Source organism: Diabrotica undecimpunctata, chromosome 7, assembly GCF_040954645.1.
Source record: "Diabrotica undecimpunctata isolate CICGRU chromosome 7, icDiaUnde3, whole genome shotgun sequence".
Classification (NCBI taxonomy): domain Eukaryota; kingdom Metazoa; phylum Arthropoda; class Insecta; order Coleoptera; family Chrysomelidae; genus Diabrotica; species Diabrotica undecimpunctata.
Window position 1 is genome coordinate 128,493,198 of NC_092809.1, and position 1,153,433 is coordinate 129,646,630.

Below are 1,153,433 nucleotides of genomic sequence, written 5' to 3' on the forward strand. Positions count from 1 at the left end.
TATCTAAGAGAAATACAGTGCCTAATCCACATAGTTACATCTTATATACATACTGATCTTATACATGCAATCTATAGAAGTAGTTAATAATAAATAAAACAAATCCAGAATCTCCAATGGTATTTCTAAATCAGTTCACAGTTTCGTCAGGTTTTGCGATCATATCTAACGCAAGAACTCTGTTGTGCATATAGAAAAAATATGAATGGTTGCAGACCAAGAAGAACATTACTTAATACCTATCTAAATATCTTTGACGACTCTGATATCTTGTGGTCAACAACTTGTGAATGCATAACAGCTTGCAGCTACAAAAAGTTTTGTAAGCAGCTGACAACGCACAATAAAGTACCTTTGTTGTGGATGCCCCTTTTGAGAGAGAGAGGGAGAGTTTTGTAAAAGAAAGAACTAGGTATACTAAAATCACAATCAAGATGCACTAGAAATAAACAAACCAAGACACTTTAATGTTACGAGGAACATTCCCGAATCATGATTTACAATGTATATACATTGTAAATCATTATTTGAGAGTGCTCCTTGTAACATTTAACGTGTCTTAGTTTGTTTATTTCTAGTGCATCTTGATAGTGATTTTAGTTTAGTACTGCGGTACCATTCTATCGTATACCAAAACGCCGCACTAAGGAAGATACTCGGAAATGGAAAAGAAAACTTACTGATTTTTCTATTGAAAAATATTCAGGAACAACAGTAAGTCAAAAGTTTACTACAACCTTATGCTCGCAAAAATACTCTCAGAGCTTTAGAAAATCAACCAGAAAAAATCCAAATGAATTGTAGTATGCCAAGTATGTATATCAGATGTAAAGTTGTGTGAATATGACTATATTTCAAAGAACCATAACCACACAAAGATATGACACATATAAATAAGTTCGATAATATCGAACGAAATATTAATATGTAATACTAAAAAACACGGAGAAGAAAAATGGATGTACGCAAACCAAGAAAAATATTATAATATATTTAATAGACTAGTTTCGATTAAACATTAGCTTCAGGATTCGGTTCTGTTTAATACTTTCTACTTATGCAGACATACTTGGTCACTTTTTTGAGTGAACTGGTAGCAGTATTTACATTTCAATCACTCTCTGATAAAACATTTATCTGAGTGTAGATATTAAGCTAATCTACCCAACTTTTATTTTACTATCTCTCAAATATCGCCCAGAAATATTCATACCTAAGTAGGTAGCAAAAAGTTTTAGAACAGTTGGAGTTTGGAACGTCCTACATGATTTTTTTAAACACCAAGTATTAGAAATATTTAAAAAATGTGTATGTAGTGACACCTAACGTTGTAACACCATAAAACTGAACACACACGGTAACTAGTAGGAGAAATATACCACCATTTTTAAATTGAAATTTCATAATTAAGACACATTATTCACATAATATTAAGTAAAAAATAAAAATCGCAAAAATTTCAATAAAGTGAAGCAAATAAAAAATGCTTTCTTAATATGTATCTCGATATTTTAAATAGTAGTACCGAAAAAGAAATAAAAAAAGTTTGGATTAAAAATGGCGACCAACATATCTCCTACGTACATTCAATACATTTAGAATAGGCTACGTTCTCTGTTTTAACTACTCCTTTTCTTGCTTGGCTTTAGCTGGCGGCTCGGAGATGGCGCCACTACCATCGTTAGAGCTTGACGCAGGCGGTGAAGTTCCATTTCCGTTTTGTTCGCCACCAGACGCGTCACCATCGGCACCGCCCCCTGATTTAGACGGCCGTTCCACCTTCGTCGGGCAATCAGCAATGAGATGGTCTTCGCTCTTGCAGTTGTGACAACGCTTTGGCTGTGGACCCAGTTGACATTTGGCTGCAATATGATTAGCAAATTCTCCACAGTTATAACATCTGAAACATAAATATAATAGGAATAAACTATGTTATGAAATTTGGATTTCAATTGGAGCATATTTCGCATACGAAATTAGAAAAAAATCGCTCGAAATCCAGTTTTTTGTATTTTCGAAAAGTGCGTGTACGAATTTTTTCGTAAATTCGACACGAATGGTTCTGAAACATTCGAATTTTGATGCTAGTATACGATCAAAGTAATTCTTGTCATTTCAGTTGTCACTGGGCCCGTGTACGTCAGATAAGATTGCAGCTGATAGCTTTTAATCGTTGTTTTAGATTGAACAATACAATACAATTTACATTAACACAATATTTTTACATTGAACTTTGTTTTCAATGGCTGGTTTAAATAATTTTTGAATAGAAAGAAATAGTTAATGCCCTGGCAGAGGCAAAAATATTAATGGAACGGAGAGGCAAGTTTACCAACCCATTCGTAACCCTCTGGGGGACTATTCGGATGTACAATTTCAAAAATTGTACAGATTTACTATGCCCCTCACAATGAAATTAATAGACTTGATCTAGTAAATAGAATGGCTCTTTTTTTGTTCTGTCGACACTGAACCGCCATATTTCATGTCCTTTTTTACTCCTTTCAGCTAATTTACAAGAAACAAAGAATTGTTTTAAATGGAAAAATCACCATAAAATACACTGCGCGTCACGAAAAAGAGGCCACCTAGAATTTTGTAAGAATTTTTCAATAACTAAGTTTATACAATTTATTCTATTGTAACTAAATTCCCACAATGCAAAAACACATTTATCGTCTTTTAGGGACCGACAAACGGTGCCGACAGGTCAATTAAGCGTAATAAGTTTGCAGAATTGATATCAGTTTTACGACTTCGGATAATGCACGTGTTGTGTGTACCTTATTTTTCTTGGAATATGGCTATTCTGTTTTTCAAAAACCTTTCACTAGTGTACAGTTGTTCAAGAGTTGTACAAGAGTAAACTTGTGCAATTTTTAAATTAAAAACTATGGCTGAGAAATTTGCTAGATCTGTTCAAATTGTTACTTTGATTGGTAATGGAATGAGTCAAAGAGAAGTGGCCAGACAGCTTGGAGTCAGTCGTTGTATGGTCCAAAAAATTTACCAACGATTCGTAGAGACTGGATCTCACGAACGATGACCAGGATCAGGCCCGGGAAGAATCACGACGGTCAGAGAAGACCGTTCTTTACAACGCACTTCTTTGCAAAATCGGTTCTTTACGGCTAGATCAATCCAAAACCGTTTTCAAAATGCTCACAGGTGGACTTTATTCTACCGTGAGAAGAAGGTTGAGGGAATTTGGTCTAAGAGCTCGCTGTCCAGCAACAGGACCTTTGTTACCAGCAGTACATCGACAACACCGACTACAAATTGCTAGAGACCACGAGCATTGGACGATAGAAGATTGGAAAAATGTTTTGTTTAGTGATGAGTCCAGGATGGTTCTTTATGGCTCAGATGGTCGCATCAAAACATACAGAGGACGTGGGGAACGATATGCTGCTTGTGTTCGAGTACGTGTTGCTTTTGGAGGAGGTTCGGTAATGTTTTGGGCAGTCATTTCATTTGAGAGCCGTACTGATCTTGTATTTATTGATAGAGGAGCGTTAAATGCACACCGATACATTACCGAAATTCTAGACGAGCATGTAATGCCTTTTTGATTTAAGTACGGTCATTAATGAGTAATATGTCCTGTTCCCTGCAATGACCCTGGCTGTCACGTCCTTTTCATATTTATTTTCAGATGTTATGATCACTCCCAGGTACTTGAATTATTTGACGACTTTAAAGTTGTATTCATTGATTGTTACGTTTTGTCTAACCCTTGGTCTTGGGTTCTTCGTAACCACCATGTACTTGGTCTTGTCCTCGTTGACCTTCAGACCAATTTCCTTGACTTCGTTTTCGAATAGGGTGAAAACTTCTTTTGCATCTCTGGTGGATTGTGCAATTGTGTCCACGTCATCCGCAAACGCCAATACTATTTTTGATCCTTGGGCGGCAAATTCGTTTGTCAGTTGTGGTTGAGCTTTCCTTACCGCATGTTCCAGTGCAAAATTAAATAGCAGGTGGGCGTGAGGAACTCCTTGTCTAAGCCCGGTGTCAATGAGGAATTCCTCCGATGTGGTGCTGCCAATTCTAATCTGTGCTCATCTGTGCTAATCGTACCAGCTTTCCAGGTACTCCCATTTCTACCATGGTCTCTCACAATACTTCTCTGCTAACAGAATCGTAAGCTTGTTTAAAGTCCACGAAGATTTCTTGTACCTGGCATAGGACGAATATCTGGCCTATGGTCGACCTTCCCAGTCTGAATGCGCTTTGGTAGTCGCATATTCTTTCCTCTGCGTATGGAGTTAGCCTTCTAGACAGTATTATGGATATAATTTTGTACGTTGTATTGATTAACGATATTCCTTTATAGTTCCGACATATTTGTTTGTCTCCCTTCTTGTGGATAGGTACTATATGGCTTACATGCTAGTGTTTCGGTATTTCATATCCTTCCCAGACTTCTCTTATAAGATGATATATCTCAAGGTGGAGCTTTTCTCCCCCTTTTTTTAGTAGTTCCGCCTGTATGCCGTCTGGTCCTTTGACTTTATGGTTTTTTAGGGACGAAATTGCGGACTTTACTTCAGCTAGTGTGGGCCCTGGTATTTCAGGTTCGGCTAACTGGTACTGTCTTTATTGGCCTGTCGTTGTGGGTTTTTCTGTATTTAGGAGTTGCTCAAAATACTTTCTCCATTGGCGGCTTATCTCTTCGTCGTCTGTGAGTAATTGTCCTGCATCGTCTTTTATAAATCTTGGGTTGTTGGTCGTGTTGCCATTCATTGTTTTTAGGTCCTTATAAAACTGTCTAGACTGGCCGGTTCTATGTTCCTCCTCCAGTTGCTGTATTCGCGCTTCTAGGTACTTTTTTTTTTCTTCTCAAAAGTCTTCTCGTTTGAGTCCTTACTCTGTTGTAGTTTTCCCTGTTCTCATGTGTAGTAACTCTAGCCTCTTGATTGCTTTCTGATTCAAGCTTTGTTCGCACTCCTAGTCAAACCACTGGTTTTTCTTTTTATTATTCCTTTCTTTTCCTATAGTTTCCGCTGCGGCACTTTCTATGGCGTTCGTTATATTTTGCCATTTCTGGTCTATGGTCAATTCTGGCGTTGATGTTTCTTCTTCTTCCAGTGTCTGCAATTTGTTTTGGATCAGTGCCTGATATTTGCGTTTATTATCAGGTAAATCGAGCCTTTAAATGTCCCATCTGTTTCCTTGTTGGCATTGCTTTGGCTGTCTCGTCTTTAGCCTTGTTCTCATTTTTGTTCTGACCAGGAAGTGGTCAGAGTCACTTTCTGCTCCCCTCAGACTGTGTGCGCTGATGATATTGCTAGAATGTCTTCCATCGATAAGCACATGGTCTATCTGGTTTCGTGTGATTCCGTCATTTGACACCCAGGTTACTTTATGTATATCTTTTCTTTGGAATTGTCTAGTTTTTACTACCATATTGTTGGCTACAGCGAATTCTGCTAGTCTTGATCCGTTTTGATTTTTAGAATTATTATTTAATGTCAACTTTTTTAACCATCCTTGGTGTATTCAATAGTTACACAAACCCATCTTTTAGATAATGACATCGAAACGTATCTTTACTAAAAAATCAACATGGTCATGGCAACAAATAATTTTATATATTAAATGAGACTAAATATAATTCACAGTTAAAAACTGGTAATATAACTGCATCAGGGGTCCTTGAATGGACAATTAAATTCAGTCAATGCTTCAGTTTTGAATTTTGAATTTATTTTTGTGCCCATGAAAATGGTTACACTAAAGGAGACTTAAGGAAACACCTATGCAACATAAGTAGAAAAAATAAACACATATTAAAATACAGGAAAGGCAGAGAAATAAAATGCAGAAATGGTAAGAACGTTATAAGTCTTCTGTGAATTTGAAATACTTAGTGACATATAGCGAGTATATACCAGTAAAACAAGTATGCAACAAAAACAAATCCTGAAACTCCTGTGAAGAACCTTGATCAAGGCTTCTATCAAGACCTCAGGACTTCTTGGTGAAATTTAATGAAAATACGTTTTTATTAGTATTAGATGTAAGAAGTGTAACGATGTTCTAATCGTTTAACAGTTCGAACCGTGGGAGTGTCAATATTTGCGCATCCACTTCTACAACGAGACGACGAAGTGGGATTCAGATCGGCTATTTAAGGCGTGTGAGTAGCGGAATTAGACAGTCTTGTAGCTAGCGCTCTAGGCTCCCTGACTCGCCGGTGTAGTGAACCTGCGAGCCAACCCGGACAGAGAGATTTCTGTATTGAGGATCGTACTCTGTCCTTAACCAAGCGGAACCCATCGGTCTTGTGTATTGAACATTACTGTGGGTCTGCACAGCCGAATATTTTATTTGCGAGTGCGTTCGGAGCTCCCGCTGAATTGAAGCGGGAGCGAGCATAAGTCTGCGTACGATCGACTTCACCTATTTCATTTCTTTATTAGTAATAATTAATTTCTTTTCTTTTATAGACGTTCGCCGGGGAGTTCATTCATCGCGGGACCCAGGCGGAGACGTAGAATTCACTTCATTTTTTTTTATTGTATATGCGGCGTAGAATTTATTTTATTTTATTTATTGTATATATGCTAAATTAATAGATTTATTTTTTATTTCAACCTGTGTTTTACTGAGTCTGTCGCACCGAAAGAGCTACCCATCGCAGAAGAACAAACTTTAGTCTAAAGAGAGAATTCTGAGCAAAGTGAAAAAAGACAGAAGGAAAGAAACGCCAATATTAAAATTATTATGAGTATTAAATTTATAGATATATACATTCTTAGTTATTATTGTATTGGTTTAAAAAAATATTTCATGTGTGAAAGCCGGACCGATTATGTATACCTTCCCGAATTATAGATGTCATCGCCAGCCCATACTTTATCAGAAGCTTTTCGTATGTTTTAAATGTATATAAAAAGAGCCCCCTTTTAGTTTTATTTTTAGTCATAAGTTGTATTTTGTAGAATGCAATATAAATTATACAAAGTATAAATAAAAGTATAAATAAATTAAACTGTGATATTTATTCACGTCAACGTATTATCTTTTATGTCATAACGTATGTTGAATAGTTGATGAAAAGTTTACAACATACCTTATTTTTCTAAACCGTTTTTTCGACACAGGTCTTCTGTGAGAGCCTCTACAATCTACATTTTGTGGTCCTGTGACTTTTGTAGCTTCCAGTCCTTTATCTGATATTTGACATTCGAATTCGACCTCCTCTTCATCACCTAGGGAACGAAACCCGTTCATCTGTATAACACTCTGAAAAAAAAAAATAGTTTAAAAACAGTTTACTATAGTTTTAATCATAATATTTTGAATTCTTTTATTATAGTTGAAATAGAAATAATTCGAGGACCAGTGGTCTTCTTCTTGTGGGACTGTAACCGTTTAGCTGGCATTAATTCCCCTATTAACTGCTACACGGAGAAGAGATTCGATTATTTGTTAATTTTGTTATTTCAGGTTTAATGAAGTTCAAACGCCTGAAGATGTCTACACCGCCGCGTGTTAGTTTGACACCCTCTGATATAAATCGGTTAAACCGAAGTAAAAGCAGAAAACCTAACATCGCCAACTGGTCTAGAAATGTGCGTAAGATCTCTAGAATTGCAGGGGAACTTTATTTAACTGAGAAGAAGAAGCCTAAGCCAGGAAAACTTCTTCCACATGAGGTGAGTGCAGTACCGTTATAAGCGCCGTGTTTTATAATATTGTGCATTTCTTTTAAGTTTTTAATTTTCGCTTTTAAAACAGGTTTTTACAGGTAAAACATTTTCAATTTTAACCAATAAATACCCTTTTTTGTGACTATGTTTCATAATTTCTTTGGGTTTTAGTATGGGGACAATCAGGATGAAGACAAATAGGTTTGTTTCAGGAATTTTACAAACTCGACTACAATGGCCAGTCATCGTATCAACATGAGGTTTGCATTAAGATTGGTGAAGTGAAACGGCGACAAGTGAGTGAAGATGTTTCTAAGGGACAATGTAGTGTAGAGTATTACATTAAAACTAATGGCTCTTCACTTAGAATTTGCAGAAAAACTCTATGTCACATCTTTCGTAAAGTTCAGATGTTGGTAAAAAAAAATAAGTTCAGAAAACCACTGAATGATGGTAGTGAGACCCATGATAATCGACCAAACCGTATTCCAGATGAAAGTATAGATCTTGTTATGAGCCATATAGCTTCATTTCCTGTACAAGAGAAACATTATTCTAGAAATCAAAGTAGTAAACAGTTTTTGTCACCTGATTTAAGTGTAGATAAAATATGGAACCTTTTTAGGGAAAGTACCGATACAAGAGTTAATTTACATTAGTATTAGGATATTTTTAAAAGAAAATTTAATTTAAGATTTGGTGCCCCTTGAACTTGGAAACAATGTGACTCTTTTCTCATAAAAATGAAGTCAACTAACTGTGTAAATTTGCTTAATCAAATACAGATAGAGAGTCAATTGCATCATGCTAGAGCCGACAGTGCATACACAACTCCAGCACAGATTAATCCATACTCAGCGACATATAAGCCAGATACATGGTGCTGACAACAGAAAGCTAATCGAGGAGCTAAAAGCGATATTGTGATAGGGCAACCTATCGATGCAACAGCTACGAAATATAGCTTTACCAACACATTCTATGTCAGTGTGACAGTCTGGCAAATGTGCGGTTGTACATATGTCTCCCATCATGTTGCCCCTTTAGAAGAGAACATGACCCGTAACTTAATCATATGGTCAGATCGTTGTACAAGGTTGAATAATAACTGGAAAATGGTAACTTTAGCACTTATGCAAAATTTTGTTCTAAATAAATTTTTCACCACCGTGGAACAGAAATTTTTGATAACAGGACACAGCTTTTTGCACTGTGATAGAGAATTTGCCCTGATTGAGCGTCATATGAACTCGGCAATGGTTTATGTTGATTCCCTGTGGGTAGAAGTAATTACAGCTGCTTCAGAAAAATATTCTGTCTATTTAATCTCTACTGAAAATTTTAAAGATCTTAGCATTATTGAAAACTCTCTTGTCGTATTATTGAGAACTGTAAACTTTCGAATAACTTATTTTGTGTGGATAAAAGTGACACATGATGATCCAATTTCATTGCGAGACAGAACCTCCCGCAACATCCTTCAGCCATGAAATACTCATTGTCTTGCAAAAAAATTAGCTAGAAGAAGAAACGTCAATCTCCCTCCAGTAAAAGTCGCAACATTTCGTAGACTTTATGAAGGACAACTTTCAATAAAAAAGAAGAAAAAGATAGAAATCATGTCATGTCATGTCAATGATGCCCGCCAGAAATCTATATTCGTTTGATTCATTTATTCATACCCAAATTATCAGTCACAAGAGTGATTTGATGCTTCTTAACGATCTTAAGGTGTAATGGACATAACTCCACAACTTGATAAGAGCTCTATCAACTACTATGCTAAATATTTAACTGGTCCTTGTTAATTACTGTGATTCGAATAGTTTTCATTAGCACCTCGTGGTGGTGGTCTTTAGTGAAGTTATAAATTTTGACATTCAAACGTAATTAGATCCTTCTGCATTATTTTAAGCACGCAATTAGAATCATGAAAATTGCCGAATGATTATATTATAATGACGAGGCTCCGAGAAGAGATAATGCTCAAAAATTGCTACTAAAAAAACATAGTTAAACAGCGAAAAGTATCATATCTAAGGTCGTATTCTAAGAGGCGACGATTCTCTTCAATATGACCAGAAGCAAAATATAAAATCGCTGATTTATTTAAAAGATATCTCTGTAAATTTTTAATTTAAAAAATTGAAAGTCTCTTGTAATAGAATCATATAAATAATAAAAAATGATTTTCATTATCACTGTAATAAATATTAAATCGTATAGGAAATGAATTATTGAGTTTGTCATTTACAAGTTTTTCTAACGTCATGTAAAAACAACTATTGTAATAAACAATACAGAAATACTAAATTAATAACTATCTTTTATAATCCAACAACCATGAAAGTGTGCCGAAGAAAAGAACTCCACGGGAGGCTGATACCTATCCAAGAGCTATGTGTCTTCAGAAGAAATCATCAATAAATAAAAATATATCAAGGTATGCAAATAAACCATTCAAACTCATTTCATTGAGTGCCATACACATTCTTCAAAACATTCTTTTTCCTTTTATAAATTATCTAACTTAGAAAATCTACATTCTAAAAGACACCGCGCTTACTCCATTAGCATACGGAAGTGGCTGTAGGTTCAACAGCCGAAACACTTACTATACCTGAAATATATGAGTTGTACTATATATTATGTATATATGTATTAGACAGAACTGATTTTTTTGTGAAGACATGAAGAATGAATAATCTAACAAATGTATAATCAAAAAACGAACTGAATAATATATATATATATATATATATATATATATATATATATATATATATATATATACAAACCTTGAATATATTGCATGTGTGAGTCCATTTCAAATAGGTAAAAAGTAATAAGAAGAAACATTTTACCATAACAGTTTGAACCATGTTTTCTAAAACACTAAATAATAATCCTTCTATCAGCATTTTCTTCTAATGCCTTCACTTCTCTTTCGATCTCTCAGCGTATTTCCTATAATTCTTCTCAGTACTCTGATCTCTGCCGTTTCCAGTAGCCTTTTCGTTGCGGCTGTATCGGGTCTTGTTTCTGTGTCATATGTCATTATTGGTCTTCTTCTTCTTCCTATGCCATCCCATTAATGGAGGTTGGCGACCACATTTCTAAAAGTTTCTCTGTCTTTTGCAACGTGAAATAATTCGTCTACAGTCATGTTTGTTCAGTCTCGAATATTTCGCAGCCATGACTTCCTCTTTCTACCTATTCCCTTTTTGCCATCGACTCTACCCTGCATGATGACCTGCAGAAGACTATATTTATCATTCCTCAGTTCGTATCTGAGGAATGATAAGTTTTGTCCGAATAGCTATTATGATTGCCGACCTCCGCCGCGGAGATGGCACTTGAAGAAGAAGTTCCTATCATTATTGGTCTTACATGGGTTTTATAAATTCTTAACTTCATCTCAGTGTTAATGTGTCTGTTTCGCCATATAGTGTTATTAAGGCATCCTGCTAATTTATTTGCTTTTTGTACTTGATCTCTCATTTTTTTGTCCAGGTCTCCATAGCTAGACAGTATAATTTCCAGGTATCTGATTGGTTCTTTCCTGGCTACTATTGTTTTAGGTTTTTGAGATCAGATTGTCATATTAAATTCTTTTGCTCTTATGTTAAATCTGTGGACCAGTCTTTGCAGTCTATCTTCATCTTGGGCTATGAATATTGCGTCGTCTGCGTAACCGAGTATTTTTATTTCTTTCTTTCCCATTATGTATCCGCTTCTTTTGTAAACGCTTTTGATGATTTCATCCATGATCAAATTTAAGAGCATGGGACTCAATGAATCCCTTTGTCTTATTCCTCTGCATATTTTTATAGGTTCTGTAAGTTGTCCATCTATTCTAATTTCTACTTTGTTGTTTTGGTAGATGTTTTTGATAGTTTTTATAATATTTAGTGAAACTTTTGTTTTTATAATATTTAATGATACAAAATTTGGTTTTAGCAAAGGTCTAGGAACGCGTGAAGCTCTTTTTTAACTTAATATACTGATACAAAGATGCCTGGACGTCAATCAAGATATATACGCATGTTTTATTGACTATAATAAAGCATTCGATAAAGAACGACATAAACAATTAATGAATTTCCTGAAATCATAGAAGATTGACTACAACGACTTCAGGATCATATCAAATTTATACTATAAACAGCGAGCAAAAGTACGTGTTAACGAACAGCTGTCAGAAGAAATTGAAATTAGACGTGGAGTGAGACAGGGATGCGTATTCTCGCCAATTCTTTTTATTGCCTACTCCGAAGAGATCCTGAAAAACGCTCTTGAGGGTGAAACAGCTGGAATAAAGGTAAATGGAGTTCCCATTAACAACATTAGATATGCGGACGACACTGTGATCTTAGCCGAAAATATTCAAGATCTGCAGAGACTGGTGACCAGTCGAGTATTTGTATGGAAAAAATGAGATGAGTTCCCTAACTAAAGTTTAGCTATACTGGCACTTGTATTCTCACTATTTCTATACGGGGCAGAAACTTAGACTCTTAGAGTACAAGAGCGCCGAAAAATTGATGTGTTTAAGAGGCAGTATTGGAAAAGAATGTTGCGCATACATTCGACAGCTCATCGGACAAACGTTTCCATTCTCAACCAACTTATCATTAAAAAAATGGCTCTGCACAACATTTCTACAGCGAATTTTACAGTTCTTTGATGACGTGATTCGCAGTTGAAACGATAATTTAAAGAGATTAATTGTTTCTGGAGATGTTTCGGGAAGAAGACGAAGACAAGGTCACCAACCACATGGTCCAATAAAATTCAGAATCTGGTGTGCCACTTAATCTGCGAAAATTTTAGAGTAGCTGAAGTTATAGTCCAATGGGGAAAATTTGTTAGTAGTGTTGAAGGAAATCACTGTCGTCAGTCAGTAATGGGGAAACAAAAAAAAGAAAGGCTCTATTCGGTAAGCTAAAAGCAAACTTTGAAGGTGAAAATCGATTTCTAATCTCAGTATCTACGAAAAAATTATTGATGTAATAGGTATAACAGTGAAGATCCTCCTTTTTCCAAACTATATATCTTAACATATGCGTAGTGATTATGAATATTGCGGTTCTCCCAGGATAGAAATTGCTCGTTTCACGCTATCTCCCCGTCTAGACTTATCCTGGATGGCACATAGCATATTGATGAAGTTCGCGGTTAATTAAGATTTTGCACTTGACGTTTTGACACACAGAATTGTATCGTATCCTATTCTGTGGCTATAACGACTTCCAACTGCATCAGAGACGTGAATATGCTCAACCTACCTCTTCTTACAACTGTGCACGAACTCGTTGCACAGAACCCCAACTGCGCCTCGGTTGTTGACACCAGATATACTATATGTATGCTACCTTATCAATTTTGTTCCTAACCTTATGAGTTAATATCAAATCGGTTTATTTTCTAATATTTATTCTAATTTGTGTAACGAGACTTACCAAGTTAAGTATAATGCAATAATTTTGTATAAAAAATAATTTCGTAACACGACCTGGCGAAAGTGCAGAAGTTCACCTGACTTTTTGGTTTTATCTGTGGCGAATATACAGTGTAACAACTTAATATAAGAGACTTCATAAAGAAAATCTATTTTGCATACTTGGACTAAAACTTGGGATCAAGACAAAGTTTGGGGATTCCTCATAAAGTTGGCAAAAGATGTGTGCAAACTGGTTTAAGGATAAAAAGAAAAGTTTCATCTTTAAGGTACCTGGGGTCTTGCAAGAGCAAAGGAACTATAGTTATATATAGCTCTCTAGCTCAACTCAAAATCAAAGAATTCCATTTCATACCCAAATCTCCCCTCAGCTATTCGCATTCGTCCTCATAATGCCGACATCTGTTCCAAAGCCCCAGGCTATGTTAGGAGAGATACCAGAGAGTCAAATGAAGGTAAAGTACAAGGTGGTTCAAAGAATGATACAAAGCTACGGATGTAGTTCCCATGCTCTTGTTAGACATCCTCTGCTATAAGAGCTTGACAATGATTTTCCAAATATGCAGATTACGTTTAGCAAATATGCGGTGATTTTGAAGATCTTGAATATATTGCTTTTGCAAGCTGGTTACATCAAATTTTCTTGATTTTTATGTCTATGGGACAATTAAAACCGAAAAAACCATTGGTTAATTGAGGGTTGGGAGCCAGGGGTTCTTATGGATGAACAAATCAATGCTTCTCAAGAAAACTTGGTACCACCAGCAAACTTCTACTTCGTCTCCCGGTCTCTGGGATTAACTGTATATTAATTTCTTCGTTTGTGGTTATTTCTGGTGATTCTGGTCCTAATGTTATTTGTTGTTTCTCTGTATAAAGTTTGCTGGAAAGTTAATCCAATAATTCTTTTCTATGTGTTTCGGGTCTATTAGATCCTTCACATCTATTCTTTGGCCTCTTTTAAAGCGACATACTTCCTTTTGTAGACTATAAGAATCAAGCTCCATTGCTTTTGAAGCATGTTGCCAGTGATTCTTTTTATTCTTTTTATAAGAGCAAATGTTTTGTTTCTTATTCTTTTATTATCTTCTTCTTCTTCTTCTTTTTATGTAGACATGACTCTGTCTGTTTCTGCCCTTCATTTCTTTCTTGATATTTTTATTTCTCCATATTGTTTCATTCAGGCAGCCTGCGGTGCTGTTTGCTCTATTTACTTGATATTCCACTTTAGTTTCTAGCTTTCCGTAGCTAGATAATGTGATTCCAAGATATTTAAACTTATCACTTCTTCTATTACCTGACCTTCCAGCTCCAATTTACGTTTTAGTAAATTTGCTGTTGTAATCATGCATTTTGTCTTTTTTGGGGAAATTAACATGTTAAATTTTCTGGAGGTTATACTAAATTGGTGCAGCATACGTTGTAAATCGTCTTCACTTTGGGGGAGTAGTATTGCGTCGTCTGCATAGCAGATTATTTTAAGATATTTTTCTCCCATTTGGTATCCTTTTTTAGCTCTTACTTTTTTATTGTTTCATCGATTATCAGGTTAAACAATAGAGGACTCAGGGAATCATCCTGTCTGATCACATTTGTCCTATCTCTCTTTTCAGCTTCAATAGAGTCGGTTAGTTCTTCTTCTACTTTTACTTTTAATGTGTTATTTTGGTAGATATTTTCGATCGTTTTGATTATTCCTAGAGGTATCTCTCTTGCGTTCAATAAGTGAACAACGTACTTTAATTTGACTCGGTCAAATGCCTTCTTAAGGTCCCCGAAACATAGATATGCCGGTTTGTTGTATTCTAATGAGTTCTCTTGCACTTGCATCATTATAAATATAGCCTTGGTGCATAATCTTCCCGACCTAAAACCTTGTTGTTCTTCTGCTAGTGTTATAATTTCATTCAGGTTATTTGTTATCACTTTGGTTGTTAATTTTAGTGTTGTGTTTAATAAATTATTTCCTCTGTAATTTTCCGGGTCCGATTTATCTCTCTTTTTGAAGAGAGTTATTAGGATGCTTGATCTCCATTCTTGAAGTATTCTGTTTTATTCTATGATTTATTTTATGAATTAGTTTTAATAGTTGTTTGGTCAGATCTAGTCCTCCGTACTTTAGGAGTTCGTTTGGTATTCTGTCCTCTTCTAGTGATTTTCAATTTTTTACTTTCCTTAATACTTTCTTTACCTTTTCCTCCTTAATATTTACTTCTTAGAAAGTGAAATAAATAAATTAAATTTATTTTGTATTTTTTTTTATACAAACGACATTTCAGACATGTTAGTGTGCGCTTTTAACGAGGCGCCGACCCTCGCTCGGACCATAGGATGGTATCATATTATCATCGCCACGTAAAATAAATGCCTTATTTTAAAAATGCCAGGGTTCACTGTTAAAGCGCAGCGCCCAGCCTCGAACCAGGTATCGGACCATAGACTTGGACCATAGTATTTAAGCTTAGTATTTTTTTGACCCTCAACCCTAGTACTCTACGATCGACACTACGGGGCTCGGACCATCGTATCGATCGCCAGGTAAAATAAATGCATTATTTTAAATGCGAGCGTTCACGCCACTGTCAGAGCTATGATCTAGACGAGGATACCATGCGATGGTCTTCGTTATGAACGCACCCTAAGATACAACAGTTACAATATTTACGAAGGATACAGCAATTATAAGTGATGAGATTTCCATTCTTCTTATTCGCTATGTTTCTCAATTTTCCTCGATCTTCTGTCAATCTTGCACAGTCTGATAGTAAAACTTCAATGGTTGGGACGACGTGGTCAGTGTATCTTGTAGTGAATCTACGCTCTGATTATTTTATCTTCAACGTCATCTGGTATTGTGAGATTTCCAAGATAATTTCTCCGAAAGACAAGGATATCGATAATGCAACGCAAAGACTACACACCGCATGAAAAAAATTAATGCGATGAATCGATGACAGAAATAAATGAGATTAAACGAAATAATGTCAGTACATGTCAACTTTACTAACAAAAAAATAAAGAACTAACCTCCGATAAATACCAATGAAACGCAAATGCCTAAGAGGATTATGTAAAGTATTTAGGTATCACATATGATGGATCCATGTCCAAGTCCATGTCAAAAAGAAAAGAAGGGAGCTTGATTGTTCTATCAAGCTATATATATATATATATATATATATATATATATATATATATATATATATAATATAAGGTTCTTAAACTCCTAAGTGAAGCATAGAGCTTCAGTGAAAACGCGCCATCGGGTTCTATTTTGCGCTTTGCACCTCATTCCAAAACTTTCCTTGATCTCTTATCTCGTCCATGATGGATCTTTTCAAAGTTTGTACTGGGCGACCTCTTTTTCTTCTTCCTTGGGGATTCCACTCTATGGGAATCTTTGCAATACTGGAATCATTTTTTAGATATTAGATATAAGGAACTGTATTGGCGGATTGCAAAAAATTCAACATTATCCATTTATAATAAATTATCCATTTACAATCAAGTACTGAGGCCAGTATGGGTATATGGGTGCCAATTCTGGGGCTGTACCAAAGCTAGTAATCTACATATTATCTAGGGATTTCAAAACAGAGTACTGAGGATGCTGATTGTTGATGCTTCTTGGTATATCCGTAACAGGAACCTCCACCAGGAACTGGGGATGGAAACTGTGACCGAACTAATTAAGAGAACAGCAGTAAGTCACGAGCAGAGGCTGAATAGTCATGTGAATGTCGAGGCAATCCAGCTTCTTGACAACACTGAACTAAAGAGAAGACTCATGAGGACAAAACTGTTTAAGTTACTGTAAATGTGTAACAGTTTAGTGTAAAAATCAGAATATAGTGGTGTAATGTTATTTCATGTTAAATGTAGTGTATTAGTTGATAGACAAAATAAGAGTAAGCCATAGGGTAAGCCCTTAGATTTAAGTATTTGCTGTTTATTAAGTTAGGTCAGAAAATAAGTGATAATTGGTCATTTGTGACCAGATAGCAGTATAGTGATATACAAATACCGTACAAGTGTTATACAAAAAAAACATATGATGAATAAAAGATAAACATGAAAAAAAATATCCAAAAGAAATGCATGTAATTAAAACTCACGTTTAAACATTACTATTGGTTGAATTTTTAAAATTTTGGAGACTACAATGCTCAAAGCAGTAAGAAAGCACAGAGGGCTAATCAATCAAATTGAAACTTGATTCTACAGAAATCTGAATAGGGATCCAAGAATATCAAGATATCTGAATCCAAGAATAGGGAGTTGTAAGGATGAAGAAGGAAATATCCTAAACGATATGGCATTAAACTTAAAGACTAGAAACTATAAAAACTGTATTAATTTGACCGCTACAACAACATCAACAAATATTATAATGTCATAAAATACCAAAAATGTTTAAGGACCAACATAGAACAGTATCTATACGTTTAAATGGTTGAATATATACTCCCCAAATTGAAAGCTTTACATTGGTGTTAATTACAAATGTAGTAGGTATCCAAAGAAAATTAAATTGGTATTATTAAGGCTACTATCGACATATTTATCAGTAACTGTTTCTAATGTCTTCAGTATTAATTAATAGAATAATTATTTAACATTTTTAAAGGATATTGTTGCTATCTAAAATATTTCTAGGTGTTCAGTGAGGTACAGGATTTGAGAAAATACACAACAAACACATTGAGATCTATTTTATCTAAAACTAAACCTAACAATGAACAAGAAAGAACAAAGAATTGTATTTATAAAATCTCTTGTGAATGCGATCAGTTTTATTTAGGTGAAACATCAAGGCCATTAAATGTTAGAAAAAGTGAACATCAATCTTATATTAAAGATAGACAATTTGATAGATCTCAAATATGTAAAAACGCATGGGAAAATGATCATAGGGTTCAATGGAATGATTCAAGTATAGTCCTAAAAGAAACAGAATCTAAAAAGAGAAAAATCAAAGAAGCGGCTCTAATTAACCTAAATGAGACCAACTGTGTCGCAAATTTCTCGGCAGAATGCAGTGGGATCTGGTTACCCAAATTGAAACAGATTAATAAAAGGAAAATCACAGTAATAGTAAGTCATTAACATATCGAGGATACATCATTAAATAACAAACATTTAAAATCAGAATTTGGTGTTTATTGAGAGTAAACTAAATGTAAGACCAAATACTTACCATGTCGGGATAGTATTATGAGGTTTCTTCCTCATGATTTACTATGGAATCACTAACAGGAAAATTTTACAGTCATCATGGCATGTGGTTGTCTTTTTAAAGACGAATTACATGCATTGATTTTTTCTGACGGATATTCTCAAGTTAAAGTTGATTTCATGTAAAACTATCTTACAATAAAGTCGTCGCAGCAACGCAACTCAGCAATATTGGTAATATAGTTTTAGTAAAGTAAAGTCGTCTACTTTAAAATGTATAATATATGTCTGAATTGTCAATATAAATGAGTCAGATGAAATTAAATTATTAGAAGAACTTTTCAACAAATAACAAAAAACAAAATTTGTTTAATAAATTAATATTTGTATTTTGAGAATGATTTCCGAAGTGGAAATTGAAACGTCAATAAACTTATGTTAACTTTTAATTGTGGCTTATTCCCAATAAAATAGTATCTACTTTAAAATGCCACAAGAAAATAGCTTTAATACAATATAGTAGAATTATTATTTATCTTCCACCCGATTTATGATTTAATTAATGTTTTTGTATTTCTATTTTCCTCATATCCACGAGAAAACCTAGCTTGCTTTAAATTAATAATACGTAGCGTCGTAGATTTCGCGTTCTTCTTCTTTTTAGCCTTCTGTCGTCCATGTTTGGACATAGGCCTCTCCTAACTCCTTCCATCGGTCTCTATCCTGTGCAACATATTTCCAATTTGTTCCGGCTATTCTTTTAATGTCATCAACCCATCTCATCTGTGGTCTTCCTCTTGGTCGTTTACTTTCGTAAGGTCTCCAATGTTGTATTGTAGTATTCCAACGTTGGTCTTTTTGTCTAGCAGTGTGGCCCGCGAAGCTCCATTTAAGTTAGGCAATTTTTGTTGTTATGTCCTCGACTTTTGTTTTGGATCTTACCCAGTCGTTCCTCTTTTTATCTGACAGTCGTATACCTAACATTGCTCTTTCCATTGTTCTTTCTGTTGTGGCTAGTTTATTCATGTTTGCCTTGGTTAGGGTCCAGGTTTGACATCCATATGTCATGATAGAAAGGATGTATTGGTTGAACACTTTGCTCCTCAAGTATTGGGGTATTTTGCGGTTCTTAAGTATCCAACTAAGTTTTCCAAATCCTGCCCATGCTAGTCTTGCTCTTGTAGTAATTCCCGCACTTTGGTTCTCTTTGTCAAGTTTCAGGATTTGGCCTAGGTAGATATATTCCTTGTAATATACGATTTTACCGCCAAACTGGAAAAGAAAACTAGTACCAAAAAGCAAAATAGAAGAACATTGATATAGAAAGAAATAATAGAGACTTCTGAGTTTCTCAAAAGAAAATAATTTGTATGAATACATTCTATATAAATTACAATAAGTATTACATCAAGTCAGAGGGAAGGTGATAATATTGGAGGATTTTAACGCTTGAATAGGCAATCAAATAATACCCGGAATTAAGCAAAAACATAACGAGGATGTTAAAAACGAAAATAGAGAACTAATGATAAACTTCTGCACGAATAACGGGCATAGAAAAAACAACATATTTTTTAACCACGAAGATCAACACAAATATACATTGAATAACACCCGTGGACAAAGATCTATAATAGATTATGTTATAGCTAACAGAGATATACATCCATCGAAAATATTGGACGTAAGATGACTCAACTCAGCAGATGTAGGTAGCGACCATAGCCTAATATTATGTAAAATAAGAATCATCCTGAAATAGTTCACACACAAGAGAGACGCGCCAACACAAACAAAAATCAAAGTCGAAGGACTAAATACGGAATACACGGAATACAAAAAAAGAATATCGGAGAAGATGGCTGGAAATGAAATACTAGAAAACGATAACATCGGAGAAAGCTGGAAAAAACTCAAAAATAACATAATTAACACAGCAACAAAATCACTTGGAGAGAGGAAAGTACCGTACACTAACATATCAAAAAAGAAAATACGATGGTTTATAGAGGAATGGAAGACAACATGTGAAGAAAAGAAGAAAGCCTTTTTACAATACAGAACACAACAAACACAACAGGCATATAACTACTATAAACGAATTGACATGAATATTTTAGTTAGACAAATAAAAAGTAGTCAAGGCTTTCTCTAAGTATATTATGACTACATGGAAAAGAAAATGCGAAGGCATGGGAGTACCGGTACGGAACGAATACCTATATACGTTAAGTTTTGCAGACGATCAAGTAGTGATTGCACAAGACCAAGACGACCTCAGCTACATGATGAAGAAACTACAAGAAGAATATACCAAGGCTGGCCTAGATATTAACGAAAACAGAGTACCTATCTACAAGTGAAGAAGACATAGAAGATCTACAGATTGATGACAACGTAACAATCAAAGGAAAGGATAAATTCAAATACCTAGGGTTTATAATCACGAAAAAGGCAACAACAGAGGAAGAAATTACACAAAGATTAGGACAAACAAGAACAGCAATCCGACAACTTAACTCAGTATGGTGGGATAGACACCTAAATATGAAGACAAAAACGCAGATTTATAAAACATTAGTGCGAAGTATTATGACATATGGGGCCGAAAATTGGATCATAAACAAGAAAAACAGCAGTAAGATAATAGCAACAGAGATGGAATGCCTGCGAAGATGCTGCAGAGTAACAAGAATGGATAGGAGAAGTAATGACGAAATAAAGCAAAGAACATCAATAGAAACAGACATACTAACATATATAGAACAAAAAAGACTAAAGTGGTATGGACATGTAAGAAGAGCTAGCGACAGCAGATGGATAAAAAGAATAACCGAATGGAGCCCCATAGGAAGGAGGAAAAGAGGACGACCCCGAAAATCCTGGAGGAACGAAGTAGACGACGCCATGAGTAAGAGAGGACTAAACGATGGAGAATGGAACAACAGAGAGAGGTGGAAACGGTTGAGCGAGGGAAGGCAGTGAATACTGTAGAATCCCTAAATATATATATACAAATAAAAAGGGAACATTGGCAGAGCTTCTCAAAACAGATGTAACACGACTTCTACGGAACACAAAAAGAAATATAGAGAATGATCAGAGGACAAAGAAAAGAGAGGAACGAACTAATAAAAACGAAACACATTCAGAAGAATACATGGGTAGACTACTTTCGATCCCTATTTGCTAAAGGTGACGATAATGAATCACCAACACCAGATGTGACGACAAACGAAGAAATAAATATAATAAACGAGGAAGAAGAAAAGGAAGCATTAAGGAAATTAAAAAATAAAAAACCACCAGGAGAGGAGAGAATACCGAACGAACTCCTAAAGTACGGAGGACCAAATCTAACCAAACAACTATTAAAACTAATCCAAAAAATAATAGAACAAAACAGAATTCCTCAAGAAGAAAAAGGGAGACAAATCGGACCCAGAAAATTACAGAGAAATTAATTTATTAAATACAACACTAAAAGTAACAACCAAAGTGATAACAAATAAACTGAATGAAATTATAACACTAGCAGAAGAACAACAAGGTTTTAGGTTGAGAAGATCATGCACCGACGCTATATTTGTAATGAGGTAAGTGCAAGAGAAATCATTAGAATACAACAAACTCGCATATCTATGTTTCGTGGACCTTAAGGAGGCATTTGACCGGCTAAAAATAAAAGGAAGTTATCCACTTATAGTACGCAAGCGAGATACCTCTAGGAATAATCACAACGATCGAAAATATCTACCAAAACAGCACAATAAAAGTAAAAGTAGAAGAAGAACTCACCGATCCTATTGAAGCTGACAACGGATTTAGACAGACAGATTCCCTGGGTCCTCTATTGCTCAACCTGATTATGGATGAAATAATAAAAAAAGTAAGAATACCAAAAAAGAATACCAAATGAGAGAAAAATAACTTAAAATAATCTGCTATGCAGGCGACATAATACTACTCTCTCAAAGTGAAGACGATTCACAACGCATGCTGCACCAATTTAATATAACCGCCAGAAATTTTACTAAGATGTAAATTGGAGCTGGAAGGTCAGATATTAGAACAAGTGATGAAGTTTAAATATCTGAGCATCACATTATCTAGCTACGGAAAGGTCGAAACTGAAGTAGAAGATCAAGTGAATAGAGCAAAAAATAGAGCTGCAGGCTGCCTGAATGAAACAATATGGAGAAATAAAAATATCAGCAAAGAAATGAAAGACAGAATTTACAAAACAGTCATCAGACCAATAACGACCTACGCGGCAGTAACACGACCTGATACAGAGACGACAAAAAGGATGTTAGAAACAGTCGAGATGGAAAAGTTGATGGTAAGACACTATGGGACAGAGCTAGAAGTACAGATGTACGACGTAGATGCAAAGTAGAAAACATAAAGAACTGGGTAAGAAGTAGAAGAGTAGAATGGATCGATCATATAAGCCAAATGACAACAAAGAGTAGTAAAGACGGCAAGAGACGGTTCCCCAATAGGAAGACGATCAGTAGGAAGTCCACGAAAACTATGGAACGACAACTTACTGGAGGCACATTGCAAAACAGACAGAAAACATGTCTACATAAAAAGAAAAAGAAAAAGACATTCTATGTAAGGTCATTAAAACGGAAATGGACATGGATACGCCTAAATGAAAATAGAAAATATGAAATCATTCACAATAGGGTGCAACCGATTAGTAAGAGGAATAATTCCATCTAAAAGCACATTCGAATGTAAGTTAGGTTGTAATGATCCAAACAAACTTAGATTATTCCTTTATTCTAATTTCAGAAGCAGTAATCAGAAGCAGTAATTTTTAGGCGTCTGTAGATAAATTGCACTTTAAATAACGTAAACATCAAATTTTGTTTTGATCAATCAACGATTCTCGAGAGGTGGTGTAAATTTTCATCTAGAACTTCTTTTTTATTGGTCAAATTTAATTGTATGATGGATCGTTGACATAATTTTGATGGGAATTTACACATAAACAGGTTGCTAATTTAAGAACTTATTTTCAAGTGCAGGCTGAGACATCTACCTTACATCGAGCAATTTGCACAGTAGATGATACAACGCCACTTAAACTGAGGGAACAAGAAATGCGCATAAACCATCTGACTAAGCAAGAAAAAATGCGCAACTGGATGAGTAAACCTCTGCATGGATAACATCTCAATGAGATCAGCCAAGAATATGTCGACAATACAGCGTCAAACTATTGGTTGGCATCAGGAAAGATGTTTCCCGAGACCGAGGGCTTTCTACTTGTCATTCAGGATCAGGTTATTCCAACTAAAAATTACCTGCAATATATTGTTAAAGATCCTCAAGTACAAAATGACAAATGCCGATATGGATGCCAAGCTCAAGAAACCATTCAACATCTTACCGGGGGCTGCCAGGCATTTGTCTGAACTGATTATAAAGAACGCCATGACTCAGTAGGAAAGATTATTCACCAAAAACTAGCTGACAAACTGGGACTTCTCTAAACCGACCATCTTCCTTATCATCAATACGTCCCTGACAGAATGCTTGAAAATGACAACTACAAGCTATATTGGGACCGCACTGTACTTACAGACTAACCAATGGCGCATAATAGACCGGATCTCATACTAGTTAATAAACTTATTAGCAAACAACACTTATTGATATGGCGATACCCAACACCAATAATTTACGTGTTAAATACAACAAAAAGATCGCCAAACACAGAGATCTAGAATTCGAATTCTAGATCTCTGTGCTTGGCGAAATTCGAAGAATTTCGAATGTATTCATTACAACTTAAATCTTGACCAATTCTATTCAGGGTATTTATATATATTCGTTATACTAGTTAATCGTTATATCCTTATGATATAGGTCTCTTAAAAAAACCCTTTTACACACTTGTTAATTGTTTTGAAATACGAATATGCTTTAGGTTCAAACTTTGCATACTCTTGAAAAAGATTTCTTGTCATAAAAGTAGCGTCCTATTCTTCGTTTGTAATAAAAATTAGCAATAAAACTTGGTCATCTTTTGTTAATAGATCATCATATAAAATTTTACCCTTTTACTATCCTACTCTCATATTTTTCACCACTGCATTTAATAGTTTTCATTATTTCACCCTTACTGGATGGACTTCATAGATAATATCGATCGTCTATTGTAGGATCTTAAAATGCTTTATAATTATAAGTAACCGTAAAAGTGCGTCTTTAGAATTGTATTAGGTACTCGGATATCTCAAGACTAGGTCTTTCTATGCAGCTGTGCAACGAACCCCACTTCCGGTACATATGAATGCCTAGGAGTAGAAAATATTGTTTTGTGATCAATTTTTGTAGAACTAGTGTACACCAAGAAAAAATATTCAAACAAAATGTGCGTGGAAAACGCAAATAAATCAATTTATGTCGATTAGAGAATATTACTGACATTAAACTAATAATTACGTTAAATGAGTTACATTTAATGTAAAAAGTATACTGTTATAGCTTAATTGATCAAATTGTATACACATGGTAAAGACAATCCATAAATACTTTACGGAAATATAGAGCACGAAATATTTGATACTGTATTTAGTTTCCACCACTATTTTTGTGTCTATCTGGTGTCTCTGAAGCATCATTTGGTCCTAAATTATGAATTCATTAATTCTTAAAAAGATTCTTGTTTTGTCTATTTAATCTAAATATATCTATAAGCCATTCATGCGGCACTGAATCAAAAGCCTTCTTGTAGTCAATGAAGGCAGTAAAAAGGTTTTTTTTGCTGTATGTCTGGTTAGAAATGACTGAGTCGATAATAAGTTGTTCTTTGCAGCCCATGGAGCCCTTAGCGCATCCTTTCTGTTGAGGCTCTATGCTATTGTTCAGAGCACAGTGTTGGTAGATACGCTGGGCCACACAGGATGTGACCAATTTGTACAAAGACAAGTAATTGGCAGTACTTGGCTGGATCTTGAGTATTATTTTGATCCTTCGGTATTAGATAAGTGGTTCTCTGAGTAAGAAATGATGGTATTTCCTGTGAATTATAAATAATATTATTAATAAATACTGTTAATAGATCATGAACACTACAAAACTTCTTTCAAAAGTAGTTTTGAACTCCGTCTGGCCCAGGAGATTTTCAGTTATGAAGCTCTTTGACTTTGATAATGTTCGAGACTTCTTCAGTGGTAAAAGTTTCATAAGGAATATTCCTGTAGTGTTGACAGTTGTTCGTCGTGTCTTCAATCTATCCAGCATTGTTGTTATGAGTAGCTGGCGTCGAAAGTTGATTTCCCCAAAACTCATGAATTTCTTCTTGCCTTGGGTAGGATTTATTAACATTTTCTACAGTGGCATTCAGTTTCCTATAGAAAGTCTTCTCTGAATGCTCAAAAAGTATATTGTCGCATTTACGGTTGTTACTAACTTTGTATCTCCTTAGGCGACCTGAATAAACGGAGAGTTTTTGTTTTAATGTGTCTAGGCAGTGTTGTTTTCTGGATCATGTTGTGAGTGTCTTGGAGTGTTCAGAATTATTTCTTCAGCTCTTTTAATTACTTTTCGACTTCTTACTCCTCGGATGTGGTCCGTAATTTGTCCAATATTCCTGCCCCATTATTATATTATTATTATATTTCCAGATTTAGCCATACGGCTCACACTCCCTCTAAGGGGAAAATTCACTCATCCCAGATACCTACGGTATCAAAAGGATTGAGCTCTGGTGGGACTCTTTCTGTGTTATCAAGCCCTAGGTGACTTGGTATGCTGGAGTATCTCCCAAAAATTTTCGTACACATCCGGACGTTGAGAGTACAGCTTTTTGCATGGTCTTGTAGAGATGTTCATTCAGACCTAGCTTTTTTATGTTTTCTAGGAGGTTCTTTAGAATGACTCCAGTAGTAGAGAGAATAATAGGTATTGTCTGGGTACTTTCCATTCTCCACTGTCTTCGTATTTGAATTTCCAGATCCCTGTACTTAACGATTTTTTCGTTCTGTTTAACACGAAGATTGTTTTTGTTGGGTATCGCCACATCAATTAATGTTGTTTGTCTCTTTAGTTTATTAACTAGTATGAGATCTGGTCTATTATGTGCCACTGTTTGGTCTGTGAGCACAGTGCGGTCCCAGTATAGCTTGTAGTTGTCATTCTCAAGTATACTCTCAGGAACGTACTGATAATATGGAAGATGGTTTGTTTGAAGAAGTCCCAGTTTGATAGATATCTCTTATATTATTATTATATTATTATTATTATATTAAATTATTATATTAGTACTAGATGCTTGATTAGATGTATTAGTTATATTTTGTATTTAAAACATTTACAATAAAAGTATTTTCAAAAATCTAAGTAGTAGATCGTTTGTCTTCCAAACATTTTGTGGTAGATTGCAGACACTACAAGTCTGAGCACCCCTGCTCTAGAATATTCATCATCAATCAGCCAATCCCGTCCACTGCTGGACATAGGCCTCCCTCAGTTCTTTCCAGTGTTCTCTACACTGGGCCGCTTGTAGCCAGTTTCCCGCTACTCTTTTTATGTCGTCGGTCCATCTAGTCGGTGGTCGTCCTAGGCTTCTTTTATAATTTCTGGGTCTCCATTCCATAACTCGTCTTGTCCATCGTCCATCTTGTGTTCTGGCTAAGTGTCCTGCCCAGTTCCACTTAAGTCTCGCGGTTCTTTCGATGACGTCTTGAACTCCTGATCTTTGCCTGATTTGTCGGTTTGTTATGTGGTCTCGGAGGCTCACATTCAGCATTGCACGTTCCATGGCTCGTTGTGTAACTCTTAGTTTATTCGCAGATTTCTGCGTGAGTGTTAAAGTCTCTGCTCCATAAGTTTGTACAGGCAAAACACATTGGTTATAAACTTTTCGCTTGAGACACATGGGAATTGAACTTTTTAGAATATGGCTTAGTTTGCCAAATGCTGCCCATGTCAGGCCTATTCGCCTCTGTATTTCATTTGTTTGATTGTCTCTGTTTATTTTGATCTCGTGTCCCAGATATTTGTAAGTGTCTGTTTGTTGTATGGTATTATTGTCGATAGTTATATTTCCACTCATTACGAGATTTGTCATAAGTTTAGTTTTCTCAAAGTTTATTTTTAATCCTGCTCTTTATGACAGACTTTTAAGCGAATGTAGCATAGAAACCGTATCCTGTAAGTTATCTGCGATTAATACGACATCATCTGCAAACCTCAGATGATTTAATCTTTCTCCATCTATATTGATGCCCATGCTCTAGAATATTACATGACCGCTTTTAAAACAACGCCGATAAAGGAGATGTACACTAATTATAATAAAATATTTTTATTTTTAATTATTGGTTTATCCTAGTTAATAGTAGTTAATATGGAAATTAGTTTTAAAACGATATAACGGAAATGTAGTTGTAAGTAGAGTCTAAATGAACTTAATTCTAGTCACTTCTTAGTTATCCTGAACTTCTTTTCAAAACTGTCGTGATATAGTTTATATAGATCTATGAGTTGAACAGTACACTGCTATGAATATCACTTTAAATTCCCAATCAGGCTGTTTTTATCCCCTACCGAAACAAGTCCCAGAAAATCAAGTATTGAAATAAAAAATCGCCGCGTAATAAATAATAACAGCCAATCATTCATAATAATGGGCAGGTACTTAAAGGGCATTGTATTTTACCCTCGCTTGTTTCCCGTTTTTTAACAACTACACCAACAGGTCTTCGGCAACAAGTAGCTGTTTGATTTCATTGTTACAACGACTCACCCCATGATAGATATGAAATATTTTGTAAATAGTAAAATATAACCACTGAATATATTACTTTATAAAAAGTTCGAGAATGTAGGTCGTATTTTATTTTGTCCAATTGGTTAAAACTTGCTTGTAGGGGTCAGTGAACAAAATATGGATCACAATTTGGTATGCTTTTGATATGTTATTTATTTTTATTTGACACTTTTTTCTAGTTTACTCGGACGTTGGCAACTATTATTCTACAGAATATCTTCTTCTTTTTCTTCTTCCTCTTTATAAGCAATTCTGCTTGTTCATTGGCGGATTAATACCTCTATGGAAGGTTGTCACTTCATCTTTTGCACGGTCGTCCGATACTTTTTCTGCTGATTGGTGACTTATCTCTTGCTATTTTGACGACAGGGGTCTCCTCCATTCTACTTATGTGGTTTTTCCATTCTTTTTTCTATTTTGTGTCCATTCATTTATACACTGTACGTTACATTTTCTTCTAATGTCTTCTAATGACTTCTCTTTCGATCTCTCAAGAGTATTTCCTGTAATTCTTCTCAGTACTCTTATCTCTGCAGTTTTCAGTAGCCTTTGCTTTGTGGCTGTGTTGGTGTTGTGTGCGGTCTTGTTTCTGAGGTATATGTCCTTATTGGTCTTACAGAATATTCAAAACAGTTATTACGAAAAAATGTAGACAATAATCTACAGGATTGGATATGCCGAATTCTACGGGGTGATTAATAACTAGGTGGTGAATTAAACATTTTTTTTAATGAGACATCCGGTATATTTTCTCATATTCATATTTAGATTCTTCTCACAATCCCTGTTCTTACAATATGGGACTTGAGACTACTATACAGAGTATTTAACGAGTTATGACCAATTTTATTTCGAAAGCGCTATGAAAATAAACCGCTGTACCTATATAAAGAAGGAATAAATAAGTACCTATTCATTTTATTAAGGCAAACAACATATTTTAGTTTTCAAATTAATTTTATCAAATTGGTTTTACAAGGTGACCTACAAAAAAATTTTCGATTTTCTCATTTTTTTTATATGTACAGCCCTATATATTTGTTAAATTTTCATTTATGATACCCTTTCATATTTATGAATATTTTCTATATCTAAACTCATTACTATAGGTTTAGTTTTCTTCAAATTTCGAGATCTTTGTAGTAGTCTTATAGTAAGTAGTCTTGTGTAATAATATAAAAAAATTATTCTTATTATAGTCCAGTCGTCAGAGGGTTGTCCCCTAAAAATCATACGAACAAGTTGAATTTTGCCAAGAATATTAATTTTAAGACCCCAAAAAAGATGCAAAAAATTTTACCATTTTTACCCCCGGGCTTCCCCCTAAAACCCCGTCGTAGGGTGGTTACAACGCAAGAAAATCGATTTACCAAGAATCTGTACGCTATAGAAAAAAAAATGTAGCTGAGATAATTTTAAACAAAAATGGTTATTAGCATTTTTGTGTAGAATGAACCGTTCTCTTAGAAACGACACTTAAAGCGACCGTCGATTTTAAATGTCAGTTGCGCGTACGAAATCAAAGTTTAATGAAATTTGTATTAGCTCGACTGTAAAAATTCGATAACTTTTAATCCAAGTGTTCAATCGACCACTTAATTAATGTACAGAAGACCAAGGTAATGATAATCGATCGAATTAGAAATAACCAGCCGGAAATACGAAACGTATCGGGGTTTGAAGTGGTAAGCCGTTTCAATTACTTAGGTTCTGTTATCACAAACAATGGTGGATGCGAAGAAGAGATACGTCGACGCCTTACAATGGCCAGATCAGCAACGGTCAAACTTACTAAAATCTGGAAAGATACGGACATAACCAGGAACACGAAACTGCGCCTAGTACGGACGCTTATCTTTCCTATCGCTACCTATGCGTCAGAAACTTGGACTATTAAAAAGTCCGACTCACGACGTATAATGACCTTTGAAATGTGGGTATATCGTAGAATAATGCGCATACCCTGGACAGCACATCGCACAAATGTCTCAATATTGACAGAACTCGACATCAATACTAGGCTTACCACAATTATCAACCAAAATATATTGAGGTTCTTTGGACACATTACCAGACGAATGGAAGGCATGGAGAGGTTAGTGGTTGAAGGTAAGGTATATGGTAAAAGAACTCGAGGAAGATCGCCACTCCGATGGTCAGACCAAATAAAGTGCGCCACCGGTTACTCTCTGTCTGAGGCAGCACACCGCGTCCAGTAAAGAGAAGAATGGATAGCAACCATTCGTCAAATACCATAACGTCACCACATCCTTACGAAGGATAAAGGATAGAGGAGGAGGAGGAGGTTCAATCGATAAAAATTAAGATGCGTTTTAAAGGTAAAGAGTGCAGCTTTCGTATGCAGATTTTGTATTTAGCCGAAAATAAACTCAGTTTTTATCAAAATGTTAAATAAACGTGGCGTGGTTTTTGCCATTTTTTACGAATCTCGGAAGATCAATAAAATTGATCACTTTCATTGACCATTGACCATTAGATCATTTGTTTATGTGAAAGTGTAAATTCAGCGTTTTTTAAGCATATTTCAAATGCCTCACATTTGTTGGCAAAACTCAAAACTAAAATTTCATGCTACAGGTTTTGAAGATTAAGCTCTAACAATGGAAATTGAAAAGGAGCTGAGCTCTCTACCTTTAAAACGCATCTTGATCTTTTGGCGTAAGGACACTTGAATAAAAAAATATCGAATTTTTACCGTCGAGCTGATATAAATTTTATTGAGCATAAATTTCGCGCGGGTAACTCACATTCAAAATCGACGGTAGCTTCAAGCGATATTTTTGAGAAAACGGTTCATTCTACACAAAAATTGCTAATAAACATTTTTCTTTAAAATTAATTCAGCTATGGGTTTTAGGGGGAAGCCCAGGGATAAAAGTGTTCTTTTTCGCATCTTTTATAGAGACCCTAAATGAATCTTCCCGGCAAAATTCAGCATATTCATATAATTTTTAGAAGTTCAGTGGCATTTTCGTCTCTGACGACTGGAGTACTAATAAAAAAATAAATCAAAACAATATGCAATAAATGTAACAGTTTTTAGATTAATGATATATCAACAGTATTTTGATTGAACTTTTTTTCTTTTCAAAGAATCGTCTTGACAAAGAAGTCTTTTTCAAGGCCGTTTTATGAGTTTAATTTAAGCTGATAGTTACCGAGATATTCTATTTGTTTATAAGCCAAAAAGTTTAAAATTTAAAATTTTAAAACATTCCTGAGGTCGCCCAAATAATCCGATTTCAACTACAGAAAGTACGTTATATAGGAAAAGTGCTTTTTTGTTAAGTGAGAAAACTGGCAAACTTCTATATGATTTAATTCTGTATAATTTAGATAGCAAAATTATTATGCAAAATCTATTAAATCGACTTTAAAGAAACTTGGTAGTCTGTTTTATTATGTTATATACCTTTTTTAGGCCAATTATGAAGGTGCATTTAAGAGGTTGAAAAACATTGAATAAGAAAAGGCTTTTTCTCCCCCTTTTTTTGTATTTATTGTCATTTTATTATTGTCAAGGGTAATAAATGACAAATTTGTATTCTTGGCTTAAATTCTTGACAGCTACTATATAGAGATTTGTAGTATTTTCCTGTTAAATTTTTATCAAATAAACTTTGTATCTTATTTGAGTTTTCTGTTCATACTTTCTCTTCGTAAGTCGATGGATACGTATTTCTTTTTTTGAGGCGTTCATACTCTTCATTTTTTCTCCGGTAGCAACCTACTTGATAAGTTTTTTAATATGTTGCATTTTGCTGGTTGTTTGCTGAGTGAATCCTGATCAACCACTTATGTTTGGGAACATTATGCATTCTTGAATATTCTGGACACTGTGGGTTGTTTATATCCTAATTCTTTAAACAATTTGCACTGAAAATTTAAGGTTATCACAATATATCATCTGAAAAACCTTCAGTTTCTTAACATAACGGCGCTGAGATTTAGAGATCAATCTTTAAAACCTGTGACATGAAATTTTAATTTTAAGTTGTGGTAACAAATATGAGGCATTTGAAATATGAATAAAAACCGCAGAATTTAATGTTTTACATTACAAACGATCACACGTCACGGGGTCGCAGTGTTGGGTGTAGTTTATAGCAGAAGTTTTGTTCTTTTAAAAAACGTACAATTGTAATTAAAAAAAAAGTATTAAATGTTTTAGATCGTTTGTTGTGTGAAAGTTTCAATCCAGAGTTTTTTAAGCATTTTTCAAATGCTTCACATTTGTTGCCAAAATTCAAAACTAAAATTTCATGCTATAGGTTATAATGGTTAGGCTCTAATAATCGAAACTTCATAGTGGCCAGAATTATATAAACATAAACAAGATAATTCCATTGAAATCCGCCGACCACAGTCCATCCGATGAGAGGGTATAAATAGGCCTGCACTTGTTTATAACATACATTCAGTAATTAATAATAATTCAGTTAATTGTATTAAGAGCGTGTATTTATAGTTCGGCAAATAAGTATTTTGTATTATATTTTGAAATTAAAGTTTTTAAAAACAAAGTTTCTACGAAAATAAATTTAATTGGCGCAGTCAGTAGGATTCCTGAAGGTTGAACCAGTTTCCTGAAGGCGAATTATCAGAAAATTCTCAAGAAAAGCAAAATCAACCGTTGGTTTCCACCATTTGTCTGGAGAATCTACGTACCAGCACAAAAAAGTAAGTTACTGAGAAATTTTATATTCCTGTCTTACTTTCCTTTTACTGGTTATTCTCTATATTTAGTATAGAATTTTGAATTTAACTAATTTTTTGCCGAACAAGAATATTTTTTTTTTCTTATATATACTCTTGTTAGAGATTTCATATTTTGAAAATCTTATTCTACAGAGTAGATTATTTTAAAATATATTTATATTTGAAATTTAAAAAAAAAATTATTTATATATATTTTATAAAGAATATTTTTAATGCAAACCGATATTGAGGATTTAGTTGTAAATTTAAACAAAATGGCACTTAATCAAACACCTACTATTCAAGCAGCTAAAGCTCTTGCAGACTTTTTACCTACATTTAATGGCGATTCTCTGAAACTGGAAAGTTTCGTACAAAAATGTGACAAATACTATCTTACGTACGGACAAACCACAGACAACACATTAAATGATTTTACTTTCAATGTTATTTCTTCAAAATTACAGGATAATGTTTTAAATTTTGTTATGTGCCGACCAGATTTAAATACCTGGCCTCTAGTCAGAGAAACGTTAAAAAATAATTTTGGCGATAGAATTGATAGACAAACGCTCACCAAAGAATTTTTACAATTAACAAAAGGTAGAAACGAAAACATTCTTGATTTTGTTGCGAAAATTTCTCAACTTAAATCAAGAATAGAAGTTAAAATTAATTCAGAAACAGAATTAAATGCGGATAGAAAATTAATATTAATGGATCAAAATGAAAGCAATTCTATCGAAATTTTATTAGCAAATGTAGACGAAAAAACAAGAACAATATTAGAAATTAGAGAACCTAGAACGTTTATTCAAGCTTCAGATATTATATCTAGACAATTTTACAGTGATCAAAGAATTCAATCTTTAAATCCTTTTAATAAATTTAATGAAGGTAAACCCAATTTTCAAAATCATAGATATTTCCAAATTTATCCTATACCTCTAAATAACCTCAAAATTATTCCTGACCAACCTTTCCTACTTCTCAGTAGCAAAGAAAATTGGATAACAGCCAAAAGATGTCCCGAAATTGAAAATTATTATTATTGTTTAAAGAAGACTTTACAAGAAAATTCTCAACCATGCCTAAGTAATCTTATACAAACTGGTAAAAATGAATGTAAAAGTACGAATATACATTTAAAGAAAACCACAATATCAACTATTAATTCCAATCAACTAGTAGTCATTCCTGTTAATTCAGCAACAATAAAAACCAATTGTGATAAAATTGGAATATATAAAATAAGCAAAACATCAGTCATCACTATCGGAAAATGCCAAATAACAATCAACAATCAAATCTATGAAAAAGAAGAGACAATACACGAAGAATACATATTCGACTTACCAAGAATTGAATACAAAGAAAATATAACGAATCTACCCATACTAAAATTAAAAACATTGGATAGCAGCGAAATTAAGAAAATACAGAAAATAGCAGAAAATAAAGAAATGCCTGAACTAAAAGAAGTCCCAACATATCACAACTGGACCAACTCAAGTCTTATTATTATAATTGTACTAATAATTCTAATTTTAGCAATTTTGAAGGTATTCAATAGTAAATTCAAAGAATATTATACCAAAAGGAAAACCCAGAAGACAAATGGCTCAGAAAAAGCAAGTCCCTTCTTTTCAGAGCTTAAGGAGGGAGGAATTATATAAACATAAACAAGATAATTCCATTGGAATCCGCCGACCACAGTCCATCCGATGAGAGGGTATAAATAGGCCTGCACTTGTTTATAGCATACATTCATTAATTAATAATAATTCAGTTAATTGTATTAGGAGCGTGTATTTATAGATCAGCAAATAAGTATTTTGTAATATATTTTGAAAATAAAGTTTTTAAAAACAAAGTTTCTACGAAAATTAATTTAATTCCAGTCAATAAAAGGGATATATTGTATTGATTTCTTGAGGATCATAAAAAATTGCAAAAATCGCGCCACGTTTATTTATTTAACACCTGTATAAAATCTGAGTTTATTTTCGGCAAAATACAAAAATTGCATACGAAAGCTGAACTCGTCACCTTTAGAACGCATTTTAATTTTTGTCGATAGGTCACTTGAATCAAAAGATATCGAATTTTTACCGTCGAGCTGATACAAATTTTATTGAACATTGATTTCGCGAACGTAACTGACATGTAAAATCGACGGTCGCTTCAAGCGTTGTTTTTAAGAGAACGGTTCATTCTACACATAAAATGCTAATAGACATTTTTGTTTAGAATTATCTCAGCTACATTTTTTATTTAAAACATTTTTTTCTACGGTATACAAATTCTTGTAAAATCGATGTTTTTGCGTTTTTACCCCTCTACGAGGGGGGTTTTAGGAGAAAGGCCGGGGGTAAAAGTGGTAAACTTTTTTGCATCTTTTTTGGGATCCCAAAATTAATATTCTCGGCAAAATTCAACTTGTTCGTATGATTTTTAGAGGTTCAGTGGCATTTTCGTCTCTGCGACTTGAGTACAAACGATCACAAAAATATAAGTTTAACTTGATGTATTATGACTGCGTCAACACTAAAAAAAATTAGACTAAGTATATTTCTTTTTTTTTTTATGTGAATACTTTAGCTTTTAAAAACGCTTCTTTTTATAAACATGGAAAACGTAATATCTTTTGCTCTAATGCAAATCCTTTCAATTTATTTTAAATTTAAATTTAGCAAAGAATACCTCACACGTGTATACTACATGAAACTATTATTAGGATTACGTAAAATTACTAACGAATCATTCCTACATAAAAGATAAGTCAACTCAATTGAATTTGTAAAAGTCCTTATGCATTCTCACATTGTTATTCATTTGACTTGACAGACGTACCTGATGTACGAAAACGTCTTGCCCTCCGTCATCTGGCGTGATGAATCCCCAGCCTTTTGCCACATTAAACCATTTACATTTGCCCCTTCGAAGACCGAAACTCGCTTCTGACCCTACTTGGCTGGCACTTCCGCCTTCGGAACCTACAAAATAAAATTAGAGAATTAACAAAATTATATGGATCTAAGAATATCTTGAATGTTTCACTTTACTAATTAAAAACTACAAATTAACTGTTATTATTGTTGTGTAACAACAATATTTATTATTTTTTTTTATTTTGTATCATATTATTTTATATCACACTATATATTAGTTTAAGATTTATAAAATTCCTTTGTATAGTTTATTTCACGAAAAATGGTGAATGATTGCAATAAAACCCGACCGCAAGTACCCCAGCTTAGTCAACATTAGTTGTGCAGGTAAGTATTCAGGTAAAATTAAAGCTACTGTGGAGTGTCGTTATCTTGTTTGTATAATAAATTCCTGGTAATATAAAAACGATTAAAAATCGTATAAAATTATAAAAACGGTTAGAATATATTTTATTTCATAAAGTTGTAAACATTTTAACAGTGAGTTTCACTAATGGTTGATCTTTTAATGACCACAATAAATTTGTTGATCATTAAGTATTTCCTGGAATAATTATACAGGTTCCGTCTGTTCTGTATAATTTGTAAAAGTATATAAAACCGATGAGAAATTTTTAAATATACATTTTGTTTCATTTAGTTGAAAGTGTTACAAGTGTTACCAGTGTTATACCTATTTATAACTATAAAACAGCATTATGTGGCGCCCGTGGAAAAACATTGATGGTGCTTCTTCCAGTGTCCCAGCAAAGAAAAAGCATTTATCTGCTGACGCTAGAGAAATCGTAAAAACAATATATAGTTCTTTACTTACAAGAGGACTTACTGCTAATACTGCTGCCAGTGAAATATCTGATTTAACGAAAATACCTCTAACCACAGTGAAAAGAATTACATCAAATCCCATTAAGTCAAGAAGGAAGCGTAAGGATGCCGGTTCTACCAAATGTATTGACGAAAGTGATAAGGACTTAATAAGACGAAAAATTTACACAATGTACAAGGACAACGGATACCTACATTAGATGCTTTAAAACAACGGCTTACTAATGATGATACACAAATAAACTGTAGCCGCATTAGTCTTTTAAGGATTTTGTCTAAAATGGGCTTCAGATATCGTACAATTGACAAAAGGCAAGTGCTTATGGAGTCCCATCGTTTACAAAAGTGACGTACTGAATATATAACTTCCATAAGAAAGTACCGTACAGAAGATCGACCAATAATTTATCTGGACGAGACATGGTTTGACACTCATGAAACAGCATCCAAAGGATGGTCCGATTCTTCCAACAGGTGTCAAACAAAAGCTCCATCAAACAAAGGGAAAAGAATAACAATTTTACATGCAGGATCAGAAAATGGTTGGGTCCCAAATGCCTTATGGCTTTCTGCAAAAAACATTAAAGACTCCTGCGTGGACTACCATGAGGATACAACGGCAGAGCTTTTTGAGCAATGGTTTAAGAATTGTCTTATACCTAACCTTCCTCAAAATAGTGTGATAGTAATGGACAATGCAAGTTACCTCAGTCGTCAATTACATAAATCTCCAAGTGCAAATAACACGAAAATTGAAATTCAAAACTACCTGTTAGAAAACGATATATATTTTGAAGAAAGTTATTTAAAAAATGAACTGTTAGAAGTGTTAAAATCATTTTCTATTAAAAAAGTTAAATGTGACGCATTGGCCGAGGACATGGGACATACAGTGTTACGGCTTCCGCCCTACTATTGTTTATTTAATCCCATAGAGCATATGTGGCACCAAATAAAGTCAAATGTTAGGTCACAAAAAGTTTCTCCGACTTTAAGTGGTAGTGTAGTCGAATTAATAAGGAAATGTGTTGATGATATCTCCCCAGAAAGTTGGAAAAATTCAGTACACCATGTAATGAACGTAGAAAATTCATATGTTACTTTGAATCACATAATTAAACCAATTGTTATTAATCTTGAAGAGGATAGCGACAGCGAAACATAATTAGGTGTTTAGGAATTCATAAATATATTTTAGTTATTTTGGATATTTTTTTTGTAAATATTAACTTGTATATATTTTTCTATATTTTTTTTCAATTCTTTTTTTTTGTACATTATGTATTCGTTTGTATGTATATATTGTAAATAGAACTATTATTACTTTCTTCATGTTAAAAATTGTTCAATTATCAAGTATATTCACTTGAACAACCTGAAAATACCATATGAAATAATTTAATAAATTTTTATAATCGTGTATTACACAGCTACCAATGAAATATATTAAATAACAAACTTTCTGAAGTACGACCCTGTGTACTTCGGTAGTTTATTGAGAGACTCTTGTATACACAATAGGATCAACTCAGGTAACCATTAAGCACTCAACCATTTTTCGTGAAACAAACTTTACCACCTAATAATCTGTACGGCGCTGATAGCTTGCATTCAAATAAACTTTCTAGACATAAGCTTCTAAAATCGTCAAAGAATTATAACAATGAAGGGATTAATGATTTCCAAATTATCGGTTTGAATCATTTGAAAATTCCCAAAATTAGCGAAAGTTAAAAAATACCCTTCTCAGGTAATTAATTTTAACAATGAAAGGAAAGTCGAAGGTATTTTAAATGTAAACATATCCGTTATATACGTCGAGGGGGTCAGGGGGAGATTTCTAAATGTTAAGAAACGATTACGAGCCGAGTGATTGAAATTAGTTTTGCATCAGTTCGAATCCAGCATTGGATGAGCTCTAGGCTCCTATCCGCGCTAGCCGCACCTCAGAAGGTTTAACACAGTCGGTATATTAATAAGTTTACTCGGTTCGTGTCAATATTGTATCACCGACAAGTTATCTAGTTTTATCCACATAAATTCAAACTAAATTTCATAAATCAGCTATCGTAAGCAAGTTATCGGCGTCCAAAATACGTTGTTGTAATTATTTAAATAGACCTGTTAAAACGTTCTTTTCGAAACTTTCATTTGTCCCAGTTTTCTGGGTGGTCCTTCAAAGAAGTATATAAAGTGAACCTATTTCCCTAAGGACAAAACTTGTTCCCCAAGGGAAAAAACCAGCGACCTATGACTGGTGCGCGAAACAAAGGCATCAGGACAAGGTGTAAGGACAAAAACACCTGCATTTTCGCTCAATTATTACTTAAGGAAATTAAAACAAATATTTAATTAAATATTTATATATAAAGAATAAACGAGGCTAAGAGCAACAGTGAACTAACCCCACAAAAAAACCGTTTTCTACTTTGTGACAAAATTTGATGCCCTTTATTATAAAAAATAAATTTTAGAATGGACCAACTACACTTTATAATTCCTGTACTAGAGGCAGTACAATTACATTTTTGTTTTTTTTTTTAATTTTGAATCTGCTGTAAAAGTAAAGTGGACTAACTTCGGTTAGTGTGGCGGCCATAGCTCAGTGGCTACATCAGTATCTTTTGCCGTAGAATATCTTTTTCACGCCCATATGGAACATAGCTTCTATGAGTTCCGTCTGTATTTCTAATTTGTACATTGCCTCCCATAGTTCTGACCTTGGTACAGAGTCATACGCCTTTCTCAGGTCCACAAATGCCAAATGTATATCTCTATTTTTTGCTTTTTCCTTTTCCAACAGTTGTTCCAGTGTGTATATGTGGTCTATGCATGATCTTCCTGCCGTGAAGGCTGCCTGATCCTCCCCGATTTTACCTTTTATCGCTTGCTCTATTTTTTCTCGCAGTATCTTCCCATATAATCTTCCTATTGATGATATTAGTTTTCGCATCGTTTTCTATCTCCTGTCTTAAATATAGATGTCATATATGCCTCCGTCCATTCCTTTTGGAACTGTTCTCCATTTATGGCTTTCTGAAATATCCATTTTATCATCCGGTGTAATTTTTTTGAGCCGTCCTTTATAAGCTCAGGTGAGATGCCTACAGGTCCAGGTGCTTTCTTATTTTTGATTGCTTTTATGGCCTTTCTCATTTCCCTATCTGTTTTTTCTATTTCTTGTTGTAGGGACCTGCTTCGTCTTCGCCTGTTTTCTTTTCCAATGAATTGTGGTCTTTGTTCTGTTAACAATTCCTTGTAATAGTTCTTCCATTCTTTGTCCTGTATATTTCCCAATTTAATTTTTTGTTTTGAGTTTTGTTTCAATCCTCTCAGTACTTTACATGACTCCGAAGTTCTTGTACCTAATATGTATGTTTCAATATTTAAGCAGGTTCTTTCCCATTCTTCATTCTTTTGTTGTGTTATTTGACTTTTCACTTCCCTACTTTTTCTCTTTATTCTTTATAAACTTCATCGTTGTTCGTAGTCAGCCGTTATATTTTTTCATATTTTCTAAGGGTTTTGAAAACTTTTGGGTCACTTTGTAGTATATTTTAAATGTGTTTTGTTTCGACTTTTTTGTAATTAATGATGAAGCATGCATAAATATCGCAATTAACGTCTCTACATCGTTGAAATAGCACCTGCATGTAAGGGAGCCTCTCTCGTAAACTCTGTATTCCGAAAACCATACAGTTATGGCTCGTTTTTTCTTCCCACCGTCCATATACAGATTTTTAACTGGAATTTATTAGATAGCTTTTGGAAAACTTCCATCTGGAGGTAAGTTTTAAGACGAAGTTAAATATAGTTAATATAGAAAGAAATGTTATTTTTGGGAAGATAGAGAGAAGATAATACCGTGAGGTTATCTGCTCGCGATTTTCCCGATGTTATTTCACCTTCGACCTTCAGGTGTAAACCTTTCAAGAGATATGTTGCTTGCAGCCTTGAGGAAAAAAGGAATGAGATACGATATTGGTTCATTGAGTGTTATGTGCCATTGTGTGTGATGTCATGTTTCAGGTTTTATCACACTGTTGGAAATTTGTAATTTCGTTCGGGAAAATTTTTAATCATGTATATTTTGAATAACAAACTTTAGAAGAAATATTTTTTTATCTTCTGAAATTTTTAATCTCTTGCGAACATATACCTCTGGAGTAGTTACCATTTTGAATATTTGGTATGTACTGCTCTATAATACAAAAAGGATAGCAGGATCGACACAGAATATAAAAAGGCTCGGATTATATCTTTTACTGCATTCATTGATTGAAAACTTCTAACTGGTAAAATAATTGATAGATATATCTTGATACTTGTCTGTATAACTGTATACCTTGGTTAACGAATGTACTGCATCTCATCTTATCGTCAATGTATAAATCGATTGGCGATACCTATACTTACGTATATTACTATATACACATGGATAATTAGATGACATTCATCATCATCATCATATAACGGGGGTCCTACGGCGATTGCCGCTTCCCGCATTTCAGCCTCCATCTTTTCCTATCTCTCCAATCTCCCTCTTCTAAGCCTCTAGATTGCATTTTTTTTGTAATTTCTCTTCTCCAGGAATTTGGTCTTCCCCTTTACCTTCTTTCTGGCGGAACATACATTAAGGCTTTCTTTGGCCACCGCTCCTCCTCCATTCTCATCACGTGACCATACCATTGTAATTGCCTTCCTTGTATTCTATCTGAAAGAGTATCTCTAATTCCTGTACGGTTTCGTATTTCCTTATTCCTGATTCTTTCCATTCTCGATACTCGACATGACCTTCTAAGATAATCCATTTCCACAACGTCTACTTTATCTCGTTCATTCTTTGTCATCGTCCAACATTCGGCACCATATGTGGTAATTGGTTCTACAATTGCTCTGTATAAGCGAAGTTTGGTATGCATCTTTATTTTATTAGACCACAGTAATGAATTTAGTATTCGTATGCATTTTTTCCCTTGGGTTATTCGGTTTTGTACATCTATCTTAACTCTGCCATCTGCTGATATAGATGACATTACTTAATATAATAATTATGAATCCACAAGGAAACTAAGTTCCTGTAGCTGGCTGTATACCATGTATCACAAAAAATTTATTTAAAATTTTTATAAAAAAATTAAACGTTATTAATTACGTTTTCTAGTTGAAAACAATTTTAATTAAAACAATATTATTTATGATAAAGATTATTTATGGATTCTAATATCTTAAGAATAATATTACAGTTTTAGACATATTTATTCGTACGTGTTAATTTCTTGCGCACTGGTATCACGGCGTTGTTTTAGCATTCTTCAGCAAAAGGCTTAATGACGAAGATTAAAAGAAGAATAAAACAGAAAAGATTTCTGAATCATTGCCATTTAAGTATTGATTCTATAAATCTTTGATAAATAACAGAATTATTATAAATAAAGTATTACTAGCGGATATTGTAACGGTTTAGTGTTTAACCCTTTCGTTTATACCGTAGCCGGTATAACTAACAAATTATTTTCAACTTATTCGTCCTGTATATTTTTGAGAACGACGGTTGTTCAAATTAGGGTAAAAAGTGGCCACATGATAAATTAGGGTTTTTAATAGAAAACTGGGTATATCCGAATACACTTTATTTCCTATTAACATTAAAGAGCGACTTCGTGTTATACAGCGTCATATTTACCTGACAAAAATTGAGTTTCCGGTAGATAATGAGGATACGCTCCTTGCGTACATTAAATTAAATATAAGTTTTCTCTAATCAGGTTAAATATAAGATAAATTAATTTTGAATTTTTAAAATGTAATAGTACCCTTAAAAGATACAAAAACGTTCAGTAGATAGCTTTAGTTACACTAGAAGAATTCTTTGAAACACATGTGGTTGCAGTATACTTCTACTCCAACCTTTTTAGTCATTTAATGCTATTCTCTAAGCTTTGTTAGCTGTTTTCTTTTGAGACCAATACTTTTTTTATCTTCTACATTTGTTTACTTACTCAGTGTGCTGAGTTTACTAATAGTTCACAAAGCTTCAAAGTGTGGTCCCTTAAAATCGGCCGGCTTTTCAAACTTACGGAAGTAGTAGAGGAAGAAGGAGCTGTAACTATCTCTGGTTCTTGTGTATGGATTTCGACGTTTCTTTTTTTTTTTAATTTGTATGTACTTTTTACGTACATTACGAATATGTATTATTTAAATAATTAAATTGTTAAATAAAACATCTAATTTAAATAATTTTTTTTCAGTTTTTCAGTACTTAATATTTGAGGTAATTTTTATTGCAAAACATAAGTATTTATGATTAATATATACTTCATCGATAAACTTAGTAAATAATTTATTAATAATAGATCTTATAAAAAAACAAATTATCCCCTTCAATTATTTCAACGTGTTGAATCACGAAACTCGAAATCCGAAAATTTCTAATTGTCGAAACCAAATTCAGATTTTTGCTTTAATTTGTGCCTTCTAGAATTGCAAGACAAAACAGACGTTGATAAAGATGTAATTAGAGAAATGGGGAATCTAAAATTATATTCCACAACATATCTCCGCAACTAAGCAAAAATCCTTGGCGAATTGGTTTCTAGTACTCATAAAGAGTATACCAAAATAAAAGGAAAGACAGTTAAGATTTGATTCTACGTATAGTGCCTCTGTATATCCGCTTATACGTATTTCATACTAAAAGGAATCTTCGGAGCGGCTATTTACAGATGCTCTGAACGTGAAAACAATCTTTCCTGTCGTATTAGAAGCAACGTAAAATGGTTTTGATATGGACGTAGTAGCGACATCTGATAATAAATCACGAAACTCCAAATCCGAAGATTTCTAATTGTCGAAACCAAAATTAAATCAAAAATCTGAATTTTATTTTCGAATTCACTTTAAAATCAACTTTAAAATTATTTTCTTTTAAATTTCCTTTAAAATTATTATTTTAAAGTTGTAGAATGTAAACTGTATGTTGTTGGCTAGTTTACATATTCCCTTTTCCCGAAAGTACTTCGTCTGAACACTGTAGCAAAAATTGAAAACAAATAAGAAATTCTTACAGTCTAATAACAAAAGGAAAAGCTTATTTTGTGAAAGTTAGAACCAACAAATTCTAGGCTTGAAAATGCTTAAAAAAAGGAAAAAACGAAAAAGTAACTGGGAATGTTGTGGCAGAACAAACATAAAACTGAAAATATTAGATAATAATTTATTTTTGTGAATTTACTTAATGAATACCTAAAACGCTGTCATTGTTACGAAGCGGCACACATTTTTGAATACATTAAAGATAATAAAATTTTAAAGGAAATTTCATTGAACACGTGTTCATTTTATGTATAAACTCTTCCTGAGTTCAGGTAGAACGCATTTTTTTAATTACTAGAGATACACGTGGAAAGTTTCTTACTTCTACTAATTGGAAATTGCTTCAACAAAATAATTAACTAACTGCTTATGGAACTACCTAAATAAAAAAAAACAGAAAAAGTATCGCACAATAATCTAATCGAACACTTAAAAATAAATAAGAAAAAGATGAAATATTTAGAGTAAGTAGGGTAAAACACCCAGTAGTCAGCCTTGTGAGAATCTTAATTTGTTTCAATTGCATATAAAAAAATAAAGGCGATAAATAAAAACAAATATTTTTATCAGAAACTTTGTTTATTAAATTATCGAAAGAGATTAACTAAATGTTATTGTTATGTTATAATTATAAAAAAAAACACTTAACAAAATATGGCACTCTTCACCTGTAGTCAGCCTCATTTCTCCGCAAGTCAGCCATGTCTACCCTGTAGTCAGCCACTTACTTATTCTTGCATGTTGGACATATAAACTCTTTATTATATACATTCTCATAAACGTTACCAGCAAATTCAGTACATTTTAGATGATACCACGCAGGACAATTGTCACAACCAATATTCTTTAATTCGTTTATTTCTGTGTCACTAGTCAGTTCCTCTTCACACGAGTCATATCTTATTCTGCTCACTGTGCATGTTGTACTATTCTTCCTTTGGACTTCAGTAGCTTTTCAGCTTTTCTTTTTTGTAATTTTTTTTCTTTTGTCTTTCTTTCTCCTTCTTTTCCTTAGCTTCCAGTCTTTTAATTTTTTGAATCAATATATCGTTCTTTTTCTGCTCCTTAATTTCTTCCTTCTGCTTCTCAAACTGTCTCCACTCATCGAAGGAAATGGCTCCTATTCTATTAATGGACATCTTCTTTTTCATGGTCTTAGATGTACTAGATAAAGTTAAATACTTAACTAAAACGGGTGATAGATTTGTTGATTTGACAACAACATTGGACAAGATTTACTTTGTTTTTGATATTTTTTGGACTGTCATTTAATTTGCTTTGCATATTTTGTGAATTATTTTCTTGAAAAATATAATTTTTTGTGGGGTTTGGGTTCCTACACTCTTTATTTGTTATTTTTATATTCACCGTAAAATAGTTATGGTTTTCTAAAAGTTCGTCTTCCATTCGATTTTATTTATCATCCTCTATCTTATCTTGGTTAATGTTTGTTTCTGTTTCAGATTCCTTAGATCATATTGTTTACTTATCAAGTGTCGGAGGTTCTTTGTGACGGTTCAGATCTTCTGGCGTATTTGCATTAAATTCAGCAACTTCTCATTGCTGTGTTTCCTGGACTTCATGATTTTGTGGTATGACTGAAATTATTCAAATTATTTTCCAGTGTATAATCACCTATATTTGGCAAACTTACATCAAAAACTTGAACTGGTTGTGACACTATGTCTGATTGATTATGTATATGATAAGGAAAACTTATGTCATTTATTTGCGCCTGGCTAATTGAATTTTCAGTTGAATTGAGACTTTCAGCATCGTTATTCTTTGCTGTGTTTAAAACATCAACAACGATTTTTGAGTCAACTCCAGCATTTTTCAACTCCTTACTAAGCTGATTAATTATCTTGATGGCGGTGTTCAAATGCCAGTTCTTTATTTTCTTGTCTGCAGATTTAACATTCTTAGTGGAATTCTGATGTTTTTCAAGAATATTTTGTACACATTTTGAGTAATCCAAGGCATTTGGATTGTATGGATATAAGCCACACTTGCGAAAACCATTACTGATAATTACAGGCAAATTTTCTTTGAAATTAATATAAGGTTGAATGCTCGAATAAATGAACTTTGATAAAATAAAGGCAGATATCGAGCACAGTTTTATTAATTAAATTTTACCCAAGTACTTTCGCTCCCTAGAGCATCTTCAGGGGTATTTCGTCAATTTTGGGCTATCCAACAATTGCAGAATATCATAAACATAAAATTAAACATAAAGTTGAACATAACACTACACTAAACAAGGACAAACAGTTTAAAATTATTTAAAAAGTCCAAGCTACATGCTGGTCGGCAACAGGAGAGAGAATGGAGAGAAAATGGATTACCGTTAATAGAGACAAATATTCATGCAAATTTACCTGAAAAAATAATTGAAAATAAAATAAATTCACTTTTCAATGCAAATACATTGCCTTTAACAAACGATAGTGCAGAATGATCTAACCATGAGGCTCCAGGTTCTTCATCTATAACAACTGATGTGATTTCTGATACCAAAGTTACACCTACCTTACGTAGATCTTCAAGAATACGTAAACCCATTGTAAAAATGAATTTGTAAAGAAATTCATTGTCAAGGGAGGAAATGTTATGTTTGTTGCATATATTTAAGTTTGTATTACAGATGGTAAGAGAAAAAAAAAAGAAGACAACCGCATGGCAGAAGGTTAAGATTCATAGTTGTACTTACATATTAAAATAAAGTAGTTTTTCAAGTAATATATATATATATATATATATATATATATATATATATATATATATATATTTCATTCTACACTACATACACAGTACACAACATAATATCTTATATTTGTTGACCTATTTTATTTAAATATATATTGGCACAAGCTAAAATATTTAAATCTTATTGTTAGGGAGGTATAGTTCATTTTACGGATTTTGTCATATCACAGAGTTACATCTCGGTCAGATATAGGCAAGTTACAATTTTAAACGCGGACGTTTTTGAAGTTATACTTCTATACGCACGGTCGGCGTTGGAAATTTGCACGGGAGTGAATCTGTGAAACCATTACATATGTAAGATAATGAGTAAGAGTGAGACATAAGATATATTTTCTCTCTCTTCCTCTCTCGAGAATAAAAATGTTCCTTTTGTATATATATATTTAATATTATAAATATATTATATTATATATAATATTATATACCTATATAATATAATATATATTAATATTATTATTTATGTGATATGTTTTGTATTATTTATTAAATGTTCATAATTATTTTAAGCTTTTGTATTTCAAAATAATCACTGTATGACAGACAGCTGTCAATTTTGAACTCCGTTAGTATCATGTCTAATTGGCGAATCTTTTACGTGTTTGGTTCATACGCTGGTGTACGTGAGTTCGAATCACAATATGAATTTTCTTTTTTATTTTTGAAATATTTGAAATAAAAATTTTAAATTTTAAAATAAAATAAAAATTTACAACATAATCCGAGTTGTTGGTTTTTTATTTTTATCTTCGTAAAGTAAGTTATGTATATTGGCAGTTTTAAATACTTATGAATATTGCATTTTAATTTGTATTGTATTATTATATTGAATTATGTTGTTATATGTTGCAGTGTATTGTATTGTAATTTTTATATTAATAACCAAATAAACAATGAATTTTACTGCAGAGTATGTGTAAAAAATTTTTTTTGCATTCAACTATTTTTATACATATATGAAAATAAAATTATATATTTTCATTAAAATATCGATACAATCCTTCATTTACTATACTCCTATTACAGGTCAAATGTTTATATACAGCAAACGATGCACCATATACCTATATACCTAATTATTTTTCTCTTTCTGCTCTCTCTTACCTATAGCATTAAATATATAATGATTGTGCAGATTGACTCCCATATAAATTTGTAACGGCGAACGCGTGTATAGAAGTATAACTTCTACCGGCAGTCCCACTGGACTGCCACACCCGTTTTCTTTTTTTTTAATTCAGCACCTAGGGGCAACTGCATCTATAAGGTTCTGACACTTTTTTTTGTGGCAGATCTAAGTTAAATACTATGTTTATAATATAGGAATAGCCACAATTGATTGTAACGGCAATTAAATTTTACCCAAAAAATTGCCGTTTCGACTTCTACTCCGGAAATCGTTCTCGAAAAAAGAATATTAAATAATTTAGTTGAACAACGGTGTGTTTAACCCTAACTCGATGGTTTAACCGCTAAAATGGTTGACAAGGTTATGTCATGTCAACAAAATTGGAGGTTGATTCACTTTTGGAGAGAGTGGATTTTGCGGAATAAGAAACCCTGTATACACACCATCCTCTAGGTATCATACAAAATACATATGCAACACATAACACACGTTCACTAAACAGTAACATTCCACATACAAACAAACATTTACGGCACATATTAGAAATACTGAATACTTAGAATAATTATAGTTTGAATCTTTCATGGGTCAAAATATCCACCCTCGCATCTTTTCAGCCAAATATGGCTGTTGCCTGCAACACCGTGGGCAAAAGGGAATTAACCTCCAATTTTGTTGACATGACATAACCTTGTGAACCATTTTGGCGGTTAAACCATCGAGCAAAAAGACAGTACAGGGTATAATAATATTGGAACATAGTCTTAAATTTGGCGGCTTTCCATTTCCGGATATATCCGCCATATTAAGAGGCCACTTTTATGAATTTTGGTCTACTTTTCATAACGATTAGATTCCCTCTTTTGTCTTTTTGCTAGATAGGTTAAACACACCGTTTTTCAACTAAATTATTTAATAATTTTTAGAACGATTTCCGGAGTGGACATCGAAACGTCAATTTTTTTAGGTAAAATCTAATTGTCAATATAATAAATTGATGCTTATTCCCATATAAATAAAATATTTAAATGGCATTTAGTTTCATCGGTAAATATAAAATGTTCAATATAGAAATCTTTACTTAATCCACATTTCTGGTAGCAGTTATGTTTTTGAATTCAATTTTAATTAAATAGCGGTATTGTATGTTGTCTTATGTTGTCGTTCGATGTTTTTACCAGTACGCATGAGGTCAATTATAATTATGAAGTACTTTTTGTAGATGTCAAACAGCAGTAACAGTTTTAGAAACTGTTGACTTTCCTGAAAATGGAAATACTATTTCTGGAGAAAATCGACAATTTCTTCTCAATTTATTTGAGTATTTTAAGAATGAGAAAGAAAACGCTGGACCTTGACTACCCATATAATAAACAAGGGCATGAGTGAGTTGCAGATAAGGAGAAATCTTTAAAAAATGTTATTACAACCTTTAGAGTATCACACACTGTACCGAAAATAAAAACAAAAAGTAGAAATACGAAAATTTTTAGATGTTCGAAACCAAAATTCAGATTTTTGCTTAAATCTGTACCTTCTACAATTATCGAAGCAATGAGTTAGTTAATCGCTTACATGGGGAATCTAAAATTGTATTCCACGACATATCGGCTAATCTAGAGAAGTATCTTTCGTGAATTGGTTCTTATACTCAAAATACGAGTAAATAAAGATAAAGATAGTCAATATAGTTAAGATTTGATTTCACGTATAGATACTATACGTGAAACTGTCTTTTCTATACGAAAATAAAAACTCAAGACGTCAGAGATGCAGTAAAAAGAGCAATTAGAAACGTCGTATGTGATATAAAATAAAAGCAATATGTTACAAGTCTATGCTGACTTCAGTTAGTTTTTTGGACAAAACTTACATATTTTTGAAATGTTTGTATAAACGCACATGGCAAGATGACAGTATAGAGAGCATCATACGATACTACTAAGGCGATATTTTCAGAGAAGACGAATTATAGTAGTGTGTTTGGATCAAAATTAACAATATTGCGGATAATTTTTATATAATAATGCATTTTAATAAATTTTACAACTGTTCTAATTTCTATTTTTCTGTTTCTACTAAAGCAGTTCAGACTGAAGAGACGAATCTTTTCGACACATGATACAAGACCCAGGTCAAACCAAAATTTTACTGATTACACCCATTGGAAATAAAAGAATATAAGTATGAAAAGGGCCCATAAATCGTGAAGGGTGGTTTTAACCCAAACCTCAGGCGCACTCGAACCAACAACGTTCAATGCATTTTCTATTTCTATTTTTGTCTACGTAGGTAGGTACCAACTTGTAAACAGGGGCTTACTAGTTATTCTTACATAAAGATGAAGGATTTATAGGTAAACATAATATATGAGTAATATTTAAAACTCAAGACTTGTTTCATTAAAATAATAGATATTTTCGTTAGTTTGAGTAAAATTAGTCACGTCAGGATTTACCAGAATGAAGAGAATGAGATACGCAGATAAATAATTAAAACAAAATGCACAACAGAAGAATAAGTTCGTATAGATTTCAAATCAATATGCTTATATTTCGGTATCTTCGTCATTGCTAGGAGGCACGTGTAATGGAAGGCCTTCCTTTCTGTTGAGTTTGTAGGTTTTTTTGCTTGTTTATTTTCTGTATAGCTCATCAAAATATAACTTATTCGTCTTATTCGTATGATTTTCAGAGGTCAATTATCTGGTGACTGGACTATAGAAGAACTTAGCGAAAGGGTAAAGATACAATGAGGTGTGAGACAGGGATGAACGATATCGCCATTACTTTTTAATGTATATAGAGCGAAGTAATATTTTAATAAGCTTTAAAATTGCAAAAAATTGAATTATTATTAACAGCAAAGAGATAACCTAAAGTACGTCGAACTCCAAAGATTAGTAAACCTAGCAAGCAATTCCTGTGAGTCTATCTGAAACTATTTTGGACTTTGGTCGAACGGTCAAAGAATTGTTTTATCTATCTGCCGGCCGAAAAACATTTCATCTGCTTACTAATACGACGATAGCCAATGCTCGAAAACAAACACGGCACACAAAGAAGAAGATATGGTAAATAAAAATAAAACACCCTTTTTCTGGTCTTTCTTGAGGTCACCCAAGATTCTCCTTCTTCACCTTTCTGTCAGTTTAAATGTTCGATAGTCACGGTTAGATCTATTCTGGCCCAACTGTGAAGCACTTTGCAATTATACATTCCAGTCTGTTGTTTGGACGAGTGCTATGCAGCCATGACAACTTTTTGTAGTTGTATTATTAAGCTGTACTTAATTGTATTTTGCTTTGTCTATTTACGACATTTTAAGCATTTGGCGTAAAATCCATGTTTCAAAATCATCAAAGATTTTTAAAATGTTCTCGGCCTTTAATATGAATGCTTCAATGTGGTATAAGAACGATAAACATATGATTTATCAATCTTTTATCTCAAATAAAAATTTAATCTGCTACCGGTCAGAAGAAAATATCTCCAAGAATCTTGAATGAAATGAAATAAAAAAACAGAGCTACTGTAAAATTTTAGATTTCATAATAAAAGTAAAAGGCATAAAGATCATATAATAGATCCATTGCTTATACAAAATTGATATTGGAAATCAAAATCCTCGATTCTGATAGACGATAACAAATCAAATTTTCAATAAAAGAGGAATCAGAAAAGGTAATGTGTTGTCTCCAAATTTGTTTAACGTCTATTCGGAAGTAATGTTTAACGAAGCCTTGGAAGGATAATGCAAACTTTGCTTTAGAGAAAACCACTCAACGAGTATTCCTAGCTTCTACTCAAGAAGATCTGTAAATATTACTTGACAGTGTCTTTGAGAGCTGTAAGGAAGCAGGTCTGGATCGGAGCATATAATACTCGTAATATGTAAACAATAGAATATAAACTGTGTATATATGCAAATAGTACTAAACTTGAGCAAGTTGATCAAATTGTTTACCTTGGATATCAGTTAAATTGTAACGTCGAGAGTCACGGTGAAATTAGATCCAGAATTGAGCAGGTCATAGCCGCTTTTAGATGGATGTTTAAGGAATTATGTAATAGAGACCTACCTATCTTCGCTGCTACGTGTTCTCGGTCTTACTTTATGATGTCGAGTCTTGGACTGTGAATAAAAGTAATTTAAATCGCCTTAAGGCTTTCGAAATGTGGTGCTATAGTAGAATTCTTAAAAGTTGTTTGGATGAAGAAGATTTGAAACTCCACAATAGAACGTCTCAGCAAGACTACTGAGATTACAAAAAGCAACCAGAAGAGAAAGCTGGAGTACTTCGGACATGTAATGAGAGGTCTAAAAATTTAGGTTGTTACAAAATATTATGCAAGGGACAATAGTAAGAAAACGCATTCCAGGACGAAGAAAGACTTCATGGTTGAAGAACTTGCGAGATTGGTATGATATTGATACAAGCATGCTATAGGAGGCAGTGAATAAAATTAACAAAGCTATGATGGTAACCAACGTTCTGCATGGACATGGTACATGAAGAAAAAGAAGTCCACTGCTGAACATAGCGCTCCCGTAAATACTAGATTTTAAGCATTCTGAATCCAGTTGTGCTGGATCAGCTTGATGTCGTCCGATCATCTTGGAGGGCGTCCTCGATTACGATAAGCATCATGCCCAGGCTTTTATTCTAAAATTTTTTGGTCCATCTTCCATCTTTGACTCTAGTGACATGGTCATCACAATTCCATGTTATCGTTGTAATTCATTTAACTGCGTTCATTACACCAATATTTATCCTAACTATTTGATTTGAAACTCTGTCTCTGAGCGATATATTCAATATTGACCCCTCCGTAGTATATCCTGTATTACTACACATGTGAAACCAGGATTATGAAATTTAAAATGATGTTGAAGTTGAAGCGTTCGAGATTTGGTTTTATGGTCGAATGCTCAAAATATCATTTTTAGCATTTAAAATAAACAAGTCTTAAATAGTGTAGGTCTAGGACAGCGGTGCCCAAACGGTCCATTGCGATCGACCGGTCGATCGTGACAGCTCTTGGAGTCGATTGATGATATAACGTAAGGGGGTTGAGCCGAGGAAAATTTTTAGAATGGTTGCAAGAACTACTTCCTGCAATCATTTCTTTTCTACATGAACAAGGCAACAATATAAAGACACTTACAAACGAAAAAGAGCCCAGTGGGAAAAAATAAAAGTCTGAGCAACCCTGGTGCGTAGTAGGTGAATTGACAAAAATATTTCAAATGCGAAAACTTGAATGCTTGGAACATATAACGAAATCTAGCACACTCGATAATGCTGTTAATACAACGGAAGGAGACAACGAACTAGAGCTGGTGGAAAAATACATATACCTTGGACACGAAATAAAGATCACAAGAGACAACCAAACATGCGAACTACGAAGAAGAATAAACCTAGCATGGGCAGCCTATGGAAAACTCAAAGACATCTTTAAAACGATATACCAATTTATTTAAAACGTGCAACATTTGACCATTGGGTGTTGCCTGTGATGACCTATGGTGCCGAAACTTTGACATCGACAGCTACAACTTCTAAAACGCTGCGAATAGCTCAGAGGAAAGTCCCCGAACGTCGCCCGAATCAGTGTTGAAAGGTGAAGGAAGAGAAGAGAATCTCAAGAAAATGTCAAGAAATTGAATGAAAATTTCTCAAGATAGAGCCCAATAAACAAAAATGAGGGAGGCCTATGTCCAGCAATGGACGCAAAGGGCTGGGTGATAATGATGACAACGGAAGGATAAAGGGAAAGAGAGAAATGGTAGGAAAAAATATTCATGACTAGGAAATCTTTTTGAATGGACTAGCCTATCAATAGATGAATTATTACAAATTGTCATGGATGCTACCAACACTAAATCTGGGCATGGTTCTGAAGATACGGTCAAACCCAAAAAAACATTGAGAATTCTGAAAGAAAGGATATATTTTGATAAGAAAAAGTGAGACAACCTTAGAAGAAACTAGTAAAAATATAAAAAAAGTAGGTACGATAAAAAGGTTTTTTTGCATCCTCTATATGCCATCCTGTATCTTTTTAAAACAAATAAACCTCAATAATTTCTGTTTGATCTTTTATGATTTGGGTATTGTTCTGCTTATGTCTCAATTACAGTCTCTCTAGTTCCTCTCTTTCCCTGTACATGTCTTTATTACTGAATGCTATCTATTATTAGAGCAAATTAATCTCTATCTCGTGAAATTGTTAGTCGTGAATGTATATTATTCATTACTTACTTTTTTAGGTATGTACATTTCTTCTTCCCTAACCTCTTTTGTTTTATATATTGCATTCTATTAAAAGAGGTAGGTAGGGTGTTGTATTTGTATTCTCAGTAAACGTGTCCTATTATATCTACATATTTTATGTTTAGAAGTTCTTTGACTTATTCGTTCCTGAGACCTATAAGACCTTTAGTTTTCTTTGGAATACCCATATTTCTAAGGCGAATAATATTACTACATTGAGTCAAATTTCGATTCCATGGAATAATGCAATCCTCATCGGCCATCAACTGTTAAACATAGCCGAAAGCAGATTGTGGAAGTGACCATCAACTCATCAAACTAATATTAAACGTCCGACTTTGTTCTAAAGCCCTTAAAAGGAGACTTCTAAGAAAAAGCATGTCTCTAATATCTACAAAAATCAATGAATTCCAACAAGAAAACCTTTCTTTTGATAAAGTTGCCAGTGATTATGAAAACACTTAGAACTATCTCAAAGACAAAATAATCGAGCCTGCCAAAGACTATACGACACAACACAACTACAGTTTCCACAAACCGTAAGCCTGTAAGTAACTGGTGGACACTTGGACTCTGATTCAACCCAGAAAAGAAACATAAAAGTAGATTTGGAATACAGAGCGTTATAAAAAGAAATAAGAAAGCAATGCCGCAAATAAAAAGAGGATTGCATTTCAGATTCTATCTGTGTCCAGGTTTGGAATTTTGAGCATTCCTTGGACTGCTCATCGGACAAAAGTTTCCATTCTTAAGCAACTTGACATGCTCGACAAAAAAAACTGTCCACAACATGTCTACAGCGAATTCTATAGTTCTTTGGTTACGTGGTTCACAGAGGTGACGATAATTTAGAGAGGCTAATTATTTCTGAAAACGTTCCGGGGAGAAGACTAAAAAGACGGTCGCCAACGAGATGGTCCAACCAAATTCAAAATTCAGCGGGCAATTTACTCTGGAAACTCTTAAAATAGCTGAAAATAGGGACCAATGGAGAAAATTTAGAAAATTTGGACAAGATAGAGAGGAGTAATGTAAGGAGAAGAAAACTCAATGCTAAAAAGCTTTTGATTTTTTTTTCTATTTGGTCTCATATTACGATTATGGCCAGGATCGGTTTTTATCCAGAAACCAAGGTACCTACTGAAACTTCGATACAAATATTAATTGTTGTATACGATTATAGCAAATGATTTAGTTTATGCCTGATTTTTCTCTGCATTAATTTTTGGTCCCCGTCCATTGCTTTTCCTTATTATAGCGTCCATTATCTCTACTAGTCTTTTTTTTTCTTATTAGTTTTTAGTCTCTTTAGTTTTTACTAATTTAGCTATAACTGCATCATTTAGCTCAAGTTGATTGCATTAATTTCGTTGAGCCTTTGAAAAGTTTGTTCTCAATACATATTGAACAGGAAAGGACAAAGTACACAACCCTGTCGCAGCCTGTACCAGTAAATTTTCTATTAAATATTGACTCAAATATTAATCCATTGACAATAATGCAGTTTACAGTTTCTAGAAGATGTTTCACTGATGATGGGTCTGACTACCGAAAACGTTTTGAAGATATTTGTAATCCTTTTGGATAAATGGTTTCTTTTTGTATTGTCACATTATAAGTTTATTTACGTCTACTCTTCTAGTATTCTCATTCTTTATTCTATACCATTTGGCTGTGTGACACGGCGTTCCTTTGGGTTCAGATTTCTTGTTTTCGAGTATGGAGTTTTAAGTTAAATATTGTGTTTATAAAGGATTACGCCACAATTTATTGTAATGGTAATTAGATTTTTGATTAAAAAATTAACATTTTGATTTCCACTCCAGAAATCGTTTTCAGATTATTTAAGAATTTTATTAAAAAAAGTGTTTAACCGCCAAAATTGTTGACGAGGTTATGTCATTTGACAAAATATAAAATTGACCCACTTAACTGCGATGTTATAGGCAACGGCCAGGCTGTGGCTGAAAAGATATGACGGTAGATTATTAATATGTGCTATAAGTGTTTGTGTGTGTGAGTGTTCGTGTATTGTGTATGTGTGTTGTGTGTTGCATATGTATTGTGTACCATTGAAGACGATGTGTCTCAGATAATATTGTTAGTATATTGTTTAAGCGGATTAAGAAAATCTATGATAAGTGGGTCAACTTTTATTTTTATGAAATAACATAACCACGTTAACAACTTTGGCAGTTATAATTCTCTTTAACAAAAATCTCAAATAATTTATTTGTGAGAACGATTTCCAAGGTAGAAATCGAAACTGTTAAATTCTTTTAGTTAAAAAATGTTATTATAGTTACAATCAATTGTGGCTTAATCCCATATAAACACAATATTTAACTTAGAGATGCCACAAAAAAACAGTTGCAGAACCGTTTTCGTTCAATATGCAGATATTGCTGATGAATATGCTGATGAATTGTTTATGGGTCATGACTTTTAACCCTGCAGTCAGTCCAGCTCCTCAGATATCTAAAGTAAAGTTTTCCACCCTTTCCAGGATTTTGTTATCTAATATTATCATTATCAAAATGAAACAACCCTCCTCTATGCCGACGATACAGTACTGCTCGCCTCAGGCACAGTAGATGGAACAATGAAGAACCGCTCAATATTTAGTAGGTCTCAAGCCCAACTTGACAAAATCATCAAATGGTGCAACAAATGGAGAATCACTCTCAAACCAACCAAGACATAAGCCATCCTCTTCAGATATCCGGGGACTTTCCGATTCGAAGATGAGGGCAACCTGATAGAGCTCTATGGATCTAGACTGTCGTTTCAGAGATCAGTCAAATACTTGGGCGTTCAATTTCAGAGGAACCTCAATTGGGGGACAAAACTTAATCTCACTCTAAACAGAGTGAGAAAAAGGGCTAGACTCTTGAAAGCCCAATCAGGCAAATCTTGGAGAACACAGGCCAAGACTCTCCTTCACACTTACAAAACTTATATCAGACCTTTTATTGAGTACAGGGCCTTTCTTTATTCCACACTATACAACCACCAAATAAACGCCATTGTGGCCAATGAACGTAAGATCTTAAGAAAGATCATGAGAAGGCGTGCTGATTTTTCGTCGGCGTTTATCTACCAACTGGCGAACATACCAACTATTGAGAGCAGAATCCGAACTCCCAGCAAGAGATACGTCCTTCGTACCATAGCAAGCTCCAACATCAGAACAAAGGTGGTTCTAAAAACTTTTTGCCACCGCCTAGGATACGTACTTACCAGGCACTCCACTAAGAAAGTTCCCTTCCACCCTGCCAGACTTCTCAACTTGGCTGGAAACGAACTTCCTGATGAGTACTTCAACATTATAGATTACATAGTAGATTGTAACAATATGCATGGGAAAATGCTTAATCGAAAAAAGCCGTTTCTAAAGTATAGCTGGTAACACGCGAATGGTACCTCCCCAGAATAGCATGGTGGCTATCAACCTTCCTTAAGACCAACACCACCAGGCACCACAAAACATAACTAAAACAACATACACACACTGACTGATTACTGCTTTTTAGCAAGCCACTCGTCTACGCATCTCTCCTTAACACACACAACTGCAATCGTAGACTGGCGTCTGCTCTTACGATTTTTCTCCCTGGCAAGGGGGCCCACACATTGTAGGGGCGACCCGCCTAAACGAGGTATAAATACCGTTGCTACTAGTACTTCTATCTAATATTAGTATTGAGTCTTTGATATTAATTTTTACGACCACCATTCATTTTGTTTTCTTTGGGTAGATTGTTAAGGTATTTTTAGTGTCTTCATTTTTAAAGCGTTCAACAGGGTTTGAAGGTCTTCTAGACTCTTATTATCTTTTGGTATAACTTTTTTGTTAACATGGTTCGTTGGTTCATATCCTTAATTTATTATTTCAGCACCTACTATTTTACCTTGTCACGATTCTTTCCCACGTATTTGTATATGAATATTGTTTCTCCATTTTTCTTTTTCATATGTTACTATTTATCAGCACTGATTTCGGTTTGTTAATATTTTCGTGTACAATTTCGTGATCTGATATAAATACTCAAATTTCATCATTCTATTTCTCTAATAACAAAAAAAAACATAAAACTTTGACATTTTTCGTTTCGTTTGGTTTGGATACAACAACAGGTTCCTTAGAAGAAAAATTTTAAACTATATTAATGCACAATATAATTTGTACAATTTGTCAAAACTGGGAACAACTTTGAAAATCCTACAATCGGCACGCATACTTGATGAAAAATTACCGAAAATTGTCTGAAGTAAAAGAAATAAACTCCAGTTGTAAAGTACATCTATAAATCAGGTCGATGAATCCGGCGTTCTCCTATTTCTTTCTCCTGGAATACTTTCCTGTCTGCTCTTTGCAGAGGTAGTTAAAATTTCGAAAGTCGTTCCTTGTCTTGACAAATAATACTACTCCCAAACGAGATATTACTGCGTTTTCTGTATAATAACTGTTCGTTAGGCTTAATAAACAGGCTTAATAATGACAATTAAAACTGTATTTTTAAACACAATTGATTTCATATACCATTTTGTCTATGCAAAATTCCAATTTATGGTCGAATTCATGACTTTATGTTGGCATATGTTGAATTAATTTTATTATGGACAAAAATGCGGTGTTGTTATCGGTCTTTTTAATTTTCTATCTTTCTGAGCTATGTACTTGTGACCATATACTACAAGTGATCTTATACATCCCTGAAGTTTGGTTTCTAACACTTTTTTTGATTAATTACTAATGTTTGTATTTTGAGAACGATTTCCGAAGTGGAAATTGAAACGTCAATAAACGTACTTTAACCTTTAATTGTGGCTTATTTCCATTTAAATAGTAATTACTTATTTTCATATTTTAAAATAGAAATTGAAAAGAATACTTCCTATTTGATATACCTCTGACGAATATTATACTACATGCATACAAGAGGATATTTAATGTATTTTGTCTCAAATTTTATGGTGAATTATTATATTAAGATGTTCATACTATTAATAATATAATATGAATATACAATAAGAAATGTGGTAAAATATTTTTGAGTCGTATAGCTTTCAGAGTACGCCACTGTTCTAGGTAAATAGATCCTTCTACAAGTATTGTCAAAAAACACTAACCCTCTGTGAAACAACCCTTGTAACTCACGAAACTCGACTGCATCCTCAAACGGGCCATTGTGAGCGCGGGAAACTCAACGTCTATTTAGCTAGTCCGCTTTTTCTCTTTTTTTTCAGTTACGTTGGCCAAATAGACAAGAACGGTGTAAATGCTCAATATTCTGTTCTATATGATTATATCCTGCTATAAACGATATAAAAAGTAGTCCATTATGCGAGGTTAAACAGATTAAGTATTCCCATAACTTCCTATTAAAGAGAAGTTTCTTAGAAATAGCTGTTTTTTTTGCAATTTTAAGAAACTATTTTATCTAAAGACGTGAGAATTATTTAGATATAGAGACATTACTTGTAACCTCAACTTAGATTAATAATATATACTGCGCGGCATAAGTTGGGGATATTGCCAATATAATGGTAATGCTATTTCATTTTGTATCAATTATTTGTAATTAAACATTTAAAAATTGTTATAGTTTTAAAAATCATGAAAATTGAGACCTTATAAAGAAAATCAGACCAAAATAAAAAAAAATCGAAGTATTGACAAAGTACCTGTACAGCCATTGAAAATGACCTTTGTTTTCTCAATAAAAACTACCAATTGTACCCATCTTTCGCAAATGTAGTATGAATTGTGTTTTAAATAATTTTATTGTTTATTTTATTATTATAAACAATTGAACAACATTCTTACTTTCGGGTTTAATTTGCACTAACTTTTTTATTATAAACAATTTTTAATTTAGAAGATCTCATTTTAAAAAGCAAGCATTTTTAAGAAAGTTGTCTGTTGAACGCTTTTATCTAGACTGCGTAGTTTTTTCACAATATTGAAATGAATGAAAAATGTCGCTTTTTGCTTAAATGTCATGGCGCCGTAAAAGTTTTTATAACCAAGAGATAATACGTCTTTTCTATTGACTTTACCAAGATCCAGTTAAAAAATAGCGCTTAGTAATTTTTCGATTTTTCAAGTGATTTTTCGGCTTCGTTTCATGGAGTAATAAATTATAAACAACTTATAAATTTAATTTAATTAAATATTTAGTTCTTTGAATAAAAAAAAAACCAAAACTAGTGTTTATTGTTGATGTAGATAAGTGACTTAATTGATTTATACAGTTGTATAATTAAGTGATGGATTTGGGCATTACTTAATGGAAATTCATTTTATAACAATAAAACACTGAAAACTTTGTTTCAAAACTTCCACAAAATTTATTATTGTAGTTTTAACTGAATAGGTTGAGGAGGGGAGAACTGTTTGTCTTAAGTTGGTCATTTAGAATAATGTCTGTATTTTTTAATTTGTTAATTTACATAGATTCTAATAAAGATCTCTTAAGGCCTTTAGTTGGATATGAAGAATTTGAAATTTGTTATTAAAAGAATGATCATGATCTAGAAGGTGAAGTACGTATGTAGAATCTGCTTTTCCATTAATGAAAGCGCTTTTATGTTCTGGTATACGTTTCTTGAAAGTTCTACCAGTTTGACCGATGTAAAAACTTTAAAGAGCTGTAGAACTTGCTATGCTATGCTGTGCGCTATGCCTCGCAGTTTGCATTAAATAAAGTTTCTTTCAATTTTAAGTGAAAATTAAATAAATCTTTTGTTAAAGTATTGTAAAAATATATAAGATTCATTAGAAAGAGCAATTCATTCATGGTCCCACAAACATTTATAAAAATTATGCATGTAGATATACTACGAGAAATAAATAATCATAAAAAAAGATTAACGAAGTGACTTTTTTTTAAATGGACAAATAAAAGTCTCTTAAATCTAAACTACGTTACAGAGAAGAAGTCGGTCTCTAAGTACATAAACTCTACAATGCATCTGTGTACATTTTTTTATACGATATTTCCCACCAATTGAGCAGCTATTTCCTCCATGATTTTATTCCGTTGCATAATTTACAATAATTATTAGACTAAGATTGAATTAGAGTCCAGTCGTCAGATATTTGACCCCTAAAAATCATACTAATAAGCTAAATTTTAACGAGAATATCAATTTTGGGCACCTAAATAATATGCAAAAAAGTTTACCGCTTTAACCTCCGGGTTACTCCCTGAAACACCTCTCGTAAGGGGGTAAAAAACACAAAAAATCGATCTATCAAGAATCTGCACGCCGTAGAAAAAAGTCTTTTAAATAAAAAATGTAGCTGAGATAATTTTAAACAAACATTTTTATTAGCACTTTTTGCGTATAATTAACCATTCTCTCAGACACAACGCTTGAAGCGACCGGCGAGTTTGAATGTCAGTTCCGCGCGCCAAATGAATGTTAAATTAAATTTGTATAAATACGACGGCCAATCAGAGTTTCCTATAGACAAAAGTTAAAATGCATTTAAAAGGTGAAGAGTGCAGCTTTCGTATAAAATTTTTGTATTTTGCCGTAAATGCAGTCAGTTTCTATAAAGCTTTCTATTAAGATCAGTAAAATTTATTAAAATCCGTAAATAATTTTAGAAACCAAATTCAAATCAAATCTTAACTGTCTTTTCTTTTTAAAATTTATTACTTTCATTAACTAGTCGTAGCGAAATTTCCATTCTTGGAGACCAGTCATCAAAACCTATAACATGAAAATTCGATTTTGATTTTTGGCAACAAATATGAGGAATTTGAAATCTTGAAATCAAAAAATGGATGACTACAAACGCAGAATTTAAACTTTTAGATTACAAACGACTGCACGTCACGGGAAATGCCACAAACAAGACAGTTTTGGGTGTAATTTATAGCAGAAGTTAAGTACTTTTGAAAAACGTACTAGTGTAATTAAAAAAGAACAGTTTTAAACATTTTAGATCGTTTGTAATGCGAAAGTTTAAATTCAGTGTTTTTAAGCATATTTCAAATGCCTCACATTTGTTGCCAAAACTTAAAACTAAATTTCATGCTATAGGTTTTAAAGATTAGGGTCTAATTATGGAAACTCCATAGAGGGCGGTCAATGGAAGTAATGCAGTGTATTGATCTCATGAGAATCATAAAAAACAACAAAAATCGCGCCACGTTTATTTATTTAACACCCTTATAAAAACTGAGTTCATTTGCGGCAAACTACAAAAATTGCATGCAAAAGCTGCGTTCTTAACCTTTAAAACGCATCTTATTTTTTGTCGATAGGACACTTGAATCAAAAGATATTGAATTTTTACCGTCGAGCTGATACAAATTTTATTGGGCACTGATTTTGAGCGCGTAACTGACATTCAAAATCACCAATCGCCTCAATCGTTGTTACTGAGAGAACGGTTCATTCTACAAAAAAAAAATGCTAATAAACGTTTTTGTTCAAAAATAACTTTTTTTACATTTTTTTTTTTAAACATTTTTTTCTATGGCGTACAGAATCTTGGTAAATCGATTTTTTCCCAGAATGTTGCTTAAATGACTAATACATGAAGACTTAAAGCATTTACCCATCAGAGCGATCCGACAATCACAAATAACTGCTTCATTAGTCATACTTTCTGACAAGACAATGATTCCAACTGTGTCACAAGATAAATTTCTGGAGAATGATGGGACCAAGAATCGTCTCATTAGAATTTTGAAGGCAAAATTTTAAGCTGAGTATTTCATGGTCTCACAAACCTCGAAAGATGCGGATACGCTAATCATCAATACCGCAATAAGTGTTTCACCAGTATTCGATATCGTAATAGTGGTCGGCGAAGCTATAGATCTTCTTATTCTTTTTTCAATTTTCTCAAACCAGGAACAGGAAAAATTTCCAACAAATATATTCTACTAAAAGTATCATAGATAAAACAGGTGTAGATTATTTTTTATTTTTGTATGTCTTCAGTATTGGCTGTGATACATCTGCACTCTTTATCAAAGAAAAAAAAAATTCATTAATGGACTCCGAAAAAATACTAATTTAAACGACGCTATTCAGATATTTAAAAATCTAAACGCCGATCCAGAGATCATTGGTAAAGCAGGAGAACGTTTCCTTCTTGAACTATACGGTTACAGTGATACTAAAAGTAGGAAAATCATAGCTTTAAACGAGTATAGATAGTAACAAAATGAGCATATAAAAGTAAATTTAATATTGCGTCGCTAATACCAACAGAAGCAGCAGCACGACAACATTTATTCCGAATCTATCACCAGATTCAGCAGTAATACGAAAATGAACAAAATGCAGAACAATGTGGGTGGTACAGACACAAAAATGGGCTAATTCTTGTTACGACACTGGAGCCCCCAGCTCCAGAATCCTTGTTAAAACTTATTTCTTGTATATGTAAAAAGGGATGTCAGAAAGGTTGTGGATGCAAAAAAGTTAGGTTGAAATGCTCCGATTTACGTACAAAGTGTAGTGGCGCTTTTAATAATTTGCAATTATTATAATTGACGACTATTTAGAGCAAACATTTGATGAAATCGAAATCCAAGAGCCTTGTAATGAGTCTGATACTCGCATCGCAGATGATGCGAAATAAATTTGGTCTGCAACGGTGCCCAACCACAGTATATGGCTAAAGAAGCACTAAAGAAGTTTCTTTAGTCAATGCCCAATACGAACTCACACCGCCTGGTCCATCAGGAAAAGCAAAGGTAAGGAGATTGCGCTAAATTTCGAAAAGATGCATCACATGTAGATTAGGCCTACAGGGTACACTACAATAAAAAACGTGCCGCTTACTCTACTATACCTCTAGGTGGTGTGGAAATGAGTGTTTTTCTAAAACGCATATTAAAATGTACTTGCGGCGCTCGTACGGCCAAAAAACTAATACTTTTACAAAAAAATGTAAATACATAAATTGTAGGAAATTGTCAATAGTTTAATTTTGTATATAAATGTTTTTCTCGTGAAATGCGTCGAAAAGGAGATATTGTAAAGAAACTGCTATTAATGGCCATTTTTTCAATACGGCGGTGAGAGCGGCGGGGATACGACGTGGCGAAGTTGAAATTCGAAAAGAGCATACCGAAATCTATTACCAATTTTAGAAACTCCCGGAAAACTTTCCAGGTAAAACTACCAATGACTGGACCAACTCGACTAAACCATTTGAGTGATGCAAGAAGCAATATTCCATTATTTATAGCTTAACAACAATAATCTACTTACTTGATCTCTTTGATACTATGGTTCCTGTAATCGTGTAGGTATTCGTATTGAGAAAGGTTAATAAAATCCTTCATTTGTGAAAATTCTTATCAAAATCAACGAAAACCGGATCACATACTATTAATTGTCTATTCTGTTTGCGAACATTATCTGATTTGATTTAAACCTCTATCTTAAATAAAAAATAAAATAGGTATTATATATAAAAATAGGAAGTGTGTCCTTTTTTACTTTTACCTACGCTTATGTGACAGAAATCTTCGGTGTCTTTATAAGATCGTTAATACGTTGTGATATAAAAATATAATAACATATTTATTGAATTTTTATCTCATCCTAAATGTCAACACTGAACTTAAACTTCCAGATATAGTACATAATATGCTTTATATTATTATATTGATCACCGAATTGTGCAATGCGATACAATTTTTCCCTGACCCGCGATAACTGGATTAAACTTTATAAGGAAAATTATATTAATAATAATTAATAAATACTTTACGAATAATACCTTAATAGGCCAAATTAACTTTGGTTTTTACTCGAAACAACTGCATAGACGGGTTTTATAGTTGAAATGTGTAGTGAGGGTTTTACTGTGTTTGAATTGTATGCAAAAGATGAATAATATTGGTTAAATAGTTTTTGCGAAATTTAATTTTTTTATAAGATTTTTTGAAAAAAAGGTTCAGATCATTTGACTGAATGGATCCCAATCATTTTATTTCTCTATATTTAATTTATTTCTTTATATTTATGATTGCTTAATATAATCTTTTATTTGTCCAAACCAAATTTCTCATTGTAATTTTGCATTAGGATAAGACGTACCTACACCTGAGAAAGAGCTAGTCCTAATAATAAAATTGGCATATCGAAGTGTCGTTTTATACTATACGACTGAGGTAGCATAAGGCCCCCGCGCACTAGGTAACCCGGCTGCTGCAGCAGGCTGTGGCAGCCACTAAACCTCGACGGTTTTCGGAAGCCCGAGCACTAGGCATCCACTAAAACGTGGCAAGGGCAAAGGGAAATGAATATGGCTGCCCTAAGTTTCAGCCCACTTGTGTCAGCCAGACCTATCCGTAACGTTTTTAAAATCACTTTTGATACCGAAAATTAATTCTTGAAGTTAAAAGCCGTTTTGGGATAATGAAAAGCGATTTAGGATATAGCTTCTCTATCGAGAAAGGAAAAAGGAAAAAAAGAGGATGCGAAGAAAGAAGGCGATTTGGCAGCCTTTTCTTTATTTTGCGCTTTTTACGAGAAAAACGGCAAATAATTATGGCCTTTCCACTTCGATATCGCTTTGTATTTATATTAGGTCTATATTAAAGAACGGACACAACTGGCCGTCGATTTGCTGCTATACCTGGCTACTCATATATGTTGGCTGCCTAGTGCACGGGGGCCCTTATTGTTATGCATTGGTTGCTACATTGTTACATCATATAGGTATTATTTTTTCTAACACCGAGGTGTTTAGTATCGTATCCCTTCTTGTGATTCCTTCTCCCCTTATCCCTCCTGTGATTATATTGGCAATATCCCTAACTTTAAACTTAGTCTCACTATTTTCTGATATACTTGAGTTTTTACAAGGGATCAAAAGTGGTACACTATCATATGCCTTTGTCAGATCTATAAATACTGTATGAATAGAAAGGTTGTGTAATATTTTTTCAATAGACTGCCCTCAAAAAAAATCATCTCCTTTTTTATAGATGTTTGATGCTTTTGTCCATTCGGGTTATATCATGTCCTTTATAAAATCAGGTGAAAACATACGCTAGTTTTTTCCGTAATACGTACTAGCTAAGCTATGTTTTAGTAATTCGTTCGGTATAGCTTTTAGATTTTTTAGAGTTCTACTGTTATTTCCTCGTCTTCAGCATATTCCATTCTATATGTTGTTCTGATGGTGTTCGGGAATTGCAGTCTTGTTTCATTCAAAAGTCGTAAGTGGTCAATAGAGTAAGCAAAAACAGCCAATACACAACCCACAACACAAAACACACAACATTTACCACACTCGACCCAAAATTACAGAATCGAGGACATCCCCCCAGATATCTGTCAGCAGAGACCATTCTACCGACTCATAAAAGACAAGAACCTATTCCCTCACTAAGACTTAATTAAATTCTTCCCAATCCAGAAGGCAGCTTCCGTGCGAACTATCGAACCTCTAGACCTCAAAAATTTCACGGCAAAACTACGACAAATCACTCGAGATAACACTATCTCCATAAACTCAGGATTAAAATCCAAAACCCCCCTAATCCGCAAACCGTTCCAAATTATCCACAAATCTCTCATCTAGTCATTGCCGGAGTCGACAAAAAATTATCCCAAAAACTCATCGAGGATAACCTATCCGAAAATAAATTTCCATTCACTAAAATAGTTTGCAGAATTGCCCGCTCCACAAACCTACGGCTGAACGACTGAATTGTGAGGTTCCTAAATCAAGCAATTCCGTTCCAGTTCGACTGAAATACTGTTCGAAATGTTGCAAAAGAGGACACTTCAGCAACTAATGCACAGAAAAACCATTTACCTGTCCATTCTGTGGACAACAACATAGATCTAATGCATGCCCCAAGATATCTGATCCAAAATGTCCCAACTGTAATGGAGGCCAACCGGTATTCTCACAAAAATGTCCACACCGAAGAATACAACCCAAAAATACAAAACAAATGCAACCTGTACACACTCCCAAGCAAATCCCATCATACGACCTTTCCTCGGACATGAAATCCTTAATTCATTTCACGTCCATAATCCTTTTTAATGTCTTCCCTGAAAAGAGGAGTGACACTATATCCGTTAACCTCAACCAAATGTCCAACAGACTGTATGGGTACGCCATATCTACCTCCTGCTATAATAACTCTATAAACCAAATCTTTACTCAACTCCGCACATAAACACACAACACAATACACATATGCACTATAGACACATATCATTTACCCACATATATACACTTACCATTTACCCTTATACACACTTTACCTCCACCAAGCTCACAATCCTAAACACATAAACACCCGAAGAAACAGGCCAACAACACACAACCAATAACTACACAAACCCGCACATCACAATACCAAACACCAAACAGTGAGCACCCCGCACACTCCTTAAGAGTCAAATTCAAATCACAAGGACAGGGGGAGATTGGTTTTCTATGGTTTCCCAATCTCATTGCACAACGATACCTGATCCTAGGTAAGGACACAGCCACAGCCATCCACCAAACAAAACAAAAGGCCAATAACCTGAAAAGAACCGTTTTTCCCAATGGAACTTGTACTTAGTAGTGGGCTTGGTCCAACCGGCGCCTAAAAGGTAGGAAATACTTCTGCACTTCTGCTTTACAGCCTCCAATTTTCTCGGAGAGCGGCAATATGAGACTCACCTTTATCCAACAAAAATACCACCCTTGAAGAGGCACAAAAGCCTACACAATGTTAAGACATTTGGACTTAGTAGAGTAAGTTTCTTTTCTGTATTTTCTTAGATTTTTACCGTTTTCATGCTTCTCATTATGCAGAGGAAGATTCAAGAAAAACGAAGCGATAGGAAGAAAGAAAAAAGAGTAGGTAGAATATCATATACGGATGATAAAGAGTGAATTAAGTACGCATCATTGTTCTAATCCTATTTTTTTTTTATTTCTGATTTTTAATTGTGCATTCTTATTTTATGTGTTGTGTTGTTTTTGTATAAACCTTTAATATTTTCTACAAGGTTATTCTGCTCTCTTTCTTTTTAATGACTTTGTCAAAAGCTTCTTTAGGTCAATGAAACATAGATGGATCTCTTTTTCTTTCCCAATTCTTTTTTAAATTTTCTCCTGTCTCTCTTAGTATATAGAAATAAGATCTTAGGTAATACTCCTTGCTTTTTTAAATCCATGTTCAGATTCTTTCAAGCCTATTTCCAATTTTCCCTAAATTTTTTTTCTATTATCCTTTTTTATATTAGTGATCCAGTCGTCGGGTACTTCTTTTATTCTTTTTTCACGAAATTTGTATTGATATAAAGTGACTGTGCAATTTTATATCTATCGGTTATTCATAAATAATTATTATTCGTCTTTAATATGCACATATTTACTATGAAAAACTTAATCATAAATATCGTATTACAGGATTTTTTTTTTATTTTATTAACGCATCAACCACGCAGGGTCATTAGCGTATTTAGATTAATACAATATAGAAACAATAAGTAAAATATACATTAGTTTACAATAATAATAATAATAATATCTTTGTGTGTTACAATGTTCATTTTAGATCTTTTGAAGAAGTTGGCAGTCTTTAAGATAGGAAAATATTTTTCGGGTGTCTGTATTTTCTTCTAGGGCATCTCTTAGGGAGTTGGGTATGTTATATTTGAGTCGTTCACTATTATATTTGGGACACTGTATTAAAAAATGTTTTACCGTTAGAACACTGTTGCACACTTCACACACTGGTTTATTTTTGCGCTGTAATAAATAGTCATGAGTAAGTCGTGTATGGCCGATACGGAGACGGGTAAGTATCACTTGCTCTCTCCTGTCTTTTATTTTTGGTTTCCAAAGATGTGAATGTTTGTTGACTTCGTATAGCCTTGATGGAGTGTTGTTCCAAGTTTGTTGCCATTTTTGAATTATTTTTTGTTTTAAGTATGGTTTTAAATCGTTTTGTACCAATATATTACTTTCTTCGGACATCGGGTTAGTTGGTGCGTTCTTAGCCAGTTTATCTGCAACTTCGTTACCTTCAATTCCTATATAAGAAGGCACCCATAAAAAGTGAACTTGGATGTTCTTATTTGCAATGTTTTTAAGTTCTTTTTTAATAAGAAGTAGAAGGGGGTTGTCACAGTACAATTGAGTCAGTGAGGATAATGAACTTAAAGAATCTGTGATTATTATACATCTTTCTTTGTTTTTGTTTTGTATTAACAATAATGCTTTTAGAATTGCAAATAATTCAGCCGAAAAGATGGTTGTAATTGATGGCAATTTGAAACTAACTGAAGAGTCTTCCGAATAAATTGCTGCTCCAACTCTGTCTTCATTTTTTGACGCATCGGTGTATACGTTGTAGGTATTGCCATATCTGTTTAATAGTGTATAAAACTTTTGTTTAATGACGGTTGATGATATCTCTGATTTTCTTAGGTTTGTTAGACTGATGTCGATATCAGGAATAGATATTGTCCATGGTGCTGGGTTGTGGATTGAAGAGGTATCATAGGTTTTTGGAAATTGAAAATTTAATTTGGATAAGTATGATTTTATACGAAAGTAAAAAGGATGATCAATTTGATGTGTTTGTTGAAATTTATTTGTAAATCGATCAGCAAAAACGTTATGCAGTACTGGATTATTCCTGTTTGATGACACTGCCGCTGCATATGTTAGGCTTAGATATTGTCTTCTGAAAGAAAGAGGAAGTTCTCCACTTTCCCAATAGAGACTTTGAATGGGACTTGTGTAGTGAGCACCTAAAGAAATACGTAGACATCTATTTTGGATAATATCCAGTGACTTCAAATGTGTTTTTTTTGGAGGAGCTGTAGACGATGGCTCCATAGTCAAGTTTTGATCGAATTATGGATTTGTAAATAAGTATTAAACTTGAATAATCGGCACCCCAGTTTTTAAAGGCAAGTGATCGTAGTAAATTTATACCAGGTAGACAGGATTTTTTCAGCTGTTGAATATGTGTCTTCCAAGTTAATTTTTTATCAAACGTCATACCCAAGAATCGGATTTCTTCTACATAATCTAGTTTTTGTTCGTGTAGATATAATTCTTTTGTTTGGATTTGATTTATCTTTAAGAAACAGATTGCTTTCGTTTTTGTAGTGTTAAACTGAAGTCCACTTGTAGCTGACCATTTCTCAATGTGTGTTAACGCTTTTTGAATGTGATTGTGAATCGTTGCTATGTTTTTTCCTCTACAGAAAATAACTAGGTCGTCAGCGTATAATCTAGCTTTGACGGGGTTTTCAATTTGTGTTAATATCGAATTTATTGCTACTAAGAATAAAGTTGTGCTTAAATTTGATCCTTGTGGTATACCATTTTGTTGAATTTTTGTTTGAGAATATGTTCCGTCAACTCGAACTTGAAATTGTCTGTTTTCAAGAAAATTTGAAATGTATTTTAATATGTTACCCCTTATTAACCAGTTGCTGAGTGTTTTAATGATTGAATATTTCCAAACTGTATCATATGCTTTGCTTATATCAAAAAATAAAAATTTTAACTAACTTTTAGTAAATATGTTGAAAATTATATTTTTTTAAAAATGACGAACTGTTGTATTTTTATTTTTCAATTTGTTTGTGTATGCGTATTCAAAAATTTCCTAATATTTATGTTTTTGTGCCTCGTGTGGGGCAGTGTACGCTAACCAGATTCTTGTGCATTCAAATGACCTTGTTGGAAAGCCAAATACCGAATGTAAACAAAACAGAACTGCTGAATGCTAAGGTATGTAGGTTACAGCGCACTCTACGCTTCTTGGAATTTCTGTTGAATCACTTCCTAGAACTCCAATTACCACGCTTTCTGCTTCACCGGCATAGTACAGTCGAATTTGTAATGATATTCTTGTTTTATATGTAAATAATTTTAAAGCTTTTTAAAAACGAACATAAACTTTAATAAAAGAAAGAAAGTTCTGGCTTCAAATGTCAAATATCTTACATGTGCTACCCGTCATCTGTCATGGATTTTGTTAATTGTCATCATCTATATTTCAGATTAGTGATTAATTTTCTGCCTATGGATCATAAAGTAAATCATGTTTTGGTTGTTATTTCCATTGTGTTGGTGATTTACTAATATTCTTAACAGGTTCACTGCCAGCCTCTCTTTTCCTGTATTACCAAAGAGTCATTTGAGTACCGTATAGGGTGCTCAGTCCAGAGGATAAATTCTATTGAATCAGTGTACCTCACTAAACTACATGCCTTGAACTTCAGCAGTCGCTCGGCTTGTATATTTTATATAAAGAAATTAAAGTTTTGGCCTCAGCAAATCGTTCTATGGTTTTAGCTCTTGGCTAGATGGCATTACACTTTTTGATGAAGGTCGTGTATTAAAGTGTGATAAAAACGCTTTTTTATCTTAAACATTTATTTATATAATAGTTTAACGCTAACAAATGACACAAAAAAGTTGAAAAATTAACATAAATGCTCATAAAGAACAAATATTGCCATTTGGCAGCACGCGTCTTACACTCAGAACACAAATATTTTGAACAAGCAGAACACTTATCCACACACGGGGAGTCTACTTTTGTGCTGTTTTTCTTCCATGTCTGGTAAAAATATCCTTAACACATTGATTGCAGCGGTTTCTTTTTGGACATTTTATTAAAGTGTGTACATTATTAGCAGGGATTGCACATTCACGTTTAGTAAGCATATCTTCGATCTTAGCCTCTCTAAATTCTGTTATTTCTATGTTTTAATTTGTTACTTTGAAATAAAGTGAGAAAGTATTTACAATGGCAATATTTAGGTGTTGCATAATGTCAAAGGCTACTTTTCGGTACCATTTCAATAAAAATGAATTATAAGAATTCATTTGATCCGATACATCTATGAAGGATTTTCCTGCATTATACTCTACTATAACCTGTCGTTTAATTTTGTCTCCTCTTGAGGCAATTGAGTGTACCAGAGGTGGCACTCATGCTCCCCAAGGAAAAAGCCCATCGTGCGCTTTTTCCTTGGGGGCATGATCGCCAAGAGCTCTGAAGGTCTTGAAGAAGTTGTCATGCATGATCTACCCACTCTGCCATAAGGACTATGTCGTTTGCAAACCTCAGGTTGTTTAGAAACTTCTTATTTATGTTGACTCCAATATTTTCCCGATTATTGATTTTCATAGCAAGTTGCTAAAGTCATAACAAGGATCCAGATAAAAATGAAGATATTGAACAAGTGGACAAAAGGAAGTACTTAGGAGTCTGGATTACTGAAGATCTAAATCCGAAATCAGAAATTCGGTCAAGAATAGAGCAATCAAAAGCAGCCTTTTTGAAGGTGAGGAAGATTCTGAGTAACCGAAGTCTCAATCTGCAAATCCGTTATCGTTGGATAAAATGTTATATCCACGCTATTCTTCTCTATGGTGCCGAAGCTTCGACTATTAATGTTGACTTGATGAGAAAGCTGGAAACTTTCGAGATGTGGCTTTTTAGAAGAATTTTGAAAATATCATGGACCGATTATATTACGAACGAAATGGTATTGCACAGAATGGAAATTGACAGAAAAATTTTAACCACCATTAAAAGGAGAAAGACAGCATATTTGGGGCATAACCTCAGATATGAGATGTACTAGTTGTTGCAGCTCATTCTAAGTGTAAATCGAAGGAAAAAGGGGTCCTTATAGACGACAAATATCCTGGCTGAAAAATAATCACGACTAGACCAGGTTAAACACACAGACGCTTTTGAGAAAGACCTAATACTCTTCTTTAGGGAAAATGTTTTGTCGCCACAGTACATTCTGACTGCAACCGTTGAGCTACTATCTATATTTCGAAGAAGAATTGTGTACTTACGAACAATACTGCACTCTATAAGTGGTCTTAATTTAGAGCTATGCTGAACTAAGTCAAATGCTTTCCTAAAGTTTACAAATACATATTACCATAACTGGCTATTTGCATTTAAAATTTTTTTTTCTAAGTTTCATCAAATTCATCCATCAATATCGCAAATAACACGTGAGAAAAATATACAAGAAATCCACTTGAACATCAACCACAATTATCATGTAAGAATAGAATTTGCAACAAATTCATTTACAGGTTAATAAACAGCTTTCTACATCAATATCTAAATGAAGATAAGTAAACACTTAAAGAATCAGTATTTATTTATTGACCAATTGAAATAATTGGAATAATGAGCGAAATGGTGTTTTTATTCTATGATGAGTTTCGATTCTGCATTTGTAACCACGACGATCGCAGAAGAGTAATGGACATACATAGCTTACCTTCGATATAATGGTCTGGAATAAGTTTATATTGACAAATACTTTTATGTGAATTATGGTATACGGAAAGAATGCAGTCTGCTACATTGTCATACCTACAACTTTCAATTCAACCTATTTTCTGATAAGACAGAGCTTATCCTTCATACGCTACAAGATCTTGCAAGAAAATATCTTGATTCTACTTAAATAGCCCTCTCCTTCCTCATGCTCATTATTAATCAAACACATTCTCAATATAATAGTGACGATACGATACTGAGTAATTTGCGCCAGTCAACTAATAAAGCATGACATTCGTCAAAATAAGCTTGGGATGACGTCTCCCAGGATAACACAATCATTTAATTTTATGCATGCCACTAAAGAGAACCTAGACCCTACGACAATATGCTTATCGTAATCAAGGACGTTCTCAAACAAGGTAATCAGACAATATCATACACATCCATCATAACAGCATTCAGGATGCTCAATCGGATGCACTGGAATTATTTATGGGAGGTCTAGGTTCAGCAGTAGACTCAAAACGGCTGATGATAATGATGATGCCACTTAAATGGCTCACCCATTATTAAAAGTGTTTTACTTATGGTTTTCACCTCTTCTGTTAATTTTTACATTGTTCAATGTGATGTGAACATTTTTCACGCATCTCACTTATCAGAGAAATAAAAAAAATAGGTAAATAAAAAATTAGTAAAAACCTCGTTTTTGCCCAAAAGTATTCAGAAGTGTTTTAAGCGATTCTGTAAACTGGTTCAGGATTTTAAACAGGAAATTGTATTTCCCACCTTAACAGAGCTAAAAGAGTGGCCTTACATCAAGAAGGTTTATCACCGAATTAATGTGGCACAGACTTTTGTAAGACGCAGAATTTATATATTCCAAGAATGTCGAAGCGTAGAGCAAAGGCCGCTGCTTGTTAAACTGAGGGAGACATCAACGAGGGAAAATTAATTCAGAATGTAAAATGAACTTTACCACAATGGCGCAGTGTCCTTTTGTGGTAAAATCACAATTTTCTCTACAGAGCGGTAGTCCATGGGACAGAATATGTAGAATCCAAAGCTGATTGTTTCTTTTTTTGAAAGAGGAGTTTGCCGCATCAAAGTGAAACAGGGTTTTTGGGGTCGTTTAGATTATTGAAAATATTATCATCTTCATCAATATCAATGTTGCAAATACCACTATTGAAAAAAAATCGTTAAACTATTGAGTTTTGTTATTTTATCACGTTCTGTATTATTCGGAAAATAAATTAAATTCGCTGTCCATTGTATATTTGGATAATGAAACAACGTGAAAATATTCTCCACAGTTTCAAAACTATTTTGATTAATTTTGAACATATCTAATACTTAAATTTCAGATAGTGAACCTATTTGACTGCACTATCACTTGTGACAAAGGAAAGCATTTATCACCATCTTTCCGACTCATTGCTGCTTTTTGTCGTTTTCTGCTGTGCCTTTGGCATCGGCACGAACATTTACAAAGATGTAGACAAATGTAATCAGAAAAGAAATCTTGAACAGTCTTTTAAATTAATTTGGTAACAATCTAAACATTTTATGAAGACTAATGTCGTATTATATTACCTATTTTTCAATATAAATATATGTAGGTTCAATACCTGCAGCAAAGATTTAGTTTTTATCTGTAAATATACACAGCGCGTCATTAAAAAGAAGAAAATTTCAAAAATTAACATTGTAATTTTTGTTTTCTTTATCAAAATGACAATAAAGTCATGATTTTTATTATTCTGTATTACCACCTCTATTTTGAATTACACTCCTCATTCGACTTGGAATTAAATTGATCAAATTCTGGATGTTGTGTTGAGGAAAAGCTTCCTATTCTTCCATGAGCGCCAACCGAAGCTTCTTCTTCTTCTTCTTGTGTCACTCCTATCGGAGATTGGAAATCATCAAAGCTATCCTGACCTTGTTTACAGCTGACCTAAAGAGTTCATTAGTGATACAGCCAAACCACTCTCTCAAATTACGCAACCATGACATTATTCTACGGCCTGGATTCCGTTTTCCTTCTATTTTTCCTTACATTATATTTTGAAGTAATGTGTATTTATGCCCTCTCATCAGGTGACTCGAATATTCGAGTTTTCTTCGTTTGATCGTTGACGAAATTTCTGGGCTTTTCCTATCCTTCGCATTACTTCAAAGTTAGTGACTCGTTCAACCCAACTTATCTTCAGCATTCGACGGTAGCACCACATCTCGAACCACAACCGAAGCTGCTCACGATTTATTGGAGCATTGTGTTTCTTACTCTTCATGGTCCCAAACATGCTTAATCAGGTTCAAATCAGAGCTTTAAGCAGGCAAATTCATTTTTGGCACACCGACGGTTTGCAGGTATTGCGTTACCATCCATTAAAATAAAGTTTTCGCCCACGCACCCAGCAAAAGACATTACGTGCTCGTCTAGAATTTCAATAATGTATCGGTGAGCATATATCAATAAACACGAGATCAGTACAGCCTTCGAATGAAATGCTTGCGCCTAAAAGATTACTGAGCTTCCTCCAAAAGCAACACGTGCCCGTCGAACACAAGCAGCATATCCTTCCCCAGCATATCGTTTTGAGGCGACAGTCAGTGCCATCAAGAACCATCCTGGACTCATCATTAAACAAAACATTTTTCCAATCTTCTATCGTCCAATGCTCAGGGTCTCTAGCAAACCCCAGTCAGTTTTTTCGGTGTGCTGGTGTTAACAAAGGTCCTGTTGCTGGACAGCGAGGCCTTAGACCAAATTTTCTTAACCTTTTTCTCACTGTAGAAGTACTTAATGTCCACCCGTGAGAATATTGAAAGCAGTTTTGGATTGTTCTAGCGAAAGAACCGATATTGCAAAGAAATGCGTTGTAAAGAACGATTTTCTAGCACTTGATCTGGTCGTCGTTAGTGAGATTCAGTCTTTACGAATGGTTGGTATGTTTTTTGCGCCATACAACGACTGATTCCAACCTGTCTGGCCACTTCTCTTTGACTCATTCCATTATCAATCAAATTAGCAATTTGAACAGATCTATCAAATCTCTCAGCCATACTTTTAATTTAAAAATTGCACAAGTTCACTCTTTGAACAACTGTACACGAATGAAAGATTTTCAAAAAACAGAACAGCCATATTCCGAGAAAAACAATGTACAAACAACATGTGCATTCTCTGAAGTCGTAAAACTGATATCAATTCTGCAAACTTATTACCCTTAATTGACCTGTCGGCACCCAGTGGCGGTGTGAAGAAAATAATGAAACGGGGATGATAGTCACACAATATTTTTTAACTTCTCGCGGTACCCATATTAAATCAAAACAAAAAAAAAATAAAATCATAAAAATCATTATTTAAGCAGACCATGGAATCGTCATCATACTGAATGACGTGACAGTTCGGTTAAACCTTCATTTTAAACAAGCATTTTTTGAGAAGCACTTCGCGATCTGAGAAATGCGATCTTCAACTAGATGTTTAATTAAGATTTAAACATATGTATGAAAAAGTGACCTGTGATGGTCCTGCGCCTGTGTTGGCACTAATACTTTATTTCTCGGCATGTATCTCTGGTTGCCTAATTCGTTGACTTTATTCTTTCGTCATGAGGAGATTAGTTTGTAAACGAATTGTTATGGAATACTATGCGTTTATTTCTTCTCCGGACTAACTCTTTGTTTTGGAATTAAACAGAATATATTGACATGTATAAATTTATTATATTAGAGGATGAAAATTACACTCTCCTTGTTATTTCTTAAAACTATGAATATATAAGTTCTGTTATCTACAATTATTTAACGATGTTTCTGGATGGATTTGAGTACAAGAGATTGGACTCAAATATTAATATTAAAATAGCAAATACGGATAGCTTATCGAACAAAGAAATAAGAGAAATAAATTATTATTATTCCATAGATACGAAGTATTAGGTGAATAAACTAGCGAAACTTATTTATTCTAAATAGGAAAATATTTATGAAGAGTATTGATTCTGATTTCTAACAGCAAATAATTATTAGTGATTATACATGAGAACTTTTCATAATTGTAAATAACATATACCAGGTGACTAAAAACTATATAGAAATACATAGATACTTTAATTATCTTACATGTGAGTAGGTAGGTACATTACACCTCCTTTTGTAAGAATGAAAATAATTGTAAAATGAATTTTCATTTAAATGGTATAAAACATTTGTATACATTATTATTTTATTTTAACACATTTAAATAGTTTCTTTTAGTCTCGATAGTCTTTCACTTCGTCTTATCGGTGTAGTCTCTGTGAAACTAGTCTCTTCACACTTTTTGGATTCACTATAATTATTGTCTTTATTATGTTTACAATCTATACTTAAATCTGTCTCATGTACATGTTTTCGTTTACTTTGACATATATTTAGTGTTAAACAATTTGTAATTTGTTGACAACTATGTGACGGATTTCTACGAAATCGTCGGTAAAAATATTTAATTATCCTGTATAAAATATAAAGTAACATACATTTTATCAAAAATAAGATTGCATAAGTGAAATAAGAACTATTTTTTATTGTGTCTGAAAAATTAATATTTGTTTCTGAGGTCATTTTCTCTAAATTATCTAGTTTATGGCTTGCTAAATTTAATGCATCTCGATCGAGATTATTTAATTGTAAGGGAACAAGGTGTAATTTGGATTCATTATTTATCTTAATATCATCACAACAGACTTCTGGAAGGGATAAATCTGGAATGATAGACTGAAAATTACTTTCTTTTGGATTTGAGACAGATATCAAAATAGTTGATCCGGTGTAAGTTTTGCAATTATTCGAAGTAGAAAAAATACCTGTGTTTGAAAGAACAATAGATATTGGCGTACTAGTCTGACAGCTTAAAGTTAAATCTGTTGGTTTGGGTAAAACATATATCCAAGAATTTGGTTTGTTTAATTTATGCCAAATTTCATATTCTGTTTGAATTATACGAGTATCGCAACTAGATGGTATGTTTGTTATTGAAGTTAACAATTCAGTTTCACAAATTGGATTAGTGTGTGTAAATCGGAAAGTATCAGGATTTTTGCAAATAAGTTTTTCTTCATCTAATGAATAACAGTCTTCTAATGTATCAATAGTAACATAAATGTTTCTATTTTCTGAAAGAACAAGATATTTGACAGATGGAAGAATAAAGGTAAGTCTCTTTAATGTTGGATGAATTATAGGAAGAGATATTAGTTTAAAAAGAGAATAAGGAGTATTACTAACCAAAGGTATACTAACCGTAATTAAAATCTTGTTATCAAAATATATATATTTAAGTAAAATGATATCGAAATATTTATGAGCATAATCGATAGTCAATGGAAATGGATAAGTCGATGTACTAGGTAAATGCGTTACCGTTTTAGATAATTCTTGAATTAGTTGCTCAGGTGTTATAACAGAAGGATGAAGGTTATTATTTCTTGCAAATAGAATAACGTTTATTAAAGTAGAATATTCTTGTTGTAATTCTGTTATAAAGAAAGTTAGTAAGGTAAAATGTTCTTCAATTTTTTGTTTTAAATCTAAATTAAAATATTTATTATTCATTTTATCTGTGTAATTGGTAATTGATTCAAAATTTTTATCAAAAATCACTTTGTTTCGGTCTAGATTTGTAATAGAGTTATTAAAATTTGCAATCGTGGCTTTTACTACATGAATTTGTTGTTTTAGTAAATCAAGAAGATGATTTTCGTTACTTTCAGCTTTGTTAATAGCATTATTGAAATTTTCAGCATCATCACTGTCTAAGGTACCGAATAAGGTCCTGAAAACAGATCCAATTGCATTAAATAGAGCGCGTTTTGGTCTAAAATGTTCATGCAGAATTATGTTTTTTAAAGTTTGTTCATCTTGAAAGAGTCTAGGTATGATTTGTCCTAAGAGTTTTAGTGAAGTATCGCATAATCGTAATTCAATAAGAACTGGTTTGTTTTGACACAGTCTTAATGTTTTTTGATAGGTGAGATCTACAAAATTTAATTTGTCTGTAAAAGGTTGTAAAGGAATATGACTTAATATGTTCCAATGAGTTTCAATAAATTGAACATTTTTTATGTGTTCGTAATAGATTCCAGGTGATTTGTTGATAGGAGTATTGGTATATTTCTTGTGAATTTGTTCACTATTTGTCAGCCATATTATTGCATACCTTTTATTTGAGTTTCGACTTCATGTTTGTGTACTTCAGGATACCTGTATGATTTAGTGCTAATAGGTACATTAGAATTTAAAGGAATTTTGCAAGTTATGGCATTTGTACTGGTAAGTTGATCTCCTTCCAGATAAAAGATATGATTGTACTCCTTGCAAATAGAAATTAAAGATGATTTTTCTTCACTATTTAAATGATCTGTTCTCAAGGCATTTTTTAATTTAGCAATTCTGTTAGAATTCGTATTATCTTTATAAGAAGACATTTTTCGTATATTTGCATTGTTTTGTAAATTTGGAATTTTTTCTATTGCTACTTGAATATCGTTTAATTCAACATCCGTTTCAGTAGTGTTTACGATTGAGGTTAAAAAGAAATCATTTTTTACTTTAACAACACTAGGACATAAAAATACACCTTTAAAGATTTCGCGTTCGGGACATAATCCTTCGCTTAATTCATTATTTATTACTTTAATTTGAACAATTGTTTCAGTTCTTGCGGATAGAATAGTTTTATTACTTCTTGAGTTAGAATTAGAGTTTTGATTTAGTATAAGATCGTCTGAACAGGATTTTTCTTCTGAACAGGATTTTGATTTATGATTTCGTGAAGAGTTACAAGTTTTATTTGTGCATATCTCAGTGGATTTTACACATTTTGGACTTGAATTTTCTTTGGATTTAGAGTTAGATTTAGATTGAATTGGATTGGATAGTAGTTCTTCACTACTTAAGGTTATTTGGATATCATTGGTTTCTAAATAAGAATGATCCTCTATGGATTTAGCATCATAAGGAAATATTTCATCGATATTAGAACTTGTCTCGATATTTTGATCTCTCAGAAATTCGTCATTGTCATTGTTTAATGGAGATTTTATATATTCGATTGAAATAGAACAATTTTTAAAGTTTAATTTATTTTCTTTATAATCAATTTGGCATTTATTTATTTCAAAAAAATCGCTACCTAATATACCGTCGAAATGAAGAGGAAAATCGTCTTCTACGACATAGAAAACATGAGTTTGGACAAAATCTTTTATCTTGAAATTTACGTTACAACTACATATAGTTTTATTTGGATTTAAGACATTTTTATCAATGCCTCGTAGAGTAATAGACTTAGAATAAATTTTTGGAATGTTTAGTATTTTTGAATATTTAATTAAAGAAATATCTGCGCCTGTATCGATTAGAAACTTGCAAGAGGATGGATTAGAATTATTTACTAAGGGTAAATCTACATAGGAAGTGACTGAGAAGTTGATGGTTGTGATACGGCCTGAACTGAACGAACTCCTCGAGAATCGACCGTTGGTTGTCGAGGATTCTGGAAGTTTAAAGAATTTGTTGGATTTTTGTTTTTATTGTTAAATTCGCGTTTTCTACATTCTTCTATAACGTGACCTGGTTTTTTGCAGTATCTGCAAAAACGTTGGGAAGTGTTGGTATTTTCTTTTCTTAAGTTTGGAGGAAAATCAGAATTGGAATTTGAATTTGAAGGTTTATAATTTTGATTTTGAGAATTTGACCTTTGAAGATTTGAATTAGGATATTTTGGGTTTTGAAAACTAGAATTTTGAAGATGTCTAACATTTCTATCTGAATTGTTTTTATATCGACAGTTATTTGAGGAATGGTTATTTCGTTTGCAAATATTACAGAATGGTCTGAAAATTTCTTGTCTTGATAACTGTTCTTGTTCTTCGGCAATTGCTATAGCAACAGCTCTTTCTAAGGAATCTGGATTTCGGGCTTTGATTAAAATAGAGAGGTCTTTGTTTAATCCTCTAATAAAGACATTTAGTGCTTGAGTTTTTAAGAGTTTAGTACATGCATTTCTTGCATCTGGAGATAAGTCTGGATCAAGTGTATTTATTAATTTTATATAGCAATTTTCAACTTTATTTGCAAATGACATTACATTTTCACTGGGCATCTGACGTAAGGAATGTAATTCCAATTGCCACTGACCTTCAGTTCGGCGTTCAGAATAAGCATCTAATAAGAAGTCTTTTAAATCTTTCCATTCGTCAAATGTTCTGTTTCTAGTTATGGCCCTAGCTTTATCGGTTAATTTAGTTTCTATAATGGCTAATAAGATGGGTTTGGATTGCGGATTTACTAAATTGTATGCTTTATCACAATTGTCTATGAATTCGTATAATTTTGATTTTGTACCATCAAATCGAATGAGAAGTTTTTCAGCTATTTCAATTGATACTGACATTTTATTTGAATTAGAAGTAGAAGAATTTGAAAGAGAATTTGAGTCGGGAGAAGGTATTTGTTCGTCAAATAAGTTACTTATATCAGGATATAAAGTAGACATACGTTTACAAGATTTTTAAAATATGAGACAGAATTTAAGATAGAATGTACTTACAAGTAGAATATTGTTGTTGGTCGCATAGTCTATTATTCCACGGGTTCACCTCTACTTCCGATGGAACTACAATTGGGTTATGACTGGAACTGGATTTCGAACTGGATGTACTGGACCCCAATGTAATTAGTTGTAGTGGCGATTTTTCCACACTGACAGTTTTTTTTTGAATGATTCCTCGAAGGAAACAAGTCAATTCAAAAATTCCTCAGCTCTCCTTCTATCAGCAATCAGAGGAACTCTGCTACTAATATCCCACGTTCTGACACCAAATTTTGTTATGGAATACTATGCGTTTATTTCTTCTCCGGACTAACTCTTTGTTTTGGAATTAAACAGAATATATTGACATGTATAAATTTATTATATTAGAGGATGAAAATTACACTCTCCTTGTTATTTCTTAAAACTATGAATATATAAGTTCTGTTATCTACAATTATTTAACGATGTTTCTGGATGGATTTGAGTACAAGAGATTGGACTCAAATATTAATATTAAAATAGCAAATACGGATAGCTTATCGAACAAAGAAATAAGAGAAATAAATTATTATTATTCCATAGATACGAAGTATTAGGTGAATAAACTAGCGAAACTTATTTATTCTAAATAGGAAAATATTTATGAAGAGTATTGATTCTGATTTCTAACAGCAAATAATTATTAGTGATTATACATGAGAACTTTTCATAATTGTAAATAACATATACCAGGTGACTAAAAACTATATAGAAATACATAGATACTTTAATTATCTTACATGTGAGTAGGTAGGTACATTACAGAATTTTGTTGAAATATCACTGTCTAATGTGGCTGCTATAAAAAAATTAATCGGATAAGTAAATGATGTTAAAAGTTGCTATATGAAAATGCATGTTACGTTTATATATAAAGGAATAATCTGATATAATTTGGAGAGAGATATTTTAGTAAGTTGTTAGGTACATATACGGTAGTTGTTTTAAAGTTATATTTTCATGTGGAAAGTTTGTGTTACACTACATTTTGCCTATGGTGGTTCAAGGCTAGTATCAATAATATGCAGAGGGGCCATCATAGAAATAGATAAATAAATTACTCTTTTAATTTCAAAATAATTCAAAAAATAATAGACAGCAGTGGATGAAAAAATATGGCACAAGCCTTAGAAGCTTACGAAATAAAACAATGGGTTATGCAACAGCAGTACAAAAAATACCTCGAACTACACTGCGTAGAAGATTTAAAAATGAACAAGGCAGTATCAAAAGATATTTAGGTGGACATAAGGTGGATATTTTGATCTCGATGTTGAAGCCGAAATAGCAAAGCATTTTGTTAATTTAAAAACCAGACTTTTTGCCTTACTAATACCAAATTAAGAAGGCTTGTTTTTCAAATAGCTGAGAAACATAAAATTAACCTCCGATTTAATGGAGAAGAAGGTATTGATGGAAGAACGTGGCTAAAAGGGTTTCTCGCAAGGAACCCAAAGATAACTTTTAGAATTCCTGAACAGACATATATCACGAGAGCACAGGCTTTCGATAAAGAGAACATTAGGATGTTTTTAGTTCTATTAGAGAAGTTTTCTCCTGAAAATAGTTACAACATAGACGAGGCTGGCATGAGCACAGTTACTACAAAGCCTTCTTGCAACCAAACGAAAGAAACAAATTGGAATTATTAGCAGCACGGCAGCACTGAACGTGGACACAATTATACAGCTGTACAGAAAAGATATAAAACCGAGTGAATGGATACCGCAACTGTGCGCAGTGTAATATTTTGCCAAGACAATGGCTGGATGAATACAGAACATTTGTCAAGTGTCTAAAGTGCTTTGTCTTGCACGTTAAAGCATTGAACGAAAATAAGGTCCTATTTATTCTCGATGGACATATAAGTCACAAGGGGTTGGAAGTACTGGAATGTAGTAAGGCAAATTAAATTATTCTATTTTGAAGATTGGAAATTTTCTGCTGCTTTAACAACAAATAAGTAGTTGGAAAACATCTAATAAATCAAAACTCATAAATTTAAATAGCAAAGAAAAACCGCAAAATGAATTCGAGAAGTCTATCCTAAATGTAATGCAGTATGTTAGCAATAATCCCATTTAAACCATTTTACATACTTCCCAGGGAAACACAAATGACCAAATTCCAAGCACATCCAAATATTCCATACGCAGAGAGCAAATTGAAGAATTGTCCCCTCTTCCGAAGCCAACAATAATAACGCAAAGTAAAGAAAACGTGGAAAGACACGTTTAGAAACAGAGAGAAACAAACAGCAAAAACGGCCAGAAGAAAAATTGGTAAACTAATAAAAGAAGATAGTGATGAGGTAGTTATGTATGAACAGAACGATGGTGATGAATCAGATGCAGTATGTCTGTACTGCTGCTGCAGCGAACTGTATTCTCGTTCTCGTCCTAACGAATTCTGGCTAACGTGCCAGACATGCAACGGCTGGTGTCACTCGGAATGTGCTGATGTTCCTAGGTCAAAAAAGCCTTTTATTTGTGATGTTTGTTAATCAGAATGTGACAATTACAGAGGCATTGCCGTGACAAACTCGGTCAGTAGAATATACGGAAAAGTAATTAAAAACATAATAAAAAGCGAATATAAAGACTTAGAAGCTGAGGAACAGGCAGGATTTAGGGAAGGTATATCTACTGTTGATCATTTGTTTTGCGTTACACAGATTATCGAAAAGAAAATAGCCGTTAATCAAGAAGTACATTTATTGTATGTAGACCTACGAAAGGCTTATGATAGCGTACCACATTATAAATTATGGGAAGCGTTAGAGAAAACAAACATAAGCATGAAGTAAAGATTGGAAACAATCTGTCAAGTGGATTCCAAAGGAATAAAGGCTTTAAGTAGGGCTGCTGTCTCTTCCCGACATTATTTAAAATTTATCTAGAACAGGCTCTAAAACTATGGAAGCGCAAATGTAGAAATATGGGAATGCCGATTAACAACAACAGCATATACACTTTGTCAAATAAGGGTTTCTACTTTACTTTTTTTGTTTATAAAATCACCTTAAATCACACATCCTAAACATTTCCATTAAAAGTAGCCATTTTACATCACAGTCATCTAGCAAATTTTTTTTTTTTCAATAAATATATAACATGTATTTCATAAATATGTCTCTAAAATAAATATAAAGACCTTCTCTTTTTTCTCTCAATAACAACAACAATAAAGAGCTTCCAGACTGTGTCCTCAAGACACATCCCTAATATTTCGATGTTATATTTTCCGGTATATTAAGGAAAAAGTCTATGCTACAGATGTAAATTGACGCCAAGAATTGGAAGAAAGAATTCAACGTCAATTTAATGACATCATAGCTGATCCCCTACCGCTTAGAAGGTTAATGGAATCTTTAGAAAAAAGAATAGACTTGTGTATTCGCGAAAACGGAGGGCATTTTGAACACTTACTGTAATTGAATTTTATTTTATGTTCTTAGTCATTAATTTAATTTTCTTCTTGTGAGTTTTGTTTAATTACTAACTATTTTATACCAGCATCAATTATTACTTCATAATTTTCAAATCAAAATATTCCGAAAACGGTACACAGTATCGAGTTTTACCAAGAGTACCTTTTTCGTGTAAAATTCATTACAATGTTGCCAGTAGTTTCGGCAAAATCGTAAAAAATGCGTAAATTTTTTTTCTTCAACGCCCTGTATCTTGCCCTGTATTTGTAATTTGTGGAATAAGCTTCCAGTAAAAAAACAAATTTCATTTTGTTAGAAAGCAACTTCTAAGAGATACATGAGAGTGACTCGTATAACATAGTAGCATGAATCAGACAATTATAACATTATTCAAACATGAGATTTCACTTGAATTGTCACTCTAGCTTGAATTTATTCTGGTCCATTCATAATTTCCGAAAAATGATCGCTAATCACAAACGATTCATCGCTCCATTATCTCACCTGCCGGAAATTTTTGAAATTCATTTGAACAAGAGATTTTTCAAGCTACCGCCATTAAAAGGTACCGCCATAAATCTTATTAATTAAAGAAATGATAATTCAAAACCATGCATCGTTTAGTCAGTGGCGTTTCGTAGGAAATTTTGTAAAGAAGTGAAAAAAGTAAAAATTGTTTAAAAAACTAAATATAAAAATTAACTTGTGGAGATTTTATGTAATTGAGTTATTCAAAAATGCGTATTATTAAAAATATTATAAGTACAACAAAGAAGGCCAACGCATAAGATTCACAAAAACGTGAAAAAAATGATTAATTGATAGCTTTGAAATTTTATCAATTTAAAGTATGATCTTTATTGGAAAATCAATAACTCAAAAAATAGAGGCAGAATCCTTAATGGCCAATTACTAACTTATAATTCTCTCCCCTAAGCGTCTCTTCTAACTATCGCTCTGTTCTTTATATGGATTCGCTCAATAAAATTGTCCTACACGAGAAACAAATGAGCCTGTTCACAGTAACTTACTCTAATCCCGCTTCCATATAATATATTTCAGAGAACCTCAAACACGAACTTCCATTGATAATGTTTATTTATTAATGTTTATATATATTTATTAGATAATGCTTCACGTTTTCGTCAATCATTTGTATATTATTGATAAATGAGTAAATTTGCCGAAAAGCGGAATTTTTAAAAAATATCTACTTAGATAATGTAAGCATAAACATGGTTTGTTTTATTTGTCATATTTATTAAATTACAGTAATTCCCAGGATATCTTTATAGGGAGAAAAATTAAGATATAGACCAATTTCATCTGGGGCTTTACACTTAACCCCTAAAAATCATAAGAACAAGCTGAATTTTGCATAAAACGTCAATTTTAGAACGCTAAAAAAGATGCAAAAAAGTTTACGACTTTTACCCCCAGGCTTTCCAACAAAACCCTCTACAGAGAGGGGGAAAACGGAAAAAAATCGATTTAACAGGTTCACTGTCCGGAACAGTGGGTTTTAGAGCGGAAATTGCTCATAAGTCCAGTTATGTTTTTGTAAAAATTGATATCTTCTGGCTATAAATAAATAAATAATGTTGTAAAATATATAAATATGTAATGAAAACATATTTGTTTTAAAGCATACCACATATGGACTGTGGACTCTATAGAACAAAAATGACCAAAAGCTGTCTCGTGAGTCCACAGACCATATGTGGTATGTGCGTACTTTCGTCATTTTATTCATTTTTTCTTTTTCCCTGTGTTACGTCCCTCCACATATTCTCAGTTTTTATTAATAATTTTTATTATTTTATTTTTATATTTTAATTCTTTACTTAACGTGTGTGTATGTTTTGTCATCGTAAATTAATACGGACCTGTACAGCCCCCCCTAGTCTTAAGGGAGCAAGCTACGGGCGACACGCATATTTTTCAATCTTAGTTTAGAGAGAGTCCTGTATAAATCGGCGCGTTAAACACTCCAGTATTTGTGTAAATAGTACCCTGACCACGTGACATTGTGAGAAGATTTTGTTCCCGAATCGCCCAGTGCACTGAGGAAGAAGAAGAAGTATACATCAACATCACAGCATCACAGGTACCGTAATTTGATTGCATACACACATAGTATTTATATTAATTGATAAATTTACATATAACTTATTTTCATATTAAAACTAAACCAGCACCTATATAAATAAACAATTATGAGTGAGTGTCTCTTATAGAACTTAATATTCATTCATTTGGTCCTTCTATCCGCATTAAAATTAGTTTAAAGTAATTTATTCAATTAAAAACGTGATCAAATTATATAAATTTTTAAATATTTGGGCAAAAGTTTCTTATCAAAGGTCGTTTAAAATCATTGAAAAAATTCCACAGCGGTACACATCTGGCAACGAATGCGATAATCCCAATCGAGGTCTCTACCTGAGCCATTGTTAAATCGAAGTCCAGCCGTTGAAACTTTCCAAAAACACGTACAATTTCTGTGGGTAGTACAATTTAGAATTCTTTAAATACAAGGGGTTTATATGATTATATATTTATTTTATATAACTTGGGAAATTAAAAAAAACGCAATATTAATTGAACACTACTGGTTTTAAAAATGTTTTATGCGTATATTTCTAGTTACAATTAAATAAATATATATTGATTTTGTTTAAATAATACTTGGAGTGTTGTTTTTTTTTGTTTGCTCGATTATACATACTCATATATAATAAATATTTATTCTTACTGATACTTATTGAGTTTCATAACTTTAAAAGTATTACATATATTACATATACGACTACATATTAAATTTATTGAGATCATTCTTTAAAGGTTCTTTGTGTTACATAAATTTCTTTTTCTATATCTACAATAATGTCTTCTAGAAGTTCAAATAGAATTGTTCGTTTGCGTGCATTGAGAAACGTTGACATTTGTAAGATTAAACAAATGGAAAAGCTAGCAGACGAAGTGTTGGTTGATGCTTCATTAATTCCAGGGTTTCTCTTTGCTGCAAAAGATTATGAAGCTATCAATACTAGCTTCAATAATCAGCATACTGAATTAATTAATTTAATTGCTGTCGAGGAAGACGCAAATTTGGATACGGAAGAAATAATTAGGTTTGAATTTGCCAATAGTATTAATAAAATAGCTTCTCTTTATTTTAAACATAATTCTTTATTAAATAATACAACTAGTGGAACTCAAAATGTGTCCGCTGATCCACAAATCAAATCAAAAACTAACGTAAATCTTCCTAAACTAAATTTAAGTATATTTGCGGGCGAGATTACAGATTTCCCCACTTTTATAGACTTATATAATGCTCTTGTACATAATAATTCTGATCTTTCTAATATAGAAAAGTTTAGTTATCTTCTGCAATCACTTAAGGGAGTACCTTACAATTTAATTAAAAGCATTAAGCTGCAAGATTCGAATTATATAATTGCTTACAACACCTTAATTGATCGCTATGAAGGTAAACGAGACTTATCTAGAGCATTATGGAAAAATATTCAAAATGCTAGTGTGGTTAAAACTGATGATCCTGTTTCACTTAGAAAATTATTAGATATTTTCAATGAAAACTTAGCCTCTTTAGAAAAATTACTTTTTTCTCCCGCTCAATGGGACTTTATTCTAATGAATTTACTGATGGACAAATTGGATGTAGAAACAGTTAGGGCTTTCGAATTACACTTTGCTTCAAAAAATGTACCTTCCTATGAGGAAGTTTATAAGTTCGCATTGCAGCGTTGCACTTCATTGGAGTCATATAAAAGACAAGTCAGCAAAAATGTTAAATCTACTAATTCCGATACTTCTAATAACGTAAGGTATTCATCTCGTCAAACTTCTACATTTTTGACCAGTTCTGTCAAAAATAAGTGTCTATTTTGTGGTTCGGATCATGCTTTATTTAAATGCAATCAATTTCTTGCTGAATCACCTCAAAAACGTTTTGACTTTGCTAAACAGAATAAATGTTGTATAAACTGCTTGTCTAAAACTCATGTTACGATCAAATGCCTTTCATCCAAAAGATGTACACATTGTAATAAAAAACATCATACTGCTCTTCACTTTGATAATCTCAATGCAAATGACTCTTCTTCTTCTTCTTCTCACAACGAGGTTGCTAGTTCATCTAACGATCCTATGCCTTCTGTTTCCGCCTTATCAAATACTTTGACAAATAATGTCTTGCTAGCTACAGCTACAATCTATGTTCTCGATCGTTTTGGTAAAGCCTTGGAAGTTAGAGCCTTATTAGACAGTGCGTCTCAAGCTAACTTCATTAGTAAAGAATGTGCAGACAAATTAAGTCTCCCTAAATTCAATGCGGCTTTATCGATACAAGGTCTTGATAGAATGTGCACCCCAGCCAAATCAGGCGTAAAATTGAACATTTCTTCGTCTTATGACATAAACTTTCATTGCGAGATAGATGCAATAATTCTTCCTCAAATCTGTCAAAATATGCCAACTGTTCCAATTTCTTTAGACAACTTGCCTTATCTTCAACATTTAAGGTTGGCTGATAAAATGGCAAATATTCCAGGTAAAGTTGATGTTCTATTAGGAGCAAATATCTTTCCTTACATCTTAACAGGAGGAATTATTAAAACCCGTAATGATCAGCTTTCAGCTCTTGAAACAAGTTTCGGTTATGTTTTGATGGGAAATATTCCACCTACAAATATAACAAATATTCATTCCTTTTTCACGTCATTTTCTGCTAATGATTCTGAGCAATTAGATGCGACATTAAAACAATTCTGGGCCATTGAGGAAGTACCAGAAGTTAAATCTTATTCTCCGGAAGACTCATTCTGTGAGAAGCTGTATACTCAAACCACTTATAGAAATTCTGAGGGGAGATTTGTATTAAAGCTGCCTTTCAAAAACGAAATACCTTCTTTTGGCGACACAAAACGTTTAGCCTTACAAAGATTTAGTTCTTTAGAGCGCAGATTTGCCAAAAATGAATCACTTAAGATTCAATATTCAAGCTTTATCAAAAGTTTCATAGATAATCATTATTTAAATCCTATTCAGCCAAGTACGGCAATAAATAATGCTTATTATCTACCACACCATTGTATTTACAAGGAGTCCAGTACTACTCCATTGCGCGTTGTGTTTGATGCTTCTGCACACGCCCCTAACTTTCCGTCTTTAAACGATACGTTATATTCAGGTCCAAAATTACAAAATGATCTTGTAAATTTATTGCTTAAATTCAGGTTTCATAAATACGTCTTTACTGCAGATATTAAATCCATGTTTACTCAGATTCTTATCGCTCCTGAGCAACAAAGATTTCAAAGAATACTTTGGCGTTTTTCGGAACAGGAATCTATTGCTGAATACGAACTTACTCGGGTTACTTTCGGTGTGTCTAGCTCACCATATCTTGCAATTCGTACTCTACAGCAGCTAGCACTCGATGAACCGGACTTACCTGTAGCCTCATCTATACTCCTAAAAGATACTTACGTAGACGATGTGGTGACAGGAAAGGATTCTTTAGAAAATAGTGTTCTTGCTATAAAAGAATTAATATCTTTATTGAAACGTGGTGGATTTGAGTTACGAAAATGGGCAAGTAATGCCCCTCAGTTATTCTCTCTCGCTAATATTCCTTTGGATCATATTCTGCAACAGTCTTTTTCATTTGACTTAGATCAATCTTCGTTGAAGGTATTACGACTTGGATGGAATCCATCATCTGATGATTTCTTTTACAAAATTTTACCTCTTCAAGCTTCCTGTACAAAGCGAAATCTCTTATCCCAAATAGCTCGCATATTCGATCCTTACGGTATTCTTAATCCTGTCACTTTGATAGTGAAGACTATTATTCAGCGTCTTTGGCTACTTAATTTAGATTGGGATGCAACTCCACCTTTGGAAATTACTTCAAGGTGGGAACAATTTAAAATTGAACTGCCTATACTATCTAAGTTTACTATACCTCGTCATATTTCTTTAAATGCAATTATTTCCTGTGAGCTTCATGGCTTTTGCGACGCTTCTTTACGTGGATTTTCTGCTGTTACATACCTTCGTGTGTGTTATGATACAGGAGTCATCAAAACTTATTTTCTTTTAGCTCGAACAAAGGTATCTCCTACCAGGGTACAAACTATTCCTCGTCTCGAGCTCAATGCAGCAGTAATTCTTAGTAAATTATTATCTTATATACTGCAGACTCTCACTATACAGTTTAGTAGAATTTACGCATGGTCAGATTCGACTGTTGTTCTTCATTGGATTAATTCACAGCCATATAAATGGAAAACCTTCGTCAGTAACAGAATTTCTTATATTCAAGACAGGATAGCTTCAAAGCACTGGCGATATATTCCTTCTTCATTAAATAGTGCGGATCACGGATCCCGTGGACTTTTCCCTGAGGATTTCTTAAATACTCCTGCTTGGTGGGTGGGTCCGGAGTTTCTTCGCACTACTGAAGATAACTGGTCATTCTCTTTGACCGATTCTATCGAACATAACTTAGAATTGAAACAGAAAAGTTGTCTTTTGTCTTTTCCCTCTGATGAATTTGTCGATAATCTCTGTAATCGATTTTCTTCCTTTTCAAAATTAAAACGTATCTTTTCCTATGTTCTTAGATTTGTTGGTAACCTAAAATCAGTCAATCAACGAACAGTTGGAAAGCTTTCTATTCAGGAACAAAGTAACGCCACTAATCAACTAATTAGATTAGTGCAACAAAGATATTTGAAGGAGGAAATAGAACAGGTTAAAGGTAATTCTATAAAATTCAAATATTTGAAAAAATTAAATCCCTTCTTTGATTCACATGATCTCCTAAGAGTGGGCGGAAGACTTAGCCAGTCAGAATTAGCGTATGACAAGCGCTTTCCTCTTCTTTTACCTTCCAAAGGTAATTTTATTAAATTACTTATTTCGGAAATCCATATTGTACATCTACATGCAGGCATTCAAGGTACGCACTTCGCCTTGTCACAAAACTTTTGGATAATTTCATCCAAACGTGTTATTCGTAGTGTTCTTTCAAAATGTCTTTCCTGTTGGAGACTAAAACCTCAAAATTATCAGCCACCTATGGGGGCTCTTCCCGACCTACGGATATCCAAGGCCAAACCATTTTCTTGCGTTGGCGTCGACTTTGGCGGTCCTTTTCTGATACGAGCCAATAAGCTTAAAAATGCTAAACGAACGAAAGCCTATATTTGCCTATTTGTATGCTTTGCCACTAAGGCTTTGCACTTAGAATTGGTATCTGAACTTAGTACCGAGGCATTTTTAGCCTCATTCAGACGTTTTATAGCACGTCGAGGACGTTGCTCTGTTGTCTATTCTGATTGCGGAACAAATTTTGTAGGAGCAAAATCCTATCTAGAAGACATTAAGTCACATTTTAATAAAAACGACGTCATTACATGGCATTTAAATCCTCCGGCAGCTTCTCATTTTGGTGGATTGTTTGAAGCGGGTATAAAATGCGTAAAAACACATGTGTCTAGAGTCATAGGCGAACAGGTTTTAACCGATGAAGAATTCAATACATTACTCATACAAATAGAGGCTGTCTTAAATAGTCGTCCCTTATGTCCTGTCAGTAATGATCCAAATGATTTTTCAGTGTTAACACCTGGTCATTTTCTTACACTAGAGCCTTTAAAGATAATTCCCGATCGGGATTACAGTGATGTTAATTTAAATAGACTAAGTCGTTGGCAATTGCTGCAACGATTACATGCAGACTTTTGGCAAAGATGGAGCAGAGAATATTTACATACTCTTCATCAACGCTCGAAGTGGCATAAAAATGAGGGTAATCCTAATATAGGTACACTCGTACTAATACGTAATGAGACCAAGCCTCCCTTACAATGGCAAATGGGTCGAATTAAAACTTTAATTTTTGGTCAAGATGATATTGCTCGCGTAGCTATCGTACAAACCGCGAAAGGTGAACTTAGGCGACCTTTGGTTAAGCTATGCCCTTTGCCTTATATTGACTAAAAATGCAAATATGCATTTTGGTGGGTGGGAATGTTACGTCCCTCCACATATTCTCAGTTTTTATTAATAATTTTTATTATTTTATTTTTATATTTTAATTCTTTACTTAACGTGTGTGTATGTTTTGTCATCGTAAATTAATACGGACCTGTACAGCCCCCCCTAGTCTTAAGGGAGCAAGCTACGGGCGACACGCATATTTTTCAATCTTAGTTTAGAGAGAGTCCTGTATAAATCGGCGCGTTAAACACTCCAGTATTTGTGTAAATAGTACCCTGACCACGTGACATTGTGAGAAGATTTTGTTCCCGAATCGCCCAGTGCACTGAGGAAGAAGAAGAAGTATACATCAACATCACAGCATCACAGGTACCGTAATTTGATTGCATACACACATAGTATTTATATTAATTGATAAATTTACATATAACTTATTTTCATATTAAAACTAAACCAGCACCTATATAAATAAACAATTATGAGTGAGTGTCTCTTATAGAACTTAGCTACATTCACCCTGTATCAAATATGAAATGGCATAGACAACTCATCAATTACGATAAACTTAGGTCTTCTTTATGCTCTAAGACAACAAAATACGTGAAATTAGCTACTTGATTGACAAATGACGTTTATGACATTAGTCGAAAATCAAAACAAAACAGACGTGTTTGTATTTTTCGTGGTTTTTGTAAATTAAAATTATTGCGGCAATATGAGTAAGACACGAGGCTATACGGAAGAAGAGTTGCGGAGAATGTTAGAAGAGAGTGATAACGGACAATGTCAGTCAAATTCGTCGGATGAAGAAAATGTAACCGACGACCGTAGTAATTTTGACGATGATGACAGTGTAGCAGATCCCGATTTTATTCATGACAATTTGTCACCTGACCCTTCAAGTCTTCGAGATAATCAGGTAATGAATGAAATCATGAACGTTCGGCATGCGATTGAACAAAGTATGGATGATTCCGATTCTGACGACAACAGATATATTGAAGTAAATACAGATCTAAGAACTGGCATGATACCAACTTAAGAGCGTGAAATGAAAGAACATGATAAGAACTATGGATGAAATTACGACATTCTGCCGTTAGATCGTGAAATTTTTAGTAACTCAGAAAATCATAGACATACTGAAAACATTCCAGAAAATGCAGATGTGTTTGCAATATTTCGTCTTTTAGTGGATAATGATTTCTTTGAGTTGGTGATAGAAAAAACCAACCTATACATTAAACAACTTATTGCAAATAATTCTTGAGGTCGTTTGAGTCTCTGGAAACCGGTAAACAAGGAAAAAATGGAAAAGTTTTTGGGCATTTACTTGCTGACTGGTATAATCAGATTCCCTACATTAGAATGATACTGGAAAAAAGATCCGATTTTTTATCATCCTTTGTTGCACCAGATATAACTGTCCTACAATCGCTTCGTGACAATTTTACGCTGCTGGCATATTGTTGGCAATACAATTGAAAGAGATACCAATAATCGCTTGTACAAAATCTAACCAGTTATAATCCAAACAAAATTCTCAAGTATGGACTAAAGACTTACAAAACCACAACTGATTTATGGATATGTTTGGACATATAAAGTTTATTCTGGCCAATATTAGCAAATCTCCAATCTTGATAAAGCTGGAAGCGTAATTGTCGAGCTTTGTGAAGAACTTTTAGACTGAATACTTGCTTCAACGCAAAACTGATCTTTGTGGGACATTGAGAAAAAATCGTAAAAACTTACCTTTATTGGTCAAAAACAAGAAACTAAAGAAAGGGTAGCAAATTGCTGCACAAAAAATAACGTGATTATCCTAAAATAAAAGGACAAGAGAGACGTCGTTGGGATATCTACTTGTCACGCAGATGAACAATCGATGTCCGCGTCCAAAGCCGAATATGATATTGGAATACAATCATCGAAAGTGGGTATCATAAATACAGTTTATTTGTTCAATAAATTGAAAAAGCAAAATAAATGTACAATATTGCAGCCCCAATTGAGTATTGTGAAAAATCTTTTCGGTATAAACGTTGTCCAGATACCTGCCATACCTACGCCATCCACGTCACAAGTACAACATTCTCTTAAACCTCTGGATAGAAAAGATGGAAAAATTACTATAAAGGTGTGCTGAATGCTATAATGAATTTCGTCAAAAAGGAGAAACAGCAGCAGCTGCCACTAATAAAACCAAAAGAGTTTCACAAATATGCAACATCTGTACCAAACCGTATTGTCTACAATGTTTCCAAAAAGTACATTGAACATGTAACTTTTTTTCGATACTTTTTCTTTTTCAATAAATATTTACTTTTCATTATATTGGATATTATTTTATCTTGCATATCCATTATTTAGTTCGCTAAAAGTGAAAACGCAAAAAATATAGGTGTTTAGTTTCGATATCACATTTTATCACAATTATGATAAAATTACACACTTTTTCTCTTTGTCCCAACACTATAATATATGGGATATTTTTATTTCAAAATTTTTAGTAAAAGGTATAAATAAAATACCCAAACGGGCTATATCACAAATACAGAACGTTTTCGAAATGCAAATTCCATCATCAGTGTAACAAAGTGCACATGTTATGAGCCACTAAAATATATGGGTGAAAACTCTTTAAATGCTATAAATTTACAAATATGTTACATTATATATTATTGCAAATTAGGATGTTCAAGTTACCGTTGGAATTGGTAACATGGCAACGTATGGCTCTACATCGGTTACTTGGTCCTGAGACAAAGTGTCTTCGAGGACCTGTTGATAACAACTTGAGTTGTTATCAACGCTAGATTTTTTATTTAAAACATCCTTTTCTACGGTGTACAAATTCTTGGTAAATCGATTTTTTTGCGTTGTTACCCCCTCTAAGGGGGGTTTTAACGGAAGCCCGAGGATTAAAGTGGTAAACTTTTTTGCACCTTTTTGAGGTCCAAAAATTAATATTCTCGACAAAATTTAGCTTGTTTCTATGATTTCTCGGGGTCGAATCCCTGACGACTGGACTATATAAACAAATTCAATTTCGCAAAAACTATTCAACCGATCTGGCCCATCTTTTGTACACAATTCAAACACAATAAGACCCTTAACTTCAAGTACATTTAAACAGATTTATAATACTAAAAAACAGCAATTTTGTTGTTCATTTTGCAATAACTTTTTTGTTTATCTTCTGATTTTAATTTAACATATCTCATACGTTAAATCTCTGAATTAAAAAGTTGCAGAAAGCAAAATAATGAGTTTGGCGTTTTGATTGTTTATTTAAACATATTTCCACTAAAAAATTTATGAAGAGTTTTTTTTGTAATATCTCATACTACACATTTCAACTGTCAAACTTGTCTATACAGTTGTGTCTAGTAAAAATCCCTATTAAAAACTTAATTGTAAAAACTTAATTGGGCTATTTTTCAAAATAACTTTGGTTGGATTTGAATTCCGTGTTTATTGTGGTACAGCTCAAGAATTACTCGACGCTCACACTCTAATTCATCCAAACTAGTTTGTTCTCAAGTAGCATAACAACAAACATGCTGAGTTCGACTAATTTTATTAGTTGGACAAATGGATATTTTTTTAATTTTCATTTATTGTTTTGTATTTATTTAACGACTAATAAATAAAGCAAAAACAATAACCCTTTGTGAATACGACTATGCTATTAGAAAAACCAAGCTCCAAGGGTTTTATTACAAAATACACGGAGACTGTATATTAATTAAAAATAGCCATAAAAATTTTATTGAAACATCATACTGCGGTTCGTTTTGTTTTATCTATAATGGAATAAATTTTATGAAGTTGTATAAACGTGGAATACTAACGACCCGTTTCTTTTTAAAGCTCAAGCCACCTAAAGCATGTTTATATTACATTTCTCGAACACTACTAAAAGCTATAGATCGTAAAAAGATCGAAGAATTTAGATTTCTTTGTTTTATTGGTAATACTTGTTGGAAGATACTTGTTGCGATAAAATGTCAATTAAATCACTGAAATTTTTGTTGGCGTCTATATTTTTATTACTTCTTTCTAACTAGATCAAGTAGAGAGTGAGCATGGCAGACAATGTTAAAAATTGAGTACAAATTTGGATGAACGGAAAGGATTTTTAAAGTAAATCAAAATTAATTATGATATCAAAAGTCGAGTAAAGTGGCCCAATATGAAATATGGGTTAACTTTAACGAGTGTTCAAGCTGAATATAGCCGCAAATGTCAACCATGGAACAAAATATTTCAGTTTGGCAGTGTTGGGATGTTTTTGTAATACATATCATATTGTATGCTTAAACTATAAAGATAGAAAGCTTTTAAAAAGTACGTTTTGATTATATTTTGTTATAAATTCTGCAATTTTTAATTTATAACAACTGCTGGTTTGACGATTTAAAAATCTATCCGCTAATATATCAAAGGGCAGTTTCCTCAAAAATTTCTAATAATTAACTGCAATTAATCTCCAAAAAACAAATATTTACTGGTTCTTGTTTTATATCAATTAAAAATTGAAGAATTCATAACATAATATAATCAAAATGTACATTTCTAAAGCTTCCTCTCTTTATATTTGAAGCATACAACATATATATTATAAAACACTGACAAACCGAAATATTTTTTCCATGGTTGACATTTGCAGCTATATTCAGCTTGTACTTTTGTTAAAGTTAACCGAAATATGTCCAGACAGTTATGTTATGGCTATGGAGACTGTCAAGAGTCCTAAGGTAGTTTCTAGACTAGTGCAGGAATGCCGAGAAGAGCTGGATAGAATGACGGAACATACCGGTTGTAAAAACAACAATATAAATTCATTTTACTTTCGGCCCTCAGTAATAATGTATTCTTTCATTCTGCGCTTAAATTTTTCAAAAATATGTATTAGTTTTCTCAGGATTCGAAAAAAATGAATGCATTTTAAAAGCATTGCCCCGAAATTTTGCGCCTACGCTCGTAAGTAATATAATCCACACTTTTATTTCGTTACCAATACGATTTATTTGTTTTTATAAATATCTATTTATTAAGAAAAACTGTGAAAAACGTAAAATATATTTCAAAAATGTGAGAACGATTCAACTAAACAACGAAATAAATTCCAATGATGTCCCACAACATCTGCTAGAACATTTAACTTAAAAACAAGAAAATAAATAATACTATAATTATGATATGGTAGCAAGAGGATAAACAAATCTCTAATAACCGTCTCTTTAACCTGAGTCGTCTTTAAGAAGCTTAGAAAAGCTTGTATGAATATACAGGTACCTACTATAATAAAAATAAAGCATCAATTTGTAGACGTTGATAAATTTCTGTATTTCGAAAACTTCGTGATATAAATCCAGCCTATTCAAAAAATTGAAATTCTTTTGTAAACACGTTAAAGTTGGTTAAACTTAATATTACGGCGCATGTTTATCCTAGCGAGAAATTTATAAGGCTATTTTTTTATGTATAAATGGTGGGGTGACATGTTCTAGCTTTTGTTTTAGTCAGATTGATTTAATCAAGCGACACAATCAGTTCCAGAGCGGTCGTCAATTCTTAATGTTTCAGGTAAGCATTGAGAAATTCATCGGTTACAATATTTGCTTGCAAATTATTACAGAAAATATTTTTGAAAAGCCGAAAGCTACAATTCTATGGATTTAAAGGTGGGCGATTACGAACTATAACTTTGTCTCAAAGTGACTAGTCTGTACAGTGTACAGGGTAAGATATGCAATGCTATCCTTATGGTAATTTCGCCAAGACGTTGCCAGTTTTATGCAGTGAGCGATGGCGTTCTCTATCTTTCAAAATAAACGGAATAAACCAGGAGTTCTCAACAAGTCCTCACGTACAATTTTATGTAATTTACAAATATCATTTACTAATAATTTTACATAATACTATACATTATTTGTTTCTAATAGTAACTTATCAACTTTTATCTTTTATTAGTAGCAGTAGTATAATAAAATGTGCATTAAATAAACATTTGTTTCAAAGTTTAAAATAATTCCGGTAATTACTGCTAACTGCCAAATTAAAATGTTAGTTATATCCCTGCGGTGCTAATTACTGCCATAATGTGTAAGGAATTTGTAATTTTGGTTGATATCAACTGCAAATACTTTCTTCCAAGTTATTCAGTAATTAAGAAACAATTAGAGTAATTCTTGTACAGAATATGTTTAAAAGCTTGATACATCCAGAGCCTTAATTAGTCTTTATTTGTTCTTCGGAGCGCGTAAACATATTCGAGTTACAATTATTTGTACCATCTTGGATGTACTGTTACTGTTTTGTTATTGTTATTAATGGTTGGTGGCTGTTGTTGTGATTTTATGTTGACAATTATTGTTATTTTCTGTTGTTGGCTATTGTTATATTTGACGCCGAATTTTTACCGCAAAATGGAGGAAATTGTTCAATGGAAACGTGGAAAAGCTCTGAAACATTCAGAGAAGCAGATACTAATGAATATTATTAATTATTATCTTAATCAGGATAACAACGATTCTGAATCAAGTGTAATTAGGAAAGTGTCAGAAATGAGTGGTGTTTGCGAAAAGACTCTGTTTCGCATACGACAGGAATATTCATCACCTGCTGGTTTACAATCTCCAAAGAGCAGGCCCAAGAAGCGAAAGGTTGGTAATTCTTGTGACAACAAGTACTGTGAAGGTGTCAGGGGCCAAATTCGTAGAATAGTTCATCAATTTTTTCGTGACAACATACCACCAACAGTAAACACCATATTAGCTGTTGTAAATGTCGAAGAAACTTTGTCCAAATTTTCACGGGCCACGCTACATCGCTTGCTGAGTGATACGGATTTTGTGTAATTCGTAAATGCAATTGGTAAATATCTGGCGCAGTGTGAAAAAAGAATGGGTTGATAAAACAATTACATCTCATCGCGATGCTTTTGTTCGTGGTCTGACAACAGGATTAAAAGCTCAAACAGCTGGTGATGTACGGTTCGTTTTATTGCACGCAGGATCTACCAGTGGATTTGTTGATAGAGCAGAGCTCACGGTTTTGGCAAAGAAAAATACTCAGGACTACCACGACGAAATTGATGGACCGACCTTCGAAGATTGGTTCGAAAATAACTTAATGCTAAATTTGCCAGAAAAAACTGTTGTGGTAATGGACAATGCCTCCTATCACAGCAGAAAGTCAGAACAAATTCCCAACAGTTCAACACTAAAAAAAGATATTCAAGAATGGCTTCTGTCAAAGGACCTATTTTTTGAAGAAGACTACCTAAAATGCGAGTTACTTGATCAGTCAGGGCCTTCAAAGCAAAATATGACAGGTACATAATAGAAGATATTGCCAAAAAGCACAATGTGAAGATTCTAAGGCTCCCATCCTATCACTGTAAATCCAATCCCATCGAAATGGTTCGGAGTGAAGTGAAACGGTACATAGCTGGACGCAACGCGAATTTTAAAGAAGCTGAAATGCGAAATTTAATTACAGCAGCGTACCAGGTGATTACGCCCGAGAACTGGAAAAACTACGTAAATCGTAAAAAATATAAATAACGGAGATAGTGATGACAGTGACAATAATAATGATGATGATGATAATGAAGCAGAAACTAAATGTGACATCGATTGACAGAAAAAGGAACTAAATATAATGGGGTACAATTACAATTACTTACACACGAAATTAAATACAATGACTTCTTTTATTTTCAACTTATTTATTAGTTTTATTTTCGGATATTTCTACGTTTTGCTACTGCTAACATATACAGTGCGGTTTTTAAAAGTCCTTCCCCCCTTAACTTCTGAACGGAACAATACATAAATAAAATGTTTCTTTATATTTTAGTTTTATTTTATTCGATTTTATTTAAATCTATAAACAAATGTTGTTCTGAAGCTATTTTCTTGTGGCATTTTAAATTAATTTATATTTAAATGGGAATAAGCCACAATTAAAGGTTAAAATACGTTTATTGACGTTTCAATTTCCACTTCGGAAATCGTTCTCAAATCTTTCAAATTCCACTTCTCCACGAAAAGGAATATAATAACACATTACCTTTTCTGGATGTTTTAATCTCTAAGAACGATACTGGATACGAAACTCAGGTGTATAGAAAACCAACACACACCAACAGATATTTAAATTTCAAATCAAATCACAATATTAATAAAAAAGGGAATTATTAAATCCTTATACGATAGAGCCAAAATTACTTGTTCTAACGAAAATTCGTTCTTGGAGGAAAAACATTTGTTAACAACTGTTTTATTAAAAAATGATTATCCTTTATCGTTTATAAATAAGGAATTTTCAACAATCGATCGAATAGAACAAAACAACTTAGAACGAGATCCTACAGCATATGCAAGGAATAATACGAGGAAAATAACAATACCATACATAAAAGGATTGTCGGAAAAGCTTAAAAGGATAGGAAATAAATTCAACATTTCAACAACATTTCAACAACATTCAAAACAACAAACACGTTGAGATCTATTTTGTCCAAAACCAAACCTAACAATGAACAAGAAAGGACAAAGAATTGCATTTATAAAATACCTTGTGAATGCGATCAGTTTTATTTAGGTGAAACATCAAGACCATTAAATGTTAGAATAAGTGAACACCAATCCTATATTAAAAATAGAGAATTTGATAGATCTCAAATCTGTAAACACGCATGGGATAATGAACATAGGGTTCAATGGAATGATTCAAATATAGTCCTAAAAGAAACGGATGGTAAAAAGAGAAAAATCAAAGAAGCGGCTCTAATTATGCTAAATGAGACCAATTGTGTCGCGAATTCCTCGGCAGAATGTAGTAGGATCTGGTTACCCATATTGAAAGAGGAAGTTATTAAAAGAAAAATACCAGTATTGGTAAGTCAGTAACATATATAGAGAGTACATCATTTATGTTTTTTAAATAACAAACATATAAAATTGGAATTTATTGTTTATTGAAGGTAAACTAAATGCACGATCAAATACTTACCATGTCGGGATAGTATTATGAGGTTTTTTTCCTGGTTTTTCCCTCATAATTTACTATGGAATCACTAACAGGAGAATTTTACTGTCATCATGACATGTATTTGTCTTTTTAAAGACGAATTACATGTTATGATCTTTTCTGACGGATATTCTCAAGTTAAAGTTGATTTCATGTAATCGAATGAACTATCTTATAAGTAAAGTCGTCCCAGGAACGCAACTCAACAATATTGGCAATATCATTTTAAAGTCGTCTACTTTAAAATGTATAAGGTATGTCTGAATTGTCAATATAGATGAGTCAGATAAAATTAAATTATTAGAAGAATTTTTCACTAAGTAACAAAAAACAAAATTTGTTTAATTTACTAATGTTTGTATTTTGAGAACGATTTCCGAAGTGGAAATTGAAACGTCAATAAACGTATTTTAACCTTTAATTGTGGCTTATTCCCATTTAAATATAAATTAATATAAACAAATGGTTTGTATCGCTAGTACATACTGTAGAATTAAAAACAAACTGCTAGTGTGCCCAAATTTAACCCAGTATGTTGTAGCAAATATTATTTATGTTTGTTAACCACTTACAGAAGGAAGCCAGGCAGGGTCGTTAATGGGCATTAGTACTTAAGCTACCCTCAGCACAAAAGATGGATTAGGCTAAGTAGTAAATAGTGACGTTTATTTTAATACAAGTTTGCAAAGAAGTATGGCATCGATGTTGTTCATTTACCCTGTACAGTACAGACTAGTCACTTTGAGACAATCTTATAGGTGACTACGTCATTGTAATTTACGAGGAGAAACATTTTCCTGGAGTAGTAGAAGAAATAGTAGAAAGTAAATTAAAATCAAAGTTATGGAAAGAATAGTTTATTATTAAAACATTGTTTGTTTAATTGCATCGCCTCAGTATATTAAGAAAAGGGGTCTTTTTCTGTACCGGAGATAAATAATTTGTAGGCCTAGCTCTTTGCTAATATGCAATAAATGAAAAAAAAGACTGTTGCTAAGTAACTTATAAAACTATTTTCTGTTGTTTTTTTTATCTTCAAAATGCATTACATATGTACATCGTTTTATTTGATTTAGTTTTTCGATGCCCCTTTTATATAAAAAATATTTTTATGCTTCTGTATTTTTTACAGCTACCGTGAAAACATTAATATACATATTTACAAAAAATTGTGTGTACAGTTTAAAACAAAACAAAAAGATAATTCTTTTGATATACATATCGGAATTAAATCACCATTAGACCGGAATTACCAATAATTTCTCAACATAGTCCGAAGTCCGGAAAAAAAGTTTTTTGCATTTTAGTGAAAACAATTTTTTTTTGACGAATAAAAACACATTTTTCATTTTTTTATTAATTATTTTGATAAAGAAAACATCAAGCTATCAAATATACTTTAAATTCATTTTCTCTATTATTTCGTTTCCTTAATATTTACGTCTAAAGTCAAATATTCCTTAACTGGGCCATTATTAGCTCGGTTTAATTTTTAAAGTGACCGGCAAATTTTAGATGAAAAGTAAAATTTAGCGATCTAAAATTTACACGAAAATTCAATACAAGAAACATTAAAGTATATAAACAATGCTTATAGGCATAACAATAAAATGTAGACCGGATATTTTAGACTCAATAAATGTAAGAAACAAAATAGGTACTGAAAACGAAAAATTAAAAGGAAAATGTTTCCACTGCTAAAACATATTGAGAAAATAATTGTGAGGAATATAACGTGGACATGCCTTTTTGGGATCAGAATACGTTCATCTATAATATATTTGTATTTGTATGTATTTATAAAAAATATAGGTAAATGAATAAGTTTTTAATATTATCGTGTAATATTTCCCGCACTTCCGTTTGAACAACAAGAATACGCAGTTGTTTTTATAACCATCTATTTAAAAACATATTATCTATCACAAATATTTTCGTCAAACTTTACATAAAAAATCAGATGTGCGCAATTTGTTGAGAGCAACAACAAACTGACGCATTCCCACGCTATCAAAAACGTGTGCAACTATAATTAAATATGTAATTAAACAATTTTCTTACTTTTGCCATTTTCCAGTTCTGCCTCCATGAAACTTTCTTAAAAATCAAAAATACAACAAAAAGTAAAAACAAAAAATAACAACGGAACAACAAACAAACAACGTGCTACTACACCAACTAAACCATATCGAAAAATAATCGAGATACCCTTTCTCGTGGGCTTCTAGATCCGTACTACGGCTCTAGGACCCAGGGAACCTTAAAAAACATTCGAGGCCAATGAATGTCTATTTTCCGATGGTTTCTTATAGAGTGCGTCGATAGAGCCGAATTTGCCGTGGAACATACGCAAAGTTCTTCAGTTGTTTGGTATTTCATAGTTTACTATGATAGTGGTTAAAGAATGCGTTACCATTCATAAAATTCTTTAGCCGAGACATAGGCGGAGGCGCCAAATTTTATTTTTTTTTATTTTTGAAATATTAAATATTCTGGTTAATTTAAAAATAACAAGTTCTGATTCCAGGTATGCAAATATTTATTTAGAAATTTGTAATAGCTTGTGGTATGAAGAGAAAAATTATTAAGATTTTTACATGTATGTATGAGAAAGATTAATTAACATCTATTAAATAATATCAAATATTATTTAATACTGAGCTGGATCAAGATCGTGTAATATCGAGTAAGTAATTGTATTATTATTTTTGTTGTCATTCCATCCTTTTTGTGGTCTTCGCACTGATCTTCTTCCTATTGGGGAACCGTCTTTTACCGTCCATACTCTTCCCTTTTCTTACCCAGTCCTTAATGTTCTCCACCTTACATCTTTGTCGTATATCTGTACTTCTAGCTTAGGGGGTTTTCATCTCTTCTGTTTCTAGCATTCTTGTTGTCCTGTCTGTGTCAGGTCGTGTTTCTACCGCCTGTCATTAATGGTCTTAGTTTTGTAACACGATTTAGAGGAAGAATAACCAATTTAAAAAAGGAGATCGGGAAATGGAGAAAAAAAATTGACATTAATAAACTAAAAGATCCGGACACTGCAAATGTTCACAGACAGCAAATAGAAGATCAAATAAGGACAGAAAACTTAGAAGAATATGACATTAACCCATTATGGTAAATATACGAGATATTGTGTTACAGAAATCGGTTGAAATATTGGGCAAAACCAAGTCAGAAAAAGAAATTATTGGTTTGATTATGAGTGCGAAATGGCTACAAATAGAAAGAACTCAGCATATCAAAAAACCATCGACGCAGGTTTTACACGGAGAAAAATGAAGAGTATAGACGTCTCAGAAGAGAGAAAAAATGTATCCATCGACGTAAGAAGAGGGAATACGAACAGAACACTCTCAATCAGATATTATTATTCGATAAAAATGAAACGAGGAAATACTACAAATCCTTAAATAATAACCGTCGAGAATTTAAAGCACGATTAAACATTTGTAAAGACACTAAAAGGTGAAATTCTGCATGATAAAAACTCAGTTCTTAACAGATGGCACAACATTTCAGCGAACATCTAAGTGTAAACAATATTGAAGGAGGTTACAACACAGACAATCAACAATACATATCTACAACGTCAACTACACAGTAAAGACCCAACAAGAGAAGAAGTGTCAAATGCCATCCTAAAACTCAAAGACAATAAAGCCCCAGGAATCGATGAAATCTGTTCGGAAATGTATAAAAAAGGTGGTGATCAACTTTTTGCAGCAATCCATAAACTAATAGTAATTGTATGGCAGAATGAATTGGTACCAGAAGAGTGGCTAAAGGTAATAATATGTCCGATGCATAAAAAGGGTGATCACCTGGAGTCTAAGAAATATAGAGGCATTATTCCGTTAGCATCTGCGTGTAAAATCTTCGGCAATGTATTGTTTGAAAGACTTAAACATTTTACAGAGGATATTGATGGTCAATATCAATGCGGATTTACTGCTGGAAAGTCAACTACACATCAAATTCAAGCCCATAGGCAGATTCAGAAAAGTCACTAGAATATAACATAGATACACACCATCTCTTCGTCGACTTCAAAGTAGCCTATGATAGTGTGAAAAGAACTGCATTATATAATGCAATGATAGACTTTGGGATCCCACCTAAGTTAGTTAAGTTGACCCAACTAACAATGCAAAACGTAAGCTCATGCGTTAGAATTGAAGGAGAAAATTCTACGTTCTTTGACATTAATAATGGTTTGAGACAGGGGGACGCGCTGGCGTATCTTCTTTTTAATATTGCCTTGGAAAAGGCCATCGGACAATTAAATATTAGAATGAATGGAACTATTTTTAATAGATCGACGCAAATTCTCGCATTCGCTGACGATATAGTTATAGTGAGCAGAAGTATGAGAGACATGGTGCAATGTTTTACAAGGCTTGCGGACGCGGCAAGTGAATTACGACTTGTGGTAAACGAGGAAAAAAAACAAATATTTGTTGGTTTCTAAAAACTCCCGAAATATCCAACAGAGAATTCAAATTAACAACCATAGCTTTAAGCAAGTCAAAGAATTCACATATCTTGGATCACTAGTAAACGCAACAAACACGACAAGCGACGATATAAAAGACGCATATCAATAGCAAACAGAACTGTTCACGGTCTCCAGAAACATTTACAAAATAAAAATATAAAACGTGCAGTAAAGCTCAATATATACAAGACCTTAATAAGACCGGTTTTGATATATGGGGCTGAAACGTAGACCTTATCTCAAAATGATGAAAGACTTCTCGGTATTTTTGAGAGAAAAATTCTTGGAAAAATTTTTGGGGACGTAAATGAAAATGGGCTATGTCGTCAAAGATACAACTTTAAACTATATCAGTTGTACACCGATCCAGATATTGTGAAAATCGTTAAAGTCTAGAGACTTGCTAAGATTTCAGATCACGAATACACGAAGAGATTAATATTTTCAAATCCAGAGAGACAATAAATAGAAGAGGACCACGAGGGAGATGGATTGATGATGTAGAAGAAGACCTACAGATCCTAAGGGTCAGAAGATGGAGGGACGTTGCCAGGAATCGACAGGAGTGGCGATTTCTTTGTGAGCAGGCCAAGATAAACAACGGATTGTCGAGCCACTTATGATGATGATGACTGTTTTGTAAATTCTGCCTTTCTTTTCTTTCCCGATATTTTTTTCCGTAGCTGGACAGTCTGATGCCTAGATATTTAAACTGTATCACTTGTTCTATTAACTGACCTTCCAGCACTACATCTTACATCTTAGTAGATTTGCTACTATAACCATGCATTTTGTATTTTTCGCATTTTTGTATTTTAATTAACATGTTAAATTTTTTGGCGGCTATATTAAATTGGTGCAGCATACGTTGTAAATCATCTTTAGTTTGAGAGAGTAGTATGGCGTCGTCAGCATAGCATTATTTTAAGGTGTTTTTTTTTCCCAATTTTTATCCTTTTTTAGTTCTTACTTTTTTTAGTATTTCATCCATGATTAGGTTGAACAATAGAGGACTCAGGGAATGCCCCTGTCTTATTCCATTGCCAACTTCAATTGGGTCAGTTATTTTTTCTCCTTCTACTTTTACTTTTATTTTGTTGTTCTGGTAGATATTTTCGATTGTTTTGATTTTTCCTAGAGGTATCCCTAACAGAATTGAATAAACAGAGTTTCGATCAGTAAAGATCTTACATTAACCCTTAGCTACTTCTCCTAGCACCTCCCTTGCCTTATATGACTACCCTGCCAAACCATGTAAACTTTACAACCGTTAAAATTGAATGACTGGTTATTTTTGTGGGCAATTTTAGATTTTATTATCATACTGATTAAACAGATTTTTAAATTCGTGTATATAATATAATTAATCCTCGTATTAATACTTCATATCTGCGACATCTTGCCTAATACTTCAACGTGAACACAACCTCGTATGAAACTCCATGAAGCCATATTGGTGCTTGGTAGTATTGCCATGTTCTTATAATTTATTAAGATGATAAAAAAGATTAGATTGTAATAATCATATTATTCTATTTACAAAGCTCAGCAGGCCTTGAAGGCCTAGGGCTAAAATACAATTAATATAATACGTATATATTACACAACTTGAATCAAGTGAGGTGGTTTCTTGTCCAATCATGCTCCTTGCCTACTAAATTCAGTTACTATTCTCCTTCACTCACCCCTGTTACTCTTTTTTCCCAACCAATAATTCCCTCTTTTCTGAAATTTTCATGTAATTTATCAAACCATCTTTGTCTGGACCATCCTTTTCTTCTGTTCGTGATTTGGTCCCGTTTTAGGATCATCTTTAGCATCCTCTGCCATTCCATTCTCATCACGTGGCCCATCCATCTCATTCTCTGTGCCTTTATGAAGCGACTGATACTTGGTTCGTTATACAGTTCCTCTAATTCCCTGTTTTTTCGTCGGACCCAACCTTTCACCGTGTTTGTGCCTCCAATAGCTCTGAGCATTTTCCTTTCTCATCTTTTCAATTTCTTTCTATTTGCTTTTTTCGCTGTTCATACTTTACTACCATACGTTCCAGTAGACCTTATTATTGTTTTAAATATCCTTAACTGGTATTAGGCTATATTATTTTATTAGTGGTATTACGCGTCCTATCTTTTTATTTTCCTTTGCCAATCTGGCATTCAATTTTTATTCTGCCTGAACTTTCTCTTCTATAATAACCTTCAGATACGTAAAATGGAACATTCTCCCGAAATTATATTCCCTTGATTTTGGAAAACAATCACTATCAAATGAACAGCTTTTTTAAAAATAAAAATCACAGAAAATGAACATGAGAAAACCCTGATGAAGATACAAGAAACGAAAGCGACTATTTCTTAACAAACAAAAAAGAATTATTTAAAGTCGTAAATGTGTTAAACCAGTTTAGTACAAGCGGTGATCATAGATTATTAAGAGCCAAAATAACGATATCGTCTGAAAAATAAAGACTCAAAATGATAAATAAGAAACAAATGGACAAAACTAACTAATATACAGGAGTTCGAAAACTATATTGATAATTAATTGAAAGACACAACAACAACAGACATCAATATATTGGAGAAACAAATAGTAAACACAACGCAACAGGCTCAAACTAAATATTGTCCAACAAACAAAAAGTAAACATACGAAAACCCTTATTGACCAAAGGCGACAGACGACAGGTGATAACAGTATGAGCAAGATAGCAATAAATAAAGTAAATAACACGATCACAAAGACAATAAGAAAAGACACAAGAAACTATAAAGTAGAAAAAAACTCAATAAGCAATAGAGCAAAACAAGGACATGAAAGTTTTGAGAAGGAGCATGCAAAAGAGAAAAATAAAAATTAACAAACTAAGAAATAGAGCTGGAGAAGAAACTAAGAACAGAGTTAAAATATTATCAATAGTTAAAGAGTTCTACACAGAGCTAAATAGATCAAGAGAAAAAGATAACAATACGCAACCTCCAATTACAGTAAAAACTGGTGTACTAAACCCAGGATCAGATTTAATGCCCGATATAACAAAATCAGAAATCAAAGAGGCCCTAAAGAAAATGAAATATAATCGAACCCCAGACGAAGATAGAATAGTGACAATATGTTCATTAGAAAGCATTAAAAATTGAAGGAGATCTATTACTAAAAAAATTAAACTACTTTTCAGTATCTGCCTTTACAACGCCAATATTCTAACAGACTGGAGACAAAGCAAATTTAGAGAATTACAGGCCGATTAGCCTCCTCAGCCATATATATAAATTGTTTACGTAAATAATAGTTAACAGAATGGAAAGAAAATTAGAGAGTTATCAACCATGGGAACAGGCAGGATTCCGAAAAAAATAAAGAACAAATGACCATCTACAAAGCATAAAAACCCTAATAGAGAAAGTAGTGGAATACAATAAACCTCTAGTGCTAATATTTGTCGATTTTCACAAAGCTTTTGACACAGTTGAGATAAGTAAAATACTACAGGTGCTTAAAGATTGCAGGCTAGACTATAGGTATACAAAATTATGATACAATATTTACCTACAGGCAACAACCACTGTCAAATTACATACTAATAATAATCGCATAAAAATAGAACGGGGGGTTAAACAAATAGACTCATTGTCGCTTAAACTTTTTAATACTGTGCTGAAACATGCTTTTAAGAATTTGGATTGGCTGACAAAGGGAATAAAAATATATGGAGAATATCTAAATAACTTACGTTTCGCTGATGATATTGTCATAATAACTGACGACTTAGGAATGGTAAGAGAGATGATACAGGAACTCGTTGTAGCTACATAAAATGTAGGTTTATATATATAAATATAAACATATATATATATATATATATATATATATATATATATATATATATATATATTACAGGATCCAACCTGTAAATACAATACATTTTGGAGACGGCTATCGCCGTATTCCCGTTCTCCTCCCAAACCTCCCGGTCCAAGGCATGCTTCTCCTCCAAACCTCACGATTCCATCGCTCTTCTAATTCCTTCATCCTATGCGCGTCATGGTCTACCTCTTTTTCTTCTTCCAGGGGGCTTCCACCTGTGAAGGTTTTGGGGCCAACGTTCGTCAGACATTCTCAATAGGTGTCTAAACAATTTTAAACCTCTTCTTTCTATTCTGTCAATGACCGTTTCTGAAGCATTCACGTTATTTCTTATAGATTCGTTGGTCTTCCTTTCCAGCCTTGATGTTATAGCACTTCTTCTCAAATAATCCATTTCAACTGCCAACAATCTTCTCTTCAGGTCTGCATTAATTGTCCATACTTCAGAGCTATAAAAAAGAACTGATTCAACCATGGTTTGCCCTATTCTTTTTTTGTTCCTTTTGGAAATATTGCACGGAGTTCAAGGCATATTGCATTACAAGGAGTTCAGACATCCTACAATTTTACGTCCCTGATTAATTCGGTGTTTAATTTCGGTTTCTCCCAAGCCGTTCTTATCAATGAGTACACCTAAATATTTAAATTTTTCCACTTGTTTGGTTTCGACGTCCTCGTCTGTCAACACTTCAAAGTGTTGATAAATATAAACATCTCGAAAATAAAAATAATGACAAATTTGGTACCCAACCAGAACGTCAGTATTGGTGGGCAAGAAGTAGAACTCGTAGATAAATATAAATACCTAGGACATGAAATTATGATTGGCAGGGATAATCAGACCCATGAACTGAAGAGAAGAATCGATCTTGGGTGTGCAGCATATGGAAATCTGAGAGAAACTTTTAAAAGTAAGCTGTCCACGTGCCTGAAGAGAAAAATATTCGATTAATGCGTCATCCCAGTGTTGACATAGGAAGCAGAAACACTAACTCTAACAAAAACCTCGGCTACCAAACTAAGAGTCACATAGAGAAGAATGGAGCTATCCATGTTAGGAGTAACTCTGCGAAACAAAATAAAAAACGAAGAGGTGAGGAGAATAACAAAGGTGACTGATGTCATCGAAAGGATAGCCAGACTAAAATGGAGATGGGCAGGACACATAGCTAGAATAACGGATGGGCGATGGACAAAGAGGTTATTGGAATAGAGACCAAGGGAAGACAAAAGAAGCGTCGGTCGACCACCTACACGATGGGCTGACGATTTAAGAAAAAAAAATAATAACTAGATGAGAGTGGCGCAAGATAAACGGGGTTGGAAACACGAGGAAGAGGCCTATATTCAACAATAGACTTTTGAGGCTATATGATAAGTGACGTTTTGATTGTTTATTTATAAATATCCACAAGGAATCTACGTTCCTGTATTTGGCTGTATACCATATATTAAAAAAAATTTATTAAAAATCCTTTGTAAAAGGTATATATTTTTAAAAACCCAAACGGGCTGTTATAGACAAAACGTTTTCGGAATCCATTATTCCATCATCAGTGTCCTATAAAATATATAACCACTTAATTAAAGAGAACGTGAAGTTAAAATTTTGACTAAGGTTAATGTAAAGTGTGGTTAATACTTACTAGGTGTACATGAATGTAGCCACTAAATACATGGGTAAAAACCCGTTAACAAAAATTTAGTTACATTTGTTTTACATTATATTATATAAATTGCTAGGATGCTAAAGTTACCGTTGGATTAGGTAACATGGCGACATATGACTCCACGTTGAAGTTGCAAGTCCTGAGACGGTGTGTCTACGAGGACTTAATGGAAGCAACTGATTAAAATGACAATGTTGACAAGTTAGGACGGAACAAGTAACAGAGTAGTCAATATAACTGTATGTGTCTACTTAAGACAAAAGCCAACGTTAATTAAATTGTTAAAGTCATAGATAAGTAAGTAATCTAGTTAATCCAAACTTCTAGTCCGACCCACTATACCTTTGTTGTCCATACTTCTTGTCGGCACCTCCAAACCTTATACTATTCTTCATCTCTTTCAAACAAACCTCTCAGTCCTCATTTCACTCTTCCACACAACCCTCCTAGGGTTTGGTTGCAGCTCTCTGGGGATCTCAGCCTTCTGTATTCTTTCCGTATCCTACATTTTTTCAAAAACACTATAAATTTCTTATTTTTCACTCAATTTCATCAGAGCCACCCTAGAACCATTTCATTTTCATAATTGAGGTTTATATACACCTATAAAATCACCAACTTATAACTTATCTCTCTATATTTCTCATGTACCTAGTGTTGCTTTATGACAGATAGGGCCTTTCTCAAGTTATAAGTTGAGTAGTATACTTACAACATACTACAAAACCATGCTCCAGCCATCAAATTCTGTTTATTTTAGATAATAGTTTAATGAACACCTTAAGACCTTCATATCCATTAAGAATTAAAAACAAATCACACAACTTAATTACCATTAAAGCTGACCCCATAATTTTTGCTTTACTTAATTCTAACAGAGCCAACCCACAACCATTCCATTTTCACATTTTGGACAATTATACACCTGCAAATCATACAACTTGTAACTTATCCTTTTATAGTTCCCATGTACCTAGTGTTGCTTATGACAGATAGGACCTTTCTTAAGTTATAAGTTGAGTACTATTCTATTAACTTATTTAAAAAAACCATGCCCCAACCATCACTTTCTATTCATTTCACATAATAGATAAGAAAATAAAACTTCCATACCACTTAGTCTGTTAACACCCTATCAGATATTTAATTTCATGTACTTACAACTTAATTAGTTTTACATTTACCAGGTACCAAATGTTGTTTTTTGACATGCAGGGCCTTCTATAATCGAGTTATAAGTTAAATTTCACATGACCATTATACTACAAAAGTTTTATCTCATTCATGTAAGAACACTTTCATATTTTAAATATACTCATTCATTTTCCACCAATACCAAACAAAATTTCTATAACTCAACCTTCTACATGTGTCTATTTTCTATTTTCCAAGTACCAAATGTTGAATAAACATAAAGGGCCTAAATATAAAAATCTCTTTTTCATTACACTACCACACACATGCATAGTTGGTTGCCTAACTATAACCACATTATCTTCTCTCCACATTTCATCTCATACACATAAAAATCAATTTTTAAAAAACAACAACATTGATGGTTGATACTGTTATATTATTTAATATCAAAAAATCTATTACTTTAACAATTTAATTAACGTTGGCTTTTGTCTTAAGTAGACACATACAGTTATATTGACTACTCTGTTACTTGTTCCGTCCTAACTTGTCAACATTGTCATTTCAATCAGTTGCTTCCATTAAGTCCTCGTAGACACACCGTCTCAGGACTTGCAACTTCAACGTGGAGTCATATGTCGCCATGTTACCTAATCCAACGGTAACTTTAGCATCCTAGCAATTTATATAATATAATGTAAAACAAATGTAACTAAATTTTTGTTAACGGGTTTTTACCCATGTATTTAGTGGCTACATTCATGTACACCTAGTAAGTATTAACCACACTTTACATTAACCTTAGTCAAAATTTTAACTTCACGTTCTCTTTAATTAAGTGGTTATATATTTTATAGGACACTGATGATGGAATAATGGATTCCGAAAACGTTTTGTATATAACAGCCCGTTTGGGTTTTTAAAAATATATACCTTTTACAAAGGATTTTTAATAAATGTTTTTTTATTTATAAATAGTTCCACTAAAAAATTGATGAATTCCTAGATGAGTCTTTTTGTACTATCTCATAATACACATTTCAACTGTTAAACACGACTATACAGTTGTGTCAAGTTTAAAACTAACTTAATTGACCTATAAGGGTTAACTCAACGATAAAGGAAATTAATGATTAGCCCGCTGTATTTACCCGGGACTAGAAGAAGCAAAAAAAAGAAGAAGGTAAATAAAAATAAAATTAATATAAAAATCATATATTTGGCAGTACATGTGAATTTAATATATCTTACAAATTAGGTAATGCAGATTTTTTATAATAAAATATATACGACGTCACTGCCTACCCTATAGAAAGATCTGCCACATTTTTAAGGTAATTTTGATGGCTTTCATAATGTAAATAATTAAAAGGCGCACAGCTTCGCTAGCAATGCACTACGGAAGAATCTCCGGGATAAAAAGGTTGTGTAGCCGTTTTTATTTGTTATCGTTAACAGTTACTAACTGCATTATATACGGGCAGGTACACAGAAAAATGTTTCCTAATCAAAGTGAGTGAACAAGTTAAACGCATTCCATATACAAGGCGAGATCATTATGAAAACAATATCTCGAAGAGTTTCAAAGAGAAAACAAATAGAAATAGGAAACAAATAGAAATAGGAAACGCATAAAAATAAGGAAAAAGGAATAAAAAATATGACAAGTAAACACATATGTTGAAAGGGCTTATATGAAAATACGAAACATTGATCTTTTACTATAAGTTTCGTGTACAATTCTAATTATGGTAGTGTAAGTTTCCTGTTTACCTTCAACGAATTTATTGAAGACTTTTCTTGGTGATGAATTGGAGCAACCAGCAGGTACAATTTAAGCAGCTTTTGGTATAAATAATAAAAAATGATACAAAAAAACTTTTTTCTAAAATGACAAAAAAAGTTGGTTATTGTTCAACTTCTAGATAAATCTGGTATTTATTCATAACTATATATAAAAACACTTCTAGAGTTGTAGCATCTTTTTGATAGTGTAGGAGCTCAGTAAAGATATTGGTTGTGGTATCCAAAGCCAAATGTGATCAGCGAAGGCAATAGTGGAGTTATTTAAATCCGGTACAAATGACCCCCATAAATAGCCAGTAACTGAAGAAAACTACTCCTCTAGAAGTAAAAGTGAGGAGGTGAAAGATCAATATCATATTGATCTATCACCTCCTCACATATCCTCTGGAAGTGTCCGGCACTGACCTGTCAGAGGTGGCAGATCCTGGGTTCGGTATTTATGCAACTGAGCCAAATGAGGAAGTTATCCTTAAAGAAACTTGTGGCTTTCTGTGAGGCCATGGTTATTAAGAGATTAGATGTTCAAAACGACAGGAAGGGCTTAGACTTAGAGCCCCTGCTGATTATTGCAGATATGGGACCCCAGAGCAGTCTGGGCCCCAGAAACACTGAAGATTAGGTCCTTATGGACGCATTCCGTATAATAGGGGAGATACAATGTATCCGTCCAAAGGGCTTATAAATGGGACCTGCCCCGATCTACCATAACCATAACCAAACCATCTTTACAATTCCTATATTAAGTGAACAATCGTCTTCTTTCTAAGAAAGATTCTACGAAATATAAATGGGGTTTTTAAAGGTAAAATGTAATGCTGTAAGTAAATAAAAAAGCCTTCTAAAGCTCTGGAGAGATTAGGAAATGTCAAAAGGCCTTATTCTGCAAAAAGATGGCTTGCACGGATAGGGACCGAGTGATTGCCATTATAAGCAATCCTCCACGTACCGACCAACGGCTTTGGTCAGATAAATTTGTTACTGGCAGGACACTCTTTTGTCCTGAGGCTGAGGCCACTTTCCTGGTCGTAGATCTCTCTCTGACATTGCCTTTTGGACTTTATCAATTCATCTTGTTTTCGGTTTTCCTCGTTTTTGTTAAATTAACCCCATGTTAGACCCCATCCTTCGTATTGTAGTAATCGATTTGTCATGAACTGCAGTCTTCCTGGCGATGACTGCTTGATGTTCCGTTCCGAAAGGTTTCCGCGGTTAGTACAATTAAACCTAGAGCTAACACTAATACTATTACAGGAATTAATATTAAACTCAACTGTCTTCCGGGTTGAACCGCGTCGATTATCATTGCGCTGAGCTTTCGACATCCTCTTTGATATCTTCCTCAGGTCTCAGTCTCCCAAGCCATCAAACCCTACTACACTGATCGCTAATCAAAGCATTACTGGTGCTGGGAGTAAATGATGAGTCATTTCTGACAGTAAGATTTTGATTGACGGGTGGAGCGGACGGTATTTTTTTTATAAGACTGTTACCTTCGACTTGAAAAGAACCTCTCATAAAGAAAATATCGTCCGCTCCACCGGATGGAATTTCTGGTCCATGGATTTGATATCTTTTGGATGTTTGGTGTAAATATTCATGTCTAGATTCTTGTAGTTCTTTTGCGTAATACTTTTAAATACATTGATGTTGATGGTTTGTAGGTTTGTTGTATTTATATCTTCCCTCATTAGATTTCATTGGAATTTCCAGACATCCGAAGACTTACTTCCACATTGTTAAATCTGCATTATTTGTTAGTTGTTGGGTGAACTGAGTAGCTCTACAGCCTATACATATAGTCCAAATCCCAGAAAAAGAGGAGGAATAGAGGAGTAACATCTTTGTTCAGGACCAGAGATAGGCTGGCCCGGTGGATAGCAATCTGTGAGGGTCCCTTGTCTAGGGTTCCAGACGAAGATCAACGGTGGATGTAGCAAATGAGGTTCTATTGAATGATCCTGAAGGCAAAAGAATATTAAAGGGAAGACCGATGTGTCACGTCCTAAAAGACAATAGGTATGTATGAAAAACACCCTGAGAAAAAATTACTCTGCCCTCCAGTATAGACAGGGTAGTGGATTTAGACATTGGGCCTCTACCCCATTATTTGTAACAAAATTATGACAACGAATCTCAGAAACAGAACAATGCATTTTGCAAATAGAGCTGGCCAGGTAAAATGGACGTTACTAAAGAACTAAAACAACAAAAAATATCTATATCTGTCATTACAAACTGAAGAAAAAAGGCAAGAAAATCACACTAACTGGAAAAATTGTCCACATTTTTAGTAGCGTACAAATAGATAAGATAGCGGACAACGGAGTATTTATACCTACTTATTGAACACAAACTAAAAAACAAAATAACAAATTATCTATATAGTTACCGAAGTGAAAATATAAGACATCCGACTATACTATAAACAACTGAGAAGGAAACAGAGTTTAATATAAACAGCCTTTAGGATGACAGCACACGAAAACTATATCAGAAGAGACTAAACCAGAGACTTAATTGTGCAAATGTAAACCATGGCACAAATCACTGAAATCGCTAAAAACTGCATATGAAGCCTTGGAAAAGAAGAACGAGCCTACCAACGAACAAATAAGAGCATAATATTATGGAGTGACAAACTCAAACAACTCAGCTAGAAAAACTCTCCTTGAAAGACCCGTTGGCCAGAAAGGAAGAGGAAGACCCAGAACAAGGTTCCTTGATAACATCGATGAAGACATAAAAAATATGGGAATGTGTACGTGCTTGGCGGGGGAAGATGATGGATAGGGTCGACTGGAGAGAAATTCTTGAGGATGCTAGAACCCACGCAGGATTGTAAAGCCAGAATGATGATAATGATGATGAACTCGAACAACAGAAACAAATATGGCAACGAGCGTATCACAAATGGCTAAGAAGTAGATGATAAAAACCAATATCTCAATCAACAAAGGATTTTTAAAAGAATGGTTATAAGACATAAAACCCAAACATGGAAACGAAAATTCGAAGGAGAAACCACTACGTTAAAAATCTTTATGGATATCTCATGATAATGGAAAGTATAAAAAAATCGACCTTGAGCGCCCAGCGTCTCTTAAATGGGACAGGTATGTTAAGTATCCGCGGAGGGAAAACCAAAATCATAAATTGCATTGCAAGCCCAGCGTCTCTTAAATGGGACAGGTATGTTAAGTATCCGCAGACGAAAAACCAAAATCATAAATCGCATTGCAACGTGTAATGTACGAACGCTAAATAAAACTGAACAACTTACAAGAATAGCATTAGAAATGAATAGGCTAAAAATCGACATACTTGGCCTTAGCGAAGTAAGATGGCCCAGTACTGAACAATGCCAGAATATTTTGTACTACTCGGTTAGCAGCGCTGGTGATGATATGGTGTGGAAATTATAATTAAAAAAGAACTACAATCGAATGTTTTTAACGTTAGTTACTTTTATTGTCGGAAATAACCCACAATTTTACTTTAAAATTAAATTTATTTGACGTTTCGATTTCCACTTCGGAAGTCGTTCTTAAAATACAAAATATTACTATATAATATATATATATATATATATATATATATATATATATATATATATATATATATATATATATATATATAATCATGGTTCAGAAAAAAACCCACCCGATAAATATAAATATTATTCAAGTTTATGATCCAACATCTAGTTGCACCAAAAATGACATAGAGGAATTTCATTCAGGGTTAAACGATCTGACAAAATTTAATCTGAGGTGAAGAAAGAATAAAAAGAAAGATAGACCAATAGAATAGATACACGAATTATATGACACTTGGCAAATACCTATAAAATATAAAATATTTCGAGCATATAAGGCACATTGTGGTCCATTTTGAATACTTACGAATAAATATTCAATATGTCAATAATAATTGTAAAACTTTTTTTGGCAGCATTGGCTTCGGATTCTACATACGCTCACTCTCCATCTTACTAATTATTTAAATTCTAAATTTCTACAAGACGGTGGAATTAGAACCCGGATCTACTTCACATCAAAAGAACATCCTGGGCACCTTTAAAGACAGAGACTTATAAAAATTTTATATGCTCGGTTTGCTAATTCCAGTCGCAACTGTCTAGAAAATTAGTAATTATTGAAGTTATACTTCTATACGCGCGTTCGACGTTGGAAATTTGTACGGCAGTGAATCGGAAAAATTATTACATATGTAAGATATAGGTAAGAGAGAGATAGAAGATATATTTTCTCTCTTTTTCTCTCTCGAAAATGTATGACCGAGAACTGTCAATTTTGAAATACATTACTTTTATGTCTAATTGGCAATTTTTTTGCGTGTTTTGTTCATACGCTGGTATATGTGAGGTCAAATCCCAATACGAATTTCCTTTTTTTTAAATATTTAAAAACCCCATGTTAATCTTATTAAATATATGTAATATACGCAAAATGCAAAATTTTAAAATAAAATGAAAATTTACAACATAATCCGAGTTGTTGGTTTTTTATTTTTATCTTCCACAAACATTTTTTAAAGTTATACTTCTATACGCGCGTTCGACGTTGGAAATTTGCACAGGAGTGAATCTGCAAAATCATTACATATGTAAGATATAGGTAAGAGAGAGAGACAGAAGATATATTTTCTCTCTCGAGAATAAAAATGTTCCTTTTGTAAATAAATTTAATATTTAATAATATTATTATTTTCTTATTAGAATTATTATCATGGTAAATTAAACATATGCGTAAGTAAGTTATGTATATTGTCATTTTTAAAAACTTACTGTAAATATTGCATTTGAATTTGTATTGTATTATTATATTGAATTATGTTGCAGTGTATTGAATTGTATTTTTATATTAATAACAAAATAAACAATGAATTTTACTGCAGAGTATGTGTAAAAAATTTTTTTGACGTGACAACGTCTTAAATCAGGTTGTGGCTCGGAGTCACTCATGAAAAAGTGTAACGCCCGCTCACGTCTGTTACGATGAGTCACCGAACGAGAGAGAGGCCCGCCGGACCGGCGAATGCCTTGCGTCTCTCTCCCACTCAAACATGATCGGTCCGCTGCGCGCGCAGCACTAGAGAATTAGGCGCGTTGAATCGGTGCGCGCTTGTGTCTCTGTCTTTCTCGAGCGTTCTTGGCGTTGGAAAACCGAGAAAGCGTCATAATACAAGTTCAAACGTGTGGTTAAAGTATCGTCAGCTGTGTCTGTAGTGAAAATGTGGAGTGCTTAGATTCGTCATTTACAACAACTACAACAATAAAGGTAAATAATTGTACACTAATATTTCATTATCGTAAACTATGATTGATTGATTAATTGTTAGATTGACACAAAAGTTGAGAAACTGAGTTTATAGGTTATGTCATACTATTGACAAATGTTGATAGTGTTAAGTAAATTATTAGTTTAAATTACTCTGCAATCAATCGTAATTCAGTCGATTGAGAAGAAACAGCGCGTTTCAACTGCAAACAACTATTGTGCAATTTAATAATATTCATATCAATAAATATTCTACCGAGAAAAAGACGTTGTCACGTAAAATCTTCGCCCGTAAAACCGACTTTACAGGCAACCGATTTTTTTTTTGATTAATTAATTAAAGTAGTTGAGTCTCGTCAACACCAACAGGTTAAAAGCAGATCATAACAATATATATATATATATATATATATATATATATATATATATATATATATATATACATATATATATATATATATACATATATATATATATATATATATATATATATATATATATATATATACGAGGCATGTTTTTTAAGTAAGTACCGTTTTGCGATTCCGCCGCCGCAGCGCTACGGTCGGCATTCCGCGCATGAGCGCTGGTTACCTACATCTCTTGTCTACGCACTGACGCCATTACAGTCTGATTCTTCATTGTATACTTGTTTACTCCAGTGTTTAAGATGCCTCCAACAATCGTGAGTCACGCTGATTGTGAAGTACAGGCTGTTATACGATTTCTTAGTGCTAAGGCGTAAAACCGATCGATATTCATCGTGAGATCGTTGAAGTTTACGGACAAAACATTATGAGTGATGGAATGGTAAGGAAATGGGTGAGAGCATTTAAAGATGGCCGCACAAATGTGCATGATGAAGAACGGAGTGGGCGTCCTTCGGTCGTTAATGAAAATTTGGTGCAGAAAGTGGACGAAAAGGTGAGAGAAAACAGACGCTTTACAATTTCATCATTGTCCGACTGCTTTCCTCAGTATTCTCGTAGTGTTTTGTATCGCATTGTTACCGAGAACTTGAATTACCGGAAATTGTGTTCACGTTGGGTTCCAAAAATGTTGATGGATTTGCACAAAACCCAACGTTTAGGCAGTGCATTGACTTTCCTTGAGAGGTACCACAGTGAAGGTGAAGATTTTTTTGCATTCAACTGCTATTTTGCAATATATGTATATATATGAAAATAAAAATATACATTTGCATCAAAATATTGATTCAATCCTTCATTTACTATACTCCTATTACAGGTCAAATGTTGTTTATATACAGCAAACGATGCACCATATACCGATATACCTAATTATGTTTCTCTTTCTGCTCTCTCTTACCTATATCTTACATATGTAATGATTGTGCAGATTGACTCCCATATAAATTTGTAACCGCGAACGCGTGTATAAAAGTATAACTTCTACCGACAGTCCCACTGGACTGCCACACCCGTTTTTTTGTTTTGCTACGTACCGTTGGTTAAATTTACTATACAACTAAGTACACGTGCTCATAGCCAATATTAATTGTAACTTAATTTAAAACAAAATATATGACTATCAATCAAACAAAAGAATTCAAATTTAACTTTAACAAATTAATTACGATTATATCAGAAATGTTGTGCTTTCGTTAGCATAATACTTCGTTTAATTAAACTATCAGCAAATCCGTTTCGGTTGTGAGCCGGATAAATGGATAAAATTATTTTAATTACTTAAATTTAACAATAACCCAATTAATTTTTGGTAGAAAGACCATTGGTAGAAATACTTATATTTTATAGTTATGCAGGTACAAATGAAGTTAATAATTGTGTTGAATGTATATATTATTAATTCATAAATCTCAGTATAACGAAAATACAATTAGGACAGATTTTAAGAATATATCAATGACACTAAATTAAGACAAGTTATATCTGGCATATCTAGTAAAAATTTTTCTATTTTATGCGCTTGTCATACAACAGAAGAAATTATGGAAGCAGAACACACATTAAAAGCTGAAAAACCACCAGGTTCAGATAAAATTCTAAAAGAAATCACCAAAATCATTATAAAAGAAAAAGCTGAATGGATTAAAGAAACCATGAATGATCTATTAAGAAGACAAATGGAAACTGGCCAACCTGTTACTCATTCTAAAACCTGAAAGAGAAATCGACGAACAAGTGGCTTTTAGACCAATATATCTACTAAATACGTTAGGCAAGATCCTGGAAACACTAAATAAAAATAGACTTGAAAAGAAGTAACAGAAAAAGGAGGAATATCTGAACGCCATTATAGATTTGGAAAAGGGAAATCTGCAATAGACGCAGTGGGAAGAGTAATGGAAATAGCAGCCACATGTAAAAGAATGTGGTTGGTGACCTTTTTTCTAGATATCAAGAATGCCTTTAATTGTGCAAGCTGGAAAAAAATAATAAATATATTAAGAAACTTACAAGTATCTCCATACCTTCAAAATTTAGTAAACGAAGACTAATATGTACTACACAAAAAGACAAATAAGCACAGCAAAGGGCAACCTAATGGAGACATCAGTGGGTGTACCACAGGGCTCGGATTTCTGACCGTTGTTGTGGAACATCTTATATAATGACATTCTAAAAGAAAGAAAGAGTTAAAGTTTGGTTTAAAAATAGTGAATAGTGAAATAGTGAATAGAGAAAAATAGGAATAAAGATAGTGATGAAAAGTCCAAGAGACAGGGATCATAGGGAAGGAAAAAATATTTCCAGTAAAAAAAGGTGAAATATTTGGGCGTCATGCTTGATTGTAAGGGAATATTTGGTGAATATGTCAAATATGTCGCCAATAAGGCTGATCAAGGAACTGCGGTACTAGCAAGTATTATGTCTAACATAGGAGGAGCTAATGCAAAAAAAGACGAATCCTCATAGAAGTGGTTCACTCGACAATTTTATATGCTTCACCAATATAGCATCAAGTACTAAATCAACAAAAGTATAAATTATTATTAGAAAAAACACAAAGCATTGGTAAGAGTCGTCTGCGCATACCGGACGGTCTCGACTGTAGCTCTACAAGTCATAGCGAGAGTACCACCAATTCACCTGAAAGCAAAGGAAAGATCAAGAGCATACGACAAGAATAGCCAAGAGAAGAAAGAAGAAAGTAGGAAAACAATTAGAAAATGTCCAGACCAATGAGAAAATGAACGGAGGGCTACGTGGACAAGAGTACAAACTACTTTTTTGCACAATTTCTAATGGGCCATGGATCGTTCAGAGCCTATATCGGAGAAACAACGTATGGTAACTGTGTGGACTGTGGAGTTAATGATAAAGTGTATTTGAATTTAATAAGTTCAATGAATATAGAGCCGAAATGTACTCTAAAGTAGGAAATTCTAGAGAGAGAAAGATAAAAAAGGGATCTGGAAGGATGCTCGCGCGATTGTGTACGCCGATGGTGGTTTTAGTTGGTAGGCACAGGTAGGGTACTATGGATGCATCTGGGACAAGACTCGAATGTGTTCGGATGTACTCCATTTACCCTTAATCGAACACACGCCAGATACTATTCACTTGGCATAGTCCTTAAAAGATTTCCACTCAAAAAAGGTATATAGCTTCCCAGAAAATGTCAAAAAATAATTTGAGCTTATTGAAATAACACTTTGAAAGTGGAGAGTAACCTCTAATCACAAAAAGGAAATAGGTGGAAACATCTAGAAGTTTCTTTAAAAAAAAAGAACATTGTGTATATATTTTTCGGTTTTTCTAGCGTTGGAAGGCCTCTTGATGCCATTATGTATAGAATACGTTATCTTTCAAATGTTCGCCACGACTTCGCTGGGTGGCATGCATTCACAATATCCAATTTGTTATGACTCTGGCGCATAACTCAAGCTAAATTTGGCTCTTAGTACTGCTGTAGTTTGTGGTTTATTCCCGTGGTCCTGCTACTTAAAAAAATCCTACAAGAAAAAGTCAAACAGGGTCAAATCGCTATATCTCGGTGGCCAGTTCACATTTCTTTCACGTCACACCTCTCCTCCACGTAGATGACCATGCCCTTAAATCGCTTCTGCAGAATTTCCAATGCGATATGAGCTGTGTAGCACATAGCACTCTCCTGTCAAAACTACATATTGTTGTTGGCCTAGCCAACGTCGTTCTTAAATAAATATGTACCAATGATTTACTCTTGGAAATCGTCTGGATTTTTATAATATCGAATTCAATAAGGGCTTTTATTTATACTTCTGACCTAGGCAGCTCTAAGTATTACCAACTGACATCTAACACTTGTACTGGAAAGTTTGACATTTTTAAGCACATGTGCCTTCAGAATGTTTTGACGTATGAGCTATATTTGTGTTGTTTACAGTGGCTTGAAAAATTTATCTCGGCCAAAAAATGGAATTGGACCGGGAACATTTTCGTCCGATAATTTATCATGACTTTCGAAGTAAATTATCAAGACAAGAGTGCATCGATAAACTTAAATCGTTATATGGAGATCAAGGACCATCCTTTCGCACCGTAAAAAATGGTACAATAAATTCAGTCATGGTCGGCCTTCCAGGACGAATTCCGTGAAGGTCGCCCAAAATCGGTTGTTATACCAGAAACTATCGATGGTGTGCGTGAACTGGTAGAACAAAATCATTATATGACACACTGTAAGATTGAGGCACCCTTGAGCATTAGTATGACAAGCATCAATAAGATGATCATTTGGCTGGAAAAAAGATTTGTTCACGTTGGATTCCACATAATCTGACAAAAGGTCAAAAAGAGGCCCGTGTCAATTGGGGCAAAGAAATATTAAGAAAATGAGATCATGGTGCATCAAGTGCTGTGTAGAACATCTACATAACACAGGTGACGAAACATGGATCTACGCATATGAGCCCGAAACAAAAGAGCAATCGACCGTGTGGGTGTTCCAAGATGAACCAAATCCGACAAAAGTTGTTCGTTGGAGAAGCACATCGAAACAAATGGTCGCTTGTTTGTTTGGTATAAATGTTCATGTAGCTATAGTGCCATTACAAGAATGTTAGACGGTTAATTCTAAATGGTATACAACCATTTGTTTGCCAGAAGTTTTCAGTGAAATTCAGAAAAAGAATAAGAACAGACGAATCATTCTTCACTCATTCTTCACCCCCAATGCAAGCTCACACACATCAGCACACACAATGGACATTTGAACCAGCCAAAACATTAAATAACGGGTCATCCACCGTTCAGTCCTGATTTGGCACCTAACGACTTGATGATTTGTATGGTCAACGATTTTCTACTCCCGAAGAAGCATTGAAGCGTTTAAACACATGTTTTGAAGTTACCTCACTCTTAGTGGGAAAAGTGCTTCGAAAATTGTCGAAACGCATGCAAAAGTGTATTGATTTTCATGGCAGATATTTTAGAAAGCAAGAAAACCATTTGCGATAATAAATACTGTTTTTAATTGTAAGGCCAGAAATATAAATAGCAACCTCTCGTAATTTTGTTTGTTGATGTAAATTTAAACGTAGACGTTGATCCAAAAATAGGCTTTATTGCTGAAGATGATTTTTCGATGAAGATTAAGGTCAGCTCCTAATTGCTCCAGAGTACAATCAGCGAACACACGTCGTTTGTATGGTCGTGTAATTTTATCTCCTGGTCACGATTCAAAAATCGCCAAGTTGTGTTCTGTGGAAAGCCGTGTTTTTGTAAATGATGTGAAATTGACTGCTAAGGATTCTTCTGCACTCTCTCATCATCAGTGACAATGTTTTTGGCAGATTTCACATTTCTTCGACGTACGAGTGTTGATTGTTTACTGAATCAGTGGATTCAAATTTATCCAACACACTGCGAATAGTCCTCTCAGTAGGATGATTATGGAGACCGTAAAATAGGCGAAGCGCGCGCAACGTTGGCCAAACAGAATTGCTCAGTTGCCCACCTTGATTAAACAATTTTATCAGTTGCATGTGTTGTTGTACACTATATCCATCCACGGAGATTTGAAAAAACAGACTGGATATATGACATACAATTTAACAGATCGTTCATTTGGAAGAAAAGGTACATCTAAGAATTTTCACTTTTTCAGTAGAGAGGTTTTAAAATTCTTATCAATTTATTTCATTTATATTGTGCAGTGTTTATTGATATTATAGGATTTAATGATTGAGTATGATAGATTTCTGATCTTTTAATTTTTTTTAAGATATCAGGTTTAGAAAAAAAACTTAGATATAACCCTCTTGAATAAAGAAATATTATCTTTTTAAGAAATTGGTTTTGCTCATAAAGTTACATTTTAGAAATTGTATTGGTAAAGTATTATTAAAAATGTGATTAGATCAATATTATTTAATAAAACTGATTAAGAAACCATAAAAAAACTACTTAACTAGTTCGTATCCATTACACAACACAATACGAAATATAAAGCAACACTAATAACGATTGTTTTTCTCTACAAATTTTTATAAAAACTTAAATAGTATTCAGGAACACATCGTTTTTTTTTATTAAAGATAGCAGTCTATTTTTCTTAGAGGGTTTTCAGACGAGGATACTGTATGCGAAATACTGTATGCGAGATACAGAATTTGCGATGACTGCTGTATCGGATTCACGGGCATGCTCGTCAGTATAAAAATAGTAGCAGTGCAGTGCGGTTATATTTTTGGATTATGGATGTAGAAGAGTGTGTTATGCTGTGGTACATATTAAATAAAAAGAAACTGAAAAGACGACGTAATTTGTGGGTTCATCCTATTGTAGAATTAAGAGAAACCAGGGGAACGTATAATTTGCTGTATCAAGATTTATTGCAATATCCATCGAAGTTTTTTAATTATTTTCGAATGTCTGTGAAGTCGTTTGAACAACTTCATAAAATTCAATTGAGTAAAAAAGACACAACTATGCTAAAAGTATTTCATCAAAAGAACGGCTTTCTATGACTTTAAGTTAAAGTTAAAGTCTATGACTTAAATTTAAAATAAATCTGTGTACTTATCTCCAATTTGTAAATTGTTTACCTCGCCCTAAATAAAAAATGACCGTATGTCTTTCACAATAATGTAGTTTTATATTCGTTAAATAATCAAAATTCCAATTAGCAAACTTTTAAAACTAAACTGTATACATATGAAACAAAATACCTATGTATTTATAATAAAAACATGTTTATTTCTTACCATATTCATTTTGCTGTACTGCAGTCATGGCCTCAAAATTGTCGCACATTTGCTTAGAAATTTCGACCCAGCACTGCTGCTTTTTATTTCTATTGCAGTAATCTGGCAATGCTGTATCCCATAGACAGGGATTTGATTGTACCAAACAAATAAATTTGTCATTATCAAATACAACACTCTCCATTATTTAACTATATTCAGAAAACACCTTCTTTCTTTCGTTGCTCATTCACAATAATTATTCGACAGAAAATCGCGCGTCTATGGAATGTGGTGCAAAAGTATTCGTGTCTGAAAGCGTTCATTTAACTTAATATTTCTTCTGTATCTGGCATACGCATTCAGTCGTCGGCGACAGAAAGGTCCGAGATACCGAATTCGGTATCTCGCATACTGTATCCCTCGCGCGTCTCGTGTGAAAAGCTCCATTTGAGTCTATGTAATATCTGCGTCTCGGATACGCGTATCTCGGATACAGTATCCTCGTCTGAAAGGGGGCTTAGCTTAGTGATTCCCACTTTTTTTGTAAAGCTTTCTTTAAAGCAATATTATTGATATTAATTTCACGCCTAGAACGCACAATTTACACTTGACCATATTCTGCTTATTTAAAAGATGATTTATAATAAAGAATAGTAGGATTGTTGCGAGCTAATATCAAAATCTAACACGTCTAAGATCTAACACGTCATTAAAACCCATTTCCTGTACTTTATATGGACTTTCAGTTTTTTTTAGCTGTTCGAATAATGCACCCATATTGGTCAAGTACGTATATTGGACTTGATTTTTTATATTTTTTTATCTGTTTTTCTATCATAGCGTGGACACTATCCCCTTCACTCTGTCCATGTCCTGGGACAAAAAATTAGTAGAGTTATTGATTTTATGAGCAAATTATTTATATATTTAATATAATTTATATTTAATAATTATTTATAATTATTTAATTATTTATATTTTTATTTTGCCCTGCACAATTATCAGAATAGAAGATTAAATTTAAATATTCGTCATTACAAATATTTTGAAGAAGATCTTAAAGTACATAAGGTAGTTCCCCGAAGAAACATTTTGTTCCTTACATAATTTAAGCTAGTCCCTGTGTAAATCGGCTATGGTTTTACTTCCTTCAATATACTCTTTAGTGGAATGCGACCAACAATAATGGCTTTCTCCCCTCTCCCTTCTTCTTCCAAATGAACGCAGATATTCCTTAAAACGCTAAAAGTTTTACCTACCTGTTTAAATAAAACTACTTCACTGGAATAAATCGAATAATTTCCTTCAGACCGGACCTGTAGTGCGTATTTGATACTCCCTCCAAATTGTGTACTACAAAGTGTTGATATTTCCAAATAAAATACCATTTCTAATCCTAACAAACAAAAAGCAATCTCAAGACCACACATTTCAAAACAGTCGTGTTGTAGATAACTTATCACAGCCGTCTTGATGTTGGAGAGAGTTGTTGCCGGAAATACTTGTTTTCTTCGTTTTTAGTTGTCAGGATCGTGTTTAGCGCATTGACGGAGTTAAAACAAGAAATCAACTACAGAAAACAAAATAAAAGGCGTGTGTTAAGTATACATGACAGTAAAGAGTTAACGAAAATCCGGATTAGTGAAAATAATAAAAAAATGTTAAATGTAATAAATAGCAGTGGACATATCATAAATAAGCAGTTAAAAAGTTACCAAAAAAACTTTTAATAGAATATAGTGCTGTAAAATTTACACAATATACCAAAATAATACTGACAGGTGCTCTTTGAAAAAAAAAAAAATAGTGTATACAACAATTTTTTTTATTTCGTATTAACGTGTCTCGACATTTTTGGTCATTGACACAGGAGCAAAGGTTTGCAATAGTACATAAACAGTTATGATACAGAGTTTACACTAGTAAATAATAACAATATTATGTAAATTATATTTTGTTAAACAACTGTGTAGTCTTTAAGAAGTCTATTAGAGTCTTGAGTCCGCTTGAACGGTTCAGTAGTTCTTTTAAACTGTGAGTTATATGTTGGCAATGCAAGTGGCCTGGTAGTGTTGACATTCTGTGAGGATGTGTTTGATAAGCACATCCTCACAGAGTAATAGGAACACAACGGTAATAGGAATATCGTTGCAGTAAGAGCATAACTGTTGATCTGTATTCTATCGTGTGTATTCTATCATCAATCTTCGTATTGCTATCTTCTCTTTTCTGTTCAGGGATGCTAGGAATAAATAGTTGTTAACATTAGTATGGTATTTTTCTGAGCTTTGTGTCTTTGGTGATCCAAAGTTCCTGCCACCTTCCTTGGATATTCCTTTTAAATTTTGATTTTAGATCTTCCTGGAGCTGTATGTTGTAGATTGGAAAGTTGGATGTAGATATTTCTTTTGCAGCGCTGTCAGCCATCTCATTTCCTTAGATGCCGATATGAGAAGGCACCCATATTATTGCTATTGAACTCCCTCGGGAAGTGTGGCCATGGATCGATTCTATTATTTTTTGCACTAGGTGATGTTGATTAAAACTATTTTCTAACGAATGAATTGCGAATAACGAATAAACTTACTTTAACCTTTAATTGTAACTTATTCCCATTTAAATAGTAACTACTTTAAAATGCCACAAGAAAATAGCTTCAGAACACTTTTAAATCAACTTTTAAAAGAACTTTTAAATCAGCTCTATGATTCCTTGCTAGAAGGTGAAATGAAAATAAATATATCTAAATTCCAGAGGATGACAAATCTTCTATCCAGCGAAATATACGCGTAGGAACAAGATTCATAGACCAGCTGATGATCTATCAATATCTAGGACACGAAATTCGAATAGGAAACGATAACTAAACCGTTGAGTTTCTCCGTCGAATAAGACTGACTTGGGCAGCCTTCGGTAGGTTAAACCACATTTTCAAATCTTCCGACATACCAATATGTCTTAAAAGAAAAACCTTTAATCAGTGTGTTTTGTCAGTGTTGACTTAAGGAGTGAAAACCTTGACCATGACAAGGAGAACAGCGCAAAAGATCCGTGTGGCTCTAAGAGTTCATCGTCACACATCGCCAGAGGTCGTCCACCAACACGTTGAAATGCGAGAGGCACAAGATCAAAACAGATGGAAAATTATGAAGGAGATATATGTCCAGCAGTGGGCAAGCCAAAATTGTATGATGGCCACTTAGCACATTGCAATAGTATATGATGTGTATTGCAGTATTTTCTGTACCATGGTTCATTCACCTTAATTATTTTGTATAGGAATTTTCTTAAACGACAATGTCCAGTCACCATCCCGGTGAACGTTTTAATCTATCGTTTATTGGGATTCATCAAATTGTCCGAGAAATTTTTAACGGGCTCTTCATTTTTTTTTTTGATGATTTCTTTTCAGCCACTTCTGCTGAGCCACTCAAGGAACCCTGTTCCTTGCTGCATCTTTGGTGATTTACATAATGGTTCTGAGCCTACAAAGATTTCTGACGAGCCTTATTTTGCCAAGAAATATGCTCGTTTAGTTCCGAGCACTCCTTCATGATCCAGCATCCATATTTTTACTTCTTTATATTTGTTTGTTCTTTGTTTTCCCTCTCTGTATAGTGATCCTATTCCTCCTATAATTTCTTTTGTTTCTTTTTATCATTTATATTGTATTCTTTAGTTTTCTGTTGATTGAATTTTATGAATTTTGGTCTTTGTGTTGTGGCATATTTTATTATTCGTTTTCCTGTGGATTTCATCTTTGTTTCAGTCACAAATCAATCCCAAACCGGAACCTGTGGAGGAAATCTTATATTATCGCTCTACTCAAATCTGTAAAAGATCGATCGAAAGCTAAAAGTTATCGCCCGAACTCATTACTATGCCGCCTTTTCAAAATCATTGAGCTTATGGTCCTAAATCGCATACAACCAACCATAGAAGAAACTGTGATCCGGGAATAAGCCGGTTTTCGCCCTGGCCGATCCTGCTATGGCAAAATCCTCAATCTGATTTAAAATATTAAGGATGGCTTTAAAACGTAAAAAAACTGGTTTATAAAATGTACAAAATGATAACTACTGCAGAACTGTCAGTTTTATGTAACATTCCAAAACCAAAACAGCCACTGGAGAACAAAGAAAAGAACAGGTTGGCCCAGAGTAATGAACTACCTCTCCTGCTATTCAAAATCTACACCAACGACCAACCAATACATTATGAAACAAAGCAATTTATATACGCAGATGACACAGCTATTACTGCACAAGGAATATCTTTTGTGAAAATTCAGGGCAAATTTTTAAGATCAATAGAAAACGTGAAAGTTTACTTACTATTTAAATGGGAATAAGCTACAATTAAAGGTTAAAATAAGTTTATTGACGTTTCAATTTCCACTTCGGAAATCGTTCTCAAAATACAAACATTAGTAAATTAAACAAATTTTGTTTTTTGTTACTTAGTGAAAAATTTTTTTTTGTCTAAAACCAAACCTAACAATGAACAAGAAAGGACAAAGAATTGCATTTATAAAATACCTTGTGGATGCGATCAGTTTTATTTAGGTGAAACATCAAGACCATTAAATGTTAGAATAAGTGAACATCAATCCTATATTAAAAATAGAGACTTTGATAGATCTCAAATCTGTAAACACGCATGGGATAATGAACATAGGGTTCAATGGAATGATTCAAATATAGTCCTAAAAGAAACGGATGGTAAAAAGAGAAAAATCAAAGAAGCGGCTCTAATTATGCTAAATGAGACCAATTGTGTCGCGAATTCCTCGGCAGAATGTAGTAGGATCTGGTTACCCATATTGAAAGAGGAAGTTATTAAAAGGAAAATACCAGTATTGGTAAGTCAGTAACATATAGAGAATACATCATTTATGTTTTTTAAATAACAAACATATAAAATCGGAATTTGGTGTTCATTGAAGGTAAACTAAATGCACGATCAAATACTTACCATGTCGGGATAGTATTATGAGGTTTTTTCCTGGTTTTTCCCTCATAATTTACTACGGAATCACTAACAGGAGAATTTTACTGTCATCATGGTATGTATTTGTCTTTTTAAAGACGAATTACATTTTATGATCTTTTCCGACGGATATTCTCAAGTTAAAGTTGATTTCATGTAATCGAATGAACTATCTTATAAGTAAAGTCGTCCCAGGAACGCAACTCAACAATATTGGCAATATCATTTTAAAGTCGTCTACTTTAAAATGTATAAGGTATGTCTGAATTGTCAATATAGATGAGTCAGATAAAATTAAATTATTAGAAGAATTTTTCACTAAGTAACAAAAAACAAAATTTGTTTAATTTAATAATGTTTGTATTTTGAGAACGATTTCCGAAGTGGAAATTGAAACGTCAATAAACGTATTTTAACCTTTAATTGTGGCTTATTCCCATTTAAATAGTAATTAATTTAAAATGCCACAAGAAAATAGCTTCAGAACAAGTGAAAGTTTACTATAAACGAAATCACCTGAAGCCAAATCCCCCAAAATATAGGTAATCGCTTTCCATTCAAATAACAAAGCAGCTGACAAAAAGTTTTGTGGTCGAGGCAGGAATAAGAGCACTACTAAACCTCAAAATACCCAAACAGTACCCAGATCCCTTACATACAAATACTATTGTAAGAACACAAAGATAAAAGTCATATCAGTGACAGTATCATAAAAAAATGACAGCTACAGCTAGGAGTGCTCATCCATATGTCCTAAGTATCTGAGCGCTTGCACTAAGTTTTTGCTGAGTAGTACACGGCTCTAGTCTAGAGACTCTCAACCCACGCTTCGAATGTGGACACTGCTCTTAATGAGATAGATCGAATCATTACAGATTGTCTTAGACCTACCCCAATCCCTAAAATCTTCTCCATCGCAAGAATAGCTCCATCTAAGGTCAGAAGAACCATTGTCGCAGGGGTCGAGAAAGTGAAACAAGTCATCCCCTGCATTATCACACCAAACAACCCACTCGACTGAAGTCACGCCGCAGTTTCCTTCATCGCACAAAATAGTTAAAGACCTCACAAAGCGAACTAAAGAAAAAGCTTTGGAGCTGGTAAGACCCACAATCTCTAGTCGACCATAAGGGTCGAACTTACTTCTTTTCATGTAGAAACCTCCAAACCGGCTGCGGAGTGGAATGACCCACTAAGTACAATTTGAAAAAGTTGGTCTACGCTGAAGATAATCTTCATCAATGACCATCTGCCGGTGTGCGAACACTTACAACAAACCTTTACCCAAGTCCTAAAGCAAGCCAACGAAAGAGCTATGGATGTCGTAAAGCACTGGAAGCTCTCAATTTGTAAAGTGTTTTTGTTTTTCCATTTGGGCTCAGTCATGTCCATTTTTTTCGCGGTTTTTTATCGAAGAAAGTGTACATTACAAATAACCTCGTTTTTTATAAAATTTTAACGCATTACACCTCTTTGGTTTCTGTTACCTATTACAATTTTTTAAGATAAGAGTCAAATATAATACAATATATTGAACAATGCGTAGAACAGAATGAGGTATATCCAAAGTCAAAGAAAAATTAGTTCAATATCGTGGTTTAGGACCGTTTGGTCTGTCATGAACTGTAATCAATTATAGCATAATCTGAAACAAAATAGCCCAAATGACATGAAACTAAAAAAAAATGCTGAACTAATCTTCCTTTGCAGTCAAGAACGGCCCTGGATTCGTCTTGACGTTTTTGTTAGTTCCACTGCAGATGGCACAGACGCGTCAAAGAAACACGTCGTACTGGATTGTTTCTTATCTCTAACTGTGTATTGTGTAGTGTGATACTTTTCGTACACATTTTATCACATTACGAGCATTCATACATTTATCATTATGCAACGGATGTCAAAGGCGTCACTATTAATTGTTTTTCGGAGAACATAGTTTTCAGAGAAGGTGTAATTTATTGTTTGTTCATTCATTCACATTAAGTTAGCGATAACTCGTTTATACAAATCATCCAGGTAAAAATAATAAATGTGAAATGTTATTTATTAGTAAATTTCCGTACTCTCACATAGATTATACATATTTAAAAATATTATTTTTTTAGTGGTTACCTAAGTTATTTTAAACTATTCTTCATAGTCATCATGTCCAAGATACTCTAGAAGTCAGGGTGGTTGAGTATGTCCCTTAGGTACTTTAACATTTTTTATGTTTTTTTGTGCATAGCTTCCGTCAAATAATTTGTTATTAATAATTAAATTGTTTAAATGATTGTATTCCCTAAACTATTAGAGACATGTAATTTTACCAAAATAAAAATTGTACCTTTTAAAAAAATTAACAAAATAGCGTTTGGTAAACTTTTATTCGATTGTTAGAACCGAAGTTAAAATCCTCTCATTTTTAAGACAATTATTTCAGTTAAAAAAAAACGTTGCAATAGTACTTTATCTTAATTAATAAAAAAGTTATAACAATTAAAATTAAAAATTTCACTAAAAAGTTGGGAATTAATTTGTTTATGAAAGATTTAAACAAAATTAAGTTATAAATCTAGTTAATGAAAGTTATAAAATACCTCAAATCGAACATTTTAAGCTTTATTTAAAATTCCTATGTTAATTTTTGAGCAAGATTTGTATAGAACTTTTAATAACGCGCTCTGAGGCGCACGGTCAGCTCGCAGCGAATATAAACCAAAACATACGTAAAATCCTAAATTCAGAGATGCATATTACTTTATCAATATAAATAAAAATGTTATAGCAGCATATGTTAAAATTTTCGTTAAAAAGTGGTGAATTAATTTGTTTATAAGTGTTTTAAATAAAATTGAGACATAAAGATCGACAGTTTGGATATAGAACAATTCAAAACAAACAAGATATTGAAAATTACGCGCGCCCGCATTCGCTGCGAGCTGACCGTGGGCCTCAGAGCAGAGCGCGTTATTGCGTTACTAACAGTCCCATATCTTGGTCAAAAATTAACATAGAAACATTTATTAAAGCTTAAAATGTTTATTGTAAGTTGTTGCATAACTTTCATTAGCCAGATTTTTAAAGTTTAAAGCTTAATTTTATTTAAATCAACAAATAAACAAATTAATTCGCAACCTTTTAGCGAAATTTTTAATGTTTAAATGTTATAACTTTTTATTAATGAAGATACTGCAAAGTTCTTTTAAAGCTGTAATAGTTACCTTTAAAATAAGGGGATTTTAAAAGTTAATCGCATGTATAAAAGCTTAGTTATACTTGGAAAATCCCCAACGAATTTCTCTTTTGCAATTGTGTTTCACGAAATTTGTTATAACTCTGGTTCTAATAATCGGATCAAAGTTTACCAAACGTCATTTTGTTCATATTTTTTTCATTTAAACAATTAAATTGTTCATAACAATTTATTTGATGGGTTTTCAGTATGGTACCGTAGAAAAATCGAATCTACGCACCAAAAAACATAAGAAAACGTCAAGGTAATGAGGGGATCATGGGGAGGGAAGTGCATACTAAACACATTGAAAGATCGCTGTGAAATTTTCATTATTAGAGCCTAATCTTTAAAAGCTATAACACGAAATTTCGATTTTGAGTTTTGGCAACAAATACGAGGCATTTGAAATATGCCTAAAAAACACTGAATTCAAACTCCCATATTTCAAAAGAACATCACGTCACCCAGGAAAATACCTCAATGAAAACGGCATTAGATGTAGTTTGTAGCTGAAATTATGTAGTTTCAGAAAACGTACCTGTGCAATCAAAAAGAAGCAGTTTTAAATATCTTAGATCGTTTGTAATGTGAAAGTTGTCTCAAATTTGTTGCCAAAACTCAAAATCAAAATTTCATGTTAAAGCTTTTGAAACTTAGGCTCTAATAAGGGAATTCCATAGCGATCGATTAATAGAAATGATAAATTTTATTGATCTCATAAGATTCGTAAAAAATGACAAAAGCGCGCTTTATTTGTTTAACAACTTATAGAAACTTACTTCATTAGCGGAAAAATGCAAAAATTGAGTACGAAAGCGACTCTCTTTACCTTTAAAAAACATTTTAATTTTTGACGATAGGACACTCTGATCAAAAGATATCGAATTTTTACCGTCCAGTTAACACAAATTATATAAAAAAAATATTTCACGCGCGTAACTGACACTTAAAATCGCCGGTCGCTTGTAACGTTATAAACGTCACATCTCTATTAATTTATATTTTAATAATTATTTCATTTTAATTTCTTTATTAATTTATTAATTTCTTTATCTTCAGTTTAATTTTTACTATTTTTTTGTTTATAAAAATAGTTGGCGCCCCTGTTTTTCCCTTCTTCCTCTGTCTTTATTTTCTCTCTTTCTGTCCCATAGAATAAATATTTGCCCTCTCACTTTTGTTCGGCAGACTATTCTGTTCTGTGTTGACTGACAAGCTAGTTTCATGATATCTATACCAACATTCTATGACATCTGTGCTAACTTCATTCAGTCTCCCACTTTCTGTCAAAACAACTTTTCTGTAGTGGGATTATTTTTTGCCTCTTTTTGAAATTTATAAAAGAAGGCAAAAATTATTATAAGACTCATTTTTATGGTCTACAACTTCTCTTGGGGTAAGTACTTTCATTGTGATATTTATTCTATAATCCTGACCGCATTTCCAATGTAACCTTACTTTCTTTCGAAAGCACATTTTTTTTTCTGATATATGCATTAGGACTCTTTAACAGAATTTAACTAAGTAGTAACATTCATATTTCATTTTATCCTTGCCATACGCTATTTGTTTAAGTGTAATTTTGTAAGATGGCAAGGAAGTTAAACCTTTCTTTTTGATGTGTTTCTAATGCATGTTGTTTCTTATCCTTTTAGTTTATTGGAGATATAAAACTTATTGGTTTACTGGACAATTTAATTGGTTTATTGGTTTTATTGGCATATTTGGAGTTCAATAATTGGTCCGGACATACAGCCACGTGTGACTGCAGCTCTCCAGAAGCCACAACTTCTAATTGGAGGATCCAACAGCTAGAACACACAAGCCGCCCATCGAAGCAATAAGTAACACTTATAACTGTTAAGCTTTGGCAGGGTTAATTATTGTTTTTTTTATTGATTTAAATAAATATGATTGGTTAAAATTTTGTCTTATTTGCTATCAACTGAGAACTCAGGTTCAATCCCTAGTTAAGACAAGACGAACTCACCCTTGAGATACTGAGCTAGGCAAGGTATAGACGATAAGCTCCCATGGTTGATTGAGGTATTATTTTTACAATAGTATTTCAATTCTCTTTGGTAGTCTTATCGTTACAGGTTACTTTTTGTTTATAAAAATAGTTGGCGCCCCTGTTTTTCTCTTCTTCCTCTGTCTTTATTTTCTCTCTTTCTGTCCCATAGAATAAATATTTGCCCTCTCACTTTTGTTCGGCAGACTATTCTGTTCTGTGTTGACTGACAAGCTAGTTTCATGATATCTATACCAACATTCTATGACATCTGTGCTAACTTCATTCAGTCTCCCACTTTCTGTCAAAACAACTTTTCTGTAGTGGGATTATTTTTTGCCTCTTTTTGAAATTTATAAAAGAAGGCAAAAATTATTATAAGACTCATTTTTATGGTCTACAACTTCTCTTGGGTTTATTGGAGATATAAAACTTATTGGTTTACTGGACAATTTAATTGGTTTATTGGTTTTATTGGCATATTTGGAGTTCAATAATTGGTCCGGACATACAGCCACGTGTGACTGCAGCTCTCCAGAAGCCACAACTTCTAATTGGAGGATCCAACAGCTAGAACACACAAGCCGCCCATCGAAGCAATAAGTAACACTTATAACTGTTAAGCTTTGGCAGGGTTAATTATTGTTTTTTTTATTGATTTAAATAAATATGATTGGTTAAAATTTTGTCTTATTTGCTATCAACTGAGAACTCAGGTTCAATCCCTAGTTAAGACAAGACGAACTCACCCTTGAGATACTGAGCTAGGCAAGGTATAGACGATAAGCTCCCATGGTTGATTGAGGTATTATTTTTACAATAGTATTTCAATTCTCTTTGGTAGTCTTATCGTTACAGGTTACTTTTTGTTTATAAAAATAGTTGGCGCCCCTGTTTTTCTCTTCTTCCTCTGTCTTTATTTTCTCTCTTTCTGTCCCATAGAATAAATATTTGCCCTCTCACTTTTGTTCGGCAGAATATTCTGTTCTGTGTTGACTGACAAGCTAGTTTCATGATATCTATACCAACATTCTATGACATCTGTGCTAACTTCATTCAGTCTCCCACTTTCTGTCAAAACAACTTTTCTGTAGTGGGATTATTTTTTGCCTCTTTTTGAAATTTATAAAAGAAGGCAAAAATTATTATAAGACTCATTTTTATGGTCTACAACTTCTCTTGGGTTTATTGGAGATATAAAACTTATTGGTTTTCTGGACAATTTAATTGGTTTATTGGTTTTATTGGCATATTTGGAGTTCAATAATTGGTCCGGACATACAGCCACGTGTGACTGCAGCTCTCCAGAAGCCACAACTTCTAATTGGAGGATCCAACAGCTAGAACACACAAGCCGCCCATCGAAGCAATAAGTAACACTTATAACTGTTAAGCTTTGGCAGGGTTAATTATTGTTTTTTTTTATTCATTTAAATAAATATGTTTGGTTAAAATTTGTCTTATTTGCTATCAACTGAGAACTCAGGTTCAATCCCTAGTTTAAGACAAGACGAACTCACCCTTGAGATACTGAGCTAGGCAAGGTATAGACGATAAGCTCCCATGGTTGATTGAGGTATTATTTTTACAATAGTATCTCAATTCTCTTTGGTAGTCTTATCGTTACACATTGGCCAAAACTCAAAATCAAAATTTCATGTTAAAGCTTTTGAAACTTAGGCTCTAATAAGGGAATTCCATAGCGATCGATTAATAGAAATGATAAATTTTATTGATCTCATAAGATTCGTAAAAAATGACAAAAGCGCGCTTTATTTGTTTAACAACTTATAGAAACTTACTTCATTAGCGGAAAAATGCAAAAATTGAGTACGAAAGCGACTCTCTTTACCTTTAAAAAACATTTTAATTTTTGACGATAGGACACTCTGATCAAAAGATATCGAATTTTTACCGTCCAGTTAACACAAATTATATAAAAAAAATATTTCACGCGCGTAACTGACACTTAAAATCGCCGGTCGCTTCAATCGTTGTTTCTGACAGAACGGTTGATTCTACAGCTAATAAAAATTTTTGTTAAGATATATCTCATCTACATTTCTTGTTTGAAACATTTTTTTATGCCGTTTTAGGGAAAAGCCCGGGGAAGGAGTGGCAAACTTTTATTCATCTTTTTTGGGGTCCCAAATTTGACATTTTCATAAAAATACAGCTTGTTATAATTTTTAGAGGTTTGGTGGTTTTTTTTTTCTCTGACGACTTTAGTAACAAGCTGTAAAATATAAAAATATCTTGGAAACGTAAAAAAAGATGTCATTGCGAGTAGGAAAGATACACAAAGTAGAATTATACAGGGAAAATGAGTTAAAGCAAATGCTAAACTTATGGCTGTGGTCAAATAAATATGCACATAAAGCTTCATACATAGAAACTAATAGTAGAATCAATCGCAACGTATGGGTGCAGAATGTTGGAATAGAGTGTAAGGAGAGTGGTTTGCAGAATTATTGATAATGGATGGGGATAGATTATAATATTACAGGGAATAGAAATCTAAACTAAGAAACGCAAACACAAGCGATAAAAGCGTCTAGGGTATCAGAATTTCTCCGGAATGTAATATGGAGAAACAAATGTATCAACTTCGAAAGTAAAACACGAATTTACAAAAGCCGTGTATGACCTATTATGATGTACGTCACAGAAACACAAGCAGTTACAACCATTACTAAGCAACTACAAGGAACGACAAAAATGAAGAAACTGAGATCAATTACTTGCAAAACAATTAGAGATACACTGAGGAGCGGCGATAACAGGACCCCGTGTAATATGGAAGACGTTGTAAAGTGCAATTACTACTTTTAATAGGAATGCGCCACAATTTAGGTTTTAAATAAGTATATTTCCACCATTTCCACTTCGGAAATCGTTCTCAAAATACAAAACATTGATAAATGAAACAGTTATTTTTTATGTTGGTTAAAAATCCTTCTAATAATTTAATTTTATCCGACTCATTCGTATTGATAATTCAGACATATATCATACATTTTAAAGTAAACGACTTTAATATGATATTACCAATATTTCTGAGTTGCGTTCCTGAGACCACTTTATTGTGAGATAGTTCATGCGATTACATGAAATCAACTTTAACTTAAGAATATCAGCCAGAAAAATCATAGCATGTAATTGATCTTTAAAGAGACAACCACATGCCATGATGAAAATAAAATTCTACTGTTAGTGATTCCATAGTAAATCATGAGGAAAAAATCAGCAAAAAAATCTCATAAACTTTTATTATTTTTTACTCTCAATAAACACCAAATTCTGATTTTATATGTTTGTTATTTAAAAAACATAAATGATGTATCCTCGATATGTTACTGATTTACTAATACTGGTATTTTCCTTTTAATAACTTCTTCTTTTAATATGGGTAACCAGATCCTACTGCATTCTGCCGAGGCATCTGTGTCGCAATTATTGGTCTCATTGAGCATAATTAGACCCACTTCTTTGATTTGTCTCGTTTTACCATCCTATGTTTATTTTCCCATGCTTTTTTACATATTTGAGATCTATCAAATTCTCTATCTTTAATATAAGATTGATGTTCACTTCAGGTCTTCATGTTTCGCCTAAATAAAAATGATCGTATTCTCCAGGTATTTTATAAATACAATTCTTTGTTCTTTCTTGTTCATTGTTAGGTTTAGTTTTAGATAAAATAGATCTCAACGTGTTTGTTGTTTTGAATGTTGTTAAAATGTTGAGTTTATTTCCTATCATTTTATTAATCCTTTAATGTATGGTATTGTGATTTTCCTCGTATTATTCCTTTTGGATGCTGTAGAATCTCGTTCTAAGTTATTCTGTTGCTTTCGGTCGATTGTGGATAATTCCTTGGTTATAAACGATAAAAGATAATCATTTTTTAATAAAACAGATGTTAACAAATTCTCTCTTTGAGATTAAAACATCCAGAAAAAGTAGTGTGTTATTATATTCCTTTTTTTTTCAATATTTAGCCCGGTGGAAAAAATATCTCAATTTTTACCAACCCATGATAAAGCAAAATATAAAGTATTATGTAAAATTGAATTGAAAAAGTCTAATAAAATAAAACAAAACAGAAGCAAAGAGGAACTAACAGCTGTAAGAACTTTAAAAAAAGACGACTCCATAATTATTCTACCAGCAGATAAGGGGAATGCAACTGTAATAACAGATAAAATTTAATATGTAAACAAAATTAAAAACCTAATGACAAATGGACCTTATACAAAATTAACAAAGGATCCAACGAGGCCTTTGGAAAACAGAATATATAGAACTTTATTCATGTTTAAAGATTATGTAACAAATTATCAAAGATTATTTACACCTCATTACAGTACGACCTCTCATTTTTATAAAGTACCGAAAGTTCTTAAAGCGCTTAAAGTAAATACACCACTTAGACCTATTTGTAGTACCATGAATTCTTTTTGTAGTGAACTGTCAAAGTTTTTATTAAATCATATCATATTAAATCGTATATAGTTATTTTGATAACTATTGTCTAGGACGGGAAAGATTTTTGTTTTGGTTCAGAGTAGTGGCTATACCGCTCTGAGGAGACCTAAAGAGGTCGACATACGCATAAGCGGCTGTCGCTGCCCTGTATCAAAACAAAAATCTAATACCGTCATTATGTTTTATTACTTTACTTCGGTTGGAGTACCAGAAATTGAATTCACTACGAATTTTTACCATAATGAACGGCATGTGGAATGCAATTTTAGATTCCCTTGCCAAGTAATTTATCAAGCTGTTTGCTTCGCAAGTTTTAGGAAGCACAGTGGGAAAAATTTGAATTCGGTTTCGCCAGGTAGAAATCGTCTGATTTCTCTTTTTGTTTTTATTAAATATTATACAACCATTTGCAAATAAAAATGGCACATTTATAAAAATATACAACATTTTTTAAATAAATTATTGAATATTGCATTTAATTCAAATAATATTTTAGTAAGTTTTGACATAAATAGTTTATTTACAAATGTGCCATTAGATAAGACTTTCCTCCTCCTCCTAAGTGCCTTCTCTGTTGAGATTGGCGATCAATATGGCTTAGATAAGACTTTAAATATAATCAAAATAAAATTAGAAAATGATGATACATTGGCAACTGAACAAAACTAAATGTATCAGCTATATTGGAGTTATTGACATTATGTACTGATAATACCTACTTTCAACTAAATAATGAATTCTACAGACAAAATTTTGGTCTAGCAATGGGTTCGAGTTTATCTCCATTATTAGCCAATATAATGGAAGATTTTGAAACCGATATTATTTCTAAACAAAATTTAAAACCCACAGTATGGTGAAGATATATAGATGATGTATTCTCAATATGGCCTCATGGAGTTGTTGTGCACATTCCTGAATGCTATAAACGTTAAAGAAGAGACAGTAACATTTACCATGGAAAAGGAGTATAATAACACACTACCTTTCCTAGATGTTATAATCTCAAAGAACGGGACTGGATGAGACTCAGGTGTATAGAAAACCAACACACACCAACAGATATCTAAATTACGAATCAAATCATAATATCAATATTAAAAACGGAATCATTAAATCCTTATACGATAGAGCCAAAATTCGTTCTTAGAGGAGAAACATTTGTTAACATCTGTTTTACTAAAAAATGATTATCCTTTATTATTTATAACTAAGGAATTTTCCATAATCAACCGAAGCAACAGAACAATTTATATATAAAATCAGAGAGTTTGGTGTTTATTGAGAGTAAACTAAAAATCGTGGATGACAAATGAGATTCTAGATATAATGGAAGACAGGCGAAAGATCAAAGATCAGGACAAGACATTATACAAAAGAGTAGACAAAGAGATCAATAAGGCAATCACAATGGCTAAAAACACATAGCTAAGAGAACAATGTGAGGAAATACAGCTATTACAACAGAAACACGATTCATTCAATATGCACAAAAAAGTTCAAGAAGCTGCAGGCTTATACAAGCCTAGAAGAGTTGGATGTTTGGCAGACAACCAAGGTAGTCCACTACTAAGTGTGGAAGAGAGACTAGACACTTGAAAGAAATATGTGGAAGTAATATTAGCATATGAAAGGCAGATTGTCATTGAAGACATTGAATGCCAAACAGGACCCGCGATTACCATTGAAGAAGTCACGGCAGCTATTAAAAAAACTAAATATGGTAAAGCTGTACAAGCACGGTCTGACAAATTTAATATAAAATTCCTGAAACTTATGGACGAACAAGGAATAAAATGGATAACGACTATATTTAACAAAATATATATATAACTGGTTATACTCCCCAAAGCTGGTTAAAGTCGACACTCGTAAATATACCAAAAAAATTAAATGCAAACTACAGAATAATTAGCCTAATGAGCCACTAAGGCTGTTTTAGCAGTCCAAGCAAACTGCGATTTGAAATGGGCGTATCACTTACTTTTCTACACTGCTTACGCGAGACCATCTTTACTCAGTGCCGCCGGCCCACGGGTAGTTTAATGAAAACAAATACATTATTCTCCATTCAAATTAGTTTTAACACGAACTAACTGACCGTACGTTCATGAGATTTGACGTCACGAAGGCGATAACGATGAAACTAAGCGCCAATGATGAGTAACACGTTTCACTATTAGATTTCAGTATTTTTTAGCAATTTTCTTTAAAGTTGGAACACGCTTTTCTCGATTATTACTGGACACAGAAAGGTGAAACAAAAATCAACGATTACAGAAAAAAAAACTCTTTCGAGTGATGGGCGTAAAAAGTTTGGTTATAATAGAACGTTAAACAGTATATTCCAATTTTTCAACAGAAGTTTCAAAAAAATAAAAAAAGTAAAACCATCAGTTTAAAGGCAACATAATTTCAAATAACGTGTCCAAATTTCGAGACATTTTGTCGGTAAATAACAGAGAAAACACTGTCCCTAGGTTTTGGTGCACCGATAAAACAGCCTTAAAACGTTTTTATACATTACAGAATTTATATTCAAAAAATTCTAAAATCCAACCTCGGAATACGAACGTAAAAAACGAAGATGACCTAGCAAACGAACAAGGACTTTGAATATAAATACATGGAATATCCAAGGGTGGAGAACCAAGTCAGACGAAGTCATGGCAGAAGTAAAGAAAATAAAATCAGATATCACGGTTCTTACCGAAACAAAGAAAAAGGGCCAAGGTAGTGAAGACATAGGAGGTTTTATACATATTTATAGTGGAGTAGAGAAAGACAAAAGAGCACAAGCAGGAGTATCAATATTGATAAAAAAAGACTTAAAAGGAAACCTGAAAAGCTGGGAGCAGATCAATGAGAGAATTATTAGAGTATCTATTACGTGGAAAGGGCACGACCTCGAGATTATTGGAATATATGCTCCGTCAGAAAATGCATCAAAAGCAGCTAAACAAATATTCTACGAAACCTTATCGGAACTCATTGAAAATATAAATAGCCGCACAGAAATTGTGTTGTTGGGAGATTTTAACGCTTGGACAGGAACAAAAACAAATGACAAAGTCGTAGGAAAATATGGTGCCGCTAAAACAAATGAAAATGGGGAACACTTAATCGAATTCTGTAAACAGCACTCTCTGAAAATCCTAAACGGATTCTACCAACATAAAAACATACATAAGTACACCTGGGTTCAACCAACGAGAAACACAAAGTCAATTATAGATTATGTCATCACAAAACAAGAAACACACATACAAGTTAAAGACATAAGAGTATTAAGAGGACCGGAGTGCGGAACTGACCACTATATGGTAAGATCAAAATGTTACCTACAGTATCGACCTCGGCTACTACATCAAAATGACAACCAACTAGCTCAATCAAAACCACTGGAATCGAATCTACCTAAATACAATATTGATGCACTGCAAAACGACTCGACATCATTCTTATATAAGCTGCGACTCAGCCAAAAATTGGCAAACCTGATCTACTCCTCAGCCCAGAATACTTATAAAGAGATAATCAATCAAATCAATGAAGCAGCTTACGAAGCGCTCGGCACAATCCAAAAGAACAAAAAGAATACTCCATTGTGGTGGACAAATGACATCGCCAATGCAGTACACAACAAGAAACAAGCATATCAAAAGTGGCTACAAACAAATGATCCAGATTATAGACGAACATATGCAAGATCAAACAGAGAAGTAAAAAATTTAGTAACTAAAGCAAAAAATATTTCCTGGGAAAGTAAATGCGAAGAACTCAACAAATATATAGCGTCAACAAGATCAAGGGAAGCATGGAAAACGGTAAAAAATCTGAGAACAAACAGAAAAGAAACGAGTAGAATAGATTTAATAGAAGAAAGATCTTGGATCGAACACTACTCACAACTTTTGACTGAAACAAGACCTCAATTCACGAACATCAGTTCAACAACATATGAACTGGAATTCAGTGAAGACGATGAAATAACAGTACAGGAAGTCGAGAATGCAATACAAACTCTAAAAAATCGGAAGTCATGCGGACCACAAGGTATACCAAATGAATTATTAAAACATAGCCCACAAGTATTACGGGAATTACTGGCGTATGTCTTCACCTTATTCTATAATGGACACGACACCACCGGAGTGGACAAAAGCACATATTAACAACATCTACAAAAAGGAGATAGAAAGAATTGTTCAAACTACAGGGGGCTAAGTGTCATAAATTCACTCTCAAGACTGTATGGAAAAATAATAAAAAACAAAATTGAAAAAGAAATGACAGATGTTGAAGAACAGAATGGCTTTCGTGCAGGCAGATCCTGTATGGACAGTATATTCTCTCTAAGGCAAGTTATCGAGAAAAGATTAGCCCACAACCTTTCAACTCATATAGTCTTTATAGATCTGACAAAGGCATACGATAGTGTACCACTTTCAATGCTTTGGGTAGCAATGGAAAAACAAGGAATAAGCAAAAAAAAATATACAAGCAGTACAACAACTCTACAAAAATATGACGGCAAACATTAAAACTGGAAATAGATTAACTAGAGAAATTCCTATTAGTAAGGGCCTAAAGCAAGGCTGCTGCATAGCACCTACACTCTTCAAAATATATCTAAATAAGGCACTCTCAGTGTGGAGAAGAAAGTGCTGCAATATGGGCATCCCAATCGGAGATGACGAGAGTGATGTAGGCTACATGCTTAGAAAACTGGAAGATGAGTATACCAAATGGGGCCTCACAATTAATATACAAAAAACTGAGTACTTAGTTGTAGGAGAAAAACCAGAAAGCCTACAAATCGAAATGGGAACTATAAAACCAACAGACAATTTCAAATACTTGGGAGTCCAAATAACATCAAAAACAGGAAGTAGCGAAGAAATACACTCCAGGATTGGCCAAGCAAGATCAGCCACCAGACAGCTACACGGACTATTATGGAATAAAAAAATAACAAAAGAAAATAAAAGAAGAATCTATAAAACAATAATAGAAAGTATTGGGCTGTACGGCGCCGAACTCTGGGAAATAAACCAAAGAAACAAATCAAAAATTAAGGCCATGGAAATGAACTACTGGAGACGATGTTGCCAGCTCACTAGACTTGATAGGGTGAGAAACGAAGATATTCGGAGAGAAATGGAAATCGATCTAGACATAATAGACACAATCGAAGCCAAAAGACTTAACTGGTATAGACACCTTCAGAGAATGCTTGAAAATAGATGGCCAAAAAAAATAGAAGAATGGACTCCGCCAACTAGAAGAAAACAAGGTAGACCAAGACGATCCTGGGGAGACGATGTCGACGATGCAATGACCGCCAGAGATTTAACAACTGAAGATTGCTTCGACAGAAAACGCTGGAAATTAGGATGCGAGAAGCGGCGCCAGCTGTAGAAGACTCGCTTGTTATATATACAGAATTTATAAAAAATGTGAAGAAGGAGTGACATAGACATAATTTGGATTCCGTGATACGTTAGGCACCCGAGAAGCTCTATTCGCTACACAAGTGCTTATCCAGCGATGCAAGGATGTCAACTGTGATGTACATATTTGTTTTATCAACTAGATAGAGTAAAATATGACAAGCTCATATCGATCTTAAAAGAAGCGGGCTTGACTGATAGAGACTTGCGAATTATATATAGTTACAACCAAACTGCCAACATTAAAGTGGATAACCAGTTGACAGAGACAATCTCCATAGATAAAGGAGTGAGATAAGGATGCATTCTGTCTCTAGTGCTACAGTCCTCTCTCTATAACGATTTGCAAGAGACCGGTAATTTTCATCGTTATAAGGAGAGATCGTTATACAGAGAGAGACAAAAATCGTTACTGTAATAATAATAATACTGTACTAACTAACTTATTGTAATTTAAATAATTGATCAAAACAATTATAAATCAATTAATACTGTATATACCGTACATAACATGGATTTATTAAAGAATGATATAAGCAATACAGTACAAAAAAATTACTGTACAATTAAAAAATGTAAGTATACTGTACAATAACAAAATAATATGGTACTGTACAGTATTTCTATCAAGGTATAAAAAAAGATTACATCCTATATTTAGCTTACATTGACGAAAAAGTCTGTTACCCTGGTCCGTTTCCTTTCCCCTATCCACAGAACTGACCTGACCTTGTTTTGAAGACGCATAAAATCTCTCGCAACACTCATATCGTCTTCCTGGTAGATGAAAGACCGATGAAGTATTTTTGCCGCACCCAATTCTGGCTGAGGGGTCGAAACTGGTTCTGGCTCTGCTTTCACTTCCGGGTCACTGTGTTTTTCTTCTTTTTCTACACGAACTGCTTGTAGGATGCCCTCGTCAGAAAGTCCAGATGTTGTAGCTACATTTTCATTAACTTCTTCGAAATCTGTTTACTCTTCCGGTCCGTAGGTGATAGGAAGTTCAAAGTGTCTGGCCCAAACAACTAGCGGCAGGTTAGCTGTTCAGGATCTTCATCCTCAGTCAATCTTTGATCTTTCAGCCATCCTGCGTGCTTAAAGGAATGTTTTATCGTATTGCTAGTCACCTCGTCACAGGATTAACTAATCATTAGGATGGCGTCAAGAACGTTTAGTTTGAGATCAACATTGTTCTCAACCAATTTCATCAAAAGTCTTTTTCAAAAACACAATAACACATTTGCCATCGACTATTGAACGCTGAAAAGTCATCGCTATAAAGAGAAAACGATATCGAAATAGAGAAAGAATTAATACGTTGTCCTTATGACGAACCAAACAACGTTTACTATTTTCATCGTTATAAGGAAATTATCGTTATATAGGAAATCTTTATAAAGAGAGACTACTGTATTTAACTTGTACTCGGGGCGTATCTTCGAGCAAGCGCTGGGACAACTACAGGAAGGCGTCTTAGTTAACAGAGTGCGTCTAAACAACATTAGATATGCTGACGACGCAAATAGTTTTTTGCAGATAGCCTAGATGGTTTACAAGCAATAATGTCGTGTATATCAGATATAAGTCGAGAATATGGACTGGATCTCAATACGAACAAAAAAAAAAGACATCGTAATAAGTAAGCGCGAAATATTAAATACACATCTAATGGTAAACTAACATTAAATTGACAGGGTAAACAGCTACACATATCTTGGTACTAACATAAACAGTCAACGGAACCACTATACTGAAATAAAAACAACGCATAGGGAAAGCAAGATCAGCGTTCGTAGAGATGAATTTTTTTTTTGAGAAGTCACGATTTACCACTTAGTACCAAAATTTCTATCATCAGATGCTATGTATTTTCTACATTATTATACGTAATAGAGGCATGGACGCTCTCTGAAGCTTCTTTAGGAAAGCTCGAGGCCTCCGCGATGTGGTGATACAGGCCCATCTTACGAATTTAACAGAATAGAATGGGCAAGGAATGCGAGATCACTAACACAATCAAAGAGCGCAAATTAGAATATCTTCGCTATAATAAATGAACTCAGATATGGCTTATTGCAACTCATTCTTTGGGGCAAGGTATTTGGAAAGAGAGGACCAGGGAGAAAAATAAATCTTGGCTTCAAAACCTAAGGAAGTTCAATACGTCTACTTTCAGACTATTCCGAATACGTCAAAAGTACACTTATTTTAAACTCAAATTCTGGCTTATTCCCATTAAAAGTAGTAATTGCATTAAGATGTCACAAGAAGATAGCTTCAGAACAATGTTGTAAAATGGTCTAGAGTCAGAAAAAGGGCATGGAGAGACCACGTTGATAGAATGGGTGATACTCGACTAAAGGAAGGAAAACACGAACAGACCACTTAGAACACCCGCCAAAGGTTAGTATGACATTTGGACATCTAAAGCCACAACGAAAAAACTAGACATAGTGTTAAAATAAGAAGAATAAATTTGAAGAAAACTATATGTCTGTATTTTTAAGCTTCTTTATCAACAAAAACAAGATAAGCAATTATATTAAAAAAAAACGTAATGTAACAAAAAAAGTCAAATCAGTGAATCCACCATAATCATATGAGTAACGTAATAGGCGTGAACATGAGACAGCTATCAAATTTCTTAAATCATATTTCTTTCGAAAAAACATTAAAAATTGTACATTTTTAATTTATCATTTTTATAGGTCTATAACTTTTTTCCGTATTCGTGTATAAATTAAGATAGGAACCGTGTTTAAATTACCGCCTTATGAAAATCCAATAAAATGAATCATCTATTTATTTCGAATATAATTTAATTAATTAAAAACTACAGATAGCGTTGACTTTTATGGAACTACTGAGAAATCTAACCATTCATCTTTCATCACAAAGTCGTCCGATTTTCTAAATTTATTAATAAAGTTCCATCTATATCGATCAAATCTCACCCACTGTGTAAAATATAACAACGGTGACGTCATTAAAAGACGCCAGAATATGATTGGCGGTTGCTTAGAGACGCCCTTACTTTGCAATGGCGTACCCCTCTATTAAATGTTTTTCGCCGTCATTCTTAAAATGTGCGATTTACGGATGAGATTTTATGTTATAAATGTTTTGCAGTACCTGAACTTTTCTAAAAACCACCACTTCTCAGCTTTTTCTGATGACTTATTTCAGATTCACGAACTGTTAATGAACTTGAATAATAATGCGTACTATGTTTGGATGGAATTAGAGAGTGTGTTGGGCGTGATGCTGATAGAAAAGTCATCCAGGTGACCAGTGCCAAACAATATATTCAGTTTGTAAAGGAAAAAACTTAAAAAAGAATTGAATAAAAAAAGAAAATGAATGGCTTGCACTGTGAAAAATGTTTTTGCAATCATAATCAGCTACCTTTATCATTTTCGGGCAAACAGTATCTCAGTGAAAACACTAATATAGCTTTAGAAAAATCAGAAGAGGGTCTTATAATCTTGGAATTCAAGAGTATGGAATTGATGGATGCAATAAAAGAAAAATTGTATACAGTGTAGAAAGTTTTACAAGAAGCTCCTAAACTAGGACTAGTTGTCCCAGGAATAGAAGATCCCACCCTATTTTTACTTCATGTATCTCCATCTATTTCCCCATTACTCTTTAATACTGCTCCTAAGTCATACTCTATTAAAGCAAGTATTAGTGAAAAATACCCACAAAAAATAGGAGCTATAAATGCTCCCATTTTAGATTAATCAGCATAAAGAGCCATGCTATTAAAATTATCTTAAAAGTTATTCACCAACGACTATAAATAAATTGCGAACAACACTTAATCGATGAACAGTTCGTGTTTCTTCAAAGGTTGGAGACCAGAGATGCAAAGGTGTTTGACCGAATAATGCACACTAAACTCATTAACCTGCTCAAGAGTTAGACCAATGAGATCAAAAAATATGTATTGGAAACAGGTCAGATCAGAACCTAAGTCAAAATTAGCAAAAACCTGTACAGTAATGTCTCTCTAAAAAGAGTAGTGGGCCAGGGGTGTGTTCTAAAGAAGTGTTCTAAAAGGCACTGGAAAATATCCAAAAAGGCATTAAAGTTAACGGAAGACTGATCAACAACATAATATATGTCGAAGATATTGTCTGCCGTACGGACACTCCGGAACATCTTCAACTACTCCGGGACGCAGTAGCAAAAGAAAGCGAATCCTTTGGTCTTAAAATCAATACCAGTAGAACAAAAGCAATGATAGTAAGCAAACGTTTAAGTCTACAAGCTAACACTTCAAACGTACAACCAAAGATATAGACCCGAAGGTTGAAATCCGAATTTAATAGTTAATATTTGCATACCTTAAAATTAAATACATTTTGACCAATATAACTATTTCACTAGGTATCGATTCGTAGAAACATTACATATATTCTATTCTCTTATATGGAGAGAAGCATGGATAATTAACCTAAGTGCCATGAGAAGGTTGGTGGCCTTAAAGATGTGGATGTTTAAAGACTCTTGAAAATACCATAAACAGACCACATCACTAACGCAGTATTGCGTAAAATGAATCACGACAGAGCACTAATACTATCAAGAAGCGCAAAACCAGTTATCTGGAACATGTATACTAGGGAAGACATAACAAGCTCTTGAGGTTGTTGATGGAGGGGAAAGTGAAGGAAGCAGTTGTTCATGGTTGAAAAACATCAGAGAATAGTCACGATACTTAATCCTTATTGAGAGCCTTAGACGTATAATGTCTGGTAATGGATTATTTCTCTTACTAATGACCATTTAACTAACACTAGTAGGACTAGGCTTAGAAATTGGGAATGGTGCTGAAGATGATATGTGGGAACTAGCAATAGTACTAGATATGATGATTTGTAACACGTTGTTTTGAAAAAAAAAAAAACAAAAACTCATTGTCAAATATATTATTTCATAACAAGAAAATAAAATAGATATTAATGCAAAGACTGCAACTGAGACTGTAAGCCAGAAAAATAACCTACCTATCTTCTTCTTTCAGTGTCATATTAGGTCTCCCTAATATTGGCAATTATTTGGTTAGTTGTTCATATTCTTCAGCAAATCGAAATAGTTTGGCACTGCATATTCCTATCCAATCGCCAGCGTTCTTGAGCCATGACTGTTTCCTTCCAATTCACCTGCGGCCATCGATTTGACCTTTTATGACAAACTGAAGGACTCTGTATCGGTTTCCTCTAAGAATATGCACTAGATATGAAATCTTTCTTATTTTAATAGTTTTAAATAACTCACGAACGACATTTGCTCTATTTAACACAGCTTCGTTGGTCTCCATCGTTATTGGTATTTTTTGGGGAAATTATCATGTTAAATTTTTTGGCGGATATATTAAATTGGTACGTTGTAAGTCAATATTTTAAGTTTAAGGGTAGAAAGCGCATTCTGCCAATAGCTTGCTTTGTTTTGGCGCGGGATCTAATAATTTTAGCCGAGAATTTTAAATTTACGGAGGGTGTTCAGTATAGTTTATAACGGATCTGTTAAAAACAAATGAATCGATCTACTTATTTAATTTCGATTTTCAATTTTAACGTTACAACTTGTCTAAAATATATTTGATCTTTTAATGATCATGTATACGATAAATGCGTTTAAAAGTGTATTTCTCTTGTGTAAACCTGGCTATGTTTCGACCAGTCAAATCACAGTCAAATCGTGAGCCAATTTATATCAAATGTTTTTTATAGTGATTAACTATTTCAGAATTATCTTGTATAAATGTATGTGTTTGTTGTGGACATGCTGTATTAGCAATGTTAATGCTGATATATGATTGATATACCTTATACTTGACTTACCATTATCTGCCCTGGAATGGGACATCTCCACGCCGCTGTCCTCATCTGTTATTACGACTGTCATGGATACCTGCAAGAAATTTGGGCCATAAATATGTAAAAATATTGAAATTCTTTAACACCTGTTGCATATCACACACATCTGCATAACCGTAATGAATCTTCAGTTGATACCAAACGGGATATGTCCATTGAAAACATCAGCTTGTCTTTTATTGCATAATTAAATAGCTGTTTGTTTAGATTTTATATAATTTCGATAGTGTTTAAATATGCAATAAAATGTTTTTAGTAAAGATTTTACAGTATGATTTATTGACTGTCTTAAATAATTTTCAAATTATTCTGGAAACGTAACCATCCAACAAGTACCACGTCTTGATGTATAGTAAAGTCTTAAATTTTGTGTATCGTAATTAATATAACAAAAATTAAAATAACAAACTTGTATTTAAACTGATGATGATGATGATAGTGTGTTTGGCATGGAAACTAGTCCATTTTTCACAGATTTTTGAATGAGTTAAAACTTGTTGTAACAAATTTATATTATATATCCGGATGCATATAAGTGATTACACCTATGAGTTCGTACAGTGATTTCTGATTCAGTGACAGTAGGTGGGATATATTTACTGGAAGCTGCACATTACTTTTAGCCAGGTTTTCATAAAATGTAGATGAGAGTGATTTTTAATACATCCAAACAGGATGTGATTAACATCACACTGGGAAATATTATCGGATGAGCAGTTTCCTGATTCTATGTTTAATCTAGTCAGGTGAGCAGGAACAGCACCGTGACTAGTTTTTAACCTTGTGATAGTTGCTGCTGATCGTTTGGATATATTCTAATGGAATATATGTGGTAATTCTGTTAGGAATGGTAACGTAGGATGAATCTTGTAAAAATGATTATTTGATGTATTCGCCAATATTTTCCATCTGTCTTGCCACTTAAAATTTATTTTTTTATCATAAAAATTAATTAGATCTGATACTGTGTATAATGTTCTTGTATACCGGAATTAGTAGAATCCTTAGCGAGATCGTCTACTATTTCATTGCCTTTTATCCCGGTGTGACTTTTTGCTCAAATAAATGTTACATCTTTGTTTCTCATTTTTTGTTTAATGTCACATATCAGCTCACATGTCTTATGGTTTAACTCAGTATTATTAAGTCCACTAAAAACTGACTTATGTAGAGTCTGAGATGATCACAGCATCTTGCAAATTTTCGTGCTCTAGCAAATCCAGAGCTTTCCTAATAGCTACCGCTTCTGCAGTGTAAATAGAGCAATGTGGAGGAAGTTTTATTTTAAATAATTTGTTATTGGAAGGAATGTACACTGCAGACCCTACCTTCTCATCGTTTAGTTTAGAGCCATCTGTGTAAATTATAGTTTTATTAGCATATTCACTCAACATGAAATTCAACAACTTGTTATTTATTTTATGTGAATCTGAATATTTAGGAAATATAATATTTGGTTTTTTGAAAATCGTATTAAATTCTAATTTTTAGAATGGTATAATACAATTTGTTGAAAGTGTAACCGGTAAATCATTGGTTTCCAGAAAGGCATCGGCTAATGGTGGTAAATTTTTTATTTTCTAATAATTGTTTACTAGATTTTGTATGGATAATTAATACATATTAATTAAACATATATTAAATATGTTTAATAAACGACTTTTAGCCTTATAGGGGAGGTGGTTAATTATCGAATAGGTGATCTTATTTGATAATCTTTCCCGGGCGCAGTAGATTTGTTACGTGTCTTAAATTGGTCTTGAACGTATGGTGGAGCGAACTTGTCAAGTAACTCTTCTATTAGCTCTGTTGAAATTGGTTGTGTTTTTAAATAATAATTTTTGTTAGACATTTTATTAACAAATTTCCATATTTTATTGAGCGGTGTATTTTTAGTAACAGTATTTACAATATTGAGATGTTTCGTGAGAAAAACTTTGCATTTAGGTTGGATGTGTTTAAATTTTAGATAATTTTCAAGATTTGAGACAATATTATACTCTCGAAAAGCTTTTTTTTGACAAGATATTCAATTTTTACATTCGTCATCCCATCATACTGGAAGACCGGATTTTGGATGATTTTTGGATAATCATAGCAGAGTCTGCAGCTTCGCTAATTGTTTTTATTAATTTACTAAACATTTCCAAAGATGTAACATCTATAGAATGAGTATCTGGAAGGCATTTTTCTAAGTAATTTTCAAACATAGACCAGTCCGCTGAAAACTCTTTCCATTTTGTAGAGGAATGAATTGTTATTGGAGAGTATTTTAAATCTATGGTGATTTGGATAGGGATGTGGATTGTACCTAGTGAGTCATTTATAGGATTCCAGGTAGAAAAGTCTGTTAAATGAGGAGATACTAATGTTAAGTCTATCATTGAAGGACGTTTGTTTGGTCTGGATATTTTGGTTGGTCTTCCGTCATTGAGTAAAATTAGATTAGTATTGTCTAAAGAATCAGCTAGAATATTATATTGTACACTATCCTGTACGAAACCCCATCTACAGTAATGACTATTAAAGTCGTCACCAATAAAAACTCTGCTTTATATTTAAACTAAATTATTAAGTATTAATAGTACACCTTTTAACAACATAAAAACATATGTACAAAGAAGATAGCGGTCCCTAATAGAACGCATTTTGATAGACACTTACTGAATTTTTCTCGAATTTCGTACCCGCAATTGTCCATTTTGGGATTTGTAACGGTTTTTATAATGATTTCGGAAAATAATGATTCATTCTTCTACTGGATGCACTAATAGAACCTTAGGGAGGTTATTTTTCTTAGCACAATTCATATTTTTCTACTACATACATCCATTCCCTCCTGATACACTGGCATCTAACAAGATCAGTGCAAAAAATTATTTCGTCATTCTGATGATGGATATAATAAAAATTTAAATATTTTCGGTAAACAGCTTTGGCCATAGAGCTCAGAATTTAGAAGTGTCGCCGTAAACTCGGTCGAGAGATATTCTTCTAAAATTATTCTTATAAAATTATTCTTATAAAATTATCTTATAAAATATCTTATAAAATTTTACTCTTTGGGTCACTTAATTTGCATAAAATCATAAAAATATGCTTGAAAGGCATAAAATGGTAAAGTATGTGGAAGGAATAGAATGAGCAAGAGAAGGAAATAAACAAATCGTGGAACAAGGATATAAATACTGAGGTTAAAAGAAAGAGGGATCAATCCAAGACAGGATATGAAACAATTTCATAGAGAACTATGTTTAAGAATTTTGGATATGAAATAAATTTTTCGGTTTGGCAGTGTTGTGATATTTTATAATGCATATGTTGTATGCTTTAAAGATAAAAAGAGAAAGCTTAAAAGGTAAATTTTGATTATATTATGTTACAAATTCTGTAATTTTTTATTTATATAAAACAATAACGAGTAAATATTTGTCTCTTTCGAGAATAATTGCAAACATCTGTTGCAATCTGGCAACTGCTAATTTGACGATCGCCAAATCTATCCCGTAATCTATCAAAGGGCAATTGCCAAAAAAATTTTCTAATAATTAACTGCAATGAATCTCCAAAGAAGCATACAGCATATACATTATAAAAACATGCCAACACTGCTAAACCAAATTTTTTGTTCCATGTTTGACATTTGCGGCTATAATCACCTTGTACATTCGTTAAACTCAACCAACAATTTTTTGGAGTTTTACGGCACCTCCGTCTATCTTTTTTATCACTGATACTCAAAACCATTTGATGATCATTTACACATCTTCTATGATTTATAGACCAATCAGCAGTTTATGACACCAAATATATTCAATACATTTGGTCATATTTATTTTATTTCACTTATTTCAATTAATTGGACGCCTGAACTCCTTGCGATCATTTTAATCATTTCCAAAAATTTGACAGTCTAAATGAAAGTATAACTGTTAAATCCATAAAAAATCTAAAATTTACGTAACTCATTCACACTTGACAATGCTGGGGACCTCCGATAATTTAGTACTTTACTATAGGACCTGCGTATCACGGTGTTTATCATATCTCGTGTGAGGGGGCGCCTGTGGTGTTATGTAATTAAGCTGGTAATTAACAAATAAGCATTTAATGCAGATGAAAAGTGTTTTTTTTTATAATGCTTGTCTTGTTTGAACCATTATGTTCCTGCAATGCGTTATTTAAAAATCATGGTGCATTTCATGAAGAGCTGGGTGGTAGAAGTTGATTTTGTTTGTTGGTAACCAGAATTAGTACACAAAACATTTAGTAAATTCAAGACAATCGTTTTCACGTGAACACCGATTTGCCAGATTGAATACGAGAACAATTGACTTGAACAATAAGGATTGGAGTCGTGTATTGTTTTCTAATGAAGCGATATTTTGTCTTACAGACTCAGACAAACGTGTAAGAGTATGGCGACGCCCAGGCGAGAGATATGTTCAATCATGTGATGCCAAGCTAGTTCCATTTTGTGGAGGATCAGTTATGACATGGGGAGGCATATCGTTTGATGCTTGCACGGAGTTAGTCTTTATCGAGAACGAGACATTGGCTGTGCATAGGTACCCGACACAGGTTCTAAAAGACTTTACTGATTATGATTATTCTTAGAGGCAAAGCAACATTTATGCATGATAATGCCCCGCACTGCTCGGATGGTTATTGAGTATCTTGACTAGGTAGGTTCAAATCACACGATTTTGAGGAAGAGACGTTTACGAAGTCATGTGCCGGCCGCCAGTACTTCAAGATAGCTACGCGACATATTGGTGCACGAATGGAACAATCTTTCGTAGAATGTAATTCTAATCTAAAGACTTGTTTACACGAGTAGAGTTATGAGGAGAGTAGAGTAGCGAGTAGAGTCGACTCTACTCGCTACTTTACCAAAAATGGCTTGATACCGTTCACACGAGAAGAGTTACAAGTATAGTACTTATGCTAGTATACTGTGGTGTAGGTGTTTGTTTAGTACAAAATGAATTCAAGAAAAAGAAAATTGATTCAAAATTGTTTAGCTACTGTTGCAAATGCATTTGTAACTGAGGTCGCTTTGTAACAAAGAAAAGAGTGGATGAGAGAGTGGCTTAAAAGAAGGAATACACACGGGGCCTCAGCTCTTTTATCTTGATAAGAATACATTTTTTATTTCTTGTTGTATTTTTATTAACAAGTAATAAAAACCTGTAACTTGCCCGTGAGCCTTCAGTTTTCTTGTTTCTTTTTGCACCTTTCATGATTGCTTCCATAGGAGTGAACCATTTCACGTTCGGAACGTATACATCGGCTGAACCTGAACCCCATTTTTTTGATTTTTGTATTTTTAAACACTCTTGATTATAAGTGCACCTTATATTCTTAATTTTTTGCTTGAGCTCGTTTACTCCAAAGCCCCCTTTTGCCATTCTTTCGACGATTTCATCCTCCGCAGCTTGCCTCATACTTTTATTTCTATAGTGTACACTACCTAAATTCCATAAACACTGGTATTCGCCATACATCTCTACAAGTTTTAAAGGGAAAGTGAAATGAAGTTCATCTTCGGTGAACTTCATTTTCACTATTTACACAAAACACAACTCCAGACGGAATGACAGCGTCCCTATGCACTCTCCTACCTACTCTACTCTACCAGAATTGACCGCGTTCCATGGGTAGAGTGCGCAGGCGAGTGGATATTTTGGCGGTGGTGGTGGTAGTAGAGTAGAGTTACTTTGCCACATGTTGCTAGTCACTCTACTCTACCACGTACTATGCACTCTACTTGCTACTCCACTGCGCTGAGCGTTTTTACGGGTAGAGTTACTCTACTCTACCAAGTACTTGCATCATTACTCTACCCGTGTAAACGGGTCTTAAAGCATGTTTCGTCGTTTGCAAGCTGTTATCACCGCCAGAGGAGAAAATACTAATTACTAAAATGCTTAACCTTTCAGTAGACGTAGCTTGTCTAGAAGACCGGTGGGCAGTGTTGCCAAAACACTCTAGGAAAAATCGTCAAAATTATATTTAAAAAATTGTCAGAATTCGTGAGATTTTTCAAATTCATTAAATGATTCGTCCGATTCGGACATTTTTCGCATTTGGTCCCGGAGAAGATCGCCTCAAATCAGTTTGACAGAACGAAATATTGGTGTTTGACAGTGTTGAAATTTACACTACAAATGAAACATGTACAATCAAAGGCAATAAGATATATAAAAATTAATAGTTTAGAAGGTTGAGTTTACCGAAAGTACAAGCTGACAATAGCCGCAAATGTCAATAATGAAATAAAATATTTCGGTTTGGCAGTGTTGGGATGTTTTTATGATGCATATGTTGTATGCTTCAAATATAAAGAGAGAAAGCTTATAAAAAGTATATTTTGATTATGCTATTTTATGAATTCTGCAATTTTTAATTTATATGAAACAATAACGAGTAAATATTTGTCTCTTTCGAGATTAATTGCAACCATCTGTTGCAATCTGGCAATTGCTGATTTGACGATTGCCAAATCTATTTGCTAATCTATCAAAGGGCAATTGCAAAAAAAATTTCTAATAATTAACTGCAATTAATCTCCGAAGAAACAAATATTTACTCATTCTTGTTTTATATAAATCAAGAATTGCAGAACTCATAACATAAAATAATCAAAATGTACTTTTCTAAAGCTTTATCTCTTTATATTTGAAGCATACAACATGCAACATGCCAACACTGCTAAACCAAAATTTTTTGTTCCATGTTCAACATTTGCATCTATAATCAGCTTGTACTTTTGGTAAACTCAACAATTTGGAATTGCCAAAAAAGAAAAAGTGAATAGTTTTAAAACAGTTTATAAAAGTAAATAGTAAAATGTTAAGTATAAATAATAATAAAGTTCTTCTGACTCTATTGCCAAATATACCCGCTAATCTATCAAAGGGCAAATTCCAAATAATTTTTCTAATAATTAACTGCAATTAACATCAAAAGTAACAAATATTGATTCATTCTTGTTTTATATAAATCAAAAAATTGCAGAATCCATAAAATAATATAATAAAAATAAAGTTTGTTAAAAATGTACTTTTTAATTGTACTCTCTTTATGTTTGAAGCATAAAATGCAAAAATTCGTTTTGTGAAGCTTAATTGACAGCTAATTTGAGGCCATCTTCTTCGGGACCAAATGTGAAAAATATCTAAAGATTCTTATTAGGGGGTAAGAATGGGGAAAAACGAGATCTATGCAAAATACGTGCAAAAATATGCAACGCGCGGTAACATTGTAACTGGTGCTAAAGCGGGACTTCCCCGAATTCTGATACAATTTAATCCAATAGCAGCGAATTTCGTATGGTAGAAATAAAGTTAATACTTTTAGCTCCTTTTTGGTTCAGTTATAATGGGTTTGTTAACAGGGTTGTCCTGACTCTACGTAATTTTTTTTACAAAATTATGTATAAAACTACTTATTCCTCAAAAGTGAGTAAAAATCGTGTAAATTTCCATATAATTCGTGAAATCGTGAGACATTTACTGAATTCGTGTAATCTCACGATTAATTGTGAGTTTTGGCAACACAGCAGGTGGGAGTCACTGACGGTCAATTCTAAAGCCAATCGGAAGCTTTCGAGTTTCTCCGGATCTAACTTCTTTTGATAGGTACATTTATCGACTTCTGATTCTGATTCGACAATCGACTGTGTATCATTGCAGTGTTGATGCTCGAACTGTAAGTTTGTAATTTGTTTGCAGTGGGTAGTGTGCGTCTAGAGAGGTAAAAAAATATTGTGATTTGTAAGTAATTGTTTTATAATAAAACTTTATTTGTCAGATATAACGGATTGTAAAAAAGAGCAAAAAATATTGTTATCACTTTTTGAAGAAGTTTTGACGGGTGATGAGTGTGATGATGAAGAGGAATCGGGAAAAGAAGATCATGTAGAAGAAAACTTGGAGGGAAGCGATACGGAACAGGAAAATGATGAGACAGATTTTGCCATTGTTTCATATTTTTTGGGAAAAGATAATAAAACAAAATGGGCTAAGCATATTGCCCCTAAGGACATTAAGGACAGATATTTTAGATATCTGGAACAATCTATTTGATACTGATATGTTGAAAATAATTGTTGATGGGACCAATACAAAAATAGAAGCAGAAAAGCAGACGTTAAGTCGCGATCGAGATATATACCCAACAAACATTGATGAAATTCGTGCCCTTTTAAGTCTCTTATATCTTGCAGGTGTAAGAAAGGCAAATCACCTTAATACAACAGGCTTGTGTAAAACGCACGGCACTGGTATAGAGGTTTTCCGACTGACAATGAACATCAAGAGATTTAGAAATTTACTAAGGTACATGCGAATTGATGATATCAATACAAGGCGTGATAGAGTCAATTCGCAATAGGTAACTGTGGACGAAAAGTTGTAGGCTTCTGGAGGACGGTGCTCGTTCCGCCAGTACATACCAAGCAATTCCAATAGATACGGTATAAAAATATTTACACTGTCTGATGCAAAGTTATTTTATACCAGTAACATGAAAGTATACGTTGGCAAAACCCAAGTGGGTGGTCCATACTATCTAGACAATAGTACCAAGGCGGTTGCGGAACGGGCCTTTCAACATCTCTACAGATCTAAGAAAAAATGTTACCACCGACAATTATTGGTACACCAGCGTTGATCTTGGTATAAGCTTGAATAAAATGGTTTAAATCTCTTGGGAACAATAAAAGTAAATAGAAGAGAAATTCCTGCATATTTCTCTAACAATTAAAGACGACCTATTGGCTTTTGTATATTTGGGTTTGGTTCAAGAGGAACACTAGTGTCATATAAACCAAAACGAAACAAAATCGTTCTGTTATATTCCACTATGCATCATGGGGACGACGTTGATGCTGTAACTGGAAAACCGGAAATCATATATAAGCATATAACAGCACAAAAAGCGGTGTTACCGTAGATAAATTATGCGCACAATATGATGTGGTACGTTGTAGTAGAAGATGGCCTATGGTTGTTTTGTACAGCCTTTTAAATGTTACAGCAATACATTCCTTTGTTATTTACAATAATTGAAACATTCCAAATTACACAAAGACCCGACGAGAAGTTTTGACAAATTTAGCAGTTAGTCTTATGTATAACCACCAGAAGAAACGGAGCGAAAATGTCTATATACCCAAGACAATAACGATTCGACTAAAGAAGATCTGTCATTTGAATGAAGATGTCGTGCCAGTTCAAAGAACTCCGTGAGCAATTGGGAGGTGTGGTGACTGCGGATGGAAAAACAATGTAAAAACGAAATATTTTTGTTCGATAGTTCGATTTGCAAAAAGTATCTTTGTTTGGAACATGTAAATCCAATTTGCAATAACTGTAACAATATTCCGGCTTAATTTTATTATGTTTTTGGCCATCTTCTATATTTATTTATGATAAGTCTTAGTGAAGTAATGTTTTATTTTTGTTTAAGATAGTTCTTGAAGACTGATATGTTACGTTCTAATTTTAAATTAATTGTTTAGCAAAAGGGAGAATAAATCAAACAAAATTTTAAAAATTGAGGGGCTCGGTAGTAAACAATGGTAAAGGACAAATTTTGATTTTTCCCGAAATATTATGTAAAAGATGGCAAGGGACATGGCAACGCAGAAAACTTGACTTATTTTATCCTCCGAATAACAGATGGAGCAAGATTAATTTCTTAAAATTTGGTAAGAGACATGCATACGCATGAAAATAATGTTATGTGTCCATGATGGCGGAAGACAAAGCAGGTTGTTCAAATCTAAATGGCTTTTTTGATGTTAATAGTGACATTTCTGAGAGCTACGATGATTATGACTCAGATAAAGATCCTGAATTTCAAATATTTAGTGAAGCTAGCTCGATTAACTTTCTACAAAGAAGGTAATTTATTGATATTCTTAGAATAATTGTTTGCAAGTAAAAAATGGTAAAGGATGTACTTAACATTGTTTACATCCACATTCACTTTGCATAAAAACTTAACATTTTTTACTTGCAAATATGAAAATGAATGAATCGGCAACCCTCTAATACTTAATACGATTTTTATTTATGTTTTAGAAAACTTTTGAAAGAACATGGACTTCAAGAAATTTCTACTCACACAAATCCAGAATCCAGTACTGCAGAAGAAGGGGAGGAAGAAAAAGAAAATAGAGGAGAATTAAATCAACACAGTAAACAAGAAAAAGAAGATTTTGTTTCAGAAACAAAATCTAGAAAAAGGAAACGCAATTTTAGTAAGCAATTAAAAAAATTAATTAAAAATTAAAAAATACAGAGGTAAGGGAAATATTGTTTTATCAAAAACACAAGATCCACCGTGTAGTTGCCCCAATAAATGCTATGAGTTATTTGCACCTCATGAAGAGCTGCAGTCAATTTTTGTTAATTTCTGGGGCATGAAGAGTTTTGCTACACAAAATGCTTACTTACAAGGTTGTATGAGATCTAAAAATGTGACTAGGAAGAAAACTAAAGCACTAATGTCAAAAAGATCTCAAACTATTGAATATAAATTAAAATCACAAGGAAAAGATGTTAAGGTATGCAAAATGGCTTTCCTAAGTATCCATGGCTTACAGAAAAATCGAGGTCGAGTTGAAAATCTAGTAAAACAATTAAAAATTGGATCAAATACTCCAAAATCACATCTAAGAGGTCGACATTCAAACCATCCTAAAAAATATTCCAATTCTGATATAGATTTTCTGAAATCTTTTATCGAAAGCTTACCTAAGTACAAAAGCCATTCTAGGAATGGCTTTTGTACTTAGGAAAGGAATATTCTATTCAGACTTGTTATGAGAAATATGTAGGAGAATACATTTTGAAAAAGAAAACTCCAGTTTCTGCAGATAAATTCAGAAGAATATTTACCGAAGAATATAATATAAGTTTCAACACTCCAAAAATGAATACATGTCAAGCGTGCGATAAGTTTTCAGTGGCTTTAGAAAATGCTAAGTTACACAATGATGAAACTGGAGTTAAAAAAATTAAAACGGAACAAGAATTACATCATAGAAAAGCTGAAGCAGGTCAACAGGCAGGGACGTGTACGAACTCATCACTATATAGCCCCCCATAAAACTATTACACCCTCAAAGATATAGTAAACTGATCACCGGCATCCTTTGGAGATTTAAAGATTGGTGAACTTTAAAATGAAAATATTTGTCAATATGTGCTATTTTTGTTTATATCGGAAGTAGTCCCAACTTCGTTATTTGATTTTCATTCCATTTTTATATTTCTCATTGAATTCTCGAGATAATTTGTTAAGCATACATTCGGTCTTACCATTTTGACGTTATTTGACTATCTTGAAAATAATAGACGATTTTGGATAGTTAGTAAATATAAAATATCTGAAAAATAGGAAAAGCTAAAAACTTAAGTGTGCTATTAGTGCATTTAAGTCGAAGAAAACTTAATTTTTTACACGTGCAAACCTTTACATTTTATTGTATCATTGGCGGAAATTTTTAAATTTGAAGTAATGAGCAATGCATTCATTGTGACAGAATGCATCAAATGCTTAAGTACAGTTTCCTGTACTTTATCTTTCAATGACTTGTACAAAGATCCCACAATTAGAGTGCTTTTAAAAGTAATTTTTTTACATTTTTGGTTAGTTTTCGCCATTATTTGTAAGAGTCAGATGAGTTGTTCATTTCATTTTATAAACATCATGACAACTAACCTCAATTAGTGTAAGATACAAAATAATAATAATAATACAAAATAATGTTTATTTTGTAATTTGTACTAATTTTGTTTATTGTAGCACCCTGATGATGCAAATAAAGATTTGCGAAAGCTTGGTAGACTAAAAAGAGTACTTCTTTGTCCTATCTTCGGCTGCAGACCCAAATACATAGTTGTGTTTTGTAGTCTAACTGATCAGCGTTGACTACAAGCGTTTATCGCTTTTTCAGTATATATATATATATATATATATATATATATATATATAAGGAGTCCAATTAAGTCGGTACCATATGGAAAAATTTTTTATTTTTAGTTTTATGAAAAAAAATTTTTTCTCTTGTTCTGAATGATCTAGAACTTCAATCATCAGAATCAGATATTAGTATTCTTCAGTCATTTACGCGGTTCGTTAAACAACATGAATTTTATTAAGACTTGAGAATATCCACAATTCATTTTTTTTTGACAAACCGCGTATACAACTAAAAAAAATTTAATATCTGATCATTGTATTCTAGGTTTTAGATCATTCAAAACTTTTTATGTAACATAATTATTTTATATAACAAAATTCATAAAACTAAAAATAAAAAGGTTTCACATATGGTGCCGACTTAATTGGATATCCACCCTGTATATATATATATATATATATACATATATATATATATATATATATATATATATATATATATATATAACAATGTGACTTTAACAATTTAATTAGAAATCTAAAAATGTAATATCAGAAAAGGTAATCTACAGCAACAAAGTATTATGATGCCTTGCGTACAAGAAACATCTTATACAGTTAACTTAAAGCTTAATTACGCTGATTTTTTTTCTGTTTGATCAGGATTATTCGCGAAAACCAGGTGCGAAACAACTAAACAAAAACGGTATAAAATTTCTACTCACCAGTTGTATGACATTTAGCCTTACACCCTTTCGTCGCACAATTCGCACAAGTCCACAAAAGGCAATTCGATTTTTTTAGAGTCTTTCGCAATTGAAATTTGAAATTATTGATAACCATCATTTTTTATCCGCGTTGGCTCAGGACGTAATCAATTAGCAGTTCACTATCCATGTTGAAGAAACAAGGGCAAATGAAGAGAAATTTTTCTTTTCGCATGATTTTAGGTAACTATCAATAGAATTTTGTGGAATTCCCAAATAATAACCAATAAATTGCAGTTGCATTTAAGACCTCTGGATTTGGATTATTCTGTGAAATTACCAAAAACTAGCCGTTTGCTGGGATTTTATGGTCTATACCTGATCCAGGGTGCAGGTAGGCCAGTGATCAGTTTACCAATCTCTTAGGGTCAATTTTGAAAACCCTACTTTTATGGCGGTGATGAGTTTGTAACTATGTACGAGGGTATTTATGGTAATTGGTGATGAGTTTACGTGTACCCACAGGCAGTCAGAGACCCTTCCCACACCAAAGCTTACCACTGGTCCCATGTTCTATAAGAGAAAACTGTGGTGCTATAATTTAAGCATACATTCCCTTGGAGATGGTCAGGGTCACTTTTTTATGTGGGATGAATCTACTGCTAAAAGAGGGTTGGACGAAATCGCTAGCTGTCTCAAACTTAACATGTTACGTTAAACTTTTTCGAATATTTTAGGTAAATAATGTTAAGTTGTAGTACATATTTTTATATTTTGATTCATGATTCATAGTCTTATATTTTTTTATAAAAAATATAAGAATATTTTTTTCAAAATTCAACACTTCAAATCTCAAATCTTCTGTATTGTCTCTTACCATTTTTTACTGCCGGACCCCTCAATTGTGGACTATTTTTTGTGCTACGTAAATAAACATTTTAAATAAACAAAATACATATGTGAATAATACTACAAACAATAGGTTATTTTATTGCAATTTAAACAAAATGCATTCAGAGGACTATTTTTATGACCGGTGTAGTAGACTGCGTGCGACTACTGATACACAAAATTAAACTGCGTCTACTGAAAGGTTAAATTTTGTTCCAACAAAAAGTATATCAAATAAAAATTATTCCTTTTCAATATCTAGTATATCAAAGGAAAATTGTTCATTTTCATTACGTTCAATAAACTTTGAACAACAAAAACGTTGTTTTTTTAAGTAATCTGTTAGTAAACTATATTACAACCGAAAATAGTTCAAAAAGAATAAGAATTTTTAAAATAAATTCAAATTGACTTATGCTCGGCAGTGTCTTTAGACCCAGTTTTTAGTAAAAGGATATGGTCTAAACAAACTATGGGGAACAATATAACTGACTCATCATTATTTATCAAATAAAAATAATGAGCATTTGGTTAAAAAAACCTCTACACGGGTGCCTTCCAAATGAAGTCAACACTATGTTGAGTTGACAATACAGCTTCAAATAAACATAGACCAGGAAATATGTTTTCTATTTGTCATTGAGAATCAGGTAATTTCAACCAAAATTTATTTGAAACCTATTCTGATATGGCTATAACTAGATAACTAGAAGAGAAAAGTGTAACTACTGCCCCCAAACCCACTATCTTATTATCAATACCTTTATGACCATATGCTTCAGAATGACAACTACAAACTGGGACCCAATTGTGCTCACGGACCAACTAGTAGTAAATAATAGACCGGATAATTATTATACTAATTAGACAAATAAAAATTAGTCATATTGAGATGCCTAACAACAATAATCTACGTTTTAAATACGAGAAGATTGTCAAATAAAAATATATAAATACCAATAACTAAACAATGGAGATGATACCTGTTAACCTCTATACTGGTGTCATTCCTAAAAACCACTTAGAAAACATCAAACAGCTGAGTCCTAATGAACGTATAAAAAGATAATTAAAAAATATATATTTACCGCTAAAATTGTAACAAATAACACCCAAAACTTTTCTTTTTGGCGTAAATTATAGCAAATTAAAAAATAAACAAAAATTTATATCCTGGTTTAAAGATTTGTTAACAACGATTTATGTTTTAAAAGCATAATGTACCTACCATCTGAATGCCGATTTTATGTATTAAACTGCAAACAAAAAAATACTTACTGCTTAAATAACCGCAAAATGAACAAAACAAAACTAAAACAATGTTCCACGGACAATTTGAACCTCTCACATCACCACTTTAAAGCCAAAGAACTCACCCAACACGCGCACCACCAACTGAAATCGTACAAAAGGCAAGTAAATTACAAATTTCGTAAGGGCAGGTAAAAAAGGAAACAAAAATGCGGCAACTGCCTATTATTTGACATCCGACTGGAGCATGTTGTGAACTTGAATCTTAGTTGGCCGGGCACACGCGGTTCACGCATTAATCCACCCCTCCCCCGCCATCTTTTGTTAGTTCGAGGGTTATTGGTGCGTATACCCTACCCTCTTCTTTGAAAACGTGATTTTCTGTTATAAGTTGTGAAGGAATCGCTCTGAACCGGGGCCGTTTTGATTTTATATTCTTTGCAGCAAATCCGAAAAAGAATATAATATGAACGATTTAATGTAATTTGGTGGTTATTTAAAAATGATGTCTATTATTAAAGTCAATTTGTAAGATAATGAAATTTAAAATAGTTACACCACAAAAAGATTTTTATATCTATAAAAGATATATATCAAAGAAAAAATGATCAGCTTCCAAAAGATATAAAATATAAAACTCGAACATCGAAAAAATTAAATTAAAAAAAATCCAAATGAATTATAAAGTTCAGAACGTTTCGGACTAATCAGTCAATCTTCAGGGAACCTAAAAAGCAAGTAATCCCAATCAGTAAGGAAAAACATAAGGTAGTAAGTATCATTGTCATGTTGTTCTCTCCGTTTTGGTTTATCTTTTCTTTTGTTTGATTCTGTTGTCCTGTTTTAGGTGACACCTCTTTAGGACGTGATTTGTTTTATTGGGTGTCGGCTCTGGATCGCTGGGTTAAATCTCACTGGTGGTTTGCGTCGGTGGATGTTGTTCCTGCGGAGGAGGTCGATGTCCAGGGTGGTCCAAAACCGCAAAACCTGTAACTTTTAATGCAACCCCAACCACTGATCCTACAAAAGGTCATAAGGCGATCTGATAACACACATACTCTCAAAAACTTGTACCTTAAACACCGTAATTTACGGTACTGCTTCTGCTAGATTTACTAGATTTATTATTTTAAAGGATTTTTATATTGACAGCCTGTACACAGGTCGTTCCACCATAGAAGATATCAACTAATTCAATCACTTACGTCCGAATTATTATTTCGTCGTGGTTTCCAACTTAGAAAATGAAAAACAAACGCACCTATTTTAAACTTTGACAATTAAAATTATATTCAAATCATGAATGTGTTGCTTGTGTGAGTCCATTTCAAATAGGTAAAAGAAATAAATTAGACTTACTCACAGTCAATTTAATTTTACTACCCAAAACGACCGGTTTCGCTTTCCAAAATTTGCAAAGCATCTTCAGGTCAAGCGGTACAAAGTAAATTAAATGCTGAAATTATAAAAAGCCCATATTAGGGTGCTGTCTTATAAAGATAAAGATCAAAAAAGTTTTAGTAATTATGCCAATATTACATGTCTGTGCATTAATATGCATAAAATTGATTTAGCAGACAAAGTAAAACCCACAAATTGGTAAGAGATAATCTATTGAAGTGTAGTAAATTAGAAATAAACAAAATACTACTTACATGCCTGTACAAGAATTTTTATATAATGATTGGTGATACATAGTTCAAACTATCCTGTATTGCTGATAATGGGTGATCTTCGGTCAATGTTGTAACTGTCTGACAATTAACGAGGAAGTTTCTTAAGGGGAGAGATGTTAACAGATGATATAGGAGTAAGGTATATGCGATTGTTTGTTAAATGAAACAGTGATGTTTTATATTATTTAAATTATTAAAGTTATTTATATTTATTAAAGAGATATATTTTTGAAATGTGTGTTAAATTATTAAAATTTTTACACAAAGAGGACAGTTATAAAATATGACAATGAATGAAAGTAGCTGTGCTATTTTGTGGGTGTGCAATTTCTTTTGATTTGTAATTATCAACTTTTGGACAAAAAGCATTTAATTTCTGTTTAGGCAGAGAATTGTGATGTCAAATGTTAAAATTATATAACTAAAACACAATTAGGGACAAACAGAACACAATTAAAAGGACTAAACAGACATAAAACTTTTAAAAAAGGGGGCTTATTGGCACTACATTACTTGGTAGGAGAGGAACTGGTAAAAATTGAATTTTGTTGTTGTCTACTAGTACTTTAAGAGGTAAATTTGACAAGCTAATGTAGGTTAAAGTATGACAGTTCTTGTTCTATTTCTAAAGTTAACTAGTTTTTGAAGCCAACAGACCTTAGTAGTTAAACAATTAAATGAAAATGAAATTGTAAGCTAATATGTAGAATATTGGCATACTTTTAACAATCACCAGATGAATTAAATTTAACTTTAAAATTTAAGTGTGACAGTCGAAATAATTCAAATAATTTTTATATAACAAATTTTGAAATTTTTTTTAAAAGGTCAGAATTACAAAACAAACTTTAGATGAGTATTTGGTAACGAAATATTAATCCAAATATGTAATAAATATACAAATTTTGAAAAAGATATTTTTTTTTTAAAACTTATTGTCGGCGTGGATGAGCGATCTGTAATGGTATGTTTAAAATTTTCATTTTAGTTTTATTATATTAATGTATAAACAAGAGAAATAGATAAAACTGTTGTTTATAGCAACAAATTCCAGAAATTAATTGAGTTATTAATTAATTAATAATGAGGTTGGCAACTCTGGTATATGACAGTTGAGCGCCGGATATAGGCATGATGTATGAATGCCGGTAACTGATGTGCGATTTAAACGGTGTAATAGTAAATTTTAGTCTTATTTGGAGTTTATAATGTACCAAACCAAGATGTAATGTCCACGTCGACATTGGTAAGTCTGTACAATAAATTTCTGCAACACTTAAAAATAATTCAAATTTACAGTCACTTATAGTTATAAGCTTAGTATCTCTATTCGACAACTTAAATCATATACAATTCACGTTGTTTAATACACCAAAATCAAGCGGATTAAATTCGGGGCTATGTGGAGGCTGTAATGTATAATGAATGAATATATTCTTTTGGCTACATATCCAAATCTTATGGTATACTGTGGAACTACCTTATTTGTCGCAGAGGTTAAATAATGTATTAAACTGTGATGTATCTCATTCATTGGTTACTTATATACACACGGAATAACCTATCGGTGACATTACTTGTTTATATGATTAAGTTACAGTTCACGAGTAACTATAAATTACATCTCGAACAAATGAACTATTATGATTTACTACCGAACTAATATTATGCTGAACTAAATTGCCTGTGTGTTTACTATATTTATAACAATATCGGTTATTAGGCCAACGATGAAGTTTTTGTAAAAATGCTGAGTCTTTAAGGTTAAATTTGTAGCAAAAGTATTATGAAACAAGACACATATGTGTTATTTAATACCTATGCTCTAGTTTCTAATTGTCCTAATAAAAATGGTTAAACAATTTACGTAATGAATAATAAGTATTCTTTTGGGATTTTTTATGAATTAAATAATTATATTAATATCTCACCATATTGCCAAGGAATATGACTACCACGAAAAATTAAACGTTCAGAAAAGTGGTATTTAAGTATGTTCTCACTGCCTTCTCTCTAGAATGTGGTGGTATACCATCTTGCATAAACCACATATTTTGGGTTTCCAGCATTTTACAATAAAGAAAAAGTAATACAACGCCAGTACAGAATCTTAAGAAGCGATAGAAAAGGGAAATTGTAAACATATTGACGGCCAACGTCTGAATACGGACACGGCACGTAAAGAAGAAGATGAAGAATCTTTTCTCCAAAAAGACATTTAGCAGCCATAACAAAGCATTTTGCGATGTTATATTATCATCTTTGAGTTGTTTTAATAAAAATAAACTATAAATTATGCTTATCTACAGATATTCAGTGCTTTACCACACAAATATTACAACTAAGAATTATTATGCAACTGACTTATAAAATGCGATTATCTCGAAAACGGTTGAATTTTTAGGTTACTAACAAGTATAACTTTTCTTTGTAAAAATAATGTATCTTTAATATTTTTTAACACAAATAGAGCTAACTTAAAGAGCAAAAAATTTAAGCCCAAATTTATGCCACACATGTGGCATATGTTGCGCCCTCTATCAGTTACATTAAAGTATGTATAAAATTATAATTTATTCTACTTGAAAGCATTTAATTGTAAATTTTTGTCCAAAAATATTTACAAACGTAAAAGTTATAGCGAAAAATAAAATTTTAAATTGCCACTTTAACAACCTGTATCTTTCTTAATATCAACAATTTATTAAAGCAAGTTGGCTTAAATTGTAATATTTTAAAATGCAGAATCTACGATTTCTGTGTGTACAATTACTTAAGGACCACCCTGTATAATATTTATAATAAAAAGGTTATTATAACTTTTATAAAGGAAGTTTTTAAATAAAATTTATTTAATACTTTGTAATGATTCTAAATACTCTGTAGATTGTAATTAAATATAATTATAATAAAAAACGTATATTAGTTTTAATAATTTATTGTATATACATAGTAACAAACTTATAAATAGTTTCTCTCATTAACGGTATCATAAACCGCCTTGAAATGCTAAAAATAATTGATAAAAACATTTAACAAAAATCTTCTAGTGATACGCTAATGACCCGAAAAAAAAACAACTATTTATTACCCAATTTTTATTCACGCATGTATTCCAAATTCCAAACCTGATTCACTTTTACTGGAATTTATTACAAAACAGTGAACAGTGAACAGTTGTTACTAGAAACTGACACGTCATTTTCTAAAACCGCCTCCCACCTCCCACCTTCACTTCCGTGCTGTCACTTCAATGAATGTGCGTTTGGGCATCGGTCCCCATCACTCCAAAGCATCTCGTGAATTCGCGAATGAATAAAAAACGTACTTGCAAGCTACGTATTAGCCATTTTGTCGGCACAGATAAGTATGGTTGAATTAAATATTGTGTAAAATGTTAAAAAATAGATAAAAATAAAAATTTATTATTATTCAAATTATTAGAAATATTCATACTATATTCATACGAAAAGATTTTAATCAAAATAGGTTTATATGTTGAAAGACACATAAAGTCTAAAACGATGCACAAAATTGGATCAGTTGTCTACTAGCAATATACGACTACGATACTGAGTTACTATTTTTGCAATTTTCAAAAGAATGGAAATCTTTTAACTCCGTATGTTGATGACTGCTGGCTTCCTGATGGAAAAAGTACTGTTAAAGAAGATAAATAGTAGGTGGTCTGATAAGTAACACCTCCTTTGAAATAAAAAACATGATTTTTCATAAACTTCTTTTATATTATTCAATACAGTTTCCTTGTAGATCAATACAACGATTCCAGTGATTCTCCAACCTCTTTATGCCGTCCAAATAATACGATTTTGGAAACTCTGCAAAATAAGCATTTGTTTTATTAATTATCTCTTCGTTCAAACTGAATTTTTTATTTAGGAGCCATCTGTTCAGATTTGGAAACACATAATAATCAGAGGGGGCCAAATCAGGACAATAAGCTGGATAAGAAAGCAATCTGAAGCACAACATTCTTCTGAATATAGGGCCTTTTTTCATTGAGTTCCTACTTCAATTTGTCCAATAAGGCATAATAATATTGGGTATTGATAGTATTACCCTATTCGAGATAGCTCTCAAAAATATACTAATGGCTACATCGCTCTTAAATTTGAGATGTATGGCTAGAAAAGGTTAAACTTTCTAGTACTAAATGGAGAAGTAGGTTACTTTTATCAGACTACCTGATACATGGTTAAAAGATGGTGTTAAAAAATGATGATGCCCGCTCTGGTTATGCAAATTCGGTAGTTTGAAGTTAATTATGATCAAAACCAACAATGAGTCGGCGATAGCATTGTTTGGAACTGTAATTATATATACATACACACACACACATATATATATATATATATATATATATATATATATATATATATATATATATATATATATATAATTTTGGACATAGGCCTCCTCTTCCTTCTTCCACGTCTCTCTATTGTAGGCATGTATCCACTTCGGGCCTGCGTGTTTTTTCAAGATATCTGACCATCTCATTTGTGGCCTTCCTCTTTTTCGTTTGTAACTATATGGTCTCCAGTGTATAATCATCTTATTCCATCTGTCGTCTTTCTGTCTTATGGTATGTCCAGCGAACTTGCACTTAAGTTTTGCTATCTGCGTTAATACATCGGTCACTTTTGTTTTCTTGCGGATCCAAGTATTTCTTTTCTTGTCTGATAGCCTGATGTTCAGCATTTGTCTATCCATGGCTCTTTGGGTCTTTGCTATTTTTTCCATGTTTTCCTTTGTAAACGTCCAAGTTTGAGAACCGTAGGTGAGAACAGGAAGTATACATTGGTAGAAGACTCTTGTTTTTAAATATTGGGGAGTTTCCATTTTTTAGTATATAGGAAAGTTTTCCGAAGGATACCCAAGCCAACCGTATCCTTCTCTTTATTTCTCCGGTCTGATTTTCTTTATTTAATTTAACTAGTTGTCCCAAATATACATATTCTTTTACTTGTTCTATAGTTATTTGTGCAATTGTTATTATTAATTCTTCTGGTTGGTTGGTCATAATTTTCGTTTTATTATAATTCATTTGTAGACCTATTTTTGTTGATTCGCTATTTAATTCATCCATCATATTTTGTAATTCTTCCCTTTTATCTGTTATTAATACAATGTCGTCTGCATATCTCAAGTGATTTAAGTATTGGCCATTTATGTTAATACCCCGTTTTTCCCTTTGTAATTTCCTTATAACGTCTTCCAAAGCTTGATTGAATAGTTTTGGTGATATAGTGTCACCTTGTCTGGCTCCTCGCCGTATCTTAATGGGCTCCGTTTGTCAACTATTTTGATGGATGTTGTAGCTTGATCATATATATTGGAAATTAAGTCCGTATATCTATAGTCTATTCTCCCATTTTGTAAAGACTTCTTTACTGCCCAATGTTCCACCCTATCGAATGCTTTTTCAAAGTCCTTAAATGCCATATACATTGGGATTTGATATTCGTTGGCCTTTTCAATTAATATTTTTATCGTAAGCAGATGGTCGCTTGTACTGAATCCTTTTCTAAAACCGGCTGGCTCTCTTGACTGGTAATTATCTAACTTAGTTGTAATCTGTTTGTTAGTAGTTTAGTTAACAGTTTGTATATTCATTTAGTAGCGTTATGGGCTTATAATTTTTCAGATCTTTTCTATCGATCTATCTTTCTATCTATTCTTTTCTTTCTTAAATAGTAATAGTGTTATTGCCTCGTTCCATGTGGTGGGTATTTGTTTTGTGTTCAATATTTTATTCATTAGTACATAAAGGACTTCCACTGTAGTTTTCCCCCAATTTTTTAGCATTTCCACAGTTATTCCATTTTTCCCAGGAGATTTGTTATTCTTCATTTCTTTGAGTGTCTTTTTTTATTTCATTTTTACTGATTTCTGGTTGTAGGTCAGAGTTAACGTTCTTTATTTTCAGTTGTAACTGATTACTGATTTCTTGGGTTGGTTTTTGTTCTGTTTTATAGAGATTTGTATAAAATTTGTGCGTTATCTGTAAAATTTCTTTTATATTGTTGGTCTCCACTCCTTCTGCATTCTTTATGCTATTAATTTGTATGTTTCCCAGGTTCTGCTTTAAGCACTTCATGTTTCTATTTTTTTCAATTGTTTTCCCTATCTTTTCTTCCTGTACTCTCCATTTATACTCTTTGATATTGTTTCTAATAGTTTTGTTTATTTCTTTGTATTCCTTTTTATTTCTGTCCCATTGTTTTAGTAATATTCTTATTGTGTTCATAAGAATCTTTGTTTCCTGAGATATGAAATTTTCTTTTTTTGTTGTTTTCTGTGCTATTTCTTTACCCACTTTCATTAGAGTTTTAGTAAATATCATGTTTATTTCATCGATATGGTTGTGTTCTATATCTTCCTTGGTCGGCAATATTTCCTTTATTCTCTCTTTGTACGTCTGTTTTTCTTGTTTTAGTTTTTCCATGTCTAATTTCTTATTATTTTCCATTTTCTTTCTTGTTTCAAATCTACTATCAATGATCAGCTTGGCTTGGACTAATCTATGGTCGCTACCAGTTGAGAAGCGATTTAGGGCTGTTACGTCTTTAACCATGGATTTTTGCATTGAAAAAATATAATCAATTTCATTTTTAATTTCACCATTGGGACTAATCCATGTCCATTTTCTTTGGGGTTTTTTCTTAAAGAATGTATTCATTGCATATAGTTGCTTCTCCTCCAAGTAATTCATCAATGTGTGTCCTCTATCATTTCTTTTGCTGTATCCATTGTGTCCTACTTTGTCTTCTTCTTTATATAGTTGTTCTCCTATTTTGGAATTGAAGTCTCCGATTATTAGCGTTAATTTTGATTTATTTTCTTCTATAGCTGTTATTATGTCTTCGTAGAAATGTTCAATATCTTCGTCGCTGTAGGTACTTGTTGGAGCGTACACCTGTATGGTTTTTAAGGACGTTCTTTTTAATTTAAGCGTTGTGTATGCTACTCTATCTGATATGCCTTTGGTAGATTGTATGTATTTAACTACTTTTTTATTTATTATAAATCCTACTCCATTGTGGTGTTTTCTTCATTACCTTTATAGTATAGGAAATTTCCTGATTTTAGCTGTATTTTTTGTTCTCCTTTTCTTCTTACTTCGGATATGCCGATAATATCCCACTGTATTTTAGTCAGTTCTTCCTCTAGTTCGTGGATTTTAGTGTCTTCGTTCATGGATCTGATGTTATACGTTCCTACATTTATTTTTGTCGAATATTTGCCTCCCCCTGAATCCTTGAGGCGGACCGATTTCCCGGTGTCTGATTCCGAGTTAATAACTCTACCCACCTGGGGTCCTATTCCGTTTGTTTCATAATTCGACATGTTTGCTGAAGAGGATTTTTTGGCATTAAAATACCTCGCTTGCCAGAAGTATTGGTATCATACACAGGTTGATACAGTTCTGTATCAGCCGCACACTCTGGGTCGGACGCTGTTCATAGCCGTCCACTCTGGATCAGACGCTACTGTTTTCTAGTTTTTGGTCCACACCGGGTATTTCATTTACTATACCTATACCCACATATATATACTCCACACGGGATATATATATATATATATATATATATATATATATATATATATATTGTTGTTCGGTGTCTTTATGACCTTGTCTCCTGGTTTATATAATATTGTGCCTGCATTCTGTTTTTTCCTAACGTGTTTTGATCTTGTTAGCGTCTCTCTGGCCTCTTTTGTGGCTATTTGTAATCTGTTTTTTAGCTCTAAAGGATAATCGTCAAAGTTATATAGTGCTTCCATCTCGTTCTGTATCTTTGTTGGCAGTCTACAGGTTTTTCCGAATATCAATTCGAGTTCGAGTGATGTGTAAACTGTTGCTGGATATACCGAAACGTTGTATGCTAAGCAATAATATTGTACCCACGTACTTCAATTTGTCGGGAACTTTGACAGTTGTATTCTAAAATACGCATTTAAATGCTGATTAGTATTTTCTAAAGCTCCAATCGCTTCGTGGTGATACGCAGAGGAGTTTAGTAGCTTTATTTGCAGCAATGCGCCTGTGTCCTTAAATATTCTTGCCATAAACTCTGTGCCTTGGTCTGTTACTATTCTTCTGGGTACTCCATTCCTCAAAACTGTAAATTATGTAAGTAATTTTGTTTATATTCTTATCGTATACAGTTACATATACAGATTAAAATTTTTAAGTTAATGCAATACAACTAGGTCAAGTTTAGCAATTATAACGCATCTATGACTACGCCAATTTTTACAATTATGTGGTGTTGGTCACAAGGACTAGCAAGGATCATCATACGGTGTTGGTCTTCTACCGTTCTGGCCCAACTTGAGTCTAAATCAACATTATCATCAAAAAAGATATTACTTTTCACTTTTAATACAAACTTACAACGTGTTTTACAATTGGAATAGGTCGAAACTTGCGGTCTCACATAACGTAGCAATTTGTTCTGTATTCATTGTTGATTGAACATAGAACGCTTTTAAATATACGTCTCCAAGGTATGTTTACATACAACAACATCATTAAATACACATAACATGTGTAGTTATTATACTAATAATACAGCCTCATGCGACAGACGTTTGTTAGCTAAGTATTTCGATAGACCATAATAACACCTGTCTGTAACTATGATCCGCTTTTTTATTTCCCTTAATATGTTATTATTGTGGTTAACCAATGTCCCTATATAAATGAACTCTTTGACCGCTTCGAAGTTTTGGTAATTAGCAATAAGATCTGCATCAACATTTATACAGCATATGCTAAAATTTGGGTCCCCTCCTGTCTAAATTAGCGCCTCAACTTAATTCTTCATATGTTTCAAATGGGCCTGACGTGTCGTTCTAAATTTTTACTACTGACAGCCTCTTGGCCATCGTCAAAATTATCTCTAAAATTCCAAAGTTTTTTTTGGAATGCCTAACTCATTCACAGCGTTGTACAGACTTGGTCGTTGACACTGGACCTTGGACACAGGTATATTGGTTTAAAATAAACAAACAGATGGCACGTATCTACATTAAACTCTTGCTCTCTCAACAATCTCTCATGCAAGATGTTTGACAGTATGTTGTGTGTAGTATTTAGGAGAGTTATTTTGCGGTAATCATTGCATTCTAGTTAGTTCCTCTTTTTATTCAACAGATGTATTAAGTTTATGCTCCATTCCTCAGACCAAATTTTACAAACTATTTTTTGAATGACATTAGCGATATGCAGTCTACCGTGTTTCAACAACTCTGCTAGGATAACATCGCTGCCTGGAATTTTTGGTTTTTTTATAAAGATTTTTACTTAAAATCTTGCGTTAAGCAGCTTTGATCACCAATGTTAAAAAAATAATTTACCCGTTCTATAGCAATACGCTGACTGTTTTCTTTATTTTTGTTATACTTTAACGATTTTCTGGCTATTTTCTATATAGTTAATTTACTTATGTAACCTTAACAACACCACTACATAATAACTAACAAATCTTCGTAATATTTTCTATACAACCTTGCATACCCTTATTGATTTGCCAAATTTTAAATGATTTGCAAATACAATTCAATAAAGCTTATAACCACAGAGGCAAATGTGGGCTCTTCATGTTGTCAAAAATAAAGAGCATTGTCATTCCGAGACGTTTTTATTCAGATATGACTGATCGCTCCGAATCTGCTTTTATTTCTGCCTATTCATATTTCTGAATATGTCGTGGCTATTTTTGATGAATTAATTTGTATTTATGTGGAATAGTCGGTACGAATTTCAGTCAGAATGTGCAATAAAAATATATTTCTAGTTAAAGCATTAAATAAAATAAAACTCTACCAGGAGCAGTTGACTTAATTTACTCTGTTTAATTATTTAATGAAATAAATGATCGTATTGATATTGTCACTCTCTTTTCAGAATATTCCTATTTTTGCAGTTGCCCGATAATTCAAGTTTTTCTGTAAATCAGGGTCCTGGTTACCCATATTGAAAGAGGAAGTTATTAAAAGGATAATTTTTCGACTGTTCTAACAACCATTCAAATTTCGTCATTTTGTGTCATGTGGAACAATTTCATCCAATCATGTCAACATTAGACTGATAATTGCATTCAGTGCAATTTTCAATCCCTATGACAACACGATCGAGTTTGACAACTTCATCCAAATAAATTTCAAATCGACACTGGAAAAATGAAACTGACCAATGGTACGATAATGTACCTGTTGGAAGAAATACAATGAATGGATGGACTAAATCTTCTGCTAAAGCAATTGGCTTGAATGTAAAGGAGAAAAAGATAACAAATCACTCGAATAGATCAACTGCTGTTAGCGAATTAGCAAAAAGTGGTGTAGAAGAACAACAATTACTAAAAATTACTGGTCATGGCAATCAGAATTCTATAAAACCATACTTGAATCTCGATCGAGAACACCACAACGAGATTATAAATATTATGCGTGGCAATAGATCTTCTATAGTAGAGAACAGCAACGAATCTAATGTTAACTTAAATTTTAATAATTGTACTTTCACTAACTGTACTTTTAATAAATAAATGTTTCGTTATGTTGAGTTATGATTTTTTTTTTCGAAAAATTATCCGCCGAATATCCCTCGGACATTGATGAATGCCTCATAATGTCATGACAAATTTCTCAAGCTCGTTGCTTGGTAACAGCACTCAGCCTTCGGCTTCGTGCTGTTACCAAGGAACGAGCTTTCGATTGTCATGAAATTATCTCGTCTGTTATCAATGTCCTAGGAATATTACTGCTGAAAATACCATTATTAGTAAGTCTTCTACTTTAAAATGTATAATGTATGTCTGAATTGTCAATATAAATGAGTCAGATAAAATTAAATTATTAGAAGAATTTTTCACTAAGTAACAAAAAAACAAAAATTTGTTTAATTTACTAATGTTTGTATTTTGAGAACAATTTCCGAAGTAGAAATTGAAACGTCAATAAACGTACTTTAACCTTTAATTGTGTCTTATTCCCATTGAAATAGTAATTACTTTAAAATGCCACAAAAAAATAGCTTCAGAACAATATTATTTTTCTTTCTTTATTTTTTTGCGAATGAATATGTACCATTTTTCTTTGTGTGATTTTTTAAATTGTGTCCATCTAATGGTATACAAATTTTTAATCTCGATCTCTATAGAAATATCATCAAACAATTGCAATCACTCCTCTTTCCTAAAAACGGCATCAATAGGCAGATTAGCTCAAACTAACACACACACAAAATATATTTTGATCCCCTTTTATTCTACAACAAAAAATCTTTTTGTATAAGCTCTTATCTATTTGACCGTTGGACCTCCGGTGATTTTTTATTTCGCTTTTTTTTACCGAAATCGGCAGAAAAATGAGTAGCTGGCCACGTGAGCAGACACGAGTCTGGTCCACTTAATTCCTTAATAAATATTTGGGCCTGAACCTTATATGAAACTTTATACTTTTGTTGACACGCTAAATAGATTTTTTTGTGCCAAAAATATATAATAAACCTTAAAAGTTGGTATAAAGTATATATACAAGAATTACATTAAGTTTTGAAAATAATGTTTGATTTGATTTTTCATGATATATTCTTGTCTTTTAAAACAAAAGTAATTTTATTGTAGACAAATAGATGATAATAAAAAAACCGAATTAAATTATTTTCCTTAAAATTTTGTTTTTAAAAATTTTATTCTGAAAATTTTTACAATAATACAAATACAATATATTTTGTTGCCGAACTATATTTACGATAATAACAACGCTCTTAAACAATCAATAAAATTTAGATAATGGAAAATCTATAAATTCAACGGAAAATGTAATCGTTTTATATAAAAATCCTGTGTCACGATGTTTGTCCAAGCTAATACTTAAAAACCACTAAATCGATTGCAATAAAATTTTGTGAAAGTGTATTTGTTCGTCCAACTTAGGAGATAGGATATTTTTTATCTCGATGAACGACCCCTAATTTTTTAATTGCAAATTCAAAATGTTCTATCCGACTTCACATCTACAGTTTTAGTTCATTTGTTCCGTTAGTTAAATGTTATTTTCTGATATTTTATAACTACATATAAAATATCATATGAATGAGGTTTAACAAATGTCATTTTATGTTTTTATAACTTTTTTATAATAAATCGAGAAGGACTGAATCGATTTGGCCTATTTTGGTTTTGAAATAATTATATGAAGTCCTAAGAGACTCTAATAGGTGAGAAAATATGATGAAATTATAAAGAGGATAGTAGAAACACCGGTTTTATTTTCTCATACAAACAGTAACATTATAACCTTATACAAAATGTTCAGTGGTCATCATCATCATCACTGGCTCGACAACCCTTTTTGGGTCTTGGCCTGTTCCAGTATTCTTCTCCATTCTGATCAGTTTCGTGCTTTTTTTCTCCCGTTTTTTATTTTTAAAGTTGTTATATCATTTTCTATTTGTTCTAAGTATCTCAGCTTCTGTCTTCCTCTTGTTCTTTTTCCTACTGGCATCTGTTTGAATATTTTGTTTGGTATTTCGCCTTCTTCCATTCTTTCTACATGTCCTATCGAACGCAGCTGTCCTATTTTAATGAATGTTATAATATCCGGATCCTGGTATATTTTGTATAGTTCAGAGTTGTATTTTCTTCGCCATATTCCGTTTTCTTTTGTGCCCTTATATATGTGTCGCAAGATTTTTCTTTCGAAGGTGGCTAACAACATTTCCTCTCTTTTAATGAGTATCCAGGTTTCTGAGCCGTATGTGAGTACCGGTCTTGTTAGGATTTTATATATTTGGCATTTTGTTTTTCTTGCGACGTTATCTGATCTTATTTGCCTAATTAAACCATGGTAACATTTATTTGCAATAAATATTCGCCTCTTCACTTCCTCCCTGATGTTATTACGTGACTAGGGATCCCAATTATATAAAGTTTTTTACCCCCTCTATGTTGTATTCTCCTATTGCTATATTTTGTGGCTGCCTTATTTCTGCCTTTTTACTTACCTGCATATATTTTGTTTTGGTCTGATTGATTTTAAGACCACTATTTTGTGCAGCTAGTTCTATTTGGTTGTATGCCTCTATCATTTCTCTTCTTGATCTTGCGATTATGTCAACATCATCTGCAAATGCTAGTATTTGCACGCTTTTATTAATGATTGTTCCTCGTGTATTGACTGTTGTGTCCCTCAGTATTTTCTCGAGTACGATGTTGAACAAAATGCACGATAGAGCGTCTCCCTGGCGTAGTCCCTTTTTCACATCTATTGTTTCCGTTAATTCATTTTGTATCCGGATTCTACTTTCTACTTTTAGAGATTCTTTTATCAGTTCTATTAGTTATGTTAGTATATTAAATTCTTTCATTGCTTTTTTTAAGAATTCTCAGTACAAATATTTGGTCTATTGTTGACTTATTTGCCAACTATTTTTTCAGCGTGTGGTCAAGTCTTTCATAAATGACGTTGGACATTATTTTGTATGCTGCATTCAGCAGCGTGATTCCACGGTAGTTTCCACATTCTAACTGATTTCCTTAATGTTCAGTGGTAGTTCATTTAAAAAAAGTGATGTTTAACAAACGTTATGTCTATTTACTTTTTTCGTTTCACATAAACTCGAGAAAATATGATGAAATTGTAAGGAAAATAGTAAAAGTAGTTTTATTTTCCCATACACACAGTTATAATATCGTGATCTAGACCATATACCATCAGATATCAACATTTATTAGTTGTATATGAAGTGTTTTAAAAAATGTGATTTTTACTAGAGAGTAAAATATTTTTATTTTTGACAGAATTATTGATAATTAGAATTAAAAATAATTTTAAAATGTTCAACATTGTTTATTTACAATAAAAAAGGGATTTCTCAGCATTTTCTTTACAATTAAGTTAAAAATACATGGTGATTCAAAAAGGTATGTCATAAATTAAATCACGCATTCCGGGGACAAAAATAAATTGATTGAATCCAACTTACCTTAGTACAAAAGTGTACACAAAAAAAGTTACAGCCCTTTGAAGTTACAAAATAAAAATTGTTTTTTGCATTTTCTCCTAAACTACTTGATATTTTCAACAGGTCGCCCAGGCGAAAAATTTTGTTAAGCAATTTTTTTAAACAAATTGTAACAATCAGTTTTTTTGGCCCGTTTTGAATTTTTTGTATTATTCTGAACAAAATAAGCCTGTTCTAGTTTTTTGTAAACTTGATCGTCTTCGAGTTATAGAGAAAAATAACATAATATCGAGATAAATAATTTTAAACTGAGAAAAATGCAAAATTACGATTTTCAAGGCTAAAAAACACAACACAACACAAGTAAAAACATTATTTTTGAATTAACCAACCCTGCCATATGCACTTCTATTGCCAAATGTGGATTCCATTAGTATTATTTGTTTATATTTATATAATTACCGCAATAATTTCAAGATATTGCAAACGATTTTAACCGAAATTTAATAAAAGAGCGTACCTGAAAACTCTTTTTTTTATTGCATATATATAGTAAAACTAGTGAGTTTTTAGTATTTCTTTGTGAACATAACCAGCAATTACCTGCAGAATACTAGAGTTTAAGACAACCAAATTTAGAAAATTTTGTTGAATTATTTTGGAATAATATTGGTAATATTTATTTATCACTTCATTAAATCTGTGACATATAACGATAATTAGTTTGCTGTGACTATAGACAGATTTTTTTCGATAATCCAATTTCGCGAAATCCATTTTAATTTCCTCCATGTTCTGTTCCAAAATAATGATACGTGCTGATTATGGGGAGTCGCGGTCCATTGTTATCGCGTCCCGACATCCAGTCGGCTGGTCAGTATGGCTGGTATTGCTACCCCAGCTCCCTTGACGTGTGATTGACAGCATTGTTGTAACGCTTATTTCGAGAGAAAAAGTAAAAGTGTAAGTGCTTTTGACATAGGCAAACAATTAATACATTTTTGCATATTGTGAGGGCTGTCAGTCAAGTTATTAGGGAGGGTGCGTAGAAAATATACATGTAAATGTAAAAAATCTAAGCAAGGGCGGTATTTGATTATCCAGGATATTTTTTGAACTGGCTCATTATTTTTTTGTTGATGGGAATGATTAAAAGCTACATGTATTAGCTGTATTTTATCATTACATAAAAAAAGTAAATACTATAAAATTCATATTAGAATAAGTATACAAAAATCTAATTAAGCGATGATTAGTTAGCCTCAAATAGTGGCTTTAAAATTAGATTCCAATCACTTGAAAAGTTAATGATTTAATTTTCTATATTTTCAGTAAGAACGTTGGATTTTGTTTTATTAAAGGCATATTAACTGAATATAATCATATAAAAATAACCATTAAAAATGAACGAAGACAACTAGAAAAAAGTAAATCTGACATAGAAAACTCAATTGAAAAGTTCTACGCCGATCTGTATCGTTCCAAAAACGATCCCCCTAACTCCTCAAAGCAGAACTTATCAAAATGTCAACTCAGAAGTGATGCCCGAAATAAGCCACGAGAAATAGAAAGAGCAGTAAAAGAAGTAAAAAGGAATAAAGCTCCTGGAAGCGATGGAATCCTAGTCAAAAAATCGTTGGTCAAAATGTCAAGGTAAGCAAAGAAAATCAGACTACCGAAATAAGCAGACGTGTAAAATTGGGATGGGCAGCATTCGCAAGACTCTCATACGTACTTAAAAATAAAATTATACCTCAAAGACTGCGAACCAAAGTGTTTAATTCCTGTATTCTACCTGTACTTACATATGGAGCTCAAACCTGGACATTCACTTAAATAAACATGGAGAAGATCAGAAAAACTCAAAGAGCTATGGAAGAATTGCTGCCAATAATAAAAAGAAGAAAAACTGCTTATCTGGGTCATTTTTTTTTTTTTTTTTTTTTTTTTATTCAGTTTGATGGCCTTGGCCGAGCCAATTAGCCAGTATCTGGGTCATAAATTTCTAAATTTCAAGTACCAGTTCTTAAAGCTTATTATGGAAGGGAAGATAGAAGAAAAACGGGGCATCGGAAGAAAGAAATATTCATGGCTTAAAAACATAAGGGATTGGAGAAACCTCGATGCCCATGCACTCTTTAGAGCCACACAAGACCGAGAGAAGTATGCCAGAATTGTCGCCAACATCAACTAATTGGATAGGGCACCATAAGAAGAAGAAGCTAAACTTTGCTTCATCAGACCATGTAACTTTTTTATGAAGTTTTCATCCCCTTGGGCCTTCATTAAAAATTATTCACAAAATTTTACCCTTCGAGAAGATCACATAATTGTTAGTTTTACACCAAATAGTATAAAAATGGGATCTATTTGTTTTTTTAGTGCGATGAAATGCTTTCTTCGACAAAGTAAGATCTCTCTCACAATCTCTAATGGAAGCATTTGGAGAGGTCGTAAAATAACCCAAAACATTAATTTCGTGTATGTCATTGTCCACCAGTGGTTTATTTTTATTCTCGCCGTAAATAATGATAAGCATAAATAAACGTCAAGCTATTGTTAGTTTTATGAATAAATGTCAAAATCACAGCATTTTATATTTACTAAATTACTTCAAAACTATTTGGTACTGAGAAGTTTTATTGATTTAAGACCTTCGTGCATAGATGGTGGTGGAATACCAAGAGTTGCATATGGCTAAACTCGTATTGAAGTAAAGATTACAGTATTAATACAATATACAGAGTGTTGTATTTAAAAAAAAACTAATAATATCAAAAAAATGGTGTATATGACAACATTGCAAAATATATAAAGGAAAAACAAATAGGATCGAATTACTTTACTTTGCTATTGGTATATCTTTACTAAGATATACCAATTACTTTCTGAATTGCTTGTATAATTTTTTAAAAAATAGACGAAAATGAATTGAATGCATTGAACACAAATGTAATCGTTATCTTTTAACTTATAACGGTAGAAGAAAGACGCCATTATTCATACCGTCAAAAAAGTGGTGGAAACTTAAATAAATATTATGGTATTGATTTTTTCTATCTATCAAGATTAGATATCTACGTAGTAAAAGTTTGTGCATCAGTAGGTATGTTTATCAATTTATAATCGTAAACACATTTTCTACCAAATTTATTACTTGAGATTAATAAAGCAAAATGCAAAGATTCCATTTATTTTACTAATATGTAATATTTAATAGGAAGAAGTCAGAAAATCTATCCACCCTGAATATAACCAATCCATCATAATATTATCCTCCTATAAATTTTTTAAATATGTGGATATTATCTAACTTCTTCATATCTGTTTGTAACAATTTATTATTTGCTTATTGGGGGTTGAAAGGGAGGACTGAACAATTACTGGGCTTGGAGATAGGGTAAGCAAATAAATTGAAACGTTTGCGAAACTCGTGTTTTAGTTGGAGAGCTGAGTTGTGGTTAAGGATTCCTTTATTTGGGGAGGATTGGGAGAACTAACTACAAAAAATAAATCAAAAAAATACTTACAGGGGTGTCTTGGCCAACACTTAACAAGAAGATTCCTAAACTATTTAAAATTGAATGCCGTTGAAAAGAATCCTGTTGGTACTTGGAAATAAAGAAAGGTTTTTCTCTCCTAAAAAATTTGAAGAATGAATATCATTTAAAAAAAATAATTTTAAACTCCTGGTTTAAAGAGAAACATTACATATTTATCACATAATCAGTTTACAAATAAAAATATCCAAATTTATCAACAAACCTTACATTGAGTTTAAACTTCTAACAAAAGAGGCTTTAAAATTTTGGTTATGTACCAAATGACAGCAAAGGATATACTGACTGTAATATGTCGCAATGAAATACCAAACTTTTCTGGATTATTAATTAATTATTAAGGTTAACTTTATTTAAAAGAAAAACTAAAATAACTTTTAAACTGAAATGAGAGCAAGTTTATTTAGAGAAATTTAACAAAACTACTTTGCTTCACTGGCTGATTATTTGTTTTTAAGTTATTAAGAAAGTTTGTTACATAATGACGGTATTAGATTTTTATTTCGATGCAGGGCAGCGGCAAGCCGCTTATACGTATTTCAACCTCTTTAGGTCTCATCAGAGCGGCATATGCTGCTGCTCTGAATTGAAACAAAATCTATCCCGTCGTAGAACAATCATTATCGAAGTAATAAAGTTTGTTACCTTAGATTTGAATAAAAAACATGCCGCACACACTTCAAACGATCTAGATCCGACCCATGGGAGTCACAAAATGGAAGCTGGACAAAACTTGGAACAGGTCAAATATCAAACTTGGCTTCAGAATATCCTGAATCCCTATTACGGATGATTACAATTTGTATTCTTCAAAACTCAGCTGCTTGTTTTTCATTTAAAACCATGTAGACCTACTTAGCTCTCAGAAATGCTGTTATCAGATGTTTTGTTACGGAATACAGCATCCAAACCAGTGAATAACTAACTTACCAAACAAAGACTGCCACATAGCATTTAGAGATCAAATCACCTCTTTCTAACCAAAACTCATAAGTTAAGCGAAAATTTGGCGGTTTTTGAAACTCTAACCAAAAAGCATGTTCCCTCGTTCAGACCCCCAAGCTGTTGTCTGACTACTACAATATCGAATTTCCAATGTGACAAAATTCTTCATGACTTCAACAATGAAATCGACTGCTCTCGCTGCCGATCCATCGAGGAGTAACATCATTCTCCCAAAATCATTCTCTTGTCAGCATACATTTTTCCACCAACCTAAGTGGAAAGATTCATATTTATTTCCAGCGTAAATGTCTAGGCTGAATCAAGATCAAAAGAAAAAGCAATATGTTTATTGTAAACATACTCGAAAATATTTACATTAACAATCTCAGAGATGTAAAAAGATTAAGAATCTATTTTGCTATTTTTTTATATACGGGGTGAAACGAAAATGCTACATGTTTATGTTCATATGTGTGCTTTTTAATCTAGAGATTCCTGTTTTCTTTCTTTTTATTTTCTTGAATTTCATCACGTGAAGCATGACAAATTTATAAATCTGCTTAAATTGCATTAGATGATAAACATATAAGGATCAAAAACTTATATAGGAAGCAGTCAGCTCACATAAAATTCGAAAATGACAACATCGGATATTTAAATTCTCAAAGAAGTCAGACAGGGGTGTATACTGTCGCCAGAACTGTCAATTTATATTTTGTATCCATGTTCCAGGAGAAAATAGGAATAAATGAAGATATAGAAATAGGACTAAATGTAAATGGAAAACGTATTAATAACATCCGATATGCTGACGACACGGTTCTCCTTGCCAATGATGAGAAAGAGTTACAGTTCCTAATAAATAAAGTCAATAACATTCAAAACTGTAGTCTTACAATATATGTATATAAAAAAAACAAAATTTATTCATCATCACGAATTACGTAAAATTAAATAACAATTAAATAAAATTAAGTAAAAGCTATACTTGTAAAAAGGCTTGCTATACCGTTTTTGCTTCATTTCCGATGTAAAATTCCATAAGAAAATGCTACGGTTCATTCTGTTCATTTTTTAATCGTTTTGTGGTGGGGGTGGAATAGTTCGTCGGATCGTGACGTATGATACATCATTGGAAAGGAGAGATAGCAGCAAATATCAGAAAAAACGCACTTTCTGTGTTTCTATTGAAGTCTATTGAAGTCCGATAAAGAATAACGGACATGATATACTCTCTCTTGTATCGGTTCTGAAACAGAACAGATGGTTTGTTCTTCTATTTTAGTGATAACCACAAGTTACCACGCGATATAATACCACCAATCTCTCTCTACTGTTGACTGTTGTGCTCTTAACCCCTCGTAGCGATACCGACTACTTAATAGAAACCGTTAATTCGTGACAGACAAACTCGTACGAGAAAACATGCGTGTGAATCTTGCCTATATTTAGACTACAAGTTCGCGAGTGAATAAGCAATCAGCAATATTGGTAATTTATAAACGTGATTAGATATTGTTTGTATAACTTTAATTACTCTTTGCTAACTATTTTGAACCATCCTTATGGATACAGTCTTAAAATTCTGAAGTAGTATTAATAATTTCACATACGTACATGCCCTAATTGTTCAAGCTACTCGACTGCTTAAGCTTTCAAATGCTGGGCTTTTTGCATCCTAGACGTGAGCAGAGCATTGTGACTTTCTTCTATGGCGATATGAGAGCAAGGAAGCTTGCTGATGACGGCTTGATGCTAACTTGTGACAATGACTTGTTGAGGAGCTCGGCGGTTCTCCTGGCCAATCCTTTCGAAGTAGTCGAATAATAGCCCAATGTGCTTCTAGTAAAAGGAAGTCTTACAGAAGATGAAGTAGTTTTCACCTTATTCGATGAGATGAAGGCAACAGTTCCCGAATATCGGATTGCTCAGCTGCCTTATCGACGGCCACATCTTCTCCATTCTTCTTCTTGACTTGATCATTGCTATAGAGATCATAAACTTTAGGCATCTTCTGAATATTCCTACAAAGGTCTTACTAGAAGTAGAAGTAGCATCTACGGAGAGTGGAAGACTGGCATTAGGGAAGACTTTATTTATGGCGTTGTGTTCTGCCTTCTCAAAATTGGCGAGAGCTAACTCAGGCACGTGGCTTAGTTGAAGTAATCTCTACAGAAGGTTGACTAGAAGGTATCTTCGCATTTATTGACACCAACTACCAACATTTGACAGTTCAATCATATTTTGTTCTTGAAACGATATGGTTGATTTATTGCTAATTCATTCTACAAATTGATGATTCGAATATTCTTAATCAGAAATTTTACTACTTCACAATAATGAATTTTTTCGCAAACTTGCTAAAAATAATGTACATACAATAGAAATTCTATAACGATTGGTCAATGGAAGTGATAAATAATTATACAAATTATGCGCCAAAATTAACCGGCCACCTTAAAAATGAGTAATTTTTGATTTCTTATATCTCCTAAACCTGTTGTCCGATTTAAGTGATTTTTTTAATATGTTATAGCCTTATTCCTTGACAATATCTTTATAATAATATTGTTGGTAAACAGGTAAATTTTCATTGTATACCGGGTGTACGAATCAAACTGTGTTTTTTTATTAAAGTTTGGATCACCCTGTGGAATATTTTAGCATTTTTAGAATACTGAAATTAAATCATAACTATAGCCTCATAGCTGGCGATTTGGGCCAAGCCAAATCGCCAGCTACGACAAAGAACAGGAGTGGCTGATGCAGTAGAGAGAGTAGCAACACTGAAATGGAACTGGGCAGGTCACGTGGCTCGAATGACAGATAATAAATGCACAAAGCGGATACTGGAATGGAGACCAAGAGATGATGCCTACCGAAGTGGAGGTCGTCCACCAACACGTTGGACTGACGATCTAAAACGTTGTCATAGGAATTGGATGCAAGAGGCACAAGATCGAAATAGATGGAAAATTATGAGGGAGATCTATGTTCAGCAGTGGATAAGCGAAGATTGAATGATGATATAGCCTCATGCTTTCTCAACATTTTGTTTTTGATTGATTCGCTTATGTTGGATAATACAAAAGTTAGGTGCTTTAACAACTAGACATATTTTTTATTAATTTTTATTTCCGCGGAAGAAAAAAAAATCTTTTTAAAAAAAAGTCATTTGTTATAGTAAAAATCCAATGAATAAAATTTTCGAAGAAAATTCAAATTAACAATATTTTGTAAATCAAAGTCTAATTGAAAAAAAATTGGGTATCAATAATGGGTGTTGCCGCCTCTACCCCTTAGGACTTCTTGGAGCCGGTTTGGGAATCCATTCATGATATCCTGGATATCAGATTGGGGGATATTGTGCCACTCCTCTACCACAGCTGTCTTCAGCTCTTCAAAGGATGCAGGGGCTGGTACTCTTGCTCTTACCCGTCTTCTGAGGTTGTCCCAGATATGCTCAATTGGGTTAAGATCGGGACTGTGTACTGGCCATGGTAGAACTTGAATCCCGACTTCATTAAGGTACTCACGGGTAGATCTTGCTGTATGGCAACGTGCATTGTCATGTATTAGTCTGAAGTTATCACCAATGAATGGTGCAAAAGGCATGACATGGTCTTGGAGAACTTCTTGTGCGTATACTTGGGCATTCACACTGCCTCTACCGAACACAACACGATCAGTACGCGCTTCGTAAGAAATACCTCCCCAAATCATTATTGACCCTCCTCTGTAAGCCACTGTTTCGGTTATAGCGCATGCAGCAAACCTTTCATTTTGACGCCTATAGACATGTTGGCGTCCATCTGGACCTTTTAGGGTTATTCTGCTCTCATCTTCCATTCCGCCATAGTCCAGTTAGCATATACTCGCGCAAAATGAAGTCTAGCCCTACGGTGTTGTGGGAGCAGTTGTACCGTAGTTCTGGGTACATCGAGTATACCAGCAATATGACGTTGACTGTAATACAGTAACCAACCAGCATCAACTAAAGGCACTGCCCTAGCAGCATTAGTTGGAACGAGTGGCATTTTTAAAATAACAAACAATAAATAAGCACTAAAATTTCAACTTAAACAATATTCGCTCACAATGATATAAAATTACAATTTTAATTGTTAATTTTAATTACAAATTTAATTTTAATTACAAATTGTTCAAGAATTGTTATTAACACGGAAACAGATTTACAACAATGTCGTACAACGACTATCTGTCAAAAATCCTTCGATGACACAAATTTAGGAAACAAACTGTCACAGGTAATGTAAACAAAACAATAATAAAGGTGGTGGGGTTAATTTTGCTGGTGAGTTAAATCGTTTGTATTGATGAAAAACATGGCTAGTTGTTAAACTACCTAACTTTTGTATTATCCAACATAAGCGAGTGAATTAAAAAACAAAATGTTGAGAAAACATGAGGCTATAGTTAGGTTTTAATTTCAATATTTTATAAATGCTAGAATATTCAAGAGGGTGATGCAAACTTTAAGAAAAAAAAACACAGTTTAATTTGTACACCCGGTATACAATGAAAATTTACCTGTTTAGCAATCATATGATTATAACGATATTGTCAAGGAATAAGGCTATAACATATTAAAAAAACAGGTTTAGGAGATATAAGACATCAAAAATTACCCATTTTTAAGGTGGACGGTTAATTTTGGCCCAGAGTGTATTAATTTTATGAGAATCGTAAAAATGGCAAAAATCGTACAATATTTACCAGCTTTATAGAAACTGACTTTATTTGAGGCAAAATACAAAAATTGCGTAAAGAGGCTGCCCTCTTCACCTCTAAAATCTATTTTAATTTTTGTCGATGTGACACACTCTGATCAAAAGATATCGAATTTTTATCACCGAGTTGATACAAATTTTTTTTAAAAAATTTATTTCGGGCGCGTAACTGACATTTAAAATCGCCGGTCGCTTCAAGCGTTGTTTCTGAGAGAACGGTTAATTCTAGGCAACGAGTGCTACTAAACATTTTTGTTCGGAATTGGATCAGCTACATTTCTTGTTTAAAATATTTTCTTCTACGGCGTACAGATTCATGATAGAAGTGGCAAATTTTTTGCATCTCTTTTAGAGATCCAAAATTGACATTTTCATCAAAATTCAGCCTGTTCGTATTATTTTTAGAGGTCAAAGCTTTGACGACTGGACTAAATAGTGAATAGCTACTTTTGTTGACACAATAACCATGATAGTTGTGCCAAAGTTATTCAAAAATAATGTAAATTACTTGTGCTCAGTAACAGGTTTTCTAAGAGTAGAAATAAAAAAGCTCCCACACAGTACTAATAAAATTTAATTTAATTTTTAATCATTAACATTAATGCTTTAACTATAATAAAGTGTAAATGGAATGTCCAAAAGTTTACTTATTTTAAAATTTTTAAATACTTAAATATTTTCTAAAACGTAAAATTGCAGCAAATATCTATTAAACAGTTACAATAAGTTTTGCCTAAACGGCCTTGCCGAAATTTTAAGTTGGGGAAGGTCGGTTTTATCCACACATACAATGACAGCGACAGCAGATGGTCAGTTAGTGACCAGGTGACTAGATGGGATTTACATACAAATATTGGTTATAGTTTCTTTCACCTGGAACGAACTATTTTTGAGTATATATATGTAGATTATAAGTTTTTGTCGTAAATAAATTCTTAATAAGGTATATGTTTAGCATATTCGTTGAAGATTTTCTGTTTTAATTGGGTATAAACTAATTTTAATAATTATAATGACCTCTTCCTGGAAACTAGTTAATAAAACTAGAAAAGTGGTCCAGTCCTAATCAATAAATAATAAATTTATAATTTGTGGTTCACATGAGAAAAATATATCGAGAAAAGAAGGAAGGTTATAGAGAAAGAAAGAAATATAAAAATCTACTACTTAAAACTACTATAAATAATAAAGATTAAAATAAGCAATAACCAAATAAGTCAAAAAATTTAATAAAAATAAGAACTTTTTTAATCTTTCAGTAGTCGCGTAGATTTTCAAGACATGCTTTAGTCGCGATGGTCCAAGAGACCGGTATTTATTGAACATTGTTTTAAAAAATATATAACACATTTGCATTCTTCTTCTTAGAGTACCGTCTCCCTAAGGAGGTTGGCAATCATAATGGCTATTTTTATTTTTGAACTTGCTGCTCTAAACAAATCAATCGATCTGCATTGATACCAATCATGTAGATTCTTCAACCATGAGTTCTGACTTCGGCCGACAGATCTTCTTCCTTGAATCCTTCCCTGTATTATGAGTCTCAAAATTTCATATTTTGGTCCCCTCATCACGTGGCCTAGGTATTCCAGTTTTCTGGTTTGTATAGTGGTGATAAGTTCTGTTTCTTTACCAACCCTCTCCAGTACTTCTTTATTTGTAATTCTATCAGTCCATGATATTTTTAATACTCTGCGGTATAACCAGAGTTCGAAAGCCTCGATTCTTTTTAAATTGCATTTTTTTAATGTCCAAGTCTCAGTTCCATATAATAATATGGAAAATATATAACAGCGAACGGTACGTAGTCTGATGTCCAAATTTAGATTTTTGCACGTTAGGAGTGGCTTCATTCGTATAAATGCTGATCTGGCAATCTCTATTTGCCTGTTTATTTCTGCAGTATGATCATTGGTTTTATTGATCAAAGTTCACAAGTACTGATATTTTTCTACTTGTTCTATCACGTTACCATTGATTGTCAATAGGTGATGTATATTTTGTGGTATTTTTGTAATTAGCATGTACTTCATTTTTTTAGCGTTTATAGTAATTCCCATCTCAGCACTATTCAAACTTAAGCTTTCGATAAGATGTTGTAGATCTTCTATACTCGTTGCTATGATCACAGTATTGTCTGCATATCGTAAGTTGTTAATTAATTTTCCGTTAACGGTAACTCCCGCTTTGATATTATTGAGCGTGTTTTGGAAAATTTCTTCAGAATATAAGTAAAACAAAAGTGGCGATAAAACACATCCCTGTCTCACTCCTCTACAGATCTTCATTTCTTCTGAGTGTTGCCCATCAATTTGAACTATAAAACTTTAGTTCCAATATAATGTTTGCACTATATTTATGATTTTACTGTCAATGCACAAGTGTAGATCAACGTTTACATCCCGACATCGCTGAATCAATATGTTGATGGCAAATAGTCCTTCTCGAGTACCCATTCCATTTCGGAACCCAAACTGCATCTCGCTAATATCCTCCTCTTGCCTTTCGTATATTTTCTTATGTATTACTTTCAGCAGTACTTTTAAAGTATGACTTATGAGGCTCAGTGTTCGATAATCAGAGCATTCTTTTGCTGCTTGTTTTTTAGGGATGGTTATAAATGCTGACTTCAGCCACTCTTGTGGTATTATTCCCGTATCGTACAGCATGTTGAATAAATCTGCCAATACTTCCAAGTTATCCTCCACTAGTTTTAACAGTTCTACTGGTATTTCATCTAATCCAGCTGCCTTATTGTCTTTAGAGTTTTTAATAGCATATTTGATTTCATCTATCGTGATCTTCCGTCTCTCTAAAGGATTTAATTCTTGTATTTTCTGCATTTCACCTCTTTCATCTTGGAAAAGTTCTCTAACGTACTCCTCCCATCGTCTTAATTTCTCTGGTAAATCTATTAGTAGTACTCCTTTTTTGTCTTTTAGGTGTCCTTGCTGTCTATTTCGACCCATCCAGTCACTTCTCTTATTTTTTTGTGCATATTTCCCATATCATATTTTGTTTCTAGATCTTCTATCTCTTTACATTATTTCATCAAATAGATTTCCTTAGCTGTTTTGATTTTTTCCTTAATAATTATTCGTTGTACTTCTTTATACTTCTGTAGAACTTTTCCTTTATATTTCCTTCTTTCTTCCATCTGCAATAGTATTTCTTCTGTCATCCACTGGTTTTTAGCCTTTGACCTATGTTGTATCAATCTTTCTTGAGCTGGTTTCAGTAATGTGTTTTTTATATTATACCACTTTTTACTTACATCCATAATTTATTTATTGTCAGTTAGTGTTTTTTACATATTATCATTAACATTATTTTTTAATTCTTTTTTATTCCTTCGTTTTTTGGCATTCTTATATTAATTTTTGGTTGTTTTTTGAGTTCAATTCTTTTTAATTTTATTTTCACGTCTTTTCACTGCTATTTACGAGTATAAAGTCTATCTGGTTTCTGACAATATGGTTTTCTGTATGTGAAGGAGACGTCCATGTATATAGTCTTCTCTTAGGAAGCTGAAACCAAGTATTGGCAATTACCATATTCTTTTCTTGGCAGAATTCTATGAGCTTTTCTCCTCTCTCTTTCTCATCTTTGGCACTAGTTGAAATATTGAGTGGTCCTTCTGGCTGCTGTCCAACATACACTTCAATTCGACTTGTACAATACGAAGATGCATTAGATAAAGCATTTTTATCCTATATTTATTTGGTTTTGATGATATATTAACAAAAGCCACATCTATCTCTAAATCGTGGTAGCATTTCGTCAACAGTTGCATATTCAGAATGACTGAAACAATTTTGACAATTAGTTACAAAATTATCGAAACGAGTTCGTATAGGTGCTAGCTTATTCAGTGATCTTCTTTCTTTACTAGAAGTAATGTCAAAACGTACATATCTTAGGAGAAATCTAGATCGCTGTAAAGACGAAATAACTCTATTCCTGACCTATCAGTTTTTCACATATCTTCAACGTTTAGACGGTTTGCATGATACACTCCAGCCAACTACAGTAGCCCCAGTAAAGCACGAATCTCAATCATATTTAAAGGTGCAGCATTTCGAGGTCGGCAAAAAATTGTGGCGAATAACCTCGATATATTGATTTGTAAATTAAACAATCAAATTAATCGTACTATCATTGATAAAGTATTCCCATATTTCTCCCATTCCTTTCAAAGGCTTAGTAATTCGTTTTGGGGAAGAAAAAGGTTTATAATGATATGTACTCTGGTTCTTAGAGCCTTAGGATCTGATAAGTGTTTTCTCCAGTATATTACCCCATTCTTTTCAATGTACGATAATTCTTCATCCCTATCAGAAATAAAGATCTTGTTCAGATTCACTTCCTTTCAGATATACTTCCTCATGGTCTGATTCTTCAGCGTCGGACTCGTCATAAGCAGCTTCGTCACTATCCGTCATCACCTCTTTCATAATTTTTTTTAACCTGCCAGCTGTTTTTTGTAATAACCCATGTCTATAAGAAATTATAAATAAATATATAGGTAAAAACTACTGTATCCAATAATAAATACCTTTATAAATAAATTGAGGAAGTAAAAAAACAGTACACGAGCAGTCACCCTAGTGTCACAGACCGTTTAATTTTTAACTGGTCAAAAAATATAAACGTAAAATTTTTCACACTAACGCACAAAGTTCCTTTAAGATATTTGGGAAAGCGCCCAAGTTTCTTAGTTTTTCCACTTTCGCCAAAATCAGGAATTGAACTTTGATCCAAACTGCGAGAGCGTGCGCGACTACTGGAAGGCCAAGTGTATTTGCTACAAAAAGAACGTGTCTAGATAAGATATATGACCAACTTGAGACAAACAGTCCTTCCCTCCTCAACCTATTTCGTTAAAGACTATAAAGTGTAAACGCATACCAAAAATAGATCACTTGAGAAAGGCACTCTGCCGAAACAGCTATAGTGATAAGATTTTGTAATAAATTTTGTGGAAGTTTTGAAAATAAAGTTTTTAGTATTTTATTGTTATATAGATAAGATATCTTTACCAAAAAGGCTTAAATCAATATAAGAACAACGAGCTACAAAAAAAATATAAGTGATGAACGGGATAATTTGAAAAAATGTATTGAAAAAGCAGTTCATTAGACCCTAGTCAAAAGAAATAAGAAGCAGGAAAGGAAAATGGCACATATCAAGGCATATCGGAAGTATTTGCAAATTAAGATAGAGAAAAACATAAAAATATACAAGAAAGCTAGGAACGATGTACAATGGATCTGTCGACTTTCTCGATTTCTTCATTCGTTGTCAATAGCGAACTTGGATCTAAATTTGCACAGCTGATAACCAAGAATTTGGATTTCCTAATGTTGAGGTCTAGGCCGTACTACATTTCTCACGCGGTAGAATGTGGTCTATAGATCATCTAGACTGGTTACTAGTAGTACAGTAATTCGGATTCCAACCTCTGGGATTCGGTAAAAATTTCTTTGGAGTATATAAGAAAAGTCGGTGAGAGCACACAGTCCTGCCTTAATCCTCACATGACCTTCACCTGCTTTGTGAATTTGCCTCCGATCCTGACTTAAAAACGCTGGTCCCAGTAAAAATTCGTGATTATTCAAATGTCCTTCTCATCTATTCGTATTTTTGTAGGTTGGCGATCATGTTCTGATGTTGACAACGGTCAAACGCTTTGGTGTAGTCAATAAAGCAAATGTAGACGTCACAGCTGACGTCACGGCATCTCTGGAGCAAGGGAAAAGGACTTCTCATGTACCTAAAAAACTCAAACTGCGTTTCTACTACATTTTCTTCGTATCTCTTGTAAATCATGGCATGTATAATTTTAAGAAAAATCTGAAGTCTCGAATCTGACTCGTATGACTTATATGGCTGATGATCTTAAACTTCTCGCATACTTTCTCAAACATGTGATTAATAATCTCCATTCCTCTCTGTTTTTCTACTCTCTCTTATCTCCAACTTTTCCGTGGCCTTAATAGTTTCCTTCTTTCTTTTCGATTATATTCTAATACTTTGTTTGGGGTTCTGAGATTGGGCATTCTTTATACATATTTATAGCAGACCCATTAATTATTTGGTTCGTATTTCGTCTGTGAGGGCATGTTTACCTTCATAATTTGTCTGATTTTTTTATTTGTGATTCTTTCTCATCTTGATTTTGGTTTTGCTTTCATTAATAATTGTCGTTCCCACTTTTCCTGTTGCTGCATGCATAAGTTCTTCCAGCATGTCTTAAGCTTCTTTTACGTCATCGCTATCAACATTATGTTATCCCTAAAGGTAAGGTGATTTAAGTATTCTCTTTCAATGATGTTTCCTTTTTCCTCCCAGTTCAGTATTTTGAAAGCATTTTCTAATACTGTTGAGAAAATTTTTGGGGACATAGTGTCGCCTTGTCTCACTCCTCTCTTGATGTCTATTTTATTGGTGATCTCGTGAAGATTTATAATAATTGTTACATTTTCATATACATTTCTGATGATGTTGAAGTAGCGTTAATTTATTCTGCATTGCTAAAATGACTTAATAATATATCGCCAATATTCACTGTGTAGAAAAGCCTTGCAAAAGTATAAAAATCAGCACCAAGTATCTGATATATACGAACGTTTCTTCATTTAAGGCCTTGAGGCATTGCAGATGATCATTTTTCATTTGGCCAGCCTGGTCTCGAAATAGAGTTTTCTTTGCATCCTGTTGGCTAGTAAGCGTGGAAATAATTTATAAAGATTATGGTCGGTGGTTTTCAAGATCAATTGAGTTTCCGTTTTTGTGAAGGATAATCATCATGGCGTTATTCTTTTTTTCAGGGGTTTCTTAGTTTTTTGTATATGTAAACATAGGTTAAATAGTTTCTGTATTTTATTTATTAGTTCTTTGCCTTCATTCTTTATTACTTCTGTTGTCACTCGATCTTCTCCCGGAATATTTCGTCCATTGTAATGTGCGAAATTTCTTATAATCGTTGGTTTAATATTTTTTTGGTACACATAGTTCTTGTGGTTTTCTGTCATTTGGTGCCGGTTTGCATATACGTCTTTATTTCCAGTAGGTTTTTTTCCAGTAGATACTTATTTTCTTTAGTATTTTGGTCCCTTTGTTGTCCTAGGATTCGTATTATTTATTCGCTTTTATACCTTCTTAAATCTTTTTTATGGCTTTCTATTATTATATCGAAACTGTTGAGAACTAAACATTATTATTAATGCTGTTTAGTTCTCTTTAATTCGCATTTTCTTTTCTTAAGTTCCTTCTCTGTCTCATTTTTGCTTTAGTTTTTGGGCTTATTTGACTTTCTTTTTGGTTTCTCTGACAGAATTTATATTGGGCATCTGCGGCTGTTTTGGTAATTGTGTTAAGACTGTAATATCATCTGTTGTAGGTCTTAGGTTTAGGGATTCAGTTATGTATGTTCGAATTCGAGTATCTATCATTCGATTGTGAATACAGTGACACCTTTGGCAATATATCGTTGATCAGTTATTGTAAAACTTTCTAATATAATAAACAGTAATTTTTCATCCCGTTCGTTTCTATCTGGCGTGCCCTAAATAGGCACTAGAGTTTTTGATGGTTCTATTTTTTGTCCAATTTTTGCATTGAAAACTCACTTAAATTGTATATATTTATTATATATTCTATATGTACAGGGTTTCTCATTATATTTTGACCCCCCACTTATTTTCCTTAATTTCGGGAATACAAAAAAAAGTTTCAAATAAAAGTTGTATTATTTTATCTGTACCGACCAACCGTGTAGCAACAGACCAAATTTTATATACAGAGAGTGCCCAATAAAATGCGTCTTCAATATTTCAAATGGGACACCCTCTATTTTTTTATAGTTTTGAGTAGGCCTGCATTTCCTGATTACAAATATATAACATAGTGTAGCATTAGTTTTGTTCTATAATGGTGTATGGTACTACTATACTATACTAAGATAAGTAAAAAATATATTTAGAAAGTCAACAAAATTAATGACTTACAATACTACATTTATGATACAATACTACATTTAAGATTACAATAGATGCTCAAATTGACCTCCATTGTTATCAATGCACAAGTAATATCTTCGTCTCAAATTTTCTAATGCTTCAGATATTGTGTTATTATGACCATTTAAATTTTCAATTTCCGCGCGAACTTTTGCCGTGTTAATATTTGTATTTGAATCAAAATACACTTTTTCTTTTAAAAACTCCCATAAAAAGCTATCACATGGTGTTAAGGCGGCACTATTTGGTGGCCATGTAATGGTGCCCTTATTGCCGATTCACACGTTAAATTGATTATTTAAATATTCTTGAACGGCTACGACATTATGTGGCGGTGCTCCATCTTGTTGTCACTTCTGTAATGACTGTGTCCAAATATAATTCCCCATTTAATTTATAATCATAAAACAATGGTCCAATTATTTTGTTTTGAAATATTCCGCACCACACATTTATTGTTTTTCTTCTTAACTTTTTTATTTGCTTAATTTTTCTCTTTCTATTATTTTTCTGTTTCCACGAATACCGATTTCTTCTATTAAAAATGCTTGAAGTTGAAAAATTTGATTCATATATCCATAAAATGTTATAAAAATAATTCGGATCATTGTTCAAATTTGTAAGCATGTCTTGACAGAACTGTAAACGCTTTCTCTTATGAACATCGCTAAGTTCTTGTACCGGTAATATTTTGTACGGCTTATAGTTGTGCTTTTTTAAAACTCTATGTATCGTCACACGGCTTTTCTCTAATGCATTAGTACCATTGTTTAGACTAGTTTCGGAATTTTCTAAAATAAAAATGTTATTATGGATTTAATCTATTATTTAAGTACATATTTAATTTTTACCTTCAAAGTAAAGCAAAGTATTAAGATCTTCATCATCATTTCCTACGATAGTACGTTTCTTCCGTTCAAACATTTTTTCATTTATAACATGACGATAATTATATAAAAATGTATTTGCAGAAGGAGTCTGTCGATCTGGATAAATCAGCCTATATTCTCTTCTTGCCGCTTGCTTGTTTTTATTATTTTTTACATAAATTGAGAATATATCTACTTTTTCATCTGCAGTATAACCCATTTAGGTATGAGGACTGACAGTTTATAATAAATTAATAATTGTTTCATTTTGAAATGTCAGTTACATAACCACCTATGGTTACCCTTTTGTAGTACCATATACCATTACAGAACAAAACTAATGCTACACAATGTTATATATTGGCAATCAGGAAATGCAGGGCTACTCAAAACTATAAAAAAAATACAGTGTGTCCCATTTGAAAAATTGAAGATGCATTTTATTGGGCACTCCCTATATACAAAATTTGGTCTGTTGCTACATTGTTGGTAGGTAATAAAATAACACAACTTTTTTTTTGTATTCTCGAAATTAAGGAAAATAAGTGGGGGTCAAAATATAATGAGAAACCCGGTACATGTTTAGTATTAATTTTATATATTTACTGAAACCCTTTATTTTTTTATTTTCAGACGATTTATATTAATATAAAAGAAAACTGCTATTAAAAAAACCGGAATATGAATTGGTGCAACAGAAAAAAAATTATATGTAAAAGCTTAAAGTAAAAAAAACAAAACAAGACCCTATACTTTTCTTATCATTACTAATAATTCATGTTTCCTACAACTTTCATGTATACCTTCCTCCTTACTTAAAATAGCCTCCACAACTGTCTGGTGAATGCCTTTCTAAAAATAAACGAGATATATATGTATGTAGCTATCCATTTATATTTCGCACCCTCAATAATACTCCGGAGATAGATTCGAAATGATCGATATATCAAATAATAATTTAAGATGAGTCATTCTCATCAGGGGTAAATCGTCATTGGCCGAATGTCCCCTTTTTGAAATTCGCCAACTATTGGTTCGTAAAAAAGAGGGTGCAAGGTTCCCCTTGTTTTTTAAGTGTTTTAGCGGACCAATGCGTTTAAAGCTCGCGATAACAATCGCCCTTGTTTGAATTGTAAATTGGAATCAGTTAGTGGGTACAGTCAGTGAAAAAAGCAGGAGCTATAATTTTCGCAAATACAGGGTTATGCTTTATGCATTTACCGGTATGTTACAGTAAATAATGTTTTTATGTGTTCCTTTTTTTTATTTTTTGAACTAATAACTTCTCGGTAATAAGCACAATTAAAAACTGCTCTTCTAGACCAACCATTAATATAGTTTTAACAATTGTTAAGTTTACATTTAAAGGTTACCTTTTGGTGTTCTTCAATTCTACTGATGGTTATAAAATTCAAGGTATTCACACGTGCACATTGATTGCCCTGATTTAAAACTATCGTTTTAAGAACTTCTTCAAGCAGTGATGGAGGTGGCTGCTGAACTGAAGGAACTGCCTCTGGACGAAAACGATGAAAAAAGCGATAAAGACATTGGGTTTGAGGGTATAATAAGTGAAATCGTTGAATCTGTTGAACAAGTAGCAAGTGATTCAACTCCAAAAAGAGATGAAACAAGTAAAATAATGAACACCGAAGTCAAGACTAAAAAGAAAATGATTGCAAAGGGCATAAAAAAAGAGCGAAAAACAAGGCATAGACAGAAAATGGAAGAAGAAATCATTGATTACAAGAAATGAATAATATCTATTTTCAGAAGGACCAACTGAAGACTATTTTGCCTACTGCTATACTTACCGATTATTTTGTCACTATGCTGGATCAAGAAACAATTAAGGATATAGCTTTCCAAACGAATTTATATGGTGCACAAAGGGGAATAAATCTACAGAAAAGTAATAAACCTACAAGAAAACGAACTGCTTTTTTTTATTGGTAATAATTTCTTTATGGGATACCATAAACTTCCAAACCACAAATTGTATTGGTCAGGTAAAGAGGACTTGGGTGTCTCTGTTGTAAACAGAACAATGTCCCGTAATAGATTCGAACAAATCTTATTGAACTTGCACCAAACCGACCACTGTAAAATTCATTTTTCACAATAAGGATATACAAGGTTAAACTTTTCATTGAATTGAATATGTAAAAAGTAAATTGAATGCATTGTATGGAGATAATATCAAATTTAAGGGTCGTTCGACAAACGAGAAGCTAATTAACCCAAGCAGTGCCAAAAACTATACATTTCTATTTAATAAATTTTAATTTTCAAGTTGCAACACAATAAAAATTCGACATTTTAGAAAATGTATACCTATATATTTAATATTGATACTCATGTCGTGATGGCTATACATATAGATTTAAATATAAAAAATGATTCTTCATTGGAATGTTATAAATTTTCTTTAATTTCGCTGAGTTCTTGTTTAGTAGTAGATCTCATAAGACTGGGACTGGAGTTTACTTGCACTCTCTTCTTTTTTATGGAAAAAACCTGATTTGTGAATCAATATGTCTTTTTAGTTTCTAGAATTCTAAAACGACCAGAAATAAATGTTTAATACACTCGTAGAGAATTTTGTAAGTCAGAAAAAAAAAGAAAGACAATTTTTTTACTTTTGCTGTAGGACTCCGATTATTAGCTTTGAACCTATTATGTTCTTATCTTCCTTTTGTAAATAGATATGTCAATATCTATCTGTAAATAGAATTATTGTCAATCAAAAGTATGACTAAAGAAATTCTTTGGTATGACCATAATGGTGTTTTTGCCATTCTACAAGAATTGTGTTGTTTTCTATAATTACTTTAATTGTACTTGTACATGAATTGCTACATTACGTGATCCTTAACCCTTTGTAATCTAGGTCTTTGTTTTATTTTTTTTGACATATCCTATAAAGAATAAATCTATAAATATTTAATTATTCAGTTAAATATTTTAACATTATTATTTGATTTACTTCTATTACAATTAAAATAAAGTATTTCAACAGTGGTACTATTACATTTACTTTTTAAAATGTCAGAGCAATTGTTTGTAATTTCGATTTCTCATTTCCAAAGTCTGTTTCTTTTTCAAATTAAATCACATACCTTCACATTTCACATTGTCTTGTGGTTGTGACTGACAAAAGACCAACACATCACCATTTGGCAACGTCGGCATCACTTGGGCGAATTAGCCTCTCGTGTTCGACAGTAAAACAATATAACCCGAAGAAGCTCATCAAAAGAGGTTATAAACTGTGGTCTATTGCAGATCAAAAAGTTTACATAATTGAAACTTTGACTGAAATTATTGAGACCAAAATAAGAAAGTTCTTCATTTTCTTTCTTCTTGTATGTAGGCTTTAAAGCCTGTTTCTTCTTCAATATTAGCCTTCTAAATTGTTTAAATTATCGCACCATCTTTTTCTTGGTCTACCAATACTTCCTCGTCCATTTGGTGACTTATGTCGTACTATTCGTACTATCCTATGCTCTGCCATTCTACTAATGTGTTCGTTCCACTCCTGTTTCCGTTTTGTCACCTATCCATTTATGGCTTCTATATTGCATGATCTTCTTATGTTTTCGCTTCTCTCCCTATCCAACAGACTTTTCCCTGATATTCGTCGAAGTATTTTCATCTCTGTTGTTTCTAGTAGTCGTCTCGTTTTAGATGTGCCAGGTCTTGTCTCCGTCATGTATGTTAATATAGGTCTAATTGCTGCTTTATAGATTCTTGTTTTTGTGTCTTATCTTAGGTGTTTGTTCTTCCAGATCGTGTCATTAAGAGATCCCACCGCTTTACTTGCTTTTGAGCTTTGTTGTCGTACTTCTTCTTCAACATCTCCGTAACTAGTTATGTCTATTCCCAGATATCTAAACCTTGCTTCCTGCTTTATTATTTTTCCATCAATTTCGATTTTACATCGTAGTGGGTATGTAGATGTTGTCATACATTTGGTTTTTTCTGCTGATATTATCACATTGAATTTCTGGGCTGTTGTATTGAAGATGTGTGTTAATCTTTGGAGCTAATCTTTGGAGAAATAGGAAAGTATACCATGATAAACACTTCAATCGTGTACATTAACTTATTATGTGCATAACATAACACGTTATGTGTTATGTTATGCACATAACACGCTATAACGTGTTCATAATTATTGGCAAGGCTAAAAACAGGACGCACTTTTGCTTGTGGCACTATACGGAAGGACAGATCTGGGTTGCCGACAGGATTAATAGATGATAAGAATATGTAAATGAATGATTTTAAATGGATGCTATGAAAATGACAATATAGCTGTTTATTTTGCATCAAATTTTCATGAAACTGAAACTATGTCAGTGAAGCATATGCAACCTAATGGAACAAATAAGGAGACACCTTGTCATACCGTTGTGCAAGATTATAGTCGTTATATGGGTGGTATAGATATCGCCGATAGACTGCGGAAAGCACACGTACTGACATAAGGTCGAAAAAGTGATGGCACAGACTCTTTTGTGGCATATTATATATTGTTTTTGTCAATAGCTGCATCGTGTATAAATCCATAAATCATCAAGATAAGGTAACCTTATTGGAATTTAGACGTGAAGTTAATCAAGGACTTATGACTTATGGAAGAAAAAAAATGTAAAACACATTGTGCATCACAGGAGTTCTACAAGTAGCTCCAAAACACCCAGTCCGATTACTTCCAGGATTGCCTTCTGGTGTAAAGAGAAGACCGTACAATTATTCTGTAACCAATGATGTAAGGCTGGGAAATAAAAGATCTCATTGGCTCATTTTTGTCAGGAGAAGAGAAATATGTGAACAGTATGCTTCCAAAGCCGTTTAATCTAGACTCTATTCAACATGTTTATTATGTGGCCTTTTTCTTTGTGTTAATGGTCGAAAAAATTGTTTTATTGAATACCATAATGTTTATTTTTCACTGTGAACATTGCGTGAAGTTCACTATAATATCCTTTTTTGTTTGTTAAAAAAAACAATGTATATGACGTTGATATATGATCTTGAAGATGTGATTTTATAAATATACAATTGTTAGGTTTAATTAATTTTAATTATTAGGTTTTTTAATGCCGGTTGGTACTGACGAGACTTTCAAGTTCCGGTACCTCTTCAACCTCCTCTCGGAGACATATAGTATTTTTTTATAACTAGTTGTCTCAATTTACAGCCAAATAAAGAATAAAACATAGATTAAAACATCCAAAAATTTCATAACTTCGACCCACACTGCAGGGTACAAAGCTAGACCAGCTGTGGTATCATGGCATCGGTACACCTAAAAGCGCATCAGCCATTGGAGCTCTTATAAGCCCTAACGTGGATTTTATCTAGACTAATGTGAAAATCTGCAAGGGATCTAAGTTCCTGTAGTTGGCTGTATACCATATATAACAAAAAATGTTATTAAAAAATCCTTTCTAAAAGGTATATAATTTAAAATACCCAATCGAGCTATATCACAAAACGTTTTCGGAATCCATGTTCCATCATCAGTGCACTAGGTGGGTATATATGTATTGAGCCACTAAATATGTAGGTAAAAACCCGTTAAAAATTGTTTTTTAAATTTGGTTTACATTATATGGTAATACATTCTATTATGTTAAAGTTACCAGTGGATTTGGTAACATGGCGACGTATGACTCCACGTGAAGTTGCTGGTCCTGAGACGATGTGTCTACAAGGGAGAGACTACCTGATGAGAGAACTTGAGTTGCTTTCATCAGGTCCTTTATATAAATTGTGACGTGCACGCATTTTTATATGAAAAAACTATATGTTGGTGTTACCGGTGTGGACAGCCGGAGTCTGACGTCACGGCGGTCATATTGTTATTATTACTTTCCAAACAAAAGTTGAAATGCCCAATCTCAAAACTTTTTAATTTCTATAAAGTTAAGATTTTGCTTCCTCTGCTGCTTTTTCATCTAAGTATAGTGTTTTTACGATAATACCATCATAATTCGGCGTTATATTTTTATGAAATACAGTTTAAATTAAAAAAATCCTAACCTTACTTTATTGATATATGCATTTTATTGTTATTTTTATAAAACAACATGCTCTATTATTTACACAACATTGTAAAATTGTTGCAGTAAGTAATAAAATACTTAGATATTGCAAAAAGCGGAAAGATTCTGTAAAAAAAAATGAAAAAATAACGAAAAATACAAATTATCCACACTAAACAAGGTTTGTTTGGAAAGTGAAACTGACAGATGTCAATAAAATCTACGTCATCTATTACCGAAAAGCATAAGGTTTTATCACGTGAAGTAGATATCGTCCTATTCTCCTGTGACGAGCCGCATAACAACGCTTATGACAAAATCATATGACAAATCACACAGTGTAAACATTTAAATTTCGCTGAAAAAATAGTGGGCAAATACCAAAGTGGCTTCTGTAGACAGAAGTCAACAATAGACCAGATATTTTTTCTGCGACAGATCCTCGAAAAAACAAGTGAATATAACATCGACACACATCATCTCTTCATAGATTTTGAAAGCGCATATGACAATATAAACCGAGAATTCTTAATCAAAGCAATGAAAGAATTTAATATACCAACACAACTAATAGAACTGATAAAAGAATCTCTAAAAGTAGAAAGTAGAATCCGGATACAAAATGAATTAACGGAAATAATAGATGTGAAAAAGGGACTACGTCAGGGAGATGCTCTATCATGCATCTTGTTCAACATCGTACTCGAGAAAATACTGAGGGACACAACAGTCAATACACGAGGAAGAATCATTAATAAAAGCGTGCAAATACTAGCATTTGCAGATGATGTTGACATAATCGCAAGATCAAGAAGAGAAATGATAGAGGCATACAACCAAATAGAACTAGCTGCACAAAATAGTGGTCTTAAAATCAATCAGACCAAAACAAAATATATGCAGGTAAGTAAAAACGCAGAAATAAGGCATTCACAAAATATAACAATAGGAGAATACAACATAGACGGGATAAAAACTTTATATACTTGGGATCCCTAGTCACGTCTGATAATAACGTTACGGAGGAAGTGAAGAGGCGAATATTTATTGCAAATAAATGTTACCATGGCTTAATTAGGCAACTAAGATCAGATAACGTCACAAGAAAAACAAAATGCCAAATATATAAAACCCTAATAAGACCGGTACTCACATATGGCTCAGAAACCTAGACACTCACTAAAAGAGAGGAAACGTTGTTAGCCACCTTCGAAAAAAAAAACTTGCGACACAAAAGAAAACGGAATATGGCGAAGAAGATACAATTCTGAACTATACAAAATATTCCAGGATCCGGATATTATAACATTCATTAAAATAGGACGGCTGCGTTGGGTAGGACATGTAGAAAGAATGGAAGAAGGCGAAATACCAAACAAAATATTCAAACAGATGCCAGTAGGAAAAAGAACAAGAGGAAGACCGAAGCTGAGATAATTAGAACAAATAGAAAATGATATAACAACCTTAAAAATAAAAAACTGGAGAAAAAACGCACGAAACAGATCAGAATGGAGAAGAATCCTGGAACAGGCCAAGATCCAAAAAGGGTTGTTTAGCCAGTGATGATGATGGTGAAACATTTAAATTTATTTCATTCCATGACCAAATCATATGAAAAATCAAATCATGTAGTTTAAAGTCGACGTCACTGTTTAGTGTCTGTGAGTCTTTATTCCTTTTCTTAGTGTACTTTTAGGAATGTGCGTTATTTGAGGGCATGTTAAAATTCAGTCATGGGTATTTTAGGATATTTTAGCTATGACTACTGGCGCCATCTATGCGTGAGTGGCTGCATATAATATATTTTGAAGGGTGTAATAGATTTTCGTAGGAAATAATAATCTAGTTACCATTACAGTTTTCTATTCACATTGAGGGAATAGTTTAACTATTTTGTAACTAGTTTAAGAAAGCGCATAAAGGTGGATAGAACTATTTATAGTTTTATTTAAGCGTTTGCCTCTTTTATTAAAACAATTTAATTATGCAAAGAGCAGATAAGATGTTATCTTGTTTATAATACCTATTAGCAACATATTTGTTATACGTAATTAACTTTGAGCTAACTTTTTAATATTTATATCAAATTAAATATGCCTCTCAATATTTTGTTTAGGATTCATTTCTTAGGATTCTTTTGTTTAGGATTCATTTATCTATTTTCAATTATTCGGTAGGTATCTTTTTATGTTTATTACTTCAATGATATTCATTCGGCTCTTCCTTTTGCAGTCCTATTGTCCAACCTACTATTGTGGTCATTAGATAATACTGTTACTAAAATAAACACAATTTTTCATATCTTTAGATTAGATCATCCTCTAGAATCTTAAATGGTTTCAAATTACGTTATTGGCCTTGGATACTTTCATGTAGGGTGATTTATTGTTTTCTATAGGTTTCTATGTAGAGGAATTAGATATTTTGGAATCCCCATATTGTCCAAGAACAACCAGTCTTCTCCACTTCACGCACCATTGTTTTATAGTTGCTACAGTCTGGAAGCGGGATCTTCTTTTGCAATAATATGCGCCTGGACTCCATTTTTTTGGCCACCCACCCATTTTTTTTTGTTTTTTTTTTTGGTAGTTATGCGCCCTTCATCTTATATGAATATTGATTTTTTTTTAGTGACTGTACAGCTTTTTTCACTTCCGCTTTTAGAATTGAAGGTCCCGTCTCTATGTGGCTAGTATCTGGATTGTAATTTACGGTTTCATCCGTGTCATGTAACAATTTTTCGCAGTATTGTCTCCATACTTCAGTAATAGTGTTGACATCTGTTATTGTTTCTCCTTTATTAATTCATCATCATCATAGTGATTAGCTTCTTAGCAGATGTGTTGAGGTTCATTATTGAGCTTCAGCTGCTCGGATAGTTTGAATAATGGTATTTCTCCACTAGTCCCGGTCATCTGTTACATGCTCAGTATGCTATTTGTAACGTTTGAACGACCCATCAGAAAAGTTGGGAGCCAATGTAGAACAATAAAACTCACAACTTTCTTTGGGGGCCAATTATTAAGCCTCGTTTAGCTCAGTCCCTCAGGTGTGAGAACGTCTTATCTTAGAAGTAAAAATAAAAAATGAATTTGACTGTGAAAAATAAACCAAGATATGTATTAACTAATCACATTTATTATACATAAATAAATATAAAAATTGAAATTTTAATAAAATTAAACAAAGCGAATCTTGCCTATAAGCTTTACAAATATAAAATGATACTTATGACATCACTGGATAACTTGTTGGCTTCAAATGATTGCAGAATGTAGTGGTTAGTTGCTGATGTTAGCTTCACAGGATAGCAGAATGTAGTGGTTAGTTGCTGATGTTAGCTTCACAGGATAGCAGAATGTAGTGGTTAGTTGCTGATGTTGGCTTTAGATACTTTCATCTTCAGATGGCCATTGGGTTCTACTTAGCAGTTAATATATCATGGTCGATATCATGTGTTGTTGAATTATGAAGTTCCATCCAACAAGGGGAACAGAAAAAATTAGGCCCAAAAGACCCAGGCAAAAATTTAATAAATAATATGAATTTTTAAATTCAAGCATTAGCTTAAATAAGCAAAAGACATTATAAAAACTAGTCTCCCGTTCTCTAACATTAAAGTATGACATGGTTAGGGAGAGTTGTCAACTGGCAAATAACGTTTGTTGACTAAAGTGAGGGATAGAAATTTATATGTACCATGTCTGTGACATAAACAGACTAGAGCCAAATACAGGTATTATAACTGAAATAAATGAAGATTGAAAATAAAAAATTGAGATTAAATAGGATATTTAGTTGATTGAAGAGTTGAATAAAAAATTAAACGCCAACTATTTTTAAAATAAAAATGGTAAAATTAAAAATAAAGTTAATAAACGAATAAAATCAACAGAAATTGAAATAAAATAATTATTTAAAGAAAAATAACAAACGACGTTTATAACGTTACATGTTTGTTGCAAAGCTTTTTCTTAATGTCTGCACATTTCTGTCTAGATCTGTCGCATTGGCGTTGACTCTGAGGCTTTCCGTGGACCACCAACCACTCCATTTTGTGATCGCTTTTATTGGATATCTGTGTGCCTGTGTGATTAACTAGAGCTACTATTTACATAGAGGAGACTACCTCGCATCCCGCAATATTTTGGGCTTCAGAAAAGTGTTGTTGGCGATTAATAACCATAATTTGGTTTTTGTTGTAGTTAACCATGAGTCCAAACTTAGCATTTTCTAGCTCGAGTTTTTTTTAATAAGTTAGTAATTTTCTCTGAAGTAGAGGCTAGAAGTTTAGTGTCGTCGGCGAAACCCAAATTAGATATATTGACAACGCCTAGGTTTATATGAGATAAAACGCATCCTTGATCTACCCCCTTCTCCAAAGTGCATTCATCCGTCCATTCAAATATATGCCAGGTTATCTTGATACAGTTTACTAATAAGTTAAGTCAAATGTTTGGGTACACCCATTGTCGTCAGAATGTTCCATATTTTGACCCATCTAACATTATCAAAGGCCTTTGTATAGTCAACAAAACATATAAATATCGGGATCTGAGATTCTTTGGCTTTTTCTATGATGTTTTTTGCATTAGGAATTTGTTCTCTAGTACCTCTGCCCTTTACAAATTCAGTTAGTAGTCTATAGTTGTTACAATTATTTATCTTTCTGCAATCCTCAGGTCATGCCATTGAATTCTCTAGACAAATGCTTACCTTTGTTATATAGTTCGTTTTTGTAGTTTTTCGTATAATCGATTGTCTTTCTTACACATTTTTTGTACTTTCCTACTTTTTGGAGACATTATTTTTGAGTGCTTTTGTTATCTTCGAGAGGTTATTAGGTCAATCGATCTTTCCACCATCCCGAGTTTGTTTTTGAAGCAAATGGAAGCAGTAAATGTCAGCAGTATATGTCATATCTGTCTGACACCAGCTTTTCTCTTGGATTACTGTACATAAAGTTTTATCTTCATTATGAATGTTTAAATTTAAATTTCAACAACATTCAAAACAACAAACACGTTGAGATCTATTTTGTCCAAAACCAAACCTAACAATGAACAAGAAAGGACAAAGAATTGCATTTATAAAATACCTTGTGAATGCGATCAGTTTTATTTAGGTGAAACATCAAGACCATTAAATGTTAGAATAAGTGAACATCAATCCTATATTAAAAATAGAGAATTTGATAGATCTCAAATCTGTAAACACGCATGGGATAATGAACATAGGGTTCAATCGAATGATTCAAATATAGTTCTAAAAGAAACGGATGGTAAAAAGAAAAAAATTAAAGAAGCGGCTCTAATTATGCTAAATGAGACCAATTGTGTCGCGAATTCCTCAGCAGAATGTAGTAGGATCTGGTTACCCATATTGAAAGAGGAAGTTATTAAAAGGAAAATACCAGTATTGGTAAGTCAGTAACATATAGAGAATACATCATTTATGTTTTTTAAATAACAAACATATAAAATCGGAATTTGGTGTTTATTGAAGGTAAACTAAATGCACGATCAAATACTTACCATGTCGGGATAGTATTATGAGGTTTTTTCCTGGTTTTTCCCTCATAATTTACTATGGAATCACTAACAGGAGAATTTTACTGTCATCATGGCATGTATTTGTCTTTTTAAAGACGAATTACATGTTATGATCTTTTCTGACGGATATTCTCAAGTTAAAGTTGATTTCATGTAATCGAATGAACTATCTTATAAGTAAAGTCGTCCCAGGAACGCAACTCAACAATATTGGCAATATCATTTTAAAGTCGTCTACTTTAAAATGTATAAGGTATGTCTGAATTGTCAATATAGATGAGTCAGATAAAATTAAATTATTAGAAGAATTTTTCACTAAGTAACAAAAAACAAAATTTGTTTAATTTACTAATGTTTGTATTTTGAGAACGATTTCCGAAGTGGAAATTGAAACGTCAATAAACGTATTTTAACCTTTAATTGTGGCTTATCCCCATTTAAATAGTAATTAATGAATGTTTAGATTATATAACTTATGAGACAGAGACTTAGAACTTCCAGAATTCTAAGGCGTTATTCAGTGATATATTTTAACTGTTTTATCACCTTCTCTACGTAGAATTATAGTCATTGATTTACTCTAGTTATAAAGAATTTCGTTTTCTTCCATTATGTGATTCAATAAGACATGAAACGTATTGTATACACTACACTTATATCATATTTACTCCGATTTTAGAGGATAGTGTAATTTTTAATATGGAAAGTTGGGTTAAAACAAACAAAACATAAGTTTCATCACTTTAATAGTCAAATGAACATTTTTACATGCATGAGATATACCAAAATACTTTGAGAATTTGAGAACGAAATTGGAAAAACATAAAATAGCAAAAATTTCTAACACTAATGTATGATCTAAGTTATGGGGTGAAAAAAAATAAAACCATACCTTTGTAAAAGAGGTACCCACCTTACTTAGTCTATTATCTGCATAGCTTAAAATTTTGACATGTTTTCGAAATATAAGGTATATTTTTAAAAGAAAATTATCCATTACAATGAATTTCACTTTTTCTTGTTACCATTAGTTGTAATTTTAGTGTATACACATACAGGTTTAACTGAATATAGTTAACGTAACGCTGCAATGGATAACTACATTAATGCAGTAAAAATGTCTTCCAAACTCAGTTTCTAGCAAAATTTTATGTACTGTTACTGAGTAAAACCAAACTATAATAATTAATGCTCATATCGCTATAGATTATGGATAAAATTTCCTTAAGTTGACGATGAAATGTTAACGACTTTATTGAAAATTCCTGTTGTTGTCATAATAAAACAAGTTCTTAGATTTTTAATCTAGATAACTAGTATTCTTTCTGGACTCCGTTTTTCGTTTCTTTGTACAGCCATATGATGCAGTTCACATCGCTGTTTGTTTCTCATACATATTATAATGTATCTTACGTAAACATCATAAAACCTAGATATTTCAGCTTGTGTTTTAATTTTCGTTTAAATTTGTAAGTTCAAGTGTATTAAAAAAACTCTAATTTCAACTGTGCATTTTTAACACTGGTAAAGTAGTTTGTGCCATGCTGTGCTGGATACTGCAGACATAGATGGAAGAATCCTTAAACTTCATTTTATTTAAGGATGATTATAGAGCTAGTACAGTTTAGCAATTCTATTATACATCTTTGTTTTCTAAAATATTCATGATAGAACATAAATAGAACATAACAAAAAATGGTTCTAAGACGTGAAACATGTTGTCAAACAAATCCTTTCCGATTAAACCTGATTTGTAAAGGTAAGGGGAACATAGAAGAAGAAGATATCTTGTAGGAACTCGTTTTTCCAATATTTAGTTGTGCCTTCGCAATTGGGTTTATAGAACAGCAAATAGAAAAAGAATTAACATATTTGAGATGTAATGTTAAAGCGAAATACCTTGGACTACCAGAAGAAGAAACACACCAGTTCCTAAAGGGGTTGACAATTAACAGCACCTCTCTAACTTACCTATATTTATAAGGTGTAAAAAAACTACTACAAATTTTGCAAGTGCAGTATTAGCAAGATTTGCCATAAGAAGGGTTGTTTTTAATTTAAAAAACAAAATAACAGGATAGTAATAACAAAAAAAAAGTTTGTTGCCAAAAATAGAAAAACATTAGAGAATTAAATGCACAATTAGTACTAACATGCAAATGAATGAAGTAAAGAACGATTGTGCATCACACGCAGATCCGATCACCCTCCCCGTGATTTTATGAACACTAGTTACCGTTATCTGTGTGTTCACACAACCAGGTCACTTCAAACCTAAACTAAACCTAAACCCTTCAAAGACTAAAACGTGCATTACAGAAAAAACGACATGGCATGGTGTCGACGAAGAAGTTTCTGATTCATTACAATGCTTGGTTCCATGCATCGGCAATAACTTCAACGTCTACAATGGGAAATTTTTGAGCAGCCTGGCTCAGGTGTTTGGTGGTAGAAGACTACAACAGCGAAATCGAAAAACTGATTCCACAATGTAATAAATGCTGTGACAAGCAAGGAAACTATGTATATTGAAAAATAGTCTAAGGTACTGTGACTTTGTAAATAAAATTTTGTTTTAGCATTTAAAATATTAATTTCAAATGCTAAAACGTTCTTTACTTTTTGAACGACCTAAGTATATATAAAGATTAGAAGGCTAAAAGCCTTAAAAACAAGCTTAGTTTGCTTTTCTTCCTCTAGTTTCTTCCTTACGAATATACCAATTACATCAATTGTGATCTGTCTTAAAATGTGCAAGTTGCTTCTATTTTATTCCTTATTAAAATACTTTTAAACTTTGAAAAATACTATTAAATGAAAATAAACTGCCAAATAAATCCATCTATAAATAAATGGAGACAAAAGTCACATACGACATAATGTAAATAACTGGATGAACTGAACAAATTTTAAAAAATGCATGCGAGGAAAAGAAAATATAGCTGCTAGACTACGAGAACCTAGCACAACTGAGTTAAATTTATAGAAAGAAAACAAAGGTACCTACAGTAAAAATTTAAAATGCATTCTCCTTTTCATGTTGTTAAAGTGGTAGTCTGTGTTAAAATAGTGTTTGTACAACTGTGTTTCAAATATATCATAAAAAAAATAATAAATTGAACGGGAAAGTGTATACTTATGAGAGTTGAGACGAGAAACAAATGCTTGACAAAAATCTTCTTCGCAGATGACAAAGTAAGAATACCATACGACGAGGATGATATAAACTACATAAGAAAATGAGTAGAGGGATGTGAAAAATGGGATCAACAAAATTTCAATTAATTTTTAAACAATTAATGTATGACGGGCTATCAGTACGCAAAATTTGGCCGTAGGTAATAACAAACCTTGCAAATATGTCAACAGGTGGCGTCAGTGTTAAATATGAAAATATCTTTAAAGTATTTGACCAAAATTCAGAATGCGTTATTGTCAAATACAAAAACTTATAGGATTCAATTTTAGTAGAATATAAGTAAACTGTAAAGGGTGACCCCTTGGGTCCAAAATCATTAATTTAGGTTTTTTCTTTAGTACATGTAATCTGCTCTGAAGAAAACAAACAACAAAAAGAACAATAAGTAAAATATGAATCACACAATATACCATGAAATGATAAATCGCCTATAACTAAAAGATCAGATTCAATTACAGAAATCCCAAGGGAACCAAATACAAAATTCTGTGGAAAGAATAACTAACTTGAAGTGAACGTTAGAATAGTTATTCTTTTAGCAGGGAAATAGGTTCAGGACAAATTTTTACTTAATATCTATCTATACGTCTGGTTTGTTTAAAATCTCCTGTTCGATTTCCTAGATTATAATTTTTTAGACAAGTGATACGGCTGGAGGATAGAGGAGGAACGCTGGTCAAATATAAGGATACATTCTATGCTGCAGACCAAGATGGAAAAAAAAGGACTACTATTTAACGTTCAGAGGAAATTTAAAAAATATCACGATAGATAAGTAGATAATGACGAAGACCTTCCTTGTTGCGTGACGTCTCCTCTTAGAAAGATGGCAACCATCATAGCGATTCGAATCTGTGCAGCACTAAACAGGTCTGTATAATTGCAGTTGAACCACGTTCTTAGATTATTTAGCCAGGAAACGTGTCTTCTAGCTCAGCTGTTTCGTCCTTGTATTTTCCTCTTGTATTAACGAGTTAAAAAACGAAATTTGGGTGACAGCAAAAGCTAAAACTAAGCTAAGTCACCTGGACTTAAAAACTCTTGTCTCATTCAATAATCTTATAGTGTTAAAACACTACATAATTGTAGAACATCACGATAAAACCAAACCGCGTAATTACTCACCAACTTACTTACATTAATTGATTTCTATGTGATTTTAAATTATTTTTAAAATGAAAGATTTGATACAATTTTACTTCTTTGAGAAAGCCGAGGAAGACATTTTTGAGCTGCTCTGTTAAAAGAAACATGTATAACTAAATAACAAAAACAAAATACTGTACACAGTACATACTACTTTGTAAAAATTACCATATAATATAGATACTATTGTGTGTCATTCTGTTAATAACATATCTATTGTATAACAAAGATGATTTCTGGTTCGGGTAAAAATAAATCATTGCTATCATGTAAGTAGACATTCACAAAACAAAAATGCTAGAAGGGAGCAATAAACTGGCTAGAAAAATTGCACTAATCCTTATATTTTAGGATTTTCTAATAAATCAATAGAATTGCCCATTAAGCTGAGTTTTAAAATAGTTCCAAAGGTAAGTGAAACAATATATTTTATGATGTTTGTTTACATCTTTACACCTTAGCATAAATGACATCTGAGTCTTGGTACAACAAAGATCTTCTAGTAAAATTATAAATCATAGTATGAAAGAAGTATAAAACTAGAGAGTATAAAGAGTGACCATTTTAGTGTAAATAATTATACCATTTTGTACACAAAAGAATATATCTCTCTCTACTGGTTTCTATAGAATATTGTTCTTATGTTCTTCTCTTCCAATCGCGTCTTAGCTATCAACATATTATCTATTCCTATTTTATTATCCGCCACTCGAAAAGATTTAATAAAGTTGAAACATGCAATTCATTAGTGTTTCTTTGCCAGAAAATTCGTCTACCTACACTTTGTTTCCACTTCATAATAAGTTTCAGTACATCGTGCTTCTCTGTCCTGCTAATATAAAATTCAGATATTCCTAATGTACTTGTAGATATACTTATTAAACATTAGAGTATTATTATAAAGATTTAGAAGTAGGCTGTAATCATCTTCTTTTTTATAGCTCTATAGCCTTTAATGGGCCTTGGCTTTCCTGAGAAAATCCTTCCAGCCTTCTCTATTCAGGGACAGTTTTATCCATGTTCTTATTCCCAGCACCAGTAGATGGGCTTTCACGTAACCCAGGAAGCTTTTTTTGGCAGTTTTTGTTATTTCTTGTGCACAGATTGTTTGAAACAATGATTTTTGGACAGCGTCTTCATCTTTATCCGGACTATTTTAATTGTTTTTATGATATTTGGTTCTCTGTTACGGCTCCATGTATTGTTCTTAAGGCATTTCTCCAAAAAACTTCCAGAGTTTCATCATCAATGTATTTAATTAATTCTGAGGGGTATTTCCTCGGTACATATTAACTTTTTGTCGTTTCATTACGATTAAAGTGTTCTATTATACTTTCCGCATCGTTTAAGTGCGTTTTTGATGCATATAATAAGTTTACCATCAGATTCTATAAATATTCCACCATAAGTATAAAGAAAACCTACAGGTACATTTCCTGCAGAAATTTCGGCGTCTTTTAATTTAACAGTTTAGTGTAAAAATGCCATTTTTTAGATTTTCTGCCTATCATTAAAAGGTTTTAAAATGGCGATTGCTAATACTTGTAAAATTAATTGTTGCTTCGAAAAGGCAAAATTGTTAATTGTTTAAACTAATCTAAAAATCAACCTAGATATTAATTTGTTATTGTGCCAAAATTATGGTTACTTTTTATTTATAAATATGTAAAATAACTTTTAAACTATTGCTCGTAGATAAAATATTTTTTCATATTAGAAAAGCTGATAATTTTTACACAAATTTGAAAGAAATAGAACGTTATTCCGGAACAATGGGATAAAAGGTGGGAATTATTTCTTTTTACTCCCAGCTTTTATTTTTTATTTGTTTATAATAATTTTAAAAAGTAATTAGTTTAATTTGTAAGATAAATACATAGTTTTATTATACAGTAAATTAAATATATTAATTGGAATAGAATAAAACATTTTTAATGTACGCAAAAAGTATATACGAATTAAAAAAAAAGTAAAAATCCATCAACTACAACCGGAGATAAAGAAACTTTATTTTGAAGTCCATTAACATTGTTTAACGTTTGAAATTTTAGTTTCCCCTTGACATATTCCGACTAATCTTCATTTTAACACTAACAAACAATGTTGTCTGTTTAATCTTATTCCTACTTTTTACCTAATCGTTCTAGAATAACTTTGTTTTTTATTCGTTTTAAACTGTCAGCTTTTTAAATATGAAAAATATTTCGTCTAAGACTGATGGCTTAAAAGTTATTCTAATTGTTTAGACGTAAAAATAGCAGTAATTTTGCAAACGATTTTTGATTATAAAAGTGATTTCTTAAACCTTTTTTCTCTCTGGGATAATAATTGATGAATCCACATGAAATTTTGATGGTTTGTTAAGTAATAACAAATACCTACGTTGATTTCTTAACAATAGTTACAAACAATTAACGATTTTGCCTCTTTTGCAGTTTTCGAAGTTTTAGCAATTGCCATTTTAAAGCTTTTTTTGTTTATTATAAGATGAAGTTTCAAGTTTTATTATACATATATAAGTTTAACCTCAAATATTAAGCTTTTTAATGGTAAGCAAAAACAGAAGGACTACATTGTTAATAATTAAAAAAAGACCCCGAAAACACTGCAGAAAACATACAGGTTGTCTTTATAATATAGGCCTTTAATATGGATTTGTCACAATCCCAAACAATGTTTTTTTTTCTGCTTATTTCCCTGTACTAAATATGTTTGCTTTTTTTCTTCTTCTTCTTTTGGCATCATAACCCTGGATGGATCTTTGCCTGTCTGGCTATGTCCTTCCATTCAGATCTCTCTTGAGCCCTTCTCCTCCATTGTCTTATAATCATGGTTTTCAGGTCGTCCTCCACGTTATCCAACATCTCGTCCTGGACCTTCCTTTTTTCCACCTACCTACCGGCTTCCACTGTAACATCTTCTTTGTCGTTTTCGTGTCTTCTTGTCGCTGAACATGTCCCAGCCATGACAGTCTTTGACTTTTCACAAATCTTACAATGGCATACCCTTCATTCAGTTCATTAACCTCGTCGTTTCTCCTCATGCTCCATGTGCCGTCTTCCTCTTGCACCGGGCCATATACTTTTCTCAGTATCTTTCTCTCGAATATCCTGAGTTGGGCTTCCTCTTTTTTCGTCATCACCCAGGTTTCACAACCATAGGTTACTACTGGTCTAATCAAAGTTCTGTAGATAGTCATTTTGGTTCTTTTGTTTAATAATTTCGATGTCATCAATCTTTTATTAGCATATTATGTACGATTTCCAGTGGAAATACGTGCAATAATTTCGCTACTTACGGAATTCTTCTGATTGATTTCTGTGTCCAGATATGTGAAGGCATCCACACATTCAATAGTATAGTTGTCTATTGCTAGATTATTTTCATTCTCAGGTGTTCTTTTGATGGTCATGTACTTAGTTTTTGTTTCGTTTCCATTAGTCGTGTCTTGCTTCTACTAATAATGGCAACATCGTCTGCATATGCAGTAATTTGTACTGTTTTGGTGTTTATATGGCCGGTTAGATTGGTTTTTCTGATGGCTGCTTCAAGAACTAGCTTGAACAGCATGGTTGAAAGTGCGTCTCCCTGTCTCACCCCCATATTGATGTCAAACAGGGAAGACAGTTCTCCATCTACTCTAACTACGGCTTTTGAACCCTGCAACGTCATTTTTATGAGGCTGATATATGTTTCTGGTATACCTAGATTTCGGAGGTCTTCCAGCATTTTGTCTCTGTTCACACTATCAAAAGCTTGTTTAAAGTCTATATACATATTATATAGTTCTATGTCGTATTCATAAGCTTTCTCTTGTATTGTTCTAAGTATGAATATGTTGTCTGTAGTAGCTCTATTTGATCTGAATCCATTTTGATAATCACCAATTATATTTTCGGAGTATTCTCACAATCTAGTGTAGATAATGCCAGAAAGGATTTTATAGATTACATTTTGCAATGTAATTGGTTTGTATTTCTGGCATTCCCTCTTATCCCTTTTTTATATATTGGCTGTATAAGAACAACTGCTCATTCCTCGCGCATTTGCTTCTTGGTCCATACCAACTTTATCAGGTAATGGATTCTTCTCCAATAGATAATGATCTGAGTCAGAGTTTGCCCCGCTATACGTTCTGACATTAGTTATATGTGTTGCCAATCTTTTTGAAATGAGAATGTGGTCAATTTGATTGGCTTCATTGGATCCTGATATTTTCCATGTTCCTTTATGGATATCTTTTCTTTGGAAGTTAGTCGTGACAACTACATAATTATTTACTGTTGCAAATTGTGCAACCCTAAGTCCATTTTTACCGGTTTCATTATGCAAACTATATTGTTTAATTTGTTTTTTCTTTTACATGTTAAAGCTATCTAATTATTTATCACTTTCCAATTTCTCTGTATTTTTCTGAATCATTTTTTTGCCTATTTTATATGTCTAATTACTTTGTGCTGTATTTCGTTGTATTTGGTCTCATTTCTCCTCCTTGACGTTATTAATTATCTATCTTATACCATTAATAATAATAGCTCGTACTAATAACAAGTTGTAGTGTAACCAGACCTCGATCAATTTTTTCACCCCATATTGCCCTTGGATATGCTTTTTTTTTTCATATGCCAACTGTTGTATTTAATTCCTGTTCAGATTTTTCTTCACAATGCAAGCTGTATGTTTTTATTTTCTTTAAGCTAATATCCTCTTATTATGTTAAATAATATTTTCATTTATTAGTTCTTTCCTTATTGTATTCTTTTCTATTTTTTTTTTAAATAAAACTTTCTAATAATAAAGAAGTAGTAAATATTACAAAATAAATAACATTCCTTGTTATCACAACAATTTTTTGTCACAACAGTACGAATTCCCTTCCCATGCGTTTCCGATATCTTCCATGATAGTTCACAATGACTTCTTATTAACTGATTCATGCTTTTGCTCTTTAAAATATAATTTGTTTTTACTATTCAATCATCCATTAAAGCGTCTCACTTCTGCTAGATCTATTATTACGTCTCTTTTTTTTTGTATCTGCAAAACAAGCGTGTAGTTGCATTTTTACTTAATGTATGTGTTTGAATTGTAATTTAGTAACAAAAGAATAATCAGTTTTAAAGGTAAAAAAAAGGTAAAAAAAAAAGATTTTAAGACAAATGTGACGAAGACAAGACAGGGAGGAATATAAAATGATAAGCGGATCTTCCAATAATGAAAAGATACTACATTTGTTCAAAAAAGCTGAAAAAAAAAACTGTATGTTTGGTGACAGGAAATTTATTAATGAGGACAAGACCTATGGATAAGGCTAAAGTCTTGCAGTACCGGGAAAATTAACTATGTATGTAACTATTAACACAATAAAAACTTGTTCCTTAGTTATTCACATCATTGTATGTATCTATAGATTGCCAGTTTAATGACCCTTCCAAAAATATATAAGTACTCTGGACATCAAAAATAAATAAATTTGTATATACAGGGGCAAGTTGAAAATAAAATTTACACAATGTACAAAAAATAAGAATTTACAAGTTTGCTTTCAAGTAGGTACCTAAACAGATGAAAGTATATACAAACTCTAAATATACAAAAATATGTTTTTACAAAAAATATGATCGATGATGTACATATTTATGATTTAAACCAACTGAGTAATACTGATTTCTTAGTGCAAGCTGATTTTTGATGGCTGTTATCTAATCAGTGGGTCGTGTTTGATATAAAAGTTACACTTTGGTGGAAAATATACTATACAGTACAAAAGTTAGCATTTATTTTCAATAAATGTGAAAATAGTAGTACATTTAAAAATCCTTTGCAGCTTTTTTTTAATCCTTTATGTGTTATGTATAATAAAGAAAATGTATATAGTGCATATAAGTAAAATATATACTCGGTTCACTGATCCCAGTCCCAACTGTCTAGTAAATGTAGTAGGTATTTTTTTACTACGTTGGGCCAATGCTGACTTCGAGTGTAAGTTACTATACAATCAAACACACGTGCTAATAGTCAATATTAATTTTGCCTTGAAGTGAACAATTATTCATATTTAGTTTAATAACAAAATAAAACTACATCAATTAAAAAAAGGGTTTTTAGAAAGTTATTAGTGGTTTGTAGATTAGTATTTAAGAATAAAGAATTTTAAATTTGAATTAATGAATATACACTCTCATTATTTAAGTTTATTATTCTTTTTTCAATTAAAGAAGTCTATAACAGTAAGTTTAATTCAGCTATTAATAAGGTGTGGTAGGAATTTTGTTGTTGTATGTTTCCGACAATGAATTTGTCAAAATGATTATACCAGCGTTAATATGTAATGATGATCACTGAAAGACAACGATGTGAAAAGGATATAATTCTCTAGATATTCTACAAAATATTAATAATTTTTAGCTGTGGACGATACTGTAACGATGCAGTATTTGTAATTTGGAAATAGCTGAGAAATCTACAGAATATTAACATCAAGGCTATAGTATCCGCCACTTAGAAAGAACTAGAAAAAACTAGATTCTCATTTTGGAACAACCAGAATAGATAACCCATAACTACATGATTCTTTCTTCTTCACTTCTTCTTAGTAAAATTTGAAAATAATAGATGCTGTGAAGCGTTAGTTTTTCTATTTATCAATTACTATACTTATGTTTTGTGGAGTTAAAAGACAGACTATGATTATCATACACGATACAACAGACAAGAACCATTGAATATCATAAGACTGGTAAAAAACAGTGTGGAAACACTGTCTCCTTCCAAAAACGATGCTTCAAAGTTAAGAATAGCACCAAGAAGGATAGAGTGTTCAATGCTAGGAGTAACAATAAAGGCCAAAATGAAAACGAAGAACTACGGATTACGCAACCGAACCAGAGTTACAGATGTTGTGGAGAGAGCTTGCAGATTGAAATGAAATGGGCAGGCCACGTGACAAGGATGAAGGATGGAAGGCACGCAATGTAACCGAATGGAGACGAAGAATGGACAAGGAATGCGAGATCACTAACACAATCAAAGAGAGCAAATTAGAATTTATTGGCCATGTTATGAGAAATAAATACAGATATGGCTTATTGCAACTCATTCTTCAGGCCAAGGTATTTGCAAAGAGAGGACCAGGGAGAAGAAGGATATCTTGGCTTCAAAACCTAAGGAAATGGTTCAATACGTCTACAACTGGACTATACCGCGGTAACCAATGTAGAGCCATACGTTGCCATGTTACCAATTCCAACGGTAACTTAAACATCCTAATTTTTAATAACATTATAATGTAACATATTTATAAATTAATAACATTTAAAGGTTAGTTTTTTTATATATATTTTAGTGGCTCATAGCATGTATACTTTGTTACACTGATGATGGAATTTACATTCCGAAAACGTTCTGTATTTGTAATATAGCCCGTTTGGGTATTTTATTATATACCTTTTACTAAAGATTTGAAAAAAAAAATTTGTGATACATGGTATACAGCCAGCTACAGGAACTTAGTTTCCTAGTGAATAAAAAAGTAATTTTATCATGTTCCGACTATACCTATTTGGGGCCAAAAATGGAAACAAATGGATGCACTGATACAGAAATCGAAGAACGACTAATAAAAGGGAAAAAATAATAGCCACACTCTAAATCATTACTATGGTCAAAAACTATCTCTAAACATAAAAAGATTCAACCATATAACAACATTGTAAAAAGCGTTGTATTTTAAGGATTTTAAATGTGGCAATCTACTAAGAGAACGAAACAAAAACTCCTTGCTCTGGAAATGGATTTTTGGCGCCGATCAGCAGATATATCCAGAATAATGCACGTTAAAATGACAGAATAAGACAAATCATAAACAAAACAACCACCATAATAGAAGAAATGTAGCAAAAACAGCTTGTTTGGTACGGATATATACACAGAATGACAGACCATCGCATACTGAAATTAATATTGGTTGGCGGCCACCTGAGCGAAAAAACGAGGAAGGCCGAAAACAACATGGTTTGATGAAATCGAAAAGACAATGTCAGAGAGACCTACGTTTAGAAGATTAAGACGATAGACATGAATGCAGTCTGGGAATCAGAAGGCACTGGACCGGATTTATTTATTTATTTATCGTATGGCAATTACAACACATTTAGAACAAATACACAAACACTAGTAATATAGGTATTTGACAAACTTTAAATAGTTACAAACAAACATCAAGTGTATTTATATAATCAATTGACTCTGAAGTTGCAAACAGGAAGTCTTCAGGGCTACCATTGTAGGATCTTGAGGGACACTCTTCAATAATGTGGTCGATGGTTTGGTTCCACCCACAGTCACATTGAGGAGACGGGTTCTTTCCCCATTTATGTAGCATGTATGCACATCTGCTATGTCTGGTTCGGATCCTATTTAGAGTGGACCATGTTTTGCGTGGAAGATCAAAACCTGGTGGCTTGTGGGTAATGCAGGGCATGTTATTTTGCCATTCGTTCCATTCTTGGGACCATGCTGGACCGGACTTTCTGCGTAATAGGCAGAAACCATACACCGTTTAGGTATTTGGTCCTATTATGTTTTTTTACTTATACATGTAAGCAATTTCAAAAACATCAGATATATAGAAGATCATGGTTCATGCGTATCATAGTGGAAGCTGAACTACCACATCAAGGGACGACGCAGAAAAAGATGTGTGTGGGGGTTTTAAGAAAGTTTCCATATACCACCATAAACTGATAAACAAGAACCGAATAGGAAAGAAAAATTTGATAAATGATCTTATGAGCAAGTGTCAGAGACCTCCGTGTCTTGTCTGAGAATAGAAGAAGGAAAGCAGAAGTCAAAAACGGACTATAATCAAGAAAACATTAAGAAAAAGGTGTTAAAATAGCATAGAATATTGTTAAATATATCGATAAATAATTAATCAAAATCTTGTTCTGATCACTTGTTTTTATTGCTTGTTACAATAAATGCCATTAGCTTAATGGCTTAAAAATTGATTAGAGAAATTACAGAGCAACTTATATAACTTGAATATAAATTTAAGGACTATACCATTCGAAAAATTAATGGGATATGAAATAAGAATAAAGTGGTGACCATCGGAATATAAGAGATGAAGATATGTCGAGGATCCCTAGATTTGTGTTGGATGAAGTAAAAAAACAAGAATAACACTAAATAAAGATCAGCGAATAAGACAAGCTAAGGCGTATGCCGTAAATGGTTAGATTGTGGATGGAAAGATTAAGAAAAAAATCAGGTTCGCCAAAAACATTATAGAAATAAAAGTTTTATTATGTCAAAACCTCTGTAGTCATTCAAAATAGAGGAGAATCAATGTCCCAATATACTGAAGAAGAATCTGTTGATCTGGAGACGCTAAATTTTTTACTTTGCTTTTTTTTAAGTATTTATGTATTCGTGTTTAAGTTTTATATTTCGGAAAATCCTCATTACAGAAAATAAAATATTTAAGGGAAATAGAAAATGACTGTAAATGTTTTAGAATTGTTGATGAAAACAAATGTAAAATAATTGTTTTAAGAAAAGACTGAGGAAAGACGACGAAACAGGACAACAGGTGCACAATTTTGGACACATCTTTAAAAAAAAACTTAAAGAAGCTTTCAACATTTCCCCATAATTACGCCACAGCGCATCAGAACAAATATTGATTAGTCCCATAATGTAGAAGTGTAATAGATCACTAAGAACGATTGTGTCCATATTTTTAACAGCCCAAAAAGTAATAGTATCAAGCAGAAAACATTTATTACCACGTAGAAAGGAACTTTTTAATATTTTGCAATATAGTAAAGTAAACATGAGATAGTTAAAAACAAAATCAATGATTAATAAACGAAATAACCTAAGCTGTAATTATAATAACAGATCAGGGATGTTTTAAAAGTTCATTGACCTTGGAAATACGCCTGTCCGAAAAAAATGAACCCTAAAAACATTTGACTATTGTAATTTCATACTAAATTCAATATAAAGTTTTAAAAAAGACTGTTAACAGAAAAACAATAAATACTCCAACTATTTTACTAAAGTAAAATCCAGTTGAACTCTGTCTTGCTATGAGAACGCACTACAGACAATCAAATGTTTTCAGTAATGTCGGATTTCATAGTTTTCTTCGTAGTTTGACGTCACCAAATAAGTCAGATTTATGGAATTTTGTTAAGACCAATACCAAGAAATGACTAGACAGTTAAATGCAATGCAGAAATCCAAAAAGGAGCTAAACTCTTGGATTTGAAAAATATGGGATAGGGACTTAAAATGTCTAATATATATCACAATATTTGAGTCGAGATATATTTGATCGGCAATATTGGAAGCGGAATTTGCAGAAGTGCTAGGCCCAAATTAGGTTTGTGTAAAGTAAAGTAAAGTTCGTGTAACCTTCTGGCTAAGGTCTAGTGTTAGGGTTTTTAGGCCGCGCAAGCGCCTCTAACATGACTTAACGACTACTTTCGTAGCCGAGACTGATGGCTTTACGTGCCCTCCGAAGCACGGTGGCAGCTCAGTTAAATTAGAAATTGAAAATTTTGTCGGTGCCGGGATTAGGTTTGTGTGAAGATGATGAATTAGAAGAGAAAAATTATGAAAGCTTCCAATTGAATATCCCAGAATAATAGTCGACAGGGCATGTGATATAAAAATTTTACAACTTCAAAAATACTTACATACAGCTCAAAAACATATTAAAACAAGGTATCCCGACAGATGATCGTGAAAACCATAAAAAAACCATCTAATATGGGTCAGTCACGTTATGCGAATGGATGAAAGTGATCCTTCTAAAATAACCACGCTAAATAGGCCGGTCGAAAGAAGAAGGGGGCGATCTAAACTCAAGTATCTGGACGATGTGCAGGACGATTTAAGGGACATTAAAGTAATTAAGGGACATTAAAGTAAGAGGATGGAGAAGACAGACCCTCGACAGGAAAGGATGAAAAAATGTTTTGAGGTAGGCCAAGACATACGAATTGTAGCGACAACTGATGATGATGATCCCGACAGATTGGCAGCTATTGGCTATTAATAACAATAGAAATCAATCCATCACATAAAAGCTGCAGAATAACTACAGCAAATATCATTTGTTTAAGTGTGTCCGACATGCGAAACTATCGGAGGCTCGGTATTCATTTAGTGGCACATATGAAAGGTCTTATCTACTGTTGAGTTTTAGTGTTATTTGCCAATTTTTCATTGCCCTGACGTACTTAATTATTTTAAAATCTGTGAAACTAAAAAAGAAGTTCGATGTAAACGTAGATTTGAGTTTGTATGAAATTAACGAAATCAGAATAGACGTAAAAACGACATAGCACACATAAAGAATAAAAATAAAGTAGGTACTATTATTGTACGCACAAGAAAGGACAGTAGCAAACGATACAATCAGAAAAAGAAATCGAGACAAAAAGTGATCCTGTGGCATTCATTCACTTACAGTAAATATTTTATTACACACCCATACCAACACTTATTTTAAACATGTTCTAACATGTTTTACTTTTGTGTATATGGCTTGCATAAGTTGTTATTAGTGCTTCATTTAAATAATCCATAACTCTTTAAAATCTTTTATTCGGGAGAGTCGCATTGTTTTAACAGTGAAATTATAAAATAAAATATTAGGTTTACCTTTCAATAGAGTATTTTATTTTCTAGTAGATACAAAAATAATACACTGGTATTTTCATTTTGTAGTTAAGTAAAGTAAGTATATAAAGAAGTATAACAACCATTTTGTATCATAATTGAGTAAAAAAAACATGAAAAAATACAACTGACAAAATTATCTCGTGAAAAACATTTAAGAGTTTCATTATACAAAACAAAAGTGATCGTATTATGTAACAAGAGATGATACCACTACACTATACTATTCTAAAACGTAATAATTTTGACAGTTGCATTTAAAGTAATTTCATTTGTAAAAAAATACCTATTACGTCATACTTTGGTCTGACCCACTGACTATTAAAGCTCCAAAATTTGTTACACACATTAAAAAGAAACGTCACAAGCACCATTTAGTTCTTAAAGTACATACACAGAATTACAGGGCTATAAACTTGATAGCGTTAAATGAAATGATCTTATTTGGTTTATAATTATTTGGATACATTTAAACGTAAGTAAATTATGGAGCTCACATGCATTGAAGAATTATTGAAGCTATTGAAGGGACTACATATAGTATCTGGCATATTTTGTTTTAACAGTAATGGTTTTGTTGCTGGGAATATTAAATTCTTAGTTACCCAAGATCTAAAGAAATAGTCATAGGAAGTAAGCAAATCAGAGGCGAATTTGACAAATTGTAAATCGTTCCGTAGAGGCCATTCTGAGAAATTTTAGTAGCTGATCAATATTAGTCAATATTCAAATAGACTTGCACCCGCCACTGTTCATTGCTACGATTAATTAATGCTTCTATAAAGGTACACACGCACCAAACCGGCCGACAACGTAACCGGCAGTGTATTCAAATGAATCAGCCCGCACTTTAGGGAAACATAACACATAGAGTCACACCGAAAACTCTGAATGAAATATTTTCACGGTTAGTGTGTACCGGTGTGTTGTCTACTGACTTAGTGAGCGCTACCACAACGGAATGAACCGGAAAATAAAATGTGTGAGATCAATTTTTACAATACATAAGAGTTCCAAATGTTTTTCGTAACTTATTATTAATAAAATTTGTCTTGATTATCGATTAAATCAGCAAATAAATTAGGAAATTTCGATCATATAAGGACCTTTATTATGCTATACAAATGCCATGATTTACTGAAATCGTTTCTAAATAAAATAACAAAAAATCTGCCAGATATTATACTGGTATAAGTTATAGAAATATAATAAGAGATTTTTGCTGTTATTGTTAACAGTAGAACATGCACTAAAATTGCTTATTATGTATAATTTTGTACAAAGAGTATAAAAATGCAAGTTTTATATGAATTATAAAGAACTACTCGAAAAATATCTTCAATGCATGTCAATGTACAATAAAATTAAGTGAACACAATTGATTATAAAGAAAATGAAAATATTTGGATGAAATAAACGTTTTATCGAAAACCAATCGACCAAATATCTTTGCTAACTTATTATCCATTTAATCAGCATATTCTACCATGGTTCCAGAACATTAGAAACAACCTATTCAAGGTTTGCCTTTTTTAGATCTGAATTAAATAAATAATTGGAAAATAGATGACATCTATGGGTTTTTGGAGTTAATAATATTTATAAACTTTCATTATCTTTCACTCGATGATGGATATAAACTAGAACATCTTTCATTTATGATATATTTTTTAATATTTTAATCTATGGTTATATTTGATACGAATTATTTCCCATTTTCATTAAAGAGGACTGGACAGAGACTATCCCCTTACCTAATTTTTATTGAGACTGCTATTTTGTTTTTGACAGCTTATTGCTTGCTCTTATGGAAGTGCTGTACCCCATGATCAATTGTCGAAAAATTTCAATTTGATTTTTGGTTTAAGTTTCTTTCCGTTAATAGTTTCAAAACATCGGCAAGCAATATCAAAAGCACGCGTAAGCTCAATTGGGCAAGTGATAACAACTTTATTATAGTTGATATATTTTTCGGCTGTTTGTCTGATAATGAATATTGCATCTATGGTGGATCTTTTATTTCGGAATTGTTGCTGTTTTTTATTGATGTCACTTCTTCTGCCAAAATTTTTGTAAAAAGCTTTGAGACTGTACTTAATAAACTTATGCCTCTAGAATTTTGTGGGTCTCTTTTCCCCCCTTTTTAAAGACTGGTATAGTTACACTTTGTTTCCACTGTTCTGGAACATTCGTCGTTTTATAAATCTTATTAAATAGAGTTTTTATTTTGTCAGTCCTGGTGCTTTCGTTTTTTAGCTTAACCATTGTTGATTCCAAGAGGTAGTGATGTGCATTACAAGATGTTGCTTTTAGGTAACACCTCTAGCTTCTACTACTTAATTTCTATCCTCACCTTTAAGAAGAATGGGTGAACTCTGGTAAACCTATCTGAGAAACCCTAGCGAAGTTAAGTAACCAAGCAGTGAAATCTAGAGTCAGGGCCGACGATGAAGGGAGAAATGGTCCTCCGAGAAGAGCCAGGAACCTTCCTAGGGTAAAAGCATCAAAAACCCTTACATTAGAGCTTTGGATAATAAAGTTAATATTTTTTAAATTATATCCTATCAGAGATATTAGAGTTATTGGATAAGAAAGATGTTTGGTAAAAACATGTGTTTGAATTTAAAGACTTCTTAGATTATTTCTAATATTCTGTAGCTTTTTAAGAAAATTCAAATTTCCAGCCAATCTTAGATTACACATTTTACATATAAAATATGTAATGCTTTTATGAATAATTAAATGAGCTTGTTCCAGATATTTAGTGTTTGGTTTAAGTACCAAAATCCTAACCCAAATTTCTAAACTTCTCACACAAATTTGTAGTGCAACTCGTGAGTACAATATTGCTTTTTCATTATCAGTCTAAATTCAAAATTCGGGTAAATTCCATAAAATACTTCGAATTAATAACTAATAATAAATACTAAATAAATTATCTCAACAGTAATAATATAATGAGTATCTTCAGAGAAAATAATTACATACAAAGATTTTTGTCAGTACTATACTACGCTCCAAATACTAAAAATTTAATGTTCCTACAAAATCGAAGGAGGGGAAACAAAAATGATCTGTTCTGTATGACTTTAGCTCCAATTAAAGTAAATATTTAATGCTAGATTTAATGCAGCATCTCATATTAAAGAGTTCCGAAATATAACGTCCTGTATTTATTACTTTTTCTCTGGAAAATCTTAAGAATACTTTGTGCAATGTGTAAAAACAGCATCTAGACAAAACGATATAATTTAGCGATGTGTAAGAAATGGAAGCAACTAGTAAATACTAGATATTTAATACTCTTTTTAAAAAAGATAAGTTGAGATTAGCAGAACTCCTATCAAGAACGAATAAAAAAGATCCTCCTAGACGAAGGCTATTCCCACTGGCTGTGAGAGATACGTCAAAGCTGTATTAAAATGATGGTGGTGATATGGTTAAATAGCAAGGACTAACAATGGACAGGAATGACTAGTGAAACAGTCTAAGGAAGATCAATGCTTAACTAGTAATACCATTGATAATGATGATGATGCTGATGAAAGAATTTAAAAGAATAAAATCTTAACGATTCTCCTTCTATTTTGATAGGTACATGCCTGTTTGATCAAGGTTCAATTTATTTTTTCCGAATATTTTTCTTGGGTGTGCCTTCACGCTCTTCCATTTGGAGATCGCTCTCTTTCTACTCTCACAAATTTGTCATTTTTCTATATGTTGATTACGTTCTATTTTCCTGTTTTGAGTCCTTTGGTCGTCTAAAATTAGAATCTATGTAGGTGTTATTGTTTAGGCACGCCTTGTCCTATCTGTCAATATACACTCATGGACAAAAATATCGATTATTTTGGAATTTTCAAATTTTTGTTTTTTCAAAATAAATTCTGGTGAAGCAAGTCGTTTATTGTAAAATAGAGTTTATTTTAACAATGTTAAATGAAGAATTTTAAGTTTTTATGCGGAGAAAATTGTGAAAAAAATAAATGTTTAATATTGGGTAAATAAGGTTATTTTACTCTAAACTTAAATGATAATTTAAATTGCTTAAACAACTGGTTTAAACTGAAAGAAGTGCATGATCAGTAAGAGTATTTTCCCCTCTAGCTCTTATTACTGCTTGCATCTTTCTCAGCATGTTTGCAAGTAAATTTTGGACATATCCTTGGGAAATTGCATTCCATTCATCCTGTGCAAGAAGCCTAAGCTGCTTTATCGTATTTGGAACGGGATTTCTTTGTCGTATGCTGCGTTTTAGGTGATCCCACATGTGCTTTATTGAATTTAAATTCGGGCTAGACGGTGGCCAATCCAATCTTCGAATTTGGACCTCATCAAGATAATTACTCACTATGGCAGCGACATGTGGTTGAGCATTATCAGGCATTAACGTGAATCTTTCATATCCAATGTAACCAACATATGACAAAACATGATCTTGCAGGATGTTTTAAACTTAAGAGTCACCAATCATCCGTCCAATCACTTCCACAAGTGCGGTACGTACCTCCCAACTAATTCCTTCCCAAAGAATTATGCCATCAACTGCAAAACTAACGGTCTGGGCGAGACTGCAGCTGGCGAATCGTTCTCCAACTCTTCTGTAGACGTAGTTTTGATCATCTGGCTTCCATATTAGGATTCTGGTCTCATAAAAATAGCTTATTTCTGAGGTGCATCGTTGTCAATAAACGATTTCGTGTAGAATTAAGAACCAAAAACGGTCATCAATTGCGGTTGTGCACCTTGGGCGTCCTTGACCAGACCTTCGTACAAAATTTCCTGTTTCGCGGTACCTTTTTAGAGTATTTGAAACAGATTCAGTTCTGCTGAGATGTCGTGAGATACCTTTTTGTGCATATCCCTCCTCGTACAAAATTGCAATATGTGCTACTTGGACTTCATCGCAGTGCCGAATTGGTGGGATACTTGTTTTAAACTTAGTTAAATCAAAACAATATTTAATTAAACTTAATAAATTAAACTAAAAATAACCGAATTAGTATGATTTTTCCTTTACGTGAAGAAGGATTTTTATAATAAAATGTACGAATGACACTAACCACTGAATAAACGTCAAAATAAACATCAAAATATTTTAAACCAGTTGAGTACATTAGCCTACTATATGAGTATTATCAGTAATCTAAAATTATTTTGAAATAATAGTGACTACAAAAAAAAAATTGGAACATTCCAAAATATTCGATATTTTTATCCATGAGTGTAGTAAAGACATTGATGATAACATCTAAATCAAGTAATTCACTACAACCACCATTTTTTGTCATTCAAAATGTAAAATAGCGCTGAAGAGAGTAGGAGGTGAGTCGTATCTTGAGACAGCTTTGTATTTGCTTGCGTTTTTGTAGTGGGGAATTCCAAAATTAGAATTTATGTAAATTTTATTGTTTAGGAAAGCCTTTTCTTAGCTGTGAATCTATTACAGAGGACCTTCTACCCCACATCTTGTTTTAATTTCCTCATTTCTTAAGCCTTTAGAGTTGTGCATGACAAATTAGGAAAGTATTTGTACATAAGGTTGTCATTAACACAACCATGTTACGAAAGTAAAGACACGAATAGGAAAAACTCTTTTAATATCTATAAAGATGCGACTAAGAAGATGCTCCATATTGGTTGTGATATTATATAATTGTGGAAAATTTTAACTACAGACACAACCAATTTTGAAGATAATGCGAACAAAAACAGTAAATAAAATTAACGCTAGGATATTTAGGATAAATAAAATGGACGATTTTCATCAAAGTAATAATTTTATCAACTTATAGATAAATAAAACTTATTTGTGATGTATATATGAAACAAATCGTATCGCTGCAAATATTTTTAATAATAGTCTCAATCAGATCATTTCCGTTTCCATAAGTAACCGAGTCTGCAGTAACATAGAAAAGAATCCACAATTTTTGGAACACAGCATTACAAATAACGTCTAGTAATAAATAAACATTAAAAACTTAACAGAAACTAACATCTACTGAGCAGGAAAATACATCTAGGTACATTCAATGATGTGGGGCTGCGAAGACTCTATGACACTGGGTCTGGTCTCTTTCCCAGTGTGAATAGAGTTCGATGGCGCTCTCTGGTGAGCCCCGTTCTGAATTAGAGATGGAAGCGGCCTGGAAAGACCAGGATGGAGCACTGTGTGACTTACTTGCGGCTGAGAGGTGTGGATCTCGTACGGTTCTTTCGGATCTTCCGAACCGTCTTTTAACTCGATGGGTCCTAAAATAAATAATTAAATGTTATTCATAGGTTTCATATTTTAATGAAGTACACAATCTATTAAAGGGTATTTCCCGTTAAGAAGGCAAAATGTCCCCACTTTAGAATTCAATTTTTTAAAATTTTACGTGATCAAAAAATAGAGAACTTTTTTCGTTTTTATTTTTTTTTTCGCGATTAATTTCAAAATTTCAAAAAATTCAAACTCATATTTGAGGCTTTTCACATAGGTTGAGTGTACATCACTTAAATATGCATTTTTTTTTCGGAAAAAGCCTAAAACTTTTTATTTGAGGTGACTACAGGTCTAGTTTTTTTCTATTTCGTGTATTTAATCAGAAACTATATTTCTGATTTTTCCAGATCTCTCCGTAAGACCCTTCAAAAACCCTTCAAAAAACTGTTTTTAGAGCTTTTTTGGGGATTTTCCCCATTGTGTAGGCTTTAAAATAGATCAAATCAGGGTTTTTTATAGGCTATATAGGTTTATTAAAAAAAAACCTTGTGTTTTCAGTGTTTTTAAGAGTTTTTGCAGGGTTATCATATTTTTTGAAATCGATACAATCTGAATCAATTTTTTCAATTTTTTTTATAAGACTCAGACCCAGATAAGTGGATTACAATATATTTTAAAATTTCAAAAAATTCACACGCATTAGCTAAGGGTTTTACAAATTTTTGACTCGTAGGTTTAGTTGAGTATTCATTTTTTTTTTTCGAAAAAACCGTTTAACTTTTTTTTGGAGATAGCTGCAGGTCTTTTATTTTGTGTATAATGAAAACATGTTAAGATGTTTTGGGAAACTACTGAGGAGAATTTAGGAGCGGTAAATGATGATGACGTATGGAGAACATGATATAACTTCGAAAGGTACAGACTATACCATGAATCAAAATCGTCAAATATATCAAAATAGGACGTTTGAGGTGGATAAGACATGTAATGTTGATAGAGAAGAAACTCAGTGAGAAAAAATGCTCTTTGATATACCCATTATAAGAAGAGAAAGATCCAAAATTGGAATACGAGCTTGCAGAGGTGGGCAATTAATCGGTAAGACTAGAGAACAATTATTGTGCCGGTTATTACCCACTAACTTGCTCAAAATAGATGGGATTGTAAAGCCAGAATAGCTAGATACTAGCAAAATTTAAATAGATACTGTCAAAGGATAGGTATGGAAAAGATATATTATAAAAAATTATAAAGTACATTTGGCGAATATTATACAGGGTGAGTCATAACTATTGGGACATAGACTAAGGACAGGTTATTTGGACCAAAATATGGCTATTGGGCAAAATATGCCTTAATAAAATGTTGCTGAGAAAAAAGATACAGGGTGTTAAAGTTAATTTTTGTTTTTCGTTTTTTGCTAATAGTTTCCCTTTATATTTATAAATTGCTATCAAAATTGGCACAGAGGCATAATCTTAGACAAGAAATAGTATTTTATTTACAATTCCACTATCAAATACCAAACTAATAAATAAAGTTGCAACTAACGTAAGGTTTCCGTTTTGACAATAAATCAAAACTAAACACACTTTAACTTAAAAGAACTCACAAAAACTCAAACTAAATGTTCTACATGGTCTCCTCCGATTTCTATGCCTTTTCTAATTCTTTTTATAAAGGATTTTCGGACGTTAAAAAAAATATTATTCTGTCCACTTATAAGACTAGCTGCATTTTGAATGTATCTCCAAAGTTCGTCTCGTGTATTAATTTCATTGGCATAAACTAAGGACTTCATATGTCCCCAAAAATAAAAATCTAGCGGGTTGTACTCAGGACTTTTTGGTGGCCATTGAAAATCACTGCCTCTGCCAATCCATCGTTGAGGAAATACGTCATTAAGATGATTTCTAACAGCTAATGAAAAATGAGGTGGCGCTCCATCCTGCATAAACCACATTTTTCTTCTTACATCCAGTGACAGATCATCTAAAATATCACTAAGAGTATTTTCCAAAAAGAATAAATAAGAATCTCCATTTAAATTCGGAGGAAGAACATAAGGCCATAGTAGTTGGTCGCCTATAATGCCACACCAAATATTCAATTTAAACTCATGCTGAAAATGTCTAGCTTTAATAGCATGCGGGTTTTCTTCTTCCCAATAATGACTATTTCGCCAATTAAAAACCCCTCGTCTGGTAAAAGTTGCTTCGTCGGTGAACATAATATTCTTAATAAAGTGTCTGTCATTGCGATGTTTATTCAGAATACGGTGGCAAAACTGTAACCGTCGTGGAAGATCTGTTGGAAGTAAATTTTGAACAGGAGTGAAGTGATAAGGATGGAGGTTCTCTTTTTTTAGAATTCTAACAATAGACGACTGACTTACTCCTGTTGCTGCTGATAGATGTCGTGAACTTATTTCAGAATTTTCATCTACTCGAACCAAAAGTTCATCTTCTTGATTAGGTGTGATTTGTTTCGGTCGACCACCCCGATTTTTAGTGTGAAATGACCCAGTTTCACCTAAACTACGATATAATCTTGCAAAAGTTTTGTGATTTGGTTGCCTTCTGTTTGCGTATAAAATTCCATACCTTCTGGCTGCCGAGCGACCGCAAAAATTTTCTTGTGCGTATACGCAAATCATATCTCGCATTTCTTCATTAGTAAAATGATTGTGACGAGGCATTTTAATTAAAAAAAGTAATGATTACTTTTAAAAAATGCAACATTACACTACACTGTCACATCAAAAATAATTTACTCTGAACAAATGACATTTGCCAACAACAATTATCTGACAGTCCAAAGCATACTTTTCGTAAATGAAATAATATTTGAAATCCTTTTTTAAGACTCTAAGCAGTTCGACTACGTTTTTATCGAAAACGGTTGAAATTATCATGTTTAAACAAGAGTACCAATTTTACGTAAAAATGATGTTTACGTCATATTTTCTAATAAAAATTACTAAAAAGTTTCATCAGAAAAAGTTTAGACTCAATTTGATCATTAGGAATGATCCACGTGGCGCCCTCTATGACAAAACGTAAAATTGTAAATAAAATACTATTTCTTGTCTAAGATTATGCCTCTGTGCCAATTCTGATAGCAATTTATAAATATACAGGGAAACTATTAGCAAAAAACGAAAAACAAAAATTAACTTTAACACCCTGTATCTTTTTTCTCAGCAACATTTTATTAAGGCATATTTGACCCAATAGCCATATTTTGGTCCAAATAACCTATCCTTAGTCTATGTCCCAATAGTTATGACTCACCCTGTATACTATTCATGACTTATGTTATATATTACGTGTCTTTTCTACTCATAGAACCAATAGACATCTATACATCGAACAAAGAGAGCAATATGACGAAGAATCGTTATTGACACCGAAAAATTTCCGATTTAACTGTCTTGAGACACTTTCTTTGATTACAACTATTTTTTACTAATTATTTAAATTTTAAATTCAATTCGAGACTTTAAAGTTTTCTAATTTTTATGTCGAATACGTTTAATTTAAAGTTTTGATTTAATTCGTATAAATTTAATGATGATGCAGGTACAACCGAGTTATTAATAATATAATTCTGTATATTTAAATATCTGACTTACCTAAACCAGCATCAGATCCCGCAAAATCATAGTATCCGTTCGAAGATCCATCCCCATTCAGTTCTTCATCAATGTTGTTTGGCCTGCAACTGGTCGTCTTCCAATGCGTTCTTAGCCCAGATGCACTTATGTAATTTTTCCCACACTCCTGACAGATGTATGGTCTCTCATTAGTATGCAGTCTCTTGTGAAGCTTCAGGTGCACAAATTGCGTGAACTTAGCAGGACAGAAGTCGCAAGCGTAAGGTTTCTGCCCACTGTGCAGCCTAAGATGAGTTTTAAGATTAGATGTCGAGGAGAACCTCTTTTTGCAAATCCCGCATTCGTGAGGTCGCTCTCCGGTGTGAACCAAGTGATGCTTTTGAAGGTGCGCTAATTGAGTGAATGATTTCGTGCAAACATTGCATTTAAATGGTCGCTCTCCACTATGCGTTCGTAAGTGAACTTTCAAATTTGATAACTGACCAAAAGTCTTGCAACACACGTTACATTCGTAGTGCATTTTTCCATCTTTCTTTTTTAGCGGATAGGGTAAGCTCCTATAACCCCTTGAGGGCCCACCGTTGGGACTTGTTGGGTTACTTGAACATAAATTCAGATCATACTTCCCGTCGGGACTTTTGCAACCAGGAGACATTCTTCCGTTAATTTGCAAAGCTGGTAAAGGTGTCAATAAGTGATGCGTTAAATTAGAGCTGACAATATGACTTGTCGGAACGATCAAATTTGTACCATTGTTGTGATGATTATTGCTGAAGTTGCTTGTTATTGGAGGCGAGTACGTGTGTGTTGGAGATGATGTTATGGTACTATGAACAATACCATTTGGAGAAGGGTACACACTGTAATAGTTTGTTGATTGGATCGTGCTGTGATAGTTGTCCGTGGGATGTGGGACATAAGTGTTATTTTGTACTTCTGATTTCAAGGTTGCTGGACTAGGGGGCATCATATTCTGTACCTGAACGTTGGAGCTGGAATCCGGACTACAAGGTAAAGTAGAGTACCTAGAACATTAATTGTTTTAGTTATACATATATTATAAATTATTTATAGTAGTTTCTTTTTAGAAGTTAAATAATTACCTGTGACTTTTCTTGTAGGAATAAGCCATCTCCGTCGGTGAACTGGGAGGTGGGGTTGCATTGCTCTGTCTATGATGATTATCGTTATTATTAGTATCTATTCTATTTCTTAAAAGAATATTTTCCAAAATGCTCGACGATGGAGGACTGTATCTCGATATAACGTTAGTATTCTTAACTTCAGTTTCATAATAAGGTTTATTAGGAACTTCTTGAGGTGGAGAATCCATCACAATGACAGTCGTCGGAGGAGTGATAATTCTTGGGGTTAGTGTTGTTACTTCAGGTACTGCAGCATCCATAGTTAAGTCTTTTTCAACATCAGGTTCACTTTCGCTCTTCACCGATTTATAGTGATAAGCTTTCGTTATCTTAATTTTTACTTTCCTGTACTCATTTTTCTGATTTTCAGGAGAAACTGGTTTGATAACAGTAGTTTCCTTAGGAGTCTTCTTGCTAAAATCAAGAACGTAGTTGTTTTCACTGTCAGAGTCACTGGAATCTTCTGGAGGTGTAAAAACGTCATCGTGGTACTCATTGCTGTGGTACCCTTCATCAGATCGTACACTGCCTTCCGTCGGAGTCAGCTGATGCTCATACGGTGGTTCCTTAGAAGGAGGAGGTTCCGTAGTACTGACGGTTATCTCAGATGCTTGTTGAGCTTGTTGCCCTACACAAATAAAAGTATCGTTAGTGAAAAAACGACTAATATTAATAAAATAAGCAGATACAGTTCAACTGAAACAAGTTGGTGTAAAATGAAGTTGTTCATTTAAAAAATAAATAATAAAAATAACGAATGAATTAATAAAAATTAAAAAAAAAACTGTGAACATGAGGACTTTTCATGTCCGAAGTAGAATTGAACAGGCTGCACTTAAAGCCTTATCCTGAGATTAATCGTGCCAGTTGAATGGAAAAGACATCGGATGCATTCAGTCTCTGACCAATGGTCGAGAAGACGGCATCGCCCGACGACATACTTGAGTCATTTAAGTCAGTCCTGTACGGGCTCTCGACCAAGTGCAAATAGACAAGTGGAATTAAGCAAGGAAAAGATAAATTGTAGACCAAGAAATAAGGAACGGATTAAATAAAGAAAGTATGATAAAAACGTGGAAGACGGTGAAAGAAATAAGAGAAGGGAGTGAGATTTAAAACAAAACTAAAAGAAGTAGATCAAAGAAACGTAGTATCCACAGTACTATATAATGGTTATATATAAGTACATATTAGATTGTAATAAATAATAAAGAGCATAAGTAATTGAAAAGAAAAAAATACATTATTAAAATTAATGGATTGCAGACTAATAATACTTACTTAATCTCCGTAACATCTGTTCGCCGCTCAAGGGATAGTTCAGTCTCTCAGCAAACTCCTTGCAATACCAAACCAACAGTTCCTGGTTAGGCAAAATCGGTTTGATCGTGTAGAAGTATATGTTCATCTTGTATTGGCAGGCGATGAGATTCTGGGATTCACCCGAATAAGCAGGATTCACGTAACGCATCCAGTTGGCTTTGGAAGTGTCAAATCCGTCTATGTAGTAATACAGTTCGTTATCTTTATAAAGCTGAAAATTTAAGAGATAGAATTTTATTAGAACTAATGTAAATGTATTGTAATCCTAAATAAATGAGTACTATTATGTAGGTATTTAGATATTTTGTTAGCTGTGTTCTTGAAAATATTTCAGCAAAAATGATAGGTAAGGAGAGTCGATTGTTTAGGCCATCTCTCTGTGAAAATGTTTGTTATAATTGGAGCATATTTTGTGTGAATTCGAATAAACATAAATATTTTGGAGGAGATGATATAGTTTGGAGTTAAAATGGGATGGGTCGAATATAAAAACGTGAGTGTATTATGAATGATTTCACTTTTAAAATAATATGGTAGTAAAAGGAGTTAAGATAAGAAGAAGAACAGTAAAATTAAAATAAAATTGTACATTGCCCAATCCTTCCACTCTCGAATATGGGCGAGAATTGGTAAACACAGATGGTGATTAGTAGTTCTACATTTGATTCTTGATCCTAAGACATCAATAGCATCGAACTTGTCTATGTCGTATGTCTTGTCTATGTCGGTACAAGAGTGTGGAGACCTCATTCTCTCATTGAAGTGCCTCACCAAGAGTGTGGATGCAATATAAAATTAGATGACTATCAGTTTATCAGTTATCGGTAGTGGATTTTAAGATTGTTATAAAGAAAACATAATAATAACTTTATACAATAATGCTTGGATGAGTAAACGAGGAAATCAAAAAGTGATAAAATTAAAAATAATTATAAACTGATGCCAATAGCTCTTCATTTTCCAATCCCTGGAAAAATAGAAAAGATGAAGATCTGAAGACATAAGGTAAGAGGTAGTAGGAGGGGTATATCTTTGAAAGACATTGAAATTTGACATGAATGAAACAAAAATGATGGTGAACTACTACTGAGAGGTCGAGTGTAGGGAAAAATCAATCAGAGAAAGGTGATGATGATTAAAAGAGATTTTTATTTGACTTTATACGGGGTGAGTGAGGAGGAATGCACCAAACTTTAAGACTGTATACTATATGTAACAATAATTAAAAATAACTCATATGTTGTTATTCGATTTTTATTTGTTTTCAGGTTTTAGTGATAATAACACAAACTTAACATTGATTTAATGTTAAATGTTCCTATAATAAATTTTCAAAAATATCGCCATTGACCTGTAAGCATTTTCTGCTTCGTCTATTAGGATTCAACGTTGCTCTCCTGATTGCGCCATGGCTTGTTCTAATTGTGCTTGCAACATTTCTAATACGACGATTTAGTGTATCTCGAATGTCGACTTTTACCTTGTGAACCTCATTTTTGAACCAGCCCCACAAAAAGTAGTCTAATGGTGTTAGATCTGGAGACCTTGGAGGCCAACTAATAGGGCCTCTGCGAATAATCCAACGCCTTGGAAATTTGGTTTAAATGTTGATTAACCGAGAGCTCAATCGTTCTGATAATACATTTGCATTCTAACGTTTAGTGGAACGTTATATAAGAGTTCTCATAATTTAGTAGTACTCCTCTTCTGTAGGGCGATTCTCAAATATGAAAGGGCCAATTAAATAACCATCGATCACACCATACCACAGGTTTACCGAAAATTTTCAAAGAGTTGCGCTGTTATTAATGTCGTCTCGGGTGAATGTTGCTTCATCGGTAAAAAGTGTGCGCAAAAGAACACGACGATTATTATTTATCCGTTGAAAAAATTGCATGAGGATGGCATAATATTTCGGTTGTAGATTCTGTACAAGTTTTAGGTGGTATGCATATAAGCCTTGCTCGTGAAATGTGTTGATTACACTCATTTGAGGAATGCCCAAATGAGTACCAATTCTTCGTGAGCTGATCCCTGGATCAACTTCTGCTGACTCCAGAATATTTCTTATAAAAATAAATAACAATTAAAGCCATTTATTACAACAATGCCAAATTTTGTAACGACTTGTGTTACAGTAACATTTAAAACTGAATAAATAAAAAATTACAGCTTTGTGTTAGTATCGCTATAGCTCAAAAACAAATGAAAATCAAATCAAAATATACAAGTTATTTTTAATTATTTTTACGTATATTATGCCCATACCCACTCACCCTGTATATCAAAGTCAGTAGCAAAATCTATAATACCTAGCCAATATTCGTTTACCTTTTATTACAAAATTTTAAATTAATACAGTATGCACACGAATGTTTTGTTAATATGTATGTAAAATATTATAAAATTTGATCAGCTCTGCAGTAAATATGTTACTATTAGAATCGTTATATGCTCTGAATATATAGTTCTGTAACATTCATTCTTGCAAAAATTGTAAACTTGTCGTATACAATTCCTGATTGAAAGCTACTAGCAAAATTCGATCATTAAATTTAACTATAGATTCACGATATATTTTAGAAACAGCTCCACATCTCCACCAAGTCATGTTATGCAAAAAATCGTAATTTTTGTAATTTCGTAATACTGAATTTAAAAGGACAAAAAAAACTAATGTTATAGTCCAATCGTCAGAGACGAAAATACCACTGGACTTCTAAAAATCATACAACCAAGTTTAATTTTGCTGAGAATGTCAACTTGGGGACAAAAAATACAAAAAAGTTTGCCACTCAAGAGAAGGGTCATGGATCCACTAAGAATCTGTACGTCATAGACAAAAATTTTTTAAACAACAAATGTAGCTGAGATAATTTTTGAACAAAACTGTTTATTAGCACTTTTTCCGCAGAATCATGAACCATTCTCTCACAAACAACCCTTGAAGCGACCGGCTATTTTGAATGTCAATTACGCGCGTGAAATAAATATTTTAAATAAAACTTTTATCAACTTGGCGGTTAAAATTCGATATCTTTTGATTAGAATGTTCTATGGACAAAAATCAAAATGCGTTTTGAAGGTAAATAGTGCAGAATTTGTAACAATTTTTTTGCATTTTTATGAAATGAAGTCAGTTTCTGTAAAGCTGTTAAATAAATAAACGTTGCGCGATTTTTGCCATTTTCTACGATTCTCATGAGATTAATAAACTTTATCACTCCAATTGACCGGAAACTATAGAATTTCCATTGTTAGAGCCTAATCTTCCGAATGAACTGTAGAATTAACCATTCTCTCAGAAACAACGCTTGAATCACCCGGCGATTTTGAATGTCAGTTACGCGGGCAGTTCAAAATTATTTCAATTATATTCCTTGTTTGACATTTTTTCGTTTTCGGTTCTAATCTCCTAGGAGTGGGGTTTTAGGGAGAAGCCCGGGAGTAGGAGTGGCAAATTTTTTTGCATCTTTTTGGGGTCCCAAAATTGACTTTCTCAGTCAAATTCAGCGTGTTCGTCTCGTTTTTAAAAATCAAATCTCTGACGATTGGATTATTATAAAAATTGCAATAGAATGTTACTTAATTTTTATGGGTGTTTATATACTTGTGCTATAAAGATATTCATCAAGACGTTTGTCGTTCTCTAAATTCTTCGGAGTGACACCCGTTTTATCAGTATTTTCAGGAACACATTTATAAAATGGAAGATGGTCGGTTTGGAGAAATCGGAATCTGTTGACTAGATATTGATGAGGTATCTTTACGACTGAGCCATACCGTTTATTATAATCAGTCGCTACAAATACTTGACAGCCTCCAGAAAATGTTGAGTTGTTTTTGGCTTGACATCAATACCACCGTTTGCCATGTTGCACGAGAATTTTATACGCTTGTTTAAAATTATATGTATTATTAAATAAAGATTACAGGTTAGTTAATTTATTTTGTAAGATAATGTGAAACGATTGAAGGAAAATCGTAGTTCTAAGAGAAATATCAATAAAAAACTGGTATTTCGGAGAGTGAAAGAAACTTACTTAGATGTGTAAAATAATGAAAGTTATAGTATATTTTTATATAATTTCCTTAGATTTATACAACAGTTTTCATGTTAAAATGATCTACATGATCATTGTAGCAAATGCAATATTTAATGCAGTACAGATCAAATTTTGTCACTTAAAATTATAATTTACAATGGTAGATAAATTATTTATTTTGTATAAATTAAAAATAAAAATTCACCTTATTATCACGGCCGTTAAATTTATAGAATCCCTCTCCCACTTGCACCTATACCAAAGAGAAAAAAAAGATTAAGAAAAAAGTATTAAGAACCAATCACCAAAGAGAAAATGTTAACAGAAAAATTATTTATATATACATAATATAAAAAATTGAAACTTATTTATTATAAATTGGCGAACTGCAAATTTATCAACCTCTGAATCCACTGTTAGGCACGGGTCTTCCCCATCCTCTTCCACTTTTCTTAATCCTGTGCTTTTTGCATTAACTTTCCTGTTTTTTTCGTAAGTCGTCCATCCATCTAGTTGGTGGTCTACCTGACCGTCTCTTGTTTTCTAATATGTCTCCATTGTATGAGTCTTTTATTCCACCTATTATCATTTAAACGTTCTATATTGCCAGTCCATCTCCATTTGGTTTGTCCAATCTTTTGTTTTAGTCATCTCTTTTACTATCCTTTTCGGGTTATATCATACCTCTTCTTGTTATCCTCAGTATTGCTCTTTGGGTTACTTTTGATTTACTAGCAGATTTTTTGGTTTTAGTTATTGTCACCAGTTTGCATTAGTTGTAAACTTTTTATTCAAGCAAATGACTAGCGTTCCTTTTAGAATATGTGCATCTTAACAAATGCTGGCCATTTCAAACCTATAAGGCACTAAATCTCACAGGTTTGTTTGCCTTTCCTATTCTAAATTCATGTCCCAAGTAAATATAGCTATAAACCAGATATACTTCATTGCCACCTATTCCCAGAACATCACTTGGAACTAAAATGATCATGTATTTTGTTTTTTGGAAGTTAATGTTCAGGCCTACTTGTTTTATTTCCTGTTTTAGTTCTTCCATTCTTTTGTAAGCTTCCTTTTTCCTTCCATCAATATTTATTCCCTTTTTAGCCCAATCTACTTCCTTAAACACATATTCTAAAGCTGTAATGAATAGATGGGGGAGATGGTGTCTAATTCCTCCTAAATCTCATATTTATCCGTAAGAAATGTATTGAGTTTAACAGGTACTACTTAGAGGTATATGCAGATAAATTAATGAATGAAAAAAAATTCACCAATTATTTACAATAAATAATATATGTAATAAAAGCATTTTTGCAACTTTTTAAAAACATTTATAGAATAAAAATTATATCCAAATATTCAAAAATAGTTGTTAGCAATATTAAAAGGCAGTTAATTTTAAATAATTTTCTTCTTTAACTTTACTTTACATTTATTTCATATATATTTTTTAAACAAAACTTACCCTCCATAAGTAATTTCTATTGGTGGAACTAGGTACAGCATCTTTGGCATATATTTCTCCCACTAAAGGCCCAAACCTTGTGCCCCGTGGAATGTATCCTGTACTCCAAACACCTTGAGCCTGAAAAAGAAGATTTTTAGGATGTAATAATTGGTTTGCCATTAAAAGTTTTGCTTTAATATATTCATACAATAGATGCTTAAGTTAGGACAAAGAATTAGTCCGTGATTGCGCACTTTTATGCTTATACACCTTGTTTTTAAAAAGCGAAGAAACTAATCAGTTCGTCAAGTATAACTTAGATGATTCCATTAAATTCCTATATTAACTACGACTGGCTGACAAACTTACGCAGATAAAGGATGAGTCAGCTGAGAACATATATGTCAACTGCAAAAGAACCTCAAGGGGAAAAAGCCTGTAACAACTGTAAAAGAAAGAAATGCCCATGGTGAATCTATGAACTAGAAATTCTGGTGAAAGAGAACGAGGAAGCTTACGCCAAATGGGTAGCTACTGGAGCTAAGTAATGAGCAAAGAAGATTAGCAAAAAGCGAAGTAAATAATGCTTAAAACAATTACTGGGAAATAACATATACAGAAGTTAATAAGTTAGCCGATAATTCAAGAGCGAATATAGAGCCTGAAAAATTATTAGTGGACTACGAGCACAGGAAAAAGACGATACAGGACTACATCTTATTGGCATTTAAGAGTGGAAAGAATATTATCACAAGCTCCTAACGGAAGATAGAATCGAATTTCAGGAAGATACTTAAGAAGAAATCTACGAAAGGAAAGTTCAAAAAGAAGCAATAATAACTGCAGCGAAATAGAAAATGTCATGCAATAATAGGAATGCCTCTGATGCAGGAAATACAAATAACGAACCACTTAAAGCAGCTTCGAATACATTAATAGAGATCCTTACAGATACCTTTAATAAGTGCCTCGATAGCGATGAGATACCACCCAAAAGCTTTGTTAAAATACCGAATTGAAAAACAAATTAACGAATCAGAAGATCAAAACGATTTCGAAGATGATTGCTCTTGTTAGGCGGGATATTCAGTATTAAACAGCTTATAAAGAGGACTAACTATCCATTGAACCTTTGTCGACCTTGAGAAAGCCTACGATACCGTACCATTAAGTGGTTGCACATGAAAAACAATGGTGTCAGTAAAGGTTACATTAAAATTGTAAAGCCCTAACTCAAGATGTACCAGTGCAGTCAAAGTAGGCAAGACGTCATCTGAAGATTTTTGGATTAGTAAAGGCTCAAGACATAGATGTTCCTTAGTGCAGCTATTGTTTAAAATATCCCTGGAAGAAGCACACAAAATATGGCAACGAAAATGTAACCAAATAGGAATAACGAAGAGTAATGGCACAATATATTCTCTTCTCTTCGTAGACGATCAAGTGCTGATACCTGTATGAGTAATATGAGAAAAAGAGATTAAAACTAAATGTATATAAGACCAAATATATGGTAATTGGCGATGAAAACAAGAAAGATCTTGTTACAAAAAAATTTAATAGTAAGCATTGCTTATCCTTCAAATTGGGTGTATCATTAACATCAGACGGAATGAGCTAGCAAGACATTAAAAACAAAATTGATCAAGGAAGACGTGCTATTTCGAATTAAATTCAATCCTCTGGAACCATATAATAACAAATAAAACAAAAAAGTCTATTTACAAAACCATTGTTAAAAGCATATTTTTATATTGTTCAGAAATGTAGAAAGTTCGAAAGGCAAATTGCTATTCCAAGAAATGGAGTACTGGAGACGAAGCGCCAATATTTCATGGCTACACCATGCCAGAAATGATAAAATTGGAAGAATTATCAATGTACATGGTAAGATATTTAATAGAAATAATAGAAAAGAAAAGGCTGATGTGGTATGGCTTTTTAGAAATTAATACTAAATGCCCAAAAAAATTATAGAGTTGGTTGTAAGTAAAAAAAAAAGGAAACGAGGTCGGCCACCAAGAAGTTGGAAAACGTCAAAGAAGCAATGGAGAAAAGAGGCCTCGATGAAAGTGACTGTCAGGACAGAATAATATGAAGTTAAGAAGCAAACAATGGTTTAATCGGTCACTTCTGGGCAGTATAAGCCGCCTATTAATATAAACTCTTCTGATCCATTTTTTTTTTAAATTTATGAAGAAGTTTTCTTCGAAAAAAGGACCTCACCATGAACAGCACAAACACCGAATATTTAGGAGAGTGGCAAGAGTATCAGATTTAATTTTAGAAGGCTATGAAGTAAAAGGCTGTAACAAATATTTATACATAATAATAGCAGAACCAATCGCAATCTATTAGTAGTATCTGAGAATACGTTAAAAAGAGAAAAAATAACCGAGAACCAGACACCAGTTATTTTATCCAAAAATGTTCTTGGCCTATCCAAACAGAAGTCTCAGAGATTAAAAATATATGTAAGACATTAAAAAATTGCAAACACTAGGCCCAAGCAACGTCCCAGCAGAATTGATTAAAAATAGAACAAACAACCTTTAACAACATCTATTAGAACTGTTCCAAAATTGTCTTAATGTCAACAAACTTTCAAAAGAATGGAAATTGTCATATCTATCTACCATTCATAAAAAGAGAAGCAGAGAAGATTGTCAGAACTAACTACGATCACCAAAATATATAGTAAACTTTTGAAATATTAAATTGAAGCAGAATAAGAGACATGAAAGCAGAAAAACAAGCAGGCTTTAGAGCAGCAAGATCTACTGTCGATCATCTTCTTACTATTACCCAAACAGTAGAAAAAAAATGCATTTAATTAAAAAGTACGTATTCTATTTGTTAATATGAAGAAAGGTTATGACAGTATCCACAAACAAAACATTAGTGTTAGCTCAATAAACTTTGTGAATGAGATATACACAAAACACCATTATAAAAGTGAAAACGACAAATGGTTTGTCAAATCCATTTAAAGGTCATCTAGAAGATCACGTCAAAAAGGGTTACCAGTGAGGATATTTGCAGATTGATGAACGTTGAAAACACAATGATTGACTACAAAAAATACAAACAACTATAGTTGTAAGGTCACGTTCTTGGGAGAAGATCGATTGCCAAAGCAGATACTAGATTGGATACCATAGGGAAGACAACGAAGAGATAGGTCACGACCAAGTTGGAGAGGGTTACCGATGGTGAAATTAAAGAAAGAGGCTAAATGTGGATATGTGCCAAATGTGACAAAATAGATCGCAGTGGAGACTGGGAACCAAGACTCAAAAAAGCAAAAAATTAGAAATAAAAAAAGTAATATTGTGGCAAAAATTATAGATAATATATGATTATCTATATATGAAGATAACTTTAATAGTTTAAACATATATAATGGCGACAAATTTTGAGAGAACAACGAACAGGAAAAGTGCTCCGTTATCACTGAAGAGAGAAGTATATCTCGCCATACAAAACAGAAGCATGCAGGAGGGCGATTGCGATATTAAATACTGCGATAATATAATATAAAATTGAATATGGTTCGGAAACCATTTGCTTGTGGCATTTAGATATTATCTACTTTGTTTAATGGGAATTTTATTGTAGTTAATTCCCATAAAATACAGTAAATAACATAAAGTCGAACACTAGTCCAAATTGAAGCTTTTATGTAAATTTGTTTTTCTTCATAATCTTAAAGATCGTGAATATATGAAATTGATGTAAACATATATGTACTAATATTACTTACGTTAGCAACTACTTGGGAAGACTTGAGAACGAGATTTCTTGGAAGAGTAGCTTCTGCTCGATTCGGCGTTCCAGGATCGACAGGAAGATCTGGAACGATATAGGTGGTATGCAGTTCGAATTCTTCTTCGCGAATGTTCGCCAAGTCGAACTCGCTGGCAGAAGAAACCGTAGGTTCTTCCATCATTTCCTGCTGAAAGAAAAAAATATATTATAGAAAACTAGGTCCATGGAAGGTTTGCTAGACTTTGAGCATATTTATAAATTTTTTTATTTTTTAATTAGAAATCTGTTTATTAAAAATACTTATCAGTTCGACGAGCTTTCTTATCGAATAAAATAATATATTAAAAAATAAACATAATCAGGTATCTCATTCACTTTTGAGAAAGTATTTGAAAGTACTTCAGTGATTTGTTTAAAGTAAGTACACATATTTATGAACTACAAAGCAACCTACGACTCTGTGAATAGAAGAGAAATGTTTAAAGCAATGAAAGAGCTGGGAATACCAAATAATTTGGTAAATTTAACAAAACTAACTCTTGAAAAAGTTGATTGTAGAGTACGAATTCGGAGGGAGCTGTCTGAACCTTTTAAAACAAATAACGGGCTGCGCCAGGGAGACCCTCCCTCCTGTATACTGTTGAATCTGGCTCTGAAAAAAGTAAAACTTATGTCACAAATCACAACCGTTGGTTCAATATATAATAAATCAGTGCAGATCAGTATAGAACCTATCGAAGGAATGGAACAAGTCTGTAATCATTAAGTTACTAAAAAAGGGCTACCTAAGTATATGCGAGAATTGGCGAGCAATAATAGTGCTGAGCGCCACATCCAAAATAATATCCAAGGTCATATTGAATAGACTAAAGCCAGAGCTAGAAAAGAAACTTAGTAGCAACCAAGCAGGCTTTTGCTTTAAACGCTTGGAACACGCCAGCGAATGTAAAAGAAAGATTAATATGTTTATTGACTTCAAAAAGGCCTTCGATAGTATAAACAGAGAGCAAATATGGAATACTCTGAAATTATATGGACTACCGATGAAATATATTAACCTGATCAGATTATTCTACAAGGGATACAGAACCAGACTGGAACGTGTGGGAGAAATGGTAAAAGATATAACTGTACAAAGATATAACTATACAAGGATGCGTACTATCCCGATACTATTCCTAATCATAACGGATTGGATCATGGAGAAACTAAGCGATAAAATAACAGATATTAGGGTGAACTTGCACAACCAGTAGGAAGACTTGATTTTTGCAGACGACATTTTGTCTCCTAATAGAACATAGCAACCATATGCAAAAGATGATCGACAAGCTTGTAAAATACTCCAATGTGATGTGCTTTAAAATAAATACAGAAAAAACGAAACCCTTAAAAAACAACATCCAAGAAACGAAAATTAAAATTAATGGAAGGCAAATAGAATGGAGGCACTTGAATGAAAAGAAAGACCGGATAATAGCTGGAGAAGAACTGTAACAAGAGATCATAAAAAAATTGGCCTGAAAAGGAGAGAGGTCAAACAGAGAGGAGTTGAAAAGGGGAAATAAAATTTCTAAGAGATAATACAGTCAATCAGGCATCTTTCACTTTTGACTAAGAAATGCAAGGTGGGTAGTATTCCAGTAGGCAGAGATATAGCATAAAACCAAGGAAGGACGGAAGAAGACCAGAAAACTACAGGCCAATATCCCTCCTGGAGTCAATAGGAAAAATATTGGAGAAGATCATCTACAGAAGACTGATGAAGCATGCAGAAAGAGGAAGAATAATCCAAGAAGACTAATTCGGATTCAGAAGAGGAAGAAACTGCGAACTACAGCTAGCAAGAGTAATCAGCGACACGAAAATATGTTTCAACAGAAACCAGAAAACTAGACTATGACCATCATTGACATCGAAAAGGCGTACAACACGGTCTGGAAGAAAGCCCGCATTCACAAGATAGACAGAACTAGATTGCTACATTATTTAGTTAATATATGTGACTCATATTTAACTAATAGAACTTTGCAAGTTTATAGTTATCGAAATAGTTACATTAAATAAAAAACAGCCAAATCTTAATCAAAACAAATTTAATATAAATTTCAAAATAGAAATTGATTTAGGTTTTTTTGGTTACTTTGTAATTTACGTGGATGTCCTCGTAAACTTAACATTCTACGAGGATGAGCTTGATAGTGAGAAGAATACCGTTGCAGTTATGACTTCTTTTTTTCAGAGAGATGCAAGGCAGAAAGAAATTGGGTTTTATTTCTTTGATTTTTGTGTTTTTCGAGATGCAAAGTTCTAACCACTATTAATGCTATTGTCTTGTTATAAACAAACCATAAAATAAACTCGTAACTTTGACTTTTTCGTTTTCCAAACACAACTATTTTTTAAAACCCCTGTATTGAATTCGACTTCTTGGAATGTGAAGGTTTACTGCTTTAACATTGTATTCTACCCTAATTTGGTCTTTATTTTCCATCTTTCTTGTCTGTATTAGTAATTTTGTCTTTTTTAGATTTATTTCTGGTTCATTATATTAATTAGTATACAGTATGGTGGAAATGAAAGGAATAAATTCGTTATTTCGTAAACCGGAGACTTTAAGGAAAAATCCTGAAACCCGTCGATTTTTATTTTTAAATAAGCTATTCGTAAGAATACATTTTTATTTTTGACGTCATCTATGTGAGCGTGATGACGTCATTGCTAAAATTTTTGAATAGAAAGGGGGTATTGTAATACATCATTTGAAAGGTCTTTTTAAATACCTATTCAGCTATATCAATATGTCTAAGTAATTAAAGTTTGTAATTGTTTAAAAAAATAATTAAATTTTTATTATTACAATAAATAGTTATTAAGTATTATTCAATAAATACAACGAAACCTAAATTAAGTGCTCAAATTGTTTACCTTCAGCTAAAATACAATGAGAAAGCCGTGCCGCGAACTCTTCTCTAACATTCTCTAAAACTTCCGGAGTTATTTGAACAACCTCATTACCTATTCTTTCTTTCAGTTCATTAATATTTTGTGGTCTATTTTGATACACCTTACTTTTTAAATATCCCCATAAAAAGAAATCAAGAGGAGTCAAATCAGGTGACCTAGGCGGCCATTCTATTGTTCCTCTTCGACCTATCCACCGATTTGGAAAGACGTTGTTTAAGTAGTTGCGTACCAAGACAGCATAGTGTGGAGGCGCACCATCTTGCTGTAGCCATAAATCATTTCTGTTTGGAAACAACCGGTTCAATTCTGGAAGCAAGAACTTTTGAAGAAATTCTAAATACCTCGAAAAAGTATGGTCCAATACACCTATTATCTATTATTCCCACCCAAACATTAATTTTCTCTGGGTATTGAGTACGGTACTCTTGCATCCAGTGTGGATTTTCCGTAGCCCAGTACCGATAAGTTTGACGATTGACATGACCGTTTAGTAGAAATGTAGCTTCATCAGAGAAAATAATCTTTTTTAAAAACATCGGATCTCTGTTATTTCGTTCCATTATAATGTCACAAAATTCAATTCGTCTATCAAAATCATCTTCCATAAGTTCTTGTACTAAACTTACTTTGTAGGGATGCCACTTTTCCTTCTTTAGCTGTTTAAGAACTGTTGAATGGTCCATGTCATTATCTAATGCTACTTGCCGTGAACTGTTATGAGGATTATCTTGAAAAGCTAACAGAACGTCTACTTGTTGGTTTTCAGATATTGGTTTTCTACTACCTTTAGGAAGGTCTTTAACATGACCCGTTTCTCTAAATTTTTTCTCAATTTTGCTTACAGTGGATTGTGAAATTAGTTCTCGACGGGGGTATTTATTATTAAATAACGCACATACTTCTTTCTGCGTACGTGTTTTATCTCCATAACCAATCATTATGAGAATTTCAATTCTTTGCGTTTCAGTTAACTTCATGTTCAAAGATACAAAGACTTTTTGAATACGTTTACTACAATAATACTATTAATCACTTGACAGAAAGATAATTAAGTTTGAATGTCCAACTATCAATGTTCATATTGATAAGGTAACTAGTTTTTTTAAAAAGGTAAAAAGTAGATAAAAAAAAAACATTTCATTACCAGTGATGGCCTTTATAAAATTTATTTTTGGGTGTCAATAATACGTCATATCAATACTTAATAAATATTTATTGTAATAATAAATATTTAATAATTTTTTTAAACAATTACAAACATCAAATACTCAGACATATTGATATGGCTGAATAGGTATTTAAAAGTCCTTTCAAATGATGTATTACAATACCCCCCTTTCTATTTAAAAATTTTAGCAATGACGTCATAACGCTCACATAGATGACGTCAAAAATAAAAATGTATTCTTACGAATAGCTTATTTAAAAATAAAAATCGATGGGTTTCAGGATTTGTCCTTAAAGTCTCCGGTTTACGAAATAACGAATTTATTCCTTTCATTTCCACCATACTGTATATGAAAATAATTGTTAGCAACAAACTGGACAAAAGTTTGTCATGATAATAATTAACTAAATAAAAATATTTGCCAAAGCTTCAAAGCTTTTTATGTTTATTTTAATAGTGTCGCCCTTTTCTGCATAATCTTTTCTGCAGAAGGTTGTTCATTGTAGTGAACAACATACTTAACCTAAAAACATTGTAAAAGGAATTAAATTTCTGGTACAATATGAAGGCCGCTGTCGTCTCAGTCTACATCGAGATACTTTTACTGAAAGCAAAAGTTATACGATGTCCTTATTATTTTCTGCATCAATGGATGCTTTTGAGGATTATGCATAGATGCATAAAGGGTGGAAAATGATAATCAATATGCACTTGTATCGGGGTTGTTACTATATTTTCAGCTTGACTCTGGTTCGGTATTGATTAAGTAATTAAGGCAGCATGACTACGATGGACAAGTTTGACTGTTTTTTTCGATTTTAATCTTTATGAAAGTATAGAATCAAAAACATTTTTTTATTGTTTTTTCTGTATATTTAAAATATTTGACGAATATTTTAGATAAATAGAAAACTTAATTACTGTTAAACGTTTTGTGATTATGTGTTCATATTCTCGGTAAATTCTATTCAAATTGGGCCTGTATATACTTTTTTCAACATTTTTAAATCTCTGATCAACAGGTTTTATTTTGCCAATAGGTTTCTTTTTTCTGGTTCTGATTATTCCTTGTTAGCTCTTAATATTTTGCCAGACTTTGTCAGGTAAATATAAATGTATTCTTCTTATTTTTGTTATTTATTTATATATTCATTTTCATTTAATTTATTTTCATTCGCATGTGTCAATATTTGAATTGTAATTGTATTATGAATTTTATTTAACTGCAATGAATCTTCATGTCTCAGTATATTCTTATTTAATGTTGTTATATACAATGCGTGTTTAAGGTCTCTTAACCCTTTCGATACTGTTGCCGTAAAAGTACGATTTTTATTTGCAGCTTTGATGAGCGAGCGCCGTACTATTACGCAAATTAATCTCCATCGTTCAGGTTCTGTCACCGTACATTTTGAATTATTTACATCTTTGAAGAGCTCTAATCGTAATAGTACGTTCTACATTGTCCATCTTGCTTACTAGTACCGTTCATTTACGTTACGATCCACAAATACACCATACTGATGCCGTACATACACGGCAGCACATCACTCACCCTAGCGCCGTACTTTCTGAATACCGTTTTTTTGTGAAGTTTTACAAAAAAAAATTCCACTACTACGATAAAACGAATATAAACAAAATGTCGACAAACGAAAAACGATTCAACCACTTCAATATAAAGAATGTATACTACGGAGGGGCCGTCTCTATCGCGAAGTGCACAATTTTCCCGGCGCCGTATATGAGCAACGCGCAACCGATACTTGGCCCGTAGCGAAAGGGTTAAAAAGACGGGCATGTAATTTTGTAAAATTCTTTGGGATCATATAGCAAGTAATACATCATATCACTTGATATCACTTGTACCAATCATTATATTTCAAGATTAGACAGTCTAATGGATTTAGAAATAATCTCAGGGCATCAAAATTAATGTTAAAGAAGGCATCATATATTGATAAAACTACAAAACTCTCTTAGTATCTTTGACAAATTAAAATAATTTTTACAATTTAACGAGAGAACTTCTTTTTTGCTACGATGGTTGGATATCCTTATGGCAATTTTGACTTTTTAAATAGCTGCTCTAAAGAGTTGACTTAAGCTACATCCAAAATATTTCCTCAAATCTCTGAACCAGGATATATTTATGTATTTTCCGAATCTTTCGTTCGCTATTTTTCTCTGCATGTGGTAATTCGTTAGACGCTTTAAGATCTTTCACCAAGCATTATGTGTCTCACGTATTTCAGTATAGATTCTTTTATCATTATTTCAATTTCTTCTGCTGTATTCTTCTTACCAGACTTACCTTCTATGAATTAGTTATCAATAAACCATCTTGAGAAGTTAGCAAAACACGGAAGACAAAATTTAGAGATAGCAAATAAATCAAATTTTAATATTTGCATTAGCATTTCTGTCATGTAGCTTTATTAAAATATCTTCATTCTTGGCTAATATGATTACCAATTGCGTTTTTCATTATAAAAACATCATGACATTAGTCTATAGCTTCGATTGCTGTTAACTTTTTAAGGTGTCGATAACAGTTATATGTGTAAAGCAGGATTTTAAACTTCTTGTTTGTTACTTGCTTCATGCTTCAGCATGGATTTTTGGTAAGCTGTACTACAACCTCTATTATCTTATTTATATAACTACTCCTTTGGTCAATGTACTACCTCGCAGTTTAAAATTTGAAAGACATTTTTTAACAATTATATATTTTGATATAAGGTTGAATGCTCAAATAAATGAACTTTGATAAATAAAGGCAGATATCGAGCACAGTTTTATTAATTAAATCTTGCCCTAAAGAGCGGGCAGATATCGGGCAAGATTTAATTAATAAAACTGTGCTCGATATCTGCCTTTATTTATCAAAGTTTAATTATGTATTTTTTATCAGGAAGAAAACCTTTGAATTTCACTGCGGTACTACCCAACAAATTTATCGTTTCCTTAAATTGTGATTTGGAAGATAATTCACTTTTGTTGAAAGAGTTTTTTATTGCTTAATCTATACAGGGTGTTCCGAGATCTTTTAACAGCCTATATTTCAAGAAGTAATGAATATTTTTATTTACAAATTGGGAAATGTCAATTATACCTATAATACTAGCAATAATTGATGTATACATTAATTATTGATGTATACAGCAGATCTGAGACTTCATCGCGGACGCTGTGATGTCATTAAAATTGAAAAAATTAAGTGGATCATGAAATGTACATAATGAGGGTAATAATGTTAATAAATACGCTAAATTTTCAATTTAATGGCGCATTTATCATCTCCAAATTAACCCGAAAGTATTATATTTTTATAGTTTTTACAAATTCACAAGAAAAGTAACTTGCCTTAAGATTTTATTTAAGTCGTTTTTGACATCAATAATAATTAAAATTCAGTCAGTCAGAATTTTGAAATATCGTAAGTTCATACAGTAGTAAAGGTGCCTTTCCTATTGACAATGAATAGTTAGATATGTTATTGATTTATGGTGAATTTAGGACATGTGCTTGAAAAGCTCAAGACTTACACACGGAACACTTTTCCAAAAGAACACTGTCTTATGTAACTTTAGCTATGGTTGAGGAGAAGATGCGGCAAGGTTCATTTCCGAACGGTAAACATAGACATCATGTCAAACCAATACAGACCGAACTGAACTTGGTGAATGTTTTAGCATATATGCAACGATTAATCTAAATTTCTCCATAAGCTCCATTGCTGCAGAAACTGTAGTGTCTTCAAGTACAGTTCAAAGGATATTAAAAAATCAGCATTACTATCCATTTAAACTGTGTTTGGTTTATGAATTGCGACCCACCAAGTTGTATCAAAGAGTAACCTTCATTGCCATAATACAAGTGATGATGCAAGACACTTATGACTTTGCAACTAGAATTTTGTGAAATGATGAAGCTCGTTTCCATAATAATGGGATTGTAAATCCTGTTTCCATAAGAATTTATATTTGGTATTGGTTATTTAATGAGCGTTTAATAGGTCCAAATTTTTTTTAATAATATGTAAATGCTCAAAGATATCTAAATTTTCTGAAAAATAAGCTACCTTTGTTACTGGAGAATATTCCTTTACGCGAAATAGTAGTTATGGTATGGCAACAATATGCTGCACCTTCACATAACAGCTGTATTGCAATCAATTACCTTAATGCCACATTTCCAAACAAATGGATTGTAACTGACGGACTCCGATGGTCTCCAAGATCGCCTGTGCTACGACTCTGTGAGTTTTTTTATATGGGGCTCTCTAAAAGGAATCATTTATAACGAAGAGCTTATTAATAAAGACGATTTAAAAACTAAAATTAGATAAGCATTTACCCTGATTACGCCAGAGATGATAACGTCATGCGGCATGTACACGTAAACTGCTTGGACGGCTTGACGCTTGTATTAAAGCAATAGGAGGTCATTTTGAACACCTCCTACAAAACTATTTCACATCTTGAATGTTATTGATTATTGTTAAAAATAAATATTAAATTGAACATTTACCTTTTAGAGAATTTACACCGTTGAATTTGGGATAAAAAACCCTTTTATCTAACCTTCACCCTCCTGATCCATTTTTTTTAATGACGCCACAGCGCTCGTGATGACGTCATAGATCTTATGTATTCATCAATTGATAGTATTGTAGGTCCAGTTGATATTTCCCAATTTTCAAATACACATATTTATTACTGAATTATAGGCTGTTAACAACATCTTGGAACACCCTGTATATGTCTGATTGTAAACATTAAAGTAATATTGACCAAGCCAGATATAAAAATCCTTTTGATTGAACACCCAGGAATTGCTGATGTGGTAAATCAGGAAAATCAGCCCATACAGAATACAATCACACAGATTAACTATCAGATCTTTTCTAAATGTACATGTGCTTAGTAAAACCTTAAAACTACTGTCCGTGATATTCGTAAAATAGAAATTCCCATTCAACTTCAATAATAAAGAAAGGAATATTATCCAAATTCATGGCGCTACGAAATATAAAAATTTTGGCGAGCTTCTGACTTTTTGCTTAGTCGTCAACCACCAGTAATCTGGGAAAACTGTTCTATAATAATGTGTGAATGTGAAACAACCGAAGAAACACCATCGTTATTATTCTTAGTTTTACCCGTGGGTGATTTCCCCTACCCTTCTCACATTTTTCCAAACTAAATTTTTTTTAAGTTTTTATCTAAAAAACTTTCCTGGTATCATCGTTTTCATCAAAAGTTCTTTTAGGTAATACCAATCTTCTCTATGATACACATGTCTTGTCTAACTGTCTCCTACTAGGTCATCGTCGATCTTTCTTTAGTTTAGAGATAGTGCAAACACTCCTGACCATGGAGCTGTGCGAAGGCGGAGTCAAAATTCACGTAAAGGCAGAAAGGTTCTATTGTAAACGAAATTTTGTCTACTGCGCCGTAGTCAGTAGTGTTTGCACTATCTCTACTATTCTTTCCATGGCACAATTATTGGCATTGGTGATGATTAGTTTGTTGTTGTAAGGTGTGAAAATCATTTTAACTTGTACTCTTCCATTTTGGCATCCTTCTAATGTGCCATACTCAAATTTAAGTGTAGGCAACCTTTCTGCATCAGTTGGTGCCAATCAATATGCTAGTTATGCCAGCTTTAACGTTGTATTTTTTTTCACCTTCTTTCCTTTTAACTGTCTAACATTGAATACACTACAGCAAGAGCACCATTAGGAAGCACCCGAGGAGAAATAGTACCAGGAAGAAATAATAATTCCAGAACACTATATGTAATATCTTATGTATATCATTAACATTTAATTAAAAATAAATATTTTTAGATTATTGCAAGGAAGAAATTATTGATTGCATTGATTATATTGATCTTAGTTTTATGTCATACTGCTAATATAATTGATGTTCTACTAATGGTGCAGACTTGTTGGTTACTCCTAATGTTAGTATGGAGTCTCAAGAAGAAAAACAAGTAAGAAGAAGCAATTTCCACACAAGAAATAAAATATAATGAAGTGACTAGACAAATAGGAAGCTTCTTTTTTATCTAATATTACTTTTACATATTTCATTTCAACTTAGAATTTTTCTTCTGAAGGCGTCGTATATCTACATAATATTGAATTTTATGTAATGCAAAGAGAAGACCGTGTAATGTTGAGTCGCTTTTTTAGAGAATACAGCGATTAATAAAAAATATTTCTTAATCGACCGCGTTTAAAAATTCGTCTCCGTTTTAACGCACGAGAGGCAAATTCTGCTCAAATATCCGGCATATTAAGCCACTTTGATCGTTTCCCCATAAAACTTATGCACTTCATTAATTTATCCCTCCCCTTACCCTTTCACCACCTTTTATTTTCATCCCGGTCTCTGAACGCTAAGTGAAAGGACAATATGGGTCAGTGTGTACAGTGAGTATCGATTCCAGCGTCGAGACGCTTTTGCGTTTAACAACGACGTCATTTCTTCGCGAGATGACGTCATAGTTGTGAGCGGAGCCAATGTGGATTTACGGCCAATGAGAAGAAGGAGTTTTATAAGAAAGGCGGAGTTTGAAGTGAAGAGTTTTTTGACTGGAAACGAATAATGGAACCGGCTCGTGGTACGTCAAATTTCAGAATATGATAAGATGATAAGTCAGCATCGTTTCGATATACAGGAGAATTTAGAATAAAATACCTATGAATTTAAATTACCTTTGTATGCAGCGATGAAAATTTTAAGGACTTACGTTTTTCAGTATTTTCAACATTTCTAGGGGGTCAGAACTATCCCCCTAAAATTCTTGGTGATTTTGTTTTGAATAAAGCTTATTTTTCAGCTTGTATTTAATAATCGTCTCTATATCTCACTTACCTAATCTATTTGTCGTCGTGAAAATAGTTTAGGGACAATACAGGAAAAAAAAATTATATGTATGTATATCGACGTATGAATTACGAGTATATAGAGATTTTAAACATTTAATCATTCATGTTAAAAAAAACAGGGAGATTTGAATACCTTGGGCTATCGTAATAGGAAAATTCAACCAAAGTGAGGAAATTCGAAAAAAAAGTGCTGTAAAAGTAAGTGAACCCCCCAAAAGCCATGAGTCAATAATTCTAAGAGGTGAGCATGAGCGAGTGGAACTAGCTTAGTAGAACTCAACTCAGTGTTGGGGGCAGAAAATTCTTTCCTAAACTGCCCAACATTTCAATGTTCTCCCATTGAAATTAACGCTTTTTAAATCTGTTTGTACATTTTAAATAACTGCTCCCAGTTTTTTAATAATCATGAAGAATATGATTAATGTATAATTATTAATATTAATGCTTTTTTCTTACATTTATACTCTTAAACTCGCTTCAGGTTTCTATTGCCTAGATGCGGTTCATTTCTAATTGCATAGTAGCTTTTCAATCCAGCTCTGTGCAGAAGATTCCATTTTTTTTTTAATTGTTTCTGTATGATAGTAAGTAAATTTATGATCTTTTCGTGAATATTCAGATACCTTGTTGAATCTCTACATTCCACTAAAAACCAATGATGAAATAGAGAACATGATGGAACGTTTTTGCAAGATCGATACAGAAAGCAATATGAGATATAACTACAAGTCATGTGTCAACTAGCATACCTCAAGAACCGCCTTCGATAATTAAACAAAAAACAGCCTAGAAATAGAATATAAAGAAAATTTGGCAAAGAACTCGTGCTGCTGCAGACAAAACTAAATTAAATCAAGATATCCCATAACTCAAAACTTTACTAAATACTAATAAAAGCAATTTTAGCAATGAAATTCAAAACTATCTTAGAAACTTAACAGCTTCAGAAGCTACTGACTATGATTTATGGAAAGCTGTAAAAAAATTAAAAAGGCCTCCTAAAAAATTTAAAAACTCTCCTATACGTACTCCATATGGTCAATGGGCAAAAAGCGATGAGGACAGAGCCAATGTTTTTGCCGAACTCCTAACTATATCCCGCTGAAAATAACATCGACATTGAAGGTAAAGTGAAAGCATTTCTGCAAAACCCATATCAACTACTACCTATTCAAAATTGTACCGTTTACCAAGTCACAAGATTCATACATACGTTGAATCTAAAATAATCTGCAGGATGACTTAATTAGTGTTAAAATTCTGAAAGAACTTTTGTAAAACGAACTGAGATATTTGACACAAATAGATACTTTCCACTTTTGTGGAAGGTAGCCCAAATTATACTAATCCCTAAGCCAGGAAAACCTGTCTAGCAAACAACATCCTACAGACCTTTTAGCCTACTCCTTTGTTTCCTTTGCTATGGCAAAGTTACTAGAAAAATTACTTGTAGAGATAATATAACCAATTCTGAAAGCAAATCAATTAATTCCTAACCATCAATTAGGATTTATAGCGAAACATGCCCCCACTAACAAGTCCACAGAAAAAAATTATATAAATCCTTTAAAGATCAAGAATACTGCTTTGCTGCCTTTTTAGTCCATCGACAAAGTTTGGCACGATGGACTATTATACAAAATTGGAAAAAGCTTACCGAACAACATTTTCCTTATCCTCAAAGTAGACACTTTTAAGTAAGGTACCAAGATAAAACCACAACTCTACCCCAATAAGGTCTGCCGTGTCTCAGGGGAGTGTAATCGTCCCACTAGTAAAAATTAACTATTTCAACATATGCAGATCCGTCATTGTTTCTCAAATTTTGCAGACTCACTTGGATGCTATTTCCTCTTGGCTAGAAACCTTGGCGAATTAAAGCAAACAAAATTAAATCTATTCATGTCACCCACACTCTAAGAAGAAGTGTCTATCCAGCTGTGGCATTACACGGCCAATTCTTGAAACAAAAGGAAGATGCAAAATATATGGAAATTTATCTGGACCGATGATTAACGTGGAGGACACATATATTTACTAAGAGAAAGCACCTGGACTTAAAAAAACTTAGCAAATTGTACTGGGTGTTAGGTCCTAAATCACATTTAACAGTTACCAACAAACTGTTAATTTACAAAGTCGTTTAAAAATCGATATGGAGCTAAGGAATTCGATTTGACATATTGTAAAATTTTACAGATTTCAAATTAAATGGGATGTTTATTAAAAAAAAATGTTCTTCTCCACTGATACATAAAATTTTGAATTAAATCCTCAATACTTGCTTATTTGTATTTTTTTTATATTATATTTTTATCAATTTTATATTTAGGATAGTTTTTAGTTCATATGATAGTTTATATTTAGGATAGTTTAGTTTAGGAGTTAAACAAACTTTAGCTAATTTTTTACAGATCCATACTTTACTATTAGACATTACAAAAGTTCATGTAAGAAATTTTCACCGTATCATATAAATATCAAAGCACACTTTGTTCATAAACATTTATAATATGACAATCCTGTTCTGTTTTAAAATACTGTAATACAAAAGACACTACAGTATTAATAATGAAAGCCCAGTTTTACTAATAATTATTCTCTTTGAATGTAACAATAAAACACTGAAAACTTTGTTTTCAAAACTTCCACAAAATTTATTTTAAATTCTTATCACTACAGCTGTTTCGGCTGATTGCCTTTCTCAAGTGATCTGTTTTTGGCATGGGTTTACACTTTATAGTCTCTAATGAAATAGGTTGAGGAGGGAAGAACTGTTTGTCTCAAGCTGGTCATTCAGAATTATATCTGTGTTTTTTAATTTGTTGATTTCCATAGATTCTAACAAAGATAGCTTAAGGCCTTTATTTTGAATGTGGAGAATTTTAAATTCGTCATTAAAAGAATGATTATGATCTAGAAGGTGAAGTGCGTATGTAGAATCTGTTTTTCTATTATTGAAAGCCCTTTTATGTTCTGCTATTCGTTTATTAAAATTTCTACCCGTTTGACCAATGTAAGCTTTTGGGCAGTCGCCACATTTAAGTTTGTACACACCACTGTGTAAGTGTTTTTTATGTTGGCTCTTGTTGTTTTTAATATATTTTCCTAGCTTGTTATTTATTCTGAAAGCTGGTGTTATTCCTTTCTTTTTTATGTGTTTGGCTATTTTTGTTGATATTTTGCCTGTATATGTAATCGAGCAGAAGGTACTGAGTTTTTTCTCTGGTGGTGGAAATACTAAGTTCAGGGCTTTCTTGTGTAGTTTTTGATTTAAAATTTTATTAATTGTTTGTTCGTTGTATCCATTGTTTACTGCTATTTGCTTAATGGTATTTAATTCAGTCTCAAAATTGTATTTTGACATCGGAATTTCTGTTAATCTATGTAACATACTATGATAGGCTGCCAGTTTATGTTGTGTGGGATGGGATGATGAATTGTGAATAGTCGTGTCAGTATGGGTAGGTTTATGAAATATGGAGAAGTCATATTTGTTTTTAAGTCTGATAATTTTTAAATCTAAAAAATTTATGGATTGATTTTGTTCTGTTTCTATTGTAAATTTAATACGACTATGAAGAGAATTAATATACGATAAAAATTGGTTGAGTTGCCTGTTAGTTCCTGTGAAACATACCAGTACGTCGTCTACGTATCTCCACCGATATAAAAACTGTTTGAAAATGGGATGTTTTGAAATCTTTGTCTCTAGATGATCCATAAAAATATCATAGCAATGGGTTTTAGAGGATTGCCCATTATAAGTCTTGCACTATTATTTGTATAAAACCATCAAGCCACTATAGAAACAGCAATAGATATAACAGACTGCACGAAGTTGCTGGAGGTATTCTAGACAGTAATTGTAAATGGTCAAACCACATTTCTAATTTGAAATCCAGATTAAGTAGCGCATGTTATGCATTGAGAATTCTTTCCGGTCTCTTTCATACATCAGTATTAAAAACAGTATACTTTGCCCATTTTTACTCAATAGCCAAATATGGCATTGAAGTCTGGGGTTGTACCTCTGAATTAGAACAGATATTCGTACTTCAGAAAAGAGCTATTAGGATAATGTATAAAATGAAATTTAGAGATTCTTGTAGAGGCATCTTTAGACAAAACAATGTTCTTACAATTCCTGCTCTGTATATATTTTCGTGTCTAATGTATTTACATAGCAAAATTTATGAATTTAATAAATTTCAATTTAACCATGTTTATTCAACAAGATTCAGAGACAATCACTTTATGCTTCCACAACATCGTTCTGTTTTGTTGCAAAGTAGCACACATTATGCAGCCATAAGTTTCTTTAACAAATTACCAATAGATATACGAATGAATTTACATCAGCCAAACTTTCGGAGGTGTGTACATCCATACATTTGTGAGCTAGAGCCATATTCTAAGAATAACTTTTAAGTATGTTTTATCGTGTTTATTAATTTATATACATTTAAGATGTATTTCTGTAACTTTGACTTGTCTCATACATGTACTTTGTATAATGTCGCATGTGATCAATAAATTTGACTTGACTTGACTTGACTATATAATTCATTGTTAAATTCAAAGTAGTCCTGATTTATGCAAACTTCAAGCAGATGTAAAATTTAAAATTAGAGACTATAAAGTGTAAACCCATGCCAAAAACAGATCACTTGAGAAAGGCAATCAGCCGAAACAGCTGTAGTGATAAGAATTTAAAATAAATTTTGTGGAAGTTTTGAAAACAAAGTTTTCAGTGTTTTATTGTTACATAAAATGAATTTCCATCAAGTAACGGTCGAATCCATCAATTTTATTATTCTCTTTGAAGGTCACCTCTAAGTGAAAACGTCAAAATAAAAGTGTGTTCTATCCAGTGGCGCACTGAGGGGGGTTTTGGGGGAGGACCTTATTCCGATACTGTTACTTACACTTTTTAAGGACTCAAAATGGAGGTAACATCATAAAAAAAATGTTGGTGACCAACCAAACCCCCCCCAAAGGCAAATTCTAGGTGCGCTACTGGTTCTATCATTAGTGCAAAACAAAATTTTTTCAATAAATTTGATATACAAGACGAATTATGAAAAATGCCTTTTTATTTTTATTCCCTATTTCAGATTCACCTCATTCCAACAATACTTAAAGCAGAACAACATGCAACGAATTAAGTCAATCATAAATTCTAGTAAACCTCCTTGAACTTCATAGCTTAACCTCCAACATATACCGCTTCAGCAATCCTTGACCTTTCTCTTAATTTATGTAGTTAATAAAGAAAAGATACGTGCATCGTGAGCCCTTTTCCGCGCATTTCCGATTTCTGCCTGGAAGTTAGTGCAAAATGAAAAATTTAAGATTTGTATTTAGCAGAAATGTCGAGGGTTCAAAACAAGCACCTCTGACCTTTTCAAGATTATAGTACTTCCTGTTAGGGTAATTATTTCATAGTGGAATAGTTACGAAAGTGAACCATTACTCTAATGTTAGTAACTTAAAATGTTTGTATGAAAAACTTCAGTTTTATTTATTTTAATTTTTATTTGTAAAACTCAATTTAGTCATATTTAAGGCATTTTCTTTACCACTTCTTTCTATTTAATTATGAACAATGTTTTTGTTTCCAATTACCGATGTTGGTTATAGATCTTCGTACAAATTCTCTAAGCATCTTTTCCTGGTTTGCCCTTTACTCTCTGTATTATTGGTATAAAAAAAGTGCCATTTTTGCCATTCTTTCCTTTCTTTCAATTCTTTAATGTTTGTTCTTCTCTATAACGTATTTGCGGTCACAACGACACATATTAATCTTCAGATTATTCTCTCCCATCTCTCCAAAGATCTACGTCAAATATTTTCATTTTCCATGGTTTACTCGCATACGTAACTGGAATATATATGTAGTGATTGATTTATACTTTCTGTTCTTTTCGAGATAATCTAGTTTTTTCCACTTTCTCTGCCTCGATTTTCATCCCTACCTAAGCAATATTTATAACTCTTAAAAAATATATGTTTTACCTTCTTTCATGTCCAATTTTCTTCCTTTTTATTTTTATTTAACTTGTTATTAAATATTTTAGTTTTTCTTGATTTTTTGTTAGCCCAAGATTTCTTGCTTCCCAACACAATTCTTCTTTTAAGATTTTATAAAACGATGTATGGTACTCAATGTAGGGCAATTAAAAATAAATAAAACAATGAAAGCATGGACAAAGCATGAACTAAATGCAAAAGCATGTACCAAAAGTGTGACTGCAATTATTAACTCTAAAATTAGAGTGAATAGGTAAAGATGGTTTCGGCACGTTTAGAGCAAAAAATTTAATCATCTTCGAATAATCGATAAGCTCAAATTCTCGCCTGGAAAAAATAGGAAAATAGAATCAAATGAGACCTGTTGGGAAACTGTTTGGAAAGACATGGTTGTGAAAGGGATTAATATTGGTATAAACCAAGAAAAGAACTGATAGTGATATATCTAGTAAAGGTGACTAAAGTCACCATTAATGAAAACTATCCTATGTTTTATTCAATATCATATTTTCAATCGTTAATCGCATTATTTGACCACGTATTTTATCTTTAATTCCTCTTTTATGGAAAATTTTATTATTTAGTTATTCGCTAGTACCCCACAAAACTATAAATTTTTATTCCAGATATAACATTGTATTAGACTTAATGAAAAGGTAGGTTAAAATGGTTAGATATGGGCAGATTACATAGGAAAATAATGAAAAAAAAACTGGAAAAATCAATCTCAAACAAAATCGGGGATGATCAGGCAGGTTTTACTGCAGGAAGATCCTGCATAGCCCACATATATACACAAAAGATAGACCGGTACACATGGCATTCATCGATTTAAAAAAGGGCGTATGATACGGTTCTCAGAAAATAACTATGGAAAACTATAAAGGAACTCGGGATAACTTAGAGGTTAATTGAACTCGTAAAAAAACCTATGCAAGAAGAGGGTAAGAGTTTAAACTAGCTGTTCAAGATATTGCTAGAATAAATATTAAGGTTATGGATAAGGAAATGTGAAGGTATAGGAATATCAAGCTGAAACAACTTTTTGTATATACTAAGTTTTGCAGATGATCAAGTGGTTAAGGCACAAGATGAAGAAGATTTATCCCATATGCTCCGAAAACTAGAAGACAATGCAAATAAACCCAGGAAATACCGAATAATTAACAACAGAACAAGAACGTGAAACAAGAGAAATTAACGGCATCGAAAAATTCAGTGCTGTTAATGGAAGAATGGCAGTAAAATAAGACATACTAAGCACGTAAGCTACATTGGAGAAAAACGTTCAACAATTATGGACACGTGAGTAGATCAGATCGTACAAGGACTGTAACCCGATAAAAAAAGGGAATTCGGTGGTTTAATCGGTCATTCAGGTTGGCAAAGAAAAAAAGAAGTTAACTACTTCACAAGTTTATCGAAGACGTTTCGCTTTATATTTCTAAAGCTTCATTAGTTCAACTCAATATGTACTATGTTATCGATGTTATTATATTATATGTACTGTAATCTTTACTCATTATTTAAAACTAACTTAACAAAAAAAAACAAAAAACACACAAACTCTACAGAAAATAATGTTGATATTCGTAGGTACGAAAATTTAAAAATTTTTAAACGGACATTTGGCTTCATTTAGAGATGGTTCTCCACTGAAGGCAAACCACGCGCCTCGTGACTTAATACACCTTAAATAGCTGTGACTTGGTTGGCTGTTTCTTTATTACATATGTCTCGGTAGCTTGTTCCATAAACTCCCAAATAGTTAGAAGACATCTTCTTGATGAGCCTTTCCGTGATGAATGTTGGCGATCATCAGTTTTAGCATCTAGAGATAAGAATATAGACAATAAGAAATAATAAGAAAGGATAGAAGATAAGAACAGCTAAGATAATGACTTTTAAAATCCACAGTCAGAAAAACTAAACGGGACCAAGTGAGAAATGAAGCTATCAGGCAAAATGTGATGTTCAAGATGTAGTAAGATGGGGAAGTGAACGAAAAAAAAATTAGAATAAATATGTCAAGAGAATGGGAGAAGATAGTATTGCAAACATTGTAAGAGATGGGCAAACAAGCGAAAGAAGCATCACAGAAAGACTACCAAAGAAATGATTAAATAGCTAGTCTTCTTTATCACAAATAAGACTAAATATTACCCAGTAAGCATAGGTCATAGATCTAACGTATAAAAAAGAAAAAGAACATAAAAGTATAATGTGTCCGCTGCAGCCAAAGAAAGTTTTGAAATTAAAAAAAGATATCGAATTTTTACCGTCGAGTTGATAAAAATTTTATTAAAAAAATTGATTTCGTGCGCATGACTGATATTCAAAATCGCTGGTCGCTTCAAGCGTTATTTCTATATTTATTGTATATTTTTGTTCAAAATTATCTCAGCTACACTTCTTGTTCAATTCCACAAGATTGGTTAACGTCTACGTTTGTGCCTATACCCAAATCAAACTACGCAAAAAAAATGTAACGACTTTCGATTAATAAGTCTTATGCCTCATATTCTGAAGATATTTCTAAAAATTATCCATAACAGAATTTACAAAAAATGCGAAGAAGATATGGGTCCGGAACAATTTGGCTTTCGAAGCGGTATGGGAACTCGAGATTCTTTGTTCAGTTTCATTGTTCTCATGCAAAAGTGTCGAGATCAACAAAAATATGTCTACTTGTGCTTTATAGATTATGAAAAGGCTTTTGACAAAGTCAAACACGATCAGCTAATAGAATGCTTGCAAAAAAAGAATCTGGATCCAAACGACATTAATACAATACGTGAACTCTACTGGAACCAAAACGCCTCTGTCAGAACTGAATTGGGTGATACTGAAACCATAAACATCCAAAGAGGAGTTAGACAAGGTTGTGTACTATCACCATTATTATTCAACTTGTACTCAGAGGACATCTTTGCACATGCTCTAGATGAAGCACAAGAAGAAATAAAAGTCAATGGAAAAATCATGAACAAATCAGGTATGCTGATGATATAGTACTGATTGCTGGCAGTGAAGATGAACTACATATTCTGCTAACCAAAGTAGTGCGAGAAGGAGAACTAAACGGCCTTAAGGTGAATGTAAAAAAAACAAAACAATGGTAATTTCAAAAAAACACACACCAGTTATAAACATACTAGTCAACAACAATCTAGTTGTACAAGTGAAAAAGTTTGCTGTTGGATACATGAAACCTTAGACCAAGAACAAGAGGTTAAATGTAGAATAGAACAGGCAAGAAACACCTTCTTAAAGATACGACAGTTACTCACTACCCGTAATCTTGATTTGTCCCTACGATACCGCATGATAAAGTGTTATGTATATAGTGTACTATTACACGGTGTGGAAGCTTGGACGTTAACAGTCAGCTCGTTACGACGTTTAGAGAGCTTTGAGATGTGGGTATGCTGAAAATTCCATGGACCGACCGCGTTAGAAATGAAGAAGTTTTAAGGCGTATGAATAGAGAACGTGAACTCACAGAAATTGTCAAGAATCGTAAAAGGTCTTAGCTTGGACACATATTTAGACACGACAGGTATAACTTCCTTCAGCTTATTATAGAAGGGAAAATAGAAGGCAGACGCGGCCCGGGTAGACGACAAATGACCTGGCTGCGCAACATCAAAGATTGGACAGGATTAGACTTTCAAAGTTTAATAAGGAAAGCCGAAAATAGGGAAGACTTTGCAGAGGTCATCGCCAACCTTCGCTAAGAAGACGGCACCTAAAGAAGAAGAAGACACTTCTTGTTTGAAACATTTTTTTCTACGACATACAGATTCTTGGTAAATCGATGTTTTCCGTTTTCCCCCATACGAGGGGGATTTTAGGGAGAGGAGTAGCAAACTTCTTTACAACTTTTTGGAGTCCCAAAATTGACATTTTCAGCAGAATTTAGCTTGTTCGTATGGTTTTTAAAGGTGCAGTGGTATTTTCGTCTCTGACGACTGGAGTATATACAAAAATTAAAAAAAAAGTTTTCAGTAAAACAGTAACGTAAAATTATAGTCACATCAAATGATTCTACAAAAATTATGTTCCAGTTAATTATTATTGAAACACTCAACATAAACCTCTAAATGAATCTCATATTTATAGATTTATCAATCCTGGAATTATGTTCACAACTGGTTAAAAATACAAACTGTCCTCTTGCCAAACTATTAGAAAAATTGAACCACCCGTGTAGGACTGCATGATTAAAATTCAAGTTCAAAGTGAATGCGATAAAATAAAGAATGTAAGGTTATTTTACACTGCTTTTAACACCTTGAAGTCAAGCCAAACTAAATCGAAACTATATTCCTTGACTCTGAAAATTCGAGTCGCATTTTACAAAAGCGTAACGCAATTCGTTGCTCCCGAATAAGAATTGCATATTTTAAATTGGTAATATGTATATTGAGTAAAGATCAAAATATCTTTAGAGAATAAGAAAATTGCATGGAACTACAAAAGTGATAACACGAAATAATAGTCAACTTAAAATATAAAAATAAGAAATCAAGGACCAAAAACAGAACAATTTCCAAAGCGGCATATAAAACAGTTTATTATCTTTACAAATTTAACCAGAGATGAAATATGAGTACTAGAGAAGCTGATAAAAAATGATAGGTTATATCTGGTGAATAAAATTCAAATATTTCAGAGCAGAATGAACTCCGATATAAGACATAAAAAAACTAAGATAACGAAGGGGTTCTTCCAATGAGCAACACTATCACCAACTCTCTAGACTAGAAATTTATGAGAATATCGAAAACTCAAAGAAATAACGAGAATCTTCTAATAAACGGAACCAACGTCGAACAAGTGGACAAATATGCATACCTGGGAACAATGATTAACTTCACAAATGATTACAATCAGGAGATCAAAATAAGAATAGAAAAGGCTAGAGCAAATTTCAACAAAATGAGAAGAGTGCTATGTACGAGGGATTTAAAACTGGAACTAAGAGTTAGGTTGGCGAGGTGCTATGTTTTTTCATTCGAGCTGTGGGTGTACAGAAGAATTCTGAAAATATCATGGACAGAACACGTCACAAACAAAGAGGTTCTGGGAAGGATGAACAAAGAAATGGAAATTTTAAATACCATAAAAACAAGAAAATTAGAATATCTCGGACATATTACACGTGGAGAGAAATACACCTTGCTCCAACTGATTATGCAGGGAAAGATCCAATGAAAGAGAAGCATAGGGAGGCGTAGAATGTCATGGCTGCGCAACCTGAAAGAGTGGTACGAATGTACATCAAATGAACTTTTCAGAGCAGCCGTCTCAAAAGTCCGAATAGCTATGATGATTGCCGACCTCCGCCGCGGAGATGGCACTTGAAGAAGAAGAAGAGTGATAACGTGCGCCAATGAAACGCTTAAGAGATACTATCAAGAAAAAAAATAAATACCTTTAACGACAATCAAGCGGAAATTATGTTTGTTGATATTCTTCAGTTCAAAATTATTTCTACGCCTCCATATTCCGTTTTCACAGACTGCTCTGAATATCTTGCGTAGTAGCTTTTTTTCACAAATCGATAGAGAGGATTCATCTGTTTTTGTTAGGGTCTATGCTTCTGACCCATATGTGAAAAAGGGACTATCAGTGTTTAATGCAGTCTTAAACGAATTTTTTGAGACATACGTTTGTTAGCTAAGTGCTTTGATAGACTATGATAACACCTATTTGCAATTATAATCCACCTTTTTATTTCCCCTGATGTTTTATTATTGGGGATAACCGATGTCCCTAAATATATCAACCGTTTGATCCTTTAATCCATTTTCAGCCTTTAGGTTTATGTTAACCGACATGAATTTGGCTTTATTTTAATTTATATATAATCTCATTCGTTCGGCTGCTGCTATCGGTTAAGATTTTTGTGGTTCTGGCTCTGGTTCTTGTTATAATGTCTACGTTGTCAGCGTATTATGTTAAATTTTGGATTGATCTATTCAATAGCTCGTCTGCTATCTCGATTAGCGTTTCGTACGACTTTTTCTAAGACTATATTAAAAAGCTGAACCGCCAGCACATCCCCCTGCCTTAACTCCCTATGTATTTTAAATGGGGTTGACAAGTTGTATTAAATTTTAATACATCTGATAGCATCTTGGCAATCGTCACATTTATCATTTTTTTTTATTTCTAAAATACTCATAGCGTTGTATAGACTTGGCCTTATGACACTGTTATATGCTGCTTTAAAATAGACACAAAAAGATGGTACATATCATTATTAAACTCTTTGCTTTTTGCTTTTTGCAGAATTTGTCGTAGTGTGAAGATTTGATTATTCTCTTAGAAATGCTTTGATATAAGGTTTCAATCTCTCATGCAAAATGTTTCTTATTACATGTTTCAAGACTGTCTTATAATAATTTGACAATAATACGTTATTATTACATTATCACCTTGTAAAAAAACTTAGCGGTAATCCAAAAGAACATAAACCACCTTGCAAGGTTACAGCAAACCAAGTCGCTGCTCAACTCCTTATGAATGGCAGAACTACGAACCGATATAAGGACCTAAACACTAGAAGAAGTTTGGATTCGGAGACAAAACACTTAAAAAACTCCTTTTACACTAAAATAACTTCACGATGGTATAAACAGGTTAAAAAATGGGAAAGCTGCAGGTGTGGATGATATATGCAATAAAAAAAAATAAAGCATTTAGGCCAAGGAGCAAAAAACTGGATCTTGCAACTTTATAACACAAAGCCTCCGAAATTTCAAAATCATGGAGGAAATCTAAAGTGATAGCCTTGTTAAACCCAGGAAAGGGCCCAAAAAATCCCAGTATCTACAGACCTATTTCGCTGTTGTGTCATTTTTTCAAACTATACGAGAGACTCATACTCGCTAGAATAGAAAAAAATGTCGACAAGTACTTCATCCCCAACAAGGAGGATTCAGACCTGGCTAAACTTGCACCGGTCAAGTCCCTCTAAAAGCCAAGTCTGCACTTTCCACCTTCGCGCAAAGGAAGCCACGCGAAAACTCCAAATTGCGTGGAATGGTAATACATTAGACCACACAAACCAACCTATATATCTTGGAGTAATTCTGGACCAGTTTCTCACCTACAGACAACATTACATAAAAAGGAGAGGGAAAGTAACAACTAGGAACTGCATACTCAGAAAGCTAACGGGAAGTAAATGGGGTGCACGTCCTGGCGTTTTAAGAACAACAGCACAGGCACTGTATTTCTCAACTGCTGAATATGCGTGCCCCGTTTGGGACAGAGATGTCCATACCAAACAATTTGATACTGCACTAAATGAGACATGCTAAATGAGATATGAGACAGGATAGTAACGGGGTGCATGAAACAACGTGACTCTCAAATCTATATAAAGCAGCGGGTTTTGCAAAACTTTCAACACGCAGTGGCATTGCAGAGCACATAGAGAAAATTAAACAGATCGCGGACGAGCGACCTGCCCTATACAAAGCTCGAACACCTCGAAAGCGACTAAAATCCAGTAAAAGCTTCCTTGAAACAGTGCAAGATAAACCGCTTGAGTATTTTCCTCTTCCCCAGGTTCAATGGACCGGCCAGTCCCTAGACTTTAAAAACGTGGAAAACTATGAATAGGACAAGAACGGGGATCGCTCCAGTAAAATCAAACATGGCAAAATGGGGAAAAATAGACCAAGATAATGTGAACTGTGTGGAGAAACACAGAATATGGAACATCTTCTTACATGCAGAAACTGTCCTCATCGATGTACCCTCGAAGATTTGTGGTTCGCCAACAAAGATGGAACCGACGTAGCCCGATACTGGGTCGAAATTTTATGAATGACATATCCGGACACGATAAAGTAAAGTAATTGCATTATAATTGATTTCTCTTTATATTTAACGGGCATATTAAATCTAACCTCAATTCCTCTGGCATTTGCTACTAAGACCAAATTCTACAAACTATTTTTTGCATCAGATTAACGATTTGCTCACCACTGTGTTTTAATAAATCTGATGAGACACCATCACTGTCTGGAAATTTGTGGTTTTTTTAGTTTTTTTGATAGATATTTTCACTTCTTCTATCGAAGGAGTTCCACAAATTCCTCAATTAGGTACTCGAGTTCTATGTTGTTAGTAGGTTCCCCTTCTAGTAGCTCTAGAAAGTGGCTTACCTATCGTAATAGAATATTCTTTTTGTTGGTAAGTAAGTTGCCATTTTTATTATTAAAGGAATTGTTTTTTTTTCTTGAATTAGTTTCTAATAATGTTTATTTTGTGATAGAATTTTTCTTTTTCCTTGGCTTTCGAGCTCTTCGTTTTCTGATTCTCGTTTCTTTCTCTCTACTTAAGTTTTTGTACCTATCTATTGCTGTCCTAGTTTTTTTTGTTGCATGGCCCTAAATATATCGTTTACTCATCATTTATTTTTTTTGCATTCTTAATCGAACCTGCCATTTCTCTCTTGGCCACGGGATATTTCTAATGTGTTTTCGGCTGCTAATCTCAAAGCCTGCTTGCAGTTGGTCCACATTTCCGTCCTTACTGGTTGACTTTCGTTGATTGTCCAGGTTTGTTCTAGGGTTTCTTTTGTATGACTGGACCTGTTTCTCTATGTTTTCATTATTATCTTTACGTTATATCCCGAATATGTAAAATTATGAACCCTTCCTAACATTTTACCATTTATAAAGAGACTTTAAATGGAATAGACAAGATTTTATATACTATATCCTTATATTTTATTTCTTTTATTTAGTTATTTTTATTTTTGATACTTATAAATCCTCTATTACAGCAGCCATGCAGCACCAATACAATACAAAAAAGTAGAGTGCATGCTGATCAGCAGCACAGGCAGAAAAGCTGTTCAACTAAAAGGCTCTTCAAGTAGGTCAAAACTGTGGCTGAGTGACCGAGCACACACAATCCGGGCGGATATAATCATTTGCTCAATTTAACACAGCTTCGTTGGTCTGCATCGCTGTCAAGAATATTCGGAACATTCTTCTACGCAACCACGTCTCAAACGCGTCTACACAATTGATCGTATCAGCCTTCAGAGTCCAGGTCTCGGTGCCTCGTAACCAAACATTACTGACGTAATTTTAGATTTAAGCTGTGGTTGCAAAAAAAGGATTTTGGTTGTTCGCAGGTATAGATTTGTTCGATCCTCAAATGTTTTCTCTTAATACCTATTTTTCTGAGAATATTAATGAGTCTAGATTGTTAAAATTTATAAATATTTACACATATAAATACAATCTGTAGATATTTCCGTGTTTACCTAAATAAAGTTGTAATAAATATTTATCATTTAGTTTTAAGTTAGCATCACCTTAGTTGTTAGTATATCTGAATAAATACAGCAAGAATTTTTCAAAAGTATTAGTTGAAATTAGATATTTAATATAATAATGTATTTCTATCAAATAAAAGCCTTCTTAGAGTTATAGATGAATATTAATTCAACTAAATCACTTATTTGTTCTTATAATTAATGCTGTATGCAAAATACACGCACTGCAAGTATTTAATTCGTTTAGTTTATTAAATTTATAATCTCTAATATAAACGTTTTTATAAAATGCCAGGATTCTATAAATAAAACAGATAAAACACTTACCTCTCTCATGTTGCTCCCACTAGAGGAAACTCGCTGTTCTTCAAGGCATTTAAGCCCTAAAACAAAAACGACAATTACAAAAAATCCAATAGGTACGACGGTAAACTTATAAATATCAATCATAACCTCTAAAATTTAAGATGCTCCTTTACACATCACTTAATATTTGTTTCCGCAATATTTTTACAACTATTATACAATTATTGATAAATCTTCGCCGTACAGTAATATTATATATCTCTTACCAAGAAAAAATTTATTTGTGATAAAAGCATTTATACAATAAAAATTTTACTCCGAAATTTATTGAAATAATCAAACAAATTCTGTTTCTATTACTAATATTAGTGCAAGGTTGAACTGCATATGAAATGACGTCAAATTCGGTCGTACCGTCTCTCTCTGGCGCGCGTAAAGTGCAGCTCTTTTTCTTTTCAATGAAACCTTGCACAAGCATTTGGCATAGAATGAGACCATGACTGATGTTGATTATTTTCAATGTCAGGAACTATTATTAAGTTTATGGTAATGACCAGGCGGTGGTTCTTGTCTATAAGATTTACAATGTTTCAATAATAATTAATAGTAATAAAAAATATTATTTTTTATAATAAATGCTAACATGGATGTAATAAATATGTGACAACATTATTATGTTAGCTCTGTTTTTAGAATATTTCGTTTTACACTATACAGCATGTCCGACTCACAATTTTATTTCAATTTTGGACTAAATATGGATATTGTAACTTTTATTAATATAAATTATAATTATTATTATATTATAATTTATATTCTAGACTGTCTCTAGCAATTTGAGTGCCTTGAATAAAAACCTGAATCTTAATGCAGTGTGGAAAAAATTGATCATATTTCACAGTAGATGCTTAGAATATCATAAATTTACTGAGTACGAAATGAAGATTTGTTCCTCAAAATAAATAAAGAACTTAAAGCTTTACTTCATATAAAGATTACTACTTGAGTATCTTGGTCACATATTAAAAGATTTAAGGACTCTTAAAACTGATAATCTGTTTCTAAAAATCATTCTTCACAGTTGGTATACAGAAGGGCGCTAGGCACCAGAGAATGCTCTAAATGTTCTCACACATCGATGCTTGGACGTCAATCAAGTGATATAAACATGTTTCATAGATTTTAAAAAGGCTTTTGATATGGTATGCCATGTTTTACTCAAAAATATTCTTGAGAGATAATAATCCTGATTTTATATCGAATCAAAGACCAAATATAAGAATAGAAGATGAGATGTCAGACGTACTTAGAGTAACACGATGAGTGAGACAGGAATTATATTGTCACTACTACTGATTAACAGCACATTTGTCAGGAAGTTTTATTAAGCGCAAATGGAAATAATCATTAATAAAAAAGTGATAAATAATTCATCATACAAAGATTACTATAAATAACACCCCTTATTAAAACGGCGAATAATTACAAATACATGGGAGCTATGATAAACAAGGCAAAATCAAAATATCAAGAACAGCTTCTCTTTGTCAATGGTACATGCAAATAATATTCGTCAATGATATCCGAATTAGTGCAATGACATTTTTTATAGGGCATTTCGATTTGACAATAGCCAACTCCACATAATAGCAGAAGTAGACGATGAGTTGATACCGATCGCAACATTATTTGCTTTCTAATACATCTTCTATAGTGATACAATAGTTTCCCAGATGCGTTAACGTGTCAACGTCACGGTCAACGTGTTTAATTAGGTTCATTTAAACTCCAGTATATGTCTACGATACCACAATTCAAAATCTTTAAATCTTTTGATTGTTATGGTCACTGTATGTTTTTTATTAATTTTTTATGTATAGATAAGTAGATGAATATCCAATTATCAAGAAATCTTAAAGAGGTATCGTTTTCTTCTTTCCTTGCATCTTTTCAAATGTTTTCAAGGATCAATAACCTGTTCCTCCCATTATTTTCATTTTTCTCCCGTTAATAAGTAAGCGCTTCTTTGCTTTTCTTTTGCCTCATCTTTCTTTTTTTGTGTTTTTTTCTTTATGATATCCAATTATTCCTCGTACGACCTGCTCTCTTTCTTATTGATATTTTCATATCTAATTATATCCTTCTTATATTCTGTATACTTACATATTTCCTAATTTTATATATTAGGTTAGTATTACTTCACATATTTATGTTTTCCTGCAAAAACTCCTGGAAGAAGGCTCTCAAGAAGACCACCATAAAGATGACAAGATAGGTGGTCGTGATAGGTGGAATTACAAATAAGACTAAAATATTACCCAGTAAGCCCATCTAATAGACCTAACATATAAAAGCAAGAAGAATCATGTAAACTTTTGCTAATGATACCACCATACTAACGTCGCATAATAATCCCATAATTGCTTCAAACTTTTTGCAGAATCATCCAGAAATTCTCCAAACAATATTTCACAAATGGAAAAAAAATCAACCATCCCAAACAGCCCAAGTAAACTTTACTCTGAAAGAGTAATTACCAAAATTACACCTCAATAATATAATTTATAAGTATAGAGTCTAATGTCGAGAGGTCCAAGCTATGCTTAGAGAAAAAACTCATTTTATATGGAAGTATTACCAGCCAATTTGCATTTATTTAATCTAAATTTGGAGTAAAATCAGCAAAGTGAATAATAATACTACCATCCAGAAATGCTAGTCCAAGAACCTTACGGTGGAGGAGAGTGTAGGCAAAAAGTAGCATCTAGGAATAAACTTTTTAAAAAACACGTCCATGTGTCCATGGGGAGCAAACAATACAGTTTTCAAAACAAAGCACAAGCAAGACAGGTAAATGTAGCCCTAAACAAAACATGCCTACACATGCTGTACCTCATACTAAACCTCTTTCGTACCTCTATACAACCGCGGGCTTTGTCCCTCATCAAGCACGACAAAAAGCTGCAGAACACATAGAATGATTCAAATAAGAGTTGAAACATAGACACCCACTATATTTAGAACCACTACACGAACAGTCTAGAATAAGATCAAGTAAAAGCTTGCTAAAGACAATCCCACTAAAGCCACCTGGCGACTATAAGCAACGCCAAGATAATCCTCGAATCACACGCCTTTACTGGAAAACATGCAAGTCACTAAATAGAATAAGAACAGGTGTTGCTCCTGTCAACACAAATAAAATCAGCTGGGGTAGAATCGACACCCAGGACCCACTATGCTAATGGAAGTTTAAAACATGGAACACATACTGAAGTGCAGACTATGCCTTGGTAGATGCACCCTCGGAGAATTGTAGCATACCAGCAGTAATACCATTGACGTCACCCTTGGCGGAGAAACTTTAAACATTTGGATTCAGACACGAAAAAGTAAAGTAAAGTATGGTGGACGATGCTGTCTGGTACATCTAGAACGAAATGCTGTACTTTACTTAACATTTCAACGCAAGATCGAGGAGAAGCTGGCCACCAAACCTAAAAAGAAAACAAGAAGGTCCTGTAGCTGTACAAAACAATCACAAGTCAAAATCACAATTGATAAACATAAAGAATGAAACATGATTCATGAGTAATAGGAATATGCATAGCAGAATTAGAGGCAATACAGTAAATCCCTCCCTTGCCATATTGCATATTAAGGGTGGGCAGCTATCAGCACATGATTTAGGAATTGTGGCGATGGCAAAATTAAATTTTGATGACTAAGGTCACAGTAAAATTGTCAGTAGATTCTGTGGATAAGCCAAAGGGAACCAAGTCAGTCGAAGTCGACACATCATTCGTAATTATTTTAAATAGACAACAAATGTAGAATCATATTGAACAATAATTTAAATACACGGTACTGAAAGCTCTATAAAGGATCAGTCTAAGTACTTTTTATGGAAATATACTTCATTCAGTTTGACACTAAAAAGCCTACATTTAGAACACAAGTTGGTGCTCACTTATATCGATCAGAATGATTTTAGAAATAGATATTGCAATGGCTTAGCAGCCTTGACTTAGATGCAAAAAATAGTCAAAAGTCAAAGAGTCGAGATCAGAGAGAAGTGATCGCCAACCTTCGTTAGAAAACAGCACAATAAAAAGAAGACAATATGAACATTCCAAAAGAAGCAGAAAAACTAAGTAAATACTTTCAAAGAAATTATTAAAGTAACAAGTATGTAATCAATGGAGACGATTGCATGAAGACACACCCATAAATGTGAAAAACAAGTTAAGAGGACAAACAAAAACGTAAGGCTTTCAAAAGCTATATTAAGAACATTTTTAATATTGTTTTGTTGGTTTCTGCAAGTAACTAACTAGGTATTTTTTAATGGGGAAGGCCCAAACACTGAATATAATCATCACAAAGAATTTCAACCAGATATGTAGTGAGTAAACTGATTTGCTTCCCCTGTTTTTAACTTAATAGGCGTTGAAGATATTTTTTATGTTACATTACTAATAGGAGTTCTGAACAATTTACAACTACAATATTTCAAAAAAGATAGGAAATACAATATATTATTTAGAAATGTTTTTTAAATCTGGAGACAATATAATGTCACAATTATTGAAAACATTTTTAAAGGTTATACAGGCACAAATATTCAGAAAGTGTGAAGCAGATATGAGCAGTAGAGAGTTCGGCTTTCGTAATGGCTTTGGAACAGTAGAAGCTCTGTATAGTTTCACAACTCTTGCTCAAAAATGTCGAGACCAACAAAAAGATCATTTCTTTGCATTTATAGACTATGAGAAAGCTTTCGACGAAGCCAAACATAACATTCTCAGAGAATGTCTAAATCGAAAAGGACTCAACAAAAATGATATTAACATGGTGAGAAATCTTTATTGGAACCAACAGTCTGTGGAAACATTAGATGGAATTAGCACGGATGCGTATCAGATAAGTAGTGGAGTGAGACAAGGCTGTGCACTTTCACCATTACTATTTAATGTATACTCTGAAGAGCTATTTACACAGGTACTTGAAAACTGTACAGAAGGGATCAAGATAAATGGTAAAAATATAAATAACATTCGTTATTCCGACAATACAGTCAATATCGCTGAAAGACCTTTAGACGCTACTAAACACAATTTGTCATACTGCAGAACTTTTGTTTAATAATAAACATAAAGAAAACAAAAACCAAGGTTATCAGTAAAATGGCTACAGTCATAACAAGGATACAGATAAAAAAAAATAAAGATATTGGACATCTGGAGTCGGAAAAAAGACTTGAGTTAAGATTTGATACTATAATCGATAGTTTTTTATTTAAAAACACCAACACATAATTTTTGTAAGCAACGGAAGCAAATTCATATTACATGACAGAATAAAGCATTGTGAAAAAAAAATAAAAAATAAGTAGATTAAAACATATAGTAAAGATACCATAGATCAAAGAAAGGGGTGAAAAGGGATAGAAATTATGAGTAAAACATTGAAAAGTAGAAATAAGTAAGGAGGTAAATTTTGCACAAATAAAGGCTTTAAGAGAAGCAATCAGAAAAATGATATTTTTTTAGTAAAAAGCATTGGACGAGATGCAAACTAGCGAAACAACTTACCTGCTTTTGATGCTAGACACTAATATATTTTTTCTTAAAAGATCTTAAAAGTACTAAGACAGGAACAACAATAAAGTTCATAACATATTTGCATTGATAAAAAGGGAACTTACTCTTCGCCGGATTCAAGGATATCACACCCAACAGAAACGACCTCGAAATTGATCAAAAATAACGCAATGCTATGAATTTGTTAAACAAAATAATTTTTGCAACATATTAGAAGAACGCACATCGGAAAATCCCCAATTGCCTTCACACTAGACATAAATAAACAATTATCTAATAATATATACGTTGTTAGACATTTTCACCTTGCCTTGAACTTGACATGGCTCAGAAACAAAACAGGAGCTTGTAAGGAACTGGCATGCACAAACACTACATCGGGTACTATAAATGTAACCATAAAGTATAATTTTGTTAGTAAATGAGAAAATTTTGGTGATTTTTTGAAAAAAGAGAGACGCCGAAGAAAGTTGAATGTTAAAGGTCAAAGTTCGAAAACCTAGCAACAAGATTGTTTAACAAACATGCTAAAAAGAGTGGCTATAGTAAAGAAATTACAAAAACTAGTCTCAATGTTACCTGAATGTACGTAAAAAATCATTTTATCTCTTGTTACCAGGGCGTACGAAGTCAACAATGTTCAGAGTAACGCTATCGTCAGCCATCTTGAATTTTCACTTTTGAACTCTCGCCGGGCACTAAAAAAATGTTTTCACTCACAAGCAACTATATTTTTTAATTGTTATTAAGGAAAAACTGTTTAAAGTCGAGAGTGCACTATGCAACTGCAACTTACCGAGTGCATCGCTTGATTCGACTTTGACAACTAAAAATAGGCAAATCGATATACTAGGTTTTCATTATCACTTAAGGTTTTTCAATTTTCGCGTGCTACTGGGAAATGCAGCTAATTTTAAAATTACTGAGGTCGAAGTGAAATTCATATATGACGTATTATTTTGACTTAGGTCAGCAAATTTCAACTGCTGTTCTAAGGCGTAATATTATTTTAATTATCTATTAAAATATAACGATTATCATTACTGATTGTGCAATTATTTTGAATCATATTTATATTATGCGATTTTATTTAATGTTCATTACATAATTGTATTTATTAAACAACTTTACATACAGGTTTGAAATTAAGTTTTCATAGGACGCTGTCTACAAAAAATGTTTATTACATTTATTGGAAATAAAAATTATAAAAAATGAAAAAGAAAAATGGAAAAATATAAGTATACATATATTATCTAAAAGGTATTAGGTTTCGCTAATGATCAAATAGTATTAAGATGAAACTAAAACTACTTGGAATATATGATATGGAAAAAATAAATATTTAAGCTATTCATTAATAAAATAACTTAAAGAAAAGAAGGCAATGATCAGAACAATCTGTAGAAAAGATGGAGATGATTGTACCAAAGAAACAGGCTAGGATGGCGATATCCATAACTAAAATAGTTACTTTATGAAAAAGAAGAAAAGAACAACAAAATTTAAGAAGATATAACGTAGCAAAGATAAATACAGTTAAAGGAAATATAATTTTGAAGGTTTTACTGACAATTCCGTTTCTGTAAGAACACAAAAGATTGCTAAACTTTTCTTTGCCTTCTCATTGCATGGAAATATCAACAAAGATTGAATTATTTTGGACTCTTTTAAATAAAGCACTTTAAAATAAATTTAAACGAAATTGATCGTTTTGGAACTGTTTCACGTGACAATATACAAAGTGCTGTTGACAAATATATACCTCAAACTACAAATTGGATAGAATAAGGAACTATTAAAGAAAAGTAAATATTTTAATGGATTGTGCCTACAATACAACTAAAATAATGTAAAAGAAACACAATAAATAGTCCAGTCGCAGAGATTATTTGACCTAAAAATTATACGAGCAAGGCTAAATTTTGCTGAGAATGTCAATTGTGGGACTTCAAAAAGGATGCAACAAAGTATAACAATCGTACCCCTGGGCTTCCCTATAAAACCCCCTCACAGGGGGGAAACGGAAAATATCGATATACCAAAAATCTGTACGCCGTAGAAAAAAAAATTCAAAAGATGTAACTGAGATAATTTTGAACAAATATATCGATTAGCATTTTTGTATGGTATGAACCCTTCTCTCAGAAACAACGATTGAAGCGACCGGCGATTTTAAATGTCAGTTACGCGGGCGAAATAACTTTTGAAGACTAGGGTCCAACAATGGAAATTCTATAGTGACCCGTCAATAGAAGCGATACATTTTATTGAGAATCGTAAAAATGGCAAAAATCGCGCAACGTTTATTTCTTTAACAACTTTATAGAAACTGACTATGGGCAGTTATAGGAAAACGGCAAAATGCAAAAAAATTGGTACAAAAGCTGTACTTTTAAAACGCAATTTGATTTTTGTCCATAAGACACTCTGATCAAAAGATATCAAATTTTTACTATCGACTTAATACAAATTTTATTTAGAAAAATTGATTTGTCGCGAGTAATTGACATTTAAAATAGCCGCTCGCTTCAAGCGTTGTTTCTGAGAGAAGGTTCATTCTACAGAAAAATTGCTAATACACATTTTTGTTCAAAATGATGTGAGCTACATTTCTTGTTAAAACATTTTTTTCTACAGCGTAAAGATTCTTGGTAAATCGATACCCCCTCCTCCCCCCTACGAGGGTAAATTTTAGGAGAAGTATGGTGGTAGGAGTAGCCAACTTTTTTGCATATTTTAAGGGTCACAAAATTGAGATTCTCAGAAAAATTCAGCTAGTTCGCATGATTGTTAAAGGTTCAGTGACATTTTCGTCTCTGGGGACTGGAGTAAAATCCAATTTTTGACTATTTCACTGATATTTGCTTTAAAATACATTATCATAAACACAAATAGAAAAGAACTACAAGTAAATATGGAATTAAAGCATTCAGCAGCATTTATGATGGACGAAATTATTCAAATAGTACAATTGTGAGACTAAAACACTCTATCAGGTTTGGAAAAAAGGACACTCCAACAGGTTTTGGAACAAATTCTGTCATCGCGCGACATTTAAATTAGCCTGTAAAGACAATCTTTACTTTCAGATGTTGAATTTTTATTAATTTATTTATCTTTTAAGCTAAAAACATTCCTAAGTGTCATTTGTGAAATTAACTTTTCAAATATAACTTTTACTTTTATTTTTACTTAGAAAACAAAGTAGCTATTAAATGTGGAAATAAAGCCTACAATTCATTTAAGACGACAAAAGGACTTCTACAGGGCTGTGCTACGTCCCCTACTCTGTTTAAAATATTCTTGGAAAAGACACTCAAACCATGGAGGAGAAAGTGCGAAGGAATGGGCATACCAGTAAGAGACGAATACCTATACACCTTAAGTTTTGCCGACGATCAAGTAGTCATCGCACAAGATGAAGAAGATCTCAGCTTTATGCTCAGAAAACTAGAAGAAGAATATAAAAACAACGGAATGGAAATAAACTTAGAGAAAACCGAATACCTAACAACAGAAAACCAGAAGACAAATAAATGGAACAGATAAATTCAAGTATTTAGGAACCATAATATCGAACCAGGGAACAACAGAAGAAGATATAAACAACAGACTGAGACAAACAAGAAACTGTATAAGACAACTAAACTCAGTGTTGTGGGATAAGAACATTACGATAAAGACAAAAAAGAGAATATATAATACCCTGACAAGAAGTATCCTGACATATGGGTCCGAAAACTGGACAATAAACAAGAGAAATAGAGGTAGAATAAGAGCAGTAGAAATGGAGTTCCTGAGGAGAAGCTGTAGACTTACAAAAAGAGACAGAATTGAAAACGCAGAGATTAAGCGGAGAATGGGAGTGCAATCAGACATAATCGACTATATAGAGGAGAAGAAACTATCCTGGTACGGCCACGTCAGAAGAGCGAACAGAGAACGCTGGATAAACAAAATCACAGAATGGAGCCCGATTGGAAGAAGAAAGAGAGGAAGACCCCGAAGGTCATTCAGAGATGAAATCGACGAGGCTATGGAGAAAAGAACCCTGCGAGATGGAGACTGGAATGACAGGGAAAATTGGAGAAAACGGTTGAGTGAAGGAAGACAGTGAAAACTGTGGAAATCCTTAGTAGTAGTAGTACTTTTATTTTTTTACTTAGTACTTACTTTTTTATATAAGAACTAACATAAAAAAAATAAGCGAACAAACTAACTACCTAGATAGAAAAGCTCCAGATATCGCTGTCGCGTTTTTATCATCTAGTTTATTTTCGTTAAACTTCTACATATCTCAATTGTCGTAAAAAAATTATCCGATAGAATAAAATCTTTTGTGCTAATATTCCTGAGAATACTACAGTACCTGATCGAGATAAGAAATGATATCCAAAAAACACTGACCAAATACAATGAAATGGAGTAAATACCAGAGCCAAAAATAATTAAACAAAGAAAAAATAAACAGAGGGCAATGATGAGGTAAAATTAGAAATAGAAACAAACATTGAAAAACTACAGTAATGATTACATAGTAAATGAGGAAGAAAAAGCTGAATTTTAATGAAACTAAAGGAACAATATTACAGAAACCTATTACAGAAACTTTTCTGATTACCTGTATATTGTAATACAATAAAATATAATCGTAACGCAACTTTCTGTCTATGATGTAAAGTTTCAGTAACCAACCTTTTGTAGCAGAGATAGTACTTGAAGAAGGAAAAGAGAAGCAGTAAAATCAGTAATGAAAACAGTTAAGAAAGTAGAAAAAAAATACAGAAAAACGTGTAAAAATAATGCGAATGGACTATAAGTACTTATAGTAAGAAAACCTAAACATTTAAAAAAATGAAAAATATGACCCTTTTTTGAAGTTTCCTTCTACAAATAAACCTTATTGGATCAAAGAACGAAGAGATTCTTGGAGAAATAAAAAAGGTGACAATAAAAAAAAGTAGCACAAAAAAACATTATAAAGTTATGTTGTTATTATTTAAAATGCTGTGTTAAATTTTTTTGGAAAAATATAAATGATTTTAATTTGAAATATCGAAGGAATTTCGGGTTCCATTAAATTATTAGTTAGATTTTCAATTATGTTGAAGACAATAATTTAAATCAACATTTACGGATGGATAACAATATGACCTAAATAGCTTTTATGATTTTTCTAATCAGTATATATTGATGTTGTTGACATTATGATTTTCATCTTGAAAATAATTTATAAAATACAAATTTTTAAAAAATAAAAGCGATAATTTTGTTTTTTCTACGTTGAAAATCAGTTTAATTTTTTTTGCTTCTTTTCTAATGCCAATTCAGATATTATTCCAAATAATTTACAGTACAAGACTTGAAAAAAATTAAATCAGGATTTGGGAGGTGCCTTCTTTGAAGATACTAAATTAATCTTTCCATTTGACTTATTTTCATTGCCCCACGCATTATGGCACATCTGAGATCTATGAAACACTCTATTTATTTTTAATTTAAGATTCAAGATCACTTATTTTATGCAAATAGTAGTCTTTACATTTCTCCCAAATAAGTTTTTTATCTACTATATTCAATAGGAATACGCCGCAATTTTAAACGAAGATCTGTGTATTTTGACATTTTCATTTCCAGTAAGGGAGTCATTCTAATAATAATTATTGTTATCTGAGAACAAGAAATCGTTGGAAATGTGGAAATAGAAACGTAAATATAAGATTATTCCAATTAAATCTGTAATTAATGTCCATTCAATAGAGTAGTTAACAGAAAATAAAGGAGAAAATAGATTTAGAGCTTTTTTTAATTCACAAGATGTTTTATAAATTAATTACATTATCTTTTCTTGTTTTTTATTGGGTTTAAGCTAAATAGTCAACTCCCGGTATCTAAATTACAAAAGAAAATGCCACAAGTATTTCTGAATGTATCAAAATCATATTAGGTTATATATGTATATATATATATATATATATATATATATATATATATATATATATGTGTGTGTGTGTGTGTGTCTATGTGTTTTTGTTAAAGAAGTAGAGGACATTTACATTTTTCACAAAGTAGATAGAAATTATATTTTCCCCATATTTCACAAAAATGAAATTGTGCTAGATGGTCAGAAGTAAAATGAAAGTTTTATTAGTTTAAGTGGTGTACAGAATATTAATTGAAATTTCCATGCTTAAGAGAAAATTACTGCAAAAATGCATATATATGACTATAATTGTTCTTAAATTTAAAGAATTAACTTTGTTAAGAATTTAAAATGTCAGAAGAGTCGTGGTACTGTATGTGATTTAAATATTTTTTATCCTAATTTTTTGGATTTGCTAACATTACACCTACTTATTTTTTATAATTAATAGAGTAATTCTAATACTAAATATTCGTATAAGACGGAGTACCTAGACCGTAGCTACAAAAAATGAATCAATGAAGACAACAAAAAAAGTATAAACAATAGAAATACCAGTATTGCTTAGATATTTAAATAAATATTTTTCACTTTTAATTAATTATATAAAAGTGTGGCATAAAATCTAAACAGACAATTAAAATTAGAATTGTGTAGGCGGCTACTAATAAATTTCAGGTCTATTTTAATCATTTGCACGTTAAATACTCTATTATTTACTATAAATAATTAGCAGGTATTATAAAAAGTATCAATAATATGATAGTGATCTAATTCCACATTGGGGGGGGGGGGGCTAATCATTTACCTATAATAGGAGAGTATCAAATACATAGTTTCCTACGAAAAGTCGGACGAAATTCACTATCACATACAACTGAACTATTCGTTATCGATTTTGCAATAAACGAGTATACTATTCAAAAATGTAGTATTTATAACGAATTTTTCGTCCAAAAAGACCATACATTTTTAAGAAAATAACAAAAGTGCCCCCTCCAATTGAAAACATAAAGCACTTACAAAATGCCAGATTGATTAACTCTACTGTTAAGTGCATACGTATTCTCCTTTGAATTGTTTAAAATTTTCTAAGAATTTTGGACCAACTCATTATGAAAATAAGAAAGATATGAGCGTTAGCACATTAAAAACGCATTGTAAAAAAAATTGTAAATGCTTAAGTTTATTTGTTTTAAAAGGACACTTATACTATTCTATTAAAACACTTAAAGAAAGCTGCATAGACTTTAAATAAGATGAAAAAATGATATAATACCTCTATGTAGACTTAACAGGCAATGCGTAATCTCTGTAATGAAGAAGAAGAATATCTATCATTTTTAGTTTCAATGTCTGTACTGTAAACATAAACCGACCACATACATCGACGTTGGTGTGGACCGTCAAAAAACGTGTTCTAAATGATCAGATTCAACAAATTGAGAGTGATTGAGTATCTATAACTGTGCCCACTACCTAATGTCCTTGGGCAGTTTACAGCAAAATCAAAATGACTATCGAATTAAGAAGAGATTATAGATAATACAACAAACAGTTCAGATGTAATTTCAATACAGAGCACAACCACTCGCTTATACGTATTCCGTTCTTTTGGACTCCTCAGAGTGAACTTATGGTAAGCTCTGGATGAAAGCTTATTTATCTGAAATGAAAACTGATTTTAAACGGAGTTCTATTGGTAATTATAGATGAGTTTGTTATAAAACTAATAAAACCAATAGCCTCATCATCAGTATAGAAATATCAAGTCATGGAACGACATGGCTTATAAGATTAGATTACCTACAATAACAATAATTAATAAGTGTATGACTAACAGTCCGAATAAAAAGCTAACATTTTCCTAATTTAGTTAATTGCATAACCATTATAGCAAGTGAAGTTCCTTTATCATAAAAATGTTATTTTATAATCATCAGGTATTTTCCTTTCCATCTAGTTGTCCCATTTCTTGCAGAACACTGCATTTTTTTCCAAATTCTATTAAAATATCATATTTAAGACACGACAAATTATACTTCGCGATTACAATAGGTTTTAAATCGATACTTTCATAAATGATAAGATCCAAGTTTGTATGGAAATCCTAAATAAAGCAAAAGAAAATTAAACAAGATAACCCAAGATAAAACTGAGATAAATTTTGAATCATAGCCTGAAGTCATACAATATTACAAGCTTTATGAAACTATATAATTGGGTGGTTGTGTTAGTGAATGAAAATTTATCGGAAATCTAGCAAGAAAATAAAGAACTTGAAATGATTAATTTCACCATTAAAAGCATATAAATTCATGAATACACGTATAGTAGAATAATAGATCTTTAATAGAGTTATCGCAACAAAGTACTTTATGGAATAATCTAAAATCTAGCTGCAAGTTGATTAGGTATTTATTATTCATTATACAATCATGAATTTGGTATTTAATTGCTTACAATAAAATCAAATAACAAATAATACTGTAGGTGGAATTTAGGAAAACTTTGTAAACGATTGTATTTTTTAAAGAAAGTTCAAAGAACCGGTAAAAGAAGTAAGTTGCAGCGAAAAGTTGCTGTGGGCGAAAAGATATTCATATTACATTTATTCATATTACAAGTTTCTATTTGTTGAAATATTAAACTAAGAAAACATTATTAAAGTAATATTTAAAGCTCTTCGTAGCATATTTACAACTTCAAATCCGTCTATCGATTATTGTTAGTGAGACAGTAAAACAATTTTTCTCGGTATATATTTTTCAAGATTTGCTGAATTATTCTCTACACGGAAAAAAGTAACATCATGAAAGATATTTACTAAAATTAAGTATTACACAAAAGCTGTGTAAGAACGATGCACAAAGGTTTTTAAATGTAATACCTACTTAAAGTGGAAGGATTGCTTTGACAAGGGGACCTTACGTCACTAACGTTATTGTCGGAGCACGCCTTTCAAACATTAAAATAAGAGCATACTAATGACGGCGCCAGAATGAAAAATCTTCGATTTTTGATGACACAGCAATAATTATAAACAACCCAGGCTTAATTATAAACAACAAAGAAAAGTTCTACATAAATAGAAAAAAAAAGATGTCAAAATTGAAACGGGGCTGGACCCGTTTGGCACTTGACAAAGAAAAAAATCTGGGGACAAAAAATCTTAACAATTGAGAGCAAAAACTGACAAGATGAAGCAAAAATAGATATATAACATAAAGAAGATAACAGAAAACTGGAATGCAAGTGCACAAAATAGAACAACTTGGAAACTTTTAGAAAAGACTATATCGAGCAGCAGACATATATTTAAAATATGATGATAATAATTTCTCTATTATTGTTGTTTAAAAATAACAACTTGGTCTTTCTGGTTATCGTATGTATCTGTGAATGATAAGTTAAATAATAATCACTGTTAAGTGCGAAAATAAATGGAAAAGCTGAAAAACATATACTCTAAGGTATGAGATACGAAAATATTTATATAAACTATATTTATAAAACATAGATTGCCTAAAATTAATAAAACTATCATAATAATGAGCAAAATAATAAAAGTAAGAGTAATAAGGAAAAAACACATTTTTTGCGCAACACATTTTTATGTAAAAACTTGCTACCTGATGAGTGTTTTCCTATTACAGGAAATAATGGCCAATTAAGAAAGATCCACAGTTTAAAAAACTTATTTGTATATTAACTTTTGTGTGTCTTTATGGAAGGACTCTTAAAATATCGTTTGCCGACAACGTAACAACATGGATGTTTTAAAAAATCAGAAGAAAATCTCACAACGAGCATACATATTAAAAAGCTTATCCTTAAAGGTCCAAAATTAAGATCTCTTCATAATTTTTGTGAAGTAGATGGCAATTAAAAGAAATAAAATAATTTGTTATCGATTTTTATTAATATTTACGAAAATTTTAAACACATTTTATTAATTTTGCGTAGTACATGTCGTAAATACGTGAAAACCTTTTTCTGATATGCACTCAAAATTGTGTTACGACAATGAACGATTTTTTTCAACATATTTTTTGTAGAACGTGGCAAATATATCTAAAATATTCAAAATAGTGTTACTGGAGCACCAATAAAAGGTTCAAAAACATGTTGTTCTAAGACAAAAAGTTATATTTGATGTCAAATCTGCAAAATAATTCCGGTTAGTATATAAGCACATCCGTTAAACGACTTGGCACATATTTGCCAACCGCTGTAAACCGATTTTCAAAATGCCGGTATATTTCTAACCTAATCAAAGCACGTTATTTTTTAAAACACATTTTAAACTGATCTAATTTTGTATTAATTAGAATTTCCATGAATATTCATGTATTTTCCAAACGCACCTTTTCAAAACACTCCAAAAGTGTTTTTTGGCGGGAAGGGGTTAAGAAAGCGCGAGAGGAAATGCAGTAGGCCACGACCGACTAAGAACGCCGCAACCGTCCCGACGCCCGACCTAGCACAACACACTCTGGCGTAGGCAGCATTGCATTGTGCATCTACTTCGTCCTGAGTATCGTGGCACCGGCGGCGATTTGTCGGAAGTACGATGGTCCGATTTGCGCAGTATTGACGTTGACACGAATTTTCAAAGAGCACATTTTTATTATTTATAAGGGTATTTGACGATATTTACTGCATGAAGAAAAAAAACTTAGATAGGATTACGGTGCTGCAGAAAATATATTGTTTACTAAAACCCTTTGTCTATTTGGTGTGTTTATCTTCTTTGTCTCTATCTGTACTTACCTTATTTTGAAATAAATGATCACATCTAATTAAAGAGATAGAATAGGGCAAAATCTGACAATAGACCCATATAACTTTGAAAGAGTGGAGAGTTTTAAATATCTCGGAGCAACAATCACTGCAGATAACGATATCGCGGAAGAGATTAAAGGAAGAATTCAGGAAGCAAACAGATGTATGTACAGCCTCCACAATACTATTAAATCTAAAAGCCTAACACGAACATCAAAGATTAGAATATATAAAACGGTGATTAGACCGGTGCTCATGTATGGGTATGAGACGTGGACCCTGACCAAAGAAACTGAAAGAAAACTTAGATGTTTTGAGAGGAAAATCCTCAGAAGAATCTTTGGGCCTTATCACGACATTAATAGCAACCAATACCGAATGAGAACAAATGCTGAGGTCAAGCAGATGTATAGAGCGAGCGATACAGTCCAAGAGATTAAATCCTAACGTCTTAGATGGGCTGGCCATGTCCATAGACTCCCTAATAACCGCCTTGCCAAATTAATATGGGAGGAAGCCCCCACAGGAAGAAGACCCTTAGGACGTCCACGAATGCGATGGAGAGATAATATATGATCAGATCTAAGAACAATGGGACTGTCCACTGACCCAACTATTATGGACGACCGTTCAAGATGGAAGCAAGTTGTGCAGTCAGCCAAAACCCACCCCGGGTTGTAGTACTACAAGAAAGAAAGAAAAATCTAATTAAATATTACTTCAACGAGACTAAATAACGATGAAAAAACACTTTAGAAACACAAAGGATCAAATAAATGTGAATTGCAATTGCTATTTACTAAAATAAAATAGTTTCCGGTATCCTGGTCCACCTTTAGTACCCTTACAGCTCCTAAGATAGTTCTGGTTTCTTTTCAAGAATCTAAAGCAGATCTGATTGTGTTTGACCTACCCACGTACAACAAGTATCTTATTTTTAGTATTAAACATGTTAGAAAACTCAGCATTTCCTTTCTTGATTTCCTTTTGTTATTTTCAAACTCACCTAAAGGATTATTATCGCCAGTCTGTGGTTAAGGATTCTGACATCCTCTAAATTCCCGGGCTCATGTTTTCTACCTACTGACAACAATTAGATATACCTCACCCCTTGACTGTATATATCCTTCGCATATTTAAGACAGTGAACCCTCACCTCAGAGCTATCAACAATATACCTTTTTCATACTCCAACTCCTACACGAAATTGTGGTGATAAAAGATCCAGATTCTTCGTCAGTTCGGTAGAACCACTAGTAATGATGATCAAGTATTAAGTACTCTATCTAATATATTATTTTCTTTTTTAAAAACTGTTTTGCTTAAACTATAATTTAAACTAAGTCCAAAAAAAAAAAATGCAAATACAAAATCCAAAATAAACTATTGGAAAATAAAAGAGCCAATATTCATTGCGATGAAATAAATTAAGCGATTTGATACAAGTCTGTCAAGTCTGTGATAACAAGGAATTATTGATGATTGTTCTGTTGCACTCACTTTTTTTAGCATTCGTCGTTTCTTCGTGCTTTCGGGTTTTTAATTACCAGTCAAAGTACCAAATTTTCAATAAAGGATTTTTATTTTAAAACAAAAAGAGAAATCAAACGATTTCTGCCTAGCGAAACCGAATTCAAATTTTTACCACTGTGTTTCCTAAAATTTGCGAAACAAACAGCTGGATAAATTACTCGGCAAGGGAATCTAAAATTGCATTCCACCAGACCTAATAAAGAGGTCGAAATACGTATCAGCGGTTGTCGCTGCACTGTATCAAAACAAAAATCTAGTACCGTCATTATGTTTTATTACTTACTTCGTTTGGAGTACAAGAAACTGAATTCACTACAAATTTTGACCAGGATGAACGGCATGTAGAATGCAATTTTAGATTCCCTTGCCGAGTAATTTATCCAGCTGTTTGTTTCGCAAATTTTAGGAAACACAGTGGTAAAAATTTGAATTCGGTTTCGCTAGGCAGAAATCGTTTGATTTCTCTTTTTGTTTTTAGATGGCGTAGTTACGTCCGTATATAGTTATTTTGATAACTATTGTCTAGGACGGGAGAGATTTTTGTTTTGGTTCAGAGCAGTGACTATACCGTTCTGACGAGACCTAAAGAGGTCGAAATACGTATCAGCGGTTGTCGCTGCCCTGTATCAAAACAAAAATCTAGTACCGTCATTATATTATGATTTTTATTTTCTAAAATGTGAAGTTGGCGTATTGAGTTTGTGCTCCTAGGTCTTTTAAGACACTACTCTGAGATACTTCTTAAAGATTTTGTCCATCATTAAAAACCTAGAGATAAAGCGGAAACTGAAGTGACGAGAGATGAAAGCGACACAAAATCGAAAAGGATGAAAAAAATAGGGGGATCTATGGTTAGCAGTGGACACAAGAAAATTAAAGGATGAGGATTTGTGATTTTAAAAGGACCTTATTATTCATCCTATGTGAACTATAAAAGAATCCATCAAGATTGTATTATAAACACAAACAATTAAACTAAACATTTTCTTCTTCTTCTTTTTCCTCTTTATAAGCAATTCTGCTTGTTCATTTGCTGATTAATACCTCTATGGAAGGTTGTCACTCCATGTTTTGCGCGGTCGTCCGATACTTCTTCTGCCGACTGGTGGCTTACCTACTTATGTAGTTATTCCATTATTTTTTCTATTTTGTGTCCATTCATTTATACACTGCACGTTACATTTTCTTCTATTGTCTTCACTTCTCTTTTGATCTCTCAGCGTATTTCCTGTAATTCTTCTCAGTACTCTCATCTCTGCCGTTTCCAGTAGCCTTTGCATTGTGGCTTTTTCGAGTCGTGTTTCTGAGGCATATGCCATTCTTGGTCTTACACTGGCTTTATAAATTCTTGATTTCATCTCAGTGTTAATGTGTCTGTTTCGCCTTATAGTGTTATTAAGGCATCCTGCCAGTCTATTTGCTTTTTGTACTTGATCTCTCACTTCTTCTCACACCTAGACAGTGTAATTCCCAGGTATTTTATTTCTATTAATTGTTCAATTGATGCCATCAATTTCTATTTTACATCTGGTTGGTTCTTTGCTAACTACTATTGTTTTAGTTTTCTGAAATGCGATTGTCATATTAAATTCTTTTGCTCTTATGTTAAATCTGTGGACCAGTCTTGGCAGACTATCTTCATCTTGGGCTATCAATATTGTGTCGTCTGCGTAACAGGGTATTTTGATTTCTTTGTTTCCCATTCTCTATCCTCTTCCTTTGTTAACGGTTTTGATGATTTCATTCATGATCAAATTGAAGAGCATGGGTCTCAATGAATCCCTTTGTCTTATTCCGCTGCCTATTTCTATAGGTTATGTAAGTTGTCCATCTATTCTGACTTCCATTTTGTTGTTTTGGTAGATGTTTTCGATATTTTTTATAATATTTAGGGGAACTTGTTCATTATACAAAAAATGGATTACATCATTGAGTCTTACTCCGTCAAACGCTTTCTTTAGGTCAATTAGACACAGAAATTCTGGTCTATTATACTCTAGTGATTTCTCAGTAATTTGCTTTATAACGAATATTGCATCTGTACGTGATCTCCCACTACGAAAACCCTGTTCTTTCCATCTGTACACGATCTTCCACTACGAAAACCCACTACGAAAACTAAACGTCAACCAATAAACAACCATTCTAGTCTAAACATTTAATCATTTGACGTCCTTGGATTCTATCATCCGTACAGTTCAGTAAAAAACTAATTTACTGGTTTATATTGATTAACATTTTTTTAAGCATTGTGATATTTTCTTTAATAAATATGTTGTTTTTGCTCATAATCTTTATAGAAAACTTTTGATTATGTCAAAATAATTTACAAAATTCTGTTACTTTTTTTATAAACTTTAGTTCTGCTTTTAGCTCAATTAAGAATATGATCAAAAAAATCATTGATCAAGAAAAATTGTCTTTAAAACTCTCAGAAAAGGAAAATAGTTAGGATACTGCATCAGATACAACTAATCCGAAATTTACGAAAATTAACCGATATGATAAAACCCCTAATCCAATAAAACTTCCAAACGAAGTTACGTAGTGCAGGCCGACCTCTCTATTGCCTGTGATATCAACTATGTACGAACAACTGCTACTCAAAAGATTGAAACCAATTATAGTGGACAAAAGCCCAATCTCAGTTAGAATTTGCACACAGAGATCCACTTAAGCATAGAACAGTTCGCAAATTAGAAAAACCCGAAAAAATACTGGAAGAAAAAAACTTACTTTAGTGTTTTCCTATACATGGCACAGGCTTTTGATAAATGTGTCACACAGGTCTTTTATTAAAATTAAAAAGACTGTTGTCCATAAAATAATCTACACTAATGATATGTTATATCTCAAATAAAGCTTTTGAAGTCAAAGCAAGTTTAAGCAATATAGGCCAACATCTTAGGTCCAGTCTAACCAGAGATATACGTAAATTAACAATTTTCTATGTTCACAAATGACACTGCTGTCTTTACTGTAGGCGAAGACCACGGAGAACCAGCAACTAAACTTCAGATATGTACAAGGTTGTACATGGAACATTGTATACACGTACAACGAAACCCAAATACATCTACATCGGGTTTCATCGGAAATATACTCAACTTATTTTTTTTTTATTTAAATAGGACGCCCTATATATTTTTGCTGGTTTTAAAAGAACTTCCTAATTCCTAATTCATACACACAAAATTTGGCAAAAAAATTTGTTAAAACGAGAAATAAATCACTTTACATGTGCATGCAACCCTATTAATAAATTCGTGAGTCAGTCTTTGCAATACTTATCTGTGTTTAGTTCATATTAATCAATAATTATTCGTCTCAAACCCTGCAAGCATGTTGGTCGCCTAATGTAATTATCTGATTTTAGATAACCCTAAAAAAATCTAGCGGGTTAAGATCTGGAAAAGGAGCAGGCTATTCTATGAATCCTCTACGTCCAATCCATCGATTTGGAAAATTCGCAATTTAAAAAATCTCTAACCCACCGATAATAGTATGGAGCGCTCCATCTGGCCAAAACCAATACATTTTTATGCTGGCAAAACTGGCCGTTTTGTTGTAGTACAGGAATTATTTAATTATTTAGTAAATTTAAATACTGTCAAGTTTAGTTCAACATTTTGAATGCTGGGTATGTGCTTCATGAATCCAATGATGATTCGTATTTGACCAATACTTTAAGATATGGCGGTAAACTGTTTTAATTCAAACAAAAAGTTGCTTCATCGGAAAACACTAGATTGGCTGCAAAATCTTCGTCGTCATTATAAATGTCTATCAGTTGCTCCTAAAACTATATTCGTCAGTTAAAATGATCGTCTGACAATTCTTGAACCAATTTCATGATATACGGATGATACTTTTAAATTTTAAATATTTTCCTTACATTACGTGAACATATACCATGATTAAGTGCCAATTTACTGTCAGGGTTATTGTGGAAGTTTGAGACGATTCCTCTTAATCAATTGTAATGTTTTGTCTAATAACAACTAAAACGTTGCAATGTTTTAGTAACCGTAATAACATCGAATTTCTTTCATTGTGTGTCAAAGACGATCACCTCAACCGATCAGCGTTAATATGTAAGTAGGTACTTTTTCACTTAAATAAGACCTTTTTATTCTAAAACTTGTTTTGGAAATAGCTTCTGAATTTAAACCGCGAGCATTTTGAACATTTGAAGTGATTTTTTAAAATTATTATTCTCATTTGTCTTGGTATATAAATTTAACTATGGCTTAATTCTAGCGTGAGCTATTTCTTATAACAAATGTTTCTACTAAACTTGGTATATGTATAAAGTGTCCCATTTAAATTAAATAAGTTAAGGGTATTTTCCGTGAAATTGAAAGTATAGTTGTAAAGAAAATATGGCATCAGATGCGCTATGTGGCATTGCACTTGCATGCATCCTTTATACATATTGTCTTTTTAGTTTCAAAGATACATTTACTTGGTTCCATACATTATCATAAATATTTGGAAAACATTTGGAAAACGAGGTCCAGGAAGAAGAAGAACATCTTGGTTAAAGAATCTCAGAATCTGGTTCAATACAACATATATGCAGCTTTTCCGCGCTGCTGCAGATAAGATAAAGATTGCCATGATGATCGCCAACATTTGTAACAGCTATAAGATATGATATAGAAGAGAAAGAAAAATTGTGGAAACACAATATGATAATAGAAAGAACACTTGAGCCAAATATAATTTTTGTGGAAACTGAAGAATGTAGTGATGATGATGATATTGATAATGCTATTCCATCCAACTTCATGTTCAAATAGGTTATTATAAAGAAAAGTAAATACTTACAAATATTTTAATAGTACCCTGGTTGGCCCTTAACTACTGAGGCATATACTGGTAGTTCTGGATTAAACCCTAAGGCCTTGCTTATTTGGATTTTATGTTTTATTGTATTTTAAGTTTGTCAGAGCGATTATATTATTTTTATATATTTTTGTTTAAAACTGGGGCAACAAGATCATTATTTATATGTTTCTGCTTTGAGCAGTCCTACATAAAGACCATATAATTCTGCCAAGAAAAGCATATGGTAATTGCCAATACTTGGTTTCAGCTTTCTAAGAGAAGACTATATACACGGACGTCTCCTTCACATACAGAAAACCACACTGTCAGAAACCAGATAGACTTTATATTCGTTAATAGCAGATATAAAAACTCTATACCATCAGTTAAAACTTTTCCTGGAGCAGATGTTAACTCAGACCACAATCCGTTAGTTGCGGACGAGAAAATAAAACTAAAAAGAATTGAACTCAGAAAACAACAACCAAAAATTAATGTAAGAATGTTAAAAAACGAAGAAATAAAAAAACGAATTAAAAAATAATGTGAATGTTAATATGCAAAAAACACTAACTGACAACAAACAAATTATGGATGTAAATAAAAAGTGGTATAATATTACACATTACTGAAACCAGCTCAAGAAAGTTTGTAACAACATAGGTCAGAGGCTAAAAAACAGTGGATGACAGAAGAAATACTATTACAGATGGAAGAAAGAAGGAAATATAAAGAAAAAGATCTACAGAAGTATAAAGAAATACAACGAATAATTAAGGAAAAAATCAAAACAGCTATTTGATGCTAGCTAAGGAAATCTATTTAATGAAACAATGTAAAGAGATAGAAAAACTAGAAAGAAAATATGATATGAGAAATATGTACAAAAAAAATAAGAGAAGTGACTGGAATCGGTCGAAGTAGACAACAAGGACACATAAAAGACAAAAAAGGAGTACTACTAATAGATTTACCAGAGAAATTAAAACGATGGGAGAAGTACGTTAGAGAACTTTTCCAAGATGAAACAGGTGAAATGCAGAAAATACAAGAGTTAAATCTTTTAGAGAGACAGAAGACCACGATAGATGAAATCAAATATGCTATCAAAAACTCTAAAGTCAATAAGGCAGCTGGATTAGATGAAATACCAGTAGGACTGTTAAAACTAGTGGAAGAAGATAACTTGGTAGTATTGGCAGATTTATTCAACACGGTGTACGATACGGGTATAATACCACAAGAGTATCTGAAGTCAGCATTTATAAACATGGCTAAAAAAACAAGCAGCAAAAGAGTGCTCTGATTATCGAACACTGAACCTCATGAGTCATACTTTAAAAGTACTGCTGAAAGTAATACATATGAGAATATAAGAAAGGGTAGAGGAGGATATTAGTGAGAGGCACTTCGGGTTCCAAAATGGAATGGGTACCCGAGAAGAACTATTTGCTATCAACATATTGATTCAGCGATGTCGGGATGTAAAAGTTGATCTACACTTGTGCTTTGTTGACTACGAAAAAGCTTAAGTAAGACACGAAAAACTAATATCAATACGTATGAACAAGCGCATTGACAGTAAAATCATAATTATAGTACAAACATTATATTGGAACCAAAGTGCCATAGTTCAAATTGATGGGCAACACTCAGAAGAAATGAAGATCTGTAGAAGGGTTAGACAGGGATGTGTTTTATTGCCACTTTTCTTTAACTTATATTCTGAAGAAATTTTCTAAAACACGCTCAATAATATCAAAGCGGGAGTTACTTCTTCTTCTTCAAGTGCCGTCTCCATCAATGGAGGTTAGCGGTTATGGTGGCAAACGTTTGTCTATCTTCAGCTGTTCTTAAGAGTTCCTCAAATCCAAGTCCTGTCCAGTTTCTGATATTACGTAACCAGGACAATTTTTTCTTCCAATTCCTCGCTTTCCTTCTATTTTGCCTTTTATTATCAACTGAGGGATGTAGTATTTCTCGTTGCGCAACAAATGCCCTAAATAACTGGTTTTTCTTCTTTTGACTGTTCTCAATAGTTCTTTTTCTAAATTGAGTCTCGCTAGTACTTCTTCATTTGTTTTTCGTGCTGTCCAAGGAATTTTTAAAATTCTACGGTACACCCACATTTCAAATGCCTCGATTCTATTCAGGCTCTTTATTTTTAAAGTCCATGTTTCGACTCCGTAGAGAAGAACAGACCAGATAAAACATTTTACAAGTTTTAATCTCAATTTAATATTTATATGTGTATCGCAGAATAGAACGCGCATCTTAAAGAAACTATCCCTAGCTTGAGCAATTCTCGCTTTAATTTCTTGTTCTGGGTCCAGCTTGCAATTAATCCAACAGCCAAGGTATTTGTATTGGTTTACCTGTTCTAAAATATTCCCATTTATTTTTATAGGTAAGGGGATATTCTGTTTTCTTTGGATCACCATTACTTTTGTTTTTTTTTCGTTGATCTTCATTCCAAATTCTCGACAAGCATCCTTAAGGTGGTCTATAACCCTCTGTAAGTTTGTGTCTGTATCAGCCAGTAGGACAGTGTCATCTGCATATCTTATGCTAGATATTGGTTCTCCATTAATTTTTATTCCTGTGGAAAGGTTTTCCAAGGCTTGCTTGAATAGTAGTTCCGAGTAAAGATTGAACAGCATAGGGGACAGTATGCATCCTTGCCTTACTCCTTTATTTATACTAATATTTCTAGATGTATGATCGTCGATCCTAATCTTGGCACTCTGCCTCCAATATAAGTTCTTAATTAGTCGGAGATCTTTGCTATCCAAGTTGATGCTCTGCAAGGAATTTAACATTTTATTATGGTTTACGCGATCAAATGCCTTTTCAAAGTCTACAGTTAACGGAAAATTGGCAACGAGTATAAAAGATCTACAACATCTTATCGAAAGCTTACGTATGAATAGTGCTGAGATGGGAATTACTATAAACGCTAAAAAAGCGAAGTACATGCTAATTACAAAAATACCACAAAATATACATCACCTATTGACAATCAATGGTAACGTGATAGAACAAGCAGAAAAATATCACTACTTGGGATCAATAAAACCAATGATCATACTGCAGAAATAGACAGGCGAATAGAGATTGCCAGATCAGCATTTATACGAATGAAGCCACGTGCAAAAATCTAAATTTGGAGATCAGACTACGTACTATTCGCTGATATATATTTTCAATATTATTATATGGAGCTGAGACTTGGACATTAAAAAAAAAATGCAATTTAAAAAGAATCGAAGCTTTTGAACTCTGGTTATAATGCAGAGTATTAAAAATATCATGGACTGATATAATTACAAATAAAGAAGTACTGGAGAGGGGTTGGCAACGAAACAGAAATAATCACCACTATACAAACCAGAAAACTGGAATACGTGTTGTACGCACAACAGGCCACGTGTTGAGGGGACCAAAATAGAAATTTTGAGACTCATAATACAGGGAAAGATTCAAGGAAGAAGATCTGTTGGCCGGAGGCAGAACTCATATTTAAAGAATCTACGTGATTGGTATCAATGCAGATCGATTGATTTGTTTAGAGCAGCCAGTTCAAAAATAAAAATATCCATTATGATTGCCAACCACCGTAGGGAGACAGCACTCTAAGAAGAAGACATAAAGACCGTTGTAATCTTCTGTCATAAAAACTATGCTATCATGAATCTCGAAACCAACTACTCGCATAATTTAAATTTGATATTCATCTAACTTAATATAAAAATATTTTTTAAAATAAGTACATCATATTTCCCCTCATAATTAATACTCTCAAGAATCCGCCGCACCCTTATCTGCTTATGTAAATATTAAAAGTGAAGTTCAAGTATCATTAAATTTGACATCTTAACCGTTTCCGTCGACTTCCTTTTGAAAAAACAATCTTTTGCATAATTGGTGTAAACTCCGTTGCTCATGCGTTTTCTACTCATAGCCCAATGCGATTGCTCTACCGCATCCTCGCAAACTTTGCCTTTCCGCGAGCTTCAGTAACCAAGTTGCCACTGCAGGAGATGCATTTCGAACTGCATCGCCAAAAAGCGGGGTTAGTCGGACTCAGAAAACGTTGAACTGGGATGGGAGTTGATGTACTCGATCGAATTTCCGTTGACATATGAAACAATATGAGTTTTTTATAGCTGCAATCGATGATTAGCGAAACAATCAGACTTATATTGTTTTGGTATAGCATCAGAAATATTAATATCAAAAATGTTTTAATTTTTAACTAAATTAAGATTACAACTAAAGAATATTTATTTTTTTGAGACTAATCTAATGAGCACTGAAGACTATTCTTCCCTTTCCGGTTCCTTTTCTTATCGGAGGTTTAAAATAATTATTTATAATATACTTAAAAGAGCTATACTATAAAGAGTTTTATTGAGCTACACTCAAACTATTCTCTCAACACATTTCTCAACCAGCTTGCTATAAATTTCATCCTAGATAGATCTAATTTCTTTGGTTTGATGTCAATCTTCCGTTGACTATACCACGATTTTGGTTACTAAGTATTTATATTTTGTTATTTTTTATATCTGGTCTTATTAACGACAAGGGTATCTATATTTCTTGATTGTTTTCATTGTGAAAACATGAATTGTATCATTTTTATTGCATTCAAGTTTTTTCTATGCTATAATTTTTGTACTTATTTTTAACTGTAATATGCACTATAAATTTGCAAAAATGTCCGTACGATCATTATCTACTATTACTGATGATACATCCGAAGACTACAATTTCATTCACAAGAATTTCTACAAGAGATTCCCATACAGCCTCTTGAGAGATGGCTTAGCTGTAGGCATTTATTGTGGCTTAGTTAGCATAGGACAATGTTAACTTGGAAAAGGATCACTTTGTGAACAAAAAAATTCTTTTTGCAGTTTTTATTATATAGGTACTGGGTTCTACTTGCCCCTTTTTGTTAGAACTCCGCAACTGACACCACGTGGTGTTCCCCACAACTGTAACAGGTGATCCCCACAAGTGATGTAGCGCTGCTACATCTTAGGATAGGCCAACAGCTGAATTGAAGCCTACTCTTTATTTCTCATTGTACAATTTGCATTAAAATAAGGCGTAACTACATATGAGAAGGAGCTAATCGAAGTCCTAAAAATAAAATTGGCATCTCAATTGTCGTTTTATATTTACACGACTGTATCATTCTATTGTCAAACAATTGGCACTCAATGATCAATATGACTGCTTTATTGTTACACATCGGTTGCTATATTGGTACATTGTAGTCTAATACTCTATTTTGTTACAGTGTTAATCCTTATATATTTCCTACTGTTACATAGTTAGTTTTCATTTTCCATCACGGGGTAAAGAACTTTCCTATTATTGGGCTAAACTTTATTATATCTTTAGATTTTTGTTTATGTAAAACCCCACTCCATTATTGCCCTGTTTATCGCTGTACTTAAATATGTAGTCTTCCTTTATGATTTCTCCTAATCTCTCCAACCTTTTTTCCTGTATTGTAATGACTATTTTAAATTTTTTAGCTCTCTTGCTATGTTTTCTCTATTTCCAATAATTAATGGTGTTTTAAGGTTCCATGGCAATATTTTGAATATTTCTTTTTTATTTTTCTTGAATAATTTTTCTGTTTTGCTTTCTATTATATAATTTATCTTTTGTTTTTTGCTGTTACTTCGTTTTTGTTCTATTTTTTCTTTTTCGTATGACCACCATCTTCGTTTTTGATTTATTTTCTATTTTAGTTTTTTTTTTTTTCATACATATTTCCCTACTGTAATTTATTTTTATATAATTTTACGTTTCCTTTAAGTATCTTCTTCAGTTTTATGAAAATTTTTCTTGCAATTTCTATTCTAGATCTCTTTTTTGCTTTTTCTCCCCATCCTTAGTTAACTACTTTTCTACTAAGTTTTATATATTGTCATTTTTTATCTTGTGTTTTTGATGTTGTTACAGTTATCTACATAATTTGGGTTTTTCGGGACTATCATAATTTTGGTTTTCTTACTGTAAATTGAAGGTAAGAAAATAAAATTATGTGCATAATTCAACATTTTGCACTATAAAAAAATGTGTAGAGTTATCAAAGAAACCTGTAGGAACCTGAATTTTGATTAATGCTTGCTGGACAATACTGCGATTAGGCACTGTGATTAAGTTGGTTTTTAAGATAGCTAATATCAGTTTATTCTAAATATGTTGGCTTAGAATGTTAATGAACGTACGCAATAGACAAAGAGTGTGCAAATTTATTACAAAGTGGTTGATTGAAATTAAACTCCTCCAGATCGCGGATTATACCAAAAAACAAACTCTCCATTGAGCTTACTTTTTACTATTTTATTTCCTACAATGCATTTTTTTTTCATTTTAGCACTGTCGTTTTATCTTTCTTTATAAACGCACTACATTAATTTTTCGTCCTCCATTAAAAATCTAAATAAGAGCAACCAAGCAAGTGACGAAAATGCGGTACAACAACTAAAAACTGGTAGTTGACTGACTGTGTTATATTCACACCAACTCGGTAGTCAGGTCTGGTCAAGATCAAGTAACAGTCTTAATTGCTGGCAGAGCTTCCATACTGGTAGTGATTTGGACTGTACCGTGACTGTGACTGCAGCGAATTACCTCATTGGAAAACTACAGTAGCAATCTTGACTGTATCGTCTCTGACTGTTATCTGAACGTTCCGTGACTGTTGGTGTGAATCATACTACCATATTTGCAAATATAGCCGTATTATCGGCATATCTAATGTAGATGCTACTTTCGTTGACCAAAACACCATCCGAAACTTCCAAAAAGGTCTCTTAGTATATAATATTGAATGGTGGTAGGAATCCTTCTCTTAATCCGTTATAGAAGAGGAAGCGCCACAACTTGAAATTGCAAATAGCAAATAACATGTTTGTCATCATTGATATAAACGTCCTATGATACAGTGGAAAAAAAGAAAAGAAGCTGATTCCAAAGTCCAGGAATGGTTTGTGACTGACTAATTACCTAGGCAGACTGTGAAATTAGTGTGTATTCAATTATTAGGGAATTATATGAGGAAATATATGGGAAATATATTAAGACATTGCAGAATATTTTCTAGAGGAAATATATCAAGAACTTTATCTAATCTTTCTAGTTGTTTATCTTTAGGCTTTTAAATTTTTTATTTATCTATTTTGTCCTTAGTTTTATGATGTGCATTTTTTATTCTTAGCAAAAACTATTAGCTGATTTTTTCAATGTTCCTTCACCTCTCTCTATCTTCTGGCATTCTAGGACATTCTGCTACTGAAGCACCAATAGTAGCAACAATATGGTTTATATGCATTCTATTTTTTCCTGGATGGAAAGTATTTCAAGAACTTTGAAACACGTATCTTGTTTGTTCTGATATTTGTATCCTTACTTTTTCCGTTATGTTTTTCTGATTCAGTATAATTTCATTTGCTTTTCGGGCTACCCATGGTATTCTCAGCAGCAGCGCACCACGATACTCAAATTTATTTACAACTGCAATATTAATTATTAGTCTAAAGTGATTTTGATTATTAAGCTTATTTCTGGAAGCAGTTGTACTGGAGGTGAATCAGTTCAAGTTCGGAGCTAGTGAGGATGGTTGTATCATCTGCATATCTCAGGTTGTAGATCTTCTTCCCGCTGATAGTGACGCCACTGTTCCAGGCTTCAGTAGCTTTCCGCATTATACATTCACCATATATATATTGAACAAAATTGGGCTTAGTATGTATGCCGGACTTCCATTTCAGATTAATTATGCCACATTTTGCCATTTGACAAGATCGAAGGCTTTACTATAATATATGAAGTACAGATATGTTGCGATGTTGAATTCTCTGGATTTTTCTACACTCTGTCGTAATTTAAAATTTGCTTCCTAGTACCACGTTCGGGGACAAAGCGTGCTTGTTCCTCCGCAATTACATAAATCTTTCACTCCCTTTTTGTGTATGGGGATATTGGCAATCTTCAGGATATTAATCCTCTCACAGATCGTGATTTTAATAAAATTATTCTTAAGCTCTGATACATCAACATATTTTTTTAAGAATTATACCTTTATCACCTTGCTTGTTTTTATCATTTAGTTTATTTCTCTTGATATTTGTCTTACAAAAATACCATTCTATTTTTTATCAAAAAGAGCACCTCCACCAAATATAGGACGGCGCTGCCGCCAAAGTTTATACTGTTTTTGCACATTTTTAAGATCATTAAAAAAATATAAAAATATACAATATGAAAGGCAGCATTAACGAATAAAACATAATGAAAACACAATTAAAAACTTATGAATTGGTCAACAATAGTTTATATTTTTAAAAAATTTAATAAAAACTATTCGAAGATATATATTTATATTAATGTTTTTATTTAAAAGCAACAAAATAATGTATACAATTAATGGAAATTACAAAAACCTCTCTAACTGATTCAGAATTAAAACCTTTTTCTTTCTGATCCATTACTGTTCTTTTATTTTTAAGTATAGGTCATGCCTCTGGTGTTCAAAGTAATTTTCCTCGTTTTTCCAAATTTATCCTCTCCAATTGTCGTGCTCAGTTTTTACCACCAAAAAAAGGCCAACAATATATTCAAGCCGCGCAATGTGAGCTTCCAGTTGAAATTCGTGATAAGTTTTCCGAGAGATCCGGGATTTTCCGGGCGAAAAGCAGCAGTGGAGGTCGTTGAACTGGTATTGATTTTGTGCAGTTTCACTTTTATTTTGTTTTGATGGAAACTCTCTCGGAAAAGTTACACGAATATTGGGCTTTCGGCAGTGCTTGTTGGGGTAGTTCAGTGACACCGCATTTATAAATTGAGAATTCCGTTATTTATGGTTCTTTATATGGGAAATTTCTTGTGTTTCTCGGTAGTGACTAGTCATTCTACGTTGCGAAATATTTCATGTTTACAGTTGAGCATTGAACTCGGGAAATTGTAAATAACTTTTGATCAATTTTTGATCAACTAATCAATTTATATAATACTCTTATTTTTTTAGTTTTACCAACTTAATTATTTTTTATAAAAGAAAACGATGATTAAAATACAAAACAATATAAAAATCATGTAAAAAATGAGAAAACAGGTTACAACAAACCATCTTAGAAGAAAAATCAGCAAAAAAATTCTACTAACATTAATTTTAAAAATAGACTAGTACTGATAAAAAGAAAATATCAAATTTTTTGAGCTTTCAGACTATTTTCAATATATAATTACCAAAAGCATTCGTTTCTTTTAATAACAGTTATCGCTCTAAATGACACACTATGACACATTTTCCTAACTTTTAAAGGAGAGTACTGTTAAATATTTTATCATCTAAAAATGTTGTTGCCATAACTATTGAATAATATTTTTCAATAATATTTATCAATACAATTAATGGTATTTACGCCATGTAAATGTTTCGCTTTTAAATTATTATTTTTATCAGTTTTTTAAACCTTTAAATGGACATGGTGTTGTATACGAAGAACTTTATTCGATTTTAAGAGTTAGTGTGGGGCATTCAATATTAAACACAATATTATTTGACCTAAAAAAACCTTCACAAATACAAATCATATATCTATGTAGATGTTACCAAACTACCACTTAGTTATCCTCAGATCAGTCAAGTTTTTTTTAATTAGTGACAAAGTATAGAAACATATAGCAGTGATGGCAATAGATCATTATACTTTCTTCTGATATAGGGCTTGGACTTGTGATCCCTATTACAAATATTTTGGCAATGTAAGGTGTCGCCTTGATTTTAAGTATTATCAATAATACAGCAACATACAGAAAGAAATAAGAAGAAAATACGAAGAAGATAAGAAGAGATAAGAAGAAAAGTAAGATAAATGTGGTTTGGGGAGAAATGTTTTGAAATTGAAGATCTACAATAGAAGCATAGTGTATTCAATTGACACAAAAAGATAAAAGAAGTTAGTGGTATACGAATTTAAAAATCATACAACCTTGTCGGTAAAGAAGGTAACCTTATCACAAACCATATAGATAAACTAAAAATATGGGAAGAGTACATTAAATAATTATTCAGCGATGATTGACAAGTAAACGAAATACAATATTGTTTTACAGCTCCCACAGTAACAGTAGATGAATTAGAAAATGCAATTAAAATAGCCAAAAAAACAAAAAAGATACAGGTCGAAATAATATACCAACAGAAATAATTAAAATACTTGGAAATAAAGTGAAAAAAGCACTTTTAGTCTTCTTCTTACAAAAAAGGTAATGCTAAAAGATGCTCCGACTATAGGACCAATATTTTTACAAGGTCACGTTTTAAAATCTTCCTTCGGATATTTCACTCTAGAATATATGCTAAAATTGTAGGAGAAATCATTGTTACGCAATTTGATTTCCGTAATAATCTTGGAACAAGTTTCCTTGCAACTAGACACTATTCAGCGTGCAAGTACTGGTTCAAAGATGTGGAGATGTCCATCATACTATGTACATGTGATTTATAGACCTTAACAAAGCATTCGACAAGGTTGAACATGGAAAATGAATTAACATTCTTAATTGAGTAGAAAAGACTTGGAAGTTATGAAAACTCTATACTATCACCAGCAAGCAAATGTCAGAATTGACCTAGATCTTCTAAATCAATTGAAATTTTTAGCACTGCTTTTTAATCTGTACTCAGAGCATATTCTCAAAGAGGGTTGATGTTGGTATCACACTCAACGGAATTAAAATAAGTGACCTGGGATAGGCGAATGATAATGCGTTATTTGCGAATTCTGCAGATAATAATATGCTATAACATATGGTATTGAAATAGAAAAAACCGAGAACATCTCTTATCTCGGTTCAAATATTAATGACAATTGAGATACAAGCAAAGAGATAAAATTCTGTATTTAAAAGGCTAGAGCAGTGTTCTTTCGAAGGAAGAACCCCTGTATTAGGAGTATTAACAATAACCTAAAAATACGACTGGTCAAAAGTTATATCTACTTGATATAATTCTATGAAGTTGAAAGTTGGACGTTCACTAAATCAGTGTTGGTCGTCACTCTTTAGAGCTGTACTGAATATAATTATTGTGATAGCCAACGTTCAGTAATGGACGGAGAAAAGAAGATAGTTAATGTAGTGTATTATTGGTTGCATAATTATTAGGATTTAATTTAAAAATAATTTGAAGAGTAGACATGATATATGTTGGGCAAGATTACAGAAATGTTTGTATTCTGTAAGAGGTTTTACAAATATAACAAAAACTGCAATCAGTACAAGAAAGAAAATAAACCAAAAAAGAGGGGGTTTTCTTGAAAAAAAACTCCGGATAATTTTAATATTCTTAATAATTCTTAATAGAAGTTTACGGTATTATTTTAAATAGAAATATTCTGTTAGCCGTTGAATAAATCAGTCGTAAGTGTACCACAATTCTTAGAAAATAAACGTCTCTTAATACTGGTATAGCTAGAGAACGAAAACCAAAATCCTAACAGCATATCAAGAAAGAAATAAAACAACTATTTAATATTGTTAATAAATCGTAATGGTCAATAATAGCAATTGAAGAAAAATTATTAAACTTTTGCAATTTTTCGATTAGACAAATAATTTAGTGAAATTTTGGAGGACAAGACCTATTTCCGTCCCACCAGTGCAAAAAATGTTATTTTATTGTCATTCTAATAATTTTAGAGCTATTTGTATATGAATTATATACAATTCTGTATTTTTAAATATTATATGTGGAACTTTCAAAAAGAATTCTTTAGCTTGCATAAAACGTCTGCTTAAATTTTGAAAAAGACCCTGTTATTTAAATATAAAATATCAAGTATGTAAGAAAATAACACTTATACCGACAAACCACTTTGCTCAATTTTGTCGAAAAGCGCTCTTTCTTAACAGAGCCACAGAAAAATGGAAAATAGGAGAGATGATAGTTGTAAGAGGGAGGGCCATTGCCTGGAAAATCGATCGAATTTTCCGACTTGCGTGCCGGTTACCATGGAAAGTGTTGGCCCAGGTCATAAGGGGTCAAACCCGGACCTTCCGCATTCATGTCTCTCCCGAAACTGCCGGGGTTGTTGAACTCCAACATTCGTTTGTTTACGACCACTCTGGGGGATGATTCTCCCCATTCATGGATGAATTGATGAAAGCAATCAGAATTATTGTTGTGGATAGGATTGATTCAACTATTGGGAATTTTCAAATTTATTATTATTAGAGAAGATAATAGATAGTTAATATTTCTACTGGATATTCCAAATTCTAAATTAAAAAAGGCCCAATTCTTTTAGTTTATATTTTTTTATTTAACAAAATTCGGCCGTTTTCGGAACTTCTTAAAGTTTAAAAGCAGAAAAAATATTTTCTCAAGATAAATTTATGACTTGATATACGAAAAAGGTATCTCTTCTTTTTCTTGTGCCCTGCAAATTGGCTATACTAATTTTGTTGACGACAGCTCGGAAAAGGGATGCAGAGGATCTGTTAAAACCATTCCCTTGGGTTTTCTTCTTCCATCTATCTTGTCTTGTATTATTAAATGAAGTATAATATATCTCGTTCGGTGGCGCGAGGAAGGTATAGTGAGTACTATACCTTCCTCCTACTATTAGTAAGAATGTCAATTTTGGGAACCCAAATAAGATGCAAACAAATGTTTAGTACAATTTCCCTCGTAGGGGGGAATGGAACACATCGATTTATCAAAAATCTGTAGACTTTGAGAAATGTTTCAAACAAGAAACGTAACAGAGATCATTTTGACCAAAAATGTTTAATTATCACTTTTTTTTGTAGAATGGATCGTTCTGTGAGAAACAATGCTTAAAGCGACCGGCGATTTTAAATGTTAGTTATGAGCGTGAAATCAATTTTTTAAATAAAATTTGTACCAACTCGACGGTAATTGAGTACCCAATTTTTACATCTTATCGCATTAAACTAAGTTATTATAAATATGTTATATAAATAAGCGCTGCGTGATTTTTCCCATTATTTACGATTCTTATCACATCAGTAAAATTACTGACTTCCTTTTCAATTTCCATTGTTAGGGCTTAATCTTCAAAACCTGTAGTACGAAATTTTGATTTTAAGTTTTAGCAACAAATACGAGGCATTTGAATTATGCCTAAAAAACGCTGAATATAAACTCTCACATTACCAATGATCTAAACCGTTTAAAACTCCTTTTTATCTTCACAAGTACGTTTTTCAAAACTACACAATTTCATCTACAAATTTCACCCAATGTCGTCTCCGTGGAAGCATTTTCCGTGACGTGAGATTGTTTATGATCTGAAAGTTTAAATTTATCGTTTTTTCAGCAAATTTCAGATGCCTCAAATTTATTGCAAAAATGCAAAATTAAAATTCTATGTTATAGGTTTTGAAGATTCTTCTTCTTGATGTGCTTGATCATCATGGCAATCTTTATCTTAACTGCAGCAGTGCGAGAAAGCTGCACAGATGTTGTATTGAACCAGATTCTGAGGTTCTTCCTGGACCTCGTTTTCCAAATATTTTTCCTTGCAGGATGGTTTGAAGGAAAGCATATTTGGATTCATTTCTCATAATATGTCCGAAGAATTGTAACTTTCGAGATTTGATGGTGATCAGTACCTCTCGGTTCTTATTCATTCTTCTGAGGAACTCCTCATTTATGACTCGGTCAGTCCACGGAATCTTAAGTATTCTCCGATATAGCCACATCTCAAATGCTTCCAGTTTTCTGCACATATCTTCGTTCAAGGTCTACAATTCAACACCATAAAAAAGGACATAGAAGACGTAGCATCACAGCATTCTTACTTTTGTATCAAAAGAGAGGTTGTGACTCTTGAAGAAATCCCCCATCTGATTGAAGCTGGATCTATCTTTTCCGATGCGTGCTCTAACCTTTTGAAGATTAGGCTCTAATAATATTATTATTAGAGCAATTATCCAGCGACCGTTCAATAGAAGCGATAAATTTAACAACTTTATAGAAACTGACTCTATTTACGAAAAAATACAAAAATTGAATACGAATGCTGCACTCTTCACCTTTAAAACCAATTTTAATTTTTGTCTATAGGACACTCTGATCGAAAAATATCGAATTTTTACCGTCGAGTTGATACAAATTTTAATTAACAAGTTGATTTCACGCCCGTAACTGACATTTAAAATCGTCGATCGCTTCAGATATTGTTTCTGAAAGAACTGTTCATTCTACACAAAAAATACTAATTAACATTTTTGTTAAAAATTACCTCAGCTAGATTTTTTGTGGACATGGACGTTAAATCTAGACACAATGAGACGACTTAACGCCTTTGAAATGTGGACCTATAGAAGAATTATGAGGGTTTCCTGGGTAGATAGAGTTACGAACAATGAAGTACTGAGAAGAATAGGTAAAGAGAAGGAAGTTGAACTTACAATTAAAGAAAGAAAGCTACAGTATCTCGGACATGTGATGCGGGGCGAGAAGTATGGCATCCTGTGTCTCATAATGCAAGGAAAGATAGATGGCAGAAAAAGCATCGGAAGAAGACGAATTTCATGGCTCAAGAACCTGAGAGAATGGTTTGGATGCAGCTCAAAACAACTTTTTAGAGCTACTGCCTCAAAAATTAAAATAGCTATGATGATTGCCAACCTCCGTAGCGGAGATGGTACCTGAAGAAGAAGAAGATTTTTTGTTTGATACATTTTTTCTATTCTTGATAAATCGATGTTTTTTCCTCCACTCTTACGAAGTGGTGTTTTAAGGGGAGGCCCGGGGGTAGGAGTAGAAAACTGTTTTGCAACGTTTTTGGCTCCTAAAATTCTCAGCAAAATTCAGAATGTTCGTATGATTTTTAAAGGCCAAATCTCTGACAACTGAACTATTACTTTGTTAAGAGGATTTTTTCACATTAATATTCCCGTAAAACTTTTTTTGGACAGAGTATGGGCTACTTGAGACAGACAGTATCACGTCACTGTCGGTAAGCGTTGAATCTGCATTACCGGCCGAGCATGAACCTTAACCAAGACCGGAACCATTTGTCAACTGTCAAGTCTTCTTCTTTTCCTTATCTTATGTCAACTCAATGTCAATTCTTCCTCGTCTGACAATTGTAAATTCTTCTTCTTTACCGAAGCTTGTGTCAGAACTATGCGTACAAAATCCCGTCTACCGACGCCACAAATAATTATGAATGATAATAATAATAAATGTACAAGATATTGAAAGATTTTACAAGTCAATTTGAGTAAATAACGCCTACCAATATGTCTTATTTTAAGTAAAGTGCACTCCTTGTTCTTGTAGTTACTACTTTTTTCAAGAAGGGTAAAAAGTATTTGTAAATGTACAAAATTCGTGTGATGAATTAAATTTTTACAAAGTTTATCTCCTCCTTTGTTTGTGTACGTCTAAGCTTTCTTATTATTTTTCATTCTTGATACTATCCATAAAAATGAGCAATATATTCCTTTTGTTTCGTCTCAAATCATTTATCAAAACTTTTTGTTCGTTTTCTAATTATCGTAATAGCCTTCGTTGACGTTTACGATGTTTTAATATCACAGTAAAGATGTTATCTATGAAAACGATTTGTATAGTGTTTACAACCTGAGTTTTCTTGCATGCTATTCCTTATAGTAATCGATAATGTACTTTTCAGACATGAAGTGTAAACACAGTCCTATAATATAGTTTCTGCAATTTTCTGAAAGATATAATTTAATTATTATAATTCGTTGTAATTTAGCAATAATAAGAAAATTAAAACGAAACAAACTAGGTTTTCCAATTAGCCCAATTAAATTTTGTCAAAACGTCAACTTAAACAATGTGTTAAATAAAACCCCTGAATTAGAGGATCAATTTAGGCATTTGATCCAAATTTTACTAGTGAACGGTTCTCAACATAATCGAAAAAGTCACTAACCTAAAAAAAATTTACCAAAGCATGATTTAAAGTTTCATATTTTACTAATATTTATTCAAGGATAATGTAAAATTTTAATTTTCTAATTTAGAAAATTAAAATTAGAAAATTAGAAAATTATAGACCCATCAGCTTCTTGACATATATGTACAAACACTTTATGAAAATCTTAACAAAGAGACTAACACCTAAACTTGATTTCTATCAGCCCAAGGAACAGGCAGGATATGGCACAAATGACCATTTGCATACCATAAAGATATTAATAGAAAAGTGCATCGAGTACAACATACCACTGGTTCTTGTATTTGTCGATTACGAAAAGGCTTTTGGTTCTGTAGAGTTTGAAACAGTACTGGAAGCCCTAAATCAAGGCCGAATAGATTACAGGTACACGACACTAATCAAAAACATCTACGAGAATGCTACATCAAGTATACGACTACACGAAGACACAGAAAAATTCAACTTAGGTCGAGGAGTTAGACAAAGAGACAATATTTCACCAAAATTGTTCACGGCAGCTCTAGAGTCAATATTTATGAACACTCAATGGCAAGGCATTAATATAGATGGAGAAAGATTAAGTCATCTAAGGTTTGCAGATGATGTTGTATTAATCGCAAATAACTTACAGGATACAATTTCTATGATACATTCGCTTAAAAGTATGTCTGAAAGAGCAGGATTAAAGATAAACTTTGAGAAAACTAAACTTATGACAAATCTCGTAATGAGTGGAAATATAACTATAGACAATAATACCATACAACAAACAGACACTTACAAATATCTGAGACACGAGATCAAAATAAGCAGAGACAATCAAACACATGAAATACAGAGGCGAATAGGCCTGACATGGGCAACATTTGGCAAATTAAGCCATATTCTAAAAAGTTCAATTCCCATGTGTTTCAAGCGAAAGGTTTATAACCAATGTGTTTTGCCTGTACTAACTTATGGAGCAGAGACTTTAACACTCACGCAAAAATCTGAGAATAAACTCAGAGTTACACAACGAGCCATGGAACGTGCAATGCTGAACGTGAGCCTTCAAGACCACATAACAAACCAACAAATCAGGCAAAGATCAGGAGTTCAAGACGTCATCGAAAGAACCACGACGCTTAAGTGGAACTGGGCGTGGCACTTAGCCAGAACACAAGATGGACGATGGACAAGACGTATTATGGAATGGAGGCCCAGAAACTATAAAAGAAGCCGAGGACGACCACCGACTAGATGGACCGATAATAAAAAACGTGTAGCGGGAAACTGGCTACAAGCAGCCCAGTGTAGAGAACACTGGAAAGAACTGAGGGATAAAGACATAAGAGCAGATAACGAAATAAAGAAAGACGACCTACATGATGATCTGTGAAAGATAACGAAAAATTGTATCCGTATTACGCAATTCGCTATGAGGACTGTATTATCTGTATAACAGGCTATTTTTATTTCCGTATTCGCCATTTCATATCCACTTTTTATTTTTACTTGTTTTATCACCGCATCCAATGTGAGGTTAAATATTATTGGACATAATAAGTCTCCCTATCTAATTGCAGTTGTTTTTTCGAAGAATTCTGTTGTTTCTGCTTAGACCTTTACAATTTTGTATCTTGCTTATATATTTGGACGTGTACGAACCCATTACTTTACAGCCACACATAAAATTATTAGACCTTCCGAGATATAGCTTCACAGGCATTCTTTGGAGGCCCGTAAACTCATCACCGCGGATAGGTAAACTCATCACCAACATTTTTGCCCCAAGGTGCTGGTTTCTGATGCGGAAGATTGCCTGTTACCTGTTACACTTCTTGTTTACGCGGTAATCTATTAAATTCAGAAATTATTTTAAGCAAATTGCTTTAAAATTTAACTGATATATTGATATCGGGTGTCTCTCGGTGAGTGACGTATTAGACGTATCTACCGCTCTAAAACGGTTTGATGTCTGAAAATATTCAGCTGCATAGGTTGTTAATAGTGAACTTTTTAATGAAAATATTTGGGAGCATGTGCTATTTGCGGTTATATTGGAAATAGTCCCGAACTTCGTTATTTTATTTGCATTCGAAATTAAGAGCGTAGTCGCAAAATTTCGGGCCAATCCTTTTTAAATGCATCCATTTTTTTTCAAATCCTGAGAAAACGAATAAGTATTTTTGAAAAATTTAAACGCAGAATGAAAGATTACATTATTACCGTGGGCAGAAAGTCCCTGAAAACTTCTTTAATGTTTATTTTAGTAAGTTACAGGGGTGAAAAAGGACAGAAAATTAAGTGTGATTTTTAATTTCAAATATCTTATTCAAAAGAAACTTTTTCCTTATTCTAAGGGACTTTCCGCCCTCGGTAAAAATGTAATCTTTCATTGTGCGTTAAAATTTTTCAAAAATATTTATTACTTTTCTCAGGAATCGAAAAAAATGAATGCATTTAAAAAGCATTCGCCCGAAATTTTGCGTTGTTTTTTCAAATTATCAAGTCTTTGCAGTTTGCAAGCCTTTTATGGTCTTTACCTGCCACAGAGTGCAGATAGGCCAGTGATCAGTTTGCAAATATCTTCGGGAATATTTTAAAATCCCTCGTTGTATTGCGGTGATGAGTTTAAACTAGCTACGAATTTATTTATCCTAATTGGTAATGAGTTTACGTGTACCCATATATTTTCTCTCAGTTTTGTTATAACCATTGATACTTGTTTATTATACAGTAGCTGTATAGCGTCTAACAGTCGCACACTTCAACACGCTTTTTCTAAATCGACGAAATACATGTAGGCTAGTTTCTTGTTTTCTATAGATTTCTCAACTATTTGTTTGATTAAAAAGACAGCATCGTTACAAGATATTCCACTTCTGAATTCTTATTTTTCATCTTATATAGTGAGTATTTTTGATAACTTACTCGTTAGTACATTTGATAGGAGTTTCAAAATCGTGTACAACTACGTAATATTCAAAGTAATCTGACAATAAATGACTTTTCCAGAATATAAAGAGCATAATATTTGAATTATGTTTTTGAGCTTAAATATTCTTGTTTTATGGTTTCCACTATATATATATATATATATATATATATATATATATATATATATATATATATATATATATATATATATATATATATGTATATATATATATATATGTATATATATATATATATATATATATATATATATATATATATATATATATATGCCGGTCTCATTCGTCTCTATTTTCCACAATGTTGTCTGCTAATATCATTGGCTCATTGTTGGACCTTATTTTGATCTTGATCTTTTGTATATAGAAGTATTATTGCAACATCCAATCTCATCGTTCCATTATCCACCTTCATATTTCTAGTTATACCCAGACCGTGTTCATTTTGGTTTTAGAGCTTGTTCGGCGACGTCCGTTGTTAGTTTAGCTTTTCGTTCAATATTTCTCGCAACGAGATCACAAGCCATTGTCTTTCAATATTTCTTTTTCTTGACTGCATCTAAGTTGTTCCTTGTATTACACATGCATTAAATATCTTAATTCTTAATTTCCTTTTCTTTCGTTGACGTATGAAAAGCTTCAAAATGTTCTTTCTCAAATGTTGCTATCAAAAAATGTGTTAAATATATCCAACTCCTCTACTAATTCTAATTGACTGTGTTTGTAAATATTGTGGAATAAAATTCTATATTTTGAATCTACAGGGAAATTAACGGATTTTCGACTACCTATAGTTGGTTCTATGCCATTGAAGGCTTGTTCCCGTGATATTTTCCTTCGAAATTTGTATAGGTTATAGATATAGTATGAGTTTGCTTATTTGTCCGATGTAAATTTAGACAATCTTCTCATTTTATTTGGTAAAATCTGCTTTGGAAACACTTTTCAATTTTTATTTTTGTAAATACCGAAAAATTTCATATAATTGAGATAGTTATGTAAATAATCTACGCCACTGCGTCAAGCTTGACTATACTATAAGTGTTTATAGAAAATTAAGTATAGTGTAGGTCAACTGAACGTTTTTAGGCCAAAAGGCCAGTAGTGCGAAAGCCAAACGCGTATTGGTCAGTTCGTCAATACTGACCTGATTTAAGTCAATCTTCTTCACAGACCGACTACGATGCATTCACTAGCTAATCATGTGTTTATGAATGAAAGGAATCTACCGGTCCGATCGAAAAGTTGTCAACTAAGCGAGCTCAGCGTTAGCCTACTTATGAGTTAAAAAGTTTTCTTTGAGTCGAGTCGATGTTACTTAAACTAGCCGAGGACGTTGACGTTTGTTACGTCATTTTAACAAAAGAGAGTCAAGAATGTTGGTTGGCTATATTTTTGGGTAAAACATAATCAACATTAGCAAAAAACGGATGGCCAAAAAGTATGAGATTTACCATTTTTGAAATAAGATCACATCGTATATGCTAAGAAAACTATTGCAGATGGTAGATACAGGTTCGGTTTTACCCGATTGACATACCTGGTATATCTTTTTGTTTGTTACAAGAAGGTAAATAATTTAGGGAGTATGAAGATACATAAAAAGTCATAAAAAGAAGCACAGATATATTTGGCAAATAAAGACATTCGTACAAGTATCTTTTTATCGGGTGAACGTACTCCGCTAGTGTTTCTTCTATAGCTCTTTTTTGGACTATTTTGGTCATATTTTATTTCATTTTAAACACTGTTCTCATTTCCAATTAACTGTGATTTGGTATTACTGTTGTGTTAAAGCAATAACTATTTAATGAAACTTATTTTTAAATTTGAAGAATACTCTGTGAATGTTTTTTGTATGTTCTATTAGAAGTAGAATTTTAAAAAAGTACAAAAGGACGAAGCAGTGTAAAGAAAAACACTAAACGCGGTGCAACTAGTTAGTATGATAGGAGATAATGAATGATTCACTGTTACTTTTTTGTGCAGAAGTCTCAGCTTTAGATAAAGCTCTCCCGAATTAAAAATCCAATAACTGGATCAATAATACTCTCAAATTCCAAATCAGTATTGCAATCACTTACTGGTTCCGTCATTAAACTTTAAAAATGATTTTTTTCTTCTTCTTCTCATTGCGCCGTCTCCTTTCGAAGGTTGGCGATCCAAATGGCAATTGTAGTTTTGGAAACTGCTGCGCGAAAGATCTCTGCGGATGAGCGGTCGAACCATCTCCTCAGGTCTTTCAGCCACGAGTTCTGGCGTCTTCCTACTGATCTTTTGCCCTGTACTTTTCCTTCTAGTATAACTTGAAGTAATTCATATCTTTCGCCTTTCAACACATGACCCAAGTATTGCATTTTCCTCTCTTTGATTATTCTTAGTAATTCTTTTTGTTTACACATGCGACGAAGTACCTCAACATTAGTAACTCTTTGTACCCATGGAATCCTCAACATTCGCTTTTTTTCTTACTAGAAATTAAACGTTAACTGTGGTGCTTAATGAAGACAAAACAAAATCTTACAGTTGTATGGGTTGAGAGTCACGGTATTATTGAAAATAAAGAAAGAGATTTTTGAGCAAAAATTGCTGTGATCCAAGAAAAGAAATAATTTTTTGAGAGCAATTATGAGTTCTTGTTGTTGTTAAGAAGAGGCAAGGGACAAGTGGGAGTGATTATATAAAAATATTAGTTAAGTTCATAACATCTAGTTCACAGGTCCACCAATTATGGCCGAAGTACATACTTTGTTTTTCTCCGCTTTATGATGTTTATGAGCAGACGTTCTGAATTCATTATTTTAAGAACATATATCTTCATTGGAAGTGTGAGAAACCCACGATATTTTTAGGATTCATCGATAATACCACAATTTGAATGCTTCTAATTTGTGTAGCATTGTGATTGTTAATGTTCATATTTCAAAATATATAATAGGATAGACCACACATCACATTTCAGAATCTTCTTGCGAATAAGCAACGACCGGTTTCTGTTAGATAAAACTAAAGGTCATAAAAGCCTTACGTGATGTTTCGATTCTGGTTATTTCTCTTCATCAGAGTCACAATTTAACCATTTGAAATGTATTTAAAATAGTGTACACGTTCTATCTCGTCTCCATTAAGAGAAAGCAGACCTTGATCTATATTAATCTTTCCAACTGCCATCCACTTTGTATTTGAAATATTAATTTTAAGGCCTCTTTGACAACTTTATTCAATGACTAGATTTACTAATGTCTGGAGATCTCGTAAATTTTCTGCAAGAACAGCGGTACCATCAGCGTATCTGATATTGTTGATTACTTCTCCGCCTAGTCTTACTCCCTCTTCTCTGTCATCCAAAGCCTCCCTAAAGATTTCTTTTGAGTATAGACTAAAAAGACTAGGTGACAAAACACCTTATCCAAATTAGTTATTATCCATTCTACTTTCGCACAGAAGGAAAACTTAAAGTATCTTAAGTGTGTGGTTCATTTGGTGGGCGTTTTTTCTTTAATAATGTTCTAACTAGTGACTCCAACTAATCATCTGCAATTTTTCCTTTGTTGTAAATTTTTATAAAGAAAGTGGTTAAGTAGATAACGTTTTCCTCGGTCAAAAGTTTAAGTAGCTCAGCAAGAATTTGATCTGGTCCAGGTGCTTGATTATTTTTGGCTTGCTGTATTGCTTTTCAAACTTCTGATTTTCGTTTACTGGGACCTCTACCTAACTGGTGACTACAGGTAATATGTGTATGTATAGCATGTTCTAGAGAAGCATCATCAAAAAGTCACTGATGAATCTAGTCACTGAAAGAATGTAGCTGACCAAAGTTGGTGTCCCTCGCTATAATCAGGCCAAATAAGAACATGATTATACAAGAAAGAGATGGTCGGAACTAGTTAAACTAATAGCATACATCCACTACATTATTCCGAAGGATAAAGAACAATAGACAGTCTGCTATGTCCCAGCAGTAAAATGACATCTTGTGAAACGAAATGATGACGTTTTGTTAACTCAAGCTCGTTTATGATGATATTTAGTGTGCGTTTTAAATCTTATTTTCTAAACAACACTTATATGGCATCTTTATGGGTGTATTATTCCAACCCATACAATCGACATCAAGTCAGGTAACCGAGTTTTAGATACTGAGTGCATGTTGGCACTCTCTGGGGCCATAGTCCTTATATTCATGTAGAGGCCGAAGGTCTAGTATATCCCTACATCTCTACAATTTACAAACTTCTCTTCAAAACATGGACAAGCATGCAAAATATAATATAACACTTCTGTCCTTTTAACAAATCATTTGCACGTCTATGCTCAAATATAACAGTACGCATGAATTACAAATTAACAACTCGCCATGGACTGATAATTAACACAAATCTCCAACACAGGAAACTGTAGCAAATATATAAGAATCTAATATTCTATTATATACTCAGATTTTTCTAATAAAATAGATATTAGAAATGCGATCCTTATTGGTTCGATTTTTCTTCACATCCGAATTGTTGGCCTAACCGGGATGTCAACATTGGGACCAAGAGTTCATTGACCGGCACATTACGATTTTCCCCTACTATTACTCCCACCTGTCTGGTGCGTTGTTGCCCGACTTAAGTAATTTCTCCAATATCACGGAGGTCATATACCTCAATCTATATTAATATTTAGTAACTTATTATTATTTTAAGATCATTTTTTAGTGTAAATATACATATTTATTGCTGAAATAAATATACATATTTGTGAGGTTTTGATTTAAAATAATTTAATATTATTTGATCGGTGCTGTGACATTTTTAGAATTTTCACCGACTGTAACCTTAAGCTTTTATCGATTTGAAGCAGCTCAATTAGAATTTAAAGTAATAATGAAAATCATTGGGTTTAGTGATATCGAGTGTTGATTTCCATGGCACTCATGTAGGTCTATCTGGTTATGATTGACTAATTCTCTTTCCTCCTGGTTTTCCTTCGAACATTAGCCTCCATATACTTTCACACGGGTGATATTAGCAGGAAAGGTTACTATCTTTGTAAATATACTCGTAAAGCTAGAGATACGTCGTGAATTGTTAACCTACTCAATAAGTAGTCTGTCCTGGTCGGTTCTCCTCAGGAACGAGATTGATCTCTGTATTTTTGTTATAGAAAGAATGTATACGAAAGAAAGTTAAATATCAAATAACTAAATCAGAGAAGCAGAAATGGATAGAATTTGGCGAGAACCTGGTGAGAGATAGTAAAGAAAATTTTAAATTTTGCTATAGAACACTAAAATGATTTAGAAGCAAGAACACACTACATAAAACGCATGAAAAATGAAAAATATTATCCGATAAAAAAGAAATAATGAATAGATCGAAATAATACTTTTAAGATCTACTAGGAGAACGGCACCAAGATGAAGGCAACAAGAAAAACGAGGTAGTAAATGCTGGTAACGAAGAAAATATAACTATGAGCAAATGAAAACAAGCACAAATCTACACAAAGAATGCCAATAAAGATATGAGGAGAAGAACACATACCGAAAGATTGGCAAGTGACACTAATCCTCCCAATAGACAAGAAAAGAATCAAACAAAACTGCAACAACTACCGAGGAATATCATCAATAAGAACAGTTACAAAATTTTTTAAACAAATAAAAAATAATAAAATTTTGCCAAAAATATAAAATACACTAGAAAAATCAAAAAGCGGATTTATGAAGGGAAAACGCATACAAACCCATTATTCACAGTGAAACAAATAACACAAAAAGGTACATATATGTACATATATAAAACTAATGAAAAAAAATAGATATCGTGTTATACACTAGAAGAGAGTATTACAATCATTCGCGACTCAAAACGGATTAAAGCAAGGTGGAGGAACTCCGTACGAATGACACCAGAAAGAGATAGTCATCAACAATGTAATTTTTTATCGCAAATTATCATTCAATCCACAACATAAATGTCAAAAGGAAATCAATAAATCACTATATGATAGAGCTAAAAACACATCAAAAAGAAAACAATCAAAGAAGCAACCGTCATCTTACTAAATGAAGAAAAATGTATAGTAAACACATCAATATAATGTAGCAAGATCTAGTTACCAATAATCAAAGAAGAAGTTGGCAATAAGAATATACCAACACTAACGAATTAATAGCAGATCAGAGACACATCATCTATAACTAACTACAAAAACACAAAAAAAAATCGGAATTTCATTCGTATAACGCCCCTCAGAATTTCACATTAAAACTAAATACTGAATGGCTAAATGCGTATAAAATCGAGACCAAATAAGTCAGCTGACAAATTGGTATCACTGCCCATCCCCAATTATAAACATTTATAGGTTAAGATCATTCATAATTTTTATTTCAGAAGTTTTTGAAAACGATTTCCGGATTGAAAATCGAAATGACATAGGAAATGTAAAATGTAATTGTTATTACAATCAATATCTGAGTTAAACATACCACAAGAAAACATTTTCAGAATATTTATTAAATAGTTTATGAAAAATAAAAGAAGCCAACTGTCCTAAAAGCTGTACTGTAAATATTGGATAAACACGGAAAATTTTAAGTAGATCCATTTATTAACAACATTTTTTCGTACGCTTCATCCCTGTACTATTTTCGTTTTACTTCCCCTAATACAACATTTGGGTAGTTTATTCTGTTTCAAGGACAAATCCAGACGAACTCCGGCAACAGCGCCTTCATAGCCGACTTGTGTTCTCCTTCTCGAGGAGAAAAGACTTGCGTGTTGTACGAGAAGCTCAGGTGCATAATAACAATGAAAAATCGTTCAATTGCAACAAGAAAATGAGATTGTCTATCAAAATTTCATGCTTGCACCTCGCAAACAGAAGGAGGTTTTTTATGCAGTTAAGTATTTTAAAATGTTTTTGGTTTTTAAAATGCTCAATAAATTAATGTTGTAACTGACTGGCAATGAAAAGTTGTAAGATGCATTTCATTGATGAAAAATATTTGTAGAACTGTTTGGCTGAGATTTTTTAGGCTTTTGGTGATATAAAAATATTCAGTAATTTTACGGGCGGCCTAGCAAAAATGCAATGTTAGCTGGAAAATTATGATAGAAGCAAAACTCTTTATGTTCTTCATTGCAAACGTTGTTAAAATTGATAGAAAATCCAAAAAATGTAATAATTTCAAAGAAATATTGCAGATTGGCAACGGAATATATAAGTAGTGATGTTAACAATTCTGTCAGTACTTGTAAACATGCAATTGGGGTTGTTTTTAAAATTTTATTTTGCTATATAAGAGTAAAAGTTATTACATGAATGAAATAGTATATATCTTCAATATATTTTATTATTATATATTATTATTGTCTATTTAACTATATTCTGTTTGGAAATATATGATAGCACCGGTTTTATGGTTGAAATTTACAACCGTCTTTATATATTTGTATTCAAAGGCGAAAAATTATATAATAAACCTTTCAAGAGAAGGTAATTTGGATATGGAAGGCAAACAAAAAATTTAAGACACCAACAAATTATATATCTTCACGTAGAACAAATAACGACAATTGGGCAAGACCTGATCAAGAACAAACGAATACATTTACTGAAGATCTAGCAGAAATCTTCAACCCGCTAGATTATAATAATAAAACAAATACGAATGATATAAATATTCAAAACTTTCTGGACATATCGTGTCCAACGAATATATCAATTAAATTATACTACCTCTCCCTACAGAATTTAAAAAATATATAGATTTGTGTAACCACTATAAAACTTCAAGATTTGACTTCAGCACCGTCCAACTCATCAACCAACTCTCTAGCCTACCTCTAACCTACTTCCCCAATACCTCAAAAGTTGCTCAAGTTAGTCTTATCAAAAAACCTGCAGAGCTACCAGAAGGACCTACTTGGAGAGATCCTATCATTCCATAAGTCTTTTAATACTATTGGCCAAAATATTTGAAACAATCTCTTAGCCAGGAGCATTTTACTATAATATATTCGACTATAATATATTCTATTAAATTGTAATAGTATTATAAAGCTGTAAACAAAATATAAAGAGTCTAGCAGAAAAGAAAATATGCGCTTTATCGCAATTATCGCTTTTTCCAAACTACAAAAAGCGCAAAACAATAAAATCTTGTGTACTACAGGGCAGTGTGCAGAGCCATTTCTTTTCTTTCATATTCATGATAGATATTCCAAAAATGAATGAAACAATCATCGGTACATTTGCAGACGATACTCGTGTTCTTGCAATAGATAAAAATTAAGGAAGAGCGCCGATAATAATGACAGGCAAATGCAATGGCTCATTACCAAGACATCCAAATTTAAACTGGAAAACAACGTCCTTATTTACAAATGTATCATTAAACCAATATGGCCATATGGTATTCAGTAACGGGGAGGAACCAAATCATACAAATGCAAAGATTATACAACGACTTTGGTAAGATCCTCCAAGCTCGATGATATTGAACAAAACTATTCATGATGGCCTGAAGATCCCCTCCGTTGAAGATGAAATGCCGCTTCTTAGCAGCAATTACTTTCAAAAACTACCTGGCCATCAAAAAACAAAGAGCCCTGCAGTCAAAGTGATAGTTAATAGACCAACTCTAGATTTCAACAGATTTTACTGAGATCACTCGGTAAACTTAAGAACGATGGCATTTACAAATACTTAAGAAATTTTTTTGCAGTAAAATCAACTGGTCGCTCACTGGAAAACCATGAAAAAACTAGATCGTCCTCAACACTAATCAATACACCAATTTGCTTTGAAGAGACCTAGTCATTGGAGATCTAGTATTTAGAAAATGTATTTCAACCAAACCCATTAAATCCCAACGATGCCAAAATGTAGTGATAGTATCTTGATAGATATAAAGTTACTTCGAGTTTCTCTTCAACTCTAGATTTCAACAGATTTTACTGAGATCACTCGGTAAACTTAAGAACGATGGCATTTACAAATACTTAAGAAATTTTTTTGCAGTAAAATCAACTGGTCGCTCACTGGAAAACCATGAAAAAACTAGATCGTCCTCAACACTAATCAATACACCAATTTGCTTTGAAGAGACCTAGTCATTGGAGATCTAGTATTTAGAAAATGTATTTCAACCAAACCCATTAAATCCCAACGATGCCAAAATGTAGTGATAGTATCTTGATAGATATAAAGTTACTTCGAGTTTCTTTACCTTCTAGAACCTCTTTAAAAAAAGACAACTGGTCAAATTCACCGAGTTACTAGTACGCTAGAAAAGTTACTAGGTTATGACCGTACTACTTCGAAAATCCATCGTAAAATTCATAGATAATTCAGGTATAAAACAAGTCAGTGGAAAACAACAGAAAGCCTATTAAAACCAGGATTTGGTAAAGAACAAGTGGTTGACAGATTCAGGTTTTATACCACAGAGTTTGCAGTTTAGGCCTTTAAGAAACAATCTCATTGTGTGCAGGTATGACATGACTAGCACATGTCCAATACGAAAGGCTGTTAAGATTTTGAGCTGATTTCTACTTATTTTCAGATGTACTTCAGCTCTATTAGCGCCTGTCCGTCCAATATCCAGTTTACGATGTGGTATTCTACGTTAGGAGGCAGACCTTTTTTCGGTCGCGGACACTGCTTTTTTGTAACCCCAAGGCTGGCTCTGGACTAAAGAATTTTGTAACTAATCCTCTTTTAGCAACTTTATCAGCCCTTTCGTTGACGTGTATTTACCGATAACCTGAAACCATACGAGTGTGACTATAAGCTTGCTTTCTATATTAAAAAAAAGTTTAAGAAAAAATTATTAAATCCAGATTAGAACTAATTTTGGTAAAGTACTAAATCATGCCAAATCACCAGTTTAGATTTCGTCAAGACCACACAACTGCAGAAGAAATTTAACTTATTGCAAAAAAATAAGGCAAAACTTGGAAGACAAAAGCACTGCAAACAGGTTTATTATAGAATAGACCCACCATGGATTGTGGAGCCAATGATGATGATGACATATTAGAAAATTCCTTCAACTTAACTACTTCCTATTGTGAAATCCAGCCTTGAAGATCGCCACTTTAGTGTAAAATACGAAAATAAATACTTAACACTCCAATAAATGAAAAAACTTCATCTTCAACTGCCAAAATGGCACTGGTTTGTCGCAAATTATAGTTACCTTCCGAATACGAAATGTTAGTGTATAAAATCGCTCTTAAATCTATCTGGGTATTCGCAATCCAACTATGGGTTTCATCATCCGACTTTGACATCGAAAATATCGAAAGATTTCAGTACAAGTTGCTAAGTAATTATGCTTATTATCCTTCTACTTGAATTGTTGTGTATTGCGATTTAAAATTAATTGTTGTTATGTTATTCAATAATAAATGGATCTTAAAAAAATTTAAATTATTTAAGAACATTTAAGAACAAGTATTATTGAAGTATTAATATCAAAACAAAAGTATCACAGTGAAATAATATTTATTATTACGAATAGTTCTTGCACTATCACCCCACATACTACTATTAAAAATATCTATGAAATACTTTTTTACAAACAAATTTCCAACATACTCGTCATCGAAACTTCGAGTACATTATAACGTAATATTCGGTGTAGTATGTTCTAGCTTTTTCCACGGCTTGCTTACCTTTCTTTGGGATTAGTAGGACACTGGGGCAAGTTCAACGAACTCTTTGGATCACTGTTAGTTGGTCGGGTCTATCGGCGTATAAGCAATAGATGGAATGGATTAGATACACATTCTACGACGATTGCGATCTCCACTTTAACAATTAACCGTTAATTAATGCTTTTGGATTTGTATTTCGTTGAGGAGGTCCGAAAAGGATGGTTAGTTTTGATTAATATTGTCATTTTGTTTGTTGCTATTATAAATCAGATAAAATAATTCTAGTCTAATCAACTGTTGCAACATTTAAACTAATAAAAACATATTTAAAATATCAAAGAAGGAAAAAGGTCAAATGATGCCAAGATAAATAAGGCAGAACCAATTTGTCTACTACTGTATGGTAATGGTAAACCCCATATTGTAAGAGCAGGGATTATGAAAAGAATCTAAAATATGAGAAAATATACAGGGTGTCCCATTTAGAAAATTTTATGTTTTGTCACAGTAAAAATTTAACCTGCATAATGCGGGGAAAACAGTATAATATTCTTCGACTAATTATGATGTATAAAGTCAAAGGACGCAGGGGATTGGTAGAAAACAAACCCCATGGTTGTCGAATGTCAGAGAATAGACCGGGATACAGAGAGTAGAGTAGAACAGCTGTTTAGAATAGTTCAAGATAGAGAGTCTTGCCGTGTTAATCGCCAGCGTCAAAGGAACTTGAAACAGCACGTTTAAGGAGATGACACAATATTCCTATTTTTAAAATTTAATTTTTAACAATGACATTGTTTCTGGTAACTATTTTTTTATCTTTTAAAGTGTCATTACTACAAAAATAACAAGTTTATTACAAATGTTTATAGGTTAGAGGAAACAAAAACTATATGAAAATTGTATCAAGGTTCGGTTAACTTTTTCCAAATCTTTACATATTCAGTACAACTGAACACACAAAATATGTATAGAAAATTAGAAAGTATAACCTGCTGCCGATTGTTAAGATTACCGAGAATTTGGATTTTGGTTTCTTTGCTTTGGAGATTACGGTTATCGGTCTTTTTGACTGATGATGTGTACTTGACAAGCTATTTCAGTATCCTTTAAAAGTACTTTTAGCAAATACCGCACTAGTGACGTGTTGCAGCTGCCGTCTGTTTAAAATTTGTTTATTTACTTTGACGGTTTAGGCCAAGGTATACCCAATACAAAGGAATTTCTTTTAAATATCTTTTTTTCTTGCTTGATGTGCGATTAGAAGGTCAACGATTTTTAAATTAATAAATCTTTAAATTGATCAACAAACAAAATAATAGAGTTTTCTATTCAAGAAGGATAGCTCAAGGAGTACTTCAAAATTACGAATTTCCTCCATTTCTGTTAAGTACATATAGGCCATGCTGTAGAGACAAAAATGGATGATTTTGACCATTAATTAATGAATTTTTGAAATTAGCACAGCGTTATGGAGGACAATGCCTGGAGTAACCTGCAAGTGATTGCAACTCCAAATTGTAGGTAATAATTTTTTTATCCCACTTTTAAAGTATAAAAATGGTATTTTTTGATTATTTTTATTGTATCAAAACAATATCTTAGGGTAAAATAAGCACAGTAATGATCGAAAGAACATAAAAAAAGACTTGATTTGAGCTGTACTACATACAATTTAACCTAATATTTTATGAAAAATGAACGATTGAAAGTCCAAAATGTGAATTTTTCGCTGTTCAATTTTTGAAATAACTTTAAGAAGCATTATAGTGCATCTCATTTAATTACAAATCGAATGGGACTTCCTAAGGTCCGATTATTATATAGCAATTATTCATACTTTGTTATTGTAGATAAACCCACACCAATTATACAAAGATATCAGTTCGAAAAATCTCTATAGTCACTAGGATTAAAGATTAGGTAGCACAAACCCGACAACAATTCTTAGAATAGGTGTCTAATTATGTGTTTGTATATTACCAAACTGATAAATTGCGGTTACCTTTTATGGAAATTTCAGGTAGACTTTTAAGGACATTTTGAAAAGTTTTGTGTACGTATATACTTTCTTTTTGGGTTAGAAAGTTTTCAATTTTATGGTTTCTAAAAGAAATATAAAAGACTTCTAAGAAATCTGAAAGTAAGTATATTATACCGTGTTTTATAAATAGATAACAAAAATTTGAATAAAAACTATCGTTTCCTTTAATTAGTGGATGTTTCATAATAATCTAATGTGAAAAAGTTTGTCAGAAGTTGTAGAAGTGTGAGTATATGATTAGAAAAAAATGATTTTGTTGATTTAGTGAACTTGATTAATGTAAGAGTAAAAAATAAGAAATAAAAGATACGTTAAAATTTACAAGTCATTTTTAAACGAGTTTAAGGTACGAAATTTTAAGAAAATGAAATGAAAATGTTTACCAACTAGGTATTTGTATTTTGTGGTTGAAAATTCTGCAACAATAGAGAAATATTAAAATCATAGATTTCTACAAGAAAAACTGAGAATATGGTATACTTATCTGGAAAATTATTGATAGCACGGTTTTTATGATCAGCTGATAATCACCAACGCAATGTCACAAACCAGTGACGAAGGATTTCAAAATTATTTAAAATTGCAGTCTCAAAAGTGACAGTAATTTTAATAAATCAATAATGTGGATATTTACATAATCGGTTGAAGTAATAAAATGTTTTCATTAAAACTTGTTCTTCTTCTTCTTTCACTTTATAAGCAATTCTGCTTGTTCATTAATACCTCTATGAAAGGTCCTCACTCTAGCTTTTGCGCCGTCGTCCGATACTTCTGCCGATTGGTGACTTATCTCTTGCTATTTTGACGAAACGGGTCTGTCTCCACCATTCCGCTTATGTGGTTATTCCATTCTTTTTTTCTATTTTGTGTCCATTCATTTATACAATTTACGTTACATTTTCTTCTAATGTCTTCACTTCTCTTTCGATCCCTCAGCGTATTTCCTGTAATTCTTCTCAGTAATCTCATCTTTGCCATTTCCAGTAGCCTTTGCGTTGTGGCTGTGTTAAAACTTGTTCTTGGAAAGAATTAAAATTTCCAATCGACATAAAATTTCTAATTGTCTATGATTTCAGTTGAAATTTATCTGATAGTTTGATAAATAACCTTCTTCGCCGATTAGAGCAAACCGAAAATTAATATTGACTAATGCTTCTTCATTATTGTCCGTATATCTACATTGGATGAATCACGTACCACAAGAATTATCAAAGAGCGGTCTAGTCATATTTTCAAAAAAGTTTTATATATTAAAAAAACATCCTGCTTATGAGTGTCGCGTTTGCTGACCATCGGCCGAAAACAATAACGTGTGACCACTTCTCAGCAGTGTTTGGAACTTATGGACGGCATGGCGGTGAACTGAAGCTGGCAAAAGTGCTCTGAAGCTGGCAAAAGTGCTCTGAAGCGGCCAAGAGCGACTCATTTCGTCGAAAAGTTTATTGTCACTGTATTTTGGGTTTGCAAGGGCATAATTTTAATTGTCAATGTTGAAAACGGTAAAATTATTAATAGCCAATAGTATTATGCATTATTGGACACATTGAAGTAGCAACGCAGTGAGAAACGGCCTCATATACATAAGAAAAATGTGATTGTTTTTCAAGATAACACACCGACTCGTATAAGAGTGTTATTTAATTAGTAGTCGAATTGCTTTATCATCCACCCTATTCTCCTGATTTGCCCACTCCGATTACGTACTCCCAAATCTGAAGAGATGACTCGTAAATGAAAAAATCAGATCGAATAAAGAGATCATTGACGAAAAAAACGCTTATTTTGCAGAGAAGGTTCAGAATTATTAGTTTTGTACTAATAGCGACAAAAAGCAATAGCAAGTGACCTCTTACAATAAAAGTGGTACAAAAATATAATGTTTCTCCAGTGAAATTAAAGTTTGATTTAAAAATGCGTTTGAAGTGTGCTTGCTTCTCTTGTACAAAAACACTCTACTAGTACTGTTGGGAGTATAGTTTCTAAGTCTTCAACAATAACCTGAGTTGGACCAGCAACCATTTATTGAATTTTGAAAAGAGGAAAGTAAAGAACTATTAGAGAAATACCGGTAATATCAGCAGGAAGAAAAGAACATCCCAGAAAATGAACGATACTGTAAAATAAACAATTCGAAGAAAACTACACTCATTTTATGTCCAAAATAATGTTAGGCAAATTTTCAGCAAACATTTATAGTGACGAAACTTTACCAAAAATTAAAAAAACAAATTGTGTAAAATTTTGCACGAAGAGGCTCATAGAAAATGTGTCATTGTAACGATAGAAAATGTGTTATTGTAGAGAAAGAAGACATAATTTGTTGTAGGAGGCAGTAATATTTTTTATCCAGATGAAACATGGATTAATGAATGACATTGTGTAAGAAAAAACTGGCAAGATAATTAGATATATATTTGGAACAATTTAGAAGAGCAAGACAAGAAATGATACAATGATAAAACCTTAGACATTGGCAACACTTACTCTCTTAAATGAGCTTTCTCAGCCAACAAAGGCCTAAACCCTGGAACAAAAGAGAAAAAGCTATTATAGAATAAAACACTTTCACACAATTTATGTTAAATTATTATCACTACAGCTGTTTCTGTAGAGTGCTTTTCTCAAGTGATCTATTTGTGGTATACGTTTACACTTTATAGTCTTTAACTGAATAAGTTAAGGAGGGGAGAAGTGTTTGTGACAAGTTGGTCATTCAGAATTATGTCTGTATTTTTTAATTTCTTAATTTCCATAGATTCTAATAAAATTAGCTTAAGGCCTTTTGAATGTGAAGAATTTAAAATTCGTCATTAAAAGAATGAATATGGTCTAGAACTACGTACATAGAATCTGTTTTGCTCTTATTGAAAGATCTTTTATGTTGTGCTATACATTTGATAAAATTTCTACCAGTTTGACCAATGTAAGTTTTTGGACAGTCATCATATTTAAGTTTGTATACACCACTGTGTAAGTGCTTTTTCTTTTAGCTCTTGTTGTTCTTAATATATTTGCCTAAGTTGTTCTAAAAGATGGTGTTTATCCTTTCTTTTTTATGTGTTTGTCTATTTTTGTTGATATCTTGCCTGCATATCTAATCGAGCAGAAAGTACTGGGTTTTTCCTCTGGTGGTGGAAATACTAATTTCAAGGTATTCTTATGTAACTTTGATTTAAAATTTTATTTATAGTCTGTTTGTTGTACCCATTGTTTACTGCTATTTGCTTAATAGTTCCTCAAAGTTTTTTTTTGACATGGGAATTTCTATTAATCTATGTTAAATGCTATGGTAGGCAGCCAATTTATGTCATGTAGGATGGGATGATGAATTGTGTATAGTCGTGTCAGTATGGGTAGCTTTATGAAATACGGAGAAATTTTTAAATCTAGAAAATTTATGGATTGATTCTGTTCTGTTTTTTAATTTACCCCATAGTCATATTAAATTCACAATAGAAACAGAATAGAATCACTGTTCTGAAATTCATTTGTTCGATAAAATGAATTTCCATCAAGTAACGGTCGAATTCATCACTCATTATAGAATAATGTTATTTTTTAAAAAGAAAGATAATGTACATAGTTTGAAACAGAATCTAGTTGAGTACAAGGGTAAAAAAAATTAATATTTTGACAAACAGTTTCTTCGCATTTTTTTAGTATTTAATAGTTGTTTGTTACCCAATAAAAACTTAATAACTTCATGCGAATAGCGTGTGATTCCTTTGTAGTAAGTGATGTTCCGGAAATCGCACACCATGCAATCAGTGACATTAACCTTACACTCCTGCATTACCTATTACCATTAGAAACATAAAAAACTGTTACCTTACTCTAATTACGCATTCCTTAATTGAATAACATTGTCTCTGTACCGCTATGACGCATAAATTTTACCGGTTCAACGTGTATTATACACTATTGACACCTGCATACAGGTGGGGGCTTTGTAAAAATGCTCCATTAAGATATGGCCTAGAAGGTTCTTATAAAAAGGGTTACTTAATCAAAACTGGAAAGAGGTTAAGTAACGGTACATGAATAATCTCGATATTGATGACGGCCTGCTAAGGAATCCCGACCCTTGTAAGAGAGGCCTTGGGTGAACAAGATACCATGGGCGTGCCCGTTTAAAATAACTTCAAAATATAATAAATCAGTTATTTTCCAAAAGCTACATCTGCTGGTTGTATATCGGGTTAATCTTACATAAATAATAAAGTCTTCACTACTAAACAATTAACAGAAGAACTTTTGCTACTAGATGATATTTAGCTATAGATTTACAAAACCATGAGTGTGTTTTTTTAGCTTTATTTAGTCAATAACTGTAAAAAAGGTAAATACAGAAAAGGGATTTGTACTGTATTTAAATAAAAAGACCTACCATTCGGTCCATCCCACGAATTATTTAGTATTAAAATGTATGTTTTGACGTTAACTATTTTACAAACGAAGAATATACAAATTTATAATACTCGAGTGCGCTATCTCTATGACTTGAATGCACTTAATTGTAAAAAGTCAAAATGCAGCAAATATTAAAATATTAAAAGAAAGACAAAACTTGTTATCGAAAAAATCTGCAGCCGCCTGCAGCGAAAATTTGACTAATTAATTACGTCAATTAGTAATAACTTATCCAAAAATATTTTTCTGTCTATATCCACGGAAGCTATAAAGTGCACTTAAGTCCACACCGAAAAAACGTATCTCTCTCTTCTTAGTTTTGATTCATCCACTCTTGAATCTAGTTCAGGAATAATATCAGTTTAGTTGTACATATCTGAATCAATTTTTTTTTTTTTTTTCACCGATACCTTGGATATAGTTCTAATTTTTATTTATCTAGAACCAACCAACTGCCTGTGTATTTGACTATTTCTCTAGGGCAGTACATGTGCATTGCTATTACAAAATTGTTTTGAATAATCGTAAATTAAAGTTGTGTAATAGTAATAGAATACACTCTAAGCTGGAGATGGATATTAGTTATTCTCAGTTTGGATTTTGGAATTGAGTATGCACTAGACAAGCACTATTTTCTTTTAACGTGCTGACTCAAAGATGTTTGGATGTTAATCGAGATGTTTATGTATGATTTATAGACTACAACAAGGCATTAGATAAGGTAAAACATGACCGACTGATAGAAGTACTTAAAAACAAGAATCTGGATATGAGGGATGTAACATTGATATCAAATTTATACTACAGCCAACGATCAAATGTGAAAATTGGAAGAGAAGTGTCAGAAGAAGTGGAGATAAGGAAAGGGGTCAGGCAAGGTTGCATACTGTCGCCGTTATTGTTTAATGCTTATTCTGAAGAAATCATACAAGAGGCTTTGGTAAACGAGACAGTCGGCATAAAAGTGAACGGAAGTTTAATTAATAACATAAGGCATGCCGACGATACAGCCATAATAGCCAACAACTTGGAAGACTTAGAAAGAATAAGGAACAAAATATTAAGATATAGTTTAATACGGACTCTGTTTTAACATCAAAAAAACCAAATTCATGAACATTAGCAAGAACAACAATACAAACGAAATATTAACGGTAGGCGGCTAGCAGATTGAGAAAGTAAAAAGATATACTTACTTGGGAACGATAATCACAGAAAATAATGATTATACTGCAGAAATAAGAGTCAGAATTAAAAAAGCACGTGCCAACTTCGTGAAAATGAAAAAGATTTTATGCAGCAAAGATCTGACATTGGCCCTCAGAATAAGATGTACACAGTGTACTCTACTATCGAGCTGAATTGTGGACATTAAACCGGAATACAATATATAGTGAATATAGTGAATACAATACAGAAGTGTTAACTGGAATAGGCAGAGAGAGGAAAATAGAAAATACAATAAAAGAAAGGAAATTGCAATATCTCGGACATGTGATGAGAGGCGAAAGATACAACATCTTGAGACTCATAATTCAAGGAAAAGCAGAGGGTAGGAGAAGCGTGGGAAGAAGACGCGTTTTCTGGTTGAAGAACCTGAGAGAGTGGTTTGGTTGCAGCTCAAGGCAATTGTTCAGAGCAGCTGCCTCGAAGGTCAGAATAGCCATGATGATTGCCAACCTTCGTAGCGGAGATGGCACTTAAAGAAGAAGAAGAAAGTTATGTGAGATATCAGCATAATGAATCTGTTATAACGTCATGTTGCATGAACATGTACCAATGAGAAAGCTGTTTGTATATTATGTACCCCGTTAGAGCGTTGTTTGTAGCTGTTTAGGGGCAATTAACATCAGTTTTTTATCTATTTATCCATTTGCATAACAGAAGTCAGCAACAGATACGGACTAGCTCTTAACATAAAGAAAACCAAATTTATGACAATTAGTAAAAAACCAATACTAAACGCTCAACTTACAATCAACCAACAGAATATCGAAAGAGTCGAGCAATATACATATCTAGGCACCAATTTAAATAGCCAATGGGACCACTCAACAGAAATTAAACAGCGAATAATAAAAGCAAAAGCAGCATTCGTTAGAATGAGAACCATTTTCAACAGTCGAGACATATCATTAAAAACAAAATGCCGTCTATTGAACTGCTACATATTCACAGTTCTGCTCTACGGAATGGAAGCATGAACACTGACTGTTGTATCTATGAATCGGCTCAAAGCTTTCGAAATGTGGTGTTATAGGCGCATCTTACGTATATCCTGGGTTGACAGAGTTACTAATGTGGAGGTCCTGCGTAGAATGGGGAAAGAATGTGAAATTCTCATGACCGTCAAAACTAAAAAGTTGGAATATCTAGGACATGTAATGAGAAATCAAGAACGTTACGGCCTTCTCCAGCTGATTCTCCAAGGGAAAGTAAATGGTAAGAGAGGACGGGAAGAAGACGCATTTCCTGGCTTCAAAATTTACGAAAGTGGTATAACACGACTACCACTGAACTGTTCCGCGCTGCAATAAATAAAGTAAAGATAGCCGTGATGATCGCCAACATCCGGAACGGATAGGCACTTTAAGAAGAAGATCCATTTGCGACAGTGTATGAAACATGGATCCACTACTTCACTCCAAAGTCAACTCCTTAGTCAAATGATTTTGGTTGAATCATTGGTTCTGGATTAAATAACAGCGAAACTACAGGGTAATATTCCATGGCGCTTAATATATGCTGATGATGTAGTGTTACTAGGAAATAGTTGAAAGCGACTTAGAACAAAAACTGGAACAGTGGAGACAAGCTCTTGAGGAAAAAGGTTTAAAACTTAGTAGGACAAAACCAGAGTATTTAAAGTTTTCATTTAAAGATGGAGATTCAGGACATATCGGTAAAGGGCATTAGTGTTGATATGAACCAAGACAGACACTTATGGAGAAATGTAATTAGGGAAGCCGACCCCGCATAGGGATAAAGGCAAAGATAATGATGAATGATTTTGGTTAAGATTACCTTTAGAACAGAAGAAGCAACAATATCGAATGCTATGTAGTGTTGACGTGGTGATGTGATCAAAGACGAAATTATGAAAAAATGGCCACAAATGAAAAAGAAAAGAACGTCGTAACAACGCACTCTTTCGCGAATCGGGTACAACGATGAGAAATGACGTGCATTATACTTCGAATTGCTTCCTTGCCTATCGTATTATTTATATCTGGCCTCGATCAACTACTGTTTACTTGTGAACCTCAAACGAGTTATCCAAGCTTGGATCACTTCATTCACAGCTTGTTTAACTTTCTTTCTGTTTATTCTGTTATAATAAAATTATGGATATATACCATAGTTTTATCACACAGCTTATTGTATTACAAGTTTGTCGTAGTGGTCATATTATTTTTGTAAATTCTTGAACAAATCTAAGACAAGATGGATCCACCTAATTATCCACCTTTAAATTCGAGTGGTCAAACAACTGTTATAAACAAATTAATTGTTTATAAGGCTCTAGCTCGTAAACTAAAAGAAATAATAAAAATTTAAATAAAATCTTGTTCCTTAAAAAAAACAAAGAAAATGGCGTTTACTAAACGTTAATCCAATACTTAGAACTCGAGATATTATATAATTAGTGCAAAATGGTTGCAAAATAAGTAATTTTCAAAGTCTTTTCGATCGTAACTCGGCTTCTACGCATACAAATGAGTATTTACTGTCTCTATTTAATTTACTGTCTCGTTTTAAAGCTTAATTTATAGATTTTCAAACAAAAAATGTTGAGAAAAGACTACGATGACCTAGCTGGCCCTAAACTAAAAGGTGCTGTATAAAGACGTTTGTAACCTTCTGCTACAAAAATTGTGCTATCATGCATTTCAAAACCAAGTATAATATTTTTGTTAAACACAATAGTCATGAATAAAATTATATATACCTCCTAATTTAAAATATTTTGTTAAATTTTGTATCTGTTGCTACGTCTACGATCAAACTAATTAGATATAAAAGTATTTTGAACCCGGAAATCAAAAGTAAATTGCTAAGTATTTGCCTCTCCTAATTGTTTTGATATATTTAATATCCTATTAATATTCGAAATATCTCATGTATGGCAAAATTTTAAAAGTGAACGACCTCTGAAACGAAAATATTGTGTAGTTGATATATTTAGAATAGCAAATGTCGATTACAATGATTGAAGAATAATTGAAATTTATTAATCGTCGGCATTACTTCGTTTATAATTCTATTTAAATTTGATTTGCATAAAACTTTGAGAATTTAAAGAAGTGATCTCATTGATAGATATAAAATATTAAATAACCATAGCTCTATAATATTTCCATGGAAAAGAATAATGTTAAGATAATAATATTGACAAGAATCAAGGAATGTACATGCCTAACCAATACTCAAAACAGAAGTGGGCATTATACCATTATTTAAATAATAGGTTCTATACACTTGCGATTAAATTGCACACTGTACAAACAGATTTACAGTGTATGTGTTGTTTGAGGTGTGCTAGCCTCGAAAGTTACAACATTTCGGACATGCAATGAGACATCCAGAGAGGTACGTATAACCTTCTACACCTCATAATACAGGGCAAGATCGCCGGAAGAAGAGGTCTAGGCCGAAGATGAACATCCTGGCTCCGAAATCTTTAGGAGTGGTATTAAGAGACAACCGCTAATCTGTTTCGAGTTGCCGTAAACAAAGTTATTATTGTCAATATAATGGCCAAAGTTTGATAATTGGACAGGGTACTAAAAGAAGAAGAAGAAGCGTACAAATGCATAGTTCCTAGTGGATCACAGCAGTTTAGTTTCTATCATCAGTTCCTTATCAAGAAGTAAAACTGTAAGATGCATTTATACAGAATAACAACTACTAGATTTGTGTTTATATAGCGTATGCTAATAGTAATTGATCTTAATATTAGTGGAGAATTACTTAAAAGAACAATTATTGTTTGGAAAAGAATTTAGCATTTACTTAAACGTTTTTTTCAATTGGAGTTATATGACTACGGGCTCTTTAAGGCTCATTGCCGATCCACCGATTTTGCTCATTTATTTTACTATATAATTTCCTATACTATATTATATATTTTTTTATTATTTATTATTATTTTTTAAGTATTTACCACTGGCATATATATTTACGCCAAACGGTCTTTCTAGGCGATTTTAAACAAAACACGGACAAACCACGGAAAGAAGAGAAGAATACATTAGTTACATTAGGAAAAACCCATAGGTGTACTTATATACTACAATACATTATAATTCCTATCTTGACGTTAACTAATACATTTTTATAATTTACTTAAACATATTTATATTCATTTTTACTTGAGGGCTCTTTAAAATTTTATGTTAAGCATTTCTTATTTCTCCGCATTGGCAATATGGGTTGTACTTTAAATGTATTGTATGTAGATATGTTGGAGTTAATGCATGGTTAAATCTCAAACCACAGACTTTAATGTTTTATTTTTTAATATTGTTATTATTTTATTATAATATGATCTATTTAGTTCTAATAAATATTTTAATTACTTATTTTCATTATTTATTTTCATTACCTTTTTATATTCTCACGTTCAAATTGGCTGATTCATATTTTGTCGTCAAATTCTGAGAAACCACTTGTTCTTAATTCTCCCGAAGGCACAAAAATACCTTTGAAAGATAAAATTTCTTGAAACCGTATCTAAATTGTTGCATTGTAAATTCATTAGTTCGAAAAATATTCCTGGATCACCGAGATAGGAAGATGTCCCTACACAGACATAACCGAGCACTAAGTAGTAGTTAACCAGAAGTTGAGATGGTCACATCTACGGTCTAGCACCTAAAGGTGGGTACACATATGCGAGCCGAACGGTATACGTACAGTACGCGTACAGATCCTTGAAAAATATTCTACATCGTACTAATCGCATACTTATCTCGATCCATGGAAAGCGACAAACCAACAACGAACACACATGTGCGAAATGATTCATTTTATTTATAATTTGGGTACTGATTTATGTTCCTGTTTTTGCTTGTTTAACAAAAATAAAATTATGTACAGTAATCATCGACGTATAAATAAAGATTTTATCTTTATTTATACGTCCATGACAATAATCAGTTTACTGTTTTCTCACGTCTCTCTAGGAAGGAACACGTCATTCACACAATGTCGATTTGATGACACAATAAAAATGTTCGCTGCGTCTAGTAAGCGCCGTCCAAACTGAAAGCCGAGCTTCCTTTGAAGTCGTGAAATAAACGGCAACAATTTGGTTCGCGACGAGTCACGATGAAACAGTACGCAAGCGGTTTTTTCTGCCGTACACATTAACGAATATAGCGTTCACAAACGGTTCGCGAACAGTTCTGCTCGCAAATGTGTACCCGCCTTAAGATGTCAGTCCTCCTCGCGGTGGTACCACGTCACATATCACAACAAAAATTGCCAAACTCAAATGGAGCTTAGCAGGTCATACTGTTAGACAAAAAAAAAACAACGTTGCAACGCCACAATACAACATTTGAGACCTTATAAAGGTAGACGACCAAGAGGAAGACCACAGATGAGATGAGTGTACTACATCAAAAGAATAGCCGGAACAAATTGGAAGTATGTTGTTCAGGATAAAAATCGATGGAAGGAATTGGGAGAGGCCTATGTAAAAAAATTGACGAGGAAGGCTAACAAGAAGGAGAAGAATGATAAGTGGGAAGATATTAAAATAAATAAATCATTATAAATACCTTGTCTGCTCTATTAACTACATGTTTGACCCAGAGCAAGGAAATAAAGCGTGAATTGCTTAAACTAGAGATAGTTTCTTCAAGATGCGTGGTATACTCTATCATACAGATATAGATATCAAACTGAGATTGAAACTTGTAAAATCTTTGTTTGATCTGTGGTTCTCTATGGAGTCGAAAGGTGGACTCTAAACATAATGAGTTGATTAAGTTAGAGTCATTTCAAATATAGATGTATCGAAGAATTTTTAAAATTTGTTGGATTACACGAAGAAAAAACTGTCATAAATACGTAATACTAGAAACTAGATAGGACTAGGTTTAGAACTTATGTGTACAGCTGAAGGCAGAGAAATCTTTACCACCATAACCGATACCTCAAATGACAAAAACGGTACATGAAGAAGATACAACATCAAAATGTATCGATGTTGAGTAATTTTATTATATAATATATAATTATTGTTGTTTATAACTTTATCTCATTACAAAATAAGGTACAAAATAGTTTTGCAAATCCACAGCTCTTTTTCCATATCCCTGTAAGCTTCAAGTAATTTTTTTCTTACTTTTCTTAAGGTTCCATTTATCGATAATTTTCATTGGCTGCAATTTCTTGAACAACCATTTGCACCATTTCGTATCCTATTTTTCTCATTGTCTGAATCAATTGATGTAACTTTTTAATATGATCTTCTTTCTCTATATTGTTAAGAATACTTTTTGATCAGTGTATCTGTAAATAGTACTTTTATTTATTTATTAAAATATTTTCTTTGATAAAACTCTAGTTGAGCGCCTCAAGAATTCCAAATTAATCCACAAAGCTTTCATTTTTCCTTACTTACTAAAACTTTAATGCATAAAGAAACTAAAATACAGATCATTAATTCTTCTTGTCTCGCACACATTTTTGTTACTAAATTTGAAAAAGCCTCTACCCCGCCTGTGTACACACAAGGCCTCACCTGTATCTTCTTTATGTTGTCTTCTTTTTGTACCCACACTAAAGCTGGTAGAACTAGTACAGAAATGACCACCTCCGTAGATTACTACCTTCACAGGAATGTGTTCGTTCCGTTCGTATCGACTATAAAAAACTGGAACCGTTAGCTTTTGATATTGTTTTAATGAGCAATGCGTTCAATGTTGGGGAGTTTCATAATTTGTAGGTTAGAAGTTGTTTGTAGGAGGCGACTAACGATTGTGAAGAATTTAAAATAGGTAAAATAATGATGTTTGTAAGGATGATCGAAGTGGTCCGAATACTTAGATCTAAATACTATTTATAGTATTAACTATATTATCAAGAATTATTTAAATAAATATAGTTATATATATTTGGTGCAGTTACTTTGCAAATATACCTTAAAATATAAAGATGCAAAAAGCTCGGGTTTTTTGAAAAAATATTCGCTTGAGATATTTTTGCATAATCATCTTCGTGAGACACTGTAGAATAAGGTTCAAGAAGTCTTCCATGCGAAAAGTGCTCCTTATTGTGCATTAATAATTGTTTAAATGAAATTGTAAAAATCAACTTTTTTGTCTCAAACAATTTTTTTTTAATTTTTTGAACCATTCTGAACAAAAAAAGGTTTTTTGCAATTTTTTTTTCTAAAGTTGATCGTTTTCGAGTTATAAACGATTAAAAATCCGACAAAAACGAAAAATGACAATTTTCAGAGCTCTAAAACACAAGTAAAAAATATTATTTCTGAAATGACTCACACCTTAAATGTTTAAATGCAAAGTAAAACCTTGTTCTATCAGTTCCCGATGAAAATTTTAGGTTTATTTTATTTTAAAACATTGTAAATGTTCTTACTCTATTTAACCCTGTTATAACCGCTTCATTAACAATTAAAAACAATGTTTTAAAATAAAATAAGCCCAAAATATTCATCAGGAGCTTATAAAAGGTTTGAACTTATATTATTTAGTAATTTAAGTAATTAGAAGTTTCCTACAGTTGGCTAATGGTTGCAGTGTTAGCAACATTAATGATTAATGTAGTGTCTTGTTTTACGTGTCGAATAAAGGCAAGGATTACCTGCCGAAACGTTGAATATAATGGAATAATAAAATCTAGTACCAAATTTAACACCTAAACGCAAGATATACTGATTTTATATATTTTTTTATTTCATTTTTATTTATTATAACATCTCAATTAAGTATTATTAAGAAGGTCATGAATTTAATGGGGTTTTAAATACAAAGCTAAGAAAAATTGTAAGCGATAGTTTTTTGTAGATACTGTAGACTACTAAATTACGAAAAAATGTTAAAGCGATTTGTGAAATAATACGACCAAAATTACTCGTTCTTAAAAGAAAAAATGCATTTGAGATAATTGCGTCTTTTGACCGACTTGTCATTTATTTACGACTTTAATTCGTCATTCTAATTATTGCCAAAACATATTCAATGCTGAGTATCGATTGTTAACTCGGTTCCCGTGATATGTTTAGTTTTTAATATAAGCTTCTTTTAATTACTATTTAACTGGGAATAAGCCACAATTAAAGGTTAAAATACGTTTATTGACGTTTCAATTTCCACTTCGGAAATCGTTCTCAAAATACAAACATTAGTAAATTAAACAAATTTTGTTTTTGTTACTTAGTGAAAAATTCTTCTATTAATTTAATTTTATCTGACTCATCTATATTGACAATTCAGACATACATTATACATTTTAAAGTAGACGACTTTAAAATGATATTGCCAATATTGTTGAGTTGCGTTCCTGGGACGACTTTACTTATAAGATAGTTCATTTGATTACATGAAATCAACTTTAACTTGAGAATATCCGTCAGAAAAGATCATAACATGTAATTCGTCTTTAAAAAGACAAATACATGCCATGATGACAGTAAAATTCTCCTGTTAGTGATTCCATAGTAAATTATGAGGGAAAAACCAGGAAAAAAAACCTCATAATACTATCCCGACATGGTAAGTATTTGATCTTGCATTTATTTTACCTTCAATAAATACCAAATTCCGATTTTATATGTTTGTTATTTAAAAAATATAAATGATGTATTCTCTATATGTTACTGACTTACCAATACTGGTATTTTATTTTTAATAACTTCCTCTTTCAATATGGGTAACTTTCTTAATAACTTAATAACTTTTTTTTTCTTTTTAATAACTTCTTTCTTTCAATAAGTAGGATCTGGTTACCCATATTGAAAGAGGAAGTTATTAAAAAGAAAATACCAGTATTGGTAAGTCAGTAACATATAGAGAATACATCATTTATATTTTTTAAATAACAAACATATAAAATCGGAATTTGGTATTTATTGAAGGTAAAATAAATGCAAGATCAAATACTTACCATGTCGGGATAGTATTATGAGGTTTTTTTCCTGGTTTTTCCCTCATAATTTACTATGGAATCACTAACAGGAGAATTTTACTGTCATCATGGCATGTATTTGTCTTTTTAAAGACGAATTACATGTTATGATCTTTTCTGACGGATATTCTCAAGTTAAAGTTGATTTCATGTAATCGAATGAACTATCTTATAAGTAAAGTCGTCCCAGGAACGCAACTCAACAATATTGGCAATATCATTTTAAAGTCGTCTACTTTAAAATGTATAATGTATGTCTGAATTGTCAATATAGATGAGTCAGATAAAATTAAATTAATAGAAGAATTTTTCACTAAGTAACAAAAACAAAATTTGTTTAATTTACTAATGTTTGTATTTTGAGAACGATTTCCGAAGTGGAAATTGAAACGTCAATAAACGTATTTTAACCTTTAATTGTGGCTTATTCCCAGTTAAATAGTAATTAATTTAAAATGCCACAAGAAAATAGCTTCAGAACAATATTAAGCTTCTTTTGTATTACGCGGGGTTTGTTTAGTCTATATCCACAAGCATATAAAAAATATGATATAGTATTTGATATTCTACATATAACTTCGCCTGTGAACTATATATGTACTTGATATTCTGTGTTTAGTTTACTTGTGTACTGGTAAAAACTCAAATACATTAATAGCATAGTATATTTGAATTTGATACTTATATGGAAAATACATATATCAAGACTCAACTAAAGATAATTATAGCCGATAGAAGATCTCGTTTTTTAATTGATCCCAATATGAATTGATTTGAAATCAAACTTTTAATTCAACGGTTTCATACACAACAGTTAATACTCATTAACAATTATTTAATGCGATAGGATGGAATTTGAGGAATATTTTTTCTCATCTAGCAGAACTTTTTTTCAAATTTACTACAATTTTACAGCTCTGGTACAATAATCCCACTCTCCAGGATGGCTAACACTGAATGGTTGTAGAGTTATTATCTAAATAAAGCAGTTTTTAACTAATTTTCTTAAGATGTATTAAAATTTCCAATCCAAATTGTAAATAGTGATGGTATCTGACCCGAAGAGAACGACATAATATATGTGTTTAGTTATATAGTAAACACATTTGCTTATTGACACTTTTTTAATTTATCTATGGTAAATTAAACTCCGCATTAATTTTCTTTGCCACTGAGGCGTATAATTTTAGCTTAAACTCTTAAGACTTGCTCATTTGCATTTTATGTTGTCTCTTTTCTTGTATAGTTTCCTTAAAACAAAATTGACCTGTCTTTCCGATTTATCAGATCATTTACGGAAATAAAAGATATGAACGGGTGGAAGTTTCCAAATTGTCACCCTTTATTATTTTTTAAAGACAATTGTGCACATTAAAAATAACATCCGTTTTCTATAATTTAATAATCACTATTTTTGTGTAATTAGGAGTATTATTAGTATTATTAGGAGTACATACTACCTAAATGAAAATGAACACACGAACCCTGTATCATTAAACAGGGGAGTCAAACAGGGAGATACTTTATCACCCAAACTGTTCACCTTAGTTTTGGAGGAAGTTTTTAAAAACCTAAAAAAACCTATACTCAGAAATCAACAAATTCAATTACATCTTAGATCTAAAGTTTTTGATGCATGCATTATTCCGATATTAACTTATGCGGCACAAACATGGACAATCACAAAAAAGGATATGAATATACTTAGAGTCACTCAACACGCGATGGAAAGAGCAATGCTAGGTATATCACTTAAGGACAAGAAAACAAACACATGGATAAGACAGGAAACCAAAGTCACCGATGTGGTGCAAAAATCATTAAAGTTGAACGCTGGGATTAAAGGGAATACGCTGGACATGTAGCTAGGAGCGATCTAAACAAATGGCACAGATCAATTTTAACCTGGAGACCATACCAACACAAAAGACCCAGAGGCAGACCTCCTATGAGATAGACAGATGATCTGAAATGGACTGCCGGGAAAAATTGGCTACAAGTAGCGTACAATAAAAAACAATGGAAAGGAAGCCTTGAAGAGGCTTATGTTCAAATGTGGACGTGAATGACTAGACGAAGAAGAAGAAGAAGAAGGAGTATGGCAATCAAAAAGTCGATGTTGTTTTATTGATTAGATACTTAAGTAACTATTGGAAACTATATTATTTCAGATTATTATGTTTCATATTTTTCAAATAAAACTTTCAAAATTTTGTCAAAGTTTTATTCACCCATTATTAAAACCTCTTTCAAAGCTCATTATTATTAAGTAACCACAACCTTCTACTACGCATCTACGCAGTAGTAAACATTGTATTCGTTGCACCTGAGAGACGCGCTTTCTCTTCCTTCTGGAATTTTCGTCCAACTTAAACGAAACGTCAGGGTTACCTTAATGACTCACGTAGATTTTGAACTAGTAGCCCAGTAATTTTCGTAATTAAACAAACTTTTTACAAACAAAAATAGTTTATTTTAGATTTGATTGAAGTAGTTATGAATAATGTCTGATTCCTGATAAGTTTACAAATAAGGTTTTTAATAAAAGTTTTTTTAATAAATAAATCAAGTTATCTATGTAAGTAAATGCCTTTTTTGCCTATTTTGCCTAATCTAGGTGTTTTTTGCACAGTTTTCCTTCTGACGTAAATTCTACCTATTTTTGCCTGTTTTAAAATTTTAATACTACTACTACTACCCATTATATTATTCATACTGTGACTAAACTTTTCTTTAATACAATTTAGGGTCAATAATAAAATATCAATGGTTTGTTTATAATAGATTTCTAGGAAAATGTACTTGATCAAGACTTGAAGCTTAACTATTGAAAAAAACCCTACCTTTTTTCCCTTGTTCAATAAATAATTATCAACATTCAGCTACTGTATAAGAGTTTAGTTTTGTTGCTTATGATGAAAAGCGAAGAACGCACATTTTAAAAAGTTTTAGACGTTTGTTTAGATAGGCGACTTTAAGTAAATGCATAAATCGGACCATATTCAGAATTTTCTGTAAAAGGAAATGGAGCATTTTGTAAACCATGCGACCAATCGGTAAGTTTTATTTTTTCTCTCACTTTCTCATCCCATAACTAAACAAAGTGGTATTCAAATTATTATTTTTGAAATTCTCAGATTTCAAGTAGTAAAAAGTACTTTATTGATCAGCGTTGTGGAACCCCACTTCATAACCGTAATTAAAAAAAAAATTAATTCCTCTAATGATTGCATCCAACATTCGTTTGTATAAAGTTATCACAACAGTTTTAAGTTCTTTTTTGAAACACATTTTAATAAATCCTTACCGGAGGAGAGTAAACTGAGAAAACAAACTATGAAAAATGCTATGTGGAATGTATTTCAAACATTAAGCGGGAGTCAGAGGACAATTTCTTTTATGTTGTCGTGGATGAAACAACAGATGTGTGCGGCAGGTTTATAGCAAATTGGATGATTGGAATTTTGAACGAATACTTTGCGAGAAAACCTTGTATATTTCAGTTTTCCATATTCCATTAAATTAAAAATACAATCGATTAAACAGTTTAGTCCTGAATTTGTACGTTTTTATTAACAAAATAATTAACAACAACACATTATTTCATCATAGCCTACGTCTATAACAAAAGGTATGACTTGCGCAACTGTTCTTTCGATATTTGACGGGTTGTTGGCACTATAATGTATTATGTTTTTATGATCATCCAAATTATATGGTTTTGTTTTGTATACGAAACTTAACCCTTTCAAGACGGCATCTATTTTTCATTGAAATTCCACACAAACGGCAGTTTTTAGCATGCCTTGTGGACGGAAGGCACATATATCGGTCAAAATAAATAATGATTTATCATCAAGTGAAAGAAATATAGGACACTCGTCTGTGTGGTAAATTAACAAATCAAGATATATCTGCCAGCTGTCTACCTGTCAGTTTTATTTATGGCCAATTAATCATACACTGTTCTGTAGATAATGGTACAGTTTGTGACAGATATATCAGTCAGTGGATGTGGAATTTTTTCTTCTGTCAGATATATTGCTTAGCCGTCCTGAAAGATATTCCCACAAACATAGTCTAACGGTGATAAATCAGTAGATTTTACTGGCTACTGAATTGTATCCCTTTTTCCTATGCACCTGTTTTGAAAAACTTCATTTAAGTGTGGTGATACATCATCCTGCTGTAACAAAATGCCATGATTATTGTTACCAACATTTATTATTGCAGAAAGTACTTGATTTTGCCACAATTCTAAATATTTGTTCCATCTACATTGATCTCTATAAAAAATTAACCAATCATTCGTATCATTCCAAAAGCTGCAGTTATAGCCAAATACATTAAGAATTAACATGAACGCAGTTTCATCGGAAAACTATCTTTTTTGTAGAATGAAGGTCCATATCTACATTTTGCGTTATGGTTTCACTAAATTTCGACCAAAATCTTCATCATATAATTCTTGAATCAACATTACGTTATAAGGATAAAATTTATTTTTCCTGGAGAATGTTACACTGATATAATATTATAATGTAGTTTTTCTCATGGATGTGTAAGAGTTTTCTACAAAAGTTTGCGTGACGTCCATTGCTTATATATCATTACCATTAAAGTTTAAGTAACATCCATTAAATTTTCATCATTGGATTACGATTTAGGTAGGTATTATTAAATAATTCAGCTATTTCATCAAAATTTGTCATATGATCGCCGTAACCTTGTATCATAAGAATCTTGATACTTTCCTCTTCGATAACCCTATTGAAATTGTAAAGATACCTAAAGGTCGAAGAAGGTATACCTAAAAGTACAGAAACACGTTTAATTATTACTAATAGCAATGATAAATAATAAACGTACTTTACAGTAAAGAAGAAATGGCAGAAAAAATGCCTACTAGTATTTTTACCACAGATATTTTCTTACAGGTTATTTTAGATACTTGGCTTTGGAACCAATAAAGTTGGGACTATCCGGTTTTAACAGTTATATTTTTATTTAAAATATAAAAAACTGGTACAGTAGGCGGTACAGTAGACTAGTGCGGAGCGTTAGTGAGAGACCTCTCAAATTTAGACTAAATATTAAATTAATAATATAAGTAAATATCATTTGATAGTAAATTTAATTATTATATAAACTAAATAAGATGTTTAACAATAGTAATTGTATTTATATGAAAATATTTTAAAACTAGAAGTGTCATAAAAATTTATACGGATAATTCAATATTTATATTAATTGGATGGCATTTATGACTTTTAAATTTTGACAATCGTTACGAATCGAGTAATTTTCTTGACAGCTTTCATTTAACTGTTCACTTCTCAGTTATTGTCTGTATTTTGTTAGTTATTGTTCATGCAGTTTTAGTGAGTAGTGAATCGATGTGAAGAACCACTATTTTCTGACGCTATCCGTGAGGTGACGATGGCGTGATGACGCCATCTTGTGGCGCTAGTTCCGTGACGCTCACCTCAGCATTTCACTATAGAGAAAAAAGTAATACAACGCCAGTATAGAAGCTTCACTTCAAAAATATAAGGTGAACTAAATGTGGAGATGAAAAAAATACATATATCCGTATTTTATTTTGAAGTAATGACTCCCTGTATATTTATAAGTTACTTATACAGATAACTTTATTTATTCAAAAAATATTAATTAAATTTTTTTGTAAAATCTATCGGGAATCTTAATAATAAGTTACTTTTTGTACACACTGTATGAAAATGTCTTAGACGTAGGAAACTAGATACTGCAAAAGAATGCAAAAGGGGTTGATCAAAAATGAGATTTAATGGTGATATAAAGCAAATTGTTGATCTAATGTAGAAAAAATAAGCAGAAGACAGGGTAAATATAATCGGCTATGAGAGGTTATACAATATGAGTAGATACATACAGTAGCGCACCTAGAATTTGCCTCTGGGGGGGTTTTGGTTGGTCACCGAAATTTTTTTTTGATGTTACCTCCATTTTGAGTCCTTAAAATGTGTCGGAATAGGGTCCTGGGGGGTTTTAAACATCAAACCCCCCTGGGTGCGCCACTGGATACATAGATGGATATTCACTACATTAAATACTTTGTTCATATTTTTGTATATTTGTTTTATTTATAATAATTAAAAAAACAATATTTATTATTCCCTGAAAAACAATATCAATAGCTCTAAAAATAAATATTGAACAAATTGCCAAAAATTATCATTTTGATATTAATTTGCAAACAATTTGAAAAGTCGACGACCTCATAAATATTTGCTTTGCAATAAACAAATCCCTATTCAAGTGAGACACGTAAACATTATATCACTTTTATTATATTATTTCATAGATTATGTCGCGTCGTGAATATCGCATATTATTAAAATTACCCAAACTGTCTGAACCTAAATTTGTTTGATTACTTATCTAGAATTCATTATAATTAATATTATTATTGTTTCGAGTTTCAAAATATAATTTGTCATGTTGCAACAATGTTTAATTATATCATTTTTAGTGTGATTTATGATAGTCCAAAAGCTTATTGGACCAGAGTTTGGTCCAGAGAGAATACGAACTATATTACAAATGCCTTTAGTGCACAATAATGCTGTAATGGATTTTCATCTTCGCTTTCGTCTTCTTATCTTTATTTCCTTTTAAAACGTTAAAATGAAGGTTTTTTCCGTCTTAGATTTTCTTTTGATTGTGCTTTTTCATTCTTAGTATGTCTTGTTGATTTGGATCTCTTTGTAATATGCAGGAAATTTCCTGCATTTCTTTGTGGATATATTATTTTCCTGAATTCATTTAGTATACTGATTCTAAGGAGAAGTATACTATCACTATCTTATCACTACACGTATACAATCACTACTTAGTAAGAGCGAAAATTTTGTTCCCACTTAAGATAATACACGGAGACCAAAACCTAGAAGACAAGCAAGACTTGCAGATAGTAGATACTCCGAAGTACAACTTCAATAGTTTTATAAATGATAGTACTAAACAGCTATACCAACGACGACTGGATGAAAAACTACGAGAAATAGAGAGACAAACATTTTCAGATATTTACGAGAATATTATTGCTAGTTTACACCAGGCCTCTAAGGAGACACTCGGGACACAGCAAAACAAAATTAGTAACAAAATATGGTGGAACGAAGAAATCGAATATATGGTAAAACAGAAAAAAGAACAGCATCTAAAATGGCTAAATACAAAAAATACTGAAGACCATCAAGCTTACAAAGAAGCCGATAGACAACTACGAAAAATGATAAAACAAGAAAAGAATAAAACATGGGATCAGAAATGTCAAGAAATCAATACATACATCGGAGGGAAGCAATGTACAGAGGTATGGAATTTTATACAATTAGTAAAAAATACAGGAAAAGACAAAGCACACATACACACCATAAAACCAAGACAATGGAAAGATCACTATGAAAGCTTGCTGACAGAGACAAGACAAGAATACCTAGCGAACTCCCCAACACAGTCAGTACATATACAAGGAGAGGAAGCGAGGGTAGACATCGAAACAGTAAGGAAGGCTGTAATGACCCTAAAGAATGGTAAATCCGCTGGACCTGAGGGAATCTATGCTAAAATGCTTAAGAATGGAACTCATAAACTATTTGAAATATTAACTTATGTGATCAATCAGTGTCTAAAAAAGTAATAGAATGGCAACCGATAGGTCGACGGAAAAGAGGAAGACCCAGATTAGAATGGCAACACGGCGTAAACAAGTCCATGAGCGAAAGAAATTTAACAACAAACGACTGCGAAGATAGGAAGAGATGGTGTTTAGGTATCGGACAACGTCGAAAGATCTTCTAAACCGATGTATATATATTCTAAGGAGAAAAACTTAATGTTCATTGAGTGCAGATCGTTAGGTTAATAACGGATTGGTATGAGTTTTTATTATCTCAGAAATATAGTTGCAAATTTGGTGAATATTTTTTGGATCTGTTTATTTGTCTGAGAATTCAATAAGACTGTGAATAAGTGAATACTTCTTATCGCTCGGTCTCGGTATCATGGTTTTGCAAAGGGTAAATCATAAACGACGTTTAACAAATGTCATTTTATTTTTTTATAACTATTTTATAAGAACTCGAGAACGAGTGGATCGGTTTGGCTAAACAACGCGCTAAATAACGTGCTATAAAAAGTATTTATTTATGTCGGCATTCCCCGGTTTTTTTTTGTACAATTTTTATTTATACAAAAAAATCATATGATTTAGTTCGCTTTGCCGATGCTTCTGAAACTACCACTGGTTTTGGCTGTACAGTCACCACTAAACATGAACTTAAAATCATGATCATTTCAATTACCCTTAACATGCAGAGTTTACACAGGTGAACTATAGTATTTTAGTAGCTTATAAATGTATCTCCTATAAAAACCGGCATATTGCCATTTGTACAGATTCCCTTTCATTTATTTATCCAATCAATATAATTCTCACTGACCACCCATTGGCTCAAAACATTCATGGCATCAAATTTTTCTGCTCACGATGTAATAGTCTCCCTCATATGGCTGCGTTCTCATACTAGAATTACCGGTAATGAAACATCAGATCATTTTGTCAACGAAGCTACCAACCATAGTACTGGAATAACCATAATCCAACTAGTTAATGGTCTTAAACTCGTTCTCAAAAAGTCCGTAGGGGATACCTGGCAAAACTTATGACAAAAGAGCAAAACAACTTTTCATGATCTCCAACCGCTTATTGATAATCTCTCCCTGGACTTCCTAACCTTAAGAGAAGCATCTATTATTGGAAGACTCCGAATTAACCACACTAAACTTACCCATGGTTTATGCTATTAGCTATGTGTCGCTTGTGATTTATTAAAACGATTTGCCATCACATTTTGTGTTCAAGTTTTAAAATCGTTACCGAAGAAAACCAAGAAGATTCAATCTTAACCTGTTTAATGAGTGTATCCCGTTCATCTACCTTAGTACTGATTTTTGTCTTGGAAAGCTTCGTTTAAAACATATCCCGTACTAAAGTTACTTTGTATTATTTTTAGTTAACAATACAACAATCGTCAAGCAATTTTTATGAGTGTAACTCAGTTACACTGACTCCAACACATTATTGAACACTACTTGTTCAATCGCTTTAAACTTATTTCTTCACTTCCATCATGTATCCAGGTCTGTAGACTAGACAAAGGGATTGTTTGATCTGGTTGACCTTTTTATGATGCGGCCTGAAAAATATTTGGTAGATACTTCATATTTGTTTTAGTCCAAAAGGCTATTTAAAAAAAGCTTACCAATCGTTTCAGAGTTATTTTTTTAACATATCAAGTTCTAAAAAGACATGTCGAGTAACAGCTATTCTGCAGTTATAGGCAATATCTTCTTTTTCACGTGTCATATCAAAATCATCAGACGTTGGCGATAACCATTGCGAAGGCTTGTCCATCTTCTGTCATATGGAATAATTGTCCTGAATTTGATATCAGTCCACTCACGAATGTTTTTTTACCAAGAAACCTGTTTTCTTCCTACACCTCTACGGCCTTAAGGATCAATTGTAGTATTCTATATCGATTTTCCCTCACTATATGTTCCAGATAAAACATTTTCCGGTGTTTGACAGTCTTAAGCAATTCTCTGCCTTTGTTGACCCTCCTTTTTGCTGTCTAAGGTATCTTTAGCATCCGTCTATGAATGCACATTTTCAATGCTTCATTTCTGTTCATGCTTGATACTTTTAGGGTCCAAACTTCAGCTCCATACAAAAATACAGACCAAATATAGCACTTAATCATTCTTTATCTTAGTTCTATAACTAATATGATTATTGCAAAGAAATGTCTTCATGTTCCTGGACCTGGTTGGTCCGTTATGACAGTTCAGAAATATGTAATTTTGTGAACTTTTTCAACTTGTACTCCATTTAATTGAAGCTCTGCATCTGGATGTGGGTTACGACTAAAAACTAAAAATTTGATTTTGTTTAAGCTTATTTTAATGCGCATTTCCTCTCCTACTTTGTAAATACGATCAAGCAGAATTTGGAGACCTACAATCTAATTATTTAAGTAGTTCCCCGTTGATTTTTATTCCATATCGCTGTCTCCCAAGTGCCTCTTTAAATAACGGGTTCGAGTAAACATTGAACAATATTGTTTCGTCGGTGTAGTTCTCTCCAAATTTTACAATAGCAGTTTGATCCCAGTACAGATGATACGAATACCTTTGCCATCTATTCCTATATTTCTTAGCACTGCATTAATTTATCTGCTGCACTTTATCGAATGCCTTTTTTAAGTCCACAAAGCATGCAAATAAATATTTTCTTTGATCACAGCAAAAAGTGCCTCCCTAGTTTCCATAACATTTCTAATTCTGTTGTGGAGTATTCTTAGGAAAATCTTCAGAGTGTAGCTTATTAGGGTAATTAATTAATATTCTGCTTTTCATCATTGTGTTTTTAGGCGTTTCGACCAAGACGGACTTCAGCCAGTCTGTGAGACAATATACTCCGTTTTTCTATTATCTCATTACCAACAATTTCTTCATGCCCTGGCTCTAATACTAAAGTTACTTTCAGTTCTCTAGTTGCTTAAGGGACTATTGGTTCTTCCAAGCTGTTAATGACGCATAAGTTGTATATTTCAGATGTCCCTCCTAGCAATTTAATCTTTATTTTCAACAACATGAAAGGTGCCGTTTTCCCTATATCTTAATTTTATTCAACGATACTTTTGTAACGAGAAATATGTAGTAATCATAAAATAAACATTATAACATTTAAATTTCCATTAATACGGTATTAAAAGGACACATCTAAAGAAATAATATGTCTTTAAGTCTATGTCATTTTATTTTATTAAAACTATTATTTCTCCAAGATTGACGGAACCAAATTTTGCTATACCTCGATCATTTTAAAAAACAATTTATTGCGGCCCTGATATTCTGAGCTCATCTAATAATACCGTCTAGATGACTTTTACATGAATATAAATCGACGTTTGTTAATTAGATGATCATAAAAACCGAAAAATAATTTAAATAGGAGATGATCGCAAGGCTGGCGAATCTCGCGGTTCACTGAACCCATACAAAAATTATCAAAGTGTAACCTTCAGTACAATGAACATAAGATACAAAATTGCGCAACGAGGAACTGGTTCCTCAAAATTTTAAGCTTGCTTTGGTTTGCAGGAGTGTTTTCCTATATATGCAAGCAAATTGTTCTACTGGTTGCGCAAGATTTCTACAGGGTGAACAGATAACAAAGGAAAAAGTTTATGATGTTCTTAATCAAACTAGTGAATACTGAAAAAATCGAATCGAATAATAATGAGAAGTGCCTGATGTAACAACCACTATAATAATGAAAGCTCCCCTCTCCCTTAAGTCTTTATCGATTCCTTCTCTCCAACTTAATCTCGGTTTACCTTGCTTTTTTTTTGTACACACTGTATGAAAATGTCTTAGACGTACGAAACTAGATACTGCAAAAGAATGCAAAAGGGGTTAATCACAAATGAGATTTAATGGTGATATAAGGCAAATTGCTAATCTAATGTAGAAAACCAAACAGAAGACAGGGTAAATATAATCAGCTATGAGAGGTTATACAATTTGAGTAGATACATAGATAGATATTCACTACATTAAATACTTTGTTCAGATTTTTGTATATTTGTTTTACTTATAATAATTAAAAAAACAATATTTATTATTCCCTGAAAAACAATATCAATAGCTCTAAAAATAAACATTAAACAAATTGCCAAAAATTATCATTTTGATATTAATTTGCAAACAATTTGAAAAGTCGACGACCTCATAAATATTTGCTTTGCAACAACTTAATCTCGGTCTACCTTGCTTTTTTCTTCCATGCCTTGTCCAGTTCAATACTTTCTTTGGTATTCTGTGTTCATCCATTCTTTGGACGTGTCTATACCATCTTAGTTGGTATTCTTTCGTTTCTAACTCTGTCTAATCTGGATTTTCCATCCGCTTATTATTTATGTTTGGTATGTTTTATTTCTTACTTTTTATTTTTTCACAACTACACAATATTTTACAATTTTAAACCTATATATTACAAATGTGCTTTTACCGACGTAGGAAAAATGATTACAAGAAAAATACCTCCTAAAATTATAAGGAATATAAAATAACTAATTAAGACTGCCCAACTAAAATAAAACCTGACGTAAGACTAAATGAAGAAATACTAATAGAAGTCACAGAGATCAGACACGGTGACATATTAAGTCCATTGTTGTTAAATTTGATAATATACAAAATAATAGAGCAAGCAAAAATGTTAAATGGATACAAAATATTAAATTAAATAAATAACTAAAAAATAATTAAACAATAATATTATGCTGTGCAGACGATGCTGTACTAATAGCCAATAATAAAGACAACCTACAGTGGCTGTTATAAACATTTAATTAGATTGTTAAAGAATATAACAAGATAATTTCAAGAATTAAAACTGAATGTTTAACTGTATCCAAGGAACCAATACGATGCCAACTAGAGATCGACGTTAAACTCAGAAACCAGATTTTATTCTAATATTTAGGAGTAAATATTACCGGTCACCTAAACATACCGGAAAACACGCTCAAATAAGGAAAGCAGTAACAGTAACTGGTATGCGATATTCAGGACATCGTACGATGGGGAGATAATGAAGAATGAACTGGAACTAGCATATAACGAGAATAGTGGATGATGAAATAGTCAAGATTTTAAGACCCAAAACGCCAGCAGAAAAGGAAAGAAAGAGCAAATAATATTAAACATAACCCCGTAAACACGTCATTGACTTGAAAGAAGAAAAAGAAGTGTAAAACAAGTTTGTGTAATTTTAAAACTCCAATACAATATAGCGTTTCTACCAAAACCCTTGGTACTGTATGTTTATTAAGGGGTTTCTTGATGTCTTGGTAGCTAACAATATAAAGGAAGACAACTTTGGAAGAAACATTGGTGTGCCCTAAAAACGAATACAAAGGATATCATAAGATCCTTTGTAATTCTAATGAAAGTCGCTACCGATCATCTACTTCATGCATGCAAGATAGAGCATAGCGACAAGCAGTAATCTGCAGGACACACTAAAATTAGAGCTTTCCACGTGTCTTAACAAGTTTTCAACCAATATGTTCTGCCTGTCCTCATACATGGTGTAGAAGCACTAAGCCTGACAAAAAGAACAGTCAATATAAACCACATAGTATGCAATAAAACAATTAAATATTTAGCCTATCTCTAAGAGATCGGATTTCAAACAAAGAAAATAATCTCGGACGATAATAGGAGAACTAGGAAAGTTATTGAGTGGAAATAGTGAAAAGATGCCTTTAGAAACAAGGGATGCCCTCCAACAAGATGGATCGATGATTTGCAAATTATACACAAAGTGCACAATATAGAGGGTTTTAAAAGCATTTAAGGGAAGCGCTGGGCTAGCAGTGGACACATTTGTAAGTACAACCCGATTATCTGAGATATAATTGTAACAGATACATTCAGTAGCAGTGGTTGGTAAGCAAATTGTTCAATTGTTATTCAAGACAAAATATAATCTAGAGCTTGAGCATTTCCTTGAAAATATCTATTTAACACGTTAAGCGCCACCATGTTAAAAATAAACGCAGTTCTGGGGGCCACTGTGTAAAATTCATAAATATGTATTAAAAATGCCCCACTTAACTGTGTCTTTTATAATGTATATGTTATAATGTTATTTTCTCATAAAAACATTGTTGTATCGCTGTATAGTTGTATAATTGACGCTGTTGGCCACTTGTATCGATTTGGATTCAGCATCATAAACTATAAAAAGGAGACCTTACGTTCAAACAGAAAAAATAATCCTCCTGAAGTTGTGAAAGCAAAGTTAGAGGAGTATCAGTCTACAAGTTTACAAAGCAACACAGGTTGTACTGTTTTAAAATGGAAGGACAAAAAAGATGTCTTGGTGATTTCAACAAAACACAGCAATGCAATGGCTCCTGTAAGAAGACGTGGCGAGGAAATAGAAAAACCGATAATAATTTTATAGTACAATAAATGTAAAGCCTTTATCGTTCTTTCTGAAGGCATATTTTACTAGTTCACGAAAAGGGATCAAATGGTATCGAAAATTATCAGTAGAATTACTAACAGGAACTACGCTAATAAATGCGTATTGTGTACATCAGATGGTAACAAAGAACAAAATGTCCATCACCAAATTCAAAGAACAAGTCAGCTTTTGGACGAAAATTTTACAAGACCTTCTCCGCCTAATAACATCAACGAAAATCATATTTTAGTGGATAATAATAAAAAAAGAAGATGTATGGCTTGCACGATTGGAAATATCCCCAAGCCAAATCTTCGCAAACTCGCCACAAATGTAGTGCTTGTAAAAAATTTTATTGTCTCAAATGTTTTTTTATTTCTCATAAATCCGAACTATTAATGTTAAATAACATTCATTAAAAGAGTTTTTATTAATAGCTACTAAAAAGAAATGTGTTTTTTTTATTTAAATTAGTTATATTTTATTTTTAACAAAATGTGTTTAATTATCAACTTGTAAACAAAAATCGTTAACCAAAAACAAATTTTAGACCAACCGGTTATAAGTCCCTCATTAAATTAAATACAAACCCTGCATTCTTTTGAATTCAGCTAGCCTAAAATGAACGTATTCCTTTGTATCCGTTTGGATACAGGTAGCCAAAAATGATCAAAGTCATTTGTATCTAATAGGATACAAATGGCGCTTAAGGTGTTAATAAACGCAAGATTTTGTCAAAATAAGTAGCCAACTTCATATTGTAATCGTTTAAAAATTTCTTCACTGCAAGAACTGTAAATACCCGTAGCTGTTAAATATATTACAAAAATATCATACAACTTTTGTAGCTGTTGTTATACATGCCTCGCAGTACACGCATATGTTTATTGTATTACTAATAGGTGCAGTTTGTTAAACACCTTGTACCTTAGCAGTTGGCATAACGATCATTGTTGAACCTTGAAAAAACTTGCTGGAATTCTACGCAGTCATCGAGAAATGCGAAATCAAGGAGGTTATTCAACTTTATATCAATGTAAACACTGCGTATTATTTTACAAACAATTACCTTTTGTAGTCCCAAATGAATATTTTGATTGGGGAGATAAATAAAAATGGTATTGTGTCATTATATTAAAAACTAAAATGTGAGGAGCATGTGAACAATATTTCCAAACTGAAAATGATATGAATAATATTGTAATACTAAGAGTTTTGTGATCCACTAAGCTATTGTAGGGCTTATAACTAATGTTTTATTTGCATATAATGTTCCCATTCACAAAGTTAAAAGACAAAGCCAGGATAGGTCTCCAAAGGTGCCATAAGAACTAAAGACAGTCTCTCTGCCCCACCGCATACACTCTCACATACTAAATCTTCAATACTAAAAGTTTCTGAAACATTGATTGAATAATCTAGTTTTATTAACTATTAAATAAATAACTTTTGATAGTGTTTAGCAGAAAGTTTTGTCACTTGCTATTATACACTCAAGCTATCTATAAGTAAAGTCGGAACAATAAAAATAAATTCGTTTATAATTGACAAATGAGTTAAAATAAAAGATACCAAACCTATTGTATTTACATAATTGATTGAAGTTTTAATACAATTGACGAATATATCTAGGCCATGTAATAAATATTTGAAAAATAACAGCAGAAATATATGATACAACCATACTAACAGAAAAGGACTTAGATAGTTAAAACTTATATATGCAATGAAGAAATAGACCGAAAGGAAAAAAAGAAGGTTACAATCAAATATTAATGTTATTTATTTATTATAAATACGTATTAATAACGAGATATTCATATTTTTGTGTTCATGTGTTCCGGTATGCGTTTGTAAAAAATCTACCTGTATGTCCTACGTAAACTTATAGACAATTTAATTGAATTTATAAACTTCCTTCGTGAACTTGCTATACCTATATAATGAATACGGATGACATATCTTTAGACATAGTTTGAAGTGATCAGAAATTCTGCAAACTCGCTAAAAAACAGAAATAAATCAAGGAACATGTATCTACTCAATTTATTTTGAAAAGAAATTTTTAATTATTTTAGACAACAATATGCTGAAAATACTGAAAACAATTGGACTGAATGATAAATACTTAAGAATAACTACCAATCTATAATTCCCAGAAATGCAGGAAAAGCAGATGACCAGGAACTATTGGACGAAAACACATAAAAAGGAATGGGACAAGGTTACATACTCTCACATACACTTCAATCTACATTCGGAAGAAAGTTGCAGTTAAATATGCTGATGATACCTTAATACCAGCAAACTGCAATTAGAACTTCCAAAATCTAATAAATAGAATAAGCCAGACCTGCGATCAGTATGAGGCGAATCTTAATGTTAAGATACAAGATTATGATATTAGAGTCGGAGATCCAGTACTGGACAAACTGGAGAAACTCAAGTCTATAACGAAACTCTACAATAACATAAATGATCGGTTGAGTCCAGAGATAACCTGGGTAGATAGAACCAGAGTCCTTAAACAGATAAACCGAACATCACAACTGGCTAATATAACAAAAAGGGACTACATTATGAGACATCAGGAAAATATCAACTTTTGCAACTGATCATTCAGGGAAAATTGATCGATAACGATCATGGCAGAAGCAAAATCATTTTAACATTACCTGACGACAACGAATCATAGACACTCCAAGAAAATAAATGAGGGAAGATTATAGTATATAAAATGAAATTAAGCAAGTCCAATCTAGAAAACACAGACGGAAAATAGGGATAGACACTCATGGGAGAGGCCTATGAATAGATCAAATAGTCCTTAGTCTACCTTTTATGAAGTGACCATGATCTTCAATTTTATACTATGAAAGGTATCATTTGCCAAATATAATCTCGCTAAATTCTTATATACATAGTAGTATATTCTTCTAAATCAAATTCAAGTCAATATGTATTTGTAATAATTCTAGGCAGCTAGTTTTTGAAAAATTTGTACTATTTTGTCTTTGAATTATAAAGGCAATTTTATTGTATCTCAAAAATTAAATTTTCAATAATATACAAATCAAAGATTCTTCTTACCTTCCTCGCAGTCCTTCGCCGACAAATAAGGTATCCAAGGTATCCAAAAAATTTTGGCGGTTGTTCACTCAATGTAATCCAAAAAAAAAACAAAAATAGTCACCCACACCAGTATATCACCACAACCAAAACAAACAAAAAATAATCCTATGGCTAAGAAAACTGTCCAGTCCAGAATCAAAAACGTCCGTCACGAAAAAGTCAGTCTTAACTCACGGAAGCAATCAGTCTTTATCATACGGAAGAAAACAACAGTCACGTGGTGCGATACCACAACAGCATTTCTTCTACAGTGTCTGTCGATGTCTTTAACAACGATGTCTTTCCGAAACTAACCGTGGTAAGTTGTAAACTTGACCGTGCGGTTCAAGGTAGCTCCGCCGCTCAGCGGTGATTACTCGAACCTCCGATCTAACGGAACCCACAGGTGAACAACCTCCAAAACTTGGTACCAGTGGTTCGACGCAGACGTTGCCGCTTCTTTAAAAAATAATCAGTACTACCGTGATATAAGACATCATTTATTGGTAATCTTAATATTAATTTGTATTATTTTATATTTAGATAACAAAATATGTGTAATGTATAGTTTGATTTTTTTAAATTTATTTGATAGTACTAAACATAAAAACTAAATGAAATATATTTATTCAAATATTATATTTTTGTTTACCTATTCTAGTTTATTGCAAAAACGTTGATAAAATATACCGCTCGAAAAAAATTGAATGTTGTAATGCAAACATTGATGCGTTTATAAGTAAAAAGAGGATTTTAATCTACAGTATATCGACACAATGAATCAGAATATAATAAATATTTTTTGAACTATGTATAATTTTCTTTACAGTTCGAATATATTAGTTTTTAAAACGCCATATTTTCTTTTGTAAACCATAAATGATATATTATGTATTTCTTTTGAAAAATGTAACCAGTGTGATTTTTGATTCTCCTTACAAGGACATGTGTTTCGTTTCTCAATTTTATTTTTATTTATTTTTCAATCGTTGAGTCTTCTTCCTTAGCTGATTCTAAGATATTTGATTTAGTTTTTATCCAGCTTTCTTCCACTCGATCACATTTTATGATATATATGTTTCTACTTTTTTCTGTTATCGTTTTTTTATAAAGAAGTGATAATATAATACAATACGCATTATAGTGATACCTGGCAAAGTAATTACGATGGGAATCAGAACCAACTTCGTATATTTCGTGGACCTTAAGAAGGCATTTGACCGGGTCAAATTAAAGGACATTATCCACTTATTGTACGCAAGAGATACCTCTGGGAATAATCAAAACTATCGAAAATATTTACCAAAACAACACAATAAAAGTAAAAGTGGAAGAAGAACCAACCGACCCTATTGAAGCTGGCAATGGAATAAGACAGGGAGATTCCCTGAGTTCTTTATTGTTCAACCTCATTATGGATGAAATAATAAAAAAAGTAAGAACTAAAAAAGGATACTAAATGAGAGAAAAACAACTTAAAATAATCTGCTATGCAGACGACGCAATACTACTCTCTCAAAGTGAAGACGATTTACAACGTATGCTGCACCGATTTAATATAACCGCCAGAAAATTTAACATGTTAATTTCCCCCAAAAAGACAAAATGCATGGTTGCAACAGCAAATTTACTAAGATTTAAATTGGAGCTGGAAGGTCAGATAATAGATCAAGTGATGGAGTTTAAATATCTAGGCATCACATTATCTAGCTACGGAAAGCTCGAAACTGAAGTGGAAAATCAAGTGAATAGAGCAAACAGAGCCGCATTCTGCCTGAATGAAACAATATGGAGAAATAAAAATATCGGGAAAGAAATAAAAGGCAGAATTTACAAAACAATCATCAGACCAATAATGACATACGCGTCAGAAATACGACCAGACACAGAGAGGACAAAAGGGATGTTAGAAATAGCAGAGATAAAACACTTAGAAATATTGATGCCAAGACTCTCTGGGACAGGGCTAGAAGTACAGATATACGACGTAGATACAAGGTGGAGAACATCAAGAACTGGGTAAGAAATAGACGAGTAGCATGAAACGATCATATAAGCCGAATAATAACAAATAGAGTAGTAAATACGGCAAGAAATGGTTCCCCAATAGGAAGACGATCAGTAGGAAGACCACGAAAACGATGGAACGACAACTTACTGGAGGCACATTGAAAAACAGACAGAATCGTGTCTACATAAAAAGAAGAAGAAGAACCAACTTCGTTTTCAGCTTCGCCTTCGCTAATAGCCCGATATTGTCATACATCATTCTGGAACCTCCCGTTTGTCCATTTGCTCAAATTGCTAATGGAAAGATATGATCTTCTATAATTATATTATCTTCATTAATGATCTTCCTCAAAAGTCGTGTATTTTACACTCATATTTTAACAAATCGGTTTATTGTACATCTTTCATTAAAATCTTCGCTTTACATGTATTTAAGATCATTCATTATACAAGTTCTCGTGGTAGTCTCTCTGTTTGTTCCTTTTATATATTTTTTTGTACATTCAGTTGTCACTCACTTCTGAGTCTTCTTCTGAGCCATCTTTTTTTGCCTCCATGTCTATTTTATTCCCTAGAGTTTGGACGGAATGTTTCCGGGAACGACGTGGCGTTCATACCGTGCTAAGGCTATAATCCCCCAAAGGTAATCAGCTGTATAAGGCATGCACGATAATACTCATCCACAAGTCGCTTGTGTTGTGAGACCTAGGTGACCAATGAGGGAATTAAGCTATTGCAAAAATCAAGCTTTGTGTAATAAAGGGTGTTTTTTTAAAGATATAAAACTTTGAAATGAAATAAAACAAAGATGATTTTTTTAAATTGACATGCAAGTGACTTTATTCGAAAGATAGTCTTTTGGGATTATAATTTAAATATAATTTCTGTCATATTACCGTCATGGCTGGCTCTGACGTAGTGTAATCTATAGATCTAACTTTCGATCACTTTTTCCAATATTTGTCGCCTTATATCGACAATAACGTGGCGAATGTTAGTGTAGTAGGTTGGTCCTCCAATTGGTCAATAATTTCATGTTTATCCACGTAGACTAGCACCTTCACATATCCCCACATAAAATAGAATTGTCTAACAGTGTTAAATCACACGATCTTGGAGGCCAATTCACGGTCCGAAACGGGAAACTATGCGATTACCAAACGTTTCCTTCAATAAATCAATTATGGCACGAGCTCTATGACATATTGCGCCGTCTTATTGAAACGACAGCTCCTGCACATAATGGTTGTTCAATTGAGGAATGAAAAAGGCAGTAATCATGGCCCTATAGCGGTCACCATTGACTGTAACGTTCTGGTCAGCATCGTTTTTGAAGAAGTATGGTCCAATGAATCCACCAGACCATAAAGCATACTAACCAATCAGTTTTTCTGGATGTAATGGTTTCTCAACGTACATTTAAGGATTACCTTAACTCCAACTAGGGCAGTTTTGTTTGTTGACGTAGCTATTCAACCAAAAGTGAGTTTCATCGCTAAACAAACTTCGCTTATGAAAATCGGAATCAACGGCAATCTCGTTTTGGACCCACTCACCGAATCTTCGAATCTACGCCTTGCTAGGTGATGATGTACCTTCAATTTTTGAATGAGTTGGATTTTGTGAGCACGCAAAGCAAGATCTTTCCGTAAAATCTTCCACAAATGCTGTGCACGATGACAGATAGACTGATTCGGGTCTTCCTGTATGCTATGCTCTACAGCAGCAACAAATACTTCTTTACGCACTGTACGATGTGTCTATGGATTCATATTATCATTTAGTGTAAACGTGGTGCAAAAACGTTTTATGTTTATTCGATTTACTTGCTATGATGGACTATTATGTTGACCATAAAATGGACGTAGTTTGCGATACATATTTCGAACAGAACCACAATTTTCAAAATTAATTTGTATAATTTGGAAGCCTTGTTCAGGTATCAAGTATATTTATGCTGAAATCCCAAACTAAACTTAACATAAATCACTTGACAGTTAAAAAGTGTCACCAACTTACATTTCTATACCTCTAAAAAAAACATCCTTTACTTATGGTTACTTCTCTATTCTTCTGCATATTTAACATTTAATACTACATATTTTTTGATGGTTATAATTTAGATTATAGAGTAATGGCTAAAACTCACAATCAATTTAATATGCTGTTTTTTTAGACTAGTTTCGGAGTCAACAATTTGCACTCCATCCTTAGGCGAAAACAAATAAAATCAATAGCTGAAAATGACACAAATACACCAATCGGTAACCAAAAGTTATGGCCTGATGAAAGATGCATTTTTTAGTACTTAGCTATCAGTACTAGATAATGTGTTAATAGGTGTATTCATATTGCTTTTTGGAAAAGAAGAACAATTAGATGAGATAAAACTGTAGATGTTTAAAGTTTTTGTGCCATTAGCCAAAAATTGTTGAAAATTATGAAGGGTTTTTCACGCGGTACAGGCTCTTGTTCCGTCCCGCATCTCATACTTTTTCATCTATCTTGCGTCCCGTCCTGCAGTTATTATCACTGTCCCGTCACGGGTCCCGTATCGTGTCCTGCGGGACGTCCCGCAAACTCGCAAATCTAACCTATATTATATTTTCTAAACTAGTAGATATATTTTTATAACAGTGGTATAAAGACAAATTTAATATTTATATTTTTTTTTCGAGCATATTTTATTTTTACAAATTGTTTTAACAATTAAACATTAAAATTATATTATTAGACCAATTTAATAATAACTTCAGTTTCTGAAAGTGGCATTTTTTTTCTGCACAATGTATCGTGCTAAAAATCAAATTAAAAAGCTGAATTTTCCCGAGAATGTCAATTTTAGCACCCCAAAAAAAACCTCAAAAAAGTATACCCCTTTTACCCCTGAGCTTCCACCTAAAACCCCCCTTGTAGGTGGGGAAAAACGGAAAAAATCGATTTTACAAGAATCTGTACGACTTAGAAAAAAAATGATTGAAATAAAAAATGTAGCTAATAAGATAATTTTGGACAAAAATGTTTATAAGCACTTTTTGTGTAGAATGAACAGTTCTCTCAGAAATGACCCTTGAAGCGACCGTCGATTTTGAATGTCAGTTACGCGCGCGAAATCAATGTTCAACAAAATTTATATCAGCTCGACGGTAAAAATTCGATATCTTTTGACCGGAGTGTCCTATCGTCAAAAATCGAATTCGTGTTAAAGGCGAAGAATGCAAATTTTGTACGCAATTTCTTCATTTCGCTTCAAATATACTCAGTTTTTATAAAGGTGTTAAATAAATAAATGTGGCGCGATTTTTGTCACTTTTTATGATTCTCATGAGATCAATAAAATTTATCACTTTTATTGACCGGTCACTATGGATTCATTATTAGATCCTAATCTTCAAAACCTATAGCATGAAATTTTAGTTTTGAGTTTTGGCAACAAACTTTAATTAAATTAAAAGATATTTTATCTTTTGTCAATGACTGGACATAAAGGATCGCAGCCACTGAGTCCTCGCTGGGCCACAGATCCTGATTCTTGTACAGTGGCAAAATTTTGAGATCATCTTCGCCACTAAAGGACCCAGAAGACGATATAACTTCCTGTTTCTTCCAGGTTGAGGCTCTTTTTTTCATATTTCTATATAATTATCTTGAGTTTTGTCTATATTTCTTGGTTTAAGGAACTACTCCATTCCGATACATTGAAAGCTTCCAATTTGTGGCAGGGATTGATTACTAAAGAAATACAGTACACCCAATTTGTTCTGTTATAGTATTTAATAATCTTATTTCTTGCTGCTATAAAAGAGTTTTTCAAATTGAATTACTCGTCATTGTTTTGGTCAGTATTAATCTCTAATATTTTTTTTATCGAGGTAGTCAAGTAATAAATTTATGTACATGACCTCACTGAGAAGCTTGATATACTTTTCCCCTCCTAGTAAGTCTCTAACTTTTTTGCAGTTTTTTTAAAAAACCTTCTATTTGTTTTAGTCAATCCCATTCTGCTTCTTGGATTTTAAATGGTATTAATTTTTTAATTATTGACACAGAAGAAATTAAGGGAAAGAAAGTTATTTTTCTTTATCACGTTCACAGTCAGATTCAAAAGTAACATCATCTGGTGGTGTCCAGCATGCGGCGGGCGAACTTTCGACACCAAATTGTCTTTGTACCTGGGGTAATCGAAGGGTCAAATTTTATTATAGGAAATTTCGACACCGCGGCGTAAAGCAGGTAGGTAGATAATTAGCGGCGATGGACTTTTGCACCCAAGCAGGACAAGCGGGTTTTCCCAATATTTATTGTCACGGCGGGGGGCGTGGCACTTGTGTACTTGTGACTAAATTATTTCAGTTGTAATTTATTTCTTGTTTGACGTTGACTTGTGCACGTATACGGATATTTAAAAAATGAGTTTGATAAAAAGTTCCCGTGGTCGCGATTTATTAGTGGTGGAGCATCATTCGTTCTCGAAACAGAAAGTGTTAAAAAGCGGCGAGATATTTTGGCACTGCATCCAAAGAAACACTAAGTGTTCCGCAAAAGTGTTTACAATAGGCTGTGAGGACCTCACCATCACAAGAAGTGATTTGGTACATAATCATGAAGCCGATCCAAAAAAGCTTGAAGTAAAGATGGTAACCAATGCATGTAAAAGAAAAGCCCAAGAGGACATATCGGAAAAGCCTGCCAAAATTACAAGAACTGCTGTTGCTGAGTGTGATGCCAATTTGCTGACGGTTCCTGACATAGCTAGCATAAGAAAGAACATTTACAACTGTCGTCGTAAACTATTACCAGGTCCGTTACCAAGAAGCATATCAGAAGTCCATAACGCGGTTAGTAATTATTCTCCTAAAACCTGTCGCAATGAAAGTTTTTTGTTTTTAAATCATCCTGAATTAAATATAATTGTATTTTCATGCGAGACAAATATTCGTTTGTTGTGTAAATTAAAAACTTTGTATATGGATGGTACATTTTCATACAGTACCAAATATTTTCTACAATTATTTACTATACATGGCTTGGAAAATGGACATTATGTTCCTTTAGCATACTGTTTGTTAAAGGACAAATTGTCAATGACATACAAAAATTTATTTTTGTAAACATTTCAATTATCATTAGAGCCAACTGAAATATTTGTGGACTTTGAAAAAGCAATTCACTGTGCTTTATTGTATATGTGGCCCAATGCAAAAATTAGTGGATGCCGTTTTCACTTACACCAAAACTGGTTTAAAAAAATTCAATCTTTGGGTTTGGTACAAGAATATAAGGATACAAATTCAGAAATTGGAAAATGGTTAAGGCATACGTTTGGTTTAACTTATTTAAATCCAGCAGAAGTTGAAGAATGCTTTCTTTATGATTTAATGTCATATAAACCTATAAAGGCAACACTTGATATATATGCAGATTATTTACTGGAAAATTACATTTTCGATAGCGCTCTATTTCCACCACACATATGGTCTAATCAGAATCCGTCTATTGCGAGGACCACAAATGCCTGTGAATCCTTTCATTCGAGATTTAATTCTTCTTTTTATTCAACACATCCTTATATTTTTATTTTTATTGAAAAGTTAAAAGAATTTCAAGTAGACACTTATGTCAAAATAAATAGTTTACATACACCAGCAAAAATCAAAGATACTACTGTTAAGGCTAAATTGGCATTTTTGGAGAAAATGATGGATAAACTACGATCCCAACAAATACGTAGGTTAGATTTTATAAAAGCTGTATCTTATCATTCCTATAATAGCAAATAAATCATTGTATACAAGTATATTAACGGTAAAATGTACAAAAATTAGGTACTAGTTGTATTATATTTAGATATTATTACAGTTATAAAGAAATAAAATGCACATTACTTTTATCAAAATAAATAAATTAATTAATTATGGTATTCTATTTATGTCGCAGCTATATTTATTTGGTGTCGAATATACCTGTAAGATAAAAACGGGAATTGGGGCTGGTGTCGAAAATTGCCATTAAATTTTAGTCGCTACCTGCTTAGTGTCGAAATTTCCTACGCCCCCAGCATGACCTACAGCGCAGAAACCAGCACAACAAAAAGAAAATGTGAACCTAGAAAGAATAACAGAAAAACATTGATGGACAGAAGAGGAAGTAATAAAATCAAAAATACCTGTAGGGTACTACTACCAAATTACTACATAAATTAAAAGCAGATACTATTAATTTAATATCCTTTCTATCAATTTAATTTTTTAAAATTTTGAAAAAATTTTGTTTCCAATTTTTAAAGATCACGGCAACAAGGCAATAAGATGTTGTTGATGTTGATATCATACTGGTTGACTGTGGCAAAGCCGGCCGGCCGGTGGAAAATATATTGACAGTTAAGGATGGCGCGATGATCTGGTGATCACGACAGGACGAGGAAGTGAAGCTGTGGTGCTGTGGATGTATTATGTATGGGGTACGCTACGGAGATGGTGACCATGCGGAAATTATTTATTAGAAACGTAACAGGCATATCTAATGTTTGGAATCTCTTTCTCTATATTATATGCAGCCGTGTTTATTGCCTTGTTGAAGAAAAACCATATAAATTATTATTAATAAAGACTAAATCAATTTTTATCAAAATTTAAGCATATATAAGTAGCATGAAAACATTACTTTTATTGTATTCTTATAAGAAAAAACAAGTTTTCTAGTTCAGAGTGCCTTATTGTCATTGGCGTACAACTGTATAAACTAAAAACCGAATATAATACTACAGTCAATGAAGAAAAAAAGCTGAAGAAAAATCCTTGAAGATGTACAGCTGATAATCCTTTAAGCCGCAAGTTTATTATGATGAAATTTTTTCGAAGTTTTGAATATATTTTTGTTTTTTCTATAAAAAAAATGCTGGTCAAGCGTTGTACCAGAGTTCAATCAAGGAATAATTTTCGTGCTAGTTTCTCTGGTACATAGGGTGTACCAAATGATTAAAAGTGTATTAATAATAGGTATAGGACTTTAAATAATACAAAAATACTGCACAATATTGTAATAAACAAACAAAAATATAATAATAAAAATAATAGTTCAGGCACTTGAATGGTATGGTTTAAAACAATCCAAGCACAAAGCCACTTTACAGTCTACGCACTCTTTATCACTGAGTTTTTGTAATCCCGTTTTTGAACACTGCTGGCATAGTCTTCGCGTGGTTTTATGCGGCAAATGACCGACATTTTGAAAATACTCCATGTTCAATGGACTCCCAATTTTTTTCTCGCAAAAAAATCTTTTATAAGACTGGTAGCCAATTTGGATCTATATTGAAGGTGAGATCGGTGCTAAGGAGTTCAGATTTTCTTGGGAAATTGAATTTCTTAAGTAGGTCTTTACCCTTTTTAATGTCGAAAGAGAGCTTTCGCCACTTGCATTTGCGACCATTATGGAGAAAAAATACGCAGGCAAATATTAACGTTTGGAAATGAAGATATTAATTTGTTTTCGTATAAAACCTGTACCAATTCTAAAGGAGTGTCTATTTTTAATTAAGGGAAGAGATGTTAACAAATGCTTTAAATGAACACATTCTTGGGGAAAATGCTCATCCAAATCCTCCTTGTATTTTTGTTGTAATTCGGTTGCCGTTCTGAAAATATCTTCATCTTCCGTAGTTTGTAGTTTAAACAAAAATTCAAATGCTATTGGACAATATTTATAACTATCAGATCGGCGAATAATCTCAGACTTAAGATTGTCTATTATAAAAACATAACATTGTGTTCACATTTTTTTTTTTTGGTTTAAACTTGCCTCCAAATTCTTTTTTCCTAATTGCAATTTTTTTTTTTTTGATAATCCTCTTCTCAGCATAATTTTCGTTCATTGTTAACAACATTCCTAAGGCCTTGTAGTGATTAAAACGATCACGTAAGAAATCAAAGTAATCTGCTAAAGATGATAACAGATGAGTGGTTGTGCTTAAATCTATCTATCTTTTCCTTTTGTACTGCTTTATTGACCTCATTAACCTTTTGTAAAACGTCAAGCCAGAACGATAAAATTATTCCGTTTTCCAACAAATCAAGTTTTTCCGATAGAGAAGCAGCTTCAACGCGAAACTACATTTTTCTCATTTATATCCGTTGACATCTCAATCAAACAGGTTTGAATTAAACCATAATTGCTTTTTAACGCTTTTACGGCATCAAAACGAAAAGACCAACGCGTTGTATTCACTCTTTTAGGTAACAGTGTCTGCCCCGACTCAAGCGAATCCTTTATTACACGACACAATAACTCCAATCAATCTGCTGCATTTTAGACAACCAAATTTAAAGAGTGAGCAGCACACGGCACAAAGAGAGCTAAATAATTGTAAACTTTAATACGTGCTTGCAAACCAGAATACTTGCCACTCATATTACTGGCATTGTTGTAAGACTGGCCTCTACAGTTCTTAATCTCTAATTTCAAAGACTCTAACATCCCTATAACTGTTTCCTCAAGTTTTTTTGAGCTATGCCTAGTATTTTTATAAAATCCCACGAATTTCCACGGGATTCCCTTTATTGTTACAATATCTCAAAATCACTGTAAGTTGGTCATGGTATGTTATGTCAGGTGTTGAATCTACACTTATAGAATAGTATTTGTTTGCCTTAATTTGCCTAACAATTTCATTAATGACTCGATTGGACAAAATATTCAATAATTCGTTACATATATCTTTTGATAGATGACGTTTTGCCCTTACCTAAATTTGCTCGCTTATTGATATGATCTTTTAAAAATGGATCATATTCTGACAATAGTTCCAGTAAACTTAAGTAGTTTTCATTCCGTTTTTCGCCAATTCTTTCATGAGTACCTCTAAATGCCAATTCACTGGTAGCCAGGAACTTTATTACGCTTATGATTCTTTCTAGTACTTTAACCCAATATTCTTTCGCAGTGCTAATTTCCTTTTCGAGTTCTACATCAACTCTTTCTTGTTTTAATAAGCGAGTGGTATAAATTTTCAGATTATCTATATGATCATTGGACCTTTCATGTTCGTCAAATCTTTCCTTACATTTATTCCATAATGAAAATCCTGTTTTAAATTGGTTATTTTTTTTTTTCAAATAAGACACAATAAAGACAAAATATATTGCTACTGCTCTCGGAGTAAATTGCCCAATCGCGGCGAACCACTTCTCCATTAACCAGTTTTTTATAAAATATTTGCTTACTGTCATATCTGTTTTGTTCGCCGAAATTTCTTTTTAACGTTGAAAAGTCCATATCTGTAAGATTCTGTTCGACCCATTTTTCTAGAATCATTTCTGCATAATTATGACAGTCTTACCAAAATGCTGGATCTTTAAAATTAAGTAAATCCCGTTTTGGATCCCAAAAGAAACAAAAAAAATTGTTTGTGATCGTCCTGTTTTAATTACCATTTGTAAAGGCACCGTTATCGTTTTGCATTTTAGCCTCGTTACAAAAGATTTAAATATGCCTTGCCCGAGTTACTGGTAGTTGCTTCATCTTCTAATACTTTTTAAACAGATGATACTAAGTGCTCTGGCACTGATTCTGAAGTCTCCAAAATATGTTTATGTGGTCGAATGTGAATACATTTATCACTAGTAGCACTAGAACTAGGACCAGATTGGGAAATATTTGTAGTGTCGTCTTCTTGATTTCCATCCGTTGTAAAAAATGCTGTCATATTGGGCATACCTTTCAAAATCTTATTTTGCCTTTCCTGCTTTTCTTATTTCCTTTTACGCCAGAAAGATCCAGATTGTTTCCGTCCTTCCATATTTTTCTATTGAATATTTATTATATTAATGTTTTATTCACAAATTATTAAATTATAATTACCTACACAGTTTCAAATGTAAGACAAACCTCTTATAATACTCATCGGCATGGTGCCCGTCAGGCAGAATGTATAGAATATCCAAACTTTTATCTTTCTGCAATTCAATCCGCCGCGCCGCCCGCCAACCCAAACTTGGGCTATTTTACGGTGTTCGCACATTCTTCTTAAACGCTGTAAAGTGATATAATTTTACGGCGGCATGTTTTTACATTATCTGACATTTAGATAACATAAACTGAACACCGTGCATAAACCATATACGTCGACGTTAATAATAATAATTTATTTATAAATTGTTAAGTTTCAAAGTTAATGATAAGACACAAACAATTTTATTATTATTATATCACGTGGATTTGTATGCAAATTTTATGTTACCGTAAACCTTATAATTTCGGATAAGCAGGCGCTTCGCGCGTACCGCCCTGGAACCTTCTACCGCCCGGTGCTACAGCACCGAAAAGACCCCTAGTTTAAACCGGCGCTGGGTGAGATATTGCTTTTTTCCTACTGTTACTTTGCCTAAGGAATTTTTTATAAAGTATATAAGAATTTACTATGCATTTGTCAAAAAGATAATAAAATAACTTCATCCACCATCGACGACTTTTCCAAGCTACTGAGTATCTCTGCATTCGTTGGTCAAACCGATCACCACCGCCCATATACATATTGTAGTGTACAATGGCTAGAGGACAGCGGATGTTTACTCTATCTTCAGTTTTTGATGTTCTCAAAACAAAACCAGTTTCTGCATGATCGTGTATGTATATTACTGCATACGGTCACAGATTTTGAGCCACAATCCTTCCACTTACTTATAGTAATATCATTGCAGACCACTCCATAAATTTCACCCATTTTCATTTTTCTGTCATGTACTAAATGTGCTTTTGGAAAATATTGTAAGAGAAAGTGTAGTAAAAAAATTGTCAAAGTACAAGCAGTGTCCCCTTCTTTCCAGCACTTTAATTAAATTCAGTATAACTCTTTCCTCTAGAGTATGTTCGTTAGTCCGTTCAGGTTCTCTACTTTGATATACCTCAAAATTGATGAGGTAACCTGTTACAGCACATGCCATTTCCCAAATTGTCATACCCTTCTTTATGGGTATCATTTGCATGTACTATTTCAAAGTAGTCCTTAGTTTAAAGGCAACCATACTTTCATCAATTGAAATATTTCTGCTTTGAGAAAAAGATTCCATAAAGTTTTTTTTTAATTTTTGAATAAGAGGTCTCACTTTGTACAATTTGTCAAATTACCGAGTTCCTGTGACTGGCATTTGTTGGTTATCATTTAAATGGATATATCTTAATATGTTAAGAAATGTCTTTAGAGGGAAAATATTAGTAATCCTTTCGTTATGAAAATTTTGTCTACAGAGCAGTATTTTTTGATAGAAGGTAAACTATTAAATCCTATTAGAATTAAAAGCTTTCAGTTTTTCGAAGAACAAATCCAAATTTTTGGTTTGCTTGGACAGCATATCTATTTGACTGTTCTACAATAGATTGTGGTAAGGTGTCATTGAAAAAAACTTACTGGGTCTTCAGAAGACGGTATCACTTTTGAACCCTTGAATTCGGCATAATTACAATTTTTTAATTCAATAGGTATTCTTGGTTATTTAGACCACCTCTTAAAACCATTTTTCTGCAGCCGTCCCGAAAATAAAAGTTTTGGTATGATTTATTAAATCGAAAGTACCATTTTACACAACCGTACCGAAAGTAGCTACTTTCAGGACTAATTTTTTCACTTTCAGGACGATTTTGGGTAGCTAGGTAACGGCTTTGACAAAAACATCAACTTTGTATTTTATTATGGCACTTGTCATTTAGGATTCGTGTATTTTCGCTTTTCAATTCCAAGAAATGGAAATCAGCAGTGAAAAGGAAGCCGAAATGATCCCAGATGAGATTAGGAAAACTGCTAAAGCCGCTATTTATGAATTATTGCCGGTAAAGTCAAGAAAGAGGTATGAAGACACGTCTAACACTAATTTCAATACTGCCACTTCTGTTAATATTCCTAACAATATCAATGTAAATAATTGTTATAATTGTGTTATTAATATTCATAAGTAGATTTTTCTAATGTTGAATTCACGAGAGTAACTTTAAAGTGTTTAATAAAAGCTAATAAGTAAAGTTTATCCATATATTCTTTTTAACATAGAAAACGGCTGCAGAAAAAATATTGTACGTAACACGATCCAAAAATAATTTTACGAGAGTCGCAGGATTGAAGGACTCGCCTACGGCTCGCCCTGGAAACTTCCTACTCGTCTCGTAAAATATCACTTTCGGAACTTGTTACGTAAATTACTATAGTAACATCGAAAGTTGCTTCATCTCCACTTGATGATGAAGCATTCATATTTTTGTTTTGAGAGGGTTTTTAGGGCTGGTAATCTCTGTCTGCTACAGAATCATCTGAATCTTTGTGTTCTAAACAGTCGCAGATTGTAGAATTTTTACTTTTCTACGTAGAGGCTTGTAGTTAGTTACTATGTTTATTTTGGCTGTACCATTTCCAGACAACAATACGTTCTTCCGCTAGAAGATCTTTTTGATGGTGTGCCAGGTTCTACTACATCCTCAGTATCTGAGTCCCCTTCAATTTTGGAATGTTCAGCTTGATCATCCGTTATTTCATGTAATATTTTAGCTAACTTTTCAGTTGTAAGACCCCTCTTAGAATACTGTATATTAGAATAGTTGTAGGACATCTGAAAAAAACATGCATGTTGGAGTATTGTGGAAAATATTTGCTGAGCGCAAATAGATTGGTTTATAATGTATGACGAAAATGTACAAAAATGACCAACACAACATATGAAACCAATTTAGCATATTTGTGATCTCAAATCTCAATCTCAAAAAGTGAAAAACATAGTTTTTTGCCTATAAAAAGTTTATTATACATTCAAGAGAAAAATATTTTAAATAAAAGTTGTAGATCATAAAAAGTTCTTTACTTTGAGAGTTTCCAAAATAAAATACATAAACAATTGACCCTTTTTTTGTAACCATGTAACATACTTATACACGTAAAATTGTACAAATCCGTCGCTAAGAACCATTAGGTTGATGCGACTTTGTTTTTAAATAAAAAAAATAAGTATCGCCAACGCAGTTTGTTTTATGTTCTTATAAGAGGTTATCGATTTTCAACAAGCAAAGTTTGACAAAGTTCAGCCCAATGAAATGATAGTAGCCTTTTAACGTTATAGAATTTGCAGTAAGTGGAGATTTTTATCGTACAGCCATAGACATATAATACAAATAGACTGAGCGTTGCAATACAGTCTCGTTCCCCCAGTGCGATGGAGAATACTGACCTAAAGCAGTTTCTGTATTTATTTCTAATGGACTGGATTTATTGCTCACGTGACCTTCTCAGTACAAACACAACTGAAGGAAAGTCACATGATCGATAAAACCGACCCATTGGAAAGAGATGTAGGTACAGCTTTTATTCGTATAACCTTCTGGATCAGGTTTTTAGTGTTAACGATTACTTAGGTAGTCGGGACCGAAGCAACGGCTTTACAAGCTCTCCAAAGCACGGTGGCGGCTCAATTAAATTAAACATTGGAAATTTTCTTATGTCTGTACCGAAATCGAACTTAGACCGTCCGTACTGGTAAGCCAGTACCAAGCCAATGAGCTATGGTAGCCCCGGTGTTATATAGAAGATTGTACTAATATGAATTAGTCTTTTTTTAAATTCATTGTAACAAAATCCAGAAAATGGACATTCTGCGAGAAATTTAACAAAGATATAGATTATTAAATTCTTTTCTAGTACATAAAACTTCCAAGCATTGTAATTTACTGTTCCATTTTGTTGTTTTCTTTGTTTTCTTCTTCTTTGAGTACTCTCTCTCTCTCTATCTCTCTCTCTCTCTCTCTATCTCTCTTGTGTCGTTTCCCCATTACTGAGGATCGTAATTTCTTTCAATATTCTTAACCATTTTTCTTTTTGGTCGGACCATCTAGTAACTAGATTCTAGTTGGTGGTCGTCCTCTTGATCTTCTCCCCGGAACATTTTCAGAAACAATTAATCTCTTTAAACTATGTCCCTGTGAACCACGTGACCGAAAAACTGCAGAATACGTTGCAGATATATTGTGAAAAGCATTTTTTTAATCTCGAGTTGGTTTAGAATGGAAACGTATATCCTATAAGGTGTCCAAGGTATGCACAGTATTCTTCTCGAGCACCACATCTCAAAGACTTCAATTTTTTGGCGCTCGCGTCCGTGAAGAGTCCAAGTCTCTGCCCCGTATAGAAATATTGAGAATACAAAGGCATTCACCAGTCTCATCTTGATATTTTGAGAGATAGATCTAATCTTTCCAACCTTTAGTTAGACAAGTCATCGCATTTTTTGTTTACCATCGTTAGTTATACTAGACCCGAGATAGATAAAACTGTCCACTATCTGGTATTTCTGTAACATGTTATTCAGTTAAATAGTGTGGAATCTGTCGACCACCATTTTTTTGTATTAGCTTTATTGATTTTCAGACCAACTTTATTGTTTTTGTACTCAACTCTTCGCAGGAGATTAAACATTTCTTGCTCATTTGCTGCTATAAGTGTAGTGTCATCAGCAAATCTTAAATTGGAGATTTTCCTACCAGCCATTGTTACTCCACCGGACCATTAATCTAAAGCCATCCTTATGATATGTTCACCATAAATGTTGAATAAATCAGGTGACAACACATATCCTTGTCTAATACCTCTCTTGGTCTTGAATTGGTTTGAGAACTTTTGATCTAGTCGTACTGTTGCTATATTGGACTGGTACAGATTTTTAACAAATGTCACCAGGTGCATTGGTGTGCCAATTTCTATTAAAATGGACCACAGGTTTATCCAGCTATCAAATGCCTTTTGGTAGTCAACGAAGCATATAATCATATTTACTTGAAATTCTCTAGACTTTTTACAAACCCTGCTTGTTCCTAAGGTATTTGATAATGTAGATAGGTTTTTAATCTGTTTTTGATGATATGCAACAAGATTTTAATAGCAGGTGTTATTAGCATTAGTGATAGTGTACAGTAGTTTTCACATCTGGTAGTAGTTCCTTTTTTGTGTAGCAGGATATAAATTGAGGTACACCAATCAGATTGCCATTTTCCAAAATTCCAAACAGCGTCACAGATAGAATGGATGATATGTAATCCTTTGTTACCTAGTAACTGTAGTATTTCACCTAGTATTGAATCAATACCGGGGGATTTATATCTTTTTAGCTAATTGCATCTTTGACTTCAGCGAGTAAGACAGTAGGTTCTCTAGGGTAGTCAGACGGCCATTGATTTTCTGCTGGTATCTCTTTATTTTTATATAGCTCGCCATAGTAGTTTCGCCATGTTTCCAATAATTCGTCAGTATCGGTCTTTAGAGTACCTTCCTTATCTATTACAGACCACGTTTGAGATTTAAATTTTCTGGTAAGGAGTTTGATCATCAACAGCCATGTTCCTCTATCTCTCTGCATATTTGAGAGATGTAATCAGCTTTGTCTTTACGGGATTGTTTTCTGATTTCTTTCGATAACACTCTGTATTCATCATCTGTTCCGTATCTAGTTTTATGTTCTTTTCTGCGTTGAATCACAGACCACGTATTATCGGATATCCACGGCTTACGGCCCGTGGAAATCGCTGCCTCACAGTCTTTTGCGGCCTCGATTACCTTACCTTTGAGTACCTAATGGGTCTAAATTTAGAGCCAATATTTTTTCCTACCAATTTCCCTATTTTCTTCTAACTTTATGTTAAGTATTAACAGCGGTGTCCAGTATTTGTTAGCTCTTATTTATGCTCCAAGTATTTGAGATTTTTCCTTTTTTTTTGTTTGATCTATTTTGTTTAATACTTCTATGTTTGTAATGCATTAAACTCTGCATTAAAATTGATATTTTGAGCATTCTATGATAAAACCACATCTCGAAGACCTCTAAGTTGTTCATCATATTAATAAAGGATACACATAATATTTTAGAAATTTAATTCTTAGTTGTAGGTTCAGATAACCGAGAGGAGTATGCCAGAATTGTCGCCTACATCCACTAATTGGACAGGGCACCACTTGGGCACCATAAGAAGAGAAGGTTCAGATGAAAAATGCATGGTCTAAGTTCCGTAAATGCTCCTCTTTCCATTCCTATACAAGTTTTAATTTTTGCATCAAGATTTATTTACCAAGAGTACTAAAAAATAATTTCTTTATTGATATCAAAATATTCTTCCAAAATATATTCTATAACATTTAATTTCTTAGCTTAATTTCATTACTTGTTTCTTTTTATCGGAAATATTTGTATATTTCAAAAACGTCTAGTGTATACATAATCTGCAATTTTTAGTTTTTAATCATTCGTCCTCTAAATATGCGCATGATGTTTTAACTACAACTGTGAAATTTATAGTAGCACTAAAACTATTTTAAATAATATACGTTCACCAACTTTTACGGTACCATTTACCACAATAGTACTTGGTTCCTAATACCTAATACAATTCTGCAAACCGTAAATTGGTTTAGGGCCCTTCACAATACAATTTACCATTTCTAGCTAAAATGTATTGACAATGTAAAAATTATGTCAAGAAGTAAAATTTTTGCCTTGAGCATAGTCGTAGATAGAGGGTCAGTTTAGTTAGTATTAGCGAAAATTAAATATCCTTGATGTTTTCCTTGCGTAAAGATAGTACGTGTGTTAAAGCAACAGTTACTTAGCAAATCTAACATTAACTATCATCAACTATCTTTATTAGTCTTAGTTCTGTTAAGAATTCTTATTAAATCTCTATACTGTATCAAATATCATTAAACATATATTCTTATTGGTATCTTTCGCATCTGTTCGCCTTTCTATTATTTTATTTTCAATATGTTTTTAACGGGAAATTCTTCTTCTTCTTCCTTTGCCCTATCCGTTTCGGACGTTGGCTATTAACAAGGCTATTTTGACTTTGTTTACGGCACCTCTGAACAGTTCGGTCGATGTTAGTCCGAACCATTGTCGCAGGTTATGCATCCATTAGTGCCGTCTTCTTCCCGGTCCCCTCCTACTGTCGATTCTTCCTTGGACTATTAACTGTAGCAGCCGGTACTTAGTATGCCTCATGACATGTCCGAAGTACTCAAGCTTCCGTTTCTTTACGGTGAAGATTATTTCTTTGCTTTTGCCTATTCTCTGCATTACTTCCACGTTAGTGATGTGGTCTGTCCAGGATATCCGAAGAATACGGGAAATTCTATTTTAATAAAAAGTTTCTACTGGGTACTGTGTTTGTTGATGTTTTGTAAATATTTCAGTAGATAATGACAGATATACGTGGTATGTTTGAGAAACAATTCCAATTAAACTGCAAGGCAAATTCTGTAAGATCGCTATAAAACTTGATTTATGCCATTTTTTTGATACCTCACATTAGATATAAGACCGTTTACCTTGAAATTTCTATTTAGGAGAACATTTTTAATAAGAACAAGTACATTTCTTTGATAGCTCCTTGATTGTGATGCCAAACCATATCAAATCCTTTGTGCAATTAAAAATAAATTGCAATAGATTTTTTGATAAAAGAATGCTATGCTGTTAGCAAAATACTTCACCAGAATTGAGCAAAAGTTTCTAACTAGTGGGCAGAGCTTTCTGCCCTGTGATAGAGACCTTGCCCTCAAATAACGCAACAAGAAACTTTCATCGGTTTATCACTTTTCAGTGGACAGATGTAATTGTAAAAGCTAAAGTTAAAAACCCATTTAAAGTTATTATTATTATTATTATTATTATTATACATAAGTGAGGGCAGAGAAACTAAGTCCCTATTATGCCCAAAAACAAAGAAATTTCATTAATAACCTACTAGTAAAAAACAAAAATTGATACATGTTGTACAGTTATCTACATGCATCAAACATTTTTTTAAAATTTTATCAATGCGGAGAATGTAGTATGGAAAGATCCAAAGTGCAACATAACTGAGTCAGTGTGAATACAAATTAGCTCAAATGATCCAAATACTATACGGTTAAGAAAATCTCACAAAACTATTCAACCATGGTCATCTTATTCTTTAAAGTCAACTAAAACGCCTATAACTGAAGTCACTCTTGCTGAACTTACAGAAGTCTATGAAGGGCCACTACCAATTAAAAAAGAAAAACATTCCAATTTATTAAATATAGCCGAATATATTCCACTACAGTATGTAAGCTACTATCAAAATCTTAAGAGTGAATAACATTATTTTGATATGTCATCATCATCAACAGTAGCTCGACAACCCTTTCTGGGTCCTGGCTTGTTCTAGGATTTTTTGCCATTATGTTCTGTTCCTTGCTTTGTTTTCCAGTTGGTAATCTTAAGTGCTTTCAGATCTTGTTCCATGTATTTAAGTTGGGGTCTTCCCTTTGACTTTCTCCCTACTGTTGTTTACATCATATGTTTTGATGTTTCAGTCTCCAACATCCGTTCAACATGGCCCATCCAGCGCAGACGTCCGATTTTTATGGATGTTATGACCTCAGGTTGATATGTACGTCATCTTATAGATGGACACACTATATAACTATATATATATATATATATATATATATATATATAAATATATATATATATATATATATATATACATATTTATATTTATATCGCTGACCCACTCTGTTTTAAATCTCCCATAAACATCGCTATCGGCAATCAAGTTATCTATAACAATAAATGCAATGTCAATAAAACATCATATTGTTGATGTGTTTATGCAATACCAAAGACATGAATATCCTCAGTATCGATTTAATAATACCAACCATTAATATAACAGCTAGAAATATCGGCATACTTGTTTGTCAAGGTAACTTATAGGGTGGTTTACAAAGTTACATAGTGTGTGAGTATTTTTTGTAAATGGGTGTTTCTCTGCCATTTGCAAATTTTCTACACAAAACTGTCCTAAGCAGATTTTATAAAATGCCATCCAAGTGAATGTTTATTTTTGTTTAAGTTTAATTTGACAGTAATTTTATGACACTAAAGTCATGATGACATTAAAGTCACTATGACTTGCAATATCTACACCTGCTTTGTAAACTACCAAAAAGAATTTGACACAGTTTATTACCGAAAAATAATGGATGTTCTAACAAAAGCCCAAATAGACGATAAAGACCGGCATATAATACAAAATTTATACTGGAACCAATCAGCCACAATAAGAACAAATCTTGGAGATAAACCAATAGAAGCGATCCAGATTCTGCGAGGCGTTAGACAAGGATGTATACTTTCACCTATATTATTCAACCTATATTTAGAGGAAATATTTAGTGAAGCCTGGAAAATTGCGAACATGGAATCCTTTTAAATGGAGAACGCCTAAACAACATCCGCTATGCAGATGACACCGTTATTTTTGCAGACAGTTTAAACAGTTTACAGCAACTAATAAACAAAGTTAATGAAGTAAGTGAAAGATTGGGACTACAAGTAAACATACCAAAAACTAAGTTTATGGTCATCGGCAAAAATAAAATTAGAGACGTCCAACTGCTTATCAACAATACACCAGTGGACTGAGTAAAACAGTTTACTTATCTTGGAACAATAGTAGACGAACAATGGGATCACTCACAAGAAGTAAAATAGAATAGAGAAGGCTAGGAGTACATTCAACAACATGGCCAAACTCTTTAAAAGCCGCAACCTTAATCTGGAGATAAAAGTAAGGCTCCTTCGAGCTGTGGCTATACAGAAGAATCCTAAGGATATCATGGACGGACAAGATAACCAACGAGACTTTACTGCAAAGAATGGGGAAAGAAAGATAAGTGATGTATACGATTAAAAGGAGAAAGTTAGAATATCTCGGACACATAATGAGAAACGGCACTAAATACGATTACTCAAAATAATCTTTTAAGGCAAAGTAATTAGAAAACGAGGAATTGGGAGAAGAATATTATAATGGTTAAAAAATCTGAGAAAATGGTTCTCCACAACAACAACTAATCTATTTAAAGCATCAGTTAATAAAATAATATAGCCAGAATGATCGCCAATATTCAAAACAAATCGGCACTAAAAGAAGAAGAAAGTCAATCATTATAAAATACAAAAAACAAAAAAGCATTACTTCTACTAATTAATCATTACAACTGATATTTTTAGAAAAGGCTTAGAATTTCTGACACAGTTATTTAACTCTATAATGTTCTTCCGGTGGTTTCCAAAATTTTTGAAAAACTCTCACATATTAGGCTAGTGTCTATACTAGGAAACAAAAACTAATACCATCACGATCACACCAATTTGGGTTTATAAAACAACATTGAACAATACAACAGGTACATAGAGTTATAGAGACAATCAACGAAGACTTTGAAAATAATAGGTACCACTCAGCGGTATTTCTGGATATGTCAGGCATTTGATAAAGTCTGACATAAAGGTCTCTTATGTAAAACAGAATTTACCAACAAATTATTGTATAATTTATAAGTCCTATAACACCAATAGAAACTTTCAAGTAAAATTTGATAATGAATACACAAGCATACAAAAAATTCTGGCTGGGGTGCCCCAAGGAAGCGTCCCTGGACCGATAATATATTTTATATTCACTGCTGACCTACTGACAGATACAAATATCACATGCCACATTTACAGATAATACGAAAATACTGTCATCTAAAAACAATCCCAAAATAACCTCAGAAATCCTATAAAATAACTTAACTAAAATACAACAATGGATGACAAAATAAATGAAAATAAATCAAATAATGAATTGGTGAGTCCATTTCAAACAAGTTTGTAGAAACAAATAATAGACTTTAATCTATTTTATTAACTTAGGACTACCGGTTTCGACCACTACAGTTTACTTTTCATCTTCAGGTCTCCCAAACAAGTTAAATTAAAGTAGTAGTACCAGTATCATTTAAATTTAAGTTGTCCGAATTTAACGAATAAAATTTTTTCCGCGTTTTCTGTCCTGCACTCCTTTTCTTGGAGCTGCTTTGGGGTAGCCTCGAAACTCTTGAGGCCTCGAAACCGATTTTCTTGTCATAACGGTTGCCTCAGAATCATGGTCAATAGTTATCACAGTACCAAGATTCGAAGTAGGATCCTTTTCCCCATGTTTATCATTTGTGCAAGAATATAAACCTAAAGATTCGACAGTACCATTTGAAGATGTTGACTGTTCTGAAGATGTTTGACCTAACTAGAAAGAAAATTTTCTTCTGCAAAAACATCGCGATCATAAGAGAAAATACGCTATTTATAGAATCCTGATGTTATATTAATCGGAGTCATTGAATGCTCAAATGCACTCGTTATATATTCTGGTATATCGTATATGGTCATTAGAAGTCTGGGATGGTGGTGCATGAGCCAAGAGTCGACAGCTCTGTTATAGTGTGCCTTAAATGAAAAATAAACACTAACATCTAATGGTTGTAGTTTATTACTGTAATGGCGCGGAAAGGTTAAAAATCATCACTCCATTGGATTTGGCTAAATCTACACATTCAATTGAAAGATTATTTTCGTGGTTACCGAACAAGAGGAATGTTGGATTTTTGATTAAGGAATTGAGGTGTTGCAAGTTTTAAACTACCAGTTTGCACATTACGAAGCATATAAGATTTAAAATAAGTCCTAGGAAATATAATAGCTGGTAGAATCGTGTTTCCTGAAGCAGCAGGTTGTTACTGAAGACTCTTTTTCGGCACTAGCCGAATCCGATCGCACTTTGCAAGTGATCACTTTTTTGGTTTCTGCACAGTTGTCGTCCCAGTTTCATCTAGATTTCATATTCTAGAACCATCGGTAAGCTTTCGTGCCTGCTCAAGACATTGTGCAATTTATCAAAGAAAATTAACGCATTATGTTTATTAAAAAATGTAGCACGCGAGAGACTACATCCTTCTGGTTGTCTGATGCTCAAGTTAAGTGATTGTTTTAAAAATACTCTCATCCATTCTAAGCCGGCAGCTCTATTTTCTCACCAATTATTCGGAATCCGAATATTATTTTCTTTGAGCCATTTTGTATGATAAACGGCGACATAATTTCTTGTTCTTTCGACATAATTTGGCGGCATTCATAGAAAGGTCTCATTTTCACTTCGGTATCAGGGTTATTCCTTTGTTTATTTACGTATCTGCAGTAGAAAGATTATTTTTTATTGAAAAAATAAAATCTTTTACGCGAAACCTAATCGATTCTCATTTCCTTTACAATTTACCTTGCTAAAGTCTGAAATGACACCCCCTTCGGTTCTGCCGCTTTTCGCATTGAAAACCCTTCTTTTGTAAATAATTCAAAGGCTTCTCTCGTTTGACTGTCAGAAAAAGATTGCATTGCCATTATCTACAAAAAAAAAAGAAACAAATAATATAAGTTTGTATTGTCCAACTAATGTCCTCGATGGGGTACAGTGAGACGCGTCTGTCTGCCCCACTAAAGATTGTCTTACTCTGCCCCACAGGTACAATTTCACCAAAGAGTGATCTTTTTTTTACATTCGATAAAATAAAAATAATATCGCTACGTAATTACATGCAAAAATACCCAAGCTTTACTTACCATCATTATCAAAGTACTAAGCAAATTTCGGGAGCAAAAATCACACTACCAGCTGACACGCAAAAACAACAAGTGAACTGACGCTAAGCTAAGATGTGCTGGTAGACTCTACGTGTTGAGACAACCTTATGGTGGAGATAGCATGCAAAGCGCTGTTGACATGTCCTCAGAAAATGCATTGTCTCACTCTCACTGTGGACCACTCTTCCCTATAGATCTCTTTTGTAGATTCATTTGCACTCCATATTTATTTGCTGTCTCAATAAGCCTATTTACAATTAGTTCCAGATTGGTTTTGCCTCTTCCCAGTCGTACTACATCGTCAGCCTATTATTACGCTAGGTTGTGGCAGCTTTTAGTTAACACATGCTGTTTATATTTATACCGGTTTCTTTTAAAAATCGGAATTTTTTGTAGCATGAAGTTAAAAAGTGTTGATAAAGGGTACCCTGGTTTTAAACCTTTAGTAATGCCAAAAAATATATATAAAATGTTTTAAAACATTTTACCTTCCACAAATTTAGTTTACACTCCCCTGTAGTAACCTGAACACCGCAAGTGTATAACTGTATTTGCCCTACAGGGGTCTGAAGGACAGTGGTCAAGAAAATATGAATAGACACCATAACGAAACATAAATGGCTATTTGCTACTTTCTTATTTCATTGTGGAATATTTTGATGGATTACAAAAAATTTTCGGTTAAGTAGAAGAAAGGAAAGGGTTATTCCTATAACTGTGAAGATATTTTTGTAACGGGGCGGATTACTGTTGTAAACGCTACAGTTAGGTAAAATTTATGATTCTAGACAGTATTTATCGAACTGTGGGACTCAAAGTAAAAGAGAAATTTGATGGCGGCAAAATTTTCGGCAAAAAATTCACAAAAAAACACATAATATTTTGTAGGAGACTTTGATCTGTAAAATGTTTTTTAATTTACTGATTTTTGTTTTATATTCTATATACCGAGCAGTTAGATCAAGACAGAGATAAAATGTAAAATAAAGAAGGTTCATACTCGTATAAAATTTTTAAAAATGAGGTAACTTTTCGATAATCTAGCCTAGCCGCCTTAAAAATAGGAAAAGTCTAATTATAAAAATTATAAAATCATAAATATATGATTATAGTTGTACTTGTAACACAAAGGTTAAATATAAAAAGATAAATTGAAATTGTATAGGTATGTAAATTTCAATTTTTGAATATCGGTATACAACTTAGTCGCAACCAGTTAGAAATTATAATGTTATACATATCTTGGTGTTTTAACAGATTTGCAATTGTGCAGACCACTTTTTAGAAATTATAAATTTTTTTGCTCTTGTGCAGGAACTTTACCTTTTTTTGTGAATTCGACTAAACTTTGTCAAGCACTAACAAATGAAATCCCTACTTTGATGACACTAAAACCTTCTACTTCACTTCTAAATATAGGCCAACCGTAAATAATTACATTGCATCGGATCTTAAGCACCTTGAATCCTCTTTCTAAAAAAAAACTTTTTTTGTAGTACTAGATGGGAAAGCAGGATAGATGTACTTAAAGTTTTTAGATACAATCTAGCAAAAATATATGACGATTTATTCGCCCTTTATTCAGATAATAGCTGAAGACTCTGAAATTATAAATATGGCAAATTCTTTAATTTAAAGATTTAGTATCAAGAAAATTTCAGCTAAAAAACATCTCAAACAACTCAATCTATACCAGATTTAGCACATGACAATAAAGTTATCACTAATAGAAAAGAAATAGCTGAAGTATTAGAAACACAGTTCGAAAACAATTCCAATGACCAAAATTATACAAAAACATTCTTAGAAACAAAATTTATTAGTAAAAAAGTACCTTTAGATTTTAGCGAATAAGAATTCCATCCAATCAACTATAACTTCATTGTAATTGAATTAAATGATGCCCTATTATCATCACTCCCTATCCATCGCCTTTTTTCGCCAAGCAGGTATTCCCATATTTCTCATGTCTTTATCTTTGTTATCAAGGAACCTTGTTCTAGGTCTTCCTTTTCTTCTCTGACCAATGGGTCTATCAAGGAGCGTTTTTCTAGCTGGGTCATTTTGTCCCATCCGCATTACATGCCTTATCCACCTCAGACGTCCTATCTTAATATGTCTTACGATATCAGGTTCCTGGTATATTCTATAAAGTTCGAAGTTATTTATATCGTCTTCTTCACACTCCATTGCCATTCACTGCTCCTATTATAGGAGCTGATACGGATGCCGCGAACAGGCTCAAAAATATTTCTTAACTTTATTTTAATTTAACAAAACATATGTTGAATACAAGTTTATTAAAATAAGGAAAACAATTTTTTTGGGTTTAAAACTTAAATAAATACTAACAAAATACAAGAAAAAAATTAAGGGCGAACTTCAAAAAGTAAAATAAAAATGTACCTAAGTAAAATAGTCTTTTTTAATAACATTCTGTTAATTACACTCTGGTAATAACATTCATTTAATAACATTTTTAAAACATTTACTGTTTTAATTACATTCAAACAGTTATAGTGTATTTTTATGTATGAGAGAGTAATAAAACAATAAATTATGTATGCATCCCTAAACTGTTGATACGGGTGACTCAATGAAAAACAGATATTTGTCAACAAGTATACAGAAGTATATAGGAAAACAATTTTAAATTGAGTATGACCACCAGGTATAAAGGTTGGAGCAGAATAGAATACAATAGTTGTGAGGGTTACTAATCCCCAAATAAGGTTGCCAGTGTCGGAGTGATGGAGGTTAACAGGTACTAATGAATTTGCAAGAAATGTAAGATGTTTATTTTATTGGTTATATATAACCAATAAAAGTTTAATAAGTACCTACCTATTTGCAAAATAAAGTTTAATTCTTTAGATAAAATAAAACGTATTATTTTATCTATTTGCAAAATAAAGTTTAATTCTTTGCCTATTTGCAAAATAAAGTTTAATTCTTTAGATAAAATAAAACGTTTTATTTTATCTGAAATGAGTGCATTCCACGAAGTAAGGGTTTCAACAATCAAACATTTAATTCTTTAATTCCAGGAATCTACGACAGTAATTGACTAGATAATTACCTTCTAAACTTATTCCACAGAAAATGTGATAGTGGGTTTTTCCATTTTGTATATAGGAAGGTCCAAGTGGCGTATTCAAAATTCTTAACAGTTCACTAAAAGTAGGTACTTCAGTTGCAAGGTGCAGTTTATTGTGTATAATAGTGTTATGGAAAATTTGGAAGTGCCGTGTAAACGCCGAAAAATTGGTCCTCTAACAGTTAATGAAAAAACATTAATATTTAATTGTTTTAAATCATTTACAGACAAACGTTTATGTGAAAGTGTTGATGAGACCGTTGAGTTAGTTAGAAGTACACTTGGTGTTGGGAAATCTACGATTTACAGAGTTATTAAAGAAGAGAAATGTGGTAGTTTTCAAATGCCACGTAATGCTCCAGGGAAACCAAAATTTCAAATAGAATAACATTTTAAAGAAGGACTTCGACGGAAAGTGCATGAATTCTTCTTTAGACAAGAATTTCCAACATTGGATAAAGTTCTTGTCTCAGTTCGAGATGATAAGGATTACCCAGAAATGAGTCGAAGTACGTTATGGAAACTTTTAAAATAAATAGGCTTCCGCTGGAAAAAGAATCCCAGAAAGTCTATTTTATTAGAAAGAAGCGATATTGTCATATGGAGAAGACATTTTCTAAGAACCATAAAGGAAATGAGAAACCAAAAAAGAAAAATATTTTATCTTGATGAAACATGGATCAACGAGGGTCATACACCAAATAAATTTTGGCAGGATGAAACTGTTACAAGTCAAAGGCACGCTTTTGTAAATAACTTATCTACTGGTTTAAACCCACCATCAGGAAAGGGACGCAGGCTGATAATAGTACACATTGGCAGTTCAGACGGTTTTGTTGAAGGTGGTTTATTAACTTTTGAATCAACTCGTACCGGTGACTACCATGAAGACATGAACGCTGATGTCTTTCAAGAATGGTTCGAACAAGTGATAGATCTTCTTCCTAAGAACTGTGTAATAGTAATGGATAATGCAAGTTATCACTCCAGACTTATAGAAGGACTGCCCACAACCAAGTGGTTAAAAAAAGACTTGCAGAATTGGCTGAGTTCAAAAAATATTACGTACCATCCCGGATCTATAAGAAAGGAACTTTATTCGTTGTGTGCCCTTCATAAAGAAAAATTTAAAAAATACGAAATTGATGAAATTGCCAAAAATCGTGGAATGACAGTACTTAGATCCCCACCATATCATTGTGAATTAAACCCGATTGAACTGGTATGGGCACAGATAAAGAGTGAAGTTTCAAGAAAAAATATCACTCCTAAAATTCATGATGTTAAACAGTTGTTTTTGGAGGCCGTAAATAATGTAAAACCTGAAAACTGGGAAAAGGCAGTAAATCACACTATTAAAGAAGAGGAAAAAATGTGGAAGCTGGACAATATTACTGATAAAATGATCGAGCCAGTTATTATAAATCTTGGTTCTGAAAGTTCATCTTCTGAATCTGATTTGGATTTGTAACAAGTAGCTGTAAGTTTTATATTAATATTTTTATTCATCTATTTAACATACCTTAGACGGTTTTAAAAACTCTTTTTCTCTTTTGTAATTTTTAAAAATTAAAAAAAATGTGAATTTTTTAAAAATTTTTTAATGTAGGCCAGTCAGTTCTAATATAGTGTGTGATAAAAGAGGTCACTTTTGTTTACATACACATAACACTTTATAACACTGAAATAATTCATTTATTTTTTACAATTATTCAAAGTAATTTTTCAATTAATCTTGAGCACGCCCATGGAGTGGTCGGAGCTACCAGTTAAAATTATGCTAATTACTCTCTCGTTCATAAAAATAAACTATAACATAAGGTAGGTAATCAAATACCTTTACTTTGAAAAGCTTGTTTTTTGCTTTTACTGAAGCAAAGCTGTCAATGATATTATTTATATTTAATTCATTTAGCAGGTCTTCGTTAATGGATAAAACTGCTCAGGAGTTCAGATTATTTTCTTGGGAAATTGAATTTCTTAAGTAGGTATTTACCCTTTTTAATGTCGAAACAGAGCGTTCGCCACTTGTATTTGCGACCATTGTGGAGAAAAAAATACGCAGGCAAATATTAACGTTTGGAAATGAAGATATTAATTAGTTTTCGTATAAAATCTGTAGCAATTCTAAAGGAGTGTCTATTTTTAATTGGGGAAGAGACGTTAACAAATACTTTAAATGAACACTCTCGGAAATACTAGTGCAGGAGGTAATGTACTTCCATCTACATTTATAAACAAAACTGTAGTAACTATAAATCCTAGATGAGTCACAGAGTTCTGGGTATCTTTTGATTAATTTTTCATAATTATTAAAAAAGCATTCACATTATGTTTGTTAAAGGAAATTGCACGTGCAATACTGCATCCTTCAGCAGCACGGAGAAATAATCTTGGGTGGCATTTCATAAAACCGTATAGCCAGTCCTTTCCTGTCATTCTTGGAGCTTCCCAGTTTTTAGGACAGTCAATATTGTTCATTTTGGCTATCTCATGTGCTAGATTTCGAGTTTCTAGATTGTTAAGACCATAAAATATTTTTGAACACTTAATTAAATATGCCTCAAGGTCGTCTTCCTGTTTGTCATTAAAAACCTTTCTAGTATCGTTTCCTAATTTCATATCATGTTCGCCATCTGGGTTATCGCTAAACTTCTTAACGTACATACCAACAGTTTAATATTTTAATCCAAATCTTTTAGCAGCATTTCTTATCGATTCACCACCTAGGATGGTCACTACACATTCTTTCATAGATTCGGCATCGAAATTTCCTTTTATTTTTTCTTTCTTCCTATTTCTTACCATCTTGAGACAATCTGCAACAAAGAGAAACCCTTTTTAAATAACTAATAATAAATATATATAACTAAATAACTAAAAATATATAACTTTTAAGCACGTTATTTCAAAAAAAATGTGTCTATTTTTCATTGCGTTTGTCTGATAGTGCCCCATACCCTTTTGTCTGAAGATGTCCCACTCGATGTGTCCAGACTAAATGTAAAAATATAACCTAACAGTGCCATCAGTAACAAATGTGAATAGTACAGGTTATACAGCAATAAATGGACTTAAAACTGGTATACCCGGTTCACAATTTGTTGATAGCTCACTACAAGTTTAACCCTAATTAGAAAACTGAAATACAGAGAGGATAAGTAATACGATATAATAGTAAAAACAACCTAAAACTGACGGTTTAAGACGTTTTCGACTAACCCACCTTATATCTGAAGGAATACAATACCTTATAATCCTATTACGGGGGTATTTTGAATGGTTAGATATGAACGACCAGTGTCGTAGAGTATATGATTGAAACATTTATTTGAACTAAATAAATATATTTTTTAAATTGTACTTATGTAAATTGTATTTTTTAATAAAACTTATTTATTTTATTCAAAAATAAAAAGTTTGTAAAAATGTTATGTAACAGGGGTGAAAATAAAAGAGAAAATATAGTATAATTTTTAATTGAAAGTATTGCATGCAAAAGAAACTTTTTATTTATTCTAAAAAATATTTCATTCTGCTTTTAAATTTTTCAAAAATGCTTTTTAGTTTTCTCAGGATTTGAAAAAAAAATGGATACATCTAAAACACATTGAACATTTTGACAGGCGCCATTTTGCGCATTTCCCCTTTAATACCTTACGATTACAATTACTATTACTTACCTTATATAATTACAATTAGAAAACTATTCAAATTCAAAATAAATAGGATCAACTTCGGAATCCGTCTTGAGGGTTAATAATTAGGTTAATAATCTCTACGGTCGCATCAATTATGTTATCAAGATCCCACATTTTTTGTTCTTCTTCTATTACATGTCTTACTGCATCTTTCCAGTTTTGTTTTGTAATATGTTATAAAGACTCGTATAACAATTCACGTACAACTTGTATTTTATATGACGTATTTTTTCTAGCCACATAACTTTTCATTTGTGCTCAAATGAGTTCAATTGGATTTATTTCGCAGTGGTAGAGTGGAAGTCTAAAGACTGTGATGTTTCGCCTTTCCGCCATTTTGTCAACTACGTATTTCTTGAACTTAGATTTGTGTTGCCGGGCAATTTTTAAAAGTTCTGCTTTTACCATTCCATCTTCGTAAGGCAGATACTTATTCCGCAGCCAGTCAAGAATATCCTGTTTCTTCCACGCATTCGTTAGAAGTCTTTCTACTAGTCGTGAATGATAAGGTGCATTATCTAATACTATAATTGAATTTGGTGGTATGTGTTCAATCATTTGCTCAAAATACTCTTCGAAAACATCAGCTGTCATCTCCTCGTGATAGTCTTTTGTGCTTTTGGAATGAAATTCCAACAAACCATGCTTAACAAATCCTTTTTCACTGCCAATGTGAGAAATTATTAATCTACTGCCTTTACCAGAAGGTGGGGAGATACCAGTAGACCAACCTTCCATAAAGGCTTGCCAGGCAGCTTAATATATTTTTATCTGACCAAATTTTTTTTAGAGTATGACCTAAGTTTACCCACGTTTCATCCTGGTAGAAGATGGGCCTTCCTTGAGCCCGGAATTTTCGTATGGATCTTAGATAATTTCTTCTCCAACATATTATCTCCTCCCGGTCAATCAAAAGCGATTTTCGGTCTGATTTCTCCCACCGAAAATTTAATTCTTTTAAAACTTGCCACAATTTAGTTCGTCCGATATGAGGCAAATCCGGGTCGTCTCTAACTTCTTGTAAAATTTTGTTTAGGTTTGGTATTTCTTTTTTGAAAAAAAAATCCATGAATTTTCCTTCGAATACCATTTTTGGCAAATTCATCAATTTCAATAGGCTTTTTCCCTCTCTTTAAGTGTTCGTTTGTGTTTGGGTTAGCTATGCCGTGTTTTTTTCTTTCTGATAGGAACCTATATAAAGTTGACTCTCCTACGCCAGTCATGTTGGCACAACTTTCGACTATGTTGCGAACAGTGTTTGTGGGATTCTGACAGAGCATCGTGAACATTCAGGACAATAGTCTTCTCTCTTGGTGAATAGGCAGACTTACTGACTGTACGCAACAGTACCGGTGTAAAACTTGATGATGAAGCCATCACAAACAATCCAACAAAACGAGCACGAGCGAAAGGTACGTAGTATATGTTCGTAGGTATATGGAATAAAAAATCACTCACGCACTGCATATAATTCGCAAAAGAAATATTCGAGACGCTAATTACTGCCGTAGACGCGGAAACACCGACGAGCCGTAAATTACATGCGATCAAAAACGTACTAAACAAAAAAATTGTTTTCGTTCGTAATAACTTCACCCTTTCAAGTTAAGTTTCGAATATAATTATAATATTAAAAATCTGGGGAATTCCATCTTAATTATCTTGCAACGAATAGTACCTTCGGATATGAATTCCAGGTTTTCTAGTAAAGTGATTAAACGCGAAGATTAGTATTGAAATATCCAAAGAGATAAGGTATTCTTATTTACAAAATTGTTAATGATTAAATTCTTATTTTTATTAATATAATATAATAAACAACATTAGTCGTGAAAGTTTTAATTGTTTTTTTGCTAAATATATTAGTATTAAAATATTATCAATATTATATATAACAGTATTAAAACATTATATTATTATTTAATGAATAAACACCTTAGGAACGCCTATGATTTACGACCGTTTTATGAGTTTGATGCATATTTCGTGCTCTCAACAATTTGTGAACGAAGAATAGCAATGTTAATTATCCTAAGTTTTATCTTTTAATAAAAAACTCATCTTACCTTCAATCCAAAAATTTGACTTTCAACCACCAAAAACTAACTTTTCACTTTATGACATGACCCCTTTACTGCACTGTTCTACAGACTGAACTATAATAGTGTGAGTAGTAATGAAATGTTTTTATGTCAGTGTTGCCCACCCGAGTCCTTAAATTTACCTACAATATCAATGTCTGAAGCTGCCCCCTGTCTGAAGGAGCCCCCTTTACCCCTAAGTAGAGTAAGATAAAAAAAAAGTTGTCTTGTCATTCTGAATAATAATTCTACGATTTTTTTACTTTAATATACAGTATACACTATAGAATGTCTTTCTATTTAAATTTGTTAAGTAAATAATTGTAATTGCCAATATTACAGGAAGAATTTCCGCAAAAAGAAAGGAGTTCAATGACTGATAAGAAGCGAAAACCCGTTCTTCACAGTATTTTCACCCTTGCATGCGTTTACTTTTTAAAAAGAAAACGCATCGACCAGGAGAATCAGTTAACTTCAAGCATAAGCGAGAAGCTCTACTGCCTGACTTGACTGTGGCAAGTGCGACCTTGCCGAAACGTCGTCAAAATAATGGTTTTTATCAAAACCACAATTATTCAACGCGGAGTCAAACCCGGAAAGCTACAAAAAGCATTCGTTTAATAAGTTTAATTTTTTTGTAGTTATTAAGTTTTTCGAAATTTTGCCTTTAGAGTTTATTCCAAGAGATATCTTGTGATAGTTTGGTTTGGGGTATATGCTACAGAACTTCAGGACATCATCAAGGACAGAAACAAGGCCAGAAGAGCATTCCAGAGGACCAGAAGGCAGGAATACAAGGAATACGGAGACACCCTATCCGAAGAAATAAGAGTAAGACTGAGAAGTCTTACTGAAAACCAGTGGCACAAAAACATCAGGAAAGCTGAAGAAAACGAAGAAAACGCCTGGAAAATGCTGAAAGCCAAGAGAAGAGGAAAACAAAAGATACCACAAATTATGGACAACGAGGGAACACATTTTGAAACTCAAGGAAAAGTAGATGCCATAGCAAGGAACATGGCAGCTATACACAGACAAAATCAGGACATGTCGGACCCAAGAACAAGAAGAGAAGTCGACTACGAATACAACAGGATAAAAAGAAGAAACGAATTCCAAGTAGAAGAAGAAAACTACCCCAGCCCATATGAAGTTGCAAGGATCATCAGGAAACTAAAAGGAAGCAGAGGACCAGGACCAGAAGGGATTCACAACATCACCCTAAAAGAACTCCCAAAGAAGATCATAGTGCAACTGCACTATATCTTCAAATTTTGCTTGGAAAAAGGACATTTTCCGAGCAACTGGAAACACGCCAAGATCATCCCACTTCTAAAACCGAAGAAAGATGGAAGAAGACCAGAAAGCTACAGGCCTATTTCTCTCCTAGAAACCATGGGAAAAATTCTGGAAAAGATCATCTACAAGAGACTGATGAAGCACACAGAAAGAAGAAGAATTATCCAAGAGGACCTATTCGGATTCAGAAAAGGAAGAAACTGCGAACTACAGCTAGCAAGAATCATCAGCGACACCAAAATAAAATTCAACAGGAAACAAAGGACAGGGCTAGCCATACTGGACATAGAAAAAGCATATGACACGGTTTGGAAAAAGGCACTAATCTTCAAGATGGACAAAGCTAGGCTACCACACTACCTCATCAACATCTGTGACACTTATCTGTCCAACAGAACATTCCAAGTATCAGCGGACCAAAAGATGTCAGCAATCCAGGATATTCAGGAAGGAATGCCTCAGGGCAGCATTTTATCGCCAATTTTATATAACATTTTTGTTTCAGACCTACCTACAGATCCAAGAACTTCAACAGTTCTTTATGCAGACGACACAGCAGTGTATGCATCCGGAAAAGACAAAGGAAGAATAATCAGGGTTATAGAAAATCACTTAGACAAAATCACGAGATACACCGAAAAATGGAAGATAAAAATCAACGCCCAAAAGACGCAATTCATAGTCTTCAGCCAGAGTTCGAGACCACCACGAAACCAAATCAGAATAGGAGGTAACAGGATCCAGGAAGAAGATTCAGTCAAGTACCTAGGAGTCCACCTCGACAGAAGACTCAACTTCCGGGTGCATACACAAAAAACTAAGGTAAAAGCTAATGCAGCTAAAAAATTAATTCTCCCTTTAATTTTTAGGACCAGTCCACTGTCCAAGGCCAAGAAGATTCAGTTATACCAGGCCTATGTTAGATCGGTGATGCTGTATGCTGTACCAGTGTGGAGTTCCATAGCAGAGACACACTGGAGAAAATTAGAAGCGGATACATCATGCTACCGGATCATCGACGGAACATCATGGGAGAACAGAATCACGAATGTAACCATCAGAGAAAGGCTCCAGTATACACCACTGAGGGAGGTGGCCGAGAAAAGGACCAGGTATTTCTTCCACCAGGCCACAAGAAGACTCCATAAGACCAGGGGCATCCTCGAGAATAACAGGAACCAGAGGATGCATAGAACTACCCATAGACTGATCGACCATCTGATCAGGGTATAGCCGGATGGTTGCCGGAAAACAGCCAAGCAGGGAAGTAGGTACGGTGCCTTAAATTAGTACCTACAGAAGAAGACGAGGATAAATCCACACAAAGAAGTCCAGGATGCCGAGAGGTCAAATCATCAAGAATCTGGCGGTGCAAGAGCGGGATCCCGAAGAAAGAAGGCAATAATAAATGAAATATTTAATGAAATGTCAAATTATTATTAGGCAATAAACGTTTTTATTTTTATTTTTATTTATTTGGGGTATATTTATTTTGTAAATTACGACCTCCAAATTGCTATTAATATCTAAAACTTCTGATTGGTATATTTCTGGTACAATTAAAATAAGATAATGGACTTTGAGATAAAGGTGGTCAACTGTTAGTGAAAACGTTGCTATGATGCGGTACTACTTTATTTCAACGTAGTAAAATAACAACGAGGAATATTGCACACCTTCTACTACACAAAGTATTTTACTTTTTTTTAACTTTTTTTGTGAAATTATTTTATTTGCTTTCAATACAGTAAACTATTTAATGCATATTTAGTAACCCAATTGATGTTAATCCGATATATTTGTAACTTATATACCAATACCCGAAAATTGTCAAAAGTTCTACTTTTAGCGAGGTCTTTGACTTATCATTTGTTTATACTAAATGATATAACCTTAATTCAGGTGAGATCATCTGACAAATTTAGGTAATCCAACGAGATCGAGAGAGAAGGAAAGACCTTTCTCTTATTTGTTATTCACAGATTCTGTTGTGTTAACTTATTATCAACAAGATTCTAAAATTTGTTCGCTTCGTATGAATAATTTTCAGTATAAATAAGGTTATTCGTATAACAATGTAAGAAATATTTCAGTGGGATTACTGTTTTACATATTTATTATATATATATATATATATATATATATATATATATATATATATATATATATATATATATATATTGTTGTGTTTCATTTTATCAATCAAAGATAGAATAAAAATTTTATTTTGTTATGGAACGCGGGCACATAAATTTGCAACGCCCTGTACATCGATTTGTAAATATTTGTTAGAAGTTAGCTTTAAGCAGTGGGTTTATCCATAATGAGTTTTACCCTTGTAGCGTTGTAACTGCTACATTGCCTGCTTTCTTTCTTATGTTAATATATTTCGTTAATTCTATTCTCCAATTTCCATATCTTCTGTCATAATTTATATTCTTCTATATCCTCCATTGTATCTCTTATTTTTCTATATATTTTCTCAGATATAGATTGTATCAGAATTATGTCGTTACTTAATTCAGTCATTATTCTCTTTTGAGTCTAATTGAGTCATTTTTACTGGTATTTGGTATAAAAACCAGTTGGCGTCCAATTCTATCTTCTTTATATATATATTTCAGTATCTACCTTTCCTATTTTCTTAATAATCATCATTTTTATCTTTTAGTCAAGTTTCTAAAGAATGAATTTTATTTTAATCTCTATTTCTGTTACTTTGGAACGAGAGGTGCCATCTTTATTCTCTGTTTAGTTTAATGCTAGTGACATTGTTATTGCATTGTTGGTTAACTGTCTGTCAAAGACTCCTTTGTGTTGACATTTCCCCCTTCCCGTTCGATACAAAAGTCGATATAATGGCTTCTATTTCTAAAAATATGGATTTTCTTCATGACTTCTGTAAAAGTACAATAACCAATTGTTGTGTCGTCTTCTGATTAGGAGTCAACCTCCGGGATACATTTCTCAGGTGAGGGTCAAATTCTATTAACATCCAGAAGACCAACCGGCCTGAGAATGGCACTATCATTCCGATAGGAGAGTTGACTCCGGGGCAAGAAAATCCACAGCTAACAACATGGCTTGCAAACAACCATAGCAGAAAAGACCAGGATAAAACCTAGGATTTGGTGACAAACATTTTTCTTTACTATAATGTAACACTGTAGCAAGAAGTCAAATAATTTTTATTTAAATTCAATATCATATTTAAACATGTATTTTTCTGTCATTTTTTTTTAATATTTTAATAAACATGTGTTAATTTAACTGTGTATTGTTTCTTCTTTTTACTTGTTTGCGTGTGTTGCTCCAGAGTAGGCCATATTCACGTCCTGAGTGAGCTAGCCAGGGAGTGTTTCGTATAACGTCTAATGTAGCAATTTTGCAATTGATACATTAGGGGTTATGACGTTAAAAATTGGTCCCAACGGGAAACGATTTGTCGCTCCAACGTTGTTAGTGATGTTAGTCGGGTTGTAGCAGCAAACCAAGGTTTGCGGTTACAAGTTGACAACAGCAGCTCAACGTTGGGATGTTACAAATTGAGCCTCGAAGGGTTACAAATTGGCACCCACTGAATATTCGTTGGCACGTCATAGATTGACATCCAATGAATGTTCGTTGGAACGTTACACCCTGAAGGACTGAAAAACATTAGTAAATGCTTAAATGTAAATAGACAATTGTTTCCCGGTATTTGTAGATGTTATATTTTAAAAGCCTTTGGTTTTGTTTCACTGGAATGGCCAAAGCCACCAGGTAGATATTGTATTTAGAAAGTATAAGATAAAACCGTTATCATTTTCAAAGAAAGTTGTTTAGAAGCGATGCTTGGGTTTTTCTGATGTAAAATAAGAGGAGGAATATAGGAATTTTCTGATTGGTTAGCGAGTTTGGAATGGGCATGAAAGAGAGTGAATCTTTTAAAAGTTTGGAGTAGAAAAGATTATTATGGGATGGTGATCCGAAAGAAGCAGTTAAAGTTTTGTGTAGTCAGTTAAGAAGCAAGTGCCAGTGGTGTTAATAGTTAGAAGTGGGTGGCTGAAATGTGGAACGAGAGATAGGTCAAAGTTGAGAAGTCGAATACCTCCTTGATTCTATAAAGTACAAGTGAGTAAGTCACAAGAACTATAACTATTAAAAATATTTGCGACACCAAGTAAAAAAAATACTTGGGTTTCAGAAGATTGTTAGTATATGAAAGAGAGGAGAGAATTTTGGAGTTTGTTGAACGAGTACTGGTAAAAGAGGCCTGCTCGTGTTTTGGAGAAAGAGTTGATGGTATGCTGACAGGTTGATACTTAGAACGGAGAAGGCTTTGATTATTAGCCCAACATAACCAACAAGGAGGAGCTGTTTTGGTCGAAAGGAAACATCGTGTGTGTGAATTAAAAGGTCAGTCAATAATTTTTGAGACAGAATTTTTTTTTGTATGTTTCAAATAAAAAATTCTATACCATCAGAAGATCAAAAATTATCGCTTTTTTAATATACCATAAATTTTATAATAAAAGTTTTTTTTAAGAGAAATTAAATTATTATTTAAAAAAAAAACGACGATATTACCGGTTGCAAAGTTCCGTCACTGCTAAAAAAAAAGTGAAAAAACAATGAAAAAGACAAAAATGGAGATATAATAAATTGAATTATTCTGAAATATTACTGTCGTGAAATAACAGACTGGGATGGTACATATTTTATCTTAGAAATCGCTAATGATAAGATTAATTTTTGTTTGTTCTTGGCGAGAAAGAAATGATATAAAAATTATTCAATACTTTTTTATCCAAATGTACAAAGTCCTTGCCTTCTATATTAGTATATTTGAAATATTCTTGGGCTTTAATTTAATAAGGTGGTCATCAAAAATTAACAAAGGATCTTATTTGTAGTGAATCGTGAATCTGACAACGTTAATATTAACTTTAAACAACGAACGATACAAAATTTTATGAAGAATCAAGTCTGAAGTGTTCCAGATAATGAAGAGTTCATTAAACTTCAGTCGTAACACATTCTCTTTAGCACTTCATCGTCATCGGCATTGCCATCGTCGAAGAAATATTTTGCGATTACAAAGAGCAAAGAACGAGGTCTCAAAAATTCCATGACGCTTCTTCGGTAGCCTGTCAATCATTCGAGGAAGTAAGGAAAGTTAGGAAAATTGTATGATATTGTGTATGTATGGTATTGAGTTTACACATGGTTTGTGCCGAGAGAAAATTTAAAAAAATTCCTATTCGACGTAAAATACTACAAAGAGAGGTTAATTGGTATAGCCGCAGAAATTTTTAATTTATCAGAAATCAAGTTATCAGGTATAAAGCTATGCTATACTATTGTTGAATTTCCGAAATGGAAATCTAAATGGCAGTAACTTTCCAGTAGACAATAAAGAAAACTTGTAACGTTATAAACGTCACATGTTTTTTATTTTGCTTCAGTAAAGGGGCTGCACCGGTCGGCCGGATTTTTTTGAAGTGCCCCATCTTATATTCTTATGTGTTATGGAAAAAAAAATTTCTTCTTCTTTTTCTTCCTCTTTATAAGCAATTGTGCTTGTTCATTTGTGGATTAAACCTCTATGGAAGGTTGTCACTCCATCTTTTGCGCGGTCGTCCGATACTTCTTCTGCCGAGTGGTGACTTATCCCTTGCTATTTTGACGACACGGGTCTCCTCCATTCTGCTTCTGCGGTTATACCGATTTTTTTTCTATTTTGTGTCCATTCGTTTATACACTGTAGGTTACATTTTCTTCTAATGTCTTCCTTTTTTTCGATCTCTCAGCGTATTTCCTCTAATTCTTCTTAGTACTCCCAACTCTGCCGTTTCCAGTAACCTTTGCATTGTGGCTGTGTCGGGTCTTGTTTCTGAGGCATATGTCAGTATTGGTCTTCTTCTTCTTCAGGTACCATCTCCGCTACGGAGGTTGGCAATCATAGCTATTTTAATTTTTGAGGCAGTAGCTCTAAAAAGTTGTTTTGAGCTGCATCCAAACCATTCTCTCAGGTTCTTGAGCCATGAAATTCGTCTTCTTCCGATGCTTCTTCTGCCATCTATCTTTCCTTGCATTATGAGTCGCAGGATGCCATACTTCTCGACCCGCATCACATGTCTGAGATACTGTAGCTTTCTTACTTTAATTGTAAGTTCAACTTCCTTCTCTTTACCTATTCTTCTCAGTACTTCATTGTTCGTAACTCTATCTACCCAGGAAACCCTCATAATTCTTCTATAGGTCCACATTTCAAAGGCGTTAAGTCGTCTCATTGTGTCTAGATTTAACGTCCATGATCCATGAAAAGTATTGGTCTTACACTTGCTTTATAAATTCTTGACGTCATCTCAGTGTTAATGTGCCTGTTTCGCATATAGTGTTATTAAGGCATCCTGTCAGTCTATTTGCTTTTTTTACTTGATCTCTCACTTGCTTGTCCAGGTCTCCATAGCTAGACAGTGTATTTTATTTTCATTACTTGTTCAATACTGATGCCATCAATTCCTATTTTACATATGGATGGTTCTTTGCTGATTACTATTGTTTTAGTTTTCTGAGATGAGATTGTCATATTAAATTCTTTTGCTCTTATGTTAAATCTGTGGACCAGTCTTTGCAGACTATCTTCATCTTGAGCTATCAATATTGCATCGTCTGCGTAACAGAGTATTTTTATTTCTTTGTTTCCCATTTTGTATCATCTTCCTTTGTTAACGCTTTTGATGATTTCGTCCATGATCAAATTGAAGAGCACGGGACTCAACGAATCCCCTTGTCTTATTCCGCTGCCTATTGCTATAGGTTCTGTAAGTTGTCCATCTATTCTGACTTCCATTTTGTTGTTTTGGTAGATGTTTTCGATAGTTTTTATAATATTTAGGGGAACTGCTCTATTATACAGAAGATGGATTACATCTTTGAGTCTTACTTTGCCAAACGCTTTCTTTAGGTCAATCAGATACAGAAATGCTGGTCTATTATACTCTAGTGATTTCTCAGTAATTTGCTTTATAACGAATATTGCATCTGTACACGGTCTTCCACTACGAAAACCCTGTTGTTCATCTGCTAAACGTATCCTCTGATTTATTAGTATTTGTAAAATTTTTGTTTTAAGTTTTAGCGTGGTATTTAACCAGTTTATACTTTTGTAGTTTTCTGGCTGTTTTTATCTCCTTTTTTGAATAGTAGAATTAATTCGCTCGTTCTCCATTCATCCGGTATTTTATTGTGTTTTATAATTTTATTAATTAATGTTGTTAGTTGTTCTGTCATTGCTGCTCCACAATATTTTAGTAATTCGTTTATTAAGTTTGATATCCCGTCTTTACCTGCTGCTTTTCTGTTCTTCAGATTTTCAAGTATTTTCCAAACTTCCTGTACTTTTATAAACTTGTTCATTTGTGGTAATTTCTGGTGTTTTCTGTCCTAGCGTCATTTGTTCTTCCTCTGCATAGAGCTTTTTTAGGTAGTCAATCCACGTATCCTTTTCTATGTGTTTTGGTTCTATTAGTTCCTTTACCTTCGTTCTTTGACCTCTTATGAAGCGCCATATTTCCTTTTGCAGACTGTAAAAATCATGTTCCATTTCTTTCGAAAAGCGTTCCCGGTGATCATTTTTTATATTTCTTACAAGTGCATGTGTTTCGTTTCTAATTGTCTTTTAATTATGGTATGCCTCTTATGTTTTGGTTGACATGTATTTCAGATAAGCTTTTTTTTTTCTTCACATTTTTCCTCCATCATCATCATCAGTGGTGCTACAGCTCTAGTTGAGCCTTGACCTTCCCCAGTCTATTTCGAAAGTCGTTTCTGTTCATCGCCAACCGTTGCCAATTTGCCGCGCCGATTTTCCTTGCGTCCTCGTCCACACCGTCCCTCCATCTCAGTCGTGGTCTGCCTCTACTCCTATTTCCCACTGGGACCGATAATAGAGTTCGTCTGGGTGGGTAATTTTCATTTGCTCTTGACACATGTCCAGCCCATCTAAGCCTACCTATTTTTATGAAGGATATTACATCTCTACCATTTACTATTTTTTTATACTTCTCGTACAATTCGAAATTATATCACTTTCTCCAAATACCATTCTCACAGATTGCGCCCATGATTCTACGTAGTATCTTCCTTTCGAAGAGGAACAGACCATTTGCGTATGTTTTGGAGATGGTCCATGTTTCTGACCCATATGTCAGCACTGGTAGGATGAGTGTTCTATATATTATTAGTTTGGTTTTCTGGCTTTTCCTCCACTTTTCCTCCACTTCTCTACAAAACTATGGTGTTCTTCGAATTGGGAATGATTTATTTTTATTTACATTTCTTTCACCAAGAACTTCCTTGGCCGAGGCTAAGATATTAGACTTCATTTTTGAACAGTTTTCGTCGACTGCATCACTTTCTGTGATATATGTGTTTCTGCTTTTTTCGGTTATTCTTTTTTGGAATAGGTATCTTGTGAAGTAATCCCGTAAGCTTTCGACTTTTATCTTTGTAGTGTATTCTGGTGTTTTGTTATCACATTTATGTGTTTTTATTCGGATTTTACACAATACCATTTCTGCTGATGTTAGTGCTCTTACATCCAAGCTTTAAGCAGGAGGACTGTAACTCTCTATTCGACACAATATAGTCTATTATAGATCTTTGTCTTCTACTGTTTTCAAAAGTATATTTGTATTGTACTTTGTGAGGGAAAAATGTATTATTAATACATATTTCGTTTATGCTGCAGAGATCCGTCAGAAGGTCTCCGTAATAGAGAAATTAGACTGCTAATACCTCTCAATATTATCACTTTAATGCCTTAATACTGCTTATTGCACAATTTTGAACGCTTTTCCTATGTCAACATATACACGTAATATGATCTTTATACATAAACCCTATATATCAACCACCTCAGATCGATCGTAAACTCACATTCCTTATGTAGTTTGTATATTGGAATCTAATGCGTTTTTGGCATGACGCTATCTTTGATTTTTTATCAAACACTTCATCATTTATTTCTTGAGCTACCCTCTTTCCAACAATCCAGCATACGTCAAGATCTGACGAGCCGTTCTACCCCAACTACAAAAAGCGTCAAAAATGATCAGAATTGACCTTAGTTTTTAGGTCTAATTAAGTTTTAATTGTTTTTAATCATTTTCCCATAAGAACTAACATGTAGCATCTCCACCAAATACGCCGTACCGATACAGGCTCTTTATTTACTTCAAATAATTATTTTATTCCAATTTCTGTTGAAGTTATTCGTTTGTTACCTTTCTGTTTTGCGCTCAACTCTTTGCTCTACTCTAAAGGCCATGCAGTTTATTTGTCTATTGGCAATTCTGGACTTCTATCATGACCGTTTTACTTCAATGCAGAAGTGGGAACTTGTTTTATGTATATATTTTATCTATGTAAACTGATGTTTCAGTCGCAAAATTCATTTATATTATTTAAATCTCTTTTGAGGTGAGTACATATTAATATCATTTCATATTATTTGTAGTTGATAATATCTTTAAATTTAATACTTTGCCAATATTCAGTGTCTCATTCATAATTTCTTATAAATTTTTTTGACATAACCTAACTCTCTAGGCCACGTTCTGTTCAACTTTATGGATAGTATATTTATGTATGTAGGATCTTCATTTAATTTAAGTAATTTCTTTTGTTGATAAATATATTCACTTAATTCTTGTCATTTGCTTTTCTATATATTTGATAATCTTCTTAAAATTGTAATTATATATGTTATTTTGGTAAAACATGGCAAGAAAATGGAACGCATTGATTCATCCAATTTGCAGAAAATATGCCATATCAGATTTCTGAACTATTTGTATAAATTACATCAGATACAAGCATGGAATCATTGTTCAAAACCATTTCACTGAACGATTTTTAGTGCAGGGTTCGTGATCGATATCCACAAGTTGCCTTTGAATGTTCTCCTGCCGTTCCCAAAAACGTACTTGTGTGAAACGGCATATACAGCTACAAAAATAAAATACGACAATAGACTGGATACCGAACCAGACATAAATTCAACTTTGTTTCAACTTTCTTCTATTAATGCTGACATTACCCAGTTGATGAGGAATAAAATACAATTTCATGCCTCCCAATAAATTAACTTCTTCTTCTTCTTCTTTTTATTTAGCCATGACTCTGTCTGTTTTTCAATGCGCCTCCAGTTAGTTGTCGTTCCATCGTTTTTGTGGTCATTCTACTGATCGTCTTCCTATTGGGGAACCGTCTCTTGCCGTCTTTACTACTCTATTTGTTGTCATTCGACTTATATGATCGTTTTATTCTACTCTTCTATTTCTTACCCAATTCTTAATGTTCTTCACCTTGTATCTACGTCGTATATCTGTACTTCTAGCTCGGTCTCATAGTGTCTTGCCATCAATTTTTCTAAGTGTTTTCATCTCTGTTGTTTCTAACATCCTTTTCGTCCTCTTTGTGTCAGGTCATGTTTCTGCTGCGTATGTCATTATTGATCTGATGACTGCTTTGTAAATTCTGCCTTTCAATTCTTTCATATTTTTTTATTTATAATTAATTATAATACTTTTATTTCTCCATATTGTTTCATTCAGGCAGCCTGCGGCTTTGTTTGCTCTATTCACTTGATCTTCCACTTCAGTTTCGAGCTTTCCGTAGCTAGATAATGTGATGCCTAGATATTTAAACTCCATCACTTGTTCTATTATCTGACCTTCCAGCTCCAATTTACATCTTAGTAAATTTGCGGTTGTAACCATGCATTTTGTCTTTTTTGGGGAAATTAACATAAATTTTCTGGTGGTTATATTAAATTGGGAGGTATTTGCCTTGAAACAACACGCTGGATGGACGACATTGGACTAATATCCAAGAAATGGCAACAAGAAGCACAGAACCGTGAAGAGTGGCGAAAAAATGGGAGAGACCTATGTCCAGCAGTGGACAGAAGAGGTTGCATGATGATGATGATATTAAATTGGTGCAGCATACGTTGTTAATCGTCTTAACTTTGAGGGAGTAGTATTGTGTCGTCTGCATAGCAGATTATTTTGAGTTGTTTTTCTCCCATTTGGTATCCTTTTGTTAGTTCTTATTTTTTTTATTATTTCATCCATAGCCAGGGTGAAAAATAAAGGACTCAGGGAGTCTTCCTGTCTTATCCCATTGTCAGCTTCAATAAGGTCGGTTAGTTCTTCATCCACTTTTAATTTTATTATGTTGTTTTGGTAAATATTTTTGATCCTTTTGATAATTCCTCGAGGTATCTCTCTTGCGTACAATAAGTAGATAACATCCTTTAATTTGACCCAGTCAAATGCCTTCTTAAGGTCCACGAAACATAGATATGCCGGTTTGTTGTATTCTAATGATTTCTCTTGCACTTGTCTCATTATAAATATAGTGTCGGTGCATAATCTTCCCGACCTAAAACCTTGTTGTTCTTCTGCTAGTGTTATAATTTCATTCATTTATTTGTTATCACTTTGGTTGTTAATTTTAGTGTTGTTTTTCATAAATTAATTCCTCTGTAATTTTCCGGGTCCAATTTGTCTCTTTTTGGAGAGAGGTATTAGGATGCTTGATCTCCATTCTTGAGTAATTCTGTTTTTTTCTATTATTTTTTGGATTAGTTTTATTAGTTGTAAAAATCATTTATTCATCATCAATTTATTTAGATTGAAAATTTCACACAGATGGCCTAAGCAGTGTAGTGCTGCTGACTCCATACCACTAACACAGGTTCTTCAGCCAGGATGTTCTTCATCGTCCAGGACCACGTTTGCCTTCTATTTTTACCCAAGCATACTCAACTGAAAAATTACAAACAATTGAAGATTATTTATATGTTCTTCTTCTAGCATCGGCTAAAGTTCGCAAATACATCGCTAATTTTATAGATAAGTCATCAATTGCAAGTAGTCCAGCTAAAATAATAAGATTAAAATTTTCAGAACGTAAAAATATAAGAAAAGAGCATGGTTTAATTATCTATTGTCTGTAAATTTTATTTTAATATGATTTAACGGCTAGTGTACAAAACAGTTCATCATGTATTATAATCAAGTCAGGTAATATCCATATTTACTCTTTACACTCTTATTATTTAGATAATATCTGGAGATTAGACTGTATAACATCTGTTATTAATAAATCTCTTTACAGTTAAAGAAAGAATTGTAATCGTTTTAACAGCTTGTAATTATTTATTTACAATTATTGTTTAAACTGCTTGAATTCATTAGAAGAAATATTAGTTCTAACAGTCATAAAATATATTTTTACAAAGAAAAGACCTCCAAAAGGAAAAATATAGCGTCCGGTAAGGTTGATCACGACAGCGAGAGCGGAAAAAGCAAGTTTAATTGTTGCAAAAGTAAGAAAATACGCACAATAATATGAGTGTAAAGTGTGGAAAACCATTCCATAAATCGGGATTGGGCCGGAAAACTTCAAATTTTAGATGAAACCCGTGTGATTTGTTGTTATTGTAAGATAACCTTGAATAGTGGGTGGAAAATACGATCATTCATCTGCTAAATGAACTAATTTGTGAGTTGAGAAGTAAAAATCAAATCCTAGAGGAAAATAATAAGCTGCTATGGAAAAAAATAGAAAGCATAGATAAAAAGTTACCAAAAAATTCCATCGAGATAAAAATTCCGCAAAAACTAAGAATAACAATAAAAATCCATGTGATAGAGACCACAAGGTCAGTTGATGCAGTCACAGAACAGCCATTTTGTTCTGTGGATTTGTCTGAGCTGCCACCTAAACCAAGAATATCAAGTAGTTCAATTGCACTCGTGACGCCTGTTAAAGATATTAACCGTCAGCTGATTGAAGATGAAAATGATAAATCGGAAACCCAAAAAAATAGTTTTTTACAAAACAACTCTTCCAATACTTATTAAACGACCAGATCCACTTCAGAGAACCAATGAGAATGCTGGAAGTATCCTGAGTGTGGCCTAAAAATAAATGCCGTTTTTGCTGTCAGGTTTCGATCCAAAGACGGCTTAAAGCTCAGTAAATACTTAACTACCTAAAAGAAAGAAAACTGGATGAAAACGTTATCTGCAAAAAAAAATAAAAACCAGGACAGATAAGTATAAAAGTTTATTTAAAATTACTGTTCCAGAACTAAAAATACCTCATATAATGAAGCAAGAATTATGGCCAAACGGTGTAATTTTAAACCATTTTCAGAATGTACAGAGGCACCCCAGTGTCAAAAGACAGTCTACAGCACACACTAAAATCAGTAATCCATTTAAATACGCAATCAATTAGAACAAGTATTGATTCCATTAATTTTATCCTAGAAGATCATGATGAATGCTTTGCTCTTTGTTTAACTGAGCACTGGAAAACAGAAGAATATCTGAGGGACTACAATGTGAGGAATTTTAAACTGATATCTTCATATTGTAGAAGCAGTTCACAGGAACATGCTGGCACTGCGGTATACATCAAAGACACATTTATTGCAAAAGCCCGAGAAGATATTTCTAGTTTATCAGAAAGAACGGTGTTTGAGTGTTCCGCTGCAGAGGTGCGAGTTGATCAGAAGATTGTTATTCTATCCATCTACCCAACAGAAGACCCACAAGTTTTAATAAACAAATTAGACCAAATACTTTGTGATTTAGTTGACAAGGACTCCATTATTTATTTGGCTGGTGATTTTAACTTAGATATGCTGCTTGAGGGTGCAAGCCTGCCAGACACATTAAAAATATTTTTGAGCTTCTTTGATATTAAACCTTTCATCAAAGACTACACATCCATACAAGGTAACAAAAAATCCTGTATAGATAATATTTTTACAAATAATCTTGACATATTTGTAAGATTATATGATTCTATTGTATTCAATCTGATCATACTGCTCAAAAGGTAAAATTTGAATTAAATAAATTTGAGTCAAATATAATAAAAAAACGAATATTTAGTACGGAGAATGAAGATTTTTTAAATTCATGTTATGTAATGTAGACTGGGTATCGGTTTTTGAGACATTAGATGTAGATAATCAGTCGAATGCTTTTATGATTATAGTTCAGAAAATTTTTATACAATGTTTTCCACTCAAATAGATAACTACAGCAAATAAAAAAAATCACAAAAGTACTTTAAAAATGATGATATAAAATATTGTAAATATAGGCTTGATCTATTGTTTACACTGTATAGTAATAATGTTGATTATAAAGATATTTACAGGATAGAAAAACGCAAATACAATTCTTTACTCGCTCAATCTCGAAAAAATTATTATAAAGAACGAACTGAAAATAGCGAAAATAAAACTAAAATGGCTTGGGAATTGGTAAAAGAGATTAATGGCAATTCCAAAAATCAAGGTAATTTCTGTTTAGAGGGTGACTAACGAAATAAATCAATTTATGAACTATAGGAGACTATATGGAGAACTATAGACCAATAAGCCTTCTTCCATCATTTTCAAATTCCCTGGTAGGAATTTGCTCAATTCTATATTTTTACAGATTAGTCGAAGCTTGAATGAGGATAGGTGGTAGGTGTTCGTTCATATAAGGGGCAAAAAAGGGGTCATTATGTTTCTAGGTGCAGGGGATATGAGAGTCCATGGCTGTCGAACATTTGTAGGCCTTATCCTCAGTACTGTTCTCTAGTACGATGGATTGTAAGTGCTTTAAGACATCAAGAAATAGGTGTACCACAACACTTAATCTCTTTTTTTTTGTGTGAGAGTGGAAATCTTCTTTGTGAATTTTACTTGGCGTCAGTTTTAATTCAGGCAGAGATGGAGTACATCCAAACAAATTTCTCCTTTTTGATGGTCTTGCCCCCAGATGTATCCATGGTACCTTACCTATCAACTAAACTACTCTCAGTTTACAAGCGCGTCACGTCTTTCCAGACCGTTCAATCGCCTACGCAGCCTCCGTCATCAATTTTTTATTTATCTGTATGTTTATATTTTATATTTAATTTATATTTGTCCTTCCTATCTTTCTCTTTTAAGAACTTCTTTCCTTTTTATAATTTTTAACAAAGCTCATTTTTCACTCGACTATGTGTTCCGCTCTAAAAACACACACTGGAGATCGAAAATGAGGGTATACAAAACTATTATCAGACCAATAGTATGTTATGCATGCTAGACATGGGTGATAACAGAAGAGACAAAAAGAAAACTGAAAGTCTTCGAAAGAAAAGTCCTAAGAAAGATATTTGGACCTATTAACGAAAACGGAATATGGATATCCAGGTAAAACCATGAACTCTACCAACTGTTCAAAGAGACACCCATCTCAGAATTCGTTAAACTTCAGAGACTTCGCTGGGCTGGTCATGTAGTAAGAATGGAGACAGAAAGATTGCCGAAAAGAGCCCTAGATAGTAAAATGCAGGGCGCAAAACCAAAAAGAAGGCCACGGAAAAGATGGAAGGATGAAGTGGCAGCGGACGCGCAAAATTTGCTAAACGTGAGAACCTGGAGAAGATCGGCGCGGGACCGACAAGGAGGCATAGTTTGGAGGAGGCCAAGGCCCGATTTGGGCTGTAGCGCCATTGGAGAGAGAGAGACAAGTGATTTTATTTGAGACTACGCAATTTTCGTCCTGAACATATAAAAAATAAACATCGAAACAAGAAAGCAAAAAGAAATAGCTATTCTTCTTCTTTATGTGTCTTTTCCGTTCCAAGTTTAGCTATCATCTATATCAGCTATTTAAATTTTGGTAATTTTTCATGTAGAAGATCGTAAAGATCTGTAAGACTCGAGTAAAAATCTGAGCAAAATGTTTTCAAACAACTTATCTGATTTATCTTCATAAAGTGTTATAATGTTTAGTATAAATATTATTCTCCTGCAGATACAAAGTAACAGGTGTTTCTCTTGTGACAATTAACGATAGAAACAAGCGATATTTTATTTGCCTACTAAACGTAATTTTACAAAAAAATTATTTGTTTAAATTGTCGATAAACTCAATACATTTCTTGTCATTCTCACGCTTAAATAATGAATTCGTCACACTTTTAACAGGTATTGTAACAACTTTCGACTTTTAGTAGGTGTCGAGAATACGCACTCCACAAAGAGGTATGACGTTATGTCACCATTTATGTTACTCTGGCATTCGATGAATTTGCAAAGTTGCTATATTTAAATTTATTCGGCACTAGCCATATACCAACTTAAAAAGAATTCGAAAAATATACCTGAATTTAATGAATGGACCATGCGAGCAGAATACGAGAATTTTGCTAAGTTCGTTAAATAGATATAGCATTTTTCATATAAAAATGCTTGCACGTCACAATTTATATAAAGTGACGTCACTTATATTTAAAATTTCCAGAACGTCAACCTTAGAGTTCAAATTTTCCTAACACAGCTAATAATACGAAACCCATACGGAACTGCCCCGATCTTTCATAGACGTCAACATGGTGTAATAATCAGAAAAATAAAATCATCATTATATTGGAAATTTTAGCATTATATTGATTAAATAACCAAAAACATTTGTTATTATTAATAATATAAATTTTATGAAATAAGTCTTTAAGTCTAATATTCCACATTCCACAAAATAATAATTTTAGTTAAATAGATTAGACAATTGTACGCAACTGATACCGGAATACTTCAAATTTTATTGACAGTTCAGCGTGTGGCAAAAGTGTATAAAGTGTTGCCGCTTTTTTAGAGTAAGAATTTTGTTTATGTTTGGTTTCTTGCACAATTTGATCATAATATAATATATATTAATAAATTGTATCTATAAATACATATTAAATTTAGATTAATAGCTTTAAAAACTAATTATTGTTGTGTATTGTGATTGTGCTATGCCAAAACTAATAAATAGTCTGTAGAAAGCTAATAAGCTTTCTTATAAGATAGATTATTTTGAACAAGAAATAATGACGGGACTTTTTTACTATTAAAGCCCTAAAAGAGGTAAGTTTAAAATTTATAATATATAATTTTGTATTAAAATGTTTTCTAATGGATTTTAGTGTGTTGCAGTAGTCTTAAAGCTTATTGTATTTACTGTTAATATAATAGTTTGACAAATAGTTGACATTTTAAAAATTCCTCACTTACTAATTATTCTGATGTTTTGGCAACGCTGTGGGGTTCTGACGTCGTAAATCTTGAATGACGTGCAAGCATTTTTATATGAAAAATGCTATAGATGGATAGTTTAGTGGTAATAATAATCCAAAACTAACTGTTAAAAGTCAACTATAAATATAAATATAATTAAATATAAATAAAGTAATTAGTTGTAAATATAAATTAAGAACTTTTATTTTAACTGGACTATGTTATAAAACTTAATAGCTAAATAAATTGAACCATTTCTGGATCTCTCAAAGCGAACAAATTCTAGTACAAGATTGCTGTTGTTTCTCGTGGAATAATTGTGAAAATGGAAATATCCACCATTGTATTATAAGATTTTGTTTAATGTACAACATATACTGAATAATTATATATGCAAGGTAAAGTTAAAATTTTAAAAGCTTTAAAGGCGTTTCGGCAGTCTGCTCTATAACTGAGCTCAGAGATAATCCGAACACATTTTCTGCATTGCCCAAACACTTAATCAATATAAGAAGAGTGCCTCTAGGAGGGAACAGCTTAACTCAGATGATAATGAAAGTTGCAATAAAAAGCTGTTAAAATAGTTTCCCTAAAAGTTACTTGTGTAAGATTTCTTAAAACGAAAAGCTGTCGGGAAAGCTTTTTGTATAAATTAACTATATGTCGTTCCCAGGTTAATCCTGCATCCAAGTGTATCCAAAGAAACTTCGCCTCGGTTGCACATTGTGGTAGAGTAATGTCTTTTAAATGATCTAACTCTTGCAAGTGAAGCTTTGGATTTGAAGATGAATATCAAGAAGACAAAAACACGAAATATTTCGAAATATCATTAACCAAATTCAATGATATATGTTATATCTTTCCTATACTGTTGTACCGAGTTGCGTGGTGGACTCTCACAGACGCTACCTGTAAGAAAATTGAGGCTTTTGAAATGTGGCTCTAGAATCCTAAAGATATCCTGTACCGACCACGTTACTAATCAGGACGTTTTATTAAGAATGCAAAAAGAAAAAGAGCTGTTAACCACAATAAAAATAGCCAAACACGAATACCTCGGTGTAATCATGAGGAACTGTGAAAGATATGGGTTGCTTCAATTAATTCTACGAGGAAAAGAAGAAGGAAAACAAGGACCAGGAACTACGTACATGGTTCAACACAACAACCACAAATATTTTCAGAGCAGCAGTGTGCCAAGCACAGATTACCATGATGGTTGCTAATATCCGAAACTGATAGGCACTACAAGAAGAAGAAGAAAGATATATGTACCTGAGAAGAAATCGTGTAAGTCAGGAAGTTTAAATATTTGGGTTGTATGCTAAACGGAGTTGGGACCCTCAGTCTGAAATTAAGAACAGAGTAAAACAGAAATGTTTTTTAACTCTTTTTAAATTTTTGTCTGATCGCAAGTCGGTTTTCAATCTGAGATACAAGATGTTAAACTGTTAAGTTTAGCCTGTTATTTTGTATGGAACGGAAGCATGGACGTTAAAGATCAGATCCATTAACAAATTTGAAGTTTTTAAATTAAGTAAAAACTATAAAGAGTGCATATTTAGGGCACATATTACGAGGAGAATAGTACACTTTCCAGGAACTAGTATTAGAAAGAAAGATAGAGGGTAAAAGAGGACATGGACGTAAAAAGATGTCATAACTGCGTGATATTCGCCAATTGAGAGGAATCCACAGTTATGAAATGCTTCGCAATGCTGCTAAAAATGAAATAATTTAATCCTGACTATACAACATTTGACCTAAGACAATGTACGGTGGACTCCTACGCAGAAACGCACTGCATCTTAAGAAGAATTGTTTCTACTAAAACATTTTCAATTCTTCCGGAATAGTTTCCTTTCACCAGATATTTCATATGAATTTATGAATTATTTTTGGATATACCGCATCTTCCATTATAATTCCCAGTTTTTCAATTATTTTAATTTTTCTATTCATTTCTTTTAACTTCTCAATATGGACAACGATATATGTACAACTTTCTACTATCCACATTTGATGCACCTGTGTAAAATAGAATAATATTTGAAAATGTGCAAAAAATCAGCATTTTGTGAAATTTATACAATTTGTCGCAGTTTTCTGTATAGTATGCACAAACATTCAAATCAAATTCAAATGCGGACCATCAAACAACAACATTTTACGAATATACAATTGAAAAATCACTTATTTCAAATTTATACTTCCTTCTTAGTTTTATAATCAGATATTTGGATTTCACGCATGGATTCTTCTTAAATTTCCTTTTACATCAAACCGCTGCACGTTCTCTACTTACGCTAGGTTAGGACCACTACGTCATCGTGTCATTGAACTTGTTTCTTTCCCACCAATTTTAGTCTACTTTAAACTCTATGCTATCTATTAATACGGGCCAAGTAAGCAACTATTCTTTATTGAAACTGAAAAAGTGGTTAAAGAATTAAAATTGTTCCGAGATGCTGGATTAATGGTGTTCTAAAGTTCAACGAGAGGAACAAGAACCTTTATTTTAGGGTAAAGTGAAAAAGAAAATATTTGAAAAAAAAATTTCATGTTGCAAAAAGAAAATATTTGAAAAGATATAATATAATTATAAACAAATGTATACAACTTAATTAATGGTCACAAATAACAATATTGCAGAATATAATATCAACGAATAAGAAAAACATAACTTCCCGTTAATTTCTGTGTTGTTCAATTTAGACGTAGACAGAATCTTCTTCTTCTTTGGGTGCCGTGTCCGCATTCAGACGTTGGCCGTCATCATGTTTACAATTTCCTGAAACCTTTCTCTGTCGGCTGCTGCGCGAAATAATTCTTCTACTGTGGAACCACACCATTGTCTAATATTACTCAGCCATGAAAGTTTCTTTCGACCAATTCATCTCTTTCCTTCCACTTTTCCTTGTATTATAAGGCGAAGTAGATGGTATTTAGGTCCTCTAATTATATGGCCGAAGTATTCTGTTTTTCTCCTCTTTATGGTGTTTATGAGCAGACGTTCTGAATTGATCATTTGAAGAATATCTACATTGGAAGTGTGCGAAACCCACGATATCTTTAGGATTCGTCTATAACACCACAATTAGAATGCTTCTAACTTGTTTAGCATTGTGGTTTTTAACGTCCATGTCTCACAACCATACAATAGAATGTACCACACATAACATTTCAGGACCTTTTTACGAATATTCATCGACAGGTTTCTGTTGCATAAAACTGTTTTCCAGATCATAAAAGCCTTACGTGATATTTCGATCCTGGTTATTATCTCTTCATCAGAGTCACAATTTACATTTAACCAGCTGCCAAGGTATTTGAAATGATTTACCCTTTCGATCTCCTCTCCATTAAGAGAAATCAGACCTTGATCTATATTGATCTTTCCAACTGCCATCCACTTTGTCTTTGAAATGTTGATTTTAAGGCCTCTCCGATAACTTGCTTCACTGACTAGATATAGTAATGTTTGGAGATCTTGTAAATTTTCTGCAAGAATGGCTGTATCGTCAGCGTATCTAATATTGTTGATTACTTCTCCACCTAGTCTTACTCCCTCTTGTCTGTCATCCAAAGCCTCCCTAAAGATTTCTTCAGAGTACAGATTAAAAAGAGTGGATGACAAAACACAACCCTGCCGTACTCCACGTTTGATGGATATTTTTTCAGACGGACTGTCTTCAATTTGGATAGAGGCTACTTGATTGTAATATAAGTATTTCAGCAGTCTTATATCATAGTGGTCAAGTCCTGCTGCACATAGGCAATCGAAAAGTGTATCGTGTTGTACTCTGTTGAACGCCTTCTCGAAGTCGATGAAACAAACATAAACATTCTTTCGGAATTCACAACTTTTTTGTAATTGAACGCGCATACAAGATAGTGCCTCTCTAGTTCCTAGACCGTTTCTAAATCCAAATTGCTTATTACCCATCCTACTTTCGCAGAGAAGGAATACTCGGTTTTGTATAATTCGTAAGAGTATCTTCAGTGTGTGACTCATCAAACTGATTAGTCTAAAATCGCTGCATTTGGTGGGCCTGCTTTTCTTTGGTAATGTTATAAACAGTGACTCTAACCAATCATCTGGTATTTTTCCTTCGTTGTAAATTTTGTTGAAGAAAGTGGTTAAGCAGGCAATGCTTTCCTCATTCAAAAGTTTAAGTAGCTCAGCAGGGATTTGATCTGGTCCAGGTGTTTTATTGTTTTTGGCTTGCTGTATTGCTTTTTTGACTTCCGAATTCAGTATACTGGGACCTCTGTCTAACTGGTTGTCACAGGCAGTATTTGGAGCATTTTCTCTAGAAGCATCATCAAAAAGGTCAGTGATGTATCTCTCCCATTCTTTGAACTGTTGTTCGTGATCACAAATTTTTCCGTCCGCGGTTTTAAGTATGTGAGTATTTTTCTGTTTTCTAATTCCGGCAGTATATTTAAGTTTCTTGTGGAGGTTGAAACTGTCATGCTTTTTTTGGAGTTCTTCTATTTCTTTACATAAATTCTCAAGTCAGGATTCTTTGGCTTGTTTAATTTTTCTTTTTATGCGTTTATTGATTTCTCGATATTCGATAATATTTCTATTTTTGTGTTGCCGTCGAACTTCCATCAGATCTAGAATTTCTTGTGCCATCCACTCATTTTTTGCCAACATGGTAGGTGTTTTCAAAGACTCTTGTACGTTCTCTAAAATCGAGTTTTTAATATCATACCAGCATTCGTTAATGGTTCTGTTTTCGTTTGGTATATTTGATATTCTGTGTATTTTACTATTTACACAGAATTTAGACAGAATACCACTTCTTCTTCTTCAAGTGCCATCTCCGCGGCGGAGGTCGGCAATCATCATAGCTATTCGAACTTTTGAGACGGCTGCTCTGAAAAGTTCATTTGATGTACATCCATACCACTCTCTCAGGTTGCGCAGCCATGACATTCTACGCCTCCCTATGCTTCTCTTTCCTTGGATCTTTCCCTGCATGATCAGTTGGAGCAAGGTGTATTTCTCTCCACGTGTAATATGTCCGAGATATTCCAATTTTTTGTTTTTATTGAATTTAAAATTTCCATTTCTTTGTTCATCCTTCTCAGAACCTCTTTGTTTGTGACGTGTTCTGTCCATGATATTTTCAGAATTCTTCTGTACACCCACAGCTCAAATGATTCCAGTTTTTTCGTTGATGTAGCATTCAAGGTCCAAGATTCCATTCCATAAAATAAGGTCGAAAAAACATAGCACCTCGCCAACCTAACTCTTAGTTCCAGTTTTAAATCCCTGGTACATAGAACTCTTCTCATTTTGTTGAAATTTGCTCTAGCCTTTTCTATTCTTATTTTTATCTCCTGATTGTAATCATTTGTGGAGTTGATCATTGTTCCCAGGTATGCATATTTGTCCACTTGTTCGACGTTGGTTTCGTTTATTAGAAGACTCTCGTTATTTCTTTGAGTTTTCGATATTCTCATAAATTTCGTCTTCTTGACATTCATTGTTAGACCATACTCTTTTCCATACTCTGCTATTCTGGTCACCAGTCTCTGAAGATCTTCAATGTTTTCGGCTAAAATCACAGTGTCGTCCGCATATCTAATGTTGTTAATGGGAACTCCATTTACCTTTATTCCAGCTGTTTCACCCTCAAGAGCTTTTTTCAGGACCTCTTCGGAGTAGGCGTTGAAAAGAATTGGCGAGAATACCACTAAATAATATTAATAGATATTTTATATAACAAGCTTAACAAACAGATATGCAAACAACAAAAAGATATGAAAATTTTATTATTAGAGCGGGAGCAGAAATGTTTGATCTACGACATTTAGACTTAACAACTTAAAATCATCAAATATACAATAAATAAGACCTCATCTTTGCTCTAGGTGAAAACAAAAGCTTTTTATGGGACTAAGTAATATTCCATCAGCATTTAATTTGTAATCTGTAAAATTTTACAATAGGTAAATGTTAATGACAGTAAGAAAATATTTAGGAAAACTGTCCAGTGCCAGTTTTCCTAAATCGGATAGGTTTGGAAAACTAAACTACTACCAGTGGCAGATCCAAGGGGGGGGGGGGGTCATGGGGGTCATGACCACCCCCAAAACAAAATTAAATATTAATCAAATAATCCTAAAAAAAATAATTTAAAACCCATCAACCCTATAAGCAGGAAGTCAAGAGTTGAAATGATTCAAACTCATTTATTCTAGGTGTAAGTGTAGAATTATACGGAAGCCTTTTTAGATTGCTCTTTAAAAAATCAACAATTCTAAATACAGTAATACCTCGACTAGACTTCCACGAATTCAGAGTTACGCGATTTTCAAATTTTGTCAATAATTCGTCATTTGAGTGCCAGAGAATCGTTCGATTATCGATGAGATAGAATTACCGCCCCCACATTATTGCTCATTCAATGTACATGGCATAACTTTTCGCACGAAAACAGCACATTTTTATTTTGTATTAGGTATTTATTATCTTCAGTTTTATCTACTATTTGGTTGTTTGTAATTTGAATATGTATTATAATTGTTGAGACTGTGTGCTACATTTTATAATTTATCTATAATAAATATTAAAGTGAATATTGTTGTTGCATTAGCTCTGTCTGATACGTTAGTGAATACAAATAAAGAAACTGGGGGCTGCTGTCCAAGGTATGTGTGAAACTGTGAAACATTAGTTTGTCTTAGTGATGTTTTAGGTACAACTGTATCACTTAGTCGTCTTCTTCAGTCACCAAAATTAAATTTTAAATAGGCTACTGAGGCCATATAGGACACTAAATACATTCTTCAAAATAGAATGTCAAATGCTGAATCTGTTTTTAGCAAACTTTACTATGAAGTAAACAAATAGCTGAACAACTAGACATCGATTTGAAGATGCCTCGTATAGTTTCTCGTCAAACCTGTCGTCAAAACCAATCTGCTAACTCTTGCGAAGAATATTTCCTAAGATCTATTTATTTACCCCTTTTAAACAATATCCTAACTGATTTAGAAGAACGACTTTCACCAAAAGTTATGAATCTATTTAATCTTTGAGTTTTTTTACCTAAAACTGATAACACACCAGAAGATAAAGCTGCATTATAAAAAATTGTTGACACCTTCCAGGATATTATTGGATCAACTACTTACTGCATATTCCACAGTAGAACAAGAGTTTACACTGTGGATTCAAAAGTGGAAAAGAGTCGTGCAAAATAATAGAAAACTTCATGATTATATTTTAGAAGTATTAGAAAACTGCGATATTCATATGTATCCAAATACCAGAATATTTCTGCAAATATTAATTACACTGCCAGTCAGTGCAGCAACAGCAGAGCGTTCTACGCTTAAGCGTCTAAAGACTTGGCTTAGAAATAGAACTTCTGCGAAAAGGTTGGCTGGTTTAGCGCTCATCAATGTGCATCCTGAAATTTCTCTAGATGTTGATGCAATCATAGAGCGATTTATTAAATCGGATAGGCGAAAAGAACACATTTTTATAAAATTATATAATATTTACTTATCTTATTCTTATAGTATTTTTAATCACTGAACTTTTATTTACCACTCGTTGCTGGCTGTTGCGGACCATTCGTGAGAAACATTTCAGTACCAAGTAAAAAATATTTCACTCACTTATAGCCTAATATGACTAATTATAGAAATAACTATTCCTTAATTATATTATGTTTTTTTTTTGAATAAATTAATTAAAATAAATTATGTATTGTTTTGATATTATTATCAGTATATTATCAGTATCAGTATATCACATATTTGATCCAAAATGTGTCACAGGCAAGCGTTTCTAGAACTCTTAAATATAAACCTTTTTAAAATGGAATCTTCCTGATACTCGATCAGTTCCATCTAAGAGACAGCTTTATTACTCTTAAAAAAGTCTGCTTCTTCACTGCTCCATACACCATTGGGCTTGAGTGAAAAACCGTTGCTTAACAGTTGCACAACATTTTCAATTTTGTGGAAATCAACAAATCGTTTTTTAAATTCCAAATAAAGTTCATTAATAAAACGTGAGATTAACAGTTGCACTTCAATTTTGTGGAAATCAACAAATCGTTTTTTAAATTCCAAATCAAGTTGATTAATAAAACGTGAGCTCTGGGTAATATCAACATCTTTATTACTATCACAAATGGATTTAAAGAGAGGAAAATGCAAAAGTTCTGCCTTGATATCCTCGAAAAAAGTTAAATTTTTTCGATAAACTTCTAATATCCAACAGAAGTTTACAAACAAGTTTTTCCCCTTCATTGTAGTTTTAAATTCAAGAAATACAGATGTATTAAGATATCCGCCAAAAATGCGATAGTTACAACGTTTTCTGTGTCCAAGAGGAAACCCAAATGGTCATTTGCAGCTTCATTATTAATAGTGGACAAAAATTCTTTTATGTTGTAGAGTATTGCAAAGAATTTTTTAAGCACTAAACCCTTGCTTAGCCATCTCACCTTGTTATAAAGAAGTAAATCGTCAAACTGAGCATTAGTGTCTTCTAGGTATGATTTGAATTGACGATGCCAATGACAATTTTTCTTTTCTTCTTATCCATATTGATATGAATGTAAAATATAAACAACACTAGAACTATATAGAAAACAACACTTGAAAGTATTAACTAGAAACACGATAAAAATAATAAAAACGTAAACAATACGATATGACGACTGATTGAAGATTGCGATGCGACAAGCAAAACTGAGACTGAGACTAGGGATGCGCGATATTCATCGATTATTGATAAACATCGTACTCCTTGGCTCGATGGTCGATGTGTTGCCATCAATATTTAGGTATTCGATAACATCCATGCTAAATCGATGTTAAATGAAAATATCCAACATCAACCCCAGTAATCCTTAGTTTTATTAAATACAATAGAATTATTATAAAATTTCACAGAATGGTTACTGTCAAAAATATGCAAATTGAAACATTGTTGAAATATTAAAATTTTTTTACAAAAGAATTTCAAAATTTGAAATACAAAAGAACTTAATTTTCTTATGGTTCTATTACCTGAAAGTTTGGAAAAAACATTTTAGTTTTATTATAGACTGGTTACTATATACTTGTTGGTACGTCATAAATATGCAAATTAAAATAAATTTAGTGTTCAGATAGCTTCCCTATTAGTTTGGTAAAAGATTATTTTTAGGTAGGTACTTCCTGAAATACTGAAAAACCGTTTAGTCCAAACATATTCTTTAGATTACGAGTACTTCTTATAGTATTAGTACTATGTATTTTAAAAATGTAAAGATATTTATATATTTAGATTTGATTATAATATTACACTATCATTTTATTACTATATTTCGAACTTAATGGCGGTCCGTAAAGAACAAGCTCACCATTTGGAGACCTTTGTGATACACCATCTTCTCCTCATTATTAACTTCACGAGTTCCAACAGGTGATTTGGTATTTAAAAGTTCTTGCATTACTTTAAAACTTCAATTGATATTGTTTTATAGGTGTGATTTATTCTCAATGAGCTTTTTTGTTACATTGTATTTATATTTATTTCATATTAATAAAATTTTATGAATCATTTGTGGTAACTTTTCTATCTTAGTTGTGGATTTTTGACTCTCTTTATATCCAAAACTATAGTCACTTTGAGATGTAACGATTTCATCAAAAACCATACATTCCTTTAAAAAAGGCATGAACTCTATGACTTTGTTGTGATTTCATAATAGTAACCAATTATTAAATATTAATAAATAATAATTTAAATATTTGATATCTTAGAATTTTTTGGTTAAACCCTCACTTATAGATATTTTGATGTTTCTAACACGAACACGCTGCATATAAATTGTTATAATAATCCTAATTAGCCAAACAACCACATGAGTACTAATTACATATGTTATAAATTATTATAAACTATATAATAGAACCAGTTTATTTGTATATAATTATTAATTTCCCTCTTGCGGATACCATAAATAAGATTTAACATAATTTCTGTCTGGTTCGATAAATTATGATACGATTTGAATTAAATAGTTATTTTAAAATCAAAATTAGCCAGGTAGCAACAAATAACTAAATATAGTAGATGTAGTGGCGTGTTATTATCCTGCTTCCAGTTGGCGATCATTTTCTTAATATTTTCACAGACCCTGTAATTCTTTCTATATTCCATTTCACTTTACTGTTTTTTTTATTTGGTTCAGTGAATTATTTCTTTTCTCTCAAACATCACTCTAACTTCTTCACTTAATACTGTGTTTCTTTGAGTTTGAATGTTAATGTTAAGCTTAGTATTTTCCGCTGCCTCCAATAATCTCTGTGATTTGGTTGTATCTGTCCTGGTTAAACTTAACGGCCTTATTGTTGTTTTTATATCGCAGTTTTTGTTTGCGTTGTAAGATATTTTTCCTTTTGTTTATCAATTCTACTTCTTCAACTACTTTTCCATAGGATAATTTTATTACCAAATATTTCACTTACATCAACGAATTTCTTTTACAGTTCTATATACAAGCTAATTCAAGACATTTGGCGAGAAGAAACAATGCCAGATGAATGGAAAGAAGGGGTTTTTGTACCAACACATAAAAAAGGAAACAAAAAGCAATGTACTAACTACCGGGGAATAACACCCCTAAACACCACCTACAAAATCCTTGCAAACATCCTGCTAGAAAGAACCAAAACATACACAGAAGGAATCGTTGGGGATTATTAATGCGGATTTAGACCGGGTCGCTCTACCATTGACCAGATATTCACAATAAAACAGATAATATAAAAATGCTGGGAGTTTGATCGTGAGCTTCATCAGAAGTTCATAGATTTTAAACAAGCATTTGATAGAGTATGCAGGGCCAGACTGTGGACAGCGATGCAGGAACTTGGCTTTCCAAAAAAACTAGTCAGGTTGATACGGATGTGTATGGAACGGTTATGATGTAAGGCGAGAGTTGGACAACAATACTCAGAGGCATTTGAAATAAACAATGGACTAAAACAGGGAAATGCACTTGCACCACAACTCTTCAACTTCGCTCTGGAACACATAATCAGGAGTGCAAGAATCGAAAAACCGAATACAGTATTTCATCGAGAACGACCAAACTTACTACTGGCATTTGCAGACGATATCGATCTAATAGGAAACACACGACTAAGGATGAAGGAGACTTTCGTCAGATTCGAGAAAGTAGCAGAGAAAATGGGGCTCCAAATCAACGAAAACAAGACGAAATATATGTATATGAGCCGCAATAACCAAGCAGAGACAGAATCGGTCAGAACATCACCATCGATGACTTTAACTTTGAGCGCGTTAGAGAATTCAAGTATCTTGGAATAACAATAACTGAAGACAATAACGGATCACAAGAAATAAACAACAGGATCCAGACTGGCAACAGATGTCTTTTTGTCCTCCAAAACCTTATAATATCGAAACAACAAGACGTACGAAGATACAGGTCTATAAAACAATCATGGTTTGGGATGACCTCAGCGGAGCTGTTTCGCAGAGCAGTCAACAAAACCATGATAGCCTTGATGATCGCCAACATCCGGACCGGATAAGGCACTGAAGAAGAAGAAGAAGAAAACAATCATACGACCCGTTGTGATGTATGGAAGCGAAACGTGAACGATAACAAAGCAAACGAAGAGAGACTATGTTTTTGGGAAAGAAAAATCCTAAGGAAGATCTTTGGCCCTGTGCTGGATGAAGCATCAGGACAATATAGGATAAGAACTAACAAAGAGCTCAAAGAACTTTACCCAGACGCCAACATCATAAAAGAAATAAAGTCCAGAAGACTCCAATGGGCAGGACACCTCAGAAGACATTCTGACGAACGAACAGTAAGACTGGTGTGGGAGGAAGTCCTAACTGGAAGGAGACCACGCGGACGCCCTCGTCTCCGTTGGCGAGATAATATAGCAGGAGACCTAAGCACTATGGGCGTGGAGAATTGGATGGAGGTTGCTCAAGACAGAAAACAGTGGAGGCATTTTGTCGAGTCGGCTAAAACCCACGAAGGGTTGTAACGCCACGGAGTAAAGTAACGAATTTCTTTGTATAATGCCTCTTTCCTACGTAATTGGTTTCAACGGTTCTCCCTCAAATTTTATCATCTCTTCGATTAATATATACCTACTTTCTATCGTCTTTACATAAAATAAAAGTATATCCCTCTCATATTATAAGTATCTCTAAGGTCCAGCACCCAGGACGCAACTGTTTTAAAACAACGGTTGAAAACTAGTTTCAACTGCAATCGGTTTACAACTAGTTCACAAACTAAATAAAACTTAGTTGGGTTATAATATTAGAGACTGGATTATATGCAGAATGACAACTTGGTTCCCGAAATGGGCGCAAGCCTATTTGTTTTCTGAAGAAACCACATTTTCATGTACAAAGCTTCTTCCCTCTCAGTCAGACTCACTGTTCACTTGCCTTCTGAACGGTAAGGTTTTGCCCGCGACGTTTCTTATCAACAAGTAGTTAAATTATGGATATTATTTATCAAGGAAAAATCAAGGAAAATCAGTTAAACCTGAATACTGGATCGATGAAGAGGATTTAGTAAATGAAATGTAATGGATAAGAAAAGAAAGAAGATATAAGAAGAAAAGAAAGAAGATATGGAATGGATACTTTATTACCTGATCGATGCTGGTATTAAATTCACCATGAAAGTAATAAATATGAAGTGATAAAAATTAATACACCGACAGTATCAATAGGAAAATAAAACAGATTTTAAACACGAGTAAACTTTTGTATCACACATATGAAAATAAACAAGAAAGACCGGAGTAATGGTTAAAAATCTTCATCATATCTGTTAGCGGCAGGATATAATAAAAGGCCTACAAAGAATAGGATGTAAAGCTATTCAAGCTGATAAGAAATTGAAGTGGAGAACTAAAAAACATCTAGATATGTTCATCCTGACGTTCAGACAAGATGAAGATATTAACAAAAATCTTTGGAATCATTGTGCTAAAAATCATCCTTCAAACTACTGCAGAAGATAGGTTGATAAAAAAAAATACAAAAGTTGAGAAATCAGAGAGCAAATAAAGCATATGCTCCAAAACCCACACAAAGGGTTAATGGGAGAGAAAATACAAAAGCGCAAAAGTCACTAAAAATAAAAAATATTGTTATATAGTAAATAATGCAAAACAATCGCAACAAGAATTGGAAACCGAAAATACATTGACAATTATATTAGAAAAACTATAATATAGGTGATTAAATGACTAAAATATATGTAAAAGTAACCAAATTAGAACATAGCGCTAAAAGAGCTATAACGAAAATTAGAAATGGCTAAGCAACTACGAATCATGGAATGGAGTACCAATGGACTGCTACAACAACAAAATAAGCTGGAAGCAATCCTAGATATTTAGTGAAACAAATTTCACTAAATAATCTTTCATAAAGTTTAGAGGCGGATACAGTGTATACCACAATATACATCCTGACAATGCAGCAAAAAAAGTCAGCGCAATAATAATAAAAGATAACATTCAATATTATTAGGAGCTAAAATATGAAACAAAACACATACAAGTAACTACAGCACGCGTCAAACTCCAATCTAATTTCGAAATTAATGTAAACTCAATTTATAGCCCCCTGAAGCATTCCGTTAAAAAAGAACAGTATGTAGAATGTATGAAAAGTTTGGGAAAAAAATATATCATTGGAGGTGACTTTAATGCAAAGCACACCCAACTATCAAGATTGATAAAACCTGAAGGAAAAGAGTTATTGGCAGCCAAAAAAGAACAGAAATGTAGGGCAATATCAACAGGCAGACCGACTTATTGGCCAATAAATAAAATAAATTGGATAAATTGGAAATAAAATAACGGAAAAAATTGATTTCTTTGTTATTAAAAATATTTCATTTAATTATATAGATATTAACAATGGTTGGGATATAAATTCAGATCATTCACCCATAATACTTACTAGAAGTGAGATGATCATTAGAAAAGAGTATAAACCAATACTAAAAAATAAACTAACAGACTAAGAAAGTTTAAGATCAATCCTTGAAGATAGAACATCTGAACAATTAATGAGAAGGTAGAGCTGTTTATACAAAATATACAAAAATCAGCATGGAAAAGCACTGCTACCCTAAGCTAGTACCAATGCTAAGATAAAAACAAATTTGAACACTGCTAGTCACAAACTTAAAAGAAAGATTAAAAACATAAAAAATGAGTCAATCAGTTCTTACCTGAAATAATTGACTGACGATAGCAGGATTGATTACTCTCTGCGGAAAGCAAAAAAAAGGGCTAAAGAAACCAGTAACCCATTCCCCGCTCATTAAAATGGAAGACAGTAGCTGGGCTAGAAGCAATAAGCAGAAGACGGAGAGATTTGCCACATATTTAGAAAATACATTGAAACCACATTAAGACCAAATTAATGATTAAATATCATTAGAGTCTAATCAGATACAAGAGAGAATTAAACCTACATCGCCGAAGGACGTATCTGATGAAAAAAAGACAACATCAATCCGAAGAAAGCACCAGGACATGATTTAGTAACTGGAGAATTAGTAAAAAATCTGCCTCTTAAAGCCATAGTAAAATTTTATTGAACAACCTAAGTAATGCTACATTTAAATTGAGATATATCCCAAATTTTTGGAAAATATCAGAGGCTATTATTAATACCAAAACGAAGGTTGCAGTTCTACCGGTAAAAAGATCAATAATTTTGATTTAGTTCAACTTTTAGTAGTATGTCAAAGCTGAGCAGAGTAATAGCTGCTATATCTCCTTCCTTGCCTATGTAAATATTCAATATCAATTTAAATTATTTTCTTACTCTAATAATTTTTCTACAAAACTTTTTCGTCTTTTCTGCTTCCTTAAAGTCTGATTTTGGATCTTAAAACTAAAGACGATTGGTAACTTCACTTTTCTAAAGGTATGTTCAACAGTATGTAATGGTTGATAAAATTTTTTGACAGTCGTTTCGGTTGGACCACTCTGTAGTATTACCTCAAGAACAAATTCGTGAGTTCAACATGGCAGTGACCGCCAAAAGTGGCCATCACCATTGGCACTGACAACACAACGCCGCACATATTGCAACATTCTATAGTTGTGTGAAACAGCGACGGTCGTTGAACTTCGCTCATAATGTGTTACGCTATCGTCCGCAACAACGAAGCTACGACACGCTCTCGGCTATAGGTCCTTGGCAATCGAGGACGAAATCGGCGAACGTAGGTCTTTGCTATCGTAAGGCAGTAGGTGTAAAAATGGTGCGAATCGAGGGCGAAAGGTAAACCGTGAGGCGTATGGGGAAAATCAGAACGAAATTGAGTAGGAATCTTAGTAACTGTAAACCACACTCTGTAGTGAGTTTTGCTGGTCCTTAATTGATGAAAATTTCGATTTTAAGTTGATTTCGTTTTCGAACGCCGATAGTGAATACAGTTAGATGTTAATTGGATGGATTCCCATACCATAACTTTTTAACAATATAAATATTATTTAATTTCACTATTTTAATATCAACTTGGCCGTCCCCTTGACTCAGCTTATGAGTCATTTCATGGGCTGCATAATTTTTGTCAATACCATTTTTTGCACCGTTTCCGTCAATCGTATGGTTTTGCTGAATACCTTTATGTCTTTATTGTATTTATAATTATATTATTAAGTTCAACCGTGTTTTTATATTTCATCTACGTCCGTCGCACTAGTCATCTATATGTTTGTAATGGTTTTCCTTAATGCCTTACAGCATTTTTACCATGTGTCCTTTATACATCATAAGAAGCTTATGGAAATTATGGAAACAATATGGGACTGGATGTATGGTATAGTAGAAACATCGCCAATTTGTACTGGAATTAAGTTGCCTCCGTCGCGTGTTGTAAGAATTTATCAAAGTATTTATGGAGATATGACAAATAAGTATTTTAAAAGAATCAAGACAAGGTTGTATACTTTCGCTATCTCAAACGGCTACTCAAGGTATCTTCATTTATCTGTAGTGAATTTAGTGGATTTTTATCATTATCATTATAATATTATCATTATATTATGTCATAGTCCCATCTTAAATTTGGATGTCGTCTTGGTGTTTTGACACCTCTTGGATTTTTATTTTCTTAGCCCTTTTTCTATCCGAATTGTCGAATAAAGGCCTCTCCCATTTCTCGCCATTCATCCCTGTTGTGTGCTAGGCGTTTCCACATTGGTCCTGCGACTCTTTTGATATCGTCGCCTCTTGGATACCACAGTGTAATTCTAGTGGACCATTTATTGTCATTTCTTCTCGCTAAATGTACTGCCCACTGCCATTCTTCTTCTTAGAGTGCCATATCCCTATGGAACGTCAGCGACTACCATGCTTATACATAATATTTTTATACTGATCTCGGTCTTGCGCTACGTGTAGCAATTGGTCCGCTGTCAAACCTGTCCGCTGCCGCAAATTCCTCAACCAAGAGAGTTTCTTCCGTCCTGTCCATTTCTTTCCTTCGATTTTACCGTTGAGAATTAGCCGAAGGAACTCATATCTTGGTCCTCTGATTATATGTCCAAGATATTCTAGTTTACGCCTCTTAATAATATTTAATAGAGTTCGTTGATGTCCCATTCTTCGAAGAACTTCTTCGTTTCTGGTTCTGCTAGTCCATGGAATTTTTAGTATCCTTCGATACAACCACATCTCAAATGCCTCGATTTTATTCATGATATCGGCCGTTAAAGTCCAAGTTTCACATCCATACAAAAGTACAGACCACACGAAACATCTTGTAAACTTTTCACGGATTTCCAAATTTAATGAGTTATTGGATTATTGGATTATGCCACTGCCATTCTTCTTCTTAAAGTGCCCTCTCCTCAATGGAGGTTGGCTACTACAATTTTAAAATCTTCTCTATCTTCAGCTGTTCTTATTAGCTGTTCAAAATTTAGTCCTGTCCATTGTCGGATGTTTCTGAGCCACGATAGTCTTTTTCTTCCTAGGCCTCTCTTTCCCTCGATTTTTCCTTTCACTATAAGTTGGGCATATTGGTACTTATTATTTCTCAGTATGTGAGATTCTGTGGATCTCACATACTGAGAATTCTTCTCATTATAAAGATTTAATTCTGTGGATTACATCAGTGACCTTGGTTTTCTGTCTGGTCCGTTCTATTCTTTCTCGATCTCTCTTTGTTATACCTAGCATGCATCGCTCCATTGACCTTTGAGTGACTTTGAGTTTCACTATCATCTCTTCCTTTAGTGTTCAAGTGTCGCAGTGGCATCTTCAATTTGAATATAACTGCATTTCTACCAAAGGATGCCCAAACCATTTTCACTCTTCTGTTAATTTCTGGGCGTAAAAAGCCAGATTTATGTATTAATTGTCTCAGGTATATATACTCGGCTACTGTCTCAAGTGCAGTGTTGTTTATTATTACATCTTGGACATCCACTAGCTCGTTGCATTTGGTTTTTGTTTTTGACAAGTTCATTCTGAGGCCAACTTCTTGCTAGCTGCATTTAGGTCGTTTATAAATTCTTGTAGTTCTCCAGGATTATAAGCAATCAGAACGATGTCGTCTGCAAATCTTAGATGGTTGATTGAGGTATTTTCCATCAATGGATAGGCCTTGGCTCTGCCAGTTTATTTTGTTGAATGTATTTTCTAGAGTTGCTGTGAAGAGCTTTGGTGATATTGCGTCTTCTTGTTAGACGCCTCTGGCAGTGGGAAGTTCTGAAGTTTTTTCATAAATTTTTACTTAGTTTTTGTTTGTCTGTATATATTTGCTAGAGTCTCTGTGTACGGTTTATCAATGCCTTGGTTGCCCAAAGCTTCTATTACTGCCTTGGGATATATAGATTCAAAAGCCTTCTCGAAATCTATGAAGGTTAATTCTAGCGGTATTTCATATTCTTTATCTCTACTCATTAGTTCACGAAGCGTATGGATATGATCCAAGATACTGAAGGCAGCTTGCTCTCTTGGCTGTGTGAATATCTTGTATTTGATTGGTAGTAGGCTGGTGGTCTGGCATACAGCTTGATCTTAAGCAGTTCATAAATATGCCTGCTAAGATTTACCAGGTTTTTTGCCAGCTTATTTAAGCAGTTCCACTGTTATGCCATCTATTTGGCGATTCTACTTCTTCCGGAAGGACTTCTGATACATCTTCTTGGTTACTGATTGCTTCTTTAAGTGTTTCAGGGGGTTTGCATAGAACTTAGTCACGAGTTATATATTATTTCATTTATGTCTGTAATTCCGGTGTTTTCGGTTGGTCGAGCAACGATTTGTTTTTTCCCAATTACTATTGCTTACAATTACTACTTTTCTTGTTTTATTATATTTTTTTCTGTTTTCGATTGCATTTTCTGCCAGTCTTTCATTGTATTTTTCTTATGTATTCCTTAATACTTTTCCTTATAGTCTTACAAAGTTCTGTATATTGTATTCTCTGCATGTTGCTACTTATTTTGATTTCCCTTCTTTGTTTTAGCATTATTTTGGTTTTATTAGACAGTCTACTATCTTTATTTTGTTATTGCGGGCCTCCCCTTTTTTCACTTTCAAGGATGATTTTCATAAATTGGGAGCTTTCGATTTGGTTATGTTATCTTTCATCAATTGTCCTTTTATAGTGATCTAAGTTTTCTTTTAGATTGTTAATAATTATGACCAGTTACTGTTGGTTCTATGATTAATTTTATTCTTTCTAGTTTCAGATCTCGAAAAATGTTTGCTCTGATTAGTCTATGGTCGCTACCTATTTGAAATTTATTTATTAAACTGACATCTTTTATTGAAGTAATCTTGTTGGTTAGAATAAAGTCAATTTCGTTATTAGTGATTGCATTTGGTGCTATCCAAGTCCATTTTCTGTTAGATTTTTTCTTAAAAACTGTATTTGCAATTGGCATGTTTTGGTAATGTGCAAACTGAACCAGTCTTTCTCCCCTCTCATTTCTATCACCGATTCCTTACTTTCCCATGACTTGTTCCTTGCCGTTTCTCTTTATCACTTTGACATTAAAGTCACCAATTAAATACTTAAATTGACTTTAATTGTTACTTAATGCTTTAGTTATGTTACTGTAGGCTTCCTTTATTTGTGCGCCAGTGTGAGTAATCGTTGGGAGAGCGTCACATGATAAATGTGGTTGGAAACAAGGAGATGAAGCCTATAATTAGCCGTACGAGGTTGGATTATAAGAATTTTTGCAAATAACCTATCGAAACGACGAATGCATCGAAATCGAAACGAAAGTTAACATGCAAGTTTGTTCTTTTTCATAGGTCGTTTACTTACTATATCCCTCCTGTATATTTCTAGTTATGAAATTAAAATAGCTGCAAAAATTATTCCGTAACGGGCTAACGACTCGATGTTTTTAAGAGATAAAACATTAACAAACTTCAAGGAGATACCGAATCGAACAGGCTTAAACAAAAATCGTTTCCTTGTACCGTTTGGGTCAGACCGTGCAGACTAGAGATGTGCAAATAGATCGTTCAATAGGAACGTTACCGAAAACAGAATTGAAAGATATTACGAATTTATGTTCAACTGGCTCACATATGAAAAATAATAGATCTCCGGGCAAAGATGGTATAGTCATTGAGGCAATTAAACTACGAGATCCACGAATCCAAACACTTTTCAATATATGTCTGCTTAACGAAAACGTCCCAAATAACTGGAAAAATTCGGTTACAATCCTCCTTTTTAAAGAACGAGATAAATTAGATCTTGAAAACTTTAGACCCATTAGCTTACTCAACCACTTATACAAGAACTTACTCGAATACTGGCAAACAGACTGGAAGTAAAATTCGATTTCTACCAGTCAAAAGAACAAGCAGGGTTTCGATCAGGCAACGGAATAAATGGCCATCTTCAGTGCTTTAAAACTCTAATTGAAAAGTCTATCGATTATAATAGACAGTTGGTTCTTATGTTTGTTGACTTCCACAAAATATTTGACACAGTGAAAATAGTCGCTATCTTAAAAGCTCTCTCAGAAAGCAGATTAGAAGACAGGTATGCGAATATAATTCGAATTATATAAGAAAATGCAACAGCAATAATTGTAAACCTCCATTACATGATTGAGAAAATAAAAATTGGCAGAGGGGTATGGCGGAGAGATGCATTGTCGCCAAAACTATTAATAACAGTCAAGGAGTACGCATTTAAACGATTAAAATAGGACTCAAAGGATATTAACATCGATGGACAGAAACTAAATCATCTCCGATATGCCGATGACATTGTTCTCATAACACATCACTTGAGGGAAGCCAGAATTATGCAACAACAACTACAGTAAGTATCACAGAGAGTTGTTTTATGGATAAACTATGGAAAAACAAAACTGATAACAAATCTCGTCTCCAATGAGAGAATAGAAATCAAGAAACCGACCATAGAAATTGTAGAAAGTTACATGTATTTGAACCGCAAAATAAGATTAACGCGAGACCACCAGAGATGTGATCTGCTCAGAAGAGAAGTTTAGGTTGGCCTGCATTGGAAAAATTAGAAACTTATTTAAAATAAATGTCTCAATTCATTTAAAAAGGAAAGCTTTTAACAAGTGTGTTTTACTACTCCTCACATATGGAGCAGAAACTTAAATAAATGAAATTTCTCTATTATGCTCAATAGTAATACCACTAGTGATTCAATTTTCCGCGATAAGTCTGTCGATTTACTTCTAAACGAACTGAGTTGCTTGAAAACACCACGAATCCGTACGACGAGTGGTGTTTTCTTTAAGAAACTCAGTTGAGTTTAGAAATAAAAGACAGACTTATAAGCTAAATTAAATCACGAGTGGTATTTTATTAGACTATTTCATGAACAAAGTGATAGGTCAAAAATTCAGTAGAATGAGAGGAAGGAATTTAGTTAGTCTTTCGTTGTTATTTTCTGCATCTAATTTGTAGTTGCGATCCACACAGAACATCATAAATTGTCTCCATATATAAGATTTAGATTTTCTTGTGTTACTCGGTATATTTTCTTCAATGTTTTGGTTTATAACTTCGTTTGAAGTACCACCGAAACGACTCATTTTGACGTATACAGCTACAATAATTTTTTTTTCAAACGTCAAACTTTGCTTTGCGATCGGTATCCATGGTTACGTCGTTGAAAACACGAACCTGATAAATCAGAATTGAAAGGCAGTTGGTGTTATCGCGATAACACAAGCTGTCTTTGGTTTGTGATTGGTCAGATTATGTGAAAATTTTAAGATGAGTGAAATAGTCACAGTTATTTATTTTAAACTACGTAGAAGCAACTTATATTAGTTAGTAAATTAGTTAAATATTTATCAAACATTTTAAATTATATACAAACAACTTAACTTGGTAAATATTTTATTTACATTCTTCTTCTTTCTGTAGAATGAAACCATTGTACTGTTGATACTTCGCTGAAACGGTCTGAAATATTTTGATCTAAAAGTCTCTTGGTAGTAGATCAAAAATTCTTATTATCGAGTCCCCAAAATTATTTTAGAATCAAGCTAATCTCCAAAAGTTTCAATCTGATATTAAGTTAAGAAAGAAGTTTATTAAGTATTACCCTTGAACACGCTTTCAAGTTATTACATATTAAGTTATTACATAAACAACTTAGTTATCTGCGATTTGCAGACGACAGGGTCCTTATTTCTGGCTTGAAAACTACCAAGTTTGTTGAATAAACTCAAGGATGCAGCACGTATATATAGCTCGGTAAAGTTGCCATATACTTAGCATGGTATATCGTGACAAATGAAGATATTAAATGGTTACGAAGAAAAAAAAGAAATAGCCCACAAATGTATTCAGAAATGGGTGAATTTTTAAAGTAAAAATAAAAATATAAAGGGAAGAATCAGAGAGGCAACACTCGTCGTGGACTTTGGAATCTGGCGTCAGATTTCACTTGATATAAGTGCACCGGACATAAAGGCCAAGCAAAAGGTCTAGCGTGTTTTTTAAATCTGTTAAGTCTAGATTTTTGTAAGATAGTATATAATCTATTCCAAGCGACCAATTCCTTTCAGTTCTCACACAATTTAATCACCTTTTTTAAGAGTGGGACGTATCGGCAGGACATAACTCCATCTTTCTGACATTTTCTCTTCTTGTCATATTTTTAATATGAATTTAAACCATTTTTTTAACCTTCGCCCCCACTTTTAAGCTTAAGTTTTAAGCAGTTATTTGATTCTCCCCAGCTCAGCATCTTAATTTTTTTATGCCCTTCAACATTTCCTATTTTGTTGATTTTTACTACGTGGTCTAGTTTACTTGTACATTTGTGTCTGTAATATTTCTTGTACGTATTTTAGGTTTTATTATAATAGAATAAATAAATATATATCTATATATATATATATATATATATATATATATATATATATATATATATATATATATATATATATACCTATATATATATATATATATGAATATAAATAAATAGAATGAATATCTGATATTATTTTTTTAATAAGAATTAAATAACATAAAAATCGTTTATTGAACTAGAAGAGTAAAAAAATCGAATCATTTAAAAGAACGATTCGACCCAGCTCTTGCACGGAGCAATCAGCGAATAGGTTAGTAACCTTTAAAATTGATAATGCTGAATTCATGCATGATTATCAGTTCGGCAGTTGTATTTTACTGTCTATTATTTGCGAATATATATTTGCATATGAAGTTAATGAAAGAAATTGTAAGGAAATTGTTAATAATATGCCCACTGATTCACTGAAAGGGAAATGGCCGTGTATCTATTTTGAATATTTATTTTCAGAAAAGTAGGTCCGGAAGACCGTTATCTTTTGTTTTTGATATAAATGTTTACTGTAAATTAATAGTTGTGGCTTGTACTGATAATAAAATAAAATTTACATTATTTGTTTTTTTTTTCGTTTTTTTTTTATCAACTATCGAGTTAGGAATAAACCACTAATTACCAAGTAAATTATTTATATTACGTTCCGTTTTTATCAGTGTAGGTTAGTTGATTCTCGGTAGATCAAAAATAATTATTCTCTTTGCCTCTATCCCTATGCGGGTGGCTTTCCTAATTACACTTCTCCCTAAGTTTCAATCTTGGGTCATACCAATATCAATCCTCTTCACCGACATGTCCTGCTAAGCATCTCCCCTCAGAACTTACTAACTTTCCACACACCACAATCTCTCACAATCCAAAACTAAAAATAATACAATGGAATATTAGAAGTATTAATGCTAATAGGGATAACCTGATTAATCTAATATCCGAAATAGATCCAGATATCATTTTCATCAATGAAACATGGCTTAAGCATGATGCCAGATTTTCTTTAAATTTTTATAACATCATCCGACAAGACCGGAATGATGGTTTTGGTGGTGTGGCAACATGTATTAAGAAGTCCATAAGGTTTTCGACAATCAAAAAGTTCAATTCAGCTTTAGTGCAATATGTAACCTATACCTTATAAATATATATTCCAGCTCTAATAACGCAATCATTGCTATTTTACTAAATGATATGGTAGAAGGTATACCCTTAAATAATCTAATCACTATGGGGGATTTTAACTCACACCATCCTGCTTGGGATAAAGGGGTATGCAATAAGGGTGCAATTTTTGATTTTTCCTTTGATAATGACCTTACAGTGTTGAATGGTGGCTTAGCAACATTATTTCAAGACTCTAATAAGAATATCAGTGCAATAGATCTGGAAATTGTGAGCAACAGTGTGTCTTTGTCTTCTGAGTGGGGCATTATCCATGGGGTAACAGTAACCACTTTCCTACCTACCTTAATTTAAATATAGCGAATCTTAAAGGAACGGAAAGGATCCTACAGAAACCATACAAAACTTGAAATACTAAAAAAGCTGACTGGAACACCTATTACAAGAACATACTGTTAAAGAAGCAAAACCTGTCAGAAATCAAAAACTATAAAGATTTCATTACAGTAATAAACACAGCTTCAGATGAAGCAATCCCTTTTAAAAATTGTGGGGTACAGGGCAAACCCAGGAATCCATGGTGGGACGAAGAGTGTTCCTTATGGATCAAAACACGAAAAGAAGCAATCTCTATTTTTAATAAATCCCCCTCTACAGAAAATTTCATCGAAACAAAACGCATAATCGCTATGACGGGGAGGAACTTAAAAGCAAAGAAGAAATACAAATTTAAAAATTTTTGTGAATCTTTAAACAGAGGATCCAATATCACTTACGTTTGAAATAAAATTTAAAAAATTTCCAATTATCACAATAATAAAGTTTTTCATAGTCCCCCAGATAACATTAAACTAGAAATATTAGACAAAATGTCTTAAGTAAACATAGACCCTAATTTTAATATATATGATAACCAAGAAGTTGCTCCCTTTTCAATTCATGAATATAATTTTTTGTTAAATAATAAAAAAGATTCTGCGCCAGGTATCGATGACATATCCTATTTAATGCTAAGAAATCTCCCACTTGCAGCCAAGGACACACTGTTAAGAATTTACAACAATTGTTTGAATGGAGGTCCTATTCCTTTGGAATGGAAAAAATTTAACATAATTAACATCATAACGCCTCAAAAAAATTCTATTTTGTCTGAGTTTCAGACCAATAGTCTTATCATCCTGTGTACTTAAAACTCTCGAAATCATAACAAAAAATCGTCTGGATTGGTTTATGGAACACAATTCAATATTTAAAATTAATCAATCAGGTTTCAGGAAAGGTAGAGGGACATATGATAACTTAGCTCTTTTTCACTCTACGATTTTAGAAGCATTTGAATCTTCTCAAACGGTATTAGCCATTTTTCTAGATATTAAATCAGCCTACGACAATGTAGAAATATACAATCTATATAATAAACTCAAAAATCTAAACATCCCCATGGTTCTAAGCAACATTATCCTTAAAATCCTACAAAACAGACTCTTATATTCGAGATCTGATGACGGCAATTTCTTGGGACCATATCAAACTTCCAAGAGGCTCCCTCAAGGTTCTCCCTTAAGCACCATTCTTTTTAACATGTACATTTATGACATTTTCTACTTATTCTCTAACGAAGTGAAAATATGTGGGTATGCAGATGATTTAGTTTTGTACATTAGCGGTCAAGACATTCATAATATTGTTAGGAATTTATTAATTGTTATGTCTTTAATTTATAATGTCTTTACTAATTTATTATATTGTTCCTACTTTAATTTATTAAAAGGCACGATAATTTATATAAGTTTATTTATCACTAAATATACAATAATTTATTAGTAGGCGAGCGTAACAATAATAATATCGCGAGCGCGAATCTTCTTTATTAACTGTCCCTTCCAAATAAAGTTCCGTTATTATATACCAGTGCCGTTATCTCGAATAGTCTAAAACCTTCGATGGCGAAACGGTAAAGGCAAACTGGATTTCCCTCATAGCGGTTCTGGAAGGTCGCCCAGGTAAATCGAGGCCTCTCGTAAACTCTACAACATATTAGATTAAAAACATGTTTTAAAGGTTAAAACTATGACTCATATTTTTACGTAACATTGCCCCCCTCTCAAAAGATGGTTCCTCCTGGAACCTTGTTGGGACTAGAACTGGAACGGTATGCTGGTATCGGCAACTGGACCCTCTTTTACAACTTCCAGTTGTATAAAAATGACAAGGGACGGTTTTCTCTCCGCACCAGTAACTATGCGGATTGCAACAGACTAACACCTGGACTTCGGTGTCTTTAAAGATCTCCTCCACCATATTTCGGATAACCCTCCAATCTAATTGGCGGCACTCCAACTTTGGCATGGCTAACTTTTGCACGTCGGACTCTAGTACGTGCCCTCTCAATTGAAGTAAGGCTTCCCATACATCTCGGTAGGTAGGTTGGTCACGGGCAGTGTCTTTTGTTACCAGGTAGAAAAGGTAACGTGATGCATCTTGGAGTTTCAAGGTTTTACCGGGAGCTGGCACTTGGCATTGAAGTTCTGCAACTCGACCAAACTTCCTTCGAAAGACGGATGCCAACCCTGGTGCGTCTTTGATACTGGCCGGGATGGTAAGGGCCAGCGAGTAGTCATCGGGGAGCTCGAGTAGATCTTGCTTTTCTTCAGTGGTAACACCATGTCTCGCTTTACCGGTACCTCCATAGGCACCCATGAATTCCTCAAACGTGAGGTCAGACACATCGTGGATTTGGTTTACTTCCACTTCTTCATCTACGTTGTGGTCACCTTCGAAAGACGCCAACCGGTTATGGTGTACTATCATCGGCTTTCCCCTCGGAATCTTGCTTATTCGGTAGATGACATCGTTGATCTTCTCCATAATGAGGTATGGACCTTCCCAAAACTGCTGCAATTTGGGAGAACAACCTTTTCGCTTCTTGGGATTATACAGCCATACTTTGTCGTTCTTCTTAAAGCAACCCTTTTCGGCTTGTGTATCGTACCGTTTCTTCATTCTGTCGCTAGCGATCTGAAGGTGGGAACGGACCAACTCATGTACATCGTCCATTCTTCTTCGTAATTCGATCACATAATCTTCACCTGCTACATCTTCTCCAGGTTTACATCCAAACTCGAGATCACAAGGTAGTCGCATTTCGCGTCCGAATAGGACTCTGGCTGGTGTCTGGCCTGTTGATTCATTAACAGCAGATCTGTAGGCCATTGTGAAGAACGGAAGGTATTGGTCCCAGTCTCGCTGATGATCGGACACCATCTTTGTCAAATACTTGCCAACTGTCCTATTCATTCGTTCTACCATACCATCCGATTGCGGATGATACGCGGTAGTTCTTGTTTTCTTCATGCCTAGTCTATCACATATTCCTTGGAATAGATCGCTTTCGAAGTTCCTGCCTTGGTCACTATGTATCTCCAAAGGCACTCCAAATCGGCTGATATATTCTTGGATCAACTTATCTGCAACGGTGGCGGCCTTCTGGTCGGGAAGTGCGTAAATCTCGACCCACTTAGTAAAGTAATCCATTACTACCAGCATGTACTTGCCTCCATTTTCACTTTCTGGAAATGGCCCAGCGATGTCCAAAGCTATTCTTTCAAACGGGCTTCCAACATTATATTGTCTCATAGGAGCTCTCCTTTTTCGGTGAGGCCCGTTACTCGTAGCACAAATAGTACATTTCTTACACCAGTCTTTTACGTCGTCGGAACTGTTCATCCAATAAAACCGTTCCCGAATTCGCTGAAGGGTTTTTCTTACACCAAAATGCCCTCCCGATGGACTGTCGTGTAACTGACGAAGTACTTCGGCTATTCTGCTCTTTGGGATCACCAACTGTCTTCTCTTCTCTGAACCGTCATCATTTTCCAGGACTCGTTTGAGCAAGCCATCTTCGATGATAAATGAGTCCCACTGGGCCCAATACGTCTTAACTACTGAGCATAGGTTTGATATTTCCTGCCAAGGTGGTCGACGGTTTTCCTCTTTCCATTTTCGGATTTTCTGTATAACTGGATCTCTCTCTTGTTCTTCCCTGATTTTAGTAGGCGTCCAGTCGTCGTTGACAATCGTCGTTCTTAGCACTGCTGCTTCCTTGGATTCCGTTTTGTTGCAGTGGGAACACTCTGCTGGGCATGGCCTTCTGGAAAGAGAATCAGCGTTTCTGTGGCTAACTCCGGCCCGGTGCTCAATCTTAAAATCGTATTCTTGGAGTCGTTCGATCCACCTGGCTATCTGACCCTCTGGATTCTTGAACTGCATCAACCACTTAAGAGCGGCATGGTCGGTTCGGATTAGAAACTTTCTGCCATAGAGGTATTGATAGAAGTGCTCTACTGATTTAACTACTGCTAGAAGTTCTCTTCTCGTGACGCAATAATTCCGCTCAGGTTTTGAAAGAACTTTACTAAAATATCCGAGGACTCGTTCCTGTCCTCCTTGAATCTGAGACAGCACTCCTCCAATTCCCACATTACTTGCATCCGTATCTAAGATGAACTCTCCTTCTGGCAGTGGATACCCTAAAATTGGTGCTGTTATTAAATGCTTTTTCAACGTTTCAAAGGCATTTTGGCAGTCTATATCCCAGCGGTATTCTCTTGCTTCCTCTGTAAGTCGCGTTAATGGCTTAGCGATATCTGCAAACTTCTTAATAAACCTCCGGTAGTAAGTACATAGTCCAAGAAAACTTCTCACTTGATGTTTGTCAGTTGGTTTTGGCCATTCCTTAATGGAATCGATTTTTCCCTTATCCACGGCCACTCCTTCTTTACTGACTATATGACCCAGATAATTGACTTTACCTTGAAATAGCTGGCACTTCTTGGGGTTTAGCATCAATTGGGCAGCTTTAAGTCGATTAAAAACGTTTTCTAAATTCCTCAAATGATCTTCGAATGTCTCCCCCAAGACGATTATGTCATCTAAATAAACCAGGCATGTTTTCCAAGATAACCCTCTCAACACATTTTCCATAAGCCTCTCAAATGTCGCAGGAGCATTACAGAGTCCAAATGGCATAACGTTGAATTGCCACAATCCAGATCCTGTGGTGAAGGCTGTCTTTTCTTTATCTACTGGGTCCATTTCTACCTGCCAGTATCCAGACTTCAAATCCAAAGTAGAAAACAATTTACTTCCAGCCAATGTGTCCAATGTGTCATCGATCCGAGGCAGAGGATAACTATCTTTCTTGGTAACGTTGTTCAACAAACGGTAATCCACACAGAACCTCGTCGTTCCGTCTTTCTTCTTAACCAGGACCACCGGAGAGACCCATGGACTCGTAGAAGGTTCTATCACCCCGTCTTTCTTCATTTCCTGAACAATCGTTTCAGCTTCCTCTCTCTTCGCCTGTGGTAATCGTCGAGCTGTTTGACGAATTGGCTTAGCATTACCAGTATCAATTTTATGCTTAACAACGGTAGTTCTTCCCGTCTTTCCTCCTTTCGGTACGAAAATATCACGATACTGCCGAAGAAATTCCCTTAATTTCCTTTTCTCCATCTGATTTAGAGACTGTCCTGCAACTGCAACCATTTGGTCGAATTTGTCGTTGGAATTATCAGATGTTGTCGCCTGACGAATTATGGATGTCACAGGTACACAAGTTCCTACTTTTGTCTCTTTCTTTATGGTCACTGGGTAGTCGTTGACATTGATAAGTCTCACAGGAATTTCTTTAGCCGAAATCACCAATTCCTTTCCAATTATGATTCCACGGCCAACCTCATCGTCGTGGTTCCAAGGCTCCATCATAACAGGTCTCCCTTCGTCTACAATTCCCTGTAGTCGCGCTACTATGATCGTTTCGCTTCTCGCAGGCACGACTGTATCTTCTGTAATGGCTGCTTGCACAGTGTTGTCATTATGTGGATGGAGAAATACCTCCTCGTTGCCAACTTTGATTACCTTATTCTTAAAATCCAATTGGAATCCATGCATATTCATTACGTCCATTCCTAATATAACATCCTCTTCGATGTCAGCAACTATAACAGTATGGACAAACTTTTCTGCCCCAATTCCCAATTGTACCTGGATTTCTCCATGAATGTTGGCATTTTCACCTGTAGCGGTCCGAAGTCGTAACCTCGTTGGTAACAGTTTCTTTCGGCTGTTTATAACTGTCGGGCGTATAATGGTTCTGGTCGCTCCGGTATCCACCAACAACGTATGCTTTTTACCATTTATGTCTCCATCTACATATACACTATCTTCACGACATTTCAAAGAAGCTATTAGTATGAGAGGGTCTTTGGAAAAGTTCTGGGTCGAAGCTGCCCCCCTAAGGCTGACCCGTTCTAGTTTTCCTGATGGTGAGTTTCTTGATTTGCGTCGTACCTAGGGTGCTTACAGGAGCTTCGTACGTGTCCTATTTCGCCACAATTCCAGCATCTGATGGTCTTCGTTTTCTTGTATGTCATGCTTTTTATCATATTAACGAGCTGGTCAAGTTTATCTTCATCTTCTTCCTCTTTTACAGTCCTAACTTTACTGTAACCGCCAGAGGCCTGCGTAGCTGACTCATATTCGAGTGCGGCGGATAAGACATCAACCAGCGTCTTGTGACGAGCTAATCGTAGTGTTCTCTGCATTTCATGATCACGAAGACCATCAATAAACGTTTGAACGGCCAACTTTTCCATCATGTCTTCGGGAGCTGTTGGATAAGCATATCGTACTAATCTGGCAATATCTACTTCATATTCTTGAAGAGCCTCATCTTTCTTCTGTCTACGATTTTTAAGCTGCGACTGATATACATGCTCCAAATGTTCGTGGCCATATCGCATATTTAACCTCTTCTTCAGTTGTTCGAAATCATCGGTCTCCTCTACGGCTATGGTCTGAAGCACATCTAAGGCATCTCCTCGAAGAGCGATAGTCAGGTTTACAGCCTTTTCTTTTTCAGACCATCCATTCGCTCTTGCAGCTGATTCGAACTGTTTCATGTAGTTGTTCCATGACGATTTTCCGTCGAAAGTTGGGACTTTGACATGCACAGAACTTCCACTACCTTCAAATTTCGGCCGTGTTTCCAACTTACATTTCGTCTCGTCTTCTTTTATCTCTGCTGTAATTGGATTGTTTCCTCTCTCTGCTGTCCCTGTTTCCTCCAGCTTCTTTTCCATCTCTTTCATCTTTTCTTCGAAGGCCGACATATCGGCAGCAACTTGGTTTTTTAACGAAGATATTCTATCGTCGAGGGCAGACATCTCAGAAGTGACTTTAGAGATTTCCGAAGAGATGTTAGCAGAAACTTTGCTTTCCAGGGACGAAATCTCGTTAGAAACTTTGTTTTCTAATGACGCGATGTCACCAGAAACTTTGGCTACATCAGAAGAAACTTTCGAAATATCGTCAGAAACTTTGTTCTCTAATGATGCGATGTCACCAGAAACTTTCGAAATCGACGAGAGGACAGCATCTTCAAATATATAAGTCTCTGGATCTAGTCCTTCTTCTAGCAAAGCGTTCTTTAGTCGTTGGACTAACTCAGCCTTTTTTCCGGTAGAAGCTAATTCTCTGTCTTCAAGATGTCTTCTTAAATTAGTCACTGTCAGCTCATAAATCGTAGCCATTTTCACAATTTATTTTATATCACACTTCTGCACCACTGTTAGGAATTTATTAATTGTTATGTCTTTAATTTATAATGTCTTTACTAATTTATTATATTGTTCCTACTTTAATTTATTAAAAGGCACGATAATTTATATAAGTTTATTTATCACTAAATATACAATAATTTATTAGTAGGCGAGCGTAACAATAATAATATCGCGAGCGCGAATCTTCTTTATTAACTGTCCCTTCCAAATAAAGTTCCGTTATTATATACCAGTGCCGTTATCTCGAATAGTCTAAAACCTTCGATGGCGAAACGGTAAAGGCAAACTGGATTTCCCTCATAGCGGTTCTGGAAGGTCGCCCAGGTAAATCGAGGCCTCTCGTAAACTCTACAACATATTAGATTAAAAACATGTTTTAAAGGTTAAAACTATGACTCATATTTTTACGTAACAATATGATAAATAAGATCATCCCAGAAATTACAAACATTCAAAATTGGCTAGAAGCCCATGGGCTGTCTATTTCAATTGATAAATGTGAAGCGGTGCGGTTCACAAAAGGACAACGCAAAACAAACTTTCCGTTAATCTCTCTTAATAATAACAATAACATTCCCTTTAAAAATCAGGTTAAATTCTTGAGCATCGCCTTTCATGAAAACTTGAAATGGGACCCTCACATTGATAAAATTGTACTTAAAGCAAAGAAAAACATCAACATATTGAGGGCATTATGTGGAGTTTGGTGGGGTGCAGATCCTAAAATCCTAGTTATGATCTTTATTGCTTTAATTAGGTCTCATATGGATTATGGTTCCTTTTTATTCGCCCCAATAACGCAGAAAGGCAGCAATAGCTTAAATAAAGTATTTTTTGAAGGCTCAGAATCTGCCTGGGGTGCATGAAGTCCACTCCACGCATGGCAATCTTAGCTGAATCTGCTCAGATTGACCTGGAACATAGAAGCCTAATACTAGCCGCTAAACGTATATCTAAAATTATTAAAATCAATAGTCATCCAGTAATAGTGACGCTTCTTAATATACGTAGAAAATTCATAAATAAACCAATTTTCCACAAGACAAACCTCGTACCTCTCCTTGTTACGGCTCTTCAACATTTTCTCCATTATCAAAATAAAATACATAAACACCCAAACTTTCCTTGTTATGACTTAGATTTTAACACACTAATCAACCCAATACAGACTTTAAACTGTAATATTAAGAAAAATGAATCATTATAATAACCAAACAAAAAGTCTCAATAATCACCCAAAAATACAATAGGGATTTCTCCTTTGTATATACTGACGCCTCAAAAAATAAGGGGAGAATAGGATTTGGAATCAATATTTCCAACATTAACTTCAAGTTTTCTTCTAGGCTTCCTGGTGAGATATCTGTAACAAAAGCCGAAAATGTGGCAATTTTTCTAAGCAATTAAAATTTTAATATCTAAAGGCATCAAGAACGCTGTTGTCTTCTCTGACTCTCTAAATGCTATAACTAAAATTAAAAATCCTATAATCTCAGCCTCTAATGACTAAATTTCCCTCAAAACAAAAAATCTCATCAGCAATTAAGAAGGGTTTTGACATTTTAATCTCATGGATTCCAGGTCATTCTGATATTTCTGGTAATGTAGAAGCTGACTTACTAGCCAAAATACGAACAAACTTGAATATTCCCTTAGCTATGTTATTAGATTCCCAAGATATTCTAAACACCATAAAGGAAAAAATTATTGATAAATTTAAAATCAATTAGGGAGCAATACTGCGGAAAAAAAAACTACCAATATACGAGAATCTTAACCTTTTTCTCCTTTAAGGCATGGTTCTCAACCCTAACATTTAAAAACAGAAGACATATCACCACAATAATAAGAATGAGAACAGATCATTGCTTAACTAAACAACATCTTTTTAAAATTAAAATAATGGCAGTGAATGCGGAGCAGTGCAGGATTTAAACCACATTTTCGTTGAATGCTCCATTAATGTTATTCCTGACATGGATTTAGGTATATTCAATTTTTATTTCAATGAAATTCCAAACACCAATCTCAATAGACACAATCTTAATATCCCCTAATGAAAAGTCAGTCAGTGAAATCTTACAGTTTCTTGACTATAATAAAATTAATTTGTAATTTACGATGCTCAACTTTAATTCAATGTTTTTGCCTTTCAGTTTCTCCTTTGTGGCGTCCTGTTTATTGTGTAATATGTAACCCTTCCATTACCATTTGTTTACAATATGTGTTTATAACTACCTAATCTCAAATTTAAAAATTCAGAAAAAACTACTACCACCTTACGTAAATGTCAGCGGCCCTGATATGGTTTAGAACCAGATTATATCACGGTCGCCAACACATAGTGCTGGCGAATCGCCTTTACGAAGCCATAAAAAACAGAAAAAAAAAATGTACTTATGTTTTTTATGTTTGCTTTTTGTGTTTTTTAATCACTATAATATTGTACACTTAAGTAATATTGTCTGTCCGTACTCTTTTGAACATATCGCACCCTCAGTGTAAGACTGTAGTAACTCAAAATTTTATGAAAATGAAGTAATCATGGAATTCGATTGTAAACATGCATATCTATACCCTGTAAAACTTTAGTAACTTTCAAATGCTTAACCGGCTAAATATTACAACAACAACAGTTTAACTATTTTACGTTTTTGTATATAAGTTACGTGCAAAACTGTTGTAATTCTAATGTGACAGAGTTACAACAGTTTTGCAAGGAACATTGCAATGGTTTTGATAACAAGCAATGAAAGGCACAAAAAAGTAAGATATTTGTTATTTTAATATCTATATCTGTGGTGTTTAATTTTAATATACAGCGTGTCTACGTAATCCATTAACGGCCGAGACAATAAACAAAGATTTACGAGACCAATCTATTCATGTAAGTTTTATGTCCTTTGTGTGACAGTATATTTTCCATAAAATGTGTGCGATGTCGTTTGACCATTTATTTATTAGATTGGATTAAAAACACATAAATTAAGACTAATTATTTACAGCCAAAAAGTATTTTTTCTTATGAAAGGAAAATAGTTATCTTAAAGTGTATATACGTATCTTATACACGAGAAAAGGACAACAACTAACATAAAATGTGTCTACACTTTTTACAATTTTCCCCGTGCAAAAGTGTTGTAACTTTAAAATTCTAATACTAAATGTGTAGTGATTAACAATTTTCTCCGTGCAAAAGTGTTGTAACTTTGAAATTCCTAATTTTTTTAGCATTAGTATTATTTTATTTAAATTTCTATTTTTGGTTAATGTAATATAGGCTAAAAAGCATGCAAAATCATAATTAAATGTTAATTTTTCCTAAAACTTATGTCTTATTTCACCGATATTAGCACGAAAATAAACAAAATCGTCTTTATCTCGAAACTTACTTATTCTGACTTACTGCAGTCTTGCACTGAGGGTGCGATATATGCACCTGTTCAGTGAATATTTTAACTTAATGATATAAATAATACAATAGAAACTCTTTCTGGCTACCTATAAAAAAGTAATAAAACAAATGACAGTTGTTTGTCGATACGTCCAAATAATTTATATACCAGAAAATTTAAACGACACCCTAAAAGCGCAGCACTCATTATTTCAACATATCCAATTATTTTTTCATCCGGCACGACCTAACGGTATGCACCGATAACATCCCATCTTTCTTAAATATACCTTTGATAAACATACACATCCAATCCATGCCACAAGTTGGGAACAGATGGTGTTTGGTATAAATTGACCTACATTTTTTACAAAATCTCTTGGAAGGACCTGCGTCCTTAATGTTATTAGTCATGGTCGTGACTGCGACAATAAAACGGGAGTTTTGGGGTATGTGCCACAGATTTTTAGTATTTTGAAAGGCTATTGTGTGGTTTCTTAGGACTTAAACCTTATCACATCTTGCAAGCATAATAGTGGTGATGACAAATGAGCTAGAAATATTTAAAAGAGAAACGAAAATAATCACAGTAAACAATAAAAAGACAAACAATTGTATGAAAATTAAAAATAACTTTTATTTTTTGCACTATTTGCTTTTTTATATTAATCTGATTTATGAATTTATAATGACTTATTTTATGTATTATTTATTTCTCAAACTTTATAAATTAGAAACAAAATATAACTACTTTTTATTTGCGACTTTACTTAATTGTTTTTTCAGAAAGTTAAAACATTTTTTTTATTTTACATAATAGTCGCATCAACCTCTGAGGTTATTAGCGACATATACAGGGATGAGTGCCTTAAGAACCAACAAAATAACGCAAAAGATAGAAAACATAATACGTTGTGAAATAAAAAGAGATGAAAGTAGTAGAGGTGAGAAATTATCGATATAAACCTATAATTTACTTTACATTACATTAGAATTATAAAAAATTTCCCACCTTTAGACGTTAGCTTATGAGCTGGTTGACTTCAGTCATAGTAATACGTATTACGTAATGTAAGTAAAAACAGTAGGAGTATTTTTTTATCCAAAATTAAAGTATTGATTAATAATAAACTATGATTTGAGACGTCGCAAACAGTCTTCTCAATACAGAATTATCATAGCTTGTTATTCTGTATTCGTCAACACAGAATTAATTATCAAATTACTACTAATTAAACTGGTTACTTACATTTGCTTTATTGCCTTCAATCAGTTTTTACCTTATGCGAAATTTAAAAAATGTTAATGTTCGACGTCAAACTTGTAATATTATGACTGAAGTCCACTAGCTCATAAGCTAACGTCTAAAGGTGGGAAACTATCGATAGTCCTAATATAATGTAATGTAAATTAGAGGTTTCTATCGATAGTTTCCCACCTCTACTACTTTCATCTCTTTTTATTTCACAACGTATTATGTTTTCTATCTTTTGCGTTAGATATATATAAAGGAACGTGGAAAATTCCTGGGTCAAATGGAACTAATCAAATAGACCACATCTTAATACAAGAGAAGTTTGCGAATTTAATAACAAATGTGAAAACGTGCAGAGGGGCTGACGTAGACTCAAATCATTTTTTGGTTAGAATTAATATGAGAGAAGCAATAATTAAAAGGCATAAACGGAAAAAGAAAGTGCAACGTAAATTTAACTTTGAAAAAACTGCGAAAATTTGAGGTAAAGCAGGACTATCAAAAGGATATACAAGAAACCTACGCTAAACAAGATAGTACTACTGTGAGTAACATACAACAAAAGTTCTTGAAAATGACAAACACTATAAAGGAAGCTACGTCGAAGAACATACCAAGAGCAAAAAGATTTAGAAAAAACCACTGATTCAATGACGAATGCAGAACAGAGTTAAAAAAAAGATCAGATTTGAGATTAAAAAGTTTACGTTCGCAAAAACAAGACGACCTAGAAAGGTATGCCGTACAACGAAAAAAAGTAAAGAGAATCCTAAGGGAGCGGAAACGAAAGTATATGGAGAATAAAATTAAGCGCATTGAAGAAAATTACAAGAAAAATGAAATAAAAATTTTTTATAAAGAAGTAAAAAATACATTAAAACTGGGTACCAGGGAAGAACGATGAATGTAAAAGATAAGCAAGGAAACCTGATAGTGGATGAAGACCAAATATGTGAAAGGTGGAAAGAATATTTCGAAGAGATACTAAATGACGAAGTGACTACTGAAGAAAATTGTTATGTTCCTAGACCTCAAATAGTAATAGAAGAAATACCAAAGCCCACAAGAGAAGAAATTGAAGAAATAATAAAAGATATGAAAAACCAAAAAAGTCCCGGGGAGAGCGGCATTGTGGCAGAGAACATAAAATATGGAGGAGAGGTCTTAATAAACAAACTTGGTGAGCTAATACTAGAAGTATGGGATGCCGAAGAAATGCCTCAAGAATGGAATAAGTCGATTATAATTCCTATACACAAAAAGGGATATAGAACTGAATGCACAAACTATAGAGGAATATCCTTATTAGAAGTAATGTATAAAGTACTCGCCATACTAATTAAAAAACGATTAGAAATATATATAGAGAAGAATCTAGGAGAATACCAGGGAGGATTTCGGAAAGGAAGATCAACAACCGATCAAATTTTTATGCTAAAACAAATCCTGACCAATTGCTATGAATACAACATTTCAGCACAAGTACTTTTTATTGATTACAAAGCTGCCTACGATACAATAAACAGAAACAAGTTAATAGAAACACTAAAAGAATTCCAAGTGCCAGAAAAAATAATAAAATTGGTAAAAATGACAATTAGACAAACCATTTGTGCTGTGAGATGCAACGGTACAGTCTCAGAAGAATTCGAAGTGAAAAAAGGTGTTCGCCAAGGAGACCCGTTATCTACATTGCTATTCAATATAGTTCTAGAAAAAATTGTAAGGATTAGTGGGATAAATAGGTCCGGTACTATTTTATACAAGGAGCACCAATGCTTAGCATACGCTGATGATGTAGTTCTCATTGCAAGAAATGGAAAAGAACTATCAAATATAACAAAAAGACTGATTCGGGAAAGCTCTAAAATGGGACTGAAAGTTAATATTAATAAATCGAAGTACATGGAGATCTCGAGCAAAAAATGAATAAGCACCAGGGGATCCTTTAAACTGGAGGTGGAGAATGGATCAGTTGTAGAATTCGAGAAGGTGGATGAATATATGTACTTAGGTACTCTTATTGATCAGACATGTAAAGAAGAAACTGAAATCAACCTGAGACTGACCAAGAGTAACAGGTGTGCTAGAGCCATGAGCAAAATAATTAAGGCCAAAGATATATCTCGTAATACAAAAATAAGAGTATACAAAACTATAATTAGACCCACAATGCTATACGCTGCCGAGACATGGACTATGAACAAAACCGTACAGAACACATTGGAAGCATGGGAAAGAAAGATACTTCGCAGAATATTTGGTGGAAAAGTAGTAGAAGGAGAATGGAGAAGACGAACTAATGCAGAAGTGTATCAGTTGTATGCTAACCCTACAATAACAAATGTGGTGAAAAAACGTAGACTAGAATGGCTCGGCCATCTAGAAAGAATGCAAGGTAATAGACTAGTCAAGAATATTGCTTGGAGAGTACCTGAGGGCAAAAAAAAGAGAGGAAGACCAAGAAGAAATGGAGAGATGCAGTGATGGAAGATGTCAGAGAGATGGGAATCAGAGATTGGAAGCTGTTAGCTAAGAATAGAAAACGATGGAAATTATCCATCCAGCAATGGGCCTAAAAGGCCTGTTAACGCTGTACATACATACATCTTTTGCGTTATTTTGCCGGTTCTTAAGGTACTCATCACGGTATACATGTACATAAGATAATTTATTTACAAATGTTAGATTTTGTTAAATACATTGATATATTTAAGAAATTTTACCAAATGTTCAATTTTACAATTTTCTCCTAAGATTTCATTTGTTGATCCGATGATGTGGTTGTTCTGTCTCTGCAACTGGTATCTTGGGCACTCTACAAGTACATGCTTAACACTTAGTGGGATATTACAGTTTTTACATAAAGTGGGACTAGTGTGACCAATTATGTGTCCGTGGGTAAGTCGGGTATGTCCTAGACGAAGACGAGTAACAATAACTTGGTGAGTTCTGTGGGGAATTTGAGATTTCCACGGTTTTACAAACGTTTTCACTTCGCGAAGTTTTGAAGTTGAACTGTCCCACTGGTTTTCCAGATTTTCGACTTTCACTTTAATAAATGATTTTAAATCGTTAAGAACTACATCTCTCACTTCACTCGCGGTTTCACTGTTCCTGGCTTGTTGGGCTATACGATCCGCTTCTCCATTTCCTTGAAGGCCAATGTGTGAAAACCCATAGGAATTGTACAATGGTTTTGAATGGTAGCTAGTTCTTTTTTGATTAGGGGAGCAATTGGATGCTTCGTGTACAGTTGGTTAATGGTATTGATAGAACTAAGGGAATCGGTAATTATAAGAGCATTTGATATATTACTGGAGTTAATATAACGAGAGCTTGATAGATGGCGTATAGCTCGCCAGTATGTATACAGCTCAAGGATGGTAGAAAGTTGAAACATGAACAACCAAGTTGTTATTAGTTTACGTCTTTTCAAAATTGATGGTTGACATGCTTGGCTTTGATCCTGTAGCCAACAGCATGCATGATTGAAAAAATCTGTTTTGTGTATTTTTTTTATTACATGTCTGTGTATTGGATATCGTAGTTGTGGTTGTGTAACGTATATTTGTGTTTGTGTATTGTGTGTTGTATACGTATTGTGTATAAATTGTAAGTGGTATTTCTCCGATTCCTATTATTCCGCTATTGTTGATATATTCTTGTTATTGTTACTTCTCCTTTTACTATTGACAACCACAGCCTGTTATATTTTGCTGATGGGTTTTTTACACAGTTTTCTTCGTTAAGTAGGACGAGAGCTGCTTCTTTGACTTTTCTCTTTTTTATCTATGTTTCTTGCATGATTACTTATGCATCTTGCCTAATATTATTATTATTGTACTCTGTGCTTGTTGTGCATATCTAGAATTTGTCTAAGTCTCTGTTCTTGATGTACATTTCATGCTCATTTATCCTAACACTTAGTGGTCTTGCGGTTTGTCCCACGTAGAAATTGCATTCACAGGGTATTTTAGTGTTTTATCTTTTTTGTGTGCTGTTAGTTTTTGTTCGGTTTGGTTTGGTTTTCGGCAGGATAGGATAGATCTCAGTGTGTTGGTTGTTTTGAATGTTGTTGTGATGTTGGATGTTGTATTTGTTTTTTATCCTTTTTTAAATTTTCCTGATAATCCCTTTATATATGGTATTATTAAAATCTCTGAGTCCTTTCTTGTGAATGTTTGTGGATTGCTCGTGGCGTTTTGTCAATTTCCTTTCTTCAATCTTGTGAAATTCCTTGTTTATAACTGACGATCTGTAGTCATTTTTAGTCAAATCCTTTGTTTTCACTTTTTTTCTTCCTGAAATGCATTTTTATTAAAGCAGATGCTTTGGACTCTATCATATGATGATTTAATGATTCCATTTTTAATGTCTAGGTACGTTTTGATTGGAGCGGTGGTCAACCGTCAATTTTGAAAGACATAACCTAATAATCACTTAGTTATACAATTTGAGGAGTGGAAATCGAAACGCCAATAAATAGAAATATCTACGGAGGAAGAAGTAGAAAATGTAATAACGTGATTAAAAAACAATAAAAGCCTAGAAAAAACAGGATATTGGCTTAAATGATAAAAGCAGGAGGGGAATGGTATATAAAGAGATGCATGAACTGATAAAAAGCACATGGGAAACAGAAAAAATGCCAGAAAAGTGGGCCATATCAAGGATGTCTACAATACACAAAGAGATATATATGGAGGTGTAAAAATAGATGATCAATGAAGAAGAAGTAACAATAAAGAACTTATAATAAGAATTATATAATGAACCAAAAATAACGATGGTAATCAAAGCAGGGAGAATACGATATTTTAGGACACATTGAAAGAAGAGGAAAAGAATGAATGCTGAAAATGAAACTCTAACGAAACCAAATACAAAAAAAACAGAAAAGGTAGACCAAGACAGAGATAGAACGGCACCATATGAAGACTTACAAAAAAGTAATATTGAGAATTGGAAAGAAAAAACATTGGACAGAAATCAGTAGATGCAAGTAATTAAGAAATGTATGGAAAGACTATAAGAAATATTATATGTAATTTATGTAATTAAAACAAAATGTAAATAGTAATAATTGTTATGGAAAGTGTAAACTGAAAGTCCGATGCCTTCAAGGCCTGTTGAGATTTATAAATAAGCTGCTTATTTTGACAGATAATAAGCTGTTTATTTTCGACTTCCCAAAGTAATTTTTCTCTCTTGTAAGATACAAATTTACTGTTTTTTGTTTTTTAACTAAAAATAAAACTTCGTCATCGACCCGGCACTGGTATTCATAGATCATCCTAACGGACCTCTATCCACTTCCTAATGGGCACTGTTATAAAAAATCTGAACCCTTTTTTTATAATCGACCCGCACAAAAGAGCCAAACACGAAAGGGCTGCGATGTAGCTAGTACTCATTAACATCGACCGAGATAGAAAAAGGTACGACAGGTGGAAACAGCGGCAGATTGTATAGACATAAGACAGCACCAGCTGAAGAAACGATTTCAGATGAGTGTTTCTTTTTAAATTAGGTTAAGGGATCGAAAGGGCTTTTTAAACTGTTCTTTGAATTGATTACAGGTAGATAGGAAGCGTGGTCAAAATTGTTTGTACTTGTTTAACTGTTTTGGGGTCTTCGGGATAAAAAACCGATAAATTCATTAAAAGTGTTTTCGATAAATGGACATTTTTAGTAGATAATTCTTTTTCTTCTTGCATTCCTTATGCCCTATAAGAGCGTAGGATCTAGTAGATTATTTTAAACTAAAAAGTACTACAAATGGATATAACAATACATTTTTTATATTACTTTTCAGAAGATATAGTCCAGGTGTCGGAGATTTGGTCTCTAAAAACTGGACGAAGCTGAATTTTCTTGAGAATATCAATTTTCTTTTTCTTCTTCTTCTTTATAAGCAATTCTGCTTGCTCATTGGCGGATTAATACCTCTATGGAAGGTTGTCACTCCATCTTTTGCGCGGTCGTCCGATACTTCTTCTGCCGATTGGTGACTTATCTTTTGTTATTTTGACGACACGGGTCTCCTCCATTCTGCTTATCATCATCATCATCATCAATCAGCCCTGAGTTGTCCATTGTTGAACATAGGCCCCCTCTAGACTTTTCCATCTGCTTCTGTTCTGCGCCTCTGCTATCCAATTGGTCACGATTCTTTTGAGGTCGTCGGTCCATCGCGTTGGGGGTCTTCCTCGGCTTCGCTTGTCAGCCCGTGGTCTCCACTCAAGCAATTTTTTTGTCCAACTGTCGTCTTTCATTCTTGCAACCTGCAGATGTCCTGCCCATCTCCATTTTTGCCTTGTAATATGTTCGATAATGTCTTCTGTTCGATAATGTCTTCTGCTTCTAATGTCTTCTAATCTTCTTCTAATGTCTTCCATTCTGCTTATGTGGTTATTAAATTCTTTTTTTCTATTTTTGTGTCCATTTATTTATACACTGTACTTTACATTTTCTTCTAACGTTTTCACTTCTCTTTCGATCTCTCAGTGTATTTCCTGTAGTTTTTCTCAATACTCTCATCTCTGCTGTTTCCAGTAGCCTTTGCGTTGTGGCTGTGTCGGGTCTTATTTCTGAGACATATGTCATTATCGATCTTACACTGGCTTTATAAATTCTTGACTTTCTTTTAGTGTTAATGTGTTTGTTTCGCCATATAGTGTTATTAAGGCATACTGCTAGTCTATTTGCTTTTTGTACATGATCTCTCACTTCTTTTTCAAGGTCTCCGTAGCTGGACAGTGTAATTCCCAGGTATTTTATTTCTATTTGACGTCACCAGACCTGTTCGAGACCTGATCAAGACCTGTTCGAGACTTGATCAAGACTTGTTTAAGACCTGTTTGAGAGCTGTTCAAGACCTGTTCGACACCTGTTCGAGACCTGTTCGAGATCTGTTCGAGACCTGATCAAGACCTGTTCAAGACCTGTTCGAGGCCTGTTCGAGACCTGCAAACCTGTTCGAGACCGTTTTTTAAACTTATAAAGTGTGTTGGGTTCGGTTCTATACCTACTATACACGTGTGATGTACCAGTACTGGAAGACAACGCAGTTGTCACCTTTGATGATGATACGGCTATCCAAGCAGTAGGAACGACTAGTGAAGTGTCGAGAACAAGGTCCGTATAGCAGTTAACTAAATCCATAAACGGACAAAACAATATATAAATAAAGAAAAACATAATTAGGAAATCTTACTTTTTGTAGAAATAAATAAACAATAAAAAGTAAAAACTGTATTAATGCTATAATGTAAACAAATGAAAGCAATAAATCTATTTATTGTTTTTTAAAAAGTAATAATACATCTTTAAATTTCTAATAAAAACTATTACATATTCCATGAAATGCCTTTAACATTCACAATATCATCTACTGCGATCACTACATCAATCTCAGATAAGTATATCTATGACACAAGGCCGGGGTGAAATTCTCCTCTTCGTATCATCTTCTTCAGAATCTCGATTTCTGCGAAAAGTTCGTTGACCGACTCGATTCTAATCTAGGTAACATGTAACTGTGACGTCAACATCAACTCTATGTTCCAGTGGTCTAGTTCCGATCGCCAGTCTAGTAGCTGTAGCTATTCCTTGCACTTCTTCACATGTGCAAGTTCTTTTGCTTCTTGTTTCTTCGCGCGCTTGGGTCGATGGCCTCTTACACTGCAAAAACGTTAGCAACATTTAATATGTGCACTATCACACTTAACATACCTCGGAAAAGTTGTGGACTGATTTAGTAACGAAGATATTAAATAAAATAACAAAAAATATGAAAAATTTAATATTATTTTTGGCAAACATTTTAAAAGAGAAAAATGTATAGTAAAGATATATGCTTTATATCTTTTTAAGCGTCAGATTCGTCTTTTGTCACATCTTTTATGTAATCTTTACGGTCTCGTATCATTACATTTTTGCTTATTTCCTCAATTTAATCCACTAGGTAACAAATTCCCATGCCCTTATTTGGAAAACATACAAAACATTATACGCACCCTATATCATCTACAGCACAAATAACCAACCACGCAGCATGCATGTCAGGGATTGGTGCGGCGAAGTTTTAGAAGATGCACGCGTGGACTTTTTTTGAAATTATTCACCAAATTCAGAAAAAAATCATATTTTATACTACGCCACTGATATGGTGCTGAGTATTAAAAATATCATGGACTGATAGACTTACAAAAAAAGATGTACTGGAGAGAGTTGGTAAAGAAACAAAACTAATCACCACTACACAAATAAGAAAACTGGAATACCTACGTAAATAAATACGTGATGAGAGGACCAAAATGTGAAATTTTGAGACTCATAATACAGGGAAAGATTCAAGGAACAAGATCTATTGGCCGGCGGCAGAATTCTTGGTTGAAGAATCTACGTGATTGATAACAATGCAGATCGATTGATTTGTTTAGAGAGCAAGTTCAAAAATAAAAATATCCATTATGATTGTCAACCTCCGTCAAGAAGCTGTAGTTATTACTAGATGAAACATAAATTTAACTGAACATAATCGGTTACATCTTACAAACAAATGTCAATTACAAATTAATACCTTTTTACATCTTCATCTAAAGTTAAATATTTACTCCTCTCGATGACCTAGAAAAACTGATAAACATTTTTGTGTTAAAGATAATCTCAATAAGAAAAGCTATTTAAAAAAAGTAAAATTAAAATTTACCTTTGTCATTATCATATCATGATGTGCAGTTGTGAGAATTTACGCTTCTTACAAACTACGTATAAATTTAGCGTTAGATATAAAAAACAAAGGTTATTTAAACATACTAAAAAATTAAGGGACATACCCCATCAAAAAAACACGAAACTAACTAAACTACACTAAATAGATATGGAAAAAATAAAAATTATGACAGGTGTATTTCCTTTTTCACCATCAGAAAATATTTAGCGTGGTGATTGAAACTGCTTTAAGGTAAAAATTTGGAAAACGAGGAAATATGCTTTCACCATCATTAAAAAAGAACTAATCTGCACTAACTAAAACTTTTTTTTCTTTCGTTTTTGTTCTTTTTGCTGTTTGCTACTTACTTCCCTTTAATTCAGACTATTTTACCGTACATTATAATTAACATTTATTATTATACGTTTCGTTTCTGATAAAATGGTTCCGACCTTGTACCAGCAAAGTATCAATGCCGCGATTTACCACAAACTTTTCCCTGCTCTCCAGACCAAGAATGATGCCGGAAAAAAGTCCTTTGTAACGAGAATTAATGCAAAATCCTGCTAAGTGGATTATTTTTTTAACGCGGACTAAAAAAATGTGCCAATCGTTAGTATATATTTATTCAGAACTCCACAAGTATTTTAATTTCTATAATCAGAACAGAGTAAAAATGACTTGAAGAGCGATACAGTAAATAATCTTCTTGGAAGCAGCACTTGACAAATATAAACAGACTCTTGTAAGTTTGTTTCTATTTGTCGCTTAATATTTTAAAAAGCAAGAAGATAGGAACTATATCTATTTTTATGATATATGGGCTAAAAGTTACATACAAAGTAGTACTTGATTTGTACTACAACATTTAAAAATCAACTCTACATATAACTCTTAATTAGCCACTGACTTAAATTAAAGATTAAGAGGTAGCAGATAAAAAACATTTCAATTTAATACTTCAGTAAAAAATATTTTTGGATCCAGATCGTCTAATGAAATCTGGTAGCTATATCATTATATTTTTATTTTAAACCAGCTTTACCACTTAAATTAATTACTCATCTACAATACTAGTATGCATGTACGTATTTCGTCACAGTCTGAGACTATGCAGGAGAGCTCTATACTGAGTAGAACTTCATGCGAGACAGACTAGATACAAAGAAAGACAAATCATAAGAACAGACAATTAACTATTTAGTATTCTTAATCTCTAAACAGAAAGCAACTGATGGTATATAAATAATAGACCAAGACAAATACTCATCATTTCTTGAGCCCTTTTCAGAGCGTGATAACACCCTAAATCTTTGATATCTCGCTGCCTCCATTGGCGACAGATCCATTGTACCAGATGCAGCTTCATCTACGGTTTTCCCACCAGAGTCTTCATTTGGTCTTCCCATCGTGTTGGAGATCTTCGTCTTAGTCTTCGGACTTCTACCTTTCTTTCTACTACCAATAGCTTCTTTTATACTAAGCTTTTTTTGAATTGACAGGTTGATTATGTATTCTGTCTAGGATATGCGTAGAATTCTCTTGTAGACAAACACAAGACTAAAAAAAATTGAACTCATACATACTGTATGGTTCGTATACGTTTTAGAATACTTAAAATAATACGAAAAAAAAAATAAAATAAGGGTAATATTTGTAAGAGAAAATCGTAGAATGACAAGATAGGACAGGATCAAGAATGTAGAGATTACAAACCTTTGGATATAAACTAAGATTTAATAAGTAATCTATTATATAGAGGAAATAAACTAACCTGATATGGACATGCTAAATAGTTTCAGGATGTTGGATAAATGGAATGAATGGATGAATGAATTAGACCAAAAAATGGAAAGACAAGATCTACAAGAAGGATGGAGATTGACAGAATATGAAGAGAAGTTAGAGAACCTGTAAGAGGTCAAATAAAATATTAAAAAGATCAAACATTGAATCTATATACAAATTTAATATAACAGTATAGTTAAGAGTCTAGCGGACGTATATATAGTAGTATCGTATAACCTATAATATCTTTATCTTCAGTCTTGACCCCCTGGAGGAAGTTTAGTGGTCGTCGTGATATCTGATATTGTTCATCACCATAGACCGCTGTCTTTGGTTATTTCTATTACATCGTGCATAGGTCTCTTGTAACTTTCTGTGGTCTGATCAATCCGTTTTCTCAGAGATCTTCCTCGTGATTACCCATATTTTCCATGTCTGACCTCGTGACATGTCCAAAATATTTTATTTTTCTAGTTGGACTTTGCTAGAGAGTCTCGTACTGATCTTTAGTTCTCTTACAATAGAATTATTTGTTATGTGGTCGGTCCTTAGAATTCGCAACATTCGCATCCATATGTCAGTACTGGACATATTTAGAATTTGATTAATCTCATATCTCATAATATCATAATCTCTCATTTTTATGGTTTTTCAAATAGACCCCAAGTCTTTTCATATTTTAGACATCTTCTTCACCATAGCAATCTTGGATCAATTTTGGATATATGTGGATCGTTGTTGTGTTGATTATCCACTATTATGATCTTCGTCTTTGATATATTTAACTCCAGACCCAAGTTTTTACTCCCATTTTCAGCCAGCCGTATGAGATCAATCACGTCTTCTTGGCTGTTGACAAGAAGGGTGTCATCCACAAAGCATAAACTAAATAACTGACCTGTAACAGAAAATAACAAATTATAAAAAATTTCGGAGTAAGAAAATTTGAGGAATTTAAAAATTGGACAAAATATAGAATCCAGAAAATGAAATCTAGAAATAATGAATATTACGCATATTAGAATAGAAGAACTAGAATATACCAGGAACCAGATATCGTAAAATATATTAAGAACGTCTGAGGTGGGTATGGCATGTAATGCGAATGAAACAAAATGTCGCAGCTAGAAAAACGTGCATTGATAGACATATTAGTCAGAGAAGAAGAAGAAGAAGAAGACTAAGAATAAGGTTTCCTGATAACATCGACAAAGATATGACATTTATAGAAATACGTGATTGGCGAGGGACGGCGATTGATAGAGACTACTGAAGAGAAATTCTTGAGGATGCTAGGATCCACATAGGGTTGTAAAATCAGTATGATGATGATGATGATAAAGATGTACATAGAAACATCAAAGGGAGTTACTTAACAAACAACTTTTAAAAGGATGGAGAAAGTGTAAATAGACGATATTAGTATTCGCAATAATACTTAATATTTCGTGTGACTGGTAATAAACGAACGTTATAATTAAACTAGTAATTTGGCTATATTTATTCAGTTAACATGAATTAATTAACGAACTGGCATATAACATTTTTAACGATTGTTTACTCAATATTGTTTAAAAACATTACAAACACATACTCGACCGAAGATAATTTTAACTGTGTATCGTTCTTCTCGATGGACGCTTGCGAGAAAGAAGAATCGAAGAAATGAGTTCATCTTCAATAAAGACACTGAAGATTTTGTTTCTATTACGTTCGCTGATGCTAGTGTCGATGAACTCTTAGTAGTAGAAAATCAGCGAATTGGGTTGTTTAATATACGAAAGCGACTATGTGGACAATTTTCCTTGAAAGAATTTAAGAAGAGTGAAATAATATCATTTGTTGAATGCGTATGCCGGTGCAGATTATAAACAAATAGAGTGTTTTATAAGGAGTTTTTCATGAGTATAAAGTAACTTGTGAGTAAAAATTGATCGAATCATATATTTAACGAAACTGTTATTAAAAAGATTCTCTGTTCTCATTTTTATGTAGTCTATCCACTGTCATGATCTTTGTCTTTGATATGTTTGACTCCAGACCAAATATTTGTTTCGTTTTCAATCAGTCGTATGAGATCAATTAATTCTTCTTGACTATTTGCAATTTTACGATCAAACGCATAAAATTGCAATATCTGGGACACATTATGAGAAATCAGCACCGTTACTCCCTGCTGCAGTCTATATTGCAAGGTAAAGTCAAAGATAAGCGAGGACCCGGTAGAAGGAGAATATCATGGCTGCGGAATTTAAGAACATGGTTTAAGAAAACCTCAACGGAGCTGTTTCGAGCCGCAGCGAGCAAGGTCATGATTTCCAACATCCGAAACGGATAGGAACCAGAAGAAGAAGAAGACTATTTGCAAGAAGGCTGTGTCATCTGTAAAACGTAGGTTGTTTATTTTTCGGCCATTTATTGAGATGCCCATCCTTAAAGCGGTCTTCTCATAATATTGTTACGATAAATATGACTCATATTTAAGCTGTAAACATATTACTAACAAGTATTTTGTAGTAGGTAAATATCCACGGTTCCCCCTCCGATAAAAACCTGTCTGGTTCCATGTCGTTCGAGAAGGTTCAAGAAAGGTCACCAAGATTCTACGGAACTCCAGAAAAACGGTTAATAAATATATATAGAGGAATTTTCATTGTGTAAGTTAATCTGAAAAGAATAATTGTATCGAGTCGAGTTTGAATTGTAACACGCGAAAACAATGTTGTAAATAAATTATATAAATTAGAATAGTGTCAGTGAAAAATAAATTAGTGTAATCTTGTATATAAATTAAATAAAAGCTTTAATAAACTAAGTGTTAGAACATTTTATAATAAATAAAGTTAATAAATTAAAATTATAAAAATAATTCATTGGTGTCAAAAGTGGAATATTTTAAACAAATTGTGAAAATGACTAAGATTTATGAGCTCACGGTTACGAATTTAAGAAGACATCTCGAGGACATTTAGAGACATAGAATTAGCTTCTACCGGAAAAAAGACTGATTTATTCCAACGACTAAAGAACGCTTTGGAGGAAGAAGGTTTGGACCCAAAAACTTATATATTTGAAGACAAACATGTTGCTGTCATCTGGTCGAAGTTAGAGAACAAAGTTTCTGGTGACATCTCATCATTAGAGAACAAAGTTTCTGACGATATTTCGAAAGTTTCCTCTGATGTAGCCAAAGTTTCTGGTGATGTGGCCAAAGTTTCTGGTAACATCGCTTCTTTAGAAGACAAAGTTTCTAACGAAATTTCTTTTCTAGAAAGCAAAATTTCTGCTAACATATCTTTGGAAATCTCTAAAGTCACTTCTGTGCTGCCGATATGTTGGCCTTCGAAGAAAAGATATGGAAAGAGATGGAAAGGAAGATGGAGGACAGCAGAAAGAGGAAACAAGACGAGACGAAATGTAACTTGGAAACACGACCGAAGTTTGAAGGAAGTGGAGGTTCTGTTCATGTTAAAGTCCCAACTTTTGACGAAAAATCGTCATGAAACAACTACATGAACCAGTTCGAATCAGCTGCAAGAGCGAATGGATGGTCTGAAAAAGAAAAGGCTGTAAACCTGACTATCGCTTTTCGAAGAGATGCCTTAGATGTGCTTCAGACCATAGCCGTAGAGGAGACGGATGATTTTGAACACCTGAATTATCAGTCGCAGCTTAAAAATCGAAGACAAAAGAGAGATGAGGCTTTTCAAGAATATGAGGTAGATATTGCCAGATTAGTACGATATGCTTATCCAACAGCTGCCGAAGACATGATGGAAAAGTTGGCCATTCAAACGTTTATTGATGATCTTCGGGATCATCAAATGCAGAGAACACTGCGATTAGCGCTGTCGTAAGTGTTAAAACATTTTATAATAAATAAAGTTAATAACTTAGACTTCAATTCTAGAAAAATAGTTCAATATACTCCCCATATATATTAGATAATGGTGAAGACAGTACACACATACACGCTTATCTAACACTTTGTTTTGGATGGACTTCGTTTGAGAGTGTATTAAGTACTTTAACTGTTCCAGTAGTGTGTTCGTATAGTTTAGTTATAAGCAAAATTCACTGTTGATGTACGCCAATTTCTTTTAGTATCTGCCATAAGTGTTTACGATTATTATAATAGAAAGAAGATTATTATAATAAAAGATTATAAAATAAAAATTATTTTCTTTACAATTTTTACGTCTCTGTGTCATATAAATGCATTGCTTAATGACCTGTTCTTATTTTTTCTCTTCCGCAATTGGTTGGTGTTTTAGCTCCTCTTCTTGTCCGAAACTTCATCATTTGATAGTCGATTTGCAGGATTTGTCGGATAATTTAGTCGTCTTAATACTGAATTATTTGAACTATTTGATGCGTCTGTAGCTGCATGTTCTATTTTTTTTTTTTAGTAAGTAAGTGTGCATTTGTATCTATGTTTGTCTATCTCATGTTTTTAGTAAAATGGATTAGGTGTGCGTGCTATAAAGCTGTACATTCTTCTTAACGGAGAGTGAATTAATAGTGACGACCTCGGTTTGGAGGACAATCCAGGCTAATGGGAGGTTCTTTTTTCTTTTAGTCAATGTGATTTAAGATATGGTTTTATCTTTGTGGATGTCTTCATATATGTGTGGATATATATTTCACATTGTTCTTGGATTTCCCGAACCCGAAATAGTCGGACTAATTTTGCTCTTATTAATTTGTTATTTAGTTTATGCCATAATTGTAAAGAAAATACATTTATGTGAACTATAAATTAAAAACGATTGATTATAAGGCATACATTCAACGAATTTAAACAAAACTAAAATATAAGTTAAGCCCTGAAGTACCTATAATAGTGTATTGTTTCAGATGTGTCTTCAAAGCAATCCGTGGTTCTAGATACGCTCAGAGATGTCATTCAGAGGCCGTGTGTTCATAATGTAATTCATATTATAATTCAATGAATTAGGTAATTATAAAAATACTTACTACGACACTGGGAGAACTTCCGTCTTGAAATAGTCTTGAAAAAATAGAAATAATCCACATACTCCGATATTCTTAAGGATCCAACTGCTTCTATATCATTTTAGTTATAGATAGCAATCAAATCAAATTTATATAGTCTGAATTCTGTGTAAAAATAATTGTAGCCAAGCCCGGGTAGCTCAGTCGGTAGAGCATTGGACTTTTAATCCAAGGGTCCAGGGTTCAAGTCCCTGCTCGGGCGACCTTTTTGGTAGAAATTATTCTGTAATAAAATTTAAAAAATAATAATCAATTAATAAGTACATGATCGATTTATCTATTAGTTAAAATAATATAATTTCCGTTTCAATAAACCAACGACCAAGAAAAACACTAAAACAAGACATGACACATATCCCACGTAAAAGGCAGTTGAGCTGTTTACGATTTTGATACCTCGAAATTCTACCTATTTACTGCCACTTGAGCTTTTTCATAATATTTTGGATACATCAGTATATCATACATGATTTTTCAATTTTTACGATGGTGTCAGTGAATGGTGAATGGTGCAAGGTAAATCCTATATTACTATTGGTCTTCTTCTTCTTCCTTCTTGTATATAAGCTTTAAAGCCTGTTTCTTATTCAATATTAGCCTCCTAAATTGTTTAAATTATCCCACCATCTTTTTCTTGGTCTGTCAATACTTCTTCGTCCATGTGGTGACTTATCGCGTGCTATTCGTACTATCATATCCTCTGCCATTCTACTAATGTGTTCGTTTCACTTCTGTTTCCGTTTTGTCACCCATCCATTTATGTCTTTTATATTGCATGCTCTTCTTTTGTTTTCGCTTCTCTCCCTATCCAACAGACTTTTCCCTGATATTCGTCGAAGTATTTTTATCTCCGTTGTTTCTAGTAGTCGTCTCGTTTTATAGTGTATTTTTATGTATGAGAGAGTAATAAAACAATAAATTATGTATGCAAATCCCTAAACTGTTGATACGGGTGACTCAATGAAAAACAGATATTTGTCAACAAGTTTACAGAAGTATATAGGAAAACAATTTTAAATTGACTATGACCACCAGGTATAAAGGTTGGAGCAGAATAGAATACAATAGTTGTGAGGGTTACTAATCCCTAAATAAGGTTGCCACTGTCGGAGTGATGGAGGTTAACAGGTACTAATGAATTTGCAAGAAATGTAAGATATTTATTTTATTGGTTATATATAACCAATAAAAGTTTAATAAGTACCTACCTATTTGCAAAATAAAGTTTAATTCTTTAGATAAAATAAAACGTTTTATTTTATCTGAAATGAGTGCATTCCACGAAGTAAGAGTTTCAACAATCAAACATTTAATTCTTTAATTCCAGGAATCTACGACAGTAATTGACTAGATAATTACCTTCTAAACTTATTCCACAGAAAATGTGATAGTGGGTTTTTCCATTTTGTAGGAAGGTCCAAGTGGCGTATTCAAAATTCTTAACAGTTCACTAAAAGTAGGTACTTCAGTTGCAAGGTGCAGTTTATTGTGTATACTAGTGTTATGGAAAATTTGGAAGTGCCGTGTAAACGCCGAAAAATTGGTCCTTTAACAGTTAATGAAAAAACATTAATATTTAATTGTTTTAAATCATTTACAGACAAACGTTTATGTGAAAGTGTTGATGAGACCGTTGAGTTAGTTAGCAGTACACTTGGTGTTGGGAAATCTACGATTTACAGAGTTATTAAAGAAGAGAAATGTGGTAGTTTTCAAATGCCACGTAATGCTCCAGGGAAACCAAAATTTCAAATAGAATATCATTTTAGAGAAGGACTTCGACGGAAAGTGCATGAATTCTTCTTTAGACAAGAATTTCCAACATTGGATAAAGTTCTTGTCTCAGTTCGAGATGATAAGGATTACCCAGAAATGAGTCGAAGTACGTTATGGAAACTTTTAAAAGAAATAGGCTTCCGCCGGAAAAAGAATCCCAGAAAGTCTATTTTATTAGAAAGAAGCGATATTGTCATATGGAGAAGACATTTTCTAAGAACCATAATGGAAATGAGAAACCAAAAAAGAAAAATATTTTATCTTGATGAAACATGGATCAACGAGTGTCATACACCAAATAAATTTTGGCAGGATGAAACTGTTACAAGTCAAAGGCACGCTTTTGTAAATAACTTATCTACTGGTTTAAACCCACCATCAGGAAAGGGACGCAGGCTGATAATAGTACACATTGGCAGTTCAGACGGTTTTGTTGAAGGTGGTTTATTAACTTTTGAATCAACTCGTACCGGTGACTACCATGAAGACATGAACGCTGATGTCTTTCAAGAATGGTTCGAACAAATGATAGATCTTCTTCCTAAGAACTGTGCAATAGTAATGGATAATGCAAGTTATCACTCCAGACTTATAGAAGGACTGCCCACAACCAAGTGGTTAAAAAAAGACTTGCAGAATTGGCTGAGTTCAAAAAATATTACGTACCATCCCGGATTTATAAGAAAGGAACTTTATTCGTTGTGTGCCCTTCATAAAGAAAAATTTAAAAAATACGAAATTGATGAAATTGCCAAAAATCGTGGAATGACAGTACTTAGATCCCCACCATTCATTGTGAATTAAACCCGATTGAACTGGTATGGGCACAGATAAAGAGTGAAGTTTCAAGAAAAAATACCACTTTTAAAATTCATGATATTAAACAGTTGTTTTTGGAGGCCGTAAATAATGTAAAACCTGAAAACTGGGAAAAGGCAGTAAATCACACTATTAAAGAAGAGGAAAAAATGTGGAAGCTGGACAATATTACTGATAAAATGATCGAGCCAGTTATAATAAATCTTGGTTCTCAAAGTTCATCTTCAGAATCTGATTTGGATTTGTAACAAGTAGCTGTAAGTTTTATATTAATATTTTTATTCATCTATTTAACATACCTTAGACGGTTTTAAAAACTCTTTTTCTCTTTTGTAATTTTTAAAAATTAAAAAAAATGTGAATTTTTTAAAACCCTTTTTAATGTAGGCCAGTCAGTTCTAATATAGTGTGTGATAAAAGAGGTCACTTTTGTTTACATACACATAACACTTTATAACACTGAAATAATTCATTTATTTTTTACAATTATTCAAAGTAATTTTTCAATTAATCTTGAGCACGCCCATGGAGTGGTCGGAGGTACCAGTTAAAATTATGCTAATTACTCTCTCGTTCATAAAATTAGACTATAGATGTGTCAGGTCTTGTCTTCGTCATGTATGTTAATATAGGTCTAATTGCTGCTTTATAGATTCTTGTTTTTGTGTATTGTCTTAGGTGTTTGTTCTTCCAGATTGTGTCATTAAGAGATCCCGCCGCTTTACTTGCTTTTAAGCTTTGTTGTCGTAATTCTTCTTCGACATATCCGTAACTAGTTATATTTATTCCCAGATATCTAAACCTTGCTTCCAGCTTTATTATTTTACCATCAATTTCGATTTTACATCGTAGTGGGTATGTAGATGTTACATTTTGTTTTTGCTGCTGATATTATCATATTGTATTTCTTGGCTGTTATGTTGAAGATGTGTATCTTTGGAGCTCGTCTTCTGTCTCGGCAATTAATGCAGCGTCGTCTGCATAACATAATATTTGAATTTATTTGTTCCCCATTATGTAACCATGACCTTTACGTACTGCTTGTATTATTTCGTCCATTATTATATTAAAGAGAAGTGGGCTTAACGAGTCACCCTGTCTGACTCCGCTTTGTACTGGTATTTGTGTATGGTAGTGTGTTAGTTTTCCATTTATCTTTGCCTGTATTCGATTATTTAAGTAGATGTTTTCGATGGTTTGTATAATATTGATTGGTATGTTTCTTTTATACAGCAGGTGTAAGACGTCTTTGACTTGGATGTGATCGAAAGCCTATGTCAGGTCTATAAAACATACATATGTACTCGATGGCCTTTTCTGTGATTTGTCTTAGCTTAGTACAAATACGGCGTCTACGCAGAATCTTCCGGATCTGAATCCTTGTTGTTCATCTGATAAAGTTGTTAGTTTATTACTATTGGTCTATTAGTGAAATAATGGCCCAATTACTAGGATATGAAAAATTAGTTTAGTAGCAAGCCCTCCTTAATATTCAATAAAGTTTATATATGAAAAATGATTTGTGTGGAGAGGACACATTATAGGTATATGTAAGTTTTTTTCAAAAAAAATTACAATTTACCTACAATAATTGTGGCATCATGTTTTTTTAAAAACTTTTATAATTTCGGATGCAACTAATAGTCATTTTGCCGAAAATTTATTCAGGTATCATTGTAGCCAAGCCCGGGTAGCTCAGTCGGTAGAGCATTGGACTTTTAATCCAAGGGTCCAGGGTTCAAGTCCCTGCTCGGGCGAATTTTTTGGATCTTGTTGAATGTACCATAAAAATTAATTTAACGCACACGACTAAACTCCATATATAATAAGGTTTATAGGAAAAATTATTTGTCTGCAATTAAAATACATATGTAAATATAGATAAATTGCTAATTTTTATAAAAACCTACTTTTTTCCGTGAAAACAAATGTCATTTTACCAAAAATTTATTTAGAAAAAGTTGTAGCCAAGCCCGGGTAGCTCAGTCGGTAGAGCATTGGACTTTTAATCCAAGGGTCCAGGGTTCAAGTCCCTGCTCGGGCGATGCTTTTTATTAAAAATTATTTTGTTTTAAAATCTAAAAAAAAGTAATCAATTAACAAGTATATGATCGATTTATGTATTAGTTAAAATAATACAGTTTCTACTTTAATAAACCAACTAATAGAAATATACAAACCCAAGATATGTCACTTTTATTTGTAATCTGCATACAGGGATTTTATTTTCGAAAGGATAATATTTTTATATCAAAAGTATCCATATTTCTGGAAAATTGATCCAGCGACATTGTAGCCAAGCCCGGGTAGCTCAGTCGGTAGAGCATTGGACTTTTAATCCAAGGGTCCAGGGTTCAAGTCCCTGCTCGGGCGAATGTTTTGGACTTTGTTGATAGTCCAGTCATCTAAAAACTAGACAAACAAGCTGAATTTTGTTGGTAATTTCAATTTGGGACCCCAAAAGATACAAAAAAGGTTACCACTCCTACCAGCGGGCTTCCCCTAAAATCCTCTTGTAAATGGGGAAACTGAAAACATCGATTTACCGATTTAAGAATCTGTACGCCGAAGAAAAATGTTTTAAACAAGCAATATAACTGAGATACTCGTAATTTTGAACAATAATGTTTGTTAGCACTTATTGTGTAGAATGAACCGTTCTCTCAGACATAAGGCTGGAGGTAAGTTACGCGCGAAATCAAGTTTTTAAATAAAATTTTGTATGAACTCGACCATAAAAATTTGACATCCTTTGATCAGAGTGTTCTATCAACAAAAATCAAAATGCAGTTTAAAGATGAAGAGTGTAGCTTTCGTATGCAATTGCTTGAATTTTGCTGCAAATAATATCAGTTTTTATAAAGCTGTTAAATAAATAAACTGCGCGATTTTGCCATTTTTTATGATTGTCGTGAGTTCAATAAAATTTATCAAAATCATTGACAGGTCGCTTTGGAGTTTCTATTGTTAGAGGCATTACAAATATAAGGCATTCAAAATATGCCTAAAAACGCTGAATTTCAACTTATTAAAAACGATCTCATGTCACGGGAAATGCTTCCACGAAGACAGCATTGGATGGAATTTGTAGCCAAAAATGTGTAGTTTCATAAAACGTACTTGTATACACGAAAAGAAACAGTTTTAAATGTTTTAGATCGTTTGTAATGTGAAAGTTTAAATTAAGCGCTTTTATGCATATTTCATTTGCCCCATATTTGTTGTCTTAACTCAAAATCGCTATTTCATATTATAGTTTTTAAAGATTAGGCTCAAACAATGAAAATTATATAGTATCGGTCAAGGGAAGTGATAAATTTTACTGATCTCATGAGAATCGTTCATAAAAATGGCAAAAATCGCGGAACGTTTATTTATTTAACAGCTTTATAAAAACAGCATTCAGTTGTGGAAAAATGCAAAAATTTAATACGAAAGCTGCACATTTCACCTTAAATTTTTGTCGATAGGACACTCTGATCAAAAGATATCGAATTTTTACCGTCGAGGTGATATAAATTTTATTCAACATTGATTTCGCGCGTTTAACTTACATCAAAATCGACGGTCGCTTCAAGCGTTGTTTCTGAGAGAATGGTTCATTCTACAGAAAAAGTTTTAATAAAAGTTTTTATTCACAATTATCTCAGCTACATTTATTAATTAAAACAGTTTTTGTACGGCGTACAGATTCTTGGTAAATTGATGTTTTGCGTTTCCCCCCTACCCCTATGAGGACGGTTTTAATAGGAATCCCGGGGGTAGGAGTGGCAACCTTTTTGCATCTTTTTTGTGATTTCAAAATTGACATTCTCAGCAAAATTCAGCCTGTTCTTATAATTTTTAGTAGTTCAGTGGCATTTTCGTTTCCGACGACTGGATAATGTACAATTAATTTAATCCATAATAAGGTTTATACGAAAATAATTAAATCATTTGTGTTCAAATAAAATATAGACACATATAGCTAAATAACTAATTTTTATAAAAACCCAGTTTTTTCCTGGGTCATCAAACAAAAATGTTACTTTACCGAAAATTTATTGAGAAAACATTGATGTCTAGCCCGGGTAGCTCAGTCGGTAGAGCATTGGACTTTTAATCCAAGGGTCCAGGGTTCAAGTCCCTGCTCGGGCGAAAATTTTAGTTCAAACATCTTTCTTTAGTAAATAAAATCAAAATTTATATAGTACATTTCAGTAATAAATAAAGTAGGATAAACTTAAAATTTATAATATATCCCCCAATAATGACAAATATTTTCAGTCTGGCTAAAGAAGCAGGCTCAGTGTTTAGTTTTTATTTATTCTCATTAGTCAGAATATATCAGTTACATCAGATAACATGGTAATGTTCCGTGGTAGCAATGGTAGCAATGGATATTCTACTACGTCTGGTCAGTAAGAGTGATAAATTTTATTTAGTTTAAGGGGGAAGCCGGGGTAGGAGTTATAAACTTTATTTATCTTTTTGAAAGTCCCAAAATTAACATTGTCAGCAAAATTAAGCTTGTTCGTATGATTTTTAGAGGTCAAATCTCTGACAGCTGAACTAGTTCCAGAAAAAAAACCGTTATAATAGTTTTTCTTTTTACCTTTTATCACTGCTTTTGACATTGTTTTTTCTATTTATTATGGTTATTAATCTACTCATGGTTATTACCATTCGAGCTTATCCAATATTAAATGAAACGAGTTAATAAAACACCTTGTAAAACTTGGCAAAATAGAATCTAAAAGATTTGTTGATCTGCTAATTTTATAAAGAAGTGTGTAACAAAGACTTTTTTAAAATATTTACAACCATTTCAGGGTTGTTCAGGTATAGCTTAAGATTGCGAAAATGTGAACAGTGCTTTTGTTACTTCTTACCTTACGGCTATTCTTGGAAAAATACCATAATAAATTTCACTTTTTTGCAGTTGTCGACAATTCCCTGTACACCTTTTTGTCAATTCAATAAAATTTAAAAGATTTGTAATCTTCTAAATATACGTTTTATATTGCGGGACTAAACTAAAACAAATCAAATAAACAAATAAATAAAAAACGGTTTTGTGTGTAGATAAAAATAGAAAGACAATCAATAATGCCAATACAATCAATTTCTACAGTCGGTTCACAATTTGTTGATAGCTCACTACAAGTTTAACCCTAATTAGAAAACTGAAATACAGAGAGGATAGGTAATACGATATAATAGTAAAAACCAACCTAAAACTGACGGTTTAAGACGTTTTCGACTAACCCACCTTATATCTGAAGGAATACAATACCTTATAATCCTATTACGGGGGTATTTGGAATGGTTAGAGATGAACGACCAGTGTCGTAGAGTATATAATTGAAACATTTATTTGAACTAAATAAATATATTTTCTAAATTGTACTTATGTAAATTGTATTTTTTAATAAAACTTATTTATTTTATTCAAAAATAAAAAGTTTCTTGCCATTTGTAAAAGATACATTTATTTAATTAAGGAAAAAGGCGCCAAATGTCGCCTGGCAAAATTTCCAATGTGTTTTAAATGTATCCATTATTTTCGAATCCGGAGAAAACTAATAAATATTTTTGAAAAATTTAAACGCAGAATGAAAGATTACATTATTACTCAGGGCAGAAAGTCCCTGAAAACTTCTACAATGTTTATTTTAATATGTTATGTAACAGGGGTGAAAATAAAAGAGAAAATATAGTATAATTTTTAATTGAAAATATTGCATGCAAAAGAAACTTTTTATTTATTCTAAAAAATATTTCATTCTGCCTTTAAATTTTTTAAAAATGCTGTTTAGTTTTCTCAGGATTTGAAAAAAAAATGGGTACATTTAAAATACATTGAACATTTTGACAGGCGACATTTTGGGCCTTTCCCCTTTAATACTTTACGATTACAACTATTATTACTTACCTTATATAATTACGATTAGAAAACTATTCAAATTCAAAATAAATAGGATCAACTTCGGAATCCGAGTCATCTTGAGGGTTAATAATTAGCGGTTGTGTCTCTACGGTCGCATCAATTATGTTATCAAGATCCCACATTTTTTGTTCTTCTTCTATTACATGCCTTACTGCATCTTTCCAGTTTTGTTCTGTAATATGTTGTAAAGACTCGTATAACAATTCACGTACAGCTTGTATTTTATATAACGTATTTTTTCTAGCCACATAACTTTTCATTTGTGCCCAAATGAGTTCAATTGGATTTATTTCGCAGTGGTAGGGTGGAAGTCTAAGGACTGTAATGTTTCGACTTTCCGCCATTTTGTCAACTACGTATTCCTTGAACTTAGATTTGTGTTGCCGGGCAATTTTTAGAAGTTCTGCTTTTACCATTCCATCTTCGTAAGGTAGATACTTATTCCGCAGTAAGTCAAGAATATCCTGTTTCTTCCACGCAGTCGTTGGAAGTCTTTCTACTAGTCGTGAATGATAAGGTGCATTATCTAATACTATAATTGTATTTGGTAGTATGTGTTCAATCATCTGCTCAAAATACTCTTCGAAAACATCAGCTGTCATCTCCTCGTGATAGTCTTTTGTGCTTTTGGACTGAAATTCCAACAAACCATGCTTAACAAATCCTTTTTCACTGCCAATGTGAGAAATTATTAATCTACTGCCTTTACCAGAAGGTAGGGAGATACCAGTAGACCAACCTTCCATAAAGGCTTGACTGGAGCTTAATATATTTTTATCTGACCAAATTTTTTTTAGAGTATGACCTGAGTTTACCCACGTTTCATCCAGGTAGAAGTTGGGCCGTCCTTCAGCCCGGAATTTTCGTATGGATCTTAGATAATTTCTTCTCCAACGTATTATCTCCTCCCGGTCAATCAAAAGTGATTTTCGGTCTTATTTCTCCCACCGGAAATTTAATTCATTTAAAACTTGCCACAATTTAGTTCGTCCGATATGAGGCAAATCCAGGTCGTTTCTAACTTCTTGTAAAATTTTGTTTAGGTTTGGTATTTCTTTTTTGAAAAAAAATCCATGAATTTTCCTTCGAATACCATTTTTGGCAAATTCATCAATTTCAATAGGCTTTTTCCCTCTCTTTAAGTGTTCGTTTGTGTTTGGGTTAGCTATACCGTGTTTTTTTCTTTCTGATAGGAACCTATATATAGTTGACTCTCCTACGCCAGTCATGTTGGCACAACTTTCGACTATGTTGCGAACAGTGTTTGTGGGATTCTGAGAAACCAGAGCATCGTGAACATTCAGGACAATAGTCTTCTCTCTTGGTGAATAGACAGACTTACTGACTGTACGCAACAGTACCGGTATAAAACTTGATGATGAAGCCATCACAAACAATCCAACAAAACGAGCACGAGCGAAAGGTACGTATGTGTTCGTAGGTATATGGAATAAAAAATCACTCGCACTGCATATAATTCGCAAAAGAAATATTCGAGACGCTAATTACTGCCGTAGACGCGGACACACCGACGAGCCGTAAATTACATGCGATCAAAAACGTACTAAACAAAAAAATTGTTTTCGTTCGTAATAACTTCACCCTTTTAAGTTAAGTTTCGAATATAAACTGAACAAACGAGGCACGTGGCCAAAGCATACCCATTATATTATTAAAAATCTGGGGAATTCCATCCTAATTATCTTGCAACGAATAGTACCTTCGGATATGAATTCCAGGTTTTCTAGTAAAGTGATTAAACGCGAAGATTAGTATTGAAATATCCAAAGAGATAAGGTATTCTTATTTACAAAATTGTTAATGGTTAAATTCTTATTTTTATTAATATAATATAATTACATAACATTAGCCGTGAAAGTTTTAATTGTTTTTTTGCTAAATATATTAGTATTAAAATATTATTAATATTATATATATATATAACAGTATTAAAAAGTATTATATTATTATTTAATGAATAAACACCTCAGGAACGCCTATGGTTTACGACCGTTTTATGAGTTTGAGACACATTTCGTGCTCTCAACAATTTATGAACGGAGAATACAATAGTATGTTCTATCATCCAATCTCCACCTTGGTAAAATTGCCGTAAACCGTAATTTTTTACCGTGAATATATTTGTAAAACCTGGAGCCACAAAATTCGTTATCCATAAACTTTGATAGCTCAAAATTAGTTTTTCGTTGCTAGTTTCTTTTTCTTCTTTTTCAAGTGCCCTCTCTGCTACGGAGTTTGGCAATCATCATTGCTATTCGTATCTTTGAAGCTGTTGCTCTAAATAATTGGTTAGATGTGCACTGGAACCAGTCTCTTAAATTGCGCAGCCAAGATATACGTCGTCTCCCCACGCTTCGTTTGCCCTGAATCTTTCCTTGGATAATTAACTGGAGCAATCGGTACTTTTTCCCTCTCATCACATGACCAAGATATTCCAACTTTTTTCTCTTGATGGTGATCAACAGCTCCCGTTCTTTGTTCATTCTTCGAAGTTTCTTAGTTGCTATTAAAATACTCTTATAATTAAAGAAAAATATTTGGAGATTGGCTACTTTGCAACTAACAAGTGAATATTGGCTATTTTGAAATGAACACACCAGGAGCTTTGTTATTTTATAGTAAAAACAAAAATGTTTAATAACACTACTTAATACATTAAAATAATTATTAATACCAAAATTCTACACTCTTAAGACTTCTTTGTCGTTGTCATTATTGAGTGGATAGGACCTACATTTCGTAATGTAGTATATTTTTGAAATAAGCCAGTTTCGGATCATTTTGCCATTCTTTGCCGTAGTAGCTTCCTTACGTCCTTCACTTTGTCTTTGCTAATGTTAACCAAGTCCCTGACTCATATTTCATTTGGATTGATGGTAATGGTCGATCTTTCTTTTTTTAAATACTTCTAAACAAACCGATGCTTCAGTTGTAGCTTTCGTCCCCTTTAACCAATACGACGTTATTTTGTTTTCTTGATCTTGCCAAACAAGTCCTTTTTATTTTCGATATCTGAAAGTGCCAAGTTTTTTCTCTCGTTCCAAATACCCTGTCCGATGGCAAGAATCAATGCCCTCGAATAGAATACACTATTTATATATATTTTATGTTTTTCTGGAGCTTGTATCAGCCACGGACTTGCCATAGATAAAATTATTTGCTTCTTATTCTGGCCTCCACATCCCTCACACATTAATCTTACGACACTGATATCTTTTAAATTAGTTTTAGACAGCTTGTGATACATTGCCGAAGCCACTTGATTAGAGCCCTTGTCATACTCTGACCATACATAGCTAAAACAATTTTTCTTCATTAATGGGGCTTTAGAATGTCCCACTACGATTGTCAAGTTATGTACATATAGCTGTCTGCTGTAGTACGCTGCTGATCTGGGACTTTAGGCAGCGGAAGGTTTTTTTGCAAGTCGAAGGATAAAGTCAATAATTCAGGCTTAGATTCCTTCAATAATGCAAAAAAAGGCATTCGATCTAATCTTGTGAATTCTTTTAGCGGCCATGAGGGATTGCTTCACCTATGGTGTCGTTTTCTTTGAGAATTTTTTCAGTGAGTGAAAGACATGTCGATCACATGTCCGTCTGTGACGCCTTAAATAAAATGTTGAATTTTCTGTTAAAAAAACATTCGAAAATTCTTTTTTTACTTGTGTCTCTGATTTGGCTTGAGCATTGTAAATTTTCCAAAGTTTATTATTACTCAAATCACCTGGTGCATACTTGCGCTCACTTCGACCCCTACAGTAATCAATCCATTGTTCATCTTTTTGTTGCTTTGTTTGTTTCTGTTTTTGGGTTTTCTTTGTCCCGTTTTAGGCTATTGCCTCTTCAGGACGTGTTTTTCTCTTGTGGGCCCCTACAGTAATGAGACCCCACGCACTTTATACTTTTAATAAATTCGACCACGCTCCTCAGTTTCTCTTTATATAAATGCGTTCGTTCCTCCCCTTTTCTCACATGGAAGATTACTTTCCCCTCTAAAATTGTTCATTATAGTTCGGAGTCAGCCCCTTGTGATCCTCAAGGCATCAGTGAAAGTCTTTTGGCAAATAGGTAACTTGCCATCTGGACCATTTATGAAACACTTGCATGTAGTCGTCTTATTACGATGGACTCCAGTTATATATGTGGGAGAAGCAAATAAGGAACGGGAAACAGCATTTGGAAGTCATATATTTGAACGTGTTTACAGCTTCACATACCTTGGCTCGCTAGTGACTCATGGACAAAACACGTAACAAACACGGAAACGTTAAGAAAGATGAAAAAAGAGAAAGAAATAATTACCACTGTGAAGGAAAGCAACATGAGCTACTTTGGTCACATACTAAGAAATGAAAAACATGAGTTGATACGATTGGTTATACAAGGAAAAGTGGAAGAAAAAGAAGGGCCGGGGAGACGACACACGTTCTGGTTGAAAAATTTAAAGCAGTGGAGTAGAAAAACAACAATAGAACTCTTCAGAACTGCTGCAGATAGAGTAAAATGGGCCGTGATGATCGTCAATCTTTAAAGGATGGAAGGACTGAAAGGATTGCTTATATGAAATGCAGCTTACATGTGATACATGCATTTCCAGAAGTATAGCGTCCTCACATGCCTTAATTATAGCTTGACTCCGCCTTGGCATGCTTAAAATTAAATTATCTTTTTTTTTTGAGGCAATAGGATCTATAAAAAACTAGGACCAGAATTACACTTCCAAGAACACATTAATTTTTATGGAATGCCTTGATTTATAGAGAGCAAGTTTTCAAATCGAATGCTATATATTAAGAAAAAAAGTTTTTATTGAAAAAAGTAGAATAATAGTGGTGTTCCTTAGGCATTTGTTACGTGTGTAGTTTTAGCTTTCCACAATATAAAAATGAATCATTAGCTTTAATTAACTTAAAAATTTATTCTAGTGTATAGAAGTTTATTCTGAGTTTCCCCGTATAAGTAATAAATATTATATCATGCAATGCCTGACACTCGTCACACATTTTACTCGCCTTTTGACATATGAACTTGAACACAGCATATTGAAACGCATGTATCTTGATTTAAATCAATATTTATTGTATAACCGGTATGTATAAAATGTAAGCATGTATGAAATTGAGTAATTTTATCAGTTATTGTGAAACTCTTTTATCATTTAGTAATATTGAATGTTGTATCACAAGGTTTTAATGCGGTAAATTCACAAATGTGTAACATACAACTATTTATATTATCAAATATCAAAGGTTTAAAACATATTTGAAATGTATAATGTATATACACGGAAAAATCTAGTGATATTTTTCTAAATACTATTATTTTTATTATAATTTCCATTTAATTTACAGTTTCCATTTGAGGAAAAAGTGGGGGATTCTTTACCACTCATTGACATGAGAATTGTTAGAACTACATATAATGTGATGAAAACCAGATGATAAAATAACGTGTCATAAGGAAGTCTCATCCATTACGGGAAGATTTCAATTATTGAAAACCATTTTGTTCGAGAACTCTTATCCTCCACATATGCTACACAGGATGCTTTTTGCTAATACAGTTAATGTGAATAATCTGAAACCATTTTTGCGAGATCTTAGAACATTGCTTCTAAGAATCAGAATATCTATTATCATTCACTGCCCTATATACACCATTACCACCTAAGTTAATAAAAATACTAAGGGTTATTGACAATGTAAAAATAGCTACAAAAAACATCAAAATCATTGCACATCTGTGTTCAAAGACCAAATATCCTAGAGATAAGTCAGAGGAAACGAATGTAGTGTAAAGCATGAGTTGTACTCAGTGTGAAGCTGTGTATATGGACGAAACTGGAAGGAATCTGTCAAATCGTATTATTTCCCATAAAAGTGACTGTAGAATAACGTAAGTATATAGCTTATACATCCCTTTTAACAATTGTGGGGTACAGAGCAAACCCAAGAATCCATGGTGGGACGAAGAGTATACCTTATGGATCAAAACACGAAAAGAAGCAATCTCTAATTTTAATAAATCCCCCTCTATAGAAAATTTCATCGAATCAAAACGCATAATCGCTATGACGAGGAAGAACTTAAAAGCAAAAAAGTAAAAAAATACAAATTTAAAAATTTTTGTAAATCTTTAAACAGAGGATCCAATATCACTTACGTTTGGAATAAAATTAAAAAATTTTCCAATTATCACAATAATAAAGTTTTTCATAGTCCCCCAGATAACATTAAACTAGAAATATTAGACAAAATGTCGTCAGTAAACATAGACCCTAATTTTAATATGTCATATGATAACCAAGAAGTTGCTCCCTTTTCAATTCGTGAATATAATTTGTCGTTAAATAATAAAAAATATTCTGCGCCAGGTATCGATGACATATCCTATTTAATGCTAAGAAACCTCCCACTTGCAGCCAAGGACACACTGTTAAGAATTTACAACAATTGTTTTAATGGAGTCCTATTCCGTTGAAATGGAAAAATTTTTTAACATAATTAACATCATAAAGCCTCAAAAAAATCCTATTTTGTCTGAAAGTTTCAGACCAATAGTCTTATCATCCTGTGTACTTAAAACTCTCGAAATCATAATAAAAAATCGTCTGGATTGGTTTATGTAACATAATTCAATCAGGTTTCAGGAAAGGTAGAGGGACATATATATGATAACTTCTCTCTAATTCACTCTACGATTTTAGAAGCGTTTAAATCTTCTCAAACGGTATTAGCCATTTTTCTAGATATTAAATCAGCCTATGACAATGTAGAAATATACAATCTTTATAATAAACTCAAAATTCTAAACATCCCCATGGTTCTAAACAACATTATCCTTAAAATCCTACAAAACAGACTCTTATATTCGAGATCTGATGACGGCAATTTCTTGGGACCATATCAAACTTTCAACGGGCTCCCTCAAGGTTCTTCCTTGACCATTTTCTACTTATTCTCTAACGAAGTGAAAATATGTGGGTATGAAGATGATTTAGTTTTGTACATTAGCGGTCAAGACATTCATAATATGATAAATAAGATCATCCCAGAAATTACAAACATTCAAAATTGGCTAGAAGTCCATGGGCTGTCTATTTCAATTGATAAATGTGAAGTGGTGTGGTTCACAAAGGGACAACGCAAAACAAACCTTCCGTTAATCTCTCTTAATAATAACAATAACATCCCCTTTTGAAATAAAAACTTGAAATGGGACCCTCACATTGATAAAATTATACTTAAAGCAAAGAAAAACATCAACATATTGAGAGCATTATGTGGAGTTTGGTGGGGTGCAGATCCTAAAATCCTAATTATGATCTTTAATGCTTTAATTAGGTTTCATATGGATTACGGTTCCTTTTTATTTAGCCCAATAACGCAGAAATACATCCAGTAATAGTGACACTTCTTAATATACGTAGAAAAATCATAAATAAACCAATTTTCCACAAGACAAACCTCGTACCTCTCCTTGTTATGGCTCTTGAACATTTTCTCCCTTATTAAAATAAAATACATCAACACCCAAACTTTCCTTGTTATGACTTAGATTTTAACACACTAATCAACCCAATACAGACTTTAAACTGTAATATTAAGAAAAATGAATCAGCAACCAAACAAAAATTCTCAATAATCACCCTAAAATACAATATGGATTTCTCCTTTGTATATACAGACGCCTAAAAAAATAAGGGGAGAATAGGATTTGGAATCAATATTCCCAACATTAAGTTCAAGTTTTCTTCTAGGCTTCCTGGTGAGATATCTGTAACAAAAGCCGAAAATGTGGCAATTTACGAAGCAATTAAAATTTTAATATCTAAAAGCATCAAGAAGGCTATTATCTCCTCTTATTCTCTAAATGCTATAACTAAAATTAAAAATTCTATAATCTCAGCCTCTGATGACTCAATCTCCCTTAAAACAGAAATTCTCATCTCATCAGCAATTAAGAAGGGTTTTGACATTTTAATCTCATGGATTCCAGGTCACTGTGATATTCCTGGTAATATAGAAGCTGACTTACTAGCCAAAATAAGAACAAACTTGAATATTCCCTTAGCCATGTTATTAGATTCCCAAGATATTCTTACACCATAAAGGAAAAAATTATTGATAAATTTAAAATCAATTGGGTTGCAATACTGCGGAAGAAAAACCACCAATATACGAGAATCACAACCTCTTTCTCCTTTAAGGCATGGTTCTCAACCCTAACATTTAAAAACATAAAAAATATCACCACAATAATAAGAATGAGAACAGGTGATTGCTTAACTAAAGAACATCTTTTTAAAATTAAAATAATAGACAGTCCGGCATGTGAATGCGGAGCAGTGGAGGATTTAAACCAAATTTTCTTTGAAAGCCCCATTAATGTTATTCCTAACATGGATTTACATTCAATTTTTATTTCAATAAAATTCCAAACACCAATCTAAATAGACACAATCTTAATATCCCCTAATGAAAAGTCAGTCAGTAAAATCTTACAGTTTCTTGACTCTAATAAAATTAAATTGTAGTTTACGATGCTCAACTTTAATTCAATGTTTTTGCCTTTCAGTTTCTCCTTTGTGGCATCCTGTTTATTGTGTAATATCTAACCCCTCCATTACCATTTGTTTACAATATGTGTTTATAACTACCTAACCTCAAATTTAAAAATTCAGAAAAAACTACTACCACCTTACGCAAATGTCAGCGGCCCTGATATGGTTTAGAACAGATTACATCACGGTCGCCAACAAATAGTTCTGGCGAATCGCCTCGCAGCGAAGCCATAAAAAACAGAAGAAAAAAAGAAAAACTTTGAGTGTTATTGTTATTGATTTATCACTAAATACTTACCACTACATTTAGAAACAACAAAATTTCTAATGTTCTTCTATTTTTGCACCAATGATTGTATATTTCTCTATAGAATGTAAAATACATTATCAGTTAAAACCGTATTTTTGCTTCTCTTTGACAGTGCTTCAAATATTGGGAGAATTTGCTATTAACTTTCTCATCACAGCGGACCGTTTAAGTCAAAGCTTTCATCCCTAATCCAAAATCGGTGCAAATTCATGAAATATACTGTAGGTATGCTTTAATCTTCTAATTTGCTAAATCTCTGATTTCAGTGTTACATTTTGGGTTTGAATATTTTGATGCCTTTAAATGAATTTTTCTGGTTCCTATTCTTTCCTCTATAAAATTTAGAAACGTGTAAAATATGTAAAAGATTACGAAAAACTTGCCGATGCAGAAATACTTTTATCATTTCAGAGCTTTTTATTTTTTTTAAACCTATAAATTTTGTTGCAAAATATAGTTAGGTACATTTACCTCTCACCCATCTTTTACAATCGTTCTAAAGACCGATTAGTTTCACTTGCAAAATTTTACAACCTCCAAAATGATTTATTTCATCCATTATATCTGCGGCTCTGCAAGAAACGGCCGTGGATAACGTTATTATGGCACGTTGTAAAAACATTTTTGCAAACACTTTTGCAAATAAAAGAGTAATGGGTTTATTACTGGTCAATGGCACTGGTCGAAATTCGGAGATGACCTCGAATATACAAGGGAAACCAGAATTCTTGATGGATACGAATATTTGAGAACGAGAAATTGATGGTCGTTACATAAGGTGTTACCTTTCTGAGTTCAATGACGTGAAAGATATTTCCAGTTTTATATGGTGGATAAAAGGATTGATAAGTGAAGTATACATACTTTTATGTGGAGTAGAAATAAATGACACTGTTTTTTGCATAATATATATATATATATATATATATATATATATATATATATATATATATATATATATATATATATATATATATATATATATATATATATATATATATATATATCATATCAAGACACAAATTTTATTTGCTCTTAGGAATTCGAATTTTAGTTTTGAAGACGCAGAAATTCTAAATCGCTAATTTTAACAGTAAAGAAAAACAGTTGAAAAAATCTTATAGAGATTTTGAAGGTTTTAAAAGATATGTGACGGATAGCTGATAACAAATAATTAAAGATTTTTCAGCAGATTTTGTTTTGTTTTTTTAAGAATCATAAAAAGTAAAAAGTCATTATTTTCCTATAACACATTCCTTATACATTTTAGAGAAAAATGGTTTGAATAAAAGTTGTAGGTCTTAAAAAGTTCTTTAATTTGTGAGTTTCTAAATTAAAATATAGGTATAAACAATTGTCTGAAATAATTGTTAAAAGCCTTTATTTTTGCAGTAATTTATAAATGTTAATAACTTTGTTTTTTACATAGTGACTACTTGTAATATAACTACTTCACCCTTAACTACTATAAGTCAAAAGTAATTACATAAGTATTGTAAGTGGGTGTATAAGACCCATTTTTTGATATAAAAAAAAACAAACAAATTTTTTTTGATAATTTTTTTAATTATAAACTAAGATTACAAAATGAACTTACTTGAACACAAGATTGTAAACATACAGGCATTTTACACTCTGCGCAAACATAGCTCGTTTTTCTGTTTCTCTTGTCTGGACAGAGATGACATCTCTTTCTTTTTCGATTCTCATTGCCTCGAGGAGGCTCAGGAACACTTAAAAATTTAGTGCCAAGAATATCTGATGCAATAGCTGGAATCTGAATTTTTTACGAGGGATATAATTTCCTTGTCTATAATACTGTGAGGAGTATTAGCGCGAATGGCACCTTTTAAACCAGGCAGAACTGGACCGAACCATAGAGTTCGTCATGAAGATAGTAAACCTTGTACGTGCAAAATCATCTCTGAGGCAGCGTCAGTTCAACTCATTTCTAGAAGACACTAATGCTCAGTTTGAAGATTTGCTTCTTCATAACAACGTAAAAGGGTTGATCAAAAGTTTAGTGCTTGAAAAATTCTTTGCAATACTTGAGGATATAGAAGAATTTATATCCTCTAGTGATAATGAAGCTGCAAAGGCTTCCTCTTGGATACAAAAAACGTTGCAACTATCGCATTTTTGGCGAATATTATTAGACATCTGAGTTTGTTGAATTTAACAGTACAAGAAAAGGGGAAACTTGTATGTGAACTTGATATTATAGAAGTTTTTCTAAAAAACTGAACTTTTATCTAAGAATATAAAGGTAGAACTTTTGCATTTTTCTCTCCTTAAATCCGTTTGTGATAATAACAAAGATATACAGTTCAACAAAGATATTCATTTAAATTTTTTTTTAACTTCCAAATTTTCCGATTTTCTGACTTCAAAAAAATTGAAAATGTTGTGCAACTGTTAAGCAACAGTTTTTCACTCAAGCCTAATGGTGTATGGACCAGCAAAGCGGCAGACGTTTTCAAGAGTAACACAGCTGTCCTTCAAATGGAAATGATCGAGTACCAGAAAAACTCCGTTTTACTCTTCTTCTTATGGTGCCCTATCCAATTAGTGGACGTTGGCGACAATTCTGGCATACTCTTCTCGGTCTTGTGTGGCTCTAAAGAGTGCATAGGCATCGAGGTTTATTCAATCCCTTATGTTTTTAAGCCATGACTATTTCTTTCTTCCGATGTCCCGTTTTCCTTTTATTTTCCCTTCCATAATAAGCTTTAAGAACTGGTACTTGGAATTTCGAAATATATGACCCAGATAAGCAGTTTTTCTTCTTTTTATTATTGGCAGCAATTCTCTTTCTCTGCCCATTCGATTTAATACTTCGACATTTGTTGTGTGATCTGTCCAGGGAATTTTAAGTAGTCTTCAAAATACCCACATTTCAAAGGCCTCCAATCGGTTCATCACATTGGCCTTTATGGTCGAGGTTTCTACACCATATAGCAGTATGGAGTAAATGTAACATTTTACAAAGCGATATCGAAGCTTTAAGTTAAGGCTGCTGTTGCTTAGCAAGGTTCTTATATTAGTAAACGCTGTTCTGGCTTGCTCAATCCTGCTACGTATCTCTATGTCTGGATCTAGAGTTATCCAACTACCGAGATATCTGAACTTGTGGACCTTTTGGATGTTCTTATTGTTTACTTTTATATTTAATTGCATATTTCGTGTTCTGCTAACCACCATTACCTTGGTCTTGTCTACATTAATCTTCAAGCGCAGTCGTTCTCCTTTAGTGTTTATTCTATATATACTCATTTATATACTTAAGGTTTATACTCAAGTTACGGAAATGCTTGCGTTTGATAAATTTTAGATTAAATGTGTGTGTGGCAAAAAATATCCATAACAAAAACCTTTGGCAATGAATCTGTGTACTATGTTTGGCTCAACGTATGTGTGCGAAGCCACAAATGTCAAGAATGAACTTATTTTTTATATAAATTCTTTTTATATAATACATGAATTTGCTTGAAATTTTGACAGTCGGTAGTACTGAAGATTTTAATTTTTTTTAAACTTCTATAGACTAAAAATTAAACGAGATATGATTGTTTAAAGGTTGTATTCGCATGCGATTAGCACGATTTTCAATCCATTTCAGCACAACCCTTTTTAAACAAAGGGCTTGAAACAAATTTGGTATACACCACTTTGTAGTGTATTTTAAAAGCTACAAAGTCATGTATATCAAATTTTTGATGATGCTAAATGTATACCAATCCAACATTTAAACAACCATATCCTGTTTAATTTTTAGTCTATAGAAATAAAAAAAAATTAAAATCTTGAGTATATAAAAAACTATTTTTTTTTGTATTCTAGCATTTTTTCTATAACTTTTTTAGTTGTTGAGTTATTTTGCAAAAAAAAAATTTTGCAAAATAACTTCTTTTTCTCAAAAAAACCTTCTAAACCAGTTAAACTTTTAGAATGTAATGTTTGTATATAAATAAAGTAAATTGTAAATGAACAACGAATAGTTGTTACTTAAAGGCGGTCTTCTTCTTCTTTAAGTTCCATCTTCTATCGAAGGTTGGAAATCATCATGGATATGCGGACTCTGTTGACTGCCGCTCTAAAAAAGCTCTTAAAGGCGGTAATTTGAACTTTTCCTATTACCTCTTGTTTGGTGGAATTTTCTAAATCCTCTGTTTTTAATAATATAAAAATTTCAATTTTATATTTTTTATGCATAACAAATATGATTAGTTAATACATATCTTAATTTCTTTGTCCCAACCAAACTCATTTTTAAGATTTACTTTTAAGATAAGACGTTCTAACACCTGAGAAACTGAGCTAGAGCAGTACTAACAATTGGCTCCCAAAGAAAGTTGTGTTTTATTGTTCTACATTGGCTGCCAACTTTCGGATGTAATTATATTGTTACTCGTTGGCACTCACCTTTGCTGATGGGTCACTCGATGGCTACAATAAATCAAAATAGGTGCAGAATTTACTACTTATAAACAAGGTATGGACCCCAGCAGAAATTTATCAACGTCTAAAAGAAACAGTAACTAAAAGCGGCAAAAGAAGCACTTGGTATTTAACAACACAAGAATAACTGTCTGGAGACTTTAAAAAATGTATTCAATGAGTGGTTGAAGAATAAAACTCGAGATAAATTGAGAACAACAGGTGGATAACTACAGTGAAGAACAATTTGGATTTTGAAACGCCAGATTATGCCTCGACAATATATTTATCATCAGACAAGTCATCGAGACAAACAAAGTGAAAAACATAAAACAAACATGACCTTCATAGATTTGAAAAGAGCGTATGACAGTGTACCCAGGAAACAACTGTGAAAAGCAATGAGAATGATGAAATTTGGGAAAATGGATAAATATAACACAAAGATTATATAAGGTGACAAAAGCACAAATAAAGACAGATAAGATCAGTGGAAATGGATTTTGTGAGATGTCTTTAAATTACCGGACGGGACAGAATAAGGACTGGGGAAATATGAAATTGGATGGAAGTAGAATGTATTGATTTTAATTTCATAGACCATGTTTCAGCACTGTATGTTATTATCCACATTGTTCAAATCCGAACATCCGTTCAATATACATTAAAGTGTCCGCATTGAAAAGTATCCAAATTGCTGGAATATCGATATGGTGGCATTGTAGCTAAGCCCGGGTAGCTCAGTCGGTAGAGCATTGGACTTTTAATCCAAGGGTCCAGGGTTCAAGTCCCTGCTCGGGCGAACTTTTTAGATCTTATTGAATTTATATGTTTACAAAGATGTATGTATTAGAAAAATCATTTGGGTGTAATTAAAATACAGATACATATAGATAAATGGTAATTTTTTTTTACAAAAACATAATTTTTTCCATTTAAGCAAATTTACCGAAAATTTATTTAGAAAGTGTTAAAGAATTAAAAATTTTTTAATTGAAAGTAGCCCTGGTCAGGGAAAATCGATATGATGACAAATTAACCAAGCCCGGGTAGCTCAGTCGGTAGAGCATTGGACTTTTAATCCAAGGGTCCAGGGTTCAAGTCCCTGCTCGGGCGTTCGTTTTGTTTAAATTGATTCTGTATCGAAATATAAATAAATATAATGACTAAGAAATCTAGCAAGACACAAACGCAAAATATAACTAGTGCTAGAACTTCAGAAGGAAACGAAAAAGCAGACCTACTTGTGGTATTACAGAAATATTTTTAATACGTAACTTGTCATTTTATACTCTCATAAAGGACATGTGCGACAAATGTTTCGCATTTGATCACTTGTCAGCAAATGAACAGGCTATAAAACAGTGTGAGCTGAAAGCCATTTAAACAGGAAAATATTACCTAGAAATATGAAGAATTCCGTAAAAGAAAAGACACGTACTGGTGATTGTTCCTTAGCTGAATTCAGCCTAGAAGCAGTCCGCTATTGCAAAAAACTAATGCAAAAAACTTTTTTTACAAACGCAGATTAGCTGTCTATAATTTAACAGTTTTTAATGTTGCTTCCAAAGAGGCCCATGATTATGTTTGGCATGAAGGAATGGCTAAGTGCAGTTCAGTCGAGATTGCTTCATGCTTTTGGAAACATTTATCTTAAAATCAGCTGTACAATGAACATAATTTTTTTTTTCAGATACTGCAGTGGATAAAATCGAAATATTGATATGGTTGCAATGTTTCTTTATGCCATTAAAAATTTAGAAACTGTTTTTACAATTAACCACTTTCGTTGAGCCTGGCTATTCCATGATGGAATGCGATTCTGTCCAAGTGCAAATAGAAAAGAAAAGTCGAAATGTAGACATTTTTGATCCGTCTGGTTGGTATACGTTTATAAGAACACCATTCAGAAATTTGAAGTACAGAATAATTGAAATGGATCAAACAGCGTTTTTCGATTTTAGTCGCTTGACTCAGAAAACTATACTTAATAAAAAACCAGATACAAATGGCAACAAAATAAATTGGCTTAAAGTTGGGTTTCAGTTTAAAAAAGAAAGCCCAAACACAGTGTTTTTTAAATACGAAATGGATTCAGAAGCTTTTCTAGAATTTGATATTTCAACTAATATCTCTATAAGACGAAGCTTACGTAGAGAACAAAAAGTAGAATTTGATCTGGAAAGAATGTATACAAGTACATGGGCGCCCATAGGGGGGGGGCAAGAGGGGGCAGTTGCCCCCCCCTATCATTAGTAATATTATTTAAAAAATCAGTATGTATGTAAGTATATTTGTATGTATAAAGTCATACCATAAAATATGTTGTTAATAATTTTTTGTTTAAGATTACTTTTACTTTTCTGGTATTTCTTTACTGTTTGTAAGTCATGTTTATATTTTTGCATTTTTGCAATCGGCTATTTTAGTTTTTATTAAGTTGTATGGATCAAAATAAAAATTTGAGTTGACTTGCCCCCCCCTCCTGGATTTTGATATATGGGCGCCCATGTACAAGTACCATGGTTATCTCCACTGAAAAACATAAAAATTTTATGGAGCTTTGTCAAGATGTTACTCTCAAAACATATCATGTTTTTATTGTTCTTAAACGAGTGTCATGGAAAACACGGGAATGAAAGCATAACCGATCAAGAAGATAGTGATTAATATTAATTTTTTTGTATTTTTTTTTGCTATTTGGCTTAAATACTGTTTATTTTTTTATTTTTAATATTAAAACAATTACTTAAAATTAAACGTATCTACATTTTTTAGTGTAACAAAAACGTAACTACCTATATATAGGAATAACAAAAACGTATATAATTTTTATCAAAAACATAAAATAATACGTTTTACTACAAATTATATTTCTCATAACGTTATTTTATACAAAAAAATACTTTCGGTTGGTATAAATCCATTAAATATTTAGTAATTTGCGTTTACCCTGTTTTAAAAACCTTCTTTTTTTTTCATTTATTAGAAATTGTTTTTTTTTTTGTAGTTACGTCACTATGGATCCAGCCTTTGAAATATGTAACACCAAAACTATCCAGAGTGTTGCCAGTATCCAGGTGGAAAATTGCCGTATTTACATTTTAATCAAGCCTGGGTCGCTCAGTCAGTAGAGCATTGGACTTTTAATCCAAGGGTCCAGGGTTTAAGTCCATGCTCAGGGGATCGCAATCCTTTTTGTTTTGCAAGAAATTAATTGAGTTTTGTTTGTTACATAAAAAAAATTATCATGAACAAAAAGAACTTTTAAAACATAAAAATGTAGCAATATATTAATCATGCGCATTACCAAAACACAAGTGAGATTAACCGCATGGCAAAACTTATGCAGGGACATTTTATGAAATATTTTGATGTTTACTGGGTTACCAGTCGTGTTCGTATGAGCAAACCAATATACGCAAGTTGAAAAATTCCGCTTTGAGTATTATACGGAGGTGGTTGTTTGGACGTTAAATCGCGTTTTGTCGCTGTGTGCATGACGGGATATGCCGTCTTGTCCACGTGTGTGTTAATCAATAAGTTTAATTTTCCTTGGAAGTTTTGAAGCCATTTGTCTTCCTGTGCCATAGTAACACTTATTGGCATTCTTTTAATTTCTTCGCTGACGTTGTTATCCTTAGTAAGTAATGAACCTAGGTACATGAAGGTGTCTACACCTTCTAACTCCATGTCGTCAATTATTAGTCCAGGTGTCTAATTATCAGACTAGGAGACGCACATATATTTCGTTTTTGGGCATATATTTTAAGTCCAATTTTCAGTGCATACGCACCTAACGACCGAAAAGCTTCGGTAAGGGACTCTATGGATCTGGCAATTATGTCAATGTCGTCTGCTTATCCAACCACTTGTACAGAATTTTTAAATATTGTACTACTCGTATTAATCTGGGACTCACGAATAACCTTTGCCAGTACAAGGATAAACATTAAAAATGAGGCACGATAGTCCCTGTTTGTCTTAATACGTTTTTGCAACTGAAGGACCTTGAGGTGTCGTTCTGAATTCTGACTATACTATTTGTGAGTGACAAGTAAGTTCCGTTAGTTTTACACGCTGGAATAGTATTTGGAATTCCATCATAGCCTGGAACAGCACATATTGTTTTACATACTTTCAATTGGTTATCATCATACAATGATTTTATTCTCGACGGGATGCTTAGTATTTTTATATCAAAAGTACCCACATGGCTGGAAAATCAAACTGGTAGCATTGTAGCCAAGCCCGGGTAGCTCAGTCGGTAGAGCATTGGACTTTTAATCCAAGGGTCCAGGGTTCAAGTCCCTGCTCGGGCGAAATTTTTAGATCTTATTAATGATACTATAAAAATTTATTTAATACACACCACCAAATTCCATAAAATCGTTTGTGCGTAATTAAAATACAGATACAATAGAGATAAATGGCTATTTTTTTATAAAACATAATTTTTTCCCAAACAAGCGAGCGTAACTTTCGTGAAAAGTTATTCAGAAAACACTGTAGCCAAGCCCGGGTAGCTCAGTCGGTAGAGCATTGGACTTTTAATCCAAGGGTCCAGGTTTCAAGTCCCTGCTCGGGCGACCCTTTTTGTTAAAAATTATTCACTATTTTATCGTTAAAAGATTATTAATTAATTAAAAAAATTTTGATCGATTTACTACGCGAAAAAAGAATCAAATTTTTCTTTTAATGAACCGACTAAATACTAGAAAAATACAATTAGAATTAAAAGACATGATCAGTACTCGTATTTTTGTAGTTAATGTTAATTTACATACAGAAATTGTAAAATAATTGTGTTATCGAAAGAATTAAAAATTTTTTAATTGAAAGTAGCCCTGGTCAGGGAAAATCGATATGATGACAAATTAACCAAGCCCGGGTAGCTCAGTCGGTAGAGCATTGGACTTTTAATCCAAGGGTCCAGGGTTCAAGTCCCTGCTCGGGCGATCCTTTTTGTATTTTACAAGAATTTAATTGAGTTTTGTATATAAAGAAAAATATCGTGAACAAAAATAAAACTTATTGATTTTTATCTATATTGTAAATGTGTTTTTTTTTTCATTCCAATACTTTTTCCATAATTTTCTGTTTCGTCACTATCCTTTATAATAGAAGAACGACAAAATCACTAAAAAAATAACAATAACTGCACTGAAAGTTTTGACGTTATTATATTATACTAAAAGAATACTAGGAATCTAGCTAAATGCCACAAGAAAGCAGTTTCAGAACCTCTTTTAACATTAGGAATTTACATGTACTTACCGTTCAAATAACAGACTTGTAAGAAAAATAGCTATTGATGCTTATATACTTATGTGAAATAAAATTTTAAAAACTTGTGTGAATTTATTCTATAATTTAGTTACAAACCCTTTGATGTAATTGAATGCCAATAAATGAGTAAACTATATTAAGGATTGATTATTAATTAAACAAGAAATACAGTAATAATATTTGCAAATACATTTTTTGTAAAAATAATTAAAGTTTTGCTCAAGAAAATGAATGAAATTTATAACAAAGTTTAACAAGCCCGGGTAGCTCAGTCGGTAGAGCATTGGACTTTTAATCCAAGGGTCCAGGGTTCAAGTCCCTGCTCGGGCGACTTTTTGTTTTTATTATTCTAAAATAACAAATATTCATGTCAGTGTGTCAGCAAGTGGGCCGCAAAACTTAAGGAAGAAACATTTATATTTATTCAATTTTCAATAAAAAAGAACAACAATACACACAAATATTCTTTTGTCAGATATTTCACATCTTTTGTATTTAATCAAGTTGTCTATTTGTGGCATGAATCTATCAACAGATACTTTTAAAACTGGGTCCAAGTATCGCCCGAGATTTTTTTCCTTCCAACAAAAAAAACTAATTATTCACATTTATTATAGGTACTTCCAAACATTGACAGGATTTTACAGGCAAATTTTCTTATTTTCTGGTATTGAATAGACAAATACTTATAGAATTTGATTATACCAACATCATATAATTTTTGTTTTAAATGGGTCTAAACTGAATCTTAATTACTTTCATTTGTAACTGGGGGACTGTATCAATATCGTCAATGAAAATATCAATCAAAGAAAAATTGTTTTCTTGGTACTTAAAATCTTGAAAACGATTTTCAAATTCGGTCGGGAAGCTTCCTATTTTCTTTGTTTATAAATATTTTATATTATGTATATTAAGACACTCGTACTTTCTTGATATACCTTACAAGTCAGAAAATATGACAGATTATCCAGTGCTAACTGTTTTTCCCACAGCTTTATCTTACTCTTAAAAGCGTTCTCATCATCATGCCTATCTGTTATAACTTGACGTAGTCTTTGCAACTTCGTGTTTAAGTCCTGCAACTGTTTTGTGATATATTCCATAAATGAAAGATCTTTTAAAAAAGGTACGTCAGATAATAAACTGAGATGTTGTCCTTACACTTCCATAAAAACGCGTACGTTTTCAAAACCGATCGAGAACCATATGACACAGAAGTCTTCACTCTTCTGATTAGTGTAAATCGGTTTTCTCAATTTTTGAAATCACATAAAATAGCAAGAAAGTATGTCTGATTTAAGCCTTGCGACCTTCTGAAGTTATCATTTTTTTCACTGATTCTAAAATGCTTTTTAACTTAATCACTTTTGAGCATAAAACTTCTTGGTGTATTATATAATGCACATAATTAAAATCAGTATTAACAATACCCTCTTCAGTTGTTGTATAGTACTAACTCCAGTAATTCTTAATCTACTTCCTGTTAATCCTACTAATTCTACTGCCTGTACTTTCGTCACAGGCAGTAGAAAATGCAATGAAAGAAGTTCTAATCGTGAGAGAGGTATTAGTGAATCCTTTCTGGACATCTCACTGGTTTCAACGTCATTTCTAAACACTGTCGTAAGCTGGACTGTTTTGGGAAAAGAATCGCTCAGCTTACACAAGTATGTGAGTTTTGAAAGAGCAAGCAAAAGGCAGAAACGCAAAGATGGGGATATCAATCTAAAGAGATGTTTAAATGAGGAGGTTTTTGTAAATGCTTTTGGCTTGATTGGTCCGGGATGCGAGGATGTGAGTGAGTTGATTGTGGGTCTGAGTGCGGCACTGGAGTTGGCTTATGTAAGAGCAAATGGAAAATGAAAGGAAACAACCATACTGGTGAAACGACTGGCTTGAACATCTGAGGACAAATTGCTTGAGAGTAAGAAGTGAGTGTCAGAAATTAAGAAAATTGCACGCAGGAGATTTGGAAGAGAGAATGAATGAATTAAAGCGTAGGCAGAATGAATACAGGAATGAGATAAGAAGATCTAAGAGAGAAAGGTGGAGTAATCTGCTTCAGGATTTTAAAAGGGATATCTGGACGCAGGGCTTCAAGATTGTCTGTACCGAATTGAAGGGGAAAAAGACACCCTGCTTCCTGCCTGAGGAGTAGAACAGTAACAGTAACAGCGAGGACAGTTATTTTCTTCTGATCCAGCATTTTACTTCGATTTTGACCTGAATTATCAACTAGAGTAAGCGATATTTAGTTCCTCTTATGATGCAATCTTGTTTTCTCTTTAACTCTGACCTCAAGTACCTGTTTATTGTGTATTTCTTGAAGCGAAGCTTTCAGACTGGCGTTTTATTACTTTTTCTCTATAGTAAAATGCTTAGTATAGCGTCACGTAAGTAGCGTCACGACGCGACGTCACGGAAGTTGCGCCACGAAATAAAATAAATAAAGTAAAGTAAAGTAAAGTAAAGTAAAGTAAATAGAAAAAATAATAAATAAATAATAAAATTATTTTAATGAATTTTAAAAATAATATTTAAAATTTAAAAATACAGAAAACATACAGGTTTCGCGATATAATCCACAGTACCGCCTACTGTACCTACCATTTTGTTTATTTATTTAGCAATTTCTGCATTTTTATCGTTTCGAATAATTTCTCACATCCCATATTCCACATTTTTTAATTGTAAGTTTAGGGGTATATCATTTTTCGGTTCATCTTTATTTTCCTTTGCCTAGTATATTTTCTTCAGCACAATTTCAGAACTTCACTACTTCAAAACTAAAATAAGTTCTTGCTATAATATTTTTTAGTGTATATTGCCATATTGTTAATTTGAAATATTTTAATTTACACTATCAATTTTCTCTAATTTCAATTTTATTAAAAAATTCGCCCGAGCAGGGACTTGAACCCTGGACCCTTGGATTAAAAGTCCAATGCTCTACCGACTGAGCTACCCGGGCTTGAAGATTTGATTTTTAGAATGCTGTCACCCATAACGGTACTTTAGTTTTCAAAAAAGCCGCATCTGTATCTAAGTGAGTTAATTTCAAGATGTTTTCATGAAACAAAATAATCAAAAAATTTCAATTATATCCTTAACACAGGTGCAAATAAATATTTACCCATAAAAATTATTTCTACAATAAATTGCAAAATCGGAATCGTCCTAAAGTTTCGTCGTCCCTAGTTATACTAATAATGTAATAATATAGCCTTTAGTGATGGCACTGATGGCTGTAGTTTATCCCAATATAGGTAGATAATATAGACTTATTGGAATTTATTATAATAAATACTTTCGAAGAAAAAGATAAATAAAGTGTTCAATATGAACAATGAACATGTATTGAACACGCGAAACATGTCTGGACTCGTAAATGCGAAATCGATTTTGATACGTTGGGGCATTATTTGATCTTTCATTAAGTGTGTACTACGCACTTGAAGAACAAATTGTTGAATTTAAAGCTAAAAATCCATGGTTAATTGTGAACAGAGAACTAGGTTGCAATGTTTGCCGTAGTGTGAGTACTCTAGGTGCAGAGAAAACGAAGGGCCTAAAGATTAGCGAAGAGTGGGTTTTAGGAACTGTTACCGCTTATGGAAACAATAAAAAAGACCAGCAATCCTCTCTTAGGAAAAAGATATTTTTACACCGTGGGTCTCGAGCTCATTCTTTGGCTGAAAAAATACTCATTGAAGCTAAGAAAGATACAATGAAAAAAGCTGTTGCTTCTATGCATAAAGAGCAGCAGATTGTAACTGAGCGCATTTTCCGCACGGCTTATAAGCAAGCTAAACTAAATAGGCCATTTTTTGAGTTTGAAACTGAAATTGATTTTCAAATAATGAATGGCTTAGATATGGGGCGAATCCTACATTCAAATGTTGCTTGCTCCAATATAATTCATCATATTTTTGATAAAATGAAATCAGACTTGATAAATGGCCTAATCAAGTCAGACTCTAAATTTTCCCTGCTTTTGGATGAAGCCACTTCAGTTTCAAACAAAAATGCTTTGGTGGTTTATATCAGAACTGTTCTAAAGGGAATGCAAAACCCTATGACAGTGTTCTTAACACTTTTTGAGCTAAATAGCACAACATCAGCTGGTATATTACAAGAACTCTTAAATCAGTTACAAGCATTAGGTCTAAGCTTTGAATTCATGAAAGACCATATGATTGCTCTAACTTGTGATGGTGCTTCAGTGCTACTAGGCAAGAAATCTGGCCTTGCTATACAGCTTACTGAAACGTTCCCCAACTTGTTCATTTGGCATTGTTTGAACCATCGTTTAGAGCTTGCCGTGCACGATTCCATAGAAGAAGTAGCTGGAATCAATCATTTTAAGATATTCATGGATAAAATTAGAAACATGTTTAGTTGTTCACCGAAAAACAGCAGAGAGTTGGCAGAAGTTGCTAAAGGACTAGAGGAGCAAATGTTGAAAATCGGCCGTGTTTTAGATACTCGTTGGGTAGCCTCCAGCTTAATGGCGGTGAAAGCAGTTTGGACAGATTTTAAAGCTTTGTACAATCATTTCATTGAAGCATCTGAAGACAAACAAAGGGACTCGAAGCAACGTTCAACTTACAAAGGGCTTTGTAGTACATTATCTTCTACAACTTTTGTACGCAACCTGGCATTGATGTTCGATGCTCTAGAAGAGTTATCGGATTAGTCCTTACAGCTTCAAAAATCAAGCCTCAACCTTATCCAAGCCCACAGTGATGTAACACTGTTAATCAAAGTGTTTGAAAACCGAGTTGAAAACATGGGTAGACGTTCAGTGGAAGCTAAAATTGCTATTGACGATTTGATGTTTCAAGATGTTAAACTTTGTGTAAGATCCAAGATACCCAGTATTCCAGAAAAACAGTTCTATCGGAGCCTCGCTAACAACTTGACTTCAAGGTTGCTATCATCTTCAAATGCGGCTGAAAACTACACCAAAATCATGAATGACATCAAAGTGATCCACCCCATGTATTGGCCAAAAGACTTATCCATCACCTACGGAGAATGTGAGATCCAGCGAATCTGCGGTAGGTTTAAGATTAGCAGCTCTCAGGATATAATTAGAGACTTCAGACACTTCAAGCAGGGACTGAAGCCTATGTTAAGTGGAGAGAAACCTACTATTCTAGAGCAACCGCCGTCGTTTAAGAAACTGATTTCCATCATAAATAGTATTGCAGTGTCTAGTGCTGAATGTGAACGTGGGTTTTCTGCAATGAATCTAATTATGTCTCCTCTTAGATCTTCACTCTACATTAGCACTGTTTGCGATTTATTGCGGATCAGGCTCCTAGGACCTCCTGTGGCTAGATACAATCCCGAGCGACACGTCAAAACCTGGCTGGCGAAGGGACACCATTCTGCACTTGGCACCAAGTCAAAACAACGAGGGCAGAAAACTTACAATGAAGACAGCATTGCATTGTGGGAACTTTTTTCCTAAATCTGTTTTTTAAATATCTTTTAGAATTTCAGAACATTAAGTTTTCATTAAAATAACTAGCCTCTATGCCTAACTTATAGTTGTGTTCTGAACTCAAGTTTCTGAGTTCTTTTTTGTACTTACTACAGTTAGTTTTGTGTATTGTTGTTTCTTTTGTAGTTTTCACTTTAAAGTTAAAAATATTAACAAACAACTAATTTTACCAACAGTCTTGGCATTGCCTTACAATATTATACTACAAATCCGTCCGTACATATTTGTTTTATAATAAGCAAATAAAATAATCAATCTTAACTTTTTAAAACTACACTAAATTTTAAAAAATGAAACCGTGTTACTCCACTCTGTGTGTCATTTATTTTGTGTGTAATTAAACGCTTCCTTTTCCTTTCCAAGAAGTTGGTTTATTTTGAATGTATTAATATTGTTTTGTACCCATAAGGTAAGCAATTTTTTTGTAAAATATGCAAACTTGTAGTTCAAGCAAGCTGTTATATTAACAAACATCCATTTACATATTAATATGTATTATTACTACTGTAATGTGTATAAATAAAACTGTGAGTGAATAAGGCTCAATTTGTTTTTATTTTACTTTACCATTCTTAAAAAATTAATATTGGCGAGCTTCATTGATTCAAACAAAATGGTCAATGAAATCAAACCAAATATTTCTGGGAAATTTAAAGTAGGCAACAAGGTGTTAATGGAGTAGAGTAGAGTAGAGAGTAAACTCAATAATTTAAATTCATGTTTTTATTTTCTTACATCCTAATCAAGCACCTTAAAGAAAATAAACAGCATTAAAATATCACTTGGTATTTTATAAAAATGAATGTATTATTATGTCTGGGTGGCCTAAAAACAAAGGTTTACAGTTATAATTTTCAAAAGTTTTCCTGGGTGAGGGCCCCCTCCTTCCTGGGGTGTATTCCATACCCACCGGTCTGAGCTTCCCGCTTTAAGAGTTCCCACACCTAAAATTTTAGAAATTAAGCACTGGTGCGTAGTGAATTTTCTGAAGAACACTTAAGATCCAAAGAGCAAATATTGTAATTTTACAATATAAGGAACACAAAAAGAATGAGATTAAAATGAAAAACCGACTTATTTAAACAAAATATCTTGATTGATGACTAACCTTAGAAAAATACTAAACACTGGAAGACAGGATAGAAATAAATCTTCTAACTATACCCAATAGCTTGGGTATAGTTAATGTTATGAAGAAAAGAAAAAGATAAGCCGGCAGGCGGATCTCAAATGGCGATATGCTGAAATTGAGAGTATAATTATGTATTTTTCAAAGTCAAATGTTTTATAAAAGACAGTTTAATCCTCAGTGTAATAACCTCACTATTTCATCTTAGCAAGACCCATCAGAGCGACTGGTGTAGAAGAGGGGAAAAGTAAAATTATAAATGTTAGGGAGTGGCTAAACTGTCATATTAATTATTCTCAAAGTTTTAAGAGTTAGTATTGACAATATGACAGTTAGCACTACTTGTTTGACAGTTGATACATACCTAATCATAAATTGAGATTTTGTTTTGTTTTGTTTTGTTTAAAAAAAAAAGGTTAACCTCTTATGCATAGTTCCTTTTAAAAGATACTGTTCATTTGTAATAATTTATTTCTTCTAAAAAATGTCGCACATTAACAATTGTAAGTTCTTACAGTATCTCCAACTTCTAGAGTTTGTAATGCGATAGTAACATAGTAAGTTTGTTTTTGTTATTTTGTATTACTATTTATATTTGTAACTGTTTCTGGTAAGACAACAATAAATGTGTAATTTTTTTCCCTAAAAAAGAGTATTATTTCTTTTAAAAAGTTTCTAACTTTTTTTATATTTTTTAGGGAGGAAGAGCCTTTCTTTCATCCAGCAGAAAGATTCTTCTAAGCGGCGTCCTTACTTTAAATAGCTTAAGAACCTTCTTGTATTGTGTTTGTCCAGGAGATTCATTTAAGTACCCCTTTTTGTTTAATTTTTGTAGTTATCTCATCATTCCAGCCCCTTATCATCCACTTATCTACGACTAGCTCTCCAAACAATCCTTGAGTAGCCGTTCACAAACGTTTCGGTTTGTTTTGCTTACCTTATCTCTAGCCCCGTAATTTCTGTCCCCAATTTTCAACCCCAATGTAGTAGGCAAAATAACCGTTACCAAACACTAGAGAATATTAAAAGGAAGGACTAATAATAAACCTGACTGAAGCAAAATGCATCAGTAAAGCTGGAAAGGTAACGAAAGGTAGCTGTTACGAAAACGAAAACAACAGAATAGATGGGTGTGAAAGCTATAGTTATCTTGGAGCAAAAATTATGAAAGCAGAATATTAAAAAAAAAGAACCAAGGAAGCACAGCTCTAAGCAAATTAAATAATATATGGTGGCACAAAGACACTTTCAAGAGATTTTTGTGCAATATTTTCATAATATTCTACTTATGCCTAAATGAGATAGGACAAATTACAACTTATAATAATTCACATTATTATCACAAACTCTTTTTATTATAAAATTTTGATTTAGAAAAATAAAAAAATTCGCCCGAGCAGGGACTTGAACCCTGGACCCTTGGATTAAAAGTCCAATGCTCTACCGACTGAGCTACCCGGGCTTGAAAAAATAGGTAACGACGTGATTTCCCACACTAGCATGATTCTTAAAATAGAACCACGTGTACAATACAACCACGTTGTTTGGTTAAGTGCGCATCCTTGCCTTAAAATGTTACATTTGATTCGTATATTACGTATTATTAATCGTATGTAATTCATATCTTAATATTAATTCAGTATTTGTTTATTTTATTAAAAATATTTCGACTAGTTACTGCAAAAAAAATTGTACAAAAAAATTTGTGTAATCTAAAAAACTAAATCATTAGCGATATGTAATTAATAACAATCAGTGCGATCGTAATATGAAAAAAGAAATGTCGATAGACCGTCGTGAACGTAACATAGTATCAGTTGTTGTCTTCTATTAGGGGTCAATATCGTTCGTTGGCACACTTACCTACACTCATTGTAACCCCACTGCTAGCTATTCCGGACTCCTATCTGCAAAACGTGATCTCGTAGCATTGAACTTCTCGCTATCGGCGACACACCGTTGTGTTTTATTCTCATCTAATACCGTATAATATGCGAAAATGTATCGCTAGAGTTCTTTCAACCGCGATTATTAAAAACAATAAAGGTAGTCGATAGATATTTGTTAAATTTGTCGTAAATACAAATAAAATATTAAATTTAGAATGAATATGATACTATTATTATGAAGAGATGTTTATTTATAACCCTTCAGTAGTGCGGCCAATTTTAGTCGCGTTAGTACGTGAGGGTCTAATAGACACCAAATTTCTAATTATACATTTTTGTGTTTTTTGAAGTGACATATCGTCGGCAGCTTACAATAGTGGCATAACACAAAAACTTTTAATTTTCCAAAGCAGGTGTTAAAGTATGAGTCCCAATAATTTTGTTTTATTTGTTTTACTCCTTGGATTGAGATTTTTGAAAAAAAATAAGCGTTGGTGTATTTGGAGGAGCTTTAGGTAGCCTTTAATGAATTGTATCGCAGATCTCTTAAATTCAACCCTTATTTTGAGTTGTGCCACTATTGCACATCAAAATCTTGTCTTTCAAGAGTAATAAAGAATACTACGAGTTACTTGAGAAAATGAGTTTATTAACAACTATAAGGAGAATCTAATAAAAAGTTATATTAATAATAATAGGAAAAGTTATGATTAACAATGAATTATATGTCTATAGAAATCAGCGTGAATTGTTGGTACACTCTTGTCTTCACTAAGGCTAATAAGGTCTTTTTCTTCTTTTCAGTTATTGGCTGGCAGCCAGTGTAACCCTTTTTTTGTTTTATAATACCCATGCTTTCTAAACATTTTCTTGTTTTTTTTTCTTGGTGGTATCAACTGATCTGTACTCCTCTTGTGTACATTTTTACATAAAACCCAATACTTTCGATTATTGTTTTTTAAATTCTTTTTTTATTTTCTTTTGTTAATTTTTGTTATTTTACAATAGCCCGTTGTTTTAGTATTTAACTTTTTCAGGCTAAAAAAATCATTATGACATAATCCGTGTACTTCGAAAGGTTGTTTGCAACTAGTAGTTCGGATTAGCATAGCGTAATCAGTCGGTAGACAACTTACAGCAATGAGTTTTAAAAGTAATTTTTGAAATGAGTTACATTCCATTGGTGCGGACAAGCCTTCCTTTTCTACTTTTAGGTTTATTAACCGTCACATCTTCTGGTACTTCAGTCTCCACATTTTCATCAGCGACCTCTGTAAACGTAAACCATACATTATCATCATCGGCAGCATTCTCATAATGAGGGCAGCATCAGAATCATCAACATTGTCAGGTACCTACCTATTAAATTGACCTATAGCTTAGAATAAAACATATAAATCGTACCTATTGGCTCCGCTGCATCGATGACTATAAAAAGAGCAATTTCGTACCTATTCACTTCGCCGCATCGATGCCCTCTGAGCATTCAGTGGTAACATTATATATCTTGGAATGATCATCATCTTCCTCATTTTTAGGGACATTTTCATTATAAGAAAGGAGCTCTACTTTCCATTGACTACTTACCTGTAGGGTCTGTTTTTAATTTGAAACAACGAAGTCGTTATTGTGCTTATTACCTTAAAATAATATTGGTTTTATTGCTTACGTTACTCCTGCTCGAGATACGATTAATTCTCTTCTTTTCTGATAACGGTACGGATCTGACATTTTTAAAAACAATAAAACTATTCTTTTTATTTAATGTGACACAACTCCAAAATTCTCACTTATACAGTTTGAAAATATCTAAAATTAACTGCTATAGTGGCAGAACTCAAAAGTGCAGAACTCATTGCATGAAAATTTAATACTGACACGGTTCGACTTCCACCGCACAACTAAAAAGTGTCAGTACTGCAAGAAACAATTTATCTCCACCGACAACATGTCATAGCGACACCAGTAACGTGTAGCGGACATTCGTGCCAGTGTTGCAGGTCAGAAATAAGTCTTTTTCAAGCCGTCTGGTCATCAATTTTGTCAATTTTTGAGCTAAGCCACTATTGCATACAGCCGACGATATGGTATTGTCTTGCGACATTTTGGGCTTTTGGTGTGGTTTTTTAGTTTCGATAGGCAGAATTGAGATTTTGTCTTCGTCTTCCCTCTCAATCTCTTAAATCCACACCTTATTTTTTGGGAATATTTTTATTTTCTAACCTTTGCGATTGATAATCATTTAGCAAACGCATGCACATTTTTTTCAAAAATAATCGACGCTCATAATGCATTTATACCTGCCACATTGTGTAAATGGCCACCTTCTACTATTTCTGGACGTATTTCTGATAGCAGAAAAAATAGAAGACTTACAAAATATACTAGACAGAGTTAGTAATGCAAGTGAAGCAATGGGACTGACAATAAATCTTACACAAAAAACTAAAGTAATGGTGATTAGCAAAACCGATGAAAATGGTCGCATTGACTTAAGATGATCGACAAATACTTAGGAGTAGTACTAAATGATAAGTGGGATCCAGATATAGAAATAAAAACACACATAGAACAGATTAGGAACATGTACCTATAAATGGAAACAAATTATCTATAACCGAAAACTAAGCTCAGACATCCGAATTAAAGTTATTAAACGCTACGTTTGGTCAGTCCTTCTGTATGGAGTTGAAGCCTGGACATTAGACATTATCGCAGAATGCTCAGAATATCATAGACACAAGACATTAAGAAGTGAAGAGTTTTAAACATCATAAATAGAGAGTTAGAACTTATAACAACGATTAGGAAAAGGAATACCTCGCACCTAGGCCACATAATGAGAAATGACAAATATAATCTGCTACGAATAATAATTAAAGGGGAAGATAGAGGACTGAGCCATATCAGAAATTGGACGGGCATGAACTTTCAACAATTACTAAAAGTGGCTCAAAACAGAGAACATTTTGATGTAGTGATCGCAAGCCTCCAGTAATGGAGTGTACCAGAAGATAAAGAAGAAGAATCGTTTAATAAACTTACTAACTCTGTCCAAGGTGCAACCAGGAATTGCTATTTCAAAATCCACATACATAACGGCACATACGTACGTAGCAAACTTTTTCCTTGTTGGGAAGGAAGACATATACGAGAGGTACTCACTCATGTGCCTGTGAATAGTAAACGGTTGACAAAAATACTTCGTGTAGTATTTGAAGGTTCCGTCCACACAACTGTATTTAAACTGAACAAAAATTTAAAATTAGTTTCGCAAGAAAACACCACGAAATTGGCGTCCAAATCATTTCAATGGTATTTAGTACTTCATGGACTTCCCTTGTCCATACGAACACTTGTTCGTATTTTCGGTAACACCTTTCTCCGACTGTAGTACATGCAGTTTCTTATCAGAGTACACCATTCAGTAAGCGTTTTAATGGCAAAACAGTTCACCTCTTTGTAAAAAAGTTTTATGGGCTTCTCACAAATATCTCCAATGGCCTTTCTCTTCAATGAGTTGTTGAGTTTTTTACGGCTTAGCTTTTCGATACTGCTGCTCTCATGGTTGTGCTCACCACCAAAGTCGAGCACTGTGTACGCTACGGAAGTTTCCATATTTCACATACGCCTTACATCCTCGGTGTGCACACTGCCATCGCTTTAGTTCTCTCAACAATATTTTGTGGAAATTATATTTAAAACTTTTCACCACTAGCATGGGTTTTCCACGTTCGCTTCACATTTTCCACGTAAACCCTTTAATTGGTAGAGAGATTATTACCTAGAAGCGGGAGCCAATTCATATGCACCATTTTCGTTCCTACTAGAGTAAAAGCAGTGGAGCTAACGGAATGAAAGGCCAGCCGCACGTTTCAAAAAACCCAACAAAGTTTTAAGATAGAGCGCTCGGAAACAAATGGCATATCTCCGGTTCTACTAGACTAAATTTGCTCTTTATTTCTGTAAACTGGGCTACAACGTTAAGATAATAACATTTTTATCGTATGTTTACTGTTATCCAAAACAAAGCCGCTAATAACTACGGGATGTAAAAACCTGTTCTTAAGTCGCTTTTTATTATTGTTTATTTATTTAAAATATAATTTATATAATAAATAAATAATAATGAATAAATAATTTATAAACAGTATTAAACTGTTATTTATAAACAAGTTTTTCTAATATTTTTATTAAATTTAAACAAATCAGTTTTTTAGTAAAAAAATATTTATAGAATAAAAAATCGTATATATAATTTTATATTATAAGAAACTATAACTTCGTAAATATCTTTTCCATTGTGGTATGTATTCGTTGTTCCAGGCATGTTTGCATATCTGAGATTTGTAGAAGTCTCTGTTCTTGACGTATGTTTCATGCTCGTTGATCCTGACACCTACTGGTCTTGCGGTTTCTCCCACGTAAACATTGTTGCATTCACAGGGTATTTTATAGATGCCGTTTATTGATCTTTCTTGTGTGTTGTTGGGTTTGGTTTTGGACAGTATAGATCTCAGTGTGTTGTTTGCTTTAAAATTTGTTGTGATGTTGTACTTGATTCCTATTCTCTTCAGTTTTTCTGACGGGTCCTTTGCATATGGTACTGTTGTCATCTTCTTGTGAGCGTGTCTGGATTGCTTGTGGTGTTTTGTTGTTTTCTTTCTTTAATCTTGTGAAATTCCTAGTTTGTAAATGACAATGGGTAGTCATTTTAGTCAAAAACTTTGTTGGCAAGTTTTTTTCCACATCATATTCCGCGATCACATTTCCCTCACTGAATATTTTTCTTTCGGTTTTCTCCTATTTCCATCTTCTACTTCTTCCAGCATTAAAATTTTTATTTAAAGCTTCTCCTTTTATCGTTTGATTGCCAGTTCCCCTTTTTACGGAATAAATATTAAGTGCTTGACTTGACTGAATTTCTTTAAACTGCATTTTTGAAATTTCGTAATACGCTATACACATGTCTATTGCTTTTTGTAAGGTTAACTCATGATTCTGTAACATTTTTCTTGTGGATCTTTTTTGATTGTTCCTGAAACTAGTCTATCCCTGATTATTGAGTCTAGAATATCTCAATTCACAATTTACGTAAGTAATTAGGTAAGTATCAAATAGCTCCCCCGTATTATACGATTTTCCCTGTGCATCCGTTAACTTTAAGGTGTTAAACACATTAGGTTCTTCATCTCCCAAAAAATTTAACAGCAGATCAATTTTTACTGCGTCCTCCTTCCCCTTCTTGGAATTGGCCAAGAGGTACATTTCAAATGTCTGTTTAAATTGCCGATAGTTTTTAGCCACGTTACCTTCAAATGATAATGGTTAAAGAATTCTAAATTCCATATTGGTCTAATTCTAACAACTTCTTATTTTCGTTCTAGTTTGGAAGCAGCATGTTTTATTGACCACAAGACTTACTTTATTGATTTCTTCTATAACAATAATCTATTGTAATTGCTTAAATTTTATCTCCACCTGAGAACCCGCGCCCCCTGTCCTTTGTCATCATGCTACCAATCAACATCACTTAAGTGATGCAAGCGATCTATGATCACAGGACTTTACATTTATGAGCTATGGAGTTAATGAATAAACGATTCTTTGTAAAGACAATGAAGTCGACTTTACATAGTAGCAAGTCAATTACATATCACACACGGCAAAATACACAATCTACAATCAGTAGCGAATTAGCTGCAGTACCACCGGTTTATACCGGTGCTACATAAAAAAAAATGAGCAAAATATGTACAATTCAACGACAAGCTTATAATGATAAATGGGTACAACATGCTACAAGACAGTAAACGATAGAATGTAATGAGAATACTCAATAGAAGACTAATAGAAGACTACGAAAAAGATGACCATTTTACCCTTTTAAAGACGGAACAGCCAAAGCTTAAATATATCTATTAAATATATACTTTATCTATATCTACATTGAAACTTGTAAAACTTGTTTTATTTGCAATTATGTAATTCATAAGAAAAATTGGCATGTTTCTAATTACATAATTGCTAAGAAAAATAAGTGATACAACAAAAATCAGAACTTACTTTCGATTTAATAAGCTCTTTTATCGACCCACAGAGATTCCACTACAATAGAGTTCTCTCCATTATTATCTTATCTTCTGCTAAGCTTCTATTATGTCGGATTCCGTTCTAAAAAGCTTTAAAAAACAATCCTAACAGCAGGTAGAACACGTTTTAAAATTCATCGTTGAATAATCAATAATAAAATTCAAAGACGTATCAATTTACAAATTGAATGCCGTTTTGATAAATCTCAAAAAAGTACCGTAAGCCTAAAATTAGTTCCACAATGCCTCTTTCCGTATTCGATTTTTTTACCTTTCTTCTATACGCCAGATGATATTCGAACATGATACTTAATATGCTACCTCTCGCATTTTTACCTACGAAGGGCTTAGCGGTACTTTTCCTATAAAAAATGAGGAAAGGTGTCTTCCTTGGTTTTTATGTCTATTTAGGTCGCTGGGTACCTAACAGCACTTCCTTAAATGCATAAACTATGCTTTTTTTAGGTACTCTATAACGATCGGATTCCGTGGGAGAATCTTGTTAGGGCTGTAAATATGTTACGTTGAAAGGGACCGAAAGTACCGTAAAATTTTTTGTAGCTGAATTTTATAATGTTACCTTTTTCTTCCAGTATTTAAGTGTTTGTACAAGATATGAAAAAAAAATTAAACAGGTACCAAATTCTAGGAGAATATATTTTTTTATATCATTTGAAAACTGTATATATATATAGTGATTCATAATTGCCTTGGGAACTAATAGTTATACCAGTGAAATTTCATTTACTATTTCTACTACAAAAGTAAAAGTATTTTTTTTAATATTATTTATTACAAGAAAAATTCTACTGTTGGTTCTTTGCTGCCTCTGTATATGTTTTCTATTAATATTACTCCAGTTCCTTTATTCCATTTATTTATGTGTTTGTTTCTATATATTTCTTTCTTTTTAATTCTTTAGAGTGGAGCATTCTCAGAACAGATGAAACACGACTTCTACGGAACACAAAAAAAATATGGAGAATGATCACAGGACAAAGAGATGAACAAACTAATAAAAACGAAACACATTCAGAAGGAAACATGAGTAGACTACTTTCAATCCCTATTTGCTAAAAGTGACTAAAATGAACCACAACACCAGAGGTGACGACAAACGAAGAGATAAATATTGAGGAGGAAGAGGTAAAGTAAGCGTTAAGGAAATTAAAAAATAGAAAATCACCAGGAGAGGACAGAACACCGAACTCCTAAAATACGGAGGACCAAATCTGACCAAACAACTATGAAAACTAATCCAAAAAATAATAGAATAAAACAGAATTCCTCAAGAATGGAGATCAAGCATCCTAATACCTCTCTTCAAATAGAAAGACAAATCGGACCCGAAAAATTACACAGGAATTAATTTAATTAAATAAACTGAATGAAATTATAACACTAGCAAAAGAACAACAAGGTCTTAGCTTTATTTATAATGAGGCAAGTGCAAGAGAAATCATTAGAATACAACAAACCAGCATATCCATGTTTAGTGGATATTAAGAAGGCATTTGACCGGGTCAAATTAAAGGACGTTATCCACTTATTATATGCAAGATAGATACCTCTAGGAATAATCAAAACGATCGAAAATATCTACCAAAACAACACAATAAAAGTAAAAGTAGAAGAAGAACTAACAGACCGTATTGAAGCTGGCAATGGAGATTCTTTAAGTCCTCTATCCTGATTATGGATTAATTAATAAAAAAAGTAAGAACTAAAAAAGGATACTAATTGGTAGAAAAACAACAAATATTTTACTAGAACATTTTGTTTATTGTTATTTACATAATATATTTGTTATAATTAAAAACAAATTTGTTCCTGTGTTTTTTAACTCTTTTAACGGACATGGTGTTGTATCCATCTAATAAAGTTATTGTACTATAAGAATTAGTATGGGGTATTCAATAACAACTACAATCCTATTTGACTTTTACTGACAAAATTTATTTAACCATACAATTTACCTTTAAAAATACAAATATGTATGTAAAAATGGCATTTTAGGTACAAACCACTCAGTCATCCTCAAGTAAGTCTCCTTCTGGATAGTCACTATTAGTATTACTAGTAGGTATGCTTTTTAAGCTTTGATAAAAATCATGACAAAATGTAGGAACATTTGACAGTAATGCCAATAGATCGTTATACTTTTGTTGTGATGTAAGTATTGGACTTTGTGATACCAGTTGCAAATCTTTGGACAATGTAAGGTGTCGCCTTCGAAACCTAACAAGGTCAATTTCCTGGTTTTCGTCATGAAAATTACTTTTTAAAAACATAGTTCCAATGCTGTTTTGTTTAACTTGCAGTTAAACACAGTTTGATAGAAGAACTTGTTGTTTGTTAATGTCTCTTTTCTATTAATCAAAGGCGGATTGTAAGATGTTTTGACATCATACAAAGACCTTAAATTTTTAAATTCTTCTAGTTCTATAGTATGTACGGCATATTTCATTGAGGTTTATCTGACTAACGGCTGCCAGTCCCAGGGCGTGTAAATAGAAATGTTAAGTTTTTTCTCTTTCGCTCTATCAGCGCATGGACAGTCTCCGCCTCCATGTGGGTATTACTCTTTAGTAGAAACTTCTGGATGATAATTTTTACTTTTCTAAACAAGTATTAATGCTAACATTTTTATTCTGGCCGTAACATTTGTAAGACCGTAGTATGATTTCTTCTATATTACTGTCAGGAATGACGGTATCTGCCCATTTTAGTAATGCAGATCTTATTTCATTTCCACTACGAATAGTTTATCAGAACTTTTCTCTATATCAGACTGATCTTCGTTATCACCACTCAAGGCATCTCTAATAATATGCTCTTCATTTAAAACATCATTGCTTGGTGTATTATTTGATTCTGAAATTAAACAAGGCGTATAATATTGGTTGTAAAAGATTTAATTATATTGCTAGTCTAAGTTTGGTATCAAATCACTACATTATTCTTTTGAGGTTATGTTTTTTAATAATTTAAAAATAATGAGCAAAAAGGTAGCTTACCTGTAAATGCAGTAGAAGAATTCGCAGAACTTTTTAGTAGGTACTTCAAGAATCTTTCTCCTACGAGAATTATGGTTCATTGTTCTTATTTAGTAACAAACCACTGTAAACACACCATAAATAGCAAAAGTATTATTATTAGATCACTAACAGTCTACCTCTCATCATATAGATATGCGCGGCGGTAATTCACATGCGTAGAGAGAAAAAACGTTAAGTCCACATGGTGTTTTATCCCTCTAAGTAAAAATGGACTTGGTGTTCTTTTAAAGGTCACTTTCTTTATCAGCAAATGGTTTAGAACCTAGTGCTCTATTCCTTTAAATAAAGTTATAAAAGTTAATTATTTGTTTGTAAAATTGTCAAAATTGAAAAAATGGACATAGTGTTGTAGAGTATCCCTCCGAGGTACAGATATAAAAACCTGTGGTTTGATAATTTTATGTGAATATGGTGTTAAATTGTATGGAACTGTAATAAAAATCTTCTCAGAATTGTTTTTAGATGTATTTAGACACCCAGGAACAAAACACCACTTAATTGGCTTCATTATCAGTGATTAAATATTTAAAGAACTGGTCACACTTCGTAAATACGTATACAAAACAAGTTGTCGATACGACTGCTGACGTCACACACCGTAGCCTCGCTGCGAGGAGCCGTTTTTCTAGCCTCCATCAGAATTGAAATTAAGAATTGATTTATCTTAAGAAATATATATTTTTAAACAATTTTATGTTTGCTATGTTTTTATATATGTTATAACCTATTGAATTTAACAATATTTAAAAATTAGTGAACATCCCTATTAGACCAATAATGACATACGCGGCAAAAACACGACGTGACACAGAGAGGATAAAAAGGATCTAGAAACAGCAAAACACAAAAATTGATGGTCAGACTCTATGGGACAGAGCTGGAAGTACAGATATACGACGTAGATGCAAGGTGGAGAACATCAAGAACTGGGAAAGAAATAAAAGAGTAGAATGGAACGATCATATAAGCCAAATGACAACAAATAGAGTAGTAAAGACGGCAAGAGACGGTTCACCAATAGGAAGACGATTAGTAGAAAGACCACAAAAACTATGGAACGACAACTTACTGGAGGCACATTGAAAAACAGCCAGTCATGTCTACATAAAAAGAAGAAGAAGGAGAAGAGAAGAGCATTAAGATAATAAATTATATAGATAGTAGACTGTAAGCTACTTGAGTGCATTTATGCGCATCCGAAGGTGCCATTATGTACCTATAGTATGCGGTCTACCGTCACGTTTATGCTATAGCCTAACACCATAACCTTTTGTCAGAAGGGTTTGCACACAATAATGAAAAGCAACAAACCATCTGTAGGCAGAATGCAACTGTTATGTAGAAAAAAACAATTTCAGGAATATAAAATAAATTTGTTTCTTTACTATTATATAAATATCACCATAAGAAGGATTTGCACAAATAACAAACTTTAAATTAAGTTGCGTGCATTTTTTGTTTAATAAAAATTAAGCTGTGTCATTTTGAAAATAATTAGGTTACATATATATTTTTTTGTAAATGGTTGAGATGCTTTTTTTGTAAATTATTATTTTACTTTCATTTTACATTTATTTTCCTCCAAATGTTTATTACTTATGAATAAATATTTTTCTACAAGAGTTTTCATTTCATTATTTGCGCAAATCCTTCAGGAATTTTCAGATTGCCATCGGTAGACTGCTCATTATAAGGCATAAGGCAGTCATCAGACTGCCCGACCGACCACGACCAACCGTCCAACTGCGAACAGCCCACTTTTGTATTTTTAAACTCATATTACTCGTTCGCGTTCGATGTCAAAACGTCAGGAGGGTGTAGCAAAATAACCACATTTTTTAAATTTTATTTTACTGAGCTCTTTGTAGAAAATTGAATTAGCCATAGAATTATGTTAATTAACAGAATTTGAGTCGGACTCATGTCGATTTCGAATCAGTAAAAATGGAATTTCAATTATAATTGACAAAATGTTAAAACGATATACGAGTCTCTCAAAGATATAATATATTTAAAATTCCCCAAAAAAGAATATTGGTGTACTATTGCAGAAAGATTTAAAATGAAAAAAAATTTCCCAAATTTTGTAGGTACTGTAGATGGAAAACGGATCAGAATTGAAAAACCAAGTAAATGCGTTGTTTTCCATTGCTTTTTGCCATCCGTTTCGTGAACTAATATTTCGTTATTCGCAACTCGGTTACATATAATTTGATTAAAATTTTTTGCTTTTTTTGCTCTATGTTTGACTATTTTATATATCTTTGTTTCTCGTTCCTTGATATTAAGTTGATCGTTTAGCTTTATAAGCGCTGCTGCTTTAGCTTTTGGGGGCAATCAAGTACTACGTAACGTATTTTTTAAAGATTTTTGACCCCTCCACCCCCCCATATAACGCACCGTAGACCATTTTTGCCTAAAAGTAGGTACGTAAAAATAAGATAGGTATCTTATTCTTTCTGTTCTTGGGCCATGATATATTTCTTCCATGTCCTCTGCGGCCCTTAACTTTACCGTTCATGATAAGCTGAAATATTCTCTACCGATATTCTCGAAAAATATGTCCTAGGTATGAAATGCTTCTTATTATAACGGGTTTTAATAACATTCGACATATGAGCGGCATTTGTCGCTCGAAACAATCGATCGTATTACCCTTCAAGGTCGCGGCATATTATCGTGCACTTATAGTTTCCGGCACGTAGCGTTTCCACTCCAGCAATCGGACTGCGCGTTCACATTTTCATACATATAACGTTTCAGTTTGTTTCAGTGAAGATATGATCTCGCTTTTCTCGACAAAAATTATGTGCAATTGCTCTTCTACTTAACGATGAAGAAAGAAAAACCGTAGTAAAAAGAAGGTTTGAAGTACATCCAATGCTAAGAGAAAGGAAGAAGGAAAGTGAATACTGGACTTTATACAAAGAATTAATTGATGACGATGAAAAATATTATGGATATTTTAGAATGAATAGGATTCAGTTTAAATATGTTTTAAATTTAATTACACCTTCAGTTAAAAAGGTTAAGAAGTCGATGTAAATGGAATTCGAGTCTTCAACTTTATAGTCGGACTTAACTATAGCTTTAGCGTGAATACAAACCAGTCCCAATCTGCTAAAGACCTTTACAAGTAACAGAATTTCGGAAATCCAATCTTTAACAAAAATTCAAAATGGCGATATATTTCAACGCACGATAACCCAGCGGACATTGTTTCTAGGGATCTATATCTTAGAGATATTTCAGATTCAGAGCTTTGGTGGCATGGCCCATCTTGGCTGGTAAGTGATCAATGTTTTTGACCCAAAACATTCTTGCGAAAATGTCGCTAATTTGCCGGGGATGAAATCTAGTATCTTATCTACTACATTAAGCGCTTCACTTACATTTCCCTTTCAGCGCTTTTCTAAATTTTCTAGAATGTAAAGATCAGTTGCTTACATTTTTCGTTTTAAATACAATTGCTTAAATAAAGAAAATAAAAGACATGGACCTCTAGAGGTACAAGAACTTACGATTGCTTTAGAAACTTTGGTTAGACTTTGCCAACATGATTCTTTTTTAAAATTAAATAGAGGTTCTATAACAATCAATAAAGTTGAAAACATAAATATTTCATTGTTAGGTCTTGCTCCTTTCTTGGACACAAACAATTTTCTTCGAGTTGGAGGTAGGTTAAGACAATCTGAATTTGTGTTTAACAAAAAACATCCCATATTGCTACATTCAAGGCATCATTTTACTAAACTACTGTTTTCTTTAGACACGAACGTCTCTTTCACGCGAATCCTTTACTTCTTTAGAGTACTATAGGGGAGGAATATTTTCCCATAGCAGGCAGGAATCTTGTGCGAATAACTGTAAAAAAATTGCATCAAATGTTTTAAGTTTAACGCTAAGACTATTGAGCTCCTTATGTCTGATTTACCCCAGGAACGCGTAAATCCTTCTAACGCATTTACCACAGTGGGAGTGGATTATGCCGGCCCTTTTCAAATTAAAGATAGAAAGGGAATTGGATATCATATATGATAATGTTATACTGGTTTGTTCATCTGTTTAGCCACGAAGGCGGTGGATTTAGAATTAATCTCTAACCTTTTTTCGGAGGCCTTTGTGGGGTGTTAATCATAGACGAGCGTACTTCACCGACACGATGGCGACTAGGTAGAATTCTGAAACTACACAAGGGTGCAGATGGAATATCCAGAGTGGCAACCATCAAAACTGCCACGGCAATTATCAAGAGGAGTTTCCAGAGCATTTGTCTTCTTCCTACCAGTGTTTGAAAGGCACCACTTTCAACGGGGGGAGGATGTTTACGCCACAATTCATACTCAACGTAATACGTGTGTGCTTTTTATATGTTGCGTGTTTGCAGAACTGACAACGCCAATGGGACGAGTACCACAGAGTGACATTTTCCGGTTCCGGCTAGCGCGCAACACAGAGATTCAACAGGACTTGCTAATATGTAACATAAAACATGTGCACCTAATATACCATTTTGTAAGGTTATTTTTACTTTTTACAATTAAATACTATACAGTTTGAGTTTATAAGTTCTTTACTATCCTATGTTAAACATTTTGTTCAAAAAGGTCTAATATTTCTTCCTTCATCCATTGAATCTATTAGTCACACTAGGTTCTTTTATATTATCTTGGTCATATGTTCACGCAATTTCTATGTTTTCTCAATATTTTTGGTCGTTCTCAATTCTTTTATATGATTGAATTCCGGCATCGGCGACTAAATGGTTGTGATTAGATCTAATATCTGCTCCAGGGTATGTCGTAAGTCTACTGGTGGAGTTCCTAAATCTTTTGTTGAATAGAATGGAAGAAAAAGGTAGTTATTTTACAAAACAATACAATTGGAGTTACTACTCCTCTATCCACAGGTTTTCCAGACACTTAGATGCTTTCATTACTGACATCCGGAGAGCAGACGAAGATGGTTCTGGAATTATTAAACCACTTGCCTCAATTTCGTCTTCGTTGAGCCAATCAGCATCCTCAGACGATATTTTATTATAGCGCACAATGCAAAGAATTGCCCTTTTGGCAGCAAGTAGTTTTGGGATGCACTTGAGGTCGCTTTGTAGTGATGGACAAAAGAAATCGTAAGGCACCTGCTTAAATGCTTTCAGTGGAGGCGACAGATCAAATGAAAACCTCACAAGTGGTGAAAACTTGCATGGTCCTTTATCTTACTGACTAAGCACCGCGAGTTTACTTGATATTTGAAGTATTGGGCAGGCTGACTGCAGGAAATCTGGAAATACAGATCTCAATGCACTTCTCGAGCGGCAACAGCAGCATTCGTCCATGCATTTAATCACTTGAAGAAATATTGTGATTTACGGATGTGAGTGCTATACCATACTAGATTGAGAGCGTAGGCGCAAAATTTCGGTCCAATGCTTTTTAAATGCAATCATTTTTTTCGAATCCTGAGAAAACTAAGAAATATTTTTGAAAAATTTAAACGCAGAATGAAAGATTACATTATTACCGAGGGCCGAAAGTCCCTTATAATAAACAAAAAGTTTTTTTGAATGAGATATTTGAAATTAAAAATCACACTGAATTTTCTGTTTTTTTTTTCACCCCTGTAACTTATTAAAATAAACATTATAGAAGTTTTCAGGGACTTTCGGCCCTCAGTAACAATGTATTCTTTCATTCTGCGTTTAAATTTTTCAAAAATACTTATTAGTTTTTTTAGGATTCTAAAAAAATTAATGCATTTTTAGAATAGAATAGAATAGAATAGAAAACAATATTGTACAATACAATCAAGGAATTCCTCGTAAAACATAAACGAAAAGGATTGCTAACTTAAGAGATTTTAATTCCATAGTTTTTTTCTTTAAGTGAAAAACATTGTTACATAAAGCGTTGTTCAAACCCCCCTCCTCCCCCCGTAACGCACGGTAACGTTTTACAACAAATTTGTAGAACAAAATCTATATACTTATTGTCTTAGGTGTTTTGACACACCCTGTATTATCTAAATTTATTGGTAATTGTTTAACAAAATGATGTTTCTTTCTTTATCCAATCCATTTTTAACTTAAATTATTTTCAAGTCTGGCGTGCAAGACAAGACGAGGAGATTATACCACAACTGTCGGTCTTCAGTTTAATGAAGACTACACCGAACTGGCCATCCTCAATATCGAAATAACGGCTCTTAAAAATCCAACATAGTCTATATTTCGGTCGTCGACCCACGCTGCTTACTCTTGTTCTTGTATTACACAAGCACTCGGACCATTGTGGAGGTTAGTGGCAAACGAAAATACCAATAGAACCATCTTAGATGAGATAAAAAATACGTGACTAACGAAAACCGGTATCTCAAGCGCCATTTTGATAATCTCGACTTGTTTTATGATACATACCTAACGATATAGTAGAAGATCAAATAACATACAAATTTTTAAAATATGAAGTAACCTGGTACGACTACACATTCTAATATAAAAAATAATCACTAGGAACTTTAATTAATTAGAATGTTTGAAAAACAACAAACATGCTTTCTGTCAAGAACGTGGATAAAGAGCTTTTTTATTGGTATTTATATTAGTAATTCAGCCAGCAGCAGGTTGATGATAATTAAATAATTTTAAATATTCTCTAAAAACGAAAATAACAAAGATACAAGAAAACGACATCGGGTTCACGTAAAACAACAGAAAACAAGAACGGATAACGCAAGAGATCATGGACGTCATGCACGTAAGAAGAAAACATAAAACAAACCCAATAGAATACAAACGAGCCAATAAAATCATTAGAAAAAAGTGCAGAGAACCTAAAGAAAACTGGATTCAACCAAATGCCTAGAAATTTAACAACTTCAGGAAAGATACCTTTATTGTCCATAAAAAAATGAAATAAATGACAGGTAGACACAGAAAGAGACCAGAACCACAATATTAAAAAATAACAATAACGAGATAATTATAGGTACAGAAGAAAAACTGGAGAGATGGAAAGAATACATTCAGACACTTTTTGACGATGATAGAGCTTGTTCTCCACCACCCAGACAATATCAATGTCGAAATACTTAAATTAATTGCAGACAACCAAAGTAAAAACCTCGATTTAATAACAGTACTATTCAATAAGATATATGACACAGGTAAAATACCATCAGACTGGCAAAATCACCATTCGTAACATTCCCAAAAAAATCTAATGACTCACACTGCGATGACTACCTAATATTAAGCATGATGTCTCATACCCTTAAAACTTTTCTCAGAGTCATTCGTACACGAATTTACAAGAAGTGTGAGTTTCAGATGAGTGACACTCAATTCTAATTTCGAAATGGATTCGGAACACAAGAAGCTCTTTTTGCCTTAAATGGCCAAACGATGCAGAGACACAAATGTAGATGAATATGCATGTTTTATTGATTATCGAAAAGCATTTGTCTGCGTTAACTATCAAAAAATGATCGAAATTTTAAGAACAACTGGAATTGACGAACAAAACTTGCGAATTATTTCAGAACTATATTGGCAATAAACGGCAATAATTGAAATAAAGCACACAACATCCGAAGATATACGAATCTGACGAGGAGTGTGACAAAGTTGCGTATCACCACTATTATTTAATCTGTATTCGGAGTCTATATTTAGAAAAGCATTGGACGAGGTTCAAGGTAGAATCAAGATTAACGGAACCAGCATAGACAACATCAGGTACGCTGATGATATCATCCTAATAGCAAGCAACGCACAAGAACTACAAAATATAATAAATGCGGTAGTTTGTCACAGCGAAATGTTCGGTTTACATCTAGATGTGTCCAAAACTAAAGTTCTAGTATTTTCAAAGATACCTACCTAACTTTCATAAAATATTTGGGGGCAAATATCAACAGCCTTCTTCTTCTTAAAGTGCCCTCTCCTCAATGGAGGTTGGCTACTACAATTTTAAACTCTTCTCTATCTTCAGCTGTTCGTATTAGCTGTTCAAAATTTAGCCCTGTACATTGTCGGATGTTTCTGAGCCACGATAGTCTTTTCCTTCCTAGGCCTCTCTTTCCCTCGATTTTTCCTTTCACTATACGTTGGGCATATTGGTACTTATTATTTCTCAGTATGTGGCCTAGGTATGATGTTTTTCTAACTTTTACTGTGTTAAAAAGTTCTCTTTCCTTGCCTATTCTATGCAGCACTTTTTCGTTTGAGGTATGCGATGAAATTTTGAGTATTCTCCGGTAGATCCACATTTCAAAGGCCTCCAATTTATTTACGGTTGATGTTTTAAGGGTCCACGTTTCAACTGCATATAGAAGAGTCGACCAGGCGTAGCATTTTGATAAACGTAGTCGAATTTCGAGTTTTATTCGAGAATCACAAAGCAGTTTTTTTATCTTTTCGAAAGATTTTCTGGCCTGTTCTATTCTCGATCTTATTTCTAGATCAGGATTTAGGCTGCTATCGATCCAACATCCCAGGTACTTAAATCTATTGACCTGTTCTAAAATGTGCCCATTTATTGTGCAAGGTTGAGGTACGTTTTGGTTTTTTCGGATTGACATCACTTTGGTTTTTTTAATGTTTATTTTCATACCAAATTGCTCACAGGTCGAGTTGGTCTTGTCGATGAGTCGTTGTAGACCTAAGTCGGAATCCGCAATTAACACTGTACCATCGGCATATCTGATACTGTTGATATATACGCCATTCACCTTGACTCCATCCTTGGAATCCTCCAATGCTTCTTTAAATAGAAACTCGGAGTAAAGATTAAACAGCAGAGGCGACAGAACACATCCTTGTCTAACTCACCTCCTAATTTCTACTTCTGCGGATGTGGAACTTTCGATCCTAACTCTGGCGTTTTGGTTCCAGTACAAGTTTTTTAAGAATTTGATGTCTTTTCCATCTAAACCGACTTCTTGCAAACGTTCTAATAGTAGGTCGTGTCTTACTCTATCAAATGCTTTTTCGAAGTCTATAAAGCATATAAATATATCTTTCTGTTGGTCGTAGCATTTTTGGGGGCTAGAACTAGTAAACTGAACAGGGCTTCTCTCGTTCCCATGCCGGCTCTGAATCCAAACTGATCGTCTCCGATGATTGTTTCGCACTTTCTATAGATACGATTATTATCAACAGCCAGTGTAACCCAAAAAAAAATGCTGTCAAAAATCTAACAAGCGAGGAAAACACTCATGAACATGAAAACATTTTTTACAAGATCAGACCTTAGTCTGGAGCTCAGAATTCGAATGATCAGATGTTACATTTTCTTTGTTTTGCTGTATGGCTGTGAAGGTTGGATAATGGACTCTGAAACACAAAAAGGAATAGATGCCTTTGAAATGTATATATACAGACAGATGCTGAAAATTCCATGGAATGGAATTCTCTCTCTAATGCCCTCCTATTTCGCCCTACGTCAATCCGAATCCCACTAAAGTGCTACTTGCTCTTGCTTACCACCACTTATTTCTCTTCATTTGCTCTACTATTTCTCTCACGGAATCAAACATTCTACAGTTACACTTTCTTTCAAACTTCTCAGTTTCATACACCCAACGCTCGCACTCCAACATCGTGTTGTCACTGTTACGTCCCTCCACACATATTATACATAAACATAATACCAACACCTAAATAAACATTTATGATCGAGTGTTTCTCTTATAGAATTTACAGCTCGTTCAGTCACAAAATCCGAAAGACCAAAGTAACGGCACTGATCGAACTGTGCCTTCATAAACCTAAACCATGAATAATACAGCTGCCTATGTTCACAGTCCACCCAACTTTGCAGGTTCGGAATTAGTGACTTCGTCTATTTCGCCACATCACGTATTGCCTCTCTCTCTTCATGTAACTGCTTAATTCAACTAATCTCTCGGCCAGCCTATCTCACTTATCTCTCCCTCTCCAATGTTCTGTCCCTTACGACTATGAACGCTAGCTCTCTCACCTGTGGCTGCTTTGAGAACAAGAGACTGCACAACATTATAAAGCGCCCTCCTTCTTTCGGATTTGGATCCACCGATATTCGGCATTATCCTCCCCATTTCGGCCATTCTCTGAATAGTCCTCTCGCAAATGTTCCCCCAACTCCTGCTTTGATAAAGAATAACTCCCAGATATTGACTGTACTTCGTGAGCGTTACCCTCGCTCCCGCGCACTATAATATCGCCCCGGCGATAATGAGGTCGTCCGCGAATCCGAAAGAGTTTTCCTTCCCTTATTCACGGTTTAAGACTTTGCCATATACCAGGTTCAACAGCGTCGATCTCTGCGATGCCTCAGCCGTTACATCCACCATCACACCACTGTCTATCATAATCTTCCTCTCGGAAAGATAATTAGCGACTACGTTCCTTAGATACTCTGGGCAGCTCCTTTCTTCGAAAGAGCTCATTACGTGACTCCATTGCAATGTACAGAAAGCATTTTGGACATCAAAGAGGATCATGATGACCCATCGGTGATTAAATCCAATTCCCTGTACCGCCCGAAACCCGCGTACCGCGGCCTTTTGCCATACAACTTTCCGATACAAGGAAGAAAGCAAATAGGACGATCTTTACTAGGCTTGAATTTAGACAGGAGTACGAGCTCCGAGATTTTCAACCAATATGAACTGGTTTATTTGATGGACCGTCTGGCTTGGTAAACTACCACCTTAGCGACTGAATTACGGCTGCCATGTTTATTTGATGTATATCTTCTAGTTTTCTTCTAAATATATATCACATTATCTTGTAAATAATTATCAAAAATCTTTGATCTAACCGAATAAACCTTTATAAATGTCCCGACTTCCAATTCATAAATCGTTTCAACAAGGTTTTTAAAATACTGTCAAGACGGTCAAGACGGAATAGTACACAAGGATCAAAAAAGTCATTGTTTTTTTAATTTTTTTTTTTTGTTTTTAGCATCTTTTAATTTGACACCAAAACACTTAATAACTATAACTTCGAGTACACGCCAATATTTTCTAGACCTTAATTAATCTGTATATTGCTTATTCTTCATTTATTGTCAGTTTCACCCAGAAACGGCTCGTTTATTAATCAATATTGACAATAATACTTTAGTTTACAAGCACAACATCAATAAATCTCCAGATAAAGCTCATTTTGCCAATCAAAATAACCGCATATAGATGATAACTATAACTATTATTATTATGTGCAACCATCAAAAGCAAATAGGAACCGTTACATTTGAAAGTAGAACTGAAGTAAGTACCTAGATACTCTGTTCGATACAAATTACAGTAATCTCAATGGCTGTAGTTAGACTTTAGTAATAAACATTATACAATAGATATTTTCAAATGGGTTAGCACAGATACGGTGGTTTATGCTGTCATTGACCGCTTGACGCTGTGACTTCAGTTTTCGCGCAGTGGTATAGACAAGAAAAAACAGAACATTATTGATGTAGTGATCGTTTTAATTACGATCATATTAATACAGTACTTTAAAAGTATGTACGATCTTTAATATAAATATCACGATTTAGCAGCCAAACGCAACAAAAAAAATCCAAGGACTAAAACAAAGTTGCAGTAACTCACCAACGCTTTTTAATATAATATATGTATAAAAGACCATAAATAAAAAATCATTATTACTATATATATATATATATATATATATATATATATATATATATATATATATATATATATATATATATATATATATATATAACTGTTTTGGATGGGTTGGAGTCAATAATAGGGCTATTGGTTAACTATTTTTTTATTCTCGAGCTTTCAATTGTGTTTACAATTATTATCAAGAGCTAAAAAAGACAAAATACTTACAAGGTTGAACTAAAAAGAAAAAACAATTTTTGTTAACTTACCAAATAAAAATTAGTTTGGTAAGTAAAAATCACTGCTTACATGTTCAAAATATTTAATACAAAAATGTTTTTATCTAACAAATGTTTCTCTGAAAATTTTTTTATAATTTTGAAAACATTTTTTTAATATAAGAATAATTGAATTTATAAATAAGTTCAAATAGCAACCAATTACAAATAGCCTCAATGTCATAAATGCCAACATAAAATTTTTATTTTTGACAATTATATTGCCAAAAGTAAAACTTCGTTTAAACATTCTTTTTTTTTTTTTGTTTAGTAACAAAAAGAAGAAGATTTATTCACCCTTGACAGATGTCTGAAAGAATGTGATAGATATATGGAGAATTAATATGACATTTTACAAGTTTTATATATAAATCATAAAGAAAGAATATAATTATAAATTTTGCTTAAATTTTGAATTTCAGATCTTTTGTTTAAACTAGTTTGCATATAGTATTTATTTAAAAAATGATCTTTGACTTCTTTATAAACCAACTTTATCTATGAGACCAATTGTTTCATCTTTATGCCCTCCTAATGGACCAATAGCACAGCTCCTCACTGACATCTTAACTAATGCTTATAATTTAAACAACAATTTTTACATTAAAGATTCATTTGATTTTAGTTCTTTCATTAATAATTTCCAATTACCACAAAATTATGTTTTAGTTAGTTTTGATGTAACATCTCTTTTTACTAATTTGCCTTTAGATTTAATCATAAGTAGTGTTGAAAAACATTGGAATGAGATTTCACAACACACTAATATTGACTTATTACATTTCAAAACACTTATCAACTTTGTTTTTGATTCTAATATTTTTATATTTAATGGTGTATTTTATAAACAAATTTTTGGTAGTCCTATGGGATCTAGTCTTTCACCCATTCTAAGTAGCTATGTCATGGATGATGTTATCAGTGATTGTATCAGTAATTGCACTTTTTTCATTCCTTTTATTAAGAGATATGTAGATGATTTAGTTTTGGCACTTCCTAAACACAAAATTCATGAAACAGTCAACATTTTCAACAGTCATAATCAACATATACAATTCACAGTTGAGGAAGAGGTAGATAATTCTCTACCATTCCTTGACATGAGAATTGTAAGAAATACAGACAATATGTTGAAAACCAGATGGTTCAGAAAACCCATATGTAGTAATAGATTTATAAGCTATTACTCTCACCATCCAAATAAGATGAAAATGAACCTTATAACAGGATTAAAAGAACGTGTTTTAAAACTTTCTCATCCAGATTATCTACAGGAAGATCTTCAGTTATTAAAAAATATTCTAATTGAAAACTCTTATCCTCCAGATATGCTACATAGGATGCTTTTTTCTAATATTGGTAATATAAATAATTTAACACCATTTTTTGCTCAATCTCAAAACATTGTATCTAACAATCAGAACATCTATTATCATTCACTACCTTTTATACCATCATTAACACCTAAATTAATACAAACACTAAAGGTTATTGACAATATAAAAATAGCAACAAAGAACATCAAAACTATTTCATCTTTATATTCTAAAACTAAATATCCTATAGACAAATTTGAAAAAACGAATTTAGTATACAGCATTAGTTGTACTCAGTGTGAAGCTGAATATGTTGGTGAGACCGGAAGAAATCTTTCAAATCGCATTATTTCTCACAAAAGTGATTGCAGAATTAAAAAACCATCTTGTGCTTTGGCAGAACATGTAATCGATAAAGACCATATTATGGATTTTGATAACATTAAAATTTTATGTAGTGAAAGTAATAAATTTAAAAGGACTTTTTTGGAAATGGTTTGTATTAGCAAAAATGATAAGAGTTTAAACAAAAGATCTGAAATTCAAAATTTAAGCAAAATTTATAATTATATTCTTTCTTTATGATTTATATATAAAACTTGTAAAATGTCATATTAATTCTCCATATATCTATCACATTCTTTCAGACATCTGTCAAGGGTGAATAAATCTTCTTCTTTTTGTTACTAAACAAAAAAAAAAAAAGAATGTTTAAACGAAGTTTTACTTTTGGCAATATAATTGTCAAAAATAAAAATTTTATGTTGGCATTTATGACATTGAGGCTATTTGTAATTGGTTGCTATTTGAACTTATTTATAAATTCAATTATTCTTATATTAAAAAAATGTTTTCAAAATTATAAAAAATTTTTCAGAGAAACATTTGTTAGATAAAAACATTTTTGTATTAAATATTTTGAACATGTAAGCAGTGATTTTTACTTACCAAACTAATTTTTATTTGGTAAGTTAACAAAAATTGTTTTTTCTTTTTAGTTCAACCTTGTAAGTATTTTGTCTTTTTTAGCTCTTGATAATAATTGTAAACACAATTGAAAGCTCGAGAATAAAAAAATAGTTAACCAATAGCCCTATTATTGACTCCAACCCATCCAAAACAGTTATATATTTGTTCCAAACGAGTCACAAGTACTTCTTTTTTCTTATTCTTATATATATATATATATATATATATATATATATATATATATATATATATATATATATATATATATATATAAGGCCATTTCAAGGTTAATAACCCATTCGAATAAAAATAGTCATTGACGATCACTCAGTAGAACAAATGACATTTATCATATCCTTGGGGAGTGGAAGGATTGTCACTTGGACAAGCCAGGCACAAACCCCTGTTTGTACTCATCATGGCATGATAACAGGTATTCCACAACCTGCCAATACGTACTGGTATACTATAGGGGTACTACTATTAACATAATTTACATGTCATGTGAAATTTTATGGAAAAGAAGTTTTCACATGAAGTCTTCTCAGGTTCTGGCTTGACGTCTTTTTGTTGCGTGCCCAGGCGCCAAGACCCCGCTCTCGACGTTGCCCAGTTCGGCCACTCGACGTTTGTTGTAGGTGTGCCCCGCCTGTTTTTTTTTTTTTTTTCGTGACTGACGTCGTTATTGTTTATATAATATTTTTGGAGGGGTATGTCTAGGAAATCTCATATAGTGCTTGTAATGAGAGAAGGTTTTCAGCGATGTCGTAGGGCTATAATACTACTTAGTCTTTAGACATTATCAAGCACTTGTTTTGGTTTTCTGTGCTTCCATTGGTGGAAGACATCGTACATACCATACTGTCTTATCTTATGCAGAATGTAGCTTGGGTGCTTCTCCAATTCGGCGAATTTCACTCATGCTTTTTCTTCAGTTGTATCTATAACTCCGGTCTGTTGGTATATCGTGTCTATGAACAGGAAACGTTCAGCCACGTAATTGAGTACTTTCGCAGCTTCTTTCAAACACATGGTTCGCTCATGATTGGATCTTCTATTTATTGTTGATGGCAGTCATGTCCCCATACGAGAGATGTATATGTCCTCAAACACATATGTGTTGCTTTAAATCCTTTGATGCTCGCTTGTGCGTCTGCTACTTTGTGGGTCGTGGCGTTCTCATTGAGAGTGAACGTTAAACCTTTGTCGTTCATTATTATTCCTAGGTATTTTTCTTCATCTCTTCACTTGATGGGTGTGTTGAACACTTCTAATTAGTCTTCTGTTGTCTCTTCTCTTCTCATACATAATTACTTGGGCTCTCTCTAAATTTACAGCTATTTTCTAGCATACATGCCAGTGTTCGAGTGCATTTAGGCAAGTTAATAGATTTTTTACTACTATATTCTGGATTCTGTGCTGGGCCGCTATAAATATAGCTTCAGCATAAAAGCTGATTAATATTTCGGGTATTCTTAGAACTTATGCAGCGTATATGTTATACATTAAAGGTAACAACACTTTCTGCACTACTCATGCCTCTGTTGCCTAGTGCTGTGATAGGACTTACTCTATATAAAGCGTAAACTTCCAGTCAGCTAGTTACCAAGAAATCGGTCTGGCCATTACCATTCCGTTCCGTTGTATCCATATTCTTTCATCTTAAATGCCATAATATGCTGTATAATTTACTGACGTCTATGAACGCTGCTCCTGTACATTGTCTATCATTAAATCATGCAGCTATGTATTCTAGAAGAGTGAATACTTGCAGTTCTTTAAACTGTTTAGCTCTAAATCCAAATTGAGCTTCTGGGATTATTTCTAATATTTCCGTTTCTCATTGTAATCTTTATATAATTACATTTCTCTCTTGCTAATTGCTGGGAATAAGGTTATCTGTAGTTTTGAGTGATTGGGAGAGACTGGAATGGTAGTACCTTTGTACCGGGTTTACTGGACATTGGTCCTCATAATCTTCCAGGACTAGTTGATGCAAATAAAGCTGTTTTAAGTGGAGCCTTACCCTATCACTAGCCATGACCGTATTGCGTTGTCACATCATATTACGGATCTGGATCGTAAGGTCGATAAATGTTCCTGAAACCGGGTAGCAGTGTTGAGGCGTATAGGAATGGATCCTGGACCGGCTCATCGTTGGACATTATGAGGCAGAGCGATAATAGTTTAACTAACTCCTATACTGCGATATAGTAGGACCGATTTAAACCTTTATGCCTTTTTGTATACTAAAAATGTTATAGTAGATAGGTAGGAAGGTAAAATGTTTCGTTTTCACGACCTGCCGTTATGTCTCGTTTGCAGGTTTCTTGTCGTGAAAACTAACAATTTTTCCAAATGAAGGAGAATATCATGGACACTAGCAACTTCTATTGAAATCCGATGGTCTATTAGGTATTCCTGTGGCAATTTATTTTGTCGCGTTTACTTTAAATATAAAAAAAGGAATGGAAAGAAAAGAAAAAAGTCCACCATCAGAATATGCAAGAATAACATAGCATCATAAACTGACCGATATATCCTCTACAAATTGGTCTTTTCACCTTATTTTTGGTCTTTTTCTTGTTCTGTTTATTACTGGTTTCTTTGTTCGTGAGTTAGTAATCCTCCTAATTAGTGCGTCTTCTTCTCTTCTTTGTATGGCTCTCATTTTCTCTTATTATTTATTTTTCTCGAGCCTTATTTTTTGCTTCACTTTTTGTCTGAGGATAACATCTCGTGTAACAGCTTTTCGTGTTGCTGGGTTCTGTGATTTAGCTATTTATGAAACGTACTTTTTTTCCTGTTAATTATCTCTTCTAGGGCGTCACTGTTTTTCTCCAAATATTTATTTTTGTGTTCAATACTCAGCACTTCATTTGTCGCTTTGGCTATTTTTCCCATTAGGCTTTAAGTGTTGATAAATTTCTGTTGGGGTCCATTCTTCGTTCAACTAGAGCAAATTCTGTTGTCCATTCTAATATAGTGTTCGAATAATAAATTGTTGTAGAAGTTCTACTTTATGCTTCGTATTTGCGATTTTTTGCATCTCCTCATCCCTTTGGATATTGTCTTTTTATCGTCTACCCGTGTATATGAATTTCTCTAGTACTAATCGGTGGTAACATGCACATTCTACTTGTTTGTATACTCTTACATCTTGTATTCTCGTTTTGCTGACTTTTCCTACTATTATTAAATTAATAATTGATCTTTTGTTCTACTCGGTTCCTCCCATGTGTATCTATGTATGTTTTATGCTGAAATATTGTGTTGGTTATGGCCAAATCGTATTCCTGCATATTAGCCGATTTCCATTGTAAGTTCTAATTTCGTCTTCACCGAATACTATATCTTCATCTGTCTTTCCTATGTGGCTGTTACAACCCGCCACATTAGATTATAATAATGTAGACAGATTTTTTATTTAACCAATGGGAAATAACTTTAATTTACATATTTTAACATGTATATATATACATATATACATATATATATATATATATATATATATATATATATATATATATATATATATATATATAATAGATTTTAATAATTCATACTGAATCCTTTTGTTTTATTGAATTTTTTGGTAATATTTTATAGCAACATTTCTATTTGAAAAATTTAATTAAAATCGCTTTATGGAAATACAACTCAGATTTATGAGCCCTCCATGGAGATTTTAATGTGAGATCAGACAAGTAACACAAAGGGCACACGCTCTCACCAAATTCTCTACTATCTCTATCTGTACGTGTACGTTGCATAAAATATTCTATTTATTTAGTTATATTAGGTACTGTACGCAGTATGTGGTAATTAATTTAAAATATTTAGTTCTATTTATTTATACTTTTGGTTTCATTTTTTTAATTTTAAAATATATCGAATCTAGAATAATATCCTTCTTCTTCTTTAAGTTCCATCTTCTATCGAAGGTTGGAAGTCATCATGGCTATGCTTCTGCACTATTGCATTCAAACCATTCCCTCAAGTTCTTAAACCACGATAATCTTCTTCTTATCACATTTCGATTTCCCAATTTTGCCTTGTATAATAAGCTGCAATAATGAGTATATTTGCTCTCTCATAACATGTTCTAAGTACTCAAGTTTTCTTCTTTTGATAGTCAATATTATTTTACCTTCATTTCCTATTATTCTAGTAACTTCTTTAACATTCTTTGAGTCGATAATATTCGCAGTGGCGGATCCAGAAATTTTTGTCAGGGGGGTCATGGGTCTTGAGGGCGATTTTGATATAGGATTTAGATTTTTGCACCTTTAGGATTGATATGATTTGTGCCTCATGTAAGGGAACCATTTTCTCAATAATTATTTTAAGCGATATATTAAACCAATGAAAAGTTATTAAAACCAAAATACCCTACGGGTGCAAAGAAGGGTACAACATTAAGGGGTCTTAAACTTAAACCAGAAAAAAAATAATTTAAACCCACATACTCTATGACAGTAAAAGCAAGTGTACAAAACTATTAAACCAAACGAAAGTTATTAAAATATAAATGCTGAAAAATCAAGGACTGTCAATTTAAACTAGGTATTTTAAAGACAATTAATTTAAACCCACCTATCCTATGGCTACAAAATCAAGAACAAACCAAGGATAAATAAGTATAAACCAATGTTAAGTAATTTAAATGCAATAACTCAATGTAAGTGTAAACAATAATGAATGTATTATGCATTCCTAATAAACTCTATCTTATCGTTGGATATTCGATATCAATTTGTAAGAACATTCATTTATTCCTTATTGATATCATCATCGTCTTTGTCTCGACAATCCTCTGTAGATCTTGGTCTGCTCTAAGATTCGTCGCCATTCTGTTCGGTTTCTGGCAACATGTTGCCATCTTCTGATTTTTAATATCCGTAAGTCGGTTTCAACTCCATCTAACCACCTAATTCGCGGTCAGCCTTTGCTTCTTCTTCCTACAGGTGTTCCTGTGGTTAGCTTTTTAGCAATCGTATTTTCTGGCATTCGTATTATGTGTCCAGCCCATCTAAGTCGCTGTGTTTTAATGAACGTTATGACATCTAGCTCATCAAAGAGCTGATACAATTCAAAATTATATCTTCTGCGCCACTGCCCTTGGTCGTATATAGCTCCAAATATTTTGCGGAGTATTTTACGCTCAAATATTCCCAAAAGTCTTTCATCTTTCTGCGTTAGAGTCCATGTTTCTGCTCCATATGTGAGGACCGGCCTTAGCAATGTTTTGTATATATATATTCCAATATCCTTATTGATATACGGAGTGGAAATATGGACTCTCGGAATTACAAGTATGAGGCGTATAGAAGCCTTTGAAATGTGTTTTTTTCGAAGACAGAGCACGTGGCTAACAACGAGGTGCAGAGAATAATGAAGACTGAGAGAACTCCTAAATATTGTAAACAACAGAAAAACGAGTGATCTAGGACATATTTACAGAAGAGAAAAATATAACTTTCTACGACTCATAATGAAGGGAAAGTAGAAGGAAAAAGAGGTCCAGGCAGAAGAAAATGCTCCTGGCTGAAGAATGTAAGAGACTGGACAGACATGGTCACACATTCGATACTGAGAACAGCTCAAGATAGTGAGCAATTTGCTGTAGTTATAGCCACCCTTCCGTAATATAGAAGGAACCTTAAGAAGAAGTGTAAACAGCATTTTATTTAAATTAATTTATTTAACAAAAAACATAATATAATTTAAGAATAGTTATTTCTATGATTAGGCATATTATGCTACAAGTAAGTGAAATATTTTTTTACTCGGTATTGAAATTTTTCTCACGAATTTTCAGTAACAGCCGGTAACTAGTGGTAAATAAAAGTTCAGTGATTTAAAATACTATAAGAATGAGATAAGTAAATATTATATAATTTTATAAAATGTATTCTTTTCGCCTATCCGATTTAGCAAATCGCTCTTTGATTGCATCAACATCTAGAGAAATTTCAAGATGCACATCGATTAGTGCTAAACCAGTAAACCTTTCCTCCGAAGTTCTTTTTCTAAGCCAAGTCTTTATAGACGCTTAAGCGTAGAACGCTCTGCTGTTGCGGCACTGACTGGCAGTGTAATTAATATTTGCAGAAATATTCTGATAATTGGACACATATGAATATCGCAGTTTTCTAATACTTCTAAAATACAATCAGGAAGTTTTCCATTATTTTGCACTACTCTTTTCCACTTTTAAATCCACAGTGAAAACTCTTGTTCTACTGTGGAATATGCAGTAGGTCGTTGGTCCAATAATATCCTGGAAGGTGTCAACAATTTTTTTTAATGCAACTATATCTTCTGGTCTGTTATCAGTTTTAGGTAAAACAACTCGAAAATTAAATAGATTCATAACTTTCGGTGAAGTCGTTCTTCTAAATCAGTTAAGATATTGTCTAAAACGGGTAAATAAATAGATCTTCCGAAATATCCTTCGCAAGAGTTAGCAGATTGGTTTTGACGACAGGTTTGAAGTGAAATTATACGAGGCATCTTCAATTCAATGTCTAGTTGTTCAGCTATTTTGTTTACTAATAGTAAAGTTTGCTAAAAACAGATTCAGCATTTGATCTTTTATTTTGAAGAATGCATTTAGTGTCCTCTATGGCCTCAGTAGCCTACTTCAAATCTAATTTTGGTGACTGAAGACGACGTCTAAGTGATATAGTTGTACCTAAAACATCACTAAGACAAACTACTGAAATAAGAAATTCTGGGCTCCTAACAGTTTGCATTAATGAAAATGCATTAGCTGACATTTTACTGTCCTTTCACGTAGAAATTGTTTTAAGAGCGTTGTATATTTTGATGATTAATTCGCCCTGGAACTGAAAATGACCGAACACAACGAGTTTCACAAATACCTTGGACAGCAGCCCCCAGTTCCTTTATTTGTATTAACTAACGTATCAGACGGAGCTAATGCAACAACAATATTCACTTTGATATTTATTATAGATAAATTATAAAATGTAGCACACAGTCTCAAGAATTATAATACATATTCAAATTACAAGCAACCAATTCGTAAACAAAACTGAAGATAAGAAATACCTAATACAAAATAAAAATGTGCTGATTTCGTGCAAAAAGTCATGTCATGTACATTGAATGAGCATTAATGTGTGGGCACTAATTCTATCTCATCGATAATCGAACGATTCTCCGGCACTCAAAATGACGAATTGACAAAATTAGAAAATCGATTTGAAAGAATATAAATATGTTGGTGAGACCGGAAAAAATCTTTTAAATCGCATTATTTCTCACAAAAGTGATTGCAGAATTAAAAAACCATCTTGTGCTTTGGCAGATATAAAATAAAAATAAAAATAAAAATAAAAACGTTTATTGCCTTAAAAATATATGTACATGTTAAACTTAAATAAAATTTCAGCCTTCTTTCTTCGGCGTACCGCTTTTGCACCGCCAGCGTTTGTTGCTTCTTCCTCTCGGCTCCTGGATTTTCCTTGGTGGTGTCCTCGTCTGCTTCTGTAGGTACTTGTATCGGCAAACGTACCTACTTCCCTGCATGCCTGGTTTTCTAGACCCTGATCAGGTGGTCGATCAGTCTATGGGTGGATCTAAATATCCTCTGGATCCTGTTCTTCTCGAGGATATCCCTGGTCTTACGTAGTCTTCGTGTGGCCTGGTTGAAGAACCACCTGGTTCTATTCTCGGCCACCTCCCTCAGTGGCGTGTATCCTAGTCTGTTCTTGATTGTCGCGTTGGTAACTCTATCCTCCCATGATGCTCCGTCGATGATTCGGTAGCATGATGTTTCAGTTGATTCTAACTTTTTCCAGTGTAATTCCGCAATGGAGCTCCACACTGGTACAGCATACAGAATCACCGACCTAACATATGCTTGGTAGAGTTGAATTTTCTTTGCCTTCGAAAGTGGACTGGACCTAAAAATGAAAGGAAGTATTAGTTTTTTAGCTGCATTAGCTTTTACCTTTGTTTTTTGTGTATGCACCCGGAAGTTGAGTCTTCTGTCGAGGAGGACTCCTAAGTATTTGACCGTCTCTGATTCCTGAATTCTGTTGCCTTCTACTGTGATCTCGTTCAGTGGTGGTCGTTTGTCCTGGGTGAATATGATGAACTGTGTCTTTGGCAGAGCATGTAATCGATAAAGACTATATTATGGATCTTCATAACATTAAAATTTTATGTAGAGAAAGTAATAAATTCAAAAGGACTTTTTTATAAATGGTTTGTATTAGCAAAAGTGATAATAATTTAAACAAAAGATCAGAAATTCAAAATCTAAGCAAAATTTATAATTATATTATTTCTTTATAATTTATATATGAAACTTCACAAAAAAATATTACATTTTTATTTAATTTTCCATATATCTGTCACATTTTTTCAGACATCTATCAATGGTGAATAAATCTTCTTCTTTTTTGTTACTAAACAAAAAAGAATTTTTAAACAAAATTTTATTTTTGGCAATATAATTGTCAAAAATAAAAATTTTAAGTTGGCATTTATGACATTGAGGCTTATTTGTAATTGGTCGCTACTTTAAATTATTTATAAATTCAATTGTTTTTGTGTTAAGAAAATGTTTTCAAAATTATATTAAAATTTCAGAGAAGCATTTATTAGATAAGGACATTTTTGTATTAATTCTTTTTGAGATGTATTTGCAGCAATTTTATTAACCAAACTAATTTTATTTGGTGAGTTAACAAAAATTTTTTTCTTTCTAGTTCAACTTTGTAAGATATTTTGTCTTTTTTAGCAGCTCTTGATAATAATTGTAAACACAATTGAAAGCTCGAGATAATAAATAGTTTACCAATAGCCCCTTTTATTGACTCCAACCCATCCAAAACATTTATATATTTTTTCCAAACGAGTCACAAGTACTTCTTTTTTTCTTATATATATATATATATATATATATATATATATATATATATATATATATATATATATATATATATATATATGTATATCAGGGAATCTACCAAAATTTAAAAATGCTCGTATATAACGTTTATCTTCAAAATTATTTAATTTTTAATTATTTTACGACAAAGTAAAAGTGACAATAGACCACCGAATTTTTTATAATAATTCATTGGAACTAATCTGGAATTTCTGTTTACTTTTATAATTAAGAAGATTTAAATCTAGTAACAAATGAGTGAGTAAATATGTGACGTCAAAGTAGACTAGTAGCAAAAGTTAACGAACTCTTCTTCTGTAAAGTAGTACAATCTAGACCAATAGAAAACATTGTAACGAGACTCTACGATGCAATGTTGCAAGTATGTATATATACACTTAATATATTGTAATATAATCTAAGGTTATTTTTAATATGTTTTTGGGAATAAATACAAATTATTATAAAAATTCTTTAATATTTGAACTTTGGGTTCCGAGATTGCAAACCGTTTTCAAAATACAAATAAGATTTGTTTGCAATATAATTTGATGTAAAAATATCTACTTCGAGTAGTCGAAATATCAAAGAATGAAAAAAACTATAGTTTAGTCTAAAAAATAAACACACATATACATAAATAAACACAATACTGGCAGCTCTTTTTTATTTACAAAAAACCCGCTTCAACCTAATACGGTTATTAGCGGAACGGTAACAATTAATTACACTTAGTAATGCTGCTTAGTAAATTAAAGTCTTTTAAAAACAGAAATAGGTTATTTCTAGTTTTTTTTTTTAATTTAAAATGTCTTTAAAATTGTTTGCTAAATGATATTTAATTATGTAAAGATTAAACTTTTCGCACTTTTCCACTATGCACATATTTTACCGTAAGGGATGAACCGCATTTATCACAAATTGGGCGTTCTTCTTTCTTGAACAAAGGGTCATGAGAAAACTGGCTATATCCAAGTCGCAAACAGGAAATAATTATTTGCTTTCGTTTGTATACCTCGCGTGGTTGCCATGGTCTAATCTTATTTTTTATCTCCTGAAGCTTTGATAGTGTGGATTTCCATTTATTGTTCCAGTTCTCGAACAGGTGCTTTATGAAGTAGCTTTTTACATCCATACTTACAGATTGGGGTGATGGGGTATATTGTTGTCGTTTCTAGCTTTTTTGGCACTTTTATCTGCTGCTTCGTTACCTGCTATTCCAACAAGTGATGGGACCCAGAGAAACTTGATGCTTGTATCTTTAGTATGCAATTTATTTAGTTCTTCCTTTATTAGTAAAGCTAATGGATGCTGTGTGTATATTTTCCTGATTATTTGTAGTGATGACATACAATCTGTTACGATTAATATTTTGTTCAACTTATTTGCGTTTGCGTGTAGTATCGCTTGGTAAATTGCATAGAGTTAATATGGTTGCAGTATCTGGAATTCTATGTTTGGGAATCTCTGGGCTGTTAATTCTTGCCAATCCGACTCCATTTTCAGTTTTAGACGTGTTTGTATAGTATACTGTGTAATCAAAATGGGAGTTAATTAGATCTCCGAAGCGTTGTATAAGATTAGAGTTGGAGCTATTTTTTTGGAAATTGATGTCTATTATAATAGACTGCAATTGACTGTTGGAATTTTTATAATCCAAGGTAAAGATGAAGATATATTTTTGTATTGATATAAAGGTGGAAATTGCTTCCAGTTAAGTAGGTTTAATGCATGATAAATTCTGCGGGAATATGGGAGATTGAATTTTGAAGAGTCCTTAGCCATGGATAAGTCTAAAATATTATTTATTGGAATTCTTTTATTTATAGTTATGCTAGAAGTATTATTAAGGGTTAATAGCTGCCTACGAAGCTCTAGCGTTCACCTATTTCAGCTTGTATGCTATTTATCGGAGTTGTTCTGTGCGCTCCAAGTATGTATGGAGCTGTAGGGAGCTGTAGGGAGCTGTTATGTAACATATCCAAAAGTTTTAACGTTGTTGTGCTGACAGATGCTTATGCAACACATCCGTAATAAATTTTGAAACGAATTAAGGATCTGTATGAGTAGTGAGTAGTGTTTTATCATCGGCACCACAAGTTTTGTAATCTAGGTACTTAAACAAGTTAAGGCCATTTCGACATGAAAGAATTTCTTCTTCAAGTGCCATCTCCGCGGCGGAGGTCGGCAATCATCATAGCTATTCGGACTTTTGAGACGGCTGCTCTGAAAAGTTCATTTAATGTACATCCGTACCACTCTCTCAGGTTGCGCAGCCATGACATTCTACGCCACCCTATGCTTCTTTTTCCTTGGATCTTTCCCTGCATAATCAGTTGGAGCAAGGTGTATTTCTCTCCACGTGTAATATGTCCGAGATATTCCAATTTTCTTGTTTTAACTATATTTGAAACTTCTATTTCTTTATTCATCCTTCTCAGAACCTCTTTGTTTGTGATGTGTTCTGTCCACGATATTTTCAGAATTCTTCTATACACCCACAGCTCGAATGATTCCAGTTTTTTCATTGACGTCGAATTCAAGGTCCAAGATTCCATTCCATAAAATAAAGTCGAAAAAACAGAGCACCTCGCCAACCTAACTCTTAGTTACAATTTTAAATCCCTTGTACATAGCACTCTTCTTATTTTGTTAAAATTTGCTCTAGCCTTTTCTATTCTGAAAAAAAAAACATACAGAAGTTCAAACACTTACCATTGTATTTGGGTATATTAAAAAAGACATATAGTTAACAGTTTTACAAGTGTCGTCAAAATTTATACATTAGCAGCATAACGTTTTTGATCTAATCAGATCATCTTCAGTGCCTTATGTACTTGAAGCTAACAATGAAATTTGTGGCTATGACATCCATATATGGGTTTACATCTTTCCAAACTTAAATTATATGTTGACTCTAGGTCGATGACAATGGATAAATTTAATACTTGAGGAGCTACATATCTCTCTGCTCGGTTTTTAACACGTGGTTCTTGTCAGTTAAGTAATATAACTGTGACTGGAACAATTCGCTCTGATCGTATCGAACATGCACCGTTTAAAAGTTAAAAAGAGCCCCGTGGATCTACTTATGGTCTTAGAGTGGAGTCAAAAAATATATCTTTGATACGTTGGCATGATAATAGCCAAGTTACGTTGGCTACCAATAGAAGCGATGATCTTGTCACCAAAACAACAACTTGTAAACGTTACAGTCATATTCATAAACAACGGGTAGCTGTTCTGCAGCCATCTTTGATTCAGGAATACAATACTGGCATGGGAGGTGTGGATTTGTTTGATCAGTGGCGTGGTCGTCATCGCATAAACATTAGAAGTCGATAATGGTATTGGCCAATATTCCGATTTTGCCTCAATGCATCGATAGTGAACTCCTGGATATTATTTAGAAATATCGAGTCAAAATTCAAACAAATAGATTTCATTCGACAAATAGTAAATCCTATATTATCAACACCTAATCTTCGTACTCCTACACCTCAAAGAACCTTAAATATCCTCGATGAAGTTCGATATGATAGACTTAATCTTTGCCCGATCAAAAATCAAACACAGAGACGTTGTGCAAGATGCCATAAATGCGTAACTTTTATTTGCAGCAAATGTAATGTCGGACTTCACATTAACTGTTTTAAATTGTACCACTTGAAATAAATTTATTTTGTTTATAACTTTAAGTTTTCTTTGTAAACGTTCATTAGTTCATTAGTTTCGTTTCTATTATTGTATAATTTCTAATAAAAACATGGTGTTGTGAAAGCCTCGCGTATGAATATTTACGACCACCTAGGTATATTTGAAACAAAAATGCCTGAAGTATATTGTATCTTAATCCATTTTATTGCCAAATTGAAAAGAAAAACATTTTTGAATAAGTTTTAAGGGGGTCAGGTTTTGGTTGCATCTATTGTTGATCTACCTCGCATAAAACCAAATTGATTATCGAATTTTTTGGTTAATTCACTTATCCCTCTGTCAATAACTCTACTATATTGTCATGGTATAACTAAGTAATTTTATGGTCCTGTGGTTTATGCATTGTTGTGTGTTGTATATCTCCTTCGTTTAACTAAACAGTTACTGATCCTACAGTTACTGCTTCTATATTCGTCTTCCATTCAGCATTTTTCCACTTTCATAATTCTATTAACTAAACCTATTAGCCATCTTGTTCCTGTCTCTCCTAAAGCTGTTCACACTTCCACAGGACTATCATATGGTACAACTGCTTTACGTTCCTTTATTTTTTCAGTTCAACTGGTTTTCTGTCAAATGTTTTATTTAATAAACTGTCAAAGTCCTTTTTTCATAGATTTTTCATAGATCGTATATATTTGTAAAAAATCGTTGTATTTGAAATAATTTTGGGAATAATTTTGTAGTTATATAAAAATTTGGAAAGAAACTTCTTTACTTTTTTAGTTTTTAATTATATTATCTCGTTCTTATATTAGTAGATGTCCCTGTAGCGCCTGTTTGTAATATTTTTCAAATATTTACATTTATAGTCGGAAAAGGTTTTATTTCGTTAGAGCTTACTATGAGTTCGCTCTGATGAAGCGAAGAGGCGGAAATATGCATATCAGCGAATGGTGGTACGCTGTACCACCACATAATCAAACCTTAACTGTCTATTTTATTAATTTTATTCTTTAGTTCTATTTGGCATTTTGATATTTATTTCCAAAAAATATTTTTTTACTATCTGTAGATATAAAATTTAAAAAAGTTTTAAAGTACCGCGTTTTATCACACTGGTTTGTTAGAACCGGGTACACACCTATAAAATGTGGTGCTGTATTGTTTTCAACTAAATTTAGGTTTTAATATATGTATGAAAGTCATTACGGAAAAAATATAAACAAGCAATGGTTAAAATTTGTTAAAATGATGCTCTTAGTATCAAAAATCACAAATAAATAAATCGTTATTTTCGTCGCAGCTACTGCAAGCTTCGCAGGACCACTTTTTACAATTTGAACACTATATCCAACCTTCTTTCGATTTAGAGTTTGAAAATAAATCGTTGCAATGATGCAAACCTCATCCAAATCATCCTGTTCTGAACTATCTGAATCTTCTTTAACTCTTTTAGAAACTGTTTTTCCTTTTAAAATAGAATATTTGAGATATTTGCGTTATCTTTCATATTTAACTTATTTACACCATTTTCCTTTGAAATTTTGTTCGTTAGTTCCTTTTCTAGTTCAGCTACCTCTCTTTTTTTATTACTTGCTGGGTTTCTTATCGCTTTTGGAAACTTAAATATTTCTTTCTATCGTTCCAGAAATGATCCTCCTAACTTCTCAAAGCAGAACTTGAAAAAGCAGATAACAAATATCAACTCAGAAGTGATGCCCGAAATAAGCCACGAAGAAATAGAAAGAGCAGTAAAAAAAAACAAATAAAGCTATTGGGAGCGATGGAATCCTAGCAGAAATGCTGAAGGAAGGCGGAGAAGAAGCCATTACATATCTAAAATACTATTTAATAAATGTCTATTCGAAGGCAACATGCCCGAACAATGGAATACTGCTAAAACAATACTAATACACAAAAAGGGAGACACCACAGACCTGAAAAATTATCGACCAATTTCACTTATTTCACAACTTTACAAAACCTTTACAAAGATTATTAAAAACAGGTTAACAATTAAATTTGACGGATATCAACCAGTAGAACAAGCCGGATTTAGAAAAATGTACAGCACCTGTGACCATCTATGTATTTCGAAAATTCTAATAGAAAAGACTAACGAATACAATCTCCCATTATGTCTGGCTTTTATATATTATGAAAAAGCTTTTGATAGCGTAGAACTGTGGGCAATAGAAGAAGCATTAGTCAATAACCGGATCGACTCCAGGTACAGAATATTAATACATAATATTTACGAACAAGCTTAAATGATAGTGACGTTGGGTAATGGAATCGAAACAAGACCAGTAAAAATAAATCGAGGAGTAAGACAAGGAGACACAATATCTCCAAAATTATTTACAGCTGCCCTAAAAGATATCTTTAAGACTGGGGAAATAAGGAAATCCCTATCAACGGAAGATACTTGAACCATCTTAGATGGGGTAGTACTAATAGCCGACACGTGGAATGCACTAAATACGATGAATGAGGAGCTACTCACAGAATCCCTAAAAAAAGGACTGAAAATGAATTTCAGCAAAACTAAACTAATGTCAAACAAAGATGACAAACTTATAAACATCCAAGGGACAGAGATAGAGCACTTATATGAATATACATATCTGGGTAAAAATGTCAAGCTAAGCAAAGAAAATCAGACTACCAAAATAAGCAGACCTGTAAAAATGGGATGGGCAGCATTCGGAAGACTCTCATACGTACTTAAAAATAAAAATATACCTCAAAGACTGCGAACCAAAGTTTTTAATTCCTGTATCCTACCTGTACTTACATATGGAGCTCAAACCTGGACATTCACTAAAATAAACATGGAGAAGATCAGAAAAACTCAGAAAGCTATGGAACGACAGATGCTGGGTATCTCACTCAAAGACCATAAAACCAATGAAAAAATTCGTAATAGAACAAAAGTAAAAGATGTTGTTGAACAGGCAGCTAAACTGAAATGGAAATGGGCTGAACATAACAAATGTCTTAAGAAAAAGAATGGTCGATGGATAAAGAGATCGGGAATTGGCGGCCATATGAAACCAAAATACCACGAGGAAGACCGCAAATGCGCTGGAGCGACGATATTAAAAGAACTGCAGGACCAATGTGGAAACGTCTTACAAACAACAAAGATGAATGGCGACACTTAGGAGAGGCCTATATTCGGCAATCGGAATAGAGAGAAGGGCTTACAAAAATTGAAATATTTTTAATGGAAGATCTATTTAGGCTTAAAACTGTAGGAGTGCTACTACGACTTTGATTTACTACTTGGGATATACCTTCGGATTCATTTCATATAAATATCCTGGATCTTCTTGAAAATGTATTTGCCTCTCTATGGTTTCAAATGTGGTTTTTTAAATCCATTAATCGCAGATTACATTTTTGCTGCTTTCATGGAAGCAAATCCAAAAAGCTACTAGACGCCATAAATTGTGAGCCGTCGTCTTGGATTTTGACGCATCCATTTTGTTATATTTTCACTACAACAATTGCTCAACGGCGCCATAAACAACACATTAAGTGGCTGCATTCTATAAGTGAAGTTAGGCGGCAAACGTATTATGTTATAAACAACATTATTTTCTCGTACCCTATTTACTAGTTCTATGCTCTTAGTGTGTGCTGCTTGGCAGTCCAGTAAAAGGAAAACAGGATTCGGTAACATAGTTTCGAAACAAATTCAGATTCGCTATGATTCGCTCGATTCAGAACGGCTATGAATAACTGTTCTGATGAGACTTATTAAGTCGAAATACGTATCAACAGATACATAGACGCTTTGAACGTGAAATCAAATCTTTGCTGTCTTTTTCATTTGAAAACAGGATTATCTGCTGTAGGATGGGCAAATTTAATACATTTCTTAAAAAATTAGCTGTAAAAGAGTTTGGCTGTAAGTGTAAATTTAGGAAGTAGGCTTCCGTGGAAATATTAATATCGCTGGAATGTAGGAACCACTTACACTCATACAAATATCTGCAGTAGTTAAGGTGCCTCTTTCAAGAATTACGAGAGCATCAATTTGTCTTTTGCCTCTCATAAAAATAACCTTGAATTGCTTATTTAACACAGTAGTTATTCCTGCCTCGTCGACATTCCATATTAATTCAGGTAGAAATCGATATTTGTCGCATACCTCCGTTAACATTTGAAACAAATTTTCTACTGCGCTTCGATTGAAATATATCACACGTCCAAGAGATGTTACTTCAGATTTTCTCAACCGAAGTTTTGGGTGTATAGCCAAAAACGAGTAGAGCAATGTTTTGCCGGCCATTTTTTTCAGTTTTAAAATTATGGAGTAAATTATTTCTTACAGCTAGTTCATATAAAAGAATTCTAACTTCAGTCAAAGTAAATCCAAACCGTCTACTTTCCATATTCAAAATGTGAGCAAGTTTCTCTTCTTGATTCTCTTCTCTATTAAAAACGGGTTTATATCTGCTCAAGCCTAAACATAGAAATTCAAAATATATCTTTTTCAGCGATATTTATTTCTAAATACTACCTTTTTTACTGGCATCGTCAACCCACTTCCTGCTTTTTTCACAAGATCTAATGTTGATTGTGGAATGTTATGGTATGCTATCATACGACTGTTCTATGATCAAGCGCTTCTGTGATAGCTAACTGCATGCTCTCGTGGTCCCACGATTGAGGGTTAGTTTTGGTTTATAATGAAACATGACTAGAAAATAAAATTTTAAAATAGCTTGGTAAAACAGGGTATCCGAATCTAAAACGTACACAACTACCAGGTATTGTAAGACAGCAATTAAGGTAGGAAAATGTACTGCCAAAATTTCAGCTAATAACACTGATTGGAAAATCGTCTCTTAAATTAAATCCATTATAGCCCAGTATATGAAATATATATGGTGAATTAATGCTGTTCGAGAAAATATCCTTAATTTCTAATTGAACATTAGAAATTAAGGATATCTTCTCGAACTTTGAAGAAGCTGCATTAAACATCGGTCTAAAAATAAATGAAGACAAAACAAAATACATGGTCGTCTCAAAACAAGAACGACGGCGAATAAGGCAAAACATTACTATAAATAATCACAACTTCGAAGTGGTTAAAGAATTTAAATATCTAGGAGCAACAATCACAAATGACAACAAATTAGAGCGAGAAGTTAAAACGAGAATAATGGCAGGAAACAGATCTTTCTTTGCAATGCAACATCTAATGAAGTCAAAACTTCTTTCACGAGGTACAAAAATCCGGATATATAAGACCATAATACGACCAGCAGTCGCGTATGGAAGCGAAACATGAACGCTAACAAAAAGAGAAATAAATAAATTGCTGGTGTGGGAGCGTAAAATTCTTCGAATGATATATGGCCCTTGCAGAGACAGCGTGACAAGCGAATGGAGGGGCAGATACAATAACGAGCTAGAGTCTATATTCGGAAAAGAAAATCTAGTCAGATATATAAAGGCCAATAGACTCAGATGGGCAGGGCATGTGATACGCAGTAACGACAATCGCCTTATAAACAATGTGTTCTGGGAAAGGCCAGAGGGAAGAAGGTCTGTAGGGCGGCCTAGAAAAAGGTGGAAAGATGCAGTCAAAGAAGATCTAGAGAAAATGGGAGTGCGACAATTGGAATTATTGCAAAAACAGAAAACAGCTGATAACTGGTCTACGTTTTCACACTGTTTCAAACAAACTACTGTAGGCGATCTTCAATTAGTTCGAGGTTTAAATTTAGGTAATGCACAGACAGAAGGCAGTATGAGTAATAGAAAATAGATGCTTGCTGGTTTTGTCCAACCACCCAATTTTATCCGACTCACCCATACTTTCGATTCGTTTTTGGCAATCTCATAGTTTTGAAGATCTTTGTAGAGGTTTCTTTTTTCTTTATTTTTTCTTGAACTTTGATTACCACTAGGTTTTTTTATTCTCAAACTTCTTTCCCAATGTGTTTAAAAATATTTCAGTAGGTGTATCTCTAATAACACAGGACATTTAACATCCACCACCTCACTGTTTGTGGTCCTCACCGATATTTTGGTATAGTTTTGCTTTTTACTTCGATGTCCAGCAGAAGCAACTTATGTTGTTGGCTTACAGTCTCAATATTACATTGCAGTCCTTACATTCATGCATATCTTCTTTTCTTGTCATGAAATAATCTGTTTGGAAGTGATTTTTGTCCAGATTTGCATGTCTAGATTTGAGAAGCTTACACACACAACGTTCTACACTTCTATGTCATGTACAAATTTCACTGTTGTTCTTCAACATCCACAAATCCAGCATTATCAACAAATTTATTTAATATTTAGAAGTTAACGGGTAGATTTTACATAAACCGTTTAATGAAAAGTATATATCAGACACTATTATTAATAAGAATAGTCGGTTATGATAATCTGTATGAGAAAGTATGGACGTATAAAAATGCATTATTAAAGTTTATGTTTGAAGATGTTTATAACGTCTGTATGATAACACCCTGTACATATTTTAATCAGTCGATCGTCCACCTTCTCGGTTTCGATTCCGCATACGCTCCTTTCTTCGGGTTACTGTCGATCGTTGTTCCACATTCGCTTTGTCGCGAATTCCACGATACAAACTAAGAGACCGCCATCGAGATCGCCAGAAGGTTAAACAAAGACCGCGCTACGGAGAAGAGGTCCATGAACCTGGCCGTATAACTGTAATACATTGCATAAGTTAGCCGTTCCGTTACAACTTTCATTCAGGGTCGACAAGTGATCTGAGATCTGCAATATTTTGTGCTGGGACGTGGTAACGAAGAGGTGGAGGATCGAGGAAATGGTGATTAAGTATTGCGGGGGAAGGTTACTGTCAAGTAGTAGGTTGGAAGTGGTCAAGGTTACATTTGTTTGCTTTGCATTTATGTAATTTTCTCATTAATTATGTCAACATTCTTTCAAAGGTCTTCACCCCGGGAAAATATTATATTACTATACTTACGTATGTGAAATTTGTTTTAAAAAAGAAGAAGACAACAATAATAAAGGAAATAACATTGTATTAAAATCTGATATGCTTCGAAACAGATGGAATATAATTCAAACTTTTCAATATACTTCTTCGGCTTTGTTTGGTCGAGGAAAGAAAATCTCAAAATTAGTAGTAGTGAGAGCAGTGACTAGTACTAAAACATCGCTATCTTCTTACACAACGACTACTTTTCTGTTAACATTTTCTGCTATTTCTATGGCAGTAGTAACGATAGTGCTATCAGCATTAGCTGCACATTGTGCAGATTTAATGCCTACTTCAGTAATATTTTTAGCTTTGGGTAGTCATTTTTCTTGGTTTATTAGTTTATAGTAGGCATATTTTCATTGAAATAAACATCAAATGTACACTTACTGTACTCTTACAAAAGAAGGGGGATATAGCAGACCTGGAAAGATACAGACCAATCTTAACCATCTTTATAAATTATACACCCGAATAATAACGAACAGATTAGAGACAAAGCTGGATTTTTACTAACCTCGGGAACAAACCGGTTTCCGCCCTAATTACGGCACAAACGATCACCTGCAGTTCCTAAAAACCCTGATAGAAAAAACTAACGAATATAACCGTCCCTTGGCATTGATATTTGTAGACTTTCAAAAAGGCGTTTGATACAGTGGAACTACCGTCCATCTTAAGAGCACTACAAGATTGCAGGGTCGACCACAGATATTGTAATATAGTTAAAAATATATATGAAAATGCCACAACAATCATAAGTCTACATTCAGCAACTAATAAAATAAAGATAAAAAGGGGAGTCAGGCAAGGTGATACCATGTCACCAAAGCTGTTCATTACCGTTCTTGAGTATGCATTTAAAAGACTAACATGGCAACAGAAAGGAATATCCATCGATGGAGAAAGATTAAACCATCTGCGTTTTGCGGACGATATCGTGCTTCTGTCAGATAATCTGGGAGAGATCAAAGACATGCTCCAAGAACTGAATGACATACTACAAGAAACTGGGCTGGAGATAAATTTCGAGAAAACCAAAAATGATGACCAATATGGTTCCCAGCGAAGAGATACAGATCAATAACAACAAGGTAGAATTAATCGATAAATACACATACTTGGGTCATGAAATTAGAATAACCAGAGACAACCAAACCTGCGAGCTAAATAGACGAATCACGTTGGGATGGGCGGCATATGGAAGAGACGGCATATGGAATATGAACGAAGAGATTATTGGAGTGGAGACCAAGAGCCGACAAGCGAAGTCGAGGCAGACCACCCACCCAATGGACCGACGGCCTAAGGAGAATAGAAACAAACTGGATTGCAGCAGCTAGAGATAGAGAGAACTGGCGACGTTTGGAGGAGGCCTATACCCAACAATGGATGTGAAAATGAGACTGGATGATGATGAAACATCAAATAACTCATTCTGTTTTTCGCGTCAGCTTCCTTCTGTAGCTTTCGTTGTTAAGCTGTCATATCCATCAAAAATTACAGTACAATTTTTTCCATAATTATTTTGAATATATTTCATGTAATTTTTCGTTATTGACGAAGACTCTACAGGAAGATCCCAGAAATGGGTCCATACAGAATAACATACAAACGCAAAGTTTTCGAAATAATGAGTATAAATCTGATTTGGTATTTTTTAGCATTCCAAATGAGTTGAAATAAGCTTAAGGAAAGGGTGATATTTCCCATTATAAATAATCTGTCATTTCTTCATCATTTTTTTGACGACACATATTCTGTAAAATAATACGTCAGGATCAATTTCTTGATCCTGACGAATAATGTATTAGATCCTAAGGAATATTGCTGAATGTAACCTTAGATAAGTTTTTTGTAATATTTGTATATAGAACTAACTTGCTTATTGATCAGAGTGAATGATCAGATAGCAATAATCATAAGATTCCTGTTGAAGTTTTATTAAATATTAAAAAAGGATCAATTTCTTCAGTGTTTTTGTCAATTGTAATTGTTGAGTTAGGTTGTAATGGTTTTTACGACATTCGCTAGGGATAACTTTAAATCTTTCATAGTAGTTTCATAAATATCCTACTTAAATGGAATACCGCATTCAAAAGCATTATGACAATTAGCCTTTTCGGTTTCACTCATCTGGTAATTTCTGCCAAATGCACACTTTGTGAACTTTTCTATACCTTTAATCATGTCCTTAGTAATAATAAGGCTCCGAGTCCAATAATATCCTACACTTTTCCTAACGCCTCTTCTGAACAACCCGCATTTAAATTTGAACAGACGCGTCAGTGTTTACTCTATTGTTTGATCAGTGAAAATTCCGGAATAAAACCTGTCACTCCTTCTTGCTGTTCAAAATCTACCTTTGATAAATTTTGTGTACTCATCACTATTTTTGTTTTTAGTGATATGATGTTCGCTAAGTACAACTGGGTGGATTTAGCCCTCACCACTCTCAAACCGGCTCTATTTTATATCACTTAACTTATATTTTATTGGGCATTAATCTAATAAGCATTCAATAGATTAATTTTTCACAACAAAATTAAAAAATTACTTTGTTTTAAACACTGACTCACTTTTTGTAAATTTTTATAAAGATTTATAAATTTTTATATAATATTTACCTATATACAGTGTGGCGCACCGAAAACGAAACAGAGGCATTTACTGGCAGATGATTCCTTTTTTGAAAAAACGCTCGGACCCGTCGATTTTGTTTTCGAGGGGGACACAAAATTGGCATAAAATCACTTTAACATTTGCAGTCCCTTAAGCGGGGGTGGCATCATCCCTAAAATCTTAAATGAAAAGGGGGGTCGAATGATCCATTATTTGAAAGGTCATTCAACTCCCTTTATAATGATGTAAAATTCATGTATTCAATTCAGTAGTTTTGGAGATTTATTGATTTAAAGTTTAAAGTAGACTTTAATAGGTACATCAAATTAGTTTGTACTTCTTTCAGAAGAAATTTGAGTAAAAGCATTTTCTTGATAAGTAAATGCTTTTATTTACTACGCCCATGGTTTATTAATAATAAAAATAGCAATTGAAGTGTCCTTTGTGACAAAAAAAGTTGTTTCTTAAAGAAAGATAAGTAGAGAATGCCACGTACTTATTTTAAATAGGAAATAGTACATTAGTTTGCGATTGATTTGACCAATCTTTGTTGTTAAAATATCATTTATTGCTTTATACATTAATTAACCATGGTATATTCCACGGCAGAAAGGGTTGAAATTATTGAAATATTTTTCGGAAATAATCAGTGCGCTAATAGAACAGCACAAATTTTTAATGAGCGACATGAGAACAATAATGTGCACCGAAAATATGTTCTAGAACTTGTAGCTAAATTTCGGGAAACTGGATCAGTCGCCAATAAAAAACGTAATATTGAAAATCCTATAAGGAACGAAGCAACAGAAGTGGGGGTTTTAGGGCAAGTTATTGTAGATCCTACATTAAGTACCCGCAAATTGCAAACTTCGTGTGGTGTTAGTCGACGTACTATCCAACGGATTCTAAAGGCCCATAATTTTCATCCGTATAAAATTCACCTTGTACAAGAACTTAATGAAGACGATTTTAATAAGCGATTAGAATTTTGTGAAGTTATGAGTGAACGAATTACAAACGATGAACAATTTTTATTTAACATTTGCTTTTCCGACGAATGTTCCTTTTTTTTAAATGGCGAAGTAAATCGTCATAATTGTCGATATTGGTCGGACTCTAATCCCAGAATTTACCATGAGGTACACACACAGCAGCCACAAAAATTAAATGTTTGGGCTGGCATTTTTGGCGATCATTTGGTTGGTCCTTTTTTCTTACCTGGAAATTTGACTGGTGAAATGTATTTGGAATTACTGCAAAATGCCATAGATCCTGCGCTAACAGATATAATTGAAAATCAGAATGATGGTCGATACGTTGAGAATATGTTGATGTTCCAACAGGATGGTGCCCCACCACATTACGCATTAAGAGTTTGGCATTATTTAGATCAGACCTTTCCAGGTCAATGGATTGGTAGAAGAGGTGCCGTTGAATGGCCCACAAGATCGCCAGATTTATCACCTTTGGATTTCTTTTTGTGGGTTTACTTAAAAAGCAAAATCTATGCTACTCAGCCAACATCCTTAGAAGATTTACGACAAAGAATTGTGAATGAGTGTCATCAAATTACTCCTCAAATATTGCAAAATGTCCGGCAACGTTTTCAGCAAAATCTTTATTATTGCATGGAAAGTAATGGTGGTCATTTTCAACATTTACTCGGCTGACAGGTCAGTTCATTCTTTATTTTTTAACAACTTTGCTGCTATGTATTGATCTCCTCTTACGATGATGTATTTAAACTTTAAATCAATAAATCTCCAAAACTACTGAATTGAAGTACATGAATTTTACATCATTGTAAAGGGAGTTGAAAGACCTTTTAAATGATGGATCATTCGACCCCCCTTTCTATTTAAGATTTTAGGGATGGTGCCACCCCCGCTTAGGGGGCTGCAAATGTTAATGTGATTTTATGCCAATTTTGTTTCTCCTCGATAACAAAATCGACGGGTCCAAGCGTTTTTTTTTTAAAAGGAATCATCTGCCAGTAAATGCATCTGTTTCGTTTTCGGTGAGCCACCCTGTATATATTTTTTTATATATATTTTATATAAAAATTTTCATAATAATTTGAAATAGAGTGAGGAGAAAAATACACCTATGTAACTTGGAGCATACCTGTATAATGTGTACTTTGCCTTTCTCCTCAGTTTCTACTGGAAATAGTTTTTATAAAATTTAATTATGTTTGGCGTGATTTTTTTAGTTCATCTATATGCTTTTCTTAAATAGCTTTGGTCCAAAAACATACCTAAAAATCGGACATTATTTGTGAAACTAATTGTTTGATTATATAGCTTTAGGTGTGGTGCAAGAACCTTATTTTTTCGTGTAAGTAGAATACATTTCCACAACGAAACCAAATTCCTGTACCTGGCTATATATACCATATATCACAAAAAATTTATTTAAAAATTCCCTTATAAAAGGTATATATTAAAACACCCTATCGGGCTACATCACATAACGTTTTCGGAATTAATATTCCATCATCAGTGCTATCCTAAAAGTATAACCACTTTATTAAAGAAAACATGATATTTAAAATTTTGACCAAGGTTAATACAAAAATGTGGTTAACACTTACTGAATGTACATGCTTTGAGCCACTAAATACTTGGGTAAAAACCCTTTAAATGATGTTAAATTAAATTGTCTCAGGACTAGCAACCTCCAGTGGAGTCTTATGTTGCCATGTTATCTATTCATGTTGTAACTTAAACATTCTAGTATATAAAATCAAATAATGTAATTCAAATTTAATTTAACAACATTCAAAGTATTAACCATATTTTTGAATGGATAGATTTTACCTTGTAAGGATTGAATAAAGAAATTAACATCACATATTTACTTTTAGGTGTTTCCCTTAAGAATATCACACCGCTGAAAATATTGCAGCAGTGTAAGATATCAAGAAGTACAATTACACCTAAAAAGAAAAAATATATGGAGCATTAAAACAACTACACCATAAATACTCTTTGGAAAGAAATAGTAAAATATCTTTTAAACGCAGATTGTTTGAAGCTAAAGAGTTTTATAAAGAAAATAAATTGGTTGATCTTCAGAACATTAATAGACTAGCAGCTATGCTAATTCAAATTCAGTACAGAGAGAGTTGTAAAGCAAAAAAGCTAAGACGGTTTGATCTTCATGAGAAACGTTTAGCTTTGTCTTTATAAAAACATATAGTATTCTTTCCAATCTATTTATCTTGTGCCAGTAAGTCATCATTAAACAGATTTCTGGCTTAAACTATTGGGGGCCCAGGAATTAATAAGTTAATATTTGAGTCACTAAAAGCAACTAACAAATATCAAAAATGGAAGGAATAGATAAGCATATAGCTATAATATTTGATGAAATGGCGATTATGTCGAGTCTTTATTACAATGAGTACAGTAGGTGTATAGAAGGTTTTGAAGACATGGGAGATGACAGATATATATATATATATATATATATATATATATATATATATATATATATATATATATATATATAGCAGATCGTGTTCTAGTTTTTATGGTAAGAGGTCTAAGAAAACCGTGGAAATCATCTATTTCATACCAATTTTGTAGCAGAGGGGGTGCAAAAACCCCTCAAATTAAAAACATGTTGGTGGAAGTCATTTCTAATTTCTTAGAAGTCTCAGCCTGCTATGCAATAAGATCTGTTTCGAAAGAAATCAATTTAGCATCTTTCAAAATAAGATATTTTTCTTTGTTCGAGTTTCATCTTCGATATGGTTTTCTTTTTTGGGGTTCTAGAACAGCCGGCGGGCGAACTTTCGACACCAAATTGTCTTTGTACCTGGGGTAATCGAAGGGTCAAATTTTATTATAGGAAATTTCGACACCGCGGCGTAAAGCAGGTAGGTAGGTAATTAGCGGCGATGGACATTTGCACCCAAGCAGGACAAGCGGGTTTTCCCAATATTTATTGTCACGGCGGGGGGCGTGGCACTTGTGTACTTGTGACTAAATTATTTCAGTTGTAATTTATTTCTTGTTTGACGTTGACTTGTGCACGTATACGGATATTTAAAAAATGAGTTTGATAAAAAGTTCCCGTGGTCGAGATTTATTAGTGGTGGAGCATCATTCGTTCTCGAAACAGAAAGTGTTAAAAAACGGCGAGATATTTTGGCGCTGCATCCAAAGAAACACTAAGTGTCCCGCAAAAGTGTTTACAATAGGCTGTGAGGACCTCACCATCACAAGAAGTGATTTGGTACATAATCATGAAGCCGATCCAAAAAAGCTTGAAGTAAAGATGGTAACCAATGCATGTAAAAGAAAAGCCCAAGAGGACATATCGGAAAAGCCTGCCAAAATTACAAGAACTGCAGTTGCTGAGTGTGATGCCAATTTGCTGACGGTTCCTGACATAGCTAGCATAAGAAAGAACATTTACAACTGTCGTCGTAAACTGTTACCAGGTCCGTTACCAAGACGCATATCAGAAGTCCATAACGCGGTTAGTAATTATTCTCCTAAAACCTGTCGCAATGAAAGTTTTTTGTTTTTAAATCATCCTGAATTAAATGTAATTGTATTTTCACGCGAGACAAATATTCGTTTGTTGTGTAAATTAAAAACTTTGTATATGGATGGTACATTTTCATACAGTACCAAATATTTTCTACAATTATTTACTATACATGGCTTTTATTTTTTAATTTATTTTCTTTATTAAGGTCTAAGATTTTTGAAACATTTCAATTATCATTAGAGCCAACTGAAATATTTGTGGACTTTGAAACAGCAATTCACTGTGCTTTATTGTATATGTGGCCCAATGCAAAAATTAGTGGATGCCGTTTTCACTTAGACCAAAACTGGTTTAAAAAAATTCAATCTTTGGGTTTGGTACAAGAATATAAGGATACAAATTCGGAAATTGGAAAATGGTTAAGGCATACGTTTGGTTTAACTTATTTAAATCCAGCAGAAGTTGAAGAATGCTTTCTTTATGATTTAATGTCATATAAACCTATAAACGCAACACTTGATATATATGCAGATTATTTACTGGAAAATTACATTTTCGATAGCGCTCTATTTCCACCACACATATGGTCTAATCAGAATCCGTCTATTGCGAGGACCACAAATGCCTGTGAATCATTTCATTCGAGATTTAATTCTTCTTTTTATTCAACACATCCTTCTATTTTTATTTTTATTGAAAAGTTAAAAGAATTTCAAGTAGACACTTATGTCAAAATAAATAGTTTACATATACCAGCAAAAATCAAAGATACTACTGTTAAGGCTAAATTGGCATTTTTGGAGAAAATGATGGATAAACTACGATCCCAACAAATACGTAGGTTAGATTTTATAAAAGCTGTATCTTATCATTCCTATAATAGCAAATAAATCATTGTATACAAGTATATTAACGGTAAAATGTACAAAAATTAGGTACTAGTTGTATTATATTTAGATATTATTACAGTTATAAAGAAATAAAATGCACATTACTTTTATTAAAATAAATAAATTAATTAATTATGGTATTTTATTTATGTCGCAGCTATATTTATTTGGTGTCGAATATACCTGTAAGATAAAAACGGGAATTGGGGCTGGTGTCGAAAATTGCCATTAAATTTTAGTCGCTACCTGCTTAGTGTCGAAATTTCCTACGCCCAGAACAGCTGCCCCAATCTGATGTTGTTTTTAAATTTCAAAAAAGAGCAATAGAGTATCTTTTTGGCCTCAGTAGAATAGCATATTGCAGAAGCTACTTTAAAAGTCACGGGATTTAAACTATTCCCTCTTTATATTAAAGTTTTGCTTAATTCGTAAACACCTAAATGTTTTTTCAGCAAGACCTAATCATGACTACTCCACCAGAAATTCAACCTTTGATTTGTATTTACTGAACCCGTCCACTGAGTTAGTAAAGAAATCTATATTATACCTTTGCAACTTTAATTTGCAACTTCTTTCCTTAAGTTCCGTAAAAGGGCAAAAACCTATCTATCTGAAAGACCATATTATTCAGTAGAAGAGTTTCTGAATGAATAGCGTTATGTAGAAGTAACGAAAGTATTTGTATAAATATATATTTGAGTATCACATGCAGCAACTTAAACTATGCAATTTGCAATTTATTTAAATTTTGCAATATATTGTGTATTTTATTATATTTTATTTTGTGATACTTATGTAATGATTATATTTATGTAATTTCAGTAAATTTTAAATTGTTGTTATTTTTCTGACTTTTTGTCAGCTTTTTGTTCATAAAATTGTACAATTTTCAGTGGTAATAAAGCATATTTCTACTGTATTCTAAATTTATATACAAAGTTGTTTTAAAGGTATTAAATAAATAATAAATTACATTTTGTCTTATTTTTTCGTAAATGATAGTGTATATTTGAATTTAAAAATAATTTGCACATTTTAAAATTCTAAATGTAATTTTTTTTCAAATATACCAAATTGTTTTTAAATATTTTAAGCTTTATTTAAATTTTCCCACTAAAATTAAATTTTGAAATTTCTGCTCAATTTCCCGCTTGAATTAGTTCCGATGCAAATCTCTTAGAGCGCTGAATTTAATATCCAACTAAAGTATTGTCGTGAAGCATCTAGAGGTAGGTGATTTGTGCTGGAGACCAAAAATCAGGCTCTACAAAACTATTATCAGACCAATAGTATGTTATTTATGCGAGACATGGGTGATGACAGAAGAGACAAAACGAAAGATGGAAGGTCTTTGAAAGAAAAATCCTAAGGAAGATATTTGGACCTATTAACGAAAACGGAGTATGGAGATCCAGGTACAACCATGAACTTTACCAACTGTTCAAAGAGGCACCGATCTCAGAATTCGAGACTCTAAACCAAATACAACCATGAACTCTACCAACTGTTCAAAGAGGAACCGATCTTAGAATTCGAGACTTCGAGGGTGGTTATGCAGTAAAAATGGAGTCTAAAAGATTGCCAAATAAAGCCCTAGATAGTAAAATGCAGGTCGCAAGGGAGGATGAAGTGGCAGCGGCCGCGCAAAATTTGCTAGACGTGAGAACGTGGAGAAGATAGGCGCGGGACCGGCATGTTTGAAGGTATAGTTTGGAGGAGGTAAAGGCTCGATTTGGGCTGTAGCTCCATTGGAGAGAGAAAGCATTGATTAAATGTGTCGTTGATGGCTAATAGAGAGTCTAAGCTTGTTTTTTCAGGTTTATTTTCTTAAATTTTTTGTTTGTTATCAGTTTCCTTAAATACTTCTATCTGGTTACTTAAAAAAAGTGTCTCAGAATCGCTCTCTTTTCCTATTTGTATAGATCTACAGTCTTCCTATATTTTTTTTGCTTTATTCGCTTTACTGTAGATATACAGTTTATTTCCTTTTATATAACATTTTTGGTTACTATTTTTCTTTAACTTGTCTTATTTACACTATTTAACGATAAATATAATTGATATTTGTTAGTTTTTGTTTAGGTTTTTTATTATTAAGATAATTTCGTAATGTGCCAGCTTCTCAGGTAAATATTTTCTGCTAATATGTGCTTTCGATTATACTTTTACTTTGATTTTTTTACTACACTTGAGTGCAAAATTATCGACTCAAAATTATTTTGCCACAGTACGTCTCATGTTTCAATCTAAAAAGTGTAAATTTAAAAATATTTAGTGTACAATAATTAACCTCATTATTGAGTTTTAAAAAAATATTGTTTTTTAGTGAATCGGATGACATATCACAAATAAATAATGCGACATGTAGAGAGGGGGACAGAATTTAACTCATTGAAATCAACACGCACCGACTTAACGCGTTCGGTTAACATCGTACGCATCAATTTTCATAGCAATCCACTAATACATCAGTCACTTAAGTTCGCAGCTGCATTACATATGGATAACACATCCGTCAAAGCAGTTCAAGCAGTAACATTATTGAGAGAAGGACTGAGCTAGAGGGACGTGGCAAATCGACTAAATTTAAGCCAATCTGCTGTGTCCCGAGTGTATCGCCAGTACCAAGATACTGGTGATTATGTCCGCCGACAAGGCGAACACTTGTATCGAAATCCCTGAGAAATCGACATTTGACTGGTGCTAATCATAAAGAAAAGCTTAGAGAGGTCCGAGGTGTGGTTACCATCACTTGGACAGTCAGAAGGAGACTAAAGGCAGCCAACCTCACACCAAAACGGGCAGGCGATTAGAATTTGCTGGCGAACATCTGGATTAGAACGACTATCGATGGAGTCAGGTATTATTCTTCGACGAAAGTAGGATCTGTTACCTGGCAACGACAAGAGGCGTCGAGTCTATAGAAGGATAGGAGAGTCATTTGCTCAATGTTTGCTCAATGTTTGGAGGAACATGTGGTTCCATACGCGAGATTTATTGGTGATGCCTTCATTTTACTGCACGATAATGCACGATGTCATACTGCACGAGTCACCACCACCTATCTGACTGAGATCGGTATACCTACAATAAATTGGTCTACATTGAGCCTGCACATAAATCCCATAGAGCATGTTTGGGTTGAGCTTAAATGAATGGTCCGGGAGAAAAATCATGCACCAAGGAGCATAATGGAACTGAGTGATGCATTTATTAGAAAAGTCATCCGATCCATGCGAAATTGATTAGAAAGTGTAATTAGGAGTAGGGGTAGTAATATCAAATACTGAAAAATAAAGAAATTCGGTTTGTAATTGATGATTTCTCTGTTCATAACCATAACGTCTTTTTGTGATAGTTGTATGTGATAGTAGATTCAATGATGAATATTTAGGAAACTCTGGTCGTATTGCATATTATTTTTATAATGCCTCTTTGAAATAATGCAATAGCAGTTTTTGTAAGATCAATAATTAAGTTATTGTTTGCACATTAAATCTTTTTATTTTTATATTTCTTACATTGAAAAAGAAGGTGTTATTTTAAATATCGCTTTTGAGTCGATTGTTTTGCACTCAAGTGTACTTTGCGCAAAAAAAAATGAAATTAGAGCTTTTTTTTAGTATAATAACTATGTTCAAGTAACGAATACAGAAGCTAAAGTGTCTGTATTTGTTGGTTCAACGTTCGAACAAAACAAGTCTGGCTATTTCTCATTATTAATGTCTGCTCCTACTCTATATAATTACCCGCCGCTTTTATCACGTACCAAAAGCTACAGTTCATAATAACTTGAAACCAGTTAAGACAATATTAAAAAGCAGTTTTCAAATATCTTGCGTACTTTCATCATCATTAAATAAATTATTATGCAAACTACACTGTATCTATAAATTTCAACCAATTTATTTACAAAACTTTCAAGATATTGTTGTTTATAATAAAATCTATTTCTTTATAGGGTACTGCAAATATCTATTATAAATCCGCCCATTAAACTGTACTTATTATTTAATTAGTGCGTTTAAAGAAGGTGGTTTTATTTCTTGACTAATGAATTGCTTGGTACAGCCTACATGTAATCCGATTCGTCACTAGAATGCCGAATATTGTGATTCAGTACTAACTAATGGTGATAAGAACGATTTCAAGGTTGGACACATTAAGTAGCTGAAGTGTTTTTTTGCGTTAGTGTGGTAGTTTGGTTAGAATTTAAATTGAAAAATGATTCATTTTTCCCCGTGCTGTTATTTTTAAGTCAAAAATGGATATATTAAAGATGATTAAATATTAAAATTAATGGTAAAAGAATTATAATTACTTTTTTTATGAAACAGAGAAAAAAGAAACTCGATTTAATGATTTTTACCATTCTTTTTCTCTTTCTTTATAAAGGGTATTTTTTAGAGGTATAGAAATTTGAAATGGAATAAAACAAAGATAGTTTTTATCAATTGACATGAAATTGACTTTATTCGAAAGATAATATTTTGGCATTATAATTTAAATATGATTTCTGGCATATGACCCTTATGGCTGGCTCTGATGTAGTCTAATCTGAAGATCCAATTTTCGATCACTTTTTCTAATATTTGTAGCCATATATCAGCAATAACGCGGCGAATGTTGTCATCTAAGTGATCAATCGTTTCATGCTTATCGGCGTAGACTAGCGACCTTCACATATCCCCACATAAAATAGTCTAGCAGTATTAAATCGCATGATCTTGGAGGCCAATTCGCGGTCCGAAACGTGAAACTATGCGGTTACTTAAGGTTTCCTTCAATAAATCAGATGTGGCACGACATGTGTGACATGTTGCGCAGTCTTAATAAAACGACGGCTCCTGCACATCATAATTGTTCAATTGGGGAATGAAAAAGGCAATAATCATGGCTCTATAGCGGTCACCATTGACTGTAACGTTCTAGGCAACATCGCTTTTGAAGAAGTACGGTCCAATGATTTCACCAGACGACCGTAAAGCACGCCAAACAGTCAGTTTTTCTGGATGTAATGGTTTCTGAACAAACATTTGAGGATTATCTTAATTCCAAATAGGGCAGTTCTGTTTATTGACGTAACCATTCAACGAAAAGTGAGCTTCATTGCTAAGTAAGATTCGCTTATGAAAATCGGAATCAACGGCAATCTAGTTTTGGACCCACTCACCGAATCTAAGGATCTACGGATCTACGCCTTGCTAGTTGATGATGTACCTTCAATTGATACGTGATGGACACGTATCCAACTGCTGTGCACGATGGCAGAAAGACTGATTCGGGTCTTTCTGTATGCTACGCTCTACAGCAGCAACAACTTCCTTCTGTACGCACTGTACGACGTGTATGTGGATGCATATTATCATTTAGAGAAATGTGGGGAATATTATCATTTAGAGGAAAAACATTTCATGGTTAATCGAATTACTTGCTGTAATGGACTATTATGTTGATCATAAAATGGACGTAGTGCGCGATACGTATTTCAAACAGACCCACTGTGCGACATTTAACAGTTAAAAAAGTTTTACCAACTTACATTTCTATACATCTAAAAAACACTCTTTATTTAATAAAGAGGTATTTTCTTTCAGAAAAACGAGAAATAACGAGAATCTTCTAATAAACGGAACCAACGTCGAACAAGTGGACAAATATGCATATCTGGGAACAATGATTAACTCCACAAATGATTACATTCAGGAGATCAAAATCAGAATAGAAAAGGCTAGAGCAAATTTCAACAAAATGAGAAGAGTGCTATGTACAAGGGATTTAAAATTGGAACTAAGAGTTAGGTTGGCCAGGTGCTATGTTTTTTCGACTTTATTTTATGAAATGGAATCTTGGACCTTGAATGCGACATCAATGAAAAAACTGGAATCATTCGAGCTGTGGGTGTATAGAAGAATTCTGAAAATATCGTGTACAGAACACGTCACAAACAAAGAGGTTCTGAGAAGGATTGATAAAGAAATAGAAATTTTAAATATAATTAAAACAAGAAAATTAGAATATCTCGGACATATTACACGTGGAGAGAAATACACCTTGCTCCAACTGATTGTGCAGGGAAAGATCCAATGAAAGAGAAGCATAGGGAGGCGTAGAATGTCATGGCTGAGCAACCTGAGAGAGTAATACGGATGTACATCAAATGAACTTTTCAGAGCAGCCGTCTCCAAAGTCCGAATAGCTATAATGATTGCCGACCTCCGCCGCGGAGATGGCACTTGAAGAAGAAGAAGATTTTCTTTCATATAACGTATGCACAAATTGTGCAACCGGAGTATGTTATAGACAATATCAGAGGATGACCTCTCCAATTAAAACCAGGTTTTGCTGAATTGCATTTTAAATCTTGTGTTTTTTTAAATCTATTTAAATGTGTACATATACAGTAGAGCGTCGATTATTCGAACATCGATGAACCGAACGATCCCTTAGCCGAACTCCCGACAAAAGACGAGCATAAGTAACTTTAAGTCCCAGCTTGATTCTTCTCACGAACCCACAAATCCTAAAACGATGAAACTTGACTTAAACACGGTTTACTCAAAAAATATTCTAGAAAGAACCTATTTCTGATCTGATCCTGTGTAAAAAAAGCAGTTCAATTCAACGAAAAACCCGGAGAGCTGTCAAATTTTCAAGCAAGCACAGGCTGGTTAAAACAATTTAAGTCGATACATGGCATTCACGAGCTTCAAATACAGAAATAAAAACTGTGCTGGTTCATTCACAACAGATTAATTCTAAATTAGGACTGCCTCAATATATAAATTAAACAGTAAGGATGACATACTGCACCGTTGTTTTATTCCTTTAGTTACTTTTATTGGCTCTGATAGTCTATTTCCGATTTTTAGGTAAGTAGTGTTATCCCTGTATACTTCTGTGATTATTTCTAAAAGGTATGGACTAATGTCGAGTTGTTGTAAAGTTTGCCACAATTTAAGTCTTGGAACTGTATCATACGCCTTTCCTAGGTCGATGAAAGCTAGATGTACTTTGGTACCAACTACTATTCTTTTTTCTATTAATTGTTGGAGTATAAACAAGTTATCAGTGCAAGATCAAAGATCAAATATTCAAACGTCAATAAACTTATTTTAACCTTCAATTCCGGCTTATTCCCATTAAAATAGTAATCAGATCTTATCTCAGTCGTTGGTGTTTTCTTTCTTCTTCTTTCTTTTTAATGACTGCTTGGATGTAATTGTGAACACTATTCCATCCCTCCATACTTCCCGCCATCTTCACGATTATCTCTCTTACAGTCGCAGGGTTTATATCTATTTCTTTATACATTCTGTTTTTCTCCACTGTACGTCTATTATACTCCAGCATTGTGTGAGTAACAATGTCGGAATATTCGTAGTATAGGCATTTATCTGTATCTGTCTTTCTGAACCTGTGAAGATACGCCCTAAAACAGACAATCTAACCAGTCTCCTTAGGCTCGGGATCAGCATCTTGGTCTACTGGGCAACATCTGCCTTGTTGTTCTCCTCTTCCTGCCATCTTTCCATTGATCTTTCCCTTTCTTCTTTTTTTTATAGCTGTTGTCAAATGCTCTCTTTTCTCATAGAGATGTGTCTTTTCTACTGCTAGCACATGCAGAGAAACACAACCCGTGATAGTCCACAATGTCTACGACCCGTCTACTTTTGTCATAAGCCTAATATTAGGTATCTATATCTAAATATAACGAAAAATATCATTAATTATTGTGTATTTATACAATAATTATTATGTTCTACATATTTAACGTGGTAATTTAATTATTCAATTAGCGTTTTGAATTTTTTGTATTGTATGTGAAAGACAAGTTACATTTTCCTACTATTCTTTATATATTTTTTACTTTATATGCTCTGGGGAAGGGGAGTGTAACCCCCAAAACCCCCCTGGGTACGCCACAGTGCATAACGTATTAGTGGTAATTTTTATATTAGTATTAGAATTAGTTTTAATATTCGGACAATATGCCTTTTAAAAAGAATAGTAGGAGAGGATTACATTTAATTAAACGGTAAGTTAATCTATTAATCTTTTGTTTATTCCTTACCGACCGTCTAATAGTTGTTGATCTACCATGTAAAACCAAAATCTTGAAAATTTAAAACTTGATATTTTGTATATTTTGTATTGTGTTGTATGTATTATCGCTATATATCGCTACTTCAATACAAAAGAGCCACAAACTGGTAATTGTAAAATTAAGTACATTTACTTTCGAAATATAATAAACACTAGAGACCTCGCCCTGTGGACAAGGCATTACAGCCTGCAAGTCATATACTGCAACTATAAATATCTCAGTAACTTTTTGTTTGCCTTTTTTATTTTCTGATGTTGAAAGAATTTTCTCTTTCATCTGGTTTTTGTTTCGCTTGTAAACTTGGTTTATCGTCAGCATTATTAGAGAATGTACATTCTTCACACTGGTCTTTCTTGGGCTGACAGGAGATATTAAAGTCTATCACAAAAATGTGATCATGCATTTGGTGTGGAATATATTGTTTATCCTCAGAAACACATTTATTAACATAATTTCGGTGTAAAGCAGCGATGGTAAGACCGCCTTCTATATATTCACGTTTAGAACGAGATCTACAATAATGGCTCTCGATTCTCGGAATGGAGTTAATATGATCCCTGACGTCGTCGTAGAGATGGATTAATCTGGTGATGATTATTGTGTCTTCCTCTAAGATCTTCATCCTGAATGCCTTTGGCAGTACAGTTGTTGTTCTTTTTCACAACAGTTCTGATGGCTTTCTCGGAAATATCTAGGGTATTCATGAAGAATATTTTGCATACTCTCTTACGTTCAGTACCTAAAGGCAAATGTATGCGTTGTTAAAATTTTTGCGTGTACTGTCAACGCGTATAATATAACGATACTTTGGTACAATATAGACTTTTTATTAGATATCAGAGCTGGGAACAAATTAATTACAATTAAAAATTGAGTATGCACTTTACTTAAAAGTAAATGTAATTAATTTCCCTCTGTAGCTGTGATGTGATCGTTATATTTTCTTTTTCGAGATAAAAATGTGATTACTTTTCACTATGGTATTAAGAAGCCTAAACAAAATTAAAATAAAAATACAATCAGTCCCAATAAAAATAACTGATACGGAAAGCGAATCAAAAAGGATTTTTTGTTTACGGACTGTAAATTCAAGTAAATAATTCATGGTAAAATTTAAGTAAAATTGCTTGCTATTTCTATTATGAACTAATTTGACGAAGAGGAAGACATAGTAAAATGTATTAATCCATAAACACTGAGATAGTATAAATATTACATAATACCAGATCATTTAATTTTTAACTATCAACAAAAATGTAATATAATAGGATGTACCAATTTAATGGTAATATGATATTCACAGATATAGCAGCAATAATTTCTTTGTCGATAAAATTGTTTAGATAATTATTATATTCCGACTGACACAGCAGAGCAGTAAAGTATTATACATAAAGATGGTGTTAAAGATATCTTTGGTTACTTGGTCTACTAGTATTATAAGTTATAACGTAGGTATTTGATAAAATTACTGTTTACACAACTTGGCAACTCAGCCAATTGATATAATGATAGAAAACTGCAATTTATGTTAGGGTTTGGAAATATTACAGAGTCATCATGTAGAAATCTACGATTAAGTTAAATAAATTACCACAGTAGTATGCCGCAGTAGAGCCATCTCTAGGATCAGAAACAAATTAATCGAGGGTGAAGATCAACCTTAAGGGAGTTACTAAAGGAAGAAAATTATGCGTTTAAAAACGTTTACAATGCGACGGAACTGGGCTTGGGATCAATTTGAAACTAGCAGCACCTGGACCTAATATAAGGTAGGATCGTATCACTGCCTTAGCTTGTGCTAATGCGACTGGCAGCAACTGATTGCCCATGCTTGTCATTGGTAAAATCAAGAAACCACGTTGTTTCAAACACGTTGATATGTCTGCGATGCCTATCGTTTACACTTCGCACAAGAGTGCTTGGATATTTAGTAGAATTTTCATGGAATGGAATATAAAAACTTTTATATTTTCCGTTAAAGCCTATCAATTAAAAAATGGCAAAAGAGGAAAAACATTATTGCTTCATGATAACGCCCCAACCCATCGATGTTGGAATGAAAAAGACCTGTCCTTAAAAAAATAAAAATTCAAAATTCCGATTGATGCGTTATTAAATTCCATAAATGTCTCTTTGACGGAAAAATCTAAATTCCTGAATAAAAATAATCCAGATAAAAAAGTAAACTGGTTCAATGATACTTTGAGAGAAATGCATGAGCGACTTCAATTTATTATAGCATTAAAGCGTGTTTTAGTTTTTAGCCAATGAATAGCAAAGATCGTGATGGATTTAACACAAAAATATTAAAACTATTAAAAATATAATTTCTTAACCTTTACCAACTTTTAAAACTGCAAAGATATTACCTTTGTTTAAGAATAAAGACTCTATTGATGACTGCAACAATAATCGACCCAAATGTTTGTTGCCCATCTTATCAAAAGTTTATGAACAAATTTAAAAAAATCAAATTAATCTACATTTTGAATCTAATAAACTATTTGCCATAAACCAGTATGGATTCCGGAAAAATAAAATAACAACTTTAGCTATTGATCATTTCACTAACAATATTTTGGAACAGTTTGAAAAATATCTTTACACTAATGCTTTCTGTTTCTGTTTCACTAACGCTTTTGATTGTGTCACACATAGTACTTATTCTGCTAAGAAAACTACTTTATTATAATTTTCATATGATCCTATTCAACTAATTGATTCCTATATGTTAAATTGTGACCAGTATGTTCACTTCAACCAGTGTGATTCTCAAAAACAACCTCTGATGTATGGTGTCCCTCATGGCTGGTTTTGGATTCGATATTATTTCTCATTTATATTAATGACCTAGTATACTCTTAAAATGTATCTCCTCTTCTTCACTCCTCTATCAAGATTACCACAGGGCTTAATTCTAGCGCCTATACTCTATACAGTCTACAATAGTGACCTCCCACTCCCCAACACATCGTCTGAAAGTATCCTGGTATATGCTTACGACACGGCCCTTCTCTCCACAGGATCTCCCCGGGTCAATAGTAGGACTCTATAGAACTGTAGAACTGTAGAGAACGCTCTGTATACGAAAAAGCACAAGCACAATTCGACTTTATAGTCAAGTGATGTAACAAATGGAAAGTAACCCTTAATCCAGCAAAACCACAACTAATCTTGTTTAGAATTCCAAAATATTCTCGCCTAGAATTAGAACAGAACAATCATATATTGCTCAATGAAGAACGGCTCTATTTTAGACCGTCAGTGTCCTACTTGGGTGTCGAATTTTCAAAGACACTTAACTGAAATATTGACCTTAAAAATAACCTAGACAGGGTACGAAACAGAGTCAATCTTCTAGAAGAGTGGTAAATTTGGGAACATCAACCATGTTACTCTCCTTCATACTTCAGACCAATCATCGAATATAGAGCTAAAATATACATAACCCTAAATAAACTACAATTCAACCAAATCATGTAAGAACACTCAGTAAAAGATATGTACTCACTACTATACAAAGCTTGAACAACAGAGCAAAGGAGGTCTTTAAAAAGACATGCCACCGCTGACGACAAGTACTCAACAGACTATCAAAACTAAAGTTCCCTTCCTGCCTGCTAAACTTCTGAATATAGCAGGCAACGAACTTCCTGATGAGTAATGGAACATCCTTGATTCAATCTCCCTAAAATATCGCAGGGAATATCCGGCAATTGCCAAACATGCTGTAATGAGATATGTTCCTAAAAATATACTCAGTGCAAATTAGTAACTCTAGTAAATATAAAAGTAAAAGTAGAAAGTATCTTTAATACCTTCTGAACTTCTGAGCAAGTATTGAGAGCTAACACCCAACATCCTAGCATATATTACAATTTTATAAAATTTTTACAAATATTTTACAAATAAAATAAAATCGCAAAAAATAATAAACAAAAATATTGCATTTACTCATTGCTATTAAAAATAGGTGTATGCAGACATCAATAAACTACTATACAGACAACAATAAATAAATTGTGGTCATGCGATAAAATAAAAATAGGTAAAATAATAAAGTAAATTAATTACTATCTAAATTTTCAAAAATGAATAATGATGGCTATAGACCACAATTTTTCAACCAAAAAAGCTTTTTTAAGAGAGTAGGAGAATGACAACCCGGTCTCAATCCTTTGGTTGCATTTAATTGGCGGTGAATATATTCCCCATTTTAATTCTAGATCGGTTATTTCTATAATAGTTTTGCGTAGCTCTAACCAAAACGGGACTAATTTCTAGAATTTGCATTTCTACCGCAGTCGCGCTATGAGTACAGTGTCATATGCTTTTTCAAGATCGGTTAAAGCTACATATGTTACTCTATTAAGCTGTACACTTTTTTTAATGTATATTTTAGTGTAAATACATTATCTATTGTAAAACTCCCTGCTCGAAATCCTGCTTGTTCTTCCGGTTGTTTATTTATAGTGTCTTTCTCGATAAATTCCTTTAAAATGCTGGAATATATTCTTCTTACTGTTGGTATTACAGTCAATCCCCTGTAGTTCCTTGGGTTGGCTTTTATACCTTTTTTGTGTTTAAGCAAATATAAGACCGTCTTCAGTTTTCTGGAGCATCCTCTTCGTTTAGACATCTGTCGAAAAGTTTCATCCTTCAACCTGGAATGATTTCCTCATTCTCTAGAAGATTTTCTCGTGTTTCTGTCAACAATTCAGTAAAGTGTTCCAGCCTCTGTTTGCCAGATATGCTACTTAGTAGCATTTTATTTTTATCATTTGTCCTTACGCTTTTTAGGGTATTCCAGTGTTCCTTTTTCATTTACGAATTCGGCTGGTTCAGGGCTATTTGAAGGGTGAGTAACTCTTTAATTTTTAACACTTTATATGGAATTGCTGGAATTTAATGGAATGGAATTTAATTGGAGAATTATGCTGCGCTATTTGGAGACTTATTCTGCGCTATTTTCTTTATAAAAGCTTAAATTTCTAATATGATAACAGGTTCTATTACTTCGGTCAATAAGTACCAGGCCTGACCATGATATGGCAACTCTATTAAATTATTTACATGACTTGTCAAAATTTCATGTTATTAGAATTATTATTTGCCGAGGTACAGTGCTTGAAGTGACGATACTTTAGTGATTTTTTTTAAACAATGGATTCAAAGCAATTTAGTGTATTAATGTATCATTGTTATTTGATGGAAAAAAATACCTTCCAAACTGAGCAATGACTCAAAAAGAGTTAACGGGACTCTGCTCTATCGATTAGAACTATTAAACGATGGTTTGCTAAATTTAAACGCGGTCCAACAGCAATGATGCTGAGCGCTTCGGAAGACCAAATAAGGTAGTTATTCCCGAAACATCGAAAAAACTGAAAATTATTATGAAAACTGCAAAGTGAAAGGAAACTTGCAAGAAATAGTTGATACTCTTTACTCACTATTAAATATAAACATTGGGGCTTGGGAACGATGTTTTCCAAATGGGTGCTGCGTTTTTTCACACCAGAGCAAAAACCGCAACGAATTGATAAGTCTTGGCTCTGTTGGACATATTTAATCGGAATCAGTCACAATGGATTAAATATGGATAGTTCATTCCAGAATCAAATAAGTAATCATCTGAGTAGTCAGCACCTGCAAAAAGTCGTCCAAAGCGAAAAGGGTACAGCAAATCGCTGGAATGGTTATGGCTTCCGTATTTTCAGCCCCTTCTTCTTCTTATTGCGCCATCTTCTTTCGAAGGATGGTGATCCAAATAAATGGCAATTGTAGCTTTGGAAACTGCTGCACCAAAGATTTCTGTGGATGAGCGGTCAAACCATCTTCTCAGGTCTTTAAGCCACGAGTTATGGCGTCTTCCAACTGATCTTTTGCCCTGCACTTTACCTTCCAATATGATTTGGAGTAGTTCATATCTTTCACCTCTCAACACATGACCCAAGTATTGTATTTTTCTCTCTTTGATTATACTGAGCAATTTTTTTTGTTTACTCATGCGCTGAAGTACCTCACCATTGGTAACGTTTGGTATCCATGGAATTCTCAGCATCCGTCTGTATATATACATTTCAAAGGCATCTATTTTTTTGTGTTTCAGAGTCCATTGTCCAACTTTCACAGCCATACAGTAAAACAGAGAAAACGTAATATCTAATCATTCAAATTCTGAGCTCTAGACTAAGGTTTGATCTTGTAAAAATATTTTCATATTCATGAGTGTTTTCCTGGCTTGTTCGATTTTTGATAGGGTTTCTTTTGTTGGGTTACACTGGCTGTTGATATTTGCTCCCAAATATTTTATGGAAATTGCCTGTTCCATTATTTGTTTCTTGGCATACAAATGTACGTTTGTTGGTGTCTTTGAAAATACTAGAAATTTAGTTTTGGATTTCATTTCCAAAATTTCCAAAATTCCAGATTTTGCCCTCAGCGACTACCATTTTTTTTTCGATCTAAAAAAATGCTCCGTGGCAAGAGATATCGCCGAAACTAAAGTCTATGTTAAAGGCAAAGGTAAATCGTTTACCCAGATAGGCATCGAATAGTTAGAAAACGTTGGAATTACTGTATCGCCTCTAAACGAGATTATTTTTAAGAATAAATAATAATTTTTGCAAAAAATGTTTGGCTAGTTAAACCCGGGACTTTTGTTCACAATAGTTGTTCTTTATAGTTTAGTTTAAAACGTATCGAAAAGTAGATAATTGAATATATAGTTGACGTCAGTTTGTAAAATAAGTACATATATATATACAACGCAAAAGTCTAAGGATATTTTAATAATTTGACAATACCAATGACAGAAATTTCATGACCATATAAATTTGTTGTACTATAATTGTTGATACAGACACTCACTTCTTATCAAAAAAAATTGTAAAACTGATAGCAATACGTGTTTTAGAATGTTTTTTATAAGGGACAAAAAAATCGACAATTTTATGTTTTGTTTATTTTTAATTTTAGTCACTTTATACCATTCTTGCTTAATAGGTGAGTTAAAGATATTGTCTTTTTGCCATGCAACGACAACATTTAACGTTGGACGAGATGAATAGAGCCGTGGGCCTCCTTCAAGCTGGTATGCGACAAACTCAAGTTGCTGACCAGCTGAATGTCTCCCAAAGCGTCGTAAGTCGTTTGTGGCGTCGGTTTAGAGACACTGGGAGTCCAGCCGAGCAACATCCAGGACGTCTCTACAACCGTCGCTCAAGACCGATATTTAATTTTAAATGCCAAAAGGCAGACAACAATCACAGCACCCGAGCTGGTTAATGAATTACAGCTTGCACATTATGTAACAATTAGCAGCAGTACTGTGAGGAATCGTCCCCATGAAGCCAATCTTCGTAGTCGGCGACCACTGAGATGTCCACCTCTATCTATAGGCAATCGCGATGCAAGATTAACCTGGTGTCAAGAGTTTCAAAATTGGACTGACAATGACTGGGTCACAGTTTTGTTTAGTGACAAGAGTTTGGAGTCGACCCGGAAATGAAGAACGATTACGACATCTTCAAGAAGTGTATGCATACAGAGGTGGTACATTAATGGTATGGGGCGGAATCATGATTGACGGAAGAACTGACTTTATTTTCGCACGTGGCTTTCTCACAAGTCAGCAATATTTGGAGACTATTCTTGAACCTGTTGTGTGCCCGTTTGCTGCTGCTGTTGGAGAAAATTTTTACTTTATGCATGATAACGCTCGACCACATGTTGCGCATATTGTAACAAACTGGTTGGATAACGAGGGTATTGATGTATTGCCGTGGCCAGCACAAATTGAATCCCATTGAGCATGTATGGGACATGCTCCAACGAAGAATTACTCCACATATGGGCAATATCTACAATGAGTTTCAACTAAAAGAGCTTCTGAGAGAACAATGGACACAACTACCTCAAGCAGACATTAACAATGTGATTCGGAGCATGAACAGTAGATGTAGAGCTGTGATAAACCAACGTGGTGGCCATACTTTATTTTAAGTTTATATTTCGTATTTTTGACAATTTATGGTGGTATGTGAAACATGGGGGATTTGCAATATATTTTTTTTGCTCCAATTTTCTGTTTTTTTTTGCAATTTATGGTTTTTGACATATTAAACAATAATTTGATTGCCTAAAAGTTATAGTATCTATACCGCAGAATTATATGGAATACTCCAAGCATTAAAGACTTCAATCCATCCTACTTCAAATGAAAGCATAAAAATCACCATTTGCACTGATTCTCTTTCCTCGATTCATTCCATAAGATGCATTTTCTCGAAAAACCCACTAGTCCAGTAAATCCACATCATCTGTAACCAACTATATTCTGCTAACATAAAAGTCATAATGATCTGGACTCCATCTCATGTTGGTATATTGGGAAACGAAAAAGCAGACCAAGCCGCTAATGCAGCATGTTCTTCTGACATAGCCTTCAAAGAGGTCCAAATGCATACGGATCTTAAAATATTGATAAAACAAAAAATCCTCAGCTCATGGAGGAACCTGTGGAGTAAAACAAAAACTAAGCCGCATGACGTTCAACCCAACTTATCTCGCGTCAATATCTCCTTTATGAACAGGAAAGAAAATTCAGTTATTCACCGACTACGAATAGGGCATACACGTCTCACACATGGATACCTTATGGCATTAGAAAACCCTCCAGTATGCCACAACTGTAATAGCCTCCTTTCCATCAAACACGTGTTAGTGGACTGCTGCCAGTATGATTCTTCCAGAAACAAGCACAGCCTAAAAGGAAATCTAAAAGACATTCTCAGTGTTCCAAACCGTTTTGACAGTGTTCTTAGATTTTTAAAACAAACGAGTTTAATTCAGCTAATATAAACAGTGCACAGTGATAAGCTTTACTGTTTTAACCTTTAAAAAAAATGTTCATATCAAATTGTTACCTAATAAAATATGTATAATGTTGTAAACTGTACCCGTCTCAATGACCATAAGCTGTCGAGACACGTTAATTTTAAATGAAAAAAAAAACTACAAATTTTGTATTACTTTTTTTAAGTTGATTACAGATAAACAAAATACGTCTATTTATAAAAATATCCCTAGACCTTTGCGTTGTGTATATATATATATATATATATATATATATATATATACATATATATATATATATATATATATATATATATATACATATATATATATATATATATATATATATATATATATATATATATATTCTATTTCTTTACATGGGTGGTATAAAATGCCTCGAGTAAACTATAATATTCGCACCACATTTTTACGGTACTCACGAAATTTTATAATTTAATTTTGTGTGGCAATTTTTGCATTTTATGACATCTTGTCAGCGTCACATTCGCGGACACTGCAATTTAGTAAATTTATTGAAATATTCAGTAATTGTTGATATACATCTGCAGGACTATAAATAAATTAATACGTTACATGCAGTGTGCAATTATTTTGCCAAAGGATTATATTAAAAGACAGGTGGGGCTCTTCTTTTTATCATTACACATGTAGTTACCGTCAACAAAACTTATACTTATGTTTTAGATTTGTGCAAATGATAAGACCGTATCCTAATGTCAACAACAGTCTTACTTTCTTTTCACGAAATTGAAAATTTGTAATGAAATACATAATAAGGTAGGTAAATATTGTATACCGTGGTCTTAAATGTTTTTTTTTTCATTTCGTTTTAAACCTATTTTCCAAGTGGCATTTAAATTTTATAATCACGTATACAAGATAAATTAATAACAACTATGGGTTTGTTATAAAAATACAAGTTTTAAAAGATTATTTAAACAATTATTGAACAAATTATTTTGTTTATGTGTAAGGTTTCTATACCTACATCGGGTTTGTTTTAAAATTACCTGGACTTCAAGATTTAGGGATTTGAATACAGGATTTGCAATCCAACCACTAGGAAAAAATTAATCGCTTAAAGTCCTAGTATTTTTTTTATTATAACTAATAAATTAACAATCAAAATAAAAATTGTATTCTATAAGTTAATGTGATGATCATGGATGTGTTGCTTGTGTGAGTCCATTTCAAATAGGTAAAAGAAATAAAATAAGACTTACAACCAAATTTATTTTACTACCAAAACGACCGGTTTCGCTTTCTACACATTGCAAAGCATCTTCAGGTCTAACGGTACAAAGTAAATTAAATGCTGAAATTAGAAAAAGCCTATATTAGGGTGCTGTCTAATAAAGATAAAGATCAAAAAAGGTTATAATAATTATGCCAATATTACCTGTCTGTGTTAATTAATATGCATAAATTGATTTAGCAGATGTTTCTTGAGGGGAGAGATGTTAACAAATGAGAAACATCCCCGTTAATTGTCAGACAGTTACAACATTAACCGAAGATCACCCATCATCAGCAATTACAGGATAGTTTGGACTATGTATCACGAATCATTATTTAAAAATTCTTGTACCGGAATGTAAGTAGTATTTTGTTTGTTTATAATTTATTACAATTGAATAGATTATCTCTTACCAATTTGTGGGTTTTCACTTTGTTTGCTAAATCAATGTATGCATATTAATTAACACAGCCAGGTAATATTGGCATAATTACTATAACCTTTTTTGATCTTTATCTTTATTAGACAGCACCCTAATATGGGCTTTTTATAGTTTCAGCATTTAATTTACTTTGTACCGTTAGACCTGAAGATGCTTTGCAAAGTGTAGAAAACGAAACCGGTCGTTTCGTAGTAAAATTAAATTGATTGTGAGTAAGTCTAATTTTATTTCTTTTACCTATTTAATGTGATAAGTTTAGGTCCTCTCCCTTGATTCACGCGTGATGTGGTCCCTTCCAGTGAGAAAATCGCGTGTACATGTTACTGGTCTGTTTACCAACGTCGTTTTAGTCTCCTGATAACTTGATGTTGAGGTATTGCGAAAATTAATGGATTGGAGCGTGTATTCACTTTTTGAATGTATTTTGATTTCTTTTGCTGGATTACTTCTTTTACTGTTGGGATGTTGATATCCTCATAGATTCTTTGGTTGGTTGCGTACCAAGGTGCATTAACAATTGTTCTTAAGATTTTTGATCGACATCTTTCTATTATATCAAGATTGAATTTACTACTACAGCCCCACAGTTCTATGCCATATGTCCATATTGGTCTAATAACTGTTTTATAAATTAAAATTTTATTATTTATTGACAGTTTAGAGTTTTTTTCAATTAACAAATTGATTTCTTTATTTTCTGATATATATTGTTATGATATGTAAAATCGAGAAAAATATTGGTTTGTTTAAAATATTTCAAAGTTCAAAAAACATTAAAATAATTCAGATAAGTAGGATAATATCCAACAAACATTTCGAAGAAGGAGAGTTATTAATTTCTTGAATTACCTGTACTAAACAAAATGTAAGCTTTGCATAAATTATTTCTTTGTTATACTTGAGTGACCCGCATAATTTTAAGTGAAAACAAAAAGACAATTGAACGGGGTTTTCCAAAATACATTAATGCAGTGATTAGAGACAAATAGAAGAGATTTTAAAAAGAGGTTTTTGTTAGTTTTTAAGAATTATAGAAAATATTATTTGTAAATAAGTTTTAGGAAATTTTATAATTATAGGTAAAAATTTGTTTGTTATCGAAATGAAAAAATGGGGGAATTGTGACGAGTTTTGATTGGCGGAGATTGAAAAAGGTGGGATAAGTATGTAGGAAAAAGTTTAGCGAGATTGAGGAGAGAGAAAAGATATGATCAGTTGGTTTCCAAGTCTGTAAGAGGAACAGGGATTGTTCTCTGGCGGTTCCTGAAATGTAGCAAGCAGTAGTGGAATGTTAGTGAGTTTTTGTGGAGTTAGTGTATCTGACAGCAGCTGAAGCAGCAAAATATTGTAAGTCATATTTCTCTACTTATATTCCAAGAGTCACTGTTCAGGCCAACGAGAGATTCAGTTTATCGTAAAGAGAAGATATTCCAAGAGTCATTTTTCACTCGGGCCAACGAGAGATTCAGTTTATCGAGAGGAGAAAGGCTATCATAATTTGAATGATTTGTGCTTTTGAAGGAGATCATTAAGGACGATATACTTGCAACAATCTGTGTAAGATTGCTGTTTACATAGGGAGCGGTTGAGAGGAGATAATATAGTCTACAAGGAACAAGGATTTGGACCACTCATCATCAGAGAGAGATATTTTTGTTTCTGCAGTTTTTTTTCTTTTATTGATAACAAAATTTTTACACGTAATTGAGAAAGGATATAAATATTTTGATTAGGAGAGTTAGAATAGTTTGGGATTTTGAGATTTCAATTAATATTGTTTGTACCATTAATTTTGATTGTTCACGTACGGAGAACAAAATTTTGAGAATCCTTATATGAGATTTGTTTATTGAAAACCTTTGAGTGTGAATTATTTCATTATTTTTTATTTCAATATATAGTGTTAGATCATATGTGTTTTTTATTATTCCGGTATTCTCTGGACCTTACCTTTCACATGTAATAGCCTAGATATTGAAGCACGAATTTAACCCTGAGATAAAAGAATTAAAAATTGTGATAGAGTCATAATCATATCATTTAAATAATTTTAATTAATCAAAAAAATTAATTAGCTAATTATTGCTTGGCGCACCAAGACTTTAAATATCACAATAACTGGCTTCCAAAACGTGGGGCTTGAAAATATCGCAGCTTTACATTTGAAGGAAGGGAAAGAGATCTGGAATAAGTACAGGTGATCCAGAGATAAAAACATACAACATTGAGGGAATTTGAATTTGAAAGTATTTTGACAATTTTTCCAGGGAATATAAATTTGATTTATTGATTGAACGTAGTTAGTGGATATTTACTGCTATTGAATTATTTGATTTTATTTTCTTTACCAATCGTACATTTGATATTTATTTTGAATTATTTGAATTTTACTGATTGCATATTTGATATTTGTCGTGAAAATTTAATACATTTGGGGAGAAATATTGTCGTGTTCTGAAACATATAGAGTGTTGTAAAATTTCACATTTGGCGGGGACAAAAACAGTAACGAAAAGAAACAACATGTCGACCACAAGGAGTCAAAGCAAAATGCAAGAAAGGAAGGAGGATAACAGGAAAGAGGAAACAATTATTGATGAAGGATCGGATAATGAAGGAAATGCTACAATAATGGAGGAAAGAAAAGAAACAGGGATGCTGGAAAAATTATTAGCAATGATGCAAATACAGACACAAACAATAGAGAAAAACCAAATTGAAACATCAAAGAAAATTGATAGAAATCAACAAGAAACAAAACAGACAATGGAAGAAAACCAACGGGAAACAAGGCTAGCAATAGAACAAAAATTAGAAGAAAATGATAGAAAAATGGAAAAGCGTTTTGACAAATATGAAAATGAGGTAAAAGTCTGTTTAGAAAAAGTCAGAGAAGAAACAGAGAGGAAACTAGAGATGCAGAGAGAAGAAATAGAAACTAAAATGAAAGATATTAAGACTGTACAGAAAAAAGAATTAGAACAGTTAGAAGAAAAATTTGAAATGGCGCTACAAGAAGACAGGAAGGAAATAGAAAGAAGATTAAAGCAAAATGAAAAACAAATGGCAGAAATTGAACTAAGAGGGGTAGAGAGAAAAGAAGTTATCATCCATGGAACAAGCGAGTCGAAAATACAATTTGGCGGGGATATTCGGAAAACACACCCAGTACCGTTTGTTAAAAATTTGAAAACCAAATTACAACATATTAGATATTTTGACGATTGCAAAGAAACAATTAGAAACCATTTGAAAGAAGGAGCAGCGTTATGGTATGAAAGCAAGGAAGATGAGTTTGAAAATTGGACAGATTTTGAAAATAAATTTCTCAACTATTTCTGGGGGAAAAATAAACAGAGAGAAATCAACCAAGAGCTACAGAATGGAAAATATCACGAAAAAATGGGAATATCTGAAGAAAGATATGCTTTGCAGATATATAACAATTCAAAATATCTAGAATACAAATATTCTACCGAACAGCTGGTAGAAATGATCAGCAGACATTTTGAGGAAACGTTGGAAGATCACGTGATTTTGAGAAACTATCAAGATATTGATAGTTTGTGCCAATTCCTTCAATTAAAAGAAGCGAAAAGAAAAGAAATGAGAAATAGAAGACAACATGACCAATATAATGGACCGGAAAGAAGGTATTCATCAAATTATGACCAGAGAAACCGACATCCCAGATCAACAAACGAATATAGGCCGAGAAATTACAATAATTACAATAGACAACAAAATTACGATAACCGGAATGATACACAAAATAGAACAAATGAAAATCACAACAGGAATAGAGATGAACAAAATTCTCCGAATAGGAATACGAACGAACAAAGGGACGATAGAAATAATCAGAGATTCCAACGACAAAACCGAAGAGAGATGAATCATGTAGCAATAGGAAACGACAGACAAATTTCTAATTCTAATCTAATATTTTTAGATGCATTTATAAAACATAAAGCGATTAAAATTGTGATTGATTCTAGATCGGAGATATCGCTAATCAATAAAAAACTAGTAAAAGAATTAAATTTGGATAGATTTGTGTATAAGATTCCTAGGGTTGATTTAGTGGGTGCAAACAATAAAAATTTGACGACAGTAAACGAAGGCTTGGGAGTACAGATAAGAGTGGGAAACAAATTCCATATTATGAAATGTGTGGTGATTGAAGATTTAAATCATGATATGATAGCGGGAATTGATGAATTGAGGAAAAAAGATATCACCATAAATTTTTCGGAAAATAAACTGGAAATCAGAGCAGAACCAGACAACACAGGAGAAGAAAAGCAAACAGATAGGAAAACAAATTCTGGAAGGATCAATGCACAGGAAAAACGCAAAGAAATCGATATGACTGTAGAGGATAAACCGAAAGTACAAGAACAAGATCTAACAGAAAAGAAAAAGAGAAGGAAGAAAAAGAAGACGAGTTCGAAAAGAAACCAGGAAAATAAGATGGAGACCAGAGAAAAACAGGAAATAGAAGGTACAGAAGAATTGTTGGCAACCGACGATAAAACAGAATGGAAGCAGGAAGAAAAAGAAGGTATCATCAGAGAAATGAAAGGAATAGAAACATGGTGCTCGGAATACCAAAGGGAATTAGAGGATAAAAAGAAAACAGAAGAAAAAATGGCACTGATGGACGAGAATCCAGAATTTTGTGAAGAAGTATTATGGACAGTGAACACATGTGAACAAAAGGTGGATGAAAGAAAAATAAATTGTGGAAAAAACATGGAGAAGGAAATAGAGAAGATTTTAGGAAACCATGGAGATTTTGTTAATAAAGTAAATCAAGTGGTTAAAAATTATGAACTTTCTTTTAAGGGAAAATACTTGGAAAAATTTAAAACGAAAATATATCCAATCCCGTATAAAGACAGGCAGGCAATATACGGGGTATTTTAACATTCACGACATTTGTCAGTATCATAAGTAGATTTTAATAACATAGTGAAGTAATTTGATCCTAGAAAACTTTTGTCATTTTTAAAATTTAACAAAGAGTTTTCGGCAGATCAAATGGCGGGGATTTGTTATGATATGTAAAATCGAGAAAAATATTGGTTTGTTTAAAATATTTCAAAGTTCAAAAAACATTAAAATAATTCAGATAAGTAGGATAATATCCAACAAACATTTCGAAGAAGGAGAGTTATTAATTTCTTGAATTACCTGTACTAAACAAAATGTAAGCTTTGCATAAATTATTTCTTTGTTATACTTGAGTGACCCGCATAATTTTAAGTGAAAACAAAAAGACAATTGAACGGGGTTTTCCAAAATACATTAATGCAGTGATTAGAGACAAATAGAAGAGATTTTAAAAAGAGGTTTTTGTTAGTTTTTAAGAATTATAGAAAATATTATTTGTAAATAAGTTTTAGGAAATTTTATAATTATAGGTAAAAATTTGTTTGTTATCGAAATGAAAAAATGGGGGAATTGTGACGAGTTTTGATTGGCGGAGATTGAAAAAGGTGGGATAAGTATGTAGGAAAAAGTTTAGCGAGATTGAGGAGAGAGAAAAGATATGATCAGTTGGTTTCCAAGTCTGTAAGAGGAACAGGGATTGTTCTCTGGCGGTTCCTGAAATGTAGCAAGCAGTAGTGGAATGTTAGTGAGTTTTTGTGGAGTTAGTGTATCTGACAGCAGCTGAAGCAGCAAAATATTGTAAGTCATATTTCTCTACTTATATTCCAAGAGTCACTGTTCAGGCCAACGAGAGATTCAGTTTATCGTAAAGAGAAGATATTCCAAGAGTCATTTTTCACTCGGGCCAACGAGAGATTCAGTTTATCGAGAGGAGAAAGGCTATCATAATTTGAATGATTTGTGCTTTTGAAGGAGATCATTAAGGACGATATACTTGCAACAATCTGTGTAAGATTGCTGTTTACATAGGGAGCGGTTGAGAGGAGATAATATAGTCTACAAGGAACAAGGATTTGGACCACTCATCATCAGAGAGAGATATTTTTGTTTCTGCAGTTTTTTTTCTTTTATTGATAACAAAATTTTTACACGTAATTGAGAAAGGATATAAATATTTTGATTAGGAGAGTTAGAATAGTTTGGGATTTTGAGATTTCAATTAATATTGTTTGTACCATTAATTTTGATTGTTCACGTACGGAGAACAAAATTTTGAGAATCCTTATATGAGATTTGTTTATTGAAAACCTTTGAGTGTGAATTATTTCATTATTTTTTATTTCAATATATAGTGTTAGATCATATGTGTTTTTTATTATTCCGGTATTCTCTGGACCTTACCTTTCACATGTAATAGCCTAGATATTGAAGCACGAATTTAACCCTGAGATAAAAGAATTAAAAATTGTGATAGAGTCATAATCATATCATTTAAATAATTTTAATTAATCAAAAAAATTAATTAGCTAATTATTGCTTGGCGCACCAAGACTTTAAATATCACAATAATATATATATATATATATATATATATATATATATATATATATATATTATATATTATATATATATATATACATATATATATATATACATATATATATATATATATATATATATATATATATACATATATATATATATATATATATATATATATATATATATATATATATATATGTGTGTGGTGTTGTTCTGTTGTAAAGTGAAAGTCATGTGTGTTGACTTGCTTTCATTTATTTTTATTTTCCATTGTTCCAGGCAGTTTTTAAGCTGTAAGTAGTCTTGGAGTTGTGGTGTAGCTTTGTTATTATGTTTATGACTTGTGAGTACTACTGGGATGCATTTTGGATATTTCTCCATTTACTTTTGTTCTGAACTGTCAGTTTTTTAAATATGATGTAAGTATTCGAAAGAATGGTGGTCTTATTTGTTTAATTTTATAAATAAGCCCTTTATGCCAAATCTTATTAAAAGCTTGAATTACATCTAGTGATACCATTTAGCAATATTCCTTTTCTTCTAGTGGGGAATTGATTTTATTGGTTATTCGGAGGCATTGCTGGAGTGTTCTCGTCGAAATCCAAACTGATAATTTGGTATTTGATATGGATATTTGATAATCCAGTCTGCGCCAGTAAAGTCTGGATGTATTATTTTTATTAAAAAATTTTCTAGTAATTTGGAGATTGTTGATAACAGACTGCTAGGTCGATAATATGAGACTTTACTTAAATCCTTTTCTGGTTTTGGGAATAAAAGTATTTCTGCAATTTTTAGATTGTTTGTATCACTCCTCTTTTCAGGGAATTCATTAAAAAGGATCATGGACGTGAAGTGGATTAGAGATTTCATGTCAGAGGATAGGTCGTATGAGAGGATTTGTTTGGAAGTATGTACGGGTTTGGTTTGTTTTGTGCCTTTTGGTTGGATTCTTCGGTGTGGACACTTTTGTGAAAATGCCGGGTGGCCCCCATTACAGTTGGGATATTTAGGAATATCTATCTCGAGGCATGCAGTAAACATGTGTTATGTGTTGTTGTCCACAGAATGAACAGATAATTGATTCTTCGAGGCATTCGTTACTGAGGTGTCCGCTTTTGAACCGGAACGGAATTGCTTGATCTTGTAATCTCGCATTTTAATCGTTCGCCCTCGATCTTAATACCGTATTACTACAGTGTACCATAATACAGAGTGTGTGGAAACTCTAATGAAAGAGGTGGGTTGATTTTGTAGAGCGAGCAATTATACGAACTATTTTGGTGAATGGGAATTTGTTTTCGGATAGATTATCCCCAAAGATTTTTTGAAATAGTTTTTTGTCGACGCCGGCAATGACTAAATGAAAGTTTTGCCATTGGTTCTGTGTGTCTGTAGTTTTTTTTTGTACAGTTGGCGACATTTTTTTACGTTTTAAGGATGATTTGATTGGTTTCCATCTGGAATAGTCGTATCTATTAAATTGTGTTTTGACTTTATTTTTTGACTGATTCTTCTCTTGCGTGTTTTTAATTTATTAGTTAAGCGATTGTAGAACGTTTTATCTGCTGGATTCCGACTTCGTTGCCATTTACCTCTTGCTTTTCTTTTTTGGGCAATGAGCTTTTTAATTTCTAGTGGAATATTTATTCTATCCCCGAATTTATTTTTATCTGCATCGTTCCGTGTTGCTTCTTTTGCAGCGTTCTACAGTAATGTTATAAGATTATTTGTAGCTGCTTCTATTTCTGGAGGGGTTTTTAGACTTACGTTTAATTTAATATTGTCATCCAGCATTTTTCGGTAAAGGTTTCAAGGTGTTCTATGTCCATGCAGTTTTGGAGCAGGTTGTTTGATAATTACGCAGGTGCTAATTGTTGCAATAATTGATGAATGATCTGACGATAGGTCATAACTTGGAACTATGTCCATAAAGGTGTTAGATATTCCTTATATAATGCAAAAATATAAGAGGTCTGGTCTTTTTTTGGGGTCCGTTGGCCAGTACATTGGTGTTTCTGTATATAAATATGAGTATTTATTTCGTTGCATAGAGCTCTCTTCTCTTTGTTGTTTTTAATCTTGATCCAAAGTTAGTGTGTTTACTATTAAAGTAACCAGCTGCGATAAATTTTGAGTCTAGCATATTAAAGATGGATAAGAAATATGTTATATATATATATATATATATATATATATATATATATATATATATATATATATATTGTGCTTTGAGGGCAATATACTGCTGCAATTGTTATTTCGTAAGGTAATGAGCAAACTTTAATTACTGTAGCTTGGCTATAGTCTTTAACATAATTATGAAATGTTTAATTGATTGTTTGATTAAGATTGCTATACCTCCATTGGCAGTCTTGTCTGGGTGGTTAGTATGGTACGGGATATAATGCGGTATTTTAAAATACAATTTGTCTGTAAATTGGATCTCACTTATTAATAATATATCTATTGGATTTTGTCGTAGAAATATTATTATCTCGTTCTCATGATTCACAGGCCATTGGCGTTTCATTCAGCTATTTGTAGAAAGAATTTTATTTGCATACAAGTTTGCTTAGCATGTTTATTACATGCTGTTTTGTTGCAAGATTTAATTAAACATGGCATTGAATTCTTCTAAAATCTTTTAAAAACTACTAAAAACTTTTTCGTATTGTTTTCACTAAAACACCTTCAAAAGTTGCATTTGGAGCTGCGGGTGAGAAATTGTTGGGTCTCTTCTAGCTACTTGGACAATGAAACGATTGTGGTGCGGCGTTATTACTTTGGACTTTGTCTTAGTCTATTCTTGATAGCTATCAGGAGGTTTTGACACAACTTCCTGTGTTACGCCTGCCACTGCAGTTATGTCCCTCTGATACATTCCTTGCTCCACAAGAACAATAATATTTCCCCTTTGCACATTCGTTAACCCCACATAAGGCATAATTTCGATTTTGAACGCAAAAGTTAGTTTATTTATTTTCGTTCAATTTACAACTGAAGCAAATATTCTATAACGAACTTAACTGTGTTATGTGATTGTTTTATCAATTTGTTTATTTTCGCATATAATATCGCCCCCTTAGTGCAACAAGTAGATAACTCGAAATTTATGCATTTTGAGTTATCCAGTTAAATCTGACCTATTTTTCATGCTCTTTTTAATGCAACAACTAAATATATATTATACGAGCAGTCAAAACATTTAAAGAGTGGCCAAAAATAGATAACTTCCAAAATGTACTTTCTATTACTAGACATCTTTAGATATCTACTTGTAGCACTAACATTACTGAGTTACTCGTTGTCGCCTTCTTAATTGCTATTAGTTATCTAGTTGTGTACTTGAAGCAACACGTGTAATTTTGTGCTGCTAAATTCTTTCAACGAGGGTTTTTAAATAGTATTGATGCAAAAATGACGTCAAGGGGAATGAAGATTTTGAAAATGCTTCGTAAACAATCCGAAAATGTTGAAGGTACGTCACAATTATTTTTAGATACAACTAAAATCAAATTTAATTTATAAAGTGAGGTTATGTAATTATATTTATGTACTTTGGGGACAAAGTATCCCTTTAGTCGCTGATTTAAGAGACTAACAGTAGCACTTCGAATCACTAGGAATTAGAGGAGGGCTGTATAATCGATAGTGTAATCCTGAGTGAAAAAGGAATTAATGTCAATGGAAAAATGCTTAGTCATTTGAGGTTTGCTGACGATATTGTTCTTTTTGCTGACAGAATCGATAATGCAGTATCGCAACTGGAGAAACTATACCTAGCCTCCCTACAAGTAGGAATAAAAATCAACCACACAAAAACACAAATCATGACAAATCTTGTGTTAAGCGAAAAGATTTCAGTAAATGGCATGTATATTGAAGAAACTACCTCATATAAGTACTTAGGACATGAGATACGCATAGGAAGAGATAATCAAACGTGCGAACTAAGCCGCCGCATAGGACTCACTTGGGTGGCATTCGGCAAGCTAAGCTATGTTCTTAAATCAGAACTGCCTATGTGTCTTAAAAGAAAAGTCTTTAATCAGTGCGTGTTGCCAGTACTTACATATGGTGCAGAGACATTAACACTAACCAAGAAAGTAAGAAATAAAATTTGTGTTACCCAAAGAGCCATGGAACGATCGATGTTAGACATTTCTCGTAGGGATCGGATCACGAACAAGGAAATAAGACGGAGAACAGGAGTGACAGATGCCATAGAAAGAATTATGACCCTTAAGTGGAACTGGGCAGGGCACATAGCTAGAATGTCCGATAACAGATGGACACAGCGAATAATACAGTGGAGACCGAGACAAGAAGTACATCGAAGTAGAGGTCGTCCACCAACAAGATGGTCTGATGACATAAAACGGATCGACAAAAATTGGATGCAAACAGCACAAAACAGAAATACATGGAAAATACTGAGGGAGACCTATATCCAGCAGTGGATAGATCCGGGTTAAATGATGATGATGATGTATAATCGATAGGGGTTAAAAGTTCTTCTTTAGTACTTGAAAATTATTAAAATACTAATGTTTTTTTGCTTTAAATCTGTGTTTTTCTATTTATTTATTATTAAAGCACTGGAACACGTATTTAGAGAAAGTGTCTAAGCTTTTTTATTATTACAGCTCCTGTTTCGTCCATAAAGATGCCAAACTCAGGAGAAAATATGGAAAATAATGTCCCAGGTAAGAATTTTTCTAATTAAACAGTGGGTTTACTTGCAAATTAACTGTAAGTGCTCTCTTCAACATAAGTCATTATTTTAAATGGCAATACGCACGGTTCCAGCACTCCACGTTCAGCTTTATTAAGTAATTTGGAGTCTGATATTGAATCATTTTCACCCGATCATTCAGAATATGCTCCAAGTTCTTCAAGTAAAACATCTGAAGAACAAGTAGATAACGAAGCAGATACGCAGCTCAAGGGTATGGAAGAACTTCCTGTTACATAAAAAAAAACAATAAAAAGGAAAAGGAATCCGGATAGCTGGAGAAAAAATATTGCAAAAAAAAGAGGACAGCGTGGAGAAAGTTACGTTTCTAGTATAGGAAATTACATCCTAGGGGTTTCAATGAAGAATCCGTGTAGTACAACATGTAAGAGAAAATGCAATGACAAATTAACCAATGATGCTCGACTCAAGAGTTTTCAAATACTATCAGCTTGAATCATTTGAACGAAAAAGGGATTTTATATACAGTAACACAGAAAAAATTCCAAAAAAATTAACAACCACGCAGAATTCCAAACGCCAATACACGATTTTATTTTTTTTTTGCCTACCAATCAAAGAAAAACACAAGTTTGTAAGACTATGTTTATAAATACATTGGGTATACGAAAAGGAGTAGGGGACATTGCAATGCAGCATCGAATGGAAGAAAACATTACTGCAGCTGATCAAAGAGGCAAAAGTGCGAAGAAAGCCACACCTATTGAAATTTGGTGCTAAAAAGGTGCTAGAAACCATATTGAAAGATTCCCCGTAGTAGCTTCGCAATATTGTCGTGCAAAAACTCAAAGAAAGTATTTAGCGTCCGATCTTAATATTACTATAATGTGCACCATGTATAAACAGGATTGTACAGAAAAAAAAAATACCGTTCGTAAATTCGTCAATGTACAAAAAGATATTTTGTGAAGAATGTAACCTGGGTTTTTACCGCCCCAGAAAGTAACAGTGCCGTATATGTATGAGTTATAATATATACTGTATCCAGAAATTTAGTGTCTCATTATAAAAGTTATTTTAATAACAGCTGTAAAACTGAATAATCCCTTGTAAATACTCTATTGTTGTATAATTATCACAGCTACCAAAACTGCCAGGACCGGCATAATAGCCAAGCATAGCACGACTGTATATAGGTACATTATAATCAGATCAAATATTATCATTCAAGCATAATGTCAAAAAACTCTTTTTATAAACATACAAATTTCCCATAATTATTGTTATTAATCATTATTTTAAGTCTCAAGGAAGAAAATGTTTTGTGTGTGTTTTGTGTTTTATTGGCACTAGTTTTCACACTGGCCAGTCAATTTCATAATGATTTTTTTAGACTATAACTTATCACTAACTCAGGGGAGTACTGTGTAGTGTCGCTACAAAGAGACGCTAATTGTATCTGAACGTCTGAGGTCCCTTCGGTGAGTACCGCTTTACTCGTTTTAAAAGGTTCATATTTATTCATGTTGACTTGTTATGTTTAAGTTTTCCGTTTCATGTCTGAAAAAGTTGGCAAAAAATGGGAAATATTCTTTATTAATAATTTAACGAAAAAAAATTATTCTTCATTAAAAGTTATGCATCACATAGAAATCATTAACAGATAATCTTATAAAATATTAAGTGGTAGATAGGAAAAATCAAAATTATTAATTAATACTGAAGAGGAAAGTGATTTTAAATTTAGATATGCAAGAAAATGTAATTTTAAAATGTTTGTAGCTATTAAAAATTATGTCCAAGTTTAGATTCATGGCCTTCTAATAATTAAATAATACATTTAAAGTAAAAAGTAAATAAAAAAATACTTTTACATTTGTTGATTTTGTGTATTGAATAAGGTAAATTAGAAATAAAATTAAAAATTAATGCACCTACTGATACATCATTAAAAGGCCATGAATCTAAATTTAAAAATAATTTTTAAATCCTACAACCAAATTAAAATAACATTTTATGCTGCACCTAAATTTAAAAGCACTTCACATTTAAGCATAAATCAATATTTTTGATTTTCGGTGTATACCACTTAAACTTTTATAAATTTGATTATTGATTATTGATTTCTATGAAATGCAGAAATGTTTATGAAGAATAGTTTTTTTCATGAAATTAATAATAAAGAAATTTCCCATTTGTTGCCAACTTTTTCAGACATACTTTATACCTTACTAACAATTAAAACACTTCTTTCCTTACATGAAGTATAAAATATAATCATATTTAGCTATATGTATATATCTACATTAATTCATTTTAATTTTCACTTCACCATTTTATTATTTCATTTGCAATTTTTTTAACAAAACAAAAATTATTTATGACTTTCAAAATTTGAATATATTTAATAAAGAATCGAGACAGAAAATATAATAATTAATTAATTCTAATACTCCATCAGTTTATGTATTTTTTCCCTTAACTATCTAGATATTTATTTAAATTAAATATGTAATGTAAATGACAAATAAAATATAAAATTCGTTAAGCCGGCCCTTTTTACTATTTACCTGAAGAGGCAAATCCCTTTATGGCTTCGACTTTATCAGCGGGATACTTTTAAATTCTGCATAAGTCAGTTCTTATAATTGTGAATGAAGTATACCTGGTAGCATTCAAATTGAAATAATAGAAGCTAATTATCAAGCTCACCATGCTGCGAAAGATAGGGCCCGGGAGGAAAAAAGGTCTGACAAGGAATTGGCTGAAACCTCCAACAAAAATATTTTATGTTGCAATTTTGATCTCCAGCAACTCCTCATGGTTACTAATGATCCATCGAACAATGCCTTATTTTATAAACGGCGTTTAAAATCATTCAATTTTACTATCTACAATGTTGTTTCTAAGCAAGGGGACTGATACATGTGGAGTGAAGTTGAAGATAAACGTGGGAGTTGTGAAATAGCTAGTTGTCTTTATAGTTATTTTAAATCGTTACCTGAAAATATTAAACACATTATTTGCTATAGCGATAGATGTGGAGGACAAAATCTCAATAAATATGTGGCAGCTATGTGTTTAACGGCGGTTCAGGAAATTCCACGTTTGGAAAATATCGATCTAAAATTTCTTGTCGTTGGTCATAATGAGATGGAATGCGATTCCATGCATTCTGCTATAACAACAGAACTAAAAAGAGTTGGAAAGGCAAACTGGCCTGCAGTTTGCAGCTGATAAAAAGAGGTGATAAACCGAGTGATTTTGTACAATTATTATAAGCTATAGTAGTTTGCCCATTCTTTTTTACCAAAGCATGATTTTGTGTATTATTGACATTTGGGAACTCGAAGGTCTAGCTTCATTTGTTGTTCTGAGATTTTCGATACACTTCTTTTGGTGACTGGAATCCAGCTGCAGATATGGTTTTAGAGAGCTTGCATTTGAGTGATCCGTTAATTTAATTAACTCCTGTTCAGAAACACCTTGCTTAAACAAGGCTGAAGATCAATACGAATGGTTTGTTATTTTATGTTTTTTGTGTCTATTCCAATTTTTTCAGCAGACATTTTTGTCCACTTAGATACGGTGTTGATTCCGTGGACAGTTTTTGAACCAAGATCCATCCTTTCAGTTAGGGTGAACGGTAAGAAAGAGTCTGTCTGATAAAATCTTTGGTCCCCTTTTTTCTATTAATTTCAAAAATAATCTAAGTGAGCATAAATCAGTTGAAAATAGTCTAGCGAAATAATCAATAAAAACCTTTATTATTTGCAACAGTAACAAGCTTTTTCAAAAGAAACAAATATTGGTTTGAAATACATGGTGATTCCGTACAAGTTGGGTTGTGTATATTGTGTATATTTAGTATTTAAAATTGTTAGATTTAAAACTTTGTTGTAGAAGACTTTCAATTTTTGAAATAGATATATCAACAGAAACTTAGTAGAGGATGGTACCTTAAATAGAAAAGAATGGAAACTGGGGACGGACAGACGGCGGCAGCTGTAAAAAAATCCGTTATAGGTATATATTAAATCAGGAACTTCTTTAAAAATAACAATTTAACAATCATGATCTTTCATAATATTTATTGGCCATTGGCCTTTAGATCTGAAAACCGTTAAAAAACAATCAATATGAGGTGGTATTTCCATAACAGATTGCAACGCTATCCTCACAGTCCATCTATCACATAAACTTTTTTTCTCTGCGTATACTTTTCCATGTTGCAACTATAAACCGTTTGTTCAAGGTAGACAGTTCACACAGTTCGAGTTAAATATTCCCTTTGAACAGTTATCCTATGAAAAGTGCTAGTTAAGCAATCCGATCTCATTACTGTTACTGTTACTCGAAGCGACCGTTATGTTGAAAGTAAACTCGCTTAGCTGTAAAAGACTACGTTTTATATGTACACATTTCGGGACCTACGCGATGTTAACTGTAAGTCTTCAGCGCGTTGGATATTACCGCCAATCCTTTGTTTTTTCTGTTATGTGGATACACGAGAACGTTCAACTTTGACTTTTGATATGATGAAGCGGGACTTTCGATCGATGTGAAAAAGTAATTTGTAAAACGGGATAGGCAGCGGGAAATTAAAAAGAATGGACAATACTTAAAAGAATTTTAATTTGAAAGGACTTTCAAGTCTACAAATTTAAAGGGTAGTAAAGTATGTAAAAATGAAAATAAAATAATTATAACTGATAATCAAAGAATGTATTCTTCTTCTTCACGTGCAGTGTCCATTTCTAAGTTTGGCTATCATCATTGCTATTGGGATCTTAGATACAGCAGCACGGAGGAGCAATTCATTTGAGTTACATCCAAACCTCTCTCTTACATTTTGGAGCATAGCCAAGACATCTTTCTTTTCCCTATGCTTCTTCCTAATATTTGTTCCTCGATTGTGAATCGTAAAAGTTGATATTTATCTCCATGCATAGCATTCTCCAAAAGTTTTCGACTTTTGATGGTCAACAGTAATGTGGGAAAATCTGTATGAATGAGGAAAAATTTAGAAAAGTTGGGGAAATATGTAGAAAATAGGGAAAAGTGTTAAAAAAGGAGAAAAATTACAAAAAGTAGAGTGAAACTTTCTTGGGATAGGTTGCTACATTAGGTTAGATAGGTAGGTTGGGTTAGACAGATAAGTTGGGTTAGAAGGCTAGGTTGGAAGAGACAGGTAGGTTGGTGTAAAAAAACTGAAGAAGATATGAAAAAAATTTGCGAAAGTGTACAAAAATAGGAAAATATGTAAAAATGGGGAATATGTGTAAAAAAAAGTAGGGAAAACAGTGTAAAAATCAGAAAAATCTGTATTAGTAGGGAGAAAGTGTAAAAACATTGGGTAAAATATGTACAAAATGGTGAAAAAGTGTTAAAAGGGGAAAAAATGGGGGAAGAGTTAAGAGTTTTCTGGGTTAGGCTGGCACGTTGGGTTATACAGGTAGGTTGGTTAGACGGATGGGTTGGATTAGACAGGTAGGTTAGTGTACAAAAACAGGGGAAAATATATAAAGAAAAAAAGTGAAAAAGTGTAAAAAAAATTGGAAAAATCTGTAAAAATGGGGAAAATATTTAAAGAAGTTGAAAAAATAAGTAAAAAAATTGTAAAAAAGTGTAAAAAAGTGGGGATGTAAATAAGTGGGCAAAAAGTGTAAAAAAGTTTTTAAAAGTTTCAAAAAGTGGGTAAATATGTAAACAAATGTAAAAAACTGTAACAAAGAAGAAAGACTAAAGAAAAAGTGTGAAAACATGTGGAAAAATTGTAAAAGGTTGAAGAAAATATGTACAAAATTGTAAAAAAGTGAAAAGTGGAAAATATTGAGGGAAGTATGGGAAAGTGTGGAAAATTTATATAAAAATGTAAAGAGATTGAAAGAAAAGGCGGAATTTGAGGTGATTCAGGCTTTTTAATGTTTTAACTAGACTGATCTAAATTAACGGATGATACAAAAAATAAGTCGTAGATGCAGGTGTATATTGAAAACAATTTGAGAGATTTATGGGACATTTAACGAACTATTTTTCGACCCTTTTATAGTAAAATACATTTAGAAATAAATGTATTTTACCATAAAATATATAGATTGGTTTAAAACGTTCTTCTACGTCTTTCGATACCCAGTTGCCACTCCTCTCGATTCATCCATAAGTCTTCTTCTATATCTCTGTCTTTCATTTCTCTATTGATGCCTTCTCTCCAACTAAGGCGGGGTCTTCCTCTTTTTTTCTACCATGAGGGGTCCTAATTAAGACTTGTTTTGGGAGACGTTCTTCAGACATTCTCTGTACATGACCGTACCATCTTAGTTGTTGGGTACCAATATCGTCTACTATTGTATGTTTTACTTTCATAGTTTCTCTTATTCTGTTGTTCGTTACTGTTTCTAGTCTAGATTTTCCAGCTGAACGTCTCCAGAAATCCATTTCCGTTACCTCAAGTTTTCTCTTGTATCTTTCCTTTATTTTCCATACTTCACTACTGTAGGTAATTATACTTTTAATGATTGTGTTATATATCTTGTGCTTGTTATTATTAAAGATTGATTGATCCCAAAGGATACTATTGAGAAAGGAAATTACTTTTCTTGCTTGGTTGTTTTTCTTCTCAATTGTGTCGTCTACGTTGCCTTCTTTTGTGATGATCATACCTAAATATTTATATGTGTTGCAATGTTTGATAACTTCTCCATCTTCCAATATGAGGCCTTGTTGTTTCCCGCGGATACACATATACTCGGTTTTTTGGATATTGATTTCAAGTCCCCATTTTTTATACTCCTCGATTAATTTTCGAGTCGTATACTCAATATCTTTATAATCTTGTGCGATCACTAGTTGCTCATCTGCAAATGAAAAAGTGTATATGCTATTGTTGTTAATCGGAATTCCCATATTTCTACATTTGCGCTTCCTCAGTTTTAGAGCTTTTTCTGTATAAATTTTAAATAATGTCGGGGAGAGACAGCAGCCCTGCTTAAGACCTTTATTCATTTGGAATCCACTTGACAGATTATTTCCAACCTTTACCTTTGAGTTAGCATTAGCGTGCAGTTCCTTCGTCGCATTTATTAAATTCATGCTTATGTTTGTTTTCTCTAACGCTTCCCATAATTTATAATGTGGTACGCTATCATAAGCTTTTCGTAGGTCTACATACAATAAATGTATTTCTTGATTAAAGGCTATTTTCTTTTCACTAATCTGTGCAAGGCAAAACAAATGGTCAACAGTAGATCTACCTGTCTGTTCCTCAGCCTCTAAGTCTTTATATGCGCTTTCTATTCTGTTTTTAATTACTTTTCCGTATATTCTACTGATCGAGTTTGTCACGGCAATGCCTCTGTAATTGTCACATTCATCCCTACTGCCTTTTTTGTGTATAGTGGATATGAATGATGTTTAATTAACTCTGCAGGTATGTTACCTGGACCCGGTGCATTGTTATTTTTTAGTGATCTACATACATCTTCCACTTCTTTCGCTGTTATTCGTATGGGCGAAGTTAAAATATTTATATTTTGTGTTTCGTTGCTGTCTTTAAATTGTGGTCTATCTTCCCTTAGGAGTTTCTCAAAATATTGGTCCCAGTCATCCATTGTTATTGTTGACACTACGTCTCTCTTCTTATCTTGTCTTTCTGTGCTTCTTCGTCCTCCTAGATGTGAATTTATCATGTTACACTTTTGTTGCCATGCTTAATTTTTCTTCCGACATAACATTTTTCGTACTTTAGCTTGAGACTCCTTGTAGATTATAATCTAAATAATAATAAAATAAAATAAATAAAAGTAGATAAAATAATTAATTTATCCGTTATATTCTTTGTATTTAAGAATTTTTGATATTGGCCTCTTTTCTTCTTTATTTCTTTTTCTATTTCTTCGTCAAACCAATATAGAAGTTTTCTTTGATTTTGGATTTGGTATTAAATGGCTTTTGTTGCTGACTCCTGGAGACATTTTTTATGTGAGTGTAATGTTCTTCATTATTATTAAATTGTTTATTTTCCAACTTTTGATTTAATCTATTTCTGTATAATTCTCTTACGCTTTCCTGTTCTAAGCTGATTAGGTTATACCTCTTCTGTATTTCTTTTCCCTTTCATTTCCTTCTTTTTCTTCTTTGGGTTTATTTACTCCAAATGTAATCTTAGATTTTAATAAGTGATAATCGTTTCCACAAATAGCTCCTTTCAATACTCTTAAATCTTGTGCATTCATATTTGTCTTTTGTCGTATGCTCGTGTAGTATATGATTGTGTTGTTCTTTTATTAAATCTTATTTATTGTTTTTATTTATTATCAAAGGTTCTACACTTATAACACTTACAAGTTTATTTAAAGTCTTTATTTGTACAATATAACTAATTTATTGCACACTAATAATTATACAATTTATCTACATTTGTTACAATACGTGCGTTACATTTTAAAAACTCGATGCGATGTTCAAAAAGTAACTGTCCCTTTAAATAAAATTCCCATATAATATATAAATAACCGTTAGTCGAGAATTCCGGCGATTCCCTTCGAATAGACGGGAAGGTCGCTCGGACTGGTCTTTCAGCTGAGCGGCGAATTTACTAGAATTCGGTCGACGACACTTGCTGAATGATCTCGAACGCCATGGAACTGGTTTTAGCGTAGGGGTCCCTTGGATATTGCCTACTAGAAAAATACTTATTAGAAAAGCATGTTTACAGTTTTGAGTCATATTATGCGTCATTATTTATTGTAACAATTGGTTTTAACCCTCTCGTATTTTGCGTCCATGTGACATTGTGTATGTACCATGTACATGTACCATTATCATTTACGTGGTCCTCTCCGAATTGACCTATAACTGCGTTATGGTCAACGCAGATAATGATAACGACCTTGATAATTAATAATGTAAAAAAAGAATTTCTGAAACCACTACGTGTACAGGTATATAAGTAATGCATATATATATATATATATATATATATATATATATATATATATATATATATATATATATATATATATATATATATATATATATATATATATATATATATATATATGCGTATATTTTGGTAAAGTTGTGTTGATATATTCTATGTTCTATTATAATTAAAGCATATGACGTGCGGAAAAAGTACTGGACGGCCACCAAAAATATGGAGTGAAACATCAAGTAATTAACAAGAAATTAGAGAAATACAGACGATACTGTCTATTTCTTTATCTGTGAAAAAGGAAGAAGAAACAGAGATTTTTTTAACAATATCACTTTTATTACTCGAATTTTAATTATTCGAATCTAATTGAAAAGTTGTTAGTGATACTCGTCTTTAAAAAATCAAAAAACAAAGAAGAATGGAAAAATATATTATTTATAATCAAAAAACAATGCGGAGATGGCTTTAAAATAACTAAATTTATACGTGAAATGATTTGTTGAATGTTTTTAACATGTTATCATATTTATTTATGATATAAATAATTGACTTTGATATGAATCAAGTCACGTCACTATTATGTTAAACCATAATGATATTGCTAATGTTGTAGATCGGTTCCATTCACTATTTTATTATAGTTTTATTTTTTCAAAAGTGAAATTATCAAGTTTAAAAAATGCAATTTTAAACGTTTTAAAAACGCAAAGCATTCTTCCGGTATTGCCAAATAAAATATCGATTTCAGATTCGCCAGCAATAGTAAAGCAGGAGCATCAGCATCAACAACGGCAGAGTCATCGGAGGTCTTTGAACTTACAAATTCACTTGTTGGCACCGCCATCGACCGATGCTACTCGCTCTGACGTTGCTCTCGCTTCTCGCTGTTCTTTCCATTTTTATTTTATTTCTTTTATTGTATTATGCAGTACATGCCGGTATCAAAAATTTGCCGGTGACACTTTAAATCGAGTTTTCAATTTTACCGTTACGCATAAATCACATCGATTAAAGGATAATTCAGAAATTCATGCATTGAGTCTTTTAAAAAGACGATTTGGTATGTTTTGCAAGTTCTCTTTTTATATTTGAATATACGAGTACAAAGTAGATCCGCTGGATCTTTGCACATTGTCATCATTCGTATTAGAGGAAATAAACCAAAACGTATAAATTTATGAACGCGATTTTCCAATTTTCGGAAACCTATAGGTTGTCGAATAACATCTGCAGTAAATAAATATTTAAACCGTAGTAGTCAGAAATAAAAGTGTTTTCATTGCGTATAAACAAATATATGGATTATGATCTATAAAACTAAATAGAAGTCTACCTCAGGGCTCCATCATCTTGATCATTTTGTTTATTCAGTAGTAAATATGGTTTTCAGCTATGCAATAATCGTGCAGTTGCTTGAATGGAACTTCTTCTTTTGATCCCTTTAGTTGAAGATTATAAAGAAATCGGTTCTAACTGTAGTTATTCATATTAAAAAATCTATTATAGGTTGCATGCGAAAAGAAATTTCAGATAGATCAACATGTCACAACTGCATTATATTTAGCCGATGATCCAATTTAACCTTGTTTAGGCTATTTCCTCTTCAAGGAAGAGGTACTCTTTTTTTTCGGAGCAAGGGGGGTGTGGTATGATGAATGCTTGTGGAGATGTAGAGGTGGATTGGAGTGTGCAATCCAGCAAGGTGGAGTTTTTCAATCAGACCTGTGTGCCAGACCTGATCGAATGCCTTCTGAACGTCCAGGAATATACCTACGACGTGTTTCCTTCCGTTAATTGAGTGTGAAATGAAAGTTGTTGCTTCTACCAATGCATTATGCATGGAATGTTCAGCCCTGAATCCGAATTGGTAATTAGGAATGGCGAGGTGAGCGTCTAGGAATTCTACGAGTCTTTTCTTAAGGATCCTCTCGTAGACTTTACCTAGGGTGCTCAGTAGAGAAATGGGTCTATACGATTCAGGATTGTTTAGGGGTTTCCCTTGTTTGGGAATCATAACTGTGCTGGCCACTTTCCATGGAATTGGAAAATAGCTCAGCGTAAGACATGCATTGATTATGTTGGTGAGCAACGGGATTATATTCCCTGTAAGATTTTTGAGGCATCTTCTGTGGATGCCATCTGGTCCAGGAGATGTGTTTTTACCAATGTTACACATCTGCCTGATGTTGTCCTCAGTCACAGGGTCTATCATCGGCTGAGGATGAGGCCCCATATCTGCCTGAGGGTAATAGAATATATCTTCCACTCTCCGTTCGGATTCCCTTTTCGATCTTTCGTTGAAATTGGAATTATTGGGGGAAACGAGTGCGGCCTGGAGTGTATTTTTTAAGGCTCCGGCTTTGTCTTGTGGATTACTAAGAATGACATTATTGACTGTGACATGTGGAAGTGGTTGACTTTTTTGCTTCGTTAGAACTTTGAATTGGTTCCAGAATTTAGCACCCTCTCGGTAATCCAGGTTGACCGTAACTCGCATCCACTGTATTTGTTTCAGCCTCTTTAATTTCAATCTTATCGACGCCGAGAGCCTGTTATACTCATGCTTTGATGAGGGTGTCTTGGAATCTTTTATCTGATCATTTTACGTTTTGTTTTGATTTGTGTGATGATTTTAGGTCGGAGAGCTGGAGTATATAGATTATATCGTGTTATTGGAATAACAAGGAATGAGGCTTCTGGAAGAAGCTTCTCAATTTTGGAAATCCCTGTGTCATTTTGGTTATGTGTTGACATATTACCTAACTCTGGGAGGTTTTGGTTGATATGTTCTTGGAAAAGTTCCCAATTTGTTTTACGTTAATCTTGCCTGTAGATAGCACTTCTTATGGCTGGAGGAGAATTGAAGTCAGTTTTGACTAGAAGTGGAAGGTGAACAGAGGTTATTGAATCCCCAATGAAACATTCATCGTCAAACCAATCTAGCATTCTGTTCGTGCAAAAGATATGGTCAACTATGGATATTCCACGGTGATTGAAGGACGTGAATTCTTTATTGGTGATTCTAGAAATGGACAGCTCTAGAAGAAGGTCTGAGAGCATTCTGCCGGGGACGTTTGTGGAGATATCATCAAATTAAGTGTGTCTGGTATTAAGATCGCCCAATAAAACAGCCTTGTCGAGTGTGGAAAAATATTCAACAAGAGGTACGGAAAGGGGTATATCTGAAGGCTTGTAATAGGAGATTATCGTAATATTGTTACTTGGTAGGTGATTGTCAACTGCCAGGTAGTCGATGTCATGGAGCAGGTTATGGATATATGGAGGAACTGTGGATATGTGGCACTCGGAAATCTTGTGCTCGTTTTGGCAACAACGGCCGCAATATTTAGCGAAAGGGCGGATGATACTGGGATTGTGAGGAGCCTCACAGGGTCTGATAAGGCCATCTATGCAGATACCATTAATCAGAGCGCCTGTGAAGTATTTTTCAGAAACGAGGAACATTCGGACTAGCCTTGTTGTTTTGTTGTTTTGTTGTATTTTTTGGAGATTATGCGATGGAGTGATTAAAAGGGAATTTCATCTCATTAAGACTCTCGGCAAGTTCCTTGGTGGAAATTGAGGGGTCTATGTCGATCACTACGAGGTGGAACGGTGACGGTTTTTCAACATTCGTACGAGAGCTTTTATTATGTCTCGAGTTTTTAGGCTCGATGGTTACTGCTGGATCGCCAGTTCGGTTTGGTAGCCTCTTGGCCATTTGGTCGTCTCGAGATAAGCCAAGCGGCCTTTTGTATATAATTATTATAGGTGAAACGTCAGCAGACTCACCAACAACAACGAGAGAACCCTGTTAGAAGATAAGTCTTGACCTTCACAGGATAATCTGTAGTGCTCGCTAGGCACTCAACGGACAAGGGACGTCCAGATAAGCGGTTTCTCCAAATATTTTTCCAAAATGCTTCCAAATATTCCACTTTCATCAGAACCCGTTCTAACATGATAGGGAACATGGTTGGAAGCCGCTTTTTTTTATTCAGACTATTTCGTAGATTTAAAAAATATAATTGACGCTTTAACGGATGAAAATTTCCAATCAGTTCCCGTCGGCAGCAACTTTCATTCATTACATCAAATTTAAGTTAGTTTAAAAAAACTATTACTTAATTAGGATTATCAAAGTTGTCCTTGGTAGAAAGCATAGCCTTGATAAAAGAAAGTACATCAGCTTGTCAAAATGTTAAAGGTGACACTAAACAAGATATTTTTCAAAAATTTTAAACAAATAATTCAAACAAACTTTTTTCATAAACTTATTGAGGTAGCTTGTTCGTAATTTTTGCGAAGAAATAGATTTAGAACCAAATATTTTTGTGAATTTAAAATATGCTCCCATTACATCCGTTAATGTGGAAAGAAGTTTCCCAATTTACAAATATATGTACAGAGATAGAAGTCATAAGTTTTTATTGGGAAATTTTAAAACCATTTGGTCATTTATTGTTTACATAATTCTAAGGAATAGTATTTTACGTTTTTACTACTTTGATTACAATTAATTAATACATTACAATTACCTACTTAGTTTTTAAATTTATTTATATTGTTTTCTAACTATTAAAATAAACATTAATTAATATACCATTATTAAATATATGTTTCCATTAACAGTATGAATATTTTCTATAAAAAATGCATATTTAATTCATAGTTCCTAAAAGAAATGCATATTTTTCACATTTTTAAAGTGGTAAAGACAAACAAGACATAACAAGCGTATGAATATTATAATATTATAAGAACTAAAACACATGCTCTTGTAAGAAGAATTAAAAACGAGTCAGGGGGTCACGGGGGTCATGACCACCCCCAAAACAAAATTAAATATCAATTAAATAATCCTAAAAAAAAATAATTTAAAACCCATCAACCCTATAAGCAGGAAGTCAAGAGTTGAAATGATTCAAACTCATTTATTCTAGGGGTAAGTGTAGAATTATACGGAAGCCTTTTTAAATTGCTCTTTAAAAAAATCAACAATTCTGAATACAGTAATACCTCGACTTCCACGAAATCAGAGTTACGCGATTTTCAAATTTTATCAATTCGTCATTTGAGTATCAGAGAATCGTTCGATTATCGATGAGATAGAATTACCGCCCACACATTATTGCTTATTCAATGTACACGACGTAACTTTTCGCACGAAATCAGCACATTTTTATTTTCTATAAGGTATTTCTTATCTTCAGTTTCGTCTACGAATTGGTTGTTTATAATTTGAATATGTATTATAATTGTTGAGACTGTGTGCTACATTTTATAACTTATCTATAATAAATATCAAAGTGAATATTGTTGTTGCATTAGCTCTGTCTGATACGTTAGTGAATACAAATAAAGGAACTGGGGGCTGCTGTCCAAGGTATTTGTGAAACTGTGAAACAGTAGTTTGTCTTAGTGATGTTTTAGGTACAACTGTATCACTTAGTCGTCTGCTTCAGTCACCAAAATTAGATTTTAAGTAGGCTACTGAGGCCATAGAGGACACTAAATGCATTCTTCAAAATAAAAGATTAAATGCTGAATCTGTTTTTAGCAAACTTAACTATGAAGTAAACAAATAGCTGAACAGCTAGACATTGAATTGAAGATGCCTCGTATAGTTTCTCTTGCATATAACTCTTGCGAAGAATATTTTCGAAGATCTATTTATTTACCCCTTTTAGACAATATCTTAATTGATTTAGAAGAACTACTTTCACCGAAAGTTATGAATCTATTTAATCTTCGAGTTGTTTTACCTAAAACTGATAACACACCAGAAGATAAAGTTGCATTAAAAAAATTGTTGACATCTTCCAGGATATTATTGGACCAACTATTTACTGCCTATTCCACAGTAGAACAAGAGGTTTCACTGTGGACTCAAAAGTGGAAAATAGTCTTGCAAAATAATAGAAAACTTCCTGATTGTATTTTAGAAATACTAGAAAACTGCGATATTCATATGTATCCAAATATCAGAATATTTCTGCAAATATTAATCACACTGCCAGTCAGTGTAGCAACAACAGAGCATTCTACGCTTAAGCGTCTAAAGACTTGGCTTAGAAATAGAACTTCTGCGGAAAGGTTAACTGGTTTAGTACTCATCAATGTGCATCCTGAAATTTGTCTAGATGTTGATGCAATCATAGAGCAATTTTCTAAATTGGATAGGCGAAAAGAATACATTTTTATAAAATTATATAATATTTACTTATCTTATTCTTATAGAATTTTAATCACCAAACTTTTATTTAACACTCGTTGCCGGCTGTTGCTGACAATTCGTGAGAAAAATTTCAATACCGAGTAAAAAAATATTTTACTCAATTATAACCTAATATGCCTAATTATAGAAATGACTACATATTCCTTAATTATATTATGTTTTTGGTTGAATAAATTAATTTAAATATAATGCTGTTTACACTTATTCTTAAGGTTTCTTCTTCATTACGGAAGGGTGGCTATAACTACAGCAAATTGCTCTCTATCTTAAGCTGTTCTTAGTATCGAATGTGTGACCATATCTGTCCAGTCTCTTACATTCTTCAGCCAGGAGCATTTTTTCTTCCTGGATCTCTTTTTCGTTCTACTTTCCCTTCCATTATGAGTCGTAGAAAGTTATATTTTCCTTCTCTGTAAATATGTCCTAGATAACTCGTTTTTCTGTTGTTTACAATATTTAGGAGTTCTCTCTCAGTCCTCATTCTTCTCAGCACCTCGTTATTGGTCACGTGCTCTGTCCACGAAATCTTCAGCATTCTTCGAAAAACACACATTTCAAAGACTTATACGCCTCATACTTGTAATTCCGAGAGTCCATGTTTCCACTCCGTATAGCAATAAGGAATAAATGCAGGTTTTTACAAATTGATACCGGATATCCAACGATAAGAGTTTATTAGGAATGTTAAATACATTAATTAATTTTTACACTTAAATTGAGTTATTGCATTTAAATTACTTAACTTTGGTTTATACTTATTTATCCTTGGTTTGTTCTTGATTTTGTAGGTATAGGATAGGTGGGTTTAAATTAATTGTCTTTAAAATACCTAGTTTAAATTGACAGTCCTTGATTTTTCAGTATTTATATTTTAATAACTTTCCTTTGGTTTAATAGTCTTGTACACTTGATTTTACTGTCATAGAGTATGTGGGTTTAAATTATTTTTTTTCTGTTTAAGTTTAAGACCCCTTAATGTTGTACCCTTCTTTGCACTTGTAGGGTATTTGGGTTTTAATAACTTCTCATTGGTTTAATATATCGCTTAAAAAAATAATTATTGAGAAAATGGTTTTCTTACATGAGGCACAAATCATATCAATCGTAAAGGTGCAAAAATCTACATCCTATATCAAATTCACTCTCAAGACCCATGACCCCCCCCGACAAAAATTTCTGGATCCGCCACTGACCACTGACTGGGAATGTTTCTCAAAAGAACTGCAGCTTGATTTTTATGATTTACAACAAAAAATATGGCGTTTTTTGTAAGGGGTCAAAAAAAGGAGGTGAAGAAATAGATCTGAAACACCTCGAAAAGGTCTAAGTACTTGTTAAATTTTGTTATTGGAGCTATATGGTAGGCCTTTGCAGATTAATAAAAATTATGTATACTTCTTTTTGATTTTTTACCCTTTTCTTTTCTATGAATTGCTTTAAGCAAAATACATTATCAGATATACGATAATTTTTGGGGTGTTTCATAGACCCTTTTTTGTGTATTCAGGAGATGTATCCCACTTTCCATTGATTGGGAACGGGATGTTATCCATTTATACACATATTAACATTTTTTAAGATCAAACGACATAGTTTTTCCGGGCCATATTTCTGAACACGAAATTTGTACATTATGTACTAAATAATGTAACACTATTTGCTGTCACATTAGGTCAAATACTTTATTAAGTAATAAACATTACAAATAAATATTTTCAATTACATTACAGATAGATTCTAGATCTAGACATTACTTTCTCAATTTATTTCAAGGAAAATATTTAGTTTCGAATGATGTTTAGAACTGGAAAGAATGCAAGTGTTTCTATGTTGCAGACAAATAGGAGCAATAACTAAAGTTGCGGAACTATTTAAGACTAACTTCACGCACATACATTCAATCAAGAAGCACACAAGTAGAGTTCGTTATAAGCCTAGCGATTCCACCAAATTTTACACTTAGATTCTTAGATATTTCGACAGCTCTAATTTTCTTTTTATGGTTAAAAAACTATACGACGAAATAAATTATATAATTGATAAACCATGACATTTTTATGGTTATAATTATATACTCATTAGCACAAAAAAACGAAGCACTTGCATTTTTAAAATATAATAACTTAAAATTTTATTTCTCTTTAAACTTTTATTATAATAACGTAAACACAAACGACACAAACTGTTTTAAGTAATTTCTAATAAAATTTAACTATTGAACAAAGAACCGTTTCAGTAGATAACAATTTAAAAATTAAGGGAAAAATCGTAAGTAAATGTTGTAACAAAATGACGCTCAATTGATGAAAACTTAAATCATGTGTCCAGATAAACTGATTTTAATAATGATTGTTTCCTCCACGTGTTCGAATTATTGCCTGAATTCTCGTTGGTATGCCCAAAATCAAATGAGAAATGCCCAGTTGAAGAAAAGTTCCCATTCTTCTAAAAGGGCTTCTTGTAACTCATTTAAGATTAAAGGGGCAGGAACACGACTTCGTATCCCTCACCCAAGTATGTACCAAACATGTTCTTTTGAGTTTGCTTCTGGACTTAATGCTGGTTAATCCATTACAGGAATGTTTACTTCATTTAAAAACTGTTGAGAGAGTCTCGCACTGTGAGGCTTGGCATTATCATGCATCAGAACAAAGTCATTTCCAACAAAACCAGCATATATATATAAGGTTCTTGAACGCCTAAGTGGAGCATAGAGCTTCAGTGAAAACGCGCCATCGGGTTCTATTCTGCGCTAAGGCCTTCACCTCATTCCAAGACTTTCCTTGGCCTTTTATCTCGTCCATGATGGATCTTCTCCAAGTTTGTACTGGGCGACCTCTTTTTCTTTTTCCTTGGGGATTCCACTCTAGGGCAGTCTTTGCGATACTGGAACTATTTTTTCGGAGTGTGTGACCGATCCCACCCCACTTTCTGGACTTAATTTCATTTTGTACTCTCTTTTGTTCAGTCAGGTGTAGCAGATCTTCGTTTCTGATGGTGTTAGGCCAGAATATACGAACAATCTTTCGTAGACATTTGTTAACAAAGACTTGCAGTTTGTCTGTGAGGGTGTTTGTCACTTTCCAGGTTTCACATCCGTAGAGTAGAACAGACATGACATTTGATCGAAATATTCGGATCTTTGTCCTTGTAGTATATTCGCCAGATCTCCAAACAAGGTTGAGCGTGCTGAAAGCTTGTTGGACTTTTCGTATCCTCATACGAATATCGTCTTCTGTACCTTAGTTTCTGTTATGACACTTCCAAGATACGTAAAGTTTTCCACATTTTCAATCTGCATATTGTCGATAGTAAATAGCGTGTTGTTCCTTGCATTTATTCTCATGGACTTGGTTTTACTAATATTGATTTTTAAACCTATTTTATTGGCTTCAGTGGAAAGTGTTTCCAATTGGTAAGCCAGATCTTGGAACCTTTGACCTAATAGGCAGATATCGTCTGCGTATTCTAGATCACTTAGGCGTGTGGTTAACGTCCATTATATCCCTCTTGTGTCGGAGTCTAGTTTGGAGAGAACATAGTCTATAGCTATGTTAAAAAGAAACGGAGAAAGCACGCATCCCTGTCTAACTCCAGTAAGTACGTCGAATTCGTCACTGTTGATCCCATTGTGTGTCACGCTGCATTTCGCATCAGTATATAGTGACTTTTTAATAGAAATTTTTTTTGCGGGATGTTTCTTAGCTCTAAAATTTTCCATACAGCAGCGTGAGACCAGTTGAAGAAAAGTTCCCATTCTTCTAAAAGGGCTTCTTGTAACTCATTTAAGATTAAAGGGGCAGGAACACGACTTCGTATCCCTCACCCAAGTATGTACCAAACATGTTCGATTGAGTTTGCGTCTGGACTTAATGCTAGCCAATCCATTACAGGATTGTTTACTTCATTTAAAAACTGTTGAGAGAGTCTCGCACTGTGAGGCTTGGTATTATCATGCATCAGAACAAAGTCATTTCCAAAAAAACCAGCATAAGGTACAACAAAATCTTAAAGGGTTTTAATAATGTACCTGGCAGCCGTTATGAAGCCTCTCGTAACGATGTACAATTCTGTACGTGCCTCTAGAGAAATTCCAGCCCACACCATAATTGAGCTCCATTGATAGCCTACCCTAGGACTGAAGGTACATTCTGCAATACGCTCATGTGTTTCACTAAACTGTTAAACATAGCATATTGGCATCATAATCTATCGATTAGAACAAGTCTCAGCTTGTAGGTGTGAAACACCTTTTTCGACAAAAGCCACACGCCTGCTAAGACCTGAAGTGTCTATTCTCTACTGGAGCTGTAAAAGAATACTACCTGCTACCTTTAATTTCGTTCTGATGTAAAATGTATTAAATAATATTATTTAGATTTTCAATTATACTGTTCTGAAGCTATTTTCTTGTGGCATCTTAAAGTAATTACTATTTTAATGGGAATGGGCCACAATTAAAGTTTATAATAAGATTCTTCACTTCGGAAATTGTTCTCAAAATACAAATATTAATGTTGGAAATCATTCTCAAAATACAAACATTAATGTTTGTATTTCCGAAGTGGAAATTGAAACATCAAAAAACTTATTATAAACTTTAATTGTGGCTTATTCACATTAAAATAGTAATTACTTCAATTATACTGAAATAATATTTTAACAAGAATAAATTCTGAGTCAGCCAAGATAACTTATGGGCACTCTCAGAAGTGAAAAGATATAACATTATTTGGTGGAATGATTTGGTTCAAATCAGATTGATCTTAAGAAAATATATGTTATTGACTGGAAGCATATTATGTCGGTGACAGAGAGACATTATAGTAGTTTATGGTTCATATTATTAAATTCCGTTTAGCGTCACTTTGTTTCACCGAAATAAGTAAGACACTTTTGTGTATTATTGTTGTTTAGATGATGAAATTTTAAGTATGATAATTACTTTAAAAAAAAATGCTAACATTTATTGTAAACTTTAAAATAATAACTTTCTGAGTTTGAATTTGTATCAGCTCGAGTGTTTGATGACCAGGGATATTGAAGTGAAGTTATAGCACTCTATACCAATTCGAATACGGGAAGTTTGACTAATTTGTCCTCCTACATCATATATTTGGCTTTTTATTAAATGAAAACAGAAAACAATATTATTAAATGGCACTTCTGTACGCTAAACACTGAAGTTAGATTCAGTAGACATTCGTTGGACCTTCGGAGATTGAATTTGTATCAATTCGAGTGTCTGACGAAGCAGGAATGCTGAAATGACGTCATAACACTCTATTGATACAGATTCGAATACGGAAAGTTTGACGAATTACAGGCAAAAGCTCTGTATATCCCAGTTTGTATGTTTCAGCTAGTTCTTTCTCCCTATCTAATTTTCACTTCCTGTGTCTTGAATCCAAGTAATATATCCTCCTTCTTTTAAGAGCGTAGGCGCAAAATTTCGGGCCAATGCTTTTTAAATGCATTATCCTAAAAAAACTTATAAGTATTTTTGAAAAATTTAAACGCAGAATGAAAGAATACATTATTACTGGGGGCCAAAAGTCCCTGAAAACTTCTATAATGTTTATTTTAAAAAGTTACAGGGGTGAAAAAAAAAAGAGAAAATTTAGTGTGATTTTTAATTTCAAATATCTCATTCAAAGAAACTTTTTGTTTATTCTAAGGGACTTTCGGCCCTCGGTAATAATGTAATCTTTCATTCTGCGTTTAAATTTTTCAAAAATACTTGTTAATTTTCTCAGGATTCGAAAAAAATGATTGCATTTAAAAAGCATTGGCCTGAAATTTTGCGCCTACGCTCTTAAGCGCATATACCAACTATATACTCTTACCTTATTAAAACTTTCAAGATTCCAAGAAACTGTTCCGATTTTTCTAGTCTGTAATAGTGTTCCCCCTTGAAAGAGTCCTTATCCGGAAATCTGAATGGAGGCTCTTTTTGCTTCCGGAACCATCATTTCAATATAATAACGAATATTATAACCATTCCCATACAAAAAAAACTGATTGGAGAAGTTTCAACACATAGTTTAACAAAAACTTGTAATAATAAAAAATTTCAAAAAAAATTCATACAGAAACAAACTTGAAATGATACCGGTGGTTACATCTAAACGGAATTTAGAGATACATATCCAACTTCTTCTTCTTATTGTGCCGTCTTCTAACGAAGGTTGGCGATCACTTCTTTAAACGCTTCCGTATCATTTGCAACGTGAAATATATATTTAATACCGAGGTTAGTCCAATCTCTAATATTCCTCAGCCAATATTTCTTCTTTCTTCTCAAGACTTTTCTTCCCTCTACTCTTCCTTGCATGATGCATGATGACGTGCAGAAGAGAGTATTTATCGTTTAGAAGTATGTGGCCCAGATACGATCTTATTTTAGTTGTATACATAAGCTCTGTGCCATGTCCTCATCTTGGTCTAACTGTGAGTTTATAATTGCTTCGAGATATTTATACTCGTCGACCCTCTCTGACGGTTTACCCTCCAATGTCAAATGTATGTTGTCAACAGGGCTTCTCGAGATCACCATGTATTTGGTTTTATCTATATTCATTGTTAGTCCCATCTTTTTGCTTTCTCTGTTAATGATTTCTGTAAGAATTTGTAAATCTTCTATATTTTCTGTCATTGCGATATTGTCTGCAAATCTTATGTTATTAATAATGCTCCTTCAATCCTTATATCTTCAGTTCTTTCCCATAGTGTCTCCTGAAATATTACCTAGGAGTACACATTAAATAATTGTGGCGACAGCACACATCCCTGTCTGACTCCTCTTTGACTTGGTTTGTCTCACTATCTTCCACACTTAAGAAAAAGAAACTTAAAAATTTTATTATGAAAACTGACTGCTCACTTTAGAGACACACACTGTGAAAATAAAATATACACAAAACAAATGTCACCAACAAAGACCAAAGGATTTGCAGATTTTCATTCTAGATATTGATTTAAACGTCTTTGGTGAAGAAATCTTATACTTTTTTCTAAAAGATGAGAGCATAAAAATAATATAATCCTACCCAAGCGCTCTCGCCAAAATTACGATATATCCTTCGCCACTTTATTAAATATAGAATAAGAAAATCTATGACCTAAAAAAATTTAATTTAATTCGATAAATACCACTTAAAATAAAATTAACAGGTTCATTTACTCTTATAGAATATTTTTTAATCCAAAATCTTAAAAGACATAATTTCAAGTAAATATTTTTTTTCCTAATAAAAAGTGGGGAGCATGAGGTATTTATTGTCTTTTTGGCATAATATTTGGACCATTATTTATGATTAAGATGAAATTGGAGAAAACTTATGTAACGAATTGAAATTTATATACCAATTATGCATAAAAAATTATATAAAAATAGTCTATGGAGATCTAAACGCAAAAGTTGGTAAGAAAAAACAATTCCAACCCACAATATGTAACACCAGTATCAATGACCAGTCGAAGGACTGCCTAGCCTATAGCCAATATATACTTCGAACTAAAAAATATATACACTTGGAAATCATCAGATGAACTTTTTTTGGGAGCAGTCTGTGGGATACTGCAGCGAGTTGGCTTGTTCATCTTCCATTCACTAATAATACCTATTTCAGAATTCACGAACCCTATACCAGCTTATAAAGGTCTAAAAGATCGGTTATTTTTTTGCTTGTAATAGGGCTTTAGTTTTATCTACGTTGACAGCTACCTCTATTTTTTTCGCATTTTCTTTAAGCTTCACATAATGTTCTGTGATGTCTCTTACAGTTTGGCCAATCAATTTTACCTCGTCTGTGTACATCACAATATATTTAGATTTATCAAATAATATATTTTTAGGGTTTACAGACGTTTTTCTTACAAAATATTCCATACATATATTAAACAGTCTCCCATTTCATCTTCCTGTTTTGGCTCCTTAGTTATCTGGAAGGGATATGTCAGTTGGTTTTGGACTCATACTTGTGCTTATGTGTGCATACCTGTTGAAGAGTGGCTTGAAGTAATTTTACCAATTTCCTTGGTATGCCAAATTCTCGCATAATTATGTATAATTATGTATATAGTATCTTGGTTTATCTTGGGATATCTATATCGTACTCCCAGGCTTTAGCTAATATTTGTTTTACGTTGAATAGCTGGTCAATAGTAGAATGCCCTAGTATGAATCCGGCCTGGTATTCTCCTATGATTTGCTCTATGAAGTGACCCAATCTCCTGTTTATGATCCAGGTAAACACCTGATAGCTCACGAAGAGTAAGGATATGCCTCTGTAGTTTTTGTAGTTGGGTTTGTCTGCCTTCTTGTGAACTGGGCATATAATTGTTTTTTTTTCAGTCTCCTGGAATTTATTTTGAGTTCCACAGGTCTTTTATTAATTTATGAAATATATCTATCAGTGTATGTCCTCCAGTTATGAGAATTTGAACTGGTATGTTGTTAATACCTGGGGCTTTATTGTTCTTCGGTACTTAAATGACATCCATTATTCCCTGTCTTGTTGGTGGGTACGTTAATTGGTCTAATCACTTAGGCAGTTTATTTTAATAGTTTTACCGATGAATACATCACCAAAAACTCTAGAGTTCAAAATTATTGCGCCTTTATCATAGACCATATTCGTTAATGCCGTCGTATAAATTCCCCAATATATTTCTTCTCAAACGTTCACGGGTCTATATTCTATAAATTAAAAATAAATTTAATTTAAAATTCTACTATTCTAAATTCTAAATTCTAAATTCTAGAGGTAGAATAATAGCAGTAGAAATGGAGTTCCTGAGGAGAAGCTGTAGACTTACAAAAAGAGACAGAATTGAAAACGCAGAGATTAAGCGGAGAATGGAAGTGCAATCAGACATAATCGACTATATAGAGGAGAAGAGACTATCCTGGTACGGCCACGTCAGAAGAGCGGACAGAGGACGCCGGATAAACAAAATCACAGAATGGAGCCCGATTGGAAGAAGAAAGAGAGGAAGACCCCGAAGGTCATTCAGAGATGAAATCGACGAGGCTATGGAGAAAAGAACCCTGCGAGATGGAGACTGGAATGACAGGGAAAATTGGAGAAAACGGTTGAGTGAAGGAAGACAGTGAAAACTGTGGAAATCCTTAGTAGTAGTAGTAGTTAATTTAAAATTGAAATTAAAATTTTTTCGATAACCAATTTTTAGATATTTACAAGAAACAAATTTTTTTAATAAATTCTATAAGTAAAGCTTCATTTTCTAAGATTTTACTTACGTTAAAAGGAAGGAAACTTTTCCGAGAAAGTTTATTTTTCTTGGGACTAATTTCGTAAATTTCAATTTTATTTCAAATGAGAGGTTGGCTAGTTTCTGTTCGGAACCTCAACAATCGACGATAGCAACAGTTTACAGACGATCGCAAAGTAAGATTGTCGATCACAGAAAGAATAGCCCAGGTAATGATGGAGGTGGATGAGAAATTATTTTAAAAATTATGAAGAAATCAGCGAAAGCTATAGGTCACAATTATTTTATGTAAATCCTCATCAGAAGTGTATATCAGGAATAAATTTAAAAAGTTGGAACTACCGTAGACTTCACCGTACAACTACCGTAAAGTTAAGCATTAAAAATGACCCATGAAAGAAGAGCACAAAAGCAATAGTTTAACACCAACCAATATTTCTTAGCGTGCGTTCATAACGAGGCGCCGACCCTCGCTCGAGCCATGGGGTGGTATCATTTAATCGATTTTCGGTAAAATAAATGCATTACTTTAGATGCGAGCGTTCGCCGTCAGTGCTACGCTCTAGGCGAGGAGACGGTGCGATGGTTTCCGTTATCAACGCACCCTTACGTTACGTTACTTACGCTACCTTACGTTAAGTTAACCATTGAATTACCGACGACAAAGTTATTTAATCTAAAAATGGAATTAAAACAATTTAATATAAAATTACTATAAAAGTAAACTTGCAAAAGAAATTTCAATTAAAAAAGAAATAAAGCAAGGCGATCTATTCCTAATAGTTTTTCTAGCTTCTCATTAGAGGTAATAATTAAGTAAAACTGATCAAAGACAAAAGAATAAAATACAGAAATATCAAAAGTCATGTCAAAAAACGGCTTCGTCTTCTTCAATCTATTTTTATAGATATATGCGTGTTTATTGTTTATTTTAGTCTTCATTTATGTCCTCTGATAATCTTTTTCTTTCTGTATCCTTATATTATTCCTTTTTTAATATTACAGATAACCTGATGGCTTAGCCATGAGTAGTTGCATCTCCCCTTTACTACCTGATATATTTATAGATCATTTAAAATCGACAGGTATTGTGAAAAATCCTGAAATACTCAATTGGTTTCGCTATGTTGTTAACTGTCTAGTCCTCATTTATAATTTTTGTGTGGTTTTAACAATTTTAAGAGGATATTTAAATGTTTCATTTTTATGAACATACTTTTAACAAAATCAAAATAAATATAAGGTTGAATGCTCGAATAAATGAACTTTGATCAGATAAAAGGCATATTTGTTCTTGTCGGATAGGCCGCAATTGACGAAGTAAGTCTATAAACGTTAATCACATAAAAACTCTTTATCAACCATAAACTTCGAGTTTTTATCGAAGTTAATCAATTTCTTTAGTTATAAAAAAACGTTTCTTGGCTTATTTCAGATGCCCCTGAAGATGATCTAGGGATCGAAAGTACTTGGGCAAGATTAAATTAAACTGTGCTCGATATATGCCTTTTATCTGATCAAAAATCAAAATAATTATAACAAATAAAAAATTCTGGTTCCACTAAAACGTAAAACAGTTACTTGGATGTTAAAATAAGGAAAATAAAACTTTAGTCTCGAAATCAAGAGAGATTACTGAAACTATTATTCCAAATGTCTACACGTCTAAACAGTGCCTACATAATCCCGTGAGATGCTCTAGACACAAAGATTTTTTACAGTTTTTGGAAGAACATCTTGTTCTTTGGCTTTTTTAGTGCTGCAGTACATTGTCCATAAGTTTAATGCTGGGGAGCAACATTCTCAGTTTCTATTCTACATATTTCAAAAAGACGCAAACGGATTATCCAAGGATTGGTTTGGTGTTGTGCACATCGTCGAATATGTGGGTTAACTAATTGAAATCCTAAACTTTCTAAGAATTTTTTTCTATCGATGTTTGTTTGGGTATATATATACACCGGTATTTAGGCGCCACCCCTTCCGGTAGGGATCTATGGAGGAGTATCACCGAGCCGCAAGCCCTTATCTCTTGCCGTACTGATCCACCATAGGCCGATCAGACACCAGCATATTCTAGTCTAAGCCGCAGATTCGTTTTAGAATTTTAAACTGCTGCGTTAGCCTTTTTTATTTTTCTGTATACCAAGCCGGGGCTTGAACTCACATCCACTGAACGACGAGTTGCACGAGCGCAATTGTAGGCTTTGCACCTTTTGTCAACAACGTCTACACCTCCTTTCGCTTTGTTGTTGTCCATGGTTATTTCCGGTCTGCCAGTTTCCTCGTCAATAGCATCATGGTAATGCATGCTCGATACTACCAGGACATTTTTTTCGATTTGTAGAATACGAAACGAGCGTACACTTATCTCTAAAAGAGAACATAATGGGTTTTTCTGGTTTTGCTAATAACATTTGAGGAGGTATCTCACGTTTATTTGGACGTAATCTCCCTGTAGTAATACGGTGTTGCCTTAGTATCTCCGTCATAGGTAAGCTGGTAAAAAAGTTTTCAAGCGTGACATTTTTATTTGATCCCAAGATAGGTGAACAAAGGCAAGGCACTAATGCCAAATTCGAAGTATCCCCTTGAAATGGTCTAGCAGGCTGTTTCCCTATGTACACTTCCCAATTTGTAGTATAAAACATTTTGGCGTCCACTAAGGCATATATTTTTATTCCGTAAGTATCCATGACCTGAAAGGTCATGTTCCTCGAAATGTTTTTTTCGTCAATCGTGGTAAATGCTGACATTTTGTAATGGGACAAATTAGATAGAAACTCATCGTAAAATTCCCCAATTGGAGCTAATTTGTCGACTTGTACTCTTTCTTGCCTGGTAACTTTATCGTCGAAACGAATATGTTTTAACAAAAGCTGAAATCATATGCGGGACTTAGTAAATCTGAATATGTCCATAGCTATTTCGTTGGTCCTAAATAAATCTCAGGGTTTCTCCGATTATCTTTACTAGCACCAGAAATATATAAAAGTCCTAATAGAAATTCCTCCTTTATAGAAATCCAAGTCATAGGCTTGAATTTCTATAAAGTTGTTGGTGTAAGTAACAATGTCTTCTGAAGTTTTATTTTTATGCCTTATATCTCCCTTAGGTCCAGGTAAATGTGTGACAATATTTTCAGGGCGCGTTCAAACGTTCCATGCAGATACAAGATATTTTCTTATTGAAAAGAAACATTTTCCAAAAATAAAGAGTTAAGAAAAACTCAGCTGTCAAACTAAAATTCTAATGAAACAGAGAAATACAAAAGAGAATGTAAACACAAGTAAACAAGAAATAAGGAAAATGAAACAAGAAGTACACAAAGCAATTACAAAAGATTTGGACATCATCTCTCTTTTGTAGAACTCTTCCATTTTTATCTTTTTATTTAAAAATCTGTTTCCCCTGTTCGTATTACGTGTTCGATTTTATAAATCCTTAAATCTTTCTTTATGGCTTTCAATATATCTTTGTTGATGCCGGTCATCATATATTTTCTTAAAACTATTTAGTTAAGAACTTTCTAAAAATGCTTCACACATCTCTTGAAAGAGTCATCTCAGTTTTCTTGTATGTTAATTATTTTAACTTAATTAACTTAACTCTTAATTATTATGTAAGTGACAATACAAGAAGAAAAACAGAAGAATTAAAAATACAGTAAATTGACATACAAATACGATATACTGATCCTTTTCCATTACAAGGAGGAATCTAATATTGAACAGCAAATCAACAAATAATATAATATATTAACCAATGAATTTTTAAAACTACTTACAAAACTGTCTCGCACTATAATGCTAACAGTGAACTTGGCAAAAGGTAGGCCACTTGGGTTCGATGCCTTACTTTCATAACTACACAATCTCTCTTACATCACTTGTACTACTATACAACTCGAGTGTGGGCAAATTTACTATCCATTCTTTTAATCTGATAAATACTAGTGTTGTTAATTACCCGGTTTGCGTGATTTTATTAAGGCATGAAATTTATCAAAAGTTTAACGCAATAAAAATTTAAAATGAGGTAGTAGAAAAGGTTTCTATTTTTATGAAATACAAATTTTGTTTTTAAAAGATTGTTTATTTTATATTACGGAAACTAACTGACCATTAGGCAATCTTTGGTCATCAATTCTACTGAGGTGGTCATTTTCTTTTTTGGATTTAATACCGTTTTTCTGTATTGACCATTTCTTATATCCTTCTAATCTTTTATCATTATTCATTAACTTTTTTCAATGAATGAGAGCAGTAAATTGATTTTAATTGTCTCAATGGTAAAGATACGAATAGAACAGCTAGACATCACTACAGAAAATCAAAACGGCCGAAAATTCTGCGAAAATGAATAACCAACAAGTTATACATTTCGAAGGATTTCCGGAGTGGAAATCGAAATGTCGAATATGTATTAGTTAGTTAAAAATTTAATTTTCATTACAATCTTCGTGGCTCAATCCCATATAAACATAACATTTAACTTGACATTCCACAAGAAATCAGTTTCAGTATTATTACATTGTTAAGTAGTCTTTGTAGATCATGTTTATTGTCGTCTACGGACCTATCATATCACATCATATTCACAGCTAACTATGGTGCTAGTTTTTTTTTACTTTTTCTATATTGATGTTAACAAGAAATAGTTAAACTTAATAAGTCTTTTAGCACAAATTTGTTGTTTTTTTGCTTGAATATCTTGTAAATATTGTGTATGATTTGTTTACGCTATAATTTTTTCTATTCAAAATTTTATGAATCAAGGCAAATATTGTTAGGTATTCTATTTTAATTGCGCTTTTAATATATCTAGTTCAACCAGTGTGTTGTTGTATATCTAAGCTTGTACTTTTTTAGCAAATGCATTCCTATATAGCCTTTGCTGCATGCTTAGAAGTCCACAGACATAATAATAAGGTTAGGTTAGAATACGTTCAGCTTTTGCTAGGTCACCAGAGATCGTCGTGCTACTTACCTGATACCTATGCAGTGGACACTGAAAAGAAGAGTGCAATAATACTTACCACAAAGTGCCAATGAACTCTACTTAACTGATCACTGATTCTAGCGCGAAACTCTTGGTTGATTTTGTAGTCATCGTTCTCGTGATAATTGGTAATTCATTGTTATAAAATTTGCGGGAATCTTATAATTGAATATTTTAAATAAAATTTAATTTCAGGAAAGTAGTAAAATATATTTACAATTTTAAGAAAGCAAAAATAATTTAAATAGTGCGAAAGTATTTTCACTAAACCCTTTGAAATTTACAAAATGTGGTTTAAGAAGATTCGCTTTAAAATATTCTCAAAACAAAGGGTAAAAACTAGAGAAAGAACTTAAATAATTAAAAAGCGATTGAAAATAATGACAGGTTTATTCCTACTATGTATTATAAGAGTGCAAAGGACAGGAGGAACAAAAGTCATGAGTTTTAAATTAATTTTTCCGTCGACCATCCATTTATGATCAATTTTAACACCCTCAAAATCATTGATTAATGACCCCCATTAATAAATGATTTTCTATTAATGAACGATTTTATTATAGGCAACACAACATACATTGCTTGCATAAATTAATTTAACCACATTTAACGCTCTGTGATTGGCAGTTACCTGTGGTGTAGGCAACCAAACATACCTATTTATATTCCCACTAACAAATTATTTAAAATGAAGTAGCCGCTGTAAGTACTGTCTGTCATTGTATGTCATTATTTATCGTTAAGTAAATAAAAATTTAAACTAAGATATTTTTATTTCTGAAAAGCATGGTCGACGGAAAAGTTTTGTAACGAACTCGTGAATTAAAATGGCGATTAACAATCTCGAACATTAACGCACTCGCTTCGCTCGCGCCTTAATATATCTCAATTGTTAATCGCCCTTATTAATACACTTGTTGGTTAAATAACTATTAAATTACATTTTTGAGAATTAAACATCCTAATTTTTTATCATCATCAACAATGTAATTAAAAATTAATTTAACGGTATTGAAAGGGTTTTTAACCATGTATTTGAACAGCTTATTTCAGAAAGGGACTCGAGCCATTTAACTAACTTTCGAGAATTATGCAAAACACTACTTAAAAAATTGTTCATTTATAAAAAATTTATTAATTTGTGTTTTTTCATGTACTTAGGTACCTTTCTGGAATAAAATGCTATAAAAAATTTATTTTCATGTTCCACATCATAACACATTATAACACATTACAGCATAAATTGCTAAAACACTAAACATTGCTACAAGTTACTATCAACACTTATATTCTAATGATTCTGCTCTGAAAACTTTATAATATCTACATAGAAATTTTCAAATTCATAGGGAACGTACTTTACAGCTTTCTTAAGGTCCTAAATTTTTTTTTTCTTTAAAGGTAGCATTCGAGAAGTATAAGCTTGTGCTTTAGGAAGCTGAATGGTTTGTGGTCAGTTTGAGAAAAGTTCTCCGAAACCATTTTTGTATTGGCCTGTTCTGCTTTTCGTATAAGATCCCCGATTTTCCCTATATGAAATAGGCTCTATTTAGTGTTCTTCCAAATAAAAGTTTAACTAAATATAGAAAATTATCAGGCTTTACCAGTACTTGTTTCTAATCTTAGGGAATATTTTCGACCAGTTTTAGAAATATCAACCTTAAAATTAATTTAATTATTCACCAATAAACTTTCTTTAAACCCGAGTGTATATTGACGTTTTTGATCGCTTATGAAGTTAAAAAATAGATAATTTAAATGAAGTTAAAATAGACAACAACAAGAAGAAGAAGACTGATCGGTCACCCCCAAACATCTTATTATAACTAACCGTCACAAGTGGTTTGCTTTTAATTGAAATGAAAAGGAAATAATATTCTACTCCGATCAATATATTTGCACTGGTTTGAACAAAGAATAATAAAATATGAAGATAGCAACGTTGCCAATTTTAAATGGACGTATTCTAAAGGTAAATAGCAATGTTTAATCGTTAAATAATTGTTGCAAAATTGAGTTCATTGGCCGGAGCACAAAAGTCCCGTTCGCAGAGTCGCTGAGTTCACTTTCGTGGACCAACGGTATTTTGAGGAGAAACTGTATTTTTAAATGTATATAAATAATTAGTTATAATTTAACTGAAACCACATACAAACAACTTTATTTTACTTTGGTATAATCAAATTAAAATAAAATAGAAACTTTCACAATACATTGTAAAATATTTCGTTTTGATTTCTTAAATATTGACCTCGTGGATAAACACACTTTGGCTTCATGAAAGGGTTAGATACGAGAAAGGTTTTCTTTTCAATAAAACTATTGAGTTAAAAGTGTTGTGACTACTGCCAATATACTTTTTGTATGCTTCATAAATTATTACAACAACGTTAAACACAATATCCTAATAGAATAAACTCCTTGATATAAAAATAGACGTCAACGATATGGGAATCATAAAATAGCTGTATTGGAACCAAATGGCAGAATCAATATAGATCTGTCTACATATATCTTCATTGTTTTTGATAAACTACATCTTATTGCTTCTTTCGGTACCATATTAACGGTCCCCTAACGTTGGCCATTATATTGGCAAGTTGTCCACAGTCTTCAGCTAATCGGAATAGTTTTTTGGCACTGCGTATTCTTGTCCTATGGCAAATGTTATTGAGCCGTGGTATCTGCTTCCTTTCAATTCTTCAGCGGCCTTCGATTTTAGCTTTCACGATAAGCATCTGCATCGCTACCTAGAGTATTCTGAGCATCCTTCTATGCAACCACATCTCAAACGCCTCTAGCCGATTGATCGTGTCAGTCTTCAGAGTTCATGTCTCGCTGCCATGTAATAATACTTACCAAATATAGCATGTGATTATTCTTTGACGTAATTTTAGGTTTAAGCTGTAGTTACGAAGAATAATTTCATTTTTAGAAGCTTTGTGCGAGCTTCAGTTCTACATTTTAATCGCTTTAGATGGGTCTAGTTGGTCTATATTTAGCATCACAGATATTTAAAGTAAGTAACTCTGTTAATGTTTTATTTATCTATCTGTAGGCAAACATTGTCCTGAGGTTGGCGACTAAATAACATAAATTTTGTCTTATAGCCGGTTCACAATTTGTTGATAGCTCACTACAAGTTTAACCCTAATTAGAAAACTGAAATACAGAGAGGATAGGTAATACGATATAATAGTAAAAACCAACCTAAAACTGACGGTTTAAGACGTTTTCGACTAACCCACCTTATATATGAAGGAATACAATACCTTATAATCCTATTACGGGGGTATTTTGAATGGTTAGAGATGAACAACCAGTGTCGTAGAGTATATGATTGAAACATTTATTTGAACTAAATAAATATATTTTTTAAATTGTACTTATGTAAATTGTATTTTTTAATAAAACTTATTTATTTTATTCAAAAATAAAAAGTTTCTTGCCATTTGTAAAAGATACATTGATTTAATTAAGGAAAAAGGCGCCAAATGTCGCCTGGCATAATTTCCAATGTGTTTTAAATGTATCCATTATTTTCGAATCCGTAGAAAACTAATAAATATTTTTGAAAAATTTAAACGCAGAATGAAAGATTACATTATTACTGAGGGCAGAAAGTCCCTGAACAATTCTACAATGTTTATTTTAATATGTTATGTAACAGGGGTGAAAATAAAAGAGAAAATATAGTATAATTTTTAATTGAAAATATTGCATGCAAAAGAAACTTTTTATCTATTCTAATAAATATTTCATTCTGCCTTTAAATTTTTCAAAAATGCTGTTTAGTTTTCTCAGGATTTGAAAAAAAATGGATACATTTAAAACACATTGAACATTTTGACAGGCGACATTTTACGCCTTTCCCCTTTAATACCTTACGATTACAACTATTATTACTTACCTTATATAATTACGATTAGAAAACTATTCAAATTCAAAATAAATAGGATCAACTTCGGAATCCGAGTCATCTTGAGGGTTAATAATTAGCGGTTGTGTCTCTACCGTCGCATCAATTATGTTATCAAGATCCCACATTTTTTGTTCTTCTTCTATTACATGCCTTACTGCATCTTTCCAGTTTTGTTCTGTAATATGTTGTAAAGACTCGTATAACAATTCACGTACAGCTTGTATTTTATATAACGTATTTTTTCTAGCCACATAACTTTTCATTTGTGCCCAAATGAGTTCAATTGGATTTATTTCGCAGTGGTAGGGTGGAAGTCTATGTGAGAAATTATTAATCTACTGCCTTTACCAGAAGGTGGGGAGATACCAGTAGACCAACCTTCCATAAAGGCTTGCCTGGAGCTTAATATATTTTTATCTGAACAAATTTTTTTTAGAGTATGACCTGAGTTTACCCACGTTTCATCCTGGTAGAAGATGAGCCTTCCTTCAGCCCGGAATTTTCGTATGGATCTTAGATAATTTCTTCTCCAACATATTATCTCCTCCCGGTCAATCAAAAGTGAGTTTCGGTTTGGTATTTCTTTTTTGAAAAAAAATCCATGAATTTTCCTTCGAATACCATTTTTGGCAAATTCATCAATTTCAATAGGCTTTTTCCCTCTCTTTAAGTGTTCGTTTGTGTTTGGGTTAGCTATACCGTGTTTTTTTCTTTCTGATAGGAACCTATATATAGTTGACTCTCCTACGCCAATCATGTTGGCACAACTTTCGACTATGTTGCGAACAGTGTTTGTGGGATTCTGAGAAACCAGAGCATCGTGAACATTCAGGACAATAGTCTTCTCTCTTGGTGAATAGACAGACTTACTGACTGTACGCAACAATACCGGTGTAAAACTTGATGATGTTGATGATGAAGCCATCACAAACAATCCAACAAAACGAGTACAAGCGAAAGGTACGTATATGTTCGTAGGTATATGGAATAAAAAATCACTCACGCACTGCATATAATTCGCAAAAGAAATATTCGAGACGCTAATTACTGCCGTAGACGCGGACACACCGACGAGCCGTAAATTACATGCGATCAAAAACGTACTAAACAAAAAAATTGTTTTCGTTCGTAATAACTTCATCCTTTTAAGTTAAGTTTCGAATATAAACTGAACAAACGAGGCACGTGGCCAAAGCAAACCCATTATATTATTAAAAATCTGGGGAATTCCATCCTAATTATCTTGCAACGAATAGTACCTTCGGATATGAATTCCAGGTTTTCTAGTAAAGTGATTAAACGCGAAGATTAGTATTGAAATATCCAAAGAGATAAGGTATTCTTATTTACAAAATTGTTAATGGTTAAATTCTTATTTTTATTAATATAATATAATTACATAACATTAGCAGTGAAAGTTTTAATTGTTTTTTTGCTAAATATATTAGTGATAAAAAATATTATATTATTATTTAATGAATAAACACCTCAGGAACGCCTATGGTTTACGACCGTTTTATGAGTTTGAGGCACATTTCGTGCTCTCAACAATTTATGAACGGAGAATAGAAGCATTCATTTTTAGACCTATTTCTCTTCTTGTCGTATTCACGTACTCCAAGTACTCTTCAAGAGTACTTCAACACCCATAAGATATCAGTATCGTCAGTGTATCTAAGATTCAGTTCACCATTGATTTTCACTCCAAAGTCTGTATCTTATAAAGCCTGTTTGAAAATTATATCCAAGTGGATATTAAATAACAGCAAAAAAGAAAATATATGAAAAAAAGCAGCAAGAAGAGAAAGCTGAAGTACTTCTGACATGTAATGAGGGGGATATAGGTTGCTATAAAATATTATAGGCAGGGGTTAGGGAAAAGCGCAGGCAAATGCAGTTCAGGACGAAAAAAGACTTCATGGTTAAAGAACTTGCGAGATTTGCGAGTACATGAAGAAGAAGAACAGCGGGGATAGAATGCATCCCTGCCTCACGGCTCTTTGAATGTAACCTTCGTGGGTTAATGCTAGGTTCCTCCAAAAACCGTGTTTTTTTTTAATAAATTGTATTTATAGTACAAAAGATATTTTGAAAAACGCTCCTTGATAGACCCATTGGCCAGAGAAAAAGAGGAAGATCCAGAACAAGGTCCCTTGATAACGTCAATGAAGACATGAGAAATATGGGAATACGTGTTGGGCAGAGAAAGGCGATGGATAGGAGTGAAAGAGACTGGAGACCGGAGAGAAATTTTTGAGGAGGCTAGGCAGGGTTGAAAAGCCAGAATGATGATGATGATAAAAGATATTTGAAAATCAAACTTTTTATAGGTGAATGGACATATATTAAACTACTTGAAAAAAATTTTCTTCTTGCTTTAAAATGGCGGCTCTGAAAATCGCTGACCAAACTCGTCCAATTTTTTGGTGGGTGTCATCATTTCTTGGAAACGAATCACCCGAAAGCAAAAAAATAAAATGGTTTCATATTTTGTATCGAATTAACTATGGTCGGTACTACAAGGAAACATTTTAACCGGAAAAAAAAACAAAATGGCGTACTTCTTAATTTGCCACCCTTTTTGTCCTTTTAATTATTCTTTATAACTTTTTAAAATAACAATGAATGTTTTGGTTGTAGTACCGACGATAGAGAGACATCTGAAGAGTAAAATGCCGTTTGGTTCATCTTTCGAATTACGTGTTATTTTTTTGAATTTTTGAAAGTTGTTTGTAGGAATATAATATAGAATAATTGAAAGATTAAAACCAGGTTCGTCCGAAGAATTTTCAAAAAATCGAATTTTTTTTTTTTTAATTGCTAGAAAATGCTTTTAGGAATAGTATATAATTGGCCCCGAAGGCCCTCGCGGCCTTGAAGTAGGGAGAGGAAGGAAAAGCGGGGCGCTTCAACCAGTTAATCCGGTCATTCAAGCGGGTCAAGTGACGGCAACTGTTTACTTTAATGGGCTTTTCTTGAAACCAAGTTTTTTTCATCTGGGTGTCATTCGTATTTCGAATAGCAAATACGCTAACTGTCCACTTGTCGGTTTTTTGACATATTACAAAGGACACAAATAAGCCTATTGCACGCAGAATGTATATGTGGACTGCCCACACTTCACTCGCACCGGTGATTGTCGGGCTGTTTACCATAACCTAACTTTAAATGTAATTCTCGTTATTCTTGAACCAGTAATTCGACAAATTTGTGTGTTTATATACGACTATCTTACTTGTGAAATGGAGTGGGCAAATGAAAAGGTAATAAGATTTTTGGATTTATACCAGAATCAGCCTTGATGACATGACACAACAAGTATTGGTAAACTGCATTTTAGCGTATTTATAGTGTAGTAGTGTATTTGTTATTCGCTGACGAATAATAAATATTTGGGCGAATACAACGAAGACGCATAGCAAATAACATATAGCGAAGTGAGGTGCCGCTATTAGGAATTGCTATAAAAATATACTTAAAGTATTCCTCAAGTATTTCACCAGTAGTATACACGTCATTAAAAAGGTTAATTAGAGCATTGATGTGGTCTTATTGTATCATTTATAAGAGTTCAGCTGAGATGTTGTCTGCTCCAGTTTGCCTTCTTAGTTTTAGCTGATTTTATTGCATAAAGAACTTAACTTAAAACAGATTTTAAAATTTCCGGTTCTTCTTGATTTGCATTGCTATGTTTGGCCTGTCATCTTAAAACAATTTAGTTATAGAGTTACTCCATGTTTCAAGTATTTCACGTTCATCGATAACTTTTCCTGCATTATCGACTAGGGTATTAGTGTTTTTCTTATTAGACAGGCCAGCCACTTTACAAAGTGTCTTGTGCATATTACACATGTCATGTTTCTTTTCCAATTCTTCCATTTCTGAACATTGATCCGCCACCCACTTTTCTTTATCCGCTCATATTTTTTTTTTCTCTTTGTTTTCTTCTTTATTCATCTGCCTTGTCCTTGTATTGTCTTGTTTGTTCCATAAGATCTAGTATTTCTTCTGTGATTCATTGTTGTTACTTCGATCTACTAGTCACACTATTGTCACAATCTTGGTCATATATACACCAAATAATTTTCATGTTTTCTCAAAAGTTTTGGTTGTTTTCATTTTCTTTATGTAATTGTTTACATCATTTTCGATTTTACTTTTCTTAACATCTGAAATAGTAAAATTCTTTTGCTGATGTTTTGTTCTCCATTCTTTTAGCCTGACTCTTGCTTCGGGGACTAATGCCCGTCACTTACGTTCCTACGCCGCAGTACGATTTTGTCGAATGGTACAAAATTTAACGTAATTTGATCGTGTATTTGCACCATTCGACCAGTAGCGCACCTAGAATTTGCCTCTGGGGGGGGGGGGTTTGGTTGGTCACCGAATTGTTTTTTTATCATGTTACCTCCATTTTGAGTCCTTAAAATGTGTGAGTATCAGTGTCGGAATAGGGTCCTATGGCGGGGGGTTTCAACCCTCAAAACCCCCTCTGGGTGCGCCACTGCATTCGACCAAATTGGCGCGATTTGACGGCAGACAAACAAGTCAGTCGGCAGCAGTAGGACAGAGTTGGTTGGATCGTAAATTTTTGATCCTGTGTATTGACAACGACAAAATCGTACGATTGCAAAAAAATCATTTGCTGGTCAATTTTAAAAATTCAACGTAAGTAGATTCATCCATTCGAAGATAATTTCTCCATTCATCTGAATATAATCGCAAGTCTTCCAATAAATGTACGTCATTGTATGTATGTCTTTTCAGAACCAATCTTTGCGCCACCACCTAAGTTTCTTGTATTTTTTGTTTACTTTTGGTTATACAAAGAGCAAGAGCCGCTAAAAGTGTATCGTTATCTGACGTGTTTCTGATTGCTTTATTATTCTGTGTTTCTGATTTGAAAGTAAAACTCGCACTGCAAAATCGGTACGTGTGTGTTCTTATCCGATTTTTAACATTATTGTATCGCAATTGCATTCGACAAAATCGTACTGCGCCTTTGGAACGTGAGTGGCGGACTTAAGTGGTGTGATGAGATCCAATATCTGCTCCAGGATATGTCGTAACTCTACCGATGGAGTTCCAATTTTTTTTTGATAAGAATGTTCTATATATCTGAGTTCTTATCATACGTGTTGGATTATCTCCGGGGCCTCTCTCAGTATACAGCCTGCGAGGATGTAACTTATAGTTACATCTATATTTATAGTTATTACACACTTTTTCTTGCCTTCCGACAAGCTTTTCCAATATCGTCAGGTTTAGCCCCTTTTTTTAGTACATTGATACATTTCCAAGTGTCTATGTCACTGTATGTGGTCTTATACTGATCAATGCCTGGATAATCTTTAGAAACTTTTATCATAGTAGCCTTTGATATTGGAAAATTTACTTTTAGTACGGAATCGCAGGCGCTTTTTAAGTCTAAAAAGTACGAATGTTCCATGTCAACTACAGCGAATGGTTCCCCTGTAACTTTAGCAGAAGCAACCACTTGCTGTAAATCCATCGGGGTAAAACACTTTGAGACTCTTTTCCTTTTTTCAATAATCGCGAAGTCCCGATCACACGATAAAAAGCTATGCCCGCTTAATAGAAATTTTTGAACAATCTCGTCAAACTGTCCAATTTGCACCAAAAACATCATTAAAAAAATAAGAGTGCGGTTCTTATTTTGTCCGGCACAATTATCGGACCATAGAACCAGTTTCTTTTTATCAAAAATGTCATATGAATTCACTAGACGTAAAATGCAGGATCCAACTTTATTGCTTCCACGACAAGCTTTTGTTTCATCCCACATACACATAAAAGCTTTATTTACATGAGATACATGGATGCCCAGATTATAACAACTCAGTTGTCTACTATAGTACATATTACTATGTGTTAAATTTGGTATAAAAATATAATGGTATACCAGTAAAACTTGCTGAAGATCCACAGATATCATACGAAAGTCACAATTGGGAAATTAATTACCAACCTAACCAGTTTGTTTACAAAATGTCTGTTCGAAAATAATGGCTGACACTATTTTTTGATGAAAAGTCCTATAACCGAAGTTCATCGTTTACTCGTTCAATCTTCAATGAAACTATGGATTAACTTATGAGAAATCGGCCGTAAATCATGTCACTTGTCGTTGACTGACTAGCAAAACTCTGAGGCGATACGGTATTACCATATTATATTAATTCGTTTCCATATTTTTTCGTAATCACCACTACACCACTATACAAACAGGAAAACTTGACTTAGGTCACGTGATGAGAGGACCAAAATATGAAATTTTGAGACTTATAATACATGGAAAGAAGCAAGGAAGAGGATCTGTTGGTCGAAGGCAGAATTCTTGGTTGAATGCAGATCGATTGCTTTGTTTAGAGCAACAAGTTCAAAAATAAAAATAGCGATTATGATTGCCAACCTCCGTAGGAAGGCGGCATTTTAAGAAGAAGAAGGTGAATTGATAGACCATAATAATTGACTTTTTTACTTAGTACAAAACGAAAAATAATAAAAATCATCGTGTCTTCCCGACATTTTCTACGTAGAAAAAAGTAAATACCCATAAAAAATGCAGTTACAACCGCTAATAAATTAATCGAATCTGGGTGATTTTTTACAAGAAGCCATTATCACGTACTTGAGTCTTAACAGTTTTAATGTTGCATAAAGTAAGTCAATGACTTCTCGGAAAACTGACAGCAGATGATTCTAATACAACGAAGAAGTAAAAGCAAATATATGTCAGTATGTTGCACTCCTTTGCCTTTTATTACTTGTTCTACGATGAATGCAGCGTGTTGTTTGGATCATAATAGTTTTCTCTGCAAATACACAATCGCTTTTATCGGGGCATACTGTATGTTTAGTTATTAAAATTTACTGTACGTTTAGTTAGATATCTATAATAAGATTGAAAGTAACATGAGGCTATAATATAGAATAAACTTTCTGTAGTTCTGAGTTCTTGTATGTTATTGGCCCCATATAGCTGCGATCAAAGTGCAGTCGGGACTATTGTACAAACTCAAACAATAATAAATTGTACAGCAAATGAATGACCGTTTACATAGCAATTTGTAGTGAAACGTAAGTTTACCCAATTTGATCGCAGGTGTATGGGACATATTATTCACATAGCTATTATTTGCAAAAGCCGTTGGTGAATTTAGTTAAGATATGAAAAATTTCGGAAGATTATTAGGTATAGCAAGAGGAAAGTCAGGTTTTTAAAAGTAAAGATTGCTTAAATAAGAAGAGTTTAAAGGTTGTTTTAATTTCCTCCTGCTTCTTTTTGATAAAGTAGCAACAATATACGGACCAAATGACATAAAACGAATATGCATTCTTAGAAATTACATTTCTGCGCGTCAATATCTCTCTGTACGTTTTTATTTCGAATTTTTTAAATTCATTTTTATGCACAATAAAAAATATAGGTAACTATAAGGTAAAACTACATATTAACGGCCTATACAAATTCGTGATGTAAATCTGGTCTACTCAAAAAATTGAAATTCTTTTGTAAAAACGTTTAAGTTGGTTAAATTTAATACTACGGCGCGTGTGTATCCTAGTGAGAAATTTATTAGGCCATTTTTTTATGTGTAAATGGTGGCGTGACATGTTCTAGCTTTTGTTTTAGTCAGTTTGCTTTAATCAAGCGACGCAATCAGTTCGTGAGCAGTTGTCAATCCTTAATGTTTTAGGTAAGCATTGAGACATTCATTGGTTACAATATTTGCTTAATTAATAAATTCAGGACTTGGGCAGGGGACCTCTTGTCACCGTTGCTGTTCAATTTTGCTTTAGAATATGCAATAAGTAAAATATCGTCTGAGCTGACAGGAGGATTTGCTGATCAAGGATCAAAACTGTTGCTGGCCTTTGCTGATGATATAGATGCAGTCACGTATTCTACAAGACACGTGACAGAGGTGTTTTCACAGCTCGAGGAGGAAACAGGTAGTCTGGGTCTCCGAATAAATGAAGAAAAGACGAAATACATGGTAGTAACCAATAATTAAAGACCAAGATTAGGCAGAACATCAGTATTGATGATCACAACTTCAAAGTAGTAAAGGAGTTTAAATACCTGGGGGCGATAATCACAGCGGACAACCACATAAAAAAAGAGGTCTCAGCAAGGATAGCTGCGGGAAATAGAGCATTATACTCCCTTTCAACATTATTAAGATCGAAGCTGCGAAAGGGAAAATCTAAATTAACACTGTACAAGTCGATTATTCGCCCAATTATTACATACTGCAGTCAAACATGGACTCTCAACCAGCGGGAAATCAATAAGCTTCTAGTATTTGAAAGAAAGGTTCTCAGAATAATATTTGGCCCTCAAAGAGATGAATTCACAGGGGATTGGAGAAGACGCCGTAATGCTGAATTGGTGACTCTGTATGGAACTGAAAACATAGTTAGACATATCAAGGCAAACCGAAAAAGATCGGCAGGTCATGTGTTACGATCAGAGGATGACAGAGTGTTAAAGGCAGTGTTTTTTGAAAGACCAGGTGGTAGATCAGTAGGCCGACCGAGAAAAAGATGGAAGGATGATGTTAAAGCCGATTTATCTAGAATTGGGGTACAACAATGGGAAATAGAAGCGCAAGATCGTAGAAGATGAAGATCTACAGTGGATGTGGCGAAGACTCACCCCGAGATGTAAAGCCAGTGAAGAAGAAGAAGACAATATTTGCTTGCAAATTATTACAGAAAAAATTTTTTCACCTACATGCAGTAGTTTGTTCATTCGAAATGGTTAATAGTTGTATTTTATATAAAACACTTTACTTTTTGGGCCAAAACAAAGTACAATTTACAAAAATAAATTAGGATGGTATTAGGGCACAATTTTAGTAACTAATTTAATTCCGGCCTAATGCGCCGTAATTACGAATATTGGTGGTTTTTTTTTTCAATTCAACTTTTTGTTCTTTAGTATCAAAAATTATTAAATAAAAATAATATATTCTTTTTAAAAAATATTAACAAAAACGAACTATCAAATTTCGTCCCATACTTTTTTTCTGTAAAAGCAAAAAAGGAAGTTTACAACTATGAAAGTCAGGTGGTTATTTCTAATGGTAGAAAATTGAAACAAATCTCGAATTTGTTCCAAAAAAAATTTTTTAATTTTTTTTGTAACTTACGTAAGTTAAAATATATAGTCGGACAAGTAATTAATTACAAAAAAAAACATTAAGCTAATTTTATTTTATTATGGGCGGTATTAGACTTTATTACATTTCGCATATGCTCTAATTTCGGCCTAACCCACATTTAGCCTAACATGATATCTACAAAAAAGGACTCAATTACTCAATTTGATTTTTTTCTAGAATCATGGTCAGAAGTAAAGCCTAAGCCAATGCAAAGAAAAAAGTATTCGCCAGAGCTACTAGATCGCGCCTTAAATGACATGAAAACTGGCATGTTTGCCTATAAAGCATCCAATATGTATTGTATACCAAAAAGTACATTGAAGGATAAAAAAATGCAAAAGTACGTGCCCGAAAATATTGGAAGACAACCAGTTTTAACTACTGATGAGGAAAAACCAATCGTAAAATAGATATTGTTTTTGGCTGTCGCGGGTTTTCCCGTGACACGCGATCAGCTTATTAACACCGTAGCAGTGCTCATTAAAAATCTAAAGTGAGCCAATCCATTTAAGAATAGAATATCTGGAAATAGTTGGTACTAACGTCTCCCAGCATCCGGAAGTAAGACCTCGTGTATCGCAAAATCTGACAGCTAGCCGTTCCTTCGTTACAAAGGAAAGAACAAGAAATTAGTTCAAGAAAGTATATGATTATTTTAGTCAAAATGGCATCACAGATGTGTTTAAAGATCCAAGCCGAATATTCAACTACAGCGAGACAGACTTTTCATGGCTCCACATTACAAACAAGTGTTAGTTAAAAGAGGGTCGAAAACTGTATATACTAGAACTGCTAATGACGAAAAAGAAAACCCTTCCCTTGAATAGGGAAGCAAAACCAACAATGGTTTTGTTTCCCTATACAAGGCTACTAAATCATTTAGTTCCAACAATGCCAATAGGTTGGGGTAACGGATACAATTAAAGTGGATGAATGAATACAGAAACGTTTTATGAGTATGTCGCAAACTATTTTAATGTGGTTGAATGAAAAAAAAAACATTAAGCGGCCTGTCGTGTTATTTTTGGATGAACACGTTAGCCATATATCTCTGGCATTGAGCGAGTTTTGTCGTGAAAATGGAATTGTTTTGGCAGCACTGGTTCCAAATTCCATACATATCATACAGCCGCTTGATGTTGCTATATTCTGACCTGTCAAAGCTACATGGCGCAAATGTAATTCGTTACACTACAAGATGTTCTATATATGCACATTTTAGGAGATTTCAATGCAAAAATTGGAGCAGGTATGGTGGAAAATATAGTAAGACAATTCGGGCTAGGAACTAGGAAAAAGAGAGAAAACAATATGGTGGTTACCAATACTTGGTTTTAGCTAACTAAGAAAATACTATATAGATGGACGTCTCTTTGACAAAACCATCAGAAATCAGATAGATTTTATACATGTTAACAGCAGATATGTATGTTAGTTTAGACCACAGAGTTCTATTAATATCCTAGAGGTCAAACTCTCTATAATATTACATAATGGAGACCGACTAGAGGGCGTCATTTTTCGGAGGAAAAAAAATAAGGGGGCAAGAATTTGAAAATTACACTTGACTGCACATAACAAAATTTTAAAAGATCTCGTTTATGTTACCTTTATTTATGATTTTTATCATGAAATAATGAAATTTGAACCTTCCTTTATTAACTTAAAACTTGTAACCAACAATTAAAAAAAAAGATACCTATTTTGGATATTTATTATTTGTAGGTATTATATATTACAATATTGTAGGTGCCTATATTAACAAAACAATTTACGGTTTTTATACAAAGTTCAAGAATGTTGAATAAGATATATTTAGTTAGTTCATGCCTTTTTAAAGTAGCATTTACTTTTTCAATCCTGTTTTGACGTGACAACGTCTTAAATTAGGTTGTGGCTCGGAGTCATTCATGAAAAAGTGTAACGCCCGCTCACGTCTGTTACGATGAGTCACCGAACGAGAGAGAGGCCCGCCGGACCGGCGAATGCCTTGCGTCTCTCTCCCACTCAAACATGATCGGTCCGCTGCGCGCGCAGCACTAGAGAATTAGGCGTGTTGAATCGGTGCGTGCTTGTGTCTCTGTCTTTCTCGAGCGTTCTTGGCGTTCAAGACACATTACAGCAGAAACACTTCCTTTCATTTCATATTTCTCCTATCATCGTCCTATCCTCAACAAAATCATTCAAATAGAAATTAGTTAAGTTTAAGTTTACATGTACAATGTTTTAGTAAACAAAATATATTTCTATAGTTAAAATTTGTGCAATTCTTATTTTCATTCAATTCCTTGTTCCTATTGTGCAATTTAATAATATTCATATCAATAAATATTCTACCGAGAAAAAGACGTTGTCACGTAAAATCTTCGCCCGTAAAACCGACTTTACAGGCAACCGATTTTTTTTTTTTTTTTTTATTGCATTGACTCTAACCATAAGGTATTTATGCCTAAGGATCTTAATAGGACTTTTCATCAGCCACCATGTTTTTCGTGCAGACAGATTTGACAATGACGTATAATATATATTATACACTGATTATACGTCATACATACTGGTTTATAAAAAGATGTTTATATATATATATATATATATATATATATATATATATATATATATATATATATATATATATATATATATATATATATATATATATATATAATATAAATAATAATAATTATATTTTATTTCTTTTATTTAGTTATTTTAATTTTTAATACTTATAACCTTCTGTTACAGCAGCCATGCAGCACCAATACAATACAAAACAGAAGAGTGAATGCTGTGTGAAGCAGCACAGGCAGAAAAGCCGTTCAGGTAAAAGGCCCTTCAGGTAGGTCAAAAGGACCAAGTGAGCATCGAGGTCACGTACCGACCAACGTGGGCTCGACGGCCAGACTCTTCGGGCGCTCAGCCGAGAAGGGGAACAAAAATTATTTTAGCAATTCAGCAGCTGAGCGACCGAGCACATACATTTCGGGCGGGGAGTCACTTGCTGTCCGGAACACACATTTTGGGACACAAGTCCAAAGTCATATAAAAATTAACTTCAGTCATTCATAGGGAGGAAAGCTCTTCTAGCTGCCCCTAAAATCAAGTGGCTTAACCACATAAAGTAAAACAGAGGATGTCCCATTACCCAGGGCATCCAAAGTAACGCTCAGTACAAAAGCCTCCTCATTCGTTATGTCCAGCGATGGGGAGGGGTGGTTGGTTATTGCTTGGGGGTCAGATAGGTACCACTCCATTACGGAGTGTGACCGGTTTACTCTTCGGACATGTGAATCCCACTGTTCCATTGCAACACACACATCACTCGGAGCTGGAGTTTTACCAAAATTGTTGTGTGTGTGTGTGTGTGTGTGTGTGTGTGTGTGTGTGTGTGTGTGTGTGTGTGTGTGTGTGTGTGTGTGTGTGTGTGTGTGTGTGTAAAAAAGTTATTTACTACAAACAGAACAATGTCATTGACTACATCAGCATTCCGAAAAATGTTTGAATACACCAGTTGCCAAGAACAAGGCTTTTTTTTATTTTACACAACCTGAAAAGTGTCTTTTGTGGTAATCACTAACCCACCATTATTTTTTAAAATTACTAACCTGCTCAATTCTTCAACAGAAGCATGAAAATGTTTAGGTTTTGGTTTAAATAAATATTAAATAATATAATCTAAATACTTCAGTTTTGGGAACAATTTTTCTAATAATAAATCCGCACAACGTAAAAAGGATACAATCCTTTAATTTAGATTTCTCATCTCCTACAACATAGTGTTCAATTCTTCCGGAAGCAGATCTATGTCAATTTCTATTTCATTATCTTCATCAAGAATATTGTTTTCCTTCTTCTCCAGTCTATTTGGAGTACATTTCTCTCATTTTTATTGTTATTTAGATTATTACATATACATAATTATTATTACATGTACAGATTGTACAATACAATTGGCAACATGAAAGGAAGTAATATCATTATGATTTAAAAATACACTAGTATAAGTAAAAATGATTATTTTCGGCCAGGAGATTATCCTACTTAAAGCACTTACACAAAATTCCATAATATAATCAAAGAATATAGAGAAGCGTCTACCTATATTCTTTGATATAATTATTATGGGAAACAAGTGAAATTTCAAACAATGTACATGCTTTTGCCCCCTTATTTGGGACCACCTAGCAGACAACACGCGCACTAAATTTTAAAAATCGGCTTCACTTATTCTTCAATTATTCTATATTTACAATTTATTCGTGATTACTACATCTATCTATGGTTCAAACCACAATACATTAGTGGCTGTCGTGAAAATAGTATTAAAAAGAATTAAACTCAGAAGACAAGAAACGAAAATTAATATTACAATGGTGAAAACGATGAAGTAAAAACGGATTAAAACTAGCTTTAATGGGAATTCACAATTTCAGTTGAATATACGTTTATTTTGACATCTTAATTTCAACTTCCGAAAGCGTTCTCAAAATACAAATTAAATAACATATTTTTTTTTGTTACTTGGTAATACAATTTAATAATTCAGCGTTATTATTATAGAAACACCTAAGTAGGTATATAGACGTCTGTTGATTTGAGTTTTAATTGAGTTTTAAAATTTTTAATTAATCAAATTTAGCAAAAGCAACTTTTTTCGTATAACAAGAATACATTATTAAACGTTGATAGCCTTGTCCAATGTGATACAAAAAACTAAAATTTTTTTGAACTGAATACAGTGATAAACAAGTATAAAGTACACAGTTACAAAACACGAAACACACAATCAACTCATTTGTCATCGTTTCGGGTTTCGTACATCGGGTACATCTGTGAATGGCGGGAACGGGCAAAACGACATTATTTCTCCTCTTTTGTTTATTTTTACTTGTTTTTCACTCGTGTTACATTATAAAAAATTATTTGGATTTGATTTAAAAAATAAAGACAAGCCATGGAGGATAACCAAACAGTATCAGTTTCAAAAGTATGTAAATTTGTGCTAACCTTATCATGGGTATTTTTAAACATGCATTCTTTATTTATGTGTATATGTAAAAATTATGAATACTTTTAGGGTGTATTTGTATTTAAAAATAATTTTGAACCTCCCAAGCAACATGGTAGACGCAAGAAGAAAATATTGTTAAAAGGGGATAATAATTCTAGCTCATTTTTCTCTTGTAACTTATGGTACCAACATTATTATTCGTTATGGAATGTTATAGAAGAGCAGATAGATGTAAGTAAAATTGTACTATATTTGATATATATGGGGAAACATATTTCGAAAATATCTATTTTTTTGTCTCACGTTCCTTATGTACTCTTCAAAATACATGGGTTGTGAATTCTTTTGGGATGCTGTGTATTGAGCCTTATCATGGAAGGGGTATTAAAGATTATTATTTAACACATTTCCTTAAATTAGTTATTCAATTTCTTTATTTTTTTACTAATAATATATTTTTAGGTCCTAAACTACAATCTTTTTTCCTCTGTACTTAGCAATCTTATTGACTTTGTCAAAACGAGTCATAATGGTACTGTTAAGGAAATACCAACAGCAGCTTTATTTACGGGAATTAACATGCCAGATCATGGTGCACAATTTGCAGCACTTTCAAAACAATTGAAAGAAAGCATAACTCCTCATGTTGCGACACTTAATAGTCAAAACTGCCAAAATATTAAGTATTTCATGGAGAATATGATCGGTCAGTTTATTAATGATGATGAATATTTAGATGAGGTAAATTTTTTAGTACTTCACTTTCCTAGCTAAGAGAAAGCCTTTATAATTAGTGTAATTATGTTTTGAAATCTTTATAGACATTTAATCACTATTTTAGGTAATGAATTTTCATGTTATACACCTATTTCTATATTTACAAAGAAACTGTCAATAAGGAAATATTATAGTTTCTATACTTTTTACATTATTTATGAAGAGCCATAAAAAATTCAATAAGATTATTGGACAAAAGCTAGAACAAAGGTAGACAACCTGACTAAAAACACTCATGAAAGGAGTAGACATAGTTCAGGATATATAGGATGAAAAGGTAGCAGAAATGATAGTAGCAGAAAATGATGATGCTTTAATAAATACAACTTTTAGTGAGAAACCAATGCAAATATATAAATTTAAAATTAATGGGAAAAACCCCGTAGTTGGCTGTATACTATCGTTTAAAAAAAACGCAGAAGTTAAAACACTTCACACTTGTATTGTGGTATAAAAAAACATATAGTTAAAACTTTATAAAAAGTGTCGTCAAAAATTTAAATACTGGCATAACGTTTTCGATCCGAACAGATCATCCTCAGTGCCTTATGTAATTGTAGCTAACAATAAAGTTAAATGTGTGACCTCCTATATGGGTTTACATCATTCCGAATGTTACAGTTGGTTTATGTTGTGACTCTAGGTCGATGACAATGGATAAACTTTTAAATTACTTTAGGGACTACATGTCTCCCTGCTCGATTTTAAACGCATGGTACTTGTCAGTTAAAACGACACAGACCAACTGCCAACATATAAGATACGATATGTATGTATATATCGATACGAAAGTAGTAGAATATAGTGCTTTAGTATTTTTTGGGATACCTTCATAGTGAACTTTATATATTATAAATATGATGATATATGTAATAAATCTTTAATAATTGTCCAGTCGTCAGAGACGATGATTAAGGACAAATTTAACAAAGGAACGATTTCATTGTTGAAACTAATCACTTAATAACTAATATTACAATGTATCAAAAGTAAGAAAGAAAATATAAGCAAATCTAATGTCCTTTTAATAAACAAGCTATGGGATAGAATGTAACTGAAACTTTTATAGGTTGTGTAGTGCATACTAAAGATCAAACTGTCCAGTGTGAAGTTGAATTAGAGAGAGAACAGAGAGAGGGAAGATAAAACCCTTTATATGTCATAAGGATATTAATAAGAGACTGTAAAGACATTGCAAGGAAATGATTCTTCTTCTTCTTGATGTGCCTATCCGTTACAAATGTTGGCGATCATCATGGTAATTTTTATCTTATCTGCAGCAGCGCGGAAAAGCTGCACAGATGTTGTATTGAACCAGATTCTGAGGTTCTTTAACCAAGATGTTCTTCTTCTTCCTGGACCGCGTTTTCCAAATATTTTTCCTTGCAGGATAGCTTAAAGGAGAGCATATCTGGATTCATTTCGCATAATATGTCCAAAGAACTGTAACTTTTGAGATATGATGGTGGTCAGTACCTCTCGGTTCTTATTCATTCTTCTAAGGACCTCCTCATTTGTGACTCGGTCAGTCCACAGGATCTTAAGCATTCTCCAATATAGCCACATCTCAAATGCTTCCAGTTTTCTGCACATATTTTCGTTCAAGGTCCACGATTCAACACCATAAGAAAGGACAGAGAAGACGTAGCATCGCAGCATTGTTACTTTTGTGTCAAGAGAGAGATGACTCCTGAAGGAGGCCCCTATCCGATTAAAGGTGGATCTAGCTTTTCCGATGCGTGCTCTAATCTCCTGCTTGTTGGTCCATTCTTCATTTATTATGGTGCCGAGGTAGTTGTAGTACGTCACTCTTTCTACAGGGGATTGGTTGACGTAGAGTTGACCTTCTGTTATCCTTTTCTTGCTAATTATCATAAGCTTTGTCTTCTTCATAAGAACTTGTAGGTCTTCTAAGTTGTCCGCAAATACTATGGTGTCATCTGCATATCTGGTGTTCAGTTGGTAACCATTTAGTAGAATACGTTTTTCAGTTTCGTGCAAAGCTTCGATAAATATTCTTTCAGAGTACAGATTGAAGATTAGAGGAGACAAAATATAGTCTTTCCTCACTCCACGCATGGTTTTTACATAGTCAGTGTGTTCACCTTCAACTCTGAGATTTGCTGTCTGATTCCAGTAAAGATTTCTAATTATTTTCAGATCTTGGTTGTTAATTCGTGTTTCTTTTAGTATTTGCATCATCTTGGCGTGCTGTACTCGATCAAACGCTTTCTCGTAATCAACCAGACATGCGTATACGTCGCAGTTGACGTCTCTGCATCTCTGGAATAAGACTTGTACTGTCTCAGTACAAGGAAATGATACTCTGAAAAAAAGTCAAATGTACCATTGATTTTAATGGTAGGAAAAGGAAAGGGGTGTTTTTAGGTTAAATATATAACTAGACCTATAATTATAGAATCATCTTCAATTATTTTATTAATCTCATTTGTATATTAATATTTGTAATTGTATAGAACTTTTTTCCAACTGTATTGTAGAATAATCGAACTGATAAACCTTTTAGGATGAAAATGAAAGTGGAACCACACAAATAAAGAAAACCCAACTGACAATGTCTCTTCTGGAAAGTTGGTATGAAAAATTAATTGAAAAGAAACCTTTAGTTGTGATCATTCCCGATTTTGAAAGTTTCAATCCACAAGTTCTTGAGAGGTTTATCCTCATTATTAGTTGTTTCAGTAATCTTCCATTTGTGCTGGTTTTAGGGATTGCAACTGATATGAATACATTACATAGCTCTCTGCCTTATAAGGTTTCATCAAAAATCAGAGTTAGAGTTTTTAACTCACAGAAATCGATTGAGTATCTTAATAATGTTTTAGAGAATGTATTTTTCACAGATATATGCCCTTTTCACATTGGTGGGAAAGTTTTTAATCTGTTTATGGAGGTTTTCCTGTTTTATGATTTGTCTGTCAGGAATTTTATTCAAAATATCAAGGTAAGTAGATACAAACATCAAGGTAATTTACAAAGAAGTAAAAATTTCTGGTGTATGATGATATATAATTTAAATATAAGACCTGGTTGTTAAATCCATTCTGTAAAATTATCTGGAGAAGCCTTAGAAATTAGCTCATTTTTCAAAAAATCTTATGAAAAAATTAAATTTCGCCAAAACTATTCAACCAACAAGACCCTCAAGTTCAGGTACATTTAAAAAAATTTTAATAAACAATAAAAAAGGTATTATTAACAATATTCAAACAGCGATTTTGTTGTTCATTTTGCAGTATCTCATTTTATGTATTTTTTTTTTTTCAAATAAATCTCTAAATAGCAAGTTTTTAAGTTATAAGCAAAATAATGAGTTTGACGTTTTGATTGTTTATTGAAAAATAGTTCCAATAAATAATTGATGAAACCCCAGATGAGAGTCTCTTTGTAATATCTCATACTACACATTTTAACTGTCAAACCCATCTGGGGATTTGAGGGTTTGAGTTTAGCCCAATAAATCATATGTGAAACAATTTTATGAAAGCTCAGAAATGGTTGAAATAACATTTTTGACGTGACAACGTCTTAAATTAGGTTGTGGCTCGGAGTCACTCATGAAAAAGTGTAACGCCCGCTCACGTCTGTTACGATGAGTCACCGAACGAGAGAGAGGCCCGCCGGACCGGCGAATGCCTTGCGTCTCTCTCCCACTCAAACATGATCGGTCCGCTGGTGCGATGCTATTTCTCCTATCATCGTCCTATCCTCAACAAAATCACTCAAATAGAAATTAGTTAAGTTTAAGTTTACATGTACAATGTTTTAGTAAACAAAATATACTTATTTCTATAGTTAAAATTTGTGCAATTCTTATTTTCATTCAATTCCTTGTTCCTATTGTGCAATTTAATAATATTCATATCAATAAATATTCTACCGAGAAAAAGACGTTGTCACGTAAAATCTTCGCCCGTAAAACCGACTTTACAGGCAACCGATTTTTTGTATATTTCGGTATGTTTGTTCCACTAAACATACTTTCAAGGCTTCGTTGGCTCTGAATCATCTTTGAATGAACATTTTGTCAGCCTCCTTGTCTTCTATTGAAACAGAGGCTTTTTGTTTTTAATACAAATTTTGTATCTATTAGACATGTTGTTTATTCTGATCATCCCTAAATATTCAAACTCCTATCCTATTGAACCTCATCAGATGCCATTTGAAAATCTATAATGCAGACCAATTTTTTTCTGTACTCCCCGTTATTGTTGGAGTAATGTTAACATTGAGAAAAAAGTGTCTGTCATGCCTTATACATCTATAAAACCAAATTATTACAACCACTCTTCTGATATATATGATAGATCAAATCTGTGCATAATACATGTATCTATTTTTTTTTTTTTTAGTATGCTTGTGCTGACCACTTTACTTTTGGCAACTCCATGACCTTATGTCATTTAAGTAAAGACATAATTGTAGAAACGCTAGATGAATTTACCAGCGATGATTTTGCAAACATTAGACAACTATCATCGTTTAAAAAATTGGTTCAAAACACATCTAGGGATTTACAAGGGAAGCTGTTAGTAAACGACGATTATTTAAGTGAAGTGATGGTTGAAAAAATTTGCGAAATCCAACAATACATTAAAAACTTTCATCTATTTTTAAAATGTTTGTTGGTTCTTGTTGAAGATTTACCCAGGACTCCTCTTGGAAAACATGTAATACAGTTTTACTACGTTTAACAGGCACTTCGTTAATAATGCATGTTTTAGGTAAGGGAATTATATGCGGTAGCTACATCAAGAAACATAACTCAAACAGCAGATTATAAAGAATGTATGAAACTTCTTACGTTTCAGTCTAAGGATGAACTTAGTGCTAAATTACAAAAAATTTCCGTTATTTTACAGTCCAAAACGCTACATAAACAAGATGGCACCAAGGAAGTTTTTAAACTAGTAACAAAATGTATAAACGATTTGGATAATATTGATCAAATGGATGAGTCAGAGGAAAATATGGAAGTTGCTGAAGAAACCGAGAATCCTGTTGATCTTAAAGTAGACAGTAGAGGCCAGTTTAGAAAGGTTTGTATTTATTTTCAGTTTAAATATATGAAAAGTAGTTAAAGTTTGTTTCTAAAACAAAATGTTAACCAAAACTTTGTTTCAGAAACTTCTTGAACTATCTAAGCATCAGAACAGATCTCTGAATAAATACGAAAAGCTGAGAGAACAGATTATTGCAATGTTATCTTCAACATTTGAAAAATATCTCAAGGAACCTGAGTGTTACTATTTCCATGAAATTTTCTTTTACAACGACATGAGCATCAAGAATTATATAATAGGTCAACACAGATCCGCTATCCATAACGCATTGAATGATCCTCATTTTTATTTAAGGGTATGTATTTTCTGTAAGACGTAGGTATTTTCTGATATACTGAAAAGTTTATATATATGAGGGATATAGAATAATAATGGTCTAACTCAGAACACATTAAATTGTGATATTTGAGATAATGTAAAAATGAGAATAAAAATTTCAGCAAAGTACTTGAACATAACTTATGTTCAAGTACTTTGCTTAAAAAAATGCAAAAGGTAAAAAAAAATATAGACTAAATAAAACAGAATGATTTTATCTAAATTCATCTACTTAATCATATATTAGTTCATCATAAGATCTGTCTTCGAGGTTTTGTTGATCCAATGATGTGGTGGCTAAAGCAGTGAGCAAGTTTTTATAAAAATGATGGTGTACTGGTGGTATGTAGGACAACAAGTCCATCATGTCTTTCTTCTTTGCAGCTCCAACAGTTCTTCTTGTTGGATAGAGTGGTTCGTGTATTATGTTCAATCTGCTAATGGGCTTATTAACATTTTTCTTTTTGGATACATCTACAATATAAAATTCCCTTTTGGAATTTAGAGTTTCCTTAAATTGAAATTGAAGAGGTTGATCTGTCTGAAATCGAAGCCATATTATTTTAAACCAGCTTAAGTTGTATTTATTAATAGGGACATTCCTGTTGGTAATCATTTCTCTAATCTTGATGTGGTTAAAATCTCTGTATGGTGCGTTTTAGTCACCATAAATCTGAGCTTTTTTCTCTTGGAGTTTTTAATGATATCAATCCACTCTTCTGGATGGTAGATTACACTGTGGCGTCTGCTTTCACCTTTAATTGTATCAAATTGGCAATCATTTAGAAGAAAGTAGTGCCTAGATACCAAAAATTTAAGATCTGTGATGTTCATTTTAACATCTGGATCTTGTATAGGTATGTTTCAACAAAGATAAACTCATCTTTATATTCTGATTCTGATCTATACATGAATCAGAATCAGCAATGATATGTTTCTGATTCAAAGTACAAAGCTTCAAATGCTTCACTAAATAAATTGCAGGGTCTTGCGAATCACGTGCACCCTCTGTTTCATTTCATACATACATGTAACCAATATTGCTTTTGATGGAATGTATGCATAGATTATATAGATACAAATTTTTTTTGTAGTACCAGTTCCAATTTAAAAATATTAATATTATTATAGTTCCATTTTATTAAGTGTTTTGGAGAAACTTTACTAGCAAAAAGTAAGATTATTGCTCTTAAGTATAATATCACTTTTTTGTGTAAAAACATGAATAACTATTAATAAACAATATTATTTTAGTGCAAATGTTGTGAAACAGCTAACTCTACTTCAATCAAGCCATCCATGCCAGATATTAGTATAGCTTATAAATTACATTTAGAATATGGCAAAATGATTAATTTGTACGACTGGCTCCAGTCTTTCGTGAGTATTGTTGACCCAGAAATAGTTACCCAGGGTTCCTCAAAGATGGTAGTCAAACCTGAGTTACAGTATCCTTTTTTTATATACATAATATGTATGTTCCTTTGTTTTCTAGTGTAGCACTTTCGAGTGTAGTTGACTGTAGGCTACACTGGCTAGTGTCAAACGAAAATCATAGTTGTGTCACTAAGCAAAGGAACATTCTAGCAAAGAATATAGACGCATATACAAGGACATTTCGAATGGACGATTTGGTCATGGTTATTATACTTTATAACACTCCTGAAGAGGGTGACTGCATAAACTAAAAACGTGGCCGAGGGCTTAAAACCATAGCATTGGTTGGCTTAAAATTTCGATGCCATTGCTTTGCAATTTGTTTTTTTTTACAATAAAATCTTTATTTTTAATATATTAAATTATTAAATTTTTAATTTTAAAACTTAAAAAGGTATGAATTTTTCAATATTAAAAGTATTTATTTTTTTTTTATTACATGTAAGTAAATAAAATTTTATAACTTTGAATTAAAAATAGGTTTGTTCCAACGGAACGAAAACCCGTCACGTAGCTTTTTCAAAAACTTTCAAAATATATTCAACCAAAAATTTCAATTTTCTCAAGACTTTTCTTTTAGACTATTTTCGAAATTATTTTAAAAAAAAATTATTTCGCCGAAACTTTTCATCCATAATCTTTTAATAAGAACTAAAAGCATTATTGAATTATTTTTTGAAATATTTAACAGTAACTTCTCATACTCTGTGTGAAAGTTTTCACGCTGTATGTGTAGTTCACCATCGAAATAGTTCAAATGAACGATTCTTTCAACTGAACTAATTGAACTAGTTCATTAATTTTCATAGAACTAGTTCACTGCGAACGATTTGCATTATAAATTGTGTCTCAACTTTCAAAGAAGAAAATAATGAATGAATGAGATCATATATTTATTATTTTGTGAATGGGATGGACTGACTAGTTTTAAAAAAGAAATGCCGATTAGTCTCAGATATCAGATAAAAATTCTTATGAATGTGACAATAACATAAACAGTCTTATCTTAATGTCATAATCGTTCGGATCTTAAGCCCATGCATTGGCTTGGACGTTGCCATGCTGTGTTGTTTCTCGTATTGTAATATTGAAATAAAAATTTTTAGTTGGGGTTAAAATGATTGATGCATTTACATAAAATATAATTTTATGTAAAAGTGAGAATGAAAATGTGTTATTTAATGTTCCTAGAAAATTCACTGATCTTTTTTTTGTAAAGGTTCTTTTAGAAATAACCTAATTATAGATACCTATGAGTTTAAATATACGTAAATATAAAAATAAATCATACGTGAACCATATTTATATTTAAAACGGTTAATAAAAAACAAATCTTAATAATTTTTTGCAAATAAAAAAAATATTATTTGCAAAACATTTGAGAAATAAATTTAAAACATTTTCAACCTAAACATACCATCGAAAGAAATGGTTCCGAACCCGAACTATTTGTACGGTAGTGAAAGACTAGAGAGTTAAAGTGCAGGTAACACGTAAACGTTAACACTAACATAAACGTAAAGAAATTACGTTTACGGCCACTATACGTTTTGTACTGTGAAGTGTAAAACGGTAAAACGTTAACGTCTAACGTGTGTTTCTAACCTTACTTTTACTCAGATTTGTTGTGGATTGTTTACAAATTTGAATGATTAGACAGTGTCCTTTTATATTTTTTTCCGCGTTTAGGTAGATTTTTTATGAAATATTTTGATTGCTTTTACAGCAGAATGGAAGATATCCTTAATATTAAAATGTTTGAGGAATCTGATTTCGAGGATAATGACATGGACGATGCTGTATTTCTACATGTATTTGGTAATAATTTATTGGGAAATTGGTTTCCGTCAATTTTTTTTTCGATTTTTTTCACTATTCTTAGGTTACAATAATACAAACAAAAGATAAATCTTTGGTTAAAATCATGTTGACAGACATTCGGTAATACTCGGAACAATTTGGATAACGTTAAGGGAATTCGTAAATGCACGCAATGTTACGGAGACCCGTTAACGCAAACGTGTGTATTCCTCTACTGCGCACGGGTAGCTGTCAAATTGTACGTTAACGTTAACGTTTTGCCCTGCACTTGCCCTGACTGAAAACTGAAGAAAACGAGCGGCTGGCGCCGTGCTCCTGTGATGATAAGACGAGACATCTGGCAACCAGTTACGTTAGGGTTGGATTTCGATTTCGGTCTTACAAATAGTTCTCTTGAACTAGTTCGTCTAAAAGAACTAATAAGCACACCTCTAATGGGTACTATTTAACCTTGTTTTATAATTTTCACAATGAATAAATATTATTACAATTAGTATTATTACAATATAGACTTTAATTTATCTATACTTAATTGAACATGAAAATAAACTGATGACATAAATTAAAATAAATTTTTTGTATAAATTTATGACATTTACTAAAATATAATCTTCATAACTGATTTTTTTATTCATATATGAATGAATGAATAAATTATTGATATACATCCCAATTTGTTTTACGAGGACTACGATAGGTTTAGTTGATATAAGCCGGAGATACACATGCCTGTTACTAGCACAATGGCATACCAGTACCTAGCAAGCACCAGCTACTGTCCACAAACTGGCAAGTGTGTACGTTAACTGGCATGCTAGTTCCTGGCATGCTAGCTAATCGCTAAGAATTTGATTTTTCTTGCTAGTAGCATGCTGTAAGATGCAAGGCGCATGCGTGGGGAGTGTCACTGGCATGTGTGAACGAGCGCTACCGCTACGGGCATGCCAGTAGCTAGCAGGGAATTGTCAGATTTGTTATGTTATATATTTGTTATGTTATGTTAAAATATATTATATATTAATCGTTTTATTTTTAAACTTGTTTAATTAAAAAAATGTTTCGTTGGGGTGAGGAAAAAAATTTATTGCTATACATAGTGAATTGGAGTTTCTTTGGAATTCTAAATCATCCCTATATAAAAATAAAATAGCCTGTGACAATGCTTACACACCCAAATCCCAAATTTTTCTCTTTTTTGAGTTCCGCTTCAGATTCAGTACTAAATTTCTGACAATATCCGTGGTCATTAGCAATATTTGGTTGTTTAATTCATTCCGAATAACTTATTAATTACAAAACAAGTACTTATGAAAACCACTCGATTGTTTACTAGCACTGGCATGTGTAAAAATCTACCCTGCTTTTTCGCCTTGCCAATATAGGCAAGCGAGCTACTGGCATGCCTTCTTCTTCTTAGAGTGCCATATCCCTACGGAACGTCGGCGACTACCATGCTTATAATATTTTTATACTGATCTCGGTCTTGCGCTACGTGTAGCAATTGGTCCGCTGTCAAACCTGTCCACTGCCGCAAATTCCTCAACCAAGAGAGTTTCTTCCGTCCTATCCATTTCTTTCCTTCGATTTTACCGTTGAGAATTAGCCGAAGGAGCCCATATCTAGGTCCTCTGATTATATGTCCAAGATATTCTAGTTTACGCCTCTTAATAATATTTAATAGAGTTCGTTGATGTCCCATTCTTCGAAGAACTTCTTCGTTTCTGGTTCTGCTAGTCCATGGAATTTTTAGTATCCCTCGGTACAAACACATCTCAAACGCCTCGATTTTATTCATGATATCGGCGTTTAAAGTCCAAGTTTCACATCCATACAAAAGTACAGACCACACGTAACATCTTGTAAACTTTTCACGGATTTCCAAATTTAATGAGCTATTGGATAATAGAGGCTTGAATTTTTGAAATGAGTTTCTTGCCTGTTCAATTCTACATCGAATTTCGTAGGATGGATCTAGATTTTGGGTAATCCAACATCCAAGGTATTTGAATCTCTGAACTCTCTGCAGCGGTTGTTGGTTTAATATCAGTTGGGTTGCGCCGATATCCACTTTACTGGTCACCATGTATTTAGTTTTATCAATATTTATCGACAGTCCCCAATTTGTGCATTCCATGTCAACTCTATTGATTAGCTCCTGCAGATCGTCGATGTTTTCAGCTAGAATCACAGTATCGTCGGCGTACCGTATATTGTTAATTATTTCTCCTCCTATGATAATTCCTTTTTGATCTTTTAAAGCTTCCCTAAATAGATTCTCAGAATACACGTTAAAGAGGGTGGGAGATGGTATACAGCCTTGTCTTACGCCTCGTTCAATACTGATTGGCTTTGATTCTCTGTTGTTGGTATTAATAATGGCTGTTTGGTTCCAGTAAAGTTTGGCAATAAGTTTGATGTCTTTCTCATCTAGTTGGATGCTCTGCAAGGCGGTAATTAGTCTGGTATGCTGAACGCGATCAAATGCCTTTTCAAAATCAATGAAGCACATATATACGGGTTTTCTTACCTCCCAACATCGTTGAAGGAGTGTTTGCATAGAAAATAGTGCTTCTCTAGTTCCAAGGCATCTCCGGAATCCGAACTGCTCTTGACTAATTATTTCTTCGCACTTGTTGTTAATTCGATTTAGAAGAATATGCAACAGTATTTTAACGGCATGGCTCATTAAACTAATGAGTCTACAGTCGCTACATTTCTTAACGTTTGGTTTCTTAGGTAGAGGAATAAAGATCGATTTTAACCAGTCCGATGGAATTTCACTGGTATCATATATTTGATTGAAAAGTACAGTGAGTTCTTTTATGGCATGCCAATTACTAGCAAATCTGTTTTGTGCTTGCCAGTTACTGGAATATGCCAGCAACTGGCATGCTAGCTACTTTTCCAAATTACTGGCATGTGTCTACCCGGCTATACTCATTGCCTGTTATTTCAAAATGTCTCGATGGTCTGAACAAGAAACCTCATCTAAGACATGCCATTTTTGATCAGTTTGGTTTTTGTAATGCCCCAGGTCAGATGGTACGCATTCGCATTACAGCCAATAATTAATTGCAGTCCATTTTTCTTGCCATCTCTCACTAGCTGTTCCAACTCCCTTGATGGTGGTTGTTCGGGATCATCAGATGGGAGGTATGCTGATCCGAGAACTATCTCCTTTATACTTCCTTCCTCTGACCTTTATCTTTACTCTCGTTACCTCCGCCGAACAAAGATATGTGTTGATATTTCTTTTGACTATTATGCAGGTTCTTGGGACTTCGGTAGACGTCTACCAATGTCCGATAGACCTATTATTTTGCCTAAACACATAGCTGTTGTATCAAGGCTACACTGAACCTTCTCATGGCAACGGTAAGTTCTGCCGAAGCTTCCTTACTGTTCAATTTAATATTTTAACCTTTATGTATGGCAACACTGTAATAAAAGTTTGCCTGTCATTTTTACGTCAACTGTCGGAAGACATATCTCCTCCATATTTTTTTCCTTTTGTAAACAATGTAATATAACATTTTTAGCAAGGCAGTATCCACGCTAATTTTGTGTCTATCGATGTTTATTTTTTTCCACTGTAATTTTCAATAAAAAACAATTTAATCACTTAATATGCTGGGAATTTGATTATATAATTCTGATTGAAGCCATCGCGGCCCCTGATTGTCTTAAAGGATACCTTTCCAAGTTTATAATATGCCTTGAAATGAACAGCCCCCAATGCTTTATACAAGACCTCATCAATAGTACCTATAGACTATAGGTTTGTGCGTCCTCCCCGATCTTTCGATTTTTCAACGACCAGTCTTCTGTTTAAGGTCTTAATTTTGCCTCTTTAGACGGGTCCTGATGGTTTTTTCATCAACCTCTTTCTCGGGGACGCGGGTGAGGGCCGTGAGGCGCTTGGGCATATTATTTGGATCAACTATATTTAAGTTTTCACCCCCCCCCCCCCACAGGCCCTCCATAGTTTTCACCACTTCAGTCATCGCATTTTTTTTTTCACTCGTTAGCACAGTTCTCCCACAGGGACCCTTCGCTAAACGATATTTGATCAAATCTGCTTGAGCCCGATCTAGTTTAGTATCAAGATGGTGTCTGTGTGCTACCAACATTCTGAATACTTTTGTCACGGTGCTTTATGACCTAGTCTGCTCGTTAGAGCCGCTTGGTTTCTTAGCAACTGTTGCGAGGGGGATGATGGTATTCTATAAAAGTCTCTTTATATCCTCGGGTGTTGCCGATATGATTTTCTTGGGATTTGCTATGGCCCATGTCCCAACAGCCATTTTTGCCTTTTTCCTCATCTTCCTTTGTTGAGCTCTAGAGAGGCGTTTTTTGAGACATACTTATTTATTTTTTAAATTTAAAAATCCGAACTTATACTTAGTAATTTCGTTTTCAAATTGTAAAAAATAATTCCTTGGTGTATGTGCTAAAAGCAATTCTAGTGTACTAACGAGATAAAGAATTGTTTTTTGATCAAAACACCTTAGAATGGGTTTTGGGCTTTCTCTCTCAGTGATTGACTTTTAATTAATTTTATTTATAGTTTGTAAGAAGAGAGTTTTAATTATATTATTTGTAGATTTGTACATATTTAAATTAAAAATTTGAATCACAGTATTTTTTATGAAAAGATTCAGTTATCTATTAAAAATTAAAATAATATTTTATTTTCTTCAAAAAAAAAATATGGTGCAAATAATAGGGTTTGATATCTAATATAAAATGCAAACATGTAGAATGCTAAGCATTCTACGACCTCGCGGCATCTACATAAGAAAATATCAAAATATGTTGCCTCAGTTGCATTTGTTGCCTCACTCTTTCATATTTTAGAAGCAGTAATAACGCTGACATGACCGCGCCCTAGTGGTACAATAGAAAACTAAAATCTTGTTTAACTTATATAACAAGTGCATAACTTCTGATCAGACCAAAAAATGACAGTGAAAGATCCTTCTATATGCGTCTATATTCTTTGGTTCTAGTGTAGTTTACCTTTGAGTTCCTGTTCAAGTCAAGTTATTTTACTACTTTTTAATATTTTTTTGTTTTCTTCTGCTTTAAATTTTCTTTCTATAATTTAAATAAAATTTAATAAAACTAAATAAACTCGATTTAAAACAAACAACAAAATAAAAAATTTAATAAAAATAAAATTTGTAGTTCTTTAGTTTTTAAACTTATTAAATTAAAAAGAAAAAGATTTTTTTTGTAAACAAACACATCTGACCGCTAAACAGTAGTCAAACTCGGTTAGTAGATACTGCGCAAGACGAGTGTAACGAGTACAGGTAGTCACCTTCTCAGAAGATTTATCTACACTGTTATTACACTTTTTTTGCTACACTTTTCAATAGAACACGGTAGTGTACCACTACACGTTACAAAGGAACGACTTAGTGTAGAACTTCTAGACTTTTTTAGAAATAGTGGTCATCAGAAAATAAAGGAACAGACCTAATAAATTTCATAGTGTTTATAACTTGTGGAGTAAGAAATGGTTACAGTATCATTTGAAACTTCTTGATAACGATATCCTTAGATTATGTGTAGATAATTTTTTTCACAAATGTTTAAACTTTTAAGATGACAACCAGGACTGTTAAAGTTACTTTGAAAGTGTAAAAATCGTTCAATTTAAATTATACTTACTTAAATTTAACATTTAGAAATTATCGTGATAAGCTAATTATTATGTAGTCCTTTTTAGGAGCAATTATTGACAATCATTGCAAATTACTCTTACATCTGTTTGTTCTATTTCATCTTCACATTTTTCTTCCCCATATATATACATACATATATATATATATATATATATATATATATATATATATATATATATATATATATATATATATATATATATATATATATATATCTTCTTCTTAGAGTGCCATATCCCTACGGAACGTCGGCGACTACCATGCTTATAATATTTTTATATTGATCTCGGTCTTGCGCTACGTGTAACAATTGGTCCGCTGTCAAACCTGTCCACTGCCGCAAATTCCTCAACCAAGAGAGTTTCTTCCGTCCTATCCATTTCTTTCCTTCGATTTTACCGTTGAGAATTAGCCGAAGGAACTCATATCTTGGTCCTCTGATTATATGTCCAAGATATTCTAGTTTACGCCTCTTAATAATATTTAATAGAGTTCGTTGATGTCCCATTCTTCGAAGAACTTCTTCGTTTCTGGTTCTGCTATATATATAAAGCTTAAAGTTATTACAGTAATTAATACTATTACACAGTGGCGGTTGGTATATAAGTGCTGCGGAGCTGCAGAACCACCAAAATAATCCAAACAAAATTACTTTGAAAATTAAATAAAAAATATCACTACTTATAAAATTTAAATTCATTTAGATGGTTTTCGTGCATGGCCACCTTTATTTTAATCTGTCGTCCGTCGCATCTCATGGCGACAGCAAGTCCCACTTATTTGACCGGACCGGTGGTACTCCGAGCTGTGAACTGTTAAAGATATCCCCGATAACACCCGCTCAACCCCTCGCCTACACTTTTCAGGCGACGACTGAAAGCAATATTTGAGCTGCATTTGTCGCAGTTCGAACTAGTGTGTACAAACGTACGTTTATTGTAATTTTAAATAATCGGTGATCGCGACGCGACGACTGTTAAAATAAGTTGTCCTGCACGTAATTCGGTATTTATATTAAGTATATGAGAATAAAAGTGCTGTTCAGGATGGATGTTATTTATAATTTGATTAATGTTAAGAGATTCTTTAAATATTCTTATGACGAAAAACTAGAATTAAAATGCAAAGGACGTCCTTTGCCGGATATTAAAATCGTAAAAGATGGATCAAGCCGAGGGAAAAATTACAAACGACAATTTAATTGCGATATTTATACGAGAAATAGTTGGATATGTGGCTGCAACAGAAAAAACGCTCTTTTCTGTTTTCCTTGTGTACTCTTTGGAGGTGATAAGTCATGGACGCAAGTTGGTGTAACAGACTTAGTACATTTAAGTGATAAAATAAAAAAGCACGAAACTTCTAAGCATCATTTGCACAATCAAATGGAATATGCTTTATTAGGCTCCGTGAATATTAAAGAACAGTTAGATTCTGCATACTGGATAAATATTCAAAAATTCAATGAAGCTGTAACAAAAAATAGGTATGTTCTCTCAAAAATTATAGACTGCATAAAATTTTGTAGTGTTTTCGAATTGGCGCTTCGGGGACACGACGAGACACAAACATCCGACAATCCTGGAATTTTTCGCGGCCTCATAAATTTTACTGCTGAATTGGATAAAACTTTAGCACAACACTTGGAAGAATCGACGGTTTTTAAGGGCATTTCTAAAGAAATTCAAAATGATATTTTGGACTGCATGTTGGAATTATGCCAGGATAAAATTTTGGAGGAAATTCGGGAATCTCCATATCTAGCTGTCGTGGCCGACGAGACTACAGACATTTCAGCAAAATCACAAATGGTTATAGTATTTAGATATTGTCGAAATGGAGCACCGGTAGAACGATTTTGGACATATTTGGTACCTTCAAAATTAAATGCAGATACTTTAAGCAAAAACATTTTCAGTGTTTTGGATCCTATCCTGGAAAACTCAAATAATAAACTAATTGCTCAGAGTTATGATGGGGCAGCGGTCATGTGTGGATAGCACGCAGGAGTTCAAGCCAGAATCAAAGAAAAATATCCATTTGCTCATTTTGTACACTGTTACGCGCATCAATTAAATTTAATAATGTCTAAGGCTTGTTCCAAAAACTCTCAAGTTAGACTTTTTTTTGGAAATTTAAATGAAATCCCTACCTTTTTTAAAAATTCGCCACAACGAGTGGCAGTTTTAGATAAAATCGTCCAAAAGAAAATTCCTCATGGCGCTCCAACTCGCTGGAACTTCAATATTCGAACTGTTAATGTTGTGTTTGAACATCGATCTTCTTTTATCGAATGTATGGAAGAAATAGAAGAATCGTTTGATAAGGCAGCTGTCTGTAGTTCAGCGTCATCCATTCGAAGAATACTAGTGGATCAAAATTTTGTTTTTTGGTTAACATTTTTCCATCGCATAATGCCACAAGTAGACGTTTTGTATAATGCCCTTCAAAAGACTAAAACGGATCCTTTGGAAATCAATAAAAAGGTGACAGATTTCGAAAGATACATGAATTCAGTTAAAAATTCAATAGATGATACCATTGACCAAGGTTCTAGTTTATGCGTTGAACCATTACCAACTAAAAGGTTATGGAAGGATAACAGTCCAGTAGGTCATCGGAGAGCATCTATCGAAGTTTGTGATATAATCATAAATTGTGCAAATGATAGATTTGCTTTTAAAAATCACCTACTTGCAACTTCATTGCTTTATCCTGAGCAATTTGATAATTTCCCAGATGATAATTTAAGCCTGACTTGCGCGTCATATCTAAATTTAGATAGGGAGCGCTTGAAGACTGAATTATCTGTTATTTATTTTAGAAGAGACTGTAGAGACATTAATGGGGCTATACCTTTTTTAAAATTTTTAATTGAAAATAATTTAACAGAGCCTTTTCAAGAAACTGTAAAACTGCTTCAAATTCTAATTACAGTGCCCATGAGTACGGCAGAAGCTGAAAGGTGCTTTTCGAGTTTAAAACGGATTAAAACATTCTTGAGAAATTCCATGACTGAAGACCGACTTGTAGCATTAACCATGTTGTCAGTAGAAAAAACACTTATAAAAGAAATACCAAACTTTAATGAAAAAGTTATAGACAAGTTTGCTTTAAAAAAAAATCGACGAATCGAGCTTATTTATAAAAAAAATATATATATTTGGCTCTGTGTGTAGTTAGTTCGTAAGACCCTATAATGCAATTATTGTTGTGGCGATTTTGTTTGTAGTGTTTTTTCGTTTGCATTCCTTAGTTTCACGTATTTATCGATAAAATTCTACTAAAAACATAAACTATAAAACAATTACTAGTGTGCCATAATGTACCATTGCTATTTTTGATATAATTGGATTTATCTTCAATTTGAAAAGAAGAAAATCGGTAAGTTCTTTATTATTTTTTAATAGATATATAATGAATAAATATATGGTGTAAAATATCAAACTAAAAGCCTCGTTGTAAAATACAACGATTAAAAGATATTGAATTAAAAAAAAAAACCAAAAAATACTGCAGAACTACCAAATTTTTGAGTCACCAGCCGCCACTGCTATTACAATAATTAATATTAAACTCAACAGGCTTTCGAGATCTCAGTCTCCCGAGCCCCCAGACACTGACTGCCAGAAGCCTGTTAAGTTTAATATTAATTTTTGTAATAGTATTAATCTTAGTTTTAGGTTTAATTGTACTAACCGCGGAAATCTTTTGGAGCAGCTTTTGGGGGATTTGTTGTTTTTCCATAGATAATAAACACCAGAGCACTGTTTGAGGATACTGCTCCTCTTAGAACGACTTCAGAGGATAACCGGACCGAGCATTCATCAGAAAATGCATCTCCACTATAGAACAAGTTGATGGTATATGACATTCATATGTCATATTAAAAAAGCTTCAAAGCTTATGATAATAATTATACACATACCGTGTTTCCAAATCCATTCTTGAACAATACCGACAAACTTAGGCCATACAACTAGTACTAATTAAATTATTAAATTATAGTAAAAAAACAGCATCAGTTAAGACGACAGATTTGCAGTTGGCAGTGAGTTAAAAAGTTATATTTCGACATTTTCCAAGGTTCAAACTAGTCTTCAAGTTCGAACGACGTCAAGTGACCTTTAACGCCAAAACTATTAGAAGACTTACTACCACTGGAATAGGATCATATTTGCCTATGAGGAGGCTTATTCTTCTTTTCGTAGAACTACAACCCGGGGTTGACCTTAACTTACAGCATAACTTCCAACTCATACTGCCATACTGTAGCCAGTGTTTTGACGTATCTTCGTCGGAAGATCGAAACCGAGGTTTTGTAGTTGCCAATCTATTCACCAGATTTAACATGTTTCAAAAAAAGGATAATTGAAAAAGTAAATCCTAACTCCAAATATTAAAGTTATCGATAAAATTTGTCTTATTAGTGTATATAAACTGTTGCATACTTTAGTATTTGTTTAATATATGTATACTAACTCACGTAGGCGCCAAAATTTGTGAAATTTTCCTTAATACATAATTTAGAGCACGATTTACACAGGCAGTTGCCGAATTAGAATATCTTGGATTCATCAAAAGTTCTAAAAGAAAAACAGATCACGTGCAGAGGTTAACTTGGGGCGGTTAGTGCCTTTAGTTGCAATACTAATAAAAGTTATTTATTTGGTTACTTAAAATATTTATTTTTATACTAAAATTTTATAAAATTGCAGTGTTTTATTTACCTATAAATAATTATTAGTCCTACAATCATATCCTAACGAAACCTTGTTGTAACGAATACATTTTTTAAATTACATCCAAGAAGACTTTATACATGGAAAGCACCCGGTGATACCCCAGGGAAAATCATAAGAAACCAAATTGATTTCATCAACATAAACAAAAGGTTTAGAAATTCTATCACCTCAACAAAAACATATCCAGGCTCAGATGTCTTCTCAAATCATAGTCTATTGGTTGCAAATATCAACATACTACTCAAAATAATTCATAAGAAAATGAGGCCCAAGATAGATACAAGACTACTAAAAGACAATGACACCCAGAAGAAAGTAAAAACAGATTAATAAGAATTTTGCGAAAATAGTTGACACTACTACAGGCATAGAAGAACAGTGGAACGAAATGAAGACATCTATTAGCACAATTGCGCTTGAACATCTAAAATATTGCAGATGATGGAAGAGCGAAGAAAATTAAAAGGTAGAAATGACAACGAATACAAAAAGTTGCATAAGACTATACTAAAGGAATAATAAGAATAATTCGAAACCAGATTGATTATTTACTGATAAACGAACGATACAGAAACTCCTTAAAATCCGTTAAAGCTTACCCAGGCGCAGATGTCTTTTCAGACCATAACCCTCTAATAGCGCAAATGAGTATTAAACTAAAAAGATTGGAGCAGAAAAGAAGAACAAATCAGATAGACGTCAGTCATTTATGTAACCTGGAGGTAAAGGAGAAATTGCAAAAATGTATTAATAATAATTTGAAAATACTTCATGAAAAAGAAACATCTCAGCCAACGAACATAGATAAAAAATGGCGATAACAGGTCCTGCGAAGAAAATTCTGACTAAAGAAAAACCAAAAATAAAGCAAAGGTGGATGACTGATAAGATCCTTCTTCTCATGGACAATCTGAGAATAATGAAAGGAAAAAACGAACAAAGGTATAAACAAATACAGAAAGAAATCAGAATAGCAAAAGAAGATTTTTATAAAAGAAAATGTGAAGAAATAGAGCAATTGCAGGCAAAACATGATATTTTTAATGTACATAAAAAAGTGAAAGAACTTGTAGGTACACAAAAACGTAAGCAGCCAAATACCCTGTATAATGTAAACGGAAACATAATAACAGAACTAGAAGAACAGTTGAAAACGTGGAAAAACTATATTGAAGAACTCTGTGCAGATGATAGACAACAATCTGAGCTAAGTAACATACAAGGAGACGAAGGTCCAGAAATAACGGAAGAGGAAGTAATGTACGCACTAAAAAGAATGAAAAATGGTAAAGCCCCAGGTCCAGATGAAATACCAACGGAAATCCTTAAACTAATAGAAAAAGACTCGATTCACATTTTAGTTGAACTTTTCAATAGCATTTATACATCAGGAAAAATACCACAAGAATGGCTTTTATCCACCTTTGTTATACCAAAAAAGATAAATGCCAAACAATGTAGTGATTACCGTACAATCAGTCTGATGAGCCATGTACTGAAAATTATACACTCTAGAGTACACAGAAAACTGGAAATGGACATCAATAATACCCAGTTTGGATTCCAAAATGGACTTGGAACAAGAGAGGCGTTGTTTGCACTGAACGTTATGTCTCAAAGATATCTTGACATAAATCAAGATGTATTCATGTGTTTCATAGATTACAACAAGGCCTTTGATAAAGTGCGGCATGATCACCTAATCAGACTCCTGACAGAAAAGAATTTAGATAAACGAGACATCCGACTAATAGCAAATATGTACTACAATCAGAAAGCAGTAGTGAGAGTAGAGAATAATACCACTGAAGAAATTGAAATAAAGCGAGGTGTGAGACAAGGGTGTATACTGTCACCTACTGTAGATCTTTCTGGTTCTGTGCTATGACTCCTTGGTCGTCAGCGAAATGAAGCTTAGATAGTGTTCTTTCGTAGTTTAATGGTATACCCATTCCAGAACATGATCTCCTCCATTTATTCAGTGCCAAACTCAGGTAGATTTTGAAGAGTGTTGGAGATAGACTGCAGCCTTGCCTTGGTCCCTTATTTACCCTAAATTGTTTTGGAGAACTGGTTGTATTACTTTTACATGTCTAATAATAATAAATGAGCTTTCCAGTACTTGCCATAGTCTACACGGGGATATTGGATCATAAGCTTTCACAAGGTTAAGTCCACAAATAATAGATGAGTTGGTGTATCCCTAGTCATTCTTTTTTCATTTAATTTAATTTAATCAAGTGGTTCACATTCGTTTTCGATTAGGGTTTTCATAACTTTTCCATTACATAACAATCTTCTGATCTAGTTATTCATTATACTGAAGCAAAACCTTTTAAATGTAAAGCTTGTTTCAAACGATTCACACTAGAGCTTAGAATCAATATTCATATTTAAGAAAAGCATTTAAAATGTACTTCAAACGATTCATGCTGGAGAATAGAATCAATATTCATACTCAATGAAGAAAAACCTTATAAATCTGAAATTTGTTATACATTGAACTTTAACAAAAGTTGACAATGATTGTACTGGAGCAAACCCTTTTAAATGTAAGGCGTGTTTTAAACGATTCACACTGGAGATTAGAATTAATAAACATATTCAATAAAAGCATTTAAAATGTGCTCCAAACGATTCATGCTGGAGAATAGAATCAAGGAACCGAAGACTTGCTTCGACTGATGATTCCACTTCCTCGCATTTTTGTTGCCATGTTTGGATTTTATGTCTTATAATCATTCTTTTACAATTTCTTTGTTGATTGCGGTATTGGTTTTTGTCGTCAACTTCTTGATAGGTAAGCCATTTGTGATACGATTGCTTTATCTGTTTCTGTTGTTCTAGTTCACGACTCCATAACATGCTCTTATTTTAAGGGTGGAATTAAATAGGTAGGTACACATAAGAAATGAAAAATATCAAATATTTTTTGGAAAAAACTTTATTAGAAAAATGTAAATTATAGATTCATGTAACATGATATTTTTAGTGGTCCTATTGAAATTTTACCAAAGTTATACGGATTATCATATAACGTGATATTTCTAGTGGTCCTATTGAATTTTTATCAAAGTTATACATATTATCTAACAATCGGGATGTAAATATTCCAAAATTTAATTTCGTATTAAAAGTTATTCGTTGTATAAGCATTCTTTGAATATTTTAACCAATACTAAATACTACCATCCGAAAAATGCACTATAATAAAATAATTTCAATTCATAATACAAATTAGACAATTATTTTTTTGATATTGTCCATTAATACGTATCTATCAGCTCTACAACGTTTGTTAAGGGTTTTAATCTCATAATTTTTCAATATCATTTACGTCAAATCTTTAATAAGTTATGTATTTAAAAGATGGTGGAAAAGAGGTCAGTAAACTATCTACTAAATGCACTGGATAATTTAAATAAAGTTCACCTTACAGCATAAGTAAAAATGTACTTACATCAAACAAACTCATAGGTAATTTGTAAAGTGAAGCATAATTAGTGTAGGAAAATCTGTATTGTTAAAATAAAGTTGCCAATATAATACGATCAAAAATACCGTAATAATAAAAACTTGTAAGGGTATTTGTATTGGTTAAAAAGTTATAACACTAAAAATAAATGGTTTTATAAGAACTACCCATCAAAAGTTCCCAAAATATATTATCTAGTTCTCCTAGCCTGTCTTAGTAATAAGTACTGCAAACCATTTTATAATTCCATATACAAAACGCTAAATGAAAGTAGATATGTCAACAAGTATGATATTAGAGCTATTTCATCCAAGGGAATCAAGTGTGTATCCAAATGTGTAGCAAGTTTTTTCTAATATAGAAAATTCTATATTCTAAATAAAATTTAATACTGATATTACAACGACTTAATGGTGTTTTATCCGTGGTATGGAATTATTTCCTCTTGGTGTTTTATCTGCTCCTACAGCAGATGCGGTCAAAGGCAATGAGTGTGTACGATCACAAAACACCTGCTACACCTACGCACCTTAACTAGTAGGAGAAGCTAATCTAAATGATTTTTGTACGTTTCTTCTAATCGTATATTAGTACAAAATAAAAATTCGTATCTCATAAGTAAACTCAACTTAATGCTAACAGTAGATAACAAAAACTGTTGGCAAGTCTTATCACTTAACTTAAGCCTTTGCTTAACATAAGTATACGAAATAAAACGTAAAAATAATTTTTGTTTAAGAAATTTCGTATAAAAATTATATGTCGCAAAGCTATTACGCGAGGATAAAACAATCACAGCAACAATACTGCTGAGAAATCATGTTCTATTATTAGGACAAGTTTTACCCTCGATATATAATAAAAAGTTACACACTGGAGAAAAACCTTAAAGGTGTTCCACGTGGTTCAAACGATTCGCAGTGGAGATTAGAATAAATATTCATATTCAAGAAAAGCATTTAAAATGTGCTCCAAACGATTCATGTTGGAGAATAGAATCACTACTCATATTTAATGGAGAAAAACCTTACAAATGTGAAATTTATTACAAATTGAACTTTAACAAAAGTTACCAATGGTTGGACTGGAGAAAAACGTTTTAAATGTAAAACGTGTTTCAACGATTTACACTGGAGATTATAATCACTATTCATGTTCAAGAAAAACATTTAACATGTTCTCCCAACGGTTCATGCTGGAGAATATAATCAATATTCATATTCAATGGAGAAAAACCTTACAAATGTGAAATTTGTTACACACTGAACTTTAACAAAAGTTACCAATGGTTGGACTGGAGAAAAACCTTTTAAATGTAAACCGTGTTTCAACGATTTACGCTGGAGATTATAATCACTGTTCATATTCAAGAAAAGCATTTAAAATGTTCTCCGAACGGTTCATGCTGGAGAATATAATCAATATTCATATTCAATGGAGAAAAACCTTACAAATGTGAAATTTGTTACAAATTGAACTTTAACAAAAGTTACCAATGGTTGGACTGGAGAAAAACGTTTTAAATGTAAACCGTGTTTCAACAATTCACACTGGAGATTATAATCACTGTTCATATTCAAGAAAAGCATTTAAAATGTTCTCCCAAGGGTTCATGCTGGACAATATAATCAATATTCATATTCAATGGAGAAAAACCTTACAAATATGAAATTTGTTACAGATTCAACTTTAACAAAAGTTACGAATGATTGGACTTGAGAAAAACCTTTTAAATGTAAAACGTGTTTCAACGATTCACACTGGAAATTATAATCACTATTCATGTTCAAGAAAAACATTTAAAATGTTCTCCAAACGGTTCATGCTAGAGAAATAATCAATATTCATATTCAATGGAGAAAAACCTTACAAATGTGAAATTTGTTCCACACTGAACTTTAACAAAAGTTACCAATGGTTGGACTGGATTAAATATAAAAAGTGTTTCAACGATTCACACTGGAGATTATAATCACTATTCATGATCAAGAAAAACATTTAAAATGTTCTCCCAACGGTTCATGCTGGAGAATATAATCAATATTCATATTCAATGGAGAAAAACCTTATAAATGTGAAATTTGTTACACGTTGAACTTTAACAAAAGTTGACCAATGGTTGGATTGGAGAAAAACCTTTTAAATGTAAAACTTGATTCAACGATTCACACTGGAGATTCGAATCAATATTCATAATCAAGAAAGCATTTAAAATGTGCTAAAAACGATTTATGTTGGAGAATCGAATCACTACTCATATTTAATGGAGAAAAACCTTAAAAATGTGAAATTTATTACAAATTGAACTTTAACAAAAGTTGACTAATAGTTGAACTGGAGAAAAACCTTTTAAATGTAAAACGTGTTTCTAACGATTCACGATTCAATATTCATATTCAATGAAGAAAAACCTTACAAATGTTCTCCATATGGTTCACGCTGGAGAACAGAATCAATAATCGTATTCAATGGGGAAAAACCTTACAAATGTGAAATTTTTTTACAAATTGAACTTTTCAAACACGTTGATGGATGAAAAGTAACTTTGGGAAACGGTATATAGACAGAAAAATATGATTAACATTTTGCCACCATATACCAATCGTGCAAACCGGCAAATCGTAAGACGGGGGACAACTTCCGCCATTAGTTTTTATCTATCTGTTGCAGTTTGGACTACACTAATCCACACACAAACGGAATAAATTTTTTGTAATATTTTATTTTGGTTCAATATAACCTACTGTTACCACAGTGTAGATATATTGCAATGAAACCTTAAGTATGAAAGTTGTTTCAAGCAGTTTTTTAAATACTTGTAAATCCGCGGACGGACTTGTTCTTTCATAATTTTAATTTTATTTATAATAAAATATGACATGTTTTTCATATTTTATTTTTATCCAATACCATCTACATTACCACATCGCAGATATATTGCAATGAAAGTGTGAAATTTGCTTCAAGCAGTTTTTTAAATACTTGTAAATCCGCGGACGGACTTTTTCTTTCATAATTTTATTTTTATCCAATACCATCTACATTACCACATCGCAGATATATTGCAATGAAAGTGTGAAATTTGCTTCGAGCAGTTTTTTAAATACTTGTAAATCCGCGGACGGACTTTTTTCATAATTTTATTTATAATAAAATATGACATTTTTTTCATATTTTATTTTTATCCAATACCATCTACATTACCACATAGCAGATATATTGCAATGAAAGTGTGAAATTTGCTTCGAGAAGTTTTTTAAATACTTGTAAATCCGCGGACGGATTTTTTTTCATAATTTTAATTATATTTATAATAAAATATGACATTTTTTTCATATTTTATTTTTATCCAATACCATATACATTACCACATCGCAGATATATTGCAATGAAAGTGTGAAATTTACTTCGAGCAGTTTTTTAAATACTTGTAAATCCACGGACGGACTTTTTTTCATAATTTTAATTTTATTTATAATAAAATATGACATTTTTTCATATTTTATTTTTATCCAATACCATCTACATTACCACATCGCAGATATATTGCAATGAAAGTGTGAAATTTGCTTCGAGCAGTTTTTTAAATACTTGTAAATCCGCGGACGGACTTTTTCTTTCATAATTTTAATTTTATTTATACTAAAATATGACATTTTTTTCATATTTTATTTTTATCCAATACCATCTACATTACCACATCGCAGATATATTGCAATAAAAGTGTGAAATTTGTTTTAAGCAGTTTTTTAAATACTTGTAAATCCGCGGACGGACGAAAACAGACAAAACGGTACAAACCAAGAGGAAATATTTTTTTATATTCTATTTTGATCCAATATCATCTACATTACCTCAGTGTAGATATATTGCAATATGAAATAGTGAAATTTGTTTCGAGCAGTTTTCTAAATACTAGTAAATCCTCCGAAGGACACAGACAAACGGCACAAACCAAAACGAACTATTTTTTTTTTATTCAATATTATCTACGTTACCACAGAGCAGATATATTGCAATAAACCGTTAAATGTGAAATTTGTTTTAAGCAATTTTTTAGATACTTGGAAAATATTGTGTTCTAGAGCTTTCAAAGTTGTCATGGCATAAAATATATTTTTTGTTTAAAATATATATATTGGTTATCGTAAAATGAAACCTACTTTCAATTTAGCGTTTTTTACAAACAAACAAACTAGACTTGGCTTCTGAACTATACTTAAAATTTAATTTTTCTAATCTAGGCGGTTCTAATTGTATAATAAAATAATAGTATATACAAACCAATTTGATATTAACAAAAATATATTACTGGCCTTTAGTAATTAATAACCTTCATATTTATACCAAAAATAAATATAATCCAGAAAGCAGTACATATGATATTAGTTATGAAAATTCTGCACCATGTGAAAACAACTAATTTAACGATGGAATATTGTTAAAACTTTCATACAGTGTGGTTTAAGAGCAAAAATCATCTAAATAGAGTTAATATGGTTAAAATTAATTCCCTCACTTGTCATAAGGATAGGTGTTGTTAGTTGTTACTACTACACGGAATGATGGATCACTAACAAGTGAAGGTTATTACCAGATAAAAGAAATGTTTGAGGAGAAAATGTGTATTATTCACATCTTATGTTCTATTAAGAACTTAATTAAGTAAAAAATAAAACGAGACTGAAGTTTGTAATGAATGTTGTTCCCCATTGGCTGGGCAACACATACTATTACCCAAATTAAATCTAAAACTGCAACTTTTTAAATTTTAATTCCTGGAATCATACTTTCTTTTTCTTTTTTGAAGATAAGTGTAAACGCTCTCACCAAGATATTATAGTCAGCTTACAATGCAAATAATTTTACAATTAACTGGGTAACCTTTCTCTGGTCTGATTAATATGGTCCTTCGAGCCGGATAGCTGAAATATATCCCGCTCGAAGGACCATTTTATGTTTGTGAAAATTAAGAGGCCTGTTATTTGACATAGCGTGTCGATTGAAGTGACATGACATGCTTATAAAATCTCCTACATGTAATAATAACTCTACTTAATTAGGTATTTCTTTTAAATTATCGTTAAAGTAGACGAACTATTGCAAAACAGCAAAACGTTACGTGATTATCAATATTGCAAAATATTTCTGTATTGCAAAATTAATAATCCGTTGAACATGTATGTTTTTTTTTTGTAAAAACTTGTGATTAATTGTAAATTAGATTATTATTCTAAAGATAAGACGAATAAACAGTTTTTAATTCAAGTAACGGCATTATTGTTACTCTCATGTGAAATCCTAGTAAGACATGTGAGGTCGACACTTACAATAAACGTCCTTCAACCTATTCGACAACAATTCCAAGGTAAAGATAGCAGGATATCTAAGTGAGATCCTGTATCGACAAACTTCAGTTTTAATTGAAAATGCGTTATACTTAAAAAGTAATTATATACATATAAAAATATACATAAAAGTATATACACAAATATACAAAGTATAAATGCAGTCAACATGCACAGTGACTTCAACTTGTTTTATATAATTGCATTAAAGTATTTTTCACATGATGTCAGAATTTATTAATAAAGTTTATTCTTTAAAATACAAAATACTTTTATAAAGTGCTTTATCCTCATTATAAACATCAATACAGTGATCCTTAACAGTAAACATTTAGAATATATCAACAATAAATTATATAACAAGTGCTTATACTTGAGGCATGCGTGGTAATAACCCAATCACTTGTATATTTCTCCTACTTTATCTTATATTATGTTAAATGCTCTCGCATAGGTATCATTCCAATTTAAATGTGAAAGTATACTTGGTTCAAATGATAAAAGAAGTGAAGGCATCCAAGTTTGTTCTTCAGTGAATGATTTTTTAATATCCAAATATTTTCGGTCGACGCGAATGAAAGAAGTACCTTTGCATATAGCGACGTTTAAATTATTCTCTGACTAGCGTGTGACTCACTAATGAACTGACGAATAAACGACTCACTTCGATGTGAAGCTCCCAGCGCACTGGGCCATTGAGTCGACCTTGAAAAAGGAAGATCAGTGTCTAAAATTGACATGAACCTTTAGGAATCGGACTGAATGGAGAAATAAGATAAGAAAGTCCAAGTTCATCTAGGGCGGTAGCATAAATGATTATAATGTAGATAATAAGTATACTAGTACTGTGTTCATTTTTTTAAGTGATTTGAGCTATTCCACTACACAAACTCATAATAAAATTTGTTGTAACCGATATATACATATACCAAATAACTTCTTTTTTAAATATAGTACAAAATCTACAGTTGACAATCTGTCCAGTCTTAAACCGTTTTAAATTTGACGATAAAATTTAAACTACTTGTATAAAAAATTATGTTATCTGCTAAATGTACATAGCACTTACATAAGGTACATTAGGGTCGTAAAAGATTTATTTATTAACGTGTTCTTGAATATATAAGCCACTATTGGTACTTTCAGTAATCATTATACAACATATAATATGCAAAAAAATATACAGATTATCTAAAAACATTTGTAAATCAACAAAAATGCAATCTTTTTTGAGAATGCCTCTCGATATTTTGAGAAAAGCAGAATTAAAGTACACAATGTCATGAACAAGATTGTCGCTCTATTTTTGCAGGTAAAAGAACGTTTTCTGTGCCCGTTCAGCACAAATCCAGATCCCAATTTATTATACACAGGACAAATTTTTTCATGTTTCATTGGTTTAGGCTGTTTTAGATACACATGATTTTTCCAGTTTGTCTTTTAGAAACACAGTGTTATTTCTCACTTGTCAAATCCCATGACATATCCTAAATATTTAACAATGTTAATTAGGTAGTTGTGTTTTCATCGATCACGTTGGCTTCTTGGTTTTCTCACTTAAAATCAATTTTTGGTACTGATAAGTAACTTTTACCTGCTCTATTAGCAGTACAAGATGCAACAATCGTAGAGTGTTCATTATATACTTTCCAAATAACAAGAATTTTAAAAAGTTTACCATTTGAAGTACTTCTACATTTAGCTTACGATTTTGTACATATATTTGTTTAATTTTGTACTTTAATCCTTCATTTCTCTTCATTTACTAGCAATATAAGTAAAACTCGATATAAAAAATTATAACAGACCAGCTTTTAGCTTGTCATAACTACTAGAATATAATAAAGTAAATGATATTTTGCAAGATTTTTGTTGAAGTAATCGTTTTTCAAACATAACACCAGTTTAGTCTGTACAATAATTTATGGAGCTTTCGATTTCAACTTAAAATTAAAATAAAAACTTTATCATAAGCTTTTATCAAGATTTAACATGTAAAATACCGTAAAGTACATCTAGAAAGTGCAAAGAGTTAGCTTAAACATGTTGTTTAAGTGGACAAGTGATTTGTAAATAATCAGCAAAATTCTTCAAATTGGGATCAAAAATATATAAAAAGGTTTAAGAAACTAAAAAGGAAATTAAAATCAGTGTATCAGTTACGGGAATGTGCAGTATATACATCATTTCAGATTTCTAAACAAAAAATAGTAACCAAGTTTGCTGCAGCTTGCTTTAGTAATTTTTGTAACATATATAGTAAAAAATAAAAACACACACCCTTGAACTAATATAACTAAAAGAAACTTAGATATGCATAAATATTGACATGATCAGAAAATCACAAAGAGTAATAAAAAGAAATATATAGCCTCTAAAGAATCAATCTAAAGAGTTATTATAATTTAAGATACAGTAAAATAATTGGAAGAGGAACTTCACAGTACAAATAATTAAATAGTTGGAAAGTAAAAATAATTTATTGAAGATGCAGATACAAACAGAAAAGACTGATATTACAATCAAGTTGTTCACATTACTTAACCTATACGCCGGGACTTTCGTGTTTTTAGCTTAGTGCGCATGACACACAGGTACATTAGCAGATGTCTGCACCGAATGGGTTAAAAAGGTAATGAAAAAATTAAGATATTTCCTTTATCATCGAAAATTGTAAATATTGCTTTCTTGATACTTTGTAGATGTACTTTCTCGTATTTTAACACACAATAACAAAAAAAGTAGCATTATTATAAACCTGCCATTCTATAAAAAAAAAATACCCACCTTGTTACCTCTAAGTTAAATTAATCCGAGACTTACTTGCTTACACTTTGAGTATTACTCTAATTTGTGGGTGTTAGGTGTAGGTATTGAAGATTAGTGAGACTGTGAAAATTGGTGATCAACAATAAATGATTAGATTTAATATGCTGGACTAGTTACAGTTGTCGTTTGCCGGCTGACTACTCTTTCTCCTTGAGCAAGTTGGCCACTTTGGATGGCCCTAAACTTCACGAAAGCGTCGATTCCGTACGCTATCATGCCGAGGAAACCGAAGAACTAGAACAAAATAAAATAAGTTAGCTTTGAAGGCAATAATATTCAACAGTTCTGAGTTACTTATGATAAATAATCTGTTACCTTTGATTGAAGGGACATACTTAATAAAAGTTGATGAATACTGAATCAAAAAGGACTTTATTATAAGTAGAGTATAGTAAAGGTTTATGTTAGTAAAAGTGTAGTAGAGAGCAGTGGCGAACTATGGCTAAAGCGTGACCTTATTCATTCATTCATTCATTCAAAAGACAGAAGACTTTATTTAAGTCTAGGTTAAGGTCTAACTAAAAAAACCCTACTATTCAAAACTGTTTACAGAAAAGTTCCCAAATCTCTTCATAAATAAGCCAAGAACAGCCAAACCTTTCTACGCAAGGATTAGAAGCTACTGAACTCAATTAAACTACACGTTCCCAGAATGCTTTCCCTCCCAATCGTCCTCAATTCCGCCATAGATAATATAGAACCCTCGTGCCTAAAACGCCTCATTTCTTCCGACAAACATTCAACAAACCCACAGTTAATCAAATCCGCATTCAATGATATGCTTCACAACTACAAGGATTATAGGCATATATACACAGATGCATCTCAATCAAATGAAGGTACTGGTGCTGCAGTCATAACCCCAACATCGACAAATAAATACAAACTCCCTTCAGAGGACTCAATTTACTCTGCTGAACTATATGCTCTATACCAGGCCACCCTTGCTGCCATCGCATTCAATAATATCAATTTTATTATACTCTCAGGACCGATTGTTCGAACGCTAATCACAACTTGATTGTAATCAAATATTAAATTACAATCAAATACGTCACAGCAGCTGTCAAAATTATTAAAAATTGCTTAATATTATCATTATTGATTTGTAGATAAAAACATGAAATTAACATCAGAAAGAGTTTAATTATGGTTTATTTTAAATTAAACCGTAAAATAATAAAATTAAATAAAATAAATCAGTCAACATAACCTCAAAATGTGACGTACATTTTAATTAAATATTTTATTACAATTAAGTTTTGACTAGCGTTCGAACAATCGGCCCTCAGATTCTTTAAGTTCCATACAGTCAATCCAATATGTCTATCCAACTAATCCTTTGGTCATCAAGATAAAACAAGAAGTTGATACCGCTCAACTGAATGGAAAAATATTATATTCTTCTGGATACCATCCCATATTGGAATTCAAGGAAATGAAGAGGCAGACAATGCTGCAAAAAAAGCTGCAACTAGTGATAGTGTGGAGTGTACTGAAACATTTACGAGTCAAAACTGCGGTCAAACGTAAAGTGCGATATATGTGGGAAGAAAAGTGGAAAGTGTCATCGGCCAAGCTACGCGATAGTAAAAAATCGATAAAACCCTGGCCCACATTACCAACAAGTCGAAGATACCAGGTAATATTAACGCGACTCCGGTTGGGTCATACGCGATTAATTTTATGTGTTTTCCAACAAACAAGAATCAATATGTGACAACTGTAAAGAAAAATTAACAGTCAAACATGATTAGAGAAATGACCAGCATTAACGTCAAAGCGCATGTACAATATACAGTAGCGCACCTAGAATTTGCCTCTGGGGGGGGTTTGGTTGGTCACCGAATTTTTTTATGATGTTACCTTCATTTTTAGTCCTTAAAATGTGTGAGTAACACTGTCGGAATAGGGTCCTGGGGGTGGGGGGTTTAAACCCCCAAAACCCCCCCTGGGTGCGCCACTGACAATATACCCAACAAAGTATGTGATATTTTAGGTCTAAAGTACAATATGTCTAACCTAAAAAGTTTCTTATCTTCAATTAATATATTAAATGAACATATAATATAAATAATAATAATATAATATAAATTACTGTTAGCTACTATTGTTTCGCTAATAGCCAATTTGGCTGATGCGATTTTGAACTATTTAATTTTTGTTGGCCTGATGTGGATTAAAAACATTTTTATTCTGGCCATTACTGAGAGTCATCTTAAACCGCTTGCATTGCTTATTGGGAGGGTTAAATAAATTCTCAGAATTGTGTTTAATGTTCTTTGCCACTGAATCTTATTTCATGTTCTGAAATTTCATGATGAAATAGTTTCCCTATTTTCTGTCCTTTTTAATCATTAGTTTATGCAATATCTTTAACTTTTTTTGCATTTTTTTCCAAATTGTCAAAATCATCTCAACAGTTTGTATGAAATCTCTCAATGAATCATATATTAAAACTGCTGTATTTAGGTATGCGTCTTTTTGTTGAAGGGTCTTGTTTAAAGCATGTATTAAATCTTTTTCCATATTGTAAGTAAGAGTGCATACTCAAATGTATCAAGATTTTTATGTAAACCAGCAGCTTCGGACCTCGTTAATGGTTTTTGATCTTTGTTTGAGAAAAAATGATGTAAACAATGTTTAATTTCTTCATATTTTTTTTAATTCATTACAAAAATTTTGTAACGCATTCCACCTATGTCTAGAACTTTAAAAATATACGTACAATTCCTGGAAAAGGTAGTCATTTCTATGTAAATTTAGTTTCCAATTAAATGTACTTAATGAATGATTTGCGCATGGTATAAAATGGACAGAAAAAATATATTGTTTTTATTCTGGACTGGAGTCCCTTATATAAACGCATTATCATATCATAAGTGGTATAAAAGGAAGAAAAATCTTCCTTTTATACCACTTGTTTTTTTTTCATTTATCATTTGTTTTTCCAGCTCAGTATCAATGCGTCTGGTAATTTTAGATCGTATTATAAAAATTAAAATGACGTTAATGTCGTTACTGGAGATTTCATGCTCTGACAATTTTTTATGTACATTTTTCCAATCGTTCTTCCCTTTTTTTATTGACGTTGTTTTGAAAACAGCAAAATTTTTGAATCGCATCAACTCATACGTATTAAAACTAGTTAAAAAGTTCATGAAATGCAATCAGTAGCTGATGTGAGTGAGTGTGAAAAATGTGTTGGGGCTAAAGCGGCAAAAGTAGCAATTTTAGATCATTTTAATTTGGAACCTACTTCAAGTACTAAAAAAATAGCTCAATAATTTGATTTTTCACAGAATGCAGAGTATTGAACCATTACAAATTTCATCGCTACAAAAGATGGTCCGGGCAGACGGCAACGGTTTTGTGAGATTATTACTGAGAAAATAAATAGTAATCCAAACTTTCTATTTGATTTGTTTTTCGGATGAATGTTTTTTTTTTCTAAATAATACTGTAAATCAACACAATTGCTGGTTATTGTGCTGATGAAAATCCTAGAGTTTTCCACGAAACACATACCTACCAGTAATTGAAATTAAACGTACGGGCAGGAATTTCTGGGAATCGTATTGTTCGTACATTCTTTTTGCAAATTTGAAAGAAGAAGCATATCTACAATTATTAGATGACAGAGTTGATCCCATTTTGACCGATATAATCGAAAAGAGGTTTTATTGAAAGACCAACAAGATCCCCCGATTTATCTCCTCTGGACTTCTTCCTATGGGGTTGTTTAAAAAGCAAGATTTATAAGCGATCGACATATATAATTAAAAGATTTCCCATCTGGAATAAAAATCGATCTGTTTTAGCATTTTCAGAAAATTCCATGAATATTTTAAATATCAGGGTGGATTCTTTTGATTGGCCAACCCTGTATTTAAAGTGTATTAGATTTTTTTGCTATCATATATTGCGTTATGTAAGTCTACTAATACAGTTATTTGATCTTCTGATATTAGTTTAATTATTTCAGTAGCAATTTTGTCAGGTGCCGTGGCTTTGCTAAATTTATTGTATGTATTATTTCAGCAGTTTTTATTATTAACCCTGTGTCATGTTCTGTTCAGGCTTGCTTATTATCACCTTTAAAAAATTCGTTCGAACATATTCGTTCCACCTGTTTTTTTATCGTTGTATGCCCATAGAAATTCTTTAATTTTTTAAGTAAAAACTTCTCTAGCGACGTTGTGCACTTTTGGATGGCGAAAAAGCATTGAATACGCGACAGATTTTTGTGACCGTCACCGCTACGAAAATTGGTAACAAAATCGCACAGCTCGAGAACGGCTCAACGGATCGTTGCGTATGAGGTCTCGTTGGAAAGGAAAGACGGTAACTAGTACAATGACGGACAAACATGGCGACATTGCCAAATGTGGATTACATCCTATCTCCGTTGTTATTGGTCCGATTGGAGCGTGTGATGCGTTAAATGAAAGGGAAGAGGATAACGATTATGTAACGATTATATTAAGATAGAAAAACAAACAAGACGATTACCAAAAGGGCACTACACAGCATCTTCGTTATTAATGAACGTATGGTTAGTTACATACGAGATATCAGATGGCACTATGAATGATAATAGATTTACTATAAGACAAATTTTGATTTATTGACTTAAAGAAAGCCTCTTACTGAGTACAAAATAAACAACTAGCTGAATCCCAGCATATGACACATCAGATGAAACGACGTGAGACGTATAGTACATACAATTAAGAATAATAAATATTTACATATTCACACCCAATTATTAATTTTATTTATCACAAATTAATACTTATAATTTCAACTCGGTACTTCCCCGAGTGCAATATCTGCTTTGTGTTTTATGCAATTTAAATCTGTCAATTCTCGGTCGTTCTTATATTTCTGAGCATTTATTGTTGTACAATTTATCTTAAGTTGCTGGTATCTTTGTTCTGATTTTTCTCTGTGCGTCCTTGAATTTTTATTTTTGTATAATCATCTTATATATACTAGTTGGGTGCTTTAGAAAGGAATTTATTGTGTATTTTGTAAAGCTTTTATTTTCTTTAAATGGACTTTGCTTCCGCCAGTCTGTCCACCCTTTCGTCTCTTATTCCCAGTCCAAATTCACCAATAAAATCTTAAAATGTAACCTTTTTTTAATTCAGAGTAAAAATCACACATTGCTATGTTTATATCTCTTATCGTTAACAGAGTTAACTTTCCATGTTTAAAAAACTTTTTCCTCCAACGAAAAAATAATTTATTTAATTAGAGTACGTAAAGAATTCAACCATAATTTTAAAATTTCATATAAAGAACAAAGAAATAAGTTAATAGTGTCCTTTACCTAAACAACCAAACTCTTTCTTAAAAAAAAACAACTGGTAGGGTTATAAAATATTTTTGTTTAAAATTATCCTTCTGAGGAAACCAATATTTAACGAGACATATCTCAAGATAACAAATTCCGTGAAAATTAAAAACGGTGCACATGTTTTTATGTTCACACAAATATCTATTGATAATGAGTACTCCAAAATTACCAGAAATGAACTCCGTCCTACTCTATAATTGTGGTAAAAAAAAATAAAATCCCTGATCGGATTTTTATTTGAAAGTCTATCTTGCCGGATTATATTACATATCGAAATGCACACAGACAAGCTTGTAGGCAGAATAATATTTACTGATAAACCTACAAATATGATTAATTCTTTACATCAACTAATGTATTCATTTAATATACAAGGACTGATCATTAAGTTCCAGAGTATTTTGCACAGTGCGGTTGGCACCACCGTTTAGCGTGAATAATCCCAAGTTCTGCTATGCTTTCCGATGCTCTATTACCTTCATTTTCGGGAGATCACAGCTGATTTTCTGGAATAAGTTTTGCGTGTTTGCTGATTTTTTGATATTTTGCTAGATAAATCAAAATTTTGAAAAGACGGAAGTGTTTGCAACATCTTTTTTGTTAAATAGGTAAACTTCTATTAAAACTATTTAAAAGAAATTTGGGGATAAATGTTTAAGGCGGTCGAAGCGATCATGAGTGGTTGAGGTTTAACCAAGACCAGACGTTCATGACGGTTATTGAACGTCAGCAGATGAAGATAATGCTAAACGAGAAAAGCGTATTACGATAAAATCGTCATCTAATCATTAGTAGCATGGCCGAGAAATGCAACAATTCATTTGGTTCATGTAAAAAAAATTGAACTGTGGTTGCATGTGTGTTCTGAGAATATTGATCGAGGCGCAAAAATAAAAGCCAGTTTAGGGTTGCCCACAAATTTCTACAACAAATGATGGAGAAAACAATTTAAAATGTATAATTAATGAGAACGAGATGCAGTTGTATGACTATGGATCTCAAGTCGCAGTCCCGCTATCATGATTTCTGCCTAGTGAGTGATTGGTTGGACTTAGAGGAATCTGGCAGGGGCATTTGACAAATGCCTACAGCCACTTTCTAATGCCTTTAGACGCGAAACGATTTAAAAAGGACGTGGTTGCTTTTATTCTGTGCAATTAAGACATATAAATAAACATCTAGAGTAGACCTTCTCGTTCGGAATTCAAGTGTTTCCTTTTCGAAGATTCTAAGATGCAATTAGAATACTTATAAAACTTTCTTAAGGATATTTAAAAAACGTGAATTAAAACCTTAAACAGTATGAACCAAAAAATGCTACAAAATAATTAACATTTTTAGTTACCTTTAAACACTGACAAATTTTCGTGATGCTGTGCGAAGGAATATAGTGAAGCTTTGACAAAATAGGAACAGGGTGTTACACCATGACAACGCACCAATTCATTCTGCGTATTTTTGCACAAAAATGACGTAGATGTGATTCCTTAGCGCCTTAACCATCAGAGTTTGAATTACTTAAGAAAACATTACAGAAAATTTGATGAAGAAACTAAATATCAGTCCACAATAACAACAACTCTCAAGATCATTTTAACAGTGGAAACGATGCTGGAACAACTGCATATGGTGCCAAAGAGATTACTTTGAAGTGGATACTGATTACTTTGAAGTCCCGTTAATTTCTTATTACCCTCGTATTATACTAAAACAAAATAATCGTGAAATCCTTTATCACATTTCTACTAAAGATTAGTTCTATTAATCATTTAATTCATTCCTATAATAGCTAATTTGTAGATGTTTATACAAGTACTTAAAAAACAGGTGCTTTCGTGTTTATCTATTTAACTAGTAGAGCACATTAGTTGAATAAATACATACAACTTTTGCGTTATCAGGGATAATGTACTTATTTTTATTTGAAAATTATTTTTATGTGGTGATCAACCCAATTTGAGTTCTGCAATATCGCGTGCATTTTCCTGATTTTATCTACTTGTCCTCCATCCTTTCTGTCCTTTGTTTCTTTTTCGTGTTTCATACCTTCAACATTCTTATGTCTTCTTCCGTGTGTTCCTTTCTTCGATGCGTCTATTGGTCTTTCATTTGGTGGTATACAGTTTATGAACGAGAATCTTCAATACAATAAGAATGAAGAAGCTGACACCACCAAACTAAGTATCTTATCTATCTTAACCAGGGAATTATAATGATGCTATGCAGTCCAGAAAGAAATGTTATTCCCGAGACTTTGACCCGTCCAGGTAACTGATAAGTTTATTGAGTTTTATGAAAAGAAAATTTTTGGCTCATTTATATGGCGATCAACGTGTTAAAGCTATAGGTTTAAAACCAAACGCACGCAATAATTGTAGTAATATGGTGGGTGCATATTATCATGCACGTATAGTTTCCGGCACGTAACGTTTCCAGTCCAGCAATGGGACTGCGCGTTTATATTTTCACGCATAGGACATTTCAGTTATGTCCGGTGAAGATGTGTTGTCGCTTTTTCGCGAAAAAAATTATGAGCAATTACTCTTCTACTTAACGATGAGGAAAGCAAGTCTGTAGTAAGAAGGTTTGCAGTACATCCGATGCTAAAAGAAAGGAAAAAGGAAGGCGAATACTGGACTTTAAATAAAGAATTAATTAATGATGATGAAAAATATTATGGATATTTTAGAATGAATAGGATTCAGTTTGAATAGATTTTAAATATAATTAGACCTTTAATTAAAAAACAAAATACTACATTTAAATAAGCCATAATACCTAAAGACAAATTAGCTGTGTGTTTAAAGTTTAAGGTAAGTAAAAGCAAAAGTCTCTATTAACAAAATTAACTCATTTATTTCATCATCATCATTTTGGCTTTACAACCCTGTGTGGGTCCTAGCCTCCCCAAGAATTTTTCTCCAGTCGTCCCTATCCATCGCCTTCCTCCGCCAAGCACGTATTTCCATATTTCTCATGTCTTCATCGATGTTATCTAGGAATCTTGTTCTGGGTCTTCCTCTTCTTCTTTGACCAATAGGTCTATCAAGGAGCGTTTTTCTAGCTGGGTCGATTTGCTCCATCCGCATTACATGGCCTACCCACCTCAGACGTCCTATCTTTATGTGTTTTACGATATCTGGTTCCTGGTATATCCTATAGAGTTCGAAGTTGTATCGTCTTCTCCAGACACCATTTTCATTTACCGCTCCATAGATGCGCCTTAGTATTTTTCGTTCGAAACATCCTAACATGTTCTCATTGCTTTTTGTTAAAGTCCAGGTTTCTGAACCATATGTTAGGACTGGGCGTATTATTGTTTTGTAGAGTTTTACTTTTGTATTTCTTGATATAACTGTAGATTTAAAAAGGAGATTAAGCCCAAAATAGCATCTATTAGCCGTGCAAATTCTGCGGTTTATCTCTGCGGTAGTGTCATTTTCAGTATTGACGAGCGTTCCCAGGTATACAAATTCGTTAACTGCTTCGATGACGTCATTTTCTATAACAAGTGGCCGTAGTGTTTGTGGTTGCGTACCTATTTTCATGTATTTTGTTTTATTGGTGTTTATTATTAAACCCATTTTTGTAGCCGCTTCCTTTAATGCTACGTACGCCTCTCGTGCTGCGTTTTCCGTTCTCCCAACAATATTGATATCACTCATTTATTTCTCAAACATGAAATATGAAGTAACGTTAATTATTCTATCATTATCAAAAGTAATATTCTGAGAAAAAGATTCATAACAATTTCGAAAATTTGATGCTGCAGGTGATGTCATCGGCGTATAAACATTAGAAATCCTTGTTGATGATGAATATTCAATATGTTGATTATCCAGACCTATATAGGAGGGTGGTAGAAAATGACTTTTTAATTTTATCTCAAAGATTTCGAATTTATAATAGAAAAATCCAATTGCAACCAGAAATTGTAGAAAGGGTGATACTGACTACGTGCATATTACATAATTTTATTGGGGCGTATATTAACTAAAGACAAAAAAGACGTGGAATTTACTAGTCTGCCTACATAGGGTGGAAATAATTCATTATTAGCATTCGAAGTGAGGGATAACTAAAACATTTTTTCAATCTGCTGCTAGAGAAACTTGATTGGCAACAATAATTCCTATGTATTTCGTGTAATTAATATACTTCAAACGGATTAAATATTTGTGTTATTTCACAATATACCTTTCTTCTATCATTGTAGTTATAGAATTTTTTTTCACCGCGTACAAGTTCAATTAATTTTTCCAAATCCATTTCAAATTGTACTAAATATCAAACCAAAGAGTATTTTTAAAAAAATAAAAGATTTCACTTCCGTGCAAAGTACTATTTAATATTTTATATAATATTTTTCAGAAACTAAACAGTAGAAACTGAATCTACCTATTTAAGGTAGACCTTAAATACTGAATCATTTCAATTTCCGTAAAAATTGCCCCGCGACTGATCGTAACGCGAAAACTTTTCGTAGCTTAATTTTTATCGCCCTCCAGCAGAACTTAAGCAACCGTCACCATATAGTAACATAGTAAACCGCACCTTTATTTTGATTGTATTATCAGTTTCTTATAATTTTTGATACACTAGTTGTAGGAGATCTCTATTAGGAATGTTTTCTAATAGTTCAAATATTTCAAAAATAAATCCTTACCCCGGCTGCAATATAGGCTTCTTGGTGAAACGATACAGCTAAAGATGCCGCTATCAAATATAAACCAGTCCATACGGCACAAAATATGAATTCAATCTTCAGCCATGCCACCCTGTGGAATTTTTCTATGAGGTGGAATAAGTAGAACGCCAACAGGATGCCCGTGAACCAAAATCCAGTCATAGCTACGAAATTGAAGAAGGCTCCTCTTGAATGAGTCGCTAAGTACCCGCTGCATTCGATACAGATGAATCCTATTAAGTTGAGCGCCTAAAAAAATTTGCATTGTAAATATATTTTAGTAAATACAGTAATTAAACGTACACACATCAACAAAGAAAATTTAGAAGTTGAAGAACACTATATTTTACAATTAGAAATCGATTGAAATTTTAGTATGAGTTTTAAACAACAAATTAAATGTTATATCGATAAACTTGTTCGGTGTTTTTGTAAAAATCATGGCAAGGAGGAATTTTAAAAGCAGTTGGAATGCTTGAAGGAGGTGCATCCAGAGAAATTGTAGTGGTTGTTTAGAAACTTCATAAAGTAAGCAGGCTTCGTCACTGATATCGTGAAACTAACAGCCCATTCAGATGGTACGGATTCGAAGTTGCAGGTTTTGGCAATTATATCGTGAAACTAACAGCCCATTCAGACGGAACGGATTCGAAGTTTTTGGAAATAATTCGTGCATTCCAAATAGCTTTGTGTAAATTGTGCCAAAATAGAAAGGTTGAAATAAAAACGAAAAATAGAAACACTTCAAGTTTAAGGAAGCATCTAATATCTTTCTACAAAAAGGAATCATAAATATTTCTTCCTGAAAAAACAAATTATCACAAGCTTTTTAATAACCGCTGGAAAAAGTGGACAGGTAAGAAAAAATATACTTATCACACAATTACATATATTATGTACCTATCACATAATTACATATATTTAACTCATGTGAGCTTATTAAATGCAAAGGTTAATAAGAAACAAATTGACTTCCGTGTAACATGGTAGATAGCTCAGTTAGTTAGAGCATAGGTAAGGATCGCTTAGATCGTGGGTTCAAACCACACCCGGTGTCAGTTGTTTAGATATTTATTAATTTGGTTGGTCTTTATTCTGGCTATGTTAATTCAAGTTTGAAATCTAACTACTCTGTTACGTTGTTCTAAAATCTAAAGTAACGTTTAATAAATAGCGATACGCTAATGGGTAACTGCGAGACTTGCAAGACTCTTGCTGCAAGACCAAGACCGGAAGCGCAATACCAAGACCAATACCAGGTGTATTGGCGCAAGATCAAGACTGTCTGTCTCGTCTTGTTTTTGCATTTGGGCAACACTAATGTTCAGACGATTCGATAGTCGGACATTTTACCGGATACGTCCAAATTTACATTCGATTTTGTCACTATAAACCCAATACAGTGACACATAAAAAATTCGAATCGAACTTCAGGGCCGCTTATATCTAGGTACGCTCCTTCATACGTTTAGAATTTTGTCCAACTAGTCAAATACGAAAAAAGTGTAGGTTGTAAAAAATAAATTTTTTAATTGGTTGTTTACTGTCTTAAATTTAAAACTTTGACGGATCTGAACCAAAAATTTTTTTTCGCTCCGAATACGTCAAGTATGTGTACTTGCGAGTTCCCCTTTTCATACAAAATTAGTTCTGGTGAAATTAAGTCAAAGGGTTAAGATATTCTCATGGGAACAAAACCACCACTTTTAACACAACCGTACACCCCTCTCAATATGGAATTAGCTTTTCCCGAACTTCTAAAAGTTTAAAAGCAGGCAATACGGCTTATTTCGTTGGTCCGTTTTTAGTCTTCCATCGAAATGGCTTGTGACGTAAATATTTGTTCTTTAATTGAGGTGAAATGCACATTTTTGTGGTAAGAATGTGCCTTTGTTTATTCAATTAATTCCAATAATAAGAAATACTTTATTTCCGTATAGAGTTATATTTGGATCACTTTTTCAATGCCGACACGCATTCGAGGCTAGCCTCCTTTGTTAATATTTTGCCGAAGAGAGTAAAATAACTTCTTTTTATCGCCTCCATCTGCAGAATCCACCTGTTTTCAGGGCTTTAGAATCCAACGACCTATTTCTTCTCTTGGCTTTAGAACATGACATCCTCAAAAGCCAGTGACTTTTCTTAACGTGAGTGCAAAAAAGTTTATTGACTATTTTTCCTTTTACCTTTAATTACGGACGTATTTATATATTACGTCTTATGGCCTAAGTAATTAAAGAATTTTATTCCATATATCATTTAATATATATTGAAAAGTAATGTATTTTTCTGTTATTAAAAGAATGTTAGTCGTCATTCTTTTATGTATTATATTTTAGTCAGAAACTAAAAGCTTTTACGTTTTCTTGCGAGATTATAGATCACAGTTCTTTTCATTTATTAATTTTTCGAGAAGTTTTAGAGATAACTTATGTTTAATTGACTTTTTTATATTTCAAGAGGTGTAATCTGTTCTAGTTATGAGTATATTGACAACAGAGTTTATTGTTTTTTTGGAGTATTTAATAAATACATGTTTGCTAATTTCTGATATTAGCAGGTACCTATTTGTTTATATTTTTTTGAGTATTTATTAAAAATATTTTTGAGCCTATTATTTTATTTTAGACACCAATACATTGCAACAAACGTATTGACTATGGGGTATAATAACAAGGTGTACTACATTACTAAAGAGTATTAAGTAAATGTGTTACTGGTTTGGGGCGTGAAGGAGAGACATCCAATGATGTCTCATCCTATTCTATTTTGGTTTAGTTTTGAAGTAGGTATTTGGGCCAGGTTCTATCTAGTTTCCTTGTGGCTTATTCGAGTTGATTTTGTTTTATTTACTTTTGTTCCACATTTTGTGTACCCATCACTGAGTATGTCCAGATGATGTTGCAAGTTTTGTAAGGCTTGTATGGGATCGTCATTTACAGCTAGTATTGCTACTAGATAAACCGCAGAATTTGCACGGCCAACAAATGCTAGTTGGGCACAATCTCCTCCAAATTCCAAAATTATATCGAGAAATACAAAAATACCACTGTACAAAACAATCATAGTCCTAACATATGGGTCAGAGACCTGGACTCTAATAAAAAGTAATGAAAACATGTTTGGATGTTTCGAAAGAAAAGTACTAAGGCGAATCTATGGAGCAGTGAATGTTACTTCATTGGGCTTTTTCCTGGTTTAAGAATAATAATGATTTCAGCGAATTTCCATATTTTTGGAAAGTATGTTAAGCTTATATAATGAATTAATATGAGACGATATATCTTAAGGCCCGTTTTCACACTACGTCTTATTGTACGTTTTGTGGGTCATATAAAACGTACGACAAAATGTAAGTTTTGTCCAGTGTATACACACTACGTTTTTCCTTCCGTTTTCTACCTCATTTCTAATTCAGAGTCTTGAGTTGTGTGAAGTTTGTTTAGTGATTTTTGAAGATATACTTCTATACGCGCGCTCCACGTTGGAAATTTGTATGGGAGTAAATCTGTGAAATCATTACATATGTAAGATAATGAGTAAGAGAGAGACAGAAGATATATTTTCTCTCTCTTCCTCTCTCGAATATAAAAATGTTCCTTTTGTATATATAATTTAATATTATATATTATATAAAGATATATATACATATAATATTATACATATAATAAAATATTTATTAATATTATTATTTATATGATATGTTTTGTATCATTTATTAAAATAGTCAAGGAAAAGCAAAGAAGCCCCAACTGCGTTAATCGCCATGTATCTTTCAACCGTGACTTTCAACCCTTACACCGACAACTCTTCTCATAACCCACACTTCTCAAATTTACCCCATCTTCTTCATCTGTCCTTCCTCTATAAATGTCAACACCTTAATCCTTCTCAACAATTGTTGCTTTTTAAAACAACCATTCTCTCTACACTACTGTCACAACACTCCCTCCAAAAGAATTTTTCAGCCCCCTATTGTTAACATCATATCTTTTATACCTCACTATTTCATTATTTTACAATCTTCACGTTTTCACCATATTCCTGTCCATTCTTTTTTCTTTTGCTAGTTCTCTGTCTTTTCATATATCTACCATCCACCCATTAGTTCTAAACTCAGTAAACATTTAAACACAATCCAGCAATTCATCAGAATTCACTTTCTCCCACTTTACCTACACCTTTAATCAACCATTGCTCCCCCCTCTCTTAGTCAACAACTTAGTACACCATACTCACAAATTAAATTTCAGGCTTTTATGTATCGAATTTAATATAACCAAAATATATTTTGTTCAGGGTGCTAGATGCTTTAAGCATGAAGGACCTCTATCATCTCTAATTTTGTTGATTAACTCATTCATTTCCCTTTAACCCACTCTCCTTTATTCTTTAGTCATTCCATTTACTTTTATTCCTGCCAGGTCTCTGAGGATCTCAGTCTTTCCAAAAATTTTTAAATTTAATCACATATATTATAACTTTAATTCCTTCAGCCGGAAGATTTTCAATCACTTTTTCTCAATCTATTGGACTCACTTATATTAAAAATTTTTACGATACTAGCAGTATTAAACAATTTCATCTACATAAAAAGTCTTACATTAGCTACAAATATATACTATTTATTTTTCCTTGTCCTAGATGTAAGCAACATAAAAGGACATTTCCATATATTTCAGCTAATTCTTCACAAATTACACCTTTTAGACCACACTCCATACGATAAAGAGTAACATAAGCTGCCTAATGCATACGTCATCCTCTTAAACATGACCTTCAACAACACCAGTAATTTACATCTTTTATATCCAATATTAAATAATTATAGAAAAAAAATTTTTAAATCCCAACACCTGGATTGCTGTTATCATTTTAACATCATCAAAGTTTTTTAATCTTTTGGCTGTAGTAATATAATGTTTAACTAACACTGTTTCATGGTTCATTGACATTTTGTTTTTGACACCGTTCATGGGTATTTCATCAATCAGTTGCCAACCGTAGTCCGTTTGAAGAGGTTTACTCTCCGGACACTGGAACTCACTTAAGCATGGGTGTATGTTACCTGAAGTAAAATCTAATTAAAATATTAAACATCATATAATATTATAAACATCATGTACAATCTTTGGTAACATTTTTCATTTTAAAGGGTTTTTACCCAAATATTTTGGTGGCTCAGGCATGTTAACCTGTAAGTATAACCATTTTATTGTTTTTAACCTTAGTCAAAATTTTAAACCACGTTTGCTGTAATTAAATGGTTTATACTTATTTTAGGTATTTTAACCTGATGATGGAACAGTTGTTCCGAAAACGTTCGTGCTTGTAATGTTGCCCTTTTAAGGGTTTTTATAAAATAAAATATACCCACATACAAAGACTAACCTCTTTTATTTATTAAATGTTCATAATTATATTAGTCTTTTGTATTTCAAAATAATAATCTCAATAAATCACTGTATGATCCAGAACTGTCAATTTTGAAATATATTTCTGTCATGTCATCGGTAGTATAGTAGTCAGTATCCCCGCCTGTCACGCGGGAGACCGGGGTTCGATTCCCAGTCGGGGAGGACTTTTTTATTAATACATATTATTACATTACTGTCATTTTTAAATACTTATGGATACTGCATTTTAATTTGTATTGTATTATTATCTGGAATTATGTTGCACTGTATTGTAGTGTATTTTTTTTATTTATATTATTGTCATTTTTAAATACTTATGAATATTGCAGTTTAATTTGTATTGTATTATTATATTAATAACAAAATAAACAATGAATTTTACTGCAGACTATGTGTAAAAAAATTTTTGCATTCAACTCCTTTCATACATATATGAAAATAAAAATATACATTTTCATCAAAATATTGATTCAATCCTTCATTGTTAGTAAGTTGTTATTAATTCTGTTTCTCTTTCTGCTGTCTTACCTATAGAATTACATATGTAATGATTGTGCAGATTGACTCCCAAATAAATTTGTAACGGCGAATGCGTGTATAGAAGTGTACTTCCACTGGCAGTCCCACTGGACTGTCACACCCGTTTTTTTTTATTATGGATGAAACAGGGCTGCTTTCTTTTATTTTTTCAACCATAACGATACTATGACTGATGAAAAAGGGGATGAGGAGGGAAAAGACAAGATGGTCAGGAGAGTGGGCTTCTAAAAAGAAGCCAGTATTCCCACGTCTCGTTACTAAAAGAACTGAGAGGCGAACCAGATGACTGGCGCAATTATTTGCGAATGGACACCTCAGCCTATTGTCAATTGCTAGAGTTGGTAACACCATACATATTGAAATAAGACACCTCATAAGAAAAGCCATTACACCCCATGAAAGACTCACAGCAACTCTCAGATATCTTACAACAGGACGCAGCGTCAAGGACTTAAAGTTCACAACCATAATATCCAAACCAGCGTTAAGCCAAATAATTCCTGAAACCTGTAATGCAATCTACTTGGTTTTAAAACAGAACTACTTAAAAACTTTTGTACAATTCAATAAATTCCCCGAGAAAATCGTGGATGCATTGCCGCAAATCTGACATTATTAGGTTTTTTTAAGAAAAATGAAGCGAACTGCAGTGGAACTAGTCGTCAAATAAGTCAAGATCGGACGACTTGTCTGTAATACGTTTTGCTGTTTACATGCCACGTTTTATTGTATAGGATTTGTCCTATCCAACAAAACGTACAATAAGACGTAGCGTGAAAACCGGCCTTTACGTAATGAGACATGCATCGAAAATAATGGTGAACATATCGACCCCTTACTTGGATACTAAGTGTTAATGTTATTAATTATAATTATTCATTAAGTCATTATTCATTCGATTGCGGTAAAAAAATTACTGGCGCAGTCGACTACTACGGTAATATTTTTCGTAATTCGATAAAGAAGATAAATTTTGAAGTTATAAACAAGTAACTTCTTTTATTAAAATGGCGTGTCTCTTTAATATAAATTTTCCATAAATAGCGCTAACGTTACGCACAAGAAATTAAAAGCATGTATATATTACAAATGTGACTATTTGGCGCCTAATAAAAACTACATCAAAGAATGCACAGTATGATTTGTCATACTGAAAAGCCGCCAACTCTATTCATATTGCATAACAATACTTTTGTTTAAATAAAGCAATATATAGGAGTTTTATAAATCAATATAAAAACACAAGTAATCACCTTAACGGCCAGATATCAATAATTCATCATTGTTAAATATTTTTACTTTTTTTATCGTTCCCGTAATAAAATTGCAATACATGTATATTTTATGTTTTCGTATGAATATTTTTGTTCCTACATTGGTTTTTATTGATGTTTTATTTTTCAGGTCACCGAAATCAGCAATCAACAAGCAGTTATTTAATCGAGAATGATCCTTCAACATCATCAGGCCTTCATGGGAAAACGTTTATTCCATCAGATTTGGATTTTTCAAGTGATGATTCCATACAAGATCCACATTATCAAGCTCCAGAAATAAAATCAGTACAGTCAAGTTCAAGTGATGAAACGACTTCACGAACCTCTCCGACAGTGTTAACAAAAAAGAGTCTTTGTTCCATTAAACACGAGAAAAAAACGAAAAGATATCTGGTCATATAAAACTTTTAAAGGAAAAGTTATAATTGATAGATCCATGAAAGAACTGCTGGCATGTCGCATGAAATGCAAGGAGCGTATACCTTTGACTAAGAGAGAAGCGATATTCAATTAATATTGGCTAATAGATACATAAAGTACATTCATTTAGCAAATTCCCATCAGTAAATATGAGCACGTGTTGATATTCGCCGTCTCATTCGTCAAGAGGCTATTAAATATAATTTATTACCTTAAGCCAGACAGATTCTCATGTTACAGATCCAAACTTGATTGTTGATTTTTAGGTTAATATATTGTGTTATATTTATGTTATTAGTTATTGTTAAGTTATTTACTGGTCGTGTTATTTTTTAGAGTTTAGTTTAATTGTGATATAATGATTAAATTTCAAGAAATTCTTACACTAATAGTTTTAAAAGTAAATATTTTTAAAAATCATATGATACAGATCAGTACGACCCTGTTTGGCTTTCACGTGCTTCTATTGACAATTGGGAATTTGTAAAATGAATAGGGTTTACCCAAAAAGGGCTGCTTACATGTCATCATTAATAGAGATTGAAGACAGAGCTACCCAAAGACAACGCACAATCGATCCTGAAAAACAGAAATTTCGTATGAAGACGTATAAATATTTTGTTGTAATAGATGGACTGCGTCAAGCTATTTGTAAGGGATGTTTACTAAAACCCTTTTGACGAAAGTGATAATTTTATAAAAACCGTGGCAATGAAAAAACGGTCTTCAGTAGGTGGTACAAATATTAATGATATGAGATATGAGGAAATAAAAAACCAAAACCATATTTTGTCTTTTCCGTCGTATAAAAGTCACTACATCAGAAAGAGTACATCAAATATGCATTTGCCTTCCCACCTAACAATCACCAAAATGTATCAACTATTTTGTGACACGTATATCAAACTCCCTTCAATAAAAATTTACAGCCAAGAATTTAACAAATTAGGTTTATGTTTCAAAAAACCTCGTGTTGATACATGCTATACTTGTGATAAGTTTAAAATGCAAATTCAACTTTGTCAAGATGAGCAAACCAAAACTGAAATAACTTCGCAACATGAGAATCAGAGATCAAACTTACGAATCGAAAAAAAAATGACACAGATGTATCAAAATGATAGTTCCGTAAAAGTGAATACATTTGATTTACGACAGTGTTTACCGACTCCATTATTGACTTCTTCTGTAGCTTTTTATAAACGTCAGTTTTGGATGTTCAATTTGACCATACATGACAATAAGACCGGAAGAGCAGTATGTTATGTGTGGTATGAAACTATTGCTACTCGAGGAGCGAATCAGATTGCATCTTGTCTCTTTAAACATCTTCAAACAAACCTACCTAATAGATTAATATTTTACTCTGATACCTGTGGAGGTCAGGATAGAAATTCTCACGTCAGTTCTGTATTTACGTGAGCTGTACATAAGTTACAGTTAGAGAGAATCGACCATAAACTTATGGTTACCGGACATAGCCATTTAGAAGTTGATACAGATCATGGGATAATACAAAAGAAGAAAAAGAAAACAGAAATCCAAATATATAATAATAATATATATGTTTGGGAAAGTATGTACTATTTCTTTTCATATTTTTACATTTAATATTTTTCTTTTAGTGTACTATAATGTGATCTAATTCAATGCTGTATTCTAACGACTTTGTTAAAATATATTGCTTCCTGCTTTTCGTAAAATTGTTAAACTGGCTATCTCATTTATTATGTTTTAAGTACGGAGAATTTGACTTCTTTTGTTATTTTTGTGTCGCCAATACACACACGAGTACAGTATCGTATTACGGTGACAATTATCTTAAATTATCGCCACTCAAAATCGCAATGCAATAGAGTGATTTATGGGTATACCCTCTTGCTACCGACCACCTCCACGGAATTTGGAATAGTTTCTTACAAAGACACCTTGCAAATCAGAATTTCACAAAATAAATTTGAGACGAAGGGCATCCTTTATACCTAATAACATCCCAGTTATATCACTATTACCTTTACCTATATCAAAAGAAAAAAAAAAGAAAACTTAATTTCTCTACTAACATTGATACCACATGTTTTCCATAAATTTTTATATAGATTTGCCTAGCAAGGAAAATGTCGCTAATATGGATCCTGATATTTTAGATGATGAGGATGAATAATATTAAGAAAATATTGTGATGTAACAAAGTAAAATACCTAGTTGTGCTGTTAAACATATGCCAACGTTCTTTTTAACATAACTCAGGAAAAACAATTTTCCATACTTTTTTAGAGTCATACTTAGCTACTAGTAAATATGTTGTAGACACTCTCATAAAATGCAATAAACGTTTTTAACCCGTAACTGGTGATGCGGGGTCATACGAGCCCCAACAGATTTTTAAAGTGACATACGTCCTAGCTTATTTAGCGCGACTACTTGACCGCATCAGTACCTTTCCGTCAGTGTGTTGTGTGATATCGAGCGGGATAGTCGTGAGCAAATAGGTAAATATTTACAAATTATACGGAAATAACTGCGCCGTGGGGACACTGTGACCCCACCTCACCGGTTACGTTTTTTTTAATAATTAGTTTTTTTTATTTTCAGTTGAAAATGAACCTGTCACGATATAATAAAATGGATTCCGATGATCCTAGGTTTGAACAATGGGCTCAAAGTATTCTAGACGCGGATGAGACTGATTTCAGCGGTAACGATGACTCAGACAATGATCCCGACTATGTCAGCGAACACGAAACTGATTCAGAAATTGAATGGGAAACCGTGGAACCTCTATTGGATGTTGAAGGTAATATCCCGCAAAATGCCGTACCTTCGAAGGTTAATTCGGACTCGGATCCATATGAGCAGCAACAAACTCCAGGCCCTTCGAGAATATACTATGGCAAAAATCGATACAAGTGGACTGCAGAAGCTCCCTCCACCTTCAAATGTAAGAACAAGAAGTTTCAACATTATCTCTCATCTTCCTGGGGTTATTGGGTCAGCCAAGTCTCTTGGGAAATTGTGTCTACAGAAAAGTGCTTGGGAATGTATAATAACAAACGATATTTTAGAAGAGATTGTTCTTAGAACAAATGAAAAACTTGCCAGGATTAGAACGAAATATACCGATAGTAATAGAACGGATCTAAAAGATTTAGACATTATTGAACTGAGAGCGTTTATCGGTTTGTTATTTTACTCAGCCATATTTAAATTCAATACGGAAGATTTGAGTTCGATATTCGCCACCGATGGTACTGGTAGAGAAATTTTTAGATGCACCATGTCAGTAAAACGGTTCTTAGTACTTTTTACAGCGCTTAGGTTTGATGACGAAACTACGAGGGAAGAACGTAAAAAACCGAAAAACTTGCCCTCATTTCATCAATTTTTAATAAGTTTGTAGAAAACAGCAAAAAACATTATTGCATAGGGCAGTATGCTTGTATTGATGAAATGCTCATTTCGGAGATGTTTATTTCGCATGTACATGCCTCAAAAACCCTGAAAGTATGGCTTAAAGATAATAGCACTAACTGACGCCCGAACCCATTACTTTTTGGATGGGTATGGGTATGTATATACAGGTGCTGGAAGTGATGGCCAAACATTGTCAGAAGAGGAAAGAAAATTAACAAACCAACGCAATCAGTTCTTCGTCTAGTAAAATGTATTGAGGGTTCTAACCGTAACGTAACAGCAGACAACTGGTTTACATCCTTAGAAGTGATAACTGAGTTGAGGAACCGAGTCCTAACTTACGTGGATACTGTTAAAAAAAATAAAAGGGAGATACCTATTTCTTTTTTGTCAACTAAAACGAGGCTCTATTTGGATTTGGCGATAGAGTTACATTAGTTTCATATGTACCTAAACCACGAAAAGCGGTACTTTTGATGTCTTCAATGCACTACAGTAATGCAGTAAACGATAAAACAAACAAACCCGAAATTATCGAGTTTTATAATCAAACAAAAGGAGGCGTCGATGCATTAGATGAAAAATGTACAGTGTATTCTACACACCGTAGAAGTCGAAGATAGCCTCTTACTTGTTTTTATACAAATTTGGATATTTCTTCCATCAATGCGTTTATAATATACTTATTCCTACCTGGTGTGGGGTATTAACAAACAAATGTACTATTACGAATTAATAGTACTTAAATTAACAGAACTATTTCTTCGATAACTCTGGCGAGATGTAATGAACTTTTAACTCATAGGTGCCAATAATTATTAAAATTTAAATGGTTGCAATAAACAATCAAAGACAATTTATAGGTTTAGGTAAAACTAGGTAAAACTTACCGCTGGGTCTAATTACCAGGGTTTGCACTACGAAACAACGAACAAAACCAATTCAATATGCGTGCATGGGTTCACTGCCGGGTTACGTCTTTTCTTTTCAACGACTGGTGCTCTTCTCTTTAGCGAAATGCATTTCCGAGCCTCAGCGGTACTATTAAGGGATCGGAAGAATACAGGGGAGGAAAAATGTATTGATTAATTTATACAACCATATTTGAATTTAAACACCTGGAAACGTCGAGGTATGAATTCATCAGATCTCTGGCTCGGCAGCTTGTGCAGGATCATATGAAAATTTTAGAAAAAAGAGTAAGGTGCTCAAAATGTCCACGATCATTGGATAGAAAAACGAAGATAGTTTGCGTTAGTTGCAAAACACCAATATGCCACATGTGTGAGACACACATTTGCAAAGATTGCCTATAAGAATGGATTGTAGTTTTTATGATGTTTTTTGTTTTTGGTTATTTTTTTTGTGTTGGTAGGTTAGATTGAATGTTTAAGTTTGTTCTAAGAAAAAATTTTTTTTTTGTTCCTCATTTTTTTGTTACAGGATAATGTTTAGTCTAGTTACAAAATAACTCAGTTTTTGAGGCTATTTCTTAGTTTAATTTTTTATGCGTGATAAGTATGTATTTCAAATATTTGTTAAATTTATGTTATAACAAAATAAACGTCTTTAAGTTATTGAAGTCATTTTTTTTTAATATAAACAAATATCAGTGTCTAATTTTGCAAAACAAATTGGGGTCAGTGTGACCTTAACTCACCATACAAGTAACAAAAAATGGACCTCACCAGTTACGGGTTAAGAAATATTGAATTATATTTTTATATAGTTTTATTCAATTTCTGAAAATCTACAGTTTTCGACTTATAGGTCTCAGAAAGAAAAAAGCAAAAAGTACTTCCCTAGAAAAAAAGAAATATCCACGTGTATTCAGTCTTGTAACTTGTATGAATAGTTTATGATATTGTATTTCTATATAATGCGATTTTCGGCCTTAAGTACAACCATTTAGAAATTTATTACTTCTGTGTATCGAGTTTTCCAATATTGAAATTAATATTAATATTTCCCGGTAGGCAAGATCGATACTCGTTAGGTTAAACACCCTTAGAAAAAATCCCGTTAACGACAAAATCAATAGATATGATCTCTTAAAGGTAATCTCATTGTTTATCACCGATAAGTTACGAGTTGAAAGACCTAATCAATACAAATTAAAGTATTTTTAAGGTTTATTAATTTTACTGCTATTAATAATTCATGTTACTTCAATAAAATATATTTTCAAGGAGACATGACATTGTGCCAAGAGTTTATTCAGTTTAAAATTAATCAAGGAAATTTGGACAAGGAAACAATGCCTCCCACTCATCGACTGAAGGTTTATTGCTCGGTATATACGATAAGGGAGGCATATATGTACGACAAATAGGTTTTACATAAACCGCAGTTCTGATATTTTTTTAACACCATTTTATTATAAAACTATAAAAATAATTCTATTGTATTACAAAAATAAAATACCTTTTACCCTATGACGGCCGATATGCAATTAAGATATGATCAGTGGGCCTCAAACAGTGGGGCGTTAATATTTAATTCCGATCGCTTGAACAGTAAAAATATTTAATTTTCTGTATTTTATGTTCAGTAATAATATTGGATTTTACTGTATCAAAGGCAAATAAAATGAATATAATATGTATATACAGGGCGTGTTAAAAGAAGTGGACGGAATATTTCGAATACTCGAAATTATTTGTCGACATCAAATGTTCATCAATGTCTCTATAAGCCTCTATTTTGCATAGAGTGAAAATTATACGAATGGTTTTGCATGCAGTAAAATTGGAAAATACTTGCCAAGTTGCTGGTATGCCAAAATTTGAATAAAATACATCCAAGACTTTACTTTCTGCAGACACTGTATTAAGTATAGCCTTGAAACAAATTGGCACTAAATGTATGTGCAGCTTTAACAGGCCTTTTAGGCCCATTGCTGAATGGGCTATGAATGATGATAATTTCCATCGTTTTCTGTTCTTAGCTATCAGCTTCTAATCTCTGATTCCCATCTCTCTGACATCTTCCATCACTACATCTCTCCATTTCTTTCTTGGTCTTCCTCTCTTTTTTTGCCCTCAGGTACTCTCCAAGCAATATTCTTGACCTGTCTATTAGTTACATTCTTTCTAGATCTCCGAGCCATTCTAGTCTACGTTTTTTCACCACTTTTGTTATTGTATGATTAGCATACAAATGGTACACTTCTGCATTGGTTCGTCTTCTCCATTCTCCCTCTACTACTTTTCCACCAAACATTCTGCGAAGTATCTTTCTTTCCCATGCTTCCAATGTGTTCCGTATGGTTTTGTTCATAGTCCATATCTCGGCAGCGTATAGCATTGTGGGTCTAATTATAGTTTTGTATACTCTTATTTTTGTATTACGAGATATATCTTTGGCCTTAATTATTTTGCTCATGGCTCCAGCACACCTGTTGCTCTTGGTCAGTCTCAGGTTGATTTCAGTTTCTTCCTTACATGTCTGATCAATAAGAGTACCTAAGTAGTACATATATTCATCCACCTTCTCGAATTCTACAACTGATCCATCCTCCACCTCCAATTTAAAGGATCCCTTGCTGTTTATTCCTTTTTTGCACGAGATCTCCATGTACTTTGATTTATTAATATTAACTTTCAGTCCCATTTTAGAGCTTTCCCGAATCAGTCTTTTTGCTATATTTGATAGTTATTTTCCATTTCTTGCAATGAGAACCACCTCATCAGCGTATGCTAAGCATTGGTGCTCCTTATATAAAAAAGTTGCGGACCTATTTATCCCACTAACCCTTACAATTTTTTCTAGAACTATATTGAATAGCAATGTAGACAACGGGTCTCATTGGCGAACACCTTTTTTTACTTCGAATTCTTCTGAGACTGTACCGTTGCATCTCACAGCACAAACGGTGTATCTAATTGTCATTTTTACCAATCTTATTATTTTTTTCTGGCACTTGGAATTCTTTTAGCGTTTCTATTAATTTGTTTCTGTCTATTGTATCGTAGGCGGCTTTGTAATCAATGAAAAGTACTTATGCTGAAATGTTGTATTCATAGCAATTGATCAGGATTTGTTTTAGCATAAAAATTTGATCGGTTGTTGATCTTCCTTTCCGAAATCCTTCCTGGTATTCTCCTAGATTCTTCTCTATATATATATTTCTAATCATTTTTTAATTAGTACTGCGAGTACTTTATATATTACCTCTAATAAGGATATTCCTCTATAGTTTGCGCATTCAGTTCTATCTCCCTTTTTGTGTATAGGAATTATAATCTACTTATTCCATTCTTGAGGCATTTCTTCGGCATCCCATACTTCTAGTATTAGCTCACCAAGTTGGTTTATTAAGACCTCTCCTCCATATTTTATGTTCTCTGCCACAATGCCGCTCTCCCCGGGGCTTTTTTGATTTTTCATATCTTTTATTATTTCTTCAATTTCTTCTCTTGTGAGCTTTGGTATTTCTTCTATTACTATTTGAGGTTTAGGAACATTATAATTTTCTTCAGTAGTCACTCCGTCATTTAGCATCTCTTCGAAATATTCTTTCCACCTTTCACATATTTGGTCTTCGTCCACTGTCAGGTTTCCTTGCTTATCTTTTACATTCATCGTTCTTCCCTGGTACCCAGTTTTAATGTATTTTACCTCTTTGTAAAGATTTTTTATTTCATTTTTCTTGTAATTTTCTTCAATACTTTATATGTTATCATCCATATACTTTCGTTTCCGCTCCCTTAGGATTCTCTTTACTTTTTTTCGTTGTTCGGCATACCTTTCTAGGTCGTCTTGTTTTTGTGATCGTAAACTTTTTAATCTCAAATCTGATCTTTTTTTAACTCTGTTCTACATTCGTCATCGAACCAGTGGTTTTTCCTAAATCTTTTTGTTCTTGGTATGTGCTTCGACGTTGCTTCCTTTATAGTGTTTGTCATGTTCAAGAACTTTTGTTGTATGTTACTCACAGTAGTACTATCTTGTTTGGCGTAGGTTTCTTGTATATCCTTTTGATAATCCTGCTATATTTACTATAATATAAATACCAAATAAAAAAGAAATAACAAATATTTAAAAATATAAGTATTTTTGAAGTAATTGTGCAAGTACTGACTGATAGATTGCTTGTTAAGAGGTAACATCACAAAGGACAACATCGACGATGGAGAGCTTAGCAGAGGAATCATCCTAGACTTCAATGAACAGGCTATGTATTTAAAATGAAAGAAAATAGGTTTCCAAAAAACTGTTAAATGCAAGAATGCAAGTGAGGAGACCTATTGGGCGACCGAGGAAGCGATGGGAGAATGATGAGGATGAGGACACAATGTCTTTAGTAGTCGATCATGGAGGAGAATAGCTACAGACCGTAACGAATGGAGATGTTTGCTGAGAGGGGCCAGGGCTCGAATTGGGCTGTAGAGCCATATAATGGATGGATAGACGACTTGTGGTTTTTCAAGTCTGCGTAAATATCTAATTGTTACCTCGACCTTGCCCGTGGTGCTCAATTCTCGTAAGGAACATGTATCGACCATTTTCTGTTCATTATCCGATCCCTATAATGCAAATGAAATTTCCGGAAATTTGATCATAACATTTACCACAAATATTACACTTTACCTAGAGACAAATTTTGACAAAGTTATTTAGTTTGCTTTGAGCCGTTAACGTGTTCTAACTGTGTTGTGAAAAAGGCAGTGAACGTTTGCCACAGAAAAGTGTAATAATGTGCTTAATTTAAAAAACAAAGACGATAGTGTTTAATGTGCATGCTGCTGTGGTACATCAAATGCCGCTTGCTACTATTAAAACTATCTAACACTCAACGCGTGCCAATATGACAGGATTTAGTGAATCAATCGACTGTTTACAGGCTTCTTAGGAAGAGGAAATATGGAAATGTAAAATCAAAAGGAAGAGAACCACTTGGCATTGGACGTATGCAAAATATAAGAGGAAAAGTAGATGGCTTTTATTTTAACAAAGAGATTCCAACAGCACCATTCGAGGAAAACGAAAATTTGCCTTACATAGATATCTGTGGAACCTTGTGGAAAACCAGCATTGTGGAAAATATTACATAAATTAATTTTTTCTTGGGAGAAGAAAAGTCGTTGCTATTCGACAACTAACAAATAATACGTTAGAGACGGCAGTATTTCAGGGATATACAAAAATACACACAGAAAGAAAGAAAAATCTTGTATACTAGCATAAATAAGTGCCAATTGTGGCATATAGCAATACAGTATCAATTTATATTAATAAAGATTTAATATTAGTCCGATTTTATGTTTGGTGGAATATGCAGGACTTGCCAATTACTTTTTGTAGTATTTCTAAATCTTAGCAGTTTTCTTCCAGATTTCCGTTTTCATATTTTCACAAAATTAATAATTATACCTAAAATAATATAACTAAATTTACTCTACTAATTTTATAACTGTATTTACTCTACTATTCGTTTCCAATGATGATATTTTATTTTTGTTTAGACTCTGTTCCTTACTTTATGATAATTCATAATACTTTATTTAGTGCTGTAATTAAGTCGTTAAAGGTTAGTTTAGACGTAAATGTCAAAACAGTTTCATTGTTTGACCTATTGAACTGATGTTATGATATGAGAAGTACCGTAAATCAAAACTGTTTGATTTACTACTTACTACACCGAGACACATGCATGTGTTACCGCGCCGCGACACTAGCATCAAATGTCTGGCTAGTAAGGCTAGTGCTAGTTCGCTTTCATCGACTGGACAATGATGGCGACGGTGAAAGCACACGACACGATATAGTGTGGGTGTTTACAATCTGGCGCCAATTTATTTTTGCTTAAATCTTTTATTTTATTTTTGGTTATTTAATAAATGGCATTTTATCATGTCCGGCTAAAACTCTTTTTCCTAAATATTTCAAATAAAATAGCTACCGGCATATTATTGACTAGCCGCCATAAGCAGCAACGATATATTTTCATTCATTTCCTTTTACTTTCATAAAAAATTTACTATGGATAATAAATCCCACCCCTCGGTCAATTATGAGTCTTATAAATTCTCCAATTCGAAATTCAGGGCGTAGTATTAATGGATATGTGTCCCTTAAAAATATGGAGCCTTCTTTTCACAGAGGATATGGAAAACGAAATAATTCTACGGACAAATGAAAAGATATTGTTATTTCAAGATATATATTTAGCAATTCTAATAGAACAGAACTGAGAGAAGTATCAAAGGAAGAATTTAAAGCGTTTCTCGCTCTCTTGTATTACTCTGTAGTTTTCAAGTCAAATGATGAAGATTTGCAAAAAATATTTGCAACAGATGGAATGGGACGAGACATATTAAGATCCATTATATCTTTGAAAAGAGTATATGTGTTGCCCGCATGTCTAAGGTTTGTTGACTGAATAGTTAGTGTAAATATTTTATTGCTTTTGTTTTAGGTTTGATAATGCAGATGATTGAGAAGAACGTAAAACTACTTCTGCAGCAGTATCTTGGTTATTTGAGAGTTTTGTAAAAAATTGACAAGATTGTTATTATATGGGTGAATTATGTTGTATCGACGAAATGCTGATAGGATTTCGCGGTAAATGTAGATTTTGCTAATAAACCTCGGAAATATGGACTGAAAATTATGACCCTAACAGATGCAAGTAACCACTATTTCTATAATGGCTATATTTACTGTTTTAAGGATAGTGTTGGTTTTTCTCTAACAAATGAGGAGAAATGTTTCAAGAAACCAACACAAGCGGTGTTGAGATGCATTAAAAAACGAGGACTGACTTGCCAATTACTTTTTGTAGTATTTCTAAATCTTAGCAGTTTTCTTCCAGATTTCCGTTTTCATATTTTCACAAAATTAATAATTATACCTAAAATAATATAACTAAATTTACTCTACTAATTTTATAACTGTATTTACTCTACTATTCGTTTCCAATGATGATATTTTATTTTTGTTTAGACTCTGTTCCTTACTTTATGATAATTCATAATACTTTATTTAGTGCTGTAATTAAGTCGTTAAAGGTTAGTTTAGACGTAAATGTCAAAACAGTTTCATTGTTTGACCTATTGAACTGATGTTATGATATGAGAAGTACCGTAAATCAAAACTGTTTGATTTACTACTTACTACACCGAGACACATGCATGTGTTACCGCGCCGCGACACTAGCATCAAATGTCTGGCTAGTAAGGCTAGTGCTAGTTCGCTTTCATCGACTGGACAATGATGGCGACGGTGAAAGCACACGACACGATATAGTGTGGGTGTTTACAATCTGGCGCCAATTTATTTTTGCTTAAATCTTTTATTTTATTTTTGGTTATTTAATAAATGGCATTTTATCATGTCCGGCTAAAACTCTTTTTCCTAAATATTTCAAATAAAATAGCTACCGGCATATTATTGACTAGCCGCCATAAGCAGCAACGATATATTTTCATTCATTTCCTTTTACTTTCATAAAAAATTTACTATGGATAATAAATCCCACCCCTCGGTCAATTATGAGTCTTATAAATTCTCCAATTCGAAATTCAGGGCGTAGTATTAATGGATATGTGTCCCTTAAAAATATGGAGCCTTCTTTTCACAGAGGATATGGAAAACGAAATAATTCTACGGACAAATGAAAAGATATTGTTATTTCAAGATATATATTTAGCAATTCTAATAGAACAGAACTGAGAGAAGTATCAAAGGAAGAATTTAAAGCGTTTCTCGCTCTCTTGTATTACTCTGTAGTTTTCAAGTCAAATGATGAAGATTTGCAAAAAATATTTGCAACAGATGGAATGGGACGAGACATATTAAGATCCATTATATCTTTGAAAAGAGTATATGTGTTGCCCGCATGTCTAAGGTTTGTTGACTGAATAGTTAGTGTAAATATTTTATTGCTTTTGTTTTAGGTTTGATAATGCAGATGATTGAGAAGAACGTAAAACTACTTCTGCAGCAGTATCTTGGTTATTTGAGAGTTTTGTAAAAAATTGACAAGATTGTTATTATATGGGTGAATTATGTTGTATCGACGAAATGCTGATAGGATTTCGCGGTAAATGTAGATTTTGCTAATAAACCTCGGAAATATGGACTGAAAATTATGACCCTAACAGATGCAAGTAACCACTATTTCTATAATGGCTATATTTACTGTTTTAAGGATAGTGTTGGTTTTTCTCTAACAAATGAGGAGAAATGTTTCAAGAAACCAACACAAGCGGTGTTGAGATGCATTAAAAAACGAGGACTGACCTATGTTGGCAAGCTCAAGCGAAACAGAAAGGAAATACCTATGCAGTTTCTTCCAAATCGAAGCAGAGCTGAAGGATCTTCCATTTATGGTTTTACAAATGACTACACTATAATTTCCTACGTTCAAGAAAAAGGGAAGGCAGTCGTGTTAATATCATCAATGCACCAAACGAATGTGGGGACATAGAATATGGTAAACCCGATATCATTTGCTTCTATAATCAAACAAAAGGCGATGTGAATGCACTAGATCAAAAATGTACCACATATTCTACTAACCGGCACTAGACGATGCCCAATGACTATTTTTTTTATAATATTGATTTTATTTTTTATATTCCTTTTGTAAGAAATTATGTTCTGCTGTCAGAAAACCTTGAAAAATAAGTTATGTTACATTTTTTTAGCATGTGTCATTATTAATGAAAAATAAATAGAAAATGGGCTTACAAGGTTTAATTCCAGCTTAACAGGTTAAACGCCAAGAAGTTTTCACCAAAATGTTCCCCTGGGCCAAAGCAATATTAAACAAAATTTTATCATTTAGTCTGCAATCAAATCGAATCCCCACCATATGCCCCACCGCAGACGTTCAAAACGAGCAGACACCATATTCAACGAGCTGTCCGATGATGCAACGAAAGGGAATTGCACAATCTAGGTTTACTGGGCTACATGGGAATAGTGCAAATGAATTCCATTCACGATTATTATTTAACGAAATACTTAGATGTTCAAAAATAATGCGAGCCGCAACCGATTTGATTTACTTTTGAAAATGTGGCTCTTTTCATATAACTCTAAGTGCCCAGAAGGAGACCGACTGTATAAAGTGCAATTACTTATAGAAAAAATCATAAGCAACTATCAAAAAATATTTACAGCAGGGAAAACATTTTGCATCGAAGAAACTATGGTACCGTTTCAGGACGTTTACTCTTCAAGCAGTATACAAAAGTGCCATAAACATGGCATTAAAATATGTATGTTATGTACTCAGAATGGTTATACGTGGAACCTAAGTGTATAGTTGTCGCGAGGTCTTTTAGGGTCAGAGCTGTAAAAGATACTTTTTAAAAGTATCTAGATACTTTTAAGATACTTGAGGCAAAAAGTATCTTAAGATACTAAGTATCTAAGATACTTTTTTGTGAAAGTATCTAAAGATACAAAATACCGGAAAAGTATTTAGAGTAAAAATATCTTAGATACTTTCAAGTATCTAAGATACTTTTGAGTATCTAAGATACTTTTAAGCATCTAAGATACTTTTAAGTATGTAAAATACTTTTATGTATCAAAGATACTTAGATGTTTTTCTAGTATCTAAGATACTTAGATACTTTTGTAGTAACTAAGATACTTTTAGGGTATAATATAAAGGTGCTCGGTACTCTACTACTCTACAGTAGATTGTCGATACTTTTGTTTTAAAAACATCATTTTAACCCTTTAAATTATCATACAATTTTAGTTTAAGCCAGCAGGTACTTTGAAATGGTATACTTTGGGCTTTGGGGTAGATAAGAAATAAAAGACGTTAAGTTATTACAAACTAATAACTATGTATTGAAAACAAAAATCCAACATTAAATTTTCAAAACAATATAAAATAAACATAAATTCGTGTGTTAAGAACAGCATAAGATGCATTATGCATTAAAAACAGAACATTCAACATAATTAAATTTTTAAACACAATAGGATAGGATATAAAAAATAGCAACATTTTGGTAGCTAATAACTAGTTAGTATAACCACTAGCTTTTAGTAAAACTAAATTTTCAAAAGTATGATCAGACAAGGCATGACGTCGGGCTGAATTAATAAAAGTTGCAAAAGAAAACATTCTTTCAACAGCTGCAGAAGAAGGTAATGGCGTATTGAACTTTTTAAATAATTGTTCTATAATATTATATTTTTTTAACATTTGTATGTTGGTTTCAGAATCGGCCAAATATTGTAATAGTTGCAGCTCAGCTTGTCGTTTATAATCTAAATCAGTATAGCCAGTGTTTTCATTTTGCGTTTGAAGATCGGAGTATTCGGAGTTAATATCAAATTCAAAGAAGTCGTTTTGCATTTTGTTACTTTTCATTACAGTAGTAATGTTATTTGTACTTACATCAAATTGTTCCTCAATTTCCTTCATAATTTTTATAGCTTCTGTAATTACCAAATCCTTAATTTCACTAAGGTCATTTTCGATATTCCTGATTCCTCGAAATGCAGTAAGCCAACGTGTTTTAAATAAAGGATTAGTAACTGCAGCAATTATTGCAGATTGGTTAGTCAACTTAAGAAGTTTTTCAAATCTGGAGTTTAAAGATACTGTCAGAGCGTTCAAAATAGGTTCCACATATTTAAACTTATTGGTTTTAAGCTTTTCAATTTTAACAAACAAGCTTACGATTGATGGTAGAAGGAAACCGTAGTACATATTTTGTTCGCCTTGAAGAATGTTAAGTGCCAAAGCAAACGGTTTTAGTATTTGGCATAATTCTGCTAAATAATTTAGATCAGTATCTCTAAGCCGATCTTGTTTTGCAAAATTTAATTTTTCGTATAGAGATTCCAGTTTTTCTTTAGACTTAAGAATCTGGTTCAGAGCATCGAACATGGAATTCCAACGAGTCACACCCGGGTAACTTAAAGTATGTCCTAATACTTTTTTTATCACTTCAGCTGATTTAGGACGACCTGCTTTTTCCATATATGATTACACCTAGCTATTGCTTGTTCATGTTTTGATCTAAGAGAACTGGTTGAATTAATTATTTTCATAATATCAGTAGTTGTTATTAGGGCAAGTGTATGACTTGCACAACGTATGTGTTCAGATAAAGTAGGTATGATCAAATTATTGTCACTTAAATTATTTGGAAGGAGATAATTTTCGTTTTCAAATATGTCAGGAATATCCTCTTCATCCTCCAAAATATCTTCCTGATCTTCCTCAATGATGTCGATATCATCTTTTGGCACTTGTTGTTGATGTTCACCGTCGTCACCAGTGTAGTGTAAAACATTATTGATACCAAAAACACCAAATGCTTTGACAAAATTTGAGCCATTGTCAGTAATTGTTACTAACACTTTATTTGGATGTAGATTATAAGCAGTATGTATGTCTTCTAATAGTTCAGCTATACGGTCGTGTGTATGCGCTCCAGAAAATCTTCTACATGCTAGCGGTGCTGACTTTCGTAGAAGTTTGTCGTCAATCCAATGACATGTAACACCAAGAAAACTTCGGGTTTTGCATGACCAAATGTCAGCCGTCGTGCAGACGTAACGGATACCATGTAATGTTAATTTTAAGTTTTCTTTGTTCTCAGACACCATAGAGGAAATTTTTTTTACAGCTGTAGGCCTGGATATGATTTTTAAAGGAGTAATTCCCTTAAATAAATTTAAAAAGCTACGATTTTGTAACAACGACAAAGGTGACATGGTATCTACAATAAACTGAAGAAGTCTTCTTCTCCCGCTACGGCCGGCCCGACAGGTCGAAGCTTGTCGGATCATGAAAAGTATCTATTTCTCAGGTCCTGAGTAAGTATCTAAGATACTTTTTTGTATCTAAGATACTTTTAGTATCTAAAGATACTTTTAAAGATAAAAGATACTAGATACTTTTAAGAAGTATCTAAAGTAAAAGTAACTTTTAAATGAACCAAAAAGTATCTTAAATAAAAGTATCTAAGATACTTTTAGTATCTTAGATACTTTTTTTATCTTTTTACTAAAGATACTTTCAGCTCTGTTTAGGGTCTGGTAGAATTTGCGTAACTGATATACAAGCCTTTAATTAGCGGAAATACGTTTGGATAACAACACTTGTCTCGTAACTTTGCGAAACAATCGCAAGGGTAATCCAGCCAAAAAAATAAATAAAAAACTTAAAAAAGATGAAGTAGTTGTCACAGAAAATGAAAGAGGAATATGTGTCCTCAAGTGGCATGACAAAAAAGATGTTTTGGTTTTATCCACCTGCCACAACGTTGAAATGGTCCAACGTCGGGGAAATAATATTCAAAAACCGAAAGCGGTAATTGATTACAATTCAGGTAAAAGCTTCATTGATTTATCCGATCAGATGTTGAGTTATAGTACGGTGCTGCGACAAACCGTCCGTTGGTACAAAAAAATAGCTATAGAAATTTTATTAGGTACTTCAATTGTTAATTCCCATTTCATCTACAAAGAGGCCGAACAGACTAACATATCCATAAATGATTTTAAATATGTAGTTATTGAAGAGTTGTTAAAATTTGATGGCGCCCAGTTTTATGAAAATACACGTCATGCAAAAGTAAACCTCAATGCTCAAGTATTTACAAAATTAGACTGTAAGGCACGGGAAAATAAACGGTACTGCAAGGGATATTACAAGAGAAAACAGGATGGACTGATAGATAAAAATAAAGTTAAGTAAGTAATAACGTTTTGGGATGACCTCAGCGGAGCTGTTTCGCAGAGCAGTCAACAAAACCATGATAGCCTTGATGATCGCCAACATCCGGACCGGATAAGGCACTGAAGAAGAAGAAGAAGTAATAACGTACTGTGCTCAATGCGAAAATAGTCCTAGGTTTTGTCTGGAATGTTTCAATTTATTTCACAAAACTCATTAATTTTTTTGAAATAAATGTATGTACATACCTATAATAGATATGTATTTCTATAGCTTATTTGTTTAATACATTTTTTTATCAATTGTAGGTATTCTTATTTCTATACTTAATGAAAGAACTCAAGTTGGTTTTTACTCCAGATTTTTCTAATTGGTATTGCTAGACAGAACCTGGTTCAACATTCTATATTGCAGGGCCATAGCGGACACATTCCTATGTTAAAACCGCATAAAATCGTGTCCTCGCGACCGGGTAAGGATGATGAAAAATTTAAAGTCAAGAGGACACCGGTGTCCGCTGTGGCCCAGGCGGCGAATTTCAAATCAGACACCCATTCCATGTCCGCCATGGCGCTTAACCTGTTAAACGATTACAGATTATAACGAAATAATTAATTATGTCTTAATCAATTTCACAAATACTCCCTAGACCCCACGACGCAGTTAAAAATTTACTAATTAATGTTCAAAACCATTCATTTTGTCTCTACAGCTTGGACTACAGATTAAATAGATAATTCCCTACATTTTGCTGGGAAAAAAATTAATTACGGTCCGCTAATAAAAAAATTGTTCAACCCCGTAGAAAAATGCATTCTTTAAGGCGAACTCTTAGCGCCATTAACATCGAATGTCTTAACACGTACACGGCTTTAGATACCATTAATGTCATTATGTAAATTCACGGTTATATTAAAAGTAAAATATGCAGACTATTTCATTGTTTCCTCTGAAACTTATCTCCCACACTTGCATGTCGGCCGTGAACTTGTTAATGATTTTTTTTTATTTGATATCAAATGTTTGCAGTCTTGAGTATTTAGCGTTGATTAAACACCTTGTTAAGTTGATAACGTGTATAGATGTTTCCTTCCTTTTCTGATATTTCGTAATTTCATGGACTACGTAATGATTATTTGGAGGCGTAATGCATTTTATAATATTCAATAATCGATCGCTTTTAAAGAAAATAATTTCACCTCATATTTGACTTTAAAATTGGTTTTAATATATCAAGTATACAGGAAATATATACTCATAAATAGTCCAGTCGTCAATAGATTTGACCCCTAAAAATCATAAGAACAAGCTGAATTTTGCCGAGAATATTAATTTTGGAACCCCTAAAAAGATGCAAAAAAGTTTACTACTTTAACCCCCGGGCTTCCCCCTATAACACCCATCGTAGAGTGGTAAAAACGCAAAAAAATCGATTTACCAAGAATCTGTACGCCGTAAAATAAATGATTCAAATAAAAAATGTAGCTGAGATAATTTTAAATAAAAATGTTTATAAGCACTTTTTGTGTAGAATGAACCGTTCTCTCACAAACAACACTTGAAGTGACCGGCGATTTAGAATGCACAGTTCCGAGTGCAAAACCACTGTTAAATAAAATTTGTATCAATTCGGCGGTAAAAAATCGATATCTTTTGATCAGAGTGCCCTATCGACAAAAATCAAAATGCGTTGAAGAGTGCAGCTTTCGTATGCAATATTTGTATTTTGTCGCAAATGAAGTCAGTTTCTATAAAGCTGTTCAATAAATAAACTTCTTTGCCATTTTTTATGATTCTCGTGAGATAAATAAAATTTATTACTTTTATTGACCGGTCGTAGTAAAATTTCGATTGTTCCTTGGTTCGAACACCAGTCTTCAAAACCTATAACATGAAAATTCGATTTTGATTTTTGGCAACAAGCATAAGGCATTTGAAATATGACTAAAAACGCAGAATTTCAACTTTAACATTACAAATAATCGCACGTCACGGGAAATAACTCCAAGAAGACGGTTTAGATGTAATTTATAGCAGAAGTTAAGTACCTTTGAAAAACGTACTAGTGTAATTAAAAAAGAATAGTTTTGAACGTTTTAGATCGTTTGTAATGTAAAAGTTTAAATTCAGCGTTTTTTAAGCATATTTAAAATGCCTCACATTTGTTGAAAAAACTCAAAACTAAATCTTCATGTAAGTTTTGAAGATTACATTGTAAAAAAAATTTATTTCAAATTTTTAGTAAAAGGTATAAATAAAAAAACCCAAACGGGCTATATCACAAATACAGAACGTTTTCGGAATGTAAATTCCATCATCAGTGTAACCTGAAAGTAATTAACCACTTTAATTAAAAAGAACGTAAGATTTAAAATGTTGACTAAGGTTATGCAAAATGAGCCACTAAAATATATGGGTGAAAACCCTTTAAATGTTATTAATTTACAAATATGTTACATTATCTGTTATTAAAAATTAGGATGTTTAAGTTACCGTTGGAATTGGTAACATGGCAACGTATGGCTCTACATCGGTTACTTGGTCCTGAGACAAAGTGTCTTCGAGGACCTGTTGATAACAACTGATAAAAATGACAATATTGACATGTTAGGACGGATGTCGGAACAAAGCAGTCAGTGCAACTTACTGTAGTTGTCTAAAATGGCAGAAGCCAGCATTATTTAAAATTGAATAAATTACAATTGTAATAATATAACAATATCAACAAGAATGGTGTAGTCTGTAATGTGAATTTGTCCTATATTTATGTTGAAAAACATTGAAAAAATTTGTTTTATAAATTAATTTAGGTAAACTGTAGTACATGAAATTTTGTAGGGGTCGATAGGCAACCAACTATACATGTGTCTAAATTTGATTGTTCTTAACTAAAGATTTTAACAACAGGTCCTGTATGTTATAAAACATTTGGGACCTAGGAAATAGTGAAAAAGACGTATGTAGGAAGATGGTTCTATAAAATTTATTGTTGAGGAGTGATATAGTAAATGATATGTTTGAATTTGCTGTTAAGATGAAATTTGAATATGAAAAGAATGTTTTTGTAATGTAATGTTCATGTATTGCTTAACTTACAACTTAAGCATGGAAGGCCCTCTATGTCAGAAAACAACATTTGGTACCTGGTAAATATAATAGATTTTTTAAGTTATAAGTTCATGAACATAATTACTGGTTCGGTTTGAAGGGTAAAGATGGTAAGTTGTTTTGTGTGTTGACCAGTATGCAATATAAACAGAAAATTGATGGCTGATAGGTGGTTTGGTATTGTATTGTTCAAACATTGCTTAAGTTATAACTTAAGAAAAAGAAAAAGGCCCTACATGTTAAAAGGAACATTTGGTACCTGCGAAATATAAAAAGGATGAGTTATAAGTTTGAGTTTAAGGTAGGTAGATGAAGTTAATAGGCTTTTGGTGTGTATTGTAACGATATGTAAAAACTGCAAGAGTAGTTGGGTTTTAAGGTGGCTCTGTTAAATTTACTAAAGTTGTGTGATGTTTTATAATTATTTTGAAAGAAGAAAAGAGTCTACAAGAGGCTGAAGTCTCCAGAGATCCCGAACCAAACCTTGAGGGAAAGTGAATAAGTAAAATAAGGTGTAGTGAAAACAGTATGAAAATGTGATGATATGTGGTTAAGTAGATAAAGATGTATGGTAATGAGAAAATTTTTGAAGGGGAAGTGGAATAAACTCGGTAAAAAAGATTCTTCTAAAATCTTCAAATATTTGGCCGTATTTACAATTCCATCGATAAAATGCAATCCGTAACTTTAGACGACATGTTGCCTCAGATCATTACATACAAAAGAAATTTGACTTTTCTCTTGCGACTCCTAATGTTTCCAACACACATTTCAAATCTGAACTCATCACTCCATTTTATTGTATCCCATCATGAATGTGTCATATTTTTTTTTTGTAATGTTAAAAGTGGCTTTTCCGTAGCCCGAAACAAAATGAAATTTTTCAAAAACAATTTGTACTGATTTTTTGGCTATATAACTTAATTTGTATGTAACAAATCCTAATTTGTGTGCCTCTCGGTGATACTTTGATCTAGAAAATGACGTTTTACATCAACGTCACTCCACCAAACACTTCAGCCTATTTTTAATATAGCTTGAAAGGCTTTAATATAGCTTAAAGCTAAGTTGAAAGGCGATTTTTAACTAAAATGCGTCTTAATGCTCTTCGATCTGCTTTGTTTATTTTATTTTTTCCTACATGTTTAGGTTTTGTGACGACCCATCCTGTAGTTTGTATCGCTGACTATATTTTGTACATTATACCGTGAGAATGACAACATATTCGCGTTTTCCGAATTGGATTTTCCAGAATTAAAAAATCGAATGATGATTTAACACATTTTCCTATCGTTAACTTATATTGACAATTGTTTTGATGTCATATATTTCCATAGCCAGTCTGGTTTTAAGGTAATTATGAAAAAAACAACGTATGTTGATGTAAGTAATATATATTACTTACATCAACATCTACTTATATTACTTAGTATACATAAGGGTAATATTTTTAATGAATATTAATAAGAATGCTATATTAATTAATATGGGAACTTATAAAAGCATGTAGATTAGATTTTTTTATGGTAATCAATCACGAAAAACTGTAAACTCCGTAGATGGGCCAACTGATATAGGAAGGGGCTCGTGTAGGTAAAACGTTGACATTTCTCAGAAAAAATTGGTACACTAATTCCTTAAAAATATACCCATAATATGAACTAAAAATCATCGAATTGCAATCAACGATTCAGAAGAAAAATAGCTTCAAACTTATTGCACATTTACGTTAATTTTGGAGAGTAATATATATTTTAGATATTTATTTTTGTCAAAACAAAACCATACTTGTGTTGACATGCATGCAATGTTTTTTACATGACTCCTGTAAATTACCTATGCATAATAATTATGAATCTAATGTTAATAATTAATAGCATGAGAAAAACAGTGTGTCAGTTTTATAAATAGTATACTTCATCAATTTAATACTTTTAAATTGATGCTGACCTTTACAACTTTTAAGTATATCCAGCTAGATATAAATAATAATTGTTTATAATTAACATATAATCAATTAGAAATGATTAATTAAAATTAGAAATTGTTATTGTGGTGAGATCAAATCTACAAAAATTGCGTGAACAAATTGTCTGTTGTAATATTGTATCATATTTATCTTTTGTTACTCATTGATTACATTATCAGCCCAAACTGGTTTTACCATTCTGTGTCAAACAAATATCAGTAAACGATATACTGAGTGATCGGAAGAATTCGATTTAAAACTAATAAAAATTGACTTTTTGTTTAAAAACTTTTTAGAATTGAGCTACAATTGACATATATACAGTCCATCTAATTTACTTACCGTTACACGTCATTATCATTGACAGAGATCGAAGTTGACATAGTTGCCAAAGTATAAAAAAATCCTGAATCCATTTTAAATCAAATAGGTCACATAATTATTGCAAAAGTGAATTATACAACAAAACAAATTAATATTTAATGTAAATAAATAGAAAAAAAAGAAGAGTTGAAATATAATCTTGTTAAAAACAATTTGAGCCGCTTGTATGCCTCGTATAAAGATGTAAAATGGAATACTTAAACAAAAACAACACTTTTTTCATTACTTAGTCAACACCGCAACTGTCAAATAAGTGTTAACAATTTATGCCAAAATATCACCTTCGTTCGATTACAGTAACAGTGTGTTCCGAATAAATGCATTTATACAAATTAAATGAAACATATTGTGTATTTCTTTAGGTTAACATTAATAGAAATCTTTAAATATTATTTCTAGGCGTATATAATAAAATATGTCTAGTGGCTGTAATACCAGTGTACTCGGCAAAGTGATTCTAAAAAAGAACACACCTACCGCCTAAATATTTCGTGTTGGTATCATGTGACGTCACGTGCTATGACGCGGATGACGTGCAACGGTAAGTAAATTAGATGAAGTATAGTAGCATCATAAATAATGGTGTTCATGCAGTAGGTTAAACTGCTTCAGTGCTACAGTGGAAACGGAAAGCAATAGATGTGATCGCAAGATCAATAAACAAAAAACAAAAATTATGGTAGTGGATTATCCGAGTATTAGATCAGTGCAAACAACCGGAGCCTTGGACCAGTTTGAAATGGTTAAAGTGCAATTATCTAGAATTCTACATTAGTAATGCAGGCTCTTATGAAACCGAAATACGTAGAATAGAAATGGCCAAAAATGCTGCGCTTCGATTATCAAAACTATGGACAGATCGCTATTTGTTGAAGAACACCAAAATGAGATATTTAAACTGAGTTCGCAATCTTCTGGACCTGACGTGTGACGCACTCATTTTATGACGTCAATCTACGAACGAAATGATGAAATCAGGCATTACTGAAAACATTTAATTCTGGTCAGTGCGTTCTCATAGCAAGACAAGAGTCGAACAAGGTTTTGCATAAGTAAAATAGTTGCAGTATTTTTATTTTTTTTTTTCTGCTAACAGTCGTTTTTAATCCTTTATACTGAGATAATAAAAATATAAGTTAAATTATGTTTATTTTAATATTTTTTGCAAATAACTGATATGTTTTGTACACTCTTATGACAAATGAATGAATTAAAAAGAAAGTATTTTTAGAAATGTTTAAAGCATTTAATTCCTAGAGTATGTAAAGGCGAAAGCGCTCAGCTAGAGATTAAATGCTTTACACACTTTTAAAGTACTTTTCTTTTCAATTCACAATTAAGGAAGGTAAAAACAAACCATCAACTTCAAAATTCGGTTCACCCAGAAGCCCCAAGTCATCAGTTAACCCATTTGAAGAACACGAATACCGAAGGAATTGTAAATTTGCATTTAACTTATTTCGTCATAAAACATAATGCCAGCACCGTTTAAAATAAACATAATAGATGTAACTCTAATATAGAATTTTTCATATAATCACATCATTCAAGATTTACGACGTCAGAAAAATGAAGTATTACAATTTAAGACTTTAAGTAAAGAAAATATTATTTCGCCTGTATTCATGTGGTTATTTATTCAGGAAAATAATATTGCAACATTCCCAAATTTTAACACAATTCTGAGAATTTATTTAACCTTTCCAATAAGCAATGCAAGCGGTGAAAGATTATTCTCAGTAATGGTCATAAAAAAATTTTATAGCCATATTAGGCCAACAAAAATTAAATAAGTGATGGATTCTACCGTTACTAATGGAAATTCTTTTATATAACAATAAAAGACTGAAAACTTTTGTTTTCAAAACTTCCACAACATTTATTAAAATTTTTTATCACTACAGCTGTTTTGGCAGAGTGCCTTTCTCAATGCCATTGGTATGTACCATTAGTATGCCACTGGTTATGGGTCTGAAATATGGATAATGAAATCTGAAGATAGGAAAAGAACTGACGCCTTCAAGATTTGGTGCTGGAGAAGAATTCTTCAGATGTCATGAACAGAGTACAGAACAAATCACTCAATCCTCCAAGAGCTTGCCATTCAGACTAAACTCTTCTCTATTTTTCTCGCAGGCGTCTTAAAATTTTTGGGAGATATTGATAATCTTGGGGACTTATAATTTTCGGAAACGTTGAAGGTCGCAGAGGCCAAGGTTGCTCACCCACTCGATGCGCAGATTAAGTGCAGAAAGCCAATGTCAAGATATTCTCTGAGTCTGAAAAGATAGTTTCTCATATGGTTGAAAATCACGACACATGAGGAAATAACTAGAGGGGTATAGATGTGGTAGGTAATGGTCAGGAAGAGGAGTTACTCAATCTTAAACAATTCAATTGTTTTCTCTATTTATTATCATTTAAATTACAACGAGATATTTGGGAGGAGACATAATCAATTCCAATCAATTAAGTTTTTAAGATATATATTGTTGAATACAGTCTGACTAAACGACGATCTAATAACAGACAGCAGCACCTGACAATGGGAACTTTCTTTCCAGAACTATGAACTACGAGCCCAGACAATATGAATTGGACCAAAACCAATCTTCTTCTTCTTCTAATGGTGCTACAACCCTTTGTGAGTCTTGGCCTGCTTAACATGTTCTTCCATCCATCCATCTTTTATTTACATATCCATCTTTTACGGGGCCTTCCTCTTGTTCTGTTTCCTTGGGGCTTCCATCTCTGGACTACTTTTACAGCTCGATTATCTGGCATTCTTTCTAGTTGACCAAGCCAGTTTAGTCTTTGTGACTTTACAAATCTGACAATATCTGCGCTCTGCATTAGTTCATCCAGCTCGTGGTTCATTTTAATTCTCCACGAACCATCGCTGCATTGGGGTGGTCCAAATATCTTCCTTAGTAGGACCAAAACCAATATGCAACATAATTTTATTTTTCCGAATTAGAATGTATTTAATTGTTATAACTTAAACGGATATGATTAAGCTTATTTGATACTATGTGGTTTTGAGAATTAATCAAAAATATCTAATACTTTTATCAACTACAATAATTATAAAATAATCAAAAAGAAAAAGCAATACCTGGCGTAAATTAATAGCACAAGTTAGTCAGCGTTGCCACTGTGTGGAGTCACCCTTACGTTTTAAAATGGCATCAACTCTCTTTGGCATAGTGGCTACTAATGTTTGGTTGTAATCTGGTTGAATGTCATTCCAAATTTCCTAAACTTTACTCTTTAATTCAGAAATCGTGCAAACTGGTGTAGTTCGAAATACTTTTTTTATCTGATGCCAAAAAGTCTCAATAGAGGATAGCTCAGATCTGCTTGAAGGCCATTTTAAAACAGGAATATTCCTTTTCTGCAAATAGGATGTTACGGATTTCATTACATGACAGGTTACACATGTTGTTAAAACATAAATCCCCCATCAGGAAGTTAAATTTCATTAATGGAAAGCAAAAATTCTTCTTGTAAAATACTTTTGTACTTCGCAGCATTGACAGTACCATCAATGAAAAGGAGATGTCCAAATTCTTGAAAGGACATACAACCACAGACCATCCCAGATTCTGGTAAGTTAACTTTTCTTTTGTGATATTCTTTCTAAGGCATTCGAATAACTCTACTTTTTGTATTGCCAACACAGACCTCAAACTAAGATTGATCACTCCAAATAACTGAATTCCATTGACGATGAACCCAGTTTTGCTGCTCATTTGCCCATAAAAATCGGTTTCCTTTTAATTTCTTTGTAAGAAATGGTTTTTCCTTTGCCTGAAGTGAGACGATAAGTTTAAATATTTAAGATAAGATTTTACATTCTGCTGAACAAGTGTCTTTTGAAATTGGTCTACCAACAGCATGGGTCCGTTTTATAGCCTTCTCGAAAAAGAAGCTTCACATCTTCTTTAATAAGGGACCGAAAAGCACACTCATCTCTTTGAGTAATCTTTGAAGTACGACCAGTTTTAACTTCTTATTTCAACATTTACCGTTTTTTTTTTTAATTGTGAAATTATTTCTCACAGTTCCTTGAGCAATATTTTAATTTTTAGCAATGTTATGTCCAGAAAGTACTTTGTTATTGTTCGCAACAATTGAATTTAATTTTGTAAATCGTTAGATAAACACCTTCCGCGAAGCATTTTGACCATTAACTAAATTAAATCACTCAATAACATCGTAAATTATTTCTTCAACGCACACTTGATAATATAATTTCCAGAAAAAATTATACAAGAGATTTTATTGGATAAATAACTGTATATTACTGATTGGTTGTTTATTTTATATTATTTTAGCTGATACAGTGGAATCTCGATTATCCGTCTCTCTATTAACCGTCAGGGTCCATACATAAGTTATATTGAAATACATAAGTAAAAATTTAGTCATCAATCCATTTCGTTGGAGCATTGCGATAAGCCAAACAAAATTCGTTGAAATGTACAATACACGTACACCCCCGCATTTTTTGTATGTAAATAATTTTTGTTCTTATTTAGGGCTCTGGATTAAATTTCAATTTAAATAGGTAATGATAAATGATACCGTGCTTTTAGAGTTTAATTTTTAGAATCGCAAGCCGAAAATAAAAATGCACAGCACAATAATTATTACAGTCAATATCTGTGTGTCCCCATAATTCAGTTTGATTCAAATTCGAACATTGATTGTGTCACTTAGTCGTTTGATTAATTAAGTTTTGAAAAATGGAGTCTTCCAATTAAAAAAAAATAGAAATTATTGCACAACTAAAGAAAGGTATTTCTGCTGTAGCATTGAGCAAACAGTATAATGTTCTGAGAACAACAATCAATGATTTAAAGAAAAATGCTGAAGGAATTTAAAAGTATGCTTCGCAAATGGAATCGTTGGATGGCCGGGTGAAACATCGTAAGACAATGAAAAAAGCCACAAATGAATCACTCGACACGACTCTGTATTTGTGGTTCGTTCAAAAAAAAGCGAAGGTGTTCCTTGGAACACCTGTTGGACCAGCTGTTGATCCAGCTGGACCAATTGTTGCCGAAAAAGCGTTGTTTTTCAACATGAAATTGAATCCTTTTTTCAAAGGAAGCAGCGGTTGGTTGGAAAAGTTCAAAAATCGCCAAGGTATACGGGAACTGAAAATCGAAGGTGAAAAATTGAGCGCCGCAAGTATTGAAGTAGTTGACGAATATAAAAGAAAGTTTCAAGCTTAATGGTTTGACATGCGATCAATATGCATCCGGATTTAAAACGGAAAAGGAACGAATCACAGCTCACAGCAATGATGTGTTCAAATGCAAGTGGTGACCATCGCCTTCCTTTATTATTGATTGGTACAGCAAAAAAAACACGTTGTTTCAAGGGCATAAATATAACAACGCTTTCCGTTAACTACTGCGCACAACATAATGCATGGATATCCCAGGAAATATTCGCTGACTGGTTCAAAAATGTATGTACTGCAAACCAAAATTTGTTTATCTATTTTTTTTTACGTCTTATTTTTTAAGTTTTTGTACCAGACCTTCGACAATACTTGCAAGCAAAAAACTGCCATCCTGAAGCCGGTATGCTGCGAAGTGACGATGGAAATATCATGTGCTCTTTTCTGCCTGCAAATCCAATCGGTCATTGAACTTTTAAAAGATACAGAAAAAAATGTATTCAAAACCTACTTATGGAAGAGGAGTATTCTTTGCAGGATACCAGAAAGCATACAATTTAAAACACGCAGTCGACAATGCTGTGGATGCTTGGGCTGATGTTTTGGAAGGAACGCTTGAAAAGAGCGTGGAATATGAATTAACTCAAGATGAAAATGCCCCCGTGACAGCCGAGCGTGATGCGGTAACAAATGAAGTTATGGCTGAATCAACTGTTTTCGTTGCCTAACGATGACATAAACGAATGGTTAATTTGTGATGAGGAGGGAAACGGCTATCGATTGCTGACAGATGATGAAATCGTTGAAATGGCAACAGAGGCAGACGAAACTGATTCAGAAGCTGACACAGACTTTGACGGTGGCGATGTTGATCATGCTATTGCAATTCACAAAAATTTGCGTAAAGAAGATAGAGAAGCTGCATCGCACATACAATTCATCGAGTGATATTCTCGGCAAGAAGAAGCAATTAAGGTAGATCTGATGATTTTACGTCGATTAAGAGATTCAGCCGTTGAAAAATGTAAAGTAACAATAAAACAAACAAAGATTTCGGAATATTTTAAATCAAATTGATTCGACTGTACTAACATAAATCCCTCTTATATTGTCAAATAAAACATACAAATAAAATTTGAGGGTTATACTATAATTTTTTATTTTTTTTAATGTTCTGTTAACCGTCTTTTCGATTATCCGTCATACCCTTGATCCGGTGCCGACGGATAATCGAGGTTCCACTGTAATTAGATATTGTTCATTAATTGGCAAAACCATTAGTCCTTGAAAATCTCATAAACTAGCAATCCTACAGAAAATTTTAAAAGATGTGTATACTTTTATTACTCTAATTATTTCTTTTTATCGTAAAATGGAAAAGAAACAAAAATAACTGAAAATATTTTTTTTTGGGAGTTGTAACTTTTTTTCTGGTAATTTTACAATAAAATGACATCAGAGCAAACTTATAAAGGGTTTTTCTAAGAATAATTTTCACTACAAATTTGTTTAATTTCATTAATTTATCTGGGTTTCACAGCCTCCGAAATTGACCGGATCTTTGAATACTTATAAGAAAGAACCATTACTTAGGCTTAGTTTTTTATTGTATATTTCTTTATTCATATAATTCATCATTTTCTTAACATTCCTATGTTATTATTAATTTATTATCGACCCTTTTCTACCTGCTTAGGATTCTCGTAAATGTACATTGATTAGAAATTATTGTAAAAATCAATATTTTAAGTTTTGTGATGCGGAAAAATAAGCAATACAACAAAGCATTGAAAATCGGTGACATAAACTGTTCAAATTATGTTCTCAGATCTACTTTAATATCACATCAAAAGGTATCATCAGTATTTTGACATGAAATTCAAGTGCAGAAACTCCCAAATCGGGGGGATATAAACTGTTTATGTACTCGAAGATAGTTCCTGTGTACGGATTTTTTTATCAAAATATTTATGGACTGGTAGAGCAGAAAAATAATATATATTTTGTTTTGTTACTTGGTAATACAAAAATTTCTAATCTTCCTCATTCATATTGACAATTCAGACATAATATTATACATTTTATATTATACAAGTAGAGTTTAAAATGACTTTAAAATGATATTGTCAATATTTTTGAGTTGCGTTCCTAAGACAACTTTATTGAAGAATAGTTCATTCGAGTACTGTATAAGTCTTGCAGTAATTACTAGAAACTGGCGCTGATTCCAACCTCTCGATCCTGCTAATGATCTTCAACTTCTTCCTCTTTATAAGTAATTCTGCTTGTTCATTGGCGGATTAATACCTCTATGGAAGGTTGTCATTCCATCTTTTGTGTGGTCGTTCCATAATACTTCTTCTGTCGATTGGTGAATTATCTTCTTCATTTTTTATTTTTATATTCTCTTGCTATTTTGACGACACAAGTCTCCCCCATTCTGCTTATGTGGTTGTCCATTCTTTTTGTATTTACTGTCCATTCATTTATATACTGTATGTAACATTTTCTTCTAATTCTTCACTTCTCTTTCGACCCCTCAATGTATATCCTGTAATTCTTCTTAGTACTCTTATCTCTGCCGTTTCCAGTAGCATTTGCGTTGTGGCTGTGTCGGATCTTGTTTCTGAGGCATATGTCATTATTGGTCTTACACTGGCTTTATAAATTCTTTGTACTTGATGCAGTTAATTGAGATAAAATTAAAAACAATAACAACTCAATCTAATAAAATTTACACACAAAACTGTCACATTAAATGGGTGAATTTTAATTATGTAACACAGATTTCATTATAAATGATCAAGTGAAATATGAACAGATTATTAATGTAAATATTAATCTTTGATAAGTCTGATTTTATTTTATGAAATGTATAATTTTCCAATTTTGACAAGATGTCTAGATATAATTATGAGAGCTGAATCAAATTTATATTGTTTTTATAAGAACGCACAGAATGAAGGGGTGCATCACTCTGCCACAGTATATGTACCTTCCTTTGCATAGCCTCACACAGAATTCTCAGCACATAAAGGTAAGTAAAACGATTGACTTGTTGTAGAAGGAATTAGTAAATAGACAGACCATACTTTTTCAATCAAAAAAGAAAACTTTGATGTTGAATTTCACTTGTCCTGCTTTTTTGGAAATGTTTTTGAATTTCCTTGATACAATTGGACCTTTGTTTTACATGTCCATGAACTTATGTCTTGTTCCCAGTTATGATGTGTTTCAAATATAAGGTTATAACATCGAGATTCTTTCATGTGTAGGACATTTTTATGTCCTATATATTACAGAGTTTTTTCAAAATCAAAATATATCAACAAAACAAAAAATGATAATTTTTTCACCTGATTTTTAAAAAACAATGAAGCATTCAATTTTGTAAACTCTCTAAAGTGTTAGCATAAACAGGGTATATATCATAAGCATACCAAAAGAGTCCTGCAAAGGCTATAATAAATAGCAAAATAAAGTGAAATATACAGCTTGAAATTTTAACAAGATGAGAAGTTATGCAAACCCAATTTGTTCCCATTTACACATCTTTATGTCTTATGTGTCAATTTTTTCTATAAATAACTCTCTAATGTTATATGTGACAAATGTCATTAGATCTGACATTACCATACATCAGAAAATATGAATTTGTTAGTCTGTTCCAGCAGTTCTCTAAACCAGACATTATTTACTTTACTAAAAAATAACATGTTGATTACTACACTACAGTACTAACTGCTGTCACCATCTTAATTAGACTGGAATGAACATCCTTTAAGTTTAAAATGTCTCTTTAGCAAGGCCTACATTGATAGAATTTACAAAAATATCAACAATATAGTTTCATGATGGTATCAAAGAATATAGAGGTATATGCATCTATATTCTTTGATGATATTGAAGAATAAGGTTCTCCATTCACAGGTTCATAGACATAAATGCAAATTATATTATATACAAAATTGCACATGCTATAAATTGTATTTTTTTATTGATTCAACCCCCACATCTATGATATATAAGTAAATCAAATTTAGATTTGAAAAATAGCTATTCATGTTTGAAAAATACTAAAATATCGGCATATGTGCACTATTCATGTATAAAAAACCATGCTTTAAAGAACTTACCATTTGAACACATTTTAGTATTCCAGGTATGGTTCTAATATAGAATGGATCAAATCGCACATTGGTTTGGACAGTAGTAGTACTGTTTGTATGTACGGTAGTTGTGGTAGTATTCTTGCCTGGAAAACCTGGATCCGCCATTTTAACCTAAAATTCGGAATTCTTTAGTTATTATACAATAATTTAAATTTATAGTTGAGTCAATATAATAGTAAATGATGTCATTCAAGGTGTAACTATAACTGAGTATGTGATTAATTTAAAAATTCGAGGAAATCATATAAAAGATACGCTATTTTTATCTTGGCAATATGTCAACACGCTTATTTATGTTTAATAACATTATTTATAAAGATAATTGATTTTTATATACCTAGTGCAAAAATACACTTATGTTTATTACCCAATTATTAATTTGTAAAATTGACAGCGTATGCTTACCTGTTATTTAAATTATATATTGCTTAGAAATAATTTTATTTTACAGTATTTTCGCCTAGAAGGCTTAGAACATTATTTTTTTTTTCACCACACGCTAAGCTAGAGCCCGACGCTAATCAAAGTCGACAACTATTTTTGAGGGGGCGTCGCCATAAAAAGCAGGAGAAACCTGTCAGATGTTGCGCAATCGCAGTATCAAATTTAATAATGAAATAACAAGTGCACATGCTTTTAGATCACGACCGGGTAACTTTTATCAATTAGAGGATCTAAATAAATTTAGTTCAGGTTCAGAACAGCAATAAAACTAATTAGATTAATAAGATAATTCAAGAAATATATTCATCTTCTTAAATCAGGATTTAAAGCATGAGCACAATTCAGTACGTAACATTTTAACCATTTTAAAAAATTACGCAATATTCAAACAAAAATATTAATTTCATCTAAAGTAGTGCCAGAACTGCTCTATACACAGAACGAATTAAGATCTGGGTCTACATTAATGATTCACCATACTCCTAAGTTTTGGTAGTCGTTCTTCAAACATTCTTATTTTTGTGGTAATTTTTAACCATCTTAGTTGTGTTATGCGTTATATATATATATATATATATATATATATATATATATATATATATATATATATATATATATATATATATATATATATATATATATATATTATGCAGTTATATTATTAGATACATTTTTTTTAGAAATCCATGTTCGTTAGCTTGTTTCCTCAAAATTTGTTTTGTACCTTTCCTTTATCTGCAGAAGTTCTTTGTTGTAAGTTTGTGATTATACTTTTAAAAATAATTGTGTTATATATCCCGTGTATATTACCTGCTGCTTGAGATTGATGTCTTTCATTTTTGTGGAATGGTAGACATTCATTCATGGAATTTTCGTTCCATTGATATATAACTTTAAAAAAGTTCGGCCAGATTTTCATGTTTAAAATATTTGTCTCATTGGTATGGTTGATTTTATACCTTTTTTCTTATTCTGTCGTAACGATTTTAGTATTCTTCAACTTTTCGTGCATCTTCGTTCTCCTAGATGGGAATTTATTATGCTAAGCTTTTGTTGTCCTTTAATCTTTGTTCCGACATAATACTATTCACATTTAATTCCTTCATTCCATGAGAGTCGAGGTCTACCTCTTTTTCTTCTTCCAGGGGGCTTCCATTTGTGAAGTTTTTGGGGCCAACGTTCGTCGGGCATTCTCAATAGATGTCCAAACCATTTTGAACCTCTTCTTTGTATTCTGTCAATGACCGTTTCTGTAGCATTCATGTTATTTCTTATAGATTCGTTGGTCTTCCTTTCCAGCCTTGATGTTCTAGCACTTATCTTCTCAAATAATCCATTTCAACTGCCTACAATCTTCTCTTCAGGTCTGCATTAATTGTCCATACTTCAGAGCCATAACAAAGAACTGATTCAACCACGGTTTGCCCTATCCTCTTTTTGTTCCTTTTGGAAATGTTGCGATCTCACCATAAGGAGTTTAGACATCCTACAATTTTACGTCCCTGATTAATTCGGTGTTTAATTTCGATTTCTCCCAAGCCGTTCTTATCAATGAGTGCACCTAAATATTTAAATTTTTCCACTTGTTTGATTTCTACGTCCTCGTCTATCAACACTTCAAACCTTGCATCTGAATTGATAACTAAATATTCTGTTTTCTTCATGCTGACTTGTAACCCCCATTTTACATATTCTCTGTATAGACGCTTAATCATAAATTCTAGATCATAAGAATCTTGAGCTAGGACGACTTGGTCATCCGCAAAGTTCAGGGAGAACAGTACGTCATTTCCTATGGGGATTTCCATTCCTAGTAGTGGTTTTTCCAATTTTGGAGGGCTGCCTCAATATATAAATTAAACAGTAAGGGTGACATACTGCATCCTTGTCTTAGTCCTTTGGTTACTTTTATTGGCTCTGATAGTCTATTTCCGATTTTTAGGTAAGTAGTGTTATCACTATACAGGGTGAGTCATGAGGAACTTTACATACTTCTACCATATGTAGAGTCCCTCAGGGAGCATATCATGTGGCCACTAAAAAATGTCAACTCCTCTTCTTTATTAATTAACAGGGTGATTTGTGTAATTGACCATTTATTTCATTTTACTGTAGTGTTTATACGGCTCATTTGATTTTTTTAATTTTTGCATGATACAGTACACTACTATCAAGCATTCGACTGGTATTAGCTAAACTAAAAAATTCCAGGACTGGCTTTGGAAAAATTAATTTAGGGATTCATATTAAATATTACACCCTGTATAAATTTTTTTTTAAAATGCAATAAGTGATTTTCAAACTACATAAATAGCCAATGAAAACGACATATGCGACAATGTTGTCGCACTTTTATTAAATTTTTAGTGAACGATCAAATCTTACCAAAAATAGAACAACCATAATGAAGTATCAAATTATAAGGTATTAATTTAAACAAATGTTATAAATTTCAAACATTTTAATTAAAATGAGTTCCTACAACATAATCTAATACGTAGAAAATTAACATCTTTACTGTCACTTTGTATTATCTCTACGATAGAATCAATTGTTTTTCAATTTTAAATTTTTACTCATAGATCGTATTGGGGCATTATTTTCGATAAATAATAAATTAAATTGATTAAAAAGTCAAACCTTTTGTATGTGTTAGTTTTTGTTGATTGTAAATGATTAAAATTTTATGTCAAATAATAATACATTGCATCAACTGTACTAAATAAAAATAAATCTAAAAAAGTTTAAAATGAAGGTTGGCGTTGACCGTTTGACGTTTCTTGATATTTTATACCCATTGCCATTATTGTCATTATCAATTGTTATTTATGTGTACAAGAATACATATTTCTTCTGTCATATCTACGTTAAGTACATTGTGTTAGTTTTGGTAGAGCTTTTGTTACTTTCGTTCAAAATGCCACATCAGTTTTCGACCACAGAATATGCAGACATAATATTTGTTTATGGATTCTGTAATGGGAATGGTAGGGCTGCTAGTAGAGAATATCGCAGGAGATTTCCTAATCGTCGAACTCCAAGTCATCCAACATTTGGGTCAGTTTTTAATTATTTGCGAGAAAATGGCACTTTTCCTAGTGGAACAACAGAGCGACATGTAGATGAAGCGCAGGAAGATGACATTATGGACGCCGTTACTATGAACCCTACAATAAGCACTAGACAAGTAAGTCGAGAACTCAATGTTACTTAATCAAAAGTAAGTAGAGTCTTACAAAAAAATAATCTATACCCATATCACATTCAAATGGTTCAGCGACTACATGCTGGAGATGAGATCGATAGGTTGGAATTTTGTAGATGGATTAACAATAATTGACCAACGCTATACAGGACACTATTTACAGATGAAGCCCAATTTACTAGAGACGGGATAAATAATTCACGAAATTCACATGTGTGGGCAGAAGAAAAACCCCATGCTATTCGAGAACGTCGTTCTCAGTTAAGGTTTTCGGTTAACGTGTGGATTGGTGTCATAAATAACCAATTAGTAGGTCCTCACTTTTTTGATGGTCCTTTAACAGGGCAGGTCTATTTGAACTTTCTACAAAATATTTTGCCGAATTTGCTTGCCAACGCGAACGTTGCTATCCGAGGGATGTATTTTCAGCATGATGGGGCACCCCACACTTTTTACTGGCAATGAGACAACATCTCAATAATGTTTATGGCAACAGGTGGATAGGACGTGCAGGTCCTATTTCGTGGCCTTCAAGATCCCCTGATTTTAATCCCGTTGATTACCATATTTGGGGACGATTGAAGCAACTAGTTTACGCAGTGAATATTAATAACCGACAACAATTAATTGATAGAATTATACATTGTTGTAATACTATTAGAAACGATCCCCAGAGTATCCGTAATTCAATACGTCAATTTACAATTCGGCAACAAAAATGTGTACAGGCTGCAGGGTTCCATTTCGAAAATCTCTTTTAAATTATTTTTATTTTGTTACCATTATTGTATCTTTTCCAGTTCTAATTTATGGGTTTATCATAACTATGTACATATTTTTAGTTTTTTTTTTAAATTGTTCTTCGTTATTATTAGTAGTTACTGTTTTTTGTTGTGCAGTGACTCAGTTTATCATTTTAATTAAAATGTTTGAAATTTATAACATTTGTTTAAATTAATTACCTTATAATTTGATACTTCATTATGGTTGTTCTATTTTTGGTAAGATTTGATCGTTCACTAAAAATTTAATAAAAGTGCGACAACATTGTCGCATATGTCGTTTTCATTGTCTATTTATGTAGTTTGAAAATCACTTATTGCATTTTAAAAAATATATATACAGGGTGTAATATTTAATACGAATCCCTAAATTAATTTTTCCAAAGCCAGTCCTGGAATTTTTTAGTTTAGCTAATACCAGTCGAATGCTTGATAGTAGTGTACTGTATCATGCAAAAATTAAAAAAATCAAATGAGCCGTATAAACACTACAGTAAAATGAAATAAATGGTCAATTACACAAATCACCCTGTTAATTAATAAAGAAGAGGAGTTGACATTTTTTAGTGGCCACATGATATGCTCCCTGAGAGACTCTACATATGGTAGAAGTATGTAAAGTTCTTCATGACTCACCCTGTATACTTCTGTGATTATTCCTAAAAGGTATGGACTAATGCCGAGTTGTTGTAAAGCTTACCATAATTTAAGTCTTGGAACTATATCGTACGCGTTTTCTAGATCGATGAAGGCTAGATGTACTTTAGTACCAACCGCTATTCTTTTTCTATTAATTGTTGGAGTATAAACAAGTTATCAGTGCAAGATTTACCAGGCGTAAATCCACTTTGGTCTTCGCTAATTAGATGTCCTACATCATCTTGTATTTTTCCATTTATTATCTTTCCAAACAATCTCCTGAAAGTGGGTAGGACACTTACTCCTCTGTAGCAGTTAGGATCTTTTCGATTACCCTTTTTCAAGATGAACATTTGGTGAGCGGTTTTCCATTCAGATGGTACTTTAATTTATTGGCAGCATTGATTCATTAGAAAAGTGATTCGTTCTATTAAGATTGGACCTCTCGCTTTAAGTAACTCTGCAGCTATATTGCCAGGTCCTGGAGATCGCCCGTTTTTCATTTTAATTAACGCAGTACGGACCTCGTTGTTAGTAATAATAATGTTACTGTTTGTTTGTCTTTCCATACTGTATTCCTCTCCAATATATTCCAATCTGGACTCTTACCAGTATCCTTCTTTGTATTCAATTTTTTTTATTTCGGTCTCAAAGTCTTTTTCTATTTTTGTTCTATTTTTTCGTTCCATCAACATGGGAGTCTTCAATGATTCTTTATTTAGCATCCAAAGACTTCTTTTAATGTCCCATGCAGACACATTTTTATACGATGGTAATGTTTTTCATTATTATTGACGAGTTTTATTCTTTTTGTCTTCTTTGAAACTTTATTCGTTATAAAATGTTGATAAAATCGTAGTTACGAATACTTTATTAATAACAAGAAAACAAAGTTTCCATATTTTGCTTGACTGACATACGTGATTGCGTAACATTCAATTGCTTTTCCATGTCTCCTTTGCTTTATTAAGTTTGTTCATTGCCTACTCTGTCTTATCTTTGAAACCATTATTTCTGGGTTCACAGTGGTCTTTATATCTTAAATTAATTATATTATTTAGGTATAAAAGTTTTTGATAAATATTCAGAGTTTGGCTAAAAAACTGATATTTACTAAGATATTTTTAGCTAGAAGAGAAAACAGCGTTTAATATTCTAGTTAAACGTTTTTGAATAATCTTTTTATTCCATAGACAAAATCCATTCAGCGCCGCCCATGTGCTCATTAATTAATATTTTAAACGACTGTAGAAATAGGGCAGACTAATGACCCCAATTTAAAATAAAAAGTTAGGGAAATTCAAAATACCTAGAAAGAAAACCTTTTTTTTTGTTTGAATATAAAAATTACAAAGGCAGAGTTTTATGTGTTGTAGGTTTTTTCTTAATTGTTTTAAATATTTACTATTCAGTCCCTTTTCTGTCATATGTCAAGTCACCCATGACAAGAGTGTCACACTTTTGTCATTTTGTCAAAAGAAATGAGGATAGAATAGTGGTCAGTCATCCATTCAGTCATCTTTAGTAGTAACCTTAATTTATTATGTACTTTTCACTTATGTGTTAATAATTAAATAACTGTTGTATCGACCATTTTATAAAGGAACTTGAAAATGTCAAATAAAGTTCAAAATCGACGAACCAAATGGAATCTTGATTCGGTCAGGTTAGTATAACATCTCTATTGTTATGCATTTCATGTAATAATTCATTGTAATTTTAGAATAACTCGTGTATCTACCGAACCATTAGCTTCACCTCCAGGTTACAGTTCATCTACCATCGGTTCTAACAGTGAAGTGTCTAAAAAGACTGACGTGTCTAGATTAATAACAAAGAAATCATGGGACTTAGCTTTAGCCCCCATGAAACAAGTACCTATGAACCTTTTTATAATGTACATGGCCGGGAATTCCATATCAATATTCCCCATTATGATGGTGGGAATGCTGTTGATGAGACCTTTACAAGCAATTTGGTCTACTAAAGCTACTTTTAAAATGATGGAAACTTCTAATGCCATTTTACAAATGATTGTATATGTCTTAGGTAACTTTGTAAACATAGGTTTAGCTTTGTATAAATGTCACAGTATGGGGTTGTTGCCCACTTATGCCAGTGATTGGTTGGCATTTGTAGAGCCCCCAATCCGACTTGAATATTTGGGGGGAGGAATACAACTATATTAATTGTAATCTTTTTTATTTATAATAGGTGTAGTTCTTAAAATTAATAAAAACATGTAATTAATCTTAGATTATTTTTTCCTATGGCTGTCTGCAAATTCCTTTATTTTATCATATAGAGCTGATGGATCATCAACCTTTGGGACCTGTAAAATAAAAGAAAATTATCAGAGTAGTTTAAACAGCAGATGTGGCTGTACACAGACACATGATATTATGTATTAATATATGTACCCCATTAGAAATACATTATGAACAATGATTTGATTGTGGTGACTATCAGAGTATCAGTAACACTTGTGTATATTTTTTTAAATATTTTCATTGAAAAATCAGATTTTAAAGTATATGTTTATTTATTTATTTATATATCAACAGGCAATGCCCAATTAAAATACAATGTAAACATTATTGATAAATTACAGAAGATTCTTAACGTATCCTACTTAAATTAAATTTAAACATTTTAATCATACAAAAAATAAAAGTTGGAACAGTAAATAACAAACATTAACAAAGAATGTACAAAACACAAGGACATTAAGTTATCACACACAGTTTTAAAGCTGAGCTTTAAATTCTTTTGGAATACTATAACAATCCAACCTTTGGGAATATTGATTAGCAAATCTTGGTGTTCTAGATGTGAAGGAATTGTGTCTATAGTTTGTGCGATGGGGTCTAACATAAAAAGGGTTGATTTAGCCTTGTTTGTGTACTGGGAACATGGAGATTAATTTTTTTCCAATAGTTGAGGACCAAAAATAATAGAGTGCAGTATACTATAAAACATAGAGAGAAGAGAAGTTATGTTGAGGGACCTTTCCATATTTGAATAGTTAATTTCTTCAATCCTCTGGTTTTGTTTAAATGCAACAAATCTTAAGAATTTGTGTTGAACTCTCTCAATAGCTTGAATATGAGTGTTATAGTGAGGAGACCAAACACATCAACAGTAATCTAGGTGGGGTCTCACAAGTGAACAATACGAAATTTTTATGGATGGGATATTTGGAAAGTCTTTTGCACAACATTTGATAAACCCTAAAAGTTGAAGTGATTTTGAGACAACAGATGAGATAAAGGGGATGTAGGATAAGCTGGAATCAAGCACACACTTAGGTCTTTTATCTGAGATACAGTCTAAAGGGCAACCATTAATAGTATAGATATGATTTGTAGGAGTTTTATTCCGACCAAAAACCATTAAATGACACTTTTTAACATTAAGTTCCATTGCATTGCTGTTACACCAATATTATTAGGGTAGATTAATTTGATTTCCTTATATGTTGTAGTTTATTGGACTTAATGTTCTTTTGTATGGATGACAGCTCACAAAACATATAGGACTAAATTATTGAGGTAAATTACTTTTACTGTCTTATTTGTTACAGTTTTTGTGATTTGTCCTTTGATATATCTTTCCATGATTTTCTATTTACAACTATTGTTTTTATTCTATGTACTTTATATTCCATGGAAATTAATTATTTCAGTTTATAATCTTGTTAGTAAGAGAACATGGGGGATTTAGACAAAAAGTTGTAAAATATGCATTATATACTTTGCTCCTAGTATTTTCAGTACAAGTAACATAAAAAACTTATTAATTTTTTTTTTAATGAATAAAAAACTATTAAGAAAACATACACTGAGCGGCATTTGACGAAAGCCTGGGGTAATACCGCTCAGTTGCCTTTTTATGATATGTATGCATTGTTATTCTTTACAAAAGTCACAAATATACATTTTTGCTGTTTCAAAGCCACTATTACTATTGATGAACCAATCTAGCACAAAGTGTGCACCTAAACTATAGCTCACGATCTTTACCAAAGTCATTGCAGATTACGCAGTACTCATTTGGAGCTGTGTCATCATCGCAGAGTTCATGTTCATCTACACTTTCATCAGAAGATGCTTCCTTGCATATTCTGCATTTAGCTGGCATCTTTTTTACTACATTTCATATCTCTTTTCGATTCCTTTATTGGTGCAGATTGTTTCGAAATTTTACTTGCACAACTGTTCTTTTTTTGTTCAAATATTTCCTTAAAAGGTGTTTAAGTCAGAATCTCTGAATGTTGTTTCCTTCTTAAAGTTTTTTTCTGGGTATTGGCATCCTTAATCTATTTCACTTCCATATGAAATCCTTAATCCATTTCACTTCCATGATCCTTTTTAATGTCTTCCCTGAAAAGAGGAGTGACACCATCCGTTATCTCAACCAAATGTCCAATACACTATATGGGTATGCCATATCCACTTCCTGTTATAATAACCTAATAAACCAGACATTCACCCAACTCTTGCTAGCACTTCGATTACTTGTCCCATTTTAAATAGACTGCAAAGCACTTTCCATCACCTCAACTAACCAAGAAGCAATTTGCATGGTCCTTTTTCTTTCACAGAGCATCTGAAAAGTTAAAAAAATAATTGAAAACCACACAGATAACAATATTCAATTTTAGAGTAACTACGCTCACTATGGTGTAATCCTGATTATAGTGAGTGGCATGTCTGTGTCCTAAACTGGATGTATTTACGAAAATCTACATTAATATTTATTCATATACGTCAAAATTACATTAATAACTGGAAAAAAACAGTACTTACCATTAAACACAAGTTAGCACAATTTTACATCAAATATCTGCTGAATTTGTTCTTAGTTACACCGACCTTACTATACAGCGGAATGAAACGAACTGAGCTTACGGATTACGGAACACACAAGCCAGCGTTGCCAAATCGCATCTGTATTATGATTTTCGTGATAAATCGGTCTGAGCGGCATTACCCATGTGAGCGTCATTCTCCCATGTTCCCCTATGTATAAAACCCATTTTATTTTTTTAAACTTTAATGGTTGTTGCTTCTAGTTCTTCTATTATAGTATTTTTCATATAAAAATGCGTGCACGTCATTCAAGATTTACGACGTCAGAACCCCACAGCGTTGACAAAACATCAGAATAGCTAGTAAGTGAGGAATTTTCAAAATGTCAACTATTTGTCAAACTATTATATTAACAGTAAATACACTTAGTATACTGCAACACAATACATAACAAAATTATATATTCTAAATTTTAAGCTTACCGCTTTTAGAGCATTAATAATAAAAACGTCCCGCCATTATTTCTTGTTCAAAATAATCTATCTTATATGAAAGCCTATCAGCTTTCTACAGACTATTTATTGTTTTGGCATAGCACAATCACAATACACAACAATAATTAGTTTTTAATGCTATTAATCTAAATTTATTATGTATTTATAAATACAATTTATTAATATATAATATATTATGATCAAATTGTGTAAGAAATCAAAACAAAAACAAAATTCTTACTTTAAAAAAGCGGCAACACTTTAAACAATTTTACCACACGCTGAACTGTCAAAAAATTTGAAGTATTTTCGTAAGAGTTGCGTACAATTGTCTAATATATTTAATTAAAATTATTATTTTGTGGAATATAAGACTTAGAGTTATTTCATATAATTTATATTATTAATAATAACAAATGTTTTTGGTTATTTAATCAATACAATTCTAAAATTCCCAATATATTGATGATTACATTTTTCTGATTATTATGCCATGTTGGAGCATATGAAAGATCGATAAGTTCCGTATGGGTTTCATATTATTAACTGTGTTAGGAAAATTTGAACTCTAAGGTTGACGTTCTGGAAATTTTAAATATAAGTAACGTCACTTTATATAAATTGTGACGTGCACGCATTTTTATATGAAAAATACTATACATTATTAGTTAGCATCATTTTCCCATTGTTGATTTTGATCCTAATATCAGTAACCATTCTTTATTTATGATCACTATTTCCTAGTGGGATGTAGTTGCATCATTTTCTTCATATTTTGAAAAAGTAGATCACATTATATTATTTTTGTTTTCCGGTTAATTCTTTCATCTCCTCAGATCATACTAAATATGTGATTACCTTCTATCTAGTACTCTTGGAACCATATCACTCCTGATTTGTGATGTTTAACTCTTAATGTGTAAAAAGCAATTACCTAGTTGAATTTGTATTGTTAAACCTTCAGCCATTATGTTTTTATCCACCTATACTGTTTTTCTTTTAATTATCTTCAGTTAGAACTTTTGCCTAGATTTTCTTCTGCTTGTATTAAACTTTTCTATGTGTTCTTTAATTGTTAGATAATGCACTATTGATTGTTTGGTTGGTTATAACGGTTTTATTTACATTTTATTATTTTTTAAACATACACTGCCAAGCATAAATTTAGAGTCACCCAGTAATTGGAATTTATTTTAGAAATTATCATTTTTTAACTATTTTCGGTTGTAACATAGTTCACTAAGGGATTGCTTAAAGAAAACAAGATTTTTGCCCTTCAAAGTTTATTGAAAGTATTGAAAATGAACAATGTTCCTTTAATATACTAATACTAAATATTGAAAAGGGACAATTTTAATTTGATATGATTTTTGTTGAAACAAAAGAAATTTTAAGAATTTTCATAGAGAGTATTCCCTCCTCTAGCAGTAATAAAAGCTTGCAAATGACAAAGCATGCTTTGGATCACATTCTGCAGAAGATTGTTCCATTCCTACACGAATGTCACAAAGATCTCTTTAGAGTCCAGCACATGATTCTGTAAACATCCAGATATCTGGACTGCAAGCAAGTAACTATGGTGCACTTTTTGGCTATTACACAGTAGCATTTTATAATAAAGGAAAACTTAGACCATTCAAAATATTTTTTTAAAATGAAAGGTATCAAACCAATTTTACAGCGTTAACTGATGAAGCCAACATATTATTCAATGATCAAAAAATGAATGTTGTTTAAGAATTTACCGCAAAAATGTATGCAATGAATAACTGCAACGTCTGCAACAGAGCAAATGATGCAAGTAGTTGTATTCTTATGAAAACTTATGCTGCAAAAGAAGACAATGAACAGTTTTTGAAAAAAAATTTAAAGTTTTGACTCCAACACTATACAACCATGCTGGAAATCTTTATAACAAAAAATTTTAAGAACTATTTTTGTTAATTCCATGTGGCTTAATGTAACTGAGTTGAAAGTGCAAATCATTCTCAAAATGACAGAAGATGATGGCAAATGCCATCATCATCATTTTGGCTTTACAACCCTGTGTGGGTCCTAGCCCCCCCAAGAATTTTTTTCCAGTCATCTCTATCCATCGCCTTCCTCTGCCAAGCATGTATTTCCATTTCCATGGTAAATGTAGCGAAGGCAATAATGAAAATTTTAAGTCTGATGAATCGGAAGTAGAATAAAAATCACTAATTGGAATCAATGTTTTACAAATGTAATATTTATATTTATTGTTTAGAATAATACTCTGATCCAATTCCAATCTTTAATAGGTACATATAAAAAAAAAACTAGCTACATAATACAAAAAATAGAAAATTGGGTTTAATAACCTATTAGTTTCTAGTACCTATTATTTTAATATATTTTCAAGAGTTTTTGTAAAATTGTTCATTGATTAAAAAGATATTTGATAAAGACTATTATTATAGTTATAAGGAATATATTATAAAGTTATACAGTACATATACCATAACTCTGTGGTTCAATTCAACACTTTAGTTTCCATTTCTTCATAAAAAATTTAGGGATTATGTAATCATAAACCAAAAATGTATCAATTTAAATATATTCTAATTATACCCCTAATAATTAACCATAAGTAAATAACCATAATTTTATATCAATATTTGTTTATTTTATCTTGAGTTTATTGCTAAGAAACTACAGTAATTTACTGATACTTACATCATAATTTTGGCTTAGATAAATTCCAGCATAAAGGCCGATCAAAAAGGAAACCTAAAAAAGAAAATTTGAAAAACTAATAATTTTAGAAAATGATTTTCTTACAAATCCCCTGAACATTTTTTAAGGTTAATTTACTGTCAAACTAAATGATAGTAACTAAACGCACAGCAACGGTAATTTAACTGCCGCAGGTCGCAGATTATGAAAAGAATCACACTATTTTTTGTTTTACTATAAGACGGAATTAGGCTTTAAGCAATATACTGCGATTAGGCATTCAGTTTAAAAATCTAGTTTCAAACAGAGATTATCGACTGGAAATAGAAACGGAAAAGATAATTATATTCCGGCTCATACTACTTCCACCAACCACAGACACATATCACTTTATGAACGTCAAATTTTGTGTTTATATAAATATAAATGCGATGAGATATGAGGAAAATACATTACATAAAGGTTTCTGTTTTATGATAATTATGGGATAAAAAATAAATAATATATTTTAAAAAATCATTTCTTAATACTTTAATAATAAATTGGGCAATACTCTGGACTTTTATAATCAAATAAATCAAAATTAATAATTCATTTTGGATTAAAATAATTATGATTTTAATTATATCATATCTCCATCCTTTTCCTGGAATTGAGAAAACGAGACAAACAATAAGCACGTCTTTCAGTTCAGACCAAAATGACCAATCACCAATCCAAAATACTAAAATGAACAAGGTATTTTTATTTTATCCTGTCAACCGTCACCGACGAAAGGAAAGATTAGTTTTATTTTATTTTTTTGTTTTCGTTTGTAGATTGATATTCTAGTTTTTAACTTAAATTCAATAAGATGGATAATTCTCTAACAAATTTTGGTAAGCTATTTATAAAATCACATGATATAGAATTGCTTAGAACCAACCATATTGAAGAAGACCTATTTTTATAAAACACCTGATCTAGAAGTCATAAACTAACATGTTTACAAAAATTTAATAAGTTGGCGATATCCAAATTTAGAAATATTTTTTTCATTAAATCAAATATATTAGTCAAGGTTAAATATATAATTGAAATTCTTTTTTAATCTGCACTTCTGTTAAGTTTTAAATTATTAGAATTTTTGTGGATATATTTGTAATTTACATACCTTTTACAAAGCTGTATTTATAATTTATTATCTTAAAGATTATTCTATATAACGTATTTTGTTTTAAACAAAAAAAACAAAAGCTGTAGATTTTATGCCACATAAACTTGTTGAACATATGGTTGGAAACACTTTATATTAATTTATAATACTAAATACTAACTGAAAGCTGTTCAGAATGAGCAAATGTTTTTTACTTAATATTTTGTCAAATTAGGAAGTAGTTAAGGATGATACTACCATGAGTACTATGCTCACATTGTATAGATATTTGAAAAATTACTATTTATGATTTTAATTCATGTTTTTTACAGTTATGCCTTTTACAATAAATATTTAGGATAGGTCTTTTGTCTATAGATATTCTTTTAGTTATTTGTAGAAATATGAACAATTATTTGATCTGGGGATTCCACTCAGATGGGTGCTATCTACACCAATTTATCTAAAGTCTCTAATGGAGTTAATAAGATCCTTATTGCTGAATTTGTAGCATTTAGTTTCAGTAAAAAATTAATTACATGGCTTAAAAGTTTACTGTTTCATGCTTTTAGAGCAAGATCAGAGGTATCACAGGAATGCCACTGTGCACCACTGACACTTTTGTGATTTGTGATGAATGATCTTCAAACTGATTTAAATGCCTTGTGAAAATGGACACAAGTTAATAATCTATTTCTAAATGTAAACAAAGTTTCTAAAGTGCTTTTTCAAAATTTCTGTTATTGCAGCTACAGGTAATACAAACTGTAAGCTATATAGAGACACAGCTAAAGATTTGCATGTTCAGTTTTGGCAAAAGGCTCAGTTGTTCATAGCATATTTTTGGAGTATGGTTGTGGAGAATTTGGATACTTAAATTTGTTAAAAGAAACCCGCCTTATCAGATCTCTTCATGAGCATATAAGAGTTATTTGGTCTCCCTTCTATCAACCTATAAAGAGTGACAAAATTTTCAGAATTTAAACATAGAAGAAAATCTGTTCATCAATACATTAGTAACCAAAAAATTGGATTACAGAATGGTGAAACTAATGATATAATAATACAGGGCTTACATTATAAAGGTTGAGGTGAACCTTTGCTTGATCAAATTATAGCAGGATTATCCAGAAATACTGAGATTAAAACTATTTATTAGTATATTATAATTATTGAGAATGTTATATATCAATTATAGATTGATTACCCTGTTACAGACTGCCCAAATTCACTTTAGGCATACTATGCACAAATTAAGAAGAGGGAGCATGGCAAAAAAGACAGAAAAGTTTGTCTCGCTGCTGAGAGAAAAGACTGTCTCCCTACCCTACCCCATTAAAAACTACTGCTCATCGTAAGGTCAATGACAAAGTGGATTTTGACAGGCTGACCTTATTTTATGACCTATAGTTATTGTATTCATTGTTTAAACTGAAGCTAATTTGAGTTTTCAGGTTTTCCACGAAAAAACACTATTTTCCTTCTATTCTCTGTGTTGTGGCTTTGATATCTTAAGGCTCAGTGTTGTAGAAATATATGTATAGATTTTCTTCTTTTGCTTCGTCACTAGTCTTCTATTTTCAAGAACCGTAATAATGTATCTTATATATACCCATTGAATTCTCTAGATATAGATAACCTAGTGTTTTTTCATATATTCTTATATCATTCTATTTATCTGAGGTGCTCACTTTTCTGCTTTTTACTCTACCATTGTGGATATTGTTAACTTAAAATTCATAGTTTTTTTGACAAACTGCTTATATGACTGAAACACTTTAATATCTCATGATTGTATTATAGGTTTTAGATTATTACAACTTTTTATAAAGAATTATTTTTTATTTTAAAAAAAAAATTATCTATATATTGCTATCACAGAAGTATAATGACATAATTGTAAAATTTTGAAAAATTATTTTATTGTATTGAGGTTTTGATCCCTCCAATACAATAAAGTCATTTTTCAAAATTTTATAGTTTTGTCAATATACTTCCGGAACAGCGATATATAAAAATGAATGTTTGTATATCCTTTATAGAATCGTAAACTATACATTTGATCATGTGATAATCTTAAAGTTGTTGTGCTTAAGCCCACAATGGTTTCTAAGTTGGTACTACCAATTTTTGACAGATGGCGCCACTGTCATTCTAAAGAATTTCATATATTGCTGTGACAGTTCATGCTGATTTGAATTGACCAAAAAAACAGCGAATAAAAAGTGAGGTTTCCAGTTGTGGGTGACATAAGAATTTATGTACCTAAATTGTGAGATTCATATCCAGCTCACATTGAACAGACATTGTGCATATTTTTATGTATGAGAGCATTTTTAGAATAGTTTTGTGCATTTCATTGTGAGCTAAATTAATTTAGATAAATAATTCAATCGAATTGAATTCAATCGGATATCATCGTGAGTGGAATTTCAATCAATTTCAACAATTCTCGAATGCTGATTTTTTTCACTTCAAATTTTCCTCAGCGAATTGGTGATGTCAATATTGACATTTCCATCCGTGTGTGAACAGCAGGTTCAGATGGATACATCTGAATCATCTGAACAACAAGAAGTTAGGTTAGAAACTGATTCAATACATACTACTCAGGCCCATTCATCTGAGACTACTGAACAATAGGAAAGAAGGCTGCAAAATGTTCGAATAAGTACCACTCGATCAAACCGAACACTGCATATTGATTTAAATCTTGGTGCATTCCATTATGCCAGTAGTAATGATTACAGTCTTCATCCAAGTGTTATCATTGGAAAAATGGATAAAATTTGCATTTAAGAACGAAACGCAAGTAATATGCTGTGCCAGGGGAGAAGGTAAACTTCTTTTACGCATTTTGGCAACTAAATGATTACAAAAAATATTGCACTGGCCATTGCATCATCTGGAATTGCGGTAACTCTTTTGGATGCTGGCAAAACAGCACATTCTGCATTGAAACTACCGTTGGATTTTCAAAACACTGAGGCACCATTATGCAGCATCAGCAAAAGCTCTGGAATGGGAAAAGTACTCTGAACGTGTCAATTTATCATATGGGACGAATGTACAATGTCTCATAAGAAAGTATTGGAAGTGCTTGATCATATAATGCGAGATTTGAGAGGAAACGCACGGATCTTCGGTGGCGTACTCATTTTATTGCCTGGTGATTTTCAACAAACACTGCCGGTTATATCACTTTCAACACCTGATGATGAACTTAATGCATGTCTCAAATCATCAGTTTTATGGCGTCATTTACAGAAATTTACTTTGAAAACCAACATGAGTGTACAACGAGATGCATCGGCTTGAAATTTTGGAAAGCAATTGATGAATATTGGAAATGGGCGAGTGAAACTTGATGCATAGACGAATTGGTATAAAAAGCTTTCTCAAACATTGAACAGAACTATAAAAATCATCAGTGACTCACTACGCGTGCTATATTAGCGGCAAAAAACATCGATGTCAATACCATAACTTAACCATTCAGAATGGAATATCCAGCGAAATGATAGCATATAAGTCCACTGATATTGTGGTGAATCAAGACGAAGTTGTCAACTATCCCACTGAATTCTTGAACTCGCTTGATTTGCCAGGCATGCCACTGCACAATCTTACATTGAAAATTGGCGTACCCATCATTCTTCTTCAACACATAAACTTTTTTTTTTTTTACGCTATTCAATGTTTATACTCGATAAATTAAGAAATATAAAATCAGAAATACCATCTAATAAATTAAATAACATAAATTTACCATGACTTTGCTACGGAACCAGACTCTCAGTCAAGAAAATAATGCACAATGTTATCGAGGCAACAATTTTGATTGGAAAATTCAAAGGTGAAGACTTACATATCCCAATGATCCCGACAGATTCGCCGTTCGAATTCAAACGTTTACAGTTTCCAGTGCAACTAGCTTTCGCAATGGCTATCAACAAAGCACAAGGACAATCGTTGTAAGTGTGTGCAAGGTCACACGTTTTTTTTTTCGAAATGAACAAAATCAATAAAATGACTCAAAATGAATTGAATATTTGTGTAGTGTCCTTTCTTTAAACTGATTTTAGTTGGTGGCGCAGCAACGTGTGCAGGTACAGCTAGTTCTTTATAAAAAGTTCTGAATGATCTAAAACCTAGAACACAATCATCATGTATTAAATTGTTTAGTCCTTAAACGCCGCGACTTCGTGCACGCCAGTTACCTCTGGCGCAGGTAACTGTTTTTGGGGCCGTAAAGGTTTAATCCATGTAGAGTTTATGCCTAAGAGTGAAACAATACATGCAGAAGCATTTTGCGAAACCCTTAACGACTAAAACATGCATCACAGAATAAACGACGTGGCATGTTGTTGACGACGGTGTTTCTGACTCACGACAATGCTGGGCCCCATGCATCGGCAAGAACTTCAAAGTCTACAATGGGCAATTTTCGAGCATCCTCCCTTCAGCCCAGACCTCACACATTCTGATTTTCGTCTGTTCCCGAAACTGAAGGAATTCTTGGGTGAAAAGAAAACGACGAAGTACTCAAAGATGAAGTGGTGCCCTGGCTCCGACGTTTAGCGGTGGAAAAACAATGTGTTAAAATTTTAACTTTTTATGTAAAACTAAATTTTTATGTAGGTATGAGAAATGGGCTATCTAAAGCCAATAGTAAAATCTTTCCCTTCCTCAAGTACAGCCCTTACAGTTATATTACCTAAACAACATTTAGACAAAATCTCGTCCTTTACTGAGAAATATTAATTTTGACGTTAACGGAACCGCAAAATTAGACAGCATTGATAAGAAGACTCCTTTCTGTTGCTGGTAACGCTATGCATAACATCCAATACCGTGTTAAATCTTAATACATAGTAATTTCAAATAAGAGCACAATTTTTGGTAAAAATTTGGCTTCATTGGGAAACAATTTATATACTCATAATGTAATTTATACAAAATCAAACTGAGAGTATACCCTGTATAATTTGCAGTTTTGTGTTTTTTATACAGTTTTCACTTTTATTTACAATAAGTTATCTTTTAGAATTAACTGAGAGTACCATAAAAATCGATCCAGATTCGGAAAACGGTTCTGGATCTGACAAAAGTGATCCAATGGAAATAGTAAGTATAGGGGATGCTGAATCTTCTTCCAGCAATAAGTCTGATGATGATTTCGATAACAATTTACCAAAAACTGTTACCCTTTTGAAACACGAAAAGACTGGAGCTAAGGTTTATCTTATTGGTACAGCACATTTTAGTAAAGAATCACAGGAAGATGTAGCAAAAGTAAGTAATATTTTTATTCAGTCGTTAGATATATAAAGTTTATAGTTGGTTAGATTGTTATCTTTTTGGTGGTTATAAAATTTATACGAGGGTTATCAAATAATTTTAACTTTTTTGTTTTAGGTTATAACAAATGTTCTTCCACATATAGTTGTATTAGAATTATGTAGTTCGAGGACAAATATTTTATCTCTAGATGAGGAGACTGTCTTGGAAGAGGCTAAAAATATTGATATGCAAAAAATTATATCTACAATTAGGACCAATGGGGCGTACAACGGTTTGATGTATTTACTATTATTAAATTTGAGTGCAAATCTGACAAAGGAAATCGGAATGGCTCCTGGTGGCGAATTCAGAGTTGCTTATAAGGAGGTAAGATATCAATATAAACTAGTCATTCTCAACCTTTTCTTTTTCTGTTTTTTGAATATCAAAATAATTTCGTGGCATACTAACGTAACAACGATGATGAGAATCTAATGGACTAGTAGAGCGATCAACACGGAAGTCTTAAGGAAAATGAATATCCAGCCACAACTTCTCTGAAATGTTAAGTTGAGAAAAACGGCTTAGCAATGGCACACCATGAGCCAAACTTAGTACAAACAGTTACAACTAATCTTGGAAAGAAGATAGATGGATGAAAAAGTATAGGTCGAAAGAAGAAATCGTGACTAAAAGATATTAGACGAACATCATAATTATCAGTTGGCGCTCCAGCCCTTCGTGAACCTTGGCCTGCCTCAAAACATTCTTGCATCCTTAAATCTCCCCCTTACTACAATCTCCTTTAAATCTTCGTGCACATCGTCCAGATACCTACGTCATTTAGATGGTTTCCACGATATCTATAAAAATCAGAAAAAGTCTATTAAGTTCGAAATTACAATGTCTTCTCCATAAACTCTGTTCGTTAACTCCACTATATATGGTCCTTAATACTTTTCTGTTAAAGATTCGTAGTAACTCTTCATCTCGCGTTCTGATTGCAGAATGGAGGAATGCAGGAATGTTTTTATAAAGTTTGCACTTTGTGGCTCTTTACATACTTCTTGCTTTTAGTTGAGTGCCTAGGCCAAAATAATAACGGTTAGACACGCGCGAAGCTTTGTCTCACTAGCTAACTCATGTTAGAAAACATGAGGCTATAGTTAGGTTTTAATTTCAATATTTTATAAATGCTAGAATATTCCACAGGGTGATGCAAACTTTAAGAAAAAAAAACACAGTTTAATTCGTACACCCGGTATACAATGAAAATTTACTTGTTTAGCAACCATATTATTATAATGATATTGTCAAGGAATAAGGCTATAACATATTAAAAAAATCACTTAAATTGGACAACAGGTTTAGGAGATATAAGACATCAAAAATTACCCAGTAGTCTACTGTACTACCTACCGTAACATATTTTTTTTTTATTTCTTTGGATGTGTTGTTTTTTCAGTCCACCAGTAGCAGTATTCTTCTACCGTTTCTATAGTTTCATGTTGCATCTCTAAGTTATTTTATTGCATTCTTGATATAGCCAGGATTGGACGAACACCAACGGAAATAACCTAATACATGCAGCCCAGGATAGAAACGGATTTGCCGTAACGGTAGTCAACCTCATCGGAAATGACACATAGCAGACACTGCTCATATACTTACTTTGTTATACTGTTGTTATAGTTATAGAGTATTTTGATGAGATTCAAATCACGCGATTTTCATAATCTACTCGCAATCCAAATTTATATGCCATTTAACATATTGTATGTAATGGGAGAAGTTGGAAGAAATTCTAAAGAGCTTCACGACATAATAATGCGGGAATGTGACAATATTTTGCCCAACGATATCCAAAATCTGATCTAAAGCATGCCTCACAGTTTACAACCTGTTATCACTGCCAGAGAATTTTTTTAGTGAAAATCGTATCCAAGTAAAATTGATAATTTTTTATTACTTTCAATAAAATAAAACAAAATTTTGCAAAATAAATTAACATTTCTAAATTGTCTGCTTGGAAGTGTATAATAAAGAAAATATTCTCTTTGTTTTGTAGGCCTCAAAGATTCCTCACTGTAGAATACATTTAGGGGATCGGCCGATAAACATTACTCTTCAAAGAGCCCTAGCAAGACTTAGCTGGTTCCAAACTATAAAACTAGCATGGCATCTACTCACGTCGAAAGATCCTGTTAGGTGAGTTGATATTTAGGTTAATAAACCACTGCAAATCGTGTAAGACAAATTCTAGATGTATTTCTGTTGATTAATTTAGAAAAGACAGTGTCAAAACGAAAAAAAAACTGAACTTTTTGATAATTTTTAACAATAATTAAGCATTTATTGTTGAATATCCACTCTATTCGCCAAATTTGCTTAGTTGGGTCTTTTGTAGTGATAAATCTTTAGGAATTCTTGACTGGAAAGGTTTTCAGATAAATGAAGGATAGTAATATGTGGATATTTTGAAGATTTGCCCCTGAAATATTCGGGAATCGTTGGACAGTAGTTATTTTTATAAAGGTGAAATATATTGCAGCGGCGGCTCGTGGCCTAAAAAAGTAGTAAAGATGAGGAAAGCTTGCCGGAGCCAAAAGGAGTTTTGGTACCTACTTCGCGCCCAAATCTCATAAAAAATTCGTTAAAAAAAATGTTTAGAGTTTATGGCCCTAATAACTTGAAAACAGTTTTTCTTGTTCAGTTCTGCTTGCCTGGGATATTTTAGTTCTGAACTTCGACATTTCATTGAGGGTTTCTTGGCGATTAAAACACCACGCCTGGGGTTGGTGAGTTTCGATTCAGCCGCCCACTCTAAGTCAGATGCTGATTGCAGCCGACCACTCTGGATCAGACGCAGATGTTTAAAATACTGGTTGGTCGACAATGTAAAAGAACATCCCTTTTATCTTCATTTTTCCAATGCCTAAATGGAGTCTCTAATATATTACACACCAAGTCATTAATTTAGCCACCATTTAATATAGTCTTCTGCAGGTAATCATGCAGGGTAGAGTCGATGACAAAAAGGGAATAGGTAGAAAGAGGAAATCATGGCTGCGAAATATTTGAGACTGGACAAACATGACTGTAGACGATTTATTCCACGTTGCAAAAGACAGAGAAATTTTTAGAAATGTGGTCGCCAATCTCCGTTAATGGAGACGGCATAGGAAGAAGAAGAAGTCTAAAAATATTTTTGTCCAAACGAAATCCACGAGAACACTTTATATCCGAAATCCGAAACAAACCACAGAGAAATGTATTAATAAAGTGCACTAAACAAATAAAATTAATATTGTGACTAAACTAAACTAATAAATACTATACTATACACTATACTATATAAAAATATCTATATAATGGACTAAATTTCAAAATATTGTCGCTTAGAGAAATTTCCAAAAAATAGGAATACCAAATACACATCCAACAGTGGGTGAAGACGAATAATATATTTTTAAGCGGAACTGCACGTACCAGTTTTCTCAGCTATCACTAAGGATAGGCTGACGTCACGTTGCCATGGCAACCGTGAACGCTGATGCAGATGGATTTTGCATTTCAAAAATTATATTCACCTCTTCCTGAATCCTATTATACACGGCTAGTGACACAGGTCAGGACTTGACCGTCAAGTACGTACCGCTAATAAAGCTAGGTCTTTTTTAATTTTTAGATTAATTAAAAGAGAATAAATAATTGATTTCAGAATTTAGATATAATAATGTTGTTTTCATTTTTTATTTATTTGTCTCAATTTAATTATATTTTTTTGGTGAACCTCACCTTCACCTACTTCACTGGTCGGCCGCCGCTGATATATTGGAAAATAAATGCCCTTTAAATAAAAGGAATTCATTTTTTGAATTCTAGAATCGAAACTTTTCACATTGATCTCGCATTTAACTAAATTGTTTTAGAAGTATGTATTCAAATGATGTCTATTCTGGTTTTGTATTTCATTATTATTGGAATTAACATACTATTATCGCCGTAGTGTAAGATATACAGTACGTTAAGTTTTGGATTAGATATTGCACACTACATACAGTGCTAAAATCGGCAACATTGCCTCGTACAAGGTACTTGTAATTCTCCGATCCCCTCCGACACCTTAGCCTTAGACTCCTCGACAGAAAACGAGAAAGCAAAAACCATTTAGTAACACATAACAACGCGAAGGATATGCATCTCCGTCCGCCGATTTTTGTTTTGCTTACGTACACCCGGTTCATTTTTTATAACATAAACTCGATAAAAATACATTGACCATTATAAGGAGTGCAGTTGTATCGGTTTTTAATAATGGAACCATTTTTTGTGGTTGAATTAAAAATAAAAGCGCATTTCATTAAAAAGATAAACCAAAAAATATACTCTTATTGAAAATAAAAAATTAAAATAAGAAATAATTATTTATACCCTACAGAAATGATTCAAATATTTTTGACCTTCTACGGCTGAACAGTATTCCAATTTGTCATAAAAACTTCTGCGGACAGAGTTTCTGCTGTAATAGAATTGGAGACTTCTCTTATTCGGTTTCTTAATGTCCTGTGGTCTGTGAACTGTGTTTGTCATTTATTATCTTAGTTTTAGTTACTGTCATATGTAATTGTCATGTTATTCATTCAAACAAAACGATGCTAATTTCTTGTATATTAAAACCTAGTTTATAAAGGTTTTGCATTCATTACAATTTAATATACAAGAAATATCAAATATGGATAAGCTACTACGACCAGACAGATTCGATGCAGATCCTAACTCTCCTAGATCGTCTCAAGAATGGATGCATTGGAAAGCTACCTTTGAAAACTTTATTTCCTCTGTGATTGATGTTTCAGAGGAGGAGAAATTCAAACTACTGGTAAATTACGTGAGCAACAATATCTATGAACTCATCTCTGATTGTAGAAAGTATTCTGAAGCCAAAAGTATTCTCGAAGCAGCTTTTGTTAAACCCAAAAATGAAATTTTTGCCAGACATATCCTAATGACAAAAAAACAACAAACTGGTGAAAATATAGGTCAATACGTTCAACATCTTAAAGTGCTTTCCAAAGACTGTAATTTTCTAGCCGTTTCTGCAGATCAAAATAGAGAAGATTATATAAGAGACTCTTTTATTAATGGCATTCTTTCTAATGGCATAAGACAACGTTTACTAGAAAACAACACTATTACTCTGCAAGATGCCATAGTGAAAGCCCAGTCTCTGGAGTCAGCTTCAAAACACTCTCGAGGCTTATACAACTCCTGTACAAATTATTAATGCAATTTCTTCCGAAACCAGAGAGCACACTAATTATACTTCTGCTGCTGTGAAAAGTTGGAAATGTTACTTTTGTGGATCAACTGAAAGGCATCCTCGTAGCCTATGCCTTGCTAGAGACAAAGTTTGTAAGAAATGCTCGAAAGTTGGACATTTTTCCAAGGTATGTAGGCTTCAGATGCCCAATTCAGTATCAGCTGCTGTTTTAGCTACTACTACATCTAGTTCCAATGTTAGAAATCTTGCTGCTGCCCCTCAATGCTTATCTAAAAGTGTTACTGAGATAAAGGTGAATGGAAATACAACTGAAAGTTTAATAGACACAGGTAGTTCTGAGTCATATATCAGTAAGAATTATGCATTGTCTATAAACGTGAAAACATTTAGAAGTCATGCAAGCATAATAATGGCTTCAACAGCACTCAGAACGACTATCTCAGGACACTGCTTTGTTAATTTAGAAATAAACGAACATTCCTATAAAAATGTCAAATTATCAATAATTCAAGATTTATGTGCTAGGTCATGACTTGCTTAAACAATATTCTTCTCTAGAAATCACTTTTGCTGGCTCAAAAATGCCTTTAGTTATTGATCGTATAGATAACATTTGTAGTTTGGCATACTTAAATATAGAGCCACCCAAATTATTCTCCAATCTATCAAATGATTGCAAACCGAGGGCAACTAAATCAAGAAAATTTTCAACTGAAGATAGAAAATTCATATCTGACGAGATACAGTATCTGCTATTGAATGGAATCATAGAAGAAAGCAACTCTCCTTGGCGTGCACAAGTACTTATTACAAAAAGTGAAACACACAAAAAGCGAATGGTGGTAGATTATTCACAAACGATTAATAAATTTACTTACTTAGATGCCTATCCTCTCCCAGATGTTAAAGATATTGTTAGAAAAGTAGCAAGATATTCTGTCTTCAGTACTATTGATCTTAAAAATGCATACCATCAAATTCCAATCAAAAATGAAGAGAAAATATACACTGCTTTTGAAGCCAACGGCCAACTATACCAATTTTGCCGGATTCCTTTTGGGGTAACCAACGGAGTGGCTCGTTTTCAAAGGGTTATCGATGGTATTATTAAATCCGAACATTTAAAAGGTGTATATGCATATCTTGATGACATTACGGTTTGTGGATTAAATCAACAACAACATAATGAAAATCTTAATAAATTTATGGAAGTAGCGAAGAAATACAATCTAACAATAAATCAAAATAAAAGTTCTTATACACTAAATTCAATCAAACTTTTGGGTTATCAAATAGAAAATCAGACCTTAAAACCTGATCCTGAAAGACTTGAACCATTAAAGAAGTTACCCTTACCAAACGATTCACAATCACTAAAGAGAGCTGTCGGAATGTTTGCACATTATTCCAAATTTATCCCACAATTTTCAGAAAGGATACAAAAACTAGTCACATGCAATACTTTTCCTTTAACAGAACAAGCAGCTGAAGCTTTCCAAATTCTTAAATCTGAAATTATTTCTTCAGCCGTTACTACGATTGATGACAAGATTCCTTTTATCGTTGAATCTGATGCTTCAGATTTTTGTATTGCTGCTTCTCTTAGCCAAGGCGGAAGGCCTGTTGCTTTCTTTTCAAGAACCTTATCAAAAAGTGAAAGAAATCATTCATCAGTAGAAAAAGAGGCTTATGCAATAGTGGAAGCTCTTAGAAAATGGAGACATTTCTTGATAGGTAAACATTTTCGACTTATAACTGATCAAAAGTCTGTCTCTTTTATGTTCAATATGCGCCACACAAGTAAGATAAAAAATGAGAAGATTATCAGATGGCGCCTTGAATTATCATGCTACAGTTTCGATATTCAGTACCGACCGGGAGTTGAGAATGTAGTGCCAGATACTTTCTCACGAGTGAGCTGTTCAATAAATCCTCGACCAAGTCTATTTGAACTACATCAATCCTTGTGTCATCCAGGAATCACCAGAATGGTCCATTGGATAAAGACACGTAACTTACCATATACTATTGATGAAGTCCGTGAAATGACCAATCGCTGTCCTATCTGTGCAGAAATAAAACCAAAGTTTTTGAAAACTCAAGGGAGATTAATTAAAGCTACTTCGCCTTTTGAAAGATTGTCTCTGGATTTTAAAGGACCGCTTCCATCTAGATCTCATAACAAATATATCCTAACAATTGTTGACGAATATTCTCGATTCCCCTTTGTATATCCATGTCAAGATGTTTCAGCGAAAACTGTTGTGAAGTGTCTTACAAACTTATTCTCTTTATTTGGAATGCCTAGTTATATCCATTCAGATCAAGGGGGGGTATTTATGTCTCAAGAAGTCAAAACATTTCTCCATTCACAAGGAATACCTACAAGCCGAACAATATCTTACAATCCTGAAGGCAATGGCCAGACAGAAAGATATAATGGAATTATATGGAAAACTATTTCTCTTGCTTTAAAATCTAAACATTTAAAAACTGAACAGTGGGAAGAAGTAGTTGAGATAGCTCTTCATTCAATTCGTTCTCTTTTGTGTACATCTACAAACAGTACCCCTCATGAGCGAATGTTTCATCATTCCAGAAAAGCTATAAATGGAGCTGCGCTTCCTTCATGGTTGATAACCCCCGGAAAAGTATTTATGAAAAAAAATGTGAGGCAGTCCAAATATGAACCCCTCGTTGAAGAAGTACAGCTAATTGAAGCAAATCCAAACTATGCTGTTGTTAGACGTGAAGATGGTAAAGAAACAACAGTAGCCTTAAGACAACTTGCACCACGAGGAGATGCATCTCTACTGGACTGTGTTACTGGATCGGAATCTGCGGTTTCTAATGAACAGTTTATCAAAGATCCACCAAGCCCTAGATTGAGTATATGTGAGGAAAATCCAAATATTTCTCCTGTTAACGTTCTGGAAGATCAAGGTAATATTGAAAGTGTTTTAAAGGAAGAAAATAAAGACAGTCTTATTAGAAGAAGTACCAGGGAAAGAAACACTCCTGCTTACCTTAAAGACTTTGTTCAAAAATAAAGTTGGGGTGAATGTCCTGTGGTCTGTGAACTGTGTTTGTCATTTATTATCTTAGTTTTAGTTACTGTCATATGTAATTGTCATGTTATTCATTCAAACAAAACGATGCTAATTTCTTGTATATTAAAACCTAGTTTATAAAGGTTTTGCATTCATTACACTTAATTCATCCAAATTTTCGGCTCTAGTCTTAGGATGATTGTATACGATGCTTTTTAAATGTCTCCAAAAAAAGAAGTCCATGGGCATAACATCTGGAGATCGCGCAGGCCATTTAATATTGTTTAAGTACTCCCTGATTATTCGAGCGTTGTGAACTGAATAATCGTCTTGATGGAACCAAGCATTCTCCATGAGAATATAGCGGGAAGAACATGATTCTGTAACAAATGAAGGTATACTCTACTAGTCAAGTTGTCCTCAATAAAAAATGAACCTATTATGTAGTCTCATAAAATGCCAGTTAGACGTTAACTTTTTGAGAACGTTCAGTTCGGTAAATAACACTTCTGTGCTGGCTTTCCCGCGCCCAATACCTCATAAAATGGAAGGGTTGTGTCCCCCTACTAACGAAACAGAAGATTCATCAGTAAATAAAATGTTTTTAATAAAATTGGGTTCATCATTAGCCTCCGTTATTAGAGTTTCACAAAACTCCATTCTTCGAAAGTGATCGTTTGGATAAAGCTGCTTTTCGAATATTTAAAATTCTTGTAACCTTCCTTTTTCTACACTTTCGTTACAGTACAATATTATGAACTGACTGTACGCAAGGAATTGGTCTCCCCTCAAAAAACACAGAAAATAAATCTACACACTGTTGTCCAGAATTACCACCATAAAACCATTTTATTATTTGAACCTTTTCTGCGGGCTTATAAACAGACATGTTGTTTACAAAAATAAATTAAAAATCTACGCTCTTATTGCTTTAAACAACCACTGTATCTTCTTCTTCTTGTGCCACTCCTATCGGAGATTGGAAATCAAGGCTATGCTGACCTAGAGTTCATTAGTGGTACAGCCAAACCTTCTTCTTCTTCTGGTTCCTATCCGTTTCGGATGTTGGAAATCATATTGGCAATCATGACCTTGCTCGCTGCGGCTCGAAACAGCTCCGTTGAGGTTTTCTTAAACCATGTTCTTAAATTCCGCAGCCATGATATTCTCCTTCTACCGGGTCCTCGCTTACCTTTGACTTTACCTTGCAATATAGACTGCAGCAGGGAGTAACGGTGCTGATTTCTCATAACGTGTTCCAGATATTGCAATTTTATGCGTTTGATCGTAAACACAATCTCTGGGGATTGCCAGCCAAACCACTCTCTCAAATTACGCAACCAGGACATTCTTCTACGGTATACCACTGTATAATGACAAATTATTGGCGACGGGGCAATGGAGGTTTGTGGAAAGTCGACGGCTCGAAGTGTTGTCATTTATAGTGTGTATATCTAATTTAAAACTTAACGCACTGTATGTAATATAAATAAAAAAAATCCTAAATGTGTGGAATTGTAAGTTGTGTCCAGGGGTTTTATACGTTAGTTTAAAGAAAAATTTGAACTATGGCACCACTGTAACGAGGAACTCTGCCTACAAACCAAACATTTTCAAAGAGTATTAAAAATAAACGATAGAAATTTTTGTGTGAACTATTCATTATCACATGTTTAGTTTGTTCCATATGCGAGGGAACAGAGGGCTCCAGAGAGAGTGCTATAGTTCTGTTTTATAGTGCTGTTCGTGCCGACTATTTTTCATTCTTCATTATTTCCACATTTTTATCACATTCCACGTTGTTTCTCAGAAAAAACATCAATATTTAACCTAATAACCAATAAATACTGTACTAATTTGTGTACTATTTTAGTGTAGAAGAAATTGAAAAATGTAAAGAAAAAGACATGCTAGAGCAATTATTAACAGATTTGTCAGGAGAATATCCAGCGTTTAGGGAAGTTTTTCTTGATGAGAGGGACATTTTTCTAACGAATTCTCTACAACAGGCAGCTGAATCAAGAATGAAGTCACCGGCAGATAGTAGGTTTCGTCTTTTTATACATTAAAATTCGTTAGATCTTCGTGATTTATTTGATATATAAATTACAATAAAATAAGTAGTAGTTTTTGCTTAAAAAGTTTTAACTAGAACTCGTATAAGAGCTGAAAATACCTTTAAGTTAAGTTTAAACTGAGATTATTGTAGATTTATATTTTGAGAAATTATTAGATCGTCAGTTCGGTTGTTTTGGAAATATGCTATGTATACTTTTGAATATTAAAGGTGTTCGCGCAGACTCTGCCCGGGCTAAGCCATGAGGAAAAAGTTTTGAGTCCGCCAGATTTTGAGAGTGGAACTTCAATTTCGATCGCGCTGAAAAATTTGCAATATCTCCGGTTCTATAAATCGTAGAAATTCATTTTTTTTAAACCGGGGTTAAAAACTTGAGTATTGTAACTATTCATGAAAAACGTATTTGATTTCAATTTAACAATTAATGTTTCAGGTTATTTCGAGCCGGAGCCTCTTCGTATCGTAGGAGTAGTCGGTATTGGACACGCAGCAGGAATAACCAAACTTTGGCCACATAGTCAAGAGGAATACGTGGCCCCCATAATCAAAATTCCACCACCATCTCTAACGTCCAAAGTCATTCGACAAACTTACAAAATTTCAGTTCTAGTTTTGGGAGGTTATCTGATATATAAGTATGTTCCAGTACCGAAATTTTTAAAAGAGAATGCTCATGTTTTTGCTCAAAAAGTTTTAACTAGTATAAGAGCTGAAAATACCTTTAGGTTAAGTTTAAACTGAGGTTGTTGTAGTTTTATATTTTGAGAAATTATTAGATCGTCAATTCGGTTGTTTTGGAAGGATGCTATGTATATTTTTGAATATTCCCTTTTAAACTATTTAAAACTAGCAAAATTTGCTTTATAAAAAACGAGAAATTTTACCAAATCATATTACGAAATTAAAATAAACAATTCATTTATGAAGGTTCCTGTTATTGGTTTTTGATCTGCGACAAATTTTTGATATTTTTCCCGACAAACGCCAACACGTTAAACTACCGATGTATAAAGTCATTGATTATTTAGTTTTGTAAAAAGTGTAAATTTTTCATCAGGATAATTTACAGTTGTTTTGGTCTATATAGAGCTTATTTTCTAAATAAAATATGTTTATATTTATTGTTTTCATTTCTCTCAATACCATACAGCTCATACCTGCCCATAAGCATGGTATTGTACTTTTTTATTTAGCGACGTTGTGCACTTTTTGGATGGGGAAAAGCCTTGAATACGCGACAGATTTCTGTGACCGTCACCGCTATGCAAATTGGCCGCAAAGTCGCACAGCTCGACGGATCATGACGTATGATCCCGTTGGAAAGAGGAGAGAGTAAATAGTACAATGACGGAAAAACAAACATTGCGGCATTGCCAAAAGGGCATTACAATCATATCTTTGTTGTTATTGGAGCGTGTGATGCGTTAAATGAAAGGAGAGGGATAACGATTATATTAAGATAGAAAAACAAACAAGACTACGACTACCAAAAGGGCGCTACAGAGCATCTTCGTTATTAATGAATGTATAGTTACATACGAGATATCAGACGTCACTATGGATGAAAATAGATTTGCTATAAGACAAATTTTGATGTATTGACTTGAAGAAGGAGGCCTCTGGCTGAGTACAAAATAACAACTGATTCAATCCTACTTTTAAGAAATCGCCATTCCACTGCAATTTTGCTGCAATAAACCATCTGCCATTAGGTTTGAAAAGTGAGAGAACGGTTCTAAGACGCCTAAATGAAAGAGGACTAATGACAAGAAGGCCGGCTATTGTTACCGAATTACAACCCAGACACTGTAGGACAACATCAACACTGAGATATACAGGATTGGAGCCGAATTCTCGTAACTGATGAATCACGGTTCTGTTTGAAGTCTGGCGATGACCAACAGAGGGTTTGTAGACGGAGAAATGAAAGATATGCTCAAGCTTTTATGTCCCAGAGAAGAAAGTTTGGTGGTGTCATCGTTTGGGCTGGAATCTCATTTGAAGCTCGAACTGAACTTATTTTCATTAATAGCCCCCTGAATGCACATATATCGAGCATGTTTTGGCATAAGCAGTAGTTCCATTTGGTCCATTTATCGAGGACAATTTAATCTTTATGCATGATAATGCACTGCTTCATACTGCAAGCATCGTGACAAATTACTTGGGGGAAGTAGGAATTAATACTCTAGAATGGCCAGCCTGCAGCTCTGATCTGAATATCATCGAACATATTTGAGATGAACTTCATCATAGGGTTAGAAGTCAACCAGGCCAGCCAGAAAGTCTTGCATACCTTTAAAACATGCTTCGTGAAGAATATGAACGTGATTTTCAAGGTTTTATTCAAAATTTGTTCGTTTTCCTCCCAAATCGAAAACGGTTATTGACGTTTTGGGGCATAATAACCGATGTTAGACAATTTTGTTCGAGTTCACTCATAATTTTTATTGTTTGTAATTCGTTTCGATATTACACTATTTTCGTTTGTAGCCTTCTATTTAAATAAATTATGCTAAGGAATCGAGCAGTAATGGCCATTTTTTGTTTTAAAAAAGCGCATAAAACTTCCAATGAACCTTTATTTTCAGAAGATTATTGGGTGGCCACTTTTTTTAGCGGTAAGTGTATATTTGTCCCGTTATTGTGGAATTCTAGCGAAGTCTCCCAATGGAACGTCGCCTCGTTTAAGAGGTTTTAGACCATTCGTAACGTCACATATCGAGCGCCATTATTCGGCGCAAGGCAAAGGCTTGCGTAACAGTATCTTCTATAGTCAGAAGTACTATCCGTTGCAAGATAATTGGGATGGAATTCTCCAGATTAAGAGACTGGGCCGATATCAAGCACAAAATGACTGTACTCCGTTAATGCTGCAACGAATAGCCACCCGTAGTCTTTCGTTACATTAGGTTCAATTTTAAATTCTATGCAAAGTTTAAAGGTACTGTAGCCAGGTACGTATTTCAATTTTGAGTTGTTAAGGATTGGTAAATAAAATTTTAAGCATCATTTTGTGTACCTGTGAATTACTTCTTTGTGCTCTTAATATATCAACTAACAATGTCCTAAACCGTCAAAGCGATTGATTAAACTTAATTACATATATTAATAAAAACCGTTAGACCTGGGGCGAGAATTCACCCCACGCGGTATTAGGAAGGTTAATCATATTTACCGATTAATTAATTAATAAAAAACAGAATTCCTTAAAAAGTAAAATTACTTATTTTTTCTTAGGTCTTCTTTCGACGATGGTTAAATCAGAAGCGATCAAAAAGACGGTTTTTTTGACACAAGTGCCACGATCCACTGCGTACGACCTTATAAAAGACGGTCCAGTATTGCGAAAAAAAAAAAAAAGGATTCTGGTACCCATTGAGTATTACCGTTGGTTATTCAATCAACGGTATTACTGAATATTCAGTTATTAACTATACGGGAAACAATATATCATAAGTATTCAGTGAATAACTTACCAACTTTAAATAAACTTTTGAGTGAATTAAGAAAAAAAGAAATAACCCCCGAGTGTCATAAATCTACTTTTTGGAGGTTTTTAAAATTTAATGGTTTTATGTTTAAAACAGTGAATAAACGGCAGGCAATTATGGAATCCAGCCGTTTAATAAAGTAGAGGTTCGATTATTTGGAGAGTCAAGGTCTTTTAGGAGTAAAGGGAAGAACTTGTATTATTTGGATGAAACTTGGTTCGACACCCACGATACAGTCAAAAAATGGTAGTAAAAACTGTGTCAGCAACGTTCTACCTCTAGAGGAAAGAGAATTTGTATTTTACATTGTGGGGGAGAATCAGGATGGGTAGAAGATGATTTATTACTCTGTGCTAAGGGTGTAAGTGATTGTCGCTTAGATTATCATCAAGATGTGGACATTACTTTGTTTGAAAAGTGGTCTGAGCAGCAAATACTACCTAAATTAAAAAGAAATATCGTTATTATTTTGGATAATGCTCCGTATCATTGTAGACTAAGGCCGTCCGCACATGAAGCTACTAAAAAGCAACTAAACTAGTTGGTAACTAGAATTACCAACTGTGACTCGTACAATATGCTACTGAAAATTAATAGAAACGAATCACTTCTTGCCTGTACGAGTAGCTTTGTTATAGGGTGTTTAAATTTTAAACTTTATATTATATTATTGAGTGTTATTATCGCGTTAAAAATGTCACTCACTCAAAACAATTATTAAGATAACACAATCTGTTTGTGTTCTACATAATTATGTACGAAAACGGGAAGGAATACCATATAATATATCATTCCAAGTCTTTTCGGTAATATATTTTTCGCGAATATTTATTTAACATATAGTTGTATAAGCAAGGATGTTTTTCCACATCTTGCACTAATTTTATATTAAACGACTGTTCTACCAATTTCGCGTGTAAACTTTAAAAATATCACAACAAACTAGAAACTAGTCCTCAAGCGACCTGCACGTCTAGTCTGCTGTCGACTGATCACTGATGCATAAGAGACCGGTTAGCGGTTACTAACTAGTAGCGCTGTGTGCGGATACTCATTAAAATACATGGACAGTAACTAATAAGCAACTGATTGGTTGTTTTCTGAACAGAAACCAGTTGGTAACTAAAGTTACCAACTACTAAAAGTTACTAGTTAATTTATTTTGTACCGTTTGACCTGAAGATGCTTTGCAAAGTGTAGAAAGCGAAACCGGTCGTTTTGGTAGTCAAATTAAATTGATTGTAGGTCTAATTTTATTTCTTTTGCCTATTCAAAACGAATTGTTTGAATAATTTGCTACTAAAAATTAAAAGAAATAGAAAATGAATATAGCCATAAAATAAGAAATAAAAACTTCTCACCGACGTACTAGCAGAGGAACATCAATTTTTGTATCTACTGAAATCTTTCACCATAAACTCTGCAAAAATGGCAACTACAAAATAGAAAGGCTATTTTGCAGTTGCCATTAGGTAAATTTACTGACTTTCGGCAAAATAACAATGAGTAAATGTATACAATTTCATTAGGTTAAATTTGCTGATCTTAACAGTACCCCGATCTGACAGTTAAGTAGTACATTTTCAGTTTTCTTATTTTTACCTCGTTTAATGAGGGTTACAATTTCTTACCATATTTAAATCGGCAGATTTACTAAAAATGTTTTACAGTGTGGCAGTGAATTCTATTCACAGAACCATATTAAGATAGAATTTGCAATGTTAAGAAAAATAAATAAAATGGATGACACTGGTTAAAGATCAGCGGAAGAGACAAAGAGAGGGGGTCAAAAAAATTGATAATTTTTAGAGATTTTAGAGCAGGTATTTTCTAAATTCGTTATGCTTTGTATGTACGTGACGTCAGATAGTATAAAAAAAGTCAAACACTTTAAACATAACTATATTACTATTTATACAATAAGATATTTAAAAAATATATAAACAACTGGAAGACTCTTCGGCAGGATTTTTGTAAGTACTTAATAATATACTGCCAACAGTTTTGATTTTGTTTGAAGTTCGTATCTACTTTAAGAATTAATATGTTTTTATTAGTTTGGTATTATTAAATTAAAAACGTAGAACCTTTTAATGATTTCTAAAAAGTAGATCGTCAGCTACTTCAGGACACTTTCGAGCCTTAAATGACACACCAAGCCGTCTCATTCAAGAGAGTCGAAAAAAACGCCAAAAGATTCACAGAAGCGTCAACTTCATGCCATCTAAATGATGCTTCCTAAATGTTTTTTGTCGCTTTCAATGATTTTAACGTATTATCGATGTTCTTGTGACACTTTTCACGCAGTAACCTTCAATGGGCTGGCTGCATTTGGCATTCAGGGCTGAAATTATTCTGAAGTGGTTTATTATCTGTTTATAAATAACATACAACGTTTCTTGTTGTAATATGTTTTTATTAGTTTGGTATTATTAAATTAAAAACGTAGAACCTTTTAATGATTTCTAAAAAGTAGATCTTCAGCTACTTCAGGACACTTTCGAGCCTTAAATGACACACCAAGCCGTCTCATTCAAGAGAGTCGAAAAAACGCAAAAAGCTTCACAGAAGCGTCAACTTCATGCCATCTAAATGATGCTTCCTAAATGTTTTTTGTCGCTTTCAATGATTTTAACGTATTATCGATGTTCTTGTGACACTTTTCATGCAGTAACCTTCAATGGGCTGGCTGCATTTGGCATTCAGGGCTGAAATTATTCTGAAGTGGTTTATTATCTGTTTATAAATAACATACAACGTTTCTTGTTGTATCTTCAACTAGTATATACCACGCTATTTACAAATAAGTGGAATGTTACAGTCACATCAGTTGTAAATGTATATCGTATAAAGGTTTGATATTGTTTTATTGTCATACGGATTATTAGGAATTTAACTGAACTGATGCATTCGGTATTATACTGTAGAATAAAAGGAGGCTTCTCTAATATAGAAAGTATAATATGTAGTAAAGAAAACCAAAACCTATTCCAGAAATTTTGATAGGCGATCAGGAAGATGTAATAATAGGTAGAGAAATAATCAGCAACATATCATATGCTCAAGGCGCCTGTTCCTATAGCTAAGTATACATAGTCGAAACTAGACGATCTGTCAAAATCGAATATAAGAACATCAAAGATGTATAATCTGGTCTTTTCTTCCATTTTACAGTTGCATAACGCAGCCAAGATATCGGACATTCAATATTGTTTGAAAAATCCATATTATTTCCAAAAATGCGTACTAGATTCCACTGCAAATATTTTTAATTTAATTACTAGTAATTAATTTCCAAACAAAAATTTTACTTCGTTGAATTATTTTTTAAATAATATACGATATTCTCCCGAAGTATATTTGTCAGTTAATAATATACGTAGAAACTTTTTTAATTTCTGGGTTTGACGGTCTATTCTAAAACAAACTCAGGAATTACAAAGAATAATAATACAGTTGTCCCTTGATAATCCGACAGGTATGGGACCAAAGGGGTGTCGGATTACTAAAAGTGTCCGGATTACCGAAAGTGATTATGTATTTGGCACTGCTTTCCTATTAGTAGCCCCTAGAACTATATATGTATATAGACTTTAAACAAGCTTTTGATAGTGTGAAGAGACAAAATTCTGGAAGACCTCCGAAATCTAGGTATATCAAAAAAATATATCAGCCTCATAAAAATGACGTTCCAGAGTTCAAAGCCGCAGTTAGAGTAGATGGAGAACTGTCTCCCCTGTTTGACATCAACATGTGGGTGAGACAGAGGGCAAAACAGTATAAATTACTGCATATGCAGACGATGTCGCCATTATTAGTAGAAGCAAGACACAACTAATGGGAACGTTCACGGAAATTGATCCTGAAGCACAAAAAAGAGAGCTTAAAATAAACGAAACAAAAACTAAGTACATGGCCATCAAAAGAACACCCGAGAATGAATGCAATAGACAACTATACTATTGAACGTGTGGATGCCAAGAATTCCGTAAGTAGCGGAATTAATGCACGTATTTCCACTGGAAATCGTACATACTACGCTAATAAAAGATTGATGACATCGAAATTATTAGACAAAAGAACCAAAATGACTATCTACAGAACTTTGATTAGACCCGTAGTAACCTATGGTTGTCAAACTTGGGTAATGGAGAAAAAAAGGGAAAGCCCAACTCAGGACATTCGAAAGAAAGATACTGAGAAAAGTATATGGCCCGGTGCAAGAGGAAGACGGCACATGGAGAATCAGGAGAAACGACGAGGTTAATGAACTGAATGAAGGGTATGACATTGTAAGATTTGTGACAAGAAGACACGAAAACGAGAAAGAAGATGTTACAGTGGAAACCGGTAGGAAAGAGGAAAAAAGAAGGCCCAGGACGAAATGGTTGGATGACGTGGAAGACGACCTGAAAACCATAAGTATAAGACAATGGAGGAGAAGGGCCCAAGAGAGATCTTAATGGAAGGACATAGCCAGACAGGCCCATCCAGGGTTATGATGCCAAAAGAAGAAGAAGAAGCCTACAATATTCTTAAATTTTATGAGTAAAATGCTACCCAGATTAATATGCAAATGAAACGCCCATTTCGGCTAACTAAAACATGTTTATTAAAAGAAATATGGAAGCTAATATATTTATTGTACATACAGTGTTTAAATAATAACTTATAAACATTATACGTATTAATAACTAAATGCCGCAACTAAAGTAATTAATTATGGACGTATGTAAATACATACTGTGCTCACACTTTGACACACAAGTTAGAAAAACATCATACCTAGGCCACATATTGAGAAATAATAAGTACCAATATGCCCAACTTATAGTGAAAGGAAAAATCGAGGGAAAGAGAGGCCTAGGAAGGAAAAGACTATCGTGGCTCAGAAACATTGGACAATGGACAGGGCTAAATTTTGAACAGCTAATAAGAACAGCTGAAGATAGAGAAGAGTTTAAAATTATAGTAGCCAACCTCCATTGAGGAGAGGGCACTTTAAGAAGAAGAACAAATATCTTTATTGGAAGTTGTTGCCGGTTTAGACCGGTTTCATCAGCGTTATAAAGTTGTTCACGAATTAGGTCGAATTCTCTGATCTTTTTGCTCAAACGCTGAATAAATTCAGATATCTCAGACTCATCTGCACTCAACTTTTCTCCACTCATCAGCAAAAATCGTATTCCGTACCGTTTTTTGAAGGTTTCGAACCAACCTTGACTAGCACGAAACTTCGTTTTCTTTGTTAATTCCTGATAAAAAAAACTGGTCTTTATTTTTTAAAATGTTACCTGAAATAGGAGCTTGTCCACTTCGTTGTTGCTTAAACCAAATGTGCAGAGCTTCTTCAACATCATGAAATTCACTCATTTTAAGGGCTTTTCTGTCCTTAGAATCATTCTCTACAGATTTCATAAATTTTTCGATTTTATCTTTATTTTTCATAATATCGTACACTGTAGCTCTTTCAATATCATAGTACTGTATCTAAACACCCTATGAAACACACGAAATGAAGCATCGGGTAAGAATGAGATTCATTGTCGCGACAGGTTTCAGTACAAGCAGACACGGCGGCAATCTTGACGGGAGGTGCGTCGGACTACCGAGCGTGTCGGATTGCAAAACGTCGGAGTATCAAGGGTGTTCTGTATACATATTATCACTTGTCAAACCAGTGTCGTTGCACGCTAACTCTATTTTATGTTATTTAGATACCTCGCGTTTTTAACAGCTCGCAACTCTAATTTACGACCATTCTTTCTCAGGCAACCTTATACCTATCATCATATTAAGAAAAAAATTAGCTTTAATTTGATATAAAAAACATGCATATACGTCATGAGCAACGTATTTTATTTAAAAAATAAATGAACGAAATAAAATTTTTGTTAAAAAATTAATTACTATTAATTGAATTAAAAATATTTGCGGCCACTTTTTGACTGGCTATCATCAACGTATTCTCCTAATTTTAAAAATATGTAAAAATTTGATTTTGATTAACTACGTTATGAATGTAGTGATCCTGCAGTGGGATCTTGTACTATAATTCTATTCCAAAAAAAAAACAGTGAAACGGTAAAAATGCGAAGACATACCTAGAATATAAATAAAGAGGATAGCTACTTCTTATCCCTACTTAGGACCAAGTTTGCACTATCTCCCACCACTTGCCAACAGACGTAATGCACGAAAAGAAGAAGAGAAACTATATTGATTCTGTATAGGATTTGAAAGCTTGAGTATGAGGTAGCTGGTTTAGTTTATCAGTTATTACAGTAAACAGTAAGTAGTAGGGGAATGAACGAAGAACTGCAGAAGTAACTGCAAAATAATTAAAAATTCAGAGTGGGAACTCTTTCTTGCTCGTGAAGACAAAACACATTATCTGACGAGATGGCCTTGCTGATTCACCCTCGTAAGTCTGCTGGGTCGATTCAGCAGTCAGAAACGAGCGAAGTCTGTCAAATTAAATTCAATGAAGTGTCCGCAAAATAACTTTTTCCTTAACGAGATCTATGAACTTCCGTACGAGTGTGCAAATCGCCTTGGGCTCACTCCACTGGGGTATACATATATAAAAGCTATACGCTCCTGAAAAAGCTGAAGCTGTTTTCACTTGGAGATCCTTTTTGTGTGGGGGATCATCCCATTCTGAGTTTGGTTTTATAGTTTCTGGTATGACTTCGCTGTTTCAACTACTTTTCTCCATTCTTCTCTCTCTTTGATTGCCCTTTCTATATTTCTTATTTCCATACTGCTTAAGTTCTTCTTCCACTTATTGTCTCCATCTCAGTTTAGGTACCTCTGGTTGTTTTACCTAGTGGTATTCATTCCGTTATAACTCTTACCGGATTGCTCTTCTCTCTTCTCACTATGTGTCTATACCGTCTAATTCTTTGTGCTTTTATTGCTCTAACTATGTTCTCTTGACCCATCCATTCTTTTATTTTCGCAATCTCATTGCATAACAATACTTGTATTTTTCCCGAGGAAATAGCTGAAACTATTCAAAACTAAATACCACAAAAATCTAATCAATTTGTTATTTTAATTTTCCAATCTGTAAAGGAATATACCAGGAACCTGATATCGTAAAACATATTAAGATAGGACGTTTGAGGTGGATAGGACATGTAATGCGGATGGAACAAAATGACCCAGCTAGAAAAACGCTCCTTGATAGACCCATTGATCAGAGAAGAAGAGGAAGACCCAGAACAAGGTTCCTTGATAACATCGATGAAGACATGAGAAATATGGGAATACATGCTTGGCGGAGAAAGGCGATGGATAGGGACAACTGGAGAGAAATTCTTGAGGAGGCTAGGACCCTCGCAGGGTTGTAAAGCCAGAATGATGATGATAATCTATAAAATACTGCCTTAACACCAGTATGTGCCATCACACTAGAACCACAAGGTTATAAATCCTGAAGAGGATCAAGAGATCCTAAACGGGGAAACTTTGGGATAATACATGTTCAATTCCTTTTTAATTAAAGATAAACTAATGCCTCATTCCAAACTAAAAATTGTTGTTGTGAATTCGGCAGTCACAGCTAACTTCAATGTATATTGAAATGTATATGTATTCAAAAACATCTATACATAATTAAAATAAAAACAAAATGGGAAAAGACTCGTGTGAAAAGAAATGCGTTTTATCTCCCCCGCAGGACATCGGACCACACTCAAGATAAAACAACACCTACAACATAGACACATCCACACTAGAAAAAAGACAAGGATCAGTCAGTCAGTTAATTCAGTGTGGTCAGCATATAATCAATTTAATACCGATTTGTTTAAAACACTTAGGTACAATATTAAGTAGATACGAACTGTAATTGATCTATATTTTGTCAGCCGCACAACGAAATCCTAAATTCGAGGCAGAACTATCTTTTGTATTAGATGAACGGGCGGCGCATCTGTACCGCCAACAATATGACTCGTGGCACAAATACGACCCTCCTTTCTTGACCTTTGTATCCTGAAAAATTGTTAAAAATGTTTTTGTGTTACCTCATGAAATAAATTCAGTTTGTGTGATTTGTTATAAAAGTGAGGGCAAAATAGTTTTATTGATAAAATATTTCAGAAAAGTTGTAAGGTTTAGTGGTATTTTTTATTTATTTACTACTATTTATAAAGTCAGTTGAAACATTTCACTCGCGATTTATAAAAGCAGTTCAACATCACATTTACCGGTAATCAAGTTAAATTATAAATAACACGCGTCAATGTTTCAAACGTATTTGAACAATCCCCGCACTTCGTAGGAGAGGGATAGAAGAAACAGAGAATGAAAGGTACATCCCATCAGATAAATATTGGACATTGATATGTAATTCAAAATCACCAATTTTTTACATCCTACTTAGTCGTTCGTTACCGCCGGCGAGGGTGTACAGATAAGAAACGCTGTTGACTTATGCCAGTGCTGTACAGCTAAATGTTTATTTAGTATTTTACGACTTGTGATAAGTATTTTAAATCATTATACTGTCAATATGGCCTTTTGGTGGTCATTTGAAAATGAGGAAAATATGAACCCAGAATCAAATTGTGTTGAATGTAGTTTAGAATTCGTGTTTAATTTTTTTTGCAGATGTTAATAATACATCGTCGATCCATCCATTTTCTCCACCGCAGTTTAAAATTATAATTATCTATCCTTTATTGGGCGGTACTGAATTAAAATACTTTTTGTTATTATTCATCCAACTTTTTTTCACGGTGTCGTAAGTATCATACCAGGTCTCATCTAAATAAACAATATTTCATTTCATTTTTCGATATTCAGTTATCTATCTGATATAATTGTTTCTTAAAGAAATTATTCTAGTATTTTCCCTTAGTGTCTGAAGCTTGTCTATAGTTTTGTACTTAAAATTATCGACTTTAAGAAATATTCGAAGTATTGTTGCTGAACATGAGAGAATGTCCTTTCGAACCAATTCACTTCGAAGGCTTTCAACCAAGTTCAACATCCAAGTTGGAACAATATTAGCCGCATTCATTTTGCATATTGTTCTGGTTATATGTTCAATTAAGTGCGGCTCTATTTGTCTAAATTTGCCACAATCCTTTCTCCTCTGTCTAGAAGATGTCTCTCCTATAATCTTTTAGCAGGTTGCTTTGGGCACTCTGGTTAAAAAATATGTTTCTGCAATTGTCTCTGATTTAGACAATTCAGAACACAGTCCTTCATAAAAATGTTTCAGCATACATACTATACCTACACTACATATGATCCAGAATGCACTAAGAGATTATCCTGATTATGACTACCAATGTTTAGCGACATAGCGAAATATTTTGATAGACTGTGGGTTTATATATAAGAAAATAAATAATAGAATGATAATCATGGAGTCTCAGTGAATAGTTAAACTTTGGTAAGGATATTTACATAAAATCAAAGAATATCGAGAGTCCAACAGATTAATAATATATCTAGACCCGGTTTGCCACACATGATGCTATTAAGTATGGTTTGGTAGATAATTCTCAAAGCTGCAGTTTAAATACACCACTTTCAAGGGGGAAACATAATAATCTTGCATACAGGTAGTGAACATGGATTTGTATGAAGTGCATTGTTACTGTCTGAAAAAACATTCAAGAAGCATCTGCCGATTATCAAGAAGACATGACTGCTCATTTATTTGAAAAATGGTTTAAAGAACAACTTCTACCTAATATTCCGCCCAATTCTGTAATTATCAAGGACAATGCTTTTTATCATTCACAACTCTTAACAAAAATACCCAACAATAGTACTAAGAACAATGATATTGTAACTTTTTTGAGAGATAAGAACATATGCCTTCCCAAAATGGGTCCTTTTTTAAAGAAAGATTTATTAAACATTGTAAAGTGCCACAATTTTAACAAAGAATACATACTTGATGAACTATGTAAGACACAAGGATATACTATTTTATGCTTGTCACCTTATTACTGCGTTTTTAATCCCATAGAATTGATTTGGGGAATAATAAAGATGTACTTAAGGAAATGCAATCAGTCATGGACATTGAGAGCAGTGCTGATAGATAACATATGTCAAACAGTCAATGAGTTCGATAGTGTATTTCCCATGTTATCGTATCATTAACATTTATAAACATTTTTATATATTTTTGTACTTCATCACCATTTTACATACATTAAAATTGTCCTTATTTTGTTCCTCTTTAATCTATACTTGAATATAAAAATAAATGATGCCCCCATATCTCGTAACATTATAATATTCTTTTAATATTTGCTGTTAACCAGTTTTTTGGGTGTTTTAACTGACTTTATAAATACTATAACTATGTTAACAATAATACACTGATAACCTTTTTTTTTACTTTAATTCTTGAAACAAAATGACCATAATATGTCACGTAAGTCAAATATAAGCAATTTAAGAATGGTTACAAAACCTTCCTATCAGTGGTTTGGAATTCTGGTCCTAGCTCAGTGTTATGAACTCTACTGAACTTATATAAATTTTACATAGGTCTGCTCTCTGTTATACTTATAAAAACTTAATTCTGCTTTTTTTGTTCAAAAATATATTGAACTTTTAATAATTCCATGGTTCTAGAGGTGAACTTTCTTATACTTCACTTTCATCAAATTGACAGCTACATATTCTTTGAAATTTTCTCTGCAATTGTAAGCTTATTGATTTACTTTTAAATTGAACTGATGATGTGCATGTATTCATATACGAAATATTTTAAGCAATTTAAGAATGGTTACTAAACCTTCCTATCAATGGTTTGGAATTCTGGTCCTAGCTCCGTATTATGAACTCTACTGTACTTATATAAATTTTACATATTGTAGGTCTGCTCTCTGTTATACTTATAAAAACTTAGTTCTGCTTTTTTTTGTTCAAAAATATATTGAATTTTTAATAATTCCATGGTTCTAGAGGTGAACTTTTTTATACTTCACTTTCATCAAATTGACAGCTACATATTCTTGTAAGATATTCTTTGAAATTTTCTCTACAATTGTAAGCTTATTGATTTAGTTTTAGATTCAACTGATGACTTGTATGTAATCATATACGAAATATTTTTTATTAAAGGTAAACCCTTTCGCTACAGCCCAAGTATCTGTTGTGGGTTGCTCATATACGGCGTAGGGAAAATTTTGCACTTCGTGATAGAGACGGCCACTCAGTAGTTTACATTCTTTATATTGAACTGGTTGAATCGTTTTTCGTTTATTGGCAGTTCGTTTATATTCGTTTTATCGAAGTAGTGGAATTATTTTTCGTAAAACATAAAAAAAAAACGGTATTCAGAAAGAACATCGCTAGGGTGGTTGATGTGCTGCCGTGTATGTACGGCATCAGTATGGTGTATTTGCGGATCGTAACATATATGAACAATAAAGATGGACAATGTAGAACATACTTTTACGATTATAGCTTTCCAAAGATGTAAATACTTAAAAATGTAGAATAACAGAACCTGAACAATGGAGATTAATTTGAGTAATAGTATGGCGCTCGCTCATCAAAGCTGCAAATGAAAATCGTACTTTTACAGCAACAGTATCGAAAGGGTTAAACTAGCTAAATTCTTTCTTCTTCACTTTTGTGACTGATAAAAAAATGCTATATAAGAAGAATATGTAACACATATTTTAGATAATACCTACAGGGTCATTTTTCCAATTATCTTGTGTCCATTCCCAAACATTTCCAGCCATATTATAAAGCCCAAACTTGTTTGCAGGAAAAGAGTCCACAGGGCTGGTAAATACAAAACCATCTTCAGCAGTATTAGTATGAGGAAACTCTCCTTGCCAAATGTTGGCCCTGAAATTAAACAACTCAAAAGAGGTTTTATACAGTTTAAAATGTTTATAGAAAATAAACTATCACATCTTATTTCATGTTAAATAAAAAAATTATTAGTGTTCCTCTAAAATATAAAAAATTAATAAAAACAGAAATAAAGACAAATATGCAGTTAATTATTAGAAAACTTGAATGACATTTACCAATGCTGTCCTTTTGGATGTAGTTTGTTTCCCCAAGGATACAATTTTTGTTTCAATCCCCCTCTACAGGCCAGTTCCCATTCAGCCTCTGTAGGCAACCTTTTTCCCAAATATTCACAATATTTAACAGCATCATTCCAGGAGACATGAATCACTGGATGATTCATTTTACCTGACAAATAGAGTAATATAAAAGATATATTGAAGAAAAGTAGAAAACAAAGACAAAATTGTGTAGTTCTTAGCAAGTTTTCAAATTGTTCTAATATACCAACCTTCAATTGTAGAATCTGGTCCTTCAGGGTGTTTCCAAGACACTCCACTCATTTTTATCCACCAGGGGGCTTGAGCAGCTCTGATATCTTCATATTTTTTTCGTTCTTTTTCAGGAAGGCACATTTCAAATAAAAAACTATCTCCAAAAACTTCAGCCTCTGTTTTATACCCTGTTTTCTTAACAAAATTATAAAATTGTTGGTTCGATATTTCATATTTATCAAGGTAAAATGTATTTACAGTTACATTACGAAGTGGGCCTTCGTTATCTGCCTCAAAAACAGGTTTATTGGTTCCCATTTCAAAAATTGTACTTTCTATTAGCACCATATGAGACGTATTAAGCATTTCATTTTCATTATTGTCTCTAATTTCATTTGAGTCTTTTAAATACTTATGGCTTGGATCAAAATCATCTTTGCATTGACCATTTCTATTTGTACTACACCCACAATTTGAGGACGTATATTTAATTGTACTTACAATAAGTACTATTGATAATTGATGTTGTAAGTACATGTTAAATATATCGAAATTATTGGTATTTAAAGTTTTAGTTTAGTTCTGTATGATCTTAAAAACATCACGAGTATAATATCCACTATTTATAATAAACAAAAAAAGTGTCAAAATTTTAGGTTATCATTTATCTGATGCTTATATCTTCTTCTGTTTCTCTATTTGTATCGTCACAAAACAATTATGTTTATACAACTAATATAAGAACCTGCAACACATGTAAAACAGCATAAATGTTTGTTAAGATTTAAAAATAGAGAGTATACTTCAATTCTTTTTTTATTATTGTAAATTATAGTATTTTTTAGTGCTTCCGCAATTGCCATTTTATCAATGCCGAAGAAAAGACCATATTTTCGTATCTTGTTCCGTTGATGTTGTAAAACTTAAATAAACATTTTTGTTAAAAAGAAGAATTATGCATATTATTTACTTTTGCGTCTATATTCATTGATAATAGTTTGATTTGTGTTTTGTGCTACACAAATTACAAATTGTGATTGTGTATTTGTATGGTTATAAAATAGTTTATTTCAAGTTAAATAAAATGACCAATACCCCTACTTTAAGCAATTCCAATGGAATTGAAGATGAGGAGATGCCTGATACTAATAATGTTTTTAAAACTAGAGAATTTCTGTACAAACTTATTATAAGGTAAGTTCACATCTTTGTACTTGACTTTTATTAATATTTTTATTTTAGCCAATTATTATACGATGGATATCAAAATGTGGCTACATCATTACAACAAGCTGTTCAAGCTGATCCGATTAATGCCCCTAGTGATAGATTGTACCATTTAACAATAACAGGACTTGAACATGAACCCAGCATTAAAGACAGACCCAAAACGTCTGCAATTGGGAACAATCAAATTGGTCCAGGATTAGGTAACTCATATTGTGAAGAATGTATCGTTTCATGTTTTATGATTCACTATTTTTAGATCTAGAATTCGAAATGGAATCAAATGTCCCAGCGCCAGAACCAGCTCTTTATGAAACAGCCTATGTAACTTCCCACAAAGGAAACTGTCGAGCAGGTTGTTTTTCAGCAGATGGTCAACTAATCGCTACAGGAAGTGTAGATGCTAGTATAAAAATATTAGATGTAGACAGAATGTTGGCTAAATCTGCACCAGATGAAATGGATCCTTCAAGAGGGGAGCAGCAAGGACATCCTGTTATTAGAACTCTTTATGACCATATGGAAGAAGTTACTTGTTTGGAATTTCACCCTAAAGAACCATTTTTATGTTCTGGAAGTAGGGATATGTCAATAAAGCTGTTTGATATTTCTAAACCTAGTGTAAAAAAGGCTTTCAAAACTATTACTGTGAGTACCTGCTAGCATAATTGAATAACTTAATCAAATTACAACTTCGTATTTGGTTGTATATCTCTTAATAGAAGATGAAGAAATCTGACATAATGTCCATATTATTTTAAGGCTCTTATTTTGTTTTTTAATTTAAGGAAGCTGAATCAGTGAAAGCACTATCATTCCATCCTTTAGGAGACCACTTAATTGTAGCAACCAAGCATCCAGTCATACGTCTTTATGATATGAATACCCTGCACTGTTTTGTGTGTTCCTTCCCAAAACACCAACATACTGCACCTGTAACAAGTTTAAAATGGTCTCGAGATGCCAAACTGTTTGCCTCTAGTAGCAAAGATGGTAACATTAAAATTTGGGATGCTGTTTCAAATAGGTGTATCAATACTTTGGTAAAAGCACATGATGGGATGGAGGTATGTTCTGTACAGTTTTCAAAGAATGGGAAGTATTTGTTATCTGCTGGGAAGAATTCCATTTGTAAATTGTGGGAATTGACAACTAGTAGGTGTTTAGTGGCTTATACAGGTAAGATGTTTTCTGTTATATGTAATATATGTTTTTATATGTAATATAAAAACAACTCAGTCAGTATAGGGTTACACAAAAAAGTAGGAAACATTAGAGTAAGAGAATAAGGGAAATATTTTATCAATATTATGTTTAATAAAAATTGTCATTTATTGTTGAAATAAAAATTGTATATTATTGCAAAGTTATTAACCTTACAGGTTTGTTTCACATTAATTATTATATTTGAAATCAATTTATTTAGAGTTAATCTTTTTCTTATTTGTTTCTTATATTAAAGGAAAAACATTTCAAATTTCTTGTGATAAACCCAAGTAATTAGATATACCCAATAGCGTTAGAAAAGACTATAAGAGATGCCGAGTTACACAATAGGGTACAATCTTTAATAAATCAACGCAGATTATGGCTTACGCTGACGATCTGGATTTGATCGCACGTACTACACGAGGACTTAAAGAGATGACTTCCACCTTCTTGACAGCCGCACAAAATATGGGCCTTAAAATAAACGAGGAAAAAACCAAAATGTTAGCATCTATTCCAAATAACAGAGATAGAGCTAGAAACGCCTAAGAAAACTTCAGTATAGACCAATATAATTTTGAGGTAGTAAATAAGTTTACATATTTGGGTTCTCTCATAACAAACGATAATGGCACATCTGAAGAAGTAAAACGGAGGGTACTGCTAGCAAACAAATGTTATTTTGGACTAAGCAAGCAGCTAAAAAACAGAAATTTAAGCCAGAAAACCAAACTAATAATATATAGAACACTCATCCTACCAGTGCTGACATATGGGTCAGAAACATGGACCATCTCCAAAACAGACGCAAATCTTCTGCTCGTCTTCGAAAGGAAGATACTAAGAAGAATAATGGACGCATTCTGTGAGAATGGTATTTGGAGAAGGCGATATAATTTCGAATTGTACGATAAGTATAAAAAAATAGTAAATGGTAGAGATGTAATATCCTTCATAAAAATAGGTAGGCTTAGATGGGCTGGACATGTGTCAAGAACAAATGAAAATTACCCACCCAGACGAACTCTATTATCGGTCCCAGTGGGAAATAGGAGTAGAGGCAGACCACGACTGAGATGGAGGGACGGTGTGGACGAGGACGCAAGGAAAATGTTGGCGATGAACAGAAACGACTGGCGAAATAGACTGGGGAAGGTCAAGGCTCAACTAGAGCTGTAGCACCACTGATGATGAAACCCAAGTAATTTACAAGCCTTTATGGATATTAAGTTGAAATGCTTCACCAAGGAAAGCCTTTCATCTAAAGTCTTTAATGAAAGGGACATACTGAAGAGATTGCTCATCATTGAAGCAAGTTGTACTAATCCTGTTTAACTCAAGTAAAACTTACATAACAACACTTATTAACCCTCTTGCCACCAATGATATTTTAAATTTTTTTGTTGTGCGCCAAAACTATATTATTTTGTTAACGTGAAATGCTGTAAGTGTACATTAATGTTACACGTTTGTCAATACAGAGTGCACATTAATGTTACACTTGGCGGCGAGAGTGTTAGCATTTAAATGTAGACCATTCCTACTACTCCAATTGTTTGAAAAACAAAAAAATAAAAAAAAAATAGGCAATGTATATCTTCCCTGAGGAACATCTGAGGTGATCATAACGACTATGAAAGAGTACCAGCAGCATCCAGATTAACTTTTTAACTATTATGTGAACATATTTTTGATACATTCAACAAACTGAACATGAAATCCCACAGAAAGCAATTTTGCAAGGAGAATTTGATGATCAACACAATCAAGCTTTATACTAAAATCAGTATATATATATATATATATATATATATATATATATATATATATATATATATATATATATATATATATATGTTCGGAAAGATTTCAGCGGTTAGTACAATTAAACCTAGAGCTAAGATTAATACTATTATAAAAATTAATATTAAACTCACCAGTCTTCCGGGTTGAACCGCGTCGTTATCCATTGGGCCGAGCTTTCGACATCCTCTCTGTAGTGAAGTAGTAGCAGACTAGTAGTGAAGTGACTAGTGAGTGTAGTAGTGGCTGGGGGCTCGGGAGACTGATACCTCGGAAGCCCTGAAGAAGACATCAGAGAGGATGTCGAAAGCTCGGCCCAATGGATATCGACGCGGTTCAACCCGGAAGACTGGTGAGTTTAATATTCATTTTTATAATAGTATTAATCTTAGCTCTAGGTTTAAATATATAAATATACAATTTTTTGTTTAGTATCGACCATATATTATTCAAAATATTTTGTTGGGTATATGTCAGGTCTATCGGTCTGGAATTAAAACAATTCTGTTTTTCAGTCACTTAATATTTCGTCAATTGATTATTGGCTTCATCAGAAGTGCTCTACAAATTTATTAAAACAAAGCAATAAGCAACATTACGATAAAATTACAATTATAAATGTAGATAAATCCCCCAGCAAGTCTTCAACTGTGACGAGACAGTATTTTTCTGGAAAAAGATGTTGATAGGACTTACATAACGGCAGAGGAGATTAGACACACCTATTAAAGATAGATTAACTCTACTACTTTGCGCCAATGCGAGTGGCGACTGTAAAATCAAACCTTTTGAAGTGTACCATTCAGAAAGTCCCAGAGCCTTAAAGTCACATAAGATTTTAAAAGAAAAACTGCCAGTTATGTGGAGAGCAAATCCAAAGGCATGGGTAAACAGGAAATTCTTTGTGGAGTGGATAAACCTGGTGTTTGCCCCTTCTGTTAAAAAATAGCTACAGCAAAACAACGTACCCATGCAAATCCTTCTTTTCCTCGATAATGCCCCTTCTTACTCACGAAATCTCGAAGATGATTTACTCCAAGAGTTCAAATTTATAAAGATTCTCTGCCAACACCACTCCTATCTTGCAGCCCATGGACCAGCAAGTGATGTCTAATTTTAAGATGTTGTACACCACGCACATTTTTCGGCGCTGCTTTGAGGTGACGGAGAACACAAACCTTACTCTTCGAGAGTTCTGGAACGACCACTTTAACATAGTAATATGCCTAAGAATTATTGAGCAGCCCTGGCTAGGTGTTACAACAAGGACCTTAACCTCTGCATGGAAGAAGCTGTAGCCTGAGGTTGTAGATGAAAGGGCCTGCGAAGGACTGGAACCCGAAGTCTCAGTGGTAGATGAGATTGTTTCTCTTGGAAAATCCATGGGTCTGGAGGTGGATAAAAGAGATGTGAACGAACTTGTCAAGGAACAGTCTCAGGAGCTGACAATCGAGGAGTTCGACGAACTACATTCGCAGCAACATACGGTGGTTCAATGAAAAATTAAGAGGAGGCAGAATTTTTCAAGACGTTGTCTCTACAAGAGATATAAAGGAGATCCTGGGAATGTGGGAGAAAGTTGCAGAGTTCGTGGATAAAAATCACCCCGAAAAAGTTACAATTGGTCGTGCATCGGTGTTGTTCAATGAAACTTGCCAAAACACATGAAGAACACGACACACATTTCTCCAATATTCTGAAAGGGAGGAAGAAACAAACCTGCTTGGCCAGTTTTTTTAAACGATCTGCAGATCTTCTTCAAGTGCCATCTCCGCGGCGGAGATCGGCAATCATCATAGCTATTCGGACTTTTGAGACAACTGCTCTGAAAAGTTCATTTGATGTACATCCGTACCACTCTCTCAGATTGCGCACCCTTGTCATTCTACGCCTCCCTATGCTTCTCTTTCCTTGGATCTTTCCCTGCATAATCAGTTGGAGCAAGGTGTATTTCTCTCCACAGGTGTAATATATCTGAGATATTGCAATTTTCTTGTTTTAATTGTATTTAAAATTTCTATTTCTTTCTTTTTTAAGAAGAAAAAGCAAAATAAATATACAGGAAACGATTTTTAAAAATGGCTATCAATGTATAGCATTCGCAGACGATCTAACACTAATGACAACAAATAAGAAAGAACTAAAAATATTAATAAACAATATAATAAAAGAGGAAAACAAATTTGGGCTTCTAATATACAAGGAAAGAAAAGAAGCAGATAAATAAAAAGAACACAATTTGACATTGGATATAGGAGAAAATACGTGCATAATGAAAAGAGCTTCAGAATTTACTTACCTAGGTGTAAAGCTAGATGAAAAGAGGCATGAGGAAGGGGAGATAAAAACAAGAATAGCGAAAGGGAAACAAAAAATATGGAGATCATTAATGAAATCCAAATATATCTCAAGAAAAACAAAAATTAGAATGTACAAAACAGTTATCAGGCCTACAGCTACAAATCCATGCGAAACATGTCTGATTAAAAATTCAGAAATATACTGTTTAGAAAGATGGGAGAGGAAAATACACAAAGGACAATATAGGGAGGTTTGAAAATAGATGGTCAATGGAGAAGAAGTAATAATAAAGGACTTGAAGAATTATATAACGAACCAAAAATAACGACGGTAATCAAAGCATTGAGAATGAGATATTTACGACACATTGAAAGAATGGGCAAAGGATCATGAAGGGCAATACAAAAAAGAAGAAAGGTAGACCAAGAAAGAGATGGAAAGACAGCGTATGTAAAACTTACAAAAAAATAATATTGAGAATTTTAAAGAAAAAGCATTGGACATAAATCGATGCAAGGAAGTGGTAAAGAAATGTATGGAAATACATTTAATATAAGAAATATTAAATGTATTTTATATAAATAAATTTAAATAGTAATTGTATTAGAAAAATAAACTTTTCAGTTCTAATTACTATTTAAATGGGAATAAGCCACAATTAAAGGTTAAAATACGTTTATTGACGTTTCAATTTCCACTTCGTATTAATTCCACAATTCGTAAATACGTATTAATTACTCAAAATAGTATTTTGAGAACGATTTCCGAAGTGGAAATTGAAACGTCAATAAACGTATTTTAACCTTTAATTGTGGCTTATTCCCATTCAAATAGTAATTAATTTAAAATGCCACAAGAAAATAGCTTCAGAACAATATTTTCAGTTCTAGCCCTTTAAGGCCTGTTGAGCTTTATAAATAAACCTGAAATGAATAAGCTTATAGCCATTAAAAAGTGGTGTTACCACCGTATATTAAAAATATGGACTGACTATTGGAGTAACATAGAGCTTCTCCAGAGCGAAGTGAAATAAAATTCAGGGAAAAATAAAAGGCAAAGGGTGTCAAGACAGGAGATGGACATTTTGGCTTAAGAACTTTGGACTTCGACAATTTAACTATTTAGAACAGCTGTAAATAAAGTTAGAATCGCCATATTGATTTCCAATCTCCGACGAGGAAACGGAACCTAAAGAAGATGTGCTTAAGGCAGGTGACCAGAAGTGCTCGTAATATTCCTTTCATACGCTATTGTAACACATGAAGAATATTCGTCATTTTAAGATATCTGCATAAAAGTCTCAAATTTACTTACGTTTACTTGTCAAAACCATTAGAATAACCTACAATTAGAACTGTAAAAAACTACAAAAAGTGAAGTAAATATACAGCCATATATTATGTTTTGTATAGCATGCAACTGTACTGCGACATTAGCATCGTAAGCAATTCCGCATAGGTTTGGATACTTTCGACTTTTGTTCACGTTACCGGGACATTTAGATGCAGGTTCACCTCTTTTGTAAACAGCGGCCCCAACAATATTTCCAGAAGGGCCGTAATTACAAGCCAAAAAATATTTCTTTCCTTCATACGCCCTTGCGCATCCAATGTGCGTCGTCTTAGCCCAGACAACTTCAGTAAAGTGTCCAATTTCTGACCTAAATTCGAACTTATCGAAATCTTGAGCAGACATATGTACAATTTCCGAATACCACGCGTTTACTGCTGTCATTTGTAATTTTTGTGAAGATCCTGCATGAAGATTTTGTCCTGCAGTAGTAAATTTTTTGGTACGTCTACATTTATCGTGTTTCATTTCACATTTATTAGCGGTGCAAGAAGCTGAAAATTCGAGATCAAAATCGTAATTAAGAACCATCATATTGGATGCAGACGTAGCACCTCCCCTTTTTTCCTCTCCGCTTGCTATGAAATTTCTCAAACGATTGTGTTCTTTCAGAAGATGATTTCTAAAATCATTATCCATTTTCAAAGGTACACAACTGTTTTTGAGAGGACGACAATTACCGCTTCTTGAACAAACTACATTCAGTGTACCATCTGTGCACTTTGGCCATTTTTCTGTGCATTTTTCCGAACCAAAGGAATAATTAATCTTAGAAATCATTAAAATGGTCAAAACCGTTAATTTTATATGATGAATCATTAAAAAATTATTCCAGTTTTTTTGTGTAAAGTTTTTGACATGACAGTACATCACGTTTCTGAAGCTCAGCTCGATAGAACTTTTCATCAGCCGCCATGTTTTTCGTACCGTTTTAATCAATGACGTAATATTATACGTCGTGCGTCGTAAATAAAGAAATATTAGTTATAAAGGCTTTGCAAAATTAATAAAATAGTATGTATTGTGTTTAAATGAATTAGAATGTACCTACATGTATCACTCGACGTATATTACATACTCCATAACGACATAGCTTTGGTTGTTACTTTTCATACAGGTATCATAATAATAATAGAATAAAAAAAATTATTCTGTTTTTTCAATAACTAGACTTTCTTTGGTATTTTATCTTAATTATGACTTCACATGCACTTATTGTTATTTTATTACTAAGGAAAGGTGGGAAGCCTTGAGACAATTTTTATGTGGACCTCATTTTATTTGTGATTATGACTAATACCTTCTTTAAAAAAAAACTGTAACTCTAATGCAATTTTGGCTTTTATTTAGTGAAGACCTAATTTAATTATAGCAAGCCTTTTATCAATGATAATATAAAATGAAAATGTAGGTATTTTGTCTCAAGGCTCCCTCTGTAAGGGAGCCTTAAGACATGCGATGGGAGGGTTGAGACAAAAATAAACACATACAATATTTATGAAATAAAGAACAGCTACCCATACTATATTTATAAAATAATCACTTCTGAAAACTATAAAACATTTTCATGATTACTAAAATTAAATTAATTACTATTTAAATGGGAATAAGCCACAATTAAAGGTTAAAATACGTTTATTGACGTTTCAATTTCGGAAAAGCTTAAAAGGATAGGAAATAAATTCAACATTTCAACAACATTCAAAACAACAAACACGTTGAGATCTATTTTGTCCAAAACCAAACCTAACAATGAACAAGAAAGGACAAAGAATTGCATTTATAAAATACCTTGTGAATGCGATCAGTTTTATTTAGGTGAAACATCAAGGCCATTAAATGTTAGAATAAGTGAACATCAATCCTATATTAAAAATAGAGAATTTGATAGATCTCAAATATGTAAACATGCATGGGATAATGAACATAGGGTTCAATGGAATGATTCAAATATAGTCCTAAAAGAAACGGATGGTAAAAAGGGAAAAATCAAAGAAGCGGCTCTAATTATGCTAAATGAGACCAATTGTGTCGCGAATTCCTCGGCAGAATGTAGTAGGATCTGGTTACCCATATTGAAAGACGAAGTTATTAAAAGGAAAATACCAGTATTGGTAAGTCAGTAACATATAGAGAATGCATCATTTATATTTTTTAAATAACAAACATATAAAATCGGAATTTGGTATTTATTGAAGGTAAACTAAATGCAAGATCAAATACTTACCATGTCGGGATAGTATTATGAGGTTTTTTTCCTGGTTTTTCCCTCATAATTTACTATGGAATCACTAAGAGGAGAATTTTACTGTCATCATGGCATGTATTTGTCTTTTTAAAGACGAATTACATGTTATGATCTTTTATGACGGATATTCTGAAGTTAAAGTTGATTTCATGTAATCGAATGAACTATCTTATAAGTAAAGTCGTCCCAGGAACGCAACTCAACAATATTGGCAATATCATTTTAAAGTCGTCTACTTTAAAATGTATAATGTATGTCTGAATTGTCAATATAGATGAGTCAGATAAAATTAAATTATTAGAAGAATTTTTTTCACTAAGTAACAAAAAACAAAATTTGTTTAATTTACTGTTTGTATTTTGAGAACGATTTCCGAAGTGGAAATTGAAACGTCAATAAACGTATTTTAACCTTTAATTGTGGCTTATTCCCATTTAAATAGTAGTTAATTTAAAATGCCACAAGAAAATAGCTTAAGAACAATACTAAAATTAAAATAAAACGTAAAATTCATCCTATCCGTTCCACTAAGGTAATCAGGTTGCGGAAGTTTAATTACATCCTCGGAGCTTACTATTCCAATATCCTCCACATCGGGATAACCAAAGTAGCTTGATTTTTTTTTTCTTAGGAAACTGACCTCATGCTCATCACCCTCAGTTTTCAAAATACAACCAACATAATGATAGACTTTGCTTTTAGTGGCAAATCTTACTAAGATGTAGTATCCTGTAACCGGCTTGTTTGAAAAAGGTTCATCAAAAACTTCTTTAGCATAATCATCATTTACATCAGATATATCTAGACTAGAGTGGGAAGAAGACATGTTAACTGATGATTCTGAAGATGTTGATGTATGACGATGAATCCTGCGAGCTCGATTGATTTTCTTAAAAACGCGGTTGTTCTTGTCTAATTTAGTTTTTTTTTAGAAATTCATTTTCTCTATTTTCTTTGCGTTTACTACTTTTTTTCTTACATCTTAACTTCCTCATTTCATATGCTTCCTCTATTTGTGCTTTAATGGGAGTTTCTGTAGCGATGATAGTTTTACCTGGTTGTCTACCACGTTTTATTACTTTGCGAGGAGGTGCTTTTGGATATGGCTGCACATCTTGTGGAGTTAACGGTGTTTGCTTTTCAGGTGTGTGAGGGGTTAATACTGACATATTATGAGAACATGTGGATGTTGATGGTTTAGGGTCATTTGTTTCTCCTACATGTAAATTTTTGTCAGATGAAACATTGGGTGTTTCGTGGTCAACCTGTGGTTCTGGTCTATCTGTGACATATGTGCCAGCGAAGTCGGCGTCTGTGAAAATTAATCTGTTTAAAGGATAAATTCCGGTGCACTGAAACCCTTTTTGTATGTTAACGGAACTAAATGCAAGTGGAAATGCTATGTTAACTATTGTAGGTAAATTATAAATGGTTAGTGGTACTCCTGGATTGCTTCTCATTTGTTCGTCTGCGGCAATATCATAATATATATTTTGAAGGGTCCATATACTGTTCGGTCCAATGGTTGTAGTTTATGACTAGTATGTGGTGGAAACGTTAACATTATAATACCATTATCTTTACATATGTTTAGTTCATTAGGTGACAAATGACTGTCGTGATTGTCTAAAAGCATCAAAACTGGATTTTCTTTGCTACATTTCACGTATTTTATAAAATGTTTCAGAAACAGCTGAAAATTTTCCATAGTTATCCATCCACTAGGATGAGCAGCTATGAAGGACCCCAGAGGAGCTCCTACCAGCATTTCTTGTCTAGATTTTACACGGGGAAACACAAGAAAACGGAGGCATTTTATTGCTTATTGCATTTATTGCACAACACAAAGTAACGGTGGTTCCTGTTTCTCCGCTGGTTACTTTTGAAACTTGCTTAATACCTTTTTTAGCAATTATTTTTGTTGGGCGATGTACTGTTGTAATGCCTGTTTCATCTATGTTATAAATAGCTTCGGGGCCAAATTTGTATTTATTCATAACAGAATTTAAGTTATCGAAAAAGTCTGTTACATTCTTTTTGTTAAATGCCGTCGATCTACTTAAACTTGTTGTTTCAGGTTTCCGTAAAGAGAGATTTTCATGGCGATATAGAAAACCTCTCACCCAATCTTTACTAGCTATGGCCTTACTAGTCCAATTTTGTGGGATTTTTTTATTGTTTGACGTCGCATATAGGAACGCAAATTTGCGCAGATCTTTTAAGCTTATTCCATAATTTAAACCAGCCAAATCTGTTAAGTACACCTCCAATTCAAGTTCTTCACCATCAGAAAAAATTTGGGATGTGTTATATTGGGGCCTAAATTTAAAAGAGTCTCTGTCATCACTTTCATTATACTTCTTGTAATACCTTCGAAGTGTTTCTTTGTCAATGTTGTAAGTTCTGGCAGTTTATCTTAAGTTTTTTCCTTCATTTTGAACCAGTGTTTGAACTGCAGTTTGTAGTGCACTCTCGTTTATTGGCTGACGTTTTTTGCCTGTTTTGTTTGTCCACCTAAACGGCATTCTGAAAACAAAACAATTTATGCATAAAACGTATTCTTTATTAAAAAAAGAAATTAAAATAATGTAGCGAGAGCATTGAGACATGTCTCAAAGCTCCTACCTGTATGTTGTCTTAAGCCTCGCTATGCATCAGTAAATGAAAAATTCCGATTTTTTCTCGGCAAATTATGGACTTAAATAAACCAATTTATTTTAAAAACACTCTTAATTAACTAACAATTTCGTCTACACACTTTTCTAATTACTACACTATAAACTGATTTAAAACTATCCAAAAACCATACAACATACACTTGTACAATAAATACGCCACCATTAAAATAGAGTGTTGACAGTTGACGGACGACGTTGCCAACTTAAAAAGCTAGTGTTCTGTGGTTATATCATCTCTGACAAGATAGTTTAAGGCGGATAATTTGAATTGTCTCAAAGCTCCCAGTGTCTCAAACCTCCCCACCTTACCCTAATATTACTAATTACTATTTTAATTTTAATGGAAATAGGCCACAATTGAAGTTTAAAAAAGTTTATTGACGTTTCAATTTCAGCTTCGTAAATCGTCAATAAACTTTTAAACTTCAGCTGTGGCTTATTCCCATTAAAATAGTAATTACTTTAAGATGCCACAAGAAAATAGCTTCAGAACAATACTAGCCTAACCTAATATGTGTGTTTACAAAAAACTGTAAGTACGAAAAAAATGGCTGACACTATTTTGCGATGTCCTATTAGATTAATTGTGGTTTAATGATTTTAACAGTTCTTTTCTGTGATTGGTTGTCCAGTAGCCTTAATTTCTTTAGTGGTTCATCCATGAAGCTATTATTATGACTATACTAAGCCAAATATGCCAATTATGTGGTCCATAGACCACAGTAATGTTTAGAAATTAATTTTTAATGCAAAATTACAATTTAAATTATAATCCAGTATGTTTTTATAATATTCCCACATGTGGCTCTTGTGGGTGGATTGAATTGCTCACGACATTACTGCCGGTCCCAAGACCGGATAAGGGAGGAGGGTTATGCAATGAGCCAGTCAAATGAAGTGAAAATATAGGGGAATATCAAAACGATTTTCGACAAGGAAAGTAGGCAACTTTCTGTTCGACATAAAAGAAATTGTAAATGAAAAAAACATAAAAAAGAAGTGTCAAAACTTCTCTTTATGCAGCGATAAAACAGGACAAATGTATTCAAAGTACTATAATCGGTTCACAATTTGTCGATAGCTCACTATAAGTTTAACCCTAATTAGAGAACTGAAATACAGAGAGGATAGGTAATACGATATAATAGTAAAAACCAACCTGAAACTGACGGTTTAAGATGTTTTCGACTAACGCACCTTGTATCTGAAGGAATACAATACAGCAGTCAATCTTATAATCCGATTACGAAGGTATTTTGGTTACAGATGACCGACCAGTGTCGTAGAGTATATGATTGAAACATTTATTTGAACTAAATAAATATATTTTTTAAATTTACTTATGTAAATTGTATTTTTATTTTAATAAAACTTCTTTATTTTATTCAAAAATAAAAAGTTTCTTGCCATTTGTAAAAGATACATTTATTTAATTAAGGGGAAAGGCGCCAAATGTAGCCTGACAAAATTTTCAATGTGTTTTAAATGTATCCATTATTTTCGAATCCGGAGAAAACTAATAAATATTTTTGAAAAATTTAAACGCAGAATGAAAGATTACATTATTACTGAGGGCCAGAAAGTCCTTGAAAACTTCTACAATGTTTATTTTAATATGTTATGTAACAGGGGTGAAAATAAAAGAGAAAATATAGTAGATATAATTTTTAATTGAAAATATTGCATGCAAAAGAAATTTTTTGTTTATTCTAATAAATATTTCATTCAGCCTTTAAATTTTTCAAAAATGCTTTTTAGTTTCCTCAGGATTTGAAAAAAAATGGATACATTTAAAACACATTGAACATTTTGACAGGCGACATTTTGCGCCTTTCCCCTTTAATACCTTACGATTACAACTACCTTATATAATTACGATTAGAAAACTATTCAAATTCAAAATAAATAGGATCAACTTCGAAATCCGAGTCGTCTTGAGGGTTAATAATTAGCGGTTGTGTCTCTACGGTCGCATCAATTATGTTATCAAGATCCCACATTTTTTGTTCTTCTTATATTACATGTCTTACTGCATCTTTCCAGTTTTGTTCTGTAATATGTTGTAAAGACTCGTATAACAATTCACGTACAGCTTGTATTTTATATGACGTATTTTTTCTAGCCGCATAACTTTTCATTTGTGCCCAAATGAGTTCAATTGGATTTATTTTGCAGTGGTAGGGTGGAAGTCTAAGGACTGTGATGTTTCGCCTTTCCGCCATTTTGTCAACTACGTATTTCTTGAACTTAGATTTGTGTTGCCGGGCAATTTTTAAAAGTTCTGCTTTTACCATTCCATCTTCGTAAGGCAGATACTTATTCCGCAGCCAGTCAAGAATATCCTGTTTCTTCCACGCAGTCGTTGGAAGTCTTTCTACTAGTCGTGAATGATAAGTTGCATTATCTAATACTATAATTGAATTTGATGGTATGTGTTCAATCATCTGCTCAAAATACTCTTCGAAAACATCAGCTGTCATCTCCTCGAGATAGTCTTTTGTGCTTTTGGACTGAAATTCCAACAAACCATGCTTAACAAATCCTTTTTCACTGCCAATGTGAGAAATTATTAGTCTACTGCCTTTTCCAGAAGGTGGGGAGATACCAGTAGACCAACCTTTCATAAAGGCTTGCCTGGAGCTTAATATATTTTTATCTGACCAAATTTTTTTAGAGTATGACCTGAGTTTACCCACTTTTCGTCCTGGTAGAAGATTGGCCTTCCTTCAGCCCGGAATTTTCGTATGGATCTTAGATAATTTCTTCTCCAACATATTATTTCCTCCCGGTCAATCAAAAGTGATTTTCGGTCTGATTTCTCCCACCGGAAATTTAATTCTTTTAAAACTTACCACAATTTAGTTCGTCCGATATGAGGCAAATCCGGGTCGTCTCTAACTTCTTGTAAAATTTTGTTTAGGTTTGGTATTTCTTTTTTGAAAAAAAAAATCCATGAATTTTCCTTCGAATACCATTTTTGGCAAATTCATTAATTTCAATAGGCTTTTTCCCTCTCTTTAAGTGTTCGTTTGTGTTTGGGTTAGCTATACCGTGTTTTTTTCTTTCTGATAGGAACCTATATATAGTTGACTCCCCTACGCCAGTCATGTTGGCACAACTTTCGACTATGTTGCGAACAGTGGTTGTGGAATTCTGAGAAACCAGAGTATCGTGAACATTCAGGACAATAGTCTTTTCTCTGGGTGAATAGACAGACTTACTGACTGTACGCAACAGTACCGATGTAAAACTTGATGATGTTGATGATGAAGCCATCACAAACAATCTAACAAAACGAGCACGAGCGAAAGGTACGTATATGTTCGTAGGTATATGGAATAAAAAATCACTCACGCACTGCATATAATTCGCAAAAGAAATATTCGAGACGCTAATTACTGCCGTAGACGCGGAAACACCGACGAGTCGTAAATTCCATGCGATCAAAAACGTACTAAACAAAAAAATTGTTTTCGTTCGTAATAACTTCACCCTTTCAAGTTAAGTTTCGAATATAAACTGAACAGACGAGGCACGTGGCCAAAGCCGGCATCTTTATTATAGGTTTTCTAGTAAAGTGATTAAACGCGAAGATTAGTATTGAAATATCCAAAGAGATACGGTATTCTTATTTACAAAATTGTTAATGGTTAAATTCTTATTTTTATTAATATAATGTAATAACCAACATTAGCCGTGAAAGTTTTAATTGTTTTTTGCTAAATATATTAGTATTAAAACATTATTAATATTGATAAACATTTTGGAAAGGAAAATAAATGTAAAACGCATTAATTTTAATGAATAAACACCTCAGGAACGCCTATGATGATACAAATTTTACGACCGTTATATGATTTTGAGGCACATTTCGTGCTCTCAACAATTTGTGAACGGATTATACCATTGAATTTACCAAAATTTAAAAATGATTAGATGGACTCTGGAGTCTGGACTTTCTATATCTTAGTTCAAAACCAACATATCTTGTCTAGAAACAGAACCAACTATCAGAAACAAATAACTAAATCTACTTATTTTATGAACGTAGAAATATTACTGATAGAAATGCTAAATATACAATTACAAACCATGAGCGAAGGCTGTGTGGGTCAAACTAGAAAACAAGATAATACAAAAACTGATATAATTACTTAACTGGCATTCGACCTGCTCAAAACCACAGTATATAAAATACAGTTCTGACTGATACTTTCAGTCCTTCAAAAAAATGTATCGATGCATTTGGGATACATCTTCCTATATTTTTTCACTTAAATTGTTCCTTAATTAATCGAACATTTTGCAAATATTGGATTAATTCCGCATCGTTTTTTTTTATCTGTCATTAGATTGTTCAAAAATCTTTACTACAATCAGACCTCTTGTATTAAGGTGGATCAAGAAGTTTCTGCTAAAGTTTCTGTTAAGCGTGGTGTCAGACAGAGATGTGTTATGTCACCGATGTTGTTTAATGCCTACACTGAAACAGTTTTTGAGATAGCATTAAATAATCGTCGAGAAGGTGTTAAAATCGGTGGTGGCATTATTAAAATGTAATATTGGTTACATCAATAATAGAAGACACATCCATTTTGCAGGAATAAAAGCAAAACTTAAACTAAACTTGATTTGATATTTTTGTAAATTACATCCAAAAATATTTTGATTTCTTTAATTACATAATTTAAAATGCTTAAAACTGATAAAAACCTACGACAAAAATTGGCAAACTCAATGAAATTATAATGAAATATCCATTACAATGAAATACATAAATAAATCCGAAAAAGAATTATTAAAGTAACAAAAGACCGATGGCTACAAGAATTCTGTTTAGAAATTGAGAAACTGGAGCAACGACACGACAGCTTCCATTTGCATAAAAAACTAAAAAAAGTAAAGTAAAGAATTTACAGACAAAAGTAGAATTTACAGGCAAAATATATTACAAGACTCTGGTGGTAGAATTTTAAGTGATATTAAAGAGCGCTACACCGAATGGGAAAATCACATAATATATTTATTTAAAGATGACCAAAGAATCTACAAAGAAGTAAAATCTAACCGAGATACGGGCCCACCCATTTTAATCTCAGAAGCTAGCCTCAGACGGAAAGCTTCTGGCATTAACAAAATACCTGCAGAATTGTTACAACTATTAGATGATGAGAACGTTGCAATTATCACCTCCTTCTTTAACAAGATATACAGCAGCGGTAAATTACCAGACAACTGGTTAGAATCATTTATAACTATTCCCAAGAAAATAAATATCAGGCAGTGTAGCTACTATCGGTTTATCAGTTTAATGTGACCAGTTATCCCCAACTTTGTGAGGGGATAACTGGTGATGAACAGTTTGGTTTCCGAAGCGGTATGGGTACTCGGGAGGCTCTTTTTTGCATGCGAATACTCTTACAAAAGAGCGTTGAATTTAGGAAAAATATTTACGTATATTTTATAGATTTCGAAAAAGTCTTTGATAGAGTACCACATACACTATTATTTTAATGCTTGAACTCAGTTGGTCTGGACACGTATGACATTAGATTACGGAAAACTTTACTACAATCAGACCGCTTGTATTAAGGTGAATCAAGAGGTTTCAGCTAAAGTTTCTATTAAGCCTGGTGTCAGACAGGGATGTGTTATGTCATAGATGTTGTTTGATGCCTATACTGAACCAGTTTTTGAGATAGCGTTAAATAATCGTCGCGAAGCTGTTAAAATTTGCGGTGAAATTATTAATAATATCAGATACTCAGATAACACCGCCGTAATGGGAGAGAGCCTAGAAGACCTTCAAACTACGCTGTAAACAACGAATGCACTGAAAAGGGCTCAACAATCGTTGCAAAGAAAACAAAATGGATGGTGGTAGAAAAAAATTATTTCGAAGACTCAATACTAAAATTAGATAACAAAATCCTGGAAAGGGCTGAACACTTTAGATATCTAGGTAGTTGGATTGACTGCAGGGTTGAAAGTGACAAGGAAATATCGAACAGAATAGAAATTTCACGAAAAGGCTTTATTAGCTGGCGTTCTGTATTGTGCAGTAGAGATCTGTCATTGACCACACGTCTAAGAGCATTGAAGTACTACGTCTGATCCGCTTTGTTCTATGGATGTAAAACCTGGACAACAAAAATAAAAAATCATTTGGCTTATAAAAAAACTCCTGGTTGATCATCCAGGGTAAAATCGAAGGAAAACGCTGGGTCGGAAGAAAGCAACTGTCCTGGCTGCATAACATTAGACCATGGACAGGTCGAACGGTCGAGAAACATTTCATCGGCTTATTGATACGACATTAGCCAACGCTTGAAAATAAGCACGGCACACAAAGAAGAATGTTTTAGTAATTTTTAAAATTTGTTAATATAATACAGAATTTATTCATCATTTGAATTTTTATTATTATCTTGTATTTATGTTTAATTACTCCATTTTAATTATTATATTCTAAAAAATAGTATGCATATAAGTCGATGAGCAGAGTAATAAATGTTTATATATGTAATTACGTAATAATAGTAAGTATTCACTTCAAAAAATATAAAATTTAGAGTACAGGGAATACTTGTCATACTAAACATTTTTATAGATTTGGAAAAGTCATTTCTCAATATGTCTGCCTAAAAAGTGTGAAAATTTCAATTTTCAAAGTCGTTTTTTATTTAAACAAATGGAAACTCCGCCTATGTTTTTTGAAAATAGCTTAAAATAATGTATGTTTTCATAATTTCCAAAAATTTTTCCGAAAGCGCGTGGCTGTTAACCCGACCGGAACCACGGACCTAAGGCAGGTGGCCAGAAATGCTCGTGATATTCCATTAATACGCTATTTAACACATGAAGAATATCGGTCATTTTAAGATAATGCATAAAGGTCTGCAATTTATTTTTATTTACTTGTCAAGAGCATTAGAATATGCTACAATTAGAACTATAAAAAAACTACAAAAAGTGAAATAAATATATAGCCATATATTATGTCGTGAATATCATGCAAATTTATTGCGACATTAACATCGTGAGCAATCCCGCATAGGTTTGGATACTTTCGACTTTTGTTCACGTTACGGGGACATTTTGATGCAGGTTCACCTTTTCTGTAAACAGCGACACGAATCTCATTTCCGGCGGGGCCGTAATTACAAGCCAAATAATAATTACCTTCTGAATGTGCTCTTCCGCATCCAACGTGCGTCGTCTTAGCCCAGACAACTTGAGTAAAGTTTGCAATTTTCTTTCTAAATAAGAATTTATCGAAAAATCTAGGCTCCATATACACAATTTCCGAATACCACTTATTTACTGCTGCCTTTTGTGATATTTCTGAAGATCCACTATGAATATTTGTCCCTACAAACAAAAATTGGTGGGTACGACTACATCTGTCGCGTTCCATTTTACATTTATTAGCGGTGCAAGTAGCTGAAAACTCGAGATCAAAATCGTAATTAAGAACCATCATATTGGATGCAGACGTAGCACCGCTCCGTTTCTCCTTTCCACTTGCTATATAATTTCTAAAACTATTGTGCTCTTTCAAAATATGATTCCTAAAATCATTATCCATTTCCAGAGATACACAACCGTTTTCAAGAGGACGACAATTACCTCTTCTTTGACACACTACATTCGTTGCACCATCATCGCACTTTGGCCATTCGTCCATGCATTCCCTCAGATCATCAAAGGAATAATTAATATTAGAAATAATTAAAATTATTAAAACCGTTAATTTTATATGAAGAATCATTAAAAAATATATTTTTCAGTTAGTTTGTAAAATTTTCGCATGACAATACATCAACTCCTAAAGCTCAACTCAGTTGGATTAATTGTGGTTCTATGATTTTAACGGTTCTTTCGTGTGATTGGTTGTCTAATAGTCTTAATTTATTCTGTAGTTCATCCACGAAGTCTTTATTAAGACTCAGAGTGGCTCAGAGGCAAAGATGCCTAACCCCAAAAATTTCTTTTACTGGATTAGGCTTAATAAGTGCTTACAATTTCTGTAAGAATCGTGTGCACAATCAGCCTAAACTTAATTTTTATTGGTATGGTGTCCCCATCTATAAACTGGTTTTCGCACTAACAAAATGTCGTAGGAAAAATGCGGCAAAACTGCCTAACCAACAAAAACATGGCGGTAACATGAGCAGTGACGCATCGGAGCCTTTCGGATCCGATGTCAGCGAATAGATAGCAATTATAATCCCAGTTCTTCAAATATCGAGTCTTCAGGTAAGACAATAACAATATTATTAATCTTTAAATATAAAACAAGCAAGATAATCCTTAAATATCCATTTATAAACAAATGTGGCTTAGGCTGTTTTGCCGCAAACTTATTTGTAATACATTCTTTATTGTTCTAGACGAGAATAATGATGATTCGAGTGAAAAAAACTCAATAAATGGGTTGTCGAACACTAATAATCAAGACAATGATGAACCAAAAGGCAAATCGCACCAACATTCCAGAAAGAGAGTAAGAAATCTTGAGAATCATGCAAGGTATAAAAGGAAGTTAGCCAGGGAGAAGGGAGAAAAATATGTCACGGAAGAAAGAAAACGTAAAAATGCTAAACAACTCGTAGTTGGACCATGTTCGTGCAAAATGAAGTGTCATAATATATGAAAATTTCTAACCAACGAAAGCAAAGCATCTTTAAAAATTACTATTCGCTTAACTGGTCAATGAAAAATGCTTTTATTCAAGGGCAAATAAAAGTAGAAGACAAAAAGAGAACTTATACCCAAAATTTAAATTTAGATAGGTCTAAAACTCGTGTATATACTTTATCGGATGAAAATGGTTGTGACCAAGTGGTATGTAAGAAATTTTTTAAAGACACAGTTTCCATTACAGATGGAAAAATTTCATTAGCTTTAGCACGAAAACAAGAACATGGGACACCTCTTCAAGATGCAAGGGGCAAACATCCACCCCATATTAAAACCAATATTGCAGACGAGTAGTATTTATGTGGCTTCATTGAACTGTTCCCAGCATACAAATCCCATTACTCCCGACGAGATAACATAAAAAGGAAATATCTTTCACCAAATTTGAACATGTCGATCATGTATCAAGAGTATGAAAAAAAAATGCACAGAAGACTTAAGAAAACCCCTCTCGCTGTTTATGTTTCGCAAAATTTTTAACGCCAAGTTTAATTTCCATTTTCATGCACCTCATAAAGATACTTGTCAAAAGTGTGACAGTCTTAATACTGAAATAAAATCATCTTCAAATACTTCAGAACAGCGTAAACAGTATGCAAAAGTTGAATTGGAATTACACCAAAGAAAAGCAGAAGCAGTTAAAGAAAACAAAAAGCAAAATATAATTAAAGCAAAAGAATCACAACAAAAAATATCAGTTTTAGTCTTTGATCTTCAGAAAACGCTTCGTACTCCTGAGTTAAGTACAGGTGTAGTTTATTATAAGAGACAACTGTAGACATATAATTTGGGCATCCATGATAAAGTCACAGATACAGGTGACATATATGTCTGGCCTGAAAATGTCGCATCCCTAGGAACTCAAGGGATTCAGCTTCATGCTTAATAAACCATCTTAAGGCGCACTTATCTGACCCTACCAAATATCTGATTTTGTATAGCGATGCTTGTGGGGGCCAGAATCGGAATATAAAGATGGTTTAATGTTAAGCAATTACCTTCAAAAGTGTAAATCGTAACGCAAAGTTTTAGAACAATGATTTTTTGTATCTGGACATAGTTTTAGTACATGCGATCAAGATTTTGGGTTGATTGAAAAGGAGAGAAAACACAATGATCGAATTTTTGATCCCGATGATTGGGTTTCCATAATTCAATCGGCCAAAAAAAGAAATCCAAAATTCCAGATTAAAAGATTGAACTCACTAGAGTTTTTTAGTAGCAAGTCTCTTGAGAATAAGATAACAAATAGAAAAGTTACTATAACTGGCGAAAAAGTTGAATGGCTTAAAATTCAACAGATAAGGTATCTTAAAAACGAACCAAAAAAAAATGTATGTAAAAAGGTTGATTTAAGCAAGAAAACCAAAGGCCACTCATCATCATCTACGGTAATTCACGACAAATTCACGAGAGGATTTCAGTACAGTGCTTATGAGAAGCGACGTTGCCGCTTAGGCCGCTGGGCACGTTCATAGTTTGCAGGTGTGATACAGGACCGCGTTGGCCCTCCTGTACGATAACATTAAATCATGCAATCCTATTAGAAGTAAATGTAACATTATTTACAACTTCAAGATTTTGCAAATTACACAAAATTTAATAAAACTATTTTATTTGAAATCTTTTTTACTAGATTATACAGGGTGTAACAACAGAACGGAGTCTACTAGGGAAACCGCTACAAAATAAAATTCGTAGCTCCGTAGTGGCTACAAATTTAAATTGTTAATTTATATACCGACAGGATATATACCAACTTGGATCAATTATTACTATTAACAGTCTCAACAATTATTACAAAGAAAAGTGTGTATACACCAAAGAATAAAATTACGCTAATAAAAGAATAAAAATTTATGTAGCCTAAACGCTACCTAATGAATAAAGATAAGACTTACAATAACAGTGTCTGGTCTCTACTCCATTTCGGAAAAATCGTCCTCACTGGAACTGCCGGTGTTGGCTGTGATAATCACCGGTAGGATATCTTCTTGTAGGTTGTCAGCTATCCATTTTTCTTTTTTCATCTACCCTGTTTATGCAATTTCTCAGTCTCTTATTATTGATTCAAGTCCTAGTTAGCCTGTCCGTTCTATCTCCACCTCTGCTTCCTGTTTGGTTCGCTAATGACTCCACGTTGGTAGTCCCTACTCCGACGATCGAAAAGCCAATGTAGCGTGTTTTAGTGTTTTGTAGCAGTGCCATATTGCAGCACGGTCTAGTTTCTAATTTTTCTCGCTGAGTTCTGTGTGGCACAGGTGACATCGATATATGAATGCGAATTACCCCTCACGAACGTTGGTTCCCGACCATTATTTAAGACAACTAAGTCCAGAGTTCCTATCCATTCCATAAGCATTTGTACGCGAGCGTCCGTTCTGGGAGAACCCCACTCCGCCGCTTTGGCGTTGAAGTCCCCCAGCACTACACACTCTCTTCCCAATAATCTTACCTCATTCATAATATCATCCAGTCTACTTTCATAATTCTCCACTGTACAATCTCTCAGTTTTCTATTAAGTATCCACACTCCTACTACGCCCCACGTATCCACGAACCATTCCCTACAGCGCACTACGGTCCGGTTTGGCTCTGCCCCTATCAGGATGTCAATTTCTTTTTCGATTGCGGAGACCACAGCGAGGTCGTGAGCTAGCCGAGCCGTCCCAACATTTGTTTGCAGCACTCTTAACACACGCTCTCTTTCACGCTTATTCCCCATTTTGTTCTGATAATTCCTCTGAATTTTGGACACCAAGTGGACGTAGATATATGCCCTTCCTCGTCACAATTAAAGCACTTTACAGTGTTACTTTGACACTGGTATTGCACATGGCCCTCCATCCCACACTTCCAGCACCCCCCTTTTGCTTCTCCGTCACAGTATCTTTCTATGTGGCCATGTGCTTGGCATCTATAGCATCGTTTCACCTTTACCATCTCCTTCTTGATATATCCTCATCCACCTCTACATAACAAATTCTACTTTCTCACCTGTTTGTCCTTATTTTTCCAACTACTTCACATGCTTCCTCTCTACCATCAAATTTCTCCACCTATTCGACGATGTCTTTTTCTGTGGTTAGGCCATCCATGTCCGCCAGCATCAAGCCCTTCTTTACTCTTCCACCTTTTGCCACTACTCTTGTTGCGCATCCTTGTCTTGATGCTACTAAACTCCTGACTTGTTCCGCCATTTTTCTGCATCAAGCCCTTCTTTACTCTTCCACCTTTTGCCACTACTCTTGTTGCGCATCCTTGTCTTGATGCTACTAAACTCCTGACTTGTTCCGCCATTTTGCTGCCTCCATACACCTTCTTGTCTGGTTTGTCTAACCTTGTTTATGACGACATCCTCTCTTTCTCCCAACTCTTCCCTTAACTCTTTTACAAGTTCAGCATAGGGCTTGTCCTTCGGTTTTATGATGATTATCACCCCTTTCTTTTCTATGGCTACTATTTGCCTTTCCTTAAACGTTTTGCCGTATATCGTTGCCGTTACCTTCTTTCCTCTTGCTGCCCACTCTAGCACTTTTCTTGATTTTTCCACTCCTAGTGCTGCTGGTGCTGCTATCCCTATCTTTTCTCTATCCATTCTTTCCATACGGTCGAATAGCTTCCTGGCTGCTGCCAAGAATTTAACAGCCATTGGTTCTTCTCCTCTCCTTTGTTTCAGCTCGTGGACAAATTTTTTGATGTCCTCTCTCTCCCATTTTCCTCTACTGTACATGTTATTTGAGACATAGTCCCAATTCCTCCATTTTCATCTTCTTCCACGTATAATCCGGAGAGGTCTGGGTACCTTGCACTAAGATCCCCCTACACTCTTACGTCAGCAGCATCCTCTGTTAACAAGATTGTCACATCGTCCGGTGCCTCCAAAATTCCTTTTTCACAGATGTTTACTTTATCATAAACCTCCTCTGGCCATTCTTGATCTACTTCTTCACTTATTTCCTCGATGCTTTCTGCCGTATCCATTTTTTTATATAGTTCCTCAATCATTTTTCTTTGTAATTCTGGGTTCTCTTCCCAATTTACTTCTACCTGGGTCCCTACGCACCTCGTAGTTGTTGCTACAGTTATTTTTGTTTGTGTTCCTATTGTTGTTACGCATATTCTTATTTCTTCTCTTTTTTCAATATCCTCTGTAGCACTATACATTAACTCTCTAATGTTTCTTTCCATTTCGCACCAAATCTGCCGATCTTACTTTCATTCTTATTTCCACCAGCTCCTATGTCTTTCTCTCCGTGCGATTTCTTTTTCTTTTTTTTGTTAATGTTGGTCGTCCATTCACTCTCGTCATTACTATCCCCCGTTTCGTTTTCACTGCCATTCTCCTCCACTGTTTCACCTATCTCCTCGTTTTCCCCTTCGTTTTTCTCCTTTGGCTCATCATTTTCTCCCCCCGACTGTCCTTTTCTTCCTCTTCCGCTAATGTCGCCAGTCTCTTTTCGCCTATATCCTCCATAAACTCTCCTACCCCTATGCTTACCTTCTTTTTTATTAAATATTTTTCCATTTTTCTTCCTACGAGTGGAGGTACTTGGGTGAAGGCGCTTCACACTGGGGGCTGTCGGTCACTGTCCTGTTTTGGAGGGAACCGTTGTCAGCCTCTGATGTGGTCACCTTCACCTTTGTTTTGGGAGGGGCTGGAAAGGGATGAGTTGCTCCCGGGCGTGCTTTTCCCATCGCCTCTCTGGCCTTCCTCCTTCTTTTTGCCTCGGCGCCACAAACTCTGCGGCGCTTTGGCCGATTTTCCTGAGGTGGTCTTTGTCCATTCCCCGCTTGGGCCGAAATTTGAGATGAACATTTCTGTTAATTCTTGAGGTGAACGTTTTGGTCCAGCCTCCGGTTGGGCCGAGATTAGAGGTGAACATTGCTGTCCATTCTCAACTGCGGCTTCAGGCTGAGGTGAACGTTTTGGTCCTGCCTCGGAATTTGGTTTTGGTTAATGGTTTTTTTGTTGTACATTCATGTTGTTCCAACGAGTAGCTAGGGAAAGGTTGGTCGCTTTTGGCAGAGCACCGCATTACCAGGGGAAGGCTTTATATAATGTAGGCTGCTTCTTGGTCTCTGCAGCAGTTCATCCATTCCCAGTCTCTTGACTACCTTGGAGATTCCTAGATACTCCAGAGAGTTAAGTGGTGACAGGAACTGTTCTAGCGTGGTCGTTTCACATCTTTCTATACTTCCCATTCACCAGGCCTAGCCCGTTTATAGGGGGTACCTTCATTCAACGGAGAGCTCCTTATTAGGGAGATCCTAATCATTCTCACATACACATACTATCGGAGGCATTAATACGCTAGTTAACACATGAAGAAGATTGGTCATTTTAAGATAACGCATAAAAGTCTGCAATTTACTATTTATTTATAAAAAAAACTACAAAAAGTGAAATAAACATATAGCCATATATTATGTCGTGAATATCATGCAAATTTATTGCGACATTAACTTCGTAAGCAATTCCGCATAGGTTTGGATACTTTCGACTTTTGTTCACGTTATAGGGACAGTTTGATGCAGGTTGACCTGTTTTGTAAACAGAGCGATAAAGCTTATTTCCAGAAGGGCCGTAATTACAAGCCAAATAATAATTACCTTCTGAATGTGCTCTTCCGCATCCAATGTGCGTTGTCCTAGCCCAGACAACTTGAGTAAAGTTTGAAGCTTTCTGTATAACTATGTAGCGAGGGAAAACTTCAGGGTCCATATATACAATTTCCGAATACCAGTTATTTACTGCTTCCTTTTCTAGTGATGTTTCTAAAGATCCTCTATAAAGATTTGTTCCTACATACCAAAATCTTCTAGTACGTCTACAATGATCGCGTTTCATTTCACATTTATTAGCGGTGCAAGTAGCTGAAAACTCGAGATCAAAATCGTAATTAAGAACCATCATATTGGATGCAGACGTAGCACCGTTCCGTTTCTCCTTTCCACTTGCTATATAATTTCTGAAACTATTGTGTTCTTTCAAAATATGATTCCTAAAATCATTATCCATTTCCAGAGACACACAATCGTTATCGAGAGGACGACAAGTACCTTTTCTTTTACACACTACATTCAGTGATTTATCTATACACCTTGGCCATTCGTCTATGCAATCTTCCAGATCATCAAAGGAATAATTAATATTAGAAATAATTAAAATTATTAAAAGCGTTAATTTTATATGAAGAATCATTAAAAATATATTTTCGCATGACAGTACATCAACTCCTAAAGCTCAACTCAGTTGGTTTAATTGTGGTTCTATGATTTTAAGGGTTCTTTCCTGTGATTGGTTGTTCAATAGTTTTAATTTATTCTGTCGTTCATCTACGTTTTTATTAAGACTATAGACTCACCGAGTATATAAAATAAATGAGTAGCAAGGATGTAATTATTTTATTAATAAAAAATAAAAAAGTTATCCTCTTGTTTATAATATGGCATCGTACTAAACTAATGCTTAGAAATTAATTTTTAATGCATACTTACAAAAAAAATTAAATTACAACCCTGTACGTTTTTATAACAACCCTACATGTGGCTCTCGTGGGTGAACTGAATTGCTCACGGCGTCACTGCAGGTTTCAAGATGGGGTAAAGGAGGAAGGTTGGGCAATGGGTTAGTCACATTAAGTGAAAATATTGGTAGGAGAATATCAAACTGGAATCAAATATCACAATTCCAACATCTGGGCTCGCGTCTCTTCGGCATCGTGTTACGAACTACTTTTCGTACCATTTCTTCCAGGCGTTCATCGTTTGATTCGTCGCCTTCTTCAATGGTTCTTACTCGATGGCTCCGTGAAGTTTGACTAGCTGTTTCATGTTCCAAGGCAATAGCGAGCGCTTCATCTAGAACTTTCGGTCTTGCTAGTCGTAAAGCTGTCTGTAATTCACTTTCTTTTAACCCATTGACGAAGGTATCTACAGCAATTTTTTCCAAAATGTTGTCTGGTACCTCCGGATAAGCCTACCGCACTATACGAGCAACATCTGCTTCAAACTCTTGCAAATTTTCACTTGCTCGTTGAATTCTACTTCTTAGTTGCGCCTTATAGACTTGTTGTAGGTGGGTATCTCCGTAACGTTTGTCTAGTCGAGTGAACAAGGTCTGGTAACATGATTTTTGACCCTTAGGAACTGATCTTAGGATATCCGCAACATCACCTCGTAAAGCAGCAGTCAAGGAAACAACTTTTTCTTGTTCTGTCCAATGATTGGCTGTCGCAATAGCTTCAAATTGTCTAAGGTATATGGACCAAGAGGACTTTCCATCAAATGGTGGCAATTTGAATCTCGTATGATGTGTCGTTTCGTCTCTTGGTGATTCTTCTTTTATTACCTGATCTAAGGCTACTGTATTAACTGGTGGTAGCATTTTAGTGTTAGTTATCATGGTCTCTAATTGTTTGATCTTCTCTTCTACGTCTTCTATCTTGTCGTTTACATTTTTCTGTATCTTGTCGAATGCTCTTGAGACTTCTTCAAATTTCTCATTGTTCTGAATACATATTTCTTTAATTATTTGTGAAGTCTCGTCGAATCTTCTAGATACATTTTATTATTCCAAGATTCCAGTTATTTCCAAGATTCGTAGGTCTAATGAATTTTAGCTGGTTCCGTGGTGTGTACTGGTATGTAGGGGACGCGAGAGGAAAGTGCGAGCTGCGTATCTGCGTGAGAGATTGAGGGAAGAGGTTTGCAACTAAGTCGGTGTTGAACGGACGTGTGGTAGTTAAGTTGGTCAAAACCGGCGAATTTGTGGAAATTTACTCTCTGTAATATGGCAGATTAGGAAAGAGTAACCACTATTTTGTTAAATATTTGAGTGATTTGTGCCGCGTACCAGAGTATTGAAAATATTTAAAGCTGCGTATAGGATGTGTCCAATGTGCCGGTGATTTTGTTCCAACCTCATTTTTATTTGTCTTTGGTCGTCTTTTCAGACCAGTTGAAGAAGTTCTTTTTTGTATAGCAGAAATTCCAGTATGATTCCAGTTTAACCCTCAGAAACTTCAGTGTTTTTTTTTGTGAAATCAGAAAAGAAGAGCCTTTTTTCCTTTATCCAGCAAGGTTAGGATTCTTCGAAGCGGTGTTCTTATTTCAAATAGCTAGGAGTCTTTCTTGTTATTTTTATTTGCCCTTTTGTCCAGGAAATTTATGTAAGTATCCATTTGTTTCATTTTTTTTTGTAGTTGCCCCAGTCGCTAGCGATCTGAAGATGGGAACGGACCAACTCGTGTACATCGTCCATTCTTCTTCGTAATTCGATCATATAATCTTCAACTGCTACATCTTCTCCAGGTCGACACCCAAACTCTAGATCACAAGGTAGTCGCATCTCGCGTCCGAATAGGACTCTGGCTAGTGTCTGGCCTGTTGATTCGTTAACAGCAATCTGTAGGCCATTGTGAAGAACGGAAGATATTGGTCCCAGTCTCGCTTATGATCGGACAGCATCTTTGTCAAATACTTGCCAACTGTCCTATTCATCCGTTCTACCATACCATCCGTTTGCGGATGATATGCTGTAGTTCTTGTTTTCTTCATGCCTAGTCTATCACATATTCCTTTGAATAGATCGCTTTCGAAGTTCCTTCCTTGGTCACTATGGATCTCCAAAGGTACTCCAAATCGGCTGATATATTCTTTGATCAACTTATCTGCAATGGTGGCGGCCTTCTAGTCTGGAAGTGCGTAAATCTCGACCCACTTAGTGAAGTAATCCATTACTACCAACATGTACTTGCCTCTATTTTCACTTTCTGGAAATGGCCCAGCAATTTCCAAAGGTATTCTTTCAAACGGGCTTCCATTCCGTTTTGTTGCAGTGGGAACACTCTGCTGGGCATGACCTTCTGGAAAGAGAATCAGCGTTTCTGTGGCTAACTCCGGCTCGGTGCTCAATCTTGAAATCGTATTCTTAGAGTCGGTCAATCTATCTGGCTATTTGACCCTCTGGATTCTTAAATTGAATCAACCACTTAAGGACAGCATGGTCGATTCGGATTAAAAACTTCCTTCCATAGAGGTATTGATAGAAGTGCTCTAATGATTTCACTACTGCTAGAAGTTCTCTTCTCGTGACGCAATAATTCCGCTCAGGTTTTGAAAGAACTTTACTAAAATATCCAAGGACTCTTTCCTGTCCTCCTTGAATCTGAGATAGTACTCCTCCAATTCCCACATTACTTGCATCTGTATCTAAGATAAACTCTCCTTCTGGCAGTGGATACCCTAAAATTGGTGGTGTGAGTAAATGCTTTTTCAAGGTCTCAAAGGCATTTTGGCTGTCCGTATCCCAGCGGTAATCTCTTGCTTCCTCTGTAAGTCGCATTAATGGCTTAGCAATATCTGCAAACTTTTTAATAAACCTCCGGTAGTAAGTACATAGTCCAAGAAAACTTCTCACTTGATGTTTGTCAGTTGGTTCTGGCCATTCCTTAAAGGAATCGATTTTTCTCTTATCCACGGCCACTTCTTCTTTACCGACTATAAGACCCAGATAATTGACTTTACCTTGAAATAGCTGGCACTTCTTGGGGTTTAACATCAATTGGGCAGCTTTAAGTCGATTAAAATCGTTTTCTAAATTCTTCAGATGGTCTTCAAATGTCTCTCCCAAGACGATTATATCATCTAGATAAACCAGGCATGTTTTCCAAGATAGCCCTCAACACATTTTTCATAAGCCTCTCAAATGTCGCAGGAGCATTACAGAGTCTAAATGGCATAACGTTGAATTGCCACAATCCAGATCCTGTGGTGAAGGCTGTCTTCTCTTCATCTACTGGGTCCATTTCTACCTGCCAGTATCCAGACTTCAAATCCAAAGTAGAAAACAATTTACTTCCATCCAATGTGTCGTAGATCCGAGGCAAAGGATAACTATATTTCTTGGTAACGTTGTTCATCAGACCACCGGAGAGACCCATGGGCTCGTAGAAGGTTCTATCACCCCGTCTTTCTTCATTTCCTGAACAATCGTTTCAGCTTCCTCTCTTTTCGCGTGTGGTAATCGTCGAGCTGTTTGACGAATTGGCTTAGCATTACCAGTATCTTTATGGGCATCTTAGCATTACCAGTATTTTTATGCTGAACAATGGTAGTTCTTCCCGTCTTTCCTCCTTTCGGTATGGATGAAGAAATGCCTCAGCTTTTTTTTCCGGTAGAAGCTAATTCTCTGTCCTCGAGATGTCTTCTTAAATTCGTACCTGTGAGATCATAAATCATAGTCATTTTCACAATTTATTTTATATTTCACTCTGACACCAATGAACTGAGTTTATTAGTCTAATTTATTAACTTTATTTATTATAAAATATTCCAACACTTAGTTTATTAAAGTCTTTATTTGTACAATATTACACTAATTTATTTCACACTATAATTAAATAATTTATTTACAACATTTATTACAATTTATATTCCCGACAATACGCGCGTTATATTTCAAAACTCGACTCGATATTACTATTCAGACTGTCTCACACAATGAAAATTTCTATATATATATATATATATATATATATATATATATATATATATATATATATATATCAAACAGCCGTTAGTCTGGCATCCCCTCGACTGGATGTTGATCTTTCTCGAATGGCCTGGAAAGAAGACCGGTTTTATAGCGGACCAAAGAATCTACGAGAAAATTCTTGTTAGAATAATAACATTTTTACAGGTTAAATATGAGTCATCATATCAACAATATGTATGCCATGGATGATTTACTTCACTCAACTTTTTCGTTAATTTTCTGGAGTCTTCTTCACTATCGACATTAATTTTAGCGCTCTTGTCTCCAAGTACTTTTATCTGGAATTTAGCAGTATGTAGTCTGACTAATTCATGAAATTGGCTAAATTCGGCAATACTCTCCACAATTATTGGAGGTGGGATTTGTGTTTTTCTAGTTTTTTCTTCTCTTTGCTGGACATATGACTCTTTTTGTGGTGGGGTCAATGATGTATCCATTTTACGTTTTTTGAAGTTTTTGACACGTATCCACTCTGTCTTCTCAGCTAATTCCTCCTCATCAGTATGAAATTCCTCATTCTTAGGTTCTTTCTCTTTGGACAAGTTTTTCTTTAGATCTGCAGATTTTAATTGCAAGCTTTCATTTAATTTTTGTAAGTTATCTAACTGGAGTTGGAGCTGATTTACTCTATCCGTAGCGTAAATCTTCTCAATTTCCATCTGTTTCCATGCCGTGTATAGCATCTGTTCATTCTGGGACCTTGCATAATTTTCCTGAAAGAGGGTACTATTTTGTTGTATTAACAGTACCTCGTTAGGTGTTTGCGGACCCGCATTTGGTTGGATCATTTTAGCGAGAACCAACAATCATCTCTGAATACCAGATTTCGGAACTCTGTATTGGTACAGGAGGCTCAGATGACAATGTTAGACCGGTTGTTCTCCTCTTACTGTATTTTGTTGTCTGCATCTCAAAGCTAGAGGAATTGCTATATCCATTATAGTCACTATCAGTATCAGAAGTACCATTTGATTCGGAAAGTTCTTCCATGGTTTCTCTGTTATTTGGCAATTCCAATAAGGAATCCAATTCTTCGTCTGATTGGCCATCATTCTTAATTTTAATTTCCTCCAAATCTGAATTGTTTGGATTTTGCACAGAGAATTTAGAATGTGTACGCTCTCTGTATTTCTGCTATAAAATGATAATGTAGGTATCTCTCTAAACATGGTACCTAATCTAAAATGAGAATAAAACAAAATGATTTTAACATTTCTGCAGCACGTATACATTGAAGCATACAACATCTACATTAAAAAAACATGCCAACACTCATTCATTCATTCATTTTGGCTTTACAACCCTGTGTGGGTCCTAGCCTCCCCAAGAATTTTTCTCCAGTCGTCCCTATCCATCGCCTTCCTCCGCCAAGCACGTATTTCCATATTTCTCATGTCTTCATCGATGTTACATGCCAACACTGCTATACCGAAATTTTTTGTTCCATGTTTGACATTTGCGGCTATAATCAGCTTGTACTTTCGGTAAACTCAACCTAGATATTTATTCAGTAGTCACCAATTTTTGTCGCACAAAATTATGACAAATAAAAAAAAATACAGTGCCTGGCTTTCTTCTTATAACCTCAAAATACTGTCAAGGAGAGTCACGAATATAAAAATACGACGAGATTCAAAAGTCAAGCGATTCTGATCTCCATTTCGCTGTAACTTGAGAGTGGGATTGTAGGCCACAACGGTTGCCACTACGCAATTGAGAACCAAGTTTAAAGTATTATTTCTAGAGCTCGGGGAATATGCTCTTAAAAAACTCTAAAATATGCATGCAAATATGCACAAAGAACAGTTGAAATATGCACTAAAATATGCTTTTATGCATTTAATGCATATAAATAAAAACGCAGTAATACTTGTATTGAAGGTATTTATTTATTTTATGCTAAAGTCACAAAAAATATTGATTGAAATTTGTATTATCTACATCAGTGGTTCCCAACCTTTTTCCCATGATCTCCCCCTTAGACAAGTTTCACCAGTTATGAATACTACAATCGCCCCCCTCCCCCACCCAATTAAATTGAAACAAATAATGAGTCTATACAAAAGGTAAGTATCCATATATATTTATTTTTACATTTCGTAAAATGATAAATGGTTATATGTATGTAAAAGAATTGTTAATGGCTTCCTTGGGCCTGGTGTCCCTCACATAATCTCTTTATGTCTGGCTCAATGTTGTTTAATAACAACCTCAAATCCCTTCATTCTATTATGTCGAGCCTATTTCTTTGTCTGTTTTTTAATATACACACAGAACTAAAACCTTTCTCCACTAGATATGTTGTGGGGAATGCCAATAATAATAATTTGATTGCATTCCACAAGATTGGATACACTTCTTTTATCCGCGGCCAAAATCTTTTTTACCCACACTCCCGAAACAATCTTTCAATTTCAATATCTTGTCTCAAATCAATCAAGTTTTCTTGAAGAGAAGGACATACCGTTGAAACTTCCACGCTGAAAGGATTGATAAACCAAGTTGGCACTTTCAGACTAGTCAAATCTTGGAATCGGGACTGCAGATCTTCTTTCAGTGTTTGAAGGTGGAGGCAGTATGTTTGAAGATCCTCAGAATCACCACAAGAAGATTTCAAGTTGGGGAATTTGGTCAGATCTCTTCTCTGCATATTTTCTTCAAAAATAGATAGTTTGTCAATTAATGCTCCGACTACTCCATTCGCTTTGGCTATATTTATGTTCTTCCCCTGTAGTTGCAGGTTCATTTCATTTAATTTTTGAAAAAAATCTGATAAATAAGCGATGTCATTTCGCTTCTCTTGTAGTAGTTATGTACTCAGTGTGGGGTCAGTAGTATTAAGAAATTCAATAACAGTATCGATGAGACTGAAGAACCGCCTTAAGCAATTGCCTTTAGAAAGCCAGCGGACTTCCGTATGTAGTAGTAATGTATTAAATATCACATCATATCACATCATTTTCTTCACAAAGTGTACGAAATATTCGATCATTCTTTGGTTTTGCTTTAATTTTATTTACCGCATCTATGACAAGTCGAAGAGAATCGTGTAACCTCCCACTCAAATTCTTGGCAGCCAAATGCTCTCTGTGAATGACTCAGTGAACACACAAAATTCCAGGTACTGCTTGTTTCAGATGTGCAATAAATCCCCGATGGCCTCCTGTCATTGCTGCTGCACCGTCAGTAGCACAGGTGATCATATTTAATAAGGGAACCTCTTTTTCCTCAAAAAATCTCTTAACGACCTCAAATATGAAAGATCCTTTTGTATTAGTAATCAGACTTCTAGCAAACAGCATTTCCTCTGCCATTTCTCCATTGTCGTCAATGAATCGGACATATGACAGCAGCAAAGCTGTGCCCTCAGGGTACTCTCGTCAAGTTGCACAGTAAACTCTCTGCTTTTCAATTTGTTGCAGAGAACATCTTCACCGTCCTCTTCAAGTGATCCATAAGCCGAGACGGCTTCACGGCTTCGTTTGACAAAGATTTTGCACAAATGAGACACAATGGTAGATCTTATTTCCTGGCAATTCAATGAATCCCTATTTCAAATTCTCCGTTGAGTACTGCCGGCACTTTTTTTTAGGTGCTGACATTTTGAGAGCAAAACAAAAGAGTAATTAATTACACCTTATTGAGAAGGCAAAGAATAAAAACACTATCTCGCAATTCTCAATAAATAATTATATTGCCAGGCGTCGACGTCTCTGTCCGAATTCTAACATTGTGACTAATAATGATTCTAATATTGTGACGCCTCGTGTTCGATAAGATAAGTGGTTATGTCCGAATTGAAAGACAGACTTAACAGTTTCACAAATAAATCACAGTATCTTTATTAAAATAACAATTCACTGAACACAATGACTGTCAGTTGAAACAAAACAACTTTATATACCACACTACAAAACTAGGGAACGAAAAAGTCCACATTTGAAGTGACGACAACCGACAAACGTACTTCTCATCATTCTTATTCCACTTCTCCCTCTTTCTCTTTTGTGCGGATGATCGCACAATACGAAAGCTCGATCAAAGGAGAATGCAGAATTCGTTATAATGTATAATTATAACGATAATGTATAGAATTAAATTGTATTATGATTCATAGCTCTCTGTGACTAGACGAGATGTTTGTGTTATTATTACCTGCATTGGTATACATATATTTACTTTTTATTATCCTTTGGATATCCGATCGAAAGTATTGTATTTTTTTTTCTCTTTTATTATTTTTCTCAATTACCCATTTCTCGTTTTCCGGATGCTAAACGTCCCCTTTTCTCTATCGCCCCCTTCGCTCTATCGCCCCCCTGAATATCTCAAACCGCCCCCCGGGGGGCGATCGCCCCCAGGTTGGGAATCACTGATCTACATCATTATATTCATTTATTCTTTGATTCATCATCATCATCATTCTTTATTATACTATTATTACAGTTAAAACTATATATTATTAAATGTTTCTCTAAATTTTCTAGAGAAAAACTGTGCCGTCTTCTTCTTATGGTGCCTATCCGTTACGGATGTTGGACACTAACATGGCTATTCTGACTTTGTTGACTACTGCCCTGAAAAGTCCGATAGTGGTTAAGTTAAACCATTTTCGCAGGTTATGCAGCCAGGATATTCTTCTTCGTCCTGGACCTCTTTTCCCATGCACTATGTCCGAAGTAGGTCATATCGTTGTTCATTGCGCATTATATGGCAAAGGTATTCTAGTTTGCGACGTTTTATGGTTATGACAGGCGCTCTTTACCCATTCTATGTAGTACTTCTTCGTTGGTAACTCTGTCTATCCAGGAAATCCTCAACATGCGTCTATAGCACCACATCTCAAATGCTTTGAGTCTCTTCAGTGATGCTTCAGTTAAGGTCCATGACTCCACGCTATATAAAAGAACGGAGAATACGTAGCATTTTAGTAAACGAACTGTTATTTCCAATTTTATATCGTGGCTATTAAAGATTTTTTTCATTTTGACGAAAGCTTATCTTGCCTTATCGATCCTTATCTTAATAACAAAAGTTGGTTATTTGTGTTATAGGTTGTTGGTTAAATAGTAATTGACCAGGTGGTACCCTATTTTTGCTTATAACCATGTATTTGATTTTTTTGATGTTAAAATCAAGCCCAAACCTGCTACTTACTTCTGCCACCTTGGAGACAAGTGTGCAGACCTTTAAGACTGTCTGCAAAAATGACAGTATCATCAGCGTATCTTATGTTGTTCAATCGTTCTCCGTTTATAAGTATTCCCTCGTCTATGTTCGTTAGCGCTAGGTTCATAATGTGCTCTGAATATGTATTGAACAATAATGGGGACAATATACATCCCTGTCGCACACCTCTTTCTATCTTTATATCGTATGTTAACTGATTCCCAACTCTAACAGCTGCAGTTTGTTCGTAATAGATATTGTTTATTATACGGCGATATCTGCTGTCTAGACCAATTGAATTTAATATTTTCATCAGTTCATGTTTTATTCTATCGAACGCTTTTTGAATTTAATATTTTCATCAGTTCATCATGTTTTATTGTATCGAACGCTTTCTGGTAATCAACAAAACACACATATATATATCACACATATAATTCACGTCTCTACATCTTTGAAAGAGAACTTGTATTGCAAAAAGTGCCTCTCGAGTACCCAATGCATCCCTGAAGCCGAATTGTGTGTTTGTCATGTGTTCTTCACACTTTTTATATATTCTTTTATGTATAATTTTTAAAAAAGTTTTCAGGAAATGGCTCATAAGGCTTATTATTCGATAATCTTCACATTTTTTGGCGTTGGGTTTTTTAGGGATTTTTATAAAAGTTGATCTTAGCCACTGTTGGGGTATTTTTCCACTTTGGTATATATTGTTGAAGATCAATAAGTCTTTTTACTTCATCTTTATCTATAATTTTCAAAAATTCTGAGTAGAACTCGATTGGTCCTGCGGCTTTTCCCTCCTTAATGTTGTTTATAGCAGCTTCTACTTCCGCTTCGAGAATAGGTGGTCCGGTATAGTCATTTTTATTTTGTGTGATGGTGACATTCCTATCGTCTTCAAATGTTGTTATCACATAGTTCATCCATGTTGTGTTTGTTTCTTTAATATCAACTATTGGATTTCCTTGAGCGTCTGTTAAGTGTCCCGGTCTTTTTGATTTATAGATGCCTGCTGCTTCTTTGATCTTTTTGTGGAGGTTGAAGGAATCGTGTTTACGTTTCAATATCTCGATTTCTTCACACTGTTCTTCCAGATTTCTATTTTTAGCTTCTCTGACAGCTTTTTTATCTCTTTGTCTAGAAATTGATATGCAACGTAGTCTTTCCGCTTGGATTCTCTTCTTCTGTCCATTATCTGTAATATACCGTCGGTCATCCATGGTTTTTTCTTTTCTGTCTTTTTCGGTGACAGGTATTGGTCTAATATGTCCTTCCCAATGTTTTCTAAGTGGTTTATTTATGTGTCAACAACTACTTCTGACTTAAATATGTTGTTCTTCAGATATTCCCGTACTTCTTGCTTTATGTCATCATTTCTTAGTTATTTAAGATCGTATCTTATAGGATTAGGTTTGTAGATTTTTTTAAATTTCAGACGAAACTTAGCGACAAGTGAGTTACGGTCTGACTTAATATCTGCACCAGGGTAGGTTTTCACTGATGTTATGGAGTTTTTGAATCTTTTATTTATTAAAATATAGTCAATCTGGTTTCTTATGATATTTTCTGGCGTATCTTCGGGTGAGCGCCATGTGTACAACCTTCTGTGTGGTAAATTGAAGAGTGTATTGGTGATTACCAACTCTTCTTCCGTAGCAAATGTGAGTAGGCGTTCTCCTCTCTCATTTCGCTCACCCAGACCCCATGAACCTACTACTTCACCATAACTACCCTTACCGATTTTGGCATTAAAGTAGCCCATAACTAGCGTTACTTCTTTGGTTTTTAACTTACTTAGGACTTTCCTTAAATCGTAATAACAAGCCTCTATTACTTTGTCTGCGTATATTTGGATTATGTTGGTTTTTGCTGGGAATAAATCCAATTGAATGAGCATGATTCTCTCGGATATTGGAACAAAATTCGTAACGTATTTGTTTATTGGTTTATTTAAAATTATTCCGACGCAATGCTTATGTTGATCTTCTGTATTTCTAGAGTAATATACTTGGTGCTCGTTTATTTGACATTTTCCGGCATCAGGCCATCACATTTCACTGATGCCCATTATATCGATATTCAGTTTTTCCATTTCATGGATGGCATTATAAATTTTGCCTGCTTCGTACATGGTCTTGACGTTCCAGGTGCATATTTTAATGGACTGTTTTTCTTTTACCTGGGGGTTTCACTTGCTAACGACCTGGGAGGCCCCGTGGATCTGTGTTGTTATTTCTCCCCTGTCGGATCTTGCACTCCGATATACATGATCAGTAGTCTTCACTCTCAAAGCTGTAGCCATGATAGATGTACAAGAGATGTCCATATGGATCTTTAATGTGGTGGTTTCTCCTTGCTTTCTACATCCTTACGCAGTTGACCTAGATCTCGGTTCATCCGCGTATAGGGCCAGTTTCCCAACCCTAGGACCCTTTGTTTTGGCATTTTCAAACACTTAAACACAACTTTACTGAACCAAAGAATACATCATACTGAACTAAATGTAACTATGGACATAACGACAATTGCATTTTGTCTTTTGCTAATATAAATTCTGGCAATTTGTTAAGCTTTCGGGAAAAACCATATTGATTTATGGTTTTATTTAATACCGGCAACCGGCTTATCGCGTTTTACTGTCCATATTGTCATATTAGGCTAATACCAATAAGGGGTATTTCCGAGGGATATTTTTACCTACCTCGCTAAATTGCATTACTTGCGTTCTCAGATATTTGTCTATATTTTGGTATACCTGAAAATATGCACTTTTAATAAATTCATATGCACTTATACAATTTATCCAAAATATGCAAATATGCACTTAATATGTATTTTGCATAGTTCCTGAGCTTTAATTATTTCAATATTGTAAACGAAACGTACGAAAATGTGTTTATGTCCTTAAAAAGGTTAAATGAAATTTTTAAAGCTGAATATTTGTGACATTGTCCTTATTCTTAAGCAAAATCAAAGTTTTTTGTGCATTTTTAGAAAAGCTATTAATAATTTTCAAAAAATCAACTTTTGAAGCTATGTTTGCAATAACTTTACAAACCTTTATTTTAACGGATTTTCTATTCTTTTTCAGTAAAATTGTGGTACTTTTCAGTAGTAATATCCCTAGGACATTGATAACAGATGAGATAATTTCATGACAATCGAAAGCTCGTTCCTTGGTAACAGCACGAAGCCGAAGGCTGAGTGCTGTTACCAAGCAACGAGCTTGAGAAATTTGTCATGAAATTATGAGGCATTCATCAATGGCCGATGGATATTCGGCGGATAATTTTTCGAAAAAAAAAATCATAACTCAACATAACGGAACATTTATTTATTAAAAGTACAGTTAGTGAAAGTACAATTATTAAAATTTAAGTTAACATTAGATTCGTTGCTGTTCTCTACTATAGAAGATCTATTACCACGCATAATATTTATAATCTTGTTGTGGTGTTCTTGATCGAGATTCAAGTATGGTTTTATAGAATTCTGATTGCCATGACCAGTAATTTTTAGCAATTGTTGTTCTTCTACACCACTTTTTGCTAATTCGCTAACAGCAGTTGATCTATTCGAGTGATTTGTTATCTTTTTCTCCTTTACATTCAAGCCAATTGCTTCAGCAGAAGATTTAGTCCATCCATTCATTGTATTTCTTCCAACAGGTACATTATCGTACCATTTGTCAGTTTCATTTTTCCAGTGTCGATTTGGTTTTAAGAACAGTCGTGGTGAGGTAATATTGTCGCCTCGTTTTGATATCAGTTTATGAAAAAGACGTACAGGGCATCTTTGTCTCTCACTATTGATAACCAACCATTTACTACTTGCACAGCTTTTAGAACCACCTTGGCACGTTTTACTGAATACCGGATTGTATTCAATGCGATTTGTTGGAGTGTCATCGTTATTTTTCTCGATTTGAAAAAAATCCACCAGACAAGCAACTGCCTCCCCTCCTCGCCACGCTAATTCTACAGCAGCAATATGGTAAAATTTACGCATAAGACCTTCAGGGGTATCTTCATCCCAAAGCAATATTATTTTGTTAATTTCAGACCAATTTAACTGGCTGGCCTTACGTTTACATGGATCTGCTTGTAGTTTCTTCCTGATTGCATCGCGGGCATCTCGGGCTGGTTTAAACACTATATTGTTAAACGCCTCAATCATAATATTATAGTCATTATAGTACTTTTCTTGCAATAGTTTGTACGAAACGTTCCACATTGTCTTCACCGTTGCCTCTTTGAATTCGTCCACGTTTTTCTTTCTCATATTGACGGCCCAATCTTTTAGTATCAACGCCAATTCTTCTAAGCTTCTATGTTCATACAACTCATATTCTCGTCCGCAGCAAATTTCCATGAATATTCCCCAAATATATTTGTGACTGTAGGTTGTATTTCTGGGAATTTTTTCTTTGATTAGCGCATTTATACTTTGAACATTCTCATTGCCGAAACGTGACATTTTGAAATTTATTTGGATGAAGTTGTCAAACTCGATCGTGTTGTCATACGGATTGAAAATTGCACTGAATGCAATTATCAGTCTAATGTTGACATGATTGGGTGAAATTGTTCCACATGACACAAAATGACGAAATTTGAATGGTTGTTAGAACAGTCGAAAAATTATCCATATAATTTACCTTTAGTACATAAAATCAAATAGCGATCTTACATTGTTTATAAGTAAAAAATTACATTCAATCTTTTGAATATTTTGTTACATATTATGTTATCACTAAATTTATCAAAAGCATTCTTAGATACCTGTATCACCGAATGTCACGGGAATATCCTTAGTTCTCTGGTCTACCAATACTGTCTTGTAAATGCGTATCTTGGCGTTTTGAGACACTGACTATTTTACATTTATTTCCAGTTAATATGGACCCGTACTCTCTAATTGGACTCCTAAATATTTAAAGGTTTTTTTGTTCGACTAAGCTGTCGGGAAGGCCTTAAACTTAACATTTCAAATACAAAGTGAGTGGCGGTTGGAAAGATTAATATACATAGATCAAGGTCTGCTTTCGCGTAATGGAGAGGACATAAACGCAAATACCATTTTAAATACCTCGGCAGTTGGTTAAATGTAAATTGTAACTCTAGTGAAGAGACCAGGATGGAAATATCACGTAAAGCTTTTATGACTTGGAAACCAGGTTTATGTAACAGGAAACATGTGGATGCATATTCGCAAGAAAGTCCTGAAATGTTATGTGTGATCTATCCTATTATATGGTTATGAGACATGGACATTAAAAACCACAAGGGTTACTTAATAATGGACTGTATCATTTATAAATAATCAAATACACATATCGCACTAGCACTCTTAATTGTATACGGATCCTTGCCAGGTTTTCAACCTTTCGAGACAAATTTTATAAATATAAATATAATTGTTCACTGAGGATGACCTCAGTTTTATGATGAGAAAACTGGAGCAGGAATATACAAAGAATGGGATGGAAATAAACCTAAAGAAAACTGAATACCTAACAACGGAGAATACAGAAATAAAACAGCTGGAAATAGACGAAGGTAAACAAATCAAAGGAACAGACAAGTATAAGTATTTAGGCTTCATAATATCAAACAAAGGAACAACGGGGGAAGATATAAAAAATAGACTAGGACAAACAAGAGACTGCATACGAAAATTGAACCCGGTACTATGGGATAAGAACATCAGCATGAAAACAAAGAAAAAAATATATAATACCATGACAAGAAGTATTCTCACTTATGGGTGTGAAAATTGGACAATAAATAAGAAAACCAAAAACAAAATAAGAGCAACAGAGATGGAATTCCTAAGGAGAAGCTGCAGAGTAACAAGAAGAGATAGAATAAATAACATGGAGATTAAGAGGAGAATGGGAATGAACTCCGACATAATAGACTACATCGAACAGAAAAGGTTAACCTGGTACGGACATGTCAGAAGAGCAGACCAAAATCGGTGGATAAATAGAATAACAGAGTGGAGCCCGATAGGAAGAAGAAAGAGAGGCAGACCCCGAAGATCTTTCAGAGATGAAGTGGACGAAGCAATGAGTAGAAGAAACCTACAGGAATGGGACTGGCTAAACAGGAAAAATTGGAGAAAACGGTTGAGTGAAGGAATGCAGTGAAAACTGTGGAAATCCTTGTATATATATATATATATATATATATATATATATATATATATAATTGTTCACACAATACATAACAAATTAGAAGCATTCGAATTGTGGTGCTATCGACGGATCCTAAAAATACGAGCATGGGTTTCGCACACTTTAATTGAAAATGTTCTTAAAAAGATGAATTCAGAACGTCTGCTCATAAACATCATAACGAGGACAAAAACAAAGAATACTTTGGTCATATAATTAAAGGACCCAAATATCATCTACTTCGCCCTATAATACAAGGAAAAGTGGAGAGAAAGAGATGGATTACTCGAAAGAAAGTTTCATAGCTGCGCAATATTAGACGTAATGGTCTGTTACCACAATAGAAGAATTATTTCACGCAGCAGCCAATAGAGAAAGGTCTCAGGAAATTGTTAACATGATGACGACCAAAAGCGAAGAAAATTTTTGGTTCTGCCGTATTTTTGAAAGGAACAGGGAAACCTATTAAGTAAGATAACGAAAAGGAAATAAGGCAAGAACGATAACTGGGAAGATACAAGATGATTACGACAGCTTAAGGATAAAATGTATTAACGTACTATGACGTTACTAAACAGTAACGAATGAGTCGAGAGGGATAATTATATCTCGCGGTAAACTCTATTAATGCTACATATATACGCTACACATATAAGGAATGTGTACTAATACATACGGAACTAATAAAATTATAAAGTAGATAACCAAATATCTAACAACTATTATATTTGATAGCTTCAAAATAATAAGCATAATAATAATCACAAAAATTTTTTGACGGGTAGCTTGTTAGACAGCAGACCCAGTAAAACACAGGTTTAAATTAAATAAAAATATATTCGAAACAAATAAATAACAAAATAAAATTAGATCCTAGGTAATATGTACAATAAAAAATAATAAAATGTCACTCCTGGCGACAGTATCGACGGCGCTAAAGAGAAGGAATAATCTGGGTTAAAGGTGGACGGATCAATCAATACTCGATGCGGCAAGGAGCGGGAAGTGATTAATCAACACTTAGTCACGGAACAGTTCCGTCTCAGATCAGCACTCTAAGACTGGATTCGGGAGCTGCCACTAGATTAGATCAACACTTTAGCAGAAGCGGTTGGCCTTCGGTCAACACCCTAGGGACAGTGGAGTTGTTCTCAGAACAACACTCTGATAGATCTCCAGGACGGTTGGCCTTTGGTCAAAGGCCCGGTGGATTTCCCACCAGATCATCACTCTGGCGGAACTCGATTCTCTCTTGCGGCGTACGTTGTTTTATACCGTTGCTGTTGTTCAATCTCCAGCGCCCATTGATCGCAGTGGAAAGTAGCGGAGAGTGATCAGAAGTTTTTACTTCATTGTAAGTTTTATTTAACCTATGGTATATGCCAACCACTGGGATTTTCCCTTTTCATTTTCTATTTTAAATTATATTCCAGTATAAGTAGAGTATTTGTTACATGGCATTAAAAAAATGGGTCACACTGTATGTTAAAATAATAAAAACTGTTTGGAATTTGTATATTAATTACATCTTTTATTTTTAGGAGCTGGTACTACAGGCAAACAAGAATATGAAGCTCAAGCTGTATTTAACCATACCGAAGATTATGTTCTCTTTCCTGATGAGGTGACAACCTCTCTATGCGCGTGGAACTCAAGAAATGCTTCCAGAAAACAGCTGATGTCTTTGGGACATAATGGCGCTGTAAGACTGATTGCTCATTCGCCTACTCAAGCGGCATTCTTAACTTGTTCTGATGATTTCCGAGCAAGATTTTGGTACAGAAGAACGCCAACATTGTAATTCTATGTTTTACGTCAAATATGTCACTTAAATCGTAATATAAGTTTTTTTTTTTAATTAACGACCGTCTTCCATTTATAATTTACCATTTGTTTGGCATTGTTAAAACAATATAATACTTTAACAGGTATGATATGAGCATACACTCATATCCATATTACATTGTAATCAAATACTACTGAAGAAACAGATTGTGTTGCTTTTGAAGTGGATAATTGGAATTATTCCAAATAAAACAAGATATAAGTAACAATTTTTTAGAATTATATTTTATAAAGTCTGGTCCAAAAGAAAATTATGAAAAATTTTCAAAATAAAATTCAACATTGTATCATGAAGATAATTGAAAAATATTGCCATACTAAAAGTCGAGACGAAAATGCCAGTGAACCTCTAAAAATCATACAAACAAGCCGAATTTTGCTAAAAATGGCAATTTTGGGATCTCAAGAAATATGCAAAATAGTTTACTACTCTTACCTCCCCGTTCCACCTAAAGCCCCCCTCGTATAGGGAGAAAATAAATCGTTTTCCCAATAATCTGTACACCGTAGAAAAAATGTATACTAAAACAGTTGAAGGACTGAGAGGAAAAGTGGTACACTTCCCGTCATATAAAACTGGTACACTTTTTTTTCCCAATGTAAACCTGTGTTCAGACTGGACACAATGGTTCGTGAATCAATTCGTTGTTGCCATCACAGATAACGTAATTGCACTAAATCTAAATAAAAAAAAAATAACGTTTAAAAATGTATTATTGTAATGTAGATAGGTATTATTTTTATCATTAACAACAAAAAACCGTATCTAATTAATTTAATAACCAGAGATAGGGTTGAGTTAATATCCAAAATGTTTGAATGATCTGTATTGGCACAGGGAACATTGGAATGCGTCTACTGTAATTTTATACTTCAATTGCCTACCGAACACGAACTGTATTTTGTGTTAATAAGTTTAGTAACAGGCAAACTACCAAAATTAATTGATTATTTAGTATAAGAACGATAAATGTGAAAAAAATATTATACTTTATCCTACGTATTATAAACTATAAAATATCCGGGACGAAAAAACGCTTTTCAAAACGTGACAGTTACAATCTAATATCCGACTGTAATGTTTTATTATAGTAATTTAAAGTTATGTCTAGATTGATTATCTATCATTATTTTTGAATCGAAATGTTTTCATAAATTATAATAAGACAAATCAATGTATGGGTACTTAATTGAGATGATGGAAAATTACAAAATTAATATTTGAATTTTTTAGGATGCATGTTTAAACAAATTTAATGTGATTGACTGATCGATAATGCTCGATGTTTTAGTTTTTAGTACACTCAAAACTGGCGGTCTGTCGCACAGCCCTGCTTTTAGCTGGTTTCATATAATATTTTCGTTGAACTGGCAACGGTGCCCTAGAAATTAGAATGACACTTTTAACAAGATCAACGTACACAACTTAAAAAACACGATTTTTGGTTATAACATGTTAATATTTATTAATATAAAACTGGTGCAAGTACAAAACACAATCCAGTACGGACATCTGTCTGTGAGAAAAGCTCACCCATTTCTGGTAATAGTTTTCTGTATAAGTGATGTAAGTGTACATGTCCCACTTTTCTTCTAATTCTAAACCTTATGTAGTTGCGTTAGGCTTTCACGGCCATCGTCTAACTTATTAAACTGTTTATTCGGGCTGTTGGGCCGTTGTCTTCTGTTGAGATTTGTTCTCGACGTTTCGCCAACACTAGGGGTTGGCATCTTCTGGAGATGTTGATGCTTCGCTTGTAAGCAGAAACTGACGACGCGTTGTACTACGGAGGCAATATTTATAATTCCCACTCGCCTCCCCTCCACTGGTTTCGGCTTGAGGGGGCGTGTCGTTGTTTATAGTAGCTTTTCTATCTCCGTGTTTGGCGGGAAGGGCGTTTGTGGATTTTAATACTGGTATCCATGTTTTGTTGATTTTTAGTCCTTCTTCTATCCTATTGAAATTGTTTGGGTGCTTGTATATTTCCACCGCTTCCCGATATAACCGTGGGTAGTACTGTGAAGTTTTGTCCAGCATCTGTGTTTCTTCAAATAGTATTCGATGTTCTCCGCTTCCCAAAGCGTGTTCGGCAACGGCAGATTTGTCGATATGTCCTAAACGACAATGGCTTTTATGTTCATTTATCCTGGTGTTGGTGTGTCTTTTTGTGGTTCCCACATATACCATTCCACATGTGCATGGTATTCGGTATACTCCGGCCGTTGCTAATGGGTCGCGTTTGTCTTTTACCGATCTTAAACAATCCTTGATCTTCTTTGTAGGTCTGAAGATGGTCTTTATGTTGGCTTTCTTGAGTATTCGCCCAATTCTGTCCGTTACCCCCGATATATAGGGGGTAAATACATGTAATTTTTTGAAAATTTATTTAAGAAGCTACATTAGGTACGGAAACAAAATTTATATTGCATAAAAATACATGAATAAAAAATAACAACGAAATGATATATAAACTTGCTGGCAACTGAGCTAGATATCTTCCTCATCATCAGTCACTCAAAAATATTTTGTCATTGTCCTCTAGCTCTATATCATCTTCATTGTCGTTCTCTTTCTTTTCTTCAGGTTGTATTGGCTTCTTTTTCTGACCCTGTTTTCCTTTTTTCGCGGTATGATTAAGCTGATTGTAAAATTGATGGTAAATTGGTGGCACAAAGCATAGTATATCTTGTAAATTCTTCTATGTTTCGTACTTAAGAGTCATGGGTGAACTTACAACTAATATTCTGAGGTGTTTTTCCACGCATCTTCTTCATACAGTTAACAGTTATAAATCAGTCTTTCTTCTTTTTTTTTTTTCTCAAAACAAATCCATTTTATTTCTCTCCATTTTATCTGCTTATTCTCATCATCCTTTTTATTATTTTCCTGTACGTACTAGTTGAGATTTTCGAGTGAAATGAAGTGCTCCATCTTCATTTCTTCAGAACTTCTTAGAACTGTTTCTCATAGCATTCATCCACTCACTGGGTACAAAAATATAAGGTACTTGATTTTTGTACTTTTCAATGACTCGGAAATCTTCATCGCATTCAATGAAGGTATGTCCCGGTTCAAGGAATTTGTGGTCTATTATTTCTAGCTGAGTTATTTTAACCACGTTTATAAAAAATTTCACAATGTTTTTGTCCTTGTTTTGTCCCGAACAAGAGTCACTTTAAGATGTCGTGTATTTTGATTAAGACCAGTAATAAAGATTTCCAAAGACATGAAGAAACTTTCATAGAGCCTCTGGATGCTACTGATTCATCCCACATATACATCGCAGCACATTTTTTGTCCAAATTATGGATTCCAAAATTATATGTCCATAATACTCGCATATAAAACACTTTGTTGGTTGTAAGTGCTGGTGTAGGTAAAGTTTTTTGCCGATCGAAACAAACTGATACCACTTCTTCATTGCTTGAAGTTTCGGCCACTATTTTTGCCTCTCTTGATAAAACTCTCTCTCGTACATTATTTTCTTTTTATCTGACTCACTTGTGCACGATTTTATTGATGTTTCAAACTTATCGCACTTATTACAAGTATCGGACAAGGGATGATAAAAACTTATATTAAATTCGGTACTAAACACTCTCCTGTAGCACCTTGACAGGAGCTTCGTTATTTTCTTGACAGTTCTCTAGGTAACACTTATACATTTTTCTTATGGCCAAAAATGAAGGAAGGTTCCGTCTGCGGCGATTGTAATGGCTGGTATATTTTCGAAACATATTAATATGTCATTTTACCTTATCAATTACAACCTGTGATAGTTTATTAGGACATGGAGCTTTTGCTCTTTTATCAACAGCGGTGATTCCAACGTCAGATATCCAATTTAAAATTCTCGAATAACGTCCATTGCTGATATCCAAGGTTTGTAGGAAAAACATTTTGCAAACCCTCATATTTTTCAATTTGATAGTAACGCTCTTTCCTTAATTAGTAACAGCTTCTGTACGTCGTCGTTTGGGAAAAGTGATCTCTATACAAGACGTAATGAATGCATTCTGCAGATTCCAATTTCCTAGACCCCAGAATTGGTTAAATATTTCCTGCCTTTGTTCATGGGTGAATTTTTGACACTTAAATCTGCAAATATGTATATAACTTTGCAAACTTCTTGCTTTTACTAACTTGTTTTTATAGCCTACGTATTCTTCACCTTCACATCCCTTTTTCGTTTTTTTACTTGCCTCTTATCTAAATCGCTATATCTCAAACGTTTTTTGCCCCTTTTTCTTTAATGACACGTTTAAATCAACATCTGCGATGTTTTCTAGATCATGATTACTATCGCTACTACTATCATCTATTGGACTATAGTTTTTGTCCCCTTCTGGATTGTCATATTCCGAATAACTGTCAGATTCTGAAAAAAAAAGACACATTTTAAGGTTATGCTATCAGTTTCTTTCAACTAGTACTTTTTGAAGATATAAATAAATAAAATAGCAGTATAAGATAACAATTGTAGACATATAAAACGCATTGAACACTTACCTTGCAATATTTTAAGGCTATTTTACAAAATGTTTTTATGTCCCTGCACACTTTTAAAACGTGGCTGTCACAACCTACTACATAAGTTATTAAACTGTTTATTCGGGCTGTTGGGCCGTTGTCTTCTGTTGAGATTTGTTCTCGACGTTTCGCCAACACTAGGGGTTGGCATCTTCTGGAGATGTTGATGCTTCGCTTGTAAGCAGAAACTGACGACGCGTTGTACTACGGAGGCAATATTTATAATTCCCACTCGCCTCCCCTCCACTGGTTTCGGCTTGAGGGGGCGTGTCGTTGTTTATAGTAGCTTTTCTATCTCCGTGTTTGGCGGGAAGGGCGTTTGTGGATTTTAATACTGGTATCCATGTTTTGTTGATTTTTAGTCCTTCTTCTATCCTATTGAAATTGTTTGGGTGCTTGTATATTTCCACCGCTTCCCGATATAACCGTGGGTAGTACTGTGAAGTTTTGTCCAGCATCTGTGTTTCTTCAAATAGTATTCGATGTTCTCCGCTTCCCAAAGCGTGTTCGGCAACGGCAGATTTGTCGATATGTCCTAAACGACAATGGCTTTTATGTTCATTTATCCTGGTGTTGGTGTGTCTTTTTGTGGTTCCCACATATACCATTCCACATGTGCATGGTATTCGGTATACTCCGGCCGTTGCTAATGGGTCGCGTTTGTCTTTTACCGATCTTAAACAATCCTTGATCTTCTTTGTAGGTCTGAAGATGGTCTTTATGTTGGCTTTCTTGAGTATTCGCCCAATTCTGTCCGTTACCCCCTATATATCGGTATATGTGGGATGAATCAGTAGCATCCAGAGGCTCTATGAAAGTTTCTTCATGTCTTTGGAAATCTTTATTACTGGTCTTAATCAAAATACACGACATCTTAAAGTGACTCTTGTTCGGGACAAAACAAGGACAAAAACATTGTGAAATTTTTTATAAACGTGGTTAAAATAACTCAGCTAGAAATAATAGACCATAAATTCCTTGAACCGGGACATACCTTCATTGAATGCGATGAAGATTTCCGAGTCATTGAAAAGTACAAAAATCAAGTACCTTATATTTTTGTACCCAGTGAGTGGATGAATGCTATGAGAAACAGTTCTAAGAAGTTCTGAAGAAATGAAGATGGAGCACTTCATTTCACTCGAAAATCTCAACTAGTACGTACAGGAAAATAATAAAAAGGATGATGAGAATAAGCAGATAAAATGGAGAGAAATAAAATGGATTTGTTTTGAGAAAAAAAAAAAGAAGAAAGACTGATTTATAACTGTTAACTGTATGAAGAAGATGCGTGGAAAAACACCTCAGAATATTAGTTGTAAGTTCACCCATGACTCTTAAGTACGAAACATAGAAGAATTTACAAGATATTCTATGCTTTGTGCCACCAATTTACCATCAATTTTACAATCAGCTTAATCATACCGCGAAAAAAGGAAAACAGGGTCAGAAAAAGAAGCCAATACAACCTGAAGAAAAGAAAGAGAACGACAATGAAGATGATATAGAGCTAGATGACAATGACAAAATATTTTTGAGTGACTGATGATGAGGAAGATATCTAGCTCAGTTGCCAGCAAGTTTATATATCATTTCGTTGTTATTTTTTATTCATGTATTTTTATGCAATATAAATTTTGTTTCCGTACCTAATGTAGCTTCTTAAATAAATTTTCAAAAAATTACATGTATTTCTTTTATAAAAGATATTATTTATTTATACCATTACTTGTAGTAATATTTACTTGTACCATTTTTACACTAAACAACTAAAATGGCACATGTATATCTTGTAAAAAAGCCATTACTTACACTTAAACTCTGATTTTCTCAAAACTATCTAAATGTCACTTGTACCACTTTTCCTCTCAGCCCCTCAATTTTTAATTGAAGGTGATTAATTGGCAACATCGCACTTCAAGCGACGAAACGATATTCCACTTATCAACTTTGCAGAGGCATACCAAAATAATATTTTAATTATTTATTTAAACACATAAGTAATTACGTAAAAATTAAATCGAAGACCGATATACTTAATTATTAAATTATCATGTGTGTTTTGACAGGTATTTTACAGTTGTCTGTAAAGTAAAAGTTTATTGTTATTATAGAGTGCCTAATGCAGTTCTACAAACCAAATAAATAATTACCTAAGTTATGCTTATGAAGTTTCGGAATCCAGCAACAGAACGAAGAATAATACCCGGTCACACAAGTCTATTATTATTTTGTCGAAAACAGTGTCTACCATGTGTCTTCCTTGATCACATGCTACGGCAGTAGCCCAATTTTCTTTCCATATCCGTTCCATTGCGACTTCTAACAAGCATTGACATCAGAAATTGTATGTCACGTTTTGACAAGCTGCGCTCCTTTACTTGAGCCCAGATTAATTCTATCGGGTTTAACTCGCAATGGTAAGGAGGAAGTCTCAAAACGGTGAGGCCATTAGCACAACATGCTGGCGTTATCTGTCACGATACTGTCTAATTACACTTATAAGCTCAGCCTTAAGCATGTCCTCGGAATGTGGAATTCCTTTTTATCCTCACCAACTCTGCATGTCTGCTTTTCTGGTGCCCATAGTTGGCAGATGTTCTAATAATCAACTGGCATAAGAAGCTTTATCTATCACTATTACCGAATTTGGCTCGATTCGTAAAAGAAGGGATTCAAATCATTTTTCAAAACGTTGGGCGTCCATGTCTTCGTGATAATCTCGTTTTTTTGAATAAAAAGATTATTGCACTATCACCTAAAAAACCACTCGCAATACCTATATGGGCGACAATCAGTCGTTGCCCTTTACCCGTTCGTCCTGGTAGGAACCCTGTTGATAAACCGTCCACAAATGCTTGAAGATAACTCGTTATAGTAGTATCTTTCCAGATCTTAGATACTGTGTGACCAGCATTTACCCACGTTGCGTCCAGATAAATTTTTTTATGGGCAGAACTAACCTCTCTAATAGGGCGAAGATATCTTCGTCGCCATGAGACTAAATCTTCTCTTTCTATTAAGACAGATTTACGGGATCGTTTGGCATATATAAATTTTAAATTTCTTTTTATTATGATCCTTAACGTCTTTTTGCTCATTTTGAAACGAGATCATTCGCCATTACCTTTGTCCTAATGGATTTGAGGGTTGGCGCTTTATTCTCAAAAAAGAAAGAATGACTAGTAGTGCGTACAAAATTTTTCTGGAACTCGTCCAATTCCATTTTTTTTACCACGGTACTTTTGGAGCTTGCACAATCCCAGTCACCTTTTTTCACGTACAATACGTTCAATTGTTCAAATCTACAGTTATATCAAGAAATACAAAAGTAAAACTCTACAAAACAATAATACGCCCAGTCCTAACATATGGTTCAGAAACCTGGACTTTAACAAAAAGCAATGAAAACATGTTAGGATGTTTCGAAAGAAAAATACTAAGGCGCATCTATGGAGCGGTAAATGAAAATGGTGTCTGGAGAAGACAATACAACTTCGAACTCTATAGGATATACCAGGAACCAGATATCGTAAGACACATAAAGATAGGACGTCTGAGGTGGGTAGACCATGTTATGCGGATGGAGCAAACCGACCCAGCTAGAAAAACGCTCCTTGATAGACCTATTGGTCAAAGAAGAAGAGGAAGATCCAGAACAAGATTCCTAGATAATATCGATGAAGACATGAGAAATATGGAAATACGTGCTTGGCGGAGGAAGGCGATGGATAGGGACGACTGGAGAAAAATTCTTGGGGAGGCTAGGACCCACACAGGGTTGTAAAGCCAAAATGATGATGATGATACGTTCAATTGTTGACACGGATACGCCCGTTAAACACTGAACTACAGCTTCTACTGTACGAAGTGTATTTTTTAAATTTTCATACACATTACAGACAAAAACTTCCGCTTTCTTTGTACATTATTTGGACCCGCTTCGGCATCCATCTTATTGCTATAAAAAGAATAAACATCAATCATATTATTATTCTGCTATTTGTCTGTTGTTTACTTACCTCAAAAACTATTTTAAAGTTAATAATAAAGTCTATTTAATAAATATATTCACAAGAAACAGAACACACCACGTCTACACACATTTCTAGGGGATTTCCTGATCTACCTGCGCGTAAGGTACCTGTGCAAAAAGTATGCCTTCTTAATCTTTAACTACGGGCGCCCAACTATGAATCTCAAATACGGGCGCGGTGTACTCTATACACCAGTTACAAATAGCTACAGAAACAAAATTTCTTTAATAATTAGAACTATATTAAATTGCACAACTTGTGTTTAATCAATAATTAGTTATTATATAATAAAAAATAAAAATAAAAAATAATTCAAAATGGTAAACCAGTGGGAAAAAACGGAAACAGTAATTACATAGTGAAACACCAACCTAAAAAAATATGCGAATATTTTTAAATTTTTAACTAGGTAGAAAAATAAACACATACGAGTCTTTATTCACTTTCGTCTTCTTCCTGGTTATTAGAGTTAATACACTCAGGACAAATAATGGTGGAATGTTCTTTGCAAACCATTCTCCTGCATGTCTGACACGAAATGGTTGTCACTCCATTTTTACGCCTTCCGCAGCAATAGCACCTTCCTCGTATTTTTGCTGGTGGTTCTTCTTCTTTTTGTTCCACTACAGTAGCTTTATATTTCTTCAGGAATAGTTTTAAATCTAAGGGCAAACTCTGTATTTCAGCTCGTTCTGAAAGGTGTGGTCTCAACAAAGATAAAAATAATTCCTTTAAAAATATCCTTCTATATTTTTGAGGATTGTTTATATTTGCAGCATTATACAGGATTTGGCTGTTAATTCCTGCGATGTTTAGGAGCTGAAAAAATATAACCATCGGCCACCTTTGCGTTCTCCTTGATATCGAATATGTACCGCACATTTTATCTACTGTGTCGACACCTCCTTTGTGAGAATTATAATCTAAAATTATATTTGGCTTTTTTTTCTCCGGATCTACTGCAGAATCATTATGCATGGTTGATATCAAAGGCACAGCTTTATTTTTTGCAGGGACATATGACACTATAGTTACCTCTTTTTGAAATCCGAAAAGGGACGATCCAACTTCTCTCTCATTATGTGGTAGGAACTCCAACGGCAGCTCCCGTTTATTTTTCTTTAGTGTGCCAACCATTGTTACTTTATCTTTCAAAAGATCATTGGCCAATGAGTAACTTGTGTACCAATTATCACATGTCGTTCCGGTTTTTCCCTTTCCAGTCTTGAAGTAAACGATGTACAATATCAGCAGGTTTATTTGATTTGTTGTAAGGTCCTTGTGGCTGATTACCACAATACACCTCTAAATTTGTAACATAAAATGTCTGGGCATCACACAATACAAATACTTTTAATCCATACTTTGCAGGCTTGGACGAGATATATTGAATAAAACTGCATCTACCTCTGAAAGGTATTAACATTTCGTCAATTGTTACTTCTTCTCCTAAACAGTAGTTATTGTTGCAGTTCTCCATAAAACGATCCAGTGTAACTCGAATAGCAGCAAGCTTATCAGTTTCCCTGCGTATCCCTCTACTATTTTTGTCATCAAATCTTAGAGCAGCCAGCATAAATAAAAATCGATCAGCACTCATGCACGCTCTAAATATTTCTGAGCCGGTTCCGTCTTTAGTCCACAATTCCAGAAAATGTGTATGGTTTTGCTTTTTAGTTCCTGCAAGAAGTAATAGTCCGATAAATGCCATAATTTCTGTTTTTGTTGTGTCTTTAGCCCGTCTCGGCCGGTTATACTTTATTCGCATATTTGCAATTTTCAAGTTTGTACACTCAACTATATTTTCAATAATGTCGTCACTAAAATTTTTTTCGAAAGCACTTCTCTCATTGGTAATATCTCTAGCACTCAGCTTTGGCCCAGGAAGTATTTTACAATATTTTTGCTGGAAGTTTTTCTACATTTGCTCACCACTGAATATTTATACCACTTTGTTTGTTTATCTTTCGCTTTAAAATACTCATCTTCATCGCTTTCTAAACTCTCACCATCGCTCTCGTTATCTGAATCAGAAGACTTTTTATCATTTAGTTCTATCCCCGACTCAGTGTTATAATCGTTGTCTTTCGTAATTTCTTCCTCTTCTTCTGACGAACTAGCATCCTCTTCTCTCCTAACTTCTTCCTCAGGTTCTTCTTCGAACAATGCTTCAGCCATAGCTCTAAGCTCATCTTGTGTGAGACTTTTAGGGTTTTAACACGCACTCGATCCCTATAAAAAATATTTCTTCTAAGTTTTTATTTCACATTTTTGTATAAAAAGTACAATGTAACATTTACTACACAGAAAATAACTCGTTTGCAGGCAATTTAAAGTTTAACATTCGTTAAATTTACTTTCATAACTATGTGCGTGGTGTACTGAAGGCACCGTTCGGGAACTCACTTTGATATTTTTTATCCCAACTCAACTATTCGATCAAAAATCACGTATCGACTGTAACAGACAATGGTTGATACTATACTGATAGGTTACGTCGAGCGCCGTACGCAGAAAATAGTTTTAAGAAACGGCAACCAACTTAACACGCATGGTGTACTGTGTACACCGTAGCCCGTAGTTAAAGGTTACAAGATGTTTAGTCAATAAATAACTGTTGTAAAAGTTGTCCATATAGAGGGCATGCCCTGAATCCAAGAATCTATTGGCAATTTCGAGAACTACCTTGGTAGCATGGTCCTTCCCTCCTATGATCGTATCTGAAGCCCCTGCATATACCAGTACACTTTGAACAATACCCGTAGGTTCAGTGATCATTTACAGTTTAATTCCAAATTTATGGCGTTTCTGCTTAATATACCGCTTGAAATTAAGTCGACCTTTCCATGGAACGATACATTCATCTAACGATAAGTCTTTCCCTGGATAATATAGACTAGCTATTTTATCGTTGAAAAAAATCTATGACTGGCCTTATTTTATATAACCGATATATAGGAACTTTATTAGGTCTCACGGGATTAGGGGCGAAGTTTAGGCACCTCAAAATTAGAAAAAATCGATCTCTGCCCATGTTCTGCGAGAAACATTTTATATTAAACAATGGATCTTTTTTCCAATAATTCTCCAATTTTGAAATACAGACAGGGCCTGTATGAAAAACTAAGCCTAGAAACACCAAAAATTCTTGTAAAGAAAGCGGTTTCTACTTAGAAATTCTAGAATTTTCCTTACCACCACCTTTAGACAAAAAAGTTTGTTCAGCATACAAATTTATTTCATTTACCACCATGTTTAAAAAATTATCATCAGCTACTACTGAAATAGTTTATTGGTTTCGCATTCAATGGAGGATCAATTAATAAGCCAGCACGTTTTGTAAATGGCAAACTTCGCATTTCAGAAACATTATCTTTCCAAGTCGCAGCTCGGTTTCTGACATCCTCGTCCTCATGTGCGTCATTGTCTTGGTCTCGGTCCATAATGCCAGCCATTTAATCAAATATGTCATCATCTGTACAACAATAAATTATCACTTATTATCTAAGATTAATGAAAAGAAATATAATTTACTTACCGGAATAATTATTGTCAGAAGAAGATTCGGAGTCATCGTCTCTAAATGAGTTGTTTAGTATATTATATAACTCGTCCTGTGTTAGCTTTTTCCGTTCATTTCTCTGCAATTTCACTTTTTTAATGCCTGAAGGTCCAGATTCATCATGCTCCATATCTGTTACAAATATCCTTGACACACTACTGTCAAATGAAAAGGACCAGCACTTTTCGAATATACACTAACTCACAAAACAACGACAACTTTACTCAAAGGCTAACAGAGTAATAATGATTTCAATTTAGCTATGCTTTCGACTCAGATCTGAGTCATGAGCATCAAGCGCACAGCGCTGCCGACTCGGATCCGAGTCATGCGCAGTCAACTAGTTAATACCAAGTGGTGTTCACCACAACAACCGTTTATTATAAGGATTTAGCAAGGCAACATCAACGCTATTACTACTACAGCCAACATCAATGCTGCTAGAGATAGTGCAACCACTCCTAACTACAGTGGGCAGACGAAATTTGGTTCAGTCGCCCCTTCCATGCGAAACACAGTCAGTGACGCACCTAGAATTTTCCTGTGGGAGGGAGTTTTGGTTGGGCTCCGAAATTTTTTTTATACTACCTTCTTTTTGAGTCCTTAAAATTTGTGGGTAACAGTGGAGGGGGGATTAACCCCCCAAAAGCCCCCTGGGTGCGCCACTGAACACAGTGTGCTTTCTACCATTACAGCCAACATCAATGACAGGGAGAGAGATAGTGGGAAGAGATCGTTGCTACCTTATGCCTGGTATATCGAAAAGAAAATGAAATTACATTTAAATTGTTCTTTTATTTTATTTTGGAGAGTGGAAACTGTATTTAATGTGTTTTATACAATTTCCAATGTGTGCTACTCTATATAAATAACATTTAAGGCTTAAGTCGCATGCACCTGTTTATATTTGGTATATCAAATATATACACAGTGATCATAAAAGAACTTTGACTTGGTAGATGTATTTTTTGACATAGAAAAACAAAAATAATATCTACGCCTAATACTTAATATAAATTTCAACAAGTTTCAAGTAGAATGTCTTCTCTTAATAGGTACTCAGCACTAACATTTATATTCTATCACTTTTAATCAAGATCGATTCTAGTCTGTAACTGTAACGAACCACACTGTAATTTACTGCCCCTCATTTTGTTGAACGATAACTTCAGATCTTCCATCGATATGGGACGGAGAGTATCGTGAAACACCTCTTCCTCGTCGTCTTCTTTTTCGGAAGTAGTAGGAACGGGATAATCGATATGGTTTCGCAAGTAATCTCTGACTCTATACACAGAGGCGTTTCTACACATTTCCCTTAAATCGGAGCCCGAAAAGCCGTCGGTAGATGACGCTAGTGCTTCCATATCCACATCATCTGATACTGGTTCGTTTTCTAAAATTAACCTGAAAGAAAAATATGAAAAATTATTCATTTAAGGGCAGTGAAATATACTTATAGTTATATATTCTTATCTTTGACTTTGTAATCAATGATAAGAGGCTAATGATTTTAAAATATCTTGAAATATATGTCTAAAGAATGTACTTATAGTTCCGAAACCGATAAATTTAATAATTGTAGCATTTATACAAAATGACTGCGGACAACGTGAAACTGCAAGAATTGTTAGAAGGAGTCTATGTGCAGTTCAAAATATTTACCAGTGCTATGAAGAGACTGGTCTAATAACCTAAAGGCCAGGATCCGAGGGAAATCGAATCACTACCCAAAGAGACGGTCGGTTTGTGGTGTCCCCAAGTTTTCGGAATAGAAAAGCATCTGCGGTTTTCTTACGAAATCGACGTCAAGAGGTGAGAAAATGTTAATGTTAGTGAATGGACCGTTAGAAGAAGGCTTCGAATTGCTGAATTATATTGCAGAAAAATGGCTACAGGCCCACCATTACAACGCCAGCATCGGATAGCAAGATTAAATTTTGTCCAGAGTCACCTCCATTGGAATAATGTAAATTTGAGCAGCATACTGTTTTCAGATCAGATGAGTCGCGTTTTTGTCTTAATGGATCAGACGGACGTCGTCGAGTATGGAGAAGACCCGGAGAAATATATGTTGCGGCTTGTATTGATGAGTGACTCCCATTTGGCGGTGGGTCGGTTATAGTCTGGGCAGGAATTACTTCACAAGCACGTACAGAGTTAGTCTTCATAAAAAATGAATCCCTTACGGCTCACAGGTTATTACAGAAGTTTTAGATGATCATGTTATGCCTTTCATGACTATTATGGACGAACATGGCATTTTCACGCAAGATAATGCTAGACCCGATACTGCAAGAGTTGTAAGTGGATATTTCAAATAAGTGGAAATTAGGCGGTTTGATTAGCCACCACTCAGTTCAGATATGAATCCTATCGAACATATCTGGAGTGAGTTGGACCGAAATATACGAAAGCATACACCCGCTACAAGAACTGCTCAGGAGCTACGAGAGTTATTATTGCAAGAATGGGATAACATTGACCAGAATGTAATCAGTAATTTAATTGAAAATATGCCTCGTCGCCGACAAGCTGTCATTAATGCAAGAGGGGGAAATATACGCTATTGATGATTTTTTTCCAATATTGTTTAGTTTTAATCATTTTTTATCAATTTCTTAATAATAAGTCGGACTTTGTTTTAACTGTAACTTATTTTTCACAAAAATGTTAACCAAAAAGGTGCACATACCTCATGATCTGTCTTCTTTGTGCGGCGTTGGGCATTGGCACGTGAAAAGTGGCAGGCATTCTTCGAAGAATAGCTTTATCCAAATCCTGAGGTCTATTTGTGGCACCCATCACGATAACGGTACAATTTAAATCTGTAATTAGACCGTCCCAGAGCGACATAAATTGTGCTTTCATCATAGCCGTAGCTTCGTGATCTGAACTTGTGCGAGATCGAAGGAAGGAATCGATTTCGTCGATGAAAATAATGCAAGGTTGAATTTTAACGGCTAATGTGAAGACTGCAGCCGCTAATTTTTGGCTTTCGCCGTACCATTTGTCGGTCAGAATAGATAGATCTAAGTTGATAAAACGGGTACCGGCTTCTCTAGCAGTGGCTTTTGCAATAAGAGTTTTTCCACATCCTGGAGGTCCGTGTAGAAGTACACCTAAAAATAATTTTAAAAATTGTACAAAAACATAAGAATTTTAACTGAAAATTACGATATGTCATTAATAATGTGATATGCCCTCTTATTATTTATTGCTCCAGTAGTTTACAAATTTCGAGAGTGGCAACAATTAGTTTTTTATTATTTATGCAATTGGCGTTTAAAAACGTAAAATATGGTATATTATCGCAAAAGTAATTTAATCTCCAATTAAAGTTTCAGGTTGACGACAACGAGGTTGACTAGGTAATTTGTGGTTGGAGTAAATTACTGTCAGTGACATGTCTGGGGGTGATAAGTATAGGGAAGCAGTCACGATTTTTTAAAACGAGTATGATTCTTGATGTATTATGTCGTTATATTGTTGGAAACTGGGTGTAATTAATTTTCATAGCTATGATAGTGTAAGAAACTACAGTACTCAATAAAAACTAAAGGTCACCTGTTGCTATAAATTACTGCACTATAGTTACTATACCCGGTGTTTTGTGTAAAGCAAATTATAAATGTTTGCATTGTCTGCGTAATTACCATACTCTTCCGAAGTTATTAGGATCAAAAGGCAGAAGAATCGGAGATCATTTGAAAACGCAATAAGGTTTCATTTATAATCCCAATTTTATCTACCGTTATCTAAGTCGGCTATGGATATCTCATATCTTCATTATGGGTAATAATAAAAGCACGGGCATAGCCAGGTTTTTCAACAATTTTTATCTAAAAAACTTTTCTGGAACAAAAACTAAACAATATTGAAGACCATTTTGTAAGTAAACAAAGAGGTAAAAAGTGAGAGAACTTAATATACAGTTACATAAAACACTACACAGACAAAGGGGGCAATTGGTAGATTGTCCCTCTAATGCAGCAACAAGGAAACACAAATAATTACAAAGTGGAAGAACAGAGACTAACATAATATGAAGAAATATTTGATATTAAAAAAAACTTAGAATAAAGCCGCCCCGAGTGAAAATAGTATTACAGATGAGTTCGTAAAAGAGGGCGGCGAAAGGTAATGCATAAAGATACATCAAGTGTCAGCTACAGAAATTCCTAAAAAATGACAGAAAATGTAGGAATTATAGAGGTATAGCTCTTGCAGAACAGCGACGCTATTAATGAGAAAAATAATTGAATTTCAAGCAGAAGGCTGCCAAGGTAGGTTAGTAACAGATCAGACTTTTATAATGAAATAGATAATACAAGTACAATTAGTCGTTAAATATGCTTTTTGTTGATTTTATGCATAGCATGATACAATAAACACATCTAGGCTTATCGAATTGTTAGAACGTTCTACATTCTCCCAAAAAAAGACAACTGTTCACAGACAACAGTTCACAAAACAACAAAGACACCAACGTATTGCGCATGCTTATTGTCCTGTTGTTCATTGTCAGATTGATAACTCTGTGGAAGGTTTGTGACTTCATCTTCATTATAAATTCGCTTAAAAGACATAATTGTTCCATCAACGTCACATATGCATAATCAATTTAATTGTGATACAAATGAGTAAGTTTCCTCACTATGAAATATTACCAAATTATGGAAATGAGAATTACTATTGTTTATTATTATTAACTAAATGCAATTACTTAGTTACAGTTAATAAAAATTATAAAAAACTTGTTTTATATTTTTGCTAAAACAAAGATAAAAAATTGTACACTTCCCGTCATATAAAACTGGTACACTTTTTTTTCCCAATGTAAACCTGGGTTCAGACTGGATACAGTGGTTCGTGAATTAATTCGCTGTTGCCATCACAGATAACGGAATTGCAATAAATCTAATTAAAAAAAATAAAGTTATTATTAGATAGGTATTATTTTTATCATTAACAACAAAAAACCGTATTTAATAAATTTAATAACCAGAGATAGGGTTCAGCTAATATCCAAAATATTTGAAGGATCTTTAAACCTAGATTATTGGCACAGGGAACATTGGAATGCAGCTACTGTACCTAATTTTTTACTTCAATTACCTACCGAACACGAACTGTATTTTATATCAATAAGTTTAGTCACAGGCCAACTACCAAGATTTATTTATTATTTATTATATGAACGATAACATTAACAAAAACTAACATTATACTTTATCCTACGTAGATTATAAAGTGACAGTTACAATCCAATACCTCACTGTAATGTTTTATTATAATAATTTAAAGTTATGTGTAGATTGATTTTATCTATCACTATATTTGAATTGAAATATTTTCATAAATTATAATAAAACACAAATCAAGGTATGAGTACTTAATTGAGATAATGAAAAATTACAAAATTAATATGAGAATTTTTTAGGATGCATGTTTAAACAAATTTAATGTGACTGACTGATCGAGAATGCTCGATGTTTTAGTTTTTAGAATACTCAAAACGCGATCTATCACACATAATTTTTAGCTGATTTCATATAATATTTTCGTTGAACTGGCAACAGTGCCCTAGAAATTAGAATGACACATGTGACAAGATCAACTTACACAACTTGAAAAACATGATTTTCGGTAATAAGAGTTGTACCAGTTTTTTATGACGCGAACGGTACATCTGTTAAACTTGTTTGCCCATGTTATCACGTCTTAGTAAACCCAAAACAAAGTAAAATAGAATAAATATATCACTACAAATTGGATGATTCCTTTTGGAAGTCGATATATTTTATGAAAGGCTATATTTAAATTATCTTTCAGAAGGCTTTTAAGAGTATACCACATATTGCTTCCTCCATGTGGATCAGTCTTTTCGATTTCCTACCGAATATATTTTTACATTCTTATATAATTTATTTTCGGGATTTTGATCTACTGGTTAATTTATTTGAGTTATAAATTTATCAATGAATAAGAGGGGCCACTTTGCTACTCAGAGGATCTTCCGAAATGACTATTAGGTATATTTTTATATTGTTTGTACGTTTGATTTATATATTTCGTTCATTTGGAAGAAGAGGGTTACATCTCAAAATGTTGAAGTTTTTTTTATTGCATCAATAGCTTCCAAATAATGTCTTCTGCTATAGAAAAAATGGTTACATGTGTAAGTACGCTAGTTTCCGAGAGATGGCAGATGCAACTCTTTGTCGTTCCCCGAATTTAACGAGTTGACTATGAAAAATAGTTATATTTCAGTATGTACTTGACCTTTTTTTACTGAACGTTATTCGTTTTAGAGAATACAGTTATATATTTTTATACATTTATTTTTGGTATATAGAGTTATAAGTAAAGATATACCCATTTTTCTTAAAAGTATAACGATAAAAGTGAATACTATGTTCTGATAGAAAGTTACTTTCTTAGTTGTAACTTTCTTTTATATAATATATCATAAAATAGCGTAAAAAGTAGTTTTGTGAAATGTAACCTTATTGTTTAAAGATATTTTGTTATATTTGAATTATCTTTTTTTTGCATTGGGTAAATTATTTTAACTATATTGTATATATATATATATATATATATATATATATATATATATATATATATATATATATATAGTAGTAGTATTATTTTAGGATTAATTTAATTAGACAATAATGCTTAATAACAGCCGTACGAATCGTATTTTTGCAAATCTTGAAAATGATGAAGATAGTCAAGGCAATTATACTCAAGATAATTCGGACAATTCTTTTAAAGATGCACAAAACATAATATATGGTAAATGTAATACAGTAAATACTATAGAAACGACACCAACAACAAAGTGGGTGATGGAACATTTTGTCAAGGAAAATTTAGAAAATTCTCCTGTTGTTAAGTTCTTATTTAGATCGAAAAAATACGGATTTTTGTATAAAGAATATTATTTTAGATTTTATTAATAATACAGACCCATCTGAAAAACTCTTCAGCAGCCCTATTATGATAAATGATGACACATGTTTCAATGGAAATAATAATTTTTTGGGTAAGATAAAATACAAAGTAACACTGCTTTAAAGTTACTAAAAATGTGAATATTATTATAAGTGGTATTATTCTTATTTTTAGAAACTCAATTACCTAAAAAAGCTATGGATAAAGGTACTTCATCTTCAAGCAGTGACTCATCTTCAATCAGTAACTCATCATCAAGAAGTAAGTCATCATCTAGCAGTAAGTCATCATCTAGCAGTAACACAACTTCGGATACAGACAACAGTTCACAACATTCTAAAACCGATCCTTATGGATCAGATGACAGCATGCAGATCCTCTTTTTAATCCACCTGTCATTAAAAGGCAAGTTAAATTAACAACAGGTAATGCAATTAAAAAAAGGAAAGTTAACATCCTTAAAACAATGAAAAGGTGGTTAGGAAGAAACTTCGGTAGCCTGCAACGTGGCAACAAGCAGACTCAAAGAGATTGCGAAATGGCGGAGAAGCCTATTTATCTACCAGAATTGTTAAAAATGCAGACGACACAGAAACCAAATCCAAAATATTACAGCCAGCTAAAACCCTTTTACCACCATGCGGAAATACAAAATTAAAGTGTTCCGAAAAATTAGACGAAGCACAGAGAAACAAAATATTTAAAAAATACTGCTCACCACTATTTTGCCCATAAAATCAATAACTCATAATTTTTTTGTCTCCGGACATGGACAGAGTGAAGGGGATAGTGTCCACGCTATGATAGAAAAACAGATAAAAAAATATAAAAATTCAAGTCCAATATACGTACCTGACCAATCTGAGTGCATTATTCGGACAGCTAAAAAACTGGAAGTCCATATATAAAGTACATGAAATGGGTTTTAATGACGTGTTTTATCTTAAAGCTTTGTGTGCAGACTTACACCTTACTATTCCCAAAAATTTTAAAATATCTGATGTGAGGATCTTGATGTTAGATCGAAACAATTCTACTATTCTTTATTATAAATCATCTTTTAATCAAGCAGAATGTGATCAAGTGGAAATTGTGCGTTCTAGGCGTGAAATTAATATCAATAATATTGCTTTAAAGAAAGCTTTTACAAAAAAACTGGAATCACCGAAGCTAAGAAAAATGGACTGTTGTCTTTAATAGAAAAAAAGCGATGTGTTCCTGAATACTGTTACGATAATAAATATCATGGCCTATAAAACTGTAAATATATTATGACTAATATCTTTTCTGTTCTAGTCATTTCGGCAAGACTTGTTTACCTGCCGACAGAAATCTCTAGTCCCGTCGCCGAAAAACCAGCCTGAGTGCCCGTTATTCGAGGCAATTCTTGTCAACACCGCCAACAACCGGTCTTCCCCAATGTTCGAGTCAATTCATGTCTGCTTCTAGGGGATTCCGAAACTAACGGAGTTTTATATTTAAAGAAGGAATTCTGTTGGAAGAGTTAGTTAATTTTTGAAGATCGCGCCGCGTAAATTAAAATGTAACGCCCGTATTACAAATTGTATAATTGTTCGTGTAATATAAATTAGTAATAAATTTGCAAATGTTATAAATAGAACCTTTAATAAATAAATGAAAACAATAAATTAGAAGAATTAATAAAAATATAACAATACTATTTAAGTTTTTATAAAAATTTGTAAAGAAAAATAATCGTTATTATTGTTGCTTTATGTTTCATATTGTGTTGTGTAATGGATACGAATTAGTTACGTAGTTTTTTTATGTTTTATTAATCAGTTTTATTAAATAATATTGATTTAATGGCATTTTTAATAATACTTTACCAATACAATTTCTAAAATGTAACTTTATGAGCAAAATCAATTTCTTCAAAAGATAATATTTCTTTATTCAAGAAGGTTATATCTAAGTTTTTTTTCTAAACCTGATATCTTAAAAAAACAAAAATTTGTCAGAGCGATTAAAAGATCAGAAATCTATCATACTCAATCATTAAATCCTACAATATCAATAAACACTGCACAATATAAATGAAATAAATTGATGAGAATTTTAAAACCTCTCTACTGAAAAAGTGAAAATTCTTAGATGTAACCCTCTTCTTCCAAATGAACGATTTACCCCTGTAAAAAGGAAAACCAGTTTAATAAGTATATAAATAAATATTTTTAAATAAGCCTTATCTTGCAGTTACTAAAATTTGAAAATTCAGAATAATAAACAAGTTCATGACGTCATTATAATTGGGAAGTTAAGGTTTTATTTTCGTAAAAGCAGATAAATGCAAACTATGTTAATATAATAAAATGAGGAATAAAAAAATGCCAAAATTAATGCGATACTGGAATCAAGTACCAATGGTACCACTATATTGAAACAGGGATTGTGGAAAAGCAGAAATGAAATTCAACAAAGTTATGTTCTGTAATTTAAAAATCTAAAAAATCCTTGTCAAAGCCTTTGAAAATATAGACTGGGCTATCAAGGTTATATTAATGGAGATTAAAAGTCTATGTGGAATCAGTCTATGTCTATTAGTTTTACTTTTTTTATTTGTATCCAAATACTGTTTAATTTGAGTTATGATACCGTTGAAGCATTCAGCACAAGTTGAATATTAAAGATAAGGATTTACTGGGTTTGTGATGGCTGTAGCCAATTCGTCATCATTGTGCCAAACTGTCAGCATCAGAAATTGGGGTATTGGAGATAAGGGGTAGAAGTCCTTAAATGATGACTTTAAAATGATTATGTCAATTTTTCAGTTGTGTTCATGGGATGACTTTATTGAAAGAAGTTCATTCGATTACATCTTTAACTTAAGAATGTCCATCAGAAAAGTCATAGCATGTGATTTGTCTTCAAAAAGGCAACCACGTGCAATGATGACAATACAATTCTAATGTTAATGATCTCATACTAAATAATGACGAAAAAACTGACAAGTAGATGCTGTTTATAGACTTTTCCAAAACTTTTGACTTTGACACTATTAATTATAAATTGTTATGTAACACATTAAAAACTATTAGATTTACAAACATCTTTTTAATTGTTTGTGCAGACATATTACAATTTTTAAAGATCAAAAATTTTCCCCAGAAGCCCCTTAGGGCCTTGTTTTAACACGTTAATCGCCCAAATGAAGCGAAAAATATCCCACCCCCAGGCCCAACTTAGTTTTTCTAATAAATCATTAGGTTTTTACCTCGAATATGATGTACTGGCTGTTATAAAGCGCTAGGTTAAAAAAGTTCTCTAAAAATGTATTTTGAAAATGACACCCTACTTATGGGTTTCAGATCCTCTGACGACCGAGCGCCGCGAAACCCGAGTATCGGTTGTCATTTTTTTCGAGTTCTAACAAGTCTGTGTGTGCTAAAATTGCAGTTGTTGTGTTTAGTCTACAATCCATTTGTTGAAATTACGGCGCGTAATAAAGTTGGTTGTGAATTATAGAAAATTTAATTGTGTTTTGTGTCGTAATAAAATGGAAAAAAGTTACGAAAACGAGCAAGAGAGGCATTTGAAATTGTGGAATGAGTTATTATCAGACGAAGAACAAGAGACTTTAGACTTCATAGATAATTCTTCAGATGATTACTTGCCCAGTAATTCATCATCAGATGTTGTCTGATGAAAGTGCATTGAATTTAGAAGCCAGGAAGAAAAAATTAAAAAGGTAATTATTATGCGAAACATATCACCAAAAAACTTATTAACTTATTTTTCTTTTTGTTGTGTTGTTTACAGCTTAAGGATTAAATATTTGTATGTAGTTCGGTTCTAGTTAACCATTTTTAAATCTAAATAAAATGTTTCAATGTTTCTACAACTATAGTTCAACCTTCAGGATTTTTTGAACTAAAACATAATCACTTTTAGGTTCCCTATAAAGCAAAGATTTCTATTGATAAGCTTCCGACTAACACCTCAATACCTTCAGTTTCCACCACTAACTGCGAAACAACTATAAACACTAAAAAATCCGAGAAAAAAACTAAAAGGTAAATATAACTTTATTTTTATATAAATAGGTAAATATATACTTAAAATTCATATTTTATAAGCTAATTATTATATATAAATATTATATAGACCATATTAAATATTTTCTTTGATTTATATGAGTATAAATCCGCTGTAGAAAATATGTTTATAAAAAATTCGATTACAACATTCTTTTATGACATAGAAATTGAAACAACAAAACAGTTTATAATGTTGTATTGGGTCCTATAAATTATGAAAACGTTTTATTATAAAAAGTTCTTTTTTATACAAATGTAATTATTTTGTCCTTTGTCTAGCCGATCAGTCAGTTACAGTTGTTTTCTTTTTAGATCATGTAATCCAAACAATGTTGAAATGACTACACCTATCCTAGGGATAAGTCATCCTGATGCGCAGCTTTCTACTTCTAGAGGGCCAAAGGTCCCGATAATTCTAAAAGAGCAACGTTAGTCCTCTGTTGATGAAGTCATTGATAAAGTTATAGCTCAGTTTTTTCCCATGTAAATTGAAAATGATGAAGAGCTTTTACAAGATGAACTACACTGGTTTCCTCCGAATGGTTCCCATTTAAAAAATTTCAATTTTGATGTAGATCATGTCGGCATTACAACACAGATAGCTGAGAGTTTTATTACAAAGGCACCATATGGTTTTTTCAAGATATATCTCAGTGATGAACTTCTGGATTTGATTGTAGTAGAGACCAATAGATATGCTCAACAAACCAAAAACAAGCCTATGGCAGTTTTCTCACGATTACATAGATGGAAAGATACTAATAGGGACAAAATTAGCACATTCTTTGGAATTGTAATGTATATGGGTCTAGCAAGGTTTCCAAAAATAACGGATTACTGGTCTAAAAATCCATTATATAGCAATCATGTATCATGTAAAATGTCAAGAAACTGATTCGAATTACCTAATTCTCAGAATGCTACATTTCAATGATAATGAAACAGTTGATAAAAATAACCATTTGGGAAAACTAAGCCCTTTATTAGAAAACTTGACCAATAAATTCAAAGGGGTCTTCAGTACTACTGAAGATATAGGTACCAGTACCACTGGTACCCTTCAGATGGATATTGTCATTCAGACAATATATCGAAAATAAGAGGTTAAAATAAAAAAGACGGCTATACATACGATATCAAAATATACTGTGGACAAGATAAAATTCAGATAAACCTGCTACAGTTTCGACTGTTTTATCACTTATGTCGCCACTTTTACAAACGCATAAAACGCATCTTGTCAGTACTTTAAGGAAAAGTAGAAAAAACAATCCAAAGGATGTAGAGACCCAAAAATTAAACAAAGGAGAAATTTATGCAAGGGAACGTAATACAGGGGTAGTTGTTTTAAAATGGCAGGATAAATGTGATATACTTTGCCTCAGCACTATTCATACTGACACAACCACTAACTATACACTAAGAGGAACAGACATAGAAAAGCCATCTTTTATAGTTGACTATAATTCATGTAAGTCATTCATAGATCTATCCGATCAGTTGAAATCATATTCTTCCCCTTTGCGTAAAGGGATCAAGTGGTATAGAAAACTTTCAATTGAGATATTACTTGGCTCAGCAGTAGTAAATGCTTTTATAATATATAAAACAGTGACAAAGGCCAAAATATCAATTACGGATTTTAGACAGAGCATTGCTCTAAGTATGTTACAAATGCATGAAGTGGATGTCCCGAAGGTGCCGGAAAATGATAACACAAAGCATATTTTACATGAAGTTGCTTCAAAAGATCGTCAAAAATGTATAGTATGTTATGCAAAAATAAGTGCTGAAGAAGGCTGAAAAACTGCTCAGAAGGGACCAAAATCGAAATTTTCATGCGATGCATGTAATAAGTTTTATTGTTTGTCATTTTTTTTTTGACGTTCAGCATTATTCTGTATAATTAATAAAAACTGTTTGTATTATTTGATTAAAATAAAAATGTTTTTTAATACATCCTTATAATTTTTTTGAAAAATCTTTAATGATGATAAACACATAAAAAGTGCAGAGCTCACTCACTAGTATTACATGCCAGGCCCCTCTGTAAAAACTTTCATATAGATAAATGTGTTTCGAAGCACGGCAGTTGGGTTACATTTCAGTTTTTGTGATAAAATCTTGATAAAGTATTGCCAACATCGAAAGAGTTAAAATAAATTTATTACATACTTAAGTTTTAAACTACACAGGTTTTAAGTGATCATGCATACTTTTAGAATCACATTAAACCTTCCTAAATTTGTTTAAGAGGCAGACAGAGGCTGATATTATGAATTTATTACTGTGCTTTGGAAAATGTAGAGAAAGTATAAAACAACTATTATAATTTTGGTGATTGATTTTTGTTATATTTTTTTGTATTGTTATTTGTTGCTATTATTTTTTCTTATTTATTGTATGATTTTATATTTGTAATGTTAAATAAATAAAAAAATTAATATGTATATACTCCTTTTTAGTACTTTTGTTAATAAAAAATGGTTTTTAAAAGAAAACTTACCTTTTGGTGCTGTGGTTAGTTGTGAATCAGCAAATAATTCTTTTCTCTGAATAGGTAGTATTACAGTTTCCCTCAATTCTTGGATAAGTCCTTCCAGGCCAGCAATACTACTCCAAGTTACTTTAATATCTTGGGGATGAACCAAGTGAGCTGCTATCATCATTTCATAATCATTTAGTTTGTCAATAATTATAGGTGCATGTCCTGTAGCAGATAATCTGTGAACAGTATTAAAAATAAGTAGTGAGTTTAAAACTATATGTCAAATTTCAAGATTCTGTATGCTCCCCATCTGGAGTTGACTATAACATTAGTGGCCTTGGACCTATTGACTCCCAAATTCAATAGGTTTCTTTAGGAACATACTCATCAGTGTGACCATATTTAGTAGAAAACTACTTTTTTGGTAGATTTTTGACGTAAATTTACAATTTTTAGTAGGGAAGAAATCTTTGGTAGATTCTAGTAGTTTTTACTATAATTTCTACTTCTGTTTCTATTCGGAAATCTACTGTTTAAATTTGTTATCACAAAAAATTTGATAGAATTTTTAATATGTTTGTATTAAAATTTATTTGATACTTCCCTGTATTGTTTAAAAATTAAATGCAAAGAATGAGAAATCCCGGAAATTCGTAATTGTAATTTGATACCTAAACCATAACAATTAACATCATTCAGTATCGGCACGTATTGGTAACCATAAATTATTCACCCACTCTTAAAATTTTATGTAAATATGGTAAATATTATGACCTAAATTAACTTCTGATGTGAGCCGCCTTTGGTCCCATAAAATTTGAATTATGGATGTTTGGAATAATACCACCTAATTATTTAAAGTCTTTAACTTTTAAACAGCGATTCAGCGATTGCCATACCAATAATCACTCTAAACAGTTTCATTCTTTCGTTAGTAAACTGTAAACATTATTTTGTTAGTAAACTGTAAACATTATTCGTTAGAAGGCAATAAGCATAAGAGGTGTTTGTTTTTCAAAATTTTTAAATATAATCTATGAAAAGTATTTAAAATGAAAAGAAAATATGAACAATTGTACAGGACAGAATGAATCCTTTTTTATTTTGAAAAAGATTCCAAAAGGAAATTATTAACATTCCTATTTTATTAGTAAAAAAAGTATGAAAAAATAAAATGGAAAATAAGTACTACACATTTCACAACATCTTTGATTTATATTACCAATTTAACATTTAAACCGCATATTTGTAATAGAAGGCGATACTATTGGTTCTCACGTCACATATTTAAAGCATAAACCATTTTTGTGCAATAGCGCATGCGTAGTATCATTTGGTAGTTTTTAGTAGATTTTCAACCTGATTGTTGGTAGATTCTCTAAAAAATATATGGTCACACTGATACTCATGTACCCAGATTCAAGATATAAGACTTTTCCTCCAAGAATTATTGGTACCAGTATAGTAAGAGGATAGGGCCTCTATGATCCTGAAAATTACATCAATGCACATCTCACACAATTACATCTGAAAATATGACTTTGGTGAAATAGGATGTAATGTAGGATGAACTAAAAACTAACTGTTTGGGAGTCTCAAAAATTACACAAAAAATGGGCATTTTCACCTATTGTCATACAGTATGCTAGAAAGTTATAAAGCCAGATGAATCACTAGAAACAGCAAAGAGAATTAAAATATTACAACAAAAAATGCATATTTTGCCGAGAGCTTCATTAACAATTTGCGATTTTAGGGTAACAATTTGCGATTTTAGGGTGTTATTAATTTGGTAATCTACTACAAATAGGGACTTCCCATGTATTACCAACGCCAACAATAAATTTGTAATTTCTAAATTTATTACCTTTTTAACTGCTCTTCTGCTTGTCGTCTTGCTTTTTTCTTGCTTTTATTCGTGGGGTCAACTTGGTTCATAATCCATTTTATACTTAAAAATGTAACTGCAGAAACAAGAGTTAACCTTACCACCAATCCTATTACTTCGTTCTTTGTAAAGGCAGTGTCTGCCATTTTTATGAATTAATTGAACTGTTTCGTTTTTAATATTCTTCTATGATGTAACGTTAAAAGGGAATAATCATCTTAATTTTGAAAATCTAAAACTATTTTTTTGTTCTACTAACTTGACATTCAATGACAACGAAGAAAGAAAGATTGGATTAATGCATTATGCGTTCTATTTATGACTGTCTATCTCCATGGTACAATGAATACACAAGGTATGATACATAATGTTCCAAAATCGGTTCGCTTTCGCGCATGACGTAGTCAAGATCGCTTATTCCGGCAACATTTGAATGTAGTTGTATAGGAAAGACTTTTAATTTTAAGTTTTTTTATATAATTTGGGTAATTTAATTATAGTAATTATAAAGAGATGATAAAATTATGTTATTATAATATTTATCCTTTATAAAACATAGATATCCTTTATAAAACAAGTTTTAATTATCTTTTATTACACGTAGGTACAGGTTAATTAACTTATACTCCAGAGTTCGATATTTCAGATGTTTAAAAAGATACAGAAAAGTGGTAATGGAGGTACACAAAATTTGTACGCATATATACCTACTGAACTAAACACAAAATCAAAATAAATAATGACAAAGTCAACTTTATTTATATCGAATGAGCTAGCTGGCCATCGAATATGAGTGTAATGAGGGCACACAATATTGCACAACATTTAAAATGACATGTTTGTAATATTCACACATAAAATTATCTTGGTATTGTTTATAATAATGATAACATTGTATATTTTAATAATGATAACATGATTTAACAAAGAAAAATATGTTATTTTGGAAGATGCTAAATTGATTTCCTCCGAAACAGTTCTTATTGCAAATTGCATAGCAGGCTGAGGCTAATTTCTTACTTAACAAATCGATATGAAAAAACCATTTAAGGTTTCATGACTAATAATTAATAAAAATAAAGATTTAGACTTACGTCGTTGTCCTAGAAGTAGTAAGAAGCTGCTCAACATACTTTTTGGACTCTCTGTGTTCGCCTCCTTGTACGCGTTTCTTTTGGTTGGTTAAAAGGGTAGCCGATGTTGATTTAGGCAAATAAAGACTAGGTACTGCCTCAGGTTTGAGTTTTAGACCCTCTTTAGAAACGTAATTTAAAAGTTCCTGTTGTAGATTTCTTTGGTAATCTTCAGTTTTAAAATGTGTATAACAAATTCTTGCAGTATTACAATTAAAATTATCCTATCTACAACAAGATATAATCCACAGTTTTCTGGTCACGCTATCTTTAGGAAATGTATGAAACCTAAAGATTTTATCTCCATTGTCACTATTGCAACAAGCAATTGCACAGCGTACTTTGAAAAAGGTACAAAACCAGATATACAATGGCAAATAAAAACTTTCAGTTTTACAAAAAAATACTATACAGTATAAATAAATAGTAACTAAACACCATTTGTATAAAATATAAATAGATGACTCAGTCAGTATTGAGATACTTTAAAATATATTTATTATCTCATAACTTGCAATTTGCAATAGTCACCATTGATAACAGATATTATTGTTGAACTTTTGTTTTTATACAAGCTTTCTGTCTTGCCGGTGTAAAGTCGTCTGAAGTCGATATTTATTGTGTTTTGCGTTTGAACTAATTCGTGTCTTATTTTCATATTATTATATTGTTTGATAAGTAAATTTTGCATATAATAATCGGTAGGTTATAGTAATGTGTATATTTTTTATTTTACTAAATTTCATTATAACTCATCTAAAATACCATATTGAATTGTAAAACAGATTTTTCTCTATTGTACTCTATTTTGACGTGACAACGTCTTAAATTAGGTTGTGGCTCGGAGTCATTTAAGAAAAAGTGTAACGCCCGCTCACGTCTGTTACAGTGAGTCGCCGAACGAGAGAGAGGCCCGCCGGACCGGCGAATGCCTTGCGTCTCTCTCCCACTCAAACATGATCGGTCCGCTGCGCGCGGCACTATAGAATTAGGCGCGTTGAATCGCTAAAGTTAAAAATCGTTGAAAGTATCGTCAGCTGTGTCTGTAGTGAAAATGTGGAGTGCTTAGATTCGTCATTTACAACTACAACAATAAAGGTAAATAATTGTACACTAATATTTCATTATCGTAAACTATGATTGATTGATTAATTGTTAGATTGACACAAAAGTTGAGAAACTGAGTTTATAGGTTATGTCATACTATTGACAAATGTTGATAGTGTTAAGTAAATTATTAGTTTAAATCACTCTGCAATCAATCGTAATTCAGTCGATTGAGAAGAAACAGCGCGTATTTCTAGTCAAACATTTAAAATAACAAATTATAACTTCTAACCTGTCAAAACAGGGCGACCAAACAAACGAACTAAACCGACCAATCACCACGCGCGGAGTTAGAATTTAACTGTGTTTAGCAAGAATTTCAAATTCCAATTTTAGTAAATGTTTTAATTTTCAACTTTACCATTTACATTTACAAATTCTAATTAATTTCAAATTTATTTAGCAAAAATTTGAACCTTCGATTTGAATAAGTGTTTTGATTTTCAAATTGATTCTTTAAAATTAAAAATATTAAAATATATATAATCAGAAGTGAACGTCACATAACATTATCTGTACTTATTATTATTTAATATGTAGGCAAATACATGTGACCATACTTGGTAGACACAATTGGAAATAGTAATTTTTTATAACTGAAAAAAATAAATATATAAAATACTGGTAGCAAACAATAACTTCAATGATCGATATCTCCGCAACTAATTGATATATCGAAAAAGTTTTCAAATAAATTTTGTAGAAAATAATAAGATCAATAATATAATATAAAATAAATAATATATAAAACAATATATAAAAATATAATATATAAAATATAAATAATATATAAAATACCTAATAAATCGGTAATGCAATTCTTATTTTCATTCAATTCCTTGTTCCTATTGTGCAATTTAATAATATTCACATCAATAAATATTCTACCGAGAAAAAGACGTTGTCACGTAAAATCTTCGCCCGTAAAACCGACTTTACAGGCAACCGATTTTTGTTTTTATTTCAGTAAAACTGCTTGGAAGTGAGTGACAGTGAATCAGAATAAGCAAATCTACTACTATTTACCTATTCACAGTATTTTCTCTGCAGAAAATTTTTAAATTTCAAGGGATTTGCATACAAAAAGAGTACTAATATTATTAGTATATGTATGAAAACAAAAATAAATATTTTGCCTGAATCTCTAGGAGAAGTAAAGGTTTTACGCTACTGAAAATATATTTTTTATTCAATTATAACTAAAACAAAACATTTAAAAAAAAAATAGATCACTTTTTAACCATAATTTCAAAATTAATGTGTACGTTGAGCTGTAATAATGGGTTCGAGGTGGTTCAGGCGATCTTAACTACGTCACACTCCTGGGCCAGCTGTCAAATGTCATGCGCAATATCATACCTTGTGTATTCATTGTACCATGGTCTATCTCTATTCTCTAAATCATGAGCCAGTCAAATTTTGTTGACAATGGGTCGGTCTGAAGATAGGCAACCTTATTAATCGTGAACTATCGGGTTAGATGACATTCCATAGGCGGAGACATATTTACACGACTGAAAAATATAATACCGAAACTGAAATATACAGTTTTTCACATTTGCCTTTTAAAACTGCTATGATAATACCATTCCAGAACGCAGAATGGTAACATAATTGTGTGGATGTCTGTACTAGGATGAGAACCATTTAGGAACCATAAATTTTTCTAAGAAACGATAATAGGTACATTGAGAAAAAATTACGTACCTCAAATTTACAACGATACCATAAAAATAAATCAAGAAGATAGGGGAAAATCGATACATTTATTTTATTGTAGATGAAATTACAAATTCCTGTGGACGTTACATTATAAATTTATTAGTAGGATCTATGCACGAAGATCAACCTAGTGAATCTTATTTAATTGCATGTCGACAATTTGGTAAAACTAACCATTTAAGTATTTTAAGATTTGGTAATGAATGTTTTATGATTTTTTTCCTTATGTAGTTCCCACTGAAAAATTTCTGGAATATTTTGTGAATGGGCGAGTGATCGTTGGAGAACTGGAAGCCTTATCCCGCCTTAGCAAACCATCGATGGAGATGCCGTTGTCCAAGGCGTTGGGGAACATTCTTATGAGCTTTGTAGGTTTATTGCCCTTGCGAACAATGACTCTGTGGACGAAAGTTAAGGCTGTCTGCGAATTCCTTAACAATGGTGGCAGTATCAACCTTAGTCACGACCAGCTGGAAGGTGATGATTTAGAAGCGGGTTGTTGCGATGTTTTTGGTGATCTGTAGTGATTCTTGAGTTGGATGGAAATGAAAGGGTCACCTAAACGTTGTTTGAGTTTTTTAAATATCTTCGATCTGGATGGTCAGCAATATCTCAAAGAAGGCGAGCCAACTTCTGAGAGATATACCGTTATGCAATACAAATATTTACTACTATTATTGGCAAAAACTATCCCTTAAAAGAAGGTATTAAACAGCGTGAATCAGTACAGTGGATGACCAGATTATATGGCACAGAACAATGATGATTTTGAATACATAACAAAGCTAAAAAAGAATACCAAAAAGCAAAACTGACAATGAACTTAAATCTTCTTCTTCTTCAGTGCCTTATCCGGTCCGGATGTTGGCGATCATCAAGGTTATCATGGTTTTGTTGACTGCTCTGCGAAACAGCTCCGCGGAGGTCATCCCAAACCATTGTCTGAGGTTTTTCAACTACGAGATACGACGGCGTCCCTGATTATATACTTACCCTGCATAACGAATTGAAGAATTCGATATTTTTCTTCGTTCCGCATCACGTGGCCGAGGTACTCAAGCTTACGTTGTTTCACTAAATTAAGCACTTCTTTTTCTTTTCTCATGCGCTGTAGGACCTCAACGTTGGTGACATGGCCCCATATGTCACCTTTCCAAAAACACTTTTCTTGGAATAATTTTCCAAAACACTTAAAAAACAGAAATAAATTTATGTTGTGTCAATGGTCTTTGCAGCCGAGACACATTAATTTAAATAAAAAAAAATTATGTTGTTCATTGGATATGTTATTCAAGTCACCAACGATTGTCTACCATATGTCCCCTTTTTTATGTACTATGTTGTCTACTGTCAATGGGTAACTGACTAACTACGAGAGCTTATTTTCCCGACTAGGCACCCCCCACCACCTAAGCTTTTGGGAACGGAACAGTTTGACGTTTGACATTTATGGATTTGTTTGGACTTAACCTAACTTTATGATTTGATTTCTTATGTTTATATTTGGTGTCTTATTTTTTTTTTAAATGCCTGTAACGTGTAAATATTGTGATAAAGTTTTTTCAAGACAATTTACTTTAAATAGACACGTCACACAAATTCATTTTAAACAGGTTGAACGCATATCTTATGCTAAAAATGTATGGGGTTTTAAGTGTTTGGAACTTGATTGTGATAATTCCTTTCAGCAAGGAAAATTTTGACATTTCCTAATTTAATTTTTTTTTTGTTTAAGAATTTATTATTTGGAAACGATCAATGGAAGAAACATCCTGCAGCTTCTATGTTGTATCTAAATACAAGCAAGATAAAAATATTACATACTTTAATTGCAATCGTAGCAAAACATGTAAGTAAGATACTTAACATATGATAACATCGTATTAGATGGATACTATAATTATTTATAATTAAATTTTTTTTTCTTTGTAGCTCATGATGGAAAGCAAGTATTAAATAAGCAATACAAGCGTAATTGTAAGTCTCAAGGTTTATGCCATATGGATTCATTATGCACTAGCCAAATAAAAATTGTCAGTGCCAATGATAAAATAACTGTGAATTTCCAAAAAACACACTATGGGCATGAAATTGACCTTGGAAAAATTAGACTCCCAAAGCAAGAAAGAGAAAAAATTGCTTCTAAATTGCTTGTTGGAATTCCACCTTAAAAGTAAGCAAATATATTTTAATATTATAAGATGATGTAATTGCCATGAATTTTATTTGTTTATTATTGCATCAGTAGCAGAAGTAAAATGTAGTATTTTTCAGAATTGTACAAAGTGTTTATGATAACATTGGAGAACACTTGAAGAGAATAGATTATAAGATCATACATGGATTTATTGATCGTCCGAACCTGTTGAGCCAGATTAACTTTAATGTTCACCATCAAGCTCTACGTTACCACAATGTTTTCAATATTCCTTTCCACAGAACAACCTATGGTATTCACAACTCATTGGATAGATACATGGGGCTATTAAATGATCGCGATTTTGATACTTTCAATATAACTTTAACTCAGTTAAATTTTATTCTTGTTATACTTTGTTTTATTTTAGTATGTAAGATTTTTAGTCTCATTTTTTAAAACTTTTTAATATTGATTTTATATAGTAATTTCAAGTTTTGAATCCTAACTGTGATATTGTATATTGTAATTTAAACTGTTAATGGGGTTATCCCGTGTATTAAATAAATAAATAAAGAAATAGTACACTGACTGTACTATTTAAATAAAAATTAAAATAATTGTTATATACTACATGCATCTTGTATTTATTTCACCTTTCCCTAAATTGGAAACAACTGTAAAATGTTATGGTACATTGTATACCCTGTATATTATCAAAGAATATAGACGTCAAGCGTCTATATTCTTTGATATTATATAGGGTGTTTACACTCTTGTGATATTTTTTATAGGTGATAGTTTATCAAAAAAGAATGGTATTTCGTCTAATTAATTGTGGAAGAATTGTGCTTAATTTCTTATACATAGGGCTTAGAAGTTGGCAAACATTTAGATTTTTTTGTAATATTTAACACATACACACTTTAGAATATTCTTATGCAATTTGGTAAGCATTATTTATGGATTGTACAGCTACTACAAGTTTTGTTGTAGGAGATATAAAGAAAAGTCGAGAGGTTGTTTTAAATGGAATTTACTTACAAAAAATCTTAGAAATTACATATTACAGAGGCCAACTGAAATTTTTCTTTAAATTATAAACGACATATCCCGAATCTATGTAACTTATTTAGATTATTACACGGTTCTTATACGTGTAGTGGCAATTCATTCTATAGGTTGTGTACACCAAATTTCATTTGAATATTCTAATGCGCTAAAGAGATATTACAAAAAAATCTAAATTTTTGGAAACTTCAATGGCCTGTATTTGAGAAAGGAAGCAAATTCGACCATCCCTTATTCTACACAATACCTTTATTGCTAACCTACCACCACTTAAAAATAAAATCGCAAGACTGTAAACACCGTCTATACATTGTAACATTTTCTTCTAAAAAATATGACTATTTACCTCATTATGTGTTTTGTACAAGCGTAAACGAAGTATACCAATCATTATTATTTAAGTTTTTTGATGAACTAAAATAATTAATGAAATGACTGTTTAAATGTAACAGGAGTAATTTTTTACAGCTTTCTAAATAAAAATTATTATTAAAAAATTAAAGTAGTATTTATAATTAATTCTGTAAAAAATCTAGATTTTGTTACCAAAGTATGTATAGGAATAAAAAAAAGACAGAAATTTAATACAATAAGGGTCGATTGTTCGAACGCTAATGAGAACTCAAATATTTAATTAAAATCAAATACGTTACATTTTGAGGTTATCTTGACTGATTTATTCAATGACGTTTGGATTTATTCAATTTTATTATTTTGCGTTTTAATTTAAAATAAACCATAATTAAACTTATCTCTTTCTGATGTTAATTTCATGTTTTTATTTACAAATCAATAATAATAATAAGCAATTTTGACAGCTGCTGTGACGTATTTGCTTGTAATTAAATATTTGCAATATTTGATTACAATCAAGTTTTGATTAGCGGTCGAACAACCGGCACTAATTGTTACCATATATTTCAAACTTCCCGCCATTCGTTAAATACTTGCACATATAAATAGTAGTGGGGGGTGCTGAGTCGGGAAATTAAGCTCTCGTGACTAACTGGGTAACTGAACAACTTTCGATTCGCTCATCTTCTGGCTTTTTGACTTAGTAGTTCTGTGCCAAGATGTTGTGTGACCTCTCTTATATATCTCTGTGTGTGACCGAAAATTTTCGCTGAGATATCTACGACAATAACACGAACTTTTTCAAACTGTTAAAACTTTGAATGTTGAGGAAGCAGCCAAATATTATGTTTAAAAAAAAATATGAAGAAAGCAATCTTAAAACTCACAATTTAACTACATGATTTGCAGAATAATTTTCCATTGATCTAAAGAAGCTCGGGATGGGTTCTAATCCAGAAATAAACCAGGTTAGAGTCTTTTGGCATATTGCACCATTCACAAACAGAAATACTTGTACACAAAAACTAAACATTGGCATTGACCGACTAAAGGTGCCTAATTTTACTGATTTACTTTCCCCTTTGCAAAACCAACGGGTGTAAGTCCATTCATACGTTTATTAAGTATCCTCTCTTATCGACTTAGAAGGAATTTGCAGTATTAATCAGCCATCAGCTCGAAAACGCTTGAAAACAAGCACGACGCACAAAGAAGAAGCTCAGCGGGTGGTAAATACTATTTATTCAAAGAACAAAACGGGATCTTATTTAAATAATATTTAAATTTCCATTAGAGAATCGAAAATCAATGGTTACAGGTGTAAATATTTTCTTAACAATAGGGTATTTAAAAGAATCACCAAAATTGTACCTACTAAGTAAAATAAATAAAAGTAATAAAATTAAATAAAGTCCGGATTTCCCAGTAAATTATTTTTGCTATCAATTTATGACGGAGTACTATGCGCACTTTGTGGGTAAAGATCGGGTGTTTTCTAAGAAAAACCGAAATGTCAGTGAATGAGCCGACTTCAGGTAGTTCTCGTAAAGATACAACCGCATATGCGGGGGAATATTTTGTGTCGAATTAAAAAATTCTAGAATTTTTTTTTTAATAAAAATATTTTTAAATATAGACATAATATGCATGTTTCTTTAAAAATCTGCAAAATTTTGCCAAAGTTCTCAAATAAGCGAACTATGCAAGCAATATGCGTTTAGCTAGAAATCCGCTCCCTAGTAACCATATACTATAAACCCAAGAGCCAGTTCTCCCACGGGAATGGCATCCTTCTCCACATGGATATCTCAACGTTAATGTAAGCGTTAATCTCTTTACTGTAAAAAAGTAATATCTCTTTACTATAAATTAGTAAATAATAAAAGTTTATATAAGCATCCTGCCGAAGCCTCTTCGAGCCGCTGATTGAATACTTTTCCACACTAAACAAATCGGTCTTAATGGGCAATTTAAACTGTAGACTTAACAGAAGCTCAACTAATGGGGATACATTGACACAGAAAAAAAGTAAAAACAGGTAGTTCAAGAAAGAACTCATAAAGTAATGACTGTTGTAATCTGAGATATAGAATATCTAGTTATAGCAGATCTATTGAAGTCCCGAAGACTTGTGTTTGCTATTTAATGAAAGACGCCTAATGACTATTGTAATCTGAGATATAGAATATCTAGTTATAGCAGATCTATTGAAGTCCCGAAGACTTGTGTTTAATATTTTATTTAATAAAAACATTATTTTATATTGGAAACTAAACTTTTTATCCAAATCGATCTATCTTACACAAAAAATAAACTGGTTTTCCTTTGGTTAGACGATGGATTCAGCAATCCGAATCATAGCTTACCTAAAAGTAGCTTAAACATCTAAGCCATGCAAGTCTCATGCTACGCAAGTCCGTCTTGTCTATAATAGCGTATTATAATTATATCTTGCCATTCTTGCCTTGCCTGATCTGTTTATATTAGAGCTATTTTCGTGCAATTTTGTGACACCACTCACTGTTGCCAATAGAAGAAATATATGAAAACATTAACTTTAGATGTTTCACTTATATAGAAATTTCAGTCTAGCATTAAATATATTAAAATATAAATCACAAATTATTACTTCTAATAATTAACATTTACACTTACCTACACAATAAGGTTAAGTTTTATTCTAAACTATAAATTTTGTTGTATTGGCAAATGAATTTTGCATTCTCGTCTATATAGCACATATAATAATTTCTCATCTATAATATAGCATAGAAATATGTATATATAGCATAGAATGAAAATTGCATAATGTAGAGTCCACACAAGAGAATTTTTTATATACGAACATCTAATTTATATTTTCTGTGGCATTTATAAAAAAGGGTGTGGCAGTCCAGTGGGACTGCCAGTAGAAGTTACACTTCTATACACGCATTCGCCGTTACAAATTTATTTGGGAGTCAATCTGCATAATCATTACATATGTAATGCTATAGGTAAGACATAGCAGAAAGAGAAACAGAATTAATAACAACTTACTAACAATTCATAAACAACATTTGACCTGTAATAGGAGTATAGTAAATGAAGGATTGAATCAATATTTTGATGAAAATGTATATTTTTATTTTCATATATGTATGAAAGGAGTTGAATGCAAAAATTTTTTTACACATACTCTGCAGTAAAATTCATTGTATATTTTGTTATTAATATAAAAATACCATACAATACACTGCAACATAATTCAATATAATAATACAATACAAATTAAAATGCAATATTCATAAGTATTTAAAAATGACAATAATATACATAAAAAAATACACTACAATACAGTACAACCTAATTCAATATAATAATACAATACAAAATTAAAATGAAATATTCGTAAGTATTTAAAAATGACAGTAATATACATAACTTTTCTACTTACGCATATGTTTAATTTACCATGTAATAATATTAATGAAAAAGTCAGTGATTTATTGAGATTATTATTTTGAAATACAAAAGACTAATATAATTATGAACATTTAATAAATAATACAAAACATATCACATAAATAATAATATTAATAAATATTGGGTATGCCAATTCGCACCTGTACGTGCATCTGTGTCTGTTTTCTTGTGTTTTTTTATGTCATTAAATTAAAACGATCATTTCGATTAATCTCTTTTATTTTGCCAGCATAATAAACCACAATTGGCTTTTAAGTTTGGGGATTCCAGAAGTCCTGAACAGTCCTGAAGACAAATTCTTCCTTGCCCCATCGAGCATTGACTTTTTGCTCGATGCCTTGCTCACAGCACAGAATAAATAATAACAATAACAAATTTATTTATAACAATTGTTAATTATTCTGTGCCCACAGTACATAAAAATACTTGCCATCTTTCCCGATGCCCATAGACAGTGACAGCAGAGAACAACCGAACACATGTGTGTTCGACTATTCTATGGTGACAGTCACAGATTCAGATTACTAAACGGATACGGAACATTATTGTATACGTCCTAAGGAACTGTCAGATTGGTTATTTTTTGTTATTAAAATAAAATGATTTTTCGTAACTTTTATCAACAAAAATAACGTAGATCGATATAAATTTATATTTTATATTACAGTATATTTAAAATGAGTTGCCTTGTAAGTATTTAAAATATATAGATCACCTAACCTCAACCTTAAATTATATTTTATTTTTCAGAATATTCAACACTTTGTAAAATTATTTTTACTATTAGCATGTATAACGCTAAGTCATGAATTTTATGTTCCTGGAATGGCACCTAGTGATTTTAAAAAGGGTAAATATTTTACTGTATGAAATTGTAGTCATGTTTTGGGTGGGACAATCCTTGTCCCCTATATTTTAAGTTAGAAAATGATTAAAATCAACTTCATAATTGTTTACTAAATTGGGTTTATTTTAATAATTTATGTTGATATTTTGTGCAATTATATAATTTATTGTTTTTAGGTGAACAAATAGAAGTAAGAGCTGTAAAAATGACTAGTATACATACCCAATTACCTTATGAATATTATTCTCTACCCTTCTGTTTACCCAAAGGAGGTTCTGAGTATATTCAGTACAAATCTGAGAATTTGGGTGAAGTTTTAAGAGGAGACAGAATTGTAAATACTCCCTACATTGTAAAGATGGCAGAATATACCCCATGTACTTTATTGTGCAATTCTCCTGGTAATCCAATCAACTGGAGTGTTAGAGAATCTCAAGTTGTAGTAGATAGAATTCAACATGAATACTTTGTTCATTTGTAAGTATTAAGGTCACTGGTATCAGTCAGTAATGATTGAATACATTCCATATAACATTACAAAAACAGGATTTTCATAAAAATTCACTATTATGAAAATATAATAGAAATTTCAATAAATAACTAAAAATCTTCAATATCCAACAATTTATAGAAAGTATCCTTTAAAAATCGAATATTAAATGGCTTTTGCTAATTATTATTGGTGTTAATACATTGTCATAAAACTTATTATTATTTCTAAGAATGCTCTTTCAGATCATCTGATACTGATAACTTTGTATATGTCCATGATATAAAAACATTGAAAAATAACACAAATGGATTGTTTTTGTTTGACTTTGTGAAGTTTAATAATTACATTTAACAATTGAATTTAACAATTTACATTTATAAATTACCAATTTATAACCCAAAAAAAATTTATTTCATAAAAAAATTGGTTATGGTATTTCCAAACAAGATTTGTATCACTTGTTGCTAAATTAAAAAATGTGTAGTATGATACTAAAGCATTGCTCTGAAGCTATTTTCTTTTATTACCTGTATTGGAAATTGTTCTCAAAATTCTCATTTTGGAAATTGTTCTCAAAATAAAAATTGGTGAAAAATAGAAAATTTCACTGAAGTGAAAAATGAAATTCAAAATAAACATAATTTTAACTGAAGTTGTGGTTAATGACAAAAAGATCTATTGACTCCAAATTCGATAGAGACTCTAGGACTCTTCCTTTGTCAAATAAGCATAAGAATATGAAAAGAAGAATTATTCAATAGGGTTCTTTTCAGCCAAGAGGAACCTATGTACCAGCAATATCAGTAAGAACTTGCACAAAGGCCTAGATAACAAAATTACCAATAATTCAATATTTTTCTTGTAAGTATAGCACTCTGCTAAACAAAGGGCACCTTGTACCTCTAGACAGTCAATCAGTGTCTTTTAAGATAATGCTTGACATGAAGTTTGCCTTTGAATAATAATAACAAATCATCAGTATTTGAAATGGACAACAAAAAATGTTGAAAACTTGATTTGAAAAAGAATTCAACAAATTGAAAAAAAAAAGATTAGATAATTGAGCAGTTTATTCAAAGAATTCCAATAGCTATGTAAAGGCACCCTATTTTAATTTATCTAACTACTGATTTTGCATACATACTTTGCTTCTAATGATGTCGCGTCCAAGCATGCTGATCACATCTTTAAGTTCAACTCCACTAATCAAAATTTGTGTAACTGCTTCTTCTTCTTCAGGTGCCATCTCTGCTACGGAGGTTGCCAATCATCATAGCTATTTTAATTTTTGAGGCAGTAGCTCTAAATAGTTGTTTTAAGCTGCATCCAAACCATTCTCTCAGGTTCTTGAGCCATGAAATTCGTCTTCTTCCGATGCTTCTTCTGCCATCTATCTTTCCTTGCATTATGAGTCGCAGGATGCCATACTTCTCGCCCCGCATCACATGTCCTAGATACTGTAGCTTTCTTTCTTTAATTGTAAGTTCAATTTCCTTCTCTTTACCTATTCTATTTCATTATTCCATATTTTCCATAGCCTCACTTTCTTTTTTCGTGCATAACAGTCAGTAAAGTTTGTGGTTGTTTCTGGATCTCCACATCTCATTTTCGTTGGTCAGTCAAAAGATCTTTAAAGAATTTTCTTTCAAGTTTCTAACTCTACTTGGTTTTTTTGGCCATCTAATTTAAAGAGTTCAGATTGTTACCGTTTCAAAAGTTTTAGAAAATTCATTATAATTTCCATTAAATTTTTTTAAAATAAAATTCCTCCCGCCATCTATCTGCCAAGTACTTTAATTAACTCAAGGATTCTACTGTAATTCCAAATATATCCGTTAGATGAGAACGTTCATTAACTTGTAAATCGTCTCGATTTTTATCGGAAAAGATATAGCGTCTTTCTTTTATCTCTTAAAACGTCAAACTGTTAAGACGTGATTCTGTTTTTGTGGTCTCTTATAGAGACCCTTATCGTGAGGCTAGAGATGTTGAATATACTTATTTGACTCAAAGTAATATATTCTAAACTCAGTCCAGTAATTCTTAATGGTATAAAAGGACTCCTAATAAATGGTTTAATCCAATCAAATACTTAGAGGGTAAAAAGAAACAAAGCATATCCTTTTCTTCCTAACCACCAGCAGTTGGATAAATCAGGTTGTACCAAATTTCATATTTCTATTCTCTATTGAGCAAGCGAGGAATATTTATGAATTTAAAAAAATAGTGAAGTGTATTATTTTTATCTAAAATTATAATAGATATTCTTAGTTAATAAATAACTATATTTCTTTGAATGTGAACGAATTTCGAAATTTGGGATAATACATAAATTCATTCTGAGTTTAACATCATGATATAGAAAGTTTGTTTACTTCATCATCATTTTGGCTTTACAACCCTGTGTGGGTCCTAGCCTCCCCAAGAATTTTTCTCCAGTCGTCCCTATCCATCGCCTTCCTCCGCCAAGTACGTATTTCCATATTTCTCATGTCTTCATCGATGTTATCTAGGAATCTTGTTCTGGGTCTTCCTCTTCTTCTTTGACCAATAGGTCTATCAAGGAGCGTTTTTCTAGCTGGGTCGGTTTGCTCCATCCGCATTACGTGGCCTACCCACCTCAGACGTCCTATCTTTAGTTTGTTTACTTACGATTTTAAAATTAGTTTTGTATAAACACTTCTCATGGTAACCAAATAATGTAAACATAAGTTGATATTTTAATATCTTTCTGGAATGACGTAACTTTTAAAGTGAGATCTTTTAATAATGTTTTTTTTTTTTGTTCATTACTAAGACTACTTTTTACTGTTGTAAAACTTGTTGTAATAAATTCTAAAATAATACACAGTTTCTATATATGTTTGAAAGAACCACGCCCACCTCTCTTCAACAAGAGCAACTTGGCCTTTAATATAAATTTGTAAGTAATCTATGCTACAAGATGAAATATTGTCTATTCCAGGTGTCTTATTTTTTGTTTGATATCTTCAAGAGTCATGGTTCCTATCAATATACTTGTGTAAAAAGTTGTTTTTTTCTCCATTTTCCTTTGCAAATATTTCTTTTGCCCTTTTTTATTGTGGGGCTTGTTTACTTCTTTGTACCATTTTGTTCCTTTTTCGTTCTTTTTTCCTTATGGGATTTATTGGTGCGTATATGCATTTTATAAGCAAATGTAGACATTTAGAAGTACATTTTATTTCCTTGACACTGTATTTAAAATGTGACATAAATCTTTAACTAGTGGTTAGTGTCAGACTGAAGTTTGTACTTTAACTGTAACATTATAATAGTTTAATGCAATTTTAGGTTAGTAGACAATCTACCAGCAGCAATTGACGTTTTCAATCCTGACACCAATGAACTTCAAGTAGAACATGGATACCGACTTGGCAACACTGTTGGAGATAGAAGTTTCATCAATAACCACCTTAAACTTAGGTTTTTGTACCATAATCCACAGCCGTAAGTAAAAAAAATATGTTAAAAACTTTTTGCTTGTTTTATCTGCAGAATATTATTTTTGTTCAGTACATTCGATTTTTCATTGTGCATTGTAGATTTTGAATTTTTATTTCTTTATTTATTTTTTTTGTTCAAATCATCCTTTTCGATCAAGTAAAAGAGAATAGAGTTGCAAAACTCTGTTTGCATGGAATAATGGGTGCAATGAGATTATGTAAAACTTTTAGTGTATGCCTCGTATACCATAAAAATTAGTTAATAGACTCAATATTGAACTTACAGATTTCATTCTCTTTTGAAATGTTGTTTCATGTACCCCACCAATTTCGCTGCAGCACCCAGACTAAAACATTTTTTACAAGATCAGACCTTAGTCTACAGCTTAGAATCCGAATGATCAGATGTTACGTTTTTTCTGTCTTACTGTATGGCTGTGAAAGTTGGACAATGGACTCTGAAGTAGAAAAAAGAATAGATGCCTTTGAGATGTATATATACAGACGAATGTTGAGGATTCCATGGGTACAAAGAGTTACTAATGTTGAGGTACTTCGTCGCATGTGTAAACAAAAAGAATTACTAAGAATAATCAAAGAGAGGAAAATGCAATACTTGGGTCATGTGCTGAGAGGCGAAAGATATGAATTACTTCAAGTTATACTGGAAGGAAAAGTACAGGGCAAAAGATCAGTAGGAAGACGCCAGAACTCGTGGCTGAAAGACCTGAGGAGATGGTTCGACCGCTCATCCGCAGAGATCTTTCGCGCAGCAGTTTCCAAAACTACAATTGCCATTTGGATCGCCAACCTTCGAAAGGAGACGGCGCAATGAGAAGAAGACTCAGACTAAAGCTTCAGCAATTTTTCTTGGGTGAACAACTGCCTATCGCTTTTTCATTCATATAATGACATGGTAGTATCTAGAATGAAAAAAATTTCCTCAAGACACGCTCTCCTATGAAGTGCCGAAGAGTATGCAGTGAAAATCCAGTGTGTACTCATTAAGACAGTGACATTTTATTTTTGAACATATTGCTACAGAACATATTGAACTTGCTCTTCAATAACAAACAGTTGAGCAAATTGCATTTCTAAAGATCCAGTATGAATTCCAAATGGCTCAACGTGAATTTCGTTACTATTTGTGTTGAGAGGATTTACTATAAATGCTAAAGTAGTTTTGTTGGTTTTGAATTGTTCAAATCTGCCAGCAAATTCATCTTTAATTTTTTTTTGTAACTGTGCTGAAGTAATTCCTGCCAACAGTCGAACTGGTTTTATCGCGATATTGCTTTAGAAATTGAAAATGAAGTAATTTACCGCTCTGCATATCTTCTGCAAAAACAATTAATTTTTCTTCAAAACAAACCAATTCTTCCACCAAAACATAGGCTGGGTTTCCCTTTCCTTGCAGTTTTAGATTCAGCTCATTTAATTTCGCTGTGATATCCACCATAAAGTAAAATTTTTGCAACCATTTTTCGTTCCCTAATTCAGGGTGATTGATGTCTTTTTCATTTAGGAATGTATTCATTTCATTCAAGCACAAAGCAAAACGTTTTAAACCCTATTCATTCTACGAATTCCCAATCGTCAATAGAACCACGTGTAAGCCAAACGGGGTCGTACTAATGTACGACCTATGTATTATATGATTTTTAAAAATATTTACTTTTGAAACTGTTAGTGTAAGAATTTCTTGAAATTTAATCATTATATCACAATTTAACTAAACTCTAAAAAAATAACACGACCAGTAAATAACTTAACAATAACTATAACATAAATATAACACAATATATTAACTTAAAAATCAACACGATACAATTTGAATTTAAAATGCTCGCAAGTTGGGATCTGTAACATGAGAATCTGTCTCGCTTAAGGTAATAAATTAAATTTAATAGGCTTTTGACGAATGAGACGGCGAATATCAACACGTGCTCATGTTTACTGATGGGAATTTGGTAAACAAATAAACTTTAACACCTTACCTTTGGAAAGCCATCGCACTTGATTATGAAGAAGGAGGTCGGAATACTGAGCCTCCATTTCATTTAAGAATTCTTTGAACTGACGATGGTAGAGTGCTTTTGACAAGATGCTATTAACAATCTTGATCAGCAAATTCATGACCTCAACTATTTCGGCTAGAAATGTTTGGGCAAAAAGCGAGTCTTGGTGTATTATGCAGTGAAACGTTAAGAATTTCGTGATTTAATTTGCTTTGAAGAATCGTTGTTACCGCTTTATTTTTTCCTGTCATACGTCTGGCTCCATCAGTTGCTATTGAAACTATTTTATTTAAATCGATCTCATTGTCTTCAAGGCATTTTTGCACGCATGCGCTATATCTTCCCCTCTAGTTTGTCCCGAGAGCGGTAGCAATATACCAGAAGTTCTTCTTTGGGACCTTGGGAATACACCTGACAAAAAGGGCAACAAAAGCCGTGTCTTTTACATCGCAAGACTCATCTATAGCAAGTGATAAGGCGGAAGAACATTGAATATCTTCCACCTGCAAATATGTCACATTTGAAGACATTTTAGCTACTCTATCTTGTACTGTTTTAGCGGATAGTGGCAAATCTTTGATTTTATTCAAGATTTCTGGTTTGTTTTTGAAATCACTAAACAGTTCTTCAGATGTACTTATAAAGCAGGCTTTGATATACTTACCATCTGTGAATGGTTTGCCTTTTTTTGCAATTTCTAGTGATACAGCGAAGCTTGCCAGATTGACATTATTTTCTTCGCCGGCTGGATATTTACTAGCAAATTGAGTATGCTTTTTAGTGAAATGTCTCTCTAAATTTGATCTCTTATTGTGTGCGAGTTTTTCTTGGCAAACGAGGCAAGTCGGAAGGCCATCTGAGTTGCATATGAAAGCGAACAACTCTATCCAATTTCGATTAAATTCTCGTTGCTCATCCTCAGTTCTTCCCTTTTTTTTGAGATGCCATACTTGCGGTAAAGCTGAAATAAAGTAAAATTTGTTTTGTGGTTAATATTCTTAATAATGCCAGTAATGAAATATAAAAAAATTTACTCCAATTAAAAATCAAAAATATATATTTGAAAAATAAAAATTTTTATTCATATAAAATTATAATATAAAACAATTTAATTCTCAAGGAGTACGACCGTCAATTCGCATATAAATAAGGAACACTCGAAGTGTTAGGGTCTCTCGATCAGTAGGTGGAGATAATGAGACAAGGACTATGTCTACTTTATCTATTAAATTTATTGAAGATGTTTCGTTTACTGCTCAGTAAATATTATCAGTTTATCTACAAATGAGTATTATAAGAACAAACATTCATAGAGAGGTAAAAAAACAAATAGTATTACCTTAAAAAAGACATGTAGATTAAAACTTTTTGCATTGTTAACTATACATCTAAATGTTTTTTGTACATTGTACGCTTTTCAATGGTTGTTGTTCAAACAGTAGACGGCAAATGTTGCAATTATTTACTATGTAAACGTATACTTAAGTACCTAAATACATACGAGAAACTGGTTTATGAAATAAATAATTTTTATTATTATTTAGGTATTCAAAATAGCAGACGACAAATGTTGCAATTATTTACTATGTCAAAGTATACTTAAGTACCTAAATACATACGAGAAGCTGGGCATAATGAAATAAAATGTATTAAAATACATTTAACAGCGATATTTCTTAATTAAAATACTTACCTAAATAAAATAAATAAATCTCTGATTATTTGGACACGAAACACTGTTTGTCCCACTCTCTCACGTACTGATTGACTATAAGTACACTCATGGTACAATGAATACACAAGGTATGATATTGCGCATGACATTTGATAGCTGGCCCTGGAGTGTGACGAAGTCAAGACTGCTCGAACCCATTATTACAGCTTAACGCACTATCTATTTTGTACTAGCTATTTTGAAATTAGGGTAAAAAAATGGTCTAATTTTTTTTTTAATGTTTTGTTTTGGTTATAATTGAATAAAAAATATATTTTCAGTAGCATAAATCCTTTACTTTTCCTAGGGATTCAGGCGAAATATTTATTTTTGTTTTCATACATATACTAATAATATAAGCTTTTTTTTGTATGCAAATCCTTTGAAATTTAAAAATTTTCTGCAGAGGAAATACTGTGAATAGGTAAATAGTAGTAGATTTGCGTATTCTGTTTCACTGTCACTCATTTCCCAGCAGTTTTACTGAAATAAAAACAAAATAGATTACAATAAAGAAAAATCTGTTTTACAATTCAATATGGTATTTTAGATGAATTATAATGAAATTTAGTAAAATAAAAAATATACACATTACTATAACCTACCGATTAGAATATGCAAAATTTACTTATCAAACAATATAATAATATAAAAATAAGGCACAAATAAGTTCAAACGCAAAACACAATAAATATCGACTTCAGACGACTTTACACCGGCAAGACAGAAGGCTTGTATAAAAACAAAAGTTCGACGATAATATCTTTATCTGCAAATTGCAAGCTATGAGATAATAAATATATTTTAAAGTAACTCAATACTGACTGAGTCATCTATTTTATAATAGAAAAATAATTTAGATATATGCTTACATATGTCTCTTTATACAAATATATACACTTCTCAAGTGAATATTCCACATCTTCATGAACCATCGCTGTTAAAAATAGGTGTTTTTAAAAACATTTGGATAAACTGAGTGATGTGCATAGTTATGCAACTAGAAAAAACTCCATTATAATATCTGTCATTTTATAGATTAACGAAGACCCAGAATTCATCTGCAAAATTGTTGTTATTTTTTTAGACAGCAACCTTAAATGGTTCTTTCATATCGATTTGTTAAGTAGCATCTTCCAGAATGAGATATTTTTCTTTGTTAAATCATGTTATCATTATTAAAATATATAATGTTATCATTATTATAAACAATACCAAGATAATTTTATGTTTGAATATTACAAAAGATGTCATTTAAAATGTTGTGCAATATTGTGTGACCTCACTACACTACAATATTCGATGGCCAGCTAGCTCATCCGATCTAAATAAAGTTGACTTTATCATTATTTATTTGGATTTTGTGTTTTGTCCAGTAGGTATATACGTACAAATTTTGTGTACCTTCATTACCAGTTTTTTGTATCTTTTTAAACATCTGAAATATCGAACTCTGGAGTATAGGTTAATTAACCTGTACCTACGTGTAATAAAAGATAATTAAAACTTGTTTTATAAAGGATATCTATGTTAACAAAATAACTATACCAAAAATCAATAAATTTAAATTAACTTAAAAATTTTATTTATGATTAAAATATTATAATAACATAATTTTATCATCTCTTTATGATTACTATAATTAAATTAGCCAAATTATATAAAAAAACTTAAAATTAAAAGTCTTTCCCATACTACATTCAAATGTTGCGGGAATAAGCGTTCTTGACTACGTCATGCGCGAAAGCGAACCAATCGATTCAGAAGGCTTTTTAAAACTTTTTTTTTTGGTAAAATAAATAATATTTGCGTGTAAAATAAAAAAGCCGCATGCGGCTCGTGAGCCGCAGGTTGCCGACCCCTGGCTTATATTGTTACAAAAAGATTTAATGTGGGATAAACAAATTAAATAACTCTTAAACTATTTGACTGATCGCTTTGCAATTTTGATCATATTATAAGCACCACAAGTCCTAACATTTCATATTATATGGAGGTTCTAAGTTCATTTTTAAAGAAGTTATTAGCATTTATAAGAAGCTTAAATTTGTGATTCATTTTGCAAATTTCTAAGCAACAAATAATGATAGAAACGTTTAAAAAAATGGCATTTTGAAGGTCTTTCTATGACTTATAAGGTTCTTACTCTCAAATTTGTTTCAAATACTTTTGCTGATAAACGAAAAAAGTGAAAATTTACCGTTTTTTGACCTTAAGTTTTTAATAACTAATTAAGTCCAAAAATCGATTTGCAGGACTACTACTCAAAACAACTGTCGTTTGTTGGCGGGGTCAGTGTCACGACAAAAATCTTCTATCCCTGAATTATTAGCCAGTCTTCAAAAAATATCTTTCAGGTCGAAAAGTAGAAATATCTATTATGAGTCTACGGGAGCAAGATCTACGAGACGATCACTTTGAAATCTATAATCTACTAACAATTTTACTTCTTCTTCTTATTCAGCCTTCATTCATCCATTGTTGGACATAGGCCTCCTCCAATTGTTTCCACGCTTCCCTATCTTTTGCAATTCTCATCCACTGCTTTCCAGCTACAGCTGTTATATCGTCTATCCATCTCTTTTTGGGTCTTCCCACGCTTCTTTTTGTTTCTCGAGGTCTCCAGAATGTCACTTTATGAGACCATCTGTTGGTGTCTTGTCTTGCTACATGTGCTACCCATTGCCATCTCAATGTCGCTATTTTTTCCATGATGTCGGTTACTTTAGTTCTTCGACGTATTTCGGTGTTAGGAATTTTGTCTCTGAGGCTTATATTTAACATGGCCCTCTCCATGGCCCGTTGAGTTACTCTTAATTGTTCTGCCATTTTTCTTGTTATTGCCATAGTTTCCAATCCATAAGTTGCAACTGGTAGTATACAAGTGTCATAGGTTTTTCGTTTTAAGTGTATTGGGATTTTTCTGTCTTTTAAAATGAAGCTCAACTTCCCAAAAGCAGCCCATGATAATTGTGTCCTTCTTTTAATTTCTAGGGTTTGATGTTCCTTTTCGTTTTTAATTGCATGTCCTAGATATATATACTGTTCTATCTTTTCTACATTGATGTTATCTATCGTGATGTTTTCTAGGCTGTTGCTTAATATCTTTGTTTTGTCGAGATTCATTTTTAATCCTATTTGATTCGATTTGTGATTTAAATCTTGTAGCATTGATTTTAGTTCATGGATATCTGTGCTTATTAGTACTATGTCGTCTGCGAAACGCAAATGGTTAAGATATACTCCATCTATTTTTAATCCCTTTTCGACCCAATTTAGTTTTTTGAAGACATTTTCTTTTCAACATTTTCAAGACATTTTCAATTTTACTTAGTGTGTGTGTATTGAGTAAATGTCTGTTGACCGAGTACTGTACTTCGCTAAACTTTTCCGAGCTTTCACTCTAGAAATTACCGCCATAAAATTTGTATTTTTTTTATTTTTAGCGATGTGTACAGAATAGTAGGTTTTCAAATAACCGCTAAATCCATACATATGGATGAGTTGAAGTTTAATGGAAATACTTGCGACTTTCCCAGTAAACATAAATCTCAAGTGGTCGATCCAGTTTCCGGTACGAAATTGTATTTTACATACGAGGTGGAATGGAAAGAATCGTCAGTGAGTTGGGCTTCAAGATGGGATACCTACTTGGCCATGACAGATGCACAAATACACTGGTTTTCGATTATAAATTCGATCGTCGTCATTTTCTTCTTGTCTGGTAAGTTTTGGTTATTTATTTTTTTTAAATAATATCGAAATTGGTTATTGTGGTCAACTGATAAAAATTTAATTTGTAATGAAAACAACTGTTATCTAAATTTTAACTTTTAATGATAAACTTGTGGTAGCGGTTTCAACTATTATTTATTTAACACTGTATAAACTTCGTAAAGAGATTATTATTTGTATATTGCCGTTAAGAATTGTCTTTTTCTTTCAGAAAGTATCTAGTCTAGGGGTCAGCTAGGTCACCGTGGCCTTTTCAATTTTGATGGGTCCATCCAAGTTTTTATTTTGTATTTTTGGCTGCTTAGTACAAATTTCGAGGGTGGATTTCGATCGGCGTGGTCAAACAATTGTTTGGTTTCTTTCGCATTCTCTGTATATTCGTTGATGTACAATTTTGAGTAAAATTTTCAGAAAATGGCTCATCGGGCTAATTAATCTGAACTGTGAGCATCTATTTGCTTTATTTTTCTTGGGTATAGGTATAAATGTCGATCTAAGCCAGTCTTCTGGGAAGATTCCAGTGGTATATATTTTATTAAATAATAGTGTTAACGTCTGAAGATTTTCTTCATTGATAAGCTTTATGATCTCTACGTATATTTCATCTGGACCTGAGGCTTTTCGTGGCTTTGCCGTATTGATTGTTTTTGTAACTTCCGATGTTAATATATCAACTATTGTTTCTTGTACTATATTCATTTGTGGTTCTGTTCTCTCGTCATCAAACAGATCTTTGATGTATTTTTCCCAGATATCTTCTACATTTTCTGGACTAGATACTATTTGGTTGTTATCATCTACCAAAGTTGTAGTGATTTTTTTCTTCATATTTGTGACTTACTATCTTTTTGTATGCATTAAAGTAGTCTTCTTTTTTAGTAAATCTCCGAGTTCCTCACAGTTGCTGCTCATCCATTCTTCTTTGGCTTTCCTGATTTTGTTTCGAATGATTTTCTGGGTTTCTTTATATTTTTTCTTCATTGCTATTTTTGTAAGATCTTATGTCCATCAGTTCTAGGACTTCTTCTGTCATCCATGTATTCTTTGTTTTTCTGATGTTGTCTTGTAGTTGTTCTCTTTGTATAGTTTTGATTGTTGTTTTGAAGGTGTGCCAAATACTTTCTATTGTTTCTTCTGCTTCCGCGGGTGCTTCATTGAATTTTTCTTTGAGTGTATCATTGAGTGTTTTCTCTATTTCTGCCTGTACTATTGAATCTTTAAGTTTTTCGAGGTTAGGTTTTATCTTCTCTCTGTATTTGATTTTCTTTAGTTTAATTGAAATTTTACCAACAACAGGATTGTGGTCGGAACCGATGTCCGCCCCGGGATATGTTTTAACTCCGCTGATTCCATTTCTATAACGTTTGTCAATTAATATATAATCAATCTGGTTTCTTATTATGCGGTTTTGATTATCGCCAGGTGCTTTCCATGTATATAATCTTCTTTTTAGTTGTTTAAACCAGGTGTTTGCGATCATTAGATTTTCTTCTTGGCAAAATTGGACCAGTAATTCTCCTCTATCATTTCTTTGGCCCAAACCAAAGTTTCCTACTACGTCTTCGGTCCGTCCTTCACCTACTTTGGCATTAAAATATCCCATAATAATGTTTACAGCATTTTTCTTTGTGATCTTCATTAGCTGTTTGATCTCTTGGTAGAATTCTCGTACTTCTCTTTCTGGTTTTTCTGCTGTAGGAGCATATACTTGAATAAAGTTAGTATTACGAGGAGTGGTATTAATTAATTAGGTATAAAGTTCTTTATACATTTACTGCTTTTCTGGTCAACTATAAATGCCACTCCGTTATAATGATGAGGATCGTCATTACCAGCATAGTATATTACATGGTTATCGATGTTTGTCTGTCCAGATCCAGGCCATCTAACTTCACTGACTCCGAGAATGTTGACTCCCATTATTTTCATTTCTCTCACGATGTCTCTTATAAAGAGAGATTTTGCAGTTTTTTTAAATACGTTTGTGTGATCAAGAACTCGCATGTATGCGGTAAGTTTTATTTTTTTTGCCACTTTCGTTCAATCATAAAATATAGAAAAATGTTTTATCTTCCTAGAGTTCTTTTTCTTTCACCCTGCTCTATCGTTTTATTTCTGCCGGCTAGATATTAAGGGACTTCGACCTTTTTGGGATCGTACCTATTTGCATCACCACACATGGCCTCCACCAAGAGGTGAACGACTTTCAATTCACCACTATCTGATTTTTAAGTGAGTGCGTAAACATTTTATTTAGACAATTTATATTAAGTGTATATATGATTAAATTCGTGTTTATTTCAATTATTAATAAATTACGAATTTTTTTGGGAATATTAAGAGTGTACTATGTGTAATTTTTAATTAGTAATATTATATACTGACCAAAAGCTTTTTCCGGTTTGACAGATTGTGGTCCTGATCCCTTAATTTTGAAGTACTAAGTAATAATAATTAATTTACCTTTTGGAGATAATCATTTATTTTGATTTGATGGAGGACGGTAATCTATGTAGCTATTAGATTATTTATGTCAGTATGTGTCCGCCGATATCTGGCGGATGTTGAAGCTTCTATGTCGTCGAGTGCATTTATCAGAAATCTCTGCCTTCGTACAGATGATTTAACTGTAGGTATAAATATAGGTCTACGTATTATGCCTTTTTTACTGCTATAAATTTACCATAAAAAGTTTTTGGATCCAAAGGATCCGTTTCTCTACAGAAACGTAACTAAAACTCAAAATTATTATACAAACCACGTGTTTTCTTCTGTCAGGCTTATGACGCCTAATGCAATTCGTCAATTATGCACGGGTATTTTTTAGGGAACCTTGAATAACAGTGTTTCGCTATTGCCAACGTTCCCATTTTGGTAACAATGAACTCTGAACGTAATATCTTTAAAAATAAGTTACCTAAAGATGTTCCTCGTAAATATTTCTTTCATATGATTCATTTACTGTATGTACTGTACACTACATATCGACTTCCCGCAATAACTATAGTACAAAAAAAGCAAGTGACAAATTTGGACGTTATTTTACACGATTTTTAGATACTCCAGTCCTCAGAGACGAAATCTGTACGCCGTAGAAAAAAATATTTCAAATAAAAAATGTAGCTAATATAATTTTCAACAAAAATGCTTATTAGCACTTTTTGAGTAGAATGCATCGTTCTCTCAAAAACAACGCTTGAAGCGATCGGCGCGAATTTGAATGTAAATGTGAAATCAATGTTCAATAAAATTTGTATCAGCTCGACGGGTAAAAATTCGATATCTTTTGATCTAAGTGACCTATCGACAAAAGTCAAGCTGCGTTTTATAGGTAAAGAATGCAGCTTTGTATTTTGCCGCAAAAATACAGAAAGCATGTTACCGCAAGTAAGAAAGGACCATACAGAAAGCATATTTAGTACGTTTTTTATTTTGTTTCCAAAATGGGAACATTGACGTTTAAAATGTTGATGGACTAAATTGAAAATTGTTGATACTAGGGGACAAAGCCCCAGTACCTGGCAAAAGAATGCCAGGTATTTAATGAATAATATTTCTCACACATCATCGCAATTTCAGCAAAAATTCCTCCACAGGCTAAGACACTCAACGCTGAATCCTTTGATCGGCACTTTATTCACTTCTATTCACCCAAGGCTATTTGGGCTGAATAAAATCAACATTAACATTCTTGTTTATTCTTTGAGACATTTGAAAGCCTTTCTTTCGGAAATTTTTAAGACGCAGTGCTCATAGAAACTAAACAGATTTTTAAAATATACAGGGTAAAAGAAAATGCTACAAATTTATCTATACCAATTTGTTGTAGGCATCCTCACCATGATAATGGTTCGAACACTTCGACGAGATATTGCGAAATATAATGCAGACGAAAGTTACGACGAAACAATCGAAGAAACTGGTTGGAAGTTAGTACACGGAGATGTTTTCAGACCTCCACGTAACTCGAGATTATTTGCTGCTCTTGTTGGATCTGGAATTCAAATATTTTTGATGTCTCTTATAACGATATGTAAGTCTTTTTTGATTTATCAACTGTTTTAGTATTTCTTCCAGAAACAAATATAAAATGTATTAATGCTGATAAGTGTAGTAATAATTCACTAATTTCACATGAGTATTTTAATACATACATTCATATCTAAAATTGTTTCAGTTTTTGCTATGTTAGGAATGCTTTCACCAGCGTCTCGAGGTGCTCTAACCACAGCAGCTATTACCTTCTACATGATCCATGGAGCTGTAGCAGGCTATCTATCAGCTCGTCTTTATAAAACCATGAAGGGAAGAGAGTGGAAAAGGGCTGCCTTTCTCACAGCTGTTCTATATCCCGCTGTGGTCGGTGGGACTTGTTTCTTTTTAAATTTCTTTATTTGGGGAAAAGTAAGTAATCAATTCCTATTTAAAATATTCAAAGATTAATGAAATTTGTTATTTACATCAATAATGAAGGCCAGCAGCGGTGCAGTCCCGTTTTCCGCTATGATCAATCTTTTGTTGATGTGGGTATTCGTATCGCTACCTTTGGTATACTTAGGGTATTACTTCGGATATAGAAAACAGCCGTACCAACATCCGGTCAGAACAAATCAGATACCTAGACAAGTTCCTGAACAACACTGGTATATGAATCCAATCTTGTGGTGAGTTATGGTTATTATCTTCATATTATGAGAGGTTTATATATATATATATATATATATATATATATATATATATATATATATATATATATATATATATATATAAATTAAATTAATTAAAACCAATTAGTAATTTCCACAATAGGGTGATCTCACATCGCAGTGACATAAAAACCAACAAAATAAATGCATGTGCACTCGCAGAACATGCAATAACTCGGAAACGTGAGTTCAATTTCGAGGATTCCTGTATTTTGGTAGAAAAGAAGAAGAAAAAAACCATACAAAACGTGTTTTCTTGAAAATGTGTTGTATAAAATCCAGTACATCTTGCATTAATAAAAAGTCTGACATAGATAAATTGAGCAACATTTATTGTTATTTACTGGAAAAACATCAAAAATAAAATAAATATAAATGTCTAAATATTCTTGTATGCATAACTGGTTGCATACCATTAAGACAGGTTAATAATTAAAAATCAAAACTACCCAAATATGGACCTCTTGCTTCTTGAAAAAACAAATAAATACAATATTAAGAACAACTAATTACACTTTAATCACATTGGTTTTTTCTTTCTGTTCTCTGTGTATTATAGTTAAAACATATCATCAAAATATGTCATGAAATAAACAAAGTTTTACTATCCTGACCAAAATTTTAGAATGTATTGTCCATTATTATATTTTAAATTTGTATTTTTAATGTTGAGTGTCAAAGTTTATTTTAAATAATCTCAACGACTAGTAAGTTGCACTGACGAATTGTGACATTTTGTAAATATTTACACATTTTTTTATATACATTACAGTGTCTTGAAAAAGGAATAAAACCATTCCGAAAGCTCGACAAAAAGTCAAAAGAGTGTTACTCTAACATCTCGGGCAACCGTATGACTGCAGCCCTAATAAACTTGTGGTTTTGTTTATATCGACAGTCACTTTTATCCTGTATTTCTTATATACATATATATATATATATATATATATATATATATATATATATATATAAATTTTTAAAATGTCAAATGTCTCAGAGTAATAAATTATAACAAACTTTAATACAGCTACTAGGTAGACTAGGATTGCCATGTAAAAGAAATCGCTTATATAGTACACTACGCTTATATAAGATACCTTTTAGTTGTTTTTTATATAAACTAATTTTGGAGTCAACAATATTTATTTGTCTTGGCAGGCTATTAGCATTCCGTATCAATCGTGTAGTCGGTTCATTGATACCATAATTAGTGTGGTGAAATTGCACTGAAAAGATTTCCGATTGTCTGTTGTTTCTACTAGATACTTTAAGACTAACGAGTGATAACAATTGAGGACAGTATGTAATAGAATTAATGACTTTGTGCAGGAAGCATAAATCTAACAATGTCATCCTTGACTCAAGTGTTGGTAGATCAAGGCTGTCTTTTACTCACTAAAAGCTGATATCCTCAAAAATTTATTTGGGACCCTTTCAATACGTTCAATGTAACAGTTGTATGATGGAGACCAACACAACTGATCCATACTCTAGAATGAGCCTAACGAGACCACAATAAAGTCTTCTAAATCTGAACAATGACAGGTCTACAAATATGCGTTGGATAAATTCCAGTGCTTTCATCGTCTTGTTTGTTACTTGATTAATGTGGCTTGAGAATGACAGTTTGGTGTCTAACCAGATTCCCAAGTCTTAATTTTTAGAGGCAAATGGCAAGTTATTTATAGAGTAAATAAATGTAATTGGTTTTCATTGCCTCGAAAATGTCATTTAATCACATTTGTTTATGTTAAGTGACATTTTGTTTAAACTGCACCAATCATAAAACGATTTAAGCTCTTCCTGTAATAGAACATAGCATCATTCCAGGATTGAATTTTTCCAAACAGTTTTACATCGTCAGCAAATATAAGAACACTACAATTTTTGATTTTTTGTACTAAATCGTCCAGAGACAAGCAAAATAAAACAGGGCCACAATAGGAGCCTTGCGGCAGCCCTGATACTGCCGTCATTTCAATTAAGGTATCACTACCCAAGTTAACTGTCTGCGTACGGCCACTAATAAATTCTGAAATCTATTGAAGGAGATCCTCTGTATACCTTTAGCGGATCAATAGAGTCAGAGATAAATCATCTACAATTATACATAATACACAAACAAATAGCAAACTAACACACAAAATAATCAGAATTTGATATCATCCTGAGGGTGCAAATACCATCCTCAGAATTTTCAACTAAAAGCATGGCTATTTGCCTACAATATAGAGGCCAAGTAAGTCGCCCGTCTATTTGGCAAATAAAAGCGCCAAACAGCTATAGGGTATAAAAACAACTCCCTAACTTACACTCATGGACAAAAATATCGAATATTTTGGAATTTTCAAATTTTTGTTTTTTCAAAATAAATTCTGGTCAAGCAAGTCGTTTATTGTAAAATAGAGTTTATTTCAACAATGTTTAATGAAAAATTTTAAGTTTTTATGCGGAGAAAATTGTGAAAAAAATAAATGTTTAGTATTAGGTAAATAAGGTTATTTTACTCTAAACTTAAATGATAATTTAAATTGCTTAAACAACTGGTTTAAACTGAAAGAAGTGCATGATCAGTAACGAGTATTCCCCCCTGTAGCTCTTATTACTGCTTGCATATTTCTCAGCATGCTTGCAAGTAAATTTTGGACATATCCTTGGGAAATTGCATTTTATTTATCCTGTGCAGCAAGCCGAAGCTGCTCTATCGTATTTGGAACGGGATTTCTTTGTCGTATGCTGCCTTTTAGGGGATCCCACATGTGCTCTATTGGATTTAAATCCGGGCTAGACGGTGGCCAATCCAATCTTCGAATTTGGACCTCATCAAGATAATTACTCACTATGGCAGCGGCATGTGGTCGGGCATTATCGTGCATTAACGTGAATCTTTCATATCCAATGTAACCAACATATGACAAAACATGATCTTGCAGGATATTTTAAACGTAAGAATCACCAGTCATCCGTCTAATCACTTCCACAAGTGCGGTACGTACCTCCCAACTAATACCTTTCCAAAGAATTATGCCATCAACTCCAAAACTAATGGCCTGGGCGAGACTGCAGCTGGCGAATCGTTCTCCAACTCTTCTGTAGACGTAGTTTTGACCATCTGGCTCCCATAATAGTATTCTGGTCTCATCAGTGAAAAGAACGTTTTTCCAGTTGTCGGTATTCCACTAAATATGTGTTCTTGCAAATTCCAAACGACGAGCTTTATGATTTTGGAGAAGACGTGGAACTTTGGCGGGGCGTCTGGGCTTTAAGTTTGCTTTTTTTGATCTTCGTCTAACTGTTTGCGAACTCACATTAACTTGTCTAACATTTAATAGCTCATTTCTGAGGTGCATCGATGTCAATGAATGATTTCGTGTAGAATTAAGAACCAAAAATCGGTCATCAGATGCGGTTGTGCACCTTGGGCGTCCTTGACCAGGCCTTCGTTCAAAATTTCCTGTTTCGCGGTACCTTTTTAGAGTATTTGAAACTATAGATTCAGTTCTGCTGAGACGTCGTGCGATACCTTTTTGTGCATATCCTTCATCGTACAAAATTACAATATGTGCTACTTGGACTTCATCGCAGTGCCGAATTGGTGGGATACTTGTTTTAAACTTAGTTAAATCAAAACAATATTTAATTAAACTTAATAAATTAAACTAAAAATAACCGAATTAGTATGATTTTTCCTTTACGTGAAGAAGGATTTTTATGATAAAATGTACGAATGGCATTAACCACTGAATAAACGTCAAAATAAACATCAAAATATTTCAAACCAGTTGAGTACATCAACCTACTATTTGAGTATTATCAGTAATCTAAAATTATTTTGAAGTAATAGTGACTGCAACAAAAAAAATTGGAAAATTCCAAAATATTCGATATTTTTGTCCATCAGTTTAAAACAATCTTTTTTGAAATCGATTTCCGGAGTGGAAATCGAAACGTCAATGAACAATTATTATTATAAAATGTAATTTTCATTACAATCAATTGTGGCTTTATACCATATAAAAATAATATTTAATCTATAATTGTGTAGCAAATTGATTTAAATTGTTTGATTTATTTTTTAGCACACTGATGGCAGGAATATTACCATTTGGAGCAGTATTTATAGAACTCGTTTTTATATTCACGGCCATATGGAAAAATCAGTTCTACTATCTTTTCGGATTCCTCTTCTTAGTTTTCGTCATATTAATAATATCTTGTTCTCAAATATCTATTGTGATGGTGTATTTTCAACTGTGCGGAGAGGTGAGTGTTATTCATTAGCTAATTTTAAATAAAAATTATGAATATTAAAACAGTTCACAAAAACAAGTATAGGATTTAGTTGCGAAATATTAACAAATCATAGCAATTAAATTAACAGTTTCTTCGATTCACTTTTAAGCTCAAGAAAATAATCTTTTTTTCGGAACTTACAAATTATCCAGTTTTTTTATTATTAAAAATTAGATGCGAAAATGGCTACAAGAGTTCTGTGAGTCCTGCCTAGTAATCGCATTTTAACCCTTTCGCTACGGATCAAGTATCGGTTGCGCGTTGCACATATACGGCGCCGGGAAAATTTTGCACTTCGCGATCGAGACGGCCACTCAGTAGGTTACATTCTTTATATTGAAGTGGTTGAATCGTTTTTCGTTTGTCGGCAGTTTGTTTATATTCGTTTTATCGAAGTAGTAGAATTTTTTTTCGTAAAACTTAAAACGGTATTCAGAAAGTACGACGCTAGGGTGGGTGATGTGCTGTCGTGTATGTCGTGTATTTGTGAATCGTAACGTACATGAACGATACTAGTAAGCAAGATGGACAATGTAGAACGTACTATTACGATTATAGCTCTTTAAAGCTGAACGATGGAGATTAATTTGCGTAATAGTACGGCGCCTTCTCGTCAAAGCTTCAAATGAAAATCGTACTTTTACGGCAACAGTATCGAAAGGGTTGGACGTGGAAAAATTTTGCCGACCGTGGAAAAGGCGGCATTCTTTGATCTTCTCTCGATATCCTTTAATGATTGTCGTCAGGCGTGGCACGTGTGCAGGTGAGTTGTAAGCCTCTCCTAATTCTAAGATGGCGGCTGTCAACATGAGGGCTACCAGCTGTCAACATGAACTTCTAAGCTAAATCCAATGACGTATAATAAATAGACCCAGCAGTCGGCTACGTTTGATATATAATCGGGTGTCATAAAGACCTATGGCTTGGAGGTTGGAGGTATGTTTACTACAATAATGGCTTGCTCGTTTATTTTATAATGAGTTTATTTTTCGTCTTCCAAAGGAAATTTATGAAAAAACTGGTTAGAAAAATTATATTTAAATGATTTTAATTAAAAAAAAAACAAAAAAATAACTGTAAAATATTCACTACATATAATGTATAATAATTTATTTATTAAATAAACTAAAAGCCTTATGGAAGTGAGGTATGGCCACTGAAAGGAAAAAACTTAAAAGCATTAGAAGCAACAGAAATGGACTTCTGGAGAAGAGCGGCTGGAAAATCAAGATTAGAGAGCGTTAGAAACGAAATAATACGAGGAATTATGGGTTTTAAGCACAATATAACAGAGGACATCAGAATAAATCAACTAAGATGGTATGGACACGTTTAAAGAATGGATAAACACGGAATACCAAAGAAAGTATTGAACTGGACACCACGTGGAAGAAGAAAGCAAGGTAGATCGAGATTAAGTTGGAGAGAAGGAATCGATAAAGACTTAAGGGAGAGGGGAGTTGAAGAAAACCTTTGGATCGACCGAGTTACATAAATGGAGACTGGAAATCAGAAGACGGCGTAGAAAGTTATAAACTGATGGTTTGATTGATAAAAGCCTTCACTGACAATCAATATATATCCTAATATTTATAAGACAAAATACGTTTCAAAAATGATTTCCTGAAAAGTGATATTTCGCTTTTCGAAATTACGCGACCACAAAAAAGACATTTAAATGGCATTTTACTAAAATATTAAGTAAATGACCCTCAAAAAATTAAAATGAAATTTGGTTTTCAAATAAAATATGTGAACATACAAATGATGACACATACAACTTCAACTTCGTAAAAAATTGTGAACGTTTACTTCGAATGATACTTCGTATCAAAACAATGGACAACAAAAAAGAGAATCATGTTTTTGACATATATAGTGTCACTATAAAGTGTCAAAAACATGATTCTTTTTTTGTGTTTGTTTGCGTTTGAGCATGGGAAATAAGAGCTTGTGGCGGTTATTAGTTAATGGAAATTCCTGTCCTTGAGAAGTTGGAGGAACAACATCACAGCTTTTATTTGCGTAAGAAAGGATTATTAAGGAACGTTGTACCGAATCTTCTTGTTGCGACATTTAGTCAGTAGCTTGAAGGCGTTTCAGTTGTTGTCTTAATCAACTATTCCAAGGTTTTCCTCCTTAACTAGTCAGAAAATGGACCCAGCGAGATGGAAATCGAGATCACACCAGTTTCGTATGTTTCTAAGCCAGGAATGTAATCTTCTCGGACCTCTTCTACCATCAATCTTACCCGTTAAGTAAGAACAAATAGGAATCACAACACGCAAGACGTGTTCCAAATAGGAATCCTTGCGCTGTTTCACCACACTCGAACAATTACCTGGCTACTCAAGCTCGTCGCAAGACTTCTCCATTGGTAACTCGATCCATCCTTGATATTTTAAGTAGTCTTTTAAGTGGTCTCTAGACCATAATCTCTGCACCATAAAACAATATTGGCCACTCATAACATCATATCTTAATGTATTTTACGATATCTGGTTCCTAGTGTATTCTATAAAGTTTAAAGTTGTAGTTGTGGGCCTGAGAAAGGCGTATGACTCTGTACCAAGGTCAGAACTATGGGAGGCAATGTACAAATTAGAAATACAGACGGAACTCATAGAAGCTACAAAAGCTCTGTATAAAGAAAATAAAGTGTCCATTAAAATGGGAACAAGAATCTTAGGAGACTTCACCACAACAAAAGGGCTCCTGCAGGATTGTTCCACATCTCCAACCCTATTCAAAATATACTTAGAGAAAGCCTTGACTACATGGAAAAGAAAATGCGAAGGCATGGGAGTACCGGTACGGAACGAATACCTATATACGTTAGGTTTTGCATACGATCAAGTAGTGATTGCACAAGACCAAGACGACCTCAGCTACATGATGAAGAAACTACAAGAAGAATATACCAAGGCTGGCCTGGATATTAACCTCGCGAAAACAGAGTACCTATCTACAAGTGAAGAAGACATAGAAGATCTACAGATTGATGACAACGTAACAATCAAAGGAAAGGATAAATTCAAATACCTGGTGTTTATAATCACGAAAAAGGCAACAACAGAGGAAGAAATTACACAAAGATTAGGACAAACAAGAACAGCAATCCGACAACTTAACTCAGTATGGTGGGATAGACACCTAAATATGAAGACAAAAACGCAGATTTATAAAACATTAGTGCGAAGTATTATGACATATGGGGCTGAAAATTGGATCATAAACAAGAGAAACAGCGATAAGATAATAGCAGTAAGATAATAGCAACAGAGCGAAGATGCCTGCGAAGATGCTGCAGAGTAACAATAATGGATAGGAGAAGTAATGACGAAATAAAGCAAAGAACATCAATAGAAACAGACATACTAACATATATAGAACAAAAAAGACTAAAGTGGTATGGACATGTAAGAAGAACTAGCGACAGCAGATGGATAAAGGGAATAACCGAATGGAGTCCCATAGGAAGGAGGAAAAGAGGACGACCCCGAAAATCCTGGAGGAACGAAGTAGACGACGCCATGAGTAAGAGAGGACTAAACGATGGAGAATGGAACAACAGAGAGATGGAAACGGTTGAGCGAGGGAACGCAGTGAATACTGTAGAATCCCTAAATATATATATTTAAGTTGTATCGTCTTTTCACACTTCATTGTTATTCACCCCTCCATAGATTCGCTCTAGTACTTTTATTTCGAAACATCCTATCATATTTTCATTATTTTTTGTTTAAGTCCAGGTCTCTGAACTCTATATTGTTTTATAGAGTTTGTGTTTCTCGATATAATTGAAGATTTAAAAAGGAGATTAATCCCAAAATAGCACCTGTTGGCCGTACAAATTCTGCGGTAGTGTTATTTTCCGTGTTGGCGAGCGCTTCCAGGTATACAAATTCTTTAACTACTTTGATGACGTCGTTATCTATAACAAGTGGTTGTAGGATTTGTGATTGCGTGCTTGTTTTCATGTACTTAATTTTGTTGATGTTTATTATTCGATTCTTTTAGTGCTACATACGCCTCTGGTACAGCATTTTCCGTTCTCCTAACAATATTGATATTATGATCATAGACAAGGATTTGCATAAAGGATAAAGATGAGGACTTCATAAAGATGAGGAAATTCTTCTGCAACAGAGATATAAGCATCCCTCTACGATTAAGAATGCTAAGGGACTACGTATTTAACGCTATTATACGGTGTAGAGGCCTGGAATCTCAAAGAGAACAACATAAAAAATATTGAAAGTTTCGAGATGTGGTGGTACCGTCGAATGCTGAAGATAAGTTGGGTTGAAAGAGTCACAAACTTTGAAGTAATGCGAAGGATAGGAAAAGACCCAGAAATTTTGTCAACGACCAAACGAAGAAAACTCGAATATTTGGGTCACCTGATGAGAGGACATAAATACGCATTACTTCAAAATATAATGCAAGGAAAAATAGAAGGAAAACGGAATCCAGGCCGTAGAAGAATGTCATGATTGCGTAATTTGAGAGAGTGGTATGGCTGTACCACTAATGAACTCTTTAGATCAGCTGTAAACAAGGTCAGGATAGCCTTGATGATTTCCAATCCCCGATAGGAGTGGCACAAGAAGAAGGATTTGCACTGATTTGTTATATATTGAAGCGGTGGCTGTGATTTGTGACATACGTATTAGTTTTTCCAGAGCCAGATTAAACAGTATACAGAAGAGGGGGTCTCCCTGGCGCAGCTTGTTATTTGTTTTAAAAGGTTTAGACAGTTCCCCCTGGACTCGGACTCTACATTAAACTTTTTCAAGAGTTAGTTTTGTTAAATTTACCAACTGATTTGGTACTTCTAGTTCTTTCATTGCTCTGAATATTTATAGGCAGTATATTTGCATACGATTCCTTGTTTAGGCTCACTATTTATATGCAATTTAAATTATAGACTATAAATACATGGGATGCAAACAAATCTTTATATAGTAAAACCTGTCAATAACAGCCACCAAAAGTGAAAGAACTATTGACCGTTATATAAAAGTGAGAGGTTTTGTAGTCCACAAATACATAAACGATATTTGCAACTTTGTTTATTTTATTAATTAAAGCAAATATAATTCTATACATAAACGGAAAACTACTGAAAATACTTTTTAATATACTAATACAAAACATAAAACTACCTACTATACTAGGAAAAAACAGATGTTAAACTTTTTTAAAGTATGTGTCAATTGTTGTTTGTGTTAGAATTTTAGCTTTAATTTAAGAACCTCAGCTTCACATTTAAGTAAAATTCGAGACACATCCATAAAAATTTCACCATTATTATTGCATATTAAATAATTTTCTACGTCTTTCAATTCGTCTACCTATAATCGGTTTGGGAAATTTTGAAACCGGCCTTTAGTACAGGTGGCCGTTAACACAGGTTTTACTGCACTTCTTAATAAATCGCATTCAAGTTTTATTTTAATATTGGGAAAAATTATACTTAAGTAACTTACTTCGCAGAACTAAAATATTAATATATTTTTCAGGATTACCACTGGTGGTGGCGCAGTTTCATCGTATCCGGTGGCAGCGCCCTCTACATTTTAGGATACTCACTATTTTACTTTATGACAGTTTTAGAAATAACAGAATTCATACCGACGTTACTTTACATAAGCTACACCGGACTGATGGTTTTCACTTTTTGGTTACTCACCGGTTCTATAGGGTTCTTCGCTGCATACGCTTTCGTTAGAAAAATTTACGCGGCCGTCAAGATTGATTAAGTGCATCTTTAGTTTTATTGCGCATTATTTATTTGTGTGCACCGATAGTTTTGGTAATTCAATATTTTTAAGGCTCTGTGATTTTTTAGGATTACAACTAAAACCTAATACGAAATATTTTATTCTTGTTATCACAATTCGTGTATGAGTGATGATATGGTAACGTTTTAAGACTTTTTGCGTATATCCAAATTTATTTTAGAAGTTAGTGTTGCTTTTCTTATCGATTATGTTATATTGTAAAACATGGTACGTTAAAAATAAGAGGCTTAGAATAATTATGCATTTCTGGCTTCACAGCAATACTCTGGACATTGTATTCTATAAATGGATGAACTTCATCTGATTATAATTTTTCAAACCAAACAGAATTTCGAGAAACATAGTGTAACAGTTTTGTTTGTAAAAATGTACTTAAATGTCTCGTTTAAATATTTTTATACTTTGTGTGAGTAAAAAAATGTAAACCCTTAATTGAAATTCATTTACTGCTTCAGTTGTACAAACTATAAACGTAACAGTTTATTTAAGACAATATCTAATGATTTCAGAAGTTGAAAGTATTCCAAAACTGTAAAATGAAAGGTTTTTTATACGCCCGACTAACGTCATATTGTTAGGCAGTTGAGGAACATGTTCAATTCAGCGCAAAAAGAGGTAGAAAGACATAAGGCGAAAAAGACGGATCAGAGTCAAGATAAAATATGGTAGCTGTAATATTTAAACAAAATAAATTTATTTCATCCTATTTTTTTTTTTTTAATTTTAAGTCTTGCTTTCCTAATTTCTTTATTAGCTCCGTTATTAAAAGAACTAGCTGACTCGGTGAACATTGTACTGCCATAGACTTAAATAATGAGTCAAAAAATAACTAAAAATTAACAGACAACCAAAAAAATACTCAAAAACATTCTGTACGAAGAATTTTTAATCAATTAATGCTTTCTGATAAAATATTTTTGGTCTTTTTTATGTGCGTAAATATTCAACGATGGTAGTCTCCCGTGTGTAAAAACGCGACGTATAATTGTCCATGCTCGAAATATGGAAACTCAAAGTTGATTCCGCAAACTTCCAACGATTAGCCTTGCGATTTGTTTATCGTAATTGCAAAAGCCAAACGCACGTACAATTGTAGATGCTTACAATCAAATGGCAGGTCCATTGGAATCATAGATATACGCGAGATCAAGACTTCCTCTCCTTTCTATTTTCCCTTGATAATCGTTGCCTCAATAACATTATTTTTCGCAGTCAGTCTCGTTCCATTGCACAGTCGAGGTTGATTAATGTTACGCACCATACTGACAACTGATTACACTTTTAATTGTAAATTGTGAGGTGGGAATCCAAGCTATTCCGATGAATTCAAAAATTCTGTGGGATAGTTGACATTGTGTTGTGCTGACGCACGAATGTGCACGAACTCGTTCAATTCTAAGCGTATCACTTCATTTTCTATCATTCTAAAATGAAATTATGACATATTAATATGACTATGATCATTTTCTGTGTCTCGTTGCTCATCACTGCGGTCGTGGTGACGTAGCTCGTCGCACATTTTCTTTACTTCTACGACCCAAGTCAGATCGTCTTCTCTTTGGCGTTGTAAATATAAAAAGAACTCGCGCACTAACTACTAAGCTATTTCACTAATTATCTTACAAAAAATGCTAAATGGCAGCAGTACTTTCATGAGTTGCAAAGGAAATTAATGACATATTTTTTTTATTTATTTAATGTTGTCCGAACCACTGAGGTTATGGACGACAGCAATGGAAAAATACATATTAAAACAAAGAAAGCTTCCTGTTTCCTGGATTTTCCCGAATTTGACATTCGGTTAAAATATGATTTACTGTAATTTTGGTTTGACACTGGTTGCAGTATGGGATTGCCTCTTGTGATTCGGTTTTTCTAGGTAACAAAAAAGAATGTTTTGTAAAACATTATGTTTAATTTGGCTTAGTTTTTCGGAACTTTATAAATACAATTTAAGATAACTTAGCACTATTTTATTTAGTTAAACTTGACCATAACTTGTTGCTACTTTTTGAGCTAGCTGGTCCACAACCTCGTTACCGTGTACTCTAATATGAGATGGAACCCAGATTAATACCACGTATTTGTTCTCCTTTCAGCAGTTTGAAGTTCTTTGTAAATGTCTTTATGAATAGGGTTGCCGGAGTATATGTTTTGGATGTCACAAGGGCGTTCATTGAGTCAATTATGATTGTGTAATTTTTCTGGTCCGTTTTGTTAATGAATTTTAGAGCTTCAAGGATTATGCAAAATTAAATTAAATTTAATTAAATTAAGCATTATGAGTATCAGAAAAAATTGCTGTCTCCACTCGGTAGATCTATTGGTAGTTACAGCTTGTCAAATTTAAGGTGATACTTGACAAATTTGTCCACTTGCTTAGAAAATTAAGTGAGTACGCATTCGGAGGAAAAGAGATACATAATGCGCTCGGTCTCTTCGCCTCGTTGGTACACTCCATACTACAAGTTTACAGAGAGTGACCTTATTTATTAATGTCTATATTGTATGTTATTTTGACGTTTCAATTTTTCCTTCGGAAATTTTTCTCAAAATACAAAATTTTTTGTTACTTGGTAAAAAAATTCTTCTAATAATTATATTTTATTTGACTCATTAATATTGACAATTCAGTCATGTTGAAGCGGCAGTTTTTTCGAACACTTCTATAGATATCTCGTTCTGTAATTTTATAAGAGGAATATTGGCAGAGATGAAAGCTTTACATTTGCGTTACAGTAAACTGTTTAAGAATAAAAGAACAGTAGTTAATCTTATACCTGGAACATACCGACGAAACATTTATTACTTAATTTTATATTCTAGTCATATACTTTTATTCTTCGGATCTTAGGCATTTTAGCATTTTAGTAAGTCATAAATATTTTAATCTGTTGTTTATTTCTTTACAATAGAATAATACCAGCCCCGTTGGGATGGCTGTCAACATCCGGTATTTAGGTACTAAACTGTATAACTTTATTAACTTTCCCGAATATTTTATTATAATTTAAAATACTTAACAATAATTATTTAAAAAGTCAAATCTACTGTAATACGATATTTCTTCAACACACAGAAACTTTAAACATAAGTAAAATAAAAAAAAAACTTTGTCGTAGACTATACAAGTACCTTGCACTTCGAAGGGTCAAGAAATAATAAGGACGAATTGTGTTGTGGTCGAATGCGCATCGTGGGTGGAGCATAATTTCAAATCGGCCAAGTATTATGTTAAATTTGACAAGCAATACTAAATATATCCCTATTGCCTTTGAAGTGATTTAACATTATGGCTGGTGGGATTCATGTTTATTAAATTTTGATAGATCAGTAATCATTCGTGGTTTATTTGCAGTACATGGAGGGGGATGGTTTTAGGTAGGGTGGTATATTGTGGGAATGTTGTGCTATATTCATAAAGTAATCGGTTAATTCGTTCATAGAAAGGCGGATTGCAGTGAATACATATGAACGATATGGTAAACTGGATTATTTGGAGAGGATAGAACTTGACAAATAAACGACAAACTTTAAAAGTCTCTTCTAAATTCTAGGGGGTTTCCCTGACTCACTTCGTATACTTAGTATGGGCTTGTTCGAAAGCGACTCGCAGTACATCTAGTTCTTTAAGAACATATTTCTTAGCTGAGTTATATACCACTGAGCTGTAGTCAATTTTTGATCGAACTAAGGATGAAAAGATTCGTAGAAGAGTTTCTGATCCAGGAGATGTTCGATAGTCTTCAACATATTAATGCTTTGCTGGCAAGTACCTTTTAGATTATTAATGTGACTTTTTCAGAGCAATTTTTTGTCAAATGTAAGACCGAGGAATATTATTTTTTTTTTACAAAGATCAGTTTCTTAACATTCAACATTAAAACTGGAGTATCCTCTTTTCACTTTTTGAGAAGATCAGGCATTTTGTTTTTTCGTTAGAGAAGCCGAGTCCTGTTCTATCAGACCATTTCTGGAGAATATTTAATGTGCTTTGTAGGATCTTTAGGTGACCAAAAAATGTAACTCATTTACAAAACATATCCAAATAAAAGAGAAGTTCTTATTTCGCCCCACAATAACATCTGGCAAAATTATTCGAAAATGCCTGACCGAATAGATAACAGGAAGTATGGGAGGAGCAGAGATGCAATAAATTGCAAATGAATACAAAAGATTGTTTATACACGCAAATAACTCGAGTGGGTCTAAAGTACCCATCTTTTACTCAATTTTACAATATTATTACATTACATTTATCTTTTAAGTAACAATTTTATTTTGTGTGTATATGTATAATAAAAGAATACCTACATTAAGCTCTAACTAATTATATCCAAAATCATATAAAAAATTGATATGAAGAAACGTTCTGGCTCGAAAATACCCATAATATGCATCCTATGGTTAAACAATAAGTGAAAAATTAGTTTCCATTAATAATTGAATTAAAACTATTTGCGGCCACTTTTTAACTGGCAACCTGTTATCAATGTATTCTCCTGTTCTTAAACGTAAGCTATATATATATATATATATATATATATATATATATATATATATATATATATATATATATATATATATATATATATATATATATATATATATATATATATATATATATATATATATATATATATATATATATATATATATATATATATATATATATATATATATATATATATATATATATATATATATATATATATATATATATATATATATATATATATATATATATATATATATATATATATATATATATATATATATATATATATATATATATATATATATATATATATATATATATATATATATATATATATATATATATATATATATATATATATATATATATATATATATATATATATATATATATATATATATATATATATATATATATATATATATATATATATATATATATATATATATATATATATATATATATATATATATATATATATATATATATATATATATATATATATATATATATATATATATATATATATATATATATATGCCTATATATATAATTGACAAATTGTGGATTTAACTAGACAAAAGAGAACACACCATATACACGGTTATAACGGTTAGAGAGCTAGCATGTACTACGTTATATTATATAAAAAAAAATGAACATAGAGACTTTTAATCAGTGATAGAACTGAATTTCTCAAAAAACGGTTTTCAAAATACGAAAAAAGCATATTTCGATTCTTATATATATAAAAAAAAATAAGTTTGTAGAATTTAATGGAACACCAAAAGAATGTAGTGTATTCCAATGAGAGTAACAGCTGCCCCAAAAAAAAAATGTATGTACAAGAGATATCAACGACCACAAAGAAAATTTACTTACCACTGACATAATAAAAAGTTGTAAAGTTAAAAGAACAAAAAATTCATTATTTTCCATTTGAAATAAAGCAACTAATTCATTTTTCATGTTAACTACTACAAAAGTAGTGAAAGTAACCCAAAACTACTTCCTAGATTCATTGTATAAACACAAGCTGATTGAAGGTTAAACGAGATTATGGCCAGCAATTAAGATAAACTAGAACTCTAAAAATTTAAATATATCTGAGTGCTAAATATATTCACGTAATAAGAAAATTAATTTCGCTATGAAATGTATATATAGGTAATTCCCTAATAAATATTTATATATACGATTACCATAAAAACAATCATTTTAAAATGACCGTAAATGTTTTTAACCAAGTAACAGGTGTAATTAAATTTTGTTTGACATTAAACTATTTTTGTTTTCAATAAATTAACACTTATAAACTTTATTGACCTTGAAATTTTAGAAAACCTTTGAATATATCAGAAATGAACGTGTACCTAACTGAGGAAATTATCGGTGCACTCAATATTATTTATTTCATAGTAAAAAATTGTGTTACTTCATGCCAAAATACAGTATAAATAAAAAAGTAAGTATTGTAAGAGATTATTATACGGTTCGCAGCAACAGTCTGTATTTTTGTATTGCACGTTATAGGGAAGAGTGGGCAAAATGGTCCCTGTAACATCTTTTACGCTAAAAATTACAAAAAACGAAATAATTAAATACAGTTTAATAAAAAAATAAGAGAGGTATGGTAGATCAGATAACTTTAAAAAAATATATGTAAGTATAACAGTTAAAATAAAAATAACATTATCTTTGAAATGCTCTAAACGGACCGTTTTTCACCATGGTTAGAGTAAAATGACCTCTGTAGTTTTTTTGTACAAAAAGAGTAATAAAACATTTCTATTTACAAAAATCGCAAATATACAATTTCTGCTTTCTAGTTACACCCGCACACAATAATTGATAGCATTTATTGCACTTAATCCAAACCTACTTCGTCTTCGATTTAGGTACTGAATTATTCCGAGCACAGCCGGCATCGTCTTCATCATCAAATCTTTTATTTTCTTTCTTTTTTATAAACACCTCTCTTCTTGTAGCTTTCCTAGCTGCTTGTGTTTACACCTTGTGGCTTTGGTGTTTTTTGTTTTTCTTTAATCAAAACATAATTTGGTGTGGGGGATAAAATAGTTGATCCTTGTGAAGGTCTTGAATTATTTGTCTGAGGAGGTGCCTGAAGTAGTGCAGATATATCATATTTAATTAGAAAAGTATTAAGTGAAGCAATAACTTCCGGATTTGAAGCTGTAGTGAATAAAATTTTTTCCGATGATCCCCGGACTGTTTCCAAAAAGGCTGATATTTTCTAAAGATCGTCCACTGGCTCTTCATTCCTCTGACTCGTCTGATAAAGTTATATTACGAATTTTTCTTTTCCTTATAGGTAAAGTACTTGTAAGCGAGGAAGTATCTCTTTGTGGAGAAGGAGTTCTTTATTCGTGGATGGGATCAACGGTTTCATTTTCTACTGTAGGTTGATCAGTTGTACACGATAGTTTAAATTGCCAATCTGGGAATATGTAATAAGTTCGTTGTTAAACTTAGCAGCTCTTCAATATGCTTTTTCAAACAAGCTAGCTATGTTATACAGAGTTATGACTTTTCCAGCAAACAACGGTTGCATCTCGTGTATTACAATGCACGAGACAGCATTATAATTCAATTTTCTCTACAGTATTCTATAGCTTCGACAGACTTGTGACTTGAATTACCATCAAGCAATAATAGAAACTGATTTTCAAATGATTACTGTGTATGTTTTTAAAAATGTTTTAAGAATAGAATAAAGGTTTCAGATTGCATGTATCCAAATTCATTGTAAAGAGAAAGTGTTCCATATGGGGCACCTTGAAAAAAAAGTTGCATCCGCAGCTTTTACGCAGAGAACAACGGTGACATTGGATTCCCTTTCTGCTTTTGTTAGAAAACCAACCTGTTTCGACCCTTTATGTTCTAAAATTTTAGGGAACATGGCAGGGACCGTCTATATACATATTATATATTCTCATAGGATTGATGATATATTTTTTTTGTATTTCATCTAAAACGGAAAAACTGCCTATTTTTAAGGCCTCTTGCTCTTGCAGTTGTGGTAGCTTCAGGAGTTCTAAAACAAATCTCTGGATGCCTCTTTCGAAAATTTATAAGTCAAGCCGTTCGAGCTGACGTTTTAATTTTAGAAAACCTGTGTTTAATACCGTTCCTCTCCGCAAGATTGTAGGCTATTTCACAAATATTTTCGTCGTCATGCCGAATAGTCGGTCTTCCACCTCTAAAACATACTCCTTTAAGTATCCAATTCTTTTGGCAATGTTGTAGTAAATCAAGGCTTTTCGAATAACCTGTTGCCTAAAATTAAAGTACCGATAATTATCTGACGTCTCCCTTATGAATAAACTATTCTACTTTTAGTTCACTTACCAATACATTTTGATTTTTGGACCTTCTTTTCAAAGTACTCAAGGAAGATTAAAAAGCCTCGCAGCTCTTTTAAAAGGCATGCCATTAGAAATATGTTTTAAGACCAGTATCATTGAATTTGAATCTCATTGCTGTCTTGTTCTAACCATTATTTCTGTAAAGATGATATATCTACATTTAATTGTTATAAAAAACACTCCAGTTTGCTAAGCAAGAGTAAAATGGCCCCGGAGTATTTTGCCTCAACGTGTAGGGACCATTGTATCTAAAAAAATCTAATAAAATATAAAAACGAAAGTGATTTCTGATAATCAGAGAAACTGAAACAGATATGAAATAAACAAAAAAATACCTTTTTAAACTCCATAAAAAATTCTAGTTACTTTAATTAAAACGCCCAAAACACAACTGTTGAGAGTATTTTTATAGGTTATATTAAAACTATAGACCATCGATATAATATACTAAGGATGGAACCTTTTGATATTTTTCATGTAGCTAACAAACGACGGAACTGCCGTCACATTACTAGCTACAATGTCCGACGTGAATTTGACAGGTGATTAACGTGAATGTAGTTATTCTCGATATTTTAATAAGCAGGTAACATTATGTGTTAAGTTAATAATTTTATGTATTCTGTTCGTTAAATGAATAAATTCGTTAAATTTTTAATATTTTGCATCCAGTCACATCAGTGGCGTGCGATGCGCAACTACGTTCCTGTAAAATATATGTTTTTATGTTATAAAAATATAATTTTTTAATTTTATAATGTTACACTTCATTATATCTTTTATTCAAATGTAAATATCAACGAAAATAAATAATTATTGTACATTTCGGAAACAAAAGTTGGCCACTGTTACTAGCTACTTTGGACCCAAGTATTTATTCATAGGTTCCATCCTTAATAGATCATATCCATGCTATAAACTATTATGCTTCGCACATTATAGCTTCGTACATAGGTGGCGTTAGTAGTACTCAATATAATAAAGCTAAATGGCGGTTTTATGAAAATTATGGTAAATGTGTTAGGGGCCATTTTATCCGACGTATCCTTATATAAATAAAGGAAGTTTTTAAACGCACTTTGCCCGATTATTGAGTGCTATCTTTGCGAAACACTCCTAAGGCTTTTAATTATATTATTAAATAAGGGATGTAAATGAAGGGAATATAAATTATAATAATTATATTATATAAGAATTTCGAAGGGAGGAACTTTTCGAAGTAAAACCTTTTTTAAAGTGAAATTATTCCTTTAAAAATAAATAGGTACTGACTTTTGGCAGGGAGAAATTTATACTTATTTTTATCGCAACGATATTTTAGGTTGTGTTTATTTTATTGCAGTTTTTTTGTACATATTTATAACATACAATAAAAATTTAAAAACTTATCCAAAACAAAATTTCAATATATTGCAGAGAAGGTTTATAAAAATATGTTAAGCAGGGTTAATATAATAAGATTATTAAATGGTTTTTTACATTCAACAAGAGGAACAGAGGCTTACAAGATAGGCTAATAAGTAGCAGATTACTAACATATTGTACTATTTTAACAACTACTAAAAATTTGATTCTAGCTTTTTTTAAAAAGATATAATTAAAAAGAAGACAGAAAGTGGTTTTAAAACACAACATTTCATAGAAATATTCGAATAATAACACGAGTAATGCACCTTTTAACCCTTCGCGCTTACCTACAATAGATGGCTCATCCCGAGACAATATATGTTCAAATAACCTCGAAAAACGTTCTCATCGACCAAATATTTGCATGACGAGGTTGAGTATTGAGATAGAAAAAACGTTACTAATGAAATAAGTTGTACATAAACAAAAATTGAGAGAATTATATTTTATACAATTTTGATCTACATGCTACAACCAATAATATCGTGAGGTCGTACACGTTTGATGCATGTCCACGCTGTCAACGTTTTCGAGCATACACTTGTGTTCTTTATCAACACCAATAATTCTTGATGATAAAAAAGTTTGATCGCCACGTTTTTTTTTTACTGTAACAATATTATTTTTGGTTATAGCTTCTCCACTTGAGCCTTTGTCCACGAGACAAGTTCGTTCCTGTTTATGACCTGCTGCTGATGATGTCAGCGCCTAGGGTTCGTTGTCTGGGGCTTGTCATAGGTGTAAGACCTTAAATGAGTGTAACACAAAAAATCAAAGAAATCAAAATGGTATAAAATATAAGTCTCTCGATTTTTGTTTTTTGTACAGAGAGAATTCAATAATTATCCTTAGTCACTATTTTTCCCCTTAAATAGGAAAATAATGACTGCTCGAAAAAATTTACAAAGAAGAAATTGTAGGAAATTGGAATTGCAACAAAGTTAAAAATGGATGAGATATTGAACAAAGCCAATCTCTGCAAGGTCTTATGCTCGCGCGTTTACCGGATACGTACGACCTTAAATATTGATTTTAGCAAAAAAACGAAAGAGATTGTATAAAATATAATTCTCCCCATTTATAATAAACGAGATAATTCAATAATTATGCTTTGTCGCTATTTTCCCTCTTAACTCAAAAAGTATCGAACACACGAAAAAATGTACAAAGAAGAAAGTGTATGAAATTGCATTTGTGAAAATTTCACTACTTACCATTTTTGTCGAAAAGTTGAAAATGTCGGAGACATTGAGCAAAAACGGTTCAAACATTTAAGATAGCGGCTAATGCGAGGGCTTAATTCAGTCGCGATTTTAAATTTACACTAGTATTGACCCCTAAAGGTTATTAAAAGTTGGTAAAATTTGGGGTAGCTCGCCTTGCAAGGTTAGGTCTTTTTTTTCATCTAACCCGACTGGACTAAAATAATATCATAAAGTTCTAATCATAAAGTTCTAGGATATTTAATTGTTTTATGCGTTCCATGATACCCATTCCAGAATTCTGGAAACCTCTATCAACTGGTACAGGTGTAATGGATGGCTACCATATATTTTTTTTTTTTTCGGGTAATTTGGTAATCTCCAAAAAGTGCTTAACGCTACAATCTAGTGTCTCACAGTCGTTCAAAACATGGTTGACTGTTTCGGGCTCTGCGCCACAGATTCTGCAACTAAAGATTCCGCATATCCAGTAGGGAAGACTATTATGATTTTAAGCCGATCCATGCTTATTTTCCGCAATACGTAAGTCCTACTAGTACTTGGGCTGTCTAATATACCTTGTGTCATGTGTTTAGCTGTGTATACTTTTCCCGTGATAGTTATATTGAGTTCGGGTCCAAACTGCCATCTGGTCGCGATCCGAAGTATTTTGTAGCTTAACCTCTTTTAACGAGTTCTTTCTGATTATCTGGCACATATACCAGTGTGACACTATTGGCTCAGCTGGTCTGTCGAGTTTTTCTCGGGATTCCCACTCTTACGTACATTTCCACCATTACTATAAATTCCTGCACTCGTCCTTCTGCAACTTTCTAGCCTTCTCTGTATTTTGTGTTGTATGTTCCCTCTTGTGGGCTGTGGACGTGTGTCCACATGGAAAGGTATTTTGGCCTATATTTGGCTAGTCTAGCCTCCAAAACAGCCTACTATGTAATTTATAATATAACATAATGAACACCACTACGTTACTCATAGAAACATTCCATAATATCCCATTCCCTCTTACAACGATGTATAGAGGAGGGAAATCCAGTAGCTGCTGTGATTTGTCTCTCAGATCATCTATAATTAGTTTGTTCTGTCAAAGCTAGCAAGTTTTTTACCTTTACTTAATTTTAGGATGGCACTTGCTGCATCTTTGGCCACAATACCACTGATGCCTTGTTGCTTTTACTACTACCTTAAATCCAACATAACATGTATGCTTTTAATCCAATGAGATTCATAACATCAAGGATTGGATAGGACTAGATCTCCAAATAATAAGAGAAGTCTAAAATAGAGATGAATTTTCATACATCATCGCCAACATCCATTAGAGACGGCACCTAAAGAAGAAGAGAGGTTATAGTTCTATCTAGCTGTTTCAAGTAAACTTGAAGCTAGTGTTACTCCACGGTACTTTACTTCTGGGTGCTTATGTTAATCTCATCATTTGTACTGTTTTATATTGTTTTTTGGTCTGTTTTTGAAAATATGGTCTTAGTTAAAGTATTTCTTTGGTCCATTTATCATTTATTTGTTTTATCTTGTTTTTCTAAAATCTCCATCTGTATTCGATTACTCTTTTCTATTACACCTGTAATATTAATATCTGTATTTATTTCGTGCATTTGTCTGTCTATTGATTTTTGCATTTTTCTAAGTTGATTCATATTTTCTTTGAAGAGGCCGTATTTGTATACGTTTTGAGCATCGAAAAACTCATTGATTGAACGTGTTGGTTGTAAAATCCTAAGCAGATTGTTGTTCCGAAAATAAATCAGCTTATGCGTCGGCTCGATAACTCAACAGACTGAAAGGTGACTAGTTTACTTGGTTCACGGTTTGAATATAAAGAAATATTTCAAACGCAGTGTATACTGCGAAGAGTACTAGGGTTAGATATATGATTTTACGGCTCATCAACGTTCATTCACTAATTTTTACGAGAAAACATTAGGACGCAAGAACATATACCTACTTTGCTTTGAAGAGATAAATAAGACAGAACAGTATAGAAAACTACAGAAGATTGACTTCTTTTATTACTGTAGTGGCAGAGTGATATTTAACATTTATTTTGTCTTTCTGTTGGTCATTGTTTAGTACTCCTAAAGTTTGTATTCTGTTTTCCTTACTCAGTTCTTCCAAAGTCTTTATTTCTTCATCACCAAACCAGGATAATCCTTCAGCAATAAAAGTAGAAGCGGAATTATCGACACACTGTTGTCGTGTTATTAGCATGTGTTGCGCATTAGTGTTAGTTACATCCAACTTTAGAAAACTCTAAATCCAAATTATCCAGTTTTGCCATCAAGTGTTTTGTTATTAATTCCGGGAATTCCAAGGTTTGATTGGGTATCATGGGGTTTCTAATGACTCCTCAAGATCGATTGTCAGAACTCTATTAGGCACAGCATCCGTAAAAATAAAGATTACCAGTGCTGAAAGCTAAGATTCTTGTCGTACACCAGATGAAGTCCAATAAGAGACCTAGAAACCAGAACATTTATATGAATATGTTGAGTTAATATGATTTAATACTAATGATGCGATTTGATGAGCTATATACCTGATTAAAATGTATTATATAATGCTATTGATAATAAAACAAAAATAATTGTAAATAAATTGATAAAACTAGATATAAAACTTGCACTTGAAACTTTAATCAAAATCCCTCATGTGTTGACTCACAATATTATTGCCCCAACTTGTATTTTCTCATAATGTTTATACTTGTAATGGATATATTAAACACAGCTAAAACATTCTCTCACTTTCAAAACCGACATTTTGTATATTAATTAGTTTAGTTTTTAAAGGAATTGTATTTTACGAATGTAAATATTTGCAGATAATAAAATATACATTAATTTTCTGTGTAGATATATATTTTTAATGTAACCCATGGATCCACTAAATAACTAATGTATGCGGGTATTGCTAACGCTTGTTGTAAACACGGCTTAACCGAATGACAAAATAGACAGCGTGACAATGGCACACAAGGGTAAGATGACAAGGGCATAGCGTAGGCATCATAGACGTATATACAGTATACTCCCTTTATAACGAACACGGTTATTACGAGGTTTCGCTTATAACGAGGTACATTAGATGTCCCGTGAAATTTCTATTGAACTATAACCCTTTATAGCAAGGTAAATTTGCTTATAACGAGAGAAAATAAGATTGCAAAACGTGTTTTTTACGTTTTGGCCCGGCCGTAGCTATAAATAAATATCCTTTTTAACTGCGTGCCGCCCGCAATAAACTTCTTACAATTTATGATTCTTAGTCGGAAATGTAAAATTTATGATTTACAAGTGTCATTGTATTGGGTTGACCATTCACACCTAATAATATGGGTCCTAATAGACAAGATGTAGAAAGTGTTTTAAAGGTTGTCAGAAACTTTATCCAAGGACAAAACGCAAATGAAGAAGCATAAAACTGTTTCACATCTTTAGAAAATATGATAGATAGAATACTGGACAATTTAAAGCAGTCAAAAATGACAAAATACCTTTATACGCTTTATACATATTTACAAAATACAGATTTTTTGTTTTAACAGTAAAAGTAAACAACTCTTTTTTGTTTTAATGCATTTCATTGACAATAAAAGTAAACAACTTTGTTTTAAAAACGCCATTCAAACAATATTTATTAGCATCTTATATTGCTCCGAATGGCTTCACTATAGAAAGTTAATGTTTTAGAAAACTACATATTCATATGTATGCACAATATTATTGTTGTTGGATATAACGAGATCCGCTTATAACGAGGTAATTAGTCTGCCATTTCAGTTCTCGTTATAGAGGGAGTCTACTGTATTAACATAGATTAAATGGATATGACCATGCCCTCACATCGCTCTTGCAGAATGGTCAGTGGCGGATACACAGGACAAAGTGATGGGGAAATTTCACCCCCCCCCCCAACATGGGCCTTAAAAAAAACAAACAAACAAAACTATATTAGCTGACATGAAACTTAAACCACAAATAGACAAATTCAACCCAATAAACCCGCTAGTTAGAAAAATTGGCAAAAAACGCTAGTTGGCGTTTCATTGAGTGCTCCCCCCCCCCTAAGACAAATGTAGATACCCACTGGTTCAATATGACATATGCTGTATGGCACGGATCCACGTTTTGTTGAAACTACATATCGTTGGTGTCCACATCATCTCATTCGGGCCAAAAGAAGTTGATAATCATCGGTGACGGCCTGACCAATGTCGTTATCAAAGAAATATGAACCAATGACGCTGCCAGCCCAAAATCCACAACAAACCACTTTTTCAGGATGCATTAGACGCTTTTGAATCTCATTCGCGCGTACTATCGAAATGGTCATACACGCAAACATACATTCATATACATATATATATATACATATATATATATATATATATATATATATATATATATATATATATATATATATATATATATATATATATATACTTAAAAAGAATTACCCACCCACTGATTCAGTCAGGTAAAAAAAATATGTAATTTTTTCTATGTATTTTCTTTCCGGACAGGGGGGTGCAACTGCGGCACCCATGTTGGTAACAATGTAGCTGAACTTAAGTTTTAAAGGAAAAATAGAGTTGTACTATTAAAGCAATCATCGGTCTCCAAAAAGCTATTAAATTATTGATCAAGCACTAATTTTCCAAAGAATGAGCTGCATGATAGTAGCCATGAAGACTACTTGAAATTTCAACTTGCACAATATCCTCTTTCAATTTTTAAACATGGTCTGTTTCGAAAATCGGAAAAATCAAAATTGTACAACTTTCAAGAATTAACACAGATTTCTTCTACTTTCAAATACATACGTGGATTTCATTGATGGAGGATTTCTCTTTCATAAAGTTTTTGGTCACAAAAACAAACGTTTGATATAATTTTAAATACTTTGGTAGGTATATTTCCAAAATAAAAAATATTACATAATGTAAATTGAATTTATTTTGTAGAAAAATTTACAAAGCATATATTTAAGTTCTAAATGACACATATCACGTACGATGAAAACAAATTACTCAATCTTCTCTTTTTTCTTAAATATCCACTTCCTAAGCGTAAACAAGGACATAAATACTGGTATCATTATTGGTAAAAATAGTGGAATATAAACGGCATATCTAAAAATAAAAAAAAATTTTAAATATATAAGGTACTATATTTATTTTTTGGCGGGAAAATACATTAGCGATCATGAGGTTTTTTAAATCCGGAAAGTCAAGATTCTGTTGGAATATCCTATTTTAAAAGACTCGCCCGAGAAATTATTGCACAGACTTATGACGGCAGTGGCGCACCGAGGGGGGGTTTGGGGGTTAAACACCCCAGGACCCTATTCCGACACTGTTACTTACACATTTTAAGGTCTCAACATGGAGGTAACATCATAAAAAAAATTTTGGTGACCAACCAAACCCCCCCCCCAGGGGCAAATTCTAGGTGCGCTACTGTACGACGCTTTTTTTTTTTGGTAAAACGGAGGGTATATCTGTATTTTCTTTTTCTAATTCCCAAACAGAACAACTGCGTTAAGGCTGTTTTAGCAGTTAGCAGTTCAAAGTCATTTGAAATGGGCTCATGAAGCACTTACTTTTCTACACTGCTTACGCCAAACCATCTTTACTCAGTGCCGCCGGCCGACGGGTAGTTTAATGACAACAAATACATTATTCTCCATTCAAATTAGTTTTAACACGAACTAACTGACCGTACGTTCATGAGATTTGACGTCACGAAGGGGATAACGATGAAACTAAGCGCCAATGATGAGTAACACGTTTCACTATTAGATTTTAGTATTTTTTAGCAATTTTCTTCAAAGTTGGAATATGCTTTTCTCGATTATTACTTATTATTTCTCGAAGTTTGGTTATAATAGAACGTTAAACAGTATAATCCAATTTTTTAACAGAAGTTTCAAAAAAATAAAAAAAGTAAAACCATCATTTTAAAGGCAACATAATTTCGAATAACGTGTCCAAATTTCGAGACATTTTGTCGGTAAATAACAGAGAAAACACTGTCCCTAGGTTTTGGTGCACCGATAAAACAGCCTTAAAGCAAGTGCGTTAAACCACAGGGATAAATAAAGTTTTGATTATTTTAATAACGATGACAATGACAACTACAGAAATTGAAGAATGTTTCTTTACTTTGAAATTGATCAAGATTTGATAAGGAATACAATGTCGGAAGAAAGACTAGCGATGCTTGCCATGTTGTCCATCGAAAAAACTTTCGTTGAAGTTAGAAATTTCTGACTTCAACGAAAAAGTATGGAAAAATTCATCTCCGATAAAAACAGAGGGATTGTATTTAATTTTAAGAAGTAATCTTTTGGTCTTCTTGTAGTGACTATCCGTTTCGGATGTTGGCGACCATGATGACAATCTGTATTTTGCACACTGCTGCTTTGAAAATATTTGTGGTTGTTGGGTTAAACAAGTACATATTGTAGCGAGATTAAATACAACGAGCGGTTCGAATTTATATAAATATATTTATTTATAAGTTTACAGTACGAAAATATCTTATCAACTAACTAAACTCATAGAAGGTATGTTTATAAATAAAAGTAATTATGTACTAGAACATTCTGGAGTATCCCACCTCTAATTCGCCTATTTGACGGGTCGATCCCTCCCGCGCTCCATACATCGCTAGAAACTTCTAGTCGCTTTCAAGATGCAACCGTTACACGGGCCACGCCGAATGCATATTCGTAACAATATTTTTCAGTCATGAAATCCTTCGCCTTCCTGGTTCTCGTTTTCCTTCGACTTCTCCCTGTAGAATTAGTTGCCGCAATCCATATCTTTCGCTGTTACCCACGATGTGACCGAGGTATTCTATTTTGGCTATTTTTATTGTGGTTAACAGCTCTTTTTATTTTTGTATTCTTAATAAAACGCACTGATTAGTAAGGTGGTAAGCTTTTGGTAAGTACCTTTTTTTGTATTCTCGAATCAGCGTCCCTTGAACAAAATTATCACCAGCCGACAATGCCAAATTTTTAAAATATTACCGAGATATTATTTTTAAAATATGGTATCCGTGGTGCGATAATATCCATGAAGCTGAGTGTGTGTGTGTTCAGATAAAATTAAGCTGAATAATCAGTAAAACCTAATTAATGGCAAACGACATTTTTAGTAGCTCACTGACATGATAAAAAATGTTTATGAAGGCCTCTGTTCTGAACATCCTAAATCAAAGACAATTACGGAAACATACTTTTTAGTTGTGTGTATCGTGGTCACGCTCATGAAACATATATTCGGCGCGGAATTACTCTAGAAAATAAATAAATAATAAAATAAGATACTAAAAAAATTACAGCAATGTGTGAAGTAAAAGTTGAAATATTACTCAGTGGCGTAGTCATTATACCTACTTCAAAAATTAAATAAGAATTAATATTCCCTCTTATTCAACATTACAGCAGATTAAGTTAATTTTATACCGTATATACCAAAACAATTAGGCAGTAGAGTTCCTCTGGGTAAAGTCACACGTTGGAATAAGTGGTAACGAAAAGGTATACATTATATTGTGTACCTCATCTGTAATAATTAATACTTTCTATAAAGAATTAATATTAAGAAGTAGACTTTGAATCTACTAAGACAATTTATTCTATATTTTCAATTTCAAGATTATATTTCAAATTAATATATATATATATATATATATATATATATATATATATATATATATATATATATATATATATATGTGTGTGTGTGTGTCTGTGTGTGTGTGTGTGTGTGTGTGTGTGTGTACATAAAGGGTAAGTTTTTAGTATATATTAGATAATTGCAGACGACATCGTATTGCTGGCAGATAGTGCGCAGAAGATATTCTTAAGTGAAAAATCTGTTTGGATGTAAGTAAATATATAAATGATAAGGAGTCTTACTTTTGGTCTTCAGGAAAATACAACAATGACAGCAACGATGGATCGCTAAAAGCTTCTTCTGAATTTTTAAATGCAACTTTGGCATACTTCAATCCTTGATCGACATCTTTCTCTAGAAACTCTTGAGCCAAATCAGCGTTATCAACTGCAACACTAATTTTTTCGCCAACATCCTCACTAATGACTATACTCTTTATTTCTGATAGTAATTCAGCTAGCGATCTTAAAGTTCTATGTGTGGACTCGATCATTTCTGTTGCTTTGCGCATTTTTAGCTCATAAATGTTATCTGCATCTAAAATATTATAAATTAAAGACAATATTACGTACACAGAATATTATTCTAAAATTGCTCGCTTTTTGCCATCTCAAAATTTATCAAATGTAAACTCTTTATTTGACTTTTCTGCTTCCAGATTGGAACCGGTTTTCAAAATCTGGAAACTAAAACGTGAACTAAGGTTTATTTTTTAATTAATGTTTTGTTCTTAACAAGAAATTTGGTACAATAATAGTAAAATTCTTAATAATAACAAGACGATAAGATTATCATATTAAACAATTTTAGTATGATTGGCGAAAACTTTTTTATATGTATACCAAACAACTCTTCCTTACCAACACATATTAATATAATTAGTTTTATACAACAAAATTTTAAGTTATTTAAAATGAAAATATTGTATATCTCATTAGCTTTTTTAAGCCTCAACTTGTCCAACTCTGTAGGTGCTATACAGGTAAAAATTTGCACAATACTACCCTGAAACTTGACAAGTAAAATTATGCAAGAGCTCATAAATTTAGATAATGAACAAGGTGTCCATACGTGAAGACCGTGTGCACATGCAATATTCGTCATAAAATAGATTACAGAGAAAGCATCCACATAGACCCACACTCTCATGTTTGATCGACTTGAAGAAGGCATTTGACAGAGTAAGACTTAAGACGTAGATAATACATCTCTTGTATAATAAAGAGATCCTGCTGGATATAATAAAAACAAATGAAAACATCTAGCAAAACAATAAGATGAAGTCCGAACAGATGAACAACTTATGGAACCTATAGATGCAGGCAATGGAATCAGATAGGAGGATTCACTATGCCCTATCCTATTCAATCTAACCATGGATGAAGTCATAAAGAGCGTCCATAAAGGAAGAAGATATATAATGGGGAACAATGAAATTAATATTCTCTGGTATGCAGACCATGCAATTTTGATGGCACAAAATCAAGAGAGCCTTCAAAGACTAGTTCACAGATTTAATACAAGAGCAAAAAAAAATTAACATGACAAGTTCAACTCAGAAAACTAGAACAACAGTAATCAGTAAAGAACCAATGAGATGCAAACTTGAAGTCAATGGAGTAAGCCTTGAACAAGTAATGGAAATAAAGTACCTAGGGATTACACTGTCCAGCTATGGAGACGTTAAAACAGAAGTAAGAGATCAAGTACAAAGAGCAAATAGATTAAAAGGATGCCTTAATATCATTATATGGTGTAAACGACACATTAACTTTGTGATGAAATTAAAAATCTATAAGGCCATGTTATGACCAATAATGTCATACATATCAGAAACAAGACCTGGCACAGTCAGAAAACAGAGAATGTTGGAAACAGCAGAAATGAGAATCATCATCATCATCATCAGCCGTTTTGAGTCCACTGCTCGACATAGGCCTCCCGTAAATAATTCCAATGCATTCTATCTTGAGCACCCTGAATCCAGTTGTACTGAATGCGCTTGACATCATCTGACCACCTTGTTGGAGGATGTCCTCGATTACATTGAGCATCGTGTCTAGGTCTCCATCCCAGAATTTTTGTTCGTCCACCTTCCATCTTTTAACCTGGCAACATGCCCCGCCCAGTTCCATTTCAATGTTGTAATCCTTTGAATTGCGTCAGTAACACCAGTTTTTCTCCTAATTATTATATTTAATACTCTGTCTCTGAGGGATATATTCAGCATTGACCTCTCCATCGCTCTCTGTGCCCCTTGTATTTTATTGACTACTTTTCTGGTAAGGGTCAATGTTTCTGCTCCATACGTTAGAACTGGGAGTACACATTGATCAAAGACCTTCCTTTTCAAGCACATGGGAATATCTGATCTAAAGACTTCTCTTAGTTTTCCGTAAGCTGCCCATGTAAGTCCTATTCTCCTGTTTAGCTCCGTTGTTTGATTATAATTTAATCTCGTGGCCCAAATATTTATAGCTATACACCTGTTCAATTTGTATGCCGTTAGTTGAGATGTTTTTCGCCAATACTAGGTTGGTTATATATTGTGTTTTGGAGAAATAAATTTTAAGTCCAACTCATGTACAAGAGCTCTGGAGGTCTTGAAGAAGCTGGCAGACATGATCTACCAGGTCTGCAATAAGGACTATGTCATCTGCAAATCTCAAGTTGTTCAGAAATTCTCCATGAGAATTGTTGAAATGAGAATACTCAGAAAGCATTAAAGAAAACACATTGAGAGACTGAATAAGTGACAAGATCAGAACAAAATGTACAGAGTATAAATGAATGGGCACAGCGAGTATGATAGGAAGACAGAAAACAAAACAAGGAAGGAGAAACCATCTTGTTGAATAATAAAATAAAATAGAGAGGCCCAAAAGGAATCTCTATCAGGACCAGTCTTGAATTATTTTATTTTTGTTAAGATAACAAAATGAAGAAAAATTTAAATATTACTAGTGTAAAATTACAGTTGTTTTAATTATTAAAATAATTTAAAATATATTAATTTAAAAATTTAAATATCAAATTTTTATTTGTAGTTTATTGAGCTGTAGTTTTTATTATTGGAATAATATCAACAATATAGAGAGAAAAATCAACAAAAAACAGGTTTTCTCTTAAAAAACCAGTTGGTCTAAATCTTGGTTTAAACAAAGGTTTCAAGCATGTTGGTTTAAACCTGCCAACTCTGCAGGAAAGGCTAAACAGATTCAGACCTAATATGCTGGCAGAAATCCAACAAAAAACTGATGAACCACCACAGAAAAAAAAGATGTGTCCCCTGCACCTCAGAAACTGGTATAAGACTATTATCTAGACATGAGTATAAAAATGTCAAGAAGCACTCTGTCTGCAACAAGCAAATTGTGTATATGAACTAACAACATGAATAATCTTGTAATTAAATTAAAAATTAAATCTTGTTTTTTGCTTTTTAACTATTATGAATGTATCATAGGTGATAATTTCATGTTATGGAATAAAAAATATATTTAAATAAATATAAAAAGTGCCTAAACTTAGTAAACTTTTTTTATTTATAATTACTGCACTGTTTAAAGAGTTACTTAGTTATCAATATTTCACATTAAAATAAAAAATATCCAACAGCATTTTATACTGATTCTCTTCTCATAGATACACTATGCCCGAACAAATACATAAAGTCACTATGCCTGACGAAAGGTTAACTTTACTTCTAGATATCCAATATAAAAAAATACAGCAAAAAACAAACTGAAAATCATATACATCTTGAGCCCAAATTTGAGCATAATGAATCTTACAACATATAAAATTAAGGTATCTATCAACTAAATACAACGAAATTCAGCCAAAATATGTGAGACCAGAACTACAACACAATATTATTATTATATAATAAATATTAAGGAGCTTGATAACATTAAAAATTATAATCAGTTTCAGTATGTCTGAATACACAATAGAAGAAAATAAAAACAAATAAAAGCAGTTTTTAAAGTTAATTTATATATGGTACCTAGATTAGTAAATCTAAAGAAAAAATGTGACAATATGAGACATCTATACCAGCAGCAGCATGTGTGACATCAATAAAGTAAAAAATACAATTATAGAAAAAAAAGTAGTATAAATTAGATAAGGAAATACCGAAAAGAAGGTAAAGAGTCTAACTGCTAGGCTGTAGCATAAGAATCCAAAAACTTATTTTCAAGAAAATGTTGCAGAAAACTTTAATTATTAAAAAAATTTTACCTGATATATCGTCCACTTTAAATAATTTCTGCAATTGTGTGACAAACACAGATGTAATTGAATTCAAATTTGGTTTCAAAATTCCTTTCTCACATGATGCTTTATCTGAATTTACTACCAGCAGGCCACCCCATCTAGGGCTTAGAAAGGCATTTGTCTCTACTTTTTGATTATTTTTATCATATATATACAATGGATGATCATCACAAGGAGCAAAATATACAACTAGATTTATAGTTGGTCTAGGAGACATATGAGACCATAATTTACTCTCCAATGGTGTAATAATATGTGGTAATTGATCTTCTTTTAGTACAAAATGATTATTCAGTTTTACTGGAGTGATTCCTAAGTCTATAAGGTATAACCATTGTGACTTAATAATGAACTCTGCAATTGGAGAAATTTTTTCCAAGTAAGGGTTGAGGTACTGTTCAATATCTACACCTTTCAATTCTATCTGGGGATTTAAAGGATCTGGATGGACAAAGGATATGAGTATGTCATATTCTAGACTCAAAGGCATTCCATATTCCTTTTCTGTGTAATTTTTTATTTGGACTTCTTGCATTCTTGTTTCAGGAAGTGATGCTCTGTAGACTCTTGTTGTATACCACCATATGGGTAGACCTATTACAACTAATACTATGAAATACGAAATAACGCTATATATCCTATAATCACTATCTTCCTCATCTAAAAAACAATTGTATTAACATATTTATATTCACATATTTTTAAACAAGTGTGTTCTTACTTTCTGTCGCTTTTGCTGAAGAGGCTTTACCATCAGTTATTGATGCACTCATTCTTTATTTTTCATTTATATAATTTGTTGTTATTATTTATAATTATTTATTTTTTTTAAACGGTAGACCTAATCTAACCTCACATTATAAATACGTACCGCTTTGACATTAAAATTCCGATGTCATCTGCAATGAATCATACCTAAACATGCTTTTTGTATTGATTGAATTTTCGTTATACAGAAAATTGTATTTATGTATTTAAAGTTCTTCTATTAAGTAAACCTCAGTTTTTTATTGTAAAATAAAATATTGTTTTTTTATTATTCCTAATGCCCTAATTAACAATTATATAGGCAGCGCAGAATTAAGAAAAATATATGCCCAGGCTCGCCCTTCACCCTTTCTTTGTAGAAATGTGAAATGATATTGATTTAACTGTTCTAATTATTCTTAGATATTTAAAATAAACTGCCAAACATTCGAATATGTTTCTTTTAATTATATAAAGAAAATCTATCTAATAAATGGTCATGGACTTCAACAACTGGCATAACATTTTTATTAAAATTTGTGCTGATATCTATTATTGTAATAACTTTAAACTAAATTTAAAGAACTTTATTAACATAAATTAAATCTTTTTAAGATTTACATGCTCATGATTATTTAACTTACAGCAAAAGCTGTAGCTAACAAGCTATGGACATCTATGGATTTGTAATTATCAAACCAATTTGAATTAAGAAAAACAGCACCTATAACTTTTGAAAACATGTATTTATGTGTAACCTTATATTTTTTTAGTTATAATTTATTGTAAATACGAAATACTCAAAATGTTAGTGAAGATTTTAGTTCAAAATTTGTATTTAAAAAAGGAAAATTGAATGAAAAACCAACTTTTCTATCAAAACATTGATTTTAGGAAATCAGGAACACAATTCATTAAACAATTTATTAAAATTCTCATAAAAACATTCCAACAAAATTGTATGGTTCTAGAGAATTCTTGTAAAAATAAAACCTTCCAGAATATTCAGTTGAAATTACCGCACTCGAAAACGGAAGTAAACCAAGACAAAATATATCTCTGTCTCAACTTATTGACCGTTTCGAGCCTTCGAAAAGCTTCCAAACGTTCTCGAATATTCTGGAATCAAGTAGGCTATAAAAGCGGCCGACAATGCAGCATCCGCTTCAATTCAAAGTTAGCTTTACGTGGAGACAGCAAACGTCACTTGCGGAAGTGATTTTCCAAAGCAGATAATTATTTCGAAGCGGTTTATACATTGTGACTTGTGAATATTTTGTGAAAAACTAGTCCAAAGTAAGTAATTTATCGTTTATTTCAATAATTTTATTTTTGTCCATATTATAAAAACATCAGAAGCATGGTACCGGCCACCAAATTCTTTTATCTGGAAAAAGTTCTGAAACTCATTTTCATGAACATAAACTAAACTTTTTGTCAATTACTAATTTAAAATCAATTTGTTTATTTAAATAGCAATTTTAGGTATATTTAGAAACTAAAATAGTAAAATATCACATTTCGAAACACGTGGAGACTATTGCAATAAACCTCATGGCTATGCATTTTATTTTTAGATCAGTTCCATGTTATTTTTGTTAAAATAGTGTTTGCGACATGACATACTTTTCAATATATAATTTGGATTATAATTATATTAATCTTACTTTTATCTATTTAGTCTTATCCATTGCAAAACGTTGCTACCTTGCTAGTTCAATGTACCTATTTTTATAGCATCTTACACCATCCTTCCATTTAAATGTTGGCCTATCTATCCGTCTATTTATCTCCTGTCGACCAGTATTCCTCTAGAAGGGTTATGTGATCATGCTAGATCTTCTGCCAATGTCTTCCTATTTTTATGAGAGATAATCTACCTATATGTTTGTAGTTTGGTATCTCATAGTTCTACCTCCTCCAAATACCATTTTGCCATAGATGCAACTGAATATTCCTCACAGGATCCTTCCTTAAAATATGAGTAGGTTTTTATCTGCCTTTGAAATGGTCAAAGTTTTCTGTTCATGCCGGCACTGTCAGTATAAAGGTTTTGTGTATTGTTTTTTATTGCCTATTATTTTATTAAGTTTATTGTTATGTGCATACTTAGCCTAAAAAAAGAATGTGCTAGAATTATCCTTAGACTTACCTTTTCTTTTGCTATGTGAGTTGTCACTGGTCACAGAGAGCCTAAGTAGTGAATAGTATAAGCTAGAGTTATCAAATAGTATTTAAAGACAGTATGTGCCAATATTGAGTTTGTTTTTTTTTATTCTTCAGGATTTGTCTTGTACAAATCCTACAGAATCTAATACAAAAATCTGGACCATTGTCGACCAGACCTAAAACCACCACATCCAAGAAGTTTCTCTCAATATATTCTAAGTGACTTTAAATGTGAAAATATTTTATCTACAGTATTAAGAGTTATTCCTTTATAGGGAATTCATTGAAATCTAAACCCCTTTTTGATTAGTTGGCAAATAATTCCATTGCAGCAAACACTCTTATATTTGTTCCAAATTTCTGAAAAAAGTTTTCATTGCTTTTTTATTCATAGTAAAATTGGTCTTCTCTTTGGAGCATGTATGCTTAAAGAACTGCTCCTTAAACAGCTCATTTGTGTTGACTTATTGGCTTAAAATCTATAACTTATTGACTATAAAAGCTTCTCAAATTAATTGTGACCATATTAGAACTAAATTAATCATTCTGTTCCAGATGCCTGAAGAAACTCAAACTGCAGAAGTCGAGACCTTCGCCTTCCAGGCTGAAATCGCCCAGCTGATGAGTCTGATCATCAACACATTCTACTCGAATAAAGAAATTTTCCTTAGAGAGTTGATTTCAAACTCATCAGATGCCTTGGATAAGATCCGCTACCAATCACTCACCAACCCATCTTGTCTTGACTCAGGAAAAGATTTACACATTAAAATTGTTCCAAACAAGAGCGAAGGAACCTTAACTATCATTGATACAGGTATTGGTATGACGAAGGCAGATTTAGTTAACAACCTAGGTACAATTGCAAAATCTGGAACAAAGGCATTTATGGAGGCCCTCCAAGCTGGAGCTGATATTAGTATGATCGGTCAATTTGGTGTAGGTTTCTACTCAGCCTACTTAGTTGCTGACCGAGTAGTGGTTGTATCAAAAAATAATGATGATGAGCAATACATTTGGGAATCATCTGCTGGAGGTAGCTTCACAATAAGACCAGATCTAGGAGAGCCATTGGGACGTGGTACAAAAATTGTTCTGTACATCAAGGAGGATCAAACTGAATTTTTAGAAGAGAGTAAAATTAAGGAGATAGTAAAGAAACACTCTCAGTTTATTGGTTACCCCATTAAGTTGCTTGTAGAAAAAGAAAGAGAAAAAGAATTAAGTGATGATGAAGCTGAAGATGAAAAGAAGGAAGAAGAGGAGGATAAAGATAAACCTAAAATTGAAGATGTGGGAGAGGATGAAGATGAAGATAAAAAAGATGAGAAAAAGAAAAAGAAAAAAACTATTAAGGAAAAGTACACTGAAGATGAGGAACTAAATAAAACCAAACCAATATGGACAAGAAATGCTGATGATATAACCCAAGAAGAATATGGTGAATTTTACAAATCTTTGACAAATGACTGGGAAGACCATTTAGCAGTAAAACATTTTAGTGTTGAGGGCCAACTGGAGTTTAGAGCTCTATTGTTTGTTCCTCGTCGTGTTCCTTTTGATTTATTTGAAAATAAAAAGAAGAAGAACAACATAAAATTATATGTACGCAGAGTTTTCATCATGGACAACTGTGAAGACCTTATTCCAGAATATCTTAACTTCATTAAGGGAGTAGTAGACTCTGAAGATTTACCTCTAAACATTTCAAGAGAAATGTTGCAACAAAATAAGATTCTTAAGGTCATCCGCAAAAATTTGGTTAAAAAATGTCTGGAACTTTTTGAAGAACTTACTGAGGACAAAGATGGATGGAAGAAGTTTTATGAACAATTCTCAAAGAACATCAAATTGGGAATTCATGAAGATTCACAAAATAGAGCCAAACTTGCTGACTTATTACGTTACCACACATCTGCCAGTGGTGATGAAGCTTGTTCATTAAAAGACTATGTCAGCAGAATGAAGGAAAACCAAAAACACATCTACTTTATTACTGGAGAGAACAAAGAACAAGTAGCACATTCTGCATTTGTTGAACGTGTTAAGAAGCGTGGTTTTGAAGTAGTATACATGACTGAACCGATTGATGAATATGTAGTTCAACAACTCAAGGAATACGATGGAAAAACTCTTGTCTCTGTCACCAAGGAGGGTCTAGAATTACCTGAAGATGAAGAAGAGAAGAAGAAACGTGAAGATGATAAGGCCAAATATGAAGGTCTTTGCAAAGTTATGAAGAGCATCCTTGACAACAAAGTTGAAAAGGTAAGTTTTTATATAAATATAAAAGGTTTAATCATTTCCGTGTGAAATTTCATGTTTATGAAATGGTGTGTTTATTAATACTGTTCTGAAGCTATTTTCGTGTGGCACCTTAATGCAATTACTATTTTTGTTGGGAATAAGCCACAATTGTAAGTTTAAAATAAGTTCATTTTTGATACATTGATTTCCAATTCAGACATCATTCTCAAAATACAAAAAATTTATTTTAAATTTGTTTTGTATTTCGAGAACTTAACTTAAATTGTGGCTTATTCCCAACAACAATATTGATTGCACTTAGGTTTATTCTACAAAAGATCGATTAAATTGAGCATAGTAGGTGGATAAGATTGTATTTTTTAATAATTATGTTCATTTTTGTACATACTTTACCTTAACCATACCTCTTCACTTTTTGTCTCATCTGTAGAGATCCCGCTGATTCTCTTTACTTTATGGGCTCATGTTTTTGCCTAAAGTTCCATTAGTTCATTCATGTGTCCTTCAAAAGTATTCTTCCATAATGTAGTGTTCTTTAGTTTTTTAACTGCTTAACATAATTTATAGACAGGTTTCATTCAATTTATCTGTTCATAATCATGCAGTGTACCTTTCTCCACATTACTTCTCAATTAATTTTTCAAATCTTTCATAGTTCTATAGTTTTTAATTCATTTAAATCTTTATTAAACAACTATTATGGCTTTAAGAATAGAAATAATACAATATATTATTTGTTTTAGGTTGTGGTATCTAACCGTTTAGTAGAATCTCCATGTTGTATTGTAACCTCACAATATGGATGGACTGCTAATATGGAACGTATCATGAAAGCCCAAGCTCTCCGCGATACATCAACTATGGGTTACATGGCAGCCAAGAAACACTTAGAAATCAACCCTGACCATTCCATCATTGAAAACCTTAGACAGAAGACAGAAGTTGATAAAAATGATAAGGCTGTGAAAGATCTTGTCATCTTGCTCTTTGAGACTGCTCTCCTTAGCTCTGGTTTTACTTTGGATGAACCTCAAGTACATGCCTCTAGAATCTACAGAATGATCAAACTTGGTTTGGGCATTGATGAAGAAGAATCTATGCTTACTGAAGAAACCCCATCTGGTGAAGCTCCTGCTGCTGAAGCTGGTGATGGAGAAGATGCTTCCCGTATGGAAGAAGTAGATTAAATGCCATTGTTTAAAGAGCATGTGTTGTAATATGTTCAAATGACAAGTTTCTCTCATTCCTTATTTTTGTAAATAATTTATTTGTTCTTTTTATACAGAGTATTACTAGCATTTGAAAGGCTACTGGAATAGTCTGGCTGTGTAGAGTACTATGACCAATTGTCATCAACAACTGTACTGATTTTCCGTTAATAAAAGAAATAATTGAAATTTTTGTTATTTTTAATTTTAAACATTACCTTCAGGGCATAAATTACATTCTGTTCACATGTGTTTACTGCAATTTACTCTAGTTCTTTAATTGTTGTGCTTAGTTACATATTTCTTTCAGTACAATTATCCAACCAAGTTCCAATTGTTTTGTTAGGTATGGCACTGCTTACTTGTTTTTCTACTTACATCATATGTCATGCATGGCTTATTGCCATTGGGATGTTGTACCTGTCTGTTTTCTATTCTTTTATTTGCTACCTAGGTCTCTGATCCATACAGTGAGCAGATTTCTACTATTTTATTATAGAATATAACAGAAATATGCTTTATTGTCACTGAAAATTATACATTTTTATGGACAGAACTTACAAAAGGTCAGAAAATAATTAAAATTTACTGAAATTACATAAATTATCAATATCACAAAATAAAAGAGCATAAACAATCCATTGCAAAATCTAAATAAATGACAAAACCTAACTAATAAATTGTAGTAAAGCATATCGCACCCTCAGTGCAAGACTGCAGTAAGTCGGAATAAGTAAGTTTTGAGATGAAGACGATTTTGTTTATTTTCGTGCTATCGGTGAAATAAGACACAAGTTTTAAGAAAAATTATCATTATGATTTTGCATGCTTTGCAGCCTATATTAATATTAACCAAAAATAGAAATTTAAATAAAATAATATTAATGCTAAAAAAATTAGGAATTTCAAAGTTACAACACTTTTGCACGGAGAAAATTGTTAATCACTACACATTTAGTATTAAAATTTTAAAGTTACAACACTGTTGCATGGAGAAAATTGTAAAAAGTGTAGACACATTTTCTGTTAGTTGTTGTCCTTTTCTCGTATATCATCTTGGGCCAAAATATTTTTATAAAAACTATGGTGGGCTTCTGGTATCATACCCGAATGGCATAAGTATACCAAATCTTTCTTTCTGGCCATTTGAATTTTTCAATATTTTTATTTAAATTCAAAACAAAAGGACTATAATAAAAATATGCAAATCAGGCTACCTTGAGTAGAGTGATTAACAAAAGGATTGAAATTCACTATCTTAGTAAAAGTTGGGAATTACGGGGGGAAAATATGATAAGACAATCGCCCCGGAAAATTACATGACGATTTAATACAATTTGGGATTTAGTTTTGATAGAACAAGTTTTCTGAGAATAGATATTTTTAAGCTGTCATTATTGTTTTACACACAAGTACACACAATAATGTACACAAGTTTTAAGATAACTGTTTTTCCTTTCATAAGAAAAAATACTTTTTGGCTGTAAATAATTATTGTGTTTTATTAATTTATGTGTTTTTAATCCAATCTAATAAATAAATGGTCAAACGACATCGCACCCATTTTATGGAAAATATAATGTCACACAAAGGACATAAAACTTACATGAATAGATTGGTCTCGTAAATCTTTCTTTATTGTTTCGGCCGTTAATGGATTACGTAGACACGCTGTATATTAAAATTAAACACCACAGATAGAGATATTAAAATAACAAATATCTTTTTTCGCGCCTTTCATTGCTTGTTATCGAAACCATTGCAATGTTCCGTGCAAAACTGTTGTAACTCTGTTACATTAGAATTACAACAGTTTTGCACGGAACTTATGTACAAAAACGCAAAATAGTTAAACTGTTGTGGTAATATTTAGCCGGTTAAACATTTGAAAGTTACTAAGGTTTTACAGGGAATAGATATGCATGTTTACAATCGAATTCCATGATTACTTCATTTTCATAAAATTTTGAGTTACTGCAGTCTTGCACTGAGGGTGCGATATGATACCCAAATATAGATAAAAATACTAAGTTACTTATACATATAGGTACTGTAATTTCTTGTTATTGTCATTTTATGGAACTTTGGGAAAATTGTTCAGATGTTATTTTTGCAGAATATAATATAGATTTCTTTACTAACTCAGTGGACAGGATCCAAAGTTGAATTTCTGTTGGAGTAGTTATGATTGGTCTTACTGGAAAAACATGTAGGTGTTTACGAATTAAGCAAACAGTTTTTAAAATATTTGAACCAGGGAAGCTTTAAAATCCTGTGATTTTTTAAGTAGCTTCTGCAATGTGTTGTTTTCTTTTGAGGCCAAATAGATACAGTATTGCTCTTTTTTGTAATTTAAAAATAACATCAAATTGAGCAGCTGTACTAGAACCCCAAAAAGGAAGACCATATCAAAGATGAGACTCAAGCAAAGAACAGATCAAGTATGTCAGAAGTTCTAGTTTCATGAAGATTTGCAATATTAGCAAAAAAAATTCCATCGATTTTTAAATTAGTGATGTCATTTATAAAGATAATGATATCAAACGAATGGCATTTAATCTGGCTGAATCAAATTGATTAAATCATCCCTTTATGCAGTTAAAAAAAGCTGGTAGAGGTTGGTTAGATTTGTTCTTGGCGCGTCATAAAAATACATTGGCTTTAAGGAGACCAACTGGAACGTCTTTTGGACGGGCAGCTAGCTTTAACAAAGAGAATATTCAAATATTTTTTGATCATCTGGAAAAAGCATATGATAAATACAATAATTTTTCCAGTAATCAGGTTTACAACGTAGATGAAACAGGCTTAACCATTGTGCAAAATAAAATTGCAGCAATAGTGGGGCGCAAAGCAAAGAGACAAATCGCATCGCTGACTTCTGCTGAGAGAGGATCATTGATCACTTTAATTGCATGTATGAGTGCTGGAGGGAATTTTATCCCACCCATGTTAATCTTCCCAAGAAAGAATATGAATGTGCAACTCTTGAAAGGTACTCCTCCTGGATCGATATCAGCCGTTCATCCTAGTGGTTGGGTGCAGTCTAATTTATTTACACAGTGGTTTAAACACTTCATAGATACCGTTAAACCCTCTAAAGAGTTTCCTGTACTTCTTATATTGGATGGACACTACAGCCATACTCGCAATTTAGATGTGATCAATCTGGCAAGGGAGAATAATATAGTTATAATTTCATTACCTCCACATTCAACACACAAACTGCAACCGCTAGACAAAACTTTCATGGGAACGCTCAAGGCATACTATAGTGAAGAAATCAGGCAATGGTTACGTCACAATAACCGCGCCCTCTCTCAGTACGATATTGGAGAACTTTTTGGCAAAGCATACCTTAAAAGCCAAACTGTAAATGGATTCCGCGTCACTGGAATTTATCCATTGAATAAGACTGTGTTCTCAGATGTAGATTTTATTGCAGCAGAAATTGACAGTAACAACCACCGCCATGTAGAACCGCAAGCTATTGAACCTGCCATCCTACTAAAAACACCAGAAGCCAGCAACATCAGTGAACCAGGTCCTTCTGGTTTGCAGAAGTTTGTAAGTCCGCAAGCTATTGAATCTGATATCCTACCAAAAACACCAGAAGCCAGCAACATTAGTGAACCAGGTCCTTCTGGTTTGCAGAAGTTTGTAAGTCTGCAAGCTATTGAACCTGCTATCCTATCAAAAACACCAGAAGCAAGCAACATCAGTGAACCAGGTCCTTCTGGTTTGCAGAAGTTTGTAGATCCATTTGAAATATCGCCAGTGCCGTCGATCAGGAAAAAATCTACAAATCGTGGTATAAAATTATCGAAATCAACGGTAATAACTTCTTACCCTTACAAGGAAGCATTAGACCAGCAAAACAGCAAAAAGAAATTAAATGTACAAGCAGTAAAACGACACTTACGGCTGATTCCACAAGGGAGATGACTAAGAAAAAAATTAAAAACAAGTCAGAGAGACGGCATAAAAAGGAAGTCGAAAGTTCTTCTGACAACGATAGTGAGCAGGAATTTCAACCAGCTGATGAAGATATGGATTTGGAAGAGATTCCTGGTGTAACGGATCCGGAAAATACGGATGTAAATTGTATTTTATGTGACGGAAAATTTTGTGAGGATTATCGAGGTGAAAAATGGATTCAGTGCCTTATGTGCAACTTGTGGGCACATATAAATTGTTCTGGTGCAGAAAGAGCCGAATATGTGTGTGAATATTTTACATAAAAAATTATAAAATAAAAATAAAAATAAGTTTACTAGCAGCCCATATTTATATCTCCTTTCCGTTTCTTACTTAAATGACACCGTGAGTGTTTTTATGACATTACAGAAAAAATATCTTACTAGGCAGAAAAACGGACTAGCACAAAAGAGCAAAACAATTCTGCATGCCAATTATGTAATTTGAAAAATTTCGGTCAAAAAATAGTCAAGATATAAGCAATAAATAAAATGGTAGCCTATATTTGTACCTTCTCCTCTAAACAAATGAAAAATACGCGCAAGATGTTTTATTTTTTTGTATAAAAACGGTGCCTCATGAAAAAAAAAAGAAGAAAGATTTTTTGTCACAAATTGAACGAAGAATTCAAATATGATTTTTAATTTGAAATATCTCACCGGCGTACCTTTTTTTTCAATAAAAAAATTGAGACCATTACCCGTATGCACACCAGTGATAAATATAAAATTCTCAATTGTATGGCAAAAATGCCCAATAACTACCCAAACCCACCACGTTTATATATCAAACTGTCATTATTTGTTCATGCACAATAACTCCTTGAAGTTTGTTGTACTTAATTACTAACTCACTGTATATTATACAAATATGTATTATTCAAATAGACTAAAAACCGACACTTTGAACCTCTGTCGGAAACAATTGATATCTGATCCTAGGAGTAATGAGAACTTTTGATCAGCATGACCAAAGTTATCTCTCTGCAAAGTTTCTTCCAATTTAACTAAAACCACTTTTATTTACATAGGATTTTTAGGTATTTACATAGGTAAAGTGCCTGATCCATTGAGAATCAATTTTATTATTCCGCCAAATCCAAAACATATATTTTGGTACTTTGGTAGGTATAACTTTTGGGGCTTGAATCAACAAATTCCAAAATTATTATCAAATATATTACTGCTTATTATGTGTCTACAATAAAACAGAAAATATAACAAAAATTACCTTTGAGAGCATTTATAATGAATTAATATGTTTTATATATATTTTTTTGAGGAAGCAGAAGATAACTTGATTCAACATACAAACGTTTTTATTTGTGTTCTGTGATAAAGCCTTAAAATTTGACAGGTATTGTCTATAAGAAAGAAGATATTTGTTAACGGACAGAGAAGAGACAAACTGACAACGGTTTAAATTTAACGGACAAAGTGTGATCGGTTATCGGTTTTAGAAGCTCATCTCACCACCTTCAGGTACAAAATAATAGCAAATAATAGTTATGTGGTTATGATATAGGTAATTCTATAAGCCGTTTTCATCGTTTTCGGTTTATAAAATAGTAGTTTGATTAAGATAACAGGGTAAGTAGAAATCGTTCAAAATACTTTTTTGTGAACGTTTTTTTGTGAAAGTTCTAATACAATTGAGTCTTTTATCAATGGTTTTCTTTGCTTACGTTATATTTTTGGGATTTTCATATCCTTATCCAATTTTTGGTTTCCAATACATTGGCATGTGCAGTATTTACAAGCATTGTACATTAATCACTAACTGAAATCCATTCATATAAATTTTAGGTTCTTAGAGGTCTTACCTTTGTACCAAATGCATGAAATTTGTGACTTTTTGCTTTTATTTCAGTTCAATACATCAGACTTTACCTATTTATTTTACCGTTCAAAATTTACATATATGTTGTATTAATATCAATGTTTCATATAGGCAGAGGACAATAATTGAATCAGTCATTTTAAAAAATGGCCACCTCCACTTTTTTAAATTTCACAGGAGAGGTAAAAAACTTCTTATCTTCATTACTATTAACTAATAATATAGGCGTTTATATTCTTTGCTATTAAGAACTTAAGTGTTTTTATGTATTTTCTGGTTTTATGATTTACATACAGGTAATAAAATATATAAAAATAGTCAATATAATGTGAATATTGTTTATTAGAAACAATAAACTGCTACACTAAATTTAGAAAAAAAAAACAAAAAGGTTTGAAATAAATAAGGATAGTTTAATTGTCTCCTTGTTCCGCTTCTTCGGCACTGGTAGTAGACCATTCACGGATCCTGTTGTAATAATGGCTTGTGATTATCTGGAATGTATTGTAAAAGCTTTCAATTTTTTTTGTTTATTGGAATTTTCCCCTGATAGGCAGGAAGATTTTGAGGATCAGTTACAAATCCCTGCCCTTTGGGTGAACCGCCCTTTTGTTAAGGTTTTAAAAGTTTAAAAGTATTTTTCAAGAATGCCATCAATGTATGGTTTAGCTAACGCCATACCCAAATTATTTGAGGATAGCCAAGCTAAAGTCATGATAAGAGTTAATAGTGAAACCAACCTTTTCATGTTTTGGACCTTCTTTACCAAAGCTTCCTGTGAAACTCTTTTTTTTTTAATCTGGCCACTATTTTTTAAAAGCAGCTACATCTATGTATGTAATATGTCTAATATCAAATTTATTATGACTAGATGAAGACACAATTAAATCTTCATATCCCTCTACAGAGCAAATCCTGTCATAGGGACGAATTTTTCTGAAATCTCTTGTCACAATCATTAAATGTGGCCTCATTCTGGAAAGTAAATAGTAATTTTTTTGAACTTCTTGGTCATTACTAGGGCTAGAAGATATTGAATAACAGTATTATTGCTATTCTGACCTAGACATCCGTCACAAAAGAGATGCAGCTCTTCAAAGTTTTCTGGAATTTTGTTTTTTATATAGTCATTTAAAAAAGAGCAAACTGCATCGGTTCCTCTGTGTCCTTCGCCTTCGTGGTAAGAGTAAAAGGTTGCTTTGTTAGTTTTAAGATTGTGTATTTTGTTTCCTCACACCTTTTTTCTGTTTTAAAGGAGGAGATTTACTTGCACTACTATCACTACATTCTAATACGCACAGCGTCTGGGTCCAAACTGGTGTATACAACTACTAGATTGCATCATCAATATAATAAACCATTATACTGTGGGTAGGGTGGATATAATAAACCATTATACTGTAGGTGGGTAGAACTCGCTATTCATTTTGAAAATAGGTTATCTCTAGATGACTCTTTTTCAAACTGAACTGGTTTGTGGGGTATGCTGTATTTACGGATATAATAATGAAAGTTGACCCGTTTTTGTATAGAATAGACGCATCTACGCGTGTTAAATAGAAATTGGACAGAAAGTGGAAATGTCAAAAAAGTGGAGATGATCTCTTTTCATAAGGACCAATTCAATTAGTTTATATCATTCAACATAAATTTATTTTCCTCAACCCATTGCGTCACAGTACTGCCATATTTTTATTTTAAATGTATATTAGTGTTTAAAACAAAGTTACTTTTAAGAAATTATAATTTGTGTTATGAGCAGTAGTCCAGGGATATAAGCTTTTTTTTGTGACACTCGTCCGGCCAGGCAACCGTCCATGTTTCGGATGCACAGGTGAGGATGGGCTTGTTAGGAGTTCTTAATACCACTAGTTTCGTTCTTTTTGTAACTAGGCTTGTTAAATTTTTTTTTAATCCATAATAGACTCTATTTGCCAGATATATCCGTCTGTTAATTTCTGCACTTATTGCATTGTTCATTATTCTGAACTTCGGGTTGTGCTGCTTGTATATAATTTGATACTTTCATATACTTTGTCTTACTAGTGTTAACCTCTAGTCCCATTCTTTTTGTTGCTGCTTCAAGTGCCTTGAATGATTCGACCACATCCACCTTTCTTCTTGCAATAATGTCGATGTCATTGGCATACGCTAGTGATTGTATGCTGTGATTAATAATAGTTCCTCTGGTTGTTATTCCAGATTCTCTTAGCGCTTTCTCTAGTGCAATATTGAATAGAAGGCTTGATAGGCTGTCTCCTTGTCTAAGTCCTATCTGAGACTGAAACATTCTGGAAACTCCATTCTGCACTCTAACTTTACACTTGACTCTTGAGAGGGTTGCTTTCACCAATTTTACTGTGTACTGGTATGCTGAATAATTCTATCATGGCCTTGTACAGTGTGTTTCTTTCAACACTATCATAGGCACATCTAAAATCAACAAATAGAGCTTGCCTTAGAAGGAATATTTGATCGGTCATTGATCTTTCTTTATGAAACCCACACTGGAATTTACCTTAGATTCTACTATCTGCCTTTTATAATATTACACACATTATAAACCTATATATAAAATTTGTTTCATATTTGTAGGTCCTGAATTGCTACAAATAAAATGGCTGACAATACTTCAGTTAGGGTAGCAGTGAGGGTCAGGCCATTAGTCCCCACTGAACTCTCTAGGGGTTGCAAGGAAATTTTAGATGTTATAAGAGAAAATGATCAGATTCTTATTAAAAATATTGACAAAGATAAAGCATACACTTTTAACTATGTACTGGGTACACATTCTGCACAAGGGGAATTGTATGAGCGGTGTGTGCAACCCCTCATGGGTAATTTATTTAAGGTAAGATTAGAAAAAAAATATGTTTTTTATTTTTATTTATCTTGAATCCACTTGGACTTTCATGACATTGATTACAGGAAATTTACTGTATGTACCCACTCGCATCTATAAACTCAAAACAAATTTAAAATAAAGTTCTCATTACAATAAATTGTGGTTTAATCCCAAATAAAATAATATTTAACTCTACTTCCTTGTTTCTAGGGTTATAATGTTACTATATTGGCATATGGACAAACTGGTTCAGGTAAAACCCATACTATGGGAACAGCTTATACAGAACATGGAGATATGGGTGTTATACCCAGAGCTGTTAATGAAATATTTGATTTTGTAAAGGAAAATTTCTCGTATGATTTTAGTATTACTATATCATTTATGGAACTTTACCAGGAAGTTCTGTATGATTTGCTCAGTGACAAACTAAGAGAGCAATGTATATTGGACATAAGGGAGGATACAACGAAAGGTAAGCTATTTTTTATTTAGTATCAATGAGGTGCTTAATCTATTTACCACCAATAATAAAATTGTAGGTATACACATCCCAAATTTGACTGAAGTAGATGTCAAATCTGTAAAATCTGTTCTTGAAATCTTGCAGAAGGGAACAACAAGGAGGGCAACGAGTGCCACAGCTATGAATGCACATAGCTCAAGAAGTCATGCTATAGTGACCATTAATATTTCAATGAATAATAAAGAAAATTGGTAAGTTTTTGTTAGTTTATTTTAGGTTGCATTTCAGGGTACACCTGTTTCTAAAGCATTTATTTGTTAAATTTTTCTTATTCAACCTTTTTTCTCTTATATGAACCATAATTTGTGTTTACTTTCGAATGTGTTATTGTATATAATATACTCTTTAACAGTACCTCATTTTTGTGCTTATATATTGAATTTATTTGTATATTCTACAAAAAACCTCAAGGTCAAGGCTCTAAAAGTTCTCGAAACAGAAGATTCCATCCCCTTTATCTGGAAGAAATCACGGAAGCTGTGAATGAAAATATCAGCTTTAGTGACATGTGCAATTTTTAAAGCTCAGTATCAAATTTACCAGAAAGTGGTTTGCAAAGTTCAGACATCATTAAAACGGGAAATGTACCCTCTCAATCCAAGAGGACTAAAATCATCGCCATTTTAATACCAGTAAGACTAATGATGACTAACCTACCAATCGAAGAAAGTTTTATTTTTAAATTTATTTCACAACCAACCTTAATCATGATTTTTTTTCATGACACGATATTTTATTATATAATTTGTATACAGTTTTTAATATTTTGTGCTTACTAATAATTCCTAATAATCAATAACCTTTTAGCCACGAAAACAAGCAGGCAAAATTACACTTAGTAGACTTGGCCGGCAGTGAGAGGCCTAAAAAGACAGGAGCAATAGGAAATACATTTAAAGAAGGCGTGAACATCAACAAAGGGCTCTTTGTTTTAGGAAATGTAATCAGCAGCCTTGGAGATGAAAAATCCCAGCATGGGTTTATTCCTTATAGGGATAGTAACCTAACAAGGCTACTAAAAGGTATTTGTGCTGTTTATCTTAAATTTATAAACCTCCTGATGATTTATCTAGCTTTATAGTAGGTGTTTTCTTTCATAAAATCTAGGGTATTACTAGAATCTAACTCTTTTAATATTAATCCTAATTATTATAAAACAGGGCAGTTATGTTATATTTCAGCAGATTTTATTTTCACCTTAAAGGCCCGTTTTCACACTATGTCTTATTGTACGTTTTGTGGGTCATATAAAACGTACGACAAAATGTACGTTTTGTAAAGTGTATACACACTACGTTTTTCCTTCCGTTTTCTACCTCATTTCTAATTCAGAGTCTTGAGTTGTGTGAAGTTTGTTTAGTGTTTTTGTTTGTTTTTATTATGGAGGAAACACGGCTGCTTTCTTTTATTTTTCAACTATAAAGATACTACGACTGAGGAAAAAGGGAATAAAGAGGGAAAAGACAATTTATTTTTCAACTATAAAGATACTACGACTGAGGAAAAAGGGAATAAAGAGGGAAAAGACAAGATGGTCAAGAGAGTGGGCTTCTAAAAAGCCAGTATTCCCACGTCTCGGTACTAAAAGAGGCGAACCAGATGACTGGCGCAATTATTTGCGAATGGACATCTCAGCCTATTGTCAATTGCTAGAGTTGGTAACACCATACAAATTGAAATAAGACACCTCATGAGAAAAGCCATTACACCCCATGAAAGACTCACAGCAACTCTCAGATATCTTACAACAGGACGCAGCGTCAAGGACTTGCGAGTTCACAATCATAATATCCAAACCAGCGTTAAGCCAAATAATTCCTGAAACCTGTAATGCAATCTACTTGGTTTTAAAACATAACTACTTAAAAACTTTTATACATTTCAATAAATTCCCCGAGAAAATCGTGGGTGCATTGCCGCAAATCTGACATTATTAGGCTTTTTTGGGAAAAATTAAACGAACTGCAGTGGAACTAATCGTCAAATAAGTCAAGATCGGACGACTTGTCTGAACATGTATTTTCACGTTACGTTTTATCCTATCAGTTCTCGCAAAACTATGCTTCTCCCATCATTTCTACGATCTGACCTTAGATTTCATTTCGATTCGACAAGACGTACGTTTTGCTGTTTACATGCCACGTTTTATTGTATAGGATTTGTCCTATCCAACAAAACGTACAATAAGACGTAGCGTGAAAACCGGCCTTTATTCTAGAATTACTCCAAATTTCTTGTATTGTAATGAAATACAATTTAATTTTTTAGATTCCCTTGGAGGAAATAGTATCACACTTATGATCGCCTGCGTTAGCCCCGCAGATTACAATTTAGAAGAAACCATTTCGACACTTCGATACGCCGATCGGGCGAAAAAAATTAAGAACAAACCCATTGTTAATCAGGATCCCCAGGCTGCTGAAATAAATATGCTTAAGAAGACTATCCAACAACTAAGATTGCAAATCCTAGGTCAAGGTAATCAATTGATATAACTTTACAAGGGTCCCAGACGTGTACAATCTTCGTTAATAATTATGCAATGTGTTATTCTTCGTCAACCAACCAATAATCTCCATAACACCATGCCCGGATTGATGCATTAAAAATCACTAGCGCATATCTGACAAGTTTTTGAATGGCCTTCAGTACCGGTATCGAAACATTACTTTTTAAGCGGAATTTTTAGGGGATTGAACGGAGACTGGCGGAGTTGTAACGTTGTTACTATTTAACTGGGAATAAGCCACAATTAAAGGTTAAAATACGTTTATTGACGTTTCAATATTAAGAAACCCTTATGGGCCCAGCGTTATTCAAAATTTTCGGAGATTGGAAATTGTAACGTTGTGTTTTGCCAAACACTGTTGTACAAATGTTGATGAATATACTGGGGCAGGGGCATTACCGTGATGAAGAAACTAAAAAGGGACCATTTTGCTCTTACTGCATCATGTATTTTTTTTAGAACTTACATGGAAAATTGTTAGTTAACTAGTGTTGTGCACTATATGAAGGTGTTGGAAGATTGTTGTTTTGTTTCGGGATCGTAACAGTAAACTCACGATTTGCCACAGACAATGAACTTTTTAAACATCATCATCATTTCTGGCAAGTTTTTCGGAACGATTTCTAAGCGAATCTTTTTCTGGTCTGCCTTAGACAGTTTTGGAATGAATTTGGCGGACACACAAGTGATTCCCAAATTCTTGTGTGATTCCCAAATTCTTGTAACACAAATTTTCGGAACTCACGAAATCGCTTTCTAGTCCGCGCACAGTCAAATGACAGTCTTTTTTAATCGGAGGTCTTTCATAAGTAAGGTCGATCATAACGCGAGACTTTTGCATCATTTGAATAATTTTCGCACAACTTTTTTGTTTAAAGCGGTATTTAATGCAGATTTGTGCTCGTATCTCTTCGTTATTTTTAGCGATATCCAAATGCGATGAAAACAGTACCAACTATATATTTTCTATTACATAAAATATGATAAAGGCAATGCAAACTATTAAAAATTAGATATTTCTCATTGGTAACTACGGCATGTTCGTGGACAGTTCCTGATTAGCTCGTACCCTACAGAGGGCGCTGCGACGTTTTCTGAGCTAACGAGATTGGGATCTTTTTCAATCGCAAATGTCGTATGTTCAAAATTTTCCGGTGTTTACGAGCTTTTTACGTACGGCCATTTTTAATCCGATTAAACTATTTTTTTATCTATGTTTTGCCCATACAATCTCCAAAGGAGTTCATCAATGAATAGTTTCCCCACAACTTTTTTCGAGTTTAACTTTTGTTTTAAAGCGATTTCGTTGCTAGCATCCCTTCTTCATTTTCAGCGATCACAAAATACAATGAAGAGCCTGTAAACTATTATCAATTAGTTGGTAATTACAGGATGTTCGTGAAGTTTTACTGATAATGCTCATATTCGTACCCGATATACGACGCTAAAACTTTTGGTTTGAAGTTATGAACGAAAGTCGGATACTTTTGGGATATACCTTTTTTTTTCTTGCCTGGGCCCGTTTGATCGATAGATCTCCGTTATCACTGAAGCTGTAGCTTGTTGTTTGCTGTACATTGTTGTTTCTTACACCCAGTCTAGAATGTTTGTACCCTGTAGACGTTTTTACAAGTATTTTGCTTGATGTGTCCTAAATATACTAGGGCCTTCTCTTAGTTGCCCTTATAGTTTTTGTATTTTACGGTCCAGCGCCTCAAAATCGCATATGACATGTTCTGCAGTTTGTTTTCTTATCGCAAAGACTTCTGCTTATCTGCAGTTAAGGTCTCTATTGCAAATGACTATTTTATTCAGGAATTCTCTTACTGGTGCATGTCCGGTCAATATTTCTATTGATGTTCTCAGTTCATTCTTACCCACATTGAGCAGTTCCGGTGTTTGTACATGGACCACTATTGAAGATTTTTTGTGTTTGTTTTGGGATTCCCTCCCAAAATCGCTTATGACTTTCTCGGATCCAGCCCTCTATAAACCTACATACTGCAATCTTTGGTACTCCCAGGATCACAGCTGGTTCGTTTGATTAGTTCGATCTTGTTCTTGTTTGATCTGCTCTTTGCCTTTGGTTGGTTGGTACCCAGACAAGCTCAACATTGTTCCGGTTTCCCAGTTCATTCAGTTTTTTGATGCTGTCCCACATCAGTCTGGACGCCACTTCCTGACATGACAGTAACTTCAGTGTCACTTGATTGTCAGACAATACATTCTTATCTGGAATAGACACCCTGTTGAATTCTTAAAATCCTAGCTTTTGCCATGTGATCCGATTCCATATTAACCTATAATATATTTTTATGAATCCACGGAAAACATGGTAGGGTACATAAAAAATCTTAATACAAAATAGTACAAAAATAAAAAAAATCTAAATTTAAAGGGACATCATCTTAAAGAGTACAAACAAAGAAACTGCTACAATAATGCTAAGAATTAAAAAATCTAAAAAGCTGATACGCTGCAGTAAAATATTTTTGTAGGTATTCCACTAATTGCTGTCTTCATGTTTGTTGTGTGCATTGCTGCATTCTGGACTCTCGGTTTGCTCGTCCTTCACAAAAACAACACCTTTTTCTTATGTTTGCTGGTGGCTCTTCATCAATCTGTTGCTGAGATATTCTATATTTAGAAAGAAAAATTTGAATAGCAGATGGAAAACTTTTCATTTCTGCCTTTTCTGAGAGATATGGTGTTATCTGAGACATAGCTCACGCTTTTAGGTAATGTCAGTATTGCTGTGGATTTTCATGGCCATATCACTAATGGCCATCTTCTAGACCTTCTGAAGATACTGAATATGACCCGCACATTTTATCGACAGTATCAACTCCACTCTTGTTAGAGTTATAGTCTAAAATAATATTTGGTTTGTTGGTATCGGGATCGATACAAGAATCGCTGAGCATTGTGGAAAGCAAAATTACTGCCTTGTTTCGTTTTGGGACGTATGATACAATAGAAACATCCTTTTGAAACTTAAATATAGATGATCCTGTAGATATTTCTTTATTTGGTAAAAGATCCAATTTCCCTTTTATTCTTTTTTACTGTTGCAACCATTGTTATGTTTTTGTTAAAAGCTCTTTTGCTAAAGGGTAGTTTGTATACCAGTTGTCACAAGGAGTATTGCATTTTTGATATGACTCTTCAGGCTGTTTACCGCAATATATTTCAATATTACTCACGTAAAAAGTTCGCGAATCACATAAAACAAAGGCCTTAATACCATATCTGGCTGGCTTACTTGGTATATATTGAGTAAAACAATATGTGCCCCGAAAAGGAATTAACATTTCATCTATTGTCATTTATACACCTAGACGGTAATTATTTTGACAATTATCTGTAAGATGGTAAAAGATAAAACAGATAGGCGCAAGTCTGTTTTCTTTCTCTCAGGTCTCGTTATAATACCTTATTGTCAAATTTAAGTACTCTAAGAATAAATAAAAATCTGTTACAACCTATAACAGCTAAACAGCCTAAATATTATCGATCCAGTTCCATCTTTTGTCCATAATTCTAAAAAATGGGTATGATTCCCTTGTCTAATTCCAGATAAATATAACAATCCTAAAAATGCTAATAGCTCACTCTTAGATATAGGTTTTGCATTTCGGGGTCTATCGTAGTTAGGCCGTACTTTCTCTCTATATATATTGGTCCATTCAACAATTTGTTCAGGCATGTCATCGGTAAAAAGTTTCTCAAACGCCCTTTTTTCATCGGTAATATTTTGAGCACATTGTTTTGGGCCAGGAAATATTCTTAAAATATTTTTCTTCTCAGTTTTGGAATATTGACTACTAATTATAAATACTAATAAAAAAGCATGCGAAAGAGGGTACTCCAGCCGAAGGTTAGGTGGTACAGTGTTGCCATCCTGATAAGTTTCTGGAAATGTATGGCTCATTTTCTACAAGTGGTGTATAAAATACACCACCGCGTGTAGTTAAAGGTTAAAGATGTCCTTCGTCACAGTCCTTGGGATACTCATATGCCCTGTCCCTTCATTGCAAAATTTCAATCTTGCCTCTCCTTGTATTATCAAATGCAAGGGAAACAGGCCTAGTAGAGCCTCCATAGTGACTGTTGGAGTGGTATGCATGGCACCAGTTTCCCCCATACTCACAAGTCTTTGCACCTTGTTGAATTTAAGTTAAGTTTTGAGTCTAGTATAACCCGGAGATACTTTGCCTATCCCTTTAGCCGAATTTCTTGTGCTTCAACTTTAGAAGACCTAATTATTCCAATTCCCGTCTGTGTGTGAAATCGACTATAGTGGATTTGTGGGGACTTATATTTAACCTCTTCCTATAAGTCCATTGTCTCACTAGTTATACCTTGCATAATGGAAATACAAACTAAAATGATAAATTATTTTTTAGGTGGTCCAGCTATCGGTACACAAGAATTAGAATCGATCAAGAAAGAAAATATAGATCTTAAAACTAAGAAAAGAGATCTAAGTTTGCAACTTGCTGCCGCTCTTTTTAACAACACTAATTTACATGAAAAAATAATCATTTTGCAAAACGCAAACGAATCCTTGAGTAAAAAACTTGTGGGACTAAAAGACATCTGTGATATTACATTAAATAGTTATAGTGTAGGGCTTGAAACAAACAATCACGATTTATTGAAAGAAAATTTGGTAAATTTGCAGCAAATAAAGGAACAGTTTGCTCAAATAAATAATGATCAAAAGCAGACAGACAACGAGATAGCGTAAGTATTTTCTTATTATGTTTTTTATTCTGTTTTATTATTTTTTCATTATAATTCTTGGAATATTGGCTATGATTCAACAATTCACTCAATCAAGAAGTGTAAGGTTTTCTCGGCTGGTGATAATGGTAGGTATATTATATTTGAATACCTCGGTCACATCATGAAGAACAGCGAAAGATATGGGTTGTTACAATTAATTCTATAAGGCAAATTAGAAGGAAACCGAGGAACGGGAAGGTGAAGGATTTCCTGGCTGAAAAATCTACATACATGGTTCAACACAACAACCACAAATCTTTTCAGCAGCAGTTTGCATAATACAGATGCCAACATTTGAAACGGATAGACACTACAAGAAAAAGAATATTCGGTAGTATTTGCCAATAGTAATAATCATTTTTTTATTTTTAGCAAGCATGAAAATAATAAGCCGTCTATGAAAGATTTTGCGGAAGGTGCAAATGAACAGTCAGAAGATATTCAAGAGAAACAGGAATCGCATACGAATAGGCAATTCAATCTAAATGTCCAACTTACTGAAATAGAAAAGCAGCTCAATCTTAAAGAGAATTTGGCTAAGGAATTGATCAGTGCCAATTATGTTGTAGATTATCAGGTATTGTTTTTTTTTTAGAAAAATCAGGCTAAAATGGCCAAAATGTTAGTTTTATGAAAACTAAAAATAGAATGTGATCCATCTTCTATTTTTTAAAATTCCTTTAAAATACAAAATAGGTTGTAATTATTAGCTTAATAAGTTTTATGCATAAATCATCTCAATATTACTGCTATTTTTTAGTAAACATTGAAATAATTTTTGGAACAGGCAAGAGCAGTACAAATTTTGTTAAATATTGGGTCATACATCTTTCTATAATCATCGACATCCTCTGAATCATCTATATTAATGATCAACGGTTCATCATCTTCCTGCAAATTGTCCATCTCAAATCTTTTTTCTTTTACTTTCTTTACGTGGTTCACATAATAAAATTATGTCACTGCTCTTTAGATACGCGTTGGTAAGCTTCTTTTATCAACTTTTCTACCGTTTTTTCTTTAAAATCTACGTCGTTTAAAGCCACATACCTTTTCACTTGACTCCACACCATCTCAATCCGGTTCAGCCCGCAATGGTAAGGCAGCACTCTCTTAATCTTAACGCCATATTTTTCCGCAATTGTTTCAATTTTGTACTTGTACTCATCTCTAAATGCGGCCGCAGTATCCAGTAATTCTCTTTTTAGGTAATCTTCCCGAAGAAAATGTTCTTTTCGATTAGCCAATCCAAAGAATATAGACGCATGTAATAGAAGAATCTTTCACTGTTATTTTTTAGCGCCGGCAAAGGTTATACACAAAACAATGAAAAGTTGATCATGATTTTATTTTCTTATTTGTACCACTAGGGAGCGGTCATGTCGGCGCTAATACTGCTCCTAAAAGAAGAAAGAGTGCGGCAACAAATGCAACTTCAGATATTTTTATATGTAGATGCCGCGTGGTCGTAGAATAGCACTAAACTAGCGGACCAACTCGACATCGAGTTTTTTAAATGAAATTTTTATTTTGCGAGAAAAATATACAATATATACAATGACCGGAAGTAAAAATATTTTTATCAATAACTCAAAAACTATAACTGATAATTTCGTGAACTTACATTTTTGAACTCTACGTTGAATTCTCTATTGATTTGACTAATAAAAACGAAACCGGAAGTCGACCTCAAAACCGGAATGCAATTTTTAGTTCATCAAATGTCGACATGGATATCATTTAGCAGTTAATGTTGCATGCTGATCACGAATCCGGTGTCAGATTTGCTCTATCTTGACGTTTTATGCGTGTTTCGGGTCACTTCCGGTGTCGGATCGCAACCGGAAGTACATATTTAGATTCGTCTCGACGAGACCTTTCGATCCATATATACATTGTGGGGTCTAAAACTTAAAGTAAATTTTAACTTCCGGTCATCTCAAAACCGGAACTGAATTTTTTTACCAAAAGTATATCTTGACAATCTCATACGTAATACTAATAATATTCCGAAAAAATATTTTAATTATCTAATATGGTTTTTGAGTAAAGTGGTGGACAAGAAAAGGGCTTAGCGTTTTAGTATATAAGATTTTTGCGTTTTATAAAATTTTTTGAAGAAAATAAAATGTTTTTAAAAACTTTTAATAAATGAATCTTTTTAGAAAAAATATAATTCAAATTTTAAATTTAAATATCTACAAATCCACTGATAATATAATTAAAGAATATTATTTAGTTGAATATACCAGTAGTAATTAAACACTAAGTTAACATTTGGCTTCATTTTTGAAACCAATAATTTACTCATTCATATATGAATAAAAAAATCAGTTATGAAGATATATATTTTAGTACATGTCTTAAATTTATACATAAAGTTTATTTTAATTTTAATTAATGTCATCAGTTTATTTTCAATTATGTATAAATCAATTTAAGACTATACTAGCGGACCAACTCGACATCGAGTTTTTTAAATGAAATTTTTATTTTGCGAGAAAAATTAAGAGATCAATACAAACAATATAAGCAAGAATATACATAACATTCATCAATAATAATGCAAGTAAAAAGTGTATTAAATATCACGAAATATTTCGTCGAAAACAATGTTTTTTGTTACAATGTTATCATTTAGCAGTTAATTTTGCATGCTGATCACGAATCCGGTGTCAGATTTGCTCTATATTGACGTTTTATGCGCGTTTCGGGTCACTTCCGGTGTCGGATCGCAACCGGAAGTACATATTTAGATTCGTCTCGACGAGACCTTTCGATCCATATATACATTGTGGGGTCTAAAACTTAAAGTAAATTTTAACTTCCGGTCATCTCTAAACCGAAAGTGAATTTTTGTACCAAAAGTATATATTGACAATCTCATACGTAATACTAATAATATTCCGAAAAAATATTTTAATTATCTAATATGGTTTTTGAGTAAAGTGGTGGACAAGAAAAGGGCTTAGCGTTTTAGTATATAAGATAGTAATAGTTTCACCAATATTTATTCATTGTGAAAATTATGTTTTGCTAGTAGTTGTTATTTTAAAACAAGATTAAATAGTACCCATACAGCGTAAAAACTTTTCACATAGACTATTCATTAAAAGTTACTGTTAAATATTTCAAAAATAATTCAGGAATGCTTTTTGTTGTTATTAAAAGATTATGGATGAAATGGAAGTTTGGAAGTTTCGGCGAAATGGAAAATTTCAAAATTTAGTAAAAAGTTTCTTTGAATACTTTTTTGAACAGGACAATTGTTCAATGAATTAATTTCAAAAATAGTTAATGAAAAGTCCTGAGAAAATGAAATTTTTGGTTGAATATATTGAACTGAGTTTATTAGTCTAATTTATTAACTTTATTTATTATAAAATTATTCTAACACTTATTTTATTAAAGTCTTTATTTGTACAATATTATACTAATTTATTTCACACTATAATTCTATAATTTATTTACAACATTTATTACAATTTATTTATCCCGGCAATACGCGTGTAATATTTCAAAGCTCGACTCGATTATATTTTCAGACTAACTTCAACAATTAAAATTTCTCTATATATATCAAACAGCCGTTAGCCTGGATTCTCTCGAAGCGGACGGATGTTGACCTGTGCTGACCCTTCTCGAATGAAAGGGAACGCCAGACCGGTTTCTAGCGGGTCGGAGAATATACTAGAACAAAAGTGAGAATAATAAAATGCTTACAGGTTAAATATGACTCATATTTATCGTAACAATATTCTGAAATTTTTTTAAAATGTTTTGTAAATTTTTAGGCAGGAAAACAGTACCTATAATAGACAGTTCCGTGACTGTTTTTCGTAGTATTGGAACAAACCTATTTTTAATTCAAAGTTATAAAATTTTATTTACGTGTAATAAAAAAAAATAAATACTTTGAATATTGAAAATTTGATACCTTTTTATGTTTTAAAATTAAAACATTAACAATTTAATATATGTATTAAAACTAAAGATTTTATTGTGTAAAAAACAAAAAAAAAGACAGTGCAAATCAATGGCGTCGAAATTTGATTAAGCGTGGATGCATAAGTTAAATAAATAGCTCCGTTCATACTCCTTTCCCCCTTTCCCCTAACTATATCTTTCATGATGGTTTTAAGCCGATGACGACGGTTTGGGTTTATTCAGTCGCCCTCTTAAGGATTGTTTTGAAGTATAAAAACCGTAACCAAATCGCCCATTTGAACTGTTCTTCTATATGCGTCTATTTTCTTTGGCCAATCCTTGATTTGCCTTTGTTCCACAATTGTTTCGGGAAATCAAATTTGCGGGAGTGGTATGACGCGTTATCCAAAACGACAACGTTTGCTTTGTCTTTCGGCAAGTTTGGAATTTACGTCTTCTCAAACCATTCTTCATATAGATCCCGTCCATTTCGTCGTGGTAATCAGCGGTTCCCTTCTTGGCCAAGAAAGTTAATTCGACCCATGCCAGTTTCGCTTCCAACATGAAGAAGGACAATTTATTTGTCTGAGGTACTTGTGTCTCTAGGATATATCTTTTCTTTCCATCATTATCGAATCTCGACCTCTTTTACCATATTCAAAACCCATGTCATTTAGTAACCTACGAAATGTGATTTTTGAAAAAGCTGATAGGTCCTCATCCTTCACTCTGTTCATTATGCTGTCCACGATTAGTGGTATGTTTTAGAAAAAAAAATCATGGGCAATTTTCCTCATTAGAGATTTCACTCTCTCATCGTAAGTATTCTCACGTGAATTGGACTGGAAACTATTTTTTTTCCATCTTTTTTTGTATCGGTTTCAGTTCGCCTTGCTGGACCTCTTCGCGGATGTAATAAATTTTGCGAACACTCACACCGCACATTTTCGAATCTTTTTCCACAGTAATAATCAAGCTGTCACCATTTTTTAAGTTCAGATGATAGTTCAATACATTTAACACTACACGTTTTACGTGCACACTAAGAATCATACCCTGTTTAAAATTCACGACATATACTGGCAACGGCTCCATGATGTAGGTACTTTCATCCGTTTTCGAAAATGAAATAGAACTGAGCTTTCATAGTTTTTACCAACAAGTTTTTGGTCTAATGGCCAATGAAAATTTTTGACTTCCGAATGAATTTTTTTGTTGAAAATGTCAATTTGTTACTGTAAAATATTATTATTAGTTTAGTTTTCTTAGAATCCTTATTAAGTACTCTATTTTTGGCAATCTCCATATTTCGATCCATGAAGTTTACATTGTCACCATTTTATATTGACTTTGGTGTATTTATCTATTTGATATATTTTTTAGGCAATGGCAGAAAACGAAGCAAAAATTGCGCAACTCGAAAAGGAAAAAGAGGAACTCCAGCAGATGTTAAAAAATATTGGAAATTCTGGAAAATTGTCAGAGCAACGTAGGAAGAGAGTTCAAGACTTGGAACATCAGTTATTTGAGTTAAAGAAAAAGGTAAGTTAACAGATGTAGTTAAAGATACAATTTGTTGTTATTCCAAAGCAAACTGTAATCATTTCAGCTTAATTAGACTTTATTGGGTATTGGGAGAGAGTAGCAAATCACTGTTCTCAATTGTTTATTCCTTAAGCGTACTTGTTCATAGGCCTACAGTTTATTATATTAATATTATATGACCAATATGCATTACAATCGCAGAACTAAACAATAAACGAGCTATTTTAAAATAAAAATGTTGAAAATCAAATCTTTACAAAATCTACAAATAGTCTACAAATATTTTAAGAACAAGAAGGAATAATAAAATGCTTAATTTCTTATGGAAATCGCAGGATTTAAAGATTAAAACCATAACATGGGAAACCATTATTTAATATTTGAAATTGGTCTTGGTTTTTTCATAAATCCTAACACGGATGAGTTTTTAAGGCAATTTGATCCTCTTAATGGATCAGGCTAAAATATGATAAACGATACCACAAAGACATTCTTAATTTGTAATTTCCATCCATTCGTTACTCCGTAATTATTAAATTAGTATTCCATCAAGCATCCCACCCGAGATCATTTTCTAAAATAGTCGAGAAATCTTTCTAATACGTGTTCTAGTAAATAAGTTTTTTTAATATTAAGCAGTAAAATTGCGTTTTCTATAAATGAAAAAGTAAAAGCAAATTTAACTCTATTTTGCAAATTTATCAACAAGGATGTAAAAAAATATCATTAAGTAAAAAACATTCCGTTTATTTTAACAACGAAATTCCGGGATACAAGTTTGGGTATGGTGAAAGAAGATATTTCTGAAAAAGAAAAGCAAAGAAAGACTTTGGAAAATTCTGGTAAGAGTAAAAGCGTCTCCTGGCAAAAAACCAATTATTAGTCATGCAGCTAATGCACATGCCACTTTAAATGATGGTGTACCAATATTTCAGTCAGTTTAGATCGCTGATTTTCCTGAAGATGTGAATACTGATGTTTTTGAGGAATACTTTAATCAAATGCCAACTCCAACAAATTCCGTAATTGTTTTACGATTCGATACAACTAGATCTGAAAAATTACCTAAAATTCATTTCTATTGCATTCGGACCGTTTACAGGATAAGAAAGGCAAATAAAGAAAACATGAAATTGCAATCTAACGGTTATTAAAATGTTACAATAGAAACTTATTGGTAGACCCATTGGTCAGAGAAGAAGAAAAAGACAGAACACCTTGATAATATCGATGAAGACATGAGAAATGTGGGAATATGTGCTTGGCGGAGGAAGGCGATGGATGGGGATGACTGGAGAGAAATTCTGGAGAGAAATGAGGTGGCTAGGACGCACACAGGGTGGTAAAGCCAGAATTATGATGATGATAAAAACTTATTAAACTATTTTGTCTTATTATAATTATTAGCACATTGTAAGCATTTTGCATACATAATTTGAGTGCAACTCTCACTCAATACCAAATAAAGTTCAACATTTTGTTTAAATGCTATTAAGCCACAGTTGATTGTAATGAAAATTACATTTTTAACTAATATTCGACGTTTTGATTTTAAAATCAGCTACACAACTTTTTCTCGTTTTTCGCTGTTCAACAAACATGGCAACTTCTGGTTACTGGAGTAGATCCTCGAGTGCTGTGAGTTACTTGAGGAGTCGCTACAGCAAATACTATGTTTCTACCAAGGACCATTTCTACAGCACTACGAAGAAAGTGACTCCTTATCATCATCTTGTTTTTACTTCAACCCGAGATTGAACCGAAGAGAAAGATTTTTAGCAAGATGCTTCAAAAATTTTCTGCGTTGCGTCGGTCCTTTATTTTATGTAATGGATTGTGCTCTCGATGTATGTAGGGTCACCAATCACTTCAGATAACGATATCGCGGAAGAGATTAAAGGAAGAATTCAGACAGCAAACAGATGTATGTACAGCCTCCACAATACTATTAAATCTAAAAGCCTAACACGAACATCAAAGATTAGAATATATAAAACGGTGATTAGACCGGTGCTCATGTATGGGTGTGAGACGTCGACCCTGACCAAAGAAACTGAAAGAAAACTTAGATGTTTTGAGAGGAAAATCCTCAGAAGAATCTTTGGGCCTTATCACGACATTTATAGCAACCAATACCGAATGAGAACAAATGCTGAAGTCAAGCAGATGTATAGAGCGAGCGATATAGCCCAAGAGATTAAATCCCAACGTCTAAGATAGGCTGGTCATGTCCATAGACTTCCTAATAACCGCCTTGTCAAGTTAATATGGGAGGAAGCCCCCACAGGAAGAAGGCCCTTAGGACGTCCACGAATGCGATGGAGAGACAATATATGGTCAGATCTAAGAACAATGGAACTACCCACTGACCCAACTATTATGGACGACCGTTCAAGATGCAAGCAAGTTGTGCAGTCAGCCAAAACCCACCCCGGGTTGTAGTGCTACGAGAAGAAGAAGATATATGTAGGATGTTACGCTAGTAACGTCAATCTTATTATAAAAAAGGCCAACGCAATGTCCGACGCTTAGCCATATACTCATTCAGCATTGTATCCATGGTATCACCCCCCTTTGGTTATATTGTAATACTTAAATATTTCCGGATTCGCTACTTCACTGTATTTTACTTGTCCTGTCATATTCATGGACGAGAGTAACACTACTGCTTTGTTTTTCTTTGGCACATAATTTTACTTTGCATATAATCATTCCAATGGAATTGGGCATGATTATATGCAAAGTACAACAATATTTTTTAGATATCAATAAAACTGGTTTAATTCCACTTAATTTATTTTGTTATAGGTACAAGAACAAAACCAGTTAATAAAAACGAAGGCCAGAGACGAAGAAAAAATCAAAGTTTTAAACAAAGATATACTCGAAATGAAGCAAACCAAAGTTAAACTAGTAAAGACGATGCGTGAAGAAGCTGACAAGTTCCGGCAGTGGAAGATCGAAAAAGAGAGGGAATGTATACGATTGAAACAACAAGATATAAAGAAAGAATGTGAAATTGCAAGAATGAAAGTTATTCATAGTAAACAGCAGAACGTGTTTAAGAGGAGAGTGGAGGAAGCGGAAGCTATAAATAGGAGATTGAAACTCGCGTTGTCGGTAAAACAACAGGCGCAGGAATCGAGGAATGCTGGTAAAGTTGAACGAATCGAACCATGGGTAAGTGTTTCATTTTTGAACCGAAGCTTTTATACTGGCGTTATATTAATTTTTTCCTATAGTAAAATGTAGAGCGAATCGTCACGACACGAACTATTTCGTGTCGTGACGATCTGCTGTATTTGCAGTACTCGGAGGGGATATGAGAAAGGATCGTGCGCGTGAAGCGGCTAAACCTTGCATTTTATTAGCACATTTAAGTACTATCATTGAAGACAATGAGATTTCGCGAATGTTGTATTATAAATTGTAAAAATACAACAGGAAATAGACAATTCAAGTTCTATTCGTTTCCAAATTGTAAGCAAAAATTAATGAAAAGAGAAAAGTGGATTTCTTATATAAATTACAATAATTATTGTGTTAAATAAACAAGTTTACAACAAGTCATTTTATTTGCCGTACTAAAAAATTCGTTGATCTATGACACTAGGTTTCTCTCTTCCGAAATGTTTACCTTTTAATAACTTCTAAATATAACAATAAAACAATGAAAATTTTGTTTTCAAAACTTACACAAAATTTATTATATATACATATATACATATTACATTACATATTGTAATGTAATATGCCTAATGTAATAATGTAATATGTTCATTTTATTTGCCATACTAAAAAATTCGTTGATCTATGACACTAGGTTTCGCTCTTCTGAAATGTTTACCTTTTAATAACTTCTAAATATAACAATAAAACAATGAAAATTTTATTTTCAAAACTTACACAAAATTTATTATATATACATATTACATTACATATTATTATATATACATATATTATATATTTTATCACTATAGCTGTTTCGACAGAGTGTCTTTCTCAAGTGATCTATTTTTAGATGTGTTTACAATTTATAGTCTTTAACGAAATAGGTTGAAGAGTTAACTGTTTGTCTCAAGTTGTTCATTCAGAATTATGATGTCTGTGTTTTTGAATTTGTTAATTTCCATAGATTCTAATAAAGATAGCTTAAGGCCTTTTTGGATGTGAAAAATTTGAAATTTGTCATTAAAAGAATGATTATGATCTAGAACGTGAAGTACGTTTGTAGAATCTGTTTTCCTATTATTGAAAGCCCCTTTTATGTTCTGCTATACGTTTATTAAAGGTTCTACCAGTTTGACCGATGTAAGTTTTTGGGCAGTCGCCACATTTAAGTTTGTATACACCACTGTGTAAGTGCTTTTTATTTTGGCTCTTGTTGTTTTTAATATATTTGCCTAATTTGTTTGTTCTAAAAGCTGGTGTTATACCTTTCTTTTTTATGTGTTAGGCCACTTTTGTTGTTATTTTGCCTGTATTTGTAACGGAGCAGAAGGTACTGGGTTTTTTCTCTGGTGGTGGAAATTAGTGATGTAACGAATGTCATTTTTTAAACATTCGCGAATGCGAATGCGAATATATGCCACCGACATTCGCGAATGCGAATGCGAATATTAAGTTTTTACCTGCTTTAAATTGTCCAGTATCATTCTATCATATTTGCTAAAGATGTGAAACAGTTGTATTTATTGTAAAGAAGTTTATTGCAGGCGGCAGTTAATTTTATTGAGGGTTCGTTTTAAAAGGTATTTATTTATAGTCACGTCCGGGCCAAAAACGTAAAAAGCACGTTTTTCGATCTTATTTTCTCTTGTTATAATCAAATTTGACTTTTTATAGAGAGAGAGTTATAGTTCCAATAGAAATTTCACGGGACACAAGTCACTCCACTTGCCTTGCTCTGCTCGTTCACAAATACAAGCGAATTTTGTAGTTAAAGTGTGATTAGCGATTTATTACTATAAGTAAATCAAATTATAGTGAAATATGGACTTATTTTTCACCACTTTGCGATACTGAACGAGCTAAATGCAAGCTGTGTAACAAAGAATACTCGAGAAAAGGAAGAACTACAACGGCTATGAGAAATCATTTAAAGGCACTGCATAAAACCGAGTTTTCCAAATTAGAAGAGTGTGAAAACCGAAAAGTTGCTTCTAAGTCACTTGAACAGGCATCATCTTCCCACCAAGGTACTAAATCTGCCATGAAACAAATATCGCTTCAAGAATTTGTCGATAAAACGAAACAGTGGGATAATAATTCTTTGAAATCATTGGCAGTGGATAATGCTATAAGTGAAATGGTTGCGTTGGAGGACTTGCCATTTAGTTTCGTGGAAAGTGTTGGATTCACAAGACTTATCAAGCATTTGTGTCCGCCTTACAATTTAAAGTCGCGTCAGTATTTCACTTCATTTATATGCGATAAATTATTTGGCAAAGTAAGTCAGAAAATTCTTGAATTACTAAAATCCTTCGAAAAATTATCATTTACTACCGACATTTCGTCTGATAATTGTTCTGGAGTTTCATTGCTGAGTTTAACTTGTCATGGGATAACAAAAGAATTTGAAAGGAAAATGATAGTGTTAAAAGCAGAAGTGTTTAATGAAGACCGCCACACCGGAGAAAATATTGCTCATAAACTTAAAGATATCTTGTCGTTTTGGGAAATACCCAAAGAAAAAGTGAAATGTGTAGTTCGCGATGCAGGTGCTAATATCAAAAAAGGTGTTAACTTATTAAATGTTAAACATATTGACTGTACTTCTCACAAGATTCAAAACGTGTTAAAAGCAGGGATGAAGGCTCAAGAATCTGTCGTGGCTACCATAACAAAATGCAAAAAGATGGCAACTCATTTTCATCATTCGACTGCTGCCCAAGATGAGCTGACCAATATACAAAAAAGACTTAATCAAAAACCTCTTAAGATTATCCAAGAATGTGCTACTAGGTGGAACAGCACTTTTTATATGCGTATTTTTCAAGTCAAAGAGTCATTATGTCTGTACGCTTCGGCAAATAATAAAATTCCTCAGCTGACTTCTGAAGAGTGGATGATTGTTGAAAAACTTATCGGTTTACTAAGACCATTTGAAGAAGTGACCAGAGAGTTAAGTGTTGTCGATGTTTCTATTTCTTCTGTAATTCCCTTAATTACTACTGAAGAAGAAGAAGATGTTAAGAAGAAGAAAAAGTTGTTCATGATCTTGATTCATTCGATGAACACATTGGTGATACGATTACCGTCATAAAAGATGAGCTTATTCGCAAGTTTTCGGGTTTAGAGAATGAAATATTGTTTGCCACGGCGACCTTTATTGACCCAAGATACACAGCAAAATTTTTTAAAAATACGTCGACTAAAGTTCTTGTCATAGAGCATATTTTGGATTTGCTCAGAGACAATGAAACCGACATATCTTGAAATTCACTTTACCCGAATGCAAAGCGATTAAATAATGAATGTGAAGATTACGAAACACACAACAGTCTGTCCTTAAAAGAAACGATGAGTTTACTGATGGATACGAGTGATAGTGAAGAAGATGACATGGCTCTTCCTAGTTTTCAAAACTCTGTCCATCTTTTAATCCGTAAAACTGTCAGAATACTCATCGGAAAAACGCGTGGCAGGTGACGTCGACCCTCTAACATGGTGGAAAGTGAATAAGGGAAGGTACGATCTTCTTTTTCCTGTAGTTCGGCAATATTTAGTTACACCACCAACGAGTGTCCCGAGCGAGCGCTTGTTTAGTGGCGCTGGACTTCTTTATACGCCACATCGAAACAGACTTGAAGGAGAAAAGGCGTCAAAGCTTTTATTTCTAAAGTTTAATATTCCTCTATTAAATTTTAATTATTAAAAAATAACAGTTCTCTGTTTTTACTTACTGTTGAAAACAAACTTGAAAACTAAGTAAAAACACACAATTGTTATTTTTTAATAAGAGAGGGCAGTATTTTTGTTTAATACAAACACAAAATTAATATAGCTTGTAAAATAAAGTGAGTTTTCTTAATAAAAAAACTGAGAAGTGAATATATTTTTATTTTATTAACCTAATCTTCAAATTATTTTTTTTTCTTATATTCATATTCGCAAAACATTCGCATAAATTTTGCGAATGCGAATGCAAATATGCAAAAATATGCGAATATTCGCGAATGCGAATGCGAATATTCGTTACATCACTAGTGGAAATACTAATTTCAGGGCTTTATTGTGTAGTTTTTGATTTAAAATTTTATTAATTGTTTGTTCGTTGTACCCATTGTTACTGATATTTGTTTAATGATATTTAATTCTGTCTCAAAGTTATATTTTGACATCGGAATTTCTATTAATCTATGTATCATGCTATGATAGGCTGCCAGTTTATTTTGCGTAGGATGGGATGATGAATTGTGTATAGTCGTGTCAGTATGGGTAGGCTTATGAAATATGAAGAACTCGTGTTTGTTTTTAAGTCTGATAATTTTAAATCTAAAAAATTAATGGATTGATTTTGTTCTGTTTCTATTGTAAATTCAATATGACTATGGAGTGAATTAATATACGATAAAAATTGATTAAGTTGTTTGTTAGTTCCTGTAAAACATACCAGTACATCGTCTACGTATCTCCACCAATATAAAAACTGTTTGAATACGGGATGTTTTGAACTCTTTGTCTCTGGATGATCCTTAAAAATATCTGATAGCAATGCGCTTAGAGGATTACCCATTATAAGTCCTGCACTGTTCGTATATATCTGATTATTAAATTCAAAGTTCAAATTCAAACAAACATATAAAATCAGAATTTGGTGTTTATTGAAGGTAAACTAAATGCACGACCAAATACTTACCATGTCGGGATAGTATTATAGGTTTTTTTCCTGTAATCATGGCATGTATTTGTTTTTTTAAATACGAATTACATGCTATGATATCTTTTCTGATAAATATTCACAAGTTTATTTCATGTAATCAAATGAACTATCTTATCAGTAAAGTCGTCCCAGGAGCGCAACTCAACAATATTGGCAATATCATTTTAAAGTCGTCTACTTTAAAATGTATAATGTATGTCTGAATTGTCAATATAAATGAGTCGGATAAAATTAAATTATTAGTAGAATTTTTCACTAAGTAACAAAAAAAACAAAATTTATTTAATTTACTAATGTTTGTATTTTGAGAACGATTTCCGAAGTGGAAATTGAAACGCCAATAAACGTACTTTAACCTTTAATTGTGGCTTATTCCCATTTAAATAGTCATCATCATCATGCAACCTCTTTTGTCCATTGCTGGACATAGGTCTATCCCATTTTTCGCCACTCTTCACGGTTCTGTGCTTCTTGTTGCCATTTCTTGGATATTCGTCTAATGTCGTCCATCCAGCGTGTTGGTGGTCGTCCTCTGCTGCGTTTGTCGTTTTTTTTTAATTGTCTGTCGTTTGTCGATTTAAATAGTAATTACTTTAAAATAAAATAAACCACAAAAAAATAGCTTCAGGACAATATTAAGGTTAAGTTACATTTAAGTTGTTTTTTTTAATGTTTTGTTATTGTTATCATTATTCATTAAAACCAAGATCATGTCGTTGCTTTTAATCATTATTTAAATACAGTGCTTCTGGGATACCGATATGACATTCTTTCGATATCAGTCACCCAAGCCCCCATCGTCGTATTACAAATTAATACAAAAGATGGTAATAATAGGAAAAGTCGTAAATTGTGGGTGGCAAAGTCATTTCGTTCCTAAAAATGAACCAATCCATATTTTCACATGAAACAAAAAACATAATACTTAAAAGACATGGTTGCAACCTAAAAACAAGGTTTTGCGAAAATCCGCTAGCGGAATTATTTTACAGGATGTTTCAAAGTTAGGATAAAAAACCACCTTTCAATTAACCCCTTGTAATAAGTCAAATACAAAATTTTATTAAAAAACTAACTACTAAATTAAAATTTATAAAATTTTTAGTGTGCTAAAAAATCATCAAAATAGGGCTAAAAATTAAAAAAAACTGAAATACTTTGAATTTGACCAAAATTTTCTCCGTTACGTATTTTTTGCATCTGAGTGTAATAATAATAAAATGTTCAGTTCATCCACTTCCTATACTTTATATAACCACGGCTTGTTAAGAGCGTAGGCGCAAAATTTCGGGCCAATGCTTTTTAAATGCATTCATTTTTTTCGAATCCTAAAAAAACTAATAGGTATTTTTGAAAAATTTAAACGCAGAATAAAAGAATACATTATTACTGAGGGCCGAAAGTCCCTGAAAACTTCCGTAATGTTTATTTTAATAAGTTACAGGGGTGACAAAAAAGAGAAAATTTAGTGTGATTTTTAATTTCAAATATCTCATTCAAAAAAAACTTTTTGTTTATTCTAAGGGACTTTCGGCCCTCGGAAATAATGTAATCTTTCATTCTGCGTTTAAATTTTTTAAAAATATTTGTTAGTTTTCTCAGGATTCGAAAAAAATGATTGCATTTAAAAAGCATTGGTCCGAAATTTTGCGCCTACGCTCTTAAAAAATAGGTCTATGTAATAAAATATATTTACTTTTACAGCTAAAACAAGAATTTGACCTATATGTGAACTTATTGGAAGCGGAAACAACGCTTAAAGTGCTATTAGAAGATCGAGCTACCTTACAGCATCAATTGGATGAAATGAAAAACAACTCTGATGCGAATTCAACCGATTGTAAATCAATTGAGGATGATCTGGAGCTAAGAAGTGTTCAAATACAGGATTTGCAGCAAAAACTCTTGGATTCTAATGAAGGTAAAGTAACAGAACAAAAATATTTTGGATACATTTGATTCAGTGATTGATTTTTGAAAACTTATCTTGTTCGTCTAATATATATTATCATTTTTCAGATACTAAAGCTAAGACCAGAATCGACAAATTCCAAACAATGGGAGAAGCAAAGTATGGCATAAAGTTTTTGTTTGCTAAAGCCGCAGAAGTCGTGAAGGAGAAAGTTAGTCTTCAAATTAAACTAACAGAACTACAGGAACTTTATAATGACGTAAGCCATTGTTTTTTTTTTAATATTTTTTTGAAAAGTTTATTGTTATTATCCGGCTCGAAAGATATATGTGTAAAACACAAGAGATACATCTATTATAGGCTGAAGAAAGTTCGAAAGATTACCAATATATTCAGAATTCTGTAGAATGATTAACGGAAAAACATGCATTAAGTTTTGAAAAACATCAGAACACCTAAATCGATTAAAAACTAGAATATCAACATGATAGGATAAAATAGATTAAAATAAACAAGAGAATCAAATAATTCCTTCGTTAATCTTCTTTAACGACATCACTTCCTGTTTCCTAAATAGTAAATGTCTAATGTTGGCAGATGACTTGAAATTTTGGAAAGTTATAGGTAGCTTAAACGATTAAAGCTTGTTGCATGATGACTACAAAATTGGTGCAATCAGAATAAACTCCACTTGAATGTAAAAAAATGTTGTTTTATTTGTTTTTATCGTAAAGTTAATAGAATTGAAACAAGATATACTATTAATAATCAGCCACTAAATTATGTTTCTTCTATTCATGATTTGGGTGTAATTTTTCATGAAAAGCTTACTTTCTGTGACCACATAAACTCTATGTCAATAAAGGCATCTAAACTTCTTGGTTTCGTTACTAAGAATTGTAAGTATTTTTCCATTGATTCAACAAGATTAGTGTATTGTTGCTTCTCCTAAATATGCCTACAATGCAGGATATACGTCTGCAACCAGGGCCCCCTTACCCTCAATCTTGCCCTGTAGAATCAACTGTAGAAGTCGGAAGTAAGCCAATTTTCTGTTTTTTATGGTGTTAATAATTTCTTTGTCTTTTCTTAGCCTCTGGCATCTGGAGAATAGTTATGTTACTTGTGTGGTGTATATATGAGACCCTCAACATACATCGGTAGCACCACATTTCAAAGGCCTCCAATCGTCTTATGGCATCTTCTGTAAGGCTCCAGCTTTCTACTCCATAGAGGACACTAAAGACGTAACATCTAGGAATTCTTATGCGTAAATTGATACTTAAAGATAAGTTGCAGATTGTTGCTTAGTTCGAATTATTTTGGAATAATGTTAAGTTGTTTGTTCACCCTATTTTCAGAACAATACTGATACCGTAGAAAGAGTCCAGCATAAATTTTTGAGATATTGTGCTTACCATGTCCACACTACTATTGAAAATCATGATTATTCCCGTATCGAATAACAATGATCTTTACCCTCACTCAAGAGCCGTCTTGATATGTCAGGAGCAATATTTAAAGTCGCAGCATATTATTATGCATGTATAGTTTCCGGCATGTAGCGTTTTCAGTCTAGCAATCGGACTGCACGTTCACATTTTCATACATAGAACGTTTCAGTTTAGTGCGGTAAAGATATGTTCTCGCTTTTCCAAATATTTTCTTTTTCATTTGCATCATAATAGCATTTATCATTGTATTTATATAAAATTTCTTCACCGCGTACGAGTTCAATTAATTTTCGAAATCCATTTTAACTGGTACTATCAAACTGTAAATATCAAACCAAAGAGTATTTAAAAAAAAAGAATAGGTATCACTTCCGTGCAAAAGTCCTAATTGTTTATCACTTCCATGTTTAATTGTCACAAAGCAATAAAAACACATGCATAAATGACAAAATAGCCTCGAAAATTATTTTTTTAAAAACTCTGTATCAAAATCAAACAAATACCTAAATATAGCGAGGGGAAAAGGGGAAAACGACGGACTCCTAATTCACATTATCCATACCAACAAGTTTCGACTCGTTCTGTAGCGGTCGCATCCGTAAAATATTGTTTTCGAATATACCGAACGGAAACGTAAGGTGTCTGATACGATACGTTCCTGACAGTTTGAATTGTTCACATTTAAAACCATTTAAATTATATTTTTCGGTAACTAAACGCTACGGGCTGGAAACGCAACGTGCATGATAATATGCCATGACCTTTATAATATAAGATTATACATGGATTTATCGATTGTCCAAACCTGTTAGCCAGATTAAGTTTAACATCTCCCATCAAGCTTTACGTCAATGTTTTCAATATTCCTTTTCACAGAACAACCTATGATATTCACAACCCATTGGAGATTTAGTCTCATTTTTTAAACTTTTTGATATTGATTTTATATTATAAGTAATATCAAGTTTTGAATCCTAACTGTGATATTATAAATTGTAATTTAAACTATTAATGGGGTTATCCCGTGTATTATAAACTACCTTCCTACTCTCCCGAAGTAAATGTTACAATCTTTGTCTATGGGTACGGGTGGATCCAGTCAGTGGATAAAACTCATACCTGTTGTGAATTAAATTTCAATTTTTTTTTTATTAATTCGTAGAAGCTTTTGTAGTTTCATGTTATCGATGTATCAAAAACTTTTTTTTTTAATAAAAAATATAATAAAACTTTATATTAAATTAAAATTATATTTTTTCCATGCAACTTTTACAACAGATATTTGAATGATCAAGACAAATAAACCTCTTACATGCTTGACATCTTGTACGAGATTTTATGTCTTTCCCATCCGCAGTCTTTACACCTTTCACGTTTTGGACTTTCATTTGCATTTCCACTTGTTCCTGCTACTGCATGTAAATTTATTTGGATTTTTTGTGGAACGTTTGTTGTCATTCGGGTAGTCTGGCATTTTTCTGTTAAATTATATGCCAATTCTTTTATAAAAAGCCTTCTTTTATGTAGTTTGTTCCTATTATATTGAGGATTTACATGCATATATAACACATATGCGTTAATTGCCCCAAATCTAAAATATTATAAAATAAGCAAAGTGGATACCTTCTAGGTCCTCTTTTACAGGTATTAGCTGACGCTAATTTATCTGTTGTATCTACACCTCCTCAAAATAATGTCTGGTTTCTTATGTTCTTTCAATGACATCTGGTCATCTAAATGTATCGAGGGCAAAAGAATAACAAATTTACCCTTTTTAGGGCTATATGAAACTAAAGTCATATTCTTCTAAAACCCAAAAATTTATGATAGGGCTTCTTTTTTTGTTCTTTCGTAATGTTCCAATTACTGTTAGTTTACGTTTTAATAATTCAGTCGCTAAATGGTAGTGAGTAAAAAAACCGTGGTTATGTTTCGCCCAGAATTCTGAACATCTTTTATAAGTCGTAAAACTACATTTCTGCCCTGATGTACGTCACTGGGCTGATTTTCTGCTTTTCCTGTATATGCTTCTGCACAATACACATACGCAGTTTTGACATCAGATAAAAGCCATAATTTAATTCCATATTTCCCACGTGGTTTTGTTGGAATATACTGTCTGAAGGGACACTTACCTCTAAATGGTACAAGTTGTTCATCGACAGTGAGGCTTTCATATGGAACAAACATTTTGGGAAGTTGTGCTACAAATAAATCAAAAAAACTTCTAATTGGAGCTAGCTTGTCGTGCCTCCGTCTAATAGGTCTATCCTCTTTATTATCAAATCACAAAAAGCGGCTGATGTTACAAAATCGTTTCAGAGACATAGTAGCTATAAAATGGGCCTACCGTCAGAATTGCTCCAAAGTTCCTGCAGATATTCTCCGGCACCTTTATGAACACCAGCCAGAAGAGGTAAACCTTGAATAAAAATGCAAAATTTCAAGTTAATTTATTTTATAACTGTAATGAAAGTATTTACCTATAAAAGCTTCTAACTCTTCCAGTGATATTTCTATTACAGTTAACATTTTTTCATTACATATGCGACCACGTTCTCTGTTAGTTTCCACTAAGAGTAAATTGAGCATTTCATCAGTGAAAAACAATCTCATTGAAGATATAGGTTCATCGGTAATTCGTTGAGTGGCATATCTGGTGAGACCTGGCACAGGATTTAGTATATTGATGGATCTAAACAATATACAACGCAATTAGTAAAACCCACAAATTTAGTAAGAAAATATGTGTAGCACTTGAGCCACCACTTACCTTACACGTGACTGAGGTGGTGGATATTTGTTCCAAACTGTCAAATCGCGAGCAGTATATTGTAAATCTTCTTGTTCAGGAACTTCTATTTCATTTTCCTTTCGCTTTCATCTTTGTCATCATCAACCGTAGATACATGATCTTCGGAAAATTCTTCATCTACTAACTCTTCTTCAAGGATTTTTCGTAATTCCTCTTCCGTGAGTCCTCTCCTGGAGCTCATTTTTCAGCAAGCGCTTATTATTCTGTTTTTCACAAATGATTGTATACCACACTCTCAACTATAAACTTAAAGCGATCAAGTATGGTACAACACTAAAGATACTCGACAAACGCTTCCGAAAATAGGACCCATAAAATCTAATCACCCTTCTCATAAAAATAAACAAAACAAACATCACGTACATTTGGAAACCCTTCTGGGTACAGGTGGACTCATAAACAACAGATGTGTTTCTTTCATTTCAAAGAAAACCAAACTGATATTTTAAAACGCAAATACGTTAAATTGTATATAAACCTTATCTTAAGGATATCATGAAACATCACGTCTCAAATTTACGATATAATAAATATATAAACATTTTAATTTTACTACTGGGTCCAGGCGTACCCAGAGACAATACAAAGGTTAAAAATAGTTCCACTAAAAAATTGATGGATCGCTAGATGAGTGTCTTTTTGTGTACCTCATACTACAAAACTGTCAAACCTGTATATTATACAGTTGTGTCGAGTAAAAACTAACTTAGTTGACCTAATTGATTTTGTTCATTCTTTGTATTTTGGATTCATTTTGTTTACAGCTTTTCTTTTAAAATGAGAATGTGTGTGTGTGTGTGTGTGTGTGTGTGTGTGTGTGTGTGTTTTCGATCTTTAATCTTCTTATTGAGCCTCAAAAGTTATTTATAAATGCGGAATCATCAAATATTTTATCCCAAACTGAACTGATATGATCGATATCCAGTATTGCACAGCCTTCTCTCCCACTTAGACTGCCAATGTCCCTCAGATTTACTCCAATTAACCTATAAAACATATAAAAATGTCAAAAGGCCAGATAATGCCTATAAAAAATTTATAATATTTCTAATCATCACAATTTTTAGACGCAAGAAAAACTTAAGAGTCAAGGTGAAGAAACCGAACAAATGCGTCAAGAATATGAAGAAAAAATTACTTCATTGTTGACTCAGATTAATGGAAGTGAAGATTCTATTGGTAAGTACTATAGAGCTTATTGATACCAAATCATTTACCATTCAATATTAATTTATTCTTGTCATTTTTTTTTAGCAAAAGAGGAAGCTCTTCAAAAACAAATTGAAGAATTAGAAATCAAAAATGAAGAATTAACAGAAAAACTGCGAGATGTATTTGTAAGTATATTTTTATTGTTTTAATTCCTTCTATAAATTCAAAAATCGTATTGCTACCATTTTGTTAACGATGGAAATTACTTTCTAATATTTTACCTTCATCATCATCCAGCCTTCCGCGTCCACAGTTGAACATAAGCCTCCTCTAATTTCTTTCAGATCTGTTGTGGTCTTGAGTTTGCTGCAGATAATTCCCAGCGATTCTTTTGACGTCGTCTGTCCATCGTGCAGGTAGTCTACCTTTGCTTCTTCTGTCTGATCGTGGTCTCCATACTGTAAATTTTTGCGTCCACTGCCCGTCATTCAGTCTGGCCACATGACCCGAACAGTTCCACTTCAGCCATGCTAAGCGCTACATGACATCTGTGACGCATGTCCTTCTTATTTCTTCAACTGTAACCCGGTCTTTGAGAGTCAGTCCAAGTAGCGAGCGTTCCATTCTTCTTCGGGCTACTCTTAGTTTGGTTGCTGTGGCCTAGGTTAAGAAAAGTATTTCGGCGCTGTAAGTCATAACTGGAAGCACACATTGGGAAGCGTCTTCTTTTTCAAATAATTTGTCATGTTCCTCTTGAAGATGTCTGATAGAGCATATACGGCCCATGCTAAAGTGATTCTTGTTTGCAGTTCAGCAGTTTGGTTGGCAATTTGGATTACATGACTTAAGTATTTATATTTATGAACTAACCCTATTTCGTTTCAGTCGACTTTTAGATTTTCGCTTGCTACCAGATTTATGTCTTTCCAAAATTTATATTCAAACCAACTTCATTACAGGCGGCATCTAACTCAATAAGCATAGTTTCAAGTCAAGTTATCTGCTATCAGAACTATGTCGTCCGCAAATCGTAGATGGGAGAACATTTCGCTGTCGACATTGATTCCTTTGGCGTTCCACTTCAATTTATTGAAAGCCTGTGTCAGAATTGTTGAAAAGAGTTTGGGAGATAACGTGTCTCCTTGTCTGATTCCTCTTGATTTTTATACATTTTAGATTTTTGTGTAGTCTTACGGTCAGGGTTGCATTAATGTATATATATATTACAGCGATTTCAATTGTTAGATACTTGTATCAAAGAGTGCACGAAAAAGAAAGTATCGTATCGAATACTGTGTGAAAGTCTACAAAACCAGGACCAATGGTCGGTTGTATTCAACGGATTTTTCTGTAATCTCTTTTGAAGTGAAGTTTTTCCTAAAACCTGCCTGCTCCCTAGGTTAGTAAAAATCTAATTTTATTTCCAGTCTATTTGTTATTACTCTTGTAAATAACTCGTAGAGGGGGTCTAACGGGCTTATGGGTGGGTACTTTTCGAGATCTGTTAGATCGCCTTTTTTATATAATAAAATGGTAAGTGCACTATGCCATTTTGTAGGTGTTTCACTTTGGTGCAGACATAAGTTGAACAATTTCTTTATATTGTCTGAAAGTCTGTCTCCTCCAGTCTTTGCGGCTTCTATAACGATATTATCTTTTCACATAGCCTTATTTCTTATCATTTTCTTCACTGCGTTCCTTATTCCGTCTATTTCCCAATTCCGATCCTTGGTTAACTCTTTTTCCTGAATTTTCTAATATTTCTGATAGTTGCTCATCATGGTTTTATTGACTTCTGTATAGAATATTTTACCTTCATGTTTAATATTTTTAGGCTATTTCCAAAACTGCTCCAGCTACTCCAGCTGTATCCGAAGAGAAAACGGCAACGGTTTCCACGGCAGAGATGAATGCAACATTCTTGCTTAAACCTGTAAGTAAATAATAAGTGCGTATTGTAACGCGAGTTGATTCCACGGTTCGATTTATTTGTACTATTTATTTCTTGTACGGTTAGTTTATTGTTTACATCCTATAAAATATAACTTATACATTCTCTCCATGACGAATCATCAGTATAATCAGCCATTCCATACATCGTCGGATGTATGGAATGTAACTATTAATATTTGTTACTTGATCAAGTATAAACAAAATTGTTAGGGATTCGTTAAGAAATCTAAAAGTTTTTTAAAAAATTTTGACACTATTTATTTTCTAACTTGTGCAGAGTGATATTGCAGTTCAAAAAGGAATTAAATCATTTGCAAAAGTTTCCCAGCTGACATATTCTTAATCTGGAAACACTTCTGTAGAATCTGCTGGCGAGGTTTATTATCATTTTTTGATAGCTTATTTTGGTGAAATGAAGTCTTTATGTGTTGAACTACTTAAAATTTCTTTTGGCATGGAATCTGAAATAAATGTTTTCTTAAATAGGTATCTACATTAAAATGATCGAACTTCTTAAAACTCCCTTATTTTTTTTTATTTCTCAAAGCTAAATTGAAATCATCAAACCTTAAAGGACCATAGGTCTTGTATTTTCAAAAAATTGATTTATTTTTTTTAATTCGTAGCAAAGTATAGTACATCAAGAGTATTCACACCAAAATCTCAGTTTAAAAATTTGCGTTAATGAGAAAAAATGCATTGAAGTTTTTAAACTGAGAGCGCTGAGAAACTTTTAAACTCAAATCTCTATAACTCCAGTAATATTACTGGAATTTACTTCAAATTTGGTGTGAATACTCTTGAAGTACCATACTTTCATATGGAATAAAAAAATTAAAAGATGTTTTGAAAATACAAGACCTATGTAACCCCTTAAATGGAAACAATGTACTTTTAGTATTTATTTTGAAAAACTGTATTAAATGGTGGAAGTATCACTGAGAAAACAGGACAGTCCCGATTTTACAGGACTGGTTTTCACCCTTGAATAGGGACCGACACATAGACGTGAAAAGAAATTAGATAAGTTTAAAAATCTAATGAAATAACTTTTCAATGAAGTTATCACTGCGCCATTTCATCTACTACACATTTAATATTCATTATGACACCGTGCTAACTGTAGTAACTCTATTTTCAAAATTGGTTCATTGAATTTAATAGTTTTTTTAGTAATCGATCCTGGTTCGATTTTTTAAAGAATACCTTATTATAATTATCTGCATCCATTTCTTCGTGATAATCTCCAATCTTTTTAGAAACAAATGCATTTTAAACTCCCTTCAACAAATGCTGAGTCGCTACCAATATGGCTAATAATTAGGCGTTTCCCTTTCCTGATGGGTCTTTTAAACCTGTCGATAAACCATCTAGGAAAGCTTGTCATTTATTTTTCACATTTAAATCCTGTCAATTTTTTTGTCACAGTATGTCCTTCACTTAACCATGTTTCATCTGTAGATATGTTTTTTTTTCATGTCTTCGAAATTCTGCTATTTGTTTCAGATAGTTTCTGCGCCGTAAAATGATTTTTTCTTTTTCAATACATATTTCACATAAAGTAGGCAGCAAAACACGTCCTGATATTTTTGGAATATTTTCATTAGATTGAACAGAAGCAATTTTTTTTATAGTTGGTAATTCCTTTTTGAAATAAAATTCATGTACTGCACGACGAATGGTCTTCAATGGACATCCAATTTTATTTGTTTCCTTCTCTAAAAGTCCTTCAAACACATTTCCGATCATAGTTTTTTCTTTGGGTGTTAAATTGTGACGTTTCTTTTTGATATACGGTTCACTATTACTACTGTCAGTAATATTTATTATTTGTCACCAAATTGAATTAAAATAAATTACTCACAATGCACAAAAAGTAAACGTAAAAACTCCTTTCACTAATAATACTACAAAAAATTCTGTTCTCTGCTTTATGAAATCCCTGTCAGTGCGCTTATGAAACCGACTTACAAATAACAGACAATAAAATAGCTACCCGGACAATAGCGTTGTTGCCAGTTACATCGCCTTAATTTGCGACGACTTTGTTGACCTCAAGACATTATCTACCGTTAGAGAAAAATATAAACTACAGCATTGCAGATAATTTTAAGATGAATCGTACACGCTGACATTTTTACATTTTCCCTAGAATCCAAATCTTTGCCAAAACCAAATTATTGAAATGTATTTCATATAAAATGAGATCGCTTCTATCTGAACGTATATTCTTTGAAGAGAAAAAGGTTTTTGTCAATTTTTAAGAGATTAAACATATTCTGCAATAATCTACTAATTTGTTTATTAAATAATAATTAATTTTTTTGCCTTTTGTCAGAACATATTTTTTTCTAAAGGGTAAACTTCCAATTTTACTGGCCTGTAAAAAATCGTTAAAACATGAGTCACTCGATACAATTGTGGTACTTCACTATACTTTAGGCATTTTTACAAAAAATAATGAAATGAATTTTTCTTTACACTATAGACAATAACTTGCAATCACAAAAGTTGAACAACCGGCGATTGATTAAAGACTAACCATTAACATAATAATTTAAGATACCTACCCTTCTCCTAAAATTTAATTTTGTTTGTTTTCCTAGAATAATCCATAAAGCAGAAGGAACTGGTAGTATTTGTAATATTCAAAATATAATAGGTATTATGAATAAATTGGAAGTATGTCGCTTAAGATAGAGATCGATGGAAGGTTGGGAGAGACCTATGTCCAAAAATGGACAATAGAAGGTTAAGAAGAAGAAGAAGAATAGGTATTTACTAATGTAATATTTTCGTAGAAGTCTATAATCTTAAACTTCTGGACGGTGATACCTGTGGTGATACCGCCCATTATGTTTATGGGTACAACAACAAAGGAGCTTAATAGCTGAATATGATATACCTTCACGTTTTATTTTAACGGATGTTACTGCTATTCTTATATATCAAAATATGCAATTATATGCTCTTAAATCTGCAAATACGCATTTATGAAAAACAGTGAGAAATATGTTGCATATATATGCATTTTGCATATAATCAATCTATCTCTACAAATCAGTCTCTACTATATCGGGCACAATCAAGGCCACGCCCACTTACTGGTTACCAGCTTTGAGTCATATAGCTCCACCACCCATCCGCCGGGAACATGCCCTTGTCAGAGAATTTACAAAAATCAATACTGATCCTGAGCTCCGCTCCCATGTCGTAACTTCCGCCAGAGACATAAATAGGCTCCGTTGAAGACACCCGCCTCTAAAAATAGCAAAAAGGCTAGTAGATCAAAACTTTAATGCAACTGAACGGTGGATAGAACAATGGGAGAATAACGTTGCACCAGCTAACTGGAACATGCCATGTACAAGCAAACCTGAAGGCTTCAACCAACCGAGACGAATTTGGACCACACTCAATAATTTATATATATATATGTATATATATGAACCTGTGATGGCGCACCCACATTTAATAAACTCTACAAGTATACCGTCACTTCCTGGAGTTTTCTCATCCACCACTGGAGGTGGTGGATTTCCAACTTCAAATTCTGTGGAAAGTAGTGAGCGAAGATGCAGGTGTTTTTGTCCTTACACCTTGTCCTGATGCCTTTGTTTCGCGCACCAGTCATAGGTCGCTGGTTTTTTCCCTTGGGGAACAAGATTTGTCCTTAGGGAAACAATTTCACTTTGTATACTTCTTTGAAGGACCATCCAGAAAACTGAGACAAATGAAAGTTTCGAAAAGAACGTTTTAACAAGTCTATTAAAACAATTACAACAACGTATTTTGGACGCCGATAACTTGCTTACGATAGCTGATTTATGAAACTTAGTTTGAATTTATGTACAAAAACTGGATAACTTGTCGGTGATACAATATTGACACAAACTGAGTAAAACTTATTAATATACCGACTGTGCTAAACCTTCTAAGTTGCGGATAGCGCGAACAAGAGCCTAGCGCTCGTCCAATGCTGGATTCGAACTGAATGCAAAACTGATTTCAATCATTCGGCTCGTAATCGTTTCTTAACATTCATAAATCTCCCCCTCAACCCCTGGACGTATCTAACTATCTGAGAAGGGTATTTTTCAACTTTCGTTAATTTTGGGAATTTTCGAATGATTCAAACCGATAATTTGGAAATCATTAATCCCTTCATTGTTATAATTCTTTGACGATTTTAGAAGCTTATGTCTAGAAAGTTATTTGGATGCAAGCTATCGGCGCCGTACAGATTATTAGATGGTACAAAGGAATTTTATAAATCTAAACTAATATACAGTGTGATATAATGATATGATACAAAAATAAAATAAAAATATTAGATATTGTTGTTACACGACAAGTAGCTCTTCATAATGGTCCACCCATCTATTTAATACGTCTTCTTTTGTATTGAATATGTGTCCCTCCTAATGTTTACATATTCTCAGCCTTGGTTTATTTTGAATTACGACCAATTTGATATACTTGTCGCAAAAAGTGTTGTGTAATTTTATATTTTCCTTATCAATTAATAATAATTTGTATAAATTGTTACAGCCTGACGTAAATTATGTATACACTACTCCCCCAAGCGAATTACAGAAGAGCAGGGACAAAAATTTGTTGAAACCAGAGCCCATTGTATTTGATGTAAGTATAACTTTCTGATTACTGAATTTTGATGACAGCAGCCCTTTATATCTCAAAATACCTTTAATACAGTTCTTTACTGCTCTGGATTTGGTATCCATTTGAGTCCATTCACGAATGTTTTTTAGCCAAGAAACTTGTTTTCTTACTACACCTCTCCAACCTTCTTTTGCATTTAAGAATTAGTTGTAGTATTCTATATTGATTTCCTCCCAATATATGTCCCAGGACATTTTCCGCTGTTTAACAGTCTTAAGTAATTCTCTATTTTTGTTGACCCTCCTTAGTACTTCCTTGTTAATATCAGTACAATTTTGGTAGGATTCAGTATTATTAGTACTGTCATTGTCAAACTACTCTGATATAATATATTTGCCTTTCTCTTCTTATTTGGTTCTTATTAACAATGATTTTCTTGTTATTTTTAACTAGTGCAAGGAAACTCGTATATTAAATATGTTGCTTATATCTTTTAGTTTTTTTTTGTGCACATTAAATCAATCGTGCCTAGATATCAATCACATCTTCCTTTTCATTGCAACTTTCATCCAATTTTATTTGGCTAATTTTATTTCTCTTATTTTCCGCTGTAGATATCTTCTATATTTTGTTTCGTTTGATTTAATAAGTCGGCATTATTCCATTAATTTTAAATTATCTTGCTCTATGAATTATTTTTTATTTTACAGAACTCATTAGGCGAAGACGATGTCTTCGGGATTGATGATGATGATCTTGAAAATGATCCCGACTGGAGAAAAACTCCTTTAGGAAAGAGAATATTAGAGGAAAAGCAAAAATTACAAAAAACTTCCCTTAGTGAGTATCTATTTCCAATTAATTTTTTTTTTAGTTCATTTAACACGTTCACTGCCAAATATGAGATATTTAATTCGGAGAATTACTTTCTGACGCAAACAATGTGTTGTTACGTCTATCGTTATTTATTTCTGAGTACCGAAAACTTTATTTTCGGTTTATATATATATATATATATATATATATATATATATATATATATATATATATGTATATATATATATATATATAAATATATATATATATATATATATATATATATGTATATATATATATATATATATATATATATATATATATATATTATACACTGGGGTGCAATTAACCAGACACTCAGATTTTTCCTAAAAACTGGCATTTAAAAAAGTTTAAGATATTCCCAATTGAGTATTTAATAATAAACAAAATTTAAAAGTCAAATTTATTACAACTCAAGAATGTAACAAAGAAAAAACAATAAACAATTCAAAAAACTTGAAAATCTGCAAAGAAACAAAAATTATTTTTTTTTATAATATAAACACTTTTTATGGAAAACGATATTTAGTAGAGTGTATTACCTTCACGAACCCTAATTATGGCTTTCATTTGATCAGGCATACTTCGGATTAAGGCAGCAAAGTCTGCTTGATGGTTTTGTTCTCATTCACAGTCACGAACTGCTTGCTCCAAATTATTTATGGTTTCAAACTCACCATGGTTACGTCGAATACGTCGTACCAGAATATCCCAGGCATGCTCTATTGGATTTAAGTCTGCACTCCTTGGGGGCCATGGTGATAAACGAATCCCAACTTCATCCAAGTAATCCCGTGTTATTCTTGCGATGTGCGGACGAGCATTATCTTGCATTGGACGAAAGTTTTCTCCAACAAATGGGGCAAATGGTACTACAGGATCTTCCAAACATTGCTGAATATACCGTTGAGCGTTCAAATTGCTTCCTTGAATTGTAATAAGTTCTGTGTGAGCTTCTAGGGAAGTGCCTGCCCACGCCATTATACCACCTCCACCAAATTGAACTCTCGGAGTAAAACAACATTGTTGATAACGTTCACCTGTTCTTCTCCATATCCTAGGCCGCCCATCTGATGAGTATCTGTTAAATCTTGATTCATCCGTGAAAAGCACAACACTCTAAGGGTGGCCGCACACAGAAAGAGCAAAACTGTTTTAGTCAAAAACGTTTTTGACTAAACGAGTCTGATGCTGATGTTTCCATATAAATGAAATGAGCTGACGCACACTGATTAGTCGTGTGTCTAAAGCATGTTTAGGCTCATTTAGTTTCAGTCAGTCTGTTTGATGTTGATTACCGGATCGTCGTTTTGTGTCGAAACATTTCAATGTACGCAGGCGCAACGTGTTTTTGGAATTCCCTTCTTGAAACCGCTCGAGTACTCAACAAGAAGCACATGTGGAAACAGCGATATTCTGCTTGTTTATATTGTGTGTATCATGGAAGTGGACGCAGAAAAATTAATTGTACTGATTGAGGCCAGATTCTTTTCTCATTTATAGGATGCACCCAAAATTGTCTTTTATTTTGCGTTTTTTCGTCCTGTAGGAGGAACCACTGCCAGAAAACTAGTGCAATTTCGTCGTTATCTGTCGACATCTTTAATAAAACTGATTGCAGTATGGTTTGTGCAAACATTTTGTTTCTCTTGAAAACAAAATGTTTCTTGTGGAAACAAAAACGTTTTCGTTTCAAACAAAAACGTTTTTGACTAAAACAGTTTTGCTCTTTCTGTGTGCGGCCACCCTAATCGTCAACACCCCAATTTATATGTTGGCGAGCGAAGTGTAAACGTTGCCTCCCAGGATCTGTTGTTAATAGAGGTCCCGTGACAGGTATTCTGGACTTAAACCCATATTCATTTAAGCGTCTTCGAACGGTATAAACGGAAACTGTGTTTATATGGACATCATTTAATCGTTGAATAAGTACAGTTGCTGATAATGTACTATCGTGTAACGCCTGTAATCTAAGAAAACGATCCTTAACTTGACTTTTGGTTCTTCGTCTACCTTGACCTGAGCTCCTGGTATATTGTCCTGTTTCCCAAAATCTTTATATTGCATCAAACACTGTACTTAGAGAAATTCCTAAAACATTTGCGATGTAACAAATGCTCCGCCCATCATCCTGTAAAGCAACAGCTTGTGCTATTTCTTCTGGTGTCATAATTTTTTTAATGCAAGTTTTAAACCGGAGACAATACAAAAACCAACAGCCGAACTTAAAATCAGGTACAGTACCACAATAAACTTAAAATTAATACTAAGCCACTATTTTTAAAACAACATAGCGATATTAGGTCCATGAAATACCATGTCGATAATTGAATAGTCGAAGTAATTCAAGAGGGAGGTTCAACATTGTTGCCAAATTTATTGTTTTTATTTGACCTGCCCTCCGAATGCGGGTGAATGTATTTTATACATTCACTCAACTAATTAACAAAATAATTAAAAGTTAATTTGATTACTTTTGTACCAATTTTATTTTGACAACTTGTTTTCTAAGGATTGGAAAACATTGTTTCTGAACTATGCAACACAAACTACAAATACACTCTGTGATGACACTTTTTTTGTGATATAGTCATAGTCATAGTCATCTTTATTGATCCTTTAAGACATTCAAAATAAATGTATAGGATACGTCACTACAGAATTTGGTATAAAAAACATTAATGTGTATAATACAATATTCACAGTGTAAAAGAAATTGACAAAACATAAAATATATAAAATAACATTTTTACAAGTAAAATATGAAGCTATTGCAGTTTGTCCTCAAGATATTCATTTATAGAATAATATGCTTTTCTTAAGAGTAAATCTTTAACATTTTTTTTAAATTTAGAGATAAGTGGTATTTCTTTCACAGTTTTTGGCAAATGATTGTATAAGGTCAGTCCCATATATCTGAAGCAATTTTGAAATTTGGATGTTCTGTGTTTAGGAACTCGTAAAGATTCAGCACTTCTTGTATTGTAGTAGTGATTGTCTGAATTTACTGGAAATGTATTGATTTCCTCTTTGACATAAAGTAAACATTTATAGATATATAGGCAGTAGAAAGTTAAAATTTGATGTTTAATAAAAACTGGTTTACAAGACTGTTGATAATCCAAATTAAAAATTTTACGGATAATTTTTTTTTGGTTAATGAACACTTTGTTACTATCTACTGAGTTCCCCCACAAAATTACATTGTAGCACATGTGGCTGTAAGCAAGGCTATAATAAACGTTCATTAATGCCGAGATGGGTAGTGTGTTTTTAATTCTAGATATAGCATAAAAAGCTTTATTCAATTTCATGTTCACTGAATTCACTTGCTCTGACCATTTGAGATTACAATCAATGAATACACCCAAAAACTTTTGTAGAGTGAGTGGAAGATAACATATTGTTTCTATCGTGGATGGTTAAGATATAGTCATATTTAGATGAGTTGTATGAATGAAAATAAATAATTTGCGTCTTGTCAATGTTTAATATTAGTCTGTTGGTATTACACCAGCGTATAAAGCAGTCAACAACAGTCTTCATTGTCATTTTTAATTCCTCTAGTGTATGTGCAGAGACTATTAACGAGGTATCATCAGCAAACATTGATATTATAAGTGCCCTTATGTGATCTGGTAGGTCATTAATAAAAATTAGGAATAATAATGGTCCCAGCACGGATCCCTGTGGTACTCCTTTATTTGTCGTGTATGGTTCAGAGCTTGATTCTTTCATCTTAACAACACTCTTCCTGTCATTTAAGAAATTTATTATCCATTCTAGAAATATCCCTCTAAAACCAACGTTATATAATTTATTGCGAATAAAAAATGTTATATCTAAGCAGTCAAAAGCACGTGATAGATCAAAAAATAGTCCTGCCACGTGGTTTCTACTATCTAATTCATCATAAATACGCTCAAACAAGCTGCATGCAGCCGTGAGTGTTGACTTTTTTGATCTAAAGCCGTGTTGGGTTGGAGTTAATAAATTGTATTCTTCTATAAAATTTAACATTCTGTTGTATACAACCTTCTCTATTACTTTTGAAATTATGCTAAGGACAGATACTGGTCTTTAATTTGAAATATCATGAGGGTCATTCTTTTTGAAGATTGGAATAACTTTTGCCATTTTAAATATGGATGGAAATTGGCTGGTTGTTATTGAGAGATTAACTAAATGGGTTAAAGGAATCGATATATGATCACTTATCAGTTTTATTATTTTTACAGATATGTTATCAATACCAGTACTAGGCTTATTTTTTAGTTGATCGATTGTATTTTTTATTTCAATTGGAGTTACCGGTAAAAAGAAAAATGTTTTGTTACACATTTTTGAGGTAGTACAAGAAGAAGGTAACGATGTGCCAAAATGAGTTTGAAGATTGTATTCTGTAATTGTAGCAAAATATGAGGCAAACGAATTAGCAATATCACAAGACTTGGTAATAATTTTACTATCATAATGTAGAATAATATCAGACCTGTTCTTTTGCCTACCAGTTTCACTGTTTACTAAATTCCAAACTGTTTTTGGTATATTGTAAGATTGATTAATTAAGTCACTATGAAAGTTTTTTTTAGTATTTATTAATAGAGAATTATATTCTTTTTTTGCCTGTTTATAGGTATCTTGAGACTCGAGACTCCCTATATTTTTTGCTATCCAGTGTAGATTTTTTAGTTTTTCACTAGCGTGTCTTACCTCATTTGTTACCCATGTAGCCTTATTTGTTTTGTGTGCTTTATACCGTGTTTTTATTGGACAATATAAATTTAGATTGTAATCTAAAATGCTAACAAATGAATTTGTGGCATATTCAGCATTCAATTGTGAATAAACTTCATCAAAAACTGTAGAAGAAATCCCTGCTTTAAACATCAGCATATTTTCATCTGACATATCCCTGTAACTGATGGGTTTTTTATCTTTTTTCGATACTTTATTGGCTTGCAAATTTACACTAAGTGAAAATACTTTATGGTCACTGAAGTGACCCTCGAACACATTTGATTTATAAAGATGTGGTTCGATATTTGTCAATATGTAATCCAATTTTGTAGATGATGTTTTACCTACTTTATCTACGAAAACTCTTGTAGGAGCCTCAGATGTGACTCTCAGATTATAACTTACTAAAAACTCGTTAAAAGATTGCTTATTATTAGACATGACAAGATAATCAATGTTTAGATCCCCACAAATATAAATATCATGATATGACTTACTGCATAGCTCCAATATATTATGTAATTTACACAGAAAACTCTGAACTTCTCCTGATGGCGAACGATAAACACTAATAACACAAATTTTATATATTGTATCGATAGAGGCAACTGTCTCAGTAGAACTGTATTAACTCTCAAAAATTTGCGTTTGGTGTATTTCAATGTTTCGCTATTGTGTTTATAAATATAATTTTGTATTAGCTTAATATACATTCATACTTTATTTTCAAAAAATCCAGAAATAACATTGAATTTTTTAAAACATTACCGAAAAGTGGGGTCATGAGTTGTAATTAAGACGTGGACATGAGGAAGAGCCTCGACTGTAAACGACGCTTTACGACGAAGAGTAGGAGGTATTAAAAAGTCAACATTTTTACGACGTAGTTTATGGATGTTCTCTTACCCATGTTTTTATATAAACTCAAACATGATATCTGAGTGTTATTTATCCTTTATATATTTTTTAGAATTCTCAGATGAAAGGCCGTCTAAAAGATCTTCTGAAGGTGGTTGTACATGTAAAACTTACTGCAAAGGTGGCAGGTGCGGATGCAGGAAGATGGGCAGAACTTGTGAACCGACTTGTAAATGTAATGAAAATATGTGTGAAAACAGGGAAAAGGTAAGGCTTTTTAATTTCATTTTAGTTATACATTATATTTTAACATTATTTATTAACTTTAATGGGAACTACGTTTGAACGTTGAAATACGTTTATACATTCGCCCCACGTTGGGTGCCAAAATAAATTTTCAACCGAAATTGTGGTTAATTCCCATTAAAGATAGTAAATAATATTAAAATACCACAAGAAAATAACTTCCGAACAATAATTTAACCTTAATTTAAAACATTTTTTTTTACAGAGCGAAAGTTCATCTTTAAAAGATTCTGGAGATGATGATTTTAAGAGACCAAGGTAAGAAATATATAGCTTAAAAGATATACATTTAAGTAAGATAATTTTCTATAACACTTGCCTTGAAATTTTGCAAATGGATGCTATTTTCACACTATTCTATTTTTATATCCATCTGCTGTCAATGGTCTTTACCACGTCAATATTTTCTCTTCTACATATGTGCATAGTTTTTCTTTCGAACGAGACCTTTATCTTATTTGTTTTTTGTCCATTCTTGTTACTCAAAAATATTTTTGAAGGCTTTTATCTCTGTTGCAGCTGTGTTAGTGCTGTTCAATTTATGTATTTTCCAATCCAATTCCTGCGTTATTTTCATTATAGTTCACATTCATGTTTTATATGTCGTATGTTCTTCTTCTGATATTTTCATGCCCAAGTCTTTATCTCACCAGATGGGATTCAGTTGCTCAACTTTTATTCAGGTGACACTTTTTTAAGTAATCCCACATTATTACATTGTTTTCTTCTCTTTGAGCCGAACAGATCTTCCACCTTAATACTCTTCATTGTCTTATGTTACATAACCAAATGTTTCTGAATAATTAGTCGCAATATTTGGTATTTAGGTTCTCTGGTGATATGCCAAAGTATTTTTATTTCTATTTAATTACATTTAGCAGTTCCTTCCTTATATTCGCCATTCTAAGCACCCACTTGTTGGTAGTTTATGTTGTCAATAATATCTTCAGAATTCGAAGATAGCATCAGATGCATAATATCATTAACTGTTCAATGACTGCACCATTCAGCATTAATTGATTTATATCTACATGTATTTTCTCTTCTGTCGCCCATTTAGTTTTCATTTTACTCTTATGATGTAGTCTATTATTAGTTTTAACTCTCTTTTGTTTGTTCATGTGTACTTTTTTTGTGTTTGTAAAATCCGTTGGTGATTTGAAGGTTGTATACTTGGCAGGTTTCTATCAGCTGTTCTCGGCTATCGTCTTGGGCTTTTCCCATGTTAATCAAGTAGTACCGATACAGTTTGTGCAAAAATATGTATGTAATCCTAAGATGTGATAATGTTAATAAAAAGATTTATAAATAATTGGATACCATCTATAAAGGTACAGCCAAATTGATCACATACTGATTGATAAAAGAAAACAATCATCCCAATCAGCTACTATAAGATAAAAAGTTAAAATAGAAATGAAACAGAAAAACCAACAGGAAAAATGAAATATCAATAAATTGCACAATGCATATATTAAATAGACATTTTTAGAGGAAGTAACAGTGCAAATAAGAGACAAATATAAAGCAGGAGGTATAGCTTCTGAATGAGCGACGATCAAAAAATCAATAGAAGAATCTGCAAACAAAGTCATGCATTTTGTCTTGCATCTTGCAAGACAAAACCTAGTCAAATACTAGGAGAAAACAAAAAACGAATGGTATCACCATAAATGTAAAGAAATGTGAAAGCAAGAATTAAATGGTTGTGAACCGATAGAGGAACTGATACAAAAAGGAAAGACAGTTAAGATTTGATTTCACGTACAGTGAGTTTGTGTATCCGCTTATACGTATTTCATCCTAAAAGGAATCTTCGGAGCGGCTATTCACAAACGCTCTGAACGTGAAATCAATCTTTCCTGTCGTAGTAGAAGCAACACTAAAATGGCTTCGATATGGATGCAATAGCGACATCTGATGATAAATCACGAAACGAAATCCGAAGATTTCTAATTGTCGAAACCAAATTCAGATTTCTGCTTTAATTTGTGCCTTCTAAGAATTGCAAGGCAAAACAGACGTTGATAAAGATGTAATTACAGGAACTGATACATTTAGACACTACATACCTAAGGCCTTTATGGTCCATCGCCATGTTTGATTTTTCTGTTATTCTACCTCTCGCCTTCTCTCTTTTTTAACGAGCCGTCTTATACCCTTATACGATAAGCCGTTTGAATGCTACATGCCTAAGGCTCCTTTGGATAACGTCCCAACCCTTCATTACTTACTTCTTTAGGACCCTCTTTCCAACGATCTCATACGTCACGATCATGACGAGTCGCAGAGTCTGCGAAGAAGCAGACGAAGTAGACATTTAAATCTCAAAAAAGCCAACAATTGAGGAATACGGGAAATAATACAGAAGCAAAAATGGTACAGCTCCCGATAAAGATGAAATTAACATGGAACTTATGAAATACAGAGGAAGGGAGCTGAGGGAAAAATTCTAACACTATTGAAAAATATATGGAAAGAAGGGAAGATACCAGCGAACTGGGAGGTAGGGCTAGGGCAGGTAATAGGAATACATAAAAAAAGGAGACCAACACATTTGTGAGGAAGAAGATTTTCAAAGATCACGAAGAATAGATTGTGACAATACAAATATGCATTCACAGAATAAAAAATGACCATAGATAGTGTACATACAATAAAACAAATAATGGAAAAATCAAATGAATAGAAATTAGAATTGGAAATGCTATTTATAGACTTAAACAGGCATTTAATTTGATTAAAAGGAAAGCTCATGATAGCATTGAAAAAATGCAAAATCCCACATGAACTCAGAAAAGTAATAAATATAACAATGAGAACTACCAAAATCAGCATAAAGACCCAAAGAGGGGAGACAGATGAACTCATTATGCTTCATTTAGCATATGTACTACGAAATATAAACAAAGAGGAACCTGAGAACAAAAGTTGGGCAAATAATTGCTTACGCAGATGATATTGTTTGTATTGGAAATGCTAGAAGAAATAAAAAAGAAAGGAGAGACAATGGGACTCAAATTAAATCAATAAACCAATAACAGAAAAAAATTAAAATAGGGAGATCAGAATTTGAAGAAGTCAAGTATGTAAGAGTGACAATAAGCAAAACCGGAGAAAGAAAGCCAGAAATAAAAGATAATATGTTGGCAGCGAATTAACAATGAATATATATATATATATATATATATATATATATATATATATATATATATATATATAATTAGACCAATATTATTATAGGCAGTGAATGTTAGTGATCAGGCATGGTGTGGAAATTCAGCTACTGGTCCACATAAATTAAAACTCAGAAAATTATCTATCGTCAGTAGATGGAACATACAAGGGCTAAAGACAAAGTGTCAATTATTAAAAAAGTGCTGGCAAGATATAACATTCAAATCTCTGTACTAGCTGAAACGCATTGGTTAAGAGAGGGCCATTTTAGAACACATAATTGCAATTATGTTTACTTCTCTGGCGATGAGACCCAGAACTATACAGGTTTGCCCCATGGCTTTGTCATTCTGGTCTTACTAAGATTACAAAAATCTATCGTCAGATTCAAAGCTGTGAGCGATATAATAGTTCTCCTTAAACTGGAAGACAAACCATATAAACTCAATATATCATATAGAGAGAACATAAACCAAAGGCACTGTCATCATCATCATCTTGGTGCTACAGCCCTTAGAGGGCCTCGACGTTCTCAAGCTTTCTACGCCATTCTATTCTGTCCCTCGCTTGCATTTTCCAGTTGCCGACTCCGATCTTCTCGGCATCTTGTGTTACCCCGTCCATCCACCTCAGCTTTGGTCTACCCCGTCTTCTCTTTCCCACGGGTTGCGCTGTTAAAATCTTTTTTATCATGGCCAAAGGCACTGATCCTCCCAATAAATAGGATCCAGAAAGTTTTTGCGACTTAACTCACATCGCGGCGTACAGTTATTCTGTGACAGCAATCGCAGAAAGTTGCTCCTGATTGTCGCGTTAACATTGTTTATCATTCTATTTACTCTTAAACATGTTCTGCAGCTTTACTATAAATAGTTTAATTTTACCAAGCAGCTTTAATAATTTGATCACCTACCAAACGCTTTCTAAATAAATATGAACCAATATATTCATTTGTTGTTTTAATTTCAAAAGAAGTGTGGATTTACAAGTAGAATGCCGTAAAATAGATTTAAGTCTCAATGTCCGGAGGCGGAAAGCTTCAGCAGTCAAACGCACGTGGTTCCACTCTTAATGTTTAACGTAGAGGTTTGGTTTCTCTTTATTCTCAAGTTAATAATAACATTAACTTCTTTTCTTTTCAGCAACGACGAGAATGACCTTCCTAGAAAACGACAGAAGAAGAGAAAAAACATGTTTTCCCAGAATGAATAACACATTTAATATATGATGTACATAGTTATTTTATTATAAGTTTTATTTATTATAACTGACGACTGTTTTTACATATATTTTAGTGTTGTCCATTTTTATATAAATATATTGTAATTGTGTACAGTTTAAGAAAAATCCTTTTTTACATTATACTTATCATATGTAGTTTAACTTGAAAGTAATATTGTTGTGAGTTTCAATATTTCCGCAAATACCCAATTCTGAGCTGGGTACATCATCTATCCATTTGCGCACCATAAAGAATCACATAATATATTCTTATATCTGAATCTTTTTTGCTGAATAATTTCTTATATTTAATATATTTTTAGTAGAATTTCTTAGGCTTAGTTCATAAAAAAAGTTGTCTATGATGCTCTGACATTTTTATTCACTTTTTTTTTTTCGAAGTTTAGGCAGGATATCATGATGCCTTTTTCAAGAAATATTATTGACAAGCATGCAAAAGTTGCTTACGAACAAGTATACAATTAAAATAAGTCACTGCTTAGTGAGTCTGTCCTCTATCTTTGTAATTTTCCTATTAATTTCTGATCATTATATGTCTATGGTCTACTCCAGCTTGCCTACTCTGTTGTAAGTGACGCCATTAAAACTTAATTGCGACGAAACGCTCAAAATTATGTTGAAACAGAGTCGGCTTAATATTTGATTAGGTTTACATGAAACAGTAGAAAATGTACTTTTACTAATTGTGCACCGTGTCTATATCAATGACAAATGATTAGGAGGCTGTTTCAATATCTTGTTGAAATTGTCATCAACATATGTATCTTTTCATCTCTTCATATGTTTATATATATGTAAGAATTATTTTTATTATTTTTGGGCAGATGATGACAACCACGTGTCAAAATGTCCTTTTATCATTTCATCTACATTATCTTCATTGAAGATGGTACAATTTTTGTAACTTCTACATTAATATGACGTACTTTCCCAAATGACGTATACAAAGAAAAACTAATCTTAATATTTGCATTAAAAAAAAAACACATTAATTGCTGTCATCATTTTACACATGGACTTACGATATGCTGTCAAGTACCTACTGTCACTTTGTGATATCTGACAGATATAGTAGCGAATGACTATATTTAATTTGCTATGTCCCCTTATTTCAAAAATTAGACGTTTTATAAACTCCACACCGAAAATATTGAACCTCGAGACAACAATTTTTAGTTGAACTACAACCACATTCTTTTTTAACATGAGATATCATGTATGTATTTAATTTTTAAATTCGATTGACTTAACGTTTGGCGTTTGTTTGCGGAACAATGTGCTAACTGAGCTTTGTACATGCTCATCATTTGATCAATTAGAATGAAATTAAATGAATATGACAGTGTTGCGTGTAAAGAAAAACGTATCGATGAAAGATTACGAACACTGTAACTGAGCACTGAACACTAAGTTTTATGTGGCCTTAGAAGATATTGTTTCATTCAATCATATCGAACTTTCTTTGTTGTCTTTCGTAGCTGGATGTTTGTGACACCTAACGTGACGGTTCATTGCATATCAAAGATGCTGGATTAGATTTAGATCTGGGTTCTTTGGTTTCCGATTCATACTTGAATATTTACGAATCGATGATAGTCTGGTATCTGTCTAGTATTGTAGAGCGGAACGTTATCCTATATAAAAGCTAATTTGCTCATAAGATTCACAATAAATGAGGTGGTTGTTTCGTATGTGTAAATGCGCGAATCTAATATGCTACTATTGAAATAATTTCTCCCTAAACACACACAGTACTGTTTTAGACCTTGCAGGTTCAAGGTTTGGATGGTAAACCTGTTTCCATGTACGACTCTCACTTCACCTCTTTCTCTACCGATATTTTACGATCTTTCATTAGTGGGAAAAGTTTCTTACTGAAATTTTGTCTTTGACCTTTTGGTGCGCATTATCAAAAGAAGTACTCATAAAAGTTATTATCTGAAATGAGCAACACCATTTTTGTTGTTTTTAGTGCCACCTCATTCATTTTTGCAAAAAATACACTTACGGTACTATATGAAACCGATCAATAGTATTATCAAATTTTGTACAAACGCCAAACAATAATCAGCGAAAGTATTGATCTTGATATTATTTTTTTGTTTCCTTTTGAATTTTGTGTTTATACAAAGGTACTTAAATGACAATATTTTAACGATATGAAATGCATTTTTAAAATAAAATTTAAAGGGTTATTCTTGAATACCTTAATTTTTAAATTTTGATGTAACTGTGATATTCCATGTTTATAATAGCGAGTAGTTGTTTCACATCTTTTAATGTACATATTTATTAGGCTGTTTAAAAATAAAACCAATTAATTTTTTAAAACTTATTTATTTATTACTTATTACTAGTTCCATGATAATATGACTAACATGATAGGATCTTCCCGTAGCACAAAATCGGTCGTGTTCGTGCATGCCGTCATTGGAGAATAGAATTTGAATTCTTGTAAAGTTAAATGGGATTTGTATGCATTCTGTGATGAATATTTAATTAGCAAAATAATAATATTAAATAAAGGTTTAATAATTACAATATTCGTACACAAAAGGATATCTCCAAACTATTTATTAAAGATTATTTATTGATACATATAAAAAACTGACATTACGAACGTGCAACTCTCCAATTACGTCACCACTTATGCGCAATATCTTATCTTCTTAGTCATAGTATCATGACTAGTTCCTTTATTTCCAATCCTTATTTATCTATCATAAGTCAACAAGATGGGCTTCTTAGTTACTTTTGGAAGTTACTTTTAGTAGTAGGACTACTAGTTGGAAGTTACTTTTTGACAGACTAGAAGTGGCTGGAAATTACTATACAACCAAGCACACGTGCCTATAGGCCATATTAATAGTAAGCAAACGTAAATAAAATAAAACTATTAATTACTGACTAACTGGATACACTTTAAATTCTGGATTAAACTTTATACGTTTATTGAAACTATTCTCAAGAAACTCAAGAGTTGGTTGCCTACATTTGGCGCAACCCAACCATATTTATACTAGCCTAACTTTTTTATATATATAATAGAAATTTACTTTCTTCATACATGGGATAAATTTCTAAGAGAATTTAATTTTTGACGCTATCATTTAAGTCAGTCGTCAATTTCCTTTTGCGACTTTTCATCTTTAATGTGAGGATTGTATTCGGCCCAACTTTATATTTACGCACACTTTTTTCTGAGACTTTCAGACATTTGGATGTTAAATGAAATGTTTTTTAGAATAATTCTTTTTTGAAAAGAAGAAGTCTGCAATACTAATATATTTGAGCTATTAATACGGAGAAGTAGAAATTTTTGTGTTTTAGGTTTCCGAATATGAATATATCAAAATATGCCCGAGCTAAGCGAATGGACCTTAAATGCCACAAGGATTTAGAAAATATAATACGTGGCTTTTACATTGTTTATAACAGTTGTCAATCTTTTATTTATCTCAGTGCCGGTTGTTCGAACGCTAATCAAAATTTGATTGTAATGAAATATTTAATTACAAGCAAATACGTCACAGCAGCTTTCAAAATTACTGAGAATATTTGAGCGCAAAATACTAAGGAAGATATTTGGACCAACCCAATGCAGCGCTGGTTCGTGGAGAATTAAAATGAACCACGAGCTGGATGAACTAATGCAGAGCGCAGATATTGTCAGATTTGTAAAGTCACAAAGACTAAACTGGCTTGGTCACCTAGAAAGAATGCCAGATAATCGAGCTGTAAAAGTAGTCCAGAGATGGAAGCCCCAAGGAAACAGAACAAGAGGAAGGCCCCGTAAAAGATGGATAGACGACGTAGAGAGGGATCTTAAAACCATGAACATCAGGCAGTGGCGAAGGAAAGTATCCGAGAGGGCAGAATGGAAGAACATTGTTAAGCAGGCCAAGACTCACAAAGGGTTGTAGCGCCATTAGAAGAAGAAGAAGCTTTCAAAATGATTAAAAATTGCTTATTTTTATTATTGATTTGTAAATAAAAACATGAAATTAACATCAGAAAGAGTTTAATAATTATGGTTTATTTTAAATTAAAACGCAAAATAATAAAATTATGTGACGTATTTGATTTTAATTAAATATTTGATTAGCGTTCGAACAACCGGCTCCCAATCTCTTACCGTATTTCTGCGGCCCTATCATCAGTCAACTCAATAAATTTATTTCCACCATTCATGTGGAAGTGTCTAATTTTCTTGAAGTATTCTTTAATTTCGATCACTTTGGCGATTCTTTTCTGTCAGTCTTTTTTGGTACTTTGGATAATTCTTTTATAATTACCTCACTTGCCGTTTTATCAAATTTAAGACTTGTATCTGCACGCCTTATATGTACTTAGTTTTAATTGTCCCCAAATTAACTGCGTAGGATTGAACACAAAATAGGAGGGAAGTCTCAATGTTTGTCAAGTTTGCCCATGCTTTTCGGCAATACTATCTAGAGCGTATAATTTGTCGAATTGCTTCGTGTTTATAACTTCCGTAAATTGTTTTTTTTTTGTATAAAGATCTTCGAAATACAAATCATTTTCCACTAGAAAGCTTTGCAGTTCATCTTTCTTTGAAGATGTAGTTCTATCTTAGTGAGCTGTCGGGAATGACAGGAAGCGTTGTCAAGCACTATTACACTATTTGGCTTCATGTTTGAGATTAGTGAGTTTTCAATACAATCTTAACGTAATATCATAATGGGCGACATCAAAATTCGCCGCACTTAAAGCGTGTTCTACAATGTGTATTATATACAATGTATATATTTACTACAGTTTCGAGTTATAGCAAAAACCCTTCCCTAAAATCTAAAAATGGAAAAAATTTGAATAGCGAACAAACCAAAGTTAAACACAGGAAGAGAGGTGTGCGAAATGATGACGAATCTAAGAAAAATATTATAAAGTAGAAGAGAATAAAATGTATTTCATATGTTTCTCAAAAAGAAGAAAATGGCACTTATTCCCTTTCGGCAATAAACGATTCAATTTGTTTATCTCCTTGTTATAGATACCAGTCTGCAAACATGAGCAGGTCCAGGAAAGTAATTCAGAGTCAAGGTTGAGAAATTATTTATAATGTTTATAAATTTATGCAAACCGAGAAAGAACTAAAAGATGTAACAATTCCTCTAAGCAATCTACAAGAGAGAGTAGCTAAAGCTTGTGGAGTTGGTATCACTACTGTGAAAAGCATAATTTCTGAAGCAGAACAAGTCACATGGTACTTCATTTAAGTCACCGAGAAAAACCTCAAACAAACCCTCAACTTCCAAGCGATTAGTTGTTGAATTTGTGGAAGAAATAATTTACTCCTGTACAGCTATTCATAAAAAGAAAACCTACCATGAAATGTATATTTGAAGCTGTTAAAGCCTAAATGAAAAGGACATTAAGTTTACAGGAAACATTGATTCGTTTAGAAAATTAGTAAAAAAGTGAGATTCCGGTATGTTTGGAATCTCCAGTGTCCAAGGGGAGACGTCTCATCATTTTACATGATTGAGATGTAATCAGGAGTTGTACCTAATGCGTTTAACATATTTACATTGGGAAATAAAACAGGCGAATACCAGGGCGAAATGAATTCAACAAATTGTACACAGTGGTTAAAAGACAAATTGATCCCTAATACTAAAAAAATGCGTTTTAGTTATAGTTGATACCTCCTGCCACAATATATAAATGTATCCTAGCCCAGATTTTTCATGGAAAAAAAGCAGCTATGGCGAGGTATTTTATATGAAACCAATGCTTTAAAAGTCGAATTGTATGCATTAATTAAAAAGCATCAATCATCTTAAAAAAAATACACTGTTGACACGCCTTATAACTGAACGTCACATTTTGAGATTGCGCCTACCACCTTACCACCCGGAGCTGAACCCCATTGAAAGAATACGGGCACTAGTAAAGAATGAAGTGGCAGCTTGTAATGCCTCATTAAAATTAGTTGATGTAAGGCACCTAACAAGAAAAATTTCAAGAAGACAAGTAACAATTCACAACTGGCAAAACATTTGCTCCCACATAAGATTGACGAAGAATATGTGAAAATATAGCACGTTATGGACGAGGTACAAGATTTAATTATCAATTTTGGAGAAGATGCCAGTGACAGTTAATGAGAACTGTCTGACAATGAATCACAATATGATAATTTAAGTTGTGAACTATTAATCAAAATTTTAGTTTTAATAAGTATGTAGTTAATATTTACGATTTAAACATAATTATAAACAATCTCACATCTTACTCCTTCGAATAAGATCAGATAGCGAGTGGACGCGGATATTCTCAAGGTCATAGTCGTTTAGAAAATCCACATGTTCTAGTCCATTCCACAAGTCTATATTGAGCCTTGGCCTTCTTTATTTTTTGCCTCTACCCTTGCTTGTCTGTGGCTGATCTTCTCCATACACGGGCTCTCAAAAGGGCTTGTGCGTCGCTGTTTACTGTGTTTTCCCAGCGCTTTCTTGGCTTTCCAACCGGTCTCTTTCCCTGCATTCAGGCATTAAGTGATCTTTTTGGTAGACTATCCTCTCCTATTCTTATAACATGTCCGGCCCACTGCAATCTTTGTATTCTAATGAAGTCTGTCAGTGGTGCTTTCTTATAAAGTTGATAAAGTCGTTGTTGTATCGACTTCTGAAGATTCCGTTTTCCCTCACAGGTCCTAGTATTCTCCTCAGTACTTTCCTTTCGAATGTATCGAGTTTGCTTTTGGATGTTTCTTTCAGGACCCATGCTTCACTGCCATAGCATGCTATTGGTCGAATTCAGGTTTTATAGATTCTCATCTTTGTATTTCGGAGGACATTTTTATACCGAAATATATGGGAGAGGGCAAAATAAGCTCTGTTTGCCTGCGTTATTCTCTTCCGTATTTCTCCATCTTCTGATCCGTCGGCATATATTTCTACTCCCAGGTATGTAAACTTTCCAACCGTTTCAATGTAATCTTCATGTATGTTTTGTGGGACTATATTTCTTCTCGTCTGTATCATTATTTTTGTTTTTTCTGTGTTAATTTCCAGACCTAGACCTTTTGTTTGCGTTTTTAACTCTGCGTATGTTTCCTGTGCTCCTATTGATGTTCTACTCATAATATTAATATCATCGGCATAAGCTGCCAGTTGAACCGTTCAGTTGGTCAGTAGGTTTCCTCGTTCAGTTGGTCAGTAGGTTTCCTCGTCCAGTTTGCATTTGCCCAACCGCATACTCCAGTGCCAGGTTAAACAAAATTTATCATCCATCCCCAGCAGCCCATCTCCCTGCGAAATTTAAAAAAAGTCTGTTCTTTGGTTTTGTATTCGTACACATGCCTGAGTTTCATCCATTGTGGCTTTAATGAGTCTAATTAGCTTGTGTGGTATTGCCAATTTATTGTAGAGTTTGTTCCTTTTGACTGAGTCGTATGCCTGTTTGAAATCTACAAACACATGAACATCAATGTCATGTTCCCATGATTTACTCAAGATCTGTTTGACTGTAAATCTTTGATCCAGTATCGATCTTTCCCGTCGGAAGCCCGTCTGATACTCTTCAATAATATTTTCTGCTAGTGGCTGGAGCCGCTGGTTTATAATATACGTGAGGACTTTATATGCTGTACATAGTAGAGAAATTCCATGTTTTTGCACGGAGTTTGTCTCCTTTTTTATAGATCGGGTATACTATACTTTTCTTCCAGTCGTCGGATATTTTGTCTTCTTGTCATATTTCTTTGATGAGCGCGTGGATGTAACTTGCTAGGTGGTCGCCACCTACCTTATACAATTCTGCTGGTATTTCGTCAACTCCTGGGGATTTATTCTTTTTCTGGGCCTTAATAGCTTCGAGAACTTCCTCTATGGTTGGAGCTTCTATTACATTTTCTTCTACGTAGTTCTTCCATATCTACTTGTGTACCAAGAGGGTCTGAAAATAATGCTTCCAGGTTTCTGTGACTTTCTGTTGGTCACCGATTATTTGCCCACTTACATCTTTACACAGACTTGTTAGAGGTTTATACCCACTTTTTATCTTTTTTAGGTATTCGTAAGCCCCTCTAATTTCGTTGTTTTTGAAATTTTCTTCCATTTCTTCTATTTGGCCATTTTCATAGGCTCTTTTTTTATTTTTACATATCTTGTCTGCTTTCCGTCTTGCGACTTCAAATGATGTTCGTCTTTGCCGTATTCTTCTTGTTATATAAATTTTGTTCAAGTATTACGTAACGCAATTCCCCCTATTGGACACATCCTAACGTTTTACAAGACCCCCTCCCCCTGCCTAAACATCACGTAACATCCAGTGACCATTTTTACCTAAAAGTAACAATTAAGTTGCGAGAAGTCGGTAAAATAACTTTGTTGTTGTTTTAATCGTATTTGCAGTAATAATAAATAGAATAAGAGATTTCTAACTCGCAATAATTTTATATAGATTTTACTCTTATGGTACTTCTGATGAATTCTTCTATTTTAACTTGTTTATTAATTAATAAACTCAAACTAATATATTTATTTATACATTTGACAATACAATTAGAAATGGAATTGTAACTGAAATAAAACATTTTATTCAAATTAAAATTGTATTCTTAACAAAATCATAAACATCTCAAGCGGCAACCACAGCAGTCGTCCGCGCATTTAATCACTTGCAAGAAATATTGCGATTTACGGATGTGAGCGCTATACCATTTCAATTTTTGATGACATTACAGTATGAATTCAATTTAACTACACTGACTACAGCAACGTTTTTCTGTCTTACGGACAACGAAAACAAAATAAAAAAGATGTACAATACAGGATTCCCCGAAAAACCAACCAAAAGGAACAAAATAACAATATTATACAATACAATTGAGAGATTCGCCGTAAAACATAAACGAAAAGGATTGCCGAATGTTAGGAAAAGCATTGTTCCATTCCCCCTTCCATCACTGTAACGCACCGTAACGTTTAACAACACCCCTTCGCCCCTAATTGCGTTACGTAATACTTGAACGACCCCTTATTAAAAATGTGTCTTTTCCGATACTAATGGATTATTTTAATACTCCGTCTTCATGGAGTAATATGGTAAAATGATGGTAATTATAATTTTTAATATTTCCCTTTTCAAGGGGAAAAATTTTTCAAGGTATTTCTTGGATTTGAAGTAAGTAGTTTGAACATTCTCTTTATCGATAAATCTTTATGATAACGTAAACATGCCATTTTAGTAGGAAAGGATTAAAGGAAGAAATAAAATAAAACAGATATAAAAATATGGGTACTCTATTCTTCACATCTCGTACGGGTTATAGCATAACTTGATTTTTCTTCCTACTTTCCTTTTAAAAATTATATTAAAGAATAATCTGTTCGCTCATGTAAACAGTACTTAAAATGAATTTTTTCTCAAATATTTACAGTACAATCCCCATTAGATGTTTCTACAGAGCGTCCCGGAAATTTGCTTAAAATAAACAAAACAATATCGATTGTAAAATATAACATAGGGAACGATCTTCTTCCTGCATTATTGCCAACTACAAGAATTTTTTATCACAATTCGTATGATTAGGTGAAGTGTCAATGCGGTTGAATAAAAACTAATCAGCCATAGCTTTGCTATTTTTTAATATATACACAATATTGTTACTCAGTTGGTATTGCTTATAATTGGTCTCAATTAGAAACCATACTATGCTTATAGTAAACTAAAAGCAGTTGTCACTCAATGAAAGCTCTCCACTACAGGGGGTAAATTTGTGCGTATCCTCCATTTTGGCAAGTGTAGATAATGAAAAAAAATCACGTTACCAACGCATCTCGATTAGGCAATGTGTGATAGCATGTGATATGGCAACAAAAAGATGCACTCGAGAGGACACGTTTTAGCGACGGTAATTTATTACGTTTTATAAAAATGGGATAATAAATCTACTTGATGGGCAAAAATATTAGTCCAGTTGTCAGGGATTGACTTCTAAAAATCATACGTACAAGTGAAATTTTGATGAGAATGTCGATTTTGTGACCCAAAAAAATATGCAAAAAATTTTACCACTCCTACTCCCCCGCTAATCCTAAAAACGGAAAAATCGATTTACCAAAAAAATGTTTCAAATAAAAAATTTAGCAGAGATAATTCTGAACAAAAATGTTTAGTAGCACTTTTTGTTTAGGAAGAACTGATCTCTCAGAAACAACGCTTGAAGCGACCGGCGATTTTCAATGTCAGTTACGCGCGCGAAATCAATTTTAAATAAAATTTGAATCAACCCGACATCTTTAGATCAGAGTATATGAATAAAATGAATCACTTTCATTGACCGGTTGTTTAAAACCGTAATAGGTTTTAAAGATTGTTAGAACCTAATCTTAAAAACCTATAACATGAAATTTCGACTTCTACGACATAGATTCTTGGTAAATTGATTTTCTCCGTTTTTATACCCCTACGAGGGGTGTGTTTAGAGATAAACAGGAGTAGGAGTGGTAAACTTTTTTACATATTTTTTGGGGGCCCCAAAATGGACATTCTCAACAAAATTCAGTTTGTTCGTAAAATGTTTAAAGGTTCAGTGGCATTTTCGTCTCATACGACCAGAGTGTATGGAAAAGGAAGGAATGTAATAGAAAAATAAAATATTGTTCTTTAATTGTAATTAAAATTTAATAAAAAACTATTATCAAAGATCTTTGTACGAGACAAGTGAAAGAGAAACTGATCTAAGCAGATCCAGACGAACAAATTTTATAAATACAATACAATAATATTAGTTATTTTGCAAAATAAACAAAATATTGGACATAATATACATTTGAAAAGTGACTAATGGTTCTTAATTAAGACTCTTGTAAAAACAATTCCAAAATTATTATTTGCTTAAGACTTGCAGAGGCAATTCAAAAATAGATGTGGAAGGAAGTTTCATCGAAAAATCTAAATCTAATACGCTGCGCTTTTAGTACGTTAACATATAATCTTATATTATCATCATTTTGGATAATATCTAACACAAATAAAACTGAACATGCATTGTAAAAACAACAAAAATAGTACGCAAAATAGTAAAATTCCTTATGTTATCTTTTACAATCACCTACACATTCTCCCAACGAGAATTTACAACTATAAAAATAAAACAAATTTTCCCTTACAATAGAGAAATAAATATAAAAATTGAAACTTACTTTTTACAAATTTGTACTTTCCAGTTTTTTCATATCTTCCAAAAAAAATTGGAAATCTATGAGCATTCAGCATCGTTTTGTTTTAGTGTAAGTCATAACAAACCTAACAGTCTTTTTTTGTTAAACGATGAACCTTTTTGTTTTGTAAGAATATATTTTATACTTAAAATAACATTTTTAACAATTTTAAAATAAGTAGGCAAATAAAAAATAAATAACTTAAATTTTTCAAGATCCTCAATACCTATTACGTTCATTCGTTGGTGTCAAATCGTTTCAAGAAACTAAATCAAATGTTTTAACGAATGGGAATAGGTAAAAGAGTTCACTGGGTTTAAACTGTCCTTTGTAAAGTAAGTAATTCTGTGAGTTCCCGATTTACACCAAGTTACTTAGTGTCATTAAGTTGTTTTAATGTTACAACCAATTTTGGTCATTAGAGACTTTTCATTAGGTATAATACCTCTGTATACCTATATCGGAAACAAAAGAATATCATAATGTTTGCTCAAACAGCCATTTTCATCCATGGGTAGACATCTAGAATTCTCCATTTTGTGTCTAATCTAACCTAACTTAACCTTATTTCACATGTGATAACCCAAACTTTGGAATATGAATATTTAGAAAACTAAATCAACCCAGTCACTCTCTCAATTCCAGTTCATCACAGTGCCGTGATCGATGTGGATGAAGACGCTGCCGAAAAGATCTTGAAAATGAAAAGAATAAAAGTAGACTACACATCCTGCCGAGTAATAGAATCAAGGGTAGAAATACCGAGATGTCTAAGATGTCTCGCCTTTGGACACAAACAATGGCACTGCAAGGGGCAAAACAGAAGAGGATGTTGCTTCCGATGTGGCAAAGAGGGTCACATAGCGCTGGAATGCAAGGAAGAAACAACCAGATGCCTCAACTGCCACGAGACTGGGCATGTGGCGAATTCAAGAATATGCCCAAAGTTCAACCGACTGGTTAAAAATAGGAATCACTGAGGACTAGTCCCAAGAAGAGTACGAGAGTGTAAAAGAGAGCGCGAAAGAAGTTCAAAGTTTAGAAATGACAAACAAGGGAAACAGGAGTTGAGAGTGCTCCAAACTATCGTGGGAACAGCAAGATTAGCACATGATCTTGCTGAGGCTGCCGCAGTAGAAAAGAACATCGATGTGCTGGTGACAGCGGAACCAAATCCAACAGCGGTGAAGAGAAGAGTATGGTTTGTAGATAGGACCGGAGGGGCTGCTGTACGAATCTACAATAGGAAGCTGCGAGTGTATGAAATTAAGCCGAAAGAAGGATATGTGATTGTTTGGATGGAGGGGGTGCGGCTGGTATGCTGTTATATTTCTCTAAACGTGACGGTGGGCGAGTACGAGATGAAGATAGACGAGATCGTGCAGGAAGTGGGAACACAGGAGGAGAATATGTAGTGCTGGGAGATTTTAACGCAAAAGCGGCGGAATGGCCATCACCGATACTTGCAGCAGGATACTAACTGACTGGGTAGGTACTCTAGACCTAGTGGTTCTGAACACAGGTCTGAAGCCTACGTTTGTTAGAAGAGGTACAGGTACGTACATCGACGTGACCATGGCGACACAAGGAATAGCGGCGAAGGCAAGAGGCTGTAAGGTTTTGCCAGACTACACCGGAACTGAACATCAGTACATCGAGTTCTCGATAACCGGAACGGGGACCACTAACACGGTCCGTGCGTACGAAACGTCGGGGGGCAGATGCGGCGATGGGAATGACTGGAAAGTATACGAGGAGCTGATTAAATGGAGAGTGTCAATCACCGACGGTGGAAAGCCTGGAGGGAGTCATTAAAGAAGCGATAGAAGGAAGCAAGATTAGTGCAAATATGTCAACAGGATGCCATACTGGTGGAATACAGACATCGAGGCAGAGCAGAAATCAGCCCTGAGGTCATCGAGGAGGAGTACCGCGCAAGGAAGAGGGAACTGTACAGGAAAATCCGTACAGAAAAAAGAAGGCACTGGAAAGAGCTGTGTGAAAAGCTGGATGAGGACATCTGATGAAGGTAGTGCTTCGGAAGTGATGCCGGCCTTACAGCGGCCATTCCGTTTCCGGATCGCTGGATGACAGAGAAGGGTCCGGTTTAGCAGGTAGGCGTTCGGTGTAGGCTCGGCGACGAGAGGGCATTTTAAAGTACCTCGGGAACTATCGCCGGGAGTATGAAGAACGAATCCTGCACTAAGGTCAGTCAGGCTGCTTCTTGGACTGAGATGTCTTTTGAAGATTCCAGACCCCCCTCTATAAAGAAGAAAAAAAAAGCCACTGAGGCCAACTCAGTGGTGGACGAATTAGTAAAGCTATTCATGGAACGGCAACTCTTTTTGATTGAAGGAATAGAAATTAAACAGGTGAAGACGATACTTAGGAGTGACAATTGAAGAAACTTACACAAAACAAGGATAGATCAAGCGAATAAATTAGGAAGAACGATCGTTAAGAAGAAATAAATAACGAAACAAACAAATGTTTTTAAGGCTATATATAGACCAATTTTAACATACGCGTGTGAGTCCTAGGTACTACGTAAGCAACAACGGAGTAAAATACAGGTGGCAAAGATGAGATATTTACAGAGGTTACAGGGAGTAACTAAAAGAGATCGGGTATAAAACAATGTTATAAGGGATTAATTAAACATATAGTCGATGGCAGAGTATGTTGGAAAAAGGCAGTTAAGTTGGTGGAGTCATCTGCAGCGACTAAAAAATGAAGCACCGGGAGGCTAAAGCACAAGGGAAAAAGAATAATTTTTGATATATTATGTACCCTTTGATCAACAGAGTTTGTCAAACATGAATTGAAAGTCTCCATACATGAATCTTTAGAAAAAGTGAATTAACTTGGGCGGGTTAAGAAATTATCACGGTGTTTATTCTTAAACAGCCATCAGATCGATTAGTTCACATATTTTTCCTAGATGTGCATTGGCCACTAAAGATTGACCTTATTGCATAGGTGATCACCAGAAACCGGTATATGAATGTTTAGTAAAACTAAATCAGCCAATTCACTATCTCCATTTATAGAGGAATGGAGACCAAGACCAAGTGCTGAACGAACCAGTTAAAAAGGCGTTCCTCTTAATCAACGAATATTGAAATAAATTTTCCATTTTGTGCCTAACATAACTTTTTTCACATGAAACAACCCAGAAATTGGTACGTGAATGTTTATAAAAATTAAATCAGTCCATGCACTCTCCCCATTTCAATTTATAATGACGTGGAGGCCATCTAAGTGGAGGGAACTAGTAAAAAAAGGTGTGAAAACACCATTTTCGAGATGAGAAGCAGTTCCAGCAAAATTCTGGAACAGAAAGAATGTTGATTGCAACAATGCAAGTACAAAAAAATCCACTTTAAAGGGTACTTGAGATATACATCTGTATATCTTAATCGCAATAAAATAATTGCCATAATGCTTGATTGTCAACCAGAACGACGAGTTGATATATTTTTCATCCATGCGCCTGTTAGAGGAAGATTGGCAACCATATTCTGAAATTCTCCATTTTGTGTATAATTTAACCTAACCTTATTCCATATGTTATCACTAGAAATAGGTTAAATGAATACTTAGAAAAATAAATAAACACAGTTATCCTCTATACTCTAGTTCATATCGAATTGGAAGACAAGTAAGAAGTGAGTAAACTACTAAAAACGTTGTGAAAACAGCTTTTATGTAACGTAAAGCCTTTTTGAACAACGGCAGTGCCACAAAAATGTTGATTACGAATTAATTCATCGGGCTAAACACGAAACTCGTGACTAAGCAAGAACCTTAACACTGAAACTACATACTTACTTCCATACTATCATGTCTTGGGAATCCCATGATACGTCACTTGACAAGGGATTCCCATAACATACATACTTAGTCTGCAACTACACAGAATGTTAAGTTCGCTTAACCTTTTGTGTAGCGTTCTTGAAAAAGAATATGACTATAAAAACTGTACAAAATCACTGAGAATTCATAATAAGAGCAACAAGTAGCACACACTGATAAAATATCACAAACAGGGTTGGACTCTCAAAGAGTTTTGAAAGAACAACAACATAAATGATCTCAACAAACAGATCTAAAAGGATTTCAGCTTTCTGAAATTGAAATCTTTTGACAGTAAAAAGCACCAATGATCTCAACCGATTCAAGTACTGGTAATATTCTTATCATTCATTGTAAGCAAGATTTAAGCTTTTTCAATTGGATATTTACTTCCAGGATCTAGCCAGGTTTTACTGAAAGAAAAGTTTAACTCTAAAGATTTGATAGAAAACCAGTACAAACTATCTCAACAGATCTTAGTACAGACAGTACTACTGCGGAATAGTCAACGAGCTGAAAGTATTTTCCGACCGTTCCTTTAACGTCTTTGATAAACGCAGACGAAACATGACCAAATGAATTCCAGTCAAGTTTATAAATATATACTCCTTGCTTCTGAAACAACTAGCATCTATTCAACTAGTTATTAATATAAGAAAAGTTGCAATTCCTATGAGTTTTAAAGGAAACACGGTACAAATGTTCTTAACAGCCTTAACTGAGTATGAACAGCATTGAACTCCATTCAGTGTACATATCATTTAAGCTTTTTCAAACTATGACCTGTTTGATGAATCATTCGCTTCATTTGGAAAGCTTCTAAATATCACAAGATGGACTAAACTCTTTAGAGTTGTGATAGACAAACAATTCTTGTAGTGTTGATAGAAAATTACACAGCACAAATGATCACAGCAGACTTGCATATGGACATATTCAACAGCGTTTGAGCTTTTTTAACGGCGGCATTATAGCATCGCTTAACAAAGGACTATATAGCAATATGCTATTTCATCCAACGAGGTCACCTGGACTAAAATGGGTGTCCAACTGTATCACTAACTTCACATTTCTGTTACTTAGCAGTACGACAGTACCAAAACAAATCTTTAACACGTCCTAAAAGGATCTAATAATCCTATTCAAATTATATCATTACAAAATAAAATAAAATAAAAGCATGTAGACATTGTAACGTTTAACAAGACTATATCTTTAATATTCTCTTAAAAATATATCTTACTTATCAAATCGAATTTATGAGTGCCAAATTATTTCTGAAAACTAATATTAATAATTTGTACTCAAAATTTTTCACTAAACACGAATGTTGGTATAGTTATTATAATTTTGAGTCACAAGTATATTTATGTAGGTTGATCCGTTAAAATTATTTTCAAAATAAAATCACATTTAAGCGAAATTTGTAAAATAAATCATCGCAGCCAAACAGTGGTGCAGGGGAATCTTGCCGCTCCTTGGCAGGTGAGAATCGGGATTTGTTCAATTAACAACTAGCACCACTGTGTGACTGCCCAGTTTCCAGTCGTTTTGACGGTCAAACGAATTACGTAACTCCAGACGAAAATACGTCATTTCGAGCACGTCATAATTGGTTTTTGCTCTGAAAGGTAGTCTATATCTTACATCGCATGCATTATTTTTACTGTAGATACTAATAAACCACCAAAATGGGATTAACATAAAAATATAAGAGATGAGATATAAAAATGGTTTAAAGGTGAGAAAGCAGAATGGACTTTGGGGAAGCACAGAAAACATATGGGATATATTATATAATTCTTCAACTCTCCTACTTACATTACTAACCTAAAAAAATTGACTCGTTTTGGACTTCATTTTCACTGCGCATTCTCAGAGAAGAAAAACAGAGCGATGACAAACAAGTTTTTAAAATTGCGTTCGAGTATTCTGGAAGTATGACCAGTTTAAAACTGAATTATCGAAGAAGCTCAATGCGGTCATTTCAGTTTAACATAAAATTTCTTGTTATAATCGATTTGTTTGCGCTGACGTTCTACTAGAGAAGTACTATTTGTACTTCAGAACTTTGAAATAAAACAAGAAAAGATTGCAACCAAGGAACTTGTAAAGAACATTGTAAAAGAGGAAAATTCGACAAACAAAAGTAATGTTTAATTACTATTTTAGAGATAAATGAATTTTCTGGGTTATAATTAAGGTAAACGTAAGATATTTAATTTTAAATCTTTCTAATAGCTACAGAAAACATCAAAAATACTGTTGAACTGCTTGTAGTGCATTTTCATAGTTAAGAAGTGCTCGAATGAGAATGATATATCATATTTGGTGGCCTGCATAAGATACGATGAAGAATTCGGTACAACATATTGACAAAAAAATGCAGCTATAGTTTTTATACCAAACATGGCTGGCTGCTAATGAAAGATCAGCTCATTTCTACACGTGGGAGACGAAGTAACAGCCAAAGTAGTGGAGAAATAGCGACCAAGGCCTACTGAAGGTCATCTATTGACGGAAAAGGTAGTAATTGTTTTTGGGATACAAAGAATGATATTCAGATTAAATACACGAAAGAAAGGTACATCCACTACTGACGTGTACTGTTTACCCCATTTGAACTATTTCTCCGATAACTTGCGAGAAAAAACTGCTGGTTTGTATAGCAAAAATTTCTTTTTGGGATCAATTTATGTCTTTGAGACATAAATTAAACAACAACCGATCTTATTAGGCAGATTTGGCCTCGCAGAATTATTTCCTATTCACAAACTTTATTTACATTATTTCAAGGATCTTGGTCAAAATGACTTCTCAGGGGGATGAAAAAGCTAGAGAAGTGTTTATATATATATATATATATATATATATATATATATATATATATATATACTGAAAAAGAACCTTGTGTAAAAATAAATAGCGAACATAAGATACATCGAGCATTTTCTTCTCCTGTTTGAGTTTACTGATGCGCTATATACATCGCTTTTAACAAACTATCCTTCATCAATCAGCCAATCCCGTCCACTGCTGGACATAGGCCTCCCTCAGTTCTTTCCAGTGATCTCTACACTGGGCCGCTTGTAGCCAGTTTCCCGCTACTCTTTTTATGTCGTCGGTCCATCTAGTCGGTGGTCGTCCTCGGCTTCTTTTATAATTTCTGGGCCTCCATTCCATAATTCGTCTTGTCCATCGTCCATCTTGTGTTCTGGCTAAGTGTCCTGCCCAGTTCCACTTAAGTCTCGTGGTTCTTTCGATGACGTCTTGAACTCCTGATCTTTGCCTGATTTGTCGGTTTGTTATGTGGTCTCGGAGGCTCACATTCAGCATTGCACGTTCCATGGCTCGTTGTGTAACTCTTAGTTTATTCGCAGATTTCTGCGTGAGTGTTAAAGTCTCTGCTCCATAAGTTTGTACAGGCAAAACACATTGGTTATAAACTATCCTTAATGTGTTTAAAAAAAAAGTTTTCTAAATCCAATAGCATTAAGATATCAATCAGATCAAAGAAGAGCTTTATCAGATCAATAGTGCAAGAAAAATTATTATCAAATCTTAGAGGATCGTTGGCTCTGTTATATATATCTAACAGATCATCCTACATACACTAAAAATCACTCAAAATTACAAAATTAACCATTAAATTTTTAATTTGAACACGTAAATTAAAGCAAACTATCAAAATACGATTTTTTGTTTCATTGTGAGAAAAGCGTAAAATTTTCGTTCCGAATTAGTGTTTGAAGATTGTCAATCATTATATGATTTCTCTAAAGCTATTTTCTGTAAGATATAAACACAAAAAGTAACCAAAATTTTACAGTTTTCGAAATTCACCTATTTGAATGGTGTATTCGCTAAAATAATATTCTGACGAATTTTTTAGTCTCATTCAAAGTTTTTTTTAAAGTAATCTTAGAAGTAGGACTTTTATTTTTTCGGAAAGACTTTATTGTCAGGAAATGATAAGTTCCACATCGCTAAAACTTATCCCCGATTTTTTTTACCTTGGGTAATATATTTATGTAAACAATGTACATCTGAATTCACCTTAAATTATTACTTGGATGTTTTCCTACAGATCCCTAAACAACGTTTGATTCTTTAGGTCAAAAATACATTTATATAATAATCGTGGTCATGATAACAATGATAATTAGAAGCTTTTATAATAAAGCTGTACATACATTTGCTATGTATAAGTTAGTTTCTTGTATGTAGATATTACATTATAACAGTTAAAAAATCTTATATATTTTTTTAAATTCCATTTAATTCAGAAAGCAGTAACTTTTATGCGACCCTGTATACGGTTTTAATTCTGCGTCTTTCACTTATATATTCGAATGTTAGTTCATCATAACTGAAGAAAAATATTTTAAGTGTCTCATAATAGAATAAACAAAAATTTAAATGTTTATTTTATTCAACCCAAATTGCGTCTAGAATGGAATAATATTTACATTGAAAAAAAGCCGACGTGGCTTGAGATCCAAGGTTGTGTGAATAAGAATCGCTGAGCAATTAAATTAAATCAGATCCCGGGCGGTGAGTTTTATTTTAGATGATCGAAGCGTGAGGGAAGGTAATCAGTGTGGATCTAGGCTTTGGCAAGGATGAGTTTGTGGTTGGGCAACGATGAAGTTCCATGTCAAACGTCAATGTCCACGGCTACTTTACACACCATAGTTGAAGTTGGCGCAAGTCGGACCGTTTCCTGAACTAGACAAAGATGACGTCCTAAAAAGTTACCTTGACTTCTAAAATGATGACTTATTATAAAGATATAGTTAATAGTAACAGCAAAAAACTGCAACATGGCTACGATTTTTTTGAAATATACGAAAAAAAATTATAGATCTTTAGCTGTTTTTTAAACATACTGGTCTTAAATCATTTTAATGCTTCTCACTACAGAAGGAAACGTTTTTAGTTGTCCAAATTTCCCTTTACTGCTGTATCCATGAAAAAATATGATTATAACAAAAATGCCAAGATCAATCATGTAAGAACACTTGATTTCCTAATAGTAAATTATGCCTCTGAAACCTGTACTATTAGAACAACAAATAGAAGAATTTACGCATTTGGGATGTGATGTTTTTAGAAGTATGCTTCGAATATCTTGGACAAATTTTGAACAACGTCTCTCTACCTTCGTATTTACAACGATATTAATCTATTAATATAATAATCAACACGTCCAAAATCACAGCAACTGAAATGGAGTTCATGAGAAGAAGCTACAGAGTGACAAAAATGGATCGCATCACAAATAAGGAGATAAAACGAAGAATGGCAGTAGAACAAGACATACTCAGCTACATCGAAGAAAAACGTTTAATTTGGTATGGACATGTGAGAAGAACAGATCATACAAGGTGGATAGCAAAGATTTCAGATTGGAGCCCAATAGGAAGAAGGAAAAGAGGAAGACGAGACCTTAGAGATGGAGAATAGCAGAACAGAAAGGACTGGAGACGTTGGCTGAAAGAAGGAAGGCGGCGACAGTTGTAAAAATCCTTATATAGATAGAGAGATTAATCTATTGTGGTCATGTCGCATGTGCCGAAAATATGAGAGGCTAACACAATGATGATAGAAATGGAGAAGACAACCGGAGGAAGTAGACCCGACGGAGTAGAGAAATTAGTAGATACAAACTTCGCGAGTGCAGTACGAGTAGCTCGGAAGAAAAAAGGATGGAGAACCAGCACCAAAAGCGCAATAAGCCGCTCCTGTATAACATTTATAAAGAACCAGGGGACTACCTTAAAGATCTAAGTTTTATCACATTCAATTTTCGGTCTATTTGAAGATTTATTTTTGTCTTACAGAAGTTATTCTGCTGGTTTTTATATTATTCCAAACTTATACATAAAAATATCACACTATTCGGAAAATGAAAACTTTATTTAGCTGTAAAAATGACATAAAGTTTTTATTTTACCTCTTTTTGTCGTATTTCAAAGCTATCAAACAATTTGTTCTTGGCTTTTGTATGTTTTGAAAAAGACTAAAAAATCTGTAGAAATGGGCAAGAAATTAAAAAAATTGTAAAGTTTTCTCCTAAATAATATATCTCTAAATACATGTACACTTTTAAAGAAATATTTGTAAATTATTCAGATGTTTTCATTGAATTTTTGGGTCTTATATAATAACGTTTCCTATTTAAGTATTTTGACCATTTTTTCCAACCGTTGCAATTGATATCACTTTGTAACCTGTACCGATACCTCAAAAAACTCACTGCTCTACCCTGACAAAAGTATAGGGTATAATGCAGTATCATTTACTTAAAAATATTCGTGATAAGTACGGTTTGCTGAGAATAACAAATAATAGCTATTTTACCTGCAATTTCTCATGCTAATAACACCATATAATTGAAAAAAATAAAAACTTGAAGTTTCTGATATACAGCAATTATTAAACAAACATATACATCTGATCTATTTTGTATGGAATGTCTAGATCTAAACCTAATCTCTTTTCGCAGTATAGGATACATTAATATGCATAACGGCCGAATAGCACTAACTTCAAGTATAACCTGTAAAGTGGACTTCTACCACAACCCTTTCACACTTCTCACTTCACTTTCGATGTGATAAAGTAGCATAAAGGTCATCAAAAGTCAACGATGAAGTTCCATGTCAAACGTCAATGTCCACGGTTACTTTACACGTCATAGTTGAAGCTGGCGCTGAATTGACCAAAGATGATGTTTTCCTAAAAATTTACCTTTACTGCTAAAATGATCTCTCATTAATTGTAAGTCATTGAATTTCAGTTAATACCACGACATATTTTAAAAGGAAGCAAGCTAGGATATTTTTTTCAACATTGCAGCATAGGTACATCATATAGAAATCGATAGTTTGATTTGACAATTTTATTTGTGTCCATCTTGAACTTGGATCGTTAAATATAATTTTTTTTATTTTTTCCAAGTATATCACATTATTTACTCAAGAGATTGCAAAACTGAGATGCCACAGACAAATAGCTTTCGACCAACAACAGCTATTTCGGCAATTTCCTGTAGAAACACCTAATCCAGGATGCTCTGTACATATTAATGTACAATCTAACAAACTTTATACAGAAAATTAGTAATAATTGAGGATCAACTTTTAGTAGAATCACAGGGTTCGTTTTTGGGTATAAGGGAATTGCCTTCTCCGCTGTCCCAGTCTTCGTCTTCGTTCGTATAATCATCAGATGATTCTGCCGAACTTTCACTTGGCGTATCTTGTGTTTGAGAATGTCGTTCGTACGATGTCGGACAACAATCGTCTCTCGGAATTCTTTGAAGATGTAAAGTAAGCTAGAATTAAAAAAAAATAATTTTAATCTATACATTAATATGTTTTACAATAAAAGAGAGTTGTCCAAGAAATAAACGAAATAGCATGTCGTATTGAATATTCTTATAATAGTTTATAAACCAAGGTTGTAATAAAAGTCCCCTACTGAATCATAACAAATTTGAAGGGTATTCTAGAAATAACTCATTCTCACGTCATTTAAGGCATGTATCACGTAACCGCTGGCTGCATGGATTCGGAAAACCCTCGTGTAGTGATTATATAGGTATAGACGTAGACTATATTTTAGATTTTGGCAATTTAGATTCTCACACAGTGTAATTATTTCTTGGTAAACTATGGTCGTAGCCATCTCCATTTAATTCTTGCAAAAACTGGATCTTGTAGGGTTTAAATGAATTCTTATGCAATACTGAGTAATGACCTACATCATGTATTTGTGCAGCTCTGCGTGAGGATGTATGTAAACCTTCAACGAAACTGCATTAAATCTAAAGTTTTATTGTAATTTAACAGTTTTTGGTCTACCTGTTCGAATGCCATCTTTTATTCGTCAGTTTCTTCAAAGCGCTTTACAATTTTTTGTACTGTCGCCTTACGCATAAGAGAATGGTTTGGAAAAGTATCGTTAAACAAATTGGATACTTCACTATAAGATATTTTTCTATCACCCTAGCCTCTTATCATTAAAACAGTAATTCGCTCTTTTTCATTAAAAACCATCTTTATTGTAGAGCTTTTAAAAACACATAAAACAACTGCCAGCTTTAGTTATTAATACAATTTATTTTACAAAGCTGCTCAATAAAAGTCAAGCTATTGTTGGGATTATGAATTAATGTCAAAATCACAGCATTCTACATATAGTTACTGAATTGCTTCAAAACTATTTGGCACTGAGAAGTTTTATTTATTTAAGAACTTACTAGATAAAATATCAAGTGTTACACATGGTTGAACTCGAATTGAAGTGAGAATACCAATAATAATACAATATACAGAGTATTGTATTAAAAAAACCAAAGTGACTAATGATAATAAATTTGGCAACACTGCAAGCATCAAATCTGAAATCCCCATTGAATAGGCGTATCCTGATTTTGGTACAATTCGGAGCATCCATTTAAGAGATAATTGTGGTACGATTTTATCAGTTCTCAATTATTTATGCACGCGGTATCTACGTTTTTAGTTTTGACTTAAGGTGTGAAAACAGTGTATAGTAATATTATTATTAACTTTATTATCAAACACGATGTCAAGGGCAAGAAAAATGCTTGGACTGGCTTTGCAAATTAAAGATGATGAGAATCTGAGAATTCAGAGGTTTTGAGGTTATGAATGACATACCCTTTGTGTTGACGGAGGTTTGTATTTCAACAAAAATCACAGTGAGGTTTTACTTAATGTATGCAATTTTTTAGCTTACTCCGGTTGCGTTACCCGTGCAATCAAATCATACGGCAAATACATTTGAACATCAAGAAAAGCTACGTACAGACCCTCGCCAAGATGATTACATAGAGCAGGTATATTTTCTAATAATACACTTTTCAAAATTTTATTTTTTGTTGAAGTTTGTGAACTAATATCAAAACAGTATAGTTTTTAACATTGCTTAAAATATAATTACAGAACTGTATTAAATATTAATGTACGTATGTATGCATTAGGTATGTATGGAATTAGGCAAAAAGCACCGCATATTTTCTTTTCAATTGATTAGAAATGAGAGACCAATAGAAACAGGATGATTTATTTTGTATGTTGGATGAAAATATCGCTCTGTCTGTAATTATAAATAATGTTAACATCCAACGACAACTTTTCAAATTAACCATAACTTTTTGTTTCAGTGTCAAATTCAAGAGGGAAATTTCAATTCCGATGACTCTGTGGTAGACAGTAACTACTCACCTGATACTTCTTTAAGCACTGATAGTGAAAATAAAAATGGAAATGAAAATAACGTAGCAGATTCTGATACCGAAATAACGGAAGATAATGAAGTTGTTGACAGGAATGCACGCATTAAAGATAACAGATACGGTAATTGAAATTCATAATTCTCGAAAAAAATTGCGGAAACCAAGTAAATGGAAAAGAAATATTAAGAAACTGAGAGTTAACTCTGGACTACCTTATATTACAGAAGGCAACAAAGAAAAACGTGGGAAGACTTTAAAACCTGCATGTGGAGAAAAATGTCGTACCAAATGCAGCCAAAAATTCAGCAATGCCGATAGATATGATATACATTTAAGTTTCTGGAATTTGAAAGACAACGCTCTTCAAAGACAATTTGTTGCTTCCCATTTGGAAAAGTTGGTTACTAAACACAGAAGAACAGTTGAAGGCAGTAACCGCGGTATTAATTTAGTATATTTTTTAACAATACACGGTGTAAAAGTTAAAGTCTGTAAAAAGTTTTTCATGAATACCTTGGACATTGGTGACAAATTTATTAGAACAACTTGGAGAAAATCAGATGGTAAAGGATCTGTGGAAAAGGATAAGAGAGGAAATTTTATGAAACGAGAAACGGTTACTGGACCGGTGAAGAATAAAATAAGAGAGCACATAAATTTTTTCCAAAGGGTAGAATCACATTATCTCAGAGCACAAACTACAAAGGAATACATAGATGGTTCACTTACTTTAGCACAAATGTATCGCTACTACAAACTACAGGAAGAGAGTAAAGGAAGGCCTGTGGCTAAAAAATGCACTTACGAGCATATTTTCAAAACTGAGTTTAACATAACTTTCTTTCAGCCAAAAAAAGATCAGTGCGCGGTTTGTGAGTCATATAAAAATTCTTCTGCTGAACAGCAAGCTACTCTTGATCAAACTTATAATAAAAATATCCATAATAAAATTAGAAGCAGAAAAGAAAAAGCACAAGATGTAGCAAGTGCAAAATATGATTCTCAAGTATTGGTAGCTTGTTTTGATTTGCAGGCGATCCTTCCTACACCTTGTGGAGATGTTTCAAGCTTCTACTATAAATGCCGCCTGAACTGCTTTAACTTTACAATTTTTCAGATGGTACAAAATAGTGGTTACTGTTACTTTTGGCACGAGGCTATCGCTAACCGCGGCTGCTCAAACGAAATAGCTATGTGTGTTGTAAATAATATATAATAATATATTAATTATATTATTAATAATATTGTAATAATAATAACTCATTGTAATGATAAAGACGTTATATTTTATAGCGACAATTGTATTGGGCAAAATAAAAATAAATTTATAGTTACCATGTATCTCTATGCAATTGCAAAAATTAATATTAAATCAATCACACATCAATTTTTAACAGTGGGACATACCCAAAATGAAGGGGACGCCATGAACGCAACTATTGAGAGGCAAAAGAAGAAAATACTTAAAACAGGTCCCATTTATGTTCCTGCACAATGGCCTGTCATCATAAGGTCTGCAAAAAAAGAGGGAAATCCTTACAATGTAAAGGAAATGTCAACAGAAGACTTTTATGACTTTAAAGATCTCAATTCAAAAAATGATATCCAAATCATTAAAGTTGTCAAAAGAAATTCTGGATCTTTCTTCTATAAAACAGACTATAATGCCGATGAGATCGAAGAGGTCCATTTTAAAGCATCGACAAGGGGGCGCTCAGCAACTGTGGAAGCAGTAATCGATTTAAAAAAGGCGTACATAAAGCCACCATCGATATCCGCGAAAACCAAGCAACACCTTTTGGAACTGTGCAATAAAAACTTAATAATACCTGTTCATCACAATTTTTATAAGGACTTGGTTAATAGTAATTAAAAAAATGTTTGTACACACTTGTAATAATAATAATAAAAATATTTTTTGTAAGAACTAGTTGATTTTTTATTATGTTGCCGCCGTATCTCCTAGGTATCGTTTTAGACATGACTTTCTTCACAATGCAATATCGCCATAACTATCCAAATACAATTAACATTTTATTTTTAATAAATTGTAATAAGATCCAGCGAATAACTTTATAATTTGCTAACTAAATTGTAATTTTGAAGCCAGTCATTGTAAAAATAAATTATTTACAAGGCATAACTCGTTTGCTACAGAACGTTTTGCTCATTTCTCGAAAATATTGTATTTTGCACTTGTGGCACTATTGAACTAGGTGTGCGATATATATATATATATATATATATATATATATATATATATATATATATATATATATATATATATATATCTTTACGGAGTTTCTGGAATCATACTATCTCTTTCTTCAATCCTGACCCCCCGGAGGGAGTGCAGTGGTCACCGTGAGATAGTGTACTGTCCGTCTCCAAATATCTCCGTCTCTTTTCATTTCTTTTAACCCATGCATAGGTCTTTTGAATATTCCTGTAATTTGATCGTTCCATCTTATTGGGGATCGTCCTCGTTATCTTCGACCTTCTACCCTTCCTTGGATAATAAGCCTTAACATGTTTTCTGTGTCTGCTCTCATAACATGACCAAAGAAGCACTTCTTATTGAGCAATCCAAAGTACAAGAACGAGTAGCTGCTCTGACAGGTAAATTGATGGTATATTTATATTATAAAAAATATGTTATTGTTTTGCAAACTTAAATATATATAGATACGAAATAATCGAATAAGAGAAAAAAAGTTTATATAATAATAAATGTTTATAGGTGTCAGTTTATCCAGCGTCAAAAAAAATCGCTAGAGGGTCGTGAGGTTAAAAATGGAGAAACCCTTGGATTCTCCACACCTAATAAACGACAAAAAAATCCTCCAAAACACAGTTAGATGCATGTGTGATCAAGATATCTTACGGAGACAGATATATAATTTTTATCTTAGCGATCAACAAGTTCCCACAATTAAGAAAATTCATTAGAAATTTGTAAGCGAACTGAATTATGCAGAAAGTAGAGAAAGTATGAGAAGGGAATTTCATAAACTTGGGTTTCGCTGGAAAAAACAGTCGACAACAGAAAAATGTCGATAGAAAAACATGAAATTAGGCTGCAATGCCTGCTCATTGCATTAGCTGCAGTGGCTCCAAAATCTGAGGAAGTGGTTCGGGCTCACATCGGTCGAACTATTTAGAAGCGCCGCAAACAAGATCAGAATTGCCATGTTAATAGCCAACGTTCGCAACGGACAGGGCACTTGAAGAAGAAGAATGCCTGAGGAACATTAAGGAAGCTAGAGAAGTAAATAAATTTATAGTGTTTACTGACGAGACATATTAATATTTCAAAAAGCAATTGGTGTGACACCAATAATAATGGACCTAGAAAACCCGTATCAAAAGGGCAACGTTTAATTATTGTTGGAACAGGAAATGAAAAAGGTTTTGTTCCTGGATCTTATCTGAGGTGGAAGTCGATGTCAAAATCTGGAGTTCATATTGACATGAACTTTACAAATTTTAAAAAATGGTTGGAAAACAACTTTTAAGTAACTTGCCTCCAAATAGTGTAATAGTGTTGGATAATGACCTATACCATAATACACAGGAAGATAAATGTCAAAAATAAAAGGGAAGCAGTACATGGAAAATATTCCATGTACTGCTTCTATGTTGAAGCCTGATCTGTATAACATAATAAAATTGCATAAACCAAGGACATGATGTATTTAAACTCCCACCGTACCATCCCGATTTGAACCCCATTGAAATGGTTTTGGCAGCTTTGAAATCCTATGTGGGACCCAGAAATTTAGACTTTACATTTACGTCAATATAGCAGCTATCGGACGAATTTTTTCAAACATTTCCTGTGGAAGAATGGAAAAAAATAACTGAAAAAGTCATCGCATCTGAACGTGAGTTAATATAAAAAAACATTAATTGATGTAGTCGTGGATAATATGGTTCTCAATGTAGACGAAGGTTCAGACAGCGAAGATTTTTAATCAAATTCTGACAGCGAAAACAGCGATTTTGATGATATTTGAATAAAAACTGTTAAGTATATTTTTATAAGCTTTTACCACTACCGTTGAAAACAATTTATTTTACCTAAATAGCTTTTTATTAACTTTCTAATTTAATAGACTTTTGTTCATTTTAATAATTATGACGAATACTTCACCTAATAACATATTTTATCAATTACCTAATTTTACAGTTCAAAAACAAACCTCTAAAATAATAATCGATTAGGCAACGCCGATAAATGACCCTCTCTATCGCTTCTCTTATTCGCGGTTTCAGATAAATATGTTCGACTGTAATAATTACAATAAAGCACTCGGCTTAATTTGTAAAGAATCTATAAGCGTATTCAAAGAATTTAATTTGCGTCGCCACAACGACACCAAACACAAAAGTGAATATGATAAATTTGAATCTCATTTCAGACAAAATAAAATTAACTCTTTACAAAAATCATTAGAAGCACAACAAAACGTTTTTTAAAAATGTAACGAACATTGGCCAAAACGTCCTTACATATTTCGAAATTAATTGCTGAACATAAACCATTTACGGATGGAGAGTTTATCAAAAAATGTATTCTGGCTGCTGTTAATGAAATTTGCCTGGAAAAAAATTTGAATTTGGTTATACATAGATTTTTTATTTCTTAGAACTGAATTTGAAAACAATAGCGTGTTGGGTGTCGCGAATAGTTATACAAGAACAAAAACCGAATCATACTGATTGAGTTTTAGGTTTGAAAGACCAGACCTGAAATTATTTCTTCCTTGCGTTTTGGCTGCAACTGCCGCGAGACTATATGGCAAAAGTCGAACTGAAAGTTCAACACGAAAAATTATGCCTCCTAAAGAAATACTCTCCTTGAAAAAGTTAACCCGTTCGAGTGTTTCTCGCGACCTTTTGGTACGTTTTCGCTACAATCCAAAGAACTTTTGTGCTATTTTATAACCACCATTGAAACCCTGGGCTGACCATTATATTCCTGAAACAAAAGAATAAACCAAACAATGTATACAAAGAACACAAAAGGGTTTTGTGAATAGAAAAGGTTATGGCAGTTGTCTTAATCCCATATAAATACAATATTAACTTGAACATGTCACAAGAAAACAGTTTAAAAACTTTTTAAATGGTTATAATTCGATAAACAAAATTGAAGACTTACCTTAAAATCTGCATGAAACATTTTGTTTTGCTTGTCCTTTTTATTAACAATATCAAGTTCGTTCTTTTCAAAATCTACCACGTAACAAACTTCTTCGCTACTTCCGTTTCTCGGCAGAAATCCATTAATAGAATTGCATATAAAAAAAGTATTAAACCAAAACTGGAATAATTTCTCTTTCCTCATCATAGTTTTACTAAAAAACTCAACTTTTATATCGCCTTTAAGAGGTAGACAATAGTCCAACTTTATCGAAAAAGGAGATCCACTCTTTTTCACTTCATACCAATCATTCTTCCGTAATTTTTGAAGTTTTGGAGTGTATTTATCACCTAAAAATATTACAATTACTTGATATTATATAAAAATACAGGCCAAATACATAGTGCGTGTATTAAATAGATCAACGTTTAAAATTTAAAGTGAAGACTAAATCACGAAAAAAAAAGTTTAAAAAATTTCTAAAAGAAAATATCTTAAAAGACCTGGTTATAAATCAGAGTGCAAAGGTTTTTATTAAATATCTGGTAAATAAGTATGTCCTAAAAGTTTTGGCACAACATTCATTGGCGTTAAAATTCATAAACTTTAACAAAAACAAAATAATAATAAGTTGCCTTAGGAAACTATGAAATCTGTCAAATATTCCAAAAAGAAAACATTTCATGCAGAACCATGTATAGAACAATAGCGGCGTAAAAGCAGGAAATACGATGTCTGAGTCTCTCCAAAAGTGGAAGGACACGTGCATTTACTGCACAGAGGTCAGATAGATTGATGAGAGGAGCAAAAACCAGCTTGAAATGTCAACGAGGGTACTGACTCATTAGTAAAGATCTTCTAAGAGTACGATATCGTTGGAATGGAGCAGGAATGGTCTTAAATATCAAAGAAGATCCCTAAAAGTGCCCAAAATACTCTCAAGCACAGCTCCTTCGTATACTAAGATGCTGTCGTCAACTGAGGAGGGTACACTTCACCAATGAAACAATCATTACTTCCTCTTCTTCTTCTTCCTCTTTATAGCAATTCTGCTTGTTCATTGGCGGATTAATACCTATATGGAAGGTTGTCACTCCCTCTTTTGCTCGGTCTTCCGATGCTTCTTCTGCCGATTGGTAATTTATCTCTTGCTATTTTCACGACACGGGTCTTCCTCATTCTGTTTATGTGATTATTCCATTTTTTTCTATTTAATGTCCATTCGTTTATATACTGTACTTTACATTTTCTTCTAATATCTTCACTTCTCTTTCGATCTCTCAGCGTATTTCCTTTAATTCTTCTCAGTACTCTCATCTCTGCCGTTTCCAGTAGCCTTTGTGCTGTGACTGTGTCGGGTCTTGTTTCTGAGACATATGTCATTATTGGTCTTCTACTGGCTTTATACATCCTTGACTTCATCTCAGTGTTAATGTGTCTGTTCCGCCATATATTATTAAGGCATCCTGTCAGTCTATTTGCTTTTTATACTTGATCTCCAACTTCTTTGTCCAGGTCTCCATACTTGGACAGTGTAATTCCAATGTATTTTATTTCCATTACTTGTGCAATACTGATACCATCAATTTCTATTTTACATACATATGATGGGTTCTTTGCTGATTACTATTGTTTTAGTTTTCTGAGATGAGATTGTCATATTAAATTCTTTTGTTCTTATGTTAAATCTGTGGACCAGTCTTTGCAGACTATCTTCATCTTGGTCTATTAATATTACTGCGTCTGCGTAACAAGAGTATTTCTACTTCTTTGTTTCCCATTCTGTATCCTCTTCCTTTGTTAACGCCTTTGATGATTTCATCCATGATTAAATTGAGCATAGGACTCAATGATTATTAGCACTATAGTACCTATAGAAATAGGGCAGCTTATTCCGCTGCCTCTTTCTATAGGTTCTGTAAGTTGTCCATCTATTCTGACTTCCATTTTGTTGTTTTAGTAGACGTTTTCAATAGTTTTTATAATATTTAGGGGAACTTCTCTATTATACAGAAGATGGATTACATCTTTGTGTCTTACTCTGTCAAATGCTTTCTTTAAGTCAATCAGACATAGAAATGCTGTAGTAATTTCTATGTAATTAGATATATATATATATATATATATACTAATACTCTAGTAATTTCTCAGTAATTTGATTTATGACAAATATTGCATCTGTACACGATCTTTCAGTACAAAAGAGCTGAACCGCTCTGAACGTGAAAATAATCTTTCCTGTCATATTAGAAGCAACTATAAAATGGCTTCGATCTGGACGCAATAGCGACATCTGATAAATAAATCCGTAAACTAATTTTCGAAACCAAGTTAAGATTTCTGCTTTAATCTGTACCTTCTAAGAACTGCAAGGCAAAACAGACGTTGATAAAGATGTTATTAGAGACATGGGAAATCTAAAATTTCATTCCACAACATATCTCCTCAACTAAGCAAAAATCCTTATCACAGTATTACTTAAAACAACTATTAAATCCTTCACAGAGCGGTTGTGAATAGCCGCTCCGAAGATCTCTTTTAGGGTGAAATACCTATAAGCGGATACACAAACGCACTGTACGTGAAATCAAATCTTAACTGTCTTTTCTTTTTCTTCTGAAAAGTATATTCTAAGCTCTGGGTATCAATATTGGTCAAATTTTGTCGGCCTGCGTAATATTCCAAACTTGCTGCAGGCTCGCCCAATAGAGAATTTTTGAGCTTTACTGTACTGAGAGAAATTGATCTGAATTCCGTCCACGACCTCATGAGTAATATTCGAAGAAATTTGCGTCTGGTAGAGCAAAATGGACCACTCTACAAAATTCGACAGAACAGTTTATTTAAGTATTGAGGGGTAATTTATGATAACTAGTAAGCGTTTAAATAAATTTCTTCACTAAAAAAATCCGAGAAAGATTTTGCTAAATATTTTAGGACATACGTTACAATGTACACTTATAACTTATTTATTTGAAAAATATGTGAATGTATTTGTTTTGAATATATTATACAAATACTTACCCTCTTTCACAAGAGTTTGATGTGAAATAGTGAGAGACAGACAACCTTGTCCTCCAGTAAAATTCGGCACCGGATTAAGTATAAATTCTTTTATATACATAGAAACTGGGGTATAAAAGAGGTGTTGTTTTAATAAAGTCTCGTAGTACTGTACATATCGCACTTGACTGGGAATCGTGACTCCTTTCTTATCTTGTGTTCTAGTTTGTCCGTAATAGTTCAGAGCCGATTCGGCATTGGAAAACATTCCGCTGTGAAGGAGATAGCAACAGATCATGGTTCCGGTCCTGCCTTTACCAGCCTTACAATGCACCACAGCCACATTCTTCTTATCTATCGATAACCATTCGTGGACGTCGTTACAAAACGGTTGAATCGAATCGATTTTGGGGGGATTGTGATCGTCGAAGGGAAATATTTTGACTCTGTTATGGAATTTAATTTTGTCGTAGCTTCGTTCGGAGCAAAGGTTATAAATGTAATAGTGGTCAGGATGCTTCTTGTCGAGGAATTTTACAACGTCATCAATATGATTACGGTAAACTCCTTCTATCTTAGAGGCCGGGTAACCCATTGCAATTATATTGTCGGTGATATCTAACCTTTTGTTAAAGAAAAATATTGGTTTTGTCATAAATGGATTTTGAAAATGATAAACTTGTGTTGTAATTATAATAAACCATAAAACATATTAATCGAACTGGCATCAATAGAAAAGACTAGAAAAGACTTTTTTACACCTATGTAATGATAATGTTTTGTTTCTCTTTCCTTTTTTTTCCATTTCGAGAAGATATTGCCTATCTTATAAGATATTTCCCTAAAATTAATATATACTCCTCCATTACTATTTATCTACTTAGAAAACGACCACAGTGAGAAATTTAAGAACAAAAATCTAGTTTGACATAACAGAAAATAACCTACAACTTATTTCCTTGTTTTTTATTTACATAAAAACATTTTCAATATGTGAAAACGATTAAATAACTCTCCCTACATCTTATTGATGTAGGGGTAAAAACTATTTTTAAAGAAAAAAATCACATTAAATATAAAAAATCAGTGTAAAGTAGGGGAATTGTGCGCAGCGGGTAATCGTGTGCTGCGTTGTATTTCAAATCCCGTGAAAGATTTTACAAACTCAACCAGTACTACACCTTTCGGCCGATCTCGTCAACGGTTGACACCATTATCTTCACTCGACCATTATCACGTGGACTAAGAGATCTGATCATGAAAAATTGCACGGATTCTTCTAGTTTTTCTGCTCCAAAAATTAAGACGACTAGTCCGTAGGATTTGAACTTATTATTGATTTAAATTATGTTGTTTTCCGTATATTTTGGTGCATCTGTTGGTTTATTTGGTAAAGTAGTGTTCCGTTTATAATGAAGTTTTCTATTTAAGGCGTAAAGGAGTAATAGTGCGCAGGAGTGCGCACGATTGACCCACAACTAATGACATTGTAAAAATTAAAATTACCAATTTTAATTTCCAGATGCCATGAAACTACACTACATTCTTACATATACTAACGAAAATGCTCTGTCTGCAATCAAAAATGAGGGCAAAAAATAAGGGAAATGGGAAGAGCGTTCAACATTCCCGAATCGACTTTACGTAAAAGATTAACAGGTTTGCATACGCCACCACGTTAAGGTCGCACAGCTGTATTTTCAGACGAAGTAGAAAAATAATCAAGAGAGTATGTGTTAACGCTGACGTTAACGTTACCATGAATTCCTCCACCATTGCAGAGATTTGTGTGCTACCCACTTTCTTATAGCTATTCGTATTACTGCCTTTGCAACGCCGTAGAAGGGTTCCGGTCCAACGAATGGCATTAATGAGCCTTGCTTGGTTATTTCATCTTCTTTTTCATTGCATTTATGACCCTTGTGCCATGGTACCCAGGCTACCGTAACCTTCCTACGGTCTCCTAGTTTATTTAGGGCACCCACACAATCCCATACTAGTTTAGAATTGGCCTCTACAGAATTAAGTGCCATAAACGCTTCCTGGTTATCTGTTAAGACGGCAATTGAACGGTGCGTTCTTTTCCGCCTTTTTATTTCTTCCACGTGCACACGACCTGGGTCAACATATAGGTTTTAAGTTATACAGTAAATTAAACAGTACAATTCGTCTTTCTTTTGGAAAAGTAAACATAGAAAATCAGTTGGGTTAATGCAACGGAAGCCCGACACCACACGGCGATCCTGCCTATAAAGAATAAGAATCATCTGACCTATCAAAAAGGAAAAGAAGAGGTAAACATGGAACTCTCCTCCTAAAAATGGGGAACAATCAAAATAAGAAAAAAGAACAAATATTCATCCATCAGGCTGGCAACAGTGGAGGTAAAACGGCTCAGACTGGAACAGGAAAGGAGAAAATATCAATTCTAGAGATACTAGGAGTAACAGCGTTCGCCCTAGTTATTATCTTCGTCGCATGGATGCTATACAAAAGATGCGAGAAAGCTGCTGAGGCAGCAAATTCACCAGGAGATCTCCAAATCAACGGAACCCCGCTTAAGCTTGACACCTGGTATCCAGGAGCCATACCTTAGACTTAGAGGAACGATCATAGACAAAAGTGTACACAGAGATTGTGAGTAAAAACCAGATTTATTTGTATCATGATACAGTTTAACAATTTTTTTTCCTATAAATTTTGCCTGAAATTTGAAATCTTGAATAAGTCTAAAACTATTAATTATTCGAAAAAACTATAGAAATTTTTTTTAATATAAAGGTACCAACACTCAGTTGAGGTTGATTCCATCCCCAAGGTAAAAGCACACCTCGGCATAGGGTAGATTTTTAAGTTAAGGGTAAATAGAGGTTAATTCCCAAATTTCATCAAAATCGATGCGTTTTAATTGAAATCGGAGGTTATACCATATTATTATCGTGTTACACTGGACTACCAATCGTTTGGTAGATTAATACCGTTACTTTATTTTCCGTTACTTTTCGTAAGTTAGGTGAAGAAATAAATGAATTGTATAGAAAGTTAATTTGACAGTTGTAATATACTCCAGTCGTCACAGACGAAAATGTCACTGAACCTCTAAAAATCATATGAACAAGCTGAGTTTTGTGAATATATTAATTTTGGGACCCCAAAAAGATGTAAAAAAGTTTACCACTCCTACCTCTTAACTTACCCCTAAAACGCTACTCGTAGGAGAAATAACCGAAAAAATTGATTTACGAAGAATCCGTACGGCGTAGAGAAAAATGTTTCAAATAAAAAATGTAGCTGGGATAATTTTCAACAAAAATTAGCACTTTTTGTGTAAAACGAACCGTTCTCTCAGAAACAACGCTTCAAGCAACCGGCGATTTCGGATGTCAGGCGCGCGAAATTAATTTTAAATAAAATTTGTATCAACTCGATGGTAAAATTTCGATATTTTTTGATCAGAGTGTCCTAACGACAAAACTCAAAATGCGTTTTAAGGTTGAGGAATGCACATTTCGTATGAAGTTTCTGTATTTTGTCATAAATGCAGCCAATACGATTCTCATGAGATCAATAAAATTTATTACTTCCATTGGCCGGTCACTATGGAATTTCCATTGTTAAATCCTACTCTTCAAAACCTAGAGCATGAAATTTCAGTTTTGAGTTTTGGCAACAAATGAGAGGCATTTGAAATATGCCTAAAAATGCTGAATTAACTTTCACGTTACAAACGATCTAAAACGTTTAAAACTGCTTCTTTTCGATTACACAAGCACGTTTTTCAAAACTACACAGCTTCAGCTACAAATTCCACCCAACGTGACGTGCGATCGTTTTTAGACATATTTCAAATGCCTCATATTAGTTGCCAAAACTCAAAATCGAAAGTTCATTTTATAGGTTTTTAGATAAGACTGTAAGCGTGAGGGTTTTACGGAGAAGCCTGGGGATAGAAGTGGCAAACTTCAGAGAAAACTCACAATCGAAATTTCATGTTATACGTTTTGAAAATTAGACTCTAATAATGTAAATTCCACTAAGGCCGGTCAATGATAGTGATAAATTTTATTAATCTCATGAGAATCGTAAAAAATGGCAAAAATTGGGCAACGTTTATTTATTGAACAGATTTATAGAAACTGAATTCATTTGCGGCAAAATACAAAAATTGCATACGAAAGCTGCACTCTTCACCTTTAAAACGCATTTTAATTTTTGTCGATAGGACACTCTTATCAGAAAGATATGGAATTTTTACCGTCTAGTCAATACAAATTTTATTTAAAATTGATTTCGCGTGCGTAACTGACATTCAAAATCGTCAGTCGCTTTAAGCATTGTTTCTGAGAGAACGATTCATCCTACACAAAAAGTGCTAATAAACATTTTTGTTAAAAATTATCTCAGCTACATTTTTTATTTGAAACATTTTTTTCTACGGCGTACAGATTCTTGGTAAATCGATTTTTTTGCGTTTTTACATTACATATGCAATGCTCTAGGTAAGAGAGAGCAGAAAGAGAAACAGAATTAGGTATATAGGTATATGGTGCATCGTTTGCTGTATATAAACAACATTTGACCTGTAATAGGAGTATAGTAAATGAAGAATTGAATCAATATTTTGATGAAAATGTATGTATGAAAGGAGTTGAATGCAAAAAAAAATTTTTTACACATACTCTGCAGTAAAATTCATTGTTTATTTTGTTATTAATATATAAATACAATACAATACACTGCAACATAATTCAATATAATAATACAATACAAATTAAAATGCAACATTCATAAGTATTTAAAAATGGCAATATGCATAACTTACGCATATGTTTAATTTACCATTCTAATAATATTAATAAAAAAAAATAATAATATTAATAAATATTAAATACATTTACAAAAAGAACATTTTTTACCCGAGGAGAGAGAAAATATATCTTCTGTCTCTCTCTTACCTATATCTTACATATGTAATGATTTTGCCGATTCACTCCCATACAAATTTCTAACGTCGAACGCGCGTATAACTTCAAAAACGAAATAAGTCCCACTCAAACAACTCTTTTATGAACCTTAAAACTTGAATTACTAAATTTTTAGGTAACTGAACTAAGCATCAGTTTTATTAATAGCGTCTTGGCGCCATTTTGTAAGATACTTTTAAATGGGGCCATGGAGAAATTAATATATTATTTGAAAGCACTTGTATAAATCATTACACCTCATTCAAATTCGACGTGCAGTAAAAGTAAACAAAACCAGGCTATGCTACGTAAGACTCCATAGGCGTGCGGTTTTGCTTTCATATTTCCTATCAAATTAATAAAACAGTATGTACAATTAAAGATTTGTTTACTATGAACAACGAAGATAAAATATACAATGTTAGTATTATTTTCAAGAAAATTAAAAATTAGCTTCACTACTGTAAAATAAAAAGAAACTTATGGTTTGACAAAAATAATAAAGCAGTAATTGCAACGTTGTTTTGACACTTAAACGATCGAAATCGAAACATCAAATACACTTATTTTTTAAAGTAAATTGTGTGTTAGTTCGCCTCAAAAGAAGTAACTTATTATTATGTTTTCAGTTTTTATTTGAAAAACAATAAAACTCACGTGATCCAGATTACAAATGTTACCAGAAATTGAAATCTCATTTTATATAAATTTCGTAAATTTGAATACAGATATACCTTAACTTAAAATGTTTTCATAAACGAAAATTTTGTATTAAAAAAAAATAAGGTGCACTTGGAGAAGTGCCGCCAGAAGTAAAAACTTCTTAAATTGCGTTGAAATTATGAGTATTAATATCTAAGAGCTTCCGGTTTAAACGGGCTGCCAGTCATGAACTGAGCTCTTAATCGCACCCCATTCGTTTTTTGGAAAACGAAGTTTCAAACAAAAACCTATGCAAATGTCCGAGAAAATCATTCGTCAAAAATAAAAACATTCTACATATCTGACTAATAAATAAAACAAAAAAGTCACAGTGTAAATTAATATTTTATTCATAATCAGAGTCTGACGTGCTGCTCTCATTAACTAGGTTAATTATCAGTGGTTCAACTTGAGTCTCAATGATATTGTCAAGATCCCACATCTTTTGTTCGACTTTCTGATGAACATGCTGTATACATTTAATAATTTAATACGAAAGCAAAACCGTATGCCAAATTTTGATTTATTGACTAAGAAGGCTTCTGGCTGAGTACAAAATAAACAACTGATCAAATCCTATAACGCGATATAGAAAATGAAAGGGAAGGATATAACGAATATATTAAGATAGGAAATCATTACATATCTTAATAGATTCGTTATATCGTCCCTTTTCATTTGCTATGTCGCAAGTTAAGTTTCGATCAGTTGTTTATTTTGAACTTAGCCAGAGGCCTTCCTTAAGTCAATAAATAAAAATTTGTCTATAGTAAATTTATTTTCATTCATAGTGCCTTATGATATCTCATACATAACTATACGTTCTATATAATCAAGATCCTGTGTAGTGCCATTTTGGTAGTCGCCATGTTTTTTTCTATCTTAATATATTCGTTATATACTCCCCGTTTAATAAATATCGATAACCGAGTTGAAGAAAGCGGATATTCAAAAGTGGCTGCGATCAAAAGTTTTGACAATTCAGTTCTAAAAGTCGAGCTTTTGACTATTGTGAATAAACATAAAAAAAATACACTATTGTTAGCATATTGTAGATGACATGGGTAAAGAAAAAAGAAGGTATTCACAGGCACTCGAGGTAGATTCTGAGTAAAATATTACCTAAGTTACACTTTGAGTTTTTTGTTTTATTTATTACTCAGATATGTTGAATGTTTTTATTTTTGACAAGATTTTTCTGACCTTTGCATAGGTTTTTGCTTTGAAATTTCGTTTTCCTTAAACCAACGAATGGAGTGCCATTAAGAGCTCAGTTCACGAGTGGCAACTCCGTTTCAACCTTAAATATTACGTTAAAAACATTTTTTACACATTTAATGTAATTGTATTTTAATTCCGTGCATTACAATAACGGATTCACGTTATTATGTTGCTGGAAAACCTCATTCTAACATGTTTATTCAGTTATTTTTAGTTCTGTTATTCTTGTGAACGACTTATGCTACGATGTCTACTTCATATTTTCATATGTATTTCATAATACAGGAAAATATAGGTTTATACATCGTTAAAATCATGATGTGGGAGTGCCCCTCGTAACAATCATACTGTTGACGGTTTATTTATACTTACCGCAGCTCTATCTTGTATTTATAGTGTAGAAATGTTTAGAAAGGTTTTCGAAGCCCCGCCCATTGTAACGTCAGAGGTGAAGTAGTCCATTAATAAACACAACTGACCGTTTCCACTAAACAGACTCGAGTTTCAAAAACTCGGGACTCGAAAAACAGAACGAACTGTTTCAAAACACGCCAGTCTTTAGTAAAGTTTGTGAAAAGTTGCTATTTTGTTTTATTGGATACGAGTTTGTATTTTGTTTTGTTTTTATTTTGTCCGTTTGGTGGGAAACCGCCATTAGATATTACATTTAATTTTAAAACAATTTTTACATATTTAATTTAATTTTATTAGTTCAATGCATTACAATAACGAATTCGCATATTATGTTGTTGGAAAACCTCATTCTAACATTTATTAATTTAATTTTATTTTTGTTATTCTTCTGATCATAAAATATAAATGATAACATTTATTATAAATATAAATGAATAAATTCAAGCACTGTAATTCCCTGACGCACGCCCTTGCTAAAATATTATCACTAGAACAACAGTGGTCCAATTAAGTTATAGCAATTCTTCCGCGTACAAGGACTACTAAATGATATGGTATGCTGAGTTTCGTATACGATGTCTATTTATATAGTTTATGAGGTGGATATTATGTACGTTTATACATTGTAAATCGTGATTTGGGAGTGCTCCTCGTAATAGTCATAATGTTGATAACGTGTGTTGGTTTGTTTACTGCTACTGCATCTTTAAGATAAATTTGGTGTAGGTCCCTGGATTTTTTTGATTATTTGTGGCATCGTTTCAAAATCCCCACTAAATTGTGAAAATCTTATTAAATTAACTCTCGGTGAAAGAATAACTCTTTCTTCCCAGATGGATGTCACTAGTATCATATATATGCCAAAAATCATAATTTAAAAATAAAATCGACCTTTTTTGAAGTTTATGTCATGCATATAAACATATACATAAAAGAAATTTAAAATAACAATCATTATATTTGTCCCTTTCATATCTACGCCCATGACTAGTATATGTACTAAATATTCAATGATAAATAAAATAGTTTATAAAATTAAATAATGTATAAAATTAGCGAAACAATATTAAAACATATATTATGATTTCTCCATTCTTTGATTTTTAAAACTAAAATGACAAAAATCAGAACATAATAATTAAAAAAATAAACATTCCCTCATTGGGATCGAACTAGCGACTTCTGGTTCTAAATATCGCACCTCAACTCATTCGACCAGAAACCTTAAATAATAAGGTGGCTAATCAATGTCATTATTTGTCAAGAACATTATATCAGTTTTTTTGGGTTGTATTTTGTGTTTGTGTTTATTTATTTATTGTATTCCAAAAATGGAAAGGTTACTACGAATCATAGAAGTTCCAGGAAGAATATTTATTTGCAAAGGACTTTGGCCAAATGTATATATCTACCGAATTAATATAAAATAATAATATTAATAAATATTAAATATATTTACAAAAGGAACATTTTTATTCTCGAGAGAGAAAGAGAGAGGAAATATATCTTCTGTCTCTCTCTTACCTATATCTTACATATGTAATGGTTTTGCCAATTCACTCCCGTACAAATTTCCAACGTCGAACGCGCGTATAGAAGTATAACTTCAAAAAACCCGAACTAATACTGGATATAAAAACACAGAAACTTAGAATATTTGGACCATCTAATGAGAGGAAAACATACACATTGAAAAATATGACGCACGGAAATATCGAAGGAATCTAGGCCATAGAAGAATGTCCTGGATGAGAAACTTAAGAAAGTGACTTAGCTGCACCATAAAAGAACTGTTTAGAACAACTATAAACAAAAATAGAATAACTTCGATGATGTCCGATAACTATCGATGATGTTCGATATGAGAGGAACGCAAAAAAGAAGAAAATTACCGAATCAAGTCAAATAGTTATTTGACTAATTAAGAAAAAAAATGAGAAAGCAAATTCCTTCGAATCATTGATTAACTAAACAATTTCTAGCCAATAAACTGAAAAATAATTTGAATATTATTATGGTGTATAATATGTGACACAACATGTCGCAATAATGTTGTAAATATTGAAACTTGTTTAAAAAAAGGATACAGGTCAGATCCAGATTGAAACCATCTTTCTTATATCGATTTCTTCTTTTACTAACAAGTCCTTTGATAGGATTCGTAATATTCATATTAGAAAAAGATGTTGCCATTACACTGTCAATGGTCTGCTCGTTTTTGCTTTCGGAAAAAGCGGTTTCGGATGCTTGTTGGACTAAATACGTTTTGATACCATGTTCTGCAACAAAAAATACATTATATTAGCTTTAACAAAAAAATTTCAGTTCGAAACAGTTCTTTTCAGAATCTTTTCAGTTCTCGAAAAAAAAAAAGCGAAAAATAAGTCATTGAACTGATTGTTCTATATTATTTATATACAAAATGTGCTTGTCCTCACTTGTTTCAAAGCACAACTTGGCGTCACCTACTAGTACAAACACTGTATAAATCAGATAAAATAAACAGCAAATATATCAGAACCAGATAAATAGGTCTGAGACACACAACGACATCCAACTTTTGAGAAAAACATCCTCAAGTTACCTTTTTACGCTGAACTAGAAGTGTATGAAGCATTAAAAATTAAATTCAAGAAGGTTTTGGAACAAAAAAAAAACAGAACGGACACTTTAACTGACTTAGTTGAAGATATATCAAAAGAGATATCTTAAATCTAATCTTATCAAAAGATATATCGTAAATGAACATGAACAGAGATAATGAGTGCAGAAATCATTATATTGATACAAGGGTTGTTGCTTTCATTTCGGGATAAAAGAAAACAAAAATATTTAAATTAACTGGTAGATTCTATACATTTTGTGTGCGATTAAATTGTCAACATTTTCTAGTGGAATCGTATCCACATGTCCAGTTATCAACCATTGATTGGTGTGTGATTTCCGGATTGTTCCAACTTTTTTCTCCATAAATAATGTCGTATTGATGTCACTGAGTTGAATGGTTTAAGAGCTTATTTTTAATCTACACTTAAATTGTCAAACACGAAAATAATTTTAAAAAACCTTGCAAACCTTACACCTCCAAGAAACTCACCACAAGACTACTTCGATCAAATTTAAGTCCTTAATACAAGTTGGCTTCTTGCCTACGGTTTGAGTAAATCTGTGCACTTGCTTGTGATAACGGTTACTGTTTTTAATTTCGCTGATCCAAAATTTTACTTAGGGATATGCCATGTTCAGTAGCAACATAGCAAGTTTTTACAATAACATCAACGCATCCTACGTGTAGGCACAGTAAGTAACGCAGTCTGTGCTTGCAGAAAAATTTTAAAGCTTACACATATGTACTTATTTGTTGCATTAAGTATAAATAAATAAATGCTTCACTAATTTTCTATTCTCTTAAGTTAAGAACAGATGTGTAAAAACACATAAAAACGGCTTCTTAATATATACCATTGAAAAGGCTCATACCGCTCAAGAAGGAATTAAGGAAACAACAAAAGACGCAAAACCGATTGCAAAAACCATTCTACTAGGAAGCCGGGGCAAAATTAGCACCGGGGCATGATGAACAATTCCTTAAATTTAGAAAATTTCCAATGCAGTTTGGCAACACCTCTCTAGCATAATGTAAAAGGCGCGTGCCCGTAACAGGCAACTCAGTTTAGACGAATCAACCGTTCGCTGCGGTCGTTATTTGTAATAGATATCTCTTTGTACACGTGATATAATTTTGTATGATATTGTTTAGTATACTACGGCAATCAGTGATTAGTTTTTAAAATTGTTACAGCTCTACGATCAAAAGGTGAGTTTAGTTATTACATTAATATAACTTAAATCAAAAGAATTGTTGTGGTTTCTTTTAAGGAGGCAAAAATAGTTAAATTTGAAGCGTGGGGCATAATGAGCAATAATAGGGTGCCCATAATGCCCCTGTCCGTATTGCCCCTGTCCGTATTGCCCCTCGTTATCAAGCTGTTAGATACACTCTTAAACCAACGTTTGTTTCTATTTCAGTTAAGCAAATATGGTGCGTAATTATATAAAACAGACCAACAGACAATCTTGGACAGAGAATGGAATGGCACAAGTAATTGATGCTGTTATAAATCGAAACATGGCGTGTCAAACTGCTGCTACAAATTATGCTGTTCCTCGTGCTACTTTACAACGTCGCATACGTAAATACCAAGCCAATCAAGACATGTCTTGGGCCGTTAAAAAAGGCATGGGATTCTTCAAACCGGTATTTACACCAGAGCAGGAATTGGAGTTGGTTGGCTATATTCAAGATATGGAAAATCGCCTTTTTGGGCTTACATCAAGAGTCCTTCGAAAAGTTGCATATCAGTTAGCAGAACGAAACGAAATTTCCCATAACTTTAATCATACCACCAAAATGGCGGGAGAAGATTGGTTGTCTGCTTTCCTTAAAAGGCATGATCTTCTATCTTTGAGAAAACCAGAGGCAACTTCTGCAGCACGCGCTATGGGGTTTAACAAAATTTCAGTAAATAGGTTCTTTGAACTTCTAACTACGACTATTGAGAAATACCAGATAACGGCAGATCGATTATTTAATGTTGATGAGACTGGCATAACCACTGTTGCCAAAAGTCTCAATAAAATTATCGCAACCAAAGGGAAAAAGCAAGTTGGGTCTTTGTCGTCCGCAGAGAGAGGGAAGATGCTTACTGTGGAAATATGTATGGGTGCAGATGGTTCATTCATGCCTCCACTTTTTATTTTTCCAAGGAAACGAATGAAGCTGGAACTGTTAGATGGCGCACCACCAGGGTCTTGGGCTGAGTGTAATGATTCAGGCTGGATGCAAGGTGATTTGTTTGTTAAATGGTTTAAAAAATTCGTAGCATGGTCAAAAGCTTCAAAAGAAAATATTGTGTTGTTATTGTTAGATGGCCATTTTACGCACACAAAAAATTTAAAACTTATTGACCTTGCAAGACAGCATGGTGTAGTTCTGTTGTGTTTTCCACCTCATTGTACCCATAAACTCCAGCCACTAGATGTAAGCTTCATGAAACCATTAAGTGTCTATTACGCTGACGAAATAAAAAATTGGTTAAGGTTGAATCCAGGTCGAGTAGTTACTCACTACCAAGTGACTTTTTGGAAAGGCGTTTATTCGAGCGGGAACAATGTCAATAGCTATAAATGGTTTTAAAGCTACCGGGATATGGCCACCTAACCCAAATATTTTTGTGGATGCTGATTTTGTGGCAGCGGATACTACAAATATAGAACACTCGCAAAATGCTGGAATTATGGAGCCTCGGCAGAACACGCCACCTTTACAAAACATAAGGCACTCTCCACAACCTGGACCGTCAAACAGATCACCTTCTTCAGACTTACCTTCCCAAAACATAAGGCACTCCCCACAGCCTGGGATGTCAAACAGATTGCCTTTTCACGATTTACCTTATCAAAACGATAAGCCAACTAAATTTGTGTTTGCTTCTCCACAGCAAATTTTACCCATTCCAAAGACTACAAAGAAACAAAGGCAGACAAGAAATCGGGGAAAGACAGCTATTTTAACAGAATCGCCCTACAAGAACGAGCTCATAGAGTCAACTCAAATTAAAGAGGCTAGAAATTCTAACGCTGAATCTAAAAAACGAAAAGTGTTTAAGAATGATGAGGATGAAAAAGAAAACAAAACAGAAAACGTAAACACAAAAAAAGAAGCCAAAAGGTCTAAAACCAATGTGAAAAAACAAAAAACTGTTGAAGATGACTCGGAAAGTGACGTTTCCGATGTAGATTGTCTATACTGTGGATACTCATACTTGCAATCAACTGAAGGGTGGGTAAGTTGTTGTGTATGCGAAAAATGGGCTCATTGCTCCTGTGCTGGAGAAGAGGACGATGACGATCAGTGTAAATATATTTGTGAACAGTGCCAGAAATAAGCAAAACTTTTCTTAAATGCTGTGCTCATTGTGCCCCATACCCGGGGCATAATGGTTTTTTGTTAACTTAACATTTTTTATTATTTTTTTTTATTGTTAAGTGAGTTTTAGGTTAAAATTGTATTTTGTAATAAAAAATAATAAATATGTAACTATATAGAACTAAAATAATTTCCATATTACCACGAACAAGATCAAAATTACCCAATGTCCTTAGGGTGCTCATTATGCCCCGGCTTCCCCCTATATGTAAAGGGTACAACAGAAAAAATAGGAAGAGTGCTAAAAAAACACAAAATAGAAACGATATTTAATACCGACAGAAACATCTGAACTATTTTACCATCCGCCAAAACAAAAAATATCGTTAGAAAATCAAGGAGTATACTAGGTTCCATGTGGGGACTGTGACAAATCCTACATCGGACAGACCAACCGAAGAATCAATGTTTGACGAGAAGAACATCGAAATGCAATCGAAATAAAAAAAAACGTCGCCCCTTGCACAACATGTCTCAAACACAGGACAGACTATAAACCTGAAGCAAAATAAGATGCTAGCTAACATTGAAATTAAAAGAAAACGCGAAATAAGATAATCAGTAGAAATAGAAAAAAATCCCAACAGTCTAAACCAAAGAGATGATGCTTAAAGGTTTCCAAAAACATGGAAAACGGTATTAAAGCAAAAGTCAAAAATACATCAGACCAAGACCGACTAGTAGGACTCCTCCTACCTACACATGGAAGGGACCAATTACAAGAAATTTTGCAAAGGACCGTTCGAGAGAAACACGCCTCGATCGGCTATATAAGTAACCGCATCGACCAGCAGGAGAGTCACGTATCCACCCGGAAGCCCAAAAATAAACACCTTCATCCACCGTCTATTCTAATGCAGGCTTGCATTCACGAACTTCTGGATGAATACGCTGACATCATTGAGGCCACCCCACTAGCCTATCGATCCCAAACTTAACTTTTCAAATCCTTTTCCCTACCCCGGACAGGGGGAGATTCGTTTTTTTGCGGTTTCCCAATCTCACTACTCAATGATACATGTCCGTCCCTGAGAAAATAGCCGCAACTATTTTCTCAACTGAATCGACAGCTGCTGGAGCCGTCTATCGAACTCCGACGAGGCCTGGCCGTTAGCGTAAGCAACCGATAGCAGAATTATAGTGCAATACACTAGTTCTGAAGTCGATTCCAAACGCATAAACGGCTGCAGGAACAATGGTTACTAGAGAACACGGTTCTAGTTTCTGTCGATTCAGATTCGCACACATGCACACGAAGCACAAATTCACATAACACACACACACACACACACACAAATCTAACAGTGAAAGGGGCACTCTTTCTGCTACCGAATCATCCTCATCACCGGGACCTCCGACCATCTGCAGCCTCCGTTACTTTACACGGAGTCTGTGGATGGTCGGAGAAAATCTAGGTGATTCGACGGACTCTGTAACATCGAAATGGCAACGGCCGTCACTGTTTGATTTACACACACATTCACACAGAGCGAAATGCGACAGGTCAACTCTCGAAAGCCGAGGCGCCTCCACTCACGAGCACACTCGGTCACAAAATTACAGTGCAATACACTGGTTTTGGGGCCGAGTTAAGCTCGAGACTGCACAGGACCAATGGTCACTAGAGACCGGGCTTGTCGCACCTAGCTCGAAAACCAACACATTCAATTTGGAAAGAACATCAATCCAGACAAACCCTTTCGCCCCTGGCTCACTGGCTGACATAAGTGACGACAACTCCACAGAAGAAGAAGAAAAAGGCTAAATCGCCGGTGGTTTTTTGGTCTGTTTGCTGAGTACACCACTAAAAAACAAATTCAAACTAAAGCCTGAAGAGGGTCAACCGACCTAAACGGGTACAACAAACATTCTCCCCTATCGTAATAAAAATCCCTACCCTATGTTTTGACTATGGAAATATTAAAGTGGATGTCATGATACAAGAAGAACTGATCGCAATTAACACTAACGAAGAACTGAGGTGCAGTTCAGAAGGAGGTATGAACACTATGAACAGTTCTGGCTTCAGAAAACTATATCTTTTTTTATCCGGCATTATTAACTGCCGTAAAAAAGTTTTTAATAGCTTTTGCATCTTTCTAAACAGTGTAAAAGGGATTTAGCTAGGTTGTCAATCTGCTTAAGGTTACAAATCGTTGAACGTGGAGATTTAAAACTCAACCTCACGGGTTTGAAGTTAAAATTGAACAATTGGTATCAGAGCTTTAGATTCATCCCTCACATTATGTAATAGCTTGCATTAATTGTGTATTAATTCATCTTTCTGTGTATTTTCAATAAAATATGAACTAAACTTATATGTTTTTATTTTTCAACTATTGCTAAAAATAAATAAATAAAATATAAAATTGGGAAGCAATGTATCAGCTAACAAAAATACATTTCAAGGTAGTAAACCCTTTAAAGAGTCAGTGGTAGCTATATTTACCACTGTTGCTAGAGGTTATTTTTCTAACTTATAAGCAAAGAGTATTAGACTATAAGAACAAACAATACCGTTGTAAAGAATTTTTGATGAAATTAAACAAAACCCGACTAGCGTATGCTTGCACCGAGGTAAAGGTCGTTGAGCGGTAAACATAGCTACCAGTAATCATTTGCGCGGCACGCTAGGTAATAATGGGTTAAAGTGTTGCGATTACCACCTTATCACAAATACAGCATCATATCAAATAATACATTTAAACTTCAAGATGTTCGTCAACTATTATCTGATTCCATATCAAAAATTTCATCTGACAATTGGCAAAAAGCTTATAAGACGTGTCATAGCAGAGGAAGAAACCTTGTGGAACCTCGATTAGTTAATAGAGGAAACAATAGAACCAAATATTATTTCTGTGGGAAATGAGGAAACTGATGATGATGCCTTCTTATTGGAAAAAGACAACTTATATATTTAGATATGTAATTACATATTTATATTACTAAATATAAGTTTATATACCGGTATTACCCGAAATATACTTATTATTAAATTGTAAGGAAATGTCCTAAACCAATATTTAGTATTTTTATAAAAATTAATGTGGGTATGTAATATTGACATTTTAGTTTTTTTTATATTAAAGTAATTTTATATTCTCCGTCACTGACGTGTTCAATTATTGCCTAATCCCTGAGGGTTTGCTCATTTGCATTTAATGATGTATTGTATTTGAGGTTTGTAGAGGTGGTCATATAAAAGTCGAGTGAAAATTCAGATAAGAATGTATCAATTATTACGTTTTTTCTGCACTGACCAACCCTGCAAAATTTTGTTATAAAATTTGTGCTATCAATCATTTTTGAATGTACTATAGTTACAACTCATCCTATATAGAAAAAAAAAATGAGAATAAGTCAACATAATCGAAAACAAAACAAGAAAAATATAAAAAAAACCCAAAAAGAGAAATACACATGGTACAAAAATACGAAAATAAAAGACGGAAGAAAATATCGAAAATTAATATGAAGAACTAGATATATACCTCTTAAATTTTAAAAATTATTATTAAAATATATCCTATTTTATTACGACCACTAGTTAAATTTCATGAATGTGCAAAAATATATAATTTTTTAATAGGGATGACGAAACTTACTTACGCTAAGCCTGCAGTAAAATATGCTAAACATTCAAATAAAATTTACCGCACTATTTCAAAAGAAATCAACGCATCTACTGCTACAAAAAATTAACGCACTTTTCGACGAATTAAAAAGTATTAAAGCCAGGAATACACTAATGCCACTTTTTTTATTCGTTTTTTATAATCGAAACTAACGAAGTCTCAAAGAAAACGAACCGCACAACAGTCTTTATATAAAATTTAATAATTTTTCAGTTGAGAACATTTGAAAACAATTTAAAAACTTTTGGCCGAAGCACACACTGGTTATCTGGAGAGAGACAGGTGTATTTTGTCATTGAGTAGACATCCACACTGGCGAAAGGTTGCGTAACGTATCCACCGTTGCACTTTATCACCTATTCCGATCGGCAAACCATAGACTTCCGATTTGTGGTCTCTCAACAGACTCGTGGGCGGCGATTGGTCTGTATGCATGTATGTAAACAACTGGTGGACATTTTCGGAAACAAAAATGTCTACTAATGTGTACCAGGTATTGCAAATACGTTTCAATCTTTAACGGAAATAAAATACACCTTTTGCCAATTTCTAATGTTCAAGTTTTGGTGTTAAAGACCAATTTAAGCGATAAATATTGAGCTGTATAGATAACTCGGGAACCCGTAACTGTCTACTGCTGTATAGTCCTTGGGTACGAAGTCTTTGTTTTATCATTTTAACTGAAACACTTACAACCTGTAGCTTCCAAAAGTTGCCTTTGTAGCTGTGGGTGAGAAATTGTTGGGTCTCTTCTAGCTAATTGGTCAATGAAACGATTGTGGCAAGCCATTGTTACTTTTTGGCCACTTTGTCTTAGTCTATTCTTAAGCGCTAATAATTCCTGATACCTGGCATACGTTTTTGACACAACGCTCTGTGTTATGCCAACCACTGCCGCTATGTTCCTCTGAGATATTCCTTATTCCACAAGACCAATAATATTTCTCCTTTACGCCTGCGTTAACCCCACATAAGGCATATTTTCGTTTTTTAACGCAAAAGTAAGTTTATTTATTTTCGTTTAATCTACAACTACAGCAAAAGATTGCAATGGGCCGGACATGTGATAAAAATGGGAGAGGATAGGCTACCAAAAAGAGCACTGAATGCTAGAATGCAGGGAAAGAGACCGGTTGCAAAGCCAAGAAAGCGCTGGGAAGGCATAGTAAACAGCGACGCACAAGACCTTTTTTGAGTCCGTGTATGGAGAAGATCAGCCACAGACAAGCAAGGGTTCAGCTCCGGGTGGTAAGGTGGTAGACGCAATCTCAAGCAAAGGTGGAGGAAAAAAATAAAAGAGATTAAGGCTCAATTTGGGCTGTAGTGCCGTAGAAGAAGAAGTACAACTAAAGCAAATAACATAACGTACCGAGCTGTGTTATCTGATTGTTTTATCGGTTTGGTAATTTTCAATAAAAACCTTTATTCTTCGCAACAATAACGAAAAAAATATTAGTTTGAAATACATGGTGATTCCATAGAAGTTTTTTTGTGTGTACATATTATTTGGTGCATAATTTTGTTAAAGATCGTGTTGTTATTTGCATCCTTTGTATTTTTTTCAAAGCTATATTAAATAACATAATGAGATGTTTAATACTCAATCATGGAATACACTCAACTAATGCTGAACTATGTAAAATATATACGTAAGTGTAAATTTGTTGTAATCTGTTAGAGTAGAAGTAGATAATTGATTTAAAACTCTACACTTTAATAAAAGTTGACATAACTCAGAATAATTTTATTACATTTCCAAATAATCTTAAAATGTAGCCTTCAAAAACATAAACTATTAAAATGGCATGAATTTTAAAACTCTTATTGTTTCGCTATGAACCCCTGTATAATATTTTATTTCTTTGTTAAGTTCTTAGAGCTGCGCGTATATATGGGTGAAACGGATAAGATTTGTATTGCACAATAATTTATAATGTCCCGTCATTTTTACACAGTTGAAATTACAACATACGATAATCGTTAAGAATCTGAATCATTCCAGGATTCACCTAAAAAGTAAAAGAGTGTGTAGGTTGGCATTTAATCAGAATAAGGTGATTATTAAAAAAATTAAATGGTTACCATTTCCATTTTTTAAGATAAAAATACCAATGTCATTCGTATGATATTAGGAAATAATTTTAGTTGGTATATTATGAATAATTATATTATAAACTATGAAATGCGTATCAAATAAACGCCGGTGGTATTTTTTTTAATTAGAAATGCTCAATGGAGATTTTCTTCATGACTGAATGTGAATTAAAATTCACATTCATTTTTATATCAATCAGAATTTAATATAGCATTGAAAACTAAATTTTTAATACATATAATATATTTTAACAAAGGGAAGATAAACAAAGGAAAAGTGATAAACAAAAGGAACGTATACATTTCTGTATATAGTGCCTTTGGAAACATGAGAGAAAAGATAATGAATTTTAACAAAATAAATGAAAGAATAGTGAGTATTAGACTAAAAATAAGAAAAACATCCACTGGCAATAATAAATTTAAAGGCACCGACAGGACCTGAAAATGAAAAAGAAGATTTTTGAGAATTTTTATCAGACCTACGTGACAAAATAAAAAAAAAAGATAAAATATAGAAATCATGGGGAACCTAAATGCTCAGTTGGGCAAAGAAAAAATCACAAAAGAATAGTAGAAAAAATGAAAAAGGTACCATACGACAAAAAACAAATGATAATGGGAAGAGAATATGTCAGTTAGCAGAAATAATAAACATAAGATTCCTAGTAACAAAATTTGAACATACAAAGACACATAAAATAACTTAGAGATACCCAGCCGGGAATATAGAAAACCTAATATATTTATTTATTTATAAAACTCAATAGATCTTGAAAGCATAGGGTTTAGAAGTTTAATTTAACATTACAATTATTACTACTACTACTTGTCGGTTTATAACGTTCTCCGCCGTTTTCCGACTTCCAATCGCCACTTAGTCCGGTTGTTCCATAGGTCTTCTTCTATGGCCCTCTCTCTCAGTTCTTTATTTATTCCTTCGCTCCAATTTTTTCTCGGTCTACCTCGTTTTCTCTTTCCTTCTGATTGCCATTTTAATATTTCTTTTGGTATTCGTTGTTCATCCATTCTTTGTATGTGTCCGAACCAGATAAGTTGTTTTGTTGTTAGGTCATCTGTGATTGTTCGTTTGATTCCCATTATTTCTCTAATGCGTTCGTTGGTAATGCTTTATCTTCTAGATCTTCCTGCACCTCTTCTCCAAAAATCCATTTCCGTCGCTTTCAGCGTTGCCAGTGTTCTTTCTTTCAGTGGCCATACCTCACAGCAGTATAAAATAATACTTTTTACTATAGTCTCATAATATATCCTCTTTTGCGCTCTCAGTTTAAAAAAATTTAGTTCTCAAACGCGTTTTTCTCGAAACTTTGTTTTTAATGCGCACATTTTAGGCACGATTTCTCGAGAACGAATCCACCGATTTTCAACCGAACGAACGGATTTTCAATCGGTCTACTCGTTCTTGTTTTATACGAAAAAAATGTTTTAAAAACGATGAGAACCGAAACCACTTTAGCATTCATAGCAAATCCTCTTAATACAAATTTTAACGAAATTCACATTGAACCATTTAGAATTGATACTGGATCTCTATTAATGCAATCGATTGATTTAAAACATAAAGCTTTGTGGAGTAGAAAATTTACAGAGTTGACCATCAAGTTAGAAGAATTGGAGGTCCAGAAATGTATATACGAAAAGCAACAAAAGGGAACAGCTTTTGGAAGACAGTAGGGACCTGGAATAGTCTTCCAGATTGCCACAGTGAGGTGAAGAAATTAGCATTTGTAGTGCCGACTATCTTCGGATCGACAAATTCGTGCGAGCAAGCGTGTTCTTGTATAAATACAATTAAAAGTAAAGTATGAAGCTAACTAAAAAATGAAAATTTAATATTAAAAAAAAAAAACAAAAAAAAACAACTCGAAAGTCCAGCTTCATTTGTACCTCTGAGATTTTCTATCAACTTCTGGTGGTGACTGGAATCCAGCTGCAGATATGGTTTTAGAGAGCTTGCATTTGAGTGACCCGTTAATTTAATTAACTCCTATTCAGAAACACCTTGCTTGAACAAGGCTGACACAGCTGAAGATCGATGAGAATGGTGTGTTATTTTATGTTTTTTTGTGTCTATTCCAATTTTTTCAGCAGACATTTTTGCCCACTTAGATACGGTGTTGATTCCAAGTGGGCAGTTTTTGAACCAAGATCCATCTTTCCAGTTGGGGTGAACGGTAAAAAAGAGTCTCTGATAAAATCTTTGGTCCCCCTTTTTCCATTATGTCTCTCCAAGTAAGTTCAAATGAGCAAAAGTGAAGAAACTTTTTTTGTGCTCCATCGGTTTCCTCGTCGTAGCTTTGGATGATTTTTAATAGTTCTTCGGTGGATATTAATGCTTTTAATTTAAAGGGTCGATTTTTATGCCGTACTCCGTAAAATATTTTTCTTGTACCATTTTTGCTGCAGTATCTACCTATTCCACATTGACTTTACAGACGATTCTTTATAGTCTTCGCCATTGCCTTTTTCATGTTAAAGGCATAATCCTCGAGAATTTTTGCTAGTTCCATTATGATAGTACATTTTTCAAGCGTAAAATTTTCCACCCGTAAGAACTCCGAAAATTGGGTCCAAATAGAGCTTCTGGACCTCTGCGTGTTCAATGGGACGTTTTCTTAAACCAATTTTTTGATTTCTTCACCTGACTGGCATCCAAATCTTGATTTTTCGTCTGGATTCATTATATCTGTCCAAAATTGATTAGGCCTCAATGACGTTTGTCAATCTGACAACAATAGAGTTACCAGAGTGACGGATCTGTTATAATTTTGTCGCTAAGAAATCACGGGCAGGAAGGAGTTGTCAGTAGGAAACGTGGCGTTGCTATGACGTTTTATCAGTTAAAAATAGTCTAGTGAAATAGTCGTATGAATAGACTAGTCTTTTTATAAAAAAACTTTTTAAAAATTTATTAAAGAAAAGATTTGTGTTTCTTTAAAAACTGTGAAATTCTGTAAATTGTAATTTTTGACTCTACCCACTCAAAAGGTTGCCGACCCCTGCTCTAGTGTACGATCATACAATTAAAAAGGGCAAATCTACATTGCTAATAATAGTTGTATAGGTGATTTCCGTTTACTTATGCAACATCCAGGAACAATCAAATGATATATTGAGATGCCACGATCACATGGGAAGCTTTATTTGCCAACCATGTTTTATTTAAATGATATTTAGACTTTTATTGGACGTTATTGGAAATTAATCTTAATTTTGTAAAATGTGGATGTAGATAATAAAGTTCGTAGAGTTATCAAGAATCTATTACAATCAAACAGCCAACGCAAAAGAATATAATTAATTCATAAATGCATTGCAATTAAGACAGATGTATAAAAAGGCTGAATATTATTTGATTCTTATTATGTATTTGATATTGAAAATATTTTAAAAGTAGTTTTAAACGAGTATGAGGGTAATAAACATTAATGTTTTACTGATAAACTAGGAATAATGCCATAACATATGCAGATATGCATGTGATGTGGTAGTTTTCGCAGATAGCCTGGATTACAATCCTTGATAAAACATATATCGGAAGGTCAGATATCATTGTGGTTTGATTATTAACAAAAATAAGTCACAATAAATGGTTATTATCTAATACGATATACTAAACACAATACAGTTTCATTTTATCAGCAGTATATTGAAATAAAGACTTTATTTACTAGTTTTTGTGCTCTTTTCCCCATACTTGACCGTTCGCTTAGTACCCCTGTGAAAAAATAATCCATTTCATGTAAAAATCTTAGGTATTTGAAGGTTTTAAAAGGTAGGGGAGACCAGGGCTAGTTGACTAAAGGGTTTAGTTGACTAATTGCATCTAGTTCCTCTAATGTGTAATAGATGTCGAATATAGACACAATATCTGAACTGCAAACTCTTGCGCCTCCATTTTACAATATTGCTCTTACGGTCGCTTGTGTTTTGTGTCACTGAGAACGAATAATCTAGAATGATCCTTGATAAGTAATTACTTTGATTCTCAACATTTTCGTGTTATGATCTATAAAATCGTTCGTCACAAATTTCACTGAATATTTTTGAGAAGTAACATACATTGACTATGATTTGACGTGATTTATTCGTATCTAAGTTGAAGCGTGTCTATCATACGGCCCTCGGAATGACAGGGTGACGCATGGGGTTTGTCAACTAAGTCATGCATGGGTCTGTTGACTTAGTCGACAAACCCCATCATGTACTCAAATTTCAAAATTTGTAAACTAAGTTGGCATTTTACAATGGATTAATAAGTTGATGGTGATATCGAGGCATTTGGGAACTATTAGAAACTGTTATATTGCATATGTTTTACAGGGACCACTTTATTACATATGCACCTGTCGGAAGCCTAGGCGATGCAAATCCATCAGGGTGGATGAAAGAACAATATTTTGTGAAATTTGTCAAGCATTTTCTGTTTCATACAAGATTTTTTAAGGAGCGCCCTATATTTTTGCTATTTGACAACCTTGAATTTTATCTTTCTATAGAGGCGTTAAATATTTGTAAGAAAAATAGAGTAACAGTTTTATCTTTTCCTCTGCACTGCTCGCATAAATTGCAGCCTCTAGATAGGAGTGTTTACGGACCCCTAAAAAAATAACAATCCAGTTATGTATAACTGGATGGTGAACAATCCAGGTAAGGCATTTTCCATATATGACGTTCCTGACATTGCAAAATTGATCTGCCTCTAGCTGCTACGCCAACCAGTATAATGGATGGGTTCAGTAAAACAGGGATATGTCCTCTGAATGAGGGTATCTTCACAGAGCGTGACTTTTTGCCATCATATGTGACAGACAGGCCTATACCAGAAATGAAGAAGAAAACGCTACCGAAACCAACAGAAAAATTTCAACAGTGGGGCAAGCTAAAATCATGGAGAATTTACTGAAAATTCTAGAACATTTTCCAGATGTCAACCACAAATTGTCTGCAAACACAGTCGCAGAAAAATAGAACTTGCAAGTTCGATATTGCTTTCCTTTGCAGAAATAGGTCCGTTTCCAAAACTAAATCTTCGACAAACTTCAAACTGACAAACTGCTATTTTAACCGATCGATAAAATACGCTCTCATGGAAGAAATGCGAAATAATAGAACGCGAAAGAAAATAAATGTTTAATAAATAATAATTAAATAAATGTAAAACGGACAAATATTTGAATATTTTAGGAGAATTTCTTTTACCGATTATGGAACACCGTTTAATCACCATTAACATCAGTGGAAGATTTTGTCTTCCAACATGACGGCGCAGGTTGTCATACCTAAAAAAAGAGTTTAAAATGGATTGAAGACCATGACATACCACTTCTGGAATGGATTTCTAACAGTCCAGACTTGTCACCGATAGACTTTGTGGCGCGAAATGAAAAAAGCTTTGAGAAAACATCATGTCAGGTCCGTCAACGAATTTAAGGAAAAATTGCAAGAAATATGGGATTCGTTTACATTAGAATTTTGTGAGAACTTGGTAAAAACTATGCCTCGAAGAATTGTGGATGTCATTAAAAATAAAGGGCATGTAACTCAGTCGTCAACTTTCACATTTTTTATTGCTAATATTACATACTCTATGCGTTTTTAAAATTTATTATTATTCTGTTTAATCAATAGTTTTCATTAGGTTATAAAAGATTTTCTATAATTAGGGAATTCAAAAATGTTGTTCGGTGCATTAAACTAAAATTTACGCTGCGCTTTTATTTTTGTTCTCTAAAATTAATTTTCTTATCAATCTAACGTTGGGACAACTGATATGCTTTTCGCCTTGTCTATTCCCGCACACATCGCTATTTAAAATTCTCTTGGGCTAAAAATTTCGCAGAATTCGGTGGACGCAGTAGTTGATAAATATTTGTAGCTTCGATTTAATTACTGTTGTAATGAGTCAGAACTTAAAAGCGTGCAGAAGAATGGATACTAGAAAGGACTTGAAAATCTTGATTTTTGTTCTGTCTATATAAACAGTAAAGTGTCGAATTTACTGTGGGGTACTATATAACAAAAATATACGAAGGGAACACGAACATTGAAATTACACAGATTTGAGTGATGTTTTGTTCTCGGATGAGTCCAGGTTTTGCTTCAGGTCACAAGATGGTCGCTAAAGAATCTGGAAAAGGCAAGAAGAACGATTTGCCCAATGCAATATTGTCGACAGAATAACCTATTGATAAGGATTAGTTAAGGTTTGGGCTGGTATAAGTTTCGATGCTCGTACTAACCTAGTTCTTGTGGGTGGAGGTTCTATGACAGGAAAAAGATATATAACAACCATTTAATATGAGCATGTGGTACCTTTTGCGCCATTCATAGGAATATGCATATAATCGTCAATAAATATTTAGAAAAGATCGGGATATTCCGTATGAATTGGGCAGCTTCTAGCCCCTACTTCAATCCAATCGATGTATGGGACACACTGGGAAGATGAATTTAAGTTCGGCTACCCTGCCCAAACAAATTGCCTGAGCTTAGTACCGGAGCTTAGCTTCAGACAATATTGGCCTAAATGGACCAAATTCATGTTCAAAATTTAATTAACACAATGCTAAGACTTATTCAAGCTCGGGACATAAGCGCCCGAGTAGGAAATACTAGGTATTAATAACAAATGGCATAAAAATATTTTGTTATAACTTTTTTTTATCAACAATGCTACTTTTCATTTTTTCAATTTTCAAATAATGCCATATGTTTTTATAAATACTTTTTTCACATAAATTGTGTTTCTTATTTACATTTAATGTTCCTCCTCAAATGTATGCCCAATCTGTAAATGGCATCTCAAAAAATGTGTTTTCTTCTCTATAAAATAGGCGTGGATTGAATTTATAGAGTGTATATGACAGCAAAAACAGAAATATAAGAAGTATGTGTTAATAAAATGAATCTTAGTTACGGGGTTCTTGTTCACCAATTATAGCAATTACCACCATACAATTGTGATTAAGCTCCATTGCAATTATTTGGGCATAAGTAAAAACAGAGGAATAGCCCTCGCCTGCTAGGAAGATATGTGATATTAAATTATGTGACATACAATTACTTCTCTAAGATGCTACAGTAAAACCTCCGTTAACCGAAATAATTGGGGGGGGGGGGGGGGAGGCCGTTTCGGATAACAAGAATTTCGGTTAAAAATAACATTGTTTTTTATAATATTCTTGATCAAAGTATTGGTATTAAAAAATACTGTGAGTTGATTTCCTAATGTTTTCTAATAAGTAAATCCAAAATAAAGTAATAAAAATAAGGAAAATGAACAAGTTTAACATGCTTTTTTAAAGAAATCTTTTATTTTTTTTTGCGTTTTCGATTGACAATGACGTTTCTCTCTCCCTCCATCGTTCATTTGCAGAACGTCATGAGTTTGCCTCATTCGAGTGTTCGACGAAACGTAAAGCAATCTGAAAAGGACAAAACTTTATGCAATGACAACAAAAAATAAGAACCAAGTCGTGTTCCTAACTAATTAGGCCTACTGTATAAAATTCTTTCCTCTAAAGCATTGAAAATCTCGTCGAAGGTCTTGTGCTGCCTGTTGGCTCTTGGGTCGTCATCTTCGTCGTCTGATATGCTCAGGTTGTGTTGATAAAGAACCATATCAATGATGTCCTAGTAGATAAATTCACGTTCTAAGTCATCAGCTGCTAACCACTCGCGTATCTCTTCGTAGTTAATTTCGTCATATCTCGGCAAATTGTTAATGAAAGGTTTAATTTCTTCTGTCGTTTCCTTACCAATCTTTACCTTTTCTTCTTCAGGATCGTCAATCAAAATCTTATCAAAAAGTTTGTTCCAGCATTTTTCCAAAGTTGAAGATTTGATCTTGGCCCACGACTCAGCTCACCAATAAACATGTTTCATTGTTAAAGATTTGAGAATTTCGGGAACACTTTTGGATTAATTCGTCTCCTGTAATAACAGATGTCTTAAGAATGCTCCTCTATAATGTCTCTTAAATGTCACTATGACTCCCTGGTCTAACGGCTGAATTAGGCTTGTGACACTCGGTTGCAAAAATCTGACAATTGTCATCATTTTGTGGATTTTGAGGGTGAGGGCGCATTGTCAACAAGCAACAATGCTTTCATGGGAAGGTTTTTTTGATTTTAAAAAGGATTTTACACTTGAGACGAATTCATTTTCGAACCATTCTAAAGATAAAGTGGTCGACATCCATGAACTTTTTTGGCTTCTATAACTGAAAGTGCTTTTTCGGAAATATCTTTTAGAGCTCTTGGTTTTTGTGATTTTCCAACACACATAGACATCAATTGGTGAGTGAAATTAACGGAATTGTTTACGTTTTGCGACAAACATTTACTTTTTATTGACGAAATTATTGAAACTCTCAGCCGTTTCGGTTAAACGATGTTTCGGTTAAGGGAGGTTTTACTGTATATGTAAATAATGTTACTGAAGAATAGATGTTACTGTTGAAAATGTATCTTTCACATAATTGTTTTCTTCTTCTTATATTATAAGAAGAAGAAAACAATGTTGCACTGGGTTTTACAGGTAGACATTACTACGGAACAGGTTTGCCCTGCAACTTGGTACTGATAGTTGTGATTCAGACATTTCTGATTTGGGGGAAAACTTTTGTAATTTTGGTTATTTCTTTTGGAAAGGATTTTAGTGTGTTATGACTAATAATTGATATATTTTTATGTTATTTAATTTTTTTCTTTGTTTTATTTTGTCTTTGATTACATTATTTTTATTTTGTTAAGCTTCGACATTTTTTTATTTAAAATGTTTAAATGTGTTCATGTTTTAATAATAGTAAATAACATTATATCTACTTTTTTTAGAAATACTTATTACATATATTTATTAGTTTGGTTTTAAAAATTTTTGACGTGACAACGTCTTAAATTAGGTTGTGGCTTGGAGTCACTCATGAAAAAGTGTAACGGCCCGCTCACGTCTGTTACGATGAGTCACCGAACGAGAGAGAGGCCCGCCGGACCGGCGAATGCCTTGCGTCTCTCTCCCACTCAAACATGATCGGTCCGCTGGTGCGATGCTATTTCTATCATCGTCCTATCCTCAACAAAATCACTCAAATAGAAATTAGTTAAGTTTAAGTTTACATGTACAATATTTTAGTAAACAAAATATATTTCTATAGTTAAAATTTGTGCAATTCTTATTTTCATTCAATTCCTTGTTCCTATTGTGCAATTTAATAATATTCATATCAATAAATATTCTACCGAGAAAAAGACGTTGTCACGTAAAATCTTCGCCCGTAAAACCGACTTTACAGGCAACCGATTTTTTATATATAGATATAGAAAAAGCCTTTGATAAATTACCAAGACAAAGACTATGGAAAATTGGAAAATATTAAGAGAATAAGGAATGGATAACAATAATACAACATCAGATATGCCTACAATAAATAGAAGTAGGCTGTAGACAGACTGCTTCAAGCAGTTTGGATCGAAGCTTGAAGTAGCGACCGTGCGGTGAACAATAATCTTATATTTGCTGCCATTCACATTCACATGATAGCTCGAGCAGTCACGACTGCTTCAAGCTGTCAACAGCACGATCAAATTTCACAATGAAATTTCACCTTGAAATTTCATCGCTCGATGAAATTTCGTCGTGTTATCAACAACTGGAGAGCGGTTGCATGGCATACACTGACTGCTCGAGATGTTGACTACTCTAAATATAAAATATAAAAAATATCTTTTCATTTTTGAAATGCTCAGTATAATCAAAATTTATGTTTCAATCACTGTTGTCTAATTTGAATAATATTAAAATATTTATACTCTTAAAATGTCTTTCAAAATTTCAGGTAGTATACTTATATAATCTTTTAACAATATAGTAAGTATAATAGGGCAAGCTGTCTCAACCATAATAAAATTATTTCAATTTGAATATTTCTTATGTAGTAACCAGAATCATGATTAGACTGCGGAAGAATGCAGAAATTCAACTGCTCAAGCACTTGCAAGCAGTCAACAATCAACTGCTCAAGCAGTTCAGTTAATGTTGTGAACATGTATCGGAATGATAACAACCAACTGGTTTCTAAAAGATGTTTGGTCCGGAAGATATCTAAATTTTAATACCAACGCGCCCATAAAAGGGGTGTCAACAACAGTTGTAGCCAAACATTCTCTAGAAAATAGCCATTCTTTTGATTTTGAAAATGTACAGATTTTGGAAAAAGAACAAAATTATAACAAAAGATGCATATTGGAGATGATTCACATAAAAAAGATCCAAATTCTATCAAAATAGGACTGACATCAAAGATCTTTCCAGTATTTATCCAGTATATCCAGGAAATGAAAAAGTTTCTATTTAAAAATTCATGGTCAGGAAATAACAAACTATATATATATATATATATATATATATATATATATATATATATATATATATATATATATATATATATATATATATATATATATATATTATTGTGATATTTAAAGTCTTGGTGCGCCAAGCAATAATTAGCTAATTAATTTTTTTTTTGATTAATTAAAATTATTTAAATGATATGATTATGACTTTATCACAATTTTTAATTCTTTTATCTCAGGGTTAAATTCGTGCTTCAATATCTATGCTATTACATGTGAAAGGTAAGGTCCAGAGAATACCGGAATAATAAAAAACACATATGATGTAACACTATATATTGAAATAAAAATAATGAAATCATTCACACTCAAACGTTTTCAATAAACAAACCTCATATAAGGATTCTCAAAATTTTGTTCTCCGTACGTGAACAATCAAAATTTATGGTACAAACAATATTAATTGAAATCTCAAAATCCAAACTATTCTAACTCTCCTAATCAAAATATTTATATCCTTTCTAAATTACGTGTAAAAATTGTGTTATCAATAAAAGAAAAAAAAAACTGCAGAAAACAAAAATATCTCTCTCTGATGATGAGTGGTCCAAATCCTTGTTCCTTGTAGACTGTATTGTCTCCTCTCAACCGCTCCCTATGTAACCAGCAATCTTACACAGATTGTTGCAAGTATATCGTCCTTAATGATCTCCTTCAAAAGCACAAATCATTCAACTTATGATAGCCTTTCTCCTCTCGATAAACTGAATCTCTCGTTGGCCCGAGTGAAAAATGACTCTTGGAATATCTTCTCTTTACGATAAACTGAATCTCTCGTTGGCCTGAACAGTGACTCTTGGAATATAAGTAGAGAACTATGACTTACAATATTTTGCTGCTTCAGCTTCTGTCAGATACACTAACTCCACAAAAACTCACTAACATTCAACACTACTGCTTGCTACATTTCAGGAACCGACCAGAGAACAATCACTGTTCCTCTTACAGACTTGGAAACCAACTGATCTATCTCTTCTCTCTCCTCAATCTCGCTAAACTTTTTCCTACATACTTATCCCACCTTTTTCAATCTCCGCCAATCAAAACTCGTCACAATTCCCCCATTTTTTCATTTCGATAACAAACAAATTTTTACCTATAATTATAAATTTCCTAAAACTTATTTACAAATAATATTTTTCTATAATTCTTAAAAACTAACCAAAAACCTCTTTCTATAATCCCTTCTATTGTCTTTAATCACTGCATTAATGTATTTCAATTGTCTTTGGGATTTCACTTAAAATTATGCGGGTCACTCAAGTATAACAAAGAAATAATTTATGCAAAGCTTACATTTTGTTTAGTACAGGTAATTCAAGAAATTAATAACTCTCCTTCTTCGAAATGTTTGTTGGATATTATCCTACTTATCTGAATTATTTTAATGTTTTTTGAACTTTGAAATATTTTAAACAAACCAATATTTTTCTCGATTTTACATATCATAACAATATATATATATATATATATATATATATATATATATATATATATATATATATATATATATATACCGATATATATATATATATATATATATATATATATATATATATATAATAATAATAATATTTGCTAACTGTATTAAAAATTTATATAAATCCTCAAAATTATGGTACCCACTCATACAGAGCAACTACCAATGTAACAAAATTTACTCACTGTGGAAAGAGAACTTGAAAGTTAAAAACCAGAAAAAAATTATACACAAAAGGGCTATTCAGGTAACATGGGCAAATTAACACATATTCGGTTCTCTATAATGAGCTATAATAAAAATTGAATAGAATAAGAAGTTTGTCATTAGACGATTTTAAATTAAAACCTCAAATGACATAAAAGAGATGACATGTGAGACAAAGAAAATATGTATATAGCTCAACAGGCCCTAGAGGCCCATGGCTTGGAATTTTCCACTATTTTCCTCGAGACAAAGAAAAAGGCATTTTTAATATATAGCAAAAAAGAATAAGGAAACTAATAAGATTAAAGTAAAAGATGCAATACATTCATAGAAATATCATAAATGAACAGAAAAGTAATAAAAGACTAAAGACGAAAATTCCAGAAATATACTTACAGCAAAATACTGAAGAATTTAAAAATATTTTCAAAAATAATAAATTTGCACACAATTTTTTTTATCTGATAACATTTTAAGGTAACAAGTGCAAAAAATTTACATGGATGAAATGTGTGACACTAAATTTTATCTAAATATAGTGAACTATAGTGAGTAGCTAAATATGAGGTTTACATTAAAATGAGATAATTCGATTGATCTCAGATATGCAAAGTTGAAGAGGGCAATTAAGGTGCATGTATAGTTAAAAAAAATTACTATAAAATACTATAAAAAAAAAAATTAAATCTGCATATGCATTCAATAAAATATGTTATTTACCATATGTGTCTAAAAAATGTACTAATATTTGCTTTACAATATTAAAGGAAGGAATTGTTGAAAATAAAACACTATATTTGACAAGTTAGTCATTTAGATGAAGATTTTACAAAAAAATATATGAAACTACATTATTTGTGATGCAATTTTTTTATAGCTAAACATGTGGAAGAATTTAATGTACTGTAGTGGAATAGAATTTGATTATTGTGAATAATGAATATTAAATCAAACCTATATATTATAATGTAATATGTGTGTGCTCAGCGATTATTGGCTTTTAAGTCAATGTACATTCAGTATCTTATCTTTATGTGATTATTTTGTATTTTTTATGCAGAAGCTCTACAGGAGTGCTCCTTGCTTATGCTCTCATTTATTCAGTAGGTGTACAGTCATATTCTTGCTTTAATTTTACAAAGATATATAATCAGTTATTTTTTTCTACTACGTCACATTTTGGACCATTTTCTTTTGTTATATTGTTTTATTTTTTTTTTCTTCCTTTTATTTATAATTTTACAATTTTTAACAATCTTTTATGTCATCTGTGGAAGATTTCATTTAATTTCAATTTGAAATCCACCATTGTTCTACATGTGTTTCAAGTTATTCAACTACTCATCAGAAACAATTGTGGAAGTGTATAGTGTAAGAGGCTTTGAATTTGCAGTTCACCCAATATCAAAACATTAAGTATCTGAATAGACACATAATAAACCACAATCAGAAAACAAATGACTTATATGATGTTTCAGTCTCTACATTAAAAGCTTTAAATTCATTTAAAAATAATTAAAAAAAAAGCCTCAGAATTTTTTAAATTATCTGGTTATATTGTAAACAAAATAAACAAATTTTTCCATAATTTCTAATATTTATTCTTATATAGTTTTATGTCGATATCTACATAAAATTCTATTTCATTTCATCTTTCATAAAACATAGATTTGTGGATCATTCCCAACAATTCATAAAAACTAAGGTTCTATAAAAAAAGGTTTCAAATCAATGTTAGGTGAGAGAAATTGTTCTACTTCATCTATAATGGAATTACTAGCATAAGTGTACCCTTATATAGTTTACTTGAATAATTTAACATGATACAAGATATTTACATTAACACCCACTAATTATACCTGATCATTACATACCTTATAGGTGTTTTAGTTAGATTCTAGGTAAGTAAATAATTTATTCTTGAAGAAAATTGAGTCAGAAAAAACTCTTGAAAATATTGACACTATTGTAAGCATAAAATGTGATTTAAAATAATATCCCAGTTGTCAGTGTATTGAATGTGGGTCAGAATAAATAAGAAGCAGAGGAGAATAAGATGATTTGTTTTTAACATAATATAATAAAAGAATCAGATTTGTTTTACAATTGTTTTTGTGCTATAAGCTAAAAATGGCTTACAATTAAAAAAAAAACATTAAACATATGTTTTTTAATTATTATGAAATGAAAAAGTTGACTAAACTGTTGGTAAGATTCTTTAAACTTGAATTCCATTCTTATCTACATATAATAGGGTTAATATTTAATTGCCAGCTGGTTATTGAACATTAAAAATAAATTCTAATGTCCACTTTTTTAAGATTACATACCTGAATACATGTAGAATACTATGAGCAATACAAAAGATTACTCTAACATGTAATCATGTAGATACATTGTAATAAGATTTATCCTAAAATATTTATAATTTTTATATCCTGACAATAAGAAAATATGAAGTATTTTTGTTGTCTTTACAAAATTAAGGATATTAATTGTATGTAAAAATTTTATGCACTCCTGGTTTTTGTAATGATTTTACCTACTGTTAGTATGATTATATGCAAGTCTTGTGAATTATTGTTTAAATTCCTAATTATCATATATTTTTTACTGGATTTTACTATGAAAAAGATATAGAACAGAAAAAATAAGCAACTGACACCAGAACATTATAGAATGAATAAATTGTCAACAATCTAACAATACATGGAACACCAAATTGAAGAGTATATAGATAAATAGATAGGCTAGTAGGCAAAATAGGTGACAAATAGCATCTCAATTAAAGATGAACATTACCTATTCAAGACATAAGTCTGAATAATACAAAATTAGGAGAAAAATAAGAAAGAATAAATGGGAAAATACAACATTCTAAATCTTCTACTCTATTTTGTCCTCATTCATTTGTTTATGTTCCTAAAAGGATTCAATTACTTAGGTTATAGTAATCACACTACATATTATAAGACTTCAAGTAGAATAATCCACACATTGTAAAACAACAAGTAATACCAATGAGTAAATCAAAAGTAAGGCCACACAAATGGAGAATACATGGTATAGTTAAAAAGTGTACAAAGACTGCTTTACCATTTAATGCTGATAACTTTATTACTAGTAGACGAAGTAAGCGAAGATGTTTTACAACATCTTTATGCATAAGATTTTACTGCTCTGTGTCAATCAGCATTAATCAACAAGTTTTTGATTTATTTTATTGAAATAGGACCTACAGAATATATATAATATATCCTATTCATATAGTGAATTTTTTAACAAACATGTTTTAATGATTTTTGTTGAATTTTTTGTGAGGTATAATGTAGGTTTTTTACCAAGTTATGCCTTTGCAATAACATATCATTATTAGAAAAATAAAGTTCCATCCACACATACAATTGAAAAATGATTCATGTTATCTAAACACTGTTATGGACAAAGGAATATATCCTGTGGCTTCAATATCTGTGCAGATCGTATTACCATTAAATTCATACTTGTCATAATATACTACATTGTTGTTAATGGTCAAAAATTAAATGGTCTGGTATTATTTGATATCTTGGTGGGAATTACATTTAGATTATATCATCAAAAAATGTTATTTAAAACATGGGAACAGTTTTTGCAATCTGTGTTTAACTTATCCTTATTATAAGATAGTAGACAATCAAAAACAAACACAATAAGAGTCATTGGTCCAAATATATATCTACTAACTTTTTCCACTCTCTCCGGTCTTGAATCTGTTTTCTCCAGTTTGCAATTTCCATTTCAGATATATCCTCTACTAGTTGGTCTTTTTATCTTCCTCTTGGTCAGTTTATTACTGGTTTCCAGTTTGCTATCTTACTAATTAGTGCATCTTCTTCTCTTCTCTGTATGTGTCCAAACCAACTTAGTCTTTGTTCTTTAATAAATTTTATTCCATCTTCTCCTTCGGTTATATTTCTTATTTAATGGTTCATTAGTCTTCTATATTCTTCTTATTCTCTCTTTATTAGGCTGTGTATTCTTCTCATAATTTTTTCTTTTAATTATTCTCAGTTTTTCTTCATCTTTTTCGTAAGTCACATTACTTCTGCTCAGTATGCTAACACTGGTCTAATTACCCAGAGTTCACAGGTGAACCCCAGCAAACCTGAGCAACCTTACCAGAAATTTAACCAACCACAGTACAAGGTAGGGTCCAGGCTGACGAGAAAGGGAGAAATGGTCCCTTAAAGAAAATGCCAAAGACATCCATATAATTCAAAATATATAAAACCATGATACAACCAATACTTAGCAACATATGGCGCAGAAACATGGATCATGACACAAAAAAAAACAATAAACCATATTGATACTTTTGAAAGAAAGTTATTGAGAAGAATATTGGGGCCTATCTACAACAATGGTATGTGAAGAATAAGGTTCAACAACAAGTCATATCAATATTACAAACAATCTTCTATAGGAAATTATGTAAAAATACAAAGATTGTACTGGGCAGGCCACCTTATAAGAATGGATAATAATGATAATAATAGAACACCTAGTAGGAGCTTAGAACACTTAGTGGAACTATGGTGGGACATCAGCCAGTAGAAAAGCCAAGGCAGCAGTAGATAGATGAAATAAGAACCTATGCTAAAGAGATAATGGGGTGGATAACTGAAGGGAATTAGCCAAGGAAAGGGATGCTTGGAGGTGGATTCTATGAGAGGGCAGGGCCTGATATAGGCTGAAGTGACACAGGAGAACGATTATATTATATTATATAGAGTTATAGCATATTACAGTAAACTGAATGATTACTATATTCAAAATATCATTAATAAAAGAAATTTTATTGTGTGTAATAAATTATATATAAATATTATATTCATTTCATTTGCTTTTAACAGAACAAAATCAAACATTCTTACTGAACATAAAATATATAAAATTAAATAATTTACTTTTCAAGTGATTGGAATTAAATTTTAAAAATTGTTTGAGCTTCCTGATCATCGCCTAATTACTAACTGGCCTTCTTGTATGACTTTTACTTTATTTACTGATGTGACAATGGAAGTCCAAACAGTACACATCAAAAAAAAATTTTACAAAAATTATTTAACATTAATAGTAATTTATGTTTTTCAACATACACTAGACACTTTTTGTATACATGCCTAGAAAATAGAAAAGTTCCAGTGATTGAAGAAATCAAATAGGAACAGAAATCCTGGAGTTAGAGAGAAATAATTTAAGGAAACACTTATCTAGGAAGCAATTGAAACATATATGGTGAAATCAAAATATAATATGCAGGGAACAGGACATGATAGCAAACCAAATATTTTTAAGTCAGTAGAAGCTTGCAATAAAGATACAAAAAAGGATATTTAAAAAAAATATTGTAAGAAACATCAGTCTTACATGCAGAAAAAACATCATCACAAGATAATTGATTATAAGAAACTGTGAATAGAAAATTAAAAACTAGAAAAATAGAAAATTAGGGACAGTTTAAGTATATGTAGGTAAGTACAAAACTTATAAGAGAAGTTGAAGTGAAACAAAGCATTAAGGTTGATAATAATGTCAACAACAGATCAAGTTTACAGAGTTTTCATTAAAACTTCAGCAGCAGTATAACTACTTATTTACGAATCTAGGTTCTGAAACTACTTTCTTATGGCTTAATCCCATAAAAACATCAGTTTTACTTTCTTTCAGAAATCTTGGAACACATCTAGTGGAAAGAAAGTGCAGTTTTTTGCAAGCTATAATCAATTTGTTAGCAGCAATGTAATAGATTTGATATACAAAATACTCAATGAACCCAGGGCCAAAACCAACAATGGTAAAATTTATGCACAATTATTAAAGCACATAAAATAACCAAAAGTGCAACATCAATTTGGTTTCACACTAACTTAAAAATTAATGTTGCTAGAGGTAAGCATATATCATGTTTTATCTCCAGTTTTTTCATATACTTAACTACACTTAGGCACAAAATCCTATAGACATTGATTTTTGATATTTAGATATACTGAGCACCAAGAAGAGGACTATGTTCTTTTCCACCTAGTAGGAAAAATACCTCTAAGAATATGAATGAAATGAAAAAAGAAAATGAACCACTTAAAATCGACACTATTGACGACTTATTAATATGTATATAAAATCATAGGCTCAAATAAGGCTATAAAATTTGATCTGACGGCTATATAGTATGCAGTATTCCGATAGCTAGTAAATAAATGTAAAACTAGAGTATACAAGTCTTCGTTAGAAGGCTGCATTGTATCTTGAGAAGTACACCAAATGAATTTAAAAACTTACTAGATTGAGGTGCATCCTGGGCTCTGCTAGCACTAAAACACTGACCCATAAAATATTAACATCGGCTTCTCTTGATTGATTGTACCAAGTTTTTACAGTTCTTTGTAGATTTCCCAACATTTTAAAGCCAAGAAAGAAAATTCAATATTTTCATTATGTTTTTCCATAATAAAGAAAATAGACTGATCGAAAATGTTCCTTCACAATCACAATGTTTACATGAGGTTGATAGTTATACTGGTCAGTAAGTACCTCGGCAACACACTTTTATAATTTTCTTGCACTATATTTGTACTGTCATTATTAGAAAATTTTTAATACGCTTATTTTCGGGGAAAAAACTCATTTTTTAGTGAAACTTAGAGGAAATTAAAAGAACTGTCACTTCTGATTTGGTCTCAATACCCCTTCCACTTTGTGTAAATCTTTTGTGAAGAAGGTGTTTCTATTTTCATCTGATAAGTGATTCGATTTGGTGATGGCGATGATATCGGTATCCTTTACTAACTTCATGGAATAAATAGAGAATACGTGATGTCAATTCGAATTAGATTACATGTGGTCGAAGATGCGTTCCGATTTTGGCATTGTATTGACCTTGAAACTAAATATTTGAAAATTTGTATATCTCTATAATTTCATTTAAAATTCTTATTAAAATTTAAATATTAAAGATATCTCCGACTGCATTTTGTATACGCAGTTTATTTTATTACATTAAACTATAATATTTTATATCATAACATTTATTTACTTGAAAATAAATATTCTAAAAATGATATTTTAATATTTTATTAAATCTAAACATGTAACTGAAGCTATAGACACAATTATAATCATTAAAAAATAAAAAATAAATTTTAATTTAAAAATATAGTTTTATGTCATTGGCTGTCAAACTGTTGACAGATTGCTGAGGTAAATTTTGAATTCTGAACTTATCTGGTACTTTTTCGCCAGTGGCTCCACCTTTAACAAGTCTGATTAACAATGGCGGTGAGTAAAAATTTTAAAAGCAATTTAGTTTTAAAATCATCTAAATAATAAGGTGATATTTTTGTAAAAATAGAATTAGTTTTTAATTCAGTTATTGTGTAAATTATGTTTATATTAATATTTTGGAAGTATAATTTATAATTTTAAGAATTTCGTCTCTAACCTATAACTTCTTGTTTTGAAGGAATAAGTAATGTATTTTGTAATAAAATATTGTGTGTATATCAATGAAATTAAAACTAAATTTCTTTAAATATTTGTAAATTCTCTATATACTTTAGTAAACAAACTATTCAATTGTAGTGATTGTTTATAAGTATGTAGAGGTTATCCTCATGAGGTGTCTTACAAATTATAATAATACGTGTTTAATGTTTCAGCCCGTAGCTAAGCCAAAAGATGGAAAAGATAAAAGAGAAGTTAAAGATAAAACAAAAAATAGTATGCGAGAGTTACATATCCGCAAACTATGCCTTAACATTTGTGTAGGAGAATCTGGTGACAGGCTTACCCGAGCTGCTAAGGTAAGTCATTTCAATGCAAAACTATTTATTTTTTCATAGATCCAAATTTTAGGTATTGGAACAACTTACAGGACAACAACCTGTATTCTCAAAAGCTAGATATACTGTCAGGTCTTTTGGTATCCGTCGTAACGAAAAAATTGCTGTACACTGCACAGTCAGAGGTGCCAAAGCTGAAGAAATTTTAGAAAGGGGCTTAAAAGTTAGAGAATATGAATTGAGACGTGATAACTTCTCTGGTAAGTGTTTTTCTTATATCCTCGTCTTCTAATCTTTCACAGTTAAATCAGATCAAGATATTGATTTTGCATTAAACTAAAATCTCAATGAAAAACATAGCATTCATTAAGATTAACTTAAAGCTCTTTATTTGTACCATTTCAAACATACACCTTTGAGAATGTGTATATAATTAATGGGACGATTTTCACATTTGGTCCCATTGAAGATAGCTACAAAGGAGCTGTGAATTAAATTCACAAAACAAATTTTTGACGTTTGACTGTGTTGTCATGTCTTTATAATGTATATGTTGTAGGCTTCAATTACAAATAAAGAAGCTTTCAAAAATACATTTTTATTATATTATTATATGAATTATGCAATTTTTTTATTTTTTTATATACAACACGAACGAATAAATACTCGTTTCTTCTCATATAAATTGCAGTTATTATTACAACATTTTTTTGGCATTTGCCTTTGGTAATAAGCTAATAGATTTGGCAATCCTCAAACCGCTAGTTGCCAGATTGTTACAGATGGACACCAGATATCTGTGGAAAGTACCTGAATACTATTCTTATTATTTTTTGAAAGAATTTCTTTTTTACTGTTAGTTTGTTAACGTTCTATTGGATTTTTATTAATTATAAATCACATGCTATTTCCCGATTTATTAAAAAAACATGGCAACACAATCAAGAACCAACATTTCGTTCTATGAACTTTAATTGACAGCTCAATTATAGCTATCTTCAATGGGACCAAATGTGAAAATCGTCCTAATTAATGCTTTTGGTGTTCCACATTCCACAACCATTAATAGAAAGAAAATGAATTGTGGTTTAGGTTATACCTATAATGTTAGTTCTACATTTAGGTCATCTTCCATAACATGAGGTATAATGTTTTGTAACCACAAAATTGTGTAGCTGGCTGATTATTCAGAAGAATAAAAGCCAAAAAGAAGAAGTAGATAAATCAGATAAAAATAAATTTTTATTTTGAATTGTAGGGGAAAAATCAACAAGCAGTTTTTACAAATTTTATGGTCTTTTTACAAAACAGTTGACAAGAATATCCATCGAAATGAATTTATTTTAAACTGTCTAAAAGATACATATATCAAAAACAAAACTTAGTCAAATTACCATATATATTTGTGTTTTTAGCTTTGAAAAGAATTAATAAAAAATGTGGATGATTTTCACATTTGGTCCCATTGAAGATAGCTACAAAGGAGCTGTGAATTAAATTCACAAAACAAATTTTTGACTGTGTTGTCATGTCTTTATAATGTATATGTTGTAGGCTTCAATTACAAATAGAGAAGCTTTCAAAAATACATTTTTATTATATTATTATATGAATTATGCAATTTTTTTATATACAACACAAACGAATAAATACTCGTTTCTTCTCATATTAATTGCAGTTAATTATTACAACATTTTTTTGGCATTTGCCTTTAATAATAAGCTAATAGATTTGGCAATCCTCAAACCACTAGTTGCCAGATTGTTACAGATTGTCACCAGATGTCTGTGGAAAGTACCTGAATACTATTCTTATTATCTTTTGAAAGAATTTCTTTTTTACTGTTAGTTTGTTAACGTTCTATTGGATTTTTATTAATCATAAATCACATGCTATTTCCCGATTTATTAAAAAAACATGGCAACACAGTCAAGCGCCAACATTTAGTTCAATGAACTTTAATTGACAGCTCAATTATAGCTATCTTCAATGGGACCAAATGTGAAAATCGTCTAAAAATGTTTCTAATCTAAAGTAAATTATTCACCAGAGTAGGTGACATGATATAAAAGTATTTAAAACATTGATTTATATATTAGATCATATTCTATCATTACTTCTATACTACTGTAGTAAAGTTTTTCTTATGTGAACATTGAGATAAAAGTCAGCCATTTCCACCTTCTTCATGGCCATTGTAAGAAATCATTTAATATATTTGTTTACACTGGAGCTGATTTCTTAAAAACTCAAGATAGACCATGTCAAGAGTGTTACAATAAACAACAGATCCTGAAAAAAAAATAATAACACAAACAAAACTGTAATGCATGCTAGGATTGTATAAGACCAGTAGAAGGGAAGTCTGGTTGATTTTCTGATTAATTTTGGCAACATTCTTCTAAATATCATACCTAATGTCTACAATGTCATCTGATAGCATTGTTTTGTGTTAATGTATTTAAATTATTTTTAAGTCTTCTGGGAGGTGTTACTGTATAGATAGGAGAATACTTAATTCATTCATAAGACAATTGAAATTAGCAATTCAAACTTTAAAAAAATGCAGATTTTTATATTTTTATTAGGAAAAAACCATTGTCTTAAGTTGTACACTGATTGACAGATACATTAAACATTTTCAGATATGAATCTACCAAATGTATTTTGAATTGTTACTGTTTTTCATATTTTTTGTATGTAAAACAAAATTGAAGAATATATCATTAGCATTGGTTTGACAGAATGAAATATTGGTGTTTGGCAGTGTTGAAATTTACATTACAGATGAAACATATGCCATCAAAAGCAATAAGATATTTAAAAACTAATACTTAACAATTACCAAAAAAAGAAAAAGTAAATAGTTTTAAATAGCTGTTTAAAAGTAAATAGTCAGTAAATGTCAGTATAAATAATAAAGTTAAAAAGACATCTGGCAACTGATGGTTTACGGGCTCTGACTCTATTGTCAAATCTATCCGCTAACCTATCAAAAGGCAATTGCCAAAAAAATTTCCAATAGTTAATCCCAATTAATGTCAAACAAAACAAATATTAATTCATGAATGCTTTATATAAGGTATAAAATTGCAGAATCCATAAAATAATATAATAAAAATGTACATTTTAAAAGCTTTATCTCTTTTGTATATATTTGAAAGCTGTATTTGAAGCATATAACATATACATTATAAGGACATGGCAACACTGCCAATGCAATATTTCCTTCTGTGAAACAATTGACAGCTAATTTGAGGCTATCTTCACTGGGACCAAATGTGAAAAAAAAATATCCTCCCAATAGACTACTGTGTAACTAATGGATATTGCTGTAAAAATTATTCACACCCATATTTTTTTGTTATTCTGGGCTCTCAGGCTAATGTATGCATGCATATTTGTATTTCATATTAACCCATTGCCTAAAAATAAAAACTAGCTTGAAAAAAAAAAGGTAAATTATACTATATTGTGATGTTTGGGTTACATTTATTACATATATTCAAAAAAATATATTTTTTTCAAAAACATTTTGAAATATAAGGGCATCCCCAAATGGGGACGTTAGGTATTTGTATGGTATTTTCAAAACATCCTTTTTCAATGCACATTGTTTTTTCACACTTGGCATGTCCACCTTACCTTCATATGACACACAGAACACTTTCAACTGTTTCCAGTTTTCCCAGAAAATGAAAGCCTTGGGTGACTTCAATGCCGGAACCAGCTTTTCTTTTTCTTTGTGTTCTTGAAGTGACACCATCTCTCAAATAACTACATACTATATGTCGATGGAGTCTAACTGATCCATCATATTTTCAGCAAAAATTTTATGAAAGTTTCCAGGCATTAGTCATGATCATGTCAAGAAAGTATGTAAATAAAACCCACCACCACTTTTTGGTATGACATGGCTTCTTTGGTTTGGCTTCCCTCTAATAAATTGTTTTGCTGGTTTATGCCCAAAATATTTCACGGGTTTGTCTATGGATATATCTGTATGGAAACATCCCCACTGGCAGAATTTTTCTATAATTTTACCTGTGAAGCGTCTAATTTTATACATAATGATCTTTAGAATCACCTATTTTGGCATTATCTGCTAGATGAACAAACTTTTTTATTTCTAAGTACCTGTCTCTGTTCATAGCGTTGTAAACACAGAAAACTCCTAGGTCCTCATCTAATGACCTTTCTTGTGGTAATCTGTTATACCCAGTTAGATATCCCTAATATTGCAAAAAAAATGTATTTCGTTTGAAGATATTGTAAGAGTGATTATTTTTTTGCTGTGTGTATAAAATTAACTGGTCGCAAATGTACGTAATAATCTCTTCAGTAAGTAATTTTTCAAAAATTTCAATTGATGATAAATTCCTCAGAGCTTTTTTAACATTTTTCTTTTCCTCTTAAAATGATACATTTACTGTTGTGGTAGTAGATTAAAAACTGGCTTTTACCCACTTGGGTTTTTAAAAAGTATCATATTCCTTGGATAGTCCACTCGAAACTTCATCAAAAGTCAGTTCTTCTGCCAGTTCATCCAAATTTGGTGGCAGAACACATAAATCAAGATTCTGCAGTTGTTCATATTCCTCATTATTAACTTCTTCCAAGGCTTGTTCCAATTTTTGGAAGGTTTTGGAGCCATAAAATACTGTAGGATCCATAATGATCTGAATAGAGCAAATATACGAATTAGACATATGTGTGACTAACATCCTTCTTAGATAATGGTAAAATATAGTGACTTAAATACAGTAGAGTGTCATTTATCCGATTTAATTGGGGGACATGGGTGTTTAGAAAATCAGTTTTTTTTTTGGAAAATTGAATGGCATTCTTTGCTACAAAACATCTCTCGGTACAATATTGATGAAAACACTAGGCTAGACTTTTAAGGACAGGTCTTTTTCATTCCAACATTGTTGAGTTGGAACCTTATTAAGATTGCCATTTTTTAATTGATGGGCTTTAACAAAGGATATAAAAGTTTCTATAAACCATTCCATGAAAATTATACCAACCATCATAGCACTATTTTCCTAAGTGTAAATGACAGACATCACAGACATATTAATTGGAAGGCATAATTTTCTTCCTTCAGTAACTCCGTTAATTTAATTTAGAATGAATCTGCTGCTGATGAATGAGCACAGTTTTTATCCTTTTATTTGAAGCTCATGAATGCAATGTCTAAACTTAAATTGTTTTAACCAGTCTGTGTTACTTGAAAATTTGACAGCTCTCTAGGTTTTTCGTTAAAATTGAACTGCTTTTTCACACAGAATGGAATCTTTTTTGGGTAAACCACTTACATACAGCTTCATCTTAATCCATGTTTGAGAAGTTTTATCGATTTATGACTTCTGGATCTGTCAAAAGGATCATGCTGGAACATAAAGTTACTTATGCTTGTCTTTTTTTGGAAGTTCAATTAAGATAATTGACGCTCTACTGTACTACCAAATATAAAATAAATTTGTTATGGTGAATACTTACACATAGAATAGTCCGTGGACTTCTAATTTCCGATATAAAACTTTTAAAATACATTTTTTTTTTGATGGATAAAATGTTTTTTAATCTGTAAGTACACCTCTTCATAAACTCATGTATAACCAAGCACTATATGATTACAACTGGTTGTATTTAAAGCGAACTGAAGCCAGTTACTGACTACACTAATCTATATTGATAATAGAAAACGTGACAGATAGCAGAAAAAAAAATTTAAATTCAACAAAATGTTTATTTTTATAGGCATGCTCAAATGAGTATGGTCAGCGTTAATGGGTTAATAGCTGAAGGATATTATTACTATATTCTTTGCATACCATTGGACTTTTCCCACTAAAATTTATCTCAAATTTTGAAATAATCTATAAATCCAAAATATGTGCTGGGTGGTTCATAACACAATTTTAGAAGGTAAAGAATGAGATTATAGTATCAAAATGTTTTGGCTCTATAGATATTTGAATATTAGTTTACACATCCTGACAAATTTGCATGTTTAAACTGTATTAATTATATATTTAATGGAGAAATTTGTTCTTCTGTTGCTACAACTCTTTGTGGGTTTTGGTCTGATTAACAATGTTCTTCCAATCTGCACTGTATGTTACTTTTTTTTCCACTGCCTTTCTCTTATTCTATTTGCTTGGGGATTCCATTTCTGGATTACTTCGATTTTGTGGGATTCTTTCTAAATGACCAAGCCATTTTAGACTTTGTGACTTTATAAATCTACCAATATCTGCTTCTTCTTGTAGTGCCTATCCGTTTCGGATGTTGGCTACCATCATGACAATCTGTATTTTGCAAACTGCGGCTCTGAAAAGATTTGTGATTGTGTTAAACCAGGTATATAGATATTTCAGATAGAAAATTCTTCGCCTTTCTGCTGCTTGTTTTTCTTCTACTTTTCCTTAAAGAATTAATTGCAGCAACCCATATCTTTCTCTGTTCCTCATGATGTGACTGAGGTATTCAATTTTGGCTGTTTTTATTGTGGTTAACAACTCTTTTTCTTTTTGCATTCTTATTAAAAGTTCCTGGTTAGTAACGTGGTCGGTATAGGATATCTTCAGGATTCTATGATAAAGCCACATTTTGAAAGCCTCAATTTTCTTACAGATAGCATCTGTGAGAGTCCACGAGTCAACTCCGTACATCAGTATAGGAAAGATATATCTTTCAATATATATCTGTAATATAAGATATATCTGCACTCTGCATTAATTCATCCAGTCCATGGTTCATTTTAATTCTTCATAAAAGAAAAAGAAGGGGTGCAACAATATTATGTAGAAGAAAAAATAGAGAAATGTTAAAAGAAAATACAACAAATAACAGACTATGATAAAAGAAGAGAAACTAGGAAATTTTGCAAGTAAACAAAGCTACAAATGCCAAGATCAACAATTTGCAAAGACGAAAACGTGAGAAAGAGGCTGAAAATTTTATGAAAATGTATAGGTGCATAAACTAATTTGTCGCATATTCACACTAGAAGTTATCCTAGAGGTCTGGAAATTAGGACTCATATTTCCTATGTACAAGAAGGGAGACCAAGACTCTTCCGGGACTTATTGAGGTATAACACTTTTAAATGTCGTCTATATCAGGAATTCTATAAGTATAGTCAACTTAAGTCATATTCAGAGGAAATAATAGGAGGATAATGTGGTTTCAGACCAAAAAGATCAACTATCGACCAAATATATATATATATATATATATATATATATATATATATATATATATATATATATATATATATATATATTAAAAAAGTACACATGAAAAATGTTTTCAATATACCATACCAATATATAACCTATATATCAATTTCAAACTTATACAAATGACCTTGGACAGTTCCAAAGCAGTGGTGCAAATAAATTGATTTCAGATCTGAGGCATTTGGTATCGAAAATCGAGTTGGGCAGGGTGATGCATTATCAACAGTACTTTTTTAACAGAGAAATTACAGTTTTTAATTTGTACACTTGTTGGAGTCATCAAATGCATTATATTTGTACGCATAAATTCTTTTGTTTTTAATTAATATATTTATATCTTAAAATTTATAATTTGAAAATAAATTAATTTTATCTAATTTATGTGTATAAAGCAAAAGTTCTATTTCTATAATATTTATTTGCACAAATTGCATATTTAAATAAATGGAAGTTCATTAATCTTATTTAAAGAGCAATATCTGGTAGATAAACCCACTGCTGTAATAATGATAATAATGTTAATTGAAACATTTGATAGTAGATTAATTTAAAAATAGCAACATATTAAACGGAATGACCTAAATTTTATATTTTACTTTAAATAAACTTTCTTTGCTAGAAAAATATTTTTGTTACATATACAGAATATTTTGTATAAAATATAAAGAGTGTTCAGAAAGGTAGATAGGTTTTTTTATACATCAAACATGTATTTTTTTGACAATTTTCTTCTCCCCAGTCAAAAAAGGTTTTCTTGCAGCTGATGATTTGATTTTTCAGATGCATATATGGCTCACATTTAAATTTGCAGCAACTTGCCTTAGTGACCAACCTTCTTTAAGTTTAGCAATTGCTCTTGTTTTTTTTTGTATGTCATTCAAATGAATTCTAGGTATTTTGGACGCGTTTTGGACTTTGTTAATGGTTTCTAGGATAGTGATGGTTCCTCGGGCCGTGTTTTTGATGATGATCTGGACGATCATTATCAAAAACACATCATTCTAAATTTGAGAAGATACTTATATAAACTATATTAGATGTTTTTAATTTTTTAACAACTAGACTTTGACGACCTTTTAAACCGAACTAATTGTTGTTTGGCTTAAACTTTTGGTAGAATTCATGCATTTAAATTACAGATTATATAACTAGATTAATATCAAAACAACCATTTATATGACTTGATTATATTAAACCAATAATAGAATTGCATCAAATAAAAATCAGGAGCTTTCTGTTAATAAGATAAATAATGAAATGATAGAAAAATAACGTAATAAAATTTCCTATCATGGTGTAGTATATATTATATAAAATACTTCCTTTTTATTTCTAGCATCCGGTAACTTTGGATTTGGTATTCAGGAACACATCGATCTTGGTATCAAATATGACCCAAGTATAGGTATTTATGGTCTTGACTTTTATGTAGTATTAGGAAGACCAGGATTCAACGTAGCTCACAGGAGAGCAAAGACCGGCAAAGTTGGATTCTCCCACAGATTGACAAAAGAAGATGCCATGAAGTGGTTCCAACAGAAATACGACGGTATAATTTTAGCTAGTAAAAAATAAGATGTTAAGTAAAATTAACATCAAAATATAAAATTTTTCACATATTTGTTTTATTTATTCCAAAATTACCTACTCGTTCCTAACACTGATGAGTTAACAAATATGCTTAAAACAACAGTTGTGTTTTTATCTTACGCTCGTTAAACTTCAATTTGCACAGAAAGCGTGACGTGAAACACGTTTTGCTCGCTTAAAAATTGAGCGAGCAAAAAAGAAATTAGTGTAGAAAAGCTATTGCTGCTTTTGGTAATGAAGGGTACTCTATGAAAAATTATTTAAAAATTAAATTACGCACCACAGACGCGACGAGAAGACGAATAACACAGTACAGTGAAGTTACGAAGAATCAAAACGGTTTGAAAGAACGTAGTCATCCAAAAATCGTTTGCATAGTCACGATAACATATATTGTAGAACGCTTTAAATTGGGCGAACTGATTCCATCATATCTTTTTTACAACCGACAGGATGCTTGTGCGGAGCGTAGGGAATCGGTTTGTTTTTGAAAATGTTGCGTACCATAACACTGATTTTGCAGAAAGTGCCGGTGTGAATGTAATTAAAAAATCTAAAATATAAATAATAAAGTAATTGGAAACAACAGATCTGCTGTGATAAAACTCTTCAAAATTGGACAAATAAAATGGGCTTTAAATTTAAAACAATAAATAAATGTCAAGAAGTTGTGGAAAGCTAAAGAATAGTTAACAGCATTAATATATACCTATGACAAATCTAAATATAGACAAGAAGTGGGCGAATTTACTATTTAGATGAAACTTGATATGATCCAGTTAGAAAGAATGATAAACTTTCGCTTGTTCAAGAATTGAACAACTGGGAAAAGTACTGTAGCATTTTTCCAATACAGTACTGTTAGATATAACCGATTATTCCAAAAAAAACCTTTGTATAAGGATTTCAACCTACGTAGTAAATACAAAACCACCATCAGTAGAATTATTTGATCATGCATGTTATCCTGCACATTTCTTTAAAATAAATCCTCCTGGACAAAATTAACACACCACTTTAATTAATCAGGGTCAACACTAATACCGTGCAGGCCCTCCTCTACATCTTATGACTACATTTATGCGTCGAGGCATGCTTGATATCAAATGTTCAACAAAAGCTTGCGAAATATTCTTCAATAACGGCCTCAATGAGTTGGTTGTGATCGGCAATAGGGGGTCTACGACTTCGAATCTTTTTTGAGATAGTTCCATAGATGCTCTGTAGGATTCATGTCCGGACCGTTAGGTGGCCACTCTAATAATGGAATATCAACATCATTTAGGTAGCCAATAACCCGTCGAGCCACAATAGATAGATAGTTTATTTGACTGTAATTTACAACAATGACATGATGACGAGCGTTGTCTGCATGAATAAAAAATTAGGTCCAAGAAACGGAGCAAAAGGCATTACATGTTCGACAATAATAGTTCGAGTAATAATGGACATTCATAGACCTCATACGTATGGGGACCAACTCCGTAGGAGCTTCAAAACAAATTCCCCCCTAAAAATTTTAGAGCCACCACTAAAAGGTATTTTAGGAGAGATATTGCAGCTGGCAAACCGTTCTCCTCGCCAGACACGCTCACGACCATCTAGAGCTTTTAGGCTTACTCTAGTCTCGTCGGAGAAAAGAACTCGTTTCCAATCATCGATGGTCCAATTTTGATGCAATCTTGCAAAATTCAATCTCTGAAACCTGTGTTCTCTGGTAAGCAAAGGTTTTTTGGCCGGTTTCCTGTTGCTCAATTCTGCTTCATGTAAACGTCTTCTAACTGTTCTAGACGATATCGCGACATTTCGAACATCTGCTAGTTCACTTTTTAGCAAATTGCCCTGGTCGTCGATGGTACGACCCTGTTTCATTATATTGCCTCACCTTGCGACTGATGCTGGAAAGATGTCTTCCTAACAAACCTGCAACATATCGCATTGAATATCCTTCATCTAGAAGAGTCGATGCTCGCACTGCCTCCTCCATTGACAAATTTCTTTGGCGGTTCATTTTTTTATTTGATTTTTATGCAAATGAACTTCCAAACATGCATGTGATGAAAAATATCACAATAAAAAGCTTATTTCTCACAAGCACTTTGCTTTAATCGGCACTTTTTATGAAAAGTTTAACTCACTTTTAGTCTAAAACGAAGTTTAATACAAATTATTATTAAAATAAGACTATTATTAGCTTACATAAAAACTCTCACTGTCAAACAAGGTCCATAGGCAATTTGTCGTACAGTAAATTATCAATAAATAAAGATTAATGAGAAAAATATGAGTGGTGCGTTAATGTTGTCCAGGAGTTTATATTAGATTCGAATATTTGTCAAGAATGTCCGCTTAAAAGTATAAACAACCTAATTAAAAGAATGATAGACAAGAACATCCCACTCCCTGTTAATATTCTCTTTTTACTGTCACCGAAAAGAAAATTTTTATCTGATAGTAAAGTATGCCTGTAATTAGTTAGATTTGCAACTTAAATGTTTTGAAAAAATTAATAAAAAATATAAAAAAATCGCTAAGAAGATCAACTCCGATGTGTTCAAACGATTTTATGTCTTAACGTAGTAAATATTACCATAGTTGTATATTATGTTATGTTTACTAACAAGATGTGGATATAAAAAATGCTTGCAAATAAAGGATCGCTGCTAGTTATTGTACATTGCGGAGGAAGTGAAGGATGGGTTCCAAATGCTTTAAAATTAGGTGGGAAGAAAAGAGGGCATTGTAACGTTGACTACCACAAGCTAATATTTTTGAAGATTAGTTTCAAAACTCACTGATCCCAAACTAGGCGCCAAATAGTGTAGTAGTGCTCGACAGCGCTTACTATGATTCCCAACAGCTCACTAAGATACCAAATACGTCTTCAAAGAAAGCTTAACTCCAAAGCTTTTTAATGGAAAATGATTTGTATTTCGAAGATTTTTATACAAAAAAAAACAACTTCTACACACGAAGCAGTTTAATAAATTATGCGCCCTAGAGAGTATTGCATAAAAGCATGGGCACACTACGAGCCCTAACAACTAAACGTCCGGACAAACGAAAATTTATTGAAAACGTTCAGCTTCACGATCTTATTGAACCAAAGATCGAGATCAATAATAAATTAAACTTTATCATTAATAACAAAATATTGAAATGGTTCGGTCTCTATAAACTTTTAATTGCAGCGTTGGTGGCAAAATAAACGAAAATGTTGCATAACATCGTGACAACTTGTTTTAGCTGTATGGCATGCAGCACCGTCAAGCTGGAATATAAAATTCAAGTCCGGGTAAAGATCGTGAGCACTTGGTACAAGACTATTTTTCAAAATTTCTTGATACTTTAATTGCTGCGTTAATTGTGCCTTCCACCACCTCCTATCTTCCTAGACCAGCTGATGATAAGCACCCCCAAATCATAATTTCTTTGGGAAACTTCACAGTTCTTTTAAGGCAATCTTTATGGAATGCTTCATTTTTACTTCTAATAACCTGTTTTCGAATTAATTTATATTTAAATGGGAATAAGCCACAATTAAAGGTTAAAATACGTTTATTGACGTTTCAATTTCCACTTCGGAAATCGTTCTCAAAATACAAACATTAGTAAATTGTTTATTTACAATTTACTAATGTTTGTATTTTGAGAACGATTTCCGAAGTGGAAATTGAAACGTCAATAAACGTATTTTAACCTTTAATTGTGGCTTATTCCCATTTAAATATAAATTAATTTAAAATGCCACAAGAAAAATACCTTCAGAACAATACTGTTTTCGAAAGTCTACCACGCAAACATGAAATTTCGATTCGTCATTGAATATCACTCTGAACCAGTCATCAACGGGCAACCGCTTCAATTGGGCAAGATCAAGGATTTCATGGACCGTTGATGACTGGTCCAGAGTCATATTCAGTGACAAATCGAAATTTGATGTTTGCGTGGGACACTTTCGAATACGGGTTATCAGAAGTAAAAATGAAGCATTCCATAAAGATTGCCTCAAAAGAACTGTAAAGTTTCCCAAAGGAATTATGATTTGGAGGTGCTTATCATCAGCTGGTATAGGAAGATATGAGGTGGTGGAAGGCACAATTAAAGTATCAAGAAATTTTGAAAAATAGTCTTGTACCAAATGCTCACGATCTCTATCCGGACTTGAATTTTATATTCCAGCTTGACGGTACTGCATGCCATACAGCTAAAACAATTAAAAAATGATTTTGAGACAATAGCATTAAAGTGCTCTTATGACCTTCGAACAGTCCAGACCTTACTTTTATTGAGAAATTGTGGCACAAGATTAAACAGAAATTGTGTAATGATCCCCAAAGAACCGTCGCCGATTTGAAGAGTAAATTAGGTAAAATATGGGATAGTTTCGATCCTGACTTGTGTAAATCCTTAGTACGAACAATGTCAGACAGAATTGCCACGGTTGTAAAGGTGCGAGGCAATGTAACCCCATATTAAAGTAGTAATTTCTTGAATTGTCCGAACATTTAGTTGTCACAACGTTATGCAACAATTTCGTTTATTTTGCCGCCAACGCTGGAAATAAAAGTTTATAGAGACCGAACTATTTCAATATTTTGTTATTAATGATAGAGTTTAATGTATTGTTGATCTCGTTCTTTGGTTTAATAAGCAATGTTGTGAATATGAACGTTTTCAATAAATTTTCGTTTGTCCGAACATTTAGTTGTTAGGGCTCGTATATTGATAATTTTACTTATTTTTGTGTTTTCAATCCTATAGAGTTAGTTTGGGGACAATTAAAACCAAGTATAAGACATGCACATGCATTTCCTAAATTTGATAAGAAGGTAATTAAAAAAGCAGTACCTAATATTATCAAAGAAGACTGGCAGAAAAGAATCGCCAAAGTGATCGATAATATTGGGCACTTCCCAAATTAATGGAAATAAATTTATTATTTAATTGAATGATGATAGTGACGCAGAAAATATATGGAAGAAGGAGAAAATTAAGTGTAAAATCAGGATGATATGAAAGGGCGTAAAAATCCAAAAATCTATGGTAAGAAACCAAAATTGTGTGCACGAGATTACAGTGTGTCAAAAATAATCAAAATTTTACATTAGAGGATTGGGTAAGTGTTTTAATGAATCAACTAATTTTCAATATGCAGCAACGAAGTCTTCCTCAAAACAAATGTAACTGTAATGCCCACAATTAAATAGTGGAAGTTCGAGCATGATGTGGGACTATTTTTCACTATCAATCGTTGTATAATATTATTTGTATATGCGACACAATGCACACATAATCACTATAAAGAAATAGAACATCATATGGTCCGATCCTACTTACGATTAATCGACCACTTGTTCATAATCTAGTAAGCTAATGATCCAAACTATAGATCAAATATTTGTAAAGACCTACATCAAGAACGTGTTTGGTAACAAGGATATTCTTACCACAAAACTGTTTAATATTACATATTTTCTACGTATTTTTATCTACGAGTTTTTCTCCATTCAACGCAGAAGAATGGATGGGGGAGTTCTTATCCTGGACACGGTACGTCCCTATGAGTATATATGACAGATATGTGAATAATATATAACCAAATGAACACCCGCGAATCAACATTAATGTAGGAGTTGCAGCTAACTGTAGATTTATTGATTGAACATGGCATACTCACATACAAAAAGCATACAGGTGCACTGTCGTACCTGGCAGCTTTCGTCCCAACTCGTGGGAATACAATGGATATGAAATAAAAAGAGAACTCATAAATGAGTCACTTCTGAATCCATAAATAAAGTAGGAGGAACGGCCAGAGAAACGAGCATGGTTGCGTACTTTTATCTCTCCAAAATAGGTCTGAATGTTTCATACCAATCAGGGTCCTACAAGCGAACCTTCAGCACAGAGATACAGGAGCGATAACGCAAGTTTAGCAAGAACGTTTCTGCTACTCGTTCCATTTACAGCTATTTATCTAATCTGACTTTTTTAACTTCTTTATTTTTATCTATGTACTCTTTGTATTTCTGCGTTTCTTTTTATTGGATTTATTGTTCTAGTAAGTTCAATTTTATTTCCTTGTTACTTTTTTTTTAATATTTTTACGTTTTTCTTAATAGTAGGCTCCTTTAATTTTTGTTGTTGAACTCTTTTTTTTTGTAGTTTTTACTACAGTCGGCTCCTCGCGTTTTGCTTAGGGTGGGGGAATACCGGCCGCTTTTAAATTCGAGTATGTCTTCCCCTGGCACGATGTCAATGAAATGTTGGTTGCCTATATTTGCCTATCCTCATTGCAGTGAAGTTGTTTTATCCAATGTTGTATTACAGTTGTGAGTTAAAAACGTTGTTCGGAGATTCTATTATATCAGCAAAGTGTTTTTGAAGGTAATTTTATCATCTTTAAAATGCTTTTAACATACTAAGTTATATAGACACTTATAGTACGCATAATTCCGTTTAAAATAACATGTGTTTGTCTTTACTCAGCGCCAAAAATATTTGTTTATTATTATAAGTAACGTGGGTTGCATAATGGGGTAATTTCGGTCAGTTTGAAGAGAGCAATGCCGGCCGGCCGATATTACCCCATATGTTTTTTTATTCATTGCTTGTTGTGCGGTTTAATAAAATTTCGGTTCTTCTACAGACGCCACGCACATATATTAGAAAAACTCAGAGAGCTTGATGGACCGAGGAGTAGTTACAAGCAATGCATCCTGTCAAAAATGGATTATCAGAAATACAAGCTTCTGAGAGATTCGGTATTCCAAGGTCTACCTTATAACATAGAAGCAAAAATAATAATTTGTGTTCACCTGCATTAGGCCGTAAATCAGTTTTTTCTGTAGAAGCCGAACAAATGAAGAAGCTACCTAACCCTTTTATGAGTTAACACTCAAACAAGTTAGAAAATGTGCTTTCTTTTATGCAAAAGCAAATAATATAGAGATCCGCTTTAACACAGTAAAGGAAGAGGCTGAAAAGGACTGGTTAGCTGGTTTTATGTTTCGTCATAAAATTGTACTAAGAATACCTGACACCACAAGCTTAAATAGAATAACGTCATTTAATTGTAATTAAGTGACCATTTTTTTCCAAAATTTAAAATCTTTTGAAAAAATATCAATTTTCAGCTGCGAGATTTTTTGGAATGTTGTGATAAAGGGGGATTACCACGGTTCAGCGCCCATGTAAGATTGCTGCGGAGAAAGGTCAGAAAGGAGTTGGATTTCTAACAAGCTGGGAAAAAGGAAAGACAACCACGGTAATGTGTGTATTTAGTAGTTTGGGAATATACTTGCCGCTTATGTTTATTTATGCCCGCAAAAGAATTCCATCAAATTGGAAGAAGCATAGATGGGGCAAGTATGAATGTTCTAACAATAGATGGATTACTGATAACTATATCCCCCACTGCACCTTGCGAGCCTACACTTGGCGTACAAAATATTTGACAAATCATTCAGGCGAAAAAATTATACCGGATGAAATAGCCGAACTGTTAATCTTGCCTTCGGTAAAGTACGTACACCTGAGAAAGCTAGAAATGAATTTGAACAGACGGGATTATTTCCATACAATCCTGATTTTAAAGATGAACATTTTGCTCCGGCAGAAACCTTACAAAATAAAATATATTTGACACAGGAAAAGACTACTCCTAATATAAATAACGATCCCATTGGCAGCACAGAAGGTGATAAAGGTATGTCTTTCACAGAATTAATTCCTACTTCTTCCTGACTCCAATGCCAATAAGCTGAAGCCCCAAAGAAAGTCAACCAAACAGCATTCCATAATTTTCATTAAACACCATTGGAAGAACTGGAAAAAAGAAGAAAGTAAAAATAAAAGAACAAAAGTTGATAACAGATTTTCAAGAAAAAAACATGAACGTACATTCAAATGCTCAAAACCATCTCTTAACCAGGCAGTAAATGAAGAGAGCGATGACGATAGAGACGAAGATTTTAATGACATCTGCATTATACGTGGGGAATTCGGCAGAAATAATGAAGTATGGTTAAGATGTGTCATATGTGGTCAATGTTCACATAAAGAATGTGCAATGTTGCCAAAGAAACATTCTGATTGTAATGTGGTGGTCACCATTAACCGACTGATACGGGCAATATCGGCCAAGGCATGGTTTTTTCCATTTATTTGTATTTTAAAAAATATCATTTTTGTAACTTATATAATAATTATGACTGAAAGAGCATATTTTACTCTTTCATCTTACCCCCTTTGCATTTCTAAAAATAATTTTGGTTCCATGTTGTTACAGAAAAACCTTAAGCGGCGGCCATTCTCCAACTTTACCCTACGCCTTAGTGTCTCCCTTCGGGACGTCCATGTTCTTTTGTGCATATCGTTGTGTGGGAATAATCCCCAATTATAAAATTATTTGTCGACCACAGCTGTATTAATCTTGTTCCATTACCATTTTTGTTCCCGATACCATGAATACCAATAATATATTCATTTTCCTTGTTGACCATTCCTGCTTTAGCATTCCAGTCCCCTATAAAAACTTTATATCAGTTTGTAAATTCCTTGGATTTTTGTTCATTATCATTGGTGCTACAGTCCTCTAGCATAGCCTCGACCATCCCAAGTATATTTTGCCAGTCAGCAGCCCCATCCATTGCCAACCGTTGCCAGTTTGCTGCACCTATTTTTCTAGCACTGGATTTTTGTTAACACTGTGAATATCTGGGATAGGAATATTAAAAAAAACAACAACAATAATTCTTATTTTTTAATGTAAGAAATATTTTACCAACTAATTCTTTTTACAGATATTAGTTTTTGGATCGGATGCATCTTACTTTTCGTACAATTACTTGAACAATACAAATGGAAACGTATAATTTTGTCTTTGTTCACTTGTAAAAACTGTCATGACTTTTGACGATTTTAAACTTTTTCCAATAATAGTTCTCTAAGACTAAGTAACTATACAAATACATTCGGTTTACAAATTTGCTGGTGTACTTGGTTTATTAAGATAATATTGCTGACAGAAGGCAAATTTCACTAATATTTTAAGCGGGCACAGTGTAGATCCAAAACCATTTTAAAATGGATGTTAAAGACCAATATACTCCATGAAAATCGGTACCAAATGTCTTTCAAATATCTATCTACTAATATGTTTTCATAATGTTAATAAAAGCAGATGAATATTGCAAAAATAGGTAATCGATAAATATTTTTTACCAATCGGACATAAATCTGTCTCCCTCTCCATCGATTGAGTTTATGGTTTTTTTTTACGTAACAAAACTAGCTTGTGCTAGGCAAATAATTTGATTACATCAAGATCGGAATGAATTTGGAGAACCAGCCTTTACCACTAAGATATTTCATTTTTCAGCACTGTACATGTTAGGCTAAATCATAAATGAAGTTGACCAACCTGGTATTATTTTTTTTTCTAACTTTTATTTTGGTATATTAACAGGTTGCTACTGGTATTGATGATGTGAACGTTGTAATAGAATAAGTTTGCAATATGGTCACAATTTTATTGATTTAATTTTAATAAACCTTATTCATCATAGCTCTAAACCACCGTTTTTCTCATTCACTCAACATCGCGTATAGGCCCAGATAGAAGAGGTATGACAGTAAGTTTTCCAAGTATAAGGTCAGTAACGACCCTCGTTTGTTTTTGAAAGTTATTAGCTAGTATGAACATATAATCCGAGGATACGCTTAATAACTTTATTCCAAAGTTAAGCTGTAAAGAAGAATGTAACAGACGCAACTTCTGGAATGACGAAAACGTAATCACATGATATATAAATAGTTCTTAAACAGTACAAGAAATTGGAATAGGAGTCTATTTGAGGCTAACCACTCAGAAACCTGTGCAAATCGTGAAAAGTTAGCAGTAAAGGTTGTAAATACCTTTCAAAATATCTAAACATATTTTTGCATTCAGTGATAATAGATTGTTGTAAAAATAGAAATAAAGGTGAGTCTAAAGGACCAATTATTGGGTAGAATTATACCAGGCAGAAATATTCATAAAGCTTTGACGACTATCAAAGCACATGACAACTATGACGAAAAAGACATAAGATTAATATCAAACGTCTACTGCAATCAGTAATAAAAATTGGACGTGAAATATCGGAAGTAGAAATTGTGGGGGGAGTCAGAGAGGAAAATGCAATACTTAGGTCATGTGTTGAGAGGCGAAAGATACGAATTACTTGCAAGTTATACTGGAAGGAAAAGTACAGGGCAAAAGATCAGTAGGAAGACGCCAGAACTCGTGGCTGAAAGACCTGAGGAGATGGTTCGACCGCTCATTCGCAGAAATCTTTCGCGCAGCAGTTTCCAAAACTACAATTGCCATTTGGATCGCCAACCTTCGAAAGGAGATGGCGCCATGAGAAGAAGAGTCAGACAAGGATGTATATTGTTGACTCAATTATTTAACGCTTACACTGAAAAAATCGTATCGAACGTTATTGAATCAGAAACGGCAGGGACAAAGGACAATGGGCAAACGATATAATCGACTAATTGTTATATATACAGTGTTTTATGCTATGGAGTTGAATAGTTAACAATGGATCGAGAAACGATAAGAATGCTTAACTCTTTTGAGAATAGACCAAATTTGAAGATCTCATTGGTGGATCATGTTAATAGAATGGTATGGTTACAGTTTAAAACAACTCTTTAGAGGAGTTGATTCGAATGTTAGTGGCCATGGTGGTTGCCAACCTCCATGAATAAGATACCACTTCAAGAAAATTGGAACATTAAAAATTCTCAATGTTCTGAGTAATTACCTATTTTTGCAGTTATTGACCAGACTTCCAGTTAAAACCGTCAATGGTTACAATATTAAAAACTAGAATGCAGAATAAAGATGACTAACAAAGTCTTATTTCATTTGTAGACATTTTTGGTAGTTTTATTGTCACGCAATCTCACATTCGTCAAGGAAAATAAGTTTCCTTAAAAACTAAGTTGAAGAAATATACGTAGAATAGTTTTTATAGCTACTAAATCAAGAAATCCTACTGATAGTACGAAAAAAGTTATCAAATCATTAATTTTTTTTTGTCGTAATTTAGCAAAATTATTATCCTAATTTCTCTACTGCTGAAGCAGCCAACCTTTTCCTTTTCGATCAAACTATTCATTTTTGATGTAGTTTTGGAGCTATACTGTCGAATTGAATATTTTCCCAAAGAAATTGTAAACCGAAGATACCAATTTTATTTTATTTCTAAAACCATATTCTAAGATATACAAATGAAACACGAAATTCAACACATATAAAAAAATAACAAGATATCACTACTATGTTCAGCAAGAACGAATAAATAAACAATAAAAAATCTTAACACATGGTAAAATATAAGTGATAGGTTAGTCATCGCACGGTCGTTACACGGAAGAAAGTTTTAGAGGTAGATGTTAGAGGGTCAACCGTTACAATTATATGTATATACTTTTACAGTATTTGTTCGACTTTTAACGTAGGAACATAGATTTAATAATAAAGGTTGAATAAATAAGAACTAACTAAACATTTACATAATCTTTAAATTTAAAATTGTTTCCTCTTCAGTACATATCGACGGTTCACAATAATTTTATGAAGAACTTTGGCATTTTTGTAAACGAAAAATCTGAGGGAAGATTTTTTTCCAAGAAGACCTTACAAATTATTTCACTGCTGGCTAGAACTGCATAGAAGGTTATGCTACTTATTGCCTAAAGCTATACACTTCCCTTAATATAGAGAACATTGGTAGAAATGCATGGAAAGAAGAATACTGAGCATAAACCACATTTTTATTGACTCAAGTTTATTTATTCGCCTCTTTGAAGTATAATCTTGACAACTATCTGTCTACCTATCTGAACAGCTCCAAGCATCACCTCTGCTGTACCTCATTCTATCCAATTTTGGATATACGCTCGAATTGTTTCTTTCATGGGCTACTAACAGCACTGTTGTTCTTTCTTCTTGGTGTGCCTATCCGTGACGAATGAAAGTAGTCAGTACTTCTAGATTCTTCTTCATTCTTCTGAGGACCTCCTCATTTGTGACTTCACGGAAGAGTCCACTGAATCTTAAGGATTCTCCGATATAGCAACATCTCAAATGCTTATAATCTTATGCACATATCTTTGTTCAAGGTTCACGATTCAGCACCATAAAAAAGGAGAGAGAAGACGTAGCATCGCAGCTTTCTTACTTTTATATCAAGAAAGAGGTTGTAGCTCTAGAAGAAGGTCCTCATGCAGTTGAAGGTAGATCTAGCTTTTCCGATGCGTGCTCTTATCTCCTGGGTGTTGATCTACTCTTCATTTATTACGATGCCGAGGGATTTGTAGTGCGCCAGTCTTTCTATTGGAGTTTGATTGACGGAGAGTTAACCTCCTGTTATCTTTTTCTTGCTAATTATCATGAGCTTTGCCAGCATTTCTTATCTCTCTGTCCAGACGCTGATATACGGCTTAGTCTTTCCTCTTGGATTCTCTTCTTCTTTTCAACATCTGTAACATACTGTCGGTCATTTATGGTTTTTTCCTTTGTAATTTTCGGTCGCAGGTATTGGTTCAATATTTTCTAAGTGGTTTATATCTATTTCAACATCATTAATAACTACTTCTGATTTAGATATGTTGTTCTTCAGTTATTCCTGCATCTCTTGTTTGATGTCATTATCTCTTAGGTATTTTTGTTCTCCAGTAGTAGTTCTGTTCTGTCATCACTTGTTCTATTATCTGACCACCCAGCTCTACATCTTGTATCTTAGTTAATTTGCTGTTATAACCATACATTTTGTCTTTTTTGGGAAAATATATATTGGTTAAATTTTCTGGTAACAAGAAGAGATAGGATAAATAACATGGAGATTAAGAGGAGAATGGGCATGAACTCCGACATAATAGACTACATCGAACAGAAGAGGTTAACCTGGTACGGACATGTCAGAAGAGCAGACCAAAATCGGTGGATAAATAGAATAACAGAGTGGAGCCCGATAGGAAGAAGAAAGAGAGGCAGACCCCGAAGATCTTTCAGAGATGAGGTGGACGAAGCAATGAGTAGAAGAAACCTACAGGAAGGGGACTGGCTAAACAGGAAAAATTGGAGAAAACGGTTGAGTGAAGGAATACAGTGAAAACTGTGGAAATCCTTGTATATATATATATAAATTTTCTGGCGGTTATATTAAATTGATGTAGCATACGTTGTAAATCATCTTCACTTTGAAAGATTAGTATTGCATCGTCTGTATAGCACATTATTTTAAGTTGTTTTTCTCCCATTTGGTATCCTTTTTTAGTTCTTACTTTTTTTATTATTCTACCCATGATCAGGTTGAACAATAGAAGACTCAGTGCACTTTATTGTGTTGTTCTGGTAGATATTTTCGATCGTTTTGATTATTTCTAGAGGTATCTCTCTTTCGTGCAATAAGTAGATAACGTCCTTTAATTTGACCGTGTCAAATACCTTCTTATGACCTACGAAACATAAATATGTCAGTCTGTTGTATTCTAATGATTTTCTCTTGCACTTGCCTCATTATAAATATGTTAGTGTTCCATGTAACGTTCACTACAATATCAAAAAAGAAAATCATGGGGTTTTCTTTTTTGATATGTTAGTTATCGTTAATTTCCTCTCTCCAAGTGATCCTGTTGCTGCGTTAATTATACTATTTTTGAATTTTTTCCAGCTCGATGTTTTCGTTTTCTAATATTGCATTCTCAGCAATCTTCTCTGATTAATATTATTTTTCTGTATAAGTAGTCCGTGGATTCCGTATTTGGTCCTTCGACGCTGATTTTTGTTTGTTATTTCCGTTTTCTTTGCTGTGAAGTATTTCACGATTCTATTTTGCATAATACTAGTCTATGATCGCTACCTACATCTGCTGAGTTAAGGCATCTTTCGTCCATTATTTTTGATGGATGTATATATCTGTTAGTTATAACATAATCTATCATAGATCTTTGTCCACGGGTGTTATTGAATGTATATTTGTGTTGGTCTTTGTGATCTAAAAATGTGTTTTTATTCTCAGTTCTAAAAAGAATTTGCAACAAATAAATATAAAAGGCCGTACGTGTACTTGAAAAAACGTTGACCTGCTTCCAAAAGTAAAGATTATGTAAAATTTTTTCATCAGGTTAAATTTTTGATCAACCTTAAAATCCTATGTTTATGTTTAAAACATTTCATCGTAAACATCACAATCGTTGCTAAATGAAAAGGATACTGAATCTTTTCGGGTTATCAGATACCTAAATAATAAATTTAAAGCTTCAAAAGAAAACAATACAAAAACATTTGAATAAACTTAATAATGTGACTAATATCTAACGTAACAATTCTTTGTTGTAACGACTTTCTCCTAAAATTAGCTACCATACTTGCCATGAAGAGTGCGATGGTTGGTAATAAGTTATACTACATTACAGAATACATTAATTTGTATTCACTATCAATTAATACATTCTGATTGTCAATCAGAAAAAACATTTTACTCCTGTTAAACTTTCAGAGAAGAGAAATCAAAAATACTCGGCTCAATTTCGAAAGGAAAAGGTTAGATAATTGTTTCATAATAAGAGCAAGTCAATTTGGTTAAAATTTGGAAGTTTTACAACAGGTGATGTAAGTATCAAATGGTCTATTACTATTGTTTTAGCTTTAGTCACTACAAACTCTCTTTTCTATTTTGTATATTTTTACTGGAGTCTTCGCAGGCTTGTATTTTATATATTTTCGTTTCATGGTTACCATGGCCACACACCGTCCAGAAGAAATTTGAAGTGAACTGTAGTCTTTCCATGTAGACAAAGAGACCATACTAAGAAATGTGAATTATCTGTCTGAATTTGTCGTTGTATGAAGCTTTTCGTAACAGATCGAACTAACTGTAATGTAACACATGAAACACAAGTTTTGAGAAGAATTCTCACTCGAAAAATCTCGAAGTTCCCACTCGATTTTGATATTTGATCTAATGACCATGATCTCCGTCAGTCCTGACCCCCGGAGGGAGTGTAACGGTCATCGTGGTTTCATGTATTGTCCATGTCCAAAGATTTCTGTCTCTTGTCATTTCTTTTAACTCATGCATATGTCTTCTACATATACCTGTAATTTGGTCGATCCATCTTGTTGGGGATCTTCCTCGTGATCTTCAGCCTTCTATATTTCCTTGAATAATAAGTCTTTTCATGTTTTCTGTGTCTGTTCTCATAACATGTCCAAAGCATTTTAATTGTTGGAGATATATTTTGCCGGAGAGCAGTTTGACGATTTTTAGCTTATTTAAAATCGAATTCTTTGTGCGGTGGTCGTTCCACGGAATTCGTAATATTTTTCTCCAACAGAACAACTCAGCGGCGTGTATCTTTCTTCTTTCCGCTTATCGTAGGGTACCCGATACACATCCTTATGTCAGTATTGGGAATATCAAGCAGTTGATCAACCTTATTTTTAGAGTTATGACCATGACAACAACAAAACAAATCATGTTTTTTTTAAATAAATGTCATAATTATTCAATTGATTTCAACTCAAAATGTCATTTGAACTTAAATTCACAAATATTTCTACCAATGAAAACAAGAAGAGAACCAAAAGGCACAGAACAAGATGAAATAACCAAAGAAAGAAAATACCTTGAGTCAAGCTATAAAATGAGAATGTAAAGATGATATATAAGGAGACTAGATGACTAACTAAATATAAAAGACCATTTTAACTCGATAGAAGAACAATACAAACACATCTTATATCGGCCTATATCAAACAGATATTTGGAAAGAAAACCATATTGGTAAGATCAGGAAATCTAACTGAAATAGAGGATAAGAGACAAAAGTCATTATCAGCCTTAGCTCTACAGCCATTTGTGGGTTTTGACCTTTTCTATACTTTTCCACCATTCCGATCTGTCCCTTGTTTTGTTTTTTCAGTTGACAGTCTTAGGAGTTTTTAGATCTGGCTCTATTAAATTTGGGTCTATTTTTTTACCTTGTTGCTACTGGTGTCTGGCTTATTATTTTCTTTGGTATATTAATCTCCTGCATCAACACGGCACACTCAGCATAAACCCTTTTTGTGGTGCCATCTTCTTCACAGAATGTTTGCTACAATTTCGGCAAATCTTTCCCGATTTTGAGTGATCTTTAAAACTGTTTATGAATTTAAATCGGTGCAGTGTCTCATATTTTTACCATCCATTATTAATTTTAAAAATTCATAGTCCGTATCTATTTATATCCTCCAAATAACTCTTCTTTTGTATTTGAACGATTTTCAACATTTCAATATTTATATCGATTGTTCCCAAAACGATATCGTTGAAAATCCGTTGCTTCCATGATATTCTGAGCATCTCACGTATTATCCACATTTGAAAGGCATCTAACCGCCTCATAGTGTGGGTTTCTAAAGACCAATGTTCACTTCCATAGAGTCGGGTTTCATAGCAAGTTTTTCATCCCGAGGAATGTAATTCCTTCAATTCGGGATTCAAATATTAAATTGATCAACATCCTAGATACTTGAGCTTTTCTACTTGTATCTACAAAACTATTCAGTTTTGGTTTAACTTCATATTTTCTCACTGTTTATCATATTTAACATATTTGCTGCCGACCAAAAATAACGATTGCTTATCCAGCAGTAGAGTTATTTTATTGCGGAAAAAGCAGTGAACTAATTTCGCTGTCGAGTGTGATTGGCACCCAACTTAACTACTAGAATCAACTTGGATCTAGGGATCCCACCTTAAATGTTTACTTTTACCATGCGATCTGCGCGATGCTCCATTACGCATATTATGATTTTAAAATTTTGGCTTGTGATTTCAAGAAATAACAAATTGACAATTTATTTGAAAACTAGATTTAAGCTAGACATTTAATTAACCAATTATAATCTTTCATTTATGTAGTCTTATCGAAATTATGAATAAAATGATGACTAGCAAATCTCATAAATAAAAAACTTACAACTAATTCTTAATTTAAAAGGAAATTTTATCCTTCATATCATTCATAATATATTATCTTAATTTCCAAAATTCTTTCTTTCCTCTTTCAAAAAGCCTATTTCTTGTTTTATTTGACAAATATTGAGTACTTCTACTGGTTTTTTGTATGTTTCTTTAGATTTTATTCCCACTACTACATAAATAGCAAAATCTTTTACAATGAAACTTTTTTAAACTTCTTTTTTAATTTAAATATTATGTTTATATGGGATTAAGCCACAATTTATTGGTTGTAATGAAAATCACATTTTTTAACTAACCAAAGTTTGACGTTTTGAAATCGTTCTCAAAATATTTATAGAAATTTTGAACAAACTAAGAAAACGGCCAAGGATGGACCAAGGTTATTTTTATTGGTTAAAATTATGATGAGCATTGATCTCCTTTTTTAATCGGTAAAAGATACAGGTTAGGTTAGGAGAAACAAAAATGTCAAAGTCTTAAAATCATCTGCGCAATGGTGCATAGCGCATCTCGCATGGTAAAGGTGAAAATTTAAGGTGGGATCCCTAGATCCTTGTCTAGAATCATGCGCAGACAGGTGATAGACAGCGAATAAATAAACATGCTTCTTTTGTTATTTTAACGGTCCCCACAGAACACCACGTTATTACCATCTTAATAAAAATATCAAAAAAAGTTCAAATGATGAATCGATTGCAGATGTGAGTCCATTTATAATTTGGTTAATAGAAAGAAAAGACTTACAATCAGTTTAATAGTAACTTAAACGACCGGTTTCGAGTACCACAATTTTCTGCTCATCTTCAGATCCCCGATAAAGATACTTAATCGCTAAAAGAAAAATAATTACAGTTTTTATAAATAATTTATAAATTATGCTAAAATTAAGTGTATTTGTCCCAACCGTCGATCTGCGAAAAACTTTTATCCCAATAAACATTTCCTTGGCCTAATCAAGCGTAGGGTATGCTTACCACGGAGTACATCTCTTGTATTGTAATGTAATTCTACTTGCAATATACTCCCCAAAATTAAATACTCTTAATATTGGCATAACTTATAAGTTATAGTAACAAATGTAATTTTTAGTTTAGCAATTAAGTAATCTTGCCGGGGACCTGAAGATGAGCAGAAAATTTTTTTGCTCGAAACCGATCATCCAAGTTACTAATAAACTAAGTTGCTGATCTAGTAAAGTAACTTCTTCTTCTTCTTATAGTGCCGTGCACCTATAGTGCGTTGGCGAATTATCTTAAGGCCAGACGTCTGTCTTTTGCGGCATGCAAAAGATCGCCAGTGTTATTTATGCCTGTCCAGTTCTTACTGTTCCGTAGCCACGACATTTGTTTGCGACCTACTCCTCTCTTGCCTTCAATCTTTCCCTGGATGATTAGTTGAGGGATTGCGTATTTTTTTCCTCTCAGAATATGGCCGAGGTATCCTATTTTTCGTACCTTGATCAAATTGAGTAGTTCTCTCTCAGTATTTGCCTTTCTTAAGACTTCCTCGTTTCTCACCCTATCTGTCCATGGTATGCGGAACATTCTTCGCAACGTCCACATTTCGAAGGCCTCCAACTTATTAATGGAAGGTACTCTTAACGTTCATGTTTCCATGCCGTATAACAATATGGACCATACATAGCATTTAACCATCCTGTAGCGGAGATTGAAGGAAAGATTGCGGTTACATAGTAGCGGTTTAAATTGGATAAAAGCTTGTCTTGCTTGTTCGGTGCGGCATTTTATTTTACAAGTAACACAGATTTATAATTTCTTTACTATTTCAATGCACAATTTTTACAATAGAGTAAGCAATTACTGAGTAGCCATTATAATTTATAGATAAAATTATGAGCATTTATAGATACCCCTAAAGGCAGTATATACAACTTAAGGTGTTAAGTTGACGTAAATCTAGCCATTTCAAAATTAGTTAAAACAATTCTAGCATTGAACTTCAGTTTTTGTACTTTCATTGATAGTGAATTTAATATATTGGCGGCAAAACATTGTTTAAATCAACGAAATTGATATAACTTACAAATAAAACCAGTTTAAAAATCTGCGCATTTCATCAATATGTTTGTTTTAAAATATAAATTAAAAACATACGTTATGCTCAAAAGAAGAAAAGAAGAGGCAATGATATTTCTCTACACCGAAACACGTAGATAGTGACTTAAATCAAAAATTTTTATATTCAAGTTAGTTCAAATTTAAAGGATATTACAAATATATTTTTTTCAAATTAATTATAATCTTAGATAATGAAAGGGAGGGGACGTGTAATCGTATGGAATCGACTGAAACCTAAACCGGCACCAGAAAGGTTGCTAGGTTGTAAAATTACATACGTATATAACAAAAATTACCAGTAATAGTCGATATTGGAAGCATGAAATAAGGTGGCAGTACTATTTGCCGTAAATCATAAAATTAAGTTAGGTTAAGTTGATTTGATTTAAATAATCTACGTGTTCCCGCCGAAAGAGCTGGCAATACCATTAAACTCGTTCCCGTAACGCACAATACGCCCTTTATTGAAATGTTTAAACAATGTTCATGCCAGACGCACACATTTTTAAAACTGTTTGTTTGAAATATGTATGATAGGTCCCAAAAATTCATCAGTGAGTATACATATTGTGTCCTAGTTTTGCCGCCTCTGATTAAAAATGAACATTTCATGAAAATCTAGATACTAATGCACTTCTATGAAGACAGATACTTTTGCTGTAATCATCAATATTTTGTTAAAAGCTAGTGAAGTAAAGATATTATAGTGATAATTTCAAATATTAGGAAGGAAAGCTACTTGTCAACAGGCCAGTTCCTAGATATTACTGAAGGTATAGTATTTAGTTGTAAATAATAGGATATTCAGACTGCTTTGAGCTACATAAAATACGTAAATGGTAAAGGCTTTTATTAATTTTTAAAGTAAGTATATCGGACTAAACAATTATTTTGTTTTGTGGGGTCCGTCCGTTTCTCAGTTCATTTCTAAGAAATATTATACTGCTTCATATAGCATATCTACATCCATAAACTTTTTTAAACGTTAATATCCTCGACCCTTTAGAGTTATATTCTTGTCAAGCTACTTTTTATTTTTGTTCTACATGTCTATTTGTCAGTTAATTTTGTACTACCATATATCTTAAAGTTCCATAATGCTTTACAACTTTACAACGGACTTATATTTTCTTTATCCATATTTTCGTAAAATGCAACTTAAGCTGCCTTATGTTATTCAATATACATATACATATCATTTACAATTATCTTTGTGTAAAGTCAAGGTGTTTTTATTTTTGTGATTCAGATACCCCTAATTGCGGCCCTGTGCGTTTGAGAACTCGAGAACTCTGTCCTTCGACAAAATATTCGAGAATTTTCGGAGTTGCCAGCTGTTTCGAGATAGTTCCAGTAATTAGTAATTGTGTTATTTTTAATTAAGTAGGTTTTGATTTAAATAAACTTAGTTACCACGTCGTGCTTCACCACAAATAAATCACGTCGTGCTTCACTTAATCTCTAAACCCATAGAATAACGTAACAATTACATATTGTTATTTTTCTCAGCCGGAAAGAACATGTTTTGCGAATGTCGTGGTGTTGTGGTAAAAGGAGTAGTGTACAGGGTTGGCCTCTACCCTTCAGTTTTATGGACGTGGTTTTCTATGTAAATTTCGATGTTGTGTTGTTTTAACTAGCGATTTTCATAATTGGTTTAAGTCATGTCTATTGTTGAAATCTACTAGTACTTCTAATGCTATGGCTTCTCTTGTTTTCGTTTTGTAATGTGGCATCACTGCGATCTGTTTTCAAGGCCTGAGCCCTATTTTATGTCCAGGGATATATTGATGTGTGAATAAGGTGACGAAACTTAATTATTCCTCAACTTTAGCCTGTGTTCGTCTGGTCTAAATACTTTTGGTTGGAAATTTCGCGGATATACTGTAAATTCCTGAATTTTCCAATGAAAATGTGTCCTTTGCATTTATTACCGTTAATGATATTGTTTGTAGTGTTGTTTAAAGAGTGATTGTGTTTTAGTAAGACTCTTCCAATTCGATCTGTAATTATCCTGATATAGAGTAATTAGGCTTTTGATTTAACTTCAATAGGACCATTTTATTGTCGTTTCCTCTATAGCATTGTACTTGTACCTGTTTTGAGTGATGTATGCTTTAATTTTACCAATTATTCTTGTTTGCTGGAGTCATCACTTCGCATTTGCAGTGCTTAATAAGATAAGAGAGCATTTACAAACAGCAGAGGCCAATGCTACAGTCCACTCAACCCCCGCACCACATTATCTTAATTTTTACGTAAGCTCAAACATATCGTATAGATCAGGACCACTATTTTGTAGAAAGTTTTCTACTAAAAGGAAAATTACTTCCGAAGGGATGACATACTCTGAAATAAAGAAAATGTTTTCTTCCATCCGTAAAACTAACATAGCACCAGCACTACATGCTATAAAAACCATTGGCTAAATACAAAGTAGAGGATACTCAGATTTGAAATATCTGACAATCTGTAATCATCCTGAATATTTACGACTAAATACGCAAAATAAATCACTACATATTTTTAACTCTAGGAATTAGCAAGAAATTTTAATTCTTAAAACAAACTTTACAAATGTTAAGAGCCATTTTCTCACTACGGACTGGTTGAGACTGAAGTATGTACCCTGGTTTCCTAAATCATAGTCTTGCTTGAGGGTGGATGAGGCAATAACTGATGCAATTTAAAAAATATTAGCATCGTAAAAAGCAGACTGCTAAATATCCGATATTATGCGTTTTATACATCCAGTTTTGATGGTATTTTGATAAATTTAAGCTTTAATAAAATTTATTTGACCGACCTAAAAATATTTTTAAGAATGAAACTTTTGTTCAAAGCAAGTAGACAATATTTGGAAGATAGTAATTTTGTCTCTGGTCATTGCGGGATGAATCCAATAACTCCCGTACCGGTCTCAAGCCCAGATAAAGGAGGAGGGTTGATAGGTTACCAAGGAGTCGTTGATTGTTAGCGAATTATCATGCCGTGATCGATGACAACACTGATTGGGTTCAAACGGTACGAAATTGAGAATATATGAAGGTTCTCGTAGCTGGCGCTTACTGTAGCATCCAACGTATCGTCAAAATAAATAGATTTTGGAAAAATCAATGAAGCTTACTGTTAATATCTACAAATTATGAAATTTTCAATAATTTATAAAAATATTAAACGAAAACATGAGGAATTAAGCCAAAAACAAACATGCAGTATGTTTGGGAGTTACCTATGTAAAAATGAAAACTTTTTTGTTGTAGCAGAATGTAAGATGCCATAGGAAGATTACAAATAAATAGAAGAAGAATAAATTGTCACATAGAAAATTAAATTGACAATTGTTTCATATATTTCACTAAAATCTAATTTAATAATACTTTTTAAGTATTTTTTTCTTATGTAAAGTTATGTAAACATAACTAAGTATTTTTATTGTATAAGAAATTACTTAACAAATTTATTCTTGTAAGGAGAAAAAACGATTTTGTCTGTTAATCAAGTTCCGTCCAGAATTTCAACATTATAAATCAATTTTAAAAGTCTTTTCTTCTAAATAAATTTTGATTAACAATAACAATAACAACAACAAATATTAAATTAGAAAGTATTATTAAATTAGATTTTAGTGAAATATGTGAAACAATTGTCAATTTAATTTTCTATGTGACAATTTATTTGTAATCTTCCTATAACCTTTTGAATTCTGTTATAACAACTTAAAAATGTTTTTACATCCATAAAATAAGTTTTTAAAACAAAAATCAACAGAGTATACAACAAATTATTTTGTATGTCTATTACAAACTATCCCTCGATAGCCATTATGGATATATAAGCAAATACTAAGGCCAATGGCTAAGAACACTAAAGTGTTATGTGTGGTCTCTATTACTATATGGCTGTGAGACCTGGACATTAAAACAGTATGACGTCAACAAATTAAATTCATTTGAAATGTGGATGTACCGCCGAATGCTAAGAATAAGCTGGACCAGCAGAACTACGAATTAAGAAGTACTGAGAGCAATGAACACACGCCCTCATCGGGTCAATACTATCAAAATTAGAAAGACGTCATATCTAGAACACATAATGCGCCATAGGGAATTTGAGCAGCTCCAGGTAATATTAGAAGGGGCATAGGACGAAAGAAAAAATCTTGGCTACGAAACATCAGATATTGGACCCATACAAAAGATAATGAATTAATTCATCAAGCCCAGAACAGAAAGAAGTTTGCCATATTGATCGCCAACCTCAACAGAGGGAGACTTAGAGGGAGGTCACTTAGAAGGAGAAGGACTAAGGCCAATAAGGATATAATAGAAGTAAAATCAGCACATGATTAACCGAGACCTTTTAAAATAAAGCAGAATTGACAACTTGGAGATTGAAAGCATAACATTGTACTACTTCTTGTCCAAAAATTGGCATCGCCAGATTGAATATAATTTCCTAATAACTAATTTAAAAGCTTAAATTTATCGAATTAAATGTTTTATTGTATCAAGATTGTAATCTCGAAGATATTAAAAACACAATTAAAGATTAAATATCACAGCATCTTTTCTTATTTTTTAATTATACATCCAAAATCAGTCTCTTCTTCTTCTAAATAGGAATACATTTTAAATCTCTATCAGAAATGGTCAAACCAATGTTTATTCGATATCAGCGGTTATCAAAGAGTGCAAAATTGCATGAATGTAATTTTACTTTTAACATTTTAATATCTTTTCCAAGATATTTTGAATCAGTAGAATAATTATCTGGTATTTTCTACCTTTTCAAATAATGATATCGAATTAACACCAGTAAAAACCAGCCTACAATACTTTGCTTCGCACACGATCTAGATAGTATATAAAGACACTTAAACTGTGAAAATGATACACTCATTTAACATCCATGTCTTGTTTTTTCATATCTTCGAGATGCTTTTTTTTGTTTTTTGGCAAGAATGATCTATTAAAAACTAGGCGCGTTTTGTGAATATATACATATAGCTGGGACTGTATTTATCTTTAAAACATTTTTTACTTCACCAGACCCTACCGCTCACACAATGTTATATGCTCTATATATCTATAAGCAGAAAAAACTTTCGGAAAGCTGTAGAACACAGATCATCAGAAGGTATAATTGCCAAAGGAGTAGTCATCAACAACTTAAGATATGCTGATGACATAATTTTACTAAAATTTTTTAAAAAAATTACATTTATTACAATTATCAGCAACCAAGTAATCTTTTGTCAGTTTGTCACTGCAGAATAGGAGAAAAGACCAGATTTAATCCATCTTTGGTGTTCTTGAACTCGGGTTTTGATGGACAGACCGATTGTTAACCTGGCCTTGAGTATTTGAATTACTATGCGCGAATCCTTCTACCGATTGTTGCGTTTTGACTCTGAGTACGTAGAGTACTTGACCTATCGTGAGCAATAGTCTTCCTCTCCTCTTGAAGAAGATACCTACAAGGGCAGGGAAACGTTGAGATGGACCCTCAAACGAGTCCGCCAAAAAGAACACGATCAAAATCCTGGAAAACCTGGAAAGACTGTCACAAGAACGATCAATGAAGAAATTCTTATGATGAACCCAGTAGGTAGAATATATCGCTGAAGACAGTGTTTTCTCTGGATCGACGGAATCGAAGATTTTGATGGACAGACCGATTGTTAACCTGACCTTTAGTATTTGAATTACTATGCGTGAATCCTTCTACCGATTGTTACGTTTTGACTCTGAGTACGTAGAGTACTTGAGCTATCGTGAGCAATAGTCTTCCTCTTCTCTTGAAGAAGATACCTACAAGGGTAGGGAAACGTTGAGATGGACCCTCAAACGAGTCCGCCAAAAAGAACACGATCAAAATCCTGGAAAGACTGCCACAAGAACGATCAATGAAGAAATTCTTATGATGAACCCAGGAGGTAGAATATATCGCCGAAGACAGTGTTTTCTCTGGATCGACGGAATCGAAGATTTTGATGGACAGACCGATTGTTAACCTGACCTTTAGTATTTGAATTACTATGCGTGAATCCTTCAACCGATTGTTACGTTTTGACTCTGAGTACGTAGAGTACTTGAGCTATCGTGAGCAATAGTCTTCCTCTTCTCTTGAAGAAGATACCTACAAGGGTAGGGAAACGTTGAGATGGACCCTCAAACGAGTCCGCCAAAAAGAACACGATCAAAATCCTGGAAAGACTGTCACAAGAACGATCAATGAAGAAATTCTAATGATGAACCCAGGAGGTAGAATATATCGCCGAAGACAGTGTTTTCTCTGGATCGACGGAATCGAAGATTTTGATGGATAGACCGATTGTTAACCTGGCCTTGAATATTTGAATTACTACGCGCGAATCCTTCTACTGATTGTTGCGTTTTGACTCTGAGTACCTAGAGTACTTGAGCTATCGTGAGCAATAGTCTTTCTCTCCTCTTGAAGAAGATACCTACAAGGGTAGGGAAACGTTGAGATGGACCCTCAAATGAGTCCGCCAAAAAGAACACGATCAAAATCCTGGAAAGACTGTCACAAGAACAATCAATGAAGAAATTCTTATGATGAACCCAGTAGGTAGAATATATCGCCGAAGACAGTGTTTTCTCTGGATCGACGGAATCGAAGATGTTAAGATGGGCAACTGTAGCTGAGCATGAAGCTGCTTGGAGGCAGATAGTTGTACAATTCCGAACCCACCGTGGGCTGTAGTGTCGTGACTTAATAGTAGTAGAATGGGACAGGTACTTATTCCATGTATATTTCTTTAAATGAAAGTAGTTTATATGAAGACGAAGATGGCCTATCCCTGTTTAATATCCTCACTGCGTTTAACGAACTTTCAGGCTGCTCTTAAAGTTTATCGAGTACCTGTTTCTACTAATTGTAGTTTTTGTTTAACAGACATATTTTTATAGTGCAGTCTACAGAAGTTGGTTATATCAGGTAAGGAATTAAATGCCATCCAAAAAGTTTTATTCTTGCATTAAAGCAGAACGTTATTTTGAACATGTCATATGTTAATTGACTCTAAAAGGTATATTAACAATATTCTGTTCTCTCAGTGAAGCCAGATTTTCATCTTGTTCTTTATTGACAGATATTGTCTGTTGTTTCTAATCAACTTCCTGATACATTATTAATTTCTTTAATGTGCTGGTGGTCTCGTTCTTGATCTTCAGACATCTAGTTTTTCACTTACTACAAGTTTACCTGCTGTGTTGCATGCAAATTTCATACAATATTGAAAGTTAGTTATGAATTAAATATGATAAAGTATGTTTAATCAAAGATTCCGAGCTATAGCAGTGTGGAATATTTCATTTCTAAAATTGAGTATTTGCAAAATTGCTATAATATTGATATTATAGCGAGTTTAACCCAGTTGATTTAAAATTACAATAATTCTCTTTCTGGGATAATATAAAACGTTTAAACGTTAAAAATGTCAAAGACACATATAAGCATTTTTTTATTTGAGGCCTAGTTTTTATTAAAAGATTCTTCACATCAAAATATGAAAGTATTCCAACGAAACATTTATGCATTATCTAACGTTAGCAAAAACACTAAGACAAAATAAGAAACAAAAGGCACTATCAGTCATCAAGTAGTTATTTTAAAAGGAAAATATAACAGGAGAATTTTGAAAACGCATTCTACCGTTTCTTAGTATGTTGCTTCACAAACAATGATTGCTATTACAGCTAAAATTTTGCTATTTATAAATATTTTTATAAACAAAAAAGTTTTTAAAATTTTTCTTTCACGGTTACGCAGTTTTCAAATTTTACCTTGCAAATTTTAGGTAAAATCATTCTATTAGCTATCGTAAACAGTTCATTTATGGACTGTACGCTCAGCAATAGTAGGAAAGATGCCAGTACATTTTTTAACATTTATCGGCTGTAATAGCAATCACCTAGTTTGTAAAACTATTTCAGTCCAATATCTACAGACTTGAGAAAACTGGGTCTATGAAAAAAATCAAAATAGAGCAAGTCCAAACTTCTTTCCTTATATACTGAAAGTTAAGAAACTATTATTATTGCCAAATTTAAGTAATGGCTTATCTGTTTAAATTAATTTCTATATATACCTAATACAACGATTTACTGGTGGTAAAGGCACGGGCGTAGCATGGTTTTTATGGTTTTACGAAATATTTGCAAAGAGCTTGTTATAAAGTTAAAGACGAAGCAAAAACAAGTTCTGTTGTCACAATATGAGTACATAGGTGGTAATTTAATTTCTAATATATATTTCTTATTAAAATAGCGAAGTATGTGATACTTACGTTCCACTTAATCTCACACCTTATAAGAAGCAAGGAGACAGTATTCTGTAGCTTAATTCTTTATATTTTTTGTGAATTGTAACCGAGTAAATTGGCTAGCTGGTCTGTCAAGGTTTTGGTGAAATCTATTTTGTTAGTTGATAATTAAGTAGAATAGGATTAGTTCGGTGCATATTCTTTTTCTTCTCCTTTCTTGCTATAAGATCAATTTTACTTCTTCATTGGCGGATTAATACCTCTATGGAAGGTGAGCACTCTATCTTTTACGCAGTCGGCCGATACTTTATCTTTTATTTGGTGATTTATCTCTTGATGTTTTGACCACCCTGGTCTCCTCCATTCTACTTATATCATTATTACATTCCTCTTCTGTTTAGTATCCACTCGTTTATACGTTAAGTTGTCTTCAGTCCTCTTTCAGTTTATTCCTGTTTCTAATGTTGTTAATTAATGCTGTTGGTTGTTTCGTCATGGCTGGTCTACAATATTTTAGTTGTTTCTAATTCTAACGCCATTAATGGTCTCCCTGTATACACCTTCTTTAGATAGCCAATCCATGTATCCTTTTATGTGTTTTGGGTCTACTTAGTCTCAGTTCTTTGATCTTTTATAAAACGCCATATTTCCTTTTGTACATCATAAAATAATTCTCCATTTTTTTTTCAAAAACGTACCCAGTGTTCTTTTTTTATTCTTCTTACCAAAGAATATGTTTAGTTTCTCATTGTCTCGTAATTGTCGTATGTTTGTTGTCTTAGTTAATGCATATTCTACTTAAAAAATGTGACCTACATATATTAAAAAAATTTGTAAATTTAAATACTCTTACTTATTTATCTCCACAGCGACATCTATTTAATTGTATGGCCAATTCTCTTGGTTCCTTGTTTTCTGTGCTTCCCCTACTGTATTTTATATTCTTCGGCCCAAATATACGGTTTGCTTGTCCATGTTGCACAACTCAGCTTCATTCACTTGCACTCATTCATTCAAAAAGGACGATTTTAAATTAACAAGGATGTAAGAAGACACTAACCTTTAGATATTTAAATTGATATTATATTCAGCTATTTGATGGAAACGTCTATTTTCTAGCCATCTTGACTAATAAACTAGGCAATAGGAAAAGTTATTTTTTTTTGCTTTATGGTATGAATGAGTCTTCATATTTGGGATAATTTATTTGTCGAGTTATAGACTATCTTTAAAATTTTTTTTTTAAATCTTGTGGATCTTTCATAGTACCATCTGTTCTGTAATATATACTGCGATATAATCTAAGATAGACTTCTTAACTAGCAAATAGCTTATAACAGTTTGCTAAATGGCAATGCCTTACGTTGTAGTGAGAATATAAAAATTCATATTAGACGTAAGAACTAGATTGAAAAATAAGATCAACTGTACGTGAGCTTTCTGGTATTCCTGATAATCTATAAAAACTATACTTGATACACTCAAAGAGAAGTTAGACCTTGTTTATGCTTCTAAAACGCCTAAAGAAAATAAAATTTATGTTTTTTGGTTTAATCTAGTGTTAATTTCGATAGAAAATTGATTCGAAAAGGACATTTAGGACAAGAATATTATTAATCGCTAATTTATTTAATTATTCGGACTTCGCTCTATTACAAAATAGATACTACTACCTAGTTTCACTGACGGTTAAAACATATAAGCCCGCATGTAAAACCTGCTTATTTTAACCTATTGCACATTCACCTGTTGTCTTTTTTAATAAGTCAACTTCCAATTTTGGACCGTGTACTTTTTAAGCAACCCACTGATTGTTATTTAATGTTTTGGATACAAAATAGATTGTTCTTCCAACAAATAAGTGACACCCCTATCAGTTTCCTACTTTTTCCAGTCACCACTGATATTTTCTTCCGTTGAATAATACCATTATGAACAAAAGTATGGCTCTAGTACATTGGCGATACTAGCAAAATTCAATTAGCATTTGAATTTGGCGCCCTTTGGTTAGTAAACTGCTGCCAACCAAAAATAATGACAGCGCAGCAGTTCATAGTTAACGAAAATGATTGGTTTTTGATAGATACAGTTCGTAATTTTTTTACAAACTGTAACTTCATTAACTGCCAAATTATAATTAAATATTTTCGGAAACTGAATCAGTACTGATATTTTGTGATCTATGACGTCCTTCCAACAATTCGTTTTGTATAAAACATCGCAGTGGCTCATGAGGGCATTGCTGAATGACCGGAAATATCAATTCGACACCATGGTTAAGAATCCAATATATGCCGTAACTATCTGTAGCGTATTTTTATTAATTCATTGTCAATTTTACACTTGTGGCCATCCACACCATACAATTTGAATACACAATACCGTTAGACTTTTTTGTGCTATAGTTCGTAACGATTCCTTATATAACCCTTTACGATATATTTTACAAATGACAATTTTTAATATATTTATTAAAAATCTGGCTTTGTTTATCAAAATTACGTCTGGCATGAATTTTGGGACATCCCAAATACTAATCGTGAACATCTATACATATCTTTAATGTCGATTCCACATCCTAGTTACATGGCATTCCTTCCACACATTCCGCTATTTGAGACATTTCTTTGTTTTGTTCTTGTCTGGTGTTGTTCCTGGTTACATTAAATATTTGAGATATCACTACCAAACGATTTACCATTCTTTTAAGTAAACAGTTAAGTAAAAACAGAAAAGTAAAAAGTTGGCAAACGTTCTTTCCCGAATCACTCAAAAACGGTTTGGTCCAAATCTGGAATTGCATCTGGAATTGAATCTGACACTAACCGCAGATATCTATAAAGTCCTAATTTTTTTCATAGACCCGAAGAACTGAAGGTAAATGCAAACTAGTATTCTTCATTTTTATTTTATTATATATCACACTCCTACTGATTAGACATGAGTATATTATTATACAGGGGAGACTAGATTATTTTAGTCCTTATTTGTTTTTTATATAATCATAAATTTTTATTGTGAATAACTAGTTTGTCGTTGGTGTTAACAATAATTATTATAAATACACTTTTAACACTAGACTAGATGAAGTTGAATTTGTGCTTCGAAATCAATAACCTGTAAAAGAAATATTACTAAATGATAGAACTTTCTAAAGATCAAATGAGAAAGGTTATAAAATTAGCAAAAGCGTTTTTCAAAAGCGAAGTATGGTATTTTTTCATTTTATTATTCGATAGTATAGCTCTTCAAGAGTATCCCACTCGGAGCGCAAAATTGAGGAAGTTATAGGAATTTTAAACATAAAAGCAACAACCCGCCAAAAACGGTAAAAATCAAAATCTTTTTGGTTTTTTGTCAACAGATGATCCAGTTATAAGTTACGATAAACACAAAGTAACTTTTTTGCATCTTGGAAAATTAGCCGTCATTGGCTCAATTTTTAATGTTTTTGTAACAAAATTTCAGAAAATATTCATAAAATGGTGCACTATAGTGTACTAATGTTATAAATAAATTTATATTAAACAATTTTTTAATATTTTATATATTAAAAAATATTTTTAAATTATTAAAGATCCACCCTACCCCTTATCACCCCCCTCCGCATCAAAGGGCCTTATACCCCGTATCAAAGGACCGACAAACATGGAAGGCAATAATAAACGCGGTAAAGACTCACGAAGAGTTGTAGCGCCATTGATGATGATGAACCCTACCCCTTAATACATGTAATAATTATAAATAGACATTATTTCGTTTAAGAATTAGTTTTGTAACAACACAATTTATGTAAAAACTACTTGTAGTTAAAGATTATATTGCAAAATTTAACAAAATCTTGCCATATACAAGAACTGTTGTTCTTGTAGAAAAATATTGAATAGTTACTAATAGTTATCTAAGCAGGTATTTACAGACTTTTGTTTAGAAGCAAATTCCTCGAGCATCATACTTTTTAAGCCCTTAAAAGATTAGTACCGCAATTCGAATGATTAAGTGTTATGTCACCTCACGAATTGGGCGCTACACATTTTTTTACAAAATACTTTTTTTTAAACAACACCAAAAACGTGCCTGGTTGGGATTTGAGCTCACGTCACATATCATCCTAAGTCCTATCCTATATGGTCGCCAAGTGTGTATTCAGAGGAGCAAAGTAGAAGTACAGGGTGAACAATCATAAGCGTTTGAAAGACATGTCGAACTGCAGTAGGGAGATGCGCTTGCGTGCCTCCTTTTCAACATAGTTTTGGAAAAGACGGTTAGAGACGCCAGAATAGACAACAGAGGAAATGTTCTCACAAAATTATGGCCTATGCAGATGATCCAGACCTAATTGCTCGCACAACACACAAGATAGAAGAAATGTAAACCACTTTCTCAAATGTCCCAAAAGTTATGGGCCTACAAATAAATAAAGAAAAAACAAAAATAGCATCATGTATGTAGGTATCTATCCATCTTATGTTTCTCACCTCTATGAACGACCCCGCCCATAGTCTACCAGAATTGAGCAACGGTGCCTTCGAGTCACACAGTGTATCAGAGCTTTAAGTTTACATCTTAGTAATTTGGTTCACTATCTACGGTTTAAAATTCACCTACTTATGTGCGTAGGAGTAATTGATGCTAATTTCTCATGTTTTCACACAACTTTCTAAGAAGTCTTCAGTGGAACCGACGAGACTTAACATTATTGACAGTATGCAGAATCTGATCAAAAACTTTCTTTAAATCAGATGACATTTTCTTCGCGACAAGAGCGTGGTGTAATGTAATTTTCTGTTGTCCGTTCTTGATCAGTTGTAGAAAAATAATACGCAGTCGAAAGTAGTAATGTGCAGTAAAAATAATGTACTGGTAGCTCACAAAAATAAGAAAAGCATCATATCTGGGCCACATACTTAGAAACGATAAATACTCTCTTCGTTCCTTTCTACACGGTTCCTAATCTGATAAATTCTTATATTTGAGAAAAACTTTCTTTCATGAGTTTTAAATTTTATTCATAACATAATTTGACAGAGGCAATCTTAACATAATTTATCTCAGATTGTTATTTTTTCATAATGAAGCATGGGGCAAATATTTGAGAACCAAAAACCGGGTAAGAAATCTGGCAACATTGTTTATTTTTCAGTTGAGCCTTTTGTACCATAGCCTCTAACAAATATCTGTATAATTGTTCAAACTGTGAACATGTATTTTATAACGTGAGGTTATAATGATACTTGCATCTTTACATGTGTAATTAATTAGATAATTAGAACACAAAATTTGAAATGTTAACATAAATTGAATATTATAATTTCTTGTCATTGTGTCCCATTTGCTTCCCATTTGTTTAATCTTATGGGCACTGAATTGATTAGCTTTTCTATAATTTTCATCTTGGCTTAGCTCCTCTCTTGACTTTTATACGTTTGGTTGACATGTATTAAAGGTAAATGTAATATAAAAAAATACGTGTACAGCAAAGTTATGAAATACATTGTTACATTCGACCTAAATGTTGCAAGATAAATTCGTGAATGGGCGGAATTAATTTATTATAACGACGTACATTCAATTAAGTTATTCAATTTTTGTAACCTTTCCCATTAAATATAAACTCGCAATAACGGTTTTAAAGCTTTGTGTTTATTTGTGTTGAAAAATGCGATCTGATGAGTGAACTTGTCTCATCAGGCGATCTTTCAGTCATTTTGCAGCTGGAAACATATATACGACCTTCTAAGATAGTCCATTTATATATTGGATTTCCACAATTGCTTCTAAAACTACAATTATTTGAGGTGTATAAGGAGAGTATCTATAATTTTAAAATTAAAGGCGAGGAACTGGTATTTTTGAACTGAAATGAATGGATGTACCAACACTAGCGTCTATAAAAAACCTTTTTATAATGAACTAACTTACAGCCAACTCCAGAAAGTTTCAAGTTTAATGTAAACTATAAATATAAAATGTTTTATACACATAAATCAAAGACCATTAATCGTGACACCAAACAGATTAATCGAATGGTGACTATAAGTTGACTACAGTCATTGTCAAATTTATCTTCGAGCTGTTGATATTAAACAACAGTAAAACATTTTTATTACGAACATTTTACAAAATAATACTCCGATAGAACCCATATCAAGTTTGTTTATTAACAAATTACATTATTTAACCTAACTCTCTCCCGTCAGTTAAGTTTTACTTGATTTATAGACTGACAAAATATTCTCATATGTTACCAAGTAAATTTTATATCTACGCCACTGAGTATATTTGTATATTTACAAAAATCTGAATCTGTGGCATTAATTTATTATCTACTTATTTTTCGTGGACGTCAACAGTAACTATGTTCTTCCTCATGTATATAATTATATATTTTCTCAAATATAGATACCCTCCTTATATAAAAAAAATAGATAGATATAAATAAGTTATTTGTTTCTTTATATCATTTTTTAAATAGAAATAAGTCGCATGTTTTTAAGGGATAATGTAATTTTTAAACGTTAGATACCTACCTTACCTAAATAATACTATGAATTTTAACAGTAGAGTTTTTTGTCATGATTAGAAACTAAATAGAAGGACTGCTGTTACCTCATGCCAATAACACATATACTACTTTTTTATATATTAATGTGTATTTGAGGCAAAATTGATTTAAGGTAATAATTTAAATACCTTTAACTAAACTCGTTAAAGAAACGCCCCACAAAAAACTGGGTACTATATATTTTGAGATTATACACTTTTAAATGTGCCAAATTGGCATTCAATTGAATGTAATAGGGTAGATAGGTCAATAGAAATGTTGACAATTGTCTTTTGTTTCTATATTTTGATCAAGGCTTCAGATCTGAAAGCTTAAATGTTAATATATATTTTTTTCAATTATTTGACAAAATTATAACGTCAGATTTTCTCCTTTGACTTGAATGAAACAATCCGTATTATATTTTATCATAATTCTGCTTATATCGTCATTAGGAGTCTTAAAACTTCTAATAGAAATTATAACGATCTTTCTAAGGTGTATCCTTCTAGACTGGAAACATCCCTGTAAAATTTTAACCATTTTTTTTTAATCTCAAATAATAAAAGATGTATTTAGGGACAAAATTTAAAATATTTATTCATATTTTCAGAGCATACTACGATATTTTTTCGTAGGCCAAAACACACAATTTTATTAGTGATTTTTTTATTAAAAAGTATTACGCCTTTCTATTCAGAGTGCTCCCAAATAGCTATGACCAAAATTTCATAAAAATGTACAAACTTCTAATAGAAATTATAACGATCTTTCTAAGGTGTATCCTTCTAGACTGGAAACATCCCTGTAAAATTTTAACAGATTTCAACCATTTTTTTTAAATCTCAAATAATAAAAGATGTATTTAGGGACAAAATTTAAAATATTTATTCATATTTTCAGGGCATACTACGATATTTTTTCGTAGGCCACAACACAGAGTTTTATTAGTGATTTTTTTATTAACAGATATTCTTTCTATTCAGAGTGCTCCCAAATAGCTATGACCAAAATTTCATAAAAATGTATTTATTAATAACGAAGTTAGAGTAACTTAAGGGGGTAGGGTTTATTTTCAATATTTTAAACTTATTTTTTTTTTTTGAAAAATTGTTTAATATAAATTTATTTATAACATCAGTACATTATAGCACAACATTTCAAGAGTATTATCTGAAATTTTCGTACAAAAATAATAAAAATTAAGAAAATGGCGGCTATTTTTACAAGATGAAAAAAAAAAGTTACTTTGCGGTTTTCATCGTAACTTATCAGGACCATCTGTTAAAAAAAATAAAAAATATTTCGTTAGTTTATGAGTTTCCCTAGGTCGCAACATCTAGATATTGTTCATTTTATTGTTTTTTTCAAATTTTAGCAGTAAAAAAGATGAATTTTTTGAATTTTCGAAAAATTTGACTAATATCATGTTATAAAATTAATTGTAACAACAAAATTTACAATATCTCGACGTTGCTCACTAGTAATTTATCTTATAAAAATTAGTAAGAAAAAAATAGTTTTTGAGATACAGTGAACACCGACTTCAAAAAATTATTCCTAGAAAAACACGTTTAAAAAAAGAGGTTATTTTTTTTCTATTCCAAGCCCATATAGCGACGTACTTCCTGCTAAAATATCCAGAACATCTTTTTGCTCCTGTTTTCGACGAACTCTGCCTTTTTTTATTGCACCTGCAGCCATTTTATCCACTCTAGTAATTCGATTGTTACCTGCAGCGAGTGCATAATTATAAGAACGTGACACTGTACTTATTCCAATTTCTATGTGAGTGCTCACTTACCTTACTCACTTATCTCACTCACTCACCAAGCTCACTCACCTCTCTCACTCACTCACCTTAATCACACCCTCATTCACCTCACTCACTCACCTCATTCCCTCTCCTCACTTACCTCACTCACTCAACTCAAACAGTTCTAAATGCCTATAATTCCATTAATTTAGCTTCGATCACTCTGAAATTTTAACTGGATACTCTTGAAGAGTTATACTATCAAATAAAAAACCGCAAAATCAAACCCTACCCCCTTAAAATTCCACCGTTATAAATGAACACTTTGTATCAACAGAATATTTAATTTTTTTTTGAAGGTTAAAATAAGTTTATTGGCGTTTCAATTTCAACTTCGGAAATCGTTCTCAAAGTACAAACATTAATAAATTAAACGAATTTTGTTTTGTGTTGCTTGGTGAAAAATTCCTCTATTAATTATATAATTAGAAGAATTTTTGAAATAACTTAAATAAAATAACTATAACAAATAAGTTTTTGAGTGCTGTAATAAATTTTGAATATTTGAACTTCTATTATACACTCAGGTGCAAAAAATTCGATCCATGACATATTTTCCCACTCATTGCGAGTTTTAGAACTTAGGACTTGCTATTTGGCATTTATAAATTTAGAGAAATCTTCGTATAAGTATAATTATTAATTTCTATACACTATTTTTAATTTTTTTCTGGGATTTCTTACAAACAATAGGAATTTATGTTTTTGTCAAAAATTTAAGTTGGAGAAGCGACAAGAAATTCATTTTTTATTGTACTGATTTTAACAACCAGACCAATTTGACATTAAAACGTTTTGAGTTCAGAATTTTTAATTCTATTAAAATGGCATTAACACCAACGAATGCTGCAAGTGCTAGGTGGAAGTCGTTGTGCTGTTCAAAGAGCTATTCAGGTCAGCATCAGGCCGTAGGAGAGCAACATCTGCACGAGATGATCGTGTTTAAGAAATATACATCTAACCTCAACTTAGCTGACAAATCACTTTAACGAAGTCCAAAATCTAAATGTAAGTACGTGGACATTACCACAATGCCAACACGTATGCAGGCTGTTATAAGGAGGAAATACTAGTTATTAATAATAAAGACCATCCCTCCTATCGTCATCTCCCAAAATACGTAAAATTTCAACTTTCTCCCACACTTAATCTTGCAGCAATGACAGAAAGTATTGTACTCATTGTAAATATCGGTGCTGATCACTGATTCAGTTTTTAAATAAATATTAAATTAAAGTAAACTATTTGCTTAGTGAATTTCCAGATTTTTTATTGGTCCAACTTCGTTATTAATATTTTATTATGAAATCTCAGTCACTGCTAACTGGATACACTCTAAATCTAGTGGCATAGTAATTTTATAATAAAAAAATGGTGCATATTGATTGGAAATGTGGTTTAATCCAGAAAATTGGATTAAACAATTTAAAGAGTACTCCATTAAGTTTGGCAAAATACCTTTACTCCCAGAATTAATTTTTTTCATTTTTTACCCCTCCCCTCTAACCCCAACAAAAAATAATTTTTTCTTTTTTATTTTTTTAGATGGGATGCAATCAATTTACCAATTTCAAAAAATTCACACGTATAGTTGAGGCTTCTTCAAAATTTCTCTATTTTTTATAGAACCGTGGGTTGACTGTACATAACCTAAAAATTGATTTTTTTTTTTCGAAAAATGGGTGTAACTTTTTTGGAGATGGCTACAGGTCTAATTTTTTTATTTTGTGTATTTTATCAAAAACTATATTTCTGATTGTTTCGTAACGTACGCCACCTTCAAAAACCCGAAAAACTGTTTTTTTATAGACTTCATAATAGCTAAAATCAAGATTTTTTTAGGTTATATATAATTTGAAGTAACTTTGGTTATAAAGGATATAAAAAAAATTGGGCGAAACACGTTCAAACCCCAAAAACCATGTTTTTCATGGTTTTTAAGGGCTTTTGCGAATTTTTGTGGGGTTAATCGCATTTTTTGAGGAATCGTTAATCGATACAATCTGAATCAATGTTTTTTTTTACTTTTTATGTGATTAAAAAATAAGACTCAGCGCAATTTTAGCCCGCCACTCCAACCCCAAAAACGTCATTTTTTAGTTTTTATTTTTTTTCCGGTGGGCTGCAATATATTTTAAAATTTCAAAAAATTCACACGCACAGTTGGGGCTTTTACAAAACTTTTACATCTTTACAGCCATATAAAAAAAATAAGACTTTTCGCAAAAAAAAAATTGCATTTTTATGTTATGTACACTCAACCTCCGGGTCTATAAAAAATACAATGCGTGTGAATTTTTTGAAATTTTTCAAACAATTGCATCCTACCTAAAAAATTGTTTTGATGGTAGGGGAAAGGGGTAGGGGTGGCGGGTTAATATTGCGCTGAGTCTTATTTTTTAGTCACATAAAAAGTAAACCATTTAAAAAAATGTCTTCTGAAAGGGCATTTTGCTTATCCTAACGGAGGTGCCAAAACGTCAAGTTTCGATAGTTGCAACAGTTATACACAGGTTCTACTAGAACTAATTGGAATATTATTCATCTTCCATTTATTCATGATAACCATTCCAGAGACAATTCGCTTATAAGTTGTAACGATATAAAAGTCGCATGTCATGTGTTATTTTTCTTCAAATAATTATTTTGTTCAAATTTCTTTTGATTTTATTCATTTGTTAACCTTCCGTTTTGTTTTACTATTTTTCTTCTAAAAATAGTTGGCGCTCAACTTTTCTTTCAACTAAATTTAAATTTTCAATTATGTCAGTTCAATTCTCATTTACTTTTTATATATCCCCCGTATACTCTTTCTATACCCCCGTCTACTAACTTGCCCTAGTTACATCTAGCTCCAAAACTTCTTTGTCTTCTTCTTCCTCTTTATAAGCAATTCTGCTTGTTCATTGGCGGATTAATACCTCTATGGAAGGTTATTACTCCAGTTTTGCGCGGCATAGGATTATAAAATAGGTAATTTGAAATATTACTTTAAGGTAATTGCTAATTTTTTTTCTGGGCTTAGGCTATCACGCATCGATGTATCCTGTTTTCGTATGACATCTTCTATTTCACATAATAAAAAATTAAAAGAGGACACTGACATCCTGTAATATTCAAAAAACTTGTCAGGATATTCTTTTAATTTGTTGTGTAAAAGAAAACATTTTCGCTCTGTCTGTCTAGGCACTAGAACAGGGTGAATCCTACATTTCCGTTGTTTTTTAACCCTACGTCGACGGCGCAATGCCAATATTAAAGCAACTTTTTGTTGAAATGATAGATTATCCATACTATATTATTGTATTATCGGTCTGAATTTATTTTACTTATTTATTTTATCTGCTATATACACGGACACTATATAAACGAACAAGATACTACTGATTGTAGCTGCGCCATATTAACGCTCATGGAGCCACTACAAGACCAAAACGCGGCGGTATGCGCGCTGTAAACTGTCGCTCGTGGAGCCATGATTTTACTGCTTTACTGCCGCCGCAATTTTACTGCTACTGCTAGCGTCAATCTGTCGCCCGTGGAGCCATACCCTTACACTGGCTTTATAAATTCTTGACTTCATCTCAGTGTTGATGTGTCTGTTTCTCCATATAGTGTTATTAAGGCATCCTGCCAGTATATTTGCTTTTTGTACTTGACCTCTCACTTCTTTTTCCAGGTCTCCATAATCGGACGGTGTAATTCCAAGGTATTTTATTTCCATTACTTGTTCAATATTGATGCCATCAATTTCTATTTTACATCTGGTTGGTTGTTTGCTGACTACTATTGTTTTAGTTTTATGAGATGAGATTGTCAAATTAAATTCTTTTGCTCTTTAGTTAAATCTGTGGACCAGACTTTGCAGACTATCTTCATCTTGGGCTATCAATATTGCATCGTCTCAAGAGCATAGAGCTCAGAGTCATTCCGCTGCCTATTTTTATAGGTTCTGTAAGTTGTTGTTGCTGAAAACTTACAGAAAACTTCTTTGTGTGTTGGTTATTCTGCACATCAGTGTCAAATATCATTTCAAACTCATTTATTGAAGTAGGAAAATTATTTGTGTATTTAAACAACAATTTTTGTTCAGAAATACATTTTATTTCTCAATGTTCCATTTGTGGTAACTTTTAATATTTTACAAATATTCATTATTCTTTTATAATTTCCATTTAAGATTTTTTATCATAATAATAACATAACCTATCTATAAGCCACGCTTCGTTTAAACGTTTTAAAGGACATGCAGATATAATTTTTATTGTGTCGTTTTATTGTTAAACAATTAGCACCCAATGATCTAGGTGATTGCCTTTTTGTTACATGTTCAAACTTCGTTATTAATGTATTTTTATAAAATTTTGATCATAGCTATTTTTAGGCACGCTGCAGTAAGTGGGGTTGTAATTTTTTAAATAAAATTCTCTACTTTGGTATGTAATACAGTAGACTCCCTCTATAACGAGAACTGAAATGACAGACTAATTACCTCGTTATAAGCCGATCTCGTTATATCAGACAATAATAATACTGTGTATACATATAAATCTGTAGTTTTCTAAACCATTAACTTCCTATAGTAAAGCCATTCGGAGCAATATAAGATGCTAATAAATATTGTTTGAATGGCGTTTTTGAAAAAAAGTTATTTACTTTTATTGTCAATGAAATATATTAAAACATAAAAAAATTGTTTACTTTTATTATCAATGATATACGTTAAAACAAAAAATCTGTACTTATATTTTTTTCCAACTACATAATGTATAAAACATATTTTCAAGGATAACACAAACTATTGCTTCTGCAATTTTAAGAACTCTGTCATTTTTAACTGCTTTAAATGGTCCAGTATCATTCTATCATATATTTTCTAAAGATGTGAAACAGTTGTATTTATTCATTGTAAAGAAGTTTATTGCGGGCTGCAGTTAAGTTTATTGAGGGGCTATTTGAAAAGGTATTTATTTATGGCCACGACCGGACCAAAAACATAAAAAGCACGTTTTTGGATCTTATCTTCTCTCGTTATAACCAAATTTGCCACGATATAGACGGTTATAGTTCAATAGAAATTTCACGGGACATCTAATGTATCTCGTTATAAGCGAAACCTCGTAATAACCGTGTTCGTTATAGAGGGAGTATACTGTATTTTCTTTCTTTTGGTAAAAGACAGTTCTTGAACTAATTTTTTGTTGTCAGTTTCCCTTAATACAATATAGTTATTTTTCTTTAAAGGTGATGGTTAAAATATGGATTTTAGTTTTTTATTGAGTGATAAGACCACTACTCTGAAGCGGTGGCTAAGGTTTTAGCCGTAACACAGTTAATCCGGCACTACCCTGAAGTCTCGTGTGTAGTGTCATACTCGGCCAAAAGATGTCAGTCTGTCGATTTTCCCCACAGCTGCCTGCCAGAATTCAATGGATACCTTCTTAGGCTCGTACTGGAGTCTGGCAATATGGCGATAAAAAAAACTTTGGTATGTGAACATTTATCGTAGTATGCTCTGAAAATTTGTAAATTTAGTCTCGAAGTACTTCGTCTATTACCTGACATTAAACAAACTGGTGGCAATCGGTTCAAAATTTCAAATTTTACAGGGGTAATTAGACGATTAATATGTTTTTTTTGATCTGTAGTACACGTTTGACTTCTAGCCAAATAATTCTGAACCAGATAAGTTTTTTTAACATAATATATAATCATAAACAGTATAAATGACTTCTTTATTACAAGCCACCTAAATGTTTTTCCTTCAATCAGCTTTTTTAAAGATGCACCCTTATTTCTACTAACATACAGGATGCAGGTATAAAAAGTTAAGCCAATTAGTCATCCTGTATATCATGTTTTACTATGTTTCTATTACAATATTGGATACAATTTTGGAAAATTGTGAAAGATGGTTATTTAATAACTGAAATAATTAATGGATAACAAATGAAGGTTATTTTTTTGTTGGGTACTTTGGTTTGATTTGGTATTAAATGTATTTCCGCTTAAAAGTACTAAAGTTTTGTGTGTCGAGCATGATATATCCCTTTAATTTTCTAATTGCACATCAGTATCATTCATAAACACTCCCGATGTGGCTATATAGAATGAAGTTGAGAGTTATCCAAGATTTTTCTTCAAAGTTTTACCTAATTAAATTTGAAATATGTGAGTTTGTATGCTTCCGGTGCCTCAACTCACTTTACCATTAACCCACGCCTTAATCTATGTATTTTTTGGTTCAAACAGTTTTTACATCAACAAAAACATTTGACTGAAATATCTTCACATGTGGAAAGGATATCAGAAGGATAAATGAGTGAACAGAAATCGCCAGCTAAGAAGGGCAATGTGCTTTTTTAGTATTTTCTAATTTTGCCGAGAAACAGTTGATATTATAGAATAGTTGATTTATATATAAGCGGTACGAAAATGAGAATTTACCCTGGTTCTTTCTAGTTGGAGCGTACTGTACTTGCATGATTATTATTTCAACAATGAAACCCCCCTCATCATTCTATATTCCCGATCTATATATACCTCTTACCACCCTTCTATCTCGCTTGTCTTTCGATCTCCCTCTACTGCATCTTCTTTCTCGTTCTATCTGTCACTTTTCTTAACCTATCTCTCTTTTCGCTTTCTCTATGGTTTCCTTTTATACATTTCTCTTATATATATCTCTCTTCTATATATATATATATATATATATATATATATATATATATATATATATATATATATATTATATATATCTTCTCTTCTCTACTCCATCTATCTATCTAACTTATCTGTCTCTCTATCTATCTCTTTTATTAATCTATCTATTTTCAATAGCTATCTTCATTCAATGTGTCTTTCTTCTCTTTCTATCTATTTAGCTCTCCTCCCACTCTCCATACCTCTCTTTCTACCTCTGCCTCTCTCAATAGGTGTAATTTGTTCGTTTTAGAATTCATTATGAATACTTTGTTTTTAATAAAAATGTATGACACAAAAAGTTCTAATCGATTTTCTTAGAACAAAGTTATGACAGTAAAAAATAAACAATAAAAAGTATATTGAACAAAAAATTTAATGAACTATTTATATCGACAGTTAATTGCCTCTAATTAAGTAATTTCATTAACGGGAAATCATTTGGAAGATATTTAAATCAAAATAAAATTCAACTGTTTAAATAGGTAAGTCTTTTTAAAACGACATAAAATGATATACAGTTTTTTCTCTGTCGGTGTGTTTTATGAATTATATGTTTCTTCTTGGTTACATTTTATGTCCTACCAAGACCGTGTGAGAGAGAAATAATGAAACCCAATTGCAAATAAAATGTCGTATGTATTTCTTTTCAATCACATTTTACAACCAACAAAAAGATTACCTTCCATCCTAAACTAACTCGATGAAGTGCTATCATAAACTTTAATCCACTTTTTTTAGCAAGTCTCGTCTTTCGGCATTAATTCAACTGCAACAGACTACAAAATGTGGTACCACAAGAATAGTTTAAACCTACAAATCTCTCCAAAACACATAAGACCCCATCAGACATTAGCTTATTTTAACTTCTAAACTTTGCAGTAAATTTTTATTAATTACAACACGTTTATTACGTGTTTGTTTATATATTTTTTGCAGACATTTTTCACATACACCACCCTTTCGTGTATAGTGACGATTTTGTTGACCACTGCAGTTGATCAGAGCAGTTTAGAAAGTAAAAAAATCTATGTCGGCACTTCACTAGCTAAGTAAAATATTTGCTGACACAATATAAACATGTCACAGGTACTATCAAGCGAAAATTTCCACAAAAATCAATAAATAACGAACTCATATGTCTAAATAACTATACAAACTAAGATATACCGTTGGGTTCACTATTGACAGCGGGGCTTAGTTGAGAACTAGAGGATGCTCCTCTTCCGTGAGAAGTTTCGTATTCCATAACCTCTTGGTAAATAAGTTCTTTCCATTGTTCAACTGTGTGCTCCCTCTCGTCCACGCTGTGGTCGTATGGACCAGGAGCAGGCTGAAAATATTTATGTGGTTGATTAGAACTCTATGACATTTTATAATACAGATATCAGAAGATGATAAAAATATTTTAAGAATTTCAGGGTAATATTACGACACTTCTGTAAGATTTATTTTATATAGAAATAGAACAAGTATTGTAATATTTTACATTTTTAATACGCTACTCAGGGGCACCAATTATATTTCCTGAGGGTCCGTTTCGAAAACCTACGACACTTCCGCGGTCCGGACACTTAGCACTAAACCAGGCATTGGCGTAACCGGGGGGAGGGGGTTACCCCCCTCAGGAGATCATACTGGTTACGTAGTTGAAACCAAGCAACTAGGCCACCTCGTTTAGGAAGGTAGCCTCGAGTCTCGAAGAGGGGATCGAAATAACTTTTTAAATCCACACTATCTTTGCCAAAATAGTCCACCACAGCCTTGTGTAAATCCTCTCCTGTAGTAGTTCCTGACATTGGCAAAATAGTCAAAAGTTCTTTAACAAACTCTTCACTGGTTCTGTCCAGTTAGCGCACGAAAATATCAAGCTGTTCTGTATCTGTAATGTCGCATGACTCATCCAATGCCAAAGCAAAATATTTAGTGACAGCCAAGATTTGTTTTAACGTTAACTATGTTTCATCAGCCAATACCTGTGTATTCCTTGTGGTTGAAGTAGTAGATATAGGAATACGCTGAATAGTATCGACAACATCCTTTTTATTTTCAAATAATGAATTTCCTGCTTCCAGAAAACACTCTTTAACGATAGTCGCGTCACTAAATGGCTTCATATGCTTGGCAAGCTTCCAGGAAACGCGTAAAGCCTCAGAACATTTCCTTCTTAGATTTGATTATAATTTTACACTATAATTTTATTACTATATTTTGAAGTTAACGGCGGTCCGCAAAAACCAAGCTCACGGTCCGGATGCGGACCGCGGTCCGCCATTTGGTGACCCGCGCGCTACGTAATAGGAATGTTGGTTATTTTTGGAAAAGTGTTTTAAACCGTACCTGATATAGCCCAAAATATTAAAAATATATTTTTTTAAAATTCGCTTCAAAATTTCACTTGTAACGTGACCGCTGTGACGTCAGATATTCCAAAAATGCTAAAAAGTTAAGGTGATATCCACAGCTCCAAAAACTCCTGTGAAAACTGATGCATTTACCAATAAAATAATGCAAAACGGTCTAAATACCATGAACTGGCTGTTCGTCGGGACCCGGATTGTGTGGAGATGAAAATGTATATAAAGATCTCACCAGTAAAGAAAGATTGCATCTACGCAAAACACGAATGAGAGCTTTAATTCATGCGCTTGGTAAATCGCTCCAAAGCACATGTTCACAGGTAGAAAATAGTAAAGATTGCTGCATTTTCTGCAGTGTGTGCAGCTAATGAAGATTCATCACAATATCTATACGTATCATAAACCATACCCAATTTGGTTTTAGATATATCATGGGAACTAGGGAGTCACTTTTTACGCTAAATTTCCTATTACAAAAATGCCGTGTTCACAAAAAAAATATGCATTTGCATGCTTCGTGGACTTCGAAAAGGCATTCGATAAAGTACAGCACGTAAAATTATATATTCCCGTCATTAAAAATTTGTACTGGAATCAAACTGCTATCGTAAAAATTGGAGATAACTACACCGACGAAATCTCCATACCACGAGGAGTCAGATATCGCTGCATTTTATCCCCAACACTGTTCAATATTTACTCGGACCAGTTATTTGAAAAGACTTGAGAGACGGCCATATGGAATAAAAATCAACGTGGATCTTCTTAGTGTAATTAGATACGCGGACAATATAGTGGCGTCGGATAGATCTGATATGGTACGTGAAAAAGAAGAATTACGAGTCATGGAAGCAATGGGAGTTTCAATTGGCAATCTACAGGAGTGAATCTCCCAAGGCAACCTGACGAGGCCCGTATTACAGATCAAATCTAACTATCACTAACTAACTAAGAACCCATTGTTCGACGTGGAAGACACGATTGAACAAAAATCACTTGCCTGATTTCGCTCAAATTTTAAAGAGTTACTAAAAACACGTGTAGGTTTCACATGAATTAGGATTATAAAAATTTTAACAGGTCGAAAATTTTAAGTCCGCCATTTTTTTTTCAGTCAAAATGATTTATTCTGGTTCGTGCGATAACCGTTTAATTTAATATCTTTTAAAAAGGATAATTTTGAGGTTGCCTTTTGACCTCCATATACGAGTCAAAACATCAACATTTTTTTGTAATGTTAAATATTTTATATTATTATACGTAAAAAAAGACAAAGGGCAAACATAAATTTATGTATGAAAAAAAAAAAGTGAAAAAGATCTGACTAACCCTCTAACTTAATATTACTTAACAATTATATCCATTTTGATAGATAAGTCCGCGCAGGTAGTTTCCATAGGCCCGAGAGGTTTGACGCTTTAAACTAAGGGTATATCCAAGATTAAAACCTGTAGTCAGATTCAGATTCTCTGACTCAGACTGACTCCGAGCGGCGAGTTTTGGCCATTATGAACTCTGGTTTTCCGCGCCGACAGTGTAGAGCGTTGACTGGTCAGTCATCATTATAGCATTGAGCTTACAAGAGAACAGGCTGCAGCTCTTTTGCTGCTTAGTGACAAGGTGTTAACAAAATTAAAACCTATCAGAAGGCAAACACCCTTTTCCGCAATTTCTTGATGACGAAAACCGATTTTTCGAGTATTTTAGAATGAATTCGCACACCTTTCATTTTATTTTGTCAAAAAAACAGGCTTACAAGAACTGGGCGAATTACCACAATGCCCATTTGTTATTAATTCCTCGATATTCATCATGAATCACACTTTAAACTAATAAAAATCAACTCTCATCGGCGTGAGGTGCCTGAAACCAGATTGAAACGTTCATTCCGGTAAAAGTCTGAGTCCGACTACCAGCGCACAGGTTATCAGCGCGCTTTTGCGTTTTGACCAGGCCCACCTAAATACATGGAATTATTAACACACCCACTCGGTGAGGATCGGCGCCAACTATCTGACTCCGAAAACCAATGTAACCAACCACCTTGGTGTAATGAAAATTAGTGTTAAAAAAAATTGAAAATATTAAAATTAAGGAAATATAACAATATTAAGCTAATTAATGTAGTCACATTCTGATCGCAGAAGCTGATAAAGAACGAATCACTGTCAGTCTGCATCGCAGTGTTGCCGGTGTGTGCAAAATGGTCAAGGTGATAAGGATTTGCAACAAACTTTTATGAGCAACGACTGGATAGAAAATGTGCAAAACAAAAGAGAATGGAGGAATATAGTATACCGTGCCCATCACGATAAGAAATTACGTTATATGAAATAATTTGATATTTAGATTATGTAATTATTGTATTATGTGAATATGTAAAATTATGTATATTGTAAAAAAATTTAATTCTGCTCTAGGTCTTCAAGACCTGTTGTCTGTTAAAATAAATAAATAAAAACAGGTAAAATATTGTATGCATAAGATATATTATATACAGTACGTTAAGTTTTGGATTAGATATGGCACACTACACAAAGCGTTAAAATCGGCAACACTGCCTCGTATAAAGTAATTGTAATTCTTCGATCCCCTCCGACACCTAGACAGAAAACGAGAAAACCATTTAGTAACACATAACAATGCATGGGATATACATATCTCCGGTTCGTCTACGAACTTCCTAGTTTCTTATTCTATTTCTTAAGCTTATTCCAAGCATTGATCTCTCCATCTTTCGTTGTGTCCTTCTCAATTTTTCGGCTGATGTTTTTGTGAGAGTTAAGGTTTCTGCTCCGTATGTGAGGACTGGTAGAACGCACTGGTTAAAAGCTTTTCTTTTTAAATGGATCGGTATATTGGACCCAAATACACATATTTTTCCACAAGTTCTATGGGCGACTTTTCGATTTCGGTTAGCTCATTGGGGACGAGATTGGTTATCATTTTTGTTTTTCGATAGTTTATTTTTAAACCGACTTTCTGGGTTACTTGCTGTAGTTGTTGCAGCATAACTCTGGCTTCTCCTAAGTTGTCTGTTATGAGAACAATATCATCGGCATATCTGAGATGATTGAATATCTTTCCATCGATGCTAATACCCTTTGATTCCCACTCTAGCCGTTTAAATGTGTACTCCATAACTGTTATAAATAGTTTTGGCGACAAGGTATCTCCCTGCCGCACCCCTCTGCCAATTTTTATCTTCTCAGTCATGCAATGGAGGTTAACGGTTGTTGTCACATTTTCGTATATGCACTATTTCTGTTCTGCATTCTGATAGTGCTTTTAAGATAGCAACTGTTTCGACTGTGTCAAATGCTTTGTGGAAGTCGACAAAGATAAGAGCAAGGGGTCTGTTATATTCGATAGACTTTTCAACTAGAGTTTTAAGGTATTGCAAATGGTCGTTTGTTCCGTGTCCCGCTCGAAATCCTGCCTGTTCTTCTGATTGATAGAAATCGAGTTTTGCTTCTAATCTGTTTGTCAGTATTCGAGTAAAGAGCTTGTATAGGTGGTTAATCAAACTAATTGGCCTATAGTTTTCGAGATCTGATTTACTCCCTTTTTTGTGGAGGAGGATTGTAACCGAATTCTTCCATTTACTTGGAATGTTTTCACTATGCAGACATAGATTAAAAAGTGTTTGGATTCGGGACATCAAAAGTGGACCTCCTAGTTTAATTGTCTCAATGACTACACCATCTTCCCCCGGAGCTCTATTATTTTTCATATTTTTGAGGGCATGTTGAATTTCCTCTCGTGATATATCTGGTATATCCTCCGATCCTACATTATGTACCTTTTGTATTGGTTGTTCGATGAGCTCTGGAATAACTTGACTTTTATATAATGTTTCATAGATACTTTCCACTATATGTAATATGCTTGGTCTATCTGAGATAATATTTCCATTTTTGTCTTTAAGTTGGAAGATTTCTTTTTTGCCATTTTCCATTTTTCTCCTCAATGCTTTCATGCTTTTGTTGTCTTCTATATTTTTTATAATTTTCTCGTTGTTGTATCTTCTAATATCCCGTCTGATGGCTGTAGAGATTTCTTTATTGATGCTGTTTATATCTTGTGAGTCAACATTTCCTTGACTTCTCAGCATTCTTCCATTTTTTGTTTCGTTTCTTTACTAATTTTTTGTTCTTTTCCATGTTTAGGGTCAAATTTTTCCTGAGCTTGTGTTAATGTATCTACTATTTCTTCGTTTAGGTTATTTACGTCTTCTCTTGTTGTATTTCTGAGTAAGTTACTGGTGATATATTTTTCCAAGTCAAGTTCATTCGTTGGGCGCATCCAAGGTTTGAATTTTTTACTTTTTATCATCTTCAGTCTTTCTTGCTTAATATTGATTTCTACAGTTGCTCAGACCATTCTATGATCGCTTGCAACCGAAAATTGATTTAAGACTGTAACATCTTTGACTATATGTTTTTTGTCAGTGATGATGAAGTCGATCTCATTTTTTGTCTTACCATCGGGGCTCTTCCAAGTCCATCTTCTATGGATCTTCTTATAGAAGAAGCTATTCATTAAATATAGATTGTTTTCTAATAGGAAATTTAAGAGTATTTCGCCCCTTTCGTTTCCACCTGGTGATTCGCAGATGATGCTTTTTAAATGTCCCCAAAAAAAGAAGTCCATGGGTGTAAGATCTGGAGATCGCTCAGGTCGCTTAATATCGCCTATTCCACTGATAACTCGTTTCGGGAAAGTATTGTTTAAGTACTCCCTAATTATTCGAGCGTTGTGAACTATACAGCCGTCTTGATAAAACCAAACCTTCTCCAGATTTACATATTGAGAATAGCAGGAAGAACATGATTCTGTAACAAATCGAGGTATACTCTACTATTAAAGTTGTCCCTCAATAAAAATGGATCTATTATGTGGTCTCCTAAAATGCCAGTCTAGACGTTACCTTTTTGAGAACGTTGAGTTTGGTAAACAACACTTCTGTGCTGGTTCTCGTAATGGAAGAATTTTGTCTCCTACTAACGAAACAGAAGATTCATCAGTGAATAAAATGTTTTTAATAAAATTTGGTTCATCATTAGCCTTCGTTATTAGAGTTTCACAAAACTCCATTCTTTGAAAGTAGTCGAATATTTAAAATTCTTGTAACCGTGCTTTTTCCATACTTTCGTTACAGTAACATTGCTAACATCTAACTCTCTAGCAACGCTTCTACTTGAACGTGTTGAATCTACTTCTATTGTTGCACAAATTTGTGTATCCCGGTATTCTCTTTCCTCAACTTTTTCTGGTGACGCCTCTTGAGCGTGACATTTTCTGCAATTTTTGAGGCAATAACAACTCAAAATTTCTAACAATATTATGAATTGACTGTACGCAAGGAATTGGTCTCCCCCCAAAAAACACAGAAAATAAATCTACACACTGTTGTCCAGAATTACCACCATAAAACCATTTTATTATTGGAACCTTTTCCGCGGGCGTATAAACAGAAATGTTGTTTACAAAAATAAATTAAAAATCTACACTGTTATTGCTTTAAACAACCACGGTATAATGAAAAATTATTGGCGACGGGGCAACGGAGGTTCGTGGAAAGTCGACGGCGCGCAGTGTTGCCATTTATAGTATGTATATCTAATATAAAACTTAACGTACTGTAAAAATTAAATATTAAGAAGTGTATGTTAAACGATGATGATGTGTATTATTATAAAACTTAAACTTACAGCATTAACTTCCTGTTCGTCATACCATACGTTAATATAAGGGTGTAAAAGTGCATCGTCCACAGATATCCTACTCAGAGGATCGATCACCAACATCTTCGAAAGCAAGTCTCTGGCTTGGCAAGCTTTTAGTTTGTTGTGTTCATTACTATCCGATGGGAAAAGTACATCAGGGAAGAGTTTTTCGAACGTGAATCCTGGATATCTCGGTCTGTTCTCTACATAATTTCGGACAGTTGGTTGCAGTCGCACCATGAATTGTTGCGACGGTGTGCCGAGTTGCTCTAGAAATGGGTAAATATGTTTATTTATATGTGCTTTGATGGCTAAATCCCCCACAAAGAAGCAATTGTAATTTTATAATTTTTGCTTAATAAGATTAGAATTAGAATATACTTTATTGTCACTGAAAATTGTAGATTAATTACTATTTAAATGGGAATCTATTACTATTTAAAAGGAATTCGGAAATCGTTCTCAAAATACAAACATTAGCAAATTAAACAAATTTTGTTTTTGTTACTTAGTGAAAAATTCTTCTAATAATTTAATTTTTTTCTGACTCATCTATATTGACAATTCAGACATACATTATACATTTTAAAGTAGACGACTTTAAAATGATATTGCCAATATTGTTGAGTTGCGTTCCTGGGACGACTTTACTTATAAGATAGTTCATTCGATTACATGAAATCAACTTTAACTTGAGAATATCAGTCAGAAAAGATCATAACATGTAATTCGTCTTTAAAAAGACAAATACATGCCATGATGACAGTAAAATTCTCCTGTTAGTGATTCCATAGTAAATTATGAGGGAAAAACCAGGAAAAAAACCTCATAATACTATCCCGACATGGTAAGTATTTGATCTTGCATTTAGTTTACCTTCAATAAATACCAAACTCCGACTTTATATGTTTGTTATTTAAAAAATCTAAATGATGTATTCTCTATATGTTACTGACTTACCAATACTGGTATTTTCTTTTTAATAACTTCCTCTTTCAATATGGGTAACCAGATCCTACTACATTCTGCCGAGGAATTCGCGACACAATTGGTCTCATTTAGCATAATTAGAGCCGCTTCTTTGATTTTTCTCTTTTTACCATCCGTTTCTTTTAGGACTATATTTGAATCATTCCATTGAACCCTATGTTCATTATCCCATGCATGTTTACATATTTGAGATCTATCAAATTCTCTATTTTTAATATAGGATTGATGTTCACTTATTCTAACATTTAATGGCCTTGATGTTTCACCTAAATAAAACTGATCGCATTCACAAGGTATTTTATAAATGCAATTCTTTGTACTTTCTTGTTCATTGTTAGGTTTGGTTTTGGACAAAATAGATCTCAACGTGTTTGTTGTTTTGAATGTTGTTGAAATGTTGAATTTATTTCCTATCCTTTTAAGCTTTTCCAATAATCCTTTTATGTATGGTATTGTTATTTTCCTCGTATTATTCCTTGTATATGCTGTAGGATCTCGTTCTAAGTTGTTTTGTTCTATTCGATCGATTGTTGAAAATTCCTTATTTATAAACGTTGAATTTATTTCCTATCCTTTTAAGCTTTTCCGATAATCCTTTTATGTATGGTATTGTTATTTTCCTCGTATTATTTCATGATGGATAATCATTTTTTAATAAAACAGATGTTAACAAATGTTTTTCTTCCAAGAACGAATTTTCGTTAGAACAAGTAATTTTGGCTCTATCGTATAAGGATTTAATGATTCCCTTTTTAATATTAATATTGTGATTTGATTTGAAATTTAAATATCTGTTGGTGTGTGTTGGTTTTCTATACACCTGAGTTTCGTATTCAGTATCGTTCTTAGAGATTAAAACATCCAGAAAAGGTAATGTGTTATTATATTCCTTTTCCATGGTAAATGTTATTGTCTCTTCTTTATCGTTTATATCATTTAGGAATGTGTCCAACAACTCTGATCCATGAGGCCATATTGAGAATACATCATCTACATATCTCCACCATACTGAGGGTTTTAAATTTTGTTTAGAAATAATATTTGTTTCAAAATCTTCCATAAATATATCGGCTAATAATAGAGATAAACTAGAGCCCATTGCTAGTCCAAAACTTTGTTTATAGAATTCATTATTTAGTTGAAAATATGTCTTGTCAGTACATACTGTTATTAACTCCATTATAGCTGATATATTTAGTCTTGTTCTAGTTGCCAATGTATCATCACTCTCTAATTTTGTCTTGACTATATTTAAAGTCTTATCTAATGGCACATTCGTAAATAAACTATTTATGTCGAAACTTACTTAAGTATTATTTGAATTAAATTCAATATTTGATAATTTATTTAAAACATTTTGTGTATTTTTTATAAATGTGTCATTTTTATTTGCAATTGGTTTTAAAATATTTAATAAAAATTTTGATAGTTCACTACAAGGAGAATTCATGGTATTACAAATGGGTCTAAGTGGTATGTAAGTAAGAAAATTGTAGAATTGTATGAAAAAGCTTACAAAATGTCAGAAAATAACAACAATTGAAGAGATCGGTGCAAAAGAAGACAACTCCATATTTTTACTATTTTTGGATTTTAATCAATGTATGTTAATTTAAAGGAGCTCTATCGATTGGTGCAAAAACGAGGCAGCTCCGTTAATTCGTAAGTGAAATATAATGAACATTCAGATGTCTCCCTATTTGAATCAGTGCGAAAAGAAGTTGTCTCGTTTTTGCAAGGAATAAATAATTCATATTTTAGCCGTTTTGATGCAGCACCTGCAAAATGTGAAATAAGCCGCCGTGGCCTCGTTGCTGCGTTTGGTTGGTTGTTATTAGTTTTTAGTTTACGTCGGCAAACCCGTATATTTTATGATATTTGAAGAGCCTGTTGAATAACGGCAAAATTTCGCGTAGTAACAGTTCAAGCGATTTTAGTCATAGACGATTTTCTGTGTTTAATTCAAGTGCTGAAATTTCATCATTGGTATAAAGTGATTCAGAAAGTGATAACGGTGAACAGAAACAAATAATTGTAAAAAAACAAGTGGTCAAAAATATTGCCAAGAAAAGGAAATCTGAAAGAAAATCGTATATCGGCATTAAAAAATAAATATAAATGTCTGAAAGGTGAAAGAAAAACTGACAAAAACTGTAACTGTAAATTTATTGTTTTCAAAAATTAACGAAGTTTCTAAGCGAGACATTTTGGCAATATTTAATGATATTGCTAATAAAGAAAAACAGGACATATTTCTCGGAAGCAAATAGTTATAAAAAAAGTTGCCAGATCTAGACCTAAAGTGGGTAAATGCTTTTTGTTAGTAAAAAACGGGTAGAGCTTATTATCAAGCACTTCTTCTTCTTCTTTCAGTGCCTATTCGTTCCGAATATTGGCAATCATTCTGGCTATAATTATTTTATTGACTGATGCTTTAAATAGATTCGTTGTTGTTGTGGAGAACCATTTCCTCAGGTTCTTCAACCATGATATTCTCCTTCTCCCAATTCCTCGCATTCCGAATACTTTACCCTGTAGGATTACCTTCAGTAATCTGTATTTAGTGCTGTTTCTCATTATATGTCCGAGATATTCCAACTTTCTCCTTTTAATGGTATACATCACCTCTCTTTCTTTGCCCACTCTTCGTAATACGGTCTCGTTGGTTATCTTGTCTGTCCATGATATCCTTAGAATTCGCCTGTATAGCCACATCTGGAAGGCTTCAAGCACTTAAAAGATAATATTCCAGCACCAAAAGATATGCGTGGAAAACACAGCAATAGTCCTAATACGATACTTGAGGATATAATAAATCAAATCCATTCGCATATACAGTCATTTCCCAAAAGATCGTTGCAATATAGCCGCACTAAAAATGAAAACAAGTTTTATTTGTCACCTGAGGTAAATGTGCAAAAAATACATAGGCTTTATCTTCAAAAGTACGAGCCTGATATATACGTTGCTGTCCAGACCGATATCAAACCTAAAGAACGATAAACATATGAAACAAGATAGAATTAGTGTTGATAGTCGTGAGATAGTTGATAGTTGTGAGAGAGTATAGGAGACAAATGGATGAGGAAATAGAGAGCCTGGAAGCGCACAGTGTACGATTTGACTAATCTAAGTGGACAAAAGGTATTTAAATTTTATTGTTAAAACTACGTTTAATCACTTCCATTTCACTTTTAAATACATACTTTAACTGATGATACAAAACAAAGACCCCAGCAGATTGCAGATCTTTTAGAAACAATGGCCGAAACTACCTGCACCTTTTTCAGGTAGACGATCGGCCGCTCAGTATGACCGTTAACGCTAACTTGTGTACACGTGTCTTGGTTTTCAGTGCAATTTTAAGTGCTTTTTTATGATGGATTCGACATCTACAGGTAATTATGCATTTACTTAATGAACCAGATATAAACAAATATGCATTTGAAAATATATAATACCCAATACAAAATAGGTCATCCATTTTTTTTATTCATTTGTCATACGTAACATTCATTTAGATATATATTATGTTGTCAAGTGTAGTAAAGCTGTAGGTATGATCTTAAAGTACTCTCTATTTAGTACACTTCATAATATAATTACTGTTTTTGCGATTTTTGCGATTTTTAACATATTTAGTAAATAAAATATAAACAGATATGTATTTTTAAATACTATACTTGTCTTAATACTCAATACAAAATAGGTCATCAAAATTATTTATTCATTTGCCATACGTATCTTTCATTTAGATATGCTATGTTGTCAAGTGTAGTAAAGCTGTATGTACTTATTGTCTTAAACTACTTTCTATTTCGTACAAGTTCACGGGCGCCCATATTAAAAATTTAAGAGGGGGCTACACGTAAAGATGTTTCACATTATATTTTGTAAACTTTGGATAACCATATAGTTTAAAGCATCCGAAAAGCTAGAAGGGGTCCATGGTCTCCCCTGCTCATAGGTATGGGCGCCTATGTACACTTTCATAATACATTGTATAATTAATATTTCTTGCGTTTTTTAACATATTTTATGTTTGTGTTTACAGGTGCCCAAATGAAGCGGAAATTATTATTTGAATTTTGGCGTTCTATACCGGCTAATGGTCGATTAAATGCAGTAATCAACTTTGTGAAGATGAGTTTTGATGATCTGGATATTGATCAAGAACAAGAGAAGCAGTTAAAGGTGTTCTTAAAAAATGAATGCGAAAAAATTCGAGTCAAATGGGTTCAGAAGCAAAGACGACTGGACTTGTTTTTAAGTGAATACGAACAATGGTTAAATAATGATTTAACTTTCGATATGCTGATATTAGCAAATCAATCTCCAAAACCAAGTACTAGTGGTGGTAGACCTCAAAAAACTTTTATGGATAGCTCCAAAAAGACAAAAAAGAGGAAAATTCAACATTTACTTAGCGACTACAGTAAAGACCAATTATCGTTTGCTGCACAATTAAGTGTCCGAGCGAGTGGCAAACGTAATGCTGCTATGTTGATGGAAGAAGTATCGTCAGCCTCACCAAAACGTGCTTCCACATATAAGAAAGCAAGAAAAAATTTAGATGTCCAAATGAAACAAAGACCCTATACACCTGAAGAAGCTTTGGCCTTTTTTATAGCAAACAATTTTACTGTCCAATCTTATAAGAATGTACAACAAGAGGCAAAAGAAAGAGGTTTTAATGCGTATCCATGTTATGATTACGTAGCAAAGGTAAAAGAGCAGTGTTATCCTCGAGTTGAAAATATTACAGTGACTGATATATCGGCGGAAGTAAGACTGGATGCTCTACTTAATCATACCGCACAGAGAATATGTAAGAACATTCTAGGAGAAAGGTTAGACACCAACATGCAAAATTATTCTTTAATATATAAGTGGGGGTGTGATGGTTCATCAGGACATAGTTTATATAAGCAACCGTTTGAGGATCCAGAGAGCACAGATGAATATATGTTTATAATCTCATTAGTTCCAATAAAACTCGTAAACAATCTACAAGAGACCATATGGCAAAATCCTCGGCCATCATCACCAAGATTCTGTAGAGTACTCAAATTTATTTATAAGAAAGAAAGCGAAGCACTGATAAAAGATGAATGTAGAGCGATTGAAAGTCAAATTCAAGAGTTAGTTCCAACTCTTATAGAAGTCCGAGGCGTTACCATCTCGGTCACGCATCAAATGATTCTGACAATGATTGATGGTAAAGTGTGTAATGTGTTAAGTGATAATAGATCAACTCAAAGGTGTTTTATCTGTAAGGCAACATCTAAAGAAATGAATACAGCATTAATAACGAAAGAGCCAGACGATAATATGTACCAGTTTGGAATATCTAGCTTACATGCTTACATTCGTACGATGGAATGCCTTTTAAATATTAGTTATCGTCAAGATTTTTGTGAGTGGCAAGTAAGAGGAGACAATAAAAAAGAAATGTTTAAAACAAGGAAAGACGAAATCAAGAAAAAATTTAAAGAAGTGGGTCTCATTATCGACAAAGTAAAACCAGGATTTGGTACCAGTAACGATGGGAATACCGCAAGAGCATTTTTTTATAATTATACGACCACAGCACGCATCATCAACCTTAATGAAGGGCTCATTCACAATTTTGGGACGATTCTTGCAGCTGTTGCGTCTGGTTATGAGATTGACTCTGTTAAATTTCAGAACTACTGTATAAAGACTAGGAAACTATATTTAAGTTTGTACCCATGGTATAACATGCCTGTGACTGTTCACAAAATATTGGTACATGGAGCAGACATAATCAAAAATTCACTAATACCGGTAGGGCAAATGTCTGAAGAAGCATCCGAGGCTAAAAATAAAGAAATAAGAAGAGTCAGACTGGGACATACAATGAAAATTTCAAGACAGCGAAGCAATTATGACTTAATTAAATATTTATTAATATCATCTGATCCATATATATCGTTGTTGCGAAAACTTCCACTAAAACAATTTTCTAGACATGATAGAGATATAAAATTTCTATTAAAACAATAAAAACTATTTAAAATTTGGTCATGCCTTTTATTTACCACAATTAACTATGATTTTATCATAAAATGTAATTTAGAATCACTTAAGAGAGTTTCAGAGTTTTGTCCACCTAGATTAGTCAAATCGTACACTGTGAAGCGGGGGAAAATGTGGAGGAATTGTGGACAAAATGTAGAAACATAATAACTGAGAAGGCATCGGAAATATTGGGGAAAACCAAACCAGTTAGACAAAACGAATGGTTGACGAGGAGTGCCAAGAAGCAAGAAATAACAAAAATAGAGCATACCTAAAGACAAATCTAGCTGGATGCACAAGAAGAGCAAAGGAGGAATACCGGACCCTAAGAAGGGAAGAAAAAATATTACATAGAAGAAAAAAAAGGCAATTTGAAGAAAAGCAGTTAGAAAACATAGAATGACTCTAACGTAGAAGGATGAAAGACTTCTGGGAATATTCGAGAGTAAGATACTCAGCAAAATATTTGGAGCTATAATAGATCAAGGGCAGTGGCGCAAAAGATTTAATTTCGAATTATACCAAATCTTTAATAAACCAGATATAACGTTCATTAAAACACAGCGACTTAGATGGGCCGGACACATAATACATAATATACTAAGTGACATAGAAATCCGAACACCCAGTTTAAATGATTTTATTTCAATAAAATTTGGTGAAATTTATTTATCTTACTGAAAAAAAAACAAGTGATAAAGTTTTTAGCCTTATCATTGGGAGATTCCGGATTTTATACTTTTTGTTTTTAAATTCACTAACAATCTAAAAATGAATATTTCAGCCGCAGTAAAGATCTAAATTTAGCAGATTGTGGTTCTTGACATTCTTTACGATTGGTTACGATGCCTAGAATACGGAGACCTGTACGATTTCGTCAACTTAGTGAGTTTGATAGGGGCTGTATAATGGGACTTCGGGAAGCTGGACTTTCTTTTCCGGAAGTTGCAGTTAGAGTGCAAAGAAGTGTAGACACAGTGATAAGGTGTTGTCAGGCATGGCTTCAAGAAGGCCGTACGCAAGGAGTAAGGGGCACTGGACGCCGCCGTAGAACAACAGACCGTGAAGATTGCCGCCTAAGATTATTGGCCTTAAGAGACCGTTTCTCCACTACCAGCTCCATTGCAAATGAATGGTTTTGCAGAACACGGAAGACCTAAGTGTTTACCGACGAATGAGAAGTTTTGGCCTGTTTTCATACCGACCACACTGGGTCCTCCCTTTAACTCCAGAACACCGCCGTAATCGCCTTCAGTGGTGCAGAGAACGGTCACTCTGGAATCAGGAATGGAACAGTATTGTCTTTAGTGACGAGTCTCGATTTTGTTTAGGCATGCACGATGGTCGAGCGAGGGTTAGAAGGCGACGTGGTGAAAGGAGGAATCCACAGTTTTTTGTTGAAAGACATGGTCATCACACTGTTGGAGTTATGGATTGGGGTGCTATAGCTTATGGTTCCAGGTCACCTTTAATCTTCATCAGAGGTAACATGAACGCGCAGCGTTATATCCAAGAAGTTCTAGAACCCCACCTTTTACCCTATCTTGACACCCTGGCAAATCCAACTTTCCAACAAGATAATGCCCGACCACAGGTTGCAAGAGTCACAATAGACTTCTTTCAACATAATGATGTCACATTGTTAGCATGGCCACCAAGATCTCCCGACTTATCCCCAATTGAGCACGTATGGGATATGATGGGTAGGAGATTGCTCAATTTGCAACGTCCTCCTCAGACTCTACAAGCACTTCGAGAGGAGTTGGTGGTTGCCTGGAATGAGATACCACAAGAGGACATTGACCACCTGATCAGAAGCATGCCTAGGCGCGTTGGAGAATGCGTAACACATCGGGGTGCATCCACATTTTATTAAAGGTAAAAGGGCTTTAAAGCAATGCAATCATTTTGAAATTTTAATCATTTACTAATTATGCTTTATTAAGTACTTATACAAAATTTTATTAAAATAAAATCATTTAAACTGGGTGTTCGGATTTATATGCCACTTAGTATACGAATGCCTGACAACATGATTGCTAAAAAGCTAACGACAGGAACACCTATAGGAAGAAGAAGCAGAGACCGACCTCAAATTAAGTGGTTAGATGGAGTTGAAACCAACTTAGGGATACTAGAGATCAGAATATGGCAACACGTTGAGGATTGTCGTATCAAAGATGATGATCCAGAACGATGAGAACGTAAAACCTCAAGTAACATGCAACTATTTTCGTAGGTACTTTATTTCAAATTATAACTACTCATTTAGAAAACCACGTTCAGAGCAAGGCCAAGCTTGCGACAGACTGGACAGCCTCATATTAGCAGAAACAAATTGAGAAGTAAAAAGGAATCTAATAACTGAAAAACGCTGCATAAGAAGACACAAAAATGAGAGAGTATATTACAGAAATTTCGGAGAACAAAGATGAAATGGAACTATTAGCATTTGATTATCAACAGAATATGCCTCTCCCCCATGTACCCAGAGATGTTTTTTTTTTAAACGGCAACTGTGGGAATACAACTGTCTTTGCAAACCAGTTCTGGAAAATCGTACTTTTTCATGTACGATGAAACCATAGAAAAGAAAGGAGCTAATGATGTTAGCTTTTTACATTATTTTCTTGAAAATTTTGTATCATCAACAGTAACAAAATTATATCTATATTCTGATAACTGCAGCTCGCAAAATAAAAACCAAACCATGGCTCAGTATCTTTACATTCTTGCAAATACTAATAAATTTACTAAAATTATACATAGATATCCAGAATCAGGACATAGTTGCCTTCCTTTTGACCGCAGCTTCGAATTGATTGAAAAGGAGAAACGGAAACGGGAGATGATCGTATTACCAGAAGAATGGGTTGCTCTAGTAAAAAATACAAGCCGCAAATTTGTAGTGGTTGTTTCGCAAGAAATAATTTTGAACTTCAGTGGTCATTTCATCAGGAATTTTAAAAAGTGCGTGTCAAACTAGAGACAATTTGGTATATCTACTTATCGAGAGATGGAGTACACAACAAAAGGCGTAAAAAGCAGTATTTCGGCTAGTTCTTTCCTTAAGAACTCGGTTTATTCTCCAGAAACTTGGCATTACATTGACTTACCTCCTTCGTCAGTACACCTATACTCTGGTCCGTTAATTGTTAAGCGCCCGAAATATCTCCATGTAAAGGAACTTGCAACAAAATATGTGCCTTCTGATATAATGTTGTTTTACGACCAGCTGAAGTGTCAATGAGAAGAAAAATCAACTCAGCATGAAGAAGATAGCTTTACAGATGATTAATTTATGTTTATTTGTTACTTTTGACAAAATTTTCTTTTTGATATTACTATTAAATCAAATTTATAAAAAAGCGTATTTTGTGAATATATTAAATATAATATACTAGAGTTTATCCTTAGATAAAAGCTGTTCCTACATTCGTATAGCGCAAGATTTGACAGCTGTCGCAGCTACAATGAGTGTCCATATGTTGAATTTGATATTCGTTATAATTTCTAGCAAAAGAGCGAGTTTTTTGACTTGTACAACTAATCTAACTCACCTATAATTTTATTCCACTGATCTATGTGATCAGTGCCAGGAAACAGTACTCCCCCGCGGATCATTTCTCCCATGATACAACCAACACTCCAAATGTCCACATTTTCGGTATATCCCATACCTAATATGACTTCAGGCGCCCTATAGTATCTGGTAACGACGTAAGGGGTCATCATGAATGTTGTACCTGCAGTTCTTGCTAAACCGAAGTCGAGAATCTTAAGAGTACAATCTGATTTCACTACTATGTTGCTGGGTTTTAAGTCCTGACAAAAAACACAGTAGTTATTATAACAAAAATAATAATAGTAAAGGGTTTTTTAGAGGTATAGAAATGTAAATTGGTAACACTTTTTTAACTTTTGGCCATTTTGACAGCTGTCAAGTAATTTATGTTAAGGTTGGTTTGACATTTTAGCATGGATAGACTTGACGCCTGAACAACGCTTCCAAATTGTACAAATTTATTTTGAAAATTGTGGTTCTGTTCGAAACACGTGTATCGAGTACAACGTCCATTTTATGGTCAACATAATAGTTCCTTAGAGCAAGTAATTCGATTAACCATGGAACGTTTTTGCACCACGTTTACTCTAAACGATAATATGCATCCACAGACACGTCGTACAGTATGTACAGAAGAAATTTTTGTTGCTGTAGAGCGTAGCATACAGGAAGACCCGAATCAGTCTATCTACCATCGTGCACAGTAGTTGGATACGTGTCCATCCACTTTATGGAAGATTTTGCTTTGCGTGCTTACAAAATCCAACTCATGCAAGAATTGAAGGTACATCATCACCTAGCAAGGCGTAGATTCGGTGAGTGGGTCTAAAACGAGATTGCCGTTGATTCCGATTTTCATAAGCGAATTTTTTTTACCGATGAAGCTCAATTTTGGTTGAATGGCTACGTTAACACACAAAACTGCCCTATTTAGAGTTAAGATAATCCTCAAATGTATGTTGAGAAAGCATTACATCCAGAAAAACTGACTGGTGTACTTTATAATCTGGTGTAATCATTGGACAGTACTTCTTCAAAAACGATGCTGGCCAGAACGTCAGTCGATGGTGACCGCTATAGAGTCATGGTTACTGCCTTTTTCATTCTCCAATTGAACAACCATGATGCACAGGAGCTGTCGTTTCAATAAGACGGCGCAACATGTCACAATTGATTTATTGAAGGGAACGTTTGGTAACCGCATAATTTCACGTTTCGGACAGTGAATTGGTTTCCAAAATACAGCGCCCCAAAACTATAATTAAAATTTGCTTTAAAATACCTACAATAAAAATCGTAGATATCTTTAGAATTATAGTTTTTATCAACAACACTGTTCGGTTCATTCACTTGCAAATAAGTTCATGCATCTTCTTAACATTGAGATCAGGAGACAAATAAAAACGGGACGTTTTCACTCGGCTGTAGTGTGACTCACGTCGTGGAAATTGTTTTATGTGATTATCTACGTTCTGCAGTAAATCTTTTGAAATGCGGTTTTTTCTATTTTTACGTTTACCTTGTTTGCTGTTCGGGGGTGTAATGTTGTTACTGTGCAAAGTTTTAGCAATATTATCCACTCGTTTTTTGGATATCCCGTGTATTGCTCCGAATGCACACCTACAAACTCGTATTTTTTCCATACCCAGCTTAATATAGTACTTGTGAGCACAACTACGCCTCTCTCGCTCACCAGTTTTAGCTCGAGTTCTGACAACATTGCTTGTTATTAAACCACCCAAGTAGATAGTTTGAATCTGTTTGTCTCCCATTTCATTAAAGTTTACTAAAACTGCTTGCCTCTGTTCTTCGTTCACCTTTTCAAAACATTTAAACTTACATTCAGAATTAGGTCCACTTTGCCTAGGTCCCACACTACTACCTTTCCAATTAACATAACTTTTTCCAACTGCAATACACTTTTTCTTAACGTTCTGTTATAACAGTTAATACTTATAAATGAGGCTACGATCGCAATAGTGGACTAACCTTGAAAAAGTTAAGCCAAACAGATGCCTTACTTTGCTGTAAAATTTAGTTGGCATAACAGTAAACGTTTCTTTAACAGATAGCTAATACTAATATGGATAATACACACTGGATTGCAAAATTAATCGGACACTCAGATTTTTATGTATTTTTTCGTTTTTAGACAAAAACTTATTTAATTTTTTTGAATTTTATTTTCTGCCTTATAAGCGATAACGTTTTTTTCTTCTTTGAACCCGTAGAAGATTTTTGCGAACAACCGTTCCACACAAACTTTTTGTTATTAATGTGAAATAGTGTCTAAAACTGAACAGAAAGTGTTTGCAAGTTTGACTTTCGTTTTTTTTTGGTTTCTCCTTTTCAAAAATTGCAATAAAAAATGATGATAACAAAAGAAGTAGCACAAGTTGTTGTTTTAGAGGATGATGGGCGAAGCATTCGTTACATCACAAATGCTTTAACATCCAAATACATGAGCAGGACAGGTCAAGATACACGGAGAACCACAGGTTAATTGAAGATCACTTTTTTTAAGAAGATTTTAGAAGATTTTTAGATTATTCAACGATTAAATGATGTCCATAGAAACACAGTTTCCATTTATACCGTTCGAATACGCTTAACTGAATATGGATTAAGATCCAGAATAGCTGTCACGGGACTTCTATTCATAGCAGAACATCGGAGGCAAAGTTACACTTCGCTCACAAACATCTTAATTGGGGTGTTGAAGAATGAGGTGCCTTGTTATTCATGGATGAATAAAGATTTAACAGATACTCATCAGATGGGCGGCTTAGGATTTGGAGAAGAACTTGTGAACGTTAGCACCAATGTTGTTTTACTTCCAGAGTTCAATTTGTTGAAGATGGTATAATGGTGTGCACAGGCATTTCTTTAGCGGCTCATACAGAAATTATTACATTTCTAGAGGGCAATTTAAACGCTTAAAGGTATATGAAATAATATTTGCAAGATGATGCAGTGTCATTTGCCCAATTTGTTGGGGAGAACTTTCGTCTGATGCAAGATAATGCTCGTCTACACATTACAAGAATAACACGGGACTACTTGGGTGAAATTAAGTTTCGTTTATAACCACGGCTCCCAAGGAGTCCAGGCCTAAATCTAATAGAGCATGCATGTGACATTCTGTGACGACGTATTCGACGTAAAGATGTTCAGATCATTAATGACTTGGAGCAAGCAGTTTGTGACGAATGGGAGCAAATTCCTCAGGAAGAATTCGCTGCTTAATCCGAAATATGCTTGATCGAATGAGCATATTAAATAGGGGACGTAGAGCTAATACATCCTACTAAATATTGTTTTTTATTAAAAGATATTCAAAATTTTTTTTCTTTTTTCTTTGTTAAATTCTTGATTTGTAATAAATTTTACTATTAAATTTTGTTTATTTATTAAATACTCAATAAGAAATATCAAAACTTTTTTAAACGCCAGTTTTTAGGAAAAGTCTGGGTGTCCGGTTAATTTTGCACTCCAGTGTATCTTATGGTAAGTGTTAAAAAATAAAAATAAAATGTAGGTACTTTTATAACAATAATATATTTGAAGGTTCTGTAAGTGAAAAGAATAATTTTTTTTACAACATATACAGTCGTTTAAGAATCAGGTTCATCCGCAAAATTAATTATACGTAAAGACCGTCAAAACAAAATTGGTAATTTATAGTAATCATAACTGAATTATCCAAAAAATTTCATTACTATGCTATTAGATTCTCGAATATTCAAATTTTTGTGTTTAAATATTCAAAAATAAACGTACCCTATGTATAATTCCAGCGGAATGTAAATGTTTAATGCCACATAACATCTGATAGAGCAAGTAGCTCATCCTCTCGTGATCCAAATCCATCTGAATTACTTGACAGAGGTTAGCGTCCATTAACTCCATAACTAGGTAAACATCTTGGAATTCCTCTAATGTCCGCTGTGGCGTAAAAGCGTTCAATAAACCGATTATCTGAAAATAATACAAAACTATAATGTGATACAAGTTGAATGTTCAATATTGATTGATTAATGTAATGGTAATGGCCGAGACTGACCCAAACGATTTTTCGAGCTAAATTAAGCCAAAATACGTCATTTTGGTGAAAAATTTATTTGTATTTTAAAAAAACAATTTCTGTTTCATTCTGAACGTCTCTTACTCCCAGATAACTTAACTAGACCAAAAGGTAACATTATCAGTACCGTACAAATTTGATGTTTATGCCAAACCTTTCAAAAACCTGTGCTGTGCAAAAACTACAAACATTTTTCTTCTACGGATTTTTCTATTATGCTCGTTATCCTAAATATTTGGCCAAATTAATGTTGTTTTCTAACCTTTTATTATATGTAGAGATATATTAGTCCAGTAGTCAGAGATTTAACCGCTAAAAATCATACGAACAAGTTGAATTTTTCAGAGAATATTAATTTTGGGCCCCCAAAAGAAATGCAAAAAAATTTACCACTTTTACCCCCGGGCTTCCCCCCAAAACCCCCCTCACAGGGGGTAAAAAAGCATAAAAAATTTATTTACCAAGAATCTGTACACTGTAGAAAAAAATGTTTCAAATAAAAAATGTAGCTGAGATAATTTCAAACAAAAATGTTTATAAGCATTTTTTATGTAGAATGGAATCGTTCTCTTAGAAACAACGCTTGAAGCGACCGTCGATTTTGCATCTCAGTTACGCGCGCAAAATCAATGTTCAATAAAATTTGTATCAGCTGTACGGTATTGGGACTGATTGAAATTCATGCCAACAAAGGTAAGTTTAACATAAACTCCAACTTCCACGATCACGATACAAGATCTAGAGAGGCTATTAGAGCACAACGTTTTAGGTTGACAAGAGCATAAAAAATTCGACAGATGTTATCGTTTAAGCTTAAAATCAAATCAGTCTGTTTAAAACATTGTTTCTATTCAAAAACTGAGTACTCAAGTACAGCTTTTACACAATATAGTACTAGTTTGGTCAAGGTATTTGCCTATTATGACAATATTTCATGTTTTTATATTCTTTTAGTGTGTTTGTCGTTTCTTAAATTGTTAATATTAAATATCTGTAATGTTTAAATTCGCAAAAATTTTATATGTATGTATGTAAAAATTGTCACTATTCCTTTGACTTGTAAACAACTAAACTATTTTTGTATATTGATTAAATAAATTATGTTCTATAGGGAGATTTATTGTAAGAGTTAGTCTAAAATATAAATTCGTATTGTCAAGCAATAAATATATCATAAAATAAATAATTGTGCTTTTAGTGTTAGTGTAGATGAATTAAAATAAGTATACATAAATTGAAGACTGTAAATAAGAGTTAATAAAAACATTTCAATATAAAAAGTACGTAGATATAAATACTTATATGAGATCTTTTAGAGTTACGTGTTTTTTTGTCAGTCAGTTCATACTGTTTTTAATTTCATTAGTAACTTATGTATTCCGACACATATTATAAGCGAATATACTCCTTATACATTATAAATTCATTAAAAGAGTCACAAAATAATACTCAGGTACTTACATTCTTGTGGTTGACTAGTTTCATGAGTTTGAATTCTCTGTACGCTCTTTTGGCATGTGTGACGTTCTGGAACGGTCGACTGAGCTTCTTAATAGCCACATTTTGTTGAGTTGCTGTGTCCAATGCAGCACTGTAACGATGAGACACATCCATGTTACAATTGAATGTTTTTGATAAAAACGATGTACGAAAATATAAATACATAGGGATAAATAGTGGTAATGGCCTATGAAGAAGTAAGTATTGTTTGGCATATTTCACCTTGTCTCTGATCTTTGGTGCACGAGAAGTAATGAAATACGTTACGAATTGAACTGAGAGGGCACCATCTATGTTGCTTTCAGTGCGGTCTCACTCTTTGCTTACAAATCTCAGAGACAAAATAATTTTACCAAACAGTACATAATTATTTGATAATTAATAAAAGTACAAGTTCATAAAGAGGTTTATTTGTAACAATGAAGCTTAGAAAATCACTTACCAAACTATCCCTTGAGCTCCAGATCCAATGGGTTTCAGGTTTTGGTATCTCTTTAGAATGGTAAATTTCGTGTCGCCCACCTCGACGGTGTAAAATTGGGACAATCGTGACATCTTTTGTCTTTAGCCTTGTTCAGTCAAGGCCATTGTCTGTAATATAATATTAATAATTTAATATCTGAAGATAATAAAAAATATTTTTAAAATGTATAAAAATTCGTCAGATTTTATTAAGAGAACAATTTTAAAAGGTTGATCCGATGGCCAAGCGTGCTCACTTCGATGTGAATAGTCTATAGTGCAATTCACACTGAGAGTGCAGTACAGCTAAGATAGAACAATTCTTTTCTTATGAAGAATAAACAACGCACAGGGTTGTCGGCCTTAGCCAGCAGTTGATTGCTCACTCAAGAGCGTCGCACAGGACCCGCTTGGATAAAATGCATCTCCCGGCAGTACGAGTATAATATGTTATATTATGTATACAGTAGAATAAAAAAAGCATTGTAAAAGTTGTAATAATTGAATACTCCACGAAATGTATAAATAGTTTGAAAAGTATTCATTGTTTTTAATATTCTGTACTGGAAGTAGAGATTCTTTTATACAAACCTCGAATAGTTTCGAGGTAGATTTACGTAATTAGACAAAAATTGTTAAAATATGTACAGTAGTTACGTCATTCAATGAATTTGAATGATTCCTGTAAATATATACCTAAGCATTTTGATCAGAACATTTTTAATAAATCATCCCAAATTTTGGCATATGCAGATGATGTTGACCTAGTTGCCCGCACAACACGCAAGCTAGAAGAAATGTATACCACCCTGTCAAACGCCTCAAAAAATATGGGCCTGCAAGTAAATGAGAAGAAAACTAAGATAATGGCATCAACACCCAAGAATAGAGCCAGAAACATCAGCCACCAATTCACGGTTGATAACTCTACCTTTGAAGTGGTGGACAAATTCACATACTTAGGCTCCCTGATCACCAAGCAGAACGTCATGACGGAAGAAATCAAGCGAAGAATAATCCTAGCAAACAAATGCTATTTTTTACTGAGTAGACATATGAGAAGCAGAAACTTAAGCCAAAAAAACAAAAATAACCATATACAAAACATACAACCAATGTTGACATATGGGTCGGAGACATGGACCATTTCCAAGGCAGATGAAAATCTCCTGCTTATATTTGAACGAAGGATCCTGAGAAGAATATTCGGTGGCATCTGTGAAAATGGTGTTTGGAGAAGGAGGTACAACTACGAGATATATCACAGATATAAACATATATTTGGTGGTAAAGACGTAGTATCCTTTATAAAAATAGGAAAACTAAGGATGGGCAGGACATCAGGCAAGATCACAGCAGAACAACCCTCCTAGAAGAATCCTTATGTAACAACTTGTGGAAAGTAGAAGTAGGGGTAGACCAAAATTCAGATGGAGGGATGGTGTAGATGAGGATGGTAGACAAATAAACGCAACAAACTGGCAACAGTTGGCAATGGATAGAACTGACTGGCGTAATAGACTTGGGAAGGTCGAGGCTCTTTTATAGGGCTGTAGCACAATGATGATGATGAATATAAAAATAAATAAAACGCGCAGATTAAATTCATATGCTCGATTTATGCAAAATTAAATAATACAGTGGAACTTGGATATTACGGCCTCGGTAGTTACGTCATCTTAGTCGTAACGTCAATTTTTAATAGGTCTAATGTTTAATAGGGCCAAAAACTATTCGATAACATTATTAAAAACCCGGTTTCTCGGGTTTTTAATAATTTAATAAAAAAAATTAAGAACTCGGCATTGCCGATGATGCGATCCGTACGATGCGGATCAGTGGACGCAGTTACATAAGTTTTTATACAAGGCAAACTAAAATCCGATGCGGACCTGTGGACGCTTACCTTAATAAGACTACGCCCGCGCATCAAATCGAGCTATGGATGAACAGTAGAAATGAAGACTTACATGCCATTAAACTCTGTGGGTAAATCGCGTCAACGCTAGAAACAACGCCAAATAATAAACAATTTTAAAAGCGCATGCTTCGAAGGAGGTAAATTTTCTATTGAAGATGAAGACCGATCGGGAAGGTCGGTTTCTGTATCCATCTCCGTAAATATCGATGCAGTTCATACATGATTTTATCCGACCGTCGAATTGGACTATATTACTATCTAAGGCACTGAATATTTCAGATGACGGCGTCCATCATATAATTCACGTCGATTTGGACATGAAAATCAACAACTCCCTTCTTTTATTTACTTACCATGAAGAATCCATATCAAATCCTTGTGGTGGACGGCATAAACAAAAGTTTCTGTAAAAAAAAGGAAACGTTACACTGCGCTGTGAACTGTATAAGTTTCTATAAAAAATTATTTACTATCTTTAATGGGAATTAACCACAATTTCCATTGAAAATAAGTTTATTTGTCGTTTCGATTTCCACTTCGGAAATCGTTCTCGAAATACAAATTTTCAACTGAAATTGTGGTCAATTCCCATTAAAGATAGTAAATAATATTAAAATGCCACAAGAAAATAGCTTCCGAACAATATTATATACAGAAATGTAAAATAGCCGATCATAGAACAACTTTTAATTGAGTTACGCAGATATATACAAAGTATAAACATCTCTCTCTCTCTCTCTCTCTCTCTCTATATATATATATATATATATATATATATATATATATATATATATATGTGTATATATGTATGACGCCTATGACTGGTACAAGAAATTAGCAATTGATGGAATCGATTCAACTCTGGTGGATAAATAATCGTACCAATTTTCGTTTTTCTAAATAGAAGCGTTCTGTAGGTATTTAAAAAAAAAAACTAATTACAAGCAGCTATATTCAAAGAGCTCTAGCTCCCTTAGGAAGCATTTTCGAACTAGGTGAATTGGGTTGTCTTAAAATTATCTGAGAAATCTCCGGTATTCGTTTGTCAGAAGAGTTTTTGGACACCCTGTATATATATATATATATATATATATATATATATATATATATATATATATATACAGTGCTAGTCAAAAGTCCATTCCCCCCTCGTATCTTTTGAACGGTTATACTTATAATAGTTTCGTATTTAATTAATAAATATTAAAACCTCCTGGTGCTCCTGCACACCATTAGATTTTTTTCTGTGGAAATACTTGAAATCTAAAGTTTACGCTACAGCACCCGTCAATATTGACATTTTGAAACAACGAATTTTTGAAGAATGTAGGGCAATTTCCCCCGACACATTTGAACGAGTACGGCAAGAGTTTGGAAATAGAACTGGTTGTTAAATATTTATGAATTAAATGAAAAGCTACTATTTCAGTATTTATTTAATTTATTATACCTTTTAAACGAGGTATCACTTGTCATAAGGTACCATTTAAAATTATCTGTCACAGTGGCGCTGTAACGTCACCTGTCACTATTACGTCACCTGTTATGACTAGTTGAGAAGCCTACGTCTGTTTATTACCTCCCTCCAAATTTCACTATTACAAAAATACCCGTTCAAAAGATACGAGGGGGGAACGGACTTTTGACTAGCACTGTACCTATATATAATATATATATATATATATATATATATATATATATATATATATATATATATATATATATATATATAACGTGATTATTTCGACCAAAAAACAATTTATAAATATGTTGGAAATATCGGGTATGTGGTCTATATTAAATAAAAATCTTTGTTTTTTCTAAAGCTCAATATTTCGCCATTTATTTGATAGCTTCATCGGGAGTAACTGTAAAAAACAAACATTTCAAAACACTGACGTACACTTAGATTTACAATACTTACAGAAATTAAAAGATTATACACATAAATAAAATTGAATATTAAAATAACATTATTACTGATGAAACTGTACATTTAAACATGCATTTTATTAAATGTACAGTTTCATCAGTAATAATGTTATTTTAATATTCAATTTTATTTATGTGTATAATCTTTTAATTTCTGTAAGTATTGTAAATCTAAGTGTACGTCAGTGTTTTGAAATGTTTGTTTTTTACAGTTACTCCCGATGAAGCTATCAAATAACGAAATATTGAGCTTTAGAAAAAACAAAGATTTTTATTTAATATAGACCACATACCCGATATTTCCAACATATTTATATATATATATATATATATATATATATATATATATATATATATATATATATATATATATATATATATATATATATATACCCTGATGAAAAAGGAGTGAAATCCAACTTCTAACTCAATTACACCTTTAGGATTTGATCCTCAGAAGAAACAGAATCAAAGTCTGCAAGAATTCACAAAGATCTTTTGCACAGCAAACCTAGGAGAATATAGGTTATCATTAGAGCTAAAGAAAGACACTATTTATTAAAGTATTAATACTTGGCACTATTATCTTATTTAAAATTAATTATTGTTGCATTTTCCAATTAAACTAATTTTTTAATAATAATAATTAACAAGTAAAGTGTCAATCGTTTTTTCTATAAACTCAAAATATTGTGTATGTCTGCCCAAATGGGTGAACAACAAAACTCAAATTTTTGCAGTGCCTGCGTCCACCCAATTGGCTGTATATCAATGATTTAGTAATTAAATTAGTGGGAAGACATCTGTGGTACAAATCAAGAAATATCCCTGTATTTATATTACAGATCCTTATACTACGTTTTGACCTAATGCTTAGACAAAAGTAGAATGAGATTTCAGAAATTTGCATTACCAAAACACCGTTAATTTTAAATGAAAGTGTAGACCCAAATGGACAGACAGTAACAAACTAAATTACAATGGAGAGCCATTTCAAGAGTCAGGGAGTCAGTTTATAGCCAGTGACTCTTCTTCTTCTTGTAGTGCCTATCCGTTTCGGATGTTAGCAACCATCATGGCAATCTGTATTTTGCAAACTGCGGCTCTGAAAAGACTTGTGGTTTTTGTGTTGAACCACGTACGTAGATTTTTCAGCCAGGAAATTCTTCACCTTCCTGGTCTTCGTTTTCCTTGAGGAATTAATTGCAGCAACCCATATCTTTCGCTGTTCCTCATGATGTGACTGAGGTATTCTATTTTGGCTGTTTTTATTGTGGTTAGCAACTCTTCCTGTTTGCATTCTTAATAAAACGTCCTGCTTAGTAACGTGGTCGGTATAGGATATCTTCAGAATTCTACGATAAAGCCAAATTTCGAAAGCCTCAATTTTCTTACAGGTAGCGTCTGTGAGGGTCCACAACTCAACTCCGTACAACAGTATAGGAAAGATATAACATCGTAGTAACCTGATTTTTATGGGTACTGATAAATCGTGGCATTTGAATAGCTTAGCCATTTTTAAAATGCAGATCTTGCTTTCTCTATCCCAATTTTCATTGATCTTCGTACCAAGGTAGGTGTATGTTTTTACTCTTTCTATAGGTTGACCATTCACACTGATTCTTTCAATTTGCTCTTTGTCTATATATCCTTTGATGTATAATTTTTAGAAACAACTTTAAAATGTGGCTCATTAGGCTGATGGTCTGGAAATAATTGCAGGATACGGATCTTGTTTTCTTTGGTAGAGCAATAAATGTTGACTTCAACCATGATCTTGGTATTACTCCGTTTAAATATATGTCATTAAATATTTTTGTTAGTCTTTAAGTACCTGTTAAATAGCTTTATGAGTTCAGCATATGAATTGTCAGGTCCAGGAGCTTTGCCATCTTTTAGTTGTAGTATGGCTTTTTCCACTTCATCTGATGTGATTGGCAATTGGTCATTACAAGGACGGAGGTTGTTTGGACCTATTATCATGCAGTTACTCTGACCAATATTATTCATCAGAAAGAGATGAACACATTGAAACAATTGAAAGAACAAATCATAATAAACTCTGACCTATCTGAAACTAAGGTTGTTATTGGTAATGCCAGCAATAAACAGTGGAGCAAACTTACATATTCCAATAAAAAAAAATTTCTTTAACAAGAGAGGAAAAATACATGTTTTGCTTGACAGAAAGACTGCAAAACCTATTGATTATTTTCAGATATTTTTATCAGAGGATGTAATTGGACTAATGGTATGAGAAACAAACAAAAATGCTTAAAAGTTTTTACAAAATAATATGGTAAAAAGAAGTAGTAGGTATACAGAATGGAAAAATATGAATGTTCAAGAAATGAAAATATTCATGGATCTTAGGATATGGATGGGACTTATATATTATATACCCTCGATTCAATCACATTGGTCAAATAATAGAATATGTAAAAATGAAATGTGTTCCTGTTTTACTAGAAATTGATTCCTGGTTTGCAGACGACATAGTATTAATTGCGGAAAGTGCAGAAAAACTGAAATACAACTTAGAGAAATGGAACCTAGAAGCAAGCAAATACAACTTAAACGTAAACAAAGAAAAGACTCAAATAATGAAAATATCAAGGAAATAAGGGACGGAAGATCAAATAGAAGTAATGATACACCAACAAAAAATAATACAGACAAATTCATACAAATACTTAGGAACAGTAATCAACAACAAAGGAGACATCGACGATGATCTTAACAACAGAATGGAAAACACAGGAAAACTATTCCAAGCACTAAATAGAGGATTCCTTAATAACAAATAAATATCAACAAAGACCAAGATGACAATATACAAAACAATATATAGACCTACAGTGACATATGGAGCAGAAAATTGGATATTAAACAAAAGACATCAGAGCAGAATTCAGGCAGCAGAGATGAAATACCTCAGAAGAACAATAGGAGTAAAAAGAACTGATAGAATCAGAAATGAAGAAATAAGAGAAAGACTCAAAATCAAACCGATACTCGAGTCAATCAAAGAGAAAAAATTTGCATGGTTCGGACATCTAACCCGGATGGACAATAATAGACAAGTTAAAAGAGTGTGGGACGCCAAACCAATAGGGAAGAACAAAAGAGGAAGACCCATTAAAGAATGGAACAGTGACATCTCGCAGATACTGCAGAGTAAGGGTAAGACTTGGCAGGAAGCAACACAGATGGCATCCAATAGGAAGGAATGGAGAAAGTTCGTTAAGAGCTAGGACACCTCAGAAGACTGTCAAATATTATAATGTAATGAATTGTATTTTAAACGGCCCAACACCGAAAGGTACAAATGGGTCTACTGATTAAGTAAAGTAAAGATTCCTGGTTTTGTTAAGATTTTGGCATTTTGGGGAAAATATTGAAGAGGGGACAGATTATGCAAGATACAGACTCTACTGTCTTTGAAACAAGAAAATTTTCAACATACGAAAATACCTGGTGAAAACTTAGTAATTGATGAATCAATGCTACCTTTTATTGGCAGACTAAATTTTAAACTATATGTCCCAGGAAAATCGTGTAAAAATGATATAAAGCTTTTTAAACTTTTAGGTCAAAGTGGTTATACATATAAAATTAAAAGAACTGCAAATACTGCTACATGAAAATTTCAGTTGTTTCTGGTAGAATACTAGCCAAAAGTAAATCCAAGAAAGTCAGCAGTTTTTTTTAATACATATCCAGATCATTATATTTCGAGTGTTTTGAAAATGTTCATAATTCCAATAAATAAATAATATTTTTTAATCAGCTATATTTTATTATCTGTATTGCTTTTGTATTTCACTGAAGAAGTATGATGTCCACCCACTTGGATGTACAAATTTTAATGTACACCAAATGGTATTGGTAAAGTTGTTTTGTGATAATAAATAAAAAAAAATATAATTCTGGCACTCCTGAGCAGTTCGCTAGATTTTGTCTTGGCATCAGCGAGGTGTACTTGTGTCCACTCAATTGGGTATATGTGGCATTTAACCTAGTTATTTTAATAACATTTAACCTAAAGTTAAAATATGTTATAAATGTTAACTTTATAATTTACTTATTTATAATGTAAAACACTAGAGTGGACAATATTTAACAATCTAAATAACAATTTTTTAACAAAAATAAATAAATGCCCAAAATAAAATATGAATATTTTATTTGTAAACTTATATTAAAAAAGGTTAAGAATAAGATTCTATTCTGTGTAATTTATTGCAAAATATAATAACTAAAAGTGACTTATAGTTAAAAGCAAACACAGTAATGCAAAACTACATTAAAATATTTCAATGTATTGTACAAAATATTTCAATATTACAACTTCAGTCTAATATATAAAAGAATATAATTTAATAACATTATGCCTTTGACTTCTTCTTCAAACTTTGTATATAAAGTCCCAAGCTTTCTTGAACTGCAGGTTGATTAGAAAACATTACAAAGTTGTCTAAATCTTCTTTCCTATTTTTGACCATATCTTCGATAGTGTTACCTCGAACATATTTCTTAGAAAGACCTCTAGCAACAGGTGAAATTTTCGCAAATCTGGATATAAATGCTTCTGATCTAGCCATTCCTTCTGTTTTATTTTCAATTATTTCATCAATTAACCCAATATTAAGAGCTTCTTCAGTTCTATACATTACACCCGCAGTTAATGCTAATTCTGCTTTTCTAATTCCAACCACATTTTTCAAACTATCTACGAACCAGTTGGGAGCCACGATACCAAGCTGTGTTTCATTCAATCCTATAGTGCAGTTCTTAAACATCACTCTGTACTCACAACACAATGCTAAAAGACAACCACCTGCAGGCGAATGACCATTTATTAGGGCTACTGTTGGATAAGAAGAACCATATAGTTTAATCCATGTATCTTGTAGAGCAGTCCAAAATAATTTAATCCTTTCTTGATCAGGTTTATACATTTCCAAGATATCTAATCCTGCACTGAAAACACCATCATTTTTTGAGGTCAAAATAAGACCTCTTGATTTGTTTTTCTCGAGATCCGTTAAAGTAGAAGACAGCTGGCTGAGAAGTTCATAATTCAAACTATTTACCGGTGGTCTCTGCATTTCCAGTGTAGCTACTCCATTTTTATCATTTACAGTTACAGATACAAAACTAGCTTCCTTGCTAAAACATCTCATACCACTTTTCACTATATTGGTTTTAAAAACACTTCTTAAAGCCATTGTATATGAAACAAGCGTACTAAACACTTCTAATGGTTAAAATATGCACAAATAGACTTTTATTGATAGAAAAGTGAAGATCAAAGTCTACGTTTATAAGTTCCAAGTCCAATAAACTAATAAAATAAATAGAACATAACCTCAACAAAAACGTCAACAAGCGAATGTTGAAAGTGCTACTAGGCTGTAATATAAAATATAAAATTATAAAAACATTATTGAAGCTTACAAAAAACGTAATAATTAGTATGTTTCTTCTATAATTAGTATGTAAATCCTATAATAGTAATTACGAAAATAATGTTTCGATTTTTTAACTAAGAAAGGTTATTAGTGGATTTTATTGGTAATTTTTATGGGAATTGACAGTTAACATTGTTATTGTTAACAATATTGGAATAGTAAGTGTATATTGATATTTTAAAACAGTAGTATTAAACAACAATTTGCTTCGATTTATAAATTGTTGCATTTCGTATATAATTTCTTTGGCAAATTATTTTGTACTGTAATAAAAATATTAATATAATCCTTTTACCCTATGACGACAGATATGTAATTAAGACAAGATCAGTGGGCCTCAAACAGTGGGGAGTTAATATTTAATTCGGATCGCTTGAAAAGTAAAAATATTTAATTTCTGTATTTTATGTTCAGTAATAATATTGGATATTACTGTATCAAAGGTAAATAAAATGAATATAATATGTATATACAGGGCGTGTTAAAAGAAGTGGGACGGAATATTTTGAATACTTGAAATTATTTGTCGACATCAAATGTTCATCAAGGTCTCTATAAGTCTCTATTTTGAGTAGAGTGAAAATTATACGAAGGGTTTTGCATACAGTTGTGTATTTGGTAAAGTTCGCCATAATTCTTCTTCTAGTGCCGTCTCCACTAATGAAGGTTGGCTATAACCATTGCCAATTCCTCTCTATCTTCTGCTTTTCTTAAGAGTGTCTGTGTGTTTAACCCGGTTCAGTCGCGAATGTTTTTCAGCCAGGATATTTGTCGTTTACCCCTTTTTCCTTCGATTTTACCCTTCATAATCAGCTGCAACAACTCCTACTTATCATTTCTAAGTATGTGCCCCAAATATGCTGTCTTTCGCCTTTTAATGGTGGTCAAAAGTTCTCTGTCTCTTCCCATTCTGTGCAACACCATTTCGTTCGTAATATGATCGGTCCATGGTATCTTCAAAATTCTCCTAAAAAGCCACATCTCAAAAGCTTCCGGTTTTCTCATTAAGTCAACACTAACAGTCCAAGTTTCGACACCATAAAGAAGAATAGAGTGGATATAACATTTTACCATCCGATATCGGATTTGCATTTGCATTTGGTTACTCAGAAATTTCCTTATCTTCAAATTTATCTATTATGCTCATTGGTCCACTTGCTCAATGTCTTCATTTTTTATCTGGATCCTTGTAATGACTTGGCCCCTCTTACTGATAACCATGGTTTTTGTTTTCTTTATGTTTATTGTTAAACCAAACTGTTCCCCAGTATCACAAATTGTGTTTAGTAACGTCTGCAGGTCTGTCTCACTTTCAGCGATAATGACTTTATCGTCAGCATAACGGATGTTATTTATATTTTCATCATTTATCTTGATTCCTTCTGTACAGTTTTCAACTGCTTGCTTAAATAACGCTTCGGAATATATATTAAATAGTAATGGTGAAAGTACACAGCCCTGTCTCACTCCTCTACTGATCTGTTGCGCATCCGTGCTATTTCCATTGTTGTATTTTTCTCCTCTGTAATATGTAATAGATAACTCGTTTTTCTGTTTTTTACAATATTTAGGAGTTCTCTCTCAGTACCCATTCTTCTTAGCACCTCGTTGTTGGTCAAGTGCTCTGTCCAAGAGATCTTCAGCATCCTTCGACAAACCCACATCTCAAAGGCTTCTATACGGCTCATACTTGTAATTCCGAGAGTCCATGTTTCCACTCCGTATAGCAATATGGAGTAAATAAACGTTTTTACAAATTGGTATCGGATATTCAACGATAACGTAGAGTTTACGAAAGCCAAACTGTCTATTACTCATATTTGCTTCGCACTTTCTGAATCTTCTTGCATGTACAATCTTTAAAAATGTTTTTAATAAGTGTGACATTAAGCTGATTAATCTATAGCCATTACAGTGTTTGGGGTTCTTGGTTTTTGGTAGCGGAATAAAGGTCGATAGCAGCCATTCTGTAGGTATCTCACCAGATTCGTATATGTTATTAAAGAGTATAGTTATTGCACTTAAATTGTCTTCGTCTATAAGTTGTTTAATCAGCTCGATATGAACTTCATCTGGCCCAGGGGCTCTGCCAGATTTTGAGTTGTTTATAGCATGTTGGACTTCAGATTTTTAATATTATTGGAGCTTCCTCGTTACCAATTTTTGTTGGTTCCGTTCTTGTGTCCATGAAAAGATCTTCAATATATTTAGTCCATACTTGTTTCATTTCAATTGGGTTATTAATAGGTTTATTGTTTTTGTCAATTAATCGGTTACGTGTATTTGTTCGTGATTTTCCAGATAATTCATTTACTTTTTTATGTAAATTATAATGATCATGCTTTTTCTGCAATTCTTCAACTTCGATGCATGTTTCCATCATCTACTTTTCCTTAGCCTCTTTTATATTGTTCCTTATTAATTTATATTTTTCTCTGTACTTATTTGGGTTTTTGTTTCTATATTTTCTTCTTTGTTCCATGATTTCCAGTATTTCTTGAGTCATCCAAGGTTTTCGGCTTTCTGTTTTCTTTTGTAGAGTTTCTTTCTGTGTTTTTATAACAGAATCTTTGATTTTGCTCCACATAATGTTCACATTCCCAGTGTTTTTCATTTCTGATGTTAATTTCTTCATTTCTTGATTGATATATGTTGAAGCCTCAGCACGGATTTCATTTATCTTGAGCAACTGAGTATTCACCTTAGAACTTTTGGATTTTATTATCTTTTTTCCCTCAGTTTCATTTTTGAGACAAGGAGGTTATGGTCTGAGGGGACATCTGATCCAGGAAAAGTCTTAACGTTTACAATGGAATTTCTAAATCTTAGATTGATTAGAATAAAGTCGATCTGATTTCTAATGCAATTTTGTGAATTATTATACTGTGGTGACCTCCAGGTATACATTCTACGGGGTGGTAATCGAAATCATGTGCTCATAATCGCCAGGACAATTCTTCCAGGATTCTTCTTGACAAAATATTTTATATTTTATTCTTATTCTTATTTTATGTTTTATTCTTGACAAATTTGCCATAATAATCTGATAAAATTCTTACAGGAAAAAACCTAAACTAAAAAGTCATTCATACATTCTACTAAGGTGAAATAAAAGACAAAGTTCAGATAGAAGAAAAGATAACTGAAGATATAGAAATAAAGAAAAGAGTTTGTCAGGGTTGAGTGCTTCGTCAATCCTTTTTAACGTATATTTGGAAGATATTATGAATAAAATATGGGCTGACCAGGAATATGCCATTAAAATTAACGGAAGCATAGTTAACAATTCGAGATATGCAGACCATTCAGTACTGATAGCACTGAACAACAAAATTTTGGGAATAGATATCTCATGAAGCAGACCTTGATTTATATATGTACTAGCTGACCTGTTATGTCCCTTATGTTCAATTTATTTAACAGAGTTAAGTAAATATCATGAAATCCGTGATGGCATCCCCGGTATATCGAGAGAATTTAAAAATTATTTTGGATCATTTACGGCTTCGTCTTCATTAACAATACTGTCGACCGATTTAAAAGATATCAGATCACATGGTAACAACTGTTGAATATGAAAGTTAATTTCGTTAACATCAACATTTTTCGCCGCCTAAATTGCGCGCTCAATAAGCCAATTATGATTCAAGTAATTATTCAGTATACCCGGGAAGACACTTACAATTTGAAGCAGTTTGATGTATTTGGATGCATTTGCCCCGATAGATCATTTTGCACTTTTACTCTTATCTTAAGGGTCAATCGAACTGTTTCTACATTTCGACATAAAATCGATTGTGTTAAACATGCGTTAATCTCATCCGTATATGTAAAGAGAGGAATAACCGGTAATGTCTGTCGGAAGTCACCAGACAGTGATAATACAGCATCATCGAATAGTTTGTCGTTGCCGTTTAAATCTTGCATACTTCTATGTAATGCTTCGAGTAAATCTTTATGAGCCATAGTACAGATATCCCAGATAATAACTGAACTCGTTTGGATCACTGCAACCATAACACTTCTTTTTTAATGTTACATATCAGCATTTAATTTGCTATGAACGTCTAATGGCTGCTTGTGTACTAAATGTGCGGTTCGCCCATCATCCAACAATTTTCTGAATCAACAACTGTAAGTTGCCTACATTTGGCGCAACTTAACGACGATAAAGTATCATAAATTACGATTAAAATATATTACAATTACGATAAAAATTAATATAGAAAATTTTATGAATTTAGTATAATCAATTAGATTTTGACATTTTTTAACATTCTCAGTAGATTTTAAAATTGAAGTTTATTTAGAATTCTTTCATTAAATTTACAATTACTAAAATGTATGGAATTAATGGACAAACTTATAGTTTTAACTTTATTGCAGAGAAAATGTTGAAAAATCGTTGTTTGTAAGTAAACAATATTGAATATTTTAAAATTATATTTTTAATTCTAATTATACATAATTCTGTCAAAAATAAAAATATTTTACTCCCGAGTAAAAATCACATTTTTTAAAACACTTCATGTACAACTATTGTAGATTGAATAAAGTAGTATGAGTAAAGAAGAACCTGTAACGTACAGTAAAGAATGGAATAACCACATAAGTAGAATGGAGAAGCGTATCGTCAAAATAGCAAGAGATAAGTCACCAATATAATGATAAACATCCAAGGGACAGAGATAGAACACGTAGCTGAATATACATATCTGGGTCAAAATGTCAAGGTAAGCAAAGAAAATCAGACTACCGAAATAAACAGACGTGTAAAAATGGGATGGGCAGCATTCGGAAGACTCTCATACGTACTTAAAAATAAAAATATACCTCAAAGACTGCGAACCAAAGTGCTTAATTCCTGTATCCAGCTGTACTTACATATGGGGCTCAAACCTGGACATTCACTAAAATAAACATGGAGAAGATCAGAAAAACTCAGAGAGCTATGGAACGACAGATGCTGGGTATTTCGCTCAAAGACCATAAAACAAATGAAGACATTCGTAATAGAACAAAAGTAAAAGATGCTGTGGAACAGGCAGCTAAATTGAAATGGAAATGGGCTGGACATAACGAACGTCTTAAGGATGGCCGGTGGAATAAAGAAATCGGGAATTGGCGGCCATATGAAGCCAAAAGATCACGAGGAAGACCGCAAATGCGATGGAGCGACAAAATCCGAATAGAGAGAAGGGCTTAAACAAAAATTCACCAATCGGCAGAAGTATAGGACGACCGCGCAAAAGATGGAGTGACAACCTTTCATGTAGGTAATAATCGGCCAATGAACAAGCAGAATTGCTTATAAAGAGGAAGAAGAAGAAGATATACAACTAATAAAATTTGATATCTGATGGTATATGGTATAAATCAGTATATTATAATTGTGTGTATGGAAAAATAAAACTGCTTTTACTATTTTCCTTACAATTTCATCATATTTTCTCGAGTTTATGCGAAACGAAAAAAGTAAATAGACATGACATTTGTTAAACGTCACTTTATGTTTAAATGAACTACCACTTTAGTAGAGGTAGAGTCTTAATAAAACATTTTGTATACGGGTATAATGTAACTGTTTGTATGGTAAAATAAAACCGTTGTTTCTACTATTCTCACTAACCGTGTACACAAATGATTGTGTACAATATTAATACAAGAAGTTTTGTGTATTACATGTATATATTACATATACGTGATATCAAAATATGTTATGTGATTCTGCGCATTACATGCTAAAAAAAGTCCTTTTTTTTAAATTATTTGGTGTACATGTACTGTTAACCTCAATATTCTTATTCTTCTTTTTGTTATTGTAACGTAACCTCATTTTCTCCAACATTTAACCTAGTTTTTTATCCACGTAAATACCTAGTTAGTTTTACCCACGTTTTATTTTTGCTTTAACAAAGACATATATATTTATGATGGATAAGAAAATTCTCCTATTATCTGTTTCTGGTTCCAAAGGCGAAAAAAGAGGAAGAACCTGCGCATGCGTGTGTACTAATAATTGGTATCAAAATAGGACATGTTCTAATTTCTATAACATTTTTTGTTAACAGATTTTGTTTTCTGTTTTACATTATGACAAAACTTAGTATACCATTTTCTTATATCATTTTATGTTACAGTCTAAAACAGACTTAAGACATTCTGAATTTACAATTAACCCTCCGTTCATCGGGTGACCCTTCTGAAACACTTTCGGTCGGGTGTGGTCTGTGAAGACCAAAATGAAATACCGCCTCCCGAGTAACAGCATACATTTTATTGCTAATTTCGCATCAACGTGTTTTAAACAAATCATTTACTGTATAATGTTTATTACAGAAACAATTCTAAATTTTTGTATTAGGTAAATTTTAAAAATGTTTACAATTTCAATGCGTATTTTTTCAAATTTGTCAACAGCGACTAAATAATGAAAAAAAAAAACAAAAAAAAACATTTAAAACTTTAATTAGAAACAAACAAAGTACTACAAAAACATATATAAACTAAAAATTAAATTGTGTACACAAACTACAGTGGTCAAACTTTGGTGGTCAAATTTTCTAAGCAATCTTTGCAGCATGCCATTATGTGGTCCATACATAGCCAGGATTTGCAAATTTTGCAAAAAAGCGAGTTTTGCGTCTTTTGCAATATTTACAATTTCCTCTCTTACCTGGCTGGGGCGCTGGTACAACGTCGACCTCAATGCCTGAGAGTCTCAAGGCCGAAGAAAGCACAGCTTTTGTCAAATGCGTGTCAACTGCTCTCCGTCGTATACTCTCCTGTACCAATTCCATACCTAGGTTTTTTTGGAATAATCTTCGCGTTTTGGAAAATTCTCCATCTGGGTTGTTGCCTTTGTAAATTACAAAATGCATTAATTGCTGCGAGATTAAGGAGATTATAAACTACTACCATTGGCCAACGTTTCGTATTTCTGGATGTGATCATTCTGTCTACAACATCTACTCCACTCTTTGTGGAATTATAAACAGTAATTATTTCTGTTTTTTTCTGATCACCAGTATCTCCATCAATCCGATCATCTCTGTGCACAGTGGAAACAGCAATCACATTTTTTCCTTTCTTCGGTATATATGATACGGCAGTCATATCGTTGCTAAATGCAAAAACTGAAGAATATACCTGCCTATTTTTAATTTGCCATATTTCTGGCCAAGTGAAACAAGATTGAAAGAAAAATACAACTAAGAAGCAGTCCAAATATTGTTACACATTTGATCGGGTGGGGTCTGTCAGGACAAACGGCCATGCAGCAGCTATTTAGAAATTTCAAAAACAGTTTTGTATAAAAAAAAACGAATGGTATTTAGTTTCTAGGAAGGTGCTGAAAAGGTAGAAATTTAAAAAAATAAAATGAGAGAATTATCCAAAATTTTTATTTTGTCGTAGACTCACAGACCACACCCGATGAACGGAGGATTAAAAAAAAATAATGGTCATTCATCGAGATAAAAAATATCCTATCTCCTAAGTTGGATCAACAAATACATTTTCACAAAGTTTTATTGCAATAGGTTCAGTGGTTTTTGAATATTAGCTTGGACAAACATCGTGACACGAGATTTTTATATATAAAGATTTTGGGTCGTACATAATGAAAATACTGTCCAAATTGGATACATTTGATACAAATTGTCCATGCAATTTTTTTAATTCAATAATTTTTTGAATTTTCGGAAAAATTTCAATTGTACCGAAAATGTTTTTTGAATTCTCTGTCGGTGATTCGATTCATTAACTGTCTCGTAATCGTTAATTTATATATAATCCTAGTAAATTCCACTATGTATGTAGTAATATTGTATTTGAGGTTGTTAACAAACGAAACTTTACATCTTGCAAAATGCATCCGAAAGCAACTCTGGTTTCAAAATAAAGAATTAAGGTAAATCTTGGGGTTATATGTTTGAAACCTCGCCGTCCCTGGCGTTATACAGATTAAACCAATTTAAAACGGAACATACAATTTAATATATGTCTGTTTGAACTGCATTTGAAATAGTGGACCAATATAAAACTTGGACAAAAATAAATCCATACCCGGTGATAGACATACTATAAAATATCGTTCAACTATCTGTCTCCTTTAAAGGAAAGAGGAGCTTGCCTAATAGTCGGAGAGATAGAGCCGAAATTTTGAACTGATCAGTAATATGACATTTCTCTATTGGAATATATTCATTGTAACTGGGTTAAGACTTTGCCTTACAGGCGGACGCCCCTCGTGGTACAGGGGGTGGCTATACAGGGATGAAGTTGTCATTTTTTTCGGAAAAATTAACGATCTATAATATGGCTGAACATTTGCCCAGAGTAAGATCTTGGTATAACTAGACGAAATCCCAAAGGGCGGACGCGAGAGTGGATACATAAGGTGTGGCGGACAAGGGTGAAATTGCAATTTTTTGGGGAAAAATTAACGATAAGTAATATGTCCGCCATTTTCATGGCTCATTATTTAGCCCCTAAAAACTCTAAATATAAAAGGGCGGACAGCTGGGTTGGTACAGAGAGCCATAAAACGGGGTCAAATGTACCACTTGCCTGCGCATTTTAGGTCTCGGTAACAATTTTCAAACTGATTTTATTATGATATTTTTATACCGATTGATTTAAAAATTTGTATGCTCACTTCTGTTACTATTATGTTACTACTGAAAAGCGTCAAGTAGAGTTTTCCTCAAAATTTTCCAAAAAAATTTCCGTAAATGAAAATTTTCGTAATTTTTTGAGGTAAAATCTAATTTGTAGAATCCTTTCGATTTTCTGTCAGTTATACCATGATTTTTTTCCAAAAATTTTCAAACGATTTTTCCGATAAGAAAAAAAATTTAGAAAAACTTTAAAAATTTCGTCATTTTTCTCACTCTCATTGATGTCATCACATTCATCATCTTCGTCACTTTCACTTTCAATAATATCACATTCATTATCTGCTTCATTTTCAATCACTACTTCTCGAACTGATTCTGGCATCTGAGGTCCACTAAATCATTTGAATTTATATGTTTCATCTTCAAACTCCCAACCATGTTCTTCAACAATCAATTCTGTTGGTACTTTTTTTATGAGCATTTGTCCAAATATTTGAAATATAATGAGCTCGCAGTAGATGTTGGTGTAATTCATCTTGACATGGTGGTAAGCTTGAAGCATCGAAATTTTTTAGTTTTTTTTTTAAGGCTCGTTCACATCATGCAACTTATACTGCCGGTTAAATAGTGAAACTCTGACATCGTTTACTTTTCTTTTTGGAATTGTTCTCGTCAGTCCTGTTCCATATAAGTGACATATGAAAGTTTCTAAGGTTTCAAAAACTTCATTACAATCGAAGTCAGTTTCACCAAGTTGAATAAAAGCATCTTGATACTTATTACATTTAGCGCATGCGTCTAGAATTACTGATATAAATGAACGCGCATCATTATTATTTTAATATTTTAAAATAATAATGATGCAAAATTAATGTTCAAACAGAATTTGTAAAATTATAATTAACTAATGAAAAAAAATTCAATAAATTTGAAAGTTAAAAAAAATATTGAAAATATCTACAAAGTAAATTTCAAAACTTGAAAAATTGATAATTCCACTATTAAATTGATTTTTATTAATAATTATTTGTAAAATGTTAAAGGAATTCTACAAATTGAATTTTACCTATTGATAAATAGAAATAATATATTTTGTAATTGATTATTAATGTAATAATAAATCAAATTTTTCTTATATCTGAACAATCATTATTTATGCAATATAAATTTAAAAACCTTTTTATTGTAATAAAAAATAAGTAAAATTACTATTTGTTATACCAAAAATATTTAATAGTTAACATTATAAAATTACTTTAATTTAATAAAATATCAAATATCAAACATTTATTCAATTAAAAATTAATTCGTAAAATATTTATATTTAAGAAAAAAATGTGATTTGTAAAGTAAATATGACTTTAGTTTGAAAAAAAAACATTATCATAATATCATTTTAAAACTACAAAATATTCTATAAAAGATTCAGACGATGACGTAGAGTTTTATCAAATGTTCTAGAAAAGTTTTTCTAATTTTTTTTTTCTTATCGGAAAAATCGTTTGAATATTTTTGGAAAACAAATCATGGTATAACTTACAGAAAATCGAAAGGATTCTACAAATTAGATTTTACCTCAAAAAATTACGAAAATTTTCATTTACGGAAATTTTTTTGGAAAATTTTGAGGAAAACTCTACTTGACGCTTTTCAGAATAGTAACAGAAGTGAGCATACAAATTTTCAAATCAATCGGTATAAAAATATCATAATAAAATCAGTTTGAAAATTGTTACCGAGACCTAAAATGCGCAGGCAAGTGGTACATTTGACCCCGTTTTGTGGCTCTCTGTACCAACCCAGCTATCCGCCCTTTTGGATTTAAAGTTTTTAGGGTCTAAATAATGAGCCATGAAAATGGAGGACATATTACTTATCGTTAATTTTTCCCCAAAAAATTGCAATTTCACCCCTGTCCGCCACACCTTATGTATCCACTCTCGCGTCCACCCTTTGGGATTTCGTCTAGTTATACCAAGATCTTACTCTGGGCAAATTTTCAGCCATATTATTGATCGTTAATTTTTCCGAAAAAAATGACAACTTCATCCCTGTATAGCCACCCCCTGTACCACGAGGGGCGTCCGCCTGTAAGGCAAAGTCTTAACCCAGTTACAATGAATATATTCCAATAGAGAAATGTCATATTACTGATCAGTTCAAAATTTCGGCTCTATCTCTTGGACTATAAGGAAGCGATAAGTGGTTTGACAGCATAATAACTGCTTGTTTAGTCTAGTTTTTTCAGTGATTCTAGGCAACCTATTTGGGTGGAGTTTTGACTTGTTCTTGAATGAGTTCCGAATCCAGCAGCCCGCTGAAGTATTGGATTTTTATAATATAATTATTTGACAACATTTTGTTGGCCAACCACCTAGAGCGGAGTTGAGCCGAAATACATTGATTTCGTATGTTCCGTTTTAAATTCGTTCAATCTGTATGTTTGAAATGAGCAATAACACTATCAAGTGAAAATTATCGAAAACATCTTTTTGTTCCTACATTATGGAGAGAACAAAATGGTCACGTGATAGACAGTTCTTTAACCTAACCTAATCGAAAAACATGATAAAATATCCGCAGTGTCATCAGTTACAAGGTCTGCTCCTGGAGTTCCTGTTCACTTATTAGCTTCTTCGTCAATGGAGCATCATCAGAGTCTGTTGAAAGCCAACCGTTTGGTTCGGATGAGTCATTATATTCTGATTTTAAACAGTGCATCAATGCAGTTAGAAATGCAAAGTTTTAACACTATTACAGCTTTCACGTCTAAAGTATGTTTTTCTAATGGACAATAAATATAAAAAAAATTCTCGTTCATAATAGCTATATATAAAACCATCGTAAACTAAGTCATAAATTAACATAGGCCGAGGCTGAAATTCGCAAACCCCTATTAACCGCTACAATGAATCTAGGATATATTACCCAAATCCCATTATTTTTAATTGAATGTATTATCCACGCTTTAATTACCTATATCTCCGTCCCTGAAAATTAGAATCGGCCCATTAATCCCCAAGAGATTGTCCGAAGGGATACACTACTACTTCATTTCTGATTAGAACCTGTTAAAATATTCAACTGTTTCTAGATTGACGTAGTATAATTGCCTACACAGAAAATAAACGACAAAGGGCGACCACGGTCTGAAAATTACTAAATACACGAGTGCCAACAGCGCGTTACTGCGAATTGCATGTGTTTGCCTAAATAACACTAGCCAGACTGTGTATGAAATGCACATCAATTCATCGTCATCATACAAACTGTACACTCCCATAAAAGCTACAGCTTGTTTTCTCTTTTCTTTCATCTTTTTTACATGGGAGTATCAGTCCTGGGTTTTTTCATCTTCGGCTGCTGCATGTTTTATATTTCTTAACATTATGTTTCTACAGCTTGTCTTTCATTTTCACATTGTTGACATCAGCTTTCATTTACTTACGTTATTATTAGCTTAAATAATTTAAGGTAGTTGTAAGTTTGTTACTTAAGGAACCAAATAGATTATGTGACAATTAATAGAAGGTACAGGAATGCTATTACTAAGGTATCTGCATTACCTGGAGCAGACATAGGATCCGACCACAATCCCTTAGTAGCAAATATCAAACTGAGGCTCGCTACAGCTAAAAGAAAACACCAGAAGGCATCAGTAAACATTAGAAAACTCAAAAACAATGAAACAAATGAAGCGTACACAGAGGAAATAAACAATAGGTTCTCTAATATGGCAACTGAGAATGATGTTGAAAAGTCATGGACCACCATAAAAGAATCATTTGATGAGTTAAACAACACTTTTCTACTCGAGAGTAAAACAACTACCAAGAATGAGTGGATCACAGAAGAAATATTAGAGATGATGGAACAACGCAGGCAGTGTAAGATCAGGCAGGACGAAGTAGGGTACCGAAATATACACAGTCAGATTCGTAAAGAAATTATAGCGGCGAAGGAGATCTGGATGACTACACTTTGCGCCGAGGCTGAAAGCCTATATAAACTCGGCGATAGCTTCAATCTTCACAAGAAAATTAAGGAAATTGCTGGTGTCTTCAAGAAAAAACAAGTCACTGGTATACATAATGACCAAAATGAATTAATAACGGACCCTAGCGATATACTTAATACTTGGAAAATGTACACAGCCAATTTGTTCAATGATGACAGAACACAAAAACCACCACAACTGGGAGACCATTTGTATGGCCCAAGTATTTTGAAAGCTGAAATTGTACACGCTATCAAACTATTAAAAAGTAACAAAACCCCAGGACCAGATGATATGTACGCAGAAACAATCAAGTTACTTAATGAAGAAAACCTAGACATTATTGTCAAGCTCTTTAACGACATCTACGATACGGGCCAGATTCCAAAAGATTGGCTTCGATCTACATTTATCGCCCTACCAAAAACACCACGTGCGAACTTCTGCAAGGACCACCGACTAATAAGCCTAATGAGTCACTTTTTGAAACTTTTCCTGAGAATACTTCACACTAGATTGTTTAAGAAATGTGAAGAGGTCAGTGGATGGAGTCAGTTTGGTTTCAAAAATGGACTTGGCACGAGAGAAGCGATCTTTAGTATGCAAACATTGATACAGAATTGTTTAGATCAAAGAAAGGATGTTTTTATCTGTTTCATCGATTACGAGAAAGCATTCGATAATGTAAAACATGAATTGATGATAAAATACCTACAAGAGTTGGGATTGGATGCAAAGGATATAAGAATCATTGCCAATCTGTATTGGAATCAGACAGCAACAGTACGTCTTCAAAATTCCAACGAAACAGAAGATTTCTTCATTAAAAAAGGAGTAAGGCAAGGTTGTATACTGTCTCCAATGCTGTTCAATTTATACGTAGAAAAAGCCTTCGCAGAAGCAGTGGAAGACTCTAATAAGGGTATTAAAGTTAACGGCATATTTATTAATAACATCAGGTATGCCGATGATACAGCCATAGTGGCAGATAACATCGAAGATCTTCAATGCCTTTTGAATGATCTAACTCTTGCAAGTGAAGCTCGGGGTTTGAAAATAAATATCAAGAAGACAAAATCAATGATTATAAGTAGAAATGATTACCCCAACGCAAAGATATATGTCTCTGGAGAAGAAATCGAACAAGTCAGGCAATTCAAATACTTGGGATGTTTGCTGAATGAGGGTTGGGACCCCGAGAATGAAATAAAGAGCAGAGTTGAACAAGCCAGAAATGCTTTTTTGAGGCTTCGTAAGTTTCTGACTGATCGCAAATTGGACTTCAACCTCCGATACAAGATGCTTAAGTGTTACGTGTGGCCTGTTCTCCTGTACGGAATGGAAGCATGGACGTTAAAGGCCAGTTCCATTAACAAACTTGAAGTGTTCGAAATGTGGTGCCTGCGTCGAATGCTCAGAATATCATGGACGGACAGGGTCAGAAATGAGGAAGTACTCAGAAGAGCGGGCTTACAGGATAGGGAACTTTTTAATTATGTAAAAAGTAAGAAGACTGCATACTTGGGGCACATTATACGAGGAGAACGATATACTTTTCAGCAACTGATACTCGAAGGGAAAATAGAGGGTAGGAGAGGTCTCGGACGTAAAAAAAATGTCATGGCTGCGCAATATTCGACAATGGACAGGAATCCACAGCTATGAAATGCTTCGCAATGCTGCTAAAAACAGAATTATTTAATCCAGAATATTTAACATCTCACCTGACAAGACGATGTACGGTGGACGCCTACGCAGAAATGCATGGCACCTTAAGAAGAAGAAGTAAGTTTGTTTCGTTTCATTGAGAATATGTAGTTAGGCAATAGAAAAGTGGCTACAAGAACAATGTCAGTAGGCAGAAACTTTCCGTTTGTGGACGTGGACTATAATTTCAGTGATTTTTTAGATAGGTTTGTCTGTATTTTCAATAAGGCATTTCCCTTAATTACAATTAAGTCAAAACATCACAAACCCTAACCTAACCTATCTAAAACTTATCAAAACAACTAAAAAAATGCACTATCAAAATCTTCTGGGAAGCTCGGTCCATAATAAACGATCTTCGAAATAAAACTGACACAGCTCAAACATTTTCTCTTCCAAACCCTGAAAATCTAAATGAATACTTCGTTAATGTGACTAAAAATATAACATCAACTATTTTGCCATAACCAGATCCTATTTCCTATCAGACCAGTTGATAAATCTGAACTGATCCAAACAATCAGTAGTATCAAAAGCAAATCTTCCTGTAGTACTGATGAACTATCCATAAAAATTTTCTTAAATCTCCCAAAAAATGTGTTGAAAGTCCTAGTCAAACTAATTAATGATTCCTTTAAAAAAGGTATATTTCCAGAGTGCCAAAAGACAGCCATTATTATTTCTCTTCATAAGGGTGGTGAAAAATTGAATGTCTGCAACTATAGACCTATCGCCTTACTACCGGTCCTATCCAAAATTATTGAGTGATAAGTTTTCAGGGACTTTCGGCCCTCAGTAATAATGTATTCTTTCATTCTGCGTTTAAATTTTTCAAAAATACTTATTAGTTTACTCAGGATTTGAAAAAAATGAATGCATTAAAAAGCATTGGCCCGAAATTTTGCTCCTACGCCCTTAAACCAGGTTAAAGAAATTTACATTCTATAAGTATTATACTTCTGCGTTTTGTACTCAGATGACGCATGGGTGGTTTTATTCTAAAAAATTAATGTTAAAAGCAATATGGCGGCAATTGCATTGTTCGTAAGAGGTAACTGTAATTGTTTCTTCAAATATCAGTATGAATAAAAGTCAATCGCGGTTTATATTTCAGTGCAATGTTGAAAGTAGTGTTACTTCTTACTAAATGTGAATATATTTTATTGAAATTTGACTTTTTGCAAATATAGAAGTGTACCTCAAATTCGATGAGCACAATTGTATCCAAAATGTCTAAATGTTATTTTTATTTTCAGAGTAAAATGCCTCCAATAAAATATTTAACGGAGAAGGAACTGCTAGAAGAGCTAGAAAAACTGCCCGAAATAGAAGAATGTGTTATGTATGCCAGTAATGACAGCGACTGCGAAGAAGAAACACAAGTAAGGCAGAGAATTGGCCATATGATAGATGATGTCTCAGAAAATCAAAACGAAGGGGAGGATGAGGATAATGAGGAAGAAAAGGAGGATGATGATCAACAGGGCGACAACGATAGTAACTATAGAAATGTCCAAAAAGTATATGAACTGTTTTAAGTACATTTTAGGCAAAAAATATTTTGTTTCGTTTGTTGGAAAAAAAGCGGTACAGAAAGAGTTAACAAGCTGATGAAATGTTTCTTGGTCGGCAGCTAGATGAAACAATTCCTCGGCCATTCGACTTGTCCACTGTCTAATGTTACGCAGCCACGACAGTTGTTTTCTTCCGACACAGCGTTTTCATTCGATCATTCCTGCGATCATTTTCCCCTGAATGATCAACCAGAGTAAGCGATGTTTAGGTCCTCTCATTCTATAACCGAAGTATTGGATCTTTCTCATTTTGTGATAATGATTAATTCTCGCTCTTTGTGGTATTTGGGTCGAAATTTCCTCGTCGCTTTCAACCCTGAAGGTCAATCCAACTACCCGGATATCTAAAGTCCACCCTTTCCAGGATTTTGTTATTTAATTTCAGTACTGCGTCTTAATTTTTCCGACCAGCATCTATTTTGTTTTCTTTGCGTTGATTGTTAAGCCCTTTTCAGTACATTTGTTGTTCACAGCGTTTAACAGGGTTTGAAGGTCTTCTAGACTCTCTGTCATTACGGCGGTGTCATCTGCGTATTTGATGCTTTTAATCATTTCACCGCCAATTTTAACACCTTTGCAAAGATTATTTAACGCTATCTCAAAAACTGATTCAGTGTAGGAATTAAACAACATCGGTGACATAACACATCCTTGTCTTGACACCACGCTTAATAGAAACTTAAGCTGAAACCTCTTGATACACCTTAATACAACCGGTCTGATTGTAGTTAGGATTTTTGAGCAATCTAATGCCATACATGTCCAAACCAACTGAGTCCAAGCATTGGGGAAAAATTGGGGATTACTAGCACGGATTCAGGGAAGGCAGATGCACTACAGATGCGATCCACATAATTACACAAACAATCGAGAAATACCACGAACACAACATCGAGCTCCACGCCCTCTTCGCAAACTTCAGACAAGCCCTTGACTGTATTGGAGGAAATAAATTATTTAATGAAATGAAAAATCAAGATATACCGGCAAAGCTGCTACTTAGATTAACAAAAATAACTATGGATGGGTCGAACTAAAATAGAAACAAAAGAAGGTAGCACAAACTTAATTGCAATAGAAACAGCTCTCCTGTCAACCACACTATTCAACATAGCAGTAGAAGGAACAGTCAAGGCCAGCGAAATTAAAGTAATTATAGCCCACTCCTTAACATAAGTAATAGCATATGCAGATGGCATTTTGATATCGGAAGAGACAAGGAAAGATTAAAAGAAGCAGTAGCAATAAGGTACACTAGCAGAGTCAGGTACATAAACCGGCTGTTAGTTATTATCCTTGTTATAGATTTTAATAAAATTGAAAAAGTGTACATATTGTATATAACGGACTCTACTCGTCGCATAAATGGACTCTTCCAACTATTTTGTGACACTCGTCTCGATATTTTACTATAGAGAAAAAGTAATACAACACCAGTATAGAAGCTTCGCTTCGAAAAAAAGAAAAAAAAAACAAATTATTTTTGAAAAAATTGTCTTTAAATAAGTCGTTCAAAAAGTAATGACGTTTTTGTCATAAACAAATAGAATGGTAGGGCGGTCCGATAAGTAGTTAGCCTACAAAAGAAAAACGAAAATTTTGGAAAAGTGGCGATTTATTTCTCAACATAGTTTACTTTTAGCTCGATACACGTAACTCAGCGATGCTCCAACTTCTTTAACTCGTTTGAAAAATAAGTTTTCTCAAGGTCTGCAAAGTAGGCTTCGGGGGTGGCGATAACCTCCTATTTCGACTTAAATTTCTGCCTGGCGAGTGCATTTTTCAAGTTTATAAACAAAAAGAAGTCACACGGTGTCAAATCTAGAGAATATGGTGGATGGGACAACAGTTTGTAGCCTAATTCGACCAATTTCGCTATGATGACGGCGGAGGTATGAGTGAGTCCGTTGTCATGGTGGAAAAGCACTTTTTTCTTCGCTAAAGGGGGTCATTTTTTCTGCAATTCGGCGTCGAGTTGGCCCAATAATTCGACATAATAAAGCCCTGTGACCGATTTGGTAGATCTTCAGGTAGTCGACGTAGATCACCCCTTGTGAATCCCAAAAATGGTGGCCATCGTCTTTGCGGCCGATAGGGCCGTCTTCGCCTCTAACGGAGCACGTTCACCGGGTGCCGCCACTGTTTCGACTGTTTCTTGGTACCTGGTGTGTACAACGGTTACGAATCAACGTAGAAACTCCTTCGGATTACACTTAAATAGCGCCAAACACTGCTCTGTGCAGTGGTCTCACGATTAAGCTTGTTGTCTGGAGTGAGCAAATGCGGCAATCATCGCGCCGACAACTTTCTCATGCCCAAAATTTCACGCAGGATACGACATACTCGGTCTTTTGAGATACCTACTTTCTCAGCTACCTCGCGTACCTTCAATCGGCGGTCTGCCAATATGAGATCGTGGACTTTTGTCACGTTATCCTCCGTGGTAGCCGATTTCGGAGTAACTCATCAAGAACCGATGTGCGACCACGTTGAAACTCATTAAACCAATTTTTGAGGGTTGCCATCGAAGGAGAATAGTCACCGTACACAAAATCCAAGCGCTCTTTGATTCAGCTGCGCGATTTCCCTTGCAAAAACAAGAATTGAATCACCGACCGATATTGCTCTTTTCCATTGTTCTAAAATCCGTGGACACACCCCCTTTCACACACTGTCAAAACAAAACTATGAGTCCGATTCGGCTAAAATTTTGACATTAGTCGTCTACAAGAATGTATTATACGATAGTAGATTTCTCTTGAGATAGTGGCGCCATTGGGCAGTGAGCCTAAGTACTTATCGGACCGCTACGTAACTTTTAAATTTTGTATAGTACATCTTTCTAATTAAATAGACCAAAAAACTGGTTGAAAAACAAACATTTAACAAAAAAAACCTTCTACGACCAATAGAAGAAAGTTAGTATTTTTTTAAATCATATTGCTTTTAATTAGAAATATTAAAATTTTCCCAAATTGTCAATGAATACCTAGATGTAGCCCTTTCAAGTGAGACGTTTCACACTTTACGAATTACTGTACACTTCTTTAATTTGTGACGTATTTGTGTTACGTATTTTAACTTTATTACTTTATAAACAACCTTTATAATTATTGTATATGTATATGACATTACACACATACACACGCACACACACACACACACACACACACATCATTGAGAATATTTACCTCTTTCAGCCAATTCTAGACAAAATCACACCTTCACCTTTTTCACCTATGGAATACCCCAATGACTACTAATTTTTGGTTTTATCTTACGTATATTATGTTACTAACAGGAAATATTTTAATCTTATGGTAAATATTACTCATATTCATTCAAATTTGCTTTTTATCATCAATATAAAAATCAAGATTAGCATCTGAATCTGAATAATATATTTATAGTCCATCAAACAAAGAAATTTCTGATGTAACTTGTCTTGATAAAGTTAATAGACCTATGCAAATAAAATTCTGTATTGTTTTATATACGTATGTAAACTTATTAACTCATTGAATTGTGATATACTTCCAGGAATTTTTATTTGTTTTGTTTTTCTTGTTTTATTTGTTTTCTTCTTAAATGTGTTATTTTTTTTCAATTATTTTGCAGATATCTCTAGTTAATATTATCTTTATACACTGTGTGTCAGCCAAAAGGAATAAATTACCTAATAAATAAATGAGGCAGTATTCGAAAAAACGGTCGAACACGTCGATTAGTATTTATAGTTGCGCATTTTTTTCAATAAAAACTTTTTATACGGGGTGTCTAAAACTGTGGCAGATATATATGTAAGTAGGCGTAAATACTCGCTTCGAGAGATCATCAGTTATCTACAATAGGGCCAAAGATATAAATAAAGATGTGGAAAGACTACAGGTGTACCTAGACATACAAGACAGATAGAAGGATGGAGGAAAAAGGTATGAAAAACATTAAAAATATGAGAAACGAGTAAAACAATAGTGAAAACTGGTCGAAAACATATCGAACATAAAAAACCTCAAAATGTGCCGACTTCACATAAAGTGATTCAAGTGAAAATAGCTTAAAATTCTATTCACTTAAGCTTGTGTGATGATAATTACTTTGAGCAGTTTATCTACACAACAGTATTATACGTCGCCTTGAAACGAATGAAAATTTGGTATTCATTCATGAAACCTATTCAAAAGTTATTTTACTGGGAAACTTTGATCTGTCATCAGTCTATTTTTATGAATGCCACCTTTATAATTGTCTGGTAGTTCCTCATTGGTTTTTTTCTAGTTGATTATTATAAATATTTATAATATTTAAAAGTGAGATTTCTCAGTAATTCTCTCAAAAATTCACTTTTACTTTTATAGATCAATACAGTAACGGCATCCTCGCAAAAATATCCACAAAGCCACGTGGCAATCACCAGACGGTCAAACAAAAAACCAAATTGACCATGTACTAATTGATAGTCGACATTTCTCGGTCGTACTAGATGTAAGAGCATGTAGAGGTGCTAATATAGACTCCGACCACTACGTTGTAAGAACAAAACTCAGGGCTCGTATATCAAACGCTAAGAAGGGCCAGAACACAAAATCTACTAAATATAATACTGATGTGCTAAAATCTGAATACGCTAGGGATAACTAAAGGAAAATTTTAAATGAAGAGCTGACAAGAATTGACGAAAATATAAGTATAGAAGAACACTGGACCAAATACAAGGAAGCTATCCATACAGCGGCTAAAGGTTTTTTAAAACCTAACCAGGCTGAAATAAACGAAGATTTGTTTGACGAAGAATGTAGATCCATTAATCAACAGAAAAATGAAGCATATAAGAGACTTCAGCAGCGCAGAACGAGGTCAAACCTGGAAGACTATGAAAATCTTAGACGAGAAGAAAAAAGGACGTTTAGAAGGAAAAAGAAAGAGCCATACGAAAACACTCTAAACGAGATTGTTAACCACCACAATAGAAAAGACTCGCGAAAATTCTACCAGAAGATAAACAGCTGCAGAAAAGAATTCAAACCCAGAATAACAGCATGTAAAGACAGAGATGGTTCCATAATTAGTGAAAAAGAACAGATACTAAACAGGTGGGCGAATCATTTTGAAGAACTGCTTAGCGATAGTCGTGAAGAAGACCAAATAGAAATTACTTTGCCTGAAATGGATGAAAACGCTCAAGAGCCGCCCCCCACCGAAGAAGAAATTAGAGAAGCCATTTCAAAACTGAAAAATAACAAAGCTCCCGGTTTGGACAATCTTCCTGCCGAACTCTTTAAGAATGGTGGTGACACCCTTTTTAAACACATGCATAAATTAGTAACCAAAATCTGGCAACGGAAGGAAACGTCCGCGGACTGGAAATTAGGTGTAATGCACCCTCTTTACAAAAAGGGAGATATGATGGTGTGTGATAATTATAGGGGCATCACCCTACTTAACGAAGCATATAAAGTATTGTCCAACGTATTGTACAGAAGATTGATCCCCTATGCTGAACAAATAGTTGGGAACTACCAGTGCGATTTCCGACCCAATAAATCAACAACGGATCAAATCTTCACAGTCAGATAGATTCTTGAGAAAACGCTTGAGTTCGGAGTCGACACCTACCACATATTCGTGGATTTCAAAGCCGCATACGACTCAGTCAACAGACAAAAACTTCTACAGGCTATGGTGGAATTTCAAATGCCGCTTCATCTTGTTCAACTAACGGAACTTACACTCACAGGCGTAGAGAGTGTAGTCAGAATCCAAAACGACTTTTCCAAACCCTTCCATTTTAAAAATGAACTGAGACAGGAAGATGGACTGCCGTGTCTCTTATTTAACCTTGCACTAGAAAAAGTAATTCGAGAGTGCCATGTTAATACGAATGGCACCATCTTTAATAAATCTGTACAAATGGTCGGATATGCAGATGACATAGACATTATTGCTAGGTCCACAGAATCTCTGATCGAAGCATTTCGATCACTAAGGGCGTCTGCACTTAGAATGGGATTAAAAATAAACGCACAGAAAACCAAGTATATGTATTGTACAAGATCAGGCAACCAGATACCTAGACTATTAATTGATGATCTGGAACTGGAAGGTGTGGACACCTTCGTCTACCTGGGCTCACTGCTGACCAAGAAATTAAAAGAAGAATAGTGCTTGCCAATAAGTGCTATTATGGCTTGAGGAAATATATGGCCCCAAAACTACCCAGAAAAATTAAAGTTACCATATATAAAACACTAATAAGGCCAGTGTTAACATACGGGTCTGAAACGTGGTCACTTACACAGAACGACCAAGAATTGCTTAAACGTTTCGAGAGAAGAAGTCGAAGGAAAATATATGGAGGAATTCAAGAACAGGGTTTGTGGCGTGGCGCTACAACTTTGAGTTATATAGAAGTTTTGGGGAACCTGACGTTGTAAAGTGTATTAAATTAGCACGCCTTCGATGGATAGGACATGTAATTAGGCGAGATGAAGATGCAACAATCAGAAAAATTTTCGACCGAAGAGGACCAGAGTAAGACCAAAACTTAGGTATCAAGATAACATAGAGGATGATCTAATATCCATCGGAGTTACAGCATGGAGAAGAGTTGCCAGAGACAGGGGCGAATGGAAGATTGTTCTGAAGAAGGCTTTGACTCATAACGAGCTGCAATGCCACTGATGATGATGACAGTAACGGCATCATACTCCAATTGCCTGGCATTCCTTATACAGCTCTTATTTCATTAGTAGTCAAATTATTATCACAATTTCCTAAGTAAAAAAATGCACGAATTTTAATATTCTCATTTATTTCTCAACATATTCTCTTTTTCGCTCAATAGCCTTGATAAGACGAAGAAGTTTTTTCGAGTGTCTAGAAAACGTAGATAAACTTTCTTTTTAGTGAAAGTAAGTTCTTATTACTATTACTTATTGTTATTAAACTTAAGTTCTGAATCAGAATCAGATGATGCTGAAGAGGATAAATCTAGTTTTGTCGCGATATCATACCAAATCCGGTTTTTCAATTTTGTTTTCATATAATTTGTAGGTATGTTTCGTGTCAAGGCTCCTTGTGACCCCTAACCACCTCTATAAACTTTTCTTCTGACATCTTTTTAACTTTTTAGAAAAAAACTGAAAACATGAGAAAGAATGAGCTATAGAAACAATACGACGCCGTCAGTAGACAAGTGCCACGTGCAATGCGAGAATCAGTGTCTCTACCACACCGTCACACATCTGGTATGACGATCTTAGTCACGTCACTAATCAATTTGCGCTGTTCCAATGGTTTCAATACGTTACAAAAATACGTGCTGTGCTGCATCACCTCATACATGTTATTCGTGTCTCAATTTGCGCCTTTACTTTTGTATTTGAACGTTATTAAATTTTCGCTGTTGGTCCATTAAACTTAATATCTCTTGTGTCATCCATGATTTATGCTATTTTTTGTTATAGGTAGTCATATCTTATTGTGTAAGTCAAATTGCATTTTTAAGTAAACTCTAAGCTGCTCTATGCTTTTTCCTTTAGCCGAACTTGTATTTGTGCTATTACAGGATTGTGATCTGTACTCCTCATCTGTACCAGGATAACTCTTTACAATACGAATGCTATTTCTGCCTATTTGTTTGCTAATTCTACAATTGGATTAGGTTTTCGCCTATTTCGTTTGTTACTTTCAATCCATGTTCACCAACAGTGGCACCACATCTCCCCTTGAACACTTTTGCCCTAGGATAAAATTGGTTTCCTTCTGCTTGGTTTGGAAGAGCAATTGTTTTATTTCTGCGTAGAAAGATTAATATGTGATTCTGGTTATCAGTTGTCAGAGCATATACTTGAATGACATTTAGATCATTCGGTGCAGTCTTGTTTGGAACCCAAATTGCCCCATCAAAGAGTGGTAAAAAGTTGAGGACCGAGCGAGCTGATCTAGGATCTAGCATAATAGCAACACCTTAATAATAAATAGGATCGTCGGTTCCAGAATGGTAAAAAGTAAAGTAAATAATTATTGTTTACTTGGATTTTTAGTCTGTTTGGTCATCCTTTCACTTATAGCCAAGCTATTTATTTCCAGCCTGCACATTTCTTGAGTTATATTGTGTATCTTTCCCGTCATGTACATGCTTTTAACTTTCCATGTGCCAATTTTCATTGGCTTTCCATAATTGGTTTTTGTTAATTTTTGTTTTTGTGGGTATTCTTAACACCCCCTGACCATTTGAGGTCTGACATGGACTAGAGGGTTTTTCATATATTGCTTCTACCATAATCGTTATTGTTGAGAAATATAGTGCTGTAGTTTCTCCTTGCTTTCCACATCGCTGTACAAACGCCCTTCTCTTGCTTTTGATGTCTGATTCACGACCATACAAGTTTTTATTTCCCTACCCAAATTTCTCACCATTCATGGTTACCATCACTTAGTTTCACCTGCAGGGCAATGCAGTTATCTGGATGTGGCACGTAGAGCCATAAGTGAGAGTTGACTGCCTTTTGAGGACCAGTAGCTTGGGACCACTTCCAGTCTATGACTTTTGGTACGTCTGTCTCAAGCAAAAGGTACTACCTCTACAAAGCATCCCAACCCAAACATTGTTTGTTGCATAACAGCATACTCAAAGTTGTTTTTTAAACTTTGTGAACAGGAAATTTTAAATTTGGTGAATATAGTGGGTGGTCGATAAATTTGTATTCTAATTGGTGAAGTTTTTCTTGTGCAAAAGCCGGCTTGCGAGCGGGTGCGTTATATTGATTAAAGATAATTTTTTATATGATAAGGTTTTTGCAAGACCGGGCGTTTTTTTTCAACTACATATAACACATTATTTTTCACCCTTTCAAGTAAATAATCAATGATAGGTTAGATAAAGAACAATAGGTTGTTTAAATGGAATATGATGGAGCTCTGATATTGTGGTAAGTAGTCTAACATGTGGTGCTGAGAATAATCAGAATGGGCAGAATTAGAAATGATGACCTCATACAGCGCATGCAAATGTAAGGACATTAGGACATTTACAAGAAAGGACCAAACTAACCATGCAGTGTGTATGTGTGTATGTCGGGAGGGGAGGCAGAAATGTCTAAGAAACAAGTGCTTCAGCCTTTTCTTACAAAAATCTATGATAATTTAATAATTCATCATCATCACTTTGGATGGACAATACTTTGTGGATACTGGCCTGTTCTAAGATTCATCGCCATTCTGTTCAGTTTCTGGTGACCTGTTTCTATCTTCGGATTTTTAATAAATAAAATATGATAATATATAATTTCCTAATTAAAGACTTGAAAACTTGACTTGACTACCTTAAATATATAATAGTATTTATTTGTTTAAAAAATTTATTTGTTTTAAATCGTTGATACATCTACAATTGTTATTGCATTCAAAGAAAATATGGTTCACATAAAGAAACATTATTGCGAGAGAAAACTGGAGAATTCAGTATTTCAATTTATATAGATGTTCTGAATATTTTCAGGTTTTGATTTAGTCTAATAATAGTAGAAATATAGTATTTTGGTAGATTGTAATTAACAATATAGTCAGGTGGGGAAAGAAGATGTGGATGTAAAGAAACATATAACTTTTTTTTAATTCCGCACAATATTTTCTCATAGCTTTGCCCATATTTTATTTACATTAACTTTAATATCTCTTGACAAAATAAAATTTAATTTCTCGCCATTTGTGATTTCATCTTTAGCCAACTGGTCAACATTATCATTACCTTCTATCCCCACATGGCCTTTTACTCATAAAAATAACATGTTCACTTTAGTCAAACTATTCTTAATGTTGTATAAAGTTATAGAGTTGGATGTATTTAATGTTTTGAATTGCCCATAAAGTGATTTTGAATCTATTATTATTCATTTTTTAACCTTTTTATCTTTAAGTTACTCTAAAGCTTTTTGAACATGCAGTGGGTACCACCAAACTGTAGGGTCCGAAAAATACTTAAATGTAGAGAAAACATGGAAAGAGGAAATAACTAAAACAACAAGGGCTAGAGATCTAAGAGGGTAAGAATGGAATAATAGAAACAAGTCGTTAGGTCTTTTGAAAACTGATTTTATGTATGGTAAAACCATACCTTTATCTCCTGTATGTACAAATGGATGCATATTTCACCAACAGTCAGGTATCAGCAAAATAAACCTGCACACTATGTGTTATCATTGCCAAGAGATTCTTTAAACCTGACACAAGTGTCCATCTTTGATTGATAGTGTGCAAACGTGGCATCCATCTTGGGAACATTTTTTTGTATCTTAATGTTTGTGTATGATTTTATATACATGTGTTGATATTTGTAGAGCCTCTAGAATCACACTAATTGTCACACTATCATGGACTTTGTTGGTGATTTCTAGACTAGTGACATTTCTAGAGTACCTGAAGTGCCAGAATTAACATGCTTTTAGAAGCATGAACAGATTCAGCTTATCAAAATTTCAGTATTGCACACTATTTGAAATAATGGTGCAGAATCACCATAAACAGCAAAAACCACAAAAGTTGTTTGCTTTAGATGGCTATTAAAACCAAATTCATTGTTGTTTTACTTGAAATTTTGACAGGTCATGTGCTACAGAAACAAGGTCATGTTTTTTGACATATGTCAAAACCGAGAATAATGCCATCTATCAAAGGCTAGATTAATGTCAAACCATCATACTAATGTTCCCATTTGATTTTTTTTTCTAGTTTTCAGGGTATCTGTTATTTGATTTTTGTATTCCTGTTAGACATATTTTCTTCAAACTATTCATTTCTATTTTTACCTTCACATGTTTGTAAATACAACTCAGTATATAATGACTGTCTTTTATATAAATGCTGTCAGTATATAATACCTTATCTCCAAAAAATGAGCAATTAATTAAACTACAGATTAATGGTAGATTGGGCCAAATGAAAAAGCATTTTTTAATTTGCTTAAAGCAACTTTTGGCAACAGTCACTCCTCTTATTTTTTTTAGCTTATGACTACATAGTATAAGTATAATAAGCCCTGACCCAAGTTGGAACTTAGGTAGGGGCTGTCAGGTAAATGGTCTAAGAATTTGACATTTTGTTGACAAAATTTGATTGTCTTGGAAGTTGTCTGCGAATTTGCAGTGTTTTAGTGAACAATGATTGGTTTTTCGTAACTCAACAATGACTTGCAATCAACAAATGATTGTATACCAATCAGCAGTAATAGTTCCTGCTATTACCCTACTATATACCTGCTTTTGACAGAAATGTCATGACCAGTTTTTTGGAGACACTTTGAAAGCAGATAACTTTTTTAATATAAGTAAATCCACTTTTTGAAATCTATTAGCTTTATGTTTAACATAATATTGACTCCTGAGAATGACAGATGAGTATTTTCACAGGAATAAGGAAATAAAACACACACAGCATAGATGATGATATCCTTTAGAAGTATCAATGGAACCTGAAAAGACCAAAAATGAAATGAGCTAAACAGGAAATATCAGCAGGCTCAAGCTATCACGAAATACATATAGAAAGACAATAACTAGAACAATTCACACACTTATTAACAATAGAAGCTATTTTACAAGTGAAGAAAGTTATTCAAAATAGGATATCTGTGTTTTAAATGGATAAATAAACCACCATCAACAACCTTATAAACTGATGTAAAGATAACACCATGAAACTTAACTTATTTAAGTGTTTCTATCTTTTCCAGGTCACACAACCTACTCCATTTTCAATATACCTACTATTGAGGGTAATATTTTGGATCATGTTGCTTTGGCCATGACTTGGGTATCCTGTTTACCTATTCATTAACCATATGCAATTCATATTCTGCTTAATCAATCATTAAGTTCACAACAAGATACCATTAAGTTATCCAGATACCAAATTCATCCAGATACAATATATCTGACTCATTTGTAAGATCTCACCTAGAATATGCATCTTCAGTACATAATCTATTACGCTGTCCATATTGATAATCTATGGTCAAATCAACACAGACTTGTAAGAATAATACACAACAATAAGGAGATAAAAGCATAGATTAAATACTTGAAAGACTGGTGTAACCTGAACAGCCCAAACATACAAGGAACTAAAGAAAAGAACACTGAGCTCAAGCATTCATAAAATATATAGAAAGACAGCAATTAAGACCATTCAAATACTTAGTAAAAAAAACAGATATTGTACAAATGAAGAAAATAAAGAATACATGGGGATAATTTATCAAGAATTAAATATTGGACCAAAATGGATAAACCTTGGTTTAAAAACCTGAACCCACTAAATAAAGCCTTCAAAGAAGTAACTCAATTTCTTACCAACTATAGCAAATGCACATTGTCTTTTTTTGAACTGGAGAAAAATAATTACAATATAATTAAATTTACTGTATAAAACCTGCATATAGTAGCATTATTTGGAATAAAAACATTAATTATAGTTTAAAAACCCAGCCATAATTAATAGTTGTATAAAAAAACCATTTATAAAACATATATTTATATACAACAATATTAAAAATTAGTTATTAACCTTACACTAATTATTGGAGTACCTCTAGCTTATATATCTTTGTATTTTTGGAGAAAAATCATCAAATTAGTATTCTATGTTATATTTAAAATGAATATAATAATAAAAAAAACTAATTCTTAAACTGCTACAAATGTATAACTTATTTTCTTTGTATTAAATGTATTTGGAATCAAATGTTGAAAGGGTAGACAAAAGAATTAACCCTAAGAAATCAATATCATAAACTATTTTGGTTTGGCACACTTTTTTGACTTCACTTATGTTAAAGAAGTGGCCACATTTAAGATTCAATTTGGAATTTTCTAACCTGATACCACCAACAATGACTATGTGAACTCTCAATTAATCAATCTCCTTTGAGGAACAATATTGGATTACACGATTTTATAAGCTCTCATACGTACTTATGTACTATGAGTTTTAAATGATATTTAATACAATTCAGTGAATTTCAAAGCAGGATAGTTAATGTCGGAATATAATCGATTTCAAGTCCTAGGTTGTTTACTTCATCATCTGAGCCGAAGCATATAAAATAGTGATATAAAGCATAATACTTACGAAGTAAATGTTGAAGATTTATTTTACAAACACGGCTACACTTAAGTAAATTATTAAAACTATTTTAATTCAGTCGAAAACATTCATAAAAACAATAAAATCTAACATAATACCGGACAACATCGGAAAAAGTTATGGTTCACGGTCAGTTCTGTCAGATGTGACAAGTAAAAAATGTAACTGTGCAGGAATGCCAATGTTAATTATTCAAGAAACTGTTACTACGAATACTTTTTTAACCTACACTATTTTTAGGAAGTTTTTATTATAAGTTTTGTTGGTAATGGTTTTACTTATTTTTCTGGTTGTAAGTATTAAATCGGATTATTTATCTTACATTTTAAAAATCAAATGTATACAATATTAATATTTGAATCCTGAATAGTATGCAACTACTTTTACGTAAGTTTGTATTTCTAATAATCTACATTTAAGTTTTAAGGAACATTTTAAATACAAATTCCTAAAAATGTTTTATGTACTTATTTTAATTAAATAACTCTATCCGACAGAATTTAAGAATAACTAATACATTTTTAAGTATTAAACATATTTAATGTTTTTTGTAGTATTTTTACTTATTCTGTTCATAATACAAGCAGTACTGGTTTTTTTAATACTAAAATTATAAATAAAAAAATTCAAAACAGAATATTCTTAAGACAAATAATTAAATCTATATATCAGTAACAGTAAATTTTACTTCTATTAGTAACTGGCAAGATTCCAAGAAAGTTTGAAAGTGGATTTGAATTCTTTATTTAGCTGTAAATGACGTATATGATCTAATTTTTATTTTATTTGAGGTACAAAATGGTTTGGTATTACGTTAATAGATGTTATTGAAAAATAATTTGGAACCCATCCATACACATAAGTTCAATACAGATACAAAATCAACAATCTTACTGTAATTTGAAATCCATAATATAGCTGACCATTGTAGTCTCTTGGCCGTCTAGTGAAAATATTTTTATTTATAATAAAAATAATATATTTTATAATTATATTATAATAGAAATATTATGATTTGTTTATCGATGTAAGCCACACGGTTCGAAGTCTTTGTAAAGGAAAATTCACTCTTCACAGATGTCTTAAGTATCAAAAGGATTGTGTCTACCACAAATTCTCTGACTCATCTATACGTCACAAGCAGTACCGTTTTTTGTATGATTTTATCCAGCTGTTTGATGTTCTCTCCTTGGTTTCTGATCTCAGAGGATAAAAGGTATAGTTTGGATGCTTTCCATTGATCACATCCATATTCATAACTCAAATTCTCTATATAAATGCCTGACAGTGCTTGTTAAGACGTTGAATCGTTTCTTGTGTTTGACATAAATATCGGCATTTGTCATTTTGCACTTGAGGCTCTTTTACAATACATTGTAGGTAATTTTTGGTTGCAGTGAACGAAGTCTTAAAAAAGGTAAAGAAAATCTCCGGTTATAAGTCTGCTTTACAAGAAATTTCTACAACCTTTGCTCTTACCTTTGAAAAACATTCTTCCAGTCTAATCTATTATGTTAACAGTCTTACTATTATTCAACTGAATAACTCCTTCCAGGATATGAAAAACTCAAGACCTGGACCTGACAATACTCCAGCCCTGATCCTGATGTCGGCAAAGTCTCCTCTGCTAAAAATCATCATCATTCTGGCTTTACAACCCTGTCTGGCTTTGTCTCTAGTCGTCCCTATCCATCGCCATCTTCCGCCAAGTACATATTCCCATATTTTTCATGTCTTCATCGATGTTATGAAGCAACCTTGTTCTGGGTCTTTCTCTTCTTCTCTGACCAATGGGTCTATCAAGAAGCGTTTTTCTAGCTGGGTCATTTTGTTCCATCCGAATCACGTGCTCTATCCACCTCAGATGTCCTATGTCGTCCTCTACTAAAAATATTTGGCAAACAATTTAGTAACATCAGTAATTTCCGTAACTAAATTGATGAATAAGATAGCTAACGCGAGGCTAATATGGACACGGAAAAACTTAATTTTTTGTTACCCAAGCAAAAGGGTTTTAGACACAATAAGTTAGCGTTTGACGATATCTTAGATTTAAAAAGCGATAACAATATTTATTCAGACTTTCATCTAGAATATGGTACACCGCAAACCTCACTACTAAATATTATCAAATTTCTAATTGCCGTCAATACTGAATAAGTAACTATACCCTCCATACTTCAACTATACGAATATGACTTAGTCGTATACATTAAAGGATCATAAAAAGACTCAATTTGCATAATAATGTGGATTTCTAACACAGCTGGACACATGGTCCGCTGATAGATGATTTTAATTCTCTATCAAAAAGACAACTGATGCGCTTCTCTCGAAAAAAATTACTTGCCACACAAGTCCAATATCTCTTACCAACACTAACTATCCTTTTAACTTCAGTCAAATTCCTCGGTGTGTTGTTGGATCAAAAGCTTTCCTGTAAATATCACATATAAATCACTTAACGCTAATACACAACTAAAAACTCAATTTGTTGAAAACTCTATTAAATCGATTCTGGGGGTCTGACCTCCCAACTTTGCTGGATCTGTATAAATCACTAATCAGATCTAAGGATCTTGGACTATGCCTCAATTGCTTATGCCTCCAAAATTTCCCTTAAACCTCTAGATTCACAACGCTGTACTGAAGATCGTCCTCGAAAATATTCATACCATACCTTATGAAAGTATATATTCCGAAACTGGACAATCATCACTGCATTAAATAACAGCCAATAGCAAGGACTATCCACTATTCAAAAACACATTTTTCGAAAAACATATTAACCTTTTTGCTAATAAACCTGTTCCGAAAAACCACATTGCATAAGGATATAAACTACATATTTTAAATTTACAATTTCTGAACTATTTCCATTGTTTAAATAGGACTAGTTAGACAATCCTTATGGAACAAACGTTTGACTTTTACTCTGCCGTCATATGGCGGCCTCTAGTCATAAATTTAAAAAACTATTAACAGAAACTTAATTCTCGGCAGGATTCTATTCGAGTATATTTTTACCTGTCTCATGACTAAGGCAAACCTGTACACGGATGCCAGATTGTGAAGAAAATATAAGACTTTAATAAAATGCTTATTGTTATTATCGTTGTATGCGTCTAGTGAAAGATAACTTGACTATTTCGAGAGAATATTTCAAATTGTTTTTATACTTTGAGACTTGCTAAATCTAAATCGGTTAGTAATCTATTTAAATAAAGTAGGTAAATGCTGACTTTTTTTTAATTTTTATTAGTTTATCAGATAATTATTTTGGTTATATGATTTGCTAGAAAAGGATTAAATATTTAATTGAAATACACTCGATTGCTATCGTCTTAGAACACTCATGCGGAGGTTTATTTTTTAGTCAAGATTTAAGTTTTATCATTGTTTAAAAAAGAAAATCTTTTTAAACAATGGTTTTATGTATGTTTTGAGAAAATTAAATTTTCAATCTTTTAATCTTTAAAATGACGTTTGAAAATATAGTAAATTTATGGGTATGGTTTTTTGATAATGGTTTTGAAACAAATAAACACATCGATATGCCACAAGAGGCAACACATATTTAGGGACAAATTAATCTATGTGTTGGGATAAAAGGAATAATAATTAACAACACTTTAATAAATAGTATCCTTTATTTTATTTATTTATGTATTTTATAATATAAACACCAGTTTTGTATTTCTGTTTACATGAATGAGAAGTTTAAATGAATGAGCTGTTTATTACTGAAATAATTTTAAATTACAAAGTGATAGAGATACAATTAGTGATAAAAATTGATTGTAACATTATTTTCATGAACTAAAATAAGCAATGTATGTAGGGGAAGGTGAGGTAAAATGGGATACTTGGGTAAAACGGGATAGTGCCTCTAGCGGCCTACCTATGACGTCAGCCGCGGTGAAAAATACTTAAAACATTCGTCTAATGCGCCTTGGTTTGTAGTTCGAAAGCGCCGTAGTTCAAACACCCGACCTCGTGCTCAGACCAAAATATGTGTTTTGACAGGTGCCTGATGTAATTTTTGGGTCCCACGTTTTAAGCTGTAACTTTTGTTTTAAACAAGTTTTTGAAATAATTTTTGAACTCAGATGATGTGTAGTGCCCTGCGCATAATGTGAATAAGTTTTTTGAGTAAACCAACTTATATTGAGCATACAAGGTAAGTTTTTCTTTTTAAACAGCATGTGGGGTAAAACGGGAAATAACCGGGTGGGGTAAAATGGGATATCCCGTTTTACCCCTTATGTGAAAATTCTATAGTTAAAACACTTTTAAAAGCAAAAAAAAATCAAGTTTGTTTAGGGTAATATAAGAATAAACTTAGAAGAATTGTTTTTGTTTCAGATGCCTAGAAATTACCAACGAAAAAACCAAAAATGGTCTGAAAAATCTATGGCCAGCGCTCTGGAAGTATTAGAAAAGGAACTTGTGGATTTCTAAAAGCATCCAAAATATATGGAGTTCCAAAATCAACATTGGAAAGAAGGTTCAAAGAAAGAAATAAATCCGTAACAGGTCATTTTAAATAACTTGGGAGCCGACTGCCTACATTTCCTCTAGAGTTGGAGCAGCAATTGGTAACATATTGTCTGAAGCAACATCAGCTGCACGTGCTCGAGGCTTTAACAAGGAAGCGGTTTCATCATTTTTTGACATTTTGGAGCCTCTTCAGTAAAAAATGAACTTTTCACCCTCCCGTATTTTTAACGTTGACGAAACCGGGATTACAACAGTTCATGGTCGTCCATCAAAAGTGATTGCTGTCAAGGGTAGAAAACAGGTCGGCACCCTAACATCTGCAGAACGAGGGGAGCTTTCTACTGCTGTAATCTGCATGAGTGCCAGTGGAATATTTGTTCCTCCTATGATCATAGCCGCAGTTCTCTGAGGGTGCACCGCCAGGAACCTTAGTCGTTAAATATCTGATAAATCTGGTTGGATGCAGCTTAACTTGTTTGAACAATGGTTTGACCATTTTCTTTATCACACTCAATCATCAAAAGAAAACCCATCTCTCTTAATCTTGGATGGCCTTAAAACCCATACACAAAATATTGCTATTATTGATAAAGTACGTGAAAATGGAGTGACAATAATTTGCCTACTTCCTCATATGAGCCATAGGATGCAGCCATTGGATGTTTCCTTAATGTATCCGTTAAGTACATTTTATACGCAAGAAATAGAAGTGTGGCTGAGACATCATCCAGGGCGATGTGTAACTATCTCAGAGGTACCTCACCTATTTGGAAAAGCTTACCTACGAGCATCTACTCCATTAAATGCCATTAATGGTTTCCAAAAAACAGAAATTTTCCCACTGAATCGTACTGTTTTTACCGAAGAGATGTTCGCTGCAGCTTTGCCTACTGATCATGAGCCAAATATTGAAGAAAATATATCCATCTCCGTAAAAAGTCAATCCAAAAATGACCAGCCTGTCGAAGAACAAGTTACTCCAGAAAGACAAAATAATGAATCTTCTAAAGATTTGCTTATGGACATGCCCTCAACAAGCACTGGTTTAGGTCTATTTTCTCCGGAACAAGTTGTTCCCTATCCAAAAGCACCGCAAAAACATATTAAGCAACAGAGTAAAAATAAAGGTAAAACTGTCATATTAACAAGCACCCCTTATAAATAAGAATTGAAGACATAGTGACAGTAGTGCAGATGAGGAATGTTTCTATTGCAACAATAGATATTCCTCAGACAAAAAAGGAGAAGGCTGGATACAATGCTGCAATTGTAAAAAATGGGGACATGAGGCTTGTGCAGGAGCTGACAGCGATGTATTTATTTGCGAATATTGCAGCAGATATGATTAAGTTGAGAAACTTGTTCGGCATTATTATTCCTATTAATATTTAAGCAAAATGATCGGTATTATTATTCCTATTAATATTTAAGCAAAATGTTCGTTATTATTATTCCTATTAATATTTAAGAAAAATGTTCTGTATTATTATTCCTATTAATATTGGGTTTTTTGGCTTTAACCCATCGTTATTTCTTATTTATTTAATTGCTCTTTTTCGTTCCTTTTGAATTTTTGAGTTTAAGTTGTTGTATTTTGCATAAAAATAAAAAAAAAACTTAAAAAAAAAAGAGAAAATTAATTAAAATAACATAGAAAAATCCTATCCTATTTTACCCCCACGGTGTATCCCGTTTTACCCACACAGTGGGGGTAAAATGGGAAATTGTATTGGTGTCAAATTTTTGCATATAACTTTTTTATAGATTTATAAAAAAAATCTTTTTTTCTGCTTTTGATACAAAAATAATAAGTTTTCACTGTGCCAAAATATGAGTAGCCTCCAATACAGAGTTTCGGTGTTTTACAGTCTCAAACGTTAAGTATCCCGTTTTACCTCACCTTCCCCTAGTGCGAAACACTATTGGCACCGTGGATGGTTGTTTTGCTATTGAAAACGTATGAAAAACGCGTGCTGTCGTTAACAAACCTTCCTCTTCTACCTCACTATATTTTTTTGGTTTGCATTTAGATAGTTTTGGTCAAAATGCTTACTGCATAGAAATTTTTTTTTAAATCGGGTAGCTCCAGACTTTCCAATGCAGCATTACCTACAACAATATTATTATTAACACAACTGAAAAAAAAGGCAATTTTCTGCACAATAAAGTAAAAAAACAATTTAAGTTCTGTATTCAAAATATAAATAACTTGGTAGTTATGCCAACATATTTTTAATTTTTTTGGTAGTATGGGTATGGGTATGGGATCTAGTCTTTCACCCATTCTAAGTAGCTATATCAAGGATGATGTTATCAGTGATTGTATCAACAATTGCACTTTTTTCATTCCTTTTTTTAAAGATATGTAGATGATTTAGTTTTGGCACTTCCTAAACACAAAATTATTGAAATAGTCAACATTTTCAAGTATCATAATCAACATATACAATTTACAGTTGAGGAAGAGGTAGACAATTCTCTAGTTCCTTAGAGTAGGTTTCAAATCCAGTGCTTTATACAGGTTGGTGAATTGTTTGCAGTTGGTAAGTTTGGTATGGTTGATTCGTAGTTGTAATAGTCGATGCTTCTTTTCTAGTTATGAAGTCTAGGGAGAGATGACCAATAAAAGATTGAAGTTTATGAAAAGTTGTTTTGCTCTTTTGCTCTAAGTTTTGTCAAGTATCCTCTACCGACTTTTTAAAAACGAATTTCGAGATTCGTTAGCTAGTTGAATTGGAGTGACTTCAGTCACCCCATGGTTGGTAGCTTCTTTGGCAAAATGATCTGCTGTTTTATTACCAGTAATTCCGGTGTGAGAAGGCAGCCATATGAGAGAGACTGTTACATCGTAAGCAGAGAGATTTTGGTATATGTCATGAATGTTTTGAACTAATAGGTGCTCAGTGAAAATTGTATTGTCTAAATGGATATATGAAAGATAATCTGAACAAATGGCAATATGTCTGTTTTGGTGTGAGATGCATTTAAAAGCCAACACAATACTATATAGTTCACCTGTGCAAACGTTGCATATTAAGGGTAACCGAGATGATCTTACAAGTTCATGTTTAGTGGTTACTGCACAACCAATACCAGTGGTAGTTTTAGAAGCATCTGTATAGAGAATTAAATTCTAAAAATGCTTTCTTTATAAGAAGGTTAGAAGATTCAAGTTTGTTAAAAATAGTGAGTGAGGTATATATTGAAGGGATATCTTTAGCCCAGAGGGGAAGTAAAGGTAGAGGAAATAAACTAGTCAGAAAAAGGTCAATATTTTTAAGTAGTGGACAAATTAATTGAGGTATAGATTTTATGATAAGGTGTTGGTTATTGTTAGTGGAAGAAGACGGCATTGTGGCAATTAGGGAATGAACAAGATTACATGGATTTGCAGATGTTGATGCAGCATACGAAAGTAGAAGTGATTATCGTCTTAGGGTAGGAGAAAGTTCATTAGATTCACGGTATACACTCTCAATAGGACTAAAGCGAAAAGCGCTCAGACCTATAGTTGAGCCGCTGAAAAGATGGAATGATCATGTGAGTGGCACGCACTCTTAAATATTCCTCTTCCTATGTTATCACTTTTCCCACGTTTACACCGCTCAACAAAAACGAACTAACAATGTTGCTATAATATATTTATACCGTTTTTTAGAGGTTATTGATGTACATTAATTTTAAACATTTTCACAAAATTCACCAGCCGGCGAAACTGAAACACAAATCATGATACATAAAACATTTAAGTTATAGTATCATAACACAAATAATGACGGTGTAAACAGTTTCCCATAAGGTCTGGTTTCGAGCGCCTGTCGATGCCTGCATTAAGTGATCATGCGACCTTGGATTCCATGTTTTCAGCGGCCAGGGTATAGAAGTAGTTTTATTGGCACCCCATTGAAGATGACTGAGGGTTTAAAAATGTTCAACCTTTTAAAACAATTGATTTTAAGTTCAGAGATTCGATTTTTTCAATTTAATCTGGAGTCAAACATAAAACCGAGAATTTTACAATAATTAACACCAGAAAGTAGAGAATTGTTAAATAAAATTTGGGGTAAGGGAGTGAAAATCCCTATGGAAAATTTTATTAATTTGGTTTTGCTCTCAGAGAGTGATAATCCTAGTTTGTTAAATCTATCTTGAAGTAGATTTACTACACTTTGTATAAGTTTATATGAGGATGGGACATATTTAAGATGGCAGTAAATGATTAGGTCATCAGCGTATTGAACATATTTGATGGGAGGCAAATTTCGTTGATGGCAAGAATGAATAAAGTTAAACTTAATGCAGATTCTAAAGGGACACCTTAATTTTGAGGAAGAGATCGAAAAGATTCTTTCAATTAGATATTTTTTTACAAATGAGAAAATATTACCATTTAAATTATAGTGGGAGTTTTTGTCAATGATTGCTTTTCTGGAGATTGAATAAAATGCCCCTTCAACGTTAAATATAGTTGCTACGACATCTTGTTGATTATAGATTGCTTAAGAAATGTGTGTTTGAAAAATAAAAAAGTTATCAATAGTAGACCGATTACGTCGGAAGCCGGATTGAGCGTCGGGAATAATATTATACTGTTTAACGAACCACGTGAGTATTTCATTGATCATTGTTTCAAGAAGTTTGCAGGTAATACAAGTAAGAGAAATCAGACGAAAGATATTGAAGTTATAGAGGGCTGGTCAGGTTTTTTAATTGGAATGATTATAGAATTGCGCCAAACATCTGGGAATTTTTGTGTGTTCTAGATAAGGTTATAAATTTCGAGAAGTTTGGAGAGAGATGTATTAGAGAGATTTTTTAAAAATATATAAGGGATATCATCGGGATCATCAGCAGATTTTGTAAATGAAAACAAGGTAAATTTTAGTTTATTTAGGGTAAACAAGCCGTTCATAAACTTGACATCGTGTGGAGTTGACGAGATGGTGGAGAAAGATTGAGCGCGTAAAGAACTGGGAGTAAAAGCTATATTACTTTTATTGAATCTGTCTTCAACCCCATTAGCGAGTATGTCAGAAATGAATTGACTGTCAGAGATAACTGTGTTGTTGAAGAAGATGATAGGAGAAACAGTTAGGATATAGGAATGAAGGATGACTAAATTCATAGGATGAAGGTTAGTTTTATTGCCTTGGATTTGTGAAACAGTTTTTTTTATAAATGAGAGTGGAGTTATCATATCCACTGGTAACTTTAACATCCTAATATATAAAACCAAATAATTTAAACTAAATTGTAACATATAACTTTTATCGGGTTTTTACCCAGATATTTAGTGGCTCAAAAAATGTACACCTAGACACTGATGATGGAATATGGATTCCGAAAACAATTTGTCTTCATGACATAGCCCGTTTGGGTTTTTTAATTTATGTACCTTTTATAAAGGATTTTAACAAAAATTTTTTTTGTAATGATTTTTCTTTTATCTTAGTATAGATTAGGGCAAGATCTTTCATTAACGATTGTCAGCGGTATGTCAGTGGTAAATTTACTGGCTTCATTTAGAGGTTCGTTGGTGCCTAAGGAATTTTCGAGAAATTTTTCAAGATAATTCTAGAAAACCCTAATTTTTGTGTTTTTATAGGATTTGAGTGCAGCTTTTAGTTCGAAATAGTTTATAAGAGAGTTCGGATGATTGGTATCTTGTTGTGAAACTGAGGATGAATAATGAAAGGGCGAAGGAAGAAAAGAGTATATATAGTTAGGTCCAGATTTGTTGCAAAACTTTTATTTTAAATTTTCTGCCAGAATCTTGGCTGTCTCTTAATTGTCAAGGATAACCTTTCGATTAAAAAAGAGATTGGATATTTTAAGGTTATTTTTTGTTAACAATTTTTTTTCCAAACTGGACTTGGGCTAGTATTTGATGTACATAAAGTTTTCTTACTTAATTAAATATCGTGTCTAAATTTGGCAAAAGATGAAGTAAAAATATACAGAGAGCAGAAAAAATGAATAAATGCGAGAGAAAGAGAGAAATTCTATTCATCATGTATGCTGTGATTAGATTTGACATCAGAAGATTTATCAGAGGATGCACTTATATATACTCTTGTAAGTCGGAGATAGGCTGTTCTTTTAACTTTTTTAAGATTCTAGTGATACGGTTTTTTAGTGATCTTTTCCTTGTACCTATGTAGAGCTGCAATAAGTCCTTTTGAATACCATCTATGTTGGAGGATTTTTAAGCTTCTTGTAGTGGGGTGATACATACAAAAGAGTTCTCAAGAAATGTAATAAGTTGCGTGGAATTGAGTGTAAAATTAGTCGGATTATCTTTGTAAATCATTTCTATAGCGGAAATATAATAAGGTTTCATCGAGTAATCCAATCAAAGATTAGATTTGGACATTTTTTGGCTGGTTTCGGTGGCATTGAAAATGTCGAAGGAGGAAAAGAACTTAATAGAGCAAGAATACCGGATGAAGATAAATGGTAGGAGTATCATGAGAACTGTCATTGAAGTGTCCCCTTTTTTGTCCTACTGCCAACATGGGCTTTGAATTAGTACGACGAGAGATGGATAAATCCATAATGGCAGCCAGGATGGGTATGCAGTTAACGGAGATGGACTCAATTTCCGAAGATAGAAATTCTTTTGATGAAGTTAAGGATTCAGGATTAAGGACTCCTTAGAGTCAGCTGAAAATGAAGAAGAGGGAGGAGCATTAGCTGCAATGAGTGTCTGATCTGGTCAACTGGAGACTTTGCAATCAGACTCCACGGTACGACCCGTAAGCTTACAAAGAAAACACTATAGTCTGTCAGAGAATAAAAATATTTTAAAGGATGTATTTTCATGGTTAATTAACAGAGAAGATTGCACTTCGAAGTTCACCTTGTCAGCTATTTCAAATGTTACCCTAGGAAAACTCATGATATATGCCTATTGATCATCTGATGTTCCGTATTTTTTAGGGACCGCTCGATTAGGAATGCGGGATGAAAGGAGATACATTTGAAATAAGGATTCTTTTGGTCGCAGAAAGAAGCCTGCAGATAAAGATGACGGTGGAATTAATTATGACGTTCGGTGTATTAGTTGATCAACGATGTCGGTAGAAGTGAGGAAAATGCAGATTCGATTATTCGAAATGCGAGATGTAAAAGTAATATTTTTTGGATAAACTATTTCACCAATTTCTTTAATATATTTAAATAAAACAGTATTCAAAATGGAGTGCATGACAATAACTTGTTCCCTTTTAGAAAACGAACGGGAAGGAGGTCTAGAGACTGCGTCAACGACATATGATTTTGGGTTGGAATTGAAGTTGTTTTGTGTAAATGTAAATATTTAATTGCTGTTCATGATGTGTAGTCCTGGTTACCCAGACCGTAACACAATACCTAAATGTGAGTACCTAATGGACCCTCTTCCAAACTGGAAAGAAAGAAAAAAAGGATCTCACCTATTTCTTGGGATTTTCACTGGTTTTCTTTAATTACACCAATATAGCCGCAATTAAATTCGACTATTGAAATATAAAACCAAATTTGATACTCGTTTTCTTATCACATTGTGATTAAAGAACTTCGCTTCGTATTGTTAACTCGTCGATGAATTACTTTATCTGTTTAACACTGTTTAAATCTTTAAAATCCGCGAGGAACTTTAAAAAGGGTGTTTAACCTTTGACAGTTATTTGACGTTTTTGGAATCGATTATTTGAAGCTTTATTTATAAACTTCAACATTTTATTAAAAAAAAAAACAGTTTGAAGAAGTGCTTTTTAGCTTCTAAACATTTATACTACTTTTGATATTTTTCATGTCATACGGCTGTACGTAGGCTCAATGAAAAGCTGGTGTAAAAGCACAATTAAAAAAAAACAGAAATTTCCATAACCAATAACAAGAAACAAGCTGAGAAATTGCAGCGGACAGATCTCCCTTGCATTTTTCTGTGGCGATATTTTGCGAGTACCATTATTTTAATGTTTCAAAACTAATTTACTTCTTCACTGTGTATGCCATTTATAAATCGAATTATAAAATTTAGATATTATTTTACAATGTGTTCAATTTTCAGCTCTTAATGTTAATAAACAATGAAAATATTGGCAATTTCTTAAATAAGAAAAAAAATGCTATTTGATTTCCTCTGGGCCATAGAAGGTTTTGGTTTTTTTTTAAATGTTTTTTTTTTATTAGCTTTATATTGAGCCTACATACAAGTGTATGACATAAAAAAGTCAAAGTTATTAGAAATTTTTATATGCTAAAAATTTGTTATTCTTCAAACTGATTTTTAAAAACAAATTTAATATAATCTTGATGTTTTTTTTTTAATAATTTAAAACGAAGCCATAAAAATCGATATCTATTTACAAAATAACCCTAGAGTGACTATTTGGACAAGTACAGTTGTTTAAATAATCGGTCTCCTGGATAAACAAATTAAATAACTCATAAACTGTATGGTCGTTCTGTATGATATTTAGCACACTTTAAAAACTCATTAACTGCCATAATTTTAAATAGTTATTACATATCGTTATGCAGAAAAGAAAGTTATTTATGAAAAAGACAGAAAAGATTTTATTTCACGTTAAAAGCGTCTATGTATCTATTGATACGTATTTCGCTTTAATAAAGCTCATCAGAATAGTTATTCATAGCCGTTCTTAACGTGAAAAATAAAATTCTCTGTCTTATTAGAAGTAACAATAACATGACTTCGTTATGGACGCAATAGCGACATCTGATAGAAAAATCGGTAAGATAGTTTCGAAACAAATTCAGATTTCTGCTTTAATCTGGAGCCTTCTAAAAATTGCAAGACATGACCAGACGATGATAAAAGATGTTAAAGAAGACATGGGGAATCTAAAATTTGCATTCCACGACATGTCTATTCATCTAGGCAGAAATCCTAACGAATTTGTTTCTCGTACTCATACAGAGTAGATCCGAAGAAAATGAAAAAGACAGAAAAGATTTTATTTCACGTTAAAAGCGTCTATGTATCTATTGATACGTATTTCGCTTTAATAAAGCTCATCAGAATAGTTATTCATAGCCGTTCTTAACGTGAAAAATAAAATTCTCTGTCTTATTAGAAGTAACAATAACATGACTTCGTTATGGACGCAATAGCGACATCTGATAGAAAAATCGAATTTGTTTCGAAACTATCTTACCGATTTTTCTATCAGATGTCGCTATTGCGTCCATAACGAAGTCATGTTATTGTTACTTCTAATAAGACAGAGAATTTTATTTTTCACGTTAAGAACGGCTATGAATAACTATTCTGATGAGCTTTATTAAAGCGAAATACGTATCAATAGATACATAGACGCTTTTAACGTGAAATAAAATCTTTTCTGTCTTTTTCATTTTCTTCGGATCTACTCTGTATGAGTACGAGAAACAAATTCGTTAGGATTTCTGCCTAGATGAATAGACATGTCGTGGAATGCAAATTTTAGATTCCCCATGTCTTCTTTAACATCTTTTATCATCGTCTGGTCATGTCTTGCAATTTTTAGAAGGCTCCAGATTAAAGCAGAAATCTGAATTTGTTTCGAAACTATCTTACCGATTTTTCTATCAGATGTCGCTATTGCGTCCATAACGAAGTCATGTTATTGTTACTTCTAATAAGACAGAGAATTTTATTTTTCACGTTAAGAACGGCTATGAATAACTATTCTGATGAGCTTTATTAAAGCGAAATACGTATCAATAGATACATAGACGCTTTTAACGTGAAATAAAATCTTTTCTGTCTTTTTCATTTTCTTCGGATCTACTCTGTATGAGTACGAGAAACAAATTCGTTAGGATTTCTGCCTAGATGAATAGACATGTCGTGGAATGCAAATTTTAGATTCCCCATGTCTTCTTTAACATCTTTTATCATCGTCTGGTCATGTCTTGCAATTTTTAGAAGGCTCCAGATTAAAGCAGAAATCTGAATTTGTTTCGAAACTATCTTACCGAAAGTTATTTATATTTATATTATTTATATTTATATTAACATTTATAAATTTTACTTTAAAAATAAGGGTTTTTAAATTATCTCGGTCAATTCTTTATGTATTTTAATTATAAAAATATCAATATTAGAGAACATTTTATGATCTATAACTTTTATTTTAACCATATATCTCTAACATGAATAAGAAACGTTTTATGCGCATAAA

General features: G+C 33.0%; 23 protein-coding genes, 2 long non-coding RNA genes and 13 other non-coding genes across 54 annotated transcripts; 22 read left to right on the forward strand and 16 right to left on the reverse strand.

Moving 5' to 3' along the window:
* Positions 1–542: 542 nt before the first annotated feature.
* On the reverse strand, positions 543–168,799 carry LOC140445805 (protein lin-28 homolog). Of its 2 annotated transcripts, XM_072538155.1 has the most exons (5): positions 168,594–168,799; positions 153,745–153,814; positions 35,660–35,802; positions 7,079–7,251; positions 543–1,900 (listed from the first exon to the last, which is right to left on the reverse strand). In XM_072538155.1, exons 2-5 carry the CDS (start codon positions 153,806–153,808, stop codon positions 1,624–1,626), a joined length of 657 nt encoding a protein of 218 aa, XP_072394256.1. In that variant the 5' UTR covers positions 153,809–153,814; positions 168,594–168,799; the 3' UTR covers positions 543–1,623. The 2 variants fall into 2 exon arrangements, with proteins under 2 accessions (XP_072394256.1, XP_072394257.1); XM_072538156.1 differs by lacking the exons at positions 153,745–153,814; positions 168,594–168,799 and adding an exon at positions 104,356–104,615.
* Positions 76,869–82,538, reverse strand: LOC140445803 (uncharacterized). Its single transcript, XM_072538154.1, has 2 exons — positions 81,756–82,538; positions 76,869–79,361 (listed from the first exon to the last, which is right to left on the reverse strand). Exons 1-2 carry the CDS (start codon positions 81,779–81,781, stop codon positions 77,405–77,407), a joined length of 1,983 nt encoding a protein of 660 aa, XP_072394255.1. The 5' UTR covers positions 81,782–82,538; the 3' UTR covers positions 76,869–77,404.
* Positions 168,800–233,970: 65,171 nt separating the features above from the next.
* On the reverse strand, positions 233,971–364,777 carry Blimp-1 (PR domain zinc finger protein 1). Of its 7 annotated transcripts, none has more exons than XM_072538166.1 (9): positions 364,324–364,777; positions 278,303–278,358; positions 251,595–251,783; positions 247,850–247,969; positions 246,587–246,634; positions 242,294–242,546; positions 240,971–241,640; positions 239,886–240,892; positions 233,971–236,295 (listed from the first exon to the last, which is right to left on the reverse strand). In XM_072538166.1, exons 2-9 carry the CDS (start codon positions 278,309–278,311, stop codon positions 236,063–236,065), a joined length of 2,529 nt encoding a protein of 842 aa, XP_072394267.1. In that variant the 5' UTR covers positions 278,312–278,358; positions 364,324–364,777; the 3' UTR covers positions 233,971–236,062. The 7 variants fall into 7 exon arrangements, with proteins under 7 accessions (XP_072394267.1, XP_072394265.1, XP_072394263.1 ...); XM_072538164.1 differs by having other exon boundaries at positions 251,595–251,786; positions 364,324–364,775; XM_072538162.1 differs by lacking the exon at positions 364,324–364,777 and adding an exon at positions 284,464–284,755.
* Positions 359,882–719,873, forward strand: EMC4 (ER membrane protein complex subunit 4). The gene is made up of 3 exons (XM_072538168.1): positions 359,882–359,891; positions 719,130–719,284; positions 719,342–719,873. The coding sequence occupies exons 2-3, from the start codon at positions 719,232–719,234 to the stop codon at positions 719,805–719,807; spliced, it is 519 nt and encodes a 172-aa protein (XP_072394269.1). The 5' UTR covers positions 359,882–359,891; positions 719,130–719,231; the 3' UTR covers positions 719,808–719,873.
* TRNAK-UUU (transfer RNA lysine (anticodon UUU)) lies at positions 467,596–467,668 on the forward strand. The gene has a single exon. It is a non-coding gene; the product is annotated as a tRNA-Lys (tRNA).
* On the forward strand, positions 471,746–471,818 carry TRNAK-UUU (transfer RNA lysine (anticodon UUU)). Its single transcript has one exon. It is a non-coding gene; the product is annotated as a tRNA-Lys (tRNA).
* On the forward strand, positions 472,033–472,105 carry TRNAK-UUU (transfer RNA lysine (anticodon UUU)). The gene has a single exon. It is a non-coding gene; the product is annotated as a tRNA-Lys (tRNA).
* Positions 472,362–472,434, forward strand: TRNAK-UUU (transfer RNA lysine (anticodon UUU)). The gene has a single exon. It is a non-coding gene; the product is annotated as a tRNA-Lys (tRNA).
* TRNAK-UUU (transfer RNA lysine (anticodon UUU)) lies at positions 474,126–474,198 on the forward strand. The gene has a single exon. It is a non-coding gene; the product is annotated as a tRNA-Lys (tRNA).
* Positions 490,053–490,125, forward strand: TRNAK-UUU (transfer RNA lysine (anticodon UUU)). Its single transcript has one exon. It is a non-coding gene; the product is annotated as a tRNA-Lys (tRNA).
* On the forward strand, positions 490,367–490,439 carry TRNAK-UUU (transfer RNA lysine (anticodon UUU)). The gene has a single exon. It is a non-coding gene; the product is annotated as a tRNA-Lys (tRNA).
* TRNAK-UUU (transfer RNA lysine (anticodon UUU)) lies at positions 493,573–493,645 on the forward strand. Its single transcript has one exon. It is a non-coding gene; the product is annotated as a tRNA-Lys (tRNA).
* TRNAK-UUU (transfer RNA lysine (anticodon UUU)) lies at positions 493,840–493,912 on the forward strand. The gene has a single exon. It is a non-coding gene; the product is annotated as a tRNA-Lys (tRNA).
* On the forward strand, positions 494,209–494,281 carry TRNAK-UUU (transfer RNA lysine (anticodon UUU)). The gene has a single exon. It is a non-coding gene; the product is annotated as a tRNA-Lys (tRNA).
* On the forward strand, positions 494,870–494,942 carry TRNAK-UUU (transfer RNA lysine (anticodon UUU)). The gene has a single exon. It is a non-coding gene; the product is annotated as a tRNA-Lys (tRNA).
* Positions 497,514–497,586, reverse strand: TRNAK-UUU (transfer RNA lysine (anticodon UUU)). The gene has a single exon. It is a non-coding gene; the product is annotated as a tRNA-Lys (tRNA).
* Positions 498,553–499,311, forward strand: LOC140446637 (E3 SUMO-protein ligase KIAA1586-like). The gene has a single exon (XM_072539223.1). It carries the CDS (start codon positions 498,553–498,555, stop codon positions 499,309–499,311), a length of 759 nt encoding a protein of 252 aa, XP_072395324.1.
* On the reverse strand, positions 502,643–502,715 carry TRNAK-UUU (transfer RNA lysine (anticodon UUU)). Its single transcript has one exon. It is a non-coding gene; the product is annotated as a tRNA-Lys (tRNA).
* Positions 631,185–651,260, forward strand: Orc3 (origin recognition complex subunit 3). 2 transcript variants are annotated; one of them, XM_072538157.1, is made up of 9 exons: positions 631,186–631,396; positions 631,487–631,651; positions 631,883–632,161; positions 634,725–635,162; positions 636,571–636,888; positions 636,943–637,257; positions 637,343–637,576; positions 638,854–639,047; positions 651,078–651,260. In XM_072538157.1, exons 1-9 carry the CDS (start codon positions 631,364–631,366, stop codon positions 651,178–651,180), a joined length of 2,079 nt encoding a protein of 692 aa, XP_072394258.1. In that variant the 5' UTR covers positions 631,186–631,363; the 3' UTR covers positions 651,181–651,260. The 2 variants fall into 2 exon arrangements, with proteins under 2 accessions (XP_072394260.1, XP_072394258.1); XM_072538159.1 differs by lacking the exon at positions 631,883–632,161 and having other exon boundaries at positions 631,185–631,396.
* LOC140445807 (CKLF-like MARVEL transmembrane domain-containing protein 4) lies at positions 655,085–713,110 on the reverse strand. Of its 2 annotated transcripts, XR_011951444.1 has the most exons (5): positions 712,954–713,110; positions 712,513–712,659; positions 672,973–673,242; positions 657,179–663,178; positions 655,085–656,213 (listed from the first exon to the last, which is right to left on the reverse strand). XR_011951444.1 is itself a non-coding variant. In XM_072538160.1 (4 exons), exons 2-4 carry the CDS (start codon positions 712,651–712,653, stop codon positions 663,041–663,043), a joined length of 549 nt encoding a protein of 182 aa, XP_072394261.1. In that variant the 5' UTR covers positions 712,654–712,659; positions 712,954–713,110; the 3' UTR covers positions 655,085–663,040. The 2 variants fall into 2 exon arrangements, 1 of the variants encoding a protein (XP_072394261.1); XM_072538160.1 differs by having other exon boundaries at positions 655,085–663,178.
* Positions 719,804–726,023, reverse strand: LOC140445811 (uncharacterized). Its single transcript, XR_011951445.1, has 3 exons — positions 725,726–726,023; positions 725,621–725,674; positions 719,804–719,950 (listed from the first exon to the last, which is right to left on the reverse strand). It is a non-coding gene; the product is annotated as an uncharacterized lncRNA (long non-coding RNA).
* Positions 726,024–726,338: 315 nt separating this feature from the next.
* On the forward strand, positions 726,339–743,570 carry LOC140445812 (traB domain-containing protein-like). The gene is made up of 6 exons (XM_072538169.1): positions 726,339–726,498; positions 731,803–732,050; positions 732,174–732,425; positions 734,107–734,246; positions 742,246–742,415; positions 742,883–743,570. The coding sequence occupies exons 1-6, from the start codon at positions 726,474–726,476 to the stop codon at positions 743,188–743,190; spliced, it is 1,143 nt and encodes a 380-aa protein (XP_072394270.1). The 5' UTR covers positions 726,339–726,473; the 3' UTR covers positions 743,191–743,570.
* Positions 743,571–747,829: 4,259 nt separating this feature from the next.
* Positions 747,830–758,891, reverse strand: LOC140445814 (formylglycine-generating enzyme). The gene is made up of 4 exons (XM_072538172.1): positions 758,245–758,891; positions 757,970–758,141; positions 757,625–757,784; positions 747,830–753,944 (listed from the first exon to the last, which is right to left on the reverse strand). The coding sequence occupies exons 1-4, from the start codon at positions 758,762–758,764 to the stop codon at positions 753,804–753,806; spliced, it is 993 nt and encodes a 330-aa protein (XP_072394273.1). The 5' UTR covers positions 758,765–758,891; the 3' UTR covers positions 747,830–753,803.
* Positions 758,892–759,210: 319 nt separating this feature from the next.
* CstF50 (cleavage stimulation factor subunit 1 Cst50) lies at positions 759,211–803,519 on the forward strand. The gene is made up of 5 exons (XM_072538171.1): positions 759,211–759,421; positions 759,470–759,657; positions 759,714–760,102; positions 760,243–760,633; positions 803,199–803,519. The coding sequence occupies exons 1-5, from the start codon at positions 759,312–759,314 to the stop codon at positions 803,456–803,458; spliced, it is 1,338 nt and encodes a 445-aa protein (XP_072394272.1). The 5' UTR covers positions 759,211–759,311; the 3' UTR covers positions 803,459–803,519.
* LOC140445815 (scoloptoxin SSD43-like) lies at positions 766,073–766,999 on the reverse strand. The gene has a single exon (XM_072538173.1). The coding sequence runs from the start codon at positions 766,985–766,987 to the stop codon at positions 766,100–766,102; it is 888 nt and encodes a 295-aa protein (XP_072394274.1). The 5' UTR covers positions 766,988–766,999; the 3' UTR covers positions 766,073–766,099.
* On the reverse strand, positions 777,946–778,864 carry LOC140445817 (scoloptoxin SSD43-like). Its single transcript, XM_072538175.1, has one exon. The coding sequence runs from the start codon at positions 778,812–778,814 to the stop codon at positions 777,996–777,998; it is 819 nt and encodes a 272-aa protein (XP_072394276.1). The 5' UTR covers positions 778,815–778,864; the 3' UTR covers positions 777,946–777,995.
* On the reverse strand, positions 785,112–785,982 carry LOC140445816 (scoloptoxin SSD43-like). The gene has a single exon (XM_072538174.1). It carries the CDS (start codon positions 785,949–785,951, stop codon positions 785,121–785,123), a length of 831 nt encoding a protein of 276 aa, XP_072394275.1. The 5' UTR covers positions 785,952–785,982; the 3' UTR covers positions 785,112–785,120.
* A 12,893-nt stretch (positions 803,520–816,412) lies between the features above and the next one.
* On the reverse strand, positions 816,413–831,353 carry nmd (no mitochondrial derivative). The gene is made up of 4 exons (XM_072538176.1): positions 831,009–831,353; positions 829,160–829,377; positions 818,328–818,754; positions 816,413–817,039 (listed from the first exon to the last, which is right to left on the reverse strand). The coding sequence occupies exons 1-4, from the start codon at positions 831,173–831,175 to the stop codon at positions 816,721–816,723; spliced, it is 1,131 nt and encodes a 376-aa protein (XP_072394277.1). The 5' UTR covers positions 831,176–831,353; the 3' UTR covers positions 816,413–816,720.
* A 5,114-nt stretch (positions 831,354–836,467) lies between these two features.
* Positions 836,468–837,690, forward strand: LOC140446977 (uncharacterized). The gene is made up of 3 exons (XR_011951545.1): positions 836,468–836,840; positions 836,924–837,164; positions 837,266–837,690. It is a non-coding gene; the product is annotated as an uncharacterized lncRNA (long non-coding RNA).
* A 4,846-nt stretch (positions 837,691–842,536) lies between these two features.
* On the forward strand, positions 842,537–869,801 carry TM9SF4 (transmembrane 9 superfamily protein member 4). The gene is made up of 10 exons (XM_072538177.1): positions 842,537–842,707; positions 842,769–842,868; positions 843,042–843,342; positions 846,671–846,826; positions 854,001–854,278; positions 858,119–858,322; positions 858,467–858,693; positions 858,763–858,953; positions 863,075–863,258; positions 868,814–869,801. Exons 1-10 carry the CDS (start codon positions 842,696–842,698, stop codon positions 869,051–869,053), a joined length of 1,893 nt encoding a protein of 630 aa, XP_072394278.1. The 5' UTR covers positions 842,537–842,695; the 3' UTR covers positions 869,054–869,801.
* Positions 869,802–884,564: 14,763 nt separating this feature from the next.
* Positions 884,565–892,619, reverse strand: PIG-S (phosphatidylinositol glycan anchor biosynthesis class S). Its single transcript, XM_072538180.1, has 4 exons — positions 892,317–892,619; positions 891,560–892,255; positions 887,557–887,851; positions 884,565–884,758 (listed from the first exon to the last, which is right to left on the reverse strand). The coding sequence occupies exons 1-4, from the start codon at positions 892,366–892,368 to the stop codon at positions 884,653–884,655; spliced, it is 1,149 nt and encodes a 382-aa protein (XP_072394281.1). The 5' UTR covers positions 892,369–892,619; the 3' UTR covers positions 884,565–884,652.
* An 858-nt stretch (positions 892,620–893,477) lies between these two features.
* On the forward strand, positions 893,478–898,176 carry Hsp83 (Heat shock protein 83). Its single transcript, XM_072538179.1, has 3 exons — positions 893,478–893,638; positions 895,067–896,779; positions 897,523–898,176. Exons 2-3 carry the CDS (start codon positions 895,067–895,069, stop codon positions 897,964–897,966), a joined length of 2,157 nt encoding a protein of 718 aa, XP_072394280.1. The 5' UTR covers positions 893,478–893,638; the 3' UTR covers positions 897,967–898,176.
* Positions 898,177–903,376: 5,200 nt separating this feature from the next.
* Positions 903,377–955,250, forward strand: Klp3A (kinesin-like protein 3A). Of its 2 annotated transcripts, none has more exons than XM_072538181.1 (20): positions 903,377–903,554; positions 906,400–906,655; positions 906,860–907,124; positions 907,192–907,366; positions 907,983–908,197; positions 909,444–909,653; positions 914,091–914,430; positions 914,845–915,049; positions 919,783–919,941; positions 922,753–923,124; positions 929,534–929,750; positions 929,849–930,000; positions 935,078–935,189; positions 935,265–935,347; positions 936,997–937,095; positions 941,667–941,759; positions 942,449–942,578; positions 948,307–948,461; positions 948,706–948,758; positions 952,820–955,250. In XM_072538181.1, exons 2-20 carry the CDS (start codon positions 906,422–906,424, stop codon positions 952,887–952,889), a joined length of 3,339 nt encoding a protein of 1,112 aa, XP_072394282.1. In that variant the 5' UTR covers positions 903,377–903,554; positions 906,400–906,421; the 3' UTR covers positions 952,890–955,250. The 2 variants fall into 2 exon arrangements, with proteins under 2 accessions (XP_072394282.1, XP_072394283.1); XM_072538182.1 differs by having other exon boundaries at positions 903,381–903,446.
* Positions 955,251–962,175: 6,925 nt separating this feature from the next.
* LOC140445823 (phosphatidylinositol 3,4,5-trisphosphate 3-phosphatase and dual-specificity protein phosphatase PTEN-like) lies at positions 962,176–1,023,572 on the reverse strand. 2 transcript variants are annotated; one of them, XM_072538183.1, is made up of 5 exons: positions 1,022,859–1,023,572; positions 994,775–994,966; positions 985,408–986,004; positions 982,402–982,733; positions 962,176–975,308 (listed from the first exon to the last, which is right to left on the reverse strand). In XM_072538183.1, the coding sequence occupies exons 1-5, from the start codon at positions 1,022,905–1,022,907 to the stop codon at positions 975,108–975,110; spliced, it is 1,371 nt and encodes a 456-aa protein (XP_072394284.1). In that variant the 5' UTR covers positions 1,022,908–1,023,572; the 3' UTR covers positions 962,176–975,107. The 2 variants fall into 2 exon arrangements, with proteins under 2 accessions (XP_072394284.1, XP_072394285.1); XM_072538184.1 differs by lacking the exon at positions 1,022,859–1,023,572 and adding an exon at positions 1,016,931–1,016,949.
* A 166-nt stretch (positions 1,023,573–1,023,738) lies between these two features.
* On the forward strand, positions 1,023,739–1,033,226 carry RpL11 (ribosomal protein L11). The gene is made up of 4 exons (XM_072538185.1): positions 1,023,739–1,023,854; positions 1,024,235–1,024,378; positions 1,024,431–1,024,617; positions 1,032,944–1,033,226. Exons 1-4 carry the CDS (start codon positions 1,023,849–1,023,851, stop codon positions 1,033,180–1,033,182), a joined length of 576 nt encoding a protein of 191 aa, XP_072394286.1. The 5' UTR covers positions 1,023,739–1,023,848; the 3' UTR covers positions 1,033,183–1,033,226.
* An 8,731-nt stretch (positions 1,033,227–1,041,957) lies between these two features.
* Positions 1,041,958–1,138,905, reverse strand: bsk (mitogen-activated protein kinase dJNK). Of its 6 annotated transcripts, none has more exons than XM_072538193.1 (9): positions 1,138,747–1,138,905; positions 1,102,667–1,102,717; positions 1,100,373–1,100,521; positions 1,099,892–1,100,021; positions 1,098,127–1,098,324; positions 1,094,342–1,094,606; positions 1,083,735–1,084,018; positions 1,076,831–1,076,993; positions 1,041,958–1,063,715 (listed from the first exon to the last, which is right to left on the reverse strand). In XM_072538193.1, exons 3-9 carry the CDS (start codon positions 1,100,483–1,100,485, stop codon positions 1,063,708–1,063,710), a joined length of 1,161 nt encoding a protein of 386 aa, XP_072394294.1. In that variant the 5' UTR covers positions 1,100,486–1,100,521; positions 1,102,667–1,102,717; positions 1,138,747–1,138,905; the 3' UTR covers positions 1,041,958–1,063,707. The 6 variants fall into 6 exon arrangements, with proteins under 6 accessions (XP_072394294.1, XP_072394288.1, XP_072394290.1 ...); XM_072538187.1 differs by lacking the exon at positions 1,041,958–1,063,715 and adding an exon at positions 1,068,386–1,068,423; XM_072538189.1 differs by lacking the exons at positions 1,041,958–1,063,715; positions 1,138,747–1,138,905 and adding exons at positions 1,068,386–1,068,423; positions 1,137,969–1,137,987.
* LOC140446978 (uncharacterized) lies at positions 1,087,852–1,090,902 on the forward strand. Its single transcript, XM_072539573.1, has 2 exons — positions 1,087,852–1,088,137; positions 1,088,794–1,090,902. The coding sequence occupies exons 1-2, from the start codon at positions 1,088,116–1,088,118 to the stop codon at positions 1,090,764–1,090,766; spliced, it is 1,995 nt and encodes a 664-aa protein (XP_072395674.1). The 5' UTR covers positions 1,087,852–1,088,115; the 3' UTR covers positions 1,090,767–1,090,902.
* On the reverse strand, positions 1,108,464–1,109,608 carry LOC140445825 (enoyl-CoA delta isomerase 1, mitochondrial-like). The gene has a single exon (XM_072538186.1). It carries the CDS (start codon positions 1,109,474–1,109,476, stop codon positions 1,108,634–1,108,636), a length of 843 nt encoding a protein of 280 aa, XP_072394287.1. The 5' UTR covers positions 1,109,477–1,109,608; the 3' UTR covers positions 1,108,464–1,108,633.
* Positions 1,138,906–1,153,433: the final 14,528 nt, after the last annotated feature.

Excerpts from the sequence above, each read along its gene's own strand:
- LOC140445825 (XM_072538186.1), bottom strand. The coding sequence starts at position 1,109,476 with ATGGCTTTAAGAAGTGTTTTTAAAACCAATATAGTGAAAAGTGGTATG.
- LOC140445815 (XM_072538173.1), bottom strand. The coding sequence starts at position 766,987 with ATGTACTGTCATGTCAAAAACTTTACACAAAAAAACTGGAATAATTTT.
- LOC140445803 (XM_072538154.1), bottom strand. The coding sequence starts at position 81,781 with ATGCGACCAACAACAATATTCTACTT. Across the intron at positions 79,362-81,755 it reads CCAACAACAATATTCTACTT|GTATGCAATAATATGGCTGA; the intron begins GTAAGTACATTC and ends CTCAAATAAAAG.
- LOC140446978 (XM_072539573.1), top strand. The coding sequence starts at position 1,088,116 with ATGATGGATTCGACATCTACAG. Across the intron at positions 1,088,138-1,088,793 it reads GATGGATTCGACATCTACAG|GTGCCCAAATGAAGCGGAAA; the intron begins GTAATTATGCAT and ends TTGTGTTTACAG.
- bsk (XM_072538190.1), bottom strand. The coding sequence starts at position 1,100,485 with ATGTCACGATTGTCCCAATTTTACACCGTCGAGGTGGGCGACACGAAA. Across the intron at positions 1,094,607-1,098,126 it reads CCGCTGGAATTATACATAGG|GACTTAAAACCCAGCAACAT; the intron begins GTACGTTTATTT and ends GTTTTTTGTCAG. Across the intron at positions 1,084,019-1,094,341 it reads TCAGTGGAATAAAATTATAG|AGCAACTCGGCACACCGTCG; the intron begins GTGAGTTAGATT and ends ACCCATTTCTAG.
- EMC4 (XM_072538168.1), top strand. The coding sequence starts at position 719,232 with ATGTCAAATAAAGTTCAAAATCGACGAACCAAATGGAATCTTGATTCG. Across the intron at positions 719,285-719,341 it reads TGGAATCTTGATTCGGTCAG|AATAACTCGTGTATCTACCG; the intron begins GTTAGTATAACA and ends TTGTAATTTTAG.
- LOC140446637 (XM_072539223.1), top strand. The coding sequence starts at position 498,553 with ATGAAATCAGACTTGATAAATGGCCTAATCAAGTCAGACTCTAAATTT.
- LOC140445812 (XM_072538169.1), top strand. The coding sequence starts at position 726,474 with ATGGATAATTCTCTAACAAATTTTG. Across the intron at positions 726,499-731,802 it reads TAATTCTCTAACAAATTTTG|AATTAACTGAGAGTACCATA; the intron begins GTAAGCTATTTA and ends GTTATCTTTTAG. Across the intron at positions 732,426-734,106 it reads TCAGAGTTGCTTATAAGGAG|GCCTCAAAGATTCCTCACTG; the intron begins GTAAGATATCAA and ends TTTGTTTTGTAG.
- Blimp-1 (XM_072538161.1), bottom strand. The coding sequence starts at position 284,485 with ATGATTTTTTACGTACATTCAG. Across the intron at positions 247,970-251,594 it reads CTTCCCAAGTAGTTGCTAAC|GCTCAAGGTGTTTGGAGTAC; the intron begins GTAAGTAATATT and ends CTTCTTTTTCAG. Across the intron at positions 240,893-240,970 it reads TCCTACAAGAAAAGTCACAG|GTACTCTACTTTACCTTGTA; the intron begins GTAATTATTTAA and ends TTAATGTTCTAG.
- CstF50 (XM_072538171.1), top strand. The coding sequence starts at position 759,312 with ATGACCAATACCCCTACTTTAAGCAATTCCAATGGAATTGAAGATGAG. Across the intron at positions 759,422-759,469 it reads CTGTACAAACTTATTATAAG|CCAATTATTATACGATGGAT; the intron begins GTAAGTTCACAT and ends TTTTTATTTTAG. Across the intron at positions 759,658-759,713 it reads TCAAATTGGTCCAGGATTAG|ATCTAGAATTCGAAATGGAA; the intron begins GTAACTCATATT and ends CACTATTTTTAG.
- Hsp83 (XM_072538179.1), top strand. The coding sequence starts at position 895,067 with ATGCCTGAAGAAACTCAAACTGCAGAAGTCGAGACCTTCGCCTTCCAG. Across the intron at positions 896,780-897,522 it reads TTGACAACAAAGTTGAAAAG|GTTGTGGTATCTAACCGTTT; the intron begins GTAAGTTTTTAT and ends TATTTGTTTTAG.
- PIG-S (XM_072538180.1), bottom strand. The coding sequence starts at position 892,368 with ATGAGTGCATCAATAACTGATGGTAAAGCCTCTTCAGCAAAAGCGACA. Across the intron at positions 892,256-892,316 it reads TTCAGCAAAAGCGACAGAAA|ATGAGGAAGATAGTGATTAT; the intron begins GTAAGAACACAC and ends ATTGTTTTTTAG. Across the intron at positions 887,852-891,559 it reads TAAAGTGGACGATATATCAG|ATGCAGATAACATTTATGAG; the intron begins GTAAAATTTTTT and ends ATAATATTTTAG.
- nmd (XM_072538176.1), bottom strand. The coding sequence starts at position 831,175 with ATGGCAGACACTGCCTTTACAAAGAACGAAGTAATAGGATTGGTGGTA. Across the intron at positions 829,378-831,008 it reads GCAGAAGAGCAGTTAAAAAG|ATTATCTGCTACAGGACATG; the intron begins GTAATAAATTTA and ends TACTGTTCACAG. Across the intron at positions 818,755-829,159 it reads ACTAACCACAGCACCAAAAG|GTGTACTTCTACACGGACCT; the intron begins GTAAGTTTTCTT and ends AATTATTTTTAG.
- LOC140445817 (XM_072538175.1), bottom strand. The coding sequence starts at position 778,814 with ATGATTCTTCATATAAAATTAACGGTTTTAATAATTTTAATTATTTCT.
- Klp3A (XM_072538181.1), top strand. The coding sequence starts at position 906,422 with ATGGCTGACAATACTTCAGTTAGGGTAGCAGTGAGGGTCAGGCCATTA. Across the intron at positions 935,190-935,264 it reads TGGAAGTGAAGATTCTATTG|CAAAAGAGGAAGCTCTTCAA; the intron begins GTAAGTACTATA and ends ATTTTTTTTTAG. Across the intron at positions 935,348-936,996 it reads AAAAACTGCGAGATGTATTT|GCTATTTCCAAAACTGCTCC; the intron begins GTAAGTATATTT and ends TAATATTTTTAG.
- LOC140445814 (XM_072538172.1), bottom strand. The coding sequence starts at position 758,764 with ATGTACTTACAACATCAATTATCAATAGTACTTATTGTAAGTACAATT. Across the intron at positions 758,142-758,244 it reads ACCAGATTCTACAATTGAAG|GTAAAATGAATCATCCAGTG; the intron begins GTTGGTATATTA and ends TCTATTTGTCAG. Across the intron at positions 753,945-757,624 it reads ATAATTGGAAAAATGACCCT|GATACAAAGGTCAAGAAAGG; the intron begins GTAGGTATTATC and ends ACAATTTTTCAG.
- LOC140445805 (XM_072538155.1), bottom strand. The coding sequence starts at position 153,808 with ATGACAGTCGTAATAACAGATGAGGACAGCGGCGTGGAGATGTCCCAT. Across the intron at positions 35,803-153,744 it reads CCATTCCAGGGCAGATAATG|GTTCCGAAGGCGGAAGTGCC; the intron begins GTAAGTCAAGTA and ends TTTATTTTGTAG. Across the intron at positions 7,252-35,659 it reads AAGACGTTTTCGTACATCAG|AGTGTTATACAGATGAACGG; the intron begins GTACGTCTGTCA and ends TTTTTTTTTCAG.
- TM9SF4 (XM_072538177.1), top strand. Across the intron at positions 843,343-846,670 it reads CATGAATACTTTGTTCATTT|GTTAGTAGACAATCTACCAG; the intron begins GTAAGTATTAAG and ends ATGCAATTTTAG. Across the intron at positions 858,954-863,074 it reads TATATGAATCCAATCTTGTG|CACACTGATGGCAGGAATAT; the intron begins GTGAGTTATGGT and ends TTTATTTTTTAG.
- Orc3 (XM_072538157.1), top strand. The coding sequence starts at position 631,364 with ATGGAGGATAACCAAACAGTATCAGTTTCAAAA. Across the intron at positions 631,652-631,882 it reads TTATAGAAGAGCAGATAGAT|GTCCTAAACTACAATCTTTT; the intron begins GTAAGTAAAATT and ends ATATATTTTTAG. Across the intron at positions 636,889-636,942 it reads GGACTCCTCTTGGAAAACAT|GTAAGGGAATTATATGCGGT; the intron begins GTAATACAGTTT and ends TGCATGTTTTAG.
- LOC140445816 (XM_072538174.1), bottom strand. The coding sequence starts at position 785,951 with ATGATTCTTCATATAAAATTAACGCTTTTAATAATTTTAATTATTTCT.
- RpL11 (XM_072538185.1), top strand. Across the intron at positions 1,024,379-1,024,430 it reads GGCTTACCCGAGCTGCTAAG|GTATTGGAACAACTTACAGG; the intron begins GTAAGTCATTTC and ends TCCAAATTTTAG. Across the intron at positions 1,024,618-1,032,943 it reads GAGACGTGATAACTTCTCTG|CATCCGGTAACTTTGGATTT; the intron begins GTAAGTGTTTTT and ends TTTTATTTCTAG.
- LOC140445807 (XM_072538160.1), bottom strand. The coding sequence starts at position 712,653 with ATGGCGGATCCAGGTTTTCCAGGCAAGAATACTACCACAACTACCGTA. Across the intron at positions 673,243-712,512 it reads TACTAAAATGTGTTCAAATG|GCGCTCAACTTAATAGGATT; the intron begins GTAAGTTCTTTA and ends AAATTTTTTTAG. Across the intron at positions 663,179-672,972 it reads AAGCCTATATTGCAGCCGGG|TTCTTCGGTTTCCTCGGCAT; the intron begins GTAAGGATTTAT and ends ATTTTGTTCTAG.
- LOC140445823 (XM_072538183.1), bottom strand. The coding sequence starts at position 1,022,907 with ATGGGTCAGTGTTTTAGTGCTAGCAGAGCCCAGGATGCACCTCAATCT. Across the intron at positions 986,005-994,774 it reads TTTCAATCTGGATCTGACCT|ATATCACCGACAATATAATT; the intron begins GTATCCTTTTTT and ends ACAAAAGGTTAG. Across the intron at positions 975,309-982,401 it reads TGTTTCATGCAGATTTTAAG|CTTACTTTACATCTTCAAAG; the intron begins GTAAGTCTTCAA and ends TTTTAATTCTAG.